At 36.1% G+C, this 957,506-nt stretch overlaps 1 protein-coding gene and 1 non-coding gene across 14 annotated transcripts; one reads left to right on the top strand and one right to left on the bottom strand.

Annotated features, from left to right (window-relative positions):
• Window positions 1-88,553: 88,553 nt before the first annotated feature.
• Window positions 88,554-927,581, bottom strand: ATRNL1 (attractin like 1). Of its 13 annotated transcripts, XR_013525131.1 has the most exons (30): window positions 926,904-927,581; window positions 890,199-890,282; window positions 888,662-888,775; window positions 882,647-882,775; window positions 881,083-881,291; window positions 866,794-866,968; window positions 855,852-855,939; window positions 850,226-850,481; window positions 796,168-796,351; window positions 756,070-756,224; window positions 740,732-740,816; window positions 739,032-739,240; window positions 737,561-737,679; window positions 722,358-722,490; window positions 718,573-718,754; window positions 706,911-707,124; window positions 705,069-705,257; window positions 696,168-696,386; window positions 683,516-683,653; window positions 628,236-628,329; window positions 595,596-595,648; window positions 554,467-554,561; window positions 549,226-549,304; window positions 546,842-546,999; window positions 502,266-502,327; window positions 479,483-479,561; window positions 375,885-376,011; window positions 309,710-309,817; window positions 197,796-197,910; window positions 90,946-92,868 (listed from the first exon to the last, which is right to left on the bottom strand). XR_013525131.1 is itself a non-coding variant. In XM_035269198.3 (29 exons), the coding sequence occupies exons 1-29, from the start codon at window positions 927,188-927,190 to the stop codon at window positions 92,747-92,749; spliced, it is 4,134 nt and encodes a 1,377-aa protein (XP_035125089.1). In that variant the 5' UTR covers window positions 927,191-927,581; the 3' UTR covers window positions 88,554-92,746. The 13 variants fall into 13 exon arrangements, 10 of the variants coding, with proteins under 10 accessions (XP_035125089.1, XP_017818679.2, XP_078202727.1 ...); XM_035269198.3 differs by lacking the exon at window positions 375,885-376,011 and having other exon boundaries at window positions 88,554-92,868; XR_013525132.1 differs by lacking the exons at window positions 375,885-376,011; window positions 502,266-502,327 and having other exon boundaries at window positions 88,554-92,868.
• LOC118146490 (U6 spliceosomal RNA) lies at window positions 917,956-918,063 on the top strand. Its single transcript, XR_004732350.1, has one exon. It is a non-coding gene; the product is annotated as a U6 spliceosomal RNA (small nuclear RNA).
• Window positions 927,582-957,506: the final 29,925 nt, after the last annotated feature.

Below are 957,506 nucleotides of genomic sequence, written 5' to 3'. Positions count from 1 at the left end.
AAAGACTAAGGGGAAAGATGCTAAAAAGACAGGACAACAAATGCAACACGTATTCCCGAACTGAATCTTTCTGCATAAAAGACATTACTGGAACAGTTTACAAAATGTGAATGAGGCCTAAGGATTAGATGGTAGGAATTTAGCAACACCAACTTTCTTATCTTGTTGGTTATATTGTCATAATGTGGAAGAATGTCCTGACGTGTAGGAGATACCCACAGATGGTATCCAGGGATGATGGAGTATTCATGTCAGCAACTTATTCTCAACTCTTCAGGACCAAAACAATGTATTTGCCAGACTTTTCAGTAGGCTTGAAATTGGTTCAGAATTATTAACGTAGCATAGCAGAAAAGATACATGTCAAGGCCCCAAACCTACAAAAGGGGGTCACCCAATCTCTACCTAGAGATGACCACCTGAGTGGACATACTGCAGAATGAAGAACAAATTAGAGCACACCCCCAAAAGATCTCCTCTTACAGACATATAGAGATTGATGAGTTTCATGTCATAGAGCATAATTATGATAATTTTATCTGAGAACATTTTTGTAGTAAGAGAACTATACACCCACCTTATCCATAGGAACACACCACTGAAAGGCCGACGGAGTACAAGGCTGATGGTTCCACCTACACCAGCTACATGCCAAAACTGATGCCAAGAGGACTGAATGAGGTGAACTGCTGAAGTGGTGTATTGACTATAACGTGATTATTCATGAGTTTTGATTCTGGAAATAATTAAATAGCAGGGCCAGTTGTTTATGAGATTAATTAGATGAGATCACCTGAATCCATTAATCCAAGTGAGTGCTGAGCATGGTGAATGGTAAGGAGTACATGAACACCATTGTCATAACTATCATCCTCATTATGATTATCATGATTACTGTTACTGGCTATTCCCCGCTAGTAACAGCAAACTATCTCCATGGCATATTGTTTTACTCTTCATCACAGGTGGGCATACTCCATGCTCATTCAAAAGTAGCATGCAATCACTGAGAAACAAGTTAACAATTGTTTCCTCAATTTACAAAATCATTAACTGATCAGCCCAGCAAGGCTTTGTGCTGAGACAGTGATTTACACGGGGTTATCCCAGTGCACGCCTCAGTAACAGGGACTACATTAAGTTCACACACGTTGGCCTATAATTGGTTCCAGCCAGAGAGTCAAAGGCAAAGGAAAGGTCTATGAAAACAGCAATCTAATAGTGCTTCTAGTTTATTTCTCCATCTGCAACTCCTGTGAAACACTGACCTAAGAAATTCGGGCTAGCTGTGTACTGAGGATAAGACAGTTAGTCTTAAATGGCACACCCAATAAACTAATTTGTTTGTACCTGGGAAAAGAACAAAAAGGTAATTCAATAAATATGCCAGCAAAATAATAAACTAGGTACCTTAACCAATTTTCTCACTGAAAATAACTAAAAATGCTGGCAGAAACAATAAACACCTTCTGAAGTGCATTGATGAGCTGCCAAGAAAATAATAAACACTAAGGAAAAAAGCAAAGTGAGGGTATGAACCCAAGAATTAGGCAGAAAATGGACCAGCTTTCACTCTGGGGGCATTTGCAGAACCAGGAATATTGAGCTTAGAGTTTCATAGCCTCACAAGGCACCAGAGACAAAATTCAAGGTCCACTGGGGAAGAGAAAGTCAAATAAGAAACCTTAACTAATAAGGTTCCACAAGCAGAATTTTCAGAGTAGAACGGATTAGATGTAAGCTCACTACCTCCTTACCACCAATGGGACTACTAGAAATGTTACCACTCTTGAACCTCAAAACAGAGGAAAAGTGGAAAATAGTCCCTGAGAACTGATACCTACAGGCTGGCCCTCACTAGGATTTGCAGCCTAAATTCTTATGACCTGGGAGTCTGAAAATCCTGAAACCAACAATTTAAGTGGTCCTAAAGTAGTAGGGATCTCAGCATCCAGCAGAAGCTAAATTAAATCCTCTCTGAAGAAACCCACCTTCATCTCACAGATAAAGAATTGCCACACATAAAGTTCCAAGGAAAATGAGCAAGTCTTGCTCAGTGCATAGGGAAATAAAGGGCCATAAATAAGGATCCACAAAGGCAAAAATCAGTAACTATGATTTCAGATCCTGAAATGATCAGCCACAAAACATAAAATCATTGTTCATAGAAGTTCAACATGAGTATAAGCAGAGACAAAGAAACCAACACAAACATAAAACTTCATAAATATGAAAACTATAAACTAATAAAGCTGAAGAGAGGGATAGTGAAGAAATTATCCCACTTGCAGTTCAGAGATGACAAAGGTTTGGAATACACAAATGAAACATGAAGAAACAGGAAATGTGAGTTAAAAAGTTTAACAGAAGTCTAAAGTAATGGTGCTCAACCAGGGGCAACTTTGCCTTCCAGGGGACATTTGGCAATGTCTGGAGACATTTTTGGTTGTCACAACTAGCAGGGGTGGTGGGTGTGTGCTACCAGCATGCAGTGAACAGAGGCCAGGAATGTTGCTAAACTTTCTACAATGTTTGAATAGGTCTGCACAAACACAAATTATGTCAATAGTGCTGAGGTTGAAAAACTGGGATCCATGTGGAATTCTGGTATCAGAGTATAGTGAAAATAGGTCAAAAAGTATTACCTGAAGAGGTTAAAAAATCAACTCCAATGAATTCCCTCCATATATATATACATCTATATATATATGTGTGTGTGTATATATGTATCTATGTACATAGATACATATATACACACACATATACATATACACACACACACACACACACATAAAAAACTTTAATACATCAAAAGGAAAGAGCAAATGTTTTAAGAGCCAGAGTACATTAGGGGTCATTATATCATTCCATATTCTTTAAAATTTTCCATATTAAGAAGTTAAAATTTTTTAATAAACCAGCCAAAGAACAAAGACAGATAAAAACTGATAGCTATCTTTTCAACAGCAAAAATGAAAACTAAAATACAATAGGATGATACTGTCAATGCACTCAGAGAAAGATAACTGTCAACTAGAATTTTATACCTAGTGAAAATAGATTTCAAGATGGAGGAAAAAAGCACTTTCAGACAAACAAAAATGGAGTTTTCAACTATAGACCTTTAATAAAAGAAATTTTGAAGGATATACTTAAGGAAGAAGGAGATCCACACACAAGGTCTGAGATCCAAGAAGAAATAGAGGGAAAATTTTGATTATTCAAAATGACAATAATAATAATGCCCTAAGGGTTAAATTGTCACTATTTACCTGAAAAAAGCCTGTGTATAAAGCACTGCACCAGACAAATGCATAATATGTATTCTTTTCAAATGCACATGAAACACTTAAAAATTTGATCACATACTCAGCATAAATAGGGTACGATACATTGTAGTTTCAGGACAGTATCAACTTACATCTCCTGTTATTATAAATAGAGATCTAAAGACACATTATAGATAAACTGTTAAAATGACAGCAGAAAGAGAAAAGAGACTTATTACATATAAAGGAAACTCAATGAGATTAATGGCTAATTTCTCATCAGAAATAATGGGGGTTAGAAGTCTGTGGTATTACATTCGAAAGGCTGAAACATTTTTAAATTGTCAATCAAATATTTTATGTCTAACAAAATTAGCAAAAATTAGGGGGGAAGGCATTCCTAGATAAATAAAAATGGAGGTAATCTGTTGCTAGCAGAACTGCCTTCCAAGAAATATAAGTTAGTACTTCAACTTTGCTGAGAGCAAGTGACCTCAGTTGGTAATTAAAATCTATGTGAAAAAAATAAAGAGCGCCAATAAAGGTGATTATGAATGTAATTATAAAATACAGTATAACTGCATATACTTTCTCCATTCTATTATTGACTAATATAAAATGTACTTGTATAAAACATGTACATAATTGCATTGTTGGTGCTACAAAATAAAGAAATGTAAAATATTTGACAGTAACAGCTCCAAGAAGTAGGTGGAAACCAAGCTACATCAGAGTTAGAAAATGACAACAGTGAGTCAAATCTACCAGAAAAAAGAAAGAGAATCAGAAACAGTAAATAAGAAGGTTAATATAACCAACTCTGTGTATTGTGTGTGTGTGTGTGTGTGTGTGTGTGTGTGTGTGTGTATTACAGACACATTTTAAATTGAGGATTGTTTTATATCAGGGCTTATGGTCTATCCTGAAGAATGTTCTATGTGCATTTGAGAAAAATAATTATGTTCTGCTATTTTTGGGTAGAATATCCTACAGATGCCTTTTATATCTAAAATTTTATTTACAGTGTTGTTCAAATCTTCTGTTTCCTCATTGATTTTGTGCCTAGATGTTATCCATTATTGAAAATGGGGTAATAAAGTCTCCAGCTATTGTTGTTGAATTGTCTATTCTCCCCCACCTTTATTTTTATTTATTTATTTTTTTTTTTTTTTGAGACGGAGTTTCACTCTTGTTACCCAGGCTGGAATGCAATGGCGCGATCTCGGCTCACCACAACCTCCGCCCCCTGGGTTCAGGCAATTTTCCTGCCTCAGCCTCCTGAGTAGCTGGGATTACAGGCACGCGCCACCATGCCCAACTAATTTTTTGTAATTTTTAGTAGAGATGGGGTTTCACCATGTTGACCAGGATGGTCTCGATCTGTTGACCTCGTGATCCACCCGCCTCGGCCTCCCAAAGTGCTGGAATATTCTCCCTTTATTATAATCAGTTTTTGCTACAGATATTTTGGGGCTTTGTTGTTAAGTGCATATGTATTTATAATTCCTTTTTTGGGGGGCGGGGGACAGAGTCTTGCTCTGTCACCCAGGCTGGAGTGCAGTCGTGCAATCTTGGCTCACTGCAGCCTCTGCCTCCCAGGTTCAAGTCTCTGCCTTAGCCTCCCAAGTAGCTGAGATTACAGATGCCCACCACTATGCCCAGCTAATATTTGCATTTTTAGTAGAGATGGGATTTCACCATTTTAGCCAGGCTGGTCTTGAACTCCTGACCTCATGATCCACCCAAAGCGCTAGAATGACAGGCATGAGTGACTGCACCTGGCTTTATAGACAGCTGGAGTTGCTGTCTGCATTGTACCTTTTTTGCCATCCTTTAACTTTCCATCTCTTTGTCTCTTTGAACCTAAAAGGTGTCTTGGTCTATTTTCATTTAATGTTACTGTTGATATAATTGGATATATATCTGACATTTAAATTTCTGTTTCTATATGTCTTAATGTCTTATGTCTTTTTTATTCCTCTGTTCCACTTTTCTGATTTCTTTTGCGTTAAGTGAATATTTTCTAGTGTATAATCTTAACTCATTTTATGATTTACTTTACCATATTTTAAAGAGTATTTTATTAGTTTTTTTTAGGTCTTGCAATATATATTTTGCAGAGAACATAAAATATGTTCTCTGACCACAATGGAATGCAATAAAAAACAAATTCAGGAAATTCATAAGTATGCATAAATCAAACAACACACTCCTAAATAACTGATCAAAGAAATCACAAAAGAAATTTGAAATACTTTGACATGAATGAAAATGAAAACACAACATACTGAAATTTATGGGATGTAGCTAAATCAGTGTTCAGAGGAAAATTTATAGCTGTAAAATGACTATATTAAAAAGAGAAGGACTTCAAATCGATTTTCTAACTTACTACCCTAAGACATTAGAAAAAGAGCCAAATAAACTGATAGCAAACAAGAGGATAGAAATAATAATGATTAGAGTGAAAACTAATAAATATTTTGGAGTTACTTATCTATTTAAAGCCTTTCTGTGTCTCCTCAGTACTTTCAGGGTAAAATCCAAATTCCCAGGTCATTCAAATCTCTTCAAAATCTGACCTTTGCTGACCTCACCGACATTATTTCCCATCATTCCCATTTTTATCCTGGGACTCAGCCATCCTGAGTGAGTTATGAGCCATCTTTCAGATACTGTATATTTAAGTGTAGTGGTTAAGTATAATCTCTGAAGAAATGAGGAGTGATTGCTAATGGATACAGAATTTCTTTTTGGAGGTAACAAAATATTCTACAAGTGATTGTGATGGTGGTTGAACAACTTTGTGAACACACTAAAAATCACTCAATTACCCACTTAAAATGAGTGAATTGTATGTATAATGAGGGATGTGGGAGCAGACCCAGAACGGAACCACACAGTCCACAGGAATGAACTGCCAGAAGATGACTAGCTGGAGAGCCATAAGGCTCCTTCCCATATTCTCAGAGCACTGTCTTCAGGGGTGACATAGACAGACACCCACATCAGGTATACTTCAGGAGGCATCTGACTTTCCTGTAAGAGCAGGTCCCACTGGGGAGGTCTGGTTTTTCACCAGTATATTCCTCATTGTGGCTAGTTGAAATAATTACCAAATGAATGCAATGCCGGGTTAGATTTGAGGATTCCTGGGGGAAACTGTCTCCTGCTACACAAACAGACCTTCCCTAATAATTTTCCAACCTGAGCCTCACCATAGCTCACATTTGAACACCTGCTATGTGCTCCACACTATCTTAAGAGATTTATAAATATCAACTCATGCAATCTTCAAAACAACTCTAGGAGCTAGATATTATTCTTATCCCATTTACGCATGAGGAAATTGAGGCACAAAGAGGAAAAGTAACATGCCCATAGCTAAGAAGTGGCGAATCTGAGATCTAAATCTAGACCCACTAACTCTGGGGCCCATACTTTTTATCTCTTCACAGTGCCTGCAATTTTACTATTCAAGATTGTGTTTTCAGATTCCTCTGCCTAGGGTTTTTTTTTTTAATCTTAGCAATATTCCTAAATGCTAACATAATAAATTGTTACCTATTCAGGTTCACTTCTTCTTGTTTTTTTGTTTTTTGTTTTTTTTTTTTTTTGATATGGAGTCTCACTCTGTCACCCAGGCTGAAGTGTAGTGGTGTGATCTCAGCTCAGTGCAACCTCTGCCTCCAGGATTCAAGCAATTCTCCTGCCTCAGCCTCCAGAGTAGCTGGGATTACAGGTATGCACCACCACACCAAGCTCATTTTTGTATTTTTCGTGGAGATGGGGTCTCACCACTTTGGCCAGACTGGTCTCAAATTCCTGATGCCAAGTGATTCACCTACCTGGGCCTCCCAAAGTGCAGGGATTACAAATGTGAGCCACTGTGCCCAGGCCAGATTTACCTCTTTTTGTTTTCCAATGACCATGTCATTCAAGAAGTGCCAGGGAGAGTGTGGGCAAGAGACCCCTGGCACAGTTAGTGGCATCTTAAGGTGGACTGAGCCAGAGGGTAATCATAAAAATCAGTCTTTAGGGGGCAGGCAGCAGTCAGAAGGATTGTATCAGTTCGTAGCTTTAAAGCCTAGGGCAGGTTCAGCCTACGGTTTGGTGGAGTAGATTAATTGCAAGCATGGCCCCAGCCTGCCATGCCTCCCAGTATGTCCTTTGTAAAGTGACTTTGTAGCTCCTTCCTCAAAAAATGGCATCTACTTCTTCACAAGAGCTGGTCTCATGATGCACTTTAACCAGTAGAGCTCTGTGGCTCAAAGTTCGGAGCCCAGGCTTCCAGAGGCCTCCAACGCCACAGCACTCAACTGGATCCCTGCCAGCTGCCCCACAAATGCCATCAGCTGGCCTGATGGGGATGAGATACCATGTAGAGAAAAACTCAGTTGTTCCAGCTGAGGCCATTCTAGACCAGCAAGACCCCAGCTGGCCTAGCTGCTGACTGCATGAGCTAGCCCACCCAAGACCACAGAAGCATCCAGTTGAGATCAGCCCAAATTACTGACTACTAATGGTAATTGTTTTCTGCCACCATGTAGGGTGTGGTTTGTAATACAGCAACATTTAATTCCCTTGGTGAGGAACAAGGTTTGGAAATGGGCATATGCAGGCACAGGACAGGAAGAGAGGCACAGGCTGAGTGAGGACTTATTGGAGACTGAGGACCCATAGGATCCTCAGCTCCTGCAATGTGAGGTTCAGTGGGGAACATTAGGAGGGAAAAACCTCAGGGTCTGGAGTCACCTTTCTTCCAACTGGATGGACTGCAAGGATATGAGAGCCTTTCCAAGGTGAACAAGAACAGCTCTCACGCTGGTCTGGAATTGTCAGAAAATAGAGTATTTAGGGCAGGGAAGTGGGAGGATATGGATGGGGTGGCAGAAGAAGATGAACTGGCAAAGACTGAAGCAACTCCTGCTTTCCAGCTGTGCTGCAGGCAGACTCATATCAGATTAACCTCCGCCCCCCACCCTACTCCAACCCGGGGTGGAGGACCTGCTGGATATGCTAAGTGGAGGCTGCAAAGAGCCAGAGGCCAGGGATGCCACCAGTCATGCATTCAAGGGCACTTTTCCTGAAACTAGTGGAATGGAAATGTGCTGCTAATAATCAGCAAGATCAAAGAAGGAGGGCTGCCCTGTGCAGGTGCTCTTCTGAAGTGCCATCTGTTGGCCCTGGCTTCCCTTATCAGAGCACAACATTCCAATGAAAAGAATTACAAAGAAGAAGTGGAACTTGTTTTTGATCTAATGCAAGCAGCAGGTGGGGTCTGTCAGGAGTTCTGGTAAGCCCTGGTGAGGAGGGGGAAGGACAGGCCAGGCTTCTCATTTGTCCCCAGACAATGGCAACTGGGGACAGGGGAGGGACAGTGGGCTTAGTCAACCTTCATGGGTACCAACCTCAACTTCCCAGTTCTCCCAAATGCCCCTGTGGACAGCAAGCTCCCTAGGGCTTCATTTCTCTCCTTTATAACTCTGCTCACTCTCAGACACCAAGAAACCCACATCAAGAAAATTAACCCAGTATTCACCCATCCTGGAGTCAGAATGAATTAGAATCTTGGCCCAACCAGATATTAGCTGAGAGACACTGGGCAGGTTACTTCTCAGGTTCTGTTTCCCTTATCCACCAAACGGGCTTGAAGATGGCAGCCCCTCCACCTCCTGGGGCTGTGGTGAGAAGGTGACATGTTCAGTACAGGGTCCAGCACAGAGTAAACCCGCCCTTAGTGAAGTATCCTTGTGACTGTCATCATTCAAACACTCACTGAACATCTGCAGAGGGCCAGGAGTTGGGGGTTGGGGCACATCAAAGGTGGTTCCTACTCCTGAAGGACTTAACAGAATGAAGTAATGATTTACAAAGCAGACAAGACCACCTTACCCTCAGAGAACCCCAGAATGGAAACCAGGCAAGGGGCTCCCTAATTCCTGGAGCAGAAAGAGCAGATGGAGCCCTTCTATGAGGCCATCTCTGTCTCTCCCTTGCCTCTCACTGTTCACCCCACAAGAGTTGAACAGTGGCAGAAACATCATCTCTACAAATTAAAATTGCCCAAGTACAGTATAAAGTTTCCTGCTCATTATACCCAGGGAAGCAGGTCCAAGCTGGACTTCTCCAAGAGGGAGGAAGCTTCCCAAAACATCCAGAAGATTCAGCTGCTGAGGATGAGGCTCTTAGGGGCAGACAGAGGCAACAGACAATTCCAGGGACCTGGGGAGGTCTACTAGAGAAGCTGCTTCTCAAATGTGAATGTGCTCAGGAAGTACCTGGAGCTCTTCTTAAAATGCAGATGCTGATCTAGTAGGTCTAGGGCAGTGCCTGAGAACCGGCATTTCCAACAGGTTCCCCTGTGAGACCAGCGCTGCAGCTCTGGGACCACACTTTGAGTAGCAAATGTTTATCTAATCTAGGCCACAGGAGAATCACCTGAGAAACTTTTTTAACAGCTTTATTTGGGCATAATTTACATATAGTATGTACAAAGATACATAATATACCGTTCATCTACTTAAAGTGTACGACTCAATAGTTTTTAGTAGATGCACAGTTGTGCAACCATTACCATAACTAATTTTCGAACCAATCTTTGGTTGGGCCAAGATTCTAACCCAGTCTGTCTGACTACACTGGTTAGGTGAATATTGGGTTAATTTTGTTGATTTGGATTTCTTGGTGTCGGGAGTGGGTGGAGTTATAAAGGAGAGGTATGAAGCCCTACAGGCCTGCTGTCCACAATGGGATTCAAGAGAACTGGGAAGCTGAAGCTGGTACACACGAAGATTGGCTAAGCCCACCCTTCATCCCCCATCCCTGGCTGCCATTGTCTGGGGACAAATGAGAAGCCTGGCCTGTCCTTCCCCTACTTATCAGGGCTTCTCAGAACACCTGACAGATCCCACCTGCTTGCATCTACACATCAAAACCCAAAGAATATCGGTACCAGGGGATATTTCTCTAGATGATACAAATAGTCTTACGTTCAGAGCAATTTTAAGCCACTGCCACAGCCATCCCCTGGTACACTCCAAAAATAAACTACTGTTTTTGTTCAAACATCCCCTCCCAATTCTCTTTCAGCCCTTGGTGGTCACTCTGTTCTGTCTCTACAGATTTTACTCTTCTGAACACTTCACGTAAATGAGTAATACGCTATGTGTCCTTCCTGTTTTCTGTTTTTTGCTTAGCATAATGTTTTCAAAGATGCATTCATATTTTAACATGGATCAGTACTGCAACCCTCTTTATTGCCAAATAATAATCCATTGTATGGATATACCACGTTTTATTTATCCCTTTATCAGTCGATGGATATTTGTGCTGTTTAAACACACACACGCAGAGCACATGTGATAGTCCACTGTATGGCTATACCACGTTTTACTTATCCCTTTATCAGTTGATGGACATTTGTGCTTTTTAAACACACACATGGAACATATGTGATTTTGGAGGCTTTGCAAGTTTAAAATCTACAGAGTAAGGCCAGAGACCCAGGAAAGGGTTTCCGTTTCAGTCCAAAGGTCATCTGCTTATACAATTCCTTTTAGCTTCAAGAAGTCCGTCTTATTCTATTAATTCCTTCAACTGATTGGATGAGGCCCACCCATATCATGGAGAGTAATCTGCTTTACTCAAAGGCCACCAATTAAATTAGTCTCATCCAAATAACACCTTCACAGAAACATCTAGATTAGTGTTTGACCAAACATCTGGGTACTGTGGCCAAGACATGTTGGCATATGAAATTAATCGATACAGGTCACTCATTCAAATGGGGCAACAATGACAAACCCCTTACTGTGAACTCCCCCAGGCACTGGGGATACTGAAATGAAGACATGGCCCCATCCTCAGGAAGGGCAGAGTATAAAATGGGGACACTCACAGAGCCCACCTCACAGGCACATCATGAGGAATAATGGAAAAACAATGCATGTGTCGCAACCAGCACCATGCCTGACATCGGCAGATGTCCAAAGCAGCATCTGTATATCAAGACCCAAAGAATATCAGTACCAGGTGGTATTCTCTAGATGATACAAATAGTCTTACATTCAGAGCAATTTCATACACTAAGCCACTGCCACAGCCATCCCCTGGTGCAGTGTAAGACACCCTCACCCGAGAGAGATTTACTGCCATAAAAAATATTGCCCTGCTGGCCAGGAAAGCCGCAGTGCCTGCTGTACCCGTCGGAGGCCCGCTGCCCACGGCCACACACACCAATCTAAGCAGGATTATTAAAGCATAAATTCCTATCGCTTGTCTCCCTCTCACTGGGCTGAAGCATCACCATGTTCATTAACAGAAAATGTGAGGTTATATAATGTAATTTTTATAACTCTCCAAGGATAGTGCGGGTCATACATTAGGCTGAGATTTCAACCTTTAAAGATAAGGGGAATGTCATTTTTATTAAAAAGGACCACAAACCATAATGAGAATTATTACCCCAAATAGCCAAAATAACCCAGAATCCATAGAAAGGAGTGCTGATAATTCTAATACTGTGGTCTCTGAAGCAAGCATGCAAATTAAGCAGCTCAAGGGCATTTTCCAGGGCTGCCTAAACAGCACCCGGCCCCACACACAGACAGAGGGAGGTGTGTCACCATGAAACCTGGTGCCTACTGGTCAGGGAGTGCTCAGGCTCCATCTGCATTCCCTGCCTGGGCTGGAGAAGGGTAAAGCCTGTGGCTGCCCTTGTTATCCTCACCCTGGAAGACCTGGGTGGGCACCAAGGGATGCTCAGCAAGAGAGACCCAGGTGGCTCAGGAGAGAACGCTGGGCCTCTGTGACCACTCTAGACCTCCAAGTTTGGGTGCTGGACTTCTCTCCCTCCCCCAGACGCTCCTCTCAGCCCTCCGTGAGCTGCCAGAGCCAATGGCAGTGCTCCAGGGTCAAATCAAAGTGCTCCAGGGTTCAAAGACGCCCCATAGACGTGAACTCCGAAACATCAGCAAAAGTCACCAGCACTTGCTCTGTCTGCCATATGTTTAAGGGATCCCAGAATAGGTTTACCAGGGCTGGGTGCAGTGGCTCATTCCTGGAATTCCAGTGCTTCAGGAGGCCAAGGCAAGAGTATCACTTGAGACCAGGAATTTGAGATCAGCCTGGGCAATCTAGTGAGACCTGATTTCTACAAAAAGCTTTTAAAATTATCCAGATGTGGTGGTATATGCCTGTAGTCTCAGCTACTCAGAAGGCTGAGGTGAGAGGATTGCTTGAGTCCAGTAGTTCAAGGCTGCAGTGAGCTATGATCATGCCACCGCACTGCAGTCTGGGCAACAGAACAAGACCTTGTTTCTCAAGAAGAAAGGAAAGGAAAGGAGAGGGGAGGGGAGGGGAGGGGAGGAGAGAGGAGAGAGAGAAAAGAAAAGGAATAGGTTTAATGGGGCATTAGCTGTGTAGAGTACTGGCCATGGGTGACCAAGATGTTCTTGACTATATGGCTTCAAGAGATTTGAGAAAACACTGAAGAGTCCAAAGTTTTGACCTGCTAATGCAATTGCTGTTACCCCTAGTAGCCCTGTCTCACTAGGTCTGCATACAGGCTGCATGCCCCGCCATGCTCAGGATGGAAGTGTTCCTACCTGGGCTGCTTCCCTCATTGACTCTTCCTGTCTCCTGACCTCTATCCTGCAAACACGGATTGGGAACTTCTGGAGTCTGGCTACTCACCCACCTATCCCTTTGCTCTATGTCCTCCTTGGTCCTCTGCCTACCTGTCCCTACCTGTCTTTGAAGCGGTCCTACTCTGTGAGTAAAATCTCTTCCTGGATAGTTCCCACTGCCTGCCCTTCCCCTTCTCTAAACTTTCCTGCAGCTCGGCCTGGGGGGTGAGGTTGCTGTGCTGCCCATGGCTTAGCCGGTTGGCCAGATGTTGAGGACAGACACATAGTACCCAGACCAGTACCCAGCATCGTGGAGAAGGTCTCAGTCACTCCATCAGAATCCATCACAGTTGCACAAATAGGAAGTGAGGAAGCAAGCTGAGCTCCTTCAGATTCATTTTTCCACATGTCCAATTATGCTGGAGACAGTAATGACCCATCTACTCTATAGCTCAGGGAGAAGTTCAAGGCCCAAGAGAAGAAGAAGGGATGAAAATCGGAAGCCACACAGGCCCAGTTCAGGGTGCACCTCCAGCCCCTCACCCTCACCACCAGGAGTTGCTCAGGTAGGAAGTTCTGCTTCAGCTAATCTAACGCTTTCTTGTTGCAGTTTAAGTCGGTTTCCTAGGCAGCGTGATGCACTTTTCATCAAGGACTCATGGGTGGCAATTATCTTTGAGAGTGGCTATTACGGGCAGGTTTAGCGGATGACAGCCTTTTAAGTTTTCAGAAATGTGTGTCTTTATTCTATGCCATATGGACTTCCTGCTTTGTTGTTCTGCATATTTAAAAACTCATCTTCTAGCTTATCTATTTGAAATACATTTAATTCATTGGAACAGTCAGGACATCAAATAAAACCATGTTTGCAGTTTCTGCTCAATACCCCACCAAGAGAAGCGCTTGAGCAAAGAAGACTGACACTCCAACCTCAGAGCAAGCCTCATCGAAGAATGTTCCAAAGCTTCACTTCTCTAACTCCCTAAAATCCTGAACTCCTGAGATTTCTGATGAAATACAGAAGCAGGTGGTTATAATCAGGTTGATTTAACATTAAAAATATGTTTTTAAAAAATCGTTCAGTTTTACAGATGTTTGTAACCAGGTATCCTAAGTTGGAAAACATGTTTCCTTAAGACAGTATGTGCACTTTAGATCATATCCTCTTATGTACAATTTTAAAAGTCATCCTTAGAGAATGATCATAGCTGCGATTTTGGTAGCTCCTTCTCGTAAAGAGCTCCAGGCCCTTGAACCTACACCTCGTGGAAATAAATATTGAAGGAGATGCTGGTATGAAGCAAAGCCTCATGTTATCTTTACAAAATACCCATAGCAAACCCAATGTTAAAAAAGTGCTCAAAGCCTTAACACCGATCTGGATTGAGTACTGAAACAAGAGTTGAACAATGAGAACACATGGACACAGGGAGGGACACGTCACATACCAGGGCCTGTCGTGGGGTGGAGGGCCAGGAGAGGGATAGCACTGGGAGAAATACCTAAGGTAGATGACGGATGGGTGGGCACGGCAAACCACCATGGCATGATATACCTTTGTAACAAACTCGTGCATTCTGCACATGTACCCCAGAACTTAAAGCACAATAAATAATACTTAAAACACTAAAAAAAGAAAAGAACTGTCTCTTCCATCCCCCATTTAGTAAAGGAGGCATTTTTCTGTGTGGTTTGATTTAGGATGATATTAATTTTTTATAAAATGTGCATAGAGGAATGTCCTCTCTTCCTGTAACCTTCCAGTTCTCATTAGTGTTGGGTCTGAGTAAAATACTTCAGGTTTAAAAGATCCCTTTGAGGAAGGAGGACAGACAGCTCTTTGCCAATCTGTATTAACTCTTAGCTTACAATTAAAAAACCAGTAAAATATAGACATTCCAAACCAAGTTGTGGGGTTTGCCAAGGCAGACTCTCCATTTCTAGATGCCAGATCCAATAGACTCTCAGAACAAGGTGCTCTGCTACAAACCGTGGGGCCCCAGTAGGGATGATGACATCCTTATAAGGGAAGGTCTTTTTAGGGTCATGGAGAAGTGCCGTGGATCATGGAGAGAGACCTGAGTCACTGTGGTGGCAGGGGAGGGGCTGGGGAGTGGCTTTGGAAGCCCAATTCTGGGACTTGTGGATCACAAAATGTTCCCTAGTTGAAGAGCCAAAAACACATGATCTGCAGCTTCTGTGAATGACTGACCCATTCTCCTAATGGTTCCATGGGAACAAAATGCCCATGGAACAGTGGCAGAAAGGAAATTAATTCTAGGCAGGAAACCACTGAGAATCTCAAAGGGTTGAGGGAAAGAACGGAAATTGGTTATTTTCCTAATGGGGCAAGGAAGTATTTTTCATTCAGTTATGATTGATAAAACAGACAACCTAATTGTTATTAAAAATCAAAGGATTAATTGGCCTCTGGAAAGGCACAATTGCCAAGTTTCAGATCTGAACAAAACAGTTTGGTCTTCATCATTTCAACTGGCATGTGCTTAACTTTAGTGACAATTTTTTCAAAATAGGTATACTGTCTGGATTATCCTTTTAATTTTCAATGCTTTTTCTATCCTCAGAATGAGCACAAAATCAATGGATATGAGAATCCAAAATTCACTACAAAACCCCTTGAAAAACTTAATGCATTTTATGTTTGTTAACTCTCTAATAACTAAATCTATTTGTTCATACAAATAGAAAAATATTAAAATAAAAATCATTTTATACCAAAAGATTCCATTAGTTCCTCTCAGACTCACCCCCCTTTCATTCTACTTTATTGTCTTTATTATAATAAGCACCAGAAGATAGAAGATGTGAAAGCAAGAAATCCTGGTTCCAGGGAGGCAATTGCATTTCCAAGCACAAGAATTGATCATCCACTTTTCCTATTCACGCTGTTCAAACTCATATTGGTCTTTCTAATTTTAACAGCAAAAGGCAGCTTGGAAAGAATGATTTTGTGAATATTTTCACAATATGTTAACAATTCCAACAGTGAGGAGTCAATAGTTATAGCATACATCATAATCATCGAGACTACATTAAGATGAGATAATTATGAATGGAAAAAATATATATTATTTCTGTCTAATAGCATCTCTGGATGATGAGAATAGGACCTTGCTCGTGAGAACACATGTTTGGTAATTGAGCTCTCATTTTGAAGATTAATTGTTCAGTGACAGCTGTCTGAGACACAGTCTCTCATCACTGATGGAAAATGTCCCCTCCGAGTCTGTCCTTCTGGAGTCCTAGGCTGGGTTGACAGTAGAGGAAAACTGAAAAGCTCAGAACTGTGGTTTTATAAGGGTCTCCAGTCATGGTTCTGTCTCAAATAGATCAGTCCTTCTTTAGCATGTCAGTCTCCCACCAGACACAGGGCTGTGATCCCCCAAAGAGTACTTTATATCCCAAAAATGGCAGGCAAGTTCATTTTAGGGGAGACAGATAGGGAATTTATTTTAATCACTATGTAGTTACTTTCTTGTGTATTATTAAAAATATAATTAGCACATCCAAATGTAATTTCAGAGGAAGGATTACTGAAAATGAAGCAAAGTAACAGAAGTCAGTGTATTTAGGTACCTGTAAAGAATAACAATAAGTACAGTTGCCCTTGGTACTGTTGCCCTTCATACTGTTGCCCTTGGTACAGTTGCCCTTGGTACCCTTGGAACAAATATGCAGGGTATTTGTTCCAGGTCCTACGTAAATACCCGAATCTGTGCATTCTCAAGCATGGCAATCAGCCCAGTGAACCTGCATATGCCAAAGTTGGCCTTCAGTATACATGGATTTTGCCTCCCCTGATTATTGTATTTGAAAAAAATCCACATATAAGTGGACCTGCACAGTTCACACCCATGTTGCTCAAGGGTCAGCTGTAAATTATAGTACAGGCATTGCTCCAATATGGCAGGAGACATGAAGATGGCTTGAAAATGACTGAAGTTTGAAAACCAGGCTGTGAAATTTTATCTCTTTCTACACAGGCAAGACAGAAGCCCTGACTCTTTTCACTGGAAGAAAGGTACAGAATGAGGGGAGGGGTTTTGCTTGTTTTCAGTTTTTTGAGATGGAGTCTCACGCTCACCCAGGCTGGAGTGTTCAGTGGCATGATCTCAGCTCACTGCAACTTCCACCTCCGAGTTCTTCTGTCTCAGCCTACTGAGTAGCTGGAACTACAGGTGTGTGCCACCACACCTAGCTAATTTTTATATTTTTAGTAGAAACAGGTTGTACCATATTGGCCAGGCTCTTCTCAAACTCCTGACCTTGTGATCTGCGCACCTCAGCCTCCTGAAGTGCTGGGAATACAGTAGTAAGGGGGTTTTGAATGTATATGTCCAACACTCAAATTGCATTCAGATACAGCAATGCTCTCTAATGGGCTTAAAAAACACTGCCAGTTCATGTTCCCAGGGTTTGCCACATATAGTCCTCAAAATTACAATCCAGCCTTCAACTTTGACACAGAAGTAAGAAAAGTAGAAGTTAAACAATGTGCCCATCATTGAATTATATGCCTTAAAAGTCTCCCAAGCCCTGCTTTTAAGAATCCTGCTGATATGGTTTGAGTGATACGGTCCCCATCCAAATCTCATCTTGAAATGTAGCTCCCATAATTCCCACGTGTTGTTGGGGAGACCCAGTGGGAGATAAAAGAATCATGGGGGTGGTTTTCCCCATACTGTTCTCATGGTAGTAAGTCTCATGAGATCTGATTATTTTATAAGGGGTTTCTCCTTTCTCTCAGCCTTCATTCTCTCTTGCCTGCTGCCATGTAAGGCATGCTTTTGCTTTCTGCCATTATTGTGAGGCCTCCCCAATCATGTGGAACTATGAGTTCATTAAACCTCTTTTTCTTTATAAATTCCCCAGTCTTGGGTATGCCTTTAATGAGTATTGTGAAAATGGACTAATACATCTGTTGTTTCAGATCCAAAGACTTGGAATTACAGAAATCACTGAGATATACAACCACCACCACCACAATATTTGCACTGTCCAGAGTCAGGTCCTGTTCCAAGATCTTGACCCAAATTATCCCATTTCAGCCTCTAATACTCCTGGGGGAGGAATCGTGATCTCCATTTTATAAATGAAGCAACTGAGATGTGAAGAACTAACAGCTAACACAAGAAGAACCTAGATTTGGATCCAGGTCCAGAGACTGACCTTTTATCCATGACAAATATGATACTGCCTTGAACTTTCTATATCACTCAGTGCATTCCCATCATCAAAAATTGCTCTAGACTATGGAGATTCACAACAAAGACAAAATCAGAGAGACTGAGCCAGGAACATGGAAATTGCTTTGACATCACCTCCACCCAGTTGCTTGCTCCCTCTCCTGAAGGTTGTGGCCCTAACATGCCATCTATTTTTGAGAAAAGAGTAAAGGTGCTATCATCATAAAGTGAGATGCTTCTAGGAAACTGATAGGTAGTTGTTTTCTTTCATTTTTACTTAAATTTCTGGTAGGAAAGAAATGTAATGTTGGGTGATACCATGGTAGAAAATAGTCTGATTACTATGTCTCAACTTGATCAGGGAAATGAAACACTGTAGCCTTTTCTTTTTTCAAACTTGATCTTCTCTCCCAGGCTCCATCACTTCAAGATCAGGTATGCCTTATGAGAAAACATGATTGAAGAGAGTCTACTCATCATTTCTCAGCCTTTCTTGGTTTTTCCCAAAGAGAGTGCCTGTTAGGAAGCACAGAGGTGATTTTTCAAATCTACTGTCAAATTGCCTATGAGAACAACTCCTCTTCTCAAGGTCAAATTAGTCTTTGAAGAATATTTGGGAACACTAAAGGAGAATTACTTTTAGGCATCTTAATGATAGGCAATCATGTAAGAACTCCAATCCCTTTTAGGGTTATTATGAGAATTAATCAAATGCTAAACTCAGAAAATGAGAAAAATACAGTGTGTGAAGAAAGACACACATTATTTGAGATGGGCAGGGAGCGGGTGCGAATGCTTTTGCTTTTGTGGCAATGCTACTTCATGCCAAATTTCTGATGTGCATGTGGGGAAGCAGCTAGGTCAAAGGCCCTGAGTGCGTTTTACAGCTACAATAAACCCTGTTAAGTTAGGTTGCAAGAAACACATGTATTTAACATGGGAATAAGACAGAAAGACATCAAATACTGAAAGTGCCAGCTCCTTCTCCACGTCTTAACAAAGGCAAGAAAAGAACACTTAACACTTGAAAAAAGCAAACTGTATAGTTAAGCAACCTAACAGGGACACCCCCAAAACCAAACCACTCAAAAATTCAACCAAACAGCTTTTGACACTGGCATTTTCTCTTTCTCTTCTATTATTTCCTTCTCTTCTATTATCTCTATGCTAGGCCAGCACCAGCCAATGGCAAACCCAGAACTACCATCTACAACTCCAGCTGGGATTTGGGGGACAACCAGCAGGATAGGCTTAAGTGAAGGGCATAGCCAAGTTCATGGCTCTAATACTAACTGATACCCTACAGACCAGTCATTAAAAGCTCCTATCCCATTCACAGTGGAGTTTCAGGACAACAACTATTAGCATCCGTGTTCTCTAAGTCATGAACTGGAACATTCAAAGAGCCATCACTAACCCCCTGTGTACTCTGCGCGCTTAGAGCTTACCAGAGCCATCCCATCCACTTCAAGAATGACTAACGTTGACTGAGTACCTACTGTGTGCCAGGCATTGTGTTTACAACCCTGCTATGTCTTCTTTTGACAGTGAAGATTCTCATTTTGCAGGTGAAAAAAACTGAGGTTGGGAGAGGTCCACCTGGCTGAAAGACACATAGATAGCCCAGGCCTGGCACCTGGGTGAGGCTGCAGACTCCAGAACTCATGTTGTCAATCCTGGCTAGTTCAAGTCCAGCTGAAACTGGGCCTCTGAAGTTGATGTTGACAGCCACCACTGTGATGCACCAGGTCCTTGAGAGGGACCCACACTAAGGTTAAAGCTGCCCTGAAAAGCATGCTTTTTCATTCATTCATTCTGCAAATATATGAGTACCTCCCCTCATCCAGACCTGTTTTAGATACTCCAACAAAGCAGAGAACAAAAGAGGTTAACTCTGTAAGTTAAGGAGCTTATATTCTAGTGAGGAGTGGCAGACATACCCATAAACAAATAGGAACTTAGATAGTTAGTATTAAGGAAGAATGAAACAGAGTGTGTGTGTTGGAAGGGTGTTATTTCATACAAAATGGCCAGGGAAGTCCTCTCTGATGAGGACTGAGTAGAGACCTGGAGGAAGCAAGGTGGGGAATCAGGCAGATAACCAAGAGCAGAGGATTCCAGACAGTGGCAACAGTGAGAGAAGCCTCTGAGCATGGGTGTGCTTTGTGGAACAGGAAAGAATGACTGGGGTTAGGGGAGAGGGGCCAGTGGGACTCTGACAGCCACTCATTTAGTGGAACACACACCGAGAACCTACTCTGAGATGCCAGTCCCAGGGGAGACACAAAGAAGCAATCACAGCCTTCAAGGAGGTGATAATCCCATTGGTGATTCAGGATACAGAAACCTGAAAGAATTACTTGGGGAACAAGAGAGAAGGAGCAAAATGAGCCGCAAGGGGAATGTTGAGGAGTCAGGAGAGATCTCTGCAGCCTGGGAGCATCTGAGAAGGCATCAATGGTGCAAATGTCTCTTGGCCTTCAAGGATGGCAGGATTCAAAAAGGTAGGGGAAGGGCGAAGATTATTTACCCCACAGCACAGTGCAGGGGACATAGCAGATACTCAGTGAATCCTGGTGGCACAGGCAATAAATTATCAATGAATAAGGAAGCAGGGGGAGGTAAAACCGGAAGGCTAATTGAGATCGTACCTTAGAAATAGCTGAATATCACCCTACAGCACTTCATAGAGAATTAGTAGTGTGTTTCCCACATGTTCTCACTTATAAGTGAGAGCTGAACAAGGAGGACACATGGAGGGAAACAGCACACACAGAGGCCTGTCTGAAGGGTTGGGGGATGCGGGAGCATCCGGAAAAACAGCTAATGCATGAAGGACTTAATACCTAGGTAACGGGTTGATAGGCACAGCAAATCATCATGGCACACGTTTACCTATATAGCAAATCTGCACATGTATCCCAGAACTTATAAAATAAATTAAAAAAAAAGAATTAGTGGTTTATGTTTATTCCCACTTTAAGAACAATTGTAAATGTACTATGTAAATTGAAACTTTATTTTTCATAATCGATCACTTTGGAATGCCTTGTATGGGCTTAGCTAGAGCTAAGAAGACATATAGTACATGAGTTTAAATTTTTCTTTCACTGGCTTTAGCACCAGTGAGGCTGACATTAACAAGACTGGTCTATAAAAGCTTGTCATCAAGTTGTATTTTTCACAAAGAGATGGGAGGCCAGGCAGAGTCTAGATCTCCTGAAGAAGAAACTCAAAAATTCACAGATAATTGCTTCAGTAACCCCAGATTCTTGCTAATGTTAGGGATGCATGCCAATGTAGATTTAAAGTGCTGATGGGCTTGTTTTGTTGGGAAATGTCTGAAGAATTTTCACACAGCCCTATTGCACAAAGCACTTGAAGGAGACTAGTAAATGACAACACGTTGGATGGGGAAATTTTGTTTTTGTTGTTTTGAAAAAGTCTCAGGGTAGGTGAGCTGTTCCATTTTCCCTCAAGAACCAGGGCAACATGTACACTTCAAAAATGGACTATCCACGTCCAACTGTCAGGAGAATCGGTTTTGATGTAAAATTGCAATTTGAACTGAAGACCAATATCTTGCATGCCATATTAAATAAAAGATCACATAAAGCTTAGAAGCAGTATGATAGAGGGGAACAAAGTTTGCAAAAATTTAGGAGAGTCACAGATGCCAGTGAAACACAAGACAGAAGCCAACTTCCCAAGACACTGTATTATAGCCTATTGCTTCTAAAAATGAATGCATAAACAAGTGGAATTAAGCCACCATAGAGCTAGGAACTATTATAGGAAAAAGTGATTTGTTTATTTGATCAACAGAACTCTCTAACAGCAGCATCTGCACTGCAAGAGGTAATTCACAATCAACACCGCTTGGCACCATTGCTGAATTTATTACAAATTTTTAAAATATCAACTTTGTCAGCTTCTCCTGAGAAAACAAAGCTGGGGTTCCAAATTTCCAGCTAGTGAGGTGGGCTGATCATGGCAGCTCAGAGAGAATTAGTTAGGAAGGGCAGAGCAGTTGCTTTAATCCCCTCTTCAGATACATGGGCTTCTTCTGCAGCGTTTACCTAACCCAAGCCCATCCTGGCAGGCTAAATACATACCATCCCCCAAGATGGTTGCATGGATGCAGATTGAAGCGGGAGAAGTTTTCCAGTGTCTTACTTTAATCCTACACACTCTTTCCTAAGCAGCCAGTCAAGATGTGGGCACTTCTTATGCCCTGTTGTGTACCACTGCCCCGGCCACAGCACAAGGACACCTGGAAGTGAAGGTTCCCAGGTGATGGAAAGCTCGGCCTGCCTTGGAAGGATTAAGCATCTTCTATTTTTTCAAAATGTGCATAAAAAGGCCAATCAATGGACACCTCGCCGCACCTCCTCAGGGCAATGACTCAAGCCTTGAAGCTGGGAGAGACAAGTTTGATGGATTTTCAGGAGATGAGAGCAGGAGCTGCTGTGATTGATCCCCCAGAACCACGCATCGTGTGGGATGGAAATGGGCATATTTCCTGCGCTCTGATGAGGACTTTATCTTCTTAGGTCCAGGAGGAGGAAGAAAAGCTTGACTGATCTTTCTGATGACTGCATTATTAAAACTTTCTATATCTCACCATTCCATTTCTTTCTCATAGTCTAGTGACCTTTGTTATGAGATGGCAAAGAGAGAGCCTCCTTGCCTTAAGCTTATGATCCATTGCCTCAATTTAGTATTCTATTTACTCAAAAACATATCTATGGCCCAGAACCTCTGGCGATATGTTGGAAATACAGATGGGAAAAATATGACTCTTATCAGCTTAAGTGCTTGGTTTAAAAAATAGCCCAGAGCATTATCTGGCAGAAAATATCAGACAATGTATGCAATGTGTTGTATCCCAGGCAAAAAGGTTAAGAAAATGGGAAAGTGCCCAGGTATGGGGCTGCTATGTTAACCAAGGACACAGTTAAAGTCCAGGTAACGAGGGTACCATATTGAAGGCAAGGATTGAGCCCACGTGGGTAAATCTTTATTTCCCAGTTCTTCCCTCCTCAATGTGGTTGTCCCATTTACATATTGGCTTTGATGAATTATAATAATGGCTCTGAATGGTGTAAGAGTGCTTGCAACATATATTTATAGAAGACTAATTTATTCATTGCATAGTCTCTAGGGAAGAGGGCTTGACTGATAGTGTATAAATCTGCACATGTGAATAAGCAGCTTTCTTTCTCCTTCTAATGGAAAAGAAGCATGCATTTCCATAACTGATATATGGACTCAGAAGTCCCAGGTAGAGAAATGCAACTTGAAAGGTCCTGCTCCTCATAAGAATATCTTCTGTGAAATCTAAAACTTGGAAATGTGTGACTTTCTAGTCAGTTTAGTTGAACTTCTGGTGACCTCAGAGAGAGAGAGAGAGAGAGAGAGAGAGAGAGAGAGAGAGAGAGAGAGAGAGAGAGAGAGAGAGAGAGAGAGAGAGAGAGAGGCAGCAGGCCCTGATCATCATAACATTCAGGTCTACGGGAATCATGGTCTTCAGGGGCAGCCATGAGGAAATGAAACCAAAGACTCAAAACTCCTGGAGGTTGTCAAGCTTCTGTTTAACATCAGCTCTGACAAGCAGGTCTCAAGTTCTTCAATGCCTGCAGTAGGAGGTGCTGTGAAAACAGAACTTCATGCTTTTATCTTTGCCCTCTTGGTGATTATAGTGTTCAAGAAAAATTTATTGAGGTTTCCATTGGTGGTTTGTATTTCCCTGAATTAAGATTCCACAAAGAGCTAGGGAAAGACGTTTTTCTCAGACTTCCTATATTTATCTCTTTGTTTTGATTAGTTTTTTTTTAATTGGCTGGCCAACTATCCAAATCATATTAAGATCTAAGAAACAAGCAGTAGTCAAGAATAACCAGACCGTTTTTGACAAACATGAGCACTATTCCAAATTCAAGGCAAGTGCACAAGCCAGCTTAAAGGTCAAAAAAGCAAGAAAGAAGTTAGTTCTAAGTGCCAGGAGCTCTAAAAAGTGATGGTATGAAACCAAAAAGGTGGCATGCAAACTAATCACTGTCCAGGGTTTGTAGTAAACCAGCACTCCATCTAAAATACTGGGTGACATCAGGACCAGTTTGGAATATTGAGCTGGATCTCCATGCCTAGACCTGAAGCCTTTGCTATGAACATTCCTTCGACAGATAAGGATAATATCTGAGACCAGAGGTTCACCTGGCCTTACCACCAAGATTGTAGTTAAATCTAAGGCCAGCGAGCCCTTCAGAAGAAAAGCACATCTAACATCCAAACCTCCTCACACAGTGGATGCATTTGAGGTGCTACATTGAGAGATAGAGTTCAGTTTCCCTCCACTGATTTTCTAGTCCACTTAAGTTGAACTTCGGTGACCTGTGACTGCTTAACCAACAGAAAGTGTGGAGGTGAATCTGAAGCTCCTGAGCCCTTTCTAGCCTTTAAGAGGGCTGGCATCTTCAGATTCTTTCCTCCTGCAATGTGTGTGCTTGAGAGAAGCTGGGCCTCCATGTATGCAGCCCAGCTACGCAGCTGGAGAGAACATGCAGAAAGACTGTGCAGAGAGACAGGCCCTGAGACCACACAGAGAGGGAGAGAGGCTCAAACATCCCAGCATCTGAGGTGGCCTCCAGACAACTCCAGCACTATTTTACTTCAACCAGCAGAAAGACACAAGTAAGATCAAAATAACTTCCAGGTTAAACCTAATCTAACCACAGAACTGTGCAATCTAAGAAAATGTCTATTGTTTTAAACAGCGAAATTTTGGGGTAATTGGTTATATAACAGTGAATAACTAAAACAGAAAATCATCTGAATGTATTTTCATCCATGTATTGATTTATTCATCTATTTGTCCATTTGACAAATACTTGCCTGAGTCTCTCAGCTAGTTGCTTCAGGGACATGACATACCTGGTTTTTTCTCCCTTGGAGCCTCCAGTATCAGAGATAACCATGAAACAAAGACAACCTTCAAACAAAGAATTATAGTCATGATGGATGGAACAGAGGGTTAGGGCCAGGATGCTGTGATTGGAGTACAAAATATCCGGCACCAAACAATTTGTAAAATATGCAATGACTGGCATCCACTCACAAATTACCAAGAATGTCAAAAATTAGAAAAAGTAACTCATAATGAGGGAAAACATCAACAATCAACAGACTCAGAAATGAGAGATGGCTGAGTTGAAAGGCAAGAACATTAAAACAGCTATAATTATATTCCTTGCCAAAGCAAGACATGGAAGGATAAAGAAAAGACCCAAACTAAGCTTCTAGAGATGAAAACTGCCACGAGATGGAAAACACACTAGATAATATTAATAGCAGGTTAGATGCACTTGATGATAGAGCAATTGGAAATACACAAAATCAAGCACATAAAGAGGAAAAAAGATTAAAAACCAAACAAATGCAGTCATCTGTGGAACATCATCAAATTCTCTGGGTTAGGGGAGATGGATAAAATATTTGAAAAAATAATAGCCAGTTTTCCTTGAACACGATGACAACTATAAATCCACAGATACAAGATGCATAGGAAACCTCAAGCCCAGGAAATATGCAGCTGATCATTGACTTACAGTGGGGTTATGTCCTGATAAACCCATCCTGATTTGTAAATATTGTAAGTAAAAAATGCACTTTATACCCCTAAGCTACCGAATATCACAGCTAGCCTAGCCTACCTTAAACATGCTCAGAACATTTACATTAGCTTACAGTTGGGTAAAATCATCTAATTCAAAGCCTATTTTATAATAAAGTATTGGATATCTCATGTATTGAATACCGTACTCAAGGTGAAAATCAGAATGGCCATATGGGTACTCAGAGCATGGATTTTACTAAATGTGTATTGCTTTTGCACTGCCATGAAGTTAAAAACTCATAAGTCAACCCAGCATAAGTCAGGTACCAATCTGTATATAAAAATATATACCAACACATTTCATAATCGTGTTGTTTAAAATAACTTATAACAAGAAAAACCTTAAAACCAGCCAGAGGAAAAAATACATTATGTACAGAGAAACAAAACTAAGACTGAGGGCATTGTGTAAGTAATTCAAGTCAGAAGATTAGTGGATTCACATCGTTAAAGTCCTGGGAGAGGCCAGGCACGGTGGCTCACACCTGTAATCCCAGCACTTTGGGAGGCCGAGGTGGATGGATTATGAGGTCAAGAGATCGAGACCATCCTGGCCAAAATAGTAAAACTCCATCTCTACTAAAATACTAAAATATAAAAATTAGCTGGACATGGTGGCACGTGTCTGTAGTCCCAGCTACTTGGGAAGCTGAGGCAGGAGAATTGCTTGAACCCAGGAGGTGGAGGTTGCAGTGAGCTGAGATCGTGCCACTGCACTCCAGCCTGGTGACAGAGCGAGACTCTGTCTCAATAAATAAATAAATAAATAAAGTCCTGGGAGAAGAGTGAGTGGAAGGAAGCTCCTTACTACTTCTATGGCCAGCCATCATTCAGAGATGAGGATGAGAAGCCAAATCATCTTTTTATCTCACATTTTCTGGCTTCATAATTTTATTTGTCCAAAATTGACAAGTTGATTCTAAAATATATGTAGAAATGCTAAGGACCTAGACAAATCAAAATTACTTTGATCAAGAACAAAGCTGGAGGACACACACTAAATTATTTCAAGACTTATTATAAAGTTGCAATAATTACAACAGTGTGGTACTGATATAAGAGTTAAAAAGAAATTATTTAGGCAGATAGTAAGGGTAAGAAAGTCCTCGGTAAGGTTTCCCTTTTAATAAAAGGCAGCCCCAAAATTATTTCTTTCCTAACAAAAAGCAGCCTGTAAAATCTAGCTGCAGACATTGATAAGTAAGCTAGAAGCCTGCACGGGTGAATGCCTGTAGGTATGAAAATAGGAAAAGGCTACGTGGGGGCATGTTCAACATGGCAGCCCCATCTTTTCTTTTGTCAACCAAAGGAAATTAAAGGAAATTTTTTATAACATGTACAATAAGGAATAGACAACATGGTACCAACCAGGTGAAAAGCTCATTTGCACAATAAAAGATCAGGGTGGGGTGGGCAGCTTCTTCCCATGCTATGTAAACATCACAGCTGGTCTAACCAATCTTTGGGTCCTGTGTAAATCAGACACCGTCTCCTCAAGCCGGTCTATAAAATCCTATGCGCTTCACCACAGGACCAGAAGACCCACTTGGGAACCCCTCTCTCTCTGCAGGAGACAGAGCTTCTCTCTTTCTCTCTGTTAAACCTCTCTCTCTATTAAACCTCTACTCTTAAACCCACTTATGTGTCTGCATCCTTGATTTCCTTGGCGTGAGATGACAAACCTTGGATATTTACCCCAGACATGACATTGCTTCAGTACTGGTGTAAAATGGAAATATAGATCAATGTAACAGGATACAGTTTAATTAAAACACTTGATGGCTAAAAAAATTCAACAATCATGTGAACCTTAAAAAGTTATCATCTTTTTGCTGGTGGAGGATCCTGCCTTGATTTTAGCCACCCTAACCTTCAGCAACTACTACCTTGATCAGTCAGCAGTTGAGGGCTGAAGGTTAGAATGGCTATGGCAACTTCTTAAAATAAGAAAACAGTGAAATTTGCTGCATCAATGACTCTTCCCTTCACAAAATTTTTCTCTTTAGCATGCCATGCTATTTGATAGCATTTTACCCACCATGGAACTTCTTTGAAAATTTGTGTCAATCCTTTCAAACTCTGCTCCATTATCAACTAAGTTTATGTAATATTCCAAATATTACATAAACTTGTTGTCCTTTCAACAATGTTTATAGGATCTTCACTAGGAGTTAATTTCATTTCAAGAAAACTTATTTTTTGCTCATTTATTAGAAGCAACTCCTCATCCATTAAAGTTTTATCATGAGAGTGAAGCAATTCAGTCACATCAGGCTTCACTTCTAATTCTAGTTACCTTGCTACTATTTCCACTACATCTGCAATTACCTTCGGGTCTTGAACTCCTCCAAGTCATTCATAAGGGTTGGAATTGACTTCTTCCAAATTCCTGCTAATGTTGATATTTCAACCTCCTTTCATGAATCACAAATTTTATCAATGGCATCTAGAATAGTAAATCCTTTCTAGAAGATTTTAAATTTATCCAGATCCATCAGAGGAATCACTAGCTATGGCAGCTATAGCCATATGAAATGTACTTCTCTTGAGACAGGGTCTGGCTCCATTACTCATGCTGGAGTAGAGTGGCAAAATCATGGCTCACTGCAGCCTCAGATTCCTGGACTCAAATGATCCTCTTGCCTCAGCCTCTCAAGTATCTGGGACTATAGCCTCACACCACTATGTCTGGCTAATTTTTAAAATTTGTCTTTATATTTTCCAGAGAGAGGGTCTCACTATGTTGCTCAGGCTGGTCTTGAGCTTGTAGTCTCAGGCAGTCCTTCTGCCTCAGCCTCCCAAAGTGATAGGGTTACAGGTATGAGCAACCATGCCCTGCCAATAACCATTTCTTAAATAACAAAACCTGAGAGTCAAAATTACTCCTTAATCCATGAGCTGCAGAATGGATGTTAACAGGCATAAAAACATTATTAATTTCCTTGTACATCTCCTTCAGAGTTCTTGGGTGGCTAAGTGCATTGTCAATGAACAGAAATATTTTGAAAGGCAACCTTTCTTCTGAGCAGTAGTTCTCAACAGTAGGCTCAAAATATTCAGGAAGCCATGCTATAAACAGATGTGTTGCTATCCAGGTTTTGTTGTTCCCATTACAGAGCACAGGCAGAGTAGATTTAGTAAAACTGGTAAGGACCCTAGGAGCTTTGGAATGGTAAACGAGTATTGGCTTCAACTTAAAGTCACCAGCTGCATTTGCTTCTAGCAAGAGAGTTAGCTTGTCCTTTGAAGTCCTTTGAAGATGTAAAGCTAGACATTGACTTCTCTTCTCTATGAAATTCCTAGATGGCATCTTCTTCCAATAGAAGGTTGTTTTTTGTTTGCATTGAAAATCTCTTCTTTGGTGTAGTCATTTCATCAATTATCTTAGTTAGGTCTTCTGGATAACTTGATGTAGCTTCTACATCAGCACTTGCTGCCTCCCCTTGCCCTTCAATGTTATGAAGATGATGTCCTTTCTTAAACCTCATAAACCAACCTCTGCTAGCTTAAAACTTTTATTCCGTATCTTTATTACCTGTTTTAGCCTTCATAGAATTGAAAAGAGTTAGAGCCTTGCTCTGGATTAGGCTTTGGCTTAAGGGAATGTTGTGGCTGATTTGATCTTCTTTCCAGACCGCTTTACATCAGCAGTTAAGCCATTTTACTTCTTACCATTCATGTGTTCACTGGAGTAGCACTTTTAATTTCCTTCAAGAACTTCTACTTTGAATTTACAACTTGCCTAACTGCTGCAAGAGGCCTAGAATTTGGCCTACTTCAGCATTCAACACACCTTCCTCACTAAGCTTAATTATTTCTAGCTTTTGATTTAAAGTGAGAGATATGTGACTCTTCCCTTCATTTGAATACTTAGAAGCCATTATAGCATTGTTAGTTGACCCAATTTCAATACTGTTGTGTCACAGGGAATAGAGGCCTCTGAGGAGAGGGAGAGAGACAGGCTGCTCAGTACAGCAGTCAGAACACAGGCAATTTTTATCTATTAAGTTTGTTATTTTATATGGGCACGGTTTGTGGCACCCTAAAACTATTACAGTAGTAAAATTAAAGGTCACTGATCACAACCATAGCAGATATAATTGTCATGAAAATATTTGAAATATTGCAAGAATTGCCAAAATATGACACAGAGACACAAAGTGAGTAAATGCTGTTGGACAAAATGGCACCCATAGGTTTGTTCAATCCAAGGTTACTACAAACCTTTAATTTTTAGAAAATGCAGTATCTGTGATGTTCAATACAGCAAAGCACAATAAAATCAGTATATAAACGGCTGGGCGCAGTGGCTCACGCCTGTAATCCCAGCACTTTGGGAGGCTGAAGCGGGTGGATCACGAGGTCAAGAGATCGAGACCATCCTGGTCAATATGGTGAAACCCCGTCTCTACTAAAAACACAAAAAATTAGCTGGGCATGGTGGCGCGTGCCTGTAATCCCAGCTACTCAGGAGGCTGAGGCAGGAGAATTGCCTCAACCCAGGAGGTGGAGGTTGCAGTGAGCCGAGATAGCGCCATTGCACTCCAGCCTGGGTAACAAGAGCGAAACTCCGAAACTCTGTCTAAAAAAAAAAAAAAATGAGTATATAAAATGTCTGTATGTTTCACCACAACAAGAAAAGGAAAAGCTATTAATATAAGATATCCCTTGCAGTGTTATGTGTAATAGAAAAACGACCAGTAACAAAATAAGTACCTGTGGAATGGGGGCTGGTATAAAAATTATAGCACATTTTAAAAATGAAGCCATTAAAAATAATTAGATGGCTGTCTATATATAGGAGATGATCCCCAAAGTTTATTTGTAAAATAGACATAAGCAAGACACAGAACAGTGTGTGCTCCCAATTGTGTAAATAAAAAGGAAGAAGGAAGGGTTTAGGATTATGCACACACACATCCAGACATCCAGACACACACAGTTGCATCTGAATAGAGTATTTCTGGAAAGATATATAAAGAACTGGCACCAACAGTTTGCCTCTGGAAAGGGTGAGAGAGACACCTTTTTATTCTCTGAATTTTTACCATGAGCATGCATAACTTTTTCATTTTACAAAGTTGTTAAAACAACTGGTCACCCACGCACTATAAGATTTCATCCTTTTACAGCTTCCTGAGAACATCGCTCCCACACTGAGCTCCTCCCTCTTTGGTAACTTATCCAGCTTATTCCTCACTTCAAAGCCTCTCCTCGAATCTGCTGCCTCCTCTAGAGATCATTTCTCCCTTCTTCCTCTTCCTAATAAGCCTCTGGAAATGGTGGTGATGCCTGCCATCTCTGCTTCCTTGCCTGCCAATCATTCCTCAGTCTTCTGCCCTCTCGCTTTCCCTGGTTGCTGTCACTCCACACCCTGGAACTGCTGCCTTCTTGTCAAACACAAATGCTTTCCTCACTGCTGCTTTTCCTCACTGACCTCCTGGCAGTATTCAATAATATGGACTACTTCCCCTTCCCCAAATTCTATCTTCTTCCCTCCCCGAACCATAACACCGTAAGTCTAAGAGCAGCTTGATCGCCACCACCCTATCCTTGGTACTACAGAACACTTGGCACACAGCAGGAGCTCAATGCGTGTTTCCCGAATGAACTGCCCCTCCCCACCCCCTTGTCACCTACTCCTTTTCTTCTGCAGACTCCTCTTTCTGCCTCACTGTGCACATTCCTCAATGCTCACACTTTGCCTTTCTGCTGTTTCCTCTGTTGACACAGTGTACACCTTTTCCATACCCAGCCATTGACACAGCTTTTCCATACCCAGCCATTGACACAGCTTTTCCATACCCAGCCACTGACACAGCATACACCTTTTCCACACCCAGCCATTGACACACCTTTTCCATACCCAGCCACTGACACAGCATACACCTTTTCCACACCCAGCCATTGACACACCTTTTCCACACCCAGCCATTGACACACCTTTTCCACACCCAGCCATTGACACAGCATACACCTTTTCCACACCCAGCCATTGACACAGCATACACCTTTTCCACACCCAGCCATTGACACAGCATACACCTTTTCCACACCCAGCCATTGACATGACAGTCCCATATGTTGCTTCCTCTCCAACTCCTACCTCCAAGGCTTTGTAGAAAACATTCCTTGGATGGCATACTGCCAATTCAGAGTCAGGAGCTTGTTCGAATTCATCTGCTCCTCCAAATTGGTCACCTCTCCACTTTTCAGGAATTTGTGACTGTTGATATTCACTTATTCTTTTATGCAGTTGATAAGGCTGACTGGCTCTTCCTAGAAATGTGCCTGCCCCTTCCTCACCCACCTCACCCCACTGCTGCATTCCTGACACAAGCTTGAGCCTCTCAAACCCAGTACCCAACTTGCTGTCCTGTTTCTTACCTCTTGCCTTATCAATACATCCTTCACACAGCCATCAGATTACTACTTTAAAACCTTTTTATCAGCCACAACTAAAAATTAAGCTACTCCCTTAAAAACGGCTAATTCTATATTATGTGAATTCGCTTTAATTTTAAAAAATTAATTACTGAATTGTCATAACATCTTACTTGTTCCCTCATTAATTAATGAGTTAACTAAAATCTCAAACAGGTGTTCATTACAAAATTAGGCTACTTAACCCTCATACAACCTGCTTAAAATACTGTAAATAGTTCTTCAACACCCTCATGAAAAGGTCCATATTCCTCAGACTGGCATTCAGCAACCTGGGATGTCCATTAGAACTTTCTGCCAAGATGGAAATGCTCTATCACTGCAGTACCCAGTAGGGCAGGCACTAGATACATGTGACTATTGAGCACTTGCAGTGTGACTAGTGCAATCAGGGAACTGCATTTTTATTTATTTGGTTTTAATTAAGGAGACTTTAACGACATGTGTGTTCTCTCATTTTGGACAGCACAGTCCTAGACAATCTGAGGAATATTGGTATTTCCTTCTAATCTTTTCTCCCACTTGTCTTCAGTGTGAACTCCCTTTTGCAGCCAGGCTGGTCTCTTCTTTCTCCTTGGAATGGGTTACATAACTGAAGATTTTCATTCTTTGCATATTCTTGTCCTTTATATCCCTTCTTGCTCTCTTTCACCTATCAAGACCTTGTCTATGTGCCATCCTTATCCCACCTTCTCCTGGAAGCTTCACTGTTGGTTAACAGTGCTTTCCTTGGCTCTGTTCCCAGGAGACTCCATCTTCAGGGCTTACTCTGATGCTCAGTGAAACTGCTCTTGAAGAATGGTGTCTTCTGGGCTTGTCTAGAGCCCCTCTCTAGATGGTGAACTCTTGATCGAGAATACTTTGTTCTGTTTCCTTGCCTCCATCTCCTGCTCATCCTATGCCTCACTCATACTCAGAGCATGGTTACAAGACAGCAACAAAGTGACCAGATGACAACAGTGAGACCATATGTTCACTTCTCCATTCACACTGGCCACTGTGCTGTGCAAATGAGCATGAGCTGATAATATCAGAAGACTGGCCTGAGCTTTCATATCCAGGAGGAAAAATATTTTATAATGTCACACATGGTCTTCATGTTTTTGTTCAGTGGAAGATTTCTCTTTCAGTCTAAACCCCAAAATGTCTTGAATATGTCCCACCATTCATGGCATTGGGCCTTGTAAAGAAAACAAAGGCAACTCAAGGGGACCTAGGTAGAGTCGTGCATCAAGCCAAGAGAGTGAGCAGCTGTGCCTGGGGTAATGAGACAAGCAGGCAGTGGCACTGGCGCAGGGTTTTTTGAGAGAAACCCAGTTTCTTGTGCAATTGAATTGATCATTCTGTACTCAAATTTGAGCAAGTTCAAACACAGAGACTGAGCATCAGCTGCTTATTACGATGAAGTAAAATCTGAGTGTTAGGTAGGAAAACTAAGCACAGATTGATGCATACAGAGAGAATCTGAGAACTCGGACAATGCCTCAAAAGATGTACCAGGCTTTGACCATAACTCTCTTCTCTTTTAGGCCATTTTTGTTAAAAAAAAAATTTACTAATTCTTTAGTGAAATGAACTAGAAATTAATCAGACTCTCGCTAAATACTCCTGCTAGTAACAATAATAAGGAAAAGGAGAAAGAAGAGGATAAATTAAAAAAAGGAGGAAGAGAAATAGGGGGAAAGAGGAGGAGAAGGAGGAGAAGGAAGGGAGGGAGGAAAAGAAACAGGAGTGGGGAGGTGGAGGAAAGAGACATCAAACCAAAACAAGATGTAGTAGTTGTAGTAAATATTATAATTGACTATGATAAAATATATATAGTTTTTTCTCCACACTGTGGTTTCAGTTGGTCTCAACTAATCTGTTGGGCTGTCTTTATAAAGCCTCCAGTAAAGGAACATTTCTACTTGCTGTTACAGATAAGTATCTGAACTGGGCAGACCCTGTCTGACTTTGCAGTCAAAATTATAGTGCCCAGAGCAGATAATCGCAGGGAAGCAGTCAATTTCCTACAGAATTGTGTCTTAACAGAGCTTATTTCTCTGTGGATAAGTGTAACTCAGGCTAGAAGCGAGCGGCCCCAGAATATAACGGATCATTCCTGTAGTTAGAGACCTATGTCATGGGTATTACAATGCCCATCCTGTGCAACTATTATGAAGACTAGAGAAAAATGAACATAGCTGCTTGGCACATGGTACAAGCTTAATCAATGGTGGAGATGCTAATAACAATGAAGATTACAGGGACGTGGCAAAGAAGTGATAAGGGCCTTTGTGGCCTGGGACCCTGGAGAAATGGGCCAGCTCTCTTGGCTCTGAGGGGTTTGGCCAGGCCTTCTTCATGCCCTGGGGCCAGAGCCAAGCTACAGAAAGCATATTCCATAGGGAGGATGGGCTGCCTCAATCTTCATCCCTCCTACCCAGGGGCTGCATGTAGGTGCCATTGTGGATGGAGACATGGAGGCTTGACCAAGCTTGCAATGCAATTATAGCCCACACAAATGAATGGAAAACTAAATTCAAAGAAATACAGAAGAAATACAAATATTGTGGAAAATATTATAACTCACGGGGCTTGGCTTCTGTCTTAGAAACATGGACACACACACACACACACACACACACACACACACACACACACAGAGATTATGCCAGAATGATCATTCCTAACACCCCATTTCCCTTCAGTAAAGAAGAATTGTAGGCCATACATTTCTCTAACTGGGTTACTGATTTTTGAAGAGAGCAGTATGACAAAGGGAGAGCCTGATCAGGACTGAGGTGATCAGACATGTGGTGGAGGTACAAAATGGGATGAGCCTGGAAGGAAGAAAGCCATGTATCAGCTGAATAGACCAAGTGGCCCTTTCCATCCAAACAAACAGGAGCCACCTCTGACCTGGCCCTCTCCTCTTCTCTAATTCAGCTTTAAAAACATCTCACTGTGACCAGAAAGAAGCATGTTAGCATACCTGCTAACATCGCCTGTAACAGAAACCAACTCTTGACTTCTTTTGTCCAGTTCTGAACAATAAAGAATGGTTAGGTGGCCAAGCACTCCGTGTAATTCTGTCAACTGCCCTAGAAGGTAGGGCATCACTATTGTCCTCATCTTTTAGGTGAGACAAACCTACTCAGAGAAGTTAAGCCATCTACCCAAAGTCATGCCACTTACACATGCTAAGAGGCAAAGCCAGAATGTATAACAAAGATGACTGGAGGTGAAGTCCCAGCCTGTCACCCCTATGCTGTGCTGCATTCAAGCAATGTCTCCAAGAGCTGTAGTCACACTGGCCAAGCCCTCAGCATCTCCCTGTATGGAGAGGCTGCCACCTGACCACATGTCATGTGCCCAAGGCCTTCCCTGGGCTGCAGGAAAGTTGACTCAGCATTGGGAGAGTGTGTCCTGCCTTAATTTATCTGGCACTAGAGATGCTAATGCTTCCAGCCCAGATTATGGTTTCCTCTGTCTTCTGTTTGTGATTAAATCATGGCATCTTCTGTGTCTTGTCTCCTATGGAACTATTTTGGCAACTCTAGTCAGCAACCGCCATCACATTATTCATTTCTCCCTAGTAATTCAGTCCAGGGACATGTTGTCTACATCTCATGCTGACTCAGCACAATCCTCCTTCAACCCTCACATAGCTGTTCTGGACAATGAGTGGGTGGGGTCCTGTATTAGTCCCTTTTCACACTGCTATTAAGAAAAAGACTGGGGTAATTTAAAAAGGAAAGACATTTAATTGACTCACCGTTTCTCACGGTTGGGGAGGCCTCAGGAAACTTACAATCATGGTGGAAGGGGAAGCAGTCATGTCTTACATGGTGAAAAAAGAGAGAGAGTGAGAGAGCAGGGAAAACTACCTTATAAAACCATCAGAGCTGGTGAGGACTCACTCATTATCATGAGAACAGTATGAGGAAACCACCCCATGATCCAATCACCTCCCTCCCTCGACACATGGGGATTACAATTCAAGATGAGATGTGGGTGGGGTCACACAGCAAAGCCATATCAGGTCTGTTAACTTAGACATGGGCTGCCTCACATGGTAGTCACCAGCCACATGCGGCTCAAGAGCACTTGCAATGCAGCTAGGCTGACTTGAGATGTGCTATCAGCAATAAACGAACGCACTGAAGTTTCCAGACTTCCTATAAAAAAATTAAAATATTTCATTATTAATGTGTTTAAATTTATTCCATGTTGAAATATTTTGAATATATTGTGTTGCACATTTTATTAAAATAATGCCATGTATTTCTTTTTTACCTTTTTATGTAGCTGTGAAAATATTCTAATTTCATATGTCATTGACATTAATTTTCAACAGGGCAGCTCTGACTTCGGCCTTGCCATCTCCACCATCCCCCTATGGGTCCTGGCTCCCAGTCTCTGCCATGTGAGCCAGTAAAGACCTGAATCAGTTGTGACAGCCTTGCCCTCTACCCTGAAAGCTCAAGGGGACAGACGGCTCAAGGTGACAGGCCCCTAGGGCCAAGAAGTTAACCTAAAGCACATTTAAAGAGCAGCTTCCAGGTCCACTTGGCTTATGGTCCTTCTGGAAGCTGTTTTCTCAGTGCTCAGAGCCAGAGGGGAGTGAGGGGCAGGGCAGCATCTGGTTAAAAACTAGAAAAATCCACATGAGGCTCTTACAAACTTGGTCTCCGAAGGAATTTTGAATAATGAACAAGGGAAATAAAAACTCAATTTTCAAAAATAAAAAAAAGAGAGAGACAAATTAAACTAAATTGAGAAAAAATAACTTCTCGGGGCCATCAAACACCAGAAGTGAATTTGCGAAAACATATTATTCTCGTTTCAGGGGTTTACCAGATAGATTGATTTGGTGATAAGGGGCTCTGAAAGCTATTTTCTCAGCTTCAGCAGAAGTTAACCACCTCAGAATGCCTCAGTATTTAGCTCTGCAGCTGACAGCAACCATGTCGGGGAAAAGCAAGATAAATGAATGAACATACTGGATCAGAGCCCCTAGCAATCTGTACAGCTCTGTCCCCCGTGGCCACGATTAACATCGAGGCCAGTTTAGAAGTCTCACATTGTTATTCTGGGAACAGGACGGCAGCCAAAGTTCAGTGACATGGAACCTGTTGTCAACAGCCCTACAAATGGCCAGGAAACTTTTAATTGGTTTTTCAGCCAGGCAGACAAAGGGGGAAATGGGGAGTGGGGTGGTGGAGGAAGAGGCTTTTTTTCTAATGTTCGGCTGTAAGCAACTTAGAGCCTCCAGGCTCCAACCCCCAAAACATACACACAGTTTTCACTCGTTTTTTGCTCTGGGCGCAAAGCAAAGCAAAATTGTTTATTTATGTTTCTCACCATGAGACTAAGCCAATGACACACTTGTAAACATTTGTTCTTGCAGGGAAAAAGTGGAACCTAATTTCTTGTGTGACACTTGTACAACCCCACCATGTTTGGATATTTTTGAGACAAGCAATAAAGGCTCTATCTTCAAAGACTGGTTTGTTGCTGCTGTTTCTGAAAATAAAGATGCTCTCAAAAACATGTCTAGAAAATGCTCCCAAATTCCAGGTGGTGCTTGCATTCTCTCTTCTCTTCCCCTGCTCAGCTTTCCTGAGTAAATTACTAATTTTCCATCACATCCCAAACCACAGATATATAATATCGCTATTCCAGCCACCAGGGAGAGGGAAATGCCTTTTATTAAAAGCTGATAAATAGGAGTGGAAGGTCTTGATGGGATTTGAAAGTCAGAGTGTGTTCCTGGCCCAGTCATCCTGTTGGCCCAGGAAGGTTGTCATTCTGACCTCTGTCTGACCTCAAGAATATACCAGAGCAAAATTCACTCCTTCCTCCATTAATCAACAAACACATATGGAGTGACAACTGTGTGCTGTGCTCCTGGAAGAAGACACTGAACAAGCCAGCCAACCTCCTATGGTGGGGTAGGCTGTGAAAGGTGTGCAGGCTGGGGCCTCAGGGGTAGAACTTGGACACCAAGAGCTCCCAGCTCAGGCTGGGTCAAGGAGTGCTGAGGATTTTACAATATACGTGATGCTGGTAGACAAAACACACACACACACACACACACACACGCACCCCTCCTCCATCAGCCCATGGGTGGCTCTACTCTCTTGCTTGGAATGAAACTACACTTAGTCATAAATTTTAGCAACAGTAAAATACAGGGGTCATGTGTATAGTGTTCAGAGCCAGACAGGCCTAGGATCAAATGCTAGCTCCTGCAGATATTGATCATATGACCTCAAGTCATTTGTTAACCTCTCTGAGCACAATTGTCCTCACCTACAAAATGAAACTAATACCTGTGATTATTGCTATGCTGCAGTGCTGTCCAACAGGAACAGACTGAAAGCCACCAATATAAACCACGTATGTAATTTTAAATTTTCTAGTAACTATATTTTAGAAAGTAAAAATAAAACAGGTGAAATTAAATTACATTTGTATCTAACTAAATAGATCCAAAATGCAGCCTTTCAAGTCTTTGAAATCCAGTGTCTATTTTATGCTGAAAGTGGATTTCAAATCAGATTCACCAGTAGTCACAAGTGATTAGTGGCAACCATATTGGATAGCTCAGCTCTGGGGCTTAAATGAGATAAGTCAGCACACGCTCAGATGCATAGAGAATGTTCAGCAAATGCTAGTCACTATGACTATTATCAACACAACTGCTTAGGGAAATGTGGATGAGGAAATCAGAACTTTCTTCCATCATGGCTAAACTGAGTTAAAGCTTGTTCATTCACAAGTCAGCCAACAAGGGCTCATGTGGCATATCTAATGTGCTTTGCACCTAGCTAGGTCTTACAGGGTGAAATATACCCATAACCAATAAATCCTTAATTCCTGCCTCCAAGAAACTTGCAGATTAGCTGATGATAGGAGTTAAAGCATCACAGAAATGGAATTAAAGATTAAAAAAATTGAGCTAGACAGGGAAAGGGACTAATTTAAGGAAGCAAAAAAGGGCCAGGGCCAATGATCTTCATGTATGAAACAATCAGTTCATTAAGTGCTTGTTGAAAGGCTTAGGGCTGTGAGTCAGAAAGAATAAAGTCAGATAGGGCTGTGAGACTCTGGAAAATTTCACCCCTAAGACATGAGGAGAAGGGCAAGCCATGCTGGGAAAAGTCACTTATGTTGAGAGCACATGGATTCTCCTTTCATCAAAACTCACCTACCCCAGCCTCATACTGGGTCATGTCCTTGGCAATATATGGTGAAGGATCAATGACTTCAGCAACTATCCCAAATATAAAAACATATATTTTCCCTATCCACAAACATGACAGCCTATTAATTAGCCCCAAATCTCACCATGTTAGTGAGAATCCTGTCCCTGTTACAGATCTGTGGGTAATATGTCTGGGGTGAGAGAGAGGCTATAATCCTGTCCCATGGTCTGCTACTCTGAGAGGCACAGGTAGGTCAGTAGGCAGGCATCTTGCTCCATACCTGGAAGTTTAAGGACCACCTTCAATGGGAGTCAATGCTCTCTTGAATTCCTGTAAGTTCTGAAGAGCAACCAGCTACAAAGACCAGGCAAATGTGAATAGAGACAGCCAGCACAAGAAGAGAATATAGACCATTTGTGACACTACCTGGTAAAGGTGTATTCTGCCAACCAGCAAGTCCTTATATGTGCACAGCAGTTTGTAAATTGCAAAGGATTTTGTTTGATCCCCAAAAACAAACAACAGCACAGGTAACATGAGGACCTTTTTAACTCCCATGTCTTCTGGCTCTGACTTCCAGTCCACTAGTCATGAATCAAACACAGACAAGATTTATTTTTTTTAAGTCAGATTTGGGACACCAGATCTGAATTTTTATACAAAACCCTACAAAGTATACATGTGAAATTATACTGAATTATACATATAATAAGCTCTATTGAAGAGTGAGAATGATATAAAATCAGGACTTTCCTCTAATAAGCCAGGCAGTAAGACCAGTTCAGCATGCCACAGGGCAATAGATAACCATCTGCCTGACTCATTAGCCCAGAAAGTAGCACTAACTAAGAGTCAGGTGACCTCATAACTGGGGATAAATATGTTAAAAGGTGATTCTCCTGAGCCAAGGTCAAGGTAATCATTGTGAGAAGCTCAGACAGACTCAAATTCTTGTGGAGAGGTCTTCAAAAGCCCCTTTCTGACAGACCTGCAGGCCCACCCTGCCCTCCCTCCTCTTTTCTTCTCTCCCTATTTGTCAATTAAAGGGAAGAGGCTAAGACAGGAATAAGGCCCTCAGAATAGTGAGGTCTCCTTTTGAGGTCAACAGATTAAATAGAAAAACCAGAGGAACGTAAGCAGAAGTGCTGTCCAGTTACCACCTCCTCTCACTGGAGAGTACATAGTGGCCTCAAGAGCTCAGCAGCAAGGTGCAGACTAGACTCTAGATGATGATAACCAAGGGCTCCTGAGAGATCCCTGCTCAGAGGCCAAATCACTTTTCCAGCAAATGTTGTGCTCTAAACAAGAGCAGGCTCCTGAGTGACTGGATGTATGGCTGCTCTGGCCCAGGCTGAGTGACTTGAGCTGCCTGGCATGTCTACCATGTCTAACCTGAAGCTCCTAAACAACTATGAAACCCAGTTCTTCTTACCCTCCCTGACTCTTCCTATGCATTGACTGTCCAACCCAATAGAATTTACTGGACATCAACCATGGGGGGCTCAGGATTGTGTTCCCAGATCTTCTGAGCTCATTTCTGCCCCATCTCTTCTCATACCAAACACATTGCACAATACCAACAAATGATTTCCTAAAATACCTTTGTTTTGCAACTATGAAGTTCAAATATTTCCTATGATCTGCCATAAGAGTTTTTTCAAATACTAGAATTCCTTTTTCAAACAACTTCCTGTAGAATCCCAATAGATGATGAACTTGTTACTTGAATCTCCAGGCTTGTGCTCAATTATCTTGCAACTTTCCCTCATGGGCTGACCCTCTCCTAGCCACAGGGGCTTGGATCCTATCTAATGGGCTAGGTGGGCGACAGATGCCATGACAACTCTATCATCTACAAAATCAGCCCTGGCCTACTCTCTTGTGTCTTGGAGCTATTGTAAAAAACACCACAAACTGAACAACTGAACAGAAATATGTTGGAGGCCAGCAGCCTGAATTGAAGTATCAGCAGAGTGATGCCTCCTCTGAAGACTCTTGGACAGTATCTGTCCTAGTTTCTGGTAGTTCCTTGGCTTGTGGCAACATAACTGTAATCTCCACATGGTGTTCTACCTGTGTGTATGTCTTATTTCTGTCTCCACATCTCCCCTTTTCAGGAAGAAGCCAATCATATTGGAATGGAACCTACCCTAACAATCTCATCTTAACTTGATTACCTCTGTCAGAGGTGTTTAAACCAGAGCAACTCCATCTTGAATAGGGGCTGGGTAAAATAAGGCTAAGACATGCTGGGCTGCATTCTAACAAAGTTAAGGGATTCTAAGTCACAGGATGAGATAGGAAGTCAGCACAAGATAAAGGTCATGAAGACCTTGCTGGCAAAATAGGTTGCAGTAAAGAATCCAGCCAAAACCCACCAAAACCAAGATGGCAATGAGAGTGACCTCTGGTCGTCCTCACTGCTACACTCTTACCAGCGCCATGACAGTTTACAAATGCCATGGCAACATCAGGAAGTTACCCTATATGGTCTAAAAAGGGATTATATGCTAAACAACAATCCCATGTTTAGCATATAATAAAAAAAAAAAACATAAATACGGGCAACCAGCAGTCCTTGGAGCTGCTCTGTCTATGGAGTAGCCATTCTTTATCTCTTTACTTTCTTAATAAACTTGCCTTCACTTTACTCTATGGATTTGCCTTGAATTCTTTCTTGCACAATACCCGACAACCCTCTCTTGAGGTCTGAATTGGAATCCCTTTCCAGTAACATCTTTCTGGCGACCACAAAAGGGATAATACTGAGAAAATCCCCAACCCAAAAGCTAACTTTGGGTAAGTGGTGGGGTCTGGTAACACCTCTGTAAAGACCCTATTTCTAAATTAGGTCCTATTTGAAAGTATGGGAGGTTAGGAATTCAACATATCTTTTTTTTTTTTTTTTTTTTTTTGAGACGGAGTTTCGCTCTTGTTACCCAGGCTGGAGTACAATGGCGCAATCTCGGCTCACCGCAACCTCCGCCTCCTGGGTTCAGGCAATTCTCCTCAGCCTCCTTCAACATATCTTTTAAAGGACATAATTTAATCAATAATGTCTACCCAGAAGCATCTTTGCCTCTGCCCCTCCTCCAACCCAGGCCAACTTCCCTCTTTGCTCCCAAAGCAGTTTTTAGCTTCTTAAAGCCACAGCTTGAATCTCAAGCATCTCCATTTCAGAAGAGGGTTCTGTCTTGACATTTCCATAATTAAAGGCTCCAGTTTGGTGTTTTTCCCAAAACAAAGAAATCATTAGCCCATCACCACTTCTTATAAGACAGTAAGTTTCGGCTTTTTAAAGGCAAATTGGGTTTCCTTGGTTGCTTTTTAGCATTAGCTCAGTAAGATTTCAAAAATTTTAATGTCTGTGTTTCTGCTTAGGTACCATGTAACATTAATATAAATTTCCTTCATGAATTCAAATGATTAAATGTTTGTGAATATAATGAAATCAGTCAATGAGAATAATAAACCTAAAACGTTGAAATCTGTGTCTATGGAATAAAATGGTCATCTGTCAGCCTCAACAAGAAGTTTATTTGTATATGTGGTTTAAATTGTACAAAATGGAAAAAAAATCTTGATTCACTCCAGTCAAATGGGACCATTTACAGTTTAATAGCATATACTGCAATCTTAGAAGAGCCTTCCATTAAACAGCTATGACCAGAGTTTTATTCAGAGAGTTGATCTAGCAGCACAAGTCACCACTGGAGGTCAACAGTGTGTTATAATTTAGTGTAAATCAAATTTGTGTGTGCCGGTGTAATTGTACTACTGCATAAAATATGTAATTTGGAAAATTAAATTTAAATTATTTACAGAACTCCTGAAGTCTTCTGTGGTGCTCCGGGCTTCTTTGGAAGAGCATAATTAGAACATCTCTGACCTACTCAGTCAGATCCAAGCTCCTCTGAGTCTTACCATCCCCTTCCACCTCATTCCCTTTTGCTCCCGCAACATGCAGTAGGCATGTCTAGCTTCAGGCAGACCAACTTCTTAAGGCTATGGTTCAAGTTCAGTGTTGAGTCTTTTTCAAGTGTTTTTTTACTCTGTCACTATCCCAGCCCCACCTACATTCCCAACTCTTACTTGACTTTTGAGTCCTTTCTACTTTTCAGGCTCAAATCATCCATCTGTCCACTTACCCCTCCATCAGACAACTGCTAGAAACTGTGATGTACAGAGTGTGGCTATAAAGACAATCAGACCACAGTGCTATCCTGTGAAGTTCCAGGGGCAGGTGCAGAGGACTAACAAGGGTGAACAGGACATTAGAATATAGTGAGATTGCTGGTGGAATGGAGGGAGGTGCAGGCATCTGCAGGATGACAGAGGAGCAAGGAATTCACTTGGAGGCCTCCAGCATACCCTGGTTTCTGTCATTTCTGAACATTAGGTTGCTGCCAGTTTTCATTTTATTGTTCATGAATGTGTTCATAGGCATTGGCTCTATTTCCCCAATCCCAATTCCATTAGAGACAAGCCGCAAACACCTTTGCTAGCCCCTCAGTGCGAGGCACAAGGATAGGCACATAAGTGTTCAGGAAATGTATGTTGGTTGGTCAACAAAATAAATAAAATGATTAGTATAGATGGGGTCAGAGAAGGGAAGACTGTAGGCAGAAGTGTCCAGGGGTGCCCAGAAGGCTCTGCAGTATAACACAGAAGGTCATATTATCCCTGCCATCATGGCATCCTGCAGGGACCATATGGTTATGCATTTAGCCCTGGCCCCAGTAATGATGTGGCCTTGTTCTGGCAGCTTTGTGCTCTCACTCTCTCTGGAACTGCAAAGTAAGATTTTGCACCTTCAGAGCAGATGTGACTGGTCAAGCCAGAGCCAGTGGTGTTTTGCTAGAGGATTAACAAAAGCTCTGCTTTATAACACTTGCCAATTGCTGTAGTGTAAATATTCCCATCATGGTTAATTTCAAGCTACCAACGTGGCTTCACTGAACAGGGAGCTGAGAAGAAATGTATACAATTGGCCATTATGAGCTAGCTCAGACAGAACATTGCTTAAAGTTAATGTTTCATGCAAGGGCTCTCATTCAAGGATGGCTCCTATAATCAAATAGGACATTCTGTCTTCGATTAATTTCTATTTCACTGTCAAAAATAGAATATACAAGAGCTTATTCATAGTACAAGAAAGAAAGACAGTTGAATGTCTCCCTTCCTTCTAACTGTCTGTTTTGATGAATAAATAATGATTGACTGGCTTACAGATGAGTTGAATCAAAACCAAGAACAAGATGCTATGGTTTGCAGCACTCTAAAGGTTCCGGCGCCTGAGTGTCTCATTACATTTGCATTCCAGAAAGAAAGCCCATCTTAAGATCCTATGCAATATTTCTAAAAGTAGGGTCTGCAGACCAGCCTGTGGAGCTGTGAAAGTGAAGATTTTAGTCCCATCCGAACACCACTCTCAGATTGCAATATGATAGCTCTGTGGCAAGACTGATGAATGAGCACTAAGGTATAAAAGCTATTCTACAAAAGATTTTGGAGTCAGACGCAAGACTGTTCAGGCAACACCTTACTATGGGCCAGTCCCAGCTCTGGGTGCTGGCAAAACAGTGACAAACAAACCAGGTGGCAACTTTAAAATGTAAAGGGGAGGTTTCCCCTTTTCCACTTATCTCCCACCCTTCCTTCCTCTACCTGCTTACTCCATCTATTCTTATTATAGGATCCTTCCTCCCAAGATGATAGCTGGTCTACCTTCCGGAGCTGTAGGACTAGTCCTGGTTTATGTGGCCCCTTGGAGCTAAGACCCTGCCCAGGGGAGGGAGCAGAGAGTGTGCACAGCCCATTGGACCCCATATCTTCTTATTGTAGGTATTGGGGTAAACAGGAATCTCAGACTCCAGAATACTAGAACATTTCAGAGACACACACCTTGGAAAAGAATAGAGCTTTATGAATGCCCGTTCATCCAACAAAGAGGAGCGTTCTCTCACAAAGATCCTGTTACCCTAAAGCCTCAGTGTCCCACCTCTTACTAGGTCAGCACAGCTCTTTTATTAGCTTCATCATTTTCCCTTCTCAAGGTCACCAGTTTTCACTCACTGGGAGTAGCTTAATGGACTGACAGAAGTTCAAAGGGATAGGGGTCTCTTGGCTATGCTTTAGTATCAAATTTATGAATGCTGCATGTCAGAAACAGTTGTTTTGACTGATTAACCAGCCCACAAGAGCAATGAGTAAAAGTGACTTCCACGAGATATTTATTGAAACTTCTCTTCCAATCCTGAGCCATGTCTGCAGTGACTTTGAAACGCACATGGTGGACATTATTGTTCCGCATCCAGATTCTCTCCTTAGAGAGCCTGGTGGATTTGCTTTTCCTGCCATAGAGGAAGAAACACTTCTCTGAAGTGCATGCATTTAAAGCCCATCTGTTGGAGTCCTCCTCTGACAGGCATCATGGGTGTAGGCACTCCCAATATGTCTCTGTCTTTGCCACTGCATGGTCCCAAATTCATGAATGGGGTTCTTTGCTTATCTCTTGTAATTAATCTCTGTCTCATTGGAAGAAAAACCCAGCTAGCAACAGTGCCGTTTGTGTATCTGCAGGCAGCAAACATTACACCTATTAAAAGTGCATGCACCAAGTTTATTTTTCCATCATTAACTCTTCAGGTTTCTAAAGCCAGACAGTTGGGTGAGCAAACAAATGAGCCTGTGGACCTCAACTGGGCCATTTGGTTTAACTGAGGGTCAGTGAGCAATGAATACAATGTATCAGGTCTAAGGGCTTTTCTGATGAATGCTTGCCCAAGGGAGCACTTTCCACCTCAGCAAGTGTCTGCAGCTGAGTGGACTGGTATGAAGAGCAGTCTTCTTTCAGAAGCAGGTGACCACAGCTCCCTTCTGCCTGTAATGGCCTCTGTTTTCCCCTCCCTATTGGCAATTAATACTGATGCCATACTGGTTTTTAGGAGGTGCCATTTTCCTTAAGTGGGCTCCATCTGTGAACTTTGCTGAGTTCTGGCACCCTCCATGGGGGCTGGGAATAGCACCAGGCTTGCCCATTAACTTTCTTGTTGGCAATTTCTGCTCTCTGCTGTTCCGCAGAATTATATATGTGATGGGAAGTACAAGCACACATGGCCCTACTCCAGAACTTGGTTCTCAGTGGTTTGGACACTGTATTAGTCCATTCTCATGTTGCTATAAAGAACTGTCCAAGTCAGGGTAAACAATAAAGAAAAGAGCTTTAGTTGACTCACAGTTCTGCAGGGTTGGAGAGGCCTCAGGAGACTCACAATCCTGGCAGAAGGGGAAGCAAACATGTCCTTCCTCACATGGTGGCAGGAAGGAGAAGAATGAGAACTGAGCAAAGGTGGAAGCCCCTTATCAAACCATTAGATCTTGTGAGATCATGAGAATAGCTTGGGAAAAACCTACCCTATGATTCAATTATCTCCCACTGGGTCTCTCCCACAACACATGGGGATTATAGGAACCACAATTCAAGATGAGATTTGAACGGGGACACAGCCAACCATATCAGACACATTTACTATCTTGGTTTGTGGGTGCTGGTCTGTTTCTAGATGATGCTCTAAGTGGAATCTCTTGGCTTGTGGAATTTTAAGAGCAGAACATATGCGGCATAGGTGAGAGGAGAGGAAGAGAAGCAGGCTATTCAAAACATGGATGCTCATTACTTGAGGTCAACACCTGCAAATTACGTTTTGGATGAAGGTTAAAATAAAGTCTTTAGAGGAAGTGTTCACCTCCTTAACTTCTCTGGGCTAACATGCCTGTGGTTGTGGGCACCTTGTTCTTCTATCTCACTAGCCATTTATTCTCAATCTTCATCTGAAGACTCGCTTGTTACTGCCTTGGCAGCACAGTTACCCACTGTGGTCTGAAAGCGTTCCTCCAGAATTCATGTCCCCTTTTTGGTGGTGATGTTAAAAAATGGATCCTTTTGGGAAGTGATTAAATCACAATGGCTCCAGCCTTATGAATGAAATTAGTGCCCTTATAAAAGGGGTTTAAAGGTGCCCCTTTCCACCTTGTGAGGATGAGCCTAGAAGATGCCATCTTTGAAAGCCCTTATCTGACACCAAAGCCACTGGCACCTTCATCTTGGACTTCTCAGCCTCCAGAACAGTGAGCAATAAACTTCTCTTGTTTAGAAATTACCCAGCCTGAAGCATTTTGTTATGGCAACATGAATGGACTGAGACACTGCTAAAACTGAGTGTACAAAAATCATTCTGTATTTAAACCAGAGTGAAGATCTCTCAAGATTGCTTTCTCTTGGTGACCCCCAAGATTCATCAGGACATACATGCTCTGGGTAGATTGGTTGACTTCCAGACATTTGTTCCATCCCTGCCTCAAACCCCATTCCAGATGACTGGTCCAAGAAAGTCATGCTATTGACTGGTTCAAGAACAGGTTTGCAACCCAATCACAGACAACAAAATCTGAGGGGAAGAGAAAGCCTTAGAAAGAAGCAGTTTCTTCCTTACATTCATCCAAGTTTCCACACTGGTCAGGCAAGACATCCCCCGCAGTCTACATTTTTAGTCTGTTTCTTTCCTGAGCTCCAACTCCCTGTATCTAGCTGCCCACGGGAATCCCAGGGCAGGGCAGTGCCATGAGCAAAGCCCTGGATGAGCATCCAGGAAAACTGTCATTCCCTGACCTCCAAAACTGTTTACTTGTTGGATTGTTCCACATGACTCATGCTAGGTGAGATTCGATTTTTACAACCAAATGTGACTCCTTCCTTCTGAACTCTCAGCCCCTAAAGCAATTAGCTGCTCCTTCTGCCTACCAACTCTGTTGGTTAATACCATCTCTAGTCCTCCTTTAACCAGGCTGCAAACCTCAGGTTTACCTTCAATTCTGCCTTTCCTTTATTCTACCATATCCAACCAGCCATCCAACCAGTGCCCTTTCTCATAATTCAGTCTCACTCCTGATCCTGCCTGTGGGATTTGCCTCCTTGAGTATAAGGATAGTTATATTAGCTCCAGATTCCAGGTGCTTTGTATAATCCCTTTCCTCTGAATTGATCTACCACGTGGATATCACACAGTTTCTAAAGGTACTGATTTAACTCCCTCTGCTCTCTGCTCAGAATCATGAAAAGGGAACCGATTGCATTTAGCACAACTTTGGCCCACTATTCATGGATCTGTATGAACTAGCACTAAATTAAATTTTCAGCCTTATTATTCGCTATACTCCTGTTTTCTTGATGCATATTTTACATAGCTTGGATTGGGTTAAATAGTATCCTCTCCCTCCAAAATTTGTTTCTACCTGGAACCTCAGAATGTTACCTTATTTGAACATAGGGTCCTTAAAAATGTAATTAGCAAGGATGAGGTCATACTGGATTATGGTGAGTCCTAATCCAATGACTGGTATATTTACAAGAAAGCCCTGTGAAGACACAGATACACACAGAAGGAAACACTGTGTGCAAATGGAGGCAGAAGTCAAAGTTATGCTTCCACAAGCCAAAGAACCCTAAGGACTGCTGGAAACCACTAGAAGCTGGAATAAGCAAGAAAGAATCCTCCCCCACGGGCTTCAGAGAGATTATGGCCCTGCCAACACCTTGATTTTGCACTTCTAGATTCCAGAACTATATGGCTAGTGTTCTAGGCTAAGTTGCTATTATTTCAAGTTAGTCAGTTTGTGTCATGGCAGCCCCAGGAAACCAACATAGGACCTTTCCACGAACTATTCTGTGTTGTCCCATCTCCCTGCTTTGGTCCACGTTTCCTAAAAGCCCTTCTCTCACCCCTGTGCTTTGACATCTGTAGATTTATAGGAAATCATCTGATAAGTTACCATAAGCAGGCTTGCAAGGATTAGAAGGGATTCTCTGCCCACTTTTCTCATGTGCACTTTGCATGATGGTTTTCCAAGTTGTCTCCCCCTCGACTGGGAATCAGACAACCCTAACCTGGTGCTCCTCCTCTTTGGCACTCTGCCCCCCAATGCAAAAGGCCATGGCCAATGGCAGGATCTCAAATGTTAAGAGAAAGATGAAAAGAATAAATGAGTGAATGTACTCCTTTACAAAAGTTTGTACTGGGCTTCTTTTTGTGGAAAAGGGAATGGCATATACATGAGGGAGTAAGGAGGGCTATGCCCATTTGTTTATTCTTCCAGGTGAACTTTAAGATAATTTTTACAAACTCATAAAAAATACACAAGGACCTCATAACAATTCCTGTCTTTATATATTCAAGTATTCTTTTTATTAAATTTTCTAAACAGCTTTGAGGTATTATTAACACATAAACTATACTTTCTTTTTTAAGATAGGGTCTCAATTCCTTTCTTCAGGCTGAAGTGCAGTGGCATGATCACAGCTCTCTGAAGCCTCAATTTCCCAGGTTCAGGTGATTCTCCCATCCTAGCCTTCTGAGTAGCTTGAACTACAGGGGCACCCAAACACATACAGCTAACTTTTTTGTATTTTTAGTAGTGATGGGGTTTTGTCTTGTTGCCCAGGCTGCCTTCTGTCACTATGAGCTTGACTACCACAGGTACTTCATATACATAGAACCACACAATGTTTGAAATTTTGTTACTGTCTTGTTTCACTTAGTATAATGTCCTCAGGGTTTATTCATGTTTTAGCCTGTGTCAGAACGTCCTTCCTTTTCATGGCTGCTTTTCTCACAAGATCTGATGGTTTTATAAACAGCAGTTTTCCCTGTGCTTGTGCTCTCTCTCCCCCACCCTCACTTGCTGCCATGTAAGAGATACTTGCTTCCCCTTTGCCTTCTGCCATGACTGTAAGTTTTCTGAGGCCTCCTAGCCATGCTTCCTGTTAAGCCTGTGGAACTGTGAGTCAATTTAAACCTCTTTCCTTTATAAATTACCCAGTCTCAGGTATTCTTTATAGCACTCTAAAAATTGATTAATACAAGTAGCATCTCATTGAGGTTCAATTTGCATTTTCCTATTGACTAATAATGTCAAACATCTTTTAATCTTTATCTGCCATCTGTATGTTATCTTTGGTAAAGCATCTGTTTAAATCTTTTGCCCTTTTAATTGGGTTATTTGCTTTTTGTACTGAGTTTTAACATTTCTTTATACAGTCTGGATAAAAGTCCTATAACACATATAATATTTTCTACCACTTTGTGATGTGTCCTTTCATTCTCTTTACAGTGTATTCTGAAGAGCAGTATTTAATTTTTATGAAGTCCTATTTATCAGCTTTTGCTTTTATGGCTCATCTTTTCAGTGATCCATATAACTCTATATAACCAAGGTCACAATCATTTGCTTCTGTGTTTAATTCTGGAAGTTTTATAGTTTTACATTTCAGTCTGTGATGCAACATGAGTTAATTTTTTGCACGGTGTGAGGTAGGGATTGAAATTTATAATTTTTGCATGTGACTATCAAATTCTTTCTGCAACATTTGTTAAAAAGACTATCCTTTTTCCACTGAATTGCCTTTGTATCTTTGTCAAAAATCAATTGACCATATATATGTGGGTCTTTTCCTGGACTCCTTTTTCTGTTTTATGGACCCATTTGTCTATCTTTACACCAATACCATACCATCTTGGTGAAGTCTTGAACACAGACAGTATAGGTCTTCTTTGTTATTGTTTAGGGTTTTCTTTTTTTTTCCTTTTTCCAATTCTAAGGTCCTTTGAATTTCCTTGTGTATTTTAGGATCAGCTTGCCAACTGTGTTACTTTTCTATTGTTTCTATAACAAATTACCCCAAACTTAGCAGCTTATAACAACCTAAGTTTATTATCTCACAGTTCTACAGCAACTTGACATGTATCCTACTGAGCTAAAATCAAAGTGTCAGCCAGGCTGTGTTCCTTGCTGGAGGCTCTAGGGAATGCTCTGCTTCTAGGATCATGCAAGCTGCTGGTGGAATCCCATTCCTTACATTAGGATGTAGCTCCCCATTGCCTTGTTGGCTGCCATCTGGAGGCTGTCCTTAGCTTCTTTATGCCTCTCTCATTCTTTCCACAAGGGCCTCTACATTTCAGAGCCAGCAATGTACATGGAAGCTTTCTTATGTCTGGAATCTCTCTGACTTTTCCTTTAGCCATCTCTTTCTACTGCTGCCCCCTTTTTCAGTTCAAGACAGTTATTTGCTTTTAAGGACACATGTGATTAGTTTAGATGGACATGCACCTGGAGAATAGGTTTTGGAGACAGGGAATATAAGAACTTCTTAGAACTAAATCAAACGGAAATACTTCAGCTATAACAGGAAACATCCTCTCCGTTTACATAGGGTGTATGCCAAGTAAATGACTTTGTAACTTAACTTCATCCTCTTCATTTACATAAGGTGTATACCAAGTAACCATTGGAAACCTGTATAACTCAAATAGTCTTATATCTGCTAAATAAATTATATTTGTAATTAAAAAAGCAAACAAATAAAAAGCTTTCTTCCTGAGTGAGCATTGGTAGTTTGTATCTTTCAAGACATTTTTCTGTTCATCCAAGGTGTTACGTTTATTGGCAGAAATTTGTTTCAAAATATTATTTTTCCTTGTAATATCTAGAAGGCTCTGTGATAATATCATCTCTCTCATTCCTGATATTGGCAATTTGTGTTCTCTCTCTAATAGAAACCTTTAGAGGATATTTAAATCACAAAAAATTCTCTAACAGGGTTCTTGAGTCCCTATGCTCAGGCCTGCTCCCATCCTGTGGAGTGTACTTTTACTTTCAATAAATCTCTGCTTTTGTTGCTTCTTTCCTTGCTTTGTTTGTGGGTTTTGCCCAATTCTTTGTTCAAGATGCCAAGAACCTAGACAGCCTCCACCAGTAACGGGTCTACCTGAATAATCCAGGATAATTTCCCTATGTCAAGACCTATAACCTTAATTATATGTTAAAAAAATCCCTATTGGCATGCAACATAACATATTCATCCAGGGATTACGGCACAGACATTGTTGTGGGGCTATTCTGCTTACTCAGTTAAAAAGAAAATCCTGCTAAGATTTTGATTAGGATTGCATTGAATCTATATTTCAATTTGGGGATAACTGACTTCTTAATGACATTGAGTAATCTGATTCATTAACAAAGTATCCTTCTCCATTTATTTAGGATTTAATTTCTCTCATCAATTTTTATATTTTCAGTATACAGGTCTCACACAGCTTTTGGTAAGATTTATCCCTAAGTGTTCCATGTTTTGATGCTGTTATTAAGTGGCATTTTATTGTAATTTTAATGATTTGTTTCTAGTAATAAAAATCGAATCAATACCTTATATTGATCTTGCCTCTTGCAAACTTGCTATACTCATTAATTCTAGCGGGATTTTTTTGCTTGTTTGTTTGTTTCTGGTAGATTTCTTAAGCAGATAATCATATCGACTGTAAATAAAGTCTATGAATAAAGATAGTTTCATTGCTTCATTTCTAACCTGAATACCTTTTATACTCTCCCTTTCTTGTGTTATTGCACTGGCTAGAACCTCCAGCATAAGGTTGAATAGAAGTAATGAAAGCAGCCATCTTTGCCTTGTTTAGGTGTTAGGAGCAAAACAATCATTCTGTCACCATTTAGTTTGATGTTACCCATAGGTTTTTCGTAGATGCCCTATTATTCTTAGTTCACTGACATCTTTTATTACTGGATTTTGACAAATGCCTCTTTTTTTGCATCCACTGAGAGGATTATATAGTTTTCCTTTTAAGTCTGTTAGTATTGTGAATTAAATGATTGATTTTCAATTATACTAGGAAGAGATTGAAATCAACCTCTTCCTAAGTCTCACTTGCCATGATGTATTTTTTATATACTATTTAATTATATTTGTTAAAGTTTTGTTTTACTTATATGTTCATAAGGGATATTGGTCTGTAGTTTTCTTGCAGTGTCTTTGTCTAATTTTGGTATCATAGTAATGGTGGTCTTACACAATGATTTGGGAAGTAGTTCTTCCTCTTTTATTACCTGGAAGAGTTTGCACAGAATTAATATCATTTTTCCTTAAATGTTTGGATATAATTCATTAGTGAAGTCATCTGGGCCTGAAGCTTTTTATTTGCTTTTTTTTTTATTACAAATATAATTTATTTAATAGATATAGGACTATTTGGGTTATGTATTTCTTCTTGAGTGAGCATTGGTAGTTTGTGTCTTTCAAGAAATTTTTCCATTCATCCAAGGTGTTACATTTATTGGCAGAAATTTGTTTCCTAATATTCTCTCACTTATCCTGGCAATATCATCTCTCTCATTCCTGATAATGGTAATTTGATGCTCTCAAAGAACTAGATTTTGATTTTATTGGCTTTACTGTTTTTCTGTTTCCTATCTCATATATTTCCACTCTGATCCAAAGATCATTAATTCATTTCTTGTGCTTATTTTTGTTCAGGTTTGCTATTATTTTTCTAGTTTTTTTAAGGTGGAAACTGAGGTCATTTATTTTAGAGTTTTCTCTTTTTTTCTGTAAGCATTTCATGCTACAAATGACCCTTTCAATAATGCTTTAGTTGCATTCCACAGATTTTGTTTTCATTCCCACTCTGTTCAAAGTACTTTCTACCTTCTATTTGATTTATTCTTTGTTCTGTATAATATTTAGAGGTGTATTATTTAGTTTCCAAATATTTGGGAATTTTCCAAATTTCTTTTTATAATCAATTTCTAATTTAATTCCATTGTGATCAGAGAAATACTTTGTGTGGATTGAATCCTTTTGTATTTATTGAGACTTGTTTTGTAACCCAGAATGTAATCTATCTTGGTAAATGTTCCATGCATGTTTGAAAATAATTTGTGTATTCCTATTTGGGGCTCAACTGCCCTATAAACGTCAACTGGGTCAAGTTGGGTGATATTATTGTCTTTTATATATTAATTAATTTTCTGGATTCTTTTTCCTTAACAATTACTGAGAGAGGGTTGATGAAATCTCTGCCGATAACTATGGATATGTCTATTCCTCTTTACAGTTCTTTGGAGTAAGGGGACTATGGAGGTCAGGAGGTTAAGCACTACCCCTGGCCAAGAGCTAAGAACAAAGCATCAGAGTTGAACATGGCACAGAAGGGCAGTAGTTTGAGAAAAAAATGGGAATGCAAGTACAAAGAAGGGGCCCTGTTATAGAGGCCAGGATAGAGGGAATGTCTCTTTCAGAAGGAAAGATGCTCAGATGGGCTGACCTCTTGGCTAACTTCCTCTAACACAGAGGTTTTCAGACTGGAGTGTGAATCAGAATCACTTGAGGGCTTGTTTAAACTGATTGCTGGGCCAGTGAGTTAGAGCTTCTGGTTCAATGAGTTTGATTTGCTTGTGATGCTGGCCTGGGAACTGCCCTTTGAGAATCACTGCCCTAATGCAACACACTACTATGCCTTCACTTTGAGTCTTACACCTGCTCCCCTCGGTCTTGGACCCTCCTCTACCCCCACAGCCACCCAGCCCTGGTTAGTACTTCATCAACTTCCCCAATTCTTCATAACCAGGTTAGTTGCCTCCTCTAGGAGGTTCTAAAGCCTCTGTACACCTCTTTGTCACACTCTGCAGTGACTGCTATCACCTGCCATCTATCCTCTCCCCACAGGGCTGTCAAATCCCTGGAACAAGGGCTTTGTCTGGCTTGTTCACCATCATACTCCCAGAGTGGAGCACATGCTCAAATATTCAGTGCACAAATGATGTGTAATTCCCCAAAGTTTCAGTGGTCACACAACGCCTTACCTGAGCTTTCCATAAATTCTGTGAACCAAATAGAAATTATAATGTCGACACTATAAGATATCTAGGAATGGGCCCAGAGTCTCCAGAGACCTTTCTTTCCTCCTTGGGTGTTAGACTTGGGCAAGAAATATATAGAACCAGAGTGGAGGTTTGCAATAATTTCAAATGTGCCTTCTCTTTGCAATTTCTTCCTGGAACACACACATCACAAGTCACAGGGTGCTGTGGCTCCCTCTCAGAGGAGCTGTTTCTGTTATTTCTTAGCCCTTCAGAGCGGCATCTGCTTTGTGTTGGCGGCAGCAGCCAGGTCTAAAGATGAATGATCCAGGTGCTGCCTTGATGGATAACTGTCCCCAACAAATTGGCATATGATCTACAGAGATCTTCTTTAGAAAATGTGACAAATGGTGACAGATGAGGAAGGTGAGCTGTACTTCTGTTGCCAGACATACCAGCTCTGAAGAAACTTCCTGCAGTGGATGAAAAATCACCCACCAAAGATTTAAAGGGAAAAAACAACACTCATTTCAAGTCATGAAATTAGGATCACTATGAATTTGAATTATTCTGCACTTCTTAGAGATGCTTCCACTCCATTTTTTTAAATTACCCAGTGAGATAGTCTGGAGGGGGAGTAACATTCCCATCATTCTCATGCACAAACTGAGGCTGGAAGAAGTTCACTGTCAATCCCAAGGTCACAGGGAGCAGAGCAAGGGCCATGGCCCATCCTTTGAGATCCCCCATTCAGGGCTCTTCTTGCCACTAACAAGGCAGTGGGATGGGGACAATGCTGTCATTTATTTTGCTACAAAGTGGTAAAGGAAAGGCTGACTGGTAAGAAATGTTTGTGTACACATGTTTTATTCCTGAGGCTGATTTATGGGAGAAAAACATTGTGGGAAAGCATACGATTAGAGCTGAGAATGAAAGAGAATCGTGTTTTTGTCATTTCAGGTACTCAGGCATGCCACATTGCCCAGCAAGCCAGAGGTGTGTGGCAGGCGGGTGGTCTCTGCTGAGTGCCTTTGATGTGGCTTTGTTCCCACTGTAAAGGGACCTTGTGGAAGCTGTTCATCCACTCTCAGGCTGAATTGCTGCATGCAACGCTTTAGGGGACAAAACTGGGGACCATGTACCAGCCTCGGGCCAATTAAGCCTAAAAAGAATTCTTAGGCTGCCAGAGCAGAGATTACACTTGAAGCGCCGTGGACTCCAACCCACAGTGTAAAGCCTGGACGCGCCCCAGTAATTGGGCTGATGCACCAGCTCCGACAAAGGCTTCCCTAATGACCAGTGGTGCTGGCTGCTTGTTTAGGAGCATTTAAAAGCGGAAGTGCTAGAAAATGCAGTCAGGGAGCCCACAAGCCTGCCCCCACACTCACTCCCCCAGAAGCCATTTGCTGGATGCACACTCTGGAGTTTTCTATCAAATCTAGGGGCATGGGTGGAGGAGCAGAGATGAAAGGTCAGAGAAGCCAGAGTTGTTAAAGCAAGGGCTGAGAAGGTTTCCAGTATGAACAGCAGCCTCAAATCAGGTGGGAAAAAACCATGGATTTTTTCATCAAGAAAATACAAGCTCAGCATTGAAGAGGAAACAATTATTCATAAAGTCCACACGTTGTAAATGCACGACCCCTCATCCCATTGGGGAGAGATTCCAAATGGCTAATAGCTTCAGGATGATTAATTTGGGCTAGATTAACTTTGCATTATAAATGGATCAAATCCACACAGTTTAGAGGTTACAAAATTTTCTCTTCCCTGCAGTGCGTTTTCATCCGCAGAAATAAGAAAATGAGACTTAAGAAGGAGATAACCTCATCTTCTGGATTCCACAGACATTTTCTGAGTGCCTGCTACATGATGAGGAATAGGTCTATGCCCAGGAAGATACAATCTCCTAGGGGTTTGTCCCTTGGGCAGGAGACATACAGTGACCAAGTGTCTGGATCAGAGGAATCCTAACAGTCATCACTGTCTCAACTAAGGGTTGCACATCAAAATACACAGGTTGGTGGGGCACGGTGGTTCATGCCTGTAACCCCAGCACTTTGGGAGGCTCAGGTGGGTGGATACCTTGAGCCCAAGAGTTTGAGACCAGCCTGGCCAACATGGTGAAACTCTATCTCTACTAAAAATACAAAAATTAGCTGGGCATGGTGGTGCGTGCCTGTAATCCCAGCCACTCAGGAGGCTGAGGGAAGAGAATCACTTGAACCTAGGAGGAGAAAGTTGCAGTGAGCCAAGTTCCTGCCTCTGCACTCCAGCCTGAGCCACAGAGCAAGACTTTGTCTCAAAAAACAAACAAACAAACAAAACCACAGGCTGCCTCTCCCTCTGAGCCAACCAAATCTCTGGTGATAAAAAGCTCCCCAGGAGGATCGGCTGGAAGCCTGTCTAGTCGAATTCTCCCACTGTCCTGATGAAACTGAGGCCCAGATTAGGGATGGACCATGCCTCGAGTGACCTGCAGCCCCGCTGGCATGGGGAATCCATAGCTCCCAGCATCCCCAGCAATGCTTTCTCCTGGACCTTCTGGCCACTCAGGAAGATTATGTCTGCAGAGGCGTGGCCTGGCCATGGATAACAATAATTCCAACTGGGCAGATCTGGAAATGTTTCTTGGCAGAGGTTGGATCTGAGCTGAGCCTTGACACATGGGCAGTGATAATAACAACTTGTTATAACTAACAACACCTGCCCATCCAGCTCCCAGCCTCAGTCGGAATCCCCCTCCCCAGCATCCCTGCCAACACATCGGCTGACAGGTGGCTCTCTTCCTCTGATTAGACAGAGATAACTTTCTTAATAGAAAAACACCTTCTGGAAATCAAGAAGGAAACCAAACACAACCACTCAACTAGAAAATGGACCAAATACATGACCAGATACAACACAGAAAAAGAAATGCTAATGCTCTTGAATAAGAGAAAGATTGACATCATGCTGGAGAAACCTCTTCTTACCTGATAGACCAGGAAAAATCCTAGACCCTGAAAGCAGTTGGGGAACTTGTGGCAAAATGAACATTTGAGGGCATGTTTTTTTTTAGACAGCGTTTGCTCTGTTGCTCAGGCTGGAGTACAGTGGTATAATCATAGCTCACTGCAGCCTCAAAATCCTGGGTCCAAGTGATCCTCCTGCCTCCTGGGTTTAAGTGTCCTCCTTAGTAGCTGTGATTACAGGTATGTACCACACTCGGCTACTATTCTCATTTTTTGTAAAGACAGGGATCTCACTACGGTGCCTAGGCTGGTCTTGAACTCCTGGCCTCAAGCAATCCTCTTGCCTCAGCTTCCCAAAGTGTTGGGATTATAGGCATGAGCCACCATGCCCATCCCAAGTGCATTTTTTATGGGAGTACAAAATGGCAGGATCTATGTGCAGTCAATCTGGCAACATCTACTAAAATCACAATATTGTTTAACTTATGATTCAGCAATGCCACTTTTGGGTCCGAATCTTTCTAATCTCCACCCCGTCTAAACACATACAAAATCACATAAGTACAGCCAAGGCAATGGGTCTGTGGCACGCCAAAGCTGGACAATGAAGCATTGTTTGTAGTCACAAAAGACTGAAAACAGCTAAAAAATTTGTCTAGGGAGAATAACGAAATCACGGCATGTTTGCCCAGTGACTCTACCACACTGCTAAGGAAGAATCAAGAATCTCACATGGAGAGACCTCCAGGATCTATTTTAAGAAAAGAAAGAAAAAAAAAAATGTGTGAAACAGTGCAAAATGCATGCTACATTTTTACATAAAAAGGAGGAATATAATACATATTTGTGTTTGCATGAGGAAGCACTGTGAGAATTCTCAATAAATGAATAAAAGTGAATGTGGATGTGGCACCGGTGGTAGACCCCCTGTGAGAGACAAAACAGGTGTGAGCACAATTTGTCTGTATAACCTTCCTATGTCCTCTTTGATTTTTTTTTTTTGTTTCATTCTGTGTATGTGGGAACTGTGACAAAATTAAATGTAATGTTAACAAGTTCTTCCACATATTTGGTCCAATTGTCCACCTGTGCCCCCAACTTCTGGCCCTGCCCTGCTCCAGCACTGAGCACTGTACCCATGGCCCTTCAGAACCTGAGGTGGATGTTAGGTTCCCTTTTCAACCAACTGAACTAACTGGCCACAAGTTAGAGTCCCTTTCCAAAGCCTTCCTCACCTCCCTGACCAATTCAAGCAAAGAGGGCCTCTTCCTTACCCACCGTGTGTCCTGGGAATCACAGGTGTTCGCATCTCCTTGCCTTTATGATGCTAAGGCTGTTCCTTGACTTGGACCCTGTAAGCATAATTAAAGAACCACCCTGGGAGCCAATATTTAGAGAGCCTTTGCTATGTGTTGCGACCACTGTGAGTACTCACTGTATCACCTCATTTTATCTTTGCTGCAGTCCTGTGGAGTAAGTATTATGGATAGACTCATTTTGCAGAAGAGAAAATTGAGGCCAGGAGAGCCCGATCTGTTGTCTGTGGATACACAGCCATCTCACCCTCAAGGCAGGGCTCCTGGATGCCATCTCTGCTGTCACAGTAACCTTCAAACCTCCTGCATCAATATGAATGATAGTAAAAATAAATAGCAGCCAGTACCTGCCAAAAGTCACTCTTCACCAAGCTCAGTGCTAAACACCTGTGTTCTTTCCTGCCGTCCTCAGAACAAACCTGAGCAGTGAATGATGCAGTCTCCCTTGTAGACAGGTAGGAACTGAGGCCCAGAGAGGTTAAGAAATGTGCTGTGGTCCCACAGGCTAGTCAGAGCAGAAGCTGCCTGGACTCAGTCTGACCTGGTGCCGTCCTACACCCACAATTCCAATGTGCTTCCGGTTTCTCCTTCCATAATCCAGCTCAAGATAGTTGATAGGATTATGGGCCTTTCTCCAAGTGTCGTCTGCGCCCGACCTGTGTCATCTCCTCACACCTAGAAAGTTCTCGGCACACAGGTGGGCAATCCAAGGTCTGTGCCCCTTCTTGCTTCCTCTTAATCACCACTCTTTTACTGCCTCCCGGATGCTCACCTCCGGTGCTGGGAGGTGAGACAGGAGGGAAAGAAGGAAGAAATCTCTTTTGGCTACTTGCCATGTCTTAGATGGCTGCAGGGGGGGTGGGGTGGGAAGGACTGAGTTTAAAGGGTCACCTCTCCTCTGGGACCTTCATCTTCCCTGCATCTTGTCACAGCAACAGGGAGTGGCCCCTACCAAGATAGACCCCAGGGCAGAATTGGGATCAACTGACTTTTGAGCTGGCCTGTTGTGCTCACAGTTTTCCATGGCTGTGTAAGGTTTTATTGTTGTTTTATTGCTTAGGACATTAAAGTGCTTATCCACAGAGCCTGGCTGGGGCAGCCCTAGTGCAGGCAGGGCTCATTTCTTCTTTCTTTTTCCATTTACCGTCAATGTTCTAAATTGCAGAAGACACATTAGGACTGTTAGGACTGAAAATCAGAAGGGACATAATGCGAGTCTTCCTCAGGATCTGGTACAGCCAAAGCCAGAGCCACACAGCAACTCTAAGCCCATGAGAGCAGGAAAAAACCCGGGGACGCAGAGTCAGCTTTACAAAATGAAATTCAAGAAAAAGCCCAGAGTTCAGTGAAAACTGGATTTGTTAGAATTCATGGGGAAAGAAAAAAAAGTTGTCACAGGAACAAACATTGTGGGTTTTTTTTTTTATGACTCAAATTTGCCAAGTGTGCGGAGCTCAGTGTCTGATTATCATCCACAGGGAATTTCAAAATCGGGAAAATAATGTACCAAGGAAAAATTGCTGGATCAGGGAAATGTGGTGGAGAAGCCACAGAGCTGCTGGGAGGCTGCTGGTCATTGCTGAGGCAGGAGATGGAAAGTGTCAGGGATCAGAATATCATGTGAACAGCTCCAGGAAAATCTCAGAGGGAAAGATTCCTTCATTGGCACATGCCTCCCACCTTACTCCATCTCTCCTGTGGCGTTGGGTGTGAGGCTCAGCAGCCCAGCTGTGTGAGGGGAGGGCTTCTTCCCCTGTGATGGGCAGCCCAAGGGCAGGATGCACACACTGAATTCTGCAGTGAAGTCACTGGTTCCACCCAAGTCAGGGGAGCTCATTGCCCACAAAAGCCCTCCCAGCTAGGGATCAGATGCCACCCTAGCCACACACTTAGGAACCCTGAGAGAGCCCTGCAGCTCTGTAAACCTGATTCCTCATCTGTTAAGATTCCTTGGCTGGGTGATGGCTCATGCCTGAGAGGCTGAGATGAATGGATCATTTGAGGTCAGGAGTTCGAGACCATCTTGACCTACATAGTGAAACCTCGTCTCTACTAAAATACAAAAATTAGCTGGGTATGGTGGCAGGTGCCTGTAATCCCAGCTACTCAGGAGGCTGAGGCAGGAGAATCGCTTGAACTCAGGAGGCAAATGTAGCAATGTGCTGAGATTGCACCACTGGACTCCAGCCTGGGTGACAGAGCAAGACTCTGTCTCAAAAAAAAAAAAAAATTAAAAAAAAGATTCCTTACAAGCAATCTCTGATGGGCAGATGAAAAGGGGAAATGAGAAAGCCCTTGACCTAATACCTATCCCTTCCAGGAATTCAATGTCCATCAGTTCATAATTCATTCCTTGTCAATAACTTAACTCTTTATTTCACCTCACAGAACCCTGAAGTGCATTCTACCCACAAAGTTGCCAAATAAAAAAGTTGAATTGATAAATAACTAACCAACTAGAAATAAACCAAACCTTATATAAAACCCTGCCTCCCAAAACACAGCCAAAATCTTAGGCAGTAGGTGAAGTGGCTTCAAACTTCTTCATTCTTCCCAATTATTTTCTGACTTGAGCCTGTCTTTTTTGTGTGTCTGAAATAAATATATCGCTGTGCATAAAAAGAATAAGGAGTGCTTCGGTTTGTTGAATCCTGCCCAAGCTATGGAGCCCCAAAGCCCTGTGAGTTGCTCACCAGTTACTGATGGGGAAACAGTGCGGGCAAAATGTGGAGATTCACTACCTCACCCACTGTGAGGAAATCAGCAGCCCAGATTCACAGCCGGTTTCGCAGCCGTCCCTCTGCCCCACAAATGCTCTGATCTCCCTGAGCAGACTCATCGTATAGGGATGGAGGAGGAGTGTGTGTGTGTGTGTGTGTGTGTGTGTGTGTGTGTGTGTGCGCGCGCGCGCGCGCGCGCGCACGCAGTGTGTTGGGGCCAGGCGCCTGGATTCTTTTCTCTTTCCCAGTAGCACCTACTTAACACGGGCGCCTGGATTCTTTTCTCTTTCCCAGTAGCACCTACTTAACACATCTTTAACAATAGCACCTCACAGCTGGTTTCCAAAAGACAGAGGGTGAAATTGATCACATTGTTGCATCTTCAAATCTCTGTTGACAGATCATTAAATACTTAATCTGGGGTGAATTAGAGATGCTCTAAAGAAATAAAGGAACAGACATTTTCAAAACAAAAAACAAATCTGACTCCAGAATGACAAGATACCCTCATGTATGGAGGGGACATTGTATTCTGTTGTTTATTTTTAATGTGTGACTTACTCGCTAGAAAGCACAGCCCTTGTGGGTGACTCCAGCACTTTGGGGGACTCTGTAGCCCTAATCCCTGCCCCCCACCAGCCTTCCCGAGATTAACACACCCCCTCCCCAACAAGGCCAAGGCCGAGCCCAGAGCCTGCCCGGGTCTAGGGAAGCTGCTTTTGTGCTACTGCAGGCCCAGTGTCTGAAGGCTGACTTCCACAAGGGCCTTTGAAAGCCCTCGAGCTGAGATGCACTCAGAGCGGCTTGAGACTGCTTCACAGTAAGGGTTTATAAAGCCCCTTTTCCCAGAGAGAGGCACAGCCTGAGAAGTGTTTCCAAAATTGGTGCAGTTTGGGACAGTGCAATGTTTAGTCTAACGGCCCCGCTTCTAACGGGTCCGCTTCCAAAAGCAGGGAAGATTCTGGCTGCCTCTAAAAGGGCCTGCTGTAGGCTTTCTCTCCCTGGGGCTCCACATTCTTCCACAGCAGACAGGATCCTTAGAAAGAACTGGAAGGCCCTTCCCCTGCAGCCCCCATGGTGACCCCAAGCCCTCTGATCTTCTCTCCATAGAGTGGAGGGAGGACACTCAGACCAGGCAGGGAACCAGGGAACCAGGAGGCAGCAAAGGTCAGGAGAGGAAGCAGAGCTAAGCCCCCACCCCCAGCAGAGACTGGGAGCCTAGGGACCTGCCTGAACCCCAGGTCTCCCCATGCCCAGACAGCTTCCTGACTTTAAGTGGAATTAGCCAAGGGCAAGAACAAATTGAGGGCTGGAGTCTCCTATAGTCTGTCAACAAGCAGTTTTGGAGCACCCACTAGCATGTCAGGGACCGTTCCAGGCACTGGGGATACCGAGGAACACAGAGGCCCCGTCCTGATGGAAGAAGACTGAATACTTAAACTTGTAAGATAAATGGACACCATTTAAATGAGACCAGGCAGAGGCATGCAGAGCTTGCTATAGCAAAAGAGTCAACCACCGACACTGGTGTTTGGCAGAAGCTCCAAGGCAGGCAGGGAAGTGGGAAGGCTTCAGCAGAAGAGAGGGAGGCTTCAGGCATGCTTGGATCGCAGACTGCGGGTATTGAGAAGCTGGAGGCACTTAGAAGAGACATCTTATGCAACTGATTAGGGGTTTCTGTTGGGCTGTCTCTGGTTGGTCCTGAGTTGAAGTTTGCACTCACAGACCAAGTCCTGCCCAGCCTGGGTAGGTTGCTCCAGAGACTGTGGGTCAGAGTACTATTGTCATGTATATATCTGTTGGTTTGTACATTTGGTCTCTTAGGGATCAATGTCTAATTATGGGACCATGATAAGATGCTACTACACACCGGTCAGAATGGCTAAACAAACACACTGAAACAAAAAGTGACAATATCAAGTGCTGACAAGCAGCAGGCAGAGCAACTGCAGCTCACATCTGTTGCTGGCGGGAAAGTCAAATGGTACCACCACCCTGGAAAAAAGGTCATCAGAACCCAACTATCCCATTCCTAGATATCCACCCAAGAGAAATGAGGACATATGTGTACACAGAAACTCGATCACAAGGGGGTATAGCAGCTTTACGCATATTCACACAAAACTAGAAGCAAGCCAAATACCCTTAGTAGAGAATGGATATACAAACTGGTGTATGTATGCAGTGGAACACTATGCAGCAATCGAAAGGAATGGACTACTGATACTCAGCAACCTGAATCCCAAATGTATTATTACAACTTTTTAAAGGAGATGGGAATCTTGCTGCATTGCTAAGGCTGGCTCAAACTCCTGGGCTCAGGTGATACTCCCACCTCAGCCTCCTGAGTAGCTGGGACTACAGGCATGCACCACCACACCTGGCTTTTCAAATATGTTATTCTAAGTGAAAGAAGGTAGACTCAAAATGCCACAAACTATATGATTCCATTTATATATTATGGAAAAAGTAAAACTATAAGGACAGAAAAGAGAGTGGTTGTTAAAGAAGGGCTGGGAAGGGGCTGAGTTCAAAGGGGGGCAAGTGCATTTTGAGGATAATGGGATTATTCTCTATCTTGATTGTGCTGGTGCTTATAGTGCCATGTATTTTTGTCAATACTCAGAGTAAATGTTATTGTACATAGGTTATATCAAAATATGGAAAAAAATATAATTATGGGAAGTTATAACTGCTCTGAAGAAAAAATAGTGAAGAGGCTGGACTTGGTGGCTCATGCCTGTAATCCCAGCATTTTGGGAGGCTGAGGCAGGCAGATCACTTGAGGTCAGGAGTTTGAGACCAGCCTGGCCAACATGATAAAACCCCTTCTCTACTAAAAACATAAAAATTAGCTGGGAGTGGCGCTGGGTTGCTGAGACAGGAGAATTTCTTGAACCTAGGAGGTGGAGGTTGCAATGAGTTGACTCCATCTTAAAAAAAAAAAAAAAAGTAAAATAATGCAGGGGAAAGAGAAGGAGAAAGATACAGGGGGTGCAGTTTAGGTGGGTTTCCAGAGAGAAGCTGGGAAATGACATTTGAGCAGAGACATTTGATTTGGGGGGATGTGACTCTCTAATGGAGACTGTTCTGGGCTGAGGGACACAGGACAGAGGCTGAGGCAGGTGCTGCAGGGAGGTGAATGAGAGAGGGGACACCAACGCTGCAGGTAGATCATGGGGCCTGAAGCCAGCACACGCTTTAGATCTAAAGGTGTCTGGGGAGTGCCAGAGGGTTTTAGGCAAGAGAAGGACTTGATCCAAGGGTCACCTGCCAAGGCTGATCCTGGCTGAAGTGTGGAGTGTGGAGCATGGGGCGAGTGGGGAGGCCATCAGGTGGCCACAGCCCATGTCTGGTGGTGGGTGATGTCGGCTCCACTCAGCAGGTGACCATGAAGGGCTGAGGTGCAATTCCATTTGGGGCAACTTGGGTGATAAAGACAGTCTTTACTAATTGATTATCAGTGAATTGTGAGAAAATACAAAAGAAGGGGGTCTGGGGTGAATTAAATAGTGAGGCAGGTGGACCCAGCTGGGTGTCAGAAACAGAAGGGGCCAGGGGGTATTAGGCTGATACAAAAGTAATTGTGTTTTTTTTTGCCATCAAAAGTAAGGGCAAGTACTGCAATTACCTTTGCACCAGTCCAGTGAAAGCCTCTGGATTCCCAGACTCCTGGCTCCACAGCCCCACTGCCTTGAAGACACCTAAGGAAGCTTGCAGCCCCTGTGTCCCCAGGTCTCCACCCCTGCCTCCACTCCCTCCCACAGCTCTTCTATAGCCTGTAGTTTCTGCCCAGTCCTGGTCCACAGACCATCTCTGACTGCACTGCACTGGAGCCTCTTCAAGGGCTTCTTCCAGCAGCCTGGCCTGGCCCCTGCTCCTGCTGCACTGTCCCTCCGCTATTTCATTCCTTCCTTTCATTTCAAACATCTGTCTCTCCGCTGGCCACTCTCAAACTGGTCCCGCTTCCTGCCTGTCAGCTGCCTTGCATTTCCTTCTGCCTGTAAGATGCTCCTTGGAGCCTCACATTGAAGAGTTTGAAAGCCAAGCCAGTTGTTTTTCCTGGTGTCCCTCTCTGTGACGGGCATCCACTCAACCACACTGGATACCTCGACCCTCCCTTGCACTCCTGCACTGAAAAGTTCCAGTGTCACCTCAACTGGCCTCTGGGTATCTCTGGTCTAGAGCCTAGCTCCTTCCTGTCATTCCCACTGTCATTGCCTGGCCTCTGGTGTGACCTCCTCTGCCCCCACTGGAGTCCCTCTGCCTTTCTTTTCTTTTCCATCCCCCTCCTCCATGCTACTCAGACAACCTTTCCAAAGCTTACATCCACTATCAGGGCCTCCCTTATAAGCTCCAACTGCTCCCCACCTGCAGGACCAAAGCCTTATTCTTTGGAAAGCACCCACCACTACATCAGACTCTGGCATGGGGTGATCATGGAATTTATCATCTAAACCAGTCCACTTCTGACCATAGAGGGCGCTATTAGAAGTCATGCTGTGACGATGGGCATGCATTGGGACTTGTGGGCTCCTGGTTCTGGCTCATTTCCAGCCCCGTCTCCCACCTCTAGCCCTATCGTGATGCTCATAGGATCATCTCATCAGACAAATGAACCCTCAGGCCAGCATTGTTGCCCATGGGCTGTGTTCTCCCTTTTGTTTGAAATTACATCCTTCCTCCCCAGCTAAATTCAACATTGCTTCTCACTCAGACCCAGCTCTCTCCCAACTTGTCTGGGAAAACTGTCAAAGTGCCCTCAAAATTCATCCTGCTCATCTGGCTCTGCATTGATGAGAGCTCCAGCCCTGAAGACTGGCAGACAAAGTGGCAACCTTGGTCAATTGCATAAGATCCACCTCAGTTATACCCAAATCCATGAAATGGGTATAACTGCAGTGTATGTGCCATTCTCATCCAGGCTGCTGTGGACACTGAATAAGGAGTGTGAGGGAGTCACCCAGTGCTGTGCCTGATGGATGGGAGCATTTGGGTCCTCAATCCAATTGTTTTCTCATGGTACTGTAGACAGCAGGTTCCTCCATTAAAAAGTAAGAAGTATCTGGGCACGGCGGCTCAAGTCTGTAATTCCAGCACTTTGGGAGACCAAGGCTGGTGGATCATGAGGTCAGGAAATTGAAATCATCTGGCCAACATGGTAAAACCCTATCTCTACTAAAATACAAAAACATTAGCCACATGTGGTGGCATGTGCCTGTAGTCCCAGCTACTTGGGAGGCTGAGGCCGGGGAATCACTTGAACCGGGAGGTGGAGGTTGCAGTGAGCTGAGATCGCGCCATTGCACTCCAGTGTGGCAACAGAGCAAGATTCTGTCTCAAAAATAAAAAGAAAAAATTAGTTGGGCATGGTGGTGTGCTCCTGTAATCCTAGCTACTAGGAAGGCTGAGGCATGAGAATTGCTTGAACCCAGGAGGCAGAGGTTGCAGTGAGCCAAGATTGCACCACTGCACTCCAGCCTGGGCAACAGAGTAAGGCAGGCATCTGAGCGATTCAGAGGCGTGCTCCAGGGCCAAGCAGAATAATTAGCTACTGCTTTGCAAGGGTTCCAGGGAGGAGCCAGGCTCCTAGGAAGGCCTGGGAGAAAGGTTAGCCCAGCCGATGCAGACTTGGATGAAAAGTCTCGCAGGATCACTCCAGCCCTGGCGACAGAGCCATCACCTCCTCTGAGTCCTCTTCCAAGTGTTGTGGCTGGATGTACTGTGAGCTCATTAGTAGGAGGCTCCTGTCATCGGTCTTTAATAATTGAGTGTTTCCCCAACTCCTGGCACATCTTGTGTACGTGTTAAAATCCCATTGAACACCATGCTCTGCTGCTCTGCAACAGTCTATGCCAGTGAGCCGGAGCGAGCAGAACTCATGAGCATTTCCTAGCAACTCCTGCCTCCCCAAGCCTATTGTGTCTTAGTGGGTTACGAGGTGTCCAGTGGATCAGGCCATTTCAGAGGCCGGCATCTTGACAGTCTTACGTCACCAAGGACCATGTAAACCTCCTAACCCAAAAGAAAGAAAAAAGAGAGAGTGCACGGAGCTTTAAATAGAAGCAAACGCTGTTTGCTATTTTGCTAAAGCTGGAACAAGGGGGCTTCTTTCATGGAGGATAAAAGACTAAAAATCGATGGCAAGGGTGTCTGAAGACTCAGGTTTCATCTCATTTCAAGGGGGAAAAAACCAACAGGAATCAGTTATTCCAGTCCTCCTCTATTAGATTTAGTTCAAAGATGTCACTTGCGTTGGCAGTCAAGTGGTGTGGGCTATTTATCTGAAGGGTACTTGATGATCCGTTTGTTTATTGATTTAGTTAAGCAGGTGTGGGTAACCTTGTTTACTTGGAAGAAAAAGAGGTCTTGTGTTCTGTGAGAAAGAAACTGTGTATGGGTTAAAAAGAGTTCTGTTAACATAAATTAGAAAGAAAGTTGGAGTAGAATAACAAAACTCAGCACTGTCTAAGCTCTCAGTCAATTCTGAAGAATCCGGAATGTTGTGTCAAAATGATGGTTTGCAAAGAGGGGGAGATGTTCTCATAAAACCCAGAGGCAAAGAAAAATGAACCCAAGTGTCTGGAAGTGATGGGTAGTCAGGGAGACGAAGACAGAATGGTCCACGTGTTTTGTGTTTGATGCCTGCAGATTTGAAACCTTGTCAGGAACATGGGGAGGGAGTTGGAGATTCAACCAGAAAGACGGCGTTTTATCCTCAGGCAAGAGATATGTTAGTGTGTACAAAAGAGGAAGCATGCTTGAGGAAAACTGGGGCGTCTTCTAAAGAGTCAGGTATTTCAGGGAACAATGGATTTCTGGTTGCTTGAAAACTCTAGGACAAGGAGCTACACACGGACAGAGTTATATGTTGGTTCTTCAGACATGAGCAGATAATCTTACAAACAAATGTGTAACTATGAAAGGCAGTCATAGCGCATGAGCACAGGCTTTCTCAGAAGAAAACCATTTACAAAGCTACTTTCCAATCTTTCTCTCTCTTCTGGAGCCTTGCAGGGGAGTTTTCCTATTTGGCCGGAGGGTGGAGGCTGCAGTCATTATGGCTACCATGTCAAGGAGTGGCCCTTGCACATGGCAGCATGCACGTCAAGGCAATGCTTTTCTGTGCCCTCCTGACAGGGTCCTGCCCTCCTTCACCACTGGAGGCACCACTCCTAACGTCACAGGCCAAATGCTGGGTGACTTCCCACCAGCAGGACCACAGGAGACTGTCAAAATCCATCCAGACCTAACCACCCTTTACCACCCAGACTGCTTCCAATCTTGTCCAACCAACCCTCATCTCCCCAAGACTGTCCCCAAGCCTTGTCATTCATGTCCTTGTGTCCATTTTTGTCCCTTGCCACTTTTTAATCCATACTCAACTCAGCAAGCAGAGTGGTTCTCTTAAAACATGTAACGGAACTAAAGGTAAACAGTACATCTCCTGATACCACTTTGAAACATGCACGGTCCCCGGAAGACCTATGTAAGGATGCTCATGGCAGCACTGTTCAAGAGAGCTCAATAGAGCCTATTAACAACAGAACAGACAAACACACTGATACAGTTTTGCTGTCCCCACCCACGTCTCATCTTGAATTGTAGTTTCCATAATCCCCACGCGTCATGGGAGGGACCTAGTGGGAGTTAATTGAATCATGGGGAGGGCTTCTCCCATGCTGTTCTTGTGACAATGAGGGAGTTCTAATCAGATCTGATGGTAAGAACTTTTATAAGGGGCTTTTCCCCTCCTTTGCTCTGCACTTCTGCTTGCTGCTGCAAGTGAAGGACATAATTGCTTCCCCTTCTGCTGATTGTAAGTTTCCTGAGGCCTCCCCAGCCAGGCTGAACTGTGAGCCAGTTAAAATTTTTTCCTTCATAAATTACTCAATCTCAAGTATGTCTTTATTAGCAGCATGAGAATGGAGTAATATGCACACAATAGTCCTTCTGCACAATGACACAGCAGGGACAACAAACCGCTACTGGCCACAACATAAATGAATCTCAAAACATAATGTTGAGCGAAAGAAGCCAGACAGGAAGAAAAGATGTCATCATCCATTTACGTGAAGTTTACAAGCAGGCCAATCTAGATTATGGAGATAGAGGTCAAGAGAGTAGTTACCCTTGGGTGGGAGGCAGAGAAGCAACAAGGAGGAAGAAGCCACAGGGTTGATCTGGGGAGGCTGAAATGCTGTGATGCTTGGTCTGGTCCTGCCAAAAGAGATTTGCTTTGAGAAATTTCATCCAGCTGTACCCTTATTATTTTCATGATTTTCTCTCTTGATGCTATACTTTAGTAAAGTATGAAACATTTCAGATAATTTCATAAAGTGAGATTTAAAATGGACAGTCATGAAGATCATGAGAACTGTTTTATATGTTATGGGCATACACTATTTGGTGTAAATTTTGATTATATTGGTGATATAAAAAAATTACTGTTAAATTAGAGCTGTTCAAGGTTATAAAAGAAAATTGGTACTGATATTACCATCTCCACACCATTCTTTTCACCAAATGTATTGGGTATTTGTATTTTTGATAATGTTTTTAGTGGAAGTGTTTGAGACTGTTTTATACTATTTGATCGAGGGTATAGTAAGACCAAATTATTGAAATCTTCATCCCAAATAACACAGGTAGAGTGGAGAGCAAGTCGGATGGTACAACTGCTATGTTCAAAACCTTTCAATGGTCACATCTTGTTCAGAGGCAAAAGCTAAGTGCAAAGTGGCCCCAAGACTCACAAAGCTCTGCCTGGCCCTCATGCCCTCCCCTATTTACTGAGCTTTTGGCCTAGTAGATTTGCAAGCCAGGCATAGAGTAACCTAAGGGCCTTTGTACTAGTTGCCTTGCCTTCTGGTTCTCCTTCTAGAACATTCTTCCAGATGAAGGCAAGCTTTATTTCCTCACCCCTTTCCATTTTTGTTTAAACATAACTATATCAGTCCATTTTCAAACTGCTGTAAAGACATACCTGAGACTGGGTAATTTATAAAAAAAAAAGAGGTTTAATTGGCTCATAGTTCTGCGTGGCTGAGGAGGCCTCAGGAAACTTACGATCATGGTAGAAGAAGGGAAAGAAGGCACATCTTATTGTACATGGTGGCAGGTGAGAGACAGCCAGCAAGAGCAGAGAAAACTGCCTTCTAAGGTCCTCAGATCTGGTGAGAACTCCCTCACTATCATGAGAACAACATGGGGGAACCACACCCATGATCCAATCCCCTCCCTCCCTCAACACATGGGGATTATAATTTGAGATGAGATTTGGGTGTGGACAGCCAAACCACATCAATCACTGTCTCTGTGCGTGCCATCCTGACTCACCCTCCTCTGCTTTTCCTCCTCATAGCACTTACCTTTCATTACACTATATTATTTAGTTACTTATGTTTACTTCCCTTAGAATGTAAACTCCACAAATAAATAAATTTTTGTCTATTTTGTTCACTGCTTATGTCCTTAGTGGCTAGGAAAGGACTTGGCAGGTAGTAGAAACTTAGTAAGTATTCCAGGAATGCAAGGGTGAAGGGATTAATGAATGTACAGAACTTGCTTTGAATCCATATGGTGTGAAGCAAACTAGAAATGCAGGCAACATCCTGGTCAACAAAACTGGATTATAGAAATTCCTTAAGCTAAGTTTAGAGTCAGATCAAGACTAAAGAAAGGGGGAAAGGCTTATTTCCCTGAATACTCGCTGCCTTCGGTCTCCCTCCATTCTTATTGGGAACACCAGATCACTGTTTCATACACACTAAACAATCTTGGTGCACCTACTATGTGCTAGGCTGTGCTGGTCGCAGGATCCCTGGTTAAGTGGCAGCATGAAGAAAGATCTGATAGAGGAGAATCACTTTTAAGGCTTATGAATTGCTGGCATTATCTCAGAACATCATCATTGAAACCATCATAAGAGACTACTATCTCCTAATTTTACAAAGAGGCTTTCTGAGGTTAAGTAACTCGCCCAATGTATCAGCGCCAGGAAGTGGTAGAACAGGGGTTTGCACTAGGCTGCTGGGCTCCAGCCTGCACTCTGCTTTCTCCAGTGAGGGGCGAGACTTCAGCCAGAGCTCATCAGGACATGAGTGTGGCTGGATGTATTTAAACCGAATCACATAGGCACAGACCCAAGAAGCAGAGCACTGGTCACACGGATGTTGTCAGGACATGCATCGTGAGGCCTTTGAGGGGACCCTAAAGACAAGCCACATTTTGGCAGATAGGGCAGAGGACTGGGTGCAGAAGCAAGGAGGGCAAAATCTGAGCAAATGGGTTACAAACAGGACAATGCCAAGGAAAAGCAACTCAAGGAACTTCCTCTGCCACCCATCGTATGGCCGACAAGATGATGATCAAGCTCTTTTGCTGAGACTGTGATGGAGTATGTGAAAAGGGTCTGGCATATACTAGGTTTGCAATAAATGTCAGTTTCCCTTCTTACTATGCCCGGGGTTGGGGAATCACAGAAAGAACATAGACATGGAGTGTTCTATTTCTTCTAAGTAGGCCTGGCTCTGACAATTGTTTTAGACTGATTGCATTTCCACAAGGGTGACATCATAATCTTTTTCTTGCTGGGGATAACCCCCCTCTGCTATAATCAAAGAATCATAGTGTATCAGGTCTGAGAGTGGCCCCAAGTCTCCCAAGACTCTCCTCTTCAGAGAAAGACAGGAGAGGAGAGGTAACTGATCCCTAATCACACAGCTAGTTGCTCAGAAGTAACTAATTTATGATTACGCAGCTAGCTACTGGCATCCTGAGAACCATACCAGGTGGTTCAAATGATGGCCACCAGGGTGAGGGAAAGGTGATTTGAGGGAATGATGCCCTCTGCTCTCGCCCCTCATCCTGCATCCCCACTCTCCCTGCATCTCCCTTCCTCTGCAGCATCCCTTTATGGCTTCGGTTAGGAAAGTCAGCTGTCAGTGGCACTTGGGCCATGGATGGTTCTTTCTCTTGCAAACAGCACCTCTTTGGGATTTCTGGGTTGTCAAAGAATAAGACGCGTAGTAGAATACTCGATTATTTGACTATCTGTGAGCTTATGATTTTCCATGTGACATCCATTTATTCAGACTATTCAGTGCCCTGGAACCTGCTGTTTACTGATTATGCCTCATTTAAAATCATTTTCTCCACCGCCATCTACCGGACTGAATTCAAGTCCCTGGAGAGGCAGTCCCCTGGGTGGAGGCACAGCAAATGTCTCTGGGGAGTCTAATATTTTACCTGCTTGCATACACCTTGTGAGTGATTATTAGCTTTTTTTTTGAAGTGTCTCTCTGAGGAATGGGAAAAAAAGACGCTGGCTGACAGTGGGGTCTCAAATACCACCAGGCAGAACTGAGAGACTGTCCTGAACAATGAAGGAGGAAGAAAGCCGAAAAGAGGGGCAGGCAGTGGAGTGTGGAGTGGCTGGGGCATAAGCAGCCTTGACAGAGAGAAAGGAGAAAAACCCGTGGAGTCAGGGGAAGATCTGATGCTTTGCCATCTGGCAGATCTGGGTGTGAAGACAGCTCCACCTACCAGCAGGTGGCCTTTGAGAGTGACTTAGCCCCTCTGGAGTTTCTATTTCTTTCTTTTTACAAATGAGGCCAATGATTGTGCACACCAAGTTGTCAGGAGGGTGAGTAGAACCATGCCTGGCACATAATAGGTGCTTCACTCAGCAGGCACCCTGGCCTTCCTTGTTAAAGTAGATGACACCATTTATCAGCCTTGGTTCCATTCGCCTAGAAGTTGGATTGATTGCCAGGAAAATGCCTCAGTTCTCCAAAGCCTCTTGAATAATTATCTCATGGGCTCTGTCAGAGCAAACAAGGTCTTGCCATACTAAGTTTCCAAAGATTCAAAACAGGGATGCATTAGAGGCCCCATTTTATTCAAGGGACCTTCTTATGCCACTAGACATCACAGAGTAATGGGGAAATTAGGTTTGGAGTTAGACTCTGGACTGGATCCTTGGGGAAACCTTCCCAGTGTGTGAGCCGGTGAATACTGTTATTGGGTAATGATGATAGCTAATGTCTTCACAGCACCACCATGTGCCAGGCATGTCCTGAATACTTTATGCCTGTAACTCATGTGCTCATCTCCAACCATAGAGATGCCTTGAAGTAGATACCAGTATTATTTGTGTTTTGCAGATCAAGAAACTGAAGCACAGAGAGGCTAAATCACTTGCCCAGGGTCAGTCCAGGCATGAACCCAGACTACCTGGCTCCAGAGGTCACACATGCAGCCACGGTGCGACACCGCCTTCCAGTGCCTCAAAGGGCACTAGTTAAACGACCCAGATTGGACAAATCTGTTGGTTCAGCACAGCACTATGGGCTTCTATGCCATCTGAGGACTGCCAAGGATGTCAATGGCAAGGAATAAGCCTGGATTCTTCTCCAGGGAGAACAGTGATCCAGGACTGACTCCTATTGTCCCCACACCCTCCAGAGTGTGTTGCCCATGTACACTTCCATTATCAGCTCTCCGCCTTTGCCAAAGCAATTTGATGGCTATATTTTTAGGGAGGAAACTGAGGCACAGGGAAAGTGGTAGTCAAAGGTTAAATCTGTTTAGAACCAGCATTTTCTACCTTTTGACTCTAAGGTCTCTTACAGATCTTGTATTCCGTGTATTTCTTGGTTTATTTGGTGAGGCAGTTCACTATGACGAGTGCATCTTTGGAGAGGCACCAAATCTCTGCTTCCTCCTCTGTAAGTGGAGAATATGGCAGCCACATCACAGGTGACTGGAGGGAATTGAGTAAGATTCTACATACCACATCTGTAGGACAATGCACCATAGCAAGTATTTAATAAGTGGTAGTCCTTTTTGGATGGGTGTTTATTCCTATCACAAATAATCTTAGTCATGCGTGAGCCATATTCAAGGAGTTTGTGTTATGAGTGAGACCATTCATAGGAAGTCATCATCTGTTCAGATCAGCTCCACTGGGAATGACAGAAGAGGAAGTAGAAGTGAATAAAATGTCCAAGCCAAACCCCTTCAAACAATGAGCTGAAATCCAGAGCCGAAGGTGTATTTTTAGTTCATGGCAGGCTGAATCAATTTGGCATATTGGCTATACTTCACAAGCCACATACCCAAGTGTGAAAAGAAAATATTCTCTAATTGAGTCTATTTTCCTCTCAAGCTTCCACTCCAACTGTGTAGAGTATTAGCCAAATCAAGGGAACTCAGCTGTTTAAAGGTTTCCCTGAAGGTTTCCCATCATTTCAGCCCTTGCCTCTTCCCTAAGCCATATCTACATTCTTGTAGGGCAGGGTAATGGCAGAGATGGGGATTTAGCCTCTGTCAGTTGGAAAGGTATTCCCTGTTCTGCACCACCTTTCGTTCACAGTGGCATCTCTGGTGATGACCACTGCATGGTTATGCTGTGATAATCAGCCTCTGTCACCTTTGGTATCTGCTATGACAGCTGGGTCCTTCACTGGTCATGGGCTTGCACAATCTACAGGCTACTTCCAATATCCAAGACAAAGACACCCCGACATGTGCATGCACATACACCATGCACACACATCATGCATGCACACATATGCATCCCCTTTGGTCTTGGTCCAAGGAGAGGGGCAAGGAGGCAGGGCCTCAACTCCCTTCTATACATTCTCCCTGCCTCCATCTGGTCATCTGTCATTGTCTGTTTCTGTGGTTAAAAGAAGGGGCCTTTCACTAAGTATTCTGTTCAACCTATTGCTTATGCTAGGACTTGGACCTCTGTAACCTTAAAATCCATAATTGAATATTACTGTATCATTTCTTTTTATATTTTAACTTAGGCCTTCTTTCTTTTGAGATAAGGAGCCAAGCTGCGCTTTTCTTGAGGATGTGTTTTATTTTCAGAGGGGCACCAGGAAGATGATGTAAATAAGGGGAAACATTAATGTGCATGTGTGTGGGCACGCGTGCACACACACACACGTGTGCGCACACACGTACACACACGCGTGCGCACACACAAACTTCATGTATCAGTTCTTGCCATTGGCAAAAGGTTGCACCACAAGGCTGAGAGAGGGAGTGACGAATACTCCTTTATTTCTGAATAAAGAAGTCAAGGGCCAGGGGATCAGGCTCTGTACCCAGCAGACCTGGAGGTGGAAAACATGGTTCTGCACCACGGTGGCCCACCATCAGTGGAAAGGTGGTGGCTGCGTTGCAATGAGCACCATTTAGAAGAACATGAGCTTAGGAGCAGACGGCAGGTCTGTGAGCACATTTCTGAGAAGAAGCTGTGCTTGCAAGATTGTGACAGCTTCTTCCCCCTCCTTCCCAGCAGTGAAAACAATTATTCTTCACATTAGTCTCCCTCCGTTCAGACCCTCATCCATCTCTATCCAAATGGCCTGAGATGAACACTGTCCAAAGAGCTTCTTTAAAAGCCTCCATCAGCACAAATGTGCCAACGCCAGGAATGGCTTCTTCTCCTTGTTGGAGGTCAGGCCTTCCCGTCTGCAGAATTATGGCCTCCCCTGGGCTGGTTGGAACCAGCAGCCTCTGCCCATGGCCATGGCTGTGCACAAGACCTTCCTGTCCCCTCTGAGTCTTTCCCCGAGTCAGCCTGCATCCCTTCGAGGTTGCTAATGGCCACCCTTTATTCACCCCAGTGGCATGTTTAGTCTCAGAGCTGATGCTTGACCTTTCTCTGTCTTTATTGTCCTGTCAAATGGTTTTGGTGGGGCAAAGTAAAACTTACCCAACTCCCTGTAGAAAGGAATCAGAAAAGCATCTCTAAAGTTGGTTGTCTAATTGTGCTCCTTCATTTCTATTCTATGAGCAGCTGAAGTAAGGCAAGCTCTGTGTGCCTGTCATGGGGAGGGGGTGCTAATCTCAGGCTCACCCTCCTGTTACCATGTCTTGCAGGTGGGCAAGATGATGATGGTAACCAATGACCTGCAAGCACGATGGTGCCGGATAATTGCCTCTGTAAGCTTCCTGGAGTCTACATCTTATCCTAACCCAATCAAGATTGTATTCTAACAGTTTTTGAATGTTTTGTAAAAAAAATCGATCTATAATGTAATTTGTATATGTACTAAAATACTTAAAAAGTAATATTGCTAGGTTTAAAGTTGCCACACAGGAAATGTCAGGGGCTGCAAGATGGGCACCTTAGTTTCTTGGTGGCTGCAATAACAAATTACCACAAATGCAGTGGCTTAAGATAATAGAAACGTGTTCTTTTAAAGTTCTGGAGGCCAGAGGTCCAAAGTGAGCGGTACATGGCTAAAATCAACTTGCTGGCGGATCTAGTTTCTTCTAGAAACTCTAGAGGAGAATCCATTCCTTACCTCCTGCAGCCTCTCCAGTGGCTGATAGCATTCCTTGGCTTATCGTGCCCTCACTCCAGTCTTTGTCTCTGTTGTCACATTGCCTTCTCCTCTGCAGGCAGTCAAATCTTCCTCTGCTTCACTCACAAAGATGCTTGTGATTACATTTAGGGCCCAAGTGGATAATCTTCCAAGTGGATAATAGGGCCCAGGGTAATCTTCCCATCCTCATATCCTTACCTTAATCACATTTGGAAAGTCTCTTTTGCCATATCTGCTAACATGCACAGGTTCCAGGGATTAGGGCACAGATATTTGTCCTAATATTCCATCTGTCACGATGAGGGGCCAGTTTCAGCTTGGATTCTACTCAAAAAGTGAACCTTCCTACCAAAGGGAGTAGAAGACACATGTGCCCTTTGTCTCAGCACCCAGGGAGAATACTGAAATGGCCAAAGTGCCAGTAGACAGGGAAGAGAGCTGCAAGGCCACCCAAGTGGACAAAAATGATTCCCTGGGTTAGCATAACATAAACAGCCAGTACTTTGCAGAGCATTTTATAAAGTAGTGGTCACAAGAACAGGTGACAACCACAGTCTAAGTGATGAGGAATCTGAAGATTGCACAGACACTGTTGGCTGCCCACCCTAAAGTCATTTCTACCTTTCTTGCTAACATGATCTTGATTTTCCCAAGTTGCAGTGTGCCCAGCCCAGGAAACAACTTCCTTGGATCATACTTTGAATAGAGAGAGTCTAAGCTGATCCCATTCCCCTTTGCCAGGGGATTGATTGGTCTAGGATAAGCGTGTGGCTCAGTCTTAGCGCATGAACGCTAAGAGAGGATATACTGAAGGGAAGGTGGGCTTCTGAAGATTTCCCTTCCTGATGAAAGATAAGAGGATTTTAAAGGGAAAGCAAGATCACCCCTTCCTTGCTGTTTTGCTCTGCACAGTCATGTGAAGAGGTAAGATCAGAGCCGTGGCAGCCATCTTGTGACCGAGATGGACACACTGGTGGATGAAAGCCAATCCACTGAGGGTGAGAAGCAGGGGAACACCCTTGAAACATCAAAGCAACCTCAGGACTGCCCACTGCCATATTGTCTTGTTAAGGACTATAAATTCCTTATGGTTCATTCTACTGTTACTCAAATTGTCTGTTATTTGGAGCTCAATACATTTTAAGTGATAAAACAAACATTAGGTCCTCAGAAGGCACCCACAGAAAAGGGACAAGACACAGAAAACTGGAGTTCAGATGTAGCCTCCAGGATACCAATGACCCTCCCATTCTTCCCAGTGAAGAGCAACCTTACATTGCTGTCTGAACTCCAGTGCATGCCAGTGTATCACTGTGCATTTTCTTGAGGGGTTACTACATGGTGATGTGCCTGAGTTTTTAACAGAATCTCGAGAATCCTTTCATCATCTTCGTACATCACAAACTTAACATTCTCTTCAAGTGCCATGATACCTGAATTGGGTAGACGCTATCGATAATACTTAGGACTCTGATGCTTATATGCAACTGCTAAACTAGATAAGTTTCACTTCCTCAGCCCTTCCATTTAGAGATACTCAGGTGTGTCCTTTTTTGGGATACTTATTTCAGGATGCTTATATCATATCTCCTGCACGTATCTTTCAAATCAGAGGGATGTCCCCCAGCTCCAAGCATTGCAGCAATCGACCACACGATTAATTAGTCCTGAGTGTAACTTAAGCTACTTTAAAGAAAATTCCAGGAAAACAGACATGAAATACCTATCTTTCTTGCTGAATTGCTTGTTTGAATTCCCTCATTGATATCAGACTTAATTATGCAATATCTCAGAAATACACAAACATCTGCGATTTTATTTCAGAGCATAGAAAGACAAAGATTTCAATGCCCTGTGTGGTTTCAGGAACATAATGGATCTTACTGAGGTTGAGGTGGGGAAAAAGAAGAAGAAGAAATAAACCAAACTCCCTTATTCAGGTGAAATGGAATTCAGACTGTGTCAAATAATCTAAGGAGGAAGACACTGGCTCATTTCACAATGCAGATTCTAGGTTCTATGCTGAATTTTCTTTAAAGGAATACATCTTTAAAATGTCATCATCTTGTTTGGGACATGGTTAAAGTATGCCTGTACCACTGATTGGCTACATAACTTTTAATCTAGGAGCTTATGTAGATAATACTAATTTGTCTGACAACCCCCGACCATCCAGCTCTGTCCTTATTTTTTCTGAGTCAGCACAATCACTCTTAGAGAAGCCTACATCTTGCAGAGCTGTCACTTCTATCAAACAGAATGCCCTCAGGGTTTATGCTCATCATTAAAGTAAAAAAAACTTGTTAGAATATTAGCCAGGCCCAGTGCAGCGCCATTAAATTAATTTTAGAGATGTATCTAGGTCAGACATCTATCTGCATGTTGCATACAAACACACCAACTAGTTACCTAGTATTTGCATGTTTCTAGGCTGTTAGGGCCACACTTGATGGAGAATTATCCTTTATTTTGGTCCCAGATGGAAAAATGTTTGTTCCTGTTCAATGTAACCATAAAGTAATTGTGGTATTTCTTCTGAAAGTTGGCCACCACCAAGTATTTCCAATGATCTTTCTAGCAGACTATTTCTAAAGGGCATCAACATTCCTGTCTCTGTTAACTAGCAATTCTTTATACAGAATCATTTGCCCCAAATAATTTATGAATTCTCCACATCTCATTTTATCTTCTGTGTAGAAAGACTGTGTTTCATAAAGTCCCTTTAGAGGTAATGAAGTTTCAACACAAAGCTGAGACGATGAAGTTCCAATACATTGTCCTTTGGGTAGAAATTAATCTTCACTGAGAAATAAGAATTTAGTATTTTGGTGGTGGTGGATAAAGAATATTTAAAGTATGTATGTACAACGCAAAGGATCCGTATTAGAAAAGATAAAGTCTGTGAGAATAATCTGCAATACCCATGTTCTTCAATCTGCTAAAATGCCAACCCAAGCATAACCAATGGAGTCCAAAATTGTTACAGAAGGAAACCTTTTGACCCTGTACATTACACTCCTAGGATGACCAGTGTGCCATTTCAAGAACATGTATTTCTTGTGGAGTTGAATGAAACTGACAGGTCCCTACACAGTATTCTCAGAGCTATTTCATAAACGACAAAGGCATGGCAATACAGGTAAGCACAATAGTATTGTCATCAGGTGAGAATTCAGACAGAATTAGCCAGTATGTCCTGAAAAAGGCCCTCATTAGACAAATGAAGTAACCAACGTTGGGACAAAACAAAACAAAAAAGAAGTAACCTCCTTAGTTCCACAAGCATGCTTTAACTGAAGAGTGCTGTGTGTCAATTCTGGTTAATAAGCAATCTGTATAAAGAAGACCTCCATGCTAAGATAGTGTTTATGATAGCAACAGAGTTCTAGAAAGGAATTTTAATGTTTGTCCTAACAACTTGTACTGTGACTTGATCTGATACTATCTAGAGGACCCATGATAACTGTGCCTGGTTTATCCAAAGCCTAGAGTCAGAGGAAAAGCTGGGTAAATGACAGCACAAGACAGAGTCCACTACTCAGTAAGCCTGAGGAGAAGGAAGGTATGCTTACCGCTATCCAAGGTAAGTAGTAACAAAGCACAAGTGTCACTAGACTGGACCACTGTGTTGATGAATTTTGGAATGGGCTGAAACAAGCATTGCAACTACAGCCTAGAGATCTGTAAAGCCCAGCCACGTGGAATACGGACAAAATGATGGCATCAAGATGTAACTTGTATAGCAACTCACTTTTGATTAGATCACTAGCATTTTTGTGACCCAATGATGTGACATGATTGGTCTGAAGCCAGCCCAGGAACACACACAGTGATGATTGTGTGATTAACTAGGCCGACTCATGGGCACGGTGGGGCATGGGCAACTGAAAGTCTAAGACTTCCTGGAGTTGGGGAGAGTTAGAACTCATTTTCTTCACATGGGAGATCGAGGACAACGTGAAAAACGAAGATTGCTCATTAGAAAAGGGAGATGATGTTTTAGATCAAAAAGGTTTCTGTCATTGGAAAGTATGATAAAGGAAGCGTGGTCAGAATTTCTGACATCATTTTTTCTGATACTGTATGAAGGTTGTGTGTTAATTAATCATAGGTTTGGGGGAAGCAGCATGTTGTGGTATATTTTTTCCCCTATCTGTACTTGCTAGCCATGTGAACTTAACAGGCCAATGCTGTAAGCCTCAGTAAAATGGGGACTCTAATATTCTTCTCTTACTGATTGTGTCAGGATTAAATAACATGGCATAGTGTGTAGCCCATAGCAGGTGTTACCAAATGTGAAATTTCAGAAGACGCATTTCACTACAGGTATCTTTCGGCTTGATTGCATGTTTACTAATTAATTCAATGTCTACTAATGAATTTTAAGGGCAAATGTAAATGCAATTAAATAATCATTGAGACCAGTATGAGGATGGACCTTCTCACTTCTCACCCTCCTAAAACTACCTTACAATATGAGAATCAGGAAAAAAAAAAAAACACCACCACCCAGCATTGACAGAACAAAAATAAATCATAATTGAATGTATCACACTGTGTGTGAAGATTATACCACTGAGAGGCACACTGGGCCAATTCACATCCACCAAGTAAATTATGCCACATGTCAGGGAAAGCCCCAGAAGAGGAGGTCAGTGTGGGCAGTGAGGGGGTCATCTGCCTCAGAGAGAAGCTTTATGTGAATGGCCTTCTCCCTGAAACTTTATAAGGGCAATGTTAGCAACTCCGCGAAGTGTAGTTCTAAGGAAAAAGGATGGCGTCCTTAAGGAGAGCTCCCCAAACTTGGCTGTTAAGAATCAATTGCAGCCTTACTTAAAATACACATGTCCAACAGAACACTAGATCATTCTTATTAAAAGCAGGGCTGAGAAATGACTCCTTGGTCTAACTTTTCACAAGCCAGTTTGGTGCTAGCATTGCCCATTTGCACAGGTGTACCACGACACTATTTCCATTTAAAAGTTTGTTTTCAGATGTTTGTAATTCCAGCAAAGCCCTCCAAGGGGATCTCCATGAATTAAAATACAGACAATCATATCATCTCACTTGCCCAAGTCTACCATTTAGCCCCTGCCCAACTAGGGCCAGAAATTCACCTTGGAGGCCACTTCAGAGACATATGAGGCCTGGTTACTTTCTGGCAAAGACCCAGTGAAAAATATGCTAGAATATATGAGGAGGGCAGACTTACTGCTGACTGCTCAGTGCTGCATTCAAACCATGACCACCTTGATTTGTTTATAACAGGAGTTCTCACATGGTGATCCCCAAGTTCCAGCATTACTTATGAATTTGCTGGAAATAAACATTCTGGTCCCACCCCAGACCCACTGAATGAGAAACTCTGGGAGTGTCCCCAGCAATCTGTTTTGGCACACTTTAAAGTTTGAGAGCCACTGGTTAAAAAAAAAAAACAAACAGGCTGCGTGTGGTGGCTCATACCTATAATCCTAGCACTTTGAGAAGCCAAGGCAAGCAGATCACTTGAGGTCAGGAGTTTGAGACCAGCTTGGTCAACCTGATTTCACTGTCTCCATGAAAAACAAAACAACAGCAACAAATTAGCTGGGCGTGGTGGTAGGCGCCTGTAATCCCAGCTACTGGGAAGGCTGAGGCAGGAAAACTGCTTGAACCTGGGAGGTGGAGGTTGCAGTGATTCAAGATCGCACCACTGCACCTCGACCTGGGCAACAGAGCAAGACTCTGTCTCAAGAGAAAAACAACAAAAAAGCAGACAAACAAACAAAAAACCAGGCCATTTCCCCACTTCTTTCAAAACAGTGGCCCAACAAGTTTGTAACTAGTTAGGCCTCCCAAGCATTTGTTGAGATTTTTCTACATTCAGTTAGAGAAAAGAAAAGAAATAAACATCATTTTCACATGACTGACATTCTGTAAGGTAGCTATGATTTGAAAACATCAGAATGAGAAAAAACCTGACCATTAGAAAAGAAAGGCAGTTATTCTAATTTCACCACTTTGAGTATTTACTTTCATAAGGGCAAAGTCACCGGTGAAGTCATTTTTTACACAAACTACGATCTAATCATGCTGCAATGCCTCTTCAAGTTGCAACAGCTGCAGAGCTTACGAGTGTTTCTGTGTACATAGTGCAGTTTGATTTTAGCTGCTCAAATTATGAACAGCTACTCAGTGATGGAAGAATGCTTTAAATTTAATGCTTATTTGTAATGTATCCTCCAGCATTCTTTTGTTACATGTATGTAAATATACTCTTACATGCATATCTCCTACTTTTCCTAGTATATATAACAATTAAGGGTATTAAGATGTACGTATATATTCTATATACAGAGAGAAATAAAGGTAGAATGTAAGCAGGTTTTACATGGGAGAAATGGAAGTCCATTATATTGACACACAAATACATAAGAAAAAAGTGTACTATGGAATAAAATATACTCTATTGAATAATTCTTGCATTGATTTAGAAAACCCAAAAGAACACAGTTAAATGAACAGGAATTGAAGGTGCATGATGGATGCGTCCCTCATAGCATTTAAATCTCTTCCACTTGATTAAAAATTCCTAGTTCCTCTTCACTGAATTGTTTAGAGTTTTTGAGCAGCCTCTGCCCTGATTAAAACAAATTAGCATCAAAGATCCCCTGTCGAATGAGAAATCATTAATTGAGAAACATGCAATGCTCCTTAATTACCTTTAGAACAGTGAGAGAACAAATAATCTCAGGTTCCAGAGGGCCCTGTCTGCTCTGCACCATGGACTCATTTCGTGTAGCTGCTGGAATAAAACTCAAGTAGCAAACACTATTGGGGAATATCAATGCAAGCTTCAGTAAACACACTGTAGATTGTTTATCTAAAAGAAAAATATCTAGGTAATGACTAACCGGAAGAGAGGAAAACGTTTTAGTCTGTTATTTTTGATGAGAGCCTTAAAAGTGTTTTACATATGCCAATATTGATTGAGAAAGAATGCTAGCTGCTCTTTCTGATACAGATTTTAATGCTTTGTGTAAAACACTTCATTTATGCAATTACCTGATAAGATTTCAGATGCTTAGGTATGGATGCGCAAACTTCATCATTTAACCGTGCAATGCAAAGCTCTAAAGTGTTAAACTTTACAAAATCCAGCTACAGATGGAAGTTCAAATAATGATAGGGCACCACAGTTCTTCCTTCCTTTATATACCAATACAATAATTATGACAGCTTAGATAGGTCAGTGATAAACGATGCATCCCTCCACCTTCAAAATCTGGAAAACCTTTCATAAGAACCCATGGGAATGTCAATAAAAAATTAAATTGTTACAGATATTACGACAATGTAAAGACTGTTGCCAAATGCTTGCACACAGTGCCATACAAAGAGCCCTCTGACAAGGGTGGCATGGTACTGAGTGTGAGGTTCTGAAGATTCTAGAAGCACATTCCTCCCAAGCACCCTGGCAGAAAGCAATGTTCTCATTCTTCTACATGGGGTAAATAAAGCATGGTAAAGCACAGTTTTTCAGCTGAGGATAGAATTTTGGTTTTATCCGAGGGTTCCCAGGCCTCCGTTTCAACCACTAGACCATGCTTCCTCGGCAGTCTTTGAAAAAATTGACAGAATTGATTCAATGATCTCTATTTTTTGGATATTTTGGTTTACCATACAATTTACAGACAGATTCAGACCAAGTAAAGCACAAAACTTCCCAAACAATGCTGCCATATAAGATCTATATTAATGTGATCACAACACAATTGGGGGAATTTGCATTTAATTTTTAGTAGCATGAAGTGACATGTTTTACAAGTTGAATTACACTTTTTACCAACAGTCTTAGTAGATTTCAAACTTTGCAGAGATTATTAATCACTATTCTTTGTCTTGCATCCCACCAAGGTAATAAACTTGACGTTGCTACAGTCTTTGCTAATACTGCAAATAGTCCCTTAGTGCCTACATTATAAGGGCAATTATCAAGACTCCATCAAGAATATGTACACAAAGTAATTTGCACCAAAAGAGAACGTTATCAACTGTCTTAATGCAGTATAGAGGACTATAAGCATGGTTGTAATACTTTGAAACACTAGTAAAGCTGTTGTTTTTTCTCAAAGGGTTCCCAGGAAGGGATATGCTTTTTGGGATATCCACAATTATTATCAATCCACTAATGTGCAAAATAAAAATGGTTCAGAAATATTATCACGTAAGAATTACTAATAGAAGAACCATCATATAACTGTCTTCTAGACACTGTTCAGAAAATCACGTAATTTAAACATTGCACATTATATATACAAACACAACACATTTTTTGTAAAGCTCATCATAGACACAGCCTTCTGAGAAGCAAAATGACGCTGTTTGGTAGTTCTCCATTCTAGAAAGGCTGCTTCAGTTAACAGCTCACACTGGTAGGAGGTTTTTGTTTTTGTTGTTGTTTTTGCTTTGGAAGGTCAAATTGGAGCTGTCACTTCAGAAATCGACAAGGAGTGAACATTGGATTCTCAGAGTTTTTTTCCCCTTTTCCAAGTAGTTCATCTGCCCCTAAATGTTTGGGGAGACCATATTCTTTTATCCTCACAGGGAAACGAGTTTCAAAGGAACCTGGAGATCTGACTCTCAGTAGGGAATAGCCTTGATAAGTAGCATATCCTGATTGCCATTATCTATTTGTGTTGCAAGGTAATTCATTTCAGGTGGAAATCAAATTGCTGCTTTAAGCTGAGCTAGTGTTTTTATTGGTGTCCTTCCAGCTGGCCTTCCTTTTAAGTGCTATGGTATTTCAAACAAGCCGATCTAAAGGAAAAGATTACTGCTGCCAACGTGCATTGTAACAAGGGATTGAAGATGTGCAAGACCTATTTTATGTTATTTATTTATATTTAAAACACTGATATCGGTCTGAGAGCACTAGTCTGCCACTGGGGGAATGAGCTGACTAGTCGGTGAAGGGTTAGGAGAGGTGCGTGAAGATGAGAAAGAACATCTAACGCAATTTGTTAGTATTTCCTATACAACTGCCACTTAAAGCTGAGGATAGTAATATTTAAAATATGTAATAGACATTGTAAAAATCTTGAAACGCACAACTCTAAAATCACCAGGCCACACATACCATTGTTTCCAATTGCAATTTAGTTATTTGGGATCTTTGGCACATATATGCACTGTAGTTACTGCTACAGAAAAAAATAAGTAAAGGGAAAAATCAACGCTCATGATTCACTGATTTTAAACCTGGACCTTCCCATAGTAAAAAGAGAAAACATTTAACTATGATCTACTTCTCTTTTCATCAACAAAAACCCATCACAAAACCTACATGAGGTAGTGAGCATTTTTATCTCAGCTTACTTAGAAATGGTTTAGATAACTGGCCCATGACATTAAAAAAAACACCTTGGCATTTGAGTTAAAATTTGAGTACATCTCTGCACAGGACCTGTTCTAAGATAACTTACATCTCACTGAAAAGAACAAAGTTTAAAACACGTTTGGGCAAAAGGGGCTATAGAAACACAAAGAATTATAAAAGAATTTGCTCCCTAATCCTATTTTCCTAGGCAGATTTTCTAGAGTGAGATTTCCTAACTGTGCACGCAGCCAGGCTAAAGCAACTTATGTTTTAACAACTATCTGAGTGAAAATACCACTCAGGCCAGATACCACTTCTGCCAAAACAACCAGAAAATACCACTTCTGCCAACAATAACACAGGTTAAAGCTTTTGATGGTGAGATGAATACAGTGTTTCTGCAGTGGTCTTTCAGGGGTTTGGTTTCGTTCAATTAAAACTACTCTGCACCCAATCTCTGAAGGGGGAGAAGGTTGGAATCGGGGAGGGGGTAGAGGGTAAAGTTTACAGAAGCTCATTTAAAATTATAATCTTGTTTCATATTTGGAAAACAAAATAATACTAGCTGTTTTCATAATAGGGCTGGAGAAAGTAAAGCTCGACACTCTCTTGGCTGCCATGGCCATGCCAGGTACCCTGATTCTAAGCAAGTGAGGAGGTGCATAAGAATCTGGAGAGAGAATAGTGTGTTTAGCAAAAGGGTTATTGGTTGCAGCTGAAAGAACGCCAATCACGCACATCAGCCACTCACAGGTGATTTCTCTGAGTAAACCCTTTTAGGCCAGAGAAAAGTCAGTTTTAAGCTAAACTCTCCAAATCTCATTATAGCCACTGATACATTGTCAAAAAGCTGAAAAGGAGAGTGTGCAAGGCTTAGATGTTCACAGAACAGCTACTGCTCTGTTGCAAGAGTTCATCCATCACTCCTACCTGCTTTGGATGCACCTTCCTCCGGGACCCTCCAAAAGCTTCTCTTTCTTCTCTGATGTTCCTGGGAGATGGCTGCCAGGCTGGGCATGTTTCTCAAGGTTCGGTGGTCCTCTTCTTCCAAGCCCCTTCCTGGCCTGGCCTCCTAGAGGTGCCATGGGGAGGAGGAGGCCACCATTCCATCCCCTGGAGCACAGGCAGAGCCAGCCTCAGGGTTAGGCCTCAGGTCAGGGGTTAGGTTCCCAGCAGAGCCTGCGTGAAGCCCTGAGCCTAAGAGGTATCCCAGGTGTAGGCTCTTCTGTGGGGGCACGGGGGTGGAGAGAAGAGAGATGTTCAGAGCCTCTTGGGTTTTCTCTTTCTTGGTGAGACCTGACAGAGGCCTAGCAGAGCAGTGCTGCTGAAAGAAGGCTGGGCCCCAGAAAGGCACACAGGGACCAAGCCCAGAGCTTGCTGGAGAACGTGCAGGCTTTCCCCAGAAGACTCAGCTATGCTGGAGCTATCCTGGTCTCAGATAGCTGACTTTTATTCAAAGTAAGAGCCATTTCTGTAACACGTGTCCTGTGGTGTAGACCCTCATTATCGCTAGACTCTTAGCTGCCAGACCTTGTGAGTGCAGCAAAGGTCAACGCAAATCTGCGAAGGAGGAAAAGAGTGGAAAATGTATTTTGAATGTCAAATTGAAAAACAAATTTTATAATCACCATTTAGATGGTGAGGGGCTTTTCCAAGTTCTCAGAGTGCTTTTTCCCGTGCGACCATGAAAGGATTAGCAAAGCAAAGCAAAACAAAACTGCATTTGGCAGCGGGGGTTGGGAGAGCCAATGTTTTTATTTCAACAAAATCCTGATTAACAGCACATTATAACATAAAATGTTGGCTTTCTAAAATGAGCTTGAACTTTTACACAATCTGTTTTTAACACTGGCATGCACACCTGTGTACATAGATACTGATTGTAGCTCTGGTTCCAATTCTTAATTTCAAAAAATTTGATAAAACTAAAATGTTAAATGTACACTCTAATGAAAACACTGCTGTAACACCAACCAAATGGCTTGTACTCCTTGGAAAATTCTTCAAAGCATTTTGAATTAGAGCAATAACTTCGTTATTTAAAGAACTCCCTCTAATGGTCGATAAAGGCAGCACTTTGACCCAATGCAGTGTTTCCCTAATTTGCCTAATGGTAAGAAGCACTGAGAAGCTTATTAAGAGTACTGCTCTCCAGGGCTTACCCCAGTGTTTCTGAATCTAAATCTCTAGAGGTGAAAGTGGGAATCTGCCTGAACCCAAGCAATTCCTGTAATCAGGTAAGTTTCAAGCTCACCCTAGTATATGGCAAATGGGTTTTGAAACTTGACATTAAAAAAAAAAGCATAAGTGGGTAGAAATAGTTCATTTGATCAGTTTTCATTTTAAAATCTTTTAAAAATATAAGACACCTTTCAAATCATAGTTTTATGTTCACTGAAAAAAGATATATCATGTATAATCACAAAATGTAAGTACTGACCCGGTCTTGCCTAATTTGTACATGAAAGGTGATAATTGATGCTCCTGTCTCAATGTCATCAGTCAGCAATTTTAAGAAATACTCTCCCAGAACTGTATAGATTTGGGAAGAGTTTAAGTCTTTATTGGCCCAATGTCAAAGCAGTTTTTAAAAAATCCCTATATCCTAAAAATATAAGAACTTAAGTTATCCAGGGAGTCTTTTTGAAAAACCTAATTGACCTTTACCTATGATGCAAAGCTGAATGAAAATTAATAGGTGGATTCATAAAACAACTGGTAGAAAAACAGTGGCCCAATGTCCCCATGGTTGCTACGCTACATCTAGGACCCACTGTGGGAGCTTTCTGTTTGTGACCATCTAGCCTTGTAATGCCTCTGCAAGGTGGGCACCATTACCTCCCTTTACAGATGGAAAGCAAAACTTACCCAGCACCACACACCTGAAAGCTAGGTCCAGCACCTGTTTTCCAGCCTGTGAGCCAGTGTGCGCCCTAAATGAACTTATACCGTGAACTGCAGCTATACAGTCATCTCTATCTTACTACAGCCAGAAGAAAATGAGATGTTGGGAAGTCCAGCAAGAATCAATTACCTTTTGAAATAGGTCCTATTTGAAGTTTTCCTATTGAACATAACACTATGGTATATGGCATCTCTGTGTATCACTAAAATAAATTTTCACTTAATGCAATTATGAGAATCCTAATCCTCTTAAAATTTATTAGCTCAATCTGTAAGTATGTGCAAATTCTTTTCCAACAAGAATTCTCTAGTTCAAATAGCATCCCCAGATTAATTTTTAAAACTCCATTGTATTTAACAAATTTTTTTCATACTTGGCAGAATAAAACATCCTAAAATCTAAAGAGTACTTCAAAGTCATTCTAAACTGAAATGTTTAGAATTCCATTAAGGTTGGTTTTCAAGAGAATCAGCCATTTAACTGCTAAATTCTGGGAAAGGATCTGCATATTTGTTTGATTTGATTTTTTTTTAAATTAAAGCATCCAAACTTAAAATGTCTGGAATGTAGGGGGAAAAAATCAAGACACAGATTCAAAGTGATTATCCTTGATCCTTCATGTCTTTTCAACCCGCTTCACCAAAAGGCAAAGAATTTTATTTCCAGTAAAAAGCTTTGATAAGTTGAGAATTAATTGCATAATTAGCCACAGAGTTAGCAATATTTGGCCCAGAAAGGTATAGTATGACTTTAACTTAACATTGCATTGTGTCTCATAGTTCTCTACAATTTGAATTTTCTAAGAAGCTAATGGAATTTGAGGTGGATAAAACTTGATACTTCTTCCACAGTAACATTCTCTGCTTAGCCTCCCTAAAAATATAGCTGAAATAGATTTTACATCTAAATCTGTATGTTTGTATATTTTTATTATATATACTTTCTCTTGCAACAATTGTTAGAGAATTAAATAAATTGGGCAATCACTTTTAAAAAATGATTATATCTTTGTAATTGCTAGTTTTATCAATTTATTTTTTCATGAGAGAAGTCAACAGTTAAAGGGTCCAAAAGAAGCTAATAAAATTACTTGATTGTTTTTAGGAGACATTTACAAACTTAGCTCATTCCTTTACTGAGAGAGAAAATATCATAGGGAAGTAGAAACAACCAGTGCCCTCCCCTCCAAAAGACCCCACAGGATATAGATAAAATTACTAGAATTACTCTAAGAATTTGTTGTATTTTTAATGCACGGAAAATAGAAAATTATCATGCCAACATGAGGAATATATACTATAATTCATAAATGCCTAATTATCAAAATAATGACATAGTCATGGTTAGATGCAACCTAGCAATCTTATATAAGATGCAACTACATATTGTATGATCATTCCTATTATATATTACATTCAATCCTCATCAAATTAAGCTGACTATGTATAAATGGCAGTATGAAATAAACATTTAATATCACAATAGGGTCGTGGTCTGCTACTGTACAACCATGGCATGCAAGTAACTATGCATTAGCTGTAAACAGTGAAGTGTCATTACCTTCCAGAAATCCAAAGAATGTGAAAGTATATACATAGTACTAAACATCAATTGTATTTAAATGACCTTCATATTTAAACAAAGCTTTATCATATACAGCAGCTTTGGATATTTCTGTCACTGTTAAACATACCTTGTAGTCACCCTGAAGTTAGGAAACTGCAGTTCCAAACTATATTTGTTAATGCTACTGAGCTTTAGTGAAGTGTAGTCAGCATTAGGACATAAATGATTCTGGGTTCCAATGTGAAGTCTGTTTAATTTTTCCTTTCTGCCATAATTCAGAATTTTGGGTCATTAAGAATATGCTGACTGGGCAACAATGAACATATTTTCTAAACCACAGACTTTTTCTCATGACATGGATGTGCTCACGTTAGAAAGAATACTGTTGATGCTTGCTAGCCGGTGCTCTTCTCTACTTCTATTCTAGGTGGAACAGTTGGCAGGAAGGAACTCGGGTCATCTTATAACTCGAGAGATGTCACCTCTAAAATACATTTTGTAACATTTGTAAAAGGTAGTTAAAATCTAGCAGCTAGGAGAGGAAGGGTAAAAAAACAAGATCCATTCTTATAAAAATGCAGATGGATCATTTAGGTCTGATCCAATGATTCTTAGGCAATTAAAAATTATCATACTGGAGCAAAACTTATATGCTGTAAAATAACCATTTCAGCTCTCTTCAGGTTGTGGTATTGGAGGCTGTTTTTGGAAGGAGGAGAACAACTGATCGCTGGACAGGCGTTTCCATGCTCTATGGGTTCTGATAATGAGTTAGGCAGTTGGCATGGATGACAGGAATGTCCTCTACACTGAGAATTCTAATAAACCTCCTGTGAAGTTGCTCAGAATGAGTTGAACTCATTCTGGTCTGCATTCCAGTTAGGTGGAAAGCTGTCACGTTCTCAGACTGAGTTTGGCCGTGATGTGGTTATGTGAAATATTTAAATACATACCTACATCCTACTACATCAAAATCTTGCCTTCACATTTACAATGAGATAAAAGAGCATTTAAAGCCATTGCAATTTGTTTATTCCCTGTTCATATACAGGTGATTTAAGTTTGCTTATGAGGCAAAAACTGTACAATTCTCATCATTCAGGCATTATAAAATGTCTTTCTTTAAAGTCTTGGGATATAAATAGTTGATTTATATGAATTGCATATTTTTCATCTTCATTAAGAAACAATATACATCTTTTTCCAGAGTAATTTAATGTTAGTATAATAAGTCTAGGATAGTGGTAAAAACTGACTTTATCACCTGTGACCATCAGTACTTTTATAAAACTCATGAACATTCTTTGGCCACCTGGGTCATTGCCCATTTTGAAGGAAACTGTACTCAGGCCCTGGATGATACAGAGATTTTTCTCCATAAAATCCGAGGCCACAGGACAGCTTTAACAGAAGCCTGAAGTAAAGCAGTACAGAATATACAGGAGTGCTTTCCATTTCTCAGACACAAGTTCCTTGACGTGTTGAAAGGTGTTTTCGATTCCGGACTCCAGAAGTCTTATCTTTACTATCTGAAGCTTTCTGTTGTGAAATATCTATTAGGGCACTGGCAATTGCAAGGCCTGGAAGAAAAGAGAAAGGCATTTAAATGCTTGCTTAGACATTTCTGGGATGGCAACAGTGGTGGTGTAGGGCCCTGCTTTTTATCGTTTTTCATTTAGTCATCACACGTTTGGCTGTTGCTGGAAGTTATCAAGTAGTTTACCCTTTACCTACAATGTTTCTTGACTTGGGCATGTGAACTTCACAAATGAAGAAGAATGAAGATCTAAGAAAGTGAACCGACTCTGACCTGGAACAATCACATCAACGTTTGACAAATTATCACATTCAGTGTGGATATGACCCTACACTTTCCTGTCCATATGTGAACACAAGTTTGCTGTGGAGGTACTAGACATTTTCAATGTTAATATTGTCTCTTTTTTTCTTTTTTTTTAGAAATAAAACTTGTCACGTCAAGATTTAAACAAAATTTTTTGATCTGGGAAAACTGGCTAGCCATGTGCAGAAAGGTGAAACTGGATTCCTTCCTTACACCTTATACAAAAATTAACTCTAGATGGATTAAAGATTTAAACATTAGGCCTAACACCTTAAAAACTCTAGAAGAAAACCTAGGCCATACCATTCAGGACATAGGCATGGGCAAGGACTTCATGACTAAAACACCAAAAGCATTGGCAACAAAAGCCAAAATAGACAAATGGTATCTACTTAAACTTAAGAGCTTTTGCACAGCAAAATAAACTATCAATAGAGTGAATCAGCAACCAACAGAATGGGAAAACATTTTTGCAATCTACCCATCTGATAAAGGGCTAATATCCAGAATCCATGGAGAACTTATAAACAAGTTTACAAGAAAAAAAGAATCTCTTCAAAAATTCGGCAAATGATATGAGCAGACACTTTTCAAAAGAAGACATTTATGCAGCAACAAACATATGAAAAAAAGCTCATCATCACTAGTCATTAGGAAAATGCAAATCAAAACTACATTGAGATACCACCTCATGCCAGTTAGAAGGGCGATCATTAAAAAAATCAGGAGATGACAGATGATGGAGAGGATGTGGAGAAAAAGGAACACTTATACACTGTTTTGGGGAGTGTAAATTAGTTCAACCATTGTGGAAGACAGTGTGGCGATTCCTCAAGGATCTAGAAATAGAAATACCATTTGACCCAGCAATCCCATTACTGGGTATATACCCAAAAGATTATAAACTATTCTATCATAAAAACATATGCACACATATGGCATTGTTCACAATAGTAAAGACTTGGAACAAATCCAAATGCCCATCAATGACAGACTGGATAAAGAAAATGTGGTACATACACACCATGGAATACTATGCAGCCATTAAAAATGATGGGTTCATGTCCTTTACAGGAACATGGATGAAACTGGAAACCATCATTCTCAGCAAACTGATACAAGGACAGAAAACCAAACACTGCATGTTTTCACTCATAAGTGGGTGTTGAACAACGAGAGCACACGGATACAGGGAGGGGAACATCACACACTGGGACCTTGGGTGGGTTGCTAGGGGAAGAATAGCAAGAGGTGGGAGGATTAGGGAGGGATAGCATTAGAAGAAATACCTAATGTAGATGACAGGGTGATGGATCAAACCACCACCATGACACATGTATATCTATGTAACAAACCAGCACAATCTGCACATGTACCCCAGAACTTAATGTATAATTAAAAAAAATTTCTCTAAAAAAATAAAAATAAAATGTTGAGCAGTTTTAGGTTTACAGAAAAATTGAACCAATATTGAGATAAAATTACCAACTAAAGTCCATAATTTACATTATGGTTTACTCTTTCTGTTACATAGTTCTTTTGGCTTTGACAAATGCACAATGAAGGACATCCACCATTAAAATATGTTTCCCTGCCCTAAAATATCCCACATTTCACCAATTTCTCCCTTTCTTTCCCCAAGCCTCTGGCAACCACTGATCTTTCTTTACTGTCTCTGTAGTTTTGTCTTTTTCAGAATGTTGTATGGCTGGAATCACACAGTACCATAGTCTTTCAGACTGTCTCCTTTCCCTTACAAATATGTATTTAACATACCTCCATTTTTTTGGCTTGATAACTCATTTCTTTTTATTGTTGAATTATCTTCCATTGTACAGATCTACCATGGTTTGTTTATGAATTCCATGTTGAAGGACATCTTGATTGTCCTTGCTTCCAATTTTTGGTAATTGTGAATAAAGCTGTTAAAAACATCTGTGTGCAGGTTTTTATGTGAACATAACATTTCAATTCATAAGTACCTAGGAGCCTGATTGCTGGATAACGTGGTAAGCTTATGTTTTAGGTTAGTAAAAAATTGTCAAACGGTGTTTCACAGTGGCTGTGCCATTTTGTATTTCTACCAGTTCTTGTTGCTTCACAATCTCACCGGCATTTGTTGTTGTCAGTGTTTTAGGTGTTAGCCATTCTAACAGGTGTGTAGCAGTATCGTACAGTTGTTTAAATCTGCAATTCTCTAATGACATATGATGCTGAGCACCTCTTGTATATTTCTTTCCCAAATGTATATCTTCTTTAGTGAAGTATTTGTTCAGATCTTTTGCCTGTTTTTAATTGGGTTGTTTGTTTTCTTACTGTTGAGTTTTAAGAGTTCTTTGAAGATTTTGGATATCAGTTCTTTATCAGATGGGTGCTTTGTAAATATTTTCTCCAAGTCTATGGCTTGTCCTTTCATTCTATCAAACTGTTTTAAAAATTACAAAAGCACACCATGGATAGAGTTGTGCTATGCACAAATGGACATGGAAGAAAGACAACTTGATATTTAGCTGACAAATGTCTTTAGTATTAGAAAAGGACCTTGAGTATTATTGACCGAATATGATCACAAATGTGGAGCTGCAGCATCATCGGTAATTACAAAAATATTGTTTTATTATGTTGATTTGCTTTGTTACACTGTTTGTGCATTGATGGATAGGAACACTTGGTAAGATGCTCAGGGATAATGATGATTTCATTAAATTTATACAAGCAATGGCTCAACCAGATAATCTGGCTTATCATAGCTACATATGAATCATGTTATTATCTGTTGAGTTCCATATAATTCTTGAGTAAAACTAAATGTATCAAATCACCATACTAAACCATGAGGCCAGGCTGTCTAAGAAAAGGCCACGAAAGGACCTTTGGCTCATTTGCCTTTCTCCAAGGTCTTGAAGACTTGAGCTTGAATTGAGCTGACCTCTTCTCCACATGTTACTCTCAGAGGAAGATCATTTTCAGGTCTTGTCCTGTGTAGAATATCATTGAATTATTTTATTCCTGTGGATCCGTTAATTCTAGGTAAGCTTCAAATGTTTCCTGGCAGGAATGGAACTCAGAGATTTATGGACAGAAAGAAATGCCAAAAAAGGGACGTGGGCACTGTAGGACAAAAGCAAACTAGCCTAGTGCAGTGTTGTGGGAGTCAAGGGAGGACCGGGCCCAAGGAGTCTGTAAAAAGTGGCAAATGGGCCAGCAGGGTAAGGCTTGTGGCAAAGGCCATTAGACTTCCTCAGAGAAGATGCTAGTGATCTTTGAGTCACTTCTGTATCTAACTAAGGATGGAAGCCTGAAAGTTAAGGAAGGAATGGAGTGACAGGAAGTGTGGCCAGCAGACATCAGTTCCATGTTTAAGATGTTTAGAAATGGAGAGAAGTAAGTGAGCTTATCTATGCAAGGGAAGTAGCAGGGTCAGATGGAATATATGTAGATGCATGGGATTATATAAGTGCATTTAAAGGAAAAGGGAGCCTTGGGTACATTTGAAACCATAAGAGAAGATATTTGTGGAGAAGGAGAAATTGATGGTGTTAGCACGGAAAGAAGTTACAAAATTATAATAATCACTGGCTACGTTGATACTTTTACAGATTTACCTTTTAAGGGATGCTCTTAAGTAATTTAATCTTTCAGGATATTAAATATCATCCTGAAGTTTTTAGAGTTATAAATTCAAAGTTTAAATAAAAATTATATTCTTGACCTTTGAAGAACATACGTAAACTTCTGAAGAGTCCAACATAAACCTTTTAAAACACTTATTCTGCTGTAGTAAACAATTATTTTATTATTTCTTTAATTAATGGAGCTGAAGGACATTACTATTATTTTTTAAATCACAGATTGTGGTTGTGCTAAGTTCAGGCTGACCTTAAGTTTCCACTAATATTCTGGCATACTTCTGTCATTATTTACAACTTCCTGCTATTTTATTCCTGGCACCAACTGATCCAGAGACAGCCAAATATGACAAATAATATATGTGTCCTTTAATGTGGACAGAGTCCACTTACACTAATTTCAATGATCACAACATCCAAATATGAAATCATGTTATTCATTAAACTACTGCATGATATAGTGCAAAGAGGCTCTGAAAAAATAATACTTTCCATTTACATGTGAATGCAAATGTTTTTGTTACAGAACATATAGCATCAGGAGAGGAGTAAACAGTTTGAGTTGCCAAAACAGAAAATTGTATGCTAATTCAAAACTGCCACTGTATCATTGTATTTCATGAAGCCCAGAACCTAATTGAAGCAATGTCTCTCACAACATGTCCTGGGTTTACTAATGATTGTGAAACTTGGAAACACATTCAGTTGAAAACCATAAATCATATTTCAGTTCTTAATTTATAAATAAGATTGCAAATCATGCTTATTTTTAATTTGACAGCGTTTTGTCATTGCTTATGAAAATGTAACAATCAACTGCATTTTCAGACCCGCATAAATGGTAATGCGTATGTAGAAAGGCTTGCACTTCTCTAGGCACAGATATTTAAGTGTTCACCGTGGTGTACTCACAGAGAACACTCAGAGCCACTTGCCCCAAGTCTTATCTGCCCATTTGATGAGCTAAATGACATTTCATTCAGATTTAAGCTTAAGTCCTTTACTGGACCACAGAGCTTGTGGCCCACCATGAGTTATTCTTCTTTATAAATCTTATAATTTAATTATGAACAGGACAATAATCATAATAACTGCATTTATGTGTGTGTGTGTGTGTGTGTGTGTGTGTGTGTGTGTCTTAAATGTCAAGTTAGTACTACTTTTGCATTTCTTCATGTTTAATGTAAGGTGAACCTTATAAAAAAAATGGAAGTTGCTACGTTATCTTTCAACCTACAAGAGGACCTAGAAACAAGAATGAAAAAAAGAGACAAAGCCCCTATCTTCTTGAATTTGATAGTGTGCATGGAAGACTCACTAAAAGAGAGAGAGAGAGAGAGATGATAGATAGATAGACAGTAATCTCATTATCATTGCCCTTCAGCACACTTCGTTATTGTAGGGGATCTAATTTTCTTAACTGATGAAAAGTCAAGTCAACAGCTTTTTTTAAAAAGACACTATTACCTCCCCCATCTCCTAAATGAAGGAGTTATATTCTAGTAAGATACTGAATTTATAGATAATGGCCAGACCCCATGTATAAATAGAATTCTGACCCAGAACTTGTGGCAACCTGCTCAGGAAACCAAGCTATAATCTACAATAACCAGCCCAGGAAACCAGTCTGCTATGTCAGACTTGTAGGAAGTCAGACTGCTACCTCCAGTAATAATCCATGAAATTAAACCATAATCCCACTCATAAATGGCCAGGACTTGATTAATAAATAACAGCTTCCCTAATTTGTATCCTCACTTCCAGCCAGAGGAAACCAAATATGTACCTCTAACCACATAGGGTGCCCAATTTCTAGTTAGCCTGTCTACAACACCCACAAGCCAACAGCCTCTAATCAGGGCGTACCTGAAGCTTCCCTTTTTTTACTATAAAGCTTTCCTACTCCTTTGCCTGTCTTTGAGTCACCACCAAAATATAAATGAAAGTGGCTGACTCCCTTGCTATAGTAAGCTCAGAATAAATAGCTTTTGCTTATTTTCATTTGTTTGGTCTTGGTTTATTTTCACACTGGCAATGATAACATAAGGGTGTCGAGATCTTCTCTAGGTTTTAAAAAAGATATGTATCAATAAAAGAAAAGCAACCTAGAAAGAGGTTCTTTGTGTTGCCATTTTCGGCACACACTTTTTTCTGACTTTCCTGAGACTTGTTTCCCAGTGAGAAGTCTTCTGGGGATGATCCGGCATTCCTTGTGCCATAGGAGGAAGTGTTTCCTCCTAGTCGGATGCTGGGCCGTTGCCCATGCTGCATGGCTCTAGAGTTCCATTAAAATCAGGTCACTCCAGAAGATCATTTTTCAAAACATCACACAAATCATCTGATGAAATTCACTTATTGTGTTCTCTAGGCCTAGCATAGTTCCTTGTTATCAAAGCAATACAATTAACTGGGGGAACAATTCATTATTTTAGACTGACAGTCTAAAGGAATTTCATTTACCATGTAAAGATGATGCACAGATGCTGCAGGCTAGCAGGATTTACATAAAAATATATTAGTAGATTCAATAAAAATGCTGGGGTTTAAATGGTTATAAGCTTTACCTTTTTGTACTTTTAGTTTTTAAACATCAGACATTCTGACATTTAGATGATTTAAATAGGAAGTATAAACCACATAGGAAGGAAGGTACCATCCTCTGTTTCCTTTTCCATTTTCCATAGTCTCTTGCTGTTTCAAACTGGTGTTTCCTAACAGAGAGCAGCCCCAGTGGCTGCTCTGGTTCACCCAGGGCAGTGCAGGATCAGAAGAAGCAGGATCCTTGGGGACCATAGGAATTTCCCTCAGAAAACGTGCATGATTCAGTGGTCATTGGGTTGGATGCCAAGAGTTACCACAGCTATTTTTAAAGCTTGTTTTTAACTGACAAATAATTGTGGATATTTATGTGATAAAATGTGGTATTTTGACCTATCTATACATTGTGGAAAGATTCAATCAAGCTAATTCACATATCCATCACCTCTCTAAGCTACTAACTTTTTTGTGGTGAGAATGTTAAAAATGTATTCTTTTAGTAATTTTGAAAGATATAATACATTGTTATTAGCTGTGATCACCATGTAATGCAATAGATCATTAAAACTTATTCCTGGCCAGGTGCAGTGTCTCACGCCTGTAATCCCAGCACTATGGGAGGCCGAGGCCGGTGGATCATGAGGTCAAGAGATCAAGACCATCCTGGTCAACATGGTGAAACCTAGTCTCTACCAAAAAATACAAAAATTAGCTGGGCGTGGTAGTGTGTGCCTATAGTCCCAGCTACTCGGGAAGTTGAGACAGGAGAATAGCTTAAACCTGGGAGGCGTAGGTTGCAGTTAGCCAGGATCATGCCACTGCACTCCAGCCTGGCAACAGAGTGAGACTCCATCACACACATACAAAAAAAACAACAAAAAACTTATTCCTCCAATCTAACTGAAACTTTGTACCCTTAGATCAACACCTTCCCTTTCCCCATCCCTCCCCTTTCCCCAGCCTCTAGTAATCAGCTTCCTACTCTTGATTTCTGAGATCACCTAGTTCAGATTTTACATATAAGTGAAGTCATACAACATTTGTCTTTCTGTGCCTGGCTTATTTCACTTAACATCATATGCTCCATTCACTGTGTTGCAAATGACTGACCTTCTTTTAAGGTTGTATAGTATTCCATTGTTTAAGCAGACCACATTCTCTTTATTTATTTTTCCCTTTATCCATTGATGGACACACAGCACTTCTATATCTTGACTATTGTGAATAATGCTAAAAGGTATGTGAGAGTACACAGCTATTTTGTAAATAAGTAGAACATACACCAAAATCAGACCTTCACCTGCAACCTTAGAAAAAAATAATATATGCCTCCTGAAATTTAAGGATTGTATTTATTTTTAAACATGTGAAAACATGACCTTAAGAGACAGCAATGTAAATAACAGCTAAATAATTAAATGGTAACATGTCTTTTTAAACTACTAAATTTGCATTGAAAACCACCAAGGAGAAACATCAGGAATTTAGTTATTGTTAGCAAAACTCTAGTTTTCCCTAATGGAAGCGAAATGGTAATAGTAGACTTCAGCAGTAACAATCTAATCATAAAATTACTGATGTGTGTTTTTTACAATTATGCAGAACAATTAATAAGTACAGTAATAAAATACTGCACATCAAATGAAATTGCCTTGGAAAGAACATTCCGCTTTATATATAAACATAGCACTTCCATTTTACATTTGCACAAAAGCCTCAGAAAAGTCATTCATTTTGAAATGCTCTCCTCCGAAGTCTGTGTAAAAGCAGGCACCACTATATATTTTAATTTTCCAGGAAAACAGCTTCATTAGGCGTGAAAGGTTAATTGTAGGTTTAAGTGGAGTTCAGGGAACGGTGCCGGGTCTGTAGTGAATTGCACAGTCTGCTTCAGGAAGACTGAATGAGTGCTATAAGCTGTTTGCCCTGCCGAAATGTTTTACTACCTCATTTACTATCTGTCTTCTTTTACTGCTTGTATTTGTAGTTCTTCTAAACCTTTAATGGCTACAGTTTTATTTCACTGTAATCAGATTTAAATGGAAATACCATGCTGGGATGTTTAAATGTTTTTCCTCTGATTGTATATAGCTACATACTACTGATCAGAGTCTTGGCTATCCTTCACATGATTAAGAAAGTGACTTTGGGAAACTTTGATGTTGCATAGACTCTAACTACGGTGCAGACTTAATTTAACATTCATTGTGGCCACCCTAGCCAATATGCAACTAAGGCTGGATGCATAATTAGAAAATATGCATTTCCATTTTAATTTATCTGTTGGAAGGCCAGCACAAGTGAAGTCATTATTAGGCAAAACTCCAAAGGTTACACTGTTGAACAAAAATGGAAAAACTTCAAGTGCCGAAGACACTGGAATGACAAATGCACCAGTCATAGTTGTCTGATGGTTTGAAGAGATATTTCCCCTCTCCTAATAAAACCAGTGACAACACAGATGCCAATGTTTAAATACACGTGATAATGGTATCCTGGTTATAAAATTTTGCTTGGCCTTTAACACATCATAATATTTTACAATTTCATATAAAGACACACTGTTCAAATTATAGAAAATATAATCCTACTCTGGCACTACAGACACCTTATCCAGCACTTTCTATAACATTGCTGAGCACTCCTTCACTTTGAAACAAATTGTTCTCCCATTGGTTAGAATGTGCTGAATAAATCATGACCAGGACTGTCTCAAATAATTGTTTTTAATGCCAGTCCTCATAGTTCTTAGCCAGTGATCTCATCAGTTCTATTTTTTTTTTGAGATGGAGTTTCGCTCTTGTTACCCAGGCTGGAGTGCAATGGCGCGATCTCGGCTCACTGCAACCTCCGCCTCCTGGGTTCAGGCAATTCTCCTGCCTCAGCCTCCTGAGTAGCTGGGATTACAGGCACGCGCCACAGTGCCCAGCTAATTTTTTGTATTTTGAGTAGAGACGGGGTTTCACCATGTTGACCAGGATGGTCTCGATCTCTTGACCTCACGATCCACCCGCCTCGGCCTCCCAAAGTGCTGGGATTATAGGCGTGAGCCACCGTGCCAGGCACATCAGTTCTATTTGTAATTACATACCAGAAAACTTTACTTTGTTTACTTAAAATATTTTGCCATTGATTTTGGAGACACAAACACTTACCAGAATAAGACTTGCAGCTATCTTTCCAGATTGGTAAGTAAATTTGGAACTCAAATGGAAATTCCTTCTTTCTAAGCCAACTGGAGAAATATTTCCTAGTACTTTCTTATTTCAATTAAAAAAATCCCCAACAATTCAGATATATGACAATCCTTACTATAAGCCCTAGTTGTTCTTAATTTAAGTGCTTACTGCTCATTGAAGAAATGGAACTATGGTGATATTGTAATAATGGCTATATTTTATTTCTCATTTCATAGAGACATTGTATTTTAATGTTTCTAGTGGAAAAATGTCACTGGCTGCCTTAAATGAGGTTATGTATGTTAAAGTATTTTATAAACTATAATATATTATATAAATTTAGTTAATAATTTCAATAAAAAATAATCCTGTTACTACCAATAAGAAATCACAGTCAAACTATAAATGCCCAGAAAACTCCAAAGCCTTGAGAATTAAAAAATCATTTGAAGAGCAAATAAATTCATTAAACAATTGTTTCTTGAGTGCCTACTAAATGCCAGGCACTGCTTTAGTTCCCACGGATTTAGCAGTGAACAAAACAGATGATATATGAAAGATTCTGTACCTGGTGGAGTTCACATTATAGTGGATCTAGCATATTCTTCTGACCAAGTCATCATGAGGATTAAATGTAAAGGGTTTTAAAAAATGCCTGATATATGAGTTCAAAAATGTCAATCATGATCATCATCATAGTCATCCTCCTTAATATCAGGTGAGAAGCTTGAAGTCAAATAGGAAATAGTAGACAAAACACTGAGCACTCAAAGGTTTTGCCTCTGTCTTTAAAAGCATTCATTCATGCAAATATCAGTATGTCTACCATGGGTTGAAAGACCATGTAAGAGAAAAATTATTAGAAAGATAGACTCAAAGACTCACAGACAAAGTCAATTTAGAGCAACATCATCAATGAGGTGATTCTGTGTGCAGCCCTCAAGGCAGAATTTATGTGATGCCTGGGACAATGAAATTGAGAATTTGCTCATGAAGAAATACATGACTTACATGTGTTGTCCACTCATTAGAAATGCAAAAATAACTGAAGGTGATAATGGCAAAATAGAGGAATGACAACATTCAACAGAGAAAGCATGATTTATATTAATATTGCCCATGTTATTGGAAATACTACTAAAAATAACTTTTATCATTTTTCAGTGTTACAAAATGCTTTTACATTCATTATCTAGGTTGTTTCTCAAAACTATTCTGTTAAAGTGGATCAGGAAGCTATTTTTGTCCTGATGTCGCAGATGGCCAAAATGAGGCACAGAGTGGTTAAATGACTAGTTCATGCCCACACAGCTGGTAAGAGTGGTGGCACCTGAACCCATGACTCCATTTCCCTTGACTGACACTCTACTCATTTGCAGCCATAAGAAGGAAGCAGCTACTTTGGTGCAAATGTCTACCACAGGATTGCAAACCAGAAGAAAAAAAGAAACAAAATTTAGTAGAGATGTGAAATCAGCTATACTCAAAAACATTAATTAATGCTGATAGTAATAAAAACAATAATGGTAATAATACGAAAACAATGATTGATTCTGTTAATATCAGTTGAATGTTTGCAATAAGCCAGGCGTTACCCTCAGCACTATCCATGCACCATTTTATCAGGATATGCAGCTAGGTGTGGATGACAATACCAGTTAAATTGAGAAACATGTATTGAGGGCATATTGCAGGCAGTGTTGTTGTAGTTGGCTGTTCTCAAAGAGTATCAAACTAGGGCAAAGATGCAAGAGCTCCTAGATTTGCTAATAATTGTGCAGAGACCAACTCTATGAATTAGGCAGGAGCCATGAGGAAAAGAAAGAGAGGTGTGATCTCTAAGGGGAATGCAGAGGTTGAGGATTCCCAAGAGAGATGATCTCTAAACTGAGATTTGAATGATCAAGAGGAAGAAGTACACTGGCAGGAGGGGCGTGGTGTGTTTTGGATACTGAAAACTACAAAATCAGCAGCATGGAGAGAAGGAATATTTGAGAAACTTCAGGGCATATGTTTTAAATGGAACAATGGGAGAATGGTAAGAGAGAAGACAGGGAGGTAAGCAGCAAAGGGTCCATAAGGTGGCCTTAGGTGTTAAATTAGAACTTTAATTTTTAATCTTCAAGGCAGAAAGAGCCATGGAAGGATTTTAAGGAGTAGAAAGGCATAATCAGATTTGTATTTCAAAGAGACACCTCCAGTGTAGCATGGATGACAGACCAGAGTAGGGGGTGAGGCCACTATTATTGAAACCATTTAAGAATATGGCAGTAAGGAGAGATAAAGGGGACGGACAGGATAGATGTTTAGGAGACAGTACTATGGGAGATGAAAACAGGGCAGTCTTGAGTACCTGGGTGCATGCAATTGGTATTCACAAGCATGCAATGGAACAGGAATGGCTGGGGTGTATGGGAAAGCAGTGGATCTTGTGTTTGGCCCCAGACATACTACATTTGGTGAGCTGCAGGTCATTTTACTGGACCTGTCTACTTGGATATGCAGGTGTGAAGCTTAGGAATAAAGTGTATGCCAGAGATGTAGAATTGGGAGTAATTAGCATGGATGGAATCTATGCTAATTGTTATGGGTGGGGAATGCTAGTTGTTATAGTAGTTAAGGCCTGAAATCTCAAGGGTTTAACAAAACCAAAGTTTGTTTCTCATGGATGTAAAGTGTTCCTGATTGCTGTCAGACTGTCTGGTGGGGGTTGGAGAGGAAAGCAACTTAGCTCTGGTCTACGGCATTATTTAGGGCTTCAGACTGATGACACTTCTGTCATCTTCAACCCAGGGCATCCATCATTGCCTTGAGCATTGGCATCTAGATGGCAGGCAGAAGATGAGCAGGTGGAAAATGTACCCCCACTCTAAAACACTTTGTTCCTCTGCCATTAGCAAGTACTGCTGCCTGGCAACACCTCTCCTCCACTCAGTTGGGGTGGGGTATGTGTGCAAATCTTGGGTGGAAAACTAGCACTCTTCCATTAGAGTGGATGAAGCCTCCTTGGTAGAAAGAACAGAGTAAGAAAGGGAGAAGGCCCAGAAAAGGGCTGATGGTGGGGAACACAGGAAAACAGAGGAAGGATAAACTAGGACTGAGATTGTCCACAGGCTCCATAACACTGGTCAGTGACTAGTTATAACCTGTGGATCCTGTTTCTGTTTGCAGCAAATAGTCCTAAAATTCCATGACAACTGTAAGCCAGCTGAGCTTGTGGCTTCCAAGCTGTTCTTGACTTGAATTTCAGCATGTCTCCTGAGAAATTTCTCTTGGAAAGCAGTTGGACTAGGTGGCTGCTAAGGTCACTTCTGGTTCCGCGAATTCATGACTGCAGCTGCCTCTCTTCATCAGGCCATGGGCAAGGACCTGGACGTCCCTGAGGGCTTCCCCTCCATGTGTGCTTGTGGGTGGCAGCAGAGTGGGCCGCCACAGCATCACTGTGAAGTCAGGGGACTGGAGGGGCTCAGGACTCCCTTGGTAGAAATGCATATTTGATATTGTTAGTGAATGACTTGAGAAGGACTGGACAGACTTCTACAAAAGTGAGAACTGCACGGGTAATATTAGCTGTGGTTTGTATTTATGGTTGGGGTGGTTTCTATGATGTCAGAAACACTGGCGAAAAAACTGACTGTAAGTCTCACATTACCAGAGAAAAGAGGCTGGGCAATGTCAAACACCTGACTGGGACTTGATCTTGTGTCTAGCAATCTCTGAACAGCCTGCTTGTTTATCTGTTTTAAATTTTACTTTTCTAATTGGAAGTCCCACCATAAGCATGACTGTTTCTGAAGGAATTGCTTGCTGAAGGGAACCATCAGTTCAATTTTCATATGAGTTCTGATCTCTCTCAAGTGATCTGTGCAAAGTTAGAGCCAACAGGAATGTGTTTTGTTTTTTAAGCTCAGATACCTATTTACAAGAAATTATATTACAATTTTAAGTCAAGGCTAATGTGTTGGGTGGTGATGCACATATAATTTTCCACAGTATGTATGTGAGGGCATAGAAAGTACAGGAGGCAGATACAAGGCTTATAATATCACATAGCACAGATAAACCACAATGAATGCTAAAAGACAAGATTATCAACTAGAAAAAATAAATTTTAGTATTTTGCAAGGTGATATTTCTGCTTTAAGTTCCTAGCCGTCAATATTTTTAAAAGTTTGACATTAAAATAAATAAAAAATACACAACGACCTCTGCAAAGTCTAAATATTGTTTTAACAAACTCTATTGGTAGAACAAATTTATGACTACTATAAAAAACTAGATCATGGAAAAATGGGAGAAAAAACTAGAAAAATTATGTAAATACTTCAAGCCATTTAGATAAAACGGAAGGGATAATGCTGTACAGAATTATGATTTTTTTCCTATTAATATTATTATACATTGCTTAGACCTTACTGAAAGTTATTACAGATAACGTAATGGCCAAAGGCACTTTAACAAAGGTATGTCTGTAGCCAAATTGATCCTTGATAAATTTCCTTTGCTGAAGGAAAAGGCAGTAGAGTTGGACAGTACATTTCTCAAAACAGACTTGAAACCTTTCCTCTGATATTTGCTAAGTGATCCAGGACCCCGATAGTACACTTTCTCTCCAGTAATTCAAAACAGGGACTTTGGAAAGTTCTTTGATTAAATGACCTCCTTTAATCTAACAGGATTCTCTGAAGCAATTTTGAGAATCTGACTGAGTATATCCCATAAATGCTGACCCTTTTGAGTGAAAAAAAGTATCACGTTTTGCCTTTGGGAGCAGTCAGAGTGGCTTCTGAGCTACTATAGATTGAGAAGTGTCAAAAAGAGTCAGCACTAGTGGGGACCTTTCAAACTCCACAGGCGGGTAAATCATAGAGGGAGCAGACTTCAGAGTGATCTGGAACTTTCTGATGTTATATCCAGGGGGGCAAACACTGCTCTGCATCCACTCCATGGTATTTCCAGACACAAAGAAAATTCTCATAAATTGGTTCCACAATCCCTGCCACATGTTTCCTAGGCTCTTTGCCATGCATATCTGCAGAAGGGGCTCCTTGTTAAACATAGGGTCCTCATAGGATGGCAACGTGATGTGTTAAGAGATGGATAGAGAAGCACATGTTCATTACAGAATGCCCATTGGAGAGGGAACCAGAATGTCATTTGTGGGGAGACATGGAGAACTTTCTTCTCTTTTTTAGGCATATTCACTTTGGATGCTGTCTACCTACTGGCATGAGGATGAAAAAGCTTGCTTTCAGGTCAATAAAGGGAATCTCTTATGATCAATGGTTGATTAAAGCAAGATCTTCAGAGCAGTAGGCTCTGGGCTGTGTTCTGTAAAGAGTTTTTAAATTAATCTTCCTCTGAGGTCTGGGCAAGGGGCCAGTTCACCATCCAGCTGTCTCTGACTTTCAGCCCAATGGTGCATGGTTCCCATAATTAGAATAATCATTTTATTTTTATATAAAGAAAAGAAACTTATAATATCATTATACTTTAGAGGCATTAAATCTAAGAAAGTGAAGTGCAGCAGAAATATGGTATTTTCAGGTTTGAAAAAGTATAATTTAATCAGATTTAGTTTCATATTCTCTTAATCCCAACTTTCCCTTACTAAAATTGGGGAAATGCAGATTACAATTTTGGTTTGCAAAGATATTTATCATTTGCCTGAAAGCCATGTAAAAGCAGATCTCGAAAAGACAAATCTATAGCTTATAATCAACCTGACATTCACCCCTCCCTGCTCTTTTAGTAAAAGACTGTAAGACTATATTTTTAAAGCATTTAAAGCTTTAACATTTTAAAAGCACTTGATGAATTGGGATCATAATTATCAGAACAATGGCAAATTCTCTATGAAAAACTGCATATTTTAATTAATTATATTTTGTCCCTATTTCATTTTCAGGAGTTGGAAATAGCAGACAAGTTGTTTTTCTTCCTTTGTTCAAGTACGAACTGAGAGAAGAGGATGGAGAAGTTAAAATATTGACCCCGAGCTAGTGAGCCACAGTGCCAAAAAGCTACCCGTTATTTCTAGAGTTAGGACAATCTGCAAAGATGGAAAGTCAGTGTACAAAAATCATTAACTACTAATGCTCACGCCCAGACATTTCCCATCCATCAGTATGTCTCTTAGTTGTATATTTGATGCACTCTTTGCACGAGATTTTTAAAAATGTTATCTTTTAAAAATGTTGAGTGAGCTGCTGAAGATAAAATGTAGCTAAGTCTTTGTGCAGAACCACTTATGTGACCAAAATGACCCCGGTGAATGTTTTCGCTAAGCCATGTATACCCCAGATTTGATTTTCATTCAAATAAAACCAATGGTTGAATTTTAGGTGGCTGAGTTGCCTGGCAGTTGGACGGAACTGTTCAGATCAGTATCAGTTATGACGTTCTTTATGGGATGTATGACTAGACCATGTTCTTTAGCTTATGGACCAACCTGAAGAGGTGTTACACTTCAACTCTGAGCATGGTCCTTATTCAGATGTGCAATCAAACACGGCAGAGGCAACTTCCTTTTTTTTTTTTTTGAGATGGAGTCTTGCTCTGTGGTCCAGACTGGAATGCAGTGGCCTGGTGATCTCGCTCACTGAAAACTCTGCCTCCCGGGTTGGGTTCAAGCAATTCTCCTACCTCAGCCTCCCAAGTAGCTGGGACTACAGGCACGAGCCACCATGCCCAGCTAATTTTTGTATTTTTTAGTAGGGACGGGTTTTCACCATGTTGGCCAGTCTGGTCTTCAACCCGTGACCTTGTGATCCACCTGCCTCAGCCTCCAAAGGTGCTGGGATTACAGGCGTGAGCAACCACTCCCGGCTGCAACTTCTAATACATCTCTAGAATGACTGTGGTTTAAAATACATTGTTAAGTAATTTTAACTTACTTGGGAAAAGGCCTGCTTAGCAGAAGTAAACCAGGCATACGATGTCACATGAAAATCACGTTAAAATACAGAGCGCTGGCATTAAAGTGTGAATTGGGCATAGCTCACCGACCACAGCTACAGCCTCAGAGTTCAAGTTCAGAGGAAATATTCCTAAACTTCCTAGAATGTCAGTATTTTAATATATAAGAATCTATACCACATTCTTTGGAAAGATTTTAGAAACTGCACCATTAAATTTCAAATGGTGATTCTTTCACAGGTTGCTTAACCTTCCTCAAACATTTATATTGGATTAGTATTTGAAAAGTACAGTGAACTTAAAAAAGAAAAAAAATTTATATAGGAAAGCAATCTGTTCAACTCCCCATCTTTAACATATTGACATATGTGTTGTTCTGGTATTACTTAAAATTAGCTTTGAGATAAAAGTTCATATTAATTATCCCATAATGTAGAGTAATCACTGCTGACATTTTGAAAGAAGATGCTAAGGCAGCCAAGATAAAAACTAAAAAGTGGGTGCAAAAATATTACACATGCTCATCACAAAAATTATAATGGTTCTCCGTGAGGTCATATTTTACCATGACTGGAGGCTAGATAAACTCATTGGACCCTCCGACTCACTCAAGCCTTGGGTTCTTTCATATCTGCCACATCTCTGCTTTTTAAGTAGATGAGCCAAAAACATTTTGGATATATTGCAATTTAAATTGTATTGTTTTGTCCATTTTTTATGACTTTTAATATGATGTAAATATAAGATAGGATGAGTCAAAAGATTTATGCATTGGTTTTCTGTTTTTCAGCTAAAATGATTAGCCCCAGAATTAAGTGAACAGTAACTCCAATCAGGCATTACCTTCTGAATTTGGCGAACCTTGCAAATTTTCTTGTTAAAAATTAGAAATGTTTATTATTACACAAATTCCTAAATGCCAGTAAGAAATAAGTGTAATAAAACCTGGCATCTATAAATTTTTCCTTTTTTTAAAAAAAATTAGCTACCACAGTTTATGTTTATTTAGTCAATATAAAAAGTTAAAATTTCCTTTTGTTGAAATGAGTGAAAATACAATGATGATGGAAAAATCAAAAGAAAACACAGATTTTTATTTTCTCATGTTTTTAAGGATAAGTATTCAAAATGGGCATTGTGGATAGTTACACCAAAGAAGAACATAAGGATTCATTGAATTTGAAAATAACTTTGCTTTGGACAATCACATTGAAGTGAATTTAAATAATCCTAAAAGTATGAGAGAATCAAGTTTAAAGGACATGTTTCTAAGATCATTCTTAAAATCTTAATTCCCGCTAATAAAGGTGCGTTCCACATCCAGAAACAAAAACACATACACGAAACACCAATTAAGTTCTAGGAACCAAGAAGTTGAAAATATTATATGTAATCTTTGTATTATCAATATGAGCAGAAGCAAAATACTTCTCTTTTTTAAAAAATCTGTTTTACTTCTGGTTTTGATCACAATATTCAAACAGAAAAAGATAAGACAGTGATCATCAAAAACTGAACCTGGGGCCCTTGGTTTGAGATAATTAACTAATCAATAGATAATTCTTCTTCCCAGGGAATGCACAGAAACAGACTCAGGAACGTTTCAGGCTTTCATACAAGGTAATTAACACAAGCTTCACTATAGACAATTATACTTTAATGACTTTCTGTTCAACTTACATGAATTTTATGTAAGGAAAGCTTATGAAGTCTCAGATTTTCTTTCCACCCAAGTTATTAAAATTTGTGTTTGAATATAGTTCCTTTCATTAACACTAAATCAGTTAGCTTTAATTTATGAAAAAGGACTGCTAAGTTTTACCACAATAGTTTGCACAGCTTTAATTTGCATTCATGAAAAAACACAATAAATTCATTTGCTACTTGGAACGAATTTGACAAATGCATTAATCATTAAGAAACCAAATTCAGTTTTCTTTACTCTTTTTCACAAAGATAGATGTAAGATACGAGACTACTGATTTAGCATTCTTTAAGCAAAATGAGATGCCATGATAATAATGGCGATATTCATAGAGCTAGAGAATTGGAGAGCTGGAAGAAGCCTTAGAAATTCCCTGGTTTGACAAATTGGAAAAGAACAATTCAGTTTCCCAAACAGTCCATAGAGCCAAATTTTGAAGAGGGATTATTTTCATTTTCTCTATTGGAAACCACCACAAAAGTTAGAATTATTCAAGTACTGACTAGTTTGGCTTTCAAATTACTTTGGTTCTTCTTGAACCCCATACTACTTCTTGTCCCTAAAGTTTTGAAAGTACAGTTTGAGCTCAGAGATGATGCTAAATTGTAACATAACAGACTTAAAGCAAAATTTAGAATATTTTAACAAATAGCATGAAAACAGCACTAAAATTGTTCCCAACACCTACGCTGTGCACTGATTCTCTTGACAAGTCAATAAAATACTGTCAAACACATTTACAAATTTGTATCTCTGTGAAAAGGTCTGGATAAAGAAACATTCAACAGCAGTGTATTGTATTGCAAATATTTCTCTTATTTGCTAGTTGTCATTTCATGCTGATTTTTTAAGCTTCAAACTTTTGCTTGTATATATAGTTCAAGCTAAAGATCATCTTAATATTTATATGGTGTTTGAAAAGGACTTCCCTAATCTTAGATCACAGCAAGATTCTCCCATGTTATCTTCTATTGCTTTTATAAAATTTAATTTTTTGATATTATTAAGAAAATTCAAAGGAAGTTGCTGAAAGCAACAGTAACCACAGTGTTCTTAGCAAATGTTCAAACATTATTAATCATTTTTGAATGAAATAGAATTCTACCAGTTTTCAAAGGGAATGCTTCCAGGTTTTGCCCATTCAATATGATATTGCCTACAGATTTGTCATAAATACCTCCTAGGATTTTGAGATATGTTCCATCAATACCTAGTTTATTGAGAGCTTTTAACATGAAGGGATGTTGAATTTTATCAAAGGCCTTCTCTACATCTATTGAGATAATCATGTGGTTTTTGTCTTTAGTTCTGTTTCTGTGATGGATTACATTTATTGATTTGTGCGTGTTGAACCAGCCTTGCATCCCAGGGATGAAGCTGATTTGATTGCGGTGCATATGCTTTTGATGTGCTGCTGGATTCAGTTTGCCAGTATTTTATTGAGGTTTCGCATCGATGTTCATCAGCAATATTGGCCTGAAGTTCTTTTTTTGTTATGTCTCTGCCCAGTTTTGGTATCAGGATGAAGCTGGCTTCTTAAAATGAGTTAGGGAAGAGTCCCTCCTTTTCAATTGTTTGGAATAGTTTTAGAAGGAATGGTAGTTACCAGGTCCTCTTTGTACCTCTGGTAGAATTAGGTTGTGAATCTGTCTGGTCCTGAGCTTTTTGTTGTTGTTGGTGGTGGTGGTAGGTTATTAATTACTGCCTCAATTTCAGAACTTGTTATTGGTCTATGCAGGGATTGAACTTCTTCCTGGTTTAGTCTTGAGAAGGTGTATGTTTCCAGTAATTTATCCATTTCTTTATCTCCCTCAGTTCTGTTCTAATCTTAGTTATTTTTTGTCCTCTGCTAGCTTTTGGATTAGTTTGCTCTTGCCTCTTTAGCTCTTTTAATTGTGATGTTAGGGCGTTGATTTGATATATTTCTAGCTTTCTGATGTGGGCATTTAGTGATATAAATTTTCCTATTAACACTGCTTTAGTTGTGTCTCAGAGATTATGGTATGATGTATCTTTGTTTCTCATTGGTTTCAAAGAACTTCTTGATTTCTGCCTTAATTTCATTATTTACTCAGCAGTCATTCAGGAGCAGGTTGTTCAGTTCCATGTAGTTGTGCAGTTTTCAGTGGGTTTCTTAATTCTGAATTCTAATTTGATTGCACTATGGTGTTACTATTTTAGTTGTTTTTCATTTGCTGAGGAGTGTTTTATTTCCAATTATGTGGTTTATTATAGAATAAGTGCCATGTGGCCCTGAGAAGAATTTATATTCTGTTGATTTGGAGTGGAGAGTTCTGTAGATGTCTATTAGTTCCACTTGATCCAGAGCTGAATTCAAGTCCTGAATATCCTTGCTAATTTTGTCTCATTAATCTGTTTAATATTGAAAGTGGGGTGTTAAAGTCTCCCAGTATTATTGTGTGGGAGTCTAAGTCTCTTTATAGGTTTCTGAGAACTTGTCTTATGAATCTGGTTGCTCCTGTATTGAGTACATATATACTTAGAATAGTTAGCACTTCTGGTTGAATTGTTCCCCTTACCATTGTGCAATGTCCTTCTTTGATTTTTTTGATCTTCATTGGTTTAAAGTCTGTTTTGTCAGAGACTAGGATTGCAACCCCCACTTTTTTTTTCTTTCTAATTGCTTGGTAAAATTCCCTCCATCCCTTTATTTTGAGCCTATGTGTGTCTTTGCAGGTGAGATAGGTCTCCTGAAACAGCACACCAATGGGTCTTGACTCTTTATCCAATTTACCAGTCTGTGTCTTTTAACTGGGGGATTTAGCTCATTTATATTTAAGTTAGTATTGTTATGTGTGAATTTGATCCTGTCATCATCATGCTATCTGCTTATTTTGCACACTAGTTGATGCAGTTTCTTCATAGTGCCATTGATCTTTATATTTTGCCCTCTCTCACCACTCCTATTCAGCATAGTATTGAAAGTTCTGGCTAGGGCAATCAGGCAAGAGAAAGAAATAAAGGGTATTCAAATAGAAAGAGTGGAAGTCAAATTGTCTCTATTTGCAGATGACCTGATTTTATATTTGGAAAACCCCATCATCTCAGCCCCCAAACACCTTATACTGATAAGCAACTTCAGCAAAATCTCAGGATACAAAACCAGTGTGCAAAAATCACAAGCATTCCTTTACACCAATGACAGACAAACAGGGGGCCAAATCATGAATGTAATCCCATTCACAACAGCTACAAATAGAATAAATTACCTAGGAATATAGCAAGGGATGTGAAGGATTTCTTCAAGGAAAACTACAAACCATTGCTCGGAAATAAGAGAGGACACAAACAAATGGGAAAACATTGCATGCTCATGAATAGGAAGAATCAATTTCATGAAAATGGTCATATTGCCCAAAGTAATTTATAGATTCAATGCTATTCCCATCAAACTACCATTGATATTTTCACAGAATTAGAAAAAACTACTTCAAATTTCATATGGAATCAAAGAAGACCCTGTAGAACGAAGACAATCCTAAGCAAAAAGAACAAAGCTGGAGGCATCATGCTACCTGACTTCAAATTATTCTACAAGGCTACAGTTGCCAAAACAACATGATACTGGTTCCAAAACAGAAATATAGACCAGTAAAACAGAACCGAGATCTCAGTAATAACGCCACTCATCTACAACCATCTGATCTTCAACAAACCTGACAATAACAAGCAATGAGGAAAGAATCTCATATTCAGTAAATGGTGTTGGGAAAACTGGTTAGCCATATGCTGAAAACGGAAACTGGACCTCTTCCTTACACCTTATACAAAAATTAACTTAACATGAATTAGAAATTTAAATGTAAAACCCCAAAACATAAAAACCCTAGAAAACCTAGGCAATAACATTCAGGACATAGGCAGGGGCAAAGACTTCGTGATAGAAACATAAAAAATAAATGTAACAAAGGCTAATATTGACAAATGAGACCTAATTAAACTAATTAGCTTCTGTACAGCAAAAGATACTATCAACAGGGTGAACAGTCAACCTACAGAATGGGGGGAATGTTTTGCAATCTATCCATCTGACAAAGGTCTAATATCCAGAATTTACAAGGAACATAAGCAAATGTACATGAAAAAAACAACCCCATCAAAAAGTGGGCAAAGGATATAAATAGACACTTCTCAAAAAAAGACATTTGTGTAGCCAACAAATATAACATCATTGGTCACTAGAGAAATGCACATCAAAACCACAATGAGATACCATCTTGCACCAGTCAGAACGGTGATTATTAAAAAGTCAAAAAACAATAGATGCTGGTGAGGCTCTGGAGAAACAGAAACACTTTTACACCATTGGTGGGAATGTAAATTAGTTCAACCATTGTGGAAGACAGTGTGGTTATTTCTGAAGGTTCTAGAACCTGAAATACCATTTGACCCAGCAATCCCATTACTGGGTATAAACCCAAAGGAATGTACTTTATTCTACTATAAAGACATGCACATGTATGTTTATTGTGGCACTCTGCACAATAGCAAGGTCATGGAACCAACCCAAATGCCTATCAATGATAAGACTGGATAAAGAAAATGTGGTACATATACACCATGGAATGCTACAAAGCCATAAAAAGGGAAGAGATCATGTGCTGCAGGGACATGGATGAAGCTGGAAGCCATCATCCTCAGCAATCTAACACAGGAATAGAAAACCGAACACCACATGTTCTCACTCATAAGTGGGAGTTGAACAACGAGAACACATGAACACAGGGTGGGGAACAACACACACTAGGGCTTGTTGGGAGTATGTGGGGTGAGGGGAGGGAGCTTAGAGGATGGGTCAACAGGTGCAGCAAACCACCATGGCACATGTGTATCCATGTAATAAACTTGTATGTTTTGCACATGTATCCCATAACTTAAAGTAAAATTTTAAAAAAAGAAATAGAATTCTAATTTTTTATTGACTACATTCATATATACATATAAATTTTGTGTATATATATATGTGTATACATATATATTTTGTTACTGGGCTACATGAATATATTGATACAATAATTTAAATCAGGAGACCACTTCATCAGAGCCACTTCACTATCATTAGAAACACTTCAATCCTTCAGACAAGAAAATAGTGTAAGGGACTACAGAATAATCTTTTAAAAATTAAAAAATTTGTTGAGATTCATGCATTATGTTGATTCATGGAAATTATTCATATTCCCCCTTTGCTGTGGGTAAAGTAACACTGATATCTTAGAAATAGGAAGAGAACAACCCATTTGCTCCCTCACCATGCATGGGTGTTTTCCTTGTGCTAAAAATTCTAAATTCTTTTTATCCCATTGGGTCTTTGTTTTTGGAGAAATAAATTTATTTCTTCTCTTAACCTATTATTCTTTTCTCTATACATTGTTTTTATATTAAGAACATGTCTTATTTTCTTGTTAATTTTTAAATTTTAAAATGTATTCTTATACTATTATATTTGTCAGATTAGAAAAGTCAGCATTGGTGGAGTACTTCTGCTAAAGATAATCTTAACTAACTTTTGAAAATGAAAACTACCCCAGGCTGGGTGCAGTGGCTCATGCCTGTAATCCCAGCACCTTAGGAGGCCAAGGTGAGAGGATCACTTGAGCCTAGAGGGAGCTTACGTGAGGCCACATGAGCTTACAATCATACCACTGCACTCTGTCCTGGGTGACAGAGCAAAACCCTGTCTCCAAAAACAAAAATTAAAACATAATAAATGAACAAATAGAATGAAAACTATCCTGGTTGCATATATATATATTTATATATATATGTTAAAGTATATTTAATTTTTCTGGGTTACTCATGATCAGAAAATTTAAATGACATAAAATTTTAGCTAAGTGACTAAAGGCAAACCATCCTTCATCTGCTTTCTTTACTAAAGCATACGGATCCTTGTTGACAAATGATAGTTTTTCTAAAAGATAAGTATTAAAATAAAAATATTTTCCCATACTCAGACAATGTCAAATTGTACATATATATCTAGACAATTTCTTCAATTCAAGCACATCTTCATGCTGAAAACCAGTGAGCATGAGGCAGGGTTCAGAGTAGTTTCAGGCCCTGGCGTGGCACCTCCTTGACCTACAGCCCTGGGTAATGAGGCTGGCAGCTGTCTCAATAGCTGAGCTGTCCTTCACCCTACAACTGAAGGTGACTCAACAGTCCCTAAGGCAGGGAAGCCAACTAATGTTTAAGAAACATTGTAAGTCATAGGTTTGAAATCCAATAATTTTTTGTTAAGTCTTAGTCACAATATTGTTAATCTGTTTTTATTTTCTAATACTTGAAAATGTGTTGTTATAAAAAGGTTATATACATTGGGATAACCCCATTTAAAAATGAGTGGATTCACCAACATTTTATGCTAACACAATTAAAAAAATTAGCTACTGCATAAAGTGAAATTGACTAACATGGTATCTCTTCTGGGATTAATACTGGGTATACTTGGGTGTCCCTACTACTTGTTCTCAACACCCAAGCAATCTCCTTAAGAATCAATCCCTAACAAGGAAGAAGAGCTACAGCTAAAGGGTAAATTAGGGCTGTATTATCAACTATAATGCAGTGGAAACCAGAAATATGGGGGTAAGAGGTGTAAAAGTAGGTAAGAACTTTAACATTAAAAGTTACTGTAACTGGAGCCTCTTTTCTCATCCTTTTAAAAAGGTGCTAATTTATAGAGTTTTCTTCCTCATCTTTTTTTAAAAACTGCTTTATTGAGTCACAATTGTCATACAAAAAGATGTACATATTGCTTTTTTATCCTTTAATACATTTTAGTTCATATATAAACTTCTGAGACAAAAAATACTGCATAACTGCAACCTACATCCCTATCCTTTAAACTATCTATAATTATTTTTTTCTCTTCTTGTGTCATTTATTCTCCCTCTGTCTCTTTTTAAACCACCCCCTTTAGTTCCTAGCTTCCTATACTTTGAAAAGCAGGTGGTATGATTGCTGGTATTTGACATGTTCGATTAAATAATAGCATTATCTAAACCATCTTCTATTCTTCAGGGACCTCCTTTTGTGAAACTCCAAAAATGTCTTCTAAAATCTTCCTAATGCTATCTTATTCTGTGAGCAACTTAGACTGTCATATCATTATTTGATACTCTAGAAGACTAGGAAATTTCAGATGATTTCAATAACCATTTATGTTATTGTACTATTTCTAACTTCTCATTTTAGTTCACAGATAATTTCCATTTAAATATCTTCTATATATACATTAGTTATAGAAATAAGTACTGATATTTTGATACTTCTTAACTTCTTTTTTCTCTTAAAAACTGTTTTTTGCAATTTTAGTGTTACAATCTATGTAATATTGGGTTTAAATGACTTCATTTTATGTGCACTGACTAGAAGAGCTCCCGCTTTCATTAATAGTTCCGTCTAATGCTGTGAAGGTGATTGTTGGAAAAAGCACAGTGAAAATGAATCCAGATTTTGGTTAACCAGGCAAGGTCATTTCAAAGAACAGCTTAAAACTATTCCATGCACTTTTGGGCTCCTCTTCTCCTTGTACAAATTTCCCCTGGGACTCTTTAACAAATGAGTCTCATGACAGATCTGGCTAGATGGGTTCTTGTGCCTCTCTTAGATGATGAGTGTCTGTAATGCAGGTAAACAATTATATTATTCCTGGGTAGGGGATGGGTGAGTGTCTCAGAATTAGTCTTCATATTACTCCCTCTTTCCCACAACCAGTCATTTGCCATTTCTTTGGAGGTGCTTGTACTAGCTCTGGCTTTCCCGGTCTGAGTTCCATGAGTAGCAGCAACGATGACAGAGGTGAGGACAGAACACATTTTACTACAACTCCACCTACCTGGTATGATCAGAATAAGATTCTATTCACCAGTCAACACAGGGGAGAGATCAGAAGACAGCACCAAAGCTCCCAAACTCTTGACATTTATAGCCACATCAGTCTTCTTGTGGACAGGAGGGATGTGAACAATGAGGTTCATGGTCACTATGGGCAAAGTGTGGATTCTAAAATCATTGTTTTCATTATAGCTTTTGTACAACCTTTTGTATGGCATGAGTGATGGTTACTCTTCATGTCAGAAATATGGCTAAAAATGCTACTCTATATGGGAAAAAAGGAGATCCCTTATCTTGCTAACAATTTTAATGTGCTACTTCTAAGCTCACAGTTGATTTAGACTCTGTTTCTTTCTTTCTTTCTTTTTTATTTTTGAGACAGAGTATTGCTCTGTTGCCCAGGCTAGAATGGAATGATCTTGGCTCACTGCAACCTCCACCTCCCAGGTTCAAGCAATTCTCCTGTCTCAGCCTCCTGAGTAGCTGGTATTACAGGTGTGTGCTACCACATCTAGCTAATTTTTTATATTTTTGGTAGAGATGGGGTTTCACCATGTTGGACAGGTTGGTCTTGAACTCCTGACCTCAAGTGATCCACACGCGTTGGACTCCCAAAGTGCTGGGATTTCAGGCATGAGCTACCGCACCTAGCCTAGGCTGTTTCTTTACCTCTTATGCTAAATGATACCTTGAGTTTCATTTAGCATAAGAATGCCATCCCACCCAGAGCACCTGGGAGAATAAACACACTGATTTGCCCATTACAGAATGAATCAAAAAATGTAACATTACTTATCATAACAGACATCTTTTGTTGTGCACCCATACTAAGCCAGGTACTATACTGAACATTTTAATGCCTTATCTCTAACCCTTCCCAAAATCTTTAAGGTACTTGTTACTATCTTATTTTATAGATGAGAAAACTTAGTCCTGAAAGACGTAAAAGATTCCTATCTCATAGCAAATCGTAGAATCAGGATTTGAATCCAGGTCTGCCTGTCATTTAACTCTGTTACACTGCCTCTCAACACATTTGCAATGATTTTGAGCAATGGTTCTCAAAACTGTGAGAGCCAGTGTCCCCCTTTAAAACATATGTTGTAGTGCTTCCTTATTATTTGAAAAGAAATTCACAGAACACATAACATGTCTATGGAAACAAGTTCCACCAAAGCAATATAGTGCTCAAACTGTACTCTACAGGAGAAGTAAATGGAAAGTAACTTAAATGCATGTGTATTTCACTAGGCAACACTTACATGTGGCTACACAGAAGTAGTAAGATACTTGTACCTACTTGTAGAATCACCAAGAATTATTCAGGTATAAATTCAGACAATACTAGTATCTTTTGTGGATGACTTTTTTGTTGCCCTTGATGTGGTTTTGTGAACAAATTTTGAACTGTTTTTTTTGCACCTTCATGGACGTCCAGCAGGGCACTCTAAACTGGTAAGGGAGATGGGATGATTCTTTATTAAATGGCACTGTTCATGTGCCTCAGGCCATGTAGGATCTCTGCTCTCTGCCTACTAAATGTCTTTATAGTAATCTCAATCATTATGGGAACCTAGAATGTCCTGTACATTTCTGAAAAACTTTTTGGTGGCATAATTGCTGCCATTGAGAATCACTGTTATAAATGTGTTCCTTGGCTAAGATGTGAAAAATAGCAGTGGGTCACGGCTTATTCTCCCTTTTCAGAGCCTATTAAAAATGAGGAATTCTCATCTAATTCTTTGTATGGCTTTTACTTCAGGATAGCACATTACGTTGTTAAGTCATTGTATTAGTATCTATTGCTTCATAACAAATGATCCCTAAACCTCACAGTTTCTGTAGGTAAAACTTTGGAGGAGTTTAGCTGAGTGGTTCTGGCTGCAGGACTTCCATTAGGCTACAACTAAGATATTGGCCATGGCTACCATCATTTAAGCCTTGACTAAAACTTGAGGATCCGCTTTGAAGGACCTTCACGTGGCTATCAGCAGGAGGCCTCAGTTGCTTGCTAGCTGCTGGCCAGAGGCCATAGTTCCTCACTTCATGAGCCTCTCCACAGGTCACTCCTCATGAGGTGCCATATGACTTTCCCCAGAGTAAGTGATCCAAGAGATAGAATGAAGAGAAGATGAAGTGTCTTTTGTCACACAGCATCTAAAGTTGCACACTGTAACTCCTGGTTTTATTCTAGTTGTTAGAAACAAGTCACTAAGTCCAGATCACACTAAAGGGGAGGAGAATTAGGACCCAGTTTTTTGAAGGGAGAATTTGCGGACATATTTGAACACCATCGTAGTCATCAAAGCCAAGGACAAACTATACCTGTTTGGAGTAAGAAAGACTTACATAATCAATAGGATTAACATGAATCTAATATAACATGGGCATGGAGTGTTGGGGACTAATTTGACAAGAATGCTGCCCATGAGTCTAGATTTTGAGTTGTTAGGAAGGATGAGACTGGACTTCAATGAGAAGAAGATACTGGGGGACACAGGCAGGTGAGCAGACTCTTAAAGCAACTATAAATTTCAATTTGTAGTGTTATAGGGTGAGTATGTCCCCCCAAAATTCACATGTTGAAATCTTAACCCATAATGTGATGATATTAGTAGGTGGGGCTTATTGGTGGTGATTAGGTCATGAGGATGGAGCCCTCAGGAATAGGATTCCTGCCCTTATAAAAAGAGATTCCAGAGAGCTTTCTCACTCCTTTCCACCAAGTGAGGATGCAGCGAGAAGACAGAATCTATGAAACAGGAAGAAGGCCCTCACCAGACACCAAATCTTCTAGCACCTTGATCTTGATGCCTCAGCCTCCAGAAATGTGAGAAATAAATGTTTGCTGTTTAAGCCACCCTGTGATATTTTTGTTGTAACAGTCCCATGAACTAAGACTATATATGTATGTGTGTATGTATATGTACATATATGTATATCTATTCATTATGTATACACGTTCAGTATTGCATCAATAGAACCAAATGTGAATACCTTCATCATCATTTTATCTGAAGAAAACCAGCTAACATTCACTGTGAGTTTTAAATGTTTGCACTTTTTGATGATAGACTTAGTAGAAAATAATGAGGCATGTGGAAAGTTTCCAATATGCCTTCTGTATCTATCACTGAAAACTTTGAGCTGAGATCATAACAAGTAGAACTGTATTAGAAAACCTTCTCCATTCTGCTGTACTTCCTCCAAGCTGAGTGAACACACCGCTTCTTACTATGTTCTGTTTAGAATTTTAGCCAGCTTTCCAATTTAGCCAACTTTCAGGTTCTCTTGTTAACTTATTTACTTGTGTGCACAAATAGAATTGGAACACCTCTTTTGCATAATCACAATCTGTTGACCCCTTATCTTTTGAAGATCTGCATGCACAAATGCAGGGCAATGCTAATTGCCAACTGGAAAGGTGTACCTCAGTGGTGCTATTTCTTCTTCTGATACGGTTATGTCTGTGAAGTTTTATTGCTGAGTCGGGGCTTTGGGATGGGTTTTACTTATGTCCAGAAGTTTTATTGCTGAATCATTTTAGGCATTCACAGTCAAGTTCTTAGGTTTGCTAGTTATCTGGAAATATTTTACATACTTATAATGTGAAAGACTGAAGATTCCCACTGCAGATCAGAGGTATTAAACACTAAGGAACACTTATTAATTCTGCCTATCCAAATTATGCTTATCCCTTCAGACCCAGCTCAAGACCCAGCTTCATCAGCAAGCTTTTCTGATTACCAAAGACTGCACTAAAATTTCTCTACTTCTGAACTTCTTTAGACCCACAACCCATAATTCAACCTCCGGTGGTTTTGTTGTTCATTGCTGTTTTAGCAGCTACCACTGAAGAGGGTCTGGCTGTGTGTTTTATCCCCTCTTGCCATTCCCAAAACCCTGACCTCACTACATCGCTACTATATAAATATTGGTTGATTCTAAAAAATCTAATTATTTCTTTAAAGTTACCGAAGTAATTGCCTCGGAATTATTTAAACTTTTCCTGGAAATTTCTTAACCCTATATTCCACAGGGAATTTAGCTAGCACTCCTTCTAGATCTATATGACTACTTAAAAGGCAAAGAAAAGAGACTTAAAAGGCCGGGCATGGTGGCTCACACCTGTAATCATAGCATTTTGGGAGGCCGACGTGGGCAGATTATGTGAGGTCAGGAGTTCAAGACCAGCCTGGCCAACATGGTGAAATCCTGTCTCTATTAAAAATACAAAAATTAGCTGGGCATGGTGGCACATGCCTGTAATTCCAGCTACTTGGGAGGCTGAGGCAGGAGAATTGCCTGAACCCAGGAGGCGGAGGTTGCGGTGAGCCGAGAATGCGCCATTGCACTCCAGCCTGGGTAACAAGAGCGAAACTCTGTCTCAAAAAAAAAAAAAAAAACAAAAAAAAAATTAGCCGAGTGCAGTGGTGCACTCCTGTAATCCCAGCTACTCAGGAGGCTGAGGTAAGAGGATTGCTTGAACCCAGGAGGTGAAAGTTGTGGTGAGCTGATATTGTGCCACTGCACTCTAGCCCGGGGACAGAGCAAAACTTCCTCTCAAAGAAAAAAAAAAATGGCCAGGCGTGGTGGCTCAGGCCTGTAATCCCAGCACTTTGGGAAGCCGAGGCGGGCAGATCACCGGAGGTCAGGAGTTTGAAACCAGCCTGACCAACATGGGGAAACCCCATCTCTACTAAAAATAAAAAAGGTGGCACATGCCTGTAATCCCAGCTACTCAGGAGGCTGAGGCAGAAGAATGGCTTGAACCTGGGAGGTGGAAGTTGCCATGAGCCGAGAATGCAACGAGAACAAAATTCAGTCTCAAAAACACAAAAGACACTAAAAAATAGATTGCTGTAAGCCAGCAGAACATATATTTTTTAAATTTTACAGCAAAGCAATAAACATCTTGAAACAGTTTAAACATGATATAAATCTTATTTCTGGGACCTCTTATTTACTATTTCAACAATTATTAGAAATAGAATTTTACATAAGAAAAGCCAATCAACCAAAGAATAATTAATAATAAGTATAATAGCAATGACTTTTGTTGTCCCCACTTATTTTGTTACTTGTTTACATGGAAAACACCAGGTGAGGAAGTGCTGAGCTGACCTGAAATACTGTAGTAAGAATCAAGCCCTGCAGAAAATTTGTATTGGACATTATTATGAAGAAAACATGGTTAGCCTAAATGTCTGGTGAGCTGTTTGATGGGGTCTTTGTTCCTTACAAAATGACATTTGAGAAAAGTAAACAAGAATTTTTCCTTCAAAATATTAATCAGATATGAGCTTTTATGCCATGGTAAGTATGTTATACATTTAAATAACCTCCCTTTTTTTTTTTTTTTTGAGACGGAGTTTCGCTCTTGTTACCCAAGCTGGAGTGCAATGGCGCGATCTCGGCTCACCGCAACCTCTGCCTCCTGGGTTCAGGCAATTCTCCTGCCTCAGCCTCCTGAGTAGCTGGGATTACAGGCACGTGCCACCATGCCCAGCTAATTTTTTGTATTTTTAGTAGAGACGGGGTTTCACCAAATTGACCAGGATGGTCTCGATCTCTTGACCTCGTGACCCACCCGCCTCGGCCTCCCAAAGTGCTGGGATTACAGGCTTGAGCCACCGCGCCTGGCCTTAAATAACCTTTCTTATTGAAAACAAACACAAACAAAAAACCAAAAACCATTACAAAGTGAGTAGACATTTTACTTACTTGGTCTAATATAGTCCACATGATCACTCTAAAAGGTGAATATCATGGCCCCGTTTTACAGGGGAATAAACTGAGGATCCAGAGATTGGCCAAGGTAGCACGGCTACTAAACTGGCAGTCAGAATTAGAGGCCATCTCAAAGCCCTGACAAAGTTCAGCATTTGCAGTGGCGCCACGTTTGTGATTTGGACCGTATGACCTGGATGGCTATACATAGCAGCTCTCTTCAATCGTATTGCAAAAGTGAAAACTTGGAACTCAATTTTTGCACCACACCTAGAGGCAGTTCCTGACAGGGGGCCAGTCCTGAGCCTGGTCCCCCTAAGCAACATAAATACCCAGATAGAAGGAAAAGGAACGTGTTGGAAGCACAGATTCAGGGTATCTCAAAGTGGGATACGAATAACTTTCTCTCGGTCAGCGAAAGAGCTCCAAGTAAACAGAAGACTCTGAGCTCCCAAGGCTGCAGCTGGTATCAGCACTGAGAAGTCTGGACAGACACAGAGTAGTTGGGGAGCTGGATGTCTGGCAGTCTACACTGTCAGGATGTCTCTCCTAAAGGAATATTCCAATAAGACTTTCATGAATTCTAATGTATGTGGGATTACACAATGAAAATCAGTATAAAAAATAGGATTTGCTTTACAGAAATTTAATGTACAGCCAAGTGCTATAACCTACATAGTCCATGAGGCGAGGGAGAGCTGAAGTCATAGCACCATGTTCCCTGTTTGTGCAAGTTCACTTGCTTTAAATGGTATATTTACAGCCATTTTGCTTCTTTGCCTCTCTGTTGGTGCATGACCAATGGACTGAGACTATTTCAAACAAAGGTTCTCTGAGGGCCAAGGCTATGTGGACTTGACTTGATGTATGAAACAGCAGTCAGAGCCTGACAGGCATTGTAGGAATGTATAATGTTATTTGGGGTTGGTAATTTTGATTAGACTATAGTTTAAATCCGAAGCAATTCAGCAGTAAAGTTGAGACTAAAATGTGGAGTCACTGCCTCCCAGCAGTCACAATCCAATTATGTGGTGCATGAGCATGATGCTGAGATTTTAGGGAAGGAGTCTGCCCTTTAAGATGGTCCATTCAAACTGGAAGGCCTTCTAGACAAACCTGTGAGAAGGAGCTGCCTCACCAATGTGCTTGCAAACACTTTAAAACTGTACTTTAAATGATGCTTTGCTTTGAACATATCACTGGCCCAATTCTTCCCTTTCTCTGAGTCTGTAACTCCAATTGAAATCAATGAGAACTGAATATTCAGAAGGGACCAGAGAACAAAGTTGCAGGTTGAATTAATGGGATAGAGGAGTGCAGATCTCTTAAAGCCTGTGCAATTAAATTGTGGCCTTACACAATTCTCTAGGGTCACCAGCAATTTGCTGGCCTAGGAAAGCCAGCTGACTTCACTTTCAGATGTGTCACAATTTATAGCGAGCATTTTCTTAGACATTAACACATGATCCTTCTTAGCTCAAAATCTACCTCCTCACTTTAATTTCTTTAGAACATGATACCTTGGAGTCTGGGATTTCATTCACATGTCCTTATTACCAGCTAAGATAATCAATCAAGAGGCAAGACATTCATTTAAAAGGGCACAGCTAAGTACATATGGAATATATTATTTTTCTATGCATATATTTGTTTATGCATCTTATCTATATATATATACCTATACATATATTTATATATGCCTCTATATGTTAACTATCTACTGTCTTTCCCAACTAAAATCAAAACTCCAACTGACAAGAACTTTGTCTTATTTAATCATTATATCCTTAGCACTTGGCTTCATTGTAACTGTCAAATATTTTTAATCGCCAAGACATTTACAAACATATTTGACTAGACATTCATAAAGCCACAAGAATAATATTTCAGTATTTCTCCTTAAACATTATTTTTGTCCTAAGAGAAAGACAGTGTCATTTACTAACCATATACTGTATTCTGGTTTATTGCCAGATATATGTCTTTCTCAATGAATTGTTACAACAGTGGGATGTGTTGTCAGATTTTTATATTTTTAATACAAATGGTTTAGAAATGGAGGCTTGGGAAAATTAAATAACTTTGCCAAGGACACAGAACTAGGAAGTGGCATAGTAGAAGTGTGAATCCTCTTCTGACTACAAAGCCCATACTCACTTCCCTTATCTCACTGCTTAACATTTGAACAACTGGGAAAAGAAACATATTTATAAAATGGAAAGGTCTCCACCAGTCAACAGTAAGAAACAGTGATGACTATGGCGTGACCTTCAGCAATGGAAGTACCAAGCAGCTGTCCAGATAACCTGAAAGAGAATGAAGTGACAGGAAGGAAAGGTCTGGGACTGCCTTGCTAGCAGAAATACACCAGGGACCTGGAATTCCTTGCTGATCACTTGCTCACTGCTCAGGGCAGGACCACTCAACCTGGGTACATATGTGGCATCAACTGATCTCCATCTGCCTTGACTCATTTGGTGGCCTATTCCATACCCCCAGATCCCTGCTCTTTGGTCAACATGACCTCAGAATCCCATCATTTCCATAGGTTTAATAGACCACACCATATGTCTTCCTCTCTATCCTATCCTTCCCCAGTGTTTTCTGTTTTCCCTGATATACCACCTGTATTAGTTCATTTTCATGCTGCTATGAAGAAATACCTGAGGAGGGTAAATTATAAAGAAAAGAGGTATAATTGACTCACAGTTCTGCATGGCTGTGGAGGCCTCAGGAAACTTACAATCATAGAGGAAGGGGAAACAAACACATCCTTCTTCACATGGTGGCAGGAGAGAGAAGTGCGGAGTGAAGGGGGAAAATAACCCCTTCCAAAACCATCAGATCTCATGAGAACTCACTGTCATGAGAACAGTATGGGGAAACTGTCCCCATGATCTAATCACCTCCCATGAGGTCCCTCCCCCAAAACGTGGGGATTACAATTTGTGCTATAATTCCAGATGAGATTTGGGTGGGGACACAGAGCCAGATCTGTCACTACCCCTCCCAATATCTTCATGAAGTGTTTCAAATGCTAACCATATTCCCAATTTGTACCTATTCCCAAAACCCACATCAGAGTAGGTTGGGATGCCCCTAGTCATAGTTTGGGGTCATCCATGAGCAGTCTGAATATCCCCACAGGCTGTGTGCCAGGCACTGTGACTCCATCCATGCTTTCTGCACCAGGTGACAATGTCCTACACTCTGGATGCTGCTTCCATTATCCTAAACTAGAACATGTGAGCAGTGCTGGGAGGCAGAGCATGGCGTAACTGGAAGCTGAAAGCTAACTATGAGTTAGAGGCAGTAGTAGTAATAAAACCTACCATGTACTGTTTCCTCTGTGCCAGGTATTGCACAGAGGATTAATTGAAATAGTCAAAGGCTCATCACCCCTATGAGGTAGAAGCTGTTATCCCCATTTTATAGTGGAGGAAACTGTGGCTTTACAGTAGTTAAGCACCTTGGCTAAGGGTTTGCAATTGGTATGTGACAAAACTGGGATTTGAACAAGGTCTTCAGGTTCTAGAGCTAGTCCTTTCCCATAGTGCTACCCTGCAGGGGTCTGGGTGATTTTTGGAGCCACCTTTGAGCGCTGGTGTGGGTGCAGATGATAAAAAGACTCAGGACTGTGTTGGTGGAGGACATTTACATAAGTAAGCAATTGGAATTATGTTTAAGATACTGAGGACAGCTGGGGATATGAATGTTCTGTATGTGAAACAGAATAAAAATTTTTAATCAGTTAAAATATTACCTTAGACACATACTGCAATTTAGTTTATAAAGTGCTTTTGCAGCCTGTCATCCATCCCACTAGTAGTCTTTTCTCTCCAGTGTTTGCATTCTATGCTACCAGCAGCAGCTGCCTCAGCTTCTTCATCATATCAAAATTTTCTCAAAATTTGTCTTCTGTGGTAGGTGTAGGAGACACTGGGGGGAATTGGGAGTTCTGGGCAGTCTAGTGACTTTGCCCCGGCCACACAGTTAGTAAGTGGTGGCAGTCAGGTCTGCTCCTCAGCCATGTGCTCCCTCCCTGTCTTATGTGCCCTTTTGGGTGTGGAGGAAGCCCCTTGTCACTTTACCATTGCTACCATATGAAGAGCAATGACAGTTTTCCAAGATTTCAGGAGAATTAATTGTGGTTGACATTTTGCTACATCCTTAAATATTCTTTGCATTATTATGGTACAGCACAAAACTTTGTGATAATTCATGGAATTTTTTTTTTTACCATTCATCTAAGCTGTCGATTTTCTACTTTTATAAATCATGTTGTGTTGAGCATTTCTGTTCTGAATATTTGTCCAAATTTCTAATTAATACCTTAAGGTAGATTCCTAAAAATGAAATTACTGAACCTGAATAAGAACTCTTATGAAACTCTTGATACATAGCTCCAAATTGCTTTTATGAAAGACCTACCATGCTGTTCCTCCACCAGCAGTATTTAAAAGGTGCCTATTTCATCACACACACATTAAATAGATATATATATTTCACTAATTTGACAAGTGAAGATTATTGTTTTAATATCTATCTTGTTGATTATTAGTTCCACTACAGTCATTTTTATTCATCAGTTTGTTTATCAAGTGTTCCTTTGTACATTTTGTCCCTGCATTGTATGGATATGTTAACTTCCTTTATTGATTTCTGTGAGCTTCTCTGTAATCAACAATCAATGGTTTATCATTTGTTTGTTTCTCTGGATCTCCCCCTTGCTTTAGCTGCCTTATCATATCTTCATTATCCTGTTGGTCTGCAGTCCAATGCTCTAGGAGGGGGTATAGCTCAGGGGTAGAGCATTGGACTGCAGATCTTCATTATCGATGATGACTTCTAGAACTAGGCCGCCCTGTCTCCTGTAGAGTCCTTCCAGCCAAATGCTTCCTGATGCCCCAATGTGTGGGAAGCTGTTTAAGCCAGAAGCCTGAGATTCAATCATGTAATAGTCTTGTGTTAGCATATAGTATCGCGGTGAGAAAAATAGTACATAAAGGAAGCACACCATACGGGGCTCTATTAAGGTATACAGACACAGGAAATGAATTGTAAATGAGGACTTTCCGGACTTCAAACTTTCCAAATGAGGTACTGAAATACTAGGCAGCTCAAACAAGGAGGAACAGGGAGAAACACAGGATGGTGCATGGGAAAAGCAAGGCAGCAGCACCTTGAGGGGAGAAACTGGAGTTAATTTATCGGTGTCTCCCTTGTGCTCTTCCTGGTGCCCAGCCCATGGTAGTTGCCTGCTAAGGACTTGGTGGAGGATGAGTAGATGGATGACCACATTCTTCTCTCCTGACTGCCACGCCCACTGGCTCTGTAACTTAGACAAGTCAATTGCCTCAACTGATGAAATTGGGCCTCTATTTCATTATCTGTAAAATGTGTTTTAGCTGGGTACAGTGGCTCACGCCTCTATTTTCAGCACTTTGGGAGGCTGAAAAGGGTGGAACACCTGAGGTGAAGAGTTCCAGACCAGCCTGGCCAACATGGTGAAACCCTATCTCTACTAAAAATACAAAAAATTAGCTGGGCGTGGTGGCAGATGCCTGTAATCCCAGCTACTCGAGAGACTGAGGCAGGAGAATCACTTGAACCTGGCAGGCAGAAGTTGCAGTGAGCTGAGATTGCACCATTGCACTCCAGCCTGTGCAACAAGAGCAAAACTCCATCTCAAAATAAATAAATAAAATAAAACAGGTTTTAGGCTGAGCATAGTGTTTCACGTCTATAATTCTAGCACTTTGGGAGACTGAAGTAGCTGAATTGCCTGAGTTCAGGAGTTCAAGACCAGCCCAGGCAACATGGCAAAACCCCGTCTCCGCCATAAATCAAAAAAATTAGCAGAGCATGGTGGTGTGTGCCTGTAGTCCCAGCAAAGGCTGAGGCAGGAGAACTGTTTGAACCTGGAAGATGGAGGTTGCAGGGAGCTGAGATCATGCCACTGTGCTCCAGCCTGGGTGACAAAGTAAGACTCTGTCTCCAAAATAAATAAATCAATAATGTAAAATAAAATGGGTTTTACACTGGGTAAAACTAGATCCACTGAGATAATGAATATGAAAACAAATTCTAAACTAGAAAGCAAAAAAGAAAATGTCACTCATGCATTTTAGTAGAAGTTTTGCTGTAGTTATTTAGTATCATATAGGAAAAAAATATTGGCAGGTGGGATGAGAAGTTAGGATTTCTCTCAGAGGGTTACTCTCATTTCTTTCTGTGCCCCTTTCCCAGCTATGGTGTACATTCAAATGCCTCTAAAAGGCAGGCACTGTAATCATTTAATTTGATTTCTGTGGTGACCAGCACAGCCCAGTGAACGAAATGTTTTCATGAAAAGTCTGCACAAAATTCTGTTCTACACACACACATATATATATATATATATCCTGTATCGTCCATTAAAGGTTAGCATAAAATATTAATTAATGGCCTTTCCTTGCTTGTGTTGGGTGTGGCAGCCACTAGGAAGAGCTTCACAGATGGGCTGCTGAGCACGGACAATGGGCAGGAACTGCTTGGTGAGCACGTGGGGAGGGCAGAAGGGTGGCTCAGTTACTGGAACAGCATGGATAGTGATCAAGAGGTGTGACAGGGTGACAGGGCATGGCTTGTTCTCAGAAAACTTCTCTGAGAGGGGGAGACAAGTGTTCACAAATACCACTTAACAAAAATTCATCCACTCAGAATAGTCAAATTGAGTGCCCTTGACACAGCATTTAAAAAGTAAAAGAGGTCTGTGTAAAGGGTATCAGGACCAAGAGTGCACCTGAGACTGTGTTAACAGCAGCCTCTTTCCTCTGTCCTTGTGGCTCTTATTCCTTGGTTTGGTCATTCTTCCTCCATAGGGAGGTGACTTGGGGAGGATGTAATGTTAGTGGCCCTTCTCAGGTTGTCTTCAGTTGCTTTTTCACCACCTAGTAGTGCTAAGGAATAAGGTGAATAAAAAGAGGTGCCCTTCCCAAGTGCCAAGCCCTGTCCAGAGGTGAGAGTTCTCATGGTCTTCTCCTCCACTCCTCACCAAGTCAGGCTGCAACATCCCCAGTAGAAGCCAACTTTCAATTTATTTACTTACTCCTAATGCCTATTGAATAAAATGAGGACTCAGTTATTTGTGGGATTCCCATTTACATTATTTAGAGAAGATAAGATTTAATAATGCCAAAATCTTTCTGGCTATCAATGACCACTACAAAGTTATCTCTGATTAACTGTATGCTGTAAAAGAAACATACATTTAATCTGAATTTAAACACATTCAGTATGGCTTCACCTTTCTCAAGGCATGATAATTCTCCTTAGGAGTTCTAGAAAATCCCTCTCTAATGCTGGCTGATATTTGTCCTCCTACCCCACTTCCTCTTTTTTTTTCAAACATTATTAAAGTGAAAAAAAAAACACCATGAAGAGAACCTGAAGTCCTCTCTTCTGTATGTCCGGTGCCTGGGAAGCAGATCTGGTTTGGGGAGGGTGGGATGTGGTAGAAGCAATAGAAGCTGAAGCTGGGAAGTCGGGATGGGATCTGATTTGGAACAGCCCTATATCTATGCTGAGAAGTTTGGCCTTTATCTTATAAGCATTCTGTCTTAGCCTCGATGGTGGTTTAAAAATCAAATGAAATACTGATTCCTGAGTGCAGTGTTAAGTGGAAAAGCTGCCACTATTCGCATTTAATCTATAAAGAAACTGACACATACAGAGATTAAGAAATATGCAGAGGAGGATATCACAGCTGCTAAGTGGCGGATCTGAGTCTGGCAAGTCTACGCCACTGTTGCCTTTGGTACCTGTAACTGACAGGGCATGAGGAGGAAGGGGAGGGGGATAACGCCTAGGGAGAGAGAGAAAACAAGTTCACTACGCCATATACATTATTATTTCACACAAAGTCTTGAACGAATTCCTTGCATGTGGAAATTCTCTAAAAAATATATGTATATTTTCTGAATAAACAGTAGTGAAACCCCAGAGGTAAAGATGGGAAATGAAAACGGTGTGGTTGTGCAGGGATGTCATGCGCACATGTGCCTATGTACACTGCTCTACCCACCAAGCGTCTACCTCACACGGCATTATTACCAAGAGAATCAAAGGGAGGTAGTGAATCATACATTCCCTCTTATTAGGTTTAAGTAATGAGTAGGAAGAGAGGCAGCAGCAACTTTAGAAACAGAATGTAAGGTGCATTAGGGAACCGGCAGCAAGAGCAGAGTGAGATGAACCGAATATAACTTTGAGAATCACTCACAGCGTATGCTGGGCAGCAGCTTAGACGCCCTGAGAAATCTGTTCTTCTAGAGTTTGCAACATGCCTCAGTGGTAGGCAGAATAATGTCCCCTCAAGGATGCACATGTACAAAGCGTTGGAATTTTTACATGGCATCAGGACCTTCACAAATGTGATTAAATTAAGGACCTTCAGATAGGGAGATTATCCTGGATAATCTGGGTAGGACCAATGCAATCATAAGCATTCTTCAAAGTGGAAGAGGGAGGCAGAAGAGGAGATCAGAGGTGTGCATGGTGAGAAATCAACCAACCAGACCCTGCTGGTTTTGAAGATGTGGGAAGGTGCGCATGAACTAGGGAATGCAGGCAGCCTTGAAAAGCTGGAAAAAGGCAAGGAAACAGATTATTTCCCAGAGCCCCCAGAAAAAATAAAAAACAAAGCTTTGCAGATCCATTTTAGATTTCTGACCTCCAGAACTATAAGGTAATACGTTTGTGTTATTTTTGAAGCTGCCTAAGTTGTGGTGATACGCTAGGGTCTCCTACATGCTCAGAATTGTACACAATGCAGAGAAGGAGTTTGGACTATCCCAAATCAAGCAAGAAGCCAAAGGGTTCTGGTCTTATGTGTTCGAGGAATCTACATTTTCTGTTCTCTGCTGTTTCTTGTAGGAAGTATTTCTCAAAAATGACCCAATTAGAAAAAGGAGAATGAGAAATAATTCAGGAATTGCATGGCAATGAATAGGAAAAATAGTTATTATTTTTAAAAAGTCGATTACTTATAAAACTCATAAATAAGACAGTATATACTTTCTTCTTTGCCCCATTCAGTATAGCTACTGTATACTGAGAAATAGGTAGGCAGCTTGCTGGTTAGTTTGTCAAGGACTAAAATGAAGGAAGTTCTAACACTGCCTTCAAGAGCTTCATCAGATCCTCTACATGTCATGTCAAACAGAGTAAAATGTACTCATATTAAATATAATTTTTATGATGAAATATTTTAAATGTTTTTTATAATTTTATTTTAAAATATTTGCTGTATCTTACATATGATTGGTTATGATTATTCTGCAATGATCCTGCTTACTTGGGAATTCTAATGAAGTGAGCAATTAAGCCTACAGACTGCAAGTGTATTGAAATTTGTATGAAAATTACATTTAATAATAATGTGGGCATTATATTACATGTTCTAGCTATTAAATTCAGGGATTTCTTAATTTTAATTTTCCAGCTTTCTTATTTTGGAGTACATTTTTTTTCACTCTCAAACATTTTCAGAGGCTCATAGTACTTGATGGATAAAGTAGTCCTATGAGATGAAACAGCAAAGCGACACCTGCAACTAACTGAGGTCAACTGTATGAATGAGCATATGCCGAAAGGGAAGAGTTAGGGTTGCCTTAGAAACTGTAATACAAAAATTCTGGATCTGAATTATTACTAATCCAATCAGCTTGCTACTCCAGCTTCCTTTTCAGTGATGATAATTATTGTCATTAGTGGGAGGTAGGGTGGTACAAAGATCAAGAGAATGGTCATTAAAGCAAAGCAATGATGAGTTCCAAACTGGACTCTACCACTTAGAAGACGTGTAACTGGCCAGGTCACTTGAACTCTCTAGACCTCAAATTCCTCATCTAGGAAATGGGGATAGTAATAGTACAGGTTGAGTATCTCTAATCTGAAAATTCAAAATCCAAACTGCTTCAAAATCTAAAACTCTTTGAGTGCTGACTTGACACTCAAAGATCATATTTAAAGGAAATGCTCATTGAAGCATTTCGGATTTCGGATTTTGAATTCCTTGATAAGGGATATTCAATCTGTACCAACCCTAGAGGATTATAAGGATTAAGTGAATTAATATTTACAAAGCACTGGCACATAAGTAGTTATATATATATATATGTTTCTGATTTTTTTTTTTTTGAGACGGAGTCTTACTGTTGCCAGGCTGGAGTGCAGTGGCGCAATCTTGGCTCACTGCAACCTCCGCCTGGGTTCAAGCGATTCTTCCGCCTCAGCCTCCCAAGTAGCTGGGACCACAGGCGCGTGCCACCATGCCCGGCTAATTTTTGTATTTTTAGTAGAGACGGGGTTTCACCATGGCCAGGATGGTCTTGACCTCTTAACCTCGTGATCCACCCACCTCGGCCTCCCAAAGTGCTGGGATAACAGGCGCGTTTCTGATTTTTTTTTAAAGTATTTGTTCAAATTTACAAAGTTCAACTATATGGACTTCACTGTAAAGATGAAGTCTAGGATACAGTCCCTGTCCTCTAGGCATTGAAATTCTAGTGGGAGGCACGTACTGAAAACCCAGGTACAGATAAAGTAATATGAAAACTTTGAAGAAAGTAGTCAATTCTAATAATGAGAACGGTTTAACCTGCTTATAGTTAAAATTGTTTAAAACAAGTAAAATATCTCCAAATATTGAAAAATAAAATTAACGAGAACATTTACTAAATGCCTATTTTGTCTCTAGGCCTGTGAAATCCACTGTGATTATTTCAAATAAAGGCATTTTTTAAGAGAGGAGGAAAACAAGATAGAGAACCTACTCTGTGCCAGGGGCTTTTAAGATTTTTCTTACTGAACTCTCTCAATCCTGCAACAAGCTTTGAGCTATGTATAATCACTCCCATTTTACAAAATAGTACCTGCATCTGAAATATAACCGGCAAAGAGAAATCTGAATCCAGATAACATTCTTCCCCTCAAAGCCAATTTTACTTTTGCCAAGTCAGTGGTTTTCAAACTTTATTAGCAGAAACCTAGCTTTAAAATAAAAGCATGCATTGTTAAATGTATTATTTTATTACTGTACATGTAAATTATGTTAGTAATTTTAAAAACACAGTTGCAACAGTAAATATTTACTTGTCATAAAGTCAATCAATGAGAATACTGTGGGTACAGTGATTAACATAAAAACTGGAAATCAGAGGTTATGGGAGTTAGTCACAGTTATGCTAGTCTTAGAGCTTGATTTATTTTGTTTTGTTATTGTTACATACTATTAAGAAAACCCTACATCGCACAGTTGTAAATTTCAGAAGAGTTTTAACAGATCACCCTAAAAACCAGGCTATTCTTCAACTAAGCTGATACAGAAACTGAATGACATGAGTAGGAATTAACTTCGATTAAATTCTATTTCATAACAATAATTACTTATCAGCTCCCTCCTTTACATTAGGCATGGGGCTGGATACCAGGGATTCCATGGTACTCATGACAGATGTGGTCCTTGGCCTCAAGATAAGCACTTTGAAAGGGGAAGAACTGGGTCAAGAATGCTTGCTGGAGTTGGCCATTTATATGGATGGCTTTTCCCATAACTATAAATGGACAGAGTCTAGTTAGCTTCTTATGGAAAGGTCTGTCTTAGTTGAATTTATATTCACAGGTCATAGATTCTGGGCATCAAGCATAGCCTGACTGGAATGATTGGGAGACTAAAACCAGCCTGGCACAGTGGCTCATGCCTATAATGCCAGTGCTTTGGGAGGCTGAGGTGAAAGGATCACTTGAGCCCAGGAGTTCAAGACCAACCTGGACAACATTGGGAGACCCTGTCTCTACAAAAATTAAAAGAAAAAAAAAGTAGCTGGGTATGGTGGTGTAGGCCTATGTTCCCAGCTACTAGAGAGGCTGAGGTAGGAGGATCGCTTGAACCTGGCAGGTAGAGGCTGCAGTGAGCCATGATTGCACCACTGTACTCTAGCTTGGGTGATGGAGTAGGAAAAGAAGGCTAAAACCCAAATTTTCTCATCTACTCTCCTTCACTCACTTAGCGCTGAATCTGTTACAGTATTAGTAACCTTGGGCACTAGAATAATAGTAGCTGGGGACTAGCTCACTTTCTCATTTGGGTAGGTGCCAGGCCAATAATAATCTTGAGAGTTTTAAGGATTTTTTTGAACTCTTTCAGACTTCAGCTGTAATTTATGAAGCACTGAAGGGACTACATCCATCCGAGTGATAGAAACTCCAGGCTGAAGCTGCTCAAGCAATCCTAACTTGTCCTAGGTATCAAGCATGCCACTAGCTGGCACTGAGCAATATCAAAAATTGGAGTAAAGAAACTTTGGAACTTTTTAAAAGTAAATAACTTTTAAAAATTAGCTCTAGGACAAGAGAATCTAATCGCAAACTTTGTATTCTTTGGACTTTAATTTGTAAAGTGATTGAATATTTGGACTTAAATTTCTTAAAATTTAGCACAAGGACAAGAGAATCAAATCGTACACTTTGGATTCTTTGGACTTTAATTTTTAAAGTGATTGAATATTCAGACTTAAATTTCTGTCCAGGAACTTGAAAATGATAGGGAGTCTGTATTCAAACTTACGGCATCTTTATGTTGACAGTCGATTCAGTGTCTTAACTGTGTTTGATCTCTACAACCTGTTATGCTGTCTTTTAGAAACATGACTATAATATAATTTGAAATGGGGAATAGAAAATAGTTTTCGAGCCTTGGCTACAGCATAGTCTTGGAGCTAATTTCATGGATGTACAGGTGTCATTAATTTCAGAGCCTGTCAGCGGAAAATCTACACTGTTCATAGTGATCCCATGGTGACTGCCAAACTAGCATTAGTTGGCACTGGGAGAATGGCCAGTAGGCCTAAGACTGGACCGGTGGCTAACCTCTTCTCCTGAGGGCAACAGCCACACTGCAGGTAGGAAAACAAACAGCTGAGAGTGGTGGCCTAAAAAGGGGCCAGCCAGATTTGCTGTGCAGGGGAGCACAGTTGACTCAAAACCCCAACTGCCACCCCTCTGGGCCCAGCACCATGTACAGTGCTGTCAAGTTCTTCCGGGATGGTCTCAGCCAATGTTGAGCTTGGTGGGGGTACAGGTACAGGCCCATTCCCGCCTGATGTGAAACTTTTCTAGCAGGTGGTTGGCTTGAAAACTTTCCATTGGTCTTTTCAAAACTTTCTCGGAACTGCACCATGCTACCCAATCATTGTTCCCTCCTTTAGCCTTCCCTGCACCACCTCCCACAGGTGTCAGACTTACATTCTGGCCTAAGGCTGTCCTTACTTAATCGTGCTTCCTTCCTCTACCCTTCACAGGCACGTCCGCCAATAAAGCTCTTGCACATTTCACCTCCTCTTGGCGTCAGCTTCTCAGAGGTCCTGAACTAACACACTAAGGAATCTTAGGGGGTTGAAAGGATTTTTAAAATGCAAAGTTAAAATGAAATGCTTATGGGACCTCCTCACCATTGCCTTCTCCTTCTCCTCCAGCCCAAGTTTCTCTGGCTACATTTTGCAAACCACTTCACAACATAGAAAGTATGGGGGAAAATGTGGTTGATTCTTCAGGAAATTCTGATGAGAGCAGATCAAGGCTGAATAGGACCCCAAGGCAGGAGAAGGTATTAAAGGTGATAAATATGGCAGGGAAAGTCCCATTTTAAGCTAAACAAAGAATTTTGGCTAAAGGATTTGAATCTCTTTTGGCTCCAAAGAAAGTTGCAGGTAAGGCTCTGAAGCAGGGAGTTTGTCATAGTTAAGAAAGGCGGCAATTAAAGTAAGAAAGTATCTCAGAAGCATTTTCCAGGTCAGTATGAATAGTAACAACGTTCCAGAGATAGTGCTAACCGGACAGGGGTAGGGAGAGACTGGAGGCAAAATATAATCCTACCGAACCTGATTTATGCAGCTAAATCAGAGTCCAGGCCAAGGAACTGGAGGACAGCAGAAAGATACCACAGAGAAGTTCGTTACACAGAAGACTGCTAATACTTTTGAAGTACATTTTCAAAGGGCAAAAAGCAATTTGAACTTAGCGCCCACCAGATGCCAAATGAATGTATCAATATTTTAAAACAATATACAGCATGGAGAGCTAGTCATGCTTTAAATAATTAATTCCCTGGTAATTAACCCAAGAATGAAATGATAAAAGAGAAACCTCCCAATTTGCGTCAGATTATGCACATTTAAAATTTAAAACTTTCATAAGGTACACAAGGGGGCCAAGAGGATCATAGATTCAGAGGTTACACTGGAAAGTCAGAAACAGTCTCTGGATTTTGATAGATTTCTGGAAAGTTGTGTCAAAAGATCAGCTTGACATTGACAGCTGGTCTCCCTTGAAAATTAAGTTTCTGTGTACAGAGTTCTTCAGGTATCCAATTTCTAATCTCACCTCTGCCTCCAGAAGCAGGTCTCACAGGACTCCACTGTAGCAAAGACCTGTCAAATCCCCCCCGTTGCTTTGCATTGCTGAATTCCTCCTGCAAGTTGTGTCATTCGTGTTAAAATAACAAATTCACATCCAATTGATTTCTGAAGAAAGGAACTGCCTCCAAATTATTCACTGATTTTCCTCAATACACAAACAAGCAGAAAGCATAGGGGGAAAACACATTTGTGAATTGAGCTATTTGCTTTTTGTGTAGCTTCTCTAGTGAAAAATGTGGGGACATTGACTCCAGACTCTGCTGTTTTCACCTTCTAATATGAAGTCTCCACTCATCTCCATGCAAGTATTTCCCTTCCATTAATGTTAATGGAAGTCACTCTGGTGTATCAAGGGGAGAATAGATCCCTTTGTCTTTTTAATTAGTCCTATAAAAAATAAATGAATGCACTATGTGAGTTCTATTGAGAAATAAATTTTGGCCATCCACACTATGCTGCTTTTAAAAAAACTTTTTCTTTAACGAAGATAATATGTAGCTTCCTGGTTGGACACTAGCTAGGAACCAAACACATAAAAAAGTACATCAAGATTAAAGGGATAATAGGTAATTTTGTTCTTTAGAAAGATGATGTTACTAAGTGTGTCTGCAGAGCATGGGGCAGAATACAAAGCACAAAGCGCCTTTTAAAATGAAGCAATTGCAACCGCAATTTAATGGAGGACAAGAAAGCAATTAACTGTGTAAAGTCATTGATGCGAAGGATAGACCTCGGGATTAGAATCTTATTAAAACAAAGACTGTACAACTTGATTATAACGAGCTAAGTTAAAAGATCTCCAAAACAATCTCAGCGTGCAGATGTGAAAAAGGAAACATAATTCACCCTATTATTACATTTTGGGCCCTATAAGGTGCTGGTAGCATCGAGATCTTTCACACATTAATCTCTAACACACTGGCAGTCGCTGTTTCCAGGACTTAATTCTGCAGGACTGAACTGAGGGGACTGAGGGTATTTGCTCCCTATCATGATTACCTAGTCAAAAAAATGACAGTTCAAAGCATGATGGTTTTTATCACTAATGTTAGGAACTGTTCTAGAAAAGCAAAGCTGCTTCTTCTTTTATTTTTTTTCTCAATTCTGTTCCTATCTGGTGTTTTTATCATAACATCACTAAGATTGTTCTGCAGGTCAGTGTAAAGTTAAGCTGTGGTTTGTAATGAACTAAACTGTAATCTTCTGACACTTTCCTTGCTGGTTTAACATTTTAAGATAAAGGCATACAAGGAACAGTGAAAAATGAGACAAAGGGCACCATATTAAATGATGAAAAAAAAAAACCTACTGCCTAAAAACCTGTCATCATTAACAGTTACCATTTTGGTTTGTCAACGCCTCCACGTTGCAATAAAAATCTATTTTAAATACGTCCTTAAGAACAAGTTAAATATTTTTTTCACTCAAATATTGATAATAGACTGGATTGGGAAAATGTGGCACATATACACCATGGAATATTATGCAGCAATCAGAAATGATGAGTTTGTGTCGTTTTTAGGGACATGGATGAATCTGGAGAACATCATCCTCAGCAAACTGACACAAGAACAGAAAATGAAACACCGCATGTTCTCACTCATAGGTGGGTGATGAAAAATGAGAACACATGGACACAGAAAGGGGAGTACTAAACACTGGGGTCTATTGTGGGGAACAGGGGAGGGCCAGTGAGATGGGGAGGTGGGGAGGGATAGCCTGGGGAGAAACGCCAAATGTGGGTGAAGGGGAGAAGAAAAGCAAAGCACACTGCCATGTGTGTACATACGCAACTGTCTTGCATGCTCTGCTCATGTACCCCAAAACCTAAAATCCAATAAAAAATTAAAAAAAAACAAAACAAATATGTACTATCTTTTTAATCAAAATAGACTTGAGTGAGGCTCATATTTTCCTTCAAATTTTAAAGATGAATTTTATATTTTACAAACCACTTAATAAACTTTATATACATATTTTATGAATTGAGACATATTTGCTTCTATTTTTAATAGAACTGTTTCATGTGTCCATGTGGAATAAAATGTTGTGTTAAATAAAGAAAAATGTGACCTAAAGAGATGACTTTTTCCATAAAAATTTTATTTAATGTTGCTAATAATTAAAGAAATGCAAGTCATGACTAACATGAATGATCATTTATGACTTATTAGATAGTAGGACCAAAATATCAATTGATTAACTCTTAAGAGAATGATGATATTAAGATATTTGTCAATCTATGTTCCCTCCACCAGTGGGAAGTCCATATCCTTGCCATTATTTTACACTGGCAAGGTTATAGACCCCTCTACACCATTATTTCACACTGGCAAGAATGTGGACTCTTCTACATCATTGTAAATCAGGTGGATGTAAAGTTGTAGCTCTTTGTAGCTCTAAATTGCATTCCATTGATTACTAGTGAATTTGACTGCTATTCATGTATTTACTGATGATTGATTTTTCTTCTTCTGTGAAATGACCCTAAGTCTTTTGCCCTTTTTTTTATTGTACTGCTAGTCTTTTTTTATTACTTATTATAGGTGCTCTTTATATATTTTGAATTATCATCCTTTGTTTAATATAGCTGAGACAGAATAAGGTAATGTTGTAGTGATTATAATAACAGTCTTTGAAGCCAGTTAGCTGGGTTCAAATTTCAGCTCTACTACTTCCTAACTACATGGGCATGAGCAAGTTCCCTAACTTCTTTGTGCCTCATTGCTGTCTACAAAATGGGGATGACAATACTACTTGTTTCATGGGGATTGTTGTAAAATTAGATGCATTAACACATGTAAAGGCTTAGTATAGCATCTGCACATAATAAGGACTCAAAAATTACTCAATATTTTTTTTGCCTTTTACAGGTTTTAAAAATATTATCTCCTGTTTTATAGCTTATCTTGTAATTCTTCAAATAAAATCTTTTGATGAACAGAAGTTCTCAACTTTAATGTAGTTGAATTAATCAATTTTTTCATGGTTTGAGATTTATATTAAAGAAATCTTTCTCTTCCTTTAAAGTCATTAAGATCTTTTGTAGACTGTCTTCTAAATGTTTTATGATATTACCTTTTATATTAAAATTTTAAGCCAAGAGGCATTAATTTTTGAGTTATGATGGGAGGTATGGGCCCAATTTCTCTTTTTTTAAAAAAAATGTGGACAACTAATTTTTCAGCACAATTTATTGAAAAGTCTATTTCTTTCTAACTTGTCTGCAATGCCAACTACATCAGGCATCAGGTTTCTGGATATGTGTAGACTCTCCACTTTTAAAATTGGTTCATATACTTGCATTATGCCTGTAGCACATTGTCTTAATTAGTATAGCTTTATAATAATTCCTGAAATCCTGATAAGCAAATCATTGCTCTTTGATCTTCATTTCAGGATATCTTTTATTAGATGAAGATATTTACTTTTTTGAGGGTGAAAAATTATTCTGGTGGAATTACTTTATGTTCTATTTGGCTCTTGAGATTCTTTTAACCATCAGTCATGTAAAATTTGGTTTTACAAAGATAATTTCTTACAGGAAATCAAGATTATAGGAAAGTGGAAAAATGAGAGTAAATATTGTCCCAAGTCCAGCATCTCAAGACAATTACTATTAACAATTTGCGTATCCAACAGGCTTTTCTTCAATACACATAGCTATGTGGAGGTATATTAATATGCAACATTTTACTTTAAAAGTATCAGATTATATATTCTATTTGGCTGCTTATTGTTTTCCTCCACTCAGCCATACACTGTAGAGATCTTTTCATGTCAGTGAAAGTTACCCTATTTTAAACAATTTTTAAAATTAGTCAGCTTTGCTAACAATAACAAACCCACCAGTTTCAGTGATTTGTAACTACAAGTATTAATTTCTTCTTTATACAACATATCAGGGGTTGGTCATTCCTTGTGGTTCTGCTTCATGTACTGTCTCATTCTAGGATTCAGGTGGTCCCTGTTCAGGACAGGCAGAGTGTGGAACAGTAGAGTGGAGACCTGTTACAGCCTGAGGTCTCCTAGACAGGGTGTGTGTCACCTTCACTCATATGTGTTTGGCCAAAAGGAGACACATGGTCAGCCCCACATTAATGGGCTGGGCCAGTACACTGCTCGTCCAGTGGCACTGCTAGGCACACAGGAGAGCATGGGGTAGACAATCCTGCCTCAAAGATGGAAAAGCCAACGCAGGGGTAGCAGAATAGCCTGCCACCATGATGGCCTAGAAGTCTTTCACTACACAAATCCGATGGTGCAAACCGGATTTTGAAAGCCAAATTTGGTATTTGATTAATTAATTTTAAAAAGTAAATTTGTCAATAGGAAACTAAGAAAAGGAAGTGAATAGACAATTCGCATACATGCACACCTACCAAAGGAATAAAAAGGGAATGACCTATATGAGAATATATTTAGTGTTGCTAATAAAGAAATGCAAGTCATGACTAACATGAATGATCATATATCACGTATTAGATAAACAAAGAAGAAAGAAATTTAGGATATCTGGAAGTTGGCAAAAATGTTGATTATTCATATGATCCACATTGTGTTTTCTTTTACATTTTAGTTTAAAAATCTGGGGACTGCATCCTCAAATTTCAATTTTCAATTTCTCCTCCACAAAAATCTGGCAGCCTGGATCAGCATTCCCTGATGGTGACAAATATCTGGATCCAAGAGTGTGTGTCCCTTTGTGAGGACACTATCCCATTCTCTATGATCCCATCACTCCCTACTGTCTCCCACCAGAACCTCATTTAACTAGCTCTATGATCCCGCTAATCATTCAAGCTTTGTATGTCTGCATGGATAGAATGTATCTCCTTCTGATTAACATTTAAAATATTTCAGTTTTCATTAGTATCACAAAAGCTGAAATAAATAATCTTGAATACTTGTTCAAATATCTTTAATTCCTAAGGGGGTGACTAGATAAAGCACCTTCCAAATTTTGACTAAAAATTGCCCCACTGTTCCTCCAACAATGCATGAGCATGCCCATTTCTTCAGATACTGCTGATATATGATAATATAAATTTGCTTTGTTTTTATCTAATAAATCATAAATGATAATTCATTATAGTCATAACTCACATTTCTTTAATTATTAGCAAGATTGAATATATTTTCATGTTTATATTGGCCATTCCTATTTCTTTCTTTGGAATGTATGTATGTATATATTATGTATAATTGCCCATTCATTTCCTTTGCCTAGTTTCCTATTGGCACATTATAAACATTAGTTAATCAGGACTTTTTATGTTAGGGATATTGATTCTAAGTGATACAAATAGTTTGCCAGTTTGATTTAATCTTTCACTGAGGTTTTGGTTATAGAATGTATGTGTTAGTGTTGCAGTCACTAATGATTAGTTTTTTTCTTTGTGGGTCCTTCTTATAAAAAGTTTATAATGTATTTATGTATGCCTTTTTATAGTACACTATTTTATCTACCTGGAACTTAAAAATTAATGTAAAGAGTAATGGTTGAATTCATATTTTTTGAACAGCTTCTAGCCAACTCTCCCCATACTATTATTGAAAAATCATCCTTCCTCCATTTATTTTATATTCTTTATTATGGTGCTAAATTGCCACATATATTTGAGCCTATTTCTGTATTCTTTTTTTTAAACTAATTTGTGTAGTTAGGCCAAGGCCCACATTGTTTTAATCTCTACAATTTTATGTTTTAATATCTAGGATAATTATTCATGCTCCATTGGACTTTTCATTATTCTTTTTTCCAGACTTTACCAGATATTTTTATACCTTTACTGTCTTGAATAAACTATATCACCATTTTTTCAAGGCATCCTTTTTACTGTGGTATCTTTATCAGGTTTTGCATTCTATAATAAAAGTCTAACTATTTACACTTGCTTTGGAAAAAGAATGAGTTTTTTTCTCTATGCTGTGAAACAGTTTAATTAACACAGAAATTACTGATTTCTTTCAAATATAAAAAAGTGATATCCTTAAACCATTTTGTGGTTATTGGTCAATTTCAGCTTTCCAACTTGTGGGTCATTACTTACTTTATAATTTGATAGTACAGGCAGAACCATATCAAAGAAAACGTATTAGGAAGACAGCACACTACTGGATCTTTATAGAATGGACAATATGGTTTTATGGGGTTTTAAAAAAAACCAGTCTGCTGAAATTGTTATGAGAATTTTACAGACATGGTTTGATGATGATGATGATGGTCATGACAGTGACGATAAAACAGAAAATGCCAACTGGGCTCCTTTTTCACGTCCCCTTCTCTCCTTTTATATTCCTTTTCTTGGATTATGGCAACCTCACCCCCCTGGTAGATCAAATTAGCAAACACAAAGCCATCTTTTCCGCATTCATACATGTTCTTTCCCCTGTCTGCTAGTATCTTGCCTTCTCATTTGAACCACTTGGCAAATTCCTTGCATCTTTCTAGACCCAGTTCAAGCAAAACTCCTCTGTGAAGGCCTCTCTGATTTCTCTTCTGCACATCACTCTTAGATACAATTAGGTGTTCCGTCTTTGATTAAGAGCTGTCTTCTTCACAGGACATTAGCATCTTTGAACACAGGGCCTGGGTCTTAATCACTTTTAAATCCCTGGAATTCAGCAATGTCCAGTATTCAGTGCATGTTCAATTAGTGTCTGCTGAATGCACAAACAAGGTCTGTGGCTTTCCTGAGTACAGGGGGACAGCGGCAGGCAGAAGATGTTTCATCAAGGGTTTGTCAAATGAAGGAGTCACAGTCAAGAGTGAGTAGGAAGTGATTATAAATGTGCTGGAGCTTCCACAAAGCTGGAAATAATGCATTCACATTAGAATGGCAGGATGAGTACAGTCCGTGTGCAACACACTGCTGTATGCCTAACCTTGCAGCAGCTGAGAATGTAGTGCACCAGAGAATACTGAATTACAACAAAAACCTCGAGGTTATTCAGCTGTATCCCCAGTGGAACAGTGCAGTGTTGTTCCTTCAATACACACAACCGCCTTGGACTGTGTACCTCTTGTTTAATTCCAGATCATGCAAATATCTGATTATTTGTGCTAGTTATGAAGGTAAAATGTTTTTTAATTTTATATTTTATTTTTAGAAATGGTCTTTGGAGGAACCAAGAGAACATTAACAATATAACAGCAACTTAAAATAAGAAGCTTTTGATGAAATTGTTTTAATTACATAGCCCACTTTGGCACACTTCAGTTTTGATCATTATTCTGGATCTCATGCACACAGCAATTTGAGTTTTACTTAAGAAAACGAGTAAACTAGAATTACCACACACAGCTTGTGAGTGAAACCACAGTTACAACTGAGGGATTGAGAGCCATCTAATTGACCTAGAGGTATAGTAATTAACTACCAGGGGATAAACTAAAAGCTCATTTTGTTGATTCCAAGTGTTTCTACATAGACCCCACATGTTATTTCAGTCTGCCAGAAGCAAAAGCCATTATGGTTGCCTTTGTATAAACAGAAGGAGGTAGATATTTGTGGTGGATTTTTAAAGAACTGATAGTCATTCTTTTTGTTCAGGAGTGTTATTGTGGTAGCATAACAGACACCCCATGATTTTGTGGTAACATAAACAAATAAGATAAAAATTTCTTTCAAAAGAACATATTCCAGATCTTTATAAGAATGTAACAAGGGTCAATATCTTGGCATATTTCATAATTTTGGCAATTTCAAAAATTAATATTCTTTGTGATTTTTTGGTGGTTATCAGCAGCACATTTATATTATAACTCCAGCAATTTTTTTCAGAGGTCTGGTAAATATCTTCTAATTTTAGAGAAAAAAAATTATCTTGGGTGCTACCTGCCTTACACACATTGCACCTTTATGTAGCCAATTTCAAAGCTCTTAGATTTCTGTAAAGGTAAGTGTGAAACATTGCTTACTGGATAAATTGTGACAAGGCTAGCAAGTTCATGAACAATGCTCAGGAATTAGGGAAACACAACACCAGAGGCGAAATTCTGCTGCAGTCATTAATTGCATGTCCTATAAAGCAAAGAAACTCAGCCATCATCTCAGTTCCATTCCTCCAACCATTTTGTGGACAGCGGAACTTAAACAATCCCCTCTGGTGCATTTTTGATTAAAGATTACGCTAACAAGCATCACTGATTCCTTGTCAGTTATATTAAAGACACCAGGCTTTATATGTGGCCCAGGAATCAGCTGAGGGCTTCCTTGTCACCTGAAGTCTTACTGAAATTTCCATCTATTTCCTTGCCTCTTTCCTCATCCTGTAAAAACACAAAGTCCTTTCAAAGATTTTTTTTTGAGGGGGGAGGTCCATTCTTGAATATCAAGTTGTGATAGCCTTTTCAATTTTGGCTTCCCTGAGAAACTTTCCTTTGCCCTATTGACCCTGGCATGAAACAAAGGTCTTTATTTTGTTCTCACTATAGCCACACCAAACATTTGTGAGTTCAACAGACATGACAGAAATTATTGTTTGCATGGGGCCCCAATGGAAGTAGTCACATTTCATGCCAGCCATCTGTCTCATTTGATAGCCCTTCACTGCCCACTGCCATCTCTGCTGCCCTGCCCCAGCCTCTTGAATCATCTGTAGGAGTGGCTGGATCTCTATTCTCCAAATGCAGGGCTATTCAGTTTTTCCCAGGCCTGCACCCAAAGTGTTTACGCTAACCCATCAACATGCTCAGTAGCACACAGTCTTCCCACAGAAGAAAGGTGAGATATAAAGAAAAAGAACAAATTATGCTGTATAATCTACATTTAACTTTATCCACACAGCATCTTTTGAGTCATGTATTATTTCAGTTTTATAGAAGGAGCAGCTAGGTGTTCAGGGGTTAAATACATTACTAAAAGGCACACAGATTGCAAATTCAAAGCCGCTCTTTCCTCTCCATCATACTCATTAAAAACCTCTTACTCTTTTAAAATCTCTTTGTCTCATACACACTCTTTTAAAGTCCTTCCCAGCGACAGACTAACAACTGCTCCATAACTCCTTCCTCTCCACTTTACCTGGCTGCTGAACGATGCCACAAAATCACAATCTCCATGTCCTACACCCATTTCCCTCTACCTCACACCTAAGATCTGGAAATGCAGCTTTTGCCCTCATCTATATGATGAAACTCTAACCTGCATTGTCAGCAGTGGCTCCTGGGTTGCCAAGTCCATGGTTTCTTCACATTCTTTATTTTCCTCCTATTCTTGAAGCATTGGCACACAATTGAGCATAGTCTGTTTATGGAAATTCTCTCCTCCCTAGGTTTCCATGACCTATACGTTTATAAAGAATTCAATAGCAATTTTTAAAAGAAACTTGTCTTGAGTCTCTGTGAAGTATTAATATAATTTTAATAGAAACAACTTCTGAGCTAACATTTTATCAACTGATGGAACATTTAATTAAATTACTTCATTATAATACAGTACAAATATAATTAGAGTTACAATCATGAACACAGGGGCATAAACAGGCTTGTGAAACAACTCGATCCCTTCTCTTTTCCCAGCTGGCTGAATTTTCTATATCTAGAGTAAATATTCCCTGATCATGAATGATTTCAATCAGAATTCAAATCCATTATGTAGTATGCAGTGCTATGACTTAATAAGATGGGTGGCTTGAGGAAACTCTGGCCCTCTGTAATCTCTAATGCATATAGCAGAGTTTAAATTATATGCTTGCTATGCCTGCTTTCAAAAAGTTCATAGTCTTACAAGATATGCATCATCAGCATGAAATATTTGCTAGCCTAGAATCCACTATTCTTATTAAAAGGCAACAAAAAAGTGGTGTATCATATGAAAGTTTTTAAGAGTAACTATATACTAAAATTGCTGGTAGCTACACAGGACAGAAAGTATATTACTAGATGTATACATAACATGGGGAAATTAAAGATTGCTTTTATATTACACTTTTGGAAACTGTAAATCCCCCCTTATTGGGTAAAGAGTCTCTTACACAAAAATTTATCATACTCCTTCCAAAGGAAATGGTAACTGATTGCGTTTGTACTGTTTAGCAGGTCTCATAAACAAAAGCTATCAAATTTTGCTTTAATGAAAACATCATTACAATGTCGTGAAATTTCAGAAATATCTTTCTGAGGGAGAAAAAAAGCCTCATATGCCTGATTTTAGAATAAACAGTAATATAACGACAACAACAACAAAAACCAAAATATTTGATAGGATTTCAGCAGACTCAATAGACTCTTATCCATATTCACTTTGATATGTATCTTGATCACAGATATCATGAACGTGGTTTTGCTTTTCTTACCCTGCCTCTGTCATTCAGGAAGTAAATGTGTGAGCGTCTGTACAGCACATTTGCAATGAATTGAAGAACTGAATTAATAATGTCCTACTTAAACTGCACAAAATTTAGAATATATAAGATTGATTAATGCAACAAAAAATCAGTGTTATTAAGGAAAGACAAGCTTTTACTAGCTTACCTGACTGAGTTAAATCAACCTCAGCCAGAAAATCTAACTGATAAAACAAAAAAAAACTAAAGCTACCCTTTCTTGTGATATTTGAAGTTCTTGTCCATTTTGAGGATACAAATTCTCTACAAAAAGGAACTAAGTGATCCTCTAGTATTTGGAGAAGAGTCATTTTAAAACAGAGGACACTGAAAAATAAATGTCTAATGACCAGATCCAGGACAAAGGAGTAACCAACAGAAGATTCATGATCAGGCTGCCTTGCAACCCAGTCATCTACTCCAAACATGGCACTATATATGCACGATATAATTTGCTATACTGTTCACATGAAATGTTTGTTTGGAGATAATTAAGTATCCCCTTATGTATTTGCCGAACTCTATATTTCCAAAGAGAAAGATAAGGCTAGTAAGCCTGGTTTTTAGATATTCTGTCCTTGGATGGAGTTCACAGGTGTAGGCAATTTAGAGATAACAATGGCCTCCCTTATTCTTCCAGAACACTATCCTTTGCATTCCCTGCTTCCTGACCCCACGTTCTCTTCCTTTTTAAGTGTCCTCACTCTCAATTTTCTTCCTTGGCCACCCAAGCTTTGAATATAAAGATAAATGCTATTTTACAGGTTACAAACTTTCATTTGCCACTAAAAGAATCTGTTTAAAATAAGATGAGCACATGATTTTTTTAACCTGGGGAATATAGAGCATATTTTACAAAATAAAATATCTGTTGATGCTGTAGGCAGGAGATGCTCTCACCTGCCCACACACCTTGATTTGCACCCTTACAGCCAAACAAGAGCTGCTTGGGCATTTCAGGAGTCCCCAGTTGGCATTTGTAATAAAAGGTACCATCTGAGATAAACCAGGCTGACCGCCTCCAACTTGCTGGTCATAACTCTAATATCCAAACTGAATATTCTTCTCATCAGAAACCGCCCTCAACACTAATTTGGCACAGAAGCAAACAGGCCATCGAGCAAACCTGTAAACCAGTGGTGTCAGACACTAAAAGGTACCATTAAGCTGATAAAATATCTCTGCCTATGAGTAGGCATCATTACGGGGCTATATTTCTTAGTACCTAAAGTTTATTGGCTCATTCTCCAAATCTGACAGTGTCCTTCATGAACTATCAAACATATCATAACACCAGCTATTAAAGGAAATAGAAAGTGTATGTTTCTCTAAATAATCTTTTCCCGTTGCAGGTAAACTTAATGCACTTGGGAAAAAAATATGCGAAATAACAAACAGCAGCAATTTTCAAAAGATGTTCTGAAGAAAAAAAATCATATTTCATGGGTACTGTGAGTCACATAAAGGCCCTTTATACAGCACCGTTACTGCAAATTTTAATAAAGATTCGGTGAAAATAGGTGATGAATTAGAGTGGTAGGAAAGATTCATACTACAAAGTGCTCAATCAAATGTCTTTGTGTTCAATAAATAGCTTTAAAGATTAACCATGTTAGAGCTGGTGAAAAATGGAATCCTTCAACTTCTCATTCTCTGCTTAATAGGTTCCACATTCTTAACATAACACAGACTGCCACTCTGTCCCCCATGTGCTCTGATGCTCCACCAGCCACAGTGAGCTGGGTGTACAGAGAGTGATTTATAAGGCTTATGTGGGCTTCTCTGGTTTTCCTATGATGAACACCTTCATGATTTAATGTTTGTACTGTACATAAAACTAAGCATAAAGCCAAAAACCAGTCTTATTTGCGCAAACATATATTAGTATATATATCAATGGAAGAAATGACAAGGTACTTTGTGGCCACTGTCTCAGCTGGAAACTACCGCTCCCTCAAAGCACACACACCAGAAACATAATCCAAATTAACATTGCTCATTTGCAAAAATACCGCCCTAGCTTTAGAATATGTAACTTCATTAAATACACAGATATTCTTTAGAGTTTGGCTACTGTCTTGGCAAAATTCTACAAGTGTTTTCTTAGAGTTTATTTCCCAAGGCTAAGTCATAGGGATTAGAATGGGTAGATTAATCATATTACTTATATGTGCTCATTCTCAGGGTTGATAAGTATTCAGGTGCTTAATAAACTCCAGTGTGGTGTCGTGGTTAAGAACACAGGTTTCAGAGGCAGACAGAGCTCAGTGCACATCTTGAGGCAGAAAATTGTGAGTTCTGTGATAAGAATGCCTGTACTGCGGAATTGTTGAATTACTGTAGAGCAATGTATGTAAAACACCTAGCATGCTGTCAGCACATGGGCATTATTCTGTAACTTTTCAGTAATATCACAGCATAGGAAGTCATGATATTACTACAAAAACTGACTTAGGGCTGCATGTGGTGGCACATGCCTATTACCCTAGCTACTCTGGTGGCTGAGGCACTAGAATTGCTTGAACCCAGGAGGCTGAGGTTGCAGTGAACGCCACTGCACTCCAGCCTGGGTGACGGAACAAGAATCTGTCTCAAAGATAAATAAACACCCCAAAAAATGGACTTTGGGAGGCTGGGGTGGGGCAGGCTGTTTATCAATTTAGTTAGCCCAAAAATGTGTCAGTAGCTAAAAAAACCAGCAATGGACAATGAGAGAGATGCTGTCTCCTAGTACTGCTCTGTATCTGCCTTTCTGCTTCTCTCTGGTTTTGTCTCCCTATTTTGAGATCCTCAACCACTCACTGAACCAGCAGTTTTATTAATTGGCAAACATGGACGAGGTTGAATACTTTAGAGTTGTAAAGGTGACTTGAGCCTAGACCTTGTCCTCTTCAATGAATTTACACACAGCTTGGTAGAGATTACTAGTTTTCACTCGTATCTGGCTCCATGCATCGTCCTGGGCATTGCACCATTCATTTAGGAGAAGTCAGATTACTAGATCTAGCCAATGAAATGTAAGCACAAGTGACATGCCATTCCTGTGCCCTGTCAATTAAGAGATGGTGAGGCCTCCATGCTTGTGGCTGCCTTGTAAGCAACATGCTAGGAAAATGGCCTGATAAGATGAAGGGTGCATAAATCATCAAGTCACTGGATGAAGGAGTGCTTCAGTTAGCCCATGTTGAACTGGGTATAAGTGAAATTCAACTTCTGTTTATCTTTTGCAGCAACTAATGGTTACTCACAGTGAATGATGCACAGAGAAAAATGCATAATAATTATTGTAGATGGTAATAAGTACCTTATAAGAGGATTTGAAGAGGACTTCAGCTGGGAAGATCATATTGAGTTGTCCTTTTAGTTCAATCTTGAAAGACACGTATTATTTATTGAAGTGACAGAGGAGGAGAAGGGCATTCCATGTGGGAGAAGCACCATAAAGAGCGCCAGAGCAATAAGAACCTGTGTGAGACTTTACCCATCATCCTTTAGGCCCTGAGAAAAACAGATGTAGTCTCTGCCCTAATGGAGCTTGCACTCTCATGGGGTGTCAGATATTAATCAAAGACACCAAAAATGAATGCTGAGTTATAAAAGTGATAAAAATGCAGGGGAATAAGTGGTATAATTTGAGATCACAGGAAAAGAGGAATGAATCTAATTAGGGAGGTCAGGGAAAGTTCCCTGAGGAAGAAATGACTGAGCTACAATTCTAAGGAACAACAGAAGTTCACTAGGTAAACTGAAGGGTGATGAGAAAGCAAAGTGAGAGAGGACTGCTACCTTAGAGAACTCAATACGGGACATGTCTAGAGAGCGAGGAGGGCTCAAATTCATGTGACCAAATTACAGATTTCTGTCTTTATCATGAGAGCAATGGAAGGTCCTTGGGATGTTTTAAGCGAGTTGGTAATACATTCCAATACGTGTATCCAAAAGATTACTCCTTTCCATAACTTGTTGTGGAAAACAAACTGAGGGGATAAGAATGGAAGCAGGGGGACAAGTTAAGATATTGCAAAATATCAGCTAATATACAAGAGTAGCTTAGACAAGGATGGTGGCAGTGGAGAGAAAGAGCAAAAAACATGGAGGGACGTGAGAGAATTCTCAGTGATAAATTAGACATGGGGGGTACAGTAGAGGAAGGTTTCTGGTTTGCATGAGAGAGTGGGTGGCAATGCCACTCACTGAGATGAGGAAAACTGGAAAAAGAACGAGGTTGGTGAAGAAAACAGAGCTCTACTTTGAGCATTGTGATGGTCTGAATGTTTGTGCCCCTCCCAGCCCCCTAAATTCATGTAGTGAAATCTAATCACCAGTGTGATGGTCTTAGGAGATGAGGCCTTAAGGAGATGGTTAGGTCACAAGGGCAGAGCTCTCCTGAATGGCACCAGTGCCCTTATAAAAGAGATCCCAGAAAGCTGTCTTGCACCTTCTACTGTGTGTTGTTACAGTGAGAAGATACCCGTTTATGAAGGAAGCTGGCCCTCACTAGATAGCAAATCTGCTGGTGCCTTGACAGTGCACATCCTAACTTCAGAACTGAGGGTAGTAAATGTTTGTTGTTTTTAAGCTACCTAGTTTATGATATTTTGTAACAGCAGCCCCCAAAACTAAGACAAACGTATTGTGTTTGGAGTACCTTTGAGATGGTCAAGAGGAAGTGTCAGAGAGACAGTCTACCTCTAGGTCTACTTCTCAGAACAGTGCATCTCAAACTTGAATATGCAATTGTATCACCTAGCGATCTTGTGAAAATGCGATTCTGATTCAGTAGGTCTGGTGTGGGGTCCATGATTATGCATTTTTAACATGTTCACTAGGCAATGCCAATATCTGATGCCTGCACATGGGAAGCACTCAATAAATATTTGGCAAACTAGAATGAATGGGCTACTGCAGAAAGTATTACAAGTGAAGGATAAATGAAGGGGAGAAAAGTAACTTGAAGAGTCTGTACTCAAATTTGATGGAAACATCAAAAGCCTTAGAATGTTTATAACATTTGACAATAATTTTATGTTTAAGTAATTTCCCTAAGGAAATAATTTATTCTAAGGATATGCATAATGATGTAGCAATGAGGACAGTGTAACCCAAATTGAGAAAATGTATGAATATATGGATCTGTTTTTAAATGGAAACTTCTTACAGACCTTCACTGTTGATTTAAATTAATTTTACTGTTACTTAGATGTGCGAAAATATGAAATTACATAGTAGCTCTTTAGAATTATGGTTCTTCTTTTCTTTTCTTTTTTTTTTTTTTTAAACACAGTCTTGCTCTGTCACCAGGCTGGAGTGCAGTGGCACGAACTCGGCATACTGCAACCTCCGCCTCTTGGGTTCAAGCAATTCTCCTGCCTGAGCCTCCCGATGAGCTGGGACTATATGTCTGTGCCACTATGCCAAGCTATTTTTTGTATTATTATTTTTTTTTTGAGACGGGAGTTTCACTCTTGTTACCCAGGCTGGAGTGCAATGGCACGATCTCGGCTCACTGCAACCTCCACCTCCTGGGTTCAGGCAATTCTCCTGCCTCAGCCTCCTGAGTAGCTGGGATTACAGGCACGTGCCACTGTGCCCAGCTAATTTTTTGTATTTTTAGTAAAGATGGGGTTTCACCATGTTGGCCAGAATGGTCTCCATCTCTTGACCTCATGATCTGCCTGCCTCAGCCTCCCAAAGTGCTGGGATTACAGGCATGAGCCACTGCACACAGCTGAAGATTATGTTTTTTATACAACCCAAACAAATGTAAAACAAATCTACAAATTAAATACAGTATTTACAAAACACATAAATTAAAAAAAAACATCAATTTAGAGTTACTAATGATTTTTATGAGAGCCTTGATTGCTGTCTGCTGTGAATATGATAGCAACTTCTTAGGTTTTTAATTTCTTTTTTAGTTTTGAGTTTGACGTATCTCTGCTACCTCCATGTGTGTGATGGCTCAATCCTGCCACTGCTTTTTGCTATTTGAACTTCCATTCGTCTTGCATACTATGAGGTCTTTTGGTTTCACTTGGAACCAACTATATGATCATTTACTTATTAAGCAGACCTCTGTCCTTTCTCATCAGTTCACAACAATGAAAGTGGCACACAGCACAGCACACTATGAATACAGATGCAAGCTCAGGCACTGACATTGTCAGAAGGTAATAATTTAGAATGAATGATCTTTAATATGTTTTCATGAAAACAAAACATCTAAAAATTCTTTTAGAGAACCCTCACATAGTGAATAGTAAAATGATAGCAATTAATGTTGAAAAACTAGAAATAGCCTAAATGTCCATCAAAATGGGTTAATTTAGGGACTATCAATATTACAGTAAATAATTTAGGGACTATCAATATTATAGAATATTAATGGAGTTGTGAGAAACATGATAAAAGATAATACGTCAATAGAATGTTCACAATATACTGTGTTTAAAAAGCAGGTTGCGAGATGTATACATATATATATATATATATATATGTACACACACACAGAAAGATTCATCTGCAATAGAAACTGAAAGCATACACGAAAAAAAGTTAACATTCATAAGGAATTATAAGTGATTTCTATTTTCTTCTGTGTGTTTTTCAATATTTTACAAACTTTCCACAATGAGTATACATTAGCATTGTGATTAGATAAAAACATTATTTTTAAAAAAGAATTCTAGCACAAAGCCACCTGACATAAAACTACTGGATTTCACAGCTTAGAGACAGGGCAGATTTAGTACGACAATGTCTATGTACTTGTTATTTGATGCACGACTAGAAAAAAACTAGAGACTTGCTTGGTGCTGCTCATCCCTGGTGGTAACATGAACCACAGTGGGCATCTTCCTGACAGAGTGGCAGCACTAAAATCTTCCCACCTTCAAAGAGCTAACAGTATTATTATCAATTATTGACATGCTATGCAATCTCCCTCAGAACAATAGAATTTGAAATGAGATGTGAGTCTTTGAATCTGTTTATTTATTTATTTATTTTTGATAAGACACAAATTTTACATAAGTACTTTCTACTTATACAGTCACTGTTCATCATTTAATTACATAGCTAATGCCACGGATTACAATAGTGAGTGCACAAAGATGCAATTATGGGATAAGTACCTGGTAATTTCTATTCTCTAAAGTGAAGAATGAATGTTAATTAGTTTTAAGTATATTATGGTAGGTGCAATTATCAGGTAATCTTTGGGAATGTGTACTTTTTGGATCAGCATTTATTAAGGAAATCCCATGCAGTTACTGAGAATGTTACAAAAAGCTGCATACCTTTGTACATGGATAAAAAGAAGGATAATTAGAGAAATCAATACCACTGTCACCTTATTGGTATTACTATATTCCCATTGTTCCTTTCTAAATCTGTCCCTGTAAATGCTCAATTTTTCACTATTCCCAGGTATCTGGGATATCTGGAAAATCTGTACATGCATATCTAAGTATGAAATGCCCGAAGAAGCCAAGTCCATCAAACAGAACCTCTTTTCAGCAGTTTTTTTGCATTTAAATATGAAATTAGAATGAAGTGTCCAGGTGGCAAAATTTTTTGCTCCAGCAGCTGCAGTACCGGCTCAGGAATTCAAAAGCAGAAGCCCAACAGATTAACGATTCCCCATAATATTATCTCTGTAACATGCAATTTGTTCTCAATGATAATTAGATATTTGGAGAGAGACATAATTAGGAAGAAGCGGCCTAATGCTTTTTGTTGTTGTTGTTGTTGTTTGCTGAGAATCTCCTGACAGCCAGATGATCCACTATGGGAGCAATGTGATTCTGCTATTGGAATTTGCGGTAGCTGGCTATGTTGAGATATGGCTTAAACATTCTGCATGGTGAAATAAAACCACCCTAAATTCAAACCTTCCTAGAGTTAATTGGTGTGTCATATCTCTCATCCTCGAAAATAGGCCAGGATTCTGTTTATAAGGGCTTCCTAGCCATGGATTACCAAAAGAAATATTGGGCCAGATATAAAGAGGAATGAGGTAAAATGTGATTTCAAATTCATTTTGGAATAATGATGGCTAAAACAGCCACGTAAAGGTAAGTAAGGTCCAGATGGAAACTGCTATTTTCTTTTGCCTGTTTATGGCAGCTTGTTCCCTTTTCCCCAGCTCTAGTATTGTTGCCACAGAAGCCCATATCTAAATGTATGCTATTCTTTCCTGAAATTTTACTTACTGAATCAATCATTAGGTTTCTTCCTATGAGCAGAGTGCACACCAAGCTACTCAAAATATTATTCTTCATATCCACTCCAAATGCCCCACCACAGGGTGAGCGGACAGTTAGAAAAGACTGCCTCTGCATCTGGTGAATGTGGGCCATTTCTGAACCAGTCAGAGATTCTTGCCCAGGCAGAAAGTCCAGGTCTTAGTCAGAATATTCACCCCATATCAGTTCTTTCTAAAGCAAAACTCTAGAAGATTCCCTCTGCTCTCTCCTCCTGAAATATAACTATTAAACTGACCCTAGCACTATTAATTAGTTGTTCTTTTAAAAAAATGTGGATGAAACTGTATAGTTCATACTCTTTTGTGGCTGGGTTTTTCAGCTCAACCTTATGCACATGGGATCCACGTGCATTGCTGCATGTAGCAGTAGTGTATTCCATTACTGTATTCTATACCTATGTATGAATACACTACACTTTATTTATCCATGTTGTTATTGATGGCTATGTGGGTTGTTTCCAGTTTATAGGTATAAAAATTATGCTGCTGTGAATATTCCTGTATAAGACCTTTGGTACACATATCCACCCATTTCTGTGGGGTGTTTATCTAAAGATAGGATTGTCTTTCTCATTCCCAATAGCTGAGTCTCACTCACTCATATGCATGACAGCTTTGTTTTTCTAACAGAAGACAGTTTTTATTAAGGATAGGTCTTAGGTGGAATGGGAAGGATAGTAGGGGAAGAAATAGAACTGATTCGCCATTGGAGCTTGCAGCCTGGATGTGCAGGAGGGGTGCACAGGCAAAAAGATATTCTTGCATGGGTGTTATTCTTGGATGGGTATGAAGAGAGTCTGGATCTAGAGTCCAGAAGATGTACTCCTACCATCTGTGCAAAACCCAGCCCAGAACTGGTGCCTTAGAGAACAGGAGTTTGGGATTATCAAGAGGCTACAGGCTTGGACAGCTACTGACATCTGTTCCCCTGATAGAACATAGCAGTGGTGAGGCATCTGTAAAGACTTTATGGGCAGAGAACAGGGGCAAGGATAGCTAGAGCCAGAAAGTTCAAATAGCTGGAATTACATTGTAACTGATTTATTCCTTGGAGACTTCTAGAAATAACTAGTGGCTCATTGGGAGGCAGGGAGCACTAAAAGTTTGCTATATGGCAAGGCTGAAGTACATGTAGACATCTGCCTATTTTATAAAACTAGTCACTATACAAAGTGGCTAATGTCATTGCAGCAGAATGAGCAAAGTCCTAAGAGCCCCCAGGGGAAGAGATGCCATTCCACTCCTAATTCTCCTCTCACTCTCAACTCAGATCCCTTTCTTACCAAAATATTCCCTCTCCCTTTCTCTATAAAACCACAAAGGAGGGTTGTAACATTGCCTATAAGAAGTCTGGAAGGCTTCACAGAGGAGATGACAATAACATGTGACCCTGGAGAGTGGAAAATTTTTCCAGGTGACACATCTTAAAGGCTAAAAAAAACAGCATACTTGAAAGAATGGAAGTGTGAAAACATAGGGCACCAATAGGAAAGAACAACTAACTCAGTGTGACCAGGAAGTGCAAGCGAGTGGCAGAGCCTGGGTTGCGGGTGTCTTAAGGCCACCTGTTTAGGCAGCTCAGTGAAAATCTCCCCAGCAGTGGGGCAGACCTGACCACTGGCCTTTCTCCCAAAGCCCGCCACACCCCTAATGAGTCTGGGCACTCTGCAAGCATTACGATGCATGTGCTTATTTGCTCAGCTCTCAATGTTTATTCAAGGCCTTTTGTAGCTCAGCTTTTCCATCTCCAAATCTCTTCCCCAGAGACAACAACTGTTTTTGAATGCTGAGTGCCAATCCTGCAACATCTTCCTGTTACCATCTATGGCCTGGATGTGTTGGTCTCAGTCTGATGGTGTTGGAGACGGGGCATGAGTGCCAGGAAACAAGGCTGGGGAAATAAGCAAGGGCTGCATATGACAGGCTGGGAAGGGTGAAATTTACCTGTCAGAAATGTCTAGTCCTCAAGGATCTGCAGGTGGCAGAATAGGTGGTATGCATTTAAGGGAGTTACCTCCAGCAGCAGTGTGGAAGACAGGCTGGTGGAGGGTAAGTGTGAGGTTGGCAAAGCCATTTAATGGTAGGTCCTGGAGCAGACTGATGAGCAGGGCAGGTGAGCTTGGAATTTAGAATCAGACAGATCCGAGTAGGCAGCACTTACTAGCTTGGGGCCATGATACTTCAACTCTCCAAGCCTCACTTTCCATGTTTATGAAATGGACATAATGCATGAGGAAGACAGCCTGTAATGAGTAAAAGAGATCTAAAGTACCTAGCACATGGCAGGGCTCTGTCAATGTTACTTCTCTTGGTTTCTGAACTACAGAAATAGTCTTTGAGAAATCAGAAGTGGAATCAACACTAGTATTTAACTGAGGATAAAGGTTGAGGGAAGAGTCAAAGATGACTTCACTATTTTGGCTAGGTAAGCCCAAGAGAATATAGGACATAAAGCCTTGTGAGAGAAAGCTACTGAGCTACAGAGTTGATGGGTTGGAGCACCCGTTCATCACCATCCGGCAGGAACAGAAGCAATCCAGAGGGGTGCTGCAAACTGCAAATGGCTGTGCGAGCTCATCACTGCACAAGACTCCTGGCTCAGGGCTGGGGACCGGCTGAAATGCAGATTCCACTCTGTGCCAAGCCATAAACTCTGGAGCAGGACAGCATTTGCTCAAAGGCAACGAAAGCTAGCAGTGGCCTGGTACTACAGTGCTCCCATGTGTAGCTGAGTAGGCAGCCTACCCTCAGTGGAAGTACTCAGAGGTAGGCCTCATGGTAGCTAGGCAATGCCCTGAGCATAAACCAGAAAGCCCTTCATAGTGGGAGCCTGAAGTCCTAGAAAAGACCAGCCACACACGGAGGGCACTGCCCCAGCACAGCTCCACAAAAATACAGTAGACAGCACCAGCCTCTGAGTAATTTTCACCCTGGGGGGATTAGGGCCTTCAGAGACTCAGAGAATGTTAAAGTGGGAAGGGGCCTCACACCTTTATTCAAAGTTTGTTCTTTTTGGTTTCTCAAGGGGGAAAACAATTCTTATCTTATAATTTCCTGCTTCCCCTCTTTCTCTTCTAAAGCAGTCCTTTCAAACCTCATTCATTACCATACATTGCAGCAAGGTAAATACTTAAGAGCATAAAGGCTTTAACTATACTTATGCGCACAAAAGACTCAGGATGAAAATCCAGTACTGATTAGATAAATGACAGGGGCACAACTGACCTAGATGTTCTACAGCATCCATCACATTCTTCCAGGTCCTTCCAGGTCCACAGTGCCACTTACTTTCTTTGTTTTTTTTTTTTTTTTTTTTTTTTTTTTTGAGATGGAGTCTCACTCTGTCACCCAGGTTGGAGTGCAGTGGTGCGACTTCAGCTCACTGCAACCTCTGCCCCCCAGGTTCCAGCAATTCTCCTGCCTCAGCCTTCCTCCACTGGGATTACAGGCACCCGTCACCACACCTGGCTAATTTTTTTATTTTTAGTAGAGATGGGGTTTCGTCATGTTGGCCAGGCTGATCTTGAACTCCTGACCTCAGGTAATCCACCCACCTTGGCCTCCCAAAGTTTTAGGATTACAGGTGTGAGCCACCACACTAGGCCTTCCTATTTATCACAGGCCTTCTCTAGCCACAGCCTGGGATTCCTTCACTTCTCTCCATAGTTCGCTCTCTCCCATGGCCAGGCACAGGCTGACCCCACTGTCTCAGATCTCGGGGTTCTTGCAAAAGCGGGCTTTTTCAGTTAGAGCTACAGATTGCTTCCATTTCTCCTTGGCTGACAGCCAATGCCAGTTAAGGTGAAGTACTCTACTGAAAGGTTTGAGTAGGACGACTTTATCCTGGGAAATAATTTCAGTTCTTAGCCCAGCATAAAAGCTGCTCTCCCCTGTCTGAAGCTGTTTTCGCCATGTTTCTAGGTGCTTTTGGCACCATCTCTGCCGTGTTGGCTTTTACCATCTGTGACTTTTGATTTCTAGCTTCTGAAAAATTTCCTGGCTCCTGAGCTAAGCTTTTACTGCTCCACCCTGACCCCAGACTTCTGCATACTGTTCTTTCAACTTGTTCCCGTCCATCATCCTCAGCCTCTCCTAGGCTCCCCTGATTTCCTGATGCCTAAGAATGACTGCAGCCTCCGGTGCTGGTTCAAAATGCTTTCTTTGCAGCCACTCGAACCACAGTGGGACCAGAATCTCTAGTATTTCCTTCAAAAAAAAAAAAAACCTCACAGTGATTATCATTTATGCATAATGGATCCAACATCTATTTCTAAAAAGGGGATTTAAAATGGCTAAATGACTACTATTGTTTTTATTTTCTGTTTTCTTCGTCATAGTCAGGGTCTTACCCAGTTCAGCCCTATATTCCTTTCAAAATTCTCAGTTCCCTTTCTCACAACTCCCTTTGCTCCGCTATACAGACTCACTGAATCTACACCCACCTTTTGGTTTATAAAGAAATCTTCCCTCTATCTACAGATAGGGCTCTCCATCATGCTTCAAGCATTGACCTCACAACTGCATGTCTGAGTTCAGATTCTTACTCTGTCACTTGTTAGTCTTGTGATCTTGGCCAAGGGACTTTACTTTGGTTTCCCCAATCTATATAATTTCTTTTTTGTTTTTTTTGAGATAGAGTGTCACTCATCACCCAGGCTGGAATGCAGTGGCATGATCATGGCTCACTGTAACATGGAACTCCTGGGCTCAAGCAATTCTCTAACCTCAGCCTCCTGAGTAGCTGGGACTACAGGCATGTGTCACCATGCCCACCTATTTTTTTTTTAATATAATTTTTAGTAGAGACAGGATCTTGCTATGTTGCACAGACTAAAATTCCAGTAAATACGTTTATCCCATGGGGTTGCTATAATATTTAAATGAGTGTATGAATGCATATACATAAACCTTTTTAACACTACTTGGCATAGAATATGCAACATATATACGATGCCATTATAATTTTTCTCTTCCTTATGATATTTTTATGCCTATGCATTTTCATCCTTTCTCGTCCCTACTACTGGGATCTCTCAATTCTCCAATCAAACAATCAATATTTAAGGGGTCAGGAGGTACATTTTTCTACAAGTGCAGACTGTGTTGCTGCTGGGCAAAGGACTACTTTTATGCCTCATTTATACACAGTATCGGGGCACTAGAATCACATGGTATTAATGGTATTAACAAAACACATGCATTATGCAGCAGAGAGTCTTGAAACTATAAGGCTCCAATACAATGTCAAGCAGGACTTTCTTGCTCTAATTATAAATGAAGCAGATCCCCAGGTCCCTGTTATACACAGAGGAAATGCAAAAGGAAACTGCTTGTAGCAATAAAAAAACAGAGAAAATATACTCCTATCCCAGATTAATCTACCCGGACTAGAGATACACTGATATGTCTATGTGATACTCTGCAAGTTCAGAACCCTTCGTCAGGTTCAAGGTACTTGGCTGGTGTGTGTGTGTGTGTGTGTGTGTGTGTGTGTGTGTGTGTGTAGGTAAGCATATTGAGGCTTCTCATCCACATCAATTTATTTCTTATTGTTTCTTATAATCTGTTTCCTAAGAGATAAGTCTTCCCATTCTCTTCTCTCCAGCATTCTCTCCGGCCTAAGCCATGCAAATAAGTAAATTATGTCTTTCATTGTAATGAGCAAAAAAAAAATGAAGGTTTATTTCTTGCATCTATGTTGCCAGTATGGTGGCCAGTAAGGTCTGAAATAGATACAGTCCAAATGAAATAGATTCAGCAAAGGTTCTTCCATTTTTCTGCATATCAGAACCATATGTAAAGTAATCTTCAGACTAGATCTGCAGAGCCCTACAGAGGAGTGCTGAGAGGGCAGTGGGGGAAGGGGTGTCACAGGTCTCCTAGCAATGGGCAACTTCTACCAGAGCTGCTCCCCTCTGATCTAAGAGCCCTTCTAAGAAGGAAGGATACTGCAGAGAGAATACTGAGCCACTATCTGATTCCTGTCTGAATCCCACCCAAGAGTCTAAGTATCCATTTAGTGCAGGGCTGTTTAGCACTAGTGCCTAGCACAGTGCTTAGGAATTTCAGTAAATGTTTATCCCATGGGGCTGCTGTAATATTGAACTCAGTCAATATTTTTAATAAATGAATAAAATATATGTGAAACCTGCCTATCAAGGAAAACAAATATAGCCAAGTCCCTAGAGAGATTAAACTGATATAGGATTTATATAGTTACGTGGTTGGCTGAAATATTTAAAGTTAATTGTATAATTTGCTTACTGTATATATTTACTAGGATTTAAATATTGCCAAACAATGCTTTTGTTCCCACAGTCCAGATAAAATAATTTTATTCAGGTATTATCGCAGGGGAAATATTTAAACATTAATATACTTTACACATTTCCTGTCACTAATCTGTTTCTGATGTACCTGTTTATCCAAATAAATAAAGGTTTTCTGTAGGTATACGTAGGGACCCTCTGGAGTGGGCTTTCCCAAACTTCAATATTCTGGAGAAGCGCTAAGCAGAGGTTTTAGTAACTCCCATAGATGTACTTGGTTTGAGCAAACCTGTAGCTTCCCAATGTGATTACCAGAACAGTATTCTAGGTTCTGATCAGATTCAGTGGTCTGAGGCTCCATGGTAGCTCTGTTTCTAGCCATGGGTGTAGGCTATAGATGTTTTTTTTCAGGCTACATTCTAAAGAGAAGTGATATCTCTTTTCACATTAATGGCAAATAAAATGACTGCCTTTTTACCTAAAGTGAAGTACAATGCAAGCAGCGACCTAGCTTCAATCAGATAAATGCCTTCTTCCCAATTTTGTTCTCATGCTTCTAAGAAAGCCGGAAACGTATTCTGTGGTAATAGCAGCTCAAAGCAGAGTCTATTACAATATACCAGTTACTCATTTTAGTTTACAATTGCTTATAAAGCACAAAAGTTCTATAGTTTTTGGCTTGGATCCATAAGGCAGAAAATTTACTGTACTATGCTTCTAATTGCCGACTATTCCTTTTAAAGGAAAAACCATTCTAGATAAATTGTTTAGCTGAAATGCCAGAAATGTTTTAAACAGAAAAAAATGTTTCTTTTCCTGGAACTGTCAGAACATTTCTCTGATTAAAACATGGTAGATTTATAGTTAAGAGAATATTCAGAGAATGAAAGGTTGCAATTCAGTTTATTAACAACTGAAAAACACAAATTACTAAAAAATGGTTTAAAATTATTTTTTAATGTATATGATCTTAGCAATGAATTAACTATGCTTATTGCTGTCAAATATCTATAATTATACCGTAATCATTCATTCATCAAATCTTAATTGAGCACACACTGAATTCTATGTCTATTTACATACTAATCGTTTAACCCTTTCCCAATCTGGAGATTTCACTTCAGAAAGCCTCAAAGATACAAAACACACTTACAAATCAGGGAATAGGTAGAAAAGACTCAGATAAGCTTCTGAGCAGCAAAGAAAACGCCTGTTATAAAGTTCCTACATTTTGATAGGTATGTGGGTATCTTCATGCTGTTATCCAAATAAATATGAATTAAACAGAATAATAAAAGAATTGGTAACATGTGAAGGAAGAGCATATATTGTCTGTCAGGTAGTGAATTAAGCATATTATAGACATTATCTTATATGAGCCTTTTACAATTCTCAAGAGATAAGTAGTATTAGCCCCATTGTACAGATTGAAAAATTAAAGCTGAGAAAGGATAAGGGTCTTCCCAGGATAGAACACCTAAGAAGTGGTCCACATTCATCTGACTGCAAATCCAATGTTCTGATGTTCTGACCATGAAACATACTGCTTTTCCATTTAGCATGTATCTGTAGGTTCTGAGCTGGGTAGTTACATCCATTCCAGGTTCCGGTTTCACCTTGTTCCAAAGCTTAAGCCAAATACCCACTTCCTATTCCAAGATTCCCAGTATTTGATTTCCTATTTGCCTTTCAGTGTCCCTGACATTGAACCTTCTAGTCTTTGCCTGGGTAATAATCCCTGGTCATCCTTCAAAGTTTCTGGACATTATTTTCTCAGAGACACCATCTTTGATTGTTAAATCTACATGGGGAAGCCGTGCTATACCCCCATGCCACTTTATATTTCCCTTTACTGCAATCAGTGGTCATGATTTGTAACTAAGTATCTATTTACATAATTATTTGTTTGATGACTATCTCCCAAACCAGACTATAAGCTCCATAAGGGCTGGGAACATACCTCTATGTTCATTGCTCCCCCAACAACTAGGAATTGTTCAAAACATACAGATAAAACAAATGACCTATGCAAAGTTTTCAGCACTAAAGTAAGCACTCAATGCACAAGTAATATTATTTCATTAATGAATGGACTATGTAGATCCTTGAATCTCTAACCTCATTTCATATTCCATTTTGTTTCAGAGACTGATGTCTTAGTTGGGGGAATTTCATTTGGGGTCCCCTTCCTGTTCTTAGAAAAGGTACCCCTGAATTTGTTTCTCCATTTGTCCCTCAGGATAACTTAACCACGAAGTGCTATCTGATCTGGCCAGTCCCTCTGGACTGCCTCCCCAAATTGGGTAATGACAGCGAGCTTCAATTGTCTAAATTTTTTATTTATTTAGATTACCTAAGTTTAAGGGTGCCATATAAATGTGGCCTTGCTTACTAACATATTTAGGGTAAATCCAACAGCCTGCCAACTGTATTAAACCAGAAAAGATCTCTCAAATCAACTTACATGAAAAACTTTGCTATTAACATAAAAATCTCTTTAATGAATTCACTGGTAGAGATGTAGAATGCTGAGATACACAAAGGAATAAATGATTTATTAGTCAATTTAATTCAATTTGTCACCAAGTCCTATCTATTTCCACTTTGCAATAACTTTTGAATTCATCAGATCCTCTCTTTTTCTACCATAATCTAGACCCTCACCTACCTGGATTATCATAGTTTTTCCCTAGCTGATCTTTAGCTTCTGGTCCTACTCTTTTACAGCTGAGTTTGCATACTCTAGAAAAGATATAGACCAATGGAACAGAACAGAGGCAGCGGAGGCAACACAACATATCTACAACCATACAATCTTTGATAAACCTGACAAAAACAAGCAATGGGGAAAAGATTCCCTGTTTAATAAATGGTGTTGGGAAAACTGGCTAGCCATGTGCAGAAAGCAGAAACCGGACCCTTTCCTGACACCTTACACTGAAATTAACTCCAGATGGATTAAAGACTTAAACATAAGACCTGGCACCATAAAAACCCTAGAAGAAAATCTAGGCAAAGCCATTCAGGACATAGGAGTGGGCAAGGACTTCATGACCAAAACACCAAAAGCATTGGCAACAAAAGCCAAAATAGACAAACGGGACCTAATCAAACTCCACAGCTTCTGCACGGCAAAAGAAACAGTCTTTAGAGTGAATCAGCAACCAAAAGAATGGGAAAAAATTTTTGCAGTTTGCCCATCTGACAAAGGGCTGATATCCAGAATTTACAAAGAACTCAAACAGATTTACAGGAAAAAAACAAACAAGCCCATTCAAAAATGGGCAAAGGATATGAACAGACACTTTACAAAAGAAGACATACATGAGGCCAACAAACATATGAAAAAATGCTCATCATCACTGGTCATTAGAGAGATGCAAATCAAAACCACATTGAGATACCATCTCACACCAGTTAGAATGGTGATCATTAAAAAATCTGAAAACAACAGATGCTGGAGAGGATGTGGAGAAATAGGAACACTTTTACACTGTTGGTGGGAGTGTAAATTAGTTCAACCATTGTGGAAGACAGTGTGGCGATTCCTCAAGGCCCTAGAAATAGATATTCCATTTGACCCAGCAATTCCATTACTGGGTATATATCCAAAAGACTATAAATCGTTCTACTATAAGGACACATGCACGTGAATGTTCATTGCAGCACTGTTTACAATAGCAAAGATCTGGAACCAACCCAAATGCCCATCGGTGATAGACTGGATTGGGAAAATGTGGCACATATACACCATGGAATATTATGCAGCAATCAAAAATGATGAGTTCGTGTCCTTTGTAGGGACATGGATGAATCTGAGAACATCATTCTCAGCAAACTGACACAAGAACAGAAAATGAAATACCGCATATTCTCACTCATAGGTGGGTGAGGAAGAATGAGAACACATGGACACAGGGAAGGGAGTACCAAACACTGGGGTCTATTGGGGGGAATAAGGGAGGGACAGTGGATGGGGGAGCTGGGAAGGGATAGCCTGGGGAGAAATGCCAAATGTGGGTGAAGGGGAGGAAGGCAGCAAAACACACTGCCATATGTGTACCTATGCAACTATCTTGCATGTTCCGCACATGTACCCCAAAACCTAAAATGCAATAAATAAATAAATAAAAATAAAATTCTAAAACTAAAAAAAAAAGAAAAGTAAATTTTCTTAAAACTGTGCATTTTAGGATTTGATCCCTGCTCAAAAATCCAAAATGGTTTCCCAATTCCTACCAGATCAGATTCAAGCTCATCTCAGAAGTAAAAGCCTTCCTAGCATTTTCGATTTTTCTCAGCAACCTTCCATTTCCAAAGAACTCAGATTTCTGAGTCTTCTTTGCTCATGTGACTTTCTGTTTAGACTGTCCTTGTCCTTCTGTGCTGCCTGCCTGGGTTTCCATCACTTGAAAATCTCAGGTTCTGCTGACCCCGTTTAACTTTTAGTAAGTGTTCTTTCTCTCTCTCCTACATATTTATCTTTTGTAGAAATGGAAGTTTCCCATATTATTTATTATCTGCCGAATGAGACTGTAGTCTCCTTCAGAGAAGTGATTATCTAAGTATTCTTTTGCATTCCTAAAGTTTGTATAAAATTAACATTAATTTCTTTCTCTGATAGTGCCTAGTACATGAGAAACAAATTCAAGAAACCCCTGTAAAGAAAAACAACATTTTATGAATTCTCAAGTTGTTATTGGATGACAACTTAAGATAAGGCAGGAACTTTATTACCAACAGGTGATGCTATCTCCTTCAGTTAGTATTGGTTAGTGTGAGAGCGGAAACTACAATTGAGAGGTCGGGTGATCAGGGAGGTCAGCTTCAAGCTGAAAGGACTCAGCCCAGTGAGCTCAAGGCTCCTCCATCTATGGATGCTGCTTTCTGAGAAAGCCATAGAGTAAAGCCCAGCTGTGGCAGAAGATGTCGCTGACAGCCAGAAAAGGCAACAGATCTTCTCCAGCAGGCTGTCAGAAGTCCATCAACCATAACTTTCCCCAAATTGACAAGCATGAAGACCTGTGAAGGAAGTATGGGGATGGAAACAGTGAAAGAGGGGAGAGTGGTGGTATCATTTCCGGGTACCAATTTTGTTTCTCTGAGGCCCTCTGTCTTGAGTGATTCCCAGTACATTTCCAGAACCTTTTCACTAGCCATTCCAGCAGTTATTTGCATCTGGATTAACACCTTTAACTGATCAACGCAAATTATTGAAAGCCTTCTTCGAGAATTCTCAGTAACACTTCTCCTACCTGAACACTAAAATTAATAAAGTAATTAAACAAAATAGTAGAGAATAGACTATAGGTATTGTCTCAGTCTCACCGGTCTTTGAATAGATGACTGAAAAGTTGCCATTTTATTTTCCTCTGCCATTTTTAAACTGAAAATCAAAATGCTAACCTAAATAGACAATCAATATAGTAAATCACAGACAAAAGCTTTGGAGAAACAAAGTGTCTTCTCCTTCTGGCCCAAAGGGTCCTCTCTCCTCCCTTTCTGCAACCAGAAACTACCTCAAAGAGAGGGTCAGATAAGCTATAGATACCTATGTGTTAAGAGGTTAACAAAGCTTAAGCCAAATAAATAAATTGTTAATCACAGAATTTCAGCCCTGAGCAAGTTAGAGCAGGTATTTTATGGATTGACTAGGGTGGTAAAGAGAAAAAGGCACAACTCTTAAAATCATAAAGTATATAGCTTCTCACTCTGAACAAGAGGTTGGGTATTTTTCAATCCTACTAAAATTTACTTTTGGATGAATTTAGTAGGTTGTGAAATACTCCCAGGAGACTCTTCCTCACAATGTTTGCTACTTTAGGGTCTGAGTCCTGGTTCCTTGTCATCCTTGTCTTGGCAATATCTTTCGTTGTGGCATCATCAGTGACACAAAAATAGCATCTCTGCTGACAGCACAGGCAGAAGTTATATGAAGGTCACAGGAAGCAAACAGGTAGACAGACAAATGAATATATTTCTGAAACTAGCATATCCAGCATGTAGATCTCAATTGATTATGTTCAGCTATCACATGGCTATTATCTCCCATTTCAGGGAGAAAATGAGGAAAACAAAGAAAGAAAACTGTGAAATATGATCGGAAAGCTCTTAAATGCTCAACAAATAGTCTGTACAGCTAGAATTTCAGGACGAGCAGCTATGCTGTAATTCTTGAAGATTCCCAGAAAACCTGGGTTTCCCAGAATTCTGGCCTGATTTACATAAACAAATCAAGGAAATGATTTACTGATGGGTTCTTCATTATTTCTCTGACAAATGCTAGAAAAATTGGCAAACTGAAGCATCTGCCTGATTTATAGTTGTTCTTTCTCTGGGGCTCCTGCAGTCAGGATACAACAGTATCTCCCGGAAACTGCAAATATTCACTTTATTTCAATTAGTTTCTCCACACAGTCCACTGCTTCTTCAGCTAGCTCAGAAAACATGACTTTTAGCCTTGCTTAAGCTGCTTGACTTGTGAGATAAGCATTGGACTTCCACCTAGTCATTCCCTAGCAAGATTGGATCCTTTGTGTCTTATCAGTTTACCTGCTGGTATTTATTTAACACTGTTTGTGATGAGCTCTCACTTTTTTTGTCCATTTGAATTTTGACTTGATATTAATTTACCTTTATCTTCTGATTAACACAATTCTACCCTTGTGACCTGGAGTCAAATTTGTCTTTGAATAGGCTAGTCTAAACACAAACATTGGAATTGGACAGTACCCACTTTTGAATAAGACTTTTAAGCTGGCATAGTCCCTATTAGGCTTTTAACTTTTAACAGCAGAAAGCCTGACATCTTTCTGTCAACATTTTCCTGAACCACAAATTGTGCATGCATTAGAAATTCTCTAGAAATGACATAGAAAGGCTAGGAAGCAAATGTATTCTTGTAGTGCAGGTCTGCAAGTCAGGGTAATTTCAGAATATACCACATAAGCTGAAAAGATGGCAGATGCACGAATTGGATTTAACCATAGATGATAACCCAATTTTCTCTATAGCACTGTAACTCAATAAGTCTTTAATGGCTTCTTAGATAAACAGATGGATGTCATCAAAAGGCACAGGATGATAAATCTGATTGGTGTCTAAATAATTTGCACTGCTTTATCCCCAAAACAAGTAGCAAGAGAGAAATGGGAGAACACACACTTAAGCCCCAGCATGGGAGTTTAAATTATTTGATTAGAAACAGTTGTATTTTCCCAGTGGCATAATATTGAAAACAACAAGAATGGCAAAGTCCAGGAGCGCGATCTATCTTTTTAATTAGGGCTCTTCTTTTGAAGATTTATTTTGTTCAGTTTAGCTGTATTTATTCTTATTCAGTTGACTCAGTTTATTTTCCTACATATTTTAAAATATTCAATTAAACCCGTTGGAAAATAATGACTTTCAATTATCTCTGATAGCCTAGAGTTTATAGACTCTCACTTCCATGGTCCAAGTTCTGCTGGTCAAGCAGTTCCTGCTTCTTTGAGTAGTTCCTTTCCTTGGATGCTTTTCATTTAGCTTATTTATTTATCTGGATCATTCAGTGGAATTAGATTTCAAATAGTTCATTGTCAAAATGTCCTATATATATGAAGAATCTGGCCAGGCCTTTCTAAGACTGGTACTCTCAAATTCTAGACACACTCTGATAACTTCAACCTATCAGTCAGATTTGTCCAGAAAGGCTATGGCCAAAAAAAAAAAAAAAAAAATTCCTAAAAGGAAATATGCTTTTTGTTGTCACCATCATTGTTATATTTTGGTTGTAAGATTATGAGAAAGTTGTAAGATTATGAGAAAAATGCCTTAGCGTAAAGGGGAAAGTATCAGTTGGGTGGTAACGCTAATGGTCCTTGTTCCAGTATAAGACACTGCTTTCGAATACTTCTGGGAGATTCAAAAGTTTACTAAGGTATAGTCATCACAGAAACAAAAAACAAAAACAAACAAACAAACAAAAAAAAAAAAACAAAAAAGCTTTTCAGGGACAGAACCAAAATATTATTGGGATCCCAGTTTAAGAAAAGCATTCCTTTTATTCCCGAAGCTCAAGCAATTGCTTTAACATATTTGTACTGTCTAATGTTAGTTCCTCTGCTGAAGTTAGTTCTCAGCAACTTGAAATAATCATAGCAGGAATTTTGTATGTAGCACTTACTCTGGGCCTGATATTGTTCCTAGTACTTTATACATTTTAACTCACTTACTCTTCATGACAACTATAAAGAAAAGAACTATTATTATCTTAAATTTATAGATGAGAAAACTAAGGCACAGATATGTTAAGTAACCTGCCTAAGATCACACAGCTATTAAATTGTAGAGCTAGGAATTAAATTTCAGACAGTTTGGCTCCAGAGTCTATGTTCTTAGTCATTTTAATATTTTACTACTTTTCAGAATAGCTTGATTGATGTATAAGGATATCAATTATCTTATCAGAAACAATGTCAAGATAGATTGGTTAGGTCACACTCAGTATGAGGATAATAATCTCTGCTTTGGAATCTGGTTACTTAGTTATGTAGACTGGGGAGTTCAGCGGTTAGTCCTTCAGGAACAGTTGGGTTCCACATAACCAGTGCTTACCTTAAATGCTTTTAGGATGCAGGTATATATCAATTAATAAACTGCATATTTCAACAGCACTAGCTATATATTGGTACACTTTGCTACCTGGTCCTTCATATGCTAAAGGGTGACCTTGTCTTAATTTCAGATGATTTCTACTATAGTCTTCCTCTATTAGGCTTCTGCCAGGCTTCTGGTTTACCAAAGGCAGGAGCCAATAGCTAGTCAATTGTGATCAACCCCCTGATTCGCAAAATCTGTCTATCTATGTCCCAGTGCCATTTTCTTTAGAAACAGAGTATGGTCATTTACCATAAGTTACTACAGTGGTTTTTGTAACATTGAGAAAACCTCAGTTGGCTGAAAAAAATTGGTAAAATTTTCCTGAAAAGCAATTTAGCAATGTGTATTGATAAACCTAAATATGGTTCGTACATACTAGCTTCAGAACAAGTAAGTGCTACATACAAAATTCCTACTATGATTATTTTCCCAAGGAAATAATCAGAGATGTGGACAAAAGTTTTACCCAGAAATCTTTTTCACAGTGTTATTTATAACATCAAAAAATAAGGAGGGGGTCTGGGAACAACATAAATAGCCAAGAAGAGGAGAATAATTAAGAAGTTTATGATACATCCATAAAATGCAATATGCAGTCATTAAAATTATGTTTCTGAAGGATTTTTCATGACACAGAGAAATACTCATTTTATAACATTCAGCAAAAATGCAGAATACAGAACTTCATTAAAAAATGATGCCACTTACGTAGAAAGAAATCCAAATATGTCTGAAGTCCTGAAAAAAATGCCCCTTTTGTTGGTTATCTCAGAGTTATAAGATTTTGTTACTGTTTTCTAAATTTTAAATAATGAAAATATTAATTTTATATTCAGAAAACCAACCAACAAAACATAAGTACCCACATGCTATGGAGAGAACTAGCTGATGTTTGTATGTGGTGGTGGGAGATGAGCGGAAGTGAATTGTAGAAGAGAAATGAGTCCTTCCTTCCTGGAAGGAATATCCCAAGTCCCCTGGCCCCTTTTCCACCTCCCCCGTCCATTGCACCCACAGATCATGGGTATTTATGTTTTATTGGTTGATTTTCTGATGATAAAATTAATGGTTTCATTGTTCAAAATTTAGAAAACAGAAACAAAAATCTTACAACCCTGAGATAACCAACAAAAGGCATATTTTATTTAGGACTTTAGACATATTTGGATTTCTTTTTACATAACTGGAATCATTTTCTAATGAAGGTCTGTATTCTGCATTTTTGCTGAATGTTATAAAGTGAATATTTCTCCGTGTCATTGAGTCCTCCTTTCCCAGAAGGAATATCCTAATTCCTCTGGGCGCCTCTTCCACCTCCCTTGTCCACAGCACCTGTGTAGGCAGGCATGTACTCATAGGCACACACAGGTATACAAACATCTGATTGTCCAAGTAGCCTGGTTCCCACTAATGTTGGGGATTCCTGGCTACTGTAGATGAGAACAGAGTCAAAGCATCCCATTGTATATTTTTATGCAAATTGCTCTGGCTAATAATGCTCCCAATATGAGGCCTTAAATTATTTAGGCTAAAACTAGACTGGACAGCTCTTTTAAACCCATTTGCAGATTTTGTAATGCCTTAGAGATTGTGACACATATTGTGTGTCTTGGTAGCTTTAGGATAATTCCAAAAATAAAAGCCACTCATTAAAAGAATAAAGACTCACCACCAAATATATTCAAAAGAATATATTGTGGGCTTTGAAAATAATTCAAAAGGAGCCAAAACCTCTTTTGAGCCATATCAGTAGTATATCAAACCAACTGGCATTGGCCTGGGAGTTAGTAGGTTTGAGGTTATGTGCTGGTTCTCCTAATAATCAGCTGTGTGACTTTGGACAAACTTCATGCCTTCTTTAGGGCTTCTGTGTCTGTACTTGTAAAATGAGAGGGGCAGAGTATGCTTTCATTCATTCATTCAGTGAAGCATTGAGGGTCTGTGATGTCAGGTGTGTGCTGGACGTAGAGGATACTGTGATAAAGAAAGATGGCCCTTGCCTCCATGTTGCTCCTAGTTTAGTTAAGGAGGCAGACAGATAACTCTAAGTGTAATGAGTGAGCTGGAAAAAATGAGAGTGCACCCAATTGTCCTTATTAAGGGACATGGAGGTCACGGGTAACCTCATTGGTGAGACTTTTAATAGGGAAGTGAGTGTTGAAGTCACATTACAATGTGCTAGGAAATAAATGAAGATGGTAATAATAGACTCTAATGTAAGAAATTGTGGAAGAAGATGAAAAAGAAGGCACAGGAGCTAGAATAAGTTATATGTCCCAGAGTCTTCTCTGTACCTAAAATACTAAGATGCATATCACTCATATATACATTTAACCTTCCAAGGTAACAGCTTTGAAAAGGGCAGGAACCAATTCAATGTATAAGCTCTATGTTTGTATAAAAGTCAATGGTGGGCTGGGTGAGGTGGCTCAAGCTTGTAATTCCAGCACTTTGGGAGGCCAAGGTGGGTGGATAGCTTGAGGCCAAGAGTTCAAGACCAGCCTCACCAACATGGCAAAACCCCATCGCTTCTAAAATACAAAAAAATAGCTGGGAGTGGTGACGCACACCTGTGATCCCAGCTACTTGAAAGGCTGAGGCAGGAGAAGCGCTTGAACCAGGAGGTGGAGGTTGCAATGAGCCAAGATCATGCCACTGCACTCCAGTCTGGGTGACAGGGTGAGACTTTGTCTCAAAAAATTAAAAAAAGAAAAAAACAAAATCATACTGTGGCTACATTCCAAATAGTAAAAGGAAATTAAGATGTGGAATTATTGCTGTGAGAAACTGTGTATTTTCAATCTGTGGCTATATTATAAAATAAAAGATGGAAGCGGTACAAGACAGAGGGCTGAACAAGATGAACTCTAGTTGTCTGATCCTGTTATGCTAATGACACTGAACTTGGAAGAGCGGAAAGAGGATCAGTTCAGTCAGAGGAAAAAGCATACGAAGAACCCTAAGCAGCCTGCCAAGCTGCTGCTTCCAGTAAGGAGGCTTTCACCTTGACTTGTACCATTCTTTTCTACTAAAGATGGTATAAATAAATGGAAACTTCCTCTTATTCTATGACATGGAAGAAACATTAATGCCTAAGCAATTAGTTGCCTGGTATTCCTAGATGTATTATCAAGATGACATTAAGGCCAAGAAGTGACAGCATGGAATTCTATTGCTCTAAAAAAAAAGCAATGTATAAATTGAATTTAATTGTATAAAACAGTCAATGTTTTCAATTAAAATTTCCAGGTAATTTTTACATTACCAGTTTAACACTTTCTTAAAGGACAAATATGGTTCATTTTTTTAGAGAAAAAATATATTTTTTACTCTGTGAAAAATAGGAATTTCAGAAAGGCAATTACATTAATCTTTTTGATCAGAATTCAGATTTATTATGGTAAAAATTTGAATTTATTTTCTCATTTGCATTTTATCACTTGGACCAGTTAATCTGAGGAAGCCTGAAATTCCCAGGATTTCCTAAAACTGACATCTGTCCCCTTCTTAAGCTGCTGGTGACACACATGATGTAAATTTACCAATTATAAGACTTATAGGTGGATGTGCGTCAGCAGCAGTGTAGCCTTGGGTTTGACTCTGAAGTGCTCTGGGACAAAAGATAAAGTAATGTTTGATCTTTGAATTACTCTTTAAAATCCTTTGTAGCTTTCTTTTTGCTCTTTAAAAAAAACCCATAAAACAGCAGATTACATGTAAGCTTAACATATTTCATGTTGGTGCCATTTTTCCTTCTTAGTTTTCTACGCTATATTTAATGCTTTCCTGTCAGGAAGCACTAGAGCACTGTACAAAGATTATAGGCATGAATTTCAGAGCAGACACAAAAACTAAGTTCATATCTTGGTCCTGTCAGTTATGAGCTCTATAATTACTGGTAAGTTTTTGAACTTCGATTTTGCTAATTTGTAAAATAGAGACAGCAGCATCTACCTTACAGGGTGACTGCAAGATTAAATGAGAAAACATTAGGAAATACTTACTATAGTGACTGAATCACAGTAAATGCCTGAGAAATGGTGGTTTTTGTTTGTTTTGGTTTTGGTTTGGGTGTGACTTTTGGAGAGTTTCATAAACTACTTGAAGATATTTTACAAATTCAGAAAAAGTCATAATAGAAATGACATTTGCATTAGGAGCCCCACTCTTTATAATTGTTCAGAACACCATGTTCATGTCAGCATCATTGATGAATATTTTAATAGGAAAGAGCTCCTTCACCCAATATTAGTCTTGAGGTGCTTACTTATCTAAAACATTTTTAAAAATTTAACAAAACTATGGTAACACATTATAAGCACAGTATAATTTATAGTAATTATATATCATCTTGTTTTAAGATTTTACTGACTTTCTTCCTAATGTTGCATTAGGAGTTCTACACTTTTTGATTGATCTTTAAAATATGCTTTTAGTTGGCCAGGCATGGTGGCTCACGCCTGTAATCCTATCACTTTGGGAGGCTGAGGTGGGTGAATCACTAGGTCAGGAGTCTGAGCCCAGCCTGGCCAACATGGTAAAACCCCATCTCTACTAAAAATACAAAAAAATTAGCTGGGTGTAGTGGCGGGCGCCTGTAATCCCAGCTACTTGGGAGGCTGAGGCAGGAGAATTGCTTGAAACCAGAGGGCAGAGGTTGCAGCGAGATGAGATCATGCCAGCAGAGTGAGACTCGTCTCAAAAACAGAAAAAAAAAAAAAAAAGGTTTTAAAATAGTAGGCAGAATTAGAGAAAAAAAATCCACAAACTATTTAAAAGTCAATATTTTAAAAATAAGTCAATTCTCATGAAGAAAATAAGATGAACATTTTGTTCAACAATCCAAGAAAAAAAAAATAATGAAGGGAAAGATTCCAGAGGACAGCACAGAGGTATCCATAAGATTTGTCCATTTTCAGTGGCTAATATGTGAGAAGTGGCCCAGCAGATGAATCCTCAGATACTTCAGTAGGGAATCTCAGTATATGGGATCACACAGACCTGCCTCTAAAATCAGCTCTGCAACTTGCTTGCTCTAAAATCCTAAAATAAAAAATGTGGGGCAAGTAGAGAAACTTCACTGCAACCTCATTTCTTTACCTGTAAGATAGGAGTATTTTTCCATACTATGTTATTATGTTCAAGAGTACAGGGAGACTAATAAATACAAATGCCCATACATATATAAAAATTCTAGGTAAAGTAAGCTTTTGAGGGCTGGCCCAGGAGTCATACAATGAAATAAATATGATTCCTATGAGAAAATAGAGCCTGTAAACTATAGATTGAACTTTGGAATATGGCCAACTTATAAAAGAGTCCTGAAAAAATAATTAACTTTTTACTCTGAGATAAATTTAGACATACAAGAACACTGCAAATGAGTACAGAGATCTCATTTGCTCTTCATTCAGCTTCCCCAAATGAAAACATTTTACATAACCAGAGTGCAATGATTAAATCCAGAAAACCAACATTGATATACTATTATTGAGTAGTCAACAAACCTTATGTGAATTTTACCAGTTTTCTCTGTTATGTTTTATTTGGTCCAGGATTTAATTCAGGATTTTACTGCATGTATATGTCATTAGACTCTAATGTGTTAGTTCCTCAGTCTTCCTTCGTCTTTTATGACCTTGGGACTTTTGAAGAGTTTTGGGGGTTTTGTTTTGCACGCTCTCCCTCAATTTGGATTTGTCTGGTCTTTTCTCATGATTACATTGGTGTTACACATTTAACAAGAATACCGCAGAGCTGATATTTTGCTCTTCTGCATGCAGTATGTCAGGGGGTATATGACTTCTATATGTTTTGTTACTAGTTATATTGACCTTGATCATTTGGATAAGTCAGGTCTTCTAGTGTTCTTTATTACAAATTTACTGCTTTCCCCTTTGTAATCAATAAATGTCTTGTGGGAAGATGCTCTGACTATACAAATGTGTTGTTTTACAATATACTTTATCCTGTTAACTTTAGCTTTCATCAGTGGTTCTTGCCTCTAACAATTACTACTGTGGTATTTTTCTAATGGTGATTTTTCTATTTCCCCTATTTCTCCATCCATTAATTAGAATTCTACTATAAAAAAGTGCTGCCTTCTTCTCTCCCACTTCTTTTTTTCCCCCCCTTTTGAGACTGGTCACACTCTGTTACCCAGGCTCTGAGGCTGGAGTTTAGTGGTGCAATCTCAGCTTACTGCAGTCTCAACCTCCTGGGATCAAGTCATCCTCCCACCTCAGCCTCCTGAGTAGCTGGAACTGTAGGCACATGCCACCATGGCTGGCTAATTTTTGTATTTTCTGTAGAGACAGGGTTTCATCATATTGACCAGGCTGGTCTTGAACTATCTATTCTTTATTATTCAATCTGTTAGTGTGAACTCATGGATCTTACATTTATTGATTTATAATCCAATACTCTACATATTTACTTCGTTCAAGTTTTTCCAGCTTTAGACATTAGCTGCTCCTTCAAGTTGGCTCCTCTGTCCTTTTAACATGTCTTCATACTTTCTTCAAGGACTTATTATCTAGAACCATCAGATGATCCAAGCTTATCTTGTGTTGGCCCTTCTTAGTCCTAGAATTGACCGTATACCCAAACTCGTGGTTCATTTTATTGGAGGATGGTGTTAAGAAACCAAGAGATGAGTGCTAAGTACATTTATTGCTACTGAGATATCACTGCTTCTAGGACCACTCAGCAGGCAGCATTAAGAAACATACAATTGTATACCAGCACACATGCAGACATCTATATTTCTATGTTCAGCCACCTATATGTGAATAAACTCATACTGATCTCTCTAACTCCAATCCAATGCCACAGGTTCATTCTAGTCTTCTCACTTTCCTCATATGTAACATTTTTCTCTGATAGTGAGAAAATGCTCTCATTATCCAGAAAATATTTACTTTGTTCAATCCTAGCATGGACACTAAATAGTGTCAGAATTGCTGGTTCATGCTCCTGTTTGTAGAAGAAACAAATATACAACTATAGTACACTCCTGTATATATACATTTTTGGTTGTCTTTAATGTTACATTATATAGTCAAAATAACCCTTTTCTGAAGATACTTAGGTTGCTCTTTTCTACCTATACCCCCCACATAGTTTTATATTCATTTGAATACATTTAGGTTTATTTTCTACAATTTATATTTCATTTTGAGTTCTCCCACATCCTAACTGATTGGTATGTGAAAGGTGACATTTTTCCTAAGGGTCAGAGATATATACAAAGGTATACTCAAAGAAGTGTCCCTCCAACTCCCCCTTTCATTGCTTCATTTTTATACCCCATTTCACTTTATTTCCTGTAGGTAATCAGTCTTGTTGGTTTCTGACTTATCTTTCTGTACTTCTTTTGCAAAAATGAGTAGACATTTGTAGATTTCCTTACAGTCCCTATGTCTTACATTGGGGACAGACACTAAATATTTGTATGCACTTTTTCTCATTAAATATATTTTAGAAATAATTTCCTATTAGTTTTTTGAGGTCTTCCTTATTTTTACTTACAGGTATAGTGTATTCCATTTGTGCAGGTACCAAATTCATTTTACTGCTTTCCTATGTATGGTCATTTAGGTTATTTCCAACATTTGTGATTACAAAAACGTGCTAAAATAAATAACTCATGCATATGTAGTTTCATATTGCTGGAGGTATATTTTAGGGTAAATTCCTAGAAGTGGGACTGCTGGGTCAAAAGAGTAGAAGTGTAGCTGTGTTAGATCTTGTCAAATTCCCCTCCAGCAGGGTTGTTGTAGCAATTTGCATTCTTCCCACCACTAGGTTGCCACACTTTCTAAATTTCACCAACATAAGAGGAAAGAAATAGTATTTCAGCAGTGTTTTAATTTGCATTTCTGAGAAATACTTTTAATGCAGATGAAAAACAGTTGCTTGAAAGGAAGTTCAAATGGATGGGTAAGAGCTGCACAAAGAGCAAAATGGAACTTAGGAGTGCTCTAACCTAAGAAGCCAAGCAAAACATGATGATTCTGAAACATCAGGGGAAGTGAAAAGCAATAAAGCAAGGACTAAAGTGAGCCACTGGAAACATAAAGGGAAACAGAATATAACCTGCAAGGGACTAGGCAATAGGTTTACAAAATTGGCTTGCTTTTATATGTAACAAAAATACTAATAACAAAAAATGCTTAAAATAGACTTTCAAAGTGCTTGAAAAATTTCAGTCTTAAAGAAAAACTGTGATCTAAAAACCCACAACAAAGGATATAGGGGCCAGGTAGCCTAGCAAGAATCAGCAGAAACTATAAATGGATGGTCCAAGCAGCAGAAGCAGAGTCTGGTGACTCATACCTAGGCCATCAAGAAAAGTGGTAGGGGCTCTGATCCCGCTTAAAGCACTGAGAATAAAGAATCTGTGAAACATTATAATTTTTTTTCTTTTCTGATTTTTGTAGAGATGGGGATCTCACTGTGTTGCCTGGGTTTGCCCCAACCTCCTGGCTTCAAGTGATCCTCATACCTTGGCCTCCCAAAGCACTAGGAATACAGGTGTGAGCTACTGTGCCTGACCTCATTTTTGAGAAAAGGAAAAAGAATGTTGGTAAAAATTATCAGACAATGATCTTATGAATGACCAGACTATCAAAGTGATATTTTTATATCTGGAAGAAAATAACAAAAGACTGAAAGAAATTTGTTAAACACAGAAAAAATCATGTACTGTGAAATGACTACTACGACCGAGGCAAACAGGTTGCAAGGACAGAACTGAGACAACAGGCCTAGTTAGTAATAAGGAACTGATTTAACCTCGATAAAGTTTTCATTTCCATTTTAGAAACCAAATTTCAGGCCAGAGATTAGGGTAGTTCATCATTTTTAAAACCGGAGAAGCATCTAGAATTAATTTATACCAAGGAACACGACAAAGGGCAGTAGAAAGTCTGAATTCACAGCTAGCTTAAGAGTTGGACTCTGGGAAGTTAGCACCAACATGCACAGGTGAGTAAGAGAAGTGGGGGAAATAATTAAGCAAATATACTAGCCTTCTACTATGTTTTAGGCACCATTTAGTGGTATAATAATATAGACATAATAAGGGAAATATCCCAGCCTTAGGTCACCTGGGTGGGACAGAGACAGTGTAGAAAAATTTTATAATGGTAAATGGAAAAACGAAGCAGAGGACTGAGGTTGGGTAGACATGGGGACAAATTTCATGGAAGAAGTGACTTTTGAATTTGAAATTCTCTTGGTGCAAAAGGGGGGATGTGTATATTGGAGAGGGGCTGATGGGTAGGACAATCTAAGCAGAGGCATTGGTACCTGCAAAGGGACAGAGGTATGGTGCATTCATAAAAAATGGTATTTTAAAAGTCCCTTGGGAATCTAGCACTGTGAGGCATCTAACATCTCTCTAAAATTATCATATTTCCAGAAAACATCAAATGGGTCACAGGGCACTAGAAAGGCATTTAAAAGGATAGGATTAAACTTCAAATATGACCTTGAAACATAAGAGAAACTAACAAACTAACCGCTCCTTTTTTTGTGTGCAAGGAAAACCATGGCCATAGAAACAAAATGCAGAATGGCAGAAAAGGTCAGGAAGGGACAAAGGAGTCCTACTGAACTGCAAGTGGGGAAGCAGCCAGCAGGGCAAGGCAGCTGGTTGAAAAGAGAGGTTAGGCACTGAAAAACAAACAAGGAGAGCAAAGCCCGAGAGGGCTCTTGGATTGATTCTGCCATACAGTAGATGGTAGACTCTGAGGATATCTTTTCCGATAAGCCTCAGTTTCCTCATCTGTGAAACAAACAGACAGAGTCCCTCTGTACTGCATGTCTCTTGAGTCAATAATATTTGGGAAGGTTGAAGAGCATTTTGAGAGTCACCAGATGACTCAAGTTGGAAGCCAGGCTCTTCAGAGGTCCAGATGGAAGGACTGAGAGTACTGTATTGAACCTGAACTGAAGGCTGGGTGGTGATTTCAAAATCGCCTTCTACCACATGATGGATTATTATAGGGAGCATAATTAGGTGTTCTCTATTTCTAGAGAGATGAAAACAAGAAGAAAGAGAACAAAAGAAAACGGAATCAAATTGCAGTGAAGACTGTTAAATAACGGAATGAATTAGTCCCGGAAGTTATCAGCATGACTTTTGGGAATCTGTTCAGAAACAGACTGCCTGTCCAAGATGATTCTGGACAGGGTCACCAGCTGTGGCTGCACACAGTTGGAGGAGCCATATGTCATTTCAGTGCCCTTCTTAGCTCTGTGTTTCTGCAGTTGTATAATATTATGCATAAATAGAGTAATACCAAATTACCCCATTTATACATTTTATGTATCTATTAATATGGACAACAGCTTCCTTTCCATTTTACCAGTAAAGTTTTGAATACAAATGTTACTCAGCCTCTCTCCATTACAGCTCTGCCTTCAGAGTTAATTGCCTTGCAGAACACTTAAGGAGTCATTTTTCATTGTGATGGTGAGCAAAGGGAAGGCAGACGGCATAGTCATGTTATTGATTTGATGATCCTTGCCTGGCTTGTTGAATAAATGGAACTGAATGTATGGTCACTGCATCCAGACTTTTAGGGGCTTCTCAAGGTTCTATTCAAATTATATCAGACAGCAGTTTCAGAAAACAAGACTTTGTTTATTCCCTCAAGGCTTCTAAATGACGATCCCAGGGACCATGTAGGATTCCTCAAACCACCTCCCTGAGTCCTGTGGTCCAGTTTAAGTCTCAGCTCCTAAGGAAGAAGATGAGCTCTCGCGGGTTTTCCCAGTGCTTTTATTATCTGCATGAAAGCTTTGAATATGCTACCCATCAGTAAGGGAAGCCTGCTCAACTTGCATGGGCTATGCTAATTTGCAAATTATAAAGTGAATAAAAGGAGATATATTACTCTATTTTCAGGAGATAAATCCTTTTAACTTTTTCCCTATAAGCTCTTAGAGAAAGATCACTGTGGCCTTAAGGAGTTAATATAGTTGTAATCAACATTTACCTTTTGTAGAATTAATTTCTACTGCTGGTGCTTGCTCCTCCACCAGGACTTTCATTAAGAGTAAGGGGATGGAGAGAGATCCAAGATGGCTGACTAGCAGCAGCTCAGGATTGTAGCTCCCAGTGAAAGTGCAGAGAGTGAGTGGACACCACAATTCCAGACGAATTTTTGTTGCCCACAGACCAGTAGATTCCCAGCGAAGGAGCCCCACAGGTCGCCAGCATGAATCTTTTCGCCGGTGCAGCTGTTTTGCCAGTGCCCCGGCGTGGCGGTTCTCAGTGTGGAGTATGTGGGACTGGGTGCCCTTTTGGTTGGCATTTGGAGCTCTGGGAAGGCAGAGTCCCCCATTCAGCTGATTGAAAAGGAGACTGAAGCGGGGAGCCAGACCGAGTGATTCCCGGGCAGAAAAGCACCACAAATCTCAATGCCACTATTTCAGCTGGCACAGTGGGTCACCACAGGGGAAATTCCCCCACAAAAAAACAGCAATTGGAAGTACTGAGGATTGAGAGTTTCACAGCAAGCACAGCTGAACCCGGGAAGGTCCAGCTCTGTGGGGGAGGGGTGTCAGCCAAAGGAAAACTAAAAAACAGAAAAAACATCATCACCAACAAGCTGGACATCCACTCAGAGACCCAATCTGAAAGTCAGCAATTACAAAGACGACAGGTGGATAAATCCACAAAGATGGGAAGAAACCAGCACAAAAAGCCTGAAAACACCAAAAATCAGAATGTCTCTCCTCCTACAGGGGATCACACCTCCTCATCAGCAATGGAACAAGGCCTGATGGAGAATGAGTGTGATGAATTGACAGAATCAGGCTTCAGAAGGTGGATAATAAGAAACTTCTGTGAGCTAAAAGAACATGTTCTAACCCAATGCAAAGAAACTAAGAACCTTGAAAAAAAGGTTTGATGAAATGCTAATGAGAATAGACAATTTAGAGAGGAATATAAGTGAAGTAATGGAGCTGAAAAACACAATACGAGAACTTTGCAAAATATGCACGTTTTAACAGTTGAATTGATCAAGCAGAAGAAAGGATATCAGAGGTTGAAGACCAACTTAATGAAATAAAATGAGAAGACAAGTTTAGAGAAAAAAAGGATAAAAAGGAATGAGCAAAGTCTCCAAGAAATACGGGACTATGTGAAAAGACCTAATCTACATTTGATAGGTTGTACCTGAATGTGATGAAGAGAATGATTCCAAGCTGGAAAATATTCTTCAGGATATTATTCAGGAAAACTTTCCCAACCTAGCAAGGCAGGACAATACTCAATTCCAGGTAATACAGAGAACACCATAAAAATATTCCTCAAGAAGAGCAACCCCAAGGCACATAATTGTTAGATTCACCAGGGTTGAAATGAAGGAGAAAGTGCTAAGGGCAGCCAGAGAGAAAGGTCAGGTTACCCACAAAGGGAAGCCTATCAGACTCACAGCAGATCTCAGCAGAAACCCTACAAGTCAGAAGAGAGTGGGGGCCAATATTCAACATTCTTAAAGAAAAGAACTTTCAACCCAGAATTTCATATCCAGCCAAACTAAGCTTCATAAGTGAAGGAAAAATAAATTTTTTTGTGAACAAGCAAGTGCTCAGAGATTTCATCACCACCAGGCCTGCTTTACAAGAGCTTCTGAAAGAGGCACTACACAGAGAAAGGAACAACCAGTATCAACCATTCCTAAAACATACCAAAAGGTTAACAGCATCACCATAATGAAGAATCTACATCAACTAAGGGGCAAAACAGCCAGCTAGCATTAAATGGCAGTATTAACTCACATATATCAATATCAATCCTAAATTTAAATGGACTAAATGCCCCAATCAAAAGACACAGACAGGCAAATTGAATAAAATCCAAAACCCATCAGTATGCTGTATACAGACCCATCTCACATGCAAGGATACATAAAGACTCAAAACAAAGGGATGGAGGAAGATTTACCAACCAAATGGACAGAAAAAAAAAAAAGTAGGAGTTACAATTCTCGTGTCTGATAAAATAGACTTTAAAGCAACAAAGACCAAAAGAGACAAAGAAGGACATTACATAATGGTTAAAGGATCAATTCAACAAGAAGAGCTAACAATCCTAAATATATACGTACCCAATACAGGAGCACCCAGATACATAAGGCAAGTTCTTAATGATGTACAAAGAGACTTAGACTCCCTCACAATAATAGTGGGAGACTAACACTACATTGTCAATATTAGAGAGATCAACAAGACAGAAAATTAACAAAGATATCCAGGACTTGAACTAAGACCTGGAACAAGTAAACTTAATAAACATTTATAGAACTCTCCACTCCAAATCCACAAAACATACATTTTTCTCAGTATCACATCACACCTATTCTAAAAGTGACCACATATTGGAAGTAAATCACTCCTCAGCAATTGCATAGCATTTCACAGGTTTAAATGAAATATTGGTTGGCTGCTTGTTTGTTATTTTCTTCCCTTATTCCTTCCTGTATCCATTGTTAAGCACATTTATTGGCATAAAAGAGGTTTTCAATACACATTTTTAGACTGCATTCTAGCCTAGGCAATAGAGCAAGATTCCCGTTCTCTCCCCCTCTTTCTCTTCCTCTTTCTTTCTCTTTCATTCTTTTTTCTTTCTTTCTCTCTTTTTTTCCTTTCTTCTTTCCTTTCTTTTTTTTTTCTCTTTCAAAAAAAATGAGTAAGGGGACATCCACACTCAAAAATACCTTTGGTAGATACTATGGCACCATTAAACAGCCTATGGCAAGACTGGAGATTAAACCAGCAATCAGTATAACATGGAGTTTTTATCAAAACTTGAACATACTTCCTCTGGAGACCACAGGCCCTATTAGGGACCACCTATGAAGTGATCTCCAGAAAAAATGTTTATGTGACTAGAAGGAATTTTCAGGGCCACTTATCCACTCTTAGCCTTTTACCAGTTGGCTGGCAAGTCACTTAATTTTCATTTCTGGATCTAGAGAGTTCTCTTCTGACTGCCTTTTCTGGGCTCTGTGTGGCAGAATTATGCAGTACTGTCTGCTAGTAAGAGGTTAAGTATATTATTTTCTTTTTCTGGTTAGGTTTTGCAACATGTTACAATAAGCATGAGTGAGGTGTAATATGAGAAGGTATTAGAACCAAGGTTGGATCTCTCGCTGCCAGCTTGAGAGATCCAGAGACCTTGGTTCTAGTCATTCGGAGACTCAGAACTCATCCATTCTTGATATAGAATGAGGCTGCTATGGCCTAAATGTTTGTGCTCCACCTCCTACAAAATTCTTACATTGAAGCACTAATCCTTAATGCAATGATATTTGGAGGTCTAGAGTCTTTGGGGAGGACTAACTAGGTTTAGGTAAGGTCAAGAGGGTGGAGCTTCATGATGAGATTAGTGACCTTATAAGATCAAATCAGAGCCCTTTCCTCTCTGCCACGTGAAGATACAGCTAGAAGGTGAACATCTGCAAACCAGGAAAAGGGCCCTTACCAGACACCAAATTGGCCAGGCATCTTGATCTTGGACTTCCCAGCCTCCAGAACTGTGAGAAACAAATATTTGTTGTTTAAGTCACCTAGACTCTAATATTTTATTATAGCAGCCTGAAGTAATGAAGGCAGCAACCTTCATCTGTTAAATTCTCCCAAATCTATGGAAAGCAGGACTATTTAATTCATAACCAATTAAAAGTAATTTTTTTTTTACTAATTGATAGTTTTACATAAACCATGGTGTCAGCTATCATAAGAAAAAATGGAGAACCTCACAAACTCACCCTTTTTTAATTTAAAATATTTATTTTTTAAAATTTTAAGTTCCAGTTTACATATGCAGATGTTCAGGTTTGTTACATAGGTAAACATGTGCCATGATGGTTTGCTGAGCCTATCAACACATCATCTAGGTTTTAGGCCCAGCATGCGTTAGCTATTTTTCCTAAGGTTCTGCCTCCAACTTCCTCCCTTCCCCATCAGACCCCAGTGTATGTGGTTCCCCTCACTGTTTCCATGTATTCTCATTGTTCAGCTCCCAGTTATAAATAAGAACATGCAGTATTTGGTTTTCTGTTCCTGTTTTAGTTTGCTGAGGATAATGGCTTCCAAATTCATCCATGTCCCTGCAAAGGACATGATTTCATTCCTTTTAATGGCTATATAGTACTCCATGGTGTATATGTACCACATTTTCTTTGTCCAGTCTATCTCTGATGGACATTTGGGTTGATTCCATGTCTTTGCTATTGTCAACAGTGCTGCAATGAACATATTCATGCATGTATCTTTACAATAGAATGATTTCTATTATTTGAGTAAATACTCAGTAATGGGATTGCTGGATTAAATGGTATTTCCAGTTCTAAATCTTTGAGGTGTTGCCACACTGTCTTTCATAATGGTTGACCCTTAACATTTTATTCAGACCCATAACATTCTTATTTTGTTGTTTTGTTGCTTCAAAGATAGCTTGGTTATTCCAACACATTTTGATTTTCCTCTTTGGCCTTGTAAGTTGTCTTGTTGAGTTTTAATTTTTTCCTGTTTTTCTCTTTGACCACAGTAATTATTTACCAGTCAATTCCAGAAATATCAGAAAGAGGTGGCAGGTGGGAAAGAAGAAAAAAGAAAAGAAAAATGTGTTGGTCAGGTTTCAGTGCTGGTGGTCTCATTTTCACTTCCATGAATTCTTATTTTTCATGTGAGTTTGTTTCTAATTGCTCAGTCTTGAAAGTATTTGAGTTAACCTTTAAGGTTGACTCATTTCTGCCGCATGTTTAATTGGCCATGTTCACTATTATTTATGCTTTTCATCCTGTTTTTCTTCTTTTTTCCTTTACATATTAATCAATTTCTCACAATCAAAAGTGACAGAAAGAGAAATTTAAAAGTCTGAAATGGGAGGACCCTGACCATGTCATTTTACAGTGATACTGGTCAGTAAAAGTAAAAGCTTATGCTTTCCTCAAAACACAAACAGCTAATGGTCTTTACTCATAGCTAAGAAATGAAAAAGCAAAACAAAACCACAAACATCTATAAAGAGCACTTTGATGTAAAACTTTTCTGGTTTTAAATTCTGGCTCCATTATTATTTACTATGTGGCTGTAGGCAAGTTACTTAATATCTATGAGTTCATTTTTCTCATATATGAAAGAAAAGTGATAATACAGTTGACCTTTGAACATGATGGGAGTTGGGGTGCCAACCCCCTGTGCAGTTTAAAGTCCCTGTATAACTTTTTAAACCCCTAAAACTTAATTACTATTAGCCTACTGTTGACCAGAAGCCTTACCAATAATATAAACAGTTGATTAACACATATTTTGTATGTTGTATATTATTATAATAAAGTAAGCTAGAATAAGGAAAATGTTATTAAGAAAATCATAAAGAAGAGAAAATATGTTTGCTATTCATTTAGTAGAATTAGGTCATTATAAAGATTTTTAGCCTAATTGTCTTCATTTTTGACTAAGTGGAGGAGGAAGAAAAGGAGAAGCTGGTCTTGCTCTCTCGGGGTTGCAGAGGCAGAAGAAAATCCACATAAAAATGAGCCCACACAGTTCAAACCCATGTTGTTCTAGGGTCAACTGTATATAACTCATAACAAGGGCCTCCAACCCCAGACTTTACACCAGTACCAGTCTGTGGTCTGCTGGGAACCAGGCCTCACAGCTGGAGGTGGGTGAAGGGTGAGTGTGAGTGAGCATTACCACCTGAGCTCCACCTTCTGTCGGATCCGTGGAGGCATTAGATTTCTCATAAGAGCATGAACCCTATTGTGAACTGTGCATGCAAGGGATCTAGGTTGCATGCTCCTTATGAGAATCTACCTGAAGTGGAACAGTTTAATCCCCAAACCATCATCCTTGACACTGACCCACCTGGTCTGTGGAAAAACTTTCTTCCAAGAAACCGGTCCCTGGTGCCAAAAAGGTTGGGGACTACTGCCCTATAGGGTTATAGTAACTCAAAGAACAGGAGTATGGTGCAAAGAATAGATTCACAACAAATAGTACATTTTAATGGTGACATCAACCATTGGTGCTTTTTATTTGCCAATTATCTTTTGTGAAGTTATCTGTCCTGAGTATAATTAATATGTGGACATTTCCATAAGATTCAAAGTAATTTATTTCTCTGGTCATAAAGGGTGGAACTGAGTTGAGCTCTTTCAAACTTAAATAACATGGCTTAAAAAAAAATTACTACTCAAGAAAGAAATCAATGTTCAAAACATGAAAACAGAGGATCTCTATAATAGGTTTCAGACATGCTACATTGGAAATATAAATTGCTTTATTGTTTTGTGTCATCTTTCACAAATATTCTCATGTTCATTGAACCTTAAATCTAAACAACTTAGTTTTAATAGACGTATTCCTTTGAAAGTACAGTTTTAGGCTTGATTTCTGTCCCTGAGATAAGTAGCTTGATCCATCCTACATGAATTACAAAAACACAAAATCCAGTTTATTGAGATTATGAGCTTGAAATAAAATTTTACATTGTAAATTGTACATTTGTGGAGTTTACATTTTTGTATATCTTTTTTGATGAAGAGTTTCCAAAATTTAAAGGTAATTTTATTTATCAATTAAATATTTATCAAGAAACTATTAAGTACCAGATACTTGATAGCAGCTAGGGATTCAAAGACAAAATAAAATATAGCCACTGCCTTCAGAGAGCTTACTAAAGGGGAAGAAAGAAAAGTACATAGCAACTTTGATATACGTTAGAAGGCGTGAGGTTTCAGGACAGTGAGGTCAAACTTGTATGAGGGGGAATAAAAAGGACACTTAGAAGAGGAAATAGCATTTGTACTGGGCTTTGAAAACAAGCAGCTAAGAGAGGGGATTTCAGGTACAAGGAACAACAATACGACAGACCATACGGATTCTCAGAGAATCATAACAAAAATATGTATGGAACGATAGGTCTAGCAGCAGTCATTTGCCTAGCAGCAAGCACAAAGATATTTTATCTAGTCATTTTTTTTTCGTGTTATAGATGAAGAAACTGAAGGTATGATAATTTAAAATAGTTGTTCAAGGACCCCCATGTGGCCAGTGGTGCTGTGCATATAGGCTTAGGACTCTGAGATGCTAAACCTGGAAAGAAAGTTGAGAGAGGCCAAGAACACCTTTCATTCCAGAGTAAACGTCTGGGCCTATTTTAACAGGCAATGAAAAGTCTGCAAAGGTTTATGAGGAAGTGATATGATTAGAGTTGTGCTTTCTTTTGGCACCAACCCAGGTGAGAAGCCACTACTCCCAGAACAAAATATGGAGGGAATGAGAATGAAAAAAATAAGATGTCTTTTCTGTCTGCTCCAGGGATTAAATCTACAGAGCTTCATGATAACTTAGATGGAAAAGGGCAGAAAGAGAGAAGACGGGCTAATTTGAAGGTTTCAAACTTGAGTCACTCTAAAACAGACTTTACAAAAACAGACTAGTCAGGAGAGAAGAGCTGGTGTGGGGAATGGTGGGAGGTGACAGGGGAAAGTGGGAAGGAAGGCTGCCTTTATACCTGAGCAGTAAGAAATCCAGATTGAGATGCTGCTGCTCAGCAGGTGAGAGGTGTTGGCTGAAGATCCACAGAATTGGCAGTTAGCTGCAGAGAAATCTAAATGTTCCCTAAGTAAGTGGAGAGGGTAAAAGAAGCTGGCTAAGGACCAGACCTGGGGGAATGCCTATATGCAAGGGGCAGATGAAGCTGAGGATGCACAGAAAGGATGTGCTCTATAGCCATTGCCTCTAAGTGAATTATAAGTGGGTGCCTGCGATTGGTCAAGGCACATAAAAGCAGAGGAGGAGAAAGTTTCCAGCAGGTGGGGAGGTGTAATAGGGAATAATCGAGAGTCAAACACTACAGAGATGTGAGAATTGAGGAAAGGGCATGTTAATGACTATGTTTATCACTCCATTACCACTGTAGGCAAATATTAAACTTAGCAATTGTACAACTGTTTTATTTCACCTCTCTATTCTTTGTTCATAGCAGTTTAACACAACTTGTAGGTATGAGTTTATTTGCATGATTATTTGTTGAATGTTTATCTCTGCATAGGCTGTAACTTCTATGCGGGCAGGAATTCTGTTTGGTTCGCTAGAGTATAACCAGAGCTGGCATATAACAGACTTTTACACATTTCTTGAACGAATAAGGGTAGCAATAACTGTATTTTCAGTTATTTCACAATAACTGTATTTTGGATATAAGGCAAAATTATTTCCTTCTGTTGATTTTAAGCTCTTTTAATATCAGATATTTTCTGACACAGAGTCATATTTATTAACAAGAATCTCAGATATTTGTTCTTATCTCTGTTGTTTCCTGGGCTCTTTGCCTAATTTTCTAGTTTATTTTACCATGAATTTGCCATGTTTACTTTCTTCTTTGTGAAGACACATACACTAGCTATAAACAATATTTGGATTTGAGGTTAAAGGGTAACTAACATGCCAGATTTTTATAATGAAGTTTTGATATAATTCAGTAGTGCTATTTTTTATTCCAGCCACCTCTAACAAAATAAGTGCTAAGATTGTATCAACAGATGTGTTTCTATAAGTGTGAAGATATGGTGGCAGAATCATAAAAGAAAAACAGAGTATGAAGGGACAGAAATTTCAGAGGCTGCTGGAAATTGAAAATTTGCCTTAAAAACCTGTCTTCAGAGGGAAGAGTCCTACACTGTAAGCCAGCAGACCTGGAGTCCATTCCCAATCCGTCTGAGATTATGGGAAATGTACCTCTCACGGGTGGTGTTAGATTCCTTTTATTCACTTCTAAAATAGGAGCACTATGAACCATCTATATCTTTCAAACATGCTAAGAAGATTTCATTAACACAATTTTAAGAATTTTTTAAATTTCAGGAGAAAGGCTAATTATTTTTAGTCACTGATAGTCAATACATATGAAAATAAAGTTTCCCAGTGGCTCTGAGCAGCTGAAAAGATACACTGAGGTACCAATTAGAAGCAAGTTATTTGCTCTCCCCACCCCAAACTGGTATGACTTAGCATAATTTGTAGTATTAAACTGTGCAATGGGGCTAGAGTAAAATGCATCCTAGGAATCTAACCCAACCCCATCATTTTTTACATGGAAAAATAGAAGACACAGAGACTGAAAGACTTGCCCATGGTCACACTGCTAGTTAGTGGCAGAGCTAGGTCTAGGTCTTAGGGCTTGTGACTCCAAGTCCAGAACTCACACATACAAGTTTAAGTTCTTTTCCTGTGAGCTCATGCACTTTTTCCTATTACATACACTGAGTCAGTTTCATTAGCAGATGCCCCATGGGCATGCACAGATTTGCATTATACCAAACTTCTGAAGTCACTGGCAAAAATAAAACTGTCCTTACTACCTTAAGCCCATTGCTTAGCAGACGCCCTCTAGGTCCTTCCTCCTTGACTCTGGATTTAAAGATTTTTTAGGAATAAGGGCTGTGCCCCAGTATCTTCATCCACAGAAGCACAGTGATGAGAGAGAGTCACACAGGCTGAGGAGCCAATGGCCCTGGGTTTGAATTGTGGCTCACTTACTCACTAGCTGTATTTACCCTGGGAAAGTCATTTAATTTCTCTAGAGTTTTTGTTTTCTGAATAGTAAAACTGGAATAATCATCTCCACAGATTCATTAAGATGGTTATACCAATGAATATATAAAGCACTTAATATAATGTCTGGTTCTCTTTCTCTTTCCTTTTTTCATTAAATTAAACCAAAGTCCTCTTATTGTTATCATTATAAACAAGAAAGACACCCATGACACCGTGGGTAAACTATCATTTTACACATTATATAATATTTCTAGATTATTCAAAATAATCTAATCATCCTGCCCAAACTTCTAAGGCTAAAGTAGAAAATTTCAAAATTTCAAAACCTTAGACTTTCTATTAATATTGTTTTGGTAATGTTATAATTAATCATATATGAGGCAGGATCATGGCAAAATTCTACTTCCGGTTGTAGCACATAGCTTCTTTTCAGCAGTGGCTATTTGGGCCATTGGGATTTTTGATCCAGTGAGAAAAGTTAATCTGCTTCTCATTAGGAAGAATCCATAAACTATAAAATCCATAATCTTCCATCACAAAGTGACAGCAATCATTATCATTGTCAATTTATGCTCCTGAAGAACTCTATTTACTTTGTCCACTTTTCATCTTAATGTGCCTCTAAAACGCTTGGGGACCATGCTGCCCAGGGTGGCCGGAGACACATTTGGTGGTTTAATGTCATGCAGCAGAGTCACTTAATGTGTCCTGTTTTCATGTCAATCTTTCAACCACTTTGAGGTCAGAAGACAAAGTGGCTGCAGAGTGAACATATGCATAAACAACAGCATAAATCCCATTTTAGCCAAAGAGTCTGGCATGGCTGGCAGTGGTTGCTTGAAGAAAATACAGAAATGAAGCAGCAGGTTTACTGGGTGGGGGAGCAGGAAACGTAATTAGTCAGCTCTGGGAATGCCAAAAAGCCTACTTAATATCTTTTGCCTTACTATTCTAAGCCACTTAAAGGGAGAATTTCTCCCAAGCACCTAAATTTATTATATTAAAAAGAGATTAGTGCATGCGTAATCTAAGGGATGAGTCGGCAGGCATGGTTTTTCTTTTGACCTCTGATTAAGATGAGAGCCATAGGGGAGGCAGTTGACACATTTCAGAAAGAAACTAAAACGGCCATGTCTAAGCATTACTTGCCACATATTACTGAAGCAGTTGCTGGTGGAAAGAAGGTAAAGTCCAACGATAATGCTATTTTTTTAATTAAAAAAAATCACTTTTCCTTAAAAGAGATGGCCAAACTAGCACCCATGCATTTCTGAGTCACTCATTTTCAGGGTTGAAATTCAGTGTATGAGAGAAACCCACCATGCTCATGGGATGCTTCTGCCTTCGCATATCCTCAAGCTCATCCTTCTTAAATGCTCTTATTCATGCCAATGAAGAGTACACATGACACTGACATTTAGTAAGCTACATTTCAGACAAGGAGTCTGCTAAAAACAGTTCTGAGATTATGCAAAGTACTATAAGAAGACTTTTAATAATGAATGCTAATTTAATAACTGGACAGATATACTAACGAATGGAGACATAAATAGCCCAACAGCCAAGAGAAGACTCCTGGCACCCTGTCCTTCACACAGTGGGGGTGGGCTCAGGAGTGTCCCCATGAGGCTCCACCTCTATGTCCTCCTCAACTCCCCCAACTTGTAACCCTGCACAAATAGTGGAGGAGGCTCAAGAGAACATAGGGCTTCTAGGAGAGGAATCTGGAAAATGATAAATGAATTCAAATCCAATTGCTCATTTTACTGAAATTAACTGAAGCTCATAGATTCAAGTGGTTGCTAAAGGTCACAGTTCTTAAGTCTCCTGTCATTGTCATCATCATTATCAAAATAATTTATTAACTGATTTCTATGTGTAGGGCACTGGGATAAGCACAGGCGTATATAAGGACTTTCTGTAAAAATGTTTAGAATAAACTAAACTTCAGCAATGAGATAACCGGTGTCAGCATTTGGTTCCCAAGAGCCAATATTGTTCCCAAATAATCATTGGAATATATTTCCTCTCAAATGGCTTAAGATTTAATTGACTGTACATACACTAAATATTTTGATGAGGAGTGAAAAACGATAGTCATTTAGTTCATATTTCGGTGTCAGTATTTGCCTTGTTCAGGGAAAACCTAGATGATGATGGAAAAAATTTCTTTACAGATACTGCCTTTTTCTTGCAGTGAAGACATTTTATTTTCCCGTTTCCCAACATTTTATTATTGAATATTTAAACAAATATCAAAGTTAAAATAATTTTATAATGAATACCAGTATTCTTAGCACCTAGACCCTACCATTAACGTTTTACTTTACTTGCTTTATGACATATCTGTTCATCTACCCATCTTATCCATCTACCCATCTTACCCATCTACCAAACAGATGTAGATAACAGATAACACTGCAATTTAAAGGAGTAGAACCATTGTCTTACTGGTCTAAGAAGAGCTTGAAAAATCTACTCAATTTTTTTTTAGAAAACAAAGAACAAGCTCATCCTGAATTATGTACACAGATACTCATCCTAGTTTAATCCTCAGGCTCTGTAAAAAGTATGGTAAGCTATTGCAATCTATTGTCTAGCTGTATCAACCCAGTAGACATTTTCAGTATTCACCCAAATGCTTGCTTTTGTAAAGACATGGGCTGCTGATTATAGAGAGGCTCTCTGCTACAGATCATCAGGAAAAATTACCTGAGATGCTAGCAACAAGTATTTTGTATTCTTTTGTTCTACATTTGAGTATCCCCCCTCCCCAGTGGTTCCTTGAGTGTAGAAATATGGTGCTTCCTACATCTCACTCCCCTCATTTATAATGATAGTTTTATAATACCTATCTCACAGCCCTACCTTGAGGATCACATGTGAAAAATAGAAGAACATTTTATAAAGAGTAAACTACGATGCATATGTAAGATAACATTACCATTAGTAATCAGAAGCAGTTGTTAGAAAACACAGCTGAGGTAATGGTTTATACTGCTACTTGGCTCTTTCATATCAGTCAAAAAGGACTTCAAAGGTTAAAGGGACACAGAATTGGCAGTTGCTTTCAGTCGGCTGATCTTGTGAAGGATCGACAAAACCTTGGTGTATATCACATAGACTTGTTTTCATTAGTGAAGTGTTTGTTTTGGAAATCATCCCAGTTTTAAAACAATACTTCCATTAGCTGTGCAAGTACCTATAATTATCCATCTTATCTGACCAGTACCAAACTATTTTACTTATTGCATCCCATTTACCTTGGAGGTGCTGAAACAAGACATTCACTCAATATATGAGAAGGTGCAGAAAATGTTTATTTCTTTGAATAAACATCCACAAATGAACTTTGGATAGAAATTCCTGCAATAGGATATCATCAGATACGATGAATGATGAACCTGAAGGTGATGGAAACTCTCTGTTCCCATATATGGGAAAAATTCTGTTACATGAATACCTAACGTTTACAAGGCATAAAGTAGTGTATTTTCCATTTTTTGTGTCTGGTTGGACACAAGTCAAGAAAGTGGGGAGCAAATTCAAAGCCAAGTAGGGAAGTAAGAAAAGATAAAATAAGCAAGGAGTCCAGTTCATCATCAATTACTGTTGTTGAGAACTTGCCAGATTGCTAGCATTTTATTTTATGCTTAAGGGGAGTTGAAAAAAAAAACAGATTTGAAATCACTGCCCTCAAAAAGCATAAATTCCAGCAGTGGTTGGAAAGAGAAAACAATCAGGACACAGAAAAATTCAAAATTATAAATAGATGGAATAGTATATGCACAAAGAGAGGAATAGGTGTGGTTTGTGATTTAAGCTTGAGTTATATTCAACATTGAGCATGCTTAGAATATGGACAACACTACTGCAATGAGAAGACCTCTAAGAGGACAGGTATAATTATCCCCAAATAAAAAACATGTGCTTTTCCTGCAGGAAAAGGAGAAACAGAACAAAGGCTGGCTGTGCCCACCTAAGAGAGAGCGTTACCCTGGCCCATGACCTCCATCTGGTGCTGAAAGCAAGGGCGTATCTTAAACCTACTGAGATGGTTGCATGAAGCTATCATCCTCTGATACCACTCAACGTTCCAAACATACATGTTCCCTAGTTTGGTTCCATGTTCATAAAACAAATTTCTAATCATATGTATAATGTAGTTTCCAATATGACACACATACTGGATGAAAGAAAGCTGGCTGGAAGGGTCTAGAACATGGTGGCTCTGCTAATGAGATTTCTTATTGTAAAACCAGTAATCAATGGCGGTATAGGTGTGAACATACATACCTGTGTATGTTATATGCAAATACACACATATTCAACATGTGTTTTTCAGAGAAACACTGGAAAATCTAAATTTACAACAATGTGGAGATCTAGATATTTGGGTAAAAGTTTTTTTCCCACAAAATTTTACCATGCTCTAAATTAGAACCTTGTAAAGGTCCTTACTGTGCTAGTTGGTGATATTTTTTATTCCTTCTGTTCATTCTACAAGTTTTGCTTAACTGCTGAAGGCTCCTCATTTACCATACCTGATTGCCCAGGGGGAGGGGCACCTGATGATCCTCGTGGTAGACAAAGAAACACAGTCAAAACAGCAGCTCTGTTCCCAGCACATGGTTCAATGGCAATTGGCTTGGGTGCCCCCTGAAAAAGAAAACCCACTTTAAGTTTGCATAATTGACCCAGCATTGCTATTTTAACTTTTTTAACCTTATATATCCTTTAGGCAGCTGTGCTGTACATTCCTGGTTGTTCAGGACACACCATGTGTCATTTTAACACTAGCTCCCTGCACACTATAGATATGCACTTGGCTTACATATGAATAAACCAACAAATATCACTATATTTGACAAGCAGCTTGTGAGCCACAAAGTTATACAACTTTTGTTCCTTTTTCCCAATTATTTCCTCTCACCAATAATGCACAACATAGCGTAGTTTATCTAACTAAGTGATCCCAATTCAAAATATTCTGTTGGCATATATTTATTATTTTTACTGTCTATAGAGTGTACAACATGATGTTTATTATACACACACACACACACACACACTCACTCAGAGTGAAATAATTACTACAGTCAATCGAAGTAACATGTTCATCACCTGATACAATTACCTATTTTTGATGGAAAGAGCACCTAAAATACACTCTCTTAGCAAATGTTCAGTATACAATACAACAGTATTAACTACAGCCCGCCTGCTTACATTAGAGCTATAGACTTATTCATCCTACATAAGTGCAAGTTTGTACCCTTTGACCTACATCTCTTCCTTTCCTCCTCTTCCCTGTCCCTGGTGACTATTGTTCTACTCTCTGTTTCTATGTCTTTGACTTGTTTTTAAGAATCCACATGTAAAAGTGAGATCAGGTTGGCATATGTTTAACATTATTTTAGTGAAATACCTACTTACTAATCACCCACCACGGCAGTTGTATAAATAATACAACTTTAGAAATAACATAGAATAAAGAAATATATAATAATAATAGTAATAGCTAGTATTTTAGTAAGTGGTTACTATGGATTAGGTGTACAAAGTACATTACATATATTGACTTATTTAAACCCACAACAACTCTGTAACATGAGAACACTGAAGCAAGAGGTTAAAAAGCTTGCTTGAATTCATATAGCTAGGAAGAAGTAGCTGGGTTAGTATTTAAGCTCAGGTAGGCTGCCTCCTGAGTTCACGTTCTTAATCACATAATGCAGGCTTATGATGTGTGCATATACAAACAAACATGCACCTCCACACATGTATACATAAACCTATACGAAGTACACAGATGTGTACACAAATCCACACATGAAATTTGGAATTAAACACAATGTGACCTTTGGAACAATTAGGCTATCAGTTCATCCTAGGAATGTTAGTTTGGCTATCATTTAAAGAAGAGACATGGTTGATATACAAAGCAACATTTCTGAGTAAAGGCAAAATTAAATAAAAGAATAAGTACTATGGATTTAATTATTAGAACAAATGATTTGTTCAGGTTTGTTTCACTGATGATATTTAAACTTTTCAGAAGAAGTACAGACATATGCAGTCATTCACCTAGAATATTCTAGAATACTGCCGTTTCTAGGAAGTTTAATGAGGCATTAAAGATAAAATACGCCTGCTTTCATGTAAAACTTAGACTGAAATTTCTGGTGACAACGGTTTTATGTGGTTATAAAGGATTTCTCCTTTATAGCAACATAAATCTCGTGTTTTAAAATTATCCTCATATAGATACATTTTGGGAGTATTCAATATAAAGGTGAAAGTGGCCATGGTGGTAGAAGCAAAGGGCATAAAAATGCTCCAAGAAAATGCCGTAAGCCATGTGGCAATACTCGTATCAAGTTACATGATCTATGGCTTTACACTTTAAAGCTTACATTTAATTTAACAGATATTTTTGAAAATGTTAAGTCAAAATCTGCATAAGTACATAGATATTCTCCAATGATGTAAATATTTAGAGAATAGGTTTGTCATATTCCAAGGCTAAAAGAAAAATACTATGAAATGTTTCAAATCATATTTTCAGGCTACTAAAGTTATTTTAATTTAATAAATGCAAACTATATGTAAAGGTCAATTGGTTAAAATATATTAACAGAACACAAAAGGAACTCAAGGTTTAAATGATAGTGATATATTGGAAAAACCATACCTAAGAAACAATCAATCATTTCTACGAACAGGCAAGCTTTTCTTTTTTTTTTTCTTTTTAAGTTCTCAATGTATTAACTGATATTATTCAGCATATCCAAAGCCATGTTAAAAAAAAACTTCATTGCAAAAATTAGAACAGTAGAATTATATTTGTCTATAAAAAAAGTTGAGAAATAGTGGGTCTTAGTTTAGGAGATTTAGAAAAACAACAAATGACTGAGTGGTGTATCAATTTGATCTTTTTGCCAGACTATCTTTCTGCCTCTTTTAACACAAACAGAAAAGATTTTAAACGTCATATGCTGGTGTTTAAACATCAACAGCATCAACGGAGAAAAAAATTAATAAAAAATACCTACACTTCAGGTGGAATATGGCCTAATTAACACTTTAAAATTCAGAGATTCAGCAACAAATAAGGACAGTGTAGTAGAATAACTCAAACATAGAAGGAAATTATGCCTGCATAAAAGCTACTTCTACAAAATCTTCCTTTAAACAATTATTCTTATTCTTAGTTCTACTGCTCTTGTATAGAAAATGTTCAGAAATTTCTGTATATTGATGAGTTACATAAAAGTAGATTATACTTCTATCTTAAAAAATCAAATTGACTTATAACTTCGTCTATTTTTAGGTAAAAGAATTTTCATAAAAGTATATTAGTAAAAAATATGAATTATTCATTCTGTTTAAAATATTAGTTACTAGCACAGCTCTTTAATACTTCTGGAAGAAATTCACATAATTTAAAAAATTATTTCCAAAGAATGTGTGGCAAATATCACTTTCAATGCAGAATTTTATAAACAAAAAAACAAACAAACCACTTTATAGCACTTGAATTTTACAACAGAAAATAGCAGAACCCCACAAATGATACTGTTTCTGATACCCTGAGGTTTGTCAGTTGTTTTGTGATAACTACATAACCATGAATCAAAATCATTTCACAATGACATAACATGTTCACTGAGCTGTGCAATTTATCATGTATTTTCCATTGCTGCCTTTGAAAGAGATAAGGCCTGGGTTTGTTTGCACACGGCACTCAGCAACTGTGATTTACTTCTAGGCATTTTCCTATTTGTTGTACTGCAAGAAGCTGGTGTTAGGCTCTGCCAGAAAACATCACTGACAGTTATATAATTAGCGGTCCTTGTGTATTAAGCCCACAACACTTTTTAAAAAGACTCATTCTGTTCATGCTAGCGTTTTCAAAACTATTGTACTCTTATTTTCAAGTTGCTGTTTTAGGGGCAAAAATTCTACATTAGATGCTTTCCATTTTTTCAGCTATTACAAACAGAAAAAAAGTTACAAGAGAAGCATCTAGAATCATAAAGATTTTCAAGAGTATAGTTCTTTTTTTTTTTTTTTTTGAGACAGAGTTTCACTCTTGTTACCCAGGCTGGAGTGCAATGGCGCAATCTCGGCTCACCACAACCTCCGCCTCCTGGGTTCAGGCAATTCTCCTGCCTCAGCCTCCTGAGTAGCTGGGATTACAGGCACGCACCACCATGCCCAGCTAATTTTTTTGTATTTTTAGTAGATATGGGGTATCACCATGTTGACCAGGATGGTCTCAATCTCTTGACCTCGTGATCCACCTGCCTCGGCCTCCCAAAGGAGTATAGTTCTTAAAACTCAAAATAATTTGTTCTGAAAATGAGGCCTTTATATGAGCTCTGGATGTATCCTGGAAAACTGCTGCTACATGAATCACTGCAGATTTGGAAAACATCAATGGGTAAATTGGCTACTTGTTTCTTCTTCCACTGGCCCTCTCCAATGGTGAGTGAGGGATTCACTTCTGGTAATCATACTGAGATCCATCACTGGAACCTATATTCCAGCAGCTGAGGGCTTAACAGAATTACGTGATGTCCCTGGACTAGTCATTACAATATAAGTAGAGTTTAGTAGAACATTCAAGGACTCAAAAGATAAAAAGATATTACATCCTTTCTCAAAGACATTTCAGTAGTTCCAAAGTAAAGCTTGTAAACCATGTTGATTCAAGGTGCAGGTGGGTAACATAGTAATAGTAGCTAACATTTATTAAGCATTTATTATATGCCTGGTATCAATACCTACCCGATGAAGTATTGACTGTTTCCATCTTACAGTTGATGAAACTGAAGGTCTAAGTTTAAGTGACATAAAGAGAGGTGTAGACCTAATAGGTGGCAAAAGCAGAATTTGGACCAATACAGTCTATCTTCTGAGCTTGTATGCTCAACTTTATGCTGTATTTCCTATAATAGGTAAGAAGACTGACTTACCCTCTCTAGAGCAAGACAATAAAAAGTATTGAGTACTAACTAGAAAGTATGACTTCTTTAAAGACTCAATATGTTTGCTGACCAACAGAACATGTCTATGAGTCAAAACAGGCTTGAGTCCAAATGACTCAAAGCTCCACACTCATCTAATCACATCTTTTATTCTGCATAAGCTCTGTGTTTTAGTCAAAGTAAGCTATCAATAACTGTTCAACAACTGTTCCCAGGGTTTTCAGAATCATCTGAGCCTTCTTCACTCTTAATTTTCCTACTGTCTAAGGGATCCTTCCCACAGGCTTCCAGCGTTCCTGATCTGATGCATCCCTCAAAGCCAGCTCAAATGTCACTGCATCTATAAAGGCTTCTCTGATCTGAGATATTTAGGCTCTCCCTCTTTAGTTCTTTAACCTTACTTTGTGGCCCTCTTTATTTTCTACTTTGAATAACAGCTGGGTAAATGTCTATCTTCTTATTGGATCAAGCTCCTTGAGAACAGGTCTGGTTTCTTATTCATCGCTATATCTGTACTCACTTCCTGTCTTTGAAATGTCCAATCACCGTGCTTGTGCTGCCTTTTTGGAACCTATGTGTTCCAGTGTTTTATTATACTTATTGATATACATGTCGTATAGCCCTGCTTCTGCAAAATATGTATTATGTTAGATTCTTCTTTGTCCTACCTATAGCATCTACCGGAGTGCACTGTACGTGGTAAGTGAAAGAGTCAATGAATGAATAAATGAAGTTGTCAGAGAAGTCATATGGTGAAATAAGCAATAAGACATGTCCAAATTTATTTCCAATTGTGGATATTAAAGGGATAATAAAACACTAAAAATAATAATAGTTAACATTTACTGAGTACTTACTCGATGCCAAATGCTATGCTAAGTTTTTACATGCATTGTTGTATGTAATCTAAACAGCAACCCTATTAGCAGGATACTGTTATTTTCCATTTCCTACAGATGAAGAAATTGAAATTCAGAGAGGTCAGATGGTATTCTCAGGGTAAGACAGCTAGTGAGGGGCAGATCCAGGATTGGAACTCTGATTCTAGAATCTAGGTTTTCAGCCACTGCACAATATTACTAAAAAAATACAGCTTAAGAAGCTAAAAAGTCTCTCATTCTCTTGGCCTATTAATAGTAAAAATCAATTTAGAATATCAGTTATAACAATTCTATGCATATACTTTCCCCATTTCAGACTAGTGTTCTGAACACATGAGTCCTCAGACCAGCTCTCCCACTATCTAGCTGTTTAATCCTGGACTTGTTACTAAGTCAATTTCCCCAACTGGAAAATGAACAGGCAGGTTGGATGATTTTTAAGGTCCCTTTCCTCTTTAACATTCTGTGACTATGATTTATGAATAACCTCCAGAATCTGTGACATATCAATATCTAATTGTTTGTCTACATATGATGAAATTTTAAATTTCCAATCCTTAGTATTTTTTTCTTCCTGCTCAGTTACTTTAAATGGCACATCTAATTTTTAAAGAACATTTTTATACCATATGATGAATACATCACATAAGACTAAATGGCCACCATCGCATGCCAAAAAAGCAATTAGAAAATTGAATCAAGGAATTAAGGATTAATGTGGATATGTTATACCTGTCAGCAGTAATAAGTATTTTGACAAGAACAGAATAAAGTCTGACAGTATGCACAAATACTAATCTGATATATGAGTGAAATATTAAAAATGCAAACAACTACACATTAATCACTCTAACATTTCCCTACTAAAATACTTTTAATGCTATTCCTATCAGAATTCATCTATAAATAAAAATGAGTCTTTTCAACAGCTTGCATGACTTGGTATTTGCAGTTTAATGAGTGTTTATATTGATATGAAATTTAGTTTTTAGTCACATTAGTAAAATTGAATTAATTTACTGAGTATTGTATTAAGTCAGCCTGATGGCTGGCCTCACCGCTAGTCAAGTGTGCTGATTCCATAGGATCAGCAAATACTAAGATTCCAGATTTCAAAAACAGATTCTCTGATTCCATTGTTTAGGCTTGGGGAAGAAAAATAAAACTAAAAATTATATTCTTTCCTTACTTACTTTTTGCTTTGCATGAAATGATAGAGGAGAAAAAAATATATTTGCTGACTTTACTCAATAGGAAGGAGAATTCATATTAATAAGAGAAATTAAGCTGATGGACACTCTCAAAAACAGGGTTAAATTGCATTGGTAGCCAAGTCAAAGAGAATAAAGTATTACACGTGGGAATAGGTAAAGGAATAAAACATAATCTTCACAGAATCAGGATGCTGCCCTGGAGGTTCCGAAGGTATTCCAATTGTAAACTTCATTTCCATATCCTACCAAATATCTCTCCTTGCTAAAATGCCTCCATGTTCAATCTGTGTTCAGAATTTCTAACTACACCCACACATGGACACAAACACACACACTCATATATACCCATATTTAAGGATTCTCTTTCTTGTATACTATCTAGATTAACTGAGTTTTATAGTTATTTTGATTGTGTGGCAGTGACTTGAAGGGTAAAGAAGCTGGATTGTGGCAGCTTCAGTTTTATCACCTATTTTTTCCTAGGTGTTTAGGTCCCAGAAAGTAAAATGAGACAACACGACTTCTCCTTGAGCTATTAGACAATCATGCTTTGCCCTAGTTGGTTAATAATATGAATGTTAGTAGGAGGTGACTGTGAATAGATTATCCTTAAAAGTTGATTCCTGTTAGCATTTTTCAAAACTTTAAAATAGATTTTCTATTAAGTAATTATCTTAATTAGATTGTAACAACCTATACTTTTCTCCACAGCTTAGTGCAAAAAGCAACCTAGCCACTATACTTTATGTATGAATTTCAAAATCGAGAACATCTTTTCTGGCCTTGAAAAGTACCGTTAAGTGTGAGAGACAACTGTGCCTGCCAAATCAATCACCTCCCATCCTGCTCATGCCCAGACTTAGGCTTTTCTTTCCAGGCCCCTCCATTCACCTAGACTTCTTGCCAACATCTACCATTCCTGCCATGTTGGCTTAAACCTCTCTACCTGCAAGACACCATGTCAGGTCATGCTAGGCCACTACAGGACCTCTTTGCTCTACTCTATCTCAGTGCTTCAGAGTAAATTATTTTTCCTTTTTAACCATTGAGAGGAAGTGTAATGTGGTTATGAGAACAACTTTTAGCACCCAACTGCCTGTGTTGAAGGCATGCTTTCATCCAAGCATGTGTTTGATTAAAGCGCTTAACCTCCCTGTGCCTCAAGTTCTTCATCTGTAAAGTAGAGCTAAAAATACATTACTCATAGTGTTATTATAATGATTAAAGGAGTAATATATATATAAAGTATAGCACACATTAAGTACTCAGCAAGTCAGCGATTATTATTACACCATTCTGCCCAGTTTTCACTTTGCTTTGGAATTGCTCTTCGTTCTATATGAAGAATATGCTCAACTCAAAAGTAAGGTATCTGAGGACACAGACCATGTTTTTAAAATCTGTGTTAATGGCTTCAAATGAATGAATTAAGAAATTCAGCCATCTGGGCACGGTGGCTCATGCCTGTAAACCCACCACTTTGGGAGGCAAGGTGGGTGGTTCATGAGGTCAAGAGATCGAGACCAGCCTGGCCCACATGGTAAAGCCCCATCTCCACTAAAATACAAAAAATTAGCCAGGTGTGGTGGCACGTGCCTATAATCCAGCTACTGGGGAGGATGAGGCAGGGGAATCACTTGAACCTGGGTGGCTGAGGTTGCAGTGAGCTGAGATGGCACCACTGTACCCCAGGTGGGTGACAGAGCAAGACTCCGTCTCAAAAAACAAACCAAAATGAACAAGAAGAAATTCAGCCTTGAGGAGAGATTTTTACAGAAGGTTTTCAGGGTCAGAAAAATCTGATCCCAATGCCAAACTTCCCATACTTGCCACCTCAACAGTGCCCCTGAATGTCTGCATGTTCTTCCCATTTTTGTTCCCTGCTTTTATCAAGGAGTCTGACCTGACTGTAAGCATTATATGCTGCATAGAATAGACTTTCCCTGGCACTTAAGACGGAGGTGTTTAAGAAATATTTTATGAATAAATGAATATTTGTTTTCTCTTTTCCAAATTGGGTGCAAGGTAAATCTCAAAGTTATAAACAAAATCTCAATGAACAGATATATGTAAACCATCAGGGAAGTTAGAAAAATCAAGATCTTGGTATTACTTCCTAGGCTAGTCCATTCTAAAACACATTATGTCATTCCTTAATGTAGAAAGCCACCATAAAAACATAGCTGATAGATCAATTCTTTTTAAAAGGTAAATGTGCTAATTACTGGTAGTAGAGTGCTACATAGGCACAGTACTTACTCTGGTGAAGCATCCTTTTAAGTTAAATGCAACTCTGACTAATTTAGAGCTGAATGCAAGGAAGAGTTATACACAAAATCCTAGGGGTGGTAGTGGAGGGAGGGAGGCAGGATGGGTCTGTGAAGTTCTGGAGAAGGACTTTACCTTGAGAAGATGACTAGGAGTTCACCAGGAGAATGATGAAGGAGGATTTCTGGCAGGAGTAAGGGCATGCACATAGAGGTGCAAAGATATACAGCTGGTATTGGAAATTGATAGAAGTTCACTGGGGATACAGCCTAGTAAATATTCTGTAAAGAGGGATGGGAGAGGCAAGAGAGGAAGACTGCAGGCCTCCATAATATCCAGATCCCCCACTGGCCCTTCCCATCCTGCCTGGCCATGTCTGGGATTATCACTACCTGCTTAAATGTTGTACTGGGATGCTCAGACGGAACCTGACATGTGCAGTACATAGTGGGTCATGGTGCAAACTTCATCAAGACACAGTGTACATCACCCCTCATGAACACTAGCACACCATTCTCTATGAGGAACTTGCAGTGTCCCTTTATTAAAGTATTAGTCAAATCTGTTACACTGAGTGAACATTAAATTAAAACATTTATTCCTGAAACTTCAATCATAAAAGTAAATCAAGAAGCACTGTGAAAACTAACTGTCAGCAGAAAGAATAAAAGTGCAGATTTGGCGATATTTTTAATGAGGAATCAGATGTTAATAGATCCACATAATAAATGACTTTCTACTACAATTATTATACCAGTTGCAACCTATTATAAGTACAAAAGCATGGACAAAACTATGAATGAAAGAGTTGATATGACTTGGTACAAAAGCATGTATGTGACTACCTTGATCTCTCAGAGAATGAGTCATTCTGGATTACAGAGTTTCCCCAGAAAGCTAAACATTAACCCTACAAAAGCTAAAACTTTGCTGTTTTAGTATTTTTAAAAATTACTGCAAAATTGCTTAAAATAAATATCCCTTTCTCTGCTTCTCAACAAGATTATAATATATTAAACACAATTTAATATTGTCTTGATGTTCCATGATCAACATCAGCTTTCACAGAATGCTAAAGACACATAGAGTTGCAAATGTGTGAATAAGTGTGTTACAGCTGTAGCCCTAGGGGTTTCTTTTCCCTCCTCTTCCACAGTCCCAGAAACCACCAATGCCAGCTTGCTTGTTACTTATTTGTTTCTTTATATAAATGTAACCTAAAAATTATGCAGCTGCCAGTGGGTAGTGACTGCTTTTTTGTGAAATCCATCAGTGATGCAAATATTGAAATGACCTTCTCAAGAGGTTGTCTTATTTTCCACAGTAGCTTCCCTGTTGCTGTCAGTGTGCTGTGACCTGTCAGTAACATCCAATGCACTGCCTAATTTCTACATTACCAATCCCATGTACCACAGTCATCCTCCTCACAGTCTGTAACCATCCTCCTATGTCCCTTGAAATTTGTAGGCAGAGTAGCCTTTGCAATTTCAAGAATGTTGACAATAGAGTTTGGAAGTAATCTTTCTAGACCATAAAGTCTAGAAAGACTTCAACAGACCCAAATGACTTTACTGGATATGAAGCAGATGTGGATTCAAATATTATGGGATTTTGAACAAATTATTGAACTTGTCACAGCTTTTCCATACAGAAAATAGAGATTATAATGCCAATCTCACAAGTTTACACTGAGAATCATAAAGAATAACATAAGCATAAGGCACTTAGCATAGTGCCTGGCAAAAAGTAGTTGTTGAAATTGCAAATGCAATTTTTAAAAGTCAGAACCAGTTGAATATCAGCAATTTTATATGGGTCAATGTTAATAGTGCCCTTTCCCCTCCTCCCACTTTGTTTTGGTGATTGATGGCAGGCAAATAAGGGAGGCTTATACATCAAGATCTTTTCTTATCTTTCTCTCCTGGGTGATCCCATTTACACAGGCTTGGTCTGAAAGCATGGCACCAGTATTCTAGTGTCTAGTCTAGAACCGAGTTCTAAGCTCAAACATTAGTCTGTTGTGGAGAAGATGATAATTGATCAATGCTAGTGTTGGAAAGCTCAGAGGCAAAAGCCATTAAAAAGGACATATTCTAGGGAAACCTTTCTGCTTACACAGCAAACAGAAAAATATGTTATGGATGGATATGCTTAGAAATGCCTCCTAAGGGTGTTCTGGTATGTCTCTGTGTGGCTTGGGAAGCCTCTTTGCTCACTAGCTGTTTCCTCATTATTTCCTAAATTAAAATATCCCTAATTTTATAATCAAGTGGACTAAGAGGGAAAAATGAAAGGATGGTAGTAGGCAAAGGATGCTTTCTGCAGGTCCCTGCAGTATTCCTGCAGGGATTGAAGTTATTTCTAGGTCCTCTGGAACTTACAAGACAGGACTTGCTACCCCTGCCCATGACCTGAGATATGTGGAATCCTTGTGTGACCAAATTCAATATATTTGTGCAGCATTCCTTTAGGTCTTTTCCTCAAATTATCTAATTTGATTATATGAACTCAACTACTACATCAGAGCTTGCTTTAGAAAATGAACTATGTGAGAGTGAATAAAATATCTCTTCAAATCTGTCTTTTCCCCAAAGCTCCTTTTTCAGTATGACTAAAAATTAATGGTCAGAGTCTGTGTAATGATCTTTTCCCTAGTTTTACTTATGCTGCTTTACAACTGTCTGTTGGTCCTTCTAATTACCTAGTTGACTAAGCCTTCGAAGAGCCTTCTGTCATTGGGTGACACCCACTGCACACATCTGGCTCACTGTGTTTTCTTTTAAAAGGACAGCAGTTAATTAAAAGACCCACAGCACAAATACAGGTGTCAACTGAGAAGCAAATCTTGGTTGTTTCCTCAGTTGTTCTCTGTGGAGGGTTGAATAGCATCTCCTAAAAGTTCATGTGCATCCAGAACCAGAATGTGACCTCTTTTGGAAACAGGGCCTTTGCCAATGTAATTAGTCAAGAATAGGTGAGAGGTCGTACTCCATAGTGCAGGCCTAGCATACTTTAGCTACGAAGAGATGTCACACGGGAGAGTCACCGAAGAGTTGACCACATGAAGACAGAGGCAGAGACTGCAGTGATGCATCTACAAGCCAAGGAGCACCAAGGTTTTCAGGTAACGCCAGAAGCGAGGAGAGGGGCGTGGAAAACGCTCTCCTGCAGGGTCTCAGAGGAGTCTACCCTGCCAACACCTTCATTCCAGACTTCTGGCCCCCAGACTGTTTTTTTTTAAGCCACCGAGCTTGTGGTAATTTAGCCCCCAGGAGCTAATACAGTCTCCCTAGTCACAAACTAACCTTCAACAGAATGGCCAAGCAGTATTGATTGCTTGCCATCTTTTTTTTGTGTGTTGGAAACAATCATAAGTATACTATGTAACTATGACCAGTCCCAATACCTCAGAATAACTCCCCTATTTGGGGGTCATTCAAACCCCTTTCACTTGAGAAATCAGCTACATATCACACAGCATGGCAAACGCAGCCCACGCGGAGGTCAATGGGGAAATTCATTAAGTTATGGGAATTTTGTGATCATTGTACGATTGATGATGTTCATAAAATTGAAAATAGTTGTAATTGCTCCTTAGAATGCAGATGTAGTATATGTTATATGTTGGATCCCTAGGACATAGATTCTGAGACATGATGTGTGCAGGAGCTTCTTTGGGAAGCAGCCTCAGGAACAACATCTGTGTGGGGTGACAGAGCAGAGCTTGGAAGAGGGAGAAGTTCACATGTGGTGTGGCAGCCTCTACCTGACTTGGTGGTTCTTTAGAGTTGTGTCATATTGAGACAAGGGGCTAAGCCTTTGAACCTATCCATAAACGGAGGCTGTCCTCAGGGAGGGGTCATGACCACTGGAAGAGGCAGCTTCTGTTAGCAGAGGGTGATTCCTAGAGAAGGACTCAGCTCCAAGTTGTGAAAATGAGAGGCTCAGTCTCCAAGTGGGGATGTAGGCAGCATGTCTCAGTCCTACTATAATATGCAGAGTTCTAAATAAAAATTTCCTTATTAGCTAAGAGTGACTTTGGCCAGGCCCAATTTAATATGTTATGGTATAGATAAGGTTATTGGGCATTTACACTTTTATTCCTCACTGGGCTTCTGAGGTCACTATATTATTGCCATTCTTAATTCTCCCATATGAGTGCTTGCCCTTCAGGACTGTAACCTTCTTCTTCAATTTTCCTACCTTGGCTGGCAATTCTGATGGTGATTTTTATCTTCAAAAAAGGGCAGAAATTATGATCTCGGCACTAACTCCATGGCTAGGTCAATAGTCTAAAGAACTGAGTAAGCATTACTCAATATTTTATTCTTTGCAGTTGGTATTCAAATGATTCAATGTATCTTACATTTTGTTAAGTCATGAAGCTTTCAGAGGAAGAGGTCACTTTTTCTCTGAAATAAGTTCACCCTTATTTTGCATTCAGGGACAGAAGAAGATGAGTAATTAATTAATTTCACCAAGGTTCTATAAGGTGTCAAAAGGGATGGCAGAGAAGATGCCAATATTCTCTGTTTGCCTGCTAAGTCATATTCAGTTTTGGAAAACTGCAAGTTTATATGCCGTTTCTCTAATAATAATAATAATGATCTCAACAATTATTAATTTAACATGTATTATTTACTGAACCCTCCCTTGGGAAGTAGAAGGTAAACGAAAAAGCAGTTGCTGGACACTGTGCAATGTACTAATACATGTTCCAAGTATGAGCAAGATTAAAAGGTTTTTGAACCCAGAACATGAATATGTTACATTAGTTGTAAAAAGCTACTGCAACAGGCCAGGTGCAGTGGCTCACACCTGTAATCCCAGCATTTTGGGAGGCTGAGATGGGCAGATCATCTTAGGTCAGTAGTTCAAGACCAGCCTGACCAACATGGCAAAATGCCCTCTCTACTAAAAATACAAAATTAGCTGGGTGTGGTGGCACATGCTTGTAGTCCCAGCTACTTGGGCGGCTGAGGCAGGAGAATCACTTAACCCCGAGGGGCAGATGTTGCGATGAATGAAGATCGCACCACTGTACTCCAGCCTGGTCAACAAGAGTGAAACTCAGTCTCAAAAAAAAAAAAAAAAAAAAAAAAAAAAAGAAACAAAAAAGAAAAGAAACTATCTTAACAAAGCAAACTAAACCCTTTGGGTGGAATATTTACATCAATACTTCTGAGATAAATATTGGTTCCTATCACACTGAGGCAAGAAAATACACAGCAGAGGCGAATTCATTATCTGAGGATTAACACATGGAGGAAAGCACTAGGGGGAGGTGTGAGGTGACAACACTGTGGTTCTACATGTAGTCATCCTGTTGAAGGACAAACAAGGAAGATGCTTTGCTAACACAGATTCCGAATCCATCAATAGCTGCATGTCTGTTGGCAATCTCATTCCATTCAAAGCAAGTAGAAATGGATCATATTACCTAACTTGACAAGCTGACAGTTTCATTTATCAGAGTAAAAGAATAATGAAGCAGATATTCTGGTCTGGTTCTGACCAGCAGAGAACTGAACAATAATGTGATAAGAATCTTCAAGAAAGGGGCCACTCTCTTTCAGAATTGACAATACTGGACACGAGTAAGTCATTCCTCCTACAGATATCTTTCCAGAACAAACTTTGGGCAGGACTGTTCTAGGCAATAGGCCTAGAGTAGTGAACAAGGCAGGTAGAATCTTGCCTTTCATGGAAGGAAAAAGAATGATTTACAATCCAATAAATATGTGATATAATATCAGAAAAAGAAGCGCTGATAAGCAATATACTAGAGCAGGTTAAGGGGGACCAAGAGTGATGAGGAATTGAGGAGTGCTGCATTCAAGAGGACTACCCAGAGAGGCCTCTCAGAAGTGAAATTTGAGCATAACTTGAGTAAAGTGAGTGGGGCAGGCAGAGTCACATGAAGATCTAGAAGCCAAGGCGATGTGTAGGGAGTACTATAAATGGTACATTCAAGCACCAGTAAGAAAACCAATGAATTGACTTGGGAAATGTAGCATTTGTCAAAGTTCTGGTCAAAGTTAAAACACAAGTTTTGTGTGTGTGTGTGTGTGTGTGTGTGTGTGTCTGTTTCATCTAGCCTTAATTGCTGGTGTGTTTGTGTGTATCTGTTTCATCTAGCCTTATTTGCTCCTTGGGTGCAGGACGAGAGTAGAGACAGAATTAGACACATTGGGTTTAATCAAGGGTAGAGTAATTGTTAGAGGTAAAAAGGAGCAAGAGAGAGAGTATCAAGATTGTTCCAGGTGTAGAGAAGAAAATATAAGTAAGTGAAAGAGAAAATCCAGATCATCAAGGAGGTGATCGCCATGGACAAAGTGGTAGGGTCTACGGAGTTGATGTCCCAATTGACAACAAATAATTTTTGGAGAAGAGGTTAGTAGAGTGAGCTGGGGATATAGAGGGTAGTGGTTGGAGAATAGGATATATATTTTCAAGTATTTGGAGGCAGTGATGGCATAGCCTTTAAAGACGCTAGAGAAACACATACCCCACTTCCAGGTCTAATGGTCTGAAGGCTGCAGGACTATGGCATGAGAGAACTGCCTGGGAAGTGGTTTCTCAGGAACCAGCCAGGTTTCAATTAAGGCAAAATGGTAAAGGGAACATTCCAATTCATTGAAGACAGTCAAAATATAGGGGTTTGCCTAGTGACAGGCAAACAAAGTTTACCTGAAAACAAAGTGGAAGAGTTTGAGGGGCAAGGAAAAAGTAGGCAATTGGGTCAGAAAAGAAGAGTCATTGAGCCTTATGGATTCAGACATATATAATAAACTTAGGAAAGTGGGCTTCAAAAAGTTCAGAAAAAACTACAGGTATAATCCCACCACTAGAGAATCTAAAATAATATGGTTCAAAGGATAGGAAGCTTTAAAATATCTTGTTGAAATCCAAAATGACAAAATGAAGAAGGAATATTGGAGCTGCAGAAAGTAGTTTCTATTGTGATGGCAGTGGAATAAGAGTATCCAATCTCAGACTCAGGTCTACGGTAGGGAGCGAGTTCTTGGAGTGGACTAAAGGTGTGGGGAGTGCAGGGATATGACAGACAACTGGCTCCTGAGAGCACAGCAGTGGCCACCAACTTAACTGCAGATAGAAAGACAGTCGCTGGCAGTCCACTGGGGTATAGGAGTGAAGTGCTCTGGCGGTCGGGCAAATAATTCCATAAGAAATGTTTGCTCCAAAGGATCCCTATCAGGGAATTATCTAGACTGTGAACACATATGGTGAAAAGAAGGCCCTGCTGCTTATGAGGCAAACCTTTCCACTAAGGCTTTACAAGATTATGTACTTTATATAAGAATTCAAAAGAATTAGTACATAGGATTAAATTAACTAGGCATTTTGTATTGGATAGAGCATAAACATGGGCTGCAGTACAATACGACCTAGAATTAATTCTTAAGTGCCACTTACCTGGGCATGTTTCTTAACTCTCTGTGCTCAATATCCTCATCCGTAAAATGGCAATAATTATAATATGTACTTCACTGGATTGAGGTAAGGATAAACTAAATTGATACTTATAAAGCATTTAGAACACTGTCTGGCATAGGGCAAGTGTTCAATAAATGTCAGCTATTATTATTTAATTTTATCATTTTTAATAGTCTGTTTAACTTAGCATACATTTTTACTATAATAATAGTTCAGAAAAAACTAAGTTAAAAGAATAAGTTATTATTATAGTAAAAGTTCAGAAAAAAACTACAGGTATAATCCCACCACTAGAGAATCTAAAATAATATGGCTCAAAGAATAGGAAGCTTTAAAATATCTTGTTGAAATCCAAAATGAAAAAATGAAGAAGGGATATTGGAGCCGCAGAAAGCAGTTTCTATTGCTGCTTGGGTGCAGGACCAGAGCAGAGACAGAACTAGACACATTGGGTTTAATCAAGGGTAGAGTAATTGTTAGACAAAGTGGTAGGGTCTACGGAGTGATTATTTACTATAATAGTAACTTATCCTTATAACTTAGCCTAAATCTTCTGATTTATGATGGAATAGCACAGGAGCTTATATGTGGCCCTGGTGTGCCACAGCATGTGAGGAAACTCTTGCAGGTAGGTTCTAGATTTAGTACAGTATGCTATGAAAAGTAAAATCAAGTTTGAGTCTTGGCGCTACCACATACAGATCACGTGACTTTAGGTAACTAGACTAATCTTTCCAGGCCTAGGTTTCGTCACCTATAAAACAGAATAACAATAGTGCTAATTACTCATAGGGGTTTTCAAGGAGTAAACTCAATAACTTATGTCAAACACCTAGCATATCGTGTTGCATAGAGTAGGTATTGAATAAATGACAGCTATGTTATTATTTAGCCCCTTTTCCTCCTTAAAAATATATTTAACTCTCCTGCTTATTACAAATGAACACTATATATTCTTAGTTTGCTATTTTAATTTCTTTTTTGTTCTCCTCTCTTATATGTCCTGAAGGAATTTTTTTAAAATCTCACTAAAAAGAAATACCGGGACATAAAAACATTTGTGATGATCATTTTCCATTTAGAAGGAAATTACCTTGTACTTCACTGCATCTTTTCACCACAGATCTTTCTTTCTTTCTTTCTGTTTTTTTTTGAGACGGATTTTCGCTCTTGTTACCCAGGCTGGAGTGCAATGGTGCGATCTCAGCTCACCGCAACCTCCGCCTCCTGGGTTCAGGCAATTCTCCTGCCTCAGCCTTCTGAGTAGCTGGGATTACAGGCACGCGCCACCGTGCCCAGCTAATTTTTTGTATTTTTAGTAGAGACGGGGTTTCACCATGTTGACCAGGATGGTCTCGATCTCTTGACATCGTGATCCACCCTTCTCGGCCTCCCAAAGTGCTGGGATTACAGGCTTGAGCCACCGCGCCCGGCCCACCACAGATCTTTCTACAATGAAACTCTAATTCATGATCTTGTCAGAGCTGGGGCAGGGGATTCAGGGGTGAATATCAGATAAAAGGCTGACACACAGATGCCGGATCAAAAAGGGGTGGCTTTGAAGCAAGCAAGTAAGGACAGCAAAAGTAAAGAGTTAAAGAATGGATAAATCAGTGTGGGTTTAGAAGTGACATACATAATAATAATGGCCATTTTTTGAGTACCTAATGTTTCCTTCACCAGTACAAGGAAAGTGGAAGAGTCAAGAATTGGACTCAGACTTATCATGCTTCCAGTGTGTAACTCTTCCCCCTCTTCCACACTAGCATCTAGAAGTAATGAGATGCCACAGGAGACAGACAGACACATACATACTAGTTCAAGGTCTGAGGCTCAGAATCCAGAGATTCTATGAGATTTGAAGGAATGAAGTGAGAGCAAAAAGAATGTCAAATTATAAGCAAGTGTAGAAGAAACACAACAGAAAGGTTTTCTATCTTTCCTTTAGCATTCTCCTCTGCTTCTTGGTAATAGAAGCCAATCTTCCCACTTAGATTGGTGGAGGCTCTGCAGGTGGGAAAAAGGTAAGTGGCAGCTCCTGACCAAGATGAGGCCCACAGGCAGAAGTCGACGGCAAAAGTGAATGGTGAGAAAATCGTGGATTCCTCCCTATTTTACTTTGGCTATTTGATAACTTTTTGACCCGAACTGCAGTTTTAATTTGAAAAGGTCCCCTTTCCACAGAAACTAAACAGGTTTCAAAGCAGAAATATAAATTAATTTTGCCAATTCCAGCAACCACAAACCCTCAAATTTTCCATGACCTTAGCTTTTCCCCCCTTTATTTACCTCATAAAAGGGAAGTTAGAATATATTAATCTCTGTAAATAGCTCCATATTTTCTGAGATCACCTCAGAAGAAGACTATTTGAATAAGATGAAATTACTATTTGTCAGGGAATTTAATCATATTATTTTTCTTGGTGTTGGTTGTAAAGTTTCTTAATGCCTTTAGTTAATAGCAGGTAGCTGCAGCGATTTTAAAGTATCTCTTTCAGTTATAACACTCTCTGTTGACTTTTTTAAAGCAACTAGCAATTGACAAAGATTTTTAAAAATCTCCCTTGAAATAAAAGTCTCACTTGACTATTGCAGCTACTATGTGAGGTGGTTAGAGCAGCCTTTGCCACCCAAACTTTACAAATGACAAAACAAGGGTTCCAAGAATTAAAGACTTGCTTGAGGATACAAAGTGGCTATGTCATGTTAGCCGTTGTAAAAAGTGAACATCTAAACACGATCTTGGGCTCTTTGTAACACAGGGAACACCTTTCCAACTGGTTTGCTTTCCACACTCTGCTCCACCCTCACCCCAGCATGCTGTTCACTGAGGGGATTTTCTCATGAGCTCATGTGGGCTCTGCGCTGTATCATGCTCATCCATATGCACTCATCTAGGAGATGCTCATTCCTCTTTATTAAAGAACAATGACAAATATAATCTGTTGAAAAAAAGTTCTAGATCTCTAGTTCTCTCTCCTCTAATAGCTTTGTACACTCTTGTAAATATGAAAGATGTAAGATTGAGAGATTAAAGGGATACATGCAAGGAAGGAGGATGGGAGGTGCTAGGAGGGGAGAGAGGCATGAACAGGCTTCCTCTGGCTTTTCCATGCTCATTCTGTCCCGGGAGCAGAGTCAGTGATGCACTTAAGGAAAAGGGAAGCAAACCAGAAACGCCAACCAACCACCAGTCCATCCATGTTTCTGGACCGACACGGGCAGGTGGGAGTATTATCTTAGGAATTTTTTTTTTTTCACAAAACCTGGAAAATCTATAAAGTATGTGGGATGGAGAAGGGAGCAGAACACAAGAGAATGTATGTGGCTAAGGACCGGTGTTCATAGCCAGGGCATAAAAAGGCAAGGCGTGTTCTGTGTTTCACAGCTTTCCTTCTGCATATTTTCATATTAATTGGAGAAAAGTCACTCAGACACTGAGGACTGATGGACAGAAATTAGCTGACATCAGAGAGGCTGTCAAGAAGTTATCTTAGCACAACTGGCCAAAAGTGCGTAGTTTTCCATGGGAAATGGCCACTGAGCTTTGGTTGAGGTTCCCCAAGAGGAAAAGCTCAATTGTGACAGCTTCTTCAATATGTTGCCAAGTGCTTGTGGTTCCATCTGAAACCATCAGTGCAAAAAATAGTCACATCTCTGCATCTTTCATTTGAAAAGCAATACATTTTCAGATACTGCTATATTTTCTAACATGGGGTCTACATCTTAACTCACTTGAATTTTAGAAATTGGTGAACACAAACCCAATGTGAACTATCATCATCACAACTCATCCTAATCAAGCAGATGGTCAGACTGAAACCCCTAAAGCTTATTGCTACAAAGTCTTGGTAACAAGACAGTCATTCAATAAATGTTTATTGAGCATGGCCTATGTGCAGGATACTGTAGCTGTGCCAGATTTCTTATTACTCAGTGTGCTGCTCCATATAATGAGAAGGTTGATCTTGCTGAATTTCTAATGAAGAAATGCATCAAATATTACCTCAAAGGATGCCAATGATCCATTTATAAAGAACAAACAAGAATTTATTCTGGTTGCAACGTTTTTCCTACACATTCTTAGGTTATTTAGCCAGATGAATTAGTTTTTGCTAAAAAAAAACAAAAACAAATCCAAAACCCTTTGTTCACTTGTACATCCACAAACAAATATTTATTGAGATCCTCCAATGCACCAGGAACTGCATTGAACTGCATATATTCAGCTAGAACTGCAGACTTTAGGCAGTATTAAGGCAGGAGAATTTTGTAGTAACAAAGTGCTCCCTTGTTGCAGGTCTACTGATTAAGTAATAGTAGCTAACACTTATTGCACTTACTGTAGAATAGAGTTAGCTCCTATATTAAGTGTTTTGCACTACATAGACCAAGATAAAGATGAATTCCTATTGTGTAATTAAAATTATGAGACATTAGTCATGTAAAATCCAGTAAAACTGGGGGTAAGGTGGCATTGCTGTGTTTGTAAATGCCTAAGGAACTATCCTCAGGGTAGTATGAGAAGAGATGAAACCATTAAGAGTTCATCTTCTAGGTCTATCTAGTGTTGATTTTTTTTCTGCTTTACCTCTTGAGGAGTCTCCAAAACCATAAAGAAAAAGAAAACCCCCTGATCCTGCAACTGCTGAAGTGGAATTCCTTGGTGGCATAAGATAGAGAAGGTCTTGGAAAAGGGTATATCTTTTCTTGGCTTAAAAGAATATGCTAGCTCAGGAAGGGAAATGAGTTATAAATACCAAGAAGCACTGTGCTGCTCAGCTTGCACTGCAGATAAGCAATACTTTACTTTCTAATTTTTTTTGAAAAAAAATTTAAAAAGATAGGCTACTGAAATTTCCTGAAGAGAATGCAAAGTGGAAACAAATATAAGCTTCATCATGTAATACAGAATTAACCTTCCTAAAAGTTGTTTATATCTACCTATGTGTGTCACCTGCTTAAAATTTCTCTTTGCTCTCTTCCCTTTATAAACTCCAATCCAGTTGTGGCTGGTCGGCTCTACTGGTCTTCTTCCTGACACCTCTCATCCTCAACCCCTATCTGCCACAAATTTCCCTTTTATTTTCCTAAAGTAGAAAAAAATTGTAGAGATAAAGGATTATCTTCCTGCGGGTCTGGTCATTCAGCGCATTTTTTTCCCCTCTAATGCTATGTGGCATGTCACTCTTGTGATGAAAATATTTTATAAATCATCACTTATGGCTTCTGGTCTTCATGTGTTATTTATGGAGGGAAATTTTACAGATAGGAAAACAAGAAAAGGGTGATTATAAAATCATGCCCATCTGCAGAATTTAGGACTCTTTATGTTGAATCCAAGGCCCTCTCCCCTAAAAATGCTATCAGCATGTAGACACCTTGAGGTTTCTAACGACACTGGGAATTTGGAGAGAGCAAATAATGTGACATTACATTTTTTAAAAAGAAATTTAGTAAGGCTCTTGTAAATTTATTAGGAGACTCTTAGAATTGCCCTGCATAGGCTGATAAATGCATACTTATTTCACTGCTTGCACAGACTAGATCGAGGTGAAACTTGGCAGTCATTTAATAGATTATTATGAAGGTTAGATTTGCAAACAACTCCCCCTAGTCCACTGAAATAGTAATAAAATTTAGGGAGGTAAATATAATGATTATAATTTGAGCTTGTCTAAATAATACTGAATGTAAAACATTAATTAAATCCTGGGAAATTAGAAAACAACAGCAACAAAAGCAGGTAGACAACTGCCACCATGCTGTGTACCAGGGTGAGAAGCAAACATCGTGACTGTGGCTGCCTGTCTACTTAAACCTTTCATTGCAATTGAAATATCCTTTAGAGTAAAATAATTGACAAGCCATGAAGAATCTCCACTTTATTTCCTTGATTACCATTTTCCACAGTGCCTTTCTGCACAGCCTTAACAGCTGCAGGCAGTCTGCTCTTCCAAGCCTAGAGCTGGTCTCGGTGTTTCTTGAAGCATTCGTTCCATTCCACGGGAGTTGGGGTCTTTGCTAATGGATCTGCCCTCTGCTCCATTTGGGCTGCAGCAGTTCTCTGTAGTCTACTTCTCTTGGGTACTGAGCAAGGAAGAGCTCTGGGGTACTGCCTTCAGAGACAGCCCCATGGAAACATTTTTTAGCTATGAATTCATCGTGACCACTGCTTAAGGCTAGTCTGTTTTATGCTCACTGAGTCCAGGAAAGCTCCCTTGTGTCAGTATTCAACAACTGCCTTTGTTCTTATGTCATCTCTTACCTATGTCAACATATGGCACATGGAGCCAATCTGTTGACAAGGCAGCTCTCATCTCTTCTCTAAATTTCTTATCTATCCCAGGCAGAAGTTTGGTCCAGCCATTAGGATGCTGTTGAATTCTTTTGTCCGTATGCAGAGTGAACCCCCCAACCACATTATGTAATGTGTTCATGATGTGGTCATTCCTTTGGATGATCATCAACATTAAAATTGACCAATATCCTGCCTGTGATCTCAAAGGGATTTAGACTGATGCAACAGAACATGGGAAGTTGAGACAACTTAAGTCCTGCCAGCACTCTCTGCTAAACTGGTATATGTATCATTAGATAACACATTAGTCGTAGGCACTAATCATGCATATCTTAAACTGTGAAATCCTAGCACACAGACCAATGTTATGACTGTTTTATCCAGAAACAGTTTGCAGGGGGTGTGGCCTGACTGAGCTGCAACGCTTTGGCTCTTGCCTCATGGGCTTAGTTGTTTATAGTTATTACAAAGCAATGAGATAGAGTCAATGCTGTTGGACTTTCAGATGTTGGGGGCTCCCTCTATGTCAGGGACACTGTCTTCTAGAGCTGTGGCTTTGGGCATGTTAATGTTCTGTCACACAGCAGAAGAGGGCCAGCCATGATGTTCACTCCCATTCAGTTTTGCAAAGGAATCTGTCTGTGGGGAAACAAACTTTGATAACATGTAGCTTTTTTATGTATGACACTTAAATGAAGGTGACAGAGACAGGAGACAGATTTCCAGGTAGACAGGAGACAGATTTCCAGCTAGACAGGCACAGTTTCCCTGGTGAAACTTGACCTACAAGCCAAGGATCCTCTGAAAAAAACCAAACTACCCATTCCGGATAGAGTCATGGACTGGAGTGAGAGCTTCTATTCCTGTTTGCCTACTGTTTTTGAATTGGTTCTTTCTGAATAATGCTTTTTAACCAATCGAATGTTGCCTTTTCCAAGATTATCTACAGCCCACGCTTGCTCATTCTAAGCACATAGAACTCAGTTTTACATATGGCTACCCATTTTCAGGTGCCCTCTCACTGTGGAGAGCTTTTCTTTTGCTCAATAAAATTCTATTCTGCCTTACTTGCTCTCCATGACCTCATCCCTCTTAGTCATGGGACAAGAACCCGGAACTCACTGAACTATGGGAGTGAAAAGAGCTGTAACGCCGCTGCTCACCAAGCTGCGGGAGGTGAGAGTAAAAGGGCTGTAACATTGTTTCCCATATACCAAAAACTATCGGAGTGAAAAGGCTGCTGGGTGCCACTCCCACCAGCTCACTGAGCTGTAGAAAACGGGAGTAAAAAACTGTAACCCTCCCTCCAGCTTGCTGAACAATGGGAGAGAAGATGCCACTCAGTGCCACTCCTTCCTGCCGAGCTATGGAGGTGAAGAAGTGAAGCCACTGGGCACCACTCCTTCCTGCCTGCCAAACTATGGGAGCAAGAGAGCTGCAAAAGAGGGTGCCAGTGTCCAGCAGCCCAAGAGAAATTCAGAGGGAAACAGATTTGAAAAAAGAAATGGGATAGGATATTATCTGATCCATTTCCAAAAATATACTGGGAAATAGTCATAGCCTGACCGTCTATAGATTCCCCAGGAGACAGCTCTTCACGGAGGTAGTTTTTATCATATGTGTATATTTTATGTGAGTTCAACCTTGAAAAAGGCTTCAAGATATATAACATGAAATGATGAAAAGCTTAATTAAATAAAAGTTAAAATCCCATGTCTATATATAAAATACTAATTTCTGTTCATAGCACCCATTCATTCAGCAGTGCACCACTGTGCTAGGCACTGAGCTTACAGGTGGAATAGCTCAAGTGGGAAAGACTCTTAAGGAAACAAAGGGTCAAGATGCAACAAAATATAGGCTATACAAGCTTGCACAGCTTAACTAACTACATGAAGTTGCCTAACTGCTAGAGCCAGGAATCTTGCCAGAGAAGACAGCATTTGGCAGAGAGCTGGGTCACAAAGGACCAGTATTTATTAATGTTTGGTAGGTGCAGAGAGAGCTTGACATGCAGCTTGGCATGGTTAAAACACACTGACGATTAACAGGAAAAAGTCGAGACATACAACTGGAGAGGCACCCTGTGGACAGATCTCCAAGGGCCTGTGTGCCATTTGTAGGCAAATGATTTGTAACTTTAAGCATCTTTTAGGTAATGAGAAGCCACACTGGCAGTGGAGGTGGCAGATCAGGGCAACTTTGAGCATGAGAATACCAAGTTAATAATGTCTAAATATATAGAAAGCCTACTTTATGCTAGGCACTTCCTTATTATTATTATTATTAAAGTTCTGGGGTACATGTGCAGAACATGCAGGTTTGTTACATAGGTATACACATGCCATGGTGGTTTGCTGCATCCATCAACCTGTCATCTACATTAGTTATTTCTCCTAATGCTATCCCTCTCCTAGATCCGCAGCCCCCAACAGGCCCAGTGTATGATGTTTCCCTCCCTGTGTCCATGTGTTCTCATTGTTTAACTCCCACTTATAAGTAAGAATATGGGGTGTTGGTTTTCTTCTCCTGTGATAGTTTGCTGGGAATGATGGTTTCTAGCTTCATCTAGGTCCCTGCAAATGACATGAATTCATCCTTTTTTATGGCTATATAGTATTCCGCGGTATATATGTCCCACATTTTCTTTATCCAGTCTATCACTGATGGGCATTTGGGTTTGTTTTAAGACTTTGCTATTGTGAATAGTGCTGCAATAAACATAGGTGTGCATGTTTCTTTATAGTAGAATGATGTATACTCCTTTGGATATATACCCAGTAATGGCATTGTTGGGTCAAATGGTATTCCTGGTTCTAGATCCTTGAGGAATCACCACACTGTCTTCCACAACAGTTAAAATAATTTACACTCCCACCAAGAGTGTAAAAGCCTTCCTATTTCTCCACATCCTCTCCAGTATCTGTTGTTTCTTGAATTTTTAATGATCATCATTCTAACTGGCATCAGATGGTATCTCATCATGCTTTTTATTTGCATTTCTCTAATGACCAGTGATAATGAGCTTTTTTTCATGTTGATGGCTGCATAAATGTCTTCTTTTGAGAAGTATCTGTTAATATCTGTGGCCCACTTTTTGATTTTTTTTCCCCTTTTTTTTGTAAATGTGTTGAAGTTCCTTGTAGATTCTGGATATTAGCTTTTTGTCAGACAGCTAGATTGTAAAAATATTCTTCCATTCTCTAGGGTGCCTGTTCACTCTGAGATTGTTTGTTTTGCTGTGCTTAAACTCTTTAGTTTAATTAGATCCCACTTCTCAGTTTTGGCTTCTGTTGCTATTGCTTTTGGTGTTTTAGCCATGAAGTCTTTGCCTATGCCTCTGCCCTGAATGGTATTGCCTAGGTTTTTTTCTAGGGTTGTTTTTATGGTTTTAGGTCTTACATTTAAGTCTTTAATCCATCTTGAGTTAATTTTTATATAAGGTGTAAGAAAGGGGCCCAGTTTCAGTTTTCTGCATATGGCTAGCCAGTTTTCCCAACACCATTTATTAAATAGGGAATCCTTTCCACATTGCTTGTTTGTGTCAGGTCTGTAAAGATCAGATGGTTGTAGATATGTGGCATTATTTCTGAGGCCTTTGTACTGTTTCATAAGTCTATATATCTGTTTTGGTATCAGTACCATGCTGTTTTGGTTACTGTAGCCTTGTAGTATAGTTTGAAGTCAGGTAGTGTGACGCCTCCAGCTTTGTTCTTTTTGCTTAGGATTCTCTTGGCTGTACAGGCTCTTTTTTTGTTCCATATAAAATTAAAAGTAGTTTTTCTAATTCTGTGAGGAAAATCAATGGTAGCTTGAGGGGATAGCACTGAGTCTTTAAATTACTTTGGGCAGTATGGCCATTTTCAAAATATTAATTCTTCCTATTCATGAGCATGGAATGTTTTCCCATTTGTTTGTATCCTGTCTTACTTATTTCCTTGAGCAGTGGTTTGTAGTTATCCTTGAAGAAGTCCTTCACATTTTTTAAAGGTTGTATTCCTAGGTATTCAGTTCTCCTTGTAGCAATTATGAATGGGAGTTCACTCATGATTTGGCTACTATTGGTGTATAGGAATGCTCATGATTTTTGCACCTTGATTTTGTATCTTGAGACTTTGCTGAAGTTGCTTATCAGCTTAAGGAGATTTTGGGCTGAGACGATGGGGTTTTCTAAATATACAATCATGTTATCTGCAAACAGAGACAATTTGACTTTTTCTCTTCCTATTTGAATACTCTTTATTTCTTTCTCTTGCCTGATTGCCCTGGCCAGAACTTTCAATACTATGTTGAATAGGAGTGGTAAGAGATAGCATCCTTGTCTTGTGCCAGTTTTCAAAGGGAATATTTCCAGCTTTTGCCCATTCAGTATGATATTGGCTGTGAGTTTGTCATAAATAGTTCTTTTTATTTTGAGATATGGTCTCTCAATACCTAGTCTATTGAGAGTTTTTAGCATGAAGGGGTGTTGAATTTTATTAAAGGACTTTTTGCATCTACTGAGATAATCATGTGTTTTTGTCATTGATTCTGTTTATGTGATGGATTATGTTTATTGATTTATGTATGTTGAACCAACCTTGCACCCCAGGGATGAAGCAGCCTTGATTGTGGTGGACAATATTTTCAATGTGCTGCTGGATTCGGTTTGCCAGTATTTTATTGAGGACTTTTGCATCAGTGTTCATCAAGGATATTGGCCTCAAGTCTTCTTTTTTTGTTGTGTCTCTGCTAGGTTTTGGTATCAGGATGATGCTGGCCTCATAAAATGAGTTGGGGGGGAATCCATCTTTTTCTATTGCTTGGAATAGTTTCAGAAAGAATGGTACCAGCCTCTCTTTGTACCTCTGGTAAACTTCTGCAGTGCATCTGTCTGGTTCTTGGCTTTTTTTGGTCGGTAGGCTATTAATTACTGCCTCAATTTCAGAACTTGTTATTAGTCTATTCAGTGATTTGACTTCTTCCTGGTTTTGTCTTGGGAGGGTGTATGTGCCCAAGAATTTATCAATTTCTTCTAAATTTTCTAGTTTATTTGCATAGAGGTGTTTATAGTATTCTCTGATAGTAGTTTGTATTTCTGTGGGATCAGTGGTGATATCCCCTTTATCATTTTTTATTGTGTCTACTTGATTCTTCTCTCTTTTCTTCTTTAGAGTCTGGCTAGCAGTCTATCTGCTTTGCTAATCTCTCAAAACACTAGCTTTTGGATTCATTGATTTTTTTTGAAAGGTTTTCCATGTCTTTATCTCCTTCATTTCTGCTATGATCTTAGTTATTTCTTATCTTCTACTAGCTATTGAATGTGTTTGAGCTTGCTTCTCTAGTTGTTTTCATTGTGATTTTAGGGTGTCAATTTTAGATCTTTCCCACTTTCTGTTGTGGGCATTTAGTGCCATAAATTTCCCTTTAAACACTGCTTTTGCCATGTCCCAGAGATTCTGGTATGTTGTGGCTTTGTTCTCACTGGCTTCAAAGAACTTCTATATTTCTGCCTCAATTTTGTTATTTACCCAGTAGTCATTCAGGAGCAAGTTGTTTGGTTTTCATGTAGTTGTGTTGTTTTGAGTGAATTTCTTAATCCTGAGTTCTAATTTGATTGCACTGTGGTCTCAAAGTGTCTGTTATGATTTCCATTGTTTTACATTTGCTGAGGAGTGTTTTACTTCCAATTATATGGTCAATTTTATAATAAGTGTGATGTGGTGCTGAGAAGAATGTATATTCTGTTGATTTGGGGTGGAGAGTCTTGTAGATGTCTGTTAGATAAGCTTGGTGTAGAGCTGGGTTCAAGTCCTGAATATCCTTGTTAATTTTCTGTCTCATTGATCTCTTTAATATTGACAGTGGGGTGTTAAAGTCTTTCTCTATTATTGTGTGGGAGTCTAAGTCTCTTTGTAGGTCTCTGTGAATCTGCTTTATGAATCTGGGTGCTGCTATATTGGGTGCATAGTAATCCCTGCTTTTTTTGCTTTTTATTTGCTTGGTAAATCTTCCTCTAACCCTTTATTTTGAGCCTATATGTGTCTTTGCATGTGAGATGGGTCTCCTGAACACAGTGCATCAATGGGTCTTGACTCTATATCCAATTTGCCAGTCTATGTCTTTTAAAATGGGGCATTTAGCCTTTCACTTAAGGTTAATATTGTTATGTGGAGGCACTAAAAATGGAAAGGAAAAACCAGTACCGACCACTGCAAAAACATACCAAATTGTTAAGACCATTAACACTATGAAGAAACTGCATCAACTAACAGGCAATGTAACCAGCTAGCATCATAATGACAGGATCAAATTCATGCTAGGTACTTGTCTAGAAAAGATTGAATACGCATATTTCATCTTTGTAACTATTTATGAGGTAGATGCTTTCATCCCCTGTGCTAGTCTGTTCACACACTGCTGTAAAGATATACCTGAGACTGGATAATTTATAAAGGAAAGAGGTTTAATTGACTCGCAGTTCTGTATGACTAGGGAGGCCTCAGGAAATTTATAATAATGGTAGAAGGTGAAAGCAACACAAAGGCACACATTACATGGCAGCAGACTTGAGAGAGTACATGAGCGAAGGTGAAAGAGCCCCTTATAAAATCATGAGATCTCATGAACACTCACTCACTGTCATGAGAACAGCATGGTGAAACCACCCCATGATCCCATCACCTCCCACCAGGTCCTGCCCTAGACACTGGGGATTATGGGGATTACAATTCAAGATGAGATTTGGGAGGGGACACAGAGCCAAACCATATCATCTACCGATTATAAAATGGGGGAATTGAGACATTGAGAGGTGAGACAGAGGTGACAAAGTTAGTCTATGATAGAGCCAAGTCTGTGTGACTTCAGAGCACGCACTCTTTACCATGACTTTGTACTGCCTCTTAGATGAGGATCTGAAGGGGTGCTCTAGAAACCATGAGAAATGGACTGAACAGAGAAAACGCTGGAACCAGAGCCCTGGGCCTCTGACAGGCTGTAGTTACTGGATGTGATATAGTTCAGGAGGACCTGCCTACATTAGATAAAACAAACTGTCGGAGATCAGTTTTTAAATCAGAAATATACAAAGTCTTAACATATATTGCAAAAAGCACTTAGTAATTTTCCCCGAAGATGTTTCTATCTCCTTTCTGTATTCTGATGAAGGAACTACCTGAAGCACTGTAGTTCTGGGGCACACAGGTAATGGGGCTCCCTGCCATAAACCGTGTAAGGCTGGAGATACACATAGCTAGGGAAGACAACCAATATAGTCTACTGTAACAGAAACTTATTAATCAGTGGTAGAGTAAACTTGATGGGCATGAAGATGACATTTACTTACGTATGACAGAATGAAATGATGAAGGGGAAATGAATACCATGTTCCAATAAATTATGGAATTTCTGGCAATGTTAAAACTCAGTAATTTTTAGTGAGGCTCAGAGAAAATAGCTGTGTTCTACTCGTGATTTGCAAAAGGATTTACATAAATGATAAAAAGAGAGCATCTTAATATTGGGCTATATTTTGGAGGCCATTTTCACATGTGGATTTGGGGCTGTAGTAACAGACCACTGTCAGAACATTTCCTGATTTCATCTCCAAGCAAACAACCTCACTGCCACCTCTCCCACAGTCCTATTCTGCCACTTTAATCAGATGTTAGGATTTTTTAAGACTTATTTCTTGGAAATAGAATTCCGCTTTATAAATGAATGATGGGGTGAGGTGAAAAGACCTGCTTTGAGATAAGGCAATGTTTCATGTTTAGTTTCGTGTTTAGAGGCAAGGGCCAGTGACTTGGGATGGAAGAACATGACAAACTCTGCCTATTTCAAGCACTTGCATCTATACTGGGTATTTTAGGAAGTCTAACTTAATTTTCATATAAAATGTGGAGTGCTACTAAGAGAGACAGATAAAAAGTATGTTCAAAGTATAAAATAAAGCGTTGAATTAGGCAGCTTCTTGTGACTATAATAAGAAAGGGATGATTTGGTGAGAGAATTTGGTGATATAATTTACAGGACTAGGGGATCACTTGAAGAAATTATATTAGTGGTGAAGAAGACAGGAGAGTGAAGAAATCTCTTAAGTTACTTAACAGATATTTTGAATTCCTAAATTTCTTAAAACCTAGAGATACAGACCTGGTCTGAAAAGTTCTCTAACCTCATAGAACTCAGTAGTGAAAATATGCTAGGTAGATAGTAATGCAATTAACCAAGAAATTGAGTATTACTGCAGGTGGAGAGGGGAACAGTATAAAGAGTACATATTAGAGTTAATAAGTTCAATTCTGAACATGCTTCATTTAAGATGCTGAAGGGACACTGAAGGGGGGATTTCTAGCAAGCTGGTGGCTAATGGACTTGCAGATCCAGAGAACTGGCATCATAGGCATATAAAGTGTGGTTAAAATCTAAAGTGTAGCTGAAATTATCTGTAGAGAACGGGTAGGGTGAAAAGAGAGCCTAGGAGGGATGCCTGCACAACAGTAATCTTTAACACAAAGGACAAGCAGCCAGCAAATGATATTGTGATAGAGAGGTCTGATAAGGTAGATAAAATCTGGATTGAATAAAATCATGACATGGAAGGGAAGAGAGTTTTGTTATCTGTCATTGCCTGTTTTCTTTGATCTGCCACTGGACAATTAACTCTGTGTGGGCGATGACCAAGGCTCTCTTGTTCACCTTGTCTTCCCAATGACTAGCATGGCATCTGGTTCAAGGGTAGTACTCAATATATGTTTTCGAATGACTTAATGAAGGAGGAACTGGCAGTACAAAATGCTACAGCCAGTCAAGTAAGATAAGGACTGGAAACCCTCTACTGGATTTGCCAATTAGGATATTCCTGGCAGTGTTAGGAAGTGCATTGAAGTGATTAGAAGGAAAATAACATAATAAATATCACTGGCTTTTAAAATATAAGAGATGGAAGGAACTGTGAGGAAGGGCACAGTCAACATAATTTCTAGAAAATAGCCTTTTTTCCGACAACAGTTTCTTTAACTACAATGAAATCATGTTAAATTAATGACTGCTGATTGCTAGACTAACATGACAGTGGAGTACAGAATAAAATCATTATAATAAAAGTATTAAACATTTTTAAATAGGGCATTACACCATCAGCATAATGCCAAGTCATTTTAAAATCCTGAATAATACAATAAAGCAAATAAGCTCCAACTTCTGCTTAACCTGAAAGTAGTTTAGGGACAGGACAGGCAAGACTTGCTTGCAGGGTGGCTTCATGGTAACAGAAGTCTATTCCTTTTTATAAAACTCAGCAGCTCCATGCTTCTGGTACTTATTGACAGCAACTAAAACTAGTGAGTAAAGGATTGGATGATTGTCAAAAAAATAAAATTGAATCGAATAAATCCTGGACATTAGCTTGGACCTAAGAAAACTTGTTTCTAAACAAGCACTTAGAAGCCCTGGAAAGCAACAAAATGAAAGGCAATTTGCACAGACTAATGGAGCAGCTGAAAGAGGAGGGAGTGGAGAATGAGTACTGTGTAATAAAGGAAAAGTTTTGTTTTGGAATTTTGTTGTAAAATAGTCTCTCCCTGATGATAAAACAGTGGTTAATAGCATCTAGAGTTTTCTGTTGGAGCCATGATAACTTCAAGTTTGTGTGACTAAACATTAAAACAGAAAAAAAAGCCACAACATAAAATCGAAGCCATATGTTAAAAATTTGTATTTGGAAAAGTAGCGTATGTCACAAGATCAATTAAAATATCTCTTAATTAAAAAATAAAACCACTTTTTTATGGGCCAGTTAGCATAGACATTTAATACAAAGTGTTAATTCAGCAGATGAAACATCTTGAAAGTTTCTTTTCCTTCCTGTATAAGAGGTGATTTAATTTTCCTAGTGAAACAAAAAGGTAGAAGAAGGAAAATGAAGATTTCTAAGGTTTACCTCAACATAATCACCCTTGAGTGCTTCTCTGTGGGTCCACACAGTTGGTTCATTCTTCGTTCATGTCCTTCTGTCATATATGTATGTGTCTGACTTTATTAGATTGTAAATAACTTTCAGGTAAGAGGCTGTGTCTCATTAATTTTTGCCTGAGCCCTAGTGCCATATTTTATACTTAGTGCTTAATAAATATTGGTGAAATAAATTATGAACTTTCGGGTGCTGGAAGTCCTTAGATAATTTAGTATCATGAAACGCATGCTGGGAATGTAACCCATGTTTATTATGACCTCATAAATAATTTCATGGGTTTTTTTCTGAAAATTTTTAAAATAGTAGTGCAGGATAATCATATTGCTCCTCAATTCAAAGAGTCAAGGAAAACCTATGTTCTTGGTTATTCAGATAAGACTAGGAGATGGAGCTTAAATCCTTGGTCTTAATGAGAATGTCTTTATGCCCGTGTTTCACTGGCTCTATGGCCAAATTTATATAAGTAAACATGTAGAGGGAGGCCTGGAGATTCTGAAGGCATGGGAATTCTTAAGGGTCTATGAGCTCTTGATTTACAATATGGCCTGAGAGTTGTGTTTAGGGAATCAATTTCCTTGCAAATTATCCAAAGGAACAGTTAGGTAAAAAAGGAGAATTTCTATTTGATGAAATAGAAAAATAAGGTTTGGTAAATACCTATTCTAATCTGCACATAGCTCCAGACATGATACTATTACAATAGTTGCTAAAAGATTTCAGAGCCATAGTATGACTCAGAGTTACTAATTTTCTTTCTTCCATTCCCCACAGTGATGAGGGCATATGATACAGATGTAAGAAACAGGCATTACGTCAAGAAACACCTTAACATCTTATAAGGTAGTTCTGCTACAAAGTAGGAAAATAGTTAAAGTGCCTAGCAGAGGACTGAAACTTAACAGATAAGGCTATTTTCTTCCTTCACATGTGTGTGTGTGTCTTTGTGTGTGTGTTTATTAAGTGGGTCTACACAGGTTGCTCACTCATCTTCACATCCTTCTGTCACATACATAGGTGTCTGTCCCTGATAATAAGACATTGGCTAATGACAACATATAGCCTTATTTATTATATATATATATATATATATATATATATATATATATATATATATCTTATTAATGATGTTAAATCTATAGAAATTCTTATGAGTGTCCCAGTATCTGGCACAGAGTAGCTTCTCACTATTTGTTGAATTAATTAATGAATGACTTACACAATATCTGATTCTTAAGCCAAGGGAATGTTTCACTGTATTTCTCATTGTTTAGCAATATTTATGTGGAGTAACAGCCAAAAGAACCTAGTGATAGAAAGTAGGAAGACTTCCTCTGCAGAACAAAGTGGCAGACTGAGAAACTGCAGCTGGAAGATCACATTGTGTGACCACAGACTCAAAGAATCTGACCAATTTGGCAGGTAGAGCTAGATGTGCAGTGATTAACATCTGCACTTGCTGAATTTTAGTGATAACATTGATGTTTCTTATGTTCTACTGTCACATTACAGAGGGGTTTCGTTTTGCTTAAAATTGTCTTGGTTAGTCCCAAAACTGTAATTCACTGTGTTTGCAGAGAACATAATAGGCCCAAAACACATGCTTATGCAGGACAATATTGAAAGTTTATAAAATCAGCCTGGTTTCCTACTTATTCTCCTCTTACCTGGCAATTCGAGGCTATAACATAATTTTTTTTAAAAGAATTATAGGACAGGAAATCACTGGGAAGGCAAAATATATAGCATCTATTTAAAATAGTAGGGTTCTACTATTTTCTTATTTTCCAGCCTTTCTAAATGGACACAGATCTAGAGGCTTCTCGAATACTGACACTTATTCTTTGCACACATTTCTACTCAAGGATACATACCCCCTTTTGTTTTGTTACATCTTTCCTGATAAAAGACTAAAGAGAAAAGATAGATTAAAAGGAAGAAAAGAAAGCCTCTGTTCTAAGAAGTCAACCTCCACTTGAAGACAGTCCACTAACATTGACCTAAAGATGGTAGGGTATTTTGCAGCTAGGTTAGTGTTTTTGGGTATCTGTCAAGCTTCACATAATTTGTGATTTAAGAAAAGTACTGCCATTTTGATGCTAGCTGGCTGTTTTGCCCATTAGTTGACGTAGATTCTTCATTTTGTTGATGCTCTTTAGCATTTAGTGTGTTTTTGGAATGGCTGGTACTGGTTGTTCCTTTCTATGTGTAGTGCCTCTTTCAAGAGCTCTTGTAAAGCAGGCCTGGTGGTGACAAAATCTCTGAGTACTTGCTTGTTCACAAAGGATTTTATTTTTCCTTCATTTATGAAGCTCAGTTTGGCTGGATATGTAATTCTGGGTTGAAAGTTCTTTTCTTTAAGGATGTTGAATATTAGCCCCTACTCTCTTCTGGCTTGTAGAGTTTCTGCCAGGAGATCTGCTGTGAGTCTGATGGGCTTCCCTTTGTGGGTGACCCGACCTTTCTCTCTGGCTGCCCTTAGTATTTTCTCCTTCATTTCAACCCTAGTGAATCTGACGATTATGTGCCTTGGGGTTGCTCTTCTTGCAAAGTATCTTTGTGGTGTTCTCTATATTTCCTGGATTTGAGTGTTGGCCTGCCTTGCTAGGTTGGGGAAATTGTCCTGGATAATATCCTGAAGAGTATTTTCCAGCTTGAAATCGTTCTCTTCATCACCTTCTGGTACACCTATCAAACGTAGGTTAGGTCTCTTCACATAGTCCCACATTTCTTGGAGACTTTGTTCATTCCTTTTTGCATTTTTTTCTCTAATCTTGGTTTCTTGTTTAATTTCATTGAGTTGATCTTCGACTTCTATATTCTTTCTTCTGCTTGGTCAATTTGGCTGTTGAAACTTGTGTATACTTCATGAAATTCTCATGTTGTGTTTTTCAGCTCCTTCAATTCATTCATATTCCTCTCTAAGTTATCTATTCTTGTTATCATTTCCTTGAATCTTTTTTCAAGGCTCTTAGTTTCTTTGCATTGATTTAGAACATGTTCTTTTAGCTCACAGAAGTTTCTCATTACCCACCTTCTGAAGTCTAATTCCATCATTTCACTAGAGTGAATTGGCAACCAACAGAATGGGAAAAAATTTTTGCAGTTTACCCATCTGACAAAGGGCTGATATCCAGAATTTACAAAGAACTCAAACAGATTTACAGGAAAAAAACAAACAAGCCCATTCAAAAATGGGCAAAGGATATGAACTGATACTTTACAAAAGAAGACATACATGAGGGCAACAAACATATGAAAAAATGCTCATCATCACTGGTCATTAGAGAGATGCAAATCAAAACCACATTGAGATACAACTCACACCAGTTAGAATGGCGATCATTAAAAAATCTGGAGACAACAGATGCTGGAGAGGATGTGGAGAAATAGGAACACTTTTATACTGTTGGTGGGAGTGTAAATTAGTTCAACCATTGTGGAAGACAGTGTGGCGATTCCTCAAGGCCTTAGAAATAGAAATTCCATTTGACCCAGCAATCCCATTACTGGGTATATATCCAAAAGACTATAAATCATTCTACTATAAGGACACATGTACACGAATGTTCATTGCAGCACTGCTTACAATAGCAAAGACCTGGAACCAACCCAAATGCCCATTGATGATAGACTGGATTGGGAAAATGTGGCACATATACACCATGGAATATTATGCAGCAATCAGAAATGATGAGTTCGTGTTGTTTGTAGGGACATGGATGAATCTGGAGAACATCATTCTCAGCAAACTGACACAAGAACAGAAAATGAAACACCGCATATTCTCACTCATAGGCGGGTGATGAAAAATGAGAAAACATGGACACAGGGAAGGGAGTACTAAACACTGGGGTCTATTGGGGGGAATAGGGGAGGGACAGCGGGGGGTGGAGCTGGGGAGGGATAGCCTGGGGAGAAAAGCCAAATGTGGGTGAAGGGGAGGAAGGCAGCAAAACACACTGCCATGTGTGTACCTATGCAACTGTCTTGCATGTTCTGCACATGTACCCCAAAACCTAAAATGAAATAAAATAAAAAAAGAAAAAAGAAAAGTACTGAAAAAAATACAATAGAAACAGGAATGTAGCATGTTTTATATTAGAATACACACACACAGGCACACACACACACATACACACGCATACACACACCACCAGTGTCTAGATCTGTAGTAGTATAATTCGATAGCAACTTCATTTTAGGTACTTTAAATAATTCAAATATTAATACATGAACAGAATAGGTCCATTACTTTCAAATAATAAAACTTGACTTTTCTACAATGCAGAGTTCTCACAATACAGTAGGAGATTCTCAGTCCCAAGTCTTAGCTTGTGAGTCTCTATTATATTCAGTTAGAAGTGAGAATAAGTTAAGTCTGAAATAATATAGTAATGAACTATGTATTTCACACCACCATCACCTAGGACTAATTTTGTGGTGTTTGTTTGTCTAATGGCCACTGTCTGTTCATATTAGAAATCTGTGGGCAGGTTTTCTTGGTAATGTGCTCCTCAGATTTTCATCTAACAAGGTGATCAGGTATGTTAACTGCAACTAAGATATGTAATATTCTTTGCAATTTCAAAATGTTCATGACACATAATTACAGAATTTAGAAAGCCTAATAATTCTGTGGTATAGATATTACAATCACCTTTTTAATGAATTAAGCCACTGAGACCCAGAGAGACTTGATAACTTGCCACAGATTTTATACCAAGTAGCTATAAGAGCTGGAACTCAAACTCAGGTGCCATGACTAATTTTTTGTGTTTTCTGACCGAGCTGGACAGTAAGATAGGGTGCATAAAATGAAAGTGCTTTATCAATGATCAAACCAGTGCCATCTCTCCTCTTTGTCCTTCTGCCTTACCCTCTCAACTAAAGCCTTCCTGAGACCTGAAGGTTAAGACCCTAGGAGGAAAACACTTAGTCTGCCTTGTCCAGTAAACAATTGCTCATTTTAGTACTTGTATCTCTATGGGACTGGTAACTCACTATCACATATGTCTATATAACTGAAATTCTTCTTGTATATTCAAAAAAATTATTTTCAAAATTTAAACTTTTACTTTTGAAAATTGAAATCTATAGTTTGATTAAAATGAGTGTGTAAAGGTATTATTATTAAAGAAAACACTGTAATATTCTGATTGTAAGCCAGTAATGAGTCTTGAAAATTCTCTTTAGAAATTTGTTTTTTTACTTTAACATATTTTGTGTGTGAGGGTGGGTAATTTGCCATTGCTGACCACATCAACATCATGGTATTTTCTTCAATACAGCTATTATCATAAATGCATGAACTGATTCATTCATTTTATTTTCATATTTTCCCCCTAAACTGAAGTACAGGAATATTTAGAAGGCTGAACATTAGATCATTCAGTTACTTAATCTTACATTTATGTGATGTCAGGGAGTGAGCTGGGTGTCGACCTAATTTACTCATTTTTTAAATAAGACATAATTTTAATTTTCATTCCATAAAATAAAATGCAATGGTACTTTCTTAGCACCAACATAATGAGATTCACTGTCATTATGTCAATGAAAGAAAATGAAAAAAGGTAACTTATAAGGTTCTTCTTTTCAGTGTGTACTGGTTGTCAAATAATATCTTTTTGTAGGTACAAGATGATCTATGAATGTCTGAGCAAAGTTAATTAAAGGAGAAAGAAAAAATATGCTTTAAAATATCTGCTATAATTAGGTTTTCTATAAATAGACAAACCACATTTTTCATCAATATCCATTACTGTAGTTTATCTTTTCAGGATTTAAACTACACATTACTATTCAGTCTATCTATTATTTAATACCATTTTATAATTGCCACTAACCTGATGCTTTAATGGTGATGAAGTTTGTTTGGAAATTTAAAAAATTAACTTAGAGAAGGTTATGTAAATGTTATTTATAATCTAATGCCAAAAGAATGTTGCTTCATAAGGATACCAAGTACAACCAGCAGCTATCCTATTGCAATAGCATAAAATCAGTTTTTGATATTCTGCCAGTGATCTAATCAGGCAACTATTAGTGAAAAACAACAGCACAGAAATTTCACCAACTCAGCTTCCGTTTTCTAAACTTATGCACATACTTTTTAAGTTTGATAAATATAGAAATTACGTAAAATAGAACACTCCTTTGGCTATCAATCTCTAAAAACAATGAAACAAAAATGCAACATTATAGTTGAACAGACAATATATAATAACCTATATCCCTGCAGGGATGTCAGGGACCTCCCTCATATTTTTAAGTGAGATGATCCCAGGCAGGGTGGGCAAAAGAACCCCACAGAGGCACTTCAAAATGACATTCTAACAGTGTGAAAGAATGGTTTGCTGATATGGCAATCTGACTGGGGCATTCTCCTTTTGAAGACGAAGACATCCACGTTCACTCTCTAGCATATTCACTTCTATACACAGTTTAAGGTAAATAATTAATATTGATATTAATTATATTAATTCTAGGTATGGTGAAGCAAAAGTAGGGAAAGGCACCTACTCTAGACTTGAAATATAAGAAAAGCTTCTTAGAGGAATACAATTTTACTGAGATCTGAAGGATAAGCAATAATTAGTTAAGTATGGTTAAGAAGTGGGGAAACTGGGAAGGCTTAAGAAGTAGACAGAGAATAGCTTGTGAAAATATGAGAAGGGTATAGAAAATTGGCCCATTGATGGCATTAGAATAAGTTTGTGAAGGCTACATGTAGAGTAGAAGAAAAGAAGAAATATGTATGAGACTATAAAGGTAGGACAACAAGACCCAAACAAGAACCTTGTATACAAATAATAATGTAATAGATTTTAACCCAACCATATTGATAATTACACTAAATGCAAATGGTCTAAATAGATTAATTAAAAGGTAGAGTTTGTCATTTTGGATTCAAAAGCAAAACCTATTATAGCTGTCTACATAAAATCATTATAAATATAAATATATACATAGATTAAATATAAAAAGGTAAAAGAAAAATTTCAGGTAAACACTAACTAAAAGAAAGCTAGAGTGATGAATGTGCAACATTAGGAATGCATTTCATGCCACTGAGCTACTAAAAAAGAACTGAGTAAATTTTATGTCATGTGTATTTTACCATAAGAAATAATACTTTTAAAAAGAAGTATATACACCAAGTTGTTAACAAGGGATTATTTCTGGGTAGTGGGTTTACAGCTGATTTTATCTTCCTACTTTGATTATCAGTATTTTCAAATTTTCACATTTTTAAAATAATTAAATGTTTGTTACCTGTATAATAAAAAGAAATCTAAAAAATTTTAATTAGAGAAAGGAAGCTGGAGTGCCTATATTAAAAGCACAAAGAGAAGACTTCAGCTCAAGGAATAGTACCAGGAAAATGTATAACATTATATAATGATAAAGAAGTCAATTCATCAAGAAGACCTAACAGCTTCTAGTGAACAGTAGGCAGCTAAATGTGTATGTGCTTAATAGCAGAGCTTCAAAATACATGAAGCAAAACCTGATAGAATATAAAGGAGAAATAAATAAGACTACAATTATAATTGGAGATTTTTAACACTTCTCTCAGAGGAAGAATAAGTAAGAATACAGGACTAAGTATGTAGAACACATAATAGCATTATCAATGAAACTAACCTAACTGACAATTCTAGAACTCCATACAAGAGCAGAATATACTTCAATCCAAATCTACATGAATCATTCACCAATACAGGCCATACTCTTAGCCATAAAACAAACCTTAACAACTTAAAAAAGATAAAATTCATGCAATAATATTCTCTGGCCATAACAGGAACAAACTAAAAATAAAAAGCTTGAAAACTGTGAAATGTTTATAAACAACACACTTCTAAATAACCCAAGGATCAAAGAAAGAGTCACAAGGAAAAATTGAAAAAAGTTTTGAATTGAATAAAAATGAAAATACAACAAATCAAAATTGTACAATGCAGCTAAAGGGTGCTTGGAGGGAAATTTATAGCATCAAGTGCTATAGTAAGAAAGAGCAAATGTCTCTAATCAATGTTCCAATCTTCCCTCCTAGGACACTAACAAATGGTATATTAAACCTAAACAGAGACAATGAAATAATAAAGATACAAATATCAATGGCATGCAAAATAGAAAAACAAAGGAAAAAAAGTCCATAAAGCCCAAAAGCTATTTCTCAGACAATATCAATAAATTTGATAAATCTCTAGCCAGACAGACCAAGAAAAAGAAACAACATATATCAAGAATGAAAGAGAAGATATCACCATAGTTCCTAGAGATATTTTAAAAAATAACAAGGGAATATTTAAAAGATAAGAGACTGCCAATAAATTTGACAATTTAGATAAAATAATAAATTCCTGAAAAATCTAAAACTATGAAAACTCATTCAAGAACTGTATAACTTGAACAGCCATATATCTATTAAAGAAATAGAATTTATCAAAGAATATTATATATATTTATATATATAAACACCTGTGTTTTTACTTCCAATAATTAAAAAGTATTCTTTTTTTACATTAAAGATGTTTTTAATCAAATTTACTACATTAACTGCCACTTTATTATCTTATAGACACTGCCAAAATTACCTTGGCTGAAGGTTAATATGTCATATAAAAGCCATCAAGTTCTTTTATGAAAAATTAAAATAATTTGTCATTAAAACTATTCCACAGAAAACGCTATGGACTAGACAGCTTCAGTGGGCAATTTCTATCAAACACATTTGAGGATGATGTGATACCAATTCTATGCAAACTCTCCAGAAAACAGATGAGGAAGAAAGATGTCCCCAGTCATTTCATGAAACCAGCATTATTCTGATATTAAAGTTGCAAAAGAAACGGCAAGTAATAAAAACTACTGACTAATATACTTTATGAACATCTCAGTAAAAATCCTTTTACAGATTGGCAGATTGAATCCAGCCATTCACAAAAAGGTATGTCATGGCAAATGAGGTTAATTCTAAAAAGGCAATGTCAATTTGACATTGGAAACCAATCAATTTAAGCTACCATAACAATAAACTGTAAGAAGTGAAACCACTAGGTTTTCTCAAAAAATTTGAAATATTGTTAAAAATCAATATCCATTCCTGAAAAAAATTCTTAGCAAACTAAGAATAGAAAATTTCCTAAACCTTGATAAAGACCATCTTCCGAAAACCTAAAGTTAACATCATACTTAATGGTAAAAGACTGAATGTTTCCCCCTAAGATATGAAATAAGGTAAAGGTATTTGTTAGAATTGTTTCAATTCCACAGCGTACTAGACATTTTGACCAGTACAACAGGGCAAGGAAAAGAAATAATAGGCATATAGATGGAAAATGAAGAACTAAAATTGTGTTTATTTGAAGATAAAAATATTGTTTCATAGGAAACCTGAAGGAATCTACAAAATAGCTATTAAAATTAATAACTTGAGTGTTGCAATGTCACAAGATAAAAAGATAAATACACAAAAATTACTAGCATTTCAGTATTCAATGGAAATAACAACTGAAATTTGAAGTGAAAAGTTACCATTTATAATAGTGTCAAAAATTTAAATAGGTACACATTTATTAAAATATTTCACTACAAAACCATTACTGACAGAAGTTAAAGAAAATCTATATAAAAGAAGTAATATTATTTTATTTGTAGATTAGAAGACACACAAGGCTTAAGATGTCAGTTCTCCCTATATTGATCCTTAGATTCAAACCAATCTTAATCATACTCTGATACTTTTAAAAATAAACTGAAAAGCTGATTTGAAAATTTATATGGAAATGCAGAAGATCTAGAATAGCCAAAAGAAATTTGGAAAAGAAGTACAAATTAGAGGCTTCACGCTACTTTAATACTTAATACTTTCAACATAAAGTCACAATAACAAAGACACTGGGATTGGTGTTAGGATAGACTTATATATCAATGAAACAGAATGAAGTCAACAAATAGAATCATACATATATAGTTGATTGATTTGCAACAAAGCGATTACAGTAATTCAATGGAGGCAAAAAATGCTGGAACAATTAGGTATTCATATGAAAAAAAACCCTTCAGCCCTCATCTCATACAATATTAAGAAAAAATAGACAAAATACCCATCAAAATATAATACAGACCTAAATGTAAAAATAAAAGCAATAAAACTCATAGAAGGAAACATAAGAAAATCCTTGTTACCTTGAGTTAGGCAAAAAATTATTCAATTTGACATCAAAGCATGATTCATAAAGGGAGAAAAAGTCAATAAACTGAACATCATTAAAATTAACAGACGCATCGTCAAAATAATATCAGTGGTCAATAACCAAACGAAACGATGCTCAACCTCAGTAGCCATGAGGGAAATGCAAAATCAAACCACCACAAGATACCCAATAGAATGGCTAACATTAAGAATGCTGACTAGTTCAAGAGTTGGTGTGTGGAGCAACTGAAATTTTGCTCATTGCTAGTGGGAATGTGTAGTGGTGCCTCCCCTTTGAGAACAGTTTGCCAGTTTTTCCTGAAGTTATACGTATACTTAACCACACAGTCTAGCAGTACTCTTCCTGGATATTTACCCAAGAGAAATGAAAATGTGTGTCTACAAAAAGAGCTGTAAAAACATGTTCATAGCAGTTTTTATTCATAATAGCTCCAAACTGGAAATAGGCCAAAAGTCCATAAACTGATGAATGAATGATGAAATATCCATAATCAGGACATTCTATTTACTTATAATAAAAAAAAATCTACTTTCTTACAGTAAAAAAAAATCTTCCTAGCACTGATTTAAGTATTCTACACTGAAAAGACATCATTTGGAAAAAGTCATTTATGTCGTTTCCAACATGAAAACATGATAAATTCGCAACATCTTCCAAATAATGCCTTCCTCACTGTAGTACACTTAAACCAGTACTAGGAATGGTAAAAAAAAAACCATATAAATTTGTTACTAAATGCCTTTTAATCATCTTATTAACATTTGCTTCAATCATTTATTGTTAATGAAAAATAATAGCTGAATAATACACACAACAAAGATAAGTCATATGAGACAGAATGATGAAAGGTAGTACTCTTCTAACTGCCTTCTCCCCCACTTTACATACACACTAAAATGAACCCCTGAAAACTATGAAGCCTGTAATTGTAAGAGAAACTTTTAATTAACTTGGGAAATTGAAAACAACTTTTATAAGGTAGTTCTAGTAACAAGACATGCTCAGATGAGCACATAAACATATAATAAAGAGCAAGAAGCTATTTCAGGTATGCTATTGACTAGGCGCCATTTACATGCAGTTCAAAGGAAGCTAGAACTAAAATTTGTTAATGCGATTACCTAGATAAACGATAGAGTCAAAGCAGTAGGCCTTAATTCTATCTTGTATTATGTCTTTATTTAAGTGGCAATACGTATTGACTGTAAAATGAACATAAGCATGACAATGAAGAGCCAATCACATTCTGCAAAGCCTGCCATCCTTTCAGTGTGGCTGAGGCACAGATCTAAATGTGAGTAATTTCTGTGTTTCTTTTTATATTCAGGTCAATTGCTAATATTCTTCCAAATATTTTCTCAACAATTTCTGAAATCTCAGCAAGAGAAATCCTTTTACTCATTTGGTACAATTGTCAGACACTTGGAATTTGGTACCCATAATATTCACTTAAAAGTACATTGAGTAGGCCAGATGCAATGGCTCACACCTCTAAGGTCAGCATTTTGGGAGCTGTGGTGGATGGACTGCTTAAGGCCAGAAATTTGAGACTAGCCTGGCCAATATGATGAAGCCGTGTGTCTACTAAAATTACAAAAGTCAGCCAGGTGTGGTGACACATGCTTGTAATCCCAGCTACTGGGGAGGCTGAGGCATGAGAATCACTTGAACCCAGGAGGCAGAGGTTGCAGTGTGCTGAGATCATGTCACTACACCACTACACTCCAGCCTGGGCAACAGAGCAAGACTCCATCTCAAAGGAAAACAAAGTACATGAGTACAACTACATGCATCCTTTGGAGTTCCTGGTAAATCACTTAAAATGGACTCAGGAAAATGAAGCAAAATTTGCAAATATGTTAAAAACTTAAATTTGTCACCTAAAGATTTGACTCCAGAGGCTGTAGAAAGGGATAACTAAAGGAAGGTGATGTTTCTTAAATTTTAATACTGAGGAAAAAACAGTTACTAATTGCAGTCAATGCCTATGTAGTACTTTCTCTCTGCCAGGTACTATGCATATTAACTCACTGAATCCTCGTACCAACCCTATGAGATAAGTGTTATTATAATTTGGATTTTAAACATAAAGAGATACAGCAGTTTAAGTAAATTGTTCAAAGTCTCATTGCTAGTAATGGCAGAGCCAGATTTTAAACTCACCCAGTCTGTTTCCAGAATCTACCTTTTTAACCATTAAATCACACCAATCTGACAAATTTTCATATCCTGATTGATTAATTAATGTCTTGTATATTGTATGAAAGTTGAACATTTTTGGATGGCCCTGTTTTCTTGTCAAATTTGTCTTAAGAACTGAGAAGCTTTATAGAATTAATATTTAAAAAAAGGAAACCTATGCAGTTTAATTTGTTCTGATGAATTTTAGTGACTTGCAACTGTAGCATATATTTATTCTTGCCGGCCACCCCCTTTTCATTTTATTAATTTCCTACAGGAAATTGCAAGTTAATAGAAAAAGCAGCACTGGAACTGCCTCACATCCTATAGTTATTAATTAAAGCAGAGTCTGGTTCAGTAACTTTGGATACTAAAAATATAGAGTTAAACAAAGCTGACTGCCTCTTGAAATGAAATTTCAACTTCAATAGTCTGTCTAAAAAATTTATGCATTAAAATCCACATCTTCCCTTAAAGAAATTCTCCACAAAATATTTAGTGAATACAGCAACTCAATATCTGAACGTTCCTCACTAAGACTTCAAAAGTAAAAGCAATCCAAGAAACACAGAAATAAATTACTGAAGTTTAAATAAGTTTCTTTTAAAGGCAGTTAGGCACATTATTCCACTATATTCCCATCTACAGGTTATTACCCACAATCAATAAAGCAAGAAACTGTATAAACTATCTTATTAATTTTATATAATGGTTAGTAAACTTTAAAATACTGTACTATAAAACTTTTAAATGTTTCTGATGGCTTTAGATCACACTAGATAATTTATCGTTTTATGTGGCATAAAGTGTTAGGTAAGTGGATACCATGCTGGGAAAATGCAAGTAATTTCTGAATGCAAAAATCTATTCCATTGTAGAGTTTTCTTACATGATTTAGGGTTATTATTGGGATGATTTTTAGAATCTAGTTCCATAAAAGTCCCTAAGTGACAAACATTCCATATACAACTTTGAGTCACATAGGCTGCCTAGTTGTATTTGTGTTAGCTGTCCCACAACCGCCAACCCTAACCTAGGTTTCTTCTACAGCTGAAGAAACAGGACCCTGACAAGTTTAAGGTGCTTTATGGTTCTGAGACATTACATAGAACTAAGCTCCCTGATACTCTCTCCCGGAACTCTTAGCATAACAGAGTCAAGTAGGTGATGCTGTAATGGAGTAAAAACGATGGAAACAGTAGTAAATGTTTGATTTAACACAACTAATATACGAGTGGTAGGAAGTTCTAATTTATGTAACCATTGTTTTATGGGTTTATGACAACTTACATAATTTTAAATAATGACAGAGAGGGAATAAACCTGCAGAATTAGGTAACTCTAAGATGTAAACAAATGAAAGAATGGCATTGTTTGAAAACAAAAATGCACCTTGAAACCAACAGAATTTGCATTCACAAGTGAGTGAATCATCCAAGAATAATGTTGGAATGGCCTCTTTTGGGATAGGGAGAACTTCCCAATATCGAGGGAATAGAATGGACGAGTAAGATTACAGATAAATCCACATGGGAGTCTTGGACTGAATAACCCAGGGGCATCATTTTCTACGATTAGGAGGGAGATGGGAAATGTTTGAGTATAGAATGTGTATCCCTTGAAAAATAACTCCTAGAATTTTACATATTTACCTAGGAGGCATGCTGTGTTGAACTCGATCTTTGCCCACTCAACACACACGTAACACATACAGTTTGCAAATTATAACTTCAGAATTAACCAAAATGTTGTTAGATGAACCTATAAACTATAGACTAAACTATAACTTACAATTAGACTAATCTTCTTCAAAAGAAATTAAGATATATTCCCAAGAGGTTATAAAGAATAAATTCTTTACATATGAAATAATAGTTCCAAGTTGACTCCCTGCAATATTAATATGTTTCCCACTTGTGAGAGGTATTGATGGGAGGAAACCTATTTCCATTACATGATGTTATGACCCACTCAAAAGTGTTGGTTTTTATTTTAAGAATCCTTGAGCCTTGGTTGTTTGTGGTACCCATGTGTCTGTCAGTTCAGGCTCTCATAACAATTTACCATTAACTGGGTGGCTTAAGCAACAGACATTTATTTTTCATGATTTTAGAGGTTGGGAAGACCAAGATCAAGACACCAGTAGGTTCGGTGTCTTGCAAGAGCACTCATCCTACTTTGCAGGTGGCTGTCTTCTCATTGTATCCTCAAGTGGCAAAGAGCAAAGAGCAGGAGTTAGGTCTCTGTCTCTATTAGCGAGGGCACTAATGCCATTTAGGAGGGCCCCAAACACATGACCTAATGACCTCCCAGAGGCCCTGATTCCTAATATCATCACATTGAGGGTTAAGATTTCAACATATACATTGTAAGGGGACACAAACATTCAGGCCCTAAGAGCATGAATTCAATTATTTTTTGTGTCCTGGGGAGATGTGAGTCAAATAGATAACCATGAAAGTACATTTAAAAGGAAATGCATCAAAGTAGTTAAGAGTCCCAGTTGGAGAGTAGTATACAAACTTGGATCTAAGTCCTGGATATTTTTTACTTGCTACCTGTTTTGGACCTTCTATTTAACCTCTCTAAATGTAGTTTTGTTCCTTTCTAAAGTAATGACAACAGTGACCGTAAAAATTAAAGAAGATAATTATGTGACATTCTTACACATACCTGGAACATAGTAAAAACTAATTAAATGTCAGTAGTATGAGCCAACATCATTCATTTACAATGCATAAAAATGACTAATTATTAAACAAGTATAAGTCCATAGATAACTTGTCATCTTTATGCATATTGACCAGGCCATGATCCCAAGTACCAAGGAGATGTTCATAAGTACAGAAAAACACAAGACGTAAAACTGGAATAAGTTAATATGCTCATAACAAAGTATACCTGTTCTGACTTTGCACTTAAAAGAGTTTATTTATATGTTAGTAACCATGGTTAAAATTTCCATAAAAGAAAAAAACATAGAAAAATGGCCTGTAGTGAGAATTTCACTAGGATTCAATCTGCAGTAAAAAATGTACCTAATCAAGAAGATACATAAAAAGCCCATATGGTTAAAAGGTATATATTTAAAAAAAAACCCAATTCACTAAAACAAAAATTATGCAAAAATAAAGTTCCCTCCATATCTTTAGTGGAAACTATACATCAAGAGAAACTAAAAATAGAGTATGATTCTATTTGTTCTCATTAACAGTTTACATAGTGAGGTTTATCTGCAAGGTCACAAAATCATAAATGTAGTCTATATAAAAATGTAGTCCTGGCTGGGTGCTGTGGCTCATGCCAGTAATCCCAGTACTTTGGGAGGCTGAGGCAGGCATATCATGAGGTCAGGAGATTGAGACCATCCTGGCTAACACGGTGAAACCTTGTCTCTACCAAAATAATTGAAAAAAGCACTTTGGGAGGCCGAGGCCAGTAGATCACGAGGTCAAGAGATCGAGACCATCCTGGTCAACATGGTGAAACCCCGTCTCTACTAAAAATACAAAAAATTAGCTGGGCATAGTGGCGCGTGCCTGTAATCCCAGCTATTCAGGAGGCTGAGGCAGGAGAATTGCCTGAACCCAGGAGGTGGAGGTTGCGGTGAGCCGAGATCGTGCCATTCCACTCCAGCCTGGGTAACAAGAGCGAAACTCCATCTCAAAAAAAAATAATAATAATAATTTAAAAAAAGATTAGCTGGGCATGGTGGCATGTGCCTGTAATCCCAGCTTCTTGGGAGGATGAGGCAGGAGAACTGCTTGAACCTGGGAGGTAGAGGTTGCAGTGAGCTGAGATCATGCCACTGAATTCCAGCCTGGGTGGCAGTGCAAGCCCCCATCTCAAAAAAAAAAAAAAAAGTAGTCTTTATTCATATTTCAGAAATGGATTAACTTACCTTTTTCTTTAATGACTATTGTAAATTTGTGTTAATGCAATATATTATAACCTTCAGGAAAAAAATGATATACCATTTAAAAATATTAACATAAATTTTATTGAATGAAGATTTGAACCAATATAATCTTGTCAAATTAATTTAGGTAAGTATACTAGGTAAATAAATCATCAGCACCCTTTTACATCTAGAAAGCATTCCAAGCAATTTCAAGTCATTAAAAATACTTCCAGCTGCAGCATTTTTCCTTTTAGTGTGATCTTGGTGGTTACATGACAGCATTTCTAGCACTGGCTGTCTGGCTTTTATTATGCCCTGATAGCAGCAGCATTTTAGAAAACTACAAAGAAAATGAAAAGCAGGAGTAATTTTTGAGCAAGTCTTCTAAAATTGTTAAGTCAAAAATGACATAAATGTTGTAAGCTCTTGAAAATTCTAATTTCATATATTCTTTTTGCCTGTCAATGAGAGATGAACTCTTCCTAAAAGGACATATAAAACAGGAAACAAATTGCAAAGGAGTAAGGAGTCCCTGGATAGTATTCTGGAAAAGTTTTACTAATTTATCTCGTTTGCTGATTTATGGACTAGCCTTATACACTTCTGACTTAATTTCTCTTAAGTTAACAAATGTCTCATATAGATGAATGTCATTTTGTTTCACATCTATTTAGATTAAAAGCCAAGTCCCATAAGGCAAGAGATAGTCAATTATTTTCATTTTATACTGTTATTATGAAATATTGCCATTTTAAAAATGTACTTCTGGAGAATGAGAATTGCTCACCAACATATTTTAATGTGAATTTTAGGTGTCTAAATGCCAGAGAGAAAATAATGTAATCTCAAAATATAACTTCAAATGAATCATATTTATAAAGATTTTATTATTTTTTTCACAAAGTTTTCTCTGACAAAAATGATCAATTCTTTTCTTCTACTCTGTGCTTCTGAGAGTTAGCATCCCTTCTTTTCAAAGAAAAGTTTGATGGACATATGGATTCTCCATGATAAAGTGGAGAAAATTCCTCCCTGGGCAGAATCAGACCTTTAGTTTACTTTCATAAGTTTGAGAGGAAATGGTTTCAATCACTTGCAGGCTGAATGGTAGCTTTCCCAAAATATCAACAAAATCAGCTTTTTATATCCTGTCATATGACAAAGCTGAGTTCATTGTTTACCACCATAGGGGAGACAGCCTCCTTGACATGGCCTTAGCAGTCTCTGGGAAGAGCAAGGCAAAGGTGGGATATTTAAGAGAATTTGGGTGTATGGTGGTGGGGGGAGGGGGCAGAAATTTTGTTCTTTTTCGTTTAGTTTAGTTTTGTTTTTTTAAAGCTGGTTTTTCCATAGGGGAGTGTTTGATTGTGATTGGTTAAGAACTATATGATCATTTAAGATTGGAAGACACACAAGGTGAGGGTTTCACAATGAATTCTGGAGCATAAACATTCATCTGATGCTATCTGTGAAAGTCGAATTACTTAGTATTCCTTTAAATGAATTTTCAAAATGTTCCTGAAAGAGACAAGAAAATCATTTGCAATTTTTATCTTCCCGGGCAAGAGTTTCTTGGAATAGTAAAATCATGTTGATGAAGACAGCAGAACAGTAAAGTCATGTTAATGTTGACACTAAGCTGTATGAGTGTAGATTATTTTAGTTTTTAACCAATATAGTACTAAACAATATTCCCCACCCACAAGTTAAATACTTAAAGAGTTTAGAAAATGAACAATGGTTAACCACATAACTTGCATGTGGTTAACCCAATATTTTTATTACAATAAAGGGAAGAATGGTTTATTAAATACAGATGGAAGCAAAATAATTTGCTGAATTTCTGAACCTTGTATGATACTAATTTTATTTTTCTCTTCCTCTCACTGATGATTACTCTCTTTCTCTCCTCATTTATTTCCTCTGTGGCAAGATACCCTACTCCACCTTAAAGTTTTTCAAGTGACCATAAAGATTATAGTTCCTAGTGGACTCATATTTCCTCAAGGTCAAGACAGGCATTCATTTAAAGTCAGACGAGACAGGGGGTTAACTAGCATACCATTATCAGAGGTCTGAGTCACTAAGGAATGTAAAATACAGGGTGTTAAAGCAAGAGAGGAAGGGTTGAAGGGTTATTTTCACCAAAGAAAAGGGACAGACTAGAACTACAGATGGGCAAGCCTGTCTTGATGTGCAGACGATGACTAGGAGGAAAAAACTTTTCCAGGTAGGTCAGTAACTGGAAGATGAGGAATGTAAACCTGTTTCAGAAGACAGATATGAGAAGAAGACCTATATTTTTCTGAAAGAGTGACAAGTTACTGTCTTTACCTGCTCTGACCTCTATAACACAATGTCATAGACTGCAGTGGCTTAAACAACAGACATTTATTCTCGCAGTTCTGGAGGCTGCGAAGTCGTAGATCAGGGAAGCTGCATAGCTGGGTTCTGGTGAGGACTCCCTTCCTGGCTTGCAGATGGCTGCCTTCTTGCTGTGCCCTCACATGGCAGAAAGAGAGAGAGAAAACTCACCCTCATGACCCCATCTAAATGTAATTACCTTCCCAAAGTCCCACTTCTTAATACCATCACATTGGGGGTTAAGGCTTCAACCTATAAATTTTGTGGGGACACACTCAGTCCCTTAATGGTCATGGTAGAAGCCTCTGGAGATAAGCAGGGCAGGTGCAGAGATAAAAGGCAAGGCTAGAAGCAACCCTTTCCTGGGAGGAATTGGATCTGGGGTTGAAAAAAACAGATGGTAACATACTTCATTTACTTTTCTTTCAAACATATCTTTTCCCCTTCTCTTTCTGCTTCTTTCCCAACTCTTTTTCTCCATTGTCTCTTTCCTTCCTTTATTTGATCATTAAATTGAAGTATAGTGGAAATATGGCAAGTATGGTATTAGGGTCAGACAGGCTTGAATGTAATTCTTAAGTCTGTAACTTAGCTGTACAAGAGGAGACTTTTCTTCTTTTAGCATCAGATTCTTTACCAAAAGAAGAAAAGTATCAGTACCTATTACCTTACAAGTTACTGTGAGCATTAGAGATAAAGCCTGTAAAGTGTCTGGCAGAGTATCTGATATTGTTAAGATTTTAGAAAATGATACAGCAAAACTCTGCATTAATGCAATAAGTAGTGCCCCAGAAATTCAGCTGTGTAAAATACAGGGTTCTGTTATTACAAGATTAGCTAAATGGCCAAGGTGAGCCTGTGTAACTGGCTACCTGGAAGTTCTGAGTCAATCTGATGCAAATTTTATCTACCCTGGGCTGAAGTTCGGCACCACCTAGTGGTGATTGATTTAACATAAAAATTGACGGGGACAATTCTGGGGCCTGGCTGGGACTTTTGGGAGAGCAACTGTGAATTCCAGAAATCTCTTCCTTAATTGATGAATGTTTTGTTGGCCTGATCGAGGGAGAATAAACTTGGAGAACACTGAGGATTAACCACCACCTCTCTGCTTCCTGAAATAGGATTGTCTGAGTTTTCCCTGTCCAGCATCACCCATGAGGGAGTGGCCTCCATGTTCCCTTCTCCTTCCTGAGGAACTTTGAAAAAAGGAATCAGGTAGAGGACAAAAGCTACCTGCCAATCATTTCATGTTTGAATTCAAACTATTCTAATTTGCATTATTTCCAGGTGTGTTATTGTAAAATATACTACTAATATGACTAATACTAGGTGTTATATTAATAACATTAAATTCAACAAGCCTGTATTCAGTCCATATTATGTGCAAAGTAAAGAGACAGGTATTATAAATGTAAAGATAAATAAGACAGGATCTCTGACTTAAAGAAAGCTTATTACCTTTGGCTCACACCTGTAATCCCAACACTTTGGGAGGCCGAGGCAGGCAGATCACGAGGCCAGGAGTTCAAGATCAGCCTTACCAACATGGTGAAACACCATCTTTACTAAAAATACAAAAATTAGCTGGGCATGGTGGTGAGTGCCTATAGTTCCAGCTACTCAGGAAGCTGAGGCAGGAGAATTGCTTGAACCTGGGCGGGGGAGGTTGTGGTGAGCCAAGATCAAGCCACTGCACTCCAACCTGGGCAACAGAGCGAGACTCCAACTAAAAAAAAAGAAAACTTATTACACAGTGAGCAGAGAGTTATTTAAGTAAAACTACAACTAGGTAAGTAGTTTATTCTAATTGGAGAGATCAAGAAACATTTCAAGGAGAAGACCCATTGGAGTTGAAATTGGAATTAAAAGTTTGCCTTCAATAGTTCTGAGACTGAACAAATATCCTCCAGGATGAGCAGAGGCATGGATAGGCAGGCAATGCTCTGTAACAGGACAAAACCAGTTTGGTTGGCATAAAGGGCAGACCACTTTATGGCATTTTGGACATAATATTTGGTCCTATACTTCTGCATTTTGGTATGGTACATGAAAGCCACACAACGGGTCTTCTGAGTGAGAACACATAGTCAGCTGTGTTTGAGACTTGAGCTCTAGCAGTGATGAGGGGTAACAGGTCTGGGGAGCAGAGAGCTTTGAGGCAGGGAGTTATAAGCCATCTGTAACAAATGAGAGACAGAAGGAATCACACATAGGCTAACTAAATTTGGAAAAGAGAAGATGGAACAAATTTCAGAAACAAGATTAGTGACGTGGAGAAAGGTAGATGGGGGTGGTGAAGTTAAAAAAGTCTGAGAAAATGGGACTGTCTCAGTTAAGTATTTGCAGCACTAACTGAGAAGAATTCGCATTTGCTCCTCCCTCTGCCTGCAACATCCTGCCCATGTAGCCCTATGGCTGGCTCCTGCACTTCTCCCAAATCTTTGTTTGAATGTCATCTTCTTAGTGACCTTCCTAACCTATTTTAAATTGCTGCCCATTTCTATCCACTACACTCAGTACTCCAAACCCCACTTTGCTGCTTCATTTATTGTCACAGGATTTATCAGTACCTAACACATACTACAAGCACATGCACACACATACTTTTTTTTTTTAACTGAATCTTTTGCTGACATGTACATTCCATGATGCAGGGACTTTTTGTCTGTTTTGTTCATTCTAATATCCACAGTCAAAAAACCAGCAGAAGAAGCCCTGTACTTGGTGGGCTGCATTTGCCTGCACCCCAGCCCTTCCTCTGCCCAGGTGAGCCTCCAGGTGCCTATAAAATTTGATGCTTTCTTGGTGAGTATCCCGGTGCCTGAGTGTAAAATTAAATTGCAAATTAAAAAACACTATACAGGCCAAGAGAGAGACCATGGAAGAAAGGAAAAAGCGTTATATTTTAGGACTTTTAAAGGCCTACTTTTCCTACTTTTTGAACAAGAGGCCCTGCATTTTCATTTTGTACTGGGCCCCACAAATTATGTTGCTGGCCCTGAGTTGTCTAATAATTACATTTTGAACAAATGAACAAACTTCCCAGAAAAGACACATGAGCGGGGTGAAAAAGGCAGCCACATGTGAGAGTACCCTGGTTTAGAGCTCTCCTAAGCAGGGTGATGACAGCATCTCCATAGAGAGGCAGCCTGGTGTGAAGTGTCTGAGAGCCAGCAGAATGCAGCACGTGGTGCTCATATGGGAATCTGAAGCCTGAGTGGGGTGAGACGTGTGTGCATTCAAGGAACAGCTCCACACAAGGAATTGGAGTTCTGGTGCCCAGGTAGAGTGAGGAGGCAATCTAGATGTGGGAGTGATCTGGCACACTCAGCACAAGGGCATTATCAGGATAAGGAGGAATCCATGTGGGACAGAAGCCAGCCCAGCATGGGGTGTTGGAGATTGAATGGCGGATGATATGGTTTGGTTCTCTGTCGCACCCAAATCTCATGTTGAATTGTAATCCCAAGTGTTGAAGGTGGAGCCTGGTGGGAGGTGATTGGATCATGGGGGTGGTTTCCAATGGTTTAGAACTTAGCACCATCCCTGTAGTGCTGTCTCATAATAGAGTTTGTAAAAGATCTGGTTGTTTCAAAGTGTGTAGCACCTCTCACTTTGCTCTCTCTCCTGCCAGCCATGTATGTAAAGATGTGCTTGCTTTCTCTTAGCTTTCCACCATGATTGTAAATTTCCTGAGGCCTCCCCAGAGGCAGAAGCCTGTATAGCCCACAGAACCATGAGCCAATTAAACTTCTTCTCTTTATAAATTACCCAGTCTCAGGTATGTCATTATAGCAGTGTGAGAATGGACTAACACATGGGAGACTAGAATCTGCACTGGGTAGGGGAGGAAAGCTGAGATGGGAGACTTGTCACAGAAAAGGAGGCTTTATTTTTGTCTCAATACATTAAGGACAGTGGAAACCAGTTTCATCACCTAGTTAGGTAAAGGAGTTATAAATATGGGAACAGACAAATGAACTCTGCATTCTGGATTGGAATTTTAGCCATTTATACAAACTCATGGTGTTCAGCATATAGATAGATAAATAAAATAAATATATATATAAATGTATATATACATAGATATGTTTTTCAACTCTGTCCATGGACAGGCCCTGGGAGCCCCAATACCTCAATAGCAATTAGTACACTTAATGTCAGATTGTGGCTTCTAAATACCATTTTCCACTAAAAGGAACCAAGACTTTTAGAAGAAATCACTGAGGCATAGAAAGTACAAGATGAAACTGGAATATTTTGTGCCAGAAAGTAAAGAAATACTTAAAGAATATAGAGACTTTCCAAAAGGACACCGAAGCCGTCTTAAAGGGGCCCCCAATTCTCAGATCTGGAACAATTTAAGCATCAAAATAAAGACAGTAACAGATTATTATTCAGTGAAAAAAATAGGAAGATGTAACATAAATAAGGAAATATTAAATTGAAAGTTTTATGAGGAATGGGAAGTTTACATAGTTTCATAGTACTTTTCATAAAGTAATTATTAATTGTAAAAAGGAAAAGAGTAATTTTATACTGAAGGAAACACTACCTTATGCAAATGATTAAAGAAAACTTCATCAGCAGTGCACAAGTTGAAATTGTGTACATCCCAATAGGATGCAATGAGAAGAATATAGAAACACTTTTGCTGAAATGAATATCACCACAAAAGATTATATTATATGAATGTACTCATGAGAAAACATCGAACAAATCCAAATTGAGGGACATTCTAAAATCCATCATAAAATAATTATTCAAAATTATCAAGCCCATGAAAGTTAAGGAAAGACTAAGAACCTGTTTTAGACTGAGGAAACTATACGCAATGCACTATTCCAACTGGATTCTTTTGCCATAATTTTGCTGTAATGGAAAAATTGCTGTAACTTGAATGAGGTCTGAGGATTAGGTGGTAGTCATACATTAGTGTTAATTTCTCCATTTTGATGACTACCTTGTAGTTACACAGAAAAAAAATTTTTTTTTTTTAGGAAATATACACTAAAGTAGTAGGACATAAAAGGGTGTCAGGTGGCAAATTACTCTGAAATGGTATGAGGAAAATATTGTTTATATATACTTGTAAATACTTTTCTCTAAATTTGTGATTGTTAAAAAAAATACACGCATACTGTGTCATAAGGCCTGAGTCTTCTTGTGCATGCAAAGTAGAGCAAATGGTAATCCCAAATCCAAATAGTCCAACTTCTCTAGGATTCTCTCATAAACTGTTAGATGCACGCTTGCCCACTTGGTCACTACGGGCTGAGAGCCAACAACTTTATGATCAATATCATTGTGACATTGTTGTCTTCCATCAATAAAGCTTTGTTTTTCTAAGTAGCTTTATTGAGATTTAATTCACATACCATAAAATCAAAATTTTTAGAGTGAATTCACATAGTTCATTGATTTTTAGTACAATCACAGAATTGTGCAAGCATCATTGTAATCTAATTATAGAACAATTTCCTCACCCACCACAAAGAAAAATCCTACACTCATTGGGATTATCAATCAGTCATTCCTCATTTCCACCCTTATTCATCTTATTTTTAAAACTTAATTCAGTTTCTACTGGTACAAAGTGTGATGGTACATAAATATGGTGGGTAGTCAATAAATATTTGATGAGTGAATCAATTGCCAACTAATTGGTATTACAGCTATTCAACTGGCATCTTTATGGTTCCTTCTCATCTACTACTTTCCATATTTTTATTAAAACCAAAGTGGTCCTGAAGCATCTTATTACTAAACTAAATGAAGCTTTCAGCTTCCTCAAAGTTATTTTATAAAATCCATGGTACTAATATTAACTTTATTATGGTTTAATAGAATATGTATCACGAGCTACTCTTATATCAATAGATTTTGGAAAATGTTGAAGTCACTTTAACACAGATAATAATCAGCAGCATACCTAAACTTACAACCTTTGCCACATGGGCAACCTACCATCATTTTCTATGATGAGAGACTACATAAAATTTTTCACATGCCAGATAAATGTATTACATGATTGAGTTGAAGTCGAATATATAAAAGAAGATACTTCTTCAAATATAACCTTATGACCAAAACTCAGTAGGAACACAGATAATGACTAACCATACAGTTGCTTTTAAAAAACTCTATTTTATTTTGATTGAAGACTTGCAACAAGACCTTCTTTTCATAATCAGTTCAGTGCAGAACCCTTAAAAATGGTCAAATTATTATTTTGTGGTAGTGATGAAAAAAATCTTTAAGCCTCGTCTTTAAAGTATCTCCTTGAAATTTTACTACTTCTATGGATACGATCATTTGTATATTTGTATTCTTCCCAATACTATTATTTTAAATACCTGGCAGTAACATATTTCTCAAAGAACTAGATCAGTTTGCCATTGAAACCAGGTACCCTCTAGAAAGAATTATTTTTTTTCAAATTGAAAATTGATACTTCAATTATATTTTTAGAAGTAGAGTTTTGTGTATATTTTTGCCTATTTAAACTTAACCTTTGAGCAGAGGATCTAATAATTTTAGCTATCAGTTTAAAATGTGTTCCTTGAATGAAGAAATGTAGAATGCTGAAGCTAATTAACAATAAATAAATAAAAGGTTATAGTTTTTCTTATAACATTTTGAGCACTTAGCTTTTATTGAAAGAGCTCCTGGACTATGTATGGGTAATTTACTGCTCCACAACTTTTGTTTCTGGTAAAATGCAGCCAATGCAGGGAAAAGGCAGAACACTGATAAAATGCTACAACAGAAGTTAATTTAGATATATACTGCTACACTTACTGCATACTGCTTTAGACAAGTAAAATGGTGATATTCTTAACAAAAGATTTAGATGCTATACCTAATCTATGTTGATAGTGTAGTGATTGCCCAATCTAAGAATTCATTTCAGGGGCCAGTGACACAGTGATTACAGCTATTGTAGAACTCAGATTATAGCTGAATGATACATCTAGTTCTAACGACACAGAAAAAGAAAATGAGTACAGTTCTCTGGGCTCCACAGCATATAAAAGAAAGGTGGACAGTGTTCCACTGAAAATTCCGTAGAAGAGAATATTAGCTAACTTCAACTAGACGAGGATGAAGGATACTTGCAGATAGGCAGACGTCCCAGTGATGATAAAGGTTCATTTGCATAAGCTCTGATTACTCATTTTGATTGTATATGAAATAATTGAGGACATTATTGAAACAAAATGAGATCATCTATGAAGCAGTACGCTTGCTGAAATCTTTGGAATAAATCTAAATGGAAATTGTACATGGGATAACTTGAAGCAAAGCAAAGTCACTCTGAGGACTGTACCACAGAACAAAAAGTTGGGCTGTATGGATAAGCATGTTTTTCTGTTATTACAACAGGTAACAAATAGCAGAAACTCTATAAACATTTAAATTTGTTTCAGGAATGAAAGAAATTATCTGCTGTTTTCAGTAAAATTAGGTTACCTTGGTCAGTTGATTGTGACTTACGTCAAAAGTGAAGATTGTCCTGTTAAGAGAATTGGAGAAGAGTCTAAAAATCTAGTAGGGGTATGCCAAATTAGGGAAGAAAAGTTGGAAAGAGATAGAAGGTTGGAGGTGAAATAAACAGACCAAGAGAGCTGGTGAAAGAAGAGGCACATTGATTTGGCTGAGAATAAGTTTTGGAGTATTCTGGAATAGGTCTAGGAATTCATCTATACAAAGAGTGCCAAACATCTTAGTCTGTTTTTTTACCTAGAATAAATGACTAAATTATGTATTATTATTGACAAATATACATAACTGAAAAAAAAATAAGAAAACATAAGGGAATGACTGTCATGAAAGTTGGAATAGTGGTTACCTTTCAAAACACCTAGGGAGCTTCTTATTTCTTAACTGGGTGGTGATTAGACAGGTGTTTGCTTACCCAGGTGTTTGTTCTAAACTGAACATATGTATTTGATACACTCTCCTGTACACATGACATATTTCACAAATAATAATGAGAAGAAGCATATGTAAGATGATGATGGATATTATGGAGAAAAATAAGGCAGGAAATGTTGGTGATTAGAAGTCTGTTGGCATGAGGAACGGGAAAGTACAATTATAAAGGCTCTGGCTCTACATGGCCTCACTGAAAAGGTGACATTTGAGTCAAGACTTGAAGCAGGCAAGAAAGTAAGCTACATGGATTCTAGGAGAAAAGATTTTCACCAAAAATAAAAGGATATGAAAAAGTTCTGAAAAAGGAACATGTCATAATATATTCTTCTAAACATCACCATTGTCGTTAGATGAATTCCAATTACCATTGACAGATTTTTAGTGTTTATTTATGGCTTTGATTCTTCTGAGTTATCTCATGTAAATCATATAGAAACTGCATTGGTTTGGCAGAGGGCAAAGTAAGAGAGAATGTGGTCAGTTCAAAAGCCCTGAACATTTTTAATGCCAATAAACATCTACATGAAGCTTGAAGCATGTGTAAGGTAAATAGGTGCCTTTTAATCCTTTCTACTTTAAGCTTATTAAAATAAAGTAGCAGATTTTTAGAAAAAGAGAGAATAAGCTAGAAAACCAAATGAAATATCACCATAGGCACAGAATTTCCAAAAACAATCTGGTCTAGAGCTCTCTGACACCAATATATTGTTTAGAAGTTTTCTTTTTTTAAGTCAAGTTACAAGTTTTTAAAGCTAAATGAGGCAGAATATTTCATTTTCCTTCCCTCTCTCTACCCTCACTCAAATTTGAATAATGTTCCTCTGGTTGGATATAAGCTTAACTGAATTATTGTTTGGTCACTGTTTAGGAACAGATATTAAATCTGCTAAAATTCAATCATAACAGAAAGGTCTTAGAGGCCTTGGGGATTTGGAGGAAAGATTTAGTACACGAGCCTTTTGATATCTGAGAGGATGCCATTTTATCAGGGTCAGAACCTCCCTGTGGCAGTTCTGGGCAACAGAAACTGGGTGGAAGTTACAATGAGCAGGTCAGTTCAAGGAAAGAAGGCTCTTTCAACTCATAAGAGACTTTTTTTTATCCTTTTTAAACTAACAAGGTTGCTTCTGGGGCCACCACTAGGTAGAGGCTTGGTGACCACTGTCAGATTGTCCTGCTCTGGAGAGACAGGGTAAATGACAGACCATGTATTCTATGATCCCAAAATTGATTTGGGAAACACACAAAATACACAAACATGCAAGGAAACGTGTTTGAAAAAAAATAAAAGCACAGAAAAAACATTTAATGGAATAAAAATACCTTTATTCTCTAACAAAACTGTTTTATACTACATTTTGAGAAAAGTCTGCTTATTCTTTGTCTCTTATATAATTAATGCCTTTAATCCTTCTTCTGCATTATCCTTCAATCATGGCTAATTAAAAAAATAACCTCTTGGTTGTGTATTTATTTTAGACACCCTTTTCCAGAATTTAATCCCCAATTGTGCTGCAGCATTTAGACTACTCAACTCTAATAGCAGATTTGCATTTGTTTTGACTTTTGCTTCGAGGCAAAATTTTCCCATAGTTCTAGGCATTTTGCCCTGGCTTAGGAAGCAGGGGGTCCTGATTAAAGTCAGTGACTAAGACTGGGCAGGAGGGATGATGGGAAAATACAGAATAAGGCAAATAAATTCTAAAATAGGATAAAATGACAAAGGCATTTTCCCAGTGAAATCATTAATTCTTCTGGCATATTTGCTCTATTCTTGGAAACTCTGACCTAACGATCCTTAGCTCTCCCAGGCAACTATCTGTGCACAACCCCCGCAGTTGAACCCTTTTAGCAATAGCGTTCAGTGCGCTGGGAGGAGCGCTGGGTGCTATTATCACCAGCACCATCAAGCACACTATAATTTGTGCTATGTATCCCCATTCTGAAATGTGTCAGGAGATGCAGCAATTCAGGCATTTTCATTTTTCTTGACAGCAGATTTAAATTTTTCAGACAGAGTACCAAGTTTCTCAACAAGTTTTATTTCCTTGTTACTTGAGAGCTAAATTGTTTGACTTGCTGTCAGATAAAACAATTTTCCTATTTCTACCCCTTCTCATTTACATGGAATAACTAGTTGGGTAATAAAGAACAAAGAGCCCAATCAGAAACTTAATCGGGCATAAAACCTGCAGGGATTTGACAACAAAACCTGCTAACCACAGGAAGCTTTCTGCAAAAGATGAATTCACTGAAACGTTTAACTGAAGTTCTGTTACTTAAGAACTGGTCAGATGCAGTTGAAAAGCAACTAAAAACAAGTGGTGTTCCCCACAGAATCCTTTATTTTATAACGTGTGAAAAATAGATACTGATAACACAACATCATAAAAAACTGCCACTCGAGAATGGATTTCATAATATGTTATTTCTAGGAATGAAAGAACTTTGAAGATCACAGTGCTCCTGACAGAGATACAAGTTCATGTGCTGGTTATTATTGACAATAGGGAAACTGCCCCAATTGCAGCCCTTTGCCACAGTTAGAAAGGCTTCTGACAGCCCTCTCCTAGGAGGTTGCTCATAGATTATGTAGGTCTAGTTGATGATTTGTTTTACTGCCTGCCATTCTAACACTTCCAGATACATAAGTCTCCCGTCACTTTCCAGAGACTGCTTTTCTGCCCAGTAAACACTGGTACCATTTTGGTGGGGACAGTTTTCATTCTTGTAATTAGTTGTGGGCACTACTAATTGCTTTTCTAATTACCTGCTTAAGAATGCCAATTATCTCCTTACCCTACAAAAGCATATGCAATTGGCTAATTAGACCTTCAAGTAGGCAACCAGAATTATAATTAGCCATTTGAGAGACCAATTAGTTGTACCATCAATTTTCCACCCATAAAAGGAGGGAAGCTTTAGTTTAATCTGTAATTTATAATGTGAAATGAAAACTGAACAGAAGTTGAGGCCCTACATAGAAGTATGAATGTTTACAGAGGGGCAAATCTGTAATACACTATTTAGGTAGGAAAAGATGTGCCTCTTTTTAAAAACCATCTGAAATAGTCTCCCAATTTCAAAATCTATTATATGGGGAAGTTCAGAATTAATTTGACAGGTTAAGTATTATACTTAAGGACAAACTGGAGGAATATTACTCAAAACCCAGTATCAACTCAGAAGATGCACTTTCTGCATAGAACTGAGAAATATAACTGTTATATATAAATCCAGCAACCTATTACATTTTAGGAGTATGGTGCATCTCACATCTTCCAAGGGAAGATGTTACATACCTGTAACAGATTACACAAATGTGGTGGCTTAAAACAATAGAAGTGCATTTTCTCACAATTTTGGAGGTCAGGGGTTAGAAATCAGTTTCATTTCTGTCTAAACTGCTCAAATCTCTGCATCTACTGTCATATTGCCTTTTTCTTTTTTGTTTTCAAATCTTCCCCTAACTCTCCCTCATAAGGACACTGGTGATTGCAGTGAGGGTCTATCTCAATAATCCAGGATAATCTCCCATCTCAAGGCCCTTAACATAATCACATGTGCAAAGGTTCTTTTACCAAGTAAGGTAACATTTACAGGTCCCAGGTATTAGGAAATGCTATCTTTTGGGGGAAATGGAGGTGCTGAAGATGATGTTTTAGCCAACAACAAACCCAAATGAAATAGGAGTGTGGATCATATTTTGAAAATGAACCTCAAGATATAACACTCCAATACAGTTAATAAGTAGTAAGATATGAAATTTCTAAATATAATACCCCTAGTATGTGGATTACCATGAAGGTAAGACAAGGAAAATGAACAAGTATATGATGCGAAAAAAGCCCGCACAAAAATAAAAAAGATATTGTTTCATAAGTTTCAAATGATAAAATGGGCATATCTTCTAAGAGATAAACAAGTAAAGAATAGTATTCTTGGAATTAGCTTCATCAAGTGAAAATAATTAAAGCTATGAGTATCAGTCTTAGTAGCCTGAATGGGTAAAGCTTGGCCATATATTGGTGTTGCAAATCTCTACTCTCAAGAGTTTAGAAAGTACAATATATTTACAGTCTTAGATATCATTCTTTTCTAAGAATGACCTTCAATCACACACAAGGTACAAGGCTATTGAATACAAAGATGCTTCCAAAATCACCAGCAGCTTACACATTGACTTTGCCATTGATTGATGTGTTAAAGTAACAAATCCCAGGCTGGGTAACCATGGTAGACCATGTATTAAATATCAGTTCACAGAATCAGTTACAGAACCTTTGATATTTTCAACTTGAGCATGTAATTAACTATGAATAAAATCAAAGATTAGCTGGGCATGGTGGCTCACGCCTGTAATCCCAGCACTTTGGGAGGCCGAGGCGGGTGGATCACGAGGTCAAGAGATCAAGACCATCCTGGTCAACATGGTGAAACCCTGTCTCTACTAACAATACAAAAATTAGCTGGGCATGGTGGCGTGTGCCTGTAGTCCCAGCTACTCGGGAGGCTGAGGCAGGAGAATTGCTTGAACTCAGAAGGTGGAGGTTGCGGTGAGCTGAGATCGTGTCATTGCACTCCAGCCTGGGTAACAAGAGTAAAACTCCGTCTCAAAAACAACAACAACAAAAAACAAAAAAACAAAGATTATTATTTAATCACAGTTAGTAGCAAACAGACATATTAATCCAATAACTTAAAAACAATATTTTACTGTTTCTGACCTCATCTTGGCAAAAACATAACATTTAAATTTCCTTCAGTGTTGCCAGGGTCTTACATAGTAAAGGTTTAACATATAAGAAACACATTTTGAAAAGAAATAGAATGTAGATAGTAGGTCAAATAAACTGTCACCATAGCAACTTAATATTAGTGTCGTCCCTAAAAGAGAAGATAAGGAAGAACTAGAGGTCTGTAAGAACTCACACTGGGTTGAATAGCATTCCATTTAAAATTCTTGTTCATCCAGAACCTCAGAATATGACCTTACTTGGAAATAGAGTCTTTGGAGACATAATTAAGATGAGGTGCCTTAAATCCAATGACTTGTATCCTTCTACGAAGCCATATGAAGACACATAAGGAGGAAGAGGAAGAGGAACATGTGATGATGCCTTTCATAGGAGACCTCATATGAAGGCAGACAGGAGTGATACAACTATAAGCCAAAGAATGCTCAGGATTGCCAGGAACCACCCGAAGGTAGTAAGAAGCAGTGATTCTTCCCTAGAGCCTTCCAAGGAAGTATGGTTGACACCTGGATTTCAGACTTCTGGCCTCCAGAACGGTGAAAGCATACATTTCTGTTGGTATAAGCCACCTAGTCTGTGGTAATTGGTTATGGTGGCCCTAGGAAACTGACACATATTTTGGTACCAAGTAAGGGGTAATAATACCTAAAAAAAAACCCAAAAAACTGCAAATGGCTTTGGAATTTGGAATTGGGCAATAGGTAGATGCTAGAAGAATTTTGAAGTGTATGATAGAAAAAGCCTTGATGACTTAAAACGACCATTAGTAGAAATATAAATGTGAAAGGTGATTTTGGTAAGGGTTCCAAAAGGAATGAGGGTAGCTGCAGAGAAAGCTTCTATCAGCTGAAATAATACATAAATTGTCATAAACAGAATGTTGCTAGAAATAATAACATTAGAGGTGACTCTGATCAGGTCTCATATGAAAAGGAAGAACATATTATCAGAAACTGGAGAAAGGTCAGTACTTGCCATAAAGTAGGAGAAAACGTAACTGAACTGTGTTCTACTCAGCTGTTGTGTAGAAGTCAACACATGTAAAGGATGAATTTGTATACTTAGCTGAGGAGATTTCAAAGCAAAGTCTGAGAAGTGTGGTCTGCTTTCTTCTTGCTGCTTATAGTAAAATGAGAAAAATTGAGGCATAAACTGTTAAGCAAAAACAAACCAGCACCTTTATGATTTGGGAAATTCTCAGTCTATCTGGACAGCAAAACATGAGAAAACTTGCTCTGGAGGGAACACAAAAGTGGGACATTTTGTTGAAGAGATTAGGTGTGTGTGGTTCACAGATCTAATAATCAGTCTCAGCAGAAGTCAGCAATAGACATGAGGTTATCTAGAAAAGATCTGCAGAGGACCATCTTGCATAATGGCACAGACTCCCATGAATTGCATGGGCAATCCACAAAGTTTTTGAAAATTTTGTACCAATGAACATTGCTAGCTTGAACTGAAAGGGACAGAGATGAGAGCAAATGGAGGAGGAATGATTCTAAGGGTGGTGCCATGGATGAAGAGGCCACAGAGGGTGGGAATGCCCCAAGGGCCCACAAGAGAGAATATCAAGGGTGAGGATTATTCCCAAGCCTTGAAACCTAATGGAACTTTCTCTGCTTGGTTTCAGATTTGATTTGAACCAGCGATCCCTTTATTCCTTTCATTTGCTCTCTTTTGCAATGGGAATGTTTAATCTATGCCTCTCTCACCACTGTATTTTGAAAGCAGATAATTTGTTTTCTAGTTTCACATATACACAGATGGAGAGGAGTTTTGCCCCAAGATATATCATATTCATAGTCTCACCTATACCTAATTTAGATGATGAGATTTGGGACTTTTTGAATTTTTAGATGAGAAGGTGGATTTAGATTTAATAATAGAATGGGTTAAGACTTCCAGGAGTCTTGACATAGGGCAAATGTATTTTGCACATGAAATAGACATTAATTTGGGGAAACCAGAGGGTCCCTCTACTGGGTAGACTAGTGTCCTCCAAAATTCCTGCCCACCCCAAATGTGACCTTACTTGGAAAGAGGTACTTTGCAAATATAATTAGTTAAAATAAGGTCATACTGGGTTAGGGTGGGCCTGATTAAATCCAGTGACTGCTGCCTTTATAAGAAGGCTATGTGAAAACATACAGGGAAGAAGGCCATGTGAGGACTGAGGCAGAAACTGCAGTGCTGCAACTATAATCTAGGGAACACCGAGGATGTCCAGCAACCACCAACAGCTAAGAGAGGCGTGGGATGGTTTCTCCCTCAGAGCCTCCAAAAGAAACCCACCCTGCTGACATCTTAATTTTGGCTTCCAGGACTGGGAGAGGATACATTTTTACTGTTTAAAGTTGCCAAGTTTACGACAATCTGTTATGGCAGTTCTAGAAAACTAATACAGAACCCACCTTGCAACTGACACATAACTAACTCATTTGTCAAGGCTCAGTTTGGGACCGGCTCCTGTAAGAATCTTCTCAGATTCTACTACTTCATGCACGTTGGGCATACCTATATCATGGGATTTATCATTCTGTATTGACACTATGTCTTAATATGTGATTCCCCTACAATAGTTTATGGATTTGAAGGCAACACTCATGTCTTTCCCTATGTATCTACAGCATCTAGGACTATGCCTGGCATACAAAATCAATTTTAATCCTAAGAGCTAATAAGCCCTATGTGTAGTGAGTATATAGTCTCATTTAAGTTTTAAAACACTGCATAAGGTGTATTTTTCCAATTTTACAGAAAAGAAAACTGACATTCAGAGAATTTAATCTCGTGTTTTAGTCCACAAAACAAGAGACAAAGCTAGGTCTTCAACACAGTTCTGACCAAATCACTTTTTTTTTTTTGAGACCTTGTCTCATTCTGTCACCAGGAGGGAGTGCAGTGGCATCATCTCGGCTCACTGCAACCTCCGACTCCTGGGTTCAAGAAATTCCCCTGCCTCAGTCTCCTAAGCAGCTGGTACTACAGGCACCTGCCACCATGCCTGGGTAATTTTTGTATTTTTAGTAAAGACAGGGGTTCACCATGTTGACCAGGATGGCCTTGATCTTTTGACCTTGTGATCCACCCACCTCAGACTCCCAAAGTGCTAGGATTACAGGCATGAGGCCCGAATAACTTTATACTTCCTTCTCATTACTATCTGAGCTAAAAGATTCCTACTGACCTCCGGTAATTCACTTACAAGAATCAGATAAAGAGTAACTATTCTATGGGCCTAAATGACATTATATTTGAATGTGAAAACCCAAAGGTTATCTCAATAATATCTTAAAAGTGTAGGTACTTTGCAATTTGTACATATTTTAACATTTATTATCATACTTAATAGTCACAGTAAGCTCTTAGGCATAATTGTTCTATTTTTCAAAATGAGCCTGCTGAGGTGAATGGAGGTTAAATAATATGTTTAGTTATTTAGCTAGTAAGTCTAAGGGGCCTGAACCTCTACTTCCATCTCCAAATCTGAACTCCCTTTATTTGATCATGACACAGCCCCATATGCCTATGGATTTTTATCAGTCTGATTTAGAACTTTAAAACTATTTTTTGGTCTCTTTACTACAGGCCCTTAACACACACTTAAATGTGTGTGTGTGTGTGTGTGTGTGTGTGTGTGTGTGGTATCCTACAGGCAAATATGAATCCATAGCCTCTAGTTTTTCATGCTGTTCATAAACAATTGAGAAGGGCTAACCTTCACCATCACCTCTGCAATGCCATTAGACTGTAGATGTGCACAATAAATTATATTCATTGTCTGCTTTTAGATAAAAAAATCCATGTTGAATAATACCAACCAGATCACCAAGCACTGTTAACATCCTTAAATAAAGTAAGATTTGGAGACGTTGTTTAAAAGAGGTAAGTCATGTGTCCTGATTAATAAAAATGCTCCTAACAAATATATTTGATCAATTGACATGACAACACTCTCTAGAATCTTTCATAACTGTCCTGTCCGTTTAAAAAATACTATGTGGCAAAACGATTTGAACCAAGAGTAAGCTCCTAGAAACCCTTTTATATAGTTATAATCTTATATTTTTATGACCACTGCTATGTTAAAAGTCACCATTCAAGACATTTCACTGCCAAGGATTATTACTAACTTACAGATTGAAAATCTGAAGGTCAGAGAGGTAAAATGATTTTCCTAAAAGATCTAATAGAGTGACCAATAGAATCAAGAACATGATAGACTCCCAGTTTCAACTTCTCAGCCCTTTTCTCTTTTCAGAGCTCCGAAGAGTCACGCTGTAGGATAAGCACAGTCGTTTTACAGGTGGCCTACTATAGCCAGGTGAATGAAATAAGCCACTTAATAATGCAATTAAAAAATGTGAGGGTGACTCCAACAATTAACAAAATGTCGAGTTGTGATTACATCAACATGTTTTCTTTTCTTCATAATTATTTAACAGAAACAACAATCAACATTAGGGTTAAAATGATATTAATTAAACCTAAAGGTTCAATTTCATTTTGCCCTGTTTATTCCTTTAAAAACTCAAACAGATTTACAAGAAAAAACAAACAAGCCCATTCAAAAGTGGGCAAAGGATATGAACCAACACTTTACGAAAGAAGACATATATTAGGCTAACAATCATATAAAAAAATGCTCATCGTCACTGGTCATCAGAGAGATGCAAATCAAAACCACATTGAGATACCATCTCACGCCAGTTAGAATGGCGATCATTAAAAAATCTGGAGACAACAGATGCTGGAGAGGATGCGGAGAAAAAGGAACACTTTTACACTGTTGGTGGGAGTGTAAATTAGTCCAACCATTGTGGAAGACAGTGTGGCGATTCCTCAAAGCCTTAGAAATAGAAATTCCATTTGACCCAGCAATCCCATTACTGGGTATATACCCAAAGGACTATAAATCATTCTACTATAAGGACACATGCACACGAATGTTTATTGCAGCACTGTTTACAACAGCAAAGACCTGGAATCAACCCAAATGCCCATTGATGATAGACTGGATTGGGAAAATGTGGCACATATACAATGGAATATTATGCAGCAATCAGAAATGATGAGTTCATGTCGTTTGTAGGGACATGGATGAATCTGGAGAACATCATTCTCAGCAAACTGACACAAGAACAGAAAATGAAACACCGCATATTCTCACTCATAGGCAGGTGATGAAAAATGAGAACACATGGTCACAGAAAGGGGAGTACTAAACACTGGGGTCTATTGGGGGGGAAAGGGGAGGGCCAGTGGGAGGGGGAGGTGGGGAGGGATAGCCTGGGGAGAAATGCCAAATGTGGGTGAAAGGGTGAAAGCAAACAGAACATACTGCCATGTGTGTACCTATGCAACTGTATTGCATGCTCTGCACATGTACCCCAAAACCTAAAATGCAATAAAAAAATAAGAAAAAAAAAACAGATTATGCTGTGCCTGCTGTTAGTTTCTAAGGAGCTTGGTTAAATAAACCATAAAGTTGAGGTTTGAAGCAGTTAAAATAAGCAAATGATCTTACCTGCTTCAGACTGAAGAATGTTTACTGGTTCAAGAACATCTGGATGCTGTGGCATATGGTCTTCTTACATACCACTTTATACAGTTAAAATCATGTAAAGACACTTAAACTGAGACTTCTGGAGTCTTTCCATTTTCAAAAGCATAGTGGTATTAACTCTTTAATCTTTTCTTGTGTTCATGGATCATTTGGTGCAAATATCCTAAATTATCTAAATATATCCATGGAGCTACAGGAATTATCGTTCAGGGCAAAAAGTCAACAGAATGAAAAACGTTGTGGATAAGAGTAGCTACCATAATAATATCTGAACATAATTATCCAATCTGGCAAATTTCAGCCAGTGGAGAAAGATTATTACCTTTCCTTAAATGGATGGGTTGTTATTAAAAGGTATCTTATACAGAAAACTATGAAAATATTAATGCATAGCTTGATGAAATTTTATGAAGGGAACAGACCTATGTAACCATCACCCATATTAAAGGGGAAAAATAAAATATTTTCAACATTCCAGAAACTTGCCTTATTCCCTCTTCCAGGCACTTCCCTCACACTCCCAAGGGTGACCATTATGCTGGCTTGTACTATCATAGATTCGTTTTTCCTGTTACTGAATTTGATATAATTAAGATACTCTTAGTGTCGGGCTTCTTTTGTTCAACATTATGTTTATGGGATTCACCCACATGGCATGTGGTTGTGATTTGTTGACTTTAGTCCATTATGTAACTATACTAAAAGTTATTTATCCTAATCTTGATTGACTTTTGACTGTCATACATAGTGTTGCCATAAAACCATCTTGTACATGTTTTTTTGGTGAGCACTTGTACTGATTTCTGTTAGACTTATGTCTAGGAGAATTGCTTGGTCATAGAGTATGTACATGCTTAGCTGTAGAATATAGGAACAAATTGTTTCTCCAAATGGTTGTATCAATTGATATTTCCAAAAGAAATGTGTGAGATTTATGGTTGTTTCACATCCTTGCTAGGATTTGGTGATGCCTGTCTCTAATTTTAGCCATTCTTGTGGCTATGTAACAGCACTGCATTGTGGTTTCAATTTATTTTTCTCTGCTGACTAAATGAAGTCAAGCACCCTCATATATGCTCATTTGGCCATTTGCAGACCCTCCTGTGAAGTAGTTTCCTCAAGTATTTTGCTCATTCCCTATCTAGTTGACTGAGCCTTTTAAAAATTGATTTGGAGTTCACATATATGCATGTATATATGAACTTGCACATATATTCCCTCTTCGGTCTCCCTCCACTTTTCTGAAGCAGAAGAAGTCTCTTACTGTAGCCACCACAGCTGGGAATGTGCTGGGTCTCACCTGAAGCTGGCACAGCTGAGTCTCACCCAAAGCCCTTAGCACTCTACCTGGGTAACACTGCTGTTTTTTAAGGGCCCAAGGACTCTTTAGTCAGTAGGTGATAAATCCTGCCTGGCCTGGGTCCTTCCTTTCAAGGCCAGCAGGTTCCCTCTGGCCCAGGATATGTCTAGAAATGTCATCCAGGAGCTAGGGCCTGGAAAGGCGGCCTCATGACCCTGACCAGTGCCCTATCCTACTATGGCTGAGCTGGTATCGAAGTTGCAAAACAAAGTCCTCTTTACTCTTCCTTCTCCTCTCCTCAAACAGAAAGGAGTCACTTTCATTGCCATGAGCTGTGTGGCCTGGGGTTTGGGGAGGGGTGGCACAAGCACTTCCTTAGCAGCCCCAACTAGTGTCTCACTAGGTCCTGTGCCTCCAACCAAGGTCTACTGGCCTAGCACAGCGCTAGGACTTGCCTATGAGTTTCTGTCCTTGTGGCCTAGACTATGTTTCAAGCTTATTTAAAGCCCCAGAGCACTTTAGCCTATGGTATTGAGACTTGCTAATACTCAAGTTCTGACCACTGGAATGGGTGATTCCCCTCTAGCTAGGGCTGGTCTAAATGCTCCCTCTGTTGGTACTGGCTGAGCTCAGCCCGGTTTTGCTGTGTCCTGTGACAGAGCAGCACTGAGGTTCAATGCAGTTTCCACAGCCACTGCGCTCTCCCTCTCCCCATAAAACAGATTCTCTCTCTGTGCATGTGGCTGCTACTGGGGGATGAGGGAGGGGTGGCAGAGGCAGTTTAAGACAGTATTTCCTACTCTCTTCAGTTCCTCTTTCAGCAATATGAATTTAAAACCAGGAAGTGTGATTGATCACCTGATTTCTGATACTTATAAAGGTGTTTTTCTTCAGTGTAGAGAGTTGGTAAATTTGGTGTTCCTGCGGTAGGGATGATAAGTGGTTCTTGCTTTGTCCCTCTCAAAGAACCATTTACAGGACATATCAGGTGTTATAAGATAATATGCTTCATACTAGTTTTATGGACTACACTGACATTTTCTATATGTTTTGTACCAACTCTGGAGGAAGGCTAAGGCAGAACATTACCTTGTACATCACTGATAGTATTTCCTTTAAAAGCTGAGCTCTAATGTATTTAGTGTAATCTATTTACTGGTATTTATAGTTATTTAGGCACAAATAATTAAGTTGTAGTGATAGAATTCAGAAAAAAATAAAAAAGAATATACACACAATCCTCCTAATATTGAGCATTCAAGTGCCAATTATCTCAACTGCATTTTTGGCAGGAGACAAAAGGAAGGAAATTCCAGATAAAAATTTCTGGTAGGTGCCCTTGACTGTGCATATTGATTACTGTTTGTCACAAGATCCACTAACTTTAGAGACCAAATATGTGGGTGACATTGTAGATGCTCAATTATAAACATTAACTCCCTCAGAGCTAGAGGCATTCCACTAGCTTCCGTTACCACTTCTAAGCAGATGAGTTGCTGATCTAGAGGTCTGTCCTAACTTCTCAGCTGAGTTACATCCACTATCACATTGAGAATGTTAAGCATTACCACTTGGCCAGCCCACCACAAGTCACATTTAACATGTACAAAACTGAACTCATTCCCAAATCTGCTTTTATCTTCCTGATTTCCATTCATATTAGAAACTCCCTTAAACTCCCAGGTGCTAAACTTGAATTTGTGATGCTTCTTTAAGTGCTTTTACTTCCATGCAATGGCATACCATGTCAGGGACAGTGGGAGCAATCTGCCCTGCGTGCAGGCAGCAAAAGGAGCATTGTTTCTAGGGAATTTAAGAGCAATAATATAATTAAAATCTGGTCTGCTTTTTATTATTATGTATTGGCAATTCTAAACAATGTCAGTCTCTTACTGAACCCCGCTTTGGTTCACTCTGCTGACCTATTGCTCTTGACAATGAATTAGCTGCAAGTTTATATGTGTCCTCTGAAATATCTCCTTCAGTGTCCTTAGCTCAGGTACTCATTGCTTCGTGGTCATTTTGCCTCTAGACTTTTCATCCTCTGACTCCTCCTACACAAGCTGCCAGACTAAAACCAAACAATAAAAACAAAAAAGCTCTCAAATTTTCATTCCTAAGGTCATAATCCTCTAATGGCTTCCCATTGCCAACAGAATAAAACCAAAGACACTCAGCATGGTATTCAAGGCCTCCGTGGTCTGGCCCAATTTCCCTCTCAGCCATCCTTCTTTCCATACAGTCTGCACTGCAGCTGGAAAGAATCACATATTCCATGTCATGCATATGATTTAGTTTTGTTCCTTGGATCACTCTTATCACTTTCCTTACTCTTTCACTGAATCTCTGTTCACAATATCCTCATTCCTCTTTAAAGACCAACTCAGTGTTACCTCCTGCATGAATACTTATCTTCCTTTATACAACTATAAGAAAACTCTTCTCTGAATTCACTTAGCACTTTATCTGGTCTCTTTAAATGGCATTTGACATTTAATACTTTGTATATTACAGCGTCTTTTTCCTTACCTCTCCTAATAGACTATAACCTTCAACAAGCCTGGCATATTCTTGTCATCTAGTAGATAGCTCTTGTTATTGTTACTCTTAAGCCTCTTGAAATTAGGACCAAATTTCACGTATAGTAACCCTCAGAACCTATCCTAATGCTTTATATGAACCAGAAAATAAATTAATACCTCTCGAAAGGAAGAGAGGTTGTAATATTCAGCTACGAATTCTAGCTGATTGTGGCTAAAAGTTCTGTTTTTAGTTTTCCCTCCTCTCCATAAGTCTCAAAGAAAGTCCTGCTCCTGAACATTACTCTTTATTCAATTGTGTTTTGTCTTCCACCAAAACTGCATGTTCCCAATAAGTTTCTTTCATGTTCCAAAGGGCTTAAATAGGCGTCAAAACTCCCAAAATGTTCACTTCAAGGCTATAATGATTTTTTTCATCTTCTGAACTCTCAGCTCATATTATCTATATTATTCACTTGATTCTTAATCATTTACTTCTTTGTTACATGTTTTATATTTTTAACTCATGCATTGTTCCTTTTTCCCCCAAGGGTTGGAAATTTCTTCCTAACCACACTGAAGGTCTTTTGTGGGTGAGGGCCTTGTGTTAAGCAGCTCCGTTTTTCCCTCCCACAGCATCTAGCACAGGGCCAGCTTTTGTTAAATGAACTGTTTTGATGAAAACAGTGTGTTCAATTACAATAGTATACTGGATATCTTCTGTTAAACTAGGGTTAAATTTAAATTTAGTAAAATTAATCTTAAAATACATCAAATACCATGGAATTCAGGTCAATATATTTTTCTTACTGCTACAGGATTATTACTGACTTTGGACATCTGTTAGAGGAAATACACTATTTGCTTAGCAAGACGTTACATTTCTTGAGATAACAAAGTCAAAATTGGTGTAATAAAATTAATATGTTTAATTTAGAAGAATTTTTCAAGGAAATAAAGCTATATAAATACCTTTATTATATTCAGTTACTAGTAAATATAAAACTAATAACAATGTAAAAAATCTTGTACTTTTTGAATGTTTACTAGGTGTCAAATACCTCACGTCTTTTTTTTTTAACATTTCATAATGAAAATGTTCAAGCATGCAAAAAAGTAGAATTGTATATTAACCACCATATGCCTGTCACCTCAATCTACAATTCTTAATATTTTGCTATATTTGCTTTATCACAACCTCATCACAGATCTAACAGTTTATTCCTTTATTAATCCATCTTTTCTTCTGAGACATTTAAAAGTTACAGACATCAGTACTTTTCATCCTTAAAACCTTCAGTATGTATTACAATTAATGTTTATCTTGTCTGTTCTGAGAAGAACTACTGGCCTCAAGTGATCTGCCCACCTCAGCCTTCCAAAGTGCCGGGACTACAGGCATGAGCCACCACACCTGGCCCTTCTCATTCTTTCTTAATATGTGAACCACTGCTGTAAATGGCAGCAACCGATCCCAGAATTCCCGATACAACTGAATCTAATTTGGGTAGGGCTTGGAGGTGTGGCTCATCTCTCCGGATCTTTTCCAAGATAATGCATCCATATGCCTAGAAAGGTGGTGCTGACTGTCAGCAGTCAGCTCATCAAGGACTGTCAGCAGGGACATTGGTTCCTTTCCACATGGGTCTCTTCAAACATTGAGATGTATGAGCCTCCTTACAGCATGACAGCTTACTTTTAAGAATGAATATTATGAGAGACAGGAGGGGAAGCTGCCATTTTTTTCAAGCCTGGACCCCAAACCTGACAAACTTTACTTCCACTATATTCTATTAAACAGACAGTCAGATCCCACCAAGATTCAAGAGTAAGAGCTAGACCTACCTCTTACAGAAGAAGTGTCAAAGAATCTGAAACCATCTTTAATCTACCAAAAAAGGTAAGATTATCCAGGAACTGTACATTATTATGAAAAATTCTTTATTCTTAATCAGGTCATATTCTTCCAGGGAGGTCAAATGGCACTTGGTAGTGGTATATACTCTCTAGCTACAGATACTCCATGTCAAGATTAACACATGCTTTATATAATTAGAGGCCGAGGTCTACTTTGGAGTAAGATCCTACAGACTGATTTTGGTACTGAATTTACTTCCCAGATAATATACCACTTATTCCTGAACTATCTTGTTTAACGATGCATCGTCTTTCATTTGTGATTAAGCTTGATAATTGAGTAGACCACTAATTGACTATGTTACCAAGAAAGTAGACAGCCTATAACCATGTTAGCTCTTGTATAATGGAGCTTCTTTAATAAAAGAGTATTTAACTTTTCTGTTAATTCATTTTCTCCTTCTTCTTCATTTTTATTTATTTATTTTTTTTTTGAGGCAGTGTCTTGCTCTGTCACCCAGGCTGGAGTGCAGTGGAGTGATCTAAGCTCACTGCAACCTCTGCCTCCTGGGTTCAAGCAATTCTCCTGCCTCAGCCTCCCAAGTAGCTGAGATTACAGGTGTACACCACCATACCCAGCTAATTTTTTTTTTTTTTTCAGTAGAGACAAGGTTTCATCATGTTGGCCAGGCTGGTCTCGAACTGCTGACATTGTGATCTGCCCACCTTGGCCTCCCAAAGTGCTGGGGTTACAGGCAAGAGGTACTGCATCAGACCCATTTTCTCCTTCTTAATCCCTTATTGTACTTTAAATAAAATTGTGCTTTAAAAAAATTATTGCCCTGACTCCTTAAGATTTATTATATATTTTGAAGTCCATGTAAGATATTTGTCTTTTTAAGTTCAAATATTATAACTTTTGCTATAGAGCTGTGGCTTCAGGTTTATTTTGTTATATTGGGTAATAATTGGAAGGCTTTATATCTTACAAGGATTCAGTTCAGAAGAATAAGCCAATATTTTCTGGCTAAAGAAAAAAATGCTGTTTCTTTAAGTCAAAGTAATCTATTAAGAAAAAGCTTTGTATACAATATATTGAAGTTTAAAAGTGAGTACTATTTTACTTAGGTGTTTTCTATAAGATGAAAGAATAATACTATTCTAAAAAATCCAGCCAAGTATTGCAAAACTGATTCAACACATTTTAACTTAAGTATTGAAATTTAATGCCAGTCAACTGACAAGCTAAAGCTGTATGTTTTAGAAGGGATCATTTGGGGGTAAATATTTCAGAAGTATGCACTTAGAATTGCATTGGACATAATGTAGTTACTCAATATATATTACTTTTAAAAGAAGTTTTTTAATGGACAACTCATCAAAAGTAGGATTTTTTATTTTCTAAAGAATAATCTAAAAAATTAACAGCTGATCGTTCAAAACCTCGATGCTATTCATTTCTTAGCTAATGTCTTATGACTATTAGTCAACATCACAATAGCCATTCTTTTATTTAACTTTCTTTGATGCCTGTGGGATGGGGGTAGGAAGAAGAAAAGACAGCTTTACATTCACAAAAAATGACTTCACTTACTCCAAATATAACTGAGTAAAACGTTAGCAAGAAGTGTTATCAGTGCTACTTGATCTTAAAAAAAAATAAGAAAAAATGTTCTGGGGCATTCTGTCAGTGGTAGGAATGATGTGATACTAATTATAGTGCTGTGTCAACAAAAGATGAAGAGGGAGGTTTTAATACAGAAAAAGTATCTTATTGTTGGAGTGTACTAAATTTGAAACATATGCTAAGAGGAAATGAATATTGGCGTACACAGCAGCATGCTCAAGTTTGAACTGGAATGTAAAACCTCTCTACCCAGAAGTGTTTTTTATAGCTTAGGTGAGCAAGACTCTTATAGGCTTAATTTCCTTATTATCTGGGTCCCTGGAGCACTTGGCCCAAAGCTTATCTACTGTTAGTGTTTGGCATAACCAGGTATCATCACACGCATCCTAACTGCAAACATGGGGCTGGGGAAATTATTGGTGGTTCTAGGATAAGTGCTGATTTGGGGCAACTATTAGAGAGCAGTCCTTGACTGTTTTCAACAAGATGGTTCATGCATTAGGAATAGAAAGTGAAGATTAGGGTCTTGAACCTCAGGGTTTTTTTTTTTTTTTTTGAGACGGAGTTTCGTGCTTATTACCCAGGCTGGAGTGCAATGGCGCAATGTCGGCTCACTGCAACCTCAGCCTCCTGGGTTCAGACAATTCTCCTGCCTCAGCCTCCCGAATAGCTGGGATTACAGGCACGCGCCACCATGCCCAGCTAATTTTTTGTATTTTTAGTAGAGACGGGGTCTCACCATGTTGACCAAGATGGTCTCAGTCTCTTGACCTCATGATCCACCCGCCTCGGCCTCCCAAAGTGCTGGGATTACAGGCTTGAGCCACCGCGCCCGGCCGAACCTCAGGTTTTAACGAGAGGGGATGAGTCCAAATCTGAATGATACTGTGGAAACTCACAAATCCTGTATCTTCCCATAGACGATCACATAAAAAGGGAGGCAAATAGGAAAAAAAAAGTTAAATTTAATGATCTATAAAGCCTCTAATTAACCTAAAAAGAATTTGGATTTGAATTTTTGGTATTAATATTAGTGTTGAGAATTTATGAGTAAAAATATTTAGGTAATCTGTAATGAAACACTTTCATTAACCAAGTTTGGAATTCACCAGTTCCACTACTATCAGAAATAAAACAAGCACTGATTTCCTGAGCACGTGATCTGTGCAGGTGCGGCGGTCTCTCTTATTAGAAGGGCTCTAAGCTTGGCTGAATGCTTAGCTGAAATTCTTAATAATTTGTTTAACAAGTGGCTCATATTTACATTTTGTACCATAGATTATGTAGTCACACCTGAATAAGATCCATTATGACTGGAGTATATCTTATACATTAATAGTGAGAGAGAATGAAGTAAATATTAAGCAAAAATGAGGTGTTGGCTAGCATAAGCTGTATAGTAATCTTTTTTAAACACCTTATTTTCTTGAGACCTGATCTTCTGAAAGGAATTTTCTTGTGCTCCCTTTGTAGTCCATATAGAAAATAAATTCATGGAGGAAGCTTTTTACTCCTCTGGGTATATGAATTTTAGGGCAACTGAGGATTGAACTCAATGAAGAAATTTAAAAGGAGTGAATTGCTAATGGTGGACATTGAGGAGAAATTTTGGGGGAATGGATTTTTTGCCACCTTTCCTTTTATATACAATGCACACTTCCCTTTAATATTTCAGCTGACAACTGTTATAAAGAGCCATTCTCCCTGCTCTTGCTCCCTATTTTAATTTTATTTCTCATAGCAAAGTCCCTCTATTTCTGCTTCCCTAGTAGTTTTCTTCACTAAAATTTCTCTAATGTTCTTTGTATAAAGAGGGTAGCAAGAAAACACCTCTCCAATCAAACATCAATTGAAACCGCCTGTTGGCTGTGGTTGATTTTTTCCTCAGTCAGTAGCCACAATTTCCAAGACAATTTCCCTCCATGCTCTTTTATACCACCCCCAAATTTGTCTTCTCATAGCATTATGAATCTCAATATAGCTGAATCATGCAGGTCTGATTTAGCCTGCAAAAATGTCAGTCAAAGCAAGCAAGATGTACTCTGGCCTTGAGTGCTCTAAGCTGCTATGAATCACAGGTTTAGTTTTTGCCAAATGAAAAGTAATTTCACTTGCAAAAAATATCTGTAGGAATACCTATGGCTTTTAGCTTATAGGGAAAATGTACTTAAAATTTCCAGGGAAAAGGAGAGTTTGTGTAATACACACACACACACACACACACAGAATGTATATTTTGTATATTTTTGCAGTATACACACACACACACACACACACACACACACACAGAATACTGAAGATATATTCAATCTTTTATGAAACCAGATAAAAGCTAGCATTTACTGCATTTGCTTTTAATTAAAATCTTTTTCATTTTTGAGCTTCATCTAACAGGTGTTAACCATTAGACTAATAAATTGCTTCTTCAGATGGACCATGTCAATGAATTGATACCTAATAAAGTTCACGTTTTCCTAAGGGAACACTTCAGTGAGACTTGGTTATTGAGAATTTGTAATTAGTCACCAAAATATTAAGCAACATGATACTTTCTTTAACCCCTATTTACAAGCACCAGGCACAGTGTGAAATGCCATTCTGAATGCTGTAATCAATAATTTTGAAATTTCTGTTCTTGAAAAAGACAGATTTTACAAAAATTGTTAACTTTCTTTTTCACCTTGAAATTCAATTCCACAAATTGCGAGCTTTGTTCTGTTAGTGTGGCACTTCATCTCTAGCCACAGAACACCTACAATGGTCAACGGAGCAGCTTTCTTGTAAGGACTGTCTATCCTGACTTCAAGTACAAGTTAAGATGGTGTTCAATATGTTCAGTCAACACTAGCCTTCAGCTAATCCAAGACAACTGTAAGCAATGCTTATCTAAGACAGTGGCAGTCCCATTAAGCTGTCTGAAACATCTCATCTTATTTTTTCCCCCAAGATTGTTCTTGTTATGAACAATTTTTGTGGTGTAGAAAAGAATGTGAAGAAGTAAGCATTTCAGATAACATTTCAGATTAGGCTATTATAGTAAAATTGAGCATCCCAATCAAGTCATTGAGCTTCTAAACTGATTTCTGACATCTATGATCTCTTTTGTTTTTAACTATTTGGAAGAGACAGAAAACTATAACTGATTTCTCTCCTGAAAGTGTTCTCAAGGAAGGAAAGCATAGAAATGGGTAAAGCTGGTATATTAGATTCACAATCTGCTAAAAAACTAATAAAAAAAGGCATTTTCTAAAAATGCTGAGAGATTTTGACCTAACAAGATTAAGAGGCAGATAAGAAGAATTCTATGAATTCTAGTCCTGGTTGTAATAATAACTTTGGTAAAGTTATTTAACCCTGGTGGCTCTGATATTTCTTTTTCTGTAAAATTGGAGTGATGCTTCTTATCATAACACCAGCATAACAAATTTGACAAATGGTAGCAAATCTTATCTGTTATTATCTGTGAGATTCAATTTTTACCTTTGACTTTCTAAAAAGTTAATATCTGTTTCATAAAATTGCAACTTTGTTTTAAGATGAAACATTTTAAATATACTTTATATATTTTGAGTAGATATATACTTTTCAAGGGGAAGCTACATATTTTCAGAGCACCTGACTTGATACTGCTTTGCATATTTTTCATATTTTATACCTACTGAACATGTAGGTATAATGAGAAAGTCTATCAATAAATTCTTTTAAATAATGAGATGAGCAATTGCAAATTACAAAGTATTTTTACTGGTTTTATTAAGGTTTTATTCAAACTTACCAACTGATGTTATCAGAAAGACCCTGAAGTATTTTTTTCTCAACATTTTGAAGCTAATCATTTTAAATATGAAAGTATCTTCTTGGATCACAGTGCATTTATACAATACTAGAGGGTTTTTTTAAATTGATTTCAATTATGTAATTTTTTCAACTGCAATTTTTGCATGTGTGAGTAATGAACATTTAATTTATAATTTGTTGGAAGATCTATAAATCAATATGTTTTTGACACACTCTGCCTTGAGGAAGACAAATATTTATTTTGAATAAACTTAATCAGTTCCCTTTCTCACTTATTTTTTTAAAACGATTTTTTTCTTCTGAAAAGTAGCTTAGAAAATATTGAGTATACAAAATTACACAGTTCTATATTACTGATTATATTTCCTTTGAGTTTTATTGCTGTACTCAAGTTATCTCTTATTTTCATTGCATAATATACCATTTTTGTTAGTAAAATCATTTTGAAGTTGAATGTACAAAATAGAACTTACAGAATTTGGGCTTAAAATTGCAATTCAATGCCATCAATATATTCATTAGGTGGCATAGATTTCTGTGCTTTCTTATAGACTTTCCCTTGAATTTTTTAGTTAAAAATAACCCTTCAAGGTAGTAGTATAACCTAGAACTAGGTTTTCAGGAACCTGAAATATTTGGAGCTTAGGAGGTCTTCTTTACGAAAGAGAATGTAAAATTAGGAAGAGTATTGTGTCAGCTTGGAAGGGGTTTGTGCAGATGAGGGGCCCTTAGGCTTATGCTGCATTAGCTTCAGAGTCAATATACTCCTGGAGTAACAGTAGCTTGACCCTTCCACATTGTTCACAGACATGTGTACAAAGAAGTCAAGAACCTAAGACACAGTTTTTAGTAGTAAGAATAAGAATAATAGCAGCTACCACTTATTGAACGCTTACGATATTTAACAGGCATTGGAAGCCCTTTATATGTATGACCTTATTAAATCCTCAGAACCACCCTATGAGGTTGCTCTTATTTCATTTTAGCTTATTGTTAAGGAAACTAAGTTCAGAGAAGTTAGGTAATTTGGCCCAAATCAGCCAGTTATCAGATGATAGATCTAGAATATAAAACCAGACATGAACACCTCCAAAGTCAGTGATATCCTCTCCCTACACAATCTTCTCAAAACAGCATAGCCCATTACGACAATGTACTGAGCACTCTGTGCCAGGCACCGCAGTAAATGCATGTAATATTTTCAATACTTACATAAAGTCAGTCAATATATTCATATTACAGATGAAATGAGAATCAAACACATGTCTGTTGGACTCTATAAATATACTATAAGAAAGGTAATTCACACCCAGTCTCAAGCACTTTCATTTTAATTCTGAGCCTGCAGTATTGTTATCTGTATACATTTCAGCTACAAATATTCAGGGAACTGAAAATGTGCCCTATTTAGCAGCACTTTTTCTTTAGGTTTGACGAATTTATGGGAGCAACTGGCATGATTAATAGGCATTCCAAAGAAACCTATACAGTTTCTTGTTTCAGTGCAAGAGGAGATAGCCTCCATACATTACTTTTACAACTTTGAAACTGAAAAAACAGTATAAATGTCCATGGTTGAACAAATAGTTTCTTTCCTGTAATTGCTCTGGAAACTTTCTCCAGTCTTATAATTGACAATGTGCCACTTTGGTTAATTCTAGTTTTATTGTTTTCATCTCATTTAATGAAGACAAGTTATATTAATAATATTAATAAGTTACATTAATAATATTAATATATTATATTAATAATTTATAATATATAAATAATAATACTTTTTATTCATCTGTCTAATGTTTTCCTTTAAAACTACAATTAAATTTTTTTACTAGTAAGAAGAGAAAGATTAAAAATGACTCATCTAAAGATTCAGAACTTAATAATAAAAATAATTTATACAGCAAGTGTCTTTTGTGCAAAGTACTTTATGTTTTCTTGCTGATCACAGGAGCAAAATATATGAGTCAAAATTTAATAGAATAGTGTTACATTCCTTTAATTTTAAAATTAAATGGGATAGTTATAAACTATGACATAAAAATGGACTAAGTTAAAAATAAAAATCCTCCTTTACAGTACAGTTAGGAGGAAGAAACACCTACTTGACAATGTCAGGTAAAATGAAGAAGATACATAAATATAGCATGTTCATGGCTTGGAGTTGCTGCTAACAAGAAAAACTGTACTGGTGCATATTCCCTTATAACCAAGAGAACAGTCAGTAGAGCGATGGTCAAAAAATAGACTACTCATTTGCTCCTGAAAATATGAAAATGTAATTAGGTTTCAAAGACATAAAAATTACATAGTGACTTGATAGGGAATTGATATCCTGTCTTTTTAATTCCAATAGTAATGCAAATAAGTAAATCTACTAAGTCACAAACTAGCAAATCATAAAGCAAGAAAGGAAATGTGTTTTTTTTAGCATCTCTGCAAGAGCAGAGAGGCTACATATTAATAGTAATAAAAAAGGCCACCTATAGCTCTTATAATTTGTGTACATTAGCTCTACTTCTCATAATTAGCAATATACATGTTATTATTCTCACTTTTCATATGAAGAAACATGAGGCTAAAAGTGATTCAGCAATTTATACAAAGTCATGGAGCTAGAAACTGGAAGAGGTAGGACACAAATTATAGGCTATGCTGGAAATGAATGAGAAATATTTTTATATTCAGTTATCAATTATTGAGCAATGAGTGTATTGATGTCTTTAACATTCTGACTACCAGCAAATTTATAAATCTGTGGTCCAGAAGAGAAAAATGACTTGCTTAAAATATCCATGAAGATGTTCAAACCACTCAGTACTAAAACTATAATGACAAAGCTCTGTCAAAAATTAGAATCCCCAATAATGGTCCCGGGATTATATTAAGATACGAAAAGAACTCTACTAAGGGGATTCTGATGTGTGGTCAGGATTGAGATCCACTATGATGCATTAAGTTAAGCTGACCAATAACAACAAGAGTTAAGTGATAAAACAGATCAGAGTAAGATGAACTACAAAGAGAAACAGAACATAGAGTAATAGGGATGATATAGGTCTTGAAAGTTGGTGCTGGTTGATAGGTAAAGGAACAGGTGAAGAAAATTCTAGGGAGAAAAACATGATAAACAAAATCATAGGTACAAGAATAAGTCTGGTGCAAGGAAAGAAAAAGTAGTTAGGATAATATGGGTAATAAGAAGTGCCACTGAAAAATAATTTGGATTTGATGTAGGACCCAACAGGGGACCCTCAGCTTGTAATCTCAAGGAGGGACCTGAAGAAGGTGGTAGTCTAATCATCCTGGTTGTGGTTTGCAGGATCCATGGGACAGGGAGCACAAGCACAGTAGACGGGTGCTGAGTTCCCACCCTCAAGACTAGAATAATGATGGCATTGACAAAAATGGGGCTGTTAGGAGGGAAAGGCAGTTTGGGGGAAGACAATGGTACTTATTTAACAAATGCTTAATGAATGATGAGTCTATCTGGGACTTGTTCAGTTAGGAGGAGAATTGTACTGAAATGATTTCGGCTACAGAGTCGAAGATATGGTAAGGCTATGCAATGCCCGTGTTTAATAAATAAATGAGTGAGAACAGTTTGAGGTGATTGCAGAAACACTGAGAAGAGATAAACTCTCGGGACACTGTGAGTCATGAGATAAAGCAGTGGGTCATAAAACCTTCATAATAATGATCATAAACCCTTGCAATTGTGAAAGGCTTTGCAGTCTAAAAAGATAATTCTTAAATAACTCAGTGATGTAGAGAGAGCAAATGTTATTATCCACAATTTTCAGATGAGAAAATTGCAGTTCAGAGTTTATGTGACTTCCCCAAGGTAATACAACTAGTAATTAGGAGAGCCTGCACTCAAATTCTTTTGACTCCAAATTTTGTTCATTAATCAAAACCAGTTTATATAATTCTGGAGAAGATTCAGTCCATGAATGCATAATGGTCCGAAGATAAGGAAAGATTTATAAAACAGATATTTTAACAAAGAAAAATAAGATCAAAAAACAGTTTTCTACACTTGATTATGGATTTCATATCTTCACTCTATCCCCTTCCCTCTGCAATGGAAAACCAAACTTACCTTAATCATTACAATCTACAGTTTGGGGATTTCCTATAGCAAAGTTCCATCAAAATCTGAATTCATATGCCAGTTAAAACTATGAGATACCACCTTTCACCATTAGATTTCAGAGTGAACTGTTTCCTAAAGGATGATATTGGCAAGACTGAGGAGAGACTTTTTTTTTTTTTTTTTTTGAGACAGAGTTTCCCTCTTGTTACCCAGGCTGGAGTGCAATGGCACGATCTCAGCTCACCGCAACCTCTGCTTCCTGGGTTCAGGCAATTCTCCTGCCTCATCCTCCTGAGTAGCTGGGATTACAGGCACACGCCACCATGCCCAGCTAATATTTTTTTTTAATATTTTTAGTAGAGATGGGGTTTCACCATGTTGACCAGGATGGTCTCGATCTCTTGACATCGTGATCCACCCGCCTCGGCCTCCCAAAGTGCTGGGATTACAGGCTTCTGCCACCACGCCTGGCTGAGACTTTTTATAATTGTTGGTAAGAGTCTAAGGATGTATAACAATAAGTGCTTCTAAACAAGGGATATTTAGTAACTTCTGGAAACATTTTTGGTTGTCACAACTGGAGGATCTGTTAAACAGCTTACAGCACATACCTTCATATAATAAAGAATTATCAGGCCCAAAATGTCAGTAGTGTCAAGGTTGAAATACTCTGTTCTATAAAGATCAATTTGGTAACATCTGCCAAAATTACAAATGCCTATCCCTTTTGAACCAGCAATCTGACTTCTATGATTTTTTTCCTCTAGATATACTTGTGCAAGAGTCATTCAATCAACAAATATTCACTAAATATTTATTCTATGAGCTAGGGTTAGGACAGGGAACAAATCAAAAAATATCTCTGCTTTTTGGATCTAACATGCTAGTATGTGACAGGAGTGAAGTTTGATAATGAAAGCAATAAAGAAAATACATAGTATGTTAGATGATGATAAGATCTTTAATGAGCAGGAGGGGAAAGGATGGTTAATAAGGAGAGCTGGACAAGAATATTCAGTTGAATGTCATAAGAATTTCACAAGAATGTCGCATTATTTGCAATAGCTAAAGATGGGAAAAGGTTTAATTGTACACCAATGGGGGACTAGTTGAATAGAGTACTGTGGAACATTGGGCAGCCATTAAAAATGAGGTAGTACCCCCCCAACAAAAATTAACTCGAATTTTAGACCTAAATGTAAAATGCAAAATGAGACAACCTCTAGAAGATAACATAGGAGAAAACCTAGATGACCTGGGGTACAGTAATAACTTTTTACATATCACACCAAAAGCTTAATTCATGAAAGAAATTATTGATAAACTAGACTTCATTAAAATTAAAGATTTATGCTTTGTGAAAGGCAATGTTAAGAGAATAAGAGAAGGTAAGTTACAGACTGGGAGAAAATGTTTGCAAAAGACATCTGATAGGGCATTTTATCCGAAACATATGAAGAACTCTTAAAACTCAACTATAAGAACCAATGGGTAAAAGACAATTAACAGACACCTTACCAGAGAAGATATACATATGGCAAAGAAGCATATGAGATGGTGTTCTATATCATGTTATCAGAGAAATGCAAAGTAAAATAGCAATGAGATACTCTTTCACATCTCTTAAACTGACCAAAATCCAAAACACTGACAACACCAAATCTTGGCGAACACATAAAATAACAGGAACTCTCATTCTTTGTCATGGGAATGCAAAATGGTAAAGTCATTTTGGAAGACAGTTTGGCAGTTTCTTCCAAAACTAAACTACTCTGACCATATGATCCAGCAATTGTGCTCCCTGATACCTATCCAAAGGAGCCGAAAACTTACATCCATATAAGAAACTGCACATGGATGTCTGTAGCAGCATAATTCATAATTGTCAAAACTTGGAAGTAATCAAAACTTCCTTTGGTAGGTAAATGAATAAATAAACTATGATATATCCAGATAATGGGATACTATTTAGCTCTAAAAAGAAATTAGCTATCAAGACATAAAAAGACATGGAAGAGGCTGTACATGGTAGCTCTCACTTATAATCCTAGCACTTTGGGATACTGAGGTGGGTGGATTGCCTGAGGTCAGGAGTTTGAGACCAGCATGGCCAACATGGTGAAATTCTGTCTCTACTAAAAATACAAAAAACTAACTGGGCGTGGTGGCAGGCACCTGTAATACCAGCTACTTGAGAGGTTAAGGCAGGGAGAATTGCTTGAACACAGGAGGCAGAGGTTGCAGTGAGCCAAGATTATGCCATTGCACTCCAGCCTGGGCAACAGTGCAAGACTGTCTCAAAAGTAAAAAACGAAACAAAAAACAAAGACTTGGAGGAAACTTAAATGTATGTTTCTGTGAGAAAGAAACCAGTCTGAAAAGTCTACATACTAGACTTGGTATCTATCATGGTAATCATAGAAATGTATTATTCAAACTATATGACATTCTGGAAAAGGCAAAAATACAGACAGTAAAAAGATCAGGGATTGGTAGGGGTGGGGTGGGTGTGGGGATGCATAGGCAGAGCACAGAGGATTTTTAGGGCAGTGACCATACTCTGTATGATATTATAGTGGTAAATAGATGTCAGTATACACTTGCCCAAACCCACAGAATGTAAAACACAAACTGAACTCTAATGTAAACAATGGTTTTTGGATAATTGTGATGTGTCAATGTACATTCATCAGTTGTAGAAACTGTGTCACTCTGGTGAGGATGCTGATAATGATGAAGACTATGCATGTAGGGGAAGGAGACACACAGGAAATCTCAGGACTTACCTCTAAATTTTGCTGTGAACCTAAAACTGCTCTAGAAGAGAGGACACAAACAGATGAGAAAACATCCCATGCTCATAGTTAGGAAGAATCAATATCATGAAAATGGCCATACTGCCCAAAGTAATTTATAGATTCAGTGCTATTTCCATCAAGCTACCATTAACTTTCTTCACATAATTGGAAAAAAAAAACACCTTAAACTTCATATGAAACAAAAACAAAGAATCCACCTAGCCAAGTCAATCCTAAGAAAAACAGAACAAAGCTGGAGGCATCATACTACCTGACTTCAAACTATATTACAAAGCTACAGTAATCAAAACAGCATGGTACTGGTACCAAAACAGAGATATAGACTAATTGAATGGAACAGAGGCCTCAGAAATAATGCCACCCATCTATAACCATCTGATCTTTGGCAAACCTGGCAAAAACAAGCAATGAGGAAAGGATTCCCTATTTAATAAATGGTGTTGGGGAAACTGGCTGGCCATATGCAGAAAATTGAAACTGGATCCTTCCTTATACCTTATACAAAAATTAACTCAAAATGGATTAAAGACTTAAACCTAAGACCTAGAACCACAAAACCCTAGAGGAAAACCTAGGCAATACTATTTGAGACATAGGCATGGGCAAAGACTTCTTGACTAAGCCACCAAAAGCAATGGCAACAAAAGCCAAAATAGACAAATGGGATGATTAAACTAAAGAGCTTCTTCACAGCAAAAGAAACTATCATCAGAGTGAATAGGCAACCTTCAGAATGGGAGAAAATTTTTGTAATCTAGGCATCTGACAAAGGGCTAATATCCAGAATCTACAAAGAACTTAAATAAATTTACAAGAAAAAAACAACCCCATCAAAAAGTGGGCAAAGGATATGAACAGATACTTCTCAAAAGAAGACATTTATGTAGCCAACAAACATGAGAAAAAGCTCATCATCACTGATCATTAGAGAAATGCAAATCAAAACCACATTGAGGTACCATCTTATGCCAGTTTGAATGGTGATCATTAAAAAATCAGGAGACAGACACTGGAGAGGATGTGGAAAAATAGGAATGCTTTTACACTGTTGGCGGGAGTGTAAATTAGTTCAGCCATTGTGGAAGTAAGTGTGGTGATTCCTGAAGGATCTAGAACTAGAAATACCATTTGACCCAGAAATCCCATTACAGGGTATATACCCAAAGGAGTATAAATCATCCTATTATAAAGATGCATGTATATGTATGTTTATTCCAGCACTGTTCACAATAGCAGACTTGGAACCAAACCAAATGTCCATCAATGATAGACTGGATAAAGAAAATGTGGCACATATATTCCATGGAATACTATGCAGCCATAAGAAAGGACGAGGTCATGTCCTTTGCAGAGACATGGAAAAAGCTGGAAACCATCATTCTCAGCAAACTGACACAATAACAGAAAACCAAATACCGCATGTTCTCACTCATAAGTGGGTGTTGAACAATGAGAACACATGGACACAGGGAGGGGAACATCACATACCAGGGCCTGTCAGGAAGTAGGGGGCTAGGGGAGGGTTAGCAGGAGGTGGGGGTTAGAGGAGAGATAGCATTAGGAGAAATACCTAATATAGATGATGGGGGGGGTCAGCAAACCACCATGGCACGTGTATACTTATGTAACAAACCTGCACGTTCTGCACATGTACCCCAGAACTTAAAGTATAATAATAAAAAAAAGAAAGTCTTTAATTTTTAAAAAAATATAGTGGTCCATAATTGCTGATATGGAATTATCTAGCAAGATGAGAACACTGCATCCATGAAGGAGAGAACACAAATACCAATACCTGTCTAAAATACCTTAAAGAAACACAAAACTTCTGAAAACAGTGATTGCATCTAGGAAGGCAAGTAGGTGGCTAGAAAATTAAGGTGGAAGAATGGCTTAGTTTTCATTTTCACTGTATCCTCTTCTGTTTCTTTTGAACTTTGAATGTGAATTTTATGTGGTAGGCATTTAATACCTACTAAAACAATTCAATATTTTTTCTAAAAGTGTTTTCATGCTATACAAGTTTTAAAAATATACACACATATGTATATGTCTGCGTATATACATTAATGGATATGTGTGTGTATACACAGATATATAGACATCTATCTAAATACATATAACAGACACACACACATTTTCTAAATTTGTTAAAAACACAACCTGACACAAAGATTTCCCTAAAACCCATCCTTATCCTGAATAAATGCCTGAGGTCAGGTGGGAAAAGAGGCCCGGGAGCCTTTCATACTTAGGATATACAAATCCATGAGCACAGAAATTATGTCTGTTTTTTTAAACTCTAAGAAAATATGTGTTTAATTAAATATAAGTGAATAAATTAAGTAATAAATAATAAATTAATAAATGAACAGTCATTGCTTACTCTTTTTCCTCTGACCTAACTCATTGCATCCTAACATTTTTCTCTGCCTTCTTTTCCTTCCAATTTATTCCCCATAATATCTCCAGAGAGTTTTATTCAAAACTCATATTGATTGTGCTCAGAATTCTCCAGTTCCCCACTGTCTACAGGTTTCAAAATCTTTGTGTCCATCCTCGACTCCACCTCCTCGCCTCTCATTTTCCTCAGGGTCCATGTCACAACTAGGCCAGTCATACCATGTTCCCTCTTGAATGAAATGCCTTCTGTTCACTAGGGAAATTTATCCTTTTTTTCCCAAGATCCTGCTCAAACATTGCCTTCTCGTTGAAATAATTACCCCACTTCCCCTGAGCATAATTAGCTTCTATTTTCTTTCTGTTCACAGAGAATATGTACATATCTTTATGTACATACTATGTTTCATGGTCAAGTATCTGTGTCTCTCCCTTAGTAGACTATCAGAATCTCAGGGGCAAGGACTGTGTTGTATTTATGTTTGCACATTTGAATTTAACATAGATCTTGGTCTAAAATGGCTTGTCAATAAATATTTTTGGATGATGGATCAAGGAGTGAATAAATAAATACATTAATTCATGGATGAATCATAACTTTTGATATAAACTGCATAGAGTAGTAGGATTAATATATACATACAAAACAAAAAAACTAGAACTCACTGATAAGAATTCAAGTATGTTTATTGTATGATAATCTCTGTAACTTATAAAAATTATTTAAAACTACCTAATTCAGCTGAAATTTTATAAAATATTATACAAATGCCATAAAAAGTGATTATCATATATAAAATATCTTTATATTTTATCTGTTTCTAAATATCTAATTTTTATTTAAGAAAGAACATTTTAAAAATTCAAACAAAAATGGGTAAATATATTTCAATACAGTTGGAAAAATTATATGCTTTCACTTTCTAAGCCACTGAAGAAATTCAAAAGTAAAGTTATTAGAGAATAATTATGTTAATGATTAACTGGTTACATTTAAAATATTTATGTCATTAGACATAATGACATAAATATTTTATGTCAATGTCTAAATTGACATTAAATATTTCATGTCAATATAAATTATTGAGAGTCACTTTCTAAAGCATGGAGTAATTGGTATTATTACAATTTATATAATATACTATTTTTGAGAGGTTAGCTTTAGGAGGGATGTAAACATACCTTTTCTCCCCAAATCATGTTACAATCTAGAGAAATTACATGGTAGATTTCAGTTCTCTAAATTAATCCTTAAGCCAATAATTCATTAAGTTCTAATTATTTTTAGATAATGAGTTCCATATTACTGTGTTGTTTCTTCTCACCTTAAATGACTGATTTATCAATGAATCTCTAATTTTGAACTTTTTTGTTATTTTCTAGGATGTACTAGATCATCTGCATTAAATTAATTTGACCCTTCTATATACTTTTAGCCATCACCAATGAGGTCAGACAAATCCTAGCAAATCTGCCAAAAGACCAGAAAGGCTTTCTGAAGTCATCAGTGCAGTCTGAGGCAGGAGGAATAAAACTTAAGGCTGACTTATTTATCTATTAATAGTTTTTGAAACAGGAAGACAGAAGGAAACTTAGTTTTTTGAATTCCTTTTTCCAAGCAGCAAAGGGCCTTCTGCTGAGGCTGGGATGTGCCAGCTACTTCTCATATTCCCCAGAGTTCATGTGTGAGGTGTCTTACATGACGCAAGTACTCAAAGAAGCTTTGGTGAATACTGAATTCTGACAATGCCAATTTCTTCTTTATATGATTTGGAGACTCTCTTATTGTAATCTTAGATACTTAAAAGACAATAAGCTGACACAGAAAGAATAAAGAGCCCTTGTGTGTAAGCTTCTTTAAGATCTCCATTTTCTTAGGGAAGGAAAAACCAGAGGGAAAGTAATGGTTATTGTTCAGCCCTGACTTTGTTTGGGGTAGTATGCTACAAGTTTTACCTATTTTAAGTCATTTAATTCTCACAATCCTGAATTAGTCATTATTGTGTCTGATTTTATTTAAGGAAAGAAAGTTCAAAAAACGGAATTAACCCAAGTCAGTATCTTACAAGAGAAAAAAAGCTAGGATATTTATCCAAGCTTGTTTGACTCCAAAGTTTATTCTAATGCATCACTCACAAAACAAGACAAAACCCATCACCAACGAGCAACAACAAATGTGCTGTTATTTTGTCCTTCCTTTGAATTGTAAGTCATCTCGATTCTTTTTTGGAAATAGGTGAGACCACAGTAATAATGAAAAGAAAAAAAAAGTTGTAATGCTATCAACGGGGCATCACTCTTCAATCCCATTTTCTCAAATGGAGAATTTCATTGCAACAATATTTAATGGGGGGGGAATTATTTATGATATTTATGTCTCCACCATGCACATATCTGGATCAGCAGGTGCTACAATGAGGTCTTAGAGCGCTAGAATGCATGTTCTAACATTTTGCTTATCTGCCCAATGTCTATGTGTCTTCTATACCTCCCAAATTATTCCACAAGGAGATGACAAAGGGTGACTACAAAGAGGCAAACTTACAAAGCGTAATTATTGGCTTCTTTAATACGTGTTTTAACAGTATTTGAGGCCAATTCCAAGCACTTCACGTAATGTATTATTATGATAGAACAAAGGTTTTCTAATAAAACCAGCCTTTTGCTATTATTTTCAGCATTCTTTTGATAACGTGATTTGATTTTTTTAGAAAAGAGCTCCAACAGTGCAGTCTTTGAAATTCTACCTCAAATAGGTCAGAGTCTTACTTCCCTAGTTGTGCTGTGCGGCATGAAAGGCTGCCTATGTTTTCTCATGTTTACTCCTCAGGAGACCTCCCATGGATCATTTCTCTTAGTAAAATAGAATCTATTGACTGAGCCTATCCTAAAGCTAACAAACTGGGCTTTCTATGGGGAAATAACAGCAAACTGAGTGCAGCTATTGACCAGCCTTCTGAGGTTAAAAATACAACAAACTATACCTTGTCTGATTTACTCTTAAATTACTGGTCATTTTCATGCTCTGCTGGCATTACTTACTACTTGATAACCTTTCAGACAAGTAGAACAAAACTATTGGCCACTACCTTCTATCTGCTTTTGTCATCTGATATGCAGCATATATGTACTAATGTGTTTTTTATTCATAGCTAATATTATGTTTTATATATATATATATGTATGTGTGTGTGTGTGTGTGTGTGTGTGTGTGTATTGGTTCAGAAGAAAGATGCTTCAAATTCAATGGCTTAATTATACCAATAATAAACTAAATTTATATTTATCTTTCAATTTATATTTATAGGACAATAGAAAATAATGTGCTCTAATAAGTCATAAAATTAAGTATAAATTCATTCAATTTTTAAAAGGCTTCTAGACATATAATTTAGGAATGTTTAAAATTAGTTATAAATTATTTTTATTTAAAATTCAGTACCAATAAATACATAAAAATATATTTTTCATTCTTCCACTGTCTTTTTGAAGGAGGAAAATGTCATGTCATTACAATAAAATTTATAGAATGATATTACATGTACTAGAGCAAAAAATAAAACTAAACTTCTTCCCTACTAAAATTTAATCACTATTTGTAAAACCAAAACCACAAATATATTTAGTAGGAGTTGAGTCTTTGTCTTTTTTTTTGGAAAGGGGAGTAGAGGGATGAACAGTGTTTTGTAGAAAGCATTAATCAAACAAATCATATGTGATGTGCTATACAGAAAAATATATATTATATATGGTTCTCTTTGTTTTGACTAAAATTCACATTTTTATTTCTGTAAATTTTATCAGATCAATGTAAATGTTCACAATTAGAAAGTTTTACCTGCTCAAATATTTAGTGACCATATCATAAAATGCCTTAAAATTATCATCTTTACTTTTTAATACAAAATAAAACATTAGTCAAAACCTAATTAACACTTTGCTCTACTGTAGTTTAACACATCTCACTAATTCTCTTTTTCCTCACTCATTTATTCTCACAAATGTCATTTCCCCAGGGGCCATCTGACGATATTTGCAGGAGACATTTCTGGTTATCACAAATGGAGCAAGTGTGTTACTGGCATCTAGTGGTTAGTGGCTAGAGAGGGCTAAACATCCTATGATTCACAGATCAGCCCTCCATAACAGTGGATGACTGGTGCAAAATGTCACTAGTGCCCAATTGAGAAACGCTGATTTAAAGAGAAAGGTAAATCCAAACAGAAATTTGTTTAAAAATGCCAATTTCCTCAAGACAGAATACATTCAGTCTAACCCAGACTTCCTGCATCCACATACAACATAATAGGCTCTAATTCTCGTATTTCTGAGCTCCTATTATTGCTCTATAAGATTAAGGTAGTGTAAATGCCTATCCTAATGGAATGTTGAGAAGATTGAATGAAGTATTTTAAAGTTGTAATACAAATATTTTGTTATTGACATGATTAAAATAACATACTTTTTTTAATAAAAACAGAATTGATTCTGTTGCATCTACTCTACAAAGTACAAAAATAAGCTAATGTATTTTAACATTTATGTACCACCATAAGAATTAAAATATAAAAGGGCTTCTAGTTAAAGAGAATGTCTATCGATAGTATGTGATTAATAATATCAAATCTTCCATCTGTGCATCTCATTTCATGTTCACAACATCACTGAGCACAGGTATTATTAGCCTTATCTTCTTGATGGAGAAATTGAGCTGTAGGTAAACTAATTCACCAAATGTCATGCCACTATTACATGGTATCGGGGAGTCTCCCAAATTTGACCTTAGCCCTTGACCAAATTCACGCAGAAGAGTCTTCATGCAAAACAGGACAGCTTAATTTACAAATGGGTGGGACATACTTTGTTTCTATGGAATTTCACTGGTAAGGCAAGTAAAATAAAAAGAGTGCTACTTACTTAAAATAATACTAGATATAAATATCTCAGAGGCTGGTGAGTATGAGTACAAAATAATTGCTAACATTAGTTTGCATAAATATATTATTTTCTTGTCTATTTAGGGAGTACTGTCTATTAAAGTGCACGACATACTGCAAGCTCTACAGAGGCTTCTTTAAAATAAATAGGGTATATCATACAACATAGTACATGCTTATGTAAATGTCTGTGTTCACCTGGGGGACTATGAGTGTCTTAGTGATATGAACGTGCACACTTTTGCCATGGTCAGCACTGATCTCCACTATGTTAAATGTAATGGTCAATTCTCAGTATTTTTCATCTTTTGTTTATTGTCTGTTACTCTCATTCCTATAAGAATGTAAGCTCTATGAAAGTAGAAGTTATTTTACTGTTTTAAAAGTCAATGAACCCTACTGCCTATAACAGAGTTTGCTCATAATAGGTGCTCAGTACATATTTGTTGAATATATAACTAACTGAATGAGCACAAAATCTTTCCTAATCTCCTAGGTGGAAGTACACTCTCATTTCTCTGATATCCCTTTAAATCTCTCTTTTGGATGTTTCATCAGCTACCCTGCAGTATAATTATATACCATCTGATTCCCCTACTTCATGGTGAGGCCATATGAATTCTGAATAAAGTTTTTTTAATGAACTCCATCCTCTACAATTTTGAAAACTGCTTTCTATAAATTAGGAAATTCTATAAAATAAGATTCTGTCAGTCATTCACATTTATATTCATTCACATATTAATTCTAACTTTTGAATATTTGTGATATTTTGACTTTCTAAATCAATAAAACTTTATAGTCGTAATACCTTTATAGGGCTATGGGGTCAGATCTACAAAGTAAAGTACACTTAGGTCTACCTGCCATCTCTATTTCCTTCATGCTGTTTTCTTTTCCGTCCTATGAGTAACCACTAAAACAGAAAAGAAAACCAAAATAATACCCTTTATCATTTTATTTTTTAAAAAGCAAATATATATATGTGTATGTAAATGTAACTTATAGTCTCCCTCTTCTTCATCAACTGGTAATAAACATTTGTTTTCAACTTGCCATTTTCACTTAACAAAATTGCCTGAGATCATATCACAGCAAAACATGAAAACTTCAACTTTTTACAACCGCATAGTACAACACAATACCACACTTAATTCAACCAATTTCTATTAATACATATTTGGGTTATTCCCAGTGTTTTTTCCTATTACGAAAAGGGCTGAAAAATCTTTTTGCAATATTTGACAGTGACAGAGATGAGTCTGTGGGATCTAAGGGTGAGTGTGTGTGTAAATATAGTAAAATTCTCTTCCATAGAGGCTGTACAGTTTGCAAGTCCCAACAATAAATGAAAGTGCCTGTTTTCTCCAAACCTTCCTCTTAGAGGTTGTATTTGTTTTCTAGTGCTACAGCAACAAGCTGCCACAAATTTAGTAGATTAAAAACACAAATTTATTACCTTACAATTCTGGAAATCAGATGTAAAAAATGGGTCTCACAGGTAACAGCAGATCTGTATTTCTTTTAGAGGCTATGGGAGAAAATCCACTTTATTGCCTTTTCCAGCTTGCAGAGGCTGCCCACGTTCCTTGGCTTGCAGTCCCCTTCCACCTTCAAAGGCACTGATCACACCACTCTGACATCTGCTTCCATCACTACATACATCTTCTCTTCTGACTGACTCCTCTTTCACTGGTAAGAAACTTTGTGATTACTTTGAGCCCATCTGAGTAATCCAGGATAATCTTCATTTCTCATAATCCTTATAATCCTTAATTTAATATCTTCAATATCCCTTTTGCCATGTGAGGATCTGGGAACTAGAGTGATGTCCATCTTTAGGGGTCATTTTTCTGCTTACCACAAGTATGTTTTCAAGCTTTTGTGCTTTTGCCAATCTTATTGCTAAACAGTAGTGATCTCAGTTGATTTCAATTAGCATTTATTATGAGTGAATTGGAACATCTTCTCCTATATTTAAGGGCCCTTTGCATTTATGTTATGCAAACTATCTTTTTATGTCTCTTGACTATTTTTATAGAGTTGGTCTTCCTTTAATTTTAAAAGTGGTTTGTATTTTAGGGATATCAACCCTTTGTTTATGACAGAAATTGTGAATATTTTCCATTTGTTATTTTCCATTAACAAGTGGAAAAATTTGCAATTTTTTAGTATAAAAAGTTTTTTTCTAAATTTTTATATTGTCACTTTTATTGACTTTTATTGCTTCTGGATTTGGAATCAGGAAACTTTTGGCTACTCTGAGGTTACAGAGCAATTCACCTTTGTTTTCTTCTAGTAACATAATGGTTTCTGAATTTAAATGTTTGATCTCTTTAGAATTTTATTCCGTTACATTTAGAAAAGATCAGTTTTCTCTTTTCCCATCTAGCTGTTGAACTATCTCAATATCACTTGCTGAGAAGCCCATCCTTTTCCTACTGATTAATGCCATTTTTTTATATACTAAATTTCTACACTTAATTTGATCTATATATATTTTTACTTCTGTTTTTATTAATAAATCTTTCTTTACTATATTTTATTATAAAACAACTACTTAAGAGTTGGCCAACATTCTATTAGCAACCTGCCAATTAGTATATGCAACTGAAATTAAAGTATTTTATTATGGTTTCATGTGTCCTTGCCAATGAAAATATGAAGTGTTTGGGTACTATCTTAACTCCCTTTTATTTCCTTAGTGTCTAGCAGTGCTCCTTGCTTATTGAAGATAATAAATAAATCAATATTTAAAATGTATACATGAAAATAGTGGACAGTAATTCTCTGCTAGAATACTTTATGTTTAGATAACAACGTTGAGTTTTCCAACTAAATGTACAAATCTTGTTTGATCTAACAAGAACTCTCAGTGCTAGGCATAGACAGTATTTCTTACCTCTACTTTATAAACAAGAAACGTGACGCTCAGACATTAAGTTACTTTCGCAAGGTCACATAAGCTAAAAGTAGAACTGGAACTCAAATTCTGACTTCAAATTTAATGTTTTTTTTTAATGTTAGAGGTAAGAGGCCTACATGTTTGGCATGATCTCATCCCTGTTTTGATATCTCTCTTTCCATTCCAAAATAATTTTCGTCCCAGGGATGTACATGTTGCTAAGATCTAAACCTGACTAATCATGAGTTGAATCAATTATTCTCCACCAAAAAGAATGCATGAGAGCTGAAATAACAATTATAAAAGATCAGTTTTTAACATTATTCTGAGGATGATAGCATTAATTACACGCCTGAGGGTGGCATTAAATAATAAAAACCCGAGGTTTTGTTCAGCATCTTTACTGTATACCTGTATTTTACCTGTTTTTCTACTTCACTTATTTTTTTACTAATAGATGATGAAAACCGTGTATAAATTTATATGTTTAGACGTTAGCACAAGGCTCTACACAAAAGCAGCCCAGGAAATGTTAATACTGTATTTCTTAATACAATTAACAGGACAAAAGGGAATGAATGAGAATAAAAATAATTAGTGAGTTTGGGAAATCTTGGTTTATTATTTGTAATGATAAGATAGAGAAAAGGTAAGTACAATAAAAATATATAAAATTATTATAAAAAGATGGTTGAAATCCACTATGTTCTTACACTTTAAAAATTGAATATTTAACAAAGTTGCTCTGATAATATAGTATGATACTCTAGTTTGTTTGGTAATATATTAACTAACTGATTAACTTAGAACATTAATTTTGTACTTGAGCTCTGTGGTTCGCCTTGAAAGATTTACTGTGATATTTTTAATTTAAATAAATTTCATTGTGATTATATTGAAAATCATTGTAGACTCTAGTAAAATGTCTTATACATTTCATTGTTACTCCGGGTCATCAAAACACATATTATTTAAGCTAAATACATTTGGCATTTAATAAATAAGCATTCTGAATCTTGATAAAATGTTCATTTCAAGAATTAAGATTCTTAAGAGAGCAGACAAAATTGCTGCTATGGAATATAAACATAATGCTGCATAATCGATTGATTCACTTAAAGGCATCAGCCATGCTCCCTTTGATGATAGATTAAGTAAATATGAGAGTAGACAGCACAGACATTATGGTATTCTACAACATATTGTAGCAAAGATTATGAACATTGGTCATGCTCTAGAGTAAGCAATAAGGGTGAAAATGTTTGATGAGAAATGTACTTATAAAGAAATTGAGGAAAAATATTTATAATAATTATATCAATGGTGAGCAAATGGTGATATACAGTACAGGGTGATTAAAAGCAACATAGTCTCCAGGCTGTCAGGGATAGAGAAACATTCCAGACCTATAAAGATAACCAGGCTGAGGCAGGAGAACCGCTTCAACCCTGGAGGCGGAGGTTGCAGCAAGCCGAGATTGTGTCACTGCACCCCAGCCTGGCGACAGAGTGAGACTCTGTCTCAAACAACAACAACAACAACAACAACAACAACAAACAAAATGATGATCAAAAGATTTATTTATGTGAAGAATAATCTCCATGTGCATTTGTAATAGAAAAATCCAAAGTGAACAAGAAACAATAATCCCTACCAATTTACAACAGAGAGGCAAAAATAAAAGATGCAGCTAATCACTAACAATAATCGAATTATAGATCAGATAAACAGGATGGCCTGTTAACCTTCCTTGATTGTATAAAAGAGTCTGGAAGCTTCAGGAGAGGTCAAAGTGTTTTCAACATTGCTGGCTGCCCTGGGAGTAGGTTTCTTTGTTAAATAATATCAGAAAAGCAATAGCAGTACATTCTACATAACTTACAGGCTTCACTAGCAAGGCCAGTAGATACAGCCACTGTAGGAATGGTTCCACACTTAGGGGCAACAAAGAATACATAGCTCTTGCTATGGTCTGAATGCTTGCATCCTCCCCAAATTCATATAAAATCTAATCCCCAAACTGCTGGTATTACCAGGTAAAGTCTTTGGGATGTGATTAAGTTATAAGAGCCAGACTCTCAAGAATGAGATTAGTGTCCTTATGAAAGAGGGCCAGTGGAGTGTGTCTGTGCCCTTCACAATACGAGGACATAGCCAGAAGGCACTATTAATGAACCAGATAGTAGGGCCCTCACCGGATACTGAATATGCCAGTGCCTTGATGTTGAACTTAACAGTCCCTGGAACTATTTCTGTTGTTTATAAGTCGAAGTTTATGGTATTTTTGTTGTAGCAGCCCAAATGAACTAACATACCTCTCACTAGTTGGAACAGTGAAGATCACTGGTGTGAATCATAAGATCAGAGGGAAAGAAGGCTGCCATGCTAGAGTCAAAAACAAGATCATGTCTCTCCCTATCACTCTAAAGTCAAAAACGAGTATGTCTAATACAACCACAAAGAATGACACCATATTTGGGTTCTGTTCATTGCATATTCCTTGGTTAAAGTCAGTCTCCTGAATAAGCATTTGGTAATCTTGCAAGTAATTCGAATCTATTCCCAGTGTTACCACTGAGTTATTGATCCAGTTTTCCCACCTGCAAGATGGGGCCAACATCTTGATTCCCTTTCCTTCTTACCCAAGATGTGATAAGATCAAGTAAGACCACATGCTGTCAGCTATTTGGAAGAACGAAGCAATACAGAATTTGAAGGTGTTCTACCAGAATATGTAAGACAATAGGATCATCATTTTAGCACAGGTCTGGGAGAATGAATAGAAATGAATAGAAACCCAAAGCTGTTACCAACAGAGGGTGACACGACACAACAGGAAAAGGTTGCAGGCTGCATTTAGTTTCTTTTCTATCTATGATAACTATGTTCCTTACCAAAGTGAATACCAACTCCTACTGCTCATTAAAGCTGTCATGTTTTCACAGTCTCATCTGCCTTATAATTGAAATTCTTATTTTAACAGCATTATCTTAATGTTATTGCTAGCTATGGAATGTCTTGTGAAGAGTGCAACATTAAAGTTAATTTGGCCTTACATCTTTGGTAATGTATACTGTCTGGAATAGGAAAAAGATACTCATACTTCAACTGAAATGTGTCAAGGTTACTTTCTCAATTATTGTAGTTTGTTATAGATGACCCCTAACATGGTTAGTTATCTTTTCTCACATCTGACTAATCTCGTATTGCTTGTGGTCTTTTTGTTAGAATAGCAAAAATCAGAATGTCTAATGATGTGAAGTTTTGTTTTCTTTTTTATCCTTAATTAAAAAACCGGTTATGCATTTTAGTTGATCTTCCCAGTGAGAAAAATTAGATCAGTATTATAAGAATTAAGAAAGTATTCCTAGGATTATAGTCAACATGTAACTCAAAATATAATATAGTGAATAGAAAATGGAGGTCAATATCGTTAAGTGGCAACTTCCATTAAGCAAAACCTATAGTTCATATAATTTAATATCTATACAGTGCTATCAAAGAAACTATATACACAGTATGCTAATAAAGTAAAACAATCTCACTTTATGAGCTTTTATTCCCATTCAGGTATAATGATTTTCCTACTGCTTACTGAGTAAATCTCAATAAGATATTTAGCACATACTTCACAGGTAAATAGGTCAAATCAAGAGACTACTAAAACCTTAGAGATTAATATGAGAAGTTAAAAAACTTAACCATTTTAAGATAATTATTTTCAATATTAATATGATAAATCAATATTAATATGAGATTCAATTAAAAGTTAATCTGGCATGACTGGAATTTGCTTCAAAATAATCAATGTTGAAGTTGAGGTGAAGAGAATATAAAGATGAAACAAGATTGGCCATGAGTCAGCAATTCTTAAAGTTGAGTGATATAATTCATCTCTCTATTTCTATGTATGCTCCGTTTTTTTCTCATAAAAGTTGAAAATTAATATTTGACATTAATATTTCATTTCTTATTTAGTGGACTTATTTTACTAAAGAAGGCCTTGTAGGAACTGGAAATATACAACTGTTTATTTTATGAAGATATTTTTGAAAATTCAATTTTTGGATTCTTGTTTTATAAGCACATATCACATATACCCTACCCCTTGTCTTTTATTATAGAATATCCCTCAATTAATGTCTATGCATATATAGCTATGGGAAAATTAACATTTGAAGATATACATACCTATAAATGGGTAGCCAGACCCCACCAATGTTAGAATTAATTTAGGTCTCTTCAAAACCAAATATTGGGTTGGTGCAAAAGCAATTGCAGTTTTTGCCACTACTTTTGTACCAACCTAATACAGTGAGATGCCATCATACAGTCATTAGAATAACAACATAAAATACAAAAACTCAACAATACCTAGTGGTGGCGAGGATGTGAAGCAACTGAAACTCTTATGTATTGTGGAGAGAAATATAAAATGGCATATACACTAAAAACTGCTGAAGTTAAACATACTTTCACCAGATGGCCCAGAAATCCTATTGATAGTTTTTTACCTGAGAGAAATAAAAACATATCTTATTAGAAAGACCTGTATGCAAACAAATGATGGCATTATTTACAGTAGATCCAGATTGGAAAAAATACAAATGTCTACTCTCTGATGATTAGATAAACTGTGGTGCATATACAATAGAATAAACTTAGCAATAAACTACTGATATATGCAATGACATGATTGGATATATTGAAAGTATTGTGCTAAGTGAAAGAAACAAGACAGAGAAGTCAACATAAAATATGGTTCAATTTTCATGATGTCCTGGGAAAGGCAAAACCAGAAAGACACAAATAAGATATAAGTGGTTGTAAGGGTCTTGGGGCAGAGGGAGAGGCTTTGCTTTCCATGATGATGACCATCTTGATTGGTGGTCACTATATGACTGCACACATTTGTAGAACAAACAGTGTTGAGTATGAATGAGGCTTTTAATTTGTATATTTTTCTGTATTTTATAAAATTTTATAATTAGGATATATTAATTTTATTACAGGAACAGATAGCATTATTTAAAAATTAAGAACTTATGTTATAACTATATTGCCTTCACAATTAAAGAATATGTAGGAAGATAATTATTTTGACAATCATGTTGTCCTTCAGTGCTTGATGAAAACTTTATATATGTATTATGTGTGCATTTACGTATTCATACACTCATAACACATTCGATACAGTGGGAGGCTGATTAGAGGTATCTAGTTATCAAATATTATAGTAAAAAGAGAGTTTATATATTCATATAAATATGAACTATTTTTATTACAAATATTACTAACATTAAATTTACTTTGTTGGATCAAAAGTATTCTGAGATCTTATGCTGCTTTGGGTTTTTATCATCATGTGCATGTTAGAACACGTGAGAAATAGTGTGTAGTAGGAAAACTAGACCGAAGGAGAATGAAAGAAAAAGCAGAAGCAGAAAAAGAAAGATAACTCAAGGGGTAATATAAATAATGTCACTCTTAACAGCAGATTCCAAGATATTCTAGAGTACCAATTATGTCATAAGCACCTTTGTGTTATCTGGAATGTCTAGTATAGTGCACTGCACCTTTTTTTTCTTAATGAATGAGGTCATCAAAATTTAATGTACTTTTAATAAAAAATGTTATTTGGAAATTCTTGAAATATAATTTATATAGGCATAATTATTCTACTTTGTGAATGTAGTTTCTAAAAATTCCTAAAATTCTACCAAACACATAGATGTTATAATGTATCTTTCAAAGAGATTCAAGAGGCCACATATGCAATACATTTTAAAAAGTTTTGAAACAATGATCTTCTAACAGGAAGTTATAAACCAAAAATTTATGTAAGTTTATTAATATTCAGTATTTACTCACATTTATTCATGTTGAATACATATTCATTGATATTTACTCCTAGAATAAAAACATATCTGTAGATGTGCACAATATACTGGCTGAACAACATCTTTCAATGTGGTTACTAAAAAGATTTTTCCTGTTCACTTAAAATCTGTATTTTTTCTAAACAAAGTGGTTTTTGTTATTTTTTTAAAGTCTGGGGTATTTTATGTGTATTTTAATGCATTCAAATACAATAAGGAAGTTGCAAAACTGAGCGATTAAAACACCGATCTACCTAATTGAGAATAATCAATAAATAAAGCAAAATCAGGCAGTCCTATCTACTTTGTAACTCAAATATTTTTTAAGATCTTAAATATCAGTTCTTCCCCCTCACCTCTACTTGAATTGTTATTCACAAGAGTAGGGACTGTGCTCCTACATAATTTCTATATCCTCAATGCTTGACACCTAGGAGACACACAGTAAATGTTGGATTAGTACATGAGTAATGAATTAACTAATTAATTGATCTCAACTTTCTATTTTGAGCTAAGTATACTGTCAGCCACAGACATTTGCTTTCACTATCAACCCTTGCTCCTACTCCCAACAATTTAAAAGAGGGTCTCATATTAGTATCCTATAATCTCTCATTAGCTTGATTCTCTGTCCTTATTCACCTTGCCAATATCTAACTCTGGGAAAACCCCACTGTCTGCTTTCCTCACTTCTGATTTTAGTGTGAAGGTTATTACAAGATAAGGTAATTGTTCCTACTAAAGTTCATACTCTCTAGGCTGCTTTGGGTTTCACTGTTGCTCAGCAATCCTTTTTATCACCTTAAGATAATGTTTCTTGGCTGGGCACGGTGGCTCATGCCTGTAATCCCAGCACTTTGGGAGGCAGAGTCAGGTGGATCACAAGGTCAGGAATTTGAGACCAGCCTGACCAATGTGGTGACACTCTTTCTATACTAAAAAAAAAAAAAAAAATAGCTGGGCATGATGGCATGTGCCTGTAATTCCAGCTACTCAGGAGGCTGAGGCAGGAGAATTGCTTGAACTCAGGAGGTGGAGGTTGCAATGAGCCGAGATGGTGCCACTCCACTCCAGCCTGGGTGACAAAGGAAGAGACTCTGTCCGCCCCCCGCCCCCCAAAAAGATAGTATTTCTCATTCATTTTTTTCTTTATTATTTATTTATTTTATTTTGTAGTTTAAGAATTAAACTCTACCACTTTAGGCAATTTCCTCCAGGACAAGAGAACAGAGACGAAGTCAGACGCAAAAGCAGGGATGTTGTGTGGACTCAGGTTATTGGGGTGAAATAAGAAATGGCTGGATAGGCATGATGGAATCAGATCCCTGTATACAGTACATTATATAGAGAAGTTGTATGTTTTTACCATAAGAGATAGGAAGTTATGTCCCTACCCAAATCTCATCTTGAATTGTAGTTCCCATAATCCCCATGTGTGGTATCCTGGGAGGGGGCTGGTGGGAGGTAACTGAATCATGGAATGGTTACCTCTATGCTGTTCTTGTGAGAATGTGAGTTCTCATGTGATCTGATGGTTTTATAAGGTGCATTTCCCCTTTTACTCAGCACTTCTTCCTGCTGCCATGTGAAGAAGGACATATTTGCTTCCCCTTCCTTCATGATTGTCTGAGGCTTCCCCAGCCATGCTGAACTGTGAGTCAATTAAACCTCTTTCACTAGTAAGGAGGATAATGTAACAGAGTGGGGAAAAGATCATGAAGGCTTGAAACACAGGAGCAGTAGTGGTGATAAAGAGATTCATTTAAGATATATTTAGGCTGTAGAACAGACAGGGCTCAATGACAGACAGAAAATGAAGAATAGAGTAAAAGGAGACAGATAACTCAGTTTTCTGTTTTAACCATCATAGCCTTTAAAACAAGTGCTCTACATCTCCTGTTATCCTTAAGCCTCAAACTTGTACATCAAGTTCACCCTCTGCAGGTGACCTTACTTCTAAATTATCATGAAAAATTATAAGACCATGGAAGGCAAACTCCTATCAAATAGAACTGCTCCAAATTTCCTTTGATCTTTACCCAGCATTTTATTACCCTTTTTCATCTTTCTAAAATTAATGCTTATACTTGATTTCTTGTTCCCTTCTCTGCTTTCACCTCCCTTTTATCCTACTATACATTTTCCCCTTTAATATTTCTTCTCTATGCTTAAAAAAAAAAGGAAAGGAATGCGAATGTGTTGTTGCATTATAAAAAATTCTCTCCAAAAAGACTTTCTCTTGAAACTACCCGTTTCTTAAATTACACTCTCACGTCCTTCCTTCCTTTCAGTAATATCAGTTTCAAAATGGTGGTCTATTTTTGTTGCACCCACTTTCTCATCTTCGCACATCTCTTGTGGTCTGGCTTCTGCCATTCAATAGAAATTACTTCCTCAAAAGCAACCAATGACTGCATAATTACCCGATTCCATCTTCTCTCCTTAGTGCGTAGCTTCATTGACAGCTACGAAATGGATGACATATTTTACCACACCATCCTTCTTGGCCTGCCTTCTTATTCTTAATTCTGATGGTTCTAAAACTCTTTAATCTTCTTAATTCTGTACTCTTTCTCAGCCTGTCATGTGAATTTTGTCTCCTTTACATGCCTCCAACATCTTATTATAGCAATTCTTCTAGATTCTACCTTCAATTCTCCTTTCTCACTCCCATGACTTCAAGTACATATGAAGAAGTCACAACTTCCTGACCCCTCCCTCTTTTATCCCCAGACTCCCTACATTCAGTTATTTACGTTCTCTTTATTCTACATTGTCAAAGTTTTTAGTGATATTTGCACCTTCACATTTTGACAACCACTAGTTCACGGCCTACCCTTCCAAATTGTTTCTCTACCTCAATTTTTCTTCAATCCAGTTGATGCTACAAAATGCTGCCAGTGTAATCTTTCTTAAAATTAATCATAAAACTCTTCTTCTCAGAAACCTTCTGTGTGATTGTTGGCATCTTGTTTAAATTGTCCTCCATGATATGCTCCTACATTTTCTACCTTAACTCTAACAGCTGCTTCCTCATTCGGTGAATGTGGCCTCCTCACTGCCTCAATCACATACCACCCTGTTTTCTGTCTCTGTCCTCGCTCACCTTGCTCTCTCAACTTGGCATGCTTCTCACTTGTCTCCCAACCTCACCTATTCCTGTTTGCCTACTGACATTTTAGGTACCTTTAAAGGCCAAGATAAATGACTCCAACCTTTCCTGAAATATTCAGCAATACATTGAGTATTGTATTCCTTTTTCCTCTTCTTCATGGTTATTGCTTTTTTGGGATTAATAACATATTTTTATTAGAAGTATTTTTACACTTACATATCTCTCCTGTTAGTCTGTTAAGTTTCTGAAAGTTAAAGATATTTTTCATATTTTGCCTCCTGTACTGCTTTGTATATAGTAAATTTGATAAATATTTGTTGAGCCAATTGTTCATGGTATATAGAGTTAGTTTTTAAGGTAGAATTTCCAGTCTGAAATATAAAAAAAATAAAACTGAGCTATTATTACTTTTATTTTCCAAGATGTGCTGGGATGAGTAAAGAATCAGAAAATGAAGACTCCTTCATAAAAGAATTGCACCTAAATTTTACATATTTGATACTCTGCTTCATAACATTGTGTGTGCATGCACGCACGTATGTGTGTGTTTAAAGAGATAAGATTGGCTGGGTGTGGTGGCTCACACCTGTAATCCCAGCAGTTTGGGAGGTGAAGGCAGGTAGATCACTTGCGGTTAGGAGTTTGAGACCAGCCTGGCTAACATGGTGAATCACTGTCTCTACTAAAAACAGAAACATTAGCAAGGCATGGTGGTGCGCGCCTGTAATCCCAGCTACTCGGGAGGCTGAGGCAAAATAATTGCTTGAACGCAGGAGGCAGAGGTTGCAGTGAGCCAAGATTGTGCCACTGCCCTCCAGCCAAGGTGACAGAGCAAGACTCCATCTCAAAAAAATAAAATAAATAAATAAATAGAATCTTGCTATTGTTCAGCCTGGCCTGGAACTTCTGACCTCATATGACCCTCCCACCTCAGCCTCACAAGTAGCTGTGACTATAGGTGTGTGCCACTGCACCCAACTCTCTGCCCCATTTTTAGATGCCATTAATGGTAAATCCAAAGCCTTTCTTTACAAAGCAAATTTAAAAAGGCATATAATAACATAGAAAAAATTATCAAGGGTAAATATAATAAAAGGTCTCTGGTATGAAATATGTAAGAACTATGACCTTTGATGAAAAAAATCTATATTAAGGGTTGAAGCAAATTTGCATATTTAATACTCTAAATTTTGACCTAGTTGCTATTTTATTTTCTAAGTAAAATATGGGAACACATAAAAATGTTTATTTAACTAAAGTATATAATTATTGGTTTCTTAGATTCTAAATATAAAATATCTAGCTTTATATTTTCAATATCTGGTATTTCACTTCATAAGATTCTATTTGATTTAACAGCATTTTATAGGATTCTTACGGTCAGTTATTCCATTGAGGATATAAACCTGATGAGATTATCTACTAGTACATGTAACAGAAAGAAGGAAATACAAGTTAAGTTAGTAACTGATTTTATGTGAAACATAAGCAAAAATATGTTAAACAAACGCATAAATTTAGTGTAAAAATAATTGTCATAGGGAATCACAGACTAATAAAATATTTAAACAAAAACCAGGAAATAACTATTGCACACTACCAGACATACAATGAATGCTTCAAAAGACAATCTAAAAAGTTAGAAAAAGGAGCCAAAAATATGACTAGCCAGTTGTTACAGAGAAAGTTGTATTAATTGAGATGTCAATATTAGTTTTGTGTTAATATTTTAAACACTAACATTGTAACATACATAGGAATGAATATTCAAAGGGTTTGACATTACTCGAATTTGCCCTACTGTGTTTCATAAATTGTGGAATGTTCCTGGGTGCAGGAGATATAATCTGCCCATTCTGTTGAGCACAGTTATTTTTGGTGGGTTCACTATGTTACCTCTTTTATCTGAGAGTAAGTGAAGGGTGAGGGACAGTGTTGGCAATTCAGTCTTGTTTATCCAAAGCTATAACACTGTTCCCAAGAACTGTTAAACTGTATTTATAACTTTCCAATAAAGGATATTATAGCCTTACTTTATATAGCTATTTCTTACTTGCAAGGAAGCTGTATAAAAATAGTTCATGCTAGATTGATTCAGCTGTGATATGACCATGACCTTAAATAATACATTATTTTGTTGAATGACAGCCAGTATGAATAAGGTTGATCAGGGCTATAAGCCTTTTGTACATCCAAATGTTTCTATTTATTATGTCAGACACACACACAAAAAAACAGATTTTTGTTATTGTTGTTCATTTTCATCTTCACATTTTTCTCGATCATAGTTTATATTCATTTTAAATGATTTAAAATAAGATAAAAACAAAATTTCAATAGCACAACAAAAATTTTCATTTGTAAAATTTTAATTTTAGATGTATACAATAAATATAAATGTATTTAGCTTTGAAATCAGTGAATTCTGAATGAAAGATGCTAGCTGTATTTTATTTCATAAAGACAGTTAACCTAGGGCATTTATTAAATTATTTATCAAAAATGTAAACAAATGACTTTTCTCATGCTTAAACTTCGGATTATATTAAACTAAAACCATGGTTTAAAACCAGTAATTTCAGTAATACATTATATTCATATCTTTTAACAGTTCTACTTAATTAATTAATATTGAAGAAGCACCATTACTTATTTCATGCCTTAATTAATAATGAAACTAATATTTATATTAAAATTACAAATCTGATATTCCCAAAAAGAATTTTCAAAACATTGTCTGCTAAATGGTTTTGATGAAGAAAGATCTTTTTATAATTTTAAAAGAAAGATGAAAATTCCAGAACGCAACTGGGAAACTAGATCTTTCCTTACTCCAAAAACCAATGGTGTGCCTACAAAAATCTCTTAGTTATTGTAAATAATTTTATTGTAAATCACTATGAATCTTGATAAGGAAATGGTAGCTATCAGAAACATTAAAATAGAACATGTAGTATTCTGTTTAGTAGATGAAAATCAGTTTATGGACAGAAGCTGGGAAAAAGAACCAAAAGGATGCAAAGCTAGTAATCACACACACACACACACACACACACACACACACACACACACACAATGGAGTAGCTGAAATAAGCCTTGGTAAACAGTAGTTAACGCCAGTGTTAATATCACTTAAAAAACTTAATGAAGTAAATGAAAAAATAAAAAAGCAGTTTTTCCACAAAGTATAGGTTTAAAGCAAAAATATACAGTGAACTTGGAAATAAAAGAATGAAATAGGGAATATCAGAATATATGAAGTAAAAGTAGAAGTAGACATTTGTTAACTCTGCAAAATAAAATTTAAGGTTAAAAATTCACAATGATAAAGAAGGAAACAAAATTTGGAAAAAATAAAACATGAAAATATGATTATGAACACATGGGTACCTAACAATGCATCATTGAGCACTATTAATGTGCAACTGACAAACTATGTGTGTGTGTCATATTTGTTCCTTAAGCTTGTAAGTTTTCTGGTTCTTTGATTACATCTTTTCTTCATTGGTCTATGTGTGCACTACTTTCATTTTTTCTCTTGTTACTAGATTTTTAGCAGTATTTGAAAATATTTTACACAGATGGGGGGAAAAGAATTTATAATAGTCCAAGAATAGTCTAAGTTTTCTGTTTGCAAAAGACTTTTTACAAAAGTTATTTGAAACAAGGAACCAAAATGAAATTACAGCACTTGCTGTAACTTTCATTTAATTATTCTGTTTTGTAAATTTTTTCTCCAACAAATATAAGGTATACACATAAATTTCCTAATGTTCTAAGCTTCCATGATAACCTGTGATCTAGAGTAGTAAAAATCAAGTACACAAAAACTTCTTAAAAATCATAGAAAAACATGCACACCAATATTTCATTTCCTCTAAAAACAGACCCTTTGGCGGGGGGTGGTGGCTCAAGCCTGTAATCCCAGCACTTTGGGAGGCCGAGGTGGGTAGATCACGAGGTCAAGAGATTGAGACCATCCTGGTCAACATGGTGAAACCCCGTCTCTACTAAAAATACAAAAAATTAGCTGGGCATGGTGGCACATGCCTGTAATCCCAGCTACTCAGGAGGCTGAGGCAGGAGAATTGCCTGAATCCAGGAGGCGGAGGTTGCGGTGAGCCGAGATCACGCCATTGTACTCCCGCCTGGGTAACAAGAGCGAAACTTCGTCTCAAAAAACAAACAAACAAACAAACAACAACAAAAAAAAAAAAAAAACAGACCCTTTGAGTAGCATCCATGAGTTGTGACTTTGTCTTATTTTTTTCAGAATAACCAAAACTACTACAGACAGAATTAATTATATTTACACCTAGGTGTTTGAAGGATTCTATTTTCCATTCCCTATTTTCCTTGACAAAAAATAAAATCTGAAAATGGCAACATAAAATTAGGCAAATAATGCCATTTTTAAAAAACAGAATAAAATGTTTCAATTCTATAGTTTCTTAATCTTTCTATTTAAATATCATGCCACATATAAGATGTAAATTAAAGTAATAAACATATGATTAAATTAGTATGCATCATAATTCTTTGAATCATCATTAATCAGAATTTGTGAATTTGCTTCTTTAGGGGTTATTTTCAGAAACCACTTCGTGTATTATTTTTGGATTCTAATACCATGTTTAGTTGCATATAATGATTTCTGTTTCATCATACTCTATTTCTGCCTTTGCAATAAAGGAATGTAATAATACAGCAATTAACCACAAATAAAAACATTCGTTTTATATGTGAGGAATGTTCACTTTTCAACATTCAAAAATGAAGCTATGAAATTAAAATGCAACTCATCTCCACCCACCTTTTCTAAGTAAACTTTGTTAATAAAGATAGATGTGAATTGTTAACTAGGGGGCACTGTGTACTACAAAGACTAAATAGAGGCGCTTTGTTTCTTTGATCATACCTATATCTTAAATTCCTTCAGCTCTTATCTGTCAGAGAAAGGCTGCCAGGTGAGCAGTCTGTCATTCTTGCCCAGGCTAATAGATTCTCCAGTGGCTTTTGTTACAGCTCATGTCATACTATTAAAACTATGTGACTTGAAAATGGCATAACATATGTAGCTGAATCTTGTCAACTCTAGATAATCAGTCTCTGTTTGGCTTCACAAGCAGATGTAGATTAGAGAAGTAATGTAATAAATATTCAAAGCATAGTGGTTCCCTTTCAGCACTGCTGCTCCTACCTCTAATGGCCCTCGCAGAAACTCTGTTTGTTCAGCTCCCACTTCCAGTGCTACATCAACAGAAGCAAAGGGACGGCTGGCCATCTGCTGTCGTTCTCGAAGCAGTTGCTAGAGGGGGTTAAAAATGGTTTGTCTTAAAATAGGTTTAAAGGCATATGAAATTCAACAATATCTGGTTCCCTTTTTTAACAAATGGCATTGAAAGTTAGGAATCATATTATGCACATATCCATATCTAGAGTACTAAAGACTAAAATTACTTTATCCCTATGGCCTTGGTTATATTTCCACAGAGGCTTTAAACGTACAGTACCTACAAATAACTTTTTCGCTAACCTCCATCCTGCAGGTCTAATACAGTGTACTCAAAAGCACTTTGAAAGCCTCAGGTGAGAGAGGCTACTTAAGTACAAACTGTTATTACAATGATAGCTATGCCAAAGTTTCCAACTCAAAATAACTGATACTTAATTCTTAGCTAAAAAAGAGAGAGACAGTAAAAATATTTAAGAAAAGACAATGAAAAGTTGCCAAAATGCATTAATAGAAATTAAAGGAACATATACCTGCCAAGACATATGGTTAAGTCATCCGGATCCCCTGTCAATTGCTGTGGAACCAGAAAAATTACTATTGGCAGTGTTTACTATAATTTTGTTCAAAGCCTCTGTTTATTATTCAAAATGAGGAATGATTAGAAAGTTGTAGAAATTGTGTGCAAGGACTTCGACAGCACGCCCAGTTACTTGTTTCGCTCTCCTTGTGCCTATTCTGGGCTTTGCCCAAGCGAAAACCAATAAACTAGCGAGTCCCAACCAACTATTAAGCTAATTTATATTTTTGCCTTTCCTTGTGATTATAACATTCATTAAGTCATGATAAGAAAAAATTGATGACCAGCACTAGATATTGCAATTCTTGCCCTTTTCATTCTACACAGCTAATAAAATTATTATTAAATATTAAAATAGGATGTGTGATGCAATTAAATATGCCTTAAAATGAGAAGAAAATAATATTATTGAAGAAAGGCAAAATCCATGAACACAATGAATGGCTTCATTATTCATAGAGATATTTAAAGATTCTCTGGCATTCACTTAAAATGTTAACTACTATTCTTTGGATGTAGTCCTGTCATTCAACAGTCATAAAATTCCCTTATAGATGATAAAGTAAGACAAGCCAAATTATTTAAACAAAAATTTATTTAAACAGAAGCTTAAATAATAAACTGCCATCACAGTTTATTATCTAAAATTTTTGTTTTAATACCTTGTTTTTGTTATTAAAAATAGAACATTCACATAACAATATTGGATAGAAATAATGTACTGTTAATGAGTAATAGTTTAAGTTTGTAGATTATATATTTTTTGAAGTAATGAATTCATGTTAAAAATATATATTCAAAGCAAAAAGCAAATGTGACCTAAATTGTCAAATTATTCACTTTAATATACATTCAAAATTATATTATTAAAAATACAGCTGCTGGTAAATAGAATCTGGTTTATGCCTCTCTCACTAGGAATGGGTAACTGATCTGAATAGTATGTCTGTGCAAAATGCAAACATAATGTTATTTCAAAAGCTAAGGGATACTAAGTGCAGAAGATACCAGGTTCTTTGTCTTTGGTAAAAACACACACACTAACTTGCCCAGACAACACACACACAAATAAACAATCTACCCTTCCAATAGTCATGTACAAATAGTCTTGAGAAAATTGTAAATTTCCTCTTGTGTTTGAACACAATTGTCCAAGATTTGTATTATAATTTTTCTCCATTTGTATTCGTTCTCCTCAGCATATAAATGGCATCTCACATGACAAGCAATTGTTAGACAAAATGAACAGCTTCTTTTTCCTCATCTCACCTTTTCCTTATATTTAAAAGTAAAAGGTCTACAAAATAGAATTAATGAATACTCAATATCACACATAGTAATATAATTTAACAAATATTCCAAACTCACCATCTTTGACCAAGAATATATTCCACAGACTATAGTTATTGCAATTCCAAAAACTCATAATTAAAAAAAACAGTAACTGATACTTTTGTTCAATTGTTAAATCTGTAGAATGCAAAAGTATATTTAAAAATTTTAGCTTGTTTTCTGAGTTTTGTGTTTCCATCACTTTTTAAGATTTGAATGTCTGCTAAATTATATAAAGAAGAAGAAAACATTGTTCTTGTCCAGGACTTTAACACTATAGTTTGTAAAGCAAGTCTGGTAAAATGGAAATAATTAGGGCACAATATGGTGTATCAGTAAAGTTACAAATAGAGAATTACACAAATAAATTTATTCTGGATCACCTAGTGGAAGACTAGTTAGAGAAGCCTTGCTGAAACAGCTGGGTTTCTGACTTCCGGAGACGAAAGCAGATGTTTTTACTGTGAGATTTAGGAAGAGTAAATCATTTCCCCTGCAACACTCTTGCTTTAATGTGATAGCCCTAAAATAATCAAATGGAGTGAATTGTGATTATTCCTGCAACTAATTTCTGCCCTCCTCCCCTATTCTTAACAATTGTCCTCTTTCTGGCCAATTAACGACCGGATGCATTACTTCCTGAATTTTGTCTTCTATCTCAGAACAAGGGAGAGGTAGATAAAATGCTTACAACTTAAATATGTAAGAATATAGTATGAATAATGACATGCAGTACAGCTAGGCACTGGAATGAGAAGAAGCTACTTTCAAATACAGTTTCTCCACTGTTTAGCTGTTTGAGCTTAACCAAATTACTTAGACCTCTCTAAGCCTCAATTTTTCTCATCTATATATAACAGTACCTACCCTACCCATAGACCTTAGAGGACCTGTTTTAAATGCTGGCTGTTGTACTCACTAGCAATTGGATGATAATCATCTAATTACTGAGACCTTTCACTCATTCCTTCTCTCTATGAAATGGGAATAGCAATAGTATCTTTAAGTCATAAGGTTGAGACTAAAGAGATGATGCGCTTGTGCTGTTCAGCACAGAGGCTGGCACATTGTGAGCACTCAATAACTGCTAATTGGTACAATTAAAATGTTAAATTTCAAGCACTATTTTTGTCTCTGAAGATGGCACACTAATTACCACAGGCCCATTTTCTTCAGCAATAGTGACACATTTTGCTCTACTAGTCTCCCTTTTAACAAATGTTGCAAATTTACGAGACAGTTGGAAAATGTCATTATTATGGTAAAATGAATTTAGATTTGGAACTGCTTTCCGCCATTTGTGACTAAGAATGATAAAAATTCAACCAGAAAATTAAGAAAAAATATGTAGTATTTTCTTAAGAAATTTTGAAAATTAATCTATTTTCTAGGATTGAGTTTTTATATAAGATGAAGTTTAACATGTTGTACACCCATAAGAAGCCATATAACAGATGTGTCTGTTTTATAACTGATCTGCTATTGCCAGTTATTCAGCAGAACAATAAAGCCAAAAGAACAAATTGATCATAATACAATGGATCATAATCATACTGTCATAAACGTTGTTGTGAAGAAAATTTAAAAATTAAAGAGATGTTAGTATCTTATTTGTTGTACACAATAACTATTTTGCGATTCAAAATCTCTTATAAAACAAACCTTGGAATTAAAAGTGATATGAAAGTCAGGCCAGGCACAGTGGCTCACGCCTGTAATCCCAGCATGTTGGGAGGTTGAGGCAGGTTGATGACTTGGGGTCAGGAGTTCCAGACCAGCCTGACCAACACGGTGAAACCCCATCTTTGCTTAAAAAAAAAATACAAAAGTTAGTCAGGCATGGTGGCACATGCCTGTAATCCCAGCCACTGAGGAAGCTGAATCACAAGAATCGCTTGAACCTAGGAGGTGGAGGTTGCAGTGAGCCAAGATTGTGCCATTGCACTTCAGTCTGGGTAATAAAAGCAAAATTCCGTCTCAAAAGAAAAAGAAAATCTATGCTTGAATTTGACAACCAGGTAGAGTCATTGATTATATCAAATATGAATACAGATAATATTCTACTTAATATTACTACTTCAAATACGGTATCATTCCCCAAACTTCATACTAGCTACCTTTCCAAATACCTTAAGGCATACAACTCTTTGATAGACCTTAGAATAATAATCCTTAAAAATACACATACATAAAAACAAAGCAATGACTAACTATGCCTGCAATTGTCTTCATGCCTCCTCCTACATGACTCTTTTGTATAGGTTCCCTATCTATTCTCTCTTCCACCTTCAAATGTCCTTCTAACCACAAGTTTGAAATAATCACCTCTCCTATGAATTATTTGTGATATTAATATGGCACTAACTCTTTATGTCTCCATGCTTTCCTGGGACCTTCTTTAAGGCAAAAGTCTATTTTTGCTTTTCATTCCCCACAATACTTAGTTATAGTCAACAGTGTCTGATGAATGAACAATGAATGGGTGAATGAAGTATAGTATAAAAATCTCTTTTGTCCAAATGTGGGTAAAACAAGTTATGATAAAACCAACTCTATAAATAAACTTTTAAAACTCTTATATGTCCTTTGATATTCTAGAATTTGTGTCTTATCCTTGAAAGTAGGTAGACATTCATTTTTTTAGAATGAGGATGTTTTGTGGACTTGTCTTTCAAATCAATATCAGATTTCATTTGTTTTTCATCATCTAGCTTATTGCAATACTGCAAAGATCATAGAAAAAAAACTGTCATAAAGTCATCACAATGCATTAATATTTCTAACAGCAATTATATTCAAAAATTTGGAAAGGTATAAAAAGAGTACTCATAATGATTTTGTCATTAGTTTTGAGCTATAAAGTAAAAGCCTCTGATTTAAAGATTACACAAGAATTCATGAAATAAGAGGGTTTCAACACAAACATATTTAACATAGAGTAATACAAGTAAAAATTGATTTTGTTCTTTCAGTGTTAGGATGGTGTAAAGGAGAAAAGAGAAGTGGCAAGAACTTTTAGTAACATTAAATTAGAAAAGCATGGTGTTCTATCATTTTATATAACTAAATCTTCAAGGCACAAGGTTCAAATTCTTGTTCAAAATAATACTGGAAATCTTTTGCTTTCAGTCTTCCAGTGTGGGACCAATTTTCTTAGATAGTGATGTTAGTCATTATGGGAGTGGCTTGGAAAACCATCTTTATTCAGATTACAGATGTCATTTTTTTTTTCTAGGCTTTTACAATCTTTGACCCACTGGCAATATACTGTGTTTGAAGTAGTGTGTTAACTTAAAAATAGAAAACTTCTACTAGCTTTCTGACAGGTATTCACTGAGCTGGCTGATAATATTCAATTCCAATGACTTTTCAAATTTTTTTTGCCAACTGGTATTTTTGCAATATTTGTATTAACTTGCAAAATAAACTTCAGCAACTGTCCAGAAGGCCTTTAATAATTCAAGATACCACAAAACCTTAAGATTACTTATTTTTCTCTTCATTATTCAAAAGCAAAATGTCAATTAGCCATAGTAGATTTTCCAGGTAGGTTGTTCAGGTATTTAGGATTGCTATTTGGGCAGTAATGTGCCAAAACCTAAACCTACCTTTAACTATCATCAAACCTGCTACTAGACAGAGTCAAGACAAAGGAAAAATGGAAAATGTTTCCAGATCTTTGATTAAAACACGGATTTCAAAATATCCTCTAAAATGTTAATAGCATGGATAAATGATATGGTTTGACTGTGTCCCCACCCAAATCTCAACTTGAATTGTATCTCCCAGAAATCTCCCATGTTTCAGGAGGGACCCAGGGGAAGGTAACTGAATCATGGGGGCTGGTCTTTCCCATGTTATTCTCATGATAGTGAATAAGTCTCATGAGAACTGATGGGTTTATCAGGGATTTCTGCTTTTGCTTCATCCTCATTTTCTTTTACCACTGCCATGTAAGAAGTGTCTTTGGCCTCCCACCATGATTCTGAGGCCTCCCCAGTCATGTGGAACTGTAAGACCAATTAAACCTGTTTTTCTTCCCAGTGTTGGTTATGTCTTTGTCAGTAGCATGAAAACGAACTAATACAATAAGCTTATATATATGTATATGCCTATGCATATGTAGTACATATGCATGCCAATGTATGTAGAAAGTATAAGCATGACTATGCATATACATTAAACCTGTTATCACTCAAAGTAAATATATTATCATTCAAACTAATATTAAAACAAAAAGGCCAAAATGAGAGATTAAATGATGTCAACAAATGAGGATCTTGTTGTCATCTGGATAATACTGATTAAAATTCATATGACCAAGACACAGACTCTACAGATTTTTAGACCTGTTAGGAACCTCACAGATCCTCTAAGCCAGAGATTCTTCAATCTGCAGATCACAGAGCTCTAAAGGGCAAATGGATGAGCACTAGAAAAGTCTATGAACGTGGCACTAACAGATGATACTCTAATTTTTTCCCCACAATTTCAGTGGATTCAATCATTAACTTACTGCTGTCTTCAGAGGCTAACAGCCCCTCATCCTGAACCAAAATGTAACTCTACTTCCTTTAATTATTTCAACAAATAAATCAATCAATTGGTATTAATGCTTAAAAATAAAACAAAACCAAAAGGGAATAAATTCTAAAAGCCAGCAAAACTACTTTAGAATTTCTGACACGTTCCTATTTGCTGGATAAGAATTTGAAAATTATCTTCAAGGCAGAATGAGTTCAAAGCTCAGACATCTAATTGGAAACATTTCATTTATTTATTTTTTTCATATAGCTCAGTGGTTCTCAAACTTTGTTTATTCTGTAAACTTTGGTACATATGCAATGCCACCTATACTCTATACTGAATAATCTTGTTTCTAAAAGATATCAGCCTTACATACTGATTGTATATCATAACTGATGTACAATTAGTCTCATGGAACTCTGGAACTTGTCATTATTATCAAGGGCAGAGGGTACAAACTATATGGCCTGATAGCATCCCCATAATTTCCTTGTAATAAGGTATTTTTAAAAGGTTTCTACTGACAGGAATTAAATAAAATATACCTTACTTTTATAAGTATGGTCATTTTAAGCATGGGCTGTCATTGTTAATTTAGGAAATGTTGAAGAAAATAAATAATCTTCATTAGCAAATCTTCCTTATCTCTACATATCCCTGCTATCCATTCCTACTTAAACAACATGGGAGACAAAATAGTACTTCTTACAGTGGCAAGTCTTTCTAATTAAATTTTGAAGTCAAGAAAATGGAAGGGGCACCTGACATCTGTCCACTGATATATCACTATAAGTCTTCATGAAAATAAGTTTAATTTAAAAAGGATAGGGGCCAGATACAGTGGCTAACGCCTATAATACCAGCAGTTTAGGAGGCCAAGGCGGGTGGATCACCTGAGGTCAGGCATTCAAGACAAGCCTGGCCAACATGTTGAAATTTCATCTCTACTAAAAAATATGAAAAACATACCCAGGCCTGGTGGTACACACCCGTAATCCAAGCTACTCAGGAGGCTGAGGCAAGAGAATTGCTTGAACCTGGGAGGTGGAGGTTGCAGTGAGCCAAGACTGGGCCACTGCACTTTAGCCTGATGCAACAGACCAAGATGCCATCTCAACAACAACAAAAAAAAAGTGGGGGATAGAACTTTACCAAACTTTGAACTGTTCTCAACACAAAAGCTGTGTCTTGCAGCATATCACAAGGTTGTTAATGAAATCAGTTAAGCTTTATATCTTTGGATAGACCTTGGTAAAATCAGTTTTTGGTTGCAGGGATAATCAAGCTACTTTGCAGTGTGGAACAAACAAAGAAAAGTAAAATAATATACCTATCTAACTATCATTTCCATTCCAGAAATTTCTAAGGTTTGCTAACACTGAGTATTTTGAAGTAAATTAGGAAAGGATTCGAACTTCATCATTTTTTTTTAGTCTAAGTGAAACACCTAACATTTTCCAGCACAGACAATCCCCGGCTTTCTTCAACTGTGTGCCTGCTGACTTTTCATTAACAAAGAATTCCAACTTCTGAACACTTTTTCAAAATAAAATCATTTAAATCTTCATAATACTGAAAAGTTAATATTCCATGCAAAACTTTGATTATGCAGATGATATACCCATGTGTACATTTTTTTGTCTTATACTTGATCACATATCTTATTTTGTCCACTAATGCAAAATGAAGCTCTGTATGTCATATGGCACATCTCTTCATGCATTAGCCATAAGAAAATAATTCTCAGTAAAGTCTTAATGCTTTGTCAAGAAATTTCATTAAGGACTGAAAGCGAAGCAGATGATAAAGTTTTTTATTTCAAATTCCAAAGGATGATCTTGAATAGTTTAGACTAAAATTCTAGGAAAAATTTCCTTTATTTTCTTTCATTGTTTTTAAAAAAATAAGAGCCTATTTGTAAAAAAAAAAAAAAATGTGATAGAGAGTCTGCTCATATCAGGATTTCCATGGTAACTAAATTTGTCTGTAATAATTAATTGAATGAATTTTTACTGAGCTCCTACTGGATGCCCCTTTTTCTGGAGCATCTATACATCTATCCAGGAACTGATGTATAGAGTGACTTCTGATTCTATTCAGCAAGCTTCTCCATGGCATACACACACAAAAAAATACCCAGACTCTTCCAAACCATGTGCCAGGAAACTGGAAGCATGCAACTGGCAGATAGTACAGTCTGATATTGAAGGAAGTATTTGCATAGCCTGCAGTTAGTTGAAAGCAACAAAGCTATTCATTAGTGGATGAAGACTTCCATATATGCAAAAATATTGCTGAATTTTCAAAGGTGACTCTTCAGGCAATTTTAAAATTAAAATATAGACTCTAAATCTTTTCTGTATTGACATAGATAACATCACTGATACAGGCTTTGCCAAAGATGATCTCATTTTAGGATAAAAGAAATCATGCAAAATGGATTTATCTAGAAGAGTATTAAAAACTGTGCTGTGGCTTGATACAGGCTATCCTTTCTGGGGACCAACAGGAAATTCAATGGACCTTTGCAAGATAGTATTTTATCTTGCTTTTTGTACTTGTTGACTTTAAAACAAAATGTTGAAAAATGAATGCCTACTGATAATTTTAAAGAATACTCTGGACACTTAGGAATCATAATTAACAGCACGTGGAAGTCATGTTTGTTCAACGTTGACTTACATAAACAAATAAATAAAAGTATTACAGAAAAAAGTCTCTGTGGGAAACAAAATGGTCAGGGGAAAGACACAGTGCAGAGGGAAAGAGCTTTAGGCAGAGTGGTTACAGAAGAGAAATGACCTTTGCTCTGAAACCCTGAATAGTTAATCAGAATAGGCACACATCCCCAAAAGCTCAATAATTGAACACAGAAAAGTTTATGTTTTCCTCACACAAAATCCTCTGGTCTAGGTAACTTCACATCTGGTAATTCAGCAATATAGATTGCTTCAGTCTTGTCACTTTCCATCTCAACCCCCGACTCTTTGAAGAATCACGGCAGAAAAGAGACTAGTGAATCGTGTATGGACTTTTAAGTGCTTCAGCCCAGAAGTGACACACATCATTATCAGAAATAGTCACACAGTCCAACCTAATTACACAGAAGGCATAAAAATGTAGGGGAGCAAATGGAATAGTAGGTGAATGGAACAAAGGAAGTTAGAAAAGAACATTTCAGGCAGAGGGAAGAGCAAGTGCCAAGTTTTTAGGCAAGCCTGAACTTAACATATTCAAGAAACAGAAACAAGCCGGAATCTTAATAACCAAAATGGTAAGGAGCAGCCTGGCCAAAGGATAATACTGGGTTTACCAAGATTAAGATACATTGAAATCACATCTGTAAATCATTAGGCACTCTGGAGCTAAATAAATAAGATTCATTCTTTTTTAAAAACATAACTTCTCTGTATTTCTCAGTCAGTCCATTCCTATGGTGTTAGAATTAGCTTGGAACAAAATGGCACAAGAAATAGGCTTTACCATCCTCAAGTAAAGTTATTTAACACATAATTCAGAAAACAGCAACAGCAGTTAATCTCAAATACAATCAACCTAGCTCTCTCAATAACTATCAAAAGGTCAATTTTTTATGTAACCTTTTTTAATACAAAAGGCCAGGTGGTTGTAATTTATCTGAGCAAATCAAAATGAGCAAAAGGATGAGTACTGAAAAGGTCATTTAAAAGCTAGATCCTAAGAATGGATTTTAGTACATATTACTCCTCAAAGAGCAAAAATGAGAACCTGGTTAATTTCAAATTTTGAAATCTGCACTTGAAAAAAATTTGTGACACTTAGAATATCCCCCACAGTCATACAATGGAGTATATATTTCTTCCCAAACTTAGAGGTTTAAGTTGTGAAAGAAATACCTGTCCTGCTCTCAAAGAGAAGGGCAAATGAATGCTATGTCTTTGACATCCAGGAGGTGCACAATATGATCAAGTCAACCTTGACAAGCGGAAATATAAAAGCATCTGATTACAATAGAAATGACACATTGACTCCTGCTTGTGTGCCAGTAATTTATGACTTGAGGCTCTCGCTACAATAAAGCTCAGATCAATCTCTCGGTATTTCCTCCCACCCCAAGAAGTAACTTACTGAAGAAAAGATTTCTTTTCTCCCTGATTCTGGGAATTAATGCAAAGCTAATGATTCAATTCTGAACCACAACATGCTGGCTTCTAGGTTAAAAAATTCTAAATGCAACATAATTCAGTTAGCTTTTTCATTTAGTATATAAGGACTTTGTGTTGAACATTTAAGTAGTTTATGACTATAATTCTGAAGTTCTTCAAGAGGTTCTTAAATCTTCCTGGATACGTAAATGACCTTCACACTGGCATTTTCCTTTTAATCAATATATATATTAAAGATATTTTTCCCTTTAAGAAAAATGAGATTATTTTGCTATTAGCTAATGGAGTCATTTTTCAGTTCAATATTGCAAAATACTAAAAAAAAAATGGTTCTTCAGTAAAATACTCCTTTGGGAAGTAAGACATCTGCTAAATATAATTTTTTAAGTCTCCATTGGAAGATACCTAAAATGATCATTAACTAATTGGTGTGATAAATGAATAGGCAATCTGACTTGTTTTCAGTACTTTGTGAAAGGAGACATGACATACATTTTAAAAAAATGAATTCCAATTGTTTGAATTTTTTCAACGGAAGGGTAGTTTGATGTAGCACAGATTACTCATGACTGAAATAAATTGGCTTTCTTATGTACTTGGAACAATGCATTAAACCACAAAAATCAGAATGTGAGAAAGTCACAGATTCACTGGAATAATTCATTCTCAGATTTGGAAGATATACTGAAGGTTACTTAGTCCAACGTTCCCATTAAGCAGGGTCAGAAATGCTATGACTGTCCCAACAGATGGTCATCTCGTACCCTTGAATACCCTGACATGAACTTTGATCAAGACAAGTCTCCTCTACTTAGCATGTCTATGAGTGAATTTTTGAAACTAAATTCAGAACTTCACATGGGTACTTATTATAAATTTTTCATGTTTTACTTTTGTGACTATTTGTAACCTATTTTTTTTTGAGTGCAGAATTCTCTTTGAACTTTTAAACTTCCAATGTGTTAGTTATCTCTCTGCAGGTTGCCTTTCATGTTGACCCCTATTCCATTCCCCTGAACAGGTCAACGCCCTTTGGTGGCAAAGAGAATCAAGATAGTGAGTTGACATACTTGCTAGTAATTCAACGCAAATCATAAAAGCCACCACGAGTTTTGCCTTTTCGTATTCCAGGGTTCCCTCCATGTAATATAGCAAAAGATAGGGCAGATAAGATATACGGATTTAGAAACATCAGTTTAGTTTCAAGCACTGTGTCCACTCTGGGTGGCAAGAGGTATATGATACCCAAGAAGTTCCCTAGCTAGCAGACTCGGCGTGTTTTCCTTTATTTTCAAACTGTGTGAAACCATCCTTTGTCCACTACAAAACTTATCCAAAACTTACCCACCTTAGCCCTTGTCCTGGAATATAATGTTTTGGACCATATGTTATTGAATTCTAATTTCTGTACTTTGCATATATTTTTATAAGGAGTAGGTTCCAAACTTGGGGCAACTGAGAAAGGCATCTGTATATTTCTTACTTAGCCAGCCCCTCTGCAACTGATGATCAGACAGATTTCTTGGCTCTTTCAACCTCTCATGGTCCAGAGTGCTCCCAAGAACTTTGCAGCCTCCTCCTCTGTGTCTTGTCTGCTTCACCAATTAACTGGCACATTTTCCTGAATTTACTGGCTTTTAATATATTCCTGCTAAGAAGACATATCTAACCCTACAGTTACTTTCCCTTTACTAAATGCATTTTAATTCTCACCAAACATTCTATATACTTCACACTTAATCTGCAAATTCCCCTTTTCTAATATATTTCCTTTCTATGAATTTTCCCATTAGGTCTAAATTTGATAATCAGGCCATTTATTTCTAGATTGATGAAAATTTTAAGTGGATCAGAGAAAAGAAATAAATGCTACATTATCCTTTCTCTAGAAATGGACACTTACCTAGTAATCAACAATGAATCTATTGAACTGTTGAGGTCTTTGATAAGGTTTCTATTAAGTAGACCCTTCTCATCTGCTTGGGATTCTGAACAAGTTAAAAAGTAAAAAGTGAAGATAACATAATATCATTGAGACAGCCAAGTAAAAAGTGCCCCCTGCAGAACCTCTCACAGGCCTGTGCAATGGAAGGAGTGCACACTGGGTGGAGCCTCAGAAAGTTCACACCATTTGTGGTGGTGGATGGCCATTTGGCCTCTCCTGTTCTGGGGTGGTACCTGGGAGTCAATAGGTTAGAGGGCGGCCTGTTAACAGGATCCTCTCTCACTTTGTTGAAGTTTTTTTTCCCTTTTCACTCAGTAAATTCCATTTTTCCCACCCTTCAAAGTGTCTGTGAGCCTAACCTTTCATGATCGTGTAATAAGGACTATTTTTAGCAGAATTAAGGAGAAAGTCCTACAACATCATCTTTATGACTAATGCTGTTTATTTCACTTAAATTTAAAAATCAAATAAGCTACTCCACTTCCTTAAGGCTAGAACAAGTAATGGGGCAATCCAGAAAACAAAATTGGAGATCACAGGGCTTCAACCAGGGCCAAGGCCTGAATGTGTCATTTACTATACAAGTGCAACTAACTATTCCTAAGCTTCGCTGATGCAATGACTTAATTATACTGGAACAAGAAAAAGGTTCAGAAATTATTGAGCAGAATATTTGCTGTTATTAAATGTATTAAACTATAAAAAAATCAAGTTCTAAATTTATAGAATTTGAATTTTAATTTCTGTACTTTGTATACATATACATGAGGAGTGGGTCCCAAACTTGGGGCAACTAAGAAAGGTATCTGTGTATTTCTGTCTTAGCCAGTCCCTCAGCAACTGATAACTAGACAGTTTTCTTGGCTCATTCAATCTCTTATGGAGAGATTATAGATGATAGATACATAGATGGATAGATAGATAGATAGATAAAACATAACTGAAATGAGCTTTAAATGGTTATTATGTATATAAATATGTGGTTTTGTGTGTGTGTGTGTGTAAACAGAATATGAATGAGCTTTAAATGGTTAGTGTTAGGCCTGAGCAGCCAACACCAGTTCTTTTTTTTTTTTTTTTTTTTTTTTTGAGATGGAGTTTCGCTCTTGTTACCCAGGCTGGAGTGCAATGGTGCGATCTTGACTCACCGCAACCTCCGCCTCCTGGGTTCAAGCAATTCTCCTGCCTCAGCCTCCTGAGTAGCTGGGATTACAGGCACGTGCTACTATGCCCAGCTAATTTTTTGTATTTTTAGTAGAGACAGGGTTTCACCATGTTGACCAGGATAGTCTTGATCTCTTGACCTCGTGATCCACCCGCCTCAGCCTCCCAAAGTACTGGGATTACAGACGTGAGCCACCGCGCCCAGCCCAACACAAGTTCTTTATCTAAAATGTCATTTTGTACTTCTTCCTTGACCACCTCAATTAAAATGTCAATCACCTTCACTCTCTCTCTCTCTCTCTCTCTCTCTCTCTCTCTCTCTCTCTCTCCCCCACTTTCCCTCTTCCTTGTTTTGTTTTTCTCCATAATTATTCTGTATCATCTAACATGCTATGTATTTTGCTTATTTGTTTAAAGTTTGTCTCTATTGATAGTACTGGGATTTTTATATAGGTTAATCTCAGCAACTAGAAAGAATTTGGTAGATGGAAGATTTTCAATAAATATTTGTTGAATTAAAAAATTAATTTGGCTGGGCATGGTGGCTCAAGCCTGTAATCCCAGCACTTCAGGAGGCCAAGGCGGGGGGATCACAGGGTCAGGGGTTTGAGACCAGCCTGGCCAAGATGGTGAAATCCTGTCTCTACTAATAATAGAAAAATTAGCTAGGTGTGGTGGTGGGCACCTATAGTCCCAGCTACTCGGGAGGCTGAGGCAGAAGAATCACCTGAACCAGGGAAGTGGAGGTTGCAGTGAACTGAGGTTGTGCCACTACACTTTAGCTTGGGCGACAGAGTGAGACTCCGTCTCAAAAAAAAAAAAAAAATTAGGAACAAGATAGTACCTACAGATGAAACTTACTATCATTTAGTTTGAACACAGGCTCAAGTTCACTCTCTACCATGTAGTCTTAGATTGTCTCAGAATTGGCTAATGACATAAGAGAGACAAATACTTCCTGGGAAGTAAAGTCATACATACAGTGGCAACAGTCACAACAAAATAAGACTAAAATGCCTTCTTGTTAGTCAGAAAAGTATGGGTGCTATTTACCAAATACAGTCACTCTCAATGTAGGATTGGAAAAAATGGAAACTAAAAAGTTTTTTAAATACTGCCTTGGAGGAGAAGACATAAATAAGATGTGTTTGGGGCTGATATAATTACAAATTTCTAATTTTTTAAACAGAGTCTTCCTTTTAGAAGCAAATCTGCCTGCAGATGATGTGAATTTGGCTTGGATCCTCTCTCGCATAACTTCTTATCTGGGAAGGCTACCCACAGAAAGCAGCATACTGTAGTGCATTATCCATGTCAGATGACAAAATCTGCCTAATTCTGGAGTTCAGAATTAGCAAAATAATTTGGTTTATGGCCCCAGAGTTATGCCCTTCAGCATGAATTTAATCAATAATAAAAATGATATATTGATCAATATTTTCAAGTTAACTGTTTAGTTCATATTTGTTTAGAACTCACAGAAAGAAAAGCATGCTAATTATTGGCCCCGCTCAGAAACCACCAACAATAACTATACTATTACCCAGTGTCCATTTTTCTATCTACTACAAAAGAACACCAGATATTCCTAAATTCCATTATAAATATATATCATATCTGCAGCATAACCTTGCTGTATCAGTCAGGCTATCCTAACTAAAAAGAAAAAAGTTCATTTGAAGCCTTAACTCACTTGTAGGTTTAAACTTTCTAATACCGTTACTTAAACTGAATAAATGAATGAATGATTCATTGGGTTATTTTATTTTAGCTTTCTTGCTGTAGAATAAAAATAGCTTTCCTGTAAACATTTTGGAAAACCTTTTGCTAAAATCTGGGGGCATGTAAATGCCTCTCTTCTCTGTTCTCTTTCCTTCCTATTATATACTCTAAAATGGCATAATTTTCTTTCTCCCAGGACTTCTACATCCCCCACCTGTTTGATTGCTTCTCTTACTGTTCTCTTTGTCTTCTGAAAGTTAGAGCTGTTAGCAAAGCAAATCAAGAATAAACCACATCTTCAGCTTTCAGTGGAATATTCAGACAGTTTCTACTTCCCTATAATTACTCCATCTTGATTCAGTGACAATTTTACAACCTGTCTGTGGGACAAAGACAATTTGTCACAGGTCATGCAATTATGACTACACACACTTTCAGCTCCAGGGAGATCTTTTGGAATTACTTCAAGTACAGTACTCATGGCAACCACCATCTCCAAAATGTAAATAATCTGATTCATGCACCCGTTTTCTATTTATTATACTCTTTCTATAGATATTGTGTTGGCTCACAGGCACTGATCTTCCATGTCAGGACTATCACACAAGCAAAGTAAATAACTTACTGATGAAATACATGCTCCAAAGCTTCGAAATTTCACCTACATCTCTGCATGTTGTCAGTGTTATTTTATCATTTTCTTTTACTATAGAATGAATGGCTCTCTTGGTGAAAAATGCTATATATTTTACCCAGGCATTAAAGAATTGAGATCCCTCTGCAATGCAAGATGCTTTGCTAAAACTTTAGAAACTAGCAAGAAATAGGACAGAGTGCTTGTCTTCCAGGTTTGCATTCTACTTAGAAAATTGAGATATAAAGCACAAAATGTTAGCTTATAATAGGAGATTTTAATCACAGAACAAGTCGGAAATCCAAATGTGTGATCAGTTGTCAAGTAAGTGGCATAAACAAGTGATGAGATTTTAGAAAAAGGCATTTTCATGGACAGGACTGGTACTCAAGGCCTTAAAATGTCTGTGAGACAAAGGATGCGGACGATTTGAAAAACCACATTGTCATAGTTAAATACAAGTTGGGTTAGAATAATTCTTTTATTATACAATTCTAGTTTTGTGAGACTAAACGTAGTCTTTTATCCTTTGTACTACAAATTCCTGTACATTATTTCTTCCCATTCGTCAAATTGCTCTTTTCTGCCTTATTTTTCTTCACATCTCTCAAATTCTCTCATCTCTGAATCCCATAAATCTTTTCCTGCCCTGCCTTTTTTACTCCCTTTTAGTTGTAGTAACCACAGGAAATAAGATTTCACTCTTCATATATATTGGAATAAGTTTGTGATACCAGAATTCAAAAAAAAAAAAAAACCACGACATTTGTGTCAATCATTTACTTGACATAAACTTTGCTCACCAATATATATCTTGCTCACTGTATTTCCTCTCTACTACATATATTTCAGTAAATAGTAGTTGGACATGCAAGGTATCTGAATGTGTGAAATGCCAACAAATACCAATTGAATTCTGGCATTGTAGTGGGTGTTTTAGGCTTTCTTAAAAAACTACCTTATATTCACCAACAATTCTAAGGCCAATTAGGTCAAAATTCAAATAAATATGCAAGTTATTATAAAGTAAATGAATTTGTATAAATACTGTTACAATAGACCTGAACATTTAACTGATCTCTGCTACCTTTTAACCAGCTCTTCTTCTTTCCATCAGTAATAAAGAAATAACGAATACGGCATAAATTATTATTCAGTCTACTGAATGCCACTGTTGTCAACGAAGCACGTGTGTTCCCTTTCTGAGACTCCTAAGAAAACAAGTGTAATTTATTTTCCCAATTCATTGCTTACTTGCTTCAAAAAAAAGTGAGATGACTAAGCAAATTATATTCTAATTTAAATCTTGTCTTGACCTTAAAAAAATTGACCAAAACTGTATTTTAATTCAAGTTAGAAGTCACTGTAAGCTCATCAGTCTAAGTAATGTATACCACAGACATTAGCAAATACACAGAACCAATAAGAGTTTAAATGACATACTTTAGCAATTTTCTTGCTAACATTTCAGCTTGAATTTACAATAACATTTATGATAAGTTACATATACTGCTGATTTAAAACATTTAACTGGAAATGATGCAAGCATACCTTCAGAAAATGATGTATCAGATATGGCAAGGCTTTCTCTAGTGCAAACAAAAGAGGAGGAGCAAATAAAATGTCACTGGAAATTATATCCCCTTCCTATACAAAGATCTTAGCCATTTCCAATAAACAGTATTAAAAAGGAAGAAAGAGTTTATAAATTTTCAAATATTTTAAAATTATCAGCATATGTAGATTTTGTTAAAACAATAATTCCCTTTAGGAAGATCACACTTTTAAAAGTAATTGTATCTTCATAAGAATCCTGGGAGTTCAAGCTCCAGTTTTCTCAGGGAAAAGAAGTTATAAAGCAAATATGGGACTTACTAAAAGCTAAAGGCACAAAAAATTCTAGTTAATAGTGCTACTTTTATTCTCGTTATCTTTCTATTGCAGTATTGACAACACTGATCTATGTGAAGTAAGAAGCCAGAGAATCCTACTCTAAAAGATAAAGAGGACTGAATTTCATTCTGTAATCCCTGCCACCTTTAGAAATGACATTCATTGTCCCAAATATCTATGTTCCTTTTTAACATTAGTGCAGTAGGCTGGGTAATGATGATTTTTATATAAGTTTCATTATATATAATTTAAATAACTTAAAAGGCAAGGTATTCATAAGATAAGTTACTAAACAGAAGCACATCAAAGAATATTTTTACCTAATTGGCAAAAATTAAATTAATGAAGCACTTTGGCAAGAGTATTAAGACAATGCCACTGGTTTGGCCCTTCTGGAAAGCTATTTGCTAACAGGTATCAAAAATATCTAAAGTGCACATATCCTTTCACCTAGTAATTCTACCACTAGGATGCTATATTAATGAAATACATAATGAGAGATATAAGCAAGACAATTTGGTCTATTTGGTTAAATTGTAATATCAAAAAGGTAAAATATCATATGAGGTAAAATATCATATGACCATTAAAAAATTTTCAAAGAATTTTATAACATTGGAAAATATTAAGAATATAACTTTATATATAAAATCAGAATAAATTAATAAGCATCTATTTGTATATGTACATACATACACATGTATAATCACATATATACATAAAAAAATAAAATTTGGAATAATGTTTATTTTGGCTTGGGGGAATACAGGAAGATAGAATAGGGAAGGGCCAATAAACTTAATATAATATTGTGAATGGGGTTTGAAAGAAAAAAACTCAGTGTAATAAGGATCCCAATTATATTTCTATATCTTCTATATCCACATCTATACCTATATCTTTAAGCCTGAGAAATATAAAAACTTTTATCTTTAGAATATGAATTTTAATTTACTTAAATATATATTTTTTCTGTACTTTTGTATAAAAGTTTCTGTAAGAGAGAAAGAAGAATATTAGTTGTGATTTTGATGCCTCTGAATTGTCTAGACTGATACCATAAGAATGCAATGATTTTGGAAAACAGTAGAGTAATAAAATAATAACTTTTGCTATTTTAGAAAGCTGGCTTGTTTGTATCTATTATTTATATTATATATTATGTGATATTACAGGATAAAAATGACACAGATAGTACCTGCCTGAGATGAATTCATTAATGAAACAAGTTCTAGTAGAAATATTGTATATAAGTAATCAGAGATGAATAATTCATCATAATCAATTAAATTTAGAATTTTAAAGACATTACTCAAAAAATAAGAGAGACAACATTGGAAGAATTTTCTGTGAAACAGAAACATGCTTAGTTGCTGATGTTAGAGCTAGATAAGGAAGTAATCTTTTTCAGAAGCCATTAAAGTAGCTCAGATTAATATCTGATTGTGTGTAGTTGTTCTCATAAAAAATGATCTAGCATGATAAAACTTCAGTTGATCTAAACTGCATGGCACTATACAGGACTTTAAATTGGCATATTTAACTGCTCAGGCTGTCAAATTAATTTAGATTAGGACTAAAAATATAATGACAAAAGTTTGCCATCTGGTGGTCAGTGTGATACAAGTCAGATGTCTGCACTTTACATATTTCTATTTCAGTTTTGAACTGGGTGTAAAAATGTGAAGACAATATCAGTATCAGACAAATTCATGGACGAAATAAATCTATGGCAGAAAAAAGTGTGTTATGTGATTTGGTCAGATAGTAGCTGTGGTGGGCTGAATAATGCCCCCCGAAAGATATCCAGTCCTAATCTCTAGAATCTGTGAAAGTTACCTTATATGGCAAAAGAGACTTTGCAGATGTGATTAAATTAAGTCTTAAGATGAGGATATTTTCCTGGATCATCCTGATGGGCCCTAACTGTAATCACAGTGTTCTTATAAGACAGAGGTATAGGGAGACTTAACTAGACAAGAAGTCAAGATAATGTGATCACTGAAACAAGGTGTGATACTACTGGTTTTGAAGATGAAGAAAAGGACCAGGAGCCAAGCAATGCAAGAAATGGAGTTTTAGAAGCTAAAAACGGAAGGAATATGGATTCTCGCCTACATCCTCTAGCAGGGGGTGCCTACAGAGACCTTGGTTTCAGCAGGGTAGCACTAATTTCAGACTGCTGACCTTCAGAACTGTAAGGGGATAAATTGTTTTAAGCCACTGAGTTTACAGTAATTGTGCTATACTAGCCACAGGGAACTAATACAACAGCTAAGCAGAAGACGGCCTGAGGCCAAGATGATATAAGAAAACACAAGCAGTGTGAAAAAATTAACTCTGTCCACTAATGCGATACTAAATATGACCATGTCTGTCAATAAACAATGCATTAGTACACGAACTAATTTTCTTCAAGCTTAGAAAAAGTTAAGATTGTTTAGAAAGAAATCAAGCAGAATGCACAAAAATAAATTACTTTCTGCATAATCCCTGCAGTCTGACCGGGTAATTCAAAGAAACAGAATAAAGTATTTTACTCTGCAAATAAGTGTTTTGGGAGATAGTAATCTTATAGTACATGCACATTTTACTATGACAGTGATCTTATAGTAATGTATAGTACAATAATCTTATAAAGACAGTAATCTTATAATACATGCATATTTTACTCACCAAGGTAATGTGATATATTTTAAAAAGTGATATATTAACCAAAGCAAGGAGCTATCCTGTATAGAGGACAGATTTAGAGTAAAATGAGGCTTGAGATAAAATTCACTAAGTATAACAAAATGAAGAAATACCACTGGTCTGAGAAATAATAAATATGCAATATATCCCCCCCCCTTTTTTTAAATCAATACCTCTATTATTTCAACCAATCTTGTTTTCTGGGAAGTAAAGAAAACTTCTACATGTAATGCTAAAATGTCTGTTAGTATCTGAATCACTATAATGTGTACTTGCGCTTGAAAAATAGAAGCATACAGACAGTATTTTTTTGTTCTCAGGATCCAAGGGAAGCACATAATCTGACAGCCAAGGTCATAGTCAGGCATAGATGAAACATAAATTAGATATTTAAAATCACTGGCTCGGCTCAATCAACATTTACTGAGTACAGATCAGATTTCAGGGACCATCCTAGGCACTGAGATTCTCTGTCTTCGGTAAACATAAATCAAATAGGTAATGAAAGAGGAATCCAAATGCAGCTATGGAAGCAAAAGAGGAGGGCTGTCTCATATGAGAGTGACTGTATAGAGGGGCTGTGTAAGCTTCCACATGAAACATGAAGGACAAGAAGGAGTTAACTAGGAGAAGAAAGAGAAAGAGAAGAGGGTTACCGAAGAAGAAAAGGGGAGAAAGAGATAGAGGAAGAAAGATGAGGATATAATAAGTAGAAAGACTATAATGGAAAGACACCAATATTTATATAAAATGGCATAGAGCAGTCAATATTTTGCTTTCATTAGAATATAAGCAAATGTGGTGGAAATGAAGCTAGACAGGTAAGCAAAGCCTTATACTCCATATCACAGAAAGTATTCTATAGGGACGGTGAACCTAGGTGCGTTAGCTTACATTTTTTATCTTAAAAATTTTAGTTCAAGGCACACAATATTTATTGTTCATATTTGCTCTGCTTAATATTATTCCTAAAAATAAAATTATAAAATGTATCCTGAAAATAGTACATATAACTCATATATACAATATAAAAATATTTATCATATAAGTTGAAAATATGTCTACCCAAAGAGTTAATGTTGAAGTCCTAAATCCTAGTATGTCAGAATAGGGCCTTATTTGGAAATAGGGCCATTGCAGGCATAATTAATTAATACGAGGTCACCACAAAGTAGGGTGGGCCCCCTAATTCAAAATGACCAGTTTCCTTATAAAACGAATTCAATGTAGAGAGACAGAGACATAGGGAGAATACCATATAAAGAAGAAGGCAAAGATCAAAGGGATCCATCTATAAGTCAAAAACTCAAATACTGCCAGCAACCCACCAGAAGCTAGGAAGAGACACACACAGCTCTCGGAAGGAACTACCCCTACTAATATTTTGATCTTAGACTTATAGACTTCAGAACTGTAAAAGAATACATTTCTGTTGTCTCTCATATTCTCCTATACTTTTTCAATTTTAAAAATTTTCTTCCTTTTAAGTGAAAATTGACTGTCTTTAATAAATCTGGGATTCATTTTTGTGCATGTGCAAACTGGGATTCTATTTCATTTTTTCCACATAGTCAATTGTCCCACCATCATTAATTAAATATCCTATCATTTTCCCACTGACTTGAAAATCAAGCCATAGATCAAATTTCCATATATTTAATAAGGAGCCTAAATCTAGACTTTAAGTTCCATAAATGATCTATCCTTCAGGAAGCTCCACAGTAAATTTTGATATTTGCAAAGAAAATTCCACCAAATGACTCTATTTTTGTAGAGCATTCTGGTTTTCTTTCCTGCATTTCTTTAATATGTTTGTTTTAAATACATGTTTAAATACATAAAATATTTTATGTTTATATATTATCTACATATACTTGTATATAAGTTAATGCATATGTTAATGCATTCATTAAATTAAAAGCATAATATAATGAACACCCATGAAGCCACCACTCAACCTGAAAACCAGAATGTTACTAGATCATCCATCAACCTATGTGCTACTTCCCTATTTTACCTTCCTGCTTACCACTTCAGAGGAACCACTATCATATGTAGTTTTGGTACTTTTTGATATTTATAAAAATGTTCTCATTTGCTGTGCAGAAGCTCTTTAGTATAATTAGATCTGACTTGTCCATTTTTGTTTTTGTTTCAATCACTTTTGAAGACGTAGTCATAAATTCTTTCCCAAAGCCACTGTCCAGAATGGTGTTTCCTAGGTTGTCTTTTAGGATTCTTATAATTTGTCTTACATCTCACCTTGCGTTAATTTTTTTATATAGTCAAAGGTAGGGGTCCAGTTTCATTCTTCTGCACATGGCTAGCTAGGTATGCCAGCACCATTTATTGAATAGGGAGACATTTCTTCATTGCTTATTTTTGTTGATTCTGTGAAAGACCACAGGGCCATACGTCTGTGGCTTTATTTCTGTGTTCTCTATTCTCTTCCACTGGTCTATGTGTCTGTCTTTGTACCAGTATCATCCTGTTTTGATTACTATATCTTGTAGTATAGTTTGAAGTCTATAGCTTTGTTCTTTTTACATAGAACTGTCATGCCTATTTGGGCTTTTTTTTTGTTCCATAGGAAATTTATAATAGCTTTTTCTAATTCTGTGAAATATCACTTTGGGAGTTTGATAGGAATATTGTTGAATCTGTAGATTATTTGGGGAAATATGGCCATTTTAAAGTTATTGATTCTTCAAATCCATGAGTACAGAATGTTTTTCATTTGTTTGTGTCATCTGTGACTTCTTTCTGCAGTATTTTGTAGTTCTCCTTGTAGAGATCTTTTACCTCCTTGGTTAGATGCTTTCCTAGGTATTTTATATTTTGTGTGACTATTGTAAATGAGATTGTGTTCTTCATTTGGCCCTCAGCTTGAACACTATTGATGTACAGAAATGCTACTGATTTTTGTACATTGATTTTGTATCCTGAAATCTTGCTGAAGTTGTTTATTAGTTCCAGGAGACCTTTGGTGGGGTTTAGTGTTTTCTAAGAATAGAATCATTAGTGTTTCCTTTGTATAGAATTCTATCATCAACAAAGAGAGATAATTTGACTTATTCTTTTACTATTTAGATGCGTGTTATTTCTTTTTCTTGCTGATTGCTCTGGTTAGGACTTCCGGAACTATGTTGAATAGGAATGGTGAAAGTGGGCATCCTTGTCTTATTCCAGTTATCAAAAAGAAGCTTCCAGCTTTTGCCCATTCAGTCTGTCACAGATGGCTCTTATTATTTTGAGGTACGTTGCTTTAATGACTAGTTTTTGAGGATTTTTATCATAAAGGGATGTTGGATTTTATTGAAAACTTTTCAGTGTCTATTGATATGATCATAAACTTTTTGTTTTTAATTCTGTTTATGTGGTAAATAACATTTATTAATTTGCATATGTTGAACCAACCTCGCATGCCAGGAATGAAGCTATTAAATCATGGTGAATTCACTTTTTGATATGCTGCTGGATTCAATTTGCTAATATTTTGTTGAGGACTTTTGCATAACTTTCTTTTTTGTTATGTCTTTTCCAGGTTTTGATATCAGAGTAACACCAGCTTCACAGAATGCTTAGGGCAGAGTCTTTCCTGCTGGATTTTTTGGGATAGTTTAAGTAGAATGGATACAAGCTCTCCTTTGTATGTCTGGTAGAATTCAGCTGTGAATCCATCTGGCCAAGGGCTTTTCTTGGTTGGTAGGATTTTATTACTGAATCAGTTTTAAAACTCAATATTGGTCTGTTCAGGGTTTCATTTCTTCCTGATACAATCTTTGGGAAATTGTGTGTTTTTGGGAATTTATCCATTTTCTCAAGATTTTCTAATTTGTGTGCACAGAGGTGTTTATAATATTCTCCAAGGATCATTTGTATTTTCATAAGATTGGCTGCAATATCATTTCTGTTATTTCTGATTTTGCTTATTTGGATCTTCTTCAATTTATTTGCTAATCTAGCTCTATCAATCTTATTTCTCCTTAAAAATAACCAATCTATGATTTCATTGATTCTTTGTATGGATTTCCGTGTCTAAATTTTATTCAGCTATGCTCTGATTTCAGTTTTTCTTTTCTTCTTCTACCTTTGGGGTTAGTTTTTGTTATTCTAGTTCCTCTAGCTGTGATTATAGATCATTAACTTGAGATCTTTCTAATTTTTTGAGGTAGGTGTTTAGCACTATAAACTTCCTCTGAAAACTGCTTTTGCTGCATCCCAGAAATTTTGAGATGTTGTATCTATATTTTCATTAATTTCCACTAATTTTTTTGATTCCTGCCTTAATTTTGTTGTTTATCCAAGTCATTCAAGGGCATGTTTTTAAATTTCCATGTAATTGTGTGGTTTTGAGAGATCTTATTGCTATTGATTTCTACTTTTATTCCACTGTGGACTGAGAGTATGGTTGTTATGATTTCAGTTTTTAAAAATTTATTGAGACTTGTTTTATGGCCAACCATAGGGCTGATCTTAGAGTATGTTTCATGTGCAGATGAGAAGAATGTATATTCTGTGGTTGATGGGTGTAGTTTCCTATAAATATATTTTAGGTCCAAATGTTCAAGTATAGAATTTAAGTCCAGAATTTATTTTTTAGTCTTCTGCCTTGATGATCTATCTAATGCTGTCAGTGGGGTGTTTCACTCCCCCTCTATTATTGTGTAGCTCTCTATGCTTTTCATAGGTCTAGAAAAACTTGTTTTATGACCCTGAGTGCTCCAATGTTGGGTGCATATATATTTAGGATAGTTAAGTCTTTATGTAGCATTGAACTCTTTATTAATATATAATGCCCTTTTTTGTCATTCTTTACTGTTACTGGTTTAAAGCCTGACTATAACAGACGGCATACCAAATGGGAGAAAATATTCACAAGCTATGCATCCAATAAAGGTCAATATCCAGAATCTATAAGGAATTTAAACAACAAGCAAAAGTCAAATAACCCCATTAAAAAGAGGGCAAAATATATGAACAGACACTTCTCAAAAGAAGACATATAAGTGGCTAAAATGCATATGAAAAAATGCTTCATGTCACTTACCATCAGAGAAATGGAAATAAACACCACAACGAGATACAATTTCACACCAACCAGAATGTATATTTTTTAAAAGTCAAACAACAATGGATGCCGGTGAGGCTGCACAGAAAACGAAACTTATACAATGTCAGTGGGAGTCTAATTAGTTCAGCCACTGTGGAAAGCAGTTTGAAGATTTCTCAAAGAACCTAAAACAGAACTACAGTTTGACCCAGCAATCCCATTACTGGATATATATCCAAAAGAAATAAATAACTTAACAACAAAAAAAGACATACACATTTGGATTTTTATTCAGTACTATTCACAATGGTAAAGACATGAGTCTATCAATGGCGGATTGCATAAAGAAAATGTGGTACATATACATCATGGAATACTACATAGCCATAAAAATGAATGAAATCTTGGCCTTTGCAGCAACACGGATGTAGCTGAAGGCTGTTATCCTAAGTAAGTTAACATAGGAACAGAAAACCAAATACCACATCGTCTCATTTATAAGTGGGAGCTAAACACTGAACATTCATGGACATAATGATGGCAACAACAGAAACAGGAGGCTACTAGAGATGAGGGGGCAGGAGAAAAGAACTGAAAAAATAACTATGGGGTACTATGCTCACGACCTGGATGACAGGGTCAGTGGTACCCCAAACCTCAGCATCATGTAATGTACCCATGCTAGAAACCTGCAAATGTATCCCTGAATCTAGAATAAAAGCTGCAATTATTTAAAATGATAAATAAATAAACAAATAAATGCTCTCTCACTATGAATGGTCCTTTATGTCTTCCTTTTTTTTTACTTTGGCGTATGTTTCGAACATCAATTTATGTTTCTGTATTAAGCTATCATTTATTTGTTATTATTCACTATTCATTTTATTTCCAATAATTTGCAGTGACACATATCAAGTTTTTAATTCTTTGTGAGTTTGTTGTTGAATGCTTTATTCTGTCCTCTTGGTCTAATTGCTTATCCTTATGCAAAAACATCACACTTTCTTAATTACTCTAGTTGCATATTTTAAAAAAACTTGGTCTTAAAAGGCAAGTCATCTAATCTTATACTTTCTGATCAAGAGTGTCTTGGATATTTTTGATACTTCATTTTTCTGTGTAAATTTTAGAACTATCTTTCATGTTTTATAAAATCTGTTGCAATGGGAATTTTATTAAATCTATAGATCAATTTGATAAACTTACTACATTGAATCTTCTTGGATTCAGTAGAATTGATGACTTGACTATCCTAGATCTTCTTTTCCATGACGTTGCTATTCCTCTCCATTAATGCCCCTCAATAAAGTTTAATAAAACTTTATAATTTTATAGCTTCATAATTTTCTACATAACAATCTTGAGCATTTGTTAAATGTATTCCTAAATGACTATTTTTGTTGCTACTGTATTTTTTTTAATCACATTTACTATTTGTTGCTGGTGTATATAAATATGAAATTTCCTTTCGTGTATTTATTTGGCTATTTTGCTAACTTTTAAATATGACCAAAATGTAATGACTTAATACGAAAATCATTGAGAAGAATATTGCTAGTAATGACCATTTCTGGATAGCTGCTCATTTTTTTGTTTACTCACATTTCTTCTTGTTACTAGTAACAACTGTAGCATCTTTATGTTCGGCTGAACTCTATTGGTGTATGCTAAGAAAATTACTATTACTGTATGTTAAGAAAATTCATCATGTTAAAATGCCTTCATGATTTCCCCTCTCCTTACTTATAAATTCTCCATGTATTCTGGTTTAAGAGCATTCAGATTTAGCAAAATTCGCAAAAATCATGTGGATAGAAATTCAGTATCTTACTTGGACTTTATTTGATTTCTTTTGTTAGTTGTTTATTTGTTTTTATATCATTTAACTAGTTGCATTAGCATTAAATTAGTAAGCCCCTCCATCACAGTTCTTCCTATTATTATTTAATGGTTATTCTGGTAGTATATTTAAACTGGGTCCACTTCTCTGATTGCTGTATAGCCAAATACACATAAACTATGCAAGTATCCATAAAGGGTTAATTCCCACTTCTCTATCACTACAATGAGTTTTTCAATATTAATGTGACAAAGAGCATAAATCAAAATACTCTGGCATTTTAAGTTCTGCTTAGTGTGTTTCAAAAGGGAAAAGTGGAACAATTTAGAGTTCATCAATTATATCGCATTAAATTAGCCTCCATCATTCGCTTGGCTCGACAGCCTTCATCTATTTTAATTTACAACAGAAAGGACAGCCAAGTACAGGATAGTAGCAAAGACATGGTCAAAAGGAGTTTCTGTCTTCTTAGTTATAAAAAATGCTTTGTTTTTATAGCATTAAGATGAGCATTAAGGTAAAGACCTTTAACTCAAATGAGATTTCAAAATAGCATATCATATATTTCATAATATTTGCATTAATAAAAGTAAATTATAATAGAATTCTATATGTAACACACAAAAATTTTTTATTGATTAAAAAAATAGGCCAGGTACAGTGGCTCACCCCTGTAATCCTATACACTTTGGGAGGCTGAGGCAGGTGGATCACTTGAGCTCAGGAGTTTGAGACTAGTCTGGGCCACATGGTGAATTCTGTCTTTACAAAAAATATAAAAATTAGCCAGGTATAGTGGTGTGCATCTGTAGTCTCAGCTACTCAGGAGGGTGAGGTGGCAGAGTTGCTTTTGCCCAGAAGATGGAAGCTGCAGTGAGTCATAATCACTCCAGCCTGAGCAGCAGAGCAATATTGTATCTCAAAAAAATACATAGTTATTCTTGTATTTTAAAGTATAAATTCCAACTGTGATATTCTGTTAACATGGCAGAATACATTAGTTCTTTAAACAAATTTACAAGAAAAAAACATTAAAAAGTGGGCAAAGGACATGAACAGACACTTTGCAAAAGACATACATGTGGCCAAGAATCACATGCTAAAAAACTCAACATCACTGATCATTAGAGAAATGCGAATCAAAACCACAATGAGACACCATCTCACAACAGTCAGAATAGCTATGATATGGTTCGGCTCTTTGTTCCCACCCAAATCTTATCTCAAATTGTAATCCTCACGTCAGGGAAGGGGCCAGGTGGGAGGTGATGGGATCATGGGGGCTGTTTCCCATTGATGTTCTCATGATAGTATGTTCTCATGGGATCTGATGGTTTTAAAGTGTAGCATTTCCCCCCTAGCTCTCACTCTCTCTCTCTCACTCTGACATGGGATGAGTGTACCTGCTTTCCCTTTGCCTTCTGCCATGACTGAGTTCCCTGAGGCCACTCAGCCATGTGGCACTGTGAGTCAATTAAACCTCTTTTCATCATAAATTACCCAGTCTCAAGTAGTTCTTCATAGAAGTGTGAAAACAGATAATACAGGCTATTATTAGAAAGTCAAAAAATAGCATATTCCAGCAAGGTTGTGGAGAAAAAGGAATGCTTATACACTGTTGGTGGGAGTGTAAAATAGTACAACCATTCTGGAAGACAGTATGGCGATTCCTCAAAGACCTAAAAGCAGAAATACCATCCATATAGCAATCCTATTACTGGACATATACCCAAAGGAATATAAATCCTCCTATTATTTCGTTTTATTTGGTTTTTTGAGACAGGGTCTCTCTCTGTCAACCAGGCTGGAGTGCAGTGGCACAATCGTGGCTCACTGCAACCTCTGCCACTCAGGCTCAAGCAATCCACCTACCTCAGCCTCCTGTTTAGCTGGGATTATAGGCACATGCTACCACACTCAGCTAATTAAATCATTCCATTATAAAGACCATGCACAGCACTATTCACAAAACCAACCTAAATGACCGTCAATGCTAGACTGGATAAAGAAAATGTTGTACATATACACCATGGAATACTATGCAGCCATAAAAAAGAATAAGGTTGTATCCTTTGCAGCAACATGGATGGAGCTGCGGGGCACTGTCCTTAGAAAACTAAACTAATGCGATGGCGCTGTGAGAACAACCCAGGATTGGAGCTCTTCTTGTTGAATCTGCAAACGGTGAGTCAGTGCTGCATTTCCAGACTGATCTTTGTTGCCCACAGAACGGGGAAACTCCCAAGTATAAAAAAGACACGGGACGCCAGGCAGTAGCTCTGCCTGGCGAAGCCTGCAGCCGGGGCGGCGGTGGCCGGCCCTACCAAGCAATCCCCACAGGGCGCGCTTGTCCGGGTGCCCTGTTGAACCGGCAACCTGAGACTTGAGAGGGCTGGACTTGAGACTGAATGAGACTTGGACAGTAGCCCAGCCCAGGGGATTGCAGGAATTGGGATACCCAGTGGGACGAACAAAACCGCGATTTCAAACTATCCCGAGTAGACGGTCCGAGACGCTCTGTGGGGGAGGGGCGTCCACCACTACCGAGGCAACCCGCCCCAACTGAGATACACGCCCACTGCTGACGCAGCCAGCCGTTGCCGAGGCAACCCGTCCCTACTGAGATACACGCCCACTGCTGACGCAGCCTGCCTTTGCTGAGGCAACACACTACAACGAAGAGACTCCGCCGCAGGGCGTGCTGGAGACCACAGCAGAGCCGGCAGGAACAGCACGAATCACACAACAGCAGGGCGGAGCCTCGGCAGCCAAACAGTGGCTAGTCTGCCTTCTAGCTGGGCAGGACACCTGATCAGACATCCAAAAATAAAGCCCAAACCCCTCAACACAGAGCATTTGAGAAAAAAAAAAAAAAAGGGGGGGGGTTTTAATGAGCTCAGTTGCAGCAGAATCAAACATAGCAGCCTAACAGCCCTGAATGAACAACAGAGTGCACAGCTCAGCAATTAAACCCCTATAAAGTACAAACTGTCTCCTCAAGCAGCTCCCTGACCCCTCTATATCCAAAAGACTGACATTAGGCAGGCATCATCCTGGGACAAAGAGAGCAGAAAAAGAAACTGGTAACATCCCTCGCTGTGCCACAGCTACTAGAGGTGCACCCCAGACAAGCAGGGTCTGGAGCGGACCTCAGCAGTCGTACAGCGAAGGGGCTAGACTTGTAGAAGGAAAACAAAGCAACAGAAATACTTCATCATCAACATTCTGGGTGTCCACTCAGAGACCCAAACGAAAAGTCAGCAACTACGCAGACGACCAGCGGACAAATCCACAAAGATGGGAAGAAACCAGCGCAAAAAGGAGGAAAACACCCGAAACCAGAACACATCGCCTCCTAGAAAGGACCAAAACTCCTCACCAGCAAGGGAGCAAAGCTGGACGGAGAATGACTGTGACAAAATGACGGAATTAGACTTCAGAAGATGGATAATGAGAAACTTTGGTGAGCTAAAAGATCATGTATTAAATCAATGCAAAGAAACTAAGAACCTTGAAAAAAGATTTGAAAAAAGATTCGAGGAAATGATAACAAGAATGGATACCTTAGAGAGGAATATGAATGAATTAAAGGAGCTGAAAAACACAATACGAGAACTTCGCGAAGCAAACACAAGTTTCAATAGCCGAATTGACCAAGCAGAAGAAAGAATATCTGAAGTCGAAGACCAACTCAATGAAATAAAACGAGAAACCAAGATCAGAGAAAAAAGCGCAAAAAGGAATGAACAAAGTCTCCAAGAAATGTGGGACTATGTGAAAAGACCTAACCTACGTTTGATAGGTGTACCAGAAGGGGACGAAGAGAATGAATCCAAGCTGGAAAATACTCTTCAGGACATCATCCAGGGAAATTTCCCCCACCTAGCAAGACAAGCCAACACTCAATTGCAGGAAATACAGAGAACACCACAAAGATTTTCCGCAAGAAGAGCAACCCCAAGGCACATAATCGTCAGATTCAACAGGGTTGAAATAAAGGAGAGAATACTAAGGGCAGCCAGAGAGAAAGGTGAGGTCACCCACAAAGGGAAGCCCATCAGACTCACAGCAGATCTCTCGGCAGAAACACTACAAGCCAGAAGAGAGTGGGGGCCAATATTCAACATTCTTAAAGAAAATAACTTTCAACCCAGAATTTCATATCCAGCCAAACTGAGCTTCAGAAGTGAAGGAAGAATAAAATCCTTTGCGAACAAGCAAGTACTCAGAGATTTTGTCACCACCAGGCCTGCTTTACAAGAGCTCCTAAAAGAGGCACTACACATAGAAAGGATCAACCAGTACCAGCCATTCCAAAATCACACTGAATGCTAAAGAGCTTCAACATAATGAAGAATCTACAACAACTAACAGGCAAAACAGCCACTTAGCATCAAAATGGCAGTATCAAATTCACACATAACAATATTAACCCTAAATGTAAATGGACTAAATGCACCAATCAAAAGACACAGACTGGCAAATTGGATAAAAATCCAAAACCCATCAGTGTGCTGTATACAGGAAACCCATCTCACATGCAAGGATACACAAAGGCTCAAAATAAAGGGATGGAGGAAGATTTACCAAGCTAATGGAAAGCAAAAAAAAGCAGGAGTTGCAATTCTCATCTCTGATAAAATAGACTTTAAAGTAACAAAGATCAAAAGAGACAAAGAAGGCCATTACATAATGGTAAAAGGATCGATACAACAAGAAGAGCTAACGATCCTAAACATATATGGACCCAACACAGGAGCACCAAGATACATAAGGCAAGTTCTTAATGACTTACAAAAGGACTTAGACTCCCACACAATAATAGTGGGAGACTTTAACACTCCACTGTCAATACTAGACAGATCAACCAGACAGAAAATCAACAAGGATACCCAGGGCTTGAACTCAGACCTGGAGCAAGCAAACCTGGTGGACATTTACAGAACTCTCCACCCCAAATCCACAGAATACACATTCTTCTCAGCACCACATCACACCTACTCTAAAATTGATCACATAATTGGAAGTAAAGCACTGCTCAACAAATGCAAAACAACAGAAATCATAACAAACAGCCTCTCAGACCATAGTGCAATCAAGTTAGAACTCAGAATTCAGAAACCGACCCAGAAACACACAGCTTCATGGAAACTGAACAACTGGCTCTTGAATGTTGACTGGGTAACAACGAAATGAAAGCAGAAATAAAGAAGTTCTTTGAAACCAATGAGAATGAAGACACAACGTGCCAGAACCTCTGGGACACATTTAAAGCAGTCTCTAGAGGAAAGTATATAGCAATAAGTGCCCATATGAGGAGAATGGAGAGATCCAAAATTGACACCCTATCATCAAAATTGAAAGAGCTAGAGGAGCAAGATCAAAAAAACTCAAAACCCAGCAGAAGACAAGAAATTACTAAGATCAGAGCTGAGCTGAAGGAGATTGAGACATGAAAAACCCTTCAAAAAATCAATAAATCCAAGAGCTGGTTTTTTGAAAAGATCAACAAAATAGACAGACCACTAGCCAGATTGATTAAAAATAAAAGAGAGAACAACCAAATAGATGCAATAAAAAATGATAAAGGGGAAATCACCACAGATTCCACAGAAATTCAAACCATCATCAGAGAATATTACAAACAACTATATGTGCATAAACTAGTAAACCTGGAAGAAATGGACAAATTCCTGGACTCCTGTGTCCTCCCAAGCCTAAACCAGGAGGAAGCTGAAACTATGAATAGACCAATAACAAGGTCTGAAGTTGAGGCAGCAATTAAGAGCCTACCACACAAAAAAAGCCCAGGTCCAGACGGGTTCACAGCCGAATTCTACCAGACACACAAGGAGGAACTGGTACCATTCCTTCTAAAACTATTTCAAACAATCCAAAAAGAGGGAATCCTTCCCAAATCATTTTATGAGACCAACATCATCCTGATACCAAAACCCGGCAGAGACCCAACGAGAAAAGAAAACTTCAGGCCAATATCCATGATGAACATAGATGCAAAAATCTTCAATAAAATATTGGCAAGCCGATTGCAACAGCAAATCAAAAAACTTATTCATCATGATCAAGTAGGATTCATCCCGGGGATGCAAGTCTGGTTCAACATACGCAAGTCTATCAACGTAATTCACCACATAAACAGAACCAAAAACAAAAACCACATGATTATCTCAATTGATGCAGAGAAGGCATTTGACAAAATTCAACAGCCCTTTATGCTAAAAACCCTCAATAAACTCGGTATCGATGGAACGTATCTCAAAGTAATAAAAGCTATTTATGACAAACCAACAGCCAATATCATACTGAATGGGCAAAAACTGGAAGCATTCCCGTTGAAATCTGGCACTAGACAAGGATGTCCTCTCTCACCACTCCTATTCAATATAGTACTGGAAGTTCTAGCCACAGCAATCAGGCAAGAAAAAGAAATAAAGGGTATTCAAATAGGAAAGGTGGAAGCCAAATTGTCTCTATTTGCAGACGACATGATAGTATACCTAGAAGACCCCATTGCCTCAGCCCAAAAACTCCTGAAACTGATAAACAACTTCAGCAAAGTCTCAGGATATAAAATCAATGTGCAAAAATCACAAGCATTCGTCTACACCAATAACAGACTTAAGGAAAGCCAAATCAAGAGCGAACTGCCATTCACAATTGCTACAAAAAGAATAAAATACCTTGGAATACAACTCACAAGGAACGTAAGGGACCTCTTCAAGGAGAACTACAAACCACTGCTCAACGAAATCAGAGAGGACACAAACAGATGGAGAAACATTCCATGTTCATGGTTAGGAAGAATTAATATCGTGAAAATGGCTATACTGCCCAAAGTAATTTACAGAATCAACGCTATCCCCATCAAGCTACCATTGACTTTCTTCACAGAACTGGAAAAAACCACCATGAACTTCATATGGAACCAAAAGAGAGCCCGCATAGCCAAGTCAATTCTAAGCAAAAAGAACACAGCGGGGGGCATCACACTACCGGATTTCAAACTATACTACAAGGCTACAGTAATCAAAACAGCATGGTACTGGTACCAAAACAGAGATATAGACCAATGGAACAAAACAGAGGCACCGGAGGCAACACAACATACATACAACTATACAATCTTTGATAAACCTGACAAAAACAAGCAATGGGGCAAGGATTCCATGTTTAACAAATGGTGTTGGGAAAACTGGCTAGCCATGTGCAGAAAGCAGAAACTGGACCCCTTCCTGACACCTTACACTAAAATTAACTCCAGATGGATTAAAGACTTAAACATAAGACCTGGCACCATAAAAACCCTAGAAGGAAATCTAGGCAAAACTATCCAGGACATAGGAGTAGGCAAGGACTTCATGAACAAAACACCAAAAGCATTGGCAACAAAAGCCAAAATAGACAAATGGGACCTAACGAAACTCCACAGCTTCTGCACGGCAAAAGAAACAGTCACTAGAGTGGATCGGCAACCAACAGAATGGGAAAAAATTTTCGCAGTCTACCCATCTGACAAAGGGCTGATATCCAGAATTTACAAAGAACTCAAACAGATTTACAGGAAAAAAACAAACAAGCCCATTCAAAAGTGGGCAAAGGATATGAACAGATACTTTACGAAAGAAGACATATATGAGGCCAACAGTCATATGAAAAAATGCTCCTCGTCACTGGTCATCAGAGAGATGCAAATCAAAACCACATTGAGATACCATCTCACGCCAGTTAGAATGGCGATCATTAAAAAATCTGGAGACAACAGATGCTGGAGAGGATGTGGAGAAAAAGGAACACTTTTACACTGTTGGTGGGAGTGTAAATTAGTTCAACCATTGTGGAAGACAGTGTGGCGATTCCTCAAGGCCTTAGAAATAGAAATTCCATTTGACCCAGCAATCCCATTACTGGGTATATATCCAAAAGACTATAAATCATTCTACTATAAGGACACATGTACACGAATGTTCATTGCAGCACTGTTTACAATAGCAAAGACCTGGAATCAACCCAAATGCCCATTGATAATAGACTGGATTGGAAAAATGTGGCACATATACACCATGGAATATTATGCAGCAATCAGAAATGATGAGTTCGTGTCGTTTGTAGGGACATGGATGAATCTGGAGAACATCACCCTCAGCAAACTGACACAAGAACAGAAAATGAAACACCGCATATTCTCACTCATAGGTGGGTGATGAAAAATGAGAACACATGGACACAGAAAGGGGAGTACTAAACACTGGGGTCTATTGGGGGGAAAAGGGGAGGGCCAGTGGGAGGGGGAGGTGGGGAGGGATAGCCTGGGGAGAAATGCCAAATGTGGGTGAAGGGGAGAAGAAAAGCAAAGCACACTGCCATGTGTGTACCTACGCAACTGTCTTGCATGCTCTGCTCATGTACCCCAAAACCTATAATCCAATAAAAAATTAAAAAAAAAGAAAAAAAAAATCTGACCCTAAGTAATATAAAAAAAAAAAAAAAAAGAAAACTAAACTAATGCATTCATTCTTCAACTATTGTAATGTTACTATTAAATGGCTGGGAATAGTCAATTAATTTCTTATTATTTTATAATTTACTCATTACCTAAAAATTAACATGTAAATGTTATTTATTTTCATTCAACTTAATATTCTTAGTATTTTCTTTGTTTATGTTATAGAAAATGATGTTATTGTTCTAAATATAAGGTTATCAACATCAGGGGCGTGCTTTTCATACTGAACGCAGATTACATTGCATATCACATTTACTTTTTGTGGGTTTTAGAATGACATCATGTTAGGTTTAGAATATTGAAAGCTTGGACTGAGTGCTAGGAAATTCAAATAATAACTTACCTGTTACTAACTTCACCTTCCATCATTAAAAAAAAAAATCTTGAAACATCATTTATAAATACTTCATACTTTTCAGAATAAAACTCCTATAAAAATAAGCAGTAGTATTTTCACATTATTGAATTCCAGTGCTGTTTAAATTCCTAACTTTGGTAATAGCCCCTTGCATTTGGACCTGACTGATGAGCATGGAGAATTCTTCTTCATATTTGTACTATATTGCCAAAATTGAATTTGGTAGAACCCAGAATATTGACAGCTCCATTTTTCTAAACTAATAAAGGATTTGGAATTTTTCTTTTCTTTTAAAAAATGTGTCAGTTGATCTTCCTCCAAGCACAGTTTTGAAAGCATCACACTTATTTCATCAAAATCAGTATTCTTTTGGTATTGAGGAAATATTAACTCAATCCAAACCATGTTTCTCAACCCTTTTTATCTCTAAGGAGTCATAAAGATGGATGAAGATAACTGTGTGTGTGTGTGTGTGTGTGTGTGAGAGAGAGAGAGAGAGAGAGAGAGAGAGAGAGAGAGAGAGAGAGATTTTATAACATTTATTTAAAAAAAAAACAGGAAAAATAGAATGCACTCAATCACTTAAAACTGCATTTCTACCGTCCTTCACCCTCCCAAAATAAAGCAAGGAAAAGTGAATCTATTAGCAAATGCCTTATTCCCACCTGGGAAAATGCCTTCCCCGATGAAGCTTCATCTTTATAGTATCATTGTGTTCTACCCACAGTTTTTTAGTTGTATTGAACATCAATGTTTAAATAAGTTTTATTATTCTCTAAAATATCATTTATTTACTATCAGTAATCTAAAAGAATGTCAGAAATAATATTCAGTATACACAAAATGAATATAACAGTATCTGTGTCTTTGGAAATGTATTTTATATATAAATTCAAAAGTCACGCTTTGAATAGCTGTTTACATTATAAAAAGTTTTAACATTGCTACCTGAATTTTACTTTAATCAAGATATTTGCCTAGTGTTTACTTCCTAAGAACTTATCCACATTAGTTCTATGTCAGAGCACCCAGTCTTTCTATAGTAAATTATATCTATTTAGAACATACTTTTATATATTAAACATTTTATTTTTTGAATTCATACATGCATATATTTTTCAGTAATTCATTACTATAAATATGAACAGATTTGCAAACACAACCAATCATGAGACAAGTTAGTTTTATACACTGATACAGAGTGGGAACTGCATGTGTGTCTGTGCGTCTGTGTAGACTGTGGGAATAGAATTGAAAAATAGGAAAGTTATATTTAAAACCAGAAAATGGCAAATAGAAACAGGGACAGATCAGAAACCAGTACCATGATTTAGGGATTATACATGGGTTACTATATTGATAGTCATTTGGTATTATGAATACATATTATATGGATAGTCATTTGACTTATATTATATTTTCCATTCATAGGAGAATGAAAGCTAGTAGGCTTCTGGCCCCTTATGCCCAGCACCCTCCTGTCAAATACAGCCATGTGCTGTTTAATTATGTTTCTGGTCAATGATGACTGCATATATTACAGGGATTCCATGAGATTATAATGGAGCTACCCTATACATGTGTGCCCAATTTTTATCTTATATAATGCATTATTGCATTTTTACTCTATTTAATTTTTATATTTTGATACACAAATATTTGTCACTGTGTTACAATTGTTTACAGTATTAGGTACAGTAACATGTAATACAACTTTGTAACCCAAGAGCAATAGGCCATACCATATAGCCTAGGTGTGTAGTAGGCTATCCCATCTGGGTTACTTTAAGAAAACTCTATGATGTTTAGTTTATGATGAACTTGCCTAATGAGACATTTCTCAGAAGGTATCTTTTCATTAAGTGATGCATGATTGTACAACGTTTTTAATCTTGAACTTGTTTTACGTTTCAGTTTGTGAGTAATTTGGTTTGGACAAAAGGTACTGAAGCTAACAAAAAGTGTGAAGCCAATATTCTATAGAAGAAACGTAAAACAGCCATTGGATAAATAGATTTGTCTGGTTCAATAGCTCTGCTAAATCTCAGCCAATATTTGCTTAAATGAAATAGTGATGCATTTAGAACTCTTAGACTATTGGTAACAACCTGAATTTAAATCCCATTTCACTTCTGCTCATAATAGGATATTAAAACAGAAATATATGCAAAAACATTTTGAAAAAAGTGGTTACCTCTTAGCCATTTTAATAGTAAGAAACCTATTATTATATATCATCATAAAAGGGCTGGTAAAATGCCCTTATTTGAATGAAATCTTCCCTTTTTATTCTGTTACATATAAACATATCCAAATAATTTAGGGAAGAATTTTCCACAAAAATATTCTTCAGTACCTAAATATATCATATATCAATGACCTTGTTCAGTGCCTTTTTAAGAATATGGCAACTTGGAAGCAATATTGCCTATTATAAAGAGGGACATTGCATTAAAAGAGGTTTCAGAAAAACAAGAACTCTCCTTTACTCATAGGTCACATCTGTGGCAAATTGTAATGATCTTAGCATCACATACACCTTGAACAATAAGCTCAAAATACTCTATTCTAAAACATTGTCTTCTACTATGACTTATTTTTAATAATTATTTTCTACATTTTATTTATATTGGATTTCAGTAGGTTCAACATATATTCTAAATAAATAAATAAAATGTTTAAAAAATACATTCTTTGAATCTCTTATAGGATTGTATTTCTTTTTATTTCAATTATTTTAAAAAATTCATTTTATGGATTTAGGAATACAAGTGCCATTGTATTACATAGATATGTTAAGGGATTATTTTTAGAGTACTTGAACAATCTAACATCTGTTGTCAAGTTAAACATTTGAGGGCCCATAGGCTCATAAATGTAATGCAGTGACCTTTACCTGTAATGTACCTAGAACAAAATATGCTTTGGGTTCATGGCTCCGACTAAAACTTTGTATACTTTCAGTGCTATATGACAATTTATTCTTCAAATTCCTGCACCTCTTGTTTGCTGATTATTACTCCTGAACTCCTGCTTTACAAGTCTAGTAATGAAAGAATAAATAGTTCTGTCTGCAATGCAATCCTCAAAGCAATAGAGTCCCATCAGGCACCTATTAGATTCACACATTAACAAGAATTCAGTAGTTTAATAGCCAAAACTTTGCCTTACTACCATTTGAGGAAATAGTTTTTCTTTAATTTGCTCAAGAATTAGGAATTTAAATTGTATTATTTGAATTAACTTTAGGAAAAAGATTCAGAACCTCACCAAGTCAAAACTGCGTCATTGGACACTTTTACACTGTTGGTGGGAGTGTAAACTAGTTCAACCATTGTGGAATGCAGTGTGGCGATTCATCAAGGACCTAGAAATACAAATTCCATTTGACCCAGCAATCCCATTACTGGGTATATATACGCAAAGGATTATAAATCATTCTATTATAAAGACACATGCACATGTATGTTCATTGTGGCACTGTTTACAATAGCAAAGACCTGGAACCAACCCAAATGCCCATAAATGATAGACTGGACAAGGAAAATGTGGCACATATACACTACTGAATACTATGCAGCCATAAAAAATGATGAGTTCATGAACTTTGTAGGGATATGGATGAAGCTGGAAACCATCATTCTCAGTAAACTGACACAAGAACAGAGAATCAAACACCGCATATTCTCACTCATAGACAGGTGTTGAAAAATAAGAACATGGACACAGGGAGGGGAGCATCACATACTGGGGTCTGTTGCGGGAGATAGGGAGGGACAGCAGGAGGTAGGGAGGTTGGGGAGGGATAACATGGGGAGAAATGCCAGATGTAGGTGACGGGAGGATGGAGGCAGCTAACCACATTGCCACGTGTGTACCTATGCAACAATCCTGCATGATCTGCACATGTACCCCAGAACCTAAAGTACAATTTAAAAAAAAAAAAAAAGAAAAAGAATTTTATATTTGGCTTTGGCAATGATTTCTTGGATATGGCACAAAGAGGACTGGCATCAAAACCAAAAATTGCCAAGTGGAATTACAGAAAACTAAGAAGCTTCTGTACAGCAAAGGACACAATCAGCAACACGAAAGGTGGAGTTTTGGAGAAAATATTTGCAAACTATTTATCTGATAAACAACTAATACCCCCAAAAAACATAAACAAAATAGACAACTTAATAGCAAAAACAACAAAATTTAAAAATGAAAAATAATAAAATTTAAAATTTAAAAATGAGCAAAGAAACTGAATAGATTTTTTTCCTTTTCTTTTCTTTTTGTTGAGACAGGGTCTGCCTCTGTCACCCAGGTTGGAGTGCAGTAATATGATCTCAGCTCACTGCAACATCTGCCTCCTGGGCTCAAGCCATCCTCCCAATTTGCCTCCTAAATAGCTGGACTACAGGCATGTACCACCATGACCAGCTAAATTTTGTATTTTTTGTAGAGAGGGGGTTTTGCCATATTGCCCAGGCTGGTCTTGAATTCCTGAACTCAGGTGATCCACATGCCTTGGCTCCCAAAGTGCTGGATTTACAGGCATGAGCTATCACACCTGGCCTGAATAGATTTTTCTTTTAAAGAAGGCTTACAAATGGCCAATATATATATATATATGAAAAGGTGTTCAACTTTAGTACCTATCAGGGAAATGCAAATCAAAACCATCATGAGATATCACCCCATACATGTTAGGATGCCTATTATCCAAAAAGCAAAAGATAATCAGTGTTGGTAAGGAAGTGGAGAAAAAGGATCTCTTGTACATTGTTTGTGGGAATGTAAATTGGTGCAGACACTATGGAAAACACTGTGACAGTTCCTTAACATTAAAAATAAGAACCCGCTGGGCGCGGTGGCTCATGCCTGTCATCCCAGCACTTTGGGAGGCCGAGACGGGCGGATCACAAGGTCAAGAGATCAAGACCATCCTGGTTAACACAGTGAAACCCTGTCTCTACTAAAAAATACAAAAATTAGCTGGGCGTGGTGGCGCACACCTGTAGACAAAGCTACTTGGGAGGCTGAGGCAGGAGAATTGCTTGAACTCAGGAGGTGGAGATTGCAGTGAGCCAAGTCTGGTGCCTGGCAACAGAGCTAGACTCCATCTCAAAATAAATAAATAAATAAATAAATAAATAAATAAATAAATAAATAAATAAATAAAAACCCTGGTTCAAGATGGCTAACTATAGACATTAGACACCTGCCCTCTCCAGAAGGTAGCACCAAAATTATGAAAAGATAATCATACCTTGAATAGAATATCTAGGAAAGAACACTAATTTCCAACAGAGATGCCACTGGAAACACGTGAGGTAGAGATAGAAAAAGCAGCCAGCAGCCAGCTCTGTGAAGGTTTGTTTGGGAGCCCCAAGGGGCTTAGTATCGTAGGTAAAGAGTAATTCAGCAGTCCGCATGCCTACTGTGGACTGCTGCAATTTGAGCAATGGGAAAGCTCTTACACTCACACAAACCCTGACACTAGCATGGGTGGTGATTTTCAGGGTCCATCAGAGCATTGATTCAGAAAGAGGACTTGAACATGGTCACTCATTCCCATCCCTGCCAAGACTTCAGCAGCAGCTGGGCTCCCTTGTGAGGACACAGCTGCCATGGGACTGCATCCTGCCCTGGGAATCATAGCCCCTCTATCTCTACATCTCATGAACCCCAACTGACATCTCTCAGTGTCCACCCAGAGAGCTAAAGTGGCACAGTGTTGGCTGGATCCAAAGATGCTGCAGAATCCCCAATACTCTGGTCCAGGGATCTCCAACTTCTGGGTGACAGACTGGTAGCAATCGGTGGCTTGTTAGAAACCAGGTCACACAGCAAGAGATGAACAGTGGGTGAGTGAGTATTACCACCTGAGCCCTACTTCTTGTCAGATCATCAGCGGCATTAGATTCTCACAGGAGCGAGAACCCTATTGCAAACTGTGCCTTGAGGGATCTAGGTTGTGTGCTCCTTATGAGAATCTAACTAATGCCTGATTATCTGAGGTGGATCAGTTTCATCCTGAAAGTATCTCCCCTGTACCACCCACATTTGTAGAAAAATTGTCTTCCATGAAACCAGTCCCTGGTTCCAAAAAGGTTGGGGACTTCTCTAGTCCACAGGGAGTACTACTTACTGGGGAAAGGATAGTACAGTGCACCAAAAACACACCCTGTGGGACAAAGGAAATGAAAGTACATGCTTTTCAGAGACCAAGACCACCTTGTCTGGGACTATGAGAAGTGACTCTGTCCCCAGCAGTGGTGCAAATTCCGTAATTGGTCTTGCGAGCAGGGAGTGAGATCCCCTCTCACCAGCAAAGTGACCTCTCTGCTCGAGCTCATATGTACAGAGTAGGACACCTTCTTTACCTCTGCACATTGTTACAAGCACAGCCATTGCTGCTACCACTGGAGGCTGCGGTGCATGAGCAGAGGCTTCTTGTATGGGGCTATAAATGGCAACTGTGCTCCCACTGATGGTGTGACCCCAGAGTCCAGGAGAGTATGTGACAGGCAGGGTCTCTCCCCATCTCTGCAGCACTGTTGCTGCAGAAAGCAGGACAGCCTGAGAGCTGTGTGTCTGGGCCTGTGAATGATGACCCCACACTAAAACCACTATCAACACCAGTGCATACTGATCAAGACCCAGAGGTACATACTTTCCTTGCCCACTGCTGCCACTACCAGCATCCAAGCAAGCAGCCACCTAGAGACCTAAGAATCAGTCTGTCTGGTCCTGCTAACACTGTTGCCAGTATATGCTGCCCTGGGGCCTAAGATCAAGCATCCTCATCCCACTGATACCAATATGGGCATGGCAACAGAAGGACAGTTCTTAGAGGAAAATTTATTTAAGCAAATGAAAATGAAACTACAACATACTTTGTTTTGTGGGACACAAAAACAAAGCCGCATTAAGAGGCGAGTTTTTAGCATAAATGCCTAGATTTAAAAAAAAAGCCCAAAAAATTCAAATACACAATCTAATAATGTACCTCAACAATCTAATGATGCATCTCAAGAAACCAGAAAAGCAAGAAGGAACCACACAAAAAAATGAGTAGAAGAAAGAGCCAAGCTGGAGGCATCACACTATTTGACTTCAAAACATATTATAAGGCTATGGTAAACAAGGCAGCTGTGTGTTTGTGTGTTTGTTGGTATAAAAACAGACACACAGACCCATAGAACAGAACAGAGAACACAGAAACAAATGCAAATATTTACGGCCAACTGATCTCCAACAAAGCTACCAAGAACATACACTGGGGAAAGGATACTCTCTTGAGTAAGTGGTGCTGGGAAAGCTAGAAAACTATATGCACAAGAATGGAACGTGGACCCCCTATCTCTCATCATAGGCAAAAGTTAACTCAAGATGGATTAATGAATTAAATGAAGACTCAAAGCTACAAAACTACTAGAAGAAACATAGAAGAACAGCTTTAGGACACTGGTCTAGGCAAAGAGTTTATGGCAAAGCCCTCAAAAGCATAAGCAATAACAACAACCAAAAAGGACCATATTAAACTAAAAAGTCTCTGCACAGCAAAGGAAACAATCAAGAGAAGGAATAGAAAATCCCCTGAATGGGAGAAAATATTGGCAAATTTTTAACTGACAGGGGACTAATATACAGAATATACAAGGAACTCAAACAACTCAACAGTTTATTTAAAAAAAAACTCATTAAAACATGAGAAAAGGACATGGTCATTTCTCAAAAGAATGCCAATGGATGGATGAACAAAATGCCCCAACATCACTAATCATCAGGAAAATCCAAATCCAAATCACAGTCAGATACCATCTCACCCAAGTTAGAATGGCTGTTATTAAAAAGACAAAAAATAACAGATGCTGGTGGGGAAACAGAGAACAGGTAACTCATATGTTGGTGGGAATGTAAATTAGTACAGCCACTGTGGAAACAGTATAGAGGTTTCTCATAAAACTTAAAGTATACCAACCTTATAATTCAACAATCCCACTCCTGGGTATCTATCCAAAGGAAATCAGTATATCAAGGAGATACCTGGATTCTCATGGTTACTGCCAACACTGTTCATGATAGCAAAGCTATAGAATCAACCTACATGTTCATCAATGGATGAACGAATAAAGGAAATGTAATATATATACACAGTGGAATACTACTCAGCCATAGCAAAGAAAGAAATCATGTCATTTGCAGCAACATGGATGGAACTGGAGGGCATTATGTTAAGTGAAACGAGCCATACACAGAAAGACAAATATTGCATGTTCTCACTTATGGAAGCTAAAAGACTTGATTTCATGGGCATAGAAAATAGAACCATAGATATACCAGAGTCTTGGAAGGGTGGCAGAGGGGGGCAGGCAGGGCAGAGGAGTGAATGAACAGAAGTTGATTAGGGGTAGAAACAAATCATACAGTCAGATAAAATAAGTTCTAATTAATATTTGATAAACTAGGGTGACTATACTTAGCAATAATATAACGTATATTTGAAATAACTACAAGAAAGAACTTGAAAGAGTACCAATACACTAAAAATGATAAACATTCAATGTACACCCCTGACTTGAACATTATACAATTTTCACATGCAACAAACACTTCCATGGACCCTGTAACTGTATTAATTATTATATATCAATGAAAAAGGAAAAATTAAAAATAGAACTATCATTTGTTGCAGCAATCCTGCTCCAAAGGGGCAATGAAATTAGTATCTCAAAGAGATATCTGTATTCCTATGTTTACTTCAGCATTGCTTACAACACTGACAACATGAAAGCAACCAAAATGTCTATTATATTTGAATGGATAAAGAAAATGTGGTGTAGGCACATAATGCAATATTACTTAGCCTTATAAAAGAAGGCAATCTTGCAATTTGCAACAACACAGATATACCCAGAGGACATTATGCTAGTAAAATGAGCCAGACACAAGAGGGCAAATGCTACATGGTACCACCTATATGAGAAATCTAAAATGGTCAAACTCATAGAAGCAACAGAGTAGAATGGTGATTTGCCAGGAAATGAGGGAAGAAGGAAATGGGGAAGTATGAGTCAAAGTATACAAAGTTTCAGTTAGGCAAGATGGACCTTGAAAGTCCTAGAAACCTACTATACAGCACAATTAGATGCATAATTATAGCATAATGTATATAAATAACAATAATGTAATATATACTTAAAAGTTTGCTAAGAGGCTAGATTTTACTGTATTATGTAAAACATCATATTCCAAATCAAAATTCCTAATCATGAGGAAAATCCAAATCAAAACCATAATCACCTAAATAAATAAATAAACAAGCTGGAAAGAAATTTCTGGTGGTAATGAATAGGTTTACAGCATAGATTATGTGGATGTGTCCATGGCTGTATACTTATCTCCAAAGTAATCAAGGGCATACATTAAAAGTGCACAGCTTTTTGAATATAAGTCATCCTTCAATAAAGTGGTTTAAAAAAAGTTTATTACTTAATAAGGTGCTTAGCCAACTTCTACTCCAGGTGTAATAGTCAAGGTTTCTATCAGTCCTGTAACAGGCCTAATGCAAAATGATATAAGATAACTTGGATATCAAGCCTAAGAGTGTGAAACATGAATTAAATGACTCATTTTAAACATGACTCCTTAAAAGTAATCACATGTGACCAGCGCAGTGGCTCATGCCTGTGATCCCAGGACTTTGGGAGGCCGAGGCGGGCAGATCACGAGGTCAAGAGATCGAGACCATCTTGGCCAACATGGTGAAACCCTGTCTCTACTAAAAATATAAAAATTAGCTGGGCATGGTGGCGCGTGCCGGTAGTCCCAGCTACTCGGGAGGCTGAGGCAGCAGAATTGTTTGAACCAGTGAGGGAAGGTTGCAGTGAGCCGAGATTGCGCCACTGCATTACAGCCTGGTGCCTGGCGACAGAGTGAGACTTTGTCTCAAAAAAAAAAAGTAATCACATGTTTGATATGTGCTAGTTTGGTTAGTTGACTTGAAATCTATTCATTTCACAAATGCTTATTGAGCACCTATTAATGTGCCAAGGGTCATACTAATAGTGATGAAAAGATAAACAAGATTGAGTATCTGCCACTTAGATTTTACATTCTAGGAATGAGATTTTGTTACTGTTCTAAAAATGCAGATTAATGATGGTTAATAACAGCTCCCACCAAACCCTCTCATTTTCCCATAAGGACAAAGGGCACATCTTTCATACTTCGAAAAAGTCAGACTGAGGTATCTAAGTGGGTGTAGCTCAAGAAATGGTGAGGCTAGAATTCTCTAGAACTATGACTGTAAGGAAGAGTGTCTTTTGCTGTAAAGAACCATGTGCAGTATTGTACTGTGTTCTATCTCAAAAGGCAATGCTTCAGCTTCAACCATTCAAACATGTGGTTGTGGTTTTTTGCTTACAGTGTGGCATTAATAATTCAGAATTTAGACATTAATAGCACTTCCTTCTGAGAAAAATAGAATGCTATTCATATTCAATGAAAATGCTAAGCTATTTTAAAAATGTTATACAATTATTATTTTCCTTGTGATGTCTTATAATACAAGCAGAAATAATAAATTAGAAACATCGTTCTAATTTTCCTAAACTTCTAGAAATAAAGTTTCTAAAAGTTGCTAGAGTTCTATGTATGGTAATTCAAAAGTGAAAAAAAAATAGAAATACTACTTCATATTTGTCAATTTTTTATTATTATTTGCAATAGAATTATCGAGACTCTCATCATTGTGCATTTGGTATATGAAAAAGTTTTACTTTAAGAAATATTTTAAAACTAAGAAAAATTTTGATACTTAAATTACATGCAAAATATAACAGAGGCATCAATGTATTCTTGGGCTTAACAAAAGCGTCAAAAGTCTAGCCTAATTAAAAAAAAATAGGCCTTTTAAAATCATCAAATAAAATACAGATGATGTTAAATGACAATATTCAATCTATTGTAGCCAATAGGTATATTTTGTGAAATACCTTCACATTCAGTAACAATCTCATGTGTCTACAAAGATTGTCTATGACTTTGAGGTATTATAACGTCTGTAAACATAGGCTTTCCTACTTTTAAAATAATTTTGGCATAAGATGAATTATCTAAATGGATGATTCCCACATTTTGCATTTCACAGACTAGTGAGAATGATAGTAACTTTAGCTCTTTATGGAATACTTATTATATACCATAACTGCTCTGTGAGTCTTAACATGTATTATCTAATTTTATCTTAACAATGCATGAGGTAGTCGCTATTGATATTTCCATCATACAGATGATAAAATGATATCATAAAGAGGATTGATAAAGCCCTAAGTCACACAAGTAGTACATGGCAGAGTTGATATTTAAAATAAATTTAGAAATAATGATGAATAATTGACAGAGGAATTCTAACTTCTTGATTTTGCTTCAAAATGGTATTTTACAAACCTCAAACATCACTATTTTATAATAATTTTGTGGAAGACACTGAATCACAACACAATTAGGGCACAATAATTTCAGTAATCCCGAGTAGCTGGGATTACTGAAAATAGCTTAATAAAAAACTTTTATTATTATCCTTATTTTTCTAATTGTACAGTGAAAATGCAGTCATGGGCCAGTATCCATCCATGGATTTATGATTGGAAATGGCTGATGTACTCCAAGTTACTAATTCTATCTATAGATAACTACCTACTTCTCATATGTTGAAAATTATCATAAAAGAAACATTATTTTAGAATATACTACATTCTGTGATGACAATTACAAATCAATTAACATAAAAATGAGAAGGAAAACTAATACTTGTTAAAGTATCAACATGCTAGCCATTTACACATATAGTCTGTAATATACAGATATTACACTGTATGTGCATTACACTATTTGGTCACAATTTGGGTTGAATTATCTAATTCAATTTACCCAGCGAACTCTGTAACAAACATACAGTCATTCTAGTTTTTATGGATAAGGATACTAAGACTCAGGGAGGTCAGGGGATTAACCCAAGTTTATTGATACACAGTGGATCTTTTCTCAAGGAAATTTTACTCAAAAGCTTATATTTATTTTAAATTATACTACTATGGACAATTAGCTCTATTTGAACAAACTCTCAGTAATATTATTTCTTAATGTAAATATCCTGAACCAAAAGCTTTTTGAAAAACATTCAAAATATAAAATTGTTAGGGGAAAAATAAAAAACAGAAACTCTTTTTAAATTTGTTAATAATGTCATTACAAAAAAAATGCTTGTAATAATTATACAGGCACAAGCAATACAGTGGATCATTAGAAAAATAGAGAAAAATATTTCTTGCTATACTTCATATTCAAGTTGCAACATACCCTCAAAATGCATTGCTTTTGAAGGACCCAAGATAAATTAATTTGTAGAAATATTTTAAGAACATAAATATTATATACTACATACTAGAAAACATTAAAAGTAGAAAGTTTAAATTATAAGCCCTTGCCAATGAAAAAAATATAAATTTTACAAAAATTACCAGGTATTTAAAACAACTTTCAATTAAACTACTATGTAATAATTAATACAGAATAACAATAATATCTGGATATGGAAATTATTACCATAAATAGTATGATATTATTTCTAGAAAAACTTATGACATATTTAGACAACAATATGTGTATCAAATATCTAGATTATCTCAAAATTTAATTGGGCTAAAACAAATACTGGTAATGAAAATTTTCTTAGGCAGGGCTTATTTATATGCTATGTCTATGCTTATATGCCTTATTAATGGTATGTAATTTATAGTAAATCTTTAAAAATACCTTACATAAATTATATCAATTTTTGAAGAATAAATTTCAATTTGCTTATATAAATTTCAACTTAGGAATTTGGTTATGTGGTTCTACAGTTCTCTGCAATTCATTTGAATTTTAATTATTTGCACTCTCTGGGTTTTGGAGATAAACTTGGATTAATTTTTTTTCCAGCACTAAATTTATGTTATAAAATCTTAGTTATGTATTTTTATTGATAAATTATCTAGTCAGAGGGCTACTGTGAGGTTAAATGAGTGAACATATCAAAAGATGTTTAATATAGGCATGCAAAAAAAAATCTAGTTCTCTTCTTCCCATGTACCTTGCTTGTAGGGTTTCTATCAATACAGATAGCATATTCGTATTCATTATCTAAGAGGATCTTCAGAAAAACTCTCTATGTATAAAAGGCAGAAATAATCTTTTCCTTACAGATAACGAAATTAACTTAATGATTGAAAAGTTAAGTAGTAATAAATTCAATACTGAAAAGCTTCTTTATCATAATAAAAATTATATAAGTGACAGTGTCTTTTTGTCTGGTCTTCTAGGAAGCTCAGAGTCAAATCTAAAGTTTAATATTTGTACCTCTGTTGGTCCAGAATTCCATCAAATAATTGAAAAGTTATTTCAATATGGAATAACATATGTTAGCAGGCAAATATATTTAAATTTAAAACATCATTTAATATATTCTATACTTATATATAACATAAATTAAAAACTTTATCAATTTATTTTACAAATGTATTCATTATTTTACAGACACTTTAGCAATGCTAAAATGTGCTTAATAATAGCCTTATGAGAAAAGTTTTATGATTGTTTCCCTATCCCCCTTTTACAGAGGATGACTTGACTCTCTGAGAGAATATGTAATTTGCTTAAAGTTACATAGCTAGAAAAGGCAGAACCAGAATTCAAATCCATGTAATCTCACTCTAGATTCTGTGCTTTTAATCTCTTTCTTAATACTGCTTGTGTTGTGATGCTTAAAAATGTAGTTTCTTGATGAAACTGTGACTTAGAGGATACAGCTTCTAAGAGTTAGCAGTTGCCCACTTTTGTTTCTTCAGAGAGAAATTTCCACTGGTGGAGACATGAGAGCATAAAAGTAGAGAACCAGCTGGCTCTTCTATCATCATCATCATCATCATCATCATCATCATCAGTATTATTACCTATTGAGTGTTTACTATAAAATAGGCACATTTCTATACAGATTACAAATAGGCACTATTTGGTTCCCACAGCAACATATGAAGTACCTATTCCTGTTTGTTTGTTTGTTTGTTTTGTTTTGTTTAAGACAGAGTCTCACTCTGTTGTCCAGACTGGAGTGCAGTGGTGCAATCTCAGCTCACTGCAACCTTTGCCTCCCCGGGTTCAAACAATTCGCCTGTCTCAGCCTTCTGAGTAGCTGGGATTACAGGCACCCAAACAATGCCCAGCCAATTTTTGTATTTTTAGTAGAGATGGGGTTTTGCCATCTTGGCCAGGCTGGTTTCAAACTGCTGACATCAAGTGATCCACCTGACTCGGCCTCCCAAAGAATTACAGGCATGAGCCACTATGCCTGGACCATATTCCTTTTTTTTTTCCTATTTGACAGATTAGGAAACAAAGGCACATGATCATAAGGTAATCTGCCTAAATTCACACAGTGAGTACCCTGTGGAGCGAGGGTGAGAGCTGTGTTCAGTTTATCTATCTAGCTAATCAAAGAGAACAAGAAAGAAAAACCCAATAGACTTTGTTTTCACACCTAGAGGAAGAATTGAGTCTTAAAGAGTCTAAAAAAGTCACTACAATAAAGGGCTGCACACCAAGTTCACACCTTGTTTGATCATGAATCCCTTACTTTCAACCAATGCATTGCATTTCAGGATCAATTTATGGTAATGTGTCTCAGAAAAATTTACCTACATTTCTTTTACATGTCACCTTTCTCCTTATATAGCAAAAATAGTTACCAATACAACCAAGAGCAGTGGTACTCAATAAGGTGGTGGGTGGGATGGTGTATTAAAATTACACAAAATTTCTTTTTTATATACACATTCACCCAGGGAAACAAGTGAGAATGAATGACTGGCATGAGGTAAGGGAGAAAAGTAGGAAAAAGATCTATGTAGCTTGAAAAATTACCCTCAGTTGACTATGACATGGTAACTACTGAGTTAACAGTCTAACAACACAAATATACTCTCAAGATGGTTCAATTTGATGATCTAATAAAAACGCAACCTTCTTTCATATGGAGGGAGACTAGTATACAGTTGGAACTAAAAATGTGGTCTTTTGGAGTCAGACTGCTTGGGTTTGAATACCGGTCCTGCTACATTTTGTGTGACACTGGGTCAGCTGCTAAACATACTGCTATCAGTTTTGACATCTTTAAAGTGGGCATAATAATTTTACTGCCTCATAGGATTAATATGAGAAATAAATGAGATAATGCATGTAAAAGTCTTTAGATGATAACTCAATGAATAGCTTTATTATTATAGCTACTTTGTCTAATACTTACTCTGTATTAGTGTATTAACTATTCAAGGTCTTAGCCTCTAATTAACATATGACATAGAAGGACAAAAAATCTATTTTTAATAATCCTATTAATTGCCATTCAAAGCTATATTTTAAATTCTTTTATATTGTATATGATAAAGGTGGAGTCATCCTAATCCATTCCCTAGTAATAGTAGAATCCCATTCCACATGTCTGGAAAGAGGTATGTAATGTAAATTTTGATCATTTAAAAAGGGATATTATTCATAGACTTCCAACTGAAGCAGAACCTCACTGGACTTCAAATCTGGATACACTACAGGTGTAAATGATGTCTCCTGAAACACAATAAGTACTTTATTAGGTCAGACAAGTGTTCTCTCAAGTCAATCATTCAGTTCAATAAATGTTCCAAGGGTCTTCCTGTTAAAGAATATGGTATTCACATGATTATCTTTCCAAAGCTCAAGAATACACCTCAAGGATACCACTTGTTTTCTGTAGTCCACTTGCTGTATGTCTGTGTGTGTGTGTGTGTGTGTATAGACACTGCTTTGAATACATCTTTTTCTTGAACTTTAAAATTTTTGTCCATATCATTCCCTAATATGTTTAATAAATGTATTATTAATCCACTGAAAGAATAATTAGTTTTGTTTATCTGGTCTAGTCTTCCAAGAATACAAAGCTCTGGATTCCTAATAGCTCTGGAACTACAGCCTTAGCAAATATACACAGCTGTTAATTTACATAGACTTTTCATAACTGCATATACTTTAATAGTTTTCTCTGTAGAAGAGAGTGCAATGCTCACCAAATATTTCATATGATCCCCTATATTTACTAGGCATCTTGCAATTAGGCAGGGCCATGTAACTAATTATGCCTAATAGGCTGTGAGTGGAAATAACATCTATTACTTCTGGGCCAAAGCAGAGAAGACGTCAACTGTCCATGCAACTGTCTCTCCACATCTGCTTTGGTGCCCAGTGAGGATCTAGACGTGGCTCCTCTGTTAGCCTATGTCTCTGAGTAACTAGATGGAAGAGAGACCCTTTGCTGATCTGTCTTAGACATGCCTTAGAAGTGAGAAATAAACCCTTGTCATGTAAAGTCACTGATATTTCAAGGTTAATTTGCCATCACAGCATAACAAAGCCTATCTTGAGTAGTCCAAAAATTGGTATTGGGAGTAGAGTGCTGCTGTTACAAAAACCTAAACTATGTGGCATTGACTTAGCGGGCAGATTATGAGAAAACTGACACTGGAAGCTGAACAGCTAGCAATCCATGTTATTCAGTACCAAAACACTTGGTTAAATGTTGTTGTTGGTAAAGTGGGAGACAGATCACATATCTCACATGTTTAAGCTCTAGAAGAAGATAATGGAAAACAGAATATTAGTAGAGTATATTGATGACTTTTAACAGGGTATTAAGGAAAGGCCTTCAATCAAAAAAATAACATCAGTTTCCAAAGAGAAATGAAACAGAACTGAGAGATTCCAAAAACTTGAAGCCTTGCGATTTTGGAAAAGCTAACTACTAAAGACCCCAAACAGTAAGAAATATAGCTGAGGGAGACTCTGAATGACAGAGGCCCATTACAATTTAATCAGTATCAAAGAAATAATTAAAAATATAGCCTTCATGCCTATTGTTAAAATTATTGAGCTCATTATGATGTCTCAGGGCAAATATCAAATTAGGGGTTATTACCCTAAAACATTTCAACTGGATAAAATGACTCAGAGTAAAGATCAGAATGAAAGCTTAACCTTTCTGCAGAAGTCAGATAGTCTCCATGTAGCTCTCACTGGCTCTAGAGAGTAAAGTATGGGGAGAGAAAGCAAAGCAATACAGCAGATCTGAGAATTATTTTAACTATTTAATTATTATTAAATTTAATGCATTTTAACTACTTCACATAATTTTTTAAAATTAAAAAAACTGCAGGCAGGGTAATTGGCACATAGAACTCACTGTAATCAAGCAGATAAGAAGCCAAATGAGTTTCAGAGAGGGTTGTATTGCCAAAGGAAGAACAAACTTATAATTAAGAAAAAAAAAGAAACTAGTACTGTTCAACACTTAAAATTACACTTGAGCTACCAACTTGCTTTAAGTAGGAAGTAGGAAGAAATAGCTTCACTGAAGCCCCAAGTAAGACATACTCCACCACACATACTTCAGATATGGCCAAAGAGGATAATGGAAAAGAAGTACGTGCCATGCAAGGATTCTAGGAGACAGTAAGGGAAGGACTTCCTCCCAGGCAATCAGGATCCTTCACCTTCACAATCACTGCACAGTGGATTTCCAAAATGCTTGCAGACTATGCCTAATGGTGCCTGGCATTCCTCCCATTTTTGAATGGAGGGTTTATACTGTTTAACTGCTCCTCTTCTACCATTGTCGATTGGGTATGGAGTCAAGGGATACTTTCTTTATCAGTTCATAGGTCTCCAGACCAAGAAAGCCAAGTCAGAACATAATGTAGAGACTACATTATATGACCAGATTTCTAAACTTAAGCTAGATGCAGTGACTGGATAGGACTTATGTGTGTTCTCCCTTGCTGACATCTATGACTCCTTTAGTGATAAAAATGACAAAAAAAAAAAAAAACTTACATGAACTTACAGCATTTGACTTAAGATTTAAGTTCCTTTTGTGAGGAGACAGATAAAATAAGACAAATATAAACTTTTGTCTTTAATGTTAATATGTATTATTATGCTATCTGCGTAATAGATATATCATTAGGATCCTATAAATATCATTATAGGTACTCAAATGATATTAAACATTTGAGTACCTATAATGATATTTATAGGATCCTAAATGATATTTATAGGTACTCAAATGATATTAAACACAGTTACAAACTATTTCCTAAAAGAGAAGCCAGAACTGAGTTTTCCTAATAAGAAGAGGGGTAATAAAAGATAATGTAATGATGATTTACTTTTCTTCAGAGTTTAAAGCATTTTAACTACTTCACATAAATTTTTAAAAGATTAACAAAAGTGGGAGAGTTCATTTCATAATCAATTTTATAAAAAGATTCATAGTTTATTTCTTAATCTATAGAGATTGGTATTTATTGTTCAATTGTACTTATATTAGTTGAATCATAGAAATTATCCTTAATTTTTCTACATGTATAGTGGTATAAACCTGTTTCTTAATATAATGTTTTAGCTTGATTTTCCCTGAAGAAATTTAGTACATGAAATACCATTTGGTAAAAGCCAATAAACTCACTTCCTCTCTTTGTTGAATTATTATTTTTTATATTATGCTTATTTACTGTTATATAAATCAGCCAAAGATGGCTCCTGTATATTGGTCCATAGGTTGTTTATTTCTTTACAGCAGACTGAAACCTAGTACCTCAAAAGTCTACCTATACTGAACTCAAATTTTCATTCATTTCACTATGTCTTCAACATAGACTAAATAAGTAGATTTTTAGGTAGTTAGAGCCAGCCTACTTTGCTACCCCATGAAACTGTGCCCAATATCTGCTGGCCTCAGTCTATAGATATGCCTAGGGCTATAAATATGCCAAGCCACTGTTGCCCTTTGGAGCTCTCTGACGCAGAGACTCAATGTGGTACTGCTGGGGAACATCACCTAGACAAGTAAGCCCCCTCCCTATTCTCCATCTCCTCTGGGAGTTTCTTTGCTGTATTAGTCTGTTTTCATGTTGCTGATAAAGACAAATCTGAGACTGGGAAGAAAAAGAGGTTTAATTAGACTTACAGTTAAGTGGAACTGTAAGTTCTGGGGAGGACTACGAATTACAGTGGGAGGCAAAAAGCACTTCTTACATGGTGGCAGAAAAGAAAAAATGCAGAAGAAGCAAAAGCAGAAGCCCTAAATAAATCCATCAGATCTTGTGAGACTTATTCACAATCACGAGAATAGCATGGGAAAGACCAGCCCCCATGATTCAATTACCTCCCCCTGGGTCTCTCCCACAGCATGGGGGAATTCTGGGAGAGACAATTCAAGTTGATTTGGGTGGGGGAACAGCAAAACCGTATCACTTGTCATCTCCCCTTGTGGATGGTAGCTCCCCTGCAGTACCTTCTGGACAGTTCCATGCTGTGAGGGACTTCTCTGTATACAAACATATCAATGTGTCAGCAAAGTAAAGCTTAAGTATATTGCCTCTACCTGTAGCCATATCTTTTTCATTGACCAGCCCTGAAACTCCTGGAACTTCTATATCCCGAATGTATATTTGCATTTATAGCTTTTAGTCTATGAGACTATGTATGCATATCAATAGCCCTCTATTGACTTGTTTTCTTTTATTCATTCTTTCACGAATGCATTTACTCAACAGATATTAACCAAATGTGTTCTATATGCAAGATACTATGTTGGGTACTCAGAAATAAGCAAGTAAAGCCACCAGAAAGAAAAAACAAGTACAGCAATGGAAGATGTCCTGTAAATAAGAGGTATGTATCAGAAAATATAAACATTTATCTTTTGTCTCTACTTTCTTTAACTGAGACTTTGGTCATGGGACTAGTAGAAAAAACACGAACCCAGAAATAAGTTTGGCATATAAGCATATCTGACACAGATGTTCCCTATGAGTGCCTCCATTCAGCAGATGCTGTAAGTAACCAGCCATCCTGCTCTGCTTGTTTATCCAGTTCCAGTCCCTCTTTCTCCACTGTTACTCTTTCTTTTCTTTCCCCCTCCACTTCATGCTCCTTTTCCCCTGACTTATGTTTACCTTTTCTCCATCTTTTTAAAAATATATATATTTGACACAGCATAAACTGGACATTAGGAATTAGAAATTTCAGAATTGTGTTCTTAACTTCATGCTTACTGAATCATAATATAGATACAGATATAGATATATTAGTTGCAGATAATACAGAAATACTTACAGATATAGACAGAGATCTCAGTCACTCACTCCAGATTACATATATTAATCTGCTATTTTTTTCTCATTTGAAAAGTGAAATTGCATGTGTATTAGAATTATCTAGATAGCTGGGTAAATAATTCTACTAAATTTTGCATGCAAGATATGTCTTGCAGATTGCTATGCCAAGGTGTTGCTGAATAAACATATATTCTCCAGAAGTATTATTGACTGTTTTCTTTAATGAGTCAAGCTATGGTATATCTCTAGTAAAATGTACTATATCTTTGAAACAGCTTTTTTGTTTTCCCAGCCATGATTACTGAGAAACTTGCTTTCTTTAGTTTTTGTGATGAAAGTTTTATGCACATAACATCCTTCCCTTACAGTCACTGTACATGGTATGGTTTCATATGCTAGAATAAATTTCATCTAACATTAAGAATTAGCCTTAGGAAACTATAATTAAATGGACTGTTAACTTTTTGTGGTTAATAGTCACTGAAATGACTATTAGATTTTCTTTCCAGATAGACTGATTTGCAAAACGTTGCCTCAAGTTATTTAGGAACAACTACAAAGGGCTTGGAACTTCCTTTCTTGCAGAGAGCATTGCTGGTACAGCTCTGGAGACACTCTGGGATCCTGAAATCCTGACTTACATTTTCTAGCACACTAGCTTTTGTACTTTTTTTCATGCTTCATCTTTAAGATATGAGCATAATAATAACCTATTTAATAAGGTTGTTATAAGAATTAAGTTGAATATATATAAAGTATGTAAAAGACCATACGTCTCACAGTCGGCACTCTAAATGTTAGCTATTACGCCAGTATTAACAACATCTTCCCAGGTATGTAACCACAGTGGGTACCCAAGTAGGAGTCCTGTGGCCTTTTGCATTTTTCCATTCTTATTTGCTATAATAAAAATAACTGCAGTGAATAAAATGAACACTGAACTTTGGAAGATAGCATGCTTAGAGAAATATCTGTTAAAAGGACCTTCATTACAATGTATTTCTAGGAAAGAAAGAGCATAAGGCAAGACAGAAACTCTTTAAAAAGTCTGTTTGGTTTAAGCAGATAAATAATATACCACATGATAGAAAAATGAAATTTTTTCTTCCCCCTCCCCTTCCTCCTCCTCCTCCCCCACCCCCTCGCTGCCCTCCCTCTCCTCCCCCTGCCCCTCCTTCTCCTTCTTCTTCTTCTTCCTACTCCTCCTCCTTCCTCCTCCTTCTTTCTTCTTCTTCTTGAGACAGGGTCTTGCTCTCTTCCCCAGGCTGGAGCTGGAGTGTGCAGTGGCACAATCACAGCTCACTGCAACCTGAAACTCCTGCGTTCACGAGGTCCTCCACTCTTAGCCTCCCAAGAGCTAGGACTACAGGCTAATCTTTTTGGTTTCTGTAGAGATTAGATTTTGCTATCTTGCCCAGGCTGGTCTCTAATTCCTGGCTTCAAGCAACCCTTCCACCTAGGCCTCCTAAAGCCCTAAAATTACAGGCATAAGCCACCATGTGCAGCCAAAAATGAGATTTTTAATTAATTCTAGACTGTTTGCAGGTTGCAGAAATAAGTAAGCAGTTCTTGTTCTCAAGGAACCTACAGTCTATCGACGAAAGAGTAAAAAGAAATGAACACAAACTGTCACTAAGGTTTTAGGAGAGAAATGTATCATATTTGGTGATATAGTCATGACATATTTCATAAAGAGGTGGTATTTTAACTGGGTTGAAAAGGCTGGGTTGAATTTTGATAAACAGAGATAATTTATGTCATTTTATGCAAAGTTGCTAGCATATGCAAAAATCACAGTGGTCTAGAAATACAGTCCATTTTTTTTAGAAAAGTGAGATTTGTGGTGTGGTTGGACCTTGTGAAAAATAATACATGTATGACAAGTAAAATCATATTTGAAAGGCTTTGCATTCCAAGCTAAACAATTTGAATTTTCCAAGAAGATCTCTTGCAGAGAAAGTATGTAAATGGGCAAATAAACAGTTAGTTACTTAGAAAAAAATCACCACCAGACTCCGAGCTCCTTGAGAACTGGGACTACGTCTACTCATCTGCAGTACAAGAAAATAAAGGAAGTATATTATTCAAGAATAGGCAAGGTCAGAAAATAACTCCAAAATCTCAGCAGCTTGCCATAAGAATGCCTATTTTTCACTTACACTACATGATATCTAACGTAGGTTGGCAGGGCTTTCTCTTCCACATAGTGACTTAAGGATCCAGGCTAAAAACTCAGACATCAGAAATGTCATGTCTATTTGTACCTGGTCTTTCTCTGTTATGATTGGGAAGTGGCATTTATCATGCTACTCATAGCTTACTCTTCAGGAATAATTACTTGGCTTCAAATAACTGCAAGTGGCCTAAAAATGTGAGTGTGTGCATAGAATATTTGGTAAGCATTACTGCCTCTGTCACAATATATTATTCTGGTCATCTAAGATCTCGTTACTTTCCCCTTTGCACATAAAGACCTTCATTCACAAGTCGAGCATCTGAGTTGGAATGACTTGGAGGCTGGGGCCAGTTAGATGTATTAAGTGCAGTGCCGGCTTGTAGCTTTTTTATGTAGCCTGAAGTTCTGACATCATGGCAGCTCCCAAGAAGAAGCATGCTGGGGGGAATTTTCCAGAGAGCCAGTGTTCCAGAAGAACAGTACACCAAGGAAGAAGCTACACATCTTCTGATCTAGCCTTGGAAGGAACACACATGACTTCTTTTGCATTACAATGGTTATAAGTTAAGTTGATAAGGTCAGTCTGCATTCAAAAAGAGGGGAATATGATACCTGTTGATGAGGAAGTGGCAAAGTCATGTTACAGAAAATATATGGGATAGGAGATAATGTGGCCATTGCTGGAAAACAAACTGTCACAGATGTTGAAATTGGTTATATTAATTGACTTATTTTTATATTAGCTAGTATTTGGTTGCATATAGTTCTTGATCTTAACACAACTGTACTTTACTTAAGAATCACTGGTACATTAGCTGGGCATGGTGGCGAGCACCTGTAATCCCAGCTACTCAGGAGGCTGAGGCAGAGAAATGCTTGAACCTGGGAGGCAGAGGTTGCAGTAAGCCGAGATTATGCCACTGAACTCCACTCTGGGTGACAGAGTGAGAATCAGTTAAAACAAAATCACTGGTACATATGTAGTGTCTCTCCCACTGTTCTAATCACCTTTACCAATAGAGGTATCACTGTTTTCTAGAAAACATTGCTGTCACTGAGACTCAGATGCCTGTCTGATATTGCAGTTCAGCAACCCTTACATGCGAGCTATTATTGTAGTTGCTTCTGACTCTGGGATTTGCGAGACACTAATGGGGCCAGGTGCCCATCAATGGTAGCTTAGACGAAGAAAATATGGTACATATATACCATGAAATACTACACATCCAAAAAAAAGAATAAAATAATGTCAGCTGGGTGCGGTGGCTCAAGCATGTAATCCCAGCACTTTGGGAGGCTGAGGTGGGTGGATCACAAGGTCAAGAGTTCAAGACCAGCCTGACCAACATGGTGAAACCCCGTCTCTACTAAAACTACAAAAATTGGCTGAGCAGGGTGGTGCACACCTGTAATCTCAGCTACCCAGGAGGCTGAGGCAGGAGAATCACTTGAATCTGTAAGGCAGAAGGGCTGAGATTGCGCCACTGCACTCCAACCTAGGCAGCAGAGTGAAACTCTATCTCAAAAAAAAAAAAAAAAAAAAAGAATAAAATGAGGTCATTTGTGGATTTCTTATTTTTATTTCTCTTAAAGGAGAGTCATTATATCACTCAAATTTGAAACTATTGTCAAATAGTATCCTAAATTCTGACCTCCCAGGAGCCATCTCAAACACCTGCTGGGCATCTCAATCAGAATGCCCCCATAACACGTCAATATCCACAAGCTTTACTGGACACTAGGAAACAACACAAACTTCTGGGACACATTTTAGTAAATAAGGAGACCATGCTCCTTCCTAAAATCAGTAAGATAAAAGAGAGCTGGGTGAAATAAACGGAGATGTGGCATGATTTAGCAATGAACTAAGTTGCTAAAACAAGGGGTGGGGAGGGTGGAGGAAAAAATACTACAACGTCATACACTGAAGAAATAGTTGCTAGTTTACTATGAACATAGAACTTCAATGTGTATGAAGATTCAGAAAGGAATTTCTTTTGCCATCTTTTCTTTTTTCCCCCAAATGAAATAGGAACATGAGATTAAAAGTAATTTAAGAAATATAAAAATTGGCCTATTTAACAACTTAGTAAGCTGGTGACATTAATGATGGATAACTAATCCTTTTTTAGTAATAGGCATCATACATAAAAAACATTTTTTGTAATAGAAAAGGTTACTTTGAAAATCTAAATCTAAGAAGCCTATATTCTTAACTTCCCAATGTTCAGCTTACATTTGACTAACTTAGTACCATTGCCTTGGCCTATTTTTATCTTCTTAATCATTTTCTTTGCACCAATCCAAATGTTTTCCATGTTTTTATATATTATATTTGAAAACACTATAAGATTCAATTTATGAGACTATAAATATCAAATTAATAGGAGATGCTTCTATGAGTAATTCCTAAAATAAGTTGTGCTCTTTCAAAAGGAATACAATAAGTTGGAAAAAAAATAAGCTTCCGAGTCAACCTTAATTGAAATTCCAGCTCTGCAACTTCCTAGGCTGTTTAATCTAGGGCAAGTCACTTAACCCCTGAGCTTCCTTTTTCTAATATTAAAATGAGGCTATCGACAGCTATCATTTTTCAAGTTACTGTTAGGATTAGATCATATAAAGGCATCTAGAATACTTCCTGGCTGGGAAGATATAAATGATAGTAGTAATTGTTGTTTTCATCATTATAAGTACAATGTAGTATATACAATTATATTATTTGTTTTTCTCTCAATTATTGACTTGTTTAGAGGTTGTGATCAATAATATTTACAATTAAAATGTTAAAGTGAATATTATGTAAAAATCTGTGGCAGTGTCCCTGTATTTTGTTTATTTCTTTATAAATCTGTATGCAAAATTCATTGGGACATCTTGATTCTCTCACCTTATAGACAGTCTCAGGATAATATCATATTCAAAAATAACTCTAAATACCCACAACTTCAACTCAAATGGATTGAAATGAAATGTGTAAGTTCAGTGATGCTTTCTTGGGATAAGAAGAGAAGGGTACATTACTTACAAACAAACTTCTTAACAAACTTCTTTAAATCTCTTGCCTCAAAATTTCCTTCTTTAGAAGCTGCCCTAACTGTTCCCTGCCAGGGCAGGGGTCTGGCTGCCCTCACCTATCCCACAAATTCTATTATTCATGCTCTCATCTTTGTCCTTACCTAACACTCTGATTAGAGAAACAGTGGGACTCTTAAAGGTAGCTTGAGGAGAAATGTAGACACTCTCCTTGATAAATGTCTTTCCTCAACTAGTTGAAGAATCTCAAAGACAAGGCAGGGCTAATCATCACTGGAATGCTATCAAAATGCGTAGCACAATAAATGGTAGTTAAAAATAACAAATATTTTTCCTTTTTCTTATGTGGCACTAAGCCTATGAAAATCTTTTATATTAGAAGCATCTATTTTATCCATTACTTTTTCTTTTCTTTTCTTTTCTTTTTGAGACGGAGTTTCATTCTTGCTACCCAGGCTGGAGTGCAATGGCACGATCTCGGCTCACCGCAACCTCTGCCTCTTGGGTTCAGGCAATTCTCCTGCCTCAGCCTCCTGAGTAGCTGGGATTACAGGCATGCGCCACCATGCCCAGCTAATTTTTTTTGTATTTTTAGTAGACACACGGTTTCACCATGTGACCTCTAGCTTGGATCATTTCTGCCAAATATAGCCTGTGTTTGATGACCACACAGTCCTTCTGAGAGTTGGCTAGAAATCGTCGTTGTCCCTCTCCCTAAGCATGAACATCAGCATGTTGTGCAGTACCCTAACCCCACTACCACAGAACACAAATTCTAAACCAATTTAATCCTTAACCTCCTCAGCAGGATAAAGGCAGAGTTGCTTCAATAATGCTACTTTTTATTTATTTCTTTATTTATTTTGAGACAGAGTTTTCCTCTTGTTGCCCAGGCTGAAGTGCAGTGGTACAATCTTGGCTCACTGCAACCTCTGCTTCCCAGGTTCAAGCAATTATCCTGCCTCAGCCTCCCCGGTAGCTGGGATTACAGGCATGCACCACCAGGCCTGGTTTTTGAATTTTTAGTAGAGAGACAGTTTCTTCAGGTTGGTCAGGCTGGTCTCGAACTCCCCAGTTCATGTGATCTGCTCACTTTGGCCCAAAGTGCTGGGATACAGGCATGAGCCACCATGCCAGGCCAATAATACTGCTTTTTATTTGTATAGTATTTTCAGCATCTGAATGGTTTTTGTATTATTTTTCATATTTGGTTTTTATACTAATCACAGAATTAGGTGATAAAGAAACTGTGAGTCACAAAGGTAAGAGATCAACATAGCAAGTAAATGACAGCGACCTTGACTTGAACTCAGGAGTTCCACCTTCTGCTTTAGGGCTTATCTTATCATACCACATTCTCCCCTTCTCCCTCTTAAAGAAATATATTTTATAGTCAAAACAAGGTCTTAGTCTCTAATGAATGCGAGAAACAGTAAAGTGTCAACTTTATATGCTTTGAAGAGTAACATGCATATGGCATCCACAAAATGGGCTGATTTCAAAGAAACTACTTGCTCAGTAGTTAAGAAAGTGATATACTTTGCCTGGTTGAGATAGGGTTAGAGATTCTAAGACTACAGACATCACTCACACAAGTTATTAGTAAAGTCCCAATATCTAATATATTGTGAAATATTGTAGAATATGTTAAATATAAACTTTAAAAACTGCAACTTAAAATATTAAATAATGGCAAAAGGACCTACACATTCTTTTTCACTTCAGGAAAAATGAAATGAAATAAATTAATAACAATGATTGGAACTAATTAAATGAGCAAATGTGTTTTCATTTTCTTTTAATAGCAGTAATGATAGCAAACATATAATTTAGTACTATCTTAAGCACTTTACATATATTAACTCTTAATCCTCCCAATAACTTTATAAAGTATGATTACCCATATGTATGGATATTTCCATTTTAAAGATGAAGAAACTGAGGCATTGAGAGAGTAACATGTATAGTGTTAAAAGCAGGTAAGAAACAGAGATGAAATTTAAAGCCCAGTTCTCTGGCTCCATTCTGAGCTTTTAACCACTATGTTAGTATAATCCCTCTCAAAGTATTCTATCTTTTACATATATCAAATGTTAAAACTTCCAGGAGTATAACACATTTCTAAATCAAAGAAAGGGAAATGACAAGTTATGATATTAGAGAGCTGTAAAAAACACCTCTAAGTAGTAACATATCTTCTTGTTCTCAGTTTCTACATTCATCTGGGAATTCAGGTGAAAAACATAACAACGTATATTTAAGTTCACAAACACCATTATATATGGGAATCAAATACCTGAAATTTTACCAAAGTTGTAGAAGAAAGGGCATTTAAGAAAAATCTCCCTACTAGAATACCAATTTTACCTGGTATAACACCAAAATATTTTTGTGCTCCAGTGAATATATACATGATTTATTGCTTGACAGAATGTCTCTGGTCTATTGTTACAAAGTAATGCTTTATTGGAAAGCTTCTACACTTGCTGTATGTCAATAAAAAAGTCACCATAGTTCACAAAAAAGGGATTCTTCCAGGAAAGGAAATGATGGAAATATATCAGGAGCACAATGAACCTGAGCATAGAATGTCAGTTACAAAGAAAAAAAGATACATGTTGCAAAGTTGGCATTTACCTTATGATAAGTCATACAAATTTATCATCATTGCAATGAAATATCACAGTAATGTTATCTCAATATTAGAAATCTAGTATTTCTATGTCTAGATATACTCTAGTATGAATTATATTAATGGGTTTTATCTGCTATATTCCCATTTATAACTATTACATATCCTTCAGAAAGCTATCATGCTCTGTCAGAAAAATGAGTAAAAAAGTAAAAGTTCAGATTTTCAATGATATGTCATATACATTGTTAAATTTGTTTAGGATAAATTTCTTAAGTCTTGGGGTAGTGGAAGACTTTAACTAAATTTGCTAAAGCCTTTTATTTACTTAACAGAATCAAAAATAAATTGTAAAGGAAAATAATATGGTATTAGAGATTTATAAGTAATCATTTGGAAAACATTTTATGTAAATTAAAGGTAGAAAGCCCTCTTCCTTCTAGAATAAAAACATTTCTTTTCTGGATCTAGTTCTGTGAACCTTAAAATAATTTAATATCAAGAAATCAGTATGTCTGAGAGGAATAATAAAATTTAGTTTTAATAATCCTCGATCCTGAAAAGACTGAGTAATCATATAACCATCTGGTTTAAATCTCAATTACACAAACAAGTTATTAATTTATTAATAAGTCAGAAGAGAAGCATTGATGAGAGTAGCAAAAGTAGTGAATTCTGTTGAACATAAATGATATAAAAAAGGTTAAAGTTAAATGCTTGGTGAATTGTTTAAGACACGAATGTAAAAGATTTTTGTAATCCTAGGAAAAAAATCAGACATTTTAATATACTACTGACATTGAAACTGAACACAGACCAGAGTCATACAATTTGAGACTGTCAGTCTGGTCCCTGGAGGTTGCAGATGTTATAAAAATCAGAAGATTTCAATTTCAAATAATGGTTTACAGATATACTAATTAAATTTAATATTAATTCTCCATCAAGATTAAATCCTGCTGTAAGAAATCATAAAGATTAAATGTAAAGCTAACATGGTAAATGAAAATTTTAAATGCTTTATGGTTGCTAAAAAATATTAATAGAATTTTATGGACAATTTCAGGTATAGGGAGTAAGATAAAGCAATATAACTAATTTTTGATATTAGATGAAACAAGATCGAGCAGGAAAATAATTCTCTATTCAGGTATTTTGAAGTTAATGAGAGGACTATTGACCAAGGGGTGGTCAGGCATAGGAAATTCACAAGGTATAATTCAGTGTGTAAGGATAGTAAGCACTGGAGAGTCACACCATTTTTAAGCTTGGAGAAGTAAGGGGAACAAGTGGTTACCAAGAAATCGAAACCAAGAGAGTCATGTATAAAGACCCCTAGTCAGAATCCATGACTTTGAATGGTGGATATGGCCACCAGCAATCCCTCCCATATTTGTAGGTGAATGCTGCTCCTCCCATTAAGTCTCATTTCCATCCCTTGAAAATAAGTTGATTCAATACTTGGTTTAGCTGATAACATGCAGTCTGGCATGGTGGCTCACACCTGTAATCCCAGCACTTTGGGAGGCAGAGGCTGGCTGATTGCTTGAGTTCAGGGGTTCGAGACAAGCCTGGGCAACACAATGAGAACCTGCCTCTACCAAAAAAAAAATCAAAAAATTAGCTGGGCATGTTAGTACGTACCTGTATTCTACTGGGGAGGCTACCGGGGAGGCTGAAGTAGGAGAAACACTTGAGCCCCCAGAAGGTTGAGGCTGCACTTAGCCATGATCACACCACTGCACTCCAGCCTGGGTGACAGAGCAAGACCCTGTCTCAAAGGGAAAAAAAGAAAAAAAAAAGATGCACTGGATGTAATGTTGTGGATGTAATGCTGGACCAGTATCAGGCCTAGTCCTTAAGAGGTTTAGAAACTTTTACTTTCCTCATCTTGAACCCCTGAGCAATGATGCAGAGCCATTCAAATATAATATACAGAGAAAAGATCAGCTACCCTGAACTGTTCTAGCTACTCCAACAGAGATGTAAGACAGTTTCTGATTTCAGCTGACCACCCAGTTCAACGTAATCACATAAGCCAACACAACATGGAAAAGAGGAATTACTCAGACTATCTATCAATGCAGAAAACCCATAGAATTGTGAGAAACAATAAATTATTGTTGTTTGAACCCAATAGATTTTGAGGTGGTTCATTATACCACAATAGGTAACTGATATACTTTGGGTTGTACAGCACAGTCAGCCTTTGAGAACTTGCTAGAAGGGAGTTGGAGATGTAATATCCTGATCTCATACTCCATACCAAACCTACTGGAAGAAAAAGTGCAAGGAAGGCCATTGGCATAGTAACTAGTCAGCTTCCAGGGCACAGAGCAGGGTAGACAGGGTGAAGAGTGGACCTCAAGGGGCACACAGAATATACCTAGCACACTACCAAAATGTACACCTGTACTTCATATAAAAGCTGTACTATTCAGCTATAGTCATCCATAGTCCCTAAACTGCATGTATTTGAGATATTGTTCAAAATCACTGTACTTTCCTTTAGATCCTATGGCAAAATTATTTGACTGTCTTTAGTGTTGGCAAATTCTTTTACCCTTTGAAAGTGGATGTATGTATTGCAAATAATTAAAAGTTCTACAGACTATTTTGTGAATAGGGTCAATGGTCATTCTAGATGAGTGCTGTCCAATGGAACTTTTTGCTCTGTGTTTATGATGTTTCATATCAAGAGGTAAAATATCAAGTATCTCCTGTGCCTACTGAGCATTTGACATGATGCTAGTATGACTGGGGAATTGGATTTTAAATTGTATTTAATTTCCACTAACTAAAAATTAAATAGCTATATTTTGCTAGTGGCTGTCATACTGGACAGCTCAGATCTAGATATTTTTTGGAGAAAAAACATGAGGCATAGCTATAGCAGCGAGGCTAATTTCTTTATGTGTTTTGCCAATTACCCCTGAAGGTAGTTCCAAATGATTTTGAACTATACTTTAATTACAAAAGTGGAGAGTTGTATAATTGCAGAAAAAGTTTTCCAAAGCAACCAAGCCAACTCTCAATAAACTATGGTAATGGGAGTTAAGGAAGCCATGAATAATCCAAGCACAGAGTAAACGCATAAACAAACACATAAAAGCAAAAACAAACTAGAAAAAACAAGATACGCAATGAACTGAATATAAACTTTATCAGTTAATCATAACATCCAATATTCAGACAGTGTAAGTCAGTGTTTTTCGAACCTTGGATGAGCTTTAAAATCCTCTGGAAGTTTCTTTTAAAATTGTATATTCCTATACCAGAATTTCTAAAGATAAGGCGTAAGACTATATTTTTGTCAGTGAAACATTTTACAGTGATCTTTCCACTTTTTCATAGGTGTCCTCTGAATTTCATTATGTCTTAGAAGATCTAACCTTTATATTTATCACAATCAAATTACCATACTCATGTTATTTTCATCAACTTTTTCACCCTGAAACCTAAGCGAACAAACAAAACCAAAAACTACTAAACAGAAGATGCCTCAAAGTTACAATTTATTTAAGAATCCTTAACATTTGATAAGTCTGATAGACCATTGAGAAGCCAGTACCATTTTCTGAACAAAAATATAGAGGAGACACAACTTACTGAAATTGAGTCTTAGTCATAGGGTGGGGCCGCTTTGGTCCAAAGTCTGCTTTATTCAGGTGAATCTCTCTAGATATGACTTTTCACGGGTTGCCCTGGATGAGCAACAGTGGTCAACCTATGACTCAAGGGGAGTCACAAGTTATGCTTTTGCTTGATTTCTAACATTTATTTAGTAATTTTTAAATATGTATGGTGAGGAAAGAGAATTTCCAATTTGCAGTAGATTTAAATTGGTGTCCATTTTTTTAAATCAGAAGTTTTCACTGATTCTCAGTAGCTTTTGCATGGATTTCTTCTACTTGTCATCCTCATCTGCCTCTTCTTCCCTCTCCTCTTCTTCCTTATATATTTTCCCCAAATATTGGTGCATATAAATACCTACGTAGGTTTGTATTTTTTCAAAGGCCAAAAGAGTACTGGCTGAAAGTCATGAGATGATATCCTAGTCTTGGTTAATTATTATTAATTTTTTGGATTATAATGGGTTAAGTCACTTACCTTCTTTGTGCCTGCTTTTTGTTCTAGGTAAGTGGGGAGTTTGTATTCATGATCTTTAAATATCTTCATAGCTTTAATAATCAATAACTCTGTTATATATTTCTATTAAAAATAGCGCCTAAATCCCTCTCCCCAACTCCTGTCTCCCAACCGACATCAGCAATCTTTATCTTCTTAATTACTTTTATTTCAATGCTGGCCACAACAACAAACATATTGCCTCTTCTATTGAACTACATTCTCTGGATTAATGAGTAACTGTTAGATATATTCCCATCTGGTCTTCAGTTTCAATGGCCAAATGACCAGGTAGTTCAAACATTTCTGGGATCATGTTCCTATGTTGAACCAATTTATCTGTGGCTTTAAAATTAAATAAACACAAACTCAGAATTTAATATCAAATGACATAGATTTTTAAGTACAGAAACAGTTAAGAAGTAGAATAGCTTGACATAAGGCAAGGTGACCCTGAGCCTGTAGACTTCATTGCTGAATAAAATTACAGTTAAGTAAATTTAAAAGTAAGCATCAAAAGAAATACCTACAAATAATTTGGACTCTAATTCCAGGAGTGAAAATGAGAAAAAAAATATTGATTTTTTTTTCTACAGCTAAAAAATAAACTGAAATGTGAAGGGAGCAGAGTCTTATATTATTTCTATGATAATTTTCATCTACTGGAAAGTTATTACAAAACTTGATGATAAAAATAAACTAACATGAAAAATGTATAACTATTTTATATCTGAATTTTATTTTATTGCAAAACATTCAATTGTTTAAAAGTGGTATGCTTATTTATACACAGTGATAAGGCATATATTTAACAAGCAAAATACTGACTCATCTCGAACAAAGTATTTTCTTTTCATATATGTATTATTCATAGCAAATTAAAAATAGAAATTATCAAAAGCCTACATATATCCTCGTAAACTATTATTACTCATATCTAATAGCACAGTAAGAAAGAATACATTTGGGATTCATAATGGTGTCATGATTTAATGCCTTTCTTTGCCATGCTTTTGCTATAGTGAAGCTGTTCCTGCTTTTAAAACACAAGTTCAGAATATCTGACTCTGCCATAGAGAACACAGCATAATGCTCACTGTGAGCCTTCCTATAGGTTGGTACAGGGAATTAGTAAGTTCTGGAAAAGCCAGACACAGAAGCTGTGGAGAACATCTCCTTAGTGGAGAACACTGGCAAAGGAGCCAGGCAGGTAGTCTCAGTGAGAACAGGAAGAGAGGAAGGATACTACTGTAGGCAGTCTGGCTTTAGGTGAGAGTATGAGGGGACAGACCATTCAGGATGAAACTCAGGTAAAGTGGGAGCTGTGGAAAATCGTATGGGTCAAGCAGTGGGATTTGCCAGTGAGCCAAGGCAGGTGCTAGAATTCCAAGTAAACTTCTTTGGCTACATCGGAGTAATATAAAGCAGTAACAGGGCATAGAGATTCATGAGGCCACTGTGCTAAAAGTATTTTCAGAACCAGAAAACTCATGGCCCTATTCAGTTTTAGAGGAACTTCAATCCTAAAGCAGATGGATCTCAGCAGGTCCAGTTTGTGCGCACACAAACCAATGCAAATATTTTGCATCCATTCACGCCTAGTACTCACCTCCCCCAAGAAGCTCTACTTGTTATTATATGCCTACATTGAATTCATTTTTAACAAAAATTCTATATGATTTACTGCATTTAACTTTTTAAAATATATTAAACTATTAGATAATAATGTATATCATACAATTTGGACTGTATCACTCACTATTTTATTCATTTATGTCATCCTTTTCCAAGCAGAATGAAAGATAGCATATGTTAGATCTACCTTGATAGCATGCTTGTAAATCATAATTCCTACAGCTGTTCTAGGCATAAAAACAGGTACCACATATCCTTTAATGCATTTAAAATATATAAACAAATATAGCCTATTATATATGCACAAATATTACACTTAAAGTATAGAAAAATGTTGCAAATTACTGAGATTATAATGTATATACTAAGGGTCTAGTGTATGAGCTTTCAAGTCAGAGAAACCCAGATTTGAATCCATGTTTCGCCTAGTTATTAGCCTGTGAGCCTATCAAGTTATCTGAATTCTTTGAAACTCAGTTTCCTCACTGGATAAGTGGAAATAATAATTCATAGTATTGCATAGATTAAATAATATAGTGTGTACTGAGTACTTAACACAGGACTTGGCATATACTAACCAGTTACAAAGAGACAACCAGTTTTTAAAATTACACTAAATTTTAATGTATATAACAAAACTTGAATAAGTGTTCAGAAGAGATAACACTACATATTTCATCACTTGAGTTTTCATGTTTAACTTTATTTACTTTAAATGCTAATAAAAAGTAATCTAATTTTTAGCAGCAGATGTCAAGAATATATCAACTATTTCCTTTTTCCCTTAAATACTTTGAACATATGAATTTTAAAGTTTATATAAGATCAATTATATAAACTCTATAATAATAAAAATTAATATGATTTTAAATAAAACTTTTATATTTGGAGCATTATTTTTTATAATATATGCAAATCAATTTGCCATCAGGTTAATAATTCTTCCTTTGGAATGATTAGATAGGTGGAATTTGTCTTCTTTCACTAAAAAGTAATTATTTTAAATGTAGTTTGAAATTCTATTATGAGGCCTATCATCTAAATTCATAAATCAGATGTTATTGCCAACTAAGCATTTTACCAAACATTCTCAAAAGATAAAATATCTCATAAAAAATATTCGATAAGTTTTAGAAAGAAAGTGTGACAAAATGGCTACAGCTGACTGGTCAAAGAGTACACATCTGACTACCACAACATAATTAGATAAAATTTAATTTTAATTCAGTCATAGCCAAGCTCCACAGCATATGTCATGACTTTTTATTATAGAATCTAGCTTACTTATGATCTTAAGTTTGAAATTTTAGTACAACAGAAAAACATGGCTGGTGTATAGTCTAATCTAATGTAAACAGACTCAAGTCCCTTGAAATAGAATCAACCAATAAAAGAGAACAGAGGAGATATAGGATCAAAAAAACAAAACTTTCTGCACATAATCATCTTATAACTGGAATTTATACATTGAGGGAGCTGTTATCACATATCATAGTGATATCACAATAGAAATAATGTCGATTCTTTAATTTGTATTTTATTAAATTTAACCATATTGATAGAACTCATTTCTCTCATTTATTATTTTCTGTTTTCATTTAGTGTATATCAGGAGAACACTTAAATGGCACTTAGTACTAATTCAGAATTGTTAAAACTGTTATTTAATGTCCAAAATGGATCATTTAAAAACATTTCTACAGATAAAATACCTAAAGGACATATGTTTGACAGTTTTTGAAGGTAGGATATAATGCAAATGTTGGCTGAGGTTCTTGGAAGATTTCTGAGGTAAATTACTATTTTATTTTTGCAAGCTATTATTGCTTTTTCCTAAACCTAAAATAAAGAAGTTCCCACTATTCCCTAGGTAATGTCTTATATGCTGAGGATACAAAGAAATACATAGTCTTTTCCTTTTTACGCTTCAAGCTAGTAAGAAAGAACAATATACACTGGTAATAATGATACTGCTCCTATCCTACCTCCCCATAAATCTAAATCTATTAATTATTCTCATTTCCCCATACGTTTAATCCACTCCCCACTGCCTGTTTCTATCAGCATTTAAACCACTTGAAGATACCCCCATTAACATACGCAGAAGTATACATAGTCATATGTGCACTTATATATGTAAATGCATGCCTGCATGCAATCCATGTCCCTGAGCCACTACCATATTCACCAAAACTACATCCCTTTCTCCTTTCTTTCAGTGAAAAAAATACTTGAAAGGTTATTTATACTTATACTACTTTCTCATCTCTTCTCTGATTTAGGCTTCTTCCCCACCTCACCATGGAAACTGTCTTGGTCAAGGTTTCTTGGTCAACTTGTTCATTTCCTTCTCTGAGCCATTCTCAGACACCGCACTTATGTGTCATCCTAAAGCATTCTTAAAATATCCTTGCCTTAGCATATGATACAATGACTTACTGCCCCATGCTTCATCTTATCTCCTTTGCTTTAATGGTCATCTTATGTTGATACCTTCTAACACCATACTACCAATCCTCATCTCTCCCATAAAACTCAAGCCCACTTATATATATAACAAGTAGACAGCTCCACTTAGATTTATTTATTGCCACCTTCATGCTTTTTCCTTCTAAACTTGCTCACAGTCCACCTTCTCTATTTTGTTGACTATCACTACCAGCCAACTGGTCACCTGGTAATAAAGTTCGAGATTTAGCCTTGAACTCTCCCATGGTCTGTAGAAGTAGGGATTCATACTCCCCAAATACCAGTGAATTACCCTGTCTTGTAGGCGCTATCTGTAAAATCTCTCTGAAATCTGATCACTTTTCTTCTTCCCTACCAGGTAAAGATACATTGGTTCAGGCCCCATCATGGCCATACATCCAGTCTCCCTCCCTCCATTCTTATTCGCCTCTTACCCATACTCTACCACTAATCAGAACATTTCCAAAGTTACAACCTGTTCATTTCATGCTTCTTGCTTCAGTGGATCCTCATTAGAGTAAAGGTAAACTTCTTAGCACAGTTTATGATGTTCTTTATAATCTGACCCATCATTATTTCCAGACTAATCTCTTGACACACCCTCACTCAATCATAAACATGTCATTTGTTACCTTCCATTATTCCAATGCCCCATGTCTTCATTTTTTCGTTTTGTAAGTATGTTTTTCTAGATCTGGAATACTCCCTTCTTGTCATCAGCCCTCTCTGCAGATCTAATTCTTACTCACCTTTCTGGTCTCAGCTTAGATTTCAGTCTTTGAGACAATGTCTCCAATGATTATGCGTAAGTTAGGAATGTTTTTTATGAGGTTTCATAGCACTATATACTTTTGTATGTATAAGACTCATTACATTAAATAACTGCCTATCTCAGTAGCATATAACTGCCTAACTAATACTGGCATAACTTACATGGATATATTTTCCATGTGGGCCCAGGAGACTGCCAGGCACTTAGTGGATGCACAATAATTATATGTTGAATGAGGTAATAAACAAATGAATAAAGGAGCTATATGCACAATGTCATAGGAACAACAAGCAGAGATTTAACTGTGCCTGGGGATTATATCAGTCACTGTTCTAAGAGGAAAGAGATGACACATTCAAATTAGGATAATTTGAGGAAGGTTCATAAAAGGATTATTTACGAAGGTGTGGGCAGAGTGCAGGGAAACTGCAGTGGGTTATGTAAAACCCTTCACAAGCCAAAAAGAGAAAAGGAGGGAGAGGTTATTAGAAGCCAGAGGAGAAAGCTGTGTAGAGATGGTGATGTTTTTGACTGTGTACCCACCCAAATCTCATCTTGAAGTGTAGTTCCCATAATACCCATGTGTGGAGGGAGAGACCCAGAGAAAAGTAATTAAATCATGGGAGCAGTTTCCCCCATGTTATTCGCCTAATAGTGAGTGTGTTCTCTTGAAAGCTTATGGTTTTATAAGGGGCGTCCCCCTGGCGCAGCTCTCATTCTTCTCCTTGCTGCCACCATATGAAGAAGGCCATGGTTGCTTTCCCTTCTGCCATGATTGTAAGTTTCCTGAGACCTCCATAGCCATGCTGAACTGTGTGTCAATTAAACCTCTTTCCTTTATAAATTACCCAGTCTTGAATATGTCTTTACTAGCAGCATGAGAATGGACTAATACAGACAGCTACCTTGAGAAAAACTCTGACCTTACCGCAAAGAACACAGCCAGCTTAAGGCAACCCCAGAGGGAAGAGGCAGAGGAAACAAATACCCTTACCTCAGTAATGTGGTTTAGGCTCCAAGCTGGTGCCTTAACTGATATCCTCCCAACCAGACAGGGAGGATATTATACCCCCGGTACTCTCCCTCCTTCAGTGAGAATGCTGCTAATTTGAAGCAAACTGCTTAAAAGTTTATCAAATTATTCCTGTCATTTAAAAAAGTTTGAAATTTCCAAGATTCATAATTATCCATAGAAGGATACTCATAGAATAGTTTTTGTCATTCATTCAACAAGTATAACAAATACTACATACATATGTCTGTCTACTTTGGGAAAGAGACTCCTACATATAAAAATTTGCTCTTTCCTTTAAGGGGCTTTGTATTATTACTAATTTTCTAAAAATTACTAAGAGTATTACTAAGAGTATAAATCAAGATCAATATGATGAGTAATATTAGTTAAAAGGTACAGTATTAAAATAGCATATAGTTCAACATGTATATGTCAAGATTTATGTATGTAGAATATATTTGATAAGATATTTCAGAAAGAGTTATACTTATGTCATTACATAAGCTTGATAACATTTTTGGTATGTTTAGTTAGGATACATTTTATGTATCAATCCAGAGAATCAGGAAACATGTACTGTCAGCAAGATAGCAGGGTAGAGACAGAAAAGGTAAAAAAGTAAAGGGAGAGTGTTTAAAGCAAAGATTCTTAATTGGTGGAAGTGACATCCCAAGGGGATGCTATGAAAAATTGTTAGGTGTGTGTCAGTGTGGGTGTTATCACAATGATTAGGGAAACAGTTGGGCTGGCATTTAATGGTCCAGGAATACTAGAGATCTTGCAATGCCTAAGATACTTCCCCCACCATCAACGGTCCTGATACCTGCATGATATTCAAATATCTAACCAAGTACTCACCCATTTGTAATTATCTAAATCCAATCCATAACTATATTTTTATGTAAACACTAAGTATATTTTGCAGTTATTAACACTGAATTTTTCAAGAATGCAACTGCCATGTGCATTTCAAGAGAAGACTTGCCTTTGCTTTGTTTCTAAATTTATCATGAGCCATTTATCCTTTCAAAAAATGTCACTGTACTGCAATGCTGGCCATGGTAGATGAGTCACCAAAATACAAGCATCTATTTATCAGCATCTGCAGCCATCACATTTGTGCTAATTCTATGAATAGATGCAAGCATGTGACTATATCATAGGGTCTATAGTACAGTCATATGAGCATTTACTATTAAACATATGTTGATTTATTATAAATTACTTTCATTTAGTGTATCTTTTACATTAGGTAATTTCACTGTTTTTTTTTAATTATATATATTAAGTCCTCACTTAACATTATTGATAGGTTCTTGGAAACTGAGTTTAAGTCAAATGATGTATAATAAAACTGTAGACTAAATGATAGAAACAAGAGTCAAGTTCCTCTGGTATATTTCTAATTATGTAACATCATCACTTCTAACTAAAGGCCTCAAACACTGCTAATACTAAACACTGAAACAAATGTGAGCTATACATACATTTAAGAAGAATTAATTAAAACAAGTAAGATAATAATTTACCCAATTTTTAGTGAATCAGTGAGTGACAGTAATCATAGTGGTGGTGGAATATATCAAGGAATAAATGTTTGTGAAGTGAAAATTACAAGGAGAACCTCATACCTTCACTCAGTTCAAAAACAATCACAAATAGGGAGCTCAGTGAACACTCTCCTACCACATCATTTATTGCTACACACTTGCCTGACTATACTAAACTTTATGAAATTTTATTTCCCGTCATTTTATTCATTCATTCATTCATCATTCATTTTCCAACCTATTTATTCCAGTTCAGGGTGGTGGGTGGCCAGAGCCTATCTAGCTCAGGGCAGCAACGCAGGTACCTGCCCTGGACAGGATGCTATCCCTTTGCAGGGTGCACACACACACACACACACACACCCATACTTGCTCCGACTGCTACCATTTAGACAAGCCAATGATCCTAACATGTACATCTTTGGGATCTGGGAAGAAACTGGAGTAGCTGGAGAAACCCATACAGACATGGGGAGAATGTGCAAACTCCATAAAGATACTGGCTTCATCCAGGAAGTGATTTTTTTTCTCTTTAATATTACATCAAAACAACATTGAATTAAAAGAAGTGATTTGAGAACATACATATATTCATATGTATGTGATGGTTGTGATAAGTTTCATTTCATGCTAATAAAGGGGACATTACAAAGCATCTGTTATAATGGCATGTAATTCAGAATCACTGGTTTACATTCATGGAAGCACAAGCGTGAAGCAAGCCAATAATACTGCTGGAGATCAATTAAGTATAACAGAAGGCCTGCCTAATACCAACGAGTAGAAGTGCTAATCTCAGTCATCCTGGTCATGGGGTTCATGATTTACATTAATAAAATAATAATGAGAAAATGAAGAGTACTTAGGGGTAGCAGCACATATGGTCAGGGTTATTTTCCCATTTAGTGCTTGGTGCGAGTAGGAGTTTGGGGAGGAAATTTTTGCAGCAGACAAAGGATAAAATCACAGGGAAAATATTTTAGTTTTGAATAAAAGAAAATTTATTGACCCAACAGCTCAAAGTGTTCTTGCTTCTCCTACTGACATGATCATTGGTAGGATAAACAGAATTTTCATTAATTCATATTTGAGTCATCATTTTTAGTTTTATTCATTGACATATGGAAAAACTTAAACTGATTTGGATTACTAGCTATCTGTAGTGGCTTGTTGTTCTTGCTGCCACCTAAGTGGGCTGGGCTTGCCCAAAAGCCAAAAACAAAATCAACATGCAAATCAAAGAAACTGTTTACAAAATTCAGAAGAAACAGTTATCACAGAATGAGATGATCTTGAATTCTACTTTATTTACTAAAATTTTATTCCTTAGGGTCCTTCAAACTTTTTTCATGTCAATCTATGAAGAAAACAATAACTTGAATAATTTATTAATTAATAAGGAAATGAAAAGAAACTTTTGCAACATATGCCTATTACCAAGGATGCTCAAGATATAATTCACAATCCCCTCTTTATATTTACTATTCATAAATTGGAGACTAAACACTGTTAAACATCCCTATTTACATAAAGTGATCACCCTTTTTCCTGGTTAGTAATTGCTTAACAAACTATACCAATACTTAAATCACAACTTGAGTCAGGAATTTTGGAAGAACTTGGATAGGTAGTTCATCTCTGACTGATGTTGTGGCAGCTGGAATAATTAGGACTAGAAAATCCACTTCCAAGATGGATTTACATTCTTCACTTATCCTGGTATTCTTTGGTCTCTCTCCATCTTTCTCTATCCCTCCTCTTTTCCCTCATTTGTTCTCCCTCACTCAGGAAAGACAGACTTCAATACATAGCAGCTGGCTTACCCAGAATAAATATTCTAAGAGCAAGTGCACTAAGAGATGGAAATTGTCAATCTGGGCTAAGAAACAGGCACACCATCACTTCCACTGTCTACGACTGGACAACGCCTTTTTAGAGTCCATTCAGATTCAAGGGGAAGGGTTATAAGCATCACTTTTCTTTTGAGTAATATCAAAGAATTTGTGGTCATCTTAAATCCACCACATCTTGTCTGCAGCAATAATAAAAATGGCTCTATTTCCCATCAATAATTTTTATTACTCATCTAAACATGAACATTAACAACATGCACAGTTAAGGAGCTACATAAAACACAGTTTGTTACTTAAAGGAAGTAAAATTTTTCCTAAAAAAAAAATGTAAAATGCAACCATTAACAGTTAAACATTCAGTTTCCCAGGTAACATTTTAAATTTGTGAGAAAAGGAGAATGATGAGAGTGATAGTCACTCACACCTGTAATCCCAGCCTTTGGGAGGCCAAAGAGGAAGGATCACCTTAGGTCAGGAGTTTGAGACCAGACTGGCCAACATGGCAAAACCCCATCTCTACTAAAACTACAAAAAAATAGCCAGGTGTGGTGGCAGGTGCCTGTAATCCTAGCTACTTGGGAGGCTGAGGCAGGAGAGTCGTTTGAACCCAGGAGGTAGAGGTTGCAGTGAGCCGAGATTGCACCATTGCACTGGGTGAGATAGAGTGTAACTCCATCTCAAAAAAAGAAAAAGAAAGAAATGAACAGATTTTTATTCTTTCTACAACGGCATGCCAGTATCTCCCATGTACAAATAACTGGAAAATATTTCCTATTTTGAGAAAATGTCAGTAATGAACATTTCAGACTGCACATATTGTATTTAGTTCAGAGAATAAAGCATAGATTTAAAGACAAATATGGTGGGTTATTTCACTATCTCACAGGAGATACCTGAGATAATCATTTTTAATATCAGTATTCATGGTACATTGTTAATTCCAGAAGTTACACAAATAAAAGAATGTGATCACAGGCACATTTAAGATTGCATTTGTAGGTGAACCTCAGAGTGATTCTGTTTGATAAACACTAATGAAACATTTATTTTGTGTCTGCTATGAGACAAGGCACTGTGCAGGATTGTTTTGGAGATAAAGATAAATAAGACATAATATTTGCAAACAAGGAGCTTAGAGTATTGGCGAAAGGAATGAATAAACAGGAAATTCCATAACAGCATGACCAATCCCATCACGGAGGTAAACACAGGGTGCTCGAGAACACAGAGAAAATACAGAGCCTGGACTAAGGGTTAATATGCATTAGAAGACCTTCCAAAGACAATGATAACCGGAGTGCTAAAGGTCCATTAGAAGAATATTGTTACATTGTTTGAAAATAAGGGCCAGTTTTGGGTAACAGAGGAGTTAGCAAACATTCCAAACAGAAAGGCAGTTTCACAAACAGATCTAGAAAACAAAAATCATGGTGGGGTCAGGGCAGAGCCAGTTGGAGCGAAGAGAAAATCTGGGACAAGAAGTCACATTGAGAGTTAGGCCTCGGGAGAGTACTGTGATGACATCACTTAGTGCCTTGTATTAGATGACGGTGAGTATGGATTTCATACTGAAAGCCATGAGGAGGCACTCATGACCAAACTAAATGTACAAGATAATTTTAGATGAATACTTACTTACATGTGCATAGCTACATATATAAAAATATATTTGCAAATAGCCAATATAACACTTTTGAAAAGTGACACACCAGAGCCTAAAAATAAAAGCATGTGAAAGCTTTTTACACTTAATATCATAAATCTGAAGGGTTTTACTTACCAGCCAAATGTGTCTTTTCAGTTTCTTACATTTATTAGATTACCTATTGATTTAGTTTACAAATTTAGTGTTGTAATTATTTTATGCAATGACAAATAAAAACTATTATTTAAAAAGTGACTAAATCAAAAGCTTCAGTTCTAGTTTTTAACTAGAAACTACATAACTTACAATATATAAATTAGTAATAGACTTTCCTTTTTGCTAAATTGAAGGAAAATCTACATGCACTATAAATCTCTTAATAATTCATCTATAATAAATGACAAATATTTAGTTAAAAAATGAGATAACCTCAGAAAAATTCTTTTCATCCAAGTGAAATTTAAATAAATAGCAAATGTTTTCTTGTTTAATGTTTTTAGGATTAATAATATATAATGGTCTCTTAAAAGTAAAATGTATGCAGAATGGTATGCTCTCATCTTCTAGCAAGATGCTTTCACAATATATGAGACCTTGAATATATACTGCTTCTTTAAGATTCTGCCCTTGAAAAAGATCAATGACATTTTATTATCCATTAATAGTAAAAGTTATTAACATGTCCGTTTCTTCTAGTTATTGTAAATATGTTCTCCATTCTTTAAGCCATCTGTTAATGTTCACTTGCACTGGTTTGGTATATCTCAGTAATAATTCAATAGAAAATAGATTTGTTATTAATATATTTGGGACAAAATGTGCATCAGAACTTAATATTATTGGTCAGTGCAGGAATTTGCTAGGTATTTGGCTTTTAGCTCACATCGAATTCAGTGAATTACTTTCTAGTAATTGAGAATGATGAATGATTTTGTCATCTCAAATATAATGAGAAAAATACAAAATAGAAAATCTTCTAACTTTCCTTATACTGGATCAGTCTAATGGTAAAAAGAAAACCAAAAAACTGATTTCTGCCAGGTATGTTTGGCTAGACAAATGATAACAATCCCCTTTACAGCTATGAACATGTGTAAAATTGTATAAAAAACTAAAACTGCATAAAGTAAATCTTTACTAACAATCATTTAGAATTCTACTTTACAGCATAAATTTACTATATAACAAAGTTATGAACAAGATGGTCATTTAACGTATAGAGCAAAAAATTCTTATAACCTATTTTATAAATCCTTTAAATAAGGAAGCTACAGTTGTTTTCATGATCATATTAGCAGTTAACTAAACAGTTCATACTCACATATATTTTCTATAAGTATCTTTTAGTTGGCCAATTACAAATTCTGTATATCGCCAAGTGCAGTGGCTCATGCCTGTAATCCCAGCACTTTGGGAGCCCAAAGTGGGTGGATCACGAGGTCAAGAGATAGAGACCATCCTGGCCAACATGGTGAAACCTCCTTTCTACTAAAATACAAAAATTAGCTGGGCGTCGTGGCATGTGCCTGTAGTCCCAAGCTACTCGGGAGGCTGAGGCAAGAGAATTGTTTAAAACTGGGTGGTGGAGGTTGCAGTGAGCCAAGATTGCACTCACTGCCTGCCACCTGTTGACAGAGCGAGACTCTGTCTCAAAACAAAACAAAACAAAATTCTGTATATCATATTTATATAGTGTTGCCATATAGAAGGGTGATAAATTCATCACTAACCAATCATCAGTAAATAAAAAGTCAACTTCAAAATAAAATTAAAGCAAACCAACCAAAGGTACCATTTCATCTTCTTATTAATCCTAGTAGAAACACATTTAATAACTTTTAGCAAGATGCTTAGGTAAAGATCCCCCCTCTTAATTTTTCATAAGCTGAATTCATTTCATGAATGCCTTGCTCACATTTTCGTTTTCTTTAAATTCTCAAATTTATTGCAAAACATTAATCTATACATCCAGGAAGCTAAACAAACATGAAATAGAATAAATGCATAGAGATCCACATGTAGATACATCATTATTAAATTGCTAAAAGCCAAAGACAGAAAAAGAGAAAGTCTTGAAAGCAGTAAAAGGAAATGACTTATGAGTTACAAGTGAAACCCAATAGTATTAATGACTGATTTCCTTTTTTCGATATTAGTATTTATTTATTTTTCTTTTTAAAATAATTTCAATTTTTATTTTAGATTTAGGGGGTATATGCACAAGTTTTTGCTACATGGGGCCTAATGTGGGATGCTGAGTTTTGGGGTACAAATGATCCCGTCACCTAGGTAGTGAGTGTAGTACCCAATAGGTGGTTTTTCAGCCCTTGTCTCCTTCCCTCTCTCCCTGTCTAGCAGCATGAATAAAAAGACTGGATCACATTTTCAAACATACACTTTCTTTAAATTCATGAAGGCTCTAGGAACAATGATCTCCTCTTATAAACTAGGTCGTGGCCAATAGCTTAATAAGGGCTTGTAGTTAAGTGTGTTCCAAAGCAAGTCAACAGAACATTCAAATTGACTTTCATTCTGCCCAGAACGAAATATATCTATTGAAGCACATATAGATATTCTTAGATAGCACATATTTTCCACAAGGGGCAAATTAAAACATATTCAGAGTTATACATTAGGAGACTTACTTTAGTGGTTGGTCCAAAAAGCCACCTGCAGAGAGAAATTATTCAAGTGGGAATAATCAATGGACCAAAATGCAGAAATGGCTTTGGTACAAGTCAATAAGGAAAAAATAAAACATAAAAAAACACACAAAATGAGCAACACAACACTCTACAAGCTTTTTCTCTTATTTAGCAGAAGTCAGTGCTCCTAAGATGGCTGACTTAAGTATGCCACTTAATTCTTATTGGCAAAAGAAAGCAAAGTGATAGAAGAAATTAAAAAATAAAAGACAAAACAACAAATCCAATCCCATTCCTCTCTAGTTTCTTTGAAAATCTTTTTAAATATACATGGTCAGTTTTTCTATTCAAGCAAACATATGTGTGTGCATTCCACTGAAAGTTACTTATCTGTTTTGCTTTACCATTTCATTAGGTATCAAATTATGATCCAGAATTGATACTTCCATAATCATTAATAATTATATTACTACATTATACTCAACCAGTAATTGACTTATGAAAGTCTTCTGACCAATAAAATTGTATTGATATAAAAATCATGATAAACAAAATAAGATAAACAATGTCTCTATGATATGAACAAACAGCATCTGAATTACCAAGATGTCGAACAATCGTGTCCAATAGTGTCAGCTAGGCATCAATGAGATTTTGACATCTTTGAACATATTGGGAAGAAGGTCATTGAACTGATTTATACTGCATGTGCACAGCTTAAGTACTACCATAATGAAATCACGTTTGCTTGGAAGAAAATTGCCCAGTGTTAAATTGCCAGTGGCCATGTTAATAAGGCTTTCTACCTAACTTGGCTAATAGAAACTTCCAGATCCAATACTATTTATTTAGTAATTCTAAAACTCATAATTGCAGAAATGAGAGAAGATACTTTCTAAAGGAACAGAGATAATTCAGGTCTATTGTTGTTCTTCATAACAATAGAGCTTTTAGTTCTATTCTCTAATTTACTGTCACTTTATCACTTTTATCTTCCACTTTAAGTCTGTTTCTTTTATTGGACTATCTATTCAGCTGATAATTCATTTAGACTTCAAAGTTCCATGCCATAAAAACTCCACTTAACTGCATCCTAAATGGTGGTTAATCTGCACAAATTTTGAATTTGACCTTAATGCAACAGCTTATTCCTGAAGTTATTAGGACACTGGGAAACAGATTATGTCCTTAAAAGTGTACTTATTTTAAAGGGTTTTTTTTCTTTTTATTCACAAAATGAATTTTGCACAGAGAGATATTTGCAAAGTGCCTTTTACAATAAAATGCACAGTCATTTTCCCATTTGAATTCCATCTAGACAGTTCAGAATCTCACTCAAGCATCAGATGAGGTGTCAAAGTGCTTTGTTAACAAACTTATTTCCCAGATGTGGATGGAACAGGGACAGAAGGCTCAAATGCTCTAACATACCTAACAATTCAATTACAGTTATCTTATGGTGCCATCACATATTTTTCTTCAACAATCAAACAACCTCAGCTGGAAACCTCAAGCAATAACATAAATAAAGGACCATCTGGCTAGAATAATTAAGGAAGGCTGGAAATAAAACATTAATTAGTGCAGTATTTCAAATGACCTTCAGAGGCCTTATTATGAAATTATATCTGAAACAGGTAATCATTTATTTTATGTTGCTGTTAAATTTAACTAGGCATGAATAAATACAAATAGTAAATTTTTACTCTTTTAGTGAGGACTGTTGACTCAAAATGATAACATATTTTTAAGCACAATAATTAAAGCAACAAATAAATGAAAATTATACTATGAACTTTTAAAATTTATGTAACTCAAGTATCATATGATTTTAACATTGGAAGGACTTTTGGAGGTCATAACACGTTATCTAATCTCCTTGATTTACGGATGAGAAAAGACAGGCTCAGAGAAATTAAGAGATTTTTCCAACGCCTCACGCCCAGAGAGTTACAGAAGCTAGAGGTAAACCCAGACCTGAGTCTCACTCAAGAAATATTCTGCATTACAATTAGAATTCACACACAAATGTTCTACCATAAAATGGCACATAAAAGGCACACAACAAAGTGTGGTGGTCATTGTGTCACTTCAGTGAATTAAAATAAAAATTTCACAAAACTTGCTAATATATTAAATTTCAGGGCCACATAATGAAACAATACTAAAAGTAATAAACTACCTTAAATACGGTTTGTACCAGAGATGAGCAACTATTTTTCAATGGTTCCCTTTCCTTGGTGATGATTTAATGGTAGGAAGTAGCTGCATAGAAAAGGACTACATATCTCACTCCCCTTGCAATCAGGTATGACCACATGATTACTATTTCTTGTTGCTGAAACGCAGCAGATGTGGTTATGCACCAGTTCAAGGCCCTAGTTTTTAAGAACCAGACGCTTTCTCCACTGTCTCTAACATTCTGCTAGCTGCAGGATCTAGAAAATGAGGCAGGCATAAGATGCAAAGAAAAGAGGTATTTAACTCATTACATGGAGGAAAACATCTTACAGGTGCAAACATCCACATTAAACTGGTCCACGAGAAGTAAATACATTCAATTGGTTATTATAATTAGTATTACTATATTATCTAGTAAAAGATCCAAAGTAGACCTTATGGACATAAATGTTCACACTACAGCAGCCATTACTATAAAATAATAACAATGTACAGTTTTAAATGAATATTAGAATAAAGTTATTCTTCATTTAAAAAAATCAGTATAACTTTAAGGCTCTTTCAATAAAGATCATCTCTTTTATACAGATGATTCATAACTTCTAGTATTCCTTGGCTTAAATGCACACATTTGTGTGTGTGTGTGTGTGTGTGTGTGTGTGTGTGTAAATTTTAAAATTTTGTAAAAACATACCACAGAGGAAGAAATGGACTAGAGCATGTTATAGGTGAAAGCATATGGGAATCTAAAGGTTGACATCTGGTTTCAGGTACCAATTTTGCCTTGAGATGCTAAGGACTAAAATATGTCTGCATTCCTCTTCACCATCACAACACTTTAGCTTTCCACTTCAAACACAATAGGGATGGGGTGGCAGGAAATGAGTGGGGCTTCAAGAACAGTAACAATGATATTCAGTAACAACTCCGGGCTAACTCCATTCTGAATCACTGCTAGAGACACACAGATTAAGTAAAACTAATAAACATTCAGAGTATGTTTCTAACGTCTGTTGTTATTGTCAATCCTCTCAGCAGACATACTAGGGATCCTCAAGGAACAAACACATCTTTTCATCTAAATGGTGTGCCAAGAACTCAGTTTGGTTAAATGACAAAATCCTTTCTTAGCAAATTCTGTAGTGTTTTTACATGCATTCAAAAAAGGAGAAATATATATATATATATCCATTAACTATTTCAGCTTGTCCATTAGGCTTGAGTAATGAAGCAAAATCTAGATATCTCAATAACATCGCTGACCATATATGCTCCAAACTCAACTGAAAGTGAATGTCAGATGTGATATATGCCATTCTATCTTGCAAGGACTGGTTCAGAACTGTAACTGTTTCATGAGAAATTTTACATAGAAGGCAAAGCACATTTTGACAATAAACTTACTTGAATCAAAGAGGTTTCCCCATTAATCATGTATGACAAATATAAGAATAATAATTAAAGTTGATAACATATGAGATACATTGCTTCTAAGTGCCTTATACGTAGTTATAATTACTGCAAAATACCTACTAAGTATATAGATGAGGAGAGGCATTGAGGCATAATAACAGTTAACATTTACTTAGTGTTTACTTTCGACAAAATTGTATATCCTTTTATTTCTTAAATTCTCACAGCATTGTGAAGCAGCCATGTCCAAATTTATCTTTAACAGCTATTAAATCTTAAAAGTAGTAAGTGGCTGAACAAGGATTTGAACCCAGGTCTGTATGACTCACAAGCCTATCTATGGCAAAAGTCTACAGTCTTTCAAATAGATCTGAATATGAAATGTTTGCTCTATGAGACCTTGAGCAAGTTACTTCATTTCTTTGAGATTCATTCTCCTTATCTGTAAAATGAGTTTAAAATGCCTACATATAATATTGTTGTGGGAACTAAATGTGAGAGTGCAGCAGTGTTTGGTATACACTGTGCACAGTTAAGGTAAGTTTGGCCATTGTTACAGAGGTCTCCAAGAATACACAGATGAAGGACCAAAAAAATGTTTTTTGTAACACAAAACAAGTACAATGTGTTTGGTTCAGGCTTCTGGGGCAACTCTGCAACCTTAATCATTCAGAATCCAAGTTTCTTTCCAAGTTGTTGCTGTTTCACTTCCTTGAGCAACCTTCTCAAACTTTTTGGTCTCAGAATCCCTTTTTACTCTTAAAAAAAAATAGAGGATCCCAACAGAGCTTTTTTAAAAATGTAAGTTATTGCCATACCTTGATAAATCATTCCACAATGTATACATACATCAATCACTTGTGAATTAAAAATAAAAGTTTAAATACGACTTTAAAAATGAGCATTTAAAAATATTAATTCATTTAGAATAGCAACAATAATTTTAATGAAAAACTATATTTAACAGAACCAAAAATTTGTGGCAAAAATGGCATTGTTTTATGTTTGCAAATCTCTTTAATGTCTAATTTAATAAAGGATGAATTCTCATATTTCTTTCTACTTTAAATTGGTTATGACACGTTGTTTTGATTGAAATATGTGAATAAAATTCAGATCCACACAGACATATAGTTGTTAAGGGAGCAAGGATTTTACTTATTTCATTTTTATTTTTATTAAATAGAAGACATTGGACTAGGTATAATTTTTGTTATTTTTAAAAATTTAAGGTTAGTTTTGGGTATAACTAACACACCATAATATTCACTCTTTATAGTTTTATGAATTTTAATAAACACACACAATTACCTAACAACAACCATAATCAAGAAATAGAAAAGTTTTCTTCCATCAAAATATTCTCTCTCTCAAGGCCCATTTTTAGCTAATCTGGCTCTATATGAGTCCCTGGTAATGATTCTCTCTTTTGTTGCCATAGTTTGTCTTTTCCAAAATTTCATATGAAAGGAATTAAATGGAATCTTCTGAGTTTTTGAAATTTTGCTTCTTTTGTTTAGCATACTGCATTTGAGATTCATCCATGCTGTTGTATCAGTAGTTTAGTTTATTTTAGTACCAAGTACCATTGCACTATGTAGATGTACCACACTTTGTTTATGTATTCACCAGGTGATGAATATCATTGTTTGCAGGTTTTGGTGTTTAAGAATAAAGCCTCTATAAAGCTTTTGTGTGCACATAAGTTCTTGCTTCTTTGGGGTAAATATGAAGGAATGAGATTATGTCATATGTATGTGCTTAACTATACTTAAAAACTGCCTGTTTTTTCAAAGTGAGTGTACCATTTTGCATTCCCAAAAGCAAGGTACAGGAATTGTAGAAGTTCTTTGTTTGTTTGGGTGTGTGTGTGTGTATGTGTAGTAGTAGCAGTGCTGTCATGCTGCATTCCTAATTTGTATTTGTCTAAGACTAATGATATTGAGTATCACCATATGCTTATTGGGCATCCATATGACTTCTTTATTAAAAGTGTCTACTCAAACTGCATCATTCATTTTCTTGAGTTTTGAGAATTCTTTATATATTTTAGATTCAAGTTCTTTGTCAGATATGTGCTCTACAAATTTTTATCCCTGTCTGTGGCATATTTATTCATTTTTACTTTGTAATTTGAATTTATCAATATGTTCTTACATGGATCATGGTTTTGATATCGTATCTAGAAAGTCTTTGCCTGGCAAAGGTCACAGAGATTTTCTCGTGTGTTTTGTTTAGCTATTTTATGATTTTCAGTTTTATATTTAGGTTAATAATCAATTTTGAGTTAATTTTTGTATATGAATGTGAAGTAAGAGGTCAAGGTTATTTTTTGCATTTTTATACCCAATTATTTCAGCACTATTTCTTGAAAGGTTTATCCATTCTCCATTGAAATGCCTTTGTATCTTTGTTGAAAATTAGTTGATCACATATATGTGTGTATATTTATGTTTTATTGATATATGAATCTACCCTTTAATGACATTCATTACTGTAGCTTGGATCAGGGTTTTTGAACCTTGCAAATATTCACATTTTGGACTGGATAATTTGTGTGAACGCCATAGTGTGCATTGTAAATGTTTATCAGATTCTCTAGCCTCTGTCCACTAAATGCCAGTAGAAACCTCAAAGTTATGAGAACCAAAATATCCCCAGACATTGCAAATGTTTGCTGATGGTGCAAGAGTCCCCTACTGAGAACCACTGCTTTAGAAAAAGCCTTGAAATCAAGTGTTATGAATCCTCCATCTTCATTCTTTCTCAAAATCATTTAGGCTATTTTAGTTCCTTTGAATTTCCATATAAATTGTATCAGCCTACTGATTCAAAAAATACATTAGAATTGGTTGGTCATGATGGTTTCTCCCTGCAATCCCAGCACTTTGGGAGGCCCAGGCAGGCAGATTACCTGAGGTCAGGAGTTCGAGGCCAGCCTGCCAAACATGGTGAAATCCCATTTCTACTAAAAATACAAAAAAATTAGTCGAGCATGGTGGTAGGCGCCTGTAATCCCAGCCATTCAGGAGGCTGAGGCAAGAGAACCACCTGCCCGGGAGGGGGAGGTTGTAGGGAGCTGAGATTGTGCCACTGCACTCCAGCCTGGGCAGCAAGAGTGAAACTCTATCTCAAAAAAAAACACACTAGAATTTTTATTAGGAGTATGTTAAGTCTATTGAGCAATTTGAGGAAGACTGACATGTTAACAATATTAATTCTTCTAATTAAAAAAGTATTTCTTCATTTGTTAGCTATTCTTTGATTTCTTTCATCAGCGTTTTGTAGTTTTCAGTACATTTTGTTAAATTCATATGTGTTTCCTATGTTTGGAGGTATTAGGAATTGTATTCCTTTGATTTCAATTTCTTACTGTTTATTGTGACTATATGGAAATACCCTTGATTTTATATTTTGCCTTGTATGTGCTACCTTGCTAACATCGCGGAGTTTGAAAACTTGGGTTATTACGCAACATGACGTCATTTAGCAATATTAGTAATATTACGATACTATAATTTCTAGGTTCACATCTGTATAATAACTTTATTGCTCTGTTTATCTTATAATAGTGTCAGCATATCTTATATTTTACTTAATTTGTTTAATCAGTTCACATATTTTTCAAATATTCTATAGAGACCTCATTAAATGATAATGTAATCTGGTTGAAATCAGATTGAGAAAGGAGTCTATGATTACTACATGGGTAAATGATATTAAAATATTTTATACATAACAATTTAAAAAATATCTATAATAGTGAATTACCTTATTGTTTTTCTGTGTCTTCAATAGATATGACTGAATTTCTAATAAATATGCTTCTTATCTAGTTACATTGGCTCATTTTCCAGAACAGTGCAAAATTAAAACAATTAATTTTGACATAAAAGTTTTAAATAAGCATATTGTTAGTTGGTGTTTTATGATAAATTATGTAAGTAGTTAAATTAAATAATATATAATTTAGTAGTTATATCACATAGTTGCATACAATTCTCAATCTGTGGAGTCTAGTTTTTCTAGCTAGAAAGATCTTCCTCTTCACCTGATTTGTTTTCTCAAATATTAAGAACCATATCTACAAAGATATTTGGTTTTGGCACTGTAACAATATTTCAGAAACTTAACTGGACAATTTAATTAGGCCAATGTGTGACTTCTTTATCGTAAAAGCTTCTCCTGTGAAAGCATGACAGAAGTACAGCGTCTCAAATAAGTCAATGGCAGTTTCTATTATATTCCAGCCTGGAAGGGTATGGAGAATTCAAATGATTAAATGATCAAGTTGAAATCAAACCTAGAAAGGAGGCTATAATTATCCCACAGGCAAAGAACTTTAAAAGCTTTTATATACTTATATAACTATCTACAATAATGAATTATCTTATTGTTTTGCTGTTTCTTCAATAGATATGACTGTATTTCTAATAAATATGTTTCTTATCTGCTTGCATTGGCTCATCTTTTAGAACAGTGCAAAATAACAGTAGTGGTTGTAAACATCTGTATTCCTACCTTTAAAAGCAATGGGAAAAGGATTCCCTATTTAATAAATGATGCTGGGGAAACTGGCTAGCCATATGCAGAAAACTGAAACTGGCCCCCTTTCTTACACCTTATACAAAAACTAGCTCTAGATACATTAAAAGCTTAAATATAAAACCTAAACCCATAAAAACCCTAGAAGAAAACCTAGGCAATACCATTCAGAACATAGGCATGGGCAGGGACTTCATGACTAAAAACCAAAAGCAATTGCAACAAAAGCCAAAACTGACAAACAGGATCTAATTAAACTAAAGAATTTCTGCACAGCAAAAGAAACTATCGTCAGAGTGAACAGACACCCTACAGAATGGCACCCTATAAAATTTTTACAATCTATTCATCTGACAAGGGTCTAATATCCAGAAACTACAAGGAACTTAAACAAATTTACAAGAAAAAAACCAACAACCCATCAAAAAGTGGGCCAAGGATATGAACATACATTTCTCAAAAGAAGAAATTTATGTAGGCAACAAACATGAAAAAAAAGCTCATTATCGCTGCTTATTAGAGAAATGTAAATGAAAACAAGAGATACCATCTTATGCCAGTTAGAATGGTGATCATTAATATCAAGAAAACAGCAGGTGCTAGCAATGATGTGGAGAAATAGGAATGCTTTTACACTGTTAGTGGGTGTGTAAATTAGTTCCACCATTGTGGAAGACAGTGATTCCTCAAAGATCTAGAACCAAAGATACCATTTGACCCAGCAATCTCGTTACTGGATATATAACCAAAGGATTATAAACTGTTCTACTATAAGGACACATGCACATGAATGTTTATTGCAGTGCTATTCACAATAGCAAAGACTTGGAACCAACCCAAATGCCTATCAATGATAGACTGGGTAAAGAAAATGTGGAACAAATACACCATGGAATACTATGCAACCATAAAAAAGGATGAGTTCATATCCTTTGCAGGGATATGGACAAGGCCAGAAAACATCATTCTCAGCAAAGTAACACAGGAACAGAAAACCAAACACTGCATGTTCTCACTCATAAGTGGGAGCTGAACAATGAGAACACATAGAGACGGGGAGGGGAACATCACACACCAGGACCAGTCAGGATATAAGGGGGAAGGAGAGGGAGGATAAATACCTAATGCATGCAGGGCTTAAAACTTAGATGGTGGTTGATGGGTGCAGCAAACCACCATGACATGTGTATGCCTATGTAACAAACCTGCACGTTCTGTGTATGTATCCCAGAAGTTAAAGTATATTTCTTTAATTGGAAAAAAAATCACACTTTTAGCATTTTACCCCTCTTTCTCTTCTCTTTTTTTCCTTTGGACTACTTTAACACACTTTAGGAATCTATTTTGACATATTTATAGTGTTTGAATGTATCTCTATGTAGTTTTCATAGTGGTTGCTCTGTGTACTGCTACATACATATTTGAATTAAAATAGTGCACCAGTATCAGCATTTTCGACTTAGAGTGAAGGTGAAACCACAATTCCAATTTTTTACCTTTACCTTCTCAACTTTTAAATATCATCATATTGGGTATCAGATAGCATTATACTTTATGTTTTAATCATGAAAGATTTATAAATTTCATGAGGAAAAGGATAGTCAATGGAATGTATGTTACACTCTAAATTTCTTTCCTTTATAACTTCCTTTCCTCGTGAGAACTTCTGTTACATAATTTTAAAGGTAGGTCTGTAGGATATAAGTGATTTTAGTTTGCATTCATCTGACAGTGTTTTTATTTCTCCTTCATTCATGAAGGATAGTTTCTCCACAGAATTCAGTTTAAAGTTATTTTCTTTCAGCACATGGAAATTATGCCACTTCTTTACAGCCTCTATCGTTTAAGAAGAGAAATTTACTGATGTTCAAATTGGTGTCAATATGTAGTGTGTTGTTTCTGATTGCTTTAAGATTTTCTTCTCTGATTATATTTTTCAAAAACTTAATTATGATGTATTTTTGGAAATTTCTTAGCATTTATCCTCTTTGGTGTTCAATTGTCTTCTTGGATCTATAGGTTTGTGTATTTTGCCAAATTGGGATAGTTTTAAGCCTATATTCTTTCAAATATTCTTTCAGTCCGCCTTCTTCCCCACTCCTGAGACTCAGATGGTATGAATGTTGGCTCTTTAATTCCTATCACATAAGAACTGATGCTATGTTCATGTTCTTTCATTCTATTTTATCTGCTGAGTGAATACTATTGTTTTATTCTCAAGTTCAGTGATTCAATTCTCTGTCATCTCCACTCTACTACTGGCCAATACAGCAAATTATTTTTATTTTTATTTATCTTACTGAATCTTTCAGTTTTATAATCTTAATTTGATTCTTTATTTAAAATAACAATTGTATACATTCCATAAAATTTACCCTTTGAGGGTCCAAATAAGTGGTTTTTAGTTTATCTATATAGTTGTGCAATTACCACCAATATCTAATTCCAAAATGTCTTTGTAATCCTCAAAAGATATTCCATATCCATTGGCAGTCACTACTCATTCCCTACACTCATAGTGTCTGGAAACCACTAACTACTTTTTGTCTCTGAAATTGCCTATTTGTACATTTCTTACATTAAGTGGCCTTCTGTGCCTGTATTTTTTTCAGTTAGAGTAATGTATTCAAGGCTAATGCTTACAATACATATTAATACAGCCATGTGATAATTAATGGTGGGGATACATTTTGAGAAATGCATCATTAGACTAGTTTGTCATTGAGAAAACATCATGGAGTGTATTAGGCTATATAGCATAGCCTATTGCTCCTAGGCTACAAACTGTACAACATGTTACTGTACTTAAGACTATAGGCAACTGCAATACTATGGTAAGTATCTGTATATCTAAACATATCTAAATATAGAGAAGGTAAAGTAAAAATACAGCATAAAAATGGTGTTGGGAAAACTGGCTAGCCATGCGTAGAAAGCAGAAACTGGACCCCTTCCTGACACCTGACACTATAATTAACTCCAGATGGATTAAATACTTAAACATAAGACCTAACACCATAAAAACCCTAGAGGAAAACCTAGGCAAAACCATTCAGGACATAGGCATATGCAAGGACTTCATGACCAAAACACCAAAAGCATTGGCAACAAAAGCCAAAAGAGACAAATGGGACCTAATCAAACTCCACGGCTTCTGCACAGCAAAAGAAATAGTCATTAAAGTGAATTGGCAACCAAAAGAATGGGAAAAAATTTTTGCAATCTACCCATCTGACAAAGGGCTGCTATCAAGAATCTACAAAGAACTAAAACAGATTTACAAGAAAAAAGCCCATTCAAAAGTGGGCAAAGGACATGAACAGACACTTTACAAAAGAAGACATACATGAGGCCAAGAAACATATGAAAAAACGTTCATCATCACTGGTCATTAGAGAAATGCAAATCAAAACTACATTGAGATACCACCTCACGCCAGTTAGAATGGCAATTGTTAAAAAATCTGGAGACAACAGATGCTGGAGAGGATATGGAGAAATCGCAACACTTTTACACTGTTGGTGGGATTGTAAATTAGTTCAACTATTGTGGAAGACAGTGCGGCGATTCCTCAAGGACCTAAACATAGAAATTCCATTTGACCCAGCAATCCCATTACTGGGTATATATCCAAAGGGCACTGTTTACAATAGCAAAGACCTGGAACCAACCCAAATGCCCATTGATGATAGACTGGACAGGGAAAATGTGGCACATATACATCATGGAATACTATGCAGGCATCAAAAACAATGAGTTCATATCCTTTGTAGAGACATGGATGAACCTGGAAACCATTATTCTCAGCAAACTGACACAAGAACAGAAAATTAAACACTGCATGTCCTCACTCATAGGTGGGTGTTGAACAATGAGAACACATGGGTGCAGGGAGGGGAGCATCACACACTGGGGTTTGTAGAGGGGAAATACGGGAGGGACAGTGAGGGGTGGGGAGTTGGGGAGAGATAGCATGGGGAGGAATGCCAGATATAGGTGATGGGGAGGAAGGCAGTAAGTCACACTGCCATGTGTCTACCTATGCAACAATCTTACATGTTCTTCACATGTACTCCAAAACCTAAAATGCAATTAAAAAAAAGTATTAACAATGGTACGCCTATATATGGCACTTACCACGAATGAAATTTGCAGGACTGGAAGTTGCTCTTGGTGTCAGTGAGTGAGCAGTGAGCAAATGTGAAGGCCTAGGGTATTACAGTATACTACTGTAGACTTTATAAATACTGTACAGTACAATTAGGTCATGTTAAATTTATAAAAAAATATTTTTGTCTTTAATAATAAATTAATGTTAGCTTACTTTTTAATTATTTTACTTTATAAGCTTTGTAATGTTTTTTAACTTTTTGAGTTTCATAATAACACAGGTTAAAACATACATACTGCTATTCAAAAATATTTTCTTTATACCCTTATTCTGTAAGTTTTGATTTACTTTAGCATTATTTTTTGTTTTGTACTTTTTAAACTTTTTTTTTTTTTTTTTTTTTGAGATGGAGTTTCGCTCTTGTTACCCAGGCTGGAGTGCAATGGCGCAATCTCAGCTCACCGCAACCTCTGCCTCCTGGGTTCAGGCAATTCTCCTGCCTCAGCCTCCTGAGTAGCTGGGATTACAGGCACGCACCACCATGCCCGGCTAATTTTTTTTGTATTTTTAGTAGAGACGGGGTTTCACCATGTTGACTGGGATGGTCTTGATCTCTTGACCTCGTGATCCAGCCGCCTCGGCCTCCCAAAGTGCTGGGATTACAGGCTTGAGCCACCGCGCCCGGCCCCTAAACTTTTTTTTTTTAAACTAAGACAAATGCATATATTAGCCTAGGCCTACACAGGGTCTGGTTCATCAGTATCACTCTCTTCCACCTCCACATCTTGTTACTGGAATGTCTTCAGGAGCAATAACACCCATGAGGCTGTAATCTCCTAGATAGCCATGGCTTTTTCTGAATGTTCCTAAAGGACTTGTGTGGAAAGTTCCTAAAGGACTTCAAGCTCTTCTTGAAGAGGTGTCACTATTTTCAGAAATATGTCCAGGCGATTTGGTGAGTTTCTTTTATTTCATCATGGATTTGCTTTTAAGCAGATAAAACACTATGGACATTCCTCTCTCTTAGTTAAGACTATTAGGTATTGAGGTCCATGTTTTCAAATGTTTTAAGGAGCTTCTTGAGGTCTGCAACAGCTTCTTCTGACCCCTTTACTATGAATTTACTTGGAGGTTCTTCTTTATCTTTTCCTTCAGCAATGCATTCCTGTTCCAGTTACTGTAACTCCTGATCTCTTGGGACCATTACTGTGCACACAGTCTGAAGACAGAATGTTGTTATGTGGCATATGACTGTATGTCATTTCTTTTTTATTACCAAGTAATATTCCACTGTATGGATATGCCATGATTTGTTTATTCATTAATCAGTTGCAAGACATTTGGGCTGTTTCCACTTTTTGGTTACTGTGAATAATATTGCTATGAACATTCATACGTAAGTTTTTGAGTAGGCTTATGTTTTCAACTATCTTGAGTAAACCTCTAAATTTATGGGCCATGGTACACCAACTGGCTTTGAAGATGGAAGAAGGGGTCATGAGCCAAGGAATGCAGGTCGAGAACCAGAAAAGATGAGGAAAGGGATTCTTTCCTTGAGCCTCCAGAGGGATCATGACCCTGCCAATACCTAGATATATCTCTAAGACTTAGCTTGGATTTCTGGCCCCCAGAACTGTAAGGGAAAAATTTTATGTTATTTGAAGTTACCAAGTTTTGTGGTAATTTGTTATAGCAGCCATAGGAAACTAGCACAGTGGCAGAGAGCAGTGTTTGCAGGTTATACCTGCATGTTGTAGCAGCAATGACCAGAGTAAAAAGGTCAACTAAGAGGATATGTTTAATACTTCGAGGTATAGTCAAACTATTTCCTGTAAAAGATAAACCATTTTACACTTCTACAAGCAATTTTTGAAGAAATATATGTTTCTCACATAGGAGACTCTGAGTTTTATTTAAATCTTTTATTTCGTAGGCATTCGCCCTGTTAGCACATAGCACATAGGTCTTGCCATGCTATGGTGGACTGTAGTTCCAATGATAGCTTAAATTTCATAGCTTCTGCAACTTTATGTTGATCTGTATAGCATATTTGGTACCTCTGCAGCTCCCACTGGAACCTACTGGTGTTACATGGGAAGAGTGGAAGGGATTTTCCAGGGCTGGCCACAGGATGTCTCTCTATGAGGTAGGGACGTGGTGGCATCCCCCTATTGCTACTGCCAGCTGCCTCTAAGTCTGTGAGGGAGAAGCATCCTGAACCCAAAGGATAAAGAGGCTACCAAGATTTACCTCCTTGTTGTGACTGGGTTCCTTTTGATGGTTGCCAACCTGCACTGAACAGATTAAATTTTTACTGAAGTAGAAAATATAGAAATGACAAATCATAAGCATGTCAACTAATTTTCAAAAATTGAACCTGTGTAAATATGATCCATAATAAGAAATCCTATATTAGTAGTACCCCCAAAGCCCCTTCATATTCCTCCAAGTGAAGACCACTCCTCAAATGGGTAAGCACTAACCTGATATACTGATTAGTTTGTCTTTCATTGAACTTTAAACCCAATCATAAATATTTTTTATTACGTTTCTAGATTTGTGTATATGTAGACATTATTTCTTTGAGATTCATCTACCTTATTATATTATTTATATATAGTGGTTCACTCATTTTTTTCCTGTACAGTGTCTGATTGTGGGACTATACCATTATTATCTTTTGTTTTTAAAAATTATACTACTGATGGACATTTGAGTACTATCAGGTTGTAGCTACCTATTATTAGCAATGCTATTATGAGCATATTTGAATGTGGTTTAGGCAAACTTATGTTTGGATTCCTACTAGGTATGTATTTAGGAGTCAAATTTCTCAATTATAGGGTATATATATATATATATATATATATATATATATATATACTCAGCTTTAATATATACTGCTAAACAATTATCAAAAAGAGTTGTACCAATTTATACTCTACAGTAGGGAATAAGAGGTTCAATAGCTATACATCCTTGTCAAACCTTGGTATTGTCTAACTTTTTCATTTTAGCCATTTGGCAGATGTGTAGTGGTATCTCATTGGAGTTTTATTTGACATTTCTCTAATAACTAAGGAAGTTGAGAACCTTTACATATGCATATTGGGTGTCTGGATACCTATGATGAAGTTCTGTTCAATTTTTTTAAAACACTTTTTTTCACTGTGTTTATCTTTTTTCATTTATTTGTAAAACGTTCTTTATGTATTCTGAATATGAGACATTGGCCAGATTTATGTATTGAAAATACCTTCTCTCACTCCATTGCTTGTTTTTTCACTAATTAAATCACATACTTTGATGAAGAGAAGTTCTTACTTTAATACAATTCAGCTTATTAGTTTTTTCTTTCATAATTAATGATTTGAAAAGTCTCATTTAGAAAACTTTGCCTACTCCGAGATCATAAAAATATTTGTTAATAAATATTTTGTTTTCACATTTAGATTTACATCTTTTAGAAAATCTAAGGTAGTACTTATTATAATTTCTACAGGAAATTATAACTTTATTTTTGTAATTTTTTTATTCTTTAGGCCCTAAGGCCCTTTCATTCTCATGGATACAGTAATTTTTATAACACAACTTTTGATAACTCAAGGTTCTATGAAATACACTATCAGGTGGTGGCAGACCAGAGACCATCTTGCTGGCACATCTAGAAACTGACAATATTTGCACTGTACACTTATATCCTCTTTAGAAGTAATCAAATGCATCTATTTTTAAACTCTCAAGCATGTTTATATTTATCTAGTGAAAATCATATAAATATTTTAAATATTTAAGTATCTTTCTAAGTTACAGTCAAACAGTAAAGAACTAAGTATTTTTCTAAATTATATTCAGATAGTAAGGGATAATAATGATTATCCAAAATAGAATTCTACTCAAATCCTTTGGCTTATGTACGATATTACTCCATTAGGCTTAATCGACTACGAAATTGTATGAATTTTTGACATTTTATTTGCATACTGTCTGGTGGTCAATTAAACTCATTGTTCCAGTATTAATTTCATCAGTCATAAAATATGTTACCTTTTACCAGAATCTACGACTATCAATATCTAAATATATGTATCACATTCTTTGAACCATCCTGTAAATAGGTCAGTTTTTAATATGGTTGATTGTATTCAAGTGCCATTATAGATACTAATGAATTGCCACTGTGTAGCATGAAGTGGAAAATCTGTTTCATTATAATGACTCAGGAAATTTTAAGGATAATTTGGCAAAGATATAAAAGTGCATAATAACCACTGTAGGTTGTATATATCAAAAGTTGATTTTAGATGTTTTAGTGAATAAAATTAGTTTGGCTTACTTTTTCCATAAATACTAATTTTAGTTTTCAGAGCTTGGTATCATTAATATTTCCTTATCAAGATATTACATATAACACTTGCTTTTTATCCTCAAGAGGATAAGAAGAAACAAAATTTCAAAATTCTCAGACTCAAAAACCCTCTTTTCTCTATGGTAGTACTGGCAATCCACTTGAGGATAATAAAACATAATAATGATAGTAAAGGTAAATTTATTTTATAATAAAGGAATTTACCTACAGCTACTAGCAATTATAGCCCTGCTAACATGTCTATCAAGGGATATATCAGATTGCTCACTTTCCAAGAAATCATTGGTGTCAAAATACTTTGGGATATCTACATTTTATTATTCTTAGAAATAATCAATGAGCACAGGACTTGTTAGAGAGCTTAAAGTGTTTTTAAAATTTCATATTAGCTCTTGTTTTCAGTCTCTGGAACTTTTAAAATGCACATGTCATATATCCAAATAGGATAGCTTGGTAGTCAATAATGATAAACAATTACTTATTTTATTTATTTTGCAAACAATTAACAAGAAACGCAAGTAACTACGAGTATTACTGACTGGACTTATTTTTGAATCATAACCCATGGCTATGTAGTCTTCTATCAGATCATTTCAACTCATAACTTTGAAATGAATACAAATTCTTACAGAAGAAAATCATAAACTTGTTTCCTTATAGTGTAACTCTACAGACCACATTCAAACACAGAGTAAGAAACTGTCCAAGACAAGTCTCAAACAATCAAATGTACAAACATACAGAGATAAAAATATATTAGCATAGACAAAACTGAGACTTACACATCTGTATTTCATGATAGAAGTGGTTTTCCCATTAGAGATATGTGCATTTTTGCAATGAATAATGGGCGAGTCTCTTAAAATGTTAACTTTAGGCTGGGTGCAGTGGCTCAATCTATTAATCCCAGCATTTTGGGAGGCTGAGGCAGGAGTATCACTTGAGGTGAGGAGTTTGAGACCTTCCTGGCCACCATGGTAAAAACCCATCTCCACTTTAAAAAAAAAAAAGCTCACACCTGTAATCCCAGCACTCTGGGAGGAGTAGGAGGGTGGATCACAAGATCAGCAGATCAAGACCATCCTGGCTAACATGGTGAAACCTCATCTCCACTAAAAATACAAAAAAATAGCTGGGTATGGTGGTGCATGCCTTTAGTCCCAGCTACTTGGGAGGCTGATGCAGAGGAATCATTTGAACTTGGGAGGCAGAGGTTGCAGTGAACTGGGATCACACAACTGCACTCCAGCCTTGGCAACAGAGTGATACTCTGTCTCAAAAAAACAACAAAAAAAGTTAATGTTAGGCTCTAGTATTTGAATATTGACTCATTTTTTAAAAGTTAGTTTTACATTATTCATGTATTGTGGCTTACCAAAAAAATCGTGTGTTTTTGTGTGTGATAATTTCACCAGTCTCTACCTGCTAGGATTTTCCAGTATAATGAATAAAAATAAATAATGCATAATATTCACTCAACTGATGCATTTGCCCTTTATATTATTAGTTTCTCTCATAGAATACCAAGTATATCGCAACACGTAAAATTAGGTTGCTTGTTAAGATAATCAAAATCAGCTACATATTTGAGTGAAATCTGTAAGAAAAAGACAGTTCTTGTCCTTTACAAAATAGATTTCTTAAAACTCTAAACCATGTACTTTAAAAAAGAACTATCCTCTTTCTGATCCCTATTAGTACTGTTAATATAACAGTTCTTATTTATAACCCACTTGATTATTCATTGAAGATCATATAAAAATAATCAAGCATTGATTTTTATTTATTTATTTATTTATTTATTTTTCCAGTCATGAAGATATAGAGCTTCTTTCCTTGCAACATTTATTGGATCCACCCAATTCTTTTCAGCTCCAACCTCATAAATCTGGTAGCATTATTTATTAACTCACATCTAGATAATTGGATTATTTGCCTATATGGTCTCCTTGCCTCCACCTAGTTCCTACACTAAATAACTTACTGCTGTAGATTTATATAATCCCACAGTTAACTGTTATCCAGAATTAATTCTTCACTTCTTTTTAGTAACAGAATATCCTGAATTTTAGACAGGTACAAAGATGCGTAAATAAAACCCATACTTCCCAGAATCCCTTTTAGCTACTATTTAAATTTTGCTCCCCAGAGTATGAACACAGTGATGAGTGCAGATATTGATATTTATTCTTGATAGATGAATTTCAAAAGTTCCAGTTCTTATTTCCCCCTAAGTATGGGTTGAAATATAGACTTGACTTGCCACCATTTTTCAGATTACCAATATTCATAGCTCAGTCCTAGAAAATGACTAAAAATGGTCTCTAAGCATTCTCTACCTTTCAAAATGTTATGTTGATACTATTAGAAGGTATCACTATCTTAGATTTGGTAATAGCACTGTAGTTCACAGATTTAATATGTTACTATAGGCAGTAATTAACTAGACCATATCATGATCTCTTTATAATAACTTTGATGCTTTGAAAACTCCACAAATAAGTTACTACTTAGGTGTGGTATCAACACATCTGGCCTCAAAAATTATGTGCTTATTTAATAATGTTACTGTTGAGTCACAGCATTTACAAATGTCTCTACCATCTATTCCCTTATACTCAATTATCTTCCTAAGAGGATTGATGTGAAACCTAGAAGACATATTACATATGATAGCATACATTGTCTTTCTAGTTCTATATTCTATTATCCTATTGATACTGCAAAATCTTTGTTAGCATGTCTAATATCTTAAGGCTCTTTTAAATTACCATTTATGCTCCATATTAATTTACTTATTGTTAATTTTTATAAAATTTATATATGTTTAAGGTATACAGCATGATATTTTGATATACATATACATAATGAACTACAGTCAAGCTAATTAATAAATCTATCCCTTCATGTAGTTACACATTTTTGGTGTGGTGGGAACATTTAGGATCTAGCCTCTTAATAAGTTTCAAGTATACGATACAATATTAGTAACTATACTCTTCATGCTGCTCATTAGCTCTATAGAATATAGTCATTCCTTTATATGAAACATTGTACCATTTGACCAACATCTCCCCATTTCCCATACTCACCCCTTGCCCACCCCTGGTAAGCCCCATTCTACTTTCTTCTATGAATTAGATCTTTTTAGTTTCCACACATAAGTAAGATCCTGCAATGTTTTCCTTTGGTGTTTGGCTTATTTCACTTAGCATAATGTACTCTAGGTTCATCCAGGTTGTTGGAAGTGGCAGAATCTCCTTTTTTAAGGCTGAAAAAAATTCCAGTGGGTGTATGTGTGTATGTATAATATATATTGTTAATTTTCTGTCTTGTTGATCTAATTTTGACAATGAGGTGTTAAAGTCTCCCATTATTATTGTGTGGGAGTCTAAATCACTTTGTAGGTCATTAAGAACTTGCTTTATGTATCTAGGTGCTCTTGTATTGGGTGCATATATATTTAGGATGGTTAGCTTTTCTTGTTGCATTGATCCTGTTACCATTATGTAATGCCCTTCTTTGCCTCTTGATCTTTGTTGGTTTAAAGTCTGTTTTATCAGAGACTAGGATTGCAACCCCTGCTTTTTTTTCTCTCTCCATTTTCTTGGTAAATATTCCTCCATCCCTTTATTTTTTCTCTCCATTTTCTTGGTAAATATTCCTCCATCGCTTTATTTTGAGCCTGTGTATGTCTTTGCACATGAGGTGGGTCTCCTGAATATAGCACACCAATTGGTTTTGAAGAACATCTTTGTTCCTGCCTTCATTTCATTATTTATCCAGTAGTCATTCAGAAGCAGGCTGTTCAGTTTCCAAGTAGCTGTGTGGTTTTGAGTGAGTTTCTTAATACTGAGTTCCAATTTGATTGCACTGTAGTCTGAGAGACTATAAAGATTTCCATTCTTTTGCATTTGCTGAGGAGCATTTTACTGCCAATTATGTGGTCAATTTGAGAATAAGTGCAATGTGGTGCTGAGAAAAATATATATTCTGTGGATTTGGGGTGGAGAGTCCTGTAGATGTCTATTAGGTCCACTTGGTTTCCTTAATTTTGACATGCAATCTTATTTAACAATAATTGCTAAATAACATTTACTGTGTGCTTAGACAAGTTAAGCACTGTTCTAAGACCTCTACATACAGCAATTTGTTTATTGTTGACACAATTTTATAACTGAGATACTATTATTTTCCCTGATTCAGAGATGGAAAATTTTTTTTCATAGAACAAAAAACAAAGACAGATTGAAATCTGAACTCAGCCAAACTGGCTCTAAGCCACCATGCTATTGTCTCTATTAAAGGTTAATCATAAACAAAATTAATTTACTCATAAGAATAAAATTATAAATAGCTCCAAGTATCATTTTGGGGAGTGCCCCTCCCCAGCTCATTTTAAGAGACCAATATCATCTTAATACCAAAACTGAGCAAAGATGCAACTAAAAAAGAAAACTTCAGGCCAATATCCATGATGAACATCGATGCAAAAATCTTCAATAAAACATTGGCAAACAGAATGCAACAGCACATCAAAATGCTTATTCATCATGATCAAGTAGGCTTCATCCCGGGGATGCAAGGCTAGTTCAACATATAGAAGTCTATAAATGTAATCCATCACATAAACAGAACCACAGATGAAAACCACATGATTATCTCAATTGATACAGAGAAGGCCTTCAACAAAATCAACAGCCCTTTATGCTAAAAACTCTCAATAAACTAGGTATCAACAAAATGTACCTCAAAATAATAAAAGCTATTTATGACAAACCCACAGCCAATATCATACTGAATGGCCAAAAACTGGAAGCATTCCCTTTGAAATCTGGCACTAGACAAGGATGCCCTCTCTCACCATTCCTATTCAATATAATATTAGAAGCTCTAGCCAGAGCAATCAGGCAAGAAAAAGAAATAAAGCGTATTCAGTTAGGAAAAGAGGAAGCCAATTTACCTCTATTTGCAGATGACATTATTGTATATTAAAAAGACCCTATCATCTCAGCCCAAAATCTTCTGAAACTCTTAAGTAAATTCAGCAAAGTCTGAGGATATAAAATCAATGTGCAGAAATCACAAGCATTTTTATACACCAATAACAAAGAACCAAATCAAAAGTGAATTCCCATTCACAATTGCTACAAAGAGAATAAAATACCTAGGAATATAACTAACAAAGGATGTAAAGAACCTCTTCGAGGAGAACTACAAATCACTGCTCAGTGAAGGAAGAGAGGACACAAACACACGAAAAAACATACCATGCTCATGGTTGGAAAGAATCAACATCATGAAAAATGGCCATGCTGCCCAAAGTAATTTATGGATTCAATGATATCCCCAACAAGCTTCCAATTACCTTATTCACAGAACTGGAAAAAAACACTTTGAACTTCATATGGAACCAAAAGAGAGCCCACATAGCCTAAGCAATCCTAAGCAAAAAGATGAAAGCTGGAGGCATCATGCTACCTGACTTCAAACTATACTAAAATGCGACAGTAATCAAGACAGCATGGTACTGGTACCAAAACAGAGATATAGACCAATCCAACAGAACAGAGGCCTCAGAAGCAACACCACACATCTACAATCATCTTATCTTTGACAAACCTGAGAAAAACAAGCAATGGGGAAAGGATTCCCTGTTTAATAAATAGTGTTGGGAAAACTGGCTAGCAATGTGCAGAAAGCAGAAACTGGACCCCTCCCTGGCACCTTACACTAAAATTAACTCCAGATGGATTAAAGACCTAAACATAAGACCTAACACCATAAAAACCCTAGAAGAAAACCTAGGCAAAACCATTCAGGACATACGCTTAGGCATGGACTTCATGGCTAAAATACCAAAAGCAAAGGCAACAAAAGCCAAAATAGACAAATGGGATCTATTTAAACTCCAGAACTTCTGAATAGCAAAAGAAACAATCATTACAGTGAACTGGAAACCAACAGAATGGGGAAAAATTTTTGCAATCTACCCATCTGACAAAGGGCTAATATCCAAAATCTACAAAAAACTAAAAACAAACAAGAAAAAAACAAACCCATTCAAAAGTGGGCAAAGAATATGAACAGGCATTTTACAAAAGAAAACATCTATGAGGCCAAGAAACATGAAAAAATGTTCATCATCACTGGTCATTAGAGAAATGCAAATCAAAACCACATTGAGATACCACCTCACGCCAGTTAGAATGGCAATCATTAAAAAAATCTGAGGACAACAGATGCTGGAGAGGATGTGGAGAAATAGGAACACTTTTACACTGTTGGTGGGAGTGCAAATCAGTGCAACTATTGTGGAAGATAGTGTGGCAATTCCTCAAGAACCTAGAAATAGAAGTACCATTTGGCCCAGCAATCCCATTACTGGGTAGATGCCCAAAGAATTATAAATTTTTCTATTATAAAGACACATGCACATGTATGTTCACTGCGGCACTGTTTTCAATAGGAAAGACCTGGAACCAACCCAAATGTCCATCAACAATAGACTAGATAAAGAAATTGTGGCACATATACACCACGGAATACTATGCAGCCATAAAAAATGATGCATTTGTGTCCTTTGTAGGGACATGGATGAATATGGAAATCATCATTCTCAGAAAACTGACACAAGAACAGAAAATCAAACACTGCATGGTATCACTCATAGGTGGGTGTTGAATAATTAGAACACGTGGACACAGGGAGGGGAGCATCACACACTGAAGTCTTTTGGGGGGGACTAGGGGAGGGACAGGAGGGGGAGGGGAGAGTGGGGAGGGATAACATGGGGAAAAATACCAAATATAGGTAATGGGGGGAGGAGGGCAGCAAACTGCCTTGTCATGTATGTACCTGTGCAACAGTCATGTATGTACCTGTGCAACAATCCTGCATGATCTGCACATGTACCCCAGAACCTAAACTACAATAAAAAAAATAAAAGTATAAATAGCTCCAAGTATCATTTTGGGGAGTGCCCAGGAAAGAAATGAAAAAAATTTTTCATGAGGCATGAACTAATCACTTCTACAGAAATAAAGCTACCAAGAGAAAAAGTTTTTTTGTAGTCATATAGATTCTATAATGTAAAATTATTTTCATAGAAATCAATTGCTTTCATTTGTTTATTAAATTTCCTCTATTTGCTAGTAACATTTTGTTTCACTGCAAGTTTGGAAAGGCCATAGACTGTATCAGAGTACAGCAGTTAAAAGCATAATTTCTGAAAGAGTCACACCCTGGGTTTGTACTGCAGTTGCTCCCTTACAAGCTTTGTCATCTTGGTAGTTACATAATCTCTACAAGCTTCATTTATAAAATGGGGATAATTTTATTTATCTCACAAACTGAAAGTTTGAGAAAGTTGAAAGAAAAATTAAAATTTATTTTAGAAAGCAGTTAGCATAGAATAAAGTATAACACAAGGTAAGCAAGTTTATTTCTATTGTCAGTTATCTATTTCGTTTTTCTTTTCTCCTTTTTTTTTTCTTGAGATGGAATCTCGCTCTGTAGCCCAGGTTGCAGTGCAGTGGTGCGATCTCAGCTCACTGCAACCTCTGCCTTCTGGGTCCTGGTTCAAGCAATTCTCTTACCTCAGCCTCCCAAATAGCTGGGATTACAGGCACGAGCCACCATGCCCAGCTAATTTTTGTATTTTTTAGTACAGACGGGGTCTCCCCATGTTGGCCAGTCTGGTCTTGAACTCCTGACCTTGTGATCCCCCCGCCTCGTCCTCCCAAAGTGCTGGGATTACAGGCGTGAGCCACTGCACTCGATCTAGAAGTTCTTAATTTATAATAATAGCCTATGTTCAACTCAGGAGTTAGGGTAAAGTTCCCTGTGGGAGTACCTTCTGGTGCTACAGACAAGAGTATCTTTCCTTCAAAGGTCCTCAGCAGTGCTAGCAACTGCACACATCCTGGTTACTCCACTGACAGATACTCAGTGTACTCCACATCATGTCAGCAGACTGCAGGGGAACTAAAGAAACAGTGTTGCTTCTGGAGAAAGCTCTGTAATTGATGGAGTGAAGCCTCTATAGCCCTATTAAAATTATATCTTTACAAAATAATTCAGAATTTTCACCAACCATAACTTACATGAATTAGTGTTATCCCATTTTAATAATATTTAAATAGGCAAACATTTCAACTTAACATATATTTTATTTAAAGATATTTATTAGTAATAAAATATTTTATATTAATAATACTAGTATAGTATTTAGATATACATAATAAGTAAGTTCATGCTATCCAAACAATTGGAAATTTAAAAATAATCCTCAGTCACTATTACCATTATAATGCAGTAAAGCAAACAAAAGCTTAAAGCAATTTTTTTTCAATTTTATCTACTAGGATTTATAACTATTAAGGAAATTATTACTTCCAAATAAAAGTCCAAAGCATTTTTGACAGTGAAAATACAGAAAAGCCAAAGTTGCCTAGCTTTAATCTGTGTGTACTCTTGCTGAACCTAATCCATTTAAGAACTAAAGTTTTTATAATAGCTAAGTAATTTAAAGTTTCCAACAATGAAAACACTTCTGTTTAGTGCCAGTGATGTATATTCTTGATATATTGTGTATTTTAATAACAAAAATATAGTGATTGCTCATGTATAATAAATGGCTGAAAATATGAATGCATACTTTTAGTAATAACCATGAATTCACTGTGATATATTTGGCTTACTATAATATATGGTTATATTAAACTTTTGTCTAAAAGTATGTATATAGCATTTTTGATTCTTACTTGACCTACAGACATTTTTGAAAATCAAAATTCTGATACAGAACTTCATAGTTCAGATCTGTTTTTTAAATGATACCAGCTCTAATAATCTTGAGGATTTCTGAACACCAGAGTTCAGATTTCTGAATTGTATGTTTTACTCGTTAAGACTCTGTAGATGAGTAGCTATTGGTTATGGATGTTAACTGACATATATAACATTGATAGTAACACAGAACTTAAAAGATTTGAGTGGTCTTCTTGAAAAATACCACTGGGTAGTGTAAGTTTCAGTGCAAATTACCATGTCCTTAAAAAACTCTAAAAATGCCAAGGAGAAAGAATAAAGACAATTTAGAGCATATAAGGATGGGCTGTAATTGGAAAGGCAGTTGTTACTAAACCAATAGCATATATACTGGTTTCTATTTAACCAATAAAATGTAATTATCCCATGTAAACATTTATAATCAATATGTACCCTACTCAGTGAAATTAGATCGACTACAGTAATTGAAAATTTGTGAACAATGGCATCTCTAATCTGAGAAAATATTTCAGTGGAAAAAGATGGTGATTTCCACATATGAAGAAGAAATAGCGTTGGTAATAAACCATGAAGTTTTGTGAATAATCACTAGAATGGTGATTTAGAAATGCTAATCCAGAAGCAGTGAATAGTTAATTAATTATCAGTAACTTTGTTACTCGATAACACACTGCAGTATTTGTGACAGTGATATGCAATCTACAGTTTCTGTATATTTATGAACAAATAAGAATGGAATCGAAGAAAAGATACTGAAATTGGGATCCAAAAGTCTAGATTTAAGTTCCGTATCTGTGACCTTAGGGTACTAATAAGGCTGAGCTCAATTTCCTCAACTGTAAAAAGGGGGTTACATTTCTTAAAGTCTCTACTATATAAAATTGTTATTAGGGCAAAAATAACTACTGCTTGTAAAATCAAGCAATTTAAAGTTGTAAAATTTAAAGCATTTCATAAAGAAGAGACAATTAATAAATAGCATGAATGACTGGTTATCATATAATGATTATCTTTAAGTAGTTTTTATATCCAGATATCATAAACAGAAAGAAGAATCATAGTCGACAATTTAAAATAAAATTAAATCTAAAAATATTACACAGTCTTCTTTAAATTTTAATATACACTTGCCTCGAATTTTAAAATGTACCTAAAAAACTTGAAGAAAGAGATAAAATGGAAAATATATTGATTAATAAATTATTGAAAAATACAGATGAATTTCATCATTTTGACCTTGAGTAAAAAGTCATTGAGAAATATCATCACTGCATTAATACACTTAGCAGTGCAAGAAGACAATGTCCCTCATACTTTATCATGCATCACTGAACTATAACAAATGCTGACAGTTAGAGAGCATATCTCTAAACATTATGACACCATCTTAGTGACAGCTAAAGAAGAAAACTGAATACAATCATTGTTTCATATTTACTAGAACAGGCATGGCTAGAAAATATAAAATAAATTGATTTAAAGCATTTGGATAAAAAGCTTTAATTCTGGCACTGTAGGAATAAAAATGGTGGGTACATTTGTTTAGTCTTTTACCACCAGCAATTTATTTTCAAGTCTTATGTATAATACTGTCATAGAAACATCTCTTTCAAAAGTAGTGTTCAATAACCTTGCCCCATTACAAAGCAATTCATGACAAAGATCTTTAGCAGCAGCAATAATATTTGCATAATAATTGCAAGCACAGAAGAAAAGACTGAATTGTTACAACTGTACTCCAAGAGTTTTCTTTCTCATAAATTAAATTTTCCCAAAAAGCTCTTCAAAAACTCACTTTCTGAAATTTGTTACTTAAACATTCACTTTTAATGGAATATAATATTTTTGTGTTATACCTTGAAAATGAAAAGCAGGTAAGACTACTTCTTAATGAACATTTTTGATTGAATATGTCGAACAAGAAGGGATATATTTTCAATGTAGCAATAAATTCAGCATGCAGCTCCCATTAACGGCTTTGGCAGCTGTTCATTTTTTTCTATGACTGTATTACTGAAAATGTACATTTCTAGAATCAAATATGCAGAGCCTAATGTGTACAATTGCTATCTGAACTTTTGCCTCTCAATTAAAGGGTCTATGTGAAAAATACTTGCAAATTATACAACAGTATACATTTGCAAAATAATCCAAATCATCCCTAATATATTTCAACTTATTTCAGAACAATGTGAGAATACGAATCTTGGACTTTTGATAAATAGAACAAAGTAGGATAAAAATATCCTTAATTTTTAGGGCCAGGTGCAGTGGCTCATGCCTGTAATCCCAGCACTTTGGGAGGCTGAGGCAGGAGGATCACTAGGTCAAGAGATCGAGACCATCCTGGCCAACATGGTGAAACCCTGTCTCTACTAAAAATACAAAACTTAGCCAGGTGTGATGGCATGTGCCTGTAGTCTCAGCTACTTGGGAGGCTGAGGGAGGAGAACTGCTTTAACCTTGGAGGTGGAGGCTGCAGTAAGCCAAGATTGCACCATTACACTCTAGCCTGGTTGACAGAGTGAGACTCCATCTCAAAAAAGAAATACCCTTAATGTTCTTCTTTTTCTCACTATCCACACATTTTTTGCTTATTATTTATGCAGATTTCATACTGATACCATAACGATCATCTCATTCACATTTTTATTTACAAAAGCTAAGTTATATAGTAACTCAGTCTATAGGAATTAGGATGACAAATGTTGGAAATACCTAGCATAGGATAAACAGATTCAATTATTATTATTATCATTATTATTTTGAGACTGGTTGCACTCTGTTGACCAGGTGAATACATTGGTACAATCATGGCTCGACTATTTTGATGAATGAGAGTCACTGATATTTTGTTTATGCATTTCTGCATATACCTACTAAAAGGCACAAGTCTATGTAATTATTCACTGTTGAATAATAAAATACGCTGAAATACAAAATGATCTTCAACTTACAGTTGTTATTTCCCAATAAACCTGCTGTAAATTGAAAATATTTAAAGTGGAAATATGTTTAATTCCCTCATAAACCCATTATAAAGTCAAACAATCAGAAATCAAACCATCATAAGTCAGAGGTCATATGTATAAATATGAAAATAAATGTAAGTAATCTATGCAAAGGTGTATTATTAAAATATTTATGCTAATTATAGTTACAGAAATTTCTATTATTAGTTGTCATGTTTGCACATTCCTCAAGAAGTAAGCTTATTCCATCATCAAGATCTAGCATGTTATTTGTAAGTAAGAAAGACAAATTTCTACCATCAAATGGAGAAGGAAACCAAAAATCCTGCCCACTTTCCAGGGATGAGAACCAATTGTTCCTGGTGAACAAAAGACAACAGCAACATCGAACAACACAGAAAAATGCTGGCAGTCAAGATATTATAAGGAGATAATAATTGTATTAAAAAACATTTAAATTGATATAGGCTTATAAACAGTGTAAAAATGACACTATATATATATATATATATATATATATATATATATATATATATAAAATATTTGGTAAAGAGTTGTCATGCATAATTAGCCATCTTCTAATATGTCCCTCATGTTATTTTACATAAAGGTTAATATTTTAAATAACACAAACTATTACAATACTCTATTATTTAGGATCTATATAAAGCTCACAATTTACATATATATCTTTGGTAATATATATTTCAAGTACTCATTTAAGAAAGAATTGCAAATATAAAAATCAAGCAACATGAGATCTCCACATCTGGCCTTAATGAGTAACAGAGATCAGATTTAAGCTCCTGCCATAAATAACTAGAAAAGTGAACAGAATCTATGAAAGGCTTGCTTCTGGTATTGGATAATAAATAGGCAGAGCAGCACAGTGATTCTTTAGAGAAGGGAAACAAATAAAGTGAGTCAACAATTGCCCTGGTTGTCTGTCTGGTAGCATAATATAGCCTGTGATGTAGGAAGGGGATCCTAAATGGGAACTGACTTAAGGAGTAAAAGGTCTAGGTTCTGAGAGGCTGAGTTGAGGGGTTCAATCAGAAGAGGAGGAATATATGCTTAAAAAGAGTTTCAAATACCTCTTTAAATTTTTACCAAATCCCAAAAGGCACAAGGGCAGACAAAGGGTGACCAAAAAATGGCAACTTGTACAGTTTCTGAGCTTAGAAAGGGCTGGAAAACAGTTGAGCTCCAACTAGCCAGAGAAGAGTCTCTCATAGTCATTCAGAGTACTCGGTAGAAAATACAAAAAGGATATACCTTAATAGCAGGCTGAATTCTAGGAAAAAAAGACAGTCAGGCTTTTCTATCATAATAAAGTTCAAAAACAAGCCTCAAAAGAACTAAACCTAATCACAAGTAACTGTCTACCAGAACAAAACTCAATGCTTAATAAAAATACAACCAAATTCATACACTCAATAATGTAAACTTTAAAAAGTAATGTAAAAATATACAATGACTTCAATCAAATAAGTTTCTCAGACAGGTCAAGCAGCAGGAAATTGACTATAACGAGGGACAAATAAGTCAGTAAAATAATAGACCCAGAAATGACATCTAAAAAAATAACATATGCAGACGAACAGATATAAGATAGCAGACATTTTTCTAAAGAGATTAGACAAAGATAAAAGAGAAAAGACATTTTTAAGGGCCTCAAAGAGTTCCATCTAGAATTCTACAATCAGTTAAAAAAAAACTTTGACAATTTAAGGCAAAATAAAAAATTTTCCAAATTAAGTGGAAAGAATCTGCCTATCTGAACTAATGAAAACATTAAAAAAAATTTTCAAGAGTAAGGAAAATGATACTAGCTGAAAACTTAAGTCTAGACAAAGCAATGGAGAGCAGTAGATGGGGTAAATACTTAGATAAATATCAAATATCTTTTCATCTCAAAATTTCATTTGAATGAGGTTTGATGCCTGTTTATTATGATGCTTATAAAATATGTATAAATTAACTGTGTGACACAATAATATAAGATATAGGTGGGGGAAATAAATTGTCAGAAGTTGAATAAATTGAAATTAAAATAAAATTTAAATGTCTTGAAATTTTATAATATAATTTGATGGTAAACTCTTGTGATATAACAATAAATATGTGTCTGATTTATGCCCCCATAAAACTCTTACAATTTTTTTAAGTAATATGGGTACTAGAGCATCATTCACTCTGTTTGGTCTTTGACTCCAGTTCCTAAAACAGCTTCTAAAATCCTTACAATTTCCTCATTGATGAGGTAACAGGAGTGTCTTATTGCAAAGCTCCTAAATCCCTCAGAATTTTCAAGGTGATATTAGCATCTTTTGTTCTAGTGAAGTAATTCTTGGTGGGCTTCTGAATAACTTCAGGAGGGCTGGTCATGAGAACTAATTCATCATTAGAAGACTGGAATTTTCAGACCCATTCCCTATCCTCCAGGGAGGAGAGCAGAGCTTGACATTGAGTTAATTCATTACTCCTATAAAACAAAACTTCTATTAAATCTCAAAACTACAGTTTAGAGCTTCCAGTTTGGCCAACATCCACATGCTGGGAGAGTGGCACACCCCCACTACATGGAGACAGAAGTTACTCTGCTTGGGAACTTTTCAGACCTGGACCTATGTACCTTTTCATCTGGCTGTTGATTTGTATCTGTTTTAATATCTCTTATAACAAACCAGTAAATTTAAGTAAAGTGTATCCCTGAGTTATGTGAGTCATTCTAGCAAACTATCAATGATAGAAAGGGACTATAGGAAGCCCCAATTTATAGCCACTAACTCTAACGAGTAGTCAGTGTCAGAATTGAGTTAGTGTATAAGATACAAAGTTGGTGTCCAGAGAGTTGAAGAATCCATTAGCATAAACTACAAAACTCCAAACATTTAGTGTCAGCAGTATTGTGAGTAAAGAAACAGTTTTCCTTTCCATTCATTCATTCATTCATTCATCCATTCATTTATTTGAGACTAAGTTTCACTATTTTACCCAGGCTAGAGTGAAGTGGCATGATCTCAGTCACTGCAACCTCCACCCCCTGGGTTAAAGTGATTCTCCCACCTCAGCCTCCCAAGTAGGGGATTACAGGTGCCCACCATCACGCCCAGCTAATTTTTGTATTTTTAGTAGAGAAAGGGTTTCACCAGGCTGGTCTTGAACTCCTGACCTCAGGTGATCCACCTGCCTCAGGCTCCCAAAGTGCTAGGATTACAGGCATCTCTACATGCTGTCTACAAGAAACTACTTTTAAATTAAATAAACAGACACAGTAGGAAAAAACAAAAATGATACAGCATGCAAATATTAAGCATAAAAAGCTAGATGGCTACACTAATATAAAAATAGACTTCAGAACATAAGTTAATACTAGGAATACCAAAGAAATATTCATAAAAATAGATGTCAAATCATAAACAAGTCATATCAATCCTAAAGCTGCATGTACCCAGTATTAAAACTTCAAAGTATATGAAGCAAAACTGACAGAACTGAAAGGAGCAATAGATACATCCACAATTATAATTGGATGTTTCAATCTTTCTCTTTGTCAAGTAACAGAATAAGTAGACAGAACATAAGCCAGAATATGGAAGACGTGAAACTACAAGCACACATTGTCTAATCTAATTGACATTATTACAATAATTAACCCAACAATTGCAAAATTTTCTAAAATATATGAAACATGCATGAATGTAGATCATATCCTGAGCCATAAAACAAGTCTCCAATGCACTGCAATGATATATATATAGTCTATGTATGTGGTCTACATATGTGGTCTGACTAATACAGAACTGATCAGAATTCAAAAGCAGAAATATATTTGGGAAACAATATCAAATATATTGAAATTACACAAAATATTTTTATGTTATTTTTTTAATTTTTTTAAGGTTTTATGTTTTTAATTTTTTTATTATACTTTAAGTTCTGGGGTACATGTGCAGATCATGCAGGTTTGTTACACAGGTATACACATGCCATGGTGCTGGTTTGCTTCATCTACATTAGGTATTTCTCCTAATGCTATCCCTCCCCAGTTCCCCTACCCCTGCTATTCCTCCCCTAGCCCCCCAAACCCACAGGCCCCAGTGTGTGATGTTCCCCTCCCTGTGTCCGTGTGTTCTCATTGTTCAACACCCACTTATGAGTGAGAACATGCGGTGTTTGGTTTGCTGTTCTTGTGTCAGTTTGCTGAGAAAATGGTTTCCAGTTTCATTCATGTCCCTGCAGGACATAGGCATGGGCAAGGACTTCATGACTAAAACACCAAAAGCATTGGCAACAAAAGCCAAAATAGGCAAATAAGATCTAATTCGACTTAAGAGCTTCTGCACAGCAAAATAAACTATCAATACAGTGAACCAGCAACCAACAGAATGGGAAAAAAATTTTACAATCAACCCATCGGACAAAGGGCTACTATCCAATCTACAAAGAACTTAAACAAATTTACAAGAAGAAAAAAACAACCCCATCAAAAAGTGGGCAAAGGATATGAACAGACACTTTTCAAAAGAAGACATTTATGCAGCCAACAAACATATGAAAGAAAGCTGATCATCACTCCTCATTAGAGAAATGCAAATCAAAACTACATTGAGATACCACCTCACACCAGTTAGAATGGCGATTATTAAAAAATCAGGAGACAGCATATGCTGGAGATGATGTGGAGAATTAGGAATGGTTTTACACTGTTGCTGGGAGTGTAAATTAATTCAACCATTGTGGAAGACAGTGTGGGGATTCCTCAAGGATCTAGAAATAGAAATACCATTTGACCCAGCAATCTCATTACTGGGTATATAACCACAGGATTATAAATCATTCTATTATAAAGACACATGCACACGTATGTTCACTGTGGCACTGTTTACAATAACAGAGACTTGGAAGGAACCCAAATGCCCATCAATGATAGACTGGATGAAGAAAATGTGGCACATATACACCATGCAATACTATGCAGCCATACAAAATATTTTTAAGTAACACATGGGCCAAACAAGAAATTAAAAGTGCAAATATAACTTATTTTGAAATCAATAAAAATGATAATGCAACATATAAAAATTGTGAGATGCTACAAAACAGAAAAAGAGCAGATTGTAGGAAATTCAGTGTGGAAAGGATAATTTTTTGGACAATGATTCTGGAACATGTGGATATCCATACAGAGCAAAAATAAAAGTAAAAAATAAAAATCCTAAATCCTTACCTTATACAAGACTCTAAAATTAACTTGAACTCATGATAGACTCAAATACAAAAGCTAAAACCATAAATTGTTAGAAAAAGACTGGTAGAGACATTTTTGTAACATCAAATAGACATTTCCTTAAGTAAAACAAAGAAAACACAAACCAAATAATACAATTTTATCAAATTCATCAAAATTAAAACATCTGCACTTTCAAAGGTATTAAAAAATTTACAAAGTGAGTTTACAGACCTCAGGAAAATATTTGCATTGCATAAACTGACAAAGGATTTGCAACCCATAACTATATAAGAACTCTTTATATCTCAAGATAAGAATAATTTTTTAATTTCACAAATTAGCAAAATTTGAAGATACACGTGACAAAACATAAACACATGAAAAGATGTTCAATATCATTAGCCAACAAAAACTGAAAATTATAACCATGAGATACTAGAGTAAACCACTAGAAGAGTTACAATGAAAAACACTGAGAATACTACATGCTGACAAGGATGCTGAGAAACTGGAACTCTCACATGTAATAGATCAAAGGTGATATTTTACAATCCTTTGGGAAGAGAGTTTGGCATTTTCTAATAAAATTAAGCACATATTTACAGTAAAATCCAAAAAATCTACTATTAGGCATTTACACAAGTTAAATTTTAAAAATTTCACAAAAGCGTCTAAAAAATATTCGTTAACAGTTTTTGAATAGAACTTAGTGAAATAAAGGAATAAAGTGGCATAATACATAAAATTACTGATATATCTCTGTATCGTTAAGGTGGGTCAAAGAAGGAAGACAGGGAAAAAAAAGTGCATGCTGCATGATTCTATTTAAATGAAACTCTGGAAAAGACAAAACAAAAACCTTAGTGATAGAAAACACATGAATTGTTGCCTGGGGTGGAAATGGGAGTGAGGAGTGAGTGGAAATGGGAGTGAGGAGTGAATGAAAACGAACATGAGGGAACTTTTTGAGATTATGGAGATGTTCTTTATTTCAATTTTGTGTGTTAGCTAATTGGATATATACTTTGGTCCAAATTCATTAAGCTGGACAGTTAAAATCAGCTACTTTATTATATATGTTATATTTTTATAACAATGATTTTTTAAGTTACTACATTGCTATAGAGTGACAGTTTTCATAGTGTAGACAGTGGGTGATGGGGAGTTCTAAAAAATATTTTTGAAGATACAACTAAGTCAAGAATATTTTGATAGTCATTCCAAGTTGCCATTTCCCTTTTGCACAGTACTGATATTTGCAATGATAGTGAAAAAGCAATGATGAGTAAAACTGCTGGAACCTTAGAACAAATCAAAGCAGTGTTAGAAAATTACTAGCAGTCATTCAATTTTTCACTGCCAACCCCTTGTGAACAACAAAAAAATTCAGGTTTACTTTACTTTAAAATATCCTTGATGCATCAGTAAAATTATTAATTTTATTAAATCTTGACTCAAGAACACACAATGGGAAGTACAAACATAGCACTTCTGCAACTAATGAAGGGTCTCCTGGAAATGCATTTATGAGATTGAGTTGGATGTTGATATAGCTGCCTTTATCATGAAGCACCATTAGTTGAAAACACAAGTGACATATAAACTATTCACACCAGATATTTTACCGACATTTTCACAAAAATGATTAAAATCTGTCTCTTGAAGGAAAATAACTGACCATATTTGTTCTCAATGATAAAATAGGAGGGTCAAGCAAAAACCATTGTTTGGGAAAAATTCTATAGTACACTGTGAGCTTGATAGCTTTCCAATACAGTACTCTTATTTTATTGGTGGTGATTTCTTGAAATGAAATGGGTCAATATTCAGAAGACCTGCATAACTCAGTGAATCAATATTTGGAGTAAATACAATCAAAATCTTTTACCAGACTAAACTAGAAAAAAACCTCATTTAGGAGTGAAATATTTTGTTATGTGTGACCTGTGACTATCAAAGGAAATTAGCAATACAGTGAATAATTTTTTTAACCTTTTTTTTTCTTTATACTTATTGTCAACCAAAATAATAAGAAATAAATGTAATGTTATAAATCAATTATTGTAAGAAGAAATTTCACTTGATTTTTAGGATACAAATAATTAGTCCTATTTGATAAAGATTGATGTTCCAATTTATAAATAATATTCTTAAACTAATATTCTTAATAAAAGAATTTATAACAATAACTAATATTCACATTACCTTAAAGCTTAACAAAGTACATTTTCACATACAATCTTCCCATAGTCTATCATGTTAAATGTCAATTTATCTGACTGTCACGTGTTTCCAGTACTGTCCTAGTTCTACCTTTTAGCCAATTCCAACTAAACACCCACTTCAGCGCACTGATATTTGGCCATTTTCCCTATTTAAGATCTCAGGGAAAATTGCTACTAAAAAAGCACAAAGACCTTACTTTCCATTTGTGACTATTTTTACTTGTCCATGATAATTCATGAATATCACTGTGTTTACCATAAGTTGAAAGTTCTTTGTAGTCATATATTTATTTAAGTAATAATTTATGCCAACTGATTCAAATGAGAATAATGATGGGGTGGGTGTGGTGACTCACACCTGTAAACCCAGCACTTTGGGAGACCAAAATGGTGGGTAACCTGAGGTCACGAGTTCCAGACCAGCCTGGCCAACCTAGTGAAAGCCCGAATCTACTAAAAATATAAATATTAGCTGGGTGTGGTGGCAAGTGCCTTTAATCCCAGCTACTTGGGAGGCTGAAGCAGGAGAATCACCTGAATCTGGGAGGCAGAGGTTGCAAAGAGCCAAGATCATGTCATTGCACTCCTGCCTGGGCGACAAGAACAAAACTCCATCTCAAAAAAAAAAAAAAAAAAAAAAAAACTGACATAATTCAGGTGTCACATTTCCAAACACCAACACAATATAAATATAAACCATTATATAACTTTTACTAATAACCCTTATTCTAGCTCATATCTATTTTCTAGTTATGAAACCATGGAGATGAAAACTTGGAACATATCTTTAAAAACAGTGTTATCTTTTGACTTGAGATGATGTAGTTATGATTGGTGATTGTCTGGCTAAGTGAAATTCTCAGCCAATTCAAGCAATTTCACAATAAGTATACTGACATTTTGATTTTAAGTTCTAATTATTAATCACTAATGCTTCATTATAATTAATTCTAACCTTTCAAATTGAGAGCAAATTGTAACATTTCAGGTGAAGAATAATCAATCCATAAAATACTGACTTGTAAATATAAAAAACTGAACATGGACATATTGCTATTTTCATGTGTAAAATGATTCAAATGAATCAAATATTATTGTGACACTCAAATCTTAAAAAGATAAAAAAAAGATCCAGCCACTCAAATATGTGGGAGTGTAATATATAAGCAGAAAAGGAAATGAAAAATGTCTGTTTATTTTTTCTTGTTGTACAACAATTAAGCTCTTAACTATTGCCTTAATAAATTTAACATATTAACGAAAAAGTTTAAATCTAAAATAAATTACCACAGTCAAAGTGAACTCACAGCAGCTTTTAATAATCATTTTCAATAGTTAATATATAATTACAAATTTCATGGCAGCCGTTAGTCAGAGTAGAAATATAATTCATGTGTACTTGATATTTTCCAGTTGAAAACTATTAGTTTTATGTAGATTATTATATCAGTGTCTCACACTTGCACCCTTCTAAAGCTAAAAAGAAGTAAGGAAAAAGGGAAGGAAGGAAAAGGAAATGAAGAAAGAAAGGAAGGGAATGAAAAAGGAAAAAAATTCAAACACCCAAAGTAACCCATAGATGACTTTAATTAAAACGTCAGAACAGCACTCATTTTGGACAGGCCTATGAGTGGGAGAAGACTTAGTGGATCTTCTGTGGTGCCAGAAAGTTTCTGTTTCTTTACATGATTGTTTATGGATGATGGTTACACAAGAGTGTCCACTCTGTGAAAATTTATCACGTTATATATTTCTGATTTGTTTACTGTTCTGTGTGCAAATTATACCTCAACAGAAACTTTAATGAAAAACTTATGACTAGAGACTTGAAAAGAAGGCTCAAGAAGGACGTTGTGTAACTCTAGGAGCTCTGTTTGAGCTGGAACCACAAACCACCTGCTGATCTCTTTGGAGACCTACAGAATTTAGTTATAATAGTGTTACTGACCTGGTGCAGTGGCTCACATCTGTAATTCCAGCACTTTGGGAGGCCGAGGCGGGCGGGTCACATGAGGTCAGGACCTTAAGGCCTGCCTGGCCAACATGAGGAAACCCCATCTCCACTAAAAATAAAAAAATTAGCCAGGTGGTGGTGCACACCTGTAAACCCTGCCACTCAGGAGGCTGAGGCAGGAGAATTGCTTGAACCCAGGAGGTGGAGGTTGCAGTAAGTCATGATCATGCTATTGCACTCTAGCCTGGATGACAGCAAGACACAGTCTCAAACAAAACAAAATAAGCATTACTAAAGAATTATTTTCTTATGCTAGAGTTCCTCATTAGGATATGCAAATTAAGACCCACCCATATTCACAGTATACCTAACTCACATTTTTCAGTCCTTCAGCAAGTTTATTAAGGCAAAGATACAATTTCCCCATATTAAAAAAACAAAGCTCATAAAATCTGCTAAAATTTAACTTAAAAACACATTAATTATATAATTTGTAATATGTGAGAAATATATCAGGCATTTATAATATAGAATTCACATATGATATCAAGTACATATGTGTATACATTACAGTACTTAGAATCTTGAAGTATTACTGCTTTTGGATATCAATGAATACCTAAGTGTTTCTCCCTCTTCCAAGAAGAATTCTAAATCATTCATAGGTATATGAAAGTATAGTTTTGTTTCTTCTGAATCAATAAAAGAAATATGAAATATGTCACAGCTGATATAAATAGATCAAATATAAATATATCTGAAATCCTACTGACCAAATATGTTTTAGAGTTTATTTTCTATCAAGGTATGAAAACCCATCTCCCTTTAGTCATTTAAATAGATTAAATAAAGTATATATATTTGGAAGAAAATAACTGTATACTACCTGGAGAAAAAAATAAGATAATTAAATTTCCATTTTAAAAGAAGATAATGATTATAAGTATAAGCAAAATTTTTATTTAAACAACAAAACTACCCACTTGACAACCACTCAGAATTATTACAAGGAAGTGTCTACATCAATTTTGCCTCAAAGTAAATTTTAGATATAATTGTTCAATTATATCATTAAAATAGAGAGGTACTTTGAGTGTTTATAATATAGCATTAATTGAAAAAATACTATAATTTCCACATATACAATGATTCTAACAATGTATTATGAGGTACATCCATGTAAGTGTAGGCATTTATGGCAAAACAATGAAATAAAGAGTCCAGTTCCATTCTTCTCTATGTGGACATACGCTTTTCTCAGCACCAGCTAGTGAAGAGACTGTCCTTTCCCCCACTGTGTGTTCTTGCCACCTTTGCCAAAGATCACTCGACCACAAATGTGCAGATTTACTTCTGAGATCTCTATTCTGTTCCATCGGTCTATATGTCTGCTTTTGTAAAAATATCATGATGTTTTAATTATCGTAGTTTTGTATAGATTTGGGGATTAGGACATGAGATGCCTCCAGCTTTGCTCTTTTTGCTCAAGATTACTTTGGCTATTTGCATCTTTTATGGTTATTAGGTCATGAGGTCCCTGCCCTCCTAAATGGATTGATAAATGGATTGATGTGGATATCAAGGAAATGGACTAGTTGTCATGAGAATGGGCTTATTATAAAACGGAGTTCAGCCCCTTCTGGCTCTCTTACTCTTGCACACTTCTGCCTTCTCCCATGGGTTGATGCAGCAACAAGGCCATTGCTAGATGCATGCCCCTCAACCCTAAACTTTTCAGGCTACTGCACTCTAAGAAATACATCTCTATTCATTACAAATTACCCCGTTTGTGGTTACAGTGACACAAAATGGACTAGGATAGATGGATGGATGGATGGATGGATGGATGGATGGATGGATAGATAGACAGATAGATAGATGGACAGATGGACAGACAGACAGACAGACAGACAGACAGGTAGTTAGATAAGAAAGAGGATCGGAGAGAAACAGAGAGATCAGGAACTGATATTCCCTGAAAAGAATTGTAAGTAGGCACATGAGGCTGACTGTAATTAAATAGAGTTTCAACAGCAAAAACAATTACATTTTGACGAATCTGTGCTGTTAAAAGTGCCATATCCTGGATAAATAGAAACTGATTGCTAGAGAAATAAAAAGATGATGATTTGGCAATAAAAAGTACATAGATGAATGCTGAAAATATTATACTAAGTAAATGATGCTAGTCATAAAGGACCACATATTGTATGAGTTCACCTATATGAAATATCCAGAATAGGCAAACCCATGGAGGCAGAAAATAGAGGTGGCTACCTATGGCTTAGCAGGATGGAGTAAGGTAGAGATGGGTGGGTCTGCTAATGGATATGGTTTCTTTTTAGGATGATGAAAATATTCTAAAACTGTAGTGACAGTTGCAGAGTTGTACAGTTTTGTGACTATAGTAAGAGCCGCTGAATTATACACTTTAAACAGCTAAAGTGTATGGTGAATCGTATTTCAAAAAACACCATCATTGGTGATTCTTCTGTTTGTTCATTTGTTTCAACTTTTAGATAGAGGAGGTAAATGTGTAGGATTGTTATATGGGTATATTGTACAATGTTGAGGTTTGGGGTATATTGATCCCATCATCCAGGTAGTGAGCATAGTACCCTATAGTTTTTCAAAACTTGCCTATCCCTCCCTCACTCCACCCCTAGTAGTTCCCAGTATCTACTCTTACCATCTTGATGACCTTGTGTAGCAAATGCTTAGCTCCCACTTACAAGTAAGAATATGCAGTATTTGATTTTCTGTTCCTGTGTTAATTTTCTTAGGAAAATGGCCACCAGCTACATCCATGCTGGTGCAAAGGGCATGATTTTTTTCTTTTTATGGCTGCATAGTAATAGGCTGTATTTGTGCCACATTTTCTTTATCTTCTCCAATGCTGATGGGCACCTAAGCTGATACCATCACTTTGCTATTGTGAATGGTACTGTGATGAAAATAAGAGTGCAAGTGTCTTTTTGGTAGAACAATTTATTTTCTCTTGGATACATGTGCAGTAATGGGATATATACCCAATCATCAAATGGTAGTTCTAAGTTCTCTGAGTAATCAATTGTTTTCCATGTGCCTGAACTACTTGAAATTCCCATTAAAATATATAAGCATTTTGGACCTTCTTTGGAACAAGATATAGGTAGAAGAAAGATTGAGAAAGCTACACAATGTCAGGAGACAATGCTCCATGAATATTTCATGTATCTGCATGGTCAGAGCTTTCTGAACAAAAATTCCTAGCAACATGGGTTAAAAATGACAGAATAGCAAATAAGTCTTGTACGATAAAGATAGAAATTTCTAAGAAAATGTATAGACATCTCCCTCAGAGAGCTTTATTTATTTTCCAGAGTGGTGCAGTAGAGACCTCTCCCTCTTCTTCTCAGAGAGGATTTGCCTGCATTCTAGGGAAGGTTCCCTCTCTAGTCTCCAGAGAGGGGATGGGCCACAAGTGCCAAGTACCCTATGCAAGCCCCAAGATTCCTAATTTCGGAGTTCCTCTCCTGTGTCACAAACCCCATTTTCTGTGCAGGATACATCGGGTACTATGTTATCCTGTGGGAAATTGAGGTACAGGGAAATGATGCAGGTTACTCTGTGAGCAGAGTTTATCTCCAAACCAGAGACCTCAAGATATTGCTAATATGTGTGTGTGCATTTTTGTGTATGTGTATTCATATATGTTAGTGTGTGTATACATGTATATATTAATACATACATGTATATGTATATATTAATACATACATGTATATGTATGTATTAATATGTATGTTTTGTGTATGTGTATTCATATATGTTAGTATGTATATACATGTATACATTAATACATACATGTATATGTATGTATTAATGTGTGTGTTTTTGTGTATGTGTATTCATATGTTAGTGTGTGTATACACATATACATTAATACATACATGTATATGTGCATATCTTGTATGTGTAAGTACAGTGGTACTTAAAACCTTTCATAGTTTCAGATTCAGTGCTCAGACACAAAGAAGGCAGATTCTCAAATACCTGTTCAGATATAACAAAGTGAAATCATTAAAACAGAAGGATTTGCCAGAGGCCAGAGCCAGGAGTCATAAATAAGGAACTAGGGTGTTGTTCCCAGAAAACATAAGTAAAGATTTCCCACTCACAGGGGAAGGGGAAGGTCATTTCACCTCTGACCCGCAGGAGTTAAGAAATGCTAGTGTTCAGGGACTACTCTATGCCTTCCATTCTTCTATTTTCACTGGAAGTGTTTATTGTGGTTATCTTGTTCTGTTTCCACGTTGAATATTGAATGTGGTGAGTGGGGAGCTAGATAACTTGCATTTTTACTTCAAGGCTATTAAGATCAGACAATTAGATGAGACTTTTCAGTTTCTTCCTGGAGGAGGCAGGTAGACTGTGACTGTATTTTATATACAAAAAGGAGGGAAGTATTTATGATAAAATATACTGTAACAGATTTTATTAATATTCATATAAATATTCCTCTTCCCCTCCTCCACTCCATGGTAGTAATAGTCTATTTTCTTCATATATTTACTTACTGGACAAGCAATGGATTTAGAACACAAATAATAAAGAGCGAAAGCAGAAAAAATATTAAATATGTACCAAAGGAAAACAATAATTAGACATCCAAAGGTTAATACACAGAAAGCAAGCAAACTGCTTAAGAAAAGAACTTTTAAGATCATGATTAAAAATAGGGTGACATTAAATATTCAAGCCTCTTCAACATGAACAAAAGTAAAAGTCATGTGCTTAAATAAGCCTACTAATCTTGTTAGGCTATGTATTCATTTAAAATTAGTCTCTGCATCTGTATCTGAAAGAAGCACTTAGACCGTCTTAAATTTCTGTGGCCTATGGCAGTAAATGATCATTATCTTTTAACAATCAGGCTCTACAATTCAGATTTATTCTTAAGGCTGGAGGAGTCAATGCTTTCAATTTAACTAACACAACATTGTATTATTTTGCCACAGTATATTTTATATTGTGAATCTAACAATGCAAAGCAAAGTGCTATATTAAAGCTAACTTACACAGAACCAACACAAAGCTGTGTCAGATAGAATTCGGTTTCACACAGAAAATAATAAAGAAGGGCAATGGAGATGGCCTATCACTGACGGAACTGTCTGACAAAACTGGTATTAACCATGATGGGCTCCTGACGTTTCTAGTGGAAGACTAACAGACTAATCTTTTCAATACCCAATTTGACATTTTTGATTCAAAAGACTTTGGAGAAAAATTATGTGTTATATAAATAATTTTAATTCAAAGCAATGTAATTCAAAGTTAAAATCAAAATTAATGAGATTTGCTCAATTTTTGTCAAAAATTACTGCTAAAAAGATAGACATAAGTGTATATCAGGATCTAGGTCAAGAAAACATATCATCCTAACACTCAAATAATAAAAGGAAGAGGGAAATTTTATTTGTCTTTTTTAAAGCATTTGAAAGTAGACTTTCCATACTGACATAGGAAGCCCTTTTGAAAGATAATAAGAACTTTTTGACCAAGATTATTGATCAAAGAGAATTAATTTTAAATAGACCATTTAAATATTCCTCCAGCTTTATGTAACTAATAACCATTGTACATGATTTCTTGATATTATTTGCAGAAGTTAGTTTATGTTTTATAGATTATGTTTGTTAATAATATTCAAAAATATTTTAATAGGTTATAGCCAAAGTCTAATTATATCCTAAATTATTCTTCTTTTCCATTATCCATCACAAATCATGGATATTTGCCATTCTCACACCTACTACTGATCAATATTTAGCACTGGAAATTATTAATCTAATTCTCTGAAAAAATGCTAAACACAGAAAATGCAACAACTGCAAGGAAATTACTTATAATTGTTTTATATCTACCTAAATTCTGTGTCAAGGATGTTTGCAGTGGCAATATCTGCAAGATGGTAGAATAGGAAGCTCTTGATTTTTCCCCCCTTCCATAAATGCACCAAATAAACACCTACACATTGATCAATCCCTTTGGGAGAAAACCAGGAACTAGTTGAGAGACTTCTACACAATGTGAAAATAAGAATAAACCCACATCAATACAGGCAGAAAAATCTGGGACACACTCACACACAAACCCTACCTGCAGATAGCACTTTATAATTGGGAAGAAACCCTGAACTCACAGCTTTTCATGAGTAGTAAAGACTTTAGACCACACATATAACACTCCAATTTTTGTTGTTCCTCCCAAATGGTTTGGTTCTTGAAACACTTAGCTTTGGAAGCAGAAATAACTCTACATTCATAAGTCTTCCTAGACCACAGAATACTGTGAAAGGCCATCTTACTAAAGCTGCGGCTTTTGACAGAGGAACACAGATACTGCCATTCTATGGTCTCTCAGGAAGGGACTTGGGAGAATAATCCTCTGACATCTCTGCCAATTGTCTAAGCTCCAGATTGTGTCCCCCATTGGTTGAAACCATCAGAAGGTACAGGGCAAGGGAGGCTGGTTAATGTAGCCCATAGAAAAATCACCATCCATGGCACAGAGCTGAGTTTGGAGGTGATGGTGGGAGAGGGATGGAAAGGGAGGAAGGTCTAGAATGGTTCTGGAGAGCCAAACTGATCCTACAAATTGAGTTTAACATTTTTCAATCCTTTCCTTTTCAACAGTACTGTCTCTTTATGTTTTATGGTATTTGGTAAACAAAAAAGGGGCAAATTTCCATTTATTACCCAGTCTGATAATCCCTGTGCAACCTAGTAAATTTGAACCATTTGCATTTATCTTTTTTACTATTATACTTGAATTTACTTTTCATTTTCTCTTTCTCCTTTTTTTTCATTTCATTTGAATTAATAAATTCCTCTCCTTTTTCCATTAGTTCTTCTATTTGTTTTCTCTACTGATTTGGAAGATAAGCTTTGTTATTTTATTGGTTAAAATGGATAGTTTTATGTCTACTTTAAAGGTTTAGTGTCAATGGTTTCTTTACATACCTTCTAAACTTTGTAGGAATGGAAGACTTCTTTACCTTGAATCAATCTCTTTTCTAATTGATACCTTATTATTGTCCACCAGTTTAGTCATATCTTTTAACAATAGTTTGAAACTATTATATATACACACATATATATTTTAATTTACATATATCAAACTGGACTTCTAATATATAATTTTACATTTCTATGAGTTTTAATGCATGTGATTTTTGAATGGGTGCACTTTCAATAGTTATATCTCTAGGTCAGAGTGTGTAGTTCAAATGAGAGTGCGAGAATTTCCCACAGATCCTCTTTCTGGTTTAGTGCAGACTGAGTGAAAGGTAGACTCCAGTCCTCAGCTTCTCCCTGAGAATATACCTCTAATATGTGAATTTTCCAGATGTATCTCAAAGGGCTGGCTTCTATCTTGCCTGTTTTGGGGCACTGACAAAACTTGGTACATAATAACCTCCTGGGGACCACTAAGAAATAACATAGAGATTAAGATAAGCATAAAAGTTTGAAAGGTACCTAGAATCTCTTCCTGACTGACTGGTGAGGTACATCTCTTAAAATACACTAGTCTGATAACAAAGGGAGAGATAGTTGTTTTATCAAATGTGTAGAAACCAACACAGTGTCAATAAAAGTGAAGAAACAGAGAAATGTGTTCCACATAAAAAACCAAGATAAATCACCAGAAATCAGCCTTAATGAAATTAAGCTATGTGATTTACCCAAGTGAAAATTCAAAGAAACACTTATAAGGGTATTTACACCAAGTTCAGGAAAACAATGGATGAGAAGCTAAGAATTTCAACAAAATGATAGAAAATATTAAAATGTACCAAACAGAAATCACAGAATGAAGATTACAATAACTGAATTGAAAAAATCAATAGAGGACTCTAACTAAATGTGGTTAAAAAAAAGTATCAGGAAAATTGAAGACAGGTCATTGGAAATTAATCTGGGGAGAAAAATTAAAAATGATGAAAAAGACTAAAGAGAGCTTATGGGACATATGGAAAACAATTATACACATTATAGGAGGATGAAAAGGAGAAAAGAATAAGGGACAAAAAGAATATTCAAGAAAATAATGGCTGAAAAGTTTCCGAATCTGGAAAAGAAAACAGAAATCCAGATTCAGGAAACCTAAGGTACACCAAGTAATATCAGTCCATGAGTTCCACACTGAAAACACATTATAATTGATTTGGCAAAAGTTAAAAACAGAGAGAATTTTGAAAGCAGTGAGAGAAAAGACTTGTTGCTCAAGAAATGCCATCAGACTATCAGTTGATTTTTCAATAGAAACATTACAGGCCAGAAGGGAGCAGAATAATATATTCAAAATGCTAAAAGAAACAAATTGCCAACTAAGAATTCTACACCCAGCAAACCAGGCTTTCAAAAACAAAGGGAAGATAAAAGACTTTCAAAGAGATACAAAAGATGAGGGAGTTTATCATCCCTAGACAGGCCTTATGAGAAATGCTGTAGGAAGTCAGTGAAGTTGAGACACAAGATGTTAAACAGCAACATGAATGAACACAAAATATGAAACTCATTAGCAAAGGTAAACATATAGGAACAGAAAGAATATTGTATTACTGTAAGAGTGGTAGATAAATATATAGTATTCTGCTATAAAAGGTAAAAGACAAAAGTATCAAACAGAACTATATATAACTAAATTGTGTGAGTGGTTCCACAATATAAGTAGTTGTAAATTGTGACATCAGTAGTGTATAATGTAAGGAAAGGAAAAATAAAAGCAGTGAGTTCTGGCATGCAAGTGAAGTTGTTATCAGCTAACCACAGACTGTTATGACTATTAGATATTCAAGCCCCTTGATAACCACAAAGAAAAGGCCTATAAAAGTTACACAAAAGAAAAAGAGAAAGCAATTAAAATCTAGCAATACAAAGAAAAAAACAATAAAACAAAAAACAGGCAGGAAGCAAGAAAAAGAGGAACAAAAGAACCACAACACAAAAAGAAAACAGTTAACAAAATGGCAATAGTAAATCATTTCTTATTAATTATCACTTTAAATATAAATGGTTTAAGCTACCCAATAAAAAGATATAGACTGCCTAAATGAATTTTTAAAATTCAAGATTTCACTACATTCATCTGTAAGATACTCACTTTTGATTCCAGAACACATACTGGCTGAAAGTGAAGGGATGGAAAAAGACATTTTATGCAAATAGAAACCAAAAGAAAGCAGAGAGGCTATGCTAAAATCAGACAATAGACTCTAAGTCACAAAGTGTAACAAGTGACAAAGAAGATTAATGATAATTATAGAAAGTCAATATAATGATAGGTCAACATAATGATAAAGAGATTATTCCATGAAGAAGACATAAAATATATATACATATATATGTATATATATATATGTATAGATATACACAATTTAGATTAGAGAATATAAACATATAAAGCAAATATTAACAACTAAAGAGAAAAATAGCAACAATGATAGGGAACTCTGATACTACAATTTCAATAATGCATAGATTATCCAGATGAAAATTCAATAAAGGGATGTTAAACTTAAGCTATACCTTAGATTAAATGGAACTAATCTACATATATAGAACAATCTATTCTACAGTAATAGAATACACATTCTTTTTAAGTGCACATGTAATGTTTTCTGGGATAGATCGCGTTAGAACACAAAAGAATTCTTAACAAATTTAAGAAGATCAAAATCGTATCAAGAATCTTTTCTAACCACAATGATACAAAAACAGAAATCAGTATAAGTGGATAAATGGGAAAATTCATAAATATGTGGAAATAAAAACAAATACCTCTGAAAATGAGGTCAAGAAAAAAGTCATAAAGAAAATCAAAATGTATCTTGAGACAAATGAAAATTGAAATACAACATAGGAAAACTTACAGGATGCAATGAAAGCAATCTAACAAGAAAGCTTAAAGTAATAAATGTCTACATTAAAAGAGAAGAAAATCTAAAAAAAACAACATAACTCAAGAAACTAGAAAAAGAACAAATCGAACCAAAAGGTAGCAGAATGAAGAAACTAATATAGACCAACACAGGAATAAATCAAATAGAGAAGAGAAAAACTAAAGAAAATGTTAACAAAACTAAAATGTTTTTGAAAATATAAACAAAACCAATAAACCCTTAGCTAGAAGAAGAAAGAGAGAAGATGACAAAATCAGATATGAAAGAAGAAACATTATAAGGGATACCTCAGAAATAAAAAAGAATCATAAGGAATATTATGAACAATTACATGCCAAGAAATTGGATAATCTAGAGGAAATAAATACTTGGAAACATACAATGTATAAAGACTGAACTGAGAAGAAATAGCCTGAAAAGACCAATGACAAAAAAAGTGATTGAAGTGGTAATCAAAATCTTCCTAACAACAATAAAAGCCTAGAATCAGATGGATTTATGATAGAATTCTGCCAAATATTAAAAGAAGAATTAATAACAGTAATGTTTAAACACTTTGAAAAAATGGAAATAGAGGGAATACTTCCAAACTCATTTTATGAAGCTAGTAGCACCCTGACATCAAAGCTGAAGGAGACATCACAAGAAAAGAAAAGTAGAGGCCAATATCACTGCTGAACAGACGCAAAAATCTTCAACAAAAAACTTGCATACTAAACACAACAACACATCAAAAGATTATTCATCACGACTAAATAGGATTTATTCCTGGGAAGCAAGGTTGTTTTAACATACACGAATCAATATACATGTGACACACCACATTAAAAGGATTAAAGATAAAAACCACAGGATCAAGTCAAAGATGTAGTAAAAGCATGTGACAAAGTTCAACATCTGTTCATGATTTATAAAAATCTTAACAGAACTAACAGATGAGTGTGTGTGTGTGTGTGTGTGTGTGTTTGTGTCATCATAGGGCATTTTACATGTGTAATCACTCAATCTACAAGCAGTTATAATTTTATTCTTCCTTTTCAATTGAGATACCTTTAATTTCTTCTCCTTGTCTGATTGCTCCTGCTAGTACTATTAGTACTATGTTGAATAGAAGCAGAGAGAGTAGAAATCCTTACATTTTTACCATATATTAGAGTCAGAGCTTTCAGTTCTACTAGAACTAACAAATGAATTCAGTAAACTAGTAAGATACAAAATCAACATGGTAAGATCAGTTGCATTGTTTATATCAACAATGATCTTTCATAAATACAATTAAGAAAACAATTCCATTTATAATGTCATCAAAAAGAATAAACTACCTAGGAATAAATTTAACCAAGAAAGTAAAAGATATGAACAATAAAAACTATGAAATATTGATTAAAGAAACTGAAGAAGGTACAAATAAATGGAAAGTTCTGTGTTAATGGATTGAAGAATTAATATTTTTAAACTATACACAGTACCCAAACAGATCTGCAGATTCAACAAAATCCCTATTAGGCATTTTTAACAGAAATAGAAAAAAACCATATTAAAGTTTGAATGGAACCACAAGACTCTGAATAGCCAAAACAATCTTGAGAAAGAAATACAAAGTTAGAAAATCTCACTTTCTGATCTCAAATTATATTATTAAAGTATCATGATTAAATAGTATGGTACTGGTATAAAAACACTTAGACCTATGGAAATGAAAAGAGAGCTTCAGAAATAAACCCAAGCATATATAATAAGTTATTTTCTACAAGGCCAACAAGAGTACACAATAGGGAATGAGTAGTCTCTTCCATAAATGGTTGTGGGAAAACTGAATATCAACATGCAAAGAAATGAAAATGACCATTGTCTTACACCATTCACAAAAATCAACATAAAATGAATTAAAGACCTAAACATAAGACCTGAAACTGAAAAACTCTTAGATGAAAATATACGGAAAAGCTCTCTGATATAAACTTGGGAAATGGCTTTTTTGGATATCACAGCAAAAGCTCAGACAATAAAATCGAAATTAAGAAATGAGACTACATCATACTAAGTTGCTTCTGCATAGCAAAATAAACAATCCACAAAATGAAAAGGCAGCTAATGGATTGGGAGAAAATATTTGCAAACCATTTGCAAGGGGTTCATATCTAAAATATGTAATAAATTCATTGAACTCAATAGTAAATTAACAATCCAATTTTTAAAAGGTCAAATAACCTAAATAGACAGTTTTCCAAGTAAGACATTCAAGTGGCTAACAGGTATATGGAAAGGTGCTCAACAACACTAATTATCAGGGAAATGCAAAGCAAAACCATAAGGAGATATCACCTGACACATGTTATGAAGGCTATTACAAAAAAGACAAAAGATAAAACATGTTGGCAAAGATGTGGAGAAAAGTGAACCCAGTACACTATTAACTGAAATGCAAATTGCCACAGCTAGTATTAAAAACAGTATTGAAATTCCTCAAATAATAAAAAAATAGAATTACCATATGGCTCAGAATTCTCTCTGCTTCGTGTATGTCTACCCAAAGGAAATGAAATCAGAACTTAACAGAGCTATTGTGACCCATGATCACCTGGCTATTATTCATAATAGCCAAAATATGGAAACAACTTAGGTGTCCATCAATACATGAATGGACAAAGAAATTGTCTTTAAAAAGGAGATACTGACATTTGTGGCAACATAGATGAGCCATGAGGATGTTATGCTACCTGAAATAAACCAGACACAAAAAGAAAAGTACTTCATGATCTCACTTATATGTGAAATCTAAAAACAGTTCAAATACACACAAATAGAATAATAGTGGTTTTCAGAGGGAAAGAGGCAGAGCAAAAGGAAAGATATTCATCAAAGTAAAAACTTGAAGTTATGTAGGATGACTAATTATAGAGGTCTGATGTATAGCAGGATTATAATTAAAAATATACTGTATTGTATATTTCAGGTGCTCTTACCACAAAAAAGAGATTACTCATAATAATCATTTCACTGTGTCCATGTATAACAAAACACTACCTTGTACACCTTAAATATATAAAATAAAAATTTTTAATTACACATAAAAAAAGAATATTTGCAAAAATGCAATTGTGGCTAGTAGGTGACATTAGCATGCAGAAAGAAAAAGGTTTCTAACACTTGGAAAATACTAACTGGAACAGCAAATGACTATGTGATGAACAATGAAATGAAAGTAAAACACATTATAAAACATGTTGAAAAACACTCCAGATGCCAACAACACTAAAACTTCAGACATTCAGATAATAAATGCAAGAAAGTATACAGAGTTTACTTCTCAACTTAATCCTCGTTAGGGCAGAATTCTGACACTATTCTCTGCTTCATTGCAAATGAACATGAACATTCTTTAATGCAATGCATTCTGTTTTAAAGGTTTTACTACACGCATAATTGCTCAAATATCAGTTCTAGCTTAGTAAACAAAATGACTTGAAAGCTGATGGTCCATTAACAACACATATTTTCTAACACTCAACATTAAGTGGTAAAAGATGAATATATATTACATGCTCTACTTAAATCATTTTCTAAAATCTAATATTTTAAAATAATATATTTTATAAATTCTTGAGATAAAGAGTTTTTAAGCACTTTCCATTATAACAATGAGTTTAAGAAGTTCAAGGAAAAAGCAGCAATGTTTACTAAAATGCTATTTTAAAATATCTGTAAGTTAAGTCATGTTGTATTATTCACATTAAGAGTCAGACCTAAAATGCAATAACATGTTTTGAAATATTATCTCAACAAATTTCCACAAGTTATAGCCATTTCAAAATGATTTACATCTGTCTGTTAGCAATTTCACTTAATTAAGAGATGTTTCTAATTGTTTACAAAGAAAAAGAGGCTATGTTTAAAATGAATAAGCAAAATGGCAGAAAGATGGAATGTTTTGTGCTAGCAACCTATGTGTAGAAAATTGGTAGTCAATAACAGGGCTGAGCAAACCTTAACAGGCTTTGGTATCACCAATGGTCAGAGAATTTCCAGTGCTCCTGAAATCAGCATGCAGAAATCAACTAAGGAGCATCTGGTGCCCAAGTAACATAGCATTTAAATGTGATTGAGACTGAAGAAGATGGTAACACATTTAGCAAGGAATTTCAGCCAAATATTCAGTATAAGATATGGAAAATATAAAAAAATTAAGATACATGGTAGATTTGATATTAAATATTTTTGATAGTGATATACTAGTTACTGTGTTAAGATATAAGTTCCTAAAAACAAGTGAAGTAAATTTGAAGGAATTAGTTTAGTGGAATAGCATTGGTAACTACAGGCTTTTTTCTTGAATAATTTCATTCATACTTCATGTATATATATATATATATATGTAGTTATATATAGATAAAACTACATGTGTATATATGTAGTTATATATAGATAAAACTACATGTACATATGTAGATATATATAACTAGTTATAGATATATAAATATACATATGTAGTTTTATATATATAAGCTGTAGTTATATATACACATAGCTGTAGTTATATAGAGAGAGCCATGGTTATATATATGTATCTATAGATGCACATATGTGTATTTTATATATATAAAATTATATAATTACTTAGTTATACATATAGAACTACAGCTATAGTTTGCTAGTTTGCTTTTTATCCTAAGTAAGACAAATGAGATCATGATTTTGTAAGAAATAACTGAGATAACCACTTCTCAAATAATTTTCTGCTTTAAGTGGTTTACAGAAGTTTAGGTTACCCATTTCTTTCCTGTTTGTCACAGGTTCTCCTACAATCAGACACTGAAGTATGTTTTCAGCTTTATATTTCAATTCTTTTCTTAATATATACCTGGCATTTGATTATTCAGTATTTTTAAAACAATGGTACTGTTAAGTCTGCTAGCATTTTCCAAGGCCCCTCTCTGTGATCATATGGATCATAACATCCTAACCAATTTCTCCATTGAGCAAAAGGCTACACATTCTTGATAGCTCAAATGGAACCTCTTTGGTAAGGGCTATTCTAACCATCTGCCTTCACGTGGTATTGGAATTTAACACTTTGTGTCACCCATTTATCTTGTTCACTGAGTTGTAACATTCCCAAGTACACTGACCTCTGCTCTGAAAATGATATAGACAGGAGACAAAGAAATACTGGGTAGAGGATGGCAGTTCCCCAGCAAAGGCTTCACCCTCAAGCCTGGATCCCCACGGCCCTAAATAAGAACAGGCATTTCTGGTTTTTTGGCCGAAAAGTTGCCTTTTGACCTGCCATGCTCCCTCTCCTTCCCCTAGTCATGCCTCCATCCTTCCCCCATCTAAACCCTGAACCCCAAGCTCCAGAGCAGACTAGCAGGTGAGGAGACAAGGAGGCAAGCAGATGGACAGTGGAACAATGTGGAGGAGAATGAGAGAAGAGGGACATCTAAACACTGAGAAGAATTTGGCTGAGGACAGCCAGGAAAGAGTCTGGACACTAGGTGACCGAAATCTAGAGGAAGATCACCTTCCCACTCCAACCCCACTTCCAGCTCCCCATCCTTCTCACTGAGAGTGACCCTTTGAGCCCACATGTGAACCAATTCTTCCAAGTCGCTGGGCCAGATCTCGGGATACAGAAATCTGTCACATTATTCCTTTACTCTTATAATAAGGCAGAAGGTCCACTGAACTGATTAACACTCAAGTCGTCTGTAGAAGCCAAAGCTGAAAGAGTTTTGTGACACTGGGGTTGCAGGAACCCACCCCTAGACATTGCTGTAGAGCTGAAGCCCAAAGTGCTCACCCAGCCTCTGTAGCTGCCCATCTGCATGCTCCCCCTCCCTTAAGGGGTTTGAGTTACAGAGTGACCAAACAGGCAAGCCACATCCCGGTAATACATCCTGCAAGGGGAATCAGGGGATTCTCCCATTTCAAAACACCCCCTGACAAACAGTATTTAACATTAATGCAGACTTAGACCTTGAATATCAATTTTGTGGCATTAATTAGGAAACTTATAGATTGAGCCCAGACTTCTCTCTGGAAACCCAGACTTGTACATCTGAATGTCTTTAAGTCCAACTGCTATGTGAAACTTCTCCCCTTGAATCTCTTTCAGGCATTTCAAACTTAACGTCAAATAATGTTCTTGATTGCTGCCTAACTTCCCTCACATTTTTGTCTCTCCTCATTCATATGGTTTAGGTTAAGGTACCACCATGTACCTAGTTGTTGAAGGCAAAACCCTAGACTGTAGAGTTAGAATGAGTCTTTTTGTTCCCACCCATTGCATCCAATCTATCAGCAGTGATAATATATTCTACCTCAAAAACAAATCCTAATTTTTCCTTGTCTCTCCACTTCTATTACCACCTATCTAGTCCAAATCACTATTTTCTCTTATACCCTAGCCTCCAAATTGTTCTTCCTACTTCTTCTCTTATTCCCCGATTATCCATCCTCCATACTGTAGCCAGAGCTCTCTGATTTTCTTTTAATAATTTTACTACAAATACTACATATATATAGTAAAATTTACTGTAATGTGCAATTAAGTGAATTTCAGTATATTAAAATAGTCCTAAAGCTGTCATTACACTATCTAATTTTAGAACACTTCCATCACCCCAAAAACCAAACTTCTGTCCAATTGCAATAATTCTTCATTCCAACATCCATATCTAGGTAGTATCTTTCTATTTCCCTTTTTCTGAACATTTCATATAAGTGGTATCATACAATACATGGCTTTTTCTATGTGTGTATATAAACTTGAAAGACAATATGCAAAACCTACTTGAGGTAAATGTTTTTAAATTCCTTAAAGACATAAAAGTACAACAGATGGTAAGACAAAGAAATATGTCTTACATGAATATGAATAGGAATGTTTTATAATTTTATAAATAACATTTTATAATAGAAATATTTTATTACTATGAATAGTAATAGAAAAGTTATAAGAATATGAATTAGAAGGTTCAATATCATAAAGGTAATAGTTACAAATAAATTAATTTATAATTTTAACTCTAATAATATACCAACAAGCTATTTTGTCCAGAATGTGACAAATTCTTTATAAAATCTATTTAGCAAAATAGTTATGTAATAATACATAATGAAACTATACAAGCCAAAAATGAAAAGTATCCAGCATACTAGAGAGAAAATATATTGTAAAGTCTCAATATTTACAACAATGTTATAGTAGTACCTGGATAGGCAGTCAAACAGAAACTAACAAAGCCCAAAAATATATGGAAATGTAACATGCAATAATAACAGTATCTCAAACTATTTGGAGTAAAGAATTTATTAATAAATAAATAGTGTTAGAATGACCAAATAGCCATCTGGAAAATGATAAAGTTGAAGCAAATATTTAAATGTATTGTGGATCAAAGACAGAAATTCTTCATACTCCTTCCATCTATGAAAAAGTAGGACAATCCATTTTTCAACACTTTTATATCTGAGCTGGTTCTATACTGATTTTGCCGATATAATACAGGTGCAGGTAACACTATGGAAATTATAGGTCTAGTCTATAAAAGGACTAGAAGCTGCCACTTCCCTTCTCTTAAAACAGCTGCCATGGTATAAGAAAAACCAGCAGCTACATGGATAGGCCCATATGGTGGAAAACTGAGGTCCTTAGGCAACAGCCTCTGCTGAACTCTTAGTTAATGAGGATAGAAGATTTTCCAACCCCAGTGAAGTGACCCAGCTGATCCCATGTGGGGGAGACATGAGCTATCCCTCTGAGCTCTGCCAAAGTTAGGAATAAACAAGTAAACAAATAAACCCTATGCTTGGGTTGCTTGGGATGGCTGAAATCAACTGAAGGCTCAAATGAGAGCTCATGTGGAGTCCCAGCTAAGAGATCAGATGAGGCCACTATCTAGCAGTGTCAGTTCTCTTAATATAGGCCTCTCTGCTGGGGATGCCTTTATACTAGTAACTAGATTCCAAAAAGGAGCATCTCATTAGTAAGCTCTGAAGAGGGAAGAAAAGTTACTATCATTATGATTAACGGCTAAACCTTAAACTACCAACACATCCCTCCAACCACAGTTGACTGGTCAAAACATTCATAGCCCCTGTGATCAGAATTAGTGTTTTAATAAAGGAAAAGGCTGAAAGCTAGCTAGCTCCCTTCACCATGTGAAGATACAGTTGTAAGGTACCATCTATGAACCAGGAAATAGCCCCTCACCAGACACCAAATGTGCTGATGCCTAGATCTGAGATTACCCAGCTTACAGAACTGTACAAAGTATACTTCTGTTTTTTATAAGCTACCCAGTTTATGGTATTTTGTTACAGCAGCCTTAACAGAGTAACACATTGTTAAAAAAAAAAAGTAGGTAAATAATTAAATGGTAAACTGAGAAAAATATTTACAACTCATACCAGAGACAAAAGGTTATCTTACTCAAAGTCAAAGAGCTTCTAGAAATACACACCCAGTACAGGAGCACCCAGATACATAAAGCAAGTTTTAACAACCTACAAAGAGACTTAAACTCCCACACAATAGTAGTGGGAGACTTTAACACTCCACTGTCAATATTAGACAGATCAATGAGACAGAAAATTAACAAGGATATCCAGGACTTGAAGTCAGATCTGGACCAAGCAAACCTAATAGACATCTACAGAACTCTCCACCCCAAATCCACAGAATATACATTCTTCTCAGCACCACATAACAGCTACTCTAAAAGTGACCACATAATTGGAAGTAAATCACTCCTCAGCAAATACAAAAGAATGGAAATCATAACAAACAGTTTCTCAGACCACAGTGCAATCAAATTAGAATTCAGGATTAAGAAACTAACTCAAAGCCGCACAACTTCATGAAAACGGAACAACTGGCTCTTGAATGTTGACTGGATAAACAATGAAATGAAGGCAGAAAGAAAGATGTTCTTTGAAACCAACAAGAATGTAGACATAACATACCAGAATCTCTGGGACACATTTAAAGCAATGGTCTAGAGGAAATTTTACAGCAATAAATGGCCACATGAGAAGCAAGGAAAGATCTAAAACCAACACCCTGTCATCAAAATTGAAAGAGCTAGAGGAGCAAGATCAAAAAAACTCAAAAGCTGGCAGAAAAAAAGAAATAACTAAGATCAGAGCAGAACTGAAGGAGATAGAGACACAAAAAACCCTTCAAGAAATCAATAAATCCAGGAGCTGGTTTTTTGAAAAGATCAACAAAATAGACCACTAGCCAGATTAATAAAAAAGAGAGAAGAATTAAATAGATGCAATAAAAAACGATGAAGGGGGTATCACCACTGATCCCACAGAAATACAAACTACCATCAGAGATTACTACAAACAACTCTATGCACATAAACAAGTAAACCTGGAAGAAATGGACAAATTCCTGGACACTTGCACCCTCCCAAGCCTAAACCAGGAAGAAGCTGAGACCCTGAATAGACCAATAACAAGGGCTGAAGTTGAGGCAGCAATTAATAGCCTACCTACCAAAAAAGCCCAGGTCCATATGGGTTCACAGCTGAATTCCACCAAACATACAAAGAGGAGTTGGTACCACCCCTTCTGAAATTATTCCAAACAATCCAAAAAGAGGGAGTCCTTCTCAAATCATTTTATAAGACCAACATCATCCTGATACCAAAACCTGGCAGAGACAAAAAAAAAAACAAAAAAAAACTTCAGGCCAACATTCATGATGAACATAGATGTAAAAATCTTCAGTAAAATACTGTCAAACTTATTTCAACAGCACATCAAAATGCTTATCCATCATGATCAAGTAGGCTTCATCCCAGGAGTGCAAGACTGGTTCATCATACACAAGTCTACAAACGTAATCCACCACATAAACAGAACCAAAGACAAAAACCACATGATTATCTCAATAGATGCAGAGAAGGCCTTTGACAAAATTCAACAGCCCTTTATGCTAAAAACTCTCAATAAACTAGGTATCAACAAAATGTACTTCAAAATAATAAAAGCTATTTATGACAAACCCATAGCCAATATCATACTGAATGGGCAAAAACTGGAAGGATTTCCTTTGAAATCTGGCACTAGACAAGGATGCCCTCTCTCCCCACTCCTATTCAATATAGTATTGGAAGTTCTAGCCAGAGCACTTGGGCAAAAAAAAGTAATAAAGGGTATTCAATTAGGAAAGGAGGAAGTCAAATTGTTTCTATTTGCAGACAACATGATTGTATATTTAGAAGACCCCACTGTCTCAGCCCAAAATCTCTGTAAACTGATAAGCAACTTCAGCAAAGTCTCAGGATACAAAATCAATGTGCAGAAATCACAAGCATTTCTATACACCAATAATAGACTTAAAGAGAGCCAAATCAAGAACAAACTGACATTCACAATTGCTACAAAGATAATAAAATACCTAGGAATACAAGTAACAAAGGATGTAAAGGACCTCTGCAAGGAGAACTACAAACCACTGCTCAAGGAAGTAAGAGAGGACACAAACACATGGAAAAAAATTCCATGCTCATGGTTAGGAAGAATCAATATTGTGAAAATGGCCATATTGCCCAAAGTAATATATAGATTCAAAGGTATCTCCATCAAGCTACCTATGACCCTCTTCACAGAACTGGAAAAAACCACCTTAAATTTCATATGGAACCAAAACAGAGTGCATGTAACCAAGGCAATTCTAAGCAAAAAGAACAAAGCTGGAGGCATCATGCTACCTGACTTCAAACTATACTACAAGGCTACAGTAATCAAAACAGCATGGTACTGGTACAAAAACAGAGACATAGACTAACGGAACAGAACAGAGGCCTCAGAGGCAACACCACACATTTACAACCATCCAATCTTTGACAACTTGACAAAAACAAGCGATGGGGAAAGAATTCCCTGTCTAATAAATGGTATTGGGAAAACTGGCTAGCCATGTGCAGAAAGCAGAAAATTGACCCCTTTCTGACACCTTACACTAAAATTAACTCCACATGGATTAAAGACTTAAACAGAAGGCCTAACACCACAAAAACCTTAGAAGAAAACCTAGGGAAAACCATTCAGGACACAGGCATAGGCAAGGACTTCATGGCTGAAACACCAAAAGCAATGGTAACAAAAGCCAAAATAGACAAATGGGATCTAATTAAACTCCAGAGCTTCTGTACAGCAAAGGAAACAGTGAGCTGGCAACCAACAAAATGGGAAAAAATTTTGCAATCCACCCACCTGACAAAGGACTAATATCGAAAACCTACAAAGAACTAAAACAGATTTACAATAAAAACAAACAAACCCATTCAAAAGTGGGTGAAGGATATGAACAGAGACTTTTCAAAAGAAGACATTTATAAGGTGAACAAACATAGGAAAAAATGCTCATCACTGGTCATTAGAGAAACACAAATCAAAACTATACTGAGATACCATCTCATGCCAATTAGAATGGTGATCATTAACAAATCTGGAGACAATAGATTCTGGAGAGGATGTGGAGAAATAGGAACACTTTTACACTGTTGGTGGGAATGTAAATTAGTTTAACCATTGGAAGACAGTATGGTGATTCCTCAAGGACCTAGACATAGAAATTCCATTTGACCCAGCAATCCCATTACTAGGTATATACCCAAAGGATTATAAATTATTCGATTATAAGCACACATGCACATGTATATTCACTGCGGTGCTGTTTACAACAGCAAAGACCTGGAACCAACCCAAATGCCCATCGACAATAGACTGGACAAGGAAAATGTGGCACATATACACCATGGAATACTATGCAACCATAAAAAATGATGAGTTCATGTCCTTTGTGGGGACATGGATGAACCTGGAAACCATCATTCTCAGCAAACTGACACAAGTACAGCAAATCAGACACCACATGCTCTCACTCATAGGTGAGTGTCAAACAATGAGAACACATGCACACAGGGAGGGAAGCATCACACTTTGGGGTGTGTTGGGGGTGAATGGGGGGGACAGCTGTGGGTAGGGAGATTGGGGAGGGATAACAGGGAGAAATGCCAGATATAGGTGACAAAGGGGATGGAGACAGCAAACCACATTGCCATGTATGTGCCTATGCAACAATCCTACGTTCTGTACCCCAGAACCTAAAGTGCAATAAAATATATATATATGAATAAAAACATCAACAATCTAAAAGGAAAATGAGTAAAGAACATAACTAGTTTGCAGAAAAAGAAAATACCACCTTTGAACACTGGAAAGCATTATTGGCCTTGCTCTTCTTCAAGACGTGCAAATTAGAACCACTTCAAAACACAATTTCTCACTAATCAGGTGGCAAAAATCCAAAGCTCGACAAAGTACTCCTCATGCAGTTGGTAGAAAAATAATGTGGTAAAACCCTACAGAGGCCAATCTGCTATTAGCTATAAAAATTACAAATATGATTTCCATTAAGCCAGTAATCCCATTTGGAATTTATCCTATAATTATACTTGCACACATACAAAATGAACAACGTACAAAGTTTATAACAATGAAAAAGAAACATATCCAGAGTCTGTTATAGGCACTAAATAAATTAGGGTATAATCATACTACAAAATAGAATGCATTTATGATAAAAAGAAAAAAAGAGGTTGGCAATGGAAGGATATCCAAGTTATAATGGTAAGTGACAAGAGTAGCATGTAGTAGAAGGTACATAAAATATTTCAACTCTAACAGTTGAGGTTTTTCACAGTTTAATATTTCTAACATTGCAATGTACTTTATAACCGATGCTGTCATCGTTTAATTGCTGAGATATTTTTCTTTCTTGGTGGTACATAAAAACTGTCTGAACTCAGGTTTGATGAAATATGGAAATATATTATTTTTGTATAATAAAGGAGGTATATATGTTTATATAGTTGCATATGTTGATATTGGAATATGCAATCCCCTGATAAAGGAAACCTGGAAGGATAGATAATAAACAAGTGTTTATCTATAAAGGCAGGGAGGATAGGGGTGGAGTAGGTTATAAACGTGAAACTTTGTAATATATAACTATTTATTTTTTCCTAACTTTGAATTATGTAATATATTACTTATTTTAAAAATCAAATTTAATTGAAATAAAACCTGACACTCCAAAATCAAATTTGGTTTTAAAAAATCTAATATAGAAGAATCTACGTTTTTTTTTTTGTGTTTTTTTTTTTTTGAGACGGAGTTTCGCTCTTGTTACCCAGGCTGGAGTGCAATGGCACGATCTCTGCTCACCGCAACCTCCGCCTCCTGGGTTCAGGCAATTCTCCTGCCTCAGCCTCCTGAGTAGCTGGGATTACAGGCACGCGCGACCATGCCCAGCTAATTTTTTGTATTTTTAGTAGAGACGGGGTTTCACCATGTTGACCAGGATGGTCTCAATCTGTTGACCTCGTGATCCACCTGCCTCAGCCTCCCAAAGTCTACATTTGTTTTCTATGCACTACTTCATATTCTTGCTAAGACAAAAGCTGAGTTTTTTCCAAGCATTAAGAATTTGCTGAGAACTTTATATTTAGAATCTAAATTCTGGCAAAGATATTTATGATAATATCCAGTCCAAGTAGACACAAATATATATGCTTTATGATCAATATTACCTGAAAATATTACTACCAAAGTGATGTTGCTGGCATTTAAAATCTTTAATAAAGTAAAAAGAACTTGTCTTTAGTAATTGGGCATTCAATTTTCAATGGATATACTTAATTTTGTTTAGCATTCCTGTATTCAATTATTAAATTTAAATATTAAACTTTACATATTAAAGATGAAGGCAATTATAATTTATTCCTTATCTTGTGAATTTCAATATTGAGTAAGGACTTCTCTTTTTCCTCCAGCTGAAATAACACATATCAACATGATTGAATAGCCTGAACGAAGTGCACTGGGCACTTACTATGTATAACAACAACTTCTGCCAGGCGTGATTCTATGTACCCACATTCATAAAACATTATTCCATTATCACTGTCAGCTTTCAGCATCAAAGTTACCTTAATTTGAAATCCAACAAACATTTGTGTTAAGAAAAAATACCCAGCCTGTTGGGAAGCCGAGGCGGGTGGATCGCGAGGTCAAGAGGTTGAGACCATCCTGGCCAGCATGGTGAAACCCCGTTTCTACTAAAAATACAAAAATTAGCCGGGCATTTGGCACGCCTGTAGTCCCAGCTACTCAGGAGGCTGGGGCGGAAGAATCGCTTGAACCCACGAGGTGGAGGTTGCAGTGAGCCGAGACTGCACCACTGTGCTCCAGCCTGGCGATAGAGCAAGACTCCGTCTCAAAAAAAAAGAAAGAAAAAAGAAGTAATTCTAAGCACAATAATTAGACATGTTAAGTAGAGTAACAACTAAATAACGAATGACAGTACTCAGGCTGCCACCGAATATTTCACTCATCAGGTAGCAAAACTATACAGTTTTATAAAGGTTAAACAAAAATAGATCATAGACATTGTGACTGTTACTTATTATGCATTATTTTCCTTACCAAGATCTTCTGGAGAATTTCTTTGGTTTTCACCAACCTCATTAAACTGTCAGTAAAATACCTCCTAGTTGTTCACTAATGAGCAGGTAATTCACTAATTAGAAAACACTAAAAGTAAGTACATTTTAACAAAATAAAAATGTTCCTGCATTATTCTAAAATTAACATAGAATTTGAATCAGCATATAATCAAAATTTTGGAATAAAAATAGATTAAAACTATGAACAAAGACAGCAAAACTGAAGTGAATCTTAACAATTCTTCATCTTTTAATAGGTTGTTAGTATGTATGGCATCCCTGGCTAAATTATGTGATATGTACTTTTAATTAAAATAGATTTCTTTATAAAACAGACCTGCAAAATTAAATGGAAAACAGATTTCATTAGGCAAACTCTAATTTTCAATTAATCTTCAGGACAAAATGAGATATGTTTTCATTTAGAAAAACGTATCCCAATACACATCAAAAAGTAATTAAAACACAATAGTTCACTTAACCACACATACTAGAGGAAAAGAACGACAGTAGTCTAAAAAAGCATTATCTTTAACTTGTAAAATATTAACCTCACTAAACTGATTTAATACATTAATATTCTGGAATAATAATCACCTAGCTACATAACATTCCCAGCTACCACAACATTCTACACTCAATATTCATTATAGAATTAAGAAATTTTCAGTTTTAAAACTAAATTCAACAGTAGTTTACTCAATATTGGGTCCTTGCTAAACAATATGTGTTAAGCAAATAGGAGATTCTTGACAAATACTTTTGTTTGTCCTGGCTGGACAAACAGGTATATAATTTACCATGGCTTCTCCAAAATTAGTTCCTAGTAATTGGAATATGATACACCAGCAAGGGTGCCACTAAATGGTTATAATGTGTTCATACTCAGAGTTCTTCAGCAGCCTCATGGGGTGTGTGTGAAAGCCCCTGGTTAGAATATCTACAGCTACAATCAGTTTCCTCTACTAACCTTAGTGTATCTTGCAAACATTATTTTAATGTGTACCTTAATATGAAATTGTCTAGGTATAATAATACAATAACAATTGCATTATTTCTAAATATAGTATACGTAAAAAAATGCAATAATCTAAGCACCTGGCAGTTTTACTTGTTTTAGCTGACTGATAAAGTAACCTAAAGTAGTCCATAGAGGTTACAATTTAGTTTTCTTACATACTCCATTCAGATTCCTAAAATATTCATAATAGTCTCCATAGTATCATTTAGAAACTCAACTGTCCTAAAATAGTGCATTTTAATTAGATTTTGCATTTCAAAGCACATTCTATGTAGAAAACAGTTTTATGTAACTTATATCAATACCCTAAGATAAAAAAATAGCCAAAGGTTATATGTAAATTACTAATTATCTAAAGGAAGCAAAACTGATTTACTGCTTAATTTATGTTTGCTCATCTGTTGGGCAAATAACAATTCTGTAAGTAATAATAAATTGTCCACATCTATAGAAGATATGTGTTTCATATTAAATGATGTAATGCAAAACTAGCTTCTTAGAATAGCATATTTCTTGCACTTTGAATATAAAACCATGGCTTGTGGCCAGGTGCAATGGCTCACACCTTTAATTCCAACACTGGGAAGCTGAGGTAGGACTGCTTAAGCCTAGGAGTTCAAGACCAGCCTGGCCAAACAGCAAGATACCATCTCTAATAATAAAAAGAAAAGAAGACAAAAAAGAAAACTATAGCTATCATATAGATTTGTTTGAACAATTATGTGTGTTTTCTGAAAGTCAAAGGTAAGTTACCAATTTTAGACTTCTCTGGAGTTCACAATGTCAGTACTTCAGCATCAATTGAAATAAGAAGAAATAAGAAGCTAACATTTTTACTAAAAAAATTTCAGAGAAATAGACTGAGTAGGATCTTGCTAACCTGTATGTTTATGAAAATTAATGTTATTTTGTGGCAATAACTTGGCATTTTAAAGAACAATATATAATTTTTTACTAGTAGAAAAATTTAGAATGGCAATAATAATAATCAAATGGTAAATTTCCAAAACTTATAATGACTTTTAAAGTTTTTAATTATAATCTAACATATTTTGATTGAAAATATTTACCATGTATAGATTTGAAATTTGGATGCTATTGTACCATAAGCTATTAGTAGTTGATGAGTGTGTGCTTCTAGGTCATTCTAAGTTAATTTCCAAAGCAAGCAAAGTAGTAGATATTAATTGCTATAAATGCTTAGGTGGAAAGCCAGAACTTGAATGCCCTAATTCTGTACTCTTACTTAACACTATAATATGGTACAACTATATACTTGCATAATATAATAACCATGCAATTATACAATCTTTCTACACCAACACACACATAAACACACACACAAATTCATTTAAATGAAGGAAAGAGTAGCAGAAGCCATTTTTTTATTATTTTACATTTACTGTCATATTTCAAAGAATTTATAACATGATCTAAAAAAGCTTGACAACATTTTAATTTAATTCTCTAAGACTGTAATTTAGCTTGCTGTGTCTTAAATTTTCTGCTGAAATTCTCAGTAAATTTCCTTATATTACTATTATAAACTTGAGTTAGAGCCATGTAGCTTTTGAGAGGTACTCCACTGTAGTGTGGTTCTAAAAATTATTTCTCAGAATTACATTGCTGAATTGGTATCCTGGAATTCTTAAAAATAGCTCTCTAAAATAATATTCTAAGTGTATTAGAAATGCTCCACTGTAGAAATAAATAGTAAAAAAAAATAAAGATATAAAGTGGTCAAAATGTGAGTATAATAAAAATGTTTGTACAGTTTTGACTTCTCATCAACAGATGTGAAATATTTTTATGTTGGTAAATAATTCAGAATTATAATTTATTAGAACTTTACTGTTATGTGCAAAAATATTCAAAAATATAGTATATGGAATATGCCATTAGTGTAAATAATGTAGAAAAAGACATATTCACATTGATTCTGTATGTATAAAATAACTTCAGAAGAAAACACACACATTGCTTCTGTACGTATAAAATAACTTCAGAAGAATACACACACACACACACACACACACACACACGCCTGGTAACAATGGTTGGCTACAGAGAGGAGAGAATTGAGTGGGTGGACAATACTAGTGAAAATTTTGAATTCTGAAACATACAGACATATCATCTATTAAAAATGATATGAAAACAAGTAAAAGGTATAAAAATGTTTGATTTGATAGCAAACTGTCCATGTTTATTTCCAATAAAGAGGAGATGACTTCTAAAAATATCTTCCATTACTGGAATAAAATTTTATAACAAATTGCCAGGGAAAGGAAAAGCATACGTTTATTAAAAATAGATATAAGAAAAAAATTATCTTACATTCTAGCTACTCAAGGAATTAGAGCAAATTAGCTACACAAAATGAGTTTGAATGGGCTTTGGGAATAAAGAATCAAACTTTGACTGACTGCCCTTGTTCAAAGTATTGGTTACAATGTTTCATAATTGTTACAGTACAATAACACTGGAATTCAGACTCAAAATAATTAATATACCATAATAGTTAACATTTTCAATATCAGATTCATGCATGAATCTAATCCCATGTTCATTCAATATTCTCTAATGAAGATTGACCTAAATATCAAAATTAAAGTACACGAATCAATTCAGTGAATGACAATAAACTGAATTAGACCATAGTTACGCTGGCATCAGAAGAACTTAAAAATAAATAAATACACTATGCAGCAGGAATACCAGGTAATTTCTAGATAAGGACAGTACATGTCAAACACCAATTCAGCATGATTTCCAGTACAGATGTGATTCTTGGAGATGAGGAGAACAGAATTACTAATCTAATGGGATATCAAAATCAACCAGAGAAGGAATTATATTATTTGAAAACATCCTCTTTGGTTGAGAATCACTGTTACAGTGAACCACTGCTAGTGATAGAGTATGTACGATATCTATCATTCAATATATTATCTGTTTCCATGTTCCTTACAATTCGATTGAATTATTGTGAAAGCCAGTTATTCAGGATGCTATTATTGTAAACGTATGTATGTTCTGAGATAAAATACAAATAATGACTAAGACAACTATGTACTGTTAAATGACTAAACTTATTTTCAGAAATTAATAAAGCATTATAACTATGTTCAAATCATAATAAAATTGTTTTGTTTAAAGCTTCCTTTTTTTCCTTAAATTAGAACCAGTAGAATGTATTTTAAAAGCTCACATGAGAAGAAACTTTAGGTCATAAATAATACATATTGCTGAATTCTGTATTAGGTTTAAATGAATGCCTAATTGTTAACAGTATATAGTTAGCAAACCAATTCCCCTGTAAGGGGAGGTGGGTGGTGGTAGGAGGAGAATCGCTCAACCTGGATGTGCAAATTATGGCATAATTCTTTAAATGAGGGAAATTCTCTATTTTAAGCAATAATTTACAGAATGATGAATGAAGTTAATATGGAATGCAGGTAGCATTATCACCTGCAAACTCAACTTTAACATGTCAAATTCTGTCAACAAAATTCAGGGAAACTATATTACTATCATTCCACAATAATTCATGCAACATAAATAATCTTACACTGTTGCTTTAACAGGCCCTCACTAGAAGCAGATACTGATCCCATGATTCTTTTATAACCTGTGGAACCATGAGCCAAATAAACCTTCTTCCTTTATGAATCACCGAGCCTCAGGTTTGTTCCTTCACAGCAACATGAAAAAAACTAAGAAATATACTGTGTAGTATAATAATACTGTTATGATTACTATAGATTTGTAGTAAGTTTGAATTCAGGAAGTGTAAGTCTGTTCTTTTTCAAAAATGTTTTTGCTATTTAGGGTCCTTTGCATTCCCATATAAGTTTTCAAATCTACTTGTCAACTTCTAGAAATGTATTAGCCCATTCTCACACTGCTTATCTTAAGCCCAATTTGTTCAAGACATACCTGAGACTGGGTAATTTATGAAGGAAGGAGGTTTAATTGACTCACAGGTCAGCACAGCTGGGGAGGCCTCAGAAAACTTACAATCATGTCAGAGGGGAAGCAAACATAGCCTTATTCACATGGTGGCAGGAGAGAGAATGAGTGCCCGGTGAAGGGGGAAGCCCCTTATGAAACTATCTTATCTCGTGAGAACCAACTCACTATCATGAGAACAGGATGGGGAAAATGACCCCCATGATTCAATTATCACTATCTGGTCCCTCCCATGACACGTGGAGATAACGGGAACTACAATTCAAGATGAAATTTGGGTGAGACACACCCAGACCATTTCAACAAAGAAGTCTGTTAATTTCTACAAAGACTTTTATAAATCACCCATTTAGAGCATAAGATTCAATAATATTTAAATTTTTCATAAAGCTGTACAACAATTACCACAGTCTAATTTTAAAACATTTTCATCATCCCAGAAAGAACTCCTGTACCCATTAACAATCATTCTCCATTTGGCCCCACATTCTTTCTCCCACCCATAGCCCAAGGCAACCATGAATTGACTTACTGTCTCTTTCGATTTGCCTGTTTTCAAGACTCTTTCATTGTTGTAACATGTATCAGTACTTCATTCCTTTTTAATGCAGAATAATATTCCATTTACACATATATCACCTTTTATTTGTCCATTCATCAGTTGCTGAGGATTTGAGATATTTCTACTTTAAAGCTAAAATGAAGAATGGTGCTATGAACATTCATGTAGAAGTTTTATGTAGACCTATGTTTTCATTTCTCTTCAGTATATACCTAAGAGTGAAATTTCTAGGTCATACAGAAACTTTAATATTGCAAGGAATTGTCAGAGTGTATTACACTAAAAAGTGGCAGTTTTAAATATTCAACAACAATGTATGAGGGATCCAATTTCTCCACAACCTCACCAACATTTTGGTGATAATTACTGGTGAAGAATAGTAACATATTATTATCGATCACAAGCATTCAAGTGGTATCTTATTGTGGGTTCGATTTCTATTTCTGCTAATGCTAATGTTGTTGAGCATCTTCTCATTTTCATGAGTTACTAACCACACACACACACACACACACACACACACACACACACACACACACAAAGCTGTCCATTGGTATTTGCAGGAGATTGGTTCCAGGACTCCTGCAAGGATACCAAAATCCACAGATGCTCAAGTTACTTATATAAAAATTGTGTCATAGTGGCGTATAACCTATGCACATTTCCCCATTTATATCATCTCTAGATTACTTATAGTGCCCAATACAATGCAAATGTTATGTAAATAGTTGTTATAATATATTTTTGTTTTATTTTTCAACATTTTTCCAGAATATTTTCAATCCTTGGTTGGGTGAATTCACAGATGTGGAAACCATAAATACAAAGGGCTGACTGCATATATTATATGGAGAAATGCCTATTGAAATTCTTTATACATTTTTAATTGGGTAATTTACCTTTTGATTACTGATTTGGAAGAATCCTTTGCATATTTAGATACAAGTATCTTATCAGATATATGATATGCAAAAGTTTTCTCCCATTCTTGAGATTGTATTTTCATTTTCTTCATGGTGTCTTTTAAGTACAAAAGATTTTAATTTCAATGAATTCCAATTTGTTTCTTTTCTCTTTATTTTTCTTTTGATGTCATATCTAAGAAGATTCTGAAAGATCAGGAAGATTTTCTTCTGTATTTTTTTCTAAGAGTTTTATAGTTTAGGTCTTACATATTGGTGTATTAATTCCTATTGACTTAATTTTTGTGCATGGTGATACAAGTTATGGGTCTAACTTCATTCTTTTGCATGTGGCTACCCAGTTGCCTAGCCTCATTTGTTGCAAAGATGAATCTTTCTCCATTTAATTGTGTTGATACCCTGGCAGAAATCAATTGACTATAAATGTAAGAGTTTATTTCTAGATTCTCACTTACATTCCCTAGATCCAAATGTCTATTCTTATGCCCATAGCATGCCATCTTCATTTCTACAGTTGTGTAGTAAGTTTGAATTTAGGAAGTGTAAGGTTTGTTCTTTTTCAAGAAAGTTTTTGCTGTTTAGGGCCCTTTGCATCTCCCTGTGAATTTTAGGATCTACTTGGCAATTTCTACAAGGAAGCTAGCCAGTATTTGGATAGGTATCATGTTAAATTTGTGTATCAGTTTGGGAGTTTTGTCATCTTAACAATATAAAGTCTTAGACTCCATCAACCTATAATATCTTCCATTTATTTAGGTCTTCTTTAATTTCTTTCAACAATGTTTTATAGTTTTCAGAGTGATATGGTTTGGCTGTGTCCCCACACAAATATCTTCTTGCATTGTAGTTCCCATAATTCCCACGTTGTGGCAGGGACATAGTGGGAGGTAACTGAATCATGAAGTGGGTCTCTCCCTGGCTGTTCTCCTGATAGTAAGTTTTACGAGATCGATGGTTTTAGAAAGGGGAGTTTCCCCACACAAACTCTCTTGCCTGTTGCTATGTAAGACATGCCTTTGCTCCTGATTCACCTTCTTCCACAATTGTAAGCCCTCGCCAGCCATGTGGAACTGAAAGTCAATTAAACCTCTTTCCTTTATAAATTACCCAGTTTTGGGTATGTCTTTATTAGCAGTGTGATTATGGACTAATACACACAGTATATGTATTCTATTGCTTTTGTTAAATTTGTTCCTATGTATTTTATTCTTATTGATGTTATTTTGAACTGAATTGGTTTTCAGTTTTATTTTCAGATTTTTCACTGCAAATGTATAGAAATACAACTGATTTTTATATGGCTCTGGCACCCCAAACCTTGCTAAAATTGTTTATTAGTTCTACCAGTTTTGTTAATGGATTTCTGAGGAATTTTATTTACAACACATGCTATTTGCAAATAGAGATACTTTTACTTCTTTCTTTCCAATCTACATGGCTTTTATGTCATTTCCTTGCTTAATGGTCCTGGCTGTAATATCAAGTAAAATGTTGAATAGAGTTAGAGAGAATGGACATCGTTGACTTGTTCCTGATATAAGTGGCTAAAAAACAAATTAAGTATGATGCCAGCTATGAGATATTGGTAGATGCCTTTTATTAGGTTTAGGATTTCCTTTTAATTCCTAATTTGTTAGATGTTGTTATGGTAAAAGGTTGTTGGATTTTGTTAAATGCTTTTTTTTATATCTATTGAGATTCTCATGTCATTTTCATCCAAGCTCCTTTTAGTGGTGAATGGTATTTAGAAATCAAAATCTATGCAATATCTAAGCTACAATAAAAGAAACTAGAGATCCTTGGAGAAATAGCTAACTCTAGGACTGGGACAAAAAATATATAAGCAAAACCTAAAGATTCTTACAGAACCAAAATGTAAGGAGGGTTGCACACATGTACCTGCATGCACACACATGCACACACACACACACCAAGAATGAGAGTATGTATAAAGAATGCAGGAACCATTGGAAAGAGCTCTTTAATATTAGAAAACAAGATCTGGGTGCTAGATGTGCTTGTTCCAAACAGAATGTTGATGTATCTAATTGGAAATTTTAAAATTACAAAAGCAATCTCTGTGTTTACTATCATTTTATTTAGATTTTATATCTTTTTGAATTGGTTTTGCTAGTTTGTACAAGCTCTAGAGCTAATGATAGTGACAGTGGCCCAAAGTTCTCTTAAATAATTTTCCTGCTTCATGAGCAAGGTGTTGAGCAGGGGTGTTAGTGTTTTTGTATTATCATATTATCTCCCCAGGCATGGAATCTCTACCCTATAAGCAAGATGGAGAGAGGGAGACTGTAGCCCTGTTATTACCAGGCTGCTATGCCTTGAGAAGAGCTTCTTGCCCTGCAAGTGGGGCTCCCTAGAAGAAGAGAGCCTCAGGCCTCAGCTGATTTTGTGTGGAATTCAGCCTCTGCAAAATGGAGCTGGGGGGATGAGAAATGCTATTCACAGCAAGCTGAGTGGGGGTAGGAAAAGAGCAAATTCTGGCTCAAATGCTATAGATTTGCTGTTCTTACTGAGAATTAGTAGGTTTTCTTAAATAAGTGTGAGGCAGGAAAACAGGGTCTGGAGACAGGGAAATTAAGTCAATTTGTGCAAACTTGTAAAAAAGAAAACACCAAGGTCTTGGGGTAGAAAATCCAAGGCCAATTCATGCTGACTTCCCAAAGCTGGATCAAAAGGAAAACACCAAGGTTTGGAGGCCAGGAACCTGAAGCCAATTAACACAAACTTCCTAAAACTAAACCAAAAGGGAAAAAACTTCTCTCCCCAAGAATCAAAGGCTACTCTCCCCACAGACTTCCCCCTTCCACCTCAAAGCAGATGGAAAGGGAGAGAGCCTTGGATTGGCCAGGGGCCAAGCAGGAACCATCCTTTTATCTGCATGGGGTGCCAATTCACCTCAGCCTTTAACTGGCCACAGACAAAATCCTTCTTCCAGATAAGAGGTAGTCAATAAGTATCCAGAAACCATCATTCTCAGCAAACTGACACAAGAACAGAAAACCGAACAGCACATGTTCTCACTCATTGGTGGGTGTTGAACAATGGGAACACATGGACTCAGGGAGAGGAGCATCACACACTGGGGGCAGTTGGTGGGGGGGGGAGGGATGGCCTTGGGGAGGGACAGAGGGTGAGTGGGGAGGGATAACATGGGGAGAAATAATGCTGGATATAGTCAAAAGGGGAACAGAGGCAGCAAACCACCTGGTCATATACGCACCTATGCAGCAATCCTGCATGACCTGCAAATGCACCCTAGAACCTAAAGTAAAATTAAAAGAAAAAAAAAACCTCAATTGGGTACTTAAAGTCGGGAAAACTTTAAAACCAGGCCCTTGAGCTGCTTGCCCAGGCCCACTCCCATTCAGTGGAGTGCTTTCTTGGTTTAATACATTCCTGCTTTTGCTGCTTTGTTCTTGCGTTTCATTTCTCTGCTACTTTGTGCAATTTGTTCAATTCTTTATTAAAAACTCCAAGGACCTTGGCAGCTCGTAATCAAGACCCTCCACGGGTAACAAGTGTTTCTTTGTTTTCTGTATGCACTTAAAGCTATTTCCAGATATTTAATTTAATTTAATTTTTTGATACAAAATCTCACTGTATCACCAGGCTGGAGTGCAGTGGCGCGAACTCCGCTCACTGCAACATCCCCCTTCCGGGTTCAAGCGATTCTCCTACCTCAGCCTCCTGAGTAGCTGGGACTGCAGGCACAGGCCACCACGCTCAGCTAATTTTTGTAATTTTAGTAGAAATGGAGTTTCACCATGTTGGTCAGGATGGTCTTGATATTTTGACCTCGTGATCCGCCGACCTCGGCCTCCTAAAGTGCCGAGATTATAGGCGTGAGCCACAGTGCCCGGCTGGTTGTTTGTTTTAAAAAGAATTTTCACCAGTTATGGTTGTCTGTCTGGGGAATATTTCTCAGGAGCTCCTCTTGCTGTCATTCTAGAAGTCATAATGTTGTATTCTCTTTTATCAAACTTCAGTCAAACTTTTGCATCTATCAGTCCATTAAAATTGCTGTTGTTGGGTCAGCAATTATTTCTAAATGACTAAATACAACGGTCAATTTTCATTTATTTTACTTGAACCACTAGCAGTTTTTTTAGACAACTGAAATAACTATATTTCTTTTTATACAGTGTTTTCCTCAGCTTCCAGAAGCTCAGAGGTTTTCTCCAACTGCATTGGTAGCTGCTTTCCAGTATTCATGCTGGTTTCTTGTCATCTTAAATTTGAATGCCTCAGGGCTTAATTCTCCTCTCTGGGTAATTTTATCTAGTCCCAGGGTTTCAAATGCTGTCTATGTGCTGAGATTCCCAAATTTAGCTTCCTGCTCAGCTCTGTTTCCTTGTGCCAGATGCAACTCCTGCTTCCTCGATAGATCTAATTAGATGTCTAGTAGATGTAGCAAACTTAACATTAAAAATTGAACTCGTCTCCCTAAACCAGTTTTACTTGGAGTAAACACAGAAGCAGAATGATCAGCTTAAAATCATATCCTTTTAACTCAGATATCTTTTCAAGTTTGTTGGAAACCCTTCAATACTTTCCCAACTCTGTCAGAATAGAAGCTAAAGCAGTGTTTCTAGGCCAATGGTGCATATTAGAACATTTGTGGGCTTTGAAAATAAATGGTAGAGCCTCACTCAAAGAAATTCTGATTTTCTGTATCTGATGGGGGTGAAACAGTAAAATTGTATGCAAATACACACAGACACACACACGTTTTTAAAGATCTACAGGTGATTCTCAAGTGCCTTCTAGACTGAGAACCACTGTATTACAGTATATAAGGAGGAGAAGGCCAAGATATAAAGCAGTTGTTGTTATTAATACTAATGTATAATGCTAATTATTATTGATATGTGATATCAATAATAATGGCTAACATTTATTGAAGTATAATAGGTAAAAAGCAGTGGGGTAAGCACTTAAGCATGCATTAATTCGCTTACTACTAAATATGTTGTAAAGTAGGTTCTACCATATTTGATTGATTCTAAGAAACATTTTTTTCACATTTTAATATACCTGAAGTCTAATGTGTTTTAAAATCAATTACATTGTATCACTGCTGGCCAGATGACAGTCATGATGTACTTGTCATTGCCTGCACAGACATAAATTTGATTATTCTAGTCAATGATACTATGTGAAACATACAATATATTTTAACTTAACTCAAAAGGCAATTTTTTAAAACTTGGACTATGAAGGTGAACAAGTAGTAGCAAAACTTCACCCAATTTATTTTGCTTTTATTTTTCTCTCTGTATAAATATGAATGACATATAACAAAACTATACCTAAATAATTATATAAGAGCTCTTTCAATAAGTAGAAAATAAATATTCTTAGTGGGAAGTGAACGCTGTGCAATAGTTGCGTAAGTACTGTTTTTTCTTTGTAAGTGGTACATCAAATTATGATTGATTGTGTCATAATATTAGATGAAATATAACATATTTCCCATAAAACAGATGCATAAGTTACATTACGTGTGGTCCTTTATGAAACCAATTTGTTCAAATTCAGGCTACCTCTACAGTTCTCTGTATGGTTCAGTCTGACATACTTGATTTTAAGTTACAGCTTCTTCATTTACTAGTTGTAAGCCTTGAGCATTGGACTCTAGTCTCCTCAAATTCCTTACATAGGTAAAGTACAAACATATATTTTTAGTGTGAAAATTAAATACTACTTTGGTTAAGTGCCTAACTTAAAATGATTTGTTTTATTTGATAATTTTTTGTATTAGTCATTCTTCTTTACCAAATACGAACAGACACAGGGACAATCTTGATGATTCTCTTAAAATTTCTACATACGTTATGCTTGTGCATGTGTGATTTACAGAAATAGAAACATTATAAAAACTATGTCATACATTTTCCAGTTAATATAGATGTTAAGATCTGTAAACATTTTTGAGGGTTAGAATTTTATTTGGCTTGTTCTTTGCTCTATTTGTCTAAATATGTGCTTGAAACAACAATAGTTGTTCAACAAATATTTGTTGAAAGAAGGAATAAACTAACTTAATATATTTTTTTAATTTTTTATTGCATTTTAGGTTTTGGCGTACATGTGCAGAACATGCAAGACAGTTGCATAGGTACACACATGGCACTGTGTTTTGCTTCTATTCTCCCCTTCACCCACATTTGGCATTTCTCCCCAGGCTATCCCTCCCCAGCTCCCCCTCCCACTGGCCCTCCCCTTTCCCCCCAGTACACCCAGTGTTTAGTACTCCCCTCCCTGTGTCCAGGTGTTCTCATTTTTCATCACCCGCCTATGAGTGAGAATATGTGGTATTTCATTTTCTGTTCTTCTGTCAGTTTGCTGAGAATGATGTTCTCCAAATTCATCCATGTCCCTACAAACAACACAAACTCATCATTTCTGATTGCCGCATAATATTCCATGGTGTATATGTGCCACATTTTCCCAATCCAGTCTATCATCAATGGGCATTTGGGTTGATTCCAGGTCTTTGCTATTGTAAACAGTGCTGCAATGAACATTCGTGTGCATGTGTCCTTGTAGTAGAATGATTTATAGTCCTCTGGATATGTACCCAGTAATGGGATTGCTGGGTCAAATGGAATTTCTATTTCTAAGGCCTTGAGGAATCGCCACACTGTCTTCCACAATGGTTGAACTAATTTACACTTCCACCAACAGTGTAAAAGTGTTCCTTTTTCTCCACATCCTCTCCAGCATCTGTTGTCTCCAGATGTTTTAATGATCGCCATTCTAACTGGAGTGAGATGGTATCTCAATGTGGTTTTGATTTGTATCTCTCTGATGACCAGTGATGATGAGCATTTTTTCATATGATTGTTGGCCTCATATATGTCTTCTTTCATAAAGTGTCTGTTCATATCCTTTGCCCAATTTTGAATTAGCTTGTTTTTTTCCTGTAAATCTGTTTGAGTTCTTTGTAAATTCTGGATATCAGCCCTTTGTCAGATGGGTAAACTGAAAAAATTTTTTCCCATTCTGTTGGTTGCTGATTCACTCTAGTGAATGTTTCTTTTGCTGTGCAGAAGCTGTGGCATTTGATTCGGTCCCATTATCTATTTTGGCTTCTGTTGCCAATGCTTTTGGTGTTTTGTTCATGAAGTCCTTGCCTACTCCTATGTCCTGAATGGTTTTGCCTAGATTTCCTTCCAGGGTTTTTATGGTGCCAGGTCTTATGTTTAAGTCTTTAATCCATCTGGAGTTAATTTTAGTGTAAGGTGTCAGGAAAGGGTCCAGTTTCTGCTTTCTGCACATGGCTAGCCAGTTTTCCCAACACCATTTGTTAAACCAGGAATCCTTTCCCCATTGCTTGTTTTTGTCAGGTTTATCAAAGATTGTATGGTTGTAGATATGTTGTGTTGCCTCCAATGCCTCTGTTTTGTTCCACAGGTCTATATCTCTGTTTTGGTACCAGTACCATGCTGTTTTGATTACTGTAGCCTTGTAGTATAGTTTGAAATCTGGTAGTGTGATGCCCCTCGCTGTGTTCTTTTTGCTTAGAATCGACTTGGCTATGCAGGCCCTTTTTTGGTTCCATATGAAGTTCATGGTGGTTTTTTCCAGTTCTGTGAAGAAAGTCAATGTAGCTTGATGGGAATAGCATTGATTCTGTAAATTACTTTGGGCAGTATAGCCATTTTCACGATATTAATTCTTCCTAACCATGAACATGGAATGTTTCTCCATCTGTTTGTGTCCTCTCTTATTACGTTGAGCAGTGGTTTGTAGTTTTCCTTGAAGAGGTCTCTTACGTTCCTTGTGAGTTGTATTCCTAGGTATTTTATTCTTTTTGTAGCAATTGTGAATGGCAGTTCGTTCAATTTGGCTCTAAGTCTGTTATTGGTGTATAGGAATGCTTGTGATTTTTGCACATTGATTTTATATCCTGAGACTTTGCTGAAGTTGCTTATCAGTTTCAGGAGTTTTTGGGCTGAGGCAATGGGGTCTTCTAGGTATACTACCATGTCGTCTGCAAATAGAGAAAATTTGGCTTCCACCTTTCCTATTTGAATACACTTTATTTCTTTTTCTTGCCTGATTGCTGTGGCTAGAACTTCCAGTACTATATTGAATAGGAGTAATGAGAGAGGGCATCCTTGTCTAGTGCCAGATTTCAAATGGAATGCTTCCAGTTTTTGTCCATTCAGTATGATATTGGCTGTTGGTTTGTTGTAAATAGCTTTTATTATTTTGAGTACATTCCGTTAATACCAAGTTTATTGAGGGTTTTTAGCATAAAGAGCTGTTGAATTTTTTCAAAGGCCTTCACTGCATCAATTGAGATAATCATGTGGTTTTTGTCTTTGGTTCTGTTTATGTGGTGAATGAAATTTATAGACTTGCATATGTTGAACCAGCCTTGCATCCCTGGGATAAATCCTACTTGATCATGATGGATAAGTTTTTTGATTTGCTGTTGCAATGGGCTTGCCAATATTTTATTGAAGATTTTTGCATCTATGTTCATCATGGATATTGGCCTGAAGTTTTCTTTTCTTGTTGGGTCTCTGCCGGGTTTTGGTATCAGGATGATATTGGTCTCATAAAATGATTTGGGAAGTATTCCCTCTTTTTGGATTATTTGAAATAGTTTCAGAAGGAATGGTACCAGCTCCTCTTTGTGTATCTGGTAAAATTCAGCTGTGAACCCATCTGGACCTGGGCTTTTTTTGTGTGGTAGGCTCTTAATTGTTGCCTCGATTTCTGACCTTGTTATTGGTCTATTCATAGTTTCAGCTCCCTCCTGGTTTAGCCTTGGGAGGACACAGGAGTCCAGGAATTTATCCATTTCTTCCAGGTTTACTAGTTTATGTGCATAGAGTTGTTTGTAATATTCTCTGATGATGGTTTGAATTTCTGTGGAATCTGTGGTGATTTCCCCTTTATCATTTTTTATTGCATCTATTTGGTAGTTCTCTCTTTTCTTTTTAATCAATCTGGCTAGTGGTCTGTCTATTTTGTTGATCTTTTCAAAAAACCAGCTCTTGGATTTATTGATTTTTTGAAGGGTTTTTCTTCTCTCTATCTCCTTCAGTTCAGCTCTGATCTTAGTTATTTCTTGTCTTCTGCTGGGTTTGGAGTTTTTTTGATCTTGCTCCTCTAGCTCTTTCAATTTTGATGATAGGGTGTCAATTTTGGATCTCTCCATTCTCTTCATATGGGCACTTATTGCTATATATTTTCCTCTAGAGACTGCTTTAAATGTGCCCCAGAGATTCTGGCATGTTGTGTCTTTGTTCTCATTGGTTTCGAAGAACTTCTTTATTTCTGCATTCATTTCATTGTTTATCCAGTCAACATTCAAGAGCCAGTTGTTCAGTTTCCATGAAGCTGTGCGGTTCTAGGTTGGTTTCTGAATTCTGAGTTCTAACTTGATTGCACTATGGTCTGAGAGACTGTTTGTTGTGATTTCAGTTGTTTTGCATTTGCTGAGGAGTGCTTTACTTCCAATTATGTGGTTAATTTTAGAGTACGTGTGATGTGGTCCTTAGAAGAATGTATATTCTGTGTATTTGGGGTGGAGAGTTCTGTAAATGTCTATCAGGTTTGCTTGCTCCAGGTCTGAGTTCAAGCCCTGGATATCCTTGTTGATTTTCTGTCTGGTTGATCTGTCTAATATTGACAGTGGATTGTTAAAGTCTCCCACTATTATTGTGTAGGAGTCTAAGTCTCTTTTTAAGTCATTAAGAACTTGCCTTATGTATCTGGGTGCTCCTGTATTGGGTCCATATATGTTTAGGATCGTTAGCTCTTCTTGTTGTATCGATCCTTTTACCATTATGTAATGGCCTTCTTTGTCTCTTTTGATCTTTGTTGCTTTAAAGTCTATTTTATCAGAGATGAGAATTGCAACTCCTGCTTTTTTTTGCTCTCCATTTGCTTTGTAAATCTTCCTCCATCCCTTTATATTGAGCCTTTGTGTATCCTTGCATGTGAGATGGGATTCCTGGATACAGCACACTGATGGGTTTTGGATTTTTATCCAATTTGCCAGTCTGTGTCTTTTGATTGGTGCATTTAGTCCATTTACATTTAGGGTTAATATTGTTATGTGTGAATTTGATACTGCCATTTTGATGCTAGCTGGCTGATTTGCCCGTTAGTTGTTGTAGATTCTTCATTTTGTTGATGCTCTTTAGCATCTAGTGTGATTTTGGAATGGCTGGTACTGGTTGTTCCTTTCTATGTGTAGTGCCTCTTTCAGGAGCTCTTGTAAAGCAGGCCTGGTGGTGACAAAATCTCTGAGTACTTGCTTGTTTGCAAAGGATTTTATTTTTCCTTCACTTCTGAAGCTCAGTTTGGCTGGATATGAAATTCTGGGTTGAAAGTTCTTTTGTTTAAGGATGTTGAATATTGGCCCCCACTCTCTTCTGGCTTGTAGTGTTTCTGCCGAGAGATCTGCTGTGAGTCTGATGGGCTTCCTTTTGTGGGTGACCCGACCTTTCTCTCTGGCTGCCCTTAGTATTTTCTCCTTTATTTCAACCTTGTTGAATCTGATGATTATGTGCCTTGGGGTTGCTATTCTTGTGGAATATCTTTGTGGTGTTCTCTGTATTTCCTGCATTTGAGTGTTGGCCTGTCTTGCTAGGTGGGGGAAATTTTCCTGGATAATGTCCTGAAGAGTATTTTCCAGCTTGTATTGATTCTCTTTGTCACATTCTGGTACACCTGTCAAACGTAGGTTAGGGCTCTTCACATAGTCCCACATTTCTTGAAGACTTTGTTCATTCCTTTTTGTGCTTTTTTCTCTGATCTTGGTTTCTCGTTTTATTTCATTGATTTGATCTTCAACTTCTGATATTCTTTCTTCTGCTTGGTCAATTCGGCTATTGAAACTTGTGCATGCTTTGCAAAGTTCTTGTATTGTGTTTTTCAGCTCCTTTAATTCATTCATATTCCTCTCTAAGTTATCCATTCTTGTTATCATTTCCTCGAATCTTTTTTCTAGGTTCTTAGTTTCTTTGCATTGATTTAAAACATGTTCTTTTAGCTCACAAAAATTTCTCATTATCCACCTTCTGAAGCCTAATTCTGTCATTTCATCACAGTCATTCTCCATCCAGCTTTGTTCCCTTGCTGGTGAGGAGTTTTGGTCCTTTCTAGGAGACGAGGTGTTCTGGTTTCGGGTGTTTTCCTCCTTTTTGCGCTGGTTTCTTCCCATCTTTGTGGATTTATCCACCTGTCTGTGTAGTTGCTGACTTTTCGATTGGGTCTCTCAGTGGACGCCCAGATTGTTGATGATGAAGTATTTCTGTTACTTAGTTTTCCTTCTACCAGTCTAGCCCCTCCACTGTACGACTGCTGAGGTCCATTCCCAGCCCTGCTTGTCTGTGGTGCACCTATAGCAGCTGCGGAACAGTGAGCGATGCTACCAGTTTCTTCTTCTGCTATCTTTGTCCCAGATGATGCCTGCCAAATGTCAGTCTTTTGGATATAGAGCTGCTTGAGGAGACAGTCTGTCCTTTTAGGAGCTCAAGTGCTGAGCTGTGAGCTCTGTTGTTCATTCAGGGCTGTTAGGCTGCTACGTTTAATTCTGCTGCAGCAGAACTCATTAAAAAAAACCCTTTTTTTCTCAGATGCTCTGTCTTGGAGGGGTTGGGGCTTTCTTCATGAGTGTCCGTTGCACTGTCCTGCCCAGCTAGGAGGTAGTCTAGTCACTATTTGCCTGCTGAGGCTCCGCCCTGCTGGTGTGAGGTTTGCCCTGTTTCTGCAGGCTCTGCCCTGCTGCTGCAGTCTCCGCCCTGCTGCCACAGGCTATGCCCTGCAGCGGAGTCTCTCTGTTGTAGCGGGTTGCCTCGGCAATGGCAGGCTGCATCAGCAATTGGCGTGTAACTCAGTAGGGGCTGATTGCCTCGGTAATGGCGGACGTCCCTCCCCCACGGAGCTGCACTGTCCTGGGTTCAGCTGTGCCCTCAGGGAACCTCTCCACCCGAAGCGTTTGGAATCGCTGTTTTGTTTGTCCCACTCCACTACCCTAAACGCTGTTTCCCTGAAATTTCCTGGCCTGGCTCACTGTCCAAGTCCTGTTCAGTCTCAGGTTCAGCCCTCTCAAGTCTCAGATTGCCGGTTCAACAGGGCACCCGGACCAGTGCGTTTGTGTGGAGCGCTGTATAGCACAGCTGCACTACAGCGCCAGCCGCCAGCTGCACCGGCTGCTGGCTGCACCACCCAAAGCCTCTGCTGGCGTCCCGCATCTCTTTTATACCTGGGAATTTCCCCATTCTGTGGGCAACAAAGATCCGTCTGGAAATGCGGCCCTGACTCACCCTCTCTGCGCATTCACCAAGAGCTTCAATCCTGGGTTGTTCTCACTGCGCCATCTTGAGTCCCCTCACTAATTTAATATTAACAGAAGTAATGCCTCATTCTTTTTTCAGTTACCTAATATCCCACTGTAAGAACACAGAATTTATTTGTAGAATCTTTTTGAATGATATGAAATTGTTTTGATATACAAAAACCCCTGTATAAGTGTGCATGTATACTTTGAAAAGGTAGGCAGGTATGTATATTTAGGATATATTCCTAGAAATCTAATTATTGAGTCAAAGAGTTTTTAATTTTGATAGATAATATACAGTGTAAACTTTTATTTTTGCTTGTCCAGCATAACTTTCCTTTATTTGGAAAACAAATCAAGATTCTACTTTAGAGAATTATTCCTTTCTCCTTCTCCTCAGTTCCTGTGGATTTTATGAAGCTGAACCCACCCTTGAACTCCAGAGTGAGCATTAGTGTCGAAAATAAGGTTGGCAGATTGAGCAAATAAAAATATAACACGTGGTTCAATTTGAATTTTAGGTAAACAATGAACTTTTTAGGATAAAAACACATACATACACATTAGACACATACATCGAGAGATATATTTGTTTGAGTACATAAGACAGATAAGATTTTGTGGTTAGTGAAACTACTTTTTTTTAGAAGAAATCAATATAATGTTTAGTCTAAGTAACTGGATCTAAATATAAGGATAGTGACATATAATAAAGAAAAAGTGATTTTTAGACAAATTTGTTATATTCTGCATATAGTAAAAACAGTGCCCAAAGTTTTTTGGTTTAGGATTTTTTTTTTGGAATTATGTGTATAATTGTGAAACAGTTCACATTTACTTCCATTACTAATCTGACTTCCAGAAAAATGTTTAATATATTGTATCTCCCTATGCATGACATCACAATAAAGTAAATCCACATACACATACAGATACTGAGAATTCTGTATGTGTGTCTGCCTGTCTTATTAAAATGTTTTAAAAATACAAATTCCTCAACAATGGAGTCTATGTATTTTTCTTTATATCGCCAGTATTTATTAATTTGTCTATAATGTAGCAAGAAATTGATGTATCTTTGTTGAACTGAGAAAAATAGAAGCACTATATTTACCATAAGGTCTTTGGAAACAGGTTTACAAGGCAAGTATTAGGTAACTTTCAAATCTTAATCCCATACATATTTGACTTCTCAATTCAAGTTATTTTTAAGTAAATTTACATCAAAATTTGGAAGTATGGTAATGCAATAGGCATGCTGATCACCTGTAAATTTCTAGTCAAATAGGATCAAGTGAAGAAAGTTAATACAGTAATAATCATTTTAGTTTGCGATTCAATAAAAAGCAAATGACAAGCAACAGTAAGTTGACATTGTAGCCATTAACTGCAAAGACATTTATTTGAGTGAAATATTTACTAATGAATTTTTAAAGGTATGTGTTTAATGGAAAGCTTTATCTATATATCAAAATGTTTAAACATTTACAAAATACAGAGTTTTGAAGTGCTATGAAATTCTACAAAAGGTCGCATGCAGTAACTAATCAGTTAATTTTCTCCACCTAAAATACGACTTTCACTTTCTCCTTACTGTTTTTATTCTGAGCCCAATCCTCTTTCTGTAAATATATTTTGTGTCTAAGGAGAAAAGTGTAGCTCAATTTGTAAAACACTGCTGCAGTGCAATAATACTACTTAGATGAGACTCTATCACTATTTAGCACATCAGAGAATGTTTTATAGCTAACTAGTTTATAGACCCATAAAATGTCATTATTATAGTTTAATATTATTACTTTTTATCTGTTTTATACAGATAAAACAGATATAGAAGGAAAGAACTAAGGTATTTGTCTCTGGAAAACCAGTTTGTTACTCAAAGCTACTAAAACTCTACGTACTGGTATCGGTTTATTATTTTTAACTCAAATTTTAGGGAAATAATGAAAAATACAAATCTAGGTTTTATGCTTCATAATTATAAAATGTACAGATACATAGGGTATCATGAACATAAATTCAATCCCTCATTGGGCATGCCTTATCCCCTTAAATTTTCTGTATTGATTTTTAAGCATTAGAGAAGTATAATATGTGAGAAATATTAAAAAGTAGTGTGGTAAAGTTCTACATTAAAATATTTTTAAAACTAAAAAATTGTAAATTTAAAAGAATTAAAAAGGGAAAAATTGCTATCACATTAAATATAGTGATCATTCAAATACTCAGACTCACTAGTAATATAAAGTTAATGTAAAAAATTTCCCTACCTTTGACTATGGATTATTCTACAGATTTTGTGTTAAATTTTCACTAAGATATACTACATTTAAACAACTGAAATGGAAAAAAACTAACTTCTTGTAACTATTAATATACACAACATATTTTCATACGTTAGTCAAATATATGATCAAATATCTTTTCAGTAAACAATTATATCTTCATATATTTATGTCTTATACCTATAAAAATTCAAATTTCAGATTAAGAATGAAAATTATCAAGCATAAAAATAGCTCAATAAACTCCTTTTTACATATACTTGCTCCTGACTAATATTTTAGTAATGTGATGACTACAACTGAATGTGCCTTTAAAGCTCAAGGTTTTTAATACTTCTGTAAAAAGGACAAGCTATATAAATGAACTCATCTTTCTAGTATATTATAATATTTACACTTGTCAATATACACTTATTGTTTCCATTTGCTAGCACATCCCTAAAGAAAGTTTTCATCTTTTTTTTTTTTTATTGCATTCTAGGTTTTGGAGTACATGTAAAGAATATGCAAGATTGTTGCATAGGTACACACATGGCAGTGTGGTTTGCTGCCTTCCTCCCCGCCACCTATATTTGGCATTTCTCCACATGTCATTCCTCCCGAACTCCCCACCCACCACTGTCCCTCCCATATTTCCCCCCTAACAGACCCCAGTGTGTGATGCTCCCCTCTCTCGGTCCATGTGTTCTCATTGTTCAACACTCGCCTGTGAGTGAGAACATGCGGTGTTTGGTTTTCTGTTCTTGTGTCAGTTTGCTGAGAATGATGGTTTCCAGCTTCATCCATGTCCCTACAAAGGACATGAACTTATCGTTTTTTATGGCTGCATAGTATTCCATGGTGTATATGTAGTTTTCATCTTTTTAACAGGGTTACCATAGACATTTTGGGGGGTTAGCATATTAAGGGATAATATCAAAATTGAAGCCTTTTGTATTTTCATTTTTTTAATGTGTGTTTAAGAGACCCTGAATTCTCAGGGGTGTTATTCAAAACTCATAACATTAATAACTGTCCTCTGAATTTAAAATTATGCCACAAAAAGTATATCTGTGTTTATGAGAAAACATTTTAATTAATAATGTAACACACCTAGTTGAATGAACCCAATATGTTAAAACATTTCCAAAGACGATTTTCATTTTAAACTTTTCTTATATTTAGAAAAGCAACTAGTACAACTGCTGTAATAAAACTACAGAAATTCTAAGAAGAATCCTTTAAGTAACTTTCATTTACTGTAACAGATTAACTGTCATTTTACTACTAATCAAAAATGTCCTCTGAGCTTTACAAATAATTGATCTCTTCAATATTTTGAAGAGACAGTAAGATTCACATAAAGAAATAATAGTGGGTTCTTTTCCTTTGAGAAATATTACATTTAATCTAATATTTAAAACTGAATAAAGAGAGGATTCACTGTAAACACATTTTTACCTCCAGTCTCATAAAGTCTATAAATGGAATTATCACGGAACTACAACTAGTGTGGTCAAAAATCTCTCAGGCTCTTAAGACCAAAATGAAAAACAATTTCTTAACATAGCAGTTCCCCCTTAAATATGTTTCAACTCACCCAGGGGATGCATAACACTGTGGATACTACTAAGAACTGTATATACTATGTTTTTCTCTATACAATCATACCAATGAGAAATTTTATTTTATAAATTAGGTACAGCAAGAGATTAACCACAATAATAATGAATAGAACAATTATAATAATATGCTGTACTAAAATTTATGTAAATGTGGCCTCTTCTGTCACTTCTCACCTCCCCCACTTTTTCTTTCTCTTTCAAAATTATCTTAATATTTTTAGACTGCAGTTGTCTGTGAGTAACAAAAACTATGGATAATGGGGGACTGTTGTAATATAAAAATTATTAGATAACAGATCTATAATGATCATCAAAGACAAAGTCATCTTTACTTTGGACATCCATATATAGTTTCTAAAACATTTAGGAGTTTGCATTTAAAGTAAAATTAAATTTGAGAAACTCCTCAAAATATTTTTTAACATGACATATGTTATATAGCAAGATATCAACTCTTGAGATAGATTTTTTTCAGAAGAGGTAGCAAATTAAATACAAACACGATTATACACTTTAATAGAAAGATGCACTACCTGGATGAGTTTTGGAAAGAAGGGCATTATAATAAAGGAATTTCCAGAGGACATAGTAATATTTATAATACAGATCAATACTGGCAAAGTGATCCTAGTCTAGCTCCCCTCTACTATTTCTTCTTATCCTTTCCACATTTGCCATATCTATTGAAAGATTTTGACTTCTAAAAGATAAATTTATATTAACATTTAAAAAATTAAAATAGTATTAGCTTGTCAGAGCACCTGATTAGTATGTAATAAACAGTATTACTACCGTGAGATAATACAATATTAACCAAAATCAATTTGTCATTTTGAGAAGTATGAAAATTTTATAGATGAACTATTCATATCAGTTTTAACAAATATTGAATATTGTTTCTAAACTTTAGCTACTACATGTAAACATTTCTAGGGCTCTAAAGACTAGACCACAATGGGGAATTAGCTCTAGAGTACCAATCCTTCTTTCAAGAGGTAAGGAAATTCAACTAGACCACTTACTTATATTCAGATGCCAGTTAATGGCAGAGTTACAAATTGTATTTTCACAATGCTATATTTACATAGTTGCATATTACAAATTTTAGAGATCAGATATTTAAACAGTGTTCCTCATGGTGCAATGGGAACAGAGACTCCCTGATTGATCCAGCCCTCTCTTCTAATGATTAAGGACATGAACTGTCACTTGCCCTAGTCTATTATGAAAGGAAGGCCTTTGCACACTATCTGCCTCTCATTATGAGTTTTCCTTCCTGAATCTATGATTTTACTGTAATTGATCATTTAACATGTCTAGAAGATTGTTTACCTCTGCAGAGAATTCCACTTCTTGCCAAACATTTATATATTTATATTTAATATACTCTTTTTCAATTGGATTACTTTTTATCATGCAGACATTCCAAGTAAACCCTTACTGATGTTGTACTAGCCATATAGAGAAAATCAGAGAGGCATAGAGTATTAAGATGATTTATTTGAAGGTATGGAGGGACTCCAGTTTGCAAATATAGTATAGAAGTTACTGATCTTTGATGGGTGCTTAAAAGTAGACTAAGAAGAACTCATGTCATTCACTAATTCTACAGCTTAGAACACTCTGGATTTTTTAAGTGTCTTTGAATGTTGCATTTTTTTTCCATGGAAAAAAAAGAAGTAAAGCAATTATACTGTTGTTTTATATTGTTACAAAAAACACCCATATAGAAATATATGGAGAAATGCAATAGATATAAAATGCAAATATTAATACTAATACAGTATAATAACAGAACACTGATAAAAACAGAAAGCAGCTTTTTGAACATATGAGGTACAGAATAACAAATCTACTGCACACTTTTGTTTTCAGATGATTTTGTTTCTTTGTTCCTTTCAATTAATGAATATGCACAATTTATATAATCAGTTGTTATTTTGTAAGAATATTATTGTTTTTATCAATTTTAGGATTATAAGAAAAATAAATGATTAATTCTAATACAGAATTGTATCCAACTGATGTGCTCTTTAAACACAGTTGGATTCTTAGATAATCAAAAATGGAAAAGATTTAATCACCAACAAAGGAATGTTGTAGTAAATTTCTAGGGGATAAAATCTTTTTCTAAAACCAAAAATAAATATTTATCACTCAGAATTTTAAATTTCAACAAAGACACTTATGAAAAATAAATTATACCTTTTAGCATAACTAAATGCCTAAGTTAAATATATTACAAAATTATTTAAACAACAGAATTGATCATTGTATTCACTATAAAGTCTAATACCATTTTTAAAACGTGCTTGCAACTAGCCAATGCTTTTATAGATAACAACTAAAAATTCCAGTGACAAAGTTTGCTCTAAAGCTTAACAAGTATAGAGGGACTTCAGAATATTAGTATGTAAAAGGGACTTTAAATTCTGTATTCTGAGAGAGCATGTTAATTAACAGACAATAGAGATTAATATATTTGCTTAAATCTTTTTCTTTTTTGCTTTTTTTTTTTTTGCTTAAATCTTTAAACAAAAGATTAAATAATATTACTGGTACCTCTCTCCGTCGAGAAGCCCAACAAGTTTGTTTGATCTTCCATACCACAGCAGCCACCAGTAATAAGGATAGGAAACAACTAGAAAATAAAACACAAATAATTTTGGCTTAAAACTTATTTCAACTATGTAGTAACAAAGTAGTACATGAAAGACTCAAAAACATAGGTAAGAAATCTCTTTGTCTAGGTAAACAATCAAAAATAGAATAATAGAACAAATTTCCAATGTTTAAAATGTTCTCTCAAGTAAAATCAAAATGTACAGGTAGAAAAAATATTTATAGTTCTTGCTATAGATTACGGTCTATATTTAGAATTTTATCTGTCAGAGGAATGTAAATTTATAATTCCATTGGTCTTATGAAGCAACAGAAATCACAACCAAAATCTATTTAGAATTGCTATTCTAAGTCATAAAATATGGAAATTGTTTAAATCCAAATGTCACACATGTACATTTACTTTATTTTTATCACTATTTTATATATAAACATATTCCAGTAGTTCCCAACCAAAGATTATTTTGCACCCTCCCCCTACAGATCATTTGGCAGTGTCTGGAGACATTTTGGATTATCACAACTGGGAGAGGAGTGAAAGGGTGTTAAAGAATTCTACAATACACAAGACTGTCCCCAACAGCAAGAATCAGCAATTCACAATGCCAATAGTACTGAGGCTGAGAAACCCTGGCATATGCTAATGTTTACATTAAGAAATAAGTCAGTTACATGTTCATACATGTGGTCTAATATATTAGGTACTATATGGAATAAACTATGATAATGCAGTGTACTTTGTTAGAAATAACTCAAGTCTGACAAATCTCAAAAGGACAGAGATGTATATGAATCTCATTAATCATTCTCAATGCTGTATCACTGTTTATTTTCCCTTTCTTTGCTCTGTGGTTATAGATTATGCTATGAGAAGACCCAGAAATGAACAGACTCTGGACACTACAAATTCAATTGTCACTGGACACTGCAAAAAAACCTGGTACTCATCCTTAATTGATAATCATTGCATTCATCACTTGAGTTACTCATAAGCAGTGGCAATTTTTGACACTTTCCACTCTTGTCAAGTCTTCTATATTTTTTCTCCCTGCCTATGCCTCATTTGAAGCAGAAGACCTTAGAATATCTTTCAATTACAATGACTACGACAATGTCAATTTTAACATCTATCCATTGAGTGCGGCACACATTTCAGATGCTATGCTAGATACGTCACATTGATGATTAAATTTAGTCTTAGAAATGCTTCAATATAGTATATATTATTTTTATTTGATAAAAGAAGAATCCAATCCTCAGAGATTTTGAAGTTTCCTTATAATCACACATGGAGTAAGCTGTAGTACCAAACTTTTTCCTCTCCTATGCTGGCAGCTCTGACTATCTCACAAGCATTTTGTTTCCATATCCATTCTCTAATCCCACTTCCAGAATCAAATGAAATCTGTTTTGTAAAAGTCAGTGACACTAAGCTTTCCAAAAAAAGAGGTGATTTTTTTTTTACATAGGTACTCTTTATGTAATATTCAGCATTTTAGGGGATACTTTTCTCAGAATTTGTTTTCAACAGAAGGTCACCATGATTTTCTAGAAATTAAATAAACTGGTGTTTTCTCTATTATCAGACTTGAACTTCTAAATTGACTAAAACTCTTTCCTGAGTAGTTTCTTCCATTTTGTTTTGTTTTATTTTCCTTTATACTTCCTAAACTAATATAGGTTCAACGAATGTAGTTTACATTCCAGATTCCCTCTTTTAAATTATGGACATTCCTTAAAAATCACTTCATGAAACTGTGTTCTTCTTTTCTCTTGCTTTCAAAGAGAAAGCTCAGTTATTTTCATGGTTTGAACTATGACCTCAATTGGAATGATTTCAAAATCTGCATCTCTACATCTGTCAAAATGAGAGCATCTTATCTTTAAAAGGGATATAAAAGACTTCTTAGTTCAAAGTCCCTCCCAGGAAGGAAATTCCCAACACACAGCAGCTAATTAAATACCCACCGTAGCTGAGAAGTTGCTGACTCACAAGTTAGTGCATTGTATTTCGAGTTAATTCAAATTTTGAAAATATTCTAACTTTTTTTTTTCATATGGAGTCTCGCTCTGACACCAGGCTGAAGTGTAGTGGCTCAATCTTGGCTCACTGCAATCTCTGCCTCCCAGGTTCAAGAGATTCTCACACCTCTGTCTCCTGAGTAGCTGGGACTATAGGTGCACACCAGCAATCCAGCTAATTTTTTTTGTATTTTTGGTAGAAAAGGGGTTTCACTTTGTTGGCCAGTCTGGTGTCAAACTCTTGACCTCAGTAATCAATCTGCTGGCCTCCGCCTCCCAAAGTGCTGAGATTACAGGTGTGAGCCACCATGCCCAGCCAATATTCTAACTTTTATCAATCAGTGCTGTGTCTGCCTTCTATGTTAAACAAAATCAGCCTGCTGTATGCTAAAACTTCTTCATATATTTAAAGAATATATAGATTTTCTTGTATGCAGGTTTGCCTCAAGTCCAGTGTTTCTCAACCAGGAATGGTTTTGCTCTCCAGGCAATATCTGGCAGGGTCTTCAGTAAATACAACTTAAATACCAAAATGTATTTTTATTGATTAATAATTCACAACATTCCTCTTCCCTAAGAATTACATAATAAAGATTCAGTTTGAGACAGGGAATATTAGTTGAATTTCTCATGAGGAGCTTAAATTCCTTCTTATCTAAACTTTACAATTCAAGAGAGTATTGTTTTTGTAATGATGTAAGAGGACAGCATAAAATATAAAGTTTTCATAATTTCAGTTTCTTGAAACAAGGAGTTACACTTTGGAGGTTTGTATCAGATGCTTTCTATGCTAATTCCTATCAGGTTAGCAGTAAAAGAGCTAACATGCTATAAAAAAAATTGGCTGCTAAAATCAATAAACAGTGTAAGAAAATACTTTAAAAATAATATTCTCATAATCTCCAATAAATATCAAAACTCCAGTAAAATATATCTTACTACATGGCATATAGTAGTTGTCAATACATTTTTGCTAAATGAATGAAATTAGTTTTTAAACTGATTTGAACAACACCATTTTCTCTAATACTGAATGTCTCATTTGGCATTATCATTATTATATAGGGTAATACCTTATAAATGTTCTTTATTTCTAATAAATTACATTGCAAACAAAAGATACAGTTCTCTTAAAAATATACATAGAAACAAAACCCAGTTTATTAAAAATACTTGCTTCATTAAAAAGAAAACAAGCAAACAAACAATAAGGATTTGTTATATTTATTCAGCATAGTTAAAAAGTTACATTCTTCCTTTGGTGACTACTAGAAGTCTCAGGCTTTATTGACAATCTGGCAAGCCTGAAGATGACAGAATTTCCATCATCTGAATTTCCTGAATGACCATGTGAAGCAGTGTCCTGTATTCCGTGCTATCCTTTCTGAAATAGTTTGGATATTTGTCCCCACTCAATTCAGGTTGAATTGTAATCCCCAGCATTGATGGTGGGGCCTGGTATGAAGTGTATGGGTCAGCGGAACATCCTTCATGGTTTGATGCTGTCTTCAAAATAGTGAGTGAGTTCTCATAAGATCTGCTCATTTAAAAATGTGTAACATTTCTCCTCCCCCAACTCTCTTGCTTGCTCCTGCTTTCGCCATGTGATGTGTCTGTCCCCTCTTCATCTTCTACCATGATTGTAAACTTCATGAGGCTGCTCTACAAGTTGAGCAGATGCCTTTTCTTCCTGTAAAGCCTGCAGAACTGTGTGACAATTAATCTCTTTTCTTTATAATTTATTCAGACTCAGGATTTTTTTTGTTTCATAGCATTGCAAGAACAGCCTAATACACCTTCCACTGGCTCCTCTGTTGCCTACTGGACTTGATGTGACAGAGAAGTATTGTAAACTTGTATTATATTAAGAGGCAGATTTCCAGGTTTGTATATTCTAGTTAACTTTTCTCTATCTCTTAAATCAAAGGGTTTGATGGGTAACATTGAATATTAGCATCTTTTAAGTTGTTATTGTGAAGTTTGTCAGAGAAAAATTAGCTTTCTTTAAGGTCTTCTCTCTCTATTATATTATGCAGAAGCTTTTATGCTCCATGGTATAGATATTGAAGGGCAGATAATTGGGCTTTCTTTTTTAAAAAAAAATATGCTGTATGACAATAATATCAAAAGATCTGAAAGGTTCAATACCTCTCAGTACAATCCTCCCAATGGAAATAAGGAGTAAAAAGAACAAAGAAAGAAAGAAAGAAAACAAACATTAAAAAGCAAGAACATCGGCTACAGCAATAAAAAAGGGAAGCATAGGAACTTAGAGAGAGGTATTTTAATAATTTGATTTTATCCTTCATAAAGTGGTCATTTAAAAAATATTCTTAATGTAAAAAAGCATGGAATGTATGAGGTAATCTCATTTAGGGAAAATTAAAAGAATTCAATAGAAGTAACACAGTGTGCTATCTATAAGGTTACATTATAATGCAGGTTGCTAGTAACAAATAAATACCCACTGGTGGTAATCTAGTTGGCCAATTGCAAAAGAGATAATATTGTCTCTATTTTATAGCAATTTGTGGTTAAGTGATCATAAATGTCAAGTCTTAAGTACATATTTTAAAAGACGATTTGGGCATATTATTTTATTTCACTGAAAAATGTTAGAAACTAGGAAACTGTATTGAAATGAAGAAATTTACCTCCTAATAACTGTTATTCCACAAAATATCTTTCAATTGTTTTATACCTTCACAACATTTAAAGGATTTTTTCTTACTAACTAAAATGTCAACAGAATGAACTTCTAACTGAAAATGCAATTTTCAGTTATGAATATTAAAAAGAAAAATATTAAAAAGAAAAAAATTGCTTATATGTTTAAGTCATCAGATGGAAAAAGATGAAAAATCAAAAAACCCCACTGGCTGAACATAGTAAATAATATGCTCTTAGCATAAATTGCTATTTCTGAGGGTTGTTAAGCAAGAGTTACTGTACCTTAGAAGCACTATCAGTTAAGATGATTTCAAATGCAAGTAACAGAAAACCTAACTCACACTGATTTAAAGAATAGTAGATCTACATGAAGTTTATACTCTCAGGTATGAAATGAATTTGTTCTCCTCACATTCATTTGTTGAAGCCCTAACCCCTAGTATGGTTGTATTTGGTGGCAGGGCCTTTAAGACACAATTAGGTTTAAACGAAGTCAATAAACATGGGATTCTGATCTGATACAATTAGTGTCCTTATAGGAGAGACACCAGAGAACTAGTACACTCTCCCTCTTCTCCTGCATGCATTGAGGAAAGGCCATGTGAGCACATAGTGTGAAGGTGGCTATTTGCAGAGCCAGGAAGAGAGGTCTTATCAGAAACCAACAATTTGGCACCCTGATCTTGAACTGTACAGCTTCTGGACCTGGGAGATAAAAACATTTCTTTTGTTTAACTCACTTAGTCTGTGTTATTTTGCTATGGCAGCCCAAGTAGACTAAGACACATCCTGAAGTCCAAAGGGAAAAAAGTTCCAGGTTTGATCTGATCAGGGTCCTAGCTATATTTTCTTATGATTCTCTGGAGTATGCATTCCACTGCACACCAACTTTATTTTCAGGCTTGTTTAACTCTTAGGGAAAAAAAAAGGAACACAGCAGTTCCAAGGCTTATATAATACATGCACATGTCCACTCCTTACCAAACATTGACAGTGCAATAAATAGCATTACCCTAACCATGAAGCTAGAGAGAGATAAATCCCATTCAGATTGAATGATATGCTACACAGCCACGTGGAGGAAGTTAAATGAAGGCTGGAAAAGAATACAATCTATAATTATTATTATTATTATAAAAGAATACAATCTACCATTATTAAGCACAATTACTGGCATAAAAGAAGTTTTCAATACCCATTTTTAGATTGTATTCTAGCCTGGGCAATAAAGCAACACTCCCGTTCTCTCCCTCTTCCTCTTCCTCTTTCTTCCTCTCCTTTGTTCTTCTTTTTCCTTTCTTTCTCTCTTTCTTTCTTTCTCTTTTTAAAAACAACATAAATTTAAATTTTTAATATAATGTCAAATTATTTTCAAAGTCACTGCACCAATTTCTAGTGTACCAAAAGTATTAATAGTTCTACATTCTCTCCAATACGTGGTATTATTTATCTTTTTCTTTTTATCCACTGTAGTAGGTAGTATTACATTGTGGCTTTCACTTGAATTCCTAGATAAAAATTAAGTTATGCACGCTTGCATATTTTGCTGGACATGTGGATGTCTTCTTTTATGAAGTGTACGTCTGTCCCATGACTTTTGGAGAAATAAGTTTTCAGACTATTTTTAATTGATTTCTATGAGTTACATAGTGTGAATATACGGCCTTTGCCCTTTATACAGTTGGTGAATATTTCATACCACTGTGTGACTCGACTTTTCACAATGTTATTGGTGTGTTTTGACAAGAATAAGTGTCAGCTTTTTTGTATTCTAATGTGTTATAGTATTTTATGTGTCCTATTTAAGAGTATTCTATATTATGAATGTTATGAAGAATAATTCCTACATTACCTTCTGGGTGCTTCGCTGTTTTTACCTTTTCTCCTAGAAATGATTTTGTATTTGAGGCAGGGATAAAATGTCACTTTTCCCATATGCATAGGTAACAGAACTAGTACCTGATGAAAGTTTTCTTAAAGCCCTAAACATTGGGAGAGAGTCCTTGACTTGGCAATACAACTTAAGAATGACTGTTCCCTTTAATCCATCTCTCTTGTTCCACTTTGACTTTACAATGCAATGGAGATCTTGTTTATATTCTACAGATAATGTTGATATTTTCTATAGAGATATTTTGCTTTATCCATCTGGAGGCTATGGTCACAATGTTTCCAAAGCTTTTGAAGTGCTACTTGACTCTTTCTGGGGCGAAACCAGAGTTCCACGGATGAGCTGAGTTCTCAAATTCTTCGGTATGATAAGGATAATTAGGATCAGATCAGCACACATGCAGCTCAGGGGTGATCCTAGAAGTTTATAAAGTGTTTTTTGGGAAGGCTTTTCTATCTCCATTATCTCCCAGGTCCTTTCTGGTTCTGTGGCCTCTACTTTTCCATCATCTGGCCAGAAACCACACACTTTTCCTATTGCACCATGTTTTGTGCTAGGAGGACAGATAAGAAAGAAATCAGCATGGTTTATCTTGGCTCTCTGTAACTAGAGCTCCACTATTAGAGAGGAAGATTTCCCTCCTTGGATTCTGGTTCTTACAGCCTCCCACTGTGAGCCATTTTGCTGCTGCCAATGTTCCTGCTTCAGACTACCTGGGATATGGGTGAGTGAATTCAGGAAAAAGAGAAAAAATGGGAGTGGTTCTTGCTCATTTTCTATGAGTTTAAGAGTTCCCTTTTCCACATCATGGGCCAGAACTAGAGGATTTTTCCCTGTTTGAACTACAGTAGTTACCTTCAAGTTTCAAATTACATTGACTTCAGGTCAGGGGACATTAAAGGGGAAAAATGGTAAACTTCTAAACGGTTCAACAGTACTTTGAATTCTGGTAATCTTCTCTGCTCTGCCTCCTGATATCATATATCAAATATCTGCCCATGAATTTTGTCCAGGTTTTATAGCTGAGTTCAGTTAGAGATAATCTTACCTAGGACTGGAACCCTATGGTGCATGTTTCACAAAGTTGCATAGGCATTTCAAAATGGAAAGGTTAGTCTTTATAATAAATCATGTTGCAACAACTGGATATTCAAATGTGAAATAGTCAGCACTGAATCACAACTCAATCATAAACAAAAAATAACTAAAATAGATCACAGATCTAAACATACAACATAAAAATACAGTCATGTGTCAGTTAACAATGGAGATATGTTCTAAGAAATGTGTTATTAGACAATTTTCATCCCTGTGCAAAAATCATAAAGTGTGCTTATACAAACACAGATGGTATACACTACTACACATGTAAGCCATTGGTATAGCCTATTGTTTCTAGGCTGTAAACCTGTATAGCATGTTACTGTTTTGAATATTGCAGGTAATTATCACACAATGGTTTTTGTGTATCTAAACATACCTAAACATAGAAAAGGTACAGTAAATATACAGTAATATAATTTTATAAGTATCATCATATATGTGGTCTGTCACTGACGAAAATGTTATGTAGTAGATGACTGTATAAAACTCTTAGAAAGAATACTATGTAAACTTGAGTTAGGGAGAGTCCTTGGATATGACATCAAAAGCATAATTAATTTTGTAAAAATGCATCACATTGAATTTTATAAAAACTAAAACCTTTCACCCCATAAAAGATACTGCTAAGCGAATGAAAAGACAATTCAAAGACTGAGAGAAAATATTTGCAAATCACATCTGGCAAGGAGTTATATACTGAATATACAAAAAACATTCAATATCCAAAAATAAAAAGCAATTAAAAATAGGCAAAAGATCTGAAAAATATTTCACCAAAAAAAATGAAAGTATAACTAATAAACACATGAAAAGATATTCAGTGTCATCAGCTATTAAGAAAATGCAAATTAAAAGTAAAACAAGATACAACTACACATCTATAAGAATGGCTAAATTAAAAAACAGTTGACAGGACCAAGCACTGGCGAGAATGTGCAACAACTGGAACCCTGAGCTTTGCTGGTGGCAACACAAAATTGTACAATCAGTCTGAAAAACAGTGGCAATTACTATAAAGATGAATATTCATCTACCCTATGACCCAGAAATCCTACTTCCAGGTATTTATGCTAGAAAAATGAAAAATTATGTTTGTGTAACAGCAGAATTATTCATAAGTACCAAAAAATGTAACATTCCATATCTCTCAATGGGTGAATGGATAAACAAAGTGTGATATATCTATATAATGGAATACTACTTAGCAGTGAAATGAACTGGACTATTGACATAAAATACACCTTAGATGAATCTTAAATGCAGTAGACTAAGGGAAAGAAGCCATTTGAATGACATGACATTCTAGAGAAGGCAAAACTGTGAGAACAGAGATCAGGTCAATGGTTGCCAGGGTTTACAGGTGGGGAGAAAGCCTGACTGCAAAAAAGGGGAGGTGAGATATTCATTGAGACTTTGGCATTGTTCTGTATCTGATGTACGTGTTAAACCTCACATAACTGGAATCCCCCCAGAAGGAATTTTACTGCACAGAAATTTTAAAATGCTTCCAATAGAAGTAAAAAACAAACAAACAATAATGATAATAAAAAATACAGAAAAAATAAGGCAAATAATTAGCCACTGCCCCCTCCAACAATGAAAAAGCAACTGAGATATTTTAATTATGAGAATACTCATGCTTTGAATTATAAATATGAAAGGAAGCTTTTACACAGTGGAATTAATAATTTATGTTTAAAATAACCACACTAGCAAATTTGAATATAATACATTGATAGAAAGAAGGTAGAATTGAGGTTCGTGTAGGGCATGAAGGAAAGAGGATTTAACTGAATCCCAGGTATTGAAGTTAGTTAAATAGTGATACCTATAACCGAGCTTCAGAAAACTGGGAAAAAAGAGCCTGTTTGCCAAGACAGTAAATTCAATTTAAGACATGTTAAGTTTGAGGTGTAAAGCAATTTTTCGGTCGAAATGGGAAGTTCCTGACATGACTCTTAGAGTCTATTTCAGCGTCTAGTACTCTAAACTTCAGCTTTGTAAACTAGATAGGGAGCACTGGTTTAACTAAGTTGCGATAAAATGTACCATCACTAGTTTACTCCCATCGCATTAAATATTTTGGTTTACAAGAACAGCTCGGGCCTAAATATCTACTTTATTCCACAAGAAAGACATGGAGAAAATTCCTAAGTAAACTTCCAATACAATAGGAAATTGTTTATTGTTTCTATTTAGGAAAATCCATATTTTCAGGTCTCATTTCCATTAACATACCTATCATCATAATCTTAAATTTCTTTAAACAGGGACTTCTGTTTATTTGTAATTCTTCACAGTGTCCTTACTCAATTTTTAAAAAAACTTTATGGCAAGTATTCCTGAATAATACCACTTTGATGTACAGATCCTATGATTAAATTAGGTTTACTTCATTTTTTCTAGGGAATTAAATTTTCTTCTTTTTTCTCTTTCAAAGCATCCTTATGGTCAGTATGATTAAATGTCTTATTTTTCTCAAATCTTGAACACTATACTTAACTTTGCATTATTCTGCCCACTTGCATGCTTGCTTCCATGTAGTCATCTTTGATTGTTTTTGTTGTTCAACTGCTTAAATATTATTTTTTGGCTGTTGTATTCATTAGATTCCTCTAATCTTTCATCTTTAATTCCTGTAAGTTTACATCATCTCTCACTAATTTACACCCAGTAAGATGGCTATAAGAAAGCCAGTTAATACAAACTTTAATAGAATATGGAAAAATAAATGTCTGATCATTGCTGGTAAGATTATTAAATGATACATCTTCTTTAGAAAATGGTTTGGCAGTTTCTTACAATGCTTAACCTAGAGTTACCATGTGATCAACAATTCTACTGCTAATTATATACTTAAGAGAAACGAAAATGTACATCCACATAAAAATTTATACACAAATGTTCATGGTAGCATTATTCACAACAGTGAAGAAAAAGAACCCAAATAACCATCAATAAAAAGAGAAATAAAATGTGTTATATACATAAGATGAAATATGATATACAATAAAAAGAAACCAAGTATTGAGCCATACTATGTTATGGATAAGCCTTGAAAACATTTTGCTAAATGAAACAGTCACAAAAGTACACATATTGTATGACTCCATTTATATAAAATGTCCAGAATAGGAAAATCTATAGAAAGAAAGTAGATTAGTGATTTTTCAGAACTAGGGCTATGTGGAAGGGATGAGAGTGACTACCAATGTGTACATGGCTTCTTCTGGAGGTAATAATGTATTCTAAAATTGATTGTGATGGTGGTTGAAGAATATTTGAACTGTGCACTTTAAATTGGTGGATTGAATTTTATGTGAATTATATCACCAAAAAAGCTATTTTAAAAACAAATTAAAATTAAAAATAGGAAAACCTGTTTAAAAATTAGAAAATGATAAGTAAAACTAAAAGTTTCAAAGCTTTTTGTGCTCCTAGATGATTCAAAAGGATAAAAGAGATGACTAATATTATTGCTGGCTGGGGAAAATATGCATGCTAAAATGTAACAGTAATTAAGTAAAAAATGTATAAAACTATAATTCCCAAACTTTAAAAAGTAAAATACATAAAAGGATATTAGAAGCTCATTCAATTAATAATTAAAAGAGAAGAAAAATTAAAATTCCCATTTATTTCTCTGTCACATAAAATTAAGACATTCTCAGATTATTAAAACAAAACAAAAATATCCAGATACTATTGGTATAAAAGAAACACATACAAAATATGACAAGAGAAAAAATGTTAAAAGATATGTAAAAAGACATAGGCAAACTCTATAAGTCAGAAAAGAGTGGGGGCCAATATTCAGCAATCTGGAAGAAAAGAATTTTCAATCCAGAATTTCTTCTCTAGCCAGACTAGTTCCATAAGTGAAGGAGAAATAAAATTCTTTACAGAAAAGCAAATTATGAGAGATTTTTGGTCACCACCAGGCCTGCCTTATAAGACCTGAAGGAGTTCTTGTAAGGCAGGCCTGGTGGTGACAAAATTTTTTCCTTCCTAAATATGGAAAGAAAAAACCTGGCACCAGCCACTGCAAAAACATACCAAGTTGTAAAGACCGTTAACACTGTGAAGAAACTGCATCAACTACTGGGCAAAATAATCAGCTAGCATTATAATGATTGGATCAAATTTACACATAACAATATTAACCATAAATGTAAATGGGCTAAATGTCCTAATTAAAAGACACAGACTGGCCAATTGAATAAAGAGTCAAGACCAATTGGTGTGCTGCATTCAGGAGACCCATTTTATGTGCAAAGACACATAGGCTCAAAATAAAGGGATGGAGGAAGATTTACCAAGCAAATGGAAAGCAAAAACAGCAGGGGTTGCAATCCTAGCCTCTGATAAAACAGACTTTAAACCAAGAAAGATCAAAAAAGACAAAGAAGGGCATTACATAACAGTAAAAAAATCAATGCAGCAAGAAGAGGTAACTATCCTAAATATATATGCACACAATACAGGAGCACCCAGATTCATAAAGCAAGTTCTCAGAGACCTACAAAGAGACTTAGACTGCCACACAATAATAGTGGGAGACTTTAACACCCCACTGTCGATATGAGACAGAGCAATGAGACAGAAAATTAGCAAGGAGATTCAAGACTTGAACTCAGCTCTGGACCAAGCAGACCTAATAGATATCTACAGAACTCTCCACCTCAAATCAACAGAATATACATTCTTCTCAGCACCACATCAAACTTATTCTAAAATAGAACACATAATTAGAAGTAAAACACTCCTCAGCAAATGCAAAAGAACGAAAATCATAACAAAGTCTCTCAGACAGCAGTGCAATCAAATACGAACTTGGGATTAAGATCACTCAAAACTGCACAACTACACGGAAAGGAGACTTAATCAGTAATCAAAAATATTACAACAAAGAAGCCCTGAACTCAATGTCTTCACTGGTAATTTCTACCCAAACATTTTATTTTTATTTATTTATTTTTATTATACTTTAAGTTCTGGGGCACATGTACAGATCATGCATGTTTGTTACATAGGTATACATGTGCCATGGTGGTTTGCTGCATCCATCCCCCGTCATCTACATTAGGTATTTCTCCTAATGCTATCCCTCCCGAATCTCCCCAACCCCTGCTATCCCTCCCCTGGCCCTCACCCCTGACAGGCCCTGGGGTGTGATGTTCCCCTCCCTGTGTCCATGAATTCTCATTGTTTAACACCCACTTATGAGTGACAACATGTGGTGCTTAGTTTTCTGTTCTAGTGTCAGATTGCTGAGAATGATGGTTTCCAACTTCATCCATGTCCCTGCAACGGACATGAACTCTTACTTTTTTATGGGTGCATAGTATTCCATGGTGTGTATGTGCCACGTTTTCCTTGTCCAGTCTATTGTCGATGGGCATTTGGGTTGGTTCCCGGTCTTTGCTATTGCAAACAACACCACAGTAAACATACGTGTGCATGTGTCTTTATAATAGATTGATTACAATCCTTTGAGTATATATCCAGTAATGGGATTGCTGGGTCAAATGGTATTTCTATTTCTAGATCCTTGAGGAAGCGCCACACTGTCTTCCACAATGGTTGAACTAATTTAAACTCCCACGAATGGTGTAAAAGAATTCCTTCCTGTCCACATTCTCTCCAGCTTCGGTTGTCTCAAGATTTTGAATGATCGCCATTCTAACTGGCATGAGATGGTATCTCAATGTGGTTTTGACTTTCCTTTCTCTAATGACCAGTGATAATGAGCTTTTTTAAATATGCCTGTTGGCTGCATAAATATCTTCTTTTGAAAAATGTCTGTTCATATCCTTTGACCACTTTTTGATGGGATTGTTTGTTTTTTTCTTGTAAATTTGTTTAAGTTCTTTGTAGATTCTGGATATTCTCCCTTTTTCTGATGGGTACGCTGCAAAAATTTTTTCCCATTCTGTTGGTTGCCAGTTCACTCTAATGATAGTTTCTTTTGCTGTGCAGAAGCTCTTACTTTAATTAGATCTCATTTGTCTATTTTGGCTTTTGTTGCCATTGCTTTTGAACTAATACCAATGCTCAAACTTTTCCCAAAAACTGAAGAGGAAGGAACAATTTCCTAATCATTCTGAGGCCAGCATACTACATATTAATGTCTACAGAATGCAGCTGAAGCACAATATTTTTAGGGAAAGGAAGGAAGGGAGGGAGTGAGGGAAGATGGGAGGATGGGAGAGATGGGAAAGAGCGAGGGAAGCTTACTGGCTATATATAAGAGCCAGAGGGTCTCTTTCATAGCTTTAAATGAGGCCCCTATGACTGTCAGCAGAAGTGCCAACACTGATGACCAGCAGGATGATGATTTAATTGTCACAAAGTTGCAGAACTCCAGAGATGACAGAATGCTCAGCCAAAGAAGTTCTGTTATGCAAAAGGGCCATAGTTTAGGAAACCTAGGACCCTGAAATATGGGATAGGAATATCTGGGCGAATTCTTCTGAGGATGCTGGTTTTACAGCCCCCTTCCCTAGTAATACCTAGCATTTTGTTATGCTGGAAGACACTGAAGAGCTCTCTTCTCTCTTAGTAACAGGTGCTCCCCTCACAAGCTGTCACCACTTCTCTTGGCTGCAAGACTGACAAGTTGGATTAAATCACAGCATGACCCAACTGAGCCTGATAAAAAAGAAAATGGATTGCACAATTGAAACAGGTGCAAGATTTAGGGAGCATGTACTGGCAGGAAGCATGGAAGTATAACCAGATTTAAATATTTGATAAAGGGCAATACAATTTTAAGACTGGATAAATAAAAATTCATTGATCTTGGTGTATATTTTCAGGACCACAAAAGATGTAATACCTGACTGAGGATTCCAGGAAATGGGACAAACTCGTTGCTAGAGTGGCTCGTAGAAGACTGAAAAATGCTATGTCCAATACAAATAAAATTGAAATGCCTGCGTTGTCCTGGCTTATGGAAGAGGAAGTTATAAAAATGCTGAGATAGGATTATACTGGAATGGTTCATATTGTGTAAGTCCAGAAGAACTATCAAGTTGTGTTCCATGAGAAGACTGAGAGGACACTCTATGCTTAAGGCTACTATGAATATGCTAATGACAGAGGAACCAATATTAATTAAAAAAAAAAAAAGCTTAGAATTGGCTCTCCTCTTCGGGCCTGAAAATAAGAGAGATAGTCACATGGCTACGTTTGGTAATTGCCATAAAAAGATGGAGACCCAAAGTAATAGAGGACAGGTGTTAATGCTTAACTCCCAGAATCCAGAAATGACAATTGCCACAGTTAGATCAACGAGATTGAATGAGCTGCCAAGGGGTTTGGCCCACAAAGAGTTCTAGGAATTATTAATAAAAGCATGGTATTCTGAAAGGCAAAATAGGTGAGTGGCCAACAGTAGTATTATTTAACATCTGGTTTCACTTTAAGTAAGAATGAAGGAACCAATCTTCATTCAATGAAGAGCCATGTTTCCCTGCACAGTTCCCAGACTTCAGCTAATTTTCAAATCCAAAACCCATAGACCAAACAGGTAATTGAGACCATAGAATGAAAGTCCTTGAATCATTTTGAAAAGTGGGCAAAATATAATCTCAGCCCAAAATCTCCTTAAACTGATAAGCAACTTCAGCAAAGTCTCAGGATACAAAATCAATGTTCAAAAATCACAAGCCTTCCTATACACCAATAACAGACAAACAGAGAGCCAAATCAAGAGCAAACTCCCATTCACAATTGCTACAAAGAGAATAAAATACCTAGGAATACAACTAACAAAGGATATAAAGGACCTCTTCAAAGAGAACAACAAACCACTGTTAAAGGAAATAAGAGAAGACACAAACAGATGGAGAAATATTCCATGTTCATGGGTAGGAAGAATCAATATCATCAAAATGGCCATACTGCCCAAAGTAATTTATAGATTCAATGCTATCCCCATCAAGCTATCTATGACCCTTTTCACAGAACTAAAAAAAAAACACCTTAAATTTCATGTGGAACCAAAAGAGAGCCTGCATAGTCAAGACAATCCTAAGCAAAAATACTGAAATCAGACATCATGCTACCTGATTTCAAACTATACTACAAAGATACAGTAATCCAGATAGCATGGTACTAGTACCAAAACAGAGATATAAATGAATGGAGTAGAACAGAGGATTCAGAGGCAACACCACACACAAAGATCAGACATCTGATCTTTGACAAACCCGACAAAAACAAGCAATGGGAATAGGATTCCCTGTTTAATAAATGGCGTTGGGGAAACTGGGTAGCAGTGTGCAGATAGCAGAAACTGGACCCCTTCCTGACACCTTACACTAAAATTAACTACAGATGGATTAAAGACTTAAACATAAGACCTAACACCATAAAAACCCTAGAAGAAAACCTAGGCAAACCATTCAGGACATAGGCATAGGTAAGGACTTCACGACCAAAACACACCAAAAGCATTGGCAACAAAAGCCAAAATAAACAAATAGTATCTAATTAAACTCCAGAGCTTCTGTAGGGCTCTCAGGGCTAATATCCAGAATCTACAAAGAGCTAAAACAGATTTACAAGAAGAAAACAAACAAACCCATCCAAAAGTGGGAGAAGGATATGAACAGATGCTTTTCAAAAGAATATATTTATAAGGTGAACAAACATAAGAAAAAATGCTCATCACTGGTCATTAGAGAAATGCAAATCAGAGCCATATTGAGATATTATTTCATGCCAGTTAGAATGGTGATCATTAACAAATCTGAAGACAACAGATGCTGGAGAGGATGTGGAGAAATAGGAACACTTTTACACTGTTGGTGGGAGTGTAAATTAGTTCAACCATTGTGGAAGACAGTGAGGCGATTCCTCAAGGACCTAAAAATAGAAATTCCATTTGACCCAGCAATCCCATTACTGGGTATATAGCCAAAGGATTATAAATTGTTCTACTATAAGGACACATGTACGCAAATGTTCATTGCAGCACAGTTTACTATAGCAAAGACCTGGGACCAACCCAAATGCCCATCAATGATAGACTGCACAGGGAAAATGTGGCACATATACACCATGGAATACTATGCAGCCATAAAAAACAATGAGTTTGTGTCCTTTGTAGGGACAGGGATGAAGCTGGAAACCATCATTCTCAGCAAACTGACACAAGAACAGAAAATCAAACACTGCATGTTCTCACTCATAGGCGGGTGTTGAACAATGAGAACACAGGGACACAGGGAGGAGAGCATCACGCACTGGGGTCTGTTGGCGGCGGGAGCCAAGGGAGGGACAGCAGTGGGGTGGGGAAGTTGGGGAGGGATAACATGGCGAGAAATGCCAGATGTAGGTGATGGGGGATGGAAGCAGCAAACCACATTGTCATGTGTATACACAGATATATACATGAGGATAGATATACAGTACAGGAGGAATAAGCAGACATTTTGACTACTATTAGACATGAGGTTAGAAGTGACACAGACAACCAAGCATTCAAAATATCATCATGGCCTCTTATTAGAGTTGGGGTGTTCAGGGGGTGGGACACATAACAAATTCTGACTAATTCTGGCTCACAGTGTGCCCTCTATGTCAATGGAGCCACCCAATTGTCATTTCCCCAGTCTTTAAGTGTATAAATAGAACTGATGTACAAGGCAGCTGAAATAACCCCTACACTGTGTCCCTGACTTATGGGATAAGATCAGTCATAGTGGAAAAGACCAACTGGTAATCTCTGAAACTACCCCCAACTGAACAAGTTAATAAATAAAAATATTATGTCATCCTAGTGATATAAAAAATTAATGCCACTATTCAAAATATAAAAGGTACAGGGATAGTAGTCTCTATTAAATTTTCATTTATTTATTTACAATAAATAATTCAGAATTTTCTGAATTATTTTCTGAACAAGATGTATCAGGAAGATCAGATACATCTACTTTTCCATGTTACACACATGAAAAAATAGTTTATTTAAAAAATAATTCCTTTAACTTTTCAAATCATTTACTATATTATTTCACAGCAACAACAAGAAAAAACAAAACCCTTTCGTTCAATATATCAAGGAACTGAGATTTAGAGAAGCTTGATGATTGCTATAGTTTGGATATTTGATCCCCCAAATCACATGTTAAAATTTGATAACCAATGTTAGAGATGGGGCCTAATGGGAGGAGTTTGGGTCATGGGGGTAGATACATCATGAATTGCTTGGTGCCATCATTTTGCCAATGAGTGGGAACTCTATTTGGATATTTAAAAGAGCCTGGAACTTCTCTCCTCTATCTCTTGCCAACTTTCTCACCATGTGATCTCTGAACATACCAGCTTCCCTTCCTCTTCCATCATGAATGGAAACAGCTTGGGGCCCTCACCAGATGCAATGCCAACACCGTACTTCTTGTACAACCTGCAGAGCCATGAGCCAAGTAAACTTCTTTACCTTCTGTATTACTCAGCCTCAGGTATTGTTTTATAGCAACACAAATGGACTCAGACAGAAAAATGGTACCCGGAAGTGGTACATTGCTATAAAGATACCTAAAAATGTAAAAGTTGCTTTGGAAGTGGAGGGCTCATAAAAACACAGGAAGATGAAGAAACATATGGAACATCTTAGAGACTGGTTAAGTGGTTGTGACCAAAATGCTGATTGAAATATAGACAGTAAAGACCATGTTTAGGAAGTCTCAGATTGAAATGAAGAAATCACTGGGAGCTGAAACAAAGGTCACCTTTGTAATGGCCCTGTCAAAGATTTTGGCTACATTGTATCCATGCCAAGCAGTAAAGTGCTCAAGAAGTACTGTTGCTGCTGTTAACAGCTTATATTCACATGTGGGAGCAAATGTGGGAGCAAATGAATAACCTAAAATCGGAAATGATAATCAACAGGAAAGCAGAGCATAACAATTTGTAGAATTGTCAGCCTGGCCATGTGGCAGGGAAAGAGTGTTTTCAGAAGAGGACAAGAGTACTGGGGTAGAAAACACCTGTTAAAGAAAGTAGCATGAATAAAAGGTAGCCAGGTACTAATAGTAAAGACAATGGGGGAAAGACTCTGAAGCATTTTAGACATCTGTCAGGATTCTGGGCTTCCCATCACAGACCAAGAGGCCAAGGAGGATGGTATGGCTTTGGATGACAGGCTAGGAACTCTATTGCCATGCCCCATCTCTAGAAATTGCTCCCCACATCTTGCTGCTCAAATGGCCCCAGGTATTGCTCCTGCTGCCACTGAAGAAGGCTAGAAAGTATGAGTAGTAGAGGCTTGGAAACTTCTACTGAGATTTCAGGGAATGTACTGAAAAGCCTGACTGTACAGGCAGAAGCCTGCCATAGGGGTGGAGAGCCTGCAAACAGCTGCTAGTGAGGAAATGCTGAGCAGAAATGTACGGTTGGAGGCCCTGAAGAGTGTACCCTTCAAGGAACTGCCTAGTAGAGCAGGGCCCTGGTTCAGTATGTTCCCAGGATGCAGAATATGAAATCAAGGGAGTTTTAAGATTTAATGTCTTCCCTGCTACATTTCAGATTTTCATGCAGCATGTTATCCCTATATTTTGACTAATTTCTCCCTTTTGGAATGAGATGTTTACTCATATCTGTTCCACCATTGTATCTTGGAGGTAAATAACTTGATTTTTATTTTACAGGCTCACAGCTGAAAGAAACTTGCTTTGAATCTCAGATAAGCATTTGGACTCTGGACTTCTGAGTTGATGCTGAAACAAGTTAAGACTTCTGGCAAGTACTGAGAATAAATTATTATATTTTGTATGTGAGAAGGACATGAGGGATTTCAGGGGCCAGGGATAGACAGCTATAGTTTCAATATTTGACCCTCCAAACCACATGTTGAAATTTGATACCCAATGTTGGAGGCTGAGCCTAATGAAAGGTGTTATGGTTGCGGGGCAGATCCCTCATGAATGACTTGATGGTGTCCTTATGGTAATGAATGAGTTCTCATTCTGTTAGTTCTCATGAGAACTGTTTAAATGAGTCTCTGCCTCTTACCTCTTCTTTCCCCATGTGATTGCTATACCTGCCATCTCCCCTTCCTCTTCTGCCAAGAGTAGAAGCAGTTTGATACCTTCACCAGATGCACAGGCTGGCACCCTACTTCTTGTATAGTCTGCACAACTGTGAGCCAAATAAATCTCTTTTTATAAATTACAGAGCCTCAGGTATTCCTTTTCAACAACACAAATGGACTAAAATAGTGACCTACTTAAGATGGCGCAAAACATTAAGAAGAGAGCCAGGCTATGTCTGTAAGTGATCTCCCTAGTACAGGCCCAATTATGTTTGCCATCAATACTACACACAATATAGAGGTAAAAACTAACAGAGTTTGAGAACTGGCCCCTGTAGAACAATGGCTAAACTGCAAAGCTGACACACTCAGCTCTGTTACCCAAATAACAGCAATAATTGTAAAAATGGCCTGATTTAGGGGTCTCCATAAATGTTAACCTGTTTTAAAATCTCTTAAAGTTTAGCAGTAGCTGTATAAAACTTAATAATTAGTAAGCTTCAAAATATCCTGTCCATATTTTCCTTAACAATGTTTTTTAAGTGATCTAATTTAACATTTAACTACTGGAAGAATTTAAATGACAAAAAAAAAACATCGAATATATTTATCACACTTAAAGATTAGAGTATTTTATTTTACCTTGTCCACGATGACAACATAATAAATAGGATCATCTCTGAGACATGGTACACATTAACAATACTCTTCTTTTACTAAACAAAAGAGCTATTGAAGTTAAATATGCATACAAATTTAATAGCCTAAAATAAAAACCTCAAGATTCAAATAATTTACATACACATTCAACTTTGTGAAATTGTACACTTAATCAAACTTTCAGTGAATTTCCATCCAGATTATTATGCATCAAAATTTTTTCTACACCAGGCATGGTGGCTCATACTTGTAATCCCAGCGCTTTGGGAGGCCGAGGTAGGCAGATCACCTGAGGTCAGGAGATTGAGACTAGCCTGGCCAACATGGTGAAACCCTGTCTCTACTAAAAATACAAAATTTAGTTGGGTGTGACGGCGGGTGCTTGTAATCCCAGCTACTCTGGAGGCTGAGGCAGGAGAATTGCATGTACAAGGGAGACAGAGGTTGCAGTGAGCTGATATAGTGCCACTGCACTCCAGCCTGGATGACAGAGCAAGACCTTGTCTCAAAAAAAAAAAGTTTTTTTTAATCCCTTTAATAATGTTTGTTCAATTGTAACTTCTAGTACTTTTTAAAACCATATTGTAACTTTGTTAGTAGCCTTAAAATTCATTAAAGTTTTTTGAAGTACAAAGTTGTAAAATATTAAATATACTTAAGATATTTTCTCAAATTTTATTTTAAGGGACAAATTTAAAGTATGAATGCACTTTTTACACATATTAGTGATAAATATGTTTATAGAAATACATTATAGAAATTATAATATTTTAAGGTGTATAGACAAACATGATTGTTTTCAGAGTAAACTAACCAATATGACAAAGGTTTCTCATATCAAGAAAAGTAGAAAAATGAACAAGGAATGTGTAAATTGTAGAAAATAGTTTACAAGTCTGAAGGGCCATTAATGGAAATGAGAGACTGAAATTGTTATATATGGGCCCATATGGATGAATTCGCAGAGAGATCATAGGGAGACAGATTTCAGCTCAGTTATAAAGAACAATTTGTTATCTGATGTTAGAAAATGCTATCTGAGGAGCTGGTGAGCTTCCCATTAAAGGCATTCAGGCATAAAACTGATCAGTGGTTGGGTAAATTATATCCACAGGCTGAATTCAATCCACCAGCTGTTTTTATAATAAAGTTTTATTGGAACACAGCCACTCCCATTTGTTTCCATATTGGCTCTGTCTGCTTTAACTATAGCAGAAAAGTTGCATAGATGCTATGAAGACCATATAGCCTAGAAATCTTGAAATATTTACTATTTGGCTCTTAATGGAAAATGTTTACAGATTCCAACCAAGAAGGTATTAGGAATTCAAATACTGGTGAATTTGAATTGAATTTGTTGGTTAACAAGGTGATGGTTACTTTGTGTTTAGCAAAGTTCCAAACACACCATCTGTGTTAAGGATTGAGTTGTGCAGGTCTTTAATGAATAGCGGCCCAACCAAGTTGGTGAGTGTTGGTCAAAATTCACATTGCACTATTTTCAAAGTTGTGTGCCATGATGTGGGGCTTTATGTGCCAGAAGGAGAAGTCACATTTGTCTAATTCGCACAAAGGCACCCAAATGACCAGCATAAGCCTCACACATAATAACAATGTTAACAAAAATAACATCTCTTCCAATCCAGAGGATCTATTAAGTTACAGACATTCCATAACTTAAACTCAGCTTTTTCTCCTAACCCAGAGTATCTATATTTAAGTCCCATTGAAATGAAAATAAATGTTCCCTAAAAAGAGTTTTCATGTTTTTAGAAATGCTACAAACTATAACGTCTCTTTTAGAATGACACATTGCAAATTGGCATTTTAAAAGCTCTGAAAAGTAATGCCAATTGAAAACCAACCAAAAGAGCCCTGTTTAACTTTAGGACACATTGCATTTTACAAAGTTGCCTCACTATGGAACCCTTTTTTCTGAACCTATAATGAATATGATATACAATTAATATAATTAACCAAGAAATAAACAAATTGGTTTAGTTCTTATAGATGTAACCAATCCATGTGGGCCATGCACTGTTAAGGTCATTAATTAAAGTAGGCTATAATTATTTATGTGATGGGGACACAAAGTTATCCTCTTTCCACTGAATCCATTAAATATTAAATAGTGTAATAGCAAAATAATCTTGCACAAGTATATTTGAGCTATGTCCCCTCTGCTCTGTAGAATATATTTAAGCATATAAAACTATTCAAGACATGCTATATGATATTTTACGGTTAAAGTATTGATCAATTATCTAACAAACTGACAGGACATATATCAGAATATAGGCTTGACAAGTTCAAAGTCAGTAAGAGCAAACTTTTACCTGAAGAAGGTGACAAAAAACTGCACAAGATCCATGATTGTATTGTGTTGTGAGAATGCAATCTGAAAAATCAAAATAAAAAAATTGAAAGTATGTTCTTCTCTAAAACCTGTGGTGATATTACATGAGATTTGTAAATATATCATTTCTAAATCACCAAGATGTTTGGATCATCATATTACAAATTGACTATGTGATGGAATCGAAACTTCATTTAGAATACCTAATATATCCAACTGCTAATGATGGTCTTAGTGTAGACTATGACACTAAATGTTTAAAAAAAATTAGAAAATTACTTTAAGGATGTATGCTAAAAGTTTCATGTAAAACACTATAAATATGCCTAACGAAAACACCCACATTTTCCCTTTTTATTATTATTACACTTTAAGTTCTGGGGTACATGTGCAGAGCATGCAGGTTTGTTACACTGGTATACACGGGCCATGTTGGTTTGCTGCCTCTATCACCTGTCATCTATATTACGTTTTCCTCCTAATGCTATCCCTCCCCTATCCCCCCAGGGATAGGGGGCTATTATCCCTCCCCTATCTCCCCACCCCCTATTACCCCTCCCTAACCTTCTACCCCCCCCAACAAGCCCCGGTGTATTATGTTCCCCTCCTTGTGTTTATGTGTTCTCATTGTTCAACACCCATTTATCAGTGAGAACATGCGATAACACCTAAATTTTCAACTGAGTTAAGAAAACAGGGAATTTTCTTTCTATATATCTTCATCTAGGGAACCTTTATACATATATACAAATGTTTTGTTATACACCATTCAAATAATAAAATATGTCACATTATTTTAAAATTTGTTAATGTTAATAAGTTAATTTTGAAAGGTGAAACTAGCCAAAAAGTTAAAGTGGTTCTCCATTTCTGCCAACATTATAGAGACATACTATAACATCTGTCTTAAGGAAGTGTATTATAGTGTATCAATCAATAATATAGCATCTGAATAGAAAATAACTGATTGTGTAATGTGGCTTTTCACTTGCTAGCCCCGTATATTTTGAAAACCTAGTCTATTTCTCAGTTTTCCCATATGAGAATAGTAATAATAAAAACATCTACCTTATAAAGTTATAGAAAGTCTAACAGAACTAATAAATATCTAATGTTTACCAAAATATCTGGCATGTAATAGTTACAATAGAAACATTACTAAACTTTTGTACCATGTATAAATGAGATGTCAATATAAGTGAGTTTTCTCACATTGCTGAAGCTAAACCATTCAGGTATTAAAATCTCTTTTTCTTTTAATAATATTTTATGAAACTCTTTCAAAAACATAATAGAATTTCTACTGAAAATTGAATAAAAGGAATGAGTTTTCTCTCCCACTATAAGCAACTAGAAATCTAGGTGAAGTATATGAAACAACTAATTTCAGGCATTGGACAAGTGACAGGAGACTATGGTCCCTGAGTAAAGAAAAATGACGAAAATGAATCCCATAATTGTCCCAGCTTTCAGTGTAAGGAAGGAACACGAAGGAATGTAAATGGCATTCTAAAATAAGGGATGTCAGTATCTCTTATGTAAAGAATAACAGTAAGTTCAGAAAATAATTTTTTTGGCATGTACATGTAAGCTTAAATATAGTAATATTCATTTGCTACCAGCTAAGCTATTAAATTATGAAACACTTATAGAAAGGCTGAAGAAAGACAATTGGCATAGGAGATTGGTTATAGGTGAAAATGTCATAAAAGACTAAAGAAAAAAAACATCTTTTAAAGTTTAAAAGAAGGAATTTTTCTCCCCAGGTGATTGCCCATAAGATTGTCATAGAAATGAAGCTTATCAAAGAATATTGTCAAAAAGAACTTAAATCCATGGTAACAGAATTATGGCTATAATAATTAAGAACTAACAGGAAACTCTTCAAAATGATAATATGTTTAAATCATAATAAAGAAAATTAGTTTGATTATGACAAATTAGAATAGGAGGAAACCTTACACAGCGTTGATTAAATCTAAATGAAAAGGGGGTAAAAGGACTTGAACAAAGGCTTGAATAAATTAGTAAATATATTTTAAAAAGAGAACAGATGAAATAACAAATATTAAATATAACATAAAATTAACTGAGCAAGATAAAGTGTAATTGCAGTAAATGTCAAAAGACTAAAACCACATTGAAAGAGAGATTTTTGCAGTAGATTAAAAGATACAATTCAGCTTTATGCTTTTAGCAGAAACCACAGTGACACATTTTTATCCAAAATATAAAATACTGTAAGAAGATATAACAGACACTTAAAAACAACAAAGCATATAGACCAAGATTAATAGCAAAGTGAAATTCAAAGTCAAAACCTGATCAAATAAAACATAGAGACAAAGACGATATAACAATAATAAAACAATATGAGCCAAGTCAGTAAAAGAACAGTGCTTTTATGTCCATAAAAGGGGAATTTGATAATGGCAAAATCATGGAAGACATTATGTATATACATATCTCTTTTAAAAGTTATCTGAACAAAGAGACACAAAATTAATCTACTTAGTCATTTAAATCATGTAAAATTATTGAAGAAATAGTCATTAAACAAGCTCTGTTCCAGGTGCTGGTGATATCAGTGTAATAAGATGAAGCTGTTATTCTTTTGGATTTATTTTCTAATAGCAGGAGGGAAAAAATAAAAGGTAAACTTGTAGGGGATATCATAATTGTTGACAGTGGTGTTTTGAGTGGAAATAAGAGATGATATAAACTAGAAGGATTTGTGGCTAATTTGGATCGGGTGGTTAGAGCTGCTGGCCTCGCTTAAGAGGTGATACATGAGCTGATATCCAAATAAGAAGTTTAAAACCACACAAATATCTGTTGGTAGAGTTTTCACAAGTGTAAAGATGACGATTAGGTTAGACTCATTTATGAAAAGTCACAAGACCTGGAGTATTGTGAGCAAAGCACAGAATAGTTGTAAATAAATACCAATTAGAAAGTAAAAAGTAAGTCACATAAATTGTTGGCTATGACAAAGAGTTCAGAACATATTATAAGCACAGTGGGAACCCATGGAAGATTCTGAGCTATGGGAATAACATAATCCAACTCTCGAGAAAAATGTAATTCTGGCTGTTGGGTGAGGAAGAAATGATTGAGCTAATCTAGAAGATAAGAGAGGAGGATATTTGATTGTTCTAGTCATATGTTGATAGTAGCTTCTACAAGAGTAGTAGTCATCAAGACAAAAATAAGTAGTTGGACACATAATTTCAGGTGAGAGTTGAGGAGACGTGTTGAAGGATTAGACATGACAGGTGCATGAAGAAGAATCAATCATGACTGTTGCAGTTTGCTCTCACAAGAACAAGTGAAAAGATGATATTTCTTCTTACTGAGAAGAAGAAAAAAAGGGCCATGAGGATCAAGGGAGAAATAAGAAAAGAAAAGCATATTTAGAATATGTTAAATGTGAAATACCTATTAAATGTTAAAGAATAGATGGTAACTACTAGCTTGAAGCTCAGAGAAAAAGTTAGATTTAAAAATTTGGAAATCAAAGGAACATAAATGTCATTTTAAATCATGTACTTATATGATATTCCCTAGGAGACAGAATAGATGCAGAAGAAATTATCTGTAAGAGGACATTCAGGGCCACCCCATTATTAGAGCTTAAAAGGAAGTGGAAAGGTAGATGGGAGGAAACCAGGAAAGGGTTGTATCCAGATAGTCAAAGAACAGAAATGTTGCAAGAAGAAAGTAGTGGTTGATTTTGTTGGTTAAGATAAGGATAAAAATATGGCTACTAATTTGAAAACATGAACTTCCCAAGTAATTTAAACTAAAGAACATTCAACAGAGTGGTAGGGATGCTAATAAAAACAGAATAATATAAGGAGAATGTGGAACATGACAGTAGAAACAAACCACAGGCTGAACTTTCAAGATGTTCTGTTACAAAACAGAGCAGAAATCATCAAGAACACAGATGATTTAAAAAATATGTTCTTTAATTTATAGAACATTTCTAAAAGACAATAAACATTGTACAGAGAAAGTATTTTAAAAATCTAAATGATAGTTTTTATGAGCTATATTTCAATAAAATAAAACTATAATATCAAATATGGCCAAAACAAGCATAACTATTTATAAATTAACAAATATAACCCATGTGACAGAGTTCTGAGTGAGCAGTGGGAGTAGAAGGATAGTTTTTGATATCCTTAACTTCCAATATTTAAAAATATAGCAACTAAATTTTAAAAAAAAGAACAACAATTCTAAAAAATGTCAGTGGCAGGTTATCCCCTTAAATGCCAAAACATAAACAGGTAAAGGTAAACTACAAACCCAAGGTGTAGATGGTACCAGTGTCTATGAGGCATGAATAAGAGGGAATCAACAGGAAAACTCAAAAGCTTCAAAAACATACTAACGGGAACCAGGCAGGCCAATTTGAATAAGGAAGTGAAAGCAGAAGTTGCTCAATACAAGAGCAGGTTAGTGCAAGGGGTCCTGAGGAAGTTCCAAAAGATGCTGGAATAGTTAGAGTGCATGAATTTTCAAAGGCAACCAGTCAGATATCTATTCCAGGACTGGTCTCACAATAAAGAGAAAGTGCTAAAAGTGAAAATTAAAATTAAACTGAACAAAGTAAATGCAGAAAAAATAAAGAAGGTCTAACAAAAGTGAGGAAAGGAATAGAGATAGAAACTTCATACAGAACTAAAAGAGAGCCCACATAGCCAAGTCAATTCTAAGCAAAGAAAAACACAGCAGGAGGCATCACACTACCGGACTTCAAATTGTACTACAAGGCTACAGTAATCAAAACAGCATGGTACTGGTACCAAAACAGAGATATAGACCAATGTAACAGAACAGAGGCCTCAGAGGCAACACCACACATCTACAACCATCTGATCTTTGATAAACCTGACAAAAACAAGCAATGGGGAAAGGAGTCCCTGTTTAATAAGTGGTGTTGAGAAAACTGGCTAGCCATGAGCAGAAAGCAGAAACTGGACCCCTTCCTGACACCTTACACTAAACTTAACTCCAGATGGATTACAGACTTAAACAGAAGACCTAACACCATAAAAACCCTAGAAGAAAATCTAGGCAAAACCATTCAGGACATAGGAGTAGACAAGGACTTCATGACCAAAACACCAAAAGCATTGGCAACAAAAGCCAAAATAGACAAATGGGACCTAATGAAACTCCATAGCTTCTCAACAGCAAAAGAAACAGTCATTAGAGTGAATCAACAACCAAGAGAATGGGAAAAAATTTTTGCAATTTACCCATCTGACAAAGGGCTGATATCAAGAATCTACAAAGAACTAAAACAGATTTACAAGGAAAAAACAAGTCCATTCAAAAGTGGGCAAAGGACATGAACAGACACTTTACAAAAGAAGACATACATGAGGCCAACAAACATATGAAAAAACGTTCATCATCACTGGTCATTAGAGAGATGCAAATCAAAACTACATTGAGATACCACCTCACGCCAGTTAGAATGGCGATCATTAAAAAATCTGGAGACAACAGATGCTGGAGAGGATGTGGAGAAATAGGAACACTTTAACACTGTTAGTGGGAGTGTAAATTAGTTCAGCCATTATGGTAGACAGTGTGGTGATTCCTCAAGGACCTAGACATAGAAATTCTATTAGACCCAGCAATCCCATTACTGGGTATATATCCAAAGGATTATAAATCATTCTACTATAAGGACACATGCACACGAATGTTCACTGCAGCACTGTTTACAATAGCAAAGACCTGTAACCAACCAAAATGCCCATCGATGATAGACTGGACAGGGAAAATGTGGCACATATTCACCATGGAATACTATGCAGCCATAAAAAACGATGAGTTTGTGTCCTTTGTAGGGACATGGATGAATTTGGAAATCATCATTCTCAGCAAATTGACACAAGAACAGAAAATCAAACACTGCATGTTCTCACTCATAGGTGGGTGTTGAACAATGAGAACACATGGACACAGGGAGGGGAGCATCACACACTGGGGTCTGTCGGTGGGAAATAGGGGAGGGGCAGCAGCGGGTGGGGAGTTGGGGAGAGAGAGCATGGGAGAAATGCCAGATATAGGTGATGGTGAGGAAGGCAGCACATCACACTGCCATGTGTGTACCTATGCAACAATCTTGCATGTTCTTCACATGTACCCCAAAACCTAAAAGGCAATAAAAAAAAGAAAAAAAATTTGCAAAGAGCAAGTAGCAAATTTTTAGGTGGAAAAAGTATTGATCATTAAAAAATATAAATTCAAATATAGGTCTTGCCATTAATTCCTTTGTGCACTGCCTATTTAACTCATTACTATCACTCCCCAACATCTGCCATTCTTTAACATATAAAGGATTTGGCATTTCTTTAATTTAAATGGTGCATAAGTTGTGGGAAAATCAACAGAGTAACAATATATTTAAATTGGTGAAGCACATGATTCAGGTTGGAACTGCAGAATTTTATTATGGTCTACCTGCCATCTGTGGGCCCATATAACTTTACAAAAAAGATCGTAATTTCAGGCAAGTAAGCAAGACACAGACACATATGAAACATCTCTATATTTTTTTTTTACATCTGTCCAATGAATATTTGAACTAAAAAAAGTAGCCAGGGAAAATGACTACTTCTTCAAGAAAAAGTCATAAAGTAAAGCACCAAAACATTCTAAAACTTGAAATAATTATATTAGCTATCTTTACCTATTAATAAATAGAATAAAGACAAATGTAAAAGTTTTCACAAGAAATATGAACGTTATTTTGATTCCAGCTTATTTTCAGAGAATAAGCTTAAATACCCCTTCTTAGGGGTGATGAGACACTTGGACCTTCCAAAATTAAGACCATTTAAAAAATAATCAAAAATAATAGCTGCAGTTCAAATTGGGTTACATGTAATGCTTAAACATTGAGTAAGGTACTTATTGAAGACCTCAACCAACTCCTGCTACAGATAATACTCTCCTTTTTTACAATAAGGAGTATTAATGGTGGGATAAAGTTTATGGGTAAAGTCTCTATAAAAATACCATCATAATCCAATAAAAAATTTAAAAAAAAAAAAGAAAATTGAGATGATAATGATAATGGTCCCAACTTAATGTCGTCATTAAGGTGATTAAATGCAATAATGCATGTAATTACTAGCAAATAAAGCAACAAATAAGTGTTTAATAAAAAAAAAAAAACACCATCTGAAATACAGACTTTCTTAAAAACTGATACAAGGGACACTCAGAGTAACTAATCTGTTAACATAAATGGCACTCAAGAGTAAATGTAGACTCAGCAAAAGTGGTTTTTATACTTGGAGTTCCACCCTAGGGGCTACAGGCTGAGGGTAAATATATTCCACATTGGCTATTCAACAGAAGAGTTAGCACTACCATTTTTTGTACAAGTATTTCAAAATGTTTCTCCACCCAAGATCTTCCATAGAAAATTCCACAGGAGATTGCCTATGAAAAATACTGTTGCAGTCCATTGCCAGGTACACACTTTAAAAATAAGAAGTAATTGATTATAGAAATGGAAGGCAGATCCAAGGATGATTTGGTAAAATTAGTAAGCAATGCCAAGCAGACACTAACTCAATCAGATTCTCTTTCAAGATTCCCTCTTGTGGAGTATAAAATTTATGCATATATCAGATAAATCACCAAGTATCTATTATATTCTTGGCATTGTGCTTGGATGTATCAGCTAAAAAAAAGAAAGAAAGAAAGAGAGAAGCGAGAGAAGCTAGCAGTGAAAAAAATTCTTACTGGGAAAGCAGATAATAAATGGTAATAATAATAAATTATATAATATGTTGGAACTCAGCAAGTGCTATGAGAAAAAAAGAACATGAAAAATATCCTGTCTTCTATTATTCACATGGATGGGACAAGAAATCACTTTTTAATGTTTAAAAACATGCAGAAGTGCTGAGATCAAATACAAAAAATTAGATACAGATTACAGAAAGAAATAAAACACAGCATTAGGTTCAAGTATATCTGGCTATTCTCAGTTATTTTCTGTCTATAATAACATACAGCAATTCCAGGCCCCTTCCAATAAAACTGGAAGGTGCAGGGGTATCCAGTCTTTTGGCTTCCCTGGGTCACAGTGGAAGAAAAAGATTGTCTTGGATCACACATAAAATACACTAACCCTCTGATGAGCTAAAAAACAAACAAACAAAATCTCATAATGTTTTAAGAAAGTTTACAAATTTGTGTTGTGCTGCATTCAAAGCTGTCCTGGGCTGCATGTGGCTCATGAGCTGCAGGTTCTACAAGCTTGGTTTCTAGGAAAAAGAATAAGCACAAAGGAGAACCGTTCTTAAGTGATGCTGGGCAATTGGTCTTCACATGGCTTGCTCTCTATCATGTAGGTCTCACTGTAAATACACTTCAAAGACACTTACGTAAAGTAGTTTACTGCCCCCCCTTACTCTCTAGTATTGTGTAAAACTATGTTTTTCAAACTACAATCTAAAATTATTTTATTTTACTGGTTGGTCATTAGTTAAAATGTCTTTTCCCCACTAAAATGTAAGCTCCTCATGAATGTAAGCCTTGCTCATATTGTTCACGGCACTCTTCCAATGATGAGAACAGTAGTTTATAGACAGTCTATAGAAAGTACTCACTAAAACTATTGGATAAATAAATAATTAAATTACTATAAATAAATATAATTTAGAAATATTTCTAAATACAAATAAATTCAATAAATCTATTGAATAAATAGATTCAATAGAAAAATTTAGCACAGGAGTATTCTTGGGACTTTAGATACCCTTATTAAGAGCTATGAAAGGAAGAAGGTATAGATGTTAATGTGAGAAACATTAAGATTATATTTATTTGAATTTATTACATAAATATATATTATACCTTTCAACTTCAAAATATAAAATATTCATTACTCTTCCTTATAAAATATTTCAGCAGCTGTAAAAAAATGCATTCTTGTATAAAAATGTTTTTATTTAGTTTTTAATCACAGAAAACTATGATTATAAGATCTGATATATACAATTTTAGCGACAAATAAATAAAATGTACTGAAATCAACCAGAAATGGTTCTCAGTTCCTTAATATCAGCAATGAACATTTTTACTATGTTGGTTTACAGGAATTTCTTTGTGACGGTGAAATTGTATCAGACTATAACATTCTAGACTCAATTAGGTGGCATTACATGAAATACTTCTTGATGTATTAAAAATGATTCTGTACTTAAAAAAATGTTTGTTTAGCCAATTGCTTTTATAAAACAGTGAGACAAATCAATTACTGCAACAATATCCTAAATTTGTATTTTCTTTGAAAGTATATCTTCTTAGGCTCTGGGATACTTATCACTGTAAGATCTATTATTATCTAATTGGAAAGATTTCTATTTATTGATGCCATGGCTAGAACATGATTCTTTGCAAATCATGTTTTCCATTTTAGTTCTGTGGTATTCCCATGAAAAATATGACATTTACACAAGTTACATTTAAAGTTGGTTTTAAAACTTTAGCTAGTATAAATGTACCTTTATAATTCTGTCTTCTGTAATAATTTTATTCATATCTAGTGATTATTCAAAGAAATATAATCAAAATAAAGATGATTAATGATACAATTTCATATTCTCATTTTTCCTATCTGCTTAAAGAACCTCCCAAATAATTGATAATATGCGAAAAATTAAGTTAGCTGAAACTTCAGTAACAGTGATAACAATACACTTTGTCCATTGAAATGTAAATCCATATTGAAAACATGTCCAAAATCTAACACTAGAATTTAAGATACGCTATATTTTTCATGAATTAATAATAATGATCAATATTTTAAATTTTATGATTTTATGAAAAAGTTGCATTAAGTGCATTTGGATGGAGAAGTAGATTAATAGCTTGATATTTACTACAAAATGTCAGAATTTATGAGAGAAAAAAGTTCTTATTTTATGAAAGATAAATTGATGTGTTTGTGCAAAATGTCAGCTTGCCATACACAATAAACTCTGATATAATATTTCAGATAAACAAAAATGAAAATATAATATAAAAGAATGTGCTAAAATTATCAAGTTCATCTAACAAATTGAAGGGAAAGAAAGGGTCTTTCAAAACACGATTTGGATTTTATTGCTTCAGTATGTTGCCATAAAAGCATAGTTACATAAAGGAAGCTAGTTAACTAGTCATATCTTAAAGGCAATCAGGCTGTTTCAGGCAAGAAACTTGAGATCTTATTAAGTCATATTCTTGCTTATTCTTTTAAAAATATAAATAAATTCAAATTGGAGCTTAAATTAGCTATTACTGGCTAAGATCCACTATGATAATCTGTTCCATATAAACTTGCTACAGATAATTAACACAGTGATATAATAATGTGTATAATTCAGACAAGGTTAATCCTCTTTCAAATATGATTACACAGAAAATAGAATATTTTAAAAGATAAAACATATTTCTAGAATAAAACATGAGGAATAAATATATCAGACAATTCTGCATAAGTATTACAACATATTATTCTGATTATAAATCCTTGGATATTGTTTATGAACATTAAATGGTTTAAGTTCTTTCTATAGCAAACACACGCCTAATGAATAAAGACACTCATAACTTTCTTTTTGGTTTAATCCACCAACTTAACTGATGAAATGCTGTCTTTAACCCTGAAGGACGTTTCTGTGATTCTCCTCCAAACACTTAATTCTGTTGCTTAAATTTCCTCAGTGTTTCTCCATCACTTTTAGTTTGAAGTCCAATCATATTGACATATCATATACCAATCTTAGAAATGTAGCCTTTGCTTCTTTCTCTGCTATAGCATTAACACTGCAGTCTGATCAGATAACAGCACAGAGATGTGCTGGAGATGTTGCTAGTTTAGTTCCAGACTATCACAATAAAGCTAATACTGCAATAAAGTGGGTCACAAAATATTTTTGTTTCCCAGTAATGTTTACACAGCGCTGTAGCCTATTAAGTGTGCAATCAATTATGTCTAAAAGAAAGTGTAAATAAAATACCTTATTGCTAAAAAAAAATGTTAATGATCACCTGAGTCTTTAGCATGTTATCTTTTTGCTGGTGGGAGGTCTTGCCTCAATGTTGACAGCTGCTGCCTGATCAGGGTAGTGGTTGCAGTGAGTTGAACTGACTCTGGAAATTTCTTTTTTTTTAATGAAAGTAATTATGTGTTTATTTAAATGTTGCTTATTGAGTGTTAGATTGACAAACATTTTTTTTTTATATTTGCCACACTGACTGACTCCACCTTTCAAGAAAGATTTCATGAAATGCAATGCTGTTTCATAAAATTTTATTAACAGAACTTCTTTCCCAATTGGGGTCCATCCTCAAATCCAGCTGCAGCTTTATCAATTAAGTTTATGTGATATTCCAACTCATTGTTGTCATTTCAACAATGTTCATGGCATCTTCACCAGGAATAGTTTCTGTCTCCAGAAACCACTTTCTTTACTCATTCATAAAAAGCAACATCTCATTCATTAAAGTTTTATGACATTGCAGTAATTCAGTACATCTTCAAGCTCTGTTTCTAATGCTACTAATATTACTCATGCTATGTCTACCACAAGTGCAGTTACTTCTTCCATTGACATCTGGAACCCCTCAAAGTCATCCATGAGGGTGGGAATCAACTTCTTCCAAACTCTCGTTAATGTTGATATTTTGATCTACTTCTGTCAATCAAGAATGTTTTCAAAGGTAACTAGAATAATGAATTCCTTCCACAGATTTTTCTTTGCCTAGATTCATCAGAGGAATCATTATCTATGTCAGCTATAGCCTTACAAAATGTATTTTAATAAAAATAATACACAAAATCAAAATTAATCCTTGATCTACAGGCTGCCAAATGGTTACTGTAATTAGTCCATTCTTTCATTACCATAAAGAAATACCGAAGACTGGGTAATTTATAAAGAAAAGGGGCTTAATTGTCTCATGGATCTACAAGTTGTGCAGGAAGCATGATCCTGGCATCTGCAAGGCTTCTGGAGAGGCCTCAGTAAACTTAAAATCATGGTGAAAGGTGACAGTGGAGCAGGCACAGGAGAAGGAATGAGAGAGTGAAGGAGGAAGTGCTATACACATTTAAACAACCAGATCTCTCAATAACTCACTCACTAAGAGCACAAGAGAACAGAACTAAGAGGATGGTGCTAAACCATTCATGAAGGATCCATCCCCACGATCCAATCACCTCCCATCAGGACCCCACCTCCAACATTGGGGATCACAATTGAATATGAGATTTTTGGCAGGGATGCAGACCCAAACCATATAAGTTAATTGTGTCAGCAAGCAGGAAAACAACATTAATTTCCTTCTACATCACCATCAAACTCTTGAGTGACGAGGTACATTGTGAATGAGCTGTAATATTTTGAAAGCAGTCTTTTTTTCTAAGCAGTAGGCCTCAACAGTGGGCTTAAAATATTCAGTAAACCATGCTGTAAATAGATATGCTGTCATACTAGCTTTATTGTTGCATTTACATGGCATATGCAGAGCCTATTTAGCATAATTTTTAAGGGATTTTCAGAAGGATAAATGAGCATTGGCTCATTACCCAAGCTCAGAATCACCAGATGCATTAGCTCCTAACAGGAGAGTCATCCTGTCTTTTGAAGCTTTGATGTCAAGCATTTACATGTCTTCTTTGCTATAAAATTCCTGGGTGGTATCTTCTTTTAGAAAGCTGTTTCATATACATTGAGAATCTGTTGTTTAGTGTAGCTACTGGATCAATTTAAGTTAGACATGCATCTTCTATATCGGCACTTATTGATTCATCTTGCACTTTTGTTATGGAGATGGCTTCCTTACTTAAAGCTCATAAACCACCTTCTGCTGGCTTCCAAATTTTTTTCTGCATCTTCTTCAACTCTCTCAGACTTTGTAGAACAGAAGAAAGTTAGGCCTTGCTCTAATTAAGCTTAGGTTTATGGAAATGTTACAGCAGTTTTGATCTTCTATCTCGACAACTCAAACTTTTCCCATTTCATTAATAAGGCAATTTATTTTCTTATGATTTGCATATTCACTAGCATTCATTTCCTTCAAGAATTTTTCCTTTGCATTCATAGTTCAGCTAATTCTTCAGCCAAAGGCCTAGATTTTGGCCATACCAGCATTCAAGATGCCCTCCTCCTCACTAAGCTTAATCACATCTACAGTTGATTTAAAGTGACAAGACATGCAACAATGCTTTTCATTTGTACACTGGGAAGCAACTGTAGCATTATTAATTGGCTTAGTTTCAACATTGCTGGTTCTCAGTGAAAAGGAGGCCCAAGGAGATAGAGACAAGAGAATTCCCAGTCAAGGGAGCACTCGGAACAAACACTGCTTTAATTAAGCTGACTTGTCTTATTCTTATATAGGTAAAGTTTGTGGTATCCCAAAACAATTACAAATGTAATATCAAAGAGCACTGATCACAAATTCTCATAATCTATATAATAATGAAAAAAATAAAAATATTTTGAAAATAACCAAAATATGGTTCAGAGACACAAAGTCAGTACATGGTGTTGGAAAAATTTACCAACAGTCTTGCTTAACCTAGGCTTATCACAAAACTTCCATTAGTTAAAAAAATACAATATCTTTGAAGTGCAGTAATGTAAGTAAAATACAAAAAGGTATGCCTATACTGGCAGTTTCAAATCTCTGTAACCCCGTTTGGTACAAACTTTTCCCTCATCACCTTATATCTTCCACCCATGGGTAACTCTTATTCTGAATCATTGCCTACCAGTTCTGAATCACTAAGATGGCAATCCTCATCTTACTCCTGACGTCTCTACATATTCTTCTACAATATTACTATTAAAAAGAGTTAATAAAGTGCTTACTATTTCCCAAGCACTGTACTAAGTACTTTTTGTACATTAATTGACTTAATACTCATAATTACCTCATAATTAGGTAATATCATTAATATCATTTTAAAGATAAGGAAATCAAGGCTTAGAAGGTTACCCAGTCAATAAGCAGTGAAGCTGAAATGAAAATCAGTGCATTCTGACTCTAGTTCTTAAGTACTACACTTTCCTAACAACAATTAGTCACAGTGTACTATCACTATTAGCTTATCTGTCTTTTTTCTTCATTTGACTTTATAATATTTGCAATCAGGTATTGGATTCTTATATTCCTAGTAACTAGCAAAAAAAGCTAGCATTTTTACTTACTGAATTGCAGTATCTACTAGGGATGTACCACTTGAGAAAGGAAAATAAATCCGGGGGCCCCAAATCACTAAGCTAAAGGGAAAAATCAAGCTGGGAACTGCTTAGGGCCAACCTGCCTCCAATTTCATTCAAAGCCACACCTCTGCTCACTAAGATAAATGCATGTCTGATTTCCCCCTTTGGAGAGGTTAATCAGAAACTCAAAGGAATGCAACCATTTGTCTCTTATTTACCTTTAACCTGGAAGGCCCCTCCCTGCTTCAAGTCTTCCCACTTTTGCTTTAAGTTGTCCGGCCATTCCAGACTGAACCAATGTTCATCTTGTATATATTGATTAATGTCTCATATCTCCCTAAAATGTATAAAACCAAACTGTGCTCTAACCATCTTGGGTACATGTCATCAAAACCTCCTGAGACTGTGTCACAGGTGCATGTCCTCAACCTTGGCAAATAAACTTTCTAAATTAATTGAGACCTTAGATTTGGGGGTTCACATTTTGGTAAATACAAAGCAATTCTCAGTGGGGATGTCTTTGACCTTTCACAAATCTCCTACTGGTGCCTGATATGAGCATGAGCAAACATTACAGCTCAAACAAATAGTACAATTTGCTGATGTCCCAAAATTTGGTCGAGATATAAAGTTTATTTGCTGTAAAACTTCCCTTTTTTGCAGTTTCACTTGATCGAAACAAGGAAAGCAAGATTTTCTGTTTCCATGATGATGAAAGGCAGATACTTCCTATATGGAGTTTGAGCTCACTTGTAGCAGGAAAGATGAGTTCAGGTTTCTGGTTTTTTGTTGTTGTTGTTTTCCCCGTCTGCCCCAGCTTTTAGGATGGTAGAGTACAATCTTCAGCCAGAGACCCACCCCTAGGTAAATGTAGCTAAAGCCAGGGTTTATCTTGGCTAAGCTGAACAACCAGCTGGTCTTAGCTTTTCCTTACTGTTACAGTATTCAGTAGTCATGTAACTTGTGTGATCGTTTGTTTTCCTTAATTTTTTTTTTGGTTGGTGTTTATTTGTTTCTGTTTTTGTTGTTCTTCTGGTCTTTTTCCCATTGGGTTTAACCAACTCTATCAGACTTGCACAAATTTGAAGTAAAGATCAAAATTAAGGGGAACAATGCCTCTGAAGTGGCTAAAATCTCCCCACCCCTGACACCCACATGCACACACAAAAAGATGGTGTGGTGCAGGAAAAAATGGACAGCCAAAGGAAAAAAAAAAGAAAAGTTTTTATTGTAACTACTAAAGGAACTTTATTTACATAACATGGCCACCTTTTTACTAGCCAGGCCAAACTATAAGAACAATGGCTGTGGACCCACGCTGCAGTTCAATAGCTAAGGTTCTTTCTTCATTTCTTTTTTTTCCCCAGCATAACACCCTGGGTTTGGTTCCTAAATCCAGCCTTTTCTGGTTTGATAGTTGGTACTTCTGAAATAGCAGCAATTTGTCCTAGCTGAAATATGATAATGAGATTTAAAAAATATTTTTTTTAAAGGAGCTCAATGGTTAAAAATTAGCTTAATTAAAAGTTAACATCCTCATGACCAGCCTGGCCAACAAGGTGAAACCCCATCTCTACTAAAAATACAAAAAAATTAGCTGGGTATAGTGGTGGATGTCTGTAATTCAAGTTACTTGAGAGGCTGAGGCAGGAGAATTTCTTAAACCCAGAGGTTGTAGTGAGCCAAGACATCATCTGGGTGACAGAGCGAGATTCCATCTCAAAAAAAAGAAAAGCTAACATCCAAGATGTGTGTGTGTATATGTGTGTGTGCATGTTTGTATTTAAAAGGCGTTCATTCTTTTTTTTCTCCTAGAACCTTGCCTTTTTTTGAGAAAAAGATTTTTTTCTTCTCAATTAACTGAATTCAGTTTTCTTTATTATTATTATTATGCTCTGCTCTCTCTCCTTTCTCTTGCATCATCTGCTGGATGAGAGACCTAAAATAGTTTAAAGTAGCTTGGTGTTCCTCAAAGAAGTCAAAGAAGGTACCAGGCTCCCTTTTGAGGAGAAACCTCTGTTTTTCCTTAAGTAATACCAAGAGTATAAACAGACAAATTTGACTCAGCTCTTAAACTGCTTGCTTTTGTATTTTGTAACCTAATTTTTTAACTAAAATAGCTATTGCAACAGAGGCTACTCTCGGGTTTTTAAGGAAGCATGAGTTTAGACACTTAGAAGTGTCTTTGTTTCCAAAAAAAACTTTTAAGTGCATTGTAAAAGCACCACATAGTCTAAGCTAATAACTATTCTCCCTTTTTGGAGATCCAGAATTCCGTGTGGGCTCTTCCCAGGCCTCAAAGATCCAGTTAAAATATAGGTAGTCCCTACCTAAATAAAACTGGTCTCCTTATACAATTCTTTGATAGATTTCTATAATTTTAAGTCTAATTTGGCATCCATCTTTAATTTCCTTCTATCACCACCAGATTTTTTCTCTCAATACCTTATGATGTAAATTTTGCTATTTAATTTTCACCTGTTTCCTTTAATATGTAAATGTAAGTCTATTTAGCTGAAAACTGCTTTGGGTTATAAAACAGGTTATCAAGAATCTAAGGCAAAGATAGAAAAAAAGATCTTTATAAATCTATAACTCTAAAGGATGTACTTCTAACAGCATAGCTAATACATCTATGTATTCATGTGTTGTATACACAATGTTTCTCTACTGAAAATATATAAAAGATCTCTAATTGTCTTAAGAAAATAAAAGTACTTAAATACTTTATCATGAAAAAAGAAAAGACTAGTCAAATGCTTTATCAAGTTTACATAACTTAAGTAAAATCTTTAATAAATAAGCCAGCTTTAAAATTATTGGTAAAGTAATATTAAAAATGTCTTAAGAATTGCCAACATACATTTTCATTGGCATTTATTGATCAAGCAATTTCATACTTATTCCTGTCAAATGCCATATGAATTTGACATAGGGTTTACAAAACTACAAACACAGCCCAAGACAAAATAATCTTTGCTTGTGTAATCTTTAGTAAATGAGACATTAATATTGGTTTTATAAAAATAACTAAATCTTAAATTCAGTAAGATTACCATAACTTCTAATTCTGTGGCTTTAGGTGGTCTAGTCAACAGGCAATAAAATTTGTTTTGGGAAGGAAGTGTTATCATTGTCTTTGAGTCAAAGCTACATTATAAACTAAATTCCTCCTAAAGTTACTACAGCTTACCCCCAGGAATGAACAAGAATCAAGATGAAATCAGTTAGGTCTAATCATTTTTACTGTCTCAGGTATAATTCTGCAATGGCAGTTCAATAACTATAAATAATGACTACTGCAGTTTTCATAAACAATCTATACTAGAAAACAAGCATTACTTTTTCACAAAGATTATATCAGTTAAAATATGTAGATTTTATATCTACATTAAAATTGTGCCCAGTCTCTTGAGTTAGTTTCTTAAAGAGTATAATTTTTTAAATTTAAATGCTATTTTTGTCAAAAAACAACATTGTTACAAATGTTAAAAAATAAAAGAGAACTTTTAAAATGACAAGATAAAAATTTGCATTTATAATGCTACCTGTATTTAATTACAGTATTTGCATATTTATGAGATTTCTTGAAGATTCTCAGATTTTAATTCACAAACCAAAGATATATAATAGCAATTTGTACTTTTAACACCATTTTATAGAAATTATAATTTTTTCATAACTGTCTTTTTCTGCACACTGTGTTAAGTAGCCAGAGGTACTCATTTTGTAAAGGAAAATTCACTATATCAACTTTATCATTCAGTCCTATCTTTAAAACTTTAGAAATTTGGGTTATGTCTAAAAGCTGAGTAGCAGGTATATCTAACCGTCTAAGAGTAAAGCATGTTCTCCTATCCAAAACATCAATTTTTTAACACATATGTATTCCTATTAAATGAGTAATAAAACATTTGTATTACAAAAATATATTAATAGTTGTTAAGGAAAGAAAATGACTAAAATATTCAAATATTGATATCTATATTTATATTTTGTATATTAAAGTATACTTGTATATATAGAAATTGTCTAATTTTTAAAAGATAATCACTATTCTGTTTTCACTGTTAGACTAATGAAACAGAATGTAGTAGGTGAAGTGCTTTCAAGAAGAAAAATCTTACAAAGATGATTTGTTAGGTACCCCACAATTGCTGATATTTTTCCCTGGTAAGCATAGGTTTCCATTATTAAATTACATCAAAAACAATGGCATCACAGAGCTTAAGACTCATAATCAAAACAGGATAAATTTTTAAAACCCAAGTTGAAAGATCATGGATTTTCAATTTTTTAAAAAATGAAATCTTATGATTATCCATAATGGCTAAAAACACAGTTGAAAATCATGCAATATCATATATAGTTTACAGGAATTTATGTGTAACTTAAAAAAATTTTTTATACCCTGTGGCATTTGGAAGGCCTTTGATATCATAGTATATTAGGCAAAATAATAATAATAGGCAAAGAAAATAAATACTAGACATAATATGGTGTTTAAAATATTTTGTTAAGTCATGGGTAATTATTATATTTAGGTTAAATCTAAAGTGAGAAATAAGATGTTGCTTAGCACTAGTCAAATTCATATTTTGTGTCAATTTAATGACATAAAGTAATTTGCTCTTTGAGAAAATTCTAATGAGTTTTTATTTACTCATAATTTCATGCTTTGCTGATTTTTAAAATGTACACTTACACTGAGACTTTATAAAATGGCCATTAGAACCATCTTGTGTGTACCACTCTCAGGAAGAGAAGAGAGTGGTGAGCAATACTAACTCTTCAACTACAACATCTAGGTGGGTACATTGGGATTCATCGAGGAAACAATGTGATCCATGGAGAACGGAAAAGAGTGAGATGAACAACTGCCCACCTAAAAGTGATATTGAGCCAAGGGAGGCCCTCCAATGGGGAAATGATAAGTGAGTGATAGCCCCATGGACTCATATCTGCCAGAGACTTTTGTACCCTGAGCTTAGGAGATCCCCTATGAAGATCATAGATTCAGGAGATTCAGGAGAAAGCTGAAATCCAATCCATAGACACAGATTTCAGTAAAATTATATAAGAGCTAACAGATAAAATGGCCATTATAAGAAAGAGCCAAACTGATCTGATAGAGCTGTAAAACACATTACAAAAATTTCATAATGCAATCATAAATATTCACAGTATAACAGATCACCCTGAGAAACAAATCTTAAAGCTTTTAGACTGGTTCTCCAAACTAACTCAATCAGAAAAAAATTTTAAAAAACAATTTAAAAAGTGAACAAATCCTCTGAGATATACGGGATTATATAAAGAAAGCAAATCTACAACTCATTGTTGTCCCTGAAAGGCAGGGAGAGAAAGCCAGCAACTTTCTCCCCTAGCCTTGCTGGAGAGGAAAACATTCAAATTGAGGAAATTCAGGGAAATCCAAGAGATACCTCACAAGTAGACCATTCCCAAGACATATAGTCATCAGATTTTCCCAAATAGAAATGAAAAAAAAAAGTTAAAGGGAGGTAGAGAGAAGGACAGGTCATCTACAAAGGAAACTCCCTCAGGCTAACAGTGAACCTTTCAGCAGAAACCCTAAAAGCCAGAAGAGATTGGGAGCTGATACTCAGCATTCTTAAAGAATAAAAATTCAAACAAAGAACTTCATATCCAACCATAATAGGCTTCATAAGTGAAGGAAAAATAAGATACTTTTCAGACAAGCAAATAATGGAATTCATTACCAATGGACCTGCCTTATAAAAGGTCCTTAAGGAATGCTAAATCTGGAGAAAAAAGACCATTACTGTCTACCACAAAGGACATTTAAGTACATAGATAACTGAAACTATAAAGTAAACACACAAACAAATCTGCATAATAACCAGCTTACAAACTGACCCGTCTTAGGTGCAATGACACCCATAGACTCAAAGTAAAAGGATGGAGAAAAATCTACCAAGCAAATGAAAACCAGAAAAGACAGGGCTTGCTATTATAGTTGCAGACAAAAAAAATATTAAATGAGTAATAGTTAAAACAGACAAAGATAGGTATGATACAATGGCAAAAATTACAGTTAAAGAAGAAAACCATCTTAAATAGATATGTATCCAACACAGAAACACCCAAATTCCAAAAGCAAGTTCTTAGAGACATAAAAACATACATATATAACCACACAATAATAGTGGGTAATGTCAACATCCCAATGGCAATATTAGACAGATCATCAAGACAGAAAACTAACAAAAATATTCAGAACCTGAACTTGACATTTGATCAAATGGACCTAACATACATCTACAGAATTCTCTACCCAAAAACAAAAGAATATCTTCTTCTTATCTGCAGATGGCACTACTCTGATATTGACCACGCAATTGGCCATAAAACAAGTCTCAGAATATTTTTAAAAAATGAAATCATAATGACCACATTCTCAGGAAGCAGTGCAATAAAAATAAAAATCAATATTAGGAAGATCACTCAAAACTGTAAAATTACAAGGAAATTAAATAACCTGCTCCTAAATGACTTTTGGGTATCAATGAAATTAAGGCAGAAATAAGAAAATTCTTTGAAACCAATGAGAACAAATATGCAAAACACCAGAATCTCTGGAAAACACCTAAAGGATTGTTAAGGGGGACTCTTATAGTGCTATCAATATCAAAAAGTTAAAGTGATCTCAAATTAACAACCTAACATTACATCTAGAGGAATTAGGTACACAAGGGCAAACTAAACCCAAAGCTAACCGAAGGTAAGAAGTAACAAAAATCAGAACTTAACTGAAGGATACTGAGACACAAAATCACACAAAAATTTAACAAATCCAGGAGTTCATTCTTTGAAATATAAATAAGACTGATAGACTACTAGCTACTAATAAAGAAAAGAGAGAAGATACAAATAAATATGATCAGAAATGACAAAGAAAACATTATAACCATTTCCACAGAAATACAAGAAAAACCCACAGAGACTGCTATGAACACCTCTATATACACAAACTAGAAAACCTAGAAGAAATGGAAAATTCCTTGAAACATAAATGTTCCTAGTTGAACGAGGAAGAAATTGATCCTTGAACAAATAATGAGTTCCAAAATGTAATCAGAAAGAAAAAGTCTACCAACCATAAAAAAAACACAAAAACAAAACAAAAAACAATGAAATCAAACAGATTGACAGACAAATTATGCCAGATGTATACCAGCTGGCACCATTCCTACGAAACCATTCAAAAATTTTAGAAGGAGGGACTCCTCCCTAACACATTCTACAAGGCCAGTGTTGTTCTTAAACCAAAACCTGGCAAATACACAATGAAAAAAGAAAACTTCAGGCTAATATCTTTGATGAACATTGTTGCAAGAATTCTCAACAAAATACAAGCAAACTGATTCAAGCAGCATATCAAAAATCCAAGCCACCACAATTAAGTAGGCTTTATCCTTGGGATGCAAGGTTGGTTGAACATACCTAGATCTATAAATATGATTTATCACATGAACAGAGCTAAAAAAAAAACCACATAATCATCTGAATATATGCAGAAAAAGCTTTCAATTAAATTCAACATTCCTTCACATTAAACCTTCAACAAACTAGGCATTGAAGGAACATACCTTGAAATAGTAAGAGCCATCTAGGACAAACCCACAACCAACATCATACTGAATGGGTAAAATCTACTAATAGCAGGATTCTCCTTGAGAACTGGGATAAGAAAAGGATGCCTACTCTCACCACTCTTGTTCAATATAGTACTGGAAGTCCTGGCCACAGCAATCAGGCAAGAGAAGGGAATGAAATGTATCCAAACAGGATGAGACAAACTCAAACTATCTCTCTTCACGAATAATATGACTGTAAATCTAGAAAACCTCATAGTCTGCCCAAAAGCTCCTAGATCTGATAAACAAGATCAGCAAAGTTTCAGGATACAAAATTATGATGAAGATGCCAAAAGCAACAGCAACAAAAACAAAAATTGACAAGACCTCATTAAACTAAAGAACTTCTACACAGTAAAAGAAACTAGCAGTATATTAAACAGTCTATGGAATGAGAGAAAATATTTGCAAATTATGCATTTGACTATGGTCTAAGAATTTATACCCAGGATTTATAAGTAAGTTAAAAAATTAACAACCAAAAAACACACAACCCTGTTAAAATGTGAGCAAAGGACATGAACTGACACATTTCAAAAGAAGATATACATGTGGCCAATAAGCATATAAAAAATGCTAAATATCACTAATTATTAGAGAAATACAAATAAAAACCACAATAGCACCATCTCACATCAGTCAGATATCTACTATTAAAAAGTCAAAAAATAACAGATGCTAGCAAGGTTACAGATAAAAGAGAACATTATACAGTGTTGGCTGGAATGCAAATTAGTTTGGTCAGTGTGGAAAGCGGTTTGGTAATTTCTCAAAGAATATTAGACAGAATTCAACCCAGCAATCCCATTATTAGGTATGTACCCTAAGGAATATAAATCATTATAACATAAAGAAATCATGTGTATATTTATCACAGAACTATTTGCAATAGAAAAGACACAGAATCTACCTGGATGGTCATCAATGGTGGACTGGATAAAGAAAAAACAGTATATATACACTGCAGAATTCTACACAGCCATGAAAAGAACAAAATCATGTCCTCTACAGCAACATGAATGGAGCTGAAGGTCATTATCCTAAGTGAATGAATGCAGGAGCAGACTATTCCATGTTCTCACTTATAAGTAGATGCTAAACATAGAGTACACATAGACACAAAGAAGGGAACACTATAGACAAGGGCATAAATGAGGATGGAGGGTAGGAGGAGGGTGAGGATTGAAAACCACCTATTGTGTATTATGTTTACTACCTGGGCAATGAAATAATCTGTATACCGTATTCTAACAAAACAGTTTACCCACATAACAAACCTGCATGCATACCCCCAAATCTAAAATAAAAATTTATTAAAAAAATAATTTCACAAAGCAAAAAAAAAAATATTTTTTATTTTATTGTAAATTGTCAAGTTATAATTCTATGTATTTATGGAATACAAAGTGATGTTATTTTACATATATATATAAATGACAAAAATTAGGCTAATGAACATTTCCATCATAAAACGCTTGAGTAAAAATGAAAGAATTACAAATGAATTGTAAAATATGTAATATATACAATATAGAAAATATAAATATATATATAAATACATAAAATAAATGAAATATAAAGCTCCAGAAACAATAAAATGAACCTCAAAGTAAACTAATAGAAAGCCAAAAAAGGAAATGTTATAACAAAGATAAAAGTAAACAATGATGCAAGAATATGAAGAATGAGAGACCTAATTAAATCAAAATCTAATTTTTCAAAACATTAACAATGTAAGTAAACTGCCAGTTATACTGATCAAGAAGACAAGGATGAATGCCCACCTCCAAAACAAGGGAAAAGAGAAATAACCTTTGAAACAATAAAAGTTAAGAGAATGAGAGATCACTTTGCAGACTTCTAAACCAAAAACTCAGTAATCCTATTAAATATAGAGAGCTTGGGTGATTGAGGAAGGGATTTGGAGGGACACTGGTCAAAGGATACAAAATTAAAGTTACATAGGAAGAATAAATTTAACAGATTTACTCTATAGAATGGTGGCTAAAGTTAATGATAATATTTTGTATTCTCAGAAAATGTTGACAGAGTGGATGTTAAATATTTGTACCACAAAAGTGACAGCTATGTGAGGTAATGCATATTTTAATTAGCTAGATTTAACCATTTCAAAATATATATGTACTTCAAAACATCCTGTTTACTTGATAAATGCAGTTTTATCTGTCAATTAGAAATAAATGAGTTTAGAAAAAAATGCAGAGCCTAAATGAAACAGATACCATAGATGAAACAGAGGAAGTTATAAAGAAATTACTCTACAAAAAGTACTAGTACCAGAGATTTCATAGGGAAATTCTACTACTTTCAAAGACCAAGTAGTTTAAATGTTCTACATATTTTATAAAGCAATAAAAATGATAGAACACTTTTTAATTCATTTTATGAAGAAAGTGTAATGCAAATGCCACATCTGACATAGAAAGTACAGATAAAATCTTGAAATTAAAATATATAATAGTTTAATCTGTAAGTAGAAAGTGAACAGGAAGATTATTTAAAATATGATAAAACAAAATGAAAAAATATAATGTTTAGAAACACCAGCAGTTTGCAGAATACTTCATAACCAAAAATTGATGAGATATAGATTTAGAATTTTAAAAGATATGAAAAAGTTCTAAGACTTGACATTTAGTGAAAAACAAAGATAATCAGAAACAGAGTCTCTTCAATTCCAGGTCAAAATTATTACCATTATCTCAAGAAAGGGAGTATAAGGCACTCTGCTTTGGAGAGATCTAGCATAGGTTTATTCTACCGTATTCATACAAATGCTACCTGAATATTTCACTTGAGTGGTAGGCCTCTTTCTTTAGATTCTCACAATTAGCCTAAAAAGCATGTCAAACTCTGAAAACATGGGCAAATATGAGAATGATGCTTTCTTAGAGTTTGCCAAAAATAATGAATATTTCAATATGTTAATTTCATCAGCACTCTATCAAAACTATTGACCTAGCATATCAAATGCTTTAACAATCATACGTAAAATGGAATCATAACACTCACATTTAGTTAATCATATTTGTATTAAACTTTAAAGTACATGTGTAAATACTTAAAGCAATGTATACACATAATAGTTTACACAATTTCATCTACCATCTAGATTTTATGAAAATTAAGTATGATAAAATTGGGAGGACTCAAGATGGCACTGTGAGAACAACCCAGGATTGGAGCTCTCGTTGAATCCGCAAAGAGGTGAGTCAGAGTTGCATTTCCAGACTGATCTTTGTTGCCCACAGAACGGGGAAACTCCCAAGTATAAAAAACACACGGGACGCCAGGCAGTAGGTCTGCCTGGCAAAGCCGGCAGCCGGGACGGCGGCGGCCAGCCCTACTCAGCAATCCCCACAGGGCGCGCTTGTCCGGGTGCCCTGTTGAACCAGCAACCTGAGACTTAAGACGGCTGGACTTGAGACTGAACGAGACTTGGACAGTAGGCCAGCCCAGGGGAGTGCAGGGACAGAGCGTTCGGGGTACCCAGTGAAACGAACAAAACCGCGATTTCAAACTATCCCAAGCAGTCGGTCCGAGACACTCTGTGGGGGAGGGGCGTCCACCGCTACCGAGGCAACCTGCCCCGACTGAGATACACTCCCACTGCTGACGCAGCCAGCTGTTGCCGAGGCAACCCGTCCCTACTGAGATACACGCCCACTGCGGACGCAGCCTCCCATTGCCGAGGCAACCCGTCCCTACTGAGATACACACCCACTGCTGACGCAGCCTGCCGTTGCTGAGGCAACACGCTGCATGAAGAGACTCCGCCGCAGGGCATGGCGGAGACCACAGCAGAGCCTGCAGGAACAGGGCGAATCACACAACAGCAGGGCGGAGACTCGGCAGGCAAACAGTGGCTAGTCTGCCTCCAGGCTGGGCAGGACACCTCAACGGACATCAAAAAATAAAGCCCGAACCCACCAACACAGAGCATTTGAGAAAAAAAGGGTTTTTTTTTAATGAGCTCTGTTGCAGCAGAATCAAACATAGCAGCCTAAAAGCCCTGAATGAACAACAGAGCTCACAGCTCAGCACTTGAGCTCCTAAAAAGAACAGACTGTCTCCTCAAGCAGCTCCCTGACCCCTCTATATCCAAAAGACTGACACGTGGCAGGCATCATCCTGGGACAAAGATAGCAGAAAAAGAAAGGAGTAGCATCCCTCACTGTGCCACAGCTGCTAGAGGTGCACCCCAGACAAGCAGGGCCTGGAGTGGACCTCAGCAGTCGTACAGTGAAGGGGCTAGGCTGGTAGAAGGAAAACCAAGTAACAGAAATACTTCATCATCAACAATCCGGGTGTCCACTCAGAGACCCAATCGAAAAGTAAGCAACTACGCAGACGACAAGCGAATAAACCCACAAAGATGGGAAGAAACCAGCGAAAAAAGGAGGAAAACACCCGAAACCAGAACACCTCGCCTCCTAGAAAGGACCAAAACTCCTCACCAGCAAGGGAACAAAGCTGGACGGAGAATGACTGTGACGAAATGACGAAATTAGACTTCAGAAGGTGGATAATGAGAAACTTTTGTGAGCTAAAAGAACATGTATTAAATCAATGCAAAGAAACTAAAGAACTTAAAAAAAGATATGAGGAAATGATAACAAGAATGGATAACTTAGAGAGGAATACGAATGAATTAAAGGAGCTGAAAAACACAATACGAGAACTTCGCGAAGCATGCACAAGTTTCAATAGCTGAATTGACCAAGCAGAAGAAAGAATATCTGAAGTCGAAGACCAACTCAATGAAATTAAATGAGAAACCAAGATTAGAGAAAAAAGCGCAAAAAGGAATGAACAAAGTCTCCAAGAAATGTGGGACTATGTGAAAAGACCTAACCTACGATTGAGAGGTGTACCAGAAGGGGACGAAGAGAATGAATCCAAGCTGGAAAATACTCTTCAGGACATCATCCAGGAAAACTTCCCCCACCTAGCAAGACAGGCCAACACTCAAATGCAGGAAATACAGAGAACACCAGAAAGATATTCTGCAAGAAGAGCAACCCCAAGGCACATAATCGTCAGATTCAACAAGGTTGAAATAAAGGAGAAAATACTAAGGGCAGCCAGAGAGAAAGGTCGAGTTACCCACAAAGGGAAGCCCATCAGACTCACAGCAGATCTCTCGGCAGAAACACTACAAGCCAGAAGAGAGTAGGGGACAATATTCAACATTCTTAAAGAAAAGAGCTTTCAACCCAGAATTTCATATCCAGCCAAACTGAGCTTCAGAGGTGAAGGAAAAATAAAATCCTTTGCGAACAAGCAAGTACTCAGAGATTTTGTCACCACCAGGCCTGCTTTACAAGAGCTCCTAAAAGAGGCACTACACATAGAAAGGAACAACCAGTACCAGCCATTCCAAAATCACACTAAATGCTAAAGAGCATCAACATAATGAAGAATCTACAACAACTAACAGGCAAAACAGCCACTTAGCATCAAAATGGCAGTATCAAATTCACATATAACAATATTAACCCTAAATGTAAATGGACTAAATGCACCAATCAAAAGACACAGACTGGCAAATTGGATAAAAAGCCAAAACCCATCAGTGTGCTGTACCCAGGAAACCCATCTCACATGCAAGGATACACAAAGGCTCAAAATAAAGGGTTGGAGGAAGATTTACCAAGCAAATGGAGAGCAAAAAAAAGCAGGAGTTGCAATTCTCAACTCTGATAAAATAGACTTTAAAGCAACAAAGATCAAAAGAGACAAAGAAGGCCATTACATAATGGTAAAAGGATCGATAAAACAAGAAGAGCTAACGATCCTAAACATATATGAACCCAATGCAGGAGCACCCAGATACATAAGGCAAGTTCTTAACGACTTACAAAGAGACTTAGACTCCCACACAATAATAGTGGGAGACTTTAACACTCCACTGTCAATATTAGACAGATCAACCGGACAGAAAATCAACAAGGATATCCAGGGCTTGAACTCAGACCTGGAGCAAGCAAACCTGATAGACATTTACAGAACTCTCCACCCCAAATACACAGAATATACATTCTTCTCAGCACCACATCACACCTACTCAAAAATTGACCACATAATTGGAAGTAAAGCACTGCTCAACAAGTGCAAAACAACTGAAATCATAACAAACAGCCTCTCAGACCATAGTGCAATCAAGTTAGAATTCAGAATACAGAAACCAACCCAGAACCGCACAGCTTCATGGAAACTGAACAACTGGCTCTTGAATGTTGACTGGGTAAACAATGAAATGAATGCAGAAATAAAGAAGTTCTTCGAAACCAATGAGAATGAAGACACAACATACCAGAACCTCTGGGACACATTTAAAGTAGTCTCTAGAGGAAAGTATATAGCAATAAGTGCCCATATGAGGAGAATGGAGAGATCCAAAATTGACACCCTATCGTCAAAATTGAAAGAGCTAGAGGAGCAAGATCAAAAAAACTACAAACCCAGCAGAAGACAAGAAATAACTAAGACCAGAGCTGAGCTGAAGGAGATTAAGACACGAAAAACCCTTCAAAAAATCAATAAATCCAAGAGCTGGTTTTTTGAAAAGATCAACAAAATAGACAGACCACTAGCCAGATTGATTAAAAATAAAAGAGAGAACAACCAAATAGATGCAATAAAAAATGATAAAGGGGAAATCACCACAGATTCCACAGAAATTCAAACCATCATCAGAGAATATTACAAACAACTCTATGCACATAAACTAGTAAACCTGGAAGAAATGGATAAATTCCTGGACTTCTGCATCCTCCCAAGCCTAAACCAGGAGGAAGCTGAAACTATGAATAGACCAATAACAAGGTCAGAAGTCGAGGCAGCAATTAAGAGCCTACCTCACAAAAAAAGCCCAGGTCCAGACGGGTTCACAGCCGAATTCTACCAGACATACAAAGAGGAGCTGGTACCATTCCTTCTAAAACTATTTCAAACAATCCAAAAAGAGGGAATACTTCCCAAATCATTTTACGAGACCAACATCATTCTGATACCAAAACCCGGCAGAGATCCAACAAGAAAAGAAAACTTCAGGCCAATATCCATGATGAACATAGATGCAAAAATCTTCAATAAAATATTGGCAAGCCCATTGCAACAGCAAATCAAAAAACTTATTCACCATGATCAAGTAGGATTCATCCCGGGGATGCAAGGCTGGTTCAACATACGCAAGTCTATAAATGTAATTCACCACATAAACAGAACCAAAAACAAAAACCACATGATTATCTCAATTGACGCAGAGAAGGCATTTGACAAAATTCAACAGCCCTTTATGCTAAAAACCCTCAATAAACTCGGTATCGATGGAACGTATCTCAAAGTAATAAAAGCTATTTATGACAAACCAACAGCCAATATCATACTGAATGGGCAAAAACTGGAAGCATTCCCTTTGAAATCCGGCACTAGACAAGGATGCCCTCTGTCACCACTCCTATTCAATATAGTTCTGGAAGTTCTAGCCAGAGCAATCAGGCAAGAAAAAGAAATAAAGGGTATTCAAATAGGAAAGGTGGAAGCCAAATTGTCTCTATTTGCAGACGACATGATAGTATACCTAGAAGACCCCATCACCTCAGCCCAAAAACTCCTGAAACTGATAAGCAACTTCAGCAAAGTCTCAGGATATAAAATCAATGTGCAAAAATCACAAGCATTCGTCTACACCAATAACAGACTTAAAGAAAGCCAAATCAAGAACGAACTGCCATTCACAATTGCTACAAAAAGAATAAAATACCTTGGAATACAACTCACAAGGAACGTAAGGGACCTCTTCAAGGAGAACTACAAACCACTGCTCAACGAAATCAGAGAGGACACAAACAGATGGAGAAACATTCCATGTTCGTGGTTAGGAAGAATTAACATCGTGAAAATGGCTATACTGCCCAAAGTAATTTACAGAATCAATGCTATCCCCATCAAGCTACCATTGACTTTCTTCACAGAACTGGAAAAAACCACCATGAACTTCATATGGAACCAAAAGAGAGCCCGCACAGCCAAGTCAATTCTCAGCAAAAAGAACACAGCGGGGGGCATCACACTACCAGATTTCAAACTCTACTACAAGGCTACAGTAATCAAAACAGCATGGTACTGGTACCAAAACAGAGATATAGACCTGTGGAACAAAACAGAGGCATTGGAGGCAACACAACATTTCTACAACCATACAATCTTTGATAAACCTGACAAAAACAAGCAATGGGGAAAGGATTCCTGGTTTAACAAATGGTGTTGGAAAAACTGGCTAGCCATGTGCAGAAAGCAGAAACTGGACCCTTTCCTGACACCTTACACTAAAATTAACTCCAGATGGATTAAAGACTTAAACATAAGACCTGGTACCATAATAACCCTAGAAGGAAATCTAGGCAAAACCATCCAGGACATAGGAGTAGGCAAGGACTTCATGAACAAAACACCAAAAGCATTGGCAACAAAAGCCAAAATAGACAAATGGGACCTAATCAAACTCCACAGCTTCTGCACGGCAAAAGAAACAGTCACTAGAATGGATCGGTAATCAATAGAATGGGAAAAAATTTTTGCAGTTTACCCATCTGACAAAGGGCTGATATCCAGAATTTACAAAGAACTCAAACGGATTTACAGGAAAAAAACAAACAAGCCCATTCAAAAGTGGGCAAAGGATATGAACAGATATTTTACGAAAGAAGACATATATGAGGCCAACAATCATATGAAAAAATGCTCATCGTCACTGGTCATCAGAGAGATGCAAATCAAAACCACATTGAGATACCATCTCACGCCAGTTAGAATGGCGATCATTAAAAAATCTGGAGACAACAGATGCTGGAGAGGATGTGGAGAAAAAGGAACACTTTTACACTGTTGGTGGGAGTGTAAATTAGTTCAACCATTGTGGAAGACAGTGTGGCGATTCCTCAAGGCCTTAGAAATAGAAATTCCATTTGACCCAGCAATCCCATTACTGGGTATATATCCAAAGGCTATAAATTGTTCTACTATAAGGACACATGTACACGAATGTTCATTGCAGCACTGTTTACAATAGCAAAGACCTGGAATCAACCCAAATGCCCATTGATAATAGACTGGATTGGAAAAAAGTGGCACATATACACCATGGAATATTATGCAGCAATCAGAAATGATGAGTTTGTGTCGTTTGTAGGGAGGACATGGATGAATCTGGAGAACGTCATCCTCAGCAAACTGACACAAGAACAGAAAATGAAACACCGCATATTCTCACTCATAGGCGGGTGATGAAATCTGAGAACACATGGACACAGAAAGGGGAGTACTAAACACTGGGGTCTATTGGGGGGAAAAGGGGAGGGCCAGTGGGAGGGGGAGGAGGGGAGGGATAGCCTGGGGAGAAATGCCAAATGTGGGTGAAGGGGAGAAGGAAAGAAAAGCACACTGCCATGTGTGTTCCTATGCAAATGTCTTGCATGCTCTGCTCATGTACCCCAAAACCTAAAATCCAATAAAAAATTAAAAAAAAAAAAAAAGAAAGTATGATAAAATTGATAAATTTAAAGAAATAACTGAGTTACAACTTGTAAAGATAGGTTTACATATATATTCATGTGGTACATGTATTCATTTCTATATTTTATTGTCATGTCAAATTATATTAAATATATTTGGAAATAAGTCAAAATTGTATATGCACAAATGACCCATAAAATGTATGCTGAAAATTGAGGGAATAAAATAATTAAATAAAACTTAAGCAATGAAAATCTATATTTATTATATCTCTAGTTATTATGAGACAACATCATTATAATTTCCTAAATTTGCTTAAAACTTCAATCGAGATGCCCTCTCTTTCTTAACAATTTTTTCCCAGCATGAAGGTTAAAGAGCAGCTCTTTGTGTAATACAAGTTTCTGATGACTTCATTAATACATGTTCTTTCATTATTGAAACTATTGTTGATTTATGAAGGCATATGAAATAAATGAGTTAATTTCCTATCTGACTTGTAAGATGCAAATACCTTTTTATAGGAGATGAACATGCAAAAAGTAGCTTCTTTTTCCATTAGCACATGGGTTAGTAAATTAATAATTACAAATAATAATTTTCATTTATAATTTGATAGCACCAAATGTTTTAGTAAATCAAAAGCTGTCCAGAATTGTCAAAATATACCATTTTATTTACTTAAAAAATGAAATATATACTCTTTTATTAGCAAACAGATTATCCCTTGCTCTTTCTTAACTTTAGGAAAGAAATGGGAACCTAAGCAAAGAATATGTAGAAAAATTACTCAACATCTGGGTGCATGCTAAAACAATGAATATCTAAGACCTTCACCTCTAACTTCTTTTATGCCTAAATTTCAGTTACTAACAACATTCAGTACTGAATAAAGTCTTCTTTTGCATAAATTTTGGATTCTACTTTACACTTGTCTGAGCTTCCTATATTAAGCAACTAATAAAGAATAATTCTTAAATAAAGCTCTAATTCTTCGGACAGTTTCAAACTTTTAAATTATACTTTTATTTGTGTTTTTACTATAATTTATTAGACTACCCAAAGGGAATAACTCAATAGATGTTTATTAAGGAATAAATTCATTACTTCTTAATTAAAAATTGTATTTGTTCATCCAACCATCAACATACAAAATAAGGAGAAATATATGATTCACTACTATAAATCTGTTAATAAAAGAAGCATTTTTATTCTCATCAAATTACATAACAGTTAAAAAACATGAAAATTTCAAAACTACTACAATTTACATCAACTTATATAATCATTTACTTTGCCATTTGAATAAGCAACTCTTGTAGAGCAATTACGAAAATAAAGACTTTTTGAAGAATTAGTAAAAATTCTAAATTTCAACCTACAGCTTTATGTGTAGAACCCATTGAGTGCTGAATATTCATTTGTAAGGCAATATTTAAAGAACTGCTATAATCCTCTATTCTGCATTGAGTCAACATTTATTTAGGGATTCTACTAACATTATATAACAACATGAAACAAGAGTCCAGAGTAGAAGTACACTATTAAGTCACATATACATTCATTATCTGTTGAGAGATTCTGAAATATCTGCGATGCTAGGTCATTACATACTAATATTTCATTTGATCAATTATTGTAAACATACTGCCTTCTGAGGTCATGGACACTAATGACTTCTTAAAAGTATACAGTAGCTCACAAATCAAACCCAAAATGTAATACTCATACTTTAATACCTTTGCCAAAAATTAATTCAATTATTTTTTTAATTTCTGAAGTAGACGTTCTTAACAAACCCTGAGAGGTCATATTTAATTGTAATTGCCAACAAATCTAGTTAGATTTCTTTTAGATGACTTTTACACACTTCCAGTTTGGGTTTAAAACGGAAGAGTGTTAAGGCAAATTTTCTTAATATTGTCATATGATGTAAATATGTTTGTTTAGAAATTCTTCTCAGTAAATATTTTATGAATAGAAAAATGTTTAGTCTTACTATTAATTCTAATAAGATTATAGCAAAATAAAGCAAGTGCGTGTTAATAGCTGTAGAATGGGATCTGTTGTCAAATGACCAGTCTTATATCTCAATTCCATTGCCTACTGTATGAAATTGAACAAGTTATTTTGTTCACTTATAAAAATTTAGATAATAAAAATATTTTATAAGTTAGGAATAATAGAGCCAAATCATGTAAAATACTTTGAATAATGCCTGGTACATAATATCCAATCATAAATTTTTTATACACTTTAACCAAATAATTTAATTTTGGTACATATGTGTAAAAGAAATCATTTTCCAAAATAAAAAAAGAATGCACACAAAGATATTCATCATCTTATATTTTTTTTAAATGCAAATAACTCCAAATTTCCAGCAATAGACAATGGAAACATTTTAAATAAGGAGTGAACAAACTTTTTTTAAAAGAACCAGACAGCAAATATTTGCAGCTTTGTGAGCCAGATGGTCTCTGGTTTTACTACTCAATTCTGTCAATGTCTTATAAATGTAACATATCTTCCTTGTCTGAATTTCCAGAACATTTGTACATGCCATAACTAGTATTATCTTATAGTTATTAGAAAATCTGCCATTCTCTATATGTGTTCCTTACATATTTGTTACATATTATTCACATTTGTAATTCTAATTAGCATAGTTAATACATCTTTAATCAACTGATAAACTTGATTAACAATTTCTAATACTACCTTCTAAATTTATGTCACCCTTGGTTGGTTTAATGACAAAAGAATTGAAACTTTTTAAAAAAGTAAAATGTATATTTGAAAATACATATGATAACTTCCTCAAGCACATAAAAATTTGGAAGTCAAGAACCATAAATAATATTATTCTATGTGACATTTTGAAAAAATACATATACAAGGGCAACTTCATCATTACATTTTTGATAGCCTTACTTTTCGAATCATATATATAAGATAAAACATCCTCTTTAATAACTACTTAACCAGTAGTTTTCCATATCGTGTGTGTGTTCAAATGACTCATCTATGTTGAAAATGCTAATTTATTTGTGATAAACATCAGTATTAGGATTTGCTTCTTCTTCCATTTTGTTCTGTATAACTTCATCAATATTAGCAAGAAAATTAACCAGTCTAGAATGGAAATTAGAATTGCAAATTGAAGTATAATTCCTAGTATCATTCTCACTTAAAAAACTAATCTAAATTATGACATCACTTTGCAGATTGACATAACAGTGAATCATCAAAACCTGTTTGTTCAGAAACAGGTAATTTAGAGTCAATCTAATTTAATTTAATTTAAACTGTGATATAAAATGTTGACGAACAGCACCATTGTAGAAGAATACAAAGTACTTAAGTTCAATACACTTTCTTTTTTTGAAGTTATTAGCACTACTGCTTAAGTAGTAATTTTTGTCTATTTTTTATTGTCAAGATTTAATTGTATGGCATTATAAATCATGAAGAATAAGTGCTACCAAAATAAAATCTCATATTAGAAACTCATGCAAATGAACTCAATGGCATGATTCCAGCATTCCAAAACAAAAAGATTTTCTCTCTGTTTAATTACTACATTATTGAAACATTTATCACATAACACTGCTATATGTTTCACAGTCACAACTAGAATTTCTAAAGGATCTTAAATCCTCAAGAAATTTAAATGCTGAAGAGATTGGCCACCTAAAACATAAAACACTCTATTGAAGACAATAAAGAAAACTTTTGTTTGATTTACATTAGATTAAAATAGCTGTCCAAACTACATAAATTAATCAAATAATATATTTAAATGGCAGAGGGTCTCAATGGCTAAATTAATGTCTGATTAATTCTGTACAAATAGCACCAACTTAAAATTGCCTACTCTAGTAAGCATATTATGCATTTGACATTTTAAAACATTTCTTGATTTCCAGAATTCCATTCATAGGTCTAAGACTGGTACTACAAGAAAATTGTACAACACATATAATTTAGGAACAGTTAAAGAAAAAACTTCTAATTAGTTATCAAAATCTTGGTACAGTATTAACAAAAAATGTTAAAAATCCTCAACAAAGATATTTATTCCCCAAACATCTTTATAATTGTAAAGAAAAACAGAACCAATGAATTTTGGCAACAATGATGCTGGTAGACTGAGAAGATAAAAATTGCCTTTTAATTAAACAGTTATTATCAATGTCATTACCCACATCAAGTCTTTATACCATAATAATTGCTTGATTGGCACATAATTCATACTAAAATGTTTTACAGAATAATTAATTAAAATAAAATAAAAATCTAAAGGGCTTACATAAGAAAGGGACAGGAGGTAGGTAGTAAGGAGTGAAAACATTTGATAATATAAATTGTATTAAAATATATTTGATATAAAAGAACTATTTTGATAAAACTATAATACTAAGATTATTATTTCAGTCAATAGCTTTAGTACATTTCATATTACTTTAAATAACTTTCCATTTTTTTACCCTAAATCAAAAGATAAACATATACACATATCTAATATCTTAATACTATATATGTAATAGCATTTTCCTTAAGTGTAGGTGCAATCTATGAATATAATGGAAAAGTCACTCTCTTGATTAGGTTACATTATATGCCAAAGGTAGTAAAATGGTCACTCTTATGATTATTGAATTTTATCAGTCTCCATTATAACAGACTGAAGAAAGAGATTTAAAGGAAAAGAGATTGTATAACTGGTGTAAAAGAAGCACAGTGCCGTGTTATAGAGAGGGTCATGTGGCAGGAAACAGTGGCCATCTTCTAGGGGCTAAGAGTCCCTGGCTAACAGTAACAAGAAAAATACCTAAGACTTGCAACTTCAATGCACTGAGCTCTGCCAACAAACAGAAGTCCTTCTGCCTCTGATGAGACTGGAGCTCAACAAACCATAATTTCAGCCTTGTGAAACCTTGAGGATAGGACTCGGTTAACCCATGCTCAGATTCCAACAGACACTATAAAATAATAAATGATTCTTGTTTTAACCTGATAAGCTTGTGCTAATTTGCTATACAGCAAGAGAAACTAATTAAGGTACGTATTATTATCATCTCCCATTTGACAGAGGAAGAAAGGGAAAGACTGCGGCTTAAACAAACAAACAAAAATCCTTGTAATTAAAGAATTTCAAATTGAGGTAGTAGTCTGACTTAGAACCTGTGTTCTTAATACCTACTGCTTACAATGAGAGGCCAAACAATTGTCACCCAGAAGTAAGATAAGAATATCTACGTTAGAACTGGCATTGATGAAATATGTTACATATAATTCGCTGTGAAGCAGATTAATTGCATTTTTAAAAAATCATAACTGAAGCCTTCTTTCTTACTTTAATAACAATTACATTATTTCCCAGTCAAATCTGTAATATTTTCAGGATAATGAGTATTTGTTGACTTTTGATCAAATATCTCCTGACCAAACAAATAATTATTTCATCAGATATTTTTTCTTTATTGGGGTTGTGACTCCAAGTCCCATACCTTCCAGCATAGAAGTCAAAAACTATTTTCCAGGAGATTTTTTTTTTCTTGCACCATTATAGGTCAGGAGGAAGTTAGACAGATGACCTAAATTTGCCAGTGGACTCATACACTTAAGATTTTAGATCTTGAGTGAATATTTATAGGTTGGGTTGGAGAAATCATGAGATTTTATTCAATACAGCAGGCATGCCCAGTTAAAAATGTCAACTAATGCACATAACTGAAAACTGCTAGAACTGAAAGCTTTCTGCTTATTGAAAACCTTATTATTTATTCTTCCCTTTCACTTTGTTAGCAACACTTTATGCTAGCAATACATTTCCTTCTCTTTATTAGTCAAGGGCCATTTCTGTTTCTTTTTTTTTTTTTTGAGATGGAGTTTCGCTCTTGTTACCCAGGCTGGAGTGCAATGGCGCGATCTCGGCTCACCGCAACCTCCGCCTCCTGGGTTCAGGCAATTTTCCTGCCTCAGCCTCCTGAGTAGCTGGGATTACAGGCACGCGCCACCATGCCCAGCTAATTTTTTTGTATTTTTAGTAGAGACGGGGTTTCACCATGTTGACCAGGATGGTCTCGATCTGTTGACCTCGTGGTCCACCCGCCTCGGCCTCCCAAAGTGCTGGGATTACAGGCTTGAGCCACCGCACCCGGACATTTCTGTTTCTTATTAAAAAAATCTTAACAAAACAACTTACTATAAAATTTCATTTTGGGAAAAGAAAGAATTTTGGTTATTATTAAATAAAAAACCAATGTGCTTTTTGTAAATATAAGGGAGAAATCTTTTTTTTGTACTAATAAACTATCTACATTGCATGATAAATCTTTTTTAAGAGTATAAGAAAGTATATTTTATCTATACATTCCTTTCTCCAGAGAAATATGTTACTCATCTCTTAATTGAAAAACTATTACTTTAGTTACCTCAGCTAAGTACTAAAAATATTTTTAAAATACATAGTTTCTTCTGTAAAGGACTTTAAGGGCTGATAGGGGATAAATAAGTGAAACAATAAACATAAATAAACTTTGATAAGTTGAATATGCCAGTTGTAAAAAAAAGAGTAATTGCTAGTAGTTAGGTATAAAAGGAGGTTATATTCACAATTAAACAAAGGCTAGGCACAAGTTAACAAGCTTAAGGCCAGAAAGGTCATTTGAAAGAAATAAATACAGAATGTAAAAATAATGAGTAAAAAGAAATAAATGAGAGAGGACAAATGTTCAGGGAGCTGAAAGTAGTTTGATATGTAGATTTAATAATGATAAAAAAGAACATTTCCTAAAAATAAAAGTGTCAGTAAAGAGACCCTTTATGTAAATGTACATGCACAAACTACTACAATTTCAAAAAACAAGAAGAAAATCTGACAATATTAAAAAAAGAAACACATCCCCAAAAATAATTGGAAATCTCTGTAATCTTCTCAGTAATTGATAGTAGTAAGAAAATCATCAAAAATCTCAGACACTGCATAACAGTCAAATAAATATCCAAATGACATTAAAAGAATAACAAGAGCAGAAGGCACTTTGCGTTTTAAGCACACGGATTTTCTGCAAAATAAAATATATGCTCAAAAAAGGCCTTAATAAAATAAAAAGGATTAAAACCATAGATTTTCTCTGACAATAGAAAAAACTGAATTGGAAATTAATTAAAAGTAGACACTGAAAATAACCCAAAGTATATGAGAATTAAATAAGACATTTCAGAATAACTTATGCATCAAAGAAAATATCACAGGGAAAAATCAGGAAATATTTTAGACTAAATAAAAATAAATATACAACATATAAAAACATATAAAATGTGTTCAAAGCAGTGCATAAAGGTTAATTTATTGCTGTAGAGCTTATATTAGAAAAAATATAAGTTCTAAAATCAATGATTTAAACTCTCACTGTAGAAAGATGTGAAACAAGAGTGAATAAAACTAAATAATTTGTCTTTGCTTGTTATGATGAGCAGTTATAATTTTTGTATGACTTGTAGTAGAATTAATCAACCAAATACACATAAGTAAAAGATAAAGGAGTAAATTTATCTTAAATATTATGGGAAATTTTTAAATAGGTAAGGTAAAGAATGAGATCAAAAACTCTCTTAAATACCAATTTGTAATAATTTAGGACAATTATTACAGTGTAATAGCTATAGTTTTGCTTCACATTACTATGTCATTTAATCATCATGATAATCCTGTAGTTGATTACTATTGCTAATCCTCATTTTATAGACTGGATAATTGAAGCTCAGAAGAATGAATGACTTGACTGAAATTACAAATATGGGAAAGACAGATGCAACAGAAATTGAAGAAACAGTTATTCCAAATGGAGAAAAGAAATCAGTGAGATATGTCACAGAGAATTAAATACTATAAGGACTAAGAAATAATCCATTGACACTGGATTACTTCCATTGATAATAACTAGAATCACTGCTGACATCATAACTGACAAACTGATAGGTCTAGTTTAAAGGTGTTTTGCTACATATTAACTTTCTAATTTTCAAAATACATTACATAATGTATATAAATAATAGCAGCATTTCATGATAATAATTGAAAAAGGCATAAATATTCTAGAACTTTACAACTGGTCTCTAATCATATTTATAATCTGTTTTCTGTTCTCTTTTGCTGCAAATGAATATATATAGAAATTGGTGCTCCTATGAAGGGTGAAGACACTTTACTTCTGCTTAAAATTATCCACCATTTTTGATGCCTATAATATGTGTATAGGATGGAAAAGAAAAGGTTGTGTTTGATGTGCAGTGATGCAAAGTCCATAATTAAATAGTAGTTTAATAAGACAAGGATTATTCATTATGATATTAACTAATTTCAATCATCTCCAAAACTCATTAAAATGAAAAAAAAAACATTAAAAACATCGTAAGATCCCTGATGATACTCTTTAAAAACCTCTATATCTCCCTTCTATTCCTCCTCTATTTCACTCACCACAGTCCCTAACTCCAGGCATCTATTAACCTGAAAATAATGGCCAAAACTTCCCAAATCTTATGAGATATGTGGATGTTTAGATCCATGAAACCGAACATCGCCAAGAAGATTGAATCTAAAAATGACTTAACTAAGACACCTCAGAATCAGATCATGACCCACCCCACATACAAGAGAATACTTCTAAGGATATTAACAGATTTCTCAGCAGAAACCTCACGGGTAAGGAGTGAGATGATATATTTAAAGGGCTGAAAGAAAAATACTACCAACCAAGAATACTGTACCTGGAAATGTTGTTCTTCAGAAATGAAGGAGAAATAAAAGCTGACAAGCAAAAGCTGAAGAAATTCATCACTACTAGACCTGCCTTACAATAAATGGCAACAGAATTGTTCCATAATGAAGCCCAAAGTTAGCAGAAGGAAGGAAATAATGAAGATCATGGCAGAAATGAAATACAGGATAGAAAAACAATAGAAAAGATAAATGGTTCTAAAAACAATTTTAAAAATTGACAAATCTTTCACAGGACGAACCAAGGAAAAAAGAGACAAAACTTAAACAAATTATAAATATATAAGGAGACATTACTACTGTCACCATAGATACCAAAAGGTCATAAGAAATGACTGTGGGCATTTTTATTCCAACAAACTACATAACTTAGAAAACTGAATAAATTCCAAGAAAAATAGAACTTGCCAAGACTGAATCATGTGAAAATAGGAAACTTGATTACACCTACAATAACTAAGGTGATTGAATCAGTTATAAAAAACTTTCCAACAAAGAAAAGCCCAGGAATAGATGGCTTCACTGGTGAATTTTAACAAACATTTAAAGCATTAACACCAAGCCATCTCAAACTCTTCCAAAAATATGAAGTAGAGTGAACCCTTCCAAACTTATGCCGTAAGGCCAGCATTTCTCTGACACTCAAGTCAAACAAAGAGACTACAAGAAAAGAAAATCAATGGCATTTCAGAGATGTTGGTAAAAGGATACAAAATTTTAGTTAAATAGGAGAATTAAGTTGAAAATTTCTATTGTACAACATGGTGACTATAGTTAATAATGCTTTATTGTGTTATTTAAAAAATAAATACAATAGTAAAATATCAGTGAGAGGGAAAACAAACAAATAAATACATGAATACTGTTGTACCACAGCTTACCATAGGGAACATACGGGAAAAAATTATAAACCAATGTCCTTGATGAACATAAATGCAAATATCCTAAACAAGATGCTAGCCAACCACATTTTATTCAACAGCACATTAAAACTATCATAAAACATGATCAAGTGGGATTTATCCCAGGGATGCATGGATAGTTCAAAATATATGAACCAAAATGTGATATACCACATTAACAGAATGAAAAACAATAATCATATTATCATCTCAATAGATGCTGAAAAAGCACTTGACAAAATTTAACACTGTTTCATGATAAAAAAAAAAACTTTCAACAAATTAGGTTTAAGAGAAAAGTACCTCAAAACAATAAAGAACTTATATGACAAGACAATATCTAACATCCCACACTACGGCAAAATGCAGAAAGCTTTTCCTCTAATTTTACGAAAGAAAAAAGAATTCCCACTTTCACTACTTCTATTCAATGCAGTATTGGTAGACCTAGTAGACAAGGAAAAATAAAAGGCTTCCAAATTGGAAAAGAAGAAGAAAACTTGTCTCTGTTTGCAGATGACATGTTCTCATACACAGGAAATCCTAGAGACCACTAGTAAACTGTTAAAACTAATAAACTCAGTCCAGTTGCCAGATACAAAATCAACATACAAAAATCAGTTGCAATTCTATACATTAACAATGAACTCTCCAAAACAAAAGTTAAGTAAACAATCATATTTACAATAGAATCAAAATGAATAAAATACTTAAGTTTAACCAAGGAAATGAATGACCTGCACACTGAAAATTATAAAGCACTGATGAAAGAAATTGAAATCATCAAAAATAAATGGAAAAGTATCCTATGTTCATTGATTGGAAGAATTAACATTGTTTAAATAGCCACACTGCCCAAAGTGATCTACAGAGTCAATACAATTGCTATCAAAATTCCGATGACATTTTTCACAGAAACAGAAAGAAATCCTAAAATTCAAAAGGAACCACAAAAGATTGCAAACAGTCAAAGAAATTTTGTAAAAGAAGAACAAAGCTGGAGGCATCATACTTCCTGATTTCCAACTATATTAAGAATCTATAGTAATCAAAACAGTAAGTTGCTGGCATAAAAATACATTAATAACAGTGGAGGAGAAAAGAAAGGCTAGAAATAAACCCACACACAGGGTCAACTGATCTTTAACTCAGTGCCAGGAATAAACAATAAGGAAAAGATAGTCTCTTCAATAAATGGTATTGGCAAAACTGGGATATCTATATGGAGAAGATGAAATTCGAATCGTACTTTATACCATACATAAACATCAACTCAAAATGAATTACAGATGTAAGTATAAGACCTGTAATTATAGAAATCCTAAACAGAATAAAGGGACTAAGCTCCTTGACACTGGCCTTATCAATGATGTTTTTGGATATGATACTAGAAATGCAAGCAACAAAAACAAATATAAACAACTGGGACTGCATCAAACTGAAAAAAGTTTCCTTGTACTGCAAAGGAAACAATCAACAAACTGAAGAGGCAACCTGCAGAATAAAAAAAAATATTTGCAAACAATCCATTCAATAAGGAGTTAATATCCAAAATAGTAAGGAATCATGAAACTCATTAGCAAGAAAACAAATACCCAATTTAAAAAATGGACAATGGACCTGATTATAGGTTCCTCCAAAGAAGATATACAAATGACCAATAGTATATGAAATGGTGCTCAGCATTGCTAATTATCTTAGAAATCCAAATTAAAACCACAATGAGATATCACCTCACAGCTGTTATGATGGCCAATATAAAAAATACAAAAGATAACAAGTGTTTGAATAGATGTAGAGCAATGGAATGTCTTACACACAATTGGTGGAAGGGAAATTGGTACAGCCATTATGTAAAGCAGTATGAAGATTCCTCAAAAAATTAAAAATAAAACCACCAATGATCCAGCAATCCCACCACTGGGGATATATTCAAACTAAATGAAATAAGTATCTCAGAGATACAGCTGCACTCTGACATTCTTTGAAACATTATTTCCAATAGCCAAAATATAAAAATGAGCTGTGTCCATGGATAGATGAAGGCATAAAGAAATTGTAATATATATGTCTATATGTTTTATATATATAATATGTATTTATATACATACATACACACACATAACAATAGAATATTATTCAGCCTTTAAAAAGTAGGAAATCTGGCCATTTGTGACAATACAGAAGAAACAGAAGGACATTATGCTAAATAAACAAGTCAATCACAAAAAGACAAATGTTGCATGATATCACTTGTAGGTGGAATTTGAAAACCTTACGAACTTATTGAAAGGGAGTACAATGATGGCTGCTAGTGTTTAAAATCATAATTAAAATAATTTTACTGTGTTTTGTATAAAGTTTATTATAGTTTTATAAATAAGCACATATATTAATACTTCTTGCTTTAATATATCACATTCCTTAGGCATAATGTAATGAATTTAATAAAGGGGAGAAATTAGGCCTACATATCTTGTCCACCTCAATTATTTTCCACCTTGTATTATTTTCAGAGAGTGGAGTATTTCAACCTCATTACACAAATTTTGATTTCGCTTCCAGAAGAATAAGTTCTCCAAAAAACCCAATTTAGAAAGTTAATTTCCAACCACTAAGTATTCAAAAACATTCTAAAATAACTATGTAATGGTTTTTTCAAAATTATTTAAATGAGAAATAAAGGAGAGAAAACAATTTAAAATATAATAATCATATCAATTTTAATTACTATTTAGTAAATTCTATAGATGAACCCTTTCCCTTTCAAACATAACTGAATAAAAGAGGTGAAATTTGATAAATATTTCTCTATGAATCTTAGGAAATAAAGTCATATATCCTCAATGTTAAAATTTTAAAGACAAAATATTTATGGTGTTTTTCTTACTGTATCAACATCTGAATCAATCACTATACAATGAAGAAGTAAATTTCTCAAATTAATTTCCAAAAGTTTACCAAATAGTAATTATACACATATTTCTTTAACAGTTCAGTAATTACCTTGTGTTAAATCAACCTTAAAAAGAAAAAGAAAAAATAATTTCAAGTGGGGTTATATGAGAAGGCTATTTATTTAACCCTCACTTAAAGTATAGAATAAATCAGAAAATCAAAACATTTCAGTTATTTCAGGTTTAGCTGCATTTCTTAATACATAATAATCACGGAAATATTTAAATATAGAGTTTGTAGGTTCCATGAGTGTTTTACAGAAAAATTCATCATCACGATATTCACAGACCTTATTTATCAAGGATCAACACAGTTTTAGTATTAGTCAAGTCAAGAAATATATATATACCATCATGTTGGACAAAAGCATCATTCTTTTTTTAATGAAATGAAGGTCATTAGAAGTAAATACTTTTAACACTTACCTGTATTTTAATAGGCCAGGAAAAGTTGCTGACGTACACATAGAATGTAATGTTAGGATTGCTTCTAAAGTTAAATTTTTCATAGGAAAAACTATCTCTGTATTCCTTTATATTATTCTTGGAAACTATAGGAGTCTCTTCCCCAGATATTGTTCCAGCTAAAATGTAAATAATTTAAATAATTAATATTAGGAAATATCTTTATGAATTTTAAAACACATATTAAACTTGGTTTTTTATAATTGCTCTTATAAAATTATAATTATCAAAATATACTCATGTTATTTTGAATTAAAGAAAGTTTGACATAAATATGATGGAAACAAATTTATTATAAAAGTTATTTTTAAAAATGCTACCACTGATTAAGTGCTATGTACTAGGCACTGGTTTAGAGACTTTATAATACTCTTTTTAAAACAATAATATCCCAGAGGTATTATTAACTCTATTTTTCAGATTCAAACCTGAGCCTCAGAAAGATTAAAGCACTTGCCCCAAGCTTATAGCTACTAAGCAGTAAACTCCTCTTTGGAACTCAGGTACATATGACTCTAGAAAATGAGCTCATTCTGTTTACAAGTACGCAGAGCATTTCAAAACAAATCAGATCATACTTTTGTGTATCTCAATCTAATTTAAAAATGTAAAAAAAAAATCAATTTATTTGTCTTACCACAAACTGAACAATCACTGCTTTAAATTGGGTGGAGGGCATACTTTAAAACAGACGCTAAATGCTCAATTAGTTAAACACCTATTGAGTGCTCAATAAGCATTTACCGAAGTTAATGAAATAAAACAAAGCATTTCCAACAATCTTAGCAATACTTTCCTCTTAATCAATAGTAAAAATAAGTAGAATTAGTATACTAGGTAACTGAATTAATTTTTAACTAACCACCCATTCCATAATCACCTTGTGTGCTATTATAAAATGCAGATTCCATGACTCCATCTCCAAACCCAATAAACAAAAATTTCTGAGGTCTGGTCTGGGCCTCTGAAAAAACACATGATTTCTTGCATACTAAAATCATCATTCTAAAGTGCTTAGAAATGGATTACAAACATTTTATAGATAGCTTTTTAAACAGTTTTTTACTGGTCAGAAATAACTTTCAAAATAACAGGATAAGTTGTTATAAATTTTTCATTAACAAAACCCACATAGCCAACATTTTACTATATGTTTGGCACTAATAGCAACAAAATGTCTATTTGCCTGAATTTTATTTTTTTAGATGTAATATATAAATTCTGGAATTGCAAAAGATCTCTTAATTCTTGAATTCTATGTATCCATAATATTCTACCTATGAAAACAGCACAATGACTTAATTTTCAGAAATAAAATATAAACTCCTAAGAATCCATGAATTTTCTATTAAAAAAGAGAAACAACCTCCAGCACATTTATGCAATAGTATACCTTTAATATAGAAAACAGATAGCAATAACATTTTTAAAATGAAAGTAAAAATAAAATTAAAATTAAAGTAAAAAGGGCTGGGCACGGTGGCTCATGTCTGTATTTCCAGCACTTTGGGAGGCCAAGGCCTATGGATCATGAGGTCAAGAGATTGAGACCATCCTGGCCAACGTGGTGAAATCCCTCCTCTGCTAAAAATACAAAAATTCGCTGGGCATGGTGGTGTGCACCTGTAATCCCAGCTACTCAGGAGGCTCAGGCAGGAGAATCGCTTGAACCCAGGAAGCAGAGGTTACAGTGAATCCAGATTGCACCACTGCACTCCAGTCTGGTGACAGAGCAGGACTCAGTCTCAAAAAAAAAAGTAAGAATACATTTCATAATTCAACATTAAAATTTGAACGGCTTCTCAGATATGCTTTTTAAGTCAGTAATTTAAATTTATTAATCTTATTATGAAACACATATTATGTGTTTTTTAACTCCTCTGAGCCCTGAAGCCGAGGAGGGGTTATATTTTCTAAGCTTGATACTAATAGATATTACTTTAATCAGTATGCACAGAAGAATTTCATTGTTTTATATAAATATTAAGGTTAATAATTACATTTATATTTTTGATAGTGAATCAAATAATTGAAATTTCAGTCTCTAGTCATTAAAGAAGCAATTTATCTTAATTAAAATCACATTTTATAACATTGCCATTTAAAAATTTAATTTAGTGTATAATATTTGTTACCAATCTAATTTTAATTGAATAAAGGAGAAAGTTAACAAAATAATGAAGCTCTCTTTTCTCTACTTATAATTTTTATCAGTAACAGCAAAATAATAATGGCATATAACATTTTTAAAATTTCATTTATTTAATTAACAGTAGAAGATAATGTTAGAACAACTTCCAGATAGAAACACATATAAAGGAGGTATAACATCAATATTTTTTTACCTGTTGAGCCGACAGACCACGTAATGTTGAGATTAAAGTTGTTTGACGCATTAATTGATATATCCAGATTTTTGTTTGACTATCAGAGAAGAAAATATTAAGGTTAAAAAATAAAAATTACACCAGATATATATGATTTAGTCTACTGCTTTAATTACATCTGTTTTATTTCTTAAACTCTATACATTTTGCAAATAATCAGCTGAATATATGTAGATGCCATTTATACATTTTAATGAAGAAATGTATAATAAATTCAAAAGTAGATTTCAAGTTTCTCATTTATTTTCTTTATCATAATTTGGATAAAGATGATATGTAAGCCAGAAGCTCCTGTAATTTAATATTTTTATTTGAGTCCTCTTTGCTTAGTTGTAAACTAAGCTTAGTTTAAATTGAGTATTTGTATTTTGATTCTTTTTGCTGAGTTTAAATGATATAGGTTTGGATTAGTCCCAAGTAATTTTATAACAATATAAGATTATTTTGTTAAAAGACTTCTTGTTAGGTGTATATTTTTATTATTACACCCATATTTTCTAGTGGGAAAAATTACATATATAAACTAAAACTTTCAGGTAGAAATGATGAACCTACTCCAAAAAACCAGCAGATCACATTGTTTCCACAGCTATACAGAGGAACACTGAAAATTTAATTTTATGTCAGTCAACCCGCTTCTTGTCATTCATTAGCAGAGTGCAGACTCTTTCCATGTAATTTCAGGGAAATATGCCTATGAGGTTTTTTTTTAATGTTATTGTGATTTTTCTTACTCTAAGAGGTAGGGAGCAGAAAGTAGGTACGTTTACAACTATTTGTTCTTGTGGAAAGGCAAAGAATGTTGGTCATAATGGGTAAGTTTAAATTCAGATATTAAATGTATTATGCTTTATTTTAAATATTCTCTACAAAGACTTGTAGAAAAATCTACACTGCTAAGATGTAGCTAGTGAAATGGAGTAAAAGATAGGAAATACGTTAATTTATTAGTTTTACTATTTTTCTAAATGATAAAGCAGGTAAGCCAATAGAAAAAAAGCCTTCCCAATTCTGAGTGGCTCGAAGGAGAAAGTAAATATGGAAACAACCAAATTCCCCTTTTCTGATATAACAGTCTTAGGGGAAAACTGATAAGCAAATGGCCTTTTCCCCATGAATAGCAGGAGAAATAAGGAGTTTCATAAAAGATAAAGGCTGCTCGATGATGTGGGATGGCTATCCCATTTGAAAGATGTGTAACCCCCAATCTTACACCTCCAAATAACATCTACTCGTAATGATTTCCCTACATGGAAGTACAGCTTAGCCTCTACAAAGAACTAGTAACAGTGTTCCATATCCATCAAATGATATTCTCACAGTTTCCAGGAGGAAGAATGATCATCTTGAAAGAGCATGTAAAATAAAATGTGTTTTAAGGTTAAGTGATTGTCATGCATATTTTTCAGGGTAGTGCATAGTAATATTGTGGAGATAGCATTTGAAAATTTGAAGGAGTTAAAAAAATAAAATTTTGGATTTAAAATAGAGTAATTCAGAAGGATATTGCATTATGCATCACAGTGATATTCATAAATGGCTACAAATGTAAGAAGGAACTTTTTTCTTGTTTTCTATTGATTATCAATTGATACTGAATTCTATTGACAAGCTATTAAGAACCCTTCTACAGCACATGCCACAAAATGTCAAACATATTGGGATTTTCCTATTTCTTTTAAGATATAAGTGAACACAGTGTTGCCATAAATTCAATGGAAGGCCAGAAAAACAATGGAATAACTCTGACTGAAGCAATAAATGCAGAATAATTTCATTTAAGCATGCAGATAGATCTGTTCAATAGATTGTGTTGTTCAGTTGTGGTATACAAAATACACTTCAAAATATACATAATGTAGTCCTAAGGAAAATCCAGGTACTAAGGGAGATATCTGGTAGCAAATATTGATTTATGTCATCATAATAAACTAACCAGACTTGAATCCAATAACACTTTTATATTCAGTAAATAATTTTCATGAAGCAATGAAAAGAATTAGTGAAGAGTCAGATAACCTTTGAAATCTTAGGTCTTTAATGTACAGGCTGATTGATTAGGAGGAAATTACTTTTCCTTTCCAAAAATCACTTTTCTAATCTCTAAAATGGGAATATAATTACCTCCCTCAAGAAGCTCTTATGAGCATTAAATGAAGTAATTTCTGATAAAACTTGGTTTCAGCCCATAGTGCTTATAACTGTAGTGTTGTTGTGTTGTTATCAATATTAGATGTAGTGACACGGTATATTCTTTTTCTCCTCTTTCTTCATCTTCACCTTCGTCTTCACCCAGAGGACTGGGAACTCAATGAAACAAAACAAAATTTTTTTAAAAACCATGCCCTGAGGAGTGGATTTTTTACTATTAATGAAGTGGTTCCAAAATAACTTTTTTATGAAAGTAAAGCATGGGGAAAACATTGTACCCTTAAGGAAGCTTAAATCTTTATTTTCTCTTGAAATTGCCTCTTCTTAATTATGTGTATCTTATGCTGGATGAGATTAATATTAGCATAACTGTTGTTGCTAAAAGGTCACACCAAATTTCCAATCGATATTTAAAAACCTATACAACTGTTTTTGAACTTTTAGTTCATTCTCTGTCAATTCCAAGTTTAGGCATTGCTGAATTATATGGTACCATAACTAAAGCCATATAAAAAGCATTTAGGGTTTAAAAAGCTGTACTGAAAAAGTGACACTGTAGTTATCCCAGTAAATGATAAAATCAGTGATTTAGAGCATTGTTGGTTAAATATGGATAAGTTTGACAAAATAATGTTATACAGAAACCTAACCAGAAATTGTTCACATGAAAGCACTAGCTAGAAGTGATGTCTAGTGAGTTCAAATTAAATCTGTCAAAATGTAGGAAATGTATACATAATTAAGGTATCTACTTTTAATTATTATTTTCTTATAGAATAAAAAGCCTTGGCCAATAATATATAATAATTTCAGAGATTATTCCCAGGTGAGTATATCTTTAATTAAAGGGGGTTGCACAAAATGATAATATAAGCTTTCCTAGTAATGCCTCTCATGACAGTTTTGCACCCTTAAGTTTCACAGAACACGTGTCTGGTTTCTTGGCTTCAACTGGACAAAATAGAAAGTAAAACAAAGCTGGGACATTGAAAAGCACTTTGAATTGCTGGAAATTAAAGGAGAAAATGGGGAAGGCAGAAGCAAACTAGAATTGTGGCTTATCTGGATGTAAGTGTATGACACTATGGATAATACCAAGGAGGAATAATATTCACTTTCAAATTTTGAGTCAGACATCCCTCTTACATTAAATTTTTTAGATTTTCAAACAACCCCACAGGTTTAGAATTATTACTAACAATCAAGAAGCCAAAGGTAAAGACTGACTTCTGATACATGCTACAACATGAATGAACCATGGAAACACGCTAAGCAAAATAACCCAGATACAAAAGGACAAATTATTATATTAGGTACCTAGAGTAAGTCAATTCATAGAGATGGAGAGTAGAATAAAGGGGCTGCTGAGAAGTGTGTAACGAGACATTATTGCTTAATAAATGTAGAGATTCTGTTAGGGATGATGAAAAGGTTTCACATGTGGATGATGGTGATAATTGCATAACACTGTAAATATACTTAATGCCATTAAGTATACACCTAAATTGATTTATACGCCTAAATTGATTAAAATACATTTTACATTGTGTCTATTTTACTACAATAAAAAATCAATGGTAATTATAATGCAATTTTAAAAACTATCACATTTATAAATGTAGTTTTTGAGATTATTAATATATCTTTATAGAAACAGATAATCAAGAAAGGAAGGCTTGTATTTGAATCAAAATATCTTTGAACTCCTTCTTTAAAAGTCAAACTTTAAATGCATTCCCCAAGAATATAGTCTTTCTTAAAGTCTAGGGAATAAAAAGTAACATAAAATGTAAAATGAACTTTTCTTTTTTTGGTGAGGGGTGAGGCAGAATGCTATTTTACTGGAAAAGAAAAATTTAGGAAATTATATTATTTGTCAGCAAGTCCAATGATCTATATTAAAAGGAAAGAAGCTGGAAAATGTTAAGATGTTAATATATTTAGAAGTTTCACCTATTTGAAAAACCATTAAATACATGACATGGATTTAACAATATGTATTAATTCATCATAAGAATATTACTTATATTTAACATACCTTCATTTAAAATGTAGGAGTGTGCGTTTTAAAAGAACTAAAATTCAACCCAACTAAACTCTATGGTTGACATTTCCATTCTCAGGATTTTAAACTTAATAAAGTCTCAGATGGATGGTAATATATGTGTGTTATTTCTAGACAACCTAGGAGTGTTTTACTGAATTGATGGATTGATATTAAAATTCACAATTAATCTTTCATATTTTAAACTTCAAAAGCTCATACAATTATATCAATGATGTGATAATTTCATTAAAGAAGTCATCATTCATATAACTCAAAGTATGGACTTAGTAAAAAGACAATAAAAACCTATTACTATGAAATAGTATTTAATAAAGGAAAATATATTTAATACAGTATGCTTTGAATTCATGAGTTTTATTTTTAAAATAAGAACAATCTGTGTTTGTATAATATTAGGCATAAATTTTGTTACAAGAATATATAAAGAGAGAAATTATATAAAATTTAAAATATAGGACTATTGGCTGGGCATGGTGGCTCATGCCCATAATCCTAGCACTTTGGGAGGCCAAGGCAGGAAAGGTGAGGAGTTCGAGACCAGCCTGGCCAATACAGTGAAACCCGTCTCTACTAAAAATACAGAAATTAGCCGGGCATGCTAGTGCACGCCTGTAATCTCAGCTACTCGGGAGGCTAAAGCACAACAATTGCTTGAACCTGGTAGGCAGAGGTTGTAGTGAGTTGAGATGGAGCTACTGCACTCCAGCCTGGGGGACAAAGTGAGACTCTGTCTAAAAAAAAAAAATATATATATATATAGATAGATAGATATAGATATACTTGCAAAATCTGTAATATCAAACTCACAAATTATTGAATCACATAGATAGAAAAAATTATCAGGATTAGTAGTTTCTACAATGGCCCTACAATGTGATAATTCTGACAAGAGGTAAAATCACAATGAAAGATGAAAAAAAAAACTTGTGTCCATTGACACTAGTATAATAATACTTTAAAAGATAACACACTTTCCTCACCTGTTCTGGGTTTGCTATAAAGTTTATAGCAGTATGGTGGCGATCATCTTCCTGTAATAAGCTGAAGGTAAACTGATAATCAATCAAAAGGCTGTCTGTAGAGGGGAGAAAAAGTACAATCCTGAGATGTACTTTAAAAACTGTCTAAAAAGCAAAAGTTAGGTTAAAATATATTGTACACTGAAATTAAAAATGATTATCATTAAATACTAATGGTCTATTCAAGTCTAACAAAACATAAATTTGGTCATCAATCAACAGAAGGCAAAACATAGTTATGGAAGAAGTACTAATCCCTTAAAAATTACGTTTGTTATTTCTGATGCTACTATAAAACTACAACAAAACATTATAGACATTCTGGAAACTATACAAAAATAAGAAAATAAAATTAAAATTATCTATAATGCTATAACTAGAGGGAAATACAGTTAACATTTTAGTGCATTTTATTCCAATTAGAATTCTGTAGCTATAAAGACAGCACTTTTCATAAAACTATAACTTACATAAACTCAAAATTATTTGAAAACACAAACTTTGATGGTTAAGTAATATTTCATCATATACTGTAATGCATTTACTTGTTTTTCTATTGTGGTCACTTCTACTTTTAGTAATTTTAAAATTCTATGACACAGATTCTATGATAAACATCATTTTACAGATATGACCTTTATTCACAATGATTCTGGGAAAAGACATTCTTAATTTTGTCCATACATAATGCTGAAACCAAGGTGAAATATTTACATGTTATAGGTCATAAATGGCTATGCATATTACATGAGGGTGATGTATTGCTCATAACATTAAACTGCTACCTTTATAAAAATTATTTCAAATTATTTTAAAGAAATAGAGATGACTTCTGTCTTTAGGATACATATCTTTCATGTTATACATTTAACCATTAAAAAATATTAATATAGAACATATAGATAGAATTACAATAACTGAATTTATTTTTAAAACTATTCAGGCATTATTCCTTTGCTTACTTGCATACTTTATAGAATTCACCATATATATTTCTTGTATAATTTAGTGTAAGGCAACATTTTGTATAAGAATTGGTAGGCATCCTTATATCTGACAATGAGAATTATGCTATAGGTCATAGTTCCAATTCTCATCTGACTGCCAAAAAAATGCAGAGGAAAATTCAATGTGCCAGTATATTCCAGGCCCTGGAGATACAATAAAAAATAAAAATGTCTGTCCTCTTAAAACTTATAATCTACTGAATAAACATCAGTCTTTTGGACAAGAATAAGCCAGTGAAGAGGGGAGAAATTGCTGTTAGGTAAGAGTATGCTTCCAGTTTTGAGAAGAAACATTCAGAGAATTTAGATAGTAAATAAATAAGCCATGGAGTTTACCAGAAAAAAATATATTCCAGGCAGAGAGGACAAGTACAAAATCCTCAAAGCAAGAACAAGCCTTAACTGCGATTCTCTCATAGAGGCTACGGCAATAATACAGGCAGGAGGTAATGGAGGCCAGGGTAATAGCAGTGAAGGTAACAGGAAATGGTCAAATACAGGGAATGTATTTTGAAGGTACAGCAAACAGGATTAGCTAAATAAAAGAATGTAGCCTTTGTAAGAAAGAAAGGCAAAGTTTTATTTGTTTTTTGTTTTACTAAGACCAAGCAAAAATCACCATAGACTTAAATGGAGAATAGTTTGACTGCAATGGAACATGGAGAATAATTAGGCATTTAATTTTAAATATGTTAAGTTTGAGAAACTTATTGAATGGCCAGATGTGAAGTCAAGCTCAGGACTATGTGTAGCAGATTACAATTTATAAGTCATCAGCAATTACATGGGATTGAAAGCCATGAAGGCAGGAAATCGTCTTTGTAGATAGATAAGTGGTCCAAGAGATAAGCCCCAAAGCTGAACAATGTTAAACAAGTAGATCCTGAAGAGAAACTGCCAAGGAGATGGAGAAATGGGTATTCCAGGAGAGAAGAAGAAACCCAGAATTTAGTGCTATGGACATCAAGCAAATACAATGTTTAAAAGAGCAAGTAGTGATCACCTTGGGCAAATGCAGCTGAGTGCAACTCAAAAGTAGGGCTGCAGTCTTGAGAAAGAGAATATCTATTTGGAATTAAGAAAAAAAAATCACTCAGGAAAAGCAAGCACTTCAAAACTACTTCCACAAATTTGCAAAAGTATCTTTTTTTAAGACTGAAACTAAGCATTAAAAAGTCAGGAAATAAATGCACTTTAGGAGATAGGAAATGGGTGACTTTAGATCTTTAAGCAGTCCTGAGTAAAGGCTGCAATGCCCCAGACCAACAGACATTTTTCTGCCTATATAGACTCCAGCATCTGCCACAAATATGTGCAACCAAATACTTGGCCAGGAATTCAAGTATGATTTTCTCTCTTCTTATTTTCTTCTTATTTATTAGAGTTGGAAATACTAGATCAGTACTATGTATCTTGTGTATGGTAATAATCCTAATGTCAATTGGACTAAAAATATAAAGTTGAAATCTATAACAAAATTAGGAGTATTAATCAATTCAAGTGACTAATAAGAATACCAATCAATAAATGTGAATTACTATAAAGAAATAACATTTAGACTTTTACACAAAATGTTTCCATTTAAAGCTGCTTAGAATGAAAGTCTTACAGAAGCCAACTATGAAATTTTCCACTTAACTAGGAGATTATATTTTTCTCCTCAGAATTTCAAAAATCATGATGATATATTTTGGGGAAGTTATGAATGAATAATTTACCTGGAATTTAAACACATAACTTAATGGTGAAATATGCTCTGAACTTCTTAGTAAGTAGGGTACAGGACATAAAACATTAAAATTTAAAATACATCTCAAGTTTATGCATAAATGTATGTAACTTAAAAATAAGTTTTTATGCTGCATTAACTAACTACTCTATTATGATATAAAGAAATGACAGCATGATTGACTATAAATCAATTTGAATAATTTATCACTTTATTAATAAATACAGATAAATGACCAATTAGCATGAAGAATAAGTATGACAAAGTCATGTAAGAAAACTTCATTTTTGGATTGGGAAAATAGCACATTTTATGCCAATTGATAAAAACATTAGTAGAAAAGAAAAAATTGATACGAGAGAGGGAGGAGGAATTTTAGAACTATCTCCTGAGGTAGGTGAAAGGTGATGAGATCTTGTGGAAAAAACACAAAGATTGAGTATACACAACATGGAGAGAGGAGACCATATTGAACAGAGAGCAGTAAGGGAAATGTGGTGGCAGGATCATATGGGAGCTCCCTTTTGATTTTTTCTGTTTTCTCAATAAAATCAGAAAGACCCTCAGCTGAGAAAGAGAATGGAGGATGAGGGATTGGGAAATGTAAGGGCAGAGGAAAGACCTACAACAGTCATCAAAAAGAGGAAAAGTAAATGAAATGAGGAAATATAGTATTGATAGCAATAGGAGAGAGACAAATTCCTAAGCAGACAGAGACAGGTCCCAGTGAAAGCCAACCATCAAGCTGAAGACAGCCTGAAACCTGAAAACTGAACTGCCAGTTCTGCATAGAGTCCACAACCAGAGTGAGAACATATATACCCAACTCACCCACTCTCTCGATTGGTACCTTTTGTATGATATCTTTTTACTAATTGAATGCTGCTTTTCCCAAGACCACTCATGGACCAATTAGTAAGTAGTAGCCCCCCATTCTAAGCCCATAAAAACCCCAGACTCAGCCTCACAGAGGGCTACCCACTTTCAGAGTACCCTACACTAACAGCTTTCCTTCTGTTGCTCAACAAAATTCTTCTCTTTTTGCTCCTGTTGCTCAGTGAGCAGGAAGGAATGGTGCTCAGTTACATTTTTGCTCCCATTGTTCAGTGAGTGGGATGAAGGGTTACATCTCTTTTGTTCCTGCTATGCACAGCTTGGTGAATGGGAAGGTTACAGATCTTTTGTTTCCACCACGCACAACTTGGTGAGTGCTGAGTTCTTGTCTCGTGACCAAGAGGAATAAAGTATGGGGACACCAGAGCTCAATCGCTGTGCTAGGAAATGCACTGCTCTTTTCAGAGCTGGCAGACAGGAACGTTTAAGCCTGCTGAAGCTGCACCCACAGCCACCCCTTCACCCAGGTGCTCTGTCCCAGAGAGACAGGAGTTTTATCTATAAGCCCCAGATTGGGGCTGCTGCCTTTCTTTTAGAGGTGTCCTGTCCAGAGAAGAGGACTCTAGAGAGGCTGTCTGGCTACCTCAAAAATTTATTCTTAGGAGATCATAAACACCTCCAGATTAAGATTTCTACATTTTACTTTCACATTCACATATATTTCAAAGCTACTGTCACATATGTTTAAATAATGGCACATTCATTTGTTTATTCAATAAATGACAATTACAACCACATACCAAAATGTAAGTACCAGTAAAACAATGATAAAATACACATTTGTCACCCTCAAAGAACAAGTGGCTTAATAAGAATGATAATTAAAACAAATAATTTTAAAAATCAACATTAAAGCATAGAATATGAATTATGACAATAACAAGTAAAAAAACATGAAGGGAATGAGAGATAGTACAAGCTAGCATAGATGGACATGGAAGGCCGACCAGAGGAAGAGACACAAGGTGAGCTTTGAGAATTGAGTTGGATTTAGACAAGAGGTGGAGACTGTCAAGGCAGAAGGAAAAACACATCCAAATGAACAAAGAAAATTAAGAACTTGGTATCTTTAGGGGTACCTCACTTGGCTCCACTATTGTTACACAGGTTATACCAAAAAGTCAGAAGATATCAGGGCAAGTCAGGAGATGAAGATTATGAGAGACTTACAGTTCAACATAAGATGGAATAAGTGCATTCCATTCTATTGTTCCTGCTAATTGCAATTAAAACTCTGGAATAAAATATACAAAACTATCAGAAGGCTCTCAGTGGTGAAGAAAAGCAGGTTACTTTGAAGGCTAGTTACCTTGGTACTTAAGAGGGTAACCCAGTGGTGAGTCCTCTTGTTTGGGTGGGGTGTGAGGGGTTAATTAGTTTTAGTCTCCCGTATATCCCCACCTGAGTGCTATAGCACCTGCAACATAGTAACTCCAACAAACTTGGGCCAAAATAAAGCCCTTAGAAAATCCTCCTGCTGACATAATGAGGTGGAGTGCTGTAGGCAATACCCATCGTACACTAAAGTAAACAGAAACAGAGTCTCTGTTGCATCAAGAAACAATAGGTAAAGCTGTGTTCATTATTACCACCTTGCTCTAATGTCATAAGAAGTGATGGTCCATGCCCTCACTTCAGCTACAGAGATTGTGAGGTGAAGCATGGTCATTCTTCTGGCCCAGCAGCAAGTGAACTTCAGAAAAATAGCAGGACCGCTGCCATTTCCAACTACAGAGTTGAAAGTAAAAATATCAGAGACATTGCCAGGGACAAAGAGGGACCATACATGATGATAAAAAGGCCAGTTCACCAACAAACATAACAATCCTAAATGTATATGCACTGAAAAAAAGAAGATTTAAAATACATGAAGCAAAAACCAACAGAAAAGAAGACAAAGCTACAATTGTAATTAGATGCTGTGACATCCTTTCTTTAAAACTATTTGAAAATATTAGACAGAAAATATGCAAGGATAATAGAAGAGATGAAAAACACCATGAATCAGTAATAGCAGAATACCCACATAGTGGTATGTTTCAAATGCATTTACTAAACATGCCTTGTCTGATGATGCTGGAAAGCATATTATATAAGTATCAATTACATCCAACTAACATTTCATATCTATTTATTTTACGCTTTTGTATCATGAAATTTACAAACATGGGTGCAAGAATTTTTAATTATATTCTAGAAAACTGACTTTAGTGATAAAAAAAAAGCAATTAACAACTCATCTTCAGCAAATAGTGCTTGTATAGAAAAAAATGATATTAGGAAATTCACATGCTATATAAACACATTAAATTAAGAAAGAAAAATAATATTATAATCTTAACAGTTGCAAAGAACGTATTTAATAAAATACAAAAATAAAATGATAAATGCTTAGCAAATTCAATAAAAGGGAATTCCTTTAATCTGATGCAGACATTTGGCAAATGCCTATGTCCAAAATCATACCTCAGGCTGAAACTTCTAAAATACTCTGGCTAAAATTAGGAACAAGACTTGGATGTCCCTATCATCCCTGTTTTGTCAAAAATATACTAGTGCTTTTTAGTTAGTACATAAAGATAAAGAAAAAGAAAAACAAGCATATATTTGAGAAGAAAACAACTGTCATCATTAGACATAATTTAATTGTTTAAAAGGAAAATCAAAGAAAATCTGTGGTAAACTTTTATAACTAAGAAAGTTCAGTAAAATTCAGGACATGGAATAAACATGGAAACAATCATTTTTAAAGGAATATTATTGTATTAGTCCATTTCATATTGGTATAAAAAACTGCCTGAGACTGACTAATTTATTAAGGAAAGAGATTTAACTGACTCATAATTTAGCAGGGCTGGGGAAGCCTCAGGAAACTTACAATCATGGCAGAAGTTGAAGGGGTAGGAAGGCACCTTCTTCACAAGACAGTAGGGAGGAAAAGTGCTGAGCAAAGGGGGAAGAACTGCTTATAAAACAATCAGATTTCATGAGGACTCTCTCACTATCATAAGAATAGCATGAAGGAAACTGCCCCCATAATTTAATAACCTCCACCTGGTCTCTCTCTTGACACATGGAGATTATGGGGATTGCAATTCAAGATGAGATTTGTGTGGGGACACAAAGCCTAACCATATTAATTATTAACTGATATTATTATTGACAGACAAAACATCTTTTAAAAGACATATCACCATGTTCAAGGCTTGACTCAATACTGTGAAGATATTTCTCCTCACATATATCTATAAATTCTAATCAATAACCAAATAAGGATTTTTATGAACTTGAAAAGTGATCCTAAAATTCACATAAAAGAACAAAAGAAGATAAGACAAAAATTTAAAGAAAAAATAGTGATGAATGGTGTTTATACTATTAGATAAAAATAATTATTAGCAGTTAAGACAGCATATTATTAGGGATGATATATGAGTAACCAAATATGCACATGGAACAGGACAATGAGGCATGGCATAGGACCCTGAATATGTATAAATTTAATTATAAAATGGAGACATAACAAATCAGTGATGAAAGATACCTGAAAAGGAACTGGATCAAATAAGAAATTTGAAAGTATCTCAAGAAAAACAAAAATGAAACACAAAATATCAACACATAGGATGCAGCAAAAGCAGTACAAAGGAAAGTTTACAGCAATAAATATGTACACTTAGAAAAAAGAAAGATTTCAAATAATCTCACTTTACACCTCAAGAATCTGGAAAAACAAAAAACTAAGCCCAATATTAGAAGAAAGAAGGAAATAATAAACAATAGGACAGAAATAAATGAGACAGAAAATAGAAAAAATGGTGAAGCTTAGGGGTTTTCCTTTGAAAACATAAAAAAGTTAACAAATTTAAATTTAAATTAAAAAGAGAGAAGACTAAAAATAAAACAAGAAACGAATACACACACATTACAACTTATACCACAGAATGTAGAGGACATAAGGGATTATTAGGAACAATTACACATCAACAACATGGACAAACTAAAATAAATGGATAAATCTCTACATACATTAACTCAATCAAGACTTAATCAAGAAATAGAGAGCCTAAACAGACTAATAACAAATGAGGAGAATAAGTGATCAAAATATTCCGAAAAAAGAAAATCAAAAGACTAGATACATTCACAGGTGAATTCTACCAAACATTTAAAGAAGTATTAATATCATTCCTTCTCAATCCCGTTAAAAAATAAGTGGGTATATTTCCAATCCATTCTATGAAGGTAGCACCATCCTGATACATAAGTCAGACAAAAACATTACCAAAAAACAGAATTTTAGGCTAATATCCCTAATGAACAGTGAGCAAAAATCCTCAACCCAATGCTACCAAGCCAAGTTCAACAACACATTAAAAAGACACTACAACCCATGACCAAGTAGGCTGTATCTCTGAGATATATGGATAGTTCAACATACACAAATCAATAAATGTTATAAACTACATTAACAGAATAAAGGATAAAAATAATGTTATCATCAACAGATGCAGGAAAACATTTGAGAAAGTTCAATACCCTTTCATGATAAAAATACTGAACAGTTAGGTATAGGGAGAACTTAACACAATATAGACCATAGGAATAACCCACAGCTAATACCATATGCAATGATAAAAAGCTGTAAGTTTTCCTTCTAAGTTTGAGAACAAGAAAGAGATGCCACTCTCACTATTTCTATTCAAGACAGTATTAGAAGTAAGGGCCAGAGCAATTAGGCAAGAAAAAGACAAAGTATCTAAATCAGAAAGAAGAAGTAATCTCTGGTGACATATTACATACAGAAATTTATATATATTATATTATATATATAAAGACTCCACACATACACACACATAAACACACATATATGTTAAAACAAATAAATTCAATAGTATTGCAGGAAACAAAATCAACATACAAAAATCAGTTGCATTTATATACACTAGCAATGAACTATCTAAAAAAGAAATTAAAGAAAACATTCTTACAATGGTATCAAAAGGAATTAAATCCTTAGAAATAAACTTAACCAGAGAGAATAAAAACTTAAACATTAAAAACTAGAAAATACTGACAAGAAATTAAACACAAATAAATAAGAAAACATTCCATGTTAATGGATTGGAAAAATTAACACTGTCAAAATGCCCATGCTACCCAAAGTAATCTACAGATTGAATTCAAATCCTATCAAAATCCCAGTGATATTTTTTTACAGAAATAAAAAGAAAAACTACTAAAATTCATATGAAATCACCAAATAACCCAAATAGTCAAAATGATTCTAAGCAAGAAGAATAAAAGGCTAGAGGTATTATACTCCTGATTTTAAAATACATTACAAAGCTATAATAATCAAAAGAGTTTGGTACTGGCATGAAAAAAGATATATAGATAGATGTAACAGGGTGAAGAACCCAGAAATAAACTCATGCACATGGAGTTAACTGATCTTCAAAAAAGGTGCCAAGAACACAATGAGGAAAGGATAGTCTCTTCATTAAGTGGTGTTGGGAAAACTGCATATCCACATGCAAAAGAATGAAATTTGACCCTTACGCTATACACAAAAATCAATTCAAAGTGGATTAAAAACTTAAATGTTAAACCTGAAACCATAAAACTCATAAGAAAACAGAAAACATTCTACCAACAGAGAACTTCACAAGGATGCAGTTTTTCAGAAAAAGCACCAAGAGCACAGGTAACAAAAGCAAAAATTGACAAGTGAAATTACATCAAACTAAAAAGTTTCTGCAAAGCAAAGGCAAAAATCAACAAAATAAAAATGGTATGAAATGAGAGAAAATATTTGCAAATCATACATTGGACAAGAGGTAAATATCAAAAACATAAAAATAAATCAAACAACTAATAGCAAGTTTATCAAACAAATAACACAATTAAACAAAATCAAACAAATAACACAATTAAAAATGGGCAGAGATGAATAGACATTTCTCTAAATAACTCTTGTACACTGTTGATAGGAATGCTAATTGGTGCTTCCATTATAAAAAACAGTACAGCATCTTCTCAAAAAATTAAAAAAAGAACTACCATATGTTCCAACAATCCCACTTCTAGATATATATAGATCAAAAGAAACTTAATTCAGGATCCCCAAAGTGATATATATACTTACATGTTCCTTATATCATTATTCTCAATAGTCAAGACAATGTTCCTTATATCATTATCCTCAATAGTCAAGACATACATTTAAGTTTGCAATTCATGTTGAGTTAATTTTTATATATGGCATAAGGAAAGGGTCCAGGTTCAATCTTTTGCATATGGATAGCCAGTTATCCCAGCACCATTTATTGAAAAGGGAGCCTTCATTGCTTGTTTTTGTGAGCTTTGTTGAAGACTAGATGGTCATAGGTGTGTGGCCTAATTTCTGGCTATTTTGTTCTGTTTGTCTATGCACTTGTTTTTGTACCAGCATCATACTGTTTTTGTTACTGTAGCCCTGCAATACAGTTTGAAGTTGGGTAACATGATGCCTCCAGCTTTATTCTTTTTGCTTAGAATTGCCTTGGCTATTCAGCTCTTTTTTGGTTCCATATGAATTTTAAAATAGTTTTGTACTAGTTCTGTGAAGAATGTTGCTGGTAGTTTTATAGGAATAGCATTGAATCTATAAATTGTTTTGGGCAGTATAGCCATTTTAATGATATTGACTGTTCCTATCCATGAGTATGGATGTTTTTCCATTTAATGTGTGTATCTTCTCTGATTTCTTTGAGCAGTGGTTTGTAAGTCCCATTGCAGAGAAGTTTCACCTCCCCGATTAGGTGTATTCGAAGGTATTTTATTCTTTTTGTAACAGTTGTGAATGGGATTGCCTTTCTGATTTGGCTTTAAGCTTGGCTATTGTCAGTGTATAGAAACACTAGTAATTTTTATACACTGATTTTGTATCTGACAACTTTTTTTTATTTAAAAGCAGAAGGAGCATTTGCACTGAGACAATAGGATTTTCTAGATATAGGATCATGTCTTCTGGAAAAGGGAAGAGTTTAACTTCCTATATTTTTATTTGGATGCTCTTTATTTCTTTCTCTTGCCTGATTGCTCTGGCTAGGACTTCTAATGCAATAGTTTTTTATTGCATTGTGGGTTTTGGGGTACATGTGAAGAACATGCAAGATAGTTGCATAGGTACACACGTGACAGTTTGATTTACTGCCTTCCTCCCCTTCACCTATATGTGGCATTTCTCCCCATGCTATTTCTCCTCAACTCCCCACTCCCCACTGTCCCTCCCCTATTCCCCCCAACAGACCCCAGTGTGTAGTGCTCCCCTCCCTGTGTCCATATGTTCTCATTGTTCAACACCCACCTATGAGTGAGAACATGCGATATTTCATTTTCTGTTCTTGTGTCAGCTTGCTGAGAATGATGTTCTCCAGGTTCATCCATGTCCCTACAAAGGACACGAACTCATTGTTTTTGATTGCTGCATAATATTCCATGGTGTATATGTGCCATATTTTCCCTGTCCAGTCTATCATCGATGGGCATTTGGGTTGATTCCAGGCCTTTGCTACTGTAAATAGAGCTGCGATGAACATTCGTGTGCATGTGTCCTTATAGTAGAATGATTTATAATCCCTTGGATATATACCCAGTAATGGGATTGCTGGGTCAAATGGAATTTCTAATGCAATAGTGAATAAGAGTGGTGATAGAGGCATGGCATCCTTGTCTTGTGACAGTTTTCAAGGAGAATGATTCTAGCTATTGTCCGTTCAGTATGTTATAGGCTGTGGGTTTGTCATAGATGGCTCTTATTATTTTGAGGTATGTTCCTTTAATATCTAAGTTATAGAGTTTTTAACATGAAGTGATGTTGAATTTTACAAAAAGTCTTTTCTTCATCTATTGAGATAATCATATTGTTTTTGTCTTTAGTTCTATTTTTGTGATGAAGCACATTTATTGATTTGCTTGTGTTGAGCCAGTCTTGCATACTGGAAATGAAGCCTACTTACTTGATTGTGGTGTACTAGCTTTTTGATATGCTGTTGAATCTGGTTTGCGAGTATTTTGTTGGAGATTTTTAAATTGATGGTCATCCAAGATATTGGCCTGAAGTTTTATCTTTTTGTTGTGTCTCTGCCAGATTTTGCCATCAGAATGACGCTGGCATTGAAACAGAACATTTTCCCTGACCCCTTCATGGGCCTCACAAAAGGGATGCCTCACTTACTCAGTCCACAGCTCTTAACATTTTGTAGGAGGGGGAGCATGCAAGTAAGCAGGTGCAGGAACCGGGATGAGTGCTTCTGGGAACCGGCAGAAGCCAAACTCTGTGCGATCCCACAGCAGTGTCTGGGGGTTACTCCAACTCCTGAAGCCCCAGAGGGCATGTGTTATAGTGACCTATTAGCTTTGCCATCCACTGAAGGATTAAGTGTTAAATAGCTCAAGTGTCCATACCCATGGCTCCTAAGCTCTTGTTCGATGTCCAGGAAGGATCAGGTTGCATGAACAAATTAGAGGGTGGTAAATGTGGAGGATTTTATTGCCAGTGAAAGTGGCTTGCAGTTGGAAGAGGAGCTAGAAAGGGTATGATGTGAGAAGGTGGTCTTTCCCTGGAGTCTGGCTGTCCCAGGCCAGGCTCTTCTCTAATGTTCCCTGTAAAGCCATCCCTCTGAAGTCAAGCCACTTTTCACCAATGTCTGGCTGATTCTTCAATTCCCTGCTTTTCTGCAGCTTCTCTGCCAGTGGAGCCTGTGGTTTTTATGGGTACAAAATGGGGCGGGGGGGGATGAGTGGCCAGGGTGATTCTGGAAAAGGCAACATTCCATCAGGGAAATTAGTATATAAATTTCTCACTTCAGGCCACTGTTCCAGGCTTGAGAGTAGTGCCCTTCCAGGGACTGCCCTCTTCTAACTAGTATTTCCCTGCCCACTGTCCATATAGGTATCATAAAATGATTAGGGGAGGAGTCCCTTCTCAATTTTTTGTAATATTTTCTGTAGGAATAGTACCGGCTCTTCTTTGTACATTTGATAGAATTCAGCTGTGAATTCTTCAGGTCCTGGGCTTTTTGTTGTTGTTGTTGTTGGTTGTCAGGCTATAAGATGGGGCAAAAGTTATTGCAGTTTTTGTGATTGAAAGTAATGGCAAAAACTGCAATTACTTTTGCACCAACCTGATATTTATTACTAATTTAATTTCAAAGCTCCTTATTGGAGTGTTTGGGGAATCAATTTCTTCCTGGCTAAGTCTTGTGAAGGTATATGTCTCTGGGAATTCATCCATCTCTTCTAGGTTTTCTAATTTGCGTGCATTGATGTGATCATGACAATTTCTAATGCTTGTTTTTATTTCTGTGGGGTCAGTGGTAGCATTACATTTATCATTTCTGATTACATTTATTTGGATCTTCTCTCTTTTCTCCTTTAATAGTCTAGCTTGCAACATATCTTATTATTATTTTTAAAACCAACTCCTGGATTTGTTTATCTTTTGAATGGTATTTTTGTGGGTCTTGTTTCTTCAGTTCAGCTCTAATTTTGGTTATTTCTTAACTTCTGCTAGCTTTGGGGTTGGTTTGTGCTTGCTTCTCTAATTCTTTCAGTTGTGATGATAAGTTGTTAATTTGAGATCTTTCTAATTTTTTGATGTGGGCATTTAACGCTATGACTTTCCCTTTTAACAATGCCTTAGCTATCTCCCAAAGATTCTGGTATGTTTTAGTTTTGTTCTCATTATTTTCAAAGAACTTCTTGATTTCTGCCTTAATTTCATTATTTATCCAAGTCATTCTGGAGCACGTTGTTTAATTTCTTTTTTTTTTTTTTTTTTTTTTGAGACGGAGTTTCGCTCTTGTTACCCAGTCTGGAGTGCAATGGCGCGATCTCGGCTCATCGCAGTCTCCGCCTCCTGGGTTCAGGCAATTCTCCTGCCTCAGCCTCCTGAGCAGCTGGGATTACAGGCACGCGCCACCGTGCCCAGCTAATTTTTTGTAATTTTAGTAGAGACGGGGTTTCACCATGTTGACCAAGAAAGTCTCGATCTGTTGACCTCATGATCCACCCGCCTCGGCCTCCCAAAGTGCTGGGATTACAGGCTTGAGCCACCGCGCCTGGCCATTTAATTTCTTGAGCATTTTTTTAGCCTTGACTTCTATTTTTACATGGTCCAAGAGTATGTTTGTTATGATTTCAGTTATTTTGCATTTGCTGAGAATTGTTTTAAGTCCAATATTGTGGTTAACTTTTGATTTTAGGGTATGTGCTATGTGGTGAAGAGAAGAATGAATAAATGTCACTTTTAACAAAGATTAAGAGCCAAGCCATAGACTATGAGAGGATATTTGCTGTAAATATAAAGAACAAAGAATTAATATCCAGACTCTTAAAACGAGTATAAATCAATAAGAAAAATGCATACAATATGAAAAAGACAAACTGCAAAATAAGAAAAAGGCAAAGAATAAGAGCAACAATTAAAAGAAGAAAAACTTAAATACACAATAAATACATAAAATGATAATAAGTTTCAACTAGTCATAAAGAAATTGCAGGTAAAAACAAGGTAAGTATTTCAAAACCATCAGAATAGCAAATATTAAAGAGACTAAAAATACAGAATGTTGGTGAGGAAGTGGAAGAAAAGTATTGTATACACTGGTGGAGCATAAATTAATATAAATACTTTGCAGTGTAATTTGAAAAAATCTAATAAATCTACAATTCCACTTCTACCTATTTACTTCAAACAAGTTCCAGTTCAAGTAGAAACATATAAGTATTTTAATTGCAGAATTATGTATCATTTTGAAAAATTAGGTACAACCTAGATGTCCATCAAGAGGAGAATGAGTAAACAAATTTTATATCTGTAGAAATATTCTACATAACTAAAATAAATGCACTACAGCTGCATGTATTAGCATTGATAAATCTCAAATATGTTACAGATAAAAACAAATTGTAGGATTCACAGAGGATGACATAATGTTATATATATTAAGTAATGTGGTATATTATTAGTTTTTATGGATGATTGAGGTAATAAATAAAAGGTACTTATAATAGCACTTGACATATACTAAAGTACTCAATAAGTATTGATCATTATATATATATTACAAACAACATTAGCATAAGGCCAAAGAAAATACAGTTTGGTGGCTATATCTAGGAAAACACACAATAAATTTCAACTCTATCTGTGAGATTTACTTTCGTTTTAAAAAATCTAAAGCAAATATAGCAAGGTGTTAAGCTTTATTAAAGCATGGTAACAGGAACACATTTTTAAATTATATTGTATATACTATAAAATATATATGCTACATAAATAAAAGCAAATATATCATACTTTTAACATTTTAAATTTCATAACTTAAAGGAAGATAAACTATTCATTATGTTTAAATATGCTAGGAACACTTATTGGAAAACTTTGTGAATAGGAAAAAAACCCTAAATAGCTATATTTCAAAGCTTTAAGAATCAAAGCTATAAGTATCTATAAATCAATCCTTTGATTTTAAAGACTGAGCCCAGATGTTAGAACAACTTTAAATGACATATGTTGCTAACTTTCAAATATTTTGGTCAACAATCAGCAAACCACCTTTCATAAATCCATGAAAATCCAAAATCCACAGTTAATTTCTCAATTTTATATAAAAATAGAGTTTACAAAAATAGATAAAATGAATATAAAGAAGGATCTGTCTTCTTTACACCTCTCACTTTTTGTACAAGCTTGGTAGAGCTTCAGGAAAATACAAAGCCATTCATACTCAGGCTCAAAATTCCAATTGCACAGATTTTTTTTTGTATAGATTTTTTTAAATCATAAAAACAAAAAGATAGGAAAAGTTAACATTTTTCTTTTCTCATGTTAGCTTGATTTGCAATGGTGGGAAGAGAAAAATGGCAAAATCTCACCTCGACAACAATAGATGAAGTTGATACAATTAATTAATATAAGTACAGCGTTTGTTCAGTTATTTAAAATACCTGTGGGGAACATGTCAAGAGAAAAATAAAATCTAAACAACACTGACTCCACAAAATTAAAGATGAAAGATGAGATAATAACACAAAAGATTACAATAAAAAGAGGGCTAAATATGTTACAAAAGGAAAACAAAAAAGTAATAAATGTAATGGCAAAATTTAAAAGTTAATACGAGAATCAGGAAACAGAATAATGAATACAGCATAAGATTGAAATAGTGCTATGTAGGTCAAATATGAAAAAGCCTCCCAAATTAGAAATAGCAATGAAAATCACTCAAGAGAAATGATACAGAGAAAAATTCAATGTATGCATGACTAATATACCAGAGATCATAATGAGTTGAAGAGTAACACATATAATATATTAAATATAGGGGAGGACTTAAGATGGCGCTGTGAGAACAACCCAGGATCGGAGCGCGTGTTGAATCCGCAAACGGTGAGTCAGAGCTGCATTTCCAGACTGATCTTTGTTGCCCACAGAACGGGGAAACTCCCAAGTATAAAAAAGACACAGGACACCAGGCAGTAGGTCTGCCTGGCGAAGCCGGCAGCCGGGGCGGCGGCGGCCGGCCCTACCCAGCAATCCCCAGAGGGTGCGTTTGTCCGGGTGCCCTGTTGAACCGGCAACCTGAGACTTCAGAGGGCTGGACTTGAGACTGAGTGAGACTTGGACAGTAGGCCAGCCCAGGGGATTGCAGGAACAGATCGTTTGGGATACCCAGTGGGACGAACAAAACCGCTATTTCCAGCTATCCTGAGCAGACGATCCAAGACGCTCTGTGGGGGAGGGGCGTCCACCACTACCGAGGCAACCCGCCCCAACTGAGATACACGCCCACTGCTGACGCAGCCAGCCGTGGCCGAGGGAACCTGCCCCAACTGAGATACACGCCCACTGCTGACGCAGCCAGCCGTTGCCGAGGCAACCCGTCCCTACTGAGATACACACCCACTGCTGACGCAGCCTGCCGTTGCTGAGGCAACACGCTACAACGAAGAGACTCCGCAGCAGGGCGTGGCGGAGACCACAGCAGAGCCTGGAGGAACAGGGCAAATCACACAACAGCAGGGCGGAGCCTCGGCAGCCAAACAGTGGCTAGTCTGCCTTCTAGCTGGGCAGGACACCTCATCGGACATCCAAAAATATAGCCATAACCCCTCAACACAGAGCATTTGAGAAAAAAAAAAAGGGTTTTTTAATGAGCTCTGTTGCAGCAGAATCAAACATAGCAGCCTAACAGCCCTGAATGAACAACAGAGCGCACAGCTCAGCAATTAAGCCCCTATAAAGTACAAACTGTCTCCTCAAGCAGCTCCCTGACCCCTCTATATCCAAAAGACTGACATTAGGCAGGCATCATCCTGGGACAAAGATAGCAGAAAAAGAAACTGGTAGCATCCCACGCTGTGCCACAGATGCTAGAGGTGCACCCCAGACAAGCAGGGTCTGGAGCAGACCTCAGCAGTCGTACAGCGAAGGGGCTAGACTGGTAGAAGGAAAACCAAGCAAAAGAAATACTTCATCATCAACACTCTGGGTGTCCACTCAGAGACCCAATCGAAAAGTCAGCAGCTACGCAGACGACCAGCGGACAAATCCACAAAGATGGGAAGAAACCAGCGCAAAAAGGAGGAAAACACCCGAAACCAGAACACATTGCCTCCTAGAAAGGACCAAAACTCCTCACCAGCAAGGGAACAAAGTTGGACGGAGAATGACTGATGAAATGATGGAATTAGACTTCAGAAGATGGATAATGAGAAACTTTTGTGAGCTAAAAGATCATGTATTAAATCAATGCAAAGAAACTAAGAACCTTGAAAAAAGATTTGAAAAAAGATTCGAGGAAATGATATCAAGAATGGATAACTTAGAGAGGAATATGAATGAATTAAAGGAGCTGAAAAACACAATACAAGAACTTCGCGAAGCAAACACAAGTCTCAATAGCCAAATTGACCAAGCAGAAGAAAGAATATATGAAGTCGAAGACCAACTCAATGAAATAAAACGAGAAACCAAGATCAGAGAAAAAAGCACAAAAAGGAATGAACAAAGTCTCCAAGAAATGTGGGACTATGTGAAAAGACCTAACCTACGTTTGATAGGTGTACCAGAAGGGGACGAAGAGAATGAATCCCAGCTGGAAAATACTCTTCAGGACATCATCCAGGAAAATTTCCCCCACCTAGCAAGACAGGCCAACACTCAATTGCAGGAAATACAGAGAACACCACAAAGATATTCCGCAAGAAGAGCAACCCCAAGGCACATAATCGTCAGATTCAACAGGGTTGAAATAAAGGAGAGAATACTAAGGGCAGCCAGAGAGAAAGGTCGGGTCACCCACAAAGGGAAGCCCATCAGACTCACAGCAGATCTCTCGGCAGAAACACTACAAGCCAGAAGAGAGTGGGGGCCAATATTCAACATCCTTAAAGAAAAGAACTTTCAACCCAGAATTTCACATCCAGCCAAACTGAGCTTCAGAAGTGAAGGAAAAATAAAATCCTTTGCGAACAAGCAAGTACTCAGAGATTTTGTCACCACCAGGCCTGCTTTACAAGAGCTCCTAAAAGAGGCACTACACATAGAAAGGATCAACCAGTACCAGCCATTCCAAAATCACACTGAATGCTAAAGAGCTTCAACATAATGAAGAATCTACAACAACTAACAGGCAAAACAGCCACTTAGCATCAAAATGGCAGTATCAAATTCACACATAACAATATTAACCCTAAATGTAAATGGACTAAATGCACCAATCAAAAGACACAGACTGGCAAATTGGATAAAAATCCAAAACCCATCAGTGTGCTGTATCCAGGAATCCCATCTCACATGCAAGGATACACAAAGGCTCAAAATAAAGGGATGGAGGAAGATTTACCAAGCTAATGGAAAGCAAAAAAAAGCATGAGTTGCAATTCTCATCTCTGATAAAAAAGGCTTTAAAGCAACAAAGATCAAAAGAGACAAAGAAGGCCATTACATAATGGTAAAAGGATCGATACAACAAGAAGAGCTAACGATCCTAAACATATATGGACCCAATGCAGGAGCACCCAGATACATAAGGCAAGTTCTTCATGACTTACAAAAGGACTTAGACTCCCACACAATAATAGTGGGAGACTTTAACACTCCACTGTCAATATTAGACAGATCAACCGGACAGAAAACCAACAAGGATATCCAGGGCTTGAACTCAGACCTGAAGCAAGCAAACCTGATAGACATTTACAGAACTCTATACCCAAAATCCACAGAATACACATTCTTCTCAGCACCACATCACACCTACTCTAAAATTGACCACATAATTGGAAGTAAAGCACTGCTCAACAAATGCAAAACAACTGAAATCATAACAAACAGCCTCTCAGACCATAGTGCAATTAAGTTAGAACTCAGAATTCAGAAACCCACCCAGAACCGCACAGCTTCATGGAAACTGAACAACTGGCTCTTGAATGTTGACTGGGTAAACAACGAAATGAAGGCAGAAATAAAGAAGTTCTTCGAAACCAATGAGAACGAAGACACAACGTGCCAGAACCTCTGGGACACATTTAAAGCAGTCTCTAGAGGAAAGTATATAGCAGTAAGTGCCCATATGAGGAGAATGGAGAGATCCAAAATTGACACCCTATCGTCAAAATTGAAAGAGCTAGAGGAGCAAGATCAAAAAAACTCAAAACCCAGCAGAAGACAAGAAATAACTAAGATCAGAGCTGAGCTGAAGGAGATTGAGACTCGAAAAACCCTTCAAAAAATCAATAAATCCAAGAGCTGGTTTTTTGAAAAGATCAACAAAATAGACAGACCACTAGCCAGATTGATTAAAAAGAAAAGAGAGAACAACCAAATAGATGCAATAAAAAATGATAAAGGAAAAATCACCACAGATTCCACAGAAATTCAAACCATCATCAGAGAATATTACAAACAACTCTATGCACATAAACTAGTAAACCTGGAAGAAATGGATAAATTCCTGGACTCCTGTGTCCTCCCAAGCCTAAACCAGGAGGAAGCTGAAACTATGAATAGACCAATAACAAGGTCTGAAGTTGAGGCAGCAATTAAGAGCCTACCACACAAAAAAAGCCCAGGTCCAGACGGGTTCACAGCCGAATTCTACCAGACACACAAGGAGGACCTGGTGCCATTCCTTCTACAACTATTTCAAACAATCCAAAAAGAGGGAATCCTTCCCAAATCATTTTAGGAGACCAACATCATCCTGATAACAAAACCCGGCAGAGACCCAATGAGAAAAGAAAACTTCAGGCCAATATCCATGATGAACATAGATGCAAAAATCTTCAATAAAATATTGGCAAGCCGATTGCAACAGCAAATAAAAAAACTTATTCATCATGATCAAGTAGGATTCATCCCGGGGATGCAAGGCTGGTTCAACATACGCAAGTCTATCAACGTAATTCACCACATAAACAGAACCAAAAACAAAAACCACATGATTATCTCAATTGACACAGAGAAGGCATTTGACAAAATTCAACAGCCCTTTATGCTAAAAACCCTCAATAAACTCGGTATCGATGGAACGTATCTCAAAGTAATAAAAGCTATTTATGACAAACCAACAGCCAATATCATACTGAATGGGCAAAAACTGGAAGCATTCCCTTTAAAATCTGGCACTAGACAAGGATGCCCTCTCTCACCACTCCTATTCAATATAGTACTGGAAGTTCTAGCCAGAGCAATCAGGCAAGAAAAAGAAATAAAGGGTATTCAAATAGGAAAGGTGGAAGCCAAATTGTCTCTATTTGCAGACAACATGATAGTATACCTAGAAGACCCCATTGCCTCAGCCCAAAAACTCCTAAAACTGATAAGCAACTTCAGCAAAGTCTCAGGATATAAAATCAATGTGCAAAAATCACAAGCATTCGTCTACACCAATAACAGACTTAAAGAAAGCCAAATCAAGAGCGAACTGCCATTCGCAATTGCTACAAAAAAAATAAAATACCTAGGAATACAACTCACAAGGAACGTAAGAGACCTCTTCAAGGAGAACTACAAACCACTGATCGACGAATTCAGAGAGGACACAAACAGATGGAGAAACATTCCATGTTCATGGTTAGGAAGAATTAACATCGTGAAAATGGCTATACTGCCCAAAGTAATTTACAGAATCAACGCTATCCCCATCAAGCTACCATTGACTTTCTTCACAGAACTGGAAAAAACCACCATGAACTTCATATGGAACCAAAAGACAGCCCGCATAGCCAAGTCAATTCTAAGCAAAAAGAACACAGCGGGGGGCATCACACTACTGGATTTCAAACTATACTACAAGGCTACAGTAATCAAAACAGCATGGTACTGGTACCAAAACAGAGATATAGACCAATGGCACAAAACAGAGGCACCAGAGGCAACACAACATACATACAACTATACAATCTTTGATAAACCTGACAAAAACAAGCAATGGGGAAAGGATTCCATGTTTAACAAATGGTGTTGGGAAAACTGGCTAGCCATGTGCAGAAAGCAGAAACTGGACCCCTTCCTGACACCTTACACTAAAATTAACTCCAGATGGATTAAAGACTTAAACATAAGACTTGGCACCATAAAAACCCTAGAAGGAAATCTAGGCAAAACCATCCAGGACATAGGAGTAGGCAAGGACTTCATGAACAAAACACCAAAAGCATTGGCAACAAAAGCCAAAATAGACAAATGGGACTTAATGAAACTCCACAGCTTCTGCACGGCAAAAGAAACAGTCACCAGAGTGAATCGGCAACCAACAGAATGGGAAAAAATTTTCGCAGTCTACCCATCTGACAAAGGGCTGATATCCAGAATTTACAAAGAACTCAAACAGATTTACAGGAAAAAAACAAACAAGCCCATTCAAAAGTGGGCAAAGGATATGAACAGATACTTTACGAAAGAAGACATATATGAGGCCAACAATCATATGAAAAAATGCTCATCGTCACTGGTCATCAGAGAGATGCAAATCAAAACCACATTGAGGTACCATCTCACGCCAGTTAGAATGGCGATCATTAAAAAATCTGGAGACAACAGATGCTGGAGAGGATGTGGAGAAAAATGAACACTTTTACACTGTTGGTGGGAGTGTAAATTAGTTCAACCATTGTGGAAGACAGTGTGGCGATTCCTCAAGGCCTTACAAATAGAAATTCCATTTGACCCAGCAATCCCATTACTGGGTATATATCCAAAAGACTATAAATCGTTCTACTATAAGGACACATGTACACGAATGTTCATTGCAGCACTGTTTACAATAGCAAAGACCTGGAATCAACCCAAATGCCCATTGATGATAGACTGGATTGGAAAAATGTGGCACATATACACCATGGAATATTATGCAGCAATCAGAAATGATGAGTTTGTGTCGTTTGTAGGGACATGGATGAATCTGGAGAACATCACCCTCAGCAAACTGACACAAGAACAGAAAATGAAACACCGCATATTCTCACTCATAGGTGGGTGATGAAAAATGAGAACACATGGACACAGAAAGGGGAGTACTAAACACTGGGGTCTATTGGGGGGAAAAGGGGAGGGCCAGTGGGAGGGGGAGGTGGGGAGGGATAGCCTGGGGAGAAATGCCAAATGTGGGTGAAGGGGAGAAGAAAAGCAAAGCACACTGCCATGTGTGTACCTACGCAACTGTCTTGCATGCTCTGCTCATGTACCCCAAAACCTATAATCCAATAAAAAATTTAAAAAAAATATATATATATTAAATATAGGGAAAAAATCTGTTCATGAAGAAAACCTAAATATTTAAAGGAAGTACCTTGTATAAATATTAAAAGCATATTATATTAAACTAATATTATTCATTTTAGCCAAAATGTAAAAACAACCTGTGTCCATCAACTGATGAATGGTAAACAAAATGTGATATGTTCACACAAAAAATATTACTTATTCATAAAAAGAAATAAAGTAATGATATCTGCAATGACATGAATAAACTTCTAAAATATTATAAAATATTGTGCTAATGACAGAAACCAGTCACAAAAGACCACATATTCCATGATTTCATTTATTTCTTGTGTTCAAAATAAACAAATCCATAGAGACAAAAAGAAGATAAACAGGAGCCACTAGCTGGTGAATGACAAGGGACTGCTAATATATACAGGTTTCTTTTTGGAATGATAAAAGTGTTCCAAAATTAGATAATGGAGATGGTTGCACAACTGTGTATATACTAAAAGCTACTGAACTGTACACTTAAAAATGCTGATTTTCATGGTATGTGAATATATCTCTATGAAGTTATTGTTAAGAAAAAGAAACTATAGACATCCAGGCATGTCTACATAGGTATGTGATCACACACACACACACACACACACACACACACATACACACACACACTCACACAGACAAATGAGTTATTTACAGAGTAGGATTAGGCAACATGCAAAGTGCTTTTTTTTCTGGAAATGAAATCTTGCTCTGTCACCCAGGCTCAAGTGCAGTGGCAGATCTTGACTCACTGCAACCTCCCAGGTTCAAGCAACTCTCCTGCCTCAGCCTCCCTAGTAACTGGGATTACAGATGCTTGTCCCCACATCCAGAAAATTGTTTTTGTATCTTTAGTAGAGATGGAGTTTTACTATGTTGGCCAGGCTGGTCCCCAACTCCTGACCTCAGGTAATCTACCTGTCTCAGTTTCCTGAAGGGCTAGGATTACAGGTATAAGCTGCTGGCGTCCTGCAGCCAAGTGCTCTTAAGCAGAAATAAATGTTAAAAGAAAAAAAATGAAGTAATATTTATAGAAAATATATACTCAGCAATGCCATCCCCATTCAAGAACAATTTAATAATAATTTCAGGGCCTGGTACAGTGGCTCATGCCCATAATCCCAGCATTTTGGGAGTCTGAGGCAGGTGCGTCACCTGAGGTTGGGAGTTTAAGACCAGCCTGGCCAACATGGTGAAACCCTACCTCTAGTAAAAATACAAAAATAGGCTGGCGTGGTGGTGCATGCCTGTAATCCCAGCTCCTAGAATGCTTTTACACTGTGGTGGGAGCGTAAATTAGTTCAACCATTGTGGAAGACACTGTAGCGATTCTTCAAGGATCTAGAAATAGAAATACCATTTGACCCAGCAATCCCATTACTGGGTATATAAAAAAAGGATTATAAATCATTCTATTACAAAGACACATGTACATTTATGTTTATTGAGGCACTGTTCACAATAGCAAAGACTTGGAACCAACCCAAATGCCCATCAATGATAGAACGGATAAAAAAAATGTGGCACATATATGCCATGGAATACTATGCAGCCATAAAAAAGGATGAGTTCATGTCCTTTTCAGGGACATGGATTAAGCTGGAAACCATCATTCTCAGCAAACTGACACAAGAACAGAAAACCAAAACACCACACAATGTCACTTATAAGTGGGTGCTGAACAATGAGAACACATGGACATAGGGAGGGGAACATCACACAACAGGGCCTGTCATGGGGTGGAGGAACTAGGGGAGAGATAGCAGCGGATGGGGGGATTGGGGAGGTATAACATTAGGAGAATACTTAATGTAGATGACCGGGGGATGGATGCAGCAAACCACTACGGTGTTGTATACTTATGTAACAAACCTGCACTATCCACACATGTGCTCCAGAACTTAAAGTATAACTAAAAAGAAAAAAAAAACAACTAAAAAGCTATTAAATAATAAAAAGATTCATTAATATAGCCAGATATGACTTAAATATTAATATATAAGTACCTACAGCTTTTATTTGGAGACTATCTTATTACATCAATGATAAGCCTATCCATGCACCAAAAAACAAAATGAAAAATACCCTATACTGCCTTAATTACTATAAATATCTGGTTAGCCCTGACAGCTGGTAGAGAAATATGTATAAGAAGGCACCTGAATATTAATCTTGTATCCAACAACCTGACAAACACTCCTGTTATTTCTGATAATTTGCCTGTAGACACTAAGATTTTTTATGGAAATAATTATATCATCTATAAAAAAAAATGTAATTTTAAATCCTCTTTTTAATCCTTATGGCTATAATTCATATTTCTATTAAATTTGTTCTTCAGATCTTTGATATTCTTTCTGAATTTTGTCTGCTTGATCTATTAATAATCTGAAGTGGTATATTTAATTTTTTATTATAGTTTAATCAATTTTTGTTCCACATATTAAGTCTACTTTATTAGTTGCATACACTCAAATATGAAGGAATCACAACCACTCTGAGGCATACAGACTTCAGAAGCTTTGACATGCAGACTTGTGTTAAAACAATTTTTGATTAAAGACTTAAAAACAAAAGAGAAATACAGAATGTGTAGCAAAAAATATATCAAGAAATATAGAGATGGGGTTGATAAAATACCTTGGTGAATTTGTTATCTTTTAAAAAACTGCAATAACCAAAGAAAAAGGTATATCCACAATAACCAAGAATAGGAAGTCTATAGACTATCAAAACAATGTGGTTTTATAAAAGCATTCCAAAAAAAGGTACAGAATGCTAAAATGCTTGTCTTATGGGAGGAAGATGTCAGTATCTTTTACCCTCCAAAAAAAGCTATAAAAGGCATAAAAACAAATATATATAAATAAAAATATAAATAAAAAATTAAAATGGTAAAAACATATTCAAAGATATGAATAACAAAACCAAAAATGAATGGATTCAACTCATTATTAATCACAAAAATTTACCAATTAGAAAAAAAGCAAAATCAAAATGTTCTATTTTTAAGAGATATGCCTCTAAAAAGAGAGCCCACAAAGACTGAAAGGATAAAGGAAGACACATCAGGCAAATACCATTCAAAAGAAACATGTGTACTTATATTTACATCAGTTATAGACTTTGAGACCAAAAGTGTGTCATTAAAGACATTACTATAAATCATCAACATAATAATTCAGTGATATCAAATCACAAAAATACAAAAATGTAAACACATATAATCATCATAGCTTTTCTCTTTTTTTTTTACAGCAATAGAGGTTTTACATTAAACAGAAAATGTTAACAGTTTAAAATTCCAGTCTGAATAGTAAACTAATAAAAATCTCCAAGCCTAATGAAATCCCAGAAGTAAACTAAATAAATCTTTCATTTAAAAAAAAAAACCTCAAAATCTATTTTAGGTCACAAAATGAGATGTAAATATAAATAATAAACAGATTGGAAAGGAACATTCTAAATTTTAACACTTAAAAAATATATATACACACGTATATGTGTGTGTGTATATATATGTATATGTATACACATTTTCCTCAAATTCATCTTTAAATTAATAAACTCCAAACAGCAATCCATTCAGAATTATAGACACATAGAATAGAGGAGTGAGGAAGTCAAAGACTTTGTTCACATGGAGTTTGCTTCTATCAATAGATGAGAAAGCCAAAAACAATCAAACAAGTAAACAAGACATTTTAAGAAAGTGATATATGCTATGAAGATAGCAAGGTAATGTTTTGGAATAGGTGTTACAAATTACTGCCCACAGACCAAATCCGGCCCACAGCCTATTTTTATAGTTTATGGTAACACAGTCACAAAAAATCATTTACATATTTTCTATGGTTACTTGTCTGCTACAATGGCAGGGTTGAGTAGGTACAACGAAGAGTATCTGGTACGTCATGCCTAAAATATCTATTATTTGGCCCTTTACAGCAAAAGCTTACCAATCCCTATTACAGGTTCAGAGAAAGGTTGCTTTATGTAAGTCACACAAAAGGAAATAATATGTGAAATGATAAATGAAAACTGAGAAGCCAGTCATGTAAACAATCAGTGAAAAAGTTCCTACCAAACACACACACACACACACACCAGAATGAGAGAGAGAGAGAGAGAGAGAGAGAGAGAGAGAGAGAGAGAGAGAGAGCAAAGACAAATGAAAATGAGTTTGTACTGTCTGAAGAAAAAAAATAATTCCATTGTGCTTAGAATGATTTTTGGAGAGTTGTAGGAGATTAAGTCAGCAAGCAGGCAAGGGCCACATCATGAAAAACCACCAGATCTCAAGCTGGGGAGTGAAATGATCTGATTTTTAATTTTTAAATATCACCCTTGTGGCACATTGGAGAATGTCTGTAGAAAATGAAAACTGAAAATAAGAAAACTACTCAAGGAGGGTTCTAAAAAGAACCAGACTCAAAATGACAGTGCACTGTACAGGGTGGGAGGAATAGAATAGAGAAACATACATATCTTTGGAATATATTGTAGAAGAAAACCCAACTGAAGTACTAAACAGCCTCACAAAGTAAGGGGAGGAAGGAAAGGTATCAGAGAGGGGGCTGAAAGAAGGCTTTGGAATCAGGAATCAAAGAAGGCTTTCAGATACTTGACGAAAGCAAGGAAAGAGACTTTATGTACATTTACTAAAATGAGGAAGTCTGAGTAAAGAATGAAATTTTGGAAAATTTTCTGCATACTTTCTTCAAAACCAAGAGTTCTGTTTTGAAAATACTGCATATGAATTTCTAATGAAATATCTAAATGTTGACATCAAACAGAAAGTCAGAGAAATCAGTTTGCAGCTCAGAAAAGTGATCAAAACTACAAGTTTTGAACTTCAAAATTTAGATGCTATTTAAAATTATGGGAACTGATAAGGCAAAAAAGACTAAAAAGGTGCTGTCAGTTACAGAGTAGGAAAAATTGGAAAGTATGTTAGGAAAGTTAAGAAATAGATTGTTTCAACACTTCGATTCTGTGGTATGCTTCCTTAGAAAAGCAAGTGTATGGAGTTGTGTGGATTGAAGAGGAAATGGGTGGTAAGGATGTGGTGACAAGTTTAGGCAACTCTTTGAGAAGTGTTGCACTGAAAGAAAATAGAGAAATGGTGCAACGGTTGCAGGAGTACAAGGGGAGTAAAAGAATTGTATTTTTAGCATAAGAGACATTAAAACATATATGTGAACTGAGGAAAATGGTCCAGTAGAGTCTAAGCAACAATTGATAAGTGAGAAATGGAAGAGCAAAGGTCTTTATAGAGTTAAGGGAATGGAATTTAGAGCAAAACAAATTGAAGAGCAGGATTTTGTTAAGAACAGAGACATTCTTTCCTTGATAATAAAGTAGAGGCAGAGAAAATAAGTATAGGTGCAAGAAAGTTTGTTGATTTGGGTGTTGAAAAAATGAGGATATTCTCATCTATTTGTTTCTATTTTCTCAATGAAGCGTGAGGTAAATTGATTAGCCAGTGCAGATGAAGCTTTGAGAATAGAGATGAAGTTTTAAAACACTTATTTGGAGAGTGTTAAAAAAGAAATGCAGGAAAACTACCAGATAGTTTTGCATTTTCCTTAGATAAAGTTCAAGACCAACCAGTCAATACATGTGATTCTTTTCCCCCAGCAATGTGAGGGTGAAGAAAGTTCAGACACAGAGTAGTAAGAGTTGGGTTAGCCAGAGTTTGAGTTTTGTTTTACAGATAGAAGAAACAGAATTGGGAAGAAAATATGCAGGATTAGTTAAGGACTGATAACTATATAATAGACCATAAAACCTCATATGATTAAGGGTATAAAAGAAGACAGCAGGGCACTAGGAAAGGGTGACAATGAGAAAAGAAGTGGGGTTAATGAATTAAAATTTTCAATGACTTTGAATAATTACACCATTGGTATTTAGTGAGCAAGAAGAACTAAAGGTATTTTAATTTGATATTTCATAGGTAATGTTATTGATGACAAGGTATAGAGTAACACCATTGTTATACCCTAGTGCATGGGTCAGGAAACTCATAAATTCTTTAAAGGGAAGGAAGAATAAAACCGCAGAACCAATGAGCATACATAATTCCTGATTTTGGTTTCTAAATATTATTCTCCAATATAAGAAACCATGGCATCTTAGGGAAATGGAAACTAGTTGATTCCAGAGATGAAAGAGGGAAAGAACAGGTAAGTCTGAAGTATCTTTTAGTGCTAGAAAATAAGGATGCACTCACCAAATGATGGAGTCATGTTAAAAAAAAAAAAAGAAGTCAAATTGAGGGGATTGTAATGACCAGATCTGGAACAATTTGAGCTACAAAATAAATAACTACAGTAATTTCTTATAAACCATAAAATTAAATAGATATCCATGAGTCCATACTGATATAAATAATTAAATTAATGAGGGAGAAGGAACAGCTCTCCCTTACAGTTAATAAACATAAAAGAAATGATGAAATAGATAATCATCTTTGGTAAACATATTAATAATAATTTTTTCATATAAGAATAATCAATGTATGGTAAAAGTTGCCTTTTCCAGCTTCCAAAGCCTATCCTCATTTGTTTGCTTATGGTCCCTTCCCTCACATCTCTCTACTTGCTTCCATCATCACATCTCCTACTACTGTGGTCAAATTTCCCCCCATTTCCCTTTCATAAGAATACTTGTTATTACACTGAGCACACCAGGATAGTCCAGAATAATCTCTTGCAAAATCCTTAGTTTAAGCATATATGCCAACTCCTTCCTCTTACCATTAAGGTAAATGTGTATCACAGGTTCTGGGGGATTAGAATATAGACATCTTTTGGAGTGCATTACTCAGCCTGACGAAGAGTATCAGTACATAAATAAATGACTGGAAAAATATCTAATACAATTTTAACAACAATTTTCTCTGAGTAGAGAAATTAGAGATTTAAATTTGTATTTTTATTTACCTCTTTTCTAGAATGTACATGCAATATTTCCACTGTTGGGCTGAACAAAATGTTTTTCAAAGCAGGGTTTAGACAGTTTCTTTGTTCCAATCCTTGATCTTCAACATGTTTTTCACATGATGCACACTTACATATTATATAATTAGATTGACATACAGCTGACCCTGTACAACACAGGTTTAAACTGTGCAAGTCCACTTACACATGAATTTTCTTCTACCTCTGCCACCTCTGAGACAGGAAGACCAATACCTCCTCTTCCTCCTCCTCAGTCTACTCAACATGATGACACTGAGAATAAAGACCTTTATAAAAATCTATTTCCACTTCTACATAATCAATAGTCAATATATTTTCTCTTCCTTAGGATTTTCTTAATACATTTTCTTTTCTCTAGCTTATTTTATTTTAAGAATACAGTACAGAATGTATATAACATACAAAATATATGTGAATCAACTGTTTATGTTATTGGTAAAGTTTCTGGCCAACAGTATCCTATTAGTAGTTAAGTGTTGGGAGAGTAAAAAGTTACATGCTGATTTTCAACTACATGCAGGGTTTGGTGCCTCTAAACCTCAGGGGGTACAAGGGTCAATTGTAGTTATGTTTCTTTCCAAAAAAATGGCATATTTCATTCTTAATACACAAACCTCTTAGGTATAGACTAACAAAAACATGGAATATAATCAGTCTCTCACCCTAGTCTTATATGACCAGAATATGCCGAGGGTTGAGTTTCAACATGCAACAGAAGATTTTTTTCAAGGTTGTTTGGTCAATAATGGTATAGCAGCCATACTACAAAAAAAGTGGCTGCTATTTACTATAAGAATAAATTATATACTATATTAAGCTGATGAGTAAACATACTGCATAAAAAAGAAGTTTAAGTGAGAAAACTCTAAAGAGAAAAGGCTCTTAACCTATACAAAATATTTAAAGAAGTCAGATATTTAAAAATAATGATTAGGTGGAAAGTGATGACTAAAAGTGTATATGCATAAAAAAATTTTGAAAGAGAACTTAAACTAAGAAGAAAGTTCATGAGTACATTATATGAATGGGATGATGAAGAGCAAGTAGTGAATATTTAAGATTTGCTTTACTCTTGCAACAAAATCTGCATGAAATAATGTATTTTTCAAGAAGATAGTAACCAGTGATAAAAAAACATCAAGGTGTATATTGGAAATATCTTTATATCTGAGATGCAAGATGGCAGGCATGTTAGAATAACAAATAAAAATAAACCTGATGTGCATATGCCATATCAATGGCACTATTCATGTAAATTTCAATTTATTTGGGAACAAGAATTCTTAGACATAAATTTTGAATTGTTTCTGAAATTTTATATTTGAAATTTTTGAGAAACAAACTGCAGCGTAATAATTTGCTTTTTCACTGTGTTAATGTTTCAGTTAATATTGTGTTTCAGTTTTAATTTAGCATTATCTATACCATTTAAGGAGATCTTGGATGTAATCTCCCATATAACAACTGAGTTACTTTCTGCAAGTTAATTAAGCTCAATGAGACTCAATGGTACAACAGGGATAAAACTGCCTATCTCATAGGATTGCTCTGTGATTTAAACATAACTGTGTATGTATTTGGCTTAGAAAAGACTGTCTGATAAAATAAAGACATTCAATAAAGTTATTGCACTTCCTTATTCACTCTAGTTATTTCTGAATGAATGCTGAAGGATTTCAAGAGTTAGACAGATTCTCATATGTATGTTTATTTATATTCATATGGTTGTTAATAAGCATATGTTTATGATCTTATAGTCAGCTATCCTGAGGAGTCTGTAAAGGACACATACAGACTTTGACAACAATATCAAGAGTCCAAAAATGGTACAAATATAAACACAAGTATTTGCAGGCTTAGACAATTGTTCAGTAAATGATAAAAAAGCTCATGTGAATAAATATACAAGTATTTTCATAGTCTCAATGTGCTGTATTTTACATATAGCTCCAGGAAAATGCCTCAAAAAATAAACCAAAAATGGTCTCTTTCATGCTCTATTGCCCCCACTAAGCTGTTTTACATACTGAAAGCAGACTATAATTTTAAAAGCAAAAATTAACATTCTTCTCTCCTCTAAATACCCTTCAATGGCTTCCCATTTTTCTTATGATAAAGACCAAATTTTACATGTTCTAAAAAGCACAGCATTGTTTGGATATTGCATATCTCATAAGCTTCACATTTTCGCTTTGTATATTCTGTGTGTTTCAGTGTTGGTTTTCTTTTAGTAACTCAAACACTGCATGTTCCATCTAGTCACAAACCTTTGTATATGTTTTGTCCCTTTTGGGTCCACTTCTTCCTATCTATCTTCACACTATCACACTTATCAAGTCCTTTCTTCATATCAAAGCTCAATCATTTCCCTTACCTCACCTACCTGCTATCCCACAAATTAGGTTAGGCCCTCTTGTAATATAGTCCCAAAGCTCTATAAAGTTTAGGAATATATACCCAAAACTCTATAATTCTCATTCAGAGTTCTTATGAAAATCACACCTATGAAAAAAATACAACTGGTTTAATATCTATTTTACTCTAGCAGTGTATAAGCTTCAATAGAGCAAAAACCATGTTGTTCACTTTGTTTTCCCCAGAGTCTAACAAAGTAGCTAGTCAATAAATACACATAGAATGAATAAACACAAGTCAGTAAATGCAAGTAAATGAGTCTCTCCAAACTCTAACAGTCAAACCCTCTAAAAAGTAATTTAATGAGAAAAAATATTCCACCCTTGGGAATAATGAAATCACTAATATAAAACTGTTTTATACATAAATATTTAATAAATACTAGTTTTTCTTTGTTTGAATAGTACTATCCACGCTTACAGTTATTAATGAAGAATATCTATTGAACCTGGAACACTTAGAACAATTTCAAAAGTAAAATCTGTTGTACAAGTTTTGCAAGTTCAACATTTGCTAGCTATCATATCATAGAAAAAACACAGTTGTAATCCAAACTCTGGAAACTACGAATTGTATGCCCTAAGATACACATTTAAACTAATTCAGTCTTACAAATAAATTTTTTACATAAATAAATAAAAGAGAATAGATGATTATCACCAAGGCCATATATTAATTATTCTAATTTAGGGAATTTTTAATAATATGCCATGAGCTATTCAGAAGCCACCTTCTTTGCTTCATAGTAGCTCAAAATCACTAAACTGTCAATTATCCTGCAATCATGAATGGTCATCTACTTAGTTTCATTAGAAAGAAATGTTCAATAGACTAAGAAAAAAACTTGAAATTCCTTTTTCTTTAAATGAAAGGCTGATGCTTAAAGTATTTCAATGATATAACAGCATTACCTTATGCCATAATAAACTTAAAGCAACTTTACTTGATAATCTACAATATGATCTCTGGACATTTTTGCTCGAGTACCCCATCAGTAAAAGTGCTTCCACATTCAGCTATAGTAAATGTATATTCTCTAATGTATGAGTAATTTATATGAGTGTACTATGACTAAACATAACTGAAGGTCTGTCAGAGCCATGCACATTTATAAGTATGGAGATCCCATAAAACAAGATCCTGTGTTCACAGAATTTCATTCTAGTAAAATTTCATTTTACTTGAAAACCTACATTCAAGGTAAAAACAGAAAGCAACTGAGATAATTTTATACTATATAAGTGTTAGGATGGAAATAAAAGGTTTGTAATATCTGGAAGAGTCATTTTTGGTAGGGTTAGAATATTAGCAGGGGATAGAGTACTTGAGAGAGAAAAATAGTATATGCAAAGCTATAATTTATAGTAAAGTTTGAGATATCTAATAACAAGCAAATTAAGTCATTAAATACATACGAATAAAATGACTTGCTGTATGTCTTAAAGTCTATTTTGTGCTGTTAGAATACCACATACTGAGTAATTTATAATAAATAGAAATTTATGAGCTCACAGTTCTGGAGGCTGGGAAGTAGAAGACCAAACAGCTGGCATTTGGTGGGGGCTTTCTTGTCGTATCATCCCATGGCAGAAGGTCAAAGGGCAAGAGAGGACAAGAGGGGACTAAACTTGCCTCTCAATAATAGCACGAATCCCATCTATAAGGTGTCTATGGCCTAGACACCACTTAAAGGTGCCATGTCTTAATACTGTTAAAAAGGCAATTAAATTTCAACATTAATTTTGGAGGCAACGAACATTCAAACCATAGTGCCATATAAATTCCCAAATGATCAGGAACTCCATTTTGTTTACAGATTTGGTGGCATATTCTAATACAAGTATGGGAGCCAGTGGATGGAGTTAGAGTTACAGTTTGTTTAGATACCTATTAAAGTAGGAATTTCTTACTATTCTTCCTGTTTGTAATCTAACCGAATATTCTAAAAGCGCATTATTTAACTTGAACCTTAAGGTAATTTATTTGAATGCATGCACTTCAGAAAAACTCAATTGAATGAAATTCTATAATGGAATTACATAAAGTGTTTATAACAATTTTGGGAAGTATGGTATCTCTGGATGATAATTTCTTATTTGAAAAAATGATATGAATTTCTAATTGTTTAGATCCTCTTTTTATTTCCTTCAGCATGATGTTTTTATTTTATTCATATAAAAACTTTTTGCTTACATATACTAATTTTTGCTTACATACAATAATTTTCACTTCTTTAATGGTTAAGAGGGTTGAAACCTGCTTTTACTGTTTCCTATGTGATCTTATACAAATCAGTTCAGCTTTCTCTATCTCTGTTTTCTTATCTATAAAATGGGAACAGTAAACATATCCTTCCCATTTGAGTACTGCATAAGCTAATACATATAAAAAGCTGAGAACAGTCTGGTATAGTAAATGCTCAATAAATGTTGACTGTTATGATCATTAAGTCTGGTAGTTATTCTTTTCCAGTTTGGGAAGAACTATGTTATATTTGCTACATGCTAAATAATGAGCTACATAACTATAAGAAAAAAAATCACAATAAAAATATTCTGTATGTTATGACCTCTATGATGTAAAATCATTCTCAGGACATGTATAGAGATTTATTTAGAAGGCAGGTAGTCCCTTCAGTAGACAATTCAACATTTTAAATACAAATAAAGAACTATTTACTTCTGAATCAAGACAGAAATAGCCCCACATTAGGGCACATGGCTTAATTAGAAAAGTACAGGATATCAGCTCTCAATCTTCCTCTCAGCTGAGTATCCTTACAAAGAATACACAGTACATAACTCAACTTGGAGGACTTGGTGGGAGGTATATGGCCTATTTATTTCCTTCCTTAAATTTTTTTCTTTTATTATTTCTACAGTGAGTCAGTGATTTTACATGACAAGAATAATATAATAATTTTATTGTAAAACATATAAATCAAATAAATTTTTTATCCCTCTTCTTTGTTAACTCAATAGCAACTTTTTTCCTTTCAGCTATTTTAAACTTTCTAATAATCATGTTTATTATCCTTCATTTTGGACTGTGCTAAAAGAGTCAATAATTCCGACATAAAAATCTAAAAGTACTGGGATATAAGCTTCAGGAAATTTAATAAAAACACTGATGAATCAAAGAACAAGGTTAAAATGCCAAAAATATGATTCATTTATGTCTTATCAGATACTGTTCAACCCATCATGTCTGCAATCTGTTAAATATAAGAATTTAGATTCTTGGTGTTTATTAAGGCCACTCTGCCCCATTTGCAAATGAAACAGCCAGATCCTATTTAAATAGCAATTTATATCCAAAGGTTAAAGAGTCATATAAACATTCACTAACAAAATGTTCAGTTTAAAACAAGAAAATTATTTTTATTCAGTTTGAGAACAAGAACCAGAATAATTCTATTAAATATGAGTCAATTCAAGTTTTAATTGGTTTCATTGTTTTCTAGTACATACCATTTAATGTAATTAAACTGAGATTGTCATCTTTTTCAACTTAAATTTCCTACTCTCAAAATAGGTAGTTTATTATTACTACAAAATTCTACCATGAACTCTAAATAAAAGAAATTCTAATAAAAGAAATTCAATGTAAAACTAATTTTTTAAACAGTAAAAGATGAAATAAAATGTGTTCAATTACTTGGAAACATATTGAAACTCAATAATTGGTGGTTTGAGCATTGTAAATTACATGTACTTAAATAATTAGCACAATAGTGACATAAAGTGATGACTGCAGAAAGCGACTTTATGTATGCTCTACTTTTTGAAATATATCATCTATATAGGATTTTTATAGTCTAGTCTTTCATTTTAAGGTTTTTGTTATTAAAATTGTTATTACAATTAAAAGAAAGCATTTAAGAAAAAAACTATACAACTTCGTGACTATTACTTTTTGTATTTACTAAGAATAAATTCAGTAGTTCAACGTTTACAAAGGCCAATCAAATTAGCTAACACTGTCTGAACTTTTTTCCTCCTTTGTGAGGCATGCTTTGTAATATATTTGGTTTTTGGTTTTAAATTGAACTTTCTAAAACTACTTAGTAAATAGAGTACAAATGCTGACATATTACTTTCAATTAAGTTAATACCACATTGTACTCAATTGCTTTAAGTTACAATGTGGACTTGAAAGTTAAATTTTGATCTAATCTTGAAAATTAGAATAGTTTCCATTAACACTATTACAAGAGCTATTGTCCTTTTCCTTCTTAAACATCATTTCCTTTCAAATATTAAGCTTTAAAGGTCTCAAAACAAATAGCAAGAGTGCCACCTAGTGCATTATAATTATGCTTTTGATATTTCTAAAAGAAAGCAGGGGTCCTGTGTAATCAAGAGACGAGTTGTCCAATTAAGGTCACCACTAGCCATATATGGCTCCTGACTTGTTGAAAAGTGACTGATTTGAATTAAAATGTGAGTTAAGTACGAAATATAAACTTTGTTTCAAACACTAGTACAAAAAAGTAAGATATCTCATTAATGATTTAATGACTTTTAAAACTGATTACACATTAAAATAAAAATATTTTTGAGGTGTGAGGCTAAATAAAATGCTTTATTAACATTAATTTTGCTCATTTTCTTTTAATTTTTAAATGAAACTGCTAGAAAATTTTAAATTACATATGTGGCTCACATCATATTTGTACTGGACAACATTAATATAGAAGAAAATTATGTTAGTCTTGAATATAAAAGGCTTAGACATTAGTATATTTGTAATAAATAGAGTTTATATAATGTGTTCATAACGGTAACTAGTTACTCCTAGAAATTAAAGGCTCAGAAAGATTGAAAAAGAATGTTTAATTTTAAAAAAGCAAACAAAAAATATATCCCTATAAAATAAATCTAGGATATTTTAAATAAGAAAAACAAAAATGATGTGGAAAAGCTAGAGAATAAAAATAATTTAAATGACATACTAATTGGACAATCTGAGCATCAGTAGGAATAATATTTGCACATGGATTAAAATATGTATGAATCTGTAAGTTCATTAATGACAAAAACTAATCATTTTTCAAAGATATTGAGCGAATTTTTATTTTAAATAAAGTAGTAAATACATAAAAGTAAGTAAACAAAGGGAATAAATAAAAAATAAAGGGAAAAACTATAACATTTATCCTGCCTTTCCTACACAAACTGTAGCAATAAGTTAGCAAACAGCTGATGAGAGAATATTTGTTTTTACAGAAGTATTCAAACCAAGATATGAAAAAGAAATTGGAATAACATATTTCCAATCTTGATCAATTAAAATCTAAACATTGAGCAATAGTGTGTGCCAAGAACACAAGAGACACTAACAGACATGATATAACACTTATGGACAAAACCAAACATCTATAATTATTATTTTCTCCAAAATCAAATCTAAATTTGATTAAACCTCTAAATCAGGGTTTCTCAACCTCAATACTATTGATATTTTTAGCCAGATAATTCTTTGTAATGAGGAATTTGTCATTTTCAATGGCATGATGTTTACCAGCATCCCTAGCCTCTACTCATGAGATGCCCCCATGGCAACCATGACCCACTCCCTACTTGTGACAAACAAAATGCCTCCAAACACTGTGAAATGTGTCAGAAAGGGCAAAAATATCTTAATAAAATTTGAGATTATCTATGCCACATTCTCAAAATTTTTTAAAAATTAATAACGGCTAATAAATGTTTTATGGATTGGAGTAGGGTAAGGATCTAAAACTACCTATCAAGTACCATGCTTCTTACCTGGGAGACAAAATAATCTGTACACCAAACCCCCAACATGTAATTTACCTATACAACAAACCTGCACATGCACCACTGAACCTAAAATAAAAGTTAAAAAATAAAAATCACTTTAAAAAGGGAATTAATACTACATTTTTAAAGATAAAAATGGAATCCATAAATTCTGTAGAAAATAATAATGAGAATTTTTAAATCTTATAGCAAATGTAGGCAAAACAACAAAAAGTATACGAGAAGGAAATTATTAAAGACAAAATATAAAACTGACGAACTGAAAAACAAAATCTGCAGAAAAGAAAAATAAAACCAAAAGCTGATGCTATGAAATAGCAATAAATAAGTAAATAAATAAATACCAATTAAAAAGCACTAGAACCAGACATTTTTGTTGAAATACCTGATATTATTTAAAGTTTTAACCATTTGCGTTTTAAAAGAAGACAGCAATTGTTCCAAATTCATTTTTAAAAGCTATTACCACAATTGCAGATAAAATAGAAAATACTTTTTAAAACTGCAGTCAAAGGTCATTTAATTAGAAAAAAAACAACATAAAAAAAAGATTATCTTCATTTATACTAAAAGTGTTCTAAATTAAAACATAAACCAGTAACATTTAGCAGTATCCAAATATTAATATGCTATGACTAACTTTGGTCTAGCCCAGAATGAAAAGATGTTTAACATGAGAAAATCTATTAATGTAACTTAGCATTTAACAAAATAAAAGAATGTTATTCATGATAATACCTTGTGGCAAAATAAGGTAAGAGTTCACTTAATTTGATGCAAGGAATAGTCCATAAATTATAATAAACACCCTACCTGATAAGGATATGTCTATTATTATCATTGTCATTCAGCACAGAATTAGAAGTCTCAACACCCCAATGAGGAAAAAAAATATTGAAAAATGAATAAAATATTGTATTTATTTGCATGTAATATAATTAACTGCATTTAAAAATTAAAGCAGAGTTCACCAAAGTTGATAAATATAAGATCAATATGCTAAAATAAATTTTATTTTTATATATCACACGAGTATAAAACAAAATTTGAAACACACAATTAAAAATAGCAACAAAAACTAAAAAAGAGGATATATTTTACACACCCCAAACATCATTTTCAAGTCATGAACACATGAAATCACATTCAACATTATTAGTCATGAAAGAAATATAAACCCAAACCACAAACTGTCACTACATGCACTCTAGAACGTTTATGATCAAACAGACAGAAAATGTTGTATTGATGAGGACATCAAGGAATGAAATATCTAGTATCAAAATTTTTTATTATGAATTAAAAAATAATACCAACATTCTGGAAAAACATTTGTCAGTTTCTAAAAAAGTTAAGCAAAAGCTTATCATACAACCCAACTAGTACACTACCCAAGGAAAATAAAAACATATTCACACAAAGACCATATGAATGTTCATTCACTGCAACATTTTTTTAATAAACAAAACTTAGAAAAAAATCCAATGTCCATGAACTTATGAATGGACAGAAAAACTTAGTATATTCATATAACATATACCATTTGTTAAATTAAAAATACTAAAATCACTATATTAGCAAAGTAAAATAGGAATTCCTGATAATTATCTAAATTAATCCAAGAAATGAATTGGATATAAACACCAATTACTGATTTTTAAAAAATGGACAGCAAAATAGGCTTAACCTGAAAAAGGCAGCTAGCAAAAACCTACATTATACCTAATGATAAAAGACTGAATGCTTTCCCTCTTAGATCACTAACAAGACAAGAATAACTACTTTCATGTTCACATCTTTTCAACACATTATTAAAGATGCTAGCTATAGCAATACAGCAGAACAAAAGAAATAAAAGCCATCAAGATAGGAAAAGAATAAATCCAACCACCATTATTTGCAGAAAACATTGTATGTATAAAAATTCTGAAAGAATCTACAAGAAATGGTACTATAATAAAATGTGAGTTTTGCAAAGCTACAGAATGCAAAATCAATAAAAAATCAACTATAAATGCAAGAAACAATCAGAAATGAAATATTTTAAACTATCATTATCAATAGCATCATAAATTTAAAATATACAAAGAATAAATCTGTCAAAAAGTAAAATATTTGTACAGTTGTAACTATAAAATATTAATAATAAAAATGGAAAAATTGAAAAAATAAAAAAATACAATAATGCCAGAGTCACTATAATTAACATGTCAATTCTTCCCAAATTCATCCATAAATTAAACAAAAATCACAAAACAAATTATAGCATTTTTTTGAAAACTAAAAGGCAGATTCTAAAATTCACTTGCAAATGCAAAAAAAAAAGGAGTAGGAGTAGTCAAAACAAGTTTGAAAAGGAAGAACAAAGTTGGAGAATAAATACTAATCAGTTTCAAGACATAAAATCACACTAATTATAAATGTGCTACATTTGCATAAAAACAAGCAAATAGATTAATGAAAAATAAAAGAATCCAAAAACAGACCCACACATTTAGAGATAACTGATTTTCAGCCAAGGTGCACAGGAATTAATTCATCAATTAAAATATAGTCTTTATATAAAGTATGCTGGAACATTTAAATGTTTACATGGAGAAAAAAGAACTTCAATCCATCACCTACTATATAACAAATATTAATTCAAAATGAACCATATACTTAAATGGAAAATTTAAAAATAGTATTTCTACCAAAACCTGGGGAAAATCATAGTGACCTGTTAGGCTAAGATTTAACAAAACAACAAACTAATAAGTCAAGCTAAATTAAAATCTGCTCTTCAAAAAAATAGTGTTAATAGGGTAAAAAGACAAGTGACAAACTAGGAAAAAATATTTGCAAGTCATATATCTGATAAAGGACTTGTATCTAGAATGAAATATATGGAAAATTCATTAATATAAAAACAATCTAAAAAGTGGGCAATGGATTTCAACAGACCCTTCATCAAATAAAACACACAAATGGAAGACAATCCTATGAAAAGATGCTTAACATCATTAGTAATTAGGAAAATGCAAATTATGAGAGTTAGATACTATTACACACCTATAAGAATGGCTAAAACTTGGACTAACTCTAAAACAGGTTGCAAAATGTATAAGAACAGAAACTCTTGCACACTGCTGATGGGAATGTAAAATGGTACAACCACTTGGGGAAATAGCATTTGGCTGTTTCTAGTCCATCTTAATGAAAAAAATACTATTAAAATCACTTGAGTTTACTCAAGTTCTATACTTTGTTCTATGTTCAGAAAAATCTATTGCTATTTTACTGAGTAGAAAAAAGCACCAAATATAATAATGAGAATATATTTCTTAGCAATATGCATGAAGTTGTATTATTTAAGAAATAGAAATTGTGAGGTATTAATGACAATTTTAGCTATTCAAGATGAACTTTATTATTTGAAACTAATAATACACATCAATTATTTAAAATGAAAAATATACAAATACTTACAATAACATGTTCCTCTAAGTGGATTACCAACATAGCGATTTTCAGAGTCACATCTGCAGAAACACAAAAACTCATTTACTATTAAACAATGCAATTCAAAAGCCTCATGTTTTTCTTCAAGCAAAAAAGTGTTTATATTCTACATCAAAACATCTTTAAAACTGATAGTTGCTGATAAGCAACTTCAGCAAAGTCTCAGGATATAAAATCAATGTGCAAACGTCACAAGCATTCCTACACACCAATAATAAAGAGCCGAATCATTAGTGAATTCCCATTCACAACTGCTACAAAGAGAATATAATACCTAGGAATACAACAAACAAGGGATGTGAAGGACCTCTTCAAGGACAACTACAAACCACTGCTCAAGAAAATAAGAGAGGACACCAACAGATGGACAAACATTCCAAGCTCATGGTTAGGAAGAATCAATCTTGTGAAAATGGCCATACTGCCCAAAGTAACTTAGGATTCAATGCTATCCCCATCAAGCTACCATTGACTTTCTTCATGAAATTGGAGAAAACACCTTAAATTTCAAATGAAACCAAAAGAGCCCACATAGCCAAGACAATCCTAAGCAAAGTTGGAGACATCGTACTACCTGACTTCAAACTATAACACAAGGTTATGGTAATCAAAATAGCATGGTACTGGTACCAAAACAGATATAGACCAATGGAACAGAACAGAGGCCTCAGAAGTAACATCACATATCTACAACCATCTGATCTTTGACAAACCAGAAAAAAAACAAGCAATGGGGAAAGGATTCCCTGTTTAATCAATGGTGTTGGGAAAACTGGCTATCCATATGAAGAAAGCTGAAACTGGATCCCTTCCTTATACCTTATACAAAAATTAACTCAAGATAAATTAAAGATTTAAACATAAGACCTAGCACCATAAAAACTCTAAAAAAAAAAAAACCTAGGCAATACCATTCAGGACATAAGCTTAGGCAAGGACTTCATGACTAAGGTGCCAAAAGCAATGGCAACAAAAGTCAAAATAGGCAAATGGGATCTAATTAAACTTAGGAGTTTCTACACAGCAAAAGAAACTATCATTAGAGTGAACCAGCAACCAACAGAATGGGAAAAAATGTTTGCAATCTACCCATCTGACAAAGAGCTAATAACAAGAATCCAGAAAGAACTTAAACAAATTTACAAGAAAGAAACAACCCCATCAAAAAGTGGGCAAAGGATAAGAACAGATACTTTCAAAAGAAGACATTTATGCAGCCAACAAACATATGGAAAAAAACGCATCATCACTGCTCATTAGAGAAATGCAAATCAAAACCACATAGAGATCCCATCTCACACCAGGTAGAATGGCAATCATTAAAAAAATCAGGAGACAACAGATGCTGGAGAGGATGTGGAGAAATAGAAATGCTTTTACACTGTTGGTAGGAGTGTAAATTAGTTCAACCATTGTGGAAGACAATGTGGTGATCCCTCAAGGATCTAGAAATAGAGATACCATTTGACCCAGCAATCCTATGGCTGGATATATACCCAAAGGATTATAAATAATTCTATTATAAAGAAAGACACATGCACACATATGTTTACTGCAGCACTGTTCACAATAGCAAAGACCTGGAACCAACCCAAATGCCCATCAATGATAGACTGGATAAAGAAAATGTGGCACATACACCCCATGGAATATTAGGTAGCCATAAAAAGGACAAGTTCATGTCCTTTGCAGGGACATGGATGAAGCTGGAAACCATCATTCTCAGCAAACTAATACAAGAACAGAAAATCAAACACTGCATGTTCTCACTCATAAGTGGGTGTTGAACAATGAGAATACATGGACACAGGGAGGGGAACATCACACATCAGGGCCTGTCAGGGGTTGGGGGGACTAGAGGAGGGATAGCAGGGGGGTGGGAGAATTGAGGAGGAATAATATTAGGAGAAATATCTAATGTAAATGATGATGGGATGGATGCAGCAAACCACCATGTCTACCTATATAACATACCTGCATGACGTGAATATGTACCCCAGAACTTAAAGCATAATTTGAAAAAGATGAAATTTCAAAACACATCTTTGAAAGAATTATAAAAATCTTTATATATGAGATAAAGTAAGAGGTGAAATAGCAAAGAAAAAGAAAATAAACATACATGATAGGCATATAAGGAATGTAAAAAGGCAGATGAGATATAATTATGAGCTTTGGGATATATATCCTTCCTTAATAAAGAGAAGAAGTGAAAGTCTGAAATAAGATACAGAGATATTCTTAGGTAGAAGAAAATTCGGGGAATTCATAAATCCACATTATTTTCATACTTGTGTTATTCTTTGAAATTAACATATTTTCTCCAGTTTCTGTACCAATTAATCTGTATTCTTAAATACAGATCTCTTCCAGTAAATAATGGGGGGAAAAAATGTTTCTCTAACCCAAACAAAGTTGACTAATATAGATTAAATTCAGGAGCTCAAACTTTGAATTCACATAAACAGATTTTTTAAAAGTGAAAGAACATATGAACATTCGTGCTCATGAACTCTTATGTTAAATACATAAAAATATACTTAACTATAGCAGTGGGAAAAAAGTATTTTTGACGTTCACAAAATCTTGTTTGCCACATAAAATTGACAATGTCTAATACAGACATGGCATAGTTTTGCATAATGATATTTCTTGGAACATCCTACAAAATAAATTATTATAAAATTTATGTACCAGGATAATTTAATAAAGTTACTTAATATTTAAATAATATAAATTGTATTTGCATATAGTTTAAATACTTACTACATACATATTTTATATCAATATATCACATGTATTTAAACTCTAGTTAAAAGCTTAAAGAGGTAAAAGAGTCTAAAATGTCTTCACTTTTTCAGAAGAGTACATAAGAACAGGAATAGTGGAATATATATATATAATGACAAGTCAAATAGTGAAAAATTAGAGGCTAAATAATCAGATTATACTCTCAATGTATTTTTCAACCATGTGATTGCTAGAAAAGTGAGTTGAAGAGTAGATATTACTGTATGTTAATTATAAAATTAAAATAGAAATATAATAATCCTTTATAACAAAGAACCTCTATGAAACAAAATAAGTTTGGGTGTTAGGTTTTCTGTGATATTTCCAAACACACTTTTAAATTTTTGTCACTGATTTTAGTTTTCTGGCTTTAGAAATATGTAACAGAGAAGCAGAAAGTATACTTTTTCCCAGCATAAAGAAACTATTATCTCATATTTAGAAATATGCAATAGAGAACCAGAAATGTATTCAAAGTTAGAACCTTTGTTCTAACTGTAACTTGGTATAAATTGACCAATCTCTCCCCATTCCACCCTCCCCATACCCTTCCAAACCTCTCATAACCTTTCCAAGCCTCCCATATCCACAATTCTACTCTCAACTTTCGTGAGATCAGTCTTTTCAGATTCTACATATAAGTAAGATCATGCAGCATTTGTTCTTCTGTGCTTGACTTATTTTACATAATATAATGTCCTCTAGGTTCATCCATGTTGTGCTTCAAATGACAGGATTTCATTATTTTTTATGGATAAAATACATTCCAAAAATATATCACATATTTTTATCCATTCATCTCTTGATGGAGACTTAGACTGATTCCATATCTTGGCTACTGTGAATAGTGCTATAGTAAACATAGGAATATGGATATATCTTCAAAATTTGAATTTCAATTCCTTTGAATACATATCCAGTAGTGAGATTATTGGATCATATTGTCATTCTATTTTTAATTTTTTCAGAAACTTCCATACTGTTGTCCACAAATGGCTGTATTAATGTGCATTTCCACCAACGGTGTATGGAAGATCCTCTTTCTCCACAACCTCGCCAGTATTTGTTATTTTTTGTCTTTTTCATAATAGCCATTCTACCTAGCATGTGGTAATATCTCATAGTGATTTTGATTTACATTTTCCTAGTGATGAGTGATGCTGAACTTTTTCTTCACGTATCAATAGGCCACTGGTATGTCTTCTTTTGAGAAATGTCTATTCAGATCTTTAGTCCACTTTTTACTATCTGTGGGGTTTTTTTTAGCTATTGAGTTGTTTGGGTTCCTAATACATCTGGATATTAATCCCTTGTCAGAGGCATAGTTTGCAAATATTTTCTCCCATTCTATAGGCTGTCTCTTTGCTCTGTTGATTACTTCCTTTGCTATGCAGAAGTTTTTATTTTAATGTAATTCCATTTCTCTATTTTTGCTTTTGTTGCCTTTGCTTTTGAGGTCTTTTCCAAAACAAACAAACAAAATACTTCCCCAGAGAAATGTAATAAAGCATTCCCTCCATTTTCTCTTCTAGTAGTCTCACAGTTTGAGGACTTACATTTAAATCTTTAATCCATTTTGATTTGATTTTTTGTAAGTGGTGACAGATGGGGTCTATTTTCATTCTTCTTAATTAATCTTCTTCCCAGTCTAATTTATTAAAGAAACTATTCTCTCCCTAATGTGTATTCTTGGCACTTCTGCCAAAAATCAGATGGCTATATGCATGAGCTTATTTCTGGGTTCTTTATTCTATTCCATTAATTTGTATATCTTTTTAAATTTTTATTTTATTTTATTTTTTTTGGAGACAGGGTCTCACTCTGTTGCCTAGCCTGGAATGCAATGATACAATCTCAGCTCACTGCAGCTTCCACCTCCTGAACTTAGGTGATTCTCCCACCTCAGCCTCCCTAGTAGCTGGAACTACAGGCACACACTACTGTGCCTGGCTAGCTTTTTGTATTTTTCATAGAGATAGGGTTTTGCAATGTTGGCCAGGGTGGTCTCCAACTCCTGGACTCAAACAGTTTGCCCAACTCAGCCTCCCAAAGTGCTAGGATTACAGTTTTGAGTCACTGCACCTGACCAATTTTTAACTTTTAATGTTTATGGGTACATAGTGTGTTTATTTGTGGGGTACATGAGATATTTTAATACAGGCATACATTGTATAATAACAACATCAGGGTAAGAGGGACATCCATCACCTCAAGGATTTGTGATTTCTTAGTGTCACAGACTTTCCAATTATACTGTTTTAGTTATTTTAAATGTACAAAAAGCTTATTTCATTTTTATTAACTTTTATTTTAGGTTTATTTTCAGTTACATTAGAGGTACATATGCAGATTTGTTACACAAGTAAATTGTGTGTCACAGAGGTTTGGGGTACAGATTATTTTACCACGCAGGTAATAAGCATAATACTTGAGAGGTGTTTTACCAAACTTTACCCTCCCTTCCTCCACCCCCAAGTAGGCCCTGGTGTCTGTTGTTCCCTTCTTTATGTTCATCCATGTTTCCCTTCTTTATGTTCATCCATGTACACAATGTTTAGCTCCAACTAAAAAGTGACAACATGTAGGATATCATTTTGTTTCAGTGTTAGTTCACTTAAGATAATAGCTTCCAGCTCCATCCATGTTGCAGTCAAAAACACGATCTTGTTCTCTTTTATGGCTGCATACTGCTCAATGGTAAATGTGTACCACATTTTCTTCATCCAGTCTAGCACTGATGACCAACCAGGTTGATTTCATGTTTTTCTACTGTAAATAGTACTGTGATGAATATATGTGTGCATGTGACTTTATAGTACAATGATTTATATTCCTTTGGGTATATACACAATAATGAGATTGCTAGGTCAAATAGTAACTCTGCTCTGAGTTCTTTGAGAAATTTCCAAACTGATTTCCACAATGGCTAACCTAATTTACTTTCCCAGCAGCAATGTTTAAGTGTTCCCTTTTCTCTGCAACCTTCCCAGTGTGTGCGTGTGTGTGTGTGTGTGTGTTTTAATAATTCCCATTCTGACTGGTGTGAGATGGTGTCATACTGCAGCTTTGATTTGCACTTATCTAAAGATTAGTGATATTGAGCATTTTTTCACATGCTTCTTGGCCACATGTATATTTTCTTCTGAAAAGTATGTATTCATGAACTTTGCTCACTTTTTCATGGGGTTGTTTTTTGCTTGTTGATTTGTTTAGGTTCCTTATAGATTATAGATATTAGATCCCTGTGGGATGCATAGTTTGCAAATACTTTCTCCTATTTTGTAGAATGCCTGTTTACTCTGTTGGTAGTTTCTTTTGCTATGTAGAAGCTCTTCAGTTTAATTAGGTGCCATTGGTCAATTTTTTTTTGTTGCAATTGCTTTTGGCATATTCATCATGAAGTCTTTGCCAGCTCCTATGTCCAGAATGGTATTTCCTAGGTTATCTTTCAGGGATTTTTAGTTTTGGGTTTTACATTTAAGTCTTTAATCCATCTTGAGTTGATTTTTATATATGGTCTAAGAGGAAAAGGTCCAGTTTCAATCTTCTGCATATGGATAGCCAGGTTATCACAGCACCATTTATTTAATAGGGAGTCCTTTTATCACTACTTGTTTCTGTCAGCTTCATTGAAGACTAGATGATTGTATGTGCCCAGAATTATTTCTCGGCTCTCTATTCTTATCTATTGGTCTATCTGTCCGTGTTTCTATAAGTACCACCCCATTTTGGTTATCATAGCTTTGTAATATAGTTTGAAGTCAATTAACACAATACACCCAGCTTTATTCTTTTTGCTTAGTATTGCCTTGGCTACTCAAGCTCTTTTTTGATTCCATATGAATTTTTAAATAGTTTTTTTCCAATTATGTAAAGAATGTCATAGTTAGTTGGATAGGATTAACAACATGCTGTCTTGGTTTCTCGTGCCTTGTAGTATATTTTGAGGTCAGGTAGTGCAATGCTTCCAGTTTGTTCCTTCAGCTGAAGATTGCTTTGGCCATTTGGGGTCTTTTTTGGTCCCCTATGAATTTCAGAATTGTTTTTCCTATTTCTGTGAAGAATGTCACTGATATTATTATAGAAATTGCATTAATTCTGTAGATCACTTTGAATAGTATACATATTTTTAAAATATTAATTCTTTCAGTCTTTGAAAACAGAATGTCTTTCCATTAATTTGTCTCTTCTTCAACTCCTTTAAACAATGTTTTACAGTTTTCATTGTAGAGATTTTTCACCTCCTTGGTTAAATTTATGGCTCAGAAATTATTTTAGGTATTTTAGGTGGAATAGCTATCTTGATTGCTTTTTCAAATGGTTTGCTGTTGACATATAGAAACGTAACTAAATTCTGTACATTGGTTTTGTATCCTGCAACTTTACTAAATTCATGTGTTAGTTGTAAGAACATTTTCATAAAATTTGTATGGTTCTCTAATATCATGTTAACAATAAATAAACATGAATAATTTGAATTTGTCCTTTTTAATTTGGATATCCTTTATTTCTTTCTGTTTCCTAACTGCTCTTCCTAGGAATTCCAGTACTATGTTGAATAGAAGTGATTAAAGTGGGCATCGTTGTATTGCTTCAGCATTCAAAGGGGAAGCTTTCAACTTTTCCCTGTTTTGTATGACATTAGCTGTGGATGCATATATTTGCATATATGATCTTTATATGTTAAGTATGTTCCCTCTATATCTAATTCTTCGGGGGTTTTATCATGAAGGAATGTTAAATTTTATCAAATTATTTTATAGTATCTATTGAAATGATCGTATAGTTTTTGTCCTTCTTCCTAGTAATGTGATGCATCACATTTATTGATTTTCATGTGTTGAGCTGTCCTTGCATTACTGGGATGAATTTCACTTAATCATGGTCAATGATCTTATGATGTGCTGTTGAATTCAGTTTGCTAGTACTGTATTACAGGTTTTTGCATCTCTAGCCATCAGGAATATTGGCCTGTAATTTCTTTTTTAGTTTTGTCCTTGTCTGAATTTGTTAGCAGGATAATGCTGGCCTCATAGAATGAGTATGGAAGAACACCCTCTACTTCCCTTTTTTGGAATAGTTTGAGAATTGGTATAAATTCATTTTTAAATATTTGCTAGAATTTAGCAATGAAACAATCAGGTCCTGGACTTTGGTTTGATAGGTGGCTTTGTTTTACTGACTCAATCTTGTTTCTGATTATTGGTCTGTCCAGGTTTTCTATTCCCTCATCTTACCAATCTTGGTAAGATAAGCTATAAGAAATTTATTCATTTCTTCTAAGTTTTCAAATTTGTTGGTGTATCATTGTTCATTATAGTCTCTAATCCTTTGATCCTTTGAATTGCTGTGGTACCCATTGTGATGTCTTCTTTCTCATTTCTGATTTTATTCATTTGAGTCATTCCTCTTTTTTTCTTAGGCTAGATAAAGGTTTGTCAATTCGTTTCTTATTTCAAAAACCAACTCATCATTTTCTAGATCCTTTGTATTTTTTTAGTCTCTATTTCCTTTATTTCTGCTCTGATCTTTATTATTTCTTTCCTTCTACTAATTTTGGGCTTACATCATTCTTGTTTTCTAGGTCCTCAAGGTGCAACATTAGGCTGTTTATTTGAGGTATTTGTACTTTTTCAAATAGGTGATTATTGCTATAAACTTCCCTCTAAAAACTGTTTTTGCTATATCCTATAGGTTTTGGTATGTTGTATTTTCATTTTGATTTGTCTCAAGAAATGCTTTAATTTCCTTTTTTATTTATTTATTGACATGTTGAATTTCCATGGATATGTACAGTTTCCAAAGTGCCTCCTGTTATTGACTTTAGCTTTATTCTACAGTGGTCAGAAAAAAAAATACTTGATATGACTTTGATTTTTAAAAATTTGAGTCTGGGTATGTTGGCTTATGCCTATAATCCCAGCACTTTGGGAGGCCAAGGTGGGTGGATCATCTAAGGTCAGGAGTTCGAGACCAGCCTGGCCAACACAGTGCAACCCCATCTCTACCAAAAATGCAAAAATTCGCTGGGCATGGTAATAGGCACCTGTAATCTCAGCAACTGGAAGAAGGAGGTTGCAGTGAGTCGAGATCATGCCATTGCACTTCACCCCAGGCTGACAACAGTGAAACTTCATCTCGAAAAAAAAATTGTTAAGGCATGTTTTGTGCCCTTATGTATAATCTATCCTAAAGAATGTTACATGTGCTGTTGAGAAGACTGTGCCTTCTGCAGCTGTCATGGTGGAATGCTTTGTAAATGTCTGTTAGGTCCATTTGGTCAAGAGTGTTGTCTGACGCTGCAGATTCTGATTGATTTCCTGTCTGGATGATCTGTGAATTGCTAAAGGTGGAGTGTTAAGTTCCGTACTATTATTATATTGCAGTCTATCTTTCCCTTTAAATCTATTAATATTTGCTTAATGTATATAGGTCCTCTACTACTGGGTACATATATGTTTATAATTGTATATGCTTGCTGCATTGATCCTGCTGGTATTATATAATTGCCTTGTTTGTCTCTTTTTACAGTTTTTAACTTAAAGTCTATTGTTTTCATATAATTACAGCTACTTCTGTTCTTTTGGGGTTCCATTTACATTAAATAGCTTTTCCCATCCATTTACTTTCAATCTATGAATGTTGCTACAGGTAAAGTAAGTCTCTTGTAGGCAGCATAGTTTGGTCTTACATTTCTTTCTTTTTTTTTTTTTTTTGAGACGGAGTTTCACTGTTGTTACCTAGGCTGGAGTGCAATGACGCGATCTCGGCTCACTGCAACCTCCGCCTCCTGGGATCAGGCAATTCTCCTGCCTCAGCCTCCCGAGTAGCTGGGATTACAGGCACGCGCCACCATGCCCAGCTAAGTTTTTGTATTTTTAGTAGAGACAGGGTTTCACCATGTTGACCATGTTGACCAGGATGGTCTTGATCTCTTCACCTCGTCATCCACCCACCTCGGCCTCCCAAAGTGCTGGGATTACAGGCGTTAGCCACCGCGCCCGGTCTGGTCTTACTTTTCTATCCATTCAGCTTCTCTCTTTTAATTGAATTATTTAAACCATTTACATTTCAGGTAATTATTGATCAGTAAAGGCTGACTATCACCATTGTGTTACTTGTTTTCTAGTTACTTACAATGTAAGTAACCTTTAAGTTTGAAGAGCTCTCTTCAGCATTGCTTGTAGAATTGGTCTGGTAGCCAATATTGTGGTTTTGGAGTTCTTTCCAAAGACTGGTTTATTCCAGTCTTTCTCTCCTTCATTTTTAAAATATATCTTTTTCATTCAGTCCCCTTAGAAACTCTAGAAGGCCTTCTGAAGAAGGATGAGCAAAAAAAAGCTAGGCTAGGAAGACTGGAATAAACACCTAAGGTACCAGAGACTGGGCCTAAACTGATAGAGATGTGATCTTTCAGATAGCTTTTGTTTTGTCTGCAGAAGTCTTTCTCTCCTTCATTTTTAAAATATATCTTTTTCTGGCTATAGTATTCTTCATTGACAGGTATTTTCCTTCCACATTCTGATTATATTGTCACACTCCCTCTAACCCCAAAAGGTTTCTGAGAAATTTTCTGCCAGTTGTATTAGATCTCTCTTATATTTTATTTGCTTCTTTTTTCTCACTTCTTTCTAGACCCTCTCTTAGTCATTTATCTTTGTGAGTTTAATTGTGATATGCCTTGTGGTAATCTTACTTAGATTGAATCTGATTGGTGACCTTTGACCTTGCCATAATTGGGTATGCACATCTTTCCCCAGGCTTGAAAAGTTTTGTTGTTATTTTTAATACGCTTTTGGCTCCTTTGTCTTTCTCAACTCCTTCTTGAATTCTAATAACCCAAATGTGTTATTTTATGTTGTCCCATAGATCTGGTAAGCTTCTTTGGCCTTTTTCATTCTTTTGCTCCTTTCTCCTCCGACTATGTTCTCAAATAGCCTACCTTTGAACATACTAATTCTTTCTTCTGCTTGATCTATTGTGCTGATGATGCTCAATATTCTGTTTTTATTTCATTCATTGTATTTTATTTCGCTCATTCATTTCATTCCCCTCCAGGATTTTCACTTGTTTTTTATTATTAATATTTCAATCTCTTAAGTTTTTTTCATGTATTTCTGATTGCTTCTCTGAATTTTACTGAAGTTTGAGCTCAGTAAATTTATTAAGCTTCCTTAAAACAGCTATTTTGAATTCTTTTTCTAAAAGATCAAATGTTTCCATCACTTTAGGGCTAGTCTCTGGCACCTTATTTTGTCTGTTTGGTTAGATTAGATTTCCTTGAATGATCTTGATGCTTATGGACATGCAACATGGTTGCAGAATTCTTGTTATTGTGAGAAAATATTAGCAGGTTATCTCCTATTCTGCCATCTTGCTGGCATCACTCTCCCTCTAGTGTTTTTAAAGGGATAAGACTCAGATGTTGACTTTAAAAGCTAAAGGATACAAACTCATTTCTCTAATATGCAAGTTAAAACATTTTCTTTTTTGTTAACAATATTTGGTTTATTCAAATTACATAATCTTATATTGAACTGAAAATTACTATAATATATTTACCTTTAACAGTGTAAGTTTTATATAGGAATGGTTGAAATTTTATTTTCTCTAAATTACAGATTGCTTGGAAGGAAGAAATTATATGTTCTTGTGCAGGAAGTAACTTTGGGATCCCAATTCTCAGCTTTCAATAGTCAAGCATAAATCAACACCATCCTGTTAAGAATTAAACTGAAAGGCTTTGCAGAGTTTTGGAAGGTATCCAATAGAAGAACTACATTCTCTATTAAATATTTATAGCTAAAACAAAAGCAAATTACAAACATATGTTATCTAAAGTGGTTTATATTAACAAATACTTTTTGAAATAATTTCAAATATATGCAAAGGGTTTTCAAATTTTATAAGTTAAATTTAAACACCAAGTTTTGGTAGTCCATGTGTCATTTAAGGAAACACAGGTACCTCCAAACAGCTAATGAAATAAATATTTTCTATAAAAATATAACAATACAATATTGGGCATGAAACTCAGATTGAAAAACACAAAAGTAGATGTAAATAAATGAAAAGACAGTCTTTATTATTTAGTAGGACAATTCAACATCATCAGAAGAGCAATTAATTTCAAAGATAATCTTTAATGTGATTCAATAAAAACTCCAATGAGATTTATAGTAGCTAGAAAACTTGATCTCAATATTTATGGACAAAAGTAAACATTCAAGAATAGTTAGAAAAACACTGAAAAGGAATAGTTTTGAAGAGAGGTAAACCTAAAACCTATTAAAATATACTCAAGGTATCTATAATTAAATACTATGGTACCAGCACATAAATAGACCAAATGTATACAATAGAAATTCCAGAAACAGGCTCAAATATCACATACTAAAAATCTAGTAAATGATAAAAGTGTTATCTTTAATGACTGGAGTAAGATAGTCCTCATAATAAATGTCATTAAGACAACTTGATAGCTATTGTAAAACTATCAAATCAGATCCAATCCTCATGCCACACAAAATAAAACTCTAAATGAAGCCACACAAAATAGAACTCTCAATCTAAATGTAAAAAATAAAATTTTTGACATATTAAAAAAGAGAGGTTAATTACACTGTAACCTGCATATAATAAAAGGCTTCCTAACTAAGAATAAATTCCAAATGCAAATTTTAAAAGGCTAAGAAATAGGACTAAATTAAGAAAACTGAATAGCAAAAAAATGTGCAATTAGCACAGTCAGGAAACATACGACAAATTGGGAGAAAATATCTACAACTTTTATCTCACTGGAAAAAAGCCTATCAAGGAGCTATAATCCTTAATTTATAAAGAACTCTTTAAAAATAAAAGGGAAATGAATAATTTTATAGAAAACTGGCAAAAGACATGAAGAGACAATTCATAAAAGTGATATAAAAATGGCTCTTAACTACATGAAAGGATATTCAACTTCATTTATAATAATGGAATATAAATTAAAACTACCCCAATTATTCTCCACAAGATTGGCAAAATTTCAAATGTATAACAATATATCCTGCTTACGAGCCTGTACATAAATAGGCCATCCCAATATGAGTGGTGGGAATAGAAAATGACAAAATTCCTATGGAGGGCAACATGACATTATCTAAAAAAACTACATATGCATTTATTCTTCAACCCAACAATCGCAGTGAAAGGAATTTGCTCTTAAGAAAAACCTCCACTATTACAAAAATACATGCATACAAGTTTATTCAATGTAGCATAATTTTAATTGCAAAATACTAGAAAAATATCTAAATGTCCCTGAATAGATTTGTTAACATATGGTACCTATAAATAATGGAGGGCTATACATCTATAAACAAAACAGAACCAAAAGATAATGAACAGCTTTATGAGTTGATATTAATTGAACTCCAGAAAGTATTATAAATGAGAAAAAATGTAAAATTCAAAAGAGTATATAAAATGCATCTAAAAATATGTCAGCATTTACATAAGAAGGTGATATAATGACTACATATATGCATATAAGATACATATAGACAGAAACACACATAGCTCATACAGCTTTACTTTTATGAAAGGAAACACATGAAAGATAAACCAGAAAACAATAAAATTGGTTACCTATTAGAAAAGAGAAAAAGAAATGAGCAATAATCTCTCCAAGTACACTTTAAATAGTTTCAGCTTATTAATGTTCAACATATTTGCTAAATTATTTTAATACAATAAGAATGAAAAAGGAAAAATCATAAAATGGGAAGCAAGTAGAAATAAATGAACCTAATAAATTTCAAGTGAATCCTATTTCCATATTGAAGGAAAAAAAGGTAGAAAAGGAGGGAAATAGAAGGAGAGGTAAGGGGAAGAAGAGAAGAGGGGAAAAAAGGAAGGGAAGGAGCAAGAGAGGAGAAAGAGAAGGAAGATTCAAAGTAATTTATGAACTCTATATTTGACTACATATTCCAAATTGGTGCCCAGCAATGTGGAGGAGGAAAACTTGAAATCAGATTCCAAAATCTTTTATGTAGGTTTTCTTATTAAAGTGATATAAACAAAGTAATTCTGAAACTATTTTAGATTATAATATAGAATTGAGCAAACAAGGAAATATGTTGATGTTGTTGGAAGTCAGTGTTTATTTACTGTAGAAGAAGGAACATACAAATATTGAACTGGAGAAGGCACAAAGTACCTTGTAGAAATAGATCCAAATTGTAAGTTTTAGTATGAAGAAATGCTTTATAAAATATGTACATGTGTGTATATGTACATGTATATCTATGCATGTATGTGTACATATGTGCATTTTTATGTGCACATAAATAATTTTTTCCTAACTTTGCTTACTAAACAAGCCACTAAGTAAAGATACCTGAAAGAGCAAAGAGCATACTTAGCACCAAGATCTTGGACTCGAATATGCTGTTCTATTACAAGGAACTAGAGGTCAAAAAAATAAATACACCTGATTCCACAACTGAGACAGAAGAGGAAAAAGATGAGCCTGAAATATCTTCTTATACCAGAAAGTAAGGAAGCAGTCACAAAATGATGAATGTGTCACATAAACAAAATAGCTAGCTTGAAGCATTTCCTACTGGCCAAATCTAGGACAATGTGATTGCCAAAGTGGTTAAAAACAGTAGTGAATTATAAATTATAGGGAAAAATATAAATTAATTAGCCCATTCCAATGATAAGTAGATAAATAAATGAGAGCAGAAAGAAGGGCTCTTGCATATAGAAAAATGTTGAGGTCTGACTGGTAAATGCAAAGGGGACTACCATAAGAATTGGTAATCATCATTATAGAAATTAAGATTAGGCAAATTAAACAAATTTTTGTTTTCATTAATGTCATGTCCTATCAGATAAATTTGTTACATGTTTAATTCACTTTAAACAGATAAAAAGAATACAGGCCTACTTATCCTACCACCACTCAAAATCCAAAATCCTCACAGGCTAGCAAATTTATTCTAATAGCAGAGTTGCCACTCATGGGAAAATATCTCATTACAAAAGATAAAAGAGATGAAATCCCAAACAAATGTATAAAATACTACTTATACACAATGCAATGCTATGCAAACCAATGACCCTCCCACCTCATTCTTTACATGCCAAAAATGAAGTGATAAACTATGCTAACCTGTTATAAATATAATAGCTAATATTAAAATATTTGGTATATCCATTATGGATTATGATGCAAGCTATATAATAATATGATCTGGAATCAAGATTATCATAATCCATCAATTTCACTGTAGATCTCCCAAAAAAAAGCAAATTAAGAAATAAGGATGGAGGCTCTAACAACTATTTTCAACATAAGAAGAAAACAACTCCACAAATTCTAAATTCTTTATTAAGGCAATTTTGCATATATAAATGTAAATTACTCAGATCAATTAAAATCGTTTAACCTGGGCCGGGCGTGGTGGCTTACGCCTGTAATCCCAGCACTTTGGGAGTCCAAGGCGGGTGGGTCACGAGGTCAAGAGATCGAGACCATCCTGGTCAACATTTTTAGTGAAACTCCGTCTCTACTAAAAATACAAAAAATTAGCTGGGCATGGTGGCACGTGCCTGTAATACCAGCTACTAGGGAGGCTGAGGCAGGAGAATTGCCTGAACCCAGGAGGCGGAGGTTGCAGTGAGCCAAGATCACGCCATTGCACTCCAGCCTGGGTAACAAGAGCGAAACTCCGTCTCAATTAAAAAAAAAATAGTTTAACCTATGTTTTATTCTATAACAGTCTACTATTTTTACTTACATAAAGGTAAAATTTCTTCAGAAACACTCTGTTTTAGAAAAAGTCTTACTTTGCATTGTTGAAATTATTTTACCCATTCAAGAAAATATCTATCAAAGACTAGAAATCTCCTTCATAGTCTGAAAACACTTAATGAGTATATTATGCAAATACCTAATATAGAATTGTATAATTTGGCAAACAAAATATCAGAGTACTTGGATATAATATTTGTACTAGTTATCTACTGATCAGTAAAAATATATAAATATGGTAACTGTAATCAACACACATTTATTATATCACGGTTTCTGTGGGCCAGGAGTCTGAACAAGGCATAACTAGGTTCTCTGATTCAGAGTCTCAGCAGACTGCAATTAAGACATTGGCTGGACCTGGGGTCCACTGTAATCCTGCAATCAGGTGTCAGCTGGGATTGGTTTTAAACAGAGGACTAACAGGGATGTGTCTGCTTCTACTTTCCCTCAGGTTATTGGCAAAACTTATTTCCTTACCGCTATAGAACTGAGGGCCCTGGTTTCTTACTTGATATTGGCTGGTGGCTATCCTCAGCTGCTAGAGAACACTCTCAGCTCCATTTATTTTATTCAAAGCCACCAAAAGAAATAAGAAACACAAAAAATGCAAGTCTTCTACCAAGCACAGACTTCACAGCATATTCACAGTAGTGGAAAACCATCACTTTTACCATGTAATGTAACAAAATAATGGGAGTAATATCCTATCAACTTTGCATTATTTTCTGGTCTAGAAGCAAGCACAGGTCCTGCCTACACTCAAGAAAACAAAGGGAATTACTTAATGGTATGAATACCAGAAGTCATAGATAATTAATAATATTTTTGCTATAGATACAATTTTATAATATAAAATATTTCAATATATTTACTTGAGATATGAACATGAACCACTAATCTAATTTGCATAATAAAAAAGCAAATTGAGACATCAAATTATCTTAGCAAGTTCAAATTTAGATTACAAAAGGTAAATAAAATGCAAAACTTTTAAATATAAATAATTCCTTAAATGAATTGATTCTGCACAATATAAATCATTTTAATATTTCTGATATTTGAGCTAACTAGTATTTTTTAAACTCTGAGCCCTTCAAGACTGAGAGAAAAATTAAAAGCCTTTAGAAGTCTTCTGCATGAGTTAATTAAAAATGTGACTTCAAAGCATTTCTGTGTCCAAGCAAAGAGATAATACTACTACTTGTCTACTAAGCAAACTAATCAAACAGCTGGACTTTTATGGAAAACAGATTTAGGCTGAGCTATGTCTTACAGACTTTGAAGAAGTAAATAATCTCACTAAATGTCACTTAAACAATGATTATTATTTATGTAAATGATAACATTATGTTATACACATCACTTTGTATAAAACAATACATAAATAATTCTACATGTATATGTTTTAAAATATAGCATTTAATTTTAATTTAAATATTTAAGTTGTTAAATATGTAATTATTTGTGTTGATAATACAATATTTAGATATTCTGTATTTAAATGTTTAAATATATACATATACCTTATCAAGAGATATAATTTCTCTGCTGAGAGACTAAAATAAGGGGTATGTAATAGCCATAATTTTTAAATAGGACAGATTATTTACACAACTGAAAATCCACTAAATGATTTTGCATTTTTATGATAAAATATGAAGGTATAGGTTGAGTGTGATGGCTCATGCCTCTAATCCCAGTGGGCTGATCCCAAGATCAAGAGTTTGAGACCAGCCAGGCCACCATGGTGAAACCCCATTTCTACTAAAAATATAAAACTTAGCCGGGCATGGTGGCACACACCTGTATTCCAGCTAGTTGGGCGGCTGAGACGGAAGAACCATTTGAACACTCAAGGCAGAGGTGGCAGTGTGCTGAGATCACACCACTGCACTCTAGCTCGGGTGACAGGGTGGGTAAGACTCTGTCTCTAAAAATAAAATAAAATAAATCACTTCTTTTCCTCTTTTTGTCCCCTAAAGAAACCCATCGAAATGCTATCATATTTTTAAAACACAGAAAGAAAGAATGGAAAAGTACTTGAAGAGAAATGGCTGAACTTTCTGAAATCCCCAAACTGATAAATGAAAAATACCAATAATCAAGAGCATCATAGTAAAACGGGAGTATATTAACCCTGATACCAAAAGCAGATAAGGACACAACAACAAAAAGAAAACTACAAGCTAACATCCCTATCATGTTTCAAAAATCCTGAGCAGAATACTGCAAATCAAATCCAACAATATATAAAAAGATAATACACCAAGATCAAGCAAAGTTTATCTCTGGAATATAAGTATGGTTCAACATAATGCAGATCAATAAATGTGACACATTACATCAACAAAATGAACGAAAAAAGCCATATGATAATCTCAAAAGATGCAGAAAGAGCGTTTGACAAAATTTAACAACTCTTCATGATAAAGAAAACTCCCCATAAATTAAGTATAAAAGGAAAGTACCCAACACAATACAGGCCATACATGACAAATCACATCAAACATTAAATTGAATAGGGAAACGCTGAATGCCTTTGTTTTGTTCAGGATTTTTACAGACATGTTCATCAGGGATATTAGCCTATGGTTTTCTTTTTGTTGTTGTGTCTGTTTTGGTATTAGGGTTAATCTACTCCTGTTTTACTATGATGCTCTTTTTTTTTTTAAGTAAGAAATAAAACAAGACAAGAATTCCCATTCTCATCATGTTTATTCAACATAGTGCTGAAATCCTAGCCAGAGAAATTTGGCAAGAAAAAGACATAAAAGGCATACAAATTGGAAAAGAGGAATTCAAAGTGTCCTGTTTGCAGATCACAGGATCTTGTGTACAGAAAATCCTAAAGAATCTAACAAAAAACTATTATTTAATAAAACTATTGAATGAATTCAATAAAGTTGCAGATTACAAAATCAACATTAAAAAATCAGGCCAGGTCCGGTGACTAATGCCTATAATCCAGGCACTTTGGGAGGCCAAGATGGGAGGATCACAAGGCCAGATGTTCAAGACCAGCCTGCACAAGATGGTGAAACACTGACTCTACCAAAAATACAAAAATTAGCTGGGCATGGTACTGCTCACCTTTAATCCCAGCTACCTGGGAGGCTGAGGCAGAAGAATTGCTTAACTGAAATCCAGGAAGCAGAGGTTGGAGTGAGCCAAGATCATGCCACTGAACCCCAACCTGGGCTACAGAGCAAGACTCCAACTCAAAAAAAAAAATCAGCAATAGTTCCATACATAAACAGCAAAGTCGTTGATAAAGAAATCAAGAAGAAAATCTCATCTAGAAAAACTAACAAAAAAACTACCTAGAAATAAATGCAATAAATGCACATTACATCAACAAAATGAATGAAAAAAGCCATATGATAATCTCAGAAGATGCAGAAAGAGCATTTGACAAAATTTAACATCGCTTCATGATAAAGAAAACTCCCCATAAATTAAGTATAAAAGGAAAGTACCCAACACAATACAGGCCATGTAGAGAATGCAGACTAATGAAAAGACATCTCATGCCCATGAATCGCAATTAATATTGTTAAAATGGCCATATCATACAAAGCAATATACAAATGAAGGAAATTTTTTTCAAAATGCCAATGACCTTGTTCACAGAAATAGAAAAAAAAAGCCATTAAAATTTGTTTAGAACCTCAGAAAACCATTAGTAGTCAAACCGATCTGGAGCAAAAAAGAACAAAGCTGGAGGTATCACACTACCAGACTTCAAAACATACCACAATGTCGTACTAACCAAAATGACAGGTACTGGCATAAAAACAGACACACAGATCAATGAAACATAATGAAGAACACAGAAATTAATCTACATATCTACAGCCAACTGATTTTTGACAAAGGTGCCAAGAACAAAGATGAATTGGAGAAAAATAATCTCTTCAATAAATGGTGCTGGAAAAACTAGATATCTATATGCATTAGAATTAAAATAGACCCCTCGCCACTTGCCCTATACAAAAAACAACTAAAAAATGATCAAATACCTAAGTGTAAGGTCAAAAACAATAAAACTACTATAAAAAAACACCAGGGGAATGCTTCAGGACATAGATCTGGAAAAAAATGTTACGAATAAGGCCTCAAAAACACAGCTATCAATGGCAAAAACTAACACATATAACACTATCAAGTTAAAAGATTTTTGCACAGCAAAGGAAACAATCAACAGAGTGAAAAGACAATTCACAGATAGGTTGCAAACTATTCATCTGACAGGGAATTAAGAACCAGAATACATAAGGAACTCAAACATTGCAAGAGCAAGAAAACAATCTAACTGTAAAATAGGCAGATAATCTGAAAAGACATTTCTCAAAAGAAGACATACAAAATAGCCAACAAATCTATGAAAAAATGGCCAACATCACTAATCATCAGGGAAATGCAAATCAAAACCACAATGAGGTATCATCTGACCCCAGTTAAAATGGCTGTGTTAAAGACAAAAATGTAAGATGATGGTTAGGATGTGGTAAAAGGAACTCTTATACATTGTGGGTAGGAATGTAAACTGGTATAGTCTGTATGGAAAACAGTATGGAAATTTCTCAAAATACTAAAAATAGAACTACCATATATATGATGCAGCATTCCCACTACTGGGTGTTTATTCAAAGAAAAATAAATTAGTAGATTAAAGGCATACTTGTATTCTCATATTTATTGCAAAGCCATTTGCAATAGCAAAGACATATAATCAACCTAAGTGTACATCGATAGATTGATGGATAAAGGAAATGTAGTATATATACACAATGGAATATTATTCAGCCATCAAAAAGAATGAAATCCTGTCATTTGTAGCAACATAGAAGGAACTGGAAGACATTACATGAAGGGAAATAAGACAGGAATAAGTAGTTAAACACTGCATGACTTTACTCATGTGGAAGCTAAAAAAACAAAGTTCATCTCAAAGAGGTAAAAAATGGAACAGAGAATACTAGTGGCTGAGAAGGGTGTGGGGAAAGAGGAGTAAGGAGAGATTTGTTAAAGCATACTAAATTACAACTAGATCAGAGGAATAAGTTCTAATGTTCTACACTACTTTAAGAGGACTCTAGTTAACAATAATATATAATATAGCTCAAATAGCTGGAAAGATACTTTGTGTGACTGTTCCCAGCACAGAGATAATAAATGCTAATTGCCCTATCTGATCATTACACACTGCATATACTGAAACACCATTATAAACACCATAAATATGTACTATTATTGTATGTCAATTTTTAAAATCAAATCAAATTTAAATAAATAAATGAAAATATTTTAAAGGAAAAGAAAAACAGACTCTAGAAGAAACAAAAATCTGAATAGTTTATCTCTTTTAAAGAAACTGGATGAGAGTTAAAACCTTCAGACAAAAAATAAATTCCAGGACCAATTGGCTACCTAAATACTACTTGATAATGGAGAAGACAAGGAATTTTTAAACAGAACCCCAAAAAGCACCAACCATATGGAAAAGATGGATATAATGAATTATATCAAATTAAGAATGTCTCTTTATAGACATACAAATTGGTGTGAAAGTTCAACCACAGAGTGACATTTACTACACATGACACCAACAAAAGATGTATACATGGCATGTACAAAATATTACTAAAAATGATTAAGAAAAGAAGAATCCAGCAGAAAAATCACAAGAAACTTGAGAGAACATCACTTCATAAAGAGAAAATTCAACTGATGATTAAAGAGATGAAACTGTTAACGATTAAACATAATAAACTTTTAAGAACTAAGGAATCGTTTAAGCTTAAGAACATAGTAATTACACATCCATCAGAAGTCTCAGAATTAAAATGCCTTAGAATACCTAGTATCAGCAAAGATTGGAGCATTAATAAAATTAATAAAGACTTGGAAAAGGTATAATTTAATATAACCACTTTACAAAACCGTTAATTTTCCAAAGTTGAAAATACAAATAATGATTATACATGCAACAAAATGTATCCATTTGTGAGCCAGGAAACATAAATATTAATGGTAATGGTAAAAAAGAAAAACAAAAACAAAACTGCAATTATCAAAAAGAAAAACAGGGGAATGAATGAAGTGTGTAGTAATTATACAATGAAATACTCTGCAACATTGAATAGGACCACAGTAAAGCTATCTGAATGCAGCAACTTGGATAAATCTCAAAACATTATGTTGAGGGGAGGGGAGAAATATTATTAACAATAAAGAAAGGATAACATATAGAAATAAAGAAAGAAGATATAGATATAACAATAAAGAAAGGATAACATATTTGCATCTGCAAATTGTTAAAACAAGACAAAAAAGAAAATTATTTTTAAAAAGAGATTACACTGAAATATGTTCAATTGCTGACCATTTTCCCATAAAACTAAAAGTGCTGAATTATACAATATAGTCACTACACTGGAGGCCCAAGAAATAAAATAAATGGACATACTAATGTATAGCAGTAGTTCATCTTGTCAAACACATGCATTTGACATGAGTCCATATTTTGATAAAACTTCTACACATAAACAAGATCTATTTTCTACATTTAAATGTTAAAACTATGTTTCTTCATAAAGGTTAAGTTGGGACATACTAAGCAGCTATTTATTTCATCCCTTGATATTTCAAGATAATAATAAATATATAGAAGACTGATCAAAATATAATAAATGCTTAAAGTGCTTTCTCTTTTTTTGACATATACTTCTGTTTCTTTTTCTAATTTCCTCCAACGTGTAGGTAGTACATCCTAAACCCCAACTCAATACCCTGTTCTTTATTGTACGCTTTTCTGTTTTGTTAGCAATTCCAACAATTCTATGATGTATAAGGAATTATTCTAACCATCTACAGTTAAATAAAGCCATTTAACTCTATGTCTTATATGAATGTAATAATCAAGTTGGAAATCATGGACTATACTAGTTTCTAAAGAACTAACTTTAAATGAAACCAGCTTTGATTAAAAAAAAAAAAAAAAAGCTGGGAGGATTTTGCAAAAGTTTTAAGAGATGAATGGGGATCAAAGAACAAATTAACCCTGAATACCCCCAAGCTGTTCACTAACCTACCTCAGCAGTCACACTTAATGAACAGGACCCTTAAGCTTATTTAAATAAAAGTATAGTAATTAAGGAGGTCAAACTAGATGCTAAGGGAAAATTACTCATGGAAGGATATGCTAACTCCTGCAGCAAGCAATCTTAAAATCTCAGTACTTCTATACGAAAAGTTTGATTCCAGCTGAAGACACAGTCCAGTGTGGAATTCAGTTGGAGAAAAAGTCTTGCTCCATGTAATATTCCAGGATCTGAGCTACTCGTAGCCTCTACAATCTTTCAGATCCTCATCTCCCTCTCCACTGAACTAATGAAAGAGGAAACAGAAGGTGTATGGCACAGGAGGTTTTTAAGAGCCAGGCTTAGAAGTGGTGGATATTACTTCTGTCTATTGGTCAGAGCCCAGTAACATGACCTCCAACCTAAGGGCAATGGAGGCTGGGAAATACAGCTTTGTTGTGTTCAGAATGTTTTCAAAATTGGCAATTAAATGACATTCAATCTAGTAGTTTTGAGGTACAAGGTGCTGGCATAGAAAGACTGATGGGATAACTAACATTTAACTTCAAAAATATATTCCTCAATTCCAAGGGCTTTAAATTCAATAAGTCATACTCCAAAAGAACTTAAACATTTACCTGACATAGGAAGTTAGATGCTCAAGTTAAATTTGTTACCAGAACATATTCCTTAAGGGTAGGAATTGGACAAAACCACTTATGGTTTCATATTGGGCAAGCTTAAGATGAGTAACATGATTTCTGAACTGATATTTTGAGATTTATGACTTTTGTTACTATCTCATAGCCTCTCACTGAATAAATGCTTGCAGAATAAAGCAAGCGTGAGACATCCTCAAGTATCGTATATATTAGACATCAAGTCTGCTTAACTCATTATCACAAGAAAACCATTATCTTATCTGTAGCTGCAAATACAGTGACAACCTAGAAAATTTTCAACAATATTTAGTGTTGGACGCTGGGCACAATGGCTCATGCCTGTAATCCCAGCACTTTGAGAGGCTGAGGTGGGTAATCACTTGAGATCAGGAGTTGAAGAGCAGCCTGGCCAACATGATGAAATCCCATCTCTAATAAAAATACAAAAATTAGCTGGGTGTGGTGGTGAATGCCTGTAGTCCCAGCTAATCAGAAGGCTGAGGTACGAAAATCGCCTGAACCCAGAGGGCAGAGGCTGCAGTGAGACGAGATCGCACCACTGCACTCCAGCCTGGTGGATAGTGCAAGACTTTGTCTCAAAAAAAAAAAAAACAATTAGTGTCAGTATTTGAAGACTATATTCACTAGTTACTTATCCAATTGTGTTTATAAAGGTGATAATCTATGTGCAGGCAGGTTTTACAGCAAATGATACCCTCTGTATTACAATTTAGATTAAGTCACATAGAGAAAGATGTAATTTTTATCCCATTCCCCATATAGCAGACTAACAAAAAAGATGAGAGTAATTAGGAAAAATAAAGATTCAGGATACATTATATTTTAAAATATAAAGTCCCTATTATGTGCCTGAATCTGTTCTAGAAAAGAAGGAACAACTTTTATCTTCCTAAAATGGAAAGAAATTCTTTGGCATCATCATCAAGGCAATATCACAAAACAAACAAAACAGACTTGATAAAACAAGATAGAGAAAAATGGATAATAATCTTAGATACTATTGGTCTAAAGGTAAGCCAAGGAGAAAAAAAATGTTCAGAAAGATCCTCCTATGACAACAGTTCTAAAAATGTATCATGAATTTTTATTTCGCAATTGCCTGGGGTTCTTATTAGTAAAGTAGAATTTTGGTTTCCATCCCAGAGGTTTAGTCACCATAACCCAGGATATTCTTCTGTATCCTAATTTTGAGAACCAGGGGCTTAAGCCTTAAGTAAGTAACTATGAAGAAGTTGTGAGATCAGTAAATGGGAAAGGTATAAGGAACAACAGTAGGGAATCAGTTATAAATTAATTAACTGAATTAAGATCCTGATTAGTAATATTGCTGTATATTAATAAATTGTATTTTTAATTCCAAATACCTTTGAGAAAATTATCTTAAAATTTACTGTGAATAGAAAGTAAAACAATTTCAAATCAACCCATCAATTTTGACCAATCTACCAAGAAAACATCTAAGAGTACCATTTACAGTACTTTTTACCAGAAATCAATAAAATATTATATTAAGCAGTGAAACAATTAAAGTTTTTTGGCTAGATAAGGGAAAACACTAATTATTAAGGCCAGTGGTTGTCAGTGAGGATAAATTTGTGAGTAATTCATTATTTCAATAATTGTGGAGTTCCACTGGGATTTACTGAAAGAAATAAAAGGAACACCAGCAGTGTAGACATTCTAAATATACAAAGTAATTCCACAAAATTAAAAAGTGATCAAAATCTCATTAACTTTAGACTAACACAGCAGATATTGAAGTAGGTGAATAAATATTGGAGCCTGGAAGCTAACTCCATTTTACATTTAAACACAAAGCATACTTATAACATACATTGCATTTTCTAAGACTGTAACTGCCATCTAAGTTGAAAATCTACCTTTTAAAACATTATTCAGAATTTAACCAAGAGGTATTCATGTAAGAAAATCTCATCACCAATAACTATCTTGCTCACACACATCTGTAAGTATACAATATGTCTGGAGAATACTCGAGACACCTCTTAAGAGACTCAAAACAAAAACATATTAAATTCATGCCGAATTATGAGTACCAGTAAATTTCATAATTTAGGAATTAAAATTATCATATTATTCCTGACGTATGTATTCGTTAAAATTTTATAGTGCTACAATATAAAATCTATGTGGTAGAAACTATATGGTAAAATTACTGTGGGGGAGATTGCAACTGTTTTTAAACAGGGGACTCTGATAATGTTCTCAGAGGTCAACAGCATGACTTGACTGGCTCTTACATTACTATTTCCTTTTCTAATTGGTCCTCTATTTTCTAAGACATTATATATTCTATACATTCTTTTTATGTACCAGAAACAGAATGTATACATTGATATGTGGCAGAGTTTCAAGAAAGAAAATATATTTTCTGTTAGCTTTTATCACAATCAGGTCCATATCATAAGCTAGGGAATTATTTTGGCACTACTCTTATAAATAGAATTCAGCTCATATTTGAGAATATCATAATCCTTCATTTTCTCTGTTTCAACAGCCTGCTATTTGTCTTGGCATGAGCTCTCTGATTTTCCATCTTGAAAATTCATCTGAGTCCAAAATGAATGGAATTAGTTTCAGGGGTTTCCTTCTCTTGGCCTCTTCTCTACTTTACTGGCTTTTTATCCACAGGTCAGGAAGCCAATATGAGAGATCCGCTGGCTAATGCTATCCATGTCAATTATGAACAAATGATCAAAGAGAATGACTACAGAGTGAGCTTGTAGATCTACTGTATTCAATGAAACAGATTTGGACTGAGATTTTAAATATTACCTGGTCTCTATAAGTGCCTGTTCTAATAAAGGACTGTGACTATTCATCTTCTGATGCAAGTAGCACTCCCCAATTATTAGAATAACTAATTATAAAAACCCACAAAGTTCTAGGGGGTACTATTCTATCTCCACCAAGAACCATTAACCTAATAAATTGATGTTTTCCTTTTTCCAACCAAAATATGTGTAGTTAGTACGTTTACTGTGCAAGAAGAATATTTTGTTAAATTCTGTTGGAAAGTAAACATTTTATGGTAACCTTAAATGTAAATGGGTTAAATGTCCTGTAGTGACACACATAGACTCAAAACAAAACCAAGGAATGGAGAAAAATCTACCTGGCAAATGAAAAGGAAAAAAAAGCATGGGTTGTAATACTAGTTTCTGACAAAACAGACTTTAATAAAAATCAAAAATCAAAAATGCAAAGAAGAGCATTACATAATGGTAAAGCGTTCAATTCAACAAAAAAATCTAACTGTCCTAAATATATATGCACCTATACAGGAGTGTCCAGATTCATAAAGCAAGTTCTCAGATATCTTCAAAGAGACTTAAGCTCCCATACAATAATAGTGAGAGGCTTTAAGACTCAACTGAAAATATTAGATCACAGAGACAGAAAACTGACAAAGATATTCAGGACCTGAACATAGCACTGGATCAAATGGACCTCATAGATATAAGCAGAACTCTCCACCCAAAAGCAACAGAATATACATTCTTCTCACCACTGCATGGCATATACTCTAAAATAGATCACATAATTAGAATTAAAATACTTCTCAAGAAATGCAAAAGAACTGAAATCATTGCAAACAGTCTCTTGGACCACAGCACAATCAAATTATATAGTTTTACATTTAAGTCTTTGATCTATCTTTAGTTAATTTTTGTACTAATGGTATAAAGAAGAGGTCCAGTTTTAATCCTCTCTAATAATCAGTGATGAACTTTTTTCATATGAGTTTTGGCCATATATATGTCTTCTTTTCAAAAGTGTCTGTTCATGTCCTTTGCCCACTTCTTATGGGGTTGTATTTTTCTTTCTTGTAAATTTGGTAATGTTCCTTATAGATGACATAAATTAGACTTTTGTCAGATGCATAGTTTGCAAAAATGTTTTCCAATTCTATAGGCTGTCTGTTTACTCTGTTGATGGTTTCTTTTGCTGCACAGAAGCTCTTTAGTTTAATTAGATCCCATTTGTCAATGTTTGCTTTTGTTGCAACTGCTTTTGGTGTCTTCCTCATGAAATACTTGCCCATGCCTATGTCCTGAATGGGATTGCCTAGGTTGTCTTTCAGGAAGTGTTATGAGGAAAATCTATAGCACTAAATGTGCACATCAAAAAGTTTGAAAGCCCTCAAGTTAACAACCTAACATCATAACTAAAAGTACTAGAAAACCAAGAGCAAACAAATCCCAAAGCTAACAGAAGATAAGAAATAACCGAAATTAGAGGAGAACTGAAGGAGACAGAAACACACACATACACAGACACACACACACACACACATACACATACACACAAATAAAAAGATCAATGCATCCAAGAGCTGGTTTTTTGAAAAAAATAATAAAATACATATACCACTACCCAGACTAATGAAGGAGAAAAGAGAGAAGATTCAAATAAACACAATCAGAAACGACAAGAAGGATATTCCCACTGACCTCACAGAAATACAAACAACCGTGAGATAATATTATGAACACCTCTATGCACACAAACTAGAAAATCTAAAAAAAAAAGGGGATAAATTTCTGGACACATATACCCTCCCAAGACTGAACCAGGATGAAATAGAATTCCTGAACGGACCAATAATCAGGTCTGAAATTGAGGCAGTAATAAATAGTCTACCAACCAAAGAAACTCAGGACATAATGTGTTCACAGCTGAATTCTACCAGATATACAGAGATGGTACTGTTCCTACTGAACTATTTCAAAAAATTGAAAAGAGACTCCTCCCTAACTCATTCTATGAGGCCATTATCATCTTGATACCAAAACCTGAAAGAGACAGAACAACCTGGAAGAGACAGACAGGATATCCACCTGAAATTTTCTCATCAATGAACACTGATGGAAAAATCCTCAACAAAACACTGGCAAACAATACAACAGGACATCAAAAAGTGTATGCACCATGATCAAGTAGGCTTTATCTCTGGGATACAAGGTTGGTTCAACATAGCAAATCAATAAATGTGATTCATAACATAAACAGAACTAAAGACAAAAAGCAAACAAATATCTCAATAGATGCAAAAAGGGCTTTATATGAATGAAATTCAACATCCGTTCATGTTAAAAACTTTCAGTAAATTCGGTATTGAAGTAACATACTTGAAAATAATAAGAGCCATCTATGACAAATGCACAGCCAACATCATACTGAATACACAAAAGCTAGAAGCATTCTCCTTGAAAACCAGCACAAGACAAGGATGCCCTCTTTCACCACTTCTATTCAACATAGTATCTGAAGTTCTAGTGAGGGCAACTGGGCAAAATAAATAAACAAAGATCCTCCAAATAAAAAAAGAGAAAATCAAACAATCCCTGTTTACAGACAACATGATCCTATATCTAGAAAACCCCACGATCAGCCCAAGAGCTTCTTCAGCTGATCAACAACTTCAGCAAAGACTCAGAATACAATGTGCAAAAATCAATAGCATTCCTATACACCAATGACAGTCAAGCTGAGATACAAATCTGGAAAAAACTTCCATTCATAGTTGCCATACAACTATGTATGTCGAATAAAACACCCAGGCAACTGAAAGATCTCTGCAAAGAAAACTACAAACCACTACTCAAAAAAAAAAATTAGAGATGACACAAACAAATGGAAATTTATTGTTAAGTTACAATTTTTGATGATCAACTATAGTCTGGACCAAAACCAGATTGAGAACTGCCATTACAATGGCAAGATGAATAATTTGGTGCTCATTTAAATGAATATTTTTACTGTACTACTGATGCCCTTTCCTACTGTGGCTGCCAATCCCTTCCACAAGCCTACAGCACAGGGAATGCTCTCTTGAAATGTTCTTTATTTTTTTCCCTGAGCAACTGGTGGAAGAGAATGGCAACCATAATAGGTGGTTTGCAAATTCTACAAGGAGAATGCTCTCCACCAATTTCTGTGGCTCCCAGGAGCTTCACCCTATTGATAGTGTATACCTAATTCCTGATAAATATCAACCACTAACTGATCCCCTTTTATCAGTCTCGAGATGATTTCATTCCAGGTAAGCCAATGTTCATGTCTCATCTCTCTGTGTCTCTTGTCTCTCTTCATATTTGTAGCCAGTTGGTTACCCTGTTTTCTCAGTTACAATGGTTTCAAGAAGACTCATGAATTTGCAGTTTATCCACCTTTTTTCCCCTTTTATTGTAAGAGAAAAAGCAATATTTTTCCAGCTGTCAAAATTCTTGAGCAAAGACTGGAAATACTATGACCATGTTCATTTTTACTTCTTTGCCTTGACTGATGCTGTTTCCCCTTGTTTCCTATTTTCTTTTTCCAGAGAGTTGATTTTATTACTTCTTCAATTTCCAGCTCAAACATCCTCTGCTCAAATTTTCCTTAACCCTCCAAAATAAATTAATAACTCCCTTTTCAATGCTCCATCAATATTTTCTTCATTCCATTCTAAATAAATTTATTGAACACTTACATTCTGGTACTCTTGCAATGGTCTTCCCAAAAGTTTACTCTAGTAATGGATACAGACAACTACACAAATAATTCAAGAAAAGAAATTAACAGATATGAAGAGAACCAATTTCAGTTTAGGATGGTCATTAAGAATACATAAGAAGAATGATATCTGACTAAATACTTAAAACCAAACAGAAATTATCCTAAGAAGTGGAAGGGGCTCATAAGCATATCAAATCACTAAGGTAAGAAATTAGTATAATGTATTTTGGTCAGTGTCTCCACTGCTAGTCTGAGATACTTTCAGCAAAAACCATATGATATTCATCTTCATTAATAGTATCAAGTACTAACTTAATAATTGTTTACTGATCGCTCTCTTTCCTAACAAACTATTTTTTTCAGGTATAAGTACACTATCGCAATTAATTGCTCTAAGAATTATGGGCCTATTCTTTATTGCTCCATACTCAAAAGATAAATAAACAAATATATAAATGCATGGAATTCTGTCTACAAATACTACATACAAAGTACTTTTTACAAATTAATATTCCATTCTTATCCTCCTCAGAAATCATAAGTGAGAAGGGGAAAATATACTTTTATCATTCAGAACCATATAATTTATTTTCTAATATTATGTGCACATGCCAAATCTTGTAACTGTATTTTAGCTAAGCTTACAAGCTCACTATTTCAATGAATTGAAATCCTGCTTTCTCTTGTCTGTAAACAAAATATGTTACTGCAATATTGTATCACAGATATAATTATGAATAGGTATATGGCTATACTATTTATGTAAAACTATACTAAAACACTTCCAATGTGTACTATCATGGTAGAATCTCATATATTATTTTTATCTGTAATACTGCCATTGTGGTCTATAGAAAACATTTTCATTGCTGCACACTGCTATCCAATGAACATATTTAATAGAAGTTAGTCAAGAGAAACAACATTATATAAACCCAGAACCTGCTATTAATATATAATTTGAGGTAATAGGAGATGATTGTGTGAAAGAAGAATGCATAGTTATTGTTTAAAAGTTATTAAGCATTTCAAGACAGTGATAGCAGAACATTAAACCAAGTGTGTTGCCCTTGTAAGTGTGGGAACCTGTATAAATTCACAGGCCACATCCCCATGGAGTTGGCCTTACTTATAATCAAGCTTTAGTGTTGCAAAGTATTAGAGGCATCCTTGATCTTAGAACAGAAGATTATGATTTAATTCCATTGGTTTTAAGACCAAATTGGCCTTTCTTCATTGGAATTTCTCCAAGATATTTTGCTCTTAACTTGTATTTAACTTCAGAGACTACAGAGAAGGAATAAAAACTGATTGTGCTTACCTTCTCTGAATTTGAAAATCACCTAATACTTAGGTGGCCAAGTAAAGACATAATCACCTAACATGAAATATTTAAGATAATTCTGCAACAAGTAATGTATTTATTTTAAATAAAAATAAAAGGATCATTTTCCATGCTTAATAGACTTTAGGCATAAATTTCTACATATTTATAAATTTGGAGAATTCTTTTTAAAGTTTTCCCTATGTTTCTATAATTATTATAGTTGGAATATATTATTTGTATCAAATATAGTGTATATATATACCTAATATACATATGTATCTGCACACACATAATTCAAAACCATAAAAATTTGATTTTAATAATATGCATAAACAAGAAAAAGAATAAAAAACAATTTAAATATCCTAAAATGCTGCCTTTTAAAGTTAATTTTTGAAGGAAAATAAAATTTTAGAGTAATAACTAAATAAGACAAAAATCATTCATGAAAGTACAGAGAGGAGAATAGCAATAGTGGTTTCCTGCATACTGACAGAACAGAGAAAACAGAGGAAGATGAATATAAGTAACCAGCTGAAAGGGTGAAAGGACAAGAATAATCAGAATTACTGATGAATGACTATAAAATAACAGCACAGAGACATTGCATTAGGTATAATATGAAAGAAAAATGTATCGATAACAATAAGATTTGATACAGAAAATTAAGAAAGTTTCCTTTTCTAGAAATGCAAAAGATAAACATGCTCTATGAAGTTGTTTTAAAGCCTCCACAAAATTGTTATTTAAAAGGTTTAATTTTTAAGGAGAATTCATTCAATGCAAGTAAATTCCCATTACTTGGCATATATCCAAAGGAAAATAAATCATTCTACCAAAAAGTCACATGCACCTATATGTTCATTGCAGAACTATTCACAATAGCAAGGACATGGAATCAACCTAAATGCCCATCAACAGTAGACTGGATATAGAAAATGTGGTCCACATACGCCATGAAATACTACACAGCCATAAAAAAATGAAATCATATCCTCTGCAAAAACAGGGATACATCAACCTAAGCAAATATAGAAACAGAAAGCTAAATACCATGTTTTTGCTTATAAGTGGGAGCTGAATATTAGTACATATGGACATAAAGATGGGAACAACAGACACTGGGAACTACTAAAGCGAGAGAGGCAGGAAAGGAAGAAAATGCTTTAAAATTATCTATTGGGTATGACGCACAACATCCAGAAGATGGGATCAATCATACCCCAAACCTGTGTTACAAACCTGCACATGTACTCTCTAATCTAAAATAAAAGTTTAAATTTTGAATAAATGTATGCTTAACTAACACAACACTAAATTAAAAAGTAAAACATATAAAAATTAGTTCAACAACACAAATTCAATTCACAAAAGTTCTAAAAAGTCACTCTTACTTACAATTGGCATTGGTCACCTTTTATTCCTTTAGTTGTGCAGAAACATTTTCCTGTGTGCAGATGACAAATATTTGCATGGCCACTGCACGTACAAGCTGTAAGTCAAAACCAAAATGATATTGAATATGCTATATCACAAACATGCACATTTTGCACTTCAAGTATTATTATTCCCTTATTTTTATGTCCTGTTACTTCCTCTTGCCATCTAAAAACTAAGATATTATATCAGATATTATAAATTATTTCAATTAAAGGGAAGTAAATTCATTTTTCTGAAAATTTTGTGAAATTCCTTAAAGTCTTTGGGGGATATCCTGAAGTCTACTGTGGATCTATGTATTTATCTAATTATTCTTTGGGCTTCTCTCCATTTTTACTTTGGCTATATCTTTAATGGAATGAGTTTCAAAGAGTTAGTGTAAGAGCTTTGAACTCAAACGCCTTAGCTTCAAAATTTACATCTAAAATTACTATATGACCTTGGATAAATTTACTTAACCTCTTTATGCTTAATTTCTTCATCTGCAAAAGAAGAGTAATAGCACTTAGCTTTCAGGATAGATGTAAAAATTAAATGAGGTAATGTATTTTAAGATACCTAACACATATTGAACACTTAATAATTGGCAGATATTACTTCTACTATTATTACTATTGCAAACAATAATAAAAATATACCTACAAATTGTGTTTTAAAAAAGAACATCTATTTATTTCCTCCAAATTCACCCTTTTAAGCTTCTGAGATCATCCTCATTCTTTTAGAATATCCTTTTAGAATATCCTTAGTACTAGATGAAACTTTCCATTTTGTAAAATTAACACCATTAATTTGGTTCATATAAACTTGTATCATTTTCTTCCTTTGCAATACTTTCTTAATGAGCACTGTTCAGTTATTTAGGACATAAACCTCACACTAAAGTGTTGTGTCCAACATCTAATCAATTGGTAAATTTTTTTTTTTTTTGAGACGGAGTTTCGCTCTTGTTACCCAGGCTGGAGTGCAATGGCGTGATCTCGGCTCACTGCAACCTCTGCCTCCTGGGTTCAGACAATTCTCCTGCCTCAGCCTCCTGAGTAGCTGGGATTACAGGCATGCGCCACCATGCCCAGCTAATTTTTTGTATTTTTAGTAGAGACAGGGTTTCACCATGTTGACCAGGATGGTCTCAATCTGTTGACCTCAGATCCACCTGCCTCGGCCTCCCAAAGTGCTGGGATTACAGGCGTGAGCCACCACGCCCAGCCCTCAATTGGTAAATTTTAATTTCTACATGTATAATCTCTCTTGTATCTGACCCCCCTTCTCATTCTAATAGCCACCACAAAGTATTGTCATCCACTTTCTCTTACTGATATCAATATAACCACATAGCAGATATCTTTGCCTTCAGTATTTCTAGGATACAATTCATTTTCCAATCCAATAACACATTCTAAAGCAGCAAGGCTGATGGTGTCACTAAGCTTTTCAAAAATACCTAATGAGAACTACTGGTATTCTTGTACACTACCAGTTAGCTAAACCATTCTACTGACAAAAATATAATAATACGATCTTTTCCTGAAATGTATACACATAAAATTCAGTGAATCAGTCAAAATTTACCAATGTTCAACTTTTTCATTATTTTCCTTACAATATCAATAGTAACTCTAACATGTATGCTAATGAATTAATAAATGCAAGCAAATGTAGCCAGATAATCATATCTCTAGTTCAACTGAGTATCAGAAAGAAAATAGATACTATATACCTAAGTGAAGTATAAGACCACTTATGAACATATTCAAAAGGAGAAACTAAAACAATAGTTCAAAACCAGTAATCTTTGAACCAGGTGGAATCAATAAAAGGGGTAGAAAGAGTGAAAGCCCATTTCAGTGTTAGTAATCCAGTCTTCTGCCTCCCAAGGGAGTGGTTGTCTATCCTGTTACAGAAGCCTAATGAGTGGGACTTCACAGAAGCTTTTTTGAAGAACCTGCTCTGGGTCTCCTTAAAATCCAGGTGGTATACTAGAGGAAATTCTGAATTATCCATATATGAACAGCTATGGCTATTTTACTGAGGTGGCAGCACAAATAGAAACAGTTACTTTTAGGAAGTATTTGTACTAACACTGAAGTCAAAAAAAGAAATGTATGTTTCTTCCAGCTAGCCAGCATATACTTAATATTCTGACCTAAAGGATTTTCTAGAGGTACTGGAGGACTTCAACTGAAAACTGAAATAAAAGTTGCCAGAACAGAAAGAATGTGTCTCCCACACATCACAAAAATTGCATCTAGAAAGGTCAAGACTCAAAAGAGCCCCGAAAGACACCTATGTGAGAATGGATCAGCTGTTGTGCATCTCTCCCATGGAGAACCTTAACTAAATATAACAACTATTCTTCACACATAAGACTATGTAATTTTCTCCTCTCCCCTAGAAAGATAAAAAAAAATGATCAAGCCAGGAAAATCCTAGGTTAGGAAAGAAATAACATATAGAATAGAGGAAAAGAGAAAATTTGGCTTCAAAATATATTCAGAGTTCTTACTTTTATCTGATCTAAAAAAAATTTAATTTACTTACAATTTGTTTGCAAATTAAATTCTCTGGAGTTCCTTAAATTAACTGAGTGAGTCTAAGATTTCACATAAGATCAGGGAAAAATATATTGCACTGAATACATTTTAAAAGGTCAATGACAGAGAAAAGTATTGTGTTTTGATTATGCCATATGTCTTGCTTGAGCATCATATAAATTACATCTATATAAGAAAAAAATCTGCAAAAAGGTAAATATTGCTTATTATTTTTGTGAAGACAAGATTATGGTGGTGATTTTTAAATGGCATGTATATTTTCTGCTTATAAAACTATTAGTAATTTCTACAATAGGATAATTAAACCATCGAATTTAAGGACTAGATTTCTAATACAACCACTTGTATCAATCTGCAGGTTGCTGCTCCCTTAGCCTATCTTACTGCCCCTTCCTACTAGAAGTAACAACTAGCCTAACTTCTATGTTCATCAATTCTTTGTTTTTAAAAACCAACACATATAAATCATTTATAACACTTAACTTATCATTAGCAAGTGAAGAAAACTGCAACAAATTCCTGAAAATAGTATCATACAATGGGTCCTGATGACAATACAATTAAGTCAAAAATAAATAATAAACAAATAAAATTCTACTAAAAACCCCATGTATCCGGATTTAAAAAAAAAAAAAAAAACTAGAGGAGTGATGTTAGGAAGATAGTGGAATATGACTTTTTAGTGCTCATCTCTCACAGAAACATTCATTTGAAAAACTATCCATGCATGAAAATACCTTCCCAAGAGCTAAGGAATCCAGGAAAGAGATTACACCACCTTACTGTAGTCCAAAAGAAAATGAAAATGCATCGAAGAGGGTAGAAAAGCCAGTTTAACATTATCCATATTAACCCTCTTGCAAGCGGGAGCAGCACAACACTGAGTAAGATACCCCCAAGTCAGGAAAGAAGAATGAAATAAGCACTCAATGTTTCATTGGACTGCAGCACCAGGCCTGCCTCACTGAACCCAAGCATGATTCCGTAGTCCCAAACTCCATGCAGGCCACTGCAGTATCAGAATCCAGACCCATCCCTCTACCAGGTTAGTCCCTACATTCCCAAGCTCCAGGACTGCAATGGTACGAGGGCATCCCCAACAGCCCCAAGCTTTAGGAAAGTACCTGAGGACTCAGGCTTCAGACCCGCCCTAGGTCCAGGTCAACCTCTGTAGCCTTAGGGTCCAGACCAGTCCCTGTAGCCCTAGACTTCAAGCCCAGGCAAAGCACAGCAACCATAGGCTTCAGGCAAGTCCCCATGGCTCCAGCCTCCAAGACTTTCTTAGGCCAGGCCAAGCTCTGCAGCTCCAGACTCCAGGCTGATACTGCAAGTCTCAGTCTTCAAACCCTCCCAGTGTCCGGCTAATATCTATGAACCCAGATCCAGACCAGTCACCATATGAAGACAGGCTTCAGGCCAATCTAGTTCCAAACTAGCCCCAGGATCATGATTAACCTCTACCAACTCAGGCTTCAGACCCACCCAAGTTCCAGGCTAACCCCTGTGCAACTGGGATACAGGACTGTCCCCATGGATTCAGACCAAAAAAATTTTAACAAAGTAATAGTAGTAAGTTCTTATCTATCAAAAATCACATTAAAGGCTAATAGATTAAGTTATCTAATCAAAAGACACAAAGTAGCTGCACAGATTTTTTTTGATCCAACTTTACGCTGCCTAAAATGACTCACTGTACCTTTCTGGACACACATAGGCAGAAAAGAAAATGATGAAAAATAATATGCCATACAATTCATGAACAAAAGAGAATGGGCATGGCTATACTTACATGAGAAAAAAATAAACTCTAAGTACAAAACTGTCCCAAAAGGAAAAGAAGGTCATTAAACAATCATAAAGAGGTCAATTCATCAAGAAGATATACTTATTGTAAATATATATGCACCCAACACTGGAGTACCTTAATGTATAAAACAAATACTAATAGAAATAAAAGAAGAGATAGGAATACAATGTGAGAAGATAGCTTCAATACTCCACTTTTAACATTGGATGGATAATCCAAACAAAATCAGTAAGAAAACCTTGGACCTGAACAACACTATAGAGCAAATAGACATACTAGACATGTACAAAGTATTCTATCCAATAGCAGCAGAATACACATACTTCTCAAGTGCACACAGAACATTCTCTAGGATAGATCATATGTTAGGTGACAAGACACGTTTTCACAATCTAAGAAGACTGAAGTCATATAAAATATCTTTTCTGACCACAATGGTATGTAACTAGAAATCGAAAACAAGCAGAATTTGAAAAAAATTCACAACCTGGAAATTAAACCATGCACTCCTGAACAACCAGTGAGTCAAAGAAAATCAAAAGGGAAATGTAAAAATATGTTGAACAAATAGAAATGACACATACTAAAAACTGCTGAATACAGCAAATGCGGTTGTAAGAGGGAAGTGTATAGCAATAAATGCATGTGACAAAAAAATAAAAAATATCCCAAATAAGCAATTTAATGTTACAACTCAAGTAACTAGAAGAAAAATAACTAAGCCTGAAATCAGTTGAAAAAGAAAATAATAAAGATTAGGGAGTGAAATAAATGAAAGAGAGAACAGAAAGACAATAAAGATCAATAAAATTAGTAGTTGTTTCTAGGAAAAGATAAACAAAACTGACAAACTTTTGGGACAATCAACTAAGGAAAAAATAGAAAAAAACTCAAAATCACAAAAAAAGAGGAAACACAGTAACTTATATCACAAGAATATAAAGGATCGTAAGAGAGTACATGAACAATTATATGCCTACAAGTTGGATAACCTAGAAGTAACGAATAAATTCCTAGAAATGTACAATATGCCAAGACTGAATCAAGAATAAGCGGAATATCCAAACAGACCAATAACAAGCATCCAAAAACAAAAGAAACCTTCCATCAAAAAAAAAAAAAAAATCCCAGGACTTCACAGAAGTATTATATCAAACATTGTAAAAATAACTAATGTATATCCTTCTGAGTCTCATCCAAAAAATAAAAATAAAAAAATTCCAAACTCATTTTTTTGAAAATAGGATTACCCTGATACCAAAGCAAAAAAAACATAATATAATAAAAGAAAATTACAGGTCATATCCCTTATGATCATAGATGCCAAACCCTCAACGAAATACTAGCAAATCAAATTCAGTGGAACATTGAAAGGTCATTCACTATGATCAAATGTGATTTATCCCAGGGATGCAAGATTGGTTAAACACAAACAAATCAATAAATATGATTATCTATATTATCAGAATGAAGGACAAAAACCACATAATCACCTGAACAGATGCAGAAAAAGCACTTGAAAAAATTCAACATCCATTCATGATAAAAAAAAAAAAACTCTCAACAAAGTAGGTATAGAAGTAATGTACCTCAACACAGTAAAGACCATATATTCCATGTCATAGGTTGGAGCAAATTGCTTTTGCACCTACCTATGACAGGCCCACAGCCAACATCATACTCAAACGTAAAATGTTTAAACCTTTCTTCAGTGATCAAGAACAAGACAAGGATGTCCACCCTTACCACTTCCATTCAACATAGTACTAAAAGTTCTAGCCATGGCAGTCAGACAAAAAAGAAGAAACAAAGGGCATCCAAATAGAAAATTAAAAGGTGAAATTCTGTTTGCTGATGACATGATATTTTGTAAAGAAAATCCTAAAGATTCCACTAAAAATATGTTAGAACTCATATAGAAGTTCAGTTAAGTTGCAGAACACAAAATCCATATACAAAGGTCAGTAATATCCCTTTACAATAATAATGAACTAACTGAAAAAGAAATTAAGACATCAATCCCATTCACGATAGCATAAAAAATAATTTGAAGTAAATTTAACCAGGGACTTAAAAGATCTAAATACTGGAAACCACAAAACATTAAGGAAAGAAATAGTGAGTGACTTATATAAATGGAAAGGTAGCCCATGTTCATGGATTGGAATAATTAATTTTATTAAAATGTCCATGTTACCAAAACTAATCTACTGATTCAATGAAATTTCTGACAAAATGCCAATGGCAGTTTTCACTGAAAGAGGAAAGGTAATTTAAAAATTCATATGGAAATTTTAAAAATATCAAATAGCCAAAGCAATCTTGAGCAAGACTAAAGCTGAAGGCATCAAACTATTTGTTCTCAAAATATACTACTAAGCTATATTAATCAAAACACCATAATACTAACATAAGAAAAGAAACATCAACCAAAGGAAAAGAATATAGAGCTCTGAAATAAACCCAAGCACTGACAATCTATTGATTTTTGACAACAGTGTCAAGAACACACAATGGAGAAAAGACAGCCTCTTGAATAAATTATGCAGGGAAAACTAGATATTCACATGCAAAAAAATGAAAATAGACCCTTATTTCATAGACAAAAATCAACTGAAAATGCACTAAAGACTTAAAGGCAAGAATTAAAACTGTAGAAGAAAACATAAGGAAAATGCCCCATGACATTGGTCTGGGCAAAAATTTATTGGTTTGCCCAAAAGCAAATGCAAAACAAAAGCAAAAATAAACAAATGAGACCACAGCAAACTAAAAATCTTAAGCACAACTAAGGAAATAATTAATAAAGAGACAGTCCACATACTGGGAGAAAATATTCGCAACCCATACATCTGGTAAGAAGCTAATATTCAAAATATATAAGGAATTCAAGCAACTCAACAGGAAGACAACAAAGAACACAATTTTAAAATGGACAAAAGAGCTAAATAAACTTGTTGTAAAGGCAGACATACAAATGGCCAACAGGTATATGAAAAGTGTGCGCTATCACTAATCATCAGGGAAATTCAAATTAAAATGACAATGAGATATCACTTCACACCTGTTTAAATGGCTATTATAAAAATTACAACATTTAACAAATGCTGGCAGGGATTAGCAGAAAAAGGAAACATGTGCACTGTTGGTTTAAATGTAAATTAACAGTCATTATGAAAAGAGTTTGGAGAGTCATCTGAAAAGTAAAATTAAAATTACTATATAGTACAGTAACTGCTTTTCTAGGTATATATCCAAAGGAAATGAAATCAATATGCCAAAGAGATAATCACAGTCCTGTGTCCACTGCAGGAATTATTCACAATAGCTAGGATATAGATGCAACCTAGGTGTCCATCACTGGATGAATGAATGAATTACACACACATACACACACACGCACACACACACACATAAAATATGTGTATGTATAAAATATATACATATATATATACACACACACATATATATTTGAATCCTACTCAGCTTTTAAAAAGACAAGATGAATTAATGCTAAATGAAACAAGCCAGGCACAGAAAGACAAATACTACATGATCTCAATTTTATGAGGGATCTAAAAAATATCAAATTCATAGGAAAGCAGAATGATGATTACCAGAAGCCAGGGTTAGGAGAGACAGAACAGGAAAGAGGAAAGGTCGATCAAAGAATACAAAATTTCAGTTAGAGGAATAAGCTTTAGTAATCTACTAAACAAAATGCATATTTCAAAATTACTAAGAGTAAATGTTAAATGTTATTAACATAAGATTAATTAGCTTAGTTTCATCCTTCCAAAATGTAAACATATCTCAAAACACTATATTGTACCCCACAAATATGTAATACATATAATTATTATTTGTCAAAAAAATTAAAATTTAAAACATAAACAAAGCTGAGTACTAGAACAAACATACCAATCTCCATAAATCTATTTATTATATTTTTAATTAAAGGGCAGAGAAACACATCACAGAGAAATAAGCAGGACAAATATAATATGCTACACATTATAGAATAATGTGTATATATAACATAAATGAGAAAAAAATAACCTACCAATGATAACAATGAAGATGAATAGGCTTAACTTACCTATTTTGTCTCATAAAGCACAACCAACTACGTGCTCTAACGTAGAGCCATATGTAGAACCAAATGACTCAGAAAAACAAAAATAGAGATAAAGAAGGTTTACCAGGCAAATGGAAACAATAAGAACACAGAGATTACAAATCAGGTTACAATTAAAATAAAACGAAAACCAAAAAAGCATTAAATATGACAAAAACCTTTTTAGTACCAAAGCTAAAATTCATCACGAATATATAATACTTATGAACATTTCAGTGACAAAAAACATAGCTACTATGTTGACAAAGCAAAATCATAGAAGATATAAGGAGTAAGGAGACAAATACAAAGACTTTAGTATACCACACCTAGTAAAAACCAGCAGAGTACTCTTAGTACAAAAGAGTAGATATAAAATATGAAAAACTGTAAAAGGCCTAAAGAAAATAATTGCTAAGTTGATGTTATAACAAGATAGCTGTTATGAATAGATTTCAAGCTTATGCCTTGATGCTAAAGAATACACATTCTTCGCAATTACACACATCACATATAACATATACAAAACATAATCATGTATTATGTCACAGGAAAACATCAGTACATTACACAAGTGGTAATGACAATCACACAATAAAACTAAAAATGTATAATCAGAGAAATTCTTCAAAAGTGATGATATTAATACTACATATCATAATCTATGTTGTACAATTATAGGAGCAATACAAGTGATCAGATTCACAATAGCCAAAAAGTAGAAACAACCCAAAGGCCCATCAACTTATGAATGATAATATAGCCATACAATGGAATATAATTCAGCAATGAAAATAAATAAAGTACTAATGCATGCTATGTAGATGAATCTAAAAAAAATATACTCAGTGATAAAAAGCCAAACAGAAAAGATTACATATTATATGATGTACTTTATAGGAGATATTTAAAACAAGTAAATCCATAAAGTCTGAAAGCAGATTTGTAGTTGCCCAGGGCTGAGTCATTTTATGATTATATGTTTTCTTTTGCAGTGATGGAAATGATTGGAAATTGATACAGGTGTTGGCTGCAAAACACTGTGAATGTCCTAAATGCCACAGGATTGTAGATTTTAAAGTACTTAATTTTGTGTTACCTGAATTGTACCTGTATTAATAGAGTAATATTACTCTATTAATATAATTTGTCTTTCTATTAAGGTACAATTCAGAAGTGAACATTAATATTTGTTAGCAACAAGTTGTGAAATATTTAGGGAAAAATTTAACAAAATATGAGCAAGACTGATACAATGACAACCATATCTACCAAGGATTATTAAGTATTTAAATAAATGAATAGATATACTATGTACATGAATTGGAAGATTATATATTGGAAAAATATCATTTCTCCCAAAATTTACATAATAAATTTAATAAAATCTCAAATTCTAGTCAGTTATTTTTGTAGAAACTGGAAAGCTACTTCTAAAACTTATATACATCTTAAAACATAAAGAAAAAAAGCATTTTAAAAAGTCAAAGAAGACTTCAAAGACATAATTTCAAGATGTGCTTTGAAACCACAGCAATTAAGAAAGTTTGGTAATGACATTAGGTCAAAGAGAAACAGAAACAATCGTACACATATTCCATCAATTTGGTTTTCAACAAATATGCTAAGGTTATTCAATGAGAAAAGAATTGTCATTTCAACAAATGGTGCTAGAACAACTGAGTATCTGTATGGGAAAAAAGGAACCAGTATCAAAACTTCATATTACAAACAAATTTTACTCAGAATAAATCACAAATTTCTATGTAAGAGTTAACACTATACAATCTCTAAAAGAAAAAACAGGGAAAAAATATTTGTATCCTTGGCATAGGTAAAGATTTCATGCATTTGATACAAAAAGTATAAAATATCAAAGAAAAAATCATATTATCAGCTTTAAAATATCTTCATTTTATAAGAAGATACTCTTAATAAAATGAAAAGTGAAGTCATAGGCTGAGGGAAATATTCATAATTCATATATCTGAGGGAGATCTTCTATCTGAAATACTATAAGATCTCTTACAATTTAACATAAAGAAGGAAAATAGCCCAGTTTTTAAAAGTGGACAAAAATTCTGGATACTTCATACACACAAGCAGAAAAGATAGACAACTTGCTAATAAACACATGAAAATATATTAATGTCCTTAGCCATCAGAAAAACATAATTGTAAATCAACAAGACATACCCACAAACTTATATTATAATGGCTAAAATGTAAAAGATTGACAATCCTAAATGTTGACAATAAAACAAAACAACTAAAATGCTCATAAACTGCTGGAAGAAATATGCAATGATACAATTACTTTGATAAATAATTCAACAATTTCCTATAAGGTGAAGTATACATTTACAAATTTATGATAGCACAAAGCAATTCCACTCTAGGGAATTTGCCCAAGAGAAATGCAAGACATACACACATACACTTACACATAAATATTAATAGTAGCTGTACTGCTACTTACAAAACAAACCAGATGTGATGTAATAAACAAAATGTGGTATATCCGGATAATAAAGTAGTACTCAGCAATCAATCAATTAATAAAAATACTGAGTAAAAAAAATCAGAAAAAAAGTTCTATTTAATTTGATGTATGCAAAAATTTTAGAAATAACCAATATAGTCTCTAGCAAGGATCATGAACTACAGCCCACAAGCCAAATCCAGCTTGTCTTATATTTTTGTATAACCCATGAGTTTAGAGTAGAGTTTTTTAATGTTTAATGTTTAAAGAAAAAATTCATAATAGGAAAATTTCATTAATTTCGAACTTCAGTATGTAAGAAATAAGTTCTACTGGAATACAGCATCATTAAATTGTTTAGATATTACAGATGACTTCTTTCACTTTATGGAAGCAGAGTTTAGCAGCTGCACACAGAAAAACAGCCCATAAAGCCTAAAATATTTTTTAAAGAAAAAAATACCTTATATTTGTGACAAAAAAAGTTAAAAAGCAAACATTATTTAGCTAGAACTTGGGGCAGGTGAGGAAATGATGGGGAGAAGACAAAATGGATACTTTTGGGGTGAAAAAATGTTTACCTTGATTGTGGTAGTGATTTCTCCGGTATAGAGAATTTGTAATTTATCTAAGGGCACTTTTAAAAAACATGATTTCAATATTTATAACTAATTCTACAATGAAATAGATATAGTTATGACAACATGAAGATCCTTGGTAGGGAATTGAGAAAAGTTAATATATTTAATTTGTTTGCATAGGTCTTGTATCTTTTAGTCCTTTAATGACACAAAGTCACACTTTTTCAAATATAAAATCAAGATAATACTAATTAAATAATTTTAATTTTAATATCTGTACTGAATGTGCCTATTTATAAATGCAAAATAACATACTTTAAATTATGTTACTTTTTAATATGTTCCTTCTCAGTTGATATCAAGTTAGCTCAAATGCAATTACTTAAAGGGCATCAAACAAAGTAAAACCTACATAAACAAAACTGCATTTTTTTCTGAGTCTATATCTGGAAAGGGTAACTACATTTTACAGTATTTAAACATCCATTATGCTGTCTTTACTTCGAGTATTTTGTCAACAAATATTTATTATCTTAATCTGTAAAGTAGCATAATTTGTTATAAACAACATTTTGTGATAGGCACCTCACATATACAATTTAAAATATATTTCTGAATATTTATATAGTTTTGGAAGCATCAAGAAGTATGATATATTCAATGCTGAATTTTGCAATTTTCTTAAGTGACCCTTGATTTGGAAAGGTATCAATTCTATGCTAATAGCACAACTGAAGAGTTTTTATTGATATCTTATTCCATTTCATATTTATATATAAATGCAGTAAGGGGGAAATGTCTGCAAGTCTTATAGACAGATATAAAGATCTAACTATACAAATAGTTAATCTAACATGTATATTACTTTTCTGTAATTACATACAGACACAGAGATATGAAGATTTTCTCACTCAGTCATCAATGTCATAATTATCATTTTTTAAAATATGAGTTTTAGTCAGGAATGAAAGAGGGGACATCACTACCAACTTTCCAGACACCTGCAACAAAATATTAGCAAAGCAAATTTAGGTAAGCATATTAAAAGATTCCCACCATGATCAAGTGGCGTTTATCCTAGGAAAATAAAGTTGGCTTAACATACAAAAATCAGTAAATGCAAGGCACCACACTAAAAGAAAAAAGAGCAGTAGAGGAAAAAAAGGAAAAAACAACAAGAATAACCCAATAAATATAGAAAAATCCAATATTCTTTCATGATTAAAAATACTCAACTAGAAATAAAAAGTACTTTCTCTCTATTTCTCTTAAACCCACATGATACCGGCATAAATATAGAATGCGTATCAATGAAATAAAATTGAGAGTCCCAAAACAAATCATCATATTTATGGACAACTGATCCTTGACAAGGGTGCAGAAATACAGGTACCTGATAAATAACATGAGCATTTTTTATAAAACCCACAGCTAACATCACGCTTAACAGTAAAAAACAGAATCTTTTCTCTCACTAGTCAGACACAAGACATTGATGTCGCCTCTTGCCACTTATTTTCATTCTTGTACTGTAGATTCTTAACAAAGCAAATAGCTATTTAAAAAATATTTTGTTTTAAGTAAAGAAAAGAACTAAAAGCATCCAGATTGGAAAGGAATAAGTGAAACTATCACTATTCACATATGACATGATCTTGGGTAGCCTAAAGAAGCCACAAAAAGTTTATTAGAACTAACAGATTTGTTACAAAAAGGATACAAAATCCTAATAAAGGATACAAAAATCAATGTTTAAGCAGGATACAAAATCAATGTATAAAAGTCTATTGTGCTTCTACACACTAGCAATAAACAATATTTTAAAAATTTCATATAAAATGGCATTAAAATAAAATTTTCATGAAATGATTTAAGAAGTACAAGATGTACTGTGAAAATTATAAAACACACTTTAAAAATTAAAAATGGTATAAATAAATTGAAAGACATCCCAGGTTCATGGATAAGAAGAATTAATATTGGTAAGATTATTTATAAGTTTAACCTATGATTTCATGTAATCCCTACAAGAATCTCACCTGTCTTCTTCATAGAAAATGACAAGCTGATTCTAAAATTCTCATATAATTACAAGGAGTCTCATATATCCAAAATAATTTTTAAAATAATAAAATTAGAGGACTCAGCAACCCTAATTTCAAACATTACTACAAAGCAACAATATTAAAACCACATAATACTGGTATAAATATAAAATGTATATAAATGGACCAAAATTGAAAGTCTAGAAATAAGCCATTACACTTAGGGCCAATTGATTCTTGACATGGGTGCCAAACTAAGTAAATAGAGGGAAAATAATCATTTCAACAAATGATGCCAGGACAACTAGATATGCACATGTTTAAAAAAATGGAGTTGGACTCCTACACATCACACCATGCCCTAAACTTCATTCAAAATATATGACACCTAAACATAAGAGTTAAAATTATAAAATGCTCAGAAAAAATATATGAATAAAACTTTGTAACCCTGAATTAGGTCATTGTTTTAGCACTAGGAGCACACAAAAAACAAAAATATAAATTGGACTGGATCCGTTTTTTAGAATATTGTGCTACATGTGATACCATCAATGAAATAAGAAGACAATAAAGAATAAAAAAAATATTTTGCAATTTATATTCCTTATTTGTATCCAGAATATAAAGAACTCTTCTACTAAATCATACAAAGATAAATCCTCAACTAAAAAAAGTCCAGCAAAATATCTGAATATTCCAAAGAAGATTATTCCAAAGAAGATTTAAAAATGACTGATAAGCAGAGAAAAAGATATTTTAAATCACTACTCATTAGGTAAATGCAAATCAAAATTCCAATGAGATCATCTCACAGGTACTAGGTTGGCTATAATTAAAAAAAAATGACAGATAAGAGTTTGTGGAATGTGGAGAAATAGGAACACATATGAACTGGTAGTCAAGATGTAAAATGATGCAGCTATTCTTGGAAACAGTTTGGTAGTGCATGAAAATATTAAACATGAAATTTACATGTAACCCAGAAAATCTACTTCTAGAAATATATACCTAAAAGAAAGTTTAAAAAATAACCACAATAAAACACATATGGAATGTTTATAGCAGCATTATTCATAATAGTGAAAGAATGCAAATAGGTCAACAGTCCATCGACAAATGAACAAAATGTAACACATCCATATTTGAACTGGGTATAGTTGCATATTGTCTGGCAACAAAAATTAGTGAAGTCCTGGTACATAATAGAACATGGATGAACCTTTATTATACTACATGAAAAAAGTCACTCATGAAAGAGCACATATTTCATAATCTCACTTACATGAAATTTCCAGAATGATAAAATCTATAGAAATAGAAAATACATTATTAATTGCCCAGGGCTACCAGGGGAAGGGCTGGAAGGAAGAGGAATGGCTGCTAATGACTGTGGGCTTTTTAGAGGGTGGTGATGAAAATGTTTTGACAGTACCTTATGTTTGCATGACCCTGCAAACACAGTAAAAACAACTGAATTGTATACTTTCAAATGGTAACTTTTTAAATGTATGAATTATATTTCAATAGAGATGTTTGAAAAATCATCAGTACTTGTCATATTATGAAATACTGTAGAACACTAAGCTTCTTGCTAATTGCTTAAGATTATTACCTTTAAAAAAATAGATGATTAAAACAAATACACACATCTCCATATGCATACATAAAATTACTTTTGGTACTAGAAAAGTTTCTAAGAACCTGTTTTTCTAGTAGAAGAGATTTCTACATAAAGTTATAAAGTTTACTTCATAAATAATATTTAAATAAATCTGCACAGTTTTTTATTTATTTTGTAGAATTAACTGTGAGAACATAAGATATGAGAATTATAGAGTGAAACACAAGGCAGAGAACTGCAGGGAATAAAGAAAACTGTCATCAAGTAGTAAAGACACACAATTATATATTAGCAATATGTAACTTCATAAATAATAAAGGAATATCATGACATATTTTAATATTAATCTGCACAGTTTCATATTAATACTATCTTATATTCAGAGTTGCATTAAAATGCATATTAATATTTTAAAACTTGGATAAACCTTTTATTTACTGTTATGGCAAAACTGGATACTGTTATGCTCGCAGTATTTCTTAAAGGAATTACCATTGTACAGTAACTTAAATAATTTCTGAGACAGAACCTTTTTGTGAGCTCATTTTGAGAGAATTCCCTTCTGGCACTGTGCTACAGAGTAAAATAGCACAAATCCATTTTAAACTCAATTATTTAAAATTTATACTTCATGACAGTGTTGAAATTATTCTGTTGTTGTCAGCATTTGTGGCTATCTTTTTATGCTGAACCAGCATCTATGAAGGCATTATAAAGTGGCCTTTGTTTAAAATTTTATATATGATGATAATTTTACAGTCTAGATATACACTAAAGGAACATAATGAGGCCACATATTTCTGCACCCCTAGAATATAAAATTGCAGTATCAACTTGGAAGCAAAACCAAACAAAAAAAATAAGAAAGATGCAACAAAAGTTATTCAAACAAGTTGCTTATTAAAATTAAAAAAAATACTTCAAAAACATAAAAGCAAAGAGTAGTCACTGTTGAAACAGGTAGTACCTGTTTCAAAATGAGTTTATACTGTTTCTATGCCCAGTCCTTGCTACATCATTATTTCCTTGCTTGCATCATCATTACCTGTCTGTCATACACCTGTAACAACTCCTAGAGGTTAGGATATCATGTAAATTTAATTTTCTCTGTATCCTTACATTAAAATTGTACTTAATTAAATTTAATAGATATGTTATAGATTAGATTTCAAATACAGTAAGAAATCTAACAAAGACAAAAGTTCAAATAGCTCACAATTTAAAATTCTATGCTTCAAAAACACTGGGAGACTTGCTCATCTGTGCCACTGTGACAGGCTTGTTGGCCTTATTCAAGAGCAGATCCTGAACATATCCCCAGCTCCAGCCCCTCTCTGCTGTGGCCTAGAAACAATCCCACACACAAAGGGAACTGCTGGAACACTCACTTGTCACCACTGTGAGAAGCTTGTCAGACTCAGTCCCACAGCACATCCTGGAACAGCCTTGGATCTTGGTCCCAGTACCTCTTATTTGCAGTTGTAAAACAGTTCTGCCGAGTCAGTGTACCACTGGGAAACAAGTCATCTGAGTCTCCAGGGCAGGCTTGTCAACTTTAATCCCACAGTAGATTCTGAAATGGTCTGGTGGCCCAGCTCATCCTGACTGCAGCCTGAACTCAGTTTTGACTTCCCAAGGACCTACAGATAGCCATGTCTCTTACTACCCCTATAGGCTAACCTAATAACATTAGTCCCACTGTGGATCTTGAAAAGGCCCTATAAATCAGTTGTAAACCCTGTCAACTAAAATCTGAGAGCAGGTGTGCCCACCCAAGAAAGTGCTGGTAAATACATATGTATGATACCCTAGAGAGAGATACGAAGATCTTGGCCTCAGGTGTAGACCCTGAAGCAGCTCTGTGACTCAGTTCCAGTCCATCTTGGACACAGACCAGGGAAGTGCTGTCTGTTTGCTAAAGGACCCACCCAGAAATCCAGTAGGAGCCCTTGCAGAGGAAGCCATAGTAGTCCATACATGTGGTCATAGACCAAATGTCTGTTAACTCTGAACCATCATCTCAGCATAAGCCCTACAAACCAAAGTCCTGGAGAGAGCCCAGTCCACCTAGGGACCAGAGAGAGTTCATACTTGCTAGAGCCTCAGTAGCAGGGTCATAAACCTCATACCCTACTGCATAAATAGCATTAGCCACATGAGCCAACTCCAATTCCCTTCCACCATAATTCCAGAGACAATTCCATCACCCCAAAAACCCAACAGAGGAAGACTTATAAGGACATATACAGACCGTCAAAAATTGTAAGGCTTAGAAGAGGTGTTTGCTCCTCAAATGCATAGACACTGGTACGAGGATACATAGTTAAGAAAAAAATCAGAAAAATGTGATGCCACAGAAGGAAAGTAATAAAGCTCTACTAAATAGCCCCCTAAAGTGGAAAAATACAAACTGCCTGAAAAAGAATTAAAAATAATAATGCTAAAGATCCTTCATAAGATGCAAGAAAACATAGACGACTGTATTAATCCATTTTCATGCTGCTGATAAAGACATACCAAAGACTGGGAAGAAGAATAGGTTTAAAAGAATCACATTTCCACATAGCTGGAGAGGCCTCACAATCACAGTGGGAGGTGAAAGGCACTTCTTACATGGTAGCAGCAAGAAAGAATGAGAGCCAAGCAAACAGGGTACAATCAGATCTCATGAGACATATTCACTACCAAAAGAACAGTATGGGAGAAATCGCCCTTGTGATTCAATCATCTCCCACTGGGTCCCTCCCACAACATGAGGAATTATGGGAGCTACAATTTAAGGTCAGATGTGTGTGGGGACACAACCAAAATATACCAACAAATAAATAAAATTATAAAAATAATGCATGAACAAAATGAAAGATGAAATATGAACAAAATGAAATAAAAGATGGAAACAATAAAAAGAACAAAACAGAAATCCAAGAGCTATAGAACATAACAGAAATAAAAATCATAATAAAGAGCTTAAACAGTAGACTCAATCATACGCAAGAAAAAAATTAGTGAACTCAAAGATATGTCATTTGAAATTAAACAGAAAAACAAACAAAATGATTACTTGTAAAATGAAGAAAGCATAAGTAACCTATGTGACACCATCAAACATATAAATATATGCATTCTGGGATAACTAGAAGAAGATATAACAAAAAGGGAAAAAGCTTATTTATACAAATACTGGCTGAAAACTTCCCAAATATTGGGAAGGTTACAGACATCCAGATTTCCAAACTCACAAAATCTCAAGTAAGACTAATCCAAAAAATAATACTCTGTAACACAATATAATAAAATTGTCAAAAGTCAAAGACACGGCTCAGTGGTTCATTCCTATAATCACAGCACTTTTAAAGGCTGAGTTACAAGGATCACTTGAGATCAGGAGTTCAAGTTAATCCTGGGCAACATAGCAAGACTGTATAGGCACAAAAAATGTAAAAATAAAAAACAAGTAACTGGATGTGGTGGCATGCATCTGTAGTCCTAACTACTTGGGAGGCCAAAGCAGAAGGATTCCTTGACCTAGAATTTAAGGTTACAATGAGCTATGATTGCACCACTGCACTCCAGCCGGGGCAACAAAACAAGCTCTGTTCTTAAAAATAAATAAATAAAGTCAAAGACAGAGAATCTTCAGCAGTAAGAGATAATAGAATCATCACATACCAAGAAATCTTCATAAGGCTATCAATGGAAATCCCCCCCGCTCACCCTCCTCAAAAAAAAAAAAAAAAAAAAAAAACAAAAAAAAACCACCCTTACAAAACATGAGGAAGAAGGATGATGTAATCAACATGCTTACTGGGGAAAAAAAAAAGACACCACAAAGACTTTTACATCAGCAAAGGTGTCCTTCAGAAGTGAAATACAGATAAACACATTTCAGGACAAACAAAAAGCTAAGCGAGTACGTCACCACTTGATCTGATTTACAATAAATTCTAAAGGAGGTTCTTCAATTGGAAATGCAAGTATAACAACATAAAATATATGAAACTATAAAACTGACTGGTAAATATAAATATACAGTTAAATTCAGAATACTTTAATACAGCAATGGTGGTATATAAATCACTTTTACCTGCAGTATAAAATTTAAAAGAAAAAAATATTAAAATATCTATAGTTATAATACATTTGCTAAAAACTATGTAAAAAATAAGTTGACACCAATTGCATAAAATGTGATGGAAAGATGAAAAAGCATAGAGTTTTTATATGTGATTAAACTCAAGTTATTATTAGCTTAAATCAGAATATGGTATTTTATACATGTTCAGTGATAATCATGAAATTAAATTCTACAACAAGCACAAAAAAAGAAAAAGAAATGAGTGCATATCATTATAAAATATAATAAATTACAAAGAAACTAAAAAAAATAAAAAAGATCAATGAAACTAAGTTTTTTCTTTGAAAAGATAAAATTGACAAACCATTAGCTAAACTAAGAAAACACAAAAAAGACTCAAATGAAGAAAATGAAAGAAAAAATATTACAACTAATATCACAGAGGATGATGAGACTACTATACAAAATTTTGAATCAACAAATAAAATCACCTAGAAGAAATGAGTACATTTCTAGAAACATACATTCTACCAAGACTAAATCATGAAGAAATAGAAAATATAAACAGAATCATAACAATTTAGAAAATTGAGTAAATATTGAAAAGTCTAGCATCAAAGAGAAGTTCCGATCCTGATGGCTTCCCTGCTGAATTTTGCCAAACATTTAAAGAAGAATAAATATTAATGCTTCTGAAACTTTTTCAAAAACATAAAAATAGGAATTCTTTCCAAACACATTTTTATTAGACCAGCATTACCCTAAACCTAAAGCCAGGAAAGAACACTAAGATAAAAGAAATTACCAGCTAATATCTCTAATAAACAAAGATTATTAGAAATAACAAAATACTGTGAAACAAATTTAAACATTTCGATAATCCTTTAATGACAAGGATAATTCACCACGATAAAATAAGATTTATCCAAGCGATGCAAAGATGGTTCAACATATATAGATCAGTAACTATGACACACTACATTAAGAGAATGAAGACTAAAAATCATGTAATATCAATAGGTGCAGAGAAACTATTTGACAGAATATAATACTCTTCCATAATTAAAAAAAAAAGCTCAACAAATTAAGCATGGAATGCACTTCAACATAATAAAGAGCTTACATTAAAAACCCATGGCTAACATCAGACTCATTAGTGAAAAGTCAAAAGCATTTCCTCTAGAACAACAAATAAGACACAGTTGCCCACACTCACCACTTCTATTCAACATAATACTGAAAGTCTTAGCCACAAAAATTAGAAAAGAGAAAGAAACAAAAGCTGTCCAAATTTTATAGAAATAAGTAAAATTCTCCTTGTTTGCAGATGACATGCTTTTACAGAAAACCCCAAAGACTCCACCAAAAAACCATTAGAAATAACAAACAAATTCATTAATGTTGCAGGATACAAAACCAACACATAAAAATCAGCAGCATTCCTATACACTAAAAGTGAACTTTCTAAAAACAAAATCAAGAAACAATCTCATTTATAATCGCTATAACAAATAAAATACTAAGAAATAAATTTAACCAAAGAGGTGAATGACATGTATACTGAAAATTATAAAACACTGATGAAAAAAGTTGAACAGGACGCAAATAAATGGAACAGCATCCTGTGTTCATGGGCTAAAAGAATTAATTTTTTCAAGATGTCCATATTACCCAAAGTGATATACTGATTTAATGAATTCTCTATCAAAATCCCATTGATATTTTTAACAGAAATAGAAAACACAATCCTATAATTATTTTGGTGCCACACAATAGTTGACATAGCCATAGCAATACTGAGCAAAAAGAACAAAGCTGGCAACATCAAACCATCTTATCTCAAAATAAGCTACAAAGCCATAGTAATCAAAACACCATTATGCCAGCACAAAAACAGACATATGACTGATGATATAAAATAGAAAGACTAGAAATAAATCCATAAACATACTGTCAATTGATCTTCAACAAAGGTGGCAAGAACATACAGTGAGGAAAGGATAGCCTCTTTAAAAATTATTGTTAGGAACACTGGATATTTACATGCATAAGAATGAAAATGAAATTTTGTCTTATACCATATTCAAAACTAAACTAAAAATGGATTAAAGACTTAAAGGTCAGCCCTGAAAATTATTAGAGAAAAACACAGGGAGGCTTCTTGACATTACTCTTGGCAAAAATACTTTAAACATGGTCCCCAAAGCAAAGACAATTAAAGCTTAAAAATAATAGACAGAGAGAGGACTCAAGATGGCCCAGTGAGAACAACCCAGGATTGAAGCTCTCAGTGACTGCATGGAGAAGGTGAGTCAGGGCCGCATTTCCAGACGGATCTTTGTTGCCCACAGAACAGGGAAATTCCCAGGTATAAAAGAGACACAGGATGCCAGGCAGAGGTTTTGGCTGGTGCAGCCGGTAGCCGGTGCGACCGGCAGCCGGCACTGTAGCACAGTGGCGCTACACAGCGCACCACACAAAGCGCACTGGTCCGGGTGCCCTGTTGAACTGGCAATCTGAGACTTGAGAGGGCTGAACTTGAGACTGAATGGGACTTGGACAGTGAGCCTGCCCAGGAGATTCCAGGCAACACCGTTTGGGGTAGCGCAGTGGGTCAAACAAACGGTGATTCCAAATGCTCCTGGTGGAGAGGATGCCTTACAGCACAGCTGAACCCAGTACAGTGCAGCTCCGTGGAAAAGGAGCGTCCGCCATTACCGAGGCAATCCACCCCTACTGAGGTACACGCCCATTGCTGATGCAGCCTGCCATTTCCAAGGCAACCTGCCACAACAGAGAGACTCCGCCACAGGGCATAGCCCATGGCAGCAGGGTGGAGGCCGCAGCAGAAGGGCAGAGCCTGCAGCAACAGGGCGAACCTCAGACCAGCAGGGCGGAGCCTCGGCAGGCAAATAGTGATTAGACTGCCTCCTAGCTGGGCAGGAGAGCGCAATGGACACTCATAAAGAAAGCCCCAACCCCCCACCCCAAGACAAAGCATCTGAGAAAAAAAACGGTTTTTTTATGAGTTCTGTTGCAGCAGAATTACACGTAGCAGCCTAACAGCCCTGAATGAACAACGGAGCTCACAGCTCAGCATCTGAGCTCCTATAAAGTACAAACTATCTCCTCAAGCAGCTCCCTGACCCCTCTATATCCAGAAGACTGACATTTGGCAGGCATCATTCTGGGACAAAGATAGCAGAAAAAGAAACTGGTAGCATCCCTCACTGTTCCGCAGCTGCTATAGGTGCACCCCAGACAAGCAGGGCCTGGAGTGGACCTCAGCAGTCATACAGTGGAGGGGCTAGACTGGTAGAAGGAAAACCAAGTAACAGAAATACTTCATCATCAACAATCTGGGTGTCCACTCAGAGACACAATCGAAAAGTCAGCAACTACACAGACGACAGGTGGATAAATCCACAAAAATGGGAAGAAACCAGTGCAAAAAGGAGGAAAACACCCGAAACCAAAACACCTCGCCTCCTAGAAAGGACCAAAACTCCTCACCAGCAAGGGAACAAAGCTGGACGGAGAATGACTGTGATGAAATGATGGAATTAGACTTCAGAAGGTGGATAATGAGAAACTTTTGTGAGCTAAAAGAACATGCTTTAATCAATGCAAAGAAACTAAGAACCTTGAAAAAAGATTCGAGGAAGTGATAACAAGAATGGATAAATTAGAGAGGAATACGAATGAAGTGAAAGAGCTGAAAAACACAACACGAGAACTTTGCGAAGCATGCACAAGTTTCAACAGCCAAATTGACCAAGCAGAAGAAAGAATATCAAAAGTCGAAGATCAACTCAATGAAATAAAACAAGAAACCAAGATTAGAGAAAAAACCCAAAAAGAAATAAACAAAATCTCCAAGAAATGTGGGACTATGTAAAGAGACCTAACCTACGTTTGATAGGTGTACCAGAAGGGGATGAAGAGAACGAATTCAAGCTGGAAAATACTATTCAGGATATTATCAAGGAAAATTTCCCCAACCTAGCAAGGCAGGCCAACACTCAAATCCAGAACATACAGAGAACACCACAAAGATACTCCGCAAGAAGAGCTACCCCAAGGCACATAATCGTCAGATTCACCAGGGTTGAAATGAAAAAGAAAATACTAAGGGCAGCCACAGAGAAAAGTCGGGTCACCCACAAAGGGAAGCCAATCAGACTCACAGCAGATCTCTCGGCAGAAACTCTACAAGTCAGAAGAGAGTGGGGGCCAATATTCAACATCCTTAAAGAATAGAACTTTCAACCCAGAATTACATACCCAGCCAAACTGAGCTTCATAAGTGAAGGAAAAATAAAATCTTTTGCAAACAAGAAAGTACTCAGAGATTTTGTCACCACCAGGCCTGCCTTACAAGAGCTCCTGAAAGAGGCACTACACATAGAAAGAAACAAGCAGTACCAGCCATTCCAAAATCACACTAAATGCTAAAGAACATCAACAAAATGAAGAATCTACAACAACTAACGGGCAAAACAGCCAGCTAGCATCAAAATGGCAGTATCAAAATCACACATAACAATATTAACCCTAAATGTAAATGGGCTAAATGCACCAATCAAAAGACACAGACTGGCAAATTGGATAAAAAGTCAAAACCCATCACTGTGCTGTATCCAGGAAACCCATCTCACATGCAAGGATACACAAAGGCTCAAAATAAAGGGATGGAGGAAGATTTACCAAGCAAATAGAGGGCAAAATAAAGCAGGAGTTGCAAGTCTCATCTCTGACAAAATAAACTTTAAAGCAACAAAGATCAAAAGAGACAAAGAAGGTCATTACATAATGGTAAAAGGATCGATACAACAAGAAGAGCTAACAATCCTAAGTAAATATGGACCCAATACAGGAGCACCCAGATATATATATAAGGGAAGTTCTTAATGACTTAAAAAGAGACTTAGACTCCCACAGAAAAATACTGGGAGATGTTAATGCTCCACTGTCAATATCAGACAGATCAACCAGACAGAAAATCAACAAGGATATCCAGGGCTTGAACTCAGACCTGGAGCAAGCAAACCTGATAGTCATTTACAAAACTCTCCACCCCAAATCCACAGAATATACATTCTTCTCAGTACGTCACACCTACTCTAAAATTGGAATTAATAATTGGAATTAAAGCACTCCTCAGCAAAAGCAAAACAACGGAAATCATAACAAACAGTCTCTCAGACCATAGTGCAATCAAGGTAGAACTCAGAATTCAGAAACTAACTCAAAACCGCACAGCTTAATGGAAACTGAACAACTGGCTCTTGAATGTTGACTGGATAATCAATGAAATGTAGCCAGAAATAAAGAAGTTCCTCGAAACCAACGAGAATGAAGACACAACATACCAGAATATCTGGGACACATTTAAAGCAGTCTCTACAGGAAAATATATCGCAATAAGTGCCCACATGAGAAGAGTGGAGAGACCCAAAATTGACACCTTATCGTGAAAATTGAAAGAGCTAGAGGAGCAAGATCAAAATAACTCAAAACCCCCAGATACATAAGACAAGTTCTTAATGACTTACAAAGAGACTTAGACTCTCACACAATAATAGTGGGAGACTTTAACACTCCACTGTCAATATTAGACAGATCAACCGAACAGAAAATCAACAAGGATATCCAGGGCTTGAACTCAGACCTGGAGCAAGCAAACCTGATAGACGTTTACAGAACTCTCCACCCCAAATCCACAGAATATACATTCTTCTCAGCACCACATCATACCTACTCTAAAATTGACCACATAATTGGAAGTAAAGCACTGCTCAACAAATGCAAAACAACTGAAATCATAACAAACAGCCTCTCAGACCATAGTGCAATTAAGTTAGAACTCAGAATTCAGAAACCCACCCAGAACCGCACAGCTTCATGGAAACTGAACAACTGGCTCTTGAATGTTGACTGGGTAAACAACGAAATGAAGGCAGAAATAAAGAAGTTCTTCGAAACCAATGAGAACGAAGACACAACGTGCCAGAACCTCTGGGACACATTTAAAGCAGTCTCTAGAGGAAAGTATATAGCAATAAGTGCCCATATGAGGAGAATGGAGAGATCCAAAATTGACACCCTATCGTCAAAATTGAAAGAGCTAGAGGAGCAAGATCAAAAAAACTCAAAACCCAGCAGAAGACAAGAAATAACTAAGATCAGAGCTGAGCTGAAGGAGATTGAGACTCGAAAAACCCTTCAAAAAATCAATAAATCCAAGAGCTGGTTTTTTGATAAGATCAACAAAATAGACAGACCACTAGCCAGATTGATTAAAAAGAAAAGAGAGAACAACCAAATAGATGCAATAAAAAATGATAAAGGGGAAATCACCACAGATTCCACAGAAATTCAAACCATCATCAGAGAATATTACAAACAACTCTATGCACATAAACTAGTAAACCTGGAAGAAATGGATAAATTCCTGGACTCCTGTGTCCTCCCAAGCCTAAACCAGGAGGAAGCTGAAACTATGAATAGACCAATAACAAGGTCAGAAGTCGAGGCAGCAATTAAGAGCCTACCAAACAAAAAAAGCCCAGGTCCAGACGGGTTCACAGCCGAGTTCTACCAGACACACAAAGAGGAGCTGGTACCATTCCTTCTAAAACTATTTCAAACAATCCAAAAAGAGGGAATACTTCCCAAATCATTTTACGAGACCAACATTATCTTGATACCAAAACCCGGCAGAGACCCAACAACAAAAGAAAACTTCAGGCCAATATCCATGATGAACATAGATGCAAAAATCTTCAATAAAATATTGGCAAGACGAATGCAACAGCAAATCAAAAAACTTACTCACCATGATCAAGTAGGATTCATCCCGGGGATGCAAGGCTGGTTCAACATACGCAAGTCTATAAATGTAATTCACCACATAAACAGAACCAAAAACAAAAACCACATGATTATCTCAATTGACGCACAGAAGGCATTTGACAAAATTCAACAGCCCTCTATGTTAAAACCCTCAATAAACTCGGTATCGATGGAACGTATCTCAAAGTAATAAAAGCTATTTATGACAAACCAACAGCCAATATCATACTGAATGGGCAAAAACTGGAAGCATTCCCTTTGAAATCTGGCACTAGACAAGGATGCCCTCTTTCACCACTCCTATTCAATATAGTACTGGAAGTTCTAGCCAGAGCAATCAGGCAAGAAAAAGAAATAAAGGGTATTCAAATAGGAAAGGTGGAAGTCAAATTGTCTCTATTTGCAGACGACATGATAGTATACCTAGAAGACCCCATCACCTCAGCCCGAAAACTCCTGAAACTGATAAGCAACTTCAGCAAAGTCTCAGGATATAAAATCAATGTGCAAAAATCACAAGCATTCCTATACACCAATAACAGACTTAAAGAAAGCCAAATCAAGAACCAACTGCCATTCGCAATTGCTACAAAAAGAATAAAACACCTTGGAATACAACTCACAAGGAACGTAAGGGAACTCTTCAAGGAGAACTACAAACCACTGCTCAACGAAATCAGAGAGGACACAGATGGAGAAACATTCCATGTTCATGGTTAGGAAGAATTAATATCGTTAAAATGGCTATACTGCCCAAAGTAATTTACAGAATCAACGCTATCCCCATCAAGCTACCATTGACTTTCTTCACAGAACTGGAAAAAAACACCATGAACTTCATATGGAACCAAAAGGGAGCCCGCATAGCCAAGTCAATTCTAAGCAAAAAGAACACAGCGGGGGGCATCACACTAACGGATTTCAAACTCTACTACAAGGCTACAGTAATCAAAACAGCATGGTACTGGTACCAAAACAGAGATATAGACCAATGGAACAAAACAGAGGCACCGGAGGCAACACAACATATCTACAACTATACAATCTTTGATAAACCTGACAAAAACAAGCAATGGGGAAAGGATTCCCTGTTTAACAAATGGTGTTGGGAAAACTGGCTAGCCATGTGCAGAAAGCAGAAACTGGACCCCTTCCTGACACCTTACACTAAAATTAACTCCAGATGGATTAAAGACTTAAACATAAGACCTGGCACCATAAAAACCCTAGAAGGAAATCTAGGCAAAACCATCCAGGACATAGGAGTAGGCAAGGACTTCATGAACAAAACACCAAAAGCATTGGCAACAAAAGCCAAAATAGACAAATGGGACCTAACGAAACTCCACAGCTTCTGCACGGCAAAAGAAACAGTCACTAGAGTGGATCGGCAACCAACAGAATGAGAAAAAATTTTTTCAGTTTACCCATCTGACAAAGGGCTGATATCCAGAATTTACAAAGAACTCAAACGGATTTACAGGAAAAAAACAAACAAGCCCATTCAAAAGTGGGCAAAGGATATGAACAGACACTTTATGAAAGAAGACATATATGAGGCCAACAATCATATGAAAAAATGCTCATCGTCACTGGTCATCAGAGAGATGCAAATCAAAACCACATTGAGATACCATCTCACACCAGTTAGAATGGCGATCATTAAAAAATCTGGAGACAACAGATGCTGGAGAGGATGTGGAGAAAAAGGAACACTTTTACACTGTTGGTGGGAGTGTAAATTAGTTCAACCACTGTGGAAGACAGTGTGGCGATTCCTCAAGGCCTTACAAATAGAAATTCCATTTGACCCAGCAATCCCATTACTGGGTATATATCCAAAAGACTATAAATCGTTCTACTATCAGGACACATGTACACGAATGTTCATTGCAGCACTGTTTACAATAGCAAAGACCTGGAATCAACCCAAATGCCCATTGATGATAGACTGAATTGGAAAAATGTGGTACATATACACCATGGAATATTATGCAGCAATCAGAAATGATGAGTTTGTGTCGTTTGTAGGGACATGGATGAATCTGGAGAACATCACCCTCAGCAAACTGACACAAGAACAGAAAATGAAACACCGCATATTCTCACTCATAGGTGGGTGATGAAAAATGAGAACACATGGACACAGAAAGGGGAGTACTAAACAGTGGGGTCTATTGGGGGGAAAAGGGGAGTGCCAGTGGGAGGGGGAGGTGGGGAGGGATAGCCTGGGGAGAAATGCCAAATGTGGGTGAAGGGGAGAAGAAAAGCAAAACACACTGCCATGTGTGTTCCTACGCAACTGTCTTGCATGCTCTGCTCATGTACCCCAAAACCTAAAATCCAATAAAAAATTAAAAAAAAAAAATAACTCAAAACCTACCAGAAGACAAGAAATAACTAAGATCAGAGCTGAAATGAAGGAGATAGAGAAACGAAAAACCCTTCGAAAAATCAAAAAATCTAAGAGCTTGTTTTTTGAAAAGATCAAAAAAAAAAACAGGCCACTAGCCAGACTGATAAAAAAGAAAAGAGAGAACAACAAAATAGATGCAATAAGAAACGATAAAGGGGAAATGACCACAGACTCCACAGAAATTCATACCATCATCAGAGAATATTACAAACCACTCTATGCACATAAACTAGTAAACCTGGAAGAAATGGATAAATTTCTGGACACCTGTGACCTCCCAAGCCTAAATCAGGAGGAAGGCAAAACTATGAATAGACCAATAACAAAGTCTGAAGTCGAGGCAGCAATTAAGAGCCTACCACACAAAAAAAGTCCAGGTCAAGATGGGTTCACAGCCGAATTCTACCAGACACACATGGAGAAACTGTTACCATTTCTTCTGAAACTATTCCAAATAATCCAAAAAGAGGAATCCTTCCCAAATCATTTTATGAGACCAACATCATCCTGATACCAAAACCCGGCAGAGACCCAACGAGAAAAGAAAACTTCAGGCCAATATCCATGATGAACATAGATGCAAAAATCTTCAATAAAATACTGGCAAGTCAATTGCAACAGCACATCAAAAAACTTATCCATCATGAACAAGTAGAATTCATCATTGGGATGCAAGGCTGGTTCAACATATGCAAGTCTATAAATGTAATTCACCACATAAACACAACCAAAATCAAAAACCACATGATTATCTCAATTGATGCAGATAAGGCATTTGACAAAATACAACAGCCCTTTATGCTAAAAACCCTCAATAAACTCGGTATCGGTGGAACGTATCTCAAAGTAATAAAAGCTATTTACGACAAACCAACAGCCAATATCATACTGAATGGGCAAAAACTGAAAGCATTCCCTTTGAAATCAGGCACTAGACAAGGATGCCCTCTCTCACCACTCCTATTCAATATAGTACTGGAAGTTCTAACCAGAGCAATAAGGCAAGAAAAAGAAATAAAGGGTATTCAAATAGGAAAGGTAGAAGCCAAATTGTCTCTATTTGCAGGCGACATGAGAGCATACCTAGAAGACCCCATCGTCTCAGCCCAAAAACTCCTGAAACTGATAAGCAACTTCAGCAAAGTCTCAGGATATAAAATCAATGTGCAAAAATCACAAGCATTCCTATACACCAATAACAGACTTAAACAAAGCCAAATCAAGAACCAACTGCCATTCACAATTGCTACAAAAAGAATAAAATATCTAGGAATACAACTCACAAGGAATGTAAGGGACCTCTTTAAGGAAAACTACAAACCACTGCTCAATGAAATAAGAGAGGACACAAACAGATGGAGAAACATTCCATGTTCATGGTTAGGAAGAATTAATATCGTTAAAATGGCTATACTGCCCAAAGTAATTTACAGAATCAACGCTATCCCCATCAAGCTACCATTGACTTTCTTCACAGAACTGGAAAAAAACACCATGAACTTCATATGGAACCAAAAGAGAGCCCGCATAGCCAAGTCAATTCTAAGCAAAAAGAACACAGCGGGGGGCATCACACTACCAGGTTTCAAACTCTACTACAAGGCTACAGTAATCAAAACAGCATGGTACTGGTACCAAAACAGAGATATAGACCTATGGAACAGAACAGAGGCATCGGAGGCAACACAACATATCTACAACCATACAATCTTGGATAAACCTGACAAAAACAAGCAATAGGGAAAGGAGTTCCTGTTTAATAAATGGTGTTGGGAAAACTGGCTAGCCATGTGCAGAAAGCAGAAACTGGACCCCTTCCTGACACCTTACACTAAAATTAACTCCAGATGGATAAAGACTTAAACATAAGACCTGGCACCATAAAAACCCTAGATAAGAAAATCTAGGCAAAACCATTCAGGACATAGGAGTAGGCAAGGACTTCATGAACAAAACACCAAAAGCATTGGCAACAAAAGCCAAAATCGACAAACAGGACCTAATCAAACTCCACAGCTTCTACACAGCAAAAGAAACAGTCACTAGAGTGAATCAGCAACCAACAGAATGGGAAAAAATTTTTTCAGTTTACCCATCTGACAAAGGGCTGATATCCAGAATTTACAAAGAATTCAAACAAATTTACAGGAAAAAAACAAACAAGCCCATTCAAAAATGGGCAAAGGATATCAACAGACACTTTTCGAAAGAAGACATACATTAGGCCAACAAACAGATGAAAAAATGCTCATCATCACTGGTTATTAGAGAGATGCAAATCAAAACCACATTGTGAAACCATCTCATGCTAGTTAGAATGGCAATCATTAAAAAATCTGGAGACAACAGATGCTGGAGAGGACGTGGAGAAATAGGAACACTTTTACACTGTTGGTGGGAGTGTAAACTAGTTCAACCATTGTGGAAGACAGTGTGGCGATTCCTCAAGGCCTTAGAAATAGAAATTCCAATTGACCCAGCAATCCCATTACTGGGTATATATCCAAAGGACTATAAATTGTTCTACTATAAGTACACATGCACACGAATGTTCACTGCAGCACTGTTTACATTAGCAAAGACCTGGAACCAACCCAAATGTCCATCAATGATATACTGGATTGGGAAAATGTGGCACATATACACCATGGAATATTATGCAGCAATCAAAAATGATGAGTTCGTGTCATTTGTAGGAACATGGATAATCTTGAGAACATCATTCTCAGCAAACTGACACAAGAACAGAAATGAAATACCGCATATTCTCACTCATAGGTGGGTGATGAAAAATGAGAACACATGGACACAGAGAAGGGAGTACCAAACACTGCGGTCTATTGGGGGGAAGAGGGGAGGGACAGCGGCGGGGGGAGCTGGGGAGGGATAGCCTGGGGAGAAATGCCAAATGTGGGTGAAGGGGAGGAAGGCAGCAAACACACTGCCATGTGTGTACCTATGCAAATATCTTGCATGTACTCTGCACATGTACCCCAAAACCTAAAATGCAATTAAAAAAAATAAATAACCTGATGAAGCTACAAATCACAGCATGAGAACTTCATGAAGCATATATGTTTCAATAGCCAAATTGATCAAGCAGAAGAAAGGATTATCAGAGATTAAAGATAAACTCAATGAAATAAAGCAAGAAGATAAGATCAGAGAAATTAAAGTGAAAAGAAATGAACAAAGCCTCCACGAAATATGGAATTATGTGAAAAGACCAAATCTACATTTGATCAGTGTACCTAAAATTGACGGAGACTGAAACCAAGTTGGAAAACACTCTTCAGAATATTATCAAGGAGAACTTTCCCAACCTAGCAAGGCAGGCCAACATTCAAATTCAGGAAATACAGAGACAACCACTGGGATACTCCTTGAGAAGAGCAACTCCAAGACACATAACTGTCAGATTCAAAGGGTTGAAATGAAGGAAAAAATGCAAAGAGCAACCAGAGAGAAAGGTCAGGTTACCCACAGAAAAAAGTCCATCAGACTCAGCGGATCTTTCAGCAGAGACCCTACAAGCCAGAAGAGAATGAGGGCCAATATTTGACATCCTTAAAGAAAAGAATTTTAAGCCCAGAATTTCATATCCAGCCAAACTAAACTTCATAGGTGAAGGAGAAATAAAGTTCTTTACGTACAAGCAACTGATGAGAGATTTTGTCACCACCAGGCCTGCCTTACAAAAGCTCCTGAAGGAAGCACTAAACATGGAAAGAAACAACCAGCACCAGTCACTGCAAAAACATAACAGATTATAAATACTATCGACACTATGAAGAAACTGCATAAACTAACAGCCAAAACAACTAGCTAGCATCATAATGGCAGGATAAGATTCACATCTAACAATATTAACCTTACATGTAAATGGGCTAAATGCTCCAATTAAAAGACACAGAATGGTAATTTGGATAAAGAGTCAAGAACTATCAGTGTGCTACATTCAGGAGATCCATCTCATGTGTAAAGACACACATAGGCTCAAAATAACAGGATGGAGGAACATTTACCAAATGGAAAGCAAAAAAAAAAAAAAAAAACCGCAGGGGCTGCAATCATAGTCTGATTAAATAGACTTTAAACCAAGAAAGATCAAAAAAGACAAAGAAGGGCATTACATATGGTAAAGGGATCAATGCAACAAGAAGATCTAACTAAATATATATGTACCCAATACAGAAGCACCCAGATATATAAAGCAAGTGCTTAAAGACCTACAAAGAGACTTAGACTCCCACACAATAATAGTGAGAGACTTTAAACTCCCACTGTCACTATCAGACAGATCAATGAGACAGATAATTAACAAGGATATCCAGGACTTGCATTCCTCAAGGATCTAGAAATAGAAATACCACTTGACCCATCAATCCCATTAGTGGGTATATACTCAAAGGATTATAAATCTTTCTCCTTTTTTTGAGACAGAGTTTTCCTCTTGTTACCCAGTCTGGAGTGCAATGGCATGATCTCAGCTCACCATAACCTCCGCCTCCTGGGTTCAGGCAATTCTCCTGCCTCAGCCTCCTGAGTAGCTGGGATTACAGGCACGCACCACCATGCCCAGCTAATTTTTTGTATTTTTTAGTAGAGACGGGGTATCACCATGTTGACCAGGATGGTCTCGATCTCTCGACCTCATGATCCACCCGCCTTGGCCTCCCAAAGTGCTGGGATTACAAGCTTGAGCCACTGAGCCTGGCCTAAATCTTTCTATTATAAAGACAAGCACACATATGTTTATTGCAGCACTGTTCACAATAGCAAAGACTTTGAACCAACCCAAATGCCCATGATTGATAGATTTGATAAAGAAAATGTGGCACAAATATACCATGAAACACTGAACAGCCATAAAAAAGATGAGCTCATGTCCTTTGCAGGGACATGGATGAAGCTGGAAACCATATTCTTGGCAAACTGACACAAGAACAGAAAACCAAACATCACATGCTTTCACTCATAAGTGGGTGTTGAACAGTGACAACATATGGACACAGGGAGGGGAACGTCACACACCAGGGCCTACCTGGGGGTGGGTGGCTAGGGGAGGAATAGCAGGGGGTGGGGGGGTTAAGGGATGGATAGCATTAGGAGAAATACCTAATATAGATGATGGGGTGATGGCTGCAGCAAACCACCATGGCACACGTATACCTGCACATTCTGCACAGGTACCCTAGAACTTAAAAGTATAATAATTTTTAAGAAGAAAATAGATTTTTTAAAGAACATAAAAAAAATAAAGTATTCTTACATGATCTAAAAAAGAGCCTCAAAAGGGAAAATCTAAGAGTTACTGGTCTTAAAGAAGTTACAGAGAAAAAGACTGGTAGAATGTTCATTCAAAGAAAATAATAAAACTTTCCAACACTAAAAAAAAAGATATGAATATTTAGGTAAAGAAGGTGAAAGAACACCAAGAAGATTCAACTGAAACAAGACTTCCACAAGGCATATAATAATCAAATATTAAAGGCCAAAGATAAAAGAATCATCCTAAAAGCAACAAGAAGAACAAAGCAAATAACATATAAAGGAGCTCAGATATTTCTTGCAGCAGCCTTCTCAGTGGGAAGCTTCCAGCCCAGGAATGAGCAAGATGGCAAATTAAAAGTGCTAAAGGGAAAAAATTTCCAACCTAGAATACTGCATATAGGAAAGATATCCTTAAAAACAGAGGAGAAATAAAGGCTTTCCCAGACAATCAAAAGCTGAGTAAATTCATCATCACAAGATGAATGCTGAAGAGATTTTACCAAAAATGCTGAAGAGAGTTTAACAATCTGAAAGTAAAGGCTGCTCGCATGCAACAAGAAAACATCTGAAGGTAGAAATTCAGTGGAAAAGGTAAGAACAAAGACAAATTCAGAATACTCTAAAAGGGGAGTCAAATCCTTAGATTTTCCTGGCCCACATTAGAAGAATTGTCATGGGCCACAAATAAAATACACTATCACTAACGATAACTGCTGAGCTAAAAAATGTCTTATAATGTTTTTAAAAAGTTTGTCAATTTGTGTTGGACCATATTCAAAGTTGTCCTGGGTTTCATGTGGCCCACAAGCTGTGGGTTAGACAAGCTTGCCCTAGTAATATAATTGTGGTGTATAAATCACTTATATTTTCAGCATGAAAACCAAAAGACAAATCTATCAAAAATAATGACTACAATTTTTGAAAGATGGACAACAGAAAAAGATATAAATAGAGACAACAAAAAGTCAAAAAGTAGCAGGGAGTTACAGGAAAAGTTAGAGTACAGATTTTTTGTTTTTTCTTTGCTTGTTTTCCTTTTTGTTTTTTCCTCTTCTTTGAGATTAGAGTTTTTATCAATTTAACATTGTTGGCTATAAAATATTTTTGCAAGCCTCATAGTAACAACAAAGCAAAAACCTATAATAGAAATGGAAAAAATTAAAAGCAAGGAATTAAAATGTTCAGCCAGAGAAAAATCACGAATCTAAAAAGGAAAAGAGGAAGAAAAAGAGAAAATTTACAAAACAACAAAATGACAAAATGGAAGTAGTTAAGTCCTAAGCTTTCAACAATAACATTGAGTATAAATGGACTAAATTCTTCCAATAAAAGACAGAGTAGCCAAATAGATTAAAGCAAGACTTAAATATGTGCTGCCCACTAGAAATTTACTTCAGCTATAAAAACACACATATACTAAAAGTAAATGAAATGAAATGAAATGTTCCATGCAAATGGAAACAAAAAGAATAGCTATACCTATGTCAGATAAAATAAATTTCAAGGCAAAAACTGTAAGAAGAGACAAAGAAGGTAATTATATAATAATAAAATGGTCAAATTCAGCAAAAGAATATTAAAATTGTAAATATTTCTTCCACAAAACACTGGAGCATCCAGATAATATAAAGCAAACATTATGAGATAATAAAGACAAACTAAAGAGAATAACAGACTCCAATATAATAGTACCTAGGTACTTCAACATTCCACTTTCAACGCTGAACAGGTTTTGTTTTTGAGATGAAGTCTCGCTGCTGCCCAGGCTGGAGTGCAGTGGCATTATCTCAGCTCACTGCAACCTCCGCCTCCTGAGTTCAAGTGATTCTCCCACCTCAGCCCTCTGAGTAGCTGGGACTGCTGGTGCTGGCCACTAAGCCCAGATAAATTTTGTATATTTAGTAAAGATGGGTTTTCACCATGTTAGCCAGGATGTTCTCCATCTTCTGACCTCATAATCCACCCACTTTGGCCTCTCAATGTGCTGGGATTACAGGCATGAGCCACCACACCCAGCCAAACAGATATTTTAAATAGAAAATCAACAAAGCAACGTTAGACTTAATATGTACTATAGACCAAATGGACCTAATGATCATTTAAAGTACATTCCATCCAACAGGTGAAAAATATACATTCTTCTCATCAGCACATAGAATATTTTTGAGGACAGGTCATCTCTTAGGCCAGGAAAATTGTCTCTCAACAAATTATGACATGTCAAAATAATATCAAGTATTTTTCCTAATGACAGTGGAATTAACTAGAAATGAATAATCAAACTTTGGAAACTATACAAATACATGGAAATGAAACAATATGCTGCTGAGGAATTAAAATATTCAATTTCAATTAAGAAATTAAGAATGAAACTTTACAATGGCTTGAAACAAATAAAAATAGAATCACAATCACACAAAACCTATGTGACACCAAAAAAACAATATGCCTACATCAAAAAAGAAGAAAGATTTCAAATAAAAACACCAAATAGAGCACCTTAGAAAATAAAAAAGCAAGAACAAACTAAACCCAAAATTAGGAGAAGGGAAGAACTAACAAAGACTAGATAGAGCACAAATGAATAAATTATAGGCAAAGATATATATAAGAGATCAACAAAAGGTGTTTGTGAAAAAGTAAAGTAAAATTTACTAGCTTTTAGCTACACTAAGAAAAAAAGAGGGAAGATGGACATAAATAAGAAATGAAAAAGAAGACACTACAATAGATACCACAGGAATTCAAATAATCATTAAAGACTATGATAAGCAACTATATCTCAATAAATTGTAAAACCTAGAAGACATGTATAAATTCCTAAATGCATACAAACTATCAAAATTGAACCATGAAGAAATAGAAAAACTAAACAGGCCAATAGCAAGTTATTAAATAGAAGCAATAATAAAAACTCCCATTAAAGAAAAGCCTAATATCAGATAGTTTCACTGCTGAATTCTATATATTATTACAGAAGAACTAATATAAATTCCATGTAATCTGTTGTACAAAATCAAGGATGGGAGAATACTCTCAAATTCATCCTATCAGGCCAGCATTATCCTGATACCAGAACTAGACCAAGACACACACAAAAAAAAAACAAAAAAAGAGAAAAAAGAAAAGAAAATTACAGGCCAGTATCACTGATGAAGATGTAAAAATCCATAGCAAAATTCAGCAAACTGAATTCAACAACATATTAAGAAGATCATTCATCATAATAAAGTAAGGTTCATCCCAGGGGTGCAAGGATAGCTCAACATACGAATCAATAAATGTGATACATCATAACACATTTAACCAAATATAGCATATTTTTCTATAACATATAACAAAATAAAGATCAAAAATCATTTCAATGGTTGAAAAAGCATTCAATGAAACTCAATGTGCCTTAATGATTTAAAAAAAAATACTCTCAGAAAACTAGGGATACAAGAAATAAAACAATAAAGGTCATATATAGAAAATCCACCACTAGCATCATACTGAATAGGGAAAAACTGAAAGCCTTTCCTCTAAGGTCTGGAACACAAAAGATGCCACTTTCACCATTTTTATTAAACTTACTACTGGAAGTCCTAGACAGAGCAATTAGACCAGAGAAAGAAAGAAAGAGTATCCAAGCAGGAAAGGAGGAAGTAAAATTATCCTTGTTTACAGATGATATAATCATATATTTCAAAAAACCTAAAGACTCCTCCAAAAACCTATTAGAATTGATAAACAAATTTGGTAGAGTTGCAGGATACAAAATCGACATACAAATTCAGTAGCATTTCTGTATGGCAACAGAAAACAATCTGGAAAGGAAATGAAAATATCAATCCCATTTAAAATAGCTGCAAATAAAATAAATGGAACCAAAGTCGCGAAATATCTCTATAATGAAAACTATGAAACATCAATTAAAAAATTGAAAATGACACAAGAAAAGGAAATTTATATATCATGTTCATAAATTGGAAGAATATTGTTAAAATATCCATACAACCCAAAGGGATCTACGGATTAAATACACTCCCTATCAAAATACCAATGACATTCTTCTCAGAAATGGAAAAAAATCTTAAAATTCGTATCAAGCCATAAAAGACTCAAATAGCCAAAGCAATCTTGACCAAAAAGAACAAAGCTGGAGGCAGCATATTACCTGACTTCAGATTATGGTCTATAGCTATTTAGAAATAAAACAGCATAATGCTGGCATAAAGACAGACAAATAGTCCAATAGAATAGAGAGCCCAGAAATAAACCCACATACTTATAAACAACTCATTTTCAAAGAAGGTGCCAAGAACATATGCTGGGGCAAGAATAGTTTCTCAATAAATGGTGCTCAGAGAAGGATATCCACATACAGAAGAATGAAACTAGACCCCCTAACTCTCAAGATATATATAAATTAAAACAAAATAGATTAAAACTTAAACATAAAACCTGAAACCTTGAAACTACTAGAAGAAAACATTGAGGAAATTCTACAGAACATTGATCTGGGCAAAGATTTCTTAAGAGTAAGATCTCTAAATCACAGGTACTCAAAGCAATATTGAAAAAATTAGAACACATCAAGCTAAAATGTTTCTACAAAGCAATCAACAAAGTAAACAGAAAACCCACAGAATGGGAGAAAGTATTTGCAAACAACTCATATGACAACGGATTAATAACTACAACACATAAGGAACTCAAACAACTCAATAGCATAATAATAATACTACAATTTAAAACTGGGCTAAAGACCTGAACAGACATTTCTCAAAAGAAGACTTATAAATGGCCAACAGATTTATTTTAAAAATGCTCAACATCAATAATAATCAGGGAAATGCAAACCAAAACCACAATGAGATATCATCTTATCCCAGTTAAAATGGCTTTTATCCAAAAGACAGAACATAACAAATGCTGATGAGGATGCAGAAAAAGGGGCATGATCTTATACACTGTTGTTCAGGATATAAATTAGTTCAGCCACTATGGAAAATAGTATGGAGGTTTATGGAAGTTCCTCAAAAAACTACAAACAGAACTACCTATGATCCATAAATTCCACCATGGGGCATATATCCAAAAGAAGGAAAATCAGTATATCAAAGAAATATCTGCATGTCCATGTTTATTGCAGCATTATATGCAATAGGAATCAATGTAGGTGTCCATCAACACACAAATGATGAAAGAAAATGTGGTATACACACACAAACGGAACATTATCCACCACTAAAAAGAATGAAATATTGTGATTTGCAACAACATTGATGGAACTAGAGAACATTATGTTAGGTGAAATAAGCCAGGTACAGAAAACAAATAACACATGTTCTCACTCTTAAGTGGGAGCTAAAAAAAATTGATCTCCAGGAGGTAGTGAATGAAATGGTGGTTACTAGAGGCTGTGAACACTAATGAGGAGGTGAGGATAAATAGGAATGGTTAGTGGATATAAAAATACAGTTAGAAAGAAGGAATAAGATCTAGTGCTCTGCAGCATGATAAAGTGAATATAGTTTAAAATAATTTATTGTTATATCAAAATATTCTGAACAGTAGACTTGGAACACTCACAAGACAAAGAAATGATAAATGTCTGAAGTTATCGATACTCTCAATTACCCAGATTTGATCATTTAATATAAGTATACATTAAACTACAGTTTAAAAGTCAGGTTGGAAAAAATATGACAAAAGTAATACTGCCATAAAAGTTTGAATCATTTATTTTTATCAAAATACTAAACTTATTGATGTTATGAATAGTAACAATAGTATCACAATAATAGCTAGGATTAGGGAGTTAACATTTGCCAGGAACATATATTATTTAACATATAAAGTACCACATTTCAGACTTACTATTATACCATAAATTAAACTAGCTGTATTTTGCAGATGAGAAAACTAAGACACTGAAAAGTTAAACAGGCCAGGAGTGGTAGCTCACACCTGTAATCCCAGCACTTTGGGAAGCCAAGGCAGGCAGATCACCTGAGGTCAGGAATTCGGTACTATCCTGGCTAACATGGAGAAACCCCGTCTCTACTAAAAATACAAAAATTATATGGGTGTGGTGTCATGCTCCTGTAGTCCCAGTTACTAGTGAGGCTGAGGTAGGAGAATTCCTTGAACCCAGGAGGCTGAGGTTGCAGTAAGCCAAGATCACATCACTGTACGCCTAAGCGACAGAGCAAGACTCCATCTCAAAAAATTAAATTAAATTAAAAGTTAAATAATTTATCCAAGGTAACAATGGCATTGGCAGCATATAGACTCAAGAGCTATTATAAAGAGCATGTGTCTTTATAACAGAACAATTTATAATTCTTTGAGTATATACCCCATAATGAGATTGCCAGGTCAAATTGAATTTTTGTTTCTAGGTCCTTGAGGAATTGCCACACTGTCTTCCACAATGGTTGGACTAATTTGCACTCCCACCAACAGTGTAAAAGTTGTTCTTATTTCTCCACATCCTCTCCAGCATCTGTTGTCTCCAGATCTTTTAATGATTGCCATTCTAACTGGTATGAGATGGTAAATCAATGTGGTTTTGATTTGCATTTCTCTAATAACCAGTGATGATGAGCATTTTTTCATATGTTTGTTGGCCTCATTGATGTCTTCTTTTGTAAAGTGTCTGTTCATATCCTTTGCCCACTTTTGAATAGGCTTGTTCATTTTTTTCTTGTAAATCTGTTTTAGTTCTTTGTAGATTCTGGATATTAGCCCTTTGTCAGATGGGTAGATTGCAAAATTTTTTTCCCATTCTGTTGGTTGCCAGTTCATTCTAATGATTGTTTCCTTTGCTGTACAGAACCTCTGGAGTTGAATTAGGTTCCATTTGTCTATTTTGGCTTTTGTTGCCATTGCTTTTGGTGTTTTAGTCATGAAGTCTTTGCTATGCATATGTTCTGAATGGTTTTGCCTAGATTTTCTTCTAGGGTTTTAATGGTATTAGGTCTTATGTTTAGATCTTTAATCTATCTGGAGTTAATTTTAGTGTAAGGTGTCAGGAATGGGCCCAGTTTCTGCTCTCTGCACATTGCTAGCCAGTTTTCCCAACATCATTTATTAAACAGGGAATCCTTTCCCCATTGCTTGTTTTTGTCATGTTTGTCAAAGATCAGATGATGGTAGATGTGTGGAGTTGCTTCTGAAGCCTCTGTTCTGTTCCATTAGTCTATGTCTCTGTTTTGGTACCAATACCATGCTGTTTTGATTACTGTGGCCTTGTAGTATAGTTTGAAGTCAGGCAGCATGATACCTACAACTTCATTCTTTTTGCTTAGGATTGTTTTGGCTATGCAGGCTCTCTTTTGGTTCCATATGAAGTTTGAAGTAGTTTTTTCCAATTCTGTGAAGAAGGTCTTCACAAAGCTTGATGGGGATAGCACTGAATCTATAAATTGCTTTGAGCAATGTGGCCATTTTCATGATGTTGATTCTTCCCAATCATGAGCATGGAATATTTTTCCATCTGTTTGTGTCCTCTCTTATTTCCTTGAGCAGTGGTTTGTAGCTCTCCTTGAAGAGGTCCTTTACATCCTTTTTTAGTTGTATTACTAGGTATTTTATTCTCTTTGTAGCAATTGTGAATCGGAGTTTGCTCTTGATTTGGCTCTCTGTTTGTCTGTTATTGGTGTATAGAAATGCTTCTGATTTCTGCACATTGATTTTGTATCCCGAGACTTTGCTGAATTTGCTTATCAGTTTCACAAGATTTTGGGCTAAGACAATGGGGTCTTCTAAATATGCAATCATGTCATCTGCAAACAGAGACAATTTGGCTTTCTCTTTTCCTAATTGAATACGCTTTATTTCTTTTTCTTTCCTGATTGTTCTGGCTAGAACTTCCAATGCTATATTGAATAGGAGTGATGAGAGAAGGCATCCTTGTCTTGTGCCAGATTTCAAAGGGAATGCTTCCAGTTTTTACCCATTCAGTATGATATTGGCTGTGGGTTTGTCATAAATAGCTTTTATTATTTTGTATATGTTCCATCGATACCTAGTTTATTGAGAGTTTTTAGCATAGAGGGCTGTTGAATTTTGTCGAAGGCCTTCTCTGCATCTATTGAGATAATCATGTGGTTTTTGCCTTTGGTTCTATTTATGTGATGGATTATGTTTATAGATTTGCATGTATTGAACCAGCCTTTAATCCCTGGGATGAGGCCTACTTGATCATGATGAATACGTTTTTTGGTTTGCTGTTGCATTCTGTTTGCCAGTATTTTATTGAAGATTTTTGCATGAATGTTTATCATGGATATTGACCTGAAGTTTTCTTTTTTAGTTGTGTCTCTGCCCAGTTTTGGTATTAGGATGATGTTGGCCTCATAAAATGAACTGGTGAGGATTCCCTCTTTTTGTATTGTTTGGACTAGTTTCAGAAGGAATGGTACCAGCTCATCTTTGTATATCTGGTAGAATTCAGCTGTAAACCTGTTTGGACCTGGGCTTTTTTTAATTGGTAGGATATTAATTGCTGCCTCAACTTCAGCCCTTGTTATTGGTCTATTCAGGGTTTCAACTTCTTCCTGGTTTAGTCTTGGGAGGGCGCAAGTGTCCAGGAATTTATCCATTTCTTCTACATGTACTGGTTTTTGTGCATAGAGTTGTTTGTAGTAATCTCTGATGGTAGTTTGTATTTCTGTGGAATCGGTGGCAATGTCCCCTTTATCATTTTTTATTGCATCTATTTGATTCTTCTCTCTTTTCTATTAGTCTAGCTAGCAGTCTATCTATTTTGTTATCTTTTCAAAGAACCAGCTCCTGGATTTGTTGGTATTTTGAAGGATTTTTTTGTGTCTCTATCTCCTTCAGTTCTGCTCTGACTTCGAATTTTAATAAGTATATTTACTAGTTTTAAAACTGAGCTTTTCCCAATAAATTATAAATAAAAAAATAGTAATAAATGTTTAATTTCCATGCTTTATAAATTGAATTTAGACCTTACTACATTAAAATAATTCATCAGATGTGACATGTTGTTTATTTTAGGTAGCTAATGTGGCCTTAAAAAATAAAAATGACTTTTACATATCACATCACCATATAAAAGTCATAGAAAGCAAAATATTATCCTTTCAACTTTAAGAAACACAGAAACTCTTAAGAATTATTTAAAAACTTCATAAACTACCAGAGAAACTATAACAGTGAATACAATAGGCATCTATTATTCACTCTATTTAATTTTTCATTGTGTTGTACTATGGCTTGTCAAATGTATAATGTCAGTAACAAAAAATTAATGTGAAATAACTAAACTAATCTTCAACCTAGCAGAGAATTATCATACCTAGAGGGGAATATATTCCTAAAAGCACTCTGCCTATAAGAACAATAAAACTTACCATAATGATTTAAAACATATTGTAGCTATATTAGTCATTCATGTATTCCTTTTGCCTATGCTGGCAAAAAAAAATCATTGTGATGTTCCATATGGCAATGGATTCACAGATATGGCACCAAAAATATAAGCAACAAAATTTTAAAAATAGATAAATTAAACCATCAAGATGGCTACTTTTGTGTTTTAAAGGATACCATCAATAAAGACAAAATACAGAATGGTGGAAAATACTCACAAATCATATATCTGATGTGAGCCTTGTATTTAGAAGATATATAGAATTTTTACAATTCAACAGCAAAAAGAAAAGCCCAAATAAAAAAATGAGCAAAAGATTGGAATAGACATTTTTCTAAGGAAGATAAAGAAATATTTAATAAGCATATGAAAAGACATAAATTACTCAAAAAGATATTTGTAAGCCATATTCTTAGCAGTATTATTTACAACAGCTGAAAGGTAGAAGCAATTCCTGTGTCCATCAGTTAATAAATGACAAAATATGATGTATGTAAGAACTAGATAAAGGTAACGGTTGCAAAACATTGTGATTGTACTAATATATGATGAAATATTATTCAACCTTAAAGAGGAAAGATAGTCTGATACATGCTATAACATGAATGAACCTTGAAGGCATTATGCTAAGAGAAATAAGCCAGTCACCAAAGGACAAAAACTGCATGATTCCACTGACATGAGGTATCTATAGTCATCATATTCACAGAAACAGAAAGTAGAATGGTGGCTCTTAGGGTTTGGAAGGAAGTGGGGAAAGTGGGTAGCTATTATTTAATGGGTATAGAATTTCAGATTTATAAGATTAAAAAGTTTTGAAGAAAAATGAAGATGATGGTGGCCAAACAGTGCACATATCCTTAATGCCACTAAACTGTACACTTAAAAATGATTAAAGTGGTTCAAGAGCCTACTTGGTGCTCCATCCACCTGTGGCTTTAATTTCTAATTTTATATTATGTATATTTTTCTAAAATTTAAGAAAACAAATATATTTTTAAACAGGCAAAGTACTTGAATACATATGTCTCCAAATTAAGCATACAACGGTCCAAAGGCACATCAAAAGATACTCAATATTTGGTCATTAAGGAAATGGAAATCAAAACCACAGTATTATTCAGCTGTAAAAAGGTATTAAGTACTGATACTTGCTACAATAAGAATGAACATCAAAAACATTACACTTAGTGAAAGAAGCAAGTCCAAAGATGTTACATTTTGAATGACTCAATTTATATGAAATATCAAGAATATAAGTAAATTCATACAGACAGAAAGCAGATTAGTGGTTGCCAGGGGCTGGGATGACTGCTTGATAGTACAGAGTGTCCTTTTGGGGCAATGAAAATGTTTAAGAAATAGATAAAGGTGAGGGAGAGGCAAAGCAAAATAGTGAAATAGAAGATTCTGTCTACTTCTATCACTTCAGTGCCTCTTTCAGTGATAGAAGTTAACAAGAGACAATTGATGTCCCCCTCCCCCAACAGGGACATCAATTTAACAACTATCTAAACAGAAAAAGCACCTTCATAAAACCAAAAATCAGGTGAGCCCTCAAAGTACCTGGGGTTAACTTCTATCACTGAAAGAGGCACTGAAGTCATTTTTTTTTAAAGTCTCAAATTGCCATCATCACCTTTCTCCCACCTCTCTGCAGTGACAGCATGGTGCGGAGATTATCTCAGCACTAAAGGACAGAGAAAATAGCAATCGTGAGGGACTGAACTCACTGCTGTAGTAGAAAGGAGAACTGAACAAAACTCAGGGGACACCCACCTAGGTGAGGGAACATCTAAACCAGCACTAGACAAAGGAAAATGTCCGATCCTAGCAGTCTGAACTCAGTTCCCACTAACCTCACCACCAAGGGCTAAAATGTTGAGTCTCTAAGTAAACTTGAAAGGTAGTCTAGGCCATAAGGTCTACAACTCTTAGCCAAGTCCTAGTGCTGAACTGGGCCTAGAAACAATAAACTGGTGGGGCACAGGACCTGCTGGGACAGCAGATGGAGTGACTAAGGGAGTGCTGGTATCACCTCTTCTCTAAATTTGTGCACCAGACTGAAACAATTGTGGTTCCAAAAGAGAACCTTAACTTCCACCTGAGGAGAGGTGTGAGAAAAGTGGAGAGAATTTGTCTTGAGGGCACCAATCATAATGATGACACCCTTCTTCCAGGTCTTAGCTTCCAGATGACATTTCTAGACACATCCTGGCCAGAAAGGAACCTACTGACTTGAAGGTAAGGACCTAGTCCTAGAAGCATTCATCACCTGTTAATTGAAGAGTACTTGGGTCCTGAATAATCAGCACCAATACCCAGTTACTATGTTGAGGGTTTTAGGTGAGCCTCTGAGACTTCCTGGCTACAGGTGAAACTCAGCACCTTACCAGCTGCGGTGGCTACAGGGCAAAACTCTTCTGCTTGAGAAAAGCAGAGGGAAAAGTAAATGGGACTTTGTCTTGTACCTTAGGAACTAATAAAGCCGCAGGTGGATGAAGCACCAAGTGGGCTCTTGGGGTCCTCAATTCTAGGACTTGACTCTTGAATGACATTCATGAACCTACCCTAGACCAGAAGTGAGCCAACTCCCCTGAAAGGTGAGTCCCAGGCCAGGCAGCATTCTTCATAAACTTATTTAAAAGCCGTCAGGCCTTAAGGGATCATCAGCTGTAGTCTAGCAGTACTCCCCGTGGCCTTTGATGGCAGTGGCTATGAAGTGAGGCTCCTCTGCCTTTGGAAAGGGGAGGTAAGAGTGGGAAGGACCGTGTCTTGTGGTTTGAGTGCCAGCTCAGTCAATGTACAATAGAACACTAAGTGGACTTCTAAGGTTTTTAACTCTAGCCCCTAACTCCTGTACAGCACCGATGGATCCACCAGGGGCCTGGGGGGAACTCATCATCCAGAAGGGAAGAACACAAGCCTAGCTGGCTTTGCCACCTGCTGATTGTAGAGCCCCAGGACCTTAAGTGAACACAGGCAGTAACCAGTGAGTGGATACAGCAGGCTGTAGGTAAGATCCAATGCTGTGCTGGCTTCATATCTGACCAGCACAGCCATACAGGTGATGACCACAGGGGTACTTTTGTCACCCCACCCCCAGCTTTAAGTGGCCCAGGACAAAGAGAGAAACTCTGTTTGCTTAGGAGAAAATAAGGGAAGAGAACAAGTCTCACATGGTAATCCAGATTCTCTCTGATCTTGTCCAAGACCATCAAGGCAGTACCTCTATGAGTTTGTAAATAAAGTGTTACTGGGCTTAGAGTCCCCTCTATAGCAGATACAACTAATACCATAACATTCAAGTCTTTTCAAATATCTAGAAAGCCTTCCCAAGAAGGACAAGTACAAACAAGCCCAGACAGTGAGGACTACAATAAATATCTAATTTTATCAATGCCCGGATACTAAAGAACATCTACGAGCATCAACACCATCCAGGAAAACATGACCTCATCAAATGAAATAGATAAGCCACCAGTAACCAATCCTCGAGACACAGAGATATGTGACCTTTCAAACAGAGAATTTAAAATACCTGTGTTGAGGAAACTCAAATAAATGTAAGATAAGAGAAGAAATTGAGAATTCTATCAGATGAACATAACAAAGAGACTGAAATAATTAAAAAGAATCAAGGGGAAATTCTGTAGCTGAAAAACGTAATTGGCATATGGATAAATGTATCAGCAGTCTTTTAATAGCAGAATTAATCAAGCAGAATAAAAAATTAATGAGCTTTAAAACAGGCTCTTTGAAAATATACTGTCAGAAAAGACAAAAATAAAAAACAATGAAGCACACCTACAGAATTTAGAGATAGCTACAAAAGTATAAATCTAAGAGTTCGTGGCCTTAAAAAGCAAGAAGTGAAAGAGATAAGGGATAAAAACACAGAACTTCCCAATTAGAGAAATATATCAGTATCAAAGCATAAGAAGGTTAGAGAACACCAAACAGAATTAAACCCAACAAAGACTACATCAAGGTATTTAATAATCAATCACATCCCAAAGATCAAGAATAAAGAAAGGATCCTAAAAGCAACAAGGGAAAAGCAACAAATAACATACAATGGAGCGCCAATACATCCGGCAGCAAACTGTTCAGTGGAAACCATACAGGCCAGGGTACAGTGGCATGACATATTTAAAGTGCTGAAGTAAAACAACTTTTGAAATGTATCTATATCCTGAAATGTATATATTTGAAATGTATATATAGCCTACAAACATGAAAAAGAAATAATAAAGCTAAAAAGAAAAGCTAAAAGGGGTACTTCAAACAGAAAACAAATGACATTAATCAGCAAAAATTATCACCTGAAAGCAAAAAACTCACTGGCAACAGTAAGTACATATAAAAACACAGAATATTATAACACTGTAACTGTGGTGAGTAAACTACTCTTATCCTATGTAGAAAGACTAAACAATGAACCACTCAAAAATAATAACAACTTTTCAAGATGTTGACGGTAAAATAAGATATAAATACAAACAGCAAAACTTTAAAAAGCAGGGAGATGAAGTTAAAGGGGGGATGAAGTTAAAGTATAAAGTTTGTATTAGTTTTCTTTTTGTTTGTTTATGTAAACAGTGTCAAGTTGTTATCAGGTTAAAATAATGGGCTATAAGATAGCTTTTGCAAGCTCTGTGGTAACCTCAAACCGAAAAACATATAATGGATACACAAAAAATAAAAACTAAGAAAATATAGGGGAAAAAAAACCTTCAATAAAGGAAGACAGGAGAGAAAGGAAGAAGGAAAAGAAGACCACAAAAAGTGTCAAGTTGTTGTTAGCTTAATATAATGGGTTATAAGGTACTATTTACAAGTCTTGTGGTAACTTCAAACCAAAAACCATGCAATGGACACACAAGAAATAAAAACCAAGAAACTAAATTATATCACTAGAAAAAAATCACCTTTGCTAAAGGAAGATAGAAAGAAAAAAGAGAGAGAGAGAGAGAGAGAGAGAGAGAGAGAGAGAGAGAGAGAGAGAGAGAGAGAGAGAAGAACACAAAACAACCAGAAAACAAAAAATAAAATGGCAGGAGTAAGTCCTTATTTATCAATAGTAGCTTTGAAAATAAATGGACTAATTTCTTCAATCAAAAGTTTGGATTAAAAACAAAGACTCAATAATCTGTTGCCTACAAGAAACATACTTTGTCAATAAAGACACACATAGGCTATAAATAAAGGAATGGAAAAAGATAGTCTTTGCAAATGGAAGCCAAAAAAGAATAGGAGTAGCTATACTTAACATCAGACAAAATGGATTTCAAGACAAAAAACAAAATAATAGACAAAGAAAGTCACTGTATGATGATAAATGCCTCAATTCAGCAAGAAAATATAACATATATATACCCCAACAATGAAGTATCCAGATATATAAAGCAAATATTATTAGACGTAAAGAGAGAGATAGGCCCCAATACAGTAATAGTTGGAGATTTCAACACCATACTTTCAGCATTGGACAGCTCTCCCAAATAATCAACAAAGAAACATGGGGCTTAATCTGCACTATAGACCAAATAGATCTAACAGATATTTACAGAGAATTTCATCCAAAACTGCAGAATACACATTATTTTCCTAATCACATGGATCATTCTCAAGTATAGGCCATATGTTAGGTCACAAAACCAGTTGTAAAACATTCAAAAACAACTGAAATAATATAAAGCATTGACTATGACCACAATGGAATAAAAATAGAAATTAGTAACAAGAATAATTTACAAATACATGGAAATTAAACAATATGCTCCTAAATGACCAGAATGTCACTGAAGAAATTAAGAAGGAAACTGAAAATTTTCTTGAAACAAATGATAATGGAAACACAACATATTAAAACTTATGGGATATAGCAAAAGCAGTATTATTAGGAAAGTACCTAGCTATAAATGCCTAAATCAAAAAAGAGGAAAAGCTCAAATAATCTAATGATGCATCTTAAAGAATAGAAAAGGAAGAGCAAAGCAAATGAGTAGAAGAAAATCTCAAAGATCAAAGCAGAAACTAATAAAATTGAAATGAAGAAAATAAGACTGATGAAACAAAAGGCTGGTTTTTTGAAAGGTTAAACAAAATATAAAAACCTTTAGCCAGTCAAACTAAGAAAATGAAATGGAGAGAAGACATACAAAAATACAATCAGCAATGAAAAGAAGACTGCAAAAATGATACTGCAAAAATTCAAAGGACCATTACTGGCTACTATGATCAACTACATGCCAATAAATTGGAACATCTAGAAGAAATAAAACGTCCTACACATATACAACCTACCAAGATTGAACTAGGACGAAAGCAAAAACCTGAACAGACCAATAACAAGCAATGTTATTGAAGGTGTAATAAAAATTATCCCAGTAAAGAAAAGCCTGGGATCTGGTGGCTTCACAACTGAATTCTACCAAACATATAAAGCAGAACTAATACCAATCCTACTCAAAGTACTCTGAAAAACAGCAGAGGAGGAAGTACTACTTTCAAACTCATTATACAAGGCCAATATTATCCTAAAATTAAAACCAGAAAAAGACACATCAAAAAAAAATTTTTAAACTACAGTCCAATATCTCTAATGAATATTGGTGCAAAATACCAGCAAACAAAATTCACCAATATATGAGAAAGATCATTCATCATAACCAAGTGGAATTTATCCCTGGGATGCAAGGATGGTTCAACATATGCAAATCAATCCATGTGATACATCATATCAATGGAATGAAGGATAAAAATGATCTAATCATTTCAACTGACAGTAAAAATGCATTTGATAAAATTCAACATTTCTTCATAATAAAAACTCTTAAAAAACTAGGGCTTGAAGGAACATAACTCCACCTAATAAAAGCCATATATGACAGACCCACAGCTAGTATCATACCGAAGGGGGAAAAATTGAGAGGCTTTCTTCTAAGATCTGGAACATAATACAGAGGCCCACTTTCACCACCGTTATTCAACATGGTACTGACTGTCCTAGCTAGAGCAATCAGAAAAGAGAAAAATATAAAGAGCATCCAAACTGGAAAGGAGGAAGCCAAATTATCCTTGTTTGCAGATAACATGAGCTTATATTTGGAAAAACCTAAAGACTCCATAAAAATCTATTAGAACTGATAAACAAATTCAGTAAATTATAAGATACAAAATCAACATTAAAAATCAATAGCATTTCTATATGTCAAAAGTGAACAATATAAAAATAAAAGGTAATTCCATATATAATAGCCATATATAAAATTAAAAACCTGGGAATTAACCAAAGAAGTGAAAGATCTCTATAATGAAAGCTATAAAACACCAATTAAACAAATTGCAGAGGACATCAAAAATACATTGGAAGAATCAATTCATAATTTGGAAGAATCAATATTGTTAAAATGTCCATATTACCCAAGGCAGTCTACAGATACAATGCAATCCCTCTTAAAATAACAATGACATTTGTCACAGAAATATAAACAAAGAAAAACAATATTAAAGTATATATGGAACTACAAAAGACCCAGAATAGCCAAAGCTATCCAAAACAAAAAGAACTGAATGAATGACATTAACTTACTTCAAATTATACTTAGGAGCTATAGTGACCAAAACAGCATAATAGTGGTATGAAAACAGATACGTAGTCCAAAGGAACAGAACACTCAGAAACAAATAGACACAGCTACAGTGACTTCATTTTTGACAAAGGTGCCCAGAACATATACTGGGGAAAAGACAGACTCTTCAATAAATGGTTCTGGGAAAACTGGATATCTATATGCAGAAGAATAAAACTAGACCCTACCTCTTGCCATATATAAAAAGCATATGGTATAAAGACTTAAATCTAAGACCTCAAACTATGAAACTACCAGAAGAAAACACTGGGGAAAATCTCCAGGACACTGGTCTGGACCAAAATTTCTTGAACAATACCCTGTAAGCACAGGCAACTAAAGCAAAAATGGACAAATGGGATTACAAGGCAAACAGCTTCTGCACAGCAAAGAATACAATCAACAAAGTGAAGAGAAAACCTACAGAATGGAAGACAATATTTGCAAACTACCCACCTGACAAAGGATTAATAACCCAAGTATATAAGGAGCTGAAACAATCTCATAGAAAAAAAAAATCTAATAATCTAATCAAAAAAAATTGGCAAAATATTTAAATATATATTTCTCAAAAGAAGACATACAAATGGCAAACAGGTATATGCAAAGGTGCTCAAAATCATGGATCATCAGAGAAATGCAAATCAAAACTGCAATGAGCTATCACCCCAGTTAAAATGGCTTATATCCAAAAACAGACAATAACAAATGCTTGTGAGGATGTGGAGAAAGCAGATTCCTTGTACACTGTTGGTGAAAATGTAAATTAGTACAACCACTACAGAGAAAAGTTTGGAGGTTCCTCAAAAAACTAAAAATTGAGCAACACAGCCATCCCACTGCTGGGTACAAACCTAAACAAAAGGACACCGGTACATCAAAGAGATATCTGCACTCCTATGTTGCAGCACTATTTTCAATAGATAAGGTTTGGAAGCAACCTAAGTGTCCATTAACACAGGGGTCCCAACCCTTGGATGCAGACTGATACCAGTCTATTTCCTGTTAGGAAACCACTGCACAACAGGAGGTGATCAGCGGGTGAACAAGCATTAAGGCCAGAGCTCCGCCTCCTATCAGATCAGTGGTAGCATTAGATTCTCATAGGACCTGGAACCCTATTGTGAACTCCACATGTGAGGAAGCTAGGCTGCACACTCCTTATGAGAATCTAACCAATGTCTGATGACATGAGGTAGAATAGTTTCATTTGTAAACTATACCCCAACACCAGCCCATCCGTGGAAACACTGTCTTCCCCACAACCACTCCTAATGTCAAAAATGTTGAGGACTGCTGCATTAACAGATAAATGGATAAAGAAAATGTGGTATATATTTTTATGGTATTTGGCCATAAAAAAGAATAAGATCCTGCCATTTGCCACAACATGGATAAAACTGGAGATCACTATGTTAAGTAAAATAAGCCAAGCACAGAAAGACAAACACCGCATGTTCTCACTTATTTGTGGAATCTAAAAATCAAAACGAGTGAACTCATGAACATAGAGAGTAAAATGATGGTTACCAGAGGCTGGGAAGGGTAATGTGGGGCTGGGGAGAAGGGAGGGATGCTTAAAATGAACAAAAACAATAGTTAGAGGGCTGGAAGGCAAGGGGTATGGTTAAGGGGCACAAAAAAATAGAATGAGTAAGACCTACTATTCAATAGCTCAATAAGGTGACTATACTCAATAGTAACTTAATTGGACATTTTAAAATAACTTGAAATAAAGAGTAAAATTAGATTGCTAGTAACACAAAGGATAAATGCTTGAGTAGATGGTTACCCCATTCTCCTTGAAGTGATTATTTTACATTGCATGCCTGTATCAAGATATGTAATGTAGCCCGTAAGTATATACACCTACTATGTACTGACAAAAATTAAAAATTAAATTTTTTAATTAAAAACTTAAAAATATTAGAGATGATAGTTGCAAAATACTGTAAATGTACTAAATGCCACTGAATTGTATACTTATGATAGTTAAGTATCTGTTATGCAGGTTTCACTTTGTTAAAAAGTTATTACCTAGAATTGGAGTTATGGTTAGAAGCATTATATAAATGCCAAAAGAAATATATTAAGTAAATTACAGAATGAACTATTACAAATGGGCATGAAAATATGTTGGAAAACATATTGAAAATAATTTTCATAAAAGTAAAAAAAACAATTTTATATTAAATACATGACAGTTTACAGAGACACACAAATTGTAATGTGAATGAAAAATCTCAGAGTATATTTTTTCTTAAAATTGTGCAATCAATACATCAAAACACATAATCTATCTAAAACATGCACTTTCTCCAATAAAACTTACAGCTACAGAAAATTCAGTGGTAAAAAACTTCAGAAAGAGCATGTCTTGAAAACCATGGTATTTTTATTTAAGAAACAAAATTTAAAAACACTATGACTCTAGGATATAGACTCTAAATTTTGTGGATTCCACTTGGCCATAATTACTGCACCTTATGTATCCACTGGACAGAGCACTAAGCTGTGTCTTTTATCTGAGAACAAATGGATCTTCCTGGTCCATATTAACAGAACTCCTGCATTAACAGTTAAGAGCAGGGTTTAGGAATGACATATTTTCTTGTTCTAACTAGCGATATAATCTTGGGTATTTTAGATAATTTCTTTGTGCATTAAATATTTGTGTTCACATGTAAAATGAGGATCAAAGCAATACCATACCATTTTTGTAAAGCTAATATAAATAATGACTATAAAGCTATTAGGATAGTGCCTAGGATATATAAGATGCTAAATGTCAGCTATTGCATCTATGTTAGAGCTTCAAATGGATCAGATCACTGCATATCACAAAACTTCCACTCACCTGTCTTTATTTGTCACCCAATATACTACAATAGGCCCTCCTTACCCCTGGGTTCCATATCCATGAACTCAACCAACAACCGATCAAAAATATTCAGAAAAACAATTCCACAAAATCCAAAACACAAAATTTTAATTTGCCATGCACCAAGTATACTTTGAATCCATGTGAATAAAGTGAAATGTAGGCATTGTATTAGGAATTATAACTAAAGATGATTTGAAGTATACAGGAGGAGGTGCATCAGTTATATAAAAATACTATACCAGTCTATATAAGGGACTTCACCACCTGCAGATGTTGGTATACAGGAAGGGTCTTGGAATCAATTCACATGGATACCAAGATACAACTGTATTAGCTGCACAATGTGTTGACTCTAAGGTTGAATCAGCTCATCATTCCCCATGAGTCTCAGCTCTGAGTGCGTAGGAGAGTCACTGGGTAAACATTTTAAAAGAACCATTACCCAAGAATCCCCTACAACTACAACCCAGATAATGATTTAATTGTTTTAGAAAGTAGTCCAGACATCCATAGTTCTAAAAACTTTCTAGCTGTTCTAGTATGCAGCTAGTGTTAAAAAAAATTATTTAACCAGAGTCAGGCTCCACCACCTCTTTAAAAATTCCTCACATTTTCATAGCCAAAACAATTTTTCTGTGGGTGCTATATAGGCAAACTCCATTTAGAGATGATAGATTAAAAATTTTAAAGACAAGTTCCAATCTAGACACAAGGAAGGATTTCTATTAAATTCCACTTAAAAGAAAATTTTATTTAAAAGCCAAATATTCTTTGCAAAGTAGAAGAAAGAAGTGGCAGAATAGACAGGAAGACGGAGGAAAGCAGGGTTTTGTAAACAAGAATGCAATGATTATGGCTAACCTTTATAATGCTCTTTTTTATGTGCTTCAATTCCTAAGGCTTATATTACATATGATCTCATTTGATCTTTACAACAACTCAATGAATTATTATCATCTCCATTTTACATACAGGAAAATGAGACACTTAGAGTTTAATAAACCAAGGTCACACATTTAAACAGTGACAGAGTTGGGATTTCAACCCAGAATTGGTTCCAAACCCACACTCTCTTAAATACTATTCTATACTACCACCCTGTGCAATAAGAATCTTACCTGATGTAAGGTGTACACATTTACCCTTTAATTATTTCTTATTTCTAACATCATAACAATAACCTACTATTTATTTTTAAACTATCAGCAATGATTATTTTTGAGTAGTGAGTAGGTAATTTTTCTTTTATTTCCCTGTATTTGTTAAATTACAACAATAAACATACATTCATTTTGAAAGAAAAGTAATATTTTTGAAGCAAGCATATCATAGAATTCTCACAGTTCACAGTGCTAATAAATACATATTACCTTAGAAAACATAGTAAAACTGAATAAAAATTTTCTGTAGTAATATACATTCTCCACAACAGGTGCTGCTTTCTTACTTATCTTTATCTTAGTAAAAATACACTAAAATTTGCTTAAAAGAAACTTACCTGTGCACTGTCCTCCATTGGTTGGATCTCCATAGTAACCTGGCATACAATCTTGACACTGCTTTCCTGTGGTTAGATTTTTACACTGTTCGCACACATTATTATTGATGCAAGTGCTATGTCCGTTACACTGGCAAGCTAAAGAAAACAGTAAAAAGTATTACAAATATCTAACATAAGATCAAGTATAATAGCTATCAAAACAAAGAACATATCTTAAAAAGTTGGATTGTAAAAATGTCCAAAGAGCATCTTCAAAGTTTTGTTTAAAAATTAATAACACATATAGCTCAAAGTTTTAATGCAAGATAATGCGTACAATAAATTGTGTGTTCAAATTTTACTTTAACCTCTTTACAGTGTTGTGGTTAAAGATGAACTGGAACATAAAAGTTATCACTAATGACAGAATACTTTTTAGCATAATTCTCAAAATTTCATAAGAATGGTATGTCTGTTAAGTTATATAAACACAAGGCTAAATATTATAACCTTGATAAAGAATGCTAAAATTCATCTTAATTGTATTAACACATAATAATCAATCAATATAGAAAATTGTGTGGCAACGGATTCTTACCAGAATAAAGTAAACTAATAGTAAAATTAATAAAAATAGTACTTTTGGGCCAGGCAAGGTGGCTCATGCCTGTAACCCCAGCACTTTGGGAGTCCAAGGCAGGGGGATCACTTGAGGTCAGGAGTTCAAGACCAGCCTGGCCAACTTGGTGAAACCCTATCTCTACTAAAAATACAAAAAAAATTAGCCAGACATGGTGGTGCATGCCTGTAATCTCAGATACTTGTGTGGCTGAGGCAGGAGAATCTCTCAAACCTGGGAAACAGATGTTGCAGTGAGCCAAGATGACGCCACTGCACTCCAGCCTGGGCAACAGTGCAAGACTCCATCTCGGGAAAAAAAAATAGTACTTCTGAATTAATTTGCATAAATGTGTATCTTCTTTAGGTAAGAAAAACTTCAAGGTTTAACTGAAAGTCTATTTAACTTTGAACTAAACAGAATGAAATATAAAGTATGAGATTGTTTCTATATCTGTATAACTAAGACTTTTATGTTTTAATGTTAATATTACAGCAGAATAAAAAATTTCAGAGTAAAGTTCATACATAACAGCTCATATCTTTGCGCCTATTTGGGACATAATATTAACTTAGTTTGGTAACTGTTTGGCAGAAAATCATCATAATTGTCATCTTCATGATTATTTTACTTATTACAACTAAGATAGCAACTAGCATTTAATTGAGCTATATCACTCCATGAGGAAAGCCAATATTCTGCTGATGCCAAATTGTTTGTAGTTGGTATCTATTCTGTTTGGTAAGTGTACATAAGCATTCATTTTTAATCATTGTAAACACCATGCCTTGGCCAGATAGAGTACCACATGGTACACATGAATTATATTATTTAATCTTTAAAACAATGCTATGTGGAAGCTGCTGTGTTTAGAACTGTTTCTAAGATGAGGAAATCTGGGTTAAGCAACTACACAAAGCCACACAGCTAATCAATGGCAGAAACAAATACACATATAGAACTCTGAATTTTAAATAAAACCGATATTAAATAGCATGTAAAACTGCCTCTTATATTCAGAAAACTTGAAAGTGAGAGGAATTCCCAAGAGGCTAGCATAGGGGAAGAAACAGACACACAAAAGAGTAAAACCAAATACTTTATAGAAATTCTTAGAGGTGCAACTATATTATAATGTATTATAGAAAGACAAAAATAAAAGAAAAAATAAAAAAATTTTCTCATAATGCAAAAAAATAGAAAATATGCAGTTATGAAAAATATGCTCATCATCCTCTTTACGAAATTGAAAAAACCATATGTTTTTAAACTCCATATTATAAAATAATTATGAGAAAATTTAATAACAAGGAAAAATATTCATGACAAATCAAGAGAAGCAATTGATATAGAGCATTATATTTAGAAATATCGTAATGTTGAACTCAAGATACCAGAGCAAAAGGGCAAAGTAGATTTCTCCAACAATCATACTCCTGAAGAAACATCAATTTGAATAACTATCCACACATCCAATTACCTTCACAAAAGATAAAAAAATCTGAATGCACAAGCAAGGCAGCGAAAAAAACAAATGTTGGTAGCTATGTGGAGAAAGGGGACTTTACACACACACACACACACACATAATGAAACATTTTCAGCCATGAAACAGGCCATAAAAAATAAAATCCCATCATTTGGGACATGGATGAGTTTAGATGACATTTTGTTAAGTGAAATAAGCCAAGTACAGAAAAACAAACACCACATAATCTCAATTATATATGGTATCTTTAAAAAAAGATCTCATAGACATTAAGAGTATAATGATGATTACAGGAAACTGGAGAGAATAGGAGGAGGGGGAGTTACGGAGAGGTTGGTTAATGCACAAAACGTTACAGATAGAAGGAATACCTACTATGCAATAGAGCAAAAGAACATAGTAGGGTGATTATAGCTAACAATAATGCATTTCAAATAGATAGAAGAGAGGATTCTGAATGTTCTCATAACAAAGACATTATAAATGTTTAAGGTAATAGACATGCCAATTACCATGATTCAACCATTATAACAATATATACATGCATTGAAACATCACATTGAAATCCATAAAACGTGCATATTTTACATATCAATTTAACAAAATGATGACAATTTGTGATGAAATGTATAAATATGCTTATGTAAAAGCTAATGATGGGTATCTTACTATAGTAAGATTCTTTAGACCAATTGTCTACAATTAATTCATACTATTTTTACAATAATATTATTAGAACTTTAATTTTATAACATTATGCTTAAAAGTTTAAGGTACTGTTTCATAGAAAATTGACTCTGTGACACCACTAATTAATTTACTCAGATAAGAACAAAATTTATTGAGTGCCCACCTCATGTAAAGAATTACCTGAAGATTTAAAGTTAAGAAGTGGGTTACCATAAGAACTTCATGAAATTTCTGGCCATTTGGAAGAATCATTAGAAAAAAGAATGCTTTAACAGCTGAATAAGACAGCTAAATTTAGCACTCATATCTAACATCTCCCTCACAGATTAACACTAAAATAATAAGTAAATGTAGCAGCAATGACAGGCATTTTTGTAAGGTGACTTAAATAAACAAAACCAGAAGGTATTAATCTACAATACCTCTTAATGTTAAAAGAGGTTCGGGTCCCTGGGAAAATTCCATTCAACCCTTCTTTCCTGAACAAGAAAAATTCTGAAAACAAAGGTTAGTCATAGTGCAGTCAAGAAGCGTATCACTGGGATTCCTTCATCCATCTTGTGGAAAGTGTGAATCAAGGAAGCACCTGACATGGTTTATATATAATGCAGAAATCCAGTAGACTTTAAACCTAACTGCACAAAAAATATCTGGAGAAAAAAAATCTGGTAATTGTCACACTTTATAACTAGTATGGTAGCAACAGCAAAGGAGAAAGCCTATTATAGAAAAGGGGACCCAAACATAATGGCTGTCTCAAACACCAACAAAAAAACCATGTAGTAGTAAGCCTATGATTATGTTCTAGTCCCCACTACCAAAAGAGTGTTAGATCAACAGGTAATGTAAGCTTACACATAATAGTCTGTTGAGGTTACATTGTTGCTTGAAAGGTTCTAATATCATCTAATATCTCAGTAACTATTGAATATGAATAAAACTAGAGAAATCATCCATTCTATCTTCTGTAAATTTTAAAACCACTCCAGATGGCTCCTCATTTATGGACACACAAACAAGAAAAAATTAAAATAAAATATAATGACAACTCAGCATTTGATATGCAAATAAGTACATAGTTTGGAAAAATAGTTGCTCTGCAACAGATGTGCAACATTTAAAAATATCTTTTTGACAATCTTAATAAATTTTAAAAATATACACAGAAATTTAAGACAAAAATTTACCCAAAGCATTTTTCAATACATATACCACTTTAAAAGAAATGAGAATTATCAGATACTAGAAATGAAGCAGACATTCCAAATAAAAATAGTAAAGTTAAGTTTGAGCTAGCCACAAAATTTTACTATATATGGAAAAGACAAGTAAGAATTAGGAGGCATAGGTTCCAAAATCGAGAAGACCAAGAAGATATAATTCTTGGCATCCTAAAGGAAGCAAGCTAAACTGAACTATGTTCATAAAGTGATACTATCAACTGTAGAAATTATCTATGAAAAAAGATATTAAAACACATCATAAGCTCTGCAAAATGCAGAAAAGAATTTTAAGTCCCCTGGGATATGTGCATGAAAGAAAAACGTCACTTGTGAGAACTTAAAGGATAAAAAATATCACTTGCGAGAACTTAAAGGATATGTCAGGCATATATGGTAATTTGAAATTCACGCCATACATTTGTTGAACAAACCACCAAATAAAACATTAATATAAACCTATTCTGCAAACAAGAAAAACCCCAAAGATACTATAAAAGCAGACGTAAATGATCCTTGTAAATACATCCACAACTCAGGTTACACAAATATACCACAGGAAAGAAACTGGGAAAACTTTCCTTACATAAGGAACTAGATAGCATTTTATGCTTTGCAGGCCATACAGTCTCTGCCACAACTATTCCTTTCTGCAACTGTAGTGCAAAAGCAAACAGACACAATACACAAATAACTGGGTAGAGTTGTACTTTAATAAAACTTTCTTTACATAAATCTGCAGCAGACTAGATTTGGCCTACCAACCTTGGTTTGCCAAACCCTGACATGGAAGAGAAAAAAAAAAATGCTAAATTAAATTTCACAATAAAAACTTCAAAAACACCATAAAAATTAGGAGATTAAAAAAAAAAGAGCTGATTAAAACAGAGTAAGAATAGAAGATGAAAATGTTCAAAATTAATTAAAGATATGAAAAATAAGGAAATTATGCCTGAATAAGAAAGGTATAATGACAATGTCTCATCAAATAGAGAATATCACCAAAAAATAAAATTTTTGAAAAAAAATGAAGTAGAAAAGTACAATAACAAAAAATATACTAGAATTCAAAAGAAGAACTGAACTGGTAGAAAATAATCAGCAAGAAAGAAGAACTGAACTGGTAGAAAATAATCAGCAAGCTTAAAGACAGACTGATAGATTATGTAATCTAAAATACAGAAAGAATTAGCAATGGAGAAAAGTAAGCAGAGCTTTGGAAAACATATGGAACATCATTAATTATACCATCATGTGAATAATAGAACACTGGAAACAGAGGAGAGAGAGATAGAAAAGAAACTAAAACTTATTTGAAAACATAGTTGCTGCAAACTTCTTAAAGGTGATGAAAAACATTAACTTACACATCCAGGAAACCTAACTTCCACATCCAAATAGGACAAACAAAAACATTAACTTCCACATCCAAAGTCTAAATAGGACAAACACAAAAAGATCCACAAAAAGTCCCATTATAATTATAATGATGAAAGCAACAAGGAAAAAGTTTAGAAAGAAGAAAGTGATAAAATCATTTCTTACTTACAAAAAAGCCCTATAAAATTAACAACTGATTTTTAATCAGAAATAATAGAGGCCAGTAAGCAATACAATAATATATACTCAGAAAACCACTGCTAACCAAGAATCCTCTGTCAAGCAAAGCTACCTTTAAAAAAAATAATAATAATGGCATTCCTAAATATTAAAACATTAAGAGAATTAAATGCTAGCAAGCCAGCCATACAAGAAACACTAAAGAAAGTTATTCGCAGGAAAGCAAGTGACCCAGACAGTAATTCAACTCCATGCAAAAAAAGAAACAGTACTGGTAATAATTGTGTAATAATAAAAATAGAAAATGCATATTTATTTTTCTTTTTTCTATTACCTGATGTTATTAAAGAATTATTTTTAAATATATGTATATAATAGTATTATTTGTCCTATAACCATAAAAATGTAATATGTTTGCCAATAATAGCTTAAAATAGGTGAGTGAAGAAAACCTGTGTTGGGCTAAAGATATGATACCAGGTGGTTTGGAGTCATAGGAACAAATAAGGAAAACCAGAAATGGTAAAAAGATTAATATAATAAAAGCTATAAATATATACTTGTCCTTCCTTCATTCCTCAAATTCTTTAAAATATATAAAATTATATAAAGTAATAATTTTAATAAAGTACTGGTGGGTCCACACATAAACAGATGTAGTACATATTAAAAAACAAGACAAAAAAATGGAGAAAAAGAACAGGCTTAAATGAGTAACATTATTATATCTCACTGGTATTAATATAAATCTGAAAAATATTTTAGTATGTTCAAATGTATATGTTAAAGGTTTCTAGGTCTTTCATTTCCTTGGTTAAATTTATTTCTAAGTATTTGAATTTTTTGCAGCTACTATAATTGGTATTACCTTCTTGATTTCCTTTTCTCCTAGTCATTGTTCATGTATAAAAATGCTGATTTTTGTGTGTTGACTGGGCATTCTGCAACTTTACTGATTTCATTTGCCAGTACTAACAGTTTCTTGATAGAATCTTTATGCTTTTCTACATATAAGATCATGTCACCTGCAAACAGGTACAGTCTGAGTCCCTTCTTTCCTGTTTAGATACATTTAATTTCTTGCTTTTGCCTAAGTGCTCCGTCTGAAGACTTTCCATACTATGTTAAATAAAAGTGGTGCAAGTGTGCATCCCTTTATTGTTCCAGTTCTTAGAAAAAAAAGTTTCAGCTTTCCCTCTTCAGTATTGTGATAGCTATGTTCTCTTCCCAAACAAGCAAAATGAAATTCATTACCACTAGCCAAGTCCTGAAACAGACGCTTGAGGAAGTGAAAGGACAATATTTGCCATCATAAAAACAAATGAAAGTATAAAACTCCCTAATGAAGCAAGCACACAAATAAGGAAGAGAAAGTTTTCAAATGCTACTACTACACAAAACTACAAAACCACAATGATAAACAATAAGAGAGAAACAAAGGATATATAAAACAACCATAAATCACTTAACAAATGACATATATAAGCCTTCACATATCAATAGTAATTTAATGTAAACAAATTAAACTTTCCACTTAAAAGACAGAGACTTGCTGACCTTCAAGGTCAGAGATCCCAGAAGAAGAAGCAGGCACCCATCTGTGCCATTCTTCAGTCTCCTTGAGTGGCATCTCCACATGCAGGAGCAAACCAGATGAACAGGGTGTGAAGTGAAGCCCCGGCAAACCACAGAAGCACTACAGAAGAGGGACCTGATCACTGAAAGAAAAACAGCAACAACAACAACAAAAAGGCCCCACAAAAATCCTATCCAAGGGCAAACAGCCTCAAAGAAAACAGACAAACTCAAACTCAAAACTAGACAAACTCAAGATCAGAAAGAATCAACAACAAAAAAAATGCCAAAAACCTAAAAGGCCATAGTACCTATTCTCCTCCAAATGATCACAACATCTCTCCAGCAAGAGTGCAGAACTGGACAGATGATAAGATAGACGAACTCACAGAAGTAGGCGTCAGAAGGCAGGTAATAAAATACTACACTGAGCTAAAGGAGGATGTTCTAACCCACAGCAAAGAAGCTAAGAACCCTGATAAAAGGGTTAGAGGAGCTGCTAACTAAAATAACCAGTTTAGAGAGAAACAAATGATCTGATGGAGCAAAAAAGACAGCCAGAGAACTTCATGAAGCAAACACAAGTATCAATACCCAAAGTGACCAAGTGAGAGAAAAGATATAAGAGTTTAAAGAACACCTTGCTGAAATAAGGCATGCAGACAAGACTAGAGAAAAAAGAATGAAAAGAAACAAACAAAGCTTCCAAGAAATATAGAACACTGTAGAGAGACCAAACCTATGATTAATTGGAGCACCTCAAGTAGACAGGGAGAATAAAAACAAGCTGGAAAACACATTTCAGGATATTATCCAGGAGAACTTCCCCAACCTAGCAAGGCAGGCCAACATTCAAATTCAGGAAATACAGAGAACACCACTAAGATACTCCATGAGAAGATCAACCCAAGACACATAATCATTGGATTCTCCAAGGGCAAAATGAAGGAAAAAATGTTAATGGCAGCCAGAAAGAAAGGCCAGGTCACCTACAAAGGGAGGCCTAACAGACTAACAGCAGACCTCTCAGCAGAAACTCCACAAGCCAGAGGGACTAGGGACCAATATTCAGCATTCTTATTAAAAAAAAAAAGGAAGAAGAAATTTTAAACCCAGAATTTCATATCCAGCCAAAATAAGCTTCATAAGAGAAGGAGAAATAAAATCCTTTCCAAACAAGCAAATGCTGAGGGATGTTGTTACCACCAGGCTTACCTTGCGAGAGATTCTGAAAGAAGCACTAAATATGGAAAGGAAAAGCCAGTACCAGTGATTAAAAACCACATTGAAATATAAAGATCAATGACACTATGAAGAAACTGCATCAAGTAGTGTGCAAAACAACCATATAGCATCATGATGACCGGATCAAATTCACATGTAACAGTATTAACTTTAAATGTAAATGGGCCAAATGCCCTAATTAAAAGATGCAGACTAGCTAACTGGATAGAGTCAAGATCAATCAGTGGGATGCATTCAGGAGATCCAACTCACAAGCAAGGACACACATAGGCTCAAAATAAAGAGATGGAGGAAAATTTACCAAGCAAATGGAAAGCAAAAAAAAGCAGAGGAGGCAATACTAGTCTCTGCTAACAGACTTTAAACTAACAAAAATCAAAAAAGACAAAGAAGGGCATTACATAATGATAAAGGGAACAATTTAACAAGAAGAGCTAACTATTCCAAACATATATGTACCCAGTACCAGGAGCACTCAATTAATAAAACAAGTTTTTAGAGACCTACAAAGAGACTTAGACTCTCATACAATAATAGTGGGGGACTTTAACATCCCACTATCAATATTAGACAGATCATTAAGACAGAAAATTAACAAGGATATTTAGGACTTGAACTCAGCTCTGGATCAAGTAGACATAATAGACATCTACAAAACTCTCCACCCCAAATCAACAGAATATACATTCTTTTCAGTGCCACATGGCTCTTATTCTAAAATTGACCACATAATTTGATGTAAAACATTTCTCAGTAAATGCAAAATAACCAAAATCATAAACAGTCTCTCAGACAACAGTGCAATCAAATTAGAACTCAGGATTAAGAAATTCACTCAAAGCCACACAATTATATGGAAATTGCAAAACCTGCTCCTGAATGACCCCTGGGTAAATAATGAAATCAAAGCAGAAATCAAGTTCTTTGAAATGAATAAGAACAAAGAGACAAAATACCAGAATCTCTGGAACACAGCTAAAGCAATGTTAAGAGAGAAATTTATAGCAGTAAATGCCCACGTTGAAAAGCTGGAAAGATCTCAAATTGACACTCTAACATCACAACTAAAAGAACTCGAGAAGCACCAGCAAACACATCCAAAAGCTAGCAGAAGACAATAAATAACTAAGTTCAGAGCAGAACTGAAAGAGATAGAGACATGAAAACCCCTCCAAAAAATCCGTGAATTCAGAAGGTGGGTTTTTGAAAAAATTAACAAAATAAACAGAATGCTAGCTAGACTAATGAAGAAAAGCGAGAAGAATCAAACAGACCACCAAAAATGATAAAGGGGATATCACCACTGACCCCACAGAAATACCGACTACCATCAGAGAATGCTATAAACACCTCTATGCAAATAAACTAGAAAACCTAAAAGAAACTGATAAATTCCTGCACACATACACCCTTCCAGACTAAACCAGAAAGAAGTCAAATCCCTGAATAAACCAATAACAAGTTCTGAAATTGAAGGAGTAATTTATAGCCTACCAACCAGAAAAAGCCCAGAACCAGATGGATTCACAGCCAAATTCTACCAGAGGTACAAAGAGGAGTGGTACCATTCCTTCTGAAACTATTCCAAACAACTGAAAGGGAGGGACTCCTCTCTAATTTTATGAAGCCAGCATCAACCTGATACCAAAACTAGGAAGAAGCAACAGAATAAGAAAATTTCTGCCAATTTCCCTGATGAATATTGATGTGAAAATCCCCAATAAAATACCAGTAAAGTGAATCCAGTAGCACATCAAAAAACTTATCTACCAGAAGTCAGCTTCATCCCTAGGATGCAGCTAGTTCAACACACACAAATCAATAAACATAACTCGTCACATAAACAGAACCACAGACAATACCACATGGTTATCTCAATAGATGCAGAAAAGGCTTTTGATAAAATTCAACATCCCTTCATGTTAAGAAACTCTCACTAAACTAGGTATTGATGGAACATAGCTCAATAATAGGAGCTACTTATGACAATCCCACAGCCAATATCATATTAAATGGGCAAAAGCTGAAAGCATTCCCTCTGGAAACCAGTACAAGACAAGAATGCCCTCTCTCACCACTCCTATCCTACATGGAACATGGTATTGGAAATTCTGGCAAGGGCAATCAGATAAGAGAAAGAAATAAAGGGCATTCAAACAGGAAAAGAGGAAGTCAAATTGTCTCAGTTTGCAGATGACATGATTTTACATTTAGAAAACCCCATCATCTCAGTCCAATAACTATTTTAACTGATAATCAACTTCAGCAAAGTCTCAGGATAGAAAATCAATTTGCAAAAATCACAAGCATTCCTTTACACTAACAACAGACAAGCAGAGAGCCAAATCATGAATGAACTCCCATTCACAAAGGGAAAGAAATACCTAGGAATACACCTCACAAGGGATATAAAGGACCTCTTCAAAGAGAATAACAAAGCACTGCTTAAGGAAATTAGAGGACACAAACAAATGCAAAAACATTCTATCCTTATGGATAGGAACAATCAATAGTGTGAAAATGGCCACATTGTCCAAAGTAATTTATAGATTCAATGCTATTCCCATCAACCTACCATTGACATTTTCTTCACAGAATTAGAAAAAACTACTTTAAATTTCACATGGAATCAAAGAAGACCCTGTATAGCCAAGACAATTCTAAGCAAAAGGAACAAAGCTGAAGGTATCATGCTGCCTGACCTCAAACTATGCTACAAGGCTACAGTAACAAAATCAGACAGAGACCAATGGAATATAACAGAGACCTCAGAAATAATGCCACACATCTATAACCATCTGATCTTCAAAAAACCTGACAAAACCAAGCTATGAAGAAAGCATCTCCTATTCAATAAATGGTGCTGGGAAAACTGGCTTGCCATATACAGAAAACTGAAAGTGGACCACTTCCTTACACCTTATACAAAAATTGACTCAAGATGGATTAAATAGTTAAATGTAAAACCCAAAACCATAAAAACCCTAGAGGAAAACGTAGGCAATAACATTCAGGACTTAGGCATGGGCAAAGACTTCATGACGAAAACACCAAAAGAAGTTGCAGCAAAAGCCAAAATTGACAAATATGATCTAATTAAACTACAGAGCTTCTGTACAGCAAAAGAAACTATCATCAGGCAACCTGTAGAATAGGAGAAAAATTTTGCAATGTGCCCATCTGACAAAGGTCTAATATATAGAATTTATAAGGAACATAAATAAATTTACAAGAAAAAAAATAAACAACTCCATAAAAAACTGGGCAAAGGATATGAACAGGCACTTCTCAACAGAAGAAATTTATACAGCCAACAAACATATGAAAAAAGCTCAACATCACTGATTATCAGAGAAATGCAAATCAAAACCACAATGAGATACCATCTCACACCAGTTAGAATGGCAATTATTAAAAAGTCAAGAAACCATAGACACTGGTGAGGCTGTAGAGAAATAGGCTTGTTCTGACACTGTGATTCCTCAAGGATATAGAACCGGAAATACCATTTGACCCAGCAATCTGATTACTGGATATATATATAAAGGAATATAAATCACTCTACTATAAAGACACATGCACATATGTTTTTATTGCAGAACTATCTGCAATAGCAAAGTCATGGAACCAACCCAAATGCCCAATAATGATAGACTGGATACAGAAAATGTGGTTCATGTACACCATGGAATACTGCACAGCCATAAAGAGTATTGAGATCATGTCCTCTACAGGGACATGGATGAAGCTAGAAGCCATCATCCTCAGCAAACTAACACAGGAACAAAAAATGAAACACTGCATGTTCTCACTCATAGGTGGGAGTTGAACAATGAGGATACATGGACACAGGGAGGGGAACAACATGCACCAGTCCCTGTTGCAAGATGGTGAAGTGAAGAAACCTGGAGGATGGGTCAATAGATGCAGCAAACCACCATGGTGCATATATACCTATGTAATGTCCACGTTCTGCATACGTATCCTAGAACTTAAAGTAAAATGACAAAATATTTAAAGAAAAAAAAGAAATAAAAGCTAATCATGATATTCCATGAATTCATTTAGCCTATCTAATGATTCTAAACAGAATGCCACCTATATAACTGAGATAGATGTAGTCCATGGAAGAATTTCTTATCTTAGACATTTTAGTCTCATTTTCATTGTTCTTTTTTTCTAAAGCTATATTTTCTTTATTATAAGAAAAGAAAACTCCTTCTTGGATCCCTTAAGCAGAAAGTTAAATTGTTTTCATCACATTATTATTACCTGGACATTGGATAAAGGACCACTCATAGTTCTTTTCTTTGGGGCAAAGATTGGTGTCAAGAACCATCTCATTGTGGTGCATTCCAATAAGCTTCATTGGTCCCCGTGAAGAACCTTCAATGCAATGACCTCTTCCTGTATTACTAGGATCATTGCACCAGCCACATCCAGGCTGTTCCAAACACTGTCCACAGGTCCTCAATCCAGAACAATTTTGAGCTGCATGACAGGAACATTGACAAATATGTTAACCTGACTATACTTTCAAACAGAATTATAGTCTAATAAAAAAATAAGTATGATCATGAAAAAAACAATGAAAGGTCATCTATAGTTAATGTAAACATTTCTGCAATAATATTTAAGAGACAGCAATTACTAAAATCAATTAAAACATATATCACAATCAAGAGGAGATAAACAGTCTGACATAGGTGCGAAAAAAAGTGTGGTCAACCATGACATGGAGAAAAATAAAGTCAGTAATTGAAGACTCCTGAAAATTTGGGGGAGATGATCTAGGGCCCCACAGACCACCTTTATTATTGTCCGTGATGTAAAATCATGCTAGCCATTCTTGTTGTGCCTAGTGAGACCTTCAATGATTCTGTATTCTGCCTGTGGATATCCAGATAAGTGATGTCTGCCCATTTCCTGAGACTGCTGGGCTATACTGAGACTGCTGGGCTATACTTGGACTACCTATTATGGACATGCTCCTCCCAAGGATCCAAGATACTAGTATTTGGCTACTATGTAATGAGTAAACTTAATCTCATCCAAAAAACCAAGCTGGGTGGGAACACAAAAACCTGGCACTCTCCTTCAGCCAGGAAACCAGAGCATACATTTTAATTTGCAGGGCTGTAAAATAACACTCTAAGACTCATTCACTGATACTCAACCTTTGTTGTTGTTGGTTTTTGATTCCAGGCATAACCTATGAGACTCAACAAAACCTATGAATATGATGATGTTTGCCAAAAATAAGCAGACATTATACATCACAGTCATTGCCATTGCTATGAAATGTTTTAAATTTTTAATTAACAACCTGAGCATCTTACATTAAGCTGAGAGGCTCTTCATATTTACATAGTTACTTTTACTATTATTTAGCTAGGAATAGTTTATTGTGTCTTAGAAATTGTTTACATATAGAAGACAGTGACAGAAATACAAGGCATCATGAATGATGTCTTCTGGTCACAGGAAAGAAAAAACAATGGAGGAAAAAAATGGTAGATTTCTGGCAGACTCAATTTCACTGTATAATGTTAATGAATTGGCTACCACTCAGCATTTTAACACTACTGGGAACAAAAATGTTGCTAAGAAAACTACAAGCAATGGCACAAATTTCTCAGTGAACATCAGGAACTCGATATAGTTGAGTGTGCAGAGACAGCAGAATATTGGATTTTAAAATGTACAAATTATAACATTATTTGTAGTTGTCAATCCTTTGAGGGCTGCAGATCTCATACCTTCATCAGAAGGTAAAGAATAAGTATTGTCTCCTGTACTTGCTTAACAAGAAATAAAAAAAAAAGAAGAAGAATCTTTGAGTCATTAAACAGAAGTGGCTAATGCTAAATTTGTAGATAAATAATTCATTGACACAAAGAGTCTTCTTTAGAAAAATTATACTTTTTCAACAGTTTGCACTACTAAATGACACAATTTAAAACTTATTTACCATATCCTTCCTTAGTTTTGTTGCTTTAAAATATTTATGGTATATTTGTGATTGCAGTTAGTCCACAGTATTGTTGACTAGTTTATTCTAATTGTTTGTGAAAGTATAGTGGGTGACTATGTCATCAATAGGACATAATAGAAAATATCTAATTAGTAATGTTAGCTTGACATTTCAATTATCTACTGTCATGTACTGATTTGTATCATGTATCATGTGAGGAGAAAGTAAATATTTAGTGGAACTCACCCTGAATAAATCAGATGTCCTAATATTGTTATACAGGTATTTTCTTAGAAAGTAAGTTTAATTTTAGAACTATTTTTTAAAGAAAGGATCATGATACCTGCTTTAGCCACAGCCAGGTTTTACTTGTGGATACCACCTATTGACCTAAAATCTGAATTGTTCAACCCAGTGAATAAAATACTAGGGAAAGAAAATATAAATAAATATATTTTTTCATGATAAATACATATTTTTCTTTCCCCAGTATTTTATACATATCTTGCACTCCACTGGCAAATGAAATAAGCTTCATGAGACCTCTGCCATTCCAACCCCATACGAGGGAGTGCACCTGCTTATACAGGAGCACATCACTACTACAACCAGCATCTGAGAATCATGAATATACTCTCTATAACCAAGCAACTCATATAGAGTTTTCATGACTGAAAGCACCAAGAGCCAAATTAGATTAAAATAAACTACAAACATTAAAGTCACATCCTCAAAGAGAAAAAAAGAAATGAAAAAAGCACAGTTGAGTAAAAAAAATTAAAAAATAATTAGGAGAGATATCTTACAAAAATGAGAAGGAATCAGAAAAATAATTCTGGCAATGTGAAAAAATAGGGTTTTATAATACCGCCAAAAGGTCACACTAGCTCTTCAGCAATAGATCCAAACCAAGATAAAAATCTTTGAAATGCCAGAAGAATTCAGAAGGTTGATTACTATGTTGCTCAATGAGATACAAGAGAAAGGTGAAAACCACGTAAGAAAATTTAAAACACAATTCAGGATATAAATATAAATTTTTACAAAACAATACATTTTTCTGAAAAAACAATTTCTGGACATCAAAGGCACATTTAGAAAACTGCAAAATGCAAGTGGAAAGTTTTAACAATAGACAGACAAAATAGAATAAATAATTTCATACCTCATAGACAAAGCTTTTGAATTATACCAATCAAACAAAAATAAAGAAAAATAATTCTAAAAAGAAACAAAATCTGCAAGAAATATTAGATTAGGTAAAACAGCCAAATCTAGGAATCACTGGTGTTCCTGAGGGAAAAGAAAAAAAAATTTTGAAAAACTTATTTGAGGGAATAACTGAGAAAAACATCCTTGGCCATGCTAGAGATTTAGACACTCAAATACAAGAAGCTCAAAGAACTCCTGATAGATTCATAGCAAAAAGGACATTACCAATATATATAGTAATCATTCTATCTAAAGTCAACATGAAGAAAAGAATTCTAAGAGCAGCAATACAAAAGTATCAGGTAATCTATAGAGAAATACCTATCAGACTAATAGTAGACTTCTCAGCAGAAACCTTACAAGCCACAAGGAATCAAGATTCTCTCTTTAGCCTTCTTAAGCAGAATAACTGCCAGCCAATAATTTTGTATTCAGCAAAATTAACTTTCATAAATGAAGGAGAAATAAAGTCCTTTCCAGACAAGCAAATGCTAAGGGATTTTGCCACTACCAGACCAACCCTACAAGAAAAGCTAAAAGGAGTTTAAATCTTAAAATGAAAGGTCAATATGCACCAGAATAGAAACTCTTGAATGTATAAAACTCACTGAGTCTATAAAGTAACAACACAGTAAGGAAAACAAAGTAACTAGGTAACAAACAACATGATAACTAGAAAAGTACCTCACATCTGAATATTAACGTTACATGTAAATGGTATAAATGCTCCAGGTAAAAAGACATAGATTGGTAAAACAGATGAAAAACCACAAGCCAAATATCTGCTATCTTCAAAATACATATCTAACATTTAAAGCTTCTTATAGACTCAAGGTAAAGGGGTTGAAAAAGATATTAAATGCAAATGGAAACCAAAAGCAACCAGGAGGAGCTGTTATTATATCAGATAAAACAGACTTTAAAGGAACAACTGTAAAGAAAAGACAAAGAAGTTCATTATCTAATGATAAAAGTATAACCCAACAAGAAGATATTACAATCCAATATATGTGCACCTAACACTAGAGCTCCCAAATTCATAAAACAATCACTACTAGACCTAAGAAAGAGATAGACAGCAGTACAATAATGGTGGAGAACTACAAACTCCACTGACAGCCATAGACAGATCATCAAAGCAGAAAGTCATCAAAGAAACACTGGACTTAGGCTGCGCATGGAGGCTCACACCTGTAATCTCAGCACTTTGGGAGGCTGAAGTGGGCAGATCACCTGAGGTCAGGAGTTCAAGACCAGCCTGACAAACATGGAGAAACCCCATCTCTACTAACAATACAAAATTATCCAGGCCTGGTGGCACATGCCTGTAATTCCAGCTACTCAGAAGGCTGAGGCAGAAGAATCGCTTGAATTCACTGCACTCCAGCCTGGGCAACAAGAGTGAAACTCCATCTCAAAAAAAGAAAAAAAGGAAACACTGGACTTAAATTACACTCTAGATCAAATGACCTAACAGATATTAACAGTACATTGTACCCAAGAACTGCAGAACATGCATCTCATCAGTGCATGGAACATTCTCCAAGACGGACCATATGATAGACAACAAAACAAGTCTCAATAAATTCTAAAAAAAACAAAATTATATCAAGTATCTTCTCAGACCACAGTGGAATGAAACTAAAAATTCCAAAATGAACCTTCAAAACTATACAAATGTGGAAATTTAACAATCTGCTCCCGAACGATTTTGGGGTTAACAAATCAAGATGGAAAATTTTAAATTCTGCAAAAAAGAACAATAACCGTGAAACAAGTTATCAAAACCTTGAATATAGCAAAAGCAGTGCTAAGGGAAAAGTTTATAGCACTAAGTGCCTGTATCAAAGTCTGAAAGATCACACACTAACAACAAAATGTCACATCTAAAGGAACTAAAGAAACAAGAACAAACCAAATCCAAACCTAACAGAAGAAACAAATATCAGAGCAGAACTAAATGAAATTGAAACCAGGAAAATACAAAAGACTAATGAAATGAAAAGTTGTATTTTTGAAAGGATAAAATTGATAGACCATTAGCTAGATTAACAAAGAAGATAGGATTCAAATAAGTTTAATTAGAAATGAAAATGTTGACTCACAATCAACATCAAAGAAATATAAAAGATCATTCAAGACAACTCTGAACACTTCTATGCATACAAACTACACAATCTAGTGGAAATGGAAAAAAACCCCAGAAACATACAACACTTCTAGCTTGAATCAGGAAGAAATAGAAATCCTGAACAGATCAATAACAAGCAGCAAGACTGAATCAGTAATACAAATTTTCCAGGCAAAAAAACCCAAGAGCCAGGGGGACTCATAGCCGAATTCTACTAGATATTCAAACAAGTAGTATCAATACTACTGAAACTGTTTCAAAAGACTGAGAAAGAGAAATTCTTTCCTAACTCATTCTATGAAGCCAGTATCATCCTGATAGCAAAGACAGGGAAGGATATAAAAAAAGAAAACTAGAGACAAATATCTCTGATGAACATAAATGAAAAACTTCTCAACAATACACTAGCAAACTGAATCCAATGGCACATTAAAAAGATAATTCATCATGATCAAGTAGGTGTCATCCCAGAGATGGTTCAATATATACAGTTCAATAAATATGATTCATCACATAAACTGAATTAAAAACAAAAGTGATATGATCATCTCAAACAGATGTAGGAAAAGCATTCATTAAAACCCAGCATATCTTTATGATTAAAAATCCTCAACAATCTAGGCATAGAAGAAACAAACCACAAAATAATAAAAGTCATATATGACAAAGCCATAGCAAACATCATAGTAAATGGAGAAATGCTGAAGGCATTACCCCTAAGAACTATTACGAGATAGGGAGGCCCACTCTCACCACTTCTATTTAACATAGCACTGGAATTCAGGCAAGAGAAAGAAAGAAAGGATCCAAATCAGAAAAGAGGAAAACAAACTAGTCTTGTTTGCCAATGACATGATTGTATACTAGAAAACTCTGAAGACTGATGTGAAAATGATGTGATTTTATACTGTATACCTAGAAACCCCTAAAGACCTTGATATGATTGTATATCTAGAAAATCCTAAAGAGTCCTCTAAAAGACGCCTAGATTTAATAATGAATTCTGTAAAGTCTAAGTTTCCAAAAACAATGGACACAAATCAGTAGCATTGCTATACACCAACAATGACCAACTTGAGAATCAAATCAAGAACTTTTACAACAGCTGCAAAAATAAAATACCTAGAACTGTATTTAACCAAGGAGGTAAAACATCCCTAAAAGAACTACAAAATACTGCTGAAAGAAATCACAGATGACAAAAACAAATGGAAACACATCCTACACTCATGAGAATAATCTTACTGCCCAAAACAATCTATAGGTTCAATGCAATTCCAATCAAATTACCAACATCATTTGTCACAGAATTAGAAAAAAATAATCCGAAAATACCTCCTCCAGCCCCTCTACATATACCTGGTTGGTATCACCACACTTGGGATTTCCTCTTTCAGCTTCACAGCCCCACTCCTTCTGTGTCTGTAATTCTGCGTCTTCCTTCTGCTGTCTCTTCTCTTTCTTGCCTATTAAACGCTCCACTTTTTAACACAACTCCACCTGTGTCCATGTTGTTTTATCTAATTCAACATGAGTCAAGAGCCCTGGTGTTCCTCCACTCATCACAGCAGTATCATTACTATAATTGCTAACTAGAACGGTTGCCTCTCAGAGGAAAAACAAGAATGCTCAAAGGAGGGAAGAAAGAGTGGACAGGCAGACAACAAAAATGACTGCTGGGATAGCTGTCTGTATTTCATCAGTCAGGCTGCTAGTGGCTGCTCCTATGGAGAGACTGCAAGAAAGGCAACGGTCTAATTAGAAAGTCCTGAAGATACTTAAGAACGTTATAGGAACAAGCTGCATTATGCCCTCTACTCCTAGGAAAACTCCATGTGGCAGTTTCCTGGGGAGAAAGGAACAGAGGGAAACCAGTGAACTGACGTACAAACCTAAACTAGACCTTTGACCTTTAAAAGTTTCAAAGATGACATAAGAAGAGAGATAATGACAGTGGAGAACTTAGGGCTATTGTTAGGAGAAAGGACTTAGAATTGGGATAAAGATCTTGGAGAGAATTCCTGTATAGAGATGGAAACCGTCTCTGCCTTTCTCACTGAATACCTTTCAACCAAACACATGCCTGAGTTTAATAGACACACCGGACTCAAAGTGGCTGTTATTTTGTCTCCTTTGACTGAACTGTAACAACAGTTTCTTTGGGATCTGGCACAAACACACCAACATGTTAATTAGATTCACTCATTTCAAATCCTGTTTACTGCAGGTTAAAGCATTGGGAGGAAAAAAAAATCTAAGGACTCTTGCTCCTTCTGTCTTTGTGAGCTTCCTAGACACTCAGATGTTGAGAAGGGGGAAACTGAAAAAAACCAAAAGAACTTCTCATTTGTCTGTTGGGACTTTACCAGGTAACTGATATTTTGCTTTGTTCAAATCAAAGCACCCTCAACGGACATAAACTTGTAATCCCAGGACTTTGTGAAGCCAAGGTGGGCAGATCGCAAGGTCAGGAGTTTGAGACCAACCTGGCCAACAGTAAAACCCACTCTCTACTAAAAATACAAAAATTAGCCAGGGATGGTGGAGCATGCCAGTAGTCCAAGCTACTCAGGGGGCTGAAGCAAGAGAATCGCTTGACCCCAGGAGGTGGAGGTTGCAGTGAGCTGAAATTCCACCACTACACTCCAGCCTGGGCCACAGAGCATGACTCAGTGTCAAAATAAATAAATAAACCACTTAGATACCAAGTTTATCTCAGGTGATTCTGCAGCTAACTATGGTGGTAGAATGGTAATTACTGGGCCCCTGAAGAGCATATTATTCACAAAAAAAATGACATAAAGTCTGGATTAATTACAAGAGGGACAGATACCAATGGGTGGGATATAAATGAATGCAACCAACGTTGAGAAGCAGGTGGTGAGAGCGGCAGGAATAAATAATACTTTCTACTTTTTTGTTCCAAATCTGATTAATTCAGGTGAAAAGTCATATTTCTGATGAGTGTCAGTGTCAGAGAGTGGATTGTGGAAAGATAAACCATATTCTCTGCTACAAAGAAGCTAGCTAAGATCAGTACCTTCTTCTCCCAAGCAGAAAGAGCTTCACATGATCTCAAGTTTCTACCAAGTGCTACCAGTAGCATTATGCAATTCCCTTGGTAACTATATTCTGATGCCATTTGTGTTTGTAAGCAAGGCCACCCTGACCACATAGTACCCAGTATTAAATATTCATTCAGATGAATCCTTATCCTATAGTCCTTAGAAAACATGAGAGACCAACAAAGGGCAAGATCTTTCTCCTGAAGTACAACTCACAGCAAGTCCAGTACTGCCTTGCTGACATGACTCTACATGATGTCAAGACTGTGCATTCTATACTTGTAGCAGATATACCAACATTGATAAGATATTCTCACCCCGAAATGCTTTCCTGAATCTAATCATAAGGGAAAAATTAGACAAATCCAAATTGAGAAACCTGCAAAACAATTGGTATAGGTTACTCAAAAATACCAAAGTCATGTAAGGAAAAGACATGGGAACTGTACTAGATTAAAAGACATTAAAGAGGTCCACCAGAGCATTCTGTGACGTTTGAGGGGAACACTCTCATGAAGTGGTCTGCTGTCTGCAACATACACACAGCTCAGGGAAAAGGAGCTGTACATATGTGGAAATATGTTAATATTTAGGGTAAGATACTTAATGGAATGCAAAATGATGATATAATAAAAATCAGAGGTTAACAGCACCAGCTGGTTTCAAAACTAGCTGTAGCAATATTTTTTCTCATTTTTTGAAACTTCTTCAAATATTTAATTCTTCTTTACATCACAAAGAAGTGATTTATGTTGCTGTCAAATGAAAAATCACTCTAGATAAATACTTACGAGAGCAGGTGGCAGTTTGCCACTCTAGACATTGTCCATATGGAAAAGAGATGATATAGGCATTAGAGTCAACACATCGCTTTGTACTGCTACACCACATACACTCCATACCATTGCTTGTACAGTTGGAACATGATGTCCTTAGAGAGCATGGCTTTTTGCATGGCCTTGCATTTTGATTTGGACTAACTGGAATAAATAAACAAATATAATTATTTCATTTTTAACCTCATTTTAACACAATTGTATGGGTTTTCTTTGCTTCACTGTTCAGGGAATTGTTTCAATTAAGCCAACTGTGATGTTATAATATGATGAGGTAAATAAAAACAAAGATGACATATCAATACTTCCTAATTTTTAATTAAATTTAAAAATGTATAACTCCTTGGAAATTTTTAATTCTTTACAAAGTATATATAATTGTATAATTTAAATATTAGTTAGTAATATAATCTGTGACCTAGTTTGTATACTAGAACTGTTTACTTTCCCAGCCACAGTTTTTTTTGCCACAACGGTTTCCATAACATTCCACATCTTACAAAGTAAATGTCCTATAAATGAACATGTCTCTGACATAAACAAAGAACAAAATACAGCTTATCATAAGATATTATGCAAGATACAATATGTATCACAGCCTTTAGGAAGGCTATTATTTGAAAATAATAGGAAATAAATATTGGCCAGGATGCAGAGAAATTGAAAACTTTGTGCACTGCTGGAGGGAACATAAAATGATACAGCCTCTGTGAGAAACAGTATGGCAATTCCTCAAAAATGTCAACATAGAATTGCCATATGATTTTGCAATTCTCCTTCTGACTATATTCCCCAAAGAGATGAAAGCAAGAAGCTGAACAGATATTCATACAACCACATTCATAGCAGCATTACTCACAATAGCCAAAAGGTAGAAGCAACCCAAGTATCCATTGACAGATGAACAGATGAACAAAATGTGGTATACACATATAATGGAATATTAGTCAACCTTAAAAAGGTAGGAAATTCTCATGCACCCCACCTACATTATGGTTAACCCTTGAAGACACTATGCTAAGGGAATAACCCAGTCACAAAGGACATATACTGTTATGATTCTACTATATGAGGTACCCAAAGTTGTAGTTAAATTCATAGAGACAGACAGTAGAATAGTAGTTTCTAGGGACTATGGGGAGTGGGGTGGAAGAAATGGAGAGTTATGGTTTAATGGGTACAGAGTTTTAGTTTTTCCAATGAAAAAAGTTCTGAAGATAAATGGTGATAATGTCTGCGCAACAGTGTGAAAGTACATACCACTGAATTGGCATTAAAATACATTTAAAATAGTTAAAATGATAAATTTTAAATATATTTTACCACAATAAAAATATAATATTTAAAAAGAAAAGAATCCAATATTTCTTTCTCACATAACAAAAATCCATTTCAGAAGATGTAACAAAAATGTTTCTTTTTACTTGACAACTGAGATATGTCTACAAGAGTAAAATAAGCCTCAATTAGTCATTAATCTTAAAAAAAAATCTTCTTCCCAAACACTACCATAATAAAAGTACAAGACATCAATGAATTAAGAATAGATTTTTGCAATATTGTAACTATACTTATATGTTCATAATCTCACTATTTAAACAAATAAAGATTGCATAAAATAATGTTTCGTTATTTTCACAACTTAATGCTGAGAACACTAATAGTGAGTAGGGAAGAATGTGTATAAAATAAAATTTACATAAATATCAAAGAATAAGACTATACTCTAGAAAGAAGGAGTGAGAAGATGTGTTAAAAACATATTTTTAAAGGAATGCTAATTTACTGACTACTTACCAACAGGTTTTTCACAGACAAGGCCATTTGCCATAGATGTACAAGGATTAGCTTTTAAGCCTGCCACTGCAGCCCTTTCTAGATATGCACAGAACCCAGAATCATTGGGTTCACCAGGAAGCCACTGTAGTGTTGTGTTTGTAAAAGGAGACATGTCTTCCCATCCCCAATAGGATATATTGATCTTGCGCAAGCCTACCCAAGGTGATACTTTCTGTAAACAACAGGAAAAGTGGCATTCAAAGAAAGTTAGATGTAAAAGTATGGCATCATAGTCCATAGCAAATGGTTCATATCATTAAAAATTACATTTGAAAATATATAAAACTCCCTTTCTAATGAGTTTAGTACTAAGAATAAATAACAGTTACACTATATTTTGGAGAATGATGTAGAATAGAACACTGTTTTTAAAACACAGGTTTTATGTTTAGCTACATGATTGGCTTCATTTATTTAGCCTTTGTGAACTTTAATTTCCTCTTCTATAAAATAAAGATATAATTATCCTCTATAAAATGAAGATGAGGCAGGATTATTTAAAAACAACATATTATTATGGCTGCTACTGCTTCTATTATTATCACTACTATCAATGTAATCAGTTACAGGATTAAGAATCTAAAGATAGGCTGGGCATAGTGGCTCACACCTGTAATCCCAGCACTTTGGTAGGCCAAGGCAGGCAGATTACAAGGTCAGGAGATCGAGACCATCCTAACTAACATGGTGAAACCCCATCTCTACTAAAAATACAAAAAACTAGCCAGGCATGGTGGCAGGCACCTGTAATATCAGCTACCTGGAAGGCTAAGGCAGGAGAATTATTTGAACCCAGGAGGTGGAGGTTGCAGTGGAGGGCAGTGAGCCAAGATTGCGCCACTGCACTTCAGCCTGGGCAATAGAGCAAGACTCTGTTTCAGGAAAGAAAAAAAAAGAATCTAAAGATAAATTGCTATTACCTGCACTGTGAAAACAGAAAATAAAATCAACAAGCAGTACTTAGTGAAGACTTTATAACAGGACTTAGCAAAAAGACTTAGAGAAGAATAACTGCCTCTCTCTTAGCTCAAACCTCTACAAATGAATTTGGACTTCTATATGAATTTTGGATACATTGATATCATACAATTTTATTTATTAAAAAATCAAGAAAAATAATAAAATCTAATGTTTGTGCCTAAAATTTAGCAAAGATTGACAAATGCTACATAACCCCATTCTTAATACTGTAATATTTCAAAATTAGCTTGAAATAAAAATCTTTACCATATGTATAACCTTAATAATTACTCAATTTAAAAATGTTTTCCTTTTTATATTAAAAAATGATATATTCATGATCAAAGTTATTAATCTTTACAATATTTTTAGATTATAAGCACCTCTATTTTAATATGTATAACATATTTATTTTCCAAAATACTAAGCTACCAATATTATATTACTATGTGTAATGGTTTCAAAACTCCATTCTTTTTTTAACATTATAGAGTAGCAGGATAGAGAAAAATTTTTTTTGTCTTTAACAACATAGAAATGACATTTATATCCAGTATTTATTCTAATTATGATGGACATATGGTCCTTGAGATCTTAAGAGATAGCCAAACACCTAGAAATGTGTGCAGTGTACAAATACAATAAGTTTTACATAGTAAACACTCAACAAATGTTTCTTGGATAAAATTTAAGTATCTTATAAATTCTTGTTATGACAATAGATCTCATATTGTTCAATTACTGTAGACATAGTAGGTAATTAATAAATTTTGCTAAACAAAATTCATTAGAATAAAGATAGTTATCTTCTATCATTGCCACAGTGCCTGAAACAAAGATGGTACTTAATAATGTTTTTGATTATAAAAACACACATGCTGCTTCACATTGTGATCGGCATATATTTCACGTATTATTCTAAAAAATATCTTGGTAAACAAAAAGCTATAACATTCTCACAGTTCTTGATAATAACAGCAGACGGCAATTCAACATAGATATTTCAGATTAACAACTGTGTTTCACATTACAGCAATTCTGCCTATATCCCCGAACTGTCTATATTCAAGAGAAGTCATTTAAAATGAAATATTACTCCCTAACTCATCATGTTAAAAATCTGAGAGGAAGAAGAGGAAAACATAAAAATGAACCTGCTGATAAAATATTTAAAGTAACTATAACTCAGTAAATGAACTGGACAGGCAGTTCATTATCTTATGTAAGATAAATTACTATATTATGAAAATCTGCAGCACAACATAAATTACTGTAACATTTCATTAGCCATTTCCAGTAAGTAAATGATCGATCATTTGATCCAAGATATCTCTATAATGTGCATGAATTTGTTGAACTTTATTTGCCAAAGAAGGGTTATCATCAGTTTATATAACTGCAATAACTCAGAATTCATTTTATATAAGATATGCTTAATTGAATGTCATCTTACAGGAGTCTACCTTTAAAATCTTGCTAAAACTCAGCTTTCTGATATGGTAAAACATTCTTCATTTACAGGGCATGCTAGTCGGCATCATATTCCTTAGCAAATGGAACTTTTGAATGTGTGATGAACTTAGACTTGATAAGTTAATCACACATTCAAAATAAGTATTAGTTCAATCATTATTATTTATAATAATAGGCAAGAAAAAATGAGCACTAACATAGGAATCTTGAAATATGCAATATCAAAAAAGCACATTTCAAGGTTATATTGTAAAAAGTAAACATATTCTTGTCTTAAGCTAGTAAGTAAGGAATAGAATTCTAATATCAAATACCAGTACTTTCTAAGCATCAGGGAATTTGGATCTGCCAAGAATAAGCTCTGCATAAGTGGTAAGTAGTGAGAACTAATTGTCACATGTTCACTGTTTGACTCAACTGTTCATATAAATATGATTTGTATAGTTTTTCTTTACCCTATTAATGCCAGACATAAAAAAAATTCTTATAAGGCCAAGAAGTACCATATTGCAATAACCACTTCAAAATATTTGAATATTTATAAAAGTATAGAATACAGTTAATTCAACAGTCTTATTAATGGGGAAAAAAACTTTGGCTGTATAGATAGAAAATGGGGATAGAAATTAGATTAACCATTATTTATACTCATCAGAAATGCACATTCTAATATTAATATATTTCATCACAAAAATTAGCGTTGGCAGTAACAGTGGACTGACTGTCCACACAAAAATTTCAGAGTGATGTAAGCTAGCCCAGCCTACCCATGAAGCCATGTAAGCAAATTCTGGGCCTCAGACACAACCCCATGAGGCATTCCCAGCAGACATTCACCCAGGACTGCTGAGCAGCCATATACCTGCATCCTGGGATTAAGAAATAGCCCTGTGGACTGTCCCTGGCAAGCAAGCCCCCAGGACAACCAAGCAGCCTTGAACCTGTCTCTTGGGCCTGAAAAACAGGCCTAAAGGCCATCTCTAGAAAACATATTTTGAGGCCAACTGAGCAGCTATATACTCATTTCTCAAGCTTGGAAAACAGCCTCATAGGTTGTTCCTGGCAGGCAAGCCCCCAGGTCAGCCAAGTGACAGCATGGCTATGTTCCAACAGTGACAAGAGGCCCCATGGCCTCAACCCGAGCAAGCCAAAATGCAAGTTGGCCTACCCACTGTGAGTACTCACATGCCTATGGCCTGAGAAACAGCAAGGTGAGCACACTCTCCAACAAAGCCACACCACCACTGCTATAAACTCTCTTCACTACGGCTACCAAGACACTTGAAAATGCCACTAGTATGTCACTAGTGTGGATAATAGCTGAAGAAATTACATGAAATCCATTCACCTAGAATGAATACCAATACACTCCATTGAGCTAATACCCCAAGACCCATTCATACTAATAACTCTTTCCATACAAAACTTACTCCATAAAATTGAAAGAATTTTATGCAGGAATTCCTACATATCAAATGTCAGAAAGAAAATTCAAAATAATCTTATGGATATTCAGTGAGATGTAGGAGAATACAGATACATAATTCAACAGAATATGGAAATAATTCATAATTTGAATGAAAAATTCAACAACAGAGATATCAGAAAAAAAGAACAAAATAAATTCTAGATCTGAAGAATTCAATGAATAACGCTTAAAAAATGCAACAGAGAGCTTCAACAACAGACTTAACCAAGCAGAAAAAAAGAATTTCTCTTTTTCTTTTTTAATAGAGATGGGCTCTTGCTATGTTGCCTAGGCTAGCCACAATCTCCTGGGCTTACAAGTGATCCTCCTACTTCAGCATCCCAAGTAGCTGGGACTACAGGTTCACACTACCATGCCCAACTAGAAGAATTACTGAATTTAAAAGCATATAACACAGGCAACAAAAATAAAATAGAATATGGAGTGAAGAAGGCCTACAGCATTTACAAGAAACCATTTAGTGAAAACCTATTTGTATTTATAGGCATTGCAAAAGGAAAACAGAAGGGAATAGGTGCCTAGAAATACTTAATAAGCCACTTGAAAACTTTCCAAGTCTTCAGAAGGAAACGAACATCCAAGTCCAGGAAGTTTAAAGAATACCAAACAGATTCACACTACACAGGTCCTTTCCAGTGTACATGATGTTCAAATCATCAGAAGTCTAATACAAAGAAAGAATTCTAAAAGCATCAAGAGAAAAGTATAAAGTCATATATAAGAAAATCCCCAGTAGAGTAATAGTGAATTTCTTAGCAGAAACCTTAAAGGCCAGGAGGAATGGAATGATATATTCAAAGTATTGAGAAGATAAAAAAAACATTAAACACAAATATTATACCAAGCAAAGCTATTCTTCAGATATTAAGGAGAAATAAAATCTTTCACAGACAAACTCTAATGAAATTCATCACCAATAGACCAGCCTTACAATAAATGCTCAAAGGATCCTAACATCTAGAGCTAAAAAGATGATACCACCATCACGAACACATGCAATATTATAAAACTCACTGGCAGAGGCAATACACAAAGGAGAAAGAGAAAGAAATAAAACCTTATCACTACAGAAAGCCATATAACTACAAAAATAAACAATAAGGGAGGAAGAAAGAAACAAAGGATGGAAAGGATATACAAAGGAAGAAAGGATACAAAACCCAGAAAAAAAACAATAAATTGACAGGAATAGTTCTCACCTTTCAATAATAACCTTGTAAGTAAATAAATTCCCCCACTTAAGAGATATAAACTGTCTGATAGCATTTAAAGAAAAATAACTAACAATATGCTTCCCACAGGAAACTTACCTCATCTCTAAAGACATACATAGACTAAAAGTAAAGGGATGAAAAAAGATACTCCATACAAACAGAAAACAAAAGTGAGCAGGAGTAGCGACAGTTATATAGGACAAAACAGACTTTCAGTCAAAAGCTGTAAAAGATAAAAAGTATATTATGCAGTAAAAAAAGGATTAATTTGTAAGAGGCTCTAACAATTGTAAATTTACATGTATATATTAAATATACATGTAAATATATATCTGTAGCATTTAGATATATAAGGAAAGTATTATTAGATATAAAGAGAGAATAAGCCCCAAAACAATAATACTTGAAGACTTCAACATTATGTTCTCAGCATTGGACAGATGATCAAGACAGAAAATCAACAAAGAACATCAAATTTAAACTGCAGCATAAACAAAATGGAACTAAGAGACATTTACAGAACATTGTACCCAAAGCTGCAGGACACACATACTTTTCATCAGCATGTGGGACATTCTCCAGGAAAGACCATATATGGTAGAAAACAAAACAAGTATCAACAAATTTTTAAAAATCAAAATCATACCAAGTATCTTATATAACCACAACTGAATAAAACTAGACATTAATAATAAGAGGAACATTCAAAACTATATGAATACATGCAAATTAAACAACATGGTCCTCAACTAACACTGGGTGAAGAAAGAAATTAAGAATGAAATTTAAAATTTACTTGAGACCACAGAAAATAGAAACAAACATACCAAAACCTATAGAATGTAGCAAAAGCAGTACTGAGAGGGAAGTTTATAGTGAAAAATATCTACATCAAAAAAAAGAAGGATTTCAAATAATACATTATAAAGAACTAGCAAAGTAAGAAAAAAACAAACCCAAAATTAGTAGAAGGAAGAAAATAAAACTCATGGCAACCATGATCTTTATTGAAATGTAATTGGGGCTAAAATTATTCAAAAAAATCAATGACCAAAATGTTGGTTTTGTTGAAAAAATAAAGAAAATTGATAAACCATTTGCTAGACTAAGAAAAGAAAGGACCCAAATAAATAAAATCAGAAATGAAAAAGGAGACATTAACATTACACAGAAACATAAAGAGTCATTAGAGACTACTGTAAACAACAATATTGTAAGAAAGTGAAAACTTAGAGGAAATGGATAAATTTCTGAAAACACATAACCTAGAAATTGAACAAAAAGAAATAGAAAACCTGAAAATACCAACAAAATTCATGATTTTGAATGAATGATGAAAAGTCTCACAACAAAGAAAAGTCCAGAACCAGATGGCTTCACTGCTGAATTCTATCAAACCTTTCACAACTAATTAATACCAATTCTTCTCAAATTGTTTCAAAGAACTGAGGCAGAGGGGATTTTCTTAACTCATTCTATGAGGTCAGCATAACACTGATACCAAAACCAGACAAACATTAAAAAAAAAAAAACAGATAAACAAACATCACTGATGAACATATGCAAAAATACTCAACAAAATACTAGCAAAATGGATCCAACAGTACCAGAACAATACACACCATGACCAAGAAGGAGTTATCCAAAGGCTACAAGGATGGTTCAACCTATACAAATTAATAAATATCAATTATCACATCAATAGAAGGACAAAAACTATATGATCAATTCAATAGATGCAGCAAAAGCATTCAACAGAATTCAACATCTCATCATGATAAAAACTTAAATTAGGTATTTACTTAGGAAATAACTAATTTAGGAAGGAAATAAATAAATACCTATATTTTAGAAGGAATGTACTGAAAATAATAAAGGCCGTATATGACATAAAGGCCACAGCTAACATCATACTGAATAGGAAAAGCTAAAAAACCTTTCTTCTAAGAATTGGAACAAGACAAGGATACCCATTCTCACCACACTTATTTAACATAACACTGTAAGTCGATGGCCAGGGCAATTAGGCAACAAAAGAAATAAAAGACTTCCAAATTGAAACAGAAGATGTCAAAGTGTCCCTGTTTGTAGATGCCATGATTTACACGTAGAAAAGCCTTAAGACTGTGATACAGGAGCTAGAAAGAAATTATTTAGGCAGATAGTGAGGTTAAGAGAGTCCTCAACAAGCCTTCCCTTTTAACAAAAACCAGCTCTAAAATAATTCTTTTTCTAACAAAGAGCAGCCTAAACAAATAAACAAAAAACCTACAGGCCAATATCCCTGATGAACAAAATCCCCTGATGAAATAGAACTGCAGACATAGATAAGAAAGCTGGAAGCTTGCACCAGTGAATGCTAGCACCTGTGCCAATAAGAAAAGGCTGCCTTGGAGCCAGGTGTTCAACATGAAGGCTACATCTTCCCTTTTGGTTGTAAACCACATGTACAGTAAAGAAACAGGCAACAGGGCAACGGCTAAGAAGAGAACTCATCTGCATAATAAAAGATTAGGATAGGACAACCAGCTTCTTCACACATTATGTAAATGGCATACCTGGACAGATCAATCTTTTGGGCTTTATGTAAATCAGACACCACCTCCTTAGGTTTGTCTATAAAACCCTGCGCATTTCACCACAGAACCGGAAGACATTCTGGAGCCGCTCTCTACAGGAAAGAAAGGTTTCCTCTTTCTTTCACCTATTAAACCTCTGCTCTTCTTTTTTTTTTTTAAATGCAGTTTCACTTTAGTCACCCAGGATGGAGTGCAGTAGTGCAACTTCAGCTGACTGAAATCTCCACCTCCCAGGTTCAAGCAATTCTCTTGCCTCATCCTCCAGAGTGGCTGGGATTGCTGACACCTGTCACCATGCCCAGCTAATTTTCTGTAGAGATAAGGTTTCACCATGTTGGCCAGATTGGTCCTGAACTTCTGACCTTAGGTGATCCACCCACCTCAGCCTCCCAAAGTGCTGGTACTACAGGCGTGAGCTACCAATCCTGGCAACTTCTGCTCTTAATTTCACTCCTTGTGTGTTTGTGTCCTTGATTTCCTTGGTGTGAGGCAAAGAACCTCAGTTATTACCCCAGAAGAATGACACCAGTTCTGCCAGAAAACTCTTAGTAATGACAAACTAATTCAGCAAAGTTTCAGGATACAAAATCAGCACACAAAAAGCAGTAGCACTTCTATACACAAACAACAAACTAGGTAAAAAATAAATCAAGAAGGTAACATCATTTACAATACTATAAAAAATTAAAATATTTAGAATTAATTTAACCAAGGAGGTAAAAGACCTCTACAAAAAAACTACAAAACACTGATTAAAGAAATTGAAGAGAATCCAAATAAATGGAACAACATTCCATGAGATTGGATCAAAAGACTTAATATTGTTAAAACAACCATGCTACTCAAAGCAATCTACAGATTCAATGCATTACCTATAAAACACCAATGACATTGTTCACAGAAATAGGAAAAGCAATTCTAAAACTTGTATGAAATGAAAAAAGGCCCTAATAGCCAAAGAAATCTTGAGTGAAATCAACAAAGCTAGAGCCATCAAACTACCAGGCTTCAAAATCCACTGCAAAGTTGTAGTAAAGAAAACAGCATGGTACTGGTATAAAAACATACACATATACCAAGGGGAGAGAAGAGAGAACTCATAAATAATTAACACAGCTGCAGCCAGCTGACTTCTAACAATTACACCAAGAACATGCATAGGGGAAAGGACAAGCTCTTCAATAAATGGTGCTAGAAAAACTGGATCTCTATATGCATTAGAATTAAAATAGACCCCTGCCTCTTACCCTGTACAAAAAAAAAACAAAAAAACTAAAAACTAAAAATGGATCAAAGAACTAAATTTAAGGCCCAAAACAATAAAACTACTAAAAGAAAACAAAGGAAAACTGCTTCGGGAATGGGTCTGCAAAAAGACTTTATGAACAAGACCTCAAAAGCACAGGAAACAAAAGCAAAAATAAACAAATAGGATTATATGAAAATAAAAAGCTTCTGCACAGCAAAGAAAACAATCAAAACAGTGAAAAGACAACCTACAGAAAGGGAGATAATATGGTTTGGCTGCGTCCCCACCCAAACCTCACCTTGAATTCCCATGTGTTGTAGGAAGGATCTGGGAAGAGGTAATTAAATTATGGGGGCAGGTCTTTCCTGTGCTCTGCGCTGTTCTCATGATAGTGAATAAGTCTCACAAGATCTGACGGTTTTAAAAGGAGGAATTCCCTGCACAAGTTCTCTCTCTTTGCCTGCCACCATCCATGTAAGATGTGACATTCTCCTTCTTGCCTTTTGCCATGATTGTGAGGCCTACCCAGCCACAGAACTGTAAGTCTATTAAACCTTTTTCTCCCCATTCTCAGAAATGTCTTCATCAGGAGCATGAAAACAAACTAATAGGAGAAAATATTGGTATACTATTCATTTGATAGGAAATTAATATCTAGAATATACAAGGAACTAAAAAACCTCAACAGCAAAAAAAAAAAACAACCCACAATCTGAATTAGAAAAGAGCAAATAAACAGACATTTCCCAAAAGAAGACATAAAACTGACCAACAAAAATGTGAAAAAAAAAATGGTCAACATCACTAATCATCAGGGAAACACAAAAACCACAATGAGATATCATCTCATCTCTGAATGTCTATTATCAAAAGGTCAAAAAGTATTGGTGAGGATGCAGAGAAAAGGGAATTCTTATATATTGTTGGTGGAAATGTAAATTAAGAGAGCCACTACGGAGAACATTATGGAAGTTCCTCAGAAAACTGCAAACAAAACCATTATATGTTCCTTCAATCCCACTACTCAGCATTTATCCAAAGCCAAAAAAAAATCAGTATATCAATGGGATACCTACATTCTCAAGTTTATTGCAGCTCTATTCGCAATAGCCAAGATGTGGAATCAACCTGGGTTTCCAACAAGAAAAGAACAGATCAACTAACTGTGGGCTGGGCACAATGGCTCATGCCTGTAATCCCAGCACTTTGGGAGGCCGAGGCAGGTGGATCACGAGGTCAAGAGATCGAGACCATCCTGGTCAACATGGTGAAACCCTGTCTCTACTAAAAATACAAAAAACTAGCTGGGCATGGTGGCGCGTGCCTGTAATCCCAGCTACTCAGAAGGCTGAGGCAGGAGAATTGCCTGAACCCAGGAGGCGGAGGTTGCGGTGAGCCGAGATCGTGCCATTGCACTCTAGCCTGGGTAACAAGAGCAACACTCCATCTCCAAAAAAAAAAAAAAAAAAAGTACTCTGTACCCCATAAATACATACAATCCTTCTGTGACAATAAAATAAATTTTAATAGAAGCTTGAACTAAAAAATTTACTTACCACAGAAAAATTAAAACATTTTTCCACAATCAATTTTAATGTTAACTATTTATGAAATAAACTCATTTAGTTACATAAAAATTTATTTTCTAAATAATGATTCCTGGAAATATTAGTAATAGCAGTAGTGGGAACAAAGACATAAAAATAATAGCCCTGAAAATGGAAATAGTAAAATTTGTACCAAAGTAAACTCTCAAAAATAAATTTTTCTATATTCATAGTAAACATACGAAGTAGTCATGATTATTATGCCAGTTTACAAATGAGGAACATAGAGCTAGGGATGTTAACTTGCTACTAAGTTGTACAAATAAGCATATGTCCAGATTTTATGTTCTCCACCATTTTGATATGCTATCTACAATGCTTCTTTAAAGTAAACTGTACCAAGCAAACTTTACTTATTTCTATATAGCAAGTAATTGGCAACACAGTCATCCCTCTGGATCCATGTAGGATTAGTTCCAGGTCCCTTGTGGATTCTAACATCAATAAATATCATGTCCCTTACATAAAAAGGCATAGTATTTTCAAGTAACCTATGCATACCCTCCCATATACTTTAAATCATATCTAGATTGTTACTGAATACAATGTAAATGTTATTGAATAGCTGTCATGCTATAATGTTTAGGGACTAATGACAAGAAAAAAAAAGTCTGTACATGTTCAGTACAGACACAACCATACTTTTTAAAAATATTTTTCATTTGTGATTGGTTGTCTCCATGAATGAAGAACCTAGAAATACAGACGATCTACTGTATTTGTTCTGAAAAGTTTTCAAGCAAAAAGTATTTCTGCCACACTATACCAAGTGGAGTTATAATTTTTAAATTGTATACACTTTTTAAGTGCATTTATTCATATAAGATGACTTCTTGGTAAGGTAATAATAGTGGTTTACTCTGCAGAAAGTGATAATTTATAAAACCTTACTACCTTATTACTTATACAAAATAAGTCTTCTGCCAATAACTTGAGAAATAAACTCCATTTTTATTTCCAAAATTAGCAATAATGTATTTTAAAAAATCATTTCAAAGAATTATGAAATCATAGCATATTTCCATAATATAAACAAATAGAGATGTTACCTGTTGTGTATACTTCTGTATTTCATCCAGAACAAATTCTACTTCTTTTGAGGTTGTTAATGAAGCAAGATTTCCGCTAAGATTGTAGCAATAAAGTTTTGCATTGTCATAGTTTTCTCTACTGGAATTGATTCTAAGACAAGCATCCCCAATATGACTCCATCCTTCTCCACAAAGATGAGCTGGTTAAAAAAAAAAAAAATGTGTCTTATATTTATATTACCAACAAGCAAATGTATTTTTCAATTATTTCACAGTACTTCCGTATTTGTTTAAATTATTTTTTAAAAATAAAATATTAAATATCTCAATATAACATTTCAAATAATTTTTTCTAATATTCTGGTAGAGAGTGAGAGCAGAATATCCTGATTTTTTATTTAACTCTTAAACATGGGATAAATTATGGCTCTATGATATCTGTTAAATGTGTTGACTGCTAGGTTTTCTGTATTTTATGGTATTTCCATAAGTAAAATCATTACTATATTTATACCCAAGGTCTAGCTTACATAAGACAAGATCACTTTAATAAAACAAAAAACAAAAAGCTTATAACAGCAGTTTCAAAGTTACTCTTATAAGTGAAGCTAACTGACCTCTAAATCTAATTTCCATAGCTCAGGTATATTATTGTGGTATAAGTTGGGTTCTTTGATTCTTTCATGAGAATGAGTAGAGAAGTCTCATTTCATTTATGATTAGTAAAGGAGCTATAATGTTTCCTTTCTAATATTTATTTTTACACAATTATTCATGTCTTACTAAAGAGTAAACATACTATTCAGTAATAGTGGTTTATCTATAGAATCCAAATTGAACTTGAAACACTATTTTCCAAAACACAGGTTTATATAATAAATACATTAATAAAGTTAAACTGTAGTGTGCACTAGTTACCAACACAGTAATCCCTCAATAAACTATAATTATTGTTTAATAAGACTGTGTAGGATGTCCTGGTTTTCAGTTTGAGGCTATATGTGTTTCAGTTTTCCCAGTCATTTTAAATACAAAATACCAAAAAACTTCTCCTTACTTAAAAAGTGCAAAGTTTTCTTAAATTATGTTTTGTTCTCACCTTACTGAATCAAGGAAGAATTTAGATTACTATTGCCCGTCTCCTCATATATTTTTAGTAAGAACAAAAATAGTTCATTGACAAATCATACAAACAAAAACAAATGCATGGGCCTTTGTGGCTAAACTAAATTATACTACCCAACCAAATACTTTTATACTTCAGGCTTTTGTAGTATTGAGCAGCGACTTAGCAGTGGACTTTAATGGAAAGCAATTAATTTATAATGAATTTAGTGAGATAAATTCAAATTGCCAAGCTCATATGAGATCAATGTAAAAAAATGCAATACATCAATTGTCATGGAATTGTACAACTGCTCTACAGACTGGACCCTCTATTTAGAACATTCACTTCTTTGAGACAAACTGAACGGAAATCAAACAATATATAGCCAGTTGGCTGCTTAGTAAATATGAATGAAGAAAAGGGAACTAGGATATACTATATTTCATTATATCTCCAAAAAAATAGGCTGGCCAGGTGGAGCCTTTATAACAAAGCAATGTTTTTTTTTGTTTTTATTTTTCCCTAGGGAATGAGTAGAAGGGTAATAACACAAGCAACTTTACTGTCATTTTTCCAAATTTCCACTGGCAACTAATTTCCATTCATATCAAAGTAATATTCCTTTAAATATATATATTCCTTCAGTCAAATCTTGTTTTGTTCCAAGATTAACCTTGTCATTTTAAGGAAACTTTGTAAATATTTTCATTGATCTACATTTTCTTTTTCTTTTTTTAGACAGAGTCTCTCTCTGTCAGTCTCTCTCTATCAGGCTTGCTCTGTCACCCAGGCTGTAGTGCAGTGGCGAGATCTCAGCTCACTGCAACCTTCAACTCCCAGGTTCAAATATTTTTCTGCCTCAGCCTCCTGAGTAGCAGGGAGTACAGGCACCGGCCACCACACCTGGCTTATTTTTGTTTTCAGTAGAGATGGGGGTCTCCCCATATTGGCCAGGCTGATCTTGAACTCCTAACCTTGTGATCCACCCGCCTCAGCCTTCCAAAGTGCTGGGATCATTTTATAGTTGCATCTTAGAGATCAATACCACTTTCAACTTCTTAGTATCATCTTACAGTTACTTCTTAAATCCTGCTTACTGCATGATTAACATTATCTTTCTCAAAATGAGCACACATGCACATCTCACTGTTTAAAGACGTTAAAAGTCAGTATGTAAACAAAACTGAAAATCTGAATGACATTCCGATGCCTCAGTGGTGTGTTTGTTTTCTTGTTTGTTTTGTTTTTGAGATAGAGTCTTGCTCTGTCACCCAGGCTGGAGTGCAGTGGCGCCATCTCAGCTCTCTGCAACTTCCACCTCTGGGGTTCAAGCAATTCTCCTGCCCCAGCCTCCTGAGTAGCTGGGATAACAGGTGCCCACCACCATGCCCAGCTAATTTTTATATTTTTAGGAGAGATGGGATTTTACCATAATGGCAAGCCTGGTCTTGAACTCCTGACCTCAAGTGATCCACCCACCTCGGCCTCCCAAAGTGCTGGAATTACAGGCATGAGCCACAGTGTCCAGCCTCAATGGTATTTTTAAAGGCAGAATAATATAATTTTAATTTTATTACATGAACTTGTAAGGAAGATTCCCTTTCAGACATAAATTACGTGATGGAATTTTCCAATACATTTTAGAATTACGTACACTCAGAAATTTTTCTTAAAAGAAAAAATAAATAAAAGCCCTAGGATACAGAGAGGTAAAATACTAAACAGAAATAAAATATCTAGTTAATAGGTATAACTCTTTCATTTACAAGCCACATAATTTTGAGCATATCACTTAACCAGCACGGATCTCAGTTTATCTATATAACAAGCAGAACTGGCTAAATGCCTGTATTACCTTTTAATTTTCTAATTTTATCTTTTATATTTCAAAGGAAAAGTATTTAGCGTTCACTAGGTATGTTAACTGCCAAAAAAATGAAATAACTCAAAAATGAGCTTTGCTCTAGTTTGTGAAACTCAGATTCTTATAAAAGCAGATAATATTTATTATGAAAGTCTATTATACAGGAAAATATATATTATATAAAAATATAATTTATTATAGTACATTAAATATTACATATTATGATAATATGATATATAAATTTATGGTTTAAATGTATTAAATATATAAATTATATATTTCTATCATTAAAATAACTAGATACATAGTTAATACATATATATTGTATAAATAATATATGTATATATTTTATTTTTAATATATTATGTATAATATTTAAAACCCTGGATACAGAGACAAAATACATAATATATAACATATATATATTATTACCCTAAAATATTTATTATAAATGTTATAATTTATAATTAAAATATTCACTGAGTTTGAAAAATAAAGGGCACTTAAAGTATGAAAAAATGTTAATATTTGTTAAAACTGAATATTACATCTGAGTGCTTACTATTTTCTACATTTTTAAGATTTTTTTCAATGAAAAGATATCTGATCAATTCAATAGTAAACACATGAACACCTTAAAATAATTGGAAGCAAGTATGTAATCAAAAAACCTTTCTTGTAGAAACAGTGCTATTAGTATTACAATATTATAGGTTGATATTTGTTATGGCTTTAATTTTAGAAAATGTAGAGTTCTTACCAAATGTACTTTTCTATGTCAGTATTTATCTGTAAACCATAAACTAATTAACTAAATTTTGAAATCTTTACCTGGTAAAGCCTGGCATTCTTGCTGTCTCTGATCCCACTGGCAATTCAAGTTTAGTGAACAACTTTTACAGCTAGTAAGTTTGTTACAAATCTGCTCATTTCTCACGTGACATTTGGTGTAGTTCTTGACAGACTAGAAAATTAAAAGAGCATGTTATTTTTCACCTTTGTACAGTAATGATTCTTAAACTTCAATGTATATTTAAATCCTCTGGTGAACTTTAAAATAAACATTTCTAACTCCAAATACAATAATACTGAATCAGACTCGATCTTATTTATCTCATTAGTTTATTAATTTAAATTAAATTTGGAGTAACCGTGTATCTGTAAGTGGTGAACTACAACCTAATTTAGGATGTAAACAAACTGCAACCTAACTTAGAAGCATATTCTTGTAACAGATAGTTGAGTCTCAGCCAATCACAGCAATAGAGACATGTTTCAATGGACAAATTGCAAAATATTCAAATAAGGTATTATAAATACAATGGCATTAGGCAAAGCTAACTACACTGCCTCGTTCAAATGCATTATGAATTAAAATGGCAATCATATCTACTCCCACTGGAAAACATACATTGACCCCTTATAAAATGGTTACTGGAAAGCCCATGCTCCTAATAATAGAACTTCATGTATCTCCTGCTTTTATAAACTGTAACCTGACTTGATATTGCAAGGCTTTAATGCTTTTTGCTGAACTATATTTTCACCAGATAAAAGAAGACCCCACAAGTGGATTACAACCAGACCTTTCATGGTCTACAACCTGAAGATTGGGTATTTTCCAAAGAGACACCAGAGAAAGACAGCCCTTGAACTCAGCTGGAAAAGACTAAATGAAGTTCTCTACAGCAAAACTTCAGGGCATTGAGCCTGAGCCTTGTATCCATATTTCTCAATTTAAGAAGACCCTTCCAGCCTGGGGACAGTATACCCACTGGAAACTTCAAGGCAAAATTGACCAGGGACCTTTCTCTTTACAGATGACATCCTAGACAGGAACAGCTTTCTCAAGATGACAGATCAAGACTTCTTTCCTTAGTCACCATGAAACTGGACCATTTTCCTCTTTTCTGTGTTTATTTTTTGTTTATACCCAGGAATATAACATGCTTATGATGATTTCAGGATCAATAGCTTTTGCAGGGAATGTAACTGAATGTTGGATATGTTATGTTAAACCTAAATCCATAAATGATCTTAGAGATTCTCTGGTTCACCTTCAAATAAATTTCTCTGATGTTCTAAGAGCAGTATCTGGTCCTTTGTATAGGGTTAGGCTTTTAGATTCACATATTGAGGTTCTTTGTTTAAATCTAACAGTAGTCAAAACCTATAATAAGGGATTTGCAGTTACATGTTGCCAGAAATTGAATAAGATAACCAAAAGAAAGATAATTCAACAGTTTGTAGAGAAATCTATCACCCTAGTCCTTTTAATTATCAAGATCTTTCAACCATCCAATGATTTCATAATGGAGCCTTGGAGAACTATTACTAGTGCTTCTTTATTGTGGCCTCTAACACACAAGGCAAGGAACTGTCTGTCATGCCTCTCCAGGGTATATGTTTATCTGTATAGGATTTAACAACCAACCATATAAGTAAGCAACTCCATGTCTCAATAAGTGGAAAATGTAGATTGGGGATTTCAACAGTAATACTGTTAGAATTGTCATGATTATATCCAATAACCAACTGGAAATTGAACATTAGTCTAAACCTCTCAATTTACACTATAGAATAAAGAGGAGTTTCCCAGTAAGTGTAAGTATCCCTAAACAGGCATCTTTTGGTATAATGCTTCTTCTTTGGCTTCGCATAAATGTAAATGAGACTACGATTAGAAATCTGTCTCAAACATTAGCTACTATAGCACAAATAGGCTATAGCTGCCCATCACACATCTTTAAATTCTCTTGCTAAAGTTGTTTCAGATAACATGATTGCTTTAGCCTATCCGTTGACTGAAAAGGGAGGAGTGTGTGCAATAGATAACACCTCCTAATGCCCTTGGATAAATTATGTCTGACATGATAGAAATTCAGTTTTAAGAAATCAACAAACAAGATAATTGATTAAAACTAGTAGATTCCTCTTTTGGTTTGTTGTTGATATGTTCGTTTTGGATCAGTTTCATTCACAGGAGCTCCTATTAAGAAGTATACTTCAGTCTCTTAATATTACCCTCCTGATTGTCATTATAACAGTCTACATAGTATGCCATATCCTTTCAAGAGTCCTAAATGCTCATATGAAGCCATCTGTTATATATTGGATGGTCTTGCTACAGTTAAAATAATAAAAACACAAAGAGAATACAAAAAAAATCATCCAACTGACTTGACATTGTGAATTGTGAATTTCATATTGAGACCAAATAAGTCCGTTATGATGGTGACAGAAAGTAGTATTAGTGCCTAAGGTTTTTGGTCAATTTCTCAAAACTGACAGCTGGCCAAAAGGGGAGATTAGATTAAATTAAATTAAATTTGGTCTAATTTAGTATGCAAACAAACTGCAGCCTAATTTATTAGTGTCTACTTATAACAGATAGCTTAGTCTCAGCTAATCACAGCAGCTGAGCCTCAACCAATCACATGTTGCCAACTGATCAGACTATTTCCATAAAAGGTAAATGCCTCATCACACCATGCCCCAATAGGGCAAATAGTAAGCTGTAGCCAGTCAAGTTGTTCCTAAATGTCACTTCCTTTTTCTGTCTAGAAATACTTCCTGCCCACACTGATAGCCGGAAGTGTCTGAACCTCTTGGTTCAGAGTGCTGCTCAATTCATGAATCAGTCTTTTTTCACATAAGCTCTGCTAAATTTATTTTGCCTTAAGGTTTTCTTGCAACAAGTTAAACTATTGTTCTTGAAATTGGAATGAGTATTTATTAAAAAATAAAGTGTGCAAATTACATAATTTGAAACAGGCACCATCTAATAAAAACTTTTTCCAGTGAATTAAAAAACAGCCTTCCAATTCAAAAATAAAATCATGCACAAAGTCGTTTCCATTAATGATGATATGAAATGGTTCTAGTCTTAATTAAAGTATCATGCAAACCCTTGGGAATGAAGCAGAAATAAAAAGTAGTAAAAGATAAAGAGATGCTTTATTAAAATCCAATACAATATAAAAAGATAAATAACTGTCAATAACTCAAACTAATTTTACTTCCACAGATACTAAATAATGGTTTTGGTTAATTGAGATTTCTTCTGTATATATCTGTAACATTTCCTTCATTGAGGCTTCAAAGAATCTACAAAAGTTATATATTTCTCAAAATCTACTACATATGTTAATATTTCAACTAATTCTGGCATTGAGAGATTAAAAGTTAATTGCCAAGAAAGAAAAAAAAACAAAACTTGGATGGTGGTTCCTTACATGTACCCAGCTTCAGATACTTCACATATTACCAATACCTATGATAAAAACTACCTCATGAAAATTAGATATTAAAATTTTTGGCTCAAATTTTCCTGTGTCTCTACTTTATGAGAAAAAAATACAAAATACTTAATGCTAAATATTAAGCCCCATCTCAATCTTTTTGTTTTGTTTTGATTATGGGTATAAACACCACAGAAATTCTCATGTAAGGAGCTAAATATTTGTTTTCACTCAATAAAGTTAAGAGTTAAAATTAAGTTATAACTATTCTACAGATAAAATTTATTGAAGCAATTTTTAACCACTTAGAGACTTTAAATGTCCCTCATAAAGTATTTATTTATGAGGTACTTCCTTCATAAAATACATTGCCATCACCTCCATTCCAAAGGTGTTAATTTCTATTACAGCATACTATATTTACTGTAAGGTAACAGATAAAAAGTACCCAGATATAATTTTTATCTTTATTCATCCTAAAAAATTATAGAAGATACATTTTTGTAAATTTCAAATCTTTTCAACCACTACATTTTCATTAGAAACATAAACTTTGTTTTTTCTGATCCATAAATTTTTGTTTTCATATAGTATATAAATATTAGCATTATTCTATGTAATCATTACAGTATAGTTCCAAACATTTGATAGCTAACTAAAAATAATTAAATTTAATTGAATTATATGTAAATTTAATTGAATTATCAGATAAATAAAATAACATATAAAAATTACATGACAATGGCTAAACATGTTGGAATAAGATAAAGAATAATAGTTTTATGTCAATCTTTAGAATAACAATGGAAACAGAGTGTCCATCCAAATTACTGCTCTTCATTAAGAAAAATGTGTTCATTGATACTGAATAAGTACAAAAAATGAAATTATATTTCAACTACACATAGAGCCCAAGTTAATCAATGGTAGGAGAAAGCTATTGTTCTGAAACGTAACTGGCATTTTTGGCCTAAAGAATCAGGCACACATTAGTAAACAATGAGTAGTAACCACTGCTCTACTGATCTTTAATATACTAAAATGTAAATTTTAAGTGAAAATATGTGAGAATAAAGCCCGTTATTTGACCTGTTAGAGCACAAAATATGCAACCTGCAGTAAATATGGTTAACTAATGAAATCGGATATCAATGCACATAATCTAGACTGAAATCCCAAGGACCTCTCTACATCCATTAACATTTGATTTAGCTTAATCACCAGACATTCTGATAAAACTGTGTAAAGGACACATTACATCAAACTCTAAATTACCATCTGCTCTCTTGCACTATCTCACCCAATGTTTTCCTTGGTTTGTTTTTTTTTTTTGAGACAGAATCTTGCTTTGTCACCAGGCATCTGGCTGGAGCGCAGAGGCGCAATCTTGGCTTGCTGCAATCTCCGCCTCCTGAGTTTAAGCAATTCTCCTGCCTCAGCCTCCTGAGTAGCTGGGACTACAAGTGCATGCCACCATGCCCAGCTAAGTTTTGTATTTTTTAGAAGAGACGGGGTTTCACCATGTGGGCCAGGATGGTCTCAATCTCTTGGCCTCATGATCCACCCTCCTCAACCTCCCAAAGTGCTGGGATTACAGGCATGAGCCACCGTACCCGGCCGCTTTCCGTGTTAACACATCATCATCAAAAATAAAATATAAAGCAAAACGCCACTTTATAAATGCTTGATAGCAATTTACATAATACAATTTTTAAGATACATTTGTTTACACTCAGTTATGTTGTATTTTCACATGTAAATGTCTGTCGTGGACTGAATGTTTGCCTCCTCCAAAATTCGTATTTTGAAACCCAATCAGAATGTGATGTTATTAGGACATGCAACTTTTGGAAGGTGATTTAGTCATAATGGTGGAGTCCTCATATGTGGGATTAACACCACTGTAAAGGGTTAAAGACACAAGAGCTCCCTTCTACCAGGTGAGGAAGCAGTGAAAAGACATCTTCCCTGAACCGGAAAGTAGGCCATCACCAGACACAAATCTACTAGCACCTAGATCTTGGACTTCCCAGCCTCCAAAATGGTGAGAAATAAATTTCTGTTGTTTATAAGCCACCTAATTTGTGGTATTTTATTATAACAGCCTTAAAGAATTAAAGACAATATCTAAAAACAAATTAACTCAGGGTTATCCAACAAAGCTTAAAATCTGAGTTGAAAACAGCAATTTTTAACTAATAACATTCTCCATTTTAGTCCTGTGGTTAACTTAACATATCAACTTGACCAGGACACAGGACACACATATTTGGATATACATTATTTCTGAGTCGGCATGTAAGACTATTTCTAAATGAGATTAGCATTTGAGTTAATCAACTAAATTAAGTCAAATGCCCTACCCACACATCCCTTGAGGGCCTGAACAAAACAAAAAGGTAAAGGAAAGAAAAATGTTCTCTTCTGCCTGAGACATCAGTCTTCTGACCTTGAACATGGCTTAACATCGTGGATGCTTCTGGTTTTCAGGCCTTTGGACTTGGACTAAAATTTACACCACTGTCTTTCCTAGGTCTCCCGTTTGCAAGCAACAGATCAAGAGACTTTGTAGCTTCCTTAACTGTGTGAGCTAATTCCTTTTAATAAATCTCATGATGGATGGATAGATGAAAGGTAGGTAGGTAGGTAGGTAGGTAGGTAGATAGATAGATAGATAGGTAGATAGATAGATAGATAGATAGATTACATTTTGGTAGCCAGAATGGTTCTAGTGGAACAGAATTACTGGGGTTTCTGGAACTGGTTCACTAATCTGACTAGATTTAAAGATACTAATGACTCTATTTCCAGTAGAAAGACAGCACTAATAATCCATAGCATGAACTAGTAACAGATATGTAAAATAATGGCATCGTATATTCCTAATCAACCACTTAAAAGAGACAGAGTGATTTAGTATATGATAGGACACTTTCAAACATTTCTGGAAAACTAACCAATGTGAGATTGGCTATTTCTCCCTAAGTCACTATACACAGTGGTCAAAGGAAAGATGAGCTTAGGGATTCAAATTACCAGCTCAAGCTCATATGAGCGACCTGAGGCATGTATGTGTGCCCTGAAGGAGATTTGTGTCTCCTGCAGCTCCAGGGCTGAGACTGCTAAAGATCAAATGCAGAATATCATATTGCCACTGGCTGAACTACATCTTGAACTCTGATTCTCACAGGATGTCTGCTACTAAAGTAAGGGCAGTGACTGGGAAAGAATGAGATCTTTCAGGGAAGAGCCTGAGAAAGCTGGTGAAATTGAGCCCCCTAAATTCTAATGGGTCTTCTTTGCCAATGGAAGAGGTCTCCCCATCCCCAGTTGAAGTGGCCTTTATACCTCTAGATAAAACAACCTTCCCAGCCCCAGAGATAGCATCCTCCCCACCACCAGTAGTATTGGCCTTTCTACCTCCATATGAGGGGATCAACCATACACTGCCAGAGGAAACTGTAATGGCTTCCCCAGAGGCAGTTGCTATGCAGGACAATGATGGCTCTCCTCAGAACCCACCCTCACCACCGCTCTTTGCTCTATATCTACAACTAGACTTAAAACCCAGAAGATCCCTAAAGGTTAGGTTCAAAGGGTAATCCTTGAGGAATTACATTACACTCCAAAAGAACTACTTGAGTTTTCTAATTGATACGAGAGAAATCTAGGAAATATGTATGAGAATGGATAGTAAAAGTGCGGGAAAATGATAGAAGAAACATAAACTTGGATCAGGCAAAATTTATTGATAGGAGCTCACGAAGCAGAAATTATGCATTTAATGTTATAGCTTGGAGAGTTATAAAGGGCTTGTTTGTTTTGTTGGCTAAAATGTTGACAAAATGGTGGCCCATAGTGAGTGATCTGAAAATGCTGGATCTGTCTTGGTTTAATATAGAAAACATTTAATAGCCTAGGGAGATTGGAATGTTAGAGTGAATTTGTCCTTTAAGATCTGCTCACCCTCACTGAGAGGGTCCAGAAGACACACTTTTCACTAATACTTAAATGAATAAATTTGTGAGAGGAGCCCTGGCATCTCTGAAGAGCTCCATGATTGCTCTTCTATATATGCCTGGCCTTGCAGTAGGAAGTGCAGCCACTGTATTGGGAAACATAAATGCAACAGGAATAATTGGATCTAGGGTGGCAGGGGCCAGGTAGCAGCATTCAGTACCAAAGGCAAGGCAGGTGTGGTTACTATGATGAACAGCAGAGTTAAAGCAGCAATCAGAATAGCCTGACTTGGTTACATCTATGGCATTGGTGAGTTGAGCATGAGGTTGCTCCTAAAACTAAAATACATTGAAATCCTACGAAATTCCTAATTGATTTGTATTAGCAGAAAACTTGTAAGTAAAGAAACTCTAGCCTGAATCATAAATACAAAGAGTCACAGTTCCTCAACTAAGTTCCAGAATTGAGCCAGTTTACAGAGCGATAAGCCCTTGAATGAAGGGGATGCTGGATCCCCTTAAGGAAGGACCTAAATATACTACCAAAAGGTATACTATTCATCTTTCTCCTTGCCTTTCCCAAAGGCACCTATGGCCTTTACCAAAGTAACTGTGCACTGGAGAAAGTGAAATAATCAGTTCTAGATGCTGGTTCTGAACTGACATAAATTCCAGGAGACCTAAAACATCACGGTGGGCCAGCAGTTAGAGGCTTATGACTGCCAGATGATCAGTGGAGTTCAGGTCCCTCTCACAGTGGGCTCACTGGGTCCCAAACCCATCCTGTGGCTATTTTCCCAATTCCAGAATGCATAATTGGAAGAGACATACACAGGAGCTGGAAAAAAAAAAAAATCCCACACTGGTTCTCTGACCTGCGGAGTGAGGACAATTATAGAGGGAAACACAAGAAGAAGCACTAGTACACCCTCTATGTAGAAAAATGGTAAGCCAAAAGCAGTACTCCATTCCTGAAGGGATTGCAAAGATTAGTGCCACAATCAAGGACTTAAAGGATGCAGAAGTGCTAATTCCTGCCATATTCCCATCAAATTTGCCTATTTAGTCTATGTAGAAGACAGATGGATCTTGGAGAATACAAATGAATTATCATAAGCTTAACTGAGTGGTAACACCAATTGCAACTGCCCTTATCAGATGTGGTTTCATTGTTTGGGCAGTTAACACATTCCCTGGCAACTGGTAAGCAGCTATATATCTGGCAAATGCTTTTTTCTTGAAACTTGTTTGTAAAGACCACTAGAAGCCGTTTGTTTTCAGCTGGCAATTGGGTTGTATTACTTTGACCAATTTATGAAGTGGTAGCAATACACCTTCATTGTTCTGCCTCAGGAGTATACCAACTCTCCACTCCTTTGTAATAATTTAGTTCTCAGGAATTTAACTGCCTTTCCATTCCACAAGATACTACACTGATCCATAATATTGATAACATCACAGATTGGAACTAGTGAGCAAGATGTAGCAACTACTCTAAACTTATTAATAAGACACTGTGTGTCAGAGGTTGGGAAATAAATTCAACTAAAATTCAGGGCTTCTACCTCAGTGCAATTTCTAGGGGTCTAGTGGTATGGGGCATGTCAAGCTCTCCCTTTCAAAGGTGAATGTTAAGTTGTTGCCTCTGGCCCCTCCTATAACCAAAAGAAAAAAAAGGAGAATGCCTAATAGGCCTCTTTGGATTTTAAAGGTAACACACTCCTCATTGGGTTGTGTTACTTTGACCAATTTATCAAGTGATCCAAAAAGCTGCTAATTCCAAGTAGATCTCAGAATAAAAGAGGGCTCTGCAACAGGTCCAGGCTACTATCCCAGCTACTCTGCCACTTGGACTACATGATCCTGCAGACGCAATGGTGCTTGAAATATCAGCGGCAGACAGGATGCTATTTGGAGCCTTTGGCAGGCCCAAATCATAGTGCAGACCCTTAGGATGACATAGCAAAACATCACCAACCTCTGCCAATAACTACTCTACTTTTTCAGAAACAGCTCTTAGTCTGCTGCTGGGCCTTAGTAGAAACTGAGTGTTTAACCATGGGCCACCAAATTATCATGAGATTTCAGCCCATCATGAACTGGGTGTTATCTGACCCACCAACCCATAAAGTTGGGTGTGCACAGTGGCAGTCTATCATCAAATAAAAGCCTGATATACATGATCAGGCTCAAGCAGGCACTGAAGGTGCAACTAAGTTACATGAAGAAGAGGTGCAAATGCCCATAATCCCCACTGGTGCCACACTGCCTTCTCTCTCCCAGTCTGTACCTATGGCTTCATTAGAAGTTCCCTAGACCACCTGACAGAGGAAGAGAAGACTCTGGTTTCATTTGCAGATGGTTCTGCACGATATGCAGGCACCACCCAAAAGTGGACGGCTGAAACACTGCTGCCCCCTCCTGGGACCTCCCTGAAGTACAGTAGTGAAACGAAATCTTCCAAGTGGGTAAAATTTCAAGCAGTGTACCTCATTGTTCATTCTTTTTGGAAGAAGAAATGGCCAGATGTGCAATTATGTACGGATTCATGGGCTGTGGCCAACGGTTTGTCTGGATGGCCAGAAACTTGGAAGGAACATGATTGAAAAATTGCTGACAAAAAAATTTGTGGAAAAGGGATGTGGACAGACCTCTCTGAATGGCAAATAAGTGAAGATATTTGTATGCAGTGTAAATGTTCACCAAAAGGTGACATCAGCAAAAGAGTATTTTAATAATCACATGGATAAGATGACCACTTCTGTGGATACCAATAGGCTTTCTTCCCTAGCCACTCGTGTCATCACCCAATGGGTACATGGACAAAGTGGCCCTGGTGGCTAGGATGGAGATTATGCATGGGCTCAGCAAAATGGACTTCTAGCCACCAAGGCCAACCTGGCTATGACCACAGCTGAGTACCCAATATACTACTAGCAAAAACCAACACTGAGTTCCTGATATGGCACCATCCCCTTATGTAATCAGCCAGCTCCCTGGAGGCAGGTTGATACAGCTTCCATCAGGGAAAGGGAAGCATTTTGTTTTTATTGGAACCAACACTTATTCTGGCTACAGACTTGCCTTCCTTGCAAATAATGTTTCTGCCAAAACTCCCATTAGGAAACTTACAGAATGCTTTCTCTACCATCATGGTATTTCACACAGCATAGCTTCTGACCAAGGAACTCCTATCACAGCACATGAAGGACAGCAATGGGCCTATGCTCACTGGTCTTATCATGTTCCCTGTAATTGTCAAGCAACTTATTTCATAAAACAGTGGAATGGGCTTTTGATGATTCAGTTACAGTGCCAGCTATATAGTAATACCTTGCAAGGCTGAGAGAAGGATTCTCCAGAAAGCTGTATATGCTCTGAGTCAGCAACCAATATATGGTGCTCTTTCTCTGACAGCCAACATTTATGGGTCCAAGAATCAAGGGGTGGAAATGGGAGTGGCACTCACAATTTCCCCTAGTAATTCATTAGGAAAATTTTTTTCCTGTTCCTGTGACCTTATTCTTTGCTGACCTAGATGCCTTAATTCCAGAGGAAGGAATACTTTTTAGGAAACACAACACTTGATTCCATAGAAATGAACATTAATACTGCCACTTGACCACTTTGAGTTCCTTATGCCTCTAAATCATCAGTCAAAAAAGAGTTACTGTGCTGGTTGGGGTGACTGCTTCTAGTACAGAACTGAACTACTACTTCACACAGGAGGCTAGGAAAAATATGTCTAGAATACAGGAGATCCCTTATGGCATCTTTTGATATTACCATACACTACCCTGTGTGTTAAGCCATTCTTGCAATGCTATGAAGGAATACTTGAAATTGGGCAATTCATTAAAAAAACAACAACAACAAGGTTTAGCTGGCTCACAGTTCTGCAAGCTTTAGAGGAAATGTGGCACCAGCATCTGCTCTGCTTCTGGAGAGGCCTCAAGGAGCTTTTACTCATAGCAGAAGGAAAAGTAGCAGCAAGCGGTTCACATGGCAGAACAGCAGCAAGAGAGAGAGTGGAGATGGAGATGCCACACACTTTTAAAAAACCAGATCTCAAGTGAACCCAGAGCGAGAGCTCACTTATCAACAAAGGGATGGCCCAAGCCATTCATGAAGGATCCACTCCTGTGATGCAAACACCTCCCACCACGCCCCACCTCCAAGATTGGGGACTACATTTCAACAGAGATTTGGGAAAACATCCAAATTATATTACCCTGTGATTAAGATGAATGGAAAACTACAACATTCTAATTCAAGCAGGACTATAAAAAGGAATGACCCTTCAAGAATGGTTTGTGGCCGGGCGCAGTGGCTCAAGCCTGTAATCCCAGCACTTTGGGAGGCCGAGGCAGGTGGATCACAAGGTCAACAGATCGAGACCATCCTGGTCAACATGGTGAAACCCCGTCTCTACTAAAAATACAAAAAATTAGCTGGGCATGGTGGCGCATGCCTGTAATCCCAGCTACTCGGGAGGCTAAGGCAAGAGAATTGCCTGAACCCAGGAGGCGGAGGTTGCTGTGAGCCGAGATCGCGCCATTGCACTCCAGCCTGGGTAACAGGAGCGAAACTTCGTCTCAAAAATAAAAAAATTTTTAAAAATAAAAACGAATGAAGGTTTGAATCACCCCAACAGATTAAAAGAAAACACAAGCAGGTAAGGTGTTTGCTGAAGGCAAAGGAAATACAGAATGGTTAGGTAAGAATATGGTTATAAATACTAGCTACAAGCACATGATCATTGCTCTGCTCATGTACCCCAAAACCTATAATCCAATAAAAAATTAAAAAAAAAAAAAAAAAAAAAAAGAAATGTGAGAAAGAGAAAAAAAAAAAAGAAAGAAAAAAAAAAAAAGAAATAAGGACTGTAACTGTATTTTCTCCTCATTTTGCTAACAATACATCTGTGTGGGTGTGTGTTTGTGTGTGTGTGAAATGTCTTTGCTTTCTTCCCTCTCTTATTCTCTCATCATGTAACATAAGATATTTATGTCACAATTTAAGTAGTGTTGATTTTACATAGTATTTAAGTTATGGGATATCAAGGAGAGGAGTAAATAACATTCAAGGACTTTACCTCCTTTTCTAGGAAGAGACTGATTTATTTCTCAGTTGTACATGGGATACTCGTATCATATTAGAGAGAATTCTGACCTTGTTATTACCTTCATTTGCAGATTAAGTATGGTTTAAGTAGATACATAGAGATGCCAAGTTGACAAGGGGTAGATTTAATGGTTAATTTTACGTGCCAACTTTTCCAAGACATGGGGTGGCCACATATTTGGCTAAGCATTATTCCTGGATATGTCTGTGGTGAGGTTCTGGATGAGATTGAATTGGTAAACTGAGCAAAGTAAAATGCTCTCCCTATTGTGCATGAGCATCATCCAATCCATTGAGGGCCTGAAAGAACAAAAAAGCAGAGGAACAAGAATTTCCCCTCTCTGCCTTTTCCTACTCTTGGACTGGGGCTTACACAATCTGTACTCCTGGTTCTTGAGCTTCCACACGTAGAGTGGAATTTACATTGTCAACTTTCCTTGGGTCTTCAGTTTGCAGATGGCAGATCCATAAGCCAATTTCTTATATTAAATCTCATTTTATGTATATTTAACATATATATTTTTAAAAGTGTGTGTGTATATCTATATACATATATATATAAATATATATGCATTCTGTTTCTCTGAAGAACTGTAATACAAGTCCCTGATTCCCATGTCTTATTTTATTTAACTCCCATGTCCACTAAAGTAACTCCCATTAGATGAACATTAATGGAAATCTTAAAATGTTATTTAAATTTTCAAAGTATAACCATGTTATAATAATGTTAAAACTCAAATAAAATTGAAGTATATCTTGTTATTAAAACAACATGTATCATTGGAAAATATGTAACAGAATATGTATGAAAGCAAAAGGGTTCAATTTAATGAGACAGTAACTGAAAATTTCCCTCCATTTTAAGTTTTGAATATTATTTTAGATTAAAATCATAAAACTTACATGTTTTCAATTATTAATTAGAGAAGTTTTTTAAATTATACAACCAAATTTTAACTTAGTTTCAATTTCCTTTTGTCTTTTACATCTGCCTGCTATCTTGAAAAACAAGTAGATACTTTCATTAAGAAAAATTCAGAGAAACAAAAAATAATATATTCAGTCGGAAATATATATGCACTTTTTTTTTTTTACTTAATCTATAGGCCCATAGAAGAATCTTTAGGCTAGGCACAGTGGCTCCTGTCTGTAATCCCAGCACTTTGGGAGGCTGAAGTGAGCACATCATTTGAGGCTAAGAATTCAAGACTAGCCTGGCCAACACGGTGAAACCCTGTCTCTACTAAAAACACAAAAATTAGCCAGGCCTGGTGGTGCTCGCCTATAATCCCAGCACTCAGGAGGCTGAGGAACCAGAATCACTTGAACTCAGGAGGTGGCGGTTGCAGTAAGCCGAGATCATGCCACTGCACTCTAGCCTAGGCAGAGAAACTCTGTCTCAAAAAAAAAAAAAAAAAAAAAAAAAACTTTTTAGGCCGGGCATGGTGGCTCATGCCTGTAATCCCAGCACTTTGGGACGCTGAGGAGGGTGGATCACGAGGTCAACAGATCGAGACCATCCTGGTCAACATGGTGAAACCCCGTCTCCACTAAAAATACAAAAAATTAGTTGGGCACGGTGGCGCGTGCCTGTAATCCCAGCTACTCAGGAGGCTGAGGCAGGAGAATTGCCTGAACCCAGGAGGCAGAGGTTGCGGTGAGCCAAGATCGCGCCATTGCACTCCAGCCTGGGTAACAACAGCGAAACTCTGTCTCCAAAAAAAAAAAAAAGTACTTTTTAGGGGTCCGCAGTGGCTCTGGCCAGATGTCCTGGCGCTTGAGGAGACGAGGTCATGAGTTCAAGACCAACCTGAGCAACGTTACAAGCTCTCATTGATTAACTAAAAAAAAAAAAAAAAAACTTTTTAAATTTTTTCCTTTCAGTTTATTTATATCTTCTATAAAACATAGAATGTTTAGCTGCTACCACTTAAAATCTTAATTTTTGCTGCTCTTAATCCATTTTCATCTGCCATAAATATTTATTTTACAAGTTTTTTTATTCAACAGTGTATAGAACAGCCCTCTCACAATAAATAATTATTGGGCTTAAAATGTCCATAGTGTGAAAACTCTACTTTAGATGATCAAAGACTTTTTAAAACCTTATAAAATTGTAGAATGTTTAGCAGCATACCTTGCTTCTACCTATTAGATGCCAACAGCAGCTTCACAGTTATAACAATCAAAATGTCTCTGTGAAATGTCCCCTGTGAGACAAAATTGCTTCAACTTGAGAACCACTAATGCATAGACAGTTAAAACAGAAACTACTACTACGAACAGCTTAAGTTAAACTTACACACAAAGTGTGTAAATAAAGCACTAGACCACCCCATCAGTAATGCATGTCTGACAGGAATCCAGTGGAAATTGCTTTAATACCTACCTATGTAATCTTATTTTCATCAGCACAGAAGACAACATTTATAGTTATAGTCTTTTTAAAATCAGCTTTGCAAAAATGTTCCCAGTTTTATCCATGAAAAGAAGTAAAGGTAATGGATACAAAATGGAATCTAGACAGACAAATTTGAATAACAAACCAGTCTAACTTTACAATTTACCAAGAAGTGAATGATTCCCTATATACTTTCTAAATCTCTTAATGTGTAAAGTGCTTTTTTGTACAGGGCTATTAAATGGTAAGCTAATGATCATAAAGCAGCAATGTTAACTACAGCACCATTTACCCATAAATACTAACCATGCTACAGTTACTGTTTGTCGAAATGCATTTCTTGTCGTCACACCATTGGCACCCATTTGTATTGGCAGTACAGCTGGCACAATCTGCATATCTGTAACATCTGTCATCAGAAGCAGCTATAATACAAATGGGAGACAATATATCAGCACAAAAAAGAAAATCTTGCTCTTCTTAATTTACAATATCTATTTAAGAATAATTAAGAATCATTCAGACATTTTTTAACCAAAGAAATGACCTTCAATTTCAAAGTAAGTTTTCTTAAGATTAAGACTACTTTGTAGTTCAATTGTGTTTACAGGATTTTAAGGACCTTTTACCCCCATTATAATTATTCAATATACAAGGATCCTACAGCCATTTTAAATTCACATATTTTGGGCTGGGCACAGTAGCTCATGCCTGCAATTCCAGAACTTTGAAAAGCCAAGGCAGACAGATCACTTGAGGTAAGGAGTTAGAGAACAGCCTGGCCAACACAAAACCCCATCTCTACTAAAAATACAAAAATTAGCCAGGAATGGTGGCACATGCCTATAATTCCAGCTACTCAGGAAGCAGGCATGGTGGCACATGCCTATAATTCCAGCTACTCAGGAAGCTGAGGCGGGAGAATTGCTTGAACCCAGGAGACAGAGGTTGATCACACCACTGCACTCTGGGTTGGGTGACAGAGTGAGACACTGTCTCAAAAAATAAAATAAAATAACATAAAATAAATAAATTCACACATTTTGGAGGTCAAAGGATTTACAGATATTTTACTAAACAAAGGGTATTACTAAACAAAAGAAAACATCATAACAAATACTGTTTATCATTCTTTCTAAAGATACCTAAAGACATCTGAATTAATATAGAGTAGCAAAACTTAAAAATACATTTATTAATTGTAGGCTCAAAAATGTATAAAAATCCTCACCATTTAAAGAAAACCAAACAATATTTATTCAAATAATTAATTAGCTAGTTGACTAATAATTAACTGGTAGCTTTTCGTAAGTCTCACTTATCTATTCACCATTTTATAAGAAATATAAAGTCAGATCATTAGTCATCAAATGCTAGAAAATTTTTTTTCTTATAGTATGGTTTGGCAATAATTTAGGAAGAAAAAAATTACCACATGGAAAATAAATTCTTTCATTTTATTTCTTTGAATCTCACAGTATTTCTTAGAAATGATGTATTGGAAAGCATTTTAAACTTGTATTAGAAAATAATTCATACATATGACTGTGTTGCATATAAAATATTGATATGTATACCATATATAAAGATTTCAAAAATAAAGCTAAAAACAGCTAATAAAGATATTAAATAATTCATCACTAGCTTCAAACACTAGAATTCCTAATTAGGATATTATAAATTTTTCCTTTCTGTAGGTACTAAAGTCATTCTTATAAGCAGAAGATACTTCTGTAGAAGAGAAATTTTGCTGCCAGAAAGAGGAAAAGAAATTTACCTGTTTTGGGAGGGCACTTTGCTCTAAGAATATTATTAGTATTCCCAGATTCCCAAGATTCACAGTGATTTTTATTCCAAACACATTTTATCCCTGGACCAGCATTTTTACAAAGTTCTTCATCTCTGAAAGCCTTGCAATTTGGAGGCTTGTATACAAGGATATCATTAAGGAGTACACTAGAAAATCCCCCAAATATATACATGGACCTATTAAAAACAAAACAAGAATCTTAAAGAAATGCTATTAAAAGTCTCTATGATTTAGTTATAAAAATAAGCATAGGTTTAAATATACATTTTATACTATTCTGTAAAATCATATTTCTAACATATAATATGATATAAAAACAGCAGAGAAACTACTATATAATTTCTTGAAGACTTTTCAAATAAAATATGAAATATTCTATAAATCTTAATGTATTAAGAAAACATTAAGTCTTAAAACATGTTTTATTGTTAATGCAAGAAAGAAAACAAGGATTATATACAACATTGCTTTTGTCAGAAAAATAAGTATTGTTTTTAATAAAGTAGAAAACAATATTTTTAAAAAATAGATAATAGCTACACATGGACAAGACACACTTTACAACTACTATCTGGAATTATAATTTTTCAATATAGACACAGAATTTTGAAATTAGACACAGAGTTCTTCTTATGATGTTTCATTCTTTTAAAATAAGAAGACTAAGAGTAAAATAATCAAAAAGATCTTTAAAATACTAGTTTGGAAAAAGAAGCCTAGACAATACTAAATTAATACCAACCAGTGCCAAAAACATTTAAGATGCCCTTAAAACAGCACTATTTTTTACCTTAAAAATATTATTAAAAAATTTAATCAGTCAAAAAATACTTCAAGAATTATTTCATTATTTTAAAAAGTAAAATAAAAATCAACCAGAGAACCCTAGAGGTTTTATGTTTCACAATTTTCATTTATTACTGTTTTGACAGCCAATTGATAACAGTTACACCGTTTAATTGTGGTTAAGTCATTTCGTGGCAACAGCAGAGAATTTTTACATAATTAGGATAAGGTGGCAATAAATTGAAGTTATAAAAAGGTCATTCTGATTTACAAACGTTAAGCTACTAAATGAGCTGGCAGATTGTTTACTGCCACTGGATTGCAAATTACCAAATTTTTGTCATAGAAATACAAAAATTATATTAACTTAAATGGGGAAAGCAATGTAATGACCACTGAGTCCAATTTCCCAATGGATATAAGGATTTTAAGATCCAAAGAGGTTAAGAGACTTGTCAAAAATCACACATTTAATAAATAACAGAACTAAAATGAGAATCTAATTCTCGCTTTCCTTGTTCTCCTTGATAGAAATTTAGGCCTAGCCTCTCTATCATTTCAATTCCATCTTCTTAAAAGAAGAAACATTCCTTATCTGATCTCTGGAAAAACAAAAGAGGGCAGAATGACTTAAAAGGGTATCTGACGTTTTATCTCAGCACCTTTCCTTTAACTACTCCCCTGTCCCTTAAATATATTAAACAAAAAAAGGAAAAAAGGATATGATTAACAAATCAAAATGTATTCTGTGGTAGAGCAGAGATACATAAAATCCAATACCATTAAGTGCCAATGACAATTTTCTAGAAGAATACCAGAATATGAGGATAGTATGACTGATATCCGTGACTCTCTAAAAATTGGAAAAGTGCTTCTTTTACCCATTAATGACTACTGCAGAGTGTCCGAATCGGTTGACATCTCTGTGAAGATTTGGTTTTGGTAGTATTTTCCATTCATCACAAGCTAGAAAAAAGAAAACAAAACAAATGAAATAAAAGAATAAACAAGACAAATAATATGAATAAATCACTGGCCAAATTAAAGATATACTATGTACAAGCAGGAAACAAAATAATTTTTTTTCATTAATTTTCCATGACCTACAATTTAGTATATTTACTCAACTAGCATTATTCCCTAAATACAAATAACTGTTGCCTAAAATTCTCATAAATAATTTTAAGTATATGAAAACAAGAAAATGAAAGGAATGATCTTAGAGGTACTTTATATTGGAATATTTTTAAAGACATATCTTTATTAAATATACCAAGTAAAATATGAATGTCAGGATAGGGCATACCTATTTGAAAGTTAAATACTAAATCAAATATTACATATATGCATACAAAAGTAATGCTATCTATAATGTTCACTGAAAGAATACCTAAAAATATAATCATCAGGATAAAATATTTAAATTACTTTAATGTTTTGATATTTCAAAAGAAAGGCTTTTTTACATAGAAGGAAATTATCTGAATTGCAAAACTTCTAGATAAAAAATAAAAATCATAAAAAATCCACAAACTATATAAAAACGATGGAAAGTAATTAAGAAAAATGTATATAATTTCAATACTAATTTCTTCCGTACTACTGCTTCTTTTTTTCACTTAGTTTATGAAATCTTGTTCTACAGAAAATTGGTCATATTTTTAGTTATGATCTGTACTTGTTTATTCAGTAAATTGAGATTTTAAAAATAATCTCTAATTTTCTTTCAAAGGTTTTTCAGTTGGCTTTTACTATTTTGGTCTTCAATCTCTTTGGAACTTATTTTTGTATATATGGTAAGCATCAAACTTAATTTTTCCCATATACCATACTTTCCAGATATTTCCAAGTATATGTCCATGCACCAATTTTCCCAATTTTTGAACATTTATCCTTGACCTAACTTGTGCATCATTTAATTTCTGTATTGTTATAGTTTGCTTTTATTTTATCATTTTTAAATATATACATGTGTGAAGCTCAAAAGTCAAATATTTCTACAAGGCTTCTCTCTCACACACACATACACACAAAATCCCCTGCCCCCTGTCTTCCCAAACATATTGCAGAATAATGGAGGTAAGCACTTTTAATTCTAAATAAATAGCTAGAAAGAGTTGTATTTTTTGTTTGTTTGTTTTTATATTTTCATTTCTTCTAAATAGCATGCTTAGTTCCCACTTTCAGATAATTTGCCTGACTTCTTTCTTCAGAAGGTGAAGATTAAGCTCTTACAGACTTACACACACATACTTCCTCTCCCTTCATTCTCCCTGTACGTTTATATTATAATTTTGTTTAGAGCAATAGTCAGTTTCTTATTTGTCTTTTTAGAGATGGGGTCTTGCTATATTGCCTCAGCTGGTCTAAATTAATTCCTGGGCTCAAATGATCCTCCTGTCTCAGCCTTCAGAGTTTCTGGAACTATTGTTGCACACCACCACACTCAGCTAATGTTCAGTAGTATTATATGATATTATTCACAGATAAGAAACATTACATACTATATTTTTATTCTTAAATAACTTATTTTCTCCACAAACTATATTTTCACTTTTTTGCTTAATTTCCTATATATCTACTGCTAATTGTCCCCCAACCCTTTGCTAGATGTGTACATTTCTTCTCAATATCTTCTAATACATCAAGTTATCTGGCAATTTCATTTACTTTCTAAAGACATCACTTCTGAAACTCCATCTTTCTTCTCGAATCTGAACTTAAACTGCTCTCTAGGCCTATTACAGCATCATAAGGATTCCCTCCATATTTCTCCTCTGTTATATATTCTGTTTCTTAGATTTTATTTTTTGTTTTTATTTATTTATTTAATCTTATACTTCAATAGGTGATATAAACCTAAAATTTCTAAATAAACTGTACGTTGAAGGTATACTTTTTGAAATTCTGCAATTCTAAAATATGACTTCATTCCACTCTAACACTTTTAGTAATATATGATTGGTTTTAGAATTCTAACATGGAAAGCATTTTCAAATATTGAAGGTATTAGTTCACTTTCCTGGCTTCTAGTATTGCTTTTCAAGGTGCTATGCTATTGAGTCTTATCATTTATTTGTACCATTTCTTTTCTCTCTCTAGAAGTTTTAAGGTTCTTTTTGCCTTTTTTGTAAGGAGCTTTCCTGTGAGTCTTTTGTATTCATTCTTCTGGGGCTCAGTAGGCTCTTTTCTTCTTAAAATTTGTGTACTTCAATATCAAACATATTTTTTGAACTATTCACTTGATAATTTCCTTCCTATCTAAAATGTCATGTTCTTTGCTTTTTCAATTCTATTACTCAGATATAGTTTTCTGGAATAATCATCTAAATTTCTTATTTTTTATCCTATTTTACATCTGTCCATTGTTCATAATACTTAATGGAAATTCTTCACTTTATCTTCAAATCATTGATATGTTTTCCTAATATAAATTTCCGAGGGCCCACTTTTTTTTCCTTTTCTGAATTACCTAATTTTATTAAAATCTCACATTTTGTTTCACAAATGGAACGTCTTCTATCCATAAAGATTTAATTAATAATCTCTGTGGATTAGCTCTATTTTCTCTAATTTCTTATTTTTTCCCACGTTTGATACTTTGGTCAAATTTAGTAACTTTTTGTAATTGTCAAAATAACTGGCTGCAAATTTAAGAGTGAGGCACTACAAAAGTCATTAGGAATTTTGTGCTTAAGAAGGACATGTTGACGGTTAGGATTCTGATCAAGTGAGACTATTTCAGTTAGAAACCTCCAAATGTCAGTATTTATACATACTTTCTCTTAGACTGGTCAGACACCTTCAGATAATTTTCCAGTCTGCTGCCTGGAAACCATAAATCGGACTAACAGCATTTTAGGAAGGACCTAAGTGTATGAAAGTAGCAAGAGCATTTCACTCTTAATAGGTATGCTTTCATTTAGTCCCACTGTTTACAAAATAGTGCTTATGCTCTCAGTCATGTTCTGGTTTGGTTTAGTTTTTAAAGTACACAAGTCCTTGCAGAAGAGAAACATTACAGTATAGTAATAGTAATGTAATTATACATGAGGGCAATTAATATAGACAAATAATAAAACATAATTCTACTTCTGGAAGTTCTTTGCCTTTTAACACATGTAGTGATAGGAAGTGACATCTTTATTACTATCTCCAATACACCATCTTCATTACACTAAAAGTTTAAAAAAGAATTACATACAATATTTTTGATGGATGTTGGTGCTGTTCAACAAAATATTTCAGTTCCTTTCCTTCAGGCACAAGTTAAAATTATATTCCTACAATCCCTAGAAGTTGATTGTATCAATGTAATGCAAGCTACTGCAATATGTGTCTCTGGTTAGAGGCATTTAATTAGCAATGAAAGACTCTGTGGAAGCCTATGTCCTCTGTCAGCCTGGGTACCTAAATGATGACAGCATTTTTTTTTAAATATGCCCTGCCAACCAATGATGAACATGTATAATGGGTGAAAAATAAACTTTTATTTGGTGTTAATCATCTGAAGTTTGGATATTTTTGGTAGACATGGATACATGCTGCCCAGATCGTCATTCAAATAAAAAATTTGTTGTCTGGTTTGCTAGTAGTGCTGTCAGTGAATGGCCAGTTGCAAGCTACCTCACAAACTGCCTGAGGAACACAGGCCCACTTCACTCAAGGGCACACCCTTTCTAGAATGACCCATATCCAATGACTGATCAATGTGGCAGCATAAAGGCCTGGCCATGCCAGTCCAACATGAGAGAAGTATGACTAATTATTTTGCCTTCAATCAATCCTTACAGGGTTGACTAAGGTTACCCATCCAGCATCACAACTCAACTTCTCCCTTTGTCCAGTTCTACTTCATCCCTCTATCTCTTGCAAAGGCATTGATTGTAAGGGTACTCCCAATTAACATCATGAATACTAAACTCTATCTCAGAGTCTGCTTTCCAGAGAACTCAAACTCTGACTTGTTTCAGGAATGGTATAAGAAAGTAAGAAATAAGTTGGAGTTTGAGAGCTGGATCATACATTGCCAGGCTAGCAATAAAAAACTCATCATTGGTGGTAGGTGGACACAAATAGCCCTTGGCACAAAGTGGCCATCAAGAAACTGCAAAAATATAAACCAGTGGTAAATTAGGAAGGCATGCTAATGGAAGCAAATAGTACAGCAGGAGTGAAATACTAGATGCTTGAAAAGTATGAGGAAGGGTAACTGTTGATAGGAGGTGGGGGAGTACAGGTGGTATGAGATTCAGAGGGGAGCTTGATCAAGGGGGCCAGAACCTTATCATTGGATTAGAGAGTTTGTTGATTTGAAAGGATTCTCCCAAGATGCAGGATTTACCTTTCTGACAAGGATGCCACAGAGGTGATGTTAACTTGCTATCTTGATGACTCCTATAAACATGGAAAACATGAAAAATATACTCCATGCTAAATAAGGTCAAAATGCCAGAACTGCCACAGCAAACAATAAAGGCAGTGACTAAAAGTCTAAAAATGTGCACAAGCTGAAACAGATATACCATGTAATGCCAGAAAACCCACCAGGCCATTTTATCTATGGAAGGGGCCAAAGAATATGCCAATTACCAAAGCCATGAAGAATATGATGGTGGGAGAGACATTAGCATCACTAAGAATTTCGTAGCTCTCCTCCACCAAAGCTGATGGCAGGAGAAACTGTAACAGAACTGAGCCCAATGATGGGAGACAATAGGACAATAGAGTCCTGCTGGTAACACTTAAGGATCAGAAGCCAATCCAAGTAGAGGGTAATTATTGTAATTAGCAGCAAGGTCAAAAATGTCAATAAAAGAAACTAACTTATAAAGAATTATAGAGATATTTAACAGAACATAGTATCCCTAGAGGCAAAACAGATAGTCAACAAGGGTATTCCCAACTGATATTTATCAAAAGAAAACAAGGATGGATGATCATTTCTGGACATGAGCCATTTTTTAAATCCAGAGATGATACATTTTAAACTCGGGAAAAAGGATTCTGAAATACCACAGTAAGTGTATGTGGTATTAATTTCCCCAGCTATTCTTCAAAGGCACCCATAATAATTTTATTGTTTAATTTTTGTCTAGAAATAAAGGTATCACGAACATTTCAAGTACTATTGAACAGAGTCAGAGTTGACACTGACACCTGAAGATACAAAGTATCATTATTGCCTCTTTTTATAGTAAGGATAAATGGGGATGAGGAAAAAAATGGAATCCTGGACAAGGTCCAGCTCAAAATGGGTCCACTGGGTCACAGACTAGTGATCATGTCTTCAGTCCCTGGATATAGAATTGGAATAATCACTCTTGGCAAATGGCACAATGCCTACCACATTTGGTCCTTGGTTATCGCAGTGGAAGCCTCTGGGAGCTTTTATCCCCTGGATAATTCAATAAATTTTAAAATACTATCACATTCCAGAGAGAGTGGGTAAAAGCAATTAGTATTACCCTAAAGAATCTAATTCATGCCAGGATAATGGACCCCATCAAATCACCATTGAAATCGTCAGTTTGGCCCCTGAAAACTAAACAAAGCTTAAAGGATAGCAGTTGCCTACTACAAGGAGAGCTAAACTTGCTGGAATCATGCAAGCTGTATATCATTATTAGAGCAGATTAACATGGCCATGGAGTTGGCAAATGTGTTCTTTGCTAACTCTATCAAAAAAGAGGATCAAAAATAGCTTGCATTCATGGAGGGGAACATAGTACACATTCACACTTTTGCCTTAGGATGATATTAACTCTGCCTTCTTTTGTCATACATACCCAGAATACATTTGATCCTGTTGTATATCTTACAGAACATTACAGTGTTCCACTACATTAGCATGATGTTTCATGCTAATTGGGCCAGATGGGCAAGAATAATGCAACAGAAACCTTCTTAAGACATATGCTTCAAAGAGTGGAAATAAAACCTACAAAGATTCAGAGACTTTCATATTGGTAAAATGTGTAGGGATCCAGTGGACAAGAACATTCTAAGACATCTCATCTGAATTAAAAGACCAATTATGCATCTTGCAACTCCCATTACAAAGAAAGCAGCAAACCATCAGTTGGGCCTCTTTGTGTTCTAAAGGCAGTATATTCCACTTCTAGAAATACTTCATCAGCCTATATACTGGAAGACATTAAAGGATGTCGGCTCTTGGCAGCCAGGATAGGAAATAGCTCTGCTGTCAGTGAAGTCTACCCTGCAAGCAACTCTCCAGCTAGGGACATATGACCCAATACATACTATAGTTATTGGTAGTGTCACTGTTGGAAAAAGTAGTATGTGGAATTTATGGCAAACCTCAGCGAAAGAATCACAATGCAGTCTTGACACACACGTCAAAGGCCACACCATCTGCAGTAGAAAATTATATACCTCCATTACTCTCATACCATTGGGTCCAGATAAAAATAGAATGCTTGACCATGGGTAATCAAGTGACTATGTGTTGAGAGTCTGCAATCATGAGCTAGTTCTGTTACCAATTACCCTAAGAATATAAAATGGAAGTGGTACCCATGATCAAGTATGGGCAAGAACACAGGGCACAAACAATCTGTATAAGTATGTAGCTCAAACCCCTATGTCATCCACCACTGTTACATCAACACCCCTCCCTATGGCCACATGGGAAATTCTCTGCTGTCTAGATAACATGAGTAAGAAACCATAAACATGCCAGCTTGATACGCTGGCATAAATCAAATGCCTTAAAGCTCAATATTAAATTAATATAATTTGTTTACATGTAGTCTAATCCAATTCTTACATTATAAAGTCTCTTACATTTTTAATCTGTCTGACTGCAATTTATATTTCTTGCCAAGAAGAAAATATATTTCTGGAGCACTTAGGTTATTATCACTTCATAAATAGTTCAAGGCCAAATTAAAGCAAATTCCATAGTTACTGACATCATGAAAATTACATAAATCATATTCTATACTAACAAAACAGCCACGGTGAAAAGAATGAAGACCAAGGTAATATACACTCTCTGGAATACAGGCTTAAAAAATAAAAAATAAAACACCTCTTAAGGTACTCATTATTTAAGGTACTAAATATTAATTATAAACCGTATACTCAGTACACATAAGATCAAAAAGTTAGAGTTACTGTTCTCTCAAACCTAAATTTGAGTAATAGTACTATACCATCCAAACTATTTACCTATGAGGGATAGATTATTACATTAAAAACTCAAGCTGAAGGGAGACTGATTTATTTTAACAATTATACATAAAATAATGCAAGTGGAAAATGTAAACTCACTGGCTAATTTTTCCATAAATGCTCATGTTTTTTTCATTATCTATATATTATATGCATATATATTCCAGCCAGGGTAGGAAATAGCTCTGCTGTCAGTAATTACATATATATAATATATATATTATATATATTAATATTGTATATATAATATATATTAATAATATATATATATTATTGTAAAGATACTTAAAAAGTCTTTTGGCCACTTAAAAATTCTTTGGGAGGCTGAGGTGGGTGGATCACCTAAGGTCAGGAGTTCAAGACCAGCCTGGCCAACATGGTGAAATCTCGTCTCTACTAAAAAATACAAAAATTAGCTGGGCATAGTGGTGGGCCCCTGTAATCTCAGCTACTCGGGAGGTTGAGACGAAAGAGTTGCTTGAACCTGGGTGGCAGAGGTTGCAGTGAGCCGAGATTGTGCCATTGCACTCCAGCTGGGCTACAGAGCAAGACTCTGTCTCAAAAAAAAAAAAAATATTTTACTGTTTTACTTAAAATACCAATTCATAAGTCAATCTTAATTGCAAATTTGAAATAACACAGAAAGAACACGTAGGTTGTATGTACAAGGCTCATAACAAGATGAATATAAAGAAAAGCCTATTTAGCTACTTCAATACTTCTATAATAGAAAATTACATTTCTGGATGTTGCAAAAAATCTTTTCCCACCTACCCCTTAAATGTTGGTACATTACTGGAGCTTTGTTTTTTGGCTCCCTACCTCAAAACTTATTTTAATATTCTAAAATAAGCACAATTTACCCTAGGTTATCTCATTCTCAGTTTAAACACACACACACACACACACACACACACACACACATTCATACCCATATCTTCTCTTGGGATTTGTCCCCTGGCATTCATTAAATAAATATTTATTTAGCTTTTTACTCTCTGCCAGGCAAAGTAGCATTACTGTTTGACACCTAATCTTAATTGAAGTGATTTTATAGTGTTTTAATATACAATGATATGTCCTGTTGCCTTTAGTAGTTTTGATCTAATAAATCACATTTATAGATTCCCAGATAATGAACACAGTTGAATTCCTAGAATGAATTTTACTTGGTCATAGTTTATTAAATTTTGAAATATGGTTGGATTCTACTTGCTAATATTTTATTTGAAATTTTTCATTCTACATTCGTGACTTCTTTTTCCTGCCTTCTTCCCCCAAAGGTGAAGACATTTAAAACATTTTTTAACTGAGAAAAAATAATTGTACATATTAATGGGGTATATAATTATGCTTCAATACATATAATGTATAGTGATCAGATCAGGGTAATTGGCATATCAATCATCTCAAACATTTATCATTTCTTTGTGTTAAAAATGTTCAATATCCTCATTCTAGATATTTGAAACTATATATAATTGTGAACTATAGTCATCATGTGGTGGTATAGAACACCACAATGTATTCCTCCTATCTAGCTATAATTTTGCATTCTTTTTTTTTTTTTTTTGAGATGGAATTTCGCTCTTGTTACCCAGGCTGGAGTGCAATGGCCCGATCTCGGCTCACCGCAACCTCCATCTCCTGAGTTCAAGCAATTCTCCTGCCTCAGCCTCCTGAGTAGCTGGGACTACAGGCATGCACCACCATGCCCAGCTAATTTTTTGTATTTTTAGTAGAGATGGGGGGTTTCACCATGTTGACCAGGATGGTCTCAATCTCTTGACCTAGTGATCCACCCGCCTCAGACTCCCGAAGTGCTGGGATTATAGGCGAGAGCCACCGCACCCGGCCTTAACTTTGTATTCTTTAAGTAATCTCTCTGTGTAACCTACCACTTCCCCCTGCCCTCTTCAGACTCTAGTATCCTCTGTTCTACTTTTGTCTTCTATGAGATCAACTTTTTTAGTTTCCACATATGAGTGAAAACATACAGTGTTTAACTTTCTGTTCCCGGCTTATTTCGCTTAACATAGGTCTTCCAGTTCCATCCATGTTGCCACAAATGACAGGTCTTCATTCTTTTTATGGCTGAATAGTATTTCAGCATGTATATATACACCACATTTTTTAAAGTTATTCATCTCTTGTTGGAAACCTAGTTGATTCCATATCTTGGATGTTGTAAATAGTACTGCAATAAACCTGGAGGTGCAGGTGTCTCTTTAAAATACTGATTTGGATAAATATCTAGTAGTGGTATTGCTTGACCATATAATAGTTCTATTTGTAGTTTTATGAGGAACCTCCATACTGTTCTCCATCGTGGCTGTACTAGCTTACATTTCCACCAACACCAGTTCCCCTTTGTTGTGCAACCTCGCAGCATTTGTTAGTTTTTGTCCTTTTGATTATAGATACCCTAAATGGGAAGAGATTATATTTTATTGAGTTTTGATTTGTATTTCCTTATGATTACTGTTGTTGAGCATGCTGTCATATATTGTTGATTATTTGTATGTCTTCTTTTGCTAAATGTCTGTTCATATCATTCACCTATTTTGTTAAATATTTACAAAATGGATTTTTTGTTTGTTTACTGTTGAGATTTTTTTAGTTCGTTACATCTTCTGGATATTAATCCCATCAAATGAATAGTTTGCAAATATTTTCTCCCTTTCTGTAGGTTGTCTTTTCACTCTGTTGATTGTCTTTTGCTGTGCAGAAGCTTTTTATTTTTATATGATCCCATTTGTTTACTTTTGCTTTTGTTTCCCATGCTGTTGCAGTCTTTTTCATAAAATCTTCTCCAGACTCATGTCCTGAAGCATTTTTCCTGTTTTCCGTTGTTTTATTGATTTGATCCATTTTTAGTTTAGTGATGAGGCTCTAATTTCATACTCCTGCAAATAAATATCAACTTTTCCCAACACTATTAAAGAGGCTGCTTTTTCAGAGCATTTTTTTTTCATTAATCTTTATTTAGTAATTTTTTTCAGAACATTTTAAAATTAATCTTTATTTAGTAATTTTTGTATTCAAAACAGTTTCTCAAAATGAATGTAGACTTGTCAAGAATGAGACAGGATCATTATGCATTATCCTTTTTTCTCCTACATTTTCTAACTTGAGATCACTATTTTCCAATCAACTTATGGGAGGGGGACAGGTAGAGTGAAATTCAAATACATCTCAAAAATATGACTAAATCTACTGATAAAAACTATTTTTGAATATCTTATTACACAATTAAATTTCAAACTTTTTCCTGTTAAACCAGAAAAAATAAATATCATTGGGTATAATGTAGCTACAAAAACTCTGAATGTAGACTTCACTTTAAATTCTGAATACGTCTTATGGTCTGTGTGACTTTAGGTTTAACCATGGTAAATCACAGTGTCTTCTTCTATAAATTAAATATACTAAATACACTACACAGATGTAATAATAATATTATAAATCATGTGTGACATGCCAAGCACTATTGGAAACATTAGATAAATGTTAGTTAATCCTTCCCTCAAAATAAAAGGTTATCTTTTCTTTTACTTAGTGACCTCCTTTTTTAAAAAGAATAAACTACTATTTCTTGTAGTTTCTATAAGAGATGGTAGTTTCTCCAAGAAATTGTAGTTTATTCTTTTTTTTTTTTTAATTTTTTATTGGATTTTAGGTTTTGGGGTACATGAGCAGAGCATGCAAGACAGTTGCGTAGGAACACACATGGCAGTGTGCTTTTCTTTCCTTCTCCCCTTCACCCACATTTGGCATTTCTCCCCAGGCTATCCCTCCCCACCTCCCCCTCCCACTGGCCCTCCCCTTTTCCCCCCAATAGACCCCAGTGTTTAGTACTCCCCTTTCTGTGTCCATGTGTTCTCATTTTTCATCACCCGCCTATGAGTGAGAATATGCGGTGTTTCATTTTCTGTTCTTGTGTCAGTTTGCTGAGGATGACGTTCTCCAGATTAAAATGTGGCACATATACACCATGGAATATTATGCAGCAATCAGAAATGATGAGTTTGTGTCGTTTGTAGGGACATGGATGAATCTGGAGTTTATTCTTTTTAAAGAAAGAGAAGGCCGGGCGCGGTGGCTCAAGCCTGTAATCCCAGCACTTTGGGAGGCCGAGGCGTGTGGATCACGAGGTCAAAAGATGGAGACCATCCTGGTCAACATGGTGAAATCCCGTCTCTACTAAAAATACAAAAAAATTAGCTGGGCACGGTGGCGTGTGCCTGTAATCCCAGCTACTCAGGAGGCTGAGGTTAGGAGAATTGCCTGAACCCAGAAGGCGGAGGTTGCAGTGAGCCGAGATCGCACCATTGCACTCCAGCCTGGGTAACAAGAGCAAAACTCCGTCTCAAAAAAAAAATAAGAAAGAGAATACCTTGAACAAAGGATACGATGAAGCTTAAAACAGTTGACAGTTTGCTAAATTCATTGAAAAAAAAGTGTGACTGATTCTAAGGATTTTCCTGATCTACAAAAAAACTGTTTCTTTCAGGTGTCTGGGTAAGTGCTACCACTTTCATCAATAAAGAGCCATAAGAATTTAACAAAGTGCATAGAGAAATACTGATAAACAGAGAGACGAATTAATAAAATAACTTCCAGAAAATAAAAATAATTATAAACATGAAGAGCAAGCAGGTTCGAATTTTCATAAGTTTGCCTGAGTATTCCAATAAATTAAATAACTAGATGTCTTAATTTGAATATTATTTTGCTATGAAATTATATGCCTTACCATACTGTATCTATTATATATATATATATATATATATATATATATATAACTCCAAAGAGTTGGACAAAATCAGGTATCCTAGGCTTTATTAATTAATTAAGTGATTTTTTAAGAGTACACAGAACTGCAATTTTATTGTATTATAAAATGGTTAAGAATATACATTATTACATATTGCCAATTAAAATATTACTTTTTCAAATACAAAATTACTTTTCAGTTTTTACTGATTTAGTTTTTAAATAATCACCTACAAAGCAATTAATGTCATAAGTAAAACCACCATGTTCAGGGAACTTATTTTGAAAACTCGATTATTATTTTTAATCTCATTTGAAATTTTGCCTGTTCTGCTTTCAGCAAGATACACTTCTTATACAAATCCTATTCCCTATCCATTCTTAAATAATTTAACTATGGTAATTACATTTTCATGTTTCTATTTTCCTCTATTATCTTTTTGATGAAGAAAAAAATATTGTAAATAAGTCGTTTTCCATCTTGTTTCAGAATTCTGTGTGAATTCTAAATAGAAGGTTATCTTTACCAGAAAGTTCTTTTTAAGCTTGAAGAAGATGTCATGGTGGCTTTCTGAAAGTAATAATAACAGCACTAACAATAACAAAAACAATTAAGTTTTCTGATTCTAAAATCTGACCTCAAACTAGATGTACAAACTAGAACATTAAGAAATGTGTCATGTCATATGTTATAGTCAAATGAAGCAATGTGTCATGCTATGCGTTATAGTCCACCTATCTTATTCACCACCCTAGCTGAATTATCAGCTGCACTTTGGTCACTTTTTGAAAACCCAGATGCCCAGTATCTAATCTCAAAGAATCTGATTATATAAACCAGTTTTCTTTTCAAACCAACCTCCGAAGAAGATGTCAAGATATGGCAATGTTTGAAAATCACCAGCATATGCCTTCTACATCAATCATGCAATAATAGAATGAGAACTGTGAAGGCAAGATTATATACCCAAAGGTTGGTGATATTGACTGTTTAAAATTTACTATAGTAGTAAGATTGAAATAATATGTTTCACGACAATAAAAAATGAGAAATTGTACAAATATTTTTATTTGTTTAAACCTCATGTAACACAAAGCAATCGCCTAAGTTTTTAAGTGCTCTCTATAAATGTGCCAAAAATGTCCTAGTGTACCACAATGAAGAGACAGACTAGCAACATGATATTTTTTCTGTTTCCTAACTGGTTTATTACACAATGCTTATATATATTTCCACAAAAAATAAAACTCATATTTGCTTCTATATTTCCACAGCATTATAAAACAAGCATTACTAAGAATAAGGCAATTTGTTGCCAAAATTAAGAACATACAATGGGCCCAACTAATCAGCATGATGTAGTCAATTAGAAAGACTACCGTAAGTTTTATGAGTTACAAAAAAAAAGTTAGATCTGCCACCTACTACCAGCATGACTTTGGCAAGTTCCTGTTACTCTTGTCTGTTTAATCTCCTGAAAATTAGGATAATAATAGTATGCTACAAGATTGTTAGAGAGGTTAATGGTTTTGTACATAAATCAATTCACCTAGTGCCTAGCATATACAAGGAAATTAATAAATAGTAATAATTAGAATCATCATAATCTGACATCTTTCTATTTCTGAAAAAAAAATTCTCCAATGTTTTGTAACCTAAGTGACACATAAAACTTGATATATCATAATCTTCAACAATATGAAAAAAATAAAAATAAATTCCCATTATGTCAGCCAGAAAACAGCTCAACCTTAAATTCTTCACTAAAGTGAAACTTTTGCAAAAGTTCATTCCACTTCATGGATTTTCAACAATAACAACAACCTATACTTTTTGTGGGATTTTTTTCCCCAGAAGAAAAACAAACTAACAAAATTTTCATCACCTTCTAGAAAAATAAGCCCACTGTCTTATAACCATAGCCAAACTAACAATATATTGACAGGCCGAACCTAGCAATGACAGATAAAGTCACTGCCAGCCTATATTCAGTACTTCATTCAACCCATTTTGCTAATTTCAAACAATGATTCATGAGCCTCCTACGGGCTGAAACAATCCCATGCTCATCAGGAGTCACCACTTCAAATAATTATTTCAAAAAGAAAAAGATTTAATTATTACCATTGAATGATTAATCACAGAATGACATTCATTGCTTAGATTTAAAAAGGATGTTTCACTGTATTACTAGAAATTTCCTTTGAAACAACCATAATAGTAAAAAGATTAAAGTGCTTATTAATAGTCAAAATTTTCTTTATATGCTTCTACTGCAAATCATTTACCAAAGCAGATTATGTGCCTTTATAAGGTTTAAGAGCACAAGTATACTTCTTACATCTATTCAATGTGTTATTCTTTTACTTTTGAAGAATACTTTTGAAGCAATTAGGAAAAATTATTAAAATGTTTCCTAATTGCTTCAAATTGGTATAATACTTTATACCCTTTATAAAAGGTGCTCTTAAGTATTGATGAGTATATTTTAAATATCAGCTAGGTTTTATATATGATATGATACATAGAGAAACAAGGTTTTACTACAAGGGTCTACTGGATAGCTAAATTTGGTATTTCAATAAATACATTCACTTATTCAGAAAGTGATAGGACTATATTACATAACTAAAATTAGATGAATTGTATAGATGCACTCTGATTTTGGTTATTTGGGAAAACATACTTACACAGTTGTTTCCTAGATACATTCTAGGTTTCCATTTTGTCTCAAAAACTTATTTCTGTAGTTCTCTTTCTCTATTCCTTTCTCTAGTTCTAACAGATTCCTATACTTAGAAAGTATATATGAAATGTTTAATATAAAATATATTTTTGCTTATCCCTTATAATCTAAAATGTTTACATTCCTAGTATGCATAAAAATTTACATAATTTGACAGTATTCCATATCTACCCATTATCAAAATTAATATGTAGCAAACACAATAAACTGATACAGTGTTCACAAAAGGAAACAACATAAAAAGTCTTCAAAAAGGACATCCAAATCTAGCTTTCTGTATTCCCCCATATTTACCACTACTTCTGCTCAGTATTTCTGTTCTCTTGGCTCTGTTACTATAATACTCCTATGCTGAAATTAGAAAGAATTCCATTCACAGTCTATCACTGAATTTTCCTCTAAAATGACATATATACATACTATCAATTGATGTATTTGAGAATATCTGTATGGAAAATTTCTAATATTTCCTACTTTGTATAATCCTAACATATACATACCTATGTCATATGCCAGGAAATCGGCAGAAAAACATTTTGCACCGTTACTCAAGGAAGTGTCATTATGGGTATTTCCTCCAAAAATAAGCATAGCTCCATTGATAAGAACAGCTGAATGAAGATATCTGGCAAACCCACTTTCTTTCAAAATAGTCCTACAGAATAAAATTTAAAAATGTATTACAAAGGATAAAATGACCTCCCTGATTTTATATATATTATATAAAGGGAATACTTTGCATATAGAGTTTTTCCTGGAATTGTGAGGGGAAAACATGTTTTTAACAATTTATAAATGACTTCTAAACTTCAATATTTAAAAAAAATATTTTGAGGCTCATAGCATCTTAAAATGCTGTGAGGAGACACAATATCAAAAAGAATTTTAATACTCATAATAATTTATATTATAAATTATTTTTTCATTTACGAAGGTAGGAAAAAAGCCATCTTAAAACTTGAGGCCCGAAACATCGTTTTTAAATACCAAATAAGTAAAAAGTGAAATATAGGAGATTTACTCTAAACTGTATTTGGTTAAAACTTTATAATTCACATGGACCCCATAATAAACTTTTAAGTTTTTATTTATGTATAACATGCATAAAACTGCACATATCAGAAGCCTAAAACTCAATGATTTTTCGAACATGAACACAACTAAGTAATCAGTACTCAAATAAAAAACTGTAAGAATATTACCACTATTCTAATTCTAACAGCATAAGTTTTGCTGGTTTTGTTCCTTACCTAAATAAAGTCTATAGTTTGTACTCATTTATGAATAGGTACATTTTCTCAAGATATATATTTTTGAGATATATATTTTTTGTGTATCAAAAAGTACAATTACAGTGCTTTTATGAAACATTAGAATTAATATAAATGTTTTGAAGTATAATTCTGAGAGAAACTTTTATAACTATATGCTCACAATTATAACTTATTTGAATGAATGAATATGTAGTAAAGGTACATGACAATATAAAAAAATACTAAATAACTACTCTACATAAATCCCTGATACAAATAAACAATTAGAAATTAGAACTATTATATATATAAACATAGCTAATATGTATAGTATAGTTAGTATGATATATGCAGTATCTCCAAAAACATGTATTATAAAAGAATATGAAGCTTGGCCGGGCACGGTGGGTCACATCTGTAATCACAACACTTTGGAGGCCGAGGCGGGCATATCACAAGGTCAGGAGATTGAAATCATCCTGGTTAACACAGTGAAATCCCATCTCTACTAAAAATACAAAAATTTAGCCAGGCACGGTGGCATGCACCTGTAGTCCCATCTACTCAGGAGGCTGAGGTAGGAGAATCGCTTGAACCTGGGAGAAGGAGGTTGCAGTGAGCTGAGATCACACCACTATACTCCAGCCTGGGCAACAGAGTGAGACTCCATCTCAAAAAAAAAAAAAAAAGAAAGAAAGAAAAGAAAGGAATATGAAGCTCACTTCCAGAATGGTAACAAACACTCCCATTAGGAAAAGAACTATAATTGGTAAAAATTATAAAAAACAACCATCAAGATCTCATAAAATTTTACTAAGAGCAACACCAAATAAAGAAACATTTACTAAAAAGAACAGTAATAGTCTATGGCAATGGATACATTACTTAATCCAACCCCCCATCTCTGCCACATGCACACACACAGCCAGTTCAGCATGATAGAAATTCTACCTCAGGCAAGTAAAACCAAGACCATAAGGCTCCTTCATCCCTCAACTCCCACTCCAGGCCAGTAATATCTCACTAGGAGTGGCAGGATACCAGAACTTCTCATTCTCTCCAACTCTGGGTTACAGAAGTTCTGTTCTGGGAAAGATCATGAGAGGTCTGGGTGCTCTTCTACCCAGTTGCCATTCATAGGGTTAACTATACACCAAGTCCAGCAGGCTAAGAACACTGGACCCAAAAGTCCTCATCCCACCTCACTCGTAAGGCAGAGTATTCCATGCCAGAAAAGCCAAGCTGAGAAGACTCCAGAGGCTACTATCCCCATGTAGTGTTCTGTACATAAAGTAGTGGTGTCACTCTAAGAGGAACAGGCCACTAAGCCCACCCACCTACCACTCCAAAAAATGGCACAGAAGTTTTTCTCCAGGAGGAGAGGTAGGCTAAATAAAAAGCCCCAGCTAGGTGCAGTGGCTCACACCTGTAATCCCAGCACTCTGGGAGGCCAAGGCAGGCAAATCACAAGGTCAGGAGTTTGAGAACAGCTTGGCCAACATGGTGAAACCCACCTCTACTAAAAATACAAAAAAAGTAGCTGGGTGTAGGGGTAGATGCCTGTAATTCCAACTGCTAGGAAGGCTGAGGATGGAGAATAGCTTGAACCTGGGAGGCAGAGGTTGCAGTGGGCCAGGATTACACCACTGTACTCCAGCCTGGGCTACAGAGCAAGACTTTATCTCAAAAAACAAAAACAAAAAAATTGGGGAAAAAAAAACGAAGGCAACAGCAAGCAAAACAAAGAAAATAGTGATTAGAACAGAAAATAACAAAATAGAGAAGAGAAAATCAAAACTAAAACTTTTTCTTTGAAAAGATCAACAAAATTGGCAAACCCTTATCTAGATTGAAATATAAAAAAGAGAAAGAAAGCTCAAATTACTAAAATTTAAAAAGATGAAACATAACTACCAATATGAAGAGAAATAAAACAGATTTGTAATGCAATATTACAAACAACTACAAGCCTTTCTAAAAGGTATAAAATGAAAAAAGTTGTAGAAAGACACAAATTATCAGAATTGATACAAGAGAAATAGAAAATGTAATAAACCCATAAAATAAAGAGTTTGGGCTGGGTGCAGTGGCTCATGCCTGCATCTCAGCACTTTGGGAGGCTTAGAAAGGCAGATCAATTGATGCCACAAATTTAAGACTAGCCAGGTCAACATGGTGAAACCCTGTCTCTACTAAAAATAGAAAAATTATCTGGGTGTGGTGGCATGCTGTAATCCCAGCTACTTGGGAGGCTGAGACACAAAAACTACTTGAACCTGAGAGGCAGAGGTTGCAGTGACTCATGATTCCACCACTGCACTCTACTCTACTCTGGGTCACAGAGCAAGATACTAAAAAAAAAAAAGTTCAAATTTGGAATTTTTAAACTTTCCACAAATAAAAGTGAGAAACTTTCCACTTCCATAAAGAAATGGCTTCACTGATTAATTCTACCTAATATTTTTAAAAGAATAAAAATTTTTCACAAAATCTTCAGAAATATAAAATAGAAGAGGATACTTTTCAACTCATTCTAGGAAGCTGGTACTACTCTGATACCAAAATCAGACAAAGATATCACATATGAAATACAACAGACTAATATCTCGTATGAATATAAAACAAAAAATCCTTAACAAAACAGTGGCAAACTGGAGCCAGCAATATAAAAATATATATATATACCATAAGCAAGTGAAATTAACCACAGGAATGCATGGTTGGTTTGATATGTAAAAATCAGTGAATATATTAATATAATAAAGGACAAAAACAAAATGATCATCTCTATAGATGCAGAAAAAGGTTTTGAAAAAACCAAAACATTTTTATGATTAAAAACCCTCAATTTTATCAGGATAGAAGAAAAATCTCTCAGTTTGATAAAGGTTAAATGTTGCCCTATCCCAAAAGATACATCCACATTCTAATATCCAGAAAGAATGAATGTTACCTAGTTTCTTATGTGTCTTTCTAGATAAAATTAACTTAAGGATCTTAAATACATCTTCCTGAATTATTGACAGGTTTCCTCATAAAAGACACAGAAAAGAGGATGAAGTAATGTGACCATGAAGGCAGAGACTGGAGTGCTACAGCCACCAGAAAATAGGAGTTGCATGTAAAGAAATCTCCTCCAGCAAATCTGGAGAGGGCATGGCCCTGCTGACATTTTGATTTCAAATGTCTGGTCTCTGGACCTGTGAGAGAATACATTTCTGTTGTTTTAAGCCACTCAGTTTATGGTAATTTATTACGGCAGCCATAGAAAATCAAGACAACAACATCTATGAAAAAACTATAGCTTACATCATATTTTATGATGAAACGTTAAATGCTTTCCCCCTAAAATCAGGAAAAAGTCAAGAATGTCTGTTCTTACCACTTATATTCAACACTATACTTGAAGTTATAGCTAGGGAAACAAGCAAGAAAATGAATGAAAAGGCATCCAGGTTAAAGGGAAAAAAGTAAAACTATTGCTATTTGCAGATGACATGATGTTGAATATAGAAATTCCAATCAATCCCCTAAAAAATTATTAGAATTAATAAATGAGTTCTGCAAGTTTGGGGAGTAAAATAACAATATACAAAAATCAACTTTATTTTTATACCCTAGCAATAAAAAAATCCTGAGATTAGGCTAGGCACGATGGCTCAAATCTGTAATCCCAACACTTTAGGAGGCCAAGGTGGGTGGATCACTAGAGCCCAGGAGTTCAAGATCTGCCTGGGCAACATGGTGAAACCTCATCTCTACCAAAAATACGAAAATTAGCCAGCATGTGGCATGTACCTGTAGCCCCAGCTACTCAGGAGGCTGAAATGAGAGGATTGCTTGAGCCCAGGAGATTAAGGCTGAAGTGAGCCATGAACATGCCATTGCATTCCAGCCTGAATGACAGAGCAAGACCCTGTCTCAAGAAGAGGAGGAGGAGGAGGAGGAGGAGGAGGAGGAGGAGGAGGAGGAGGAGGAAGAGGAGGAGAAGGAGGAGGAGGAGGAGGAGGCAGCAGCAGCAGCAAAAAGAAAAAATCAAGAGATTAAAAAAGTTTAATGCAATGTAAAATAGTATCAAAATCAAATATGTATGAATAAATTTAACAAAATGAGTTCAATACTTATACTCTAGAAACTAGGAAATAATTGGAAAAAAATTATAATTAACAAAGGCCTAGATAAACAGAAGGATATCCTATGTTCATGTATTGGAAAACTTAGCATTATTAAGATGGCTATACTTCCCATTTTGGTCTATAGAATCATCTCACTTCCTGTCATAATCCTAGCTGGCTTTTTTTCCCCAAAATGAACAAACTTATCCTAAAATTTATGTTAAAATTCAAGGAATCAGAATAGCCAACTAAGCAGAGGAAAGAATATTCTTTCAACAAATAATGCTATGACAACTGGACATCAACATGCAAAAGAAAGAAGTTGGACCCCTTCCTCACACATACTCAAAAATAAACTCAAAATGGATCATAAGCCTAAATTTAACAGATACAAGAATAAAACTCTTAGAAGAAAATATAGAAGTAAAATTTCCTGGCTTGGATTAGGCAATGAATTCTTAAATGTGACACCAAAACCAAAAGTGAAAAAAAGCATAAGCATAAGTGACAACTGATCTAATAAATAAACTTGACTGTTGAAAATTAAAACTTTTAAAGTTCAAAGGACACCATCAAGAAAATGAAAAACAACACATAGAGTGGGAGAAAATATTTTCAAATCATATATCTGACAAGGGATTTGTACATAGAATATATAAAGAACTCTTACAACCTAATAATAAGCCACAAAACAATCTAATTAAATCATGAGCAAATGATCCATATAGACATCTCCAAAGGGGCTATATAAATGGCCAATAAACATATAATATATGCTCAATCTGATTAGCCATTAGAGAAATACAAATCAAAACTACACTGAGATACCACTTCACACCCACTGAAGTAGCTAAAGTCAAAATTAAGGGAAATAACAAGCACTGGCAAGAATCTATAGATATTTAAACCCTCATACACTGTTGGTGGAAATGTAAAATGATGTAATTGCTTTGGAAAAGAGTCTGGCAATTCTTCAAGAGTTTAAAGATAAAGTAATAATCTGAGCCAGAAAATCTACCCCTGACATATATCCCCAAAAATAAAAACATACTTCTGCTCTACAATTTGTACAGAAATGGTAATAGATGCATTTATTAACAATAGCTAAAAATGAAAAACAACCAAAATTTCCATGAATTTGAAATAAATAGATAAAATATGGTGTAGTCACACAATGTAATTTTTTTATAACAATGAGGAAACAAGCACTGATACCTGTTATGAAATGGATAAACATTGAAAATATATTTTCATTTATGATGAATAGAGACAATTTGACTTCCTCTCTTCCTGTTTGAATACACTTTATTTATTTCTCTTGCCTGATTGCTCTGGCTAGAACTTCCAATACTATATTGGAACAGGAGTTGTGAGAGGGGGCATCCTTGTCTTGTGCCAGATTTCAAAGGGAATGCTTCCAGTTTTTGCCCATTCAGGATGATATTGGTTGCAACTTTGTCATAAATAGCTTTTATTATTTTGTGATATGTACCATCGATGCCTAGTTTATCGAGGATCTTTAGCATAAAGGGCTGTTGAATTTTGTTAAAGGCCTTTTCTGCATCTATTGAGACAATCATGTGGTTTTTGTTTTTGGTTCTGTTTATGTGATGGATTACATTTATAGACTTGCATATGTTGAACCAGCCTTGCATCCCTGGGATGAAGCCTACTTGATCATGATGAATAAGCTTTTTGATTTGCTTTTGCATTCTGTTTGCCAGTATTTTATTAAGTTTTTTCATCAATGTTCATCACGAATATTGGCCTGAACTTTTCTTTTCTAGGAATACAACTAACAAAGGATGTAAAGGACCTCTTCAAGGAGAACTACAAACCACTGCTCAATGAAATAAGAGAGGACACAAACAGATGGCAAAACATCCCATGCTCATGGGTGGGAAGAATCCATATTGTGAAAATGGCCATACTGCCCAAAGCAATTTATAGATTCAATGCTATCCCCATCAAGCTACCAATGACCTTCTTCACAGAACTGGAAAAAACCACTTCAAACTTCATGTGGAACCAAAAGAGACCCCAAATAGCCTAAACAATCCTAAGCAAAAAGAACAAAGCTGGAGGCATCATGCTATCTGACTTCAAACTATACTACAAGGCCACAGTAATCAAAACAGCATGATACTGGTACCAAAACAGAAACATAGACCAACGCAACAGAACGGAGGCCTCAGAAGCAACACCACACATCTACGATCATCTGATCTTTGACAAACCTGACAAAAACAAGCAATAGAGAAAGGATTTCCTGTTTAATAAACAGTGTTGGGAAAACTGGCTAGCAATGGGCAGAAAGCAGAAACGGGACCCATTCCTGACACCTTACACTAAAATTAACTCTATATGGATTAAAGATCTAAACATAAGACCTAATGCCACAAAAACCCTAGAAGAAAACCTAGGCAAAACCATTCAGGACATATGCATAGGCAAGGACTTCATGGCTAAAACACCAAAAGCAATGGCAACAAAAGCCAAATTAGACAAATGGGATCTAATTAAACTCCAGAGGTTCTGTACAGCCAAGGAAACAATCATTAGAGTGAACTCGCAAACAACAGAATGGGAAAAAATTTTTTGCAATCAACCCATCTGACAAAAAGCTAATATCCAGAATCTACAAAAAACTAAAACAGATTTACAAGAAAAAAAACAAACAAGCCTATTCAAAAGTGGGCAGAGGATATGAACAGACACTTTACAAAAGAATACATCTATGAGGCCAACAAACTTATGAAAAAATGCTCATCATCACAGCTCATTAGAGAAATGCAAATCAAAGCCACTGATGTGAGATACCATCTCACATCAGTTAGAATGGAGATAATTTAAAAAATCTGGAGACAACAGATGCTGGAGAGGATGTGGAGAAATAGGAATACTTTTACACTGTTGGTGGGAGTGTAAATTAGTTCAACCATTGTGGAAGACAGTTTGGCAATTCCTCAAGGACCTAGAAATAGAAATACCATTTGACCCAGCAATTCCATTACTGAATATATACCCAAAGAATTATAAATCGTTCTATTATAAAGACACATGCACATGTATGTTCACTGTGGCACTGTTTACAATAACAAAAATCTGGAACCTACCAACCCAAATATCCATCATCAATAGACTGGATAAAGAAAACGTGGCACGAAAGAGGATTCAAGATGATGCAGTAAGAACAACTCAGAATCGCAGCTCTCAGTAAATGCTCAGAGGGTGAGTCAAAGCCACATTTCCAGACGGATATTTGTTGCCCACAGAACAGAGAAATTCCCAGGTGTAGCAAAGACACAGGACGCAAGCGCAGCCGTTTCAGCTGTTGAGGCCGCTTTGGCCGGCTCCACAACGAAGCAGCACTCCGCAACAATCCGCACAAAACACACAGGCACGGGTGCCCTGCTAAACTGGAAATCGGAGATTTGGGAGACCGGATTAGCATATCCATCTGATTAAATGGGACTTAGACAGTGAGCCAGACCAGGAGATTCCTGGGAAGTGACGTTTGAGCCTGCGCAGTGGCTAGCTGCACGGGAAATCACACAGATCCCAGTGCTCTAACAGTGGGCAACTGAAACACCTGGGAGAGAGCCATCCGTTCAACTTAAAAAAGAAAAAAAGAAAGGCACTCTAAGGCAGGCAGCCAGGCGAGCGGGCTCGATGGGTTTCACCCCCACACGGACAAACAAAACGGCAATTTGAAACGCTCCAGGTGGAGAGTTTCACTGCGGGCACAGCTGAACCCAAGACGGTGCAGCTTGGTGGGGGAGGGACATTTGACATTACTGAGGACATCCGCCCCTACTGAGGTACACTCCCATTGCTGACGCAGCCCGCCGTTGCCGAGGCAACCCGCCATAACAGAGAGACTCCGCTGCAGGGTGGAGCCAGTGGCAGCAGGGTGGAGCCTGCAGCGGAGTCCACAGCAACAGGGCGGACACCACATCAGCAGGGCAGAGCCTCGGCAGGCAAATAGTGACTAGACCACCTCCTAGCTGGGCAGGATAGTGCAATGGACACTCATAAAGAAAGCGCCAACCCCCCGAGACAGAGCATCTGAAGAAAAAAAGGGGTTTTAACAGTTCTGCAGCAGCAGACTTAAATGCACCTGCCTAATAGCCCTGAATGAACAACAGAACTCACAGCTCAGTACTTGAGCTCCTATAAAGTACAGACCATCTCCTCAAGCAGCTCCCTGACCCCTGTATATCCAGAGTCACCTCAAAAAGGACTGATCAGACTGACATTAGGCAGGCATCATTCTGGGACAAAGATAGCAGAAGAAGAAACTGGTAGCATCCCTCACTGTTCTGCAGCTGCTACAAGTGTACCCCAGACAAGCAGGGCCTGCAGTAGACCTCAGCAGTCGTACAGCAGAGGGGCTAGACTGGTAGAAGAAAAACCAAGTAACAGAAATACCTCATCATCAACAATCTGGGCATCCTCTCAGAGACCCAATCAAAAGTCAACAACTACTCAGATGACAGGTGGATAAATCCACAAAGATGGAAAGAAACCAGCACAAAAAAGAGGAAAACACCCAAAACCAGAACAGCTCGCCTCCTACAAAGAACCAAAACTCCTCACCAACAAGGGAACAAAGCTGGACGGAGAATGACTGTGATGAAATGACGGAATCAGACTTCAGAAGGTGGGTAATGAGAAACTTCTGTGAGCTAAAAGAACATGTTCTAAATCAATGCAAAGAAACTAAGAACCTTGAAAAAAGATTTCAAAAAAGATTTGAGGAAATGATAACAAGAATGAATAACTTAGAGAGGAATATGAATGAATTGAAAGAGCTGAAAAACACAACATGAGAACTTCATGAAGCATGCACAAGTTTCAACAGCCGAATTGACCAAGCAGAAGAAAGAATATCAGAAGTCGAAGATCAACTCAATGAAATAAAAAGAGAAACCAAGATTAGAGAAAAAAACACAAAAAGAAATAAACAAAGTCTCCGAGAAATGTGGGACTATGTGAAGAGACCTGATCTACGTTTGATAGGTGTACCAGAAGGGGATGAAGAGAACTAATTCAAGCTGGAAAATACTCTTCAGGATTTTATCCAGGAAAATTTCCCAACCTAGCAAGGCAGGCCAACAATCAAATCCAGGAAATACAGAGAACATCACAAAGATACTCCGCAAGAAGAGCAACCCCAAGGCACATAATCGTCAGATTCACCAGGGTTGAAATGAAGAAGAAAATGCTACAGTCAGCCAGACAAAGGTCAGGTCACCCAAAAAGGGAAGCCCATTAGACTCACAGCAGATCTCTCGGCAGAAACTCTACAAGCCAGAAGAGGGTGGGGGCCAATATTCAACATCCTTAAAGAAAAGAACTTTCAAACCAGAATTACATATCCAGCCAAACTGAGCTTCATAAGTGAAGGAAAAATAAAATCCTTTGTGAACAAGCAAGTACTCAGAGATTTTGTTACCACCAGGCCTGCTTTACAACAGCTCCTGAAAGAGACACTACACATAGAAAGGAACAACCAGTACCAGCCACTCCAAGAAATCACTAAATGCTAAAGAGCATCAACAAAATGAAGAATCTTCATCAACTAACAGGCAAAACAGACAGCTAGCATCAAAATGGCAGTATCAAATTGACAAATAACAATATTAACCCTAAATGTAAATGGGCTAAATGCACCAATCAAAAGACACAGACTGGAAAATTGGATAAAAAATCAAAATCCATCAGTGTGATGTATCCAGGAAACCCACCTCACATGCAAGGATACACAAAGGCTCAAAATAAAGGGATGGAGGAAGATTTACCAAGCAAATGGAGAGCAAAAAAAAAGCAGGAGTTGCAATTCTCATCTCTGATAAAATAGTCTTTAAAGCAACAAAGATGAAAAGAGACAAAAAAGGTCATTACATAATGGTAAAAGGATCAATACAACAAGAAGAGCTAGCGATCCTAAATATATATGGACCCAATACAGGAGCACCCAGATATATAAGGCAAGTTCTTAATGACTTAAAAAGAGACTTAGACTCCCACACAATAATAGTGGGAGACTTTAACACTCCACTGTCAATATTAGATAGATAAACTAGACAGAAAATTAACAAGGATATCCAGGACTTGAAATCAGACCTGGAACAAGCAAACCTGATAGACATTTACGGAATTCTCCACCCCAAATCCACAGAATATACATTCTTCTCAGCACCACATCACACCTACTCTAAAACTGACCACATAATTGGAAGTAAAGCACTCCTCAGCAAATGCAAAACAATGGAAATCATAACAAACAGTCTCTCAGACCATAGTGCAATCAAGGTAGAACTCAGAATTCAGAAACTAACCCAAAATCGCACATCTTCATGGAAACTGAACAACTGGCTCTTGAATGTTGACTGGATAAACAATGAAATGAAGGCAGAAATAAAAAAGTTCTTTAAAACCAACGAGAATGAAGACACAACACACCAGAATCTCTGGGACACATTTAAAGCAGTCTCTAGAGGAAAATATATAGCAATAAGTGCCCATATGACAAGAGTGGAGAAATCTAAAATTGACACCCTATCATCAAAATTGAAAGAGCTAGAGGAGCAAGATCAAAAAAATTCAAAATGTACCAGAAGACAAGAAATAACTAAGATCAGAGCGGAACTAAAGGAGATAGAGACACAAAAACCCCTTCAAAAAATCAATAAATCCAAGAGCTGGTTTTTTGAAAAGATCAACAAAATAGACCACTAGCCAGATTGATATAAAAGAAAAGAGAGAACAACAAAATAGATGCAATAAAAAATGATAAAGGGGAAATGACCACAGACTCCACAGAAATTCAAACCATCATCAGAGAATATTACAAACAACTCTATGCACATAAACTAGTAAAACTGGAAGAAATGGATAAATTCCTGGACACCTGTGTCCTCCCAAGCCTAAATCAGGAGGAAGCTGAAACTATGAATAGACCAATAACAAGGGCAGAAGTCGAGGCAGCAATTAAGAGCCTATCACACAAAAAAAGCCGAGGTCCAGACAGGTTCACAGCCGAATTCTACCAGATACACAAAGAGGAGCTGGTACCATTCCTTCTGAAACTATTCCAAATAATTCAAAAAGAGGGAATCCTTTTCAAATCATTTTATGAGACCAACATCATCCTGATACCAAAACCCGGCAGAGACCCAACAAGAAAAGTAAACTTCAGGCCAATATCCATGATGAACATAGATGCAAAAATCTTCAATAAAATACTGGCAAGCCGATTGCAACAGCACATCAAAAAACTTATCCATCATGATCAAGTAGGATTCATCCCGGGGATGCAAGGCTGGTTCAACATACACAAGTCTATAAACGTAATTCACCACATAAAAAGAACCAAAAACAAAAACCAAATGATTATCTCAATTGATGCAGAGAAGGCATTTGACAAAATACAACAGCCCTTTATGCTAAAAACCCTCAATAAACTCGGTATCGGTGGAATGTATCTCAAAGTAATAAAAGCTATTTATGACAAACCAACAGCCAATATCATACTGAATGGGCAAAAACTGGAAGCATTCCCTTTGAAATCCGGCACTAGACAAGGATGCCCTCTGTCACCACTCCTATTCAATATAGTACTGGAAGTTCTAGCCACAGCAATCAGGCAAGAAAAAGAAATAAAGGGTATTCAAATAGGAAAGGTGGAAGCCAAATTGTCACTATTTGCAGATGACATGATAGTATACCTAGAAAACCCCATCACCTCAGCCCAAAAATTCCTGAAACTGATAAGCAACTTCAGCAAAATCTCAAGATGTAAAATCAATGTGCAAAAATCACGAGCATTCCTATACACCAATAACAGGCTTAAGGAGTGCCAAATCAAGAATGAACTGCCATTCACAATTGCTACGAAAACAATAAAATACCTAGGAATACAACTCACAAGGAACCTTAAGGGACCTCTTCAAGGAAAACTACAAACCACTGCTCAATGAAATAAGAGAGGACACAAACAGATGGAGAAGCATTCCATCTTCATGGTTAGGAAGAATTAATATCGTGAAAATGGCTATACTGCCCAAAGTAATTTACAGAATCAACGTTATCCCCATCAAGCTACCATTGACTTTCTTCACAGAACTGGAAAAAACCACCATGAACTTCATATGGAACCAAAAGAGAGCCCACATAGCCAAGTAAATTCTAAGCAAAAAGAACACAGTGGGGGGCATCACACTACTGGATTTCAAACTATATTACAAGGCTACAGTAATCAAAACAGCATGGTACTGGTACCAAAACAGAGATATGGACCAATGGAACAAAACAGAGGCATCGGAGGCAACACAACATATCTACAACCATACAATCTTGGATAAACCTGACAAAAACAAGCAATGGGGAAAGGATTCCCTGTTTAATAAATAGTGTTGGGAAAACTGGCTAGCCATGTGCAGAAAGCAGAAACTGGACCCCTTCCTGACACTTTACACTAAAATTAACTCCAGATGGATTAAAGACTTAAACATAAGACCTGGCACCATAAAAACCCTAGAAGAAAATCTAGGCAAAACCATTCAGGACATAGAAGTAGGCAAGGACTTCATGAACAAAACACCAAAAGCATTGGCAACAAAAGCCAAAATAGATAAATGGGACCTAATCAAACTCCACAGCTTCTGCACGGCAAAAGAAACAGTCACTAGAGTGAATCGGCAACCAACAGCATGGGAAAAAATTTTTGCAGTCTACCCAACTGACAAAGGACTGATATCCAGAATTTACAAAGAACTCAAACAGATTTACAGGAAAAAAAAAAACAAACAAGCCCATTCAAAAATGGGCAAAGGATATCAACAGACACTTTACAAAAGAAGACATTAGGCCAACAAACATATGAAAAAATGCTCATCATCACTGGTCATCAGAGAGATGCAAATCAAAACCACATTGAGATACCATCTCACGCCAGTTAGAATGGCAATCATTAAAAAATCTGGAGACAACAGCTGCTGGAGAGGATGTGGAGAAATAGGAACACTTTTACACTGTTGGTGGGAGTGTAAACTACTTCAGCCATTGTGGAAGACGGTGTGGCGATTCCTCAAGGCCTTAGAAATAGAAATTCCAATTGGCCCAGCAATCCCCTTACTGGGTATATATTTAAAGGACTATAAATTGTTCTGTTATAAGGACACATGCACACGAATGTTCATTGCAGCACTGGTTACAATAGCAAAGACCTGGAACCATCCCAAATGCCCATCGATTATAGACTGGATTAGGAAAATGTGGCACATATACACCGTGCAATATTATGCAGCAATAAAAAATGAAGAGTTCATGTCGTTTGTAGGGACATGGATTAATCTGGAGAACATCATTCTCAGCAAACTGACACAAGAACAGAAAATGACATACCATCATTTTATTCTCACTCACAGGTGGGTGATGAAAAATAAGAACACATGGACACAGGGAAGGGAGTACCAAACACTGGGGTCTATTGGGGGGAAGAGGGGAGGGACAGCGGCGGGGGGCGGCTGGGTAGGGATAGCCTGGGGAGAAATGCCAAATGTGGGTGAAGGGGAGGAAGGCAGCAAAACACACTGCCATGTGTGTACCTATACAAATGTCTTGCATGTTCTGCAAGGTCCCAAAACCTAAAATGCAATAAAAAAATTTAAAGAAAAAGAAAATGTGGCACATATACACCATGGAATACTATGCAGCCATAAAAAAATGATGAGTTCATGTCCTTTATAGGGACATGGATGAATCTGGAAACCATCATTCTCAGCAAACTGACACAAGAATAGAAAACCAAATACCATATATTATCACTCATAGGTGGGTATTGAACAATTAGAACATGTGGACACAGGGATGGGAGCATCACACATTGTGGTCAATGCGGGGGAGTGTTAGATAGGGACAGTGGGAGGGATAATGAGGGGAGAAATACCACATATAGGTGATGGGGGGAGAAAGGGAGCAAACCACCTTGCCTATGCAACAACCCTGCATGATCTGCACATGTACCCCAGAACCTAAATTACAATTAAAAAAAAAAAAGATCCATCCTTAACCAGTTGGGTTAAAAACTAAATGTGTGGAAGGCAATATAGAAAACACTAAGGTAAGGAAGTATTATTTAAGCAAGACACAAAGCAAAACCCATAAAATATTAACAACTTCTGCTATATTAAAATTAATGTTTTGTTCATCAAACATCATACAAACAGTGGAAAGATGATCCACAATGTGTGTAAAATATAAAACTAACAAAATTAATATCAAAAAAGTATACACAAACAACTACAAAATGGGTGAATTTCAGAGTAACTGTTCAGCCAATAAACATGAAAAGATGTTCTATCTCATTAGTAATATTTTAATTTGGAAATGCAAATTAAAACCAAAATAGGACACCATTTTATACTAACCTTATTGGCAAAAAATATTTTAAAATGAAAAACATCAAATCTTAACAAGATTGTTGAGAAATGGCAACTCTAATTCACCATTGGTAGAAGTGCAAATCAGTAAGATGAGGTCAGAGTATAGTTGGGTAAGATAGAGTATGACCAAGCATTTATACTAGTAAGTAAATAGCTTAGACAAACTTGTCCTGAAACATTAGAAGCCTAAACAAGAACATTTATGCTACAATTGCTCATAATAACAAAAACTGAGGACAATTCAAATATGCATCCAGAGTAGGGCAGAAAATAGAAAAAGGATCTGTGTTCACACATTAAGGGTCATTCACATGGAACAATTTTGCCAAGGATCCTACTGCATTTTGCTAACTCATTTACTCTTTCTCCCTCTAAAATATTCATTTCATACTTCTCTTTTCAAACCTCAAGTTTCCACTATCTCCCATTCTTAACCTCAACTGATGATTCTACTTCCTGCTTCACTAAGAAAATAAAAAGAATCAAAATTTTCAAGAGTTTGCCCCACCTCAACTTATTTACTTGTATTTGTATTCATATAACCTGACTTCATATCTGTTCCTATGAATAAAGTGCCCATGCTCTTCCTAGGTAAGGTTTACCTCTCTCCTTGTTCACTAGATCCCATTGATACTTGTTTTCTTTTCTTTTCTTTTTTTCTGAGATGAAGTCTCATTCTTGTTACACCAGAATGCAGTTGCATAATATCAGCTCACTACAACCTCCGCCTCCCAGGTTCAAGTGATTCTCTTGCCTCAGCCTCCTGAGTAGTTGGGATTACAGGCACCCACCATCATACCAGGCTAATTTTTGCATTTTTTTTTTTTTAGTATAGATGGGGTTTCACCAACTTGGCCAGACTGGTCTTCAACTCCTGACCTCTCGTGATCCACCCGCCTCAGCATCCCAAAGTGCTGGAATTACAGGTGTGAGCCACCATACCCAGCCACTTGTTTTCTTAAAACTAGAAAATTATTCCCTTCCTTTTTTCCATCATTTTTTACATCTTCTTGATCTTTCCTGTCAAGCTACAGACATAATTATTTCTCCAAACTTAAAAAATATATATATTGTCCCACATCCCTTAGCACTTGTTACCCTGTTTCTATCCTTTCCTTATAACTCTTCAAAAAAGTTGCTAGTACTTTTCTGTAATTCCTCTTCTCCTATCTTTATTTGACACATGCTAAACAAGACTTCACTCCACCACCTCACTGAAACTTCTCTTATCAAGTTCAGCATAAAGCACCAGTTTGCCAGATTCCATAAACATTACTCAATCCTCATATTAGTTTGCCAATCAGCAGCTTCTGACAAATTCTCTCTCCTTTGAAATATGCTCTTAGCTTCTAGAACACCACATTCTCCTGGTTTTCCTTCTAATTCATTAACTGCTAATTCTCAGTCTCCTTTTCTCATTGCCTCTCCTCATCTTTTGACTGAGAAATTAGAGTTTCCAGATCCTGAAATTCCTATATCCAGCCGCCTATTTAACATATCTATAGGGTGTATAACACCTATCTCAAATTAAACATGTCCAAAACCAAGTTTCCATTCTTCCTGACACCAAACCTACGTATCCCACAAAATTTATCATCCCAACTAATGCCAACTCCATGCCTTCAGGTCTTCAAGCCAAATGCCTGCTTCATCTTTCACAGCTCTCTTTCTCTCTCACTAGCTCTCATCCACTCTATATCCAGTCCTCTAGTTTTTTCAATTCCTGTTGGTTCTACATTGAAAATATATCCAGAATCCAACCAGTTCTCCCTACCTTCACATTATGGTTCCAGATACCATCATCTCTTTCTTAGATCATTAATAAGGCCTCCTAAATGGTATTCCTGTTTCTGCTCTTGCATCATAATTACAACACCGCTCCTGTAAAAATCTAAGTCAGAGCATGTCATGTATCTGTTCAAAATTCTCAAAGTCTACCCATACCAAAGTAAAAGCTTTATAATGTTTTCTAAAGCCCTACATGATTGGGTTTCCGGTTATTTCTCTAAGGGAAGATAATTTCCATACTACTCCAAGACACTCAACTACACTAGCCCCTTTGCTGTTCCAAATGACAAGGATGTTCCCATCTCAAGGCTTTTGCACTAGCTAGACTGCCTGCTAGAACACTGTCCCCCAGATATTTGCATGGCTAGCTCCCTAACTGCCTTCAGGTTTTATTCAGCTGTCTTACCGAGGTCTTCTCTGGCCACTCTTTTTAAATGCAAGTCTGAAACTCCCTATCCTCCTTCCATGCTTTCTGTTTTCTTCATAGCACTTATTATCATTTAAAATCCATTTTACTTATTTCCATATTTATTGTCTCCCTCTCTCCATTAAAATATATCTCCAGAGCATAAAGCTTACTTTTTAAAGATCTCTGAAGAAAGCATACAATGATAAGCAATATATGCAAAATTAAAAAACAGAAAAACTAAACGAACGGTTTGCTTGCAAATACATACATGGAGGGTTAAAAAACATACAAAGAAAAGCAAGGAAATAACACAATATTAAGAATATGAAGGAAGATAATATCGTTCATAAAGAGACACATAAAAGCTTCTGAGTGTTGTAATGTCCTCTTTCTTAGCCCAGGTGGGCAGGGAATTTATTTTATTATGAATCTAAAACTATATATACATACTATTATACAGTCTTTTGTCTATATATAATATTTCTCAATTTATAAAAGAGAACTACTAAAGAATAAGTACTACCAATTTTTTAATCACTTTGAAAAGCCAAGCTACAGAGATAAGTATTTATTTAAATTATCAATATGGGATTTTAACCAGATATTCCAAAATTTCGAATCTCTTACGATGTTTTTAAAGGTAATAGTCTTTTCACCTATATAAACATTTTATGTTCATTTTAATAAATCTCTGACATCTTACTTCACAACTTTATGTTGGTAGGCTTGTGTGTATATATTTCTATTATTTCCCACATAAATATATAAAATTAAATTTTAAATTATCTTATCAATCTCCCTTACTGAGAACTACTTAGGATTATTCCCAAAATAGAGCTTGATAAAGAGTCAATGAAATTTTTATTGAAAAATTTCAGACATTCAGTAAGCAGAGAAAAAAAAATGCTGATATTCATCAGTTTTTACTGAATGGGTTTTAAATAATAACATGATTTATAAAATTAACCTCTATTGCTTTCCAAAACTTCTGACAGGAAATTTTTTAGAGAAATCACAAAAACCTAATAATTTAATAATACAGTTGTCAATACTTTAATGTATAAACAACTCCTATTTATCAAACTGAAACCAAAATAAATCATTGCATGTAGACAGGTGTAGCCTCACTATAAAAATATTTTTAAGTATATGTAATTAGAAAGACATCTTAAAAGTGCACAATTAATTTGTACCACAAAAGTGTTATCATTAGATTCACTACCTATCTTTTTAATATCTATAGAAATAGAAATGATGTTGGCCAGGCATGCTGGCTTAGACCTGTAATCTCAGGACCTTGGAAGGCTGAGGTGGGGGGATCACCTGAGGTCAGGAATTTGAGACCAGCCTGGCCAACATGGTGAAACCCCATTTCTACTAAAAATATAAAAACTTATCTGGGTGTGATGGTGGGCACCTGTAATCCCAGCTACTCAGGAGGCCAAGGCAAGAGAATTACTGGAACCTGGGAGGCAGAGGTTGCAGTGAGCAGAGATTGTGCCACTGCACTCCAGCCTGGACTTCAAGAGCGAAACTCTATCTCAAAAGAAAAAAAAAGAAACATAATTGAAGTCTTTCTCACTTAAAAAAAAATTTTTTTAGAAAGTTAATAATTAAGCTGAAAATTATAAATGGTAAAATTTAATGTATTCCTCATGTGTTAAAACTTACTGTGCTTTTTCACAGGCTAAAGGAACACAACAATTGAGGAAAAGACTTAAAAATAGGCCAAGAAAAGCTGAAGTCTCCACTATCAGAGAAAAGTCTTCACAGAGAAAAATAATGAAGACACAGGCTCCTATTATAAGTTGTATAAACATATGAAAAGAAAGTTATGAGATGCCTTATTTAACAAGGCTATAAAATCAAGATCACAATGACCCCAGTACTCAAAATCATTACAGTAAATTTAAAGTCCCTGAGCAAAGATAGTATTAACCAGCAAAACATACCAAAAACATAAAAGAATCATTTTTGAGAAACAGGAACTCCTAAAAGTTCAAGATGTTTATTCTCTCTTACTTATTAAATGTAATAAAACCAGACACAACTACTCTGGAAGGATTGGGATAGCAGAAATCACTGAACTTTTATTTTCATGCCTCAGTCCTTTTCTAACACTGAAAATAAAAATGTATTTTGCTAACTTTACATAAAAAAATGATGCTCTTTTGGTATGTCAAATTATCATCATCTTTTAGCATATAAGAATTTAAATCAAACACAGATTTATATTTTTAAATAAATTATTATGAAGTATAATATATATGCCAAAAGTATAAAAATCTTAAGTGTATAGTTCAATGAATTATCACAAAGTGAACACATAACCACCTCAGAAGTTTTGCTGCTACTCATCCAAATCACTACACAATCATAGGCAATCCCTATTATAAATTCTAATACCATAATTCTATTTTACCTGGTGCTGAACTGTATACCAATAGAAGCATATACTATGTATTCTTTTATGTCTGGTTTATTTGATTTTCTGTTCCTGCATTAATTCACTTAGAATTATGACCTCCAACTGTATCCATGTTGCTGCAAAAGACAAGATTTCACTCTTCTTTATGACTGCATAATATTCCATGGTATGTATGTAACACATTTTCTTTATTTAATCTACCATTGATCGGCACCTGGATTGATTCCATGTCTTTGCTACTGTGAATACCACAGTAATGAACAAACAAGTGCATATGTCTCTTTGGTAGAATGATTTACTTTCCTTTGGGTATATACCCAATAATGAAATTGCTAGGTCAAATGGTAGCTCAGTTTGTTGTTGTTGTTGTTGTTGTTGCGGGGGGGGGGGTTGTTATTGTTTTTGTTTTTGTTTTGAGACAGGGTCTCCCTCTGTTGCCCAGGCTGGAGTACAGTGGCATGATCTCGGCTCACTACAACCTCCACCCCCTGAATTCAGTTGATTCTCCTTCCTCAGCCTTCTGAGTAGCTGGGATTACAGGGCACCCGCCATCATGCCCAGCTAATTTTTGTTGGTAGAAATGGGGTTTCACCATGTTGGCCAGGCTGGTCTCGAAAGCCTGACCTTGTGACTGCCTGCCTCGATCTCTCAAAAGTGCTGGGATTACAGGCGTGAGCCACTGTGCCCAGCCCAGTTTTAAGTTACTTAAGAAATCTCCAGACTGTTTTCCACAGGGGCTAAAATAATTACACAACAGTGTCTAAGCATTACTTTTTCTCTGCAGTCTCACCAGAATCTGCTGGCTTTTGACTTTTTAAAAATAGCCATTCTGACCGGTGTGAGATGATGTCTCATTGTGGTTTTCAATGATTAGTGATGTTGACCATATTTTCACATTTGCTGGCCTCTTGTATGTCTTCTTTTGAGAATTGTCTGTTCATGTCCTTTGCCCAATTTTTAATGGGGTTATTTGTTTTTTGCCTGTGGACTTAGGTTCTCTATAGATTCTGGATATTAGGCTTCTGTCAGATGCACAGTTTGAGAATATCTTCTCTCATTCTGTAGGTTGCCTGTTTACTCTGCTAACAGTTTCTTTTGCTGTGCAGAGCTCTTCAGTTTATGTCCTACTTGTCAATTTTTGTTTTTGTTTCAATTGCTTTTGGGAACTTAGCCAAAAGTTGTTTATCAAGGCCAATGTCAAGAAGAGTTATTTGCTTGGTTGTTTTCTAGGATTTGTATAGTTTGAGGTCTTAAATTTCAATCTTTATCCATTTTGAGTTGATTTTGTATATGTTGAAAGGTAGGGGTCCAGCTTCAATCTTTGGCATATGGCTAGCCAGTTATCCAGCATCATTTATTGAATAGGGAGTCCTTTCTTCATTGCTTCTTTTTTCAGCCTTGAAAAAGATCAGATGGTTGTAAGTGTGTCACTTTATGTTCAAGTTTTCTATTCAGTTCTATTGGTTTACATATCAATTTTTCTACTAGAACCATGCTGTTTTGGTTACCGTACCTTTATAGTACAGCTTGAAGTCAGGTAGTGTGATGCCTCCAGCTTTGTTAATTTTGCCTAGGATTGCTTTAGTTATTTGGGCTCCTTTTTGGTTATACATGAATTTTAGGATAGTTTTTTTTTCTAATTCTGTGAAGAATGACATTGGTAGTTTGATAGGAATACCACTGATTCCATAAATTGCTTTGGCCAGTATGGCCATTTTTACAATATTGATTCTTCCAGTCCATGAGCTTTTTAGACATATAAGTATAGTTCAGTCTATCATTTTTCTTTTATTAATAATACTACTAAAATTCTATTTAAGAAATCTTTCTTTACTCATGAATATGAAGATATTTGCCTCTGTTATCTTCTAAAATATTCATTATTTTACCTCCACATTTAGATCTAAAGTTGATCTAAAACAGATCTTTGTTTATGATGATGTGAGGTAGGGCTCAATATTCATTTTTTCCAATTGTACATCCAATTGGCCCAGAATAATTTATTTTAAAACTGCTCTGTAATTCCAATTTTGTCACAGATTAAGTGTCCATTAATGTACAGGTCTGCATATGGAATTCCTATTTGCTGCATTAGTGTATTTCCCCCTTCTTTGCAACAACACTTAATTATTATTATTATTATTTTTAATATATATTTTATTGCATTTAAGGTTTTGGGGTACATGTGAAGAACATGCAACATTGTTGCATAGGTACATACATGGCAATGTGGTTTGCTGCCTTCCTCCACATCACCTATATCCCTCCCCAACTCCCCACCCACTGCTGTCCCTCCCCTAGTTCCCCCCCCCACAGACCCTAGTGTGTGATGCTCCCCTCCCTGTGTCCATGTGTTCTCATTATTCAACATCTGCCTATGAGTGAGAACATACGGTTTTTGATTTTCTGTTCTTGTTTCTAAGAATGATGGTTTCCAGGTTCACCCATGTCCCTATAAAGGACACAAACTCATCATTTTTTTATGGCTGCATAGTATTCCATGGTGTATATGTGCCACATTTTCCCTGTCCAGTCTGTCATTGATGGGCATTTGGGTTGGTTCCAAGTCTTTGCTATTGTAAACAGTGCTGCAATGAACATTTGTCTGCATGTGTCCTTATAACAGAACGATTTATAATCCTTTGGCTATATACCCAGTAATGGGTATATATTGCTGGGTCAAATGGAATTTCTGTTTCTAGATCCTTGAGGAATCACCACACTGTCTTCCACAATGGTTGAACTAATCTACACTCCCACCAACACTTAATAATTGTACCTTAATAATTGATGAGATCTGATAAAGAAGTCCTCCGGCTTTGTTGTTCTAACGTTTGGATAGAAAAGTCTTCCAGCTTTGTTCTTCTAAAATTTTTCTTTTGGAAACTGACATGGCAACTCTAAAATTTATACCAAAATGGCCCTTTACATTTTTATATAAATTTTAGAATCACCATGTCACTTTCCAAAAGAAAAACACCTCCCAAATTTTTGTTTGGGATCACTTAAATCTACAGATCAATTTGGGCAGAATAGACATCTGCATAATATTGAGTTTTTCAAACAACTGTCATAATTTAGTCTGAGATATATTTAAATTTTATTTAATTTCTCACAATAAGGTTTTATAGTTTTCTGTGTAAAGATCTTACAGATTTATTCCTTAGATTATTAATGTTCTGACAGTAACATAAATTATATTACTTTAAAATGATCAGTTTTCAACTATACCTGGTATACAAAATTAAACTGCATTAATTTTTTTATATTGATGTTATCTGCAACAACTGATTACCCATATACATATGTATTATGTTATATTACTTTAACTGTCTTATTACACTGGCTGGAAATTCCAATATAATGTTGAATTAAAGTGGTGATAGTGAACACCCTTGTCTAATTCCTGATCTTAGAGGGAAAGCTTTCAACACTTCACTGTAGCATTTGCAGTAATGTTTTCATATATCTTTGTACATTTTTCCACATAAATGATTTGCTAGTATTCCTACTTCACCAGAAGTTTTATCATAAATACATGTTAAATTTTATCTATACTTTTTTTCTGCATCTTTCAAGAAGATTACAGGTCATTACTTCTCTGTTTTCTTAATTATTCAGATTTCATAATTTTTAACTAAGCTTATTTTTTTGAACACAAATAATTGATTATTGTCTTTCTAAATTGCTGAAATCATCTTCATGGAAAAGATAATACTAAAGTTTTCCTTACCTGTAACATCCTTTCCATATTTTTAAATCAACGTTATGCTCCCCTCATCAATCTCAATGTCATTATTTCTGTTTCCAGAAAGGTTGTGAAAAATTGATGTTATTTATTTCTTAAGTATTTGGGAAAATTTACCAGTAAGGTGATCAGTGCCTGGAGACTTTGTTTTGTTTTGGTTTGGTTTTGGTTTTATTTGTTCATTTGTATGTATCCTTCTGTATTTTGAGGCAAGAGGGTTTCAATTAAAAATTCTAGTCATTTGACATAAGAGTCTTTCAATGTTCATGTGTCAATTATGGTAAGTTTCGTTTTTCTAGAAATTTGTAATCGTTCATCTACTTTTTCAAATTTACTGTCATAGAGTTGCTTATCATATGTTCTTACTAACTTTTAATCGCTATATGATCTGTAATGATATCCCTTTTCATTCTTGTCATGGATTATTTGAGTATAATCTTTGTTTCTAAGTCTGGGTGGGGATTTATGTATTTTATTACTTTTTACAAACAAGCAACTTTGTTGAGTTTTGGTGGCTTTTTGGATCATTTCTATCACATGTGTCCTATTTCATTAATTCATGCTCTTATCTCATGTTTCTTTCCTTTATCATATCTTTATTTTCTTTATCCTTTCTTTGGGATTAGTCTGCTGTTCTTTTTCTAACCTCAAGAGGATTCTTAGACTATTGATTTTCAACCTTTTATAAAATCATTTATAATAAATGCATTTAGAGCTATAAGACTTCCTCTCTAGCTGCATCACATGCATTTTGATGGGTCATCATTCAGTAAAAAATATTTTCCAATTTTAAGTATGAAAATGTTCAGTACAAATATTATATTAGGATTTTTCTTATTATTTTTACGTAATCACCAAAAAGTTACTTTTGTGTTTATTTCACTGTGGTCAATTAATTTGTATTATTTCAATACTTTTGAATTTGTTAAGATTTGCATTAAAATTTAGAATATAATAAATTCTGGTCAAGTTCCTTTGTTCTTGGAAACAATGTATATGCTTCAATTATAAGGTACTATATTCTCAAATATCAAATATGACCAAATTGTTCATTGTGCTAATCAAATATTCTATATCCTTGCTGTTTTTTTGGTCTCCTGGTACTACCAGTTGCCAAGAAAACTGGGTTTAAAAAAATCTCACTATGGGCCGGGCGCAGTGGCTCATGCCTATAATCCCAGCACCTTGGGAAGCCAAGGCGGGTGGATCACGAGGTCAAGAGACCGAGACCATCATGGTCAACCTGGTGAAACCCCGTCTCTATAAAAGTAAGCTGGGTGTGGTGGCGCACACCTGTAGTCCCAGCGACTCGGGAGGCTGGGGCAGGAGAATTGCTTGAACCCAGGAGTCGGAGGTTGTGGTAAGCAGAGGTGGCGCCATTGCACTCCAGCCTGGGTAACAAGAGTGAAACTCTGTCTCAAAAAAAAAACTCACTATGTTTTGTCCTCTTTGGTTTGGTCAATTTTACATTATTCCAACACTGTGTTATAAAGTATATATAAATCAAGAACTGTTATATCTTTCTTTTACTTTCAACTTTTCTAAATATTTTTACTTAAGATTTATCTTTTCTAAGCAGAAGATGGCTAAGTTTTGTTTTTATATCCAATCCAAAAATTCTTGGCTTTTAACTAGAATATTTAGTCTGTCACGTTTTGTGTAATTGGAATATTTACATCCTTACATTTAGTGGAAGCATTGATGTATTTGAAGCTAAATACATCAACTTGGAATTAACTACACACACACTGTTTCCTTTCTATATGTCACACCTGTTCTTTGTCTTTTTCCCTTCTTTTCTTACTTTCTTCCAAACTCATTTATTATGCTCAGTCTTCCTCTTTACTATTTGATATACAGTGTTCTATAATTTAAGTTGTTATCAACTTATTACAATACAAATCTTTAGTTTTTAATTGTAATATTAATTAATTATCAATTCCCATTTCAAAAACCAGTGCATTTCTTTTTTTTTTTTTTTGAGACAGAGTCTCTGTTGCCCAGGCTGGAGTGCAGTGATGCAATCTCAGCTCACTGCAACCTCTGTCTCTCGGGTTCAAGCAATCCTCATGCCTCAGCCTCCCAAGTAGCTAGGACTACTAGTGCATGCCACCATGCCTAATTATTTATACTTTTAGTAGAGATGGAGTTTCTGCATGTTGGCCAGGCTGGTATCGAATCTCTGGCCTCAAGTGATCTGCCCGCCTAAGACTTTCAAAGTGCTAGCATTACAGGCATGAGCCACTATGCCTGGCCAACTTTCATACATTTTAACATTGATATACCCCTTTTCCTGACTTATGTGCTATTAAGACCATGCATTTAAATTTTGTGTATATGCAAGGCACTATTATTACTATAGCTTTATATGATAGTCATTTAGAATCATCCCTGTAATTTCATTGCATTCCCTCCAGTATCTGGGATCATTTTTCTTCTACTTCAATAGCACTTATTGTAATTAGTATTTCCTTTACTGAAGGCCTTCTATTGTTAAATTCTCTTAGTTATTGTTTTTCTAAAAATGCTCTTATTTTATGTCGAATTTTAGATGGATGATTATTGTCTTTAATATGGATGATCTATGCTTTTTTTGGTAGGAAATTTTTCTTTTTTTAATTTTTGTTTTTTATTTTTATTGTACTTTAGGTTCAGGGTTACATGTGTAGATCATGCAGGATTGTTGCATAGGTATACACATGGCAACGTGGTTTGCTGCCTTCATCCCCCCATCACCAATATCTGGTATTTCTCCCCTCATTATCCCTCCCCACCTTCTTCTGTCCCTCCCCTACCCCCCTCTCTACTGACCGCAGTGTGTGATGCTCCCCTCCCTGTGTCCATGTGTTCTAACTGTTCAACACCCATCTATGAGTGACAACATACAGTGTTTGGTTTTCTGTTCTTGTGTCACTTTGCTGAGAATAATGATCTATGTTTTAAATTTTGAAAACATGTATTCTGGATTCCATGTCCTCAGTTAAGATACACCACCGAATACTATGCAGCCATAAAAAAGATGAGTTTGTGTCTTTTGTAGGACATGGATGAATCTGGAAACCATCATTCTCAGCAAACTGACACAAGAACAGAAAATCAAACACTGCATGTTCTCACTCATAGCAGATGTTGAACAATGAGAACACATGAACACAGCGAGGGGAGCATCACACACTGGGGTCTGTTGGGGTAATAGGGGAGGGACAGCAGAGGGTAGGGAGGTTTGGGAGGGATAACATGGGGATAAATGCCAGTTATAGGTGACAGGGGGATGGAGGCAGCAAACCACATTGCCATGTATGTACCTATGCAACAATCCTGCATGTTCTGCACATGTACCCCAGAACCTAAAGTGTATATATATATATATATAATCAGTTGTCAGATCTTCATGATGCTCCTTTAAAGGGAATATGCCTTTTTTCCTCTATGTGCTTTGAAATTTTTCTCTTCATGTTTTGGTTTTCAGCAGTTTTACTATAAAATTTCTAAGTTTCTTTGTACTTATGCCCCTTGGTGCTCATAGAACTTCTTTAATCTGTGGCTTAATGTCTTTGTTACTTTTGAAAATTTCTTATTCATTATCACTTCAAATAATGTTCTACATTAGTCTTCACTCCTCTCTTTTTAGAATTCCAGTTACACGTGTGGTTTAGACAGTTTCCACATCCTCTTCATATTTTTTTCTCTCTTTTAGTTATCCTTTTGTCTTTCTTTGCTTCAGTCTGGATATTTCCTTCTGATCTCTCTTCCATTTTATTATTTACCCCTTCAGCTGTGTCTAATATGCTGTTAATTCCATCCAAGGAATTCTTAATTTACTCAATGTACTTTTCAGTTCTAGAATTTCCATTTGATTCATTAGTATAAGTATCCAGTCCTCTGCTAATATTATCTACCTTAAACTTTAATTCCTTAAACATACAATAATTATTTTAAAGTTCATGCCTAAAAAACACCATGATCCTATATGTATGTCTCTGGATGTTGCTTTTTTCATATCTTACCTTATTCTAAGTCTTTTTTTTAGCTTGTCCCAGATATTGTATATAATATATAGAAGAAATACTTTAAGGCTCTGTATGATATTATCTCCCTCAATAAACTATTCACTTTTCATTTTGCCATCTAACTACATTATGAGCATTTCACAATAATCTAATAAAAGACTGTGATGATTCAAAGGTGGGCTAATTATCATGAGTAGGGCTTAGAACATCAGGGGCCAGACTAAATCCTTAAGTATATACCAAGGCTCCTCTTCCTTGGCACATCTGGAAACCTAATTTTATTCCTCCATAATGACTGACAAAAGGACTGCTCAGTGTCGCAGAAAGTTTCCAGGATTTCTAACGGTCTCAAGCTTAAAATTGTATAAAATGCCAGTCTTGTATCCCTTGACATTGTAGCTCTCCTAAATCTCTGACAAATTCTCATAGTTTTGATAGTTCTCTCATGCTTTAAGCAAATAAAATTCTTAATTTTTCTCAGGGGAAGTAACAGTCCAAAAGAATTCATTTCACCACTGAAAGAGAGTAAGTCTTCAAAACACATTTCCTAGTATCTGAACAAAGTGCCCTATCTATGTAACCATATCTACTAAAAACTGAAACCAGTTCTGAGGCGGTAAAAAGTAAATATCAGTCTATACAGCAAATACATAGTGGTGATACATAATGGACATATAATGATGACATCATATACAATATAATCTAGGGGTTCTCAACACCCTGTTAGGAACCAGGCCACAGAGCAGGAGGTGAGTAGCAAGCGACCACAGCTTCATCTGTCTTAACAGCCATCCCCCATCACTCACATTACTGCTTGAGTTCTGCCTCCTGTCAGATCAGCAGAGACATTAGATTATCATTGGAGTGGAAACCCTATTATAAACTGCACATGTGAGGGATGTAGGTTGCATGCCCCTATGAGAATCTAATGCTTGATGATCAGAGGTGGAGCTGAGGTGGTGATGCTAGGGCTGGGGTGGCTTCAAATACAGATTCCTGTTAGCAGAAAGGTTTGACTGCACAGGGACCATAATAAATCACTTGCTTGCAGAGTCATATCAAAACCCTATCAGTGAGTGAGTGGCAAGTAGCAATTAAGCTGCATCTGGTAGCAGGCTTTATAGTAGCAAGTGAGTTGATGTACTTCAGTTGTACAGTTGCATCTGGTAGCATGTTCGAAGCCAGAGTCCGACACTTATTTTCATTTGTGCATGCACTGCCACCCCCCATTATTTTATTTACCATTTCTGTCCGTGCCTCTTTCTCACACTGTGCACTTGTCTCAGTCACACTTTAGTAAGTCCACCAACTAACCCCAGCCAAACTGAGTAAAAAACAAACATCACTGGAGAGCTTCTTTGAAAGGAGGGAAATGATGAGACAGTGGAAGACTCTTAGACTGCCAACAAAAAGAAAGCTGCATTTAGAAGAAAATATTGAGAGTCCTACTTAAATTATGGGTTCATTATGACAGGTGATTCACATTCTCCAAGTCTACTTTATATAACATGTGGCAACCAGCTATCCAATGAAGCCATGAAACCTTCAAAACTGCTTCACCATAAGGAGACCAAGCACCCTGCATTAAAAAACAAGCCTCTGGAGTTCTTCAAGAGAAAAAAAAGTGAACATAAAGAACTGAACCAACTATTGAAAGCCACCACTTCATCAAATATGTCTGTACTAAGAACATCCTTCTTGGTAGCTAACCACATTGCCAAAGCTCAGAAGCCCTTTACTATTGATAAAGAGTTGATCCTGCCTGCTGCTACAGACATTTGTAGTCTTTAAGGAGAGGCTGCAGTTCAAAAGATGACCCATGGTCCTCTTTCAGCTAGTACCATAACTAGATGAACTAATGAAATAGCAGAGGATACTGAGGTACAATAGTTAGAGATAATTAATGAGTCACCTAGGTAAGCAATCCAGGTTGATAAGTTGATCCATGTTGACAATAAGGCAACAATGATTGTTTTTGTTCAATATATTTTTCAGAGGATGTGCATGAGGATATGCTACGTGCATGTTTTTTCTCTTTCTCTCTCTCTTTTTGAGATAGGATCTCACTCTGTTACCCAGGCTGGAGGATAGTGGCATGACCACTGTCCACTTGGCTCACCACAGCCTCCACCTCCCAGGTTCAAGTGATCCTTTCACCTCAGTCCCTAAAGTATCTGGGACTACAGGCATGTGCCATTATGCCTGGCTAACTTTTGTATTTTTAGTAGAAATGGGGTTTCGTCATATTGGCCAGGCTGGTCTCAAACTCCTAAGCTCAAGCAATCCACCTGCCTCAGCCTCCCAAAGTGCTAGGATCACAGGCATGAGTCACCACACCTGGACTATTATGTGCACTTTTGTTGACAACCAACACAATAGCTGCAAAAGTATGCAAATCTCTGGATGATTACATATCAGGAAAACTGAATTGGTCATTTTATGTCAATATATGCACAAATGGAGTGGCTTCTGTAACTAAACAGCTTTCTGGTTTCACTGCTTGGGTCAAAGAGGTTGCTTCTGAATGTGAGTCTACTCACTGTGTCATTAATAGAGAAATGCTGGCTAGGCGAAAAATGTCATCTGAACTTAACAATGTTTCCCAAGATGTGATGAAAATTATCAACCATATTAAAGTACATGCCCTACCTCACATCTGTTCACACTGCTCTGTGAGGAGATGGCTGCAGAGCACACACGTCTTCTCTTATACACAGACGTGAGATGGCTTTTTAAAGGTGAGTCACTGAGTTTTTGACTTATGAGGGCTACTGCAGAGATTTCTATTAGAAAAACAGCCACCACTGGCAGCACATTTCAGTGACACAGAGTGGGTCACCAAACTTGCTTACTTGTATGACATATTCAACCTGCTCAAGAAACTCATTTTGTCACTTCAGGAGAGAACAACAGCATTCAAGTTGGTAGGTAAAGAGGCTGCATTCAAAACCAAAATGGAATTATGCGGGCAACAAGTAAACACTGGGATTTCTGACATGTGTCAAACATAACAAGAGATTTTGAAAGAGACTGAGCTAGTGCCTTCTTTCTCCCAGCTGGTGCATGAACACCTATCACAGATTACAAAAGAATTTCATTTCAGCATTACTTCCCGACTTCAAAAGACTCCCAAACTGGGAAGGAATGGATCCATAACCCATTTGTGAATAAGCCAGGTGAATCGACTTTGTCCATGCTAGAAGAGGATCAACTGTATGAGACCTCAAATGACAGTAGCCTTAAATGTATGTTTGGGACAACTTCAAATCACTGTACATTGTGGATTAAAGTCAAGACAGAATGTCCTGAGACTGCCACAAAAGCACCAAAAAGCCTGCTTCTATTTCCAACATCCTGTCTTTGTGAAGCAGAGTTTTCTGCAGTGACAGCAAGTGAAAGGAGATTATGGAGTAGACTGAACATAAGCAACACACTTCAGATGTCACTGTCTCCCATCACCCCCAGAATGGGACCATCTAGTTGCAGGAAAACAAGCCCAGGGTTCCCATTTATTCTACATTATGGTGAGTTGTAGAATTATTTCATTAGATATTACACTGTAATCATAATAGAAAGAGAGTACACAATAAATCTAATGCAATTGAATCATTCAAAAACCATCTCCCCTCCCTGAGTCTATAGAAAATTGTCTCCACAAAACCAGTCCCTGGTGCCAAAAAGGTTGGAGACTGCTGATATAATACATATATAACCGCAAATTAACAAATAAGCTAAAAAAGAACATCAAAACTTTAAGAATACTACAAACCTAAAGGATAATAAAAAAATCAATTAGTACTCACTGATAACTTTGTGTGTTTAAGAAATTTAAGACCCATTAAAATATTAAAGCATCATACATCTACAACATATTTGTAATGAGGTGTTTAAAATAATTTACAAATTATTTTAGTAAATTGTTTTACAATATAATTATCCAGTACCATTTGTGCACATACTAAAATTGCCAGGACTGCTAATTACATTCTTCTAGGCAAAACTTTCACTATATAAAGTTTTCTGGTGGAAAAGCATGTAAAATTTGCAAAAATTTCATTCAAGTAGTGAGCAACAACTAAATCTCTCATTTTGACTTTACACAAATAATATCCAATTCTGCTCTCTTATCCATTCACTTTTATTAAGATTTTCTTACCTGAGTATTGCTATACCCATTATTATTACTGTGAACTATATACTGTGTCCCTAATACAGAAGTTAGTTTTCCTTTTTGGTATGATACAGTATTTGAAATATATTTTTAGAGCCAGACATGGTGGCTCACACCTATAATCCCAGCACTTTGGGAGGCCGAGGCGGGTGGATCACATAAGGTTAGGAGTTCAAGACCAGGCTGACCAACATGTTGAAACCCTACCTGTACTAAAAATACAAAATTAGACAGGCATGGTGGTGCATGCCTGTAATCCCAGATACTCAGGAGGCTGAGGCAGGAGAATCACTTAAACCCAGGAAGCGGAGGTTGCAGTGAACCGAGATCACACCATTGCACTCCAGCCTGGGCAATAAGAGTGAAACTCTCTCTCAAAAAAATAAATAAATAAATTTAATTAAATGTATGTTTAAAATGTGAAACAGACTGATAGTACCTTAATCACTATACCACAATTCAAGTTGCTAACATAGCAAAATGTGAGAGAAAAATTTATAAATATTAAATTTAAGGAAATAAGATGCAATCTATGAGTTATATAAAATAAAATATTTATAAAAATATAAAGAATAAAACTGAATTTTATTAGACTAAAGAAAAAATTAACAAAATGATCAAAAGAAAAAAGGTGTTACAATTCTATCTTTTTAAAAAAAAGTAAAAATTAGTATATATCTGTGACAGTGAAGGGGTTAGAACAAATCATAATTTGGTGGAAATCAAATCATGTGTATTTCCTTTGATCACATAAAGTAACTTCATGCTAGAAGTTCAAAAGAATGTATACTGTCTTAAAAGAAAAACAAAAGTCATTTCCCGGATTTTACAAAGAAAAATTAATACAACAAAAATTTTGTACAAAATTTTTTTGTACAAAAACATTAGTACAACAAAAATTTTATTTTAAAACTTCTTCTACACCCAGAAACTCAATACATGAAAATTTAATAATATTTCAACCATAAAGAGAACATTATGAATTTTAACAGGCAATTCACTTAACAGGAAATAAGAGCAAATGAACACATAAAAAGACATATACGGAGAAGATTCAAGATGGCGCTGTAGGAGCAGCTCAGGATTGAAGCTCCCAGTGAAAGCGCAGAGGGTGAGTGGACACCGCATTTCCAGAAGGATCTTTATTGCCCACATACCAGGAGATTCCCAGGTGGAGGAGCCCCATGGGTCGCCGGCATGGCTGATTCAGCCAGCACAGCAATTTCAGCTGGCATGGCTGTTTTGGCCGGCGCCGCAGCACAGTGGCTCTCCGTATAAAATACACTGGTCTGGTTGCCCTGCTAAATTGGCAATTGGAGATCCAGGAAGGCAGATTAGCCCATTCATCTGATTAAACAGGACTGAAACATAAAGCCGGGCCAGGAGATTCCCAGGCAGCGACGTTGTTTCAGCCGGCACAGTGGGTCACCACACAAAAAATCACAGAGATCCCTTCACCCTTTCAGCAGGCGACTGGAACACCTGGGAGAGAGTCAACCATTCAACTTAAAAAAAAAGGCTCTGAGGCAGGGAGCCAGGTGATCAGGCTCAGTGGGTCCCACACACACAAAAACAAACAAACAAACAAACAAACAAAAAACAGCAATTGGAAACGCTCAGGGTTGAGAGTTTCATGGCAAGCACAGCTAAACCCAGGATGTTCCAGCTCTGTGGGAAAGGGGCGTCCGCCATTACCAAGGCACTCCACCACTTACGGAAGTAGTCTGTCATTGCTGACGCAGCCTGCCATTGCCGAGGCAACCTGCCATAACAGAGACAGTCCGCCAGTACAGAGGTGGGCCAACATTGCTGAGGCAGTTCTAACCAAACCCATATAAAGAAGACTACAGAGAAGTCCACACGGAAGCAGGGCGGAGCCCACAGCAGGGCGGACCACACAGCAGCTCAGAAAAGCCTCTGCAGGGAGTGACTAGGCTGCCACCTTGCTGGGCAGGACAGCCCTGAAAAAAAAAAAACAAAAAAGGCAGCAACGCAATGGATACTCATAAATAAAGCCCTAACTCCCCGGGACAGAGCACCTGGGGAAAGAATGGGGGTTTATGAGTTCTGCTGCAGCAGACTTAAACGTACCTGCCTAACACCTCTGAATGAACAATGGAGCTCACAGCTCAGCAATTGAGCTCCTATAAAGAATAGACAGTCTCCTCAAGCAGCTCCCTGACCCCCGTATATCCAAAGAGTCACCTCTCAAACAACTAATCAGACTAACATTTGGCAGGCATCATTCTGGGACAAAGATAGCAGAAGAAGAAACTGGCAGCAACCCTTACTGTTCTGCAGCTGCTGCAGGTGATCCCCAGGCAAGCAGGGCCTGGAGTGGACCTCAGCAATCCTAAAGCAGAGGGGCCAGACTGTTAGAAGAAAAACTAAGAAACAAAAATAACTTCATCATCAACAATCTGAAAGTCCACTCAGAGACCCAATCTGAAAATCAGCAACTACACAAATGACAGGAGGATAAATCCACAAAGATGGGAAGAAACCAGCGCAAAAAGTAGGAAAACACCTAAAACCAGAACACCTCGCCTCCTACAAGAGATTGTAATTCCTCACAAGCAAGGGAAAAAAGCAGGATGGGGAATGAGTGTGATGAAATGACAGAATCAGACTTCAGAAGGTGGGTAATGAGAAACTTCCATGCGCTAAAAGAACATGTTCTAACTCAATGCAAAGAAACTAAGAACCTTGAAAAAATATTTGATGAAATAACAAGAATGGACAACTTAGAGAGGAATATGAGTGAATTGATGGGGCTGAAAAACACAACACAAGAACTTTGCGAAGCATGCACAAGTTTCAATGGCCAAATAGACCAAGCAGAAGAAGGATAGCAGAGGTCGAAGATCAACTCAGTGAAATAAAATATAAAGGCAAGATTAGAGAAAAAAAAGCACAAAAAGGAATGAACAAAGTCTCCAAGAAATGTGGGACTATGTGAAGAGACTTGTGTGATAGGTGTACCTGAATGAATCCAGGCTGGAAAATACTCTTCAGGATATTATCCAGGAAAACTTCCCCAACCTAGTAAGGCAGGCCAATATTCAAGTGCAGGAAATACAGAGAACACCACAAAGATATTTCTCAAAAAAAGCAACCCCAAGGCACATAATTGTCAGATTCACCAGGGTTGAAATGAAGGAGAAAATGCTACACTCAGCCAGAGAAAGGTCTGGTTACCCACAAAGGAAAACCCAATAGACTCACAGCAGATCTCTTGGCAGAAACCCTACAAGCCAGAAGAGAGTGAAAGACGATATTCAACATCCTTAAAGAAAAGAACTTTCAACCCAGAATTTCATATCCAGCCAAACTAAGCTTCAGAAGTGAAGAAAAAATAAAATCCTTTGCAAACAAGCAAGTTCTCAGACATTTTGTCACCACCAGGCCTGCTTTACAACAGCTCCTGAAAGAGGCACTTCACATAGAAGGGAACAACCAGTACCAGCCACTCCAAAAACATACCAAATGCTAAAGAGCATCAACAAAATGAAGAATCTGCATCAACTAACAAGCAAAACAGCCAGCTAGCATCAAAATGGCAGTATCAAATTCACACATAATGATATTAATCCTAAATGTAATGGGCTAAATGCACCAATCAAAAGACACAATCTGGCAAATTGGATAAAAAGCCAAAACCCATCAGTGTACTGTATCCAGGAAACCCATCTCACATGCAACGATACATAAAGGCTCAAAATAAAGGGATGGAGGAAGATTTACCAAGCAAATGGAGAACAAAAAAAAAAGCAGGAGTTGCAATTCTCATCTCTGATAAAATAGACTTTAAAGCAACAAAGATCAAAAGAGACAAAGAGGGACATTACATAATGGTAAAAGTATCGATACAAGAAGAAGAGCTAATGATCCTAAATACACATGGACCAAATACAGGAGCACCCAGATATATAAGGCAAGTTCTTAATGACTTACAAAGAGACTTAGACTCCCACATAATAATAGCGGGAGACTTTAACACTCCACTGTCAATATTAGACAGATCAACCAGACAGAAAATCAACAAGAATATCCAGGACTTAAACTCAGACCTGGAACAAGCAAACCTGATAGACATTTACAGAACTCTCCACCCCAAATCCACAGAATATACATTCTTCTCTGCACCACATCATACCTACTCAAAAACTGACCACGTAATTGGAAGTAAATCACTCCTCAGCAAATGCAAAACAATGGAAATCATAACAAACAGTCTCTCAGACCGCAGTGCAATCAAGTTAGAACTCAGAATTCAGAAACTAACTCAGAACCACACAGCTTCATGGAAACTGAACAACTGGCTCTTGAATGTTGACTGGATAAAAAATGAAATGAAGGCAGAAATAAAGAAGTTCTTCGAAACCAACAAGAAGCAAGATATAACATACCAGAATCTCTGGGACACATTTAAAGCAGTCTCTAGAGGAAAATATATAGCAATAAGTGCCCACATGAGAAGAGTCGAGAGATCCTAAATTGACACCCTATCATCAAAATTGAAAGAGCTAGAGGAGCAAGATCAAAAAAACTCAAAACCTAGCATAAGACAAGAAATAACTAAGATCGGAGCAGAACTGAAGGAGAGAGAGACATGAAACCCCCTTCAAAAAATCAATAAATCCAAGAGCTGGTTTTTTTTGAAAAGATCAACAAAATAGATCACTAGTCAGATTAATAAAAAAGAAAAGAGAGAATAACCAAATAGATGTAATAAAAAACGATAAAGGGGAAATCACCACAGATTCCACAGAAATCCAAACCATCATGAGAGAATATTACAGACAACTCTATGCACATAAACTAGTAAACCTGCAAGAAATGGATAAATTCCTGGACACCTGTGTCCTCCCAGGCCTAAACAAAGAAAAAGTCGAAACTATGAAGAGACCAATAACAAGATCTGAAGTTGAGGCAGCAATTAAGAGCCTACCACACAAAAAAGCCCAGGTCCAGATGGGTTAACAGCCAAATTCTACCAGACACACATAGAGGAACTGTTACCATTCCTTCTGAAACTATTCCAAATAATCCAAAAAGAGGGAATCCTTCCCAAATCATTTTATGAGACCAACATCATTCTGATACCAAAACCCGGCAGAGACTCAACAACAAAAGAAAACTTCAGGCCAATATCCATGATGAACATAGATGCAAAAATCTTTAATAAAATACTGGCAAGCCGATTGCAACAGCACATCTAAAAGCTTATCCACCATGATCAAGTAGGATTCATCCTGGGGATGCAAGGCTGGTTCAACATATGCAAGTCTATAAACATAATTCACCACATAAACAGAACCAAAAACAAAACCCACATGATTATCTCAATTGATGGAGAGAATGCCTCTGACAAAATTCAACAGCCCTTTATGCTAAAAACCCTCAATAAACTGGGTGTTGATGGAACATATCTCAAAATAATAAAAGCTATTTACGACAAACTAACAGCCAATATCATACTGAATGGGCAAAAACTGGAAGCATTCCCTTTGAAATCTGGCACTAGATTAGGATGCTCTCTCTCACCACTCCTATTCAATATAGTAGTAGAAGTTCCAGCCAGAGCAATCAGGCAAAAAAAGAAATAAAAGGTATTAAAATAGAAAAGGAGGAAGCCAAATTGTCTCTATTTGCAGACAACATCACAGTATATTTGGAAGACCCCATCGTCTCAGCCCAAAATCTCCTGAAACTGATAAGCAACTTCAGCAAAGTCTCAGGATACAAAATCAATGTGCAAAAATCACAAGCATTGCTATACACCAATAACAGACTTAAAGAGAGCCAAATCAAGAACAAACTGCCATTCACAATTGCTACAAAGAGAATAAAATACCTAGGAATACAACTAACAAGGAACGTAAAGGACCTCTTCAAGGAGAACAACAAACCACTGCTCAGGGAAAAAAGAGAGGACACAAACAGATGGAGAAACATTCCAAGTTCATGGTTAGGAAGAATTAATATCGTGAAAATGGCCATACTGCCCCAAATAATTTACACATTCAATGCTATCTCTATCAAGCTACTAATGACCTTCTTACAGAACTGGAAAAAAACACCTTAAACTTCATATGGAACCAAAAGAGAGCCTGCATAGCCAAATCAATTCTAAGCAAAAAGAACACAGTGAAAGGCATCACACTACTGGATTTCAAACTATACTGCAAGGCTACAGTAATCAAAACCGCATGGTACTGGTACCAAAACAGAGATATAGACCAATGGCACAGAACAGAGGCATCGGAGGCAACACAACATATCTGCAACCTTACAATCTTGGATAAACCTGACAAAAACAAGCAATAAAAAAAGGATTCCCTGTTTAATAAATGGTGTTGGGAAAACTGGCTAGCCATGTGCAGAAAGCAGAAACTGGACCCCTTCCTGACACCTTACACTAAAATTAACTCCAGATGGATTAAAGACTTAAACATACGACCTAACACCATAAAAACTATATAAGAAAATCTAGGCAAAACCATTCAGGACATAAGAGTAGGCAAGGACTTCATGAACAAAACACCAAAAGCATTGGCAATAAAAGCCAAAAGAGACAAATGGGACCTAATCAAACTCCACAGCTTCTGCACGGCAAAAGAAACAGTCATTAGAGTGAATCGGCAACCAACAGAATGGGAAAAAATTTTTGCAGTTTACCCATCTGACAAAGGGCTGATATCCAGAATTTACAAAGAACTAAAGCTGATTTACAAGAAAAAAAAAGAACAAGCCCATTCAAAAATGGGCAAAGGATATGAACAGACACTTTACAAAAGAAGACATACATGAGGCCAACAAACATATGAAAAAATGCTCATCATCACTGGTCATTAGAGATGCGCAAATCAAAACTACATTGAGATACCATCTCACACCAGTTAGAATGGTCATTAAAAAATCTGGAGACAGCAGATGCTGGAGAGGATGTGGAGAAATAGGAACACTTTTACACTGTTGGTGGGAGTGTAAATTAGTTCAACCATTGTGGAAGACAGTGTGGCGATTCCTCAAGGACCTAGAAATAGAAATTCCATTTGACCCAGCAATCCCATTACTGGGTATATATCCAAAGGACTATAAATCATTCTACTATAAGAACACATGCACACAAATGTTCATTATAGCACTGTTTACAACAGCAAAGACCTGGAACCAACCCAAATGCCCATCGATGATAGACTGGACTGGGAAAATGCAGCACATATACACCATGGAATATTATGCAGCAATCAAAAACGATGGGTTCGTGTCCTTTGTAGGGACATGGATGAACCTGGAGAACATCATTCTCAGCAAACTGACACAAGAACAGAAAATGAAATACTGCATGTTCTCACTTATAGGCGGGTGATGAACAATGAGAACACATGGACACAGGGAGGGGAGCACTATTCACTGGGGTCTATTGGGGGGAATAGGGGAGGGACAGTGGGGAGGCGGGAGTTGGGGAGAGATAGCATGGGAGAAATGCCAGATATGAGTGAAGGGGAGGAAGGCAGCAAATCACACTGCCACGTGCGTACCTATGCAACTATCTTGCATGTTCTGCACATGTACCCCAATACCTAAAATGCAATTTTTACAAAAAAGACATTTACAATAGTAATCAGGAAAATGCACATTAAAATACCATTCACACCCATCACCTTGGCAAAGGTAAAAATTCTCACAATTTTCAAGTGTTGACAAGAACATGAAGAATCGGGAACACATACCCTGATGGTGGAAGTATACATTACCAAAGTGACTTGAAAAGCAGTTCAGCAACATGTAATAAAGTTGAGGATACAAAAACTCTCAGATATAACAATCTCACTTTTAAGTATGCATCCTAGAGAAATTCTTAAATATACATATGAAAAGACCAGTACAATAAGTGCAATTTAGCATTGTTTATAGCAACAAAAGGAAAATTTAGCTAAATGCCACAAGCTCTGTAGTTCACAGGAAGTTAGATGATGAAACTAAAAAATGCTTTTTAAAATTTACACATGACAATAAAATGTGAGTGCAAAGAAGAACAAACCCCTGGACAGATGATATCAAAGTCATACTGGTAAACAAAATTATTTATATGAATGAAGATGATATCAGCTATGCAATTAATGCACATAAAGTTTTTCTATGTGAGAAACCATTTTAAAGTCAATTATTTACAATAGTGAAGGCAACATAGAAAATATGTTATTTTTTGTACTCACCAAGTCTTAGTGTTAACTTCATATTTATAAAGATCATCAACCAATCCATATTTGTTGCCTGGCAATGCTTTATACCCTCCATGAACATAAATGGACTTTGTTATTTCATCATACACACTGGTATGGCCATATCCACCTTGTACAATAGCTCCTTTAGTTTCTGGAACAAGCCAAGTGTTTGATGCTGTAACAGAAAGAAAATAAATTATAAATTTTAAGTAGTATATTTAAATATAACTAATATATCACCAAAAATACCAACAAGTTAATTCTAATGACATATTTTTATGAGTAAATATCATCTATATAATATTAATTTAATCAATAAACACTTATTAAATATGTGTCAGGTTAGGTGCTAGGTTTGAAGTTGAGTAACACTGGTGTTTCCATAGATGAAATTAAACTCTGAAATACTAAAAAGAACATTTTTTTGTGTTTGCAAGAGAAAAAGAAAAATTTTATTCTTATATTACATAAATAACTTCAAAAATAATTTAACAAAATATTTTATGAGGGTCTACTATGTGACAGAGTTAGTCACTGATATTAAAAAGATAAAATGTTATGATACCGACCCTTAACAATCTAAGATTACTTGAACACATTTTTAGTACTGTATTGGTCCTTTATTTGTTGGTTATAAGCCCTAGTTTCCTTTTTATAAAGTCCTTTGTATTTCAAAAGATGAAAACCTAAACAATAAAATTTCCAAGGCTCTCTTGAAAATTCTGTTTCTATTAGGTTCCACCAATGGGAGTACTAGCTTGAGATTGAAGGACAAGAGGAAATATTCTGTTTTTGCCTCTAGCAGCAGGAACAGGAAGACTGTGGTAGGTAATGGTGGTGCTAGCTTAATAGGTATTCCCTGCTCAGTATCAAAAGTGGTATGTTTAGTTGCTCAGTGGCGAATATGATCATAGGCTCCAGCCTCGGTATGTACCCCCTTCTGGATTTCTTGGTGATCCCTTCCTTTTGGTGTTTCTAGTCCATCTAACATTTTCGTAACTGATTTCCTATTTTATTTTTTTTTATTTATTTATTTTTTTTTTAATTTTTTATTGGATTATAGGTTTTGGGGTACATGAGCAGAGCATGCAAGACAGTTGCGTAGGTACACACATGGCAGTGTGCTTTGCTTTTCTTCTCCCCTTCACCCACATTTGGCATTTCTCCCCAGGCTATCCCTCCCCACCTCCCCCTCCCACTGGCCCTCCCCTTTTCCCCCCAATAGACCCCAGTGTTTAGTACTCCCCTCCCTGTGTCCATGTGTTCTCATTTTTCATCACCCACCTATGAGTGAGAATATGCGGTGTTTCATTTTCTGTTCTTGTGTCAGTTTGCTGAGGATGATGTTTTCCAGATTCATCCATGTCCCTACAAACGACACTTACTCATCATTTCTGATTGCTGCATAATATTCCATGGTGTATATGTGCCACATTTTTCCAATCCAGTCTATCCTATTCTGCTCACTGTATTTTCAAGAGAGTCATATCCCAATGCAGTTTGACTAATAAAAACACTAATCATATGCAAGGGATGCTTTTAAAAAAACGCATATGAGGGGAACTCAAGATGGCACTGTGAGAACAACCCAGGATTGAAGCATTCGGTGAATCTGCGGAGAGGTGAGTCAGAGCTGAATTTTCAGACTGATCTTTGTTGCCCACAGAATGGGGAAATTCCCAAGTATAAAGGAGACACAAGACACCAGGCAGAGGCTCTGCCTGGAGAAGCCAGCAGCCGGGGTGGCGGCGGCCGGCCCGACACAGCACTCCCCACGGGGCATACTTGTCTGGGTGCCCTGTTGAACCGGCAACCTGAGACTTGAGAGGGCTGAACTTGAGACTGAAGGAGACTTGGACAGTGGGCCAACCCAGGGGATTGCAGAAACACAGCGTTTGGGGTAGCGCAGTGGGACAGAAAAAATGGCGATTCCAAACACTCACCGAGGAGACGGTCCCTGAGGCGCTCCATGGGGGAGAGGCGTCCACCATTACCGAGGCAACCCACCCCGACTGAGAGGCATGCCCACTGCTGATGCAGCCTACAGTTGCCGAGGCAACCCGCCCCTACAGAGAGACACGCCCACTGCTGACGCAGCCTGCCATTGCCAAGGCAACCCGCTACAACAGAGAGACTCCGCAGCAGGGCGTAGCCCATGGCGAATACCGCAGCAGCAGGGCAGAGCCTGCAGCAACAGAGCAAACCTCACAACAGCAGGACGGAGCCTTGGCAGGAAAATAGTGTCTAGACTGCCTCCTAGCTGGGCAGGACACCTCAACGGACAACCAAAAACAAAGCCCCAACCCCCCAAGACAGAGCATTTGAGAAAAAAAGGGTTTTTTTAATGAGCTATGTTGCAGCAGAATCAAACATAGCAGCCCAACAGCCCTGAATGTACAACAGAGCTCACAGCTCAGCAATTGAGCTCCTATAAAGTACAGACTGTCTCCTCAAGCAGCTCCCTGACCCCTCTATGTCCAAAAGACTGACATTTGTCAGGCATCATCCTGGGACAAAGATAGCAGCAAAAGAAACTGGTAGCATCCCTCACTGTTCCGCAGCTGCTATAGGTGCACCCCAGACAAGCAGGGCCTGGAGTGGACTTCAGCAGTCGTACAGTGAAGGAGCTAGACTGGTAGAAGAAAAACCAAGTAATAGAAATACTTCATCACCAACAATCTGGGTGTCCACTCAGAGACCCAATCGAAAAGTCAACAACTACACAGACGACAAGTGGATAAATCCGCAAAGATGGGAAGAAACCAGCACAAAAAGAGGAAAACATCCAAAACCAGAATGCCTTGCCTCCTAGAAAGGACCAAAACTCCTCACCAGCAAGAAAACAAAGCTGAACGGAGAATGACTGTGATGAAATGACAGAATTAGACTTCAGAAGGTGGATAATAAGAAACTTTTGTGAGCTAAAAGAACATTTATTAAATCAATGCAAAGAAACTAAGAACCTTGAAAAAAGATATGAAAAAAGATTTGAGGAAATGATAGCAAGAATGGATACGTTAGAGAGGAATATGAATGAATTAAAGGAGCTGAAAAACACAATACGAGAACTTCACGAAGCATGCACAAGTTTCAATAGCCAAACTGACCAAGAAGAAGAAAAAATATCTGATGTCGAAGATCCACTCAATGAAATAAAATGAGAAACCAAGATCAGAGAAAAAAGCGCAAAAAGGAATGAACAAAGTCTCCAAGAAATGTGGGACTATGTGAAAAGACCTAACCTACATTTGACAGGTGTACCAGAAGGGAACGAAGAGAATGAATCCAAGCTGGAAAATACTCTTCAGGACATCATCCAGGAAAATTTCCCCCACCTAGCAAGACAGGCCAACACTCAAATGCAGGAAATACAGAGAGCACCAAAAAGATATTCCGCAAGAAGAGCAACCCCAAGGCACATAATCGTCAGATTCAACAAGGTTGAAATGAAGGAGAAAATACTAAGGGCAGCCAGAGAGAAAGGTCGGGTCACCCACAAAGGGAAGCCCATCAGACTCACAGCAGATCTCTCGGCGGAAACTCTACAAGACAGAAGAGAGTGGGGGCCAATATTCAACATCCTTAAAGAAAAGAACTTTCAACCCAGAATTTCATATCCAGCCAAACTGAGCTTCAGAAGTAAAGGAAAAATAAAATCCTTTGCGAACAAGCAAGTACTCAGAGATTTTGTCACCACCAGCCCTGCTTTACAAGAGCTCCTGAAAGAGGCACTACACATAGAAAGAAACAAGCAGTACCAGCCATTCCAAAATCACACTAAATGCTAAAGAGCATCAACATAATGAAGAATCTACAACAACTAACGGGCAAAAAAGCCAGCTAGCATCAAAATGGCAGTATCAAATTCACACATAACAATATTAACCCTAAATGTAAATGGACTAAATGCACCAATCAAAAGACACAGACTGGCAAATTGGATAAAAAGCCAAAACCCAGCAGTGTGCTATATCCAGGAAACCCATCTCACATGCAAGGATACACAAAGGCTCAAAATAAAGGGATGGAGGAAGATTTACCAAGCAAATGGAGAGCAAAAGAAAGCAGGAGTTGCAATCCTCATCTCTGATAAAATAGACTTTAAAGCAACAAAGATCAAAAGAGACAAAGATGGCCATTATATAATGGTAAAAGGATCAATACAACAAGAAGAGCTAACGATCCTAAACATATATGGACCCAATACAGGAGCACCCAGATACATAAGGCAAGTTCTTAATGACTTACAAAGAGACTTAGACTCCTACACAATAATAGTGGGAGACTTTAACACTCCACTGCCAATATTAGACAGATCAACCGGACAGAAAATCAACAAGGATATCCAGGGCTTGAACTCAGACCTGGAGCAAGCAAACCTGATAGACATTATCAGAACTCTCCACCCCAAATCCACAGAATATACATTCTTCTCAGCACCACATCACACCTACTCTAAAATTGACCACATAATTGGAAGTAAAGCACTGCTCAGCAAATGCAAGACAACTGAAATCATAACAAACAGCCTCTCAGACCATAGTGCAATCAAGTTAGAACTCAGAATTCAGAAACAAACCCAGAATCGCACAGCTTCATGGAAACTGATCAACTGGCTCTTGAATGTTGGCTGGGTAAACAATGAAATGAAGGCAGAAATAAAAAAGTTCTTCGAGACCAATGAGGACGAAGACACAACATGCCAGAATCTCTGGGACACATTTAAAGCAGTCTCTAGAGGAAAGTATATAGCAATAAGTGCCCATATGAGGAGAATGGAGAGATCCAAAATTGACACCCTATCGTCAAAATTGAAAGAGCTAGAGGAGCAAGATCAAAAAACCTCAAAACCCAGCAGAAGACAAGAAATAACTAAGATCAGAGCTGAACTGAAGGAGATTGACACACAAAAAACCCTTCAAAAAATCAATAAATCCAAGAGCTGGTTTTTTGAAAAGATCAACAAAATAGACAGACCACTAGCCAGATTGATTAAAAAGAAAAGAGAGAACAACCAAACAGATGCAATAAAAAATGATAAAGGGGAAATCACCACAGATTCCACAGATATTAAAACCATCATCAGAGAATATTACAAGCAACTCTATGCACATAAACTAGTAAACCTGGAAGAAATGGATAAATTCCTGGACTCCTGTGTCCTTCCAAGCCTAAACCAGGAGGAAGCTGAAACTATGAATAGACCAATAACAAGGGCAGAAGTCGAGGCAGCAATTAAGAGCCTACCACACAAAAAAAGCCCAGGCCCAGACGGGTTCACAGCCGAATTCTACCAGACACACACAGAGGAGCTGGTACCATTCCTTCTAAAACTATTACAAATAATCCAAAAAGAAGGAATCCTTCCCAAATCATTTTATGAGACCAACATCATCCTGATACCAAAACCCGGCAGAGACCCAACAAGAAAAGAAAACTTCAGGCCAATATCCATGATGAACATAGATGCAAAATTCTTCAATAAAATATTGGCAAGCCGATTGCAACAGCAAATCGAAAAACTTATTCATCATGATCAAGTAGGATTCATCCCTGGGCTGCAAGGCTGGTTCAACATACGCAAGTCTATAAACATAATTCACCACATAAACAGAACCAAAAACAAAAACCACATGATTATCTCAATTAACGCACAGAAGGCATTTGACAAAATACAACAGCCCTTTATGCTAAAAACCCTCAATAAACTCGGTATCGATGGAATGTATCTCAAAGTAATAAAAGCTATTTATGACAAACCAACAGCCAATATCATACTGAATGGGCAAAAACTGGAAGCATTCCCTTTGAAATCCGGCACTAGACAAGGATGCCCTCTCTCACCACTCCTATTCAATATAGTACTGGAAGTTCTAGCCACGGCAATCAGGCAAGAAAAGGAAATAAAGGGTATTCAAATAGGAAAGGTGGAAGCCAAATTGTCTCTATTTGCAGACGACATGATAGTATACCTAGAAGACCCCATCGCCTCAGCCCAAAAACTCCTGAAACTGATAAGCAACTTCAGCAAAGTCTCAGGATATAAAATCAATGTGCAAAAATCACAAGCATTCCTATACACCAATAACAGACTTAAACAAAGCCAAATCAAGAACCAACTGCCATTCACAATTGCTACAAAAAGAATAAAATACCTAGGAATACAACTCACAAGGAACGTAAGGGACCTCTTCAAGGAGAACTACAAACCACTGCTCAACGAAATCAGAGAGGACACAAACAGATGGAGAAACATTCCATGTTCATGGTTAGGAAGAATTAATATTGTGAAAATGGCTATACTGCCCAAAGTAATTTACAGAATCAACGCTATCCCCATCAAGCTACCATTGACTTTCTTCACAGAACTGGAAAAAACCAACATGAACTTCATATGGAACCAAAAGAGAGCCCGCATAGCCAAATCAATTCTAAGCAAAAAGAACACAGCGGGGGGCATCACACTACCGAATATCAAACTATACTACAAGGCTACAGTAATCAAAACAGCATGGTACTGGTACCAAAACAGAGATATAAACCAATGGAACAAAACAGAGGCACCAGAGGCAACACAACATATCTACAACTATACAATCTTTGATAAACCTGACAAAACAAGCAATGGGGAAACACCCTGTTTAACAAATGGTGTTGGGAAAACTGGCTAGCCATGTGCAGAAAGCAGAAACTGGACCCCTTCCTGACACCTTACACTAAAATTAACTCCAGATGGATTAAAGACTTAAACATAAGACCTGGCACCATAAAAACCCTAGAAGGAAATCTAGGCAGAACTATCCAGGACATAGGAGTAGGCAAGGACTTCATGAACAAAACACCAAAAGCATTGGCAACAAAAGCCAAAATAGACAAATGGGACCTAATGAAACTACACAGCTTCTGCACGGCAAAAGAAACGGTCACTAGAGTGAATCGGCAACCAACAGAATGGGAAAAAATTTTTGCAGTTTACCCATCTGACAAAGGGCTGATAACCAGAATTTACAAAGAACTCAAACAGATTTACAGGAAAAAAACAAACAAGCCCATTCAAAAGTGGACAAAGGATATGAACAGACACTTTATGAAAGAAGACATATATGAGGCCAACAATCATACGAAATAATGCTCATTGTCACTGGTCATCAGAGAGATGCAAATCAAAACCACATTGAGATACCATCTCACGCCAGTTAGAATGGCGATCATTAAAAAATCTGGAGACAACAGATGCTGGAGAGGATGTGGAGAAAAAGGAACACTTCTACACTGTTGGTGGGAGTGTAAATTAGTTCAACTATTGTGGAAGACAGTGTGGCGATTCCTCAAGGCCTTAGAAATAGAAATTCCATTTGACCCAGCAATCCCATTACTGGGTATATATCCAGAAGACTATAAATCGTTCTACTATAAGGACACATGTACACGAATGTTCATTGCAGCACTGTTTACAATAGCAAAGACCTGGAATCAACCCAAAAGCCCATTGATAATAGACTGGATTGGAAAAATGTGGCACATATACACCATGGAATATTATGCAGCAATCAGAAATGATGAGTTTGTGTCATTTGTAGGGACATGGATGAACCTGGAGAACATCATCCTCAGCAAACTGACACAAGAACAGAAAATGAAACACCGCATATTCTCACTCATAGGCGGGTGATGAAAATGAGAACACATGGACACAGGGAGGGGAGTACTAAACACTGGGGCCTATTGGGGGGAAAAGGGGAGGGCCAATGGGAGGGGGAGGTGGAGAGGGATAGCCTGGGGAGAAATGCCAAATATGGGTGAACGGGAGAAAGGAAGCAAAACACACTGCCATGTGTGTACCTACGCAACTGTCTTGCATGTTCTGCTCATGTACCCCAAAACCTAAAATGCAATTAAAAAAATGCATATGAAAAACGCACAATTTCTTAGCCTTAGAAAATGTGTTACAAAAATCACCTATGTAAGTATCTGTCATTCATTTTTAAATATGCAGATAGATCATATCTCCATCCTTCCTCTAACCAGCCACCTAAAATGTGGCATCCTAGTCAGCTCATTGAAAATACTCAAATCAACTAATAAAAAATGATAATGCTTAAAAACTCTGTGCATTAACAAAATTCTAAGGTAGTACGGAATACGATTCTACAATGGTCATAAAAAATAGAAATATCAAAACAGAGTCATCAAAGCCAATAGTACTTCATTTATGTTAAGGAACTTTGCAATACTCACATATAATTTATGGGCATTACATTTAGAAGGTAATTTCCAAAATATGAAGTAAAAAACAAGTTATCAGAAATACTTTGATTCATATTCCTTAACCACTTATTTAAGTATATATATAAATTTGAACTAAAAGATTTTCATATTTTTATTCATTTTTCTTTTAATAAAGATAGATAATTGATCCTTACCAAAAAATATTGAATCAAGAATATAAAATGTAAAAGCTACCCTTTTCCCCAGACCACTACCTAGAGGTAGTTTTCACAATCTGTTATGTACAGACTATTTTCAAACTACAGTTCTGAATATTTTTGTAGACATATATAAAACACATGTACATGATGTACATAGATTTGTTTATATATATGTGTATGTGTATATATATATATATATATATATATATTTGTACCCCTAAAAAATACTATTTTTTAACTACTGTTTCACTTAACAAAACATTTGAGGCATCATTCCATATCCCATTTATTAGTTTTTTAACAGCTAAATTCCATTGTGTTGATGATATATAATTTATTTAAATAACTCTTCATTGTTACTCATTTGGGTTTCAATTTACCCTTAAAAACAATGTTGCAATAAACAACCTTGCAATCAACAGCAGCATCATTCTCTAACAGAGCATAGTTCTTGGGAACTATCTCATTATCTCATTTAATAATAACCTTTGTAGAGGTATATTATTGCTATCCCTTCTTTACAACTTAGGAAATTCAAAGCTAGAAAAATTGAATAACACATTAAAGGTTTAAAATTTAATATGTGAAACAAGATAGGGTAGACTAATGTTTTCCCTGTTCCTCCCTACAGACCTTAGATATAGTGTAAGAGACAAGCAAAGAAAAATTCTGAAGGGTGCAAAGAGGAAGGCAGACTGGCTAGGGACTGGAGGATGTATATCTCATGAAACTCACTCACCCAACAGAAGAAGGTTACTCAGGCCCAGCATTTCTCAACCCTCATCCTTACAACAAAAGGTTACTTGGGTAGGCTTATTCCTTACCTAAATTTTACAAGAGTCCCATGGACAACACCAGATGATCCTAGCAGCACTAGCAAGAGGGACCCGCCAAATACTACTTATAGTAAGTATGCAGGGAAGGCACTCCCCTTCCCTACAAGGCCTAAGACTGGAAAGAAAGATCTCACCACAAGACCTGAATGCAAAACCCAAACTAGATGACTACCTGCTAAGATAAAATATTTAAAATAGAACCTAGAGACTCTCATTATAAAACCCAAAATGTCAAGTTACAATCAAAAATTGCTTGTCATACCAACTACAGGAAAAATCACAACTTGAATGAGAAAAGACAAATAATACTAACACCGAGATGAATCAGATGTTAAAATTATCTAAAATATTTTTAAAGTAGCCATGATAAAAATACTCCAAGTAACTACAAGTATTTTTAACTTTTAAGTTCAGTGGTATACAAGTACAGGTTTGTTACATAGGTAAATCTGTGTCATGGGAATTTGTTGCATTGATTAGTTCATCACCCAAGTATTAAGCCTAGTACCCATTAGTTAATTTTTCTCATCCTCTCCCTCTTCCCACCATTCACTCCAATAGGCCCCAGTGTGTGTTGTTTCCCTCTATGTGTCCATGTGTTCTCATCATTTAGCTCCCACTTATAAGCAAGAACATATGGTATTTGGTTATCTGTTTCTGTGTTAATCTGTGAAGGATAATGGTCTTCAGCTCCAACCATGTCCCTGCAAAAGACATTATCTCATTCTTTTTTGTGGCCACATAATATTCGATGATGTATATGTACCACATTTTGTTTATTCAGTCTATCATTGATGGGCATTTAGATTGATTCTTTGCTATTGTCAATAGCGCTGCAATGAACATATGTGTGCAAGTGTCTTTATAGTAGAATAATTTATTAATATATTTCTTTGGGTATGTACCTAGTAATGAGATTGCTGAGTTGAATGGTATTTCTGTCTTTAGGTCTTTGAGAAATCACCACACTGTATTTCACAATGGTTGAACTAATTTACACGCCTACCAAGAGTGTATAAGCATTCCTTTTTCTCTGCAACTTCGCTACTATTACAAATTATTTTGAAAAAAAAAAAACACAAAAATATCTCAGCAAAAAAAAGTTTTAAAAAAATGACAATAACAAATAAAACTAACTGGATAGGCTCAATGCCAGAGTAGAAATGGCAAAGGAAAGAACTGTTAAACTTGAGGACAGATCAATAAAATGTATCAAGAGAGGGAGTGGGGCAAGGAGTGAAAAACTATTGGGTACAATGCTCAATACCTGGGTTACAGGATTATTCGTATCCCAAACCTCAGCAGCATGTAATATACCTACATAAGAAATATGCTTTTAGATTAACCCCCCTGAATTTAAAAAAAAAGTTAAAATTATAAAAATAAACAAAAAATTAAAAATAGAAGTAAATGAAATTTACACAATATAAAAAATGGAGAAGACAAACTGGAGATAAAAAAGTGAACAGAGTCTCAGAGACCCTTAGGACAATAACAAATGGATCAACATTTGTATCACCATAATCCCAGAAGTAGAGGAAAAAGAAATGGGGCTTAGAGAGTTTTTAAAGAAATGATGGCCAAATACTTCCAAATTTTGTGAAGACATAAACCTACACATTCAAGAAACTAAGTAGGCTAGGCACGGTGGTTCATGCCTGTAATCCCAGCACTTTGGGAGGCAAAGGAGGGTGGATCACCAGGTTAGGAGTTCAAGACCACCCTGGCCAATATGGTGAAACCCCATCTCTACTAAAAATACAAAAATTAGCTAGGTGTGGTGGCATGTGCCTGTAATCCCAGCTACTCAGGAGGCTGAGGCAGGAGAATTGCTTGAACTGGTACTACCTCACTGCAAGAGGCAGAGGTTGCAGTGAGCCAAGATCATGCCACTGAACTCCAGCGTAGGCTACAGAGCGAGACTCCATCTCAAAAAAAAAAAAGAAACTAAGTAAGTCTTAAATAGGTTAAACCCAAAGAAATCTAAGCCAAGATACACCATAATTAAACTTCTAAAAACTAAAGACAAAAAAAAATATCTTGAAAGCAGCCAGAGTGAAATGACAAATTACCTCAGGAAACAACAATTTTAATAATACTGGACTAAATAGTGGACTGCTTATCTGGAACCATGGAGGCCCAAAAGAAGTAGCATAACTGTTTCCAAATGCTGGAGAGAAAAAGTACTGTAAAGTATGAATTCTACCTTCAGTGAAACTATCCTTTAGGAAATTATAAAAAAAAGAATTTCTTAAATTTAAAAAAACTAAAAGAATTTGTCATTAGCATGTCTTTCCAGAAATAATAGTTAAAGAAACTTCTTCAAACAGAAAGATAAAGGAAGGAAGCTTGGAGCATCAGAAAAGAAGTCAGAACAACAAATAGAGCAGAAATATGAGTACACACAACAGATTAGCATCATGAATGTTTATAAATCATATATGATGTTGGAAAAAATTATAACACCATTGATACTCAAGATAATGATAGTTAAAAGTGAGAAAAGTAAAGGTAAAGTGACGTAAATGAAAGCAAGTTTTCCACATCTCACCTGAGGTGGTAAATTATTGATGCCAAGTAGACTCTGATAAGTCAAATATGTATATTTTCATATCCAGAGCAACCACTAAGGAAATCATACAGAGATACTACCAAGAACACTATGAGTGCATCAAAATGGAATCCTAAAATTTATTCACATAACCCATTGGAAGCAAGACAAAAAGAGGCACAAGAAAAGGAAACAAACAGAAAACAAATAATAAAATAGCAGACTTAGTCACTAACATATCAAAATTACCTTAAATGTAAATGTTCCATTTATAAAACATTCTTGGAATTATGAAATTATAAAAATGGAGAATAAACTGGTGGTTATGAGGAGCCAGGGTAGAAAGGAGGTGGGTGTGGTTTAAAGGGGCAATGAGCAGGATCTTTGGGGTGAAGAACTACTCTGTATCTTAACTGTGGTGGCAGATACACAAAACAACGTGTGATAAAACTGCACAGAATAAAATATGCATGCACACATGCACACACACACACACACACACACAAATAAAACTGGGAAAATGTGAGTAAGATCACAGGATTATATTAATGTCAGTATCTAGACTTGTGATATTACACATTTGTGCAAGATGTTACTATGAGAGAAAACTATGTAAAGGGTATACAGAATCACTCTCTAATTATCTCTTACAATTACATACCTGTAACTACATTTATCTCAAAATAAAAAATTTATTTTAAAAATATAATGTTCACCTTACTGGTAATCTACATAATTCATTATGAAATACAGTATTTCACTTAACTACTTGGCAAATATATTTTTAAAAACTTTTAGAATTGTAAGAGCCAAAATATGGGTCTAACACCAAAATTTGCATTCTTAAATACTATCTCAGTGTTTCTCTAGGTTCAATCACTAGCAATTCAGGAAAGGAATTTTTAGAAATGTAAGAGCCAAAACACAGGTCTAACACCAAAATGTGCATTCTTAAATACTACCTCAATGTTTTTCTAGGTTCAATTGCTAGCAGTTCAGGCAAGGAATTCATAAGTGGTATAGTAGTTTCAGATGAAAATTTAAGGAAACAATTGTGTTCCCATACAGGAAACAAATTTGAAAAGTAAGATTAATATGATTCACAGTCTCATTATATTCTTTTTATGTTTTGCATTTGTAAATGTGTAAATACTCTAAGGAACCAGTTGGTCTCAAAAAACATTCAAGGTAACAAAATATAGATCACTTCAGAAAAAGTATTTTCTTATTCTATTATTTGCATATGCATGAATTTTTGTTTTAAATTTGGTAGTGTGCTTTATCATATTCTCAATTTATAAAAGAGTAAAGCACTGGTTCAAAAGTAGGTCATCAATGAGAAAATACAGTGGTAAAATCAGATGCATGAATACATGAGCTAACTCAAGATAATAATGCAAAAGTCAAAAACAGAAATCATTCAAATATACCAAGAGTTCTTCATTAGGCTATGATGGAGTAATTTAGAAAGCATTTCCTATCACAAACAACTCAAAAACCAGAACAAAATAAATGAAAAATCCTTTACAGATACTAAGTACCAAGCAGCATATGACTGTGATCCTGTGACAACATAGGACTATGACTTTAAAAGAAACGGAAACAATGTAAGCCCTATGATTGCCAGAGCATACTGCTTATAGGCAATGCTCTGGCCATGACACAAGATGGGGGAAGTAAAGTAGAATAAATAAACTTTTTAGCATGAAATAAATATTTCTCTTTCTTTAAAGAGAAACAAATCTTTTTTATTTCTGCTTGTTATCTTATGTCCGTGAAGAATTTTTTATATTTTTTTTCTGGTTTTTTAGTTGTTTATGGCAGGAAATGCTTTCCAAATTACTCCACCATGGCCTAATGAAGAACTCTTGGTATATTTGAGTCATTTTTTTCTTTTGACTTTTACAGTATTTTTTGCTTTTATAGTATTTTAAGTGAAATACTGTATTTCATAATGAATTACCCTGTTTTCCTTGTAAGGTGAACAGAAACTCAGTGAGATCACAAATAGAGTGGTGATCTCACTGAGTTAAGAAAACAAAGATTAGAGTTTAAAGAAATCAAACCAGCTTGCACACAGAGAAAACTCAAGAAATCTGCAGAAAAGTCCCATAAGTCTTTAGCTGACTACTGATCTGCATGTGCAAAAGGGGAAAACTACTTAAAGCTGTGGAAAGGACCAAAAAGCAACTCAAGTTGTTTACTAGTGCTAGTAACAGTTTGTTCTCAGAGCAACAACAGAAAAATGACCTCATACTATGGGAGGTATTAGGTAGAGTCCTGAGAAGGGCTATAGGACCAACATAAATGAGTAATAAACTAAAAGTTGCTCTGGAGCCAATCTAACAAGAACAAACTCCCAGAATGTTCAAACTCATAAAAAGTAACATAACAGCATGTCAGTACAAAGTCCAACACCCCTTAAAAGAATACAACAAAATCTAATAGCCAAAAAGTTTAAAATATGCATGTCCAAAATGTATGAAAAATTTAACAAGTATAGAAGTCAAATAATATATAACTCATAACAAGAAGGAAATCATTCAATAGAAAGAGACCCAGAAATAAAAGACAGAAGTAATAGAACAGAATGTTTTAAAAAACTATTACAAATATACTTGAATATGCTTAATAATGTTGCAGAAAACATGAATATGATAAAGAATAATAGAAAATTTTTTAGAAACTAAAATAGAATGCCTATAAATAAAAAACACAGTATCTCACATGGAAAATACATCTAACAGAATTAGCACAAGGGAGAGATTATAGAACGGTAAACATATATCTAAATAGAAACTGTCCAAAATGAAGTACATAAACAAAACAGACTGAAAAACTTGTATAACAATATCAAGCAGTCTAATCTAGGGTGATAAGAGTTTGAGATATGATGTTAATATGTTGGACAGAAATAACATTTGAAGAAATAATTTCCCAAATTTAACAAAATCTCTAATTCTACAAAACCAAGAAACTCAGTGAAACACACACAAGGTGTGTGTGGTGGCGGGGAGTGTTGAAAAATATAAAGAAACTCACACCAAGAGTTTCATGAAGTGATGAAGATTTTTTTAAAAAGCAGAAGAACAAAAATAAGAATGACAGCTGACTTCTCATAAGAGACCAACTGCAAGTCAGAAGACCGTGGAGTCACATTCTTAAGCTAGTAAAATGTGGGGAGTATGGGGAGAAATGGCCAACCTATAATTCTATTTTTTAAAAATCAATCAAAATAGAATTCTACACTCAGCAAACATTTTTTCAAAAATGAAAATGAAACAAAAAGTCATCAGACTAAAAGAAAAAAGTTAAGAGACTTGCCCTACAACAGATGACAACAAAATTCTTTGTACTGAATGAAAATTATACCAGCTATTATAAAGAATTTAGATTTATACAGATGAATAAAGAGTACAGAAAAAAGTTGGCCAGGCGCGGTGGCTCATGCCTGTAATCCCAGCACTTTGGGAGGCCGAGGTGGGTGGATCACGAGGTCAAGAGATTGAGACCATCCTGGTCAATATGGTGAAACCCCATCTCTACTAAAAATATAAAAAATTGGCTGGGCATGGTGGTGCGTGCCTGTAGTCCCAGCTGCTCGGGAGGCTGAGACAGGAGAATTGCCTGAACCCAGGAGGCGGAGGTTGTGGTGAGCCAAGATCGCGCCATTGCACTCCAGCCTGGGTAACAAGAGCGAAACTCCACCTTAAAAAAAAAAAAAAAAAAAAAGAGTACAGGAAAAAGTTAATATGTGGATAAATATAATTCATCTTCATTTTTATATTTCTGAAAAGATAATTTACTGTTAAAAACAAACATTATAACAATTTATTGTGCTGTTTATAACATATATAGGTATGACATTAGCTCAAGAGAAATAATTTAAAAATCAGGTATACTATTTTAAGGTTCTGACACTATATATGAAGTAATATAACATGAATTAAACGTAGAATCTGATAAGCTAAAGATGTATATTGTAAATAATACAGCGACCATATAAAAAAAAACAAAAAGATGTAGTTAATAATACCCCTACAGATTCAGGAAGCTGAGCAAACCACAAACAAGGTATTTTCCAAAAAATCCACAGCAAGCATATTACAATTAAACTGTTGTAAAATAAAAATGAAGAAAACATCTTGGAAGCTGCTAAAGAAAAATAACAAATCATATAGGGGAACGACAATTTAAATGACTATGGTTTTATCATAAGAAACCATAAAGGTCAGAAAGAAGTGGCCCAACATTTTTGAAGGACTAATAACTATAACTTAGAATTCTGTATGCAACAAAAATATCCTACATGGATAAGTGTGAAATAAAGACATTCTCAGATGCAGAAAAGCTCAGGTAATCTATACAGTCAGCAGAGCTGCTCCAAAAGAAATCCTAAATGAGGATCTTCAGATAGAATGAATATGCTGATCACCACTGGTCATTAGAGAAATGCAAATCAAAACTACATTGAGATACCATCTCATGCCAGTTAGAACGGTGATCATTTAAAAATCTGGAGACAACAGATGCTGAAGGATGTGGAGAAATAGGAACACTTTTACACTGTTGATGGGAGTATAAATTAGTGCAACCATTGTGGAAGACAGTGTGGCAATTCCTCAAGGATCTAGAAACAGAAATACCATTTGACCCAGCAATCCCATTACTGGGTATATACCCAAAGGATTATAAATCATTCCGTAATGAAGAAACATGCACACATATGTTCCCTGAGGTACTGTTTACAATAGCAAAGACTTGGAACCCAAATGCCTATCAAGGATAGACTGGATAAAGAAAATGTAACACATATACACTATGGAATACTATGCAGCCATAAGAAAGGATGAGTACATACCCTTTGCAGGGACATGGATGAAGCTGGAAACCATCATTCTCAGCAAACTGACCCAAGAACAGAAAACCAAACACTGCATGTTCTCACTTATAAGTAGGTGTTGAACAATGAGAACACATGGACACAGGGAGGGGAACATCACACAACAGGGCTTGTTGGGAGGGTGGGAGGACTAGGGAAGAGATAGCAGGGGATGGGAGAATTGGGGAGGGATAACATTAGGAGAAATACTTAATGTAGGTAAAGGGGGATGGATGCAGCAAACCACCATGGCATGTGTATACCTATGTAACAACCCTGCACAATCTGCATATGTACCCCAGAACTTAAAGTATAATAATAATAATAATAATAATAATAATAATAAAAAGAAAACACAAAGACCTGAATAATAAAATAGTGAACCTAAGTTTAAATATATCAACAATTACATTCCAGAAGTTAATAAAGGAGAAAAAGTGAAATTGTAAGAGGAAAAGGAAACTAACAGAATAATTAGCGGGCAAAAATCAAAACAGCATGTATAACCCAAGCATATTGATAATTACATTAAGTATAACTTGTTTAAAATAGTCAATTAAAAGGCAGCATCTGTCACATTGAAAGAAAAAAAAGCAAAGTCTTATCAGCTGTCAAAGAGACTAAAACATATGAAAGTATAAAACTCAGTAGTAAAAGTAAGGACACAATTCAAAATATTCTAATACTGTAAGAATGACGTGTGAATCACTTTTACCTGTAGTATAAAGGCTAAAAGACAAAAGTGTTGAAAATAATATCTATAATAATATGCTAAGGAATATTCAATAAAATATATAAATCCTGACATCAAAAACATAAAATATGAGAGGTGGAGTTGGCATAAAAGTGTAGAGTTCTTTTATGTAATCTAAGTTAAGTTGCTATCAGCTTAAAAGAGCATTACAACTAAAAGATTGAATCACTAATCAAAAGTTTTTGAATCACTAATCAAAAACCTCCCAACAAAGAAAGCACGGGAACAAATGAGCTTCACTAATGAATTGTGCCAAATATTCAAAAAATAATTAACAATCCTTTTCAATTTTTTCCACAAAATGTAAGAGGAGGGAACACTTCCAAACTCATTTCATGAGGCCAGTATTACCCTAATACCAAAGTCAGACAATGACACTACAAGAAAAGAAAAAATAAAGGCCAATATCCCTAATAAATATTGAAGCAAAAATTCTCAACACATACTATCAAATAAAAGTCAAGATCACAGTAAAAGAATCATTCACTGTGATAAAATGGGATTTATCCCAAGGAAGCAATGATGAGTTAACATGCAAAAATAGTTAATGTGATACACCACAATAACAGAATGAAGGACAAAAACTCTATGATCATCGCAATAGATGCAGAAAAGCTTTTGATAGAATTCAACATCATTTCATAATAAAAACTCTCAGTAAATTAGGTATAAAAGGCATGTACCTCAATTTAATAAAGGCCATGTATGACAAGCCCACATTCAACACCATAGTGCTGGAAAGTTGAAGGATTTTCCTCTAACATTAAGAAGAAGACAAGAATGCTCATTCCCACCACTTCTGTTTAGTACAAGGAATCCTAGCCAGAGGAATAAGGCAAAAGAAAGAAATAAAAGACGTCCAAATTGGAAAGAAGAATCTGCCTGTTCACAGATTACATAATATTATATGTAGAAGACCCTAACGCCTCCACCAAAAAACGGTAAAAAAACAATAAATTCAGTAAAGTTGCAGAATACAAATAAACATACAAAAATCAGTAGCATTTCTATATGCTAACAATGAACTATCTGAAAAAGAAGCCAGAAAGAATCCCATTTACAACATTAAACACTAAAATAAAATACTTAAAAATAAATTTAAGCAAGGATTATATCTCCAAGATATTATTTACCAGTAAGACTATATATCCTCTACTTCATTATTTATAATTTTTAATTTAGTAATATATTAATTTCAATCATAAGATAAATTTTGAAGTTGAATCAATCTAGATGGGGTACTAGTGGCTCACTCCTGTAATTCCAACACTCTGGGAGGCCAAGACAGGTGGATCACTTGAGGTCAGGAGTTAAGAGCCTGGCCAACATAGTGAAACTCTGTCTACTGAAATTACAAAAAAAAAAAAAAATAGCCAGGCATGGTGGTGCACATCTGTAGTCCCAGGTACTCGGGAGGCTGAGGCACAAGAATTTCCTGACCTCAGAAGGCAAAGGTTTCAGGGAGCCAAGATCATGCCACTACACTCTAGCCTGGGTGACAGAGCAAGACTCAAAAAAAAAAACAAAAAAAAACAACCAAAGTTGGCCCAATCTAGTTTTAAACTTTTAAGAATCCTAAGAGGCTCAAAAGTAAACTAAATGCTAAAGAAGAGTATATTATCATACTTTATTATGTACCAAGAAATGACCAGATCATGGGATTTCTCTTAGCTTACCTTTCCATAAGCATTCAGTTAGACAGTTAAGACCTGAGGGGGCAGGAAGAAACCAGAGAAAAAAGGAGGAAAACACCCGAAACCAGAACACCTCGCCACCTAGAAAGGACCAAAACTCCTCACCAGCAAGGGAACAAAGCTTGACGGAGAATGACTGTGACAAAATGATGGAATTAGACTTCAGAAGGTGGATAATGAGAAACTTTTGTGAGCTAAAAGAACATGTTTTAAATCAACGCAAAGAAACTAAGAACCTTAAAAAAGTTTTGAGGAAATGATAACAAGAATGGATACCTTAGAGAGGAATATGAATGAATTAAAGGAGCTGAAAAACACAATATGAGAGCTTCGCGAAACATGAACAAGTTTCAATAGCCGAATTGACCAAGCAGAAGAAAGAATATCTGACGTCGAAGACCAACTCAATGAAATTAAACAAGAAACCAAGATTAGAGAAAAAAGCGCAAAAAGGAATGAAAAAAGTCTCCAAAAAATGTGGGACTATGTGAAGAGACCTAACCTACATTTGATAGGCGTACCAGAATGTGATGAAGAAAATGAATCCAAGCTGGAAAATACTCTTCAGGACATTATCCAGGAAAATTTCCCCCACTTAGCAAGACAGGCCAACACTCTATTGCAGGAAATACAGAGAACACCACAAATATATTCCGCAAGAAGAGCAACCCCAAGGCACATAATCGTCAGATTGAACAAGGTTGAAATAAAGGAGAAAATACTAAGGGCAGCCAGAGAGAAAGGTCGGGTCACCCACAAAGGGAAGCCCATCAGACTCACAGCAGATCTCTCGGCGGAAACTCTACAAGACAGAAGAGAGTGGGGGCCAATATTCAACATCCTTAAAGAAAAGAACTTTCAACCCAGAATTTCATATCCAGCCAAACTGAGCTTCAGAAGTAAAGGAAAAATAAAATTCTTTGTGAACAAGCAAGTACTCAGAGATTTTGTCACCACCAGCCCTGCTTTACAAGAGCTCCTGAAAGAGGCACTACACATAGAAAGAAACAAGCAGTACCAGCCATTCCAAAATCACACTAAATGCTAAAGAGCATCAACATAATGAAGAATCTACAACAACTAACGGGCAAAAAAGCCAGCTAGCATCAAAATGGCAGTATCAAATTCACACATAACAATATTAACCCTAAATGTAAATGGACTAAATGCACCAATCAAAAGACACAGACTGGCAAATTGGATAAAAAGCCAAAACCCAGCAGTGTGCTGTATCCAGGAAACCCATCTCACATGCAAGGATACACAAAGGCTCAAAATAAAGGGATGGAGGAAGATTTACCAAGCAAATGGAGAGCAAAAGAAAGCAGGAATTGCAATTCTCATCTCTGACAAAATAGACTTTAAAGCAACAAAGATCAAAAGAGACAAAGAAGGCCATTACATAATGGTAAAAGGATCGATACAACAAGAAGAGCTAACGATCCTAAACATATATGGACCCAATACAGGAGCACCCAGATACATAAGGCAAGTTCTTAATGACTTACAAAGAGACTTAGACTCCTACACAATAATAGTGGGAGACTTTAACACTCCACTGTCAATATTAGACAGATCAACCGGACAGAAAATCAACAAGGATATCCAGGGCTTGAACTCAGACCTGGAGCAAGCAAACCCGATAGACATTTACAGAACTCTCCACCTCAAATCCACAGAATATACATTCTTCTCAGCACCACATCATACCTACTCTAAAATTGACCACATAACTGGAAGTAAAGCACTGCTCAGCAAATGCAAAACAACAAAAATCATAACAAACACCCTCTCAGACCATAGTGCAATCAAGTTAGAACTCAGAATTCAGAAACCAACCCAGAACCGCAAAGCTTCATGGAAACTGAACAACTGGCTCCTGAATGTTGACTGGATAAACAACGAAATGAAGGCAGAAATAAAGAAGTTCTTCGAAACCAATGAGAACAAAGACACAACATGCCAGAACCTCTGGGACACATTTAAAGCAGTCTCTAAAAGTATATAGCAATAAGTGCCCATAGGAGAAGAATGGAGAGATCCAAAATTGACACAATATCATCAAAATTGAAAGAGCTAGAGGAGCAAGATCAAAAAAACTCAAAACCCAGCAGAAGACAAGAAATAACTAAGATCAGAGCGGAACTGAAGGAGACTGAGACATGAAAAACCCTTCAAAAAATCAATAAATCCAAGAGCTGGTTTTTTGAAAAGATCAACAAAATAGACAGACCACTAGCCAGATTGATTAAAAATAAAAGAGAGAACAACAAAATAGATGCAATAAAAATGATAAAGGGGAAATCACCACAGATTCCACAGATATTCAAACCATCATCAGAGAATATTACAAACAACTCTAGGCACATAAACTAGTGAACCTGGAAATAATGGATAAATTCCTGGACTCCTGTGTCCTCCCAAGCCTAAACCAGGAGGAAGCTGAAACTATGAATAGACCAATAACAAGGGCAGAAGTCGAGGCAGCAATTAAGAGCCTACCACACAAAAAAAGCCCAGGCTCAGACGGGTTCACAGCCGAATTCTACCAGACACACAAAGAGGAGCTGGTACCATTTCTTCTGATACTATTCCAAATAATCCAAAAAGAAGGAATCCTACCCAAATCATTCTACGAGACCAATATTATCATGATACCAAAACCCGGCAGAGACCCAACAAGAAAAGAAGACTTCAGGCCAATATCCATGATGAACATAGATACAAAAATCTTCAATAAAATACTGGCAAGCCGATTGCAACAGCAAATCAAAAAACTTATTCATCAAGATCAAGTAGGATTCATCCCGGGGATGCAAGGCTGGTTCAACATACGCAAGTCTATAAACATAATTCACCACATAAACAGAACCAAAAACAAAAACCACATGATTATCTCAATTGATGCAGAGAAGGCATTTGACAAAATTCAACAGCCCTTTATGCTAAAAACCCTCAATAAACTCGGTATCAATGGAACATATCTCAAAGTAATAAAAGCTATTTATGACAAACCAACAGCCAATATCATACTGAATGGGCAAAAACTGGAAGCATTCCCTTTGAAATCCAGCACTAGACAAGGATGCCCTCTGTCACCACTCCTATTCAATATAGTACTGGAAGTTCTAGCCACAGCAATCAGGCAAGAAAAAGAAATAAAGGGTATTCAAATAGGAAAGGTGGAAGCCAAATTGTCTCTATTTGCAGACGACATGATAGTATACCTAGAAGACCCCATCGCCTCAGCTCAAAATCTCCTGAAACTGATAAGCAACTTCAGCAAAGTCTCAGGATATAAAATCAATGTGCAAAAATCACAAGCCTTCCTCTACACCAATAACAGACTTAAAGAGAGCCAAATCAAGAACCAACTGCCATTCACAATTGCTACAAAAAGAATAAAATATCTAGGAATACAATTCACAAGGAATATAAGGGACCTCTTCAGGGAAAACTACAAACCACTGCTCAACGAAATCAGAGAGGACACAAACAGATGGAGAAACATTCCATGTTCATGGTTAGGAAGAATTAATATCGTGAAAATGGCTATACTGCCCAAAGTAATTTACAGAATCAACGCTATCCCCATCAAGCTACCATTGACTTTCTTCACAGAACTGGAAAAAACCACCATGAACTTCATATGGATCCAAAAGAGAGCCCGCATAGCCAAGTCAATTCTAAGCAAAAAGAACACAGCGGGGGGCATCACACTACCAGATTTCAAACTATACTACAAGGCTACAGTAATCAAAACAGTATGGTACTGGTACCAAAACAGAGATATAGACCAATGGAACCGAACAGAGGCATCAGAGGCAACACAACATATCTACAACCATACAATCTTTGATAAACCTGACAAAAACAAGCAATGGGGAAAGGATTCCCTGTTCAACAAATGGTGCTGGGAAAACTGGCTAGCCATGTGTAGAAAGCAGAAACTAGACCCCTTCCTGACACCTTACACCAAAATTAACTCCAGATGGATTAAAGACTTAAACATAAGACCTGGCACCATAAAAACCCTAGAAGGAAATCTAGGCAAAACTATCCAGGACATAGGAGTAGGCAAGGACTTCATGAACAAAACACCAAAAGCATTGGCAACAAAAGCCAAAATAGACAAATGGGACCTAATGAAACTCCACAGCTTCTGCACAGCAAAAGAAACAGTCTCTAGTGTGAATCGGCAACCAACAGAATGGGAAAAAATTTTTGCAGTTTACCCATCTGACAAAGGGCTGATATCCAGAATTTACAAAGAACTCAAACAGATTTACAGGAAAAAAAACAAACAAGCCCATTCAAAAGTGGGCAAAGGATATGAACAGATACTTTACGAAAGAAGACATATATGAGGCCAACAATCATATGAAAAAATGCTCATCGTCACTGGTCATCAGAGAGATGCAAATCAAAACCACATTGAGATACCATCTCACGCCAGTTAGAATGGCGATCATTAAAAAATCTGGAGACAACAGATGCTGGAGAGGATGTGGAGAAAAAGGAACACTTCTACACTGTTGGTGGGAGTGTAAATTAGTCCAACCATTGTGGAAGACGGTGTGGCGATTCCTCAAGGCCTTAGAAATAGAAATTCCATTTGACCCAGCAATCCCATTACTGGGTATATATCCAAAGGACTATAAATCGTTCTACTACAAGGACACATGCACACGAATGTTCATTGCAGCACTGTTTACAATAGCAAAGACCTGGAATCAACCCAAATGCCCATCGATGATAGACTGGATTGGGAAAATGTGGCACATATACACCATGGAATATTATGCAGCAATCAGAAATGATGAGTTTGTGTCGTTTGTAGGGACATGGATGAATCTGGAGAACATCATTCTCAGCAAACTGACACAACAACAGAAAATGAAACACCACATATTCTCACTCATAGGCAGGTGATGAAAAATGGGAACACATGGACACAGAGAGGGGAGTACTAAACACTGGGGTCTATAGGAGGGAAAAGGGGAAAGCCAGTGGGAGGGGGAGGTGGGGAGGGATTGCCTGGGGAGAAATGCCAAATGTGGGTGAAGGGGAGAAAGCAAAGCACATTGCCATGTGTGTACCTATGCAACTGTATTGCATGCTCTGTACATGTACCCCAAAACCTTTAATGCAATAAAAAAAAAAAAAGAAGAAAAAAAAAAAAAGAGCGACGCCTACCATAATCTCAATGATATTTTTCACAAAAATTAAAAAAAATTCTAAAATCAGTATGAAACCACAAAAAGCCCCAAAGAGCTAAGGGAATCTTAAGCAAAAAGAACAAATCTAGAGGCATCCCATTAGTTGATTTCAAAATCCACTACAAAACTACAGTAATGAAAACAACACCGTACCAGCATAGTACTAACACAAGACCAGTGGAACGGAATAGGGAGCCTGAAAATAAACTCACAAAGTTATAGTCAATTAACTTTTGATGAAAATGCCTAGAGACACATACCAGGAAAAAGACAGTCCCTTCAACTAATGACTCTGGGAAAACTATATATCCACATGCAGAAGAATAAAATCAGACCCTATTTTACACCATATGTAAAAATCAACTAAAAATGGATTAAAGATTTAAAGATAAGATATGAAATGGTAAAACTACTAGAAAAAGACATAGTGGAAAAGTTAATGATATTCATTGGGTAAAGATTTCTTGGATATGACCCCAAAAGCACAGGTAACAAAAGCAAAAGTAGACAAATGATATTACATCAAACTACAAAGCTTCTGCATAGCAAGGACACAATCAACAAAGTGAAAAGATAACCTATGAAATGGGATGATACATTTGCAATGATCCTATTAAAGGATTAATATCCAAAATATATAAGGAACTCAGAGAACTTAAAAGCAAGAAAACAAATAACCAAATTAAAACATGGGCAAAGGACCTGAGTGGACATTTCTCAAAAGAAGATATGCAAATGCCCAACAGGTATACAGAAAAATGCTCAACATTACTCACCATCAGAAAAATGCAAATGAAAACCAAAATGATATGTCATTTCACATCTGTTAAAATGGTTATCATCCAAAAAGACAAAAGATAACAAGTGTTGGCAAGAATGTGGAGAAAAGGGAACCCTTGAACCCTGTTGGTGGAAATGTAACTAAGTATACCTATTATGGAAAACAATATGAAGCTTCCTCAAAAGATTAAAAGTAGAACTACCATATGGCCCAGCAATTTCACTGCTAGGTATATATCTAAAGAATCTGAAATCAGGACATCAAAAAGGTATCTGCATACCCATGTTCATTTATAACATTAGTCTCAATAGCCAAGACATGGAACCAACCTAAGGGTCCATACAATAGAATGAATAGATGAAGAACATGTGGCATATTGATGATCCTTGAATAACATGGGTTTGAACTTCATAAGTCCACTGATGTGCAGGCCCACTTATATGTAGATTCTTTCAACCAAATGAAAATGGAAAATACAATATTTGTGAGATGCAAAACTTGTGTTTAGGGAGAACCAACTTTTCCTATACAGAAAGGGCCAACTTTTCCTATATGTAGTTTCCCCATGCTGACTGAGGGAGTTGAATATGTATAGGCTTTGGTAAAGAGGTCCTGAAACCAATTCCTGATGTATACTGAGGGACAACTATATATACACACAATGCAATCTTATTTTACCTTTAAAAAGGGGGAAAAATCCTGTCATTTGTGACAAGATGAATCAAAATATCCCTACATCTATTAAAGAAAATACATACATAGTTAAAAATTTTTTCACAACGTCCTGGAACAGATAGTTTCCCTGATGAATTCTATCAAACATTTAAGATAGAAATCCTACAAATTCTATATAAACTCTTAAAAAAGATAAAACACTCTTTAAATCATTTAACATTAGCCAGATTACAAAACCATATGAAGATATTACAAAATAATGCATATGCTAATAATACCTCTTATGAATATAGATATAGAAATCTTTAAGATTCTAGCAAATACAATTTAGTAATATATGAAAAGGATAATACATTATGACCAAGTAAGCTTTATCCAAGAATGCAATGGCAATTTAACATGTAAAAGTCAATCAATATCATTCACCATATTAAAAATCAGAAAAATTAAAAATGTCATTCCCAAAACATGTGAAAAAAAACTATTTTGAGGAAATTTAACACTATTCATAAAAAAATCTCAACAAACTGAAATAAAAGTAAATTTCCTCAACCTGATAAAAGTCATTTTAAACACATTTCTAAGACTGCATATTTCCCTACTAAAATAAAGAAAAAGGCAGAAGTATGTGTGCTCACTACTTCTACTCAGTAGTTAACTAATGATACTAATAGTATGAGACAAAGAAAATTAGTAAAAGACATACACATCGAAAAAGAAAGAATAAAACAATGTTCATTACCATGCTATTTGAGCACTTGTGCAGTAAATAAGGAGTTGTTTACCAACAGGCTACAGGAATTAGTAAGTGTGTTTAGCAAGGTTGCATGATACCAATCCAATATTTGAAAAGTAATGATTTTTCCATAGACTAGCAATCAGCTATTGTAAATTTAATTTTTAAATACCATTCAGGAAATATTTAAAAATATGAAATATTTAGGAATAAATTTAGCAAACTATGTACAATATGTATACATTGAAAAATATAAAATACTGCTGAAACAAACAAGACCTAAATAAAGAAATGATATACCATGTCCATGTATTAGAAGACTCAATATTGTTAAAGACTCAATTTTCCCTTCTATAGATCCAAGGAAACTCCAATTAAAATCCTTGCAGCCTTCTTTCAAAAATTGACAAGCTGATTCTAAATTTTATATTGCAATGTGAAGGACCTAGAATAGCTCAAAACTTTTTAAAATGGAAAGAAAGATGAAAGACTTACACTGCCAATTTTAGAGAATTACAATAATCAAGAGTGTGATACTAGAATAACCATAATATACATCAATGGATCAGAATAGAGTCCAAAATTTGGTTTACACATATATGGCCAATTGATTTTACAACACAGATATCAAGGTGATTCAATGGGAAAAGTTGGAACAATTGGATATTTATTTATTCGTTCATTCATTCATTTAGGCCCAGGGACTCACTTTTCTCTAAATGACAGACTGGAGTGCAGTGGCACTATCATAGCTCACTGTAGCCTTGAACTATTAGGCTCAAACAATCTTCCCACCTCAGGCTCCTAAGCAGCTGAGATTATAGGTGTGAGCCACTGGACCGAGCCTATTTTTATAAAAATCTCAGCCCTTACTTCACACCACTCAAATTGATCATAAATATCTGAGGACAAGGGCCAAAATTATAAAACACCTACTAGAAAACATAAAAGAAAAATCTTTATGATCCTGAGCTTGACAAAGTTCTTTTAGATAGAATACAAAAAAGTACAGATATTTTTAAATATAATAATATACTGTAATTCATCAAAATTTAAAACATCTGGTTTATAAAGAGATGAAAATTTATCCTAAAGAGTTACTGGCCTTAATGAGTACGTAGAAATAAAGATTGAGCTAGAGAGTTTATTGAAAGAAATAATAACAGAGCATTCCAAACTTATAGAAAGATGTAAATATCCAGATACAAGAAGGTTATAAAACACCAACAGATACTTCAAATAAGACCTCTTCAAGATATATAATATTCCAACTCTCAAAGGTCAAGGATAAGGAACAGATCCTAAAAGCAGCAGAGAAAAGAAGCAAATAACATATAAAGAATCCCAGACAGATCTGGCAGCAGACTTCTCAGTGGAAACCTTACAGGCCAGAAGAGTGGGATGACATTTTCGAAGTGCTGAAGGAAAGAAAATATCCAACCTAGAACGTTATATATATCCAGCAAAATTATTCTTCAAACATAAAGGAGAAATACTTCCTCAGAAAAATAAAAAACAAGGGATTTTACCAACACCATGTCTGTCTTACAAGAAATGTTAAAGGGAGTTCTTCTATGTGAAAGAAGAGGATATTAACAAACAAGAAATCATCTAAAGGTATAAAACTTACTGGCAATATTAAGTATACAAACAAACACAGAATACTCTAATACTATAACTGAGGTTCATAAAGCACTCATATCTGTAGTAGAAAAGCTAAAAAACAAACCAATCAAAAATAATAATTACCACTACTTTCTAAGAGAAAGACTGTATAAAAAGATATACAGACAATAAAAAGTCAAAAGCCAAAGAGAATGTAAAGTACAGAGGCTTTTTAGTTTTTTGCTTGTTTTTTCTTTTCCTTGCAGTCAGAAATAACTTGTCATCACCTTAAAATAACTGGTTTAAAAATTTTATTTGCAAGCCTCAAAACAAAACAAAAACCTATAACAGATATATAAAAAATAAAAGGCAAGAAATTAAAATATACTACCAGAAAAAAAAACACTTTTATACAAAGAAAGACAGAAGGAAAAAAGACCAACAAAATGACCAGAAAACAAACAATAAAATGGCCATAGTAAGTCCTTACCTATCAATAATAATATTGAGTGTAAATGGACTAAATTCTCCAAGCAAAAGACATAGGGTAGAAGAATGGATTAAAAAAATAAGACCCAACTACATGCTGCCTAGAAGAAACACTTCACCCATAAAGACACACAGATCTAAAATAAAGAAATGAAAAAAGATATTCCACGCTGGTGGAAACAAACAAAAGAAAGCAAGAAAGAGCAGCTATAGTTATATCACATAAATAGATTTCGAGACAAAAACTCTGTAAAAAGAGACAAGGTTATTACACAATAAGAGTCTCTTCAGCAAGAGGATATAACACTTGTAAATCCATATGCACCCAACATTGGTGCACCAAAAATATAAAGCAAGTATTATTAGAGCTAAAAAGAAAGACAGACCCCAAAACAATAACATATTGAGACTTCAGCAAATTTTCAGGATTTGATAGATCATCCAGACAGAAAATCAACAAAGAAACATCAGACCTTAATCTGCACTACAGACCAAAGGAACATTTACAGGCCATTTCATCTAATAGCTACAGAATACACATTCTTCTCCTCAGCACACAGAATATTCTCCAAGATAGACCATTTATTAGGACACAAAACATGACTCAAAAATTCAAAACAATTTAAATCACATCAAGTATCTTTTCTGACCACAACAGAATAAAACTAGAAATAGCAAGAGGAACTTTGAAAACTATATAAACTCATGGAAATTAAACAATATGCTTCTGAAAACCCACTTGGGTCAATGAAGAAATTCAGAAGAAAAATTTAAAATTTCCTGAAACCATTGAAAATGGAAACAAACATATCAAAACCTAAGGAATACAGCAAAACTAGTACTAAGAAGGAAGTTTATGGCAATAAATGCTACATTAAAAAAATAGAAAGACTTCAAATAAACAACCTACAGGTACATTTTAAAGAACTCCAAAAGCAAGAGCACACCAAACCCAAAATTAGTAGAAGAAATTAAATAATAAAAATCAGAGCAGAAATTAAATCAAGAATTTAAAAAAAAATACATACGGTCAATGAAATTAAAAGTTTTTTAAAAGATAAATAATACTGATAAATCAGTAGTCAGTAAAAGAAAAAAGAAGACCTAAATAAATAAAATCAGAGATGAAAAAGGAGACATTACAAGGGATACCACAGAAATTCAAAGAATCATTAGAGATTATTAGGAGACAGAGTGCCAATAAACTGTAAAACATAAAAGAAACAGATAAATTATTTGCAATGTACTAAGATTAAACAATGAAGAAATTCAAAACCTGAGTAGGCCAGTAACACAGAGCAAGATAGAACCAGTGATGAAATGTATCCCATCAAAGAAAAGCCTAGTCCCTAATGGTGTCAACAGACTGAAGAGCAAAAAATCATACAATCATTTCAACTGATGCCAAAAAATGCATTCAATAAAATTCAAAATCCCTTCATTATAAAAACTAAAAAACTGGGTACAGAAGAAATATACTTTAAAAGTTTAAAAGCCATATACAACAAACCCACAGCTAGTATCATACTAAATGGAGACAAACTGAAAGCCTCTCCTCTAAGATCTGAAACATGACAGGATCCTTTCACCACTTTTATTCAACATAGTACTAGAAGTTCTAGCTACGGCAGTTAGACAAGAGAAAGAAATAAAGGGCATCCTAATTAAAAAGGAAGAAATCAAGTTTTTCCTTGCTTATAGATATGATCTTATATTTAGAAAATCTAAAGACTCCAAAAACTATTGGAACTGATAAGCATATTCAGTAATATTGCAGGGATACAAAATCAAAACACAAAGAAAAACAGTAGCATTCCAATATCGCAACAGTGAACAATCTGAAAAAGAAACAAAAAATAACAATAATCTTATTTAAAATAGCTACACATAAAATAAAATGTCTGGGAATTAACTTAACCAAAAAAGTGAAAGATCTCTACAATTAAAATTATAAGACACTGATGAAAAAATTGAAGAGCACACAAAAAATGGAAAGATCCCACATTCATGGATTGAAAAAATATTGTTAAAATATCCAAACTACCCAAAGAATCTATAGATTAAACATAATACCTATCAAAATACCACTGACATTTTTCACAGAAATAGAAAGAATAAACCTAAAATTTATATGGAACCACAAAAGACTCAGAATAGCCAAAGTCATCCTGAGCAAAAAGAACAAAACAGGAGGCATCACATTACTTGACTTGGAATTATATTACAAAGCTATAGTAATCCAAACAGCATTGTACTGGCATAAAAACAGAAATATAGACCAATGGGACAGAATAGATACTCCAGAAATAGATTCACACATTTACAGTCAACTCATTTTTTACAAAGTTGCCAAGAACATACATTGGGGAAAGGACAGTATCCTCAATAAATGGTTCTGGGAAAACTGGATATCCATATGGAGAAGAATGAAACTAGATCCCTGTATCTTACCATATACAAAAATAAAATCGAGATTGATTAAAGACTTACATCTAACAGATGAAACTATGAAAATACTAGAAGAAAACACTGGAGAAACACTCCAAGACATTGGTCTAGGCAAAGACTTCTTGAGTAGAACCTCAAAAGCACAGGCAACCAAAGCAAAATATGGGCAAATACATCACATCAAGCTAAAAAAAAAACCTTCTGCACAGCAAAAGAAACAATCGACGAAGTGAAGAGACAACCCATGGAATGAGAGAAACTATTTTCAAAGCACCCAACTGACAAGGGATTAATAACCAGAATATACAAGGATATCAAACAACTAAACAGGAAAAGAAATCTTATTTTTAAATGGGCAAAAGATCTGAATAGAACTTTTCTCAAAGGAAAACACATGTATTAGCCCATTTTCACACTGCTATAAAGAACTTCCCAAGACTGAGTAATTTATAAAGGAAAGAGGTATAATTGACTCACAGTTCAGCATAGTGGGGAAGCCTCAGGAAACCTGCAATTATGGCAGGTGAAAGGGAAGCAGGCACCTTCTTCAAAAGGTGTCAGGAAGGATAATGAACACAGGAAGAACATCAAATACTTATAAAACCATCAGATCTCATGAGAACTCACTCACTATAATGAGAACAACATGGGGGAAATGGAGCCCATGATGAAATTACCTCTACCTGGTCTCTCCCTTGATACATAGGGATTGTGGAGACCATGGGGATTATAATTCAAGATGAGATATGGGTGGAGACACAAAGCCTAACCTTTCAACATACAAAGGACAAACAGGTATATGAAAAAATACTCACTAATCATCAGATAAATACAAGTCAAAATTATAATGAGATATCATCTCAATCCAGTTAAAATGGCTTTTATCCAAGAGACAGGCAATAATGCTGGTGAAGATGTGGAGAAAGGAGAATCTTCATATGCTGCTGGTGAAAATATAAATCAGTACAACCCTGAGTTCTAATTTGATTGCACTGTTGTCTGAGAGACTGTTATCACTTCCGTACTTTTGCATTTGCTGAGGAGTGTTTTACTTCCAGTTATGTGGTCAATTTTAGAGTAGGTGTGATGTGGTGCTGAGAAGAATGTATATTCTGTTGATTCAGGGTGGAGAGTTCTGTAGACATCTGTTAGGTCTGCTTGGTCCAAAGCTGAGTTCAAGTCCTGGATATCCCTGTTAATTTTCTGTCTCATTTATCTGTCTAATGTTGACAGTGGGGTGTTAAAGTCTCCCGCTATTACTGTACTGGAGTCTAAGTCTCTTTGTAGGTCTCCAAGGACTTGCTTTGAGAATCTAGGTGCTCCTGTATTGAGTGCATATACATTTAAGATAGTTAACTCTTCTTGTTACATTGATCCCTTTACTGTTATGAAATGCCCTTCTTTGTCGGTTTTGAACTTTGTTAAAGTCTAGACTAGGATTGCAACCCCTGCTTTTTTTTTGCTTTCTGTTCACTTGGTAAATATTCCTCCATCCCTTTATTTTCAGCCTATCTGTGTCTTTTCACGTGTGATGGGTCTCCTGAATACAGCACACCGATGGTCTTGAATTTTTATCCAATTTGCCAGTCTGTGTCTTTTAACTGGGGCATCTAGCCCATTTACATTTAAGGTTAATATTGTTATGTGTGAATTTGATCCTGTCATTATGATACTAGCTGGTTATCTTGCCCATTCATTGATGCAGTTTCTTCATAGCGTCAATGACCTTTACAATTCGGTGTGTTTTTGCAGTGGCTGGTATTGGTTGTTACTTTCCATGTTTAGTGCTTCTTTCAGGAGCTCTTGTAAGGCAGGCCTGCTGGTGACAAAAGCTCTCAGCATTTGCTTGTCTGTAAAGGATTTTATTTCTCCTTCACTTGTGAAGCTTAGTTTGGCTAGATATGAAATTCTGGGTTCAAAATTCTTTTCTTTAAGAATGTCAAATATTGTCCCCACTGTCTTCTGGCTTGTAGGGTTTCTGCCAAGTGGTCCACTATTAGTCTGATGGGCTTCCCTTTGTGGGTAACCCTACCTTTCTCTCTGGCTGCCTTCAACATTTTTTCCTTCATTTAAACCTTGGTGAATCTGATGATTATGTGTCTTGGGGTTGCTATTCTCAAGGAGTATCTTTGTGGTGTTCTCTGTATTTCCCAAATTTGAATGTTGGCCTGCCTTGCTAGGTTGGGGAAGTTCTCCTGGATAATATCCGGAAGAGTGTTTTCCAACTTGGTTCCATTCTCCCTATCACTTTTAGGTACACCAATCAAACATAGATGTGGACTTTTCACATAGTCCCATATTTCTTGGAGGATTTGTTCATTTCTTTTCACTCTTTTTTCTCTAATCTTGTCTTCATGCTTGATTTCATTGAGGTGATCTCCAAACTCTGATATCCTTTCTTTGGCTTGATCAATTCAGCCACTAATACTTGTGTATGCTTCACAAAGTTCTCATGCTGTGTTTTTCAGCTCCATCAGGTCATTTATGTTCTTCTCTAAACTGGTTATTCTAGTAGGGAATTTGTCTAACCTTTTGTCAGGGTTCTTAGGCTTGAAGTGATGGATATCCCAATTACCCTGATTTGATCATTACACATTATATGCCTGTAGCAAAACATCACATGTACCTCATAAACATACACAACTATTATATAGCCACAATAATCAAATATAAAAATGTTTGAAAAGAAGTACAAATTACAGGGAATGCATATTTCTTCCAATAAATAAAATGCTTAAAGTATATAAAATAATAGAATGGCTGCCTTTTAAGGCAGTGATACATCAATCAATGAAAGAATATTAAGCAGATACAAAATTAACAATTTTCTGAATTTGAATGCATATCTACTAAAACTTTTTAATATAGTCAATGCAAAATTTCAAAGATATGTATAATATTTTTGTAGTTCCTAGTTTAAAAGCATATTGTTTAATAATTCTCTTAGCAAAACTAAAGTCTTTTACTGTGATACTTTCTAAAACATTTAGTAAGTTTTCTTCTTTTTTGAGATGGAGTCTCACTCTGTAGCCCAGGCTGGAGTGCACTGGCAAGATCTCAGCTCACTGCAATCTCTGCCTCCCGGGTCCTGATTCAAGCAATTCTCCTACCTCAGCTTCCCAAGTAGCTGAGATTACAGGCACAAGAGACCATGCCCATCTATTTTTTGTATTTTTTAGTAGAGATGGGGGTTTCACCAGATTGGCCAGTCTGGTCTTGAACTCCTGACCTCGTGATCTGCCCACCTCCACCTCCCAAAGTGCTGGAATTACAGGCATGAGCCACTGCACCCAACCAACATTTAGTAAGTTAAAAAAAAAAAAAGTATACAATTTTAACAGGAGCCTTTGTCACCCTGACAAAGCAGTTCACCAAAATGATACTGTCATGCATTTCTTAACAATGAGGACACATTCAGAGAAATGCACTGTTAGGCAATTTCATCACTGTGTGAACATCATAGGGTATACTTACACAAACCTAAATGGTACAGCCTATTACATACATAGGCTGTGTGGTATAGCCTATTGCTCCTGAATGAAAAACCTATATAGCATGTTACTGTACTGAATACTTTAGGTAATTAGAACACAATGGTATTTACGTATCTAAGCATATAGAAAAGGTATACTGAAAGTGTGGTATAAAAAAATTAAAACTGGTATATACCAGTATAGGACCATTACCATGAATGAAGCTTGCAGTGCTGGAAGTTGCTCTGGATAAGTGAATGAGTAAGTGGTGAGTGAATGTGAAGGCCTAGGACATTCTGTATACTACTGTAGAATTTATAAGCACTATATACTTAGGCACTAAATTTATTTTTAAAATATTTTTTCCCATCAATAACAAATTAACCATAGCTTACTGTAAAGATTTACTTATAAACTTTTTGATTTTTTAACTTTTTGATCCTTCTGTAGTAACAGCCTAAAACACAAATATAATTTACAGCTTGTAAAAAGTATTTTTCCTTATATCTTTATTATATAAGCTTTTCCCTATTTTTTAATGTTTTATTTCACTTTTTAAATTTTTTTGCTAAAAACAAAGACACAAACACACACATTAGCCTAGGCCTACACAAAGTAAGTATCATCAATATCACTGTCTTCCACCTCCATATCTTGTCCCACTGGAAGATCTTCAGGGGCATTCATATGCCTGGAGCTCTCATCTCCTATGATAATAATGCCTTCTTCAGGAATACCTCCTGCCTAAGGCTATTTTACAGTTATTTTTTTTTTCTAAGTAGAAGGAGTACACTCTAAAATAACAATAAAAAGTATAGTAAATACATAAAGCAGTAACATAGTAATTATCAGCATCAAGTATTATGTATTATACATAATTATATGTGCCATACTTCTATACGACTGGCAGTGAAGTAGGTTTGTTTACACCAGCATCACCACAAACATATGAGTAATGCCTTGCACTATGATATTTTCACAGCTACATCTCTAGGGATAGGAATTTTTTAGTTCCAGTATAATCTTATGAGACCTCCATCATATATTCAGTCATTAATTAAAATATTAAGCATGGTATAACTTTATTTTACTCATTACCTTGATACTGTTTCATTTTACCTAATTATTCCTAAGAAGGTCTGCACAAATGAAACTCCACAAATGCCAAGGCTAATTGTAACACACAATAAAATTTTGCTTTTTCCACAACCTAATACATTTGTCTTATGGATCTATACTTTCAGACACCAGTGTGCTAAAAATCAATGTCCAATTTACACTTAAAATTCACCATGAAATTTTTAAAAATGTGATATTAAAAGCAGAAGAGAAAGTCACATAGTATCATTAAATTTAACCAAAAAAACTTTCTTAAAAAAAATCTAATGATTTTCAGATCAAAAGGAAAAAAAAGTTAAAATTAAATGACATTAATAATGGCTTCCCAACCAAACCTCCAAAATTCTTAAAGCATGAAAAATACTAAAGCAAAACATTAATATTATACTCACCTTGAGACTCACATTGATATTCTTAGAAAGTTTATGAGGTATTGCCAAACTAAAGTGAAATAAATTTCCCTTAGGACTAACACAGAAGAGCTTTATGGTCCAAGTTAGTAAAACCATCACATAATTCCCCTCTGAGATTTGTAGACTCCGTAAAAGCCATAATTCTAAGTATAACAAAAAAGGACAAACTGACATTTCCTTTACTGCCACAGCAAGTTCAAGGGAATTCTTAAAATCTTCAGTGAAATATATATTCCACATAATCAAATCTGAAAAAAAGTCTGTTTCTTCTATTTTTGCATTTTATTTGCAAATAATTTCAAAGGTGCAAGAACAGCCAAAGAACTCCCCATACACATATATCTCTCACTCAGATTTCCTAATAGTCAACAGTTTTCCTATTTTATCATTAGTTTTTCTCCCTCTCCCTTCCTCCTCCTCTCTCTCTCTCTCTCTCTACCCCTCTACCAGTTGTATACCTCATTCTTATTGCCCCTAAATACTTTGATGTGTATTTCTTTGTTTTTTTTTCCTCTTTTTTCTTTTTTTGAGACAAAGTTTTGCTCTGTCTCCCAGGCTGGAATGCAATGGCGCATTCTCAGCTCACTGCAACCTCCGCTTCCCACGTTCAAGCGATTCTCCTGCCTCAGCCTCCCGAGTAGCTAGGATTACAGGTGCCTGCTGCTGCACTCAGCTGATTTTTGTATTTTTTAATAGAGATGGGGTTTCGCCATGTTGGCCAGGCTGGTCTTGAACTCCTCACCTCAGGTGATCCACTCGCCTCAGCCTCCCAAAATGCTGGGATTACAGGCGCGAGCCACCATACACAGCCTTGTCTGTATTTCTTAAGAACAAGCACCTTCTTTCTATTATACGTAACCATACTGCAGTTATCAACTTTAAGAAATTTTGTATTTGTACAATGCTTCCTATAAATGTAAATTTTGTGAACTGAGTCAATAATGTCCTTCATAGAATTTCTAAATTTTTCATCCAGCATAGAATCAAGTATGGGATCACCAGTTCTCACACATTTGTTGTTACCGATTGTGCACCAATTGTCAACAACTAGTTATCATGTCTCATTAGCTTCCTTTAATCTGGAACAATTTTTCAACCTTTTTTTGTCTCCCATAACATGGACATTTTTGAAGAATAAAGCCATCCATCCTTCTTTTTAAATGGCATATTCTTCATTTGAAGTTTGTCTAATATTGCTTCATGCATTCCTAGTCAGAATACTGAAAACTAGAGGTTGGCAACCTATGTCTCGTGGGGTCAAAGCTACTCTGCTGCTCATTTTTGTAAAACACACACACACACAGACACAAACACACATTTATTCCCACAACAGTCTACATACAAGGACTCCCTATTTTCCAGATCCTCACCAATACTTACTATCTTTGTCTTTTTTATGGCCATTCTAACAGGTGTAAGGTGATAGATCATAGATCATTTAAGTTTTAATTTCCATTTCTCTGATAACTGGTAATATTCGGCATTTTTTCATATACTGTTGGCCATTTGTATGTCTTGCTTTATAAACTTTAGATGCATATATTTAAGGACTACATGCGATACTTTGAAACAAGCATACAATACATAATAATCACATCAAACCTTTATTCCTTTCTGTTACAAATAATCCAATTCTACTGTATTTTTTTAAGTGAACAATAAATTGTTGTTGGCCATAGTCACTGTTGTGCTATCAAATACTAGATCTTACTCATTCTATATGTATTTTTTGCCCCATTCATCATTCTCACATCCCCACCAACGACCCGTCCCAGCCTCTAGTAACCAGCATTCTACTATCTCCATGAGTTTTTTTTTTTTTTATCTCCCACAAATAATTGAGAACATACAATTCAATATGTCTTTCTGTGCCTGGCTTATTTCACTTAATGATCTCCTGTTCCATCCATTGCAAATGACAGGGTTGCATTCTTTTTTATGGCTGAATGGTACTCAATTGTATGCATGTACCATTTTTTCTTTTATCCATTCCTCTGTCGATGGACACAGGTTGCTTCCAAATCTTGTCTATGAATAGTTCTGCAATAAACATGGGAGTGCAGATATCTCTTCATTATGATCTTCTTTATTTGGGCTATATACCTAGCAGTGGGATTGCTGGGTCATTTGGTAATTCTATTTTTAGTTTTTGGAGGAACCTCAAAATTGTTCTCCACAGTTGTTGCACTAATTACATTCCCACCTATAATGTCTGAGGGCTCACTTTTCTCCACATCCTTGCCAGCATTTCTTATCATTTGTATGACTTATTTGAGAAATGTCTACTTAGATCCTTTGCCCATTTTTTAATCAGGTTATTTTGTTGTTTATATATTTTGGATATTAACCTCTTATCAGGTGTATGATTTGCGAATATTTCCCCCTTTCCATAGAAAGTCTCTTCTTTCTGTTCATTCACTTACTTATTGGCTTGCTTTCACCCTATAATGGCAGAATTGGCAGAATTGAGTAGATGAGACAGAGACTGCATAGTCCACAAAGCCCAAAATATTTACTATTGGAAGTTTTACAGAACTAGTTTGCAGAACTCTACCATATGTAATGTCTCTTTCTGTAGGTATCATATGCAAAGACACACAGTGTCCAATTCCCCTTAGTTTGTGATGTTCATTTCAACCGCTCAGACAAGTTATTAACAGGTTTCTCTACTTTGTAATTATGATTTTTCTTCTGCACCTTGTAAGTAATCTGTAGGAAAGACTTAAATGCCATGCACATCTCATAAAAAACTTCATACCCACCCCCAAAGATTTAACATCCATTGATGATTCTTTCCCATACCAACTTTTACTATGATTTTTGCAAAATGATTTTTCAACTCCAGCCATGACAGTCTGCATTCTGTCGATGTTTCCCTTCTTCTGTATTTATACCTGTCTACTATCAGTGTAAGCTTATGCATTCCTATCTTTTTAATAGTTTTTAATGTATTTCCTTCCTAGATTATTTTAATGCTCAAAATCTCCCATGTTTTACAAAAAGGATCCCCAGAAGTTGACTCTAGTGTTCTTTTGATATGACCCATCATTTTCTTGAGTGCTTCCTTAATTTGATATAACAAGATGTACTCGGTCCATCTTTATCTTCCCTGTCTCAGTCATACAATGAGCAAGTTCTCCAAGAAACCCGGCTTCCTCTTCATAGGAAATATTACAAATCATATCAGGAAATATGGGTGACTCAGTGTGCTCACTACTATTGGGGTGTCTTAGCTTCTGGGCCCTTTCAGAACAATCTACATCTATGACTGTATTGACATCCATGTATCTATCTATTTATTTGTGTATCTACATATCTATGTTTTTATTTATCTAGGTAACCATAAATTCAAATTGGTACCTCCAACTGCAATCCATCCAGGGCAGGATTCTTCCTTGACTTTCTCATTTCCTATTTGTAGCTCTCATCTTCCAAATGGAAAACTTTGGTTCCCGAAAACAATACATTTACTAATTTTTCAGTCTAACAATATACATAAAATAATTTCAGAACTGCTTCACCTAAACCTTCAAAAAACAAACCTGAAAGATTTCTTTGCAGTCCTTCCTCACATCTACACCTAGACTGAGCATATAGTCAAATACTGTGTTAAAAAATCACTCACATTCATTCCTTTCACCCCTTTTCAGAATGATTATCCTATTCATTTGGAACATAGTTGGGTTCATTTGTTTCAGCTTACGTTGTTTTGTAATTTTTTCTTCCTTTACTTATTTAATTGTTCAATATGTAAATGATTAATATGCTTCTAAAAATCAATGTTTCTAAAAGTCTAAACTATTTTATAAAAGAGTAAAACATAGGTAAATATATTTTCATGTCCTATCATTACCATATGATTCTCTACCACTCCCTGTAAATAACCAACATATTTGTTTTCTGGTTTATATTTTCTGTGTTAATTTTTGCTCAAATAAGCATGCATAACCAAATTTAACTTCCATTACACAAATAGTACATATATATTACTACTTCATAGTTATAGTTGTATAGTTACATATGTTGTGTATAATATAGTTATATATATAGCTGTTTTATATATAGCTATAGTTATTTGTGTGTGTGTGTGTATATATAATATATATATATATAACCTTGCAGTGGAGATAGTGTACATCCTTGTTTTGATCTTGAACTCAACAGAAATGCTTATTTCCCTTCTTAAATATAAGATGCTAGCTTTGATACTGAAAGCTTTTGATATTTATTGTGTTAATTCAGTAGCCATCCATTGCTATTTTCTCGTGTTATTATTAGAAACATGATATTTTATACCAATGGAAATAACTGTACCATTTTTCTCCTTTGACCTACTAATATAGTGATTTTTATTAATATATTTCATAATAGTCATTTGTGGAGGCCTGGTTATATATCTCACTTTATAATTAATTATATTTATTTATTAATGTGTATTTTATTAAGTGGGATATATGATCAAGTATCCAAGGATAGTTGTTATAAAATATATTATTAAAACTCAACACACATTAAGAAAGGAATAAAGTTGATATGTTGGAGTGGTCATTTTGTTCAGAATTTTGTGTTGATACTTTATTCACAAGTATAGGTGAATTTTTTCATTTTTTTAGAATTTTGTGTTGATACTTTATTCACAAGTATAGGTGAATTTTTTCATTGTTTTAGAATTTGTATTGATACTTTATTCACAAGTATAAGTGAAAGGTTTTATTTCATTTTTAATCATATAGATTTTAAATTTTCTATTTCTGTGTATTGGGTTTAAGAGGTAATGTTATACTTCCTTTATAAAACAAATTTGGAAGTTTTCCTTTCTTGTTTATTCTCTGAAACCATTTACATAGCATTGAGATTATCTGCTTTTAAGATTTTGCTAAATTTACTCTGTGGTATCATCTAGGCCTAGAGCTTTATCCACTTTTTATATGGAAAGTGCTTTATATAAACTTTTTTTATATTTACTGGGTTCAGTTTTGGAAAACTGCTATTTTCTATGAAATAATTCATTTCTTCAACATTTTCAGATTTAATTGCACAGGTGTACAAGATAGTCTGTTAACATCCTATCAATATTATTCCTCCCTTGTCATTTCTTGTTTTGTGTATTTTTGCTTAGTCTCTTGTTTCTTGATTAAATGAGCTGCTGGCTTGTCTATTTTTTTTTTCCGAGAAGATTGATCTATTTTTGTTATTAAATCATTAATTTCAGCTTTTATTTTTATTTTTGTCCCAGATATGTTTATTTTTTGTTGGTTTAGCTACTCATTTTCTAGCTTTTTGAATTGGGAATGTGGCGCATTAATTTTCATTCCTATGAATATAGTTGTTTAATGTTATAAATATACTTTTGATAACTGCTCTAAATGTATTGCATAAATTTTTATATGTTGCTTTTATTGTCACTATTTTTCAGAAATTCTGTAATTTTTCCTTTTATTTCCCCATTCATGGAATAGAAAGCTTTTATTTAATATTCAGGTGTTTATTCTCAATGCTTCTATTTTTGGGAAACTCCTATTTTTTATATACTTTCAGTAAATTTTTGTGGGTTTTCCACGTGCACTTGAAGACAACATTTTCTATAATCAGGCTGTATTGTTCAATATATATGCTTAACTTCATTAGTTATGTTGTTTACATTTTTTTTAGATATTTTCTTATTTTTTATCCTGTCGTGTATTAACAATGAGTGTCCTGTTTGTACTGAAGTGATGTTACTTCTCTTCATTGCCTGTGGATTCTGTTTTCTATAGATAGTTGCTGGGTTGTCTGGTGTATAGATAATATCTTTCTAATATACATAATATCATTGTGGTGAATTGCAGGTTTTAGTACTTGTAAGGTATTCCTGTCTCATATAATGCTTTGATATTCCCTAATGTCTTACTATAATCATTCACCTATGAAATCTCTTTTCCTATATTTTCATTGTTTCTAAATCAAAATGTTTTAAATGTCTCCTGTATAAAGCACAGAGTTGGGTTTTGTTTTATGCAGCAAGTTGAAATGTTTGCTTTTAATAAGCAAGTTAATCCCATTCCCATGTACTGATACTATGTTGAATCTCAACTCTGCCATAGAAGTTTATGTTATAATTACTGTGTGTATTCTAAGGCATTTTTGTGAGTTTTTTTTCTATTTGATGTTTCTTTGGTTTTATTTCTTTTGGTTTGTAAGAATGTGAGTATCTTTGTTACAGTGTTTTCCTTTGTGTATATACCTTTCATAAGGCCCTTAATTCTCTTCTTTCTTACCAATTATCTGTTCTGTCAGTTTTAATCCTCAATATACCTAGAACAATAGTAATCAGCATTTATCACGGTTTAATTGTTTCTTTTGGTTACTTTATAAAGTCATATTATAAGTAATTTACACAAGAAAAAAGTGTCAGTCAAAAACTACTTCTTGCAAATTCCAAAAAGAATTTAAATACAGCAAACCTCTTTGTACCAAAGAAGTGTTGGGGCATATAAACAATAAAAAATAAAAATGTATTGTTTACTCATCGAATCCTTGAGTTTGAAAAATTTCATTTAGTATATAATTTCCTGAAGATCCATAGTGTGAGATTTAGTGTAAATGATCAATTACACTGTCACCAGAGTTTACAGTGTTGCTATCTGTCTCTTTGCATTCGTCTTATTTGTCTAATAATTGTGAAAGATCTTTCAACTTTTTACCAGTATGGGCAGAAAATGAAAAATTCTAAATTCTCAACTGTGTTCAACAAAAGCGAAAAGCAGGCTACAATGATGGTACTTTGTCTTCTTCTATGCCCTCTTTAAAGGTAAATAAAATACTTTGGATACTACAATAATAAAACTGAAGGATGACAATTTTTTTCACTGTGGCATCATCTTTCTATAAACCGTCTGTTTTATCGTTAATTTTTAGCATAGTTGGAACTAATTGATAAGTAATGAATTAATTCCTAAAATGATAAATAGCAAAATGCTTCAGAACACAGAAAATAACAACATTTAAATTCCATAGCATATCTTAGATTTTTTAAAGAATGCAACAGACCCATCTGGTAATTACAGACAGAATATTTTATTCTGATTTTTTTTAACATGTAAATGTTCTCTTTGTTCTTTGAAAGAATTCTAAGAAAGAATAAAATGTGTAAAATAATAGTCTTCACATATAGTTAGGCCTGCTTAGAAAACAAACTAAATACTAAAATTGGGTCCAATAAACCTTGATGGTATATCAAATGTTAAATGGATGGCATCTTTTAATTCCTGTTACATATGCAGGTGTCTATGTTCTTTTTCCTCTGATTTCCCCTTTCCTCGCCCTTCACCCATTTTTAATTGCATTACTTCTACTTGGACAGAACATAAAACATTTGCACACTTAGTTGTTTACCTATAGTCCCACCCTTATTTTAGTCTTAGCTCTAAAATTAAGTATGTGAAATGTTTTCCATCAGTCTTTTACCTGAAGTGTTCCAATTTATCTATTCATTAGATGAAGCTCATTCTCCAGGACAGGGATTGGCAAATTACAGCCCATTTAATTCCACCAGCTGTTTTTATAAATCAACTTTTACTGGACATAGCCACATTAACCCTTTTATGCAGTTTATACTGTTTGTATACAGTTTCAGTGGAAGAACTGTGTAGTGACAACAGAGTCAACAGAATTGAGTAGGGTACAAAGCCTAAATTATTTACTATCTGAACCCTTATCAAAAAACATCTGCACACCTCTACACTAGTATATTAATTTCTAAGGTCAGGGCACATACATACTGTATTAACTGAGTTCTTCAATGGGGAAAATTATTTTTGATAGCCTTGACACTATGAGGCACAATTTGGCAAGACATAAAACCCCTGGTCTATACTTTATTTTCTTAAGTGTCTTGAAAAATTTGTTCCATGGTTGCCTTGATTTGTATTTGCTTTTGAAAAATCTGATACTTGTCTAATCTCTTGCCCTTGTGAGACATTTCATCTTTCTACTGGAAAATCCTAAGGATATTTGTCTTTTGCTCTTAAAATGCAGTCATTTATCAGGATATGTCCCACAATTGCCATTGAGGAGAAATTTTAGCAGGTACTAAACCCAAAAGCTCAGGAACAGGAAAATGAGTATATAAATTGTGGTAGAGTTACACAATGAATGAAATACAGAAATACGAAGAGGTTAACTGCAGCAATATATAATGACATGGATGAACCCTGGTAATCATAGTGGTAAATGAAATCAAAGAAAGCCTGAGAAAATCCCATAAAACCTTTATAAATTTTTATAAAGGTCAAAAACAAGCAAACCAGATGATATGTATAAGCGATAAAGCAATTTTTAAAAACAAATATACAATAAGAATTTCTGGATTTCAGATAATGGAGAAGTTGAAAACAAAAATTCAACAATTTTTTTTAAATGAACATGATTTTAAAGAGAAAACTTAAAGGAATACAGCAAATGGGCTTTTTAAAAAATAAATATCCTCCCATGAAATACACTTTGGGGGTATTTGGCTAGTAAGACATAATTACTTCTACAATGATAGCATAACAACCAAAGAAAGTTGAGTTTGAGTCAGCACAATACAAAAAAGAAATTTAAAAGAATATGCAACAAAAAGGGTTTTTTTTGATAAATAGGAAGAAATACATAAACAAATAAGGGTGCTACTTAAAATAAAAGGGTTCTTACTCTTTCCAGAGTAGAACAGCTACTCTTGAAAGATGATAAATGTCAATCTTTAACATCAAGAGAAAATGCAACATTAAAGATAACCATATAATATTAAAATTTAAAAATTCAAAAATAAGTGTAGTAGAAATGGACTGAAGGACCTAACTCCATGCTATTCTAAAAGGTTTATACTTCTGCCAACATTTTTCAGGACTAATAAAGTGTGAAATCCTCTCACAAGACACTTATTCCTCTCAACCACCAGAATAAGAACATATGAAAGATCATTTTAGTCAAAAGTTATATTTGAATCTCTAAAAAGCTAACAGTAGCTACTATATCAGCCAGGGTACTGAGAGGATACAAATAATATGCTCAAAATAATTAATTATAAAGTATCTAATAAAGGGCTATTTATAAAGGTATGGCCAGGGAAATATCCTGAGACCTACCACAACAGGAAGGCTTCTTCAGCCCTTGGCTTAAAAAAGCAAGAGGAGGGAGTAGTTTCCAGAATTCCTAGAGAATAGCTGTATGAAGACACCCGACAGTTCAGCCTTCAATAGAACAACACAATTAACCCAAAGTTATCCAGCAGGGAGAAAGTTGGTAAAATAAAATACCTCAACCCCACTAATCTCCCACTGTCAGACCTACCATCACTGGCTGAGCCCACCTGGAAGGGCATGGAAACAGAATGGAAAGGAGTAAAAGGTGTATGTGGAGAGACAAACAAAGAACATCAAGCACAGCACATTATGAGTCACCACTAGAAGAAGAATAATTATGTATACTACACAATTTAAATACTTTGGTTAATATAATAAAAACAAAGTCAATAAATATAGATTCACACTTTTAAGGAACATGTGCTGAAAACCCTATTTATTCATCCACAAATATTTATCAAGCATTTAATATACGGCCCTTTACTAGAAAGTATACATACAGGAGATATATTCCAGAATTCCCACTCTAAAAATTCTTCGAAAAAGAATATAATTTTTTAAAAGAGTACCTATAAAAAACAGCACATATGTAATTAATAAACAATAGAAATTTATTTCTAATAGTTCTGGAAACTAGGAATTCCAAAATCAAGGTGCTGGCAGGTTTGGTGTCTGCTGAGAGCTGTGCTCTGCTTCAAGATGGTGCCTTGTTTGCTATGTCCTCCAGAGGGGAAGAATGCTGTATCCTCACATGGTGGAAGGATGAAAGGCAAAAAGGGCCTAGCTAGCTCTCTCCAGCACTTTTTGTAAGGCACCAATCCATTCATGAAAGCAAAGCCATCATAGCTTAATTACATCCCCAAAAAGCCCCATCTCTTAATACTACCACATTGGGGATTAGGTTTCAACATGAATTTTGGAGGGGACATATTCAAATCATAGCATGTGTCATATTCATTTAAAAACAAAAGGACACAGAATATCAGAAGAAAATAAAAACACTTTCAGAAAAAGACAAATGCAGTAAATAAAGCTGTGGATTAACAGTCTTTTCATCATTACACAATTATGAAGGCACATCTACTTTGTGACAAACAAAAGCATGTGAAACCTTTACTGCAAGCTGATTTCCTCATTATACATTTTTCTTATTTTTCCAGTAATTTTGACATACAGCTTGTTGTCACTGTCACTCCTAAGCACTTGATAACCAAACATCACTTTTAGAAGGTGTACTCTAGGATGCTCTCACAAAAAAGTTCCCTTCTTTGACCAGACACGGTGGCTCACGGCTATAATCCCAGCACTTTGGGAGTTTGAAGCAGGCAGATCACTTGAGCTCAGGAGTTCAAAAGAGGCATGTTGAAACCCCATCTCTACTAAAAATACAAAAATTAGCTGGGTGTGGTGGTGCATGTCTGTAATCCCAGCCACTCAGGAGACTGAGGTGGGAGGATCACTTCAACCTGAGGCAGAGGCTGCAGTGAGCCAAGATCATGCCACTGCATTCCAGCCTCTGTGACAGTCAGACTGTCTCAAATAAAAAATAAAAAAAAAAAAGAACTCCCTTCCATATTATTTGTATGTGTTTCACACAAGCTATTTTCTTAAGTATTCTGTTGTCTTACCTCTATACACATTTTCTTATTAATCAAGCCACAGTGAATGACACATCTCTTCAGCTAAAGAATGGGTGGGTTTTGGAGGGACAGTCCATGGGACACATCAACTGACAGGATTAACAATTAAAGAAGAAAATTTCAGAGACTATGTGTCAATTAAAGCCTGGACCCTTTAATGGCTGCCTTCTCATCCTTGTATTACTTCTCAACTCCCCTAACAGTGTTAGCTACACTTTCCCAAATAAATTTCTTTCACTCAAATCCTTGTCTCATTGTCTGCTTCTGTAAAAATATAAGCTGTAAAGGATCCTACATTTCTTGCCAGCTTCTGCTCACTTTGCGCTTTCTTGTTCAAACAAATTTCCTTCAAAGAGCTGGCTCCACCCATCATTTCCAATTCTATTCCTCTCATTCCCTATTAAATCCAATATTGTAAGACTTTCACCCCACCATTACTCAGAAACTGTTCCTGTCAAGATCACCAATGACTGAACAGTGATAATTCAGTGATCAATCCTTAGTAATCATTGTTCTTGATGCATCAGCAGAATGTGGCTCCGTTGATTACTTTCTCACTTAGTATTCTTTCTGCACTTGGCATATACTTCACCATACTCTTCCTTATCTTCCTTTTCTCCTCTATCTCTTATTATTGCAGGACCCTAGAGCTCAATCCTTTTATTCTCCTTTTTATCTACACCCACTTCCTTAGTGATCTGATCTAGTCTCATCACTTTATATGTCACCTATAGCCCAAGAACTCCCAAATTTACATCTTCAGGCCAAATCTTTCTCTGTAGGACTCCAGTAAGAATATGGCATCTTACTAGAAAGTATAAGCACAAGGAAGTATACTCTAAAATTCCTGTTCTCAAACTTCTTAGAAAAAGAACATAATTTTTTTTAAGTACCTATAGCAGTATATACATCCAACTGTCTACTTGACATTTTCTCTTTGACATCTAGTGGCTATCTCACATATATTTCTCACATATAACATGTCCAAACTGAACTCCTGATCTTCAAAAACACCTTTGCCTCAAACCCACTTCACAATCTTCTACATGTCGGTTGATGGCAATTTCATCTTTCCAGCTGCTCAGGCCCAAAATTTTGGAATCACCCTTGGTTCCTCTCTCTTATCTCACACTCTACATCCCAAACCCTCAGCAAATACTATTGGCTCTACTTTTTTTAAAAAATCAAACAAACTGACTAATTCTCATGGTCATTTTTGGCCCAGATTACCGTTAACAGCTTCCTAACTATCCTCTTTCTTCTTCCATAAAGTTTATTTACAACATGCAGCCAAAACAATTCATATAAAAATTATCTCATTTGCCCTGCTCAAAAACTTGCAACGTTTCCCCATTTCACTCAGAAGAAAGACAAAGGACATACAAAAACCCTGTGACCTAGTTCCTTATTACTTCTCTAATCTCGTCTCTTAAGTTTTATTCTCCTGTTCTCTCTCTTCTCTAGACTCCATAGCATCCCTTAAACTGGCATACATTTCCTTACCTTAGTCTTTGTACTAGCTATTCCCACTTCCAAGGAACACCATTTTCCCAGATATCCACACAGTAAACTCCTTCATTCCTTCAAGTCTTTGCTCAAATTTCACTTTCTCACTGAGGCCTATCTTGGTCTTCCTATTTTAAAATGCAGCTACCTCCCAACCCCAGTACTTTCAATTGCCTTACCTTGCTCTATTTCTAAAAAATTTATTATATACCAACAAATCATATACCCGAGTATTATGTTTATTATCTGTAGCTCTGTGCTACAAGTAAGTCCTGCAAAGGCAAGGCTAAATGCCTGATGCACCATTTGCTGATATCCATTACTGCATGTTCCTAGAATCAGATAGAACCAGAAATGTACTCCTGTAAGCCACAAATTCAATTCAATGTTTGGACGTACTCCTTAGCTCAATAGATTCCCTAAAAACCATGGAAGAGTGATGTCAATGCCATAAACAGCTATTGATAATATCTACAGTCTCAACAGTTACAAAATATTCTAAAGTATCTTAGATTATTTTAATGTTAATGTGTAATGCTCAAACTAAGATAATTAAAGATAAATAAATCAGATGGTTTCTTTTTTGTAGATCAGATTATGACAAAATCTCTTTTGTAATGCTGGCATAGAACCAGCAATATCTCACAATTTTTTGCAATGTTATTAAAAGTCGAATAAGTGATCATTTTGAGGTATGTTAAGTGAAAGTTTCTCTCTTTTTAAATGTCTACATAATGGTGAGATCAATATCCTTCATTAGAATATATTTCATAATAAATTTTTATAGAGTAAACTACACTGTTTTCATGCATTACCCTGCTATATTTTCAGCTTTCTTTTCAGTTACCTTCCCCACAATACCAGTTAAAAAGACAATCTCTTTTGTAATTAAAAAATTTATGTTCTTAATTTTCTAGAAACTTTAAACATGTAAAGATATACAAAGTAAATCCAACCTACATTTGGGTAGCTGATACCATTAAAATCAGTCAAGAAGAAGAGGCTAAAACTAGCATCACAGAAGTTCTCACAAAAAGAACAAAAAGGAAAAACACACAAAAAAAACTACTCTCTGTGGAGACAACAAGCATTTACCTTATAACTAAGATGATAACTCACCCCATTGCTTATATTCAAAGCAGCCCTACTTAACAGAGTATCATTCCCTAAAGTAGCACTTTTCTGTAGTGAACTTAATTTTTCTGACAGCATCTTTAAACTGTATTTACCCATCCTTTTGTACTCTTTTCTTTGAAAGTACTATAGATTATTTTATGACACCACATACTTTCAACATGTAAGCAGCACATTCAAAATGAATTAGGTATAAGTAAAGTAAGAAATTAATTTTCTACTAAGATATAATCTTACAAAAAAATTGTTAGCTTTTACTTTGTGCTTTAATAATTTACAGAATGTTAAGCTGCTCATAGTTTATCTATCGTTCTTATAAAACTCATCAATCATGTATGCTTCCCATTTTCATCTTACACTACATTCTTAAGTATGCCTGACAAGTAATACAGTTAGTAAGACAAAAATCAAGCCAAAAATATCCTGCTTTTGATAAATTTATTTAAACATAGTATTTTGGTTGTAGAATAAGCCAAAAGAAACTCAATATAAAAATATCTTTCAACTATCTAAAGTAGAATTGGCATTCTGTAATCAGATTATCCCAAACCAAACAAAAACCTACCAACAGATTAATATATCAGCTAACAACCTATTATCAATATTTACCACTAATAGTTGATTAGAATAAACCCATCATGTTTTCCTGGCCATCCTTGGAAAGCATAACTACCATTATGTCTCATGGCTGAATGAGATGAACATTCAATAAACAAAAATACAAAACACATGAAATATATTTGGCAAACTGTGAATTATAAACTATATTCAGCAAGGATGACATACACTAATCAGGTGACCAAGAGATTCCATTTTAATGGCCAACATTGAAAGTGGGTCCATGTAGGTATAAGATTAGAGTGTATATATAAAGTCAAGATCCTTGAAAATGTACATCCTCAATGAAAAAGTGAGTTTTTATAAGTATGCTCCATGAAGGCAAATAGATAGCATCTGTTTCAGCCTTGGTTTCACATAGAGGAAAAAATCATTCCCCCTGGGAACTTTGGGCCATTTAGTAGATATCATGCTACTCTGGGGAAAGAATTTTCCCTGTATACAATGTCCAAAAAAACTGTATGTCAAATTTTAATTTAAGTTGGATCAGGGTTACTAGGGCCCCAGAAACATACTCTCTCCCTCAAAGAGCAGGGCTAAACAAAGGAAGGCCCAAAGGCTAAATCTAGCCCACCACCTGTTTTTGTAAATAAATTTTTATTGGAATACAACCATGCCCATTTGTTTATGTATTGTCTATGGCAACTTTCATGCTACAAGGCAGAATTAATTAGTTGTGACAGAGCCTGTAGGACCAACAAAGCTTAAGATATTTACTAACTGGCCCTTTAGAGATACCTTTTGCAGACCCTATAAATAAATGATATACTTACTGTTTACTTTTAATTTATTTATATTATAAAATGATAATTATGTCATTTGTGTTTGAAACAAAACAAAATTAATTAAAACAGTGGAAAACAGTATCCTATAAACTGGAGGTTGATCCAAGAATAAGAGTACTGCTGAACTTTAGACTAAGTACTCATTTTAAAATTTCAAAAGTCAAAACCTGTGGTTTCAAGGACAAACGTGGTGATAGTTTAGTTCTGAATCTCCCCCATTCTCCCTGGAAAAGAACTGTAAAACAAAAGGAAAGCATGGGGAAAGAGGATTAAGTGAAAGGAAAAGAAAATTATATTTCCAGAGAAATTAGGAGGGTAAAACAAAAATTCCTCACAAACTCCAGATTAGGTATGAATGTACAAAAATCAAGTGAAACCAAGACAGCTAAGCAGAAGCAGCCACAAAAATGCAGAAATGACAATGAGAAAAAAGTAGCATAGAGGAAACTACTGGTAGATCTCCTCAAAACTTACTATACCCATCCTCACAAAAAATAAAACAAAGTAAGGTGAAGGAGTACCCTAAACGTGAGAAGAGCTATAATTAAAACAGATCAACAAAAAAAGGCAAGAGTGACTTTAAGACATGTTAAGATAATTTACAAAAAACAGGAATCACAAAGCAAAATCGAACTCTCCCTGTATGCAAGAAACATATTTTTTAAAAAGTGATTCTGAAACACTAAACAATAATAACAATAAAGGGATGGGTGAAGGTATACTAGGAAAAGACTAACCAAAAACAACAAAACAAGGGCCATAATATTAATAACAGATGAGGCAGAATTCAGGTCAAGAAAGCATTAAACAAACAAGTCACTTTATAATATTAATACAATTTATAATAAACACATAAGAGTTATTAATATCTATAATAGCAATGTCTATAAAACATAAATTCCAGAGTATATAAGGAGAAATAGGAAAAATAGACTAACACTTTAAAATTTTACTTCAATTTTCACAGCAAGATAGATCAAAAACAAAAAATACTAAGTCAGTAACAGAAGGCCTAAATAATATAATCAATAAAGTCAATTTTATAAATTATATATTGTCAAACTCCATACCCTGATATTATTGAATTTATCTTCTGGTCAAGTACCTATCATATATTTATGAAAACTGAGTCACAAAGAAAGTTTCAACAAATTTAAAAAGTAGAAATAATACCAACATTTCCTGAGTACTAAAATAAAACCAAAACTTAATAACAAAATCAGAACTGCCCTTCTACATAGAAAATCTGTAACTTTTGCTTAAAAACTCCTGGGCCCATCTCAAAAGTTGGAATAACTCAGCCACACATGTACCTCAACATTATCATGAGTCTGTTATGACAATAACATATGTAAGCTAGCTTATTCAACGTAGCATTTCTTATTAACCATCACCCTCCAATATGTTCCTATGAACAGCCATTCTCTTCTGATTATTTCTATTTTCTCAGTAATATAAGAACTAAGGTCATCAACTGAACTTGATGATAGAGAAGCAAGTGTTGGAAACTTGAGGAGAAAGGAAAAGGTATGAAACAGTCATCCAGGAGAGCTGGGAGAGAGACCAAGCTAGACTAGCAGAAGATCCAAACATCATTAAGGGCCAAAATGACATAAGTAATTACAAACTTACGGCTGGATAAGTACCAGACATCATTACGGAACAACTTGAGAATGGTAATTACGAAATTTAAAGCTGGGTAGTGTTAGAAGTATGGACAAAAAAGAGTGAAAGATCATGGAAAAACTGATAGGCTCAACAGACTAAAGGCTCTGGTAAGGTCAAAGAATTGTCAGTGTGGGTACTAGAAACAGTAAGCTGGAGAGATCAGTGGAACTTGAAAAGATATTTCAAATGGAAATTATGAAACTCATTGTACTGGAATAACAAGGTCTAGAATGTAACAATGGAGAGGGTGGCTTAAGGAGGATGGAAAACAAAATCTTTGGTAGATGAAGACATTGACAGGCCAGGTAGGAGAAGTATTTAAATGCCTATCTCCATCATGAAATATTTGCTTTATATATTCTGGACACAGTGACAGTAAGCCAGAAGCTAAATTCCTCAAGAAATAACAGTCATCTGAGAGCAAAAGATGAGTGCAGAAAGGTGAAATAATAGGTGATATATTCTGATGATGTAAGAGTCAAAGCCAGGCAATTTAAAGGAGAAGGGATTGAGAATAGAGTGGAAATGGCAATAAGTAAAGGGGATATGTAACCCACTTTCAACTCAGCTGTACTGAGGATATGTAAACAAAAACAGCCATCACTTCAAAGGACTGCCAAGGGAAATAGTGGAGTATTTAGAAGGGGAGACTTCCTCTGAGTACACAGTACTCTCTTGCTAATGGTGGTCTGCAAATGAGTTCTCTCATTAAGACTGCACAAGGACTCTAAATAGTTGTATATATAGTTGTCTATACAAAAAAGAGCCAATAATTTGAGTTCATAATACTGGCCAGAGCCAGAAAAGAATTATGTTCTTGAATCAAAGTAACTACCATAGGGGTATATATTTGTAAACAAACCAAAAACAATAAAAAAGTTATCGCTGTTTTGAAATGTTATAAATAATTCAAAAAAAATTAAGTACCAAAAAAAAAAAACAAAAAGGACTAAACATATAGTACAGAAAATCACATGTAGATTGCCCTAGTGACCTTCATCTTCACGTAACAGATAATAGTCTGTTCTTCTTATAGAAGCCAACAGACTATCCTTGAGAAGCTTTCTTTAAAGAAGTAATACATTCATAATGATCTTATTCATAGCAATAAGATTAGAAATACAAAGCTAAAAAATGAAAAATCCTGAAATCATGCAATGCATAGTAAAGAGATTGGGTTAGTTTCAGTCCTTGGTTTGTAAGTAAAATCCAAAGAAATAGCACCACCTACTGGAATTTCACATATTTTTTTTAAAAATTCACAAATTTTGGAAAATGAAACTAATATGTAATATTCCCCCTTATTTGGTTTAAAAGCTTAAAAAGTAAATGATAAAACCTAACATAATCAAAAAAGCTTATATTAAAAATTATTCTCAGCTTATAATTTCAATCTCAACTCACCATTTTGACTAAATTCATATGAAGATTTTATTAAAGATAAAAACATTCCCAATCAATAAAGAAATTACAATTTTTAAGTAACTCACAGATATGGTATTCCTGTATGCTGCTTGTATAACCATATATTGCAGAATATCCAAATATTATGATCATGACAACATCTCTACTATCCAACTCCATAATATGTGCTGAATGTCCCTCCACAGCATACTGCTGACCATGTCCAAGAACAGTAGGAGTTTTTGTACTCCATGACTGACTATGTATGTTAAAAACCCATAATTCATCTGTGACATTGCCATCATTTGTTTCAATTCTGCCTCCATACATAAAGATGTTTTCCTGTAAATTAAAATACATATATTAATAGACAAAATAATGTTATATTTTAACAACACATATTAATTTAAAATAAAGGCTAAACTTATACATAAAATTTTAGTAATTGCTCACAACATGCATAAGGCATTGTTCTTACTTGTAAAAAGTAATGAGAACACATGAATAATGACAACTAATGCTTTTCTATACAAAAGGGAAACAGTAAAGCTTTCAAAAATCTACTTTAAAATATTTTATTTAAAACTATTATATTATGTAGTCAATTAAGTATACTGTTAATTATGATACAGGAATAGAACACTAAACTACTGCTTTAAAAATGGAAATGCAATAAGGTAATCAAGAACTTAAAATTTAAGGGTAAGGTAGTCCTATAATAAAGAATAATGTACTCCTCCCATATAACTGAAGAGTAACAAACTAAGTAGCTGATTAATATTACTCACAGTCTTTTCAATATTTGAATCATCTGAGTCCCTAGTAGTTACATTTGAATTTTACCATGTATTTATACTGCTTTGTGCTATTCTCAGTTATTCACTATTTTCATCAAGTGCTCTTCACCAAAAAGGCATATCACATTTGTGCATCACATAGAGTACACCTCTGTTTCCATTTCTAATGGCGATGAACAGACAGCACATGCCTTCAGTTCACCTTCGGTAAATCCTTGCAGAACTTATAAATTATGCAAATAATTTCAAATGCATATGATGGAAATAAATGGTACTGAAATGATGTAAATTATCATTATTTCTAGAAGTAGAAGAAAAGCTGATAAAAGGCATTTAAGGAAACTGACAGCTAACATTATACTTAACAGTGAAAGACTAGATACATTTCCCTAAAGTCATGAACAAGATAAGCACGCCTGCTTTTACCACTGCTATTCAACACTGTACTGGATGTTTTAGCTAAAGCAAAAACTAAATAAAGCCATCAAGATTCGAAAGGAGAAGTAAAATATTTGCAGATGACATATCCTGTATATAGAAAGTCCTAAAAAAATTTTTTAAAAACCACTTAGAGCTAATAAATGAATCAGCAATATTACAGATTATAAGATCATGTATAAAAGTAAATTGGATTTCCATACACTTGCAATGAACAATCCAAAAATGAAATTGGGAAAATAATCACATTGACAAAAGCATCCAAAAGAATAAAATACTTATGCATAAATTTAATAAAGGAAGTCCAAAACTTATACTCTGAAAATTACAAAACATTGTTTAAACAAAATTTTAAAAGATATAAACAAATGAAAAGACATCCCATGTTATGGGTCTGAAGACTTAACGTTGTTAAGATGATAATACTCTCCAAATTGATTGTTAAAAGAATAATACTCTCCAAGTTGATCTATAGATTCAACACAATCTCTACCAAAATCTCAGCTGGCTTCTTTGTAAAAATTGACAAATGGATTCCAAAATTCATGTGAAATTGCAAGGGATGCAGAATATCAAAATATTAATAATTTTGTTCTTATAAAAGAACAAAACTGGAGTACATACACTTCTCGAAAACTTACTGCAAAGCAAAAGTAATCAAGACAGGCTGGGTATGGTGGCTCATGACTAATTTCAGCACTTTGAAAGGTCAAGGCGAGTAGATCACTTGAGGTCAGGAGTTCGAGACCAACCTGGCCAACACGGTGAGTTGTTTCCACCTTTTGGCTATTATGAATAATGCTACTAACATTATTCATAACAATCTCTACTAAAAATACAAAAAAAAAAAATAGCTGGCTGTGGTGGCAGGAGCCTATAATCCCAGCTATTCAGGAGGCTGAGGCAGGAGAATCGCTTGGACCCAGGAGGCGGAGGTTGCAGTGAGCCAAGATCACACCACGACACTCCAGCCTGGGTGACAAAGCAAGATTCTGTTTCAAAAAAAAAAAAAAAACTAATCAAGACAGAGTAATACTGAGATAAATCAATGGAATAGAACTGAGAGTCCAGAAATAAACCCATACATCTATGGTCAGTTGATTTTTGACAAGAGTACCAAGACCATTCAAAGAGAAAAGAACAGATCTTGTCATCAAATGGTTCTAGGAGAACTGGTTAGTGACATGCAAAAATAATAAACTTGTAACCTTACTAAATACCATATACAAACATTAAGTCAAAACAGGTCAAAGAACTAAATGCAAGAATCAAAACTATAAAACTCTTAGAAGAAAAAAAATGGGTTAAGTCTTTATGACCTGAGATTTGGCAATGAATTCTTAAATATGACATCAAATCACAAGCAATACAAGGAAAAAAGTTAAAATGGACTTTATCAAAATAAAGCCCAATTTTATTGCACTTAAAAAGATATCATCAAGAAACTGAAAACAGCACACAAAATGGGTGCAAATATTTGCAAGTTATATCCCTGATAAGAGCTTGTATCTAGAACATATAAAGAATTCTTACAACTCAAAAATAAAAAAGACAACTTAATTTTTAAATGAGCAAAAGACTTCAATAGACATTGCTCCAAAGGCAATATACAAATGACCAATAAGCACACAAAAAATGCTCAACATCATTAGTTAATAGGGAAATACAAATCAAAACCACAATGAGGTAACACCTTACCCTACTAGGATGGCAATAAGCAAAAAGGCAGATACTAAAAAGTGTTGGCAAGGATGTACAGAAATAGAAACCTTCATACATGGCTGGTGGGAATGTAAAATGGTACAGCAACTTTGGAAAACATTCTGGCAGTTCTTCAGAAAGTTAATTTGACCCAGTAAGTCCACCCCTACGTATATACCCAGAAGAAATGAAAACGTATGTCTAGACAAAATCTTACACAGAAATGTTAGTAGCATTATTCATAATAGCCAAAAGGTGGAAACAACTCAAATGTCCCCAACTGATGAATAAACATGTTATATATCCATACAATGTAATGTTATTTAGCCATAAAAAGGAATGAAGTACTGATACATTCTGCAACACAGATAAACCTTGAAAGTATTATACTAAGTGAAATACGGTAGCCACAAAATACATAGTATATGATTTCATTTGTATGAAATGTCCAGCATCAACCAATATGTAGATACAGAAAGTAGCTTTGTGATTGTTTAAGTCTGGAGAAAATGAGTAAGTCTGGGGTGATACCTAAAGGGTACAAAGTTTCTTTGTGAAGTGAGGAAAATATTCTGAAAGCTGATTATACAACTTTGTAATCTTACATAAATCTGCAACAGATGGTTGCACAACTCTGAATATACTAAAAAGCATTGAAGTGTACACTTTAAATGAGTGAATTGTATGGTATATCAATTATATCTCAGTAAAACCATTACAAAGGGAAATAAAAATAAAACAAGACAAGAAAATGTATGTATATGTTTTCATACATAGACTTTTATTTTACTTTTAAAACATACAAATGCACGGATAAAAGGGTGGCAGTTTGTTCTTTATACTACTCCCATGCTTTCCAATTTTTTTTAACAACAGCACAGAAAATAAATAAATTCATATTTAGATGGCTTAGCCAAAGGCCACAAAATATATGAATTTTTGTTGATTCAAAATGAAAACCAGGTAAGTGTCCTATCATTTTAATCATGCTAAATTTATGAATCCCACAAATATAAAAAAATAACTAATGCCAATGCAATTCCTGTCAAAATCCAACATTTTTTGTAGAAATTGAAAACTCAACCCTAAAATTCATATAGACTTTCAATGGGCTCTGAATAGCAAAAACAATCTTGAGAAACAAAAACAAAGTAGGAAGTCCCACACTACTTTGTAATCAAAACAGTATGGTATTAGCATACAGACAGACATATAGATGAACAGAATAAAATACAGAGTCCAGGAAAAAGCCTGATATATATGGTCAAATAACTTTCAGCTGGGGTGCCAAGACCATTTAATGGGAAAAAGACAGATTTTTTAACAAATGATGTTGGGGAAACTGGCTAACCACATGCAACGAATGAAAATGGACCCTTACATCAGACACAACTAACTCAAAATGCAACCAAGACGTAAACCTAAGAACTAAAACTTTAAAACTCTTAAGAGAAAATATAGAAGAAAAGCTTCATGACATTGAATCTAGCAAAGGGTTCTTGTATATGACACAAAAGCATAGGTAGGAAAAATAGATAAATTAAACTACATCAAAATTAAAAATTCTGTGCATCAAAGAACACTCTCAACAAAGTGAAAAGATAGCCCATAATGGGGGAAAATATCCACAATCATATTCTGATAAGGCATTAATACCATAATGAGATAAAGAGCTCCTACAACTCAACAACAAAACAACCCAATTCAAAACTGGCAAAAAACTTGAATAGACATTTCTCCAAAGAAGATATGCAAATAGCCAATAAACACTTCAAAAGATATTTAACATCATATTCATTAGAAAAATGCAAATCAAAATCACAGGTCAATTATCAAAAAAACAAAAACAGAAAATAAGTGTTGATGAGGCTGTGATAAATTGGAACCCTTGTGCACTGCTGGTGTAAATATAAAATGCTGCAGCCATAGTGTAAAACACTATGGCAGTGCTAAAAAAAATTAAATATAGAATTACCAAATGATTTAGCAATTCCACTTCTGGTTATACACCAAAAAAAAAAAAATGAAAACAGAGACTCAAATAGTTGTAGACATATATTCATAGAAACATTATTGACAATGGCCAAAAGATGGAAGCAATCTGAGTGTCCATCAACGGATGGATAAACAAAATGTGGTTTATACATATAATGAAATATTTATTCAGCTTTAAAAAGGAAGAACATTGTGACACATGATACAACATGGATGATCCTTAAAGATATTAGGCTAAGGGAAACAGTCATAAAAGGACAAATAATGTATGATCCCATTTATATGAGGTACCTAGAGCAATTAAATTCACAGAGACCGAAAAGTCAATTGGTGTTCTCAAGGGGACAAGGGACGAGGGGAATGAAGTTACTGCTTCAGTTACGCAAGATAAAAAATGTTCTGATGATACCGGTGGTCATGGTTACACAATAATGACAATGTACTTGATGCCATGAACTCTATACATAAAAATAGTTAAAATGGTAAATTTTATGTTACACATATTTCACCATAATTTTTTTAAGTGATTAACCTGATGACTAGCTATAAAGCCATGGACAAAAACTCAATCTTCATTTCTTTACATGTCATGTATGGGATTGTTCTAACATCTATTCTTTTACTAAAATAGTATAAGAGTATGTGGTATCTCAAGTGATTATGATCCATACAATCTGTTCTCATTAAATGTTTGAATTAAATATCAGATTTAGTATTTTTCACCCTAGGGTAAACTATTAAAAACAACATCTGATTAAAATTTAAAAAGCAGGAGCCATACCTGATATAAAGCAAGAGAGTGTCCATATCTCTGGAGAGGTCCCCTTGACAGAGTTCCTACATTCCATATACTGCTTTCTAAATTGTAACTAAAAGCGAGAAAACAAAATAACTTCATAAGCTATGATTCATTTTTGTTTTTTTAATTTACATGTGCTTTTATTCACTTATATCCAAGTACTCATTAAATTCAAAAAGAATTACAACTAATAAACTCATAATTTCATGTTTCATATTAGAAATTTGTAATAGACTCATTCAAGATATACCTACACTAAATTAGGATTCAATCTCCCAAATCTATAATACACATTAACTTGACTAGGATATTACTAATTATCTAATTGCCTTTAATAATTTCAACTAATTGATTAAGCTAAACAATAGTGAGTTCACTGTATTTTTAAAAAAATTTTTTTAAAGCCAGCTTTCCTTCTTGGAAACAGATGAAATTTCTCTCTATTTGTTTTAGGTATTCATTTTTATTCCTTTTTCTTTAGTTGGCATGATCCTTACGTTACATTTTTATTGATATATAAGTTGTATATATATATATGTGGTATACAGAAATTTTGATATATGTATATAATGTGTAATGAGCAAATCAGGGTAATTAGAATATCTATCACCTCAAACATTTATCTCTTATTTGTGTTGGGAGCATAACATTTCTTCTCTTCTAGTTATTTTGAAATATACAATAAATTGGTAACTATAATTTCCCTACTTTACTATCAAATACTAGAACTTATTCCTTCTAATTTTTTTTTGGTACCCATTAACCAACTTCTCTTCATCCCCTTCTCCCCACTTCCCTTCTCATGCTGTGGTAGCCACCATTCTACTCTCCACCTACATGAAATCAACTTTTATAGCTCTGACATTTGAGGGAAGACATAAAATACTTGTCTTTATGTGCCTGGCTTATTTCACTTATAATAACTTCCAGTTCCATCCATGTTGCTGCAAATAACAGGATTTCATTTTTGGAATGGCTGAATAATATTCCATTGTGTATATATACCACATTTTCTTTTATCAATTTATCAGGTGATAGACACAGGTTGATTCCATATTATGGCTCTTATAAATAGTGTTGCAATAAACATGACTGCAGATACCGCTTCAATATACTGATTTCCTTTCTTTTGGCTACATATCTAGCAGTGGGTTTGCTGGATCATATAGTAATTCTATTTTCAGTCTGAGGAACTTCCACACTGTTTACCATATGGCTGTACTACTTTACATACCCCACACTTACCTTAGCATTATATAAATTAACCAATAAGCATTTAATTCCTATGCACAAATATAGCTTGCTGACTGATAATTTTTTAAGTTTGTATAAAATGAATTCAGTAGTATAGAAGCTTCTATAAAAAATAAATTATTGTTGGATTACATAACAGAAAAAAATCATTTTTCTTGTAATACATATGAAAACAGAAAACAGAAGTTCTAAACTACGGATCTCAAATGCTTATACTCTATACTCAAATCTCCTTCATTTGCTAAAATACAAAAAAGAAAGCATCCAGCCAAGAAATAGGATCCTATTTTAAGTTAAGAAGCTTGTTAACAATTGTTGCCTCCCCACTTCTCTTTCTTTCTCCAATAAATTAGGAAAGGCAAGAAAGTGCAGAAGCGCCCCTTTGCAAGAAAGGTAAGGGTTACCAAATTTGTCTGCAGCATTGTTTAACATATTTCCTGCCTTGTATTGTAAGATAAATGTGTATGATACAAATGAAAAAATAAAATCAATCAGAACATAACTTCTACAGATTCACACTAGTCTACGCATCTACCAGTATCTGCTGACAACATACTGCTTTCCAAGTTACCATAAATTAGAGCTGTATAAACTATTTCTGTAAATGGCCAGAAGTAAACATTAGACTTTGTGGGCCACAAGAGTCTCACATATACTTCTTTATTTTTTTTAACAGCCCATTAAGAGTGCAAAATCCAGGCCAGGCACAGTGGCACACATCTGATATCACAGCACTTTGGGAAGCTGAGGAGGAAGGATGACTTGAGCACTGGAGTTAGAGACTAGCCAGGGCAATATAGGGAGACCCTGCCTCTACAAAAAAATTTAAAAATTAGCCAGGCATGGTGGGGCATCCCTGTAATCCCAGCTACTCAGGAGGCTGAGGTGGGAGGACAGCCTGAGCCCAGGAGATGAAGGCTGTAGTGAGCCATGTTCACACCATTGCACTCCAGCCTGGGAGACAGAGCAAGACCTTGTCTCAAAGAAAAAGCAAAAACTAAAAATGCTAAGAAAAAATTCTTAGTTCCCAGGCTCCGCACCCCTTCTCTGCAGTTTGATAAGCCCAAGAATAACAAGTGATTGTTCTTCCTTGTGCATGAGCTCACTTCCTACATCACCACGTTTTGTCTTACTAGATCTTTGCCATCAGCACACAAACACAGTGTTATAAACCATTAATAATAAAAGAGAAATCTCTTGACCACACTCTCCCTTAAGTTACTGCCCCATTTCTTTATCACCCCCATCCCCACCCCACTTTCCATTCTCTCTTAAACTAACTCCAGACACGCTTTTAACCTCACCACTCCAGTAAATCTGCTTTTGTTAAGGTCATTTTCCTCATGCCAAATCCATGACCAGTTTTCAGTCTTCATTTTCCTTGACCTGGATAATTCTCTGCATTTGACATTATTATTCACTCCTTAATCCTCATATACAGTCTTTCCTTTCCTTTGACGATACTGTACTCCAAGTTATCCTATCTCATCAGTCATTCTTTTTCAGTCTCCTCTGATGGCTTCTCCTGGTCTCCCCAGCTTCTTAGTGATATGGTGCCTCAGGCTGTTTTTGGTCCTTTTCTCTATCTAAATGCATTCCCTTGATAATTTCATCTTAAATCCTGTTTCTACTCTTCCTCCTAATCCCTAGTATATCATCAATAAACAGCCGTGCTAACACTTTTAAGTATGGATCAAAACAGGCTCAAAACCTTCCCATGACTTCCAAAAGATCTACAACATCCTGCATCCTCTTTCTCCTCTGTTATCACTCTAATGTAATGTACCCCTCTCATATATTCCATGCGAATTGCATGGGCCTGGTTGTTGCTCCTCAAAACACCTCAAGGAGTTCCTATCTCAAGTCTTTGATCTAGCTCTTTTCTGTGCCTACAAATTAACTGCAATCCCCTGATCTTCTTCAAGTTTTTGCTCAGTTCTCACCCTTCTTATGAAGCCCAAGTTGACTATTACATTGATAATGTAACTCCCTCTTCACTGGCACTCATGACTTACTTACCCCTACTATCTATCTATATCCCTCCATCCATCCACCCATCTATATCTCTCTCTATATATATTTTTTTTTATCTATAATTTACTTTGGTAATTATATTTTTTTTGTCATTCCCAGCCTTTCCTCACTAACTTTATGAAGACGGGGGTGTTTTTTATATCCAATGATATATCCCAAGCACCAAGCACATAGTGTTTTCAAAAATTTTCTATCCTCATGAATACATGTTAATTTTCATTAATGTTAATGCATATATATTACATTAATATATAGTAAAAGTCTCTAATTTAATAGACACTAACACAGAACTTTTATATTTACAGAACAATTTTGTCTTGAAATGTAACATTTACCCCCCAATTAAATTCCATTATACTTGAGCTCCTGTAAAGGACAGACTGTCTCCTCAAGCAGCTACCTGACCCCCGTATATCCAAAGAGTCACCTCACAAAGGACTGATCAGACTGACATTCAGCAGGCATCATTCTGGGACAAAGACAGCAGAAGAAGAAACTGGCAGCAACCCTTACTGTTCTGCAGCTGCTGCCGGTGATCCCCAGGCAAGCAATGCCTGGAGTGAACCTCAGCAGTCCTACAGCAGTGGGGCCAGACTCTTAGAAGGAAAACTAAGAAACATAAATAACTTCATCATCAACAAACTGGACGTCCACTCAGAGACCCAATCTGAATATCAGCAACTACACAGATGACGGGTGGATAAATCCACAAAGATGGAAAGAAACCAGCGCAAAAAGGAGGAAAACACCCAAAACCAGAACACCTCTCCTCCTACAAGGGATCACAACTTCTCACCAACAAGGGAACAAGGCTGGATGGAGAATGAGTGTGATGAAATGACAGAATTGGACTTTAGAAGGTGGGTATTGAGAAACTTCTGTGAGCTAAAAGAACATGTTCTAACCCAATGCAAAATAACTAAGAACCTTGAAAAAAGATTTGACGAAATGCTAACGAGAATGGACAACTTAGCAAATTGATGGGGCTGAAAAACACAGCATGAGAACTTTGTGAAGCATGTATAAGTTTCAACAGCCAAATTGACCAAGCAGAAGAAAAAATATCAGAAGCAGAAGATAAACTCGATGAAATAAAAAGAGAAGGCAAGATTAGAGAAAAAAGTATAAAAAGGAATGAACAAAGCATCCAAGAAATATGGGACTATGTGAAGAGACCTAATCTACGTTTGATAGGTGTACCTGAATGTGACGAAGAGAATGAATCCAAGCTGGAAAATACTCTTCAGGATATTATCCAGGAAAACTTCCCCAACCTAGCAAAGCAGGCCAATATTCAAGTCCAGGATATACAGAGAACACCACAAAGATATTCCTCAAGAAGAGCAACCCCAAGGCATATAATCTTCAGATTCACCAGGGTTGAAATGAAGGAGAAAATGCAAAGAGCAGCCAGAGAGAAAGGTCGGGTTACTCACAAAGGGAAGCTCATCAGACTCACAGCAGATCTCTCAGCAGAAACCCTACAAGCCAGAGGAGAGTGGGGGCCAATATTCAACATCCTTAAAGAAAAGAACTTTCAATCCAGAATTTCATATCCAGCCAAACTGAGCTTCAGAAGTGAAGTAAAAATAAAATCCTTTGCAAACAAGAAAGTTCTCAGAGATTTTGTCACCACCAGGCCTGCTTTACAACAGCTCCTGAAAGAGGCACTACACATAGAAAGGAACAACCAGTACCAGCCACTCCAAAAACATACCAAATGGTAAAGAGCATCAACAAAATGAAGAATCTGCATCAACTAACAAGCCAAACAGCCAGCTAGCATCAAAATGGCAGTATCAAATCCACACATAACAATATTAACCCTAAATATAAATGGACTAAATGCCCCAATCAAAAGACACAGACTGGCAAATTGGATAAAAAGCCAAAACCCATCGGTGTGCTGTATCTAGGAAACCCATCACATATGCAAGGATACACAAAGGCTCAAAATAAAGGGATGGAGGAAGACTTACCAAGCAAGTGGAGAGCAAAAAAAAAAAAGCAGGAGTTGCAATTCTCGTCTCTGATAAATTAGACTTTAAACCAACAAACATCAAAAGAGACAAAGAAGGAAATTACATAATGGTAAAAGGATCGATGCAACAAGAAGAGCTAACGACCCAAAATATATACGCACCCAATACAGGAGTGTAAATAAGTGCATAATTTATGTAAATTACTTGAGTGTAAATAACTTGCCCAGATACATAAGGCAAGTTCTTAATGACTTACAAAGAAACTTAGACTCCAACACAATAATAGTGGAAGACTTTAACACCCCATTGTCAATATTAGAAAAACCAGACAGAAAATTAACAAGGATATCCAGGACTTGAACTTAGACCTGGAAAAAGCAAACCTAACAGACATTTACAAAACTCTCCATGCCAAATCCACAGATTATACATTCTTCTCAGCACCACATCACACCTACTCTAAAACTGACCACATAATTGGAAGTAAATCACTCCTCAGCAAATGCAAAAGAATGAAAATCATAACAGTCTCTCAGACCACAGTGCAATCAAGTTAGAACTCAGAATTCAGAAACTAACTCAGAATCGCACAGCTTCATGGAAACCGAACTGGCTCTTGAATGCTGACTGGATACACAATGAAGTGAAGAAAGTAATAAAGAGGTTCTTCAAAACTAACAAGAACGCAGACACAACATACCAGAATCTCTGGGACACATTTAAAGCATTCTCTAGAAAAAAATATATAGCAATAAGTGCCCACATGAGAAGAGTGAGAGATCCAAAATTGACATCCTATCATCAAAATTGAAAGAGCTAGAGGAGCAAGATCAAAAAAACTCAAAACCTAGCAGAAGACAAGGAATCTCTAAGATCAGAGCAGAACTGAAGGAAATAGAGACACAAAAAAAACCCTTCAAAAAATCAATAAATCCAGGAGCTGGTTTTTTGAAAAGATCAACAAAATAGACAGACAACTAGCCAGATTAATAAAAAAGAAAAGAGAGAATAACCAAATAGATGCAATAAAAAAAGATAAAGGGGACATCCCCACAGATTCCACAGAAATTCAAAACATCATCAGAGATTATCACAAACAACTCTATGCACATAAACCAGTAAACCTGGAAGAAATGGATAACTTCCTGGACACTTACATCCTCCCAAGCCTAAATCAGGAAGAAGTCGAAACCATGAATAGACCAATAACAAGATCTGAAGTTGAGGCAGCAATTAAGAGCCTACCACACACAAAAAAAGCCCAGGTCCAGATGGGTTCACAGATGAATTCTACCAGACACACAAAGAGGAGCTGGTACAATTCCTTCTGAAACTATTCTAAACAATCCAAAAAGAGGGGATCCTTCCCAAAACATTTTATGAGACCGACATCATCCTGATACCAAAACCCGGCAGAGACTCAACAAGAAAAGAAAACTTCAGGCCAATATCCGTGATGAACATAGACACAAAAATTTTCAATAAAATATTGGCAAGCCGATTGCAACAGCACATCAAAAAGCTTATCCACCATGATCAAGTAGGATTCATCCCGGGGATGCAAGTCTGGTTCAACACATGCAAGTCTATAAACATAATTCACCACATAAACAGAACCAAAGACAAAAACCACATGATTATCTCAATTGATGCAGAGAAGGCCTTTGACAAAATTCAACAGCCTTTACGCTAAAAACCCTCAATAAACTTAGTATTGATGGAACATATCTCAAAATAATAAAAGCTATTTATGACAAACCAACAGCCAATATCATACTGAATGGGCAAAAACTGGAAGCATTCCCTTTGAAATCTGGCACTAGAGAAGGACACCCTCTCTCACCACTCCTATTCAATATAGTACTGGAAGTTCTAGCCAGAGCAATCAGGCAAGAAAAAGAAATAAAGGGTATTCAAATAGGAAAGGAGGAAGCCAAATTGTCTCTATTTGCAGACGACATGATTGTATATCTAGAAGACCCCATCATCTCAGCCCAAAATCTCCTGAAACTGGTAAGCAACTTCAGCAAAGTCTCAGGATACAAAATCAATGTGCAAAAATCACAAGCATTGCTATACACCAATAACAGACTTAAAGAGAGCCAAATCAAGAATGAACTGCCATTCACAATTGCTACAGAGAGAATAAAATACCTAGAAATACAACTAACAAGGAACGTAAAGGAGTTCTCCTCTTCAAGGAGAACTACAAACCACTGCTCAACAAAATAAGAGAGGACACAAACAGATAGAGAAACATTCCATGTTCATGGTTAGGAAGAATCACTATCGTGAAAATGGCATTACTGCCCAAAGTAATTTACAGATTCAACACAATCCCCATCAAGCTACCAATGACCTTCTTTACAGTACTGGAAAAAAACACCTTAAACCTCATATGGAACCAAAAGAGAGCTCAAATAGCCAAGTCAATTCTAAGCAAAAAGAACAAAGCAGGAGGCAGCACACTACCGGACTTCAAACTATACTACAAGACTACAGTAATCAAAACAGCATAATACTGGTACCAAAACAGAGATATAGACCAATGGAACAGAACAGAGGCCTCAGAGGCAACACAACATATCTACAACCATCCGATCTTTGACAAACCTGACAAAAACAAGCAATGGGGAAAGGAGTCCCTGTTTAATAAATGGTGTTGGGAAAACTGGCTAGCTATGTGCAGAAAGCAGAAACTGGACCCCTTCCTGACACCTTACACTATAATTAACTCCAGATGGATTAAAGACTTAAACATAAGACCTAACACCATAAAAACCCTAGAAGAAAATCTAGGCAAAACCATTCAGGACATAGGAATAGGCAAGGACTTCATGACCAAAACATCAAAAGCACTGGCAACAAAAGCCAGAATAGACAAATGGACCCTAATCAAACTCCACAGCTTCTGCACAGCAAAAGAAAAAAGTCATTAGAGTGAATTGGCAACCAACAGAATGGGAAAAAATTTGTGCAGTTTACCCATCTGACAAAGGGCTGACATCCAGAACTTACAAAGAACTAAAACAGATTTACAAGAAAAAAAACAAACAAGCCCATACAAAAGTGGGTGAAGAATATGAACAGACACTTTACAAAAGAAGACATACATACATGAGGCCAACAAATATATGAAAAAATGCTCATCATCACTGGTCATTAGAGAGATGCAAATCAAAACTACATTGAGATACCATCTCATGCCAGTTAGAACGGCGATCATTTAAAAATCTGGAGACACCAGATGCTGGAGAGGATGTGGAGAAATAGGAACACTTTTACACTGCGGGTGGGAGTGTAAATTAGTTCAACCATTGTGGAAGACAGTGTGGTGATTCCTCAAGGACCTAGAAATAGAAATTCCATTTGACCCAGCAATCCCATTACTGGGTATATATCCAAAGGATTATAAATCGTTCTACTATAAGGACACATGCACACAAATGTTCATTGCAGCACAGTTTACAATAGCAAAGACCTGGAAACAACCCAAATGCCCATCGATGATAGACTGAACCGGGAAAATGTGGCACATATACACCATGGAATATTATGCAGCCATCAAAAACGATGAGTTCGTGTCCTTTGTGGGGACATGGATGAAGCTGGAGAACATCATTCTCAGCAAACTGACCCAAGAACAGAAAATGAAATACTGCATGTTCTCACTTATAGGCAGGTGATGTACAATGAGAACACATGGACACAGGGAGGGGAGTACTACACACAGGGGTTGGTTGGGGAAAATAGGGGAGGGACAGCAGGGCGTGGGGAGTTGGGGAGAGATAGTATGGGGAGAAATGCCAGATATGAGTGAAGGGGAGGAAGGCAGCAAATCACACTGCCACGTGTGCACCTATGCAACTATCTTGCATGTTCTTCACATGTACCCCAAAACCTAAAATGTAATAAATAAAAAATAAATAAATTCCACTAAAGAAGATGATTAAATCAAGTTATGACTGATCCTATCTCTTCTTAAAGCTGTTTAAATATCCTTAACTACAACTGAACTACATTCATAATGATGAAAAATATTCTAAACCTGTGAAACAGCAACACAATTATTCTACTCTGACACCTCATTTGTTTATATAAACAAATCTATATAAACACTGTAACCGAAATACCCAGATTTCAGACCAAAAAAAAAGTTAGTTTAAATAGTTCATCTGGTTCCAATGGAAATATACAAATTTAAAAGAATATCAAATAATATTCATAATTTATTTTTCAATATGCTACTCAACTTGCAAAGAACACAAACTTAAAATTAACAAACTTCTTTGATGACAGTTTTGCTCTTTGTCTTCAGAAACCCAACTTTGGAAATATCACAATTTAATTCAAAGTTCAGCCCTACTTTCATAGACTTTTCATTTTCTTTAAACATAGTTACTTTCCTTTTAATTTTCACATTTCAATATCATTATTTCTTCAGATTTTTTTTCACATCTTAACAATTCATTTTAATCCAACCAACTCTCTTTCAAATCATCCTACTATATTTTATTCCTCATATATTACAGACTTCTAATTTGACACTTAAATACTTATCTAAAACTCTCCCTCCTTCTCTCCAGAATTTATTCAGTTTTCTAATATAATTCCAGTCACATTCAATCGTAATTTCAAAGCAATCTCCTCTTAGAGAATTTATGAAATCCTCATAATTATGAAGGCTAATATATTCGGTGGTTAGGGTTGGCAGATAAAATACAAGATACCCAGTTAAATTTGAATTCAGATAAACAACAAGCAATTTTCTGTAAAGGCATGACCCATGCAAAATTTGTTAAAAAAAAAAACACAAAAATATATTTGCAGGAAAGGGTCTTCTTAAACTAAAAAATGTATGTGTTTTTTATTTGAAATTGAAGTTTAACCGGGTATACTGTATATCTGCTAAATCTAGCAATTCTATTGGGTACACACCATTATGGTATACTGTCCAGGGTAAGTTCTGATTGTTTGACGCCCAAACAGTACCAGTTATTACATAATATGATCACCACCCCTGGAAACAACATTGAAAATCAAATGATTCTTCTAGCTATTTCCTTTTTTATTCTGTTAATAAACAGTTCATAAAATACAATCATCAGCTGAAAAAGAAATCAGATAAAGCTGCCATTCATATGATTCCCCTTATCCAACCACACAGAGAACAATCTCTACTGAGCCAACAGGAAATCAGTCATCTCTCTCATAATGCTAGCACTGTTATCCCAATGAAACCTTGTGAAGTACATACGAAGTAAAATTCAGGTAAAATAAAATTTACAGAACAAATTGAAAGGATTTTGCATATGTGAGTATACTTCAGTTAAAAAAAAATAAAAGATGGCATGATTCACTATATCCATTATAGGCAAGGCCTGCCTGTATTTGAAGTTAATATTTTCTTACTTAGAATTTATTAAAAACACTCTAGAGAGGTAATAAAATTTCTACACAAAACAAACTTATATGTACAATGACAAATCTTTAGCTATGGACATAATGAGTTCATATTTCACAAATCAGTCTCATTAGCAAATAGATACTATCACAAAAATAACCAATTTTACATTCAGACCATAATTTTAAAAAGACACCTTGGATAAAAATTCAGCTTAAAAAACAGCAAGAATCTGAAAATAAATACTTACTTTAGGACCATTTGAAAAGAACTGTAGTTAAAAGTATATCCACCAATCACCCACATAAACTTCCCATGTAAAACTGCTTTATGTGAAGCCCGACCTACAGAAGGACTGAAGGGTTTAACATTTGGCAGAATCCAATAAGACTCAGTAGAGGGAACATTCAAAGAACAATCAGGACCTATTAAAAAAAAAAATCAAACAACACACTAGATTAAACAAAGCCCTCAGATTATATAAATACAATATACAGATTAAGAGATTTTTAAGAATTTAATGTTTATCATATTCACGAATGTAACATATATATAAAATAATTATCTGAAATAAAATTTACAAGACTACTACTAACAGCAAATGTAATGCCTACAGGCGAAAAAAGTAATTTACTCACAAGCTGACTTTGATGTTCAAATTCTTTAATTTTAAAGATTTTAATAATATGAAACATCAGATTTACTTTGTATGCTACAAGAGTATTAAAATAGAAAACAATGCACTCAAATCTCAGTTCCATCACTTACTAGCAATGTGACCTTAGGCAAGTATGTTTACCTCTTTCATCATCAAGCCTCCATCTACAGAAATGAAAATAACAATCTACCCCCAAGGGTTATAATAAATATTTCTTTTTTATAAATAGTGGAAGTAAAAGCATTTAAAAATTAAAGTTTAAAAATTATAAACTATTAAATATGAAAACAAAAATTACATTTTTCTTAGCATTATTAAGAACAACCAAAGTCCGCTTCAACAGAATCCTCAAAAAGAAAAAATTATTATGCATCATAAAATAAAAATTATTAAATTAGTGCAGAACAATTTCAAATACTATAAAGTTGAAAACACAGCCTTTTCCTATCCATATTCATGGTGTTACTCATAAGTCTTGGTTTACTCATCAGTGTTTCTCAAACATAATAGAAGGAATCTTCCTAAAGGGAATATATTTTCATCAAACTTTAGGGTTCACAAATTATTTTAATTTTGATTAAACTAAAAAATTATCAAATACTAGACATAAACTCCTTATATTTTAATTTCTTTTATAAGCATAAAACCAACATCGATTTATAAATTACATATAAACAAATTTACAAAAGTAATATTTACTGAATGTGATAAATGGTATTGTTTTGCTTAAATAATTGTTCCCAAGTTAAAAATAATACTAATTCTCACAATGCCTTTTTTACATAATTTTAGTATACTTACATTATTTTAACAACATAACTCTCCCACCAATTTTCTTCCCCCCACTTTTTACAAATATTTAAATATTTGTAAATATTATATGCCATAGACTATGGCATATAATCATTTACCCTTCATTTGTTACAAAAGTATTAGTACACTTCGGTTGTATTGTTTTTAACCTACAATAATTAAAGGGATACTGTTTAGTCCCAACTTTAAATTGTCAACACAAATGTTGGCATTTCAATACAGTGGCATTTCTCAATTATGAGATCAGGCAGTTAATCTTCAATTTGCTTATATCAAAAAGTTTTAGATTATCATACAATAACAAATTTTAAAACTCCCAAGCAGAGTCTGATTTAAGAAATATTGGCCCATACAGTTTTCATTTCTTCATTTTTTCACTCACTTAGGTATTAATTCATTCATTTTTTTCAATGCTTACATTGTATGGGTCTGTATTTTTCAGATACAAACTAGGAAGTATCACAGATTATCTCTTTGATAATGAGAATATTTTAAATCAACTATAAAAAACTATTATTTCTGAGTGAGAAAATACTGTGAACTATTCCTTAGTAATCAGAGACATTAAAGGAACTTCTTTTGTAATCTCTTTTTATCTACAGTAACTTAGAAATCATTTAATAGTTTTATTAAAACACAGCCATGCTCATTCAGTTAAGTATTGTCTATAGCTGCTTTAGCAGAGTTGAATGGCTGCAACAGAGCCATGTAACGTGCAAAGTCAAAAATATTTAGTACTTGGCCTTTTACAGAAAAGTTTGCCAACCTCTAATTTAACTGAAGACACATGAAATCACATACAAATTATATATAATGCATCTATATAATATCAAATTATATATAATAGATAAATTTTCTATTTTCATAAAAGGGAAATATAGATTTATTTTAACATGTAAGTCAGTTATACCAAAGCAAATAGAGTAAAATATTAATAGGTGAATCTTGGAAAATGGCATTCAGATAGTCTTTGTACTATTCTTATTCTTGTATAATAACTTTTCTAAAACTTTAAAATTATTTCTAAATAAAACATTAAAAACAGACCACTCAAAGGCACAGAGCTGAAAGCTATCAAGTAACATATGGGTATTACATGGAAAAGAGTTTGATAGAGAACAATGGCATGAAAAGAGCTTGAAAACTGGGTGTATTTTTAAATCCCTAATATATTTATCAAATCTGTATTAAAGCAAAATACTCCAGAGCAAGTAGGAGTTTCCACTAGGCGGAAAAATGGCCCCGAGAAGTATCCAGGTCTTAATCACCTGAAGCTTTGGATTTTACCTTATGGTAAAAGGAACTTTACAGATGTGTTAAAGACTTTGAAATTTTGGAGAGATTATCGTGGATTACCTAAATTAGCTCTAAATATAATTACAGTGTCCTTATAAGAGAGGTAGATTTGACTGCAGTAGAAACCAATGTGACCATCAAAGCAAGATGGCACCTCCTGGATTTGAAGACCAAAGAAGAGGCCAGGAGGCAAAGAATGCAGGGAACACAGTTCCAGGAGCTGGAACTGTTGCACAGGCAATAAAAATAAAAATAGGCAAATGAGACTATATCCAACCGCAAAGCTTCTGCACAACAAAGGAAACAATCCACAAAGTGAACAACCAACTTGAGGGATGGGATAAAATATTTAAAAACTATGTTACTGACAGGGACCTAAATTCTAGGACATACAAAGAACTCAAACAACTGAACAGTAAACAAATAAGCCTATTTAAAAGTGGGCAATGGTTATGAAGTAATTTCTCAAAAGAAGAGTTACAAATGGCCAACAGGTACATGAAAAATAGTTTAACATCATCAATCATCAGGGAATTTGCAAATCAAAACCACAACGAGATATCATCTTAGTTAGAATGATTATTATTAAAAATACTAAAAATAACAGATGCTGGCAAGGATTCAGAGAAAGGGGAACTCTTAATACAGTGTTGGTGGGGATGTAAATTAGTACAGCCACTATGGTAAACAGTATGGAAATTTCTCAAAACACTTAAAATAGAACTATCATATGATCCACTACTGGGTATTTATCCAAAGAAGACAAAATCACTATAACAGAGAGACACCTGCACTAGCATATTTATCGCAGCACTATTCACAGTAGCAAAGATATGGAATCAACCTAAGTGTCCATCAACAGACAAAGGGATGATGAAAATATAGTGTATATACATAATGGAACGCTATCCAGCTACAAAAAAAAAGAATGAAATCATGTCATTTGTAGCAACATGGATGGAATTGGAGGTCATTATATTAAGTGTAATAAGCCAGCCACAAAAAGACAAATATAGTAAGTTCTCACTCACATGTGGGAGTTAAAAGAGTTGATCTCATGGAGGTATAGAATGGAAAGATAGACACCAGAAGTTGGAAAGGATGTGTGTGTGGGTAGGTGGGGAGGTTAGATATTGGCTAACGGATTCAAACATATAGTCAGAAGACATAAATTATAATATTCAATTGCAGTGTAGGGTAACTATAGTTGGCAACAATGTATTGTATGTTTCAAGTAGCTAGAAAAGAGCACCTGAAATGCTCCCAACACAGAAATGACAAATACTCAAAGTAAAGAATACCCCAAATACCCTGACTTCATCATTAAACATTCTACGCAGATAATACTCACATATACCATAAAATATGTAAAATATTATTTATCAATAAAAGTAAGTAAACTATTATGCATCAATTAAAAATAAATAAGTAAAAGGTATATCTAAGCAAAAAATACTCTTACTCCAGGATTTTAGACTTTTTGATGCAGCTTTGGCTCATACCCTTAATTTATATTTAATCTATACTATCATGAAAAAACATTTATTTTACTGTTAAAGTGGTACATGTTTAAAGAGGCAAACTGCATTATTTTCTTTTTGCAGTTTTCAATTGAACACATTAAATAAATATTGCTAACTTTGAACTATATCAAATGCAGATTGTTTAGCTGCATTTCTATGACTGTAGATACAATTTTGAGTATTTTAAAGAAGTCCAATAACCAGAAAAAAATATGTACTCTAATAGTATTTCTAAGGTATTTCAGTTAGTTATCTTACATATGACAACTATGTCATATGTAAGGTGGGCTGAGGTGGGCAGAACATGAGGTCATGAGTCACAGAAATTAATTTGGCTAGCTTAAGGAAAAATGGGAATGTATTGAATAAATATGAAGAAATTCAGAGAGTTTTTCAAAGAGAGAAAAATGAAGCTTAGAATAGACAGGTACCTGGATTTTTCATCCCAGCAAGACCATACTACATGAGTAAAAAGCAATTTCCCAAAAGAAACTGGATTGTTAATAAGAAGGAGAAAATACGCTAGGAAGAAAGATTTTTAAGAGCAAGAGTGGTATACATAGCTTATTGTAATCATTCCAGAAACAGTCTTATGATTTAGTGTGTACTGAATCTGAAGTTCTCCAATAAAAGTCAAAACAAGATTTCACTGCAGGAGTTCTATCTTCTAACATTATTAGAAAAATGTAATTTTGTTACAGTATCCAAAGTATCCTACAAATGTTCTAGACCCATAAAACCAATCTCCAAAGGCCAGGTATTAACTTTTGTATATTTTAAATAACCACAGCTATTCTGCCAATATGTTAATTTCATAAAACAATGAACTGTTTGAGTGGTGAACATTATACTAGATCTGTTCCAAGAATACTTGGTTCTCACGGTTTAGGTCAATGATGCTGTTGTAGCAGAGAAACAAATTGCCCTCTTGTTTAAAAGATCAATGGCTTCCAATTTACTGTTTTTGGACTGTGGAAGGCTTAAAACAAAGTTGTACATGGAATCTCAATATGTAAAAGATTGCAAAGTGATGACACTATGGTTGAGGCAGAAAAGAGTCACTTATCTTCCATTCTAGGCCGACCCATCTCTTTAAATAACCCTGCAGCACACATTTTGAAAACTGTTGGTATTATCAAAATATTATGCTTAGAAAAGATTAACTTCAAAAATGTCTACTTATTAAAAAGGAAACTGCTACTATAATGTCATCCCGTCAAGTATATACAGCAAGACACTTAGTATTTCAATTCACTTTGATCAAGTTATCATCCCAAGACTCAGACAAGGGCAAATAATCTCTTTGAACAAATAATGAAATTTATAACCAGAGAGTTAATTGACTTTTCCAAGATAACGTTAATTGTGAATAGAAAAGAGCCCCTCCATAAACTTAAGAAATATTCATTCTAAGAATTCTCATGGGCCAGGCATGGTGGCTCACACCTGTAATCCCAGCACTTTGGGGAGGCTGAGGTGGGCGGAACATGAGGTCAGGAGTTTGAGACCAGCCTGACCAACAGAGTGAAACCCCATCTCTACTAAAAATACAAAATATTATATGGGCATGGTGGCAGGTACCTGTAATCCCAGGTACTTGGGAGGTTGAGGCAGGAGAATCACTAGAACCTGAGAGGCAAGGGTTGCAGTGAGCCAAGATGGCACCACTGCACTCTAGTTCGGGTGATAGTGGGAGACTCCATCTCAAAAAAAAAAAAAAAAAAAAAGAGAATTCTCATATTATGATCTGAATGTTTGTGTTCTTTCACAATGTTTATGTTGAAACCCTAACTCCCAATGTGATGGTATTAGCAGGTGGTGCTTTGGGCAGGTAATTTAGATAAGGTTATGGGGGTAGGGTCCTCATGGTAAGATGAATGCCTTATGAAGAGAGACCAGAAAACTTGCTCACTCTCTCCAGCTCTCACGTGTTCACTCTCTCTCTTGCTCGCTCTCTCCTGCTCTCTTGCTCTCTCTTGCTCTCTCCCCCCTCCCCTTTTCTCTGCCCTGTAAGAATAGAACAAAAAAGCAGTCATCTTGTTCTATCTTTACCTGGCAGAGAGAGAGGGCCCTCACCATGGCAGCACCCTGATCTTGGACTTCTGGTCTCCAGAACTGTGAGAAATAAATGCCTATTGTTTAAGCAACCCATTCTGTGGTATTTTGTTATAGTAGCCTGAGCTGACTAAGACATGCTTTGAAGAAAACAATAAACCATGTTAAGGGTATTGACAAGGCAATACATACTATTAAAAAAAAAATCCCAAGAAAGATTTAAGACCTTGGTTCCGGTCAGATGAAAATGACGAATGTAGAATTGGCTATACTGAAAGCAGGATCTGTTTATTTTATATCGTCCTACACAGTAAGAGACAACAAAATCTTATAAAGTCAGAGGCAACAAAATAAGTGGTTATAAATAGTTCAACATAAGGCAAGCTTATCTAAAGAAGGAATTTATATGCCTACCACAGAATACTCTGAATTTCGTTGTGACCCACAGGTTCAGTCTTTGGGTCTAGTCTCTCTCTCTATGCTAACTTCCCTGGTAATCACATCAAATTTCATCAATGGTTTCCAATTTAATACTTAAGCCAACCACCTCCAAATTTATATCTACAGTACAGATCTCTCTCATCAATTTCCAGACCCATATATCCAACTGCCTCCTGACTATCTCCTTTTGATGCTTCAAAGACATCTCTAACTTGACATACCATAACCAAATATTCTTCCTAAAATCTTCCTCATATCAGTTGATGACAATTCTTTCCATTTACTCAAGCCAAAAATCTTAGTCATCTTTGTCTCTTCTTTCCCTCACCCCCCACATCTAGACCACCAGCAAATCCTATTAATCTTGCATTAAAATCGCATTCAGTATTCAAGAAATTGTCACCACTTCTGCAGCTACCAACCTGTCTAGGCTACCATCATCATCTCTCACCTAGATTATAGCAGTAGCCTCTGAACTGGATCACTGCTACTACAGTCTATTCTCAGGTAAAAACCAATAGGAGCTTTATAAAACTAGGCCATATAATGTTAATCTTCTGCTCAAAATCCTTCAATGGCTTCCTCATTTCACTTAGGGTAACAGTCAAAATCCTTATAATGGTCTACAAGGCTAAGAATATTTAGCTGATATAGCTCCGTCCTTCATGTATCTCTATCACCCCCAACAACCCCTTAACTCCACATTCCCAACGATCTCCCTTGTTGTGTAACTTCTCTGAGTTCGTATCTGACTAATCTCTCCCTCAGTAATTCAATTCCAGCCACAACGGCCTTTTTACTGGCCCTCATGCACACCAAGCTTGCTTCTGCCTTACGGTCTTTGAACTGACTGTTCTCTCTGCCTAGAATGTTCTTCTCCTAGATATCTATATGGTTGAACTCTCTCCCTTACTTAAAGTCCTTTCTCATATGTAATCTACTCAATAAAACCTTAGAATATCATATTTTAAATGTAACCCACAGATCTTTCTATTCCATCTTCCTCTGTTTTACTTTATTTTTCTACCTTCTAACATACTATATAATTTATATTTATTACTTAGGGTCTGCCTCTCCTAGCTTGAATATAAGTTCCATGAGGATCTTTGTCTTCTTTGTTCCATGATGTATCCCAAGGACCTAGCAGTGCCTACCACTTAACAGAAGCTCAAAAAAAAAAGTTACATTAATAAATGAAAAAATAAATAAATTCAAGAAAAAAGTGAAAAATGGCTGTCATATATAAATTTCAATGCTACTTTTCATTTTAAATAGATAACTTTCTTAGTAGGTTAGAAGTAAAAATTTTATTGGCTCTTATGAAAAGTCAGATCTGCTGTTTTTGCTAAGTGGGAAGAATTTAATGGAAATAAATGCCTTACCTGTCACTTCTCCTTCCTCAAAGTTAAAACAGAGAGGAAATAGATTGATCATGTTCATTAATTGTAAGCTACTTTGTGAATTTCTTCAAGGCAATCTATATTCTCATTTGTACTTACATAATATCCTAAAATAACTAAATATGTCCCTATATGTTATATTACTAACCCAGATGAAATACTTCAGATAAAATATTCATGAGTTTGAGTTGAAAGGTTTTACATTTTTCTAAGTCAAATAAAACTGCCAGAGTTTAAGTGCATTTCTGCTAGTCAATACTGCCACCCAATGGCAAATGTTAAAATCTTTGGAACTGGGTAACAAACAGGCAGAGGTTGGAACAATTTGGAGGGCGAAGAAGACAGAAAAATGTGGGAAAGTGTGGAACTACCTAGAGACTTGTTGATTGACTTTGACAAAAATGCTGATAATGATATGGACAATGAAATCCAGGCTGAGATGGTCTCAGATTGAGATGAAGAAGAATCTGTTGGGAAATGGAGCAAAGGTGACTCTTGTTATGTTTTAGCAAAGAAACTGGTGGCATTTCCCCCACCCTAGAGATTTGTGGAACTTTGAACTTGAGAGAGATGATTTAGGTTATCTGGTGGAAGAAATTTCTAAGCAGCAAAGCATTCAAGATGTGACTTGGCTGCTGTTAAAGGCATTTGGTTTTAAAAGGGAAACACAACATAAAAGTTTGGAAAATTTGCAGCATGACAATGCAATAGAAAAGAAAATCCCATTTTCTGAGAAGAAAGCTGGTTGCAGAAATTTGCATAAGTAATGAGAAGCCCAGTGTTAATCACGAAGACAATGGGGAAAATGTTTCCAGGGCATGCCAGAGGTCTTCACAGCAGCCCCACCCATCACAGGCCCAGAGGCCTACAAGAAGAAGATGGCTTCCTGGGTCAAGTCCAGGGCCCCCCTGCTCTGTGCAGCCTAGAGACTTGGTACCCTGTGTTCCAGCCATTCCAGTGAAGGCTAAAAAGGGAAAAGGTACAGCTCTGGCTGTTGCTTCAGAGGGTGGAAGCCCCAGGACTTGGCAGCTTCCACATTATGTTGAGCCTGCAGGTGCACAGAAGTCAAGAATTGAGGTTTGGGAACATCTGCCTAGATTTCAGAGGATGTTTGGAAATGCCTGGATGCCCGGGCAGAAGTCTGCTGCAGGGGAAGGGCCCCCATGGAGAACCTCTGCTAGGACAATGCGGAAGAGCTGGAGATCCAGAGAGTCCTTACTAGGGCACTACCTAGTGGAGCTGTGAGAAGAGGGTGACGGGTCCTTCAGACCCCAGAATTGTTGATCAACCAACAGCTTGCACCGTTTGCCTAGAAAAGCCAAAGACACTCAATGCCAGCCCATGAAAGCAGCTGGGAAAGGGGCTAAACCCTGCAAAGCCACAGGAGTGGAGCTGCCCAAGACCAAGGGAACCCACCTCTTGCATCAGCATGACCCAGATGTGAGAGCTGGAGTCAAAGGATATCATTTTGGAGCTTTAAGATTTGACTGCCCTGCTGATTTCAGACTTGCATGGTGCCTGAAGCCCCTTTGCTTTGGCCAGTTTCTCCCATTTGGAATGGCTGTATTTACCTAATGGCTGTTCCATTGTTATCTAGGAAGTAACTAACGTGCTTTTGATTTTACTCATAGGCGGAAGGGACTTGCCTTGTCTCAGATGAAACTTGAGACTTTAGAGTTAATGCTGAAATGAGTTACAACTTTGGGGGACTTGGAAAGGCATAATTGGTTTTGAAATGTGAGGACATGAGATTTGGGAGGGGCCAGGGATGGAATGATATAATTTGGCTGTGTCCCCACCCAAATCTCATCTTGAATTCCCATGTGTTGTGGGAGGGACCCAGTAGGAGGTAACTGAATCACAAGGGCAGGTCTTTCCCATGCTGTTCTCATGATAGCAAACAAATCTTACAAGATCTGATGGTTTTTAAAAGGGGAGTTTCCCTGTACAACCTCTCTTCTCTTGTCTGCTGCCATATGAGACATGCCTTCCACCTTCTGCCATGATTGTGAGACCTCCCCAGTCATGTGGAACTGTAAGTCCATTAAACCTCTTTCTTTTGTAAATTGCCCAGTCTCAGATATGTCTTAATCAACAGCATGAAAATGGACTAATACAGTATCATAGCTATAACAGCTGCAAGGGAGCATGAGAAATGTGATATGTAACTAGAAGACCATGTGCTGAGCGAAATGAGAATTCTATTACTAAAATGAATGGAGGAATGAATGCTGGGAGATAGTGGTCTCTATCTCTGCATACTTTCCAATAACTGACTTTTCTGCTCAAGTAAGCCAGGATTGTTTCTGTTGCTTTCAACCAAAGACCTCCCATCATTCAGATTTTTTAAAGTTATATAAAATAGAGAAACACGCAGCTACTCTGACTAAGGGAGTTGGTGGGAAGAACATCATACCTTGGAATCTACTTTGAAAATTACTGTTCTGTATTCTTTACACAAGAATATGAACTCTATTTGTTATATCTTGCTTGTGATGTCTTTTTAAAATTGCTCTTCTATCCCAATGTTCAAAAGCCATTTTAAGAGATCAGTGCTTTTCAAAGTTGCCTTTTTCCCTCAGGTGACTTACTAAAATTTAAACAAATTTTACAGAAGCAACCAAGATGTCCTTCAGTAAGTGAATGGATAAACAAACTGGTTTATCCATTGGAATATAATGGAATATTATTTGGTGCTGAAAAGGAATTAGCTATCAAGCCATAAAAAAACACTGAGGAAACTTAAATGTATATCGTCAAGTCAAAAAAGCCAGTCATAAAAAGCTACATACTGTTTGATTACAACTATATGATATTTGGGAAAAGGCAAACCTATGAAGACAATGAAAAGATCAGTTGTTGGCAGGCCTACAGGGAGGAAAGAATGAATAGGCAGAGCATAGGGGATTTTTAGGTTAAAAAAACCTATTCCGTTGATACTATAATGGGAGATACATGTCATGATATAGTTGTCCAAATCCACAGAATGTCCAACACTGACAGTGAACCCTAATGTAAACTATGACTTTGGTTGATAATGATGTTTGAATGTGAGCTCAACTGTAACAAATCTCCAACTCTGGTAGAAGATACTGATAATGAGAGAAGCTGTGTATGTTTTGGGGCAGGAGGTAAATGGGAATTCTCTGTACCTTCTGCTCCATTTTCCTGTGAACGTAAAACTACTCTTAAAAATGAAGTCTATGTTTTTTATTTTACTGTCATAGAAGCAGATGAGTCTACACAGGTCCCTATACTTTTCGTCATATATTTAAGGTGTATATATCATTGTCTTTGACAACTATACATTGTGACAAAATTAAATATTATACAACAACTTGTGTACCCTTGAGTAGTCCCAGCTACTCAAACGGCCAAGGCAGGAGGATTACTGGAGCCCAGGAATTTGAGACCAGCCTGAGCAACAAACATACAAAAACTTCATCTCTACAAAAAAAAAAAAAATTCAATTAGCTGGGCATGGTGGTATGCAACTTGTGGTGCCAGCTACCCAGTAGGCTCAGGTGGGAGGATCATTTAAGCATGGAAGGTCAAAGCTGCAATGGGCTGTGATCATGACACTGCACTCTAGCCTGAGCCACAGTGAGATCCTATCTCAAAGAAAACAAAACACTAAAGAAAACAATGACACACAAAGACCACGTAGGGTAAGCAAAAGAGAAATGTTAGGAAGGAACTCAAGACTTAACATAAAGCTAGGTTTTTCCTCTGTGTTATGTTACTAAAACCCGAGTTTCTAGAGGGAAACACTCATTTTTAAAAATATACATTAGCATAGAGCCAAACAGAACAAGTCAACCAACAACAAAAGATAAAATATAATGAAGGTAACAACAATCTGTTACTCTAACCTAAATAATCCAGTTCCAAATACCGCCTTGTATGAAACAAAATCAGATTTTGAATCTCATAAAGATTGCCTCAGCAGCTCACATTTTCAAATGTCTCTCATTCTTTGAACATTCCCCATTTGTCCTAGAAGCAAATCTCTCTCTTCTTCTTACCTCACTGATTCTTTCCCATTCTACATATCTGAAATAAAAACATCATTTTCCCCTAAACAATCTTGCTCATAATCTCACCTACTTTGGGGCTATGCTTCCTTAAATACAGAATCAGGATCAGGTTTGAGGCACAAAGTAATCAGTCTGTATATCATTTGTCTTGAAAACACCACACTACTTAATTTATAAGCCCTCTACCCTCAGACACATCAATTCAGAAATCATTTCCTTAATTATTAAGAAAATTGTATAAAAATTGTCTTATTTCTGTATTTTATACTTTACAAAGCACTTTCACACTTTTCTCCATATAAAAAATATATGTATATATTAATATATGTTTATATGCATACACACACAGACATATTTCTTAGACTACTGATATTATAACTTTGCATTAAAAATGAATATACCCAATATTTGCTTCCCCATTTCTATTTGCTTATAGACATATTAGATTCAGGAGTTTTTATGATTTGGGGCATTACTGATGAGAATAATAGGATATGAAAAGGCCAAAAAGCAAAGGCCAGAAAAAACTCATAATACTTTGAATTAGATCTATATTACAAGACTCCCACAAAATAAAGCTTTTCAAAGAAGGACTAATGAAAATAAGTAAAAAACATTAAAAGGGACAGAGTTGTTCACAGAGAATGTTATACAAATGTATTCCTCATCTGCTTTTTTTTCTTTGAGACGGAGTTTCACTCCTTACCCAGGCTAGAGTGCAATGGAGCGATCTCGGCTCACCACAACCTCCGCCTCCTGGGTTCAGGCAATTCTCCTCCCTCAGCCTCCTGAGTAGCTGGGATTACAGGGACGCGCCACCATGCCCAGCTAATTTTTTGTATTTTTAGTAGAGATGGGGTTTCACCTTGTTGACCAGGATGGTCTCGATCTCTTGACCTCGTGATCCACCCGCCTCGGCCTCCCAAAGTGCTGGGATTACAGGCGTGAGCCACCACACCCGGCCCCTCATCTGCTTTTAAGACTACTGAAATGAGATGGAGACTAATAGCAATTGAAGACCAGTTTGAAAAATACTGTGTGTATGAGTCTTTTTCTCAGGCCTTAAATTAAATATAACATGGATATACCATTGTCTCTATAGAAAAGATAGTTATTTTAGTTTCACGATAAAAATGAAGATAAAATTACAGCTCAAAGCACTCTTGGGGAGAAGAAAAGTCACAAATAATAAGAGTCACTTAAAATACCTGTCCCTATAATTAAAGAACATTTAGAAATTTGTATCTGTCATAATTGTAATTGGTTACCAAATCTGATTTAATATGAAATCATAGATCTTTTGTGCAGTTGACATACCTAATATTTTTTAATGAGCTAACATGAGCTTAATACAGGCATAATTTATACAAAGGCTGAAATAATTCCTCTAAGTAAATACTCAACAACATTTTTTTGAAAACATCACCTCAGGAATAATAAATACAAGTACAGGAAGAGCATATTCTCTTTGGTTTTTAACTTAGAAACTATTGCTACTATTTGTTTATACTGTATTATAATAACACATAATCAAATACCTTCAGGTTATATAATTATTGAGTCAAATTTCCCTCTTTCAACAGGATTAATATGTTGGCACAAAGAAAGCTCTTCATATGTAAATGTAACTAGCAAAAAGTAAGCTCTAGGGGGTGGGTGTATGTATAACTAAGCCTATCTCTTAATTTCATAATGACAATATTTATTATTTTATACCCAGACAAATAAGTAAGCCAAAATTCTTCAGTGTAATCTAAACAATCTTCGATGATAGATATTTATAAAAATTACTTAGAAATTCTTTCCTAGGAATCTGACTTTTGTAATAGGCAGCTAAAATATTTTTTAAATATTTTAGTTTTTTAAATAGCCACAAGATGTCAGCCTTTCCTAAGAAATAAGTTTCATATCCTGCAGTACCTTGTAAGATGACCATTTATTTTTGTAACATCCTATTTATATTACCCTTATAAATCAAATTTGAATCACCATATTAAATTCAGTGAAGTCATCAAATTTGGGGAGATTCAACAACAAATTACAGAAGACTGTAATGATCATAAACCTAACAATTCAGTTTCATATATAATTTCATTTAATCTTCAAAATACTATGGAGACAAAAATCTTTATTAATTAATTCTATTTGTGACAAAACAAATTAAGAAGTTGATTTATTAATCTGAACATTCTAAAAATAAAAGCAAATACATGAGGTTTGGGTGTGCAAACTATAATGAAACAAGTGTGGAATTTGTATTAATCTATTACATATATGAATGGATATTTCAAAAGCCATCACACCACATGTGCTTACCTTGCCAACTATCATTGCAGACACATAATTTTTCTCCCGTTAGGTCACAGTAACCATGATCTGGACTGCCGCAATTGGCTTTACAGTAAGGAATATCACAAGCTTCACCCTTCCAGTATTTATCACATTCACAGTATACTTGACTTGGAACAGAGATACTAGTTGTACACTTCCCATGACCAGAGCAATTGTTAGGACAAGAATTGATTCTGTAAAATATAATTCATATATTCATGTATATTCAAATTTAAGGTAATAGAAAAAGAATTTCGGTTGATATAAACTTTATAATTTTTTAAACTGTGTCTTATGTGCTTATAAATGTAACACAATTTCACAATGCAGTTTTAATTCTTTACTCTGTACCCTCTTACTCTTATGAAAGTGTTGGTATTTATTTGCAGTTGGTCTTAGTTTATTCAACAGATTTACTTTGATACCAATATTCCAAATGTCAAAGGACTACATATTCGACATCTGCAAGATCTGTATAGTTTCAAGCAAAATGTTTTGTAAAGACTTAAGTACTCAAACGTTTTGAATGTATATTTTACAGAAAAAAGTTAAATTCATGAATATTCAAAACTATATGAGAAGTCAAGATATAACTTGGTTGTATAATATTTAAAGAGCATGCTATCACCTGTACACTCTTATGGAAGGGATGTTTATCATATTTAGTTTTAAGACTCTTTAACTGATTATATTCTACTATATATTTGTTCTCCCTTGCATACATACTCAGATACATTATAGGATAAATGAATTCTATAATAAATTGCTGATTCAAGGATATTTAGAATATTTATGGTGAAAAATTCTCTGGTTATCAATTTCTACATTCTGAAGAAAAGAAAAATAATATACAGACTTCCTCCTAGCCATTTCTGTGGAAGCATCTGAAAGCCTCTCTGCTTTACTTCACCCTCAGACTTCTAGACATAAAAATGTACATAAAGTGTTGGACATATAATAGATTCTCAATGAATATTACTTTTCTCAATGAATATTACATTTATTTTAGAGGAGACAGTGGTATAGCCACTTACCTCTTTGGCCACAATTTCACCATGTATATATGGAAACTATACCCACTTGACAGAATTAAGGGAATGGGAATTAAGTGAGATAATGTATGTATAGCATTCAGCATTCAGTACAGTCTCTGCAATAGAGGGGGACTACAGAAACTTAGCTCCCATAATCCTCTTCAAATTACAAGTGATATACCTTAGAGCACTGAAGGGCAGTTCACCACTCCCTATAGTTTCATGTATCTATTGCTACCAGTAAAGTTACACTAGTACTTGTTTACTTAATCTCTTGCCAACAAACGATTGTAAATTTCATAATTAATTTTTGACCAAACTTACAGGCTTAGATTACATTTTGTGGCATATTAGTAAGATTTTGTGCCACTTAAGAAGGGATCCCATATACTAATTTGAAATTTAGCACAGTACCCTGCTTCTGGTATATAAGACATTAATAAAAATAAACAAAAAACTCTTTTACATTAAATTACAAGAATCATTAAAACATGGAATTTTTTAAAAATACTTACGAATAGAAAATGTTGAAACCAGTTAGATTATATGCAGCATCGCTAAAAAAATGTAACAGTGCATAGCCAGATGTAGTAACAACTTCAGGCACAGTTTCATTGCCCCTTATTTCAGGGACTATCAAACCACTAAAAGACAACAAAATTGAATATTGTATGTATAGAAACACATAAGACTGTTAAGCACATAAAATTTACTCAGATATATTCTTTTTTTTTTTTCTTTTTTGAGATGGAATTTCATTCTTGTTGCCCAAGCTCGAATGCGATGGCACGATCTCGGCTCACTGCAACCTCCGCCTCCTGGGGTTCAAGCAGTTCTCCTGCCTCAGGTTCCCAAGTAGCTGGGATTACAGGCATGCGCCACCACACCCAGCTAGGATCAGTAATGCTTGTACATCAGAATGGGCAACTAAAAGAATAAATCTAAAAGAAGTTCCTATTTCTCACTAAATTATTTCTACTACTGCTGCCAATACACTAAAATCTATTCTCATGCCATTATACACATTTTTTTCATATCACTATTTGTAAGGCAATGTCTCATTTCTCCTTTTTGTCCTGCTATCTATCCTATCATAATACTACAAGGTAGTCTTTCACTTAATTCACATAAAACTTCACTTAAAGTCACCTTGCTACTCTAATAAGTGACCCTATACCTTTACTTATTCTGATTGGTTTCAAAATCTGATGAAGCTGTCAGACGCTCTACATCAGCTAAGCAATTACAATCACATTCTAGTTATAGTGGCTCATTTTCAATACATTCATCTAGGGGATTTAAAATATTTACTTTAAAAATTTTTTTAATGTATACTTTTATGTTTTTTAAATTTTATCTATGCAAATTGCATTAATATATAACTATTCCAAAACAGAATATTGCTTACATAAGCCCATATGCACACAAACAAAAACTTGGGGTAGGGGAGATATAAACGTACAAACTAAAGAGTACTAAAGTAGTAACTTCTTCTCTTTAAGGCTACTTGTTCATGCAGAAAATTACATATCTTCATTGAGTTAGACATTCTAACCTCTCTAAATCTATGAAAACATGCAATAGGTGAAAGAAAAGAAGCTGCTAACAAACAAACTATGTAACTCTACATAGTCAATTCCTTTAGACAGAGTTAAAATTATGTTTAGGTACCACTAAGAACTGAATTCCCCCATTCAAATCATATTTAACACACAAAATATTATAGTCAAATAATTTATTTGGAAAATACATTCTCAAATGCAAACAAGTTAAAAAATAATAAACTCTTAATTTAATGCTTTAGTAATTATTACATCTAGGTTATGTTCATGAAGCAATGAATTATTTTAAAATGAGACTCTCAAAAGAATACAAATTCTATGATACCAGTCTTAGATATACACACATATTTTTCAGTGTGATAAAATTAGATAAAAGTATTACTAAAAATAATAGGTCTTTATAATAGATATAGCTAGTCTCTGAGAGCTCTCTGAAAGAGATAAATAGTTTTGTTTGCTTTTTAGTCTGTAAGCATTTTAAAAACAACAAATGAAAGAGAGTTTCCACTTATTGTATAATACACCAGGAAATCTGGACCAAGCAAAGTTTAGTAAAATGACAAATTATATAAAACCAATAAAATAGGCTTGAAGGTCTGCCCAGGCATTGAGGCCATGTGCCCTATTGGCACTTGCTGAATTCAAGACTGGAGATAAGATTTGAAGGGCTACAAAAAGATGGGTGGTAATTTCAAGGATTTTACAGAGTGAGGAAAAGAAAAAGTGAAACCCAGGGCCCTCATGTTGAACTGGGACTCCAGTGATTGGAAGTATAAGCAAACTACCTAAAGTCAGACCCTCCAAAGGACTGCACTATAGCTGAGCTGTGAATCATCTCAATATATGAGTTAGGATTGAGTTGAATATGGATTGCTAGCGGCCCCAAGTAGTCTCTGCAAGAATATCTTTCTAGGCTATAAATTATTACAATACATGATTTTCAAAACACAACATCCAACACACAATTATCTAGCACACAGTAAAAAAACAAACAAACAAACAAATACAATTCTCCATTCCAATCCATTCTCCATATTCTAAAAAGTCTTGCCTATAGAATAAAAGTCCAAATTCTTTAGTGAGCTGTATAAGAAAGCAATATTACAATGATTAAGGGCTTAGGATCTATAATTATACAATCTAGATTCATATTCTTACTTATCAGCTACACAAACTTGTGCCACTCACAGAAAGTCTCTGCATCTCAATTTTCCATTTGTGAAATTGCAATATCAATACTTACCTAAATGTTATTTTGAGGATTAAATAAATTAATGCTTATAAAGAACTCGTGCACATTGTCCCGCACAAAATGAGCACTAAGTAAATGTCACTGATTGTGTTTTCGGGTAATGTAACTCCTATGTGACTTTGTATTTCCTACAATCAAGTTACTCAAAACATTTTACTATTGTCCTAAAATAGAATGCTCTTTAATGTGTCTATACCATTGTATACATGTTTTTCTCTCTCTAGAATGTCCTATCTGGCTCCATATTTCATTCTTCTACTCATGATGAAAGTCAACAGGAAGGATTAATTCTTTATTTTGAAATTATATAGTACTCCTTCATAACCTGATTATAACGCTAAGCTGTGAGAAAAATATGTTTACATACGCCCATTAATGCATGACTATTGCACACCAAAGAATTTGGCTGACTTCTGTCCCCAGTTCTTGGGATATAACCTCTAAATCATTGAAATTTCCTGAGTGATAGCATCTTTCTATTCATGGTGGGCCCTGACAATGTATGCCAATGAAGTGACTCATGGTGAGCCCCTAATTAATTTAGCTAAAGAGATAATTCAGAATAGGGGGTGGCCACTCCAGAAACACTAATCAAGTGATTAGTGTTGGGGCCAGTGTATGGTATCAGCCTAATTTCCCAAGAGAAAAGGCAATGGGAGGGGCTGGAGATTTGAGTTCGGTCTCATGGTCAATGATTCAATCATTCATGGCTACATAATGAAACTTCAATAAAACTCTGGATACCTGAAGCTCAGATGAGCTTCCTTGTTGGTGTTACATGTTGATGTGCTGGGTAGGTAACACATTCTGAGGACCCAGAAGCTTTGCATGTATGATCCACCCAGACCTCACTCTATACATCTCTTTATTTGGCTGGCTCCGATTTCTATCCTCTATGATAAAACTATAGTTGTAAGTGTAGAACTTTTCTTAGTTCTATGATAATTGTAGTGAATTATCAAACTTTTAGGACAGAATAGGAACTCCTAAATTTGTTGTCAGATGATCAGAGTTGGTGGGGACCACCAAGCTTGCATCTAGTGTCTAAAATGACAGCAGTCTTACAGAGCAGCAGTCCCCAACCTTTTTGGAACCAGGGACCAGTTTCATGGAAGACAGTTTTTCCACAGACCAGAGGAGGATGATTTGGGGATGATTCAAGAATATTACATTTATTGTGTACTTTATTACTATTATTATACAATGTAATATGTAATGAAATAATTATGCAACCCACCATAATGTAGAATCAGCAGGAACCCGGAGCTTGATTTCCTGCAATTATATGGTCCCATCTGGGAGTGATGGGAGACAGTTACAGATCATCAGACATTAAATTCTCATAAGGAGAGAGCAACCTAGAACCCTCACATGCACAGTTCACTATAGGGTTCACACTCCTATGAGAATCTAATGCCGCCACTGATCTGACAGGAGGTGGAGCTCAGGCAGTAATGCAAGCAATGGGGGTCAGCTATAAATAAAGATGAAGCTTTGCTCACCAGACCATCACTCACTTTCTACTGTGTGGCCCTGTTCCTAGCAGGGCACAAACTGGTACATGGGTAGGCGGTGGAGAGAAGAACCCTGTTGTTGAGGACTGTGCACTTAACCTAGGAAATCTGATCTGGCCCAGCTGGAGGTAGTATCCAAAGTCACTGCAATAGCCTATGCCTTATTCCTTACTATGTCCTCCAAGCTTGTGACAGTATCTGGAATTAAGTGTTGAGTAATAAATGTTTGTGTAATTGAAATAATTCAAACATATTAGATTCTGAATTCTTAGCAAGATGAAATACCAACAGCATATACTTTTAAATCAGGAGACTGAGATTCAAGTCCTAATCCTAGCTCTACCATCTATTAGAAGCAAATAGCTTTTCTGAATGTCAATTTTCTCAACTGTAAAATGGGGATAATAGTACTTAAAACTTCCCCAACAAGATCTTTGTGAGGATTAGATGACATTTAAACTGCTTAGCATAGTGCTTAACATCAAGTGAATATTCAATATCAATAAACATAAGTTTTCCATTTCCCTTGGGAGGGCTAACAGGAACACTTGCTAATGAGAAATGACTAATTCCATCTTCACAGCCATACACTAAATCCCACCTGCTAATTCTCTTCCTTTAGTAACAGGAAAGTGTTGGTAAGAATGCTAATAGATGAGTATTAATTAATACAAAGTAATTAGAATTACTAGATAAACAAATGAACAGGCACACATCTTAATGATGGTCAGTCAACAGTATCATAAAAATAGAGTAAAGATAGCAAAGTTATGTTTAAATTGCTAAAAATAAATGTATGAACTGAGGATCAAACTGAATTGTTACAATAAATTATCTTACAATATAATTATTTTTAAGTCTCTACTCTATTTTCTCTCTATTGTCCTTAGATGAAGGGCTACTTGTGACTATCCTTTTTCTAATGTTCAAACAACTCAAAATTTAAGTAATAGCAATATCACAGAATAAGTATCCACGCTCCTAAGGAAATACAAGTCCTCACATTTTTGTCCAAAATAATAATTCACATTCCTGATAAAATAAAACAAAACAATATTTTCCACATTAACAGTAAAAAGAAAATTTTGAAATAAAAAACTTTGAAGGGACCAATAAACTTTTATCCTTACTTAAATTTTCAACAATAACAGAACATATAAGAGCTATTGTGTAAATTGCAAAAGTAAATAATATAATGAGTAACTTATCAACAATCATGTTAAATTATATACAAAAGCTATACTACATGTTCAAAATTATTCGTGTCTACTAGATTTTCTTCTACTCATAAAAACTTTTATAATAATCTAAACATACATACATAAGATTTTTAAATTGATACAATGCTATAATTTTAAAATTCATAGTATACCTTACTGCTAACAATAAAATATTTTGAAGCAAACAAAATTCTCACATTTTGAGAATTGGTAGAAACTCCATCTTTATTAACCACTGCACAAAGCATAACTTAACCTTTTTATGCAGAATTTAAAATTTTATCATTTCACTGAAATAAAAAAACTATTAAAGAAAAACTTGTCTATTTATTTGCTTGTCACCTAGAACTCACTCTAATATATCCAAACAAATAGTTCTGAAAACATATTCAAGACTCATTAAAAAAATAAACTAAATACAATGAGAATAAAAAATAGTTAGAAAGAAAGCTGTATTTCCAATATAGTACTTACTTATTTCTTTTTTTTTTTTTTTTTTTTTTTTGAGATGGAGTTTTGCTCTTGTTACCCAGGCTGTAGTGCAATGGCGCAATCTCGGCTCACCGCAACCTCCGCCTCCTGGTTCAGGCAATTCTCCTGCCTCAGCCTCCTGAGTAGCTGGGATTACAGGCACGCACCACCATGCCCAGCTAATTTTTTGTATCTTTAGTAGAGACGGGGTTTCACCATGTTGACCAGGATGGTCTCGATCTCTTGACCTCGTGATCCACCCGCCTCGGCCTCCCAAAGGGCTGGGATTACAGGCGAGAGCCACCGCGCCCGGCCTATTTATTCTATCAATATTTACATAATTATAACCTAAATTGGAAGTTACAGTATATAATAAAGTATTATAATCATCTGTGAAATTTAACTATCAATATCTTTACTAAATTTATTTTGCAGTACATATCAATATATATTTAAGTTAAGCAATTACACATAGTTACTTTTCTGCAACTAATTAAACATAATTACTCACCTAAGTACAGCTATTAAAGGTGCATATATTGAATCTCCATCATAAACATACATATGATCCCAGCTACATTCTGTAGCAAAATGATTGAATCTTAATCTTAATACTGCATTTGGACTGAAAAAATGAAATTTTTTTGATTAACAATATACAAAGCACAGAATGAATAAATACATAATGTTTATCATATGATATACAAAGCACAGAGTGATGAAATTTTACATAGGGTATTTTATTAGAAATATGTTCATATATAAGTTTGCTATAAATCCTTGTAACACCAGGGTAAAAGACTGATAAGCCATCATATGTAATTTGTAAAAATAAAATGTAACTTTCAAAGTCTATTAACAGGACATATGTATGATCATTATTTTCTAAAAATGTAGTCAATAAAAAATGTTCAGCCAGGTGCGGTGGCTCATGTCTGTAATCCCAGCACTTCGGAAGGCTGCAGCAGGCAGATCATGAGGTCAAAAGATCAAGACTATCCTGGCCAACAGAGTGAAACTCCACGTCTACTAAAAATACAAAAATTAACAGGGCATGGTGGCATGAGCCTATAGTCCCAGCTACTCAGGAGGCTGAAGCAGAAGAATTGCTTGAACCCAGGAGGCAGAGGCTGCAGTGAGCCAAGATAACGCCACTGCACTCCAGCCTGGGCAACAGAGCCAGACTGTCTCCAAAAAAAAAAAAAAGTTATACGTCTTGATTTAAGGTAGAGGTTACACAGATTGTATACATCACTGAAACCTTATGGAACTGTACACTTAAAATGGGTGCATTTTGTTGTATGCAAATAGTACTTAAATAAAGTTGATTTTTAAAAAATCAACACTCAAGAAGCCACTATTCTTATTTCTACAGATCCCTTAAGTGGATTTAAAAACTACTTAAATTTTAATCAAAATTCTCAATGTGATATAATGTTAACAAATAAACAAAATGAGACTATAGGTGCACAGCAGACAAAAAATACTTCTAAGTTAAAAAAAATTAAATAAAAATTTTTCCAAATATACTCTTTAGGAATTATAAAATGGTTCAAAAATAATTCACATCAATTCTTTTATGCTCCACTCACAATACATTTAAATAGATAAATTCTGTTTCAAGCCCTAATTAGTGAAAATACCTCTAAATGAATAATTAACTCTCTCTTCTACAAATGTTCTTTTAAAAATACCCTTCAAACTAAAATGCTAAATAATATGGATAGCATAACTCAACATGAAATAATTTTATACTTTCTATGATGTCTATAAATTTCATAACAAGATGTTCAAAATAAACCAGAAAAATGCCTACTCAATTTGAAATCACAGTAACGTAACTCAAAAACAAAACATATATATATAAACTATTGTCGCAAGTGAAGAGGTAGTGTAATTTATATTAAATGTGATGTCTAGAGGTTGTAAATGTTATCAGATAATAAACAAACTAAATGATAAAGTCATTATACTTCAATGCTTTAATATTAACATGGTCACCTTTACCATTTAAGAATAAAATAATTTGACCCAGACTGTATACTTACTAGCCTTCAATGAGCCATGTACACTTAGTTTTATATTTATAGTTAATTGGACCATCTGTTAAATATCCAGAAGGCTCTGTTAACCTGGAAGAGGAAAACAAAATAACAAAAATAATTACCTTAAAATAACTTTAAGACATACAGCAGGATAACAAAATTTTAAAGTCATTAAGCCAACAGAATGGGACACAGCACTTGCCAAAAAGGAGGATTTATTTACAACTTAGGAAAATTTCAAATTGCTGTATTTTTCTCTACATCTCAAAAGATACTTATTTTGGATTTCTTTAAACCTTAATATATCATGACCATTTCAATTTATATGGGAAAAAAGACACTGAAAGATTGAACATGGTACTGAAGGATTCAATGTTGATGCAACATAGAGTAATTTAAACTTCATCTGCACAAAAATTAGGTGGAGGCAGAAGAAGGAAGATCAAATACAAATCTATGGAATAGAGAAACACTATATGTATGTCCCAATTTGGGGAGTTACCACATAAGCTATATTTGTTCTTCATGCACCAGTATTGCTAAAATAGGTGTCACCAGACTTTACAGAGTTCTGCTATAAATATATTTTTATTAAATATTATATATTTTATAATATATTTATAAATATATATTTTCTCCTGTCTACTTTATCTAGTCCAAGGACTCAATCAATTTTTAAAACAGGGCAAATGAAAAGGTATTATATCTCCTATTTTATGCATAAAAACATAAAAGATACTTAGAAAAACTCTAGATTTTCAAAATTTAAAAATATTTAAAACAAAAAACTCAATTCTTTTTTTTTTTCTTTTTTTTTTTGAGACAGAGTCTCTCTGCCACCAGGCTGGAGTGCAGTGGTGTGAACTCAGCTCACTGCAACCTCTGCCTCCTGGGTTCGAGTGATTCTCCTGCCTCAGCCTCCTGAGTAGCTGGGACTACAGGTACCCGCCACCACATCTGGCTAATTTTTTTAAATTTTAGTAGAGACAGGGTTTCGCCATGTTGGCCAGGATGGTCTCGATCTACTGATCTCATGATCCGCCTGCCTCGGCATCCCAAAGTGCTGGGATTAGAGGTGTGAGCCACCACACATGGCCCAAAAACCTCAATTCTACTTAATTTTGGTTCTCTTACCTCCATCACAATTATTTTATCAAGAAACCATATTTTAAATAATTAAAATGTCTTCCCACTTAACATTTACATACTATATTTATATATGCATATACACACACATCAGAGCTAATCCATTTTTACATATTCACATAAACATACACATATACACACATACATATCAGGGCCATTATCTACTTTCAGATGAAATTAAATTTTCCTTATAGTATAGCGCCTTAAATACATTAGGGAGAAGAAACTTAATTTACCTAAATCAGGGTTGACAAAAATGTCAGTCAATGTTAATGTCATTTGCAAGTCTTTCACAATCCCTGCAAATTACTTCAGTAATAAAGTGGCTAATTCATGCTTGGAAAATCCTTAAAGAAAAACAAACAAATTCCCATATTCTCAAATACATGTAATAATAATTTGAGCATTTTCTACATGTCAGTAACCACAATAAACACACAATGTGTTGCCTCATTTAAAAATCTCAAAAACCCTATGAGATAGTAATTAATAACTCCATATTACAGATGAGGAATCTGAAGCACATTTTAAGTAACAGGTTAAATAACTTGCCCTGATTTTTCACTTTCAATAATATTAATACCAAGTGCAGTAATTCAGAAAAACTCTCTACTGAAGATAACTTAAAAAGTTAAAGAACAATTTTAAAATCTTACAAGTAACAAAATGATAAAATGTACCATGCCAAGATCCAGAAGCTGCAAACTGTTTAAGAGGAGGCAAGCATTCAGAGATGGTTTTGCTCTGAGAGCTGATTTAGAAGAGATTGCCAAAGGCTAAGAGTGCATTTGGTAGCCTCCAGCAGAGAGGAGGACAAAAGTTGGAAGCAATAACCCACAAAACACACGGGCTCAAAGAAACAACAGGGCACTTTGACTTGGAACATGACTTGCTATTAACAGAATGTTGTACCAGAAGTTAATCAGTCTTTACCTGGAATGTAGGTTAGCTATGAGTCATCTGAGCAGCAGAAAACTCCGTGTCTTAAAATCAGCTTATGGTGCTGCTAGAATTGCCAATATGCCAAGTCTCTTAACAGAAGATACATGATACTCTCTAAAGAAAGATAACATTACCCTGGGCCTCAAATTATTTCTATCAATAATTTTCAAATAAAATGTCTAACATAATAAAAGATAATTAAGTATATGAAACTACTACAAGAAAACATTGGGAAAACACTCCAGAATATTGGACTGGGCAAAGATTTATTGAGTAAAAACCCACAAGCAAAGACAACCAAAGCAAAAATGGACAAATGGGATTACATCAAGCTGAAAAGCTTCTGCACTGCAAAGGAAACAACAACATGAACAGACAACCAACAGAATGGAAGAAAATATTTGTATACTATCTATCTAACGAAGGATTAATAACCAAAATATATAGGGAGCTCAAACAACTCTACAGGGAAAATACCCAACAATCCAATTTTAAAAGTGGGCTAAAGATTTGAGTAAGACACTACTGTAAAGAAGATACACAAATTTCAAACACATATATGAAAAGGTACTCAACATCACTGATCATCACAGAAATGAAAATCAAAACTACAATGAAATATCATCTCACCCCAGTTAAAATGGCTTATATCCAAAAGAAAGGTAATAAGAAGTGCTGGCAAGGATATGGAGAAAAGGGAACCCTCTTAACACTGTTGGTGGAAATGTAAATTAGTACAACTACTATGGAGAACAGTTTGGAGGTTCCTCATAAAACTAAAAATTTAGCTATTGTACAATTCGGCAATCCCACTGTTGGGTAATATCTGTAAGGAAATCAATATATCGGAACATCTGCACTCACATGTTTGTTGCAGCTCTGTTCACAATAGCCAAGATTTGGAAGCAACCTATATGCCCATCAACAGATGAACAGATAAAGAAATGTGGTACATATACACAATAGAGTATTATGCAGCCATAAAAAAGAATGTAATTCAGTCATTTGCAAGAAAATGGATGAAACTGGATGTCACTATATTACATGAAATATGCCAGGCACAGAAAGATAAACATTGTATGTTCTCACTGATTTGTGGGATCTAAAAAGCACAACAATTAAACCCATGGAGATAGAGAGTAGGAAGATTGGTTACTAGAGACTGGGAAGGGTAGCAGGAAAGTGAGGAGGAGGTAGGGATGGTTAAGGGGTACAAAAAAATAGAATGCATGAATGAATAAGGCTAGTATTTGAAAGCACAACAGGGTGACTATAGTCAGTAATAATTGTACATTTTTAAATAACTGAGAATATAACTGGATTGTCTGCAACACAAAGGATAAATGCTTGAGATCAATACCCCGTATTCCATGATGTGATTATTATGCATTGCATGTCTGTATCAAAATATCTCATGTACCTCATAAATATACATATGCCTACTCTGTAACCACAAAAATTAAAAATATATATTGCCCCTCCTCCAAAGAAACAGACACTGTAGGAGTTACCATAGTAATCCTTATCTCCCTCTTATAAGAAGTGATGTGAAGGAACTGTTATGCCTCCCCACCTATGCTAATCAATAGGAGTACCTGAAAACTATACACCATGTCCCATCCTATTCACCTTCAGTAGTACCATTTCCCAAACTTAAAAGGGAACTATTCACCATAATCCCCAAATTCCTCATCCTTAGCACTAAAGGACGTGCTTTTCCTCCATTTTTATAAACCTTTTCCTCCACTTAATATAAAAAGGTTTCCTCTTTGCCAGTTCCAGTCTACTGGAAGCATGGGAGGATGCCACCAAACAAGGTAAAAGAAATGAAATTTATTTTTTCTTCTTACTCCTAATATCCTTACATTCCAATTGTCTAGAGCTCTCCAGAAATTAGGTAGCACATAGTTCAACTCCCTACAAAAAGTCAGATAGGCTTTTGTATAACTACTATTTCTAATATGATTTCTAAAATGTATTCTAAGTTTCTAACAACTTTTTTTTAAACTTTGTATCATTCCTCTTCTTGAACTGACAACCATACTGATTTATTCATCTAGATTGGTACCACATAAACTACTAACCTGTCTGTTTGTGTAAAGGAAGTTTTATTGGAACACAACTACACTAGTTTGTTTAAATACTGTCTAAGATTGCTAACATACTACGAGGACAGAGTTGAGTATTGGCAACAGAGACCATCTAGTCAACAAAGCCTAAAATATCTACTATCTGGCCCTTTACAGGAAAAGTCTGCCAATCACCTGTCTAAATGCCTGCCACATATCCATATGCCTTGTCAATGTCTCATTCTAGCTGAAAGTGCCCAGTGCAGAGTCCTTAATTAAAAGCATTCTGGGCTGTTTATAATACAAGGTTGGCCACTAATAAATGGAGGAAAACTAACACAAACACTAGACAATACTAAAATTAAACCTAGTGGGATGTTGTTGTCTATCCTGACTATGGATATATAATTTGTTTAATATATTCTAAAAATAAGAAAGTGTTACAGTTTTACTATTACAAAATTTCTGAAACAATAAATCCTGTTTATCACAGAATATAGGTTTAATCCTAGCATAACCACTCTACAAGGAATACTTGGATCCACTCAGGGATAGTCTTTATGCAGGGTGGTCTTTGTAAACCGTTTTTCACATAGAAAACTTTTTTAAAACAGAATTTCTAGTTAAAATACTACTTAACAGCTTATTAATTCCTTTTTTATTTTTATTTCATCTTTAATAATTATATATATTCATGGGGTAAGGGTAAAATGTGATGCTTCAATACATGTATACATTGCAGATTGAGCAGATCAGGCTAATTAACATCCATCACCCCACATATATATTTTTCCAGCAAAAACATTTAAAATCCACTATATTAGCAAAAGTAGTATATAAAATGTGTAATGCATAATTACTAACATTAGTCCCTTTATCATACAATAGAAAACCCACAGAATAATAGAACACTTATTCTTCCTAACTGAAACTTTGCACCCTTTGACCACTATTTTTCCTTTCCCTGTCCAATCAACCACCATCCGCAGCTTCTAGTAATGACCATTCTAGTCTTTACTTCAATTGCTTCAAATTTTTAGATTTCACATGTAAGATCAGGTGATATTTCTCTTCCTAACTTTAGCTTATTATGCCTAGCAGAATGGCCTCTAGTTTCACCCATGTTATCACAAATGACAGGATTTTGTCCCTTTATAGGCTGAATACTATTTCATTATGTATATATACCTCTTTTTTTATCCATTCATCCCTTGGTGGGCACTTAGGTTGTTTCCAAATATTGGCTATTATGATTAATAGAGCAATGAACATGCAAATGCAAACATCCAACATACTGATTTCAATTCCTTTGAATATAACCCAGATTGTTGGATCATATGGTAATTCTATTTTCAGTTTTCTGATGAACGTCCATACTACTTTTCAAAATGGCTGTACTAGTTTACTCCCCTCCAGCAATGTACAAGAGTTCCCTTGTCGCCATATCCTCACCAACACTTGTTATCTTTCATCTTTTTGATAAGAGCCATTTTAAAGGGTATGAGATGACATCCCATTGTGGTTTTGATCTCCATTTCCCTAATGATGAGTAATATTGAGCATTTTTTCATACACTTATTGGCCTTCTGGATGTCTTTTTTTGAGAAATGTCTATTCAGATTATTTGCCCATGTTTAAATAGGATCATTTGTTTTCTTGTTATTGAGAGGTTTGAGTTCCTTACATGTCTTGGGTATGAGTCCCTTATCTGATGTATGATATGCAATATTTTCTCTCACTGTATGGGTGGTATCTTCACTCTATTACTTCCTTTCATGTACAAAAGTTTTCTGATTCAATACTATTTGTCTGTTTTTCCTTTTGCTGCATGTGCTTTTGGAATCATGCAAGAAGTCATTGCTCAGACAAAAGTCATACGTTTTCTCCTATGTTTTCTTCTGTTGTTTTAGTTTCAGATCTTCCATTTAAATCTTTAATCCATTTTCAGTTGATTCTTGTATAAGGGGTGAGATAAGGCTTCAATTTCATTCCTCTATATGTGGATACCTAATTTTTCCAGAATCATTTATTAACGAGACTGTCCTTTCTCCATTGCGTATTCCTCAAGACTCTGTTTGAAAATCAGTGGTCAGTAGATGTATAAATTTATTTCTGGGTTCTCTATCCTGTTCCATTGGTCAATTTGTCTGTTTTTATGCAGGTACTATGCTGTTTGAATAACTATGAGATGACTTTAAAAGTTCATGGAAAAAAATAAAATTAAAAGATAAAAATAAAAACCTTAAACTTTATTTCTGAACAAAAGCTCCATCGAAGTCAAGAAGCTTTTGTAAGCAATGATACCATTTAGTCCATCTCTTAAGAGCTGAAGGTCGACAGAACGGGAAAATTCCCAGGTATAAAAGAGACGCAGGAAGCCAGGCAGAGGCCTTGGCGGGTGTAGCCGGCAGCCGGTGCGGCCCGCACCAGAGCACAGAGGCGCTCCACAGCGCTCCATACAAAAGCGCACTGTTACGGGTGCCCTGTTGAACCGGCAAACTGAGACCTGAGAGGGCTGAACTTGAGACTTAACAGGACTTGGACAGTGAGCCAGCCCAGGAAATCCCAGGGACACAGCGTTTGGGGTAGCGCAGTGTGACAAACAAAACGGCGATTCCAAACGCTTCCAGTGAGGAGGTTTTCTTAAAGCGCAGTTCCGTGGGGGATGGGTGTCCACCATTACCGAGGCAATCAGCCCCTACTGAGGTACATGCCCATTGCTGACGCAGCCTGCCGTTGCCGAGGCAACCCGGTACAACAGAGAGACTCCGCCGCAGGGCGTAGCCCGTGGCAACAGGGCGGAGACTGCAGCAGAAGGGCAGAGCCTGCAGAAACAGGGCAAACCTCACACCAGCAGGGTGGAGCCTCGGCAGGAAAATAGTGATTAGACTGCCTCCTAGCTGGGCAGAACAGTGAGGCGGACACTCACAAGGAAAGCCCCAACCCCTCCCCCAGACAGAGCATCTGAGAAAAAAAGGGTTTTCTTAAGAGTTATGTTGCAGCAGAATTAAACATAGCAGCCTAACAGCCCTAAATGAACAACAGAGCTCACAGCTCAGCACTTGAGCTCCTATAAAGTACAGACTGTCTCCTCAAGCAGCTCCCTGACCCCTCTATATCCAAAAGACTGACATTTGGCAGGCATCATTCTGGGAATAAGATAGCAGAAAAAGATACTGGTAGCATCCCTCACTGTTCCGCAGCTGCTATAGGTGCACCCCAGACAAGCAGGGCCTGGAGTGGACCTCAGCAGTCGTACAGCGAAGGGGCTAGACTGGTAGAAGGAAAATCAAGTAATAGAAATACTTCATCACCAACAATCTGGGTGTCCACTCAGAGACCCAATCGAAAAGTCAGCAACTACACAGACGACAGGTGGATAAATCCACAAAGATGGGAAGAAACCAGCGCAAAAAGGAGGAAAACACCCGAAACCAGAACACCTCACCGCCTAGAAAGGACCAAAACTCCTCACCAGCAAGGGAACAGAGCTGGATGGAGAATGACTGTGACAAAATGACAGAATTAGACTTCAGAAGGTGGATAATGAGAAACTTTTGTGAGCTAAAAGAACACGTTTTAAATCAATGCAAAGAAACTAAGACCCTTGAAAAAAGATTTGAGGAAATGATAACAAGAATGGATACCTTAGAGAGGAATATGAATGAATTAAAGGAGCTGAAAAACACAATACAAGAACTTCGCGAAGCATGCACAAGTTTCAATAGCCGAATTGACCAAGCAGAAGAAAGAATATCAGAAGTCAAAGATCAACTCAATGAAATAAAATGAGAAACCAAGATCAGAGAAAAAAGCTCAAAAAGGAATGAACAAAGTCTCCAAAAAATGTGGGACTATGTGAAGAGACCTAACCTACGTTTGATAGGCGTACCAGAATGTGATGAAGAGAATGAATCCAAGCTGGAAAATACTCTTTAGGACATTATCCAGGAAAATTTCCCCCACCTAGCAAGACAGGCCAACACTCAACTGCAGAAAATACAGAGAACACCACAAAGATATTCCGCAAGAAGAGCAACCCCAAGGCACATAATCGTCAGATTCAACAAGGTTGAAATAAAAGAGAAAATACTAAGGGCAGCCAGGGAGAAAGGGATCACCCACAAAGGGAATCCCATCAGACTGACAGCAGATCTCTCGGCAGAAACTCTACAAGCCAGAAGAGAGTGGGGGCCAATATTCAACATCCTTAAAGAAAAGAACTTTCAACCCAGAATTTCATATCCAGCCAAACTGAACTTCAGAAGTGAAGGAAAAATAAAATCCTTTGCGAACAAGCAAGTACTCAGAGATTTTGTCACACCAGCCCTGCTTTACAAGAGCTCCTGAAAGAGGCACGAGGCACTACACATAGAAAGAAACAACCAGTACCAGCCATTCCAAAATCACACTAAATGCTAAAGAGCATCAACATAATGAAAAATCTACAACAACTAATGGGCAAAACAGCCAGCTAGCATCAAAATGGCAGTATCAAATTCACACGTAACAATATTAACCCTAAATGTAAATGGACTAAATGCACCAATCGAAAGACACAGACTGGCAAATTGGATAAAAAGCCAAAACCCAGCAGTGTGCTGTATCCAGGAAACCCATCTCACATGCAAGGATACACAAAGGCTCAAAATAAAGGGATGGAGGAAGATTTACCAAGCAAATGGAGAGCAAAAGAAAGCAGGAGTTGCAATTCTCATCTCTGATAAAATAGACTTTAAACCAACAAAGATCAAAAGGGACAAAGAGGGACATAACATAATGGTAAAAGGATCGATACAACAAGAAGAGCTAACGATCCTAAACATATATGGACCCAATACAGGAGCACCCGGATACATAAGGCAAGTTCTTAACGACTTACAAAGAGACTTAGACTCCCACACAATAATAGTGGGACACTTTAACACTCCACTGTCAATATTAGACCTAACACCATAAAAACTATAGAAGAAAATCTAGGCAAAACCATTCAGGACATAAGAGTAGGCAAGGACTTCATGAACAAAACACCAAAAGCATTGGCAACAAAGGCTAAAATAGACAAATGGGACCTAATGAAACTCCACAGATTCTGCACAGCAAAAGAAACAGTCACCAGAGTGAATCGGCAACCAACAGAATGGGAAAAAATTTTTGCAGTTTACCCATCTGACAAAGGGCTGATATCCAGAATTTACAAAGACCTCAAACAGATTTACAGGCAAAAAACAAACAAGCCCATTCAAAAGTGGACAAAGGATATGAACAGACACTTTACGAAAGAAGACATATATGAGGCCGACAATCATATGAAAAAATGCTCATCGTCACTGGTCATCAGAGAGATGCAAATCAAAACCACATTGAGATACCATCTCATGCCAGTTAGAATGGCGATCATTTAAAAATCTGGAGACAACAGATGCTGGAGAGGATGTGGAGAAAAAGGAACACTTTTACACTGTTGGTGGGAGTGTAAATTAGTCCAACCATTGTGGAAGACGGTGTGGCGATTCCTCAAGGCCTTAGAAATAGAAATTCCATTTGACCCAGCAATCCCATTACTGGGTATATACCCAAAGGACTATAAATCGTTCTGCTATAAGGACACATGCACACGAATGTTCATTGCAGCACTGTTTACAATAGCAAACACCTGGAATCAACCCAAATGCCCATTGATGATAGACTGGATTGAGAAAATGTGGCACATATATACACCATGGAATATTATGCAGCAATCAGAAATGATGAGTTCGTGCCGTTTGTAGGGACATGGATGAATCTGGAGAACATCATTCTCAGCAAACTGACACAACAACAGAAAATGAAACACCGCATATTCTCACTCATAGGCGGGTGATGAAAAATGAGAACACATGGACACAGAGAGGAGAGTACTAAACACTGGGGTCTATAGGAGGGAAAAGGGGAGGGCCAGTGGGAGGGGGAGGTGGGGAGGGATAGCCTGGGGAGAAATGCCAAATGTGGGTGAAGGGGAGAAAGCAAACAAAACACACTGCCATATGTGTACCTATGCAACTGTATTGCATGCTCTGCACATGTACCCCAAAACCTAAAATGCAATAAAAAATAAAAATTTAAATTAAAAAAAAAAAAAAAAAGAGCTGAAGGTCCTGGGAATTTAACCATGTCAATTTAGTCTTGTTTACATTATTAACTGAGGAAAAATAGGTGCCCTTTGAACACATTTTAAGATTAGTGCATTAGCCCATTTTCATGCTGCTGATAAAGATATACCCAAGACTGGGCAATTTACAAAAGAAAGAGGTTTAATGGACTTACAGTTCCACATAGCTAAGGTGGACTCATAATCATGACAAAGGCAAGGAGGAGCAACTCACATGTTACATGGATGGCAGCAGGCAAAGATAGACAGCTTGTGCTGGGGAACTCCTCTTTAAAAAACCATTAGATTTCATGAGACTTATTCACTATCACAAGAACAGCATAAGAAAGATTTGCCCCCGATTCAATTACCTCCCATGAAATCCCTCCCACAACACATGGGAATTCAAGATGAGACTTGGATGGGGACACAGCCAAACCATATCAATTAGGAAATAAACAAACAAACAAACAAAAAACTCAAAAGGAACCAAATCAGTACTATACGGTGGATGCCTACTGATTTCCCATAGAAACTCAAAACATTGCCCTTGTTTAATAAAAGAAATGAACAGAAGCATTGTCAGTGAAGAAAGACTCTCTTGTGAAACTTTCCCAGGTGTTTTTCTGCTAAAGTTTTGGCTAAATCTCAAAACACTCTTGGATTAAGTAGATTTTACACTTTGGCTACGCAGAAAGTCAATAAGCAAAGTGCCTTTAGCATCCCCAAAAACTGTTGCCATGACCTTTGCTCTTGACCAGTCTACTTTTGCTTTGATTGAACCCCTTCTACCTCCTGGTAGCCATTGCTTTGATTGTGCTTTGTCTTCAGGATTGTAGTTGTAAAGCTATGTTTCACCTGTTACAGTTCTTCAAAGAAATGCTTCAGGATCTTGATCCCATTGTTTAAAATTTCCTCTAAAACCTCTGCTCTTATCTGGAGCTAATCTGGTCCTAGTGGTTTTGGCACCCATCAAGTGGAAAGTTTACTCAACTGTGATTTTCACAGAATTTGATAAGTTGAATTAATTGAGATGTCTCTGGTGTTGACTGTCATTTCTGTTGCCAAACATCAGTCTTCTTCAATTACAGCATGAACAAAATGATTTTTTCCTCACAAATTGATGTGAATAGTCTGCTACTGCAGGCTTCATCTTCAACATCATCTCATTCCTTCTTTTTTTTTTGAGATGGAGTTTTGCTCGTTACCCAGGCTGGAGTGCAATGGCGTGATCTCGGCTCACCACAACCTCCGCCTCCTGGGTTCAGGCAATTCTCCTGCCTCAGCCTCCCAAGTAGCTGGGATTACAAGCACACGCTACCATGACCAGCTAATTTTTTGTATTTTTAGTAGAGACACGGTTTCACCATCTTGACTAGGATGGTCTCGATCTCTTGACCTCGTGATCCACCCGCCTCGGCCTCCCAAAGTGCTGGGATTACAGGCTTGAGCCACCGCACCCGGCCTCATTCCTTCTTAAAATGAGGTACCCATTTGTAAACTGCTGATTTCTTCAGGGCACTGTACTCATAAACTTTTCATAAAGCATCAATAATTTCACCTTCTTCCACCCAAGCTTCACCATAAATTTGATGTTTGCTCTCACTTCAATTTTAGCAGATTTCATGTTACTCTAATAGGGGCTCTTTTCAAACCAATGTCTTGTCCTCCTTAGTGCCTCAAACTTGATCCCATTCAGATATAACAATTTAGTGTGAGTTTATTTTGGTGCAAAAATTTTTGAAATCCATGCAGTTTTTTCATAATATGCATTTTCCATGAATTTTTTTTTTTGAGACAGTTTCATTCTTGCTGTCCAGGCTGGAGTGCAATGGCGCTATCTCGGCTCACTGCAACCTCTGCCTCCTGGGTTCAAGTGATTCTCCTCCTTCAGCTTCCTGAGTAGCTAGGATCACAGGCATGCACCACCACGCCTGGCTAGTTTTGTATTTTTAGTAGAGATGGGGTTTCACCATGTTGGCCAGGCTGGTCTCGAACTCCTGACCTAATGTTCCACCAGCCTCAGCCTCCCAAAGTGCTGGGATTAAAGGCATGAGCCACCGCACCACCCAGTCTTCATGAACTTTTAAAAGACAAGTCAGGTCATATAATGCCTCTAGATTTGTTCTTTTTACTCAAGATTGCTTTTGCTATTTGGGGTCTTTTGTGGTTTCAAACAAATTGTAGAATTTTTCTATTTCTAGTTTGATAGGATTGCATTGAATCTGTGGATTTCTTTGGGTAATATGGACATTTTAACAATATTCTTTCACTTCATAAATACACAAAGTATCTTTCCATTTATTTCTGTCATCTTCAATTTCCTTCATTAATGTTTTCTAGTTTCCTATATATAGATCTTTCACCTCCTTGGTTAAACTTACTCCTAAGTTTTTGTTGTGTGTGTGTGTGTGGGTTTTTTTGTTGTTGTTGTTTTGCTATGGTAAATGGGACTGTTTTTCCTAACTTCTTTATCAGATCAATCATTGTCAGTCTATTCTAGGCACAAGAGATGCATTCAAACGACTATCTTCTACTATTGTGGACCTGCCCCACAAACAGACCAGCAGTTGCCTAACTTGGCCCATAAATGAGCGGGTAGTCTAATTTTGAGGTGAAGTATTAGTCCATTATGGCCACGCATGAAAATCACATTCTCCAATTCGGTATTGATATAGCTTATATTTAACCATTATCTGAGTTTGAGTGACTGAGTTTATATGACTCCTCCAAACCTTACATTGAAATTTGATCCTCAATGTCAGAGATGAGGCCTACTGAGAGATGTTTGGATCATGGAGTAGATCCTTCATGAATCTTCACCTTCATGAAGATGGCTTTGGGCCATCTTCACAGTAATGAGTTCTCGCTCTATTAGTTTTTGAGAGAGTTGGTTATTAAAAAGAGCCTGGCCCTTTCTACCCCTTGCTTCCTCTCCTGCCATATGATCTCTGCAGACACCAGCTCTCATTTGTCTTCTGCCACAAGTGGAAGCAAGCCTGAGCCCCTCATTACAAGCAGATGCTGGTGCCATGCTTCTTGTACATCCTGCAGAATCATGAGCCAAACAAATCTCTTTTCCTTATACATTATCCAGCCTCAAGTATTCCTTCACAGCAAAACAAGGGGACTAAAACATCAGCTGATTCTGTGCTCTATAATTCCAACGAGGATATTTCCAAATTAGATTCCAGCTCATTAATATATTTTTCCTCAACATTCCCTTAAGCTACTGAGATAACTATACAACTCAAACATTTTTTAATCATAGAGTACTTCTCTTGCACATGGTAATCACTGTTTTCAAATTAATCTACTATCAATGATAAGACCAATCTCTTCCCCTTTTGGCTAAACTGAATCACATCTACTGATCATTTCATAACTTCATGCTATCTGTAAAATATTTTTCCTATTCATTTTTTGGCTCAAATGGTAAACCAGAAGTATACTGTGGGTGAAATAGGGTAAAATAAATCAGATATCTAAAATGCCAGAGCATCTTCCTTTCATGGATCCAGACAGCAATTAGTATATTCCAAACATTTAGAGCATTAATTCTAACCATTCATGGCACGCTAAAGAAATCAAAGAAAGGTACACAAGGTGTTATAAAAACCTTAAATTAATAAATCATAATCACCCTTATTATTACTGTTAAAGATAATAAGACTCCATTGATCATCATGTTTAAAGAATTAATTTAATTTTCTAGTTAACTTAATATCATTGACTGAAATTCAGCCGGATTTGTTTTTTCAATGATTCATTGCTAAATATACCCCAAAATTTGTTTTTATTTCTAGTAACAAATTATCATAAACATAGAAATTTAAAAGAATATCCATTTATTATCTCACAGTTCTATAGGACAGAAGTCATCCTGTAGATTCAGATGAGTGTTAGCTGAGCTAGGCTCTTATCCAAAGGCACCAGAAAAGTATCTACTTCCAGGCTTATTCATTGTTGGTACAATTCAGTTCCTTCCAGTTGTATGAATGAGGTCCCAACGTCTTTACCAACTGCTGGTCAGGAGTTGCTCTCAGCACCAAGAGGCCTTTCTCTCTAGTACTTTCAGGCATGGCTCCCTCCATCTTCACACCAGCATGAGCATGTCAAATCCAGCTTATGCCTTGAGTCTTAACTTCCTCTTCTGCTACCACCCAGGGGAAACACTCTGCTTTTAAAGGGCTCATGTGATTAGAATAAGAAAACCTAGATAATCTCCCTTTTGACAAATAACATAGCATAATCATGACAGTAATACCAGGGATAAAAGTCAAAAGGGCCATGTTAAAGTTGTTCCTACCTCAGTTATTTTATTTCTACATTCTTGGAAATTATAATATGCTTTCATAACTCAGACGGTAAAATACTGATATAATAATATATATATATACTGATATAATAATATATAATAAAACATCATTATAAAAACTCATTTTTATACATCTAAAGTATAGATTAGTTTGGTTTTATACTGGCTATATAGGATACCATGGAAATTATTTTTAAGTCACAATACCAATTTGTTTATATAATTTGGCTCTTCAGCCTAAAATTAGGTAATGGGGATGGTTGTACCACTCTCTAAATATGCTAAAACATAAGTAAACTGTATATTTTTAAAAGATGAATATTGTGAGGTGTAAATCATAAATTATAACTCAGTAAAGCTCTAATTGTTTTTTGGAAAGTGGGCTAGTTCATATGTGATGAACCAAAACAAGTTGATTGCCTCCTAAAACAAAATATTTAATTATGAACCAGAGTCTCTGCTACAGTTTGAATGTGTCCCCCAAAAAAAGTGTTGAAAACTTAATCCCCAATGCAACAGTGTGGGGAGGTGGGGCCTAATGAGAGGTGATTAGGCCATGAAGGCAGAGGCCTAACGAATGGATTAATGCTGTTATTGCAGGAATTAGTTACTCATAAAAGGATTAGTTTAGCCCCTCTTGCCCTCCGTTTCTCTCTTCACCCTCTCTTTGCTCTTCCATCATGCAATGATGCAGCAATAAAGCTCTTGCCAAATTCTGGCCCTTCAACCTTGGACTTCCCAACAGAATCATAAGACAATAAATTTTTATTCATTATAAATTACTAGTTCTCAAGTATTCTGTTATAGCAGCACAAAACTGAATAAGAGAAAAAACTGGTATTGAAGCATAGAATGCTGCTTTATCAAACATCTGAAAATAGGGAAGCCACTTTGAAACTCAGTAATAAGTAGAGGCTGGGAGAGTTTGGAGAAAAGAGTTGGAGAAAAAGCTTGTATTGCCATGAAAAGAACATTAAGGATGATTCTGATGAGGGCTCAGAAGAAAACTGCAGGGAAACTCTAAAACTTCCTAGATTACATTAGTGCTTGTAATCGGAATATTAGAAATATGGACAGTAAAGGCAATTCCGAGATCTTAAACAGAAATGAGGAAAAAGATATTGCAAACTGAAGTAACAGCCATCCTTGATATGAAGCAGCAAATAACTTGACTGAATTGTGCCCGTATCTGAGTGCTTCATGTAAGGCAGAATTTAAGGGCAATAAGCTAGTAATATAGGAGTTAGGAAGAAATTACTTAGTCATTTAGCAAGGGCATGGTAGTCCTCAGTAAGGCTTTCCTTTTCAATGAAAAGCAGCCCAATTTTCTAACAAACAGCAGCCTGCAAGCTTGCACAGGTAAATGCTGGCAGGAACTAAGGACTAGAGATTTTCAAAATCATAGCTCCATCTTCTCTTCTCTGCCAGCCATGTGTATTTTAAGGAGCAGACAAGATAGCACTGATCAACTGGAAAGTCCATTTGCATAAGACTAGGGTGGGGCAACCAGCCTTCGCCAAGCACTATGTAATGTCATACCTGATCAAACCAATCTGTGAGCCCTACATAAATCAGATACCGCCTCCTCAAACTGGACTATAAAACTTGGTGCATTCACTGTCAGACAGTCTTTTCTGATCAGAGACCCTTGCTTTACAGAGGAAGCTGTATCTCTTTCTCTTCTTTTCTACCTATTAAACCTCTACTCCTAAACTCCTGTGTGTGTCCATTCCCTAAATCTTCCTGTTGTGTGAAGATGAACCCCAGGGTATATAGCCGCTTCAATAGGATATCTGATGGAAAAAAATTTCTAAGCAAAATTGAAAGAGCTGCATGGCTACTTTTAACTGTATATAGTAAGATTCCAGAGAGTAGAACGATGTAAAAATAAAATGCATTATTAAAAGGGAAGCAGAAAGTAATAACATGGAAAATTCGTAGCTTGCATATGTAAACAACAAAAAAGCAAAACATGTAAGAGTGTGGCCAAGAAACCCTTGCATAAAGTGATTAGCGTGGATAAAATGAAGTAAAGTGCTACTCATCAAGACAGAAAGAGATTTTGAAGGTATCTTAGAGGTCTTCTGGTCTGCCCCTCCCATCTAGGATCCTGGAATCGGTTTCCAGAAAGGCTTCTATGGGACCTCAGCATTCACTGTCCTGTGCTGCCTAAAGTATCTGCTCCCTGCATTCTGGCACAACTCTCTTTAGCCTTCCCAGTCACTGCTCAAGCAAACCAGAGTTTGTCTGGCTGCATCTCTGGGAAATATAGGCCATAAACCTTGATGATATGTATCCATGTGGTGCCAATTCTGCAGGTGTGCAGACTGCACAAGTTGTGGAGACGTGACTACCTTGATGTATATTTCAACGGATGCTACAACAGCAGAGTCATCACAAAAGTACTCACTAGAGAAATGCCTAATAGGGCCACAGGAGCAGGGCTACCTCTGAGACCTCAAAACTACAGAGTCACCCATATGCAACCTCAGACTGGAAGAGCAGCAGGCATGAGACTCCAACCATGACAGCTGCTATGTAGGCTGAGCCCAGCAAAGCCTAAGGGCTGGGCTGCCTGAGGTCTTGGGGGCCCAGTCCTTACCCCAGTATGCTCAGAAGGTGAAGCATGAAGTCAAAAAAGATTTCAGATTTAACATTGTTTGTTCTGTTGGGTTCTGGACTTATTTGGGACATTACACCCTTTTTTTCTCTTTTGGAACAGGAATGTATATCCTAGAACTGTCTCACCATTGTACTTTGGAAACAGACAACTTGTTTTGATTTCATAGGCTCGCAGCTGGAAGGGAATTTGTCCCAGGATGGATTGTGTTTTGAGTCTCATCCATATCTGATTTAGAAGAGACCCTAGACTTTGGACTTTTGAGCTGGTGCTAATCTGAGTTAAGACTCTGGATTAGTGTTGTGAGGTAGGGCATAATGGGAGGTGATCAGAACATGAGGGCTCTGCCCTCATGAATAGATTAACACTGTTACTTCAGGAGTGAGTTCATTATCAGGGGAATGAGTTCCTTATAAAATGATATGATCTGAACCCTTTCACACATCCATTAACCCTCTATTTATCTTCTGCCATGGGATGATACAGCAAGAAAGCCCTTACAAGATGCCAGCCTCTTGATCTTAGATTTCCCAGCCTCCAAAATCATGAGCCAATATATTTCTATTAATTATAAATTACCAAGTGTATTAGTCCATTTTCACACTGCTGAAAAAGACACATCCAAAACTGGGAAGAAAAGGAGGTTTAATTAGACTTATAGTTCCACATGGCTGGGGAGGCCTCAGAATCATGGCAGGAGGCAAAAGGTACTTCTTACATGGCAGCAGCAAGAGAAAAATGAGGAAGAAGCAAAAGCATAAACCTTGGATAAAGCCATTAGTCTCGTGAGACTTATTCACTATCACAAGATAAGCACAGGAACAGTTGGCTCCCATGATTCAATTGCCTCCTGCTGAGCCCCTCCCATAGCACGTAGGAATTCTAGGAGATACGATTCAAAGTGAGATTTGAATGGGAACACACCCAAACCATATCATTCTGCCCCTGGCCCCTCCAAATCTCATGTCCTCACATTTCAAAACCAATCATGCTTTCCCAACAGTCCCCCAAAGTCTTCACTCATTTTGGCACCTCCAAAGTCTCATCTGAGACAAGGCAAGTTCTTTCGGTATATGAGCCTGTAAAATCGAAAGCAAGCTAGTTACTTCCTAGATACAATGAGGGTACAGTTATTTGGTAAATACTGCCATGCCAAATGGGAGAAATTGACCAAAACAAAGGGGTTACAGGGCCCACAGAAGTCCAAAATCCAGCAGGGTAGTAAAATTGTAAAGCTCCCAAATCATCTCCTTTGACTCCAGGTCTCACATCCAGGTCACACTGATGCAAGAGGTGGGTTCCCATTGTCCTGGGCAGCTCCACCCCTGTGGCTTTGCAGGGTACAGCCTCATCCTGGCTGCTTTCACAGGCTGGCATTGAGCATCCACAGCTTTTCCAGGTACACAGTGCAAGCTGTAGGTGGATCCACTGTTCTGGGGTCTGAAGGGCAGTGGCCCTCTTCTCACAGCTCTACTAAGCGATGTTCCAGTAGGGATTCTGTGTGGGGGATCCGACCCCACATTTCCCCTCCACACTGCACTACAGAGGTTCTCCACAAGAGGCCCACCCCTGCAGCAAATTTTTGCCTGGATATCCAGGTGTTTCCATACATCTTCTGACACGTAGACGAGGTTCCCAAACCTCAATTCTTGACTTCTGTGCACCCGCAGGCTCAACACCATGTGGAGGCTGCCAAAGCTTGGGGCGTGTACCCTTTAAAGCCACAGCTTGAGCTGCACCTTGGCCCCTTTTAGTCATAGCAGGAGTAGCTGGGACACAGGACACCAAGTCCCTAGGCTGCATACAGCACAGACACCCTGGGCCCAACCCACAAAACCATTTTTTCCTCCTATGCCTCCAGGCCTGTGATGAGAGGGGCTGCTGTGAAGACTTTTGACATGCCCTGGAGACATTTCCCCCATTGTCTTGGGAATTAACATTTGGCTTCTCGTTACTTATGCAAATTTCTGCAGCTGGCTTAAATTTCTCCTCAGAAAATGAGGTTTTCGTTTCTATCACATTGTCAGGGGGCACATTTTCCAAGCATTTATGCTGTTTCCCTTTTAAAATGGAATATCTCTAACCGCAGTACCTCAAGACACATCTTGAATGCTTTGCTGCTTAGAAATTTCTTCTGCCAGATATCTTAAATCATCTCTCTCAAGTTCAAAGTTCCACAAATCTTTAGGGCAGGGGAAAAATGCCACCAGTCTCTTTGCTAAAACATGACAAGAGCCACCTTTGCTCCAGTTCCCAACAAGTTCCTCATCTCCATCTAAGACCACCTCAGCCTGGACCTTATTGTTCATATCACTATCAGCATTTCTGTCAAAGCTAGTCAACAAGTCTCTAGGAAGTTCCAAACTTTCCCACATTTTCATATCTTCTTCTGAGCCTTCCAAACCACTCCAACCTCTGCCTGTTACCCAGTTCCAAAGTCGCTTCCATATTTTCGAGTATCTTTTCAGCAATGTCCCACTCTACTGGTACCAATTTACTATATTAGTCTGTTTTCAAACTGCTGATGAAGACACACCCAAAACTGGGAACAAAAAAAGGTTTAAGGGACTTATGGTTTCATGCAGCTAGGGAGGGCTCAGAATCATGGTGGGAGGCAAAAGGCACTTCTTACATGGGAGCAGCAAGAGAAAAATGAGGAAGAAGCAAAAGCAGAAACCCCTGATAAACCCATCAGATCTCATGAGAATAGCACGAGAAAGACTGACCCCCATAATTCAATTACTTTCCCCTGGGTGCCTCTCACAACATGTGGGAATTCTAGAAGATATAATTCAAGTTGAGATTTGGGTGGGGACATAGCTTATATCACCAAGTCTTGAGTATTCTGTTATAGCACCATAAAATGGACTAAGACAGTCTCATATAAAATACCCAAAATACCTGGAATACAATTCTAAATTACTTCTCAGACCAAGACACAATAAAATTTTAACTCACTTGGGAAAAGTAATCAGCAGCTACCATTACTGATGTGACAAAGATGCTGAAATTATCTGACAAGTATCTTAAAGCAGCTGTCAGAAAAAGGCCCAATAAGTAGCTACAGACATTTTCAAATAAATATAAAAGTATCATCAAGAAACTAGAAGATTAAAATAACAAAATGTAAATACAATGAAACAAGGTTTTCTATAAAAACTCACTTGATAGGCTCTATAACAGAATGAAGATGCCAGAGGAACAAATCAGTGAACATCGATATAGACAAAAATCATACAATATGTACAGAGAGAAGTAGATTGAATGAAATGGACAAAACCTTAGTCACCTGAAAGTCAATTTAAAAAGATTAAAACATCTGTCACATTGTCCCATTGGAAGAAGAAAGAGTGTGAAGAAATAACTGAAAACTTTCCAAATGTTGAAAAAAGATATAAACCCACAGAGCAAGAAGCTGAGTAAATAATAAATGTAATAAACTCAAATAATTCTACACTTGTAGACATCATAATCAAACCACTGAAAACTAAAAAGAGGAAAAGAAGAGAAAGCAGCCAAAGACAAACAACACATTACCTATAGGAGGAACAACAATTTCAATGACTACAGATTTTTCATCAGAAACTTTGGGATCACTGTCTTAGTCAAGGAAAAGATATGACAAAATATGTATTCTACAAAGCAAACGGTGGTAGAAATAAAGGATAGCAAGGAAAAAATGAGAAGCTAAGAAATAAACCAAAGAGCTACTACACAGCCTAAGAAAGAAAACAAAACAGGATTTACACTAAAACAGCCATAGAGATGAAAAGAACAGCAATTCTTGAGAGAATAGTAACAGGATGTGAATGTTCACATGAAATCCTCTAACAGGAATTCTGTCTTTCCAGCCAGAATAACTGAGAAGGGGTGCCCTTCTTAGCCAAAGTCTGAGGGAAATCCCAATGAAGAGAGAGCTAAAGAAGATACCCTAATTCTGTATGTGAACCTACAAAAGACCCAAGCTCAACCTGAGATGCTTCTGAGTGTAACAGGCCAAAAGAAACTTAACAAAGCCTTTGAAAAGTGAACTAGAATTTAGAACATTGCACAAGTCTCAGTCTAATCCCTGAGTGGCACCAGTACATTCAAATCCAAAGGCATTGAAAATGGATCTGAGATTAGAACCACTAGTGACAAAACACAAAACAGAGAATTTGCTACCTTTTTAACTTAGCTGGTAATTTAGCTGGTTAGTTACCTATGAGAGTCAGAGAAAGAGAGAGACTCACAGAACACATATATAATTTATTATATGTATATGTATATATATGCATATATATATACATATATAATTTATTATATGTATATGTATATATATGTATATAAATATATATGTATAAATATATTTAAATAAATAAGCAAGCAACACTTTCCAGATAATAACAGGGCCTAGAATCCAAACAATGTAACACTCATAAAACATTTATAATCAATCCAAAATTACTCAACATACAAAGAACAAGAGAAATGTAGCAAATTTTATCAGTGGGTACCAATTCTAAGAACCCCAAAAATTAAAATCATCAAAAGGATTAATGATTATAACTAGGCTCCAGGAGATAAAAGACAATTAAAATAACAGGAAAGCAAAGTTCTCAACAGAGAAAATAAATCATTAAAAAGAATAAAATAAAAATGTTAGGACTGAAACATACCACATCTTAAATTAGAAAATGACTGAATGGGTTCAAAAGCTGAATGGAGATGAGAGAGGTAACAGTTAGTAAGCCTGATGATAATTCAATAGACATTATCCAATGTGAAGCAAGAAACAGATTGAGAAAACAAACAAAAAGAACAGAGCTTCAAAGACCTATGGAGCTTAATCAAAAGCCCATATTAGTGTCCCTCAAATTTCAGACAGAGGGGTGAAAAAGACTAGTGCAAAAATGTATATATCTGAAAAAATCATGTTTTTTTATAAATCCCATATTTGCTGAAAGATAAAAATATAGATTCCAGAAGTGTAACAAACCCTAAATGAGATAAAGTTTAAAAACAACACCCAAATATAACATAATCTGAAATGCTGAAAACAAAAGATGTCAAAAAGTCTTGAAAGCAGTTAGAAATCAATTATATTATACAGAGAGGGAAAACAATTTGAATGATTGCAGATTTCCCATCAGAAACAATGGAAATCAGAAAAGAATCATAAAACATTTTTTTAATGCTGAAAGAAAAGAAGGTATCAATCCAGAATTCTATACCAGCAAAAACATCCTTGAGGAAAGAAGACAAAATAAAGATATTCTTAGATCAAGGGAAACTAAGAAAATGTATCAGTAGAAGTTGTGCTTTAGAAGAAATGAAAAGAAAGTCCTTCAAACTGAAGGGAAAGGATACTGGTGGAAATTTATATCTTCAGAAATCAACAAAGAACAAAATAAAGAGTAAATATCTGAGAAAATGAGATTATTTTTCTCCACTTGGGTTCTATAAAATATGTATGACTGTTAAAAGCAAAATTTATAACTTTTTCTGATAGAGTTTGCCATATATGTATATGTGATAAATATGACAATTATAGCAAAGGTCAGCAAAGGAGGATAAATGAAACTTTATGGTTCTAAAACTTCTAAATTTGACCAAAAGTAATACAATATTAACTCTGAATAGACTATAAAAAGTTAGGCATGCATATTGTTATCATTAGCACCATCAAATAACCACTAAAATAATAATACCAACACACATACCCAGAAGGCCAACAGAAATTTAAAATGGAATGCTAGAAAATATAAAAATACACTACATGTAAATAGCTCAAAAAAATAAAAATAAAAAGACAGATTGTTAGATTCAATCATTTAAAAAACTATACACTATTCTTTCCAAGTAAAAACAAAAGATAACAACATGTTGGAGGAAGCAGCAAAGGAGAAAGGACTTACAGAGTACCTATATAAATTTCTTATAAGTAACACATAAACTGGAAATACAAACCACGGCAAACTGCAGGAGGCCTCTGGGGAGGCAAACTTCTCCATACCTCATGTTCCGGGTGCAGGGTGACCTAGGCTCTGTTACAATAAACCTTGTGCTCAAGGACGCAAAACCCCTTTGTAGCACTAAAACGTAACCAGACTTGTAGGTTCCTTGTTAGGCCCGCATTCTACCAGCTACACATAGATAATAGGCTAAAGATAACCACATGTTCTTGTTTTGTGAAACTTCCAAAACCGCCACTGTCATCAATCTTTAGAATGATACTCCAGTTCCCGCTCACTGATTCACCCCACCATCACATCACCCTCTCCCCACCATTACTCCACTACCTACCCTATAGATCAAAGAAATTGTAACTAATAAATACTGTGGAAGATCAGAGCTCGGGGCCTTTGCAGCCTCCAGTTTTGCACTGGCCCCCTGGTCCCACTTTATGCATTCTTAACCTGTCTTTTCCTCAGTCTTTTCCTCATTCCTTTGTCACCACCAAACTCGGGGTACCCATGGGTGGTGTGTGGGGCTGGCACCCTAGAGCAACATGCAAACTATTATCAGAAGAAAGCCAGAGTGGCTATTAATACTAAAGAAAAACTAATATCAATCCTATTCAAACTTATCTGAAAATTAGAGGAGGAAGGAATACTTCAAACTCATTCCATAATACAAAGCCAGTATTACCCTGATATCAAAACCAAAGACACATAATTTAAAAACAAAAACTACAGGCCAACATCCCTGATTAATACTAATGCAAAAATCCTCAACAAAATACTAGCACACGACATTCAACAACACATTAAAAAGATCATTCATCATGATGAAGTGAGATATATTCCTGGGAAGCAAGGATGGTTCAGCAAATGCAAAATCAATCTATGTGATACATCACGTGAACAGAATGAAGGACAAAAACCATATGACCCTTTTATTTTATGCTGGAAAAGCATCTGATAAAATTCAACATCCTTTCATAACAAAAACCCTCAAAAAACTGGAGATAGAACATGCCTCAACATAATAAAATCTATATACTAAAGACCCACAGCTAGTATCAGGCTGAATGAAGAAAAACTGAAAGCCTTTCCTCTAAGATCAGGAACACTAGGATACCCACTTTCACCGCTGTTATTCAATATAGTACTGGAAACAGTAGCTAGAGCAATCAGACAAGAGAAATGTAAAGGGCATCCAAATAAGAAAGAAAGAAGACAAATTATCTTTGTTTGAAGATGATATGATCTTGTATTTGGAAAAACCCAAAGACTCTACTGAGAAATTATTAGAACTGATAAACAAATTCAGTAATGTTAAACAGGATATGAAATCAACATACAAAAATCAGTAGCATTTCTTTATGCCAACAGCAAACAACCTGAAAAAGAAATTGAGAAAGTAATGCCACTGGCAATAGCTACATATAAAATTAAACACCTAGGAATTGAACAAAGTGAATGATCCCTAAAATGAAAACTATAAAACACTGATGAAAGAAATTGAAGAGGATACAAAAAAAGTGGAAAGATATTTCATGTTCATGGATTAGAAGAATCAATATTATTAAAATGTCCACTGTCCAACTCAATCTGCAGATTCAATGCAATCCCTATGAAAATGCCAATGACATTTTTCACAGAACTAGAAAAAATAGTCCTAAAATTTATGTGGAACCCAAAAGACCCAGAATAGCCAAAGCCATTCTGAGCAAAAAGAGCAATACCTGAAGTATCATATTACCTGACTTCAAATTGTACTACAGAGCTATAGTAACCAAAGCAGCATGGTGTTGACATTAAAAAAAAAAAAAAAAAAAAAGACACAAAAACCAAGTACAGAACAGAGAGCCTAGAATAAATCCATATATTACAGTGAACTCATTATGGACAAAGGTGCCAAGCATATACACTGGGAAAGGAAAAGTCTTGTCAATAAATTGTGCTGGGAAAACTGGATGTGTATATGAAAAATAATGAAACTAGACCCCTATCTCCCTATCTCTCACCATATATAAAAATCAAATGAAAATGGACTAAAGATTTAGAAATCTAAGACCTCAACCTATGAAACTACTACAACATTGGGAAAACTCTCCAGGATACCCAAGGACTAGGCAAAAATTTCTTGAGTAATACCCCACAAGCACAGGAAACCAAAGCAAAAATTGATAAAGGGGATCACATCAAGTTAAAAAGCTTCTACACAGCAAAAGAAACAATCAACAACATGAAAAGACAATCCACAGAATGGAAGAAAATATTCGCAAACTATCATTCTGACAAGGGATTAAAAACCAGACTATATAAGTTCAAACAATATTATAAGAAAAAACTAATAATCCAATTCAAAAATGTGCAAAAGATTTGAATAGACATTTCTCAAAAGAAGACATACCAACATCAAAAGACATATAAAAAGGTATTCAACATCACTGATCATCGGAGAAATGAAAATAAAAACTACAATGAGATATCATCTCACCCCAGTGAAATAGCTCATATCCAAAAGGCAGGCAAAAACAAATGCTGGTGAGGATATGGAGAAAAGAAAACCCTCTTACACTGTTGGTGGGAATGAAAATTAGTATAACTACTATGTAGAGCAGTTTGGAGGTCCCTCAAAAAGTTAAAAATAGAGTTACCACATGATTCAGCAATCCCACTGCTAGGTATAAACCTAAAAGAAAGGGAGTTCGTATACAGAAGAGAAGCAGTGCTTCAATGTTTGCTGCAGCTCTATTTACAATAGCCAAAATCTGGAAGCAACCTAAGTGTCCATCAACAAATGAATGGATAAATAAAATGTGGTACATATACACAAAGGAGTACTATTTAGCCATAAAGAAGAATGAGATCCTGTCATTCACATCAACACGGATGGAACTGGAGGTCACTGCATTACGTGAAATAAGCCAGGTACAGAAAGACAAACGTGTGTTCTCAGTTATCTGTGGGAGCTAAAAATTAAAACAATTGAATTCATGGAGATAGGGAGTAGAAGGATGGTTACCTGAGGCTTGGAAAGGTATTGGGGTGGGGGAAATAGGGATGATTGATGGGTAAAAAAAATACAATTAGTTTGAATTGTTTATAACACAAAGAAAGGATAAATGCTTGAGGTGATGAATGCTCTACTTAACCTGATGTGTTTATTAGGGATTGTATACCTGTGTCAAAATATCTCATGTATGTTTTATTCAACAGACATAGAAAAATTCATTTAATTTACTTCCTCATTAGTGACTTTTGTTAACTTGTATGATACACGGAATTGGTTCACTTATTTCAAATTTATGAGCATAAAGTCATTCATCGTATTTCATTATTATTTTTTAAAGTCTACAAACTGCAAACTGAAATTAAAAGAAATAATACCAATTACAATAGCCTCAAAGAACATAAAATATTTTGGTATAAAATCTAAAAATATGGTCGGGTCCAGTGGCTCATGCCTGTAATCCCAGCACTTTGGGAGGCCGAGGTTCCCTGAGCTCCTGAATTGGAGACCAGTCTGGCCAATACAGTGAAGCCCCGTCTCCACTGAAACTACAAAAAAAAATTAGCCGGGCGTGATGGCAGGTGCTTGTAAGCCCAGCTACTTGGGAGGCTGAGGCACGAGAATCACTTGAACCTGGGAGGAAGCAGTTGCAGTGAGCAGAGATCACACCATTACACTCCAGCCTGGGCAACAGGGCAAGACTCTGTCCTGGCGGGGGGGGGGCCGCGGAATCTAAAAATATATACACAGAATCCATATCTGATAACTACAAAAAATTGTTGTAAAAAATCAGTGAAAACCCAAATAGGTGAGAAAACATACTGCAATGAAGAACAAGATAATTCAATATTGTTTACACATCAATCTCCTCAAAATTTGCTAAGTCAATACAATCTCCATAAAAATCCCAGCAAGATTTTTTTGACAAACTGTTCTAAAATGTGTAAGAAAAACAAAATGAACTAGAATAACCAAGTAAATTTTCAAAAATGAAAATAAAGTTGGGGGAATCTCATCATCTAACCTCAAGATTTACTGTAAAAATATACTAATCCCAGTATTTTTGGAGGCCAAGGTGAGCATATCACCCAAGGCCAGGAGTTAGAGACCAGCCTGGCCAATATGTTGAAACCCTGTCTCTAACAAAAATACAAAAATTAGCCAGGTATGGTGGCACATGCTTGTAATCCCAGCTGCTCCAGAGGCTGAGGCAGGAGAACCGCTTGAACCCAGAAGGCAGATATGGAAGTGAGCCGAGATCGCACCACAGCACTCCAGCCTGGGCAACAGAGTGAGACTCCTTCTCAAATATATATACACATGCACACACTAATAAAGTAAGTGAGGAATTTTTGCAAAAGATAGATATATGGATTGATGAAATAGGAAACAGTAAAAAAAATAAATATACATAAAGATGTCCAATTAATTTTCAATAAAGCTGCAAAGACAAATTAAAAAATAAAGGACAGTCTTAATGGTCACTGGATAATAAAGGCTCAACTTATCAGGAGGACATAATCCAAAATTTTATGTACCTAATAACAGAGTTTCAAAATACATGAAGAAGAAACAGATAAGACTGCAGGAAGGTGCTTGCTTCGGCAGCACATATTACTAACATTGGAATGATACAGAGAAGATTAACATGACCCCTGCACAAGGATAACACACAAATTCATGAAGCATTCCATATTTTTAATGGCCACATGCCCAAAGTAATTTACAGATTCAACACTATCCCCATCAAACTACCAATGACCTTCTTCACAGAACTGGAAAAAAAACACCTTAAACTTCATATGAAACCAAAAGAGAGCCCACATAGCCAAGTCAATTCTAAGCAAAAAGAACAAAGCTGGAGGCATCACACTACCAGACTTGAAACTATACTACAAGGCTACAGTAATCAAAACAGCATGGTACCAGTACCAAAACAGAGATATAGACCAATGGAACAGAGCAGATGCCTCAGAGGCAACGCCACACACCTACAACCATCTGATCTTTGACAAACCTGACAAAAACAAGCAATGGGGAAAGGATTCCCTGTTTAATAAATGGTGTTGGGAAAACTGGCTAGCCATGTGCAGAAAGCAGAAACTGGACCCCTTCCTGACACCTTACATTAAACTAACTCCAGATGGATTAAAGACTTAAACATAAGACCCAACACCATAAAGACTCTAGAAGAAAATCTAGGCAAAACCATTCAGGACATAGGAGTAGGCAAGGACTTCATGACTAAAACATCAAAAGCATTGGCAACAAAAGCCAAATAGACAAATGGGACCTAATCAAACTCCACAGCTTCTGCACAGCAAAAGTAACAGTCATTAAAGTGAATCACTAACCAACAGAATGGGAAAAAAATTTTTGCAATCTACCCATCTGACAAAGGGCTAATATCCAGAATTTACAAAGAACTAAAACAGATTTACAAGAAAAAAACAAACAAGCCCATTCAAAAGTGGGCGAAGGATATGAACAGACACTTTACAAAAGAAGACATACATGAGGCCAACAAACATGAAAAAATGCTCATCATCACTGATCATTAGAGAAATGCAAATCAAAACTACATTGAGATACCATCTCATGCCAGTTAGAATGGTGATCACTAAAAAATCTGGAGACAACAGATGCTGGAGAGGATGTGGAGAAATAGCAACACTTTTACACTGTTGGTGGGAGTGTAAATTAGTTCAACCATTGTGGAAGACAGTGTGGCAATTCCTCAAGGACCTAGAAATAGAAATTCCATTTGACCCAGGAATCCCATTACTGGGTATACACCCAAAGGATTATAAATCGTTCTATTATAAGGACACATGCACATGAACGTTCATTGCAGCACTGTTTACAATGGCAACATCTTGGAACCAACCCAAATGCCCATCAATGATAGACTGGACAGGGAAAATGTGGCACATATCCACCATGGAATACTATGCAGCCATCAAAAACAATGAGTTTGTGTCCTTTGTAGAGACATGGATGAACCTGGAAACCATCATTCTCAGCAAACTGACACAAGAACAGTAAATCAAACACCCCATGTTCTCACTCATAGGCGGGTGCTGAACAATGAGAACACACTGACACAGGGAGGGTAGCACTACATACTGGGGTCTGTTGGGGGGAACTAGGGGAGGGACAGTAGGGGGTGGGGCGTTGAGGAGGGACAGCATCGGGAGAAATGCCAGATATAGGTGATGGGGAGGAAGCCAGCAAACCACACTGCCATATATGTACCTATGCAACAATCTTGTGTGCTCATCACATGTACCCCAAAACCTAAAATGCAATAAAATATATATTTAAAAAAAAAAGACTGCAGGGAGAAAGAGGTAAATATAAAATTATAACTGAAGACACCCTTGTCTCGGTAAGTGATAAAAACAGACAGAAAATCAGAATGGCTGTAGAAGACTTGAACAAGACCAACAATCAAGTTGACCTAACTGAAATGTATACAATACTCCACCCATCAATAGAAGAACATGCATTCTCTTCACATGCACAAAAAAATATTTACCAAGATAGACAAATTCTGGCAAATAAATTTTAAAGGATTCTAGCCATATAGCCTTATGTATATTAAATAAGTTGAATTAATATTAATAAGTTGAATTTGGAGTTTAAAAAAACTTCAGGCCTAGAGGGCTTCAATGGTGAATTCCAACAAACACATAATGAAGATATAATACCAATTTCATAAAAACTCTTTCAGCAAATGATCAGGAGAGTCTCACAGGGCTCATTATATAAGTCCAGCATTGTCTTGTCACCAAAACTAGTCCTATATTACAAGAAAAGTGCAGACTAATATCTCTCATGAACATAGATACACAAATTCTAAATAAAACTTCATCAAACCAAATCTAACCTAATATAAAAAGAAAAGCATATCATTTCAGATGAAGTTTATCTTAGGAAATGTAAGTTTGGTTTAACATTCAAAAATTATGTACATAATTCACTATGTTAACAAACTTGAAAAAATCATATGATTTTCTCAATGGGCACAGAAAATGCATTTAACACAATCCAGTTTCCATCACTGGTAAAAATTCTTGGAAAACTAGGAATAGAAGGGAACTTTCTCAGTGTGATAAAAGTCCTCTTGAAACAAACAAACAGACTTACAGATGACATCATACTTAATTGTTAAAGATTAAATATCTTCCGTTAAATCATGAATAAGATTGACCACTCTCATCACCTCTACTGTAATAGAGGTTCTGGCCTGTGAAATAAGGCAAGAAAAAAACAACAGCATCTAGATTGCAAAGAAATGAGTAAACACATCTTTATTTGTAAACAATATAATCATCCAAGTAGAAAGCCACAAGGAATCTACAAAAATCTATATTTATAAGTTATAATTAAGTTTGGTAGGATTGCAAGATAAAAAATTAAACACAAAAATCAGTTGTTTTTCAGTATCATAGCAACAATCAAAACTGAAAGTTTAAAAAATGCCATTTACAATAGCATCCAAAAATATTAACTACATAGGGAAAAATCTGACAAAACAGGTGCAAGACCTATTGACTAGAAATTTTAAAACATTGCTGACAGATTAAAGAACTAAAGAAACAAACAGATACACCATGTTAGGAAACTTGATAAGGTGTTCATTTTCCCCAAAATTGATCTATAGACTCAACATAATTCCAAACAAAATTCTAGTAGGCTTTTTATAGAAACTGACAAGCTGATTCTAAAATTCGTATGGAAATACAAAGACTCAGAGTAGCCAAACTAACTGGAAAAGAACAAAATTGAAAAACACTACCTGAATTCAACACTTACAATGAAATAACCATCAAGACACTGTTGTATTGATATACAAACAGACAAAGAGATCAAGAAACAAAGCAGAGTCCAGAAATAATAACACAAATACATGAATGGTTTCAACAAAGGTGCAAAGCTACTTTAATAGAAAAAGAACACTCTTCTCAACAAATAGTGCTAAAACAAATACCTATATGCCAAAAAACTGAATTTAGATCCATACCTCTCTCCATACATATAAATTAACTTAAAATGGACCACAAATCTAAATGTAAAATCTAAAATTATAAAACTTCTAGAGGAAAACAAAATAAAGAAAATATTCATCAAATTGGTTTAGGCAGTTTTCCCTCCTTTTTTTTTTTTTTTTTTTTTAATTTTTAAAGACAGGGTCTTACTGTGTTGCCCAGGCTGGAGTACGGTGGCACAATCACAGCTCAGCTCACTACAGCCTCCAATTCCTATATTCATGTGATCCTCCCATCTCAGCGTTCCAAGTAGCTGGGCTTCATGTGCATACCCCCGGCTCAGCCAATTTTTCAAACGTTTTTGTAGCAGCAAGGTCTTGCCTTGTTTCCCAAGCTGGTCTCAAACTCCTAAACTCAAGTGATCCTCCAGCCTTGATCTCCCAAAGCGTTGAGATAACAGACATAAACCGTGATACCCAGCCTAGGCAAAGTTTTCTTAGGTACAACATAAAAAGCATAATCCATAAAAGAAAAAAGCGATAAAATGGAATTCATCAATTTAAAAATTAGGTTCTTTGAAAAACACTGTCAAGAGTTTTCATTCTCTTTTCATTGTGTTTTCATAGACAAGCCCCAGACTGGTAGAAAATATATGCAAATGATATACCTCATAAGAAGCCAGTAATTCAGAAAATGTAAATAACTCACAAAATCAATAAGAAAATGTTTTTAACATGCAAAAGATTTGAATAGATACCTATTAAAGAAGATATACAGATGGCAAATAGGCACATGAGAAGATAACCGGTATCATTAGTCATTAGGGAAATGCAAATTAAAACCCAATAATATACCATTCACCTATTAGAATCACTAAAATTTAAAAGACTAACCATACCAAGTATTGTCATGGATGTGAATTAACTAGATAGAATACAGACTTACTGCTGGTGGGAATAAATGATACAACTACTTTGGAAAATAGTTTGTCAGTTTCTTTAAAAGTTACACATATATCTACCATATGATCCAACCATTCTCAGATATTTCCCCAAGAGAAAGGAAAGCATATGTCCATATAAAGACGTAAAGACTTCCATGTGAAACTTCACAGCAGCTTTATAAGGAGCAGCCAAAAATTTGAAACAATCCAAATGTCCATCAGCAGTTGAATGGATAAACAAATTATGGTGTATCCAGACACTGGAACACTATTCAGCAGTAGAATAAACTAATACACCATGAATTAATCTCAAAAGAAACAGGCTGTATGAAAGAAGCCAGACAAAAAAGAAGTATATAATGCATGATTCTATTTACAAAAAGTTCTAGAAAATACCAACAAATCTATAATGAGAGAAAGCAGATCAATGGTTGCCCTGGGACAGGAATAAGCAACTGGAAGAGGAAAGGTTTACAAAGGAAACACACAGGAACCTTCTAGTGTGATTGGTATTTTTATGATTCTGACTGTGGTGATAGTTATAGCTGCAAATACATACGACAAAACTTATCAAATTGTACAATTTAAATAAATAAATTGTACATTTTAAATTGTGCTGTTTATTTTAACAATTACACCTCAATAAATCTCTTTAAAATTTTGTTAAAATAGCTATCAAAATTATAATTAAACACCTCATTTTTCACAATACTAAGAAGGAAAAATGGCGCTATAGGGTAGTACATAAGGGGTAACCTAGTGTGAAGAGTCAAACAAGCCTCCTTTAGAAACTAGTATTTAAGCTAAGATTAGAAGGATGATAAGTAATCATCCAATCAAAGACCAAAGAGAGAGGAAAGAGTTTACAGAAGTACCTGTGTATAAAGTGCATTGAGGCCAAAAAGAATGTGACACTTTCAAGGAATTTTAAAAGATCAGTCAGAGCAGAGGAAAGGAGGGGTGGGTCTAATCAGCTAAAGGGGCCAAATCATCCAGACATGTGTTCTTGAAAACCATGCTACTACAAGTAACTTACGTTATCAATTTAGAATCTAAGAAACACGCAATTTAAATTAAATTCCTACTGTATGATTGTATACTTTAATAATGTAAAAATAATCCATGGATATAAATTATTACAATATAACTTTGAAATAAAGAAGTCTTCTTGGGGACAGGGAACATTCAGTTTAAGTTCAGTTGCTGTTAGTTTCCCTACAAGTAAAAAGGATTCCAAATACATATGTATTTGCATATGCATATATTTTTAACAGCTTAGGGGATGAGTTTACACATTAATTCTGTCCCTTTTTGTTTGCAATAACAACCTAATTCCTGACATTATATCATTATATCTTCATTTTGCTGTCACCACAGACAGAATGTTTCATATATTTATATATAAAATTTTGAGAAGAGTCCTGCTCTGACACCCAGGCTGGAGCACAGTGGCCTGATCATAGCTCACTGCAGCCTCAACATCCTGGGCTCAAGCAATACTTCTGCTTCACTCCCTCCTGTAGCTGTGACCACAGGTTTGCGCCACCATACCTGGCTATTTTTTTATATATTTTTTGTAGAGATGAGGTCTCACTATCTTGCCCAGGCTGGTCTCAAACTTCTGAGCTCAAGGGATCATCCCACCTCAGCCTCCCAAAGTGCTGGGATTACAAGCCTGAGCCACGGCACCCAGCATACTTCCATTTTAAACATGCAAAATGAAATATCCAAGTCTGACTAACTTAAGTGGAGTAAAAATATATCCCTTTATATTTGACTAGACTCATTATATTTGTATAAATTTATATAAATCTCAACTACTCTACAAAATTAATTCTGAAGAATCCCCTTCTAAAAGAGAATGTCATTCAAACAGATTATAGCAAAATGTTTTCTTGCTTCACATTACACTGAACTATTCAAATAAATACAACTTGAATTAGAGTCTATATCTTTGATTATTGTATTTCAAATATATTTTCCTATTTTCTATCCCAAATCCTTTAGTCTAGCTCTGGCTGAAAAATCAATGTTCCTTTTGTTTTACCTGTGTAAGGAAGGAATGGCTTGTTATTCTGAGTGTTTTATTCTTTTCAAATGGAAACAGAAGACGAATCAATGCTAAGAGAACTGAAGTAGCACTTTTGATACTATATTTGCTTCTGCATTTCTTCCCCCAACTATCAATCTTCTATCCTCAAGAAGCATTTGAAGAACACTTTTATTCCCTAGTGAAATCCCTGGAGTTGAAAAAAAGCTAAGTTACCATGGAACCAACCAATTAATTTTGACACCTGCTTACCAAGATTGATCAATCATTTTTGATGTCTGTTTGTAAGGTTCCTATCCTTCAGTTTTTAGAAAAAGATTTTCAAGATAATTAGTGAAGCAAGATTTTCTAGTCTTTCCCACTGTTATTACCTCAGATGCCAGATAAAACAAGCTACTATCTTCAAATAAACCTTTCATAGGTTTATTTGCATGTACTTTACCAATAATTTTTTTCTACTAAATATAATCCCTATCTTTAACATTAAATACCAATGTTTTCTTTATCCCTAAGAGTATACATAATAAAACAGACAGTTACACCAGTTATATTTACTCTAATTAATAGCTTGTATTCCACAGAGAAATGCAAAAGCATTTACTCAACAGAGTACAATAAGTCCTAGGAAATAACAGCTTCCAAGGAAATGATGAATACTCAATGATTAGCTCAGAATTTATTGTTTTTTTTACAGTATCTACACCAAATATCTATTCTTCTTTTACTCACTAACGTATTTTGTTTATGAACACCAGCTCTCAATGTTATTTAAGCTAGTTTTAACTTGTTCTGTGATCTTTTTAACTAGGACAACGTCTGCTAGCGAGGTCACAGGCTGCTGATTCAGCTGATTAACAAGTTCCACTACTTTAAAATTTATTATAAATATGAGCTTCTCAGGACTACAGCAATTTTTATCCTCTTTAGACAAACGGAGCAAATCCTCCCTCACAAAGGCCAATATCCCTAAATTACATATAAATTAGGCAATCCCCCTATTTATGTAAGAAAAATGTAAAGAATGGATGAGGCTTTTTCACTGTTGACTACCAGTTTATATGTTCCAAATTCTCTCTTGCTAGGTAAAGACGCTGAATGCTACTGTCATAGCAAAAGTTTAAGAACACAAGTAAAAAGAAAACTGCTAACAAACAACATCTTGAAACACTTTTTAAACTTTTAAATGCACCTCTTCTGATTTTTTTCAAAAAGTCTTTGTAAAACTACATTACTATAAAAAAAAAAAAAAAAAAAGGAAAATATACTGTGTTTAAACTCCAGGAAATTGCCCCAGACTACATTAATAAGGTGAACCACAGTCTTAACTTTGCCTTAGAGCCCAAGAGAAATTTCACCTAGATTTTGGCTATCAGCCTGACAATATCAGTAATCTACAATATTCAATGTAATCTCAGAGCCACAAACCAGCCAGTAAACGTCATACTAAGTATCTATAAGACTAAGAAGCTGTCGTTCTTAATGACCGTTATCTACACGTTGTTAGAAGCCTGCCCCAAAGTTAACTGACTTATTTGCTACTCCCCCACACTTACCCATTGCTTATTTCAGGCAGGAATGTAATAAACATCAACCAACACAAAGAAAGTACCTTAACCTTAGCGAAGCAAACTCTTTAGGCTCCTTGTGCTTCAGAAAAGCCAAAGCGATGTTCCCGCACAATAGCTAATACTGAATTAACCGATTAGAAAAAAATCCATTATCCTCACCACATAAAAACGTCTGGGTATTTCATCCTTCTATCTAACCTAAAGTCACTTTCCTATGTCTCAATGCAAGATTGTGCTAGCAAATTCGTTAAAAAGTACAAATTCTGGAATGTATACTGGCTCCAGATGTGCCAGCTGATTTGGAATCATAACTCGGTCCCTACTACTGTGTAATCTTGGGCAACTTACTTAAATGTATCGCCTCGATTTCTCTCCGCAAATCCAGCATAATAATTCTAGCAACTGAGAGAGTAGTTGTAAGGAATAAATGAGTAAATCGACGTAAAGTGCTTTAGAAGTGTTTGCTAAGTGTTTGGCACTTAGCGAGCCCATCATAAACTCTACTTATTGAGATCACTATGATGACTAAATAAATTTTAGTAGGGGTCACCTCTAGAGAGAAGAGGAGGATGGGAGGCACTGGTAGATCATAGCTTTGAACCTTTACACTTTTGTATTTGAATTTTTCACAATGTGCATGTATTTCATGAGTGACCTAAATAATTTCTGATTTTTAAATATTATCCTAAGAAAACGGTGCTGGGCATCGTAACTGACTGAAAACGTTCGTGTTGAGCAGCAGATCAGAAGTCGCTGCGGACATCTGGAACGCTCAATAAAGGCTTTGCTCCTCGTCAGTCAGCGCTCCGCGCGGGCCCAAGCGCCCCCGGGGCGTCGCGGGGCTGGAGGGGGCGCGGCTCGGGACCCACTCCCGCCCGCTCCCGCCGCGCGCTGCGGTTCGCTACCGGCCTGGGAATCCGAGGCCGCGGCGGGGGGAGGCCGCGAGCAAGTCTGGGCTGGAGGTTCGGGGTCCGAAGAAGGCACTTACTTGAACCTGCCCTGGCAGTGCTGGCACTGGTCCCCCACCCAGCCCGGGTCGCAGAGGCAGGTAGAGTTGACACAGCGGCCCGAGAAGCAGGAGCCGGTCCTCTCGCACGGCTTAGACTGGGACACCTGCGCGTAGAGCGCCAGGTAGAGGAAGCCATAGCACAGCAGCCAGCTGTTCCCGTCCAGCAGCCAGGAGGAGGCGCCCCCGCCGCCCGCCGGCCGAGCCCTCCACAGCCCCGGAGCCGCCGGCTGCGGGGGACCAGTATGGGCCTGGCCCCCCATCTCCATCTTCCCCAGTGCCCCTGCCCCGCGAGGCTGCGCTCGCTGGCTCTGACAAGAGATGCTGCTGACGGGAATTCCGGCCGCAGAAAACCTCGCCGCCGCCGCTTCTCCTCCTCCTCACCGGCGCCTGTCCCAGTCCCGCTGCCCGGTCAAGAGGGGCAGAGCCCAACCGCCGTCGTCTCCGCTTGGCTGCCTCCAGTCGCACTCGGGCATCGCCGCCCAGTCTCCTGACCTTGTCCTTAGCGGGCCGACCCCACAGCCGCGGCGTCCCGGGTCCGGACGGAGGCGGGGAGCCGGCGGCGCAGACAGCGCCCGGCGCTCCTGAGGGGACCTGACCGGGAGGAGGAGGGGACCCCGCGCGCGGCCCCGCCTCGCCTGCGGCCCGCGCCAACTGCCTGGGCTCAGAGCGCCGCGCGCCCGGGAGGGCGGGGGAGGAGCGGGAGCCCCGAAGTGGGCGCGCCCAAGCGGAAGGGGGCGCTCAGGGAGGCGGCAGTCAGCCCCGCCTTGCCGGCCCTGCAGCCAGTGGAACCCGGGCAGCCATTCTGTCTCTGGCGCCTAGAGCCGACCGCGGCGGCAGCGCCGTGAGCCCACGATGCGTGGGGCCGCCCCCTGCCCTCGAGCGCGCCCACGCTCCCCCCAACAAGCCCGGCGTCTTGGTCTCGCCCCGCCCCTGACAGGGCCCGGGACGCCCCCCGCGCGCTCGCCCACCCAGCCTGGCCGGCGCGCTGAGGAGATACCGGCCCCCCAGGTGTGGCCCGCGTGCTGGTCTCCCCCTCCCCCGGCCCGCCCCGGACCCCGGCCCCACCCGCAACCCGCACCCGCGGAGCCCCACAAATGAGAGACCGACATGGGCCTCGCAGCTTCAGGAGAAAAGAAGCCCTTCAACGGCTGTCCGCAGCTGCAAAAGTGCAGCGCTTTTTCCCTAGCGCTTCTCCCTTCCTCCGCCCTATCCTCCTGCCTATTTCTTCTTTTTCTTTTAAAAGAGAAAAACTCCAACACACAAAGAGCTGAGCATGTGCAGCAGGCAAAAGCCTTAAAGGCACCGCAGTCCGACCACGTTGTGGGTTCAGAGAGGGCTGGGAGGGGCGGGGATTGGGGACTGCGAGAGGCGCTGGACGGTCTCCGTGGAGGGACCTTGGAGGGGGAGCCATTGCTGCCTCGGAAATGAGACCCCCGCCCCCAACAAAGAACTGCGAGGCTCCAAGCCCCGCGCGCTCCACCCTTTGCAGACGCTGCCTCGGAACCCCACGTCTCTCCTTTTCTGCTTGTCAATGCTCCCTCCTCCATCTGGGACGATCTGCCTTGAAAAATATTGCAGCATCGGGGCTTTTTTTCAGAAGAGCAGAAGTGATGCCCAGAAAAGAGCCGTTTTCCTTCCTCAGCAGCACTTTTTCTTCTTCAGATGACTTTCCAAGACTGGATGGCATATTCTGAGTTTTTTGCTTTGTACTTTTGTGCCTTTTCTAGACAGCTGCCTTTTTATTTGACCCCCTTGAGAAAGGAAGCCAAACACATTGCAGCCATATATCTTCGAGATACGGCAGTGTTGCTGGAGTCCCACCAAAGAGCAAGCAGGCTGTAAAAGAATTCGAAATCCACCAAAGGCATTTCTCACTGAACAAAAAGAAAACAAGAAAGAAAAGTTTGTTGTAACTAACTACACAATCAAAATATTATCATTAGGATTCAGCTCGTGTTTATTCCGCGTCAGTTCTTTACATGTCTCTTATCCCCACTTTCAGATGAAATCCTCCATTAACCCCATTTTGCAGATGAGAAAGAGTGACTCAAAAAAAGGTTAAAATATTGGTCAATGGCAGGTTAGGAGTAATGAACTGAGCTTTAGACAAGAGGCCTCTAAAGTGCTGTGCTTTTTCCACTGCTTCTATTAGCAGACGCTTTGTTCTTCCCTCGGTGAATAAAATATAAATGTTGGTTTGGTTTACAAATACCTCAGCAGTGACTTAAGGAGGAAAAAATAAAAACAAAGATCCAGAAGGAAATGGCTCCTTCGCAAGGAAAAGAGCAAAGGGAAAATCATGATTCTCATTGGTATACGGAACAAATCATAATTTCCATAATTTCAGGGTTTTATCAATACCAGAAATGTCCTTATCAAACCTAGAATTAGGATGTCCCCTTCTTCCCTTAACATCTTTTCCACAACAGGCTTCTTAGAGACTTCTTGAGATGAGTGAAGAAGCAGAGGAGAACACTACAGACACCAGTTAAAAAGGAAGACACTGTTCTGGATCACATCTTTTCATCTCAATGGCTGTGAAATCCAGAATTCTTTCTAGTGTCAGCCATATATGAACATTTTATGCTGCTTTTCCATTCTTCTCCATCTGCCAGCCAAAGTCAGCCGCATCTTTCTCACATCTACGGTAGAATCACTTTCAGACGTGGGGAAAGTAGCCAAGCTCTTAAAACCATCAGTGAGTATGAAAGTAATTCAAAGGGTGCGCTGTAGTCCCTTTGACAAGAGAGAGAGATCACAGCTCAGTCACATACTGACTGTAGCCTATATTTGAGCAAAGTTTGCCCATTAAAAACACACTCATAAGTGGAAGTTGAACAATGAGAACACATGGATACACGGAGGGGACCATCACACATTGGGGCCTGTTGGGGGGTAGGGGGCTAAGGGAGGGATAGCATTAGGAGAAATACCTAATGTAGATGACAGGTTAATGGGTACAGCAAACCACCATGGCACATGTATACCTACATAACCTGCACATTCTGCACATGTATCCCAGAACTTAAAAGTATAATTTTAAAAAATTATCCTTTAATTTACTAACCACTATAATCGGCTCAGTACTTCACATTGCACTGAAGAACATGCAGCCCCACGGGCCTCCTGTCAACATTGCCTTTAGAATCAAGCTGAATATATTAAATTTCCATGAAATTATTCTCATAAGGATCTCAGAATTTTCATCCACCCTGTACTGTGTTTCTCTCTCAAACACTTCTAGTCAACATTTACTGAATAACTATAATGAATTTAAGCAAGAGAAAACAAAGATGAATAAAGCTTGATTTCTACCCCAGATTAGCTTATCTTCTATCAGGCTCCCTAGACTGTGAGCTCACTATACAGTTGAGTGTCATATACTTTACAAATGTAGAGGCAGAAACTTAAATGATTTAAAATGGTCACACAAAAACTCAGTGCCAAAGCTTGCCTAGAATCATGAGTTATATTTCAGTACCTTCTACAATCAAGAAATTTTAAAGCTCCAACATGATATGCTCTTTTTTTTTTTCCAGTGTAGAGTCAGCTTCCTAGAAGAGCTATATCACAGTGAAATAATTCATAGTTTGGTAATAGCAGTCATAAATCTAGCAAAAAGGTGAAAATTTACTCCAAAGACATAGTGGGGGAAAATTCACCCTACTGAAGTAGGATGAAACTGTTTTTTTGTTTTTGTTTTTGTTTATTTGTTTGTTTGTTTGAGATGGAGTTTCACTCTTGTTGCCCAGGCTGGAGTGCAGTGGCATGATCTTGGCTCACTGCAACCTCCTCCTCCCAGATTCAAATGATTCTCTTGCCTCAGCCTCTCAAATAGCTGGAATTACAGGCACATACTATCACGCCCAGTTAATTTTTTTGTACGTTTAGTAGAGACAGGGTTTGGCAATGTTGGCCAGGCTGGTCTTGAACTCCTGACCTCAGGTGATCCGCCCACCTTGGCCTCCCAAAGTGCTGGGATTACAGGCATGAGCCACCGTGCCCAGCCTCGGATGAAATTGTTAAAAAATTATCTATTTAAATTTATCCAAGGGGAAACAAAAGACTATTTGTTTTCTTTAGCCTTATATCAGGACTGCTAGATGTTTTGAGGTGTATGTTTCATTTCCAATCACTCCACTTAACAATGGTATTATAATATGATGGGCAAAAATCTGACATCACATCACCAGATTGTTTAAAGGAAATTTAAATAATTTTTTAAAAGAACAAAAAAAAATGATAGATCCAATATCTTTTGATTGCTACTCAAAAAGTAAAAGATCCTATTTGGGCTAATGAACCAAAGCAGACTCTTCTCGGATGCTTAATTTAAGAATCTCTGCTCTCTGGTTATTGTTCACCCTTTGGCTTATATAAGACTTCTGAAAGCAAACAAGATAATGAGAGCTGCAGATAGCCTGGCCTCAAGAGCTAGAAATGCATTCACTCAAAGGGACCCACAGTGAAACTGGGGCAGAATTATTACGACATTAATAGGTGATGAATGGTCTGTACGTTTAGACAGTTAAAAAAATCAAATTTAGGTACTTATTAAAAAATTATTGATGATATTTAAAATGTTTATATGGCAATGGATCTGAAACACCACCACAACCCCAATCAAAATCTAACATTCTGCTTTCTTTTGGATTCATTCTTTTCTTTAATCGGTTTCCCTTGCTGTCACAGTTACAAACACACACATATACTTCTGCCAATTTTTCTACTTAACACATTTCAAACATATTGTTATAAGTAAATCCAAGGAAATAAATCCAAAGATTATAAATTCACCATGCTGGGCTACTACATTTTTTTTTAAGCTGGGAAAAAAAATGAACAACCTTAAACTTTTAATCCCAAATATTCAGTCTTGTCACCAAAAAAAGTTGATTGCTAATTGTCAATTGTAGAAACTTGTCTTTTATGAAATCTAATTCAATTAAAATATGGGGTAGGGCTTCCTGTTAAACATAGTAAATCAAGTATTTGCCTTTATCTCTGCTCCCTCTGCAAACTCTACCAACATGACAGGAAAGATTTCTTTTTTTTTTTTTTTTTTTTTTCTTCTTTTTTTTTTTTTTTTTTGGGGGGGGAGGAAGGCAGGAAGGAAGGGAAGAAGGACGGTAGGGAGGAAGGAAGGGATGAAGGAAGGAAGGAAGGGAGGAAGCGGGGAGGGAGGGAGGGAGGAAGGGAAGGGAAGAAAGGAAATCAGGCAATGAAAGAGACATTGCTGACCTGGATCTAGAGGTTTACAAGTTGATTTATTTTTTTTTGAGAGAAGGAAAGGAAAAAAAAAAAAAAGTAAAGGAGAGGAAGAAAGAGGAAGAGAAAGAGGGAGAGTAAATGGAAATATTGCTTTATTTTGAAAAAAATTGGGTATTAATAATGGCCAATCAATGTTTCATTTAAACTAATGGGTAGGTGTGATGTGGTATTGACAAGAATGTATATTTTGTGTATTTGAAGTGGAGAGCTCTATAAATATTTATTAAGTTTACTTGTTCTGGATCTGAGTTCGAGTCCTTGATATCCTTATTAATTTTCTGTCTCATTGAATCTAAGTCTCCTATCTGGGTGTTAGGATCATTAGCTCTTGTTGTTTTTAATGTTTTTTCAGGTATAAACTCAAAATGATAAAGAAAATGAGAAAACAACCAACTTGTAGATGAGAGGTGGCAAGGAATTTGGAAGTTTCAATGAAGGAGAAAAGCAAATGGAGAAATAATAACTAAAACACACATGCTGTCAGAGATGAGTAACAACAAGAAACAAATCTGTTTCTCCCAAAGATCTCAGGAAAGCCTCAGGACTCAGATGCAAGAGTTATCAGGAAGGCAGAGGTGGGGCTCTAGGATAAAAATAAGGGGAATGGTTCAGAGCAGAATAAGGACCGATAGTCTCCCTCTCATCCCAAGAAGCTAAACACTACCCCAAACCCAGCCCTGATAGAGGTTTAATCTCTTAGGAGTTTGAATCAGAGGTCCAGACTTGGAGCACCAGGCACAGTAGAAGGAGGGAGTGAGGTACACAGCTGGAAAGTGAGAGACTAAGTGAAAATCTACATATTGAATGGTAAAATTTCCCTGCCATCTTTCCTCCTGTTCCCAGAACATCAATAATCAAATGAACAGCCCTCAGATAGAAAACTGAAGGATATTTATCTGCAGAAGTTAAATGGTTCCAAGACAAAAGATACTGTCATTTGGCGTCTCCCAAACAAATGAAAATCCAGCTTCTGGATATCACTCTACAGTGAACCCTGATAATCAATAAGCTTTGCCCAATCCTTTTTTCCATAATTTCCTCCTATATAAGGTCAGTAAATGTTCGCCAGACATAAAAGATAGAAATGAAACAAAAACAAATAAAGAAAAGGAAATTAAAGGAAACAAAGTCAAATGATATGGAAAGATTTTGTACCATGAAACAAAAGTGGATATTCTTCAAAAAATAAAAAATAAAGGGACAATCAGAAAACAAAAATACAAATAAATAAACAGTAACCAAAATTAAAATGCAATAAAATTTGGGAAAATAAAGTGTAGGAAATTTCCTAGAAATTACAGTGAAAAAGTAAAGAAAGTTTCTCCTTTTTGATGAAGGAAACACTAAGAAAATTAGAGAATTCATTAATAGATACTATTTTAAGCATTTATACTATGAATACATGTATTAATGTGAGAGTATATTAATACTCAACATATATAGGAACAAACAAAATTTGTTTGTATCAGTTCATACTAGTATTAACATAAGGAAATTTCCCAGAACCAAACTGAAACCTCAAGATGAAAGACTCACCACAACCAAAAACACTGTGTAAAAAGACTCACAAATTGAGGAGAAAAAGACAAATGCAATGACTTAGAGGTAAGAATAGCCTTAAAATTCTCAACAACAAATCTGAGATATAAGGGAAAAATAGATATATAAGGGAAAATTATTTTCACCTAAAATTCTATACCCAGCGAAGCTATCAGTAAAGTATGAGGATAAAGACATTTATCAGTAAGGTCTGAGGATAAAGACAGACAAGCATTTATAAAATTTATCTCCCAGTGTATCCTTTTTTAGGCTGCTACTGGAAAGTATAATAAAGGAAGAAATAAAACAGAAGAGAATTGTGCAGGGACATCTCAGGATAAGAGACAGCTGTGCCCTTGGCCAACAGAATAACCAATCTAACCTGGAACAGAGGGCTAGGGAAAGAGGTATTCATAAAGATTATGGATATGAGTTGTTATGATTTAGATCTGTGTCCCTACCAAATCTCATGTTGATTTATAATCCCCAGTGTTGGAGGCAGGGCCTGGTGGAAGGTGAATGGCTCATGGGAGTGGAAGTCTCATTAAATGGGTTAGCACCATCCCCTCAGTGCTATTCTGGTGATAGTGAGTGAGTAAGTGAGTTGTCATGAGATCTGGTTATTTAAAAATGTGTGGCACTTCCCTGCTTCCTCTCGTCCTCTTTCTCCAGATATGTAAGACATGCCTGTTTCCCTTTCTGCTATGATTGTAAGTTTCCTGAGGTCTCCCCAGAAACAGAAGCCGCTGTGCTTCCTATATAGCCTACAGAACCATAAGCCAATTAAACTTCTTTTCTTCATGATTTAGACAGTCTTGGATATTTCTTTATAGCAATGGGAGAACTAATACATGAGTATTTGGAAATGTTTGGACTTTTGGAAAGAAGATTAACAAGATGTGACAAATCTTGTAGTTTTGGCAGAAGAAATTGAATAAATACATAAGAATTTGAGAAAATGAACAAAATAAGGCAATTGTTGACTGGAAAAAAAATTAAAAACTAAAAAAAATTTTTAAAAAATCATTATATGTTCAAATTGATAAATCCAGAAATAGCAGTATAATCACACTACATTGAAGAAAAGATTTAAAAGCTTCTTACTCTGGGGCACAGGAAAGAAGGGCAGAAGATGTACATTTTATTATAAGGCTTTTAGTACTCTTTCATTGATTGAAAATTAAAAATTAATCCTAAGATAAAAATAACAAATAAATATGTGCTTTCATAATAAAATAGAGAGTCATGGCATACAAGACTCGTAAAAACCTGGGTTTGATTCCTAATTCTACCATCTATATCCTGGTTGCCCTTGAGTGATCCATTAACCTCTGTGCCTTAGTTTCCCAACATATAAAATGAAAGTAGTCAAATACCTATCAATGTTCATTTTAGGGCTGACATTAGGTTCCAAATAGAATATATGAAAGCACCTAGTAAATAATAAAGCATTAAACAAACTTTGATACTTAATGTTCTCCAAAAATTATTATTAGGAAGAGAATTAATTCTATTCCCATGTGAAGGAAAGGATTACTAAAAGGGATTTGGGTCAACACACACACACACACACACACACACACACACGCAGAGATATAAGAAGAGGAGATAATTTTAAAGATGTATATAGCCCACGCTCCTTATTTTCCAAGATTCAATAAAGTTAAGTTACTTGGCCAAGATCACATAAGTAAGTGGTAGCAGAGGGCAAAACTAAACCAAACAAAAACCAAACAGCCAAAGCATGAACCTTGAACCAAAAACTCTGAACCAAATGAAAGTTCACCAGAAGGGTTAAAAGGCATAAATTAAAAGGCCAGCCCAGTCTGTAACATAGCAAATTATCAACTAATATAATCTGCTCTATTGCTATATTAATTAGCTGATTATAGTTCCTTCTTAAATATGGAGAGAAGAGATAGAAAGAAAATAGGCATGCCTTAAAAAGAAAAATAGCAATTAGACAAGCAGAGTCAGCAACAGAATATTCCTCTTGAAAATGGAGACATGAAAATTTGACTCATTGAATCAGGGGAGAGTGTGAGAAAAAGGAAAGGAAACAAATGAAGAAAGGACATGGCCCAGTGATTGACAAAATATGTACAGCAGTGCCTGAATTTGGAACTCTCTTAGCTATTGCAAAACAACTAATAGGCGTCCCCATTCTCTCCTCCTTGGGATAATGTTGAAAGGAATGAGGGCATGAAGAAGATAAAAGTGTCAGGGACCTTTCCTCCATTCCATACAGGAAATCACTTTCTGGCACTTTCCTTCATAAAAGGCTGGAGGGTGGGGGATTGCTGGGACTCTTTTTAAGAATACAGTTCTGTCAATTAAAATGAACAGAAGTTCAATTTGAATCAAGTAACAAAAAAGGAAATATCATACTATTTTATTTTCAGAAGTCATAAATTTTCCCTAATAGACAATTCTAATTTCTCAGTGTAACTCTTATTAGGAAGCACTGCACTGTGTTGTGTCATCTTAAATCTAAATAAACCAATTTTAAGATGGGTTATACACTGAAAAATATGTCATTGAACATAAAGAGAGAGGCACTTTTGATTTTGAGAAATGAAAGGATCATTTTGGTTGTAAGAACATCCGACAACTGCTACAATCCAAGTCTTAAGGCACTGCTCACGTGTAGATAAACCAGGTAAAAATGTTTATAATCCTTAGTTAAATTGAGATTTGTTTCATGTCCTCTCTGTTTAAAGAAAAGGTCAGTCACAGTCAGTAACAGGAAGTACTTAAAAAACAAAAGCTCCCAAACAAAATAAACAATTCATAAGAACAATAACATACCGGCTTTTAGAAAGCGGCTTGGGGTTCTGACCCAGAAAATATGTTTATGTTTACAAGGAAAGGAGCATGAAGGAGAATTATGGACCCTCTCAAAGGAGAGACCAAGCCATCAGGATGCAACAAGGTTTTCTTGGAAAGAGCTCAGAGACAAAAAGGAACCACAAAACAACATACATATAAAAAAAGAAAAATATCTGACAAATGATAGCCAGGCTCCACAAATCCCAATAACACGACATTCCACTTATTAAAACCATCAGTCTTGGAAGCCTCCAAGCACAGTAATTTTGAAAATGTACACAAGTAAATTAAAACCAGGCTTATGATTCTTCTCATTTTAAGTCCCTTACTTGTACCCCTCTGCAAAACTGATGTGAAATTTAAAATTAAATGAAAGAAAGTCAACATGAACCCTGATGATTTTAAGCAAGGGCCCCAAGTTTTACATTTTTAAGTTGGAATGTAGTCTAAAAGCCTCTCTGCACATGAAAAGGAAGCATACTTTGCTAGGAAAATGTGTTCGGGGGTAAACAGAAAACGCTATATCTACAAGTAGGAAGCATACGTGAAAGTTTTATTTATTAAGTTATCTGAACCACTTGGTAGCAGATATTTTAGGAGATGTTTTACGGCCATGTTTTTTTATTACTGGACACAGTCCTTTTTGGAGGTAGCAGGAGGTAGTGCCAACAGAACTGGACAAAGAGCCAGCAGACCCAGTCTCTACAACCAAATAGGACATGCCTCATTCACCCTCAGTTTCTTTATTTGTAAAAGAACAAAAAATATTGGCCCTCCCTTAACATTGTTGAAAAAATCCAAAATCCAAATAAGATAAAATGTCCAAATTATTTTAAAAACAGTGAGACCTAGTTGAACTGTGTCAGCTTCGATTCCTTTCTCTGCACAAGGACCCAGTGACACTAGAGAACCATAAAGCAAGCTCTATAATTCCTCTGCATCTAGAGACCCCATTGACTGTCACTGGGGCAGGGAGTGGTGAGGGAGCAGCAACTTCACCGCCATGGCTTTATGCCTAGGCAAGGTCAGTGACCACATGTATAGGGTGACTGCAGTGACCATTGGAAGACCCCAGAGAACAAAACACACTGCCCCCACACTCTTGCTACAAGCTTGGAACTCCAGCTAGGCATTCTGTCCTTTAGGCCAAGAGTTTGGGGGCACTTGTTCCATTGCAAAAGTCTTTGAAGGGCTAACATATTTCGTTGTACCACTCATTAACATCTTACCATGAATGACTTGGTACCAATTCTTGAGAGTAGTTTTTATAGTGAATATAAGAACAATATAAAGATATATCACTTCTGCTGCCACCGACAACTCCCCCCAACCCAGAACACACACAGCACACACAATGCGAACATTCTTTGTTACCTGGCCTCTTAGAGGAAACATGAATCTGAGAAATCACTAACAACCTATAGTGATCTTAGCATAATATCTTATCCACGGAGGAAATGTTTATTTTTTAAAAGAATGCCAAAAGTGGGAATGAACACAAAGGAGTTAGATACTAATGGTGAGATTTGAGACAGAGTGGCTCCTGGATGAAAGATTTGACATATATCTCAAGTCAGTTATTGGTAGGTAGCTTCTTACATCCCCTAAGTGGAGATCAAAACTAGCAGTGGAATTTTGGCATCTGTGACTACACAATGAATGAATCTAAGGGGAGAATTAAAATGAAAGGTTAAGTCTTCACTGGGAAACACTCTTCCTAAACTCAAGTCTGGCAGATATCACCACCAACAGTTCTGCTATTTTTAATGGCTAGAAGGGTACTTAAGGAAATGTCAATCTCTAAGATTATCTCAACTCCCCTCTGCATAAATAATAACATCATTACCGACAGATTCTTGGCTCAATTGATCTTCTTTTAAACATGCAGACTAGTCAAAATGAAATACTTATTAGAGAAAGACTGGAAAGGGTAAAACTGAAAATGATCACTCAAAATTAGAAAAAAAAATCAGCCTCATTAAAAGGGGAAAAAATATGGGCATTCTGAGCTAGCCAGACACCAAAAATATGTATGAGTAAACAGCAAAGCAGCAATACTGTGTTGGTATAATGGCCTTTGAGGGTGCAATGACTCAAAAGAAACCACCAGAGAAGCCAGTGTTAACCCCTAGCACATGCTCAGAGGTTTAAAGATGCCCAGCAGTCCTGGCAGGTTGACAATATTTTATCAGCCAGGAACATTTCCTCTGGCTTCTGTTCAGTGTATGCCCTAAAGTCTCAGGACTTTCTAGTGCTCATTATTTTTATTTTAACTCTGGTGCTGGAAACACTATCCTCATTCCTATGAATGCTTAATCTTTCTGAATCATTCCAAACTATCTGTAGCAATTATCGTATGATTAAATTCTAAAGTTAAATGTTAAGTTTGAAAAAAGACTCATTAGTTTTAAATTATCTGCCTTTTCATTTTATCAGTGTCTTTTCTTTCCTTTATTATTAGAAAATGTAAATAAGCATCCAATCATCCTTCTCTTTAACATTTATTATTTTATAGCTCTTATCAGATGTCTACCGCTTTTCTCCCAACTTAAAAGTCCTAGTCCTAGTCTGGGCTCTTCTTGCCACTGTAATTTTTGTAGCTGACCTTCTTTAAACTATTTTTTGTCTAGCTCAGTCATTTTTAAGATAAAAAAGATAAAATAGAACAGGCCATTCAAAATTAGGATGGCTATATACTCTGTAAAAACAAACATAAATGTATCACATGGTTTTCTGTAAACCTTTTTAACCAGAATAGTTTCTTATTTACTTAATTTAACTATCCTTCTCTTTACAAAGATGTATTCTCTGAACTGTCCATAATGGTGTCTACATGCTTTTCCTGAAGGGTTATAAAGTCGGTACCCGTGAAGATATTATTTAAGTTATTTCCTTCTGAGCTGCATTAGAATCATAGACTCTCGAGGTAAATTTCTGCCTTTGGTGTGTTCATCTACCTGGTTAAGTAAAATATCTAGATGCTTCTAGATTTCCATGATTATAGATTTTTAAAAATCTGCTACTCCTTTACCATCTGCATTAGATAATTATGATAGGAGACAGGCCCTTAACTCTTTGTGAGGAAAACTATCCTGCCCATGTCCTCCACTGATAAAGCTCACTTAGGCAGCTGTGTTTTGTATATATGATTCTGCTCTCCTCAGCTAGTGATTAGAACAGAGGCAAGCACCAACCTGCAGGCAGCCAATCCCTGGGCTCACTGGCAGTTTAACAAGGTGATTGGCATGAAAGTGCCAATCAAACACTGGGATGCACTGGGACAACCAAATTCTCACTTTGGGGAATTTGAATTAAGAAATTAGAAAGGGTCAGGTGCAGTGGCTCATGCCCGTAATCCTAACACTTTGGGAGGCCAAGGCAGGCAGATCACTTGAGGTCAGGAGTTTAAGACCAGTCTGGCCAACATAGTGAAATCGTATCTCTACTAAAAATACAAAACTCACCAGGCATGGTGGCATGTGCCTGCCTGTAGTCCCAGATACTTGGGAGGCTGAGGCAGGAGAATTGCTTGAACTCTGAAGGCGGAGGTTGCAGTGAGCTGATCATACCACTGGCACTCCAGCCTGGGAGGCAGAGCAAGACTCTGTATATGTACATACATGTGTATATATGTATATGTATGATACATACACATGTATATGTGTGTATGTATATATATGTATGTATATGTGTGTATATATATATGCGTGCGCACGCACACACACACATACACGGAAAGAAGTAATTAAAAACAAGAGCTAAGGCTAAAAACGTGTGCAGAAAAAGAGAAATCATTAGAATAGGAAGGGCCAAAAAAAGACCTGAGTAACAATTACAAGAAGGTAAAAATTATGAGTAAGAAGAATTATGGATTAGTCACAACTTATGACATGGAGACATAGAGTAGAAGATGAAGAGATTTCTATCTACTGGCGATTAGACACAGAGAAGTAAACACATGGAGAGTTGTTGAGTCGTATTGCTAGCTAAGCAGAGATTCATGAATTCTTCTTGCTGCTGAGCATTCTAGAGATGCCTTGGATTCAAAATGGCTATTGAGTTCTAGTTTCAGTCTCTCTTTTTCAAAAAAAAATTATTTCAATTAAAAGAAAATTTTCTGGAGACAGGGTCTCATTCTGTAACCCGAGCTGGAGTTGAGTGGTGTGATCATGGCTCACTGCAGCCTCAACCTTCTGGGCTCAAGCAATCCTCCCATTTCAGCCTCCAAGTAGCTGAGTATATAGGTATGTGCCACCATGCCCAGTTAATTTGTATGTGTGTGTGTGTGTGTGTGTGTGTTTGTAGAGATGGGGTTTTGCCATGTTACCCAGGCTGGTCTCAAACCTCTTGACTCAAGCAGTCCACCTACTTCAGCCTCCCAAAGTGCTGGGATTACAGCTGTGAGCCACTGTGCCCAGCCAGTCCCAGTCTTTTTGATTCTTATTCATGGATGTCTATGAGATGCTATCTTGAATATATGCTTATATAATCACTCCATTATTGAACTGTCTTGAGCTAAGTAGACATCAAAATCATGGTAAATATCAAAGTGGTATAGCTATTGGAAGGGAGCTTTGGAGTGCTGGAAATATTCTACAACTTGATCTGAATGGTGGCTACACAGAAGTATACATGAAGAAACCCTGTCTCTACTTAAAATACAAAAAAGTTAGCCAGGTGTGATGGTGCATACCTGTAACCCCAGCTAGTCAGGTGGCTGAAGTAGAAGAATCAGTTGAACTGGGGAGGCAGAGGTTGTGGTGAGCTGAGGTGGCGCCATTGCACTCCAGCCAGGGCAAAACTCCGTCTCAAAAAAATATAAAAGATTATACTGTAGAGGAAACAAATGTGGAAGAAAGAGGACAAATTAGGAAGCTATTACAATAATTCAAGTAAGAGACAACAGTGGTTTAGACCAAAGTGGTAATTGCAGAGTGAAAAAAACTGGTGAAAGCCTGAGTATATCTTGAAGCATCAGAATGTGCTGATGGATTGAATATGGGGTGTGAGGAAGAGAAGAGTCAAGGATAACTCCCAAATATTTGGCCTGAGTAACTGGAAAGATGGAATTCCCATTTACTGAGATGGGGAAAACCATGGGAGAAGCAGTTTTGGAAAGGAAGATTAGAACCTCACTTCTGAACATGATAAGTTTGAGATGCCAATTTGAAATCCAAGTGAAGATAGTGGATAGGCAGTTGGATATTAGAGACTGGAGGTTAGGAGAACAATTGGGGATGGAGATACAAATTTGGGGATTATCTGTATATAGATTTATTTCTAAAATGTTAAATGATGACACTGGATGAAATCACTCAAGTGATGATAGAGAAGAGAGGTTGAAAGGTTATATAAAATAATGCATATAAAATCTAAATACAGTACATGTAGACTTCTACAGTTTGGAACACTTCCCAACTCCCTTTTAAAAATTAGGAATTATTTCTTTATAAATAAAGTTAAATTAAATTAAAAGGCCAGGCGTCGTGGCTCAAGCCTGTAATCCAAGCACTTTGGAGGCCAAGGTGGGCGGACCACCTGAGGTTGGGAGTTCAAGAGCAGCCTGACCAACATAGTGAAACCCTGTCTTTATAAAAAAATAAAATAAATAAAAATTAGGAATTATAACCTGATTAGTCAGATGGTCAGAACACTGATAAGAATTTATACTAGTGTTCAGAATCACTGTGTGTTTAAAAAAATTGCACATGTGGACGGAAGATTCAAGATGGCCCTTTAGGAGCAGCTCAGGATTGCAGCTCCCAGTGAAAGTGCAGAGGGTGAGTGGATGCCGCATTTCCAGATGGATCTTTATTGCCCACAGACCAGGAGATTCCCAGGTGGAGGAGCCCAACGGATCCCCGGCGCATCTGTTTTGGCCAGCGTAGCTGTTTTGCCAGCGCCCCAGCTGTGGGCAGTGGCTCTCCGTACAAAATACACTGGTCTGGTTGCCCTTTTAAGCTGGCAATTGGAGCTCCAAGAAGGCAGATTCACCCTTTCATCTGATTTAACAGGGGTCCAAAACAGAGCCAGGCCAGGAGATTCCCGGGCAGCACTGTTGTTTCAGCCAGGACAGTGGGTCGCCTCACAGGAAATCACACAGATCCCAGCGCCCTTTCAGCAGGCGACTGGAACACCGGGGAGAGAGCCAGCCATTCAACTTAAAAAAAAAAAGGCTCTGAGGCAGGGAGCCAGGTGATCAGGCTCTGCGGCTCCCACCCCCACAAAAACAAACAAACAAATAAACAGCAATTGGAAATGCTCGCGGTTGAGAGTTCCACGGCAAGCACAGCTGAACCCAGGACAGTCCAGCTCTGTGGGGGAGGGGCATCCGCCATTACCGTGGCACACCACCCCTACAGAGGTAGTCCACCATTGCTGAGGCAGCCTGCCATTGCTGAGGCAACCCGTCATTGCCGAGGCAACCCATCATAACAGAGAGAGTCCGCCATTACAGAGGAGGGCCACCATTACCAAGGCAGTTCTAACCACACCCATATAAACAGGACTGCAGGGAAGTCCACATGGCAGCAGGGCGAAGCCCACAGCAGCTCAGCAAAGCCTCTGCAGGCAGACAGTAACTAGGCTGCCTCCTTGCTGGGAAGGGTAGCCCTGAAAAAAAAAGGCAGCAGCACAATGGATACTCATAAATAAAGCCCTAACTCCAAGGGACAGAGCACCTGGGGAAAAAATGGGGGTTTATGAGTTCTGCTGCAGCAGACTTAAACGTACCTGCCTAACACCTCTGAATGAACAATGGAGCTCACAGCTCAGCACTTGAGCTCCTATAAAGAACAGACTGTCTCCTCAAGCAGCTACCTGACCCAGTATATCCAAAGAATCACCTCGCAAAGGACTGATCAGACGGAAATTTGGCGGGCATCATTCTGGGACAAAGATAGCAGAAGAAGAAACTGGCAGCAACCCTTACTGTTCTGCAGCTGCTGCAGGTGATCCCCAGGCAAGCAGGGCCTGGAGTGGACCTCAGCAGTCCTACAGCAGAGGGGCCAGACTGTTAGAAGAAAAACTAAGAAACAGAAATAACTTCATCATCAACAATATGGATGTCCACTCAGAGACCCAATCTGAAAATCAGCAACTACACAGACGACAGGTGGATAAATCCACAAAGATGGGAAGAAACCAGCACAAAATGGAGGAAAACACCCGAAACCAGAACACCTCTCCTCCTACAGGTCACAACTCCTCACCAGGAAGGGAACAAGGCTGGATGGAGAATGAGTGTGATGAAATAACAGAATCAGACTTCAGAAGGTTGGTAATGAGAAATTTCCGTGAGCTAAAAGAACCTGTTCTAACTCAATGCAAAGAAACTAAGAACCTTGGAAAAATACTTGATGAAATGATAACAAGATTGGACAACTTAGAGAGGAATATGAGTGAACCAATGGAGCTGAAAAACACAACATAAGAACTTCACGAAGCATGCACAGGTTTCAACAGCCAAGTTGACCAAGCAGAAGAAAGGATCTCAGAGGTCGAAGATCAACTCAATAAAATCAAACGAGAAGGCAAGATTAGAGGGAAAAAAGCACAAAAAGGAATGAACAAAGTCTCCAAGAAATGTGGGAGTATGTGAAGAAACCTAATCTACATTTGATAGGTGTACCTGAATGTGACGAAGAGAATTAATCCAGGCTGGAAAATACTCTTCAGGATATTATCCAGGAAAACTTCCCCAACCTAGCAAGGCAGGCCAATATTCAAGTCCAGGAAATGCAGAGAACACCACAAAGATATTCCTCAAGAAGAGCAACCACAAGGCATATAATCATCAGATTCACCAGGGTTGAAATGAAGGAGAAAATGCTAAGGGCAGCCAGAGAGAAAGGTCGAATTACCCACAAAGGGAAGCCCATCAGACTCACAGAAGATCTCTTGGCAGAAACCCTACAAGCCAGAAGAGAGTGGGGGCCAATATTCAACATCCTTAAAGAAAAGAACTTTCAACCCAGAATTTCATATCCAGTGAAACTAAGCTTCATACGTGAAGGAAAAATAAAATCCTTTGTGAAGAAGCAAGTACTCAGAGATTTTGTCACCACCAGGCCTGCTTTACAACAGCTCCTGAAAGAGGCACTACACATAGAAAGGAACAACCAGTACCAGCCACTCCAAAAACATACCAAATGCTAAAGAGCATCAACAAAATGAAGAATCTGCATCAACTAAGGGGCAAAACAGACAGCTAGCATCAAAATAGCAGTATCAAATTCACACATAACAATATTAACCCTAAATGTAAATGGGCTAAATGCACCAATCAAAAGACACAATATGGCAAATTGGATAAAAAGCTAAAACCCATTGGTGGGCTGTATCCAGGAAACCCATCTCACATGCAAAGATACACAAAGGCTCAAAATAAAGGGATGGAGGAAGATTTACCAAACAAATGGAGAACAAAAAAAAAAAAAAGCAGGAGTTACAATTCTCATCTCTGATAAAATAGTCTTTAAAGGAACAAAGATCAAAAGAGACAAAGAGGGACATTACATAATGGTAAAAGGACTGATACAACAAGAAGAGCTAACGATCCTACATATATATGGACCCAATACAGGAGCACCCAGATACATAAGGGAAGTTTGTAATGACTTACAAAGAGACTTAGACTCCCACATAATAATAGTGGGAGACTTTAACACTCCACTGTCAATATTAGACAGATCAACCAGACAGAAAATTAACAAGGATATCCAGGACTTGAACTCAGACCTGGAACAAGCAAACCTGATAGACATTTACAGAACTCTCCACCCCAAATCCACAGAATATACATTCTTCTCAGCACCACATCACACCTACTCTAAAATTGACCACATAATTGGAAGTAAATCACTCCTCAGCAAATGCAAAAGAATGGAAATCATAACAAACAGTCTCTCAGACCGCAGTGCAATCAAGTTAGAACTCAGAATTCAGAAACTAACTCAGAACCGCACAGCTTCATGGAAACTGAACAACTGGCTCTTGAATGTTGACTGGATAAACAATGAAATGAAGGCAGAAACAAAGAAGGTCTTCAAAACCAACAAGAACGAAGAAAAAACATACCAGAATCTCTGGGACACATTTAAAGCAGTCTCTAGAGGAAAATATATAGCAATAAGAGCCCACATGTGAAGAGTGAAGAGATCCAAAATTGACACCCTATCATCAAAATTGAAAGAGCTAGAGGAGCAAGATCAAAAAAACTCAAAACCTAGCAGAAGACAAGAAATAACTAAGATCAGAGCAGAACTGAAGGAGATAGAGAAACAAAAAACCCTTCAAAAAAATCAATAAATCCAGGAGCTGGTTTTTCGAAGAGATCAACAAACTACACAGACCACTAGCCAGATTAATAAAAAAGAAAAGAGAGAATAACCAAATAGATGCAATAAAAAACGATAAAGGAGAAATCATCACAGATTCCACAGAAATTCAAACCATCATCAGAGAATATTACAAGCAACTCTATGCACATAAACTAGTAAACCTGGAAGAAATGGATAAATTCCTGGACACCTGCATCCTCCCAAGCCTAAACCAGGAAGAAGTCAAAACCATGAAGAGACCAATAACAAGATCTGAAGTTGAGGCAGCAATTAAGAGCCTACCACACAAAAAAAGCCCAGATAGGTTCACAGCCGAATTCTACCAGACACAGAAAGAGGAACTGTTACCATTACTTCTGAAACTATTCCAAATAATCCAAAAAGAGAAAATCCTTCCCAAATCATTTTATGAGACCAACATCATCCTGATACCAAAACCCGGCAGAGACTCAACAAGAAAAGAAAACTTCAGGCCAATATCCATGATGAACATAGATGCAAAAATCTTCAATAAAATACTGGCAAGCCAATTGCAACAGCACATCAAAAAGCTTATCCACCATGATCAAGTAGGATTCATCCTGGGGATGCAAGGCTGGTTCAACATACACAAGTCTGTAAACGTAATTCACCACATAAACAGAACCAAAGACAAAAACCACATGATTATCTCAATTGATGCAGAGAAAGCCTCTGACAAAATTCAACAGCGCTTTATGCTAAAAACCCTTAATAAACTCGGTATTGATGGAACATATCTCAAAATAATAAAAGCTATTTATGACAAACTAACAGCCAATATCATACTGAATGGGCAAAAACTAGAAGCATTCCCTTTGAAATCTGGCACTAGACAATGGCACTCTCTCTCACCACTCCTATTCAATATAGTACTGGAAGTTCTAGCCAGAGTAGTTAGGCAAGAAAAAGAAATAAAGGGTATTCAAATAGGAAAGTAGGAAGCCAAATTGTCTCTATTTGCAGACGACATGATAGTATATCTAGAAGACCCCATTGTCTCAGCCCAAAATCTCCTGAAACTGATAAGCAACTTCAGCAAAGTCTCAGGATACAAAATCAATGTGCAAAAATCACAAGCATTCCTATACACCAATAACATACTTAAAGAGAGCCAAATCAAGAACCAACTGCCATTCACAATTGCTACAAAGAGAATAAAATACCTAGGAATACAACTGGAAGGAACATAAAGGACCTCTTCAAGGAGAACTACAAACCACTGCTCAACGAAATAAGAGAGGACACAAACAGATAGAGAAACATTCCATGTTCATGGTTAGGAAGAATCAATATCGTGAAAGTGGCCATACTGCCCAAAGTAATTTACAGAATCAACGCTATCCCCATCAAGCTACCAATGACCTTCTTCACAGAACTGAAAAAAAAAAAACACTTTAAACTTCATATGGAACCAAAAGAGAGCCCGCATGGCCAAGTCAATTATAAGTAAAAAGAACACAGTGGGAGGCATCACACTACCAGACTTCAAACTATAGTACAAGGCTACAGTAATCAAAACAACATGGTACTGGTACAAAAACAGAGATATAGACCATGGAACAGAACAGAGGCATCGGAGGCAACACAACATATCTACAACCATACAATCTTTGATAAACCTGACAAAAACAAGCAATGGGGAAACAAGTCCCTGTTTAACAAATGGTGTTGGGAAAACTGGCTAGCTATGTGCAGAAAGCAGAAACTGGACCCCTTCCTGACACCTTACACTATAATTAACTCCAGATGGATTAAAGACTTAAACATAAGACCTAACACCATAAAAACCCTAGAAGAAAATCTAGGCAAAACCATTCAGGACATAGGAGTAGGCAAGGACTTCATGACCAAAACACCGAAAGCATTGGCAACAAAAGCCAAAATAGACAAATGGGACCTAATCAAACTCCACAGCTTCTGCACAGCAAAAGAAACAGTCATTAGAGTGAATCAGCAACCAACAGAATGGGAAAAAATTTTGCAGTTTACTCATCTGACAAAGGGCTGATATCCAGAATTTACAAAGAACTAAAACAGATTTACAAGGAAAAAACCAAGTCCATTAAAATTGGGCAAAGGATATAAACAGACACTTTACAAAAGAAGACATACATGAGGCCAACAAATATATGAAAAAATGCTCATCATCACTGGTCATTAGAGAGATGCAAATCAAAACTACATTGAGATACCATCTCACGCCAGTTAGAATGGCGATCATTAAAAAATCTGGAGACAACTGATGCTGGAGAGGATGTGGAGAAATAGGAACACTTTTACACTGTTGGTGGGAGTGTAAATTAGTTCAACCATTGTGGAAGACAGTGTGGCGATTCTTCAAGGACCTAGAAATAGAAATTCCATTTGACCCAGCAATCCCATTACTGGGTATATATCCAAAGGACTATAAATCGTTCTACTATAAGGACACATGCACATGAATGTTCATTGCAGCACTGTTTACAATAGCAAAGACGTGGAACCAACCCAAATGCCCATCGATGATAGACTGGACAGGGAAAATGTGGCACATATACACCATGGAATATCAAAAATGGCTTCGTGTCCTTTGTAGGGAGATGGATGAACCTGGAGAACATCATTCTCAGCATACTGACAGAAGAACAGAAAATGAAATACCGCATGTTTTCACTCATAGGCGGGTATTGAACAATGAGAACACATGGACACAGGGAGGAGAGCACTACACACTGGGGTCTGTCGGGGGGAATAGGGGAGGGACAGCGGGGGGTGGGGAGTTGAGGAGAGATAGCATGGGGAGACATGCCAGATATAGGTGAAGGGGAGGAAGGCAGCAAAGCCACATGTGTACACTGCCATATGTGTACCTATGCAGCTATCTAGCATGTTCTTCACATGTATCCCAAAACCTAAAATGCAATAAAAAAAATTGTACATGTAAATATGGCAGTCTTTTCCCCCACTGTTTCTCTAATCAAGTAGCCATATCAACAAGAGAACCACTTTCTCATGAAAATGAAAGAGGGAAAAGTATCATCTCTCTTTCCTCTTTGATCAAGTGTGCTTGGATTCTCTCATCATTTTAATTTTTTTAAATCTCAATTGTCATGGAGGGTTTAGGCTTAGGAGAGAGAAAGATTTCCCTCTTTACCTCCTATCCTCACCTTTGGACCTTGTCTCTAAACCCTGTAATCCAGTCCATTCTGTCAGCATATTCTGTAGTGAAGTTAAGGGCACAAGCTCAGATAATAATAATGTCACACTTTGATTTCCTATTTTCCATTACCCCTTGTAATATTTCTATCCCACCTAGATTAGTTACCCTAATCTTGGTAACTAGGGGAATGGTGGCTGAACACTGAGGTAGAATTTTGGCATTCCTGGGCCCCACGCCATTTGCCTCCAAGGTCAAACACCAGAGTCAACAGAGAAAGAGAAGAATGACAGAGATTCAGGTGAAGAAATCATAGGAAAAGTAGGAAAGTGGACACATGCAGGTCTGTCAGCTTGTCTGATAATGTACATCTAGTTACTTGTACATAAGAATATGGCCAAATCTAGAAAAACAGAATCATGGAAGAAAGGTATAAGCATGGTTCTGAGGCATCACTCTGTAGAACTCTTCCATCAGGAGCCATAATGGAGTGGACGCTAGCAGCCAACAGAAGAAAAGCAGGCTCTGGCTGCTCCAGCCATTTCTGTTGTGCTTACCTTCTGACTCCCAGGACAGATATCTTGCTGCCTTTGAGGTTAACTCACCAAACTCTGAACTGTCTGAATTCTGTGCAAGCAGAATATATTGAGGTCCTGACCACAGTGCCAGCCTTGCGGTAGAACTATGTGAACCATTCTCAGACTTGATTCAATTTTCTGTTTTATAGAGTCACTCAGTCCAAGCTTTGATTCTCAATGGGCCACCAGAGAGAGAGAGAAAGCAAAATATGTTAATATGATTTATCAACGTGTCCTGTATGTGGAGCCATTCCTGTGGCTGGCATTTATAGCATATATTCATCAGCCTCAGTCCTCCCACCCATCTCCCCACCTAGAGACTCAGCCCCGTCCCAGATACCAGACAGGAAGTACTTGAGCAGCCTCTGCATGTCAGCCTAGAGAAGCTAGTTATATTGATTTAGAAGCAGCGTCCCATCAGTGATCACCAGGCCCCCACATTGGGCCCTAAATGCCACCCTTCTTATTATGTTGAGATGAGTCCTAATCAGAACATGCTCATACCAAATGTAGTCAGTTGATAGATGGGATAACTGCAGTATCCAAGTAGCTCATAGAATATCTGCATGTCAAATTTAGTTTTGAAGTCATGTATAGTTGAACATGCTAAGACTCTACCTCCTACCCTGAAATCGCACACATTCCATCACCTTTAGTAGGTTCTACCAATATACTACCTAGGATCTGTAGCAAAGATTTTTTGATCAAAGAAGAGCTGAAATATTTGCTCTTGAGCCTAGAATGCAAATGTATGTCCCAGGTAGGACTCTGAGTCCTCCCTTCAGTCTATGCCTCCGAATGTGAAATCTAACTACCCCTGAGAAGTTTCTAGTCCTCCAAGGTGCTCCTGGTCCCATCTTTACTATCTGTGAGTTAGTAACAATAATAACTTAAGACAGTGTTTGCTTATCTTTCCTATTTTAAAAGAAAAAAAAACTGCTCTATCCCCAGAATAAGGAATGATGAAGAAAAGTAGTATGTGGGAAAAATGCAAATGTTTTCAATGTACATTAAAATTTTGATATATTGATCTTAGATTTAAGAGGTTGGATGGGGGTGGTTCCTTGCTCTTCTTTTTTTTTTAAAAAAAAAAAAAAGGTTATTTACTTGCAAAATAATGGATTTTGACTCATATTAATGGCTTTTTTAAAAGATCAAAATTTAGCATGGAAATTTCTATGTGACCAAAAGATATCTCGAGATTAGTAAAAATATTTCAATGATCTGAACTTTGACTTTTACACAGGTGAGTACTCAGTAATTTCAAGGTCCTGTTAAATGCATTCTACTTAATATTTCTATCTTTTGACACCAGTTTATTTAAAACATCTTTCACAAAAATGCCTAATATTAGTACCATTCTTTAAATGCAATTTAAGTTCATCTATTTGAAGAGGATTAATAAACACGATACACTTACCAGAGATTTTTACCTTTTGTTACTACCATCAGCTCTCTGCTTGTTGGTCAGCCCTGTGGTGATGACATTGGGCATAATTACGAATAATACTTAAGAGTATCCAGTTGATCTATAACCTTAATATTCAAGATCTTTGCATCTTTGTCAACACTGAGAACGTTTTCCAACCAGGTAGGAGCTGCCTCAGGACTTGGCAAAAGTAACATTTTATATCAAATTCAAGAAACAAGAAGAATCTTTTTGCTTTGCTAAAAATATGGATAACCAGAACTTTTCCAATAAAGTTTACAAAAATCTCCAGATGTTCACTTGACTTTAGAAGACAGTCTGTTCCTAGTTTTAATGGATTTGATTTGTTTTGCTTGTTTTACTGCAGAAACAAATTTCCCCTGGCAATCAGGATTGATATTTTCTTGAGCTAATTTTTTCTTAAATTTTCCTGTGAAGGAAGAACTATTTTAATTGACATTTATCACCAGACAGACTAAGAATCATTTCAGTTCTACAATTTTGGAAGAAACATTTCCCATCTGTTTCAATAACCCAACTGGCTAATTACATTGCCAAGAATAATCTGTCACAAACAGAAAGACCATTCTTTGAGGGGGAAACTCTTACTGCTTTATCTTACATCAATACTGATTGATGAGCAATTATAGAAAACTTATGATACTAATTTATTCCATAGATTTATTTAATGAATGAGATTCCGAAAGGAATAAGAGAAAGCTGGTTAATCATTTATATTTCTGAAAAAGAGGGCATGGAGTCTCTTGCCCTTAGTCTCTTAGTTCAAATCAGAGAAGACACATATTTTCACCTTTATATCTTCCCTTTAAGGTGTGGACCACTGGGGTATAAATGGCTCAGACTAACAAGGAGGAGAAAAAATGCAGGCAGTGTGTCTGCAGTATTATCACTGCCCTCTGTGATTTTAACATTGCAGGTGGGCAGTCCAGAGTGGTGGTGAAGAGTGTGGGCTCTGACACTAAACTACCTGTGTTTGAATCCCAAATTGAGCATTCACATGTTTGCCAAATTATGTAGCTCTTTGGTATCTTGAATTCTTCATCTGTAGAAGGGGTATATTAATAATAATAGTAACTGCCTCATAGAGTAATTGAGAATTAAGCAGCTAACACATTTAAAACTCATTCTATGTTAGTTATTAATATTATTATGATCATTATTAATATTAGGAAACTTTGGTATTAACGGCTTTCTGGTCTCAATTCTGACTACATATTGGAATCAACTGGAAAGCTTTAGATATTTAAAAAAAAAAAAAAAAAAAGCAATGCCCAGGATCCACCAGGAAGAGACTCTAATTTAACAAGTCTTAGATAGGGCCCAGGGACCCCCGCCACCTACCCTGCTAAATATTTTTTTTGTGGGGAACCATCCAAGATGGCCGATCACTAACATCCCAGGATTGCAGCTCTCAGGGAAGGCGTGGAGAACTAGAGGACGCCACACTTTCAGACAAATTCTGGTCGCTCACAGAGCAGAAGATCCCCCAGTGGAGGAAACACACGGGTGGCCAGCGCGACTCTCGTGGCCGGTGCAGCGGTTCCGCAGGCACCTCGGCGTGGCAGCTCTTGGAGCAGAGTAAACAGGATTGGAGGACCCACATGGGCCCCCAGCACTACACCAGAGCCTGGCGCAGCGGCTGTGACGGCACCTTGGTGTGGCAGTGCTCAGCGCAGAGTAAACGGGACCGGTTCCCCTTCTGACCGAGGTTTGGAGCCCCAGGAAGTCAGAGTCACCTACTACAGATACAAGAAGGAAGCCAGACAGGAGAATCCTGGGAAGAAAAGCACCATCAGTTATAACGCAGCTGCTCTGGCCCTGGGAACTACAACCTGGACGCCCACTCAAGAGACCTAATCTGAAAGTTGGTAAATTCAAAGATGACAGGAGGATAAATTTACAATGACGGGAAGAAACCAGTGTAAAAAAGCTGAGAATACTCAAAGTCAGAACGCCTCTCCCTCTAAAGATGATCACAGTTCCACATCAACAATGGAACAAGGCTTGATGGAGAACGAGCGCATCCTGATGACAGAATCCCTTTTCAAGGAATGCATAATAAGAAACTTCTGTGAGTTAAAAGAACATGTTGTAGCCCAATGTAAAGAAACTAGGAACTTTGAAAAAAGGTTTGATGAAATCCTATTGAGAATAGACAACTTAGAGGAGGGGTATGAGTGAATTAATGGAACTGAAGAATACAATACAGGAACTCCGAGAAGTATGCACAGGTTTAAACACTCGAATTGTTCAAGCAGAAGAAGTGATATCAGAGGTCAAAATCCAACTTAATGAAATAAAACGTGAAGAAAAGATTAGAGAAAAAAGGATAAAAAGGGATGAGCAAAGTCTCCAAGAAATGTGGGACTATGTGAAAAGACCAAATTTATGTTTGATAGGTGTACCTGAAGGCAAGGGAGAAAATGAATCCAAGCTGGAAAATACCCTTCAGGATATTATTCAGGAAAATTTTTCTAAACTAGCAAAGCAGGTCAACATTCAACCCCAGGTAATACAGAGAACACCACAAAGATATTCCTCAAGAAGAGCAACCCCAAGGCACATAATCGTTAGATTCACCAGGGTTGAAACAAAGGAGAAAATACTAAGGGCAGCCAGAGAGAAAGGTCAGGTTACACACAAAGGCAAGCCTATCAGACTTACAGCAGATCTCTCAGCAGAAACTCTACAAGCCAGAATAGAGTGGGGGCCAATATTCAACATCCTCAAAGAACAAAACCTTCAGCCCAGAATTTCATATCCAGCCAAACTAAGCTTCACAACTGAAGGAAAAATAAAATCTTTTATGAACAAGCAAGAACTCAGAGATTTTATTACCACCAGGCCTGCTTTACAAGAGCTTCTGAAAGAAGCATTACACACAGAAAGAAACAACCAGTATTAGCCTTACTAAAAATATACCAAAAAGTAAAAAGCACCAACATAAAGAAGAATTTACACCAACGAATGGATAAAACAGCCAGTCAACATCAAATGGCAGTAACTCTAAATTTAAATCGACTAAATCCCCCAATCAAAAGACATAGCCAAAACCCAACGGCATGTTACATCCAGACCTGTTTCACATGCAAGGATACACAAAGACTCAAAACAAAGGCATGGAGAAAGATTTACCAACCAAATGGAGAGCAAAAATAAATAATAAATAAATAAAAAGCAGGAGTTGCAATTCTCGTATCGGATAAAATAGATTTTAAAGCAACAAAGATATAGTGGTAAAAGGATCAATGCAACAAGAGCTAACGATCCTAACAGCCAGATACATAAAGACTTAGACTCAATGAGACAGAAAATTAATAAGGATATCAAGGACTCGAGCTCAGATCCGGAACTAGTAAACGTAATAAATATTTATAGAGCTCTCCACTTTAAATACACAAAATATACATTCTTGTCAATACCACATCACACCTACCCATAAGTTTAAATGAAACGTTGATTGGCCATTATTAATACCCAATTTTTTTCAGAATAAAGCAATATTTCTGTTTACTCTCCCTCTTTCTCTTCCTCTTTCTTCCTCTCCTTTACTTATTTTTTTTTCTTTCCTTCTCTCAAAAAAAAGAAATCAACTTGTAAACCTCTAGATCCAGGTCGGCAATGTCTCTCTCATTGCTTGATTTCCTTCCTTCCCTTCCCTCTCTCCCTCCCCCCTTCCTCCCTTCCTTCCTTCCTTCATCCCTTCCTTCCTTCATCCCTTCCTTCCTTCATCCCTTCCTTCCTCCCTACAGTCCTCCTTCCCTCCCTTCCTGCCTTCCTCCCCCGCCCAAAAAAAAAAAATACATATTTTTGTGTTTAGTTGCTCATGAGTTTTCTAATGTACAGCAGGGATTTTCGCAAGGAGAGCTGAAAGTTAGCAGGGTAAAAACCTTAGGGACAAGTAGATTAACACTAGGAAAGGCAAACAGATAGGAAAGACTAAAGATCAGGACAACAGGATAAATTAGGGTGGAAGGGCCTCTCCACTTTGTCCAGGGAGAGCTGTGCTAAAGTGCTTGCATCTTAGGGCTCATTCTACCATAATTATTTCTTTATGTGGCCCTAAGATTAGGCTTGACAACCAACTTTCCTGGTAACCTCTTCCCTTTCCTCTGTCTTCAATCACATGTCTTACTTTACCTTCTGGTAGTGCCCCTATTTTAAAAGCATTAGAACCCTTCTTTGAATCTTTAGTTTGTAAATTCCAAAAAGGAACTCCATTTCCTTAGTAATAATGTATACCTAGGACAATTTGAACGTAGTTATGGTGATGAATGGTTTCAGCTCAAGGGACTCTTAGCCACTAAATAGATGTGTTTGTTCTTTGGAAGGAATAAGAGGCTACAAAATGTGAGGATAAACTAGGCCATTGTTCTTGTTCTATAATAGCTTCAAAAGCTTGTTTTTCTTTTAACTAAAAAGAGAAGAAGAGGGAGGAAGATGAGGATAAACCCACATTCAAATAGTCAGAGAAATGGGCCATACAGTAGCAGAAAAAAGTCTTATGTTTCTGATGCTTTATAAAAACCTGAAATTCTGAGTGATCTTATCCTTTCATTTCTGTGTTCGCCTCACATATTCATTATAGGAAAATTCCACATGTTGGTGAAAAGTACAAAAATAACTCAAAAATGACTCATAATTTCAATACTAGTTTCCTTCTTTTGCTTTTAGCTTATAAAATGAAGAGTAAAAGTCTACCTTCCTCCATCTCTCCAAAGATAACTCTTCCAAAAATGTTTTATATTTATATGTATGTATACATCTTAGCCCTATCGAATGTTTCAGTTACCATGCTAAGCACTGCATGGCAATTATCTCATTTAATCTCCACAATAACCGTTTGAGGTAGATCTATTAATATCTTTCTTACCCTCATTTTAGAGGTGAGCAAACAGAGCCTTAGAGAAGTTGCCTTACCCAAACTCAACTCCCATTTATTCATTCACTCTACCAGTATTTACTGAGTCCCTACTATGTGCCAAGCACAATGCCTTAGCACAGGGGATATAAGAGTGGATCAGCCAGACACACTCATAATCCATCTCTTGCCTCTTCTATTGCTGTCACTCCTGTGTAAGCCACTATCATCTCTCACTTGGATTGTTGAAATAGTTTCTTTTTTTTTTTTTTTTTTGAGACGGAGTTTCGCTCTTGTTACCCAGGCTGGAGTGCAATGGCGTGATCTCGGCTCACCACAACCTCTGCCTCCTGGGTTCAGGCAATTCTCCTGCCTCAGCCTCCTGAGTAGCTGGGATTACAGGTGTGCGCCACCATGCCCAGCTAATTTTTTGTATTTTTAGAGACAGGGTTTCACCATGGTGACCAGGATGGTCTTGATATCTTGACCTCGTGATCCACTCGCCTCGGCCTCCCAAAGTGCTGTGATTACAGGCTTGAGCCACCACGCCCGGCCTGTTGTAATAGCTTCTAACTGGCCTTCCCACTTCTACCCTTATTCATCCATTCTAAACACAGTCACTCCTCTACTTAAACACCTTTGATGGCCTTCCATGTCACTCAGAATGGAATGAAACCTGGAGCTCTGCCAGTGGTCAATAACATGCTGCCTGATTTGTGCCTCCTGTACCATTTCCTCATCTCCTGCCACCTACACCCTCATGCTCTGCTGTTCATCACCTTGGCTTCCCAGATGTCTCTTGAATATGCCAGGCATGCTCCTGTCTCAGGGCCTCTGCATTCCCAGTTCCCTCAGCCTGGAATATCTTTACCTTATGAATTGGCTCAGAACATGCCACTTCAAAATATACCACTTTGGCATAATGATTATTTTGAGCTGAAGGCACTTGAGAAACAGTAGAGGCAAGAAGAGCTCTCAGTCCTCCCCCTTTCTACTTAAAAGCAGGTCATAAAATTTCCCATGAGAAAGGTGCCCTCCTTGTGCCAAGAAGAGAAGAACGGTATCACCAGAGATGATTAGAGTTATCACTGAATGGTCCTGTAAAAATAAACTAAAATCATTCTCATTTTCTACAAGTTTTTCCTGCAGGCCCCTTACTCTCTGTCCCACAATTTACTGCCTCTAGCCCCAGGCCTTTTGTTTTGTCACATCTCCACAGCTCATCATTCTTTGTGAAAAATGTATACAAGCTTTCAGGCATAGAGTCTTCTTTGGGTCTTCATTTTCCTCTGAGGACTCCTATGTATACATACAAACATTAAACAAATGTGCATGCTTTTCTCCTGTTAATCTATGTTATTTGAATTCTTAGGTTAGCCACCAAACCTAAGAGGGTAGAAGGACATTTTTCCTTCTCTACACCCAAATACCCACATGGCTTACTTCCATACCCCCTGAAGACTTTGCTCAAATGTCACCTTTTCCATAAAGCCTCCAAATGACCATCCTATTTATAATTGCAGTATCTGCCCCACCCCATCCTTTACCCTCTTCAT

This window comes from Callithrix jacchus, chromosome 12, assembly GCF_049354715.1.
Source record: "Callithrix jacchus isolate 240 chromosome 12, calJac240_pri, whole genome shotgun sequence".
NCBI lineage: Eukaryota > Metazoa > Chordata > Mammalia > Primates > Cebidae > Callithrix > Callithrix jacchus.
Note: the sequence above shows the minus strand (reverse complement) of the source record. Positions and strands in the feature narration are given on the sequence as shown.

Excerpts from the sequence above, each read along its gene's own strand:
- ATRNL1 (XM_035269198.3), bottom strand. The coding sequence starts at position 927,190 with ATGGAGATGGGGGGCCAGGCCCATACTGGTCCCCCGCAGCCGGCGGCT. Across the intron at positions 890,283-926,903 it reads CACTGCCAGGGCAGGTTCAA|GTTAACAGAGCCTTCTGGAT; the intron begins GTAAGTGCCTTC and ends TTCCTCTTCCAG. Across the intron at positions 796,352-850,225 it reads CATACAGGAATACCATATCT|CATCAAACACTTGGCTTGTT; the intron begins GTGAGTTACTTA and ends TTTCTGTTACAG.